The sequence below is a fragment of the Anabrus simplex genome, chromosome 9 (genome assembly GCF_040414725.1).
Source record: "Anabrus simplex isolate iqAnaSimp1 chromosome 9, ASM4041472v1, whole genome shotgun sequence".
Classification (NCBI taxonomy): Eukaryota; Metazoa; Arthropoda; class Insecta; order Orthoptera; family Tettigoniidae; genus Anabrus; species Anabrus simplex.
Window position 1 is genome coordinate 8,514,570 of NC_090273.1, and position 1,153,433 is coordinate 9,668,002.

General features: G+C 41.0%; 7 protein-coding genes and 1 non-coding gene across 12 annotated transcripts; 5 read left to right on the top strand and 3 right to left on the bottom strand.

Annotated features, from left to right (window-relative positions):
* Window positions 1-3,529: 3,529 nt before the first annotated feature.
* On the bottom strand, window positions 3,530-110,469 carry LOC136881073 (ATP-binding cassette sub-family G member 1). 2 transcript variants are annotated; one of them, XM_067153685.2, is made up of 11 exons: window positions 110,288-110,469; window positions 54,753-54,870; window positions 43,291-43,480; window positions 34,236-34,381; window positions 31,262-31,500; window positions 29,797-29,916; window positions 27,920-28,092; window positions 26,453-26,621; window positions 23,998-24,098; window positions 14,303-14,458; window positions 3,530-8,801 (listed from the first exon to the last, which is right to left on the bottom strand). In XM_067153685.2, exons 1-11 carry the CDS (start codon window positions 110,433-110,435, stop codon window positions 8,457-8,459), a joined length of 1,905 nt encoding a protein of 634 aa, XP_067009786.1. In that variant the 5' UTR covers window positions 110,436-110,469; the 3' UTR covers window positions 3,530-8,456. The 2 variants fall into 2 exon arrangements, with proteins under 2 accessions (XP_067009786.1, XP_067009787.1); XM_067153686.2 differs by lacking the exons at window positions 34,236-34,381; window positions 43,291-43,480.
* Window positions 110,470-149,855: 39,386 nt separating this feature from the next.
* On the top strand, window positions 149,856-620,110 carry LOC136881214 (ATP-binding cassette sub-family G member 1). 2 transcript variants are annotated; one of them, XM_068229117.1, is made up of 13 exons: window positions 149,856-149,984; window positions 153,576-153,652; window positions 493,672-493,789; window positions 542,652-542,847; window positions 565,311-565,456; window positions 583,411-583,534; window positions 588,155-588,269; window positions 590,486-590,581; window positions 593,172-593,293; window positions 593,433-593,601; window positions 602,268-602,368; window positions 610,959-611,120; window positions 612,683-620,110. In XM_068229117.1, the coding sequence occupies exons 3-13, from the start codon at window positions 493,734-493,736 to the stop codon at window positions 613,028-613,030; spliced, it is 1,635 nt and encodes a 544-aa protein (XP_068085218.1). In that variant the 5' UTR covers window positions 149,856-149,984; window positions 153,576-153,652; window positions 493,672-493,733; the 3' UTR covers window positions 613,031-620,110. The 2 variants fall into 2 exon arrangements, with proteins under 2 accessions (XP_068085218.1, XP_067010041.2); XM_067153940.2 differs by lacking the exons at window positions 149,856-149,984; window positions 153,576-153,652 and adding an exon at window positions 375,291-375,388.
* LOC136881337 (small nucleolar RNA U3) lies at window positions 162,041-162,250 on the bottom strand. Its single transcript, XR_010861018.2, has one exon. It is a non-coding gene; the product is annotated as a small nucleolar RNA U3 (small nucleolar RNA).
* Window positions 620,111-635,447: 15,337 nt separating the features above from the next.
* Window positions 635,448-748,474, bottom strand: LOC136881226 (ATP-binding cassette sub-family G member 4). 2 transcript variants are annotated; one of them, XM_067153959.2, is made up of 11 exons: window positions 748,251-748,474; window positions 712,761-712,878; window positions 696,186-696,375; window positions 691,949-692,094; window positions 682,669-682,907; window positions 678,292-678,420; window positions 675,662-675,777; window positions 649,143-649,311; window positions 646,808-646,908; window positions 646,571-646,726; window positions 635,448-638,827 (listed from the first exon to the last, which is right to left on the bottom strand). In XM_067153959.2, exons 1-11 carry the CDS (start codon window positions 748,408-748,410, stop codon window positions 638,483-638,485), a joined length of 1,869 nt encoding a protein of 622 aa, XP_067010060.1. In that variant the 5' UTR covers window positions 748,411-748,474; the 3' UTR covers window positions 635,448-638,482. The 2 variants fall into 2 exon arrangements, with proteins under 2 accessions (XP_067010060.1, XP_067010061.1); XM_067153960.2 differs by lacking the exon at window positions 712,761-712,878 and having other exon boundaries at window positions 748,251-748,384.
* Window positions 736,749-968,028, top strand: LOC136880810 (WD repeat-containing protein on Y chromosome). Of its 2 annotated transcripts, XM_067153349.2 has the most exons (19): window positions 736,749-736,793; window positions 860,140-860,248; window positions 868,271-868,375; window positions 870,895-871,086; window positions 877,711-877,822; window positions 881,310-881,446; window positions 887,956-888,150; window positions 893,969-894,176; window positions 898,441-898,646; window positions 909,821-910,018; window positions 916,291-916,535; window positions 922,894-923,151; window positions 925,225-925,344; window positions 932,756-933,093; window positions 942,248-942,488; window positions 953,442-953,610; window positions 959,629-959,829; window positions 960,788-960,879; window positions 967,803-968,028. In XM_067153349.2, the coding sequence occupies exons 2-19, from the start codon at window positions 860,192-860,194 to the stop codon at window positions 967,975-967,977; spliced, it is 3,249 nt and encodes a 1,082-aa protein (XP_067009450.2). In that variant the 5' UTR covers window positions 736,749-736,793; window positions 860,140-860,191; the 3' UTR covers window positions 967,978-968,028. The 2 variants fall into 2 exon arrangements, with proteins under 2 accessions (XP_067009450.2, XP_067009449.2); XM_067153348.2 differs by lacking the exons at window positions 736,749-736,793; window positions 860,140-860,248; window positions 868,271-868,375; window positions 870,895-871,086; window positions 881,310-881,446 and having other exon boundaries at window positions 877,710-877,822.
* A 34,887-nt stretch (window positions 968,029-1,002,915) lies between these two features.
* LOC136880811 (retinol-binding protein pinta) lies at window positions 1,002,916-1,024,309 on the top strand. Its single transcript, XM_067153350.2, has 6 exons — window positions 1,002,916-1,003,057; window positions 1,005,604-1,005,781; window positions 1,010,820-1,011,075; window positions 1,015,746-1,015,856; window positions 1,019,403-1,019,508; window positions 1,023,171-1,024,309. The coding sequence occupies exons 1-6, from the start codon at window positions 1,002,916-1,002,918 to the stop codon at window positions 1,023,320-1,023,322; spliced, it is 945 nt and encodes a 314-aa protein (XP_067009451.2). The 3' UTR covers window positions 1,023,323-1,024,309.
* Window positions 1,024,310-1,044,002: 19,693 nt separating this feature from the next.
* On the top strand, window positions 1,044,003-1,083,974 carry LOC136881252 (aminoacylase-1). The gene is made up of 8 exons (XM_067154011.2): window positions 1,044,003-1,044,159; window positions 1,049,486-1,049,655; window positions 1,052,413-1,052,584; window positions 1,054,599-1,054,745; window positions 1,069,867-1,070,054; window positions 1,073,376-1,073,605; window positions 1,082,076-1,082,136; window positions 1,083,698-1,083,974. The coding sequence occupies exons 1-8, from the start codon at window positions 1,044,081-1,044,083 to the stop codon at window positions 1,083,848-1,083,850; spliced, it is 1,200 nt and encodes a 399-aa protein (XP_067010112.2). The 5' UTR covers window positions 1,044,003-1,044,080; the 3' UTR covers window positions 1,083,851-1,083,974.
* A 3,999-nt stretch (window positions 1,083,975-1,087,973) lies between these two features.
* Window positions 1,087,974-1,119,090, top strand: LOC136881312 (aminoacylase-1). Its single transcript, XM_067154121.2, has 8 exons — window positions 1,087,974-1,088,272; window positions 1,100,376-1,100,545; window positions 1,101,230-1,101,401; window positions 1,105,094-1,105,240; window positions 1,105,883-1,106,070; window positions 1,108,660-1,108,889; window positions 1,112,175-1,112,235; window positions 1,116,905-1,119,090. The coding sequence occupies exons 1-8, from the start codon at window positions 1,088,188-1,088,190 to the stop codon at window positions 1,117,052-1,117,054; spliced, it is 1,203 nt and encodes a 400-aa protein (XP_067010222.2). The 5' UTR covers window positions 1,087,974-1,088,187; the 3' UTR covers window positions 1,117,055-1,119,090.
* The last annotated feature ends 34,343 nt before the right edge of the window (window positions 1,119,091-1,153,433 follow it).

A 1,153,433-nucleotide genomic window follows, 5' to 3' on the forward strand; every position in this document is an offset into this window, starting at 1 on the left:
ATCTGTAAGCTGTACTCAAACAGAACTCTATTCTGGACCTTCCAAACTGAATCATATCGGCAACAGCGTTGATGTATGCTTGAGACACCTCATGGCGTCTCTTTAAAACTTTGAAACTATCTAAATTGTCACCATCGTGTTTATTCCAAGCATTATTTTCTGAGGAAAATACAGTAGAATACATGGCCAACAGTACAGTTTATTCATTTTTGCACAACCACAACCTCTCGTAGGGCACAAGTAGGACAAAGTCTGCCCAAATGGAACATGCGATGGCAGCTAGGTATATAGCTGCACGAACTCCCCTCCTTCAAGGTAAGCAACAACGCTAAGCTTATCCTCTGCCTCACAATGTATTCCAGCGATGAGTATGTGGATATGTTACTCGCCTATGGAGGAGCTAGAGAGAATGAATAGCAGGCTCAATGCCTGTATAAAATGCTATCTGGTTAGACAACAATCAACGGGCAGGACATTTTGAGGTGTGAAAAGACGTCTGCGTGTTACTGCAACCCTGGGAAGGACACTGCCTATTCGCGATTATTCCATGATGTCTGCTTATAATGAAGAGGTTGTGTTGGATGCTATCTGGCACAGGGGCCATTGCATAGGAGATAAACATCAGCCAGGTGTCTGTTGCGTTATAGATATAGATGTTGATTCCCATAGGGAATCTGAAATACTTGTTCCCGAATGAGTAAATTTACAATGTGGATATTGAATGGCCAGCGGTTTCACCTGTACCATCTACACTTACACCAGGAGCTCCATGTTCATGATTTCCAAGCACAGGTGGCGTTCTGTTCATGGACCCTACAGCTCCTGGACACTGATCCTGCCTTTTTTTGTGACCATTTTATTTATGGACAAAGCGTAGTTATTCGCCATAATATGCACTACTGGAGTGCGGATAATTCCCATACCGAGCAAGTGGCGGTGCGGTTTGGGTCATGTAGCTATCAGATTGCATTCACACAGCCCTGAAGATGCTTTTTCATGGTTTCCCAGTTTCACACATATGGTGTGGCATCATTGGTGACCACCTCATTGGTCCCATTTCTTTGAGGGCCATTTGGCAGGTGAACACTATCTGCAGTTTCTCCAAGATGAACCAACACAGTTGTTGGAACATGTACTACTCCTTTACCACTGCAGGATGTGGTTTGAACCTGACAGAGCTCTAAAACCATCTCCATATGACGTATCCTGATAAATGGACAGGATGGGAAGGACTTGTCCTCTGGCCTGCTAGACTGCCCAATCTTACGCCCCTGGATTTTTCCTGTGCAGTGATGTAAAACAACTTACTCTGTACCCTCAAGCACTGTCCACTATCCAGTATCACATCTCCTACTATGCCCTCCCAAGTGAGCTATTGCGAGGCTTGACATTTAGTGGGCAGTTCCCAGCCTATACAACATCTATTCCTGTTGTATGGTACGTGTTCTTCATATCTGTGCTCATTTTACATGTTCGTTCGGGTTATCCATAATGAACTAAAAGTGAAGTTCACGACTCCTGTTGTCTTCTAGCCCATAACCACGCATCTCATTATATTACTCCAGTTTAGAGAGAGGGACCGAGGTATTTCAGAATTGTAATAAATGTGGCAGGTTGCATAAAACTACATCCAAATGGGTAGGTGGACCACTGGTCTACCTTCCCTTGTCTCTGCATTTATAATTGGAGGCTCTCACATTCGTCAACCACATATTTGAAATCAACTGAACTAGTAATATCTCTCTCTGTACTCAATAAAATGAAATACCCCAATCTCTCTTGTGTCTGGGAAAGCCATGGTTTTGAGAACAGTCTTAACAGGAAAAATTGGAGGCTGGGATTGTAGAAAATGTTACTGCAGCTTTATAAAAGGCAGTGTAAGGTGCTGTCCATTTTTACCAAGCCAATGACACCCCTCCTTTAAAAGTGTTATTTGAACTATCATTCACCACAGTTATAAATGGGTCATTTTTTCACAAGTCTTATATCTGTTGACAGATTATAAAGTTGCACTTTCAAAACTTTAGACAAAACAGACAAATCTTCACTTGTTGTACTTAACTCCAAATAATGGCCCATCGAGGTAGATCGGGTTTGATCCTGGACACTGAAGAGGAAAGCCTTCTATAGGGTCTTTATTTCAAAGTTGTGCAAGGTAGCTGTTGAATCCAACTGAGGGTAGAAGTGATCTACTCACATCTCATCTTCCTTAGTTTGAAACTGTAAAGTTTGTATTAAAGCCTTGAGCTACACCTCCTAGCTATGCCTATGATCAGGGTATCTTCATCAAAGGTACGAAGCATGTTTTTTAAGTAAGTACCATTTTTAAATATGGCCACTGCAGTGCTTCAGTCATCGTTCAGAGCTTACGCACTCAGTACAACATCGTTAGGCTGGCCACAAATGCCATTACGGAACCATCGCCCATATTTACATTTGTTTGTGTGTATTGAAAATGCCTCAGATAATTAACTGTCCTGCCAAGTGTAAAGTAAGTGCTGCGATTAGTTTTCTAAATGGAAAAGGCATGAAAGCCATTGAAATTCATCGGCAGATTAGAGAAGTGTATGGAGAACACACAGCGAAGGAATGGTAAGAAAATGGTTTAGAGAATTTAAAGAAGGCCATACTAATGTCCACGACAAGAAGAGTAGTGGGCAACTGTCTGTCATTACTGAAAACTTGGTGCAAAAAGTTGATGCAAAGGCTCGAGAAAACAGACACTTTACGATTTCGTCATTAAGTTATGAGTTACCTGAAATTTCAAGCAGTGTTCTTTATGAAATAGTGTCAGGACGCAATCCGAAACAAATGGCATGGCATGCTGACAAGGAGGATTCTTTTGCTTCATGACAATGCGCGTCCTCACACGGCTAATCGAACCCGAGACCTCATCGCTTCATTTGGTTGTGAACAATTTGATTATCCTCCATATAGTCTTGACCTAGTGTCTAGTGACTACCACTTGTTCCTGCACTTGAGAAAGCATTTAAGAGGTCAGTGCCACGACGATGATGAAGACCTAAAAACGACTGCATGGCAGTGGCCAGTACTTCAGGTGGCAGATTTCCACGAGGATGGAATTCAGAAGTTAGTTTCATGATATGAGAAGTGCATTAATGTGCTTGGAACCTACGTTAAGAAGTAATTCAAGGTACAGGCTTACATGTAAAAAAAAAAAAAAAAGTTTAAAAGTTGCATTATTTTATCTTTTATATCGACTTAAAAAGCATGCCTCGTAATAATGGCTGTTTTAGTTGTGAAGAAAATGACTGTGTCCTTATATTTCTCCCTGTCTGGTATAGCTTTTAGCAGCATGATAAATGCTGGAAAATTGTATACATTTTAAAACAAGGACAATACTTTGGAAATTATTAAAAACCAACAACTTATTTAAGCCAGGAAAGAGGGAAGGCTGGTTAGCTGGTTCATCTCTTAGTTTTGCATCATTGTTCTAACAAAATGTAAAGCTATAACATGAAACATGGAAAGGTTTACAAAGCTGGGATGACATAAGTTACAATATGTGGACATTCTGACAAGTATAAGAATATATTTCATCGCTCAGAATTTGATAACTTAACTTACTTACAAAATTTGTATCTTAAGTTTAGTGTCTCAGAGTATCAAATATATACCATAATTTAAATGCCAATAAATATCACACAACTAGCGTAGCATCTAGCAGTTTGTTACACAACGATAAAATATCTGATGTGAGCTGTGAAATAGGAAGATGACATTCTACCGAGAGTGTGTTTACTATATTTATGGTTTGATCCTGGACACCTGAAGAAGAAAGCCTTCTTCTACAGGGTCTTTATTTCAAAGTTGTGCAAGGTCAGTGATGCAATGAGACTGATAAATGAAGTCACCTTTAGCATCGCTCCAGTGGTAACATACGTAGTTTCTTTCTGAACATGCTTAAAAAGTGATATTTACATATCTTCACTATACAGTGCTATGCAAAGTATTTGTTTATCAAGGAGAACCAGTCTCAGTTCATTCTCACATTTCCTGACATCATCTTATAAATAGAAATACATCAAAGCACTTCTGCACCACCAGATTCGTTGTCAACAGAAAGAAAAATAAGAGACTAACACTGTCTTAACAGTGGAAAAACTGTACAAAATAGGAGCTCTCTTGGAAAGAATCCCCCCTGAAATCTGCTCGATTTCCCAATTTAAATCTCAGTGATCATTACCTGTGGGAGATCTTGAAAGGAAAACTGTATGCTGACAAGGCTTAAACAAGATAAGAACTATAGGAGAACATACATCGAGTATCACCAAGTGTCTGCAAACCTGTTTAGGACATGATAAACAGAGCAGATGGTCTCCACTTAGGGCATCTCCTTTAAAGTTGTTAGTCTCTTAGTTTCATCAGAAATAATTTTCCATGAATTATTTTAACATCAAGTATCATGGCTTGTGACAACTTGCTGTGCTGTTGCACACTTTTGAAATAAAGACCCTGAAAATTCACTTCATAACTGTGCTTGAAAGTAATACAAATAATGAGAAAAAAAAAATTATGAATACATGTCTTCTTAAAAAATGCATCAGACTATATATTATTAAATACCAAATGGTAAATACTTGGCATCAAAACGTTAGGCACAGTTCTTTACTTAATTTCAAATCACAGTAATGCTTCTGCAAACTACCTAACTACTGAGGTGGTTCATTAAAATAACTGTTATTATCTAAAAGAAACGAAATACATAATTATTACCATCACATTCACCTACTTTTCCCCTCATTCATAGTCACCTCGGATACTCATTTTTCATGAAGTATTCCTTGCCACCTGCTGCTTCAGGCAGTCCATTACAGCAACATTCGTGTCCACATCATGGTCAAGTCACTTCCCGACAAAGTGCTCCATCATCTTTGGGAACAGTGCCAAGGCAAGACTGTGTGCTACAAGGATGACGTAAGACTTGGTGAACGAATTTTGTTGGGAAACTTCTTATTATTACCTCTCAGTCCAGATATGACATAATCAAATTTTCACCTGTTTCCAAAAATGAAGAAGTACCTTAGTCTGGGATCTTGATCAGCATACCAGTCTTCAGTTGAGAGGGTCTTGTTTTTGATTCTCAGCCAAGCCCGAGGATTTCAAATGCGTACGCTTCCTCTCGGGCCTCCGTGTTCGTGTTCATATCGATACACTTTACATGTCACATCCTCAAAACCACACAATACCAAATTACGTACATCCCTCCAGGTAGGGCTTCCGGCAGAAAACTGACCACCGAATAAGTTGGGCGTGCAGCTATGAGCTTTCATTCGGTAGATAGTGGGTTCGAACTCCACCGTTGGCAGCCTTGAAGATGGTTTTCCATTTTTACACCAGGCAAATGCTGGGACTGTGGGACTGTACCTTAATTATGGCCACAGCTGCTTCCGTCCCACTTCTAGTTCTTTCCTATCCCATGGTTGCCGTAAGACCTATCTGTATGAGTGCGATGTAAAACAAGTTGTAAAAAAAAAAAAAGAAGATTAGACCCACATCCATGTATCTGATCCCAAGAAACTGGAAATAATAATAATAATAATAATAATAATAATAATAATAATAATAATAATAATAATAATAATAATAATAATAATAATAATAATAATAATAATAATAATAATAATAATAAGAAGAAGAAGAAGAAGAAGAAGAAGAAGAAGAAGAAGAAGAAGAAGAAGAAGAAGAAGAAGAAGAAGAAGTTGCCAGAAAACTGTTTGTCAACAATGAAGCTGTAACGGATGCAATTGCAGATTGACTGGAGAAACAGGTGACAACTTTCTGTGATGTGAGACTACTTTTACTGACAAGTGCCTAACAATCTGGAGATGGTACAAGATTAAACTTGTATATTCAATTTCTTTAAGATTTTTAACAACAAATAGCCCTCTATGAACACATAATATAGTAATGTACATATAAAACAGTCTTGTAAATGGCTCTATAACTTTGGTGATGAAGTCTTGCAGCATGAAGACCTGTTAACTATTCAACTCAATGTGGTTTCAATATCACTATAGGGAAGTAAAATTTGTCCACAACACTCAGTCCGATAAGTCGCATGTACATGCTGCCAGCGATTGTTTGGAACATCCCTCACTGAGGAAAACACGGTTAGAATGAAAACATTGCACGTAACAAACTTGTAGCGATGACAGACACTCTCAGGACCAGAGGCTATGATCTGCTTCTCACTTCAATCCAGTTTAAAGACATCACACTTTTCACTTAACGATAACGTTTTGTGCTTGGCTTTGTTCAAACCACAGCTAATACTCACACACAACACATAGTACATGTAGCAATAATCCAAGTGAATGACACCAATGGTCTTAAATGCTGCACTATAATCAGTCACAGTTCACACGCCAAGTGGAAAAGAAAGACAGCTTACTGGAGATTGTAGTGTAACCCTGATGGGCTTGGGCATACAAAGCGACCACTGTTCAGCTCAAAGGTGAAGCAAGGTCATCGCTACCACCTCACCATCAGAGAGCTCCTCCATTTAACCATGTAGGCTGAGTGGACCTTGAATAGATCCCTGACCTTACTGGGACTCAAACCCAGGGCCTGCAGGTCAGAGGCAGCCAGGCTAACGCTAGCCCGCGGGGGTGACTTATAACCAGAGGTCGAAAATTGATACTCGAGGTACATTTTGCGGTGGATGAGATTGAAACTACAGTCGAAAACTGTTAATTGCGACATCACTTTTAACGACGTATTGGATATAACGGTGAAAATTAACGGTCCTGTCTATAAACACTGTATTTAAGAAATTGCTTAGTAGAACTTTGCTTATCATCACATATCATATAAAACAGCATATTTTTATCATACGTTTGGAGAAATGTATTGACTATAACATTCAATGTTGATTTTTTATTGTTATGCGTTTGGGGATTGCTGACAACAATGTAAAGATTATTTTCAAAATCTTGTTTTCAGTAGATAGTAGATTTCAAATGAGTCTGTCTGTTAAATAGTCAGGCAAATGTCACCTAGAATATGTCACAAAAGAAAGGAAGGCAAAATGTGTTTAAGATTAAAGAAAGGTCACAAATAATATGGCAATTACAAAATGGGGAAACAACGGTCAGCATGGCAAAGGAATTGGGTGTATCACACTCAGTGACAAAGCCAAGACCGTGTGCAATATTGTTCCTGTACTCTCAGTCCCACTCCACAGTACTTATTTCTGTTGTTATTGTTGGAGCCTCCGCAGCTCAGGTAGCAGCGCGCCGGCCTCTCAAATCCTGGTCACTCCATGTGAGATTTGTGTTCGACAAAGCGGAGTCAGGACAGGTTTTTTTCTATGGGTACTCTGGTTTTCCCTGTCATCTTTCATTCCAGCAACACTCTCCACTATCATTTCATTTCACCTGTCAGTCATTAATCAAATCATTGCCCAGAGGAGTGCGACAGGCTTCAGCAGCCAGCACATTTCCTATCCTTGCCACTAGATCGGGGCTTCATTCATTCCGTTCCTGACCCGGTCAATGACTAGAAAAAGGCTGTGAATTTTCATTTTCCATTGTTATTGTTATTATTATCATCATCATCATCATTACTGATTTAAGCCCACTAGGGAGTGCTTATGACTAGTTCTTTTTGGACGCTCGCTTTTGTTCCCAATACCTCTTGAGCCCTGCTCTTAGTTTTTCTTCCTTTCCTGTGAAAGAGGTTTGCAAAATTCGACAACCTTTGGTAGAGGAGACCATGAATTAACCATTTTACAAAATTTGGGTTGGTCTGAGACATCAGTATCAGAAATGCCAGCAGAAGCTAAGCCTTCTTTTTACTTCATTGAGCCACTTGCTTCCAGTGCTGTTGTCCATTCTCAGAAGGTGCCCGTAAAACTTCAGCCGCCTGCTTATTTCACTATTGTTTTTTGAAGTTTTAACTTTATTCTGCTAATTAACCATGTAAGTGTGCAAGCTAAGACTTAGAGAAATAACATTTTTGGAAAAATATTTACTGATTTGTGCAACTATCGCCTACAACGACCATTAATTGGCTGTCCCTTTGGAGCTGTTATAACCGATTTCCACTGTATTAACTTACATTTCAATTTAATTGCAATCCTTCGCAAAAACTATTCAAAACTGCGGCCTCCTGCTGAATGTAAGATCTGCAACGGCATGTCATACACGTTCATGTGCTGTAGAGAGTTAACAGGTGTAAGCACCCAAGCATTCAAGTGCCCCTACACAAACAAAATATAAAGTGGGGTCGAGATCAGGAGAACGAGTTGCAGCACGAGGCAGAAGAAATTCATTTTTTAAAACTTGGAGCAAAATCTCTTACATCAGTAATAGAGCTGTTTTTTAAGATCTAGACTTCTGTTTACCCTAGAAATGCATTGCAACAAGAAGTCTTCCCTAGTCTTTACACACATCCTGAGGTAGACTTTGGCAACTTGCATCACCACATTATTCTCACCGACTATGTCTTAACTTGTACAGCAACGCCAGATAAATAATTAGTTTGAGGACAATGTCCAAAGACACAAGAACTACGACATCAACCCAAAAAGCTGCATGGTGCATGTCCAACTCCTCGAGGAACTTGAGCGGTAACGTGTAGTGGCAGTAATCTGCCGAACAGGGCAGCTTCCCACGTCCGTAGCTGTACATCGCCTGCATGGTCCCCTCCAGACTGTACTTGAGGTAGCTGGCATGGAACAGCCACTCGAAATACCAAGGAGCATCCTTCATGGCCACAAAGAAGCCAGAGAAGATGAGGAATGGCAAGATTGCCAGTGGGCCAAACACCATGCCATTCTGTAACAAGCAAGTCACACACAAGCACAATGAAGTTTAAGGGTAGGATGAGATAATCTCCACATCTCTCAGCTCTAACATATGTATCCTCTCTTTCTCAGAACCCAGTGAGCTTGTTTGTGGTTCCCGGCTCCACTAGGTGGGCAGGGGTCATCTTGATAGAGCGTCAAGTTTAGGATAAGAAGAAAGATCAATAAACACACAAGAAGGGAAGGGATAAGAACGTAAAGAAGAATGCAGATCTTAAAAGACAAGGAACACAGGACAGACACAAAAGGAAATAAAGGAACTCAATGGTCAATGCATCAATGGAAAGGAACAAATTATGTCTGCATGTGGATTTGTGGACTTAGAGTGAAGCAGTGGTGGTTTCTGGTATAGCGCAATGGAGCAATGAACCTCCAGTTTATATCAAATTTTATTTAACTACTTAATATGCATAACTCCCTTGTCAATTACATAAAATCAGCTTCATGGTCCGTATCGCACTTCAATAGATTCACAATTAAGTATTTATTTATTTTCCACCTAGTCGAAACAATGATTGCTTAAGGCAATTTTTAATGGTCAAAAGTGGTACATGTTTCGTATATTATCAACATCTTCGGCCACATAACACTGTTTAGATGAAAAATATATAAAATTGACAAAGTAATGCTTTAGAGGAAGTGTCCTTAAAATTAACATAAGATTGACAAGATTAAAACAAACAAATAACTCAAGAGAAAATATATAAATTATTTCTACAATAGAAAGCAGTCGTCAAGGAAACACTTGTACAATATTCCATAGAGAAATTGTCCTAATAAATATTCTTTTCTTAATAATTCATGAAAAAAGATCAATTTATAAATTAAAAATTATACAATTTATAAGTAATTATCGAAACGAAGAAATCCTGATATCACAGTGCGGCTCTTATTATTAATGTAGATGAAAATATAACTAATTCCTAGTTGTCAAATCTTATTAAGCCTGCTTTCCTTTGGAACAGTAACTCCTGTCATTCTTTCACAGTTTTGCGCCGGGTGTAATATTGATGATGCAATCTTCCTTGCTCTTGCACCTGAGGAGGTGGAGGAGCGGGGGATATAGGTGTGTCAAGAACTTCCTTGCTGTCACCTATAGCTTCAACTGAGGAGGAACAAGTTGTAGGGCTATCTGTAGGTGGAGAAATTCCAATTCTTTTTCCGTGATCCTTCTCAAGCATTTTCAAATATACTAGAATTTGATAATATAATGGATTCTTATATTCTACAGCCTCATTAAGGTTATCATTTTTCTTTACAAGTTGGTCTAGATGAATGTACAGGTCTTCATATGTGTTCATTAAGCTGCCCTTTTTTAACTTTTTTATGATGGTCAGGTCTTGTTCTATGTTGGTAAATTTATGACCTGTGGCAGTCATGTGTGATCCCATTGCTGAGAATCTTCTATGTTTTTCAGCATTCACATGTTCCAAATATCTAACTTTAAAATTGCGGCCAGATTGTCCTATGTATGTATTCTTACATTCAAAGCATGTGAGTTTATATATTCCGGAATCAAAAAATTTATCTTTTTCCGAGAGATTTATTGTATCATGGTTGAAAATACTATGTTTCATGTTGTTATTGGTGGAAAATGCAATTTTGAAATTTTTTCTCTTAAATAAATTTGTTATTACATGAATGTTTGGATTATTATATGTGAACTTGATATATTTTTCAGTTTTACTAGGTTCGACTGCTAATTTAGATTGTTGCTTCTCCGAAAATTTATTAATTATTTTATCAATCATGTTATTGTTGAAACCATTCAAGAGGGCTTGTTGTCGGATAAACAACAGTTCTTTATTCCTTTCAGATTTGGATAAAGGAATACTAAACGCTCTGTTAACGTAACTATAATATGCTGATCTTTTCTGTGCCTCAGGGTGTAACGAGTTGTTCTTGATAGTGGTCAGTGTGAAAGTGGATTTTCTGTGTATTTTGAAAGAAAATCCTTTTTCTTCTCTTGTTGTGACTATGTCCAGAAAATTCAGTGATTTTTCAACTTCTTCTTCTAAAGTGAATTTTATATTGGAATCCAAATTATTCAATATATTTAAAACTTTATTGCTATCGGTGAGTCTGTTATCTATTATAGCGTAAACATCGTCCACATAACGTGTCCAAAAATCCAAACCCTCTATTTGATTAATAATTTTCGTGTGTTCCAAATAGTCTAAGTATATATTAGCCAATATTCCTGATGCTGGGGCTCCCATTGAAGTGCGATACGGACCATGAAGCTGATTTTATGTAATGGATCTGTGGATGCAAAATTACTAACATGTTGATTTGTTTTCCTTTTTTTATGATTCATGAGTGATGAAAGCGAAGGGACTTGGACCAAAGTCAGAGTGGTAGATATAGGATATCTGTCCAAAAAATAATAATAAAGAAACACGAAGTTCTAAATCTCATATGCTTGCCCAGTTACAATTCGATCTCCTGGGAAGACACGATAACCGTCAGTAATTTGACTGTGCTTACAAGCAGTCTGTGGAAAGAGACAACGAACAAGTACGGAAAATTCGTTATGTGCTGTGTAAAGTATGTGGCGCGTTTGAGATGGCATTGGGCGGGCGTGACGAAACAAGTGAATCATCGAATCCTGGCATATTTCGAGGCCTCGTCAATTTTAATTCTGAATTGCATTAAGAGACCATCTGTCCAAAGCTACTGTTTTCAAAGGCACCTTGAAAGACATTCAGAATGATTTGCTTTCGTGCATGTATGAAATCTGTCGTGAGAAAAAAAATCACCACAGCGCACTTCATTTCGGTAATCGCAGATGAGACCACCGAGATATCAACTACCGCACAATTTGTTATCATTCTTCCCAACGGTAAGCCAGTTGAAAGATTCTGAGGTTTCCTCTACCCTCTAGTCATGATGCTAAGACAGCAGCAGAGTGTTTAAAATTTTCTTTGAGCGAAGTTGTGGATAATAGAGATAAGAGAGATTTCACAAGGTTACGATGGAGCAAATGTAATGAGTGGTCACCATTCAGGGTGCAAGTTCTCATCAGGGAAGATTTTAGGCATGCATGTTATGTGCACCGTTATGCCCATTCTCTGAACTTAGTCATGGCACAGGTGACGGGGGGGGGGGGGGGGGGGGAGAGGAGATATTGAGGGGGGGGGGGGATATTTCCTTCTGTTGAACCCCCAGTGACGAATGTCACGCGCCGCCACTGGAGTGAAGTTAAGTAAAATGATTGGTAGAATCAGTAACTGCTTATGTCTGTAGTGTTATTGCTGGGATTTTCTGGAAGAGTTTAAAAATATTATTTAGATTAATATAGAAATGATTTTGTTCCATGCCCATCTTTTATATCTTTTGCAAAGTTTAACTTCCTGTTCTGAGATTAACTAACATGTCGCTAGTGCTAGTTCATTGTCTCAAGGTAGTTACTGTGTAGGGAAGGAGTTCAATGTTATCTATCTTGATTGATTCTTCACTTTAGAGTGAAATATAAGAAGAAAAATAAATGCTCCCTGTCAAAGATGGGTTTTCAGTTAATACTCTCAAGGGAAAGAAGACTGCATGTGTGAATACCTTGAAATATCTGGGGAGTACAATATCTAACGAAGTGTTGAACAGGGTGCAAAAAAGATCCAACTTCTTCCATCAAGTACGGAACATGGTATGGGACAAGGGAGTTCCTCAGAGGGCTAAACAGATCCTGTTTAAGACTTATCTCCTGCCCATCATGAACGTGTAGTCTGGAGACTTGCATCATACATAAAAGAGAAGTGAGTCAACTGCAAGCTGTTGAAATGAAGTTCATTAGATCAGCTGTACAGAAAATAAGGACAGAATTAGGAATGATCAGATACGAAGAGACCTGCAGGTCAACCTGACCGTGGAAGTGGCTAGGACACGTTAAGCGGGTGCAGGTGACTCAAACTCCAAGGAAGTATTTTGAAAAGATCGTTCTGGGACAAAGACCAACTGGATGCCCTAAAGGGAGAAGAAGCATACCAAGACTGTAATAAATGGAGGCACATCATTCTTAAACATCCTACCTGGCTCGTTGGAAGAAATTTATGATGATGATGATGACCTCAGTATCATGCCACATTATATTAAAATGTTCAGCTTTAGTTAAGCCATAATCTTAAGGAAACGTAAAAGTGTTTCTCTATAGATATCTACACAGACCAGTATGAGTTTGTGTGGGGTATTCTAGAACCACAGATCTGATTGTCATACAATTTTCACTGCTGAATACAGCATTTATCGTGGAAATGTACAAGAAAAGTGATATGAACAGTGAAAACTTGAGTGGAAGAAGTCAAAGAAAATATGGCTATCCAAGCATTTTCTTAGCTTATACTGCCTAAACTATCAATGACAGACCCCAAGTATGTGTGGATGAATTGCTGAGCATAAAAGCTATATAAAAACAGTTTGTGATGGTATGTACCTATCTGTAAAAGACCCCCCCCCCCCCACCAATAAGCACATTTATGTTACACTTAGCATTAGAAAATCACATTTAATATTATAAACCATATTTTGAGATAAATCCCCATGAAAATGAATTGTTTGTTCACCTCAATAATCTTACTAAGATAGAAATACCATTTACAGTATATAATTTCCAGGAATGTTTTAGTGAGTGCCGGAATTGTTTAAGAGTGACATAACTGAGCTATATCACCAAGTAAGCAAGTAATGTCTACAAAGAAATCTTAAGGGCCCCCATACACGCACAGACTTAGTCACAGGTAAGTCTGTGCAAACCAGTCTCTCCAGACATCTCTCTGTGTGTATGGCTGGTAAGTCAGCAGACAAAATGTCTGCAGGCAAGTATCTGATATTCTGGTGCTGCTTGAATTCAGCCGGAGATTTTGCGACGAAACCACCGACTCAGATTTGTGGCAGAAAATGTAAACGTGGTAACCTACGAATATGAAACTGCAATTTTTTTGCGAGTCTTCTTTATGCAGAGCACTACATTATGTCCAATTAAAAATTGATCTTCTATACCGACTTCCTAATTAATTTCAATCTGTATATATTTTTCAACCACCTGAAGCACATAATCTTAAACAGAAGACAGCTGAGCACATAGTATTCAAATGCCTCAGTAAATAATCATTTAGTCTGAACATGTGTGGGCAACAGCATAATTCCGACTTACCACCCGGAGGCAAGTCTGTGCAGGTAAGTATTCCAGAAGTCTGCGCGTGTATGGGGCCCCATACAGTATAAGGTCTAGTTAGTGCAGTGGCAGCTACTCCTTATGAGCTGCAGCTCAAGAATTGTTTTTATCCAACTAAAGAATACCTTTTCTTTTCAAAAATGAGCCTATAAATGAAACAAGATAAATATTAAAAGCATTCTCTTCTTAACTCGTAGTCTTGAGTTGAGTCAAACCAGAATGATGAAGCCACATGGAGAAAATACTTGTGCACATGTATGATGAAACTATGGCATAGTGGATACAGTTTGTCACATTCAACTCACCTGTATGCCCATGGAGATGCCGATCAGCATGCCGATGCTCTGAGAGACAAGTCCAACGAGGAGGCAGACAACGAGGAAGAGAGTCAGGCGATAGAGTTCTCGGGGCTGAGACGTTAGGAAGTACGACACCAGTACATAGCACAGAGTACACAGCAACTGTAAACAGTGATAACATGCCACTATCAAGAATAACTACTTCTGAAAAACTGTAGGTGGATCATCAAATTAAATTTGAAAATATCATGTCAAAGAATAGTTTAGTTTGTTGCCCAAGAGAGTGAGCAGAGAGCTTGCTGTTCTGACTGGAACACATAACAGTTCAATGAAATACAAAAGACTGGGAACTTTTGAAGATGCGATATGTCAGACGAACGTAAAGAAGCAAACGGTACAATTATTTTAGTCTAAAAGGCATTTTAAGCAGCAATTGTATTTCAGGACATTAAACTAAAGTCAAATTGTAATTTAGAGGGAAGGATTGACCAGTCGTAGTCCGCCTGCCAATATTATTCATAGCACACACATTGCATGTCCATAACCATTTCAGCTTCACAGTTGAACCAAAGGCTAATATCCATCAATATTTTTATCGGTGTTCATTTGTTTATTCTTCTAGCCTAGCAGGGTTGTCTCTTCCGCACATTTGTCTCCACTTTGCATGATCTTCATTCTTGACACGACCACTTCCGTGTCTTCTTTGACTCTATCAAGCCATCATTTCTTGGATTGTCGTTCTGGTCACTTGCCTGCTATACCGAGTTGTAGTGCTCTTTTAAATCCTCGCCTGTACCATCCTAGGCCAAAAATCTTTCTTACTTCGACACTGGTGACATGATTTTTTTCTATATAACACTTTTCCACCTTATCAATACTTTATTTTACTTTTGGTTTTTGGGTTTCAGCCGTAGAGGAATTTTCCGATCAGGTAACACCCCAATCGCCTGCTAGGATTTCTCCTGAGCTGCATGCGTTCGCAATTGAACTTCCCTGAACATATCATCATGTTATGTATGAGCTTCAGTGCTTGAATCCAGATACCGTGTTCAAGTGTTGCCCACCACTCCAGATATTCAGATTTGGAAATTCTCAGTTTCACTCCATATGCACAAAGATGATCTTTCCAGATCTGTGTTTCGTGCTTTATGCCCTGATGTGTTTTGCTCACCAACGTGACATCACAGGCATTCGTAAGATTCCAGGGATGTTGGATTTGGATATCTGTTGTTATCATGGAGCATGGGTGGCTACTGAGGGGTAGTGATAGAGTGGCACTTCACCAATTAGTGTTATCAGAATTATTTTTAACATTTTTTGTTTCCTTGGTTTTAACAGAAACATATTTGTGTAATTTTGTACCAGTACAGCACAGGACTCTTACTGCTCTGACAATGAGTAAAACATGATTGTGACCACAGCAACTGAAGAAGAAAAGAGAACTACATTTCCGGAGGCAGAGCCTAACCCGCTACAGCTGGTCTGAATGAGGTAATGAGGGAGAGATAAGTTTCTTCTTCCAGTGTGGAGCACACATCCTTCTAAATGTGAATCCTGTGTGTTTCATTAGAAACAAACTCTATTTTATATGCCGATTTCCACTGAAAAGATATTAGAATTGCTTCACGAGGATAAGGACATTCTACGGATGCTTATAAATTGTTCTCCCTGTCTCCTCTACAACAGCGTCTGTGGAAATAAGGACTTTTTGGTCTGAAAGGAATGCAATTTCAGTAGAGACCTTTGGAATATTTCAGTTCAGAAGGAATGAAGAAACAGCCGTTCTACTGACGTGTGCGTGTTGTAAGAGGTGGCTAAAAGGGGGACAGGGGCTCTCAACTTGAGAGTGCGCTTCCCCTAGCTGAGTCTGGCATTGCATCCACTTGTGTCCAGCTCCTCACCTTCATCTTTCCTATCAGACTTCCTTGGTCAACTCTTGTTCTTTTCCAATCCCGATGGTATTCGAGGTTTAGGGAGTCCTTCATGGCCCTTGCCTTTCTTTGACCCATACTTTCATTGTTTGAAGTGTCAGACCTCTTCCATTTTCCCCTCTGACTAGTGTTAACAGAGTATGGTTGCCTAGTTGTACTTCCTCTTAAAACAGTAATCACCACCACCACTCACAAGCTCGCAGCATAAAGGAGCGAAGGACTGATTCGGTATACGAGAAATATGGGATCAATTACTAAGATAAGCATGTGAGGTTTTCTTTCGGCCTACTAGCTATTCACCTAACTCCACAGCCATGAACCTCGAATGAAAGGAAGGGGTAATAAAGTTGAGCCTTTGTAAACATCTATTCTGATCTTGAAAGAGGGCGAAGTTTGAGACATGCACCTCAGTTTACTAGTGATGTTATGGTAAAGAAGCTGCAAACATTGGATATAAACTTCTGGTAGACCGTGGATTCTTAGGGAGTTTATGTACAATTCTGTCCAAGGCTTTTTCCAATCCCAAGAATGTTAGATGTAACGATTTTCTCTTTTCTGGATGTCTCTTCACAAGCAGTCTTACTGCATGGAGGCTGCCCACTGTTGTACAGCTTTTGAAACAGACACACTGATTTTTATTGACCGACAGTTTTGTGAAGGCACTGATTGTTCCAAAATATGTTCAAAAATGTTCATTATGACATAGATGACACATTCATTAACATCACTTCTGTGCTTTTCCAAATAGGTACAATATTGTTTGTAAGCCAAGTTTTGGGCACCTTGCATGTTTTGATGGTCTCAATGAAAAATGCTTTAAGAAATTCTGCTCCTATTTTTTAAAATTTGCTTTACGTTGCACTGACACAGATGATCAGATAGGAAAGGTCTAGGACTGAGAAGAAAGCGACCGTGGCCTTGCCTGATGTAAAAATGGGAAACCATGGAACACCATCTTCAGGGCTGCCGACAGTGGGGTTTGAGCCCACTATTTCCCAAATGCAAGCTGACAGTTCGATGACCCAAACCACACAGCCACCTGCTTGCTTCTGCTCCTCTTACTGCAGCTTCTACTTCCAGAGTTGTGATCAGTGGTAAAGGTACAATTATCGGCTGATGAATGAGTATGGGTGGGTGTGGGTTCTCATCATCATCATCATCATCATCATCATCATCATCATCATCATCATCATCATCATCATTATCATTTCCAAGCTCCAGTTTCCATGTATGGTGTACAAGTGCTTACCACTTCTTCCTATCAAAGTATAGTTTCTGTCCCTCTATGTCCTCCCACCTGGCATTCATCTTACTGACCTCCGATTTCATTGAGTCTATCCATTGATTCCTTGGCCTCCTAACTGGCCTCTCCCCTTTCACTTCTCTGTCAAAGTAATTCCCTGCTGTTCTTGTTCTGGCCATCCTCATAACATGTCCAAACCATTGTAGCCTGCGCCTTCCCAAAAGCTCGGTAACCAGCCTCCTTTCTGTTTGTCTCAGTTCTAGTCTTGTCCTTCCTGGTCTTTTGGTTAATTTACTGTTCCAATGAATTTCATTTCTGTTGACTGGATTTTACTAATCTGCCTTGTTATGCAGGGTAATGTACATGTTTCGAGTCCATATGCGGGAGCTGGTATAAAACATGGTATTTTATCATCCCAGAGTAGATTTCTCACTTGAAAATAAAATTGAGAAGCTCTCTGAGTCCTATTAAGTATTTCTTGGTTACTGTGTTATCCTTTGAAATGATACTTCCAAGGAATTTGAAGTTAGAAACAGACTGTAACAGAGTTCCCTCCAGGAAAATGTGCCTCTCCTGTTGATAGTCATTTCAACATTTTTTGTTTTACTGATTTTTAGTCCATATTCTTTAAACTTGCCATTCCAGAGATTTAGTTTCTCCTGTACTTCTGCTTCATTTTCTCCTCAGATTGGAACATCATCAGCAAATATTAGAGTGTTAGGCTGTTTGTCTTCTCTGCAGGACCCCTCTTTTGGTTTCAAACCAATCCGATTTTCCATCTCTACTCGGGCACAGCTTAAGCACTTTTGATAAAGCATCTTTACTTTATTGATCAAGAAGTTTGGCACACGTATACCTTCTAGGCACACTGTTGTATATCCTCACTAAGTTCTTACCATATTCCCAGTACTTCTTTGTTAGCATTCTGATGGCAAATATCAGGTCTGTAGTGCTTTGGTTCTTCCTAAATTTGAGTTGCTCCTCCTCCAATAATATTCATAATTCTTCTTTCAATTATCTTCTCCAGAAGTTTAAGTGAGTGAGAAAGTAGAGTGATACCCCCTATAATTTCCAGATTTCTTCCTGTCTCCTTTTTTATACAGGGGGATAATGATACCTTTTGTCCAGTCTTCTTGTATCCTGTTCTCTTTGCAGATGACAGAGAGTACTTCATACAACCATTGTATCCTTGTGCTTCAGCTGCCTTTATGATCTCAGCAGTACGGTCATCAAACCCTGGAGACATACCATTTCTTATGTTCTTGAGCTTAGACTCTGCTTCTAGCCATGTTAGCTGGTGTTGTGCTTCATCTCTTGCACTTAAACTGCAGTCTTCAGAGACTTTGGGCTGATTGCAGAAACAGTGTTTAGACGATGTCTACGGTTAAACAATGCCTAAGTATGGCTGCCGCATTGCAGAGATGTTATTTATCACTTAGACACTGTCTAAAACCGATGCTCAACTGCTCATGTTTAAACACTGCCGAGAGCACTGTTTAATCTCAAATGAGAGGAGTGAATCACCATCAGAGGTTATGTACCATGAAATATGTAATTTGTATTATCATGTTGAGATGATTCGGGGAAGAAAGGTTAGTCTGACGGCCTCTCTGTGGGTCGCCCGCTGCTAAATCGCAGGAATTCACTTGACATGTACAGGGAGGTAGAGCTTAAAATAAGGTTTCGCTTTAAAAGAGACTTGTTTCTTGAGACTAACAAAGGGACAGTCCGGTAATTGTCAATTCGAATACAATTCTTGGAAACCGATATATTTTATTATATGCAGGGGGTAATTTCCATGGAATTATAGGTCACTTCGACTACATACATATCAGAGTTACGTGTCCCGATCGTCAGAGGGCTGTCACATACACCAACCAGGAGGGATTCACTTATATTTACTGCCAAATAAACACACAGAATAGTGAAAACTAAAAAATGGGTTGTATGGGTTTTTTTATATGTATAATCGTATAAGTTTTTAGCAACTATCAGATAGGAAAAGGCAAGTGGTGGTGATGGTGATGATTATTTTTTAAAGAGGTCCGGGGAAGAAGAGCCATGGCCATAATAACAGCCCTAGTATTTGCCTGGTGTAAAAATGGGGAAACTACGGAAAACAATCTTCAGGGCTGCCGATGATGCGTTTTGAACCTACGATCTCCAGAATGCAAGATACTTCTATATGACCCATACAACACACTCGATTACACATTACTATTGCTTCATCTTCCCTTTGTCGAAGCTACCGTATTTATGAGTAGATTACACTCACTGTAACAACACTGTAATGAAGGCTACACTTCCCCATACGGTGGCGTGGCACTTTAGTGTCGATAATATTATGAGATTTAATTTCCACCAAGATACTCTTATCTGAGGGCAAGTCATGCTCATGCTTAGCCATATTTAAGTAATGTGTAGGAAGACAAACAATTGACTGGCGTTCGTCGCGTGCAGTGACAAATTTCAATGGTTGCGACAAGCAAAGAGTTACATGAAAGATACTTCTATCTCCATTTTCAAACCAATAGTGAAACTTTAAGCGATGTCTAGTTAAACACCGACTGCATTGTTTATGCAATGGAAGATCGTGCTCAATTTAGACGTTGTTTAGGTAGACATTGTCTAAGGCTTAAAATTAAGCATCGTTTCTGCAATCGGCCCTTTATCTCTTTAATAAAGTATTGAAGTATCTTCTCTGATGCCTTGATCTGTCTTCATCAGGTTCCCGTCATCTGTTTCCAGTTCAAGGATATTGCCATGCTCACTTCTTCTGTTCTTGACTACTTTATAAGGCAACTTCCTGTTACTTTCACAATCTGCTGTCAGCCTGGTAGTGAATTCATCCCAGCACTTTTCCTTTCCTTCTTTAATCAGTCGCTTCATAAATAATTTCATCTTCTTGGTGGACCGATTTCTGTTTTTTGTTATCAACCCTCTTCTTTGCTGCATTTCTTTCTTTCACAGCAGTGTGGGTTCTCCTCATTCCTTATATTTTCAAAGTGTTTCTTTCAATGTCACAGGATTTTCCTCTGCTCATGTAGTAGGTGGTTGTTGCTGTCTTTCATGTGTAGGACATGTCCAGATGTCTCGATTTGGCTAATTCGTAGATCTTGTTAGCTTATAAAGTTGCTCACATGTAGGTACTGTGTAATGTTACCATGCTCATTATTTGTTCTCAGAGTACACTCAACGTAGAACAGTCTAAACAAGCTTACACACCACGGTATTCTCCTGAGCGTGACTTACTCTACCCTCATGTTAGCTTTCTTACCTGAGCATTCTAATATCATAAATGATATTTTACACAGAAAAAATAATTTACTAGAATTACCCAATTGCTACCTAATTTATTCAACAAACTTAAAGCACTGTCAAATCTTTGCATTTTTTGTAACTCCACAAGTTTATTTCTAGAAATAATGAACCATATTTGCCAGATGTCAATTGGGAAGGAAATGCGAACGACAGGAAGCATGACCAACAAATGGCAAATAAGTTAATATGGGAAGGACAGCTGATTCAGAAAGTGATGGAACCAACCAGAGGGAAAAATATCCTGGATGTCGTGCTGATAAAACCAGATGAGTTCTATAGGGAAACTGAAGTAATAGATGGTATTAGTGATCATGAAGCTGTTTTTGTGGTAGTTAAAAATAAATGTGATAGAAAGGAAGGTCTTAAAAGTAGGATTGTTAGGCAGTACCATATGGCTGATAAAGCAGGCATGAGGCAGTTTCTAAAAAGTAATTATGATCGGTGGAAAACGGTAAATAAAAATATAAACAGACTCTGGGATGGGTTTAAAGAAATTGTTGAGGAATGCAAAAACAGGTTTGTACCATTAAGGGTGGTAAGGAATGGTAAAGACCCACCTTATTATAATAGAGAAATAAAGAGACTAAGAAGGAGGTGCAGACTGGAAAGAAATAGAGTTAGAAATGGCTGTGGAAGTAAGGAGAATTTGAAGGAACTTACTAGAAAATTGAATCTAGCAAAGAAGGCAGCTAAGGATAACATGATGGCAAGCATAATTGGCAGTCATACAAATTTTAGTGAAAAATGGAAGGGTATGTATAGGTATTTTAAGGCAGAAACAGGTTCCAAGAAGAACATTCCAGGAATAATTAATGAACAAGGGGAGTGTGTATGTGAGGATCTTCAAAAGGCAGAAGTATTCAGTCAGCAGTATGTAAAGATTGTTGGTTACAAGGATAATGTCGAGATAGAGGAGGAGACTAAGGCTAAAGAAGTAATAAAATTTACATATGATAAAAATGACATTTACAATAAGATACAAAAGTTGAAAACTAGAAAAGCGGCTGGAATTGATCAGATTTCTGGGGATATACTAAAGACAATGGGTTGGGATATAGTACCATATCTGAAATACTTATTTGATTATTGTTTGGTCGGAGGAGCTATACCAGATGAATGGAGAGTTGCTATAGTAGCCCCTGTGTATAAAGGAAAGGGTGATAGACATAAAGCTGAAAATTACAGGCCAGTAAGTTTGACATGCATTGTATGTTAGCTTTGGGAAGGCATTCTTTCTGATTATATTCCACATGTTTGTGAAATTAATAACTGGTTCGATAGAAGGCAATTCGGTTTTAGGAAAGGTTATTCCACTGAAGCTCAACTTGTAGGATTCCAGCAAGATATAGCAGATATCTTGGATTCTGGAGGTCAAATGGACTGTATCGCGATTGACCTGTCTAAAGCATTTGATAGGGTGGATCATGGGAGACTACTGGCAAAAATGAGTGCAATTGGACTAGACAAAAGAGTGACTGAATGGGTTGCTATATTTCTAGAAAATAGATCTCAGAGAATAAGGGTAGGTGAAGCTTCATCTGACCCTGTAATAATTAAGAGGGGAATTCCTCAAGGCAGTATTATCGGACCTTTATGTTTTCTTATATATATAAATGATATGAGTAAAGGAGTGGAATCGGAGGTAAGGCTTTTTGTGGATGATGTTATTCTCTATAGAGTGATAAATAAGTTACAAGATTGTGAGCAACTGCAACGTGACCTTGAAAATGTTGTGAGATGGACAGCAGGCAATGGTATGTTGATAAACGGGGTTAAAAGTCAGGTAGTGAGTTTCACAAATAGGAAAAGTCCTCTCAGTTTCAATTACTGCGTTGATGCGGTGAAAGTTCCTTTTGAGGATCACTGTAAGTATCTAGGTGTTAATATAAAGAAAGATCTTCATTGGGGTAATCACATAAATGGGATTGTAAATAAAGGGTACAGATCTCTGCACATGGTTATGAGGGTGTTTAGGGGTTGTAGTAAGGATGTAAAGGAGAGGGCATATAAGTCTCTGGTAAGACTCCAACTAGAGTATGGTTCCAGTGTATGGGACCCTCACCAGGATTACCTGATTCAAGAATTGGAAAAAATCCAAAGAAAAGCAGCTCGATTTGTTCTGGGTGATTTCCGACAAAAGAGTAGCGTTACAAAAATGTTGCAAAGTTTGGGTCGGGAAGAATTGAGGGAAAGAAGAAGAGCTGCTCGACTAAGTGGTATGTAATACCAATATAATGGTCCGTTATTGGACATTATAAATTTTCCGGCTAACTCATTCTTGGTTGCCTGCGTTTCGCCCTCGTGTGCTAAGTTAGGCTCGTCAGTTGGGACTTTGCACACCACCCAAGACGCAAGGCTAGTGCATACCGTGGAGGCCACTGCATAGGCTACTTGAAGCCACCAGCAGTGCCAATGCACTATGAGAGCTATGTCTCATTTCCAAAAATTGATGCCTGCCTGGCCATCAAATGATGTAGATGTTGATTCCCATTGGGAACCTAAAATATTTGTCCGCATTATAAATTTTCCAGCTAACTCATTCTTGGTTGCCTGCGTTTCGCCCTCGTGCGCTAAGTTAGGCTCGTCAGTTGGGACTTAGCACACCACCCAAGACGCAAGGCTAGTGCATACCATGGAGGCCACTGCATAGGCTACTTGAAGCCACCAGCAGTGCCAATGCACTATGAGAGCTATGTCTCATTTCCAATAACGGACCATTATATTGGTATTATAAATTTACTCATTCAGGACAAATATTTTAGGTTCCCTATGGGAATCAACATCTACATCATTAAGTGGTATGTTCCGAGCTGTCAGCGGAGAGATGGCGTGGAATGACATTAGTAGACGAATAACTTTGAATGGCGTTTATAAAAGTAGGAAAGATCACAATATGAAGATAAAGTTGGAATTCAAGAGGACAAACTGGGGCAAATATTCATTTATAGGAAGGGGAGTTAGGGATTGGAATAACTTACCAAGGGAGATGTTCAATAAATTTCCAATTTCTTTGAAATCATTTAGGAAAAGGCTAGGAAAGCAACAGATAGGGAATCTGCCACCTGGGCAACTGCCCTAAATGCAGATCAGTATTGACTGATTGATTGAACATTTATTCTGTGTGGGTCACAAAAGACACCAAATAAGTCATCACATCAGGAATGCTGCCAAAATACAAATTACATTAAATTCAAGTGTTTTCATACCTGCACAGGAGCATCAGCTACTGTGAGAGCCAAGTAGTAAGACTTGAGGGAGTACCAACGGTTGAAGTATTCTCGGATGAGAATGGGGAGCTCCAACGGAACTGGAAAGAAAAACAACAATACTCTATTAGCTGTTTGGAATTTTTTTATTTTAAGGTAGCACTGGAAAGAAACAAACTGAGCAGAGTGGCCGCTTAGGGTATAAAGCCAAGCACTGTATTCGGGACGCATTGTTGTCAGCAATCCCCTAACACAAAACTGACAAAAATCAACATTAGACATTATAATCGATACATTTCTCCAAAAATGTGATAAAAATGCGTCGTTTTATATGATATGTCGTAAGCAATGTTGTACTGAGCAATTTTTTAAATACAATGCTTAGCTAGCATTTAGACGGGACAGTTAGATTTAGTCGTTACATCCAGAATGTCGTTAAAAGCAGTGTCACAATAAACGGTTTCGACTGTAGTTAAAATCTGTGCCAACAACAGCAAACTAAAACAGATGCTATGAAATGGAAATTGGCAGGAATCAGACGTTCAACACAGGGAGCAAACAGCAAATCATGTAAGATAACAAACCAGGAAGAATGGTGACCAAAGAGAGAAGAAAGATACAACAGGAAGGCAAACTGGTTGAAGCATGCTCAAGCTGCCAAGCACTGTATGTTTTGTAAACCAGCTATCAGCTTCCTTCCCTATTTGGACCAGATTGTGTCAAGCAGATCCCTCATCACCATATCACCCTCGAAAAGGTTAGGAACATGGAGATGGTTGAGGACAAGACGATTCTAGCATTTGCAGATGATGTAGTGATTATCGGTGAAACGCTGGTTCAGGTTGGCAGGTACATGCTAGTTTTTACAAACAGTAAGGAAATTATGGTTGGTAATCAGTATCTACGTTACCATCACTATAGGCAACCACACCTTCGAGCGAGGAGAGAGCTTTAAGTATGCAGGGTCAAAAGCAAAAGCAAGGTAAATAATGACGTAAGGACAAGGATAACAAATGTAACACGAATTAGTTTTAGTTTAAATTACCTTTTTACATCACATTTCATATTCCAACAAAACAAGATCCATCTATATATGACCTTAATACATATTTTTTCTAGAGGTTTAACCTTGCACTAACACATGAAATGTTTTCGGCGGTCCAAGGTTAGGAAGCCGATAGGATTGGGATGGTGGCATCTATGGCCTTAATTAAGGTACAGTCTGGTGAGTGTAAAAATGGGAAACCACAGAAAACCATCTTCGGGGCTGTCAACGTCAGGATTCAAACCTCATCTCCCAAAAGCAAGCTCAGAGCTATTCGACCCTAACCACATGGCCAACTCACTTCGTGTGACCGTAGGAAGAACAGTCCTGATACGTGATTGCTCAGAAATGGGCCACCCCAGACGAAGGAAGAAAACAATTCACGCTTTTGAAAGAAAAGTTCTGAGGAAGATCTATGGTTCACTCCAATGTCGTCATTGGCTGATACTCATATCCAAGTTTATGTTTCTTGCTTGCAATTCTGTAATTCATTGGTCCCTTCAATGCAGGTGGCGTTGATGGCTTACCGGAACAATTCTAATATAAAACATGCAGCCACACGTGTTGCATCCAATGGAATGTGGGAGCCGATAAGATACTTTTATTTACATGTAGCTTTATGTTGCTCCGACACAGATACGTCTTATAGTGACAATCGGATAGGAAAGGGTTAGGAGTGGGAAGCAAGTGGCCATGACCTTAATTAAGGTACAGCCCCAGCATTTGCCTGGTGTGAAAATGGAAAACCACAGAAAACCATCTTCAGGACTGCCGACAGTGGGGATCGAACCTACTGGATACTGGCTGCACTTAAGTGACTGCAGCTATTGAGCTTGGTGACGTGGTAAGATAAGATAAAAGAAAAGAGGGAAGATTAATAGACATTTTGGAAAACCTGGCATTGGGAAAGAAGACAGCAATAAATGCATCGTGTTGTGAGAGCAGAGGATAGCTGTTCAGTTCTCAACCAGCTGCGAAGCAGAATATTGTGTGAGGACCACTTTTGATGGAATAGCATGTATATCGAATATTTGTGAAATTGCTTCCTTTAAACATGCTTCATTTCCCATTTATGAACTGACCTACTGTAATGGTAATTTTTAATGGTTAATTATTAAGTAGGTTTTACTTTCTGTCATGGACCTTTAATTGCTTTTCAAGTACAGTATTATTATAATAATAATAATAATAATAATAATAATAATAATAATAATAATAATAATAATAATAATAATAATAATAATAATAATAATAATAATAATAATAATAATAATAATAATAATAATAATAATAATAATAATAATAATAATAATAATAATAATAATAATAATAATAATAATAATAATAATAATAATAATAATAATAATAATAATAATAATAATAATAATAATAATAATAATTTTTACTTACAGGTGAGGATTTTGGAGGAGAAGGCTGTAAACTGTAGGAACATGATACAGAAGTAGAGGAAACCAAAGTTATCCTTCACGTAGGCTGCATCATTCCCAATGTTGTAATAGAGCATCCCTATGACGAGACCAATCACCAGGTGCATTGACAGACGAGACTTGATCAGGAACTGAAAAAAGAAACATGTCAACTGTGTTACTCACTACAAAGCTCTCACTGAGTTTCAGTATTCAGCCGCACTGTCCAGCCATTAAATTCTAAAATCGGAGACAGATCACAGTTTACACAGAACTGAATAAGGTTTGAGAATAAAATTTCCTTTTGACTCACTTATCTAATCATACAAAGAAAGATAGGAACATGAAAAGGGGCACATAACAGGATGAACACAACTAGGAAATAAGATGACTCTCTCTTCCTCAGTCCAGCAAGCAAAGAGGCTCTCTTCAGATAAAGGTGAGCAGCATGTACTATTTTAATCACATACCAGTCCTCCTGCCATTCTTAAATCTCTGCTAGTTTCGGAAATTGAACCCAGATCTTCCAGCACTCCAACTAATATCACTAACTGTTACACTACGGAGTTAGGTTGCATACTCGTCAGCATATGGGAGTGTGGTCCAGTGGACAAGAACAGTACCAACGCTAATTCATGCTCGAGTCCTGACACCACTGTTGATAAACTTAACCGTGCCAATGGGAGAGCATATGGTTGGAAAGAATCATAAATTTACAGATATTTCTAATGACATGGAATTAATACCTTCAGCCAAAAAGGGACAATTCATGAATGTTTTAGAAAGTTTGGAATTTATCTTGCTCAAAAAAATGACTTTGAATTAAGTTTAAATGAAAGAAGTACAGATGAGAACCTACTATAGAAACTAGTGTTCAAGAAAAACCTGACGATCTTAAATTTATTTAGGTATACTCGTTCAACATCATCAAAATATTAAAATTTTATGTACCATACCGGTAATGATAATTTCACAATATTTCACTAATGTTTGTTTATTCATTGATATGGTGAATTATGATATACAGTAATATTTCTTTAAATTGTGGGTTAAACAAAACATGGTGTTATATTGTTTTTATTCTTTGATTAGACTTCGCAGATGAAGGGAATGCATAATGTTCCTGAAACATGTATGAATGAATAAATAATTTTCAATTATAATAAAGTGTATTGACAAGGTGGACCCAACACAAACTATTTTAAATAGATTCCTGACACACCACAGTGCTGTTATGCTCTGCGAGTTTCCCTTCCTGACAGAGCTTAAAAGAACTGCACACTATATTTTGAAATCTTACTGCAGCAAGAGACCGTAAAGCATGCAAGAACATTATGTAGAAAAAATATTATCAAAACCAAAATTGAATTAGATAAGGAGCGATTATTTTCTAGGTGGTCCTCATACTTATTTAACTTGTAATCTTCATTTTGTTCAACTTATAACTCACACTGTCCCGCAGATTGATGAGAAATGTTCGTTTGATGAGAATTGCAAACTGTGTCAGGAACGTTGTCGGATACTGGCTGGTGAACCTGCGAAGTGGTAACGGTCGCTCCAACTGAGGTGTGGGTGGCATCTTTGGTGAAAATACTGGAGTTCTGAGACCATTCGCCATTGAAACTGCAGGCATAATGAACACTTTAAGTAGAATCTTACAGTTATGTCAGCAATTAGTTAAGTAAATTCCTTAATGTTACTGTGAAGTAAAGTCAGTAGAATTCTCTGTCAGAAAACTATGACAAAAATTGGCTTTTACATTCATTTGGATGCCTGTTTCATACACATAAATTATAGATAAGGATATAAAACATTTGGCAGCAGCCTTCGTCAGTGGAGGGTGGAACGGGAATGGTGGTGATCATCGTAGACAAGCGGATGATGTTCTGAGGTAAAGACAAGGAACAGTGTTAAGGATGGGTGCTTCCATAGACCTGGAGGGCCGGAGGATAGGAAGATCCAGGTACTGCGGTGGCTGCAGTCTCTGTAGTTAAGCTTAGCAGAGTGTGTACGTTAGATGAAGTGCACTCACTACAAACCACACCAGGCTCTGGTTCTTTCTCCTGTAAGCACAACCACTGTCTAATATAACCGGCACAAGTCGTCCAACATCATCTACCGGCCAGATTCAGAGCAGACTCTGCCCAGCTTTCTACCATGCCCTGTAGCCAAACTGTGACAGTTCGTTGAAACTAACACAGGGAAAACATTTAATAACATATTATACACAAAAAAATATATCATTCGATTAAAAGCAGGACATCATCAGATTATATCCATTCACACTTTTCTTTTTTTCTTTGTATAATTAAAAATTTATTAATATTGTGAACAAGTTTAAAAACATTTGCATATTTTGTGAACACTTTCTAATAAATGTCAAAATGTCCTCCTATTGTGCTTCCTTTCTCCTCACCATAAAAGTGTAATTTAACAGAATCTGATGGTGTTCTTTGTCATTCTCTTATTAAATGTTATCTTTTCAGGTATTTTCTATTTGTTAATCCTGCATTAGTTTCGACAGACTGAAAAAGTCATGGTTATAGATTAACTAAGTCAAAACTGAACAAAAAATGGCTTCCACTATAACAAAGTTGCAGATGTTTCAGTTTTCCTTCGACATTTCAATAATAATAAACTTAATGATATTTGCTTTACATCCCACTAACTACTTTTTTAATGATTTTTGGAGACGCCAAGGAGCCAGAATTTTGTCTCGCGGGTGTTCTTTGACATGTCAGTAAATCTACCGACACAACGCTGACGTATTTGAGCACCTTCAAATATCACCAGACTGAACCAGGATCGAACCTGCCAAGCTGGGGTCAGAAGTTCAGCGCCTCAACCGTCTGAGCCACTCAGCCTCTCACCTTCGACATTTCAAAGATCATCAAGATAAAAAGAGCCATGTGTCTTATGGGCATGAACGCCACCACAAACTGTAGCGCATGTCGTAGCTTCATCTGCGAGCAATACATAAACATGTGGACTCATTCTAATATGCTGTAATAATTAAACTAATGATTCTTAGTTCAGTTGAGTAACTGCTAAAATATAACATTCTACTGCATTGACTTCATATAAAAATATTATCATTTCATAATATATGATCAAATAATACACCTAACTGTATATACAGGGCTTAAGTATCAGTTAATCTATTAAGGAACCACTAAGTAACCTAATGGAGCACATGTGTGGCACGTGAGTGTTCGAGTTCAAGCATGAGTGCTGGAGGGTTAAAGAAGAATCATATTGAAATATCATATTCAGAAAAGTACTGATCAGAATGGCTATGAATGGAGGAAAAACTCTGACTTTCTGTACCTGTGAAAGGGAGGGATGCTCGATCTGTTGGTCTCCTCCTCCAGTCTTGACATTTTCCGTTCTCCATAACAGTGACAAGTCCTTGTGTATCTCCGTGTTCTCCAATCAGCACTTCCAATACTGGAACAAAACAGATGCAGAAGCTTTTGTAAATCTTAAACAAATTAAAGCAATGAAAGTTAATCAGCAGTGAGTAGCCTGTCATGAACAAAACAACACTTAGAACATGTGGGACAGCCCCACACTAAGAGAAGTCTGTAGCAATGTGTAGGATTGTCATTATAGTGATTAAGAATTTGTTACCATTCTCCCAGAGTGAGTGGAAAGAAATGCCAGAAAATCTCACTTAGGGTAGCTGCTTGGAACTGGGGATCAGTTGGATGAAATAAAATACAATACAATACAATACAATACAATACAATACAATACAATACAATACAATACAATACAATACAATACCTTTCTCTCTCTATTTGTAAACTTAAAATTTGCCAGTAATTAAAAGTCACTTTAATAGAAAACAACACGTTAAAATATGTTGTTTTTATTACAAACAGAATAAACACAATGACAGGTCAATGTGGACTCGGACAAACATGAAAACACACAAAAGCAATCTCCACATTTTCTAATAGACAGGCTCTCCAGTTCTTCTCAGTCTCCAACGACTTCATTGTCAGATCACCGATGTTGACAGATGTGGGAAGTGTGGGTTAAGAAGAAAAAAGAGGAAAGAGACCACACATTTGTCCCGTGTTCCAAGTCTTTTATCACCTCTATTCATCGCTTTGACAATAACCAATTCACATGTTCATCTTGGTCACTCTCCCTACTCTCTTCAGCCCTCAACCACTTCCATACACCACCCAGTTTTAGCTTAACACAGTTACTTTCTAACCTGCCTGAGTATTACTTTAGCATTTTTATAATTATGCTAGCAATGACCGGCAGTTTTGCACACGCAGATTTCCTTCCAGTTTTATGGGAATTTCAACCAATAGTTGCTTGCATCCGAGATAACAGCAGTGCTTCTTCAGTACTCCATGTAAACAGTAAGTGAAGCCCGTCAGAGCAGGAGCAGCTGGCAGGACTGATACGTGACATCCCTCGGGCAGACAACCGAGAAAAACGTGAGGAAGTTTGGACCTTGTGTTAGCTAGTTATCTCTCCTCACTCTTTGCCTCCCTCACCATGCAAGTCTCTCCTTGCCTCCTTAGCCAAGACAAGTGTGCGTGTTTTGTCAGACACTCATGTTATTGATAGAAAATACATGTTCCTCATTGTGTAGATCAATTTCTGAAGAACTTGGAGATTCTTACAACACTGATCCATGCATTTTACCTACAGGAGGAAATAACCATTCTAAGGGTAAAAGAATTCCTAAAGTCAGTTGTGTGATTCCCAAGATTAACTTCCACAAAACAACAAACCCTCTCTCTTTATAATATTGGTATAAAATACTAACAAAAGTCTGCTGGGTTGTGGTATGGTGGACATGGCAGGCCCCTCTCTCCCAGGAAGGGTACCAGACCCTTGACACTGCCCTGGTAGACACACTGCCCCTCGGACAGTGCGTACAGGTGGTCGAACATCTCGAACAAGGTGGCACTGGGCTGGTGGATGGTACACACAATGGTTCGTCCTTCTTGTGCTAACAGCTTCAGAAGAGAGACGCACTGTTTGGTGGTTGAGCTGTCCAAACCACTGAAACAAATTCAAATTTTCCTTCTCAAGTTTCAAATCAACACAGAAGGATTAAAAAGAAAAGAAATAAAGCCACACATTTGTAACAAAATCCATCAAGTATAGATCAAAATATGTTTAATTAAACTCAGTTACCAATCAATATTTAAACCATCAGTTTCTGTTAACCATCACTTCAGGCGCATATGACCTTAAGGCACGAGACGTGCAGTGCACGCTTCCAAACAAAGTGGAAAATGCATCATTTAATGTGAAATTATTTTATACTTAAATTATTTTATACTTAAATTATTTTATACTTAACACAGTGGATTGTACACTGCGATTTATTTTACATGGTTAATAATATGAATTAAAGATCATTCTAACAAACTACAAAGGCAGTTGAAAATTAACTCGCTTTGTTTCACAACCAGGTTGGGAGCTGCGTACCGCGCTGAGTTTGTATGTGCTGGCTGGAACTCGCACTCAGCTTCAGAGTTGTTTGTAATGGGAGTAGTGGAGAGAGAACCAGTGAGTGAGTGAGCTACGAAAACAACAGATCGACGATTGAGTTATGTATGTATTTGCCACAATTTCTATTCTTGTTTCAATTTAATTCAGTCCTTTTTACTTTGATTTTCTTTGATGGAATAAACCTTGTTGGTTGCACATTTGCATTTCATTCGAGTAGCATTTGGACTCTTATTAGTATTATTTTAAGAGTTGCATAAAATGAATTTCATTCTAAAGCCCATATTGTCGGACATATATTTTAAAGGTATGGTCAATATTCCACCTTTTAGTATTGTAAAGGTGGAACATTGACCATACCTTTAAATTATTTTAAGAGCCTGATTTCCAGCTCATGGTCTTAGTCTTTCGGCCTTTCGCAGGCATGGTTCATAGTTTTGTGCTCGCATATTATATTCTGCCGATTTAATTATTTTTTTTTTTTGTTACCGGGGAGTTACGCGAGGGTGGGGTCCAGTTCAAATCAGTCAAAGAAATGTATGTTGACAATTGGGCTGCATTGATGGTAGAATGTGGTCTTGGTTCAAGTACCATGAGCTGGAATATTGCTTGTTGTTTAAATAGGACTAACATCGGCCCAGCTGGAATATTATTTGTTTGAATTTCCTATGATGATGCCTTCTCTTGATTACCTAATAACAACTGTTGGAAATGCTCACTCCACAAAACGTTGTTTCATCTCCTCAGGAGTCACATTCACCGACGACTTGGAAGTCCAACGTGTTTTGATCAGGTGGGCGTGGACTACAAAGGAATGGCTCCACGTCCACCGACCTAGTGCTCAGAATGACGGGAATTAAGGTGCTCGTGGGCAAAAAGACTGAAATGTGCATGAAATACATCCCTTGAGATGCTTGTGGCATGTCTTCTATGTTTATCGTTATTACCATTGGTTCTCTGCCTATCAGCAGGTTTTCACATGCATTTCCCAAGCCGATCTGTCTGCCTTCCTTTCAGTCTTCCAGTATCTTCCATTAATGTTCACACTGTCCTCTCAACTTTTTCCCTGCACCTTTTCCTTCCAGTGCCTGTGTTAACAAACATTTCCTTCGTAAACAGTGTCTTCTTTCTCTTTTGAGTGCTTTCCAGTATTGTCATCACTTACTCATTTGATCTTCTCCATACTCACATTTCAAAAGATTTCAATCTTCTTTCTGCTGCCCTTCTCAAATTCAAAGTCTCAGACCCATAAAGAGCAAAGCACCTCACTAACTTCTTCTTAAGGTCTATATTCAGTGCCCAAGCCTTCGCTTCCTTGGCCACTGGGATCCTGCTCTTCACCTCATTCAAACAACACAGCTTCCTAAATATCTGAATGCAGATACTTATTCTATTTCTTCACCTGAGAGAACTATCTTTGCTGTTTCATCCTACTTCTTACTCATGATCATTGCCTTAGTCTTTTTCTTTGTTAATTTTCATACCAAAGTTTTCACATGACCTGTTCAATAATATTCATCATTTCCTCAGTGTCTGCTAGGACCACCATGCCGTCAGCAAATCTGATGTATTCCTTCCACATTAACACCTTGCTTACCTTCATAACAACTTTGAATTATTTCCTCAAGGTATATATTAAACAACAACCTTGTCTAACCCCTTTATCAGTTTTGCTTTCTTCCAAGAGAGTGCAATATCTCAGAAATGATCAATTTCCAGACTCATGTTTATGTAACCTTTCTGTCTGTACTGCAACTGTACCATGTATTTTTGAAATAACCTGCATGAACAAAACAGAGGAAGAGGCATATCACATATCAATCCAGAATTTTTCACTAAAGCCTTCACCAATGGAGACTAAGCTCAACATTCTGGGTTTATTTGATGTTTCCTATGCACGTTTGTTAGAGGTCGCTATTCTCCATTAATTTCCTATGCAAACATATTTCCCTCTTCTTAGCTTTCTTACTGGATTATTTACAATACATTTTGAGTATATAAAGACAGGAATATACTATGGTATAAACACAATGACAGGTCACAGTGGGAAGCAGGAGCAGTAGAAAACACGTTTCCACACTTTTATCATCTGTATTCATCTTTAACGTCTTGTCCCTTCTCTCTTAACTTACGCTTTGTGCATCAAGATTCAAGATCTGTGATGAAACCCTCAGTCCTGATCTAGCAATTAGCCGATGGACAACAACTGGTATTGGTGACGTGCTTGTTCCCACTCTGACCTGACAGTGTGTTTATCCTGTCATGTTACCAGTATAGTTTACCTGGTGGGTTCATCGAAGAACATCACTGGTGGGTTACTGACAAGCTCCAGAGCTATGGCAAGTCTCTTCCGCTGACCACCAGACAGTCTCCCAGTCCTTGTTCGCACAGCCTCCGAGAGCCCCAGGGCACGCAGGATTATGGCTATCTACGACAACAAACAAGTGTTTCTGTAATGTAATGATGTGGAGATGGAAAAGGTTTCTTTTAACATTTTCTCTTGACAGCTTTGGATGTCATTACACTGAAGACATTCTACATGTTCACGACACTCACTGCTAAATGAGTCACTGTCTTCAAGGATTTGCAGACACGTCTCCCCTAAATATTTTGCCAAATGGGGAGCGTGTAATACGCTACATTGGCTTGAAAGAAAAAAATACAATCTTCAGTAATAAATAAATTCAAATATTTACTGCACTGATTACAGTACAACTGTATGTTGAAGGCTCAACAGTTTTACTGTCAGCCATCACAGATAGCCCAGGCATCACCAAAGGGGCATACTAGAAACAGAGAAACCCACCAAAAATTTTTAACTCAAATAATTATAATCTGAAAGTAATTCTGTATTGGCTAATAATAACAATAATATTTAATGGTACATATTTATTGGTTTACGATATATTTTATCAGTAGTATCTGTAGAGGATAACTGAAATGTGACAACTCATCATAGTATAATGATGGCATGTGGCCCTAAGATGAACTCTAATGAAGACAGCACAAACACCCAGCCCCAAGCCAGAGGAGTTAACCAATGAAAATTAAAATTCCTAACCCGACCAGAAGTTGAACCCAGGATCCTTTCGACCAAACGCCAGCAGGCTAACCATTTAGCTATAGAGCCGGACAATGGCCGTGGTAACCACGGCAATGAAATTATTTGAGGTGAAAGTGATACCTATGCTTACTTACCGTATCGACTAGAATTAATATGGGAACACGTACCGAGGAAGCAATTAAGGGAGGTTGAAAATGTAAAAGCGAGATGCTTGAAAAAGGTTCTAGGACTCTCAAAATATGCGAGGTCGCGCTACACTTATGTACTGGTGAGGGAAATATTTCTCTTAGAGGACCTGAGATTGCATTTGCTCTTGCCATCTACAGTTACATAAACGGATCTCCTGCAGGAGTTGCAAACAAAATGGAATAACATAGACGAAGATTTTTACACCACGACGGCATACAAACCAAAGAATGGATGGAAGCAGAATATGAGCTGAGGCACTGGGTGACACGATTGGCAATGCAGGGTTTCCACCATTGAATTTTCAGACTGAAGTCTTTCTCCGAGGCAACAGTCGAGTGCATTTTTTGTTTATGCGGGGGGGGAGAAGGTGTGAAAAGTAACACGTCATGAAGTGTGTCAAAAGAACAGCATCACTGACACAATTCTGTTTAGAATAATTTGTAATGTACTCTTATGCCTTTGCTGGCGTGATGTAGTGTTTACAGTGCACTATGTCTTCTGGTATGGACTAGAATAAATTTGTTACTTTCATTGACCTGTCTCAGTCTTATCCTTGGCTTTGACAATATGAAAGTGACTGAGGTATGAGCGATGCTAGTAATGCCATTCCTTATGCAACCAGTCCCTGCTATGAATGGTGTGAAAATATCGCTCATACAGTCAGTTGGTGCATGCATTTCTGTGGGCTTGGCAGACTGATATGTAATAGCAACGTCTGGCTCGGTGAGGAAAGCAACAGGAAACTACCCCACTCCTCATTTTCCTAGTATGCCTGTTCAGTGATGCCCAGGCTATCTATAACAGCTGTTGGTGGAGCTGTAGAGGATCAAACCAGCCTTCGGGCTGAATACCCAACATTTGTACATGTGATATGATTTTTTCTTTTCTATATTCACAGCCATTAGGATTATGTGGCAAAATTTGTACCTAATCTTTCAGGAAATCACTTTAAAATTTCAGCATTTCTCAAAGCCTCCCACAAAGACTGCAACAAAGAAACTGACACTACGCTGAAAACATTACCCATTGTGACAGACTCAGACACATAGACCTATGTAAGTAGGATATAAAATGTTGTTCTCCATGGACAAAGTGTCCTTTTGTTTTGTGTCCTCTATGTTTTCTATTTATTTGTTGTCATCAGCAAAAATGAGGCAATGAAAGTGATCAATTAACTTAAGGTCTCCTTGCAATTAAAGCTTTTTTCAAGTCATTCTGAGTTTTAGTTATTTGGGTTGATACACTAAATCGGGTAGATTAGTGTGCCTTGACATCCAAATTGAAATCCATTAAAACATACTGTAAGCCGACAAGTTCCGATATTGTTCAGGTTTACTCACGTACTCATTTTCAAATATCAATTTCACTGTAGAATCACTACCACAACGTGAAGATATGTCTGAAGTACGAGGATAACTGGAACACCTCCATACATACTACCCGTGAATTTTCCCGCCTGCTGGCCATGATCATTAAGGCGTTGAAGTCTAAACGGTCTGACACCGAGGTTAGCCAGTTCGAGTCCCGTTGGCCGAAAAAATGTTCACCATCAGAATGTTGTCCGGCAGGGTAGGGGAGATAGTGGTATACAATTCCTAATCACTAGATAGCGTGCCAAAAGCCTGGATTAAATTCCAAACCTCTCCACAGTCCTCATATGAAGTGAGGGCATATGACGCTGTTGATGGTGATTCGTCCGTCGGACGGTGACGTTAAGACTTGAGCAGACCTCTTGGTGCTATTCGACAGGAGTAGGCTACGTGCCGGCACCGGATTTCACCCTCTCTCTTCCTACTATCATATATCACGTCATTCATTTCATCTCATTAACTCCTCTGATGACGTTGACATCAGGAAGGGGATCCGGTCATAAAAACCAGCCAGGATAGATTCATCTCACCTCACACCTGACCCCGTAGAGAAACGGGACAAGGGTTGCACAAACTACTACCCATGAATTAGCACTCTGATGACAAGATTCACATGGTTTTCACAACTGCAAATACCGCTCAGAAAACTATCATGTGAATGCACAAAAATATATGACCGCTATCATGTGTTATCGTGCAAACAACAGAAATCAACTCGGATACAATTTTGCAAAGACTGACACACTTTCTTTCTGTTTTAATCTGCTTACCCTCCAAGGTTGGTTTTCCCCTTCTCCACCTCAAGGCCAAGTGTCCTGGAGCGTGAGACTTTGGGTCGGGGGATACAACTGGGAAGGATGGCCAGTACCTCTCCCAGGCGGACTCACCTGCTATGCTGAACAGAGGCCTTCTGTCGGCGCGGGGGGGGGGGGGAAGATTGGAAGGGATAGACAAGGAAGAGGGAAGGAAGCGGCCGTGGCCTTAAGTTAGGTACCATCCCAGCATTTGCCTGGAGGAGAAGTGTCGAAGATGGCTGAGGTGGGAATCGAACCCACCTCTACTCACTTGACCTCCCGAGGCTGAGTGGATCCCGTTCCAGCCCTCGTACGACTTTTCAAATTTCGTGGCAGAGCCCTGAATTGAACCCGGGCCTCTGGAGGTGGTGGTGGTGGTGGTGGTGGTGGGGGGGGGGGGGGTTGCAGCTAAGCACGCTAACCACTACACCACAGGGTGTCGTATGAGTTGCGCCGAGTATAAGTTGCGCCGTGTTAAAATCAGTATAACTTGCGCCGTGGTCATTAATCATTCTAGGAACTAGAGGTCTTGTTTGGGAATTCCACAGGGAAAAGAAGTTACGTGCAATTAGACCAGTGTATTTGGAGAAAGGTACAGGAAATCGGACTGACAAAACTCTACAAAGAATGTCAAGAAGTGAGGCTGACAATTCGGAAGTGAGGGGCTCTTGCCTTCTTGAAGCCTGAAGATGTGGAAGAGGGCTGGTATATCCACGAAGAAGCGCCACAGAATCCTAAACTTGTCCAGTTTTTTGGACTATTTTGTGGAAGAATGGCTTGAAAATCATAATGTACCACAAGCAATCTGGAACTGCCACGGAAGACGCCACAGAACAACAAATGCTGTTGAAGGGTGGCTCCACAAAATTAACAGTATTCTAGGGAGACTGCACCCACGAGTTAAAGATCTCATTTTGTGTCTCAAATCCGAAGCAGAAAGCTCGAATTTTAAGATTGCCAGGAATGAACTTCATCTTGAGGGCAAAAGAAGAAAAAGAAGTTACGTGCAATTAGACCAAAGGATCTTGAGAGCAACGGAGGTCTATTTGGAAAGCGGTAATGTAAAGAAATTCATCAGAAACATGTCTTATATCCTCCAACTGGATTAGACATTTAGTACTGAACCGTTCATTCAACGGTGCTTACTTTCTAAATATGCAATGTAAATATTAGGTTTATAACACTGACAAGGTTATAGGCCTACCGAAAATTTAAATCATGTATATAGGCATTAGTTTTCGTAAGGATGACAAGGCCGAATGGCCGCTTTCTGTATTGCTAGACTTGGTTTGTTAAATAATGTCGAATCATTCAAATAATACTTAAGCGGCTGTTTTAAGTTCAACGGAGATCGTCTCAATAAGACATAATGGAACAACCCTGATAGAATGAACATTTGCGACGGAAAACTGTAAATTTCAGTTATTGTTAAGATTAAAAAAGCTTCTTCATGACGCTGATGGAACGTAGGCTTCCCCTGCTCCGGGGGTTAAATCTACGATAACTTTAGATAGCGTTTATGCTGGACAAAGCTGGCGTTCAAAATATTATTTCTGATTTCTTCATATTTATATCAGCATCACTGTTTGAAACAATTTCATTTGTCATTTATTAATCTTTCATACCCAGAGAAATGCGACAGGCCTCGCCAGGGCACACAATTTCCTTTCTTTGTTAGTGACTATGGTTCATTCTTGAGCCCTATCACTTCATAAGGGGTGCATGTCGGGGAAACGTAGGGTGAGACAGTTTTTTTCTGTTTTCACTGGTCATTCTTTATTCAACAAATTCGCTACATTCCATTTGCCATCCATTAATCTGTGTCCGCAAAAGCACGTCAGATCTCGCATTCGGCAGTATTTTCTTCCTTTAGCGGTATTTCATCCTTCATTCATTCTATTCCTGACCCTATCAGTTAGCTACAAACAGGCTGTGGATATTCTTCATAAGACTGAAAGACAAACTACGTAGTTATACACATTTCACCCACTGATATAAATACGATGCAGGTTTTCTAAATATGCAAGAAACCAACATTGATAGAGTGAATACTGAGCTCGATAGCTGCAGTCGCTTAAGTGCGGCCAGTATCCAGTATACGGGAGATAGTAGGTTCGAACCCCACTGTCGGCAACCCTGAAAATAGTTTTCCGTGGTTTCCCATCTTCACACCAGGCAAATGCTGGGGCTGTACCTTAATTAAGGCCACGGCCGCTTCCTTCCCACTCCTAGCCCTTTCCTGTCCCATCGTCGCCGTAAGACCTATCTGTGTCGGTGCGACGTAAAGCAACTAGCAAAAAAAAAAAAAAAAAAAAGATAGAGTGAATGATATTTTTATATATTAATTTCAAAATCTCAGTACTACAGATATTCACAGACATTCCTTGAACTTGGAAATAACCCCCTGCGGTGCAGCGCAGGTAGCAGATGCTTAAGACAGCTGTCAAACCACTTCTACTCCCGACAGGGAATCTCCACGGCGCAAATTATACTCGGCGCAACTCATACAGAACCACACCTCAGAGGCGGACTAGAAATTATTATTATGAAATTTTGTGCATGTCATACTTTGGCCATGGACTACATTCACTACAATAAAGTTCTTTTTATTAATTAGCACATTAATCGAAGTTTTCTGTGTCTACTTTCTTGCATTTATTACTCCTAAATGTCCTTTTATTGAATAACCTTTAGGCGGAGTCATAGCCGTCTCAGGTAGGCCTATATAGGATCCGATATATTGACACGGTGGTGATTTAAACACACAGCGCGCGCGCGTATCAACAATTGGGTACTATTATGATAGTGCAGCCAACGTATGAAAATAAGTGTTACCTGTACAAAGAACAGTTTACCAAGTTTCTGCACAAAATATTCTCCTCTCAGTGAACTTTTGATGTAAAACTCTACTGCAAAATATGAATGAAATGCAGTCATCAACTAATACTCCGTACGGTATATTAAAATTAAATGTAAACAGGTTTCAGTTGACACACTTCTGTTACCTTCACACCGTTTTGTTCAGGAACCTCCACTGAATATTTTAATAGAAAAAATAAGAATTGCATTTTTTGACCACGTCCACTTTTTGACTGTAGCCCTTGAAGAATTTTAAACTGAACAATGACGCTTAATATAAAACTCATAACCTTCCTAATATCAGAAGATAAACAAGTTGACAATATTCTTGTGGCAAGTTTTATAGTTGGGCCCACGAGAGTTGGAGTTCGACATTTGAGCGGCGAAAGCAATAAGTAGGTACGAAGTACGCTGCGTAGTCATAGTTACCTCTATCTGTGGCATATCGCCCTTTCATACAGGCTGAATATTTAATCAAATATGTTGGCCTAATGCATTTCAATAAACTTGAACCCTTTCCTAAGCTCGTGCTAATAATTCCAGCATTTAAGGCAGAACACGTCATTGCCGATAAATATGAGATTTCATAATCACTAAACTGGCAATAACCTCAACAAATGTACATGTTAAATAGGGAATAGAACTATACAACTATATAGCCACCAGTTAACTTTAAAAAAAAGAAACCAATTAACAACGAAAATAATATTCAGGAAACAAACACGTTAATAATTACATAAACCAGCACCAACTAACACAGCTAACACAATACCACTCCGAATAATATCATAACAGCCACCAACCCACGTGGCGATAGCTTCCTTAAATGTGGCATCTCTGTTATCGTTGCCATATCAACAGACCATTTTCGAGCAGCGTTAGTCAACTTTTTCTCGCCGCCTGCCTGTCGTAAGAGGCGACTAAAAGGGATCCCACGGACTCTTGACTTGGAAGCGTGGGTTGGCTACCACGCGGCCCTTAGCTGAGTCCGGGTATTGCTCCTGACCCCTACGGTATTACGTATAGAGGACTAGGGAGTCTTTGATTTTCACGCCCTTCGTGGCCCTGTCTTTCTTTGGCTGATACCTTCCATTTTTCGAAGTGTCAGACCTATTCAATTTTTCTCTCTGATTAGTGTTAATAGAGGATGGTTGCCTAGTTGTACTTCCTCTTAAAGCAATCACCACCACTTCCGGAATCTCGCGGGCCCAGATGCCTACACATGAGGGATGTTGAGAGAATCAGTTTTCAATACAGAAGATCCGCCTATAAATACGATTTCTGCGAGAAGATACCGCCATTTTTCGTGTCCTTTGTTCATCAATAATCTCCAGAAACGATATGATCAGTATGTGGCACGTGACGGTGCTGTTTTGCCTCATACGGTATTAGTTCAAGGCTATTTGTGGATGATGGTATAGAGTAGTACAGCGGACAATGGTATTATGGTGAAACGTCCGGTTGTTTCACCAAGAGGATGGGGAATCTGCCACCTGAGCGACTGTCCTAAATGCAGATCAGTATTGGATTGATTGATTGATTGATTGATTGATTGATTGATTGATTGATTGATTGATTGATTGATTGATTGATTGATTGATTGATTGATTGATTGATTGATTGATTGACGACTGAAAAATTCTACATCTCCGAAAACCGTAAAAGAGTAGTTAGTGGGACGTAAAACAAATAACATTATTATTATTAAAAATTCTACAAATTCCGATAATTTATGTCATATACATTTTTATCATACGAGCTGTGAAAAGAGATTCACGAATTTAGATTTTTAGTACTAAGTCCGAACATTCTGCTGACATTGGTCAGTCATTATGGTAACGAATTAACTGCTGATGATGGTCGTCGTTGTGATTGTTTTATAGACGGAAAACCGCTTGGTCTTCAACCCGCATGAGAAGGCGGACGTGAAGGAGAATAAGAGAGCAGGGAACCATGAAAGCGGATACCCTGATATCGCACAGCAGGAAGAAAAACTAAATGCACTAGCGTACAACAATAGCATTACAATGACTGTTCTTGTAGTGTGTCTTATGCTGCCAATAGATGGCGTTACTGCTTATGTACACTGTAATAACTAACTCGTCAACGGCGGATACACAGTCAAAGTCAGTGAGCTAATACGGTGGTAAATTACCTCCCGCACGTTGGGACCAGCCACCTCTTGGTCTTAAACCAACAGCCAAAATGAGCCGTGACGTTCTAGCGGCCCAGAAATACCTGGGAAAAGCTGACGAATCAATTCATTTATATTGTAACAATGAAGGCGGAGTGTGTGCCAGCGAGGGACAAGAATATTGCGGCGCAGCGGCGACAGTGTGGACGGGGCAGCAGCGAGTCGGCCAACTGTTGCGCCCAGAACCCTACCGGAATCTTGTGCTGCGAACCCGGCGAGAATGACTCAATCACAAGTCGGTCAGACGAACTACACTGCGCTGTAAGGAGCCGTGTGATCAGTGTGTGAGTAAAGAAAGTCTGTGTCGAGTGAAAAAGTCATACGAGAGAACTTGTAATTGACTTTAAATTAGTTCAATAAATTTAGTGGATAGTGAAACACGCTTCCTGTCTATGCGGTATTCTTTTTACAAGTTGCTTTACGTCGCATCGATACAGATAGGTCTTATGGCGACGATGGTACAGGAAAGGGTTAGGAGTAGGAAGGAATCGGCCGTGGCCTTCATTAGGTACAGCCCCTACATTTGCCTGGTGTGAAAATGGGAAACCACGGAAAACCATCTTTAGGGATGCCGACAGTGGTATTCGAATCCACTATCTCGTGAATACTGGATACTGGCCGCACTTACAGCTATCGAGCTCGTTAATTTAAGTTTTAAGGACTCCGATAACCTGCCACAATATACAATCATAAATGATTAGGATAATATTGAAACAGCATAGAACAGCTATAATACATTACTAGGAGACGTGGGAAAAGGCTGAGACTAAGAAGTAGTTTTGGCGACCTTTGCGTACTCCCAAGTCCGACCCCGGTAATATATGAATGTGTGTATAAACGTAACATATTATTACGGGAAATACCCACCCTTTCTGCCTTGAATTTCTGTGTGTATTGAGAGCCAAGTTTAAGGTTGGCAGCAATGTTCATGGCCTCTTGTACTGTGAGGAAAGGCTGGAGTTGGTCGTCCTGCATGATGTAGCAGGACTGCTGTCGGAACAGTTGTGGATCTCGTAGTTCGCCGTTAGTGCACACTGCACCAGTGACACCTCGCGTCCTGCAAAAGAACAACTCGTTCGTCATTATGTTGCATATTGTCTAGGAAGTGAATTACCATCTCAGCCACATGTACTAGTCATTACTTCTGTCTTTGAACATTTCTTTGAGACTCACTGACTCAATTATTTTCTTTACCAGCTCACTTCGGGAAGTGCTACACCTAGGATTCTTCATCCCCCTGCCCCTTATTATATTTTTTGTCATTACTAGGGCTCTTATTTCTATTACCTAAAAACTCTGGAAATACGATAGCAATAGACATGCACCAGACATCTACGGAGGCCACATGCCATTATTATCTACGCGTATGGACCATTCTTATACCTGAAATTGTGTATATGCTTGTAAATACCCAAATTTGCCACCCAAACGTGCAAATATGACACAAAAGATATAATTCAGTTTTGTGCTAAAATTGCTAAGTGAAAGTCTTTTTGTTCATTCTACAAAAAGTGATTATTAACTTCTTGTTACTGGCCACAGCAAGTTGTTGGACCAAAAAAAAAAAAAAAGATACAGTAAAGTGAATTAATTTTTATCGAGAGAGCAAGAAAATATATGCCACTGACTGCTCAGAATTATTATGTAGTTGGACCCACTTAACAAGGAATGTATACGAATGGAATGGTCAAGGGGATGTGTGTGGGACAACTGGCCATATGCATATGTTGTGAACTTACTGTTCGCGAAACCCGTTACCTTCAAACTTCATTTAACCCCAAAATATCTCCAAGGAAGGGAAACCAGTCAGCATTCAGGGTTGTCGCCCAGTTACTTGATTCCCTATTAATTGTATTTTCTAAAATAATTTATCGAACATCACCCTCGGTGAATTATTCCAATCCCTAATTACTCTTCATATAAAATAATATTTGCCCAAATTTATCCTCTTAAACTGCACCTTTATCATCATATTGGCTGATGTGATTACACACCATATCGCTTAGTCGAGCAGCTCGCCTCCTTACTCCCAAGTCTCCCGACCCCAAAGTTTGTAACATTTTCGGAACACTATGTTGTTGTTGTTGTTGTTGTTGTTTTCCCGCCTATTGCCATTTCTTGATGGATGCAGTATTTTTGTATCCGTTTCTTGGCATAGGCCAGAGCAAAGTGTAGCTTCCACCGAAGTCCCAGTCTCATCCACGGCTGTGACAATATGGAAGCTGCTGGAGGTATGGGTGGTGTTGAGTAATGACATTTGGAGCACAACTAGTGTCTGAGTGTTATGAAAGGTGCTGCTCATAGGATCAGTCTTGCTGCAGTAGCACCTTCTGGTCCAGTGAGGAAAGCAGTAACAAACTACCTCACTCCTCATCTTGCCTAGTACGCCTCATTTTGGTGCTGCCATTGGTTTTTGCGGTTTCCCTATAACTGCATAGCCTTTGATGGTGCTATTTGAGGATCCAAGCAGCCTCTGGGCTGATGACCTAACAGACAGACATGTTTTTTGTTTTGTTTTCTTCGGAAATCACACCGAGCAAATCGTACTGCTTTCCTTTGGATCATTTCCAGTCATGTAATCAAACAATCCTAGTGTGGGTCCCATACACTGGAGCCATCCTCTAACCACTCTCCTTTGCGTCCTTACTACAGCTCCTAAATACCCTTGTATGTAACCTTATTTACAAGCTTGTTAATGTACTTACAGTCATCCCCATGAGGGTCTCACAACATAGCTGAGGTACAAGTTCACGATCATGTAACTTATTTATAGAGTATAACATCATCTGCAAAAACCCTTACCTGCTTATAATGTGTCGAACCCTTGTCCCGTTTCTCTGCGGAGTCTGGTGTCAAGTGAGATGAATCTTCGTAGCGAGTTTTCCGACTGGATGCCCTTCCTGACGTCCATCTCATCAGAGGAATTAATGAGATCAAATGAGTGACGTGATATATGATAGCAGAAGGGACAGGGTGAAACCCGGTGCCGGCACATAGCCTACTTCTGTCGGACAGCAATAAGGGGTTAGCGTCGCCATCCGACGGACGAATCACCATCACAACACCATATGCTCTCACTCCACATGAGCAGTGCCTTTTCATTTTAAGAATAAATTGCGAACGCTGTAAGCTGAGCTGGTTTGACAATCGTCTCCTGCACAAGGTTGCGAGGTAAGTTTGGTACAGTAGGTTGGCATAAAAATGAAGTAGCATGTTTCCACGTCAACAAGTCTGCCCACAGCAGACATCCGAAATACCTACGAATTTGGAATGTACTACATATTTCTGTGGCGGTAGGTGTGCTGCTGTAGATGAAGAAGTGTGCATTATTAAGAACAGATACACCCTGTCCCCGAGCGAGAGGGATTAATTGTACGCAGTAAAAGTCTCCGGCCTGACCGGGAGTCGAACTCTTGGTCTTTAAAACCGAAGACCAATACGCTGACTAGTGATCCAGACGCTAGTTGTAAAGCCTCAGTTTCGTCAGTTATCCTACCGTGCTGTCACACCGGGGAGAAACGCTGCTCAGAGCTTGAATACGTTAATATTCGCAGTCGATGAAATTAAAACATGGTTACCTTCTGGAAACGTAATTTTTGAAATAAACTGTTTCTCTTCCCTATAAATGTTTTCTAACCGTTCGATTATATTGATTATTTTGAAGACTCGGTACGATACTTTTGTAATCTGGGGTTGCCAACTTTCGCGTCATGAAAAGGTTCATATCGCATGAGGAGAAACCGTTGTTCAAGAAGCAATCGGTATAGAATTATTCGTTGCAGAACTTGATGATGTACGGGTAGCGAGGCTACGTCCTACTCGGAGTCCAGGATTCCATTCCCGGCTACCCAGCCTCGTGAGACTGAGGAACACTTTGATACGAAGGGCAGCGGACCGGCCAAGAAAATCGAGATTCTCAATGGTCTTGTTCCAAAAAGTCCGCCCACGATTAAGTCGGCCAGACAGGTCCATTGCACTCTATACCGCCAAGGGAAAACAGTCCTCATCTTCTTTATAGTTTGGTTCTGTCTGCAATGCTCTGTGAATTAACTAAGTGCCTCCACAATCCTGTGGCCTCGTTTAGTTTCACACCTCTTATCAATAAATCCTCAAAAACAGAGTCTAAACGTAGTCGTTTTGGTCTGCTTAACTTGTCTTACCCTCTGTGGGAAATTTCATTATTCTTTTACGTAAGCTATCCTTCTCCATTCGCCTCACATGAACTGACCACTAAAGCCGGTTTATGCGTACCGCTTCATCCATCAGTTCATTCCTATCTTAGACTCTATCTCCTCATTCCTGCTATTGTTCCCACCCGCTTGCTGCAGCAATCGTTCTCGCTACTTTCATGTCTCTTCTAACTTGTGAGTACACCCAGCTTTCATTCCCGTACAGCAATGTCGGTCAGGGAACAGACTGATGTAAACATAGTTTCGTTCCAGAGCAGATTTTCTTACATAATACCGTTGGTCGGAACTGCAAGCTCACTACATTAGCCTTACAACACGTTGGTTCAATAATAACAACTTTTATTATTTTTGGAGAAACCTGTGTTGAATTTTGTCTCACGGGGGTTATTTTACGTGCCAGTAAACCTACTAACACGAGACTTTGAGCATCTTGATATATCACAGGGCTGTACCATCTGAACGATCCAACCCCGCACTGCATTCTTTTGTACGTTGGAAATAAGAACTGTGGATGTAAGGTGTGACGAACTAAAGGAGGGCCTTCTACGAAATGTCGTGAGAGGTATGGAATTCCAGTTCCTTTAAGTTTCCGTGACTGAAGACGTCATTCTAGGTGAGTAATTCACCAGGTGAGGTGTAATGACAGCAGCGCTGCGGATCGAAGTGGCACAGTCCCGGTACACATGTACCCGTGACTCGTGTTTAAGTGCAGCTGCACCGAAGTCTTTGTGTACTAGTGAGTGCAAGCGCACCGAGGAAGCCCGCTAGGCCACCTGAAACAAAGCAGCTGGAAAGTGTAGAATTCCCGCAGCCAGCGACTCGTGACAGTAACTTATCACATTTCCGCCATGCTCCATGAGTTTCCGACTATGGATAACTGAATCATCGTTACTGATAGGATGTACTATGACACAGAAGTGTCTGCCAGGCGTACGTTTTAGTTGGAACAGTGCGGAAATTTCTTGTTTTGTCCTTCAGGGATCGCTTATTACATGAAGGAAAACCTCACTTTCACAAGACACGTTTGTACTGTTGATCACTTCAACGTACATTCGCTCAAAATAAGGATGAGTGAGATTCATGGTGCTAGTTCCTCACAGTTACACTTAGCCTTTATGTGTGTTGAGTATTCAGCCTGAAAGCTGAGTGAAACCCCCAACAGGTCCGCCGTCAGCTGTCATAGACACTCTGGACATCACTAGGGAAATGAGAAGTGAGGTAGTTTTCCGTCGCTTTCACCACTGAGCTACAAATTATATTGCCGAGCCCACTGTAATGCATGCACCAACCGACCCTCTGAACGAAAGTTTTACTTAAGACTGACTTCATAAGAAATTGCATTGCTAACATCGCTCATACCTCTGTCATTTTTATATCGTCAAAGCCAAGCGTCAGACTGAGACAGGTCAGTGTTCTAGCTCACACTACATCTCGCCAGATGTACAGCTGATCTAAAAAATATGAGTTGAGTTGTAGTCTATACTTACTTCAATTACGATCAAAGTTGTTGTAATTTTTATAAGACACAAATCTTTCTTTAGCTTATAACACTTATTTATTTATTTATTTATTTATTTATTTATTTATTTATTTATTTATTTATTTATTTATTTAGTTCCGCTTGGGCCTGCTATGGACCACGTGGTTCTTATCTCTAGCAGCTTTCTTCTTTGACCAGTACTCCTTCATTCTTGCACTGTGAATGTCTTTTCGCTCCTGAGTCCATTTCACACCTCCTCCCGGACGTATTCTGTTAGTGACTGGAGAGTGTTTGATGTTCTGTATTTATTTATTTATTTATTTATTTAATTATTTTATTTATTTATTTATTTATTTATTTATTTATTTATTTCACAATACAGGGCGTCACTTTGGCTTTACATCATTATATTAATATCAAAAATATATTAATATACTAAACTGGTAATGCTAATGATTACGAATATGTCTTACAATTGAATATACAAACATTATAAGATGAATTAATATAATAAGAACATAGGACGTATATACAATGATCTATATACATTATATTCTACACCTTATTACACAAATGTGGAGGAATGCGCAGTCATTTACAAATTTGTATTCTTAGAAGCTCACAACTCTATTATGAAGGCTTTGAATGATGAGCTGAAGTCCGGTGAGTCGTTTCAACGTACTGCACTGTTCTGTCTGTAAAGAGGAGAATTTGCTTGAGCAGATGTTCTAACTTTCTCAGTGTGAAATATTAAGTGACTTCTAACGTTCATCTAGAAACATGAAAAGTTAAAAGAGCCAAGAATTCAGAGTTATCTATTATACTATTTATAAGTTTGAACAGAATTGTCATGGCATCATTCTCTCTTCGGAATTCAATATTGGAAAACTTGCAGTTCAGAAGCAATTCGTTGTATGGTGTCATTAGTGTGTATAGTGTACTGCAATACTTTAAGAAATCTCAACTTGTGCAATGTGTGGGACTCTATACAACGCACTGTATTAGCTTTGTGGGTCGCTGGAGCTAGCCAAGAGGCTTCTTCCTGACGCCACGTGAGTTTTGCGATTCGCACCTCAGCCCCCTAATACAATAGCGTTGGAAAGTGCACGCTCGAGTGAAAAATATTAATTTGTTTATTACAGAGTTTTCCAAAAAATGTGCGAGTTAATCGGGGCGTGGGTAGAACTCAGAACTCCCTGTGAAGACATGCTACGAGGGATGTAAAACAAGTGCTAACACATGTCGCAAGTTCGGCTATTGAAGAGCGTATTTTCGGAATCAATGAGAGAGTCTTATGTTATTTTGGCAATGGAGGAAGAAGAGACACCATCGAGCTCGTAATGATTAGATGATACGGGAATTTAAGACAGAATCTCCTCCACACAGGCATAACTCGTAAACAGGACGGCTGGGGTGTACTCTCCACTCCCCGATTACTTCATACATTCTTGAGAACACTATCGAATATCCACAGCCCAAATCATTTTCTTAACAGTATGTACTAAGCATTATGTCGCAAAGAAGGTAACTAAACAACAGTTAATGCAATTTTCATCTACTGATTCATAGCCTCCGTGGATCAGGCGGCAGCGCGCTGGCCTCTCACCGCTGGGTTCGATGGTTCAAATCCCGGTCACTCCATGTGAGATTTGTGCTGGACAAAGCGGAAACGGGACAGGTTTTTCTCCGGGTACTCCGGTTTTCCCTGTCATCTTTCATTCGAGCAACACTCCAGTATCGTTTCATTTCATCTGTCATCCATTAATCATTGCCCCAGGAGTGTGACAGGCTTCGGCAGCCGGCACAATTCCTATCCTCGCCGCTAGATGGGGGATTCATTCATTCATTCATTCATCCATTCCTGACCCGGGCGAATGACTGGAAAGGCTGTGGATTTTCATTTTCATCTACTGATTTATTGTGGTACTAAATGTGTTCCTATTTTCCCTCTGAAATCAGGGACCCTAACATGAGACATGTCGACCATTGTTGCAAGTGTTCGACGACTGGAGTACGATAGCTCTCAACATTTCTCTTGTCGTACGAAAAGTTACATTTTTTGATAACCGAGCAACTATTTGCACGCGAACGGTCTTGGTTTCTGAATTTAAATCTCGACCCCACTACCGAAGCCATTTTAAGCCGAACCTACAACTTCAACCATCGAGCTTATTCCTAACTTAGCATGTTGTCTCCTCATCCCGAGTTCGAACTGTTTATACTGCGCGTCATTCTCGAGACGTTCATATTTATTACTTGTAATTTATGAAGATGATCTGCTGAGGTCACCCAGCTTACACAGCCGAAAAACAAAGACGGTTTGTAAACAGACTAGGCTATCCGTTTTTCTTACAGAATGCCATTGATGGCAACTGCAAGCTCGCTGCGTTAGCTTTGTTACACCTTGATGCTATTTCACTTACGAGAGAATACACACTCCAAATACTTGAAATGATACACCTGTTCCAGTTTTGAATTCCCTACGTTTCTGCCCAAATGTCATCTTAGTCTTGAAATTGCTAATTTTCATATCGTAGTCCCTGCTCCCTTTTCAGCGTCCAAGATACAACATACGAGTAGTAGGAGTGCACTTTGCTATTAAGATCAGGGCAAATTGCTTACTATATTTCTACCCAACTGAACGCCTTCCTGGACTCCAGTAAGTGATACAATACGTACGGTACTATGAAGAATGTAAATGAAACATTTCTGCCTTGACTGACTCCTGTAAATACTTTGAACCAAGAAGCCATTCTACCATCACTTCTCACTGTTAACACTGCCTGCAATAAACTATGCCTAATCCATGATTCCCCAGTGTAGCTAACGTGTTTTTCCATGATACTCTAGAACTAGGAAAAGTAAACGTAACTGCCTATTGAATTGTAGAAAAAACTTGTAATATTACAATTTGGAATGATGAAGAGCCTAAACTGTGGGAATAATCTCAACGCGCACGTCACTGCATCCTATTGTCTTTATCACTTCTTATCGATGATTGTTAACGAGTGACATCAGAGTGCAGGTGACCTTCAGCGACAGGTAGTTCCAGTGCAGCTGCACTAAGATGTTCCTCGCCATTCTCACGCCTGGACTGACACAGGATGTGCCGACCACGATACCTGCGTGTGTCTTCATTCATTCCCTACCGTACTGAGGCTGCCAACCAGGCCGCAGTAGAATGACTTCTTGGTTCAAAATAATTTATTAGACGAGTTACACAAGGCTGTAACATTTCGTTTTCGTTGTTCATGCTACTACTACCATATGCAGGCACTTTGATTTGACGCCATCTACGCTGCCTGTATGTCAATTTTGACGTTCCATTTAACTCCACGAGATAGCAGAGAAGCGGATATCTTTTGGGGGAGGTTGACGTCAGGAAGGGCATCCGGTCGTAAACATTCGCTACGAAGATTCATCTGACTTCATAGAGAAACTGGACCAGGATTGGACATACGCACTCTCCCAGGATGGTAGTATACTAAGTGAAACAAGTGAACCAAGAGCAAGTACAATGACCTCGCACTGAGTAAGAAACTATCTTTACATGTCTAACTTTGCTGGGTGGACTGATGATATCGTATTCATAAGGAGGAAGGGGCAGACACGAAGGCGGTGTGAATGAATGCTCGCACAAACAGGTGGGAACAATGACAGGAGGCTACTTGGAATGAGGAGTAAAGACTAAGTTTAGAATACACTCGATGAGTGAAGTTATATGCACAAACAAATTTCGGTGTCGCTAGAAACTTTACACAAAAGCGTTCACATTTAAACAAAAAATGACTTTGGAACGTATTCGCTTCTGTTGATTTGTTCATAGAAGTTGATTATTTTCAGAAACAACACAGTTAAAACCATAGGTAAACCAAAGAAAATAGCTGAGAGTGGTCACAAAACAGCCAAGACTCCAAGTGGCACACACATGTGTATTGTGCAGGTCTAAGGACATTACATTCGAGGATCGCATTGGAGCAACAATCTCGCAGTCAGTGGACACACAGCGACCAAGTTCGCTTCTTTCTGCTTGAGAGCCACTCTTCTCGAGGTTATCAGCTCCTCTCTACCTTAATACTGAAAAGCAGATAATCAGTTTTCGCCTTTATTCTATTTAAAAACAGGCACAAGTTTCAAAATTATGGAAGTCTTCGCATCGTGTAAGCTACCATCAATCCTTTAAAAATTGCGACAAATAACGAATGTACGGACTGACTCTTCATTCTTATTGCTTTTTTTTTAAGTCGCACCGACACAGATTGGTCTTAAGGCGACGATGGGATAGGAATGGCCTAGGAGTGGGAAGGAAGCGGCCGTGGCCTTAATTAAGGCACATTCTCAGTATTTGCCTGGTGTGAAAATGGGAAACCACGGAAAACCTTCTTCAGGGCTCTCGACAGTGGGGCTCGAACCCACTATCTCCTGGATGCAAGCTCACAGCTGCGCGGCCCTAACCGCACGGCCAACTCGCCCGGTTCTTATGACATTGAAACGAAGACTAACACAGCTTATAGAAAAGATACAACCAGAGTGAGTGATGGCTACACTACTCAATAAAATCAAACTTATTTCACCTGTTGGTCATCATTATCATCATCATCATTTGGAGCAGTTTCCAAGCACAGGCTGGGTCTGCTTGGAACATAAGCCTCTCCATCCACCACTTCTCTTCTTTCAGTCATCTGTCCCTCAGTCTTCTTCTAGGTCTCTTCCCCTTCAACTCCATTTCTAACACCTTTCTTGGTATCCTTTCTCCTCCCATTCTCTTAACATGTCCACACCACTGCAGCCTTGATTTTTCTATCTTTTCCTCTAGGAATACCTCATTTACCATCTCCCGAACTCTCTCATTTATTACTCTGTCCATTCTTGCTAAACCTTTGAAACTTAGAAAAGATATTTCTTCTGGGGGACAAAATTAGATTCTACCACCCCTTACCGCTCTGTATTTTAGGGGTCGCTTGGGTGTAAAATACTCCCGAATTTAGTGAAAAACTTGCCCCATTATTTTGCAAATTTTTCTCTGTGGATCGTTAGTCCATAGGTGTGCCCTGTGATTCTGTTTCTCTTGGTCAGTTTTCTGCAAATCGTTGTCTTCTCCCCAATTCGATTCAATATCGCTTCATTCATCCGATTTGCCCAAGTCACCTTCAGCATTCTTCTGTAACACCGCATTTCAAATGCTTCTATTCTCTTTCTGAACTAATTATTGTCCATGTTCTACTTTCATGCAATACCACGCACCGGACGAAACATATTTCTAATTTGTACTCTATATCGCTGTTTGAAATAAACACATTTCTTTTGTTAAGAAACGCCTTCCGTACTTCTGCCATCGTTAGTTACTTCTACTTCCTTTAAGACTTCATTTCGTAGTCTAATATTTCCTGCATTGTCTAATTTTATTCTACTGCATTCCATAACTTTTGTTTTGGTTTTACGGATCGTTTTCATTCTGTACTTCTCCGAGATCAATTTATCCAGGTCCTCTGTAGACTCAAACTGTCATCGGCAAAACTCAGAGTTTGCAATATCTCCAACTTAACTTGACGAAGAAAAAGCAGAAACTTGTTTGATTATTACTACATTGATATTAGGGGGCATATAAAGTAGAAATGAGTAGTTTGTTTAATGGGCCGGGCTGAGCGGCTCACAGCTTTCTGAGCCCAAGTTAGCTGGTTCGATCCTGGGTCAGTCCGGTGCTCAAATACGCCAGCCCCGTGTCGGTAGATTTACTGGCACGTAAAATAGCTCTTGTGAACAAACTTCCGGCACATTGGCGTCTCCGAAAACCGTAAAAGTAGTTAGTGAGACGTAAATTATTATTATTATTATTATTATTATTATTATTATTATTATTATTATTATTATTATTATTATTATTATTCCGACTGCTTGGCTGAATGGTTAGCGTTGAGATACCTTCGGTTGAAAGGGTCTCGGGTTCGATTTCCGGCCGGGTTTGGGATTTTAATCTTGTCTGATTAATTCTTCTAGCTCAGGGACCGGCTGTTTGTGTTTCTACCAACACCCTCTTCATACAGGCAAAACCAGACACCACAGATTACACCCCTCCACACTGGGTTGGCGTCAGGAACGGCATCCTGTCGTAAAACAGGGCCAAATCCACATTGCCCGGCAGTTCGTACCGATGATCTCGCAGTTTGGGAAAATTTTAGAAGTTTTATTATTATTATTATTATTATTATTATTATTATTATTATTATTATTATTATTATTATTATTATTATTATTATTCATGAAACCCCCGTGGCAGTGACAAAGAACTTCGTGCCCGTATCAGTGCTAACGGAGGGCACTTTGAACATTTCATGTAACAAAGATTTACATTTTTTTCAAATTTGGTTTATGTCGCTCCGACACAGACAGGTGTTACGGCGACGATGGGAAGGAAGCAGTCGTGGTCTTAATTAAGGTACAGCCAGAGCATTGGCCTTTTTTGAAAATGGGAAACCACGGAAAACCTTCTTCAGGGTTGCCGACAGTGGAGTTCGAACCCACTATCTCCCGGATGCAAGCTCACAGCTGGTTTGCTGTTCATGTGTGTTTTCCATAGTTGTAGAAAATGAGTTCTAACACAGCGTGAGGAATGTGTCCTGACATGTTATTTGAGGATCCAACTGAGCAGTATTACTTACGTGTATCCGGCCAGAATGTTCATGAGAGAAGACTTGCCGGCCCCAGAAGGACCCATAATGGCGGCCAACTCCCCGGACTGAAACTCCCCGCTTACGGAGTGTAGGATGTTCCGAGACTCTGAAACAAACAGTGTACATGAGAACGAGTTGCATTCCTTGAGAATTAAGTTCATAGATGGAATGCTACAACAATGAGTGAACCTTCAAGTGACAGAATTGTGAGCAAGTGCAAAAAGATCTCGATAACGGATGAAAAGGCAGGTGGTAAGTCATGGGGATCACTGTAAGTACGCAGGTGTTAATGTAAAATATCTTTATCTGCCGCAGGTACAGAACATCCTCCAGTCTCGGATCGCCTCGAACTGGGGAGAGAGTAATCATTTATTGATCCAAATTGTGTTTCTGAGTTCGTAAACAAGAGAATGGGCGCTCCTAAAGTTCATCGTTATCGCAATACCGGTCTTCTCCTGCAGCCATACTGATCGGATACTGTTTGTATGGAGGAACAGCCACATCTTCGTGGTAGCAGTAGTCAGTGCCACTGTGACCATTGTCAGTTCGCACAGTTAACATCTTGACTTTACACTTACATAATCTCTTCGAGTTAAATGTTGTTTACGTCATATTAATGGTTTTGAACAAAACACTGACTGCATATAGTGAAGAAGAAAACTCTGTGGCGCTGAGATAAGCGAGTTATTGGCAGAATAATTTGAATATGATACTATCAGTGACGAGGACGGTTAAGATATAGAACTGGATATCAATTAAGATGGTTCAGAGGAGTTTCTGCCTACAGATGAAAACGTATGATGATGGGACAATTGCACTGGTGATGCTCCGCCAGAAAGTACTTAAAGCCATACATTTGAGAGATGAAAGTATTCAGCAGCGTAAGTGGCTACATCTTCCTGGTATGAGCGAAACAAGAGATGATTTTCCACGGACGGAGAAACGATCCCTGATCGAAATAATCTCATGAAGTATCAAGGCAGCATTTGCAGAGCAGCTAGGGAAGGAAGTTCCAGTCAGCACTCCAATTCAGCGACACTGTGGGTTTGAGGAAAACTGCTAAACCAGAAGTACATTCTGTGGTTTTTATAACAGATCAATATGTCATGAACATGAAGTGATCACGTGAAATAACTACTGGGGAGGGGCGTTCTAAAAAGGGTATCTTCTAAAACATTTTTGGGACTGCCATTAATTTATTTATAGTCTATATCCTGGCTAGAAATCTTGAAGAATGTATTTTTCTTGGCATTTGCTACTATGACAAAGAAAATTTAAATATTTGAAGTAATTATTTGTAATCTTAAGTGTGTAGGATTACTCATAGTGCTTACACATGCAGGTCGTTGGACACTCCAGGCATTAAAAGCCATGCCCTAAATAAATACATCCAGGTTAAGGAACTTCGCACCACACTTAGACCTAACGTTTTCCTCTTTTGTACTCTCTTCGTCACTGTGACGTCACAGCGCAGGCGACCTTGGAAGTTGAACACGGGAGGTCGTTCGCTCCCGGAGAGCCAGCTGTTGATACACAACACACCGCTCAGTCATGTCTGCTCGCAATAAGATGCAGCGGCAATTTCAATTGGTGGGTGGGGGTGGTATCGTTTGCCTGTTATAAGAGGCGACTAAGATGGGCCTTGGGAATGCGACCATGAGGCCCTTAGCTGAGTCCTGGCATTGCTTCCACTTACTTGTGCAGGCTCCTTACTTTCATCTATCGTATCCGACTTCACTTGGTCAACTCTTATTCTTTTCCAACCCCGACGGTATTACCTTCCCGGGGCCTAGGGAGTCTTTCATTTTCACGTCTTTCGTGGGTCTTGTCTATCTCTGGCCAATGGCTTCATTTTTCGAAATGTCGGATCTCTTCCATTTTCTCTCTTTGGTTAGTGTTAATGGAGGGTGGTTGTCGAGTTGTACTTCCTCTTAAAACAATAATCATGACCACAAGGATTAACATCTCCATCCGACGGACGAAGCGCTATGAAGAGCGTCATATGCGCTCACTCAATATGAGCACTACGAAAAGGTTTGGAATTAAATCCAAGCTTTGGCACGCAATGTAGAGATTATAAATTGTATATCATCTCATCTACCCTGCCGGCCAGCATTCTGATGACTTTTTTTTTCAGCAACGGGATTCGAACCAGCTAACCATGCAGTCAGACTCTAAGGCCCATTCTCCACGAGCCGTTTAAACGCCGGTGTCAAATTTTCCCTTGCTACTGTATAGGATGGAAGCTTTCCTTTCGGTCTACACGGGCGTTTTTTACGGCGGCTTAAACAACTACAAGCGTTGCAATCTAGAGGAGGAAGTAACAGCGTCCGCATTATACAGTGACTCGCATAATTATTCGGACAGACATGATTTATTACATTTTCCTTTGTATTAGTGATTTCAGTAGTAATAAATCACTGATATAAATTGAATACAAGTTTATGTAAGAAATATAAAAACTAAACGTCCATCGTTCTTCTAATTAACACTGTCAATGAAAATATAATAATTAAAAGCAAAATAAAACCAAAACCAATATTTCACAAAATTATTCGGACACCTTCCTTTTTACTTATGATCCAACGGTTAAGCGCCTGGTTGTCTTTCCTTTCATTTTAATTACTTCCCTGAGTCGATTTGGTATGCTCTCCACTAATTTCCGGGTGTAATCAGGAGATATCTTCTGCCACTCTTCTTGAAGTCGGTTTATCAGCTGTTCTCTGGATGTGATTGTTGTTTTTCTTATTTCTTTATCAAGTTTGTCCCAAAGGTTCTCAATCGCATTCAAGTCCGGTGATTAAGGGGAAGGATGAAGCACTTTTGGGCAATTAAACAATAACCACATCCTTACATTCCAGGTCATATGCTTTGGGTCGTTATCTTGATAAAACTTAAAATGTTCACCAATCACAATTGTTTCGGCAATCTTTTTCATATTGTCCCTCTGTATTCTAAGGTATCGAAAGTGGTCGATTTTACCTTCAATAAAAACCAGTTCACCAACTCCATTCGTCGACATGCACCCCCACACTACTACATGCCCACCGCCATCCTTCACAGTTGCTTTCAGATTTTTCTCTTGTAGCTCAGTATTAGGACGCCGCCAAACTGTTATCCTCTCATCAGACTGAAATATGTTAAATCTACTCTCATCAGCAAATATAACGCCATTCCACCACTCATTGTCCTCTCTAACATGCTCTTTGGCAAACAGCATTCTCTTTCTTCGATTTATTTGATTTATGAAGGGCTTCCATCTTGCAATACGACCGTGTAAGTTACCTCTTCTGAGTACTCTCCGTATTGTTTAGGGATGCACTTTCTTTCCGGTGTCTGCGGCAATCTGCGTAACGAGTTTTGGAGCACTTTACTTGGGTTCCTTTTTTATCTTTCTGGTGATATAACTCTCTTCTCTCACAGAGAAAGTTCTTGGACATCCCGTATGCAGTAGATGTTCAATCCTATCTTCCTCCCGGAATCTTGTGATAATATCATTTGTAACATTTCAGCAATTTGACGACAAGTTTTACCTTTGATATGGTGGAAAAATTACTAGCTGCCGCTGTTCGATTGTGCTCTCTCTTCCTCATCGGCCCATTTTCTCTTAAATTGTATACAGTACTCTCTCATTGAATGCTTACGTTCATACTGTCCGTGGATCTTCTGTACACGACCTCTGCATGGCAACTGACTTGTGTTCGAATAATTTTGTTGAAGCACGTTAACTGCGTTCTGAGTTTCCAGGGTCACTGGTTCTTTTCTGTTAACTAAAATTACACATTTCAACGCCGTGTTGAATCTGTCAAACTGGGTTCTGTCTGAAACTAGTTTGCGTGTACAATATTTTCTCTGAAATATAGGGACAGTGTGTAACAAAGGCTATAATTACTAACATGTCCGAATAATTATGTGAGTCACTGTATCTGTCGTCCGTCATGACGGTATTCTAAGTTTACCAAACATAATAACTGTCCACCAAGCAAGTGGTTGCGCGATTTGGGTCACGCAGATGTCAGCCTGCATTCGGGAGATGGTGGGTTCGAGCTCCACTGTCGCCAGCCCTGACGACAGTTTTCTGTGGTTTCCGATTTTCACACCAGGCAAATACTGGGGCTGTACCTTGATTAAGGGCACGTCCGTTTCCAACCCACTCCTAGGCCTTTCCTATCCCATCGTCGCCATAAGACGTATCTGTGTCTGTGTGAAGTGAAAAACGTAAATTGTAATAATAAAAATAGAAAGGCGTTTTGATAATGTGGGGTAAGTGCACCAACGTTGCTATTCGCGGATGTTTTCTTTACGAATTTCTTCAACCTGCAATACGCCCGATCTGCGCAGAGTCCGTTTTGAAAGTGGCCTGCATCAGCGTTTTAACTGTTGCAGAATAGCAGTGTTTTGATCGCCGCGATTTGACGGTCACGCGTAGTTGGCTATAGCAGGCGCTGCGGCCACACACAGCTCGGAAAGAATGAGAACTGGGGATCGCCAGATTTTAGAACTACCTGAGAATCGTGTTACAGGATAATAATAATAATAATAATAATAATAATAATAATAATAATAATAATAATAATTAGTGGACCCGTGCTGTTGCGCTCGTCTTGATATGCCTGTCGCAGTCATATTGTTTTCCTGCCCTCTTCAATAGTTTTATGAACACCCGTACATAATAACTGATTCATTCGTAATGTAGTTTATAACACTTCCTTCCAGGCAATATTCTCTCTCCTTCGACCATTCGGCCGTATCTGGATCTTAGATAGTGCAACATACAATTGGTCGTGGCTGAAGTAGACACCCACTCTCCCTGCGCTTTATTAATGGTCATACAGAAGGCTAGTCGACTTGATACCTTCCCGTCTGTATGTACTGTTGGTTACATACACTACATACCTATACTGTTTTCTCATAGAAACATCTAAGTTATTTAAGAACGTTCTGTTGAGTATATTCAGAAGCTGCTGAAGGTCAGAGAATCAAAGCGTATCAAGCAGACAATAGTATTCTTCCATGATCAGAGGAAGTGTATACTCTCTGGCTTGACAGGTACTAATCAAACATGTCTGCATGTAATGACATTTCTAAGGATGTAAATCACTTATCTTCTATATAAATAAAGTTGTAGGGGGTCCGCTGTCTGTAATTTCTTTTGTTTTGCCAATTTTTCAGATATTTATCCGTTTTAGGTCAACTCAAGACCAAATCCGTGGTTTTTACTTTTCGTGTCTGTTTGTTTGTCTGTTCCACCATCACGTCGAAACGGCTGGATAGATCTCAACCAAACTTCATATTTAGAGTATACTCATCCCGGGGAAGGTTTCGATATGCATGTCATTTTAAAATCTTTGAATAGACGGGGGGTTTATAGGAAAACCAGAACGGTATTCCTCCATTTTCTCTTATACTATTGATTTTTGTAAACTCCGTGGACCGTACGTGAAACGTCTCTTCATTATAAACAACTTTCGTTATATTCATAATTTACCTTACTCTTCGCATGACGGAGAAATTTACTATTTTCTGCGGGTATCATGCTCTGCATTGAGTGACCGACAGACCGACAACGAACGTACAGGTTACCATGGCAACGTGTCTGACTGCTTGCAGCAGGGGAGTAACGTATTGTCATTTTCCTCATCATTCCTATAAATTCGTGGTTGTTCCTTGCGTAGAAAGCAAGACATACGTCAATCGGCCATTCTGCGGGATATTGGCGGAATATCGTTGGAGGTTATAACCCTCCTCGAATAGCTTCAGTAATAACACCATTAGTCATCTTCTTATCTGTTTACCTAAGAATCCCTGCGCCTAAATTTATCTTATTTTACTGCTTTATTATATCCATAACTCACACCAGCTTAATTTATTGAGGGGCTTTTGATTTTCCAATACATTCACTTGGCATTTACGTATTTGTCGTTATCCGACTGTCCTCAGCTATAATCCGTTTTCTATTAATTTCAACTTTCTTAATTATTATTTTCTTCCTTAATTACTCCGTATATATACGAGTGCTAGAATCTACTGGATATATTTCCACCAAACTTCATATTTAGAATCCACCTGTCCTTGGGTAGGTTTCAGAGCAAATATTGTTTCTAAATCCCTGAACTGACTGGGGGTTTATACGAAACCCAAAACCGTGATTTCGAACTCCCACAACATACACAACCAAACTTAATGGAAATCTACATGCCTTAATGGAAATTCATTTCTAAACCTTTTTCCTCATGTACATCATTTCGATACGAACATTAATAAGGGATATATCATTAACGGACCGTTTTTCGGTACAAGTCCCATCGGACTTAACTCACGAGCGGGTGCGTGTAAAGCGTATTGCTTACAACTTGAAAACTACTGGAGATATTCGAACCAAACTTTATATTTAGTATCCACCTGTCCAAAGGTAGGTTTTAAAGGTCAATAACATTTCATGTTCCCGGAATGGAATGGCGGTTTATAGGGAACCGAAATAGTGATTTTACTCTTCCACAATATGAACAGTACAAGACCAACCTGACTGGAAATCGACCAAACGTGATGGAATTCAATCTCTAAAACTTTATTTCCATGTGCATTTTTTCGTCAGGAGGATTAATAAGGGAGATATCATGAATGGTCAGTTTTGCAGGTTAAGTCCAGCGGACATAGCCCAAAAGGTGTTGTACGTGGAGCAGATTCCTTATCTATTTATATAAATAAAATGGTAACGACTGTGTGCCTCTATATTGACTATTTTGGCGAAATTTTCGCACAGCTACCCGTTTAAGGGGTAATAATGATCATCTGTATATTTTTTGGTTTACTTTCCTGAAAGTCCTAATTTTTACCCTTCTCACCCAAAATCCAGATTGCGGCATAATCTGCCAGACTAAAAAGAAATTTGACAAAATTATACGTTTTAGCCTGTAACGGACGGAACACTTCCAAGATCTTTAATTTTTTCACTTTTTATCCCCGAAGAATATCGAAATATGGAGGCAATTTTAATGATGGTGCAGACCTTTGGGAAGTCCTATCACATAACGGACTGCACAATCTCCCTTCAATTTGGAATGATCTACAACCTTGGTCTTATGACTTTTTGTCGTATCTGTATCCCTTTTTACGTTTAATTTTTCTCTATTCATCGAGGTTAAGTAAATTTGGACTTTTCACATGCATAATTCATACTTTCAATCACTTATAGGAAATATAGAATCATCAAACTCTTCACGAAAATTGGCCCACTCAGTAGCCGTATGTGAGTCAAATGCTATGTACTGTATGTAGCTGTCACATAAATATCCGAAAAGTAATGCAGTGTGAGATAATCTTACAAAACCTTTACCCTGTTCAACATTTCTAACTCAATCTGACCCAAGAATAGATGAGATATTATAGGAGCAGCCATTTAGGCCACTAAATTCGGCGTCTTATGGTATAATCCTTCGTCGATATGACGTATGTTTAGCGCAGTTAATCTGTAAATGAAAGTCTGCAATATTGTAAACACGCATATACTTTCGTATGTCGATCTATATATATTCAGTGATGTCGATTTGTAGCGATCGAGAAAGGGTGGGTCTGCTATTGTAATCAGTACTCCCCACACCGACTTTGACTGACAGTAGGAACGGGGTCCTTCTCCACTCCTGTGTAACTGGCATTAGTAAGGAAAGCCTACCATTGTAATGAATAGTTCACTTCTCGATTTGACTTGCAGAAGGCAAGGGAGCATGCAGTTTTGTTTAAAACTCCCCTACCCGATTGTGTTTGGCAGTAGGCAAGGGTGCCCGCCATTATAAACAAATGTACTCTTCTAAAATATGACTGGCATTAGGCATAGTGGCCTGGTATTTTGATGGAAACTCACCAACTTGGTGTGGCTGGCAGTAAGCTGGCTGGCAGTAGGAAAAGGGGCCTGACATTATAATGATAACTGCACAACTCAATTTCGACTGATAGTAGGGTAGTTGCCTGCCATTATAATAAAAACTCCTCAACTGTTATCTGCTTGGAAGTAGGAAAGGGGGCTGCCATTGTAACGAAAACTCCCCAAATCGATTGTGACCGCGCAGTAGGCAAGTGAGCCTGCCGTTATATCACAAATAAGTAACAAACATTGGAAACAACGTATGGGGACCTCGCCATGCTGTTTCTCGGATAACGCTAAGAGACATGCAATTTTAAAACAATGTTATTTACTGCATGTACGATATTTACTTCGATATTTGAATACAATGTAGAATACCGTAGCGAAGCACGGGTACATTTGCTCTAGTCGTTTAGCAACCCGCTAAGTGCAGAATGTATTGCTGGTTAGGTAAATCAGCCTGCAATTATTGGAGTGCTCATTGAAGGATTTGATTTTATGATTACTCAAAGTTGGCTGAACTTGGAGAGACCTTTCAATGCCTCATGATTCACCGACAGTTAATTCCGGTGAGAATGAAATAGAAATGAAGCAAATCGGTCCACTAGAACGGACGGACGGATTTGCCAAAGCTGTAAACTCTTTTAATATATTGATAATAATAATAATAATAATAATAATAATAATAATAATAATAATAATAATAATAATAGAACCTAACCCCATGGTATTACAGCCCTGAAGGGCCTTGGCCTACCAAGCGACCACTGCTCAGCCCGAAGGCCTCAAAATTACGGTGTGTCGTGTGGCCAGCACGACGAATCCTCTCCGCTGTTATTATTGGCTTTCTAGACCGGAATAATAATAATGGACAACGCTACCTATGATTCAGTCATTCATAAGGCTCCAACAATAATAGCATATAAGTTGGTTATTGTTGTTGTTGTTGGGCGTTTGTGGGGCTCGTGGAACGTGAGAAAATGAACGTGCAGTGTAGAAAGCCGAGAAAATTTAGTCATCTCTTTGAGAGCTAAGAACGACACATCAAGAAAGCAGCTGGTCCCAGGCCTCCACTCCCGGTTGTATCAAATCCCTGGTAGTCTATTTATACGGTATATATAAACTGTGCCGAAAACACAATAACGCAGGTTCTATACGAGGCTGATGATTAGCGGTGTCCCTAGTCTAGATGGTTCATTAATAAGAAGTTTGGTGGGATTTTATTTCAGAGACAGGATTTGAATTAAATTCATACTGAACTATTTTGTACAAAAAAAAAAAAAACAACAAAAAAATCAGGTAGGTATATAGCTTATGGTCGGGAGATTTTAGCTGTTGTCCAAGTGAGGCGGTGAAACCCTGGCCAGTTCATTGCGAAGGACGAGAACTCGATTCCCCCTCAGGAATTTGAAAAATCTAGAAACGAGATGTCTGCTTGTGAGGGGGATAGATGTGGTCACTTAGTGCCAATGTTTGTTTAACTATAATCGACAGAACTAAATGAAGCTTTTCAGCGTTGCTATCAATGAGCTCATATCGAAACCTACACGGACACTTTGTTAACATGTTACCTATGCCACAATATAAACAGAGAAGAATCATTTCTGAATATTTCGTACGTGAGTAGTGATGGCGGTTAAACAGGCCCTACGGTCGTATGAAGAAAGAACGGTACACATCTCTTATCCTGTTCTCTCTTATCTTCGCTATCGACAACAGTTCGCCCTCTCATGCATTAATTATTTTTCGTTTCCGTCGGTTTCTTCCGTCCACTTTGTATAGGAAGTGGCAGTCTAGTTTCAATGTTTCCATGTCTTATGTTGTTTTCTGGGCTTGTTAAAGAAGTACCGGTTCTTGGCGCCGCGAATGGAGTGCAAGGAGATGAGAAGTCCTCTATAAAGAAGGATGAGTGATATAGAATGTACAGTAATCTATTCAATAGAACAGGCATTAAATACATAAATGTAATAAGAATTATTCTCTACATTAGAACATTCAATAAAAATAGTAGAAAGCCGGACTGAGTGGCTCAGACGGTTGAGGCGCTGGCCTTCTGACCCCAACTTGGCAGGTTCGATCCTGGCTCAGGCTGGTGCTATTTGAAGGTGCACAAATACGTCAGCCTCGTGTCGGTAGATTTACTGGCACGTAAAAGAACTCCTGCGGGACTAAATTCCGGCACCTCGGCGTCTCCAAAAACCGTAAAAGAGTAGTTAGTGGGACCTAAAGCAAATAACATTATTATTATTATTATTATTATTATTATTATTATTATTATTATTAAAATAGTAGATCAGGTGAGTTGGCCGTGCGGTTAGAGGCGCGCGGCTGAGCTTGCATCCGGGAGATAGTGGGTTCGAATCCCACTGTCGGCAGCCCTTGGGATGGTTTTCCGTGGTTTCCCATTTTCACACCAAGCAAATGCTGGGGCTGTACCTTAATTAAGGCCACGGCCACTTCCTTCCAACTCCTAGGCCTTTCCTATCCCATCGTCGTCATAAGACCTATTTGCGTCGGTGCGACGTTAAAGCAAAAAAAAAAAAAAGGTAGAAGTTACTGAGTATGCAATAAAGCTTTGGAAAACCTAATCTATTTCAAAACAAACTGAGAATAAAATACAAACCCGCAAACGCAACAATACGTTCATTTAAATTCATCTTATTTTTCCACCATTAGCATCGAAAGCATCTTAAACCATAACGTAAAAAACATCTCGTTAATTGATGTAAACGTTCTGTAGGCCCGTTATCCTTCAGACTAACATCAAGAAAAGAAAATACAAACTAAATCATTATAAACGCAGAAATGACTTACAATTAACGCAGAAACGGCGTATTTTAGGTGATAAATTGCTTCGAAAACACGTCAGCGAGGTTCTACTAAAAGTAGAACTGGAAACTAAAGTAGACGAAATCGAAACTCTAAGGTTTGCCATTAATATTCTTATGCCTGTAGAGGAAACTGATGAAATGAAATGTCGTATGGCTTTTAGTGCCGGGATATCCCAGGACGGGTTCGGCTCGCCAGGTGCAGGTCTTTCTATTTGACTCCTGTAGACCTGCGCTCGTGATGAGGATGAAATGATGATGAAGACAACACATACACCCAGCCCCCGTGCCATTGGAATTAACCAATTAAGGTTAAAATCCCCGACCCGGCCGGGAATCGAACCCGGGACCCTCTGAACCGAAGGCCAGTACGCTGACCGTTCAGCCAACGAGTCGGACAGAGGAAACTGATGGACACAGTCATCAGTGTCCTGCAACTCTCCACGCAGTCCTGTGTCTTGCCACCGTCTTTGTTTTCTCATACTTGTATTCTATCCTGATACTGTCCAGCATCTGATATCTTCTCCGTCCTCTTTGTCTTTTTCCATTTACCGTTCCTTCTATAGCATCTATAAGCAAGCAATCTCCCCTCATCCAATGACCAATCCAATTGTGCTTTCTCTTCTTGATTACTTTTAATATATTTCTCTCTTCCCCAACTCTTCGCAAGACTTCTTCATCCTTTACTTTCCATTCTTCTGCAAATCCAGTTTTCTTTCGTCTTCTTTTCTCAATGTCCAAGTCCCAGCTCCATACAGTGCCACACTCCATACAAAGCACTTCACGAATCGCTTCCTCAAGTATCTATCCATGTCCCCACAAAAAACTCTGCTCTTCTTATGAAATGCTTCCTTCGCAGTCGCAATACCAACTGCACCTCATGTCCCCTGTTATTACACTTCCCAAGTATCTGAAAGCATCCACCTGTTCTATTATTTCCTTAACTTTTCTTGTGCTTATCGCCATACAGTTTGTCTTTTTCTTATTAATTCTCATATGGACACAGTACAAGATGAAAATAAATAAATAAATAAATAAATAAATAAATAAATAAATAAATAAATAAATAAATAAATAAATAAATAAATAAATAAATAAATAAACCCGAAACAAAATTTACGAAATGCTGTAGGAGGAAGGCATATGATGTAGGAAATATTAGATTATGAAATGAAGCCTTAAAAGAAGTAGATGCATATTGTTAGAGTAACTAAGGATGACACTAGCACAAACAAGGAATCTATTTCTTATAAGAAAATAAATCTGCTTACTTCAAACATAGATATGCATATTAGAAAGATGTTTTTGGTTGTCTGGTGCGTGGCATTGTATGAAAATGAAACATGGCTCATTAATCATCTAGAAATAAAAAAATGCAATGAAATGTGGTGCTACAGAAGAATGCTGAACGTGAGAATGGATCACAAATGAAGATATAGTGAGAGGAGAACAATTTGTCGAAATTCGAACAAAGGACACATCTTGAGACATACAGAACTTATTCAGTAAGTGTAGACGGCAAGAACAGTAGAGGTAGACTAAGGCATGGGTATGACACACAACTTAGAGAAGATTGTAGTAATAAAATGAAATGGCGTATGGCTTTTAGTGCCGGGAGTGTCCGAGGACAAGTTCGGCTCGCCGGATGCAGGTCTTTTTATTTAACTCCCGTAGGCGACCTGCGCGTCGTGATGAGGTTGAAATAATGATGAAGACGACACATACACCCAGCCCCCGTGCCGGAGAAATTAACCAATTATGGTTAAAATTCCCAACCCTGGCGGGAATCGAACGCGGGACCCCTGTGACCAAAGGCCAGCAAGGAGCCATGGAGCCGGACATTGTAGTAATAGTTATGTTGAAATGAAAAGTGCAGGTAGGGTGTTATGGAGAGCTACATCAAAACTATGGACTGATGACTCAAACAACAACATTATCCTTTGTTCACTCAATTTCTTGGAAGTCATCACGACGATGTGTCATAGTAACGACTCGCACTTATCGGAAGCTAGGAACTCTTCTTTGTGCAGACAAGGAAACAGCTAACAGCTCGCGATCTGCTTGCCCAACACGCTCAGCCTTCAGCAGATCGAAGGTCAGCACACACTCAGCTGCAAGCGAAATGGAATGACGATATCGAGATACGTTTAGCAGTAGGGATAGTTTCTCGGCTCGATTCCTGCCCATTCAAGTGGCTCAGGTGGTGAGGTCAAGTTCGCGGGTTCGACTGCGGCTCAGTCCGGTGGGATATACACCATCCTCGTGTCAGTAGAATTGTAGACGCATAAAATAACTGCTGTGGGGCAAATTTTCGGCACCTCGACATCTCCGAAAACAGCAAATGTACAATAATAATAATAATAATAATAATAATAATAATAATAATAATAATAATAATAATACAACGTGAAGTAACTGCTAACATGTCTCGAAGTCCTTTCTGGAGCCTAAAACCACTGCATTCGTTCTCTGAAAACCTGTCTCCTTCCCTGCGTCCATCCTCTGTTCTGCTTGTTTTCTTTATGGATGCCCCTGGAGTTGTTTTCGTTTTCTTATCGAGTTGATCAATCGCTCCTTTTCTTGATGTAGTTCTTCGCTTCCTCTTAATCCATACTGCCCATTCACGATCGTTAACGATTATCTTGCGAAGGATCTCTCTCAAATTTCTTGGTTTCTCCTAGCGCAGCGTTTCAAACGTGAACGCTGATTTTGGCATCTCTTTCACTACAGTAATTTCTATTTGGACAATCTCACAGAGGTATCTGAAACTGTCTACACTTTCAATCTTACCATGCTGCGTTTTCAGCTGATCGGGGACAGTTTTGATATTTGCCTTCATTTTCTTCAAAGAGCATTTGTAGTGTAGCCTTTTATGCTCGTCCCTTTAGTAGATTTATGTGTTCTGCTGCAGTGTTTATGTTGGTGGTTGTGATAATTTGACCTACCGTACGAGATATAAACCAAACTGACGAACTTATTCCATAAGAATGACCTTAAGGAAAGTTGGTCAGCTGTATCATGCTGGCGAGAGTGTCTGGGTGCGATCTACGGACTGTTGAGCACAATGTTGCTCTCTACAAGACCTCAAGGATAGTATTGTACTGCGCCACGTTAGTACGTTGTTGCTTTGGACATGCTGCTTGCAAAAACTCTTTTAACGAAGTGTTTAACCTTCTGTCATTCGTGTACCAGGATTGAGATGTTACGTTATTATTATTATTATTATTATTATTATTATTATTATTATTATTATTATTATTATTATTATTATTATTATTACTCAATCATCATGGTAAGGAACTAATTGGCGATGGTGGTGGTTGTTTGATAAATCAGGAAGATGACTGTCGAAATGAGAAGTAAGACGTAGTGAAAAAGGGAGGGTGAGAGTCTTGTCACGGAAGCGGAAGTAAACGATGCCCCAAGCCCCTGATACATAATCTTCTCGGGGGATTTATTTGCACCAGTTGACATTACTGCTGCAGATACAAACATTAACTGGTCAACAGCCGAGACGGCAAGCAGTGCGCTAATCCTGTTCAGTGCACGAAGCACACGTTTGAAATTCAGACTGTTATTAGGTTGCCTGTCAAAAGCAGATATTCTGTGTGCGGAGAAATGGAGAAGTCTAAATCACCACAATATTAACGACCAGGACTGCAGATGGCTGGGAGAACTTGCATGTGGCCACGGAAGAACCGGCTCCATGTTGCTATTAGACTCCCCACTGTGTCATTGTGGAACTTTAAGATCAGTGTATAACACATCATTCAAGAGACGGCTTAATGGCAGCTGGAAACCAAATTAACTTCACTGCTAGGCATTAGAATTTGTGAACTCTGTTTTGATAACATCTACTGTATTAATTTTCCTTCTGTGTGATATTATATATACGGCTAACAATGTAAATACAAGCTGATATAGCAATCGACAGAAAGAAGAGGATCGGCTTCCAACTGTGAGGTTGCAAGAAGGAGAGACAGTATGGACCGGAACTGCACACCAGGGCACTGAGTACCCCACAAAACAAACTCGTATTTTGCACAGACTTAAGATTTAAAATCTCATGAAATCAGTGAAATGGAATATTTTCAATACGTGGATATATATTTGCGAATTAACTATAATCGCTGGTAATGAAATAAAATAAAAATGTCACATTATAATATTCTATCTTTTGGCTTGTAGTTGTACCATATGGATCACTTTGCAGAATTTGGGCAAAATTCCAGCATACGAATAACTCTTTGGACAGTCGTCACATATTTCAGACTGGCTATCGTAAATAACGCAACAGAAAGGCGCGTTGATGGGATTCCCAGTCTTCGTTATACTCAGGATCTCATTTATTCTTGTGCCAACGTGGAAATACGTTCATCTGAAGCAGGGAGGCCAACTACACATTCTTCAACAACGTTTGTTTCCATCGTCGTCCAGAGCATAGACGAAATCGAGGCTCGGTAAAATCTCTTCATCGTTTTCAAGGCAACCAGTTTCAAACACCCTTAACACAAAGTACAAAGGTACATGTTGATGATGCTTGTTGTTTAAAGGGGCCTAATAGATGAGGACATCGGCCCGAAGTACATGTTAAAAACATAAGAAAAGTCAAACTAGCTACAAAGAAATAAAATTTCATTAACCGTACACCGGGGAACTGCATGCAGTCGTCACCCATTAGAATTAGTGCACGAGCTGAGAGAGTACGCAGGTCAAAGGAAAGTCACTGAGGTAGGAGACTGCGAACAACAGCCCGCTCCAGAACAGTGGCGGGAGTGTCCGAGGACTTGATCTGCTCGCGTGCTGCTTATCTTTCTATCTGAAGCCCATGGGCAACCTGCGCGTGGGGATGATGATAATGAGGTACGACGAGGGTGAAACCCGATGCCGGCACGTAGCCTACTCCTGTCGAATAACACCAAGATATCTGCTGAAAGCTTTACGTCCCCATCCGACAACAACAGCGCAATGTGCCCTCACTCCTGAGGAGAGGTATAGAATTGAATCTAGGCCTTTGGCACGCGATCTAGTGACTAGGAATTGTCCATCTCTCCTACCGTGCCCTTCGAACAACGAGACTCAAACCACGGTGTCATGGCCAACAGGCGGGTTGACCACACGCCGCCGAAATTACATTCAAGTCAAAGCGATATGTCCCTTCACATTGAAGTAGTGTGACCCCACCAGAGTGTGCGAAGAGCAAACAGTAATGCGTACTTCTTTATGAACTATGTCATCAGTTTCTTAAGTTAAATTTGTTACTCATTGCTTTCCCAAAAGGATATTTTTTTGCTAATTCTTTAACGTCCTTCCAACACAGACATAGAGATCGGACCGTCTAGCAACAAGCGACACGGTGTGAAGAAATGTAAGAAACCTTGGTGATGTGAAGTAACTAACAGCCACCCGGAAGTGTTCAGCTTGGCTGCTACTCGGCTATTTCACCACTTTTTGTCCAGCTTCACTCAGGTACCTCCATACAGCACATATCGAAGGAGATTGTTCTGTACGTATCATCTTTGTATCTATTGAACACCACGTAACACGTTGAAGGTTTATTTCCAGTACAATACTGTCCACCCCATTTGGCTAAACAGAACACCCGCAGAAGAGTGAGAAATATCGGTACCCGTGTAGTAATTTGACGACATGTTGAATTTGTGAAAGGGAATTCCCCCTTCAAAGAAAAATTACTGGGGCGCCTCACATACAGTGACTCAAAATGAAACTCATACACTAGAGGAAAGCTTCTTTATTTGGATTCAACAAAAAATATAACTATTACTTTATTTTAGTCTTGGTTCTGATTTAATACATTAGTGTCCAAAAGTTAAGCATAAGTTACGAGTAAGCAAGGCAACAGGAAATAGACCGCAAATCGCACGACATATGCACCTACCAACCTTACGTGTTCGCTCTGTATAGGAAAGGAGTGTTCTCTCCTATGACTAGCGGCGTAACCGCAAGGTCAACACAGCCAGTGCATGCGCCGCATGTTCCCTTAGTCATGTTTGCCCTATTATAGTGTGGGGAGTGTAGCCTCGTGGTGAACGTGACAACATAATGGCACAACGACGCCATTTGGACACCGTTTTGCAGGGTAGAATACTCGGCCGCTGGAGGCAGGCCAGACACAGACCGAAGTCGCCGTATCCTTGAATATGCCACAAAATGTCATTTCCAGGCTTTGGAGACGATTTCGAGACACACGATATGTTAGTAGTAGGCCAGTACCAGGTCGACCAAGGGTAACCACCCCACAGCAGAACCGCAATCAGGCCTTAACCGCCCGACGAAATCGGAGTGCACCTGCAAGACAATTGTCGTCGGAGTTTGCAGCCGTCTCAGGGGTTGCCGTTTCCCGACAAACTGTGTACCGGAGGCTCAGAACAGCAGGGCTGTTTGCCCGACGTCCAGCGGTGTGCCTTCCGCTCACTCCAGCACAGAGACGGGCCCGTTTACTGTGGAGCCGTCAACATCGAAACTGGATCATGAATGAATGAAGGCATGTGCTCTTCACAGATGAATCCCGCTTCAGTTCGCAGAACGATTCCCGTCGCACATTAATCTGGGGAGAACCGGGTAGCCGATACAACCACAGGAACATCGTGGAACGGGACCTGTATGGTGGTGGTGGCGTCATGGTGTGGGGCGGCATCATGTTGAATGGCCGTACGGACCTGCACATCTTCATGGGTGGTCCGAGGAACTCTGTTACCGCTCGGAGATACAGGGATAAGGTACTGAGACCACGTGTTCAGAGGTGCGGCGGGTCCAGACTTCCTCTTAATGGATGATAATGTCCGACCACACCGCGCTACTCCTCTGGTGGATGAATTTCTGGCTGGGGAAGACATTCATCGCATGGACTGGCCAGCGAGGTCTGCGGATCTGAATCCTATAGAACATACCTGGGATGCATTGGGGAGCCTCCACGAAGGACCCCCCAAAGACCTTCGCATTGCCCTTTCGGAGGAATGGGATCGACTGCCACAAGAGCTCTTGGACCATCTGACAGAGAGCATGCCACGTCGCTGCGAAGCATGTGTGGCTGTGAAGGGTAACCATACACCCTATTGACAGCATATTTTGTTGTGAAAGATATTGCCAAGTTTTGTTAGTTGTTGTCAAAGGTGTACCTTAGCTATCAGAACCTTTCTGGCACTGTTTTTTGGACAAGTTGTGTGACATATGGTGTGTGATTCAGCTTCCGTTTGTTCAGCAATCCGTCTGACATTCCTATCAGGCGGGTATGGCCTCGTTTCGGACACTAGTGTAAATACACATTTCTCTACTAATGTACAAAGTAAATCAACTTCTATTACTTATACTTACAAAGAAAATTGATACATTATTCTAAAACAGGTCAAAGTAAAACTCACACACCTTCACGTAGTTCCTGAGCGATCTCTAATAACACAATGTTTTTAACTGTCAATACTTTGTAGGATACCGTTTAGCACTTTTCACGGCTCGTAAGTGGTTAGGCATAGATTGTACCAACTTTTCGCAGTAAGATTTCATTCTTCACATAAAGCCATTTTCAGATCATCTTTGTTCGAAATCTGGTGTTTCCTTATCGTTACTTCCAATTAATACCATATATTTTCTATCACATTTAAGTCTGGTGACTGTGGAGGTGTCTCGAGTACTATTGGTCAATTATACAGCTACCACCTCCGTACTTTGTCAGCTTTCTGCTTCGGGTCGTTATCTTGGTAATACTTGAGTCGATCAAGTATTCCAAGCTTTTGACTACTATGCCGTGAATGTTCTTTCAGTAAATTACATACACATGTTGATAAGTCAACTCTCCTCGTCCACTAGCTGATATGCACCCCTCATTTAGTTTCCTCCTTTCCATCTGATCCGAAGAGATTGTATTTGCTTTCATCTACAAAAATAACAGTCTTCCAGAAATCTTGTTCTATATACTCCTTAATGAAGCTTTACTTTTTCTTCCTATTAACCTCGCTAAGAAATGTTTTCGTCCATGCCCGTTACTTTTCCTTGGGATAAGTCGAATAGTTTCTGGATGTGCCCTCTTGTTGGTATGTTCCTCAGCCATCACAGCCAGTTTCGGAGCTCTAATCGCTGGATTTTTCTTCACTTGTCTTACTTCCAACGTTCCTCTGTAAGGTTGAACATTTCTCTCCCACTCACTTTGTTTTTATTTTCAATGCTGCGTGTACTTTTATATACATTTATAACGCACTGTACAGTTGCATGACTCCTGTTTACAAGTATCAATTTCTCGGAGTGATTTTCATATCTTATGGTGAAAAATCATCACTTCTATTTCTTCTTTCGAAGATTCTCCTCTTTGACGCCCCATGATAGTGCCGCAACTTATCTGTACTTCACAACTCTCCACAACGAACTGAGTGTAGTGTTGAAACACAAATATTCAGCATTGGTACTGCTCATGTAGGACTGTGTGAGTTTCAATTTAATATAGACAAGAATCTGTTATATCTTGCTAACTTTACAATGGTGAAAAAATGAGTGTATCCTCCTTATTCAATACATTATATATTCCATCATTAGACGGACTAATCAAATTCAAACATGTTTCGGCTCGTTTGAGCCATCTTCAGTGAAAAACGTGGGGTGAAATAATTTACATAATACAAGCTAAAAAATGCCAAAAACATAATGAAAGAACAAAACAGAGCCTAGTAGAAACTAAATTACCACAATATACAATATTTACATCATCATGTGGAGCAAAAAACAACTCACTGCGACAGAATTCAGTGAAACAGGGATTAATATAAAAACATAATTGAAACTAAAAACTGTGTTAACCTAAGAAGAAAAGATATTAAATTAAATGAACAATAAGTGCACATAGTGACGTTGCGGAACTCTTAGTTTACAAAATATTGGTTTTGTAACAATACAGAAAAGGATGAAATCACTGTCGAAAATTCAGGCAGAAAATCTGTCTTTGTAGAAACCCATCACATCGAATTGGCTAGGAGGGGAGCGGGAGCCTGTGACAAGGAGAAACACCGTCTCAGTCTAGCGGTCCCATTCTTGATTATCGTTTCATAATGTTGGCTGGTTGGTTTGCCTTATTATAAAACATCTTGCTAAGTTAAGGGATATGCTAATTAGCCTGTGGTGAGGTAATAGTTCAAGACATACCTTTATTGTTCCACATATAAAATTCGAACATAAATTATTGTCCACATTTCTATGAATAAACACACACAAGTTACAGTGGTGTATTATGAATTTCACTTTGATTCACTGTAGTTTCACTGACTGAATGCTGACTCCGTGCCAGTTGCGTATCTTCATCATAATCTTGACGGTGAGGAATAGGATACTTCTCTTTATTAAAAGTACTTTCTTATAAAACGTACGGTAATGCTGATGAAAAGAATCCATCATTTAGAACATTCAGTTAACACTGCTGTTCATACAAAGAAAACCTGGAAGAGGCCGATGGACGAAGAATGGATGAATATTGGAAATACTGTACCTGGAGCGAGGAGAATAGCTCAGTGGAGGTTTGCAGGGATACCTTATGCTCCAGTAGGAGGACAGAAAATCAATCATCGTCGTCTTCTTTTTCTTGGACTTTTTCTATATTCCTGGGGTCATCACTTTGTATGGATTTATCTCAGTCTTACGGCCTGGTGCGCTTCCTGACGCCAACCTATGTGGAGGGATCCATTCACTATTGTGTGTTTCTGTGTTGGTTTGTAGTCTTGTATGTAAATGAAGATGTGTATTACTACGAACATAAACATGTAGCTCCCGATATTAACCAGATGCACTTACAGTAAAATCCCCTTCCTATACGAGAACCGAACCCGGGGCCCTCGCAATCAGCCAAGGAGCCGGACACATAAAATCTACCATCAATATACAGGGTGATTCAAAAAGTTGCGCAGGAAGTGAAGTAGCCCGTGGAGGGGTCGATAAACGTGCACTTATTATTATTATTATTATTATTATTATTATTATTATTATTATTATTATTATTATTATTATTATTAAAAGGCTTCCATTGCCCACCCTGATGCGGTGGGGAGGGCAACCCAAAGGCCAAAATACTACTTTCGAATAGAAACGTAGGACAGCGGTGGGCGGCTATCCGGTGGAGGTGTGAGATGTATGCGCACCAGACTGGGGTAATCGGATGATGTGTTTGTGGTGAAATCACACTCATAGCCTTCGGTTTCTTTTCAATTTGCTGTACATCGCGCCAGTCTTATGGCGATGATGGGACAGGAAAGGGCTAGGAGCGGTAAGGAAGTGGCCGTGGCCTTAATTAAGGTACATTTGCCTGGTGTGAAAATGGGGAAACGACGGGAAACCATCTTTAGGGCTGCCGACAGTGGGGTTCAAACCCACTATCTCCCGAATGCAAGCTCACAGCTGCGCGCCCCTAACCGCACGGCCAACTCGCTCGCTCTGTTTTACTTCGATCCCTCTAAGAACAACTTGAGTCGAGTGTCCGGTGAAACCTTGAGAGCTGCGATCGCACTTGGCCATGAACTACTGCTTATTTGCGTCCAGAGCGCGCTCAGTTAGTCCTTGGTGATACAGTGGTTCCTTCCGCTCTAATGTTTCCAGCGCCTGAACGATACTGAATTCGCCCTATTGTTTTTTGTACTTGAAGCACTCACACATTCTTCTGTAGAACTGATCTTGTTCTGTCAAGACTCACACGCGCTGCTGCTGCTGGCGCCACCTTCCTCAAGTGCAATAGTAACACTAACCCAATTGATCGAAAAATACAATCATTCATTGAGACGCCGGTAGCGAAATCCTCAGCTGTTTATCGCGTCGTCCGATCTTTTCATGAGACAGCTCTTTATCGCTTGTAAGTGATTCAAATTCGAGAGAAATGTTCTTTGTTAAGTGGACCAACTTCTCGCAGAAGTTGCAGTCTCTATCCTAACCTAGAAATAGCCTTCATATTATCAGTCCTGCGTCGAGTAACGCACGAGATGCGTGACGCACGAGACTAATGGGCCAAGGACTGTAAACACTGGAACTGAACTTTGTGATGACACACCTCTACGCCTCGGGTCATTCATTTTGTCTACTTCGGTTCCGCGTCACTGCTGATGTTCAGAAAGCTGGAGAAGCATTCGACTTATGGATGACAAAGGCTTTGTCTTGTATAAGTGTGATAGCTTACTATTAGTTCTCCGCATCCCTTGCTCCGTATTTCAAATTATTCCATTCCCTAAATTCCTCTTCCTATAAATGAATATTTGCTCACAAATTGTCCTCTTGAATTGGAACTTCATTATTTCCTACCTTTAAACGCTCCCCTCTACTAATGTTTCTCCAGTGACAGCTCGGAACATACCATTTAGAAGAGCAGTTCGTCACCTGACTCCCAAGTCTTCCCAACCCAAGTTAGCAACACTACTCTTTTGTCGGAAATCCCGCTGCTTTCCTTTGTATCTTTTCCAGTTCTCGTATCGAGTAGTCCTGCTGTGCATCCCATACACTCTAATTGGGGTGTCAGGTCTCTCCTTTACATCCCTACAACAACCACTGAATATTCTCATTACCATACGAAGAGATCTGCAACCTCGTTTGATGTGATCACTGCAGTGACGATTTTTGCTTATATTAACATCTAAATACTTAGAGAGATCCCCACAAGAAACTTTCATCCTATCAACGCAGTAATTATGGATCTTTGCTTGAGCAGAAAGAAAAATGTCTTGTCATAAGAGTCGAACTAAGCTCATGCGAGGATGATCAGTAAACACTGAAGAACAATAGACGAATCTGCTGCTAGTGGTCAAGGTGCCTATCTCGAATAGATAAAGACAATCTTGTCTTCGATTGAAGGAGATAACGCCAAGCCCTGCTTCGACCTTGGAGCACAGAACGTTTTCCTGTGTGTTTTACTGCCAAATCGGGCCCTTGAGTATCTTCTCCGCTTGCTGAATTCTTAGTTCCCATAAACAGGCTGAATTACGGTTACCTGAGTAATATTACAATTATTTTTTCAACAATTTCTTCACAGAACGCGATTCTTTAGCAAATCACTGACATTTTTTACATGAGGTGGAATAATAGCAGAGTTTGCAAGGAAAAGACTTTACTCCATTTACTTGTTTGTTTAGCATAGAGATATTAAGTTGCTACAGTTATTCAGTGGCACTAAACAAACGTTCAAAATGACCACTCCCAAGCAAAGTTTGCATGTCATATTCGTGTTTTCATCATTTTCAGGATAACTAATCTATATATATATAAAGTAGCTTGTCCTGACTGACTGACTGACTGACTGACTGACTGACTGATTCATCATCGCCGAGCCAAAACTACTGGACATAAAGAAATGAAATTTTGGGCATAGATTCATATTAAGATGTAGGTGCTCGCTAAGAGAGGACTTTTGGATATTCCGTCGCTAAGGGGGTGAAAAGGGGGGTGAAATTTTAAAATGAGTGTGTCTATATCTCAAAACTTTAAAAGTTTACAGATGTGAAAACTGGTATCTAGAATCTTTTTTAAAAATAAGGAAACACGTATTTTTTTGTTTTCAGACAATCCCAATAGGAGGGGTTAAAAAGGGTGAAAAAAGGGTTGAATGCCTAATCAGGATACCGGTGCTTATATCTCAGAAACTGAAGACATTACAGACCTGAAAATTGGTACTTTTGATCTCTTTTAAAAATAAAGAAACACGTATTTTTTTGTTTTTGGAAAATCCAATTAATGGGTGGGGTGAAAGGGGGTGATTTTTTAAAATGAGTGTATCTATATCTCAAAACTTTTAAAGTGTATGGATATAAAAATTGGTATTTAGAATCTCCTTTAAAAATAAAGAAACACGTATTCTTTTGTTTTCGGAAAATCCCAATAGGAAGGGTGTAAAAGGGTGAATAATGGGTTGAATAACTTTAATGAGGCTACTTATATTTCAGAACCTGAAGATATTACAGACCTGAAAATTGGTATTTGGGATCTACTTTAAAAGTAAAGAAACACACGTATTTTTTTCGTTTTTGGAAAATTCAAATATTGGGGGGGGTGAAAAGGGGGGTGTGAATTTTTTAAAATGAATGTGTCTACATCTTAAAACTTTAAAATTTACAGATGTAAAAATTGGTAGTTAGAATCTCCTCTAAAAATAAAGGAATACGTAATTTTTTGTTTCCTGTAAATCTCAATAGGAGGGGTGTAAAAGGGTGAAAAATGGGTTGAATGCCTTTAATGAGGATACTTATATTTCAGAACCTGAAGATATTACAGAACTGAAAATTTGTATATGGGACCTCCTTTAAAAATAAAGAAACATGTATTTTTTAGTTTTTGGAAAATCCAATTAATGGCGGTTAAACAGGAGCGACAAATTGGGGTGAATTTTTTGGAAGTCTATATCTACAGAATATCTTGGAAACGTAAAATGTTACAGACGTAAAAAGTGGGTGTTTGGAATCTCCTGTAAATGTAAAGAAACATAGGTGATTTGTTTTTGGAAACTCCACTTAAGGGGAACTCAAAAGGGGTGAAATTTTAAAATGAGAATCTTTACAGTATATCTAAAAAAACTTAACATGTTACAAAAGTGAAAAATGGTATTTTTTATCTCTATTAAACATAACGAATCGTGTATTTTTAGTTTTCGGAAATACCACTTGGGTGGTGGGGGTGGGTAAAAGTGACTGAAAATGATGTTGAATTCTTTTAATTAGGCTGCTGATATCTCAAAAATGAAGATGTTACAGACGTGAAATTTGATATTTGCAATCTGCATTAAAAGTAAAGAAAGACGTATTCTCGGAAAATCCAATGAAAGGGTGAGGGGGGGGGGGGGTTAAAGAATTGAAAATTTAATTGACTTAATTGTATGAGAATGCATACATCTAATACAAACTAAAGTTGTTACAGACGTGAAAATTCGTATTTAGATCTCCTTTAAAAACAAAAACAAAAACGCGTTTTAGTGGGGAAACCATCTTGGAGAGTGGGAGTGTAAAGGAGTTGAATTCCTTTCATGGGGACACATAAATCAAAAACTGAAGAAGTTAGAGTCGTGATAATTGGTATTTAGAAGATCTTTTACTATTAAAGAAACAAGTATTTTTTGCGGGAAAGTTCACTTAGGGGGGGGGGGGGGGGAAGAGTAGTGTGAAATGAAGTGAAAAAAGTAAATTATTTTTATGGGGATAGTTATATCTCAAAACTGAAGGTAATAGACGTGAACATTGGTGTTTGGAATCTCCTTTAAACCTAAAGAATCAAGCCTTCTTTTAATTTTTTTGGGGGGGGGTGGGCGGGGATGGCGGTAAATAAACTTAACGGCGGTGGGGTGTAGAAGGAGGTGAGACCAATTGATTTTACTGTTCTTAATGTACTTATAAGTATCCTCCGTTGCTCAGGCGGCAGCGCGCCGGCCTCTCACAGCTGGGTTCCGTGGTTCAAATCCCCGTCACTCCATGTGACATTCGTGCTGGGAAAAACGGAGGCGGGACAGGTTTTTATCCCGATACTCCGGTTTTCCCTGTCATCAGCCATTCCAGCAACACATAATAGTAATAATAATAATAATAATAATAATAATGTTCCGGACCGTCGTCAAATGTGCGGACCGCGCTGGAAACGGCTCCTGGACGTGTAATGACTAAGAATGGCAGTCCGGCCGCGGGTTCAGTGCCGCCAAAGCACCCAATATGACACCAAGCCGGATCTCCTGAAGGATTTTATACATATTAAAATGATTATAGGAAAAGATGGCAAAGATTTACGGACCCAACTGACCGGGAGGAATACCTGAGCCTAGCCCGGGAAGTACGAAATCGATTGCTGGAAAGGAAGATTGAAAAATGGGAGGAAACGTGCCGGAATATAATAGAAAACGAGTCAGATCGGGAGTTTTGGTGGATTCTCGCAGAAAACGAGTCAGATCGCGAATTTCGGCGGATTATATATCTAAAACCATAAGCATTCAATTATAAATTTCAGTATAATACCGTAGCGAAGCACGGGTATCTTGCTAGTTGTAAATATTTATTCAATGCCTTAACCTCGGCGCTCTCACATGTTTCTTCCGGCTCCATTCTCGATCAGTAACCACAAGATTACTAAAACGTAACGATTACAATTTTATTTCAAGAAGCAAATCATTAATAAAATTACATTTTGTGAAAAGTGACCATTCCAAGTAATTCGGTTACTTTTACTCCGTTACTTCTCAACTCTGTCCGCATACAGTGATGATGACAACTTCCTTTTGGACATCATCAACCAAGTAAGTGAGGAGTTTCGTTAATGAACATCCATCGCAGTAGGCAAACAGCGCTGTTATTACCCTGAACGAAACACAATTTGAAGAAGCTAGGAGCGACTAAAACCACCATGCTGTAAGCACAAAATGACGAGGGATGAAAGCTGAATGCTACGACTACTATCGGCTGGTCGATGTTATCAGCCAGACGAGGTATGTGGAGCGAGAAAAGGCTGAGGGTGAGAGGAGACGCCTACCCTGGCCTCTCCAATAGGAATCGCCCACTTCTTTCAGTCCAGAGCTCTCCTTCTCCAGCCCTAGATTCTTGAAACCTCCCGATCTCTCGAGGCGTTGTCCAGCCATCTTGCCCTTCATTTTCCCTGTCTTTGCTGGCCGCCAGGATGTTGGTCGAGAACGTTCTTTCTTGCTCAGTCCTGGCCCATCCTAATGATGTGCCCGAGGTATAGCAATGTCCTCTTCTAGGCCTCTGCGACAAGCTCGAGGTTACCGTACAGGAGCCACTTTCCTTGATCGCGAACCGCGCCTCCCACTCCTGTAGAAAGTTCTTGTCACGCTCGTTTAGAGCCCACATCTCGCAGAGCAGCAGTTGCAATCTTCTGGAGAACGTTGCTGTCACCCTCGTCTTTATTTCCTCGACCATGGGTGCTCTTCAACTTCGCACTCTCTCGTACTTGTCACCTGCATATATTCTAGGCCTTTGACGTCTTATTATATTTGCATGGAACATGTTCGAAACTCAAAATACGGCAAGGGAGGGGCCAAAATTTGAACTTGGGTTTTAAAAGTGATTTGACCGTCTAAATATCACCCGCAAAGCCGCATATGGCCTCCCGTTAGAAAGCTGTCTCTGAGCTCGAGATGTGATAATGTGACAATTTCTTGACTTACTTCATGTTGTACCCTTTTGGGTGAGTGGTCTTTAACAATGAAATGTCGGTGAAGGGATAGGGCTGGTAAATCTCCGACGACAACGGCGCCGTAATGTATTTCATAATCTGTACAAAAAACAGAGTTTAATTTGCAAAAATATGAAAATATCCTAAATAATTAATCGACGGTGGAGGATGATCATTACATTTCCCTAACTTAAATATTGGTATCTTTGTAGAATATAAGTGTTCGAGTGTATTTATATGAGTCAGCGAACACTTAAGATCTATAATTACATGCAGTAACGTAAAACTGTATTTGTTTTGATGGTGTTGTGTGCCGGGTTAAAGTCGAGCTACGGCAATGCCTCTCGTACAACTATTCTTAGTTTTCTAAGAAATAAGTGGATTAGGAATACACCTCGTGACTAGTTTGAAGTCGATGACAAAACAATAGTGTGCATATATCATTTTGAGAATAAGTCTGATTCTGAATGGTGAGGCTATTCGTGTTCCGCGAAAAAACCATTTAGATAATTGACAACGGAGCTCGATAGTTCGTCCAGTATTTGGGAGATAGCAGGTTTGAACCCGACTGTCGGCAGTCCTGAAGATGGTTGTCCGTGCTTTTCTGTTTTCATACAAAGCAAATGCTGGGGCTGTATCTTAATTAAGAGCACGGCTGATTCCTTCCCACTTCTAGCCCTTTCCTGTCCCATCGTTGCCAGTGGACCTATCTTTGTCGGTGCGACGTAAAGCAATTTGTAAAAAGAAAAGGATAGATGACAATGGATATGGTGATGTTCCACCAGTATCTCTCTGAAGGAATAACTTCTACACTGTTACACAGAAAAAATAGTGACTTGGAGGGATTAGCTGGATTTTAGAGAAGCAACATCTTCCAATTCATGCTGTGGTTATTTGATATCAAGCAGACTACATCAGATTGAAGCTTGTCCACGTAGGTAACAAGTCATGTTTCATAGTTCTCATGAAAGTGAACAACTTGAGAAATTATGCACCTTAATTTATTTTTAAACATTCACGAATGTTTAAATATTATTTTAACAGTTTTATCATGTATATCCATCTATCCAGTGAAGTGAAATCTACGAGACAAAGGTTGTTTCTTGACTAAGTGACATTTCTAAATAGTCAGCTTGTTGTTCTCTTTTACGCTGGGACTGTCCATTTATACTATTAAAACTGTTGTGACTGTATGTGGAGAGTAGTTTTTGATGAAGATTATCCCTATGATGTAACATTTATCATGTTACATTTACGTTACTGGTATAATATGTACGTAACAATTTCTTGTTAGCCAATGCCAGCAGTCGGGCTACTTCGGCCGCCATGTATTATGTTACGGTCGAGTATTGAAGTTGTTATATTTACCAATACATACGGTAACTCCTACCAAATACAGTAGAGACAATACGCGACACTCAGCGAGATATCGAGGGACAGCTATTAGAGCTCTCTCTAGCGGATTGACCTGAGAACTACTGATTCTGTCATAAGAGCACGTGTATTTGTGTGTGAAGTTTTTGGTGTTATTTATGCGTTTTCAGTGATTTGACATAATTAAATAGTAGCGTGTGTCATTCCTTGATTTCTCCTCTCAACATGAGGGGAAAGGTATGTGCTGTGTTTGGCTGCAGTAACTATGAAGTAGAGAAGAATGCGCGGTCTTTCTTCCGTTTCCCTCGTGACAAGAAAATGTAAGTAATATTGTGTTTGCATATATATTCTTCCAGTGACAAAGAGATTTTTATAATACTTCATAATCTTCTGATCTGCTCGACCCATATTTTAACTGGCTTAAAATATAATACGCATATTTTATTGTATAGTGCAGCAGTTAACCTTCAATACCGATGTGTTGTTGTAGGTGTGATCTGTGGGTTTGATTTAATTCAGGAAAATACATATGCATATGAGTGTGGCTGGTTGTGTTCCAAGTTACCCCATTTGGAATGCCGTAATGCGTTGTCAAGCACTGAAGAAAATACGGGTGATTTAAGAAATGTACATATTTTGTTGAAACAATATGATGATGCAAATTTGCTTTACCCTAATGTAATGGCATTATAGCAAGTATTGCTTATAGGGGAAGTTTGAATGTTTTTGAGGCTAAATGTATAGACTTTGTTTCTGTTAGTAGGCTTCAAGTTAAAAGGAAAATTGTCCAGCTCTTAAATGTAAATTCATTGAATTATGTGTGTAAGGAATGTGCCGATATTTTTGTTGACAAGTGTTTTAATATGATGATACAATGCTTTTAAATGAGGAAAAAAAATCTAGCCGTGACCGTTCAGGCTGGAATTCTAAAACTAAAAAAGTAATGCATAAATGAAAGATCAAGCCCTTTCACAGCAGTCCATTTCACATCTTGATTATATGTTTAATTCCAGTCTTTAAATAATAACCTGTTAAATAGTTCTTCATTCATTTATCCAGAATTGCTTTAGCAACTTTGAAGTTAATACCTTAGTAACACTTTCTAATTTATTTATCCATTTCCGTATATACATTTAGCGCGAATTTTCAGGTCAAGCCACTAGTAGCGTCACTTGCGACTTGTCTCCCATTTTAACAAGGCTAAATCCGGAAGTGTCGCGTATTGTCTCTACTGTATTTGCTCCTACAACACCTGGTCAGACTGCAACTTCTGACTATAAATTCCGACCCATGATATGCGTATTATTGAACAGAAAATCTTACGTGACCAGACAAATGCTTCGAGGGATATTTTTTCTAAGATGCGATACAGTACCGGTCAGAACTTTGAAACCACATATAAAATGACTTATATTGTTTTCGTTGTCGTTGACAACTGACGCTAAGCGTAATGCTACAAAAACGATTTTTCTTGCGCTATCTTCAGATAAAAATTAGAACTTCCAATGGGAAGAAGCTGAACCCTACTACTCGCACAGTGACGTCATGATTAATATGAGGAAGACGAGGGAAGTAACCCGTTTCAATCAAAACTTTGAAGTATATAAAAATGTAAAGAAAACATCGGCATAGCATTTAATTTCTTTTCTCAGAGAAACGTTCGTATCTAATTCTACAAACAATCTTGATGCCAACGATTTTCAGCACAGTATACATTACTTCCCTAAAATAGGCGATATTTGGGAGAAGTTTTGTTATATTTAAAAATACGTAGCTCCTACAACACCTGGTCAGACTGCAACTAGGTTTAAGCGTTCAGTTTCGAGTGCTCAAGGCGACATTTTACGGTATTCGAACGTTGCCTTACTGCTACGGTAGGTCTTTTAAGTGATCATACGTGTTCCTGACAAACTGTGGGGTCTGCTACCTCGGTCAGCGCTTTAACCGATCAAACGTCAGTAGCGGCTGGTGCATGAAGGGCTTTTGGGCTCCGCCCGGCCGCCTTTTCAAAAACACTTAACATGTAACTGATTAGTATACATAAAGAGATGTACAAATGTAGCGAAGACGAACTCGTGGTGCGCTATTCAGTTATCTTTACTATGTTGGCTGTAAACATTTCGCTTTTCTATCTTGAAAGATTTGACAAAGGCTTTTGAGACCGTGGAAGCCGTCTCTTTTTTCTTGAGGCGGTCGGGCTCTGGCAGGAGAGCCCTCGATAGGTTCCTAGAGTTTATCAAGTGTGCGGGGTGCGGCAGCAGCCTCGAAAGACGATATGGGGTTGTCAGCGGAAGGAAGAGTGCAGGCAGAGCCCGCAGCAATATCGCTAACCATTTTACAATGTACCCAGGCTTTTTCCCTTACGTCTTACAATTGTTAGAGATTAATTCCAAAACATTATAAAAACAGTGAATTCCGTTATATTGACTGCGGGGAAGATAAAATAAAGATTTAAAGTGTAACCATAAGATGACGGCAGTTGCAAGGCGAGTGAAATTCGGGTGTGCACTGTTTTCGCGAATGTCGTTATTGTCGTTTGCGATCAGTGAAACAGTGCAGTGCCATATTACCGTAGTCGTGATTGCATTAGCCGTTAGTATGAGTGCGATTGTAGTGTAGTGCAAGTATTCCATAGATAAAACTACGGCACCATTTTAGTTTAAATAGCCGTTTAAATTCTACCTTCAGTATTTAAGTCTCGTGTTAATATCTTCATTCGTGTGTTTAGTGTTTATCTGTATAGTTGAAAACTAAGTGTTACGGTCTTTAATTTAAGAAGACGTCTGGCTCCATGGATAAATGGTTAGCGTGCTGGCCTTTGGTCACAGGGGTACGGGGTTCGATTCCAGGCAGGGTCGGGAATTTTAACCTTAATAGGTTAATTTCGCTGGCACGGGGGCTGGGTGTATGTGTCGTCTTCATCATCATTTCATCTCCATCACGACGCGCAGGTCGCGTACGTGAGTCAAATCAAAAGACCTGCATCTGGCGAGTCGAAATTGTCCTCGGACACTCCCGGCACTAAAATCCATACGCCATTTCATTTCAGAAGACAAGGAAGATGAATTCTGTAAGTACTATTTTAAGTAGTGGCGAGAATTTAAGTTTTGAACATAAGCTAGAATTAAAGAAGTTAGGGCCTCCTCGGCTGAATTTAAATATTGCACAAGAGCAGAAGGGTTACAGGAACAAAAATGCACAAAATTTGAAATTGAGTCCGTCACGTTATAAGCACGCTGACTGGCTGTGCGCATGTGCAATATGGAGTGCGTTCTTTTTTTACTCTTGTTGGCCAATGAATGTCGTTGATGCTGCATTCTTAATAAGTTGATATATGCTGTTAAGTTCTGTGGGCAGTTTGACCTAACACTCAGGCAGATAGATCTACTTTTCGAGGTTTTTTGATGTTATCTGATTTTCGCTACCTGATCGTTCTGTCTCGGAAGCAAATTTCTATTCAGCCAATGTCATCAGATTATTATTATTATTATTATTATTATTATTATTATTATTATTATTATTATTATTATTATTATTATAGCTAAAACTATGTTGATGTTGGTCAGTGAAAACTGAACCGATTGAGGAGGGGGAAGAGCCCTTATATAGTAAAATGCCACTCTCACTATCGAGTGCGTGTTCGGTAAGTAAGGTGATTTACGACTCACCATAGTTTAAAACAACAATAATGATTATTGTTTTTAGAGGCCAAACGTCAAATCATCTGCCCTCATCAAGAGCTTGTAATGAAACCAGATAGTTTACGTCAAAACTGGAGATGCCGAAACAAAAAGGGGCCTGTATTCTCTTAACTTATACCTACTCTGAAACTACTTTCGAAATGCCCTTAAAGAAGTTGAGAGAGGAATGAAGATCATCGAGAAGCGAATACGCACGTTTCGCTAAGCAGATGATGGTGTAAACTTCCTGACAATTTAGAAGACCATTTTGAACAGCATTAACGAAGTAAACAAAGCGTTCAGAAAATGAAATTCACGGTATTGAACGAGCAGAACATGAACCACGCTGTTATCACCCTCGACAAAGGGGGCTAGGATGCTGGCTACACATGAATGGGATCAGAATTAGATTCGTCATTGGAAGGAGGGTTTGTCCCAAATGAAGACGTCTTGTGTGTAACCGTGACTTCCGACTGGAAACTCGCTGGTCCATCTGAAATCTGCTTTACGATGTCGAATGATGGCATTAATGAACCGTCTGTAGGCCTTTGGAATGTGGATGTATGACGTCAGCAACACACAGGAAAACAGAGAAGGGAAGAAACCTCCGACAGTGGTTGGACAACTGTGATTCGAACACCAAACCTTGTATGAGGAGACGCTTTCCTATTTTCCTATTTTCATACCAGGCTGAACTTTATAAAGGGCAGTTCCTCCTCAGTGCTATCCCATCGTCGCCATAAGACCTGTCCGTGTTGGTGCTGCGTAAACAAGTCCATTGTCTTGACACCAGGCTCAAAACGTACGAAACTTAATATATATTCTACGAGTATTATTAATTCCTTGTCTTCCGATGCCAATTCAAGGCCTTGGAGGGTCGCGTCAATGAATGGGCTGCAAATGGACGGTACGTGTTGTATTGTGTGATACTTGTCGTAGTTCTGACCTTCGCTGACAGTATTTAGGCCATTCCTAACTGGCTCGAGAGGAAGAACAGCCCTTGCAAATTGAAGATAGCCTAAAAAAGACCTAAAATTATAAAAAAAGGACGTAAAAATGCGATCCGAATTCATTCATAACTTTAGTTTTAATTACTTTATTAATAAAGTAATACAATGTTTATATAATGTTTAAATTTAAAATGCTGAATCCACATGGTATGCGACTTACAGTACAGTGCAAAAATGTATGCGTGTGAAATACTTCTTTCAGACAGTATATTTTTAGATCAACATACTTTTTATAAACGAAAGGGTATTCAGCGTTTGTTAAAATAAGCACTTGCAGAATTTAGAATGAAATATTTTTTCCACCCAGAATGAATTCAGCGAACCCGCAATGGACATCTTGGAGGTTACGTAGCGTATACCTATCTACGAAATGTCACTGAAATATTTGTCCCAAAATGGAACATAATAATTGCTTTTACAATGCTTTAGACAGGTCAATCGCGATACAGTCCATTTGACCTCCTGAATCCAAGATATCTGCTATATCTTGCTGGAATCCTTGGAATAACCTTTCCTAAAACCGAACTGCCTTCTATCGAATCAGTTATTAATTTCGCAAACATGTCTAATATAATACAATGCATGTCAAACTTACTGGCCTGTAATTTTCAGCTTTATGTCTATTACCCTTTCCTTTATACACAGGGGCTACTATAGCAACTCTCCATTCATCTGGTATAGCTCCTCCGACCAAACAATAATCAAATAAGTACTTCATATATGGTACTATATCCCAACCCATTGTCTTTAGTATATCCCCAGAAATCTGATCAATTCCAGCCGCTTTTCTAGTTTTCAACTTTTGTATCTTATTGTAGACTATCTGATGTACCCGTGCTTCGCTACGGAATTCTAAATTTTATACAGAATTCTAGGTTAGGTAGTGTAAACGTTGTGAGCAAGATTGTATTAAGTTGCATAGCTCTTAACGTTGCCCTAGAAGCACGACGGGCAAGTCACCAATGTCTTTTCTCATATGAAGACTGGGTTGGGTAATTTTAATTGTAATGGTAGGCCAGCTTGCCTACCGTCAGTCACAATCAGGTTGGAGAGTTTTCATTATAATGGCAGACACTCACTCTTCGCCAGCCTTTATAGATTCTCAGAAAGACTCTCTTACTGGTTTTCCCAACTGAAATGAACATGTGTCATTACAATGACGTCAGTAGGAATGGCGCGATTAATAGCAATGCCTTCATATGAAATACTCGATCAAATGAAAAACCACACATTTTCTCACTTTTAACGAACAGCACTATGCTGCCGAACTAGCAGTCCAATGCTACAGAGCTGGAATAACCAAGACGCAGACATCCGTGATCCGTGAACAATCTTCTTCCTTTTTTCGGTGGGGGGAGGTCAAATAGTGGATAGTCCCAGGGCAAAAACTATGCCCGTTTACTTATCTGTTTCCTGGGAGTACCCGATGAGTCGGAAAAATCTCAATTCACTACACTGGCGGAGGAAAGAACTATCTGACGTGGAGGTAATTTTTCCTCCAAGCCAGAGAAGAAACCACGTCTTCGCTGCTAATTTGGAATAAAATGAATGTAGATTTAATGAAAGTGAAGAGGAAGAAGCTTTTCCTAAGAAACGGCTCTTTTCAGGGTTAAATTTTGAGTTATTTAGTGAATTGTGGTACTATAATTTGGAATAGAGCTAAATTGTAATTCCAGACCAGTTCATACTACTACTACTACTACTACTACTAACTGAGCCCCTGACTTAAGTGCGTACACTGCTCATTCAGAACAGCGCGTCAGAGTAGGTATCGAATACTATGATGAACCAGTGTGTTAAGTACCAGCAGTATCAGAAAATGTATGAACCAGAGGATTGACATGCTAAAGAAGAAAGTTATCTAACTCCTCAGCTATTTCCCGCCAATATTCAGTTAGGCTGTTATACTCGGTACGCAACACTAATCCCATCTATCGGAGCTGAATATCAGCATAAGAGACAAAGAACATTACAACAAACAACGGTCAGTGTAATGTTATTGTTGATCTATGTTACGCGCTTTCGATATTGTAGGCCTTCACATTATTAATTGTCTTCCGGTTCTGAAATACCACTCTTATCATAGTCGGTACGGTAAAACTGAATAAAACATAAATGATCGGAAATTATATTCTCTATAACTTTTGTTATGTAGTACTTTTCCATAGGACCAAGAACATGGGTATTTAAAAATTCAACTTTAGGTGCCTTCCCCTAAACTACCATTATACCCAGGGTGAATAAAATTGTCTATAGCTTAAACTGTAGTTTCTTATTCCCCGACTCTATATACCGATTTTCATAAAATGCTGTTTACCCATTTTGTCGGGGCTCGACGTTGATATGGACCTAGCAACAAAAATCCAAATTCATGAATATCTGTGTTACCATACCCGGTACGGTAAAATGCATAAGACGTAAATGATCAGAAATTTAATTCTATATAACTTTAGTTATGCAGTATGTATCGATATGACCACTAATATAAATATTTGAGAATTGAATTTTAGGCCTTCCCCTAAACTACCATTTCAGTCAGCGTGAATAAAATAATTTATAGCCTAGATTGTAGCGGCTCACCCCCCGACTCTACATACCAATTTTTATTAAATTCTCTTCAGCCGTTTTCTAGTGATGCGTGTACATACAGACAGACAGACAGACAGACAGACAGACAGACATTACGGAAAAGTAAAAACTGCATTTTCTTGTTACTGTGGACATGATCGATACAGAAATACCATTCTTTTCAAATTCTGAGCAATGCACAGACAAAACTCTTATTTTATATATATAGATATATAGATGTCATTGTTATCATAAGTAAATTTTAAGTATGGATAATAATACCAAAGTCATGTACACCCTAATAGAAGGTTAGGATTTATGAACTGCATTTAGTTCTAAATTTTTTGACTGGGGTTTGCTTTTACTTTGTATTAATTTTGGTGAGAAAAGGTAGGGCGTTCTGAACATTACCTAACCCAAAAATAACACGTAAGTTTCACGTGGTTACTGATAATTTATGTTACTTTTTGCTTCTTCTCTATCAACAATAAAACACACTGCTATAAATCTGTATAGTAAGAAGAATGTCAAAAACAGAATTTACCATCAGCTGGGGAAAATGAATAAAAGTTACATTTTCAGTTGGGATTTTCATCTCGCAGGAAAGTATCCTGTCCTCGTTCGAAGGAAAGAAAATGTTTGTGTATAGCTACTTGCAAAGCTGTACTTTCGACGTGGTACGCACAACTCCTTAGCACTGTGGCAATTGAGAACTTTCACACGCTGGATTTAAACTCGCAACACATTATACTTCTACAAAAAATGTGTTTACGTTAACACTTCAATTATTAAATTCCACGGCAAGTAGTATATCCCTTGACGTGAAGATAGCAACCTAACCTAAACTAGTAGGTCGCATTGTTTTAACAACAGCTGTTTACGTAAGTACTGATATGATTAATTAAGAGAAAAAGCATGGAATATATTTAAAAATAAAAGTCTCTCTTTCAACAGTCACAATTATACAAAGACTGTTCCCAATCCTTAAGTATTACCTTCACAAGTACATCTCATAACATTCCCTTAGCTCGTCTCAATCGATCAGCTGATGGACTTTCTGCAGTACGGCCTGTATATTACGAAGGTAATGATACTTCAAATTATATGTGCACGACGACCTTGTGCGTACGAGGCATTCTATGCAGATTATGTTAATTTTCTGTCCATTCTGCAGTGTTACCAGTGACTGTAGGTCACGAATAACATATCTTGTCATGGCACACTCTGTCTCTGTTGCAGCCTGCATTTGATGATAGTTATAGTAAATCGGACATTCCTTCTTTCATGAGAGGATACTGTAGATAAAACATGAAGCGTTATCCCAGTGCTTGAACTAAATGATTGGAAAATAATTGGTTTACATCCCACAAGTTTCATACACAATTTTATCAATTACCATAATAAAATATAAATTCTATTAAAGAAACATAAAAGATTAATCCAAATTAAAATCAATTGTGCAGCGTGGCTATCGTTGTGCCTATTGATTCTCTCGTCTCCAAAGATGATCAACTTTAATATAGCTGGTGCTGTTTATTTTACTTCTGTATTATTTGCTGATAAGTACATAATTATTGCATTTTGTGGAAAAATACATTCAAAGAATACGCGACTGGCCGCCTGCAATTTTATAAATTAGTAAGGTAGGCAAAAAATTAATTATTCTGGCGGTGAAAGTATGCCAGGTGAAGTTCGGGAAACAGATGAAGCAGGAATAGGCTATTAATTTTGCTGCCAGAAAAGAGATAACCTGTGTATGGAAAACAATGTGAGTATTTTAAGAAATAATACAGTGAATTTAATTTATTTAATTACTGCACGGTTATTATTAATTATGTAGGCACACACGACGAATGTGATGTTGAATTATTCGTATTACTTGAATTCATAATTCAGTTTAAGGGCCCGGTATAAATAAGAGTTTAAAGACTGGAAATTGTCAGGACCTTCAAATATCTGGAGATAACACAACAACCAATGACAAATTCATTCCGGATACACCGCAGCAACCAAGGAAATTTACATTAAGAATCTGAAACAACTGAGTCTAAGCACTGCCCTGAAACTCCTCGAAGCCAAAAGTACTCAATTCTGTGCTATGACAAATACATTTTCTGGGGCGTCCCACGGAAAGAGTACAGTCCGCTGCATTTGGACTATTGAAGGCAAGCAAACGAACTCGCGAGGGAGAACCTACAAATAAGATTCCCACTCCCATGTGCAATGTGGACAGGACCTAACACGTTAGCAGTACATGGTTACCATCTCAGAATATGCAGGACAAAGGTGTTTCATGAAGCCGAACGTGAATGCCGGTGTTAACCCTGATATTTCGCCAGTTGTGGGAACTTGTAAGGTATGCACTACTAGTATTATTACAACACGCCAACTTGTTCTGTTTGAAATAACCTGATCAAGGTTAAGTAAAACATGTTAAAATATTGTTGGGAATCGTTGTTATTGTAAGTGGTATTAAGTATCGTAATTGCGTGTGTTTTGTTTAAATCACCATCTTCGTTAAGTTGCCTTTGTCCAGGACGACTCCCGTCCTTCCTGCATGCGTTCAGAGAAAGTCCATCACCTTCGATGAATGGATAATCAGAGTGAAAAACAGATAGAAAACCAATTAAACTTACCCCATTACAGTAAATGTTGACAGCCTGTGGACAAGCGTTGCACGCGTGGGGATTTTCCTGTTCACTCTGCAATTCAGCCTCGTGAATCTTCAACACTTCTGTGTAATTGTATTTAAAAACCTACTGTACACGGAAATACGCTGTTCAACACTTCATTCAGAAGCAATACACCGATCAATTACTGCTTCATAAGAAGCAATCACGCTGTACGGAAGCTTATCGCAGACTACCTGGGCGAACTATTACATCATCCACTCCAGACAGGAACAACTCGACCGAGGTTCGGACCGTAATCACTAACTCCGTAATGCAGGTACATTGTGAAGGTAGAGCATCGGTTTCCAAACGACGGCCCGCGACGACTTTAAACAATATTTTAAGAAATCTGAAGAACATTTCAAAAATATTTTATACCTTATTCAAAAAGGTATTAATTTTTATACCCTTTGTAGACCCAAGTCAGAACTAATTTATTCTTTAATATTGTTTCCTTTCTTTAAGCATTCACTTGGTCTGAATAGATTATTTTTTGTTTAAAATTTAAACTCCAAACTTCGGAGGAAAATGAGCCTCATAAATGCCAGTGCTGGGTCTTAACCGTTATAAAAATGGCTATGGGATCCAGGGCAAGCACACTGTGGACATTTCATGCTACGTAGAATGCAATGAATACCATGAAATACAAGAAATTCTTTAATTGCCATTGATGTAAGGAGCGGCTTCAATTCTTCTCTCATTGGTAGTTAGTGCTGGACACTGCTGGGCTTCTAGGCTCTTACAACTGTATACTGCCAGTAAATTGTCCTTTACGTTTTATTTTCACTATCTTATTAATTTCAGTTTGTATTTAGGTACTTACAGTATGTCACCTGCCAAATAATTCAAATGAATCGACATTGTTGTGTGCTCTTCTTCCACATTCAATTGTCCTGCGTATAATGTAAAATAGTGAGTTAAGCAATTAAAATAAGTAAACCTTCCTTTCAGTTTCATACTGGTACCTCTGCTCTACTGCGGCCCGCGATCATTCCTAAGGTTTCCTATTTGGCCCTCGAGCCTCCCGTGCTGTACACTATGATGTGTGGTAAATTGTTTACTTCAGTGTCCACGCAAAACTCTTTAGAGAAATAATATACAATGTTCAGTGCACAGAGAGTGGCCTCCGGATCCCAAGATAGCGGGTAAAAACCCGGCAGAGGTAGTCGGATTTTTTAAGGGCGGAGAAAAGTCCATTTCTACACTCCATGTCGTACGATGTCGGCGTGTAAAAGATCTCTAGTGACACATTTGGTGTTTACCCGACAAAATTCATTAAATCTCAGCCATAGACGCCCAAAAGAGTTTTGGTTTACTCGGTCTGCCATGTAGTAGGCCTAGAAGAAAACGGAACGTCGAAATTGACGAGCAGACAGCCAGATGGCGTCAATTGAAATGTCTGCACACGGTAGCTGAGGTCATACGATTATTGTTATTATTATTATTATTATTATTATTATTATTATTATTATTATTATTATTATTATTATATCTGTCAAAATGAAAGGAAGTGTCTGTCTGTCTGTCTCTGTGTGAACCCCAGTCAAATCTTCGAGAGATCTGAAATTTTTAACATAGGTAGATGAAAGTGAGTCCAAATTCACCTCGAAGCCGGATTTCTAACTTTTGCGTTCGTAGAGAGTTATGTACGAAAATCGGCGAAAAACATCTGTTGAGATATGACATTCATCGTGCTGTCACCAGATACACTGTCGCTAGGCAACTGTCCGTTGTGCTGTTGGATACTTTTCTTCTCGTTTTCTCCGTTATGTCTATGTTCAATATATTTAGTTTTTCATGTGATATTTGAAGACCAGTTTTAATGGCTAGGTCATATAGAATTTCTTCCATTATTTGTGCTTGTAATTTATTTTCTGAAATTACTGTTATATTATCAGCAAAGGCAAAACATTTCACCTGAAATATTATTAAAATAATTATATTCGTCTGACTGTATATACAGCTGAACACAAGGGTGCAGAATAGCTACACAATTATTACAAATTTTAATGAAATCTAATAACATGATACCGCCTTATCATCTCTGATACTTACAAAAATGATTATGGAAACTGTTCAGAGTCCCTTATCGCTGACAAGACGATATCACGCACGAAGTCCGAGGAGAAACCCAGTTTTGACAGAATGCCATATACAAATTTTGTTAAGCCGCCTCCTACTCCCAAGAGCAGGCCTATTCCATGGGGTTGGAACACTTGCACGGAGTGACATTTGCACGGAACTTGATGAGTCAGAAGTAGGATGGTGACACTTGCACGGAGCTTTCACTCTACTTGATGAGTCAGAAGTAGAATGGTCATACTAATATAAATTTTGGATACCTAATCTAATTTGATAGGTACTTTGACGAAAATGCACATAAATACTGGCCTCTCCTGGAAATCCAATACCACACGCGTAAATGCTTCAACATGTAAGAAAATGACTCAAAAAGTGTAAAATAGTTTTCGGCTCGCCAGGTGCAGGTCTTTTTGATTTGACTCCCGTAGGCGACCTGCGGGTCGTACACCCAGCCCCCGTGCCAGCGGAACGAACCCAGAACCCATTATGGTTAAACTTCCCGACCCTGCCGGGAATCGAACCCGGAACCCCTGTGACCAAAGGCCAGCACGCTAACCATTTAGTCAGTCAGTCAATACTGATCTGCATTTAGGGCAGTCGCCCAGGTGGCAGATTCCCTATCTGTTGCTTTCCTAGCCTTATCCGAAATGATTTCAAAGAAATAGGAAATTTATTGAACATCTCCCTTGGTAAGTTATTCCAATCCCTAACTCCCCTTCCTATAAATGAATATTTGCCCCAGTTTGTCCTCTTGAATTCCAACTTTAACTTCATATTGTGATCTTTCCTACTTTTATAGACGCCATTCAAACCTATTCGTCTACTAATGTCATTCCACGCCATCTCTCCGCTGACAGCTCGGAACATACCACTTAGTCGAGCAGCTCTTCTTCTTTCTCTCAATTCTTCCCAACCCAAACATTGCAACATTTTTATAACGCTACTCTTTTGTCGGAAATCACCCAGAAAAAATCGAGCTGCTTTTCTTTGGATTTTTTCCAGTTCTTGAATCAGGTAATCCTGGTGAGGGTCCCATACACTGGAACCATACTCTAGTTGGGGTCTTACCAGAGACTTATATGCACTCTCCTTTACATCCTTACTACAACCCCTAAACACCCTCATAACCATGTGCAGAGATCGGTACCCTTTATTTACAATCCCATTTATGTGATATTTCCTTATATTAACACCTAGATACTCACAATGATCCCCAAAAGGAACTTTCACCCCATCAACGCAGTAATTAAAACTGAGAGGACTTTTCCTATTTGTGAAACTCACAACCTGACTTTTAGCCCCGTTTATCAACATACCATTGCCTGCTGTCCATCTCACAATATTTTCGAGGTCACGTTGCAGTTGCTGACAATCTTGTAACTTATTTATCACTCTATAGAGAATAACATCATCCGCAAAAAGCCTTACCTCCGATTCCACTCCTTTACTCATATCATTTATATATATAAGAAAAGGAACTCCCCTCTCAACTATTACAGGGTCAGACAAAGCTTCACCTACTCTAACTCTCTGAGATCTATTTTCTAGAAATATAGCAACCCATTCAGTCACTCTTTTGTCTAGTCCAGTTGCACTCATTTTTGCCAGTAGTCTCCCATGATCCACCCTATCAAATGCTTTAGACATGTCAATCGCGATACAGTCCATTTGACCTCCAGAATCCAAGATATCTGCTATATCTTGCTGGAATCCTACAAGTTGAGCTTCAGTGGAATAACCTTTCCTAAAACCGAATTGCCTTCTATCGAACCAGTTATTAATTTCACAAACATGTCTAATATAATCAGAAAGAATGCCTTCCCAAAGCTTACATACAATGCATGTCAAACTTACTGGCCTGTAATTTTCAGCTTTATGTCTATCACGCTTTCCTTTATACACAGGAGCTACTATAGCAACTCTCCATTCATCTGGTATAGCTACTTCGGTCAAACAATAATCAAATAAGTACTTCAGATATGATACTATATCCCAACCCATTGTCTTTAGTATATCCCCAGAAATCTGATCAATTCCAGCCGCTTTTCTAGTTTTCAACTTTTGTATCTTATTGTAAATGTCATTGTTATCATATGTAAATTTTATTACTTCTTTGGCCTTAGTCTCTTCCTCTATCTCGACATTATCCTTGTAACCAACAATCTTTACATACTGCTGACTGAATACTTCTGCCTTTTGAAGATCCTCACATACACACTCCCCTTGTTCATTAATTATTCCTGGAATGTCCTTCTTGGAACCTGTTTCTGCCTTAAAATACCTATACATACCCTTCCATTTTTCACTAAAATTTGTATGACTGCCAATTATGCTTGCCATCATGTTATCCTTAGCTGCCTTCTTTGCTAGATTCAATTTTCTAGTAAGTTCCTTCAATTTCTCATTACTTCCACAGCCATTTCTAGCTCTATTTCTTTCCAGTCTGCACCTCCTTCTTAGTCTCTTTATGTCTCTATTATAATAAGGTGGGTCTTTACCATTCCTTACCACCCTTAAAGGTACAAACCTGTTTTCGCATTCCTCAACAATTTCTTTAAACCCATCCCAGAGTCTGTTTACATTTTTATTTACCGTTTTCCACCGATCATAGTTACTTTTTAGAAACTGCCTCATACCTGCTTTATCAGCCATATGGTACTGCCTAACAGTCCTACTTTTAAGACCTTCCTTTCTATCACATTTATTTTTAACTACCACAAAAACAGATTCATGATCACTAATACCATCTATTACTTCAGTTTCCCTATAGAGCTCATCTGGTTTTATCAGCACCACATCCAAAATATTTTTCCCTCTGGTTGGTTCCATCACTTTCTGAATCAGCTGTCCTTCCCATATTAACTTATTTGCCATTTGTTGATCATGCTTCCTGTCGTTCGCATTTCCTTCCCAATTGACATCTGGCAAATTCAGATCTCCCGCTACAATCACATTTCTTTCCATGTAATTTCCCACATGGCTGACTATCCTATCAAATAATTCCGAATCCGCATCAGTGCTACCCTTTCCCGATCTGTACACTCCAAATATATCAAGTTGCCTATTATCTTTAGAAATGAGCCTTACACCTAGAATTTCATGTGTCTCATCTTGAACTTTTTAGTAGCTTACAAATTCTTCTTTCACCAGAATGAAAACTCCCCCTCCCACCTTTCCTATCCTATCTCTACGATACACACTCCAGTGCCGTGAGAAAATTTCTGCATCCATTATATCATTTCGCAGCCATGATTCAACTTCTATTACAATATCTGGTGAATATATATCTATTAAATTACTTAATTCTATTCCTTTCTTTACAATACTTCTACAGTTCAACACTAACAATTTTATGTCATCCCTACTTGATTTCCAGTTCCCTGTTCCCTTATCACCGCTCCCTAGGCCATCCCGTTTCCCTGAATGTACCTCCCTATTACCCTTCCAAACAAATTTCCTATCTTATACGTACCATGGAGCCGGACAATAAATTCCATAAAATGACCGCATAATGACTTACAACTTTATAAAATGACATAATACAAAATGGCAAAAAATAACAAAAATGACCTAATAAATTAGCATTATTTTGCTATTTGTTTAAGGTCGCACTAAGACATTCGAAGGTTTTCGGCGGCGGAAGGGTGGGAGATTGGGAAGGTAGCCGCTTTGGCCTTCATTAAGGTACAGCCCCAGCATTTGCCTGGTGTGAAAATGGGAAACAACGGAAAACCATCTTCAGGGCTGCCGACAGTGGGGTTCGAACCCACTATCTCCCAAATGCAAGCTCACAGCTGCGCGACTCTAACCGCACGGCCACTTTCTCGGTAATTAACATTTCTACAATATGGGAACTATGATAAGGATTTCTATACAAGTTAGCAATGTCTGTTTAGAACCAATTTAAAAATGACATGTCACCAAAAATCCTAGCTCTGGCAATCACGGTAGTGAATCTAGATGCAATTTATAAGTAACCGTTAATTTTATAAATGCCGGCCCCATGGTGTAGGAGTAGCGTGCCAGCCTCTTACCTGGAAGTCCCGGATTCGATTCCCAGCCAGGTCAGGAATTTTTACCTGAATCTGAGGGCTGGTTGAAGGTGATTAGATTAGAATTGAGGAGCTATCTGATGGCGAGATAGTGGCGCTGGTATAGAGAGCCAAGAATAACTACCGTGAGGATTCGTCGTGCTGACCATACCTCACCTCGTAATCTGCAGGCCTTCGCGCTGAGCATCGGTCACTTGGTAGACCAAGGCCCTTCAAGGGCTGTTGCTCCCTGGGGTTTGTTTTTCTGGTTAATTTTATGCATTGTAAGATACATTTAGCTGACTTAGCGCCTTTCCAGGGAACACCACGGGGAGGTAGTCTCTTTGCGTTCCTCATACATATATTTTTTTCTCTTTATGCAAGTTCGTCAAGTTTTTTATTAAGTGCTGATTCAAGATATTTGCATGGTTATGCAGTGATATTCCATTGTCACGTTTTCTCTTTATTAATTATGATTTAGAATATTTCTATATTTACAATATTTGCATGATTTACAAATCCTGTAATATTCCAGGGTAGTTTCACTGCAGTTTCTGAGCGTAAGCAACACAAACTAGGAATGATCTTAGTTTGCCATCAACTTCAAGTATTTTTAAGACCTTTGAAATACTCTCACCGATCTTCACTGCTGATTTCTTTCTTCTCTTCCCATCGATATTCAAAACTATCCTGACAAATTGGTGACCGTAGTACTCTGCGTCATCTCGAAGAGTCTTGATCAGCGAATATACATTCGGGTGCGCTCTCGAAATTAAACTGTTTATTCTTTGGTTCCAGCCTTCAGAAACGTTATTGGTCCGATGCCGCCTTCCACAACAGTTCCACATATTCCTTGGCATGTGCTCGTTATCCAGCCATTGACCAACGACATAGTCGTAAAACACTTGTAAATTCTGATTTTCAGGCGAGCTCTTCTGAATACATAGCCAACCATTATCAATCATTTCTAGGGAAATGAGCGCTAGTGCTGAACACATTCGAATATGAAGTCTAATTCCTTCATTTTCCCTGTACGCAGTAACAAGGCCACAATCTTGTACTTTCCTCCATAGACATTGATTAAAATGATAGTTGCAACCAAAAATCTCAGCTTGAGGAAACAGCGTTTTAGCTGATTGGACGATGGCGATTTCGAAGTCCATAATACGTGTCACAGAGTTCCATCCTAGTACTTGTTTTTAACAGCTTCAAAGAAACGAGCATAAGGTTTCCCGTTTCTTGTTTGGTAACAGCGCGTAGACAGCTGGTATCGTGTTGGTTTCTTCCCAAGAACTTCCAAGATCGGCGTGGATGTTAAGTAACAGCCCAAACTGCTTGCTTGAACTTTTGAAGGTCCCGTCGACAAAGAAGGAAGAGCAACTTGATAAAGCAGATCTTCCTTTCTCGCTGGCAAACACTAATATCCTGACTTTAAGCCCCCTGTTGTCGTCTTCAAGTAGGAATTTTCCACCGTCGTTCATTGCTATGTGTCTTTCCTGTATTATTACACCTCCAGAATCGATCGGGTCTTTTGTAGGTCCCATTCCTTTCCGTCGGATACGATGTAGGCCTAATGATTGTTTGGCACTTCTATGTGATGTCAGTGATGTCACAAAGTTATAGCCTCTATTGAAGAGCTGGCCTACTTCTTCGGTGTAAACTGTTGAAATCATACTATCTGTTTCCCTTGCACGTTTTTTTTTCTGCATTTACTGCACTTTTTTTTTCACTTCATTCACCGCGTCGTCCGGAATGCAAACATGACTTGTCTCGCCTAAAACTGTATTATCTTTCGTCGTTATTCTTCCTTTATATTTACTTTTCTTGAAGTATACGCACCGCCAATAAGTCATTTGATCTTTATTGGTATAGTCCACAATATACTGATGTCCGTCGTAAATCAACAAAGGTGGTCTCAGTGAATTCCATAGCTACAGAGCAATTATCACCAGTTCAACACTGAACACTAGTTGTCACACAATCAACTGTAGCAATGAATTCTACTTACCGGGTGGGCCTTCTCCTCCCCTGTTTCTGGTTTTCCAACCCTCCTTGGGCCTCCGTGCAAGTGTCACTGTTTGAAATAGCCATGCTTAGTAATTTCCGGGAATTTTTGGCTTTCCGTGCAAGTGTCAACACATTCCATCTCCGTGCAAGTGTCACTCCGTGCAAGTGTCACAACTTCTATTCCATATACTGTATAATGATTACACTTCAGACATATAACCGTGTCGTCCTCCCATGTAAAACAGTATGCGTGTATTGTTTTTATAATTATTAGCTGAGCTGAGGAGATTTCCCTTTACGACGCAATGACGCAGATAGGCCTTGTGGCGACGATGGGAGAGGAAAAGGCTTGGATCGGGAAGGAAGTGGCCATGACCATATAGATGCATTGTTTGCTGTGAAAATGTGAAAGCATGTTCAGGCTTCCCGACAGTGGGGTTCGAACTCACTATCTCCCGAATGCAAGCTCACAGCTGCGCGCCCTAACCGCACGGCTAACTCGCTCGGGCTGAGTAGTTTAGACGGTAGAGCGCTGGCCTCATGAGCCCGACTTGGCCAGCTCGATCGCCGTTCGATGCTCAAATACGACTGCGTCGTGTCGGTAGAACTCCTGTGGGACCAAATTCCGGCAACTCGGCGACTTCGGAAACCGTTAAAGCAGTTAGTGGGTCGTAAACTCAAATTATTATAATTATTATTATTGTTTAAACACAGCATACGCTTAAGCATGTCTGATACTAGCTCGTTATTGTAATGCACTAAAACATTTAAAAGAGAGTAAAGAGGGCACAGACCCGTGCTCTTGTTACGTCATCTGCCGCACCTTCAGGTGGCAGTACAGCCTGTCGTAACTGCTGTAAGCGTCTTGTTAAAACGAAAGATGTCATGAATATGGTGTTGTACGCCTCTGTGGTTTAGTGGTTAGTGTGATTAGTTGCCATCCCCGGTGATTCACAAATAGGAAAGATCCTCTCAGTTTTAATTACCGGTACTGCGTTGAGGGGGTGAACGTTCCTTTTGGGGATCCTTGTAAGTATCTAGGTGTTAATGTAAGGAAATATCTTCATTGGGGTAATCACATAAATGGGATTGTAAATAAAGGGTACAGATCTCTGTACATTAGGGTATTTAGACGTTGTAGTAAGGATGTAAAGGAGGGGGCATATAAGCCTCTGGTAAGACCCCAACTAGAGTATGGTTCCAGTGTATGGGACCCTCACCAGGATTACTTGATTCAAGAACTGGAAAAAAATCCAAAGAAAAGCAGCTCGATTTGTTCTTGGTGATTTCCGATAAAAGAGTAGCGTTACAAAAATGTTGCAATGTTTGGGCTGGGAAGAAGTGAGAGAAAGAAGTCGAGTTGCTCGACTGAGTGGTATGTTCCGAGCTGTCAGCGGAGAGATGGCGTGGAATGGCATTGGTAGACGAATAAGTTTGAGTGGCGTCTTTAAAAGTAGGAAAGATCACAATATGAAGATAAAGTTGGAATTCAACAGGACAAACTGGGGCAAATATTCGTTTATAGGAAGGGGAGTTAGGGATTGGAATGACTTACCAAGGGAGACGTTCAATAAATTTCCTATTTCTTTGATATCATTTAAGAAAAGGCTAGGAAAACAACAGATAGGAAATCTGCCATCTGGGCGACTGTCCTAAATGCAGATCAGTATTGATTGATTGATTGATTGATTGATTGATTCGATTCCCGACTCTGCCACGAAATTTGAAAAGTGGTACGTGGGCTGGAATGGGGTTCACTCAGCCTTGGGAAGTCAACTGAGTAGTCGGGGGTTCGATTCCTACATCAGCCATCCTCGAAGTAGTTTTTGTGTGGTTTCCCACTTCTCCTCCGGGATGGTACCTAACTTAAGGCCACGGCCTCCTCCTTGCCTGTCCCTTCCAATCCTCCACAAGGCCCCTGTTCAGCATAACAGGTGAAACCGCCTGTGGGAGGTACTGGTCCTCCTTCCCATTTTATCCCCCCCGACCCAAAGTCTCACGCTCTAGGACAGTGAAAAACCAACCCTGGACGGTAAACGGATTAAGAAAGAAAGAAGTACACGGTACTGTGCAGCCATGCAGAGAGCTAGATCTCAACTAATGCCCTCTGAAATGAAGAATGTGTAACTTCTAAGGACGTTTGAAATGTGCTTAGAGATATGTCGCGCGGGATAACATAGCTAAGGAAGTTTATTCTTCCAAAAGTGAAGGAAGGAAACGAAATACCCCATTGCCGGCAGCCCTGAAGATGGTTTTCCGTGGTTTCCCATTTTCCCACCAGGCAAATGCTGGGGCTGTACCTTAATTAAGGCCAGGGCCACTTCCTTCCCACTCCTAGGCCTTCCCTATCCCATCGTCGCCATAAGACCTATCTTTGTCAGTGCGACGTAAAGCAATTAGAAAAAAAAATTAAAAAAAGAAAGAATAGAAAAATGAAGTAGGCATGGAAATAGTTGTTCCGTTAAGTAAAAATTCTGCCTTACTGTTTGTATCTCGGTTTTGAGAACTTTTCGAATACCGATCGTGTCGGGCCGAGTAGCAGAGACGGTAGAGTGCAACTTGCCAGGTTCTATCCTGGCTCAGTTCGGTAGTAGTTGAAGGTGGTCAAACACGCCAGCCTCTTTACTGCCACGTAAAAGAACTCCGGCACCTCGGCGTCTCCTTAAACCATAAAAATGTAGTTAGTGAGACGTAATACCAATTATATTATTATTTATAGCGATCGATTCAAAGAACAGTTTCGAAAAGAGAAATTGCTGAAGACTCAAATGTTCGGAACCACGATTCACGCGATGAACCTTGACGAATACTCATCTCAACAACACCGAAAAATCTAAACTTTACTTGTGATTATTTAAAGGATGGTTGTTGCATCTCTGGGGAACCAAATCGCAAATAAAAAGTGACACACACAATCAAACAAGTTTTAAAGATGGCGACTATCTCTCCTTGGCTGGGTGGCGAGAGACCTTTGTGTAACTCGGAGGCATGGACACACCATCTAACAACTGTACATCTCTCCATATAGCACTCCGCCTGGTGGCTGTGGTTACCTGGTTCGAGTCCCGTGGGTAGAAACATGTTAGTAGGGGGGTGGTGTAGCATTTATAATCACTACATTGCGTACCAAGAGCCTGGATTCAAATCCAAACCTATCCGCAGTGTTCATAAGGAGTGAGGGCATGTGGATGGTCATTCGTCCGTCGGATGGAGACGTTAAGCATTGAGCAGACCCGTTGGTGTTATTTGATAGGAGAAGACTACGTGCCGATTCCAGGTTTCACCCTCTCCATACCTCATTATCATTATCGCACATCGAGACACGCAGGTCACCCATTGGTGTCAAATAAGATAACCTGCACCAGGCGGCTACTCCTGGCCATACGAGCGAGGAAGGCCGACCCCAGGTAGTTGTCTCCCCATATGCGCTGTGGGCACGTTTATTTTATAGTTATTTGTTCAAGAAAGACTGTATTATACAGTATTACTGCAAACTAATATAATCTGACCAAGGCAACTAGCCTGAACACAGAACTATGATACCAGAAGTTTGCAATGTATTTTAAGCACCCCGCTTTAAATTTCCTTTTGAAGGTTAAGGCAGTTATCCTTCTAGATAATCCATCCTCATTCATATGACTCCACACTGCAGCCCTGTTATGTGTACAGCTACAACCATCGGGTTTATTCCTAAAGTAGCTACCTGATAATTTCTATTACACTCCTGTCATTCCCCACCTCTTTGTACCAGCAGTCATTCTCGCTACCTTATCTTCTATCTTATAAATAAAATATCCTGAGTCTATATGGCTTTCATTCCCGTACAATGACGTCGGTCTGGAAACAGACGAATATAAAGAGAATACCGTCCCGGAACTCATACTTTCTTACACAAGACCGTTTGATCGCTGCATCTTGATTCAGTATCACTTAGTATATACCACATCTTAAATGATTCATCTGTTCCAGTTTTATATTTCCGACCTTGGCTTACAGTAAATGACATGCGCGATCGGGAGAGTCCACGACACGAAAGAAAGAGAAATTCACTACCGTACTTCATATCAAATCAAAATCTCTTTATTTGCAAATGAGGTGTCTACCTCGGTGGCAAATGGTACACTAAAATACATTATTGTCAAGGACTAAATTTTAAAGTAACAAGAGAAGAATTTTTTTTTCTAGAATACAATAATATACAATTTGTGCTAACAATTTTTTTCTATTAAACAAACAGATCATCCTTAATAAATTTATATTGTTTACAAAATTATACTTATAATATCTCCTATACTATTCTATCATTACGTCTTAGAGTTCAATTTGAGGAAACATTCGATTATTTCGTCCTAAAAAAAATTTAAGATTTCGTACTAAAAGAGGTTCATCAAAGTTGAGAAAATCTTTGTAGCAATAAGTTTTTGACGATTGTCCAGTAACAGTATTATTCAAGTTTTTTTCTTCATTTTCACGCCGTACTGTCGAAATCTGTGCATTTTCTAAATCAACTGACGAAGAAGGTTTTGTTTCTATGACTATGCACAGAAAGCTTCACCCTTCAAGTTAGTAACATGACTCCCTGAAGTGCAGAAATCCCGATAAACTGACCTTTCCATAATCCGGACAACAGAAAGAAAACCAAGTCAGCTTCTGTCAAACGCTTTTATTTATTACTAGCTGATGTACCCGTGTTGCGCTACGGGATTCTCAGAAAGACTGACTTTGTGGTTTTCCTAACTGAAGTCAGCATAGGTCATTACAAAAACGTCGGTAGGAAGGTAGCTATTGAAAGCAATGTTATCATATAAAATACTCGATTATATGAAAAACTGCACATTTTCTCACTTTTAACGAACAGTACTACGGTGTCGATCTAACAGTCCTAAGTTCTAGAGCTGGAATGACCAGGCCGCAGACAGCCGTGAACACTCCTCTGCCATTAGTCCATTAAATATGCACACTGCTCATTCCAGTCAGAGCCTCAGAGTAGGGATTGAATAGCCCGAATGCTATGATGAACCAGTAGTATATAAAAAGAAAAAATTGCTAGGGGCTTTACGTCGCACCGACACAGATAGGTCTTATGGCGACGATGGGATAAGAAAGGCCTAGGAGTTGGAAGGAAGCTGCCGTGGCTTTAATTAAGGTACAGCCACAGCATTTGCCTGGTGTGAAAATGGGAAACCACGGAAAACCATCTTCAGGGCTGCCGATAGTGAGATTCGAACCTACTATCTCCCGGATGCAAGCTCATAGCCGCGCGCCTCTACGCGCACGGTTATCAAAAATGTATGAAGCAGAAGAATGCCATGCTAAAGAAGAAAGTCATCTAAGTCCCCAGCTACTTCCCGCCAATATTCAGGCTGGCTGTTACACTCGGTACGACCGGGCGAGTTAGCCGTGTGGTTAGGAGCGCACAGTTGTGAGTTTGCATCCAGGAGATAGTGAATTCGAACCCCACTATCGGCAGCCCTGAAAATGGTATTCCGTGGTTTCCCATTTTCACACCAGGCAAATGTTGGGACTGTACTTTAATTAAGGCCAAGGCCGCTTCCTTCACACTCCTAGCCCTTTCCTATCCCGTCGCCGCCATAAGACCGATCAGTTTCGGTGCGACGTAAAGCAAATTTAAAAAAAAAGAACTCGGTACGCATCAGTAATCTTATCTATCGGAGATGAGTGGCAACAGAAAGACACAGAGCACATCACAACAAACAATGGCCATTGTAATGTTATTGTTGATCAATTTTATAAGCTTTCCATATTGTAGCCTTCATATTTAGTTTTCTTTCGACTCAGCGATATTAGGGCGTCTTATAAAGTTATTTATAGCGTAGAATGTAGTTCCTTATTCTCCGACTTTACATACCGATTTTCATTAAATTCTGATTACCTATTTTCTCGTGACTCGGCGCTGGTATGGAATTAGTAACAAAAATCCAAATTCATTAATATCTCTGTGATCATACCCGGTACGGTAACAATGTATAAGACATAAATGATCGGAAATTTAATACTATATGACATTAGTTATGTAGTATTATCGATACGACCACTAATAATATAAATATTTGAGAATTAAATTGTAGGCCTTCACCTAAACTACCAGTTCACTCAGCGTGAATACATTATTTATGGCCTAGATTATAGCGACTTATTCCGCGACTTTGCATACCGATTTTCATTAAATATTCTTCGGCCGTTTTCTCGTGATGCTCGTACAGACAGACAGACAGACAGACAGACAGACAGACAGACAGACAGACAGACAGACAGACAGACAGACAGACAGACAGACATTACGGAAAATTAAAAAATGCATTTCCTTGTTACTGTGGACACGGTCGATACAGAAATACCGTTCTTTTTAAATTCTGAGCAATGTACAGACAAAAATCTTATTTTATATATATAGATGTCGATTTTCTTGAATTAATTTCTAAACAGAAACGTAAACATAAGAATGTTTTTATTCACGAAATACGAGCAATAGCCTAACAGAAAAACTTGAAAAGGGGGCGTGCATGGCTAACATTTGTGCAGAGTAAGAAATCACAAAACAAACTGCCTCTGCTGATAATGTGATGTGAACAAAGCGAATGAGAGTTGTTGCTGTACAGTCAGAGGAACTGACATTCAAGCTGCTGCCATAACGTAGTGAATATTAATTTTAGGCCTTGGAAATGAAAATCCACAGCCTATTTCAAGTCAATCAACCGGGCCAGGAATAGAATGAATGAAGCCGCATCTAGCGGTGAGGATAGGAACTGTCGCACTCCTCTGGAGGCAATGGAGAGTGTTGCTGGGAATGAAAGACAACGCCTCCGGTTTGTCCAGCACAAATGTCACATGGAGTGACCGCAATATGAATCAGGAAACCCAGCGGCGAGAGCCACAGAGGCACTTAAACGTGTTTTGTTGTAGTTTGCACTTTTCACCGTTATTTTGGTTATTTCAATTCATCTCCCGCTGTACGAGTGTTCATAATGAATCGCAGAATTTTGCACTTCACGTTTTCAGTGTCTTACTAACTACTCCACGGATAGTATTCAGGTTCTCATTAACTCCATAAAACAATTAGAAAAAGCCACTGAACTAAAATACTATCCTTCCTTCCTTCCTAAATCTTATTGAACTACGAGAATCACTTAATTCAGTTACAATGAACTTACCAGAGGTGCCACAAACCACTCTCCAAGTTAAACATTTCTAGCTGCTAAAGTTCTAGAAATATGAGATATAAGAAATCTTTAACTATGACATAATAGGACGTCTAGCACCCGTTTAGGATTTCTCGGTGAAAATTTTACCCTCCCAAAAGTAACGTTCAATTCTCTAGCCTAAATAATAATAATAATAATAATAATAATAATAATAATAATAATAATAATAATAATAATAAACTTATGCAGCCGAAACAATGGTGATCGACGTTCATTCTAAAATTAAGAACATAGAAAAACAGGAACGAAAGGTTCTTCGGAAGATTTATGGGGCAGTCAAGACAAATGGCATCTGGATGAAGAGACCACAGAACGACCTCTATGAAAAGATGAACACCATTACGGCATTACGGTTGAAATCAGAAAACGCCGAGCAAAGTTTTACATACACATTTACAGAATGGACAATTCCAGAACAACAAAGAAACTACTCAACATCGTAACAAAGAGTAAATACGGTACGGAATGGCTAAAAGAGGTTCAGAGGGACCTACAACAGATCCACAAAGCGAATCTCGAGGACCACACCGAGTGCCGAAATAAAATCATAAATGTAAACATGAAAGGGGACTTAAGACCAGAAATCTTCCGACGTATCAAACTAGGTTGGTAAGCCTACGGAAGAAATTCTTCAATCTTCAAATCCAACATGCCACCCCACCTAAAGAAGATAGTCTTTGACCAGAGTGTTCTCCCCGTACTGACTTACGGTTGTGAAACCTGGACATTGAGCGAGTTTGTTAAGCAAAAACTCAGAACAACCCAAAGAGCTATGGAACGGTTCATGCTAGGCTTGACGAAGAAAGACAGGAAGAGAGCAGATTACATCAGGTCAGTCACAAAGGTCAGTGACATTTTAGAAAGGGTATTTACCCTAAAATGGCAGTGGGCAGGCCATGTTGCTCGGAGAACTGATGGTAGGTGGACAAAGCTTGTGCTTGAGTGGTGTCCGAAAGATCATCTCAGACCAAGGGGAAGACCACCGGACAGATGGGATAAAGACATCCGGAAGACTACTGGGATCAATTGGCAGAACATCGCTCAAGACCGTCCCAGATGGAGAGACCTCATGAAAACCTACCTTGCTTCGGACTTAAAGAGGCCACATCGTAAAAACGATTGAATATGGCTGATAGTGATAGTGATAGTGATATCACGACAACCTGCGAAAAAGTGGAGGAATCATTCAAAGAAGACGAGATTTTGAGAAGAAAAGAGGAAAAACGCCCGAAGATGACATTATGTATTCATGTTCAACTGCTCTCCTTAAGGAGAACAATAGTGTAAATAAATAAATAAATAAATAAATAAATAAATAAATAAATAATAATCGTCGGCCTCTGAGGTGTAATGGTTAGTGCGATTATCTGCCACGGCTGGAGGCCCAGGTTCGATTCCCGGCTCTCCCACGAAATTTGAAAAGTGGTATAGGGGCTGGAACGGGGTCCACTCAGCCTCGGGAACTCAACTGAGTAGAGGGGTGTTCGATTCCCTCCTCAGCCAGTGTAGAAGTGGTTTTCCGTGGTTTCCCCACTTCTCCTCCAGGCAAATGCCGGGATGGTACCTAACTTAAGCCCACGGCCGCTTCTTTCCCTCTTCCTTGTCTGTCCCTTCCAATCTTGCCATTCCTCCACCAGGCCCCTGTTCAACATAGCAGATGAGGCAACCTGGGCGAGGTACTGGTCCTCCTGTCCTGTTGTATCCCCCGATCCAAAGTCTTACGCTCCAGAACACTGCCCGTGAGGCGGTAGAGGTGGGATCCCTCGCTGAGTCCGAGGGAAAAAGCAACCCTGGAGGGTAAATGGATTGAGAAATAAAGAGTAACAATGATATAATTTATGTGTTAGTGTGGATTCATCAAGTACATATAAATTTCAAGTGTTTTGTTACTCAGGTAATCTACGGACCCTTTTGATATACTTGAGTCCATTTCGGCTTTTAAAAATAATGTACTTATTACTTTTTCTTTCAGTTTCAAAATTTATTCGTTGAATGTATGTACGGTATATTCGTTTGTAATAGAAGATGGTTGTAATGTTGTGACAGTACTCACCGCGCCGTATTCCCTTCTTGACGCTGTACGAGAGGTCCCTGAAGCTGAGGGTGATGGCTCTGTCACTGCTGAGGTCTGATGTAGGAACGCAAGGTTCCAGGCGGAGGTCCGCAGGCCGGGGGGCCTTCAATCGCTCTACGCTGCTCATGGCACCAGCCTGACTAACACTGAACACAACTCTGCACTGTGAGTGTGACAGCTATCAGCTGATCGCACGATCGAGGCGCTCTCTGCGTGCCGTGACTCAGAGCGGGGAATTCTTTCACCCAAGTCGTCTTCGTCTCGATGTGATGGCATTCGGCTCGTATAGGGTCAGTCGTGGTTCATTAACACGTTTTGCCTCACTGGCAAGTTATCTTGCCTTGTGTGCCTCATCATGGTGACACCGTTGGTGTTTATAAGCGTATACCTTTAGTGGTGCAATTTGAAGATCCAGTCAGCCTTCGGGCTGAACTGACAATGATGCGGCCGTATGTTTAAGTATTATTTTATTCGGTAGATCAAGGGTTATTATTATTACTGTTATTTAGAAAGAATTAGAATAATCATTCCTTTTTCTTCTCCTCAATCTTTCCCTCGATTTATTGGGGTTGGTACTTGATGTGGATTTGGCTGCGGGATGCACTGATGGCGGGTTGTTACATATATCAGCGCCAACGGAGGGCATTACGTTCTGTTCCTGTATTTCCCATTATTAATGTACTGTATAGAGCTGTATAAAGGAGTTCAAACTTGGAAATAAAGTGATTCCGGACCCAGGTCCATTTATGTGGATGTGTCCTGAAAGATTGGCCGTACTGTACGTTATTGTTACATCCTGCGAACGTGTCAGAAGTCAAATAAGAAAACAACGCAGGCCAGAATTGAGGAGCCTGCAAAAGCAATTGAAGGAATAAGACACGTCTCTTAAATGCGATTTTGTTTGTTCGGAATGCCATCAAATGAAATGTTCGGGCGTGACAGTAGGAGGCGGTCTTCTCTGGTTGTGTGAGATATGAAAACATGAACATCTCAAGAGAAAGGAGCCAACCAAAACAGAAATCGGAGATCTAGTACAAAAGGACTTCTTCACAAGTCAACTTTGAGAAAAAAAAAGTTTGAAAATAATTCAGTTAAACAATGAAAGGACAACAGCGATGAGTGGAGGAGGAGTGGGGGCGGAGGGACAAGTAGTAAGGACCAAAGCAGTTAAGGTTAGAGAGATTCAGGTAGTACCAAAAGCAGCCTGGTTACGTGTAGGGGAACAGCACCTACCGCCACAAGAACAAAGAGTACCATACAACTTATTGATTTAAGTTATCGACTAATTGAAGAAACAACGTCCACATGCGTGCACTAATTGCCATGGCAGTGGGAAGTCCGAACTGCTTACACAATTACGCTGCCTCTCGCTCCAATCCAATAAATGCTGATTTATCTGTACCTTTGAAAATTCATCAGTAGGTTCGTAGAAGTTGTTCTCTACATTAACTTCCTGGGGTGGATTGACATGAGTCTCAAATCTTATGGTAGTGGGAATGCACTTAAAACTGATTCCTCTACACCATAGAGTGCAATATAATTTCCGTTCATTACTACCAATAACTGTATTACCTTTTAATAATTGACTTTACGACAAAATAAAGTATTATTCAAATATCTGTTTGTTGTTATTTTGTTGTTCAGTAAACAATGCAAGGAAAACATGATGAAAACTACATTCAAAAGAATGGGATAAAGGGAGGAATTGGATATGAAGCAGAGAACGAAACAAATCCCCCTCAGTGATCTAAGCGACGTATCTAGACTAAATAAATAATAATTAGAAGATTTCGATTTCGGACACCAGTATGAGGGAGTCCCTATTGAGTGTTAATGTGCTAAACTGGAATGTGAAAGATCTGAAAAACATCATATCGTCTATAGCAACCGAATAAGAAACAACACTGGCAGGTGTGCTGATTTTCTGGGTCGAAACATGCCATAACTGTATGTTGACTATTTTAATTAGACCAACCTCAGCAAAAAATTACAAATTTACAATTTAAGAATAGAAAATTTCGCCATTGATCGTGGCATGTTTTGAGTTGAAATGGATACATTTCGTATTCTTAAATTGCAAATTTTAAATTTCCCGGCCTTGACAATCGGGTCCACGCACTGTAATCGGAGTAGTTACACAGCTCGAAATGTGGCGCCGGCGGCCTATCTATTTGCGGTAGAAATGCATACTTCTTTATGGAAAATATATTGACTTTGATCGTCGATTTATCGTAATTTAGAGTTATGGAGAATGTTACATAGGTTAATACTGTTAAAATGATTCATCTTAAAGGCTACTTTCATTGTTATGTGCCAAAATAACGTCGTGAAATGAAACTGCGGAGATATGGAGTAATAATAGTAATCGCTTTTATTATCATGGCATTTAGATACATAGCAAAACTTACCACAATACTTTTGTCTTCTGATGTTAATCTTGAGATTAAGAGTCATTGTTCAATTAGAGTTTTAAAATTCTTCAATTGCTGCTCTCAGGAATGGGACTGGACAAAACGTAAGTCTTACTTTTTTCTATATTCCTTGTATGGAATATAGACTCAAACATGTTTACATATATATATAGTTTCAGATTACATTTCATTCATACCTTGCACTAGAATTGTAAATACCGGGCGAGTTGGCCGTGCGGTTAGGGGCGTGCAGCTGTGAGTGGGTTCGAACCCTACTGTCAGGAGCCCTGAAGATGGTTTTCCGTTGTTTCCCATTTTCACATCAGGCTGTACCTTAATTAAGGCCACGGCCGATTCCTTTCCACTCCTAGCCTTTTCCTATCCCACCGTCGCCATAAGACCCATCTGCGTCGGTGCGAAGTAAAAAAATCGCAAAAAGAAGAATTTAAAAAAATATTCATTGAGAGAAAAGTATTTTTAGTAAATACATTGTAAACTGTTCATTGCTCAGGTAACAACACTTCATACGTTGGCATTACCGTCATAATGGTAATGGTTCTTACTTGTCAGTGTTTAAATGTTAAAGTTCAGATTATCTTGGTTAAAACTCTATTGTGTTGCTGTCATATGGCAAATATGACTCCGCTTCAAGGATTATTCAATGAAAGAAAATTGAGGGGTAAAAAAATACCCTATTAGCGTGATTAGCTGCCACCCCCGGAGGCGCGGGTTCGATTCCTGGTCCTGCTACAAAATTTCAAAAGTGGTACGAGGGCTGGAACGAGGTCTACTCAGCCTCGGAAGGTCAACTGAGTAGAGGGGGATCGATTCCCACCTCAGGCATCCTCGAAGTGGTTTTCCATAGTTTCCCACTTCTCCAGGCAAATGCGGGGACGGTAACTTCCTTCACTCTTCCTTGTCTATCCCCAACACAAGGCCCCTGTTCAGCATAGCAGTTGCGGCCGCTTGGCCTTCCCGGTTGTATCCCCCGACCCGAAGTCTCACGCTCCAGGACACTACCCTTCAGGTAACCGGGCGAGTTGGCCGTGCGGTTAGGGCCGCGTAGCTGTGAGCTTGCACCCGGGAGATAGTGGGTTCGAACCCCACTGTCGGCCGCCCTGAAAATGTTTTTTCGTGGTTTCCCATTTGCACACCAGGCAAATGCTGGGGCTGTACCTTAATGAACGCCACGGGCGCTTCCTTCCCACTCCTAGCCATTTCCTGTCCTGTCGCCGCCATAAGACCTATCTGTGTCGGTGTGACGTAAAGCAGCTTGCAAAAAAAAAAAAAAAAAAAAAAAAAACACAACAAAAAAACCTTGAGGTGGTAGAGGTGGGATCCCTCGCTGAGTCCGAGGGAAAGGTCATCCCTGGAGGGGTAAACAGATTATGAAAGAAAGAAAGAAAGAAAGATGATAAATACCCGAAATAGAAACGGAAAATTAAGATGAAAGTGTGGTTAAGTGTAAGAAAGGGCCAAGAGCCCTAACTTCGCCACAGAAAATAAAGGCTTTATCTATCTATCTAATTGCTTTGAGCCACTCCGTAGGTTTGTCCTGGTCTATAGAGAATTCATAAAATGATAGTGTTCCTTTGTTCCTTTTTCCTGTTCGAAATACAAAAAGGCACACGCCAAAACATATTCGAATATTTACAAACACAGTTAAAAAAACAAATCTCTACACCATTAAAAAACGAATTAGAGCGTAAATTAAAATTCTTGTTTAGAACGAAGTTACAGCGAGAAATCACTTTGAGCCACTCATTACATTTGTTCTCGTTTGCAGAAAATTTCTGCTCGAAGTACAAAAAGGCGCACAATAATGTCACAAGTTCCAAGATTTGTAAAGACAATTTAAAAAATATTATCACCACACTACACAATAAAAAATAAACTCACTATCCATAACTATCAGCTCTCAATATCAAGCCAACAAGCACCTCATTTCGAACACATTGCCAACATTTACGACAGCAAAACAATATAAATTAAACTGGAAATGCGGCAATTTGCGGTATACAGCTTCCTGTCAGTGAGTAGGAGGCCAGCGCTCCAACGGCATTATGGTGAATCTTTCCAATTACAGCTTTGTGGTGGGCTTTACAAGCGATTGTCAAGGCCGGCATAAGGAACGCAGTGAGGGATCCAGTCGGCCGTGGTAATTACATACACTTAGGATACGTTTCGGTCTAATTAGACCAACCTCAGCAAAAAATTACAAATTTACAATTTAAGAATAACTTACAAAATTTCGCCATTGATCGTGGCATGTTTTGAGTTGAAATGGAGACATTTTGTATTCTTAAATTGTAAATTTTAAATTTTTAATATTTAGCTGAGGATGGCCTAATTGGGTCGAAACATGCCATAACTGTATGTTAACTAATTAATTAGAATAGTATAAGATGTATTGCACAGGTCGAACGAAGTATTATATTCTGTTAAATAATAAAGATTGATTCATGTAAAGTCAGTACGGAACTACCAATGTCAGTAGTAAGAAAGAGATCGAGCTGGAGACCTATTCACAAAACAGGTGTGATAAAGTAAACAGAGCCAGCCATTATAGTAAAGAGTAAACCAACAAGCGCCGAACCCCTCGGCACAGGATGATGTTGTGAGGACGACAATCTGATCATTTTTCAAGAAGTGATCCATGTCTGGAAACGCATAGTCTGGGCACTGTGGCGTCAACGTTTAACAACGTTTCGGTTATGGTGATGGGCGTGCGTTCTATATTTTCTCAAGAATCTTCCACCGACCAAACAAGAGCATTAAGTTATAAAAAGTGCTCGATCCTCCAACTTTATTACAGATCCTACAGTGTTTATGTGTTCAGTACTTAGTCGCTGCGTGGATTCGTGCTGTGAAGTCTTCGTCTGATGATACCGGCGTCTCTTTATAGTAGTACTGTGCAAAACGACGTCTAGACTTTTCAAACTCATTTACAAGACATATGTCTTGCTCAGTGTTTCAAAGCCTAGACTCGTCAAAGCTTCGTACTCGAACACTGGGTTAATGAGTGTTTGAAAGAACCAAACCGAAAAGATGTTCAGGTTCATTGAACAAATAAAATGAAATGGCGTGTGGCTTTTAGTGCCGGGAGATCCCAGGAGGGGTTCGGCTCGCCAGGTGCAGGTCTTTTGATTTGACTTCCGCAGGCGACCTGCGCGTCGTGATGAGGATGAATACACCCAGCCCCCGTGCCAGAGAAATTAACCAATGATGGTTAAAATTCCCGACCCTGCCGGGAATCGAACCCGGGGCCCCTGTGACCAAAGGCCAGCATTTAGCCATGGAGCCGGACCACTAAACAAATAAACTGTCCATACTGTGTGAGCACTGAGTCTGACAGCTCGGAAACTTGAATGTTCACTACTCTTCTGTTCTACACTCGTAATACAATCACGCGAAGCAGAAACAAGGCAACAGAACGCAGTGGGAACGCAGTGAGTTCTGAATTTTGTTGACTCACACACACACACAGCCCACTGTTCAAATATCGCCCACTTTGACTGAGTAACAACGAGTCTCGTTCTCTAACAATACTAGCACATTAGTACAAGTGGAACGAGCTTAGACTCTGTCATTGCTCGGGCCTACCCGACGGACCGCGCAGACAACTTGCTGCGCTGACACACCATGCGAAACTGTATTTTTGAGCGTCTATAACGAGAACTTTACTCACGCACAGTAGTTTCAGACAGGTCTCATACCGACGGCTGCCTTCACCTCAATCCGTTCGGGTCTAGGAGAGGAACCTCTCGGGAGAACGTGAGTGTATGAAGGGCCAATATTTTCACAACAACGTGACAGAAGTGCCCGAAAGGAGGGTGACCTAGACGTATTACAGCCCTGAGAAGACCCTCCACTTATCTTTCTATAGGTCAACAAGACCTTGGGAACATAAAAATAATCGAAGCCTTCGATACATCACGTTACGTTTACATCTGTCGAGAAAACTTACTAATTTTTTAATATGAAAATATTATTTTACGGGCGGAATGTTATTACAATTAAGTAATTGGTGTGGTTCAAGCCCTTGTGGGTTAAATGAGCTAATCAAGTTCAATTCGACTGTACAGGTGATGTCCATTGTCTGCTGGAACTGTGGCACGTGGAAGTGATAAGTGATAGCCATCCACTTGACGTTACAAAGTAGCACATTGTGTCCTTTGTTCCCGCGACCTGAGATAACGAGAGATCTATTTGCACATAGGGTTTTAGTCTCTGCTTCGTATGCTCCTCTCTACGAGAGCATGATAGTCGTGCCAAACGGCAGCTGGTATAGGCAGTATAAACAGACAAATATTAACCGGCACTACTTCAAAAGTTAAATTCCTAGGCGAAATATCTGAGTCTTTTACTATTAACACTGGGGTCCGTCAAGGAGACGGATTATCTCCGTTACTGTTCAATCTCATACTTGAGAAAGTAACCAGGACCTGGGAAAAGGAAATTAAAGGAATAACCCTTGACCGACTACTTAAAGATAGAATTCACTTGCACTGTGTGGCCTTTGCGGATGACATAGCAATCCTTTCCAATAACAGGCAAGAAGCAATTCATTCCATTGAAAAATTACACGAAATTGCCATCAAAACAGGACTTCAAATCTCGTATGAGAAAACTCAATGCATGGAAGGAGCTTCACGATATTTAGATGGACAACCTATGGAAACTAAATTCCGTAAGATCTTTCAGTTGAACCAATTCAAATATTTCGGAGAAATTATTCAGCCCTCTGGTTTAAACCGCGAAGCGAATTACAGAAAGCTTACAGGATCACTTGGAACAGGTACAATAAAACATCAATATCTCGGAAAGGAAAACTTAGATAGGCCTACTATAATATAGTAATCAAACCTGAAGCGTTATATGCTTCAGAAACCTTAATCGTTGGTGACATAGAGAAACAGAAAAGGAAATTTTTGTAAGAACAATTTTTGGTCCAGTTTGTATAGAGGGAATATGGAGGAAAAGATCATACCAGGAAATATATTGTCATTTTGAAAAGAAATGGCTCACACTTTTCGGAAAAGGCGGTTGATATTTTATGGACACATTATCAGAATGAACAGTAACAAACTAACTAAAATAATTCTCAACCTGTCGCTTTCATCTGAAACCAGGAACAGCTGGCTTCGTGAAATTGAAATGGATCTCCAGGAAATCAACATCTCGGACAGATGTAAATTCAGAACCAAAATCGACAGTCACCAGTGTGAAGACAAACCCAACACCAGAGCCACCACTATAACTTGGACAGGAGAACGAAGGAAGAAGCTCAGCGAGAGGATGAAGAGAAGAAGGCCAGCACATCAGCTAAGCTGGTTGAATCGAGCTCCTAAGTAGGGCATAACGATGTAAATAATAATAATATCATTATTATTATTCTATTATTATTTTCGTCCGGATCTAGACTGAACGGTCAGCTTTGTGGCTTCCTTTTATAGGGCCGATGGTTTTGTTTGGCTTTGGTTAATTCCATATAGTATTAAATAACTGGTGAACGAGGACACTTGTTGAGGAACTTTACTTGAACAGAAAGATCGTTGAAATACCCTCACTCAGCTGCTTCCAGGAAAATCGACTGTGAGATCGATATGAAACGTCCAGAGCGCAGTCAATAGATGGGGTCGCCTGACTTAAAGCAACAAGCGGAACATACTCTAGCAATTCTGCTAGGAAAATTGGCGCAGTATCCACTTTCTGCAGTGTACCACCGTAGCTTCGCAACTCTAGGAGGAGAACAGGAGACCCGAGAACGTTCTCAAGGCCAGATGGGCACATCTTATCTGATGTGGACTGTAGTCGCGTTTATCGCATCGTACTGAAATGTTCAACATTTTTTCCCGAGCGCAGAATGGCGATTCTTTTACTGATCTGTAGATAACGATAATATTAGAGATGGCACCATGATACTCGCTGGCAATAAGAGGACCTTAATTTCGTACGGAAGTGAAATGGCATATGGCTTTTAGTGCCGGGATATGTCCGAGGACTTCGGCTCGCCAGATACAGGTCTTTTGATTTGACACCCGTAGGCGACCTGCGCGTCGTGATGAGGATGAAATGATGATGAAGACGACACATACACCCAGCCTCTGTGCCAGCGGAATTAACCAATTATGGTTAAAATTCTCGACCCTGCCATGAATCGAACCCAGGACGCCTGTGACCAAAGGCCAGCACGCTAGCCATTTAGCCATGCAGCCGGACAATTTCGTATTGAACTGCAACAACGACGTAAGCAAGGAGTCTGGCCTCAGAATAAAAAAATCAAAAAAGTAAAATTCATGGTGATCGGCAAACAGAAAATCTCGAGCGCTTTTACCACGGTGGGAGGAAAAGCCATTGAAGGGGTCCTTACGATGCTGGGATGTGGCTGTAGAAACCCAGATGAGACTGGGTAAACATCTTGTGTGCAACTCGAAAGTCGTTGGCGTGTTGTGAAGTGTCGTGAACCGACCGCAGGCCTTTGAGATGTGGATGTAGAGTGGCAAGTACAGTGGAAGTGAGCCGTGTGTTACCATCTTGCTGCACTGGGGCAGGACACACCCAATAAGCTCGACATTAGTGATTTGAGACTTTTGGGAATTCTGAAAATCCGCTCTATCCGTTCAAGTGCGGAAGCCATTTATTGTCTATAAGACGCGACACTGTTTTTAAAATGCTATTTGTTTGGGGCGTCGACCTATGAAGTTCTTTTGCCCCTACTTGCACGATATGTGAGGGACCTGCGTGTATTATGTAAATGGCGGAAGTGTAAAGTGTTGAATGTGAGGAAATAAACGTTAAGGACGACACAAACACCCAGTCCCCGGGCCAGATGCATTAATAATTTACAATGAATAACCCCTGATCCGGCCGGGGATCGAACCCGTTGCCCCCTACACCGCGGGGCCGGACTGACGCAACACTTTGTCAAAGAAAGGGATTTTTCGCTCTTCTTCCCACCACAATTTTCTCAAATATTTTCTTTTTGATTTCTTTTCCACCGTAGAACTGGCTGGGTTGAATCAAAGGACACCTCGTCGGACGTGCTGCCACTGCTCTATCTGTCTCTTTACAGAGAAAAACTTGTGTCGGGTCTCATATTGAGTTCCTCTGCCAATGTGAGGAGATTAACATAAAAGTATAATGCTTCTGCGCCTGGAATTCGTCTTTTAACAACATCCAATAGTTGTCTACTTGGTGCAGCGCTATCCCCTGAAACTCTGCGCGGGATATTGGCTGAAAAGACGTCGACACTTTTCGGCACATTCAGCGTTCTTCTTGCTCCGTGGTTCCTTTTCCATCCCACGATTGATGTACTTCCTGCATTTTTCTCCGTCTTGGCGTGCGACACCACTATTGTAAGGAATTCGATTGTGTATTAAAAACTGGCCTCGAAACATCCTTAATTGCTCCTTGAGTGGCGATGCCTGGTTATAGGGTTCTCTTCCCGTTGGTTCTGGTGGTCTCGGCATTCATTGTGCTGTGGAATTGGCGATTCCGTCATTTTAGCGTCTTTCCACGCTTCTCTTCTTCTTGTCTAGGCTTTCTTACCACCTGGCGGACGCCTGGACCTGATGCTGCCGTGCAAGAGAGCACATCTTCGTGTTCAAGCTTAGTCGGCGTAGTTCTCCCTGATATTGGCAAAATAAGTATTCAAGCTGTTTGGGATGCTCCTCTTATCCGTCATCTCCGCAATAGCCAACTAATAGTCTTCAAGACAAAGCCCGTCTCCTCGCTGCTTCTTCACCTGAATCTGGTGCATGGCTCCAAGCATTACCTTCGCCTTCTCTTGGTCTTCGTCTTTGCGATGAGAGTTTCCGTATCGCTGTGTCTTTACGTTTGGGAGCACCCAGTGCTCAGCTTGTGGTGCTACGTTGATCGACGTGGCCTCCATGGCCTTTCCCGTTTGAAAAATAAAAGAAGACAGATCCGCCATTCCGCTATTAATGATGCCATCTTGTGGGCTCTGGTTTCAGCGGAAGTTCCTTCAATACGAGGGCCTACTGGCTGCTGCCGTTCAGACGGTAAAAGACCAAGCTGAATGACATTTTTGCCATGGAAAAGGGGTAGACCTCTCCTGTGGGAGTTTGCCTTTGCTGACACATTCATCCAGTGCAATCTTCCCCTCTCGTCATTGAGTGCTGGAGGTGCAGCTGCGAATAGGGAAAATGTTAAAAGAAGGAAATACAGCGATTTCTTGGACAAGTTTAGGGTGTAAGGTGTGTGAGAAAGAAATAATTATGAAGAGAGTAAAAGTTGATACATCGCAGCCTTTCTAGATGTTCCTTTTGTGCTGTTCTGTTGTGTGATTGAAATGAATTAACTGTCATAAGACATAGGAATCATTTCATTTCTGCTGTACTGTATATACCAGAAGAGTCAAAAAGTAACCAAAATTTGGCTGGCTGTGCCTTTCCTGTGGTGCAGTACACCCTAGCTCCAAGACGTAAGGAAAAAGTTATGCTGGAATTGTTCTCCGATTTCGGGCACTGGTACAATTGCGTACCTGAGAAGCAAAAGGGTTTATGTCCATTTTGTTAGCTTTACAGTATAAGCTAAAAACAATATGCCAATTGCTCATTATATAAATGCGGTAGAATTGTAAATGTTTTATATATATTTATTCTGCATATATTTATTTAGATGTTAAGTAAAAAAAAGTCCGTTCGACACTCCATGTCGTACGATGTCGGCATGTACAAGATCTCTGGTGACACATTTGGAGTTTAGCCGACAAAATTAATTAATTCTCAGCCATAGACGCCCAAGAGAGTTTCGGTTTACTCGGTCTGCCATCTAGTGGGCCTAGAGTAAAACGGAACGTCGAAATTGACGAGCAGACAGCCAGATGGCGGCACACGATAGCTGAGGCCATACGATAATTATTATTAAACTTCTGGATGCTGTAAAAGTAATTTAATAGGTAAATAAGTGTTTATAATATCAATTTACATCTGTTCTGTAGCTAAATGAACAAGAAAAACATAATATAACACACACAAAACATTATAATAATTATCACGTTCACTCTTTTTTACAGTTCCACATTATTTTTGTCACTGAAGTTCTGTATAAGATAATTAATGTAATTATTTACTTTTCCCGAATGAAATGTTCTCCAGAGAATTTCAATTTATGTCTGTAGAAGTTTCACTTATCGGTAGAATATTCGTCTTCTTCTCCGTAGGGGAGATAACTGTAAAATGTACCGTACTGCTGTGAAATCCAGTGAGTTAACGTTTGCAGGTCCGTGTATTTGGCTGAACTAATGGATTTGGGTCCACTTCGCAGGTCCGAATTTCCTTTGGTAACAGGAGAGCATTTCTACGATCTCTTGTGATACTTTCTTGGAAACAGGTGTCGTTGAAGGATGTCTTGTAGGCAATAGTTCCAGATTTGTCAGCTGAAACTTGAAGCCATACAACTTTTGAGATTATAAACATTTCACCTGTAGTAGATTTCTTGCGATTTGTGAAAGGGAATGCATATTTTTCAGTTAAAGATGTGAACTTTTTGAAATCGCTACATTGCATTTCATGGACTACTAGCGACTGTTTACCTGGCATGTTCTGATCAACTGAGCCGAAACACATGGTACAGCAATCTTCAGGTTGGTGAGTTTCAACTTTTCCTTTTAATGCTTGAATGAATCCTGTCCACTTCCATGTGTGTGTGGCCTTTCAGAAGAAATTTATGTTTGATCTCTTGAAGTTGTGGGAATTGTATCAGAAGCCAGTTGTACATGAGAGAAATTTGAATGTTTCTGTTCTGACCGACACATTTATTGGACCACACTGTTAACACCTGAGTTTGATCCGACAAATGACAGAAAGACGCTGTTCCATTACCTCTTCTCCCTCTAACTGTTTCATCCCACAGCATGCAGTAACCATAATTTGAAGCGGCGTTATTGATTGTCAAATTCAATGTCCAGAGCTTGCGCAAATAAAATGATTGACGGTTTGATACGCAGGGTGTAGGTCCATTCTGATTGTTCTCTTCCTTGCATCTATTTTTGATTCCTCTTTATCTTTCTTCTCTACCTGCCATCAGCTTCCGTGTGGTGATTTCCCAATTCTTTTACATTTTTTGCTTCTCCTCCTCCTCCTCATTTTCAGCATATTTAAATTGTTTTCGGAACCGATCACAATCGTCGCAAGTGTCTTTGTTAGGGAACTGGAAAGAGAGATTAAAATATTCGTTGAAAATCTTTCTATATTACCAATTCTTTGGCTAAATTTTCTTCAGAGATGCTATTTACCTTGCATTCTTGATGTATGTTCTGGACATCACTGGAATATTAAGACTAAGCCCAAGATACTTCCTTTCTGTCCTTTGTCTGCAATAATGGCTCTCATATTGTGGGTATTTCAAAATATGAGATTTTACAATTTGTACCAATGTCTCTGGTATTTTATTTGTCGGCGTAGATTTCCCTCTTCGATCACATGTAACTATCCCGTTCATATTTTTTTGTAAATAGAAACCCTGACAAACTTGTCAGTGACATACAGCGTATTCAAAAACATAATTTTAGACACAGGAATTAATTCATGTTTTATTTTCCCGTGTGTAGAGTTTTGTAATCTTTCTTCTCTCCTTAGAACTACCCATTTATTTACGAGTCCTGTGTCTATTTCTTGAAACTTCCTTCACCAAGGTTCCTATTATCTGGAGTTTCTGAACCGGATACTTGGATATTTGGATATTCTGGATATTTGTAGTGGAAGTTTAGGAGGTAAGTTGAGGTATTCACAAAGACGCTGCCAGTTGTGTTCCCTAATTTTATTTACAAACTGTATACATTTATCATGCCTTTGCTGGCGGGACCTAGTGTGTCTTCTGGTATGGGCTAGAACATTGATCTGTCTCAGCTTTATTCTTGACTTTGACAAAATGAAAGTGACTGAGGTATGAGTGATACTAGTAATGCCATTCCTTCTGCAGCCAGTCCCTGCTATGAATGGTGTGAAAATATTGCTCATAGGGTCGGTTGGTGCATGCATTTCAGTGGGCTTGTCAGACTGATATGTAATAGCAACTTCTGGCTCGGCGAGAAAAGCAACGGGAAACGACCTCACTCCTCATTTTCCCTAGCACGCCTCTTCAGTGATGCCTAGGGCATCTATGACAGCTGATGGCAGAGCTGTTGAGGATCCCACCAGCGGAATCGCTGACGGACTGAACATACATACATACATACATACATTTATCACACACACATCAATAAACCACAATTTTGAACAACGGCCTATCACGAAGACTAAGAAGAAGACTGCACCAGATGCATGACAACTACCAAGTCAGCAAAACCAATTCACATACTTGACTTCAACCACATGGCTGGCCAGGCTGCCGAACTCTGTCGCTCTCCTCGGGGGCAATGATTAATGACTGACAGCTGAAATGAAATGATTCTGGAGAGTGTTGCTGAATGAAAGATGACAGGGAAAACCACCTGCACTTTGTCCAGCAATTATTATTATTATTATTATTATTATTATTATTATTATTATTATTATTATTATTATTATTATTATTATTAATGCAGTGAATACATGGACAACAGACAGGTGAAGAAGCTGTTGTTGGAGGGGAGCGGCTAGAATGTAAGGAGCATTATAATGGCAGAGATAGTGAAGGTGTTGGGCCTGATTAAAGATAGAAGACAAATCGTTGGGAGGGGGCGACAGATGAGCAAGTTTCAAAGATTATGCCAAACTCGAAAACGGAGGGTAACGGGCAACGGGGTGAACCTTGGGAACACTGGATGGGTGCTATTCGAAGGACGAATCTACCAGAGCTTTAAGTGAGGCGACCACCTTCTATTATCATTAATCAGGAGGGAAAATGGAATAAGTCCAACACTACGAAGAATGAAGGTGTCGGCAAAAGAAAGGGAGGACAAACCTAATACCGTCGGGGGCGGTAGAGAACAAGAGTTGACCAAGAGAGGTCGGATAAGAGCGTGCCACAAGTAACTCATCTGGACAGAGAGCGGGAGATAAGACCCGTGAGTGAGCGTTTAAATGTGCACATTGAATTACATGTCCTTTTAAAATCAATAAATTAATCTGAAATCGTGTGCTCGACAGTGATTGCTCTCCTCCATAGCCAGAGATAAGGCCTGCCAGGTGTGCAGGGTTCTTATCGCCTTATCTCGCTATAATTGTCACGGACAAACATAACAAAGTATTCGAACACTTGTAAACCATCGCCGACATTGATTGATCTGCTTGCTCCAGCTGGGATTTTCATAATTCCGCCCATCCACTGTACAGGAGAAAAAGCATTCATGTAATACTAATAATATGGCCTCAGCCACTTTGTGTAGGCATTTTAATATGAAGATATTTACACTCCCTGTGTCTCAATTTCCCAGTTCCGTTTTACTCTACCAGATGGCGGAGTATCTGAACCTGTTTTGTCCGTGAACACCAAATGTGCAGCCTCGCCTGTGTTGTGCATGGTTTTCTCGCTTTCAGGCAAATGCCGGAAAAGTTCCTTTTATAGGCCAAAGTCGATCCCTTCTCACCCTTCACCGTCACACATCTCCTGGCCACAGAGAGGGTGTCACCCCTGAAGGAAAAAAGTGTCACCAGAGATGTTTTACATACCGGCATCCTATGACATGTAGTGTCGAATAGACTCATTGTCAGCCCTCAGAAATCCAACTACCTCTAGCGGGTTTGAACACGCGATCTTCGGTTACACTCGGGGAGGTAGTTCTGATGTAGACCACTGTGTCGATGTACAGAGTACACCATCGGTATCCGTAAGAGGCGACTAGAAGCTTCACTTCTCTGGGGCTCTTAACTTAGGGAATCGAGGGCCCTTACTGATTCTAGCATTGCCCTGTCACGTCCATCTCTCCCAGAGGTCGGTAACGGGTCGATCGTTGGTCATTTTAGGAAGCTCGCGGAGAAATTTTAGTAACCAGCCTTTTGGGTACTCTAAGTGATAACCATTGAGTTTTGATAATTATCGCAGGAAGGCAGCAGATGATGGACAGATCAGCATTCACTGTTCACTCCCAATCAATCAATCAATCAATCAATCAATCAATCAATCAATCAATCAATCAATCAATCAATCAATCAATCAATCAATCAATCAATCAATCAATCAATCAATCAATCAATCAATCAATCAATCAATCAATCAATCAATCAATCAATCAATCAATCAATCACCACTAATCTGTATTTAGGGCTATCGCCCCCTGTCGCCATGCGCCTGCCCCATCCAGTAGGTCCCTACCTCGGCGGCAGTGGCCGTATTCTCCGGAATCGGAGCCTAGGTTCCAGGGACCCCAAGGGGATCAATAAGTGTTAGGATTTCTAGTGACATGGCTTGGTAACTGCAAACGTCCGCGCTAGTCACTGCAGTGCCTAGGACTGATCCCCAGAATAACTGGATAGTCATGGAATAGGATACTGGCTTTTCCAAACCAATAATATTACCTGGACTTCTCCAGGTCACATTCTTGCAGGTGCTATCTATGATTTATCAGGTTTTGCATGTAGGCCTATGTGGTTTTTCCCTGATCCTTACTGCCCGATTACATCTTTATAATACCTCATAGGATGATACTTCCCGCAGTATTGCTTCTTCCCAATCGTCCCTGCTCTTCTTAGAATTACAGCGATGTAGATTGTGTCGATCACCATGCGGAGGGAGCGGCCTATCTCCAGATAGAACGCCGAATGCTACCATTTCCAGCAGTCCACCGCCCTTGGCCATCAAAGGACTGCTAAGGAGACCAGTTTTTTTTGTGGACTACGGGACAGTCCAGGTGAAAACCTCTCCCCTCCACCCACACACTAACCTGACCTCCATGCAGCATGTGGAGTCAGGTTATGACGTCATGACAGTGCTAACGCCTGCACCATGCAAAAATGATGATTCAACATAAAACGAGCAGTGGCGTACGTCAAATTTGGCGTGCAACCGCCCTTGCGCATCCTAGTTGAGCTAGCTGACTAAGATGGTTTTGAAGGCCAGGTACTCTTCCTGAAATCATGTGAGTTTTGATAAGAAAATCTCAGCCCAGAATTCGAACCTTATCCTTACACGTACGAAGCCAGCAGCTAAACCACTGAGCTAATCATTTTCCCCAAACATTCAACGTTGAGAACACACCCGTCCTTCCCTCTTGTGTGGCAGAGTCCACCTTCATACACAGTAAAAAACGAACTGGGAAGCTGGAAGTGTGTCATTTTAACTGTTACGGTACTTTGTTAATGCCATCATTAGAACTGCATTATTATATATTATATTGGATATAATTGGGTATAATTTATTCCGAACAACCCGCGAGAAGAAAAATGCATCTTTCTGAAAAGCAAAAGTAGGTAATATTATTTCCATTTAGAGTTGGAGCATGATTATATTTTCACCGAAGTAAACCTCAAATATATGTGTTTATTGTGTAATGTAAGCGTCGCCTTTGGAAAGAAAGGTAATGTGGAAAGACACTAATCATTCGAAAATGCCAGCTCGGTTTCCTCCAAAGAGTAACATCAGAAAAGAAAAGGTTACGCAGCTTAAAAATCTTCTGTCTAGCCAACAATTACTCTGAACAAGAACCACTGTCGGCTGCCATTGTTGCTTCATGGAATATATCACAAGTTATTTTAAAAACAAACATCTTTGGAAGATGGACAGTATGGCAATTTATTTTTTTACAAACTGCACACACTTTATTAAAAGTATACATCTGAGAGAATGCTCTTTAGTTCTCTGACCGAACAGTAACTAGACGTGTTGAAAATGTCAGAAACTGTAAATGTTCTTTTGAAGTGATATTTTCAATCTTGTGCTCACTTCTCAATGCAATTGGATATTTCTGCAGACAGCCCAGTTAGCCTTGTTTCTCCGAGTAGCTTTTTACGACTTCACAGTGTTGGAAAAGCTTCTTAAAAGAATTCTTGTAAAAATCGTACACGAGGCGAGGATAATTACCTGTCTTACCTGCAACAAGATCCGAAACTAAAAACGAGTTATTGCAACAACTCAGGGGCGTATTCTCCTTGAATGCAAGGCATTCACTGCATGCGTTATGATAACACAAAGAACTGTCTGATTTACGATTTTAGGTTGTTTCAGGTCAAATATTAACGATTTCATCTCTCAGAAGTTCAAAAGGTCCGCGCAACTGTACTAGTTCCGTTGCTTGATTACGTGTGGTGCTGGTGTAGTCTCGCCGTCTACTCCACTCTCGGAAGAAAGAGACAGCAAATGTAGGAGTTACGGACGTAAGGCATTCAATCTTAAAATTGCATTCAGTGGCAGACGTAGTTCTGAAACCCTCCGAACGATTTCGCTGCAATTGAAACTTGGTCAGAATTTGTCACCCCATACCCGTGCTACCCTCTGCCATCTGTTAGCAACTTGGAGAAGTCGACATGTTTACAGCGAACGGGACACACAGATTACCCCCCAGCGAGAACCCAACGTGACGAAACTGACCAATGCCACTGGGGTGACTTAACTCCAGTGCTTGAGTTGTGGCTAACAAGTGAGTTAATTCATTGTGTGTTTTGCTGATTAGTGAGTTCATTCTGTGTGTGCTGTTCCTGTGCTATTCGTCGTTTTCGGTGTGTTATTATATTTTGCGCACATGTGGTATTAACGATGGATGAGTCTAAAACGGATATAATTGTAAATCACTTTGAAAAGCCATTTACTGGCCGTTCGTTTGATGAAAAGATGCAAATAGTTAAAGCCGCGAGACCTCTACCTGTCTTCTTCTTCTTCTTCTTACCCTCCAGGGTTGGCTTTTCCCTCGGACTCAGCGAGGGATCCCTCCTCTACCGCCTCAAGGGCAGTGTCCTGGAGCTTCAGACTTTGGGTCGGGGGATACAACTGGGGAGGATGACCAGTACCTCGCCCAGGCTGCCTCACCTGCTATGCTGAACAGGGGCCTTGCGGGGGATGGGAAGATTGGAAGGGATAGACAAGGAAGAGGGAAGGAAGCGGCCGTGGCCTGAAGTTAGGTACCATCGTGGCATTTGCCTAGAGGAGAAGTGGGAAACCACGGAAAACCACTTCGAGGATGGCTGAGGTGGGAATCGAACCCATCTCTACTCAGTTGACCTTCCGAGGCTGAGTGGACCCCGTTCCAGCCCTCGTACCACTTTTCAAATTTCGTGGCAGAGCCGGGAAGCGAACCCGGGCCTCCGGGGGGGGTGGCAGCTAATTACACTAACTACTACACCACAGAGGCGGACCCTCGTAAATTTAAAAACAGAAAACAAGAATTGTGTACGCACGTTCAATCCAGAAACTTACAGTAAAACTGTTTGGCTCGAGTTCACCTACATGTAATTAGGGTGAGTAGAATTGAAATTTACTTAATACATTGTGTTAACTGCATGGTTACTAGTTGCATGCCTCAGTGGAGATTCCAGGATACGCCACTGCGAACAACTGATGGGGATCTTCCTTTCAAAGGGTGTCGACGGTTTCATTACACTTGCCCGGAAAAATGCAGCGTTCGCACACATCATTGCGTCATTCAGCAACAATACGTGAACAGAGTCATAAAGGTTGTCATAAAACTTGTAAATGAGATAGGAGTTCACAGATGGAAATGTTTCAGTTTACGGAGGTGAGTTTGATTAACAAAGGGACAATTGTACGTCGCTACTCTGAATTTCTGCCAACCGTGACCTCTTTTCTTAAAGAACGTGCTGTCGAGGTAATGTTCTTGACTTATGTCAGAGCAAAACTTAACGAGCTCAATCTGGAACATGAGCTCACAAGGGCACGAATATTCTGCAAATGATTTCAGAGATCAAGTCGTTTGGGGCAACTATGGTGAAATGATCCGAGTTCGAACATTTTCCTTGTTTGAAACAACATGTTGAAAGAGATGTACATATAGACACTTAGAAATATAAACAAGACTTAGAGACGAGTTTAAATCCAGTTCTCTGATATGAAAAAGATCCCCTGACTGCCTCAGTTCATTTCGTATCTATCCATGCCTTACCGGCCTCGAAATAATTGCTCTACAGAGCTTGGTCTATTGCGCCCAGCTACAAATACATACAATTAATTGAAAATGAAGGTGTTCTACATATCTCTATGAATAAATGTTTTCAAGCATGAAGTTTATAAAAATATTAATATAAAATAATATTAAACACAGTGTGTGATACGATTTTAAAAATAGAGAAATTCACTGTGAGTACAAGGTTTCACCTTTAGCAAAGATAATGAGAAGGAGGAAATGTTCTTTGTGTGCGGTCGAACAGGTGATATAGTGAACAATGTGAACCGCATATTTCACAAGGACAGTAGCTGGATACCTTTCTTGTGAATTGTTCCTCTGGTATAGAGGTAACCTAGCTCAAAATTTGCTTATTTTCATTCCAATCGTTGTTCATGGGGAGAGTATTAAAGTATTCTGGGTCTATTTCTGCAGTTTTCTTGAGTCGTTCACCAAGGAACATTCTGATAGCTGGGTTTGGTGTCGGATTATAAGTTGTCATCAAGTCTTCTATGAAGGAAGATGTTCCTGATAGCTGATATGCAAGTCGCTTTGGTAAAAACGACAATGCCGCAGCGTACAGAGATATTCCTTCTCGGATTATAATTATGACGGTTACTGCATATCAGTTCAAAACGCCGAAGCTTTCAGAAGTACCGCGATCATGCTATTTTTTGAAAAAGAGGGACAATTTAGTGTCGGGATGACAGTCGAAGAAAAGGGACTGTCCCGTTAGAAAAGGGGACGTCTGGTCACTCTAAGTAGAACCAGATTCTCCGCAGTGTTAGAGTGGATTGACCCCATTCGGCCCGCAGTAGCTCGTGTTGACAAATATGGTGCATCCCAAGCCTATTTTCACTATTTTGAACATTACATATTAATATACAGTTTTCACTTTTCCAGTGTACACGAGTTGAGCTACTTTGAACAGAATCAGAATGTAACCGCTCAAAGGTCGCTCTTACAATCCTCCTGGTCTTTCTCAAGTTACGTGGGTTGGCACTTTTTCTGTCAAGTTGCCCTTCGTGACGGTGGTGGCTGGTCTGGTAGTGTGTTGTGTTTAGACCACCGCCGTCTCAATCCTATATACTGCCTGCTCTATGCTATGCGGTTAACATGCTTCTCAGCGTGAGCTCTTAATGTCACGAACCTCCGCCAGGGGCGCCAGCTAACGCATCCAACTTATCACCGTACCCACGTTGTTGTGTTCCAGTGCGTTTGCATCGACGATTTATGTGTGTGTCTGTGGTTGTAAAATGATTAATCGTTGTGTTCCTCTCTGTATATCAAAGCAGGAAATCCAATTTCTTCAGGTGTGAGGATTCCTGTTGTCCCCCCAAGTAAAGAACTTTGAGAAAATTGGCTTAACGCTATATTAAGGCAATGATCAACCAAGAGTAATCAAAGGATTCCATCCGATTATTGTCGTCATACTCACACACACATCTCGTGCTACGCCTGTCCACGTGTTTTTTCGGCTGGGTGGCGCTCACCTCTTCGCATCCTCAGCCGGCTCACAAAAAGCACAAACGGGCAGACGCCTCGTTGGCTGTTGCCTTCCCGCCATGTCTTCTTCCTGTCTTGTCAAGAACGTGGACACCGCTTATTCCCCTGACGCAATTCGTCAATGGCTTTGTCACTCAGGGGTCGACGTTCGAGTGGTTCTTCGCCTTCAGGATGCTTCCTCTGGCCAGCCTTCACCGGATATTGTGGTCTTCTTTCGCGACCCGCAACTGGCCTATTATGCCGTCGTCCGTGGTGACCTCCTGCTCTTTGATCGCGGGTATCAAGCTCTTCCTACTCCTGACCATATTTTGCGCCAACTGGCCTCCGATCCTGACTTCCCTCTCACTGTAACGGCTCCCCCCCCCCTACTCCTTCCGTCTCTCCTCTCACCCCTCCTCTGTCTATACCACCACCACTATTGTCACTACTTCTGTTCGTCTCTCCTCGTCTTCTTCCACTGCCACTCTTACCTTCAGTCATCCATCTCCCATCATGTCTACCCCACCCTCCTCCCTCTCTACGACCGTTCCCAGTCCCACCCTGCCCCCTCCGGAGCTCATGGATACCGCCACCACTGCTCAGCCGGCCTCTGCACCTGAGTCTGATGATCCCGGGCCTGCTACACCACCTACATCTTTCAGCTGTGTTCTTCGTGGCGTTGACCCTGCTATTGCTGAACACGACCTCTTGCACGATCTTCACCAGGCAGGAGTTACGGTACGGCGCGTCTTCCGCATCCTCAACGCTCAAGGCCCGACGTATATGGTTCGCCTTCAGCTTCCCACCAATGAAGACGTCCACCGCCTGCTTACTGATGGCGTTCATCTTCACCGGCGAACTTATCGTGTGGAGCCTTCTCGCTCCCCACCCCGCACCGTCCGCTCTCCTCCCCAACCCTTCCTTTCTCGCTCACGCCCTCCACCGCCACCCACCCAACCGCCGCCTCCTTCCAGCCTCCCGCCTCCCTCTATCCTGGAACTTCTCCGTCTCCTTGCCACTTCAGTCACCAACATCACCACTAACCTCTATTATCTCCTTCTTCAATTCTACCCGTGTCCTTCTCCCTATACCTTCCCCCCCACCACCCCACCCGTCCCGCCCCACTATATGTAAATATTCTTGTACATATTCTCTGTAACGCTCTCTTTCTGTAATGCGCGCCCGAGATTCGTTACTCTCAATAAAATTCTCCTCTCCTTTCCCTTTCGTGTTCGCGGGGGTTTGCCTGTGCGGGGTTCTTTGGGGGCTTCGCCCTGGGTCCCGGCTTGTTGTGATGGTGCCCTTACGCCAGCTTCATTAACTTTTTTCCTTTCCCGGTGTGTACGACACACGCCCACTAGTTTCATGTTTCTAAATCTTCCATTTTTTCCTCTCTACGGCCTAAGAGCTCCTCAGTTGAGCTGATGGCCCGCCCCTCCTCGTTCGAGGAGAGGAATGAAATAACTTGTTTAAGTTAAGTTATTGTCGTATCTGTAGCCTGAATTTTAGAGGTGGAGATAAAAGATAAAACTAAAGGAAAAATATATTGAAGCTACAGAGCGTGCCAAGTCGGTCTTCGAAATATCCCCATTACCTTCAAACCAGAAAAATAGCTCCACGAAAGAGCAGACAGCGACAAGATATTTCTTCGGAAGAAATCTGTGATGAAACAAGCTCTTCAACCGCAGAAAATACATTGGGTGACGAGTAAGAAATTCAGTTGAACAACGATGTATCAATCCAAGTCAATATTCCAGCGAGTGAGAATGACAGCAGTGATCAGAAAATCTGACATTAGATGCTCCGATCAAGAATTCTGAGACTGCTATGACAGCTGATGACTGACCATAATGCAGTTAAAAGACTACAGAGACAATATGAAGACAACCCAGAAATTGATCGTCTGAATAAAGTAAAGGAAGCAACCAAATATAAAGGAAAAACGGCCGTTTTTAAAAAATCAAATCCATAATTTTCGCAAGACAAAATCCAGCATTCAGAACAAATCACGCGGTACTATGTGGCGTGGTGAATAGTATCCCAAACGGTTACATATTTGGCAGGACTCATGGTCTAGTGTCAGCTCCGTAACAAAGTACTCTGGACAGGTAGCCTAAATGGAAAATGTTGATAGTGTTTGTCGGGATTTCTCAATTAGTGAAGGAAAAACTTGGAGCTTAATGTAAAACTCTTTAGACCAAGAGAGGAGTGTAACAGTGATTGCCGATTAAATGGCTATCCTCTACGACCGAACCAGTGACAAGTTCGTTTGCGTGGTCAATCTTGAAGGTGTATGCGACACAGATATTGTAAAATCTCCTGCTCTCGCGAATCAACTTGTGTTTTCTTGTAATCCGACTTTCAAAGAAGCTCTTTAGTCCTGCTGCCTACTTCCTCGTTAAAGGCTAAGAAGTCTCCGATCCATCCCTTTTAGTTCAAAAATGATTACTGTAATGCCTTTCGGCAAAACAATCCAGATTGTGCGCATTTCTATTCACCAGCAGATAAAATACTTACAATGGTTGAATGATAATTTCATAGAGTAAGTTAAAGTAATTCGGTTGAAATAAAAACGTGAAAAACTGAAGTGTCTGACCAATGAGGTGGCAGATGCTGTCTCGCTAACTGTGAAATCTATAGTGGAATGTGTGTCTTATCTCTTACTAAATAGGTTATTTTATGTTCTCACTAGATGATTTTCTGGAGACGCAATAGAAGCTCTATTTAGTTCAGTAAGATTGGGTGGTGGATTTAATGACATGACGAACGCACGCACTGCATTATGTGCTGTAAAACATATCCTCCAACTTGGCAGGTTCGATCCTGGCTCAGTCCGGTGGTATTTGAAGGTGCTCAAATACGATAGCCCCGTGTCGGTAGATTTACTGGCACGTAAAGAAAACTCATGCGGGGCTAAATTCCGGCACGTCGGCGTCCCCGAAGACCTTAAAACGTAGTTAGTGGGACGTAAAGCCAATAACATTAATTATTATTAAAACATATCCTGAAATCTGGTCATGAACAAAGGCTCAGCGAAATAGTGATAGAAATGTTTTGCGTCCACTGTTGGTAAATAACAGTAAGAAAAGGACTGAAAAGGTACTCCGCTACTCGTATCGAGAAAATTCTGAAATTTTTATATACCATGCAGCAGTGGGATTATCCTAAAATATATACTGTAACTAGTAAGATTTTATATATTTTACGTTTCTATATCTTAAGTCAAGCTCAAATGTGAAATGTTAGTTTCTGTATGTGCATTATCTTCTCAATTAGTAACATATTAAGATTTTTTTTTTCATTTTGTATTGGTGTTCCGGACCAACTCTCATTTAACCAACATGTGCTCTGGGTGGGTAAGTGCTGCCATCTGCAATGTCGCTGTAAACGCAATTCTCACGACACAGAGCAGGCAGTATATAGAGACTGAGACGGCGGTGGTTTAGACAAACTCCGAATCCCCGAATCGGAGGAATTAATCATCCCCGATCCGGCCAGAGCCATTCTGCTGTCGCCCAGTGCCAGATATCACTCTGGCTCACATAATATCAAACCTTCTTTATTCACTTTTGCTTTTATAAACATTTTAGCTTTTTCATCGTTTCACCATTGTTTTCCTATTCCTTCTTCTACCTTTCGCATACGTTTTCTAACCTCGTCCATCTGACTGTTGAAACAAGACGCACAAGGGTTTGTTTTGTTGAGCCATGCGCGCACATTTCGCTGGTTGCAGATGACAGTGCCTCAGCTCAAGAGCGGACAGTGCAGTTTTCTGGCCTCGAAACTGTCCGCGAGTAATTGCCGGAGTTGCCTCGAGTACTAGTTTTTATTTCTCAACATCTCCGTCAACAAATTCCCCTGTATAGTAGGGCCTAGAACCACTGCCTTCGTAATATACATCACGAAGGCAGTGCTAGAACCATTATCGTCCAGATTCTCGTCGACAGCGCCGCGACTGTTCTTTGTGGACAAATCCCGAACCACGTGATAAGCCAGTGAACTGCACGAAGTTCGGAACGAACCAGTAGATGGAGGCAGTGGTCAATTATTTTTCTTTAGACAAACACTGATTACGGTTTATATGTTCTTTAGACTGCAGGAAACGAATGATAAAATACATTTTAAATTTATTTTACATCTGCAGTTATTTCACTATAATCTGGATTTGTTTAAGTTAAAACTACCTTCACCTGCGCCAGCAGATCTTCATCAGCCATATGCGATCTCTATTTTGACTCAGCATTGTTCATTTCGAAAACAGATGTTCACACAAATAAGTAGAACACCGAGCAGATCGCTGCATAAATTAATCTCACCTCATCCTCTACCAAGAAACGGGACCAAGGAGTTGTTATCTTAGTGGCTGACCATGTTTCAAGTCCCTGAAACTTTCCATTGGTAACACGGGACTGGAAGGACCACGTTGATGATAAGGTAATCAGCTATGTGTAGTAGCGGGTGATCTCAATTTATCAAATATTAACCGGAAAGGTAATGCGAATGACGGAAATTATGACCGACAAATGGTAAACAAGTTGATCTGGGAAGGAAAGTTAAAGAGAAAATGTTGCGACCAGGTAGAGTTAAAAGTATGGAGAAACTGAGGGTATAAGTGATCAAAAAGCTCTTTTTGTCGTAGTTGAAAATAAATGCAGTAGAAGAGAAGATTTTAGGACTATTCTACAATACCATACTGATGTTAAGAGAGCCATGGGGAAGTTTAAGACAATAATTACGATCGATGGGAAATGGTAATTAAAAATGTAAACAGCCTGTGGGTTGAGGCAATTGAGGAGTGTGAAACAGATATGTATAATATAGAAAGAGGTGGTACAAGTTAGAAAGAAATAGATTTAGGAGTGGTTGTGAAAGTAGAGGGAGATTCAAGGGATGTCGGGTTATTTGAATTTCACAAAAAAAAAAAAAAAAAAAAAAAAAAAAATCGGCTAAGTATTACATAATGACAAACATAATTTTCAGTTATGTGAATTTTAGGGGAAAATAGTAGGGTATGTGTAGGTACCATAAAGCAGAAACGGGTTCCAGGAAGGATATTCCAGGGATCAGACTTGGAGAAGGCAGAAGCAGGTAAACATTGGTGGGGAAAAGGATAACGTGCTGGTGGAGGAGCTCACTAATTCTGGCGAAATACCACAACTCACCGTTGACAAAAAGACACATAGACAAAGATACAGAAGTAGATATTTAGAACGTTAGCTGGGATTAATAAGATTTCTGGTTGTATACAAAGGCAATGGGTTAAGATATAGTACCATACCTAAAGTACTTATTGAGGAGCTACACCAAATGAGTTGCTATAATAGGGCCTGTGTACAAAGGAAAGGGTGATCATCACAAAGCGGATAATTACAGGCCAGACAGCTTGACATGTGTTGGATGTAACTTTGGAAAATAATTATTTCTGATTATATAAGAAAGGTTTGCAAATTTTGTGTTTGGCTTGATAGAGGGTAGTTCAGGTTTAGGAGAGGTTATTCCAGTGAAGCTCAACTCGTAGGATTCCAGCAAGATATAGCAGATATGTTCGATAAATTTCGACAAGCAAGGGAATCTGCTTCGTGGGCCACCAATGCTCTGAGGGGCATGTGAAGGTCAGGAAGCACTTGTCTCTCCTGGTTCCTCGAATACGCAGCAGCGATATGGAACGGGTAGCAAACAGGGAACTAAAGATGGTACAGAGTTAGTTTGACGAGCGAGTTGGCTGCTTGCATCTTCAATTCCAGTGTGGTGAGCTCTGAAAATCGTTTTCAGTGGTTTCCCATTTTCACACCAGGCAAATGCTGGGGCTGTACCTTAATTAAGGCCACGGCCGCTTCCTTCCAACTCCTAGGCCTTTCCTATCCCATCGTCGCCATAAGACCTATCTGTGTCGGTGCGACGTAAAGCCCCTAGCAAAAAAAATCCTTTTTTCCTCCCTTCCTAAGATTCTTCATTACTGTCCAGAAAGGTTTCCCTGCTGCTTGACCTAGCCTTTCCAGGTTGTTACCAAAATCTTCCCATGAGTTCTTTTTGGATTCAACAACTATTTGTTTCGCTCTCTTTCTTTCACCTACGTACAACAAATCCCTGTCTGCCTCGGCCCTTGTTAGGAGCCATTTCTGATAAGCCTTCTTTTTACATTTACAGGCTGCCCTCACTTCATCATTCCACCAACATGTTCGCCTTTTCCCATCTTTACACACAGTTGTTCCTAGAAATTCCCTTGCTGTTTCTACTATAGCATCCCTGTATGCCACCCATTCACTTTCTATATCCTGAACCTGCTTACTGTCTACTGTTCGAAACTTCTCACTAATCATATCCATGTACTTCTGTCTAATTTCCTCGTCCTGGAGATTTTCTACCCTTATTCGTTTGCAGACAGATTTCACTTTCTCTACCCTAGGCCTAGAGATACTTAGTTCACTACAGATCAGATAGTGGTCTGTATCATCGAAAAATCTACGAAAAAGTCGTACATTCCTAACAGATTTCCTGAATTCCAAGTCGGTTAAGATATAATATATTATGGATCTGACACCCCTGGCCTCCCATGTGTATCGGTGAATAGCCTTATGCTTGAAGAATGTATTCGTAACAGCTAAACCCATACTAGCACAGAAGTCCAGCAAACGCTTCCCATTCCCATTAACTTTCCATATCTTCCCCACATTTACCAATCACCCTTTCGTATCCTTCAGTTCTATTGCCAACTCTCGCATTGAAATCGCCCATTAGCACTGTACCGGGCGGTACACCCCTACGCCGCAATTTTAAATCTTGCGCCAATAAATCCTCCTCTACAGGAGAAACTCAGAACTTTAAAAACTGGATCAATTCATGAGTTCTAGAAGATGTCACTACTGTAAATTTTGTGATTACGAAGTTGTCAATACTGTGTGGATTTCAACTTGTTTTGTTTTCCAATGATCAAGAAGTATGGACATTCTCTTATAGATGTCTCTACAAAAACTATGACCATGCACCCTGGTGCGAAGTAAAAGAACTTTATTTGAAGAAATTTTGTATTCATAAAGTTTTCTCTTCACTAAATTTCGTTCTTTCATTTGTGGGTTCGCAGTATTAATCTTTTCTTTCCGCCAGTTTTGAAGTTAGCCAATCCTAAATTTCTGTAATTAATTTTTTGACCAATCATGTGTATCTTCTTCGATTGTGTGTGTGTACCTTTTGATGTCAACCAATAAAGAAAGAGGGTGTGGCTTGTTTATTCATGAAAGGTCTCGAATCTTCCCCGAGGGTTTAAAAACGGATGATTTTCACGGCCCTTCGCCACTTCATCAACATCTAGCTTAGTGTAGGGACATGTAGCAGGAGGCGGGAAGCGCCTCTTTCATCAGTCAGCTGCCCTTCTATAAGGTAATGGCCATTTAACATCTTTATTTCTTGCTAGCTCAGCAGTTTAACCCGCGGGGAAGGTTCGAAACCTTTTACAATGTAACCTATTTTTTCAAAATGATGTAAAACTTCATAAAATCAGTAACTGTAATTCGGGGATAGAGAGTGCTTTACCCTCTCGAGCTCCCCTTCCTTTTGCGTTTGAGTTGACTACGTTTTGGTAACTGATTTTCTTCTCTTCCTTAATGTATTAAAATTTTCTTATACGAGTCACCTCCGTAGCTTGGGAATAGCCCCTGGTTCATCGGCCCAGTTCCTCTTAGGTTTTTAAAAGGCTTTCATGTAGGAGTGCAAGTACACGTCTCCATTCTACTTGGTGTTGCGGGCCATTTACTTAACCATTTCTTTTATTTTATTTTCTGCTAAGGCCCAGTAGGTTGGGTACAAGATACCCCTGTTTCATTGTAAGTGGTGCCTTGATGGCAATTATGTGTAAGGTCTGGCATTGCCGTTAATAGGCTTGAAAACTGAGAGCAGGTCAGCTCTTTCTTGTGTTTGTAAAGTGCCTTTGGGAGGCTTGAGGTTAAAAGTTGGGAGCAAGTGCTCCTTGAATGAAGGGCTTTTATGCCCTTTGAACAAATGTTGGGCTAGTAGCTCAAGGATTGTAAAATTGGGGCTCGAAGCCCAGAACTTGTAAAGATCCCAAAAGTTGTGCTTTCGTGCTCTTATTTGTAAATTATACCTTGTACTTGAACTTTCATTGTTATTTCACCTAGTGAATATTTTTGTTAAATTTGTTAAATCTTGTTGTCTATTGAAAATATAACCTTCGGTTAAATTTTAAGTTCAGTTTCTGATTGTGGGTAGACCCATTCCAGCCCGCACCTTCTTTCACCTCTGCATTCCACGGGTAACCCCGTAACAAGCACTATTCTATCCTTGTTGTTGTTGACCCTGACCACGATGTCACTCAATGCTTCATAAAACTTGTCAACTTCATCCTCATCTGCACCCTCACATGGTGAATACACGGACACAATGCTCGTCCTAATTCCTCCAACTGACAAATCTACCCACATCATTCGCTCATTTACGTGCCTAACAGAAACTATGTTGCGTGCAATGGTATTCCTGATAAAGAGCCTTACCCCAGACTCTGTCCTTCCCTTTCTAACACCCGTCAAGTACACTTTATAATCTCCTATCTCTTCCTCATTATCTCCCCTTACCCGAATATCACTTACTCCTAGCACATCCAGATGCATCCTCTTTGCTGACTCAGCCAGTTCTACTTTCTTTCTTCCATAAGCCCCATTAATATTGCATTTCATGCTCCATTTTGCCCGGTATTCAAAGTCTGCAAGACCTACTGCTCTCATATCTCGAGGCCATTAGCCCCTGGGCTGAGCGTAATTGCTTGATAGACTGATAGCTTCTGAATTTTGCCTCTCTCATTTTGTCAAGAATCGAGGCAACTATAAGAGTGTCCCTGGCCGTTTAGTTCTTAGTGTGGTCTCCATCTAAGCATGCATATCGCCGTTACGTGCAGGATCTGCTCGTGTTTCTTTGTCACCGGCTAACGTTCCACTCCATACAGTACCACTGTGTGGTAGACCGAGGGATGCTTGCTGTAAGAAAGGACACCGTCCATGACCTGGCATCACTTGAAGCAGGCGGCTTTTGCTCAAGTTCGAGCGTCTCACAAGTATGTCACCGTCAGCTATCGTGGGGGGGGGGGGGGGGAGTCCATATCACGGAATGCACATGTCTTCCGTAGTGGACTGTTGTCGACCAACATTGTCCCATTTGTGTGGGTGCTGCACTCCAGGTTTTTGCGAGGTTTATCCGCAATCCAAATACTTCCAGCTTTGTTTTCAACTGGGTGACAAATTCATTAAGCCTCTTTCGTGAGCGTATAACGAGATGTACATAGAGAAGGGTCCACTGTGTCCATGCGCAGGATAAACAAGACTGGCCAACGCTCTGACCGTGTGCGACACATGGACCCTAAACGAACGCAACAAGAACTTGCCACGGGTGTGGGAGAGAAAGATCTTGAGGAAGATATTCGGCGCGGCTCACGATCAAGGAGAGTGACGCATCAAGACCCACGAAGAAGTCTTTTTTTTTATTATTGCTAGTTGTTTTACGTCGCACCGACACGGATAGGTCTTATGGCGACGATGGGACAAGAAAGGCCTAGGAATGGAAAGGAAGGGACCGTGGCCTTAATTAAGGTACAGCCCCAGCATTTGCCTGGTGTGAAAATGGGAAAGCACGGAAAACCATCTTCAGGGCTGCCGACAGTACAGCTCGAACCCACTATCTCCCGGATGCGAGCTCACAGCTGTGCGCCCCTAACCGCACGACCAACTCGCCCGGTCGAAGAAGTCTATGCCGTGTATAGTGACGTCGAGATATTCACAAGGCCAAAAAGAGGAGACTTCGGTATCTCGGGCACAGGACCGAACAGACGCGGGAGGCCATGGGCGTGCTGTAGCACCAGGGGAGTGCAGCCACCTGCTTGGTGACGCAAACATGTACACATTTATAATATTTTATTATCAGCCTTTGCTCACCCCTGTTTACAGGAACTCATTACACTGTGTTTGTTAGTATTAGTTATTACTAACTTACTGTTTCATTCTAATAGTCAATTATAATTTGCCCTAATAAAGTTTAATATGCACAAACAGATAAATGGAACGTGTGGTACATAAATATACTTAATCTTCACACTCTCAAGTTCCGTGATCACGCTAGAGTACATGGCCGTTAATAACACGATGCGTGTGTGGCCTGTTCTACGTCAAAACTGAGAATGCTGTGCTTGTTTCGCACAGTCGCACACAGGGCCAGATGGTGACAGTTATCGTCATGTAGCAGGAAGTGTGGTGAACGACCGCCTTCTCACCTTATCATCAACTGCATTGCTTGATCAAGTACCCTAACACCTGTGTCGTAAGATGATGGCTGAGTTAACTGAGCACACACTGCCAGCTGTGCTCTACTTCTTATCTCTTATCGCATACATTCCTCGCAACATCATGTTGTCAACAGCACCTTTTTTTGCTAGTGGCTTTACGTCGCACCGACACAGATAGGTCTTATGGCGAAGATGGGACAGGGAAGGGATAGGAGTTGGAAGGAATCGGCCGTGGCCTTAATTAAGGTACAGCCCCAGCATTTGAATGGTGTGAAAATCTGAAAACACGGAAAACCATCTTCAGGGCTGGCGACAGTGGGATTTGAACCTACTATCTCCCGGATGCAAGCTCACAGCCGCGCGTTTCTAGCCGCATGGCCAACTCGTCCGGTAACAGCACCTTTGTGTGGCCCAGGGATTACCCTCACAGCACTATGAAAAGATCTATTAGCTTCCATTCGAGTGATAGTGAGTTCGAACCCTACTGTCTGCAACCCTGAAGATGGTTTCACATCGTTTCCCGGTAAATGCTGGGACTGTTCCTACAGAGTCGCTTCTGGCCCACTCCTAGTGTCGACATAAGACCTATCTGTGTCGGTACGACTTTAAGCAAATTGAAAAAACATCCTGAAAGATACAGTTATTGTGTCTACATGAAAACAAAGAAAAACTAGAATGACACTTTGGAAATATGATAAAGGTGTAATTAATCTATCAGTATAGCCAAACACTAATGGAACATGTGTGGAATATTTTATTACAGAGGACATTGAACCACTTACACAACTTTACACACTTCTGTCAGCGTGTGTACTATTTTTCAAATCAATTCTGCTTCCCTTCCTTTTGTCAGTTCCCGTAGAGGGAGTGGTGGTGGTAATTGTTTTAAGAGAAAGTTGAACACGGCAACCATCCTCTATTAACATTCATTAGAGAGAAAAATGGAAGGTGGACAACACTTCGAAAAATGAATGTATCGACCGACGAAAGGCCCATGAAGGGCGTGCAAATGAAAGTTTCCCCAGGCTTCGGAAACCTAATACAGTCGGGGTCGGAAAACTACACGAGTGGACGAAGGGAGGTAAGATAGGATAGATGAAAGTGAAGAGCCTGACACAGGTAAGTGGTTACAATGCCAGGACTCAGTTAAGGGCCTCGTGGTTGTCAACCCACGCTCCCAAGTTAAGAGCCCCTTTGGGTGGGGGGGCAGTTACCGTAGAGCCCGCATCACATTCGTCCAGCCGACACGAACCTCCACCCGAGCAGTGGGATAGAAGTAGTAATCCGCTGGAGCAATATCGGGAGATTACGGATGATTAGGTAGGACAAGTATGCTATTCTCTGTGAGGAAATCGCTCACCTCTCTCTGGAGTAACTGTACTGTCACAATAGGAAGCTCAGTTTTGTTCTTTCCACAAATGAGGGCTTTTACGTCGCACTGTATCACAAAGACGAGGGAGAATGGCGACATAACGTATCTTTAGTGACAGTTCGACCTTCTGAAATATAACAGTCTCTAGAGTCGAAGAAAACTGCAAGCATTACTTTTCGCTTGCACTGGAGACCATAGGCTGTAATCCACGCAGGCAAGCTAGAGAACTTGCCTACATAGTGAGGCGGAAATATCCAAAATTCAGTTCCTTTTTCATTCTACTGGCACCTATATTTATTTATGTGCATAAATCCTAAGAGTAATCAGCGAGCAGAATATTGCCGATGCTGTTATCAGCGCTGAACGAGTGCGACAGGATGCTGCGTAACATAATAATAAGCAGAATCGGCATTGCAAGAAGTGTGTTTCAAAAATTACATCATCTTGTGAGCAGTCCTCACCTCTGAGTGTTGTGAAGTGTTGTGTGTTGCTTTACGGTGACCGGGAAACAAGCCTATAATGTGGTCTCCTACGCGCTTTATCAGCTCTTCTTTTCTTCACGCCCTACCACTTGCCTCATTTGCCGATACTTTCATTCTTAGGGCTAACATATGCTTTTATTGCTCTAGAATGTAAGATATTGGGAAATTATACCCTTCGGTTTAAAAATATTTGGTTTTCCATGGTTTACTATTTTCACACCAGGCAAATGTTGGGGCTATACCTTAACTAAGGCCACAGCTGCTTCCCTCCCAATCGTAACACTTTTCCATCCTTGCGTCGCTGAAAGTGTTACGACGCTAAACCACGATATCGATTCTTATTAAAGAGACATGTTCATCTGGCCTGTTTAAAACACATTACTGCCTATTTCTCTCATCTCTCCACTGAGGGGAAATCAATTTGCATTCTGTACAGTAGGCTGCAATTTTCAACAGCTCAGAATGTCAGGTTTTATACTTACTAGCACTAAATTATTTTCACAACCGATTATGCATGTGGTCAATCTACATGCACATTTATTATTTTTCCTTGCGAGTGGATAATACATTTTTAAACCAGTGAATGTTTTGAATTTGAAGAAAGGAGGAGGACGTTTTTGGAATTTTAAGAAATTCTTCCCGGATGCCCGATAGAATGTTAAATTGCAGGGTATGTCCGAGATTTTTCGGATGTCTGGTAACCCTGCTTGTTCTTTGAAGGACGGTACGTCTTCCTTTTTTCTCTGATTAGTGTTAATAGAGGATGGTCATCGAGCTGTACTTCCTCCCGAAACAGTACTCACCACCACATTATAGCATATACGTTTCGGAGGAAAGCACATCTGATCACTCTGTGGAACAATACGTGTCTTAACCTAATCAGCTGATTTTGGAGAGTTGAGAAAATGTAGCCACCGATAATATTACTAATGATTTCTAAGTATTTTGTCCGGAATAGTACACTGACATGTACTTTACAAATAAAACTTGAACGGCAAATTATAAGGAAGGCAGAGATGATAACATGCAGAGTGTAAAAGTATAGGTCGTCAAGATGATAAAACAGCGAAACCCGTAGCCGCAATGGGTATCACAGAAATCCCTCCTCAAACAAGGTCTACATCTCCATAAACAGCAAATTAGCACATTCTGAGTCGTATAAACATACAGTCACTATTACCCAGACAATATTATGCGTTCGGTGCATAAGAACTACGACTTTGTATTTCCATTCAGTTCTGTATACTCTGCTCAAAGAAAAGAGTTTTGTATATTAGGATTTCACACGCCAAGTGTTCTGTAAGCATGTGTCTGACCATTGCCTGCTAGACCCGGAAAGGCGACGTTGGAAGCAAGGGACTACGCAGCCCGCCAGAGAACTCTTCTCTGAGATACGCATGCAGGGAAGTGCGTAACAATAAGCTCGTATGAAATTGTTCTACTACATTCAAACAGTGTTTAAAAATATTTCACAGCGTTAAAGTCAAGAATTAGCAATTTAGAACTATTAAGGTACGGTAGATTTATGGCGGTAAAATGAAATGAAATGGCGTGTGGCTTTTACTGCCGGGAGTGTCCGCGGACATGTTCGGCTCGCCAGATGCAGGTCTTTCGATTTGACTCCCGTAGGCGACCCGCGCGTCATGGTGAGGATGAAATGATGATGAAGACGACACATACGGTACACCTAGCCCCTGTGCCAGCGAAATTAACCAATTACCCTGCCGGGAAACGAACCCAGGATCCCTATGACCAAAGGCCAGCACGCTAACCATTTAGCCATGGAGCCGGACATTTGTGGCGTTAAATTGCAGGTACTGAAACTAAGTGACAAACTCATTACGGTACTGATCAAACTGTTAGTCTTAATGTATTTGCTTTCTCTTACGGTAATGCTTGCAGTAGGATATCTACTTCACAATTTATGAACTTGTTTGCGAGTCATGAATTCTGTCGCCTTTATCTGTTATTTCTTGTGCTTGATTACCGACGTTTCACTACCTCATTACCATCACACATCAGTCAATTGATCATCAAGAAACTTCGTTACAAGAATGCCATCAAGTATTCTCCAACACACTCATTAGATTTAATTACCTATATTAACTTAGGAACAATGAAGAGCTGGTGTTTTCTTGCCAGGTGGAAATCTATATAAATAACCAATATAAAAGAACATGTCCTGACGGACTCATTCATCACCGCCGATCCAGAACTACTGGACATAAAGACATGAAATTTTGAGGATACATTTATATTACAATGTAGGTGGACGCTAACGGAAGATTTTTGCATATTCCGTCGCTAAGGGGATGAAAACAGCGGTGATTTCTTAAAATGAGTGTATCTATATCTCAAAACTTTTAAAAGTTTAGAGATGTAAAAAATTGGTATTTATAATTTCTTTTAAAAATAAAGAAACAGGTGTTTTTTTGTTTTTGGAAAATCCCACTAGGAGGGGGTGAAAAAGGGCGAAATAGAGGTTGAATGCCTTTAATGAGGATACTTATATCTCAAATACTGAAGACGTAACAGACCTGAAAATTGGTAACTGGAATATCCTTTAAAAAATAAAGAACGTTTTTTTGAGAGTCCAATTAATGAGGGTTAAACAGGAGTGACAGATGGGATGAATTTTTAGAAACGTAAAATGTTACAGACGTAAAAATTGGTATTTGGAATCTCCTGTAAAAGTAAAGAAATATAGGTGATTTGTTTTCGGAAACTCCACTTAGGAGGAACTAAAAAGGGGGGTGAAATTTTAAAATGAGCATGTCTACGGTATATCTCAAAAACTTAACATGTTACAGAAGTGAAAAATGGTATTTTTATCTCTATTAAAAATAAAGAAACATGTAGGGTAAACCATACAGTTATTGGTCACTTAAGGATAATTTGAAAGTTTGTTATTCAATAAAATTCATGAATGGCAGCAAATATTTTTTTCAAACAGATTTGTGGCATTGTTATTTATTTCTAATACAATAAGGACTAAGACACTTTACATTATTTGTAAGTTTCTAAGAATGTATAGTCATTGGTCACTCCATATTTCTACTAGTGACGTTGTATCATGAGTTTACTGAACAATCTATAAACTCCTATATTACAGTGTATCATACTCTTCTTGGAACAAAGTGTTTAATTCTACGTTTTACTGGGTTATATATTTATTTATGTATTCATGAAGCACAAGATACAGCTACACTGAGCAAATTTCACTTGCACTTAGTTCACCTACTTCATCATCATCATCATCATCATCATGCACACTATTCTCACTGAAATATTCAATTTCACGGGCTGATTTCACATTGTAGCAGAAATGGCACAGGAACCCATCTCGTCCTCAGCCAGAAGTGGTTCTTAGGTACACACGAACTGCGGCAATCCTCACAACGTATTTCCCTCCCGTTTTTAACCTTGCCATGGCAGATGCAACACGATAATTCATTTCCACCTTTTTCCCAAATAATTTCCTTTTAATTGTGCATCTCTTGCTTGCTTTTCATTCCTTTCGGCTCTGCACGTTTAATTTTCCGTTGTTGTTTTTCTTCCTCTGCGGCAAGCATAGCAAGGCGCTTCTTCTCAAACATGTCCTGATATTTTTTTGATGTCACAGCAAATGACTGTCTGTGATCTTTCCTTTACGCTTAGGAGTTTCAGGCCAAACAGGAAATTCCTCCATATGGTCTAAACGGGATCTTTTGAGTACACTTTTCCTCCTCTCCTTATCTTGCTTGAGACATTGCTAGTTTCTGCTCTCATTTGGCTATTCTGTGAGACATTATTTGGGGTCATATTGCCAGGTGTTCTGCTAGTGGACTGGCAATGAATATCCTTCAGTTTGGATGAGTGGCTGTTACACTGAATCATGCCACTTACTGCGTTGCGTGATTCAGCGCCTGACATTCGCCTGAAGTTCTTCTCTTTCTTGAAAAATTTCCATATTCGGGACAAAGAGAGAAAATCTTCGCTGCTTTCTCGCAGAATCGTGCCATTGCTATTCCTAAATGTTTCAATTTTTCCAGCTCCTACAATGCTGAAAAATGTGTCATAATTCATAACTACATTTGAGATATTTTCATCATTGCAGGAAATCTGCCCGTGCTTCTTCCGGACCGCTGTCACGTTAGATTTCCCAAGACATTTGGAGTAATCCACTGCATCAGGATTTAAAGGACAAATGCCACATACTTCAAAACCTTTTGCCAGGGTTTCAGATTTGGCAGCAGACTCAATTACCTTCCTCAGCAGAGGAGAAAATAACAATTTGTTTAAAACCTCACCTTGATGATTAGAATACGAACCATGCACTGCCTTTCGCCAGCATATTTAGATGGGACGAAACACAGCAACATGGGCAGGTTGTAAGATGCGGGTAGCAGTGCTGTTATCTCAATCTCTAAATCACGGCACGAGACACTTAATTGATAAGTTAGGTGTGATTTATGCCCGTCAACAAACAATACTACTGCCAGACACAAGAAAGGGGTGAAACACATTTGCGTTGTATTCAAAAAATACCTCGGAAGCCATCCACCCACTGTCGCTTCGAGCGATTCCCGATTCCTTGGGAACAGGTTCTGAAATCTTTTCAGGAATTCTTTTACAGGGATAGACAATCTTTGGCCAACATGTTTTCTCACTGGCCGAAAAGGTGAACATAACAGATATGTTCTCCTTAGAAGGTCCCTCCAGTACCGAAGAGACGTTTTTGCCCCCCCCCCCCCCCCATCTTTACTAGCACTCGACCCGTTGAGGGACATATTTGGAAATCTGTTTCGTCTCCGTTGAAGACTCTAGATGGGTCTTTCATAGCCTTCTCTTTAGTATATTCCTTTACTTCACAAAACCACTTCCTAACATCACTTTCCGAAACACGTGAACTTGCCGCTGTTACTGACTCACTTGTTCTGTCTGTTATCTGAGGATTACGACGCAGGAAAGCCTATAACAAAAAAGAACTCAATGTTTTCAAAATAATTTACAATTACATGGATAATCATAAACTGTTCTACGAATATCTTATTACCTTCACCTGGGTGGTTGTTCCTAAAAGGTTTCGGCCGTGGATTTAATGTCAAAAAATTCTGTACGCTGGAAATGATGTCTTCTCTCTTTCTCGGTAAACCTTTCCTTGCCATTTCGAGAATCCATCTAGAAAGATTAAATTTCCCTTTCACTGTTAAGGACCATAGCAATAAGGCAAATTGTGTATCTCTCTACTTCATATTACACATTTTGAATCATCTTAGGCTTACGTGACTAAAGTATCCTTCTCTTTATTCGTCAGAACTGGTGATGGACCGAAAGAATCTTTGTGAGCAGGGTTATTCAATTTAAATTTTAGACTAGTTCGTGGTAGGCCATATTTTTTCGCCACGGCTCTCCCAGATTTATCAGGATCATTGTGTATTTCTTCTATTGCTGCTTCCATACAAACAGGATCATATTTTGGAAGTTTAGGCATTTTAAAAATTACTTAAAAAGTACCAATCAAAAATTGTTACAGTAATGGACCACCCATAATCCAAGGAATAATGATATTCTGATCATATAAGAAGCTTGTCTGCCGCATAAAAACCACGATTTTTATCGACTCCCAAACGCTGACAACCTCCTGCACTCTTCCTTCACCTGACAAAGCCGAATTGTCCTTCCATGCTCCTCGAGTACTCTGCGCACTTGCTAAGAGTAGGGACCTACTGAGGGCTCTCCTGCCACAGTCCGAGCACCTCAAGACTAAAGAGAAAACATCGTGTTTGCTGGACAACAGTCACGGTCTGAAAGCCTTTGCCATTTCCCTGAAAATAGAAGAGCAAAATGTTCACAGCCGAAATAATAAAGATACCCTAACATTGTATAACTGAATAGCACACCACACAAGTCCGATTCGCTAAATTTGTCAATCTCTTTATGTACTCATTTTCAGAGTGAAACAACCTTAAACCGAGCTGGATAGCTGCAGTCGCTTAAGTGCGGCCAGTATCCAGTATTCGGGAGATAGTGGGTTCGAACCCCACTGTCGGCAGCCCTGAAGATGGTTTTCCGTGGTTTCCCATTTTCACACCAGGCAAATGTACCTTAATTAAAGCCACGGTCACTTCCTTCCAACTCCTAGCCCTTTCCTGTTCCATCGTCGTCATAAGACCTATCTGTGTCGGTGCGACGTAAAGCAAGTAGCAAAAAAAAAAAAAAAAAAACTTTAAATGTTTTTGAAAAGGCGGGGAGGTGGTGCCACTGGTTAACGCTAAGTTCAACACCCTCCCCCCATGGTGTACGGCCACGTGGTGAAGGTGAGAGGGAAAGGTACCGTCAGTAAGGAGAATGGACAGCCGTGATCACTGTCAGCTCGTACTCGTACTGTTACATTGTGACATTGTACTAGTTCTGAATTATGGCTACCCACTAAGTGTTGGGAAAACGATAAAAGAAGATAGCACTTGAATATCTTCGTCATTGTCCGACAGAACCGAGATTTGACTTCTGATGTTTAGTTATCAACTGAGCCCCGTAGAGGGGACACGTGCTGAGTTGTGAGCAGCCTACTGTCCCGTACACAAGCGCTATCTTGAGGCGTGGAGCGTCACTACAAGAGCTCTGACTGGTAACGACATTTCGAGATACCTTTCAAGGCTGCCAACAGTACGTATAAGTCTCTACGTGTAAAGGCTTTTGGTTCTTCTCATAATGTGAGGACGTAGCGATAAGTTTCTCTCCCTACCACAAAGAGTTACTTTTTGACCAAATGATTGGACCAAAAATAATGAAATGTGCTTCAGTGTGCAATACCAAACATTCTACCATGTGTTAGGTGAATCCCCTCATATCCAAGCACTGTACTCAGTTAGGTTATGCGGTTTCGTTTTCAAACTGCGTTTCAGTTTCTGAAAAATACACAATACCGCTAGTACGGCAGTAATTAAGGTCCTTCAGCGTCAAAAGCGGAAGGAAATTACGGCAGGAACTGGAGAAAACACAAAACTTAGGGAAGTGTCGCAATAAATGAAAGAGAAATAAAGGAGGGTACCGGTAGTTAATAACAGATTCCTGGTCGTTGTATAACGTGTGATGTTAGATGAAGTGGTGTTTAGTGGCGTTAATATTGTTCCAGCGGTCAAGCCAGTTCGTGACCTCGTCCCGAGATGGTGCGCCCACCAGTGGAGGTGAGCAAGGTCTGTCTAGGGAGGTCTGGTCACGCTACCACAATCCTTTGCGGTGGCGGCCATATTGGGTCTCATATCGTTGTTATGTGGGCGTGCCCGATATAATGATGTGAGTTATTACTTGTATTTTGAAGGAAAATGGGATACTGCTCCGCACCAAAGTGTCAAAATAAGACAACTGACGGAATCAGAGTGTTTCTTTTTCCGAGAGATAAGCAAAGGAGAGCTCAGTGCGTACAAAACTAGGCGTGACAAATGGCAACCTACAGATAATTCCGTCTTGAGCGAGGTTAGTGAAGTTATACATTTGTATTATTCCTAAATAATAGGATGTTTATATGAACGATGTTTTATATTTATAGGTCTCATTATGTATTTTCTTCTAGCATCATTTTGAAGAATCGCAATTTGAACTAAAGAGGGCAGATGGAGGGAAACTACTCAAGTGGAATTTCATCCCAACAATTTTCATCGTCCTTAATCCACCCAAGTCTTTGACGTATAATATGAAACCTCCCAGAGAAAGAGAATTGTCTTTCAAAACAAGCAAGAAAAGTAACAGGAAATTTGTAATAGTAGTATTAATGTTTGTGAAAATTTCCTTTTCATGTGTCCGGCTCCATGGCTAAATGGTTAGCGTGATGACCTTTGGTCACAGGGGTCCCGGGTTCGAATCCCGGCAGGTTCAGGAATTTTAACCATAATTGGTCAAATTCACTGGCACGCGGGCTGGGTGTATGTGTCGTCTTCATCATCATTTCATCCTCATCACGACGCGCAGGTCGCCTACGGGAGTCAAATCAAAAGACCTGCTGCACCTGGCGAGCCGAACTTGTCCTCAGACGCTCCCGGCACTAAAAGGCATACCCCATTTCATTCCATTCCTTTTCATGTAAACAACAGACAGTATCTTTCTAACCCTACATGCAAGGTAGAAATGTTTCACAGATATTTGAAATGGTTGTTCCTGTTCATTTACCAATTACAATCACAACAAACAATAAGCCTATCACTTCAAACCAATAATTATGTCCAGCCATCATTACAACAATTTTATTGATAATAGCAGCCTTACATTGTACTGTAGTTATTATTTATAGTTATTTTCATTGACCTTAAATGCTCTATAGAGTTCAATATATGGCTGGGACAAATACTTAAAGATCACTTAAAGAACACTCGCTTCACTCGCACTAACCAACTACTGTAATTTAACGTACCGTAGCCTAACATAATATCCTAATGTAATCGCTAAAATAGCCAAACCTAGGTTAACTCAGCTTAATAGTGATTGAATTTCTATTTCTTGTGGAATCGTGTCTACAAATGGCTTTAATTTTCTTTATTATTATTATTATTATTATTATTATTATTATTATTATTATTATTATTATTATTATTATTATTATTATTATTATTATTATTATTATTATTATATGCATTAATATTAGGACTCAGTTAAGAGCCCCATGGTCGCCAACTCACGCTCCCTAGTTAGGAGCTACTGATGCCCCTTTCAGTCGCCTCTTATGGCAGGCAGGGGATACCGTGTGTGTTGATCTATCCCCGCACAGGTGGAAATCTATTTTGGGTTGTGACTACGAGGCCCTTAGCTGAGTCTTGACATTGCTTTCACTATTTTAGCCCATCCGACCTCCCCTGGTCAACACTTGTTCTTTTCCGACGGCATTAGCGCATTCGAGGCCTAGGAAATTTTTCATTTCCACGCACTTTGTGACCTTCATCTTTCTTTTGCCGATACCTTCATTTTTCGAAGTGTTGGACCCCTTCCATTTGTTTTCTTCTGATTAGTGTTTATAGAGGATGGTTGTCCAGTTGTACTTCCTCTTAAAACAATAATCACCACCACCACCACCACTACTTTGTACTATATAGCTGCATGGGTTATCAATAAACTAGTTAAGAGTAACTAAGAACATCACTCTTGTTGCATATGTGCAGAATATTTTTGCCTTAGAACCCAAAGAAATACCACATGAATTGATAACAGTTACCATACATAATTTAATGCACTCAACTCAAGTGGCATTCAGTGTTTGTCAACATATTGGGGTAACCTTATAGAAACCCAGGATCGGTAATTGCTTTCTTAATAAAGAAAACGCTTAAGGTAATTTATTACAGCTTCTTTTAGTACTTTAAATACAGTAGGACTACTTCAAGTTCAGTATATCACGTACCGGTAATCATAATATGATACAGGTACTGTAGAGATTTCTATGTTTCTCTCAATAAGATTACATATTTGACAGATGATATTAATAAGAAATAGAGTAAGACCAAGTTGTAAGGAAGTAAAAGAGAAGAACGTGAGCTTTTCTGTTGATTCTTGTTTCTCAAGAAAAAAAATAGTGGCTCTGTTAATTATCTTCGTCTTCAAATAGCTGTGAATATATTCATATCATTTAAGTGTTATACAGTTATATATACAGACCGGTAGATGCCCAATTAAGTTCTTTATGAAAAATAGTTGGTATTTTGTTTTTATTTCAATGTACGGTACCGAAATCCTTTAAATTCGAATACACTTGCCTTTGGTTACGCTCGCTTAAAGACCCAATATGGCGGCTCCATAAGTAGCATTCGTGACTTGACCTCCCTAGACAGACCTTGGAGGTGAGCTATACACTCCATACCAGCCCTCCTGCCATTCTTAAATATCTGACAGTGTCCAGAATCGAAAGCGGGCCTCCGTTACGTGCTGCGAAAGTGGTCTTTCCAATGTTAGATATCATAAAGCCACTGAAATTTGGAATGGCAGTTTGTGAACAAGGTCTACAAGAAATAATATTCAATCAGTAGGTCTAAATGGCCTACAGGCGGTTTTCTTCTTCGCAACTACAAACCACTCTGTTATCTTACTCCGACTCTGCCACGGTCGTCATTTTGAGGTTTAATGACATTCTTGACTAATCGAATGCATATGGGTTTAATTTGAACTCGTCCACACTTGAGTAGTAAACACTACAAACTACTTAGTCCTTTTTATTTTATTTTTACCTCTGGGTCGCCTCCCACATGTTTAAATTAACACTTCTGTTTGTTCTAGCGAAAATTCGGATGAGCAGAGACGAGAATGACCCGTGCTTGTCTCAACGATCACTTGAAGGAAGTACAAACTTGAGGGTAAGTAGTCTACTTGTTAACATCAGTGTGCAGCAGACATTCTAAAAGTAATTGACGTAACAGAATAGGTCACTAAATTCGTCGACAGATTTTTTGCAAAATCTCTAGAAAAGTCACGTCGCACCTGTTCTTAAAGACCTATCTCTAAAGACTTATCAAACCATCTAGATTTAGCGACTTATCACTTAGGTTGTCATCATTGATTGTTCCAAGTTCATCAACAGGGCTCTTGCTTCATATATATCACTGTCCATGTACATATTGCCGATTATTACTATTTCGTTCTTTCTTTCTTAATCGGCCTACCCTTGAGGGCTGTTTTTCCCCTCGGATTCAGCGAGGCATCCCACCTCTACTGCCTCAAGGGCGGTGTCCTGGAGCGTCAGACTTTGGGTCTGGGGGATACAAGTGGGAAGGAGGACGAGTACCTCGCCCAGGTGGTCTCACCTGCTATGCTGAACTGGAGTCTTGTGGGGGATGGGAAGATCGGAAGGGACAGACAAGGAAGAGGGAAGGAAGCGGCCGTGACCTTAAGTTAGGTTCCGTCCCAGCATTTGCCTTGAGGAGAAGTGCGAAACCACGGAAAATCACTTCGAGGATGGCTGAGGTGGGAATCAAACTCGCCTCTACTCAGTTGACCTCCCGAGGCTGAGTGGACCCTGTTCCAGCCCTTGTACCACTTTTCAAATTTCGTGGCAGAGTCGGGAATCAAACCCGGACCTCTGGAGGTGGCAGCTAATCACACTAACCGCTAGGTCTACATCGCTGAGGCGGACATTACCGGGTTTTTGTGGATCACAGAGGTGCGGGCATGAATGGGGCAGATAATCAGAAGATTAATTTAAAACTCCAAAATTAGGGCTATATTTCTTTCTCAGCTATCTCTTGGTTTCTTTTCAAAAAACTAAACTTTAAAATTCAGGTATAGGGTAACAACTTTAGAAAATCGAATAACAATATTAATGGACAACTTTAATTATGGAGACTCAAGCTCAAACATTGTCCATGAACGCTGCGGTGAGGGAGACGGATCTCCTACACCTAGTAAGAGCCTCTTTGCTCTACATGTTTGTCCAGCAGACTACTCGCCTTCCAAAGGCACCATTCAACCTTTACATTAACACCTCCACATGCTCAGTTACACTTACGAACCTATTTCCAGAAATTTCCAGACCTATCAAAGGCAGAACCTACATTTTACGAATTCAAGCCTAACATCTTTACATAAAAGGAATAAAATGGAATTTCACAGGGGTATCGATTACCCATTCTACCGGGCCTTTGTGAAGAAACAACAGGTTAAAGTTACTGGCCCAAAAATCAAAATAGTGAGAAGGCGGAAACTTGCACTCCTTGAAGATCGAAATGAAAGGTTTAAAACCCTATTTGGCCTTTTGGCGCGAAGTTACATTACTGAGGTGACTAGTTAGAGAAAATATTTAAATTACAAAGATTACAAACTGGAAAAGGTTACAAAATCAAAGTCACCTCGAAATTAAGTTGATAGGGAACACGAGAGGGTCGCTCACTCTCTATTCCCTGATTACGGTTAAGTTCCTTTGGCTTGTTTGAAATTTGCATTAGAAGTTTGAAATTTACCTTTAAAGTTGAAATTTACCTTTAGGAAATTAAAGTTACATTATTAAAGATTGTAAACCTTCCCCTCAAGCTAGCTGTCGAAGACTTATCACTTAATTAAACCAGGACTGCCATTGCCTTGAGCTGATGGACGAGCCACCCCCGCCTCCCTTCACGAACACACACACTAACTGGAGCGATGAATAAGACCATGTGGCTCGAAAAATGTGCCACATTATATAGTCAAGGGGAAAGTTTCAGAAAGCCCCCGGCTAAGGCTCGACACGCCCGCAATTCCAATTGGTTGATCACATGGATACCAGAAGCGTTTGATTGGTAGAAAAATAAATAGACAAAATTTTCTATTGGCCAACATCTTAAGTTGGTGGGAAGAGATCGAAGTGTTGTAAACTTTAACACACCAAAAAAAAAAAAAAAAAAGAATAATCAGTTCAGTTTAGGAAACCTAAGAATACAAAATTACTTAATAATTTTAATAGTCAATCTTCACACCAGAGGGTATAACATAAATTTATAGTAGAGACATCTGTAGGGAAATGTCCAAACTTCTTGTATTAGTTGTTGCGACTTTTAGATGGTAGATAGCGTTCTCCCGGGCGCTTTATTTAAATGAACGGTGCGGGTGTACCTTCCGGTACAATTATTAATATTTTCAGTCGAGTAGTATGTGTTACGGCAAATAAAGAGAAATTTTGGATGTTCTGTAAGGGGTGTCGTAAAATATGAGTTGACAACTACCGAAGTGTCCCGACAAAACGTACGAGTGGATGGCTATCTGTGAAAGGGCAACGAAGAACTTTCAAATCTTTTCGTCGCGACAGAAGTAAGCCACACTGCTCGGCCTTTGAATTACTACTACTGTTCTGTGCCCTGAGGGGGTACCCACTAAGCGGTAATTTTATGTGCGGACAATGTGGCCGTGGAACTGCAGGAGAGGCACCAGCTCTTCTCTGTCTCCCGTATGCAGAGCTGAAAGGCTGCTCTTAAGCCATCCGTCAGATAACTCTTGGTTGAGTGGACCTCGAACCAACCCTCACACCTACCGGGTAACGAACCCGTAAGAGGGAGGTTCGTTTCCCGCGAAGATAACATTACGTTGTCTTCGTGTTCCGGATGGAAATCGATGGCTTCGGGGTCTAGAGATGGTTGATAAATCACCGATATTTTATATCAGATACGCTGTCACGGAAGTATCTGTGACAAAATATCGCGTCGGTGCGTCGTAAATCCACTAGCAATTACAATAATAATTAAAAAAAACAACAACACCATTCTGCACTAAGGCGAATGCCAGGACAGTTCCTGGTATAGGTCACAGCCGCCAACCCCCTCACCTTCTCCGCACATCTCCTTCACCGTAACAAATCTCCCGGCCTGAGAGAGGCCCGCCTCCTCCTTCAGGGGAGGAATTAAAACATTTTAATAGTAATTGTAGTAAGGTCTATAATCTTTCTTCATTTACGAGTTATATACGGCGATATTAAATGTGTTAAATCATACATTTTATCATAGTGTATTTATGAGCACAGCAGAAAGAATACCTGTCTAGCAACTCTATATGTCAATAGCTAGCTCATGTTTCATACGCAGCGCGAATCGAACAGATTAGTCCTCAGCTGGCAAATGAGGCATGTTTGAATACATAATATCGTTCCAAAAGTAATTGTCCAATTTTCAAAATAATCACGGCGCTGAATTTGTAATTGTTTGTAGATTTAAGGCTATGTGTACAAAATAGTGTGGTACCGTTTAAAGAAAGCGAAGTTAATATCGTGATCTCAGGAAATAGCCTTTGGTACCATTACTGAAACTGAAAACTAAATGTCAATATCTTTAACCGTTCACGACTTATATGGGAGGAATCTTTGTATTGATTTCATAAATTTATTATTTTTAATCATTTTATTTTTAAACCTGCATTAAGTACTGGTATCCCGGAGATACGACATGGCTAATCACATTCCGCTCGTTAATTTATTGCGCATCATGTTAACCACCTTTTTCCTATGCATTATTAAAACTTCAGATTATAAATTAATGTGAATATTATTTTTCCCACTTCTGATGTCCCGAATCTTCCGAAAAATACTACCCGACATTGTCATCATATCAACTAGAAGTATTTCCATACTGGCCGACCGCGACCAAAGGTAATCATTCGCACGTGCTACCTGCGACTGAATCATAGATACGCCTGTCACTGATAATCTGAAACATCGGTTAAGCTCATCTCTAGTAGTAACAGAGACGTAACCTGCTCGCAGTCGCCTCAAAGTCAGATTTTTCACATCTACTATTTGTTGTCTGTAATTTCTTGCATTATCTTTCTTAGAAATATATATTTATGTGAATTAGGAGGGTAAGATGTATAGAAAGAGACAGATGCGTAGAGAGCAACAGAAAGGTGAGCCTGACATGACGTATTTCAAGTATATCCAAATAACATCCTGCGATGTTGAGCGGTCTTTTCCGCCTTACAAGTCAATATTGGGTGAAAATAGATCATTCCTATTTGAAAACTTAAAATGTAATTTGCTGTTGTAACTCTTTACGATCGCCAATCAAAATGTGACATTTATTTCATTCTGTGCAGAGTCGAGAGTTATCTCTGGATTGAGTAATTAAATAAATTCAAAACATAATAATAATAATAATAATAATAATAATAATAATAATAATAATAATAATAATAAATATTATTAATTATTTCGCTCGTAGGGTCGGTTGGTGCATGCATTTCAGTGGGCTTGGCAGACTGATATGTAATAACTTCTGGCCCGATGAGGAAAGCAACGGGAAATGACCTCACTCATTTTCCTAGTATGCCTCTTCAGTTACACCTAGGATATCTATAACAGCTGTTGGCGGAAGTGTGGAGGATGAAAGCAGCCTTCAGGCCGAAAACCAAACATACATTATTGAATGTGCTAGATTTTAAAAGTATACTTTGTAATACAATGCTAATTTAAACAGTGGGAGGATATTAATTACGAAAACGTAACCAAAACTAGGGATGGCAACGATATATCGGTTTTTACGAAATACCGATATTTTCCTTTCGATTTCTCGGTATATCGATACCGAAATTTTGATTCAATTTATCGCACAATATATCAGTTTTTCCATAAATGTATCGTTTTTCTTTGAATTGTTATTTTCATAAATACATCCGCACTAGAGAACGCCGATAATTCTTCAAGATTTGGTGCTAGTGAAGGTGGAACTGCAACCTGGAAATATCCAATCTAATCAATACCTTGCTTTGAGCCTCTGATAGGCTTGACTATAATTCGAATACAAACGGTGGAATATGTAACACCGTTGTCTACATTACGTGATTAGTAATAAGGCCTCTGCATGGCAGTTTACACGGCGCGAAATACGCTCTAGTTCCAGAGTCACCGCTAGACTTCGTGTTAGCCCTCCATTGTTTAACAACACAGACGTATAAGGAAACTGTGAAGCAAAAAGGTTAGTGAGTTTTTAGGTGAGATAAGCCTTAACATTAATTATAAGAGGTGTTGATTTGTGTATTCAGCTTGGGGTGAGTATATGGTTTATATTTAAACGTAAGATTAAGAAAATAGAGGCCTCCGTGACTCAAGTGGCAGTGCGACAGCCTCTCAGCGCTGGGTTTCGTGGTTCAAATCCCGGTAACTCCATGTGAGATTTGTGCTGGAAAAAGCGGAGGCAGGACAGGTTTTTCTCTGGGTACTCCGGTTTTCCCTGTCTTCTTCCATTCCAGCAACACTCTCCACTATCGTCCAGCTCCATGGCTAAATGGTTAGCGTGCTGGCCTTTGGTGACAGGGGTCCCGGGTTCGATTCCCGGCAGGGTCGGGAATTTTAACCATAATTGGTTAATTTCGCTGGCACAGGGGCTGGGTGTATGTGTCGTCTTCATCATCATATCATCCTCATCACTGGCGAGCTGAACTTGCCCTCGGACACTCCCGGCACTAAAAGCCATACGCCATGTTTTTTTTCTCCACTATCATTTCATTTCATCTGTCAGTCATTGATCATTGCCCCAGAGAAGTGCGACGGGCTTCGGCAGCCGGCACAGTTCCCATCCTCGCCGCTAGATGGGACTTCGTTCCATTCCTGACCCGGTCAAATGACTAAACAAGCTGAGGATTTGCATTAAGAAAATGTTTTGTGCATATTGATAAATATACAAAGCCGAGAGAGAGTTTATTGTAAACATTATATTTACAGGATGTTTATTGCGCGTGATAAACAATGGTTTATTACTATGTACCATTCCGCCAAAGTAAACTTCAGAAAGGTAGTGGCATTTCTTTCCACAAGCAAATGTAGAACTACGAGAAAAATGGGTCAAAATTATATCATGTCGGGGTGACGAGAAGAATAGCATGTGGCAACCTTCCTCGAAGTCTGTAGTAGCCTATGTAGTGAACATTTTGAAAGCACATGCTTTAGCATTTTTACTAAAACTAGCCGCAATCAATGCCAACACTTTCTTCAGGGTATCCATCATATTTGCATGGCAAGACTAGGCTATGTACTACTACTAAACTGTTCTCATTCCTCCCCTGAAGGAGGAGGCGGGCCTCTTAGACGGCGACGCCGTCTCTCAGGCCGGGAGATTTGTCACGTTGAAGGAGATGGTCGGAGAAGGTGAGGGGGTTGGTAGCCGTGGCCTATACCAGAAGTTGTTCCGGAATTCACCTTAGTGCAGGAGAATGGAAAACCACGGAAAACCATTCTCAGGACTTTCGACAGTGGGGACCAGCCGTGAGGTCCAGCCCTGTCCCGTGTTCCGAATACAGAGGTGAAGAGCCACGGTAGAGCCATGGCCAGCCCTCTTCTGTTCAGTTGGCCGGTCGGAGTGCAAAACTGTGGGACCACGGACCAGCCGTGGCCACTTGTGGACCGAGATCCACTCTGCATTCATCGACGTAGGTTATGTGAATACTGTAGTGTTTTAAAATATACTATGGAGTATTTTCATTTTTATTAGGACGTGAACTTTCCGGTTGCAATGATACTACCTGATTCGTATGAGCTCATCTTGAATTACTGAGTGATACATTTATTTTTCTTCATTAAACGTCATAGAAATATCACTTTCCTACTCAAAACGCAATTTTTTATATTTGTAATGTGCTTTTATGTGCGAGTTATTCTCGTAACGCCAATTGGAATCGTGCTGAGGAATGGAGGGAAAACCTGACATTCAGCGGCGCTATTTGAACTGCTGCTACTCTGTCAATTTAGTACCTGAAGAGGCCGTGCATGCAGAGGCCTTTATATACTTATCACGTAGGCAACGATAACACCTAGGGACGTTCCGATATACCGTACTAAAATATCGATATTTCCTTCGACATAGACATGCCGATATTATCCTACTATCAAAACAAAAAAAATCGATATATCTCGACATCAAATGTTCCAGAATAGAAGGATTTGAAATTATATTGAAGTTCTATAAAACGGGGACCACGGCAGTTCCAAGAAAAACAAGAAAAAACTAAGAGAATCAAATATAATGACCAAAATATTTTGTGTAAAATGGTATCAGCAGTATAAAGTACAAAACATCAAAACCTAATTCAACCATGAATTCTAACACCTTAAGCGTCTGAGTTAATGTTATTCACCAGAAAAAAAGACCAATAACATCTTTATTCCCAGAATGCAATGATAAAGCCATAAATACTTGCACGGTAGATTCTGCATCATATTCTCAACTATTTTCGGCCATTCTTACTAATTTACGAGGTTTATATGAACTTTATCAAGCATTATAATAATGTTATTTGTTTTACGTCCCACTAACTACTTTTTTTTTAAGGTCTTCGGAGACGCCGAGGTGCCGGAATTTAGTCCCACAGGAGTTCTTTTACGTGCCAGTAAATCTACCGACACGGGGCTGTCGTATTTGAGCACCTTCAAATACCACCGGACTGAGCCAGGATCGAACCTGCCAAGTTGGGGTTAGAAGGCCAGCGCCTTAACCGTCTGAGCCACTCAGCCCGGCTATCAAGCATTACTGACACTATTTTGTCACTCTCTTTCACAGGTGTACTGTCCGACTCGTTGGCTGAACGGTTAGCGTACTGGCCTTCGGTTCAGAGGGTCCCGGGTTCGATTCCCGGCCGGGTCGGGGATTTTAACCTTAATTGGTTAATTCCAATGGCACCTACGGGTGTCAAATAAAAGACCTGCACCTGGCGAGCCGAACCCGTCCGTGGATTTCCCGGCACTAAAAGCCATACGACATTTCATTTCATTACAGGTGTAATTAGTTATTTCAAAAAACGAATTATTCAGGATCTATGCCTCGACCGCTGGCGCCTATTGACATAAATATATCTTGTGGCTGAGGGTCAATTAAAATTTCTGTTTCGGAAGTATAACCCTAGCAACTGTGCAGGCTGGTGCTCATCTGAAATTAGCAGCCGTTGGTGGATATATTCCATGGATAATTAAACCGCGAATTCCAGTAGCAAGATAAACTCAACCAACCAGTCGCGTGCTCAGGCAGAATACCAATATTGATATATATGCATTGAGGTCTGATGATATTGTAGTTGGGCTTGGACTCTTGGGTTATCGTTCACGATATATCGATACCGTTTGAATATACCGATATATTATATGCAATAAATATCGAAAATAAGCTTTCAATATATCGGTATTTTTAAAAAAGTTGCCATCCCTAAGCAAAACATTTTAGTCATATGTTAATGCTCTGTAGATGATACATCAGGAACAGTTTTGGGTCAGCCGGACCTTTAATATTATATTTAAGAAAACTACAACCACTCAGACAGCACCACTTCCCATCCACCATTCTTGAGAATGACGGTGAACGATCATCGATGACTAGAACTCGGACGAACCAAGTTCAAGTCAGCCTCACGCTCAGGAAGAGGAGCTTTAAATCATCCTCACGGCTGTAACCACTCCACTTTAGATAAAGTAGAGAGTGAAGACATACTACAGAAATGATCCTGTGAAGTATAGTCTTAATTTAAGCGTTGCAAAGTGCTGACCAACAGGATTGAAACTGCTAGCTTTCCAGGAGTGCTTCATAATATACAACAAAGTTTTATCGCTCTCTTCCATTAGTTTGTCATAATCTGCCAATGTGTCTATATAATTATATATTTTACGCCAAACACATATAACACCATTACCTCTTTGTTCAACTTAAAACAATTGTAAAAGTAAATATGCTTGGATCATTCGTCCCCAGCTTACCAGTGACGTCACTGCACATTTCCTTTGAAACACCACGGCTAACTGGATCTCTCGATGCACTGCTAGCCAGAGCGACGCATCAAGACGGCCGTGGTTGAACGGAGGAGATAGCGCGAGATAGTTTACGTGTCCCACAACAGATGGCAACAGAATGTTAAGTTCGATCGCGGCTAGGGACGGGATAATGCTCTTTTCTCGAACCAGCTTCATGAAGCAGTCTCGTTCCCTCGTTGGTAGAGCAGTTGACACTCCTTGAGGTGGTGTCTGCTTATGTTTTCTGCTATTTGTGAACTGACAGTAGCAGAGCTTTGTGATTGCTTCGCAATTACGGTTTATTACTAGCTCAGTGCTGCTTTATCCCGAAAGATTTGATTCATACTAAACAAATCTTACAACGGGTACTTTTTATGTGAAAATGTTATTATTAGATAAACTGCGTGTTTCCTGTACGACACTGGAGGTAGTCCGCTCCGCAAGGATTATTACATAATATGTTACTTTCAGTGCTGCTATTCTTACCTAGAAATGATTCAGGAGGAGAGATGTGTCAGGGTTCAACCCACCCGCCCCTAGGAAGATATTTACTTTTATAACATAAAGTAGTGTCGATAAATCACAACCGGTTACTTTGTCACTGATATATGAGATACGCTGTCACGGAAATATCTGTGACAATATATCGTTTACGTTGTGTACTTGGATCACGCTCACAGGTCTATATCCGTTTTCAATTTACCAGTTACCTACGGCAATTCTATCATAGTAGACCCATGATCTCAGAACATATTATCGTCTTGACATAGTACTTAGGCCTACTTTAAGTTCGGTTATTAGCCCTTTGGTACAATTACTCAAAGTGAAAACAAAATGTCAATATAGTTAGCCCTTCACGAGTTAATTGAGCCACTGTATGTACATTCATTCTTACCTCCGGTTTTTATCCCACCAGTTGGAAACGATCCAACATGCTCCTCTTCCTTAAACCCGGAAAACACCTGTCAGATCCCAACTCATACCGTCCTATTTTTCTTATAACCATCCTCGCCAAAATCCTGGACAAGATCCTAGCCACCGGGCGAGTTGACCGTGCGGTTAGGGGCGCGCAGCTGTGAGCTCGCATCCGGGAGATGGTGTGTTCGAATCCCACTGTCAGCAGCCCTGAAGATTGTTTTCCGTGGTTTCCCATTTTCACATCAGGCAAATGGTGGGGCTGTACGTTAATTAAGGCCACGGCCACTTCCTTCCCATTCCTAGGACGTTCCTGTCCCATCGTCGCCATAAGACCTATCTGTATCGGTGCGACGTAAAGCAAATATATAAAAAAAAAGATCCTAACTCCCCGTATTACCCCTACCTTAAGTCGCACCACCTCCTACCCCCCCCCCCCCCCATAATGTGGTTTTCGTCCCGAACTCTCTACGTCACACCAGCTCCTCCGCCTCATCCAGTTCATTGCCGAACATTTCAACTTAGCCCGCCCTAGCCTCCTCATTACCTTCGATTTTAATAAAGCCTTCGATTCCGTTTGGCATCCTGCTCTAATTTATAAGCTTCATATATTCACCTACCCTCACTCCCTCATCCACTTCTTTGCCTCTTACCTACACAACAGAACCACCTGTATATCCATCCAAGGCCACCTCTCTCAACCCTTCCCGATGTCTCTAGGAGTCCCTCAAGGCTCTCCGCTCTCTCCATTGCTTTTCATTGTCTTCGCTGCTGATATCCCTCAACCACCCTCCCCAGTAAAGCTCCTCCAATTCGCCGACGATACAGCGGTCTTTTCCCCACTCCCATCAGTCCAAGCCATGAACCGAATCCTTCCACCCTACCTGAACTCCTTTACCTCCTGGTGTAAGCGTTGGCATCTGCATATCATTCCCTCCAAAACACAATCCATCTTACTCCGAACCCGTCGTGGACGCCTCTCCGCCTCAAAATCTATAACACCCCCGTTCTTCTCCAACCTACCTTGAAATACCTAGGCATCACCATTGACCAACGCCTGTCGTTTCGCCCTCACTTCCTTAATGTCAAATCCAAAGCGTCCCGCAGATCCCAGCTTCTCCGCCGACTGGCCGGCACCAGCTGGGGTCTCAACACAAAGCTTCTCTTCTTTACCTATAAAACATTTATCAGACCCACTGTCACTTACGGACAGCCTGCCTGGGCAGCCGTTGCCCATTTCCGTCCCATCCTTTACCACCCTTTCCTATCCATGGAACGTCGCCTGGTTCGCATAGCTCTCCGTCTCTCACCTCTCTATCATACTAAAAACTTTTATGACACATTCCCCTTCCCCAAACTGGACACCCACGTCTCTCTCCTGTTCCAAAGATTCCTAGAAAAGGCCCTAACCCCCAACAAACCTATGACATCTCCACTCTGGTCATAGCCCTATAAGACCCCTCGACATACCTTAACCCCGCTCCACTATTACCACACCCCCTCATCCAATCCACAGACCGACCCCCGCCACTTATGAAGGACTGAATCTGGATAACTTCTCTGGAAGTCTAGCCGCAGCCTAATATAAATACTGCTGAAAGTCAAATCACAACACCACGTATCTCTTCGCCATTGACCATGATGATGCATCTGAAACATGTGTTCATTGTCACCGTATCTAAGCACTATATCTATAAATACTAATCAATATATTTATAGTAGGTAGCACTAGAACAAAGATTCTTGTAGATATTTATTTATTTATTTATTTATTTATTTAGGACACATGTCTGTAACAGAGTTGCACTCCAATTACAATAGACATTACAAAATATAGTACAATAATATACATTGCAAAACAGAAAGAGATCACGAAAAAATAACAACAGATTTTGAAAAATTATAATGAACAAATTTAGAAGAAAAATGAAAAGAAAACAACAACAATAAGTTATATACAGATCAGGATTAGATAGTGCCGCAATTATTGGCTCCTCATTACATAAGTAGGAAGAACTAAAACATGCGAACACACATGCGAACAGGTCAGGTGCATGATTAACACTGTAAAAATAATATCTCGAAGTTTATAGACAATTGAATTCCATTTGGATTATTGACAAAGCGATAGTGTAATGAATTCTATTTTCTTTTTATGGTATGCTATTTGTTAAGATTGTTTAAGTTTATTCACTAACGAAAATTACCAGACATCTTTTGAAGTCTGTTAGGGACACTGAGAGATCTATGTCGTGGTTTCTGAATAAGTCATTAAACGTACTACACATCCTTACTAATGGCGAATTTTTATTAATTAATATGTTGGATAAAGGATTGTAAAAGTACGTCCGGTTATGCAAGTTAGATTTGCTTACGTTAAAATTGATTCTGGCTAGTAGATCACCACTATCTATAATGCCATTTATAATTTTGTGTAGAAAGAGTTGTTGGTATAATTCTCGATGAGCGCTTAATGAACTGTAGCTAAATTCTTCTAATACGTGACTATATGATATTCTCAACGTATATGCTGACTGATTATGGTTCTTGTAATAAATAAACTGTAAGAATCTCTTTGAACTTTTTCAATTTGATTTATATATGATTTGTAATTTGGCATCCATATAACGGATGCATATTCTAATTTTGACCTCACGAATGAGTTATAGAGAACACATAAAGCCTTAATGTTATTTAAGTCCTTCCCGTTTCGCATGATAAAACCTAGTTGTTTCAGTGCTGTATTTACTATTATTTCAATATGTGCACTGAATGATAAGTTACTACTCATTGTACATCCTAAGTCAGTTACGGACTCAACTCTTTTTATATTCTGTCCGTTCATGAAATATTCGCACTGAAAAGGATCATTCGCCGTAGAATAAGTCATCCGAAGCATTTGCTGATATTAAATATTTTATTCTTGACGCTCCATATGTAGATACTGTATTCTGGATGTCCCTGCTTAGAGAAATGCAGTCACTAACATGTGATACCTCCTTGTACAACTTAAGATTGTCAGCAAACACGAGGCATTTGGAATTTACAACATCTGGCAAATCATTTATAAATAACATAAACAAGAGTGGACCTTAATTTGAACATTGAGGTACACCTGAATTAACATTGAACGCAAAAGATTTGGTCTGATGATAGGTGACAAACTCATATCTGTTATGTAAATAGGAGGAGATAAGTTTTAGCATAGGATTGTTAAATACAAATCGCGATAGTTTTCTAAGGAGCACACTGTGATCAATCCTGTCAAACGCTTTCTTGAAGTCCGTATAAATCACATCAACGGATTTATGACTGTTTAAAGCATTAAGCACATCTTGAACTAGATTTCATAGGTTTGTGATAGTTGACTTACCAGGATAGAATCCATGCTGATAAGGTGAAATGTAGCTTTAAACATAATTAAAAAATCCGGAAATAAATAATTATTTCGAAAACTTTTTTTCCTATTTGCTTTACGTCGCACCAACACAGATAGGTATTATGGCGACGATGGGATAGGAAAGGCCTATGAGTGGGAAGGAAGTGGACGTGGCCTTAATTAAGGTACAGCATCAGCATTTTCCTACAGTGAAAATGGGAAACCACGGAAAACCATCTTCAGGGCTGCCGACAATGGGGCTCGAACCCACTATCTCCCGGATGCAAGCTCACGGCTGCGCGACTCTAACCGCACGGCCAACACGCCCGGTCGAAAACTTTTACGAAGGCACATGTGATGGAAATGGGTCTGTAATTTTGTACATGTGAATGATCTCCGGCTTTATATATCGGGCATACTCTTGACGTTTTCCACATTTCTGGAAACACACCTGTACCTATTATAAGGTTAAATATGTAACATAAAGGTTGCGTTAATATATCTGAACAGCCCTTTACTATGTAAGGACGAATCCCATCTGGCCCACTTGACTTAGTAGATTTAAGTTTTTTATAACCTGAATATATTCTTTTTCACCTACACGCGACTCTGGGAGTGAAGAATTTGTTTTCATGGGAGATCCTGCCTCATTATTACCTTTGTAACTATTACTTACATATACCTTGCTGAAATATGCGGCAAAGCCATCGGCTATTTGCTTAGTGCTTCGCAAAGGTTCACCGTTTAAAGTCATAACCCCGGGGTTTGATGGATTTTTCCGTTTATTTTTAATGCCATTGCAAAATGACGATGGGTGTATATTTATAAGTTCTTCAGAACTTCTTTTGAACGTTTTGTAGGCATTTTTTTTCAATGATTTCGAAAGCTTTCTCGTCCCTTTAAATATGATCTTATTGTATTCCGAATTCTTAATACGTTTCCGATAATATTCCTTTAATTTTACGGTTTCATTAATTTCCTTCGTAAACCAAGGTGGGTATGTCTTCCCGGTTTTTAATTTTCATTTTTGGAACAGTTTTGTCCAATATCTTGTCAAAAACATTATAGAATTATTTTACAGCTTCAAAAGGATTTTCAATGTTTTTTTTAGATGATCCGAGTTTTCTCTTTCTGGCATTTTGTAAAGACTATGAAAGTCTGCTTTTGAGAAATTGTGCATAATTCTTATTTGGGTTATTTTCTTATTCGTTTTATAACGAGTTTCAAAATCTATAAAGAGGGAACGATGATGAAAATCTTCACTAACCAACGGAAAATCATTTTTAGTAATATTAACCTTAGTCATATTGGTCAATATTAAGTCAAGTGTCCTTCCGTTATGGTTCTTAACACAGTTCATTGATTTAAGATCGTGACAGCCCGGTAACAGGGACCTCCCTGTGTTAGGTCATACTTATTGCTGGTGGATTAAAATCTCCAGCTATTATTATCCTATTAAATTGAATAAACTAGTTTGTAAAAAGACAAGTATGTTTCAGTTTAGAATTAGGCGGAAATTAACTGTACTGATATAGTAAGTACAGCCCCCTATGTACAATTTTATGACAATATGTTCTATATTCTCTCTTCTGAATTCAATTCTATTAACGGTTAATAATCCTTCACGGCAATTAAAACTCCACCTGCTGTAGCAAACTTTCGATCCCATCTGTACACATTATATCTGTTATCAAAAAGTTCACGATCGTGTACATTCTCCTTCAACCAGATTTCTGTGAGTATGACAGTGTCATATTCAGCTGATAACATGTTGTTATAATATATATTTGTGTTTAGACCTCGCACATTTTGATAGTAGAATGAAATATATTTGCTACTAGACATACTGAAAAATAATTAAAAAGTAAATTTGATAGATATCGTAAATTTTATGATAAAGTGGCCAGGTATTCAACTGATTTTACCGTATTTATCATCCACTTGCTTTTTCAACTTAATTGCACCTGACCTGTCAACCCACACATAGGCATAAATTTTTCTTTCTTGAACTTTGTAGCTTCGGGGAACAACTTCCTTCTGAGTACTGTTCAACTATGGTTTACGTAAATAGGGTCTCTAAATGTGAATCCAATGTCTGCCGTGTTCAAATTCCTCTTCACCTTTCGTCGTTCCATAAAATTGCCCTTATCAGTACGTCTAACAAATTGTACTACTTTTTCAGCATTTTTCTGGTGTTGAGACTTCTTCAGTCGATGACAGGTGTCGATCAATTGATTGTGGATGTCCAGATCCAGACTGCGACCCACCGTGTTTAATCAGAAGAGCGTTCTCGTGTAGTTTCTCATGAGCTAGATTTAATGATTTTCCCAAGTCACCTTCAATTATTTTTGTTTTCTGTTGTAATTCCATCACAGTGTCCCAAACAGATGTCAAATTCTTCACCTCACTGTTCAGGAGATTGAACATTTGTTCCAAGTTGGGAGTATCATTTGCTACACTTTCTTTATTTGTGCACTTCGTTGTTAAGCATTTTTTACAATACCACTTCTTTGAGAAGTGTCCTTGAAGCCTGTACGAGTACTATGGAACCAGTTGTTGCATAGCCCGCACTTCATTTTTACAACTGTATCCTGACGTAAGATGCCCTTAGAACACACAACGCATACACCCAGCTATGTATACAGTCACCCTTGTAGTCATAGCTTTACAAATGCTGTGCCATTGTATTTATGTAACAAACTTGATTCCTCTCAACGCAATCACCTTGGACGCTAAGAGGATTAACCGTCAATGATGGAAGATAATGAATCCATTAGATCACTGTAAACATTGTATATTGCATATTGTACATTTCAGCCTACTTCTTAACATAAATTTTCCTAGGTTCAAGTTCATCTCATCTTACTAATAGAAGAAAAGTGTACGACCATTCTGCCATCACCTAGTGTTTCTTTTTGTTTTGTTATATATCATTTTAAACAAAAAAGAGAAAAAGAAAAAATTAACAGAGGAAAATAATATAGTTCTAATCCTCATCTACCAAGCTGTTACGACGATAGCGGTATGCAGTTTTGTTTTTCTAGTTTTTGTTATAATGCTATCAAGAGACATTTTTGTTTCTACTTATCAACATATCTAATTATGTACATACTCCCCATTAAAAATGATTAAAAACACCATCCCAGGAGCCCGATCGTCCCATCACAACCCTTAAGCATCTCCCATATCTCTCACCTCTCTGCAACCCCCGCAACTCTCCTGGCCAGAGAGTAGGCGTAACCTCCCCTTCAGGGAGGGGAATGAAAGCTTAATGATGATGAGTTATTTCAGATGGACAACTTTGCTGAATAACCCTGTTTATGCGAGGATTCTTTGTATCTATTTCATAAATTTATTATTTTTAGTCATTTTATTTTTAAACCTACATTAAGTACCGTACTGTTAATAATTGGTATCCCGGAGACACGACACATTCCGCTTGTTAATTTATTGCGCATCATGTTAACCACCTTTTTCCTATGCATTATTAAAACTTCAGATTATAAATGTGAATATTATTTTTCCCACTTCTAATGTCCCGAATCTTTCAAAAAATACTAGCCGACATTTTCATCATATCAACTAGAAGTATTTCCATACTGGTCACCCGCGACCGAAGAGTGACCGTGACGATAATCATATACTCGTGCTACCTGTGACTGAATCACATATAAAAGTCACAGATATTTTTCTGTCACTTAAGCTCATCTCTATCAGTGTTATGCAGTACCACTGCCTTCGTGAAGCACAGGCCGTACTGTAGGAAGCGCGGGAGAGCAATCAGCTGATCGTTAGGGGGGAAGTTTAGCACGTGAGTTAGTTGAGTTACATGTGAATTCTTAGGGGTTTTATTGAAATTTTTAAACTTGGTCGCACGTTTTCTCAGATATATATCAAACTGAGTCGTTATCGACTGCATTATTAAGTGAAAAGTCCTCAATTAGTGAAGAAAACTTAGTGTTAACGTGAGGCTATACGTTAAGAATATCGCTTTGCAGTGTTTCGATTTTGTAGTTTATTCGTGTGATGTTATATCCATAGGTAGTGTACAATGGATTGAGTTAGTGCATTCAGCGTTTATTATCAACCGCGATGTGTATATAATTGAATTAAGGTTATCAGTGAGAGAAATCGCCATGCTAAGAGTTGCTGTGTGCCTGGCTGCAAAGCCAAAATTAAACGAGGAGAGTACACTGCAGTATTTGTGTTTCCTTCTGATGAAGAAAGAGTCAGGTTATGGAAGAAGGCTATTCCTAGGGAGAAATTAATAGTTAATCAACACAGTTGTGTGTAGCAACCACTTTCCTGAAAATTACTCGTAAATCCTGAGGGTAATAAGAGTGTCTAGTCCAGATGGTGAGTTGTCTGTCTGTTAGGTCATCAGCCCAGAGGCTGGTTGGATCCTCAAATAGCACCACCAAAGGTTATGCGATCATAAGGAAACCCAAAAAACCAATGGCAGCACCAAAATGAGGCGTACTAGGCAAGATGAGGAGTGAGGTAGTTTGCCATTGCTTTCCTCACTGGGTCAGAAAGTACTATTGCAGCACGACTGACCCTATGAGCAGCACCTTTCATAACACTCAGATGCACTTGTCGTGCTCTGAATGTCATTACTCAGCACTACTCATACCCCAGCAACTTCCATATTGTCACAGCCATGGATGTTGACTGGGACTTTGGTGGAAGCTACACTTTACTCTGGCCTGTGCTAAGAGATCGATGCAAAAGTTTTGTATCCATCAAGAACTGACAGCAGGCAATGATGGCGAGTTAAAATTTCTTATTATGTCAAAAACATGGATAACATTAGATATATATTTTTATGTAATAAGACTTACGGCTTATTTGAATTCGGTGTATTTGAAAATTCAAGTCCAATTTATGGATTTTAGGTAGAAAAGTACTGTGAAATAACACTGCTGAGATTGTTACTATCAAATTTCATATCATATACAATGAAACAGGGGTAATCCATGAAAATAATTGTACAGGTCCGCCTCTGTGGTGTAGTGGTTAGCGTGATTAGCTGCCACCCCCGGAGGTCCGGGTTCGATTCCCGGCTCTGCCACGAAATTTGAAAAGTGGTACGAGGGCTGGAACGGGGTCCACTCAGCCTCGGGAGGTCAACTGAGTAGAGGTGGGTTCGATTCCCACCTCAGCCATCCTGGAAGTGGTTTTCCGTGGTTTCCCACTTCTCCTCCAGGCGAATGCCGGGATGGTACCTAACTTAAGGCCACGGCCGTTTCCTACCCTCTTCCTTGCCTATCCCTTCCAATCTTCCCATCCCTCCACAAGGCCCCTGTTCAGCATAGCAGGTGAGGCCGCCTGGGCGAGGTACTGGTCATTCTCCCCAGTTGTATCCCCCGACCAAGAGTCTGAAGCTCCGGGACACTGCCCTTGAGGCGGTAGAGGTGGGATCCCTCGCTGAGTCCGAGGGAAAAGCCGAACCTGGAGGGTAAACAGATGATGATGATGATGAATAATTGTACAGGCATTATTTGCTGTTCAAAAATCTATTTTTTTAAACAATAACTGAATTTCATGGCAGTGCCAGTAAATGTTTTGTTATTGTTGGAGGAAGCGTGACGTCATCAGAGCTACAGTACGGCTACAGTGGATGTAAGAACCAGAAGAGAAGAAGGCGTGGAAAATCTAGAACACGTTTTATTTCCAGAGAGTAATTAAAAATCATATGAATTCCAACCCTCTATATTGAAACCAGGCATTCAAAAATGAGAAATCCCCACGACGCAACAGTGTTATAACTACTGAAGTCTTTGAGGAAATCCAGAACGTGGTCAAATTAATGGTGTGAATCGACATTCATTCATTTCCTTAGAAAGAAGTCACCGCCGGGCGAGATGGCCGTGTGGTTAGAGGCGCGCAGCTGTGAGCTTGCATCGAAGAGATAGTGGGTTCGACCCGCCCTGTCGGCAGCCCTGAAGATTTTTTTCCGTGGGTTCCCATTTCCACACGAGTCAAATGCTGGGGCTGTACCTTAATGAAGGCCACGGCCGCTTCCTTCCCGCTCCTAGGCCTTTCCCATCCCATCGTCGCCATAATACCTATCTGTGTCGGTGCGACGTAAAGCACAGACCTCCCATCTGTCGAGCCTCTTGATGCAGCGCACGCAACACCCCGCGTGACCCCAATGTTTACCAAGAGTTAATAATTGTTTTTTGAGACACAACAATAGAATTACACAGCTCGAAGGAACCTTGACTCCTACCATGACGTCAGAGAGAGAGAGAGATGATGTGTAAAGCGCCGGCCAGAATGCAATGACTAGAAAAGAGTAATGTTTGGTGACATGTGAGAAGCTTGAATTGCTGCTAAAGTCTTGGTGTGCTAGTGTACTGTCAGTACAGGGTACACGTCAACCTACTAAGATAGCAGAGAGTTTAATGTTTTCTCGGAATAGTTACACATGTATTTCAGGCAAATGGCGCCAAATGAGGCCAATATAGTCGGAAACATTGAGTCTGACAGTTGAATTATTCTCTGAAAATAACCTTTGCTTAAATGTTTTTCAAAAACATTCAGACAATAGTATTTCATAAAAATAAGAACTACCACCAGTAGTTGAGAGCTAAAGATCCCAGCAAATATGTTTACTTTTCACTCTTTCTTTTCAACATGGAATTCTTCTCTGTGGATATTATTGCCTTATTTCTGAAGTTTAACTTCTCCTGTGAAACGCATTACCCTTAGAACCCGTAGAACCGGCCTCTGCAGGCCTGTCGGCCATGTCAGTCCGGAATAGCCTACTTATGTAAGATATCAAAAACTTGGAAGAGATGTTTACAAATACAACACCAGATTGTACCTACAGTAGTAAAAAGCTACAATAGATAGGGTCAATCCATTCCACTGTTCAATTAAAAATATTCCGTCAGGTCTAAAACAACCACTACAGTTTATTCTTACTAAGTGGTTATCTATGCATCCTTTTTACTGACTGAAGGAACACATGCTATTGAATGTGATATTCATAAAACGGCAGCAGTATGGCGAGGCATCAACTGTCCAAGGTGTTGGATCTCGACCCAAGCACCTTGCACTGATACGCACAATTGGTCTTGTGTAGTTAGTGGGGGTTCATGGAGCGTACACGAGCATCGACACCATCCCATAAAGGGTCGGGGGATCTGGAAGCCAGTCCATGTCATAACATCACTGCAGTGTTCCTATAACCAACTGCGTGCCACCATACAGCGCATTGTCCTGTTGAAACATGGCACATCAATCAGGGTACTCTAGGGTCAGAAATGGATGCAGATGTTCTGAAATAACGTGCACCTGTCAGCGCTCCCTCCAACCGGACAATGGAGAACGCCGCCCAGATCAGAACTGAGCCACCTCCCGCCTGGGCACAACCGTGTTGACACGCAGACTCCATAGCTTCATGGGGCATACGCCACATTCTCACACGCCCATCAGCTCAATACAACTGGAACCGGAATTCATCGGACCATACCACACATCGCCACTGTTCCATGGTCCATTGAGGATGTCGTTAGCTCTGTGTCGAGCTGGTGAAGCCTATGCCTCCTTACAGTCCTGGTAGAAATGGGTTGCTGACTCCCAACATTACTTTTGTTAAGAATGAAGCCATACTTTTCAGTGTCGACTTAATTACATGTAACAAAAACTTTTCAGTCTGTCGAACACACTGCAATTACAATATAAATTATGAGACTATAAACATACCTGTAAAAATACTCGCTATTATAAAAAGAATGACATTTTTCGTTCTACAAGAACATCCTCAGGTTCTATCAAATCACTTAAAACATGCTTATATATGTACAGTATTGTTTACGTTACGCGAACTTGTCAGCAAGTGCAACCTAAACAAAAAAGACCCTTTCTCAAAGTCAAGAGTGTATGAACTGAAGTGCCAAGAACCTAACTGCAATGCCACATATATAGGTCAAACGAAACGTAATTTCAACACAAGATGCAAAGAACACAAAAACGCGATCGGATATAATCGACATTCAGCCTTCAGGAGCACATATACGACTGTTCGCACCATTTCACAGACATCAACACAGGTCTAAAAATTTTACACATCGAAAAAAAAAAGTAAATCTTTGAATATAAAGGAATCGGGCGAGTTGGCCGTGCGCGTAGAGGCGCGCGGCTGTGAACTTGCATCCGGGAGATAGTAGGTTCGAATCCCACTATCGGCAGCCCTGAAGATGGTTTTCCGTGGTTTCCCATTTTCACACCAGGCAAATGCTGGGGCTGTACCTTAATTAAGGCCACGGGCGCTTCCTTCCAACTCCTAGGCCTTTCCTATCCCATCGTCGCCATAAGACCTATCTGTGTCGGTGTGACGTAAAGCCCCTAGCAAAAAAAAAGAATATAAAGGAAGAAATCGAAATTTACATCAGAAAAAGTGCTAACATAACTAACCTAAATGACTATACAGACTTAAAAAGTTCCCCCTCTTCGCTCTACTCACATAACATCTGGACAACACTTACTCATTAAATTAGCTTTTGTCATAATAAAAATATTTAATAGTTAGTCTCTATTTCAATTCCTTACCTTTATTTCCTAAAATCATTAGCTTGCATTCATCCATATTTCATAAAAGTACATTTTAGCATGAAGAAGGTTAATAACCTTCTCTCCCCTCTCCAATGTTGATAGAAGTTTCCGCAGTGCTCCACTCACTCCGCCCTACTACCCCCTCTCTTCTCCCCGCTACAGTATACTCGATTTTAACATCCAATAGGAAGGATCCACAACGTTCCACACGGCCCCTCCCCTCTCCACGAGCAGCGTGCTTTACCCGAAACTTTTCGTGACCACAGTCCTGAAGTAGTGTTTGGTGACAACGAACTTAGCATCGGCAATCTAGATTAGTACGTAAGTTTTTCATTATATTAATACCTGTAAATTTATTTTTTGTCATTACTGGTCCATAGTATCACTAAACTCTGTATCATTGACAAGTTCACGCAAAGTAAATAATACTGTACATACGAAATAAGCATGTTTTAAGTGATTTGATAGAATCTGAGGATGTTCTTGTAGAACGAAAAATGTCATTGTTTGTATAGTAGCGTGTTTTTGCAGGTATGATTATAGTGTTATAATTTTGTTCGACAGACTGAATTTTTTTGTTACACTTGACTTTCAAAACTCAACTGAATGGTGATGTGACTCACAGTAGACCGTCGAGCGCCCAGTATGGTTCTGCGATCTTCTCGTGCGGCGGCAACATTCTCTCTGCGATATTGAAGATCCACCATCGACATTGTTGTCATCTTTGGTGTCCACGCCGCAACGCCCAGGGGTCATACACGGACATTTTCTAATGGGACACCCCTTCCCGTGACTTTTCGCCATACAGTGTATATTATTCTGAGTACATGGATTCATGCGGAATATCCCCAGTTTTATGGCTAGATGCCCTTCCTATGTGTAGGGATGTATTAAGTGTTGTGTGTATTAAGATGATTACAAACACAAAGTCTCTGAGTTACAGGAGTTAACCCAGCCCAGCCGAGAATTGAACCCGGAGCTCTCGGAAACGAAACCCACCGCGCTGAGCATGAAAGCCCTGACACGTGTCGGCACATAGCCTACTCTTGTCGGATAACACCAGCGGAGCACTGTACACCACCATCATGCGGGATTCGAACCAGAGACCGGGCCACAGGAGTGTCCTTCAGTTCAAGCAAACTGGGAAGTAGTGCACAGAAGTACGTCAAGTCCTGGGCCCTGGGGTTGTTTGGACCCCATAGCCGAGGCGTCACTTAAGAGTCATACAAGAGGAATGAGGAGAGAACTTACTATTGCATATCAGACTGACTGCCCGCACACCAACCGACCCTCTGAGCGATAATTCCACACCATTCATCCCAGGGACTAGCGATTTTAGCATCGCTCACTTTCGTATGAGCCTGAGAGGTGAATCAAAATAACGAATTGTTGCAGATCATACCAGAAGAAATAAAAGATCTCAGCAGAGACGAATAACTGTTATCTATAAAGTAGTTCTTTTCTTATATATATCAGCTTTCTCTCCAAACAGTGGCAGATTCTTCGACAGGGGTGGAGTGACTTCGGGATTCTTCATTGATCTATTTCTGCACATCGCTTCTGAGTTTGATGTTATCGGTTTCTTGTGTTCACTCCATATGGTGATCTACAGTTTAACAAAAGGATGTCTCCAAAGGACAGTAGTATGGGTCTTGTTATAATGTTTAATGGTTTTCCTGTAAAAGAGCAGAAATCCTTCACAAAATCTCTTCGCATTCAGATGTTTTGAAGGTATTTTTCTGCTGCCTGAAGATATAGAGTTAGGCCCTTTAAACAACATTCATCATTACATCATCATCATCATCATCATCATCATCATGATCTTGTACTGCTCTTCGATTCTACAGATATTTTATTTTGACATTTGTTTTGAATGATTTTATTTTTGAGTACTTTCTATGATGCAAGACTTTAACTTCACTCAGGGAAATACAAGTAGTGATTCTCATAGGAGTATTGCTATAACTTAAGACATTTTCTTTTGAGCAGAAGGTCGATGCTCAGATGAGAATGTGAGAATGACTACTTGGCTGGGAGAGTCCAACACAGTTCTTGTTGTCGGCAATCACCCACACTTTGTCGTACTTTTAATATTTGCTGACGTTTGTCCATCAACTGTGGCTGGCATCTGTGCAGTAAGTGATCCACTCTTCCTGAAACTGTGGTGGCTGGCAGTAGACTTGGCTTTGTGTAATTTCGGGTAAAATTCTATATGAGATTAGTGATGTCTGAAACTCCTCATTAACCCTCGGTAACCGTTATTCAATACATACCAGTACAAGCATTGGTGCATACATGTTAAGTTCCTGGAGATGATGATGATGATGATGACTATATTATATCTAGTGTCTCTTTGTTTTCTCTGATATTGACAGTAACTTGGTTTGATTTGCACCACGATATCATACCTACCCGGCTTTCCAGGCAATCTTACAGGAGGCTCTTGTCTGGGAGCCTAGCCTTAGGCAACTTCTTCGACAGTTGTGTCATGTAGGATGCTTGCACATTCTGTGCAGGCGGTCTTGGTGACCTTAAACGCGAGTTAGCGCCTACTTCAACACACTGTTTATGAAGATGACTTGCACGATGTAAAAAAAAGTTATAGTGTTTGATTTTCTTACTAAGGAATTCATCATTATCTCCTTCAGATTATTTCTTTCGTAACACATAATGGTGCAAATAACTCTGAACATTATCTCATTCAGCGACTTTATGTGTGTACCTGAGGCAGCGTGGAGCTTCGTAAGAAAAGTTGTTTTCTAGCATGTGGTTTGCACTAGGTATAGACGTGTGGGCGGGGACAGTAGAATACATACACGGTATCGCCTGCGTCTCGCAAGAGAGCACTAAACTTGCGAGTAGGGGCTGGAAATGATAGCGCCCCTAGCTGAGTCTGCTCTATCCTATCTCTCGTGGTTAAGATTGCGAGACAATAGCTATCAACTGAGGCTATGGAGAAGGAACTGAACGCGTTAACCGAGCGAGCAAGTTGGCTACATGGCTGTTAGCTTGGTGTCGGCAGCACCGACGACAAGTCGCATTGTTGCTGCGCCTGTCTCAAGGCCTGTTCCGTCCGCGAGAAGTTACCCATTCACTGTAAGTACTGTATAAGCTGCCACCACTTCTCGTCACACTGGGGCTCTTGTCATCACGGGGATAAAGCACTACGTTTACAGCCATGTTTGATGTGAACATTGCTGACTTACTTGGAAGTTTAGAAAGACTTGCGGTTATTATTTTCGGGCTGTTCACCCTCTGTCCTGAATCATATGTTGAGGATAACTTTGGTTTCGCAATGGTTCTTGCTGAGCCCCACTGACTTGCATTTCGAGGCAAAATCTGAATCCAACGATTGAGGATCAATGAAATTAATTTCTAATGCCTCTATAGCCACGAAGAATGGTAAATATTAAATTGACACAAACTGGTAGAACCGTAATCACAGCGTACATTTTCTAATTCAGAAATTATTTGTGGCCTTCATGGGCTCGCCCATTGACACCTTCTTTCCACATTTCCATCTGAGTGACAGGAGACTTGACTTCTTAAGCAGTTCAGTGCCAAAGAGTTCTTGTAACAAAACTCTACTCAATAACTCGATTTCCTAGATCGTGCTGCCTTAATGTAGCAATTTGAGAAATAAATACAAGGTAGCTTGCAAAAGTAAGGTAACAAGATACACGGCAGTAGGACACTAATACACATTGCCATCATTCTTGTCCAAGTACTCGTTCCAACGGTACACCTAGGTATCCAGTCTCTGGAGCCACGTCATGACGGCATGCTAGATGGCCGTATCACCATCAAGGTTCTTCTTCAACGGTCCAAAGAGATGGAAATCACTGGGTGCCAGGTCAGGGGGTAGCGAGGATGGTCCACCAGGAGAGCGGCAATGAATGCTGCCAATTACTGCGACACCCTGGAGCAATTGATGGTGGCAATTCGCATAAAACGACCTGGACTTGTGTCGACAAGTATTCTGTTGCTGCACGACAACGCCACGCCACACGCACTCGCACCATGTCAGTTGGGTGAGGATTACAGGGGATCCTTCTTGTATATTTATTACATTTTATCCTTCGGTTTCCAAGATCAGGGTTCAGTCCTGGCAGAGGTATCCGGACTTTTGAAGCGCGGAAAAAAGTAGATTTGGTGCTTACCCGTAAAACTTAGCTAGGCCTATACATTATTATTCAATCCCGTTCTCGAGAAGAGGCCTCTCCAAACTTCTTCCACATTGCTATGTCAGGTGCAGTCCTTCCGCAGCCCGTTTCAGGACACCACTCCATCTGCCTCGCCAGTTGCCAGGCGTGTGCCCAACTCCCAGATTTCTCTTCCAATGTCTGTTATTCCGGCATTATGCTCCGCAGTCTGGCACCTTGGCTGAATGATCAGCTTAGAGGACTCCGGGTTCGATTCTTCACTTGGTCGATGATGTTGTGACCAGTTACTGGGTGTTAACACACCACACTGGCAGCCACCATGCAACAGTGAATACGTCCCTCCGCACAACATTGGTGTCAGGAAGGGCAACCGACCGTAAAACTCGAGACAATACACATTACTTCCCACCGCAGCCATGCTCTTCATATTTAAAATAACTTCAGCCTGTGAAACACACTGTATATATCATTGCTGTATAATTCTAGTACACGAACTCCTTTGTTTTGATCATGTGTCTTTGTTGCTGGTTCTTCTAAACCTTGAGTTTGAATACGTTAGCTATTTAATAGATAACTTTTACATATCTTGTTTCTAGGAAAGAGTTCGTTGTTTTCTTTCGCAGTTTGTTTTATTGTTTGTATTTCGTTCTTGAAATCCGTTGCGTTCACTCGAATGGATATCTCTCTAAGTCATTCTGTTCATTCCTGCTAATAATCACGTGTGCGGTTTGTCTGTGTGATGTTTCTATTGATGATGATATCTAAAAATGGTTTCTCGCATTGTCTGGTCTAAACTGCACTGCTACAGAGTTCTCAGAAATATCCGTGGAATTTCATTTCCTCGTTTAATATCATTAATTATTTACCTTCTGTGTGTGGAAACTAAGGCGCACTTGATAAAACCTCAAGCAGCTCTCATAATTACACATCAAGGTTTGTTTAGCTATTAACTGCACACATTTCAGGAGATTACTGGCCTTTTATTCAGATGACAATGAATCGTTGTCTGAGTCGTCCAGTGAACAGCATGGTTCCGTAAATTCATCGTAGTGTATCGCTTTTGAACCTGTTTGCGTTATTTATCTGTTAATGCAAATGGTCACCATCATCTTGGATCACTAAAGAAAAGGAGACAGGTTTTCTCATGCAGTTTTCTTTCAGAAATTGCTTTGTTGTGATCATTTTAAGTTAGGGGTTAACTTTCCATTGTGTATGGTGTTCGATTAAGGACATTGAAGATATAACAAAACGCCTTCGCACTTTGTACTTGAAAAACAATGTAATTGTAGACAAGGAAAAAGTTAATGATGAAAAATAAATTTAAAAACGAAAAAAGTAACAAATTTATGAAGGGCTGATTATCTCCCTAGTAACGTTCGAAGTCGCATGGGGTGTTTCTTTTTCGTTCTGTACCTTGCTGTAGTAGCAAAAATCAAAGGGGAAAGAGTTTCAGAAACTAGCTAGAAGAGATAAAAATGCCTTTTTGAATGAACAGTGCAATGAAGTTGAGGAAAATAACAGACTGGGTAAGACAAGAGATCTTTACATAAGAACTGGAGAAATCAGAGGGAAATTCCAGACAAAGATTGGAATGATAAAAGATCAAAATGGGAAAGGTCTTACTGAAGCAGAGGAGATTAAAGACAGGTGGAGGAAATATGTAGGCAATTTGTATAGGAAAGATCGGAATAATTCTGATGATGAAGTTACTCTGTTGTCAGAGCCAGAACCAGATATCCTAGAAAGTGAGCTCAAGTGGGCTCTATAAAGTATTACAAACAATAAGGCAAGTGGTTATGATGGAATCCCAGCAGAACTGTTCAAAATTCTAGGAGAGGATGCTGTGAAAGTGCTGCATTCAAGATGTCAGCAAATATGGAAAACCCAGCAGTGGCCAAAAGATTGGAAAAACTGAGTGTTCATCCCGATTCCAAAGAAGGGCAGTGCTAAAGAATGTTCAAACTACCGAACAATCGCACTTATATCGCATGCTAGTAAGGTCATGCTCAAGATCCTGCAAAATAGGCTTCGGCAGTATGTAGATCGAGAACTACCTGAAGAAACAAGCCGGTTTCCGCAAAGGCAGAGGGACCAGAGATCAAATTTTGCTAATATTTGCTGGATTATGGAGAAAGCAAGGGAATTCCAGAAATACCTATACTTATGCTTTATTGGGGTTGTCCTACTTTCATCTACTTAGGCTCAAAAATAACTGCTAACGGCGATTGCAGGCATGAAATTAGAGACGCTTGCTCCTTGGGAGGAAGGCAATCGTCAACCTTGATAACATTTTAAAGAGTGGAGACGTAACTTTAAGAACGAAGATTCGTATAGTGAAGGCTATGGTCTTCCCAGTAGCAATGTATGGAAGCGAGACCTGGACAGTAAGAAAGGCTGAGCGTCGAAGAATAGACGCATTTGAACTATGGTGTTGGAGAAAACTCCCTAGAGTTTCGTGGACTGCGAAGAAATCCTATAAGTCCATATTACAAGAAATCAACCTAGGCTGTTCCCTGGAAGGTAAAATACTCAGACAAAAACTAAAGTACTTCGGTCATATTATGAGAAAACATGATTCACTGGAAAATACCTTAATGCTGGGAAAGACTGATGGTAACAGGAGAAGAGGGCGACAACGGGTGAGGTAGATTGATGGAATCAAGGAAGCCGCGGCTCTCAATTTAGACAGACTTCGGAAAACAGTATACGACAGGAAGAAATGGCGCACTTTGGTCTATGGGGTCACGGAGAGTCGAAAGCGACTAAACGACTAACAACAACAAGAACAACAACAACAACAACCTTGCTGTAGTAGCAACAGAAATGGCATGCCTAGGAACAACTGTGTAAAGATGGGAGAAAGCGAACATCTTGGTGGAATGATGAAGTGAGAGCAGCTACGTACGTAGATGACAATACCTTAGACAACTCTTGCTTGGAGTCTGCTACAATTGCTATGTCATCTCCATTGGATATGGTGCCCATTTACCTTTACTTCTTTGGTATTTGCCTTGAACTTATTTATGGGTCCTTCAATCAATACATTAACAAGATATAGTGAGAGAGAACAGCCCTGCCTTACACCTTTCCTGGTTTTTGTTGTCTGGATACTTCCTCCGATATCCACCATGGCGGTCTGTCCTGCAACTTTAACACTTTGTTCCAACTCACGTTATCTACACTGTCTGATATCGTTCGGCCCATCCCTGTCCCACAGCCGAACTACTACTGAACAATTTGTAAATTTAATTTGTTATTTATCTCGTTTTTTAGTTACTATTTATAGTATTTTGGATGTATGAGGGAGCAGAGTTATGGTTTTGTGAATTAATGGTTGCTTTATTTTATTTTACCAACAAGTTACTAGCATTCGTCGTGCAGAGTTGTGGCAACATCCTAGACGTTAAGAAGCGTCATTGTTAAGAGAAACAATGTATTTATTTAACCACAGTCGTGTACACTGCTAGATCAATGTGCCTATGAATGTTACTGAAAGTTACAGCCAGGATCACACATCCGAAACGACTTCTTGGGGGGTTAATATGTTTGTTTTGCTCATGTTGTCGAAATATGGCAGATTGTTTGTTTATTTCTTTGTTCCTTTGTCCAATCCTTGTCCCGTTTTTCTCCGGGATCGGGTATGAGGCGAGAAGAATGTGTCGGGGTTTTTTATGACCGGGTGCCCTTCCTGACGCCAACCTTATCAGAGGAGTTAATGAGATGAAATGAATGACGTGCTATTTGATAGTAGGAAGGGAGAGGGTCAAACCCGGTGCCGGCACATAGCCTACTCCTGTCAAATAGCATGAAGGTGTCTCCTCAAGGTTTAATGTCCCCATCCGACGGACGAATTACCATCAACAGTGTCCTATGCTCTCACTCCATATGAGCAGCACTGCCGAGAGGTTTGGAATTTAATCCAGGCTTTTGCCACGCAATCTAGTGATTAGATTGTATACCACAACCTCCCCTACTCTGCCGGCTAACATTCTGATAGCGATAATTGTTTCGACCAAGGAGAATCGAACCGGTTAATCTCGGTGTCAACGCCTTAAGGATCATGGCCACCAGGCGGGGTATATGGCAGATTATAGATTGTGTAATATTTATTTCAGGCGAGTTACCTGAGTGCAATTCGCATCCTTTCAATCATGTTGAAGAGGATTAGTGACGGCCTCATGTATACGCCATGGGAGAGAAGAGGTTGTTTGTGATATATCAAAATTAAAATCGGGAGATCCATTCTTGGTAAACTCTGGCGCAGAATTCTTCGGGAACTTTGGATTGTATTGTTTTATTTATCAACTGCTAGGAGAGTTTGATTAGGTAATACACTGCTGTGCAAAACTTAAGGATGAAAATAACACTTTCGCATGTTATGTAGCTCGATGAAACTTGAACCATACATAAGAAGAACTACTACAGTATGATAAGGTAGACAACCGAAAGGAATGAAATGACACGTTAATACAGAGACATATAAGTGATGTTGGTCCTGTGGACATCACAAAAGAAGGGGCATGAAGGGTGCGTGATCACCACGGACAGCGATGGATGCCCTGCAGCGTGTTCCCATGCTGGCCACGAGATTGGTAGGGCGTTCCAGTCCTCCACCTGCGCAGTTCTATGCGGTCATGCATGGTCATCCATAACAATGAAGTCAGGGCCGAACGTACCCCTGAAAAGGCGCACGTGGGGAAGGAGTACACTGTCACAATAACGTTGACCCCGTTCAAAGATGCAACACTATGCCTCCCCACACCACAACACTTGAACCACCAAAATGATAATGTTCGACAATTATTATGCATCATGTGCTCTCACCTCTCGCCAGATGCGGGCACGTCTAGCATCATTACTCAGACAGAATCTTCTCTCATCTGAGAAGAGCACGTCTGATGGTGCCGCGAATGTGCAGGTGTCCACGAAAAACAACGTGATGGTCGCCGGGAAAACAGACCACCCTCAAGCGGTCGCTGTGCCATGAGATTGGGTGCCTTGTAGTCCTGATTGCACCCGCTGTTTGACGCGAGTCTCTTCTTGCATGTAGCGGTCATCTATTGCTGTACTTAACCGTTGTCGAACCCCCTCCTCTCCAGTGTCTGTAATTCGGAATTCTCTCCGTGCACGTGACACAATGCTGTGAGCAATACCAAACTACTGGTCACAATTCGTCCTTCTTCCAGTTTCCCGATCATTCTTCCCCGTGTGAAGTCATCCAAATGTTGTCTCCGGGCCATGTTGCACCGTAAATGCTCGCTGACTGAGTCACACTCTTGTTCCGTTCCATCAGTAATAATAATAATAATAATAATAATAATAATAATAATAATAATAATAATAATAATAATAATAATAATAATAATAATATGCACCGCACACAGAACAAAACGGAAAAAATAGTTCTTGATGAAAACACGTCATGGAGACCTGATTAAACACATAAAAATTATGTGTAGGCTTGTTTAATGTGAAAATCACGACAATTCTTCTCCGGTGAATTTCTTTTTTATTTCAGGTAATTTGACAGAGGACTTCCCGTTTCGCTCTACATGTGATACACGTAGTCGATATTTTCTTTAAAAGAATTTTTTTTTTCATTTTATGATTCCGCCAGGAATGTAAGCGAGCCTGTTAAACCAGTAGAGCCACTACAAGGCCACTGCTGTTGCTATCCTGGACATGAAGCCAAGACTATTTTTTAAAGCTTTCTCTGAACTTGCTTTGAGTTCAAGGTGGGTGAAAGAGCAATGGCAAGACTCCACGTTAAAGTGAGATGAACAGGGCCAGGAAAGTTGTCGAGCTGGCGAATTTAGCAATTTGTGCCGTTTATATATTTTAATTTGGAGTTTTATTGCGTTTTGAAGAGAAACATAGAACTTGAGTCAATTCTGATAAAAGTTAGTGTCTTTTGATGATATTAAATTGAAATTAAAATGGCGTTCGCACAGAACACAATAAAACTGTAAATACATTTTAAATTGATGTAAGCTAAAGCATAACATTAAAAAAAAGCGGGATATTATATTGGAGCACAAGAAAAAGCAATAAAAGGAACATACTGCATGACAATCCAGGGGTGGATAAACTTCTCGGTTAAGGCTTCGTATTTTCTGTATATCTCACTTTTTTGTTTCATATTCGAAATATATTAAAATCGGTTTACACGTCTTGAAAGGTAGGCTTCAAGCCTTTATAAATATCTCTATAGCGAAATATCACTATCCGTAACTCAAAGTAAGAATCTCCAAGAATCCATTAGAAATGTCAACATTTGCGGAGAACTTCAAATCATGATCATCATCGTGCATTCAGTCTTACGACGACACGTCGACTGGTTAGGATCAGATACCCCTGCTTTCAGGTATTGTCGTTTGAAGTTTTGTGGAGCTTTTCTCACCAAAATATAAAAAAAACAATTATCCCAGTATAAAAATACATACAATTATCTGTTTTTGTCTCTCATTTGTAAAATATAGCAAGTTATTCCTAAAATTGCTACATGTCTCTTTGACTAACAACTGACGTGTGATATAAGCTGGGTCTGTGGTAAATTCTAAACAGGTAACAACTCAAGTTATAGTGGCCAACGACATAAATCAAAGAACAATTTCCAAGCAGTTAATTTCATGTGTCATTCTAGAAATTCTTCTGAGCCTTCGTTGCCACAGTCAACTGTTTTGACCTGGTTGCAGTAATACATTTATCAAGTATTTATTCTTCACTTCGCTGACAAGCTCTGCCTCTTGTTATAGAACATGGAATTCTGGTTTAATGTAGGGGTAAGGACTGTTTGCTCGCAGAAATAAACGTTCACGTTAATAGAGTTGTGCATTTCTAGATTGTTAGGCGCTAGTTTACGAGCTCAGTTTAAACCACAGCACTTACGACAGTGTGATCCATCCTGTTATAACAATCCGTATAGCTTTTACGTCTCAATGACCCTTAATTTTAATAAGGAAATACAAATACGTCAATGATCCAGATACGCTGGCAGCTAATTCATGGACTATAGAGGATAGATATGCCTTCGTGTGATTCAAATCTAGATATTTACTTTCTGATAAGAAATGTGATAGAAAAAGCTAAAAATGTAGTTACATCTGTCTGATTGTAAGCAGTCGGAGTTTTCTCGGAGTGCAGTTTTAATGCTATGTGCCAGTGAAGAACTGTCCGACTCGTTGGCTGAACGGTCAGGTACTGGCCTTCGGTTCAGAGGGTCCCGGGTTCGATTCCCGGCCGGGTCGGGGATTTTAACCTTAATTGGTTAATTCCAATGGCGCGGGGGCTGGGTGTACGTGTTGTCTTCATCATCATTTTCATCCTCATCACGACGCGCAGGTCGCCTACGGGACTCACATAAGAAGACCAGCACCTGGCAAGCCGAACCCGTCCTGGGATATCCCGGCACTAAAAGCCATACGCCATTTCATTTCAGTGAAGAACTTTTTGGCCTTCAACGACGGCATTTGCCAGGTATTTTACCGTGTGGGACATCCCCCTATCTAGCACATGTTCACAAGTTTTAAAGTAAAATACATTTTCTCCGGAGGAACTCACAGTGTCAAAGTCACTATTCAGACGATTTATAGACTACATGTTTATCTATGTGTGCATTTTAAACACTTTTAGGGGAAATAGAAATGATCTGGTAGAATCAAACAGCATTAGTAAATAGTTATGCGATATTAATGAAACAAAAACGTGTGATCTTAATGCCCTGCTAGATGGGATAAAAGTGACAGAATATTTCGCCATAGATATACGACATGTGATTTCAGTTTCACAGCACATGTACCTACACACCCGCGGCACTCACAGAACAGCACATGAAACCTTCTTACATGGAATGTTCAAAGCAACTACAGTTTTTGTTCCAAGTTACGAGGGCAGTATTCTTACCACCAAACGTTGTCGCATGTGATGCCCACTATCATGAAGGATTCCTTTTACCGAAGTACAAAACGAAAATGACAGTTAAAGGCACCTTCCAGTACAATGAACATCAGCACCCCAGGAAAACGTCACACCACAGCTACACTGGATGAAAAATCACCCAGACATTAAAATCAAACAAAGAGCAACTTGGATTTGAAGAAGTCACAACTAAAGATGCGTGTAGACTGTGTAGGGGATCGTATAAGGAAGGAGAAAGTTCAGCGCACACTTGGTAAATTTCAGCACACAAAACAAAATTTCTTACAGTGCAATTTCACGCAGGGTAGCCTTTAAGTGTTAAATAACTAATGTTATCTTATTACATTAAATTATTAATATGTTACAGTGCATGTTTTTGTATGTTTATATTAACCACAATGAATACAACACAAAATCCAGTTCAAATTCCTGTTGTATTTTAATACACGGGTTGATACGCTGATTGGGTTGGTGGAGGTTTCTTGCCAAAATGTGCAACGCACTCTCATGGGACGTAAGTTGATCATTTTTGAAGGGGGAACCCATGTTCTGGCCTGGGATACTATGCCACCACGAAAGCTAAAGCCACGTATCCTTGACAGCAGATGCGGCAACGCCCAACGCACACTTCTCCGCACCGCTGGTTTATTCGAGTCTAGCTTACAGGCTCAGGGGTGTGAAGGAAAAATTCAGGATGCACTATGCCACGTCAGATGAAATGCTTCCAATATGAGCAAACTAATATTTAATGGCCTTTGTGACAAATAGAAGAACTGTAAAATAAACTGATACATATGTTTACATAGGTCCTTAGAACATATTTCGGAGTACGTGACCTTCCAAAATAAAATTAAGAAAAACTCACATGAGAAATGATTTTCAATTTTTTTAGACAAGTGCATTCCCATTAATGATCTAGTAAAGTATTGTATTTACAAATGCGTTAGCGAGCCCTATAGGCCTATTACATTCCCTGCGACACTGAGAACAAAGTTAAAATTAAACAAGAATAATACTTGAAGCAGTTTGAGGGGTTAATGCCCGCCTACCATTTACACCAAAAAATAAAAATAGAATGAAATTATAGAATGATCCAATACTTCGGCCCGAAAAAATACTAACCCAAAATCATTACGTGAGTAAAGTTAACATGTATTCACAACAAACAAACAAACAAACAAACAAACAAACAAACAAACAAACAAACAAACAAACAAACAAACAAACAAACAAAAAACAAACAAACCATCAAAACCACATATACCAGCAACCAAGAAACAACAAAACAATCAAACAATACAAAATCAACCACTGGCTGTATGGACATTTCTGTCCAGGTCATGGAAAAACCCAGGCGAATTCACGTTGGTTTTGCTGGGATTCCAATCTAAGGGTTGTAGTAAGGATGCAAAGGAGAGGGCATACAAGTCTCTGGTAAGACCCCAAATAGAGTACGGTTTCAGTGTATGGGACCCTCACCAGGATTACTTGATTCAGGAATTGGAAAAAATCCAAAGAAAAGCAGCTCGATTTGTTCTGTGTGATTTCCGACAAAAGAGTAGCGTTACAAAAATGTTGCAAAGTTTGGACTGGGAAGACTTGGGGGAAAGAAGATGAGCTGTTTGACTAAGCGGTATGTTCCGAGCTGTCAGTGGAGAGATGGGATGGAATGACATTAGTAGACGACCAAGTTTGAGTTGTGCCTTTAAAAGTAGGAATTCAAGAGGACAAACTGGGGCAAATGTTCGTTTATAGGAAGGGGAGTTAGGGATTGGAATAACTTACCAAGGGTGATGTTCAATAAATTTCCAATTTATTTGCAATCATTTAAGAAAAGGCTAGAAAAACAACAGATAGGGAATCTGCTACTTGGACGACTGCCCTAAATGCAGATCAGTAGTGATTGATTGATTGATTGATTGATTGATTGATTGATCATGGATCTTCTGGCATTCTGGAGGGTTACTGGAAAGAAAAACCCTAAATACTTTATTTACGAAAGCGGTTCCTACCACGTACATTCGTTAATTAATTACCTGGCCTCATGGCCGAACTATCTCCCAGTATTTAAAACAAACATAAAATATATATATATATATACTAGCAAGATACCCGTGCTTCGCTACGGTATTATACTGAAATTTATAATTGAATGCTTATTGTTTTAGATATATAATCCTCCTAAATTCGCGATCTGACTCGTTTTCTGCGAGAATCCACCAAAAATCCCGATCTGACTCGTTTTCTATTATTTTACGGCACGTTTCCTCCCATTTTTCAATCTTCCTTTTCAGCAATCGATTTCGTACTTCCCGGGTTAAGCTCAGGTATTCCTCCCGGTCAGCTGGGTCCGTAAATCTGTGCCATCTTTTCCTATAATCATTTTTAATATGGATAAAATCCTTCAGGAGATCCAGCGTGGTGTCATATTGGGTGCCTTGGCGGCACTGAACCCACGGCCAGGCTGCATTCTTAGTCATTACCCGTCCAGGAGCCGTTTCCAACGCGCTCCGCACATTTGACGACGGCCCGGAACATTATTATTATTATTACTATTATTATTATTATTATTATTATTATTATGTGTTGCTGGAATGGCTGATGACAGGGAAAACCGGAGTATCCGGAGAAAAACCTGTCCCGCCTCCGTTTTGTCCAGCACGAATGACACATTGAGCGACCGGGATTTGAACCACGGAACCCAGCTGTGAGAGGCCGGCACGCTTGCGCCTGAGCAACGGAGGATCCTTATAAGTACATTAATAACAGTAAAATCAATTGGTCTCACCTCCTTCTACACCCCACCGCCGTTAAGTTTATTTACCGCCACCTCCCCCCCCCCCCCAACGAAAAATTAAAAGACGGCTTGTTTCTTTATGTTTAAGGGAGATTCCAAACACCAATGTTCACGTCTATTACCTTCAGCTTTGAGATATAAGTATCCCCATAAAAATAATTTACTTTTTGCACTTTATTTCACACTACTCCCCCCCCCCCAAGTGAATTTTCCCGCAAAAAATACTTGTTTCTTTAATAGTAAAGGATCTTCTAAATACCAATTATCACGACTCAAAATTCTTCAGTTTTTGATTTATGTGTCCTCATTAAAGGAATTCGACTCCTTTACACTCCCGCCCTCCAAGATGGTTCCCCCCCCCCCCCAAACGCGTTTTTCTTTGTTTTTAAAGGAGATCCAAATACGAATTATCACGTCTGTAACAACTTTAGTTTTTATTAGATGTATTATTCTCATACAATTAAGTCAATTAATTTTTCAATTCTTTCACCCCCCCCCCTTCATTGGATTTTCCGACAATACGTGTTTCTTTACTTTTAAAGCAGATTCCAAATATCAAATTTCACGTCTGTAACATCTTCATAATTGAGATATCAGTAGCCTAATTAAAAGAATTCAACACCATTTTCAGTCACTTTTACCCCCCCCACCCGCTCCACCCAAGTGGTATTTCCGAAAACTAAAAATACACGTTTCTTTATGTTTAATAGCGATAAAAAATACCATTTTCACTTCTGTACATGTTAAGTTTTTTGAGATACACTGTAAAAATTCTCATTTTAAAATTTCACCCCTTTTGAGTTCCCCTTAAGTGGAGTTTCCCAAAACAAATCACCTATGTTTCTTTACATTTACAGGAGATTCCAAACACCCACTTTTTACGTCTGTAACATTTTACGTTTCCAAGATATTCTGTAGATATAGTCTTTCAAAAAATTCACCCCAATTTGTCACTCCTGTTTAACCGCCATTAATTGGATTTTCCAAAAACTAAAAAATACGTGTTTCTTTATTTTTAAAGGAGATCCCATATACAAATTTTCAGTTCTGTAATATCTTTCGTTTCTGTGATATATGTATCCTTATTAAAGGCATTCAACCCATTTTTCACCCTTTTAAACCCCTCCTATTGGGATTTAAGGAAACAAGAAAAGATGTGTTTCTTTATTTTTAGCGGAGAATCTAAGTACCAATTTTACAACAGTAAATTTTAAAGTTTTAAGATGTAGACACACTCATTTTAAATATTCACCCCCCTTTTTCACCCCCCAATATTTTGATTTTCCAAAAACGAAAAAATACGTGTTTATTTACTTTTAAAGTAGATCCCAAATACAAATTTTCAGGTCTGTAATATCTTCAGGTTCTGAAATATAAGTAGCCTCATTAAAGGCATTCAACCCATTACTCACCCTTTTACACCCTTCCTATTGGTATTTTCCGAAAACAAAACAATACGTGTTTCTTTATTTTTAAAGGAGATTCTAAATACCAATTTTTACGTCTATAAACTATAAAGTTTTGAGATATAGATACACTCATTTTAAAAAATCACCCCCTTTTCACCCCCCATTAATTGGATTTTCCACAAACAAAAAATACGTGTTTCTTTATTTTTAAAAGTGATCCCAAACACCAATTTTCAGATCTGTAATATATTCAGTTTCTGAGATATAAGTAGCCTCATTAAAGGATTCAACCGCTTTTCCACCCCTTTTCACTCCTCCTATTGCGATTTTCCGAAAACAAAAAAATACGTGTTTCTTTATTTTTAATGAAGATTCTAAATACCAATTTTTACATCTGCAAACTTTAAAAGTTTGGAGATATAGATTCACTCATTTTAAAAATTCACCCCCTTTCACCCTCCGATTAATTGGATTTTCCAAAAACAAAAAATTACGTGTTTCTTTATTTTTAAAGGACATTCTAAATACCAATGTTTACATCTATAAACTTTAAAAGTTTTGAGGTATAGATACACTCATATTAAAAAATCATCCCCCTTTTACCCCCCACCATTAATTGTATTTTCTAAAAACAAAAAATACGCGTTTCTTTATTTTTAAAGGAGATCCCAAATACCAATTTTCAGGTCTGTAATATCTTCAGTTTCTAAGATATAAGTATTCTCTTTAAAGGCATTCTACCCCTTTTTCACCCCTTTTCTCCCCTCTTATTGGGATTTTCCGAAAACAAAAAAATATGTGTTCCTTTATTATTAATGAAGATTCTAAATACCAATTTTTACATCTCTAAACTTTAAAACTTTTGAGATATAGATGCACTCATTTTAAAAATTCACCCCCTTTTTCACCCTCGCATTAATTGGATTTTCCAAAAACAAAAAAATATGTGTTTCTTTATTTTTGAAAAAGATAAAAAGTACCAATTTTGAGGTCTGCAATATCTTCAGTTTCTGAGATATAGGTACCGGTATCCTGATTAAAGGCATTCAACCCCTTTTTTACCCTTTTCACCCCTCCTATTGGGATTTTCGGAAAACAAAAAAATACGTGTTTCCTTATTTTTAAAGAAGATTCTAAATACCAATTTTCACATCTGTAAACTTTTAAAGTTTTGAGATATAGACACACTCATTTTATAATTTCACCCCCCTTTTTCACCCCCTTAGGGACGGAATATCCAAAAACCCTCTCTTAGCGAGCACCTACATCTTAATATGAATATATCCCCAAAATTTCATTTCTTTATGTCCAGTAGTTTTGGCTCGGCGATGATGAATCAGTCAGTCAGTCAGTCAGTCAGTCAGGACAAGCTACTTTATATATATAGATAGATTTTGCTAGTTGCTTTACGTCGCACCGACACAGATAGGTCTTATGGCGACGATGGGGCAGGAAAGGGCCAGGAGTGGGAAGGAAGCGGCCGTGGCCTTAATTAAGGTACAGCCCTCCCAGCATTTGCCTGGTGTGAAAATGGGAAACCACGGAAAACCATTTTCAGGGCTGCCGACAGTGGGATTCGAACCTAGTATCTCCCGAATACTGGATATTGGCCGCACTTAAGCGACTGCAGCTATCGAGCTCGGTATAAAAGATTTAATTCTCCCTCGTGATTGTATTATACGAACTCGGTCAAGAAGTGTGTCTTTCTTCTCTCGCACTGACCCTCCCTCAGAGAGCCGTTCAACACTGACAGCCGAAACAAAAAGGGGTAGTCACGCCCCTTCAGACCCTTAGTCTGCTTTCTTTCACAAGCCTTTTTAAAATATCAGCTCTTCATGAAAACCCCACACAATACGTTAAACGCCTCATTCTTTTAAGAACATAATCTCTTAAACCCCATCTCACATAAATGTCACTGCCAATACCTTTGGTATTATAAACAAATCACAACTTGAAATAATCATAACGTTAAAGGGGATTTTCTTGCTATCCAATTCCTGGTGACACAACCTCAAGAAATATAGACCGGGGTTCATGACCGGAGCACGTCCAAGGAAAAACAACGCTCTTAAACTCAAATGACCGGTCATGAAAACTATACTTCTTTAAAATTCAGAGGAGAAGAAAAAATTACTATGAAAGTGCTTCCTTACGGAAAGCTCTATCTAAATGGAGGTTTTGGATTCGAATCTCAGTGTCTCATAGTACACCATACAGCAAATCTGCAGCCTTGCACGTTATGCTACTAACTGACATATAAAATATCGAGTGCATTTCTGATCCAACAAACCGGCTTCAAAAACGCGTATCAATTAGACTCTTATTTACATGCAATCATGATACTATTATACATCACCACGTTAACATTTAACGTAATGCACTCACAAAATAAATAAAATATTTCTATTCTGAAACTTTATACCAAGAATGCGTTCCCAATAATTGAACTACACGACTGTTGTGAACTAATAATTAATGCTGAGTAATTACAACGATCCCTTCATGATTGCTTGCAAAATTTAACTAAATCAAGTCACTCAAAAGCTTCCTATACTAAATCTCTAAATAGGATAAATATGCATCCTAATCTAATAATGAATTATTTACAAGTTACCCATTTATAATTACTTATAATGGTATTATGAATTTATGTGATTACTGCATTGTGCTTTCCGTTCAAGCCTCGGGAAGGCCCATTCTGGGAAGGCTTAGAATTCCATCACAACAGCAATCGTCTTTGCAATATCAGGGGTCCAGAACTGAATCGCTGTTTTCTGGAACATGGTTTGTATCTCTTTTCCCACTGAAGAAAGCTGTTGCATCAACACAAAATATTCGCCACACGGTCACGTGACTTCAAATCACACTCTGCAGTGATATCCAGTCTCTAATCCCGCACTGAATTTATCCCGGTTTGTCTGTTTTTTGGCGCGGCTTTTACTGTTACGAAACTATTTTTCTTATCTTTCAGAAACGAGCTCGCTTACAGTACACACCACCCGCGAAGCTCAAACTAAGGATAATAATCCCGTCTTTACACGTCTAAGAAATGTACATACGGAAGCAACGTCGCGAAATAAATGTTTGTAGTGAAGCGCGGCATTGCAGTATATTGTTTCCATTTATCACCGCACAAAGGAAATCATTTGACCTGTCTCCTCCAAGACTGACTGGGGTGCGCGTTGGTCTGCCCTCTGTATTTAAAACTGGCACAAGATGGCTGACCCTGGAAACGTCGCAGAGAGGATATCAATCTATTGCATTGATATCACGAATATCAGTGAAGCAGTGCGTTCGAGAGGTAGCTAAGATGATCTCACGAGTCTTAATTGTATGCGGAAATGAATTCGATCGTAAACTTTTTGCAGTCACGCAAAGCTTCATCTCTGCCTTTGAGGCAATCGGGGGGAATTCCCGTAGCAGGCCATATGTTCTGTGCATCGCGTGGGACACTTCCTTTACGTAACAGTATCACAACTGCGTGATTTGCATTATTCGGAATATATAGCACATTCCTTCCGGTCAATGTTTCTTCTAAATTCTCAAGAGGCATATAGTGTCATTGGTTATCCTAATTATAGTGTAAATCGAGGTGCAAATTTAATTTAACTCCACTTTTTCGTTCCGTTAGGGCGACTATCCATATAAATTTTCTCTGCGGGTTGTTGGCGACGTGCGAGTTTTACTCCACGGCATTATCACGTGGTACGGGCTCGAGACCTGCCCTCTTCTGTTTCCTTCGCACAGTTATCTTCACCGCACTCGCTGGCATCAGTCCTCACGCGTCCCCCTCTCGTACCTGCGCACGCCAAACGCAGAACATTTAGATAAAATGTTAAATATATGTGCCTGGATCACTAATTCATGGCTCTGGCGCTGTCGGACCGAGCGAGTTGGCTGTGTGGTTAGGGACGCGCAGCCGTCAGCTTGCATTCGGGAGGTACTGGGTTCGAACCCCACTGTTGGCAGCCCTTAAGATGGTTTTCTGTCGTTTCTCATTTTCACACCAGGCAAATGCTAGACGACCGATTCCTTCCCACCGTAGTCATAAGACCTGTGTGTGTCGGTGTGCCGTTAAAGCGATTGTAAAGAAATATTGTACGCTGTCGGGCGTCAAAGTTTGAGAATTCTTCGGATCATCTGGCGAGAGTGGGTTGCACGTTTTGCCACTAAACCTCCACCAACCCATGAGAGCATTAAATTACATGAGGTATTCGAATAGTCGATTCCTACAGGGCCATCGTCATCAGTACAGAGACTGGCGCACATTGTGTGGTGCACGGACCATAATCGTCAATACAACATTAATTCCGCTCACAATGAGCAAGTAAATGCTCTGAATAGAGTTAAAACCTCGCCCTAAGTTGTTATTATTACTTCTTAGAAGAATGTCCCATTCGGAGAATACCTGCGAACTGAGGCGTAACATGTTTCGTCTTCCGGTGATTATTTTCGTATTCCGGGAAGAGCACAGTCCCTGACGTGAACTGCGCACAAGCTGTGTGCACACACTGACACAAGGTGACCCTGAGGTTCCCCTAAAGTGTTGGAGCACGTGCTTTCTCAATGTGCTCGTCAGTGAGCGATACATGTACAATTTCCGAATTGGCTCCGAAGTACTACATCCCAGTTGAACAGGCTTAGGACTGTCTACACTAGGTTGTCTGGTTCGTGGAGAGAGCTATCAGGAACTTTATAATTCTGTTGTGGATCACTTTTACACATTTTCGGAAGCACTTCAAACTCAGTTTTTATATACTTGCTCTGTATTCTTCCATAACACTTTTAAGAAAAGTCTTTTCCAGTTTGTCAATCTGCTTGCCTCATTGGTGAGCGTCCAGGCCTTAGGTTGAGAAGGTTACGGGTTCGATTACCGCCCGGTGGAGAATTGTAATCGCGTCTGGTCTCGGGGACGGGGGACTTGTGTTGTTTCAAGACACACACACCACACTATAGCACCAGGAAAACGCAATAGTGATTACATCCCTCCACATAGGAAGGGCATCCGGCCGTAAAACAGAATCCAGATTTCCTGTTTGACACACCAAGGTTTGCGGAAAGGTTGTTAAGTCTGTCCAGGGCTGTGTTGGGAGTCAGTGTTACTGTGGATATCTGGCCTCAGGGACAAATCACTTCGACATTTTACTCTCGAAACTCTTGGCGATTCTGCTCTGTCGTCTGCTTCATATCCTTCCGAAAGCGCAGTCGGTGACAGACATCGCACATTGCATTGAACTGCGTAGTCTCTGTCACGTTTGTGTTAACTGCACTGGACCGGGCGAGTTGGCCGTGCGGTTAGGGGCGCGCAGCTGTGAGCTTGCATCCGGGAGAGAGTGGCTTAGAGCCCCACTGTCGGCAGCCCTGAATATAGTTTTCCGTGGTTTCCCATTTTCACACCAGCCAAATGCTGGGCCTATACCTTAATTAAGGACACGGCCGCTTCCTTCTCACTCCTGGGCTTTTCCTATCCCATCGTCGCCATAAGACCTATCTGTGTCGGTGCGACGTAAAGCAAATAGCAAGTCTGTAAATGGGGAGGAAAATGTAGTTACAGTGGCGTATTTGTAAACGGGAAGAACATTCATTTTCTCAGGTAAAGAGGAAGCCATTTACAAACCGTAGCTGATGTAAACCGGAGGCAATTTAAGCCTCTTTAACCTGGAGGAGCAATCAACCTGTCTCTATGAATTATAGCTCTGCCGTGACCAAGTGATTCGTCGGCGATGAACCCCAGTATATTACTTATGATGTAACTATGAGATTTTAATGCTAACGTTGGCAGTAGCAAAGGTGAAGATGTGGTGGGAGACTATGGTTCTCGTATTCGCAATGATAAAGAGATTTACTCGTTCATTTTGCAAAGGAAAATAAGTCTACAATAATGAACACGCAGTTAAAACAACCCTTGCGAAGATTACACACGTAAAAATCGCCTGCAGATTATCATCAGAAATAAAATTGATCATGTTCAAATTAACAAACGATTTCGTAATTCCATTACAGCTGCCATCACGTACCCTTTCATCTGATGACATTCTCTTGATATCCATGCTAAAACTCAGGTTCGAGAAATTGACAAAGCCTATGAGATCAAAGGCTAGAAAACTGCAGCACAATTTGCCAGAATAAAAGAAGAGACAAGTAATGTATTAGAAGGAAGATGGGAACCAATAAAAGAGTCACTGTTATTCGCAGTCACAGAGAAGTTAACGTCAAACTAGGGGAGAAAAATTCAACAAGTGGATGACAGATGAAATTCTGCATCTCATGGAAGAAAATGTAAGAATCATGATGAAATACAATGTAAGCAGATCCACCGCACAATAGGGAGAAAAATTAAAGAGGCGAAGTAACATTGTTTAACAGTACAATGTAACGAAATAGAGAAACTAACAAGCAAGCAAGATGCTGCGAGTGTGATTACAGGCCATGTAGGAGACAACGCACTATTTTTGCTTTACGTCGCACCCACACAGATAGCTCTTATGGCGACGATGAGATAGGAAAGGGCTAGAAGTGAGAAGGAAGCGGCCGTGGCCTTAATTAGCGTACAGCTCCAGGATTTGCATGGTGTGAAAATGGGAAACCACGGAAAACAACTTTTAGGGATGCCGACAGTGGGGTTCGAACCCACTATCTCCCGACAGCTGCCCGCCCATAACCGCACGGCCAACTCGCTCGGTAAAACAAAATAACGAAGATAGAAACAATACACAGCAGATCTCTCTGCTAATGAACAATGAGAAATGTTAGGAGTGTGGATGGTTCAAGTGACGAAACACAAGGCGAACTACCTACTGCTTTTCTCACAGCTGTGAAACTTGGCCCTGTTTTATGGCCGGGTGCCCTTCCTGACGCCAACCCTATTTGGAGAGATGTAATCACAATTGCGTGTTTCTGTGGTGGTTGGTAGTGAAGTGTGTTGTGTGAATATGAACAGGATTGTGTTGGGACGGACACGAGCACCCAATCCCCGAGCCAGAGGAATTAATATGAAGGGATTAAAATCCCCGACCCGGCCGGGAATCGAACCCGGGACCCTCTGAACAGAAGGCCAGTCTTAGAGAACTTATTTAATGATATATATGATTCAGATGTCAACGTTTATACCAATACCGGAGAAATGTGCTTGATGAGGCATATTGTAAAGGAGTAGGAGATTCCGAGTTTTGGGTTTGTTTAGTGTTCGTTCAATGATAGAAAGATGCCGAGACGTAAACCAGAATGCGTCTCCTTAAACACTCCCGACAAGGTCCAACATGGGAATCTCCTAGAAATTCTATCAATATCTGGCAAAGATGTAAGAATTATTGCTAATCTTTACTGGAATCAAAGAGCTAAAGTACGAATCATCAGAAGAATTTCACATTTGTGAAGGTGTTCGAGAAGGATGTAGATTGTGTCCATTATTATTATATACTCCGAGGAGAGACTTTGCAAGGTTTAGACGATGGATTTCTATAAATGGGGTAATTATTAACAACTTCAAATATGCTGATGACACAGCACTACTCGCTCATAATGAACAAGGACTGCGTCCGGCTCCATGGCTAAATGGTTAGCGTGCTGGCCTTTGGTCACAGGGGTCCCGGGTTCGATTCCCGGCGGGGTCGGGAATTTTACCCAATTTCTCTGGCACGGGGGCTGGGTGTATGTGTCGTCTTCATCATCATTTCATCCTCATCACGACGCGCAGGTCGCCTACGGGAGTCAGATCAAAAGACCTGCCCCTGGCGAGCCGAACTTGTACTCGGACACTCCCGGCACTAAAAGCTATACGCCATTTCATTTTCAACAAGGACTGCAAAGAATTGTTGATCGAGTATTGTGAATGAGAGATATGAAATACATCTTAATACACTGAAAACGAAAACAAAGATCATTGATAAGGCCTGTGACAAATATTATCCTCTCTAAGTCAATCGGAAACAACTGCTAAGACTAGAGACGATAGATTATTTGGGCTGTTCACTAAACGAGAGATGTGACCGTTATCAAGAAATTAAACATCCGATTCGAGAAATCAAGAGCGGCATTCTATGGGATGGAAAAGTAATTTGAACTTAAACCTCTCTAGTAGAACGCGAATTCTTCTCCACTTTGTATTATGGTGCGGACGCGGTTCGTAACGAACGTCGTGGTTATGCAGCGCATGAGTAAGAAAGGCAGACAGCGTTATGCGTAACGAGAACTCATTCTTCAAGGAAAACTGAAAGGAACAACAGGCCCTGGGCGACGCTGCATAACCTGCACCAGTGATGATCAGCTGGCTGATTTATAGCGGCTACCAGTAGGGAGACGAGAATGGCACAAATGTTATACATTCTGATAGAGATAGACCATGTGAACACACGTAGCCCTTCTTCTCTACTGCGGCCTGTATCTAAATAAACTGAGACTTTCTATTCTAGCGTCCTTCTAAAGGAAAAGGTCGCCCTGTTAGTTAACATCGGCCTCGTGTCTGACAGGAAGAGATGAACACACACATATCACATGTAAGTCATTGCATACCAGTGAGCCCAAACCGGGCTCTCCATGTTAACTTGAGATCGCCGAACTGCCATCTGGTAGCGACAGATTGTACACAACACGGCAGCAAAGGCCATTGGGCTTTGATGTTGCCGGTGTTGCTCTTTCCCGTCTTCAACCTTGGCCTTTCTTAAAAACCCTGGTGGTCTTTTAGTTTCCTCCTCAGTGTATCTTCATAAGTGATCCCCATCTCCCGTAGGTCCCTTTCCACCACCTTGAACCAAGTTGGCTGGCTCTTCGTATCTTTGAAATAGGTAAAGATCTGGTTCGACAATCGTGTGGGTTTCAATCTTAGCAAGTGGGCATAAAATGCAGTTCTCCTTCTCCGCGTGACATCAGAGATCTTGTGCACATGAGTATACAACTCGTGGCTATGCCGACATCTATATCTTTAATTGGTCCTAGAATTTTCCTTAAGATCTTTCTCTCCTTCATTCTTTAATTTCCAGTTTTTCCATAAAGCCTTTCTTGTTCATAGCAAGGCATTCAGCTCCATACAAAGTCTCTGGTCTTATGACAGTGCAATAATGTCAAAGTTTTGCGTTCAAGGATATGGATTATTCTTTGTAAAAGTCTTTTGGTCAGTTGATAAGCCATTTCCATTTCATTCATGCGGACGCGAAAGCTTCTTTTTTCAGAGAGCTTTGGTTCTATCCACTCGCCAAGATATTTTTAACTTATCTTTCAGTTTGATTGCACCCTGGTTTACTTTTAGCTCTGTTCGTGCTGTCTTGATGTTAGTTATGAACTGTGTTTTCTCCAAAGATATCTGGAGGCCTGCTTTTTCCACCTGTGCCTAAAGATGATTAATTTGCTTTCTAGCCATGTCTAAAGAATCAGAAAAAATTGCTAGATCATCCGCAAAAGTAAGGCAATCATGCTCTTGTAACCCAATCTCACACGATTTTGGAGCCCATCGTTGTTAATTTCTTTGCGCCACTCGCGGATGACTTCTTCAAGGATGCAGGAGCGAGAGCCTAACTCCTCTGAACTTAACTCTGGACATTGTGTTAGCTATTATTATTCTTTTTCTTTCTTGCAAACCGGCCAAATTTAAGACCACGCCAATACCACTTCACTTCCTTCTTATTATCCCTTCTTCCTTCATCTTTCTCAACAGTGCTTTCATTCTTTCAGAATGTTTCCCTCTTCTCTTTTCAGTCCATCTTCCCCCTCTGCCCTCTTTCTTTTCTTCCACAAGAAATTTTATGTTGGAAAGTCTTTTCCTGAATTGGTCTCCATGACGACATTCTTCATCTGCAATTCCTAACCTCTTGAGTTCTTCCTTTATCTTCTTGGCTCCTCAAGTAGTATATTTTATTTAAAAATGTTTATTTAACCTTGCTGGATCCATTCTGACCATGTGCCCATAGAAATGCAGCCCTCTTTTCCTTATTGTTGTTTCCAAGTCTTCTGTTCTTTTGTATATCTCCTTATCTGATCGTAAACTGTAGTTTCCCTCTACCACCCTTGGGCCGTGAATCCTTCTTAATATTCTCCTTGCAATCTTTAGTAGTTTTTCCATCTTCGTTAGTGTTGCTGTTTCCACCCCATACAGAATCACTGGTTTTACCACAGCATCATAATGTCTTTGTTTTTGCGAAATAGATTTTTAAACCTGTTTTCTCAGCTATCTCTTGTAGTTCACTTATCAGTGTTATTGCTTCCTGTTTTGTCTCATTGGGGTAATCACATAAATATGATTGTAAATAAAGGGTACAGATCTCTGCACATGGTTATGAGAGTATTTAGGGGTTGTAGTAAGGATGTAAAGGAGAGAGCTTATTTGTCTCTGGTGAGACCCCAGCTAGAGTATGGTTCCAGTGTATGGGACCCTTACCAGGATTACTTGATTCACGAACTGGAAAAAATCCAAAGAAAAGCAGCTCGATTTGTTCTGGGTGATTTCCTACAAAAGAGTAGCGTTAGAAAAATGTTGCAAAGTTTGGGCTGGGAAGACTTGGGAGAAAGGAGACGAGCTGCTCGACTAAGTGGTATATTCCGAGCTGTCAGTGGAGAGATGGCGTGGGAGGACATCAGTAGACGAATAAGTTTGGATGGTGTCTTTAAAAGTAGGAAAGTTCACAATATGAAGATAAAGTTGGAATTCAAGAGGACAAATTGGGGCAAATATTCGTTTATAGGAAGGGGAGTTAGGGATTGGAATAACTTGCCAAGGAAGATGTTCAATACATTTCCAATTTCTTTGAAATCATTTAGGAAAAGGCTAGGAAAACAACAGTAGGAAATCTGCCACGTGGGCGACTGCCCTAAATGCAGATCAGTAGTGATTGATTGAGTGCCAAATCATCAGCAAAGGCCAAACACTTGGGTTTGACATCTTTATTTTTACTACCTATTATAGCACCTGAGTCATTACATTTCCACAGTGTTTTCATGACCTTATCTAGAACCACGTTGAACAGTGTTGGTGATAAGCTGTCACCCTGTCTCAGACCTGTTTTATTCTGGAAGGGTTTGATGTCTCCTCAAAACTTCACTTTGGATATGGTGTTTGTCAGTGTTAACCTAAGTAAGTTGAGTGTTTTTTGATCGATGCCATATTCTCTCAAAATGTCCATCAGTGTGCCTCTATCTATTGAACCGTATGCTTTTTGAAAGTCAACGAAAGAGATGAAGATGTTGTTTGGTCGCGCATTGTAATATTTGATTATCATTTTTAGACTTAAGATTTGATCCTGACAGGAGCGCCCTCTCCTGAAGCCACCCTTGTTCCTTGAATCCAGGTGTTTGTTAACTTTTTGTCCCAAATATCTTATTTTGTTAATTTACTTTCATCCATCCTAAAGAAATAACAGTTTTTGCGTATCGTTTCCCTATCCATCCACAAATTTAAAAAGTTTACTAAAACGGCTCTGTTCAGTCCGTCCGTCCGTTCCACTGGACCGCTTTGCGTCATTTTTGTTTTCTTCTCTCCGGAATGACCTGCCAATGAATCATCCCCCATTGACAGGTCTCGAAGCTCAATCAACTTTGAGAAATCGTAAAATCAAGTCCTTAAATGATCACTCCACTAATTGCAGGCGGAGGCTTCCCCTAGCGCGATACTTAGCAGGTTGCATACAGTTAGGGAGCAATGTCTTGACGTAAAGATATCGGCGCAGCTGAACCATTGGAAGTGACGTGACTAAGAAAAGCAATTTCAACCGAGCTTGGTGGAGAGAAATACCATGGGATTCACACACACCCAGCGCCCGTAGGAGTGGAAGGGGCGGGTGGCAGGTGAAAAATCATCGAAAACGACGTATGTTAGTGTCGAATCTGTAATTTTCGAGGCCACTGAGATGAAATGTGACACTCTGGATGTCGTTTAAGTTCAAGTTCAGCCTCCATCGGCATGCGGGTCACAGGGGATGAGAATGGCCGAGATTAGTATTGAATTCACAGTTTCCGGGTTCGCTAAGCTGATTGGTGACAGTAGGAATCGTATCGATATCCCGATGTGTAAATACATACAATTACTTATTTTTATTATTTATTGGAAAGGATCAGGTAGTTCCACGCGAGACAAACTAATATAATTCTAAAACTTTAAATTACATGCACAACAAAATATCAGTGAGCGTCACAATAACGAAACCTACAAAAATTCACTTGACAGGTAAAACAAATCCTAAAAGAAATCGTTCAAAAGAAGTATCTAGACAGCGCATGTGGCAATTTTATATCAAGGCATATAATCTGACCTCTTTATAGAGCACGCGTCCTCCGTTTACACCTTAATTTCCAAAATTCTGTACTTTTGATTGGAGCCAGAATTATTGTAATGGTTCTAATCTATAATTTAATTCACTCGCGTGTTTCTCTACTGCATTACAGTATCTTATTGTATGCCTTTGGGATAAACACTTTTTATTGTAAATCAGTCTGCAGTGATAAGAATCGAGGGCTTTGAAAAAGAAGAAGCAATCCAGAAAGGAGTGAGGCAAGGCTGCACTTTGCCCTCCTCCTTTTCAATGTTTATACAGAACAGACGGCAAAGGAAATCAAAGAGAAACTTGGAATCACAATCCAAGAAGACGAAATCAAAACTCTGAGATTTGCTGATGATATGGTTCTTTTATCTGAGACTGCAGGAGATCTGCAGAAATTGCTGAATAGTATGGACTGAGCCTTTGTTAAGGAGTACAAGATGAAATAAATAAATACAAAACAAAAGTAATGGATTGCAGTCGAACAAAGGCAGGTGGTGCAGGAAATATTATATTACCAAATTAAGTCTTAAAGGAAGCAGATGAATATTGTTACTTGGGTAGTAAAATAAGGAGCGATGGCAGAAGTAAGGAGGGCTAGCGCGACCAAGGAACGACTTCCAGGGGGAACAGCCATTTCACAGTATTCTTGTAGGTTGCAAGGCACTGTAGCTTCTCCTGAGGTCTGGGCCGTAGTGCCCTGTTCACACTTCGACTCAGTCTTTACGAGGATCACCATGCTTTATGGATACTCTAGGCAATTGTTAATCGCTCACGAAAGAAAGCAGATCTAAGTGCCAGAGCGCAGACTTCTTCATTTTCTTTACGATAAACACGGTCCCCTCTTGTTAACAGAGCCCATTCCGCTCTACAGTTGGCTCTGGCGAGAAGATGTGCTACTTTGTGATCCTCGTAAAAACTGAGCAGTGTGGACGCGTGTTTTGACGACGTAGAGCGGCTGCTGTTTGTGTCACAGTATCGCTTCTCTGACCACAGAGACGAGGGCCACAAGCCCAAGAGAACAAGAACTGACACAAGTGCAGGAGACTGAGCTCAGACCGAATTCCAAAGAATAGCTTAGAATACCCAAGTACTCAGAGAGTATAGCTACTTCATTAACCCTTTATAGAACGAAACACTCAGACTATATAGCAGAGTAATTCTCTTGTGAATCGTCTGGTGATCATTAACCTCGCCATTTTGCAACGTTCGCTGCGTTGAGGTTATTTTTTCCCAACTAGGGGCTTTCTCACCCCAACTTGGTAGGTTCGAACCTGGCTCAGTCCGGTAGTACTTGAAGGTGCTCAAATACGTCAGCCGGCACGTAAAAGAACTCCTGCGTGACACAGTTCCGGAACCTTGGCAGCTCCGAAAACTGTAAAAGTATTTAGTGGGACTTAAAACCAATAACATTATTATTATTATTATTATTATTATTATTATTATTATTATTATTATTATTATTGGTGGTGGTAGTAGTAGTTGCAGCAGCATTGGTATTGATGTCTTTACCTTATAGAGCGGCAACGAAACACCGCAGCCAAATAATGATTGAAACAATTATTCTGAGATATATTCAATTATCCGACGTCGTGACTAATGTGAATTTGCAGCCGGACGTCGAACTTATGAGGAGGAATGTAGTCTCTACTCCAGGTGGTTGGTAAATGATGGAAGACCCCGATCTAGAGAAAATAACCAAACGTCATTACTATCAGCGATCCGGCCGTGAATCAAACGCAGGAACCTCTGAACGCTGACCATTGAGCCAAGGCAAGGTGCCGATTATTAAGATATTTCCTCATAGTATATTCATAAATGATTCTTTGTTAAATTATATTAGGGTTATGAAATGTTTTAACTGGTCCATGAATATTTGTTTACATTTAAACATAATCTGAACGCGACAGTTGTCTTACCTCCGAATCATTTTTCACCACGACGCTCGGCATTGTTGGCTCTAGTATTTTAAAATTCTCACTCTACAGTATCATTTCAATAATTTTGAAGTTATTTATTGTTCATAGGTCAACATTTTGCGAAAGAAAGAAAATTTTCGCATTTGTTCTAGCCGCTGCAATTTTCTCTAATTTTGCCTCTTTTATTTTTCTTTGACGTTTACTTGTAGAAGTCACTGGGGCGAATCAGCTACCGCGCCGGATTCCAGAGCTACACTAACCGTTAGCATGGCATGGCGATTTTAGTACCTCAAGATGGTAGCGCCATTACGTTATGTCGTCGCACGTGTTATGTTTAAGGGTCCCGAGGGAACAGCAGTGGCAGCGTGCTGTCCTAACTGGGAGCATATCATTAGATATCATCAGAGGTAGGGCCGGCGGCATCATCCTTGGTAGCGACATTCCGTGCGCTACGTGACCATCACCTTGTACACTGCGGCCTGCACCTATCTGCTCTGCCAAAACATAGACCATTGTCACAAGGAACGCTGTATCAAACAAACACACATTGTTGCCTTCAAGCTGTCTGAGTTAATGCCACAAGTACAAGGTGAAATCCGCCTCCTCGCACAGGTGATGTTTCTCATTCACATAGAACAAAAGAAACGGAAATATGTGTGTTACAACAGAAGGACCTAATCATTTTTCTCTTCAGTATTAGAAAGGTTAAACCGAAATATAAAAATCAACAATCATAACTTTTTCTAAATTTTGAAAAAAAAATACGTACAACTTCCAATTTTAAAACAAGGTTGACTTTTTTGGACATACATACATACATACATATATACATACATACATACATACATACATACATATTGTTTACAGAATGTTGCACCTTTCAGTGTTCAGTACTTGTGAGTCTACACAACCCTCTGTTAGCAATTAGCTCTTTGCTCTCGTCTTATCTTAACCTTGCTCTCCCTATACTTCTCTTACCCTCAATGACCGACTCCATTATTCTCCTCCGCATGCCTTACATGACTCCACTACCGAAGCAGGTTTATACGTACCGATTCATTCATGAGTTCATTCCTAACTTAGTCTTCATTTCTTAATTCCTAGAACCCTCCTGCCATTGTTCTGACCTCTTTGTACCTGCGATCATCCTTACTACATTCATGTCCGTTACTTCCAATTTATGAGTAACATATTCTTAGTTCACCCAGTTTTGGCTCGTGTACATGAAACGTTGGTCTGAAAACTGTACTGTCACTGTACTACCATCGTGGCGGTCGTGTTTTCATATTTTAAGGGGTTTGATACCGGTACCATTGTGACTTTTCTGAAGAAAAATACAATTTTTAGACAAAAAACCCTACACATAAATATATTTCAATCCTTGTATTGGAAATGCGTATCGAGTTTTAGAACACTTTCCTATTAGGAATATAACGGGTGTAAACCACACAAATAGTAGTGGATAGTAAAGAAAGATTGTGGAAAGGATATATGATGGACTTCGTTTTAAACACTCGCCACATTTTGTCGAAAAACTCTCGTATGGGGCTAGGCACCGCCAAAGTCTTTCCGAACAGAAATACATTTTTAGACAACAAAACCTATTGCCCCTGAGGATTTATTTTCCGTCGCAGGCAAATGGGGCTAAGTAATTTCTACGATTTTCCGCCATATTACTTAGCATGTGCATAATTGCCTTTTTGTCCACCCATAAAGCTGCTCGTGAGATTGTGAACGGCTTGTCTCACCTCCTGGCTCTGTGGCTTTTAATCATTGCTGCTCTAATTTGATCTCTTCCTTCCGGTTCCAACGAGAACTACACGTTGATGGGATGATCTCTATGGAGTTATCGGGGCTGATATCTCCGTTATTTGTTGTAAATTAAGGTGACGTCTCTCTTCAGAGTGTGTTTGGAGTTCTAGGAAGGATGTAAAGGAGAGGGCGTATAGGTGACTGGTAAGACCCCAGTTAGGACATGGTTCCAGTATATGGGGCCTTCATCAGGATTATTTGATTCGAGGACTGGAAAAGGTCTGAAGGAAAGCAACACGAAGTGCTCTTCAAATGTTTCAGACTTCGGGATGGGAAGACTTGGAAGTAAGGAGACGAGCTGCTCGACTAAGCGGTATGTTCCGAGCTGTCAGCGGAGAGATGGTGTGGAATTGCATTAGAGTCTGAGTAGGAACTATGACGATAAAGCTGGTATTCAAGAGGACAAATTGGAGCAAATACTCGTTTATAGGAAGTTGCATTAGGGGGAGTCGAATAATTTACCAAGGGAGATGTTTGATAAATATGCAACTCCTTTGAAATTATTTATTTAAAAATGCTAGATAAACAATTGATAGCGAATCTGCGAGCTGGGCGCCAGGCCTAAATCTACATCAGTGGTGACGGATTGATTGATTGATTGATTGATTGATTGATTGATTGATTGATTGATTGATTGATTGATTGATTGATTGATTGATTGATTGATTGATTGATTGATTGATAGTGACTTCAGTGAAGGACGATGTGGCCGGCTCAAGAGACAGGTAAGTTCCGGACATAGAATAGAGAGTCTTGTGGGAAGAGTAAGAAGAACTCAGCACTTAAAAAAATGCACTGGAAAAATAAGTGAAAAATACATAAGTTAAGGTGTGAACCGTACTGAGAATTAAGAGCCTGCTGACGAGTTTTCTGCAGACTGAAATTTCACGTTGCAACTTCGAAACATAACGAATTCCATCTCATTTCATCTCAGTTAGATAAAAATAACATCATCCATACTTAATACCTAGTACAAATTATTCGATAACATTCAAGCTCGCTTCTTTTTCTTTGTTCCTTTCTTTAAACTTTGAAAAATAATTACAAGTGTTCTTCGCAAATACGAAGCGTTCAGTTCGGAGCTTTGGTTCACGCGGAGTTTCTTATTATTTATTGTACAAGAATAATTTCCGGGGTGTAGATTTTCGCCAATAGCTATATAGTTCATGAGAGGGTTCGCGCTCGAGCAGAAGGAGCGCTGCTCGTCAGTCAAGCTCGACAGGCCTCAGCTCCTGACAGTTGTGACATGACAGCTTCACAACAGCAGCACAGCTGTAAATACAGTCATAAGACATCGTTCGAAAGACTTAACTTAAACTCTTTAAGACCGTGTTTTGTAAATAATAATAATAATAATAATAATAATAATAATAATAATACCTCAACGCCGCCTGCCTAAATGTTGAAGCGTTAGGAAATGTGACTGAAGCAGCAGCATGTTAGACAACTGATGTAATGACGTCTGACTGCCACAATACCACTGCATTTCTCGATACCAAAGTATGGAAAAATCAAACTCTGCATTCGATTTGAGCGTTTTGGAGGGAGGATTCACTTGTATGAAATATCAGCTCGATCGCATGGAAACAGCTTTTTCTCCTCTATAAACCACTTATCAGTCCAGACCGAACGAGTACCGCCACTACTCGACAGTCGTCACTCAGCACTGTCAGATCCAAATAAAATGGAACAAATTACCATGAATGATCCTGGGTCTACGTTAAAACACTGACTACGGTCAAGTGCAGAGCGGTGTTCTACTTTGAAAAGTTCTCACTTGTTAGTAGTATAATAAGCGGGTTCGGGCGCCTCCTCCCGCGGGAAATTTGAATTCTGGCGGGAAATTTGAATTTTGGCGGGAAATTTGAATTTGTAAACAAAGCCACGTGCTTTTTGATAGCTGTCATCGACAACAACGCATCGCTAACCTCACTGCTGCCATCTTGACGGGCCTAAACCTCAGTAGTGCCAACTTAACCTAACTAGTGCGAGGTAAACAAAGCTACGTGTTTTTTGACAGCCACGTGCTTTTTGACAGACAACAACGCATCGCTAACCTCAGTACTGCCATCTTGACGGGCCTAAACCTCAGTAGTGCCAACTTAACCTAACTAGCGCGAGATAAACAAAGCCACGTGTTTTTTGACAGCCACGTGCTTTTTGACAGACAGCAACGCATCGCTAACCTCAGTACTGCCATCTTGACGGGCCTAAACCTCAGTAGTACCAACTTAACCTAACTAGCGCGTGGTAAACAAAGCCACGTGCTTTTTTGACAGCCACGTGCTTTTTTGACAGCTGTCATCCGCCATCTTTAAACTACAGAGCACTGTGCTGCCCTCTCTATCGTAGTAGATGTAAAATTCGTCACCTGTCATCGGCAGTGCTGCCATCTTGGCGGGCCTAAACCTTAGTGCTACCAACTTAACCTCACTAGCGTGAGATAAACAGATCCACGTGCAGCTGACATCCGCCATCTTTAATCTATAGAGCACAGTGGTGCTCTCTTTAGCTACTTACCTTTGAAATGTGGTGGCGGATAATTTGAAAAATGCTTTTTGACAGCAGCCATCTTTGAGCACCGTGCTGCCCTCTTTAGCTAGATACCTTTGAAATGTGGTGGCAGGCAATTCCACATGACAGCAGCCATCTTTAATCAAGAGAGCACCGTGCTGCCCTCTATGTGGTGGCGGCAATTTGAAAAATTCTACATGCTCTTGTTTGGAAACAAACTCACGCGCTTTTTTGACAGCCGTCATCCGCCATCTTTAATCAACAGAGCACAGTGCTACCCTCTTTAGCTAGATACTTTTGAAATGTGGTGGCGGGTAATTTGAAAAATTCGACGTGCTTTTTCATAAGCTGTTAAGGCCTCCACTTACGTCAAGGCATAGCTCTATCGAACAAGTTTAAACCTACACCGGAATAGCTAGAGTAAGCACGTGCTGCAGTGATGACGTCATTAAGCATGTTTAGACTTGCAAATCACAGAAGAAACGTAACAAGGCTGGGATCGAAAACTGCACTCTATGCCGTTAACTTTATCATGTGATCGGAACATTGATTGAAGTGTTTAGAACACTAAATAAGTAGAACCGAACACTGTACTCGATACAACATGTGTTTAGAACATGTCAGGGGATACCTTTGTTCTAAGAAGATTAGTTTACCGCACATTCCTTGTAGGGCTAATAGGCTAAGGGGCTAATGGGCAAAAGGGCTAATGGGCAAAAGGGCTAAAGGGCTAATGGGCTAAAGGGCTAAAGGGCTAAAGGAGCAACAACCTCATCGATCGCTATCAGCAAGAACGCTTGTACTTTGTTAAATGTAGAAAATTAATCTTTATTTGTAAATGGTTTCATGTTCAGAACAAGGAATGGAACCTAGGGGTTACGTTTTACCTAATAAAATCCCCGAGGTGCGATGAGTTACGTTTTTCGAACTAGTGTTTGGAACACTGAACTTTTCAAGATGATAGCAGAGAGTTCAGCAATGTTCTGTTGTTGGATTATAAATTCCGCGCTACAACATGCATAAGGTGGCAGCCTTGAGGTTTACCGCCGTCAAGATGGCAGCAGTGAGGTTAGCGACGCTCTATTGTCCTTATGAAAAAGCACGTCGAATTTTTCAAATTACCCGCCACCACATTTCAAAGGTATGAGGTTTAGTGCTGTAAAAATACCTGCACGATGCAAAGCTAGCTTTCTTCATCAGAGCAGCCACCATCTTGTGTAAGCACCTCTAGGCCGTATCATAAGCAGCTGTGTATAGTCATCGTCTTGTCGCTGCTACCTCCCGCAAGCACCCCTAGGGCGTCTCATAAGAGCAGCAGTCATCTTGTGCAAGCGCTCTTAAGCTGTCTCATAAGAAGCTATGTATAGCCACCATCTTGTAGAAATAGATAGGTGCTAATGCCAAAGGGCCTAAGTAGGAATCGAACCGTCGATCTCATCATTAGACTATGTTTTTCTTGTTCCTGATACTGCAAACCTAGGTATCAGGTAGAAAAATTTTGTCCGTTTTCGAGATATTTAACATTTTGCATTGAAGCCCCAAATGTAATGAATCGAACGTGCACGGTACGTTATACTCTCTACCATAGCTAGACCTGATCATGTTACGAAGACTTGCTTCATTACAAGCTGAAACAGAGCTAATGCCAAAGGGCCTAAGTTAGAACCGAACCGTTGATCTCATCATTAGACTATGTTTTACTTGTTCCCCATACTGCGAACCGAGGTATTGGGTAGAAACATTTCGTCCGTTTTGCTCTACGATGCACCGTTTTCGAGATATTTAACATTATGCATTTAAGCCCCAAATTTAATGAATCGAACTAGCACGACACGTTAGCCTCTAAGCTAGCTTTCTTCATAAGAGCAGCAGCCATCTTGCGCAAGCACCCTTAAGGCGTCTCATAAGGAGTCGTGTATAGCCGCCATCTTGCGCAACCATCCCAAGGGAATCTCATAAGAACCTATGTATAGCGGTCATCTTGCATAAGCACCTTTAAGGAGTCATGTATAGCCGCCATCTTGTGCAATTAGCGTCGAGAGATGGCTGATGTAGAATTTTTCTTTTTAAATTATCCGCCACCATATTTCAAAGGTATGTACCTAAAGAGTGTAGCACTGAGCTCTATAGATTAAAGATGGCGGATGACAGCTGACAAAAAGCGCGTGAGTTTGTTTACTAAACAAGAGCACGTAGAATTTTTCAATTTGCCGCCACCACATTTCAAAGGTATCTAGCTAAAGATGGCAGCACGGTGCTCTCTTGATTAAAGATGGCGGATGACAGCTAACAGAACTTTTCAAATTGCCCGCTACTACAGAGAGCAGCACGGTGCTCTGTAATTAAAGATGGCGGATGACAGCTGACGAAATGGCCCGCATGATAGCAGCACAGTGCTCTATTGATTAAAGATGGTGGATGACAGCTGTCAAAAAAAGCACGTGGCTTTGTTTACTAAACAAGAGCACATAGAATTTTTTCAAATTGCCGCCACCACATTTCAAAGGTATCTAGCTAAAGATGGCAGCACGGTGCTCTCTTGATTAAAGATGGCGGATGACAGCTAACAGAACTTTTCAAATTGCCCGCTACTACATAGAGGGAAGCAAGGTGCTCTGTAGATTAAAGATGGCGGATGACAGCTGACGAAATTGCCTGCATGATAGCAGCACAGTGCTCTATTGATTAAAGATGGTGGATGACAGCTGTCAAAAAGCACGTGGCTTTGTTTCCAAACAAGGGCACATAGGATTTTTCAAATTGCCGCCACCACATTTCAAAGGTAACTAGCTAAAGAGCGCAGCACTGAGGTTTGTGATGCAAGATGGCGGATGACAGCTGTCAGAAAAAAGCACGTGAGTTTGTAAAGCACGTGGAATTTGCCACCGCCACAAAGAGGGCAGCACGGTGCTCTCTGGATTAAAGATGGCTGCTATCAAAAAGCATTTTTCAAATTATCCACCACCACATTTCAAAGGTAAGTAGCTAAAAAGGGCACCACTGTGCTCTATGGATTAAAGATGGTGGATGACTGCTGTCAAAAAAGCACGTGGATTTGTTTACCGATTCAAATCTCGCGCTAGTAAGGTTAAGTTGGTAGCACTAAGGTTTAGGCCCGTTAAGATGGCAGCACTGCGGATGACAGCTGTGACGTACCACATTTCAAAGGTAAGTAGCTAAAGAGGGTAGCACTGTGCTCTATAGATTAAAGATGGCGGATGTCAGCTGTCAAAAAAGCACATAGCTTTGTTTCCAAACAAGAGCACGTGGAATTTGCCGCCACCACATTTCAAAGGTATCTAGCTAAAGAGGGTAGCACTGTGCTCTGTTGATTAAGGATGGCGGATGACGGCTGTCAAAAAAGCGCGTGAGTTTGTTTCCAAACAAGAGCATGTAGAATTTTTCAAATTGCGGCCACCACATAGAGGGCAGCACGGTGCTCTCTTGAGTAAAGATGGCTGCTGTCATGTGGAATTGCCTGCCACCACATTTCAAAGGTATCTAGCTAAAGAGGGCAGCACGGTGCTCAAAGATGGCTGCTGTCAAAAAGCATTTTTCAAATTATCCGCCACCACATTTCAAAGGTAAGTAGCTAAAGAGAGCACCACTGTGCTCTATAGATTAAAGATGGCGGATGTCAGCTGCACGTGGATCTGTTTATCTCACGCTAGTGAGGTTAAGTTGGTAGCACTAAGGTTTAGGCCCGCCAAGATGGCAGCACTGCCGATGACAGGTGACGAATTTTACATCTACTACGATAGAGAGGGCAGCACAGTGCTCTGTAGTTTAAAGATGGCGGATGACAGCTGTCAAAAAAGCACGTGGCTGTCAAAAAAGCACGTGGCTTTGTTTACCACGCGCTAGTTAGGTTAAGTTGGTACTACTGAGGTTTAGGCCCGTCAAGATGGCAGTACTGAGGTTAGCGATGCGTTGTTGTCTGTCAAAAAGCACGTGGCTGTCAAAAAACACGTGGCTTTGTTTATCTCGCGCTAGTTAGGTTAAGTTGGCACTACTGAGGTTTAGGCCCGTCAAGATGGCAGTACTGAGGTTAGCGATGCGTTGTTGTCTGTCAAAAAGCACGTGGCTGTCAAAAAACACGTAGCTTTGTTTACCTCGCACTAGTTAGGTTAAGTTGGCACTACTGAGGTTTAGGCCCGTCAAGATGGCAGCAGTGAGGTTAGCGATGCGTTGTTGTCGATGACAGCTATCAAAAAGCACGTGGCTTTGTTTACAAATTCAAATCTCCCGCCAAAATTCAAATTTCCCTCCAAAAATTCAAATTTCCCGCCAGAATTCAAATTTCCCGCGGGAGGAGGCGCCCGAACCCGCTTATTATACTACTCTTGTTGTCTTGTGTCTCGAATGTCCACCACCAAAACGTCACGGAAATAAATTAAATAAATGCAATATAATTTCGTGTGGGTACCTTGGTGGAGCAGACCCTCAGATGACGTCGGTGGTGTATGAGTCGCAGGAGTGTTGTGGACAGTCACAGAGGCAAGGGAGTTAACTGTGTTTAGGTTCGAAATCTTTGGAGCCGACCGGGCGTTGAACCCGAGGCCCCGAGATCTGCTATGAAACTGGACTAGGCCAATGTGCCGCAAGGAGAAAACAAGAGTGGTTTATGTGCGGACGACTCGCGTTTCCCAACACAGGTCGTTCAGAATGTAGGAAAGTGAGTCTTACTCCACGTGAGTTATGAAAGAACAAACATAACCCCAATCTTGTAGTTATTTAAGCATGACTCTATTTCTTTGTGGAATTACTTAATAGTGTAAACATGAGCCGTGAAGCACGTTCAGGAGATCCGAGCTTCGACTTCCAGTGCTGCGAAACGTCAAGCTCACCTGCACTCGATCTCTTACATCAATATATTAATTACTTTTCCAGAAGTTGCATTCTCGGGAAGAAGCGATTGTCTTTCACAGAGTTTGACACTCAACATGAAGACGCTGCGAACTTGGACTAGGGAGATGGTGACTGCAGCTCTGTAGGTCGTTCCCCGTGCTTTCCCATTCTTACAACAGGCAAATTCTGGGGCTGTAGGTTATCCCCGAGATAGCAGGCGGTAACTAGGCCACTCAGCCGTTCGCGTTTAACGAAGTAGGACGTGATTACAATAATTACGCCACGAACCATTCGCACGTTGGAAGTAACGGAGTGAGGTTGATTGCAAGAACAGATGGGAACCATGGCAGGAGGGAACTCGGCATGATTAGATAAAGCCTACGTTTGGAATAAACTGGATGGACGAAGCGGCGTTGTCAGGCGATTGCAGGAGGGCAGGTTACCTAGAGGAATAATGGACTCAACCATGGGAGGTAAGAGATCAAGGGCACCATGGTGCTACAGACCTGCAGGTTTAGAAGTGACGCGTGGTGATGGGCCCTCAGATTCAGGTAAAAATCCATGACCTGGCCGGGAATCGAACGCGGGTCCTCCGGGTAAGAGACGGGCACACCGCGGGGCCTATTTTATAAACATGAAGGAAGGTCCTGTATAATGGAGAAAAGTTGTAATACAGCCCAAAAAAACACTAGCGATACGTTAAATTATTTTACAAAATTACAATAGACATAAGTAGACAGCGTTGTGCGTGTTGAGGGCGCCACCGGCTTCCGCGTTTCGACATCTTTATGAGTGGTAGTGATTACTGTTTTCAGAGGAATTTATTTAAATAAATATAACATGATCATCTATATAAATAAAATCATAACAACCGTGTATCTGAACATTGAATATTTTGGTGAAATTTTCGTCGAGTTATCCGTTTCAGATGTAATATTGACCATCTGCATATTTCTTAGCTTTGGTGTCTGTCGATTTGTCTTTTTGTCTGTGTTTTTATAACTGGAAAACTACAGTATTGGAAATATTTCTATCAAACTTCATATTTAGAATCCACCTGTCATTGCGTACGCTTCAAGGCCAATGCTATTTCTATATATCTGTGTGGACTGGGGGTTCATAAGAAGATCGAAACAGTGATTTTACAATCCCGCAAAATATATATGACCAACTTTAATGGAAATCTACCAACTTTAATGGAAATCAATTCCTGAAAGTTTTTTCTTATGTGCACGTTTTCGATAAGAGGATAACTACGAAAGATATCATTAACGGACGGTTTTGTAGTCAAAGTCCCAGCGGACTTAGCCCAAAAGCGCGTACTCATTCAGGATTGTGCTTTGACGTCAAGTTAGCGTTTATAGAAACGTTATTCCCAATATACTGTATATTCCTTAAAAACTGCATATCATCATCATCATCATCATCTGTTTACCCTCCAGGTTCGGCTTTTCCCTCGGACTCAGCGAGGGATCCCACCTCTACCGCCTCAAGGGCAGTGTCCTGGAGCTTCAGACTCTTGGTCGGGGGGTACAACTGGGGAGAATGACCAATACCTCGCCCAGGCGGCCTCACCTGCTATACTGAACAGGGGCCTTGTGGAGGGATGGGGAAGATTGGAAGGGATAGGCAAGGAAGAGGGAAGGAAGCAGCCGTGGTCTTAAGTTAGGTACCATCCCGGCATTCGCCTGGAGGAGAAGTGGGAAACCACGGAAAACCACTTCCAGGATGGCTGAGGTGGGAATCGAACCCACCTCTACTGAGTTGACCTCCCGAGGCTGAGTGGACCCCGTTCCAGCTCTCGTACCACTTTTCAAATTTCGTGGCAGAGCCGGGAATCGAACCCGGGCCTCCGGGGGTGGCAGCTAATCACGCTAACCACTACACCACAGAGGCGGACAAAAACTGCATATAACAGACGTTTTAAAGTATGTTATTTCCGTTATTTTATGCCGTGTGCGTACGGCGGTAAATAACGGAGATTATTACGAAAAATCGCATTTTATTCCAAGTCCCGTCGAATACCTCAAGGTGGGTTAACGGGAAGAACTAAAGAGCCAATTTTTACTGTTTTCGATAGAACAGAGAATAAGGGAGGTTGCCATCATGAGCTTTCAGGCACAACGCCACTCCAGTCAGTGGTCAATATGTAACCTAGAAGAAGGGCGAGAACTGTACCGAACAATAAACTCTCTGTCTCGACTTTGTTAATCTTTGTCGTACTTCACGTTACTGCCACGTGCTTTTGTATTAAACCTTTGAATGTTACTTCGCATAAATTCGTGAAGAAAACATGTAATCCATTACAAAGTTCCGTGCGAAGAACGGGTACAAATGCTATAGTTGAGTTCTTATGAGTTTCGACTTGACATTTGAGCACTGCATTCTGGCGGAGGCTAAGTGAATGAATAAACAGCCAATCATAGGCAGCCTATTGCTCCGATAGAGCGCGTTAGACTCGAGTTCCGGTTACCAGTGTTGTCGATCTGTTGTTTCCTCTAAACACAAGCTATCAGCTGTGTGTTGCATTGTGCTCAGTTCTTTTCGCGGTCTTTGTCAGTTCACTCGGTCATTCGTGACAAAGCACCAACAATGATGGCTAGAATGAGTGGTTGAAGGAGCACAATATTTCGGTTTGCGATGACATGAGGAAGGGGGCGAAACAAAACATGCCCTAGTACCCAGATAGCTAGGAGGCATGATCATTAAGTTGTTCACCACTCAGAAATGTATTCCCTTTGTAGGATATTTTCTTTCCTTAGGAGAAGTTGAATCTATTTGCAACATTTAAATGAAACGAAATTATACATTTCCTAAGTTCAGGTAAGAACATACCTACCCTCTTCTCTGAGAGGGTTGTAAGAGGGGGGGGGGGCTATTTCACACTAAGATAAACAACGTAAGAACAACGGGCAGTTACTAGTTTAAATAACGTAAGAGAGGAAATTGATGAAACAAAAGTGACAAGCGCCTGGAACACAATGGCACAGTGAGTTGCGTGTCTCTGTTCTCTAGCAATCACTTGGAGACATTTGTTGTAATGTTAACGAAGAAGTCCTCTAATTAACAGGCTGCTGTACGTCGCACCGACACAGATAAGTCTTATGGCGATGATGGGATACGAAAGGGCTAGGAGTGGGATGGAAGCGGCCTTGGATTTAATTGAGGTACAACCCCAGCATTTCCCTGATGAGAAAATGGGAAACCACGGAAAAAACATCTTCAGGGCTGCCGACAGTGGGTTTTGAACCCAACATCTCCCGAATGCAGCTAATAGCTACGTGACCACCGCACAACCTCTTGCTGGGTATTCTCTGTCTTCTCTGGAAGTCTAATAGAAGAGCAGAAATCATTAGCACACCTCTTTAGTGTTAGAGCCGTCTACATTTTACAAGCCGGGGTCATGTAAGTTCAGTGGAGGCCAAGGCGAAAGCGCATGTTGATGTGTGGTGAACTTCGTGTTGTGTTTATTTGTATTTTTCATGGATATGTTCGAGTATGTATAGCAAGTTAGTTGACTGAATAGTAACGTAGAACCTATTATCGAAATACGCGAAGGCGTGCCTGAATTTGGGTTAGTAATAACACGTCTCGTGTATTTGCAGACGCCCAGAAAATGTTGTGTTCCTATGTGTCGTAGCAACTATGGTATCAAAAAGGATGGTTATGTTACCTCATTCAGGTTTCCTTCAGATGAGGAATTAAAACAAAAATGGATTCGTCAAGTTAAGCGGGATAATTGGGAACCTGGGAAGGATTCAGTCGTATGTATAAAACATTTCATAGTAAAGATTTTCAGAAGGGAAAAAATTATGTGTTAGTAAAGGCAATATAACTAACTACCATCTAAACCTAATGAGCTTTTCCCTAATGCATGTCCAACTATTTTTTCCTAGGGGCTTTACGTCGCAGCGACACAGATAGGTCTTTTGGCGACGATGGGATAGGAAAGGCCAGAAGTTGGAAGGAAGCGGCCGTGGCCTTAATTAAGGTACAGCCCCAGAATTTGCCTGGTGTGAAAATGGGAAACCACGGAAAACCATTTTCAGGGCTGCCGATAGTGGGATTCGAACCTACTATCTCCCGGATTTAAGCTCACAGCCGCGCGCCTCTACGCGCACGGCCAACTCGCCCGGTCGACTAACTTTTATCATGTGACGAGATGTCAGGGGTATGCAGTAAGGGCATTATCCAAAAGGATAAGCTGTGACATTCCTGCAGAGTAATGAAACAGATGGCCCCTATTTTGAAGAACTTCACAGAGGTGGGTTAGTGGTGCCAACAGATTGTGTTGTACGTGTAACAGTGACAGGAATATTTACCTTTTTGGTATCTGAAGACTACAATGAAGACTACCTGGATTGTGGAAATCACAGATAAGTTCTCTTTTCTCTATCCAGAACTGCTTTAGGAAGAGATGAAAATCAACAGTTGTGGTTTGAACATAGTAATTGTGAGCATGACAATAATAGTCTGATAGATTGTTTATTGTCTACATATTCCAATGCCACGTTGAATAATATAGAAAGCAGATTAAGAACAGAGTTACGCCAGCAGTGAGGATAAAATCAGTAAGCGGAGGAAGCTATCAGCACTCCACACATTTTTAATATATTTTATTATGACCTTCGGCCTTAGGACATTTGGCCATGAATCCAAAAAAATTGAGCTTGTGAGTACTGTTCTTTGAGGGTTTTGTTTTTATGCATGTGAAATGTGTATTTCTAACTTCAGTGGATGCATTTCTTGATGTGTATGTTTCTTAGTTTCATTTTACGAAGTGTGTGCATTTATCATAACCATCGTGTTGGTCTAAGTGTGCTGAATATGCATGAAGTCATTCAAAGTCGGACACGCCCCCTTTTCTCTCGACCTCCGCTTGACAGATAGGTACAGCGTTGCCAAGCGTACCTTCCGGCTTCAACTTAGATGTCTATGAACTCTACGTTTTGAAAGATATATTGAGTAGGCGATTGAGGCTGATTGAAAAATGATTTATGAAGCATGACTGCAATATGTAAGCGAACATTACAATATTCGACTTGAAAATTGGTCAGTTAAAGAATCGTTATTTGGTAGCAGGGGAGGAATTACAAAATACACCTGGAATATTTTCATTCAAAGTGTTAGGTATTGTCGAACTACACTCACCAATTGAAAAGGCATTATCAGTGACTCGTTAAATATTCTGCATCACCATCTCTATTTTTCATGATTGTCATTTTATGTAATAATAATCCTTGAAAACTGTCGCATTTTGCTCGCATGAAATATGAGTTTAAATCGTGTCCAAGCAGTTATAATCAATAATATAATCAATCATTACTGATCTGCATTTAGGGCAGTCGTCCAGGTGGCAGATTCGCTATCTGTTGTTTTCCTAGCCTTTTCTTAAATGATTTCAAAGAAATTGGAAATTTACTGGACGTCTCCCTTGGTAAGTTATTCCAATCCCTAACTCCCCTTCCTATAAACGAATATTTGCCCCATTTGTCCTCTTGAATTCCAAATTTATCTTCACATTGTGATCTGTCCTACTTTTAAAGATACCACTCAAACTTATTCGTCTACTAATGTCATTCCACGCCATCTCTCCACTGACAGCACGGAACATACCACTTAGTCGAGCAACTCGACTCCTTTCTCCCATGTCTTCCAAGCCCAAACTTTGCAACATTTTTGTAACGCAATTCTTTTGTCGGAAATCACCCAGAAAAAATCGAGCTGCTTTTCTTTGGATTTTTTCTAGTTCTTGAATCAAGTAATCCTGGTGAGGGTCCCATACACTGGAACCATACTCTAGTTGGGGTCTTTCCAGAGACTTATAAGCCCTCTCCTTTACATCCTTACTAAATACCTCTAAATATCCTCATAACCATGTGCAGAGATCTGTACCCGTCATTTACAGTCCCATTTATGTGATTACCCCAATGAAGATCTTTCCTTATATTAACATCCAGATACTTACAATGATCCCCAAAAGGAACCTTCACCCCATCAACGCAGTAATTACAACAAAGAGGACTTTTCCCATTTGTTAAACTCACAACCTGACTTTTAACCCCGTTTATCAACATACCATTGTCTGCTGTCCATCTCACAACATTTTCGAGGTCATTTTGCAGTTGGTCACAATCTTGTAACTTATTTATTACTCTATAGAGAATAACATCATCCGCAAAAAGCCTTATGTCGGATTCCACTCCTTTACTCATATCATTTATATATATAAGAAAACATAAAGGTCCAATAATTCTGCCTTGAGGAATTCCTCTCTTAATTATTACAGGGTCAGATAAAGCCTCGCCTACTCTAATTCTCTGAGAGCTATTTTCTAGAAATATAGCATTCATTCACTCTTTTGTCTAGTCCAATTGCACTCATTTTTTGCTAGTAGTCTCCCATGATCCACCCTATCAAATGCTTTAGACAGGTCAATCGCGATACAGTCCATTTGACCTCCAGAATCCAAGATATCTGCTATATCTTGCCGGAATCCTACAAGTTGAGCTTCAGTGGAATAACCTTTCCTAAAACCGAATTGCCTTCTATCGTACCAGTTATTAATTTCACAAACACGTCTAATATAATCAGAAATAATGCCTTCCCAAAGCTTACATTCAATGCATGTCAAACTCACTGGCCTGTAATTTTCAGCTTTATGTCTATCACCCTTTCCTTATTTTGCACAGGGGCTACTATAGCAACTCTCCATTCATCTGGTATAGTTCTTTCAAGCAAACAGTAATCAAATAAGTAATTCAGATATGGTACTATATCCCAACCCATTGTCTTTAGTATATCCCCAGAAACCTTATAAATTCCAGCCGCTTTTCTAGTTTTCAACTTTTGTATATTATTGTAAATGCCATTGTTATATTATGTATATTTTAATACTTCTTTAGCATTAGTCACCTCCTCTATTTAGACATTATCCTTCTAACCAACAATCTTTACATACTGCTGACTAAATATTCTGCCTTTTGAAGATCCTCACATACACACTCCCCTTGTCCATTAATGATTCTATAAGACCTATCTGTGTCGGAGCGACGTAAAGCCCCTAGCATTAATGATTCCTGGAATGTCCTTCTTGGAACCTGTTTCTGCCTTAAAGTACCCATACATACTCTTCCATTTTCCACTAAAATTTGTATGACTGCCAATTATATTTGCCATATGTTATCCTTAGCTGACTTCTTTGCTAGATTCAATTCCTCAGTAAATGTCTTCAATTTCTCCTTACTTCCACAACCATTTCTAACTCTATTTCTTTCCAATCTGCACCTCCTTCTTAGTCTCTTTATTTCTGTATTATAATAAGGTGGGTCTTTACCAATTCCTTACCACCTTTGAAAGTACAAACCTATTTTCGAATTCCTCAACAATTGCTTTAAACCCATCCCAGAATCTGTTTACATTTTTATTTACTGTTTTCCAACGATCATAGTTACTTTTTGAAAACTCCCTCATGCCTCCTTTATCAGCCAAATGGCACTGCCTAATACAACTACTTTTAAGGCCTTCTTTTCTATCACATTTATTTTGAACTGCGAAAAAAACAGCTTCATGATCACTAATACCATGTATTACTTCGGTTTCTCTATAGAGCTCATCTGGTTCTATCAACACCACGTCCAGGATATTTTTCCCTCTAGTTGGTTCCATCACTTTCTGAATCAGTTGCGCTTCACTTATTAACTGTTGATTTCCAGATCCTTGTTTCCTTATCACCGTTCCCTAGACCACCCAGTTTCCCTGAATGTACCTCCCTATTACACTTCCAAATAAATTTCCAAACTTATATGTACCACTGCGGTTTAAGTGAAGGCCATCTGAGCGCAGATCCCTATCTCCTACCCACCCAATAGGATCTAGAAATCTCACTCCCAGTTCCTCGCTTACGCACTCTATAGTCCCATTAAAATTCCCAACACTCTCCAGTTAGTATCCCTCCTAAACAGTATTCCAATGATAATAATCTCCGCTTCTTTAAACCTCACCCGTGCTGCATTTACCAAATCCCACACATCCCGAACTATGCTGATACTTATACTAGGTTGCCTTACGTTGTTGGTACCAACGTGAAACACTACCACCTTCTCCTTCCCCTCCTCTTTGTCTTGTAATTTCCTCAACATCTGCCTCAACCTAAATCCTGGATAACACTCTACCTTGTTTCCCTTTCCTCCAAACAAATTTCCCCACATGTCTAACAATGGAGTCCCTCATGAACAGAGCCTCAACGTTACTACCTCATTTGATCCTCTCCCCTCCTGGTCTGCCCTATCTTTCCTGACAGCTGCAGAACCTACTTTCTCCTCCCTTTCCTCCCTCCCATGACTCTATTCACCTGTCCTTTCCTATCCTCTACTCTACATTTTCTTTTCCTACCTTTTCCCTTCCTCCTACTTCGACACTTCTCAGCAACAGTTCCCTGTTCCTCATCTCTATCCTCTACTCTACATTTCCCTTTCCTACCTTTTCCCTTCCTCCTACCTCGACACTTCTCAGCAACAGTTCCCTGTTCCTCATCTTCCCTCTGTTGTTCTACGTGCAGTGACTCGTACCGACTTGTCACAGATACCTATCCTGAATTCTAATCCCGAATAGAGTCCTTAGCCTGCAATCTCCTTCCCCTTAGAACATTCGACCACCTGTTTATTACAATTCTCCCCTTTCCTTCCCATCCCTCTTTTATACCTACTGCATCCTGTACATTGTTTGAGCGAAGCCTATCTTCCTTCCTGTCTTCTGAGAGATTCCTAATTATCTCCCTCAACCTCTCCAACTCCTCCCTCATACTCCTCAATGTCTCGCCACACCCACAGTTCCTACACTTGCACTCCTTAGCCATTCTTTACGGAAAATGAAGAAAGGTAAATTAACTTATTATGTGCTAAAAAGTGAAAGGAAAGAAATATTATCTAGGATAGCACACAGATCACACGACAATAAGGTAATTAATATACTACTACACTACAATACTTCTTAGTCGTACTCTATTTTCATCCTACAACACCGCAGCAGGATGAAAACTGCCGTTAATTACTGAATACCGAAGGGAATACACAATAATTATACAGTTCTAAAGTGCAGTTAAGCCTATCCTAATTATAACTACAAAATTCTAGTAAGAGAATTTCTACGGATACCTCTGCTATACTGAATCCTTAATTGTAAAGTTCAAGGGTTCAATACTACACAAATATTTTACAATAATAGAATAAGCATACTAATTTCTAATAAGATATTACTCGTATACTACTGTGCAGTACACTACAATAATATCCTAATTAAAATACCGGTACCGTATGTCACGACTAAGCACAAACAGAAATGAAAATTGCAAGTTTGAAATTTGCAAGAACTACTCAAAGATTACCAACAAAGCTAAATGCTTAGACAGGTTATTATTAGTACTATGCTCTAACAGACACACACGAATATAGTAGGCGAGGTAGGGTAGTATCCAAATATACCGTATCTACACTATAATTCTCAACTGAAATGTGGTTATATGATTTTTATTATTATTTTTATTATTTTTATTATTTTCCTTGCTACGGTTATGTGTGCATACGAACAATTTATTTCCCACTATGATGTACTGTAATTACTTTCGCACTGTTTTATTGGGAATGGCCTCTGATTGCTTGACCTCCGCTTTACAGTAATATAAACACGGACAGTCAGAGAGATCATGACTCAGAGCACACTGATCACTTGTTTCTGCACGTGATTGAAGCACCCATCGACAACAAAAATAGCGTCTCTGCATTTCCAGTTCAAGTAATCTGCCGCCATCACAAAACTCTCTAATGTATAAGATAATCCATTTCCGACACTAAATATCGCATATATTACCGCTCTTACATCATTCTCACAACAAAACAAAATTGTCCCTGCACGAGTCAAGCATGGCGACATGTCAACATGAAGTTTTGTACGCATGGCCGCTGAAGTCGATTCGAAATTGCGTAAACATCTCGCTCTAACAGGCGTAAGTAACTGTTTTGAAATATTAATTTGTGTGTAAGAGTGACGATTGTTGTGGCGACGCACAGTTACGTGTGCTCTGGATCCGGAAACACTTTATCTCCCTATTCTCTACGTTAATGATGGGAAACACAAGGAAGAAGCATAACACATGAAACTCTTTGTTATATGAAGTGTAGGAAACGCCCTCCGTTAGCATCAACCCGCCGTCACTTATGCGGCGATGTATCCTTAGAATATTGCGTATGCAATCCAGTATTCGGGAGATAGTAGGTTCGAACTCCACTGTCGGCAGCCCTGAAAATGTTTTCCGTGGTTTCCCATTTTCACACCAGGCAAATGCTAGGGCTGTACCTTAATTAAGGCCACGGCCGCTTCGTTCCCACTCCTAGTCTTTTTCTGTCCCATCGTCGCCATAAGACATACCTGTTTTTTTTAGAACATTTGGTTCTAACGTGGAAATAAAGCGTTGCCTGACCCAGATCCATATAACATATTTTCTTCTTCTACATGTGAGGATGTGTCCAGCATGTTGGTTGTTTCTTACTTTTCCACTCTCTATACAGAAATGAATTATCTGTACTGCATAATATAAATCTCTATGTATTTATCTTCTGTTAAAACTTGAGAAACATTGCCATATATTTATGCAGTTTTCCTTGTCGCTTAGAGGATACTCCGAGGAAGAATTTCACGAATTATTCATCTCTGATAAAAGGAAGTTGAGCAGTAAGGGCTCGCGAGGAAGGTGACAGACGTTCTTGGCTTACGCTTCCTAACCTCTTGAAGGTATCCACAAATTAAATGCTTAACGATTATAGAGCATAAAAAGTTCCACAAATAAGTCCTCAATATGTCCTTCCTATCTGTAGAAGCTCACTCACAATAACAGTTAACAATAGGAACCCTGAACTAACTACGAGAAAATCATTTCTGAGCTCGGCTTCACTTTACCTAATTGTCTAAGACGACACCTGGCGCTGTACCTCCATTAAGCGCACGGTCACTTCCTTCCCACTCCCATTGCTTTCCTATCCCATGGTCGACATAATACCTACCTGTATCGGTGCGACATAAACCGTCTAAGATACTCTCGAACTATGTTTGTGAAAATTATGAGTATAACAAGTTGAACGGACAACATGTGTATAACGAGGCCCAGAAAAAATGTCAGTAGTTACATTTTACGCATCTTCACTCATGACTTTGCGAATCTCTGTTTAAAAACAATGATGGGAGATAAATCATTATTTAGCTGCAAGTCAATGCGTGCTTAAAAGCTAACATTAATAAAACGTAAACAATACCATTCCAAGTTCTCAATTTGTGTAAATACAACAATTCCCCCTTGAGTAGCAAATAAACAAATTCCAACAAAAACAGCTACGTATTTTTAACATTCGTCCTCATTGGAAGTTTTACATCCCACAAGTTTTCGCCGAAATTCTGACAGTCAAGGTTTCTTGAAATCTACGTTACTGCAATCTGCTAAAACTGGAAACCTTTTGTATTCCACTTAGTGCACTTAGTGGGTTTTTGATTTTTTTTTTTTTTTACGAAAGGACATAATCTGCAGAATTTGAGGTGGGAAGAGCCATTAAAGAGCGAACTGCTGAGAGTCAAAGCTGTCCCCTTGTGCCGCACTAACCCTCCCCAATGGACACTGCACACGCCGAGATGAGCCTCCGTGGACCTCAAGTACCATAGAGTTTGTTCCTTGAGTACGACGGGCGCTTTCTGAGCACAACTTGGTCGCAATAAGTTACAACAATGTTTTGTGACTTTCCTGCGTGTTGAATATGTGTGGACTAAGAACAGCATACAATGGTATATTACATTACACCATAAATGTCCCACTTTCTCAACATCTACATTCTGAATTAAAATATGAGATATGAAAATACCCATCAACATTGCATTCAAGGAATATAGGTACGGCTCAATGTCATCTGCCTCACTAGAACTAGAAATATCATTTCTAAATGAAACCGACGTCTTTACGGTTTATCATGTCCGCGTTGAATGGTAAACAGGTTTCCCTTATCATCTCCTGAAACTGGAAACCTGTACAGACATCGTGAGGAGTTGATGTGGTAGACAAGTGATTTAGTCTAGTTTGGCGCGGCACTTATAATTCGTTAAAAAAAAAAAAGCAAAATACATTATTTTGAAAATCTATATTCTTAATTATTTTTCTTGTAGGCTTAGATGACGTGTATAGTGCCAATGTTGTATGCTACTACAACTTATCAGGAACTTAAAATTATTCAATAATATTAATAATAATAATTAATTAATGTTATTTGATTTACGTCCCACTAACTACTTTTACAGTCTTCGGAGACGCCGAGTTGCCGGAATTTAGTCCCGCAGGATTTCTTTTACGTGCCAGTAAATCTACCGACATGAAGCTGTCGTATTTGAGCACCTTCAAATACCACCGGGCTGAGCCAGGATCGAACCTGCCAAGTTGGGGTTAGAAGGCCAGCGCCTCAACCGTCTGAGCCACTCAGCCCGGCCCAATTATTCAATCGAATTTAACTACAAATTATCTTTACAATAATATCAATATATCTTACCTAAGAAATCTTCCTCATCTTATTCCAGTTCAGGGGTCGGCTGCAGCATTGAGTGTGCATGACCCACGCTGTTTCCTTACAACATGCCCATGACTGACAGCAGTCACAGGAGTTCTTCATTTCCCGTGATCATCCACTTCAACATTCTTTCTAACTTGTCCTGTTGTTTTCCCTCAATTTCTCATATTTTAGTAAAGGTCTTATCACGGTTGTATAAATGTTCCTTTTTGAGAGGCATTTTCTTATCACACACCATTCAACACAATTCTCTCCGCTCCCTCCTGCCTGCTTTGATTCTTTCTCTAACATCCTTACCTAAGAAATATCACAACCTGATTACTTTTAAGCAAAGAAAATTCGATTTTAAGTTTTGCTTATGCCGTGTGTAAACTTTAGAATTATATAATCTAATAATCAACCATATTGCTTAAACCGGTGTAAATAAAATAAATAAAGGAAATTCCTCAGCCGTGCTGCTGACTTTACGAAAAGGTTTTTTCGGTTGTACGAACTACCACGATGTCTTGTTCATGGCTAGTCCTTTTCCCCTTCTTTATTTGCTTTTCCTGCAGTCGCTTAACTGCGGCCAGTATCCAGTATTCGGGAGATAGTAGGTTCGAACTCCACTGTCGGCAGCCCTGAAAATGGTTTTCCGTGGTTTCTCATTTTCACACCAGGCAAATGTTGGGGTTGTACCTTAACTAAGACCACGGTCGCTTCCTTCCCACTCCTAACCCTTTCGTGTCCCATCGTCGCCATAAGACACACCTGTGTCGGTGCGACGTAAAGCAACTAGCAAATAAATAAATAAATAAATAAATAAATAAATAAATAAATAAATAAATAAATAAATAAATAAATAAATAAATAAATAAATAAATAAATAAATAAATAAATAAATGCTTTTCGATAGTCTCGTAGGTTTTGCTCACCACCTATTGTTGGGAGATCAGAAGAATGCACATGCCCGGTGAGGCACGGGGCGAAGGGGTTTTAACCAGCAGAGCCCGTGACGCAATGGTTACCATAGTAACTCCGCTACTACCCAGGCGACTTTATATTATCTTCTACTAGTAGCTCTTCGCTCTTGTCAGTTGTAATCCAGCAAACTGGAAAGTGTGAGTCAATGTTTTCGTGTAGCAGATAAGAGCAGATAAGAGCCGATCTGTCTGGGCAGAGCAGGAAGTTCGTGCTTGCAGACCACATTCCTCATTCGTGCATTCTTCTCATCTCCACACAGTACTTGCTCAGGCTCTTATTGATCTCCAGTCAGTGGGTGCGATATGTACCAACAGTTCGACCCCATGCTTGGGTTACCTAATAAGTTGTCGACCTCTGAAGGAGGAAGATGATATCATGGCCCGCCGGTTGGCACTGACCTTGCCCCACGCTGTCGATAGTATTGTTCAATCGTAACTTCCTCTGAAGGACCTTTCATTTCTTCTTCCTTGTTGCTTAACAATTTAAAATGTGTACTTCAAAACACTCTCCTGCAAATCAAAACACTGAGCACACATCTGCACTCGAACGTTAGCTTCTACCCGTGCTTCGCCTGCACGTTCATACTTTCCAACACTTCATAGTTCGGCTCCTTGGCTTCGTAGGTTCACAGGGACCGCGATTCGATTCCCGGCTGGGTCCGGGATCTATAATTGTGTGTCGTTAATTTCTATGTCTCGGGGGCTGTGTTCTTGTGTTCGTCTCAATGCAAATCTTTATCTACACACAACATATCACGACAATGATGGTGATTACATCCATTCACATAGGGCTGCCGTCAGGAAGAGTATCCGGCCGTGAAACTGGACATCAGATGTGAAAAGGCAAGAAGAAGAAAAATAAAACTTGCTCGATAGGATCCAACACGTGGGGATGACGTAGTAACGGACATGAATAGGGACTACTTTGAACTGGAGACACAAGTGGAAATATAGTCACAGTGTGAAAGATAAACTGATAAACCGTGTCCTAGGAAGAGATAGGGGAGTCGCGGCTAATCTGGAACTATTTCACATAAGAATTGTTTCCAAACTAAGCGCTTTAATCTACTATTTGTATTGTTGAGGAGATATCAGGGACTTTTAGACACGTATGATATTTTTCAGCAGAAGGAACTTTTGTCAAATATCCTTTCAAAGCTGGAGTCAGTTGATCGTTCTTCTTCAAGTTCTAAACAGCGTCGGAAGTGATAACACGTATTGTGTTGCATACAATTTTGAAGAGGAAAAGTCATTCTTTGAAGTAATTAAAAATACATTGACGATTGTAGATTACAGAGTGAGAGCTTATTTTCTCTGGCTATTTTTTGTTTTGCAGCATCATGATTTTGGTGACAGTGGAGTCTGTGAGAATACTGGCCGTTCAGCCAACCTTATATTTTTAAACCAATTTTCTCATTACGCCTTAGTGAAAGTATAATTTAAATGACATTTTTACAGATTCGGTGCATCGCGTGTTGCAAATATAGCAGGTGAATGTGAACAGCTTTCCAAATACTCGAGAGACGACCTGACGTTTGGAGTAAGTAAAATTTTAAAGGAGGGATGGTCCATTCACAAGGCATCCAAGTTCCATAGAGTGCATTCAGACACGATAAAAACATATCTGATTCCCTCTTCAGGACCAAGTGAAGTCCCTGAGGTGAAAAAGGGTACACCCGTTGCATTAACAGGTGATGAAGAACGCAGTTTGTCCTGTACCCTGAAATTGTGGCGTGTCGAACATTCGGCATTTTATTATCCGATAACAGAAGTGGTGATTTTTGGATGCTGTGTTTCCATGAAATGCGTCAGTGAGTTAAGCCGTGTAGGAGAAACCTCGAATGTTCTAACAAATAGGCTTAAGTTAATATTTGAAGGACATAACGAATATAATTTTAGCATTCGAACTGCCCAGATCAGTTATTATTATTACCTCTCACTATTATTATTATTGTTGTTCGCCTCCGTATCGTAACGGTTAGTGTTATTAGGTGCCGTCCCGGGGCCCGGGTTCGATTCCCGGTAATACTAGAAATTTAAGAATGGCAGGAGGGCTGGTATGTGGTTAAAATGGTACATGCAGCTCACATCCATTGGGGGTGCACCACTCGGGATGAGGACACGAGTTACTTTTTATTATTATTATTATTATTATTATTATTATTATTATTATTATTATTATTACTACACCGAACGAGTTGGCCGTGTGGTTAGGGTTGCGCAGCTGTGAGCTTGCGTTCCGCAGGTAGTGGGTTCGAAACCCACTGTCAGCATTGCTTAAGATGATTTTCCGTGGTTTTGCATTTTTACACCAAGTAAATCCTAGGGCTGTACGTTAATTGAGGCCACGGCCGCTTCCTTCCTATTCCTAGCCCTTTTCCTATCCCATCGTCCCCATAAGACCTATCTGTGTCGGTGCGAAGCAAAGAAAAAATGATTGCATTGCTAGGGATTTTGAGTACATTTCTCGTATGGCAGCTGTAAACACTCATATTGTTTAGCTGCCTTATGCAACCATTACACAATCGAGTACCAGCAGAGCGGTAAAACTCGTTCTCTAGCCGACATTCCGTGCTTTCTCGGTCAAGTGCAGACGAAAGCTCTCAGCCTATCTTGATTATTTCCCTAATTTCTCAACAGTGAGACGCCTCTGTTTCTCTATTCCTTCAACCCCGTATGCGGGGTGGTGGTAGAATACATCCCTGACTGTCGTAACGGATGACTAAATGGGGACCCACAGGGTCTCTCAACTTGGAAACGTTCTCTAGTGTCCACGGGGCCCCTTACTGAGTCAGATATTGCGCCAGCCTCCGCACATTCATACCTACGCATCTTTCTTGCTCCGACCCTCACGGTATTACGCGTAGGAAATCTTTTCTTTCCACTCCCTTCGGGACCCTTCACTTTTTTAAATATTATTTTTTGCGGATACTTTTCTTCTTCGAAGGGTCGTACCTCTTGCTTTTTATGTTCTAATTAGTGTTGGCTCTAGTGTAACAATAACAAAATTCAGTACTGGACGTGCAAAGATGACAGAGGAAACCAAACCAAATGTGTTTTGTTAAGTACTTTTTCACGTGATAGAGAATGGAAGTATTTGATTGTAATGCTTACACTGACTGGTGTACGAGGAGCTCGTCACTGCAGCACGTAGTAGAAGGAGTCCACGTGAGCCAAATTCAGGTAATGTATTTTCAATAGTATTCATTCAATACTCCAGTAAAAAGGCATTCATGTTATTAACAGAAACAGTATTTCTATATTCATACAAATGCATTTAAATATCTCTTATAACCGAAGGTCATCTGAAAATCTGCGTTAGGGATTGTAACCTAGCAACCGTGCAGGCTGTGATGTAACGTATGAATGGATGGTCAGACAATGTTGCCTAGTAACCGTGCAGGCTCTGATGTAAGGTGTGGATGGATGGTCAGACAATGTTACTTAGCAACCGTGCAGGCTGTGATGTAACGTATGAATGGATGGCCAGACAATGTTACCTAACAACCGTGCACGCTCTGATGTAAGGTGTGGATGGATGGTCAGACAATGTTACCTAGCAACCGTGCACGCTCTGATGTAAGGTATGGATGGATGGTCAGACAATGTTACTTAGCAACTGTGCAGGCTCTGATGTAAGGTGTGGATGGATGGCCAGACAATGTTACTTAGCAACCGTGCACGCTCTGATGTAAGGTGTGGATGGATGGTCAGACAATGTTACTTAGCAACCGTGCACGCTCTGATGTAAGGTGTGGATGGATGGTCAGACAATGTTACTTAGCAACCGTGCACGCTCTGATGTAAGGTGTGGATGGATGGCCAGACAATGTTACCTAGCAACTGTGCAGGCTCTGATGTAAGGTGTGGATGGATGGTCAGACAATGTTACTTAGCAACCGTGCACGCTCTGATGTAAGGTGTGGATGGATGGTCAGACAATGTTACTTAGCAACCGTGCACGCTCTGATGTAAGGTGTGGATGGATGGCCAGACAATGTTACCTAGCAACTGTGCAGGCTCTGATGTAAGGTGTGGATGGATGGTCAGACAATGTTACCTAGCAACTGTGCAGGCTCTGATGTAAGGTGTGGATGGATGGTCAGACAATGTTACTTAGCAACCGTGCAGGCTCTGATGTAAGGTGTGGATGGATGGCCAGACAATGTTACCTAGCAACTGTGCAGGCTCTGATGTAAGGTGTGGATGGATGGTCAGACAATGTTACCTAACAACTGTGCAGGCTCTGATGTAAGGTGTGGTTGGATGGTCAGACAATGTTACTTAGCAACCGTGCAAGCTCTGATGTAAGGTGTGGATGGATGGTCAGACAATGTTACTTAGCAACCGTGCAGGCTCTGATGTAAGGTGTGGATGGATGGCCAGACAATGTTACCTAGTAACCGTGCAGGCTCTGATGTAAGGTGTGGATGGATGGCCAGACAATGTTACCTAGTAACCGTGCAGGCTCTGATGTAAGGTGTGGTTGGATGGTCAGACAATGTTACCTAGTAACCGTGCAGGCTCTGATGTAAGGTGTGGATGGATGGTCAGACAATGTTACCTAGCAACCGTGCACGCTCTGATGTAAGGTGTGGTTGGATGGTCAGGCAATGTTACTTAGCAACCGTGCAGGCTCTGATGTAAGGTGTGGTTGGATGGTCAGACAATGTTACTTAGCAACCGTGCAGGCTCTGATGTAAGGTGTGGATGGATGGTCAGACAATGTTACTTAGCAACCGTGCAGGCTCTGATGTAAGGTGTGGATGGATGGTCAGACAATGTTACCTAGCAACTGTGCAGGCTCTGATGTAAGGTGTGGATGGATGGTCAGACAATGTTACCTAACAACTGTGCAGGCTCTGATGTAAGGTGTGGTTGGATGGTCAGACAATGTTACCTAGTAACCGTGCAGGCTCTGATGTAAGGTGTGGATGGATGGTCAGACAATGTTACTTAGCAACCGTGCAGGCTCTGATGTAACGTATGAATGGATGGTCAGACAATGTTACTTAGCAACCGTGCAGGCTCTGATGTAAGGTGTGGTTGGATGGTCAGACAATGTTACTTAGCAACCGTGCAGGCTCTGATGTAAGGTGTGGTTGGATGGTCAGACAATGTTACTTAGCAACCGTGCAGGCTGTGTCTTACGGCTGGTGGTCATCTGAAATTAGCAGCCGTTGTTAGTTGACCATGACTGGCAGTTGTATGCATGATCATTTGATTTTCGCAAAGGGAAAAGTATTCTTCTTTTTTTTTAAGTCATTCTCTCCCAGTTGTAAAACTAATCAGTTGTCCGAAGGCATAATTCTGTTGGAATTGGTACTCAATTGTGATATTTGAGCCCGTATCTTCGAGTGAATAGTGTTTCTTTTATTTAATTTACAATTTGCTTTATATCGCAAGGTCTTATGGCGTTGATTCATGGCAGATGCCACCCACCCTCATCGGAGGGTCTACGTTACAAGGGCTGCACCCGGCTAGAAATAGCCACACGATATTTTTATGTGGCGGCGATGGCATAGATAGGGCTGGAAGTGAGACTGCGAAGGAAGCAACGTGTCCTTAATTAATGTACAGCCCCAGCATTTGCCTAGTGTGAAAATCGGAAACCATGGAGAACTATATTCAGGGCTGCCAAGAGTGGGAATCGAACCCACTATGCCCCGAATGCAAGCCGACAGCTACGCGGCACAAACCACGCAGCCAGTTGTTGGTCACAACTTTGAAAGGTTTTAAAGTTCGTCAGGCACGAAATCAACTGCTCATATTAGTAACATGTTGACATTGCTCGAAACTTTTTTTACATCCATAGCAGCAAGTACAGCGTCTTCTGCAGAAACACAATCGTCGAGTTTTATGGCCGATCTTAACGGAACAGGATGGGGCATCTTCTTGGTCGCGGTTCGATTTCAAACATGGTGACCCTTCTTGGAACAATAGTCCATCATACATCACAGTGGCATATTCACGACAGTCCTTAGCTCCTTTTTGCTGCACAGCTTCCTCGGAGGCTTCGAGTCTCGTACGAAATGCAACATTTATAGTCCAGGACTGAGACCTATACATGGTGATAGGAATATCCAATGCTTGAAGATTATCTGCAAGGTTTCGATGTCTGCAGTGCTTAAGAATGAGGGTACAAGTCTCTCAGATATTTCACAGTTCTTCAGCTATTGTCTCCCCCTTTAAAATATTTTATTCAGTTTCGCAGGACCCTTAATATGGCGTGACGGAGCCACGATTAGGTATCAATAGACACAGAAGTATGGTGTGTTTGCCCAGCAAGTCGACACCCGATACTGGAGCAGCGAGTACGCAATGTGTGGGACGCCTTTCTCCTTTATGCGGCTTACGACATGGCAAGCCACTTTCCATATATGTCAAACACGTGGCTTGCTGGACGACAATGAGATGTTTGCCTTTCAGAGTAGTTCACTAACCCCCTGTTAAGAGGCGACTGAAGTCTGTCCGATATCATCCTGAGAATGTGACCGTAGAACTAAAACCACCTTTTCCTAAAAGTGTCCGAGATTTCTTCAGAATGCCTACGTCATGACCTTTTCTTTTCATCCAAATTCTTTCCGACATTTGGCTTTCCCCTTCTTGTTCCTCTCATTATTATTTTTAACAACTACAAATGATTTCAATTAATATATACAAAAGTAAAAGTGCATAAACATAGAGATGCAGGATTCGGGAACTCACCGACAAATTTATGATCACATTTTACACTTGATTTACATTCGGATATTCATACATCAGGTGGTGGTGATTATTGTCTTAAGAAGAAGTACAGCCGTCAGCTATTAACACCAGTCAGAAGAGAAAAACGAAAACGAAGGTGTTGGTAAAAGAAAGAGCCACGAAGGGCTTAAACATGAAAGATTGCTTACAGATAACAGACCTAATAACATCTGGGTCGGGAGGGAACAGTGTGCCACACCTACCAGAGGGGAGCCTTGGACCTGCGACATGCACTGGAGTGTGCAGACGATGCGGTGAGAGTTGGAACGAGTGTCATCAGCAGCACGTACGCCTCTAATTCCTATCCAGGAGGACATGACTGAGGGCGAGGGCCCACCGAGCCAGAGTGGACAATCAGTTCATTGAGACGCTCGTATGGCCGCCATATTCTGCGGACATGAACTGTGTTGCATCCTCCTGCTGAAGAGGGATAACCTGTTCCAAACCAAATTGTACTTTTCTAGTGCTGAATATGCCTCGTCATGTTGGAACATGCTTCAGGATCTGAGTTGGCTATACACGGGATTGATCTCATCTCAATGAACTATAATTTTGTGTTCAGAATGACACATTAACACCTTTATTGTGTTTCTGTTGCTTTTACTTAGCTGACGGCATGCTATTTATTTATTTATTTATTTATTTATTTATTTATTTGTATAATGCCTTTAAAAAGTACATTCACATCTACATATATAAAATAAGAGTTTTGTCTGTACATTGCTCAGAATTTGAAAAGAATGGTAGTTCTGTATCGGTCATATCCACTGTAACAAGGAAATGCACTTTTTACTTTTCCGTAATTTCTGTCTGTCTGTCTGTCTGTCTGTATCTATGTACACGCATCACGAGAAAATGGCTGAAGAGAATTGAATGAAAATCGGTATGTAAAGTAGGGGTATGAACCACTACAATTTAGGCTATAAATAATTTTATTAACGCTGAGTAAAATGGTAGTTTAGGGGAAGGCCTAAAATTAAATTCTCAAATATTTATATTGTTAATAGTCCTATCGATAAATAATACATAACTAAAGTTATATAGAATTAAATTTCCGATCATTTATGTCTTATACATTTTTACCGTATCGGCTATGATAACACAGATATTCATGAATTTGTATTTTTGTTGCTAAGTCCATATCAACGCAGAGCCACGAGAAAATGGGTTAACAGAATTTAATGAAAATCGGTGTAGGCCTGTAGAGTCGGGGAATAAGAAACTACAGTCTAGGCTATAAACAATTTTATTGACTCTGGATGGAATTGTAGTTTAGGGGAAGGCGCATAAAATTACATTTTTAAATACCTATGTATTGCCGGCCGGGTCGGGGATTTTAATCTTCATTGGTTAATTCCAATGGCCCGGGGGTTGGGTGTTTGTGCTGTCCCCAACATCCCTGAAAATCACACACCACACATAACACTATCCTCCACGACAATAACACGCAGCTACCTACACATGGCAGATGCCGCCCACCCTCATCGGAGGGTCTGTCTTACAAGGGCTGCACTCGGCTAGAAATAGCCACACGAAATTATTATTATTATTATTATTATTATTATTATTATTATTATTATTATTATTATTATTATTATTATTATTATTATTATTATAGGACTAGTTGCAAATAGAGGATTGTGGCGACGTTTAGTAAATTCAGGGAGGCTTGCAGACTGAACGCTGAAAGGCATAATCTATATATATAAAAGAGTTTTGTCTGTACATTGCTCAGAATTTGAAAATAATGGTATTTCTGTATCGGTCATATCCATAGTAACAAGAAAATGTACTTTTTACTTTTCCGTAATTTCTGTCTGTCTGTCTGTCTGTCTGTCTGTCTGTCTGTCTGTCTGTCTGTCTGTCTGTACACGCATCACGAGAAAACGGCTGAAGAGAATTTAATGAAAATCGGTATGTGAAGTCAGGGGATGAGCCTCTACAATCTAGGCTATAAATAATTTTACTCACGTTGAGTGAAATGGTAGTTTAGGGGAAGGCCTAAAATTGAATTCTCAACTATTTATGTTATTAGTGGTCTAATAAAAATCGGTATGTGAAGTCGGGGGATGAGCCTCTACAATCTAGGCTATAAATCATTTTACTCACGTTGAGTGAAATGGTAGTTTAGGGGAAGGCCTAAAATTGAATTCTCAACTATTTGTGTTATTAGTGGTCGTATATTAAAGAAAATGGGTATGCAAAGTTGGGGAATAAGTTGCTACAATCTAGGCTATCAATAATTGTATTCATGCTGAAAAAATGATAGTTTAGGGGAAGGCCTAAAATATAATTCTCAAATATTGTTGTTATTAGTAGTCCTATCTTGATGAAAATCGGTATGCAAAGTCAGGAAATAAGTCGCTATAGTCTAGGCTGTAAATTATTTTATTCACGCTGAGTGAAATGGTAGTTTAGGGGAAGGCCTAAAATGTAATTCTCAAATATTTCTTATTAGAGGTGTAATCGATGAATGCTATATAAATAGTATTATATAGTATTACATTTCCTATTATTTATGTCTTATACATTGTTACCGTACTGGCTATGATCACAAAGATATTCATGATTTTGGATTTTTGTTACTAAGTCCATATCAGCGCCGAGTAACCAGAAATGGGTAAACAGTATTTAATGAAAATCGGTATGTAAAGTCGGAGAATAAGAAACTACAGTTTATGGTATAAAATATTTTTTAAATCACAGAGTCGAAAAAAAACTGAATGTGGAGGCCTACAGTATAGAAAGCTCATAACATTGATCAACAATAACATTACATTGACCATTGTTTGTCGTGATGTGCTTTGTGTCTTCTGTTGCCCTTCATCTCCGGTAGATAGGATTACTGCTGCGTACAGAGTATTTTTTATTTGATTTACGTCGCACCGACATGGATAGGTTTTATGGCAACGATGGGATAGGAAAAGGCTAGGAGTGCCTTAGGCCTTAATTAAGGTACAGGCCCAGCAGTTGACTGGTGTGAAAGTGGGAAACCACGGAATACCATCATCAGCGCTGCCGACAATGGGGTTAGAATCCACTATCTCTCGGATGCAAGCTCACAGCTGCGCACCGCTAACCACACGGTCAACTCGCCCAGTCGTACAGTGTAACAGCCTGCCTGAATATTGATGGGAAGTAGCTGGGGAGTTGGATAACTTTCTTCTTTAGCATGACGTTCCCCTGGTTTATAAATTTTCTGATACTACTGGTACGTAACACACTGGATCATCATAGCATTCGGGCTATTCAACCCCTACTCTGAGGCACTGATTGGAATGAACAGTGTGCATATTTAGCGGAATAATGGCAGAAGAGTGTTCATGGCAATCTGCGGCCTGGTCACCCCAGCTCTGGAACTTTCGACTATTAGATTGGCACCGCAATCTAACCGCAGCACTGTTCGTTAAAAGTGATAAAACGTGCGGCTTTCCATTTGATCGAGTATTTTATATGATAGCATTGCTTTTAATCGCTACATTCATACTCACGTTTTTGTAATGACCTATGTTGATTTCAGGTTAAGAAAACCACAAAGTCAGTCTTTCTGAGAATCCCATAGCGAAGTACGGGTACATCAGCTAGTGGTCTATAATGATGATGTATGTAATTAATTAGTGAAGGCAGATCACCTGTATACATATTCATCTAAGAATACGCCTACGTTATACTTTTCAGATCTCTGCGTGCCGTAGATTTGGCTGGTCATCGCACACAGACCAACAGTTCCGGATATTGCGGACTGAATATGACTCCTCGTGTCGGGGACCGAAAATGGCTTCCTACGCCAGGGACCTCCTTGTCTTGCATTACCTATCCCTATGCACGTTGCCTAGCGACAGTGACTTTATGGATTTAATCCTGGTGACAACACGAAGGATTGTCATAGCGGTGGTGGTGATTATTGTTTTAAGAGGAAGTACTACTGGGCAACCATCCTCTAAATAACACTAATCAGAGGGAAGACATGGAAGGGATCCAACACTTCCAAAAATGAAGGTATCGGCCAAAGAAAGATAAGGGCCACGGAGGGCGTGAAAATGAAGACTCCCTAGGCCTCGAATGCTCTAATACCGTCGGGGTCAGAAAAGAACAAGAGTTAACTAAGGAAGGTCGGACAGGATAGATACAAGTGAGGAGTTTGTCACAAGTAATTAGCAGCAATGCCAGAACTCAACTGAGGACCCCGTGGTCGCCAACGCACGCTTTCAAGTACCCTCCCCCTCCACAAGGGGGTTGGATTGTCATACCCTTACGCAGTTTTACGCCGGTTTCTCGTTCACAACTCACCAACAACCGTGAAAATTAAAAAATCCGGCTTCGAGGTGCATTCGGACCCCTTTCCATTCACCTATGTTAACAATTTCAGATCTCTGCGTGCTCACACGCAATTCGACCGCTTTTGAGTTGCATACGCACCGTAGCCAATAACTTGACACCTCTGCACGGGGGAGAGGGAACTCCACGCTTCACGTCGTCCCGGGATCATCTTCTCATTTATTTCGGTGATAATAAGGAACGTAAATGCATCAAAAGGAATACATATGCAAAAAAATTACCTTTAAAGATAAGAAATAAGTAAATCGCATTGTTGAAAAAGGTAAAGAAAACGTAAAGCCATATCCGTACCGGAGAAGTGTGGTCTCGTCCAGTGACGGGGCAAACCACGAAGCTGTTACCTGGGGCCAATGACGCTCCTCACGGTTCATCGTAATATAGCCATTTGAATTCCCGCAGGGTGACAGAATACATCCTCGCCTGTCGTAACAGGCGACCACCCAAGGGAGCGAGGGTTCGAGACCACTTACTTCTGTAGCCTCCTCACTTCCGACCTTCCTTGGTCAACTCTTGTTCTTTTCTGACCACGACAGTATTAGGTTCGCGAGGTCTGGGGAATCTTTCACTTTGAGGCCCTTCGTGGCCCTTCTCTTTCTTTGGTGATACTTATGGTGTATTTGATCCTCAATAAAACAAACCTGCTTTTAGAAAAAAAAAATGTGTTGCATTATAATTATATTGAACTCCCTTCGTAGAAAGGAGGAAATGGACGTGATGGCTTGTCATGTTCCATCGTATTTTTCAATATATCCCCGTACAAGTTTAGGAAATCTTTCGGAATGTATAAGAATTAAAAATGATTATGCATTCCTATCAATTTTCCAACCTTTTCTGTCTCTTAAAATAGCAATTAACTAATATTTTTTTAACTGTCAGATTCTTTAGTATGTCACTATAACATACATTTAGAAAATAGATTAAAAATAAAACATTCATTAACAGATTATAACTTTTACATATTTTTCTAAAGTTATCCTGAATTCTTTTTTTTTTTACAATTTTGCTCTACGTTTCACCGACACAGCTAGGTTTTATAGTGACGATGGAATAGGATGGGAAGAAAGTGGCTGTAGCCTTAATTAATGTACAGCCCCAGCATTTGCCTGGTGTGAAAATGGGAAACCACGGGAAGCCATCTTGAGGGCTGCCGACAGTGGGGTTCGAACCCAGTATCTCCCGGATGAAAGCTCACAGGTGAATTAGTTTTGACGGACTAAAGAACCTCTAAATTAATAAAGTCGACACTGAAGAGAACTCATTATAACATTAAATAAATACTTATTTTGAAAGAGACAATATGTTACCTGACAAAAAGAAAGCGGAGAATAATCATTACGGACGATCACTGGCAAGTTGTAAACATGAGTTCGAATTCTAACAGGCCTCTCTAAGCCATGTTTGCCCATATGTCGCGCTTCTTCGCACCACACTTTTCCGAAATGTTCTCCACTTGAATCGCTTTTTGTTGCAGTTGCAGCCGAGATCTGTACTACACCAACGCCGATTTTACTAGCTCAGGATGACGTAATACTGAGGTCAGACCCTTGTTCATAGATGCGGCTTGACACATCATGTTCTAGATGTGTTCTTCATCAAAACATCTGATGGATGACTTGTCATACACCATGAGCGCTACTGTTCAAGTTCAAAATGTCAATAATCGTTCCTCTTAAGGAGAAGGAGCCTTTTTCTGGCTTACATTTAGTTAGCAGCTAGAAATGCTACTTGAATAAAATACTGCGTACTTTCGTTACCGGTCATAAAATAAGGTGCAAAGCCTACTAAATGACCGGTATTTTCTGAAATGAGATTTGCAGCCAAATCGGAATGAGCGAGTAAAAGAAACGGAAACACCACCTGTGACTGGAGCGTGACGAAGAAACTAATATCTGACATTGTTCTACCATGAAACACGTTTAACATCTCGAAATACACTTTCATGTATCTTCGTACATACTGAAGATGTTAAATACAGAACAAAAATTGCCAACCGGAATCCAAACCCATGGACTAGTGAGTGGTGAACTATTCAACTGTTACGCGAAGTTTCATGTGGTTACGCCCATTCTGTGTCAGCTACGTCACCCAACTTTAAATTAGGGTAAGTATTCAGTTAATCGCACGTACCATGACAAGAATATACTCCATTAACACTATCTCTCTGACATAACTCAACCAATAAGCTAGAATGTCATAGAATATTCGCTATCATCTGTGTTCAACGCGATAATTATTTACAACCAAGAGAATGTGGACTACCAGTCCATCGTGAAGCTTAAAAGAAATATGAACTATCACTCTGTTCATATAACTTTACCGAAATGATATAATGATCGAAGACTTCACTACCATAAAATGCGAATATCCTGTACATAAAATGATGATCCGACGAATTAGTCTCAACTAGTTAACTTATGAAGATCCGGTCAATGAATACGATCCCAGAACCGAGGATCCAATCAACCTACGTTGTCTCCAGTGGTCAAGTACAACAGTTGTAACGATGTACGACCAGCATGGCGGTCTCAGCACTCATGAACGAGTTACATCCAGAACAAATCCCAAACGGACTCTTTTCTGATGAACTCGAAATTCGACCTTCCGAGATCTAAGAAGTTACTCGACATTTAATAAGCTTCAGTTCGATGCACTGGAAGACACAACTAATTATTTTCTGGACAAACAACTCTACATAAAATGGGAACCACGGGATTTTAACAAAAATACTACTTCATGCCATCCTAGATTCCTCGGGCATTTTACGTACAAATCCCGGCATGCTACACAAACAACAGCATCTACAGGACAGTTAAAAGTATGTGCCTCAGGGGCTCACAGGTAATAAAACAACGTAGCAACGGCGCAAAATTCCACTCGCACAAAATCCTAAGCTTAGGCAAGACATATTACTCCAGAAATTATGACTAGACTTTCAATCTTATTAACTCGACTCTGTCTACCAAAACCTTGCCCTGTTTTAAGAAATCGTGATTATGAATTTCGAGCTAACAATGAACCCAATTTAACAATCGTGACCACTCTGCATCTCGGACCTGAAAATAACGTCAATGTTGTGAACAGTTTCCCCAGTAACAGTCTACACTGCAAACAGCTCTGGTATGAGCCATCAGTTATGTTACTCTCGCTACATAACGGAAGATCGTGCTAATAGACACATTAGTTTCCAGTCTACCTATTACTGACTAAACATCCGGGATCTACACTTCTGGAATACGACTGTTACTTGAATTGCTAACGCCACCATACGGACAGTTTAATAATAATAATAATAATAATACTAATTGTACCGGGAGGTACACCTCCACTCCGCTAATTTAAAATGTGCGCCAGTTGAAACTCCTCTGCTGGAGGAAGTCTGAACTTTATCTACGCTATTAATTCTTTACCTTCTCAGAAGATGTCACCACGTGGAAAATTTTGAGTTTTTGAACTGTGTCATTTTTGATGTGTTTTTGTTTCGCTTGAAGTAAGAAGTGTGAACTTTCTCTTCTAGAGGACACTACTGAAGATCAACAATAGTGCAACCTAGTGCGGAGTCAAAGAACTATTTTGTTGGAGAAATTTTTATTTCAAATGTTTGTCTTTGCTAAAAAAAATTTCAGTTATTGTTTAAGTTGGCTGTATACCCCTCTCTTTCCCCTTGTTTTGCATTTAACCAATCCTGAATTTCTTTGAGTTATTTCCGACCAATCCGATGTATCTTCCCCCATCTTGGATATGTTTCTGTACCCTAGCCAATAAAAAGTTTGTGGGAGGGTGTTTTCATTCCCCTAACGCCTAGAACCTTCCGCGAGAGGATATAAACTGCTGATTTTAGGGTCTCCGGGCCACTTCTGTTCCATCTTTCAGTGTATAAAGTACATAGCAGGAGGCGGGAAGCGCCTCTTTCCTCGGCAGCGGTCATCAATAAGGTAATGGCCGATTAATAAATTCTTTCTTTGCTAGCTCAGCAGTTTAACTCTCGGGGCGGGTGCGAAGCGTTCCACCATGTAACCTTTTCCTAAAATGTAACAATCTTTCTTCTATTCTCTTTTAAGCTACCTTCTGGGATAGAGAGTGCCAACCCTCTCGAGCTCCCACTCTTATTGTTTTGAGGTGAACTTATTTTCTCAACCTATTCTTCGTTAATGCAAAACAAATTGCTCTTTTCTAAAGTCACCTCGGTAGTATGGGATTAGCCCTTGCATTAGTGGCCTAGAGCCAGATTAGGTTTTTTTAAAAACAAGTGTATTAGGAGTGCAGATTGCCTCCTCTCAAATTGTTATTTTAGAGGTCATGTAATTGCCCCTTTTCATTTAATAGACCTCAGTAGGTTGGGTATTGTACCCCTGTGTCTATGTCCAGTGAGGACAACTTGAAGGTGGAGTTTGGTGTGGCCTGGGAGAGGCTTGAATTTTGAGAGCGAGTGGCTCTTTTGAAAATTAAGTGTTGTATGCCTCGTGGAGGCTTTTCTGTGTAATTTGGAGCAAGGGCTCCTAGCTATGAATGGGGTTTTCTGCCCCTCTGTTAAAACTCGTGTTTTGGGTAAAACTGAGCTGATTGCCCAAGCTGTGTAAAATCAGGGCGCGAAGCCCAATTCCTGTAAATTTTGTAACTACCCTTTTTTGACTTGCTACTTTGTACCTGCCATGCTTGTTATTTCTTGTTTTTGAAAAGAAAATATAACCGTGTTAAATTTTAAATTAATTTTGCTTTCGTAGCTGGAGACCTATTCACACCCGCACCTTCTTTCACCTCTACCTACCACGGAAAAACTCCGTAACAAGTGGTAGCAGAGCGTGGTTGAATGGGTCTCAATCTAGCCCCTTTTGACGGCTAAATATTGTTTGTTCCGAACTCTAACTATTTTCCCAGTTGCTGGAATTTTTTGAGTTTTTCAAAATTGTTCTGTCACCATGCCCGGCCCTCGCGATGTTCTCCATCTTAACTATTTGCGCAAGGAGGAGTTGATCTATGAATTGACTATTAGAAATGTACAATCTGGAGGCACGGTTGCAGTAGACACAAACAAGCTTAGAGAGTCCCTAGATTTGCCCATTTCCATCCCCAATTTGGGAGAGAAAGAAATTGACGACTCTCTTTCCACGATCACGGAGAATATTACTGGGCTAGCTTCTGTAGTTAGTTTTTTTGATGAAAATGATCCTTCTCCTAATCAAATTAAGCGTGTGCAAGCTAGGCTATATCATTTTTCGAATAGGGTTAACGATCTGTTGTCTCTAAAGTTGAATGACGTTCAGAAGAAGGAAGCTAGTACGCTGCTTGAAAATATGTCTGAATTATCTAGCAAGGTCACTCAATTGTTAACAGGGGAGGTTCCTCCCAAAAGCGATCTACCCACCACAGTGAATGCAGGTAGTGAGGAAGCGCCTCCCAAGGGAGAAGTTAATAGGATAACCGTTGCTGCTCAAACTATCCCTGCCCCATTGGACAACGAATCTGAACGTCGTGCATCATTGAGTAACATCCGTTCTGAATTAACTTCCTTGCCATTGAAACCTTTACCTACTATGTCACCCGGGTTTAGCAGCTTGCCTCATCCATTGGCAATATTGCTCAGAGGCATCTCTAGGTTTTCCGTTAATACCACCAGTGATGTAATTTCATTTTTAAGATTTCTAGTTGAATTTCAGGATCATGCCTTTGTGTTTTCTCTTTCTCCATGTCAAATTTTGCAAATTATCTATCCGTATGCTATTGGTATTCTCTCAGATAAAATCGTAAGAGCCATTGCCGAGCAATCATCTATTGAGGATTTCCATGCCCATTTGCTAGCTAACTTCATCCCGGCTAGGGCCAGGTCCTCCCTTATTCAGAAGTACTATTACCGGGTACAACGCTTGGATGAAAACTTGGCTGATTTCATACAGGACATTAAGTTTTATACTAGGGTGTTTGCTCTTCATTTCCCTGAGGATCAGATTGTACAAGCTATTGTGGAAGGGATTTCACTACCCTACAGGTCATATTTGTGTTTCGCGGCGTGCCCGCAAACTTTCTCTGAACTTGAAGCATTGGCCGTCTCAGCGGAAGGAGTTAGATACGCCGATTCTTTGCGTGTCGCGAAAGAACCCCCGCCTTCCTTTAGTAATACTCGGCCTCCACCTCGCCGACCAGTCAATCCCCGTAAATGTTATGCTTGCGGGTCGCCTGACCATCTGCGCAACAAGTGTCCACTGATCAAGTCAAGTGGGACAAGGAATGGAGCCGGGTCATCACAAGGCTGTTTTAAATGTGGGGCTTTCTCACATATCGCCAAGAATTGTCCCAATTCGAATAGCACCCCCTCCTGCTCAACTTCTGGTGCAAATTCCACCTATGCCAATAATAAAAAGTGACTAGTGGCTTCGGCTGAGTCGACTAATCCATCTTCCCGAGACTCAGCCCCTGGTAAACAGGTTGTAAATTCAGGGAACGAGCAATTTTCAAATTCATCTTTTGAAGGTCCCAAAGAGTGTCTTAGGATTGCGGCGGATACCCCCGCACCGGTCCCCTTTCTCAAAATTGAGTTAAATAACGAGCCTATAACAGCTCTCTTAGATTCAGGTAGTGTTTGTTCTATTATTTCGGCTGATTGGTATTCAAAATTGAAATCTGTTTGTAAACTTCCTAACTATTGTTTGTCGGCGATCCAATACGTTTCGGCTAATTCCTCTCCATTAGAAATTCTCGGTTCCTTATATGTCAAAATTCGTATTTTTCAATTCACATGGAAAGTTAAATTGTTTGTGGCCAAGCATTTGTCTTGCCCCATTATATTGGGAGCGGACTTTATTTCTCACACTGGTCTTGTGCTCGATCTTCTAATTGTAATTGTAATATCCCTCTATTAAAGTGTAATTCTGCATCATGTTCTCCTATTTCGCCTACCCAGGATGAGATGTTGTTAGACCTTAGGCATCTACCAGAGGAGCAGGCTGATAGTATTCGCAAATTGTGTCAGTCGTTTCCCGAGGTGTTCTCTGATACTCTTGGTGTTACTGACCTTATTGAATACAAAATTGAGGTCACGGATTCGATTCCTGTCCGTTTTCCACCTTATAGGCTATCTCCACCTAAAATGAAGGCTCTAAAAGAAATCATCGATCAGATGTTGAAGGACGGTATTATTAGGCCCTCTAAGTCAGCGTATTCTTCGCCTATTTTTTTAGTCCCGAAACCCCAAGGGGGCTTCAGGCCTGTCATTGATTACAGGGCTCTCAATCGGAAGGTGGTGTTACAATCTGTGCCCCTTCCCGACCTTCATTCTTGTTTTTCATGGTTTCGTAAGGCCAAGTTCTTTACTATCTTGGACTTGAATCAGGCCTATAATCAAATTCCCCTTGCCGAAGAGTCTAAACATCTTACAGCGTTTGCCACGGACTGGAATTTATACGAATACAACCGCGTGCCTTTCGGGCTCCCCACGGGAGCAGCTGTACTCACTAGGCTACTAGATAGGGTCTTCTCCGACATCAAATTTGAGTACTTATATCACTACTTGGACGATGTCGTCGTATTTTCAGAGACTTTTGAAGAACATCTAGATCATCTGCGAGAAGTTCTCGATCGCCTTCGTAAGGCTGGGTTAACTGTTAAGTTGTCCAAGGTTGCCTTTGCTAAGCCCTCTATGTCTTTCCTAGGGCATATTGTGTCACCGGATGGTGTAGCAGTCGATCATTCTAGAACACAGGCCATCCGTGATTTTAAACCTCCCAAGGACATTAAAGGTATCGCCAGGTTCATTGGTATGGTGAATTTCTTCAGGAAGTTTATTCCTAACTTCGCTAATAGAGCGGCGCCCTTAAACCTTCTTCGTAGGAAAGGCATCAAATTCGAGTGGGGACCTTCTCAACAAGCCGCTTTTGAAGACCTTAAATTAGCTCTTTGTAATGCCCCTGTACTTGCTATGCCTGATTTCTCGAAGAAATTCATTGTCCAAACCGACGCATCGTCGTCAGCGGTAGCTGCAGTCCTTCTTCAAGAGACTGAACTAGGGAGGCGCCCCATCGCCTATGCGTCTAGGACATTGTCGGCTCAAGAAGCCAAGTATTCCATCTATGAGCTCGAAGGTTTGGCAGTCTTATTCGCCTTAGAGAAGTTCCGTCTCTATCTGGAACATGTCAAATTCGACCTGGAGACAGATAATCAAGCCTTAAGCTGGGTCTTAGGTAGGCCGCGTCGTACTGGTCGTATAGCCCGCTGGGCCATCCGTATTTCTGCCTTCCAGTTTGATGTTAGACATATCAGAGGTACCGAAAATGTTGTTGCTGATGGACTCAGCCGTATGTTTTCTAACGACGTCGAGACCCACGAACCGGTCGACAATTCATCACCTTCCGAGTCCATACTATCTAAGGTTAATGCCATCCTAACAGATGCTCCCATGCTCTTTAGGGATATCGAGAAATACCAACGTGAAGATCCGACGCTGGTTCCGATAATGGAAACCCTTTCTTCTGGGGAACATGTTGTCCCTTATGTTCTGAGGAATGGTGTTCTATGTTGCCCTTCGAGGCATGACAAGATGATGAAAGTTGTTGTTCCAGCGGTTCTTGTACCTATGATCTTCAAGTATTATCATGAGACCCCATTAGGAGGGCATCTTGGTATCTTTAAAACTCGTGAAAAGATTCGTGAAATGTTCATCTGGAAAGGTATGGACGGTGAAATCCGTGAACTAGTAAAGGCTTGTAAATCCTGTTTGCTTAGTAAACCGACCATGTCCACCAAGGTAGGCCTCTTGTCTTCTCAGCAAGCGTCGCGCCCCATGGAACGCCTGTATATTGATTATGTAGGACCATTCCCCCAGTCAAAGGGTAATGCCAACAAGTTCATCCTTGTGTGTGTAGATGGTTTTACCAGATTTTCTTGGTTATTTCCGACTAAGCTGGCTACCGCTCAGTCTACCATTACTTGCTTAAATTCTATTTTTGCTTCTTTTGGTCCGTGCCAATATATTGTATCTGATAATGCGAAGGCTTTTACATCTAACTTATTTAGTAAATTCTGTTTTGACTTATCCATCTCTCATGTAACTACTTCTGCTTATTACCCTCAACCATCTCTGGCTGAACGGGTTAATCGTAATCTCAGGTCCGCACTTATTGCCTATCATCATGAAGATCATTCCAGGTGGGACACGTCCCTGCATTGGTTAGCTTTTGCTTTGAATTCGGCGGTTCATGAATCTCATAAGTTCACTCCAGCTTCCTTGATGTTCAAGTTTGTTCTCAACACGCCGCTCTCTAACCTTTGGTCTCTGAGTGACATTCTACCCGAGACAATAGATCCGGATAATATTAAAGATCTTTGGAAGAAGGCTAAAGCCAATCTTAAGGTATCTCATGAAAAGGTTAGAGAAAAGTATGATCGTGGACGGAGACCCACCACTTTGAAGGTAGGTGACCAGGTGATGGTCAAGAATTTTGTTCCCGCGGGCAAGCTTGCCCCCAGATTTCATGGGCCATGCATCATTCTCGATTTTCTTACGCCGGTTACATTGTTAGTAAGCAATCCAGCCACCGAGAGGATATTTAGGGTTCACCTGTCCCAGGTGAAACCGGTGTAAATTTTGTGTCAACTTGCTTCATATAATTTGATAGGAATATGAAGGTTATATTTTTTTTTTGAGTTCCACTCTTAAGGCATTCTGCTCCTTCTATTTTATTTTATATGTAAGCATTTCTGTAAAACCTCCCCCGATTTGTTAAACTGCCATCCTGTCCTTGCCACGGCCATTACCACGCTCCCGTCTCCTGCTCCACTACACACAGTGGCTGGCTTAGATGAAATGCCATGGATATCTGCACGCCGCTGGCCCCTCAATCTCTCTACATGCCTGTGCCCTCAAAAGAAACATGATGGTCCAACACAATTTTGCCGCCTAGCTTAAATGTTTCAGTGCCCCCGCAGCCGCGCGGCGCTGTGCCGCGGCTGGGTTCGAGGACGGGCCCCCTCGGCCCCAGCGAGGACGACATGTGCACGGCGAGCCGGAGCTCTCCTCCCGGCCAAGGCTGATGTGCGGCGCACGACCTGCTACTTGCCCGCAGCCTGTATATGTTCACCGCGGGCGCGGCGTGTTTCAACACCTCTGCTCCCCTCATAGTGCGGGCGAGCGGTATCTCAGGGTACTTGAGGGGTCCGAGCGGCCTCCTTTGGACGCAAGCTGCAACGGCCGGTCTGGCCATCCAACTTCATCAACCTCAACTACATACATACATACATTTATTGAACATAACAGGCGACTTCGCCCCTATACATGTTCACATGCAACAACAATAATAATAATAATAATAATAATAATAATAATAATAATAATAATAATAATAGTAATAGTAATAATAATAATAATAATAACGATAAAATGAATAATAAATAATAATAATAATAATAAAATGGATAATAATAATAATAATAATAATAATAAGGATAATAATAATAAGAATAATTAGCAGTCATTAGCTGAAGCAGTTCACTCACTCAGTGTTCATCCAGTGTCCTTATTATGCTCTGTACTTGCGTCACATTCTTGTTACTGACCTACACCTGATCAATAATCAAACAACAACACTCAGCATTTCAGCACTTGCATTCCAGCTAACTTTAAAACAAACAGACCATGCAATCCTGTCCTCTTACCCAACTCCACCTAACTAAGTACTCAGTCCCTATATTCCCTAATCCATTAGAATTTTAACATACTATCCCCTTCCCTTATACAGATAACTATTCCACCCCCCTATTCCCCTGCCCACCCTCTAACTCACTCTCCTTCATTTTACTCTCGCAGGCCTTTTTTGTCGCACAAAAATACCTGTTCAATTCACCCCCTTTTTCCCATTGTTTAATAATCCATCTCAGTATTGCGTTCTCATCCCCTCTCCCCAATATTTCCCGATGCTCGGCACTCAATAATCCATGTCTTAACCCCCTCGTTACCTCACAGTCTCTTAGCAAGTGAAACTCATCATTCACATCTCCACAAAGTACACACCTTGTCTTATCCCTCCCCTGTAACCAGCCTGTATTCCTTGGCAAACCTAAAAGCCACCACATCATCCCATATCGTTTTGACCTATCGACGTATCTAATATTCAACCCTGCTATCTCCTCTATTTTCGTCAAAACAGTCAGCGAATTTCTTAGTCTGCTTTCCCCCAATAATTTCTGCCTATGGATATCTCTAATTCTCCTTTCCAGTATATTCATTCCTCTCACTTCTGTCTTTGACCAAACCTCCCCCCACAGGTGTCCTAATCCTATCCTCTCCAAATATCCCTTTATTTTTTCTAACCATCCACCCTTATACATGCTCTTAAATTGCTGTACATATGCTGCCTGTAATACTCTCCCACCTTCCTGTCTTTTTAAATTCATCCAGTATCTAACTATTCTTTTCACACCCTCTGATTCCAAATCCTCCCCACACATTAATTCCGCCCCTACATTTGCTGTACACCTCGGCAAGCCCATCACTAACTTAGCAAAACTACTAACAATCCTTCTTAGTTCCTCTCTTTTCTCATCCAGCCCCCAAACTTCTGCTCCGTATAATACCCTCCCAACGATTACCGACCTGAACGCGAGTCTCAGTGTTTTATAACTGATCCCCGGGTACTTGAGTAGCAAATTTCTGACTGAGGCTAAGGCTGCCAATCCTCTATATTTCACTCTTTTGATCTGGTCACTCCAAGTTCCTTTATCATTAAAAATAACTCCTAGATATTCCAACTTCCTTACCTGTTCCAATCTTTCTCCCTGAATTACCCAATTCCCTTCTATCTTTCTTCTTTTGTCCACCTGTACTACCAATATTTTAGACTTATTTCCATTAATTTTCAATCCCCATTTCCTCGCAAATAGCATCACTGACTCTAAGGCCCTATTCATCGCCCCTGAAGTTAGCGTCATCAATAACACATCATCCGCAAATATCAGTCCTGGTACTTCCAAACCATTAATTACTGGTACAGCCCAATTTTCTGCCCCAAACCCCTCTAAAATATCGTTGATAAATAAAATAAACAGTATTGGCGATAACTTGCATCCTTGTTTTAAACCCACCTTGGACTCTAATGGTCCACTCATTCTCCCTTCTCCCAATTTTACACAAAACCTGACGTCCCTATATATTCCTTCCACTGCCCTCAACATCTTCTCCGAAATCCCTAACCTACCTAATTTCTCTAGTAGGGCCTCTCTATTCACCTTGTCAAAAGCTTTCTCAAAATCTATTGCTGCTACATAAACCGTACTTCTAGCCATATTCTTATACTTTTCTAAAATAGTCTTTACTATCATTATATTATCCACTGTTCTTTTCTTTTTCCTAAATCCCCCTTGGTAATCTGTCAAAATTTCATTTTCTTCCGCCCACCCGCTTATTCTGTTCGCTAGCACCCCAGTATATATTTTACTCAAAGAATCCAACAGAGATATACCTCTATAACTGTTCACATTGTTCCTACTACCCTTCCCCTTGTATATAGGGCATATAATTCCTGTTTCCCATTCCTTTGGGGTAATTTCCTCCCTCAAATATCCTATTGAATAGTTTAACCATGCCCTCTATCATTATCTCATTTTTACTAATTTCCTTCCAAAACTTGTTATTTATACCATTACACCCCCCGGCCGACTTCGCTCTGGCTCTGCTTATCACTCTCCGGATTTCCTCTCTTGTGATTTCTTTATCCAGGTCATAAATTGCCACTCCCCTATTCCTCCAAATTACTTCTTCTCCCGAACCTCTCCATCTATCACCCCCCTTTTTTCCTAGTAATTCATCAAAGTGCCTGACCCATTGCACTTCCTCAATACTCGTTCTCTCTATATTCCTTCCACCCTTAATAATTCTATTAATCTTATCCCAAACTCTCTCAAAATTGTTTGTCTTGCAGTCATTATTTATGGCTTCCATTTGTTCCTCTAACCACGTCTTTTTTGTCTCAGAGATTTTCTTTTTATACTCCTTCCTCAATCTACAGAAAAACTCCCTTTCTTGGCTCCCACCTTTCCTTCTATATTCTCCTAACGCGTCCATCACCTTCCTCCGCAATCCTTCACACTCCCTATTAAACCATTCTTCTCCTTCTTTCTTATTTCCTTTTCTAGCTTTCACCTTCTGCGCTATCATCTTTATTGGATGTAGCAACAATTCCAAGGCTTTATCAGTATTATTCTCTTCTAACGCCCCTTCCCACCCATATTTCAGAAGATGTAGCTCCTCCTTTACTACCCTATTCCAATCCCGACCCACCTTCTCTGTCCATTTATACTTATTATAACCACTCCCTCGTTTATCCTTTGTCTCATCTTTCTTCATTGTACACTTCTCTTCCTCCCTTTTCAGCATAACCCTCACCGGGAAATGGTGTGATTCAATCCAATCTCCTATTTCCATACTTACAACTTCCTCAATCATCCCTTCCGAACTTAAAACCATATCTATCACACTACCCCCCTTCTCCGTAACATATGTCAATTTCCCCGTCCTGTCACCCTCTATCCACCCATTCAGAATATACAAATTTCCCACAGCACACATCTCTAGGAGCTTCTCTCCATAACTATTTGTAATTTTGTCCTCACTCCTTCTACTTTCCAACAAACACATTCCATCCTCCCTACTATAAACTGGGCTCTGTTCTCCTATTCTCGCGTTCCAATCCCCAAATAACAACATATCCTCCTCACCTGGATACATTCCCCTTATCCTACCAATATCCACCAATAACTCTTCAAAAAAATATTTATTTGCATATGCTGAATTACTAGGGTGGCAGTAAACAAAAGCTAGATTTATTTTCTTCCTCCTTCCCTCACTCCCTCCCAAATTCAATCTCAGCCATATGGTTTCCATCATATCGGTCTCTATATCCTCTACTCTTTCACTAATTTCTTCCCTAATTAGAACTATCATCCCTCCTGGTGCTCGTCCCTTATTCCTCTCTTTTCTTCTATATTTATATTTTATCTCAAACCCCTTCCATGAAATCTCCCTCCCTGTTTTCAACCACGTCTCCAAGAGTGCCACAACATCAAAACTTTCAATTACTTCCCGAACTTTCTTGTTTCCTAATTTGTTCCTTAGTCCCTCAATATTCACACATCCTATCTTCCAATATAGTTATAACTTTCCCTCCCTCCCTTCTAGGTCTCCCCCTCTATTCTTACTTCTAGTATTTATCGACCTCTCTTCCTCTGTATCCTCCATCCCTTTACGTACTTTTCCCCATATGTCTTTTAAGCTCTTACTTCTGACTTTACTCATAATTTTTTTACCTTCTTGTCGATCTGTCTCCTCTTGACCTTTCTTGTTCACTACACCACTGCACCCTGTTCTCACCCCTTCTTGCTGCTCACCCCCACTCACCCCCTCACTATTTTGGACTTCTGAATCCACCTTCCTTTGTCCTTTCTTGCTCACTGCACCTCTACACTCTACTCTCCCAGTTTCTTGCTGCTCACTCTCACCGTCCACTTCACTATCTTGATCTTCTGTCTCCCGGCTGCACTGCCCATTCTCTTCCGAGATGCTCTGCTCTCCTGCCACGTCCCTCCTCCTCTTCTTTTCTTCTTTCTTCTTCCCATCTTGCCTTGTTCTCTCACCACCCTCAGCCCTCTCGTTTTCGTCCATTTCCTTTAGCTTCGTCACTGAATGTACTCTGACCCATCGCCCGTTTGTCACCTCCAACCTCAGACCTCTTATTCGGGCCTTTAGCCCCTGGTTCCTCGCTCTCCATAGGTGCCTATTCAAGATCTTCATATTTTCACTTCCTTCTCTTTCCATGTCTCCTTTCACCCCTATTTTCAGCCCTTGTAAATTCTTGCTGTTACCTAACACAGTTTCTGCCATTAAGGTTGAGAACAATTTAACCCTAATTGGCCTCCGACCTTTGATTTTACCAACTCTCTCTACATCATCTATGTCTATCTCACTAAAGTTTATCTTCATTGCATCACGTATAACTTCCACCACCTTATATATCAGCTCAATCTTGCTCTCTCTCGCCCCTTCCTCAACTCCATATATAAATATGGCTTTTTTCAATCTCTCCTGCCTGTACCCCTCCGCTTCTTTCTTCATCTTCATCACCTCCTCTTTCAGATGTTTCACTTCCCCTCTCAATAACTCGATTTCTTTCTCGTTATTGACCACTCTCCTGCTCGATTCCTCTGTCTTCGTTTCAAGCCATTTCTTCATGTTCCCTATCTCCTTTCTCTGCTCCTCCATCATGTCCTTTATTTCCTGCACCTTATCCCATTGACACTTTTCCTGCATAACTTCACTTACAACCACCCTGAGTGCGGCCAAATCCTCCGTACTATATTTTCCACTGGTATTTGGGCCTGGGTTTACTTCCACCCCCCCAATAACCAGTAGCACTGCTATCACTGTCACCACCAGCACCGCTTCACTCATTTTCAATCCGTCCGTACTTATCACCAATCCACTCCTGGTCTCCTTCTTCTGCCTTGCCTGCCATTTCCCAATAGCGGCCCGGTACTGTTCAATGCCGACCATGTTTACAGCACGCACTTCACTACGCAACCTCTCTCCTCGACCGCTCGAGCTAGACTGTGACCTCAACTACATGGACAGTTACGATAAGCAATGACTACACTCGGGAATTCAACAGCAATATTTGGTGGACATTGCAAAATTTTTCATCACTTTTAAGTATTAAAAGTCTATCTTCGGAATTCTACTTCTACAAACTTAAAAACTTTACTTCATCTGCAACAACAAAATTTTGAAACTAAATCAAACCAAATTAAGAAAATCTTATAAATTTTTTTTGGCAATTAATCTCCATATCTACATCAAAACTTGGACCTTGTTTTCAAACAATTTCATGTGTCACCCCGGGAGGAACTTTTGGGGGGGGGGGAGGTCTGTACCGGGAGGTACACCTCCACTCCGCTAATTTAAAATGTGCGCCAGTTGAAACTCCTCTGCTGGAGGAAGTCTGAACTTTATCTACGCTATTAATTCTTTACCTTCTCAGAAGATGTCACCACGTGGAAAATTTTGAGTTTTTGAACTGTGTCATTTTTGATGTGTTTTTGTTTCGCTTGAAGTAAGAAGTGTGAACTTTCTCTTCTAGAGGACACTACTGAAGATCAACAATAGTGCAACCTAGTGCGGAGTCAAAGAACTATTTTGTTGGAGAAATTTTTATTTCAAATGTTTGTCTTTGCTAAAAAAAATTTCAGTTATTGTTTAAGTTGGCTGTATACCCCTCTCTTTCCCCTTGTTTTGCATTTAACCAATCCTGAATTTCTTTGAGTTATTTCCGACCAATCCGATGTATCTTCCCCCATCTTGGATATGTTTCTGTACCCTAGCCAATAAAAAGTTTGTGGGAGGGTGTTTTCATTCCCCTAACGCCTAGAACCTTCCGCGAGAGGATATAAACTGCTGATTTTAGGGTCTCCGGGCCACTTCTGTTCCATCTTTCAGTGTATAAAGTACATAGCAGGAGGCGGGAAGCGCCTCTTTCCTCGGCAGCGGTCATCAATAAGGTAATGGCCGATTAATAAATTCTTTCTTTGCTAGCTCAGCAGTTTAACTCTCGGGGCGGGTGCGAAGCGTTCCACCATGTAACCTTTTCCTAAAATGTAACAATCTTTCTTCTATTCTCTTTTAAGCTACCTTCTGGGATAGAGAGTGCCAACCCTCTCGAGCTCCCACTCTTATTGTTTTGAGGTGAACTTATTTTCTCAACCTATTCTTCGTTAATGTAAAACAAATTGCTCTTTTCTAAAGTCACCTCGGTAGTATGGGATTAGCCCTTGCATTAGTGGCCTAGAGCCAGATTAGGTTTTTTTAAAAACAAGTGTATTAGGAGTGCAGATTGCCTCCTCTCAAATTGTTATTTTAGAGGTCATGTAATTGCCCCTTTTCATTTAATAGACCTCAGTAGGTTGGGTATTGTACCCCTGTGTCTATGTCCAGTGAGGACAACTTGAAGGTGGAGTTTGGTGTGGCCTGGGAGAGGCTTGAATTTTGAGAGCGAGTGGCTCTTTTGAAAATTAAGTGTTGTATGCCTCGTGGAGGCTTTTCTGTGTAATTTGGAGCAAGGGCTCCTAGGTATGAATGGGGTTTTCTGCCCCTCTGTTAAAACTCGTGTTTGGGGTAAAACTGAGCTGATTGCCCAAGCTGTGTAAAATCAGGGCGCGAAGCCCAATTCCTGTAAATTTTGTAACTACCCTTTTTTGACTTGCTACTTTGTACCTGCCATGCTTGTTATTTCTTGTTTTTGAAAAGAAAATATAACCTTGTTAAATTTTAAATTAATTTTGCTTTCGTAGCTGGAGACCTATTCACACCCGCACCTTCTTTCACCTCTACCTACCACGGAAAAACTCCGTAACAATAATAATAATAATAATAATAATAATAATAATAATAATAATAATAATAATAATAATAATAATAATAATAATAATGGAATATCAAAAGTTTCTGACACAGAAATAAATGACAACATTTACATTTGAACACAACGACACTTATTTTAACGCACTCAATAACACAAACGATACGCCGAAAAACCCGGACATAACTTTAAATTGCAAAAACGATTTTATTCTTTCATAAAATTAAACATAGACGCAATCTGCCCTAAACATATGGTACATTAAGACGACAGCGCACATAGCTACAGTACATAATAAAACATATTAAGGGACAGACCTTTTTATCTTCCTGACCACCACTGCCAATTCGCCAGCGACCTCAACGGATATACTCCATAATGGACATCCGAATATATCTCACCGTTTCCAGTAGGGTCAGATGCGCCATCAATGTCGGAGTACATCAAGGATCTGCGTTTTCGCCCTTCCTGTTCGTTCTCTGCATGGGCACCTCCATTCACCTCATCCACGGACGCTCCTTATCCCGACGTCTTCCTGGCACTCGCACCTCGCAGCACAAACACGACAATGGAATCATCGGCTCATTCCATGGAATACGGATGCCTCTTCGATGGAACCATCAACATCGGTGGAGAAGATTTGAAGAAAGTGGAACCTGGGCTCCTTTAAATGCGGTGTTCCGGATGCCCCTGCACATGCACACACCACATGGATGAAGTGGCCTCTTCTGTAATCGACGGATGCCGCTACGTCTTAAGTCGAATGTCTACAGAACTTTAGTGCGTCCAGTTGCCCTCTGTGCGTCAGAATGTTCGCCGACAAGAGCAAAGCACGAGCAGCTTCTACACCTGGTGGAAATGCGAATGCTCTGGTAGTGTCTAGCAATAACGCAATTTGACCACGCCTTGAACAATGATGTTGGACAAAGGATGGGAGTTAGGGGCGAAAGTGCGGGAGGCCAGGGACACGTGGTAGGCAGCACGTGACTCTGGTGGATGGAAGACATGGAGTATGTGGGCGTCACCCGTGAGGATGCTTTCGATCGGGAGACAGATGTGCCGGCAAGCGAACCCCGCCACAGTGTGGCAATAACGCTAGGACTCCTTTGTCGTTTGGGCCTATTGCGGACCACGGGGCTCGTCTATTCTCGTCCATTGGGCCTTCTGTTTTATCCTCTTTCAGTATTCCTTCATTTTCTGACTGTGAGCCAGCTTTCTTTCCTGGTTCCTGTGTTCTTCCTGCTCGCAAGCGGTTGGAAAAATTTCCCCCTGGATGGCTTGCCGAAACTGTGTGCGGTCATGTATGGACTCGTGCGGAATCCCCAGTTGTTCCAGATCTGACTTGACCGAAGTGATCTACTCGTTCCCTCTACCCGCCAAAGCGAAGATCCTGCTGGTAGGTGTGCATGCGTTCGTGCGGGTAAGGTCAGTATAAGACTAGGCACCTTTTCCTTACACACGTGACGATGTCTTCCTAATCTTCGTATGGCTCATCGTTGTGCCGAATGGTGTAGGTGCCTTGCTCTTCTCTTGCGGGTCCCAGTATTCTCCTCAGGATCTTCCTTTCCTTGAGTTCTAGTTTTATGAGAGGGCCTTTCCTGGTCATCACGAGACACTCAGAGACGTAGAGAACAGATGGTTTTACTAATTATACTGCCTGAGTTTGAGGTTCTTGTGAAGATACTTTGCTTCTACAGGAGTGGTAGGCCTTCTCATACTTAGTGAACCTGGTCTCTATGGCTACGTTCTCACTCTGGTTTGCAGGGATCCACTCTGCTAGGTACTTGACCCCTGGAACCTTTCTGATGATGGTGTTGTGGAAAGGGCTTCCTTGATGTTGACCAAGAATTCAGTCTTCCTGACGTTGATCTTCAAGCCGGCCCTAGGCACTACAATATGAAGGCTCTGTAGGTGGTGGGTAGCCTCCTCTATACTGTTTGTATGGTGAGCTCGTCGGCAAATGCTAGATGAGACACATTAAGGTTGTCTTTCTTGTACCCTAGCTTCAGTCTTTCTCTTGGTGGTAAAGTTGCTGTCCATTCCCTTATGATCATCTCCAGGATGCAGTTGAAGAGAATGCACTGTCCTGATAGGGAAGCTCTTCATTCTTACTTTACAACTTATTTTAAGAATCTGGGACAAAACACACGGAAATCCCGCACCACATAAGATTTATACTTCATTCGCGCACACGCGACATTGAAAATATTCCATGTCTGTATGGAAACAGGCCGTGTCTGTCTTAACAGACCGAGGGCTCGCTATCACCAACTTGCCAACACCTATACATAATTGACCGGTCTCAACCCACTTTGAGATCTCCCCAAGCTGAATAAGGCAAATACGGTAATGTCCTCTTGCAGTCCTGTCTGTCTCGAAAAATTTGTTAAACTTAGTGGCTCAACTCGTAAGTTCGTCGAAATGAATGTTGAACTTTCCACTTGTGTGAAACAACGTCGAGTCGAGTTTCGATCCTTGTTATAATTTGAAGACATAAAAATGTACTTCAAAATATGCCAATCTTTTACTCCCAACACTCGCAGAAAATCTAAGCGAAATGCAGATAGGAGTTTTAAAGTTCTGTTAGGTAAAGGTTTTAGATCCGCAATCCAATATCAGAAAGAAACGCATTTAACTGAAGAAAATCAGATTGGTTACATTTGTGGGGAATTGACGAAAGAATAGGTGGTAACTGGTATCCCAGTAGACAAGGAGTGCGAACAAAGTGGTGTCGACATACAAAGAATATGTGATTAAGATCTGCAACTGTATCACCTAAACATGAACAAAACGGAGATCGTAGTACTTGAATTTTGTGCAGGTGCAGAGGTAAACAGCCATGATGAAATTTATTCTTGCGATTGCTGTGATAAATTGGCGCGAGTAGGGACGCTCATGGTGCCAAAGTGCGTTCGGAATACCTGGATGGATAGTGGCATAGTGTTTTCCACGTTGTTGGGAAGTCTCGCAGACGAAGTCGTGGGCCCCACCGAACTCTGTACGGAGAGGTACAGCTTTGGCCCCCAAATCTCCGTAAGACTGATGAGGAATCTCTCGGCGTCTGAGAATTTATTACAACGATGGGTCTCGCCAAATTTTGTGATGCAATCTCGTGACATGACCAATTTTCTCACTACCGCATGATTTCGTAGCAACAATAGCACATAAATGTTCCGAAAATTCCTGCCATCATGAATTCAATATTTAAATGATCTGAATTGCATTATTTCTGTGGCGTTACTTGCACTGTATCCTGCTGACCGAAGTTCTTCCCTGATCATATCACGGTGGATCTACGTGACCTCTAACTGTATTTACTTATGATGTGAATATGATTTTGACCCTGAAGAATCAATTTCATTTCTTATATTCCTTCCGTTTAATTTTGAGCTTTAAATATGCCACAAGGGCTTAAATATTTTTGAAGTTCTCCACGAATACGCGCTAAGAAGGATCAGGTATCAGGATGTAGAAATGTACTGCATAAGTTGCCTTCCTACTTGGTAAACAAAGTCGTAACGCTGTGGACTTCATTTAAGATGCCCGACCTTCGATTTCCGAGCCAACACAGTTTTTAAAACGTTAAACGTAATATTTCTAGGAGTTTCGAGAAGCGTGCCTTCCGCTATAAGACATCTGAAACCCAGTGCACCGAACACACTAGAAATGCACCCGTTTCATTAGCTTACGTTGAAGGACTTACGTAATATTTTAACGGCTGAACTGATACTTACACCACCAGAAGTAGGAACATTTAATATAGTGGAGAAACTGTAATAAGTGTGTAATACTCAGTTGTGAACATGGTGCAGTGAATACTCAAAGCAACTTAAGTACATCCAACCCTTAAGTCCCTGAAAGATAATATCGCAAAAGGCGCAAGTGCATTAGATTATAATTCAGAAAATTAACGGCGATTTTGGGACACCGTGTTTATAGATAACAGTCAACTAGGTTCTCCAGCGAGTCAGTTTGGCGTGTGTTTAGGGCCTCAAAACGATGACCTTTAGGAGATGGTGAGTTCGACAGCTCTGAAGATGACTTTCTGTGGTTTCCTATTTTCACATCAAGGACATGCTGGGGCTGTACCTTAATTAAAGCCACGGCCGCTTCCTTCGCATGCCTAGCCTTTTCCCTTCAATGCGTCAGCGAAAGCCTGGTGCGGAGAAAGAGAAAAATACCCTCCTCAGAACTATTTGCAGAGTTGTATTACAAATGAAAGAAATGTATAATATAGAGAAGCTCTAACTTATTGCACTTTTTCTTTGTTTACAAGCGTCACCATGCTCTCCGGCCAATTAGACGTATAGTATAGCCATGTGCTCTCACTCCACAGCGGAGAGGTTTGAACTCGAGGTTATCTGCGAGGACAACCTTGTGTCACTGTGACGGCACGCACCCGATGAATTGTCGTTTTTCCTTATACCAGTGCTGGCAGTAGCACCTCTCCTACCGAGGAGACTAAACACAGACTGAGTGCCTTAACGATCATGTCGACGAGGCGGGCTACTTACTTCTATCATTGCTTTCCTCTCCCATGTTACACCGCGAAATGCAATTAATCTTCCGCACGTGTCACTTGGGGAGTGTTGAGCACGCGAAGCACGGGCACATTTATTGCTGTAGCAGTGAAGAGACGACCTTAGTTTAACATGACCATCACAAACCTTCGATCCTTACACTGACTGAGGTCACCGCGCACGTGATGAAGAAAACTCGTGACTGCTGGTCATGGTTGATTTTTTTACTTTATTTTCTTCAATTTCATTTACTTGTCACAGACACAGATAGGTTTTACGGCGACGATAGGGTAGGCAAGGGCTAGGAGCGTGAAGAAGTGGCCGTGGTCTTAAGGTACAGCCCTGGCATTTTCTTGGTGTGAAAATGGGAAACCACGGAAAACCACTTCAGGGCTGCTGACAGTGGGGTTCGGGATAATAGCTCACAGCTGGGCGCCCTTAACCCCACGGCCAACTCGCCGGTGGTGGTTGTGGTGGTCATTGTTGTTAAGAGGAAGACAAACAGGGCAACCATCCTCTATTAATACTATCCAGAAAAGAAAAAGGGGAAGAGGTCCAACAATTCGAAGAATGAGCTATATAATGTCCGTCACCACCGCAATGTGCCTGGTCGATGTCGGAGCCAACGTCTTCCCCCTCATGCACGTAGTGCAAACAGACGGAAGTCAGAAGGCGCGGATCAGACACGACTCGCCGTCCTTTTGCCCACTGCCAGGTCTCCGCAGGCATTCTGCAAACGCCTATGAATATCTGTGTTGATCTGGTTTTCCACCAAAAGAAACTCCATAACTTCTCTTTTTTTGGTATGCACAGACACCATTTTGAAGGCTAGTTATAGCGCTGCCACCTATCGGAAATTAAAGAAACTCTACGAGACGAAGCGGAAATATTCAAAGATGTCCGAAACAAAATTCACATTTTTGAACCGAAATTGGCCGAGAAATAAATTTCTTGCATTATATAGGCTATTGAACGCCCCTCGTAAGTGGCCTGGCCGCCTTTGTCTCCAGAAGTTAATCTGCTACTCTCTTTTGGTGTAGGATAAGTGAATCTTTGGACCATGTGCCGCTCATGAGTGGAAATCTCGTTTCTTAAATTTATCGACTTCCTTACGGCGAATCTTTTGAATGAATCCCTCGGCTAGTGAACCGCTGTGTGTAGCAAACGTGAGAAGAGCAAATGGAGGCGCATGGCCACCTGCTTTTTAAAAGTGGCGTGGTGCCTGGCAGTGCAGGGGAACCGTCCGCCAAGCACAGGGATGAAGCCCTGGTCTTTGTACACCACAAGAGATGCACTAGTGGTGACATTGCTGCTCCAACTTACGAAACAATCATTGCACAACTCAGATATCATGTTTTTCTTGATTCTCGAGCGTACAAGAAATAGTTTGCTCTTAATGAATGTTGCGGAATGATCTTCAAGGAAAAATCGTGCATTGGCGTACGTTTATTGATTGTGTGTGGTTATTACTATATGGGGCGTAGGCACTGTATGTAAACAATGGTACAGGGTGGTTATCAACACATGGAAACTTCAGATTTGAACAAAGCAAAAACAAACATGTAAGGACAATTTTTTTAGAACATGGATGCATGCATCAATACATATTTCGGACGAAGAATGTGTGTACTGTTTTAGTGTGAGACCGGGGGCCTCAGGCTAGCATGTAACTTGTGTTTCACAGAAAATTTATTATAATAATATTGTGGATTTTACGTACCACTAACTACTTTTACGGTTTTCGGAGATGCCGAGGTGGCAGAATTTTGTCCTGCAGAGTTCTTTTATGTGCCGGTAAATCTACCTACACGAGGCTGACGTATCTGAGCACCTTCAAATACCACCGAACTGAGGCAGGATCGAGCCTACCAAATTGGGGTCGTCTGAGCCACTCAGCCCGGCACAGAAGTTTACCGACCACGCTTAGAAAGTTGTAAACAAACCCCGGCCGATGTGCATTGTCTTTATTATTATTATTATTATTATTATTATTATTATTATTATTATTATTATTATTATTATTATTATTATTATTGTTGTTGTCCGTTTCACCCATTTTGGGGTACGATAGATCAATCAATGGTTAGTGAGTCGTGTTTTCCTGTCCTCCCAGTACTTTTTCATCCTTTCAGATCTTGGGTTCCTTTCTTCATACATACCGGTACTGCATATGTCAAATATTATTACAAGATTCGTAAGACAGTGATGTCGTCACAGAAGGTACTGTGTTACTGGAGTTCCAACACCTGCGCTGTTTGCTTTCTGGAGGCTTTTAATTTTCTCATAAGCGCGTAATATTATATTTAGAGGCGTTAAGAACGAAGGTGACACCAGAGCGAGAGTACCCGCAGGCAGCTGGTTTTCTGTGCGACAAGAACATACAGAGTTGGACTGACGGCGGTGTGGCTCTGTCGTGCTCTAGCGACACAACGAGGCTACGAGCCATTCTGGAAGACATGGCGGATGCATTCTGTAAACACTGTCATTGAAGCATGTCACAAACGAGTACATATGTTAAAGTGAATGACATAAGAGTTTATCGAAAATAAAAAGCCAGTATTTACGTTGGAGAACTGATTTGTCAATACAGACAAGGGAGTATGTGTACACTAATTATTATTAACATAAAGATTAATGATGGTCCTGTTATTTGAAACATTTTGACGAGTACCAAATTGGAACGATTATTACACTAGTCAGAAAGTTTTGCATATTTCAATATTCTGGACCAAATATAATACAACGTTGTTCATCCTATGGTAGTGTATGGTACAAACAAACTCTTTATCTCAGAGATAACACATCAGCCAGTGTAATAGAGCAATGTAAACAGAAATTAACGTAATCCTTAAACCACAATTTAAGTCAATTTTCTGTGTAATCAGTAATGTGTGTGGCCTCCATGAGCGCTGCGACATTCTTGGAGGCGGTGCGGCATGTTCAGAACCAGGGTATCCAGTACATCTTGTGGAAGATTGTCCCATTCCTCTATGGCAGCAAAAATAAGGCTGTAGAGCTCCTGGTGGTTGGGGAGGATTCGAAATTCCTGATTTCAGTAATCTCCATACATGCTGGACGCAATTCAAATCAGGAGACGATGGTGGCCAGACCATCCTTTGAATACCATGTCCTTCCAAGAACCTATTCACAGAGTGTGCGTGGTGTGCACAAGCATTGCCGTCCATCAGAGTGAAATCTTCTTCAATATCAGCTCTAAATCCACGAGCGATGTGTTCCTCCCCACCACCTTGCTTGTAGCGTTCATTTCAACGTTGATCATTTGCATGAGTACTTTGAATGCAATCTGTAAATAACGTTTGGGCCCATTGTTCCCGGGTCCACACTGACGTCAGTGGCGACATTTGAGGTGTGGTCCCCTCAATGCTCTTCGTAGTCCCACGTTGTGGAGTCGTTTTTGAACAGTTTGTGTAGACATACTGACTCCTGTAGCCGCTCGAAGCTCCCTCCGTAAGGTGGTTGCTGTGCTCCCAGCGGAAATGCGGATCTATCGCTCTTGAGCAGGTCCTGGGCTTATCAGCTATGAATTGTGTCTGTTGGAATATCCGCCACAGTCCGGAAACGTCACTTTGACCTACGTCACCTTGTGTGTTGCATTAAAGCCACTAGTGGAACTCTCTCTCTGCTGAAATCGTGTGCCGTGGCATTGAAGACACTGTGGTGCACTAAATTACACGGTAAAACATTATTTATCACTTCCTTTTCAACTGCACTCCAGCAGTTCAACTCCTTAACTGATCATAATCTCTACCAAGTAGTGAATGTGTGAGCACATTGTCAGGAAAACAAATGTAACGCGTTTCAAAGATCGTAAAAAACAAAGATATGCCACATAATTTACCGGGCATGGTCAGAAATACAAAATCTTGCAATATGCAAAACATTTTTTGACCAGTATAAACAGTATTTGTAACCACACCCGTTGGAGAGTCCGAAGTCACTATCAAATAGGAAGTGAAATGTTGCCGCGTATAAAGTGACCACCGGACACAACTCATGGTAATTTCTTCTTGAGAGCAACTAATCAACTTCCATGGGCCTTAACCGTCAAGATGTCTAAATCAGGACCAAATGATGAAGATGTAGCAAGGCAACAGACCCCATTTGTCGGAATACACACTGGAAAAGAAACAGAGGGATGAGAGAAGTAAAATTTATTGAATACTAGGCTTGTTAAACGATATTACAGAATGTCATTAAACAAATATTTTAAATATGTAAGAATGTTAATAAACCAACAAATCTTTAAACATTGCTTTTAATTTTCAGGATATCTTTGAAGACTACCTTTTGAATGACTTCGTATTTAGTGGCCATAATTTGAGGTAAGTTCCGTCGTTCTTGTGTTCCTGATAACAAGTGTAATGCGAACCTGATGTCTCTTGATAATAGGAACATTACATTAATACGCTACTTACTTTATATAGTCTTTAATTCCGTTTCCTTAAGTTGATTCATTTATACTATTTTTTCGAAACAATATAAAAAAGCTTGATATAAATTTCCATTCAAGACCAAGTCTTTTATCGCGGGGCCTCTGAAAGCACTGGGGCCCGCCGACTGGTGTCTGCTCTGCATCCACCCTCTTCTTCCTGTAATCAGATCCTTAGGTAGTCCCTATGCAACCGGGCGAGTTGGCCGTGCGGTTAGTAGCGCGCAGGTGTGAGCTCGCATCCGGGAGATAGTAGGTTCGAACCCCACTATCGGCAGCCTTGAAAGTGGTTTTCCGTGGTTTCCCATTATCACACCAGGCAAATGGTGGGACTGTACCTTAATTAAGGCCACGGCCGCTTCCTTCCCACTCCTAGGCCTTTCCTCTTCTATCGTCGCCATAAGACCTATTTGTGTCGGTGCGACGTAAAACAAATAGCAAAAAAAAAAAAAAAAAAAAGTCCCTATGAATGACATAATAACATTCTCTTCATTTCTTTATGCCTCAAATTCATCTGTAATCTATAAACAGCTAAATTGTCCATCTCAAACATCTTCTGATCCGTTAACGATATAAACATTTTTTTTTTCAAATTCTTAGGTCGTGTTAAGGAACTCATACAACAACGTCCAATATTCGTCCCCGCCACATACGTACTCTTACTTACCGAGAAACCGGTATCCGTACCAATTGTTTTTAAATGTATTGTACTAATTCTACCCAAGAGAACAACTAGGAATCGAGTGACAAATTCAGTGATGTGCTTATTTTGTAAATTTGACGAGTATTGTTGCAGATATTGAAGAGTTTCATACGCTACTCGCTGTGATGTCGTTCTCCCTGCGGGACTCGCGCTTGGTTGATAAAGACGTACCTCGCCCTTACCACGAGCGCGCAGTTACCTACACATCAATCAATCAATCAATCAATCAATCAATCAATCAATCAATCAATCAATCAATCAATCAATCAATCAATCAATACTGATCTGCATTTAGGGCAGTCGCCCAGGTGGCAGATTCCCTATCTGTTGCTTTCCTAGCCTTTTCCTAAATGATTTCAAAGAAATTGGAAATTCATTGAACATCTCCCTTGGTAAGTTATTCCAATCCCTAACTCCCCTTCCTATAAATAAATATTTGCCCCAGTTTGTCCTCTTGAATTCCAACTTTATCTTCATATTGTGATCTTTCCTACTTTTATAAGCGCCATTCAAACTTATTCGTCTACTAATGTCATTCCACGCCATCTCTCCGCTGACAGCTCGGAACATACCACTTAGTCGAGCAGCTCTTCTTCTTTCTCTCAATTCTTCCCAACCCAAACATTGCAACATTTTTATAACGCTACTCTTTTGTCGGAAATCACCCAGAACAAATCGAGCTGCTTTTCTTTGGATTTTTTCCAGTTCTTGAATCAGGTAATCCTGGTGAGGGTCCCATACACTGGAACCATATTCTAGTTGGAGTCTTACCAGAGACTTATATGCCCTCTCCTTTACATCCTTACTACAACCCCCAAACACCTTCATAACCATGTGCAGAGATCTGTACCCTTTATTTACAATCCCATTTATGTGATTACCCCAATGAAGATCTTTCCTTATATTAACACCTAGGTACTTACAATGATCCCCAAAAGGAACTTTCACCCCATCAACGCAGTAATTAAAACTGAGAGGACTTTTCCTATTTGTGAAACTCACAACCTGACTTTTAACCCCGTTTATCAACATACCATTGCCTGCTGTCCATCTCACAACATTTTCGAGGTCACGTTGCAGTTGCTCACAATCTTGTAACTTATTTATCACTCTATAGAGAATAACATCATCCGCAAAAAGCCTTACCTCCGATTCCACTCCTTTACTCATATCATTTATATATATAAGAAAACATAAAGTTCCGATAATACTGCCTTGAGGAATTCCCCTCTTAATTATTACAGGGTCAGATAAAGCTTCACCTACCCTAATTCTTTGAGATCTATTTTCTAGAAATATAGCAACCCATTCAGTCACTCTTTTGTCTAGTCCAATTGCACTCATTTTTGCCAGCAGTCTCCCATGATCCACCCTATCAAATGCCTTAGACAGGTCAATCGCGATACAGTCCATTTGACCTCCAGAATCCAAGATATCTGCTATATCTTGCTGGAATCCTACAAGTTGAGCTTCAGTGGAGTAACCTTTCCTAAAACCAAATTGCCTTCTATCGAACCAGTTATTAATTTCACAAACATGTCTCATATAATCAGAAAGAATGCCTTCCCAAAGCTTACATACAATGCATGTCAAACTTACTGGCCTGTAATTTTCAGCTTTATGTTTATCACCCTTTCCTTTATACACAGGGGCTACTATAGCAACTCTGCATTCATCTGGTATAGCTCCTCCGACCAAACAATAATCAAATAAGTACTTCAGATATGGTACTATATCCCAACCCATTGTCTTTAGTATATCCCCAGAAATCTGATCAATTCCAGCCGCTTTTCTAGCTTTCAACTTTTGTATCTTATTGTAAATGTCATTGTTATCATATGTAAATTTTATTACTTCTTTAGCCTTAGTCTCCTCCTCTATCTCGACTGTATCCTTGTAACCAACAATCTTTATATACTGCTGACTGAATACTTCTGCCTTTTGAAGATCCTCACATACACACTCCCCTTGTTCATTAATTATTCCGGGAACGTCCTTCTTGGAACCTGTTTCTGCCTTAAAATACCTATACATACCCTTCCATTTTTCACTAAAATTCGTATGACTGCCAATTATGCTTGCCATCATGTTATCCTAAGCTGCCTTCTTTGCTAGATTCAATTTTCTAGTAAGTTCCTTCAATTTCTCCTTACTTCCACAGCCATTTCTAACTCTATTTCTTTCCAGTCTGCACCTCCTTCTTAGTCTCTTTATTTCTCTATTATAATAAGGTGGGTATTTACCATTCCTTACCACCCCTAATGGTACAAACCTGTTTTCGCATTCCTCAACTATTTTTTTAAACCCATCCCAGAGTCTGTTTACATTTTTATTTTCCGTTTTCCACCGATCATAGTTACTTTTTAGAAACTGCCTCATGCCTGCTTTATCAGCCATATGGTACTGCCTAACAGTCCTACTTTTAAGACCTTCCTTTCTATCACATTTATTTTTAACTACCACAAAAACAGCTTCATGATCACTAATACCATCTATTACTTCAGTTTCCCTATAGAGCTCATCTGGTTTTATCAGCACGACATCCAGTATATTTTTCCCTCTGGTTGGTTCCATCACTTTCTGAATCAGCTGTCCTTCCCATATTAACTTATTTGCCATTTGTTAGTCATGCTTCCTGTCGTTGGCATTTCCTTCCCAATTGACATCTGGCAAATTCAGATCTCCCGCTACAATCACATTTCTTTCCATTTCGTTTCCCACATAGCTGACTATCCTATCAAATAATTCCGAATCCGCGTCAGTGCTACCCTTTCCCGATCTGTACACATGGCAGATGCTGCCCAACCTTATCGGAGCAGCAGATTTGTTCTGAGTGATTTCGGTTAAAAGAGTTCTATTACGAACTACGGGGTCGGGAGAGTTAGGTGTAAGTAGAAGATATATCAGTGTTGAGGTGACGTGGAATGACATTAGTAAGCAGATAAGCTTGATGGAGTTTTAAAAAGTTGATAATATGAAGATGAAGCTGGATTTCAAGAGGGCATATTGGAACACATGTTCAATTAGAGGCTGGAATAATGCAGCAAGGGAGATGTTCGATAAATGATTTAATAAACGACTAGGTGAACAACAAATAGAGAATCTGTCACATAACCGACTGCTCCGATTGGTTGATTGATGACCATTCTGTAGGAAGATAGGGCATTTGTGACGTGCCGGGTCACCTTAATATAAATAAATACTCGCTCATTTCCCTCTACATAAGCAATAACCCTTGGGCGGCAGCCTTCAAACTTATGGCTTGAGGGCGATAGTTGATAATTAAGAATAATAAATAATGAGACTTTAGATACTCTGGCGTACCAGAACACTAACCATTGAGTACACGCTAACTACGAAACTAAGGATCATTAATAAGAAATTATGAAAGTACCAATTAAAATAACGATTTATTAGGACGATAAACGTGACAGCGTATTTACGAAAACTGAACTTACGGAAACAAAAGAAAAACTGAATTAAATATAATTTAATAAAACGAACTGTTACGCGCAGACTTGCAGTAATTTGTGCCATTAGCTCACCATTTGTAGATTCTGGTATGTGGACACGTTCGATGATGTAGGAGCTGTTGTTTGATGTTCCTCTCGTACAGTCGTTGTCATTTCTCGTAAAGAGTACCATTCCTATTTTCAATTCGAGAAGTTGAAAATTTACAAAGGAAAGCAGCAGACTTTCCTGACCTTAACACTTCCTATAATATTCATTACATAATGTGATGAAATGAAATGTCGTATGGTTTTTAGTGCCGGGAGTGTCCGAGGAGAAGTTAGGGTCGCCAGGTGCAGGTCTTTTGATTTGACTGCCATAGGCGACCTGCGCGTCATGATGAGGATGAAATGATGATGAAGACGACACATACACCCAGCCTGCGAGTCGGCGAAATTAACCAATGATGGTTAGAATTCCCGACCCTGCCGGGAATCGAACCCGAGACTCCTGTGACCAAAGGCCAGCACGCTAACCATTTGACCATGGAGCCGGACACATAATGTGATAATGAGCCCTAATTTCAATATCAAAACCACCTTGGGTTGATTTCATGGAGAGAACACACTTGTATTCTTCCGTATTACAGAAATGTAGCGTAACTAAAGATATAAGCAAATTATCTCCTGTTCCAGACAAGTCAAAAACCGGTCTCTCGCTAATTTTAACTCTCGTCATTGAGATAGCCAGTTCTCAATGAGAGTAGTGCTCTACTCAGATGCGAAGTGAACTTGTAAACTAAACGGAGAACCTCCTCTTGTTATCTGCATTGTCTTCTCTCGTATAATAAGAACGATGAGCTTGATCTTCTTCCCCTATCATCGTGACCATCAGACGCTGAGATGTTAAGATGTTCTCGTATTAAGACGTTAAGATATTAAGACCTTCCGACTTTAAGCTGTTCAGCTATTAAGACCTCCACGAGTTCTTGTCGTTGATGTATATAGTCTCCAAAATCTCCCTCCATCTACAATATCACATCGTCCAGTAAGTTCTGATGATGTATCCCTTCTTCTTTCCAACGCTGTATATCATCATCTTGTTTCGTAACGTTTATTCACATAGGTGAAAGTTCACGCGCTTCGTAAGCGTCATGTCGCAAAGTTCGAAAAGTAGGAATTAACAAGTTCTAACTGCCTCTTCAGAATATGGAGCGGACGGTGTAATTCTGCAATCTCGATGATGTCCTTTTCTTGGTCTTCTTCCTTGTCTCCTCAACTCGAAGGTTGGTGGGCAGCATGATCTTCTCCCTATGACTTCCGCTCTTGAGCCTTCTTTTTATGTCGTTTCGAAATTCTGTTCCTGATCGACCTATTTTTGGTTTCCCTTACACTTTTCCTTCGATCAGTGAGATGCACCAGGGTGACCAACCCAGCTGTTCAGTCGATTTTCAATAGTTGGTAACAATGAGCGTTTCTCTTCCACTCTATTAAAAAATTCATCATTTGTTGCCCTACTTGTCCATGGTAATCGTAGGATTCGACGCGAAACACCGCATTTCAAAAGCACTTATTCTTGTCTTGTCCCTCTTCAACAGAGTCCAGGTTGCAACGCTCCAAACAGAGCTTTTAGTAAAATGTTTCCTCACTGACTCATCTTCTTACTGAAAGCTTCTTTGGCCTGAGCAATACGAGAGCGGACATCATTTTTACATCTTCCACCTGACGAGATGAAACTTCCCAAGTATTTGAACTATTTCACTTGGGTAAGTCTTTCTCCTCCAAGCAGACGTGTGCACAGCATTATCTTCGTTTTTGATTTGTTTATTTTCATGTTGCTGATGCTTCTTAAGAGGTCATTCAACAACTTTAGAGAGATCTCTAGATCTTGTCTATTTTCTGCAATCAGAGCAATGTCGTCAGCAAAGCGTTTTATTTCACCATGGATGTGTTCATTCAAACGTGAACTCTTTCCTTACTTCATCAATGTATATATTAAAAAGTAGACGTGACAGACTGCATCCTTGCCTTACTCCTTTGGTGAATTTAGTTTTCTCTTCTCTCTGCCTATTAGTGCATTTTGGTTCTTGTACAACTGGAAAATGAATCTTCGATCTCTATAGTGTACTTTTAAAATTTTAAGGATTTTGAACATGCTATTACAATTTACGTCATCAAAAGCCTTTTCTATGTCAATAAATGCTATTCCAACTTTCTTGTCCATTTTCTGAGATTCTTCTATTATTAGTCTGAGACTTAGAATACCGAGCTCGATAGCTGCAGTCGCTTAAGTGCGGCCAGTATCCAGTATTCGGAAGATAGTGGGTTCGAACCCCACTGTCGGCAGCCCTGAAGATGGTTTTCCGTGGTTTCCTATTTTAACACCAGGCAAATGCTGGGGCTGTACCTTAATTAAGGCCACGGCCGCTTCATTCCCACTCCTAGCCCCTCCCTGTTCCATCGTCGCCATAAGAGCTATCTGTGTCGGTGCGACGTAAAGCAAATAGCAAAAAAAAAAAAAAAAAAAAAAAGACTGAGTATTGCCTCTCATGTTCCCCTGTTTCGTCTGAAACCAAACTGATATTCAGAAACATTCTCATCTATTTTCTTCTCCATGCGGTGGCACAGAATTCTAGTCAACATTTTGGACGCATGGGTGTTAGACTTATTGTCCTGTAGTCCTCACATCTTTGTGCACCCTTCTTTTTTCGGAATCGGAATCATGATGGTTTGTGCAAAATCTTCTGGTATTTCTCCGGTAACTTGAATATGGGTATGATTTATAAGGTCAAACAGCGTTTGTTTTCTATCTTTCCCAAGAGCTTGAAACATTTCTCCTGGAATTAATTCTGGCCTTGTGCTTTTCTTTGTTTTAGTTCTCTCAAAGCTTTATAACATTTTTCCTTGAGTATTGGTGGTCCGATTCCGTCTTGTACTATAGCATTTTCTTCTTCCGGTAAAGTCTCAGCTAAATGGCCTTCATATTAATTCTCGACGTATTCTTTCCATCTTTCAGCTGCTTCATTCTCGTCGTTCATTGCATCCGCAATTTGTGTACTTCTGAAAATGCTTTCTCACTAGAACCTCTGTTCATATTTTCGACTATTTACTTTCGATATATTCTTCTTTTGCGTGTTTAACGTCACGGTGGATTTTATTCCGTAGTTTCCTGTGTCCTTCTTGATTTCCGTTATTTTTGGCCGTTTGTCGTTCAGCTAAGAGCCTCAAAATTTCTTCTGTTACCCAATGCTTGTAGGACATTCTCTTCCAAAAACGCGGTTCTGCTGCATCTGTTATCTCTTTCCTAATGTTTTTCCATTTTCACCAACACTGTGACCTAATATCTTCGTTGTGTCAATTCTGTCGCCAGTTCCCTCCTTAAACTTCTGGATAGCTTCAGCATGATATTTTACTTCATTCAGGTTCCACTTTGCCGCACGCCTCTTCATTCTCCGTTTTTAAAGTTGCTATTGGGATGTCATTACTAGCACATTATGATAAGAATCTATATCAGCTCCTGGGTAACTCTTGCTTGTTTTCACTTGATTGCGATAGCGTTCTCTTGCCAAAATATAATCTAGTTGTTACCTATCACCATTTCCTGGATGATCTTCTTTTAGGTTGTTGAAACCGGGTGTTAGCAATTACGAGAGAATGACTTCGGCAGAAATAGAGTACTGTGTCACCTCTTTTGTTTCGTGAACCAAGACCAAAGTCTCCCACGATTCAACCTTCTTTGCCTTCTCCTACCACTGAATTCGTGTCTCCTAGAATTATCAGATTGTCTTCAACTTTTACCTTCATGAACACCCCTTCAGTTTTCTCGTACACCTGATCTATTCATCATCTGTATATGCAGATGTGGGCATGTATAACTGAATCAGAACAGTATCCTTAAGCTTTGTGTTTAACTTGATAACCAATATTCTTTCGTTGTAATCCCATATACTGGACACCTGTTGTCCTAATTCCTTTGTCAATATAAACCCAACTCCTCCAGTTTCATCTGAGCAGCCTTAGTATAAAATTCTAAAATCTCCACTCCAAAAGTCTCCGCTGTCTGGCCATCTCACCTCGCTTATTCCTATAACATCCATTTGTAACCGTTCCATTTCCTTCTTCAGATTCTCTAGCTTCCCGGCCAACTTTAAAGATATCATGTTCCTATTCCAACTGGGTGGCCCATTTGTTCTTCTCAAGGCAAAGGACTAAAATTAGCATGGCGTGTCCGGTCGCCTGACGTCTGGTTACTGGAAATGTACTGCAAGCTATGAATACGGCTGATGTTGTAATACCTTACTCAAGACTTAACTCCTTCATTTTTCGTTATTGCTATGACACAAAAAATGTCCGGCTCCATGGCTAAATAGTTAGCGTGCTGGCCGTTGGTCACAGGGATCCCGGGTTCGATTCCCGGCAGGATCGGGAATTTTAACAATCATTGGTTAATTTCTCCGGCACGGGAGCTGGGTTTATGTGTCGTCTTCATAATCATTTCATCCTCACCATGACGCGCAGGTCGCCTGCGGGTGTCAAATCGAAAGACCTGCACCTGGCGAGGTGAACTTGTCCTCGGACACTCCCGGCACTAAAAGTCATACACCATTTCATTTCATTACAAGAAATGAGATGATAATGTGAAATGGATGACTAAAAACCCTATATATATGCATAATAATTTTGAATGGCCTACCATAAATTAAATATATACATCTTACAAATTTATTGTACAGTTTGATAATTTTATATGCATTGTGTGATGTTCGAAAGGTCACACATTGACCATGCACCATGCTCAACTTGACTATGCATAGGGCATGCTTTGTGCTTTAAACCGGTTGTTAGGCTATCATTATGCAGAACCTGAAGCCTCTCATTTGGCGAGTCAAGGTTATGTTTCTAGTTCTTTCAAAGCCACTTTGCCCCACCCAGATGATGGAGTACCGTACATACAATTGTTACTTGTTGAAAGGATTTGTGTTCACTTAAACGTGAACATCTATTATTACGTCTAAAATGCCAGTGTAATTCGAGGCGACAGATACACGCAATGTTTCAAGTGTGCTGTTCAAAGCTTAACGCGCGAACTCGCTTAAATGTCGAACGCAAACGTATCCACAAGTAGTCCAGGGTAGTCTCACAACGGTGCAGCCATGTTGAAGCTCCGGATTCCGCGAGATCCCTGGAGTAAAGTGTAGCCTTGATATCACGATTTAGGCGGGATTCTCCAGAACTTTCTGTTGAAAACCCTACTCATGATTAATGCCATTCGGGAGAGATAAAAATCCCGATTACCCCAAAGTAGACAATATTTCATATAGTCTCTGCTTTCAACTGTCCATCAGAGGAATATGAGGTTTGAAACTGACGACGATACGGAAGTAGTAATCGCAATACCGTAGTGTTCATTCGGTTCTCTGTCAATCACAGTAGGGGAGCTCATGTCAATTGCACCATTAGAATGTCTTGTGATGGTGAAGACGAAAGACCTACCTAGAATTTCGTTGTTTTCTCGACACAAAAGACTGGCGAGGAATCAGTAAGGTATTATTTCATTTTAAAACTATTTACAAGTTGTGACTCAGTTAAATAAATTATTTGAAATTTTCAGAAAGCGAGTACAAACCATGAAATTATAATTTGTATTAGTACTATGTAGGTTTCGAAATGTCAATTTCGTTCATAATAAGTAAGTCCCGATTTAGTTCAGAAAGAACGTGACACCCCTGGCCACTTTTAGCTAGAGGGGGACACCGATGATGTTGTTAACGCCAGTCGAGTCCGGTTCCTTGGTCAGCATAGTGGCCTTCTATTGAGAGGGTGGTCGGTGATTTTGTCTGGGCTGGGTGTTCATGTTTGCCTTCATTTACAAACATCAGACTATAAACGATCTGCCAGGAAGCAGATTCGACCGTAAAACTGGGCTCGAACCGTACAAAATGCCGGCCACAGGTAGTTGGCAAGGAACTGAGTCGTTGCCGAGATTGAGACTCTTAGAGCAAGAATCGTTCTCAAGAAATCATATCGCTGGATTACGAAGTATGGCGTGTTTTCTCGAAGTTAATGTGTCTAGAAGGAAAGAAACTAGTCAGCGACTAAAGTAGGGCTATAGGGGAGAATAATTTGGAAGTGTGAGATCCTGTGGTATTGAGGAAGGTATCAAACAGAATGTCATTCTGATTGGGGTTGGAAACTCCCAGAAACCTTATAAACGCCTACAAAATGACAATGTGCAGTAAACTACTAGAACAGAGGTGCTCAGCTGCGAGCCCGCTGAGGCTAGTAGTATTGGCTACTGAATGCATTATTCGAAGCAGTGTATCGATTCATTCAAGTGTCCGAGTGAATCGATTCACAGGAACGGCGAGCTCACGGCACACGATTCAGCTTACTCCCAGCGGACAATGCTGAGTGGTGCACTCACTGGACGTTGACGGGGAGCCGAGCTTCCGCTGCAGCGAGACAGTGAATCATGGCACATCGAAAGAATCGTGAACGAGCGCGGCTCAGTGAGACACAAGATACACACAGCTCCTTACCGGCTCACTGGACACTGGCGGTGAGCCGAACTTCCGCTGCAGCGAGACATACAGTGAGCCATGGCACACCGAAAGAATCGTGAACGAGCACGGCTCAGTGAGACACAAGATACGCACGGCTCCTTATCGGCTCACTGCAGCGAGACATACAGTGAGCCATGCTACACTGAAAGAATCGTACTCTATAATGGACTCTCGAGCTCAGCTCATTTCAAAATAATACCCACTTGCATTCACTGTACTCTTCTTACAGGGAGGTTTATATAATAGATGGATTTATTAGCAGTGTTAAAATAGTAGTCAAAACATAATTCTGAAGTAGCTAGTAAGTAGGTAGGCTATTAGGTTATACTATTTATTAGTTTAATGAATCTTAGTATTATAACTTAGTTGACTTTTGACAATTAAACTCGACTCTAGCCTGCCCTATGACTATGAGTCATGCTCATGACCACTTAAAAGTACCTGTTTTATATTGGGAAGAACGGCTCAGTATTCTCTCAGTTCATATGTCACATCGTTCCACAACACTTCAATCATATGTGGACAGACGCAATAACTTAACCAACAGTATGTTGAATCAGAAAACCAGCGGGCTACTGTACATCTCGGGTAGCCTATACAAAATATGACGATTTAAAAAAATCCTCAGCTGATAGAAAAATACATATTTTCAAAAACGACTGAGCGAGTTGTCGTGCGGTTAATATCGCGTGGCTATGCGCTTGCATTCAGGGGATGGTGGGTTCGAATCCCACCGTCGGCAGCCGTTAAGATGGTTTTCCGTAGTTCCCCATTTTCACACCAGGAAATGCTGGGACTGTACCTTAATTCAGGCCATGGCTGCTACCTTCCTAATCCTAACCTTTCCCATCCTGCGTCGCCGGAAACCTTCGATGTATTAGAGTAACTAGCATTTTTTCTAAGAAAGGAGTTCATAGTATGAAGACCAGATGGCAGCTGCGAGCACTGAATGCTGTTGCTGCTCTCTTACCAGCACATACTACACAGATGCAGTAGGAGCGGTGACCAATGAGCCGTGAATCGGATCACTGTATCGATTCAGTAACGTGAACGGAATCAAATGAATCGATTCAGTAAAATGAATCGAATGTCCCATCACTACACGGCACACGATTCAGCTTACTCCCAGCGGACAGTGCTGAGTGGTGCACTCACTGGACGTTGACGGTGAGCCGAGCTTCCGCTGCAGCGAGACATGGCACACCGAAAGAATCGTGAACGAGCACGGCTCAGTGAGACACAAGATACACATGGCTCTTTATCGGCACACTGGACACCCGGAGAGCCGAGCTTCCGCTGCAGCGAGACATATAGTGAGCCATGGTACACTGAAAGAATCGTATTCTATAATGGACTCTCGAGCTCAGCTCATTTCAAAATAATACCCACTTGCATTCTCTGTACTCTTCTTACAGGGAGGTTTATATAATAGATGGATTTATTAGCAGTGTTAAAATAGTAGTCAAAACATAATTCGGAAGTAGCTAGTAAGTAGGTAGGCTATAAGGTTATACTATTTATTAGTTTAATGAATCTTAATATTATAACTTAGTTGACATTTGACAATTAAACTTGACTCTAGCCTGCCCTATGACTATGAGTCATGCTCATGACCACTCAAAAGTACCTGTTTTATATTGGGAAGAACGGCTCAGTATTCTCTCAGTTCATATGTCACATCGTTCCACAACACTTCAATCATATGTGGACAGACGCAATAACTTAACCAACAGTATGTTGAATCAGAAAACCAGCGGGCTACTGTACATCTCGGGTAGCCTATACAAAATATGACGATTTAAAAAATCCTCAGCTGATAGAAAAATACATATTTTCAAAAACGACTGAGCGAGTTGTCGTGCGGTTAATATCGCGTGGCTATGCGCTTGCATTCGGGGGATGGTGGGTTCGAATCCCACCGTCGGCAGCCGTTAAGATGGTTTTCTGTAGTTTCCCCATTTTCACACCAAGAAATGCTGGGACTGTACCTTAACTAAGGCCATGGATGCTACCTTCCTAACCCTAGATCTTTCCCACCCTGCGTCGCCGGAAACCTTCGATGTATTCGAGTGACTAGCATTTTTTTCTAAGAAAGGAGTTCATAGTATGAAGACCAGATGGCAGCTGCGAGCACTGAATGCTGTTGCTGCTATCTTACCAGTACATACTACACAGATGCAGTATAATGTGCCGTGAATCGGATTACTGTATCGATTCAGTAACGTGAACGGAATCAAATGAATCGAATGTCCCATCACTAGAGGCTAGCCTATTGCGGCCGGGCTCCCCTGACGTCACAGTGAAGCGACAGAGCGACCACACTTGGCAGAGAAGTGAAGCTCTCCTCCACAGTATCTATATATAAAGTAAGAGTTTTGTCTGTACATTGCTCAGAATATTAAGAAAATGGTATTTCTGTATCGGTCGCATCCACACTAACTAGGAAATGCATTTTTTAAATTTTCCTTAATATCAGTCTCTCTGTCTGTATGTATGTATGTATGTATACGCATGACAAGAAAACGGCTGAAAAGAATCTAATGAAAATCTGTATGTACATTCGGGGAATAAGGCACTACAGTATAGGCTATAAGTAATTTGAAATGGTAGTTTAGCGGAGGCGCCTAAAATTTAATTTGTAATTTCCTATGTTATTGGTCCTGTCGAAAAGTACTACATAACAAAAGTTACGGAGAATGCAATTTTCGATCATTTATGTCTTGTTCAGTTTTACTGTGCCGACTATGATAATATTTGTGGTGGTGGTGATTATTGTTTTAAAAGGATTTCATGAATTTAGATTTTTGTTGCTTAGTTCATATCAACGCCGAGCGTTGCTGACATAGAAATAGTGTTCAATGTCGTTAACTGGCGACGGTTGTGTTAACGTGTAAAAACGCGTGGTCATCGGCCATATCGACAAGGAAGATTGTGAACATGATTATAAATATGAGAAAAAGACGTAAAAGAAGGATCACTTGAACAATAAGACAAGAGGGAGCCACGAAAGGAAGGAGGACTCACTTTACATGAGATGCCCTAATGTCACAGAGTCGGAAGAAAACTGAATGTGAGGCCTGCAGTGTTGAAAGGTCATAAAACTGTGATGTGCTGCCCCACATCTCCGACAGATGTGATTACTACTGCGTACGGAGTATGTCAGCTTGCCTGAGTATTGGCGGGAAGTAGATGGGGAATTAGATAACTCTCTTATTTAGCACACTTACACGAATAATGGCAGAGGAGTGTTCACGACTGTCTGCGGCCTGGTCATTCCAGCTCGAGAACTTTGGATGTTAGATCGGCAGCGTAGTACTATTCGTTAAAGGTGAGAAAATGTGCGGTTTTTCATTTCATTGACTACTTCATATGATAGCACTGCCTTCGTGATGTACAGGCCGTACTGTACCTCCGATGACGTCACACAAAGAGTCGAACTGCTTCCTCCGTCGACCCGTGTAATGGTGCGTCTGTACCTTTTGTAATTATGAAATATTTACAAATGTTGCATTAACATTACAGGTGAGATCACTAAAACCTGTAATCGCATCATAACTCGTAAGTCAGGTCTATATAATTTGAGGAGAAGTAGGTTTGAAGTGCGATCTACGCGGTCAAATTTTCAATGTTTTACTCGTCAATGTACCAAACAAATAATTATTATGCATTAATACAAATATGGAGACAACAAACGTGCAAAAATAAACTTTACTTCCATACCTCCAGATGGCCATAAATACAGTAGATTTCTTGGATTTCTTGTTGTTATTGTTGACACTTCTGGCACTATCCTTTGAAAACTTTCTTGAGACCTTTTCTTCTGTACAAACCTTTTTATCATTTTTTGTTTAGGAATAGCCCATGTTTTCCCAAATATCAATGCACTGATCAGCGAGAACTATTAGTTACTTCCCACATTCACGGAAACTGCCGAGGAATGGTTTTTACTCGCATTAATTTTGGGTAGAAAAGGCAGCGCGTACCCAATATTACGAACCCAAGAAATAACCATATGTTGGTTCCATTGGTTACTGTCCACTTTTATACTTGTTCTGTATCAAAAGTAGAACGCTCTGTTGTAAATCTGTGTAACAAAAGAGTCAAAATCAGAACTCATCATAAGCTCTGGAAAATGAGTGAAACACACCTTTATTCTTCGTAACAGCTATGTTTTCGGTTGGGATTTTCGTTTATCATAAAGGTAACGTGCCCCCAAACGAAGAAAATTAAAATATTAATGTCTATTTACTTGTATAGTTGTATTTTCGCCGTGATAAGCGCAAGTTGTGGCAAATGCGAACTTTCACACACTGTATTTAGCACATTATATTTCCATAAAAACGTGTTATACGATAACAATTAAATGAATAAATTACACGAGAAGTATTACGGCCCTTAAATTTACATCACCACGTGAAGTTACCATGCCTAATCTAAACTATGAGGTCTCATCATCTTAATAACAGGTGTTTACGTAAATCCTGATTTGATAAATTTAAAGAAAAACATGCAATATACTTAAATATAAATGTTTGTCTCTCAACGGTCACAGTTATCCTAAGAATGCCCCCAATCCTTATGTATTACATTCACAAGTACAATTTGTAACATTCGCTAGCACGCCACAATTGGTCAGCTGATTGGCTTGGCGTGCGTTCTACAGTACGGCCTGTATATTACGAAGGCAGTAATGATAACATTGCTTTCAATTGCGTCATTCCTAGCGACGTCATTGTAATGACCTATGTTGACTTCACTTGGGAAAGCCACCAAGACAGTCTTTCTGTGGATGTAAGAAAGGCAGGTGGAGGGTGAGTGTCTGCCATTATAACGAAAAGTGTCCAACTTTATTGTGACTGATACTAGGCAGGAGTGCCTGTCATTACACTGAAAACTCTCTAAACCTGTCATCACACGAGGAAAGACTTCCCCGTCGCGTATCTCGGGTAACTTCAAGAGCTGTGCAGATTAATACAGTCTTACTCACAATGTGTACACTACTTAACCTACAATTCTGTATACAGTATAGAATTCCGCAGCGAAGCACGGGCACATCGGCCAGTAACAAAGATAAAATAAATATCAAGAAAACGCACCTTTTCAACATATTCTGGTTTCATTTATACTGCACTTGATATAAAGACTTATTTTTTATTTACTGTACTCATTCAAACAAAACTGGCACGTTATCATTTTTGTTACAATTTGCAAACATATAGGGTTAGCCTCTAAATGACGAGGGAGTTTCATCACGAGTAAGGACGTCAATATTTACAACAACAATGTAAATGCATCCAGCAAATAGATAGATACTGATGTTCTTCCCGGTAAGCATGATTGGATTGTTGGTGAGTTTACCAGATAATTTAAACCCAAGCAACCACAAGCCCGCGGCTTATCCACCTTAATTCCGTATTGTATTAGACATGTTTCCAAAGCGCCTCTTAAAATATAATATTGAAATTTGTAATTGATTACGCGCAGCACAAAAGTATTTCAGGGTATTGGCCTAACGCTTTATCGTATCTGGTCAAACTGCAGTAAACATTAATAATTTATTTCTCACAACGTAAATTGAAAATGATGTGGATTTCTGCCCTCTTTCTGTCATTATTTTCTGCCTCCGTTTCAAAGCCGTGTATTGCCGCAGTCATTGAAACTCACTGGGAGAACTTCGCCCAACCTTCACCACAACGTCACTCCGCTTACAGCGCTGTGCGGCCAGCGTGAGCACCTCTGTTCAAGAACCACGGCCGACTGGATCCCTCGCTGCGCATCAAGTCGGCCGTGCTAGAACATTATACTTGGGGACCTTAGTGAGCTGTTCCGCAATTACTACAATGCAATCTCAACTAGGTAAGAAAAGTTGGTAAACAGTTTTTGAAACGTATTGCATTGAACAGATTCCATCTGATTCGGGAAACGCCAACTGATGTGCAATTCATTTCGCCTGAAATTTGCAAGTGTTCGGTAAGGTATAACAAAACACGTATCAGGTCTACAGTATTTCTTTATGATAAAGCATGTTAGAAAAAAATATGAAATACAAAGGCTTTCCAACAAATTCAAGAAAACAACGGGCAACTAAATAAATAAAATAATATAAAAATGTAATAATAATAATAATAATAATAATAATCGTATTGCTTCAGCTACCGTGTGCAGACATTTTACTTTGACGCCTTTCGCTGTCCACCCTTTAATTTCGACGTTCCGTTTTTCTCTAGGTCTACTAGACGGCAGAGTAAACAGAATCTCTATTGGGCTTCTGTGGTGAGATTTAATGAATTTTGTCGTGTAAACACAAAGTGTGTCACCAGATATATTTTACATGCCGACAAGGTATGACATGAAATATAGAATATACCTTTTTCCGCCCTTCAACAATCCGATCACCTCTGCCGGGTTCGAACGCGGTCCCTTGGGATCCGGAGGCCTACACTTTACCACTGATCCACAGAGCGAGTTACAAAGGGTAAAATGCACACAACACTTCTCACAGATGTATCTAAACAGTTTATCCGTAAAGGTATTACCTTTTGAATTTCTTATTTGTTCACTGCGTACGATGGCATTCATTTTCTACGATTGACTGTGATTGCTTCAGTGTAGCAGAGACTTGACCTTACTCTAAACGGGCGGGTGGTCGAATGTCTCAAACTGATCGAGAAATTGGAAGCACGTTTAAACCAGATACTAAAGTTAAAATGGTTTAATTTTTACCAGGTTTAATTCAATTCGGAGAAAATAGCCCTTAATGTTTGTCTCTTGCATTTACACCTCCAAGTTCATTCTTTCCTGTATAATTGGAGTTGAACTTATATCCGTTCCAAACACTAGGCATCTCGGACATATCTATGGCCCACGCTGTCTGCTTGAAGCCGACAAAGGGGTCGATGTAATATCGATTTCTGCCACGAGTTTATATATCACTGGTGATGGACACTTCTAAGAATTTACATGAAGTCTTTAAGTTAGCAACGCCGCACAATTCTGGTAGGCCACGTGAGTGTGGCAATACGCAATGTACCGCACGTTGATTGATGAAGCTGTTTACTCACAACTAATCAGCAGCCTAGGGTGCCCTAAAGTGACTTCACGAAGGTTAACGGATTTAAAAAAATGACACGAGTGATAGATGACCATGTACTTCGTGACGCAGGTTCGCGAGGAAAAGCTATTTATTTTTTACGTCGTCAAAAGTGTTTAAGTTCGGTAATTTGATCTTCTGGGGGGCGCACGAGAGGTTGAACTTAAAGACCACGAGCATAGTCCAACTGAGGGTGACGAAGTCGCGCCATGACTGAGACAAGGGGCATCAGTTTTAATTTTTATCCCATGATTTCTCTAGAGTAGGGCTGGCAAACCTTTCCCGACTAGCGTGCATGTTAAGATCTTGTTTATTAGCTTTTACTGTCTACTGTGCCATCGGCTACATTCCATGAAGCCCCTCATTCGACTGCGTTTAGGTTTTAGATTGCGTTACATTCGACTAAATGTTTCATGGTTTTATTTTGCGAACATCGCTGAAAATTACATTGGAAAACAAATACATTTTAGAAATACGATATTTTTTTTGTAGTAGGGATAAAACGGGAATTCTGGGCCAGGGGCTAATGCGCAAGATGGCCGCGCGGGCAATCCACCTCTAGGGTTACTGCGCAAGATGGTCGCCACGCGCAATGCACCTCTAGCTACGCGCTACGACCTCTGACACCTTCAGACAATAGGATGTTGTTATCTTATTGCATACTGTTGTAAGAGGCGACTAAAAGGGATACCTGACTTGAGAGAGCATGGGTTAGTGAACTAGGGGTCTTCAGCTGAGTCTAGGCATGATGTATTCTAAGTCGTCGTCTATTTAACCTCCTTGGCCAACTCTTGTAGGTCACTTTATTCTGCTGTGGTGAGGTTCTACCAGAGTAAAGCTCCTCCAGGGGCACTATTGCCTTAGGTAGGAACCGAGCAATCTCACATAGCCCTATTATACGGCCTCATTCAACCGCAGTGAGCTGTTGATACTGGCCTCTTCGTCGTTGTCTAACCAAGGGACTGCTTCTATAGCACAATACTGAATCGATAATGCTTGTAGTCTAAAAGGGCTCGCTGCCCACCCCAACCTTTTCCTCGCCAACCTACCAACACACGACGTCGCACCCGGCCAGCTCGAATTAATAAGCTAAGAGATGTACCCACTATTCCTGCTCATGTTAACCATTATGACTACACAATCACAAGAAATGTTGTTGGTGGTGGGGGTAGAATAACACCCACTGCCTGTCATAAGGGGCGACTAATAGGGGCTCTGAACATTGGAGCGTGGGTTGGTGGCCCTTAGCCGAGTCCTGCCTTTGCTTCCACTTACTTGTGCCAGGCTCCTAACTTTCATCTATTCTGTTAGACCTCCCTTGGTCAACTCTTGTTCTCTTCCCACTCCGACGGTATTACGTATCGAGGTCTAGGCAGTCAGTCTTTCATTTTCACGCCCTTCGTGCCCCTTGTCTTTCTTTGACCGATATCTTCATTTTTCAAAGTGCCGGATCCCTTCCATGTTTTCTCTCTGATTAGTGTTTATAGACTATGGTTGCCTAGTTGTACTTCCTCTTAAAACAATAATCACCACCAGAACTCACGCAGACACGTTTCTTCTATGCACACACAAACTAAACTCTATAGCGATTTCCTTAATATCAACACGAAAAAGCCGGGCTGAGTGGCTCAGACGGTTCAGGCACTGGCCTTCTGACTCCAACTTGGCAGGTTCGATCCTGGTTCAGTCCGGTGTTATTTGAAGGTGCTCAAATACGTCAGCCTCGTGTGGGTAGATTTACAGGCACATAAAAGTACTCCTACGGGATTAAATTGCGGCACCTCGGCGTCTCCGAAAACCGTGAAAGTAGTTAGTGGGACGTAAAGCAAATAACATTATTATCAGTACGAAAAATATAACGTGAAGTGAACTGCATGAAAGAAGCGTTTGCTGATAAACCGCAATTTGCAGTTTTGTTATCTATCGTATGAAGTGCCAGGCCCACGGGTGTAGCTAGGGAGAGCTCAGTCCACGGCGAGGCTTGGAGCTGAGTCCAACTGATAGTCACGAGTACGCTCATTGGCAGCAGGTAATTTCTAAACGCCTTAGGAGAACAAAAAATTAACAGTTATTAAATCGAAACAGAATTTGTAGATGGTTAACAATAATTACAACTTTTGTAATGTGCAAAAACTTTATTTTTTCTTTGCTTTACGTCTCACCGATACAGGCATGTCTTATGGTGACGATGGGATAGGAAACAGCTCGGAGTGGGTAGTAAGCGACCGTGGACTTAATTAACGTACAGCCCCAGCACTTTTCTGGTGTGAAAATAAAAAACTACGGAAAACCATCTTCAGGGCTGTCGACAGTGGGGTTCGAACCCACCATCTCCTGACAGCTACGTGATCCTAACCATGCAGCCGCTCGCTGAGTTGTTACTGAAGTTTAGCAGGACTTCAGAATGATGCTTATGAAATTATAGTTAACAAGACCCAAGGAAAGCTGAGAAAATTTAAATTGAATTTACTTACTTTACACGGGCTTAACGAGGAGCTTCACGCTGGCGTCAATTGGTCCATGAAACAGGAGGAATGTTCCGTGTAGGTGGCCGTGTCCCAAGACACTGACATTGGGAGTGCCAAATGGTAACGTGTCATGGGGATCTACGGTTTAATGTATACATTATTCGGTGTACTTCAGGTTGGTGTAAAATATTATGTCTGTCAGCAATGTCTAACGATTCATAATGTCTACTCACCGCTTGTCTATGAAATTCCGCCTAAGCAAAGTTGGTCTGTATACAAGAATGGGATATCTAATGAAATGTATTAAATGTATTAGTCATCATCAAGATATGCAGTTGGCCAGATCTACTTGGAACATAAGGCTCTTGTCTTTCCTCGTCACTCTTGCTCACTCCTCTCCTCTTCTCTGCCCAAACTTTCCACTCCTTTCATCCACCTGTCTCTTGGTCGCTTTCCTATTATCTCCATTTCATGCATACTCCTGGTATCCTTTCCTCTGTCATTCTCTTCGTGTGCCCATACCATCGAAGTCTACATGCCTCTATCGTGTTCTGTAGTGGCTCTTCTATTACTGTATTTCTAACCTTCTCATTTCTCATCTTGTACATTCTTGTAACTCCTGTCACGCGTCTCAGAAATTTCATTTCACTTCCCTGTATGAACATCCTTGCTCCAAACCAGGTTTCTGACACTTCAGGAACGCTGCTGCTTGTCTTCCACCCTCGATTATTTCCTTGTACAGTAGTTCTTCCACTTTCCTCTACGATACTTTCTAGGTACTTGAAACTCTCTACCTCCAAGGTCTCTCCTTCTTTTTAGTTGTGATCACTATCTCGCTCTTTTGGGCATTACATTTCATTCCATATTGTTCCGCCTCCTCTAACTGTTCCTGGACATCCTCTTCCTTTTCTTCCCAGAATAACAGGTCATCTGCAAACATCATCATTTTCATTTTCACTTCCCACTTTTGTCATTTACTCGCCCATTGTTACAATGAACAGCAAAGGTGACAAGTGTCTTAACCAGTCTGTTCTCTCTCCTCGTACTTTCACACAGTTAACACTCCCATGGTACATCTCCCTCGCTCTTTCTTGACACCCTTTATCTGTAAGGCTTCCCATACCTTGTTTCTGCACACATGATCATATGCTTTCTCATTGTCCAACAAGACCAGCAGTAGACCCCGCTCATAATGACGCTCTTGTATCTGTCTTACTGAAAATATAAGGTCTACTGCGGATCTTCCTGATCTGAAGCCATACTGCTCTTCTTCCATGCTATTTCTGGTTCTATTATCCAGAATCTCCTCAAGCACCTTTACACAGTGACATATCAGTGTGACTCCCCTTTTCCCTTTCCCCTTCTTGAAGTTGGGTATGTTTATCCTCTTCTTTCACGTTTCAGGGGTCTTCCTTTCCTTCCATACTACTTTCAACACATGACAAAGACACTGTTTCCCTGCATTTGCTGCTGCCTTCATCATCTCAATGCTCACTTTATCTAAACCTGGGGATTTCCCTCCTTTCATCTTATCCAGTGCCACTTCCACTTCTCCCCATGTTAATTCTTTTTTTCTATTTCCAGGTTTCTTCCTTCCTCCATGCTTTCTTCTGGGTTTATTAAATCTTCAAAATACTCCTTCCATATTCATTTGAGTTTCTCTTTTACCTGCACTTCATTTCTATCTTTATCTATCATTATAACATTCTCCGTCATGCCTTTCCTCTTATTCTTGACCATTTCATAGTGTACCGGTACTTATTTTAATTTCCATTGATATCTTATTCCATCATGTTTTTGTACTTCCATCCACTGAAATGGAAATGGCGTATAGCTTTTAGTGCCGGGAGTGCCCGAGGACAAGTTCGGCTCGCCAGATGCAGGTCTTTGGATTCGACGTCCGTAGGCGACCTGCGCGTCGTGATGAGGATGAAATGATGATGAAGACGACACATACACCCAGCCCCAGTTCCAGCGGAATTAACCAATTATGGTTAAAATTCCCGACTCTGCCGGGAATAGAACCCGGGACTCCTGTGGCCAAAGGCCAGCACGCCAACCATTTAGCCATGGAGCCGGACTTCCATCCACTATTTCTTCTGCTCTGCTATAACCTTTATAGCTTCCTCCTTTTTGGTCTGATATTCTTCTCCTGCCTCCGTTGTCTCCTATTGAAACCGCACTCTAAAAGCATTATTCTTCTCCCCAACTGCCACTCTGACTCTTTCTTTCCACCATGGGGTCTCATTGCATCTTTCCTTGCTACTTAAAAAACTTATATTTCTTCGTGGCGTCGACCTCAGCAGATCTTTTGCCACTACTTGCACAATATGATATGAACCTGGGTGTAATTGTAATTACGGAATGTGAGGAAAAGAACGTTAAGGACCACACAAACATCCAGTCTCCAGGCTAGGGATAGTAATCATTTACAATTAAAACTCCTGACCCGGTAGTGAATCGAACCCGGGTTCGCCGGGTGACAAGTGGACGCCTTGCCCCCTACACCGCGGGACCGGACTTCCCTACTACTAATTCTCAGTTTCCATATTTTGATTCGTCTTTCTTGCTTCTCTGTCCTCTTTCTTTTCTTCATTGTCCTCAGTTTCAACACCAGTAGGCACTATCTAGGGCCTCTGATGGTATTACTCTGACATCTGTCACATTCCTCTTCACTTCTCAGTCATACATAATGTAATCTACTATGGATTTTCTAAACCAGTCACTGCTGTACCAGATTAACCTAGGTATATTATGATTTTCTCTTTTCTTGAACGATGAGTTTCTAACCACCATCCCATTTGTTTTGCACAAATCCAGTAGTTTTCCCCTCCTTATTTCTCTTTCCCCATCGTTGTGCTCCAAGTACATTCTCATATCCCTTCCTTTCCATGCCTATATTGGCATTCAAGTCTCCCATTACTATGTTATTTTAGCTATTCAACTGCGTCTCCAATTCTTCCTCAAAGTCATCTTTATCCTGTTGCATGCATCCTACTTGTGGAGCATACACTTGTACAGTTTCCCAGGATTTTCATTTGACTGTTATTTTGACTTAAGCCGCTTTAATTCCTCTTTCAATCCATTTCTCACTGATACTTCTCCTCGTCTGGTGTAGTCACGACAGACGTAGCAAGTAGGTATCAAGGAAACAAGGAACGTTTAGCCAGACGACGACCCTGACGAGGAACAGGATTACGAATTGGTACACTGAATATACGAACATTGACTGGAAAAGTGGAAGAGGTTGTAGACATGATGAAAGGAAGAAAACTGAATGTACAGAGGAGGGGAAAAGTACAAGAGAGCTGCGTAAAGGTTTTTTATTGTACTGGATAGGAAATGATGAAGGAAAGAGACAAATGTATTAGTGATGTCACAGCAGATCTTATTAATTAGCTTTAGCATAACGTAGATAGGCGTTAATTCCACCGTGTTCAGTATGCTTGATAATTTGACACCTGCCGTTAGTTTACCTGTTCTGTTGTAACAGCAGTCGCAAGCTCAAGGAACTTCCATATTGAAGAATGAAGGGTCGCCAACATCCTCTGGAACTTAGATTAGCAGCCCTCTGTTGCATGATGTGGTCTACCGCGGTCCTGGTTGAGCTACACTCAAGAGTTCAAGGTCCTTAGAAGTTTCTCTAAGTGGTTTGTTCAAGGTCAATGGGACTGAAACATAAACACCCTGTCAACATGTAAATAAACTGCTTACCAACAGAGAGAAGACAGTGAAAAAAGAGAACGGTTTTTATCATTCTTTTGGCAGAAAACCTGTTCAGCCGGAGGAATTAGTGAAACATGGCAAGTGACTTGCTGCGACACGGGATGTTTTAGACAGACTGAGAAGTGTGATTGTCTTAAACAGGTTCAATAGGGTCTCACAACATTTGTGACTGAAAGGCAAGCCCGAGTTGAGGATTTACCTCCGGAGGAAGTAAACTGCCTTCGCAGGTCACAAAATGGCGTAAATGGGCTTCCATACCTTGATAGGGTAGTGAAGGCCTGTTTCAGGTCAGGAGGTAAAAGGGAAGTGGCCGTGGCCTATAAAAGAAACACTCAGCTCACCGCCTCCGGAATTGAGGGCTTTGTTTCAAGTCATAGCTATCACCATCAAACATTTTTGTTACTCTTCTGAAGGAGAAGGGTGGCCGGGTTAGTTTGGAGTAAGAGATTAGTGGGGTGGGTGAGTTTGTCGACCTCATGGTCAGGACATCTCTTACAACACTGATTTTCTTGACAGGAGATAAATTACACGTAGTGAATACAAAAACCTGAGACTGTGAGTCCAAACCGAAACTAAATATGAAACTGAGATAAGCACATAATATCGATTGTAGAGAGTGTGACGTTTGTATTTTTCAGGTTTTAATGTTTATATTTTCTATTTTCCTATTTTCTTTCTTGTTTTCTGACTATAAACTGATTTACAATAATATTAATGTCATTGCCTTTATCATTTGTATCAAAAATAAGGTCCCTAGAAGGAAACCATAATTTAATTGAATCGATTGCAATCCATGATTTTAAATTAAATTATTATTTATTTATTTATGAAATTAAATTACAGTATGGTTTCCTTCTAGGGACCTTATGTTTTTATAAAGGGCTAAAGGCAGGCATTTATATAAGTGGAGGCACATGCTTCCCCTAGTGCACTGTCTAGCCGCCAGCGTCTTGGAAAGGTGATGGATGAGTCCAATGCTACACTCGGGCGAAACGCTGGTAATGTCACGATTGAAGAAGCCTAAAGACCTTTAAATGCATTTTTTTACTGTTAAGGTTTTCGGAGACGCCGAGGTGTCGAAATTTAGTTCCGCAGGAGTTCTTTTATATGCCTGTAAATCTACCTACACGAGGCTGATATACACTGACTGACAGAGCAAATGCAACACCAAGAAGGAGTGGTTCGAAAGGGATGAAAGTTGGGGAAAAAACAGAGACGGCACGGACGAATAATTGATGTTTATTTCAAACCGATATGCAGGTTACACAATGCGCACGGCATCGACTCAGTAGGATGTAGGACCACCGCGAGCGGCGATGCACGCAGAAACACGTCGAGGTACAGAGTCAATAAGAGTGCGGATGGTGTCCTGAGGGATGGTTCTCCATTCTCTGTCAACCATTTGCCACAGTTGGTCGTCCGTACGAGGCTGGGGCAGAGTTTGCAAACGGCGTCCAATGAGATCCCACACGTGTTCGATTGGTGAGAGATCCGGAGAGTACGCTGGCCACGGAAGCATCTGTACACCTCGTAGAGACTGTTGGGAGATGCGAGCAGTGTGTGGGCGGGCATTATCCTGCTGAAACAGAGCATTGGGCAGCCCCTGAAGGTACGGGAGTGCCACCGGCCGCAGCACATGCTGCACGTAGCGGTGGGCATTTAACGTGCCTTGAATACGCACTAGAGGTGACGTGGAATCATACGCAATAGCGCCCCAAACCATGATGCCGCGTTGTCTAGCGGTAGGGCGCTCCACAGTTACTGCCGGATTTGACCTTTCTCCACGCCGACGCCACACTCGTCTGCGGTGACTATCACTGACAGAACAGAAGCGTGACTCATCGGAGAACACGACGTTCCGCCATTCCCTCATCCAAGTCGCTCTAGCCCGGCACCATGCCAGGTGTGCACGTCTATGCTGTGGAGTCAATGGTAGTCTTCTGAGCGGACGCCGGGAGTGCAGGCCTCCTTCAACCAATCGACGGGAAATTGTTCTGGTCGATATTGGAACAGCCAGGGTGCCTTGCACATGCTGAAGAATGGCGGTTGACGTGGCGTGCGGGGCTGCCACCGCTTGGCGGCGGATGCACCGATCCTCGCGTGCTGACGTCATTCGGGCTGCGCCTGGACCCCTCGCACGTGCCACATGTCCCTGCGCCAACCATCTTCGCCACAGGTGCTGCACCGTGGACACATCCCTATGGGTATCAGCTGCGATTTGACGAAGCGACCAACCTGCCCTTCTCAGCCCGATCACCATACCCCTCGTAAAGTCGTCTGTCTGCTGGAAATGCCTCCGTTGACGGCGGCCTGGCATTCTTAGCTATACACGTGTCCTGTGGCACACGACAACACGTTCTACAATGACTGTCGGCTGAGAAATCACGGTACGAAGTGGGCCATTCGCCAACGCCGTGTCCCATTTATCGTTCGCTACGTGCGCAGCACAGCGGCGCATTTCACATCATGAGCATACCTCAGTGACGTCAGTCTGCCCTGCAATTGGCATAAAGTTCTGACCACTCCTTCTTGGTGTTGCATTTGCTCTGTCAGTCAGTGTATTTGGGGACTTTCAAATACCATCGGACTGAGTCAGATAAACTGATTTACAATATTTACAACAAGGGACCAAACCAGGACAATAGAGAAGACTGAAGAATGTTGATAACCAATGAGGCGGGCGTGTGCGAGGGTAGAACAGAGTTCCTGGTGCTGTGAAGTAGAAAAGAGTGTTAAAACTGCGTGTATATCAGCTGTTACGAGCGCTTCAGATAGCACATTACGATATTCCGTACAATACATATATACTCTTTCATATAAAGACGTAATATTGAAATCGTTCAACACGACGTTTGCTTAAAATTCAGGAAACAACTTGCTTTGTAATTACCGTGCGCCAGGAATATAAAGAACTACTTTAAAGTTACCGGTGATGCTTTCACGGCCCGTACTATGCCATGTCTATAACTACGTTAAAGCTTACCATAAGCATTGAAGTACAAAATTAATGGCCTATTTTAGTTATGAAGCATAATAATACCGAATACTCTTCCCGTACTATATCGCTTCTTGAGTGAAGCGTTACGTTTTTATATAATTAAATAGAAGGAAATACACTGTGATAAAAGTATCATCTCTTCAAGGAACCGTGCTGATACAAAAATACATAAACACAAAGACACACTGACAATTTACTGTGTCAATCCTTAAGTTGTATGTATGAACCATTACTTGTAGACCAAAGGAGCCCTGAGTCAGCAACGTGGGGAAGTACAAACCGAGTCGTCATTAACGGCGGCTTGAGGATATTGTAAATATGTTTCCGATGGTAGGCGGTGAATTGGTAGGGCTGGACGCGCTTTGCAACATGGTGGTTGAGTGACGTTTGTTCTGGAGTTCCACTTCGTGATGGTGGTCAGTGGGGACGAGAAAGTACCTAAGCCTGATTGTGGTATCTACTCTCCCGATCAAGGCTGTGCCGTGGCGAGCTTGATCCCTACTGAGGCAGCATCGCTGCCGCTGGGCTTGATAACGATGTTGGCCGGACGCTCTTCATGTTGTAACGTTAAACGGCGATGAAGATTTTGACTAGGGAAGTGAATTTGGTGGTTGGTTTGAGAAGTAAGTATGAGCGTATGCCAGGACTTCGTTGAAGCGCTGGGGTCTGTGTCGGTGTGACGTAAAACAAATGGTTAAAAAAGGGGTCATCGTGTTGCTGAAGAGGGGAGTACAGAACACATTGAGGGAGAAGAGGCGGGAGCATTGTCCGCAGCGAGACGGCGGCTTCAGCTGAGTGTTCTACACCCGGGCGAGCTGTGCGTCTGGAACATACGAGCGCGGTACGACGCGACGGGTCGGCGCAGTTTGACATCAGAGACGCCGTATCTTTTCTAGTTCTCGAAAGTGCCTTCGCTCGAATATTGATTACCGATCATGTTTACCTATGTATATGCTGCCAGCCGTATGAAATGAACCTTGAATTCCATCCCGTGGGAACATTTCCCCGAATTGTTTGAAGTTATGGCTGTGATCGGAAAGAGCCAGGAGAGATCTTGCTAAAACAAATAACATTGTGAGGTATTGACGCGGCAAACACAAACACCTGTAGTCGCGCAGCCGCACCTCGCGCCAGCTTATCGTCGCACCACGTGCGCCAAGTGCTTTTTCGGAAAGAAATGTCAGGTAGTAGAAATAGAACTCGCATGTAAATGACCTAATAATGTACAAGATTACTATTATACTTAAGTTTTGTACTCATATGCGCTATGAAATTTGCGTGTCCCTGTGTTCATATACACTCATGTTCATAAAAAACAGAACACCTTGAAAGACTACAGATAAGAAGTTCATATTCACAGGACATGTTCATCAGTATGTTCTGCAGAAACGATTAGCAATTCAGTTACCTAGGTTCAGCGTGTGCCCTGTTGACTAGTACGCAATGATAAATTGTTCCATGCGTGATGACATCGACGCGTATAAGGCGCGAATGGCGTCCTGGGATAGAGTCATCCATGCTGCATTCACCTGGTTGCACAGTCCATCTTTGGTGGTTGGCATTGGGTCACAACGCCACACCCGTCGTTTCACCATATCCCACACATTTTCCATTGGCGACAAGTGCGGTGATCGGGTTGGCCAGAGCAACAGTCTGACATCCTGTGACAACAAGAACGCACGTGTTCGTGCAGCAACATGTGGTCGCGCATTCTCCTGGTGAAATATGGTGTCTGGGGTGTCGTGCAGAAAGGGTGACTACGGGTCGCAGGATGTCATTCACGTCTGCCAAACTGGTCACAGTGCCCCGGACATGCATCAACTGTGATTTACGGTTGTATCCAATAGCACCCCACACCATAAGGCCTTGAGTTGGCGCTGTGTGTCTTGTGCGAATGCAGTCAGTGCGATGCCTCTCTCCCTGTCTACGGCGAACCAAAAGGCGGCCATCATTTTCAAACAAACAGAACCTGGATTCGTCCGAAAACACTATCTGTTGCCATTCCTGTCCCCAGTGACGTCGTTGCAGTCTACCATGTTTGTGCACATTAGTCAAAGGTAGGCGGAGAAGAGGACGACGCGCCGGTAACCCAGACCGTAATAAACGGCGACAGACTGTCACTCCTCATAGTGTACGATGTGTTACACTGTTCCATTGTTGCGCCAGAGCCGAGGAGGACGCAGATCTGTCCTGAAATGCCATTCGGATGAGGTGTCGATCTTCTCCAGTGGTGTGACCAGACCCATCTCGTCGTGTTCTACGGCCTCTGTAAACCATTCTGTACTCACCCGCTGCACTGCCGACACACTTCGCCCCACAGGAGCAACAATATCCCGGATTGATGCATCACGTTCTCTCATGCCAGTGCGCCCTCTTTCAAACTCACTCATTTGGTGGTACAGTTCTCGCATACGTCTGCGAGGCATCTTGCACGTCTGCTCAAGTCACAGTTCGGTTTAAAGCGGCAACGAAAGCTGCAAGCACATTTTACCTGTCGATGGTGGTGCACCGAGATATCGATGTGAAGCTTGAACCTGAGGGCCGACATGGTTCAAATGCTAATGCTAATCGTTTCTGTACAACATACCAATGCACATGTCCTGTGAACATGAACTTCCTATCTCTAGTCTTTCAAGGTGTTCTGGTTTTTATGAATATGAGTGTATTATGAAGCAAGAGAATATTTTTATGCGAAATTATTTACTAGTCAGAAAATGTAGTATTTATAAAGTATTTAAGAAGAAATGCTTTCTCCGTATCGAGATGTAATACGCATGTGTCATTAAGTTGGAAGTTTGAAACTGAATGTGTTATTGCTCGGCGCCTGAGCGACTTGCCCGAGGTGGAGGAGAGCGCGGCCTGTCCGGCTCCATGACTAAATGGTTAGCGTGCTGGCCTTTGGTCACAGGGTCCCGGGTTCGATTCCTGGCAGGGTCGGGAATTTTAACCATCATTGGTTAATTTCGCTGGCACGGGGGATGGGTGTGTGTGTTGTCTTCATCACCATTCCATCCTCATCACGACGCGCAGATCGCCTAGGGGCGTGAATGAGTTGTGTGCAGTCAAGTGTTTTAGGAATACAAGTACGCATAAAGGATCTTAGGAATATTGTTCACATTTCAGTGAATCAAAAACATTCCAGAAAATGTCCACCACATGTTAATACTATCAGATGAGTGTCTTATCCAAAACAACAAGAATACAACAGTCAGAATGCTCCTTACACTGGTCAAGGATACATTTCATTCCATTAACCAATACTTCCGACTACAAGGTCACTCCTGCGTCTTCTGTGGCCAAGAGGAAGTCAGAATGAACACCTTGATGCACTACTTCACACAGTCACTGATGTTGAAAATAATGAGATTGTTGACTACAAAACCTGGTGGCCTCCACTGTTCAAGAAGACTGTCTTGTCCAGTGCTGCGAGAGAAGAAAGTAACATTTCAGCTGTCACAGTTCATGTACTGCAGGGACTGTTTTGATAGAATAATTAGTGGTCTTGTAACCTACCGTCTTCTAATTAATGCAAACAGATGAGTGAAATCCGATCAACAGCATTCTCTGAGAACGAAGCGGCTTACATCAGTCTTTCTTCCGACAGACTTCCCGGTAGTGGAGTGGGTGGGGAGGGCAGGGCTTCAGTTACCTTATTCGTAAGTTCAAAGTAACAGACACGACAGTAGCGAGAATGATGGCTGGTACAAACAGGTGGAAACAATGACAGGAAATTGTATGCATAACTATTATCGGCAGTGAGCCATGTGAGGGGTATAGGTTACCTAGGGGTTCGGCTTTACAGGGTAAGAGAAGTGGAGGCAGACTAATGGTAAGAAGTGTGGAACTAAACGAGGCTTATCAGTACAAATCTTATACATACAGTTCATATCACGGGAGTTGTTCCGAACTGTGCCTCAGAGCTCGTACGCGAACAGATCGCGCCACTAAATGCAATGATTATTCTGTAAAGTATTTTCAAATACATTTTTCCAAGAATTGCGTGATAAGAAGATCATGGGCCGTCTCAGTGCTTTGAATGGAGTCTGCTCTATGAAACTTGACATTCATTATATCCTTGTGGCAGGAAGTTGCCATGTGGTCAATTTAAAATTCTCATGAATTAAGGTTTGGAGATTGCCATCTTCTAAGTTTCCTTCTTGAACCAATTGGAGATCATCTTTAGAATGAAAGAATCACAGACTTCGTCAGCCTCTCTCCATTCTTGTTTGTCCTTGTGTATTCCGTATATCTCCCAACTGTTTCCTTATATGTCTTTCTGTCTCCTAGAAGGGTTTTCACTTGATAATCAGCTACTTGCATCATCTCTCTTTCCAGCGGGGACTAAAATTCCTCTACTTGGTCAGGATTTTTCCTATTGTCCTCGTTGATCGACGCGTGGGGACTGAAGATCAAATAAGACTTCTTTCCACTTTTTAGCATTAGAACTGAAACCCTCTGCGACGGTGATCTGAATTCAACGATCGCATCCACTACTGACTTGTGAACGAAGAAGGCTCTTGGTCGGCGACGTCCTCTTGTTTGTTCCCTAATGGCCGGTATCGTATACTTGCCTAGTTTCTTGCACTGCCATGATCTTAAGTTCTTCCAAATCCTTAAGCAGTTCCATTTATTTGACAATTCCTAAGGAGTGTGTTTGCGTTGAAGTACTTCTTTCTCGTTCTCACTTGGCGGGGTGATGGATCATGAGGCGTTGGGGTCCTCAGAATCCTAGACCAACGCCCTGGTCGCGGGTAGTCATTTTCGAATGTTTTGTATCCATCATGGCAGTTGTGTGCAGTAGGGCAATGCCCTGGCCAGGAATAAAAGCAAGTTGATAAGGATGGAGTTGGTTCTTCCACCATCCAAGCCATTGGGAAAAATCGTCTTCCGTCTTAGGGGCCGTTAACCGGTTTCCTTTTTACCTCAGTTGCTCCGCGGCTGCTTATTTGCCCAGGTCATATCCACAGGACGCCTCCTATCAGCCATTGGAACGCGCCGTGTCGGAGTTCAGAGCCCGATCCCAGAGGATCAGGCACAGATTATTATTATTATTATACCGATACCTTCAGTCTTGGAAGGTCGGACCTGCTACATGTTTTTACAGGATGGTTGCCCAGTTCTTCGTCCTATTAAAACACCTCCACTCCTCTTATAAGGATGCGTTTTCCAATTTGAACCGTGCTGCTGTTTTAAATACAGGTTGTACATTACCCGTGAGGATACTTAAGGGGTCCAAGAGCTCGCTGAAGCTCATAAATTGTCCGACAATCAATGGTAAGTTGGCCGCACTTTTAAACAGATGTTATAAAGGATTACAATTACGGCAAGAAGTACCTCAATCGTTAATTTCTGACCTGTGTTTCTATATATATAAAATAAAGAGTTTTGTCTGTACGTTGCTCAGAATTTAAAAAGGATGGTATTTCTGTATCAGTCGTGTCGACAGAAACAAGGAAATGCGGTTTTCAGTTTTCTGCAATTTCTGTCTGTCTGTCTGTCTGTCTGTCTGTCTGTCTGTCTGTCTGTCTGTCTGTCTGTCTGTCTGTCTGTCTGTCTGTCTGTCTGTCTGTCCGTCTGTCTGTCCACGCATCACGAAAAAACGGCTGAAGAAAATTTAATGAAACTCAGTATGCAAACTCGGGGAATAAGTTTCTACAATTTAGGCTGTAAGTAATTTTAATCACGCTGAGTGAAATGGTAGTTTAGGGGAAGGCCTAAAATTTAATTCTCAAATATTTAGTGGTCGTATATGAATGAAAATCGGTATTAAAAGTCGGTGAATAAGTCGCTATAATCTATGCTATAAATAATTGTATTCACGCTGAGTAAAATGGCAGTTTAGGGGAAGGCCTACAATGTAATTCTTAAATATTCATGTTGTTAGTGGTCGTATCGATATAAATACTACATAACTAAAGTTATATAGTATTAAATTTCCGAACATTTATGTCTCAAACATTGTTACCGTACCGGCTATTATCACCGAGATATTCATGAATTTGGATTTTTCTTACCAAGTCCATATGAGCGCCGAGTCACAAGAAAATGGGTAAACAGAATTTAATGAAAATCGGTATGTAAAGTCGGAGAATAAGGAACTACAGTCTACGCTGTAAATAATTTTATAAGACGCCCTAATATCACAAAGTCGAAAGAAAACTAAATGTGAAGGCCTACAATATGAAAAGCTCATAAAATTGATCAACAACAACATATCATTGACCTTTGTTTATTGTGATGTTCTTTGTCTCTTATGCTGCCACTCAACTCCGATATATGAAATTACTGCTGCGCCCCGAGCAAAGCAACCTGACTGAATATTGGTGGGAAATAGCTGGGGAATTAGATTAGTTTCTTCTTTAGCATGCCATTCCTCTGGTTCATACATTTTCTGATACAGCTGGTACGTAACACACGGGTTCATCATCCCTACTCTGACGCGCAGGTTGGAATAAGCAGTGTGCGCACTTAAGGCAGAGGCTAACTTATGATCTGGTATAGAAATACAATTTCGGCCTATTCCAAATTATAGCACAACAATAGGGTTGTACTGAAACACTACCGATAGCTGTCTCACGAGTAGTACCCGGTATGCGCTTGTCGATCGTAATTTGTTTATATGTGTTCTTTTTTATGGAAGTTACCTAGTTAAATGATGAAGTTAAAGATTTAATATATCGTTACGACAACAAAGACAACTAGAAAATTGTGATGCCTGGCTGTTGCTGTTCCCCAATATCCAAAAATCAAGGTCGACCATATTCATACCATCAATTTCCTAAGCAGGATCATTTCTGTAAAAAGTGGTTGCATGCGATTCGTAGGCAGGATCTACGAAATAAAAATGTGACTCCTAATATCAAGGTCTGCTCGAAACATTTTACATTTGAAGACTGAAACTCGTGCGCTGCAGCGAAATGTCGTACTGGATGTAGCCCCAAGCACTGCTGTCACACCAATGTACGCCTCTAATCTGCAAAGAAAAGAAAAATACTGTATTAGGAATGTTTTCAAAATGCTATTTGAACTTAAAGAATTCAATCTTAACAAAAACGCTAAAAGGAGTCTCTGCATTTAGTCCTTATCTTTCAATGAACTCTTCCTTTTCTGCGGTTATTTTCCCGCCCTCTTTCTTTAATTCTGCTTCCAAATCCGCATTGTCATTGCACCTATACCATTTCCTGTCTTCTTAAAAACATTAGCAGAATATGGTAACTCTATTTTCACGCATTTAAAGCAAAAGTTTCGTTTTGATTATCACAAATGTAGCAATACTCCGTATAAGGCTCATGTAAAACAATCGAGCAGCGGAAAGCGCATACCATTACGCTGCCAAGCGGACAAGTTTTGCGTGTCACATCCCTATTTTGTAAATAACTCAAAATTCAACCCTGAAAAGAGCCGTTTGTTAAGAAAAGCTTCTTTCTCTTCACTTTTATTCCAAAGTAGCAGCGAAGAGGGGGTGTCTCCTCTGGCTTGGAGGAAAAATTTGCCTCCATGTCAGATACCGTAGATTTCCCCCCGCCAGTGTGGTGAATTGAGGTTTCCCACCTCATCGGGTACTCTTTGGGAACAGATAAGTAAAAGAACATAGTTTCCTGGGACTCTCCACTATTCGTCGTCCCCCCACCCCCCACCCCAAACAAGTGTTCACGGCTGCCTGCGGCCTCTTCATTCCAGCTCTGGAACTTTGGACTGTTAGATCGGCAGCGTAGTACTGTTCGTTAAAAATGAGAATATGTCTGGTTTTTCATTTGATCGAGTATTTCATATGATAGGATTGCTTTTAATCGCAACATTGCTAACGTCATTGTAATGTCCTATGTTGATTTCAGTTGTGAAACCACTAAGTCAGTCTTTCTGAGGATGTATAAAGACAGCTGGAGACTAAGTGTCTGCCATTATAATGAAAACTCCCCAACTTGATTGTGACTTGTGGTAGGCAAGAGAACCTACCATTACAATGAAAATTCCTTACCCAGTCTTCACATGAGAAAAGACGTTTGGTGACTTCCTCCTGGCGTTTCTGGGGTAACGTTAAGAGCTATGTAATTTAATGCAATCTTGCTCACAACGTGTACACTACCTAACCTAGAATTCTGTACAGAATGTGGAATTCCATAGCGGAACACGGGCACCTAGTGTTTAATAAAACACATTTGTTTATACATACACGTTCGAGTACTGAATTTCGTTACACCCGGTATACATAGGCCTACCTGACATTTGCGCTTTTAGGCTACTGATGCCACACTGTCGTAATACGATCACTGGCGCGTAGAACAATTACAAAACATCCCGTATGTGCGTAAATATAATAATTACGCAATCAATATTGTGTAAACCGTCTGAGCCACTCAACCAGGCAGAGGATAGTTAAGAAACACAAATTTTACGAACACGTCCTAATTACACTTATTTTGAAATCAGCCAGAAAATGAAATATATGCGTCCTCAGTTGTGGATAAAGCACTCGCACGCTCCAACTTCTGATACGATGAGTGGAGTGATACACTATTGTCCTCATTCTGTTACCCTTTCCTTGCGACGTTGTCATGCTGTTTACCTTGTCATTTCCCACATAGTGACATTATAAATTCAATTCAATACTTCAAACGGTTGCCTGATACTATTTGTTACATCGCATTAATCATGACCGCCGACGTTTATTACTTGTTCTTTCGACATTCTACTATATTATTATTGCTTAACAATGCATTACACTTGTGTACAAACGTGAAACAAAACCATAAACTTGTGAAAATGAGTCAGGGATGTCCATCCCGCAGTCCAGAGTAGTGGAGTGGGACATCTGCAACCCTGAGCACTTGAAACAGACTCATTGAAGGTTAAAGTTTTTAGAAACAAAGTACAGACGTGTGCTTTAACTCTCAAATTAGCAACAGACATGAACAATTAACAGAGAAAGTGATGACACAAATTACTTTTTTAAAAGCATTTTGTTTTACGTCGCACAAAGACAGATAGGTCATATGATGGCGATGGGACAGGAAAGGGCTAGGAGTGAGGAAGAAGCAGCCTTTGTTTTAATTAAAGCACAGCCATAGCACTTACCTGGTGTGAAAATGGGAAACCACGGAAAACCAGCTTCAGGGCTGCCGACAGTGGGATTCGAACCCACTATCTCCCGGATGCAAGCTCACAGCTGCGCGCCCCTTACCGCACGGCCAACTCGCCCGGTGCGCAAAGAGATTCAAAGAGCTGGGAGTCTATAGAGAGAAGAGAGATGGGTCGGTAATTCTAAGGGAAGGTAGGATCTGAAAGAGGTTTTATTACTTTGGCATGTTTCTATGTTCCACGCTATGGACTGCGTTCAAGCAGCCATTCTCTTAGGCCAAAGATGACTCTGATTCCTCTTTAAAAGATGATGCGTCTAAATCCAGCCCTGTCGCTGATTTTGTTTTCAGGGGTCCCGACGTGTCTCACATTCTTGGAACTAAGTTATATCGTGTACGGGAAACTGCGTGTTATTGTGGTGGAAGATAGTGACAATACAAACACCCAGCCCCGAGCCGAGAGAATCAACCATTTAGGATTAAAATCCCGGAGCCGGTCGGGAATCGAACCCAGGGGCTCCGAACCAACGGCCACTACTCCAACCAGGAACACGACTGTATCTAGCCGTTCCGCTCGGTAACAACGAAATGCAATATTTTCAAAAATCAAATTTTGATTTTTTCACAAATGCATAAAAGTACCCGTTAATCTTCTGATGCTTCATCATGTATAACGAATCCTCTGCTGTTAGGAGGTGTGAGAAAGTTACCCAATTTTGATTTGATTTACGAGATATTGTGACGTTTACCACACACACACACACACACACACACACACACACACACCAGGTTCTTCAAGTTCCATTTTTAAAGTATTTAAATACTCCCTGTGACAAAATAACGAACCCACATTCATGTAATTGGAGTGTTAATTTCCTTAATTCTTCTGCCTGTGAAGTTTTTATGGGATATAAGGCAATAGAGAAGTGAACATGAATGCTTGAATGTTAGTGGCAATGCCATTGTTTTCTGTTACCCCTTTGTATGTCACTCTTTGTATTATGTGAATTTAATCAAAAGCAGCACAGATAATTTTTCACGTGTTCTTAAACATGTTTCTTTTTTATTTTATGTAATTGACTTGAAGTTGTCCATATGAGCAGGTTAAGAGAGACGTAATGTCGGGTATTCAGCCCGAAGGCTGGTTTGATCCTCCACACCTCCGCCAACAGCTGTCATAGACAGCTTAGGCGTCACTGAAGAGGCATACTAGAAACTGACGAGTGAGGTAGTTTCCCTCACCGAGCCAAAAATTGCTATTACCTATCAATCTGCCAAGCCCACTGAAATGCATGCACCAACCGACCCTAAGAGCGATATTTTCACACCATGGTATTAATAGCATCGCTCATATCGCGGTTACTTTCATGTTGTCGAGACTTAGACAGATCACTAACAGTAACAACTTTATTCTAGCCCGTACCAGAAGACATGTCGCCAGCAAAGGGAACAATTAAATGTATGCAACAAAAGCAAAGCAAAGTCACCTCCGTTCAGGCCATGAAGGCCCTTGGAGGAGTGGAAGGTAAAGGGTTCCACCATTGTTAACCTCGGCATGTGATGGGGCAGAGTGGCTAGCTCTACGCCCGGCCGCCTTTGGCCCCAGGAATTTACCTGGTACTCAATTTTGGTGTAGGCTGAGTGAACCTCAGGGCCATATGCACCTGCGGAAGTGGAAATCTCGTTTCTTAAATTTTACGACTTTCTGACGGGGAAAATGTATGCAACACGAATTGAAAACGTGTTCAAGATGTCCACAGAAATATCTGTGATGAATATCTTCTTTCTTTGACCTCAAGTTGCTCTTTTGTGGGTGCCAATGTCTCATGACAATGTCCAGCTCCATGGCTAAATGGTTAACGTGCTGGCCTTTTATGACAGGGGTCCGGGGTTCGATTCCCGGCAGGATCGGGAATTTTAACCATCATTGGTTAATTTCTCTGGCACGGGGACTGGGTATATGTGTCGTTTTCAACATCATTTCATCCTCATCATGATGCGCAGGTCCTCGGACACTCCCGGCATCAAAAGTCATGCGCCATTTCATTTCATCACAGTGCAGATTTAATACAGTAATGTAGAGTTAAACTTGTCAACTGTTTCCAGCGATGTAGACGAGTTACTGAACATAGACTATCTCCTAAAATCCAACTGTACTTTTACAACGTATCATGCAACCATTCAAGCATACTTGCTGTTGATACCTTGACAGTTGAAATGCCTCTTGTTTGAAGTTTGTAAAACAAAACCTTATCGACATCAATTTCCCTTGAAAATTCAAGTAAATGTATATTTGTTAACTCTTCGTGTCTCCTCCACATCATATCTTGCAGGTCAGTTCATCATTCTGCAACTATCCTCTCTCCTTTCTTCTAGCGACTTTCGTTTGGAAGGGAAATATTGTTGGCGGAGCATCGTCAGTTAATTTTGGTTTAAAACGGAACCGTCTGATCTTTTTGCAGTGTCTACCCGAATTAGAATGACACACAAGCAGATTGGGTTCAAAATTAGCTCCGTGTGTGCGTATTTATCTCTCCTCAAACGCTGATGTTGGAACAGTCCTTACGGTAATACGACGTACAACCAGGCACACTGCACGTTCGTTCCATATTGTAAAGAGGAGCCTACGTACAACAACGCATTAATCAGAATTAAATAGTAAATTTTAAAGGACTTTAGACAACCATAATAGTCTTGTTTAGAGCGTGTTCTCACAACCTAGCACATACGCTAGCAGTCAGGCTGCTCAGGCTACAATACTATAGGAGCAAACACATACTACTACAGCAACACACGTTTACTGATGCTTTTTCGAAATATTATCACTTGATGAGCACTTTTATTAATGTTGAAATAACAATAGCGTCTACCAAATCATAATGAAAACAAGACTCATGCCTCCGTATCGAAACACCAAAACTGTGACCTATCGAGTTGGCCATGGATTGGTAGATTAGATTATTCCAGCGAGGCACAGTAAATATTTGCACCGACTTTAGTAGATATAGCATATGTTCATAAAAAATAAAAGGAAATTATTTGTATTCGAGAAAATAACACGATATTAAACGTGCGAAATAAATTTAATAATTATTACAATCTGTTGATAGCTTCGAGCTTTTTCAGAAAAAAAATTATTTGTACTGGCTTTCTTAATATATTCTTTTGTGTGGTATTTCCTTGAAGTCGGGTTTTCCTTACATTTTTGTACTATGAATATGTAGTGAAAACGAATGTATTACTTTTGGACTACCAGTACTTTCCGATAATAAAAATATATATTTTGGACGTTAGTATTTACAAAACTTGGAACGTCTTTCCGTTACTGTATTTATCTGCTCAGTTTACGGAACTTGCGCCAGAAATTTAACCGACAGAACATTGCAGTGTGAGCGGACTTCAAGTTGAACACGCGCTGCTACGAGTTTCCTGTGGTGTTGATTCCGAGATAATCCAAATGTTTTCAATACAATCAGACCCACATCTGACGCTATTCCTCTCAGTGGCCATTCTTTATTCATGTTTTATTCATCTTTCATTTATGGCCCCAAAAATTCGGGAATGTAGAGTTATTCAACTGGCCAATATAAACCCTTTGATATATTCAGGTATTTTCTTTCCATTTCGGAATACAAAATAAATGAAGATTTTAATGGTTATCTCAGTGATGCCATTTTCAAAAACATTTAAGCTTTTTAGGCTTTTTCAATCCTGAAAATACCAGCGTTTCACCTTAGTGTAGCAGTGGGCTCATCAGTTGGAGTGCTACACCTTTCCAAGACGCTGAGACACCACTGAAAGCCTCTTATGTATGACAGTGCACTAGGGGAAGCATGTCCTTCCACTTGTATAAATGCCTGCCTTTGGCTTTTATATCAAAATCATTTTCATTTTCTGTCACTAAAGGTAATTGGAATATGGGCCCCGGAATTTAAGAAAAATAATATACAATAATTTTAACGACTTTCTCTGTGAGTGTTATTAGTGAGCAAAACTATTTTGACATAGTCTTGATTTTGACACTTTTCGATTTCTATTCAAATATTTCCGAAAATATCCCTTTTTGCAGATCTTTGTGGGCTCGTACTGACGTAAGGTCAATCTGCTTGGCATTCCACAGCAACGGACAACATAAGTAAGCTGCAGAAAGTATGACGTCGCGCCGAAAGGCCAATTGACCGTCAGTCCCCCCTCCCATCCCATGGGGTTTTATTGACACCGAAATAAAGTACACAACACAACAACACGTCAGGAACAAATTCCAACAAATGCTTGACATGACATAGGGTTTTATTGACACCAACAACGAGTGTAAAAACAGGCCAACAGATGGCGCTGGACAGCAACACGAGAACCGTGTACGGTATAAAAGTAGCTGTCGCGAGAGAGGGCGACATACTGACGTTACTGTTAGTGAAGCTTTATTTACTTTATTTTGTGTCAATTAAACCCCATGTCATGCCAATCATGTGTGTCAGTTATTACCTCTCTACCTCCAATATTCCGTCAAGTATTGCCTCGTCAAATGTTGACGGATTTTTGAGTTATCCTGTATATCTTCCAGAGTACTATTTAAGTATTTTGTAAACTAGGTATGTAAATAATATTTCATCATAAGATGGTCTAGGGAACATTTTTTTCTCTAGATCTTCCATATATTTGAACATAACTGTGGTAAATAAATAATACTAATACATTCCGTGGAATGCCTGATATACGTGCTAGTGAGACATGCCTGTAGCCTAGTTATCCTCCTCTCCCGCGAAGTAATCCCATCTTGTGTTAAACTAACGCACACAACGCCGTCTGCAGTCCCGCGCATAGTTCCTCCTCCGATTTCAGTTCGATCTCTTCAATTGACTGAAATTGTCGTTCTTTATGGAGTGAATTTCAGTTTGAGTGATAGTAAAAAGTCTGCATTGGGAAGCACAGTTAACTTGGCGAATCAGCAGCAATGCGGAGACTCCACGAGTCTTCTCCCGAATTGTGAGCACGAGGGCCGTCTGTTGACCGTCCTTGAAATGGTAGATCCAGATGCATTTATAACAATAATAATCACATGGCCTCAACTACCGGCTGCAGATATTTTAATTTGACGCCATTTACGCTGCTTTGACGTTTCGTTAATAGCAGAGAAACGGCTGTCCGTAGAGCGATCTTGAGTAAGTTTTAATTTTCTTTGTAAACAAAAACGGTGTCGTCAGAGATCTTTTACATGCCGACATCGTACGCCACGGAGTGTGGAATGGACCTTCTTCCAGACTTGAAATATCTGACTACCTGTGCCGTGTTTGAAGCTGAGTTGTTGACTCATGTCCCTGATCGCCATAAACTGTGTGCGTCTGCGTAACGCTTTGAAGCAGAGCTCGACAGTCGCAGCCTGGTTCAGAAATGTGAGCGAATTCTCAGAACATAACATTTCCACCAGCAAACGGGTAGAGTCTGTTTTACTGCTTCCATTCAGAGATTCTCCGTTCGCTGTGATGTCTCGTGCCAGGCGTCAAACACTACGTTCCTTCGCTAATCTCTGTTTGGGTCGATGACCTTTAAACAACAAGCATCATCATCAGATAATCTCTGTTTTGTTGACTTGCTACAAAGCCTCTAATTGACCTTCTGGACTGAAGACCAACCGAACGCAAAGGATCCCTGCCAATTGGTCGTGGGTACTGGCGTGGCCTGTCGAAATGTATCTACAACCTACATTTAAAGGTCGATAGAAATCTTCCGTCCTGCCGTTTTGCGTGTAATCATAATCAATTGGATCGCCAACCTTCAGAGGGAGACGGCGTCATAAGAAGAAGAAAGTAATCAAGGAATTCAAAATAAATAAGCCTTCAGACACCAAATTACAGAATCCGTCCTTGAGTTTTAACATAGGATCTACAATCACAGAACAGCCTCTCTCAATCATTCGGCGATACTCAGCGGGTGTAAGAAGAGAAAAATAAAATCCCCCTGGTGCTATAGCCCTGATGGGCCTTGGCCTACCAAGCGACCGCTGCTCAGCCCGAAAGCCTGCAGATCACGGGAGGGGGGATGTCACATGGTGAGCGTGACGAATCGTCTCGCCGTTATTCTTAGCTTTCTACACCAGAGAATAGGAAATAAGACGATCAAAATGAGCTTCATACTTCTGCCATTAGATAGCACTTGAATCGAAAGGGAGAATCGATCTAGCCAATCCCGTGCATCGGCATCAGGTCCCAGTAGCTACCTGCCGCTTACGTGTATGTGGCAGTAGGTAAAGCGAAGTGCTTCCAGGAAGCTTATCTCCACTACAGCTTCCATCCGATTGCATCGCAAGTTTACAATTCTTGACATGAATTCAAAGTATCCGACTCCGATACATTAATGTGTTTCTTTATCACTTTTAGCTGCAATGTTTTTAACGGATGCATACGATATCAAATTAAGTTTCCTGTCTTTGGTGAGGACGATTTACTCCTTAAAAAGCAGGCAGTGTTCCAACGACTTTACTTTTAGTTCAGCAGTGAGATGGGACATGGCTGGTTGTAGCACAGCAGGGGTCCGCTACGAAGCAGAAATAAAACAGGTAACTAGATTGTTGCCTGGTTCTTCTCTGACATAGACTTACGTATGAAGTATTGAGCTGTTTACTGCGTGTTGTCTTCCTCAAGGTCACTGATTTAATTAATGATGATTTGTAATTTGTGATTGATTCTTGAGCAACGCCAACAAAAAAGTACAGGTTCCTTTACAAAAGTGACTAGCTATATGAATACACGGCCTTGCTTACTGGAACTTACAATGTAAACATATACTTAGGAACACTGCAGACATTCATCAAGTCTGTCCAAGAAAGAACCAGATTACGAGAAGCAATTTATGCATTAAGGAATATTTGGGAACATCATTGCATCCGAAACCTAAGAAGGATGGAAAACTTAAAATCTACTTTCATCAAGTTAACTCTGTGTCCGTCAAAACTCAAATCAACTCGTCTTGTGAACCAGTCGCCTCACGCAGGGGGGTGACACTTCATAGGGAGCGACCGAAGCAGTTCCGAGATGAGCCACTCAATCTCCGCCAACTAATGAGAACAAAAATTCTCTTTTAGAGGGTTAATTTAGAAGGCATAGGTTGGCATTACACATTCAGTTGTGTGGTACAGCAAATTCAAAACACAACACCGTTATCGCTGCGCGCGAAGGGACCTTGGTCGTACGGTATGTAATAGTGCTTGTTAGACGAAAATTTGTTGAGATTCTTTCGCACTGAACGAGATTGTTGATCCAGTTTTTTGAGAGTATGGTGTGAAATTATAATTATACGCGTTCTTAGTGTGAAGAATTAGTATTATGATCATGAACGTACTTCACATTGAACTACCTAGCTGTTGCGAGTAAACGTCTGTGTGATTGTGCTTCTTACCTGCTGTTTGGAAGAAATAAATTCAAAATATAAACTGTGTGCATTATGCTGTGTTTTACTTCTTCCTTTCCTTCTCATGTTTTCCATTCCCATACATAAAAGTCGTGGGAAGGGTTCAACGAACGAAAGAATGAGGTTATGTTAGATCGTGATTTAGGCAAGTATGGGCGTTTTGGGGTTTTATATGAATTGCATTAACATTTTCAGTAATCAATGTTGCATTTATTATTTGATAGATGTAAATTTACATTAAAATGCGAACGGTGAAACAACGATACAAGCTAGCGTTATAACAGTATCGCCAACATACAAATACGGTAATTGCAATATACTTTTCAAGTAAATACACGAGAGAAGCTTTAGATACAACTTTCCTACCGAAATGCAATCATTATCTCTTTATCACAATAAAAATTTTAACAAAGTAACAACTGTCATTATCAAGTTTATCACGAGGTATTATCGAGGTACTTATTTCCTTATGTTGGCGGAGATACAGACGCCACTATAGCTTCCATGACCTGTTTTCTCAGTTGAATTTATTATCCAGGAGTGACGGATCTATTTCTCCTTGGCCTCACGACTGCGCTCAACCATCGCTGCTGTGTTACAACAAAGACATGCAACCGAACTCCAGCAATGAAGTCGCAACAATGTAAGGAGTCTATACAGGACGAATAATCTATGTCTGTAAGATAGAATGCGCACTGTATTCGAGCAATGTTATTATTAAAAATGTAAACATCGTTTGGTGATGGTAATGGTAATTTTCTGAAGGGGCCCATAACCTCTATTGCTGTACGGAGTGTTTCAAAATTACAGGTTTTCGATTCCTCATGTGTAGAGAAGAGGGAGGGTGTGATCTATCAGACTGTCAAGTATCGTAAGTTCGAACCTGTTCGCTTCTGTTCGTCGTGTCAACACTGGTGTTGCTTCATCTCTACACCAACGACTTTACGTACCTCCACACAAAGAAGTTCAACGGGTTGAGATCAGGTGAGCGTAGAGGCCAACCAGTTGGTGAACGTTACGGGGATGATCTGTATTAATGAGCTCATGGGACGTACATCTCTCTACAGAGTGCTAGTCACATGTCTTCGGGGATCTCTGGAGCCATGTTTAAATAACATTTTGTCCACACTGCATATGAAGAATCCATCGTAATGTTTCTTTTGAAATACCCTGTATAACGCACTGAATGCACATTGATCTCAGTCAGTTCATAGTCCTCGGCCACTAGAGACCTGTGTAATTCTGTTTCCTCGTTCCGCAGGCTCACTTCCCAGACCGCCCATGTTCAGTATTCATGCTCTCGGTGGCCATGGTGGGTTTGGACCCGGAGAGTGAGACTTTACCACTGAGCCACCGAGTATTATATAACTTATATCAAGGAGATTCTTCAGAAGATCGGCAAATTCCAAGTGCTTTATATCAGTTAACCAATAACAGAGTGACAAGCGAGCGGTGTGTCAATGGGTTATATCCCCTGACTGTCGTAAGAAGCGACTAAAAGGGGATCCTGGGGCTCTTAACTTGGAAGCGTGGGTTGGCGACCACGGGGCCCTTAACTGAGTCCTGGCACTTACTTGTGCTAGCTCCTCACTTCCATCTTTCCTACCCGACCTCCGTTAGCCAAGTCTTCTTCTTTTCCAACCGCGACGGTTTCGCTGCTCTTTATTTTCCGACACCTTCATTTTTCAAGGATTGGACCACTTGCATTTTCCTCCTGATTATTGTTAATAGAGGGTGGTTCGCCAGTTTAGTTCCTCCTCACCACCACCACCACCATCACCACCTGTCCCCCACTATATATTCGAAAGACCCGAGTATCAGAGACGTTCTTGCAGTGGACGTAGTGTAGAGAAATATTTAATTTTGACACGGACATGTTTCCAGAACAGAAGAAAAATGAACGGGACTTAGAGATCGGGCCAGCTAGGAAGACATCTGGGAGCGCATGCGTCTTTGGACTATCTCGCGTAGCGTATCCCCTCCTAACAGAGCTCCTGCTACAAGGACAGTTCAGTGCATAAGTTTACACTCAGCTGCCGCGCTCTGCTTTCTAATTTCCCGTTGAACAGTAACTGTGGTTAGTGGTGGTGTACGTTAGGCCGATCTGTGACACTATGGAAGGCGTTAAAAGTAGCCTGCATGGTAAGGTGCTAAAGAGTCAGACTCGTGCAGCAATCTTGAACGTTACAGACTTTATGGAAAGGGAGGCAATGGAAGAAAAGTTCGTGATAGATTGTAAAAATGTGCAGGAAAGAGTAGCAGCAGCTGTTGGAGTGTCAGAAAGTTCTTTGGTACGGATTAAGAGCGAAAAACGAAAGAATTAGGAAAATCTATGGATAGTCTGTTTGAAACACCAAACAAAAACAGAATGCGCACAAAGAATATTACTGGATTGGATGACTTTGACGAAGGTGGCGTACGTCGTATTGTTAGCAATTTTTATTTGGATGAAAAATGTTTACCTACAGTTTCAAAAATTCGTGCAAAGTTAGGTAAAGACTTAACGTTCAAAGGATCCAATACTAGTGTCAAGCGAATTCTTCGATCATTAGGATATCATCAGAAAAAACTAACACTAACAAGCGCATCCTAATAGAAAAAACATGGCATAAAATACAAAAGGTTTGTTTATAAAAAATGCCCAGTATCGGGCGGAGGACAGTTGTACATACTGGCGGTGAAATGGGTTTCATCGAGAACTGTCTGCTAATCTGGAAGTCTGGCAGCAAGAGTGGCGACTACCACGATGACATGAATAGTGACCTTTTTTTAAGAGAATGAAAGATATGAAAGATATCTTCCACCTCGCAGTGTTCTCGTGATTGACTACGCGTCATATCACAACAAGGAAGTAGATAGTGCTCCAACCTCCAGCTCACGTAAAGTGACGATGATCTCCCGGCTAGTGAATAGGAACATTCCACACCGTGAGACGATGTACAAACGCGAGCTTTATGAACTTATCAAATTGCACACGCCGGCACACAAAACTTACGTCCTAGATGAACTCATGGAACAGTACGGACACTCGGTAATTCGACTGCCCCCATATCACCCTGAATTAAACGGTATTGAAATGATGTGGGCAAAAGTGAAGAACTGGGTAGCTTCTCACGTCACCTTCACTATTGACGACGTAGAGAAACTCACTAGACAGAAATTCGCGTCAATATCCGCCGACCGAGCTCGATAGCTGCAGTCGCTTAAGTGCGGCCAGTATCCAGTATTCGGGAGATAGTAGGTTCGAACCCCACTGTCGGCAGCCCTGAAGATGCTTTTCCGTGCTTTCCCATTTTCACACCAGGCAAATGCTGGGGCTGTACCTTAATTAAGGCCACGGCCGCTTCCTTCCCACTCCTAGCCCTTCCCTGTCCCATCGCCGCCATAAGACCTATCTGTGTCGGTGCGACGTAAAGCAAGTAGCAAAAAAAAAAAAAAGAAAAAAAAAAAAAGAAAAAAAAAAGAAATATATATATCCGCCGAAGACTGGAACATAAGGGATGGGGAACATTTTGAAGACATTATGGAGTCCTTTGTGATCCAGCTGGGAGCCGACGACACGTCATCCGGTAAGGACGACAGAAGTGATGACGGAGGATCAGTGGAATTGAAGAGATGTAGTGGACATAATAAAACAAGAATATGCTCATTTTGTGAATAATTGTTTCCATTAGATTCTCGGTTCAATACGGAATAAACATGAAGTTTTTAAACTTGAATAATTACAGTGTCACTATTTTATTACTTATTATTTCTAGTGCCATTTAAGTTATCTTCGTATACATAAGTTGTTACTCTACTCAGCATATGTAGACCTTTTACGGTGTTTCCTTTTATGAATTATATTTTGTTTCTGTACCTGAGAACAATTGTATAATTATATGTCATTTCGTTAAGTCACATTTCTTATTTTACAAGAAAGCAACAAAATATTGGCATTAAGGAGCTAGGGACAAACGATCATTTAGTCTGACACTGCTTTCTCGCCTTAAAGCAAAAGTTATTATTATTATTATTATTATTATTATTATTATTATTATTATTATTATTATTATTATTATTATTATTATTATTTCTTTCTTTCTTTCTTTCTTTCTTTCTTAATCTGTTTACCCTCCAGGGTCGGTTTTTCCCTCGGACTCAGCGAGGGATCCCACCTCTACCGCCTCAAGGGCACTGTCCTGGAGCTTCAGATTCTGGTTCGGGGGATACAACTGGGGAGTGTGACCAGTACTTCGCCTGGCGGCCTCACCTGCTATGTTGAACAGGGGCCTTGTGGGGGGATGGGAATTTTGGAAGGGATAGACAAGGAAGAGGGAAGGAAGCGGCCGTGGCCTTAAGTTAGGTACCATCCCGGCATTTGCCTGGAGGAGAAGTGGGAAACCACGGAAAACCACTTCCAGAATGCACGAGGAAGAAATCGAACCCCCCCCCTACTCAGTTGACCTCCCGAGGCTGAGTGGACCCCGTTCCAGCCCTCGTACCACTTTTCAAATTTCGTGGCAGAGCCGGGAATCGAACCCGGGCCTCCGGGGGTTGCAGCTAATCACGCTAACCACTACACCACAGAGGCGGACATTATTATTCTTATTATTATTATTCTTATTATTATTATTTCGTTTCACCCTCTTTGGGGTATGTTGATCAATTATTTCTCTGTGTGTTGTTCTTTTCTTAGCGCCCAGTATTTCTTCATTCTTTCCGATCTTCGTTTCTTCTCGTCTTCCGAGATAATATATTTGGCTTTTAATGTAGATTTGTTTTGGAATGTTATGTTTTCTTCTTTAGTTATGACTTTAGCTGTTCGACCGAATAGTGAATTTTCTGTAATTTTTAATTCTACCGTGTCTTTTCAGTTTCTTTAAACCAGTTCGGTTTTGTTTTGGGTTACGGAAGAGGTCAAGATTTGTTCGGTTAAACATAGAGTTCATTCTGAGGAGAAGATGACCGTAAAAATGTATCCTCTTTCTTCGCATAGCATCTGGGAGTTTTTCAATTTTCTTGTAGCTTATTATTATTATTATTATTATTATTATTATTATTATTATTATTATTATTATTATTATTATTATTGAGTTATTTTACTTGATGTGGCTCAGGTTATAAACCCTGGTGTCATAGCAAACCATATTCTACACTGAACATCTACAGCGTCGTAAAGTTAATTTTACATCAAATTATAATTTAAAAATGAGGACTACGCAAATTGATACACGGAAACGATTTTGACAGCTACTGTAATAAGAGGTTAAATTATGTTCTAACTCCTTCAACCTATCTGTCATCTGTAACACTTCTAAATGCATTCATTTCGGCTAGGTATGTCTGTAATTTACAGCCGGGTGGGATTTCCACTAACTGAAAATCTGCGGAGTGTTACCTGTCAGTTATAAGTTATAACAAATATTTCGGGTCAACTGTACGTCACCACAACACTGAGCGAGAAGGGGAAGTCCGCGTTCTCGCTCCCACGGCTCTGCTTTCTCACTCGCACATTTCCCCTCACCGGATGTCTTCCTAGCTGGCCCGATCTCTAGTTTGTTGAGCTTAACAGAACAGGACTTGTCTCTAAATGTTATGAAATGTTTCGTGCACGTGACAGATTTTCTGCTTCAAGGTACGTTTTTCTCTCGCACTAAAAGGACGTAGACTGCTAATGAGCAGGCTGACCAACCCAAGTTTACGGTCAAGGTCACCGTGCGATGTTTCTTGGAACCAGTGTACTTTGTAACTGTTGGTCGGTGGTGGGAAGCTACGTGCTGACCTGCAAGTTCGCGTCTGTATTATCGATGTTGGCTTGTGTTTACTCTTCCATTCATGAAAACTTGTTACGGAAAGAAGGGCACCAAAGAGCCCCTTGCAAAAGTTTTCGAAGAAAGGGGTGATGGTCCCTATCTTCAAACCGAATGCTATGTTATGTTTTTAAATTATGTGACGATTTAGTTAGAATTTTAATGATCATTACACAAACTGAACTGAGCAGAATTCATGTTTTGTGGCCTAAAATCTGTATGCGTCCGCCTCTGTGGCGTAGTGGTTAGTGTGATTAGCTGCCACTCCCGGAGGCCCGGGTTCGATTCCCGGCTCTGCTACGAAATTTGAAAAGTGGTACGAGGGCTGGAACGTGGTCCAGTCAGCCTCGGGAGGTCCACTGAGTGGAGGTGGGTTCGATTCCCACGTCAGCCATCCTGGAAGTGGTTTTCCGTGGTTTCGCACTTCTCCTTCAGGCAAATGCCAGAATGGTACCTACTTTAAGGCCACGGCCGCTTCCTTCCCTCTTCCTTGTCTATCCCTTCCAACCTTCCCACCCCTCCGCAAGGCCCCTGTTCAGCTTAACAGGTGAGGCCGCCTGGGCCAGGTACTGGTCATCTTCCCCAGTTGTCTGAAACTCCAGGACACTGCCCTTGAGGCGGTAGAGGTGGGATCCCTCCCTGAGTCCGAGGGAAAAACCAACCCTGGAGAGTAAACAGATAAAGGAGAAGAATCTATATGCTGGTTTAAGGAAAAGTGAAAAATATTCGCTCATTTTCCTGCTAGATTTTTAAGTCTTTAGTTCTTCTGGTTTTCCTACAACCGCAAAGTCCCTTGAAAATGAAATCAGTCGTCATGTTGCTTGTAGGAACGATGGTCGAGCAGTCAGTGGCTGTCAGTTCTTCAACTGAACTCAGTTGCAGTATGATGATATCACTGCAGTGGAGCAGAACAACTGTCAGTTTAATACTGCTAGGCTGAGTGGCTCAGACGGTTGAGGCGCTGGCCTTCTGACCCCAACTTGGCAGGTTCAATCCTCGCTCAGTCCGGCGGTATATGAAGGTGCTCAAATACGTCAGCCTCGTGTCGGTAGATTTACTGGCACGTAAAACAACTCCTGCGGGACTAAATTCCGGCACCTTGGCGTCTCCGAAAACCGTAAAAGTAGTTAGTGGGACGTAAAGCAAGTAACATTATTATTATTATTATTATTATTATTATTATTATTATTATTATTATTATTATTATTATTATTATTATGTATAATATACAATATTTCTTGTAATAGCGTTAGTTTTCTTCAGTAACAATATTATTTATATGTTTATTTTATTTATTTAGCGTATGATAATACAAAGATATATGAAAGCTGTCTACAGAAGAGAAGAGAGAGACTGCGAGATCACAAGATCGGTCACAAATCCACTGGATGTGGGATGAAGGTCTGTAAAAATGTCCTGGAAAGCTGGAAGTGTACCATGTCTGTAACTGTTCGCTACAGTCCGAGTATGGCATCACATCGAGCGAGTATTGTCGACTGACGTCTGGCCTTAATTGAGGCACAGCCCCAGCATTAATCTGCTGTAAAAATAGGAAACTATGGACAACCATCTTCAGACTGCCTATGATGGGGTTCAAACGCAAGCTCACGCAGCCAACTCGCTCAGTGTCGTCACTCCTGCACCTCTTCACACTTCCACACACAGTCTATTTATTTATCCTCCGTAACTACATACTCTCATATGGCTTGGTCAGAAATTAAGTTTCCCTTTTTCATTCAAGTTTTTACGAAGTTTTGGAGTTTAAAACACATTTGTCGAATAAAAACTGCATATTAAAGTGCTTCTGATTTGTCAGTACTAAACATGATATGTGTAATCTATATAACCAACCTACTCTTTTTTGTTCCTGCGAATTTATCTCTAGTATTGCCTGTTTCTAAAAAATAAAACACCGAGCTCGATAGCTGCAGTCGCTTAAGTGCGGCCAGTATCCAGTATTCGGGAGATAGTAGGTTCGAATCCCACTGTCGGCAGCCCTGAAAATGGTTTTCCGTGGTTTCCCATTTTTACACCAGGCAAATGCTGGGGCTGTACATTAATTAAGGCCACGGCCGCTTCCTTCCCACTCCTACCCCTTTCCTGTCCCATCGTCGCCATAAGACCTATCCGTGTCGGTGCGACGTAAAGCAACTAGCAAAAAAATAAAAATAAATAAATAAATAAATAAATAAATAAATAAATAAATAAATAAAACCAGTCATGTCGTCGTGGTTAGTCAACCGGATGACCTTGCCCATACAAGAGCAAGCGATTGCTAACGAATACGGACTGGACGTTAAGCACTATAAAACTGCAAAACAGGTCGACTAAAACACATTACAATTTCCAAAATAAGCGCTATCACAGACGCTAAAAATTGTTCAAATCAGAGTTAAAGATTAGTACTATACTTAAATGTAAATGCGGCTATTTTAAATTCTTTTAAATTTAGTACCGCACCGTTATACTCGATTACTGGTCTTTGACGTTCGAAGAGTTCAGAATTCTTTTGGCTCTCATGGCTTTCTTCCACGCAGAACCAGCTTGTGCATGCTGCGAAATGCGGCACTTGTTCGCACAGTTCGCTGGCGTTTCACACTCTACAGAATAGGATTCACTCCAGTGGCTACCAAGGCTATCAGTGAAGCTCAAACCTCAATTGATAATGATGGGAGTCTAAAGCACTTTATAATGTAAGCATCTGATACATTGTACCACTTACAAAACTTGAAATCAGTGAGAAAAAACGTCGCACATATTTCTGAGAGCAAGGCATCGGAGACTGATATTGCAGCCCAGACTCTCGCCCCTCTCCCCTCGACTGGCCACACGCGGCTTGCTGCTGCATATCGAATAGGAGCGGTGACCGGCGGGGGATAGGTGTGCTAGGCTTCGGTCCGTCAGATCGTCACTGCTAGCTATCAGCCATGCGATACTCATCGTATTAATTAACAATATGAAGGGGTTGATTCAGAAAACTGAACCGGGCCCGTCGGACCAAACGCAAACGTTCTATCCATTTAGCCACAAAGCCGGACTTTCATTTGCTAAACCTTAGGCTACAATCTCCACTGATCAGGTGTTGAGTGGCAGAGGCCAGGGGAGTAGCTTGTCAAACAGCCTTGACAACACAGCAGGCTACTGGCTGCATCTCAAAACGTTGAAGGCTTGACGTTCACTAAACCAACCATCGAAAAGAGGTGACCTAAGTCTAGTGGTAGCCCATGTCTTAATCCCAGCATATGCCACTGATTCACTCCAAGGTTGATTTTTACTGTTGCCGGTATTTTGGACATGATTAACTAAGTACTCTATTAAGAGGAAAGTAATGGGTGAACAACGCGAACTGAAAACGTCGAGAGAGAACTAAAGATTGCGAGAAAACAGTTTGATCTTTACTTGTGAAAATTCTTAAGGATACAGGTTATTCAAAATCTCTTGTTTTCTTTCTATCAGTAAATAGTGAAAGATGCAGATGCTGGGAGACTCTTTCTCTAAGAAGGTTAGCAGAACAATGACATCCGGCCTTCCCTGCGAAGGTGTCCGGAAAAGTGCGAACACGGAAATTTGCGAACACATCATTAAAGCGGAAATTTGCGCACACTAGGGATTATTACTACCTGACTAGTGTTTCCCAGGTCTTGGTAAATATTTCGTTACCGGAAATTTGCGAACACTATCTTCGAAAAAAAAACCCAATATATGTAATGTAAGCGACCTCTGTAAATAAATAAATCTTTAATCCATACAACGTATTGAATCTGATTTCCATCACACTTTACACAGGCCTTAGATTGTCAAAATGATAATTATCATCTTATTATTTTGGGGTGTTGAAAATCAGCCTTCATAGGTTTCGTCATTTTTTTCATACAGTACATTTGTCGTTTAAAATCGGCTTTTATAGGCTTCGTCATGTTTACATACGCTTATATTTACATGTGGGTTACCGTAATTCAGTCCAATTTCTGAATGTATCTTTGTCTCTTCATATACTTTTATGGTTTTCTCAATCCTGTCTCCAGTTTCAAGTATTTCCTCTTTCTCTTCTTTCCTTGAAGATGCATTTCTAACCTCGTGTACATGCATTTTGTGTGTTCCGCTTCCTTCTTCAAACATTCCACCGGCATGTTGACTCTGGGGTGGCGGATTCCAACGACAGTATTTAATTTGTTGTGCTATCCTTCTACAACACTCGTGATTCTGTGTCCCTTGCCGTAGCAACACCACATTTCGATGGGAATCTCTTCATTTTGTAACCATGTATCTACAAAGTAGCCAAAAAGCTCGAAGAATTTTTGGTTGTCGGGAGCTTCCGCATGAATCTGGAGCCATCCGTCATCTACGTTCTCCGGTTTCAAAAATGCCAGTGCCGCACACATGGTGACGTGAAGCCTTTACTCTTCATTCTAACGGTATTCCTCCTGTAGACCCAGACTTTGAATTTTTATCCATAAACATTTCTTCATATGGAAGTGGCAGCCACTTACTTTAGTTGAGGAAAACTTGATGTAGAGCCGATATTGCAGCTGCCTCAAAATCGACATTGACTTTACTGGGACACCACTGTGGAACTACTTCTTTAATAAGAAGGAACAGGCTAATGTATTTTTCTTTCTTCTTATTAGGGAATAGGCCAAATACCACAGGGAACACACATATGTTTCGTCAGGCCGGTCTGCTAGGTCTGCGTGAACAGTGTAGACTTGTGTAAACTGTTTGCTTCAGCACCTAAATGTACTATCCGTAATAAATTGTGTAGATGTTTTTAAACAATATTTCCCTTTGTCTTCGCTGAAAACTAGGGTTCTTTCTTCTAGTCCGTCATCAACAAGGAGAAAACTACTACCATGGCCATTTTGAAGATTTCTTCATTGAGAATAATGTCACCACGTTCTTTTCGCTCTTGTTGATTTCCACGCTTGTTACTCCACTGATTTTGCAAGGTCCTCTTCATCAATTTGTCAGAATGTCATAACCTGAAACGGCCATATTGATTAATTAAAACATTTCTGACCTTACGATACATTTAAAAATCATAAAAAAAACATCTTTTTTAGAGCTTATTACGCTCTGTAAGTTTTGTTCAGTCAAAATTTGCATCTAAGTACCATTCAAACCTAAAAATCACACAAAAAACACTTTTCGTCAAGAGAGTAGAAAAACTCCAACAATTTTTCCGCATGTACAGGCTGTGCCAAATAATAGGCCTAGTACACTATTAGTAGTAAATATATTCATTTTCGTAAATATACATTACGTGTTGTTATTTGTTGACCTATAATATAATTTGTAATACAAAATTCATTCTTGCTTTACTTTATCGTATGGCACATGCACTTTATATTAATAAAATACGAAAGTTTTTGGATAAGGACGTTTGTTTACTAATCTTTATTATGTAGGTTTCCTATTTCATCGGTGTATACCTCACATAACTGTGAAGTTTCTTCTTGAGCCCTCTTCTTGGCATTACACACTTGCTTCTTCTCTTCTTGAGTGGAGTCATCAGGTGGTCCTCACAATGTTCGGATACATAAAGTGCTTTTTCATTCTTCGACAGCATCAAAGTGAAAAAAGTACGGGTATGCCTCCGAACGCGGCCGCAGCATTAGTTAAAAAACTACCTGGTAGATGTTTGTGATATGGTATGGGAGGTTGCAAATACAATGCCAGTGTTAAAATCGGAAAGCTAATCCAGGGTATAAGTTATGGGATTCTCAGGATAGTGTTCGCATATTTCCGCCAACGAAATATTTACCAAGACTTGGGAAAACCTAGTCAGGTAGCAATAATCCCTAGTGTGCGCAAATTTCCGCTTTAATGATGTGTTCGCAAATTTCCGTGTTCACACTTTTCCGGCATCCCCCTGCGAATACTAACTGCGAAAAGGGTAGTCTCATTTTTGCAATGAGCGTGGGTCGCAAATTTTTTAAATTAAATTTTTAGCAATTTTTAGTGCAGTGCAATGTTAATTTCTTAAAAATGAGGCAAGTATTTTTTTATATTTATACATTATTTTTACTTCACACTAACCTAAGACCCCGAAATGTGCCAACCTGTACACAAGGTCCATGATAACACGGCCCAGCCGGGACATTATAGTAATGTAACTTCACATTTCGTTGTCACCCGTGGCTTCTTGTAACTCGGAATCCTCACTGTCCTCTGTCTAGTTTTGTTCCTTCATTGCTCATGTTTTGCTGTCCTGGCACGAATCACCCGCTCCTCCTCGCCCCCAGCCCTCGTTTGGGGTAAAGCCCACAATATGTATATGAATCATAGCTCTTAATTAATCACCAATACTTCTCTTGTCTCGCAGGAGTTCTTTAACGTGCCAGTATATCTACTGACAGGACGTTGACGTATTTGATCACCTTCAAATACCACTGGACTGAGCCGGGATCGAACCTGCCAAGTTGGGCTCAGAAGACCAGCGCACTGCCGTCTGAGCTACTCACCCGGCGTTCAAGTGCTCTAAAGCACAATTATAATATGGTTTCTCTCTGTTTGCGATTTAGTGTATTCAGTATGTTGTGAATAGAAATAAGACTAGTTGGTTTCAAAGCCCTTAAACTATACGGAACACACGCACGCCTTCGATGTCACACTACTAAACATAGTTTAAATCTGTCCTGAACGTGTCCTACAGGTGTTCCGATGTAAATTTTAAGATGACCAGGTTTCGCTCACCTGGATGGGAACGGGCTCTGGCTATACCGTTACACTTCACGGTACAACTGTGATACGGGAGGTAGCCAACCTTCTGCGAGGAGGAAGAGGAGAGAAAATACATGCCTTCACAGAGGTCGTGTGTAAGACAGAACTCCGGAACCCTTCAGAGTATGCGAAGAGTAGCAGAAGGAAAATATAACAAAGAGTAAGAATGAGCTATTCTCGAGGTTATACAGTAAATCTAATTTGAAATTGACTGAGACGGGTGAGGGTAATCAGTATAGCTACTTTTAGAATTCACCATTCGATGATATGAATAGAGTTACCGTCTAAAACAAACGAATGTGAAATTTCCTGTTGTTCAGGAAAGCAAAAATTGGTTTCAGTGTGATATAAATCTCCCATTCTCAGCAGTTTTCCGTTAATTTAACTTCGAATCCCGTATTTTAGGTGGTTGGTGTTTAGGTTCAATTTTGAAGTATTTGTTACTTTATACTTCACACACATTTTTAGTTTGTTGCCAAACTAGTGAGTATGCTATTTCCGCTCACTAAATTTTAAATTATGTCTCATTCACCACGTCATTCTCTCTTTAAATCTACAGGTAAGTAGGAGCGAATCAAGGTTCTAAAAGAAAGATTACTCCTTACTCGCTATGCCTAGTAGTTATTGCCTTTCGGGCATAAGAAGGCAGAAGGAAACTTTAATTTCCCAGTTGTATTTTGGAAAAAATACAAGGTTTTCCACTCTCACATTGTTTACTTACAAGCGCGTAACATGTAGGACAATTAGGGACTATACTACTGCTACTGAGAACTAACATACTGGGTTGGACATTTCAAGAAATATTTACTATATAGTCACCCTTTACTCTCTATAAATAGATCTCCGTCATAATCTAGTTCAAATCTCTACTATTTTTATTAAAAATCATGCGTTTGTATGAATGATTTATCAACATTTCCGGAGCATTTTCAATTAAACAGTTCACCGAACATTCAACGTGATGATGCAGAAAACATACTCAGTGACACGTTCCGTAATTTATTTTTGTTGCTATTTGCTTTACGTCGCACCAACACAGATAGGTCTTATGGCGACGATGGGACAGGAAGGGCCTAGGAATGGGAAGGAAGCGGCCGTCGCCTTAATTAAGGTACAGCCCCTGCATTTGCCTGGTATGAAAATGGGAAACCACGGAAAACCATCTTCAGGGCTGCCGACAGTGGGATTCGAACCCACTATCTCCCGGATGCGAGCTCACAGCTGCGTGCCCCTAACCGCACGGCCAACTCGCCCGGTCCGTTCTTTTCACCTGGTTAACTATCCTCAATATTTCCAGCAAGACCTTCGTAATCAGAAGTAAAACAAGTACATTAAATACGGGAATGTGTAGACGACAAAAGTGAATTGTAGAATTAAAATAGCAACACAGGCCGTGGTCACCTTCAGAAAATCCTGATATTCCTCAAAGGTACAGATCCGGTACCCACAAAAACACTGGAAAATGTCGGAAATTAACAAAAAGGACATGTTCTCACATTCGGTTGTTTAACATGGAGCGAACAAAATATTTCGGCCAGTTTAAACACTGTTCGTTTACGATAAATTTTGACTTCTATTTTTCAATTCTTGAGGAAAAGAATATCTGAGGCCATCTCCGACTGAAGCACAACTGCGTAACATAACGTGTAAGATATTGAATTTTAAGAAAAAACGTCAAGGCTAACAATAGTGCTGCTTACGTAAAGTGCTTCCCGCAGGATTCCGTCATGTCCTGGCAAATCATTCAAACAACTGTCAACAAGTTCTCAGTGTGTAGTGCCATTAGTCCTCTTTGTTGCTGAAATAGGGGCCCAGTGCCTGGCATCCAGACATCGACCTCGTGGCAATTCACAACTTCCTTCCGGCAGTGGTCAGAGGAGTTCAAACGACTAACTCGATAGGGTTCATAACAGGAGCTTACGAACAAGTTTTATCGTTTGCTCTTTCTTAAGATGAGTCAAAATGTCTTCTACAAAAGAAAAAATCGGTCAGTTTCTTTCTTTCTTTCTTTCTTTCTGTTTATCCTCCAGTCTCCGAGATATTCCCTGCAATTTCCCTTCTCATCTTCAGCCATTCAGACCTAGTGTCAGTTACGCGCGAGTTTTGTCGAGCGCTGGCTTTACGGCGAAGTGGGCCGCTTCAGCGTTCATCTCCGCAGTGCTGCCAGCCAAGTAGTAAAACAATCTGAAGAGAAAATGAATAGGAGCGAATTTAAAGAAGGGCGGTGCTGACATCTGCAGTAGACTCACAAACATACACGTAGGGCATCATAATTCAGCGGTATGTACTTCATTTTCCATGTTAATTTGAATTAAAAGGATAGAAGCTAAAGAAAGAAAAAATGTCTCTCTAAAATATTAAAGTAAAAAGTCTACTTTTCTCGTAGAATGATACCAAACCGAGTTTTGAAAATCAGATTGCCTCAAATGTGGCATTTATTATTAGTCTAACATTAAACGAGAAACGGAAAGTTTTATGTCTTTAGTACAAAATGTATAATCTTAATGCCGAATTTATAATTCTCACTCATAAAGAATGTGTTCCTACGAACAGTCAATGGTTTGATGAAAGTGTTCGCCACACTTTCGAGGTTCAGTTTATTTTTTGATTCTACCTGCGTCACGGTATTGCGCAGGTAAGTTTTAAATCTTTTCAAGCGGAAAAATAACGTTCTGATATTCTTGGAAAAATGGGTATAGTTAGAGCAAACTTTAGCAAACTTAACTACCTCTGGAATCAAGTAACCTTTCTCAAGTTTGTTGTATAAATATGAAGAGGAATGTGCGGGGACAAACAGACACCCAGTCCCCGAGTCGTAGAAATGAACCATACGCAGTTAAAATATCAGACGAGGCTGGAAATCGAACGCGGGACTCTCTCAACTAATCTGGTGGGTGGGTGGTGATTATTGTTTTAAGAACAACTGGACAACCATCCTTTATTAATACTAATCAGAGTGAAAAACTGAATCATCCGACACTTGAAAAAATGAAAGTGTCGACCAAATACAGTCGGAAAAGAACAAGATTTGACCAAGGGAGGTCGGATAGGATAGATGAAAGTGCCAACAGACACAACGATAAGGAGATGCGGAAGAGCTCTGTCTCCACTACACTATGGTAGTTGATAACACGCGTATGCTTACGAAACGTAAACAAGCTCGTGACCAAATGCAAACATTTCCCACATGCATTGGTCAGGAATTGAACTGTGACTGTGGCACTATGTACGCCTATATTTTTTCCTGATCCTGTGTTTCCACACGCGGTTAGCACGGAAGCATTGTAGGACGTTGAGGCAGAGAATCGAACTATGAATATCCTTTGTATGAACCTTTCAGAGCTGACTTTTTCCAAACAGGTGATTTTTTAAATGTAACCCCCTCAAAGGCATTATTTTCACACAACATATTTCTTTAATTCTATTAATTTAAGATTTAGCCACGTTCACATGTGAGATGCAGGATAAAGTGAGTGGGGCGACCCTCAGCTCACACTATTATGGTCGTAGTCTTGCCTTCGATCTCAAAACATCTCCACACCACCATAACCATCATTCTCACATTTTTCGGCAATATCGAGCCGCCGGATTCCTCTGCTGAATGATCCGCGTCCAGGGTCTTGATTTCGAATCTCGAACGAGTCGGGGATTTTAAACTGACCGAGTTAATCCCTGTGAGTCGAAGAATGTGTGTCTCTGTCCCAATACACTCTCCCCCATCTACACACACACACACACACACACACACACACACACACACACACACACACACACACACACACACACACACACACACACACACACACACACACACACACACACACACACAGAGTATTGGTTTTATGACACGAACTGTAAATGTTCGAGCAACCATGGAGTGTGTATTTTATAAGAGACTGTCTCAGGTGATACTTTCTGTCTAACATTTCTGTCACTTGTTTCAGGTATCCGTCATGTGTATGTATACATTGCTGTGTGACTTGCACGTCTGTAACGGTTTGCTGGCTGTATGGCTGATGGGGCCAAAAACGAAATCTACACACAAATCATACGTCCCTCGTCATAGGGTTGGCATCAGATCCCTGCGGCCCCGCCGCTGTTCGTTAGTTCCACACAAGGCCACAGGACGACTCTAATCTGAGATGGATACGGATCTTCCGGGCGCACAGTGTTTACCTCTTCGCATGCTCTCTTGCTCGCACGTCACCGCTCTTAACATAATAATAATAATAATAATAATAATAATAATAATAATAATAATAATAATAATAATATACGCTTTACGTCCCATCAACGACTTTCACTGTTTTCGGAGACACCGAGTTGCTGGAATTTAGTCCAGCAGGAGTTCTCTTATGTGCCAGTAAATGTACCGACACGGAGCTGACGTATTTGAGCACCTTCAAATAGCACCGGACTGAGCCAGGATCCAACGTGCCAAGTTGGGGTCAGAAAGCCAGCGCCTCAACCGCCTGAACCACTGAGCCCTCTTCAGACAGAAACTCAGTCCCGGAGCAAGTCTCTTGTTTACTTGAATGGAACCACAATTTCGACCATTAGAAAACAAATCTCTTCCAGAGTATTGTAAGCTATATATAATTATCGAGGGAGGGGGCGTTTTAAAGCGGAGCAAGTAGGAAACCGTTAAAACTGATACAGCCCATCATTCTACTTATCAGTTCAAATACACTTTCTTCCTAACGGTTGCAGTTTTCTAGAGGAGAACTACCTCTTTCCATGTTTATGTCCGCTTCGTGCGATACAAATAAATCTAATGAGTAAACCGTTAGTCCTGCCACGCGTGCACATTTTCTTGGCCTCCTGTGGGTTCCTGCCTGTCGTACGATTCCAAAGGGTGACATGTAGCATGCGGCTTGTTGTCAGTGGGGCAGAAAAGACGTGGTATGCTACATGTTACAGTTTCTCACCCGACTTTGACCGAGGAGACTATTGCGGCAGCAGCCTACAGCACGGTCGTAGGAAAAAACGGTCCCGATGGTCGAGGCGAGAATTATTCGTTCGAACAGTACTGCATGAATTATTTGAGAAGTTGTTGGCTGGCGACAAAACGCATTTCAAAAATTTTACACGGATGAGCCAGAAAGATTTTGAATTTTTGTTACAGAAAGCTGGACCGATGATTGCAAAGTCCGATACCGATATTTGTGAATTAATACCGCCAAAAGTTAGACTGTTACTTACCCTTCGATATTTGGCTACTGGTGACAGCTATACGAGGGCGAATCGAAAAGTAAGTTACACTAGGTCGCTGCGGGAGCACGTTGTGTGTCATGACCGTGGCTACAGTAATAGCTGACACGTCCGATAGGAGGGTTGGTGTGATATCCCGTCGTGTTGTGTGTGCAGAGCGTACTATGCTCAATGGCGCATCAACTGTAGGCCCTATGTTCATTCCAAATTGGAGGTGCGTGCAACGATCAGATTTCTATGGGCTAAACTGCTCAATTGAACGGATATCCACCGTGAAATCACAGCTGTATATGATGAGTGTGCAATTTCTCGCTCAGGTATTGTAAAGCGGCGTAAGCAATTTGACGCCGGACGCACGGATCTCAGGGACGAACATCGTGAAGGGAGGCCGGCAACGCCCAGTACCGTTGCAAATATCAACCGTGTGGATGCAATCATTAGAGACAACATTGCAGGAAATTGCCAGCATTCTGAACATTTCTTATGGCAGTGTGTTCTCCATTGTTCACCAGCACCTTGGATTTCGTAAACCGTGTCAAAGATCGGTCCCACGTCTGCTCACAGATGTTCATAAGGAACAACGTTTCCAATCGTCACTGGCATTTTTGCAACGGTATTCCGTGGAGGGCAACGAGTGTCTGCGGCGAATCATCACAGGGGATGAAACGTGGGTCCAGTACTTCATCTGCGAAGGGTGCACACCACATCACCACTACGAAAGAAGGCCAAGGTCGAAACTTCACCAGGAAAGGTAATGGCGACAGTGTTCTTTGACATGGAGGGTATGGTGCACGTGGAATTTATGCCGAAAGGCACGACAGTCAACTCGGCTTCGTATTGTCAAACGTTGAACCGGTTGCGTAAGGCAATTAAAGGAAAGTGTCGGGGAAAATTGAGCACCAGTGTGATTTTGTTGTACGATAACGCAACACCTCACACGGCTCGCGAAACATCCGAACTGTTGCAGCGGGGTATAGCAACATTCTCCATACAGTCCAGACTTAGCGCCATGCGATTATCATGTATTCGGTAAGCTGAAAAAGGATCGCGATGGACGACGATTGAGAAACGATGAGGAGGTGAAAACAGCTGTCCCCAAGTGGTTACATAGTGTTACAGGTGATTTCTACGCAACCGGAATCGAAAAGTTGGTTGACCGTTCCGAGAAATGTCTCTTGGGGACTATGTAGAAAAGTGAACTTACATTGTATGTTGTCATAGCCGTGTTGCCTGTGCGTGGGTGGTTTCATGAATGGCCATAACTTGGTAGTGTAACTTACTTGGAAGTGCGAATGGCGCGAAGTGATCGAAGGTGCAGCCCTTGGCAGACAAACCACGTCCGAATTCTCAAGAGCAAGGGCGCTCAGAGGATAGTTTGTATGGGTGAGGGGGGCTAGACCTGGGGGTATGTAGTATTTTTGATATTTTGGAAGATGAACGGCAACTTGTATTCCACGGTATCCCCTACCACTTCTACGTAATACCAATTTTTAAATAATTTTCTTGAAAGAAAAACACCTGATTATATTAGAATATTTCCTTTCCCTGAGAGCTAGGGGGGGGGGGGGAGGGGGTCCCATGTTCAAGAGTTTATGAGTTTACGGAGTACTTTGTCAGATAAAAGCCGTGTACCATGGCAGGATCGGTATACTTAGAGGTACGGGAAGTTTTAGAAGCTTCTTGTACACTGGAATTTAATCTTAATATTTAAAACTAAAATATATTAGTTTTAAGTAGAATATCCTAACCATACCCCCTCGGCAGTCTACATTTCTAATAAACTTATACCAGGAGAATGACAGATAACTCGTGGCAACTATGACAATAAGCAGGCATAGTGAGGAAGGAAAAGACTGGTGAAACAGTATTGGAAGACTTTCAGTAATTACAGTAGAGAAGCGGCGAATGGATTTCCAAATAAAAAAGTAGATTAATTATTGTGTGTTAACAGTGTAGAAACGAGAACCGTTTGTTGTTATGCTGTTAAACGATGTGTTTACGAGAATTACATAGCCATGAAAATTTCATACGATACGGATACGTAGAATATATTAGGCCTACCTTATTATTATTATTATTATTATTATTATTATTATTATTATTATTATTGTACAATAATATTATTAGCATTACGTCCCATTACTACTTTTATGGTTTTCTGAGTCGCTAGGTGCCGAAATTTAGTCCTGTAGGACTTGTTTACGTGCCAGTAAATCTACCGACGCGAGGCTGACGTAGGCCCACTTGAGCACCTTCAAATACCACCGGACTGAGCCATATTCGAACCTGCCAACTTGATCTCAGAAGGTCAGCGACTAAACCGTCTGAGCAACTCAGCCCGGCAGACATTGAATAAATCACAGTCTTACTTACAAAAGTTCATAAGCAGTTAAATTCTTTTATTTATTAAAGGAAAACAGTGGCTTAAAATCAATTCACCTCACGTGCCTCATTGTCACCTGACGTTCAAGTAGTTTTCTTCGAAGAAGAAAGGTAACTAGATTATACCCGAGCCACATTTTTCCTCTCAATGGAGAAGCACCACTAGTTTTCATTTTCTGTATTCTTTTATGGTCTCGGTGGGAAGCTGAATGCATTTTTTAAAATTTCCTTCAGTTCCTGGACACTGCAGTCATATTTTTCTGAGAACCGTTTCAACGTATCCTTACTTAATGCTATTGTTTTTATAATCACTTAGAGTTACATTCCATAATTACGGAGTATTGTGGTAATCATCAATTAAATTCACAGCCTACTTTATCTTGTTGCACACGGGCGACACTGTTGAGGCATGCTACATGTCGCCCAAATGTTGCCTCACTGATGGCGGAAAGGGTACCCCGGTGGGCTACTCTCTTCACTTTCACTTTCCTATACGACCCCCCTCTTGTTCTCTTCCGACCCTGATGGCATTAGGTTTGCAAAGCCTGGGGGGTGGGGGTGGGGGGGCGGACGTCTTCCTTTTCCCCCTGATTAGTGTTGCCCTGCCAGCACCAGATGACTGCACTTGACTACTTAGCTCTATGCTGCAATCACAGTCCGTATGGCCACACCTACCTGCATTATGTCAATTCGTGATAACAGTGCATTGTTGACCACCGCCGCGAACTGACATGTTGGTGGACTGCGGCGCAAAGAGTTTAAACAACATTATTTCCGTGCTGAAAGTATTGTTCTCTATCTGGGTCAAAAATACCTATGTTTGGATTTATTTTATATTTATGCACCTTGTTGGTAGTTATTCATAAATACAACTCGAGCTCCAGATAAATCAATACAGAAAATCATTATTCGTATCTATTAGTGGTGTATTTTGTGAGAGGAACTTCATTAAGGTTTCGGCGGGGAGCAATGAGAGAAATGTATGTCTAGGACCTTAAAAGGGATGCACTGCCTTGGACGCGCTAATTGACGCACAGTAGAGGCCGAGGAAAGAGACGTAAGTTTGTTACCAACTGAGTTGCCGTGAGCTGGCGCTACGAGCTATTCGTAAGATCTTGGAGATTCCACGTTAGTGTCGTATTGTCTTTATATTGCGTAAACTACTTCTTCAGTTAACTGAATAACATAAGAGTTCGGCTCTTGTCTGTTCCGTCACGGCCAGTGCGCCGGACACATGAGTACCTCGTAGTCTTGAGACACAGGAAATGGTCTCATGCAACGTCCTGTTCTGAAATAACTCGTGAGATTTGACGTCTCCCATCTGGGGCTCCAATCCATCACATCCGTCATACTTTGCTGTAATGTACTTATAACTATGTATTTCTTCGTCCTTCCACTGAAGTGAACAGGGTAGGCTCTAGAAATCCTCCGATCAGAACACCAACTTCGACATCAATCTGATCACGACTAACAGTGGCATAGTTTTCTCAGAGGCAGTCTTAAACCTAATTTGGGTTCATTCGTAACTTGAAGGAACGAGAGAATTAAAAGTGATATTCTGTAGATGCTGCTTTGCAGTGTTGAATATTCTCAGGAAGTGATACCGTATGTATTTCAGCGTCGTAAAATCCAGGTATACAAGGCGGTAACAAGACTGACAGTAATAATGTATATGGTGCAGAAACATGAACAATGACGGGGAAAACTGCAGGAATTCAGCACTCAAAATATTCTTATTTCCTGTACCCATATGGATATGTCACAAAAGTTGTGGTTAGATATATACATCACAGGACATAAAGCTATTTCAATAGCATTTTAAACACTGATATAACATAATGCCACATACATGAAATTAGGCAACATTGATCTAAATAATACAAAACTGTAAAAAGAGTGTACCAGGCTAAGCCTGATATTCAGAGGAGAAACAAAGTAATGGTGTAAGCAAACATGTTAACTTGACATAACATAAACCTGCATTCATGATATTTCTGCAATTATTCAAAATTCACCTAAAGATTACAATACGTTGTTAATTAAGTAATTTGTTAATATTTTCTTAGCAACAATTTCATTTCCTGACGGAGTTTATTGTAAAATGTTTACTCACAATAAGAAGAATCTGTCAAGGAAAACTAAAATTAAACTCTACAACACACTAATCAAACCAGAGAGCCTGTATGCCACAGAATGAATATTCTCTATGAAAATAGGTGAAATAGAAGAGATAAAGAAAAAGGGAAGGAAACTATTGAGAACAATCAGGAGACCATTAAAAACGAATGAAGGAGAGTTAAGGAGTAAAGATGGACGAAGAAAATTACAGGATATCAGACACGATCAGAAAGAGGGGAATTATTGTTGTTCGTCACATGATGAGGATGGATAACAGCAGATTGACAAAACGAGTGTTCAGCCAGCTTTAAAAGAGCAAGAATGACAACCAGTGGATCCAAGGAGTAAGAAGAGATGTAATACAAGACAGAACAACTTTCAGAAAATTTCAACGGTTTCCAGGAGAAGGAAAAGAGGAAAGCACACACGTGGCGAGGAAACAGCAAAGTGAAGAGCGATTGTAAGTCAAGAAAAGAAGGGTGAGGGTGAGTACACAGGGTTACTTTCCGTGGTCCTTAGATGGCCAAGATAGGAAAAAAGAAGTATTGCACTTAAGACGGTGACCAGCCGTTACATACACAGGTCACGAGAACTATATTAGAATAACGGTAAATAAACAGTGTGCTGAACAGGATTCTTTCAAAAAGTGGGTAATATTTTGCAATAAACTCCGTCAGAAAACGAAATTGTTGTCAAGCTCCATATTTAAGAAAACATTAAAAATGACTTAATTAATAAAGTATTTTACTCCTTGAGTGAATTTTGACTAATTTCAGAAATATCATGAATGGACGTTTATGTTATGTCAACGTAACACGTTGTTTGCTTACACCATTACTTTGGTCCTTCTCTGATTATCAGGCTTAGCCTTGTACATTCTTTTTACAGTTTTGTATTATTATTACCTGTCTTACTTCATGGCGCTGAGGCCTGGACCCAAACAGAGAACACCAGCAAAATACTTCGATTCGTCGAGACGTAGGCTTAGCGCTATAGACGCCTGCCCAGAACATCTTGGGTTGATAGAATACGTAGCACAGAAGTACTCCACCACGTGAACGAAGAGAAGGAGGTCATGAGCAACATCACAAAGGAGAAACAACGTAGACCACATCATTCGATATACTCCTTCAACAAGGTAAAATTGAAGGAAGGAGAAGTACTGTAGGGGAAGACGGAGAATATTTTGGCTACCGAGTCTACGGGAATTGTTGAATTCAGCAGTCCCGCGCTTTCCTGAGAACGAGAATCAGATCATCCTGACGAAATCCGATGAGGGTATGGTACAAGAAGAAGAAAGGAAGGCCCAGAATGAGATGGGAAAGTGAGGAAGAGGAAAATAACAGTGAGGACGGTGAACGGCAGTTGTGAAGGAAGCAATGTCCTAACTGTGAGGGCTATGCATTTGCCTCGCAGAATTTAGTGAACGCAGAACGGGATTAGAACAAATCGTTTTAGACGTCCAGGCGTGCTGTACGGGTACGGTAAAATGCGGAATCCTATATGCATACGTACGTACACTCAGCGATGTGTGCAGATGAACAGAGGTGTACACTTCTTGAGCTAAGTATTCAATCACTCAGTTATTTATTTAGCGTATGGTATTGCATACAACATAAGAAAGATATAAACGCTAAATGAAAGTTATAAACTGATGTTTCAATCATTCATAAGTTGCACAGCCTCTGCAGTAGCGTACAATAAATACCGGAAATTTCCAGAGTAGGAAGCCAGGGGACATTCCTCGACAATGTATTGCATATTGTAGTCGGGATTTATCCCCAGTTATAGAACAAGTACCGGGCGAGTTGGCCGTGCGGTTAGGGGCGCGCAGCTGTGAGCTTGCATCCGGGAGATAGTGGGTTCGAACCCCACTGTCGGCAGCTCTCAAGATGGTTTTGGGTTGTTTCCAATTTTCACACGTGGCAAATTAATTAAGGCCACGACCGCTTCCTTCCCACACCTAGCCCTGTTCTATCCCATCGTCGCTATAACACCCATCTATGTCGGTGTGACGTAAAGCCAGTTGTATAGAACAGGTTGGCACATGCACCATGATTTGTCCTGATTGTACGATGAGCCTCTGCAATACCCTCATGATCAGAGTTTGCACTTATTGTAACTATTATTCGATAAAACAGTCCCAGGTTGCTTGGTTGCTTCCAAACTAATTACCACAACACATAATTGATAACAGTTGACCGTCCTAGGTTTAAGTCCAATTTATGGTTGATGCGATACAATTCTTCCCGGCTTTATACCTCACTGTGACTTATTTCTCAAATATACCGTAATCAAAATACATTACTATATTTACAGCATTTATATAGGCTACATCAGAATATCAAAATCAATAACCGTGTAAACAAGTTATAAATAGCTTAATTTCGCATTTGGTCATATCAGACAAATCAGAGTTTGGATAGGCCACGAAGAGAGAATGTAGGTCACACTTTTCCATAACACTTACGACCAGTATACTTGGGGACAAAAGATGACAACCTCACCTCCCGCTGTCTGTTAGCGGCTTATAGGATTTGCTACGTCCACTGTAGCCAGAGTTGCCAAGCGACACGAAGAGAGCGTGGAAGAAAAAGATTTGGCAACCTCTCCACACCAAACAAGTATCACATATCACTGTTCAGGGAGTGATTGACTGCTGACTTCCAGGAACTGAGGCCCTCATGTTTTGTCCAAGTATAAGAAAGCACGACTGGCGAAATAACTGAGAGTCGGCGGTTTTGCAAGACATATAGCCGGAAGCGTGCGGCCGCCGCCATCTTATGTCACTACACTATCCCGATGGATTAATGTAAAATAGTAGCCGAAACGGGAATACTGGACAGGAGATAATTAAAAGAATTAAAATCACATCGAAACAATAACAATAATACTGATTAATGAGACCTATTCGGTCCTTTATTTTACTGTAAAGAAAGGAAACATTGATATATCAACTTACAAATACTTAAAAATAGCCAAACTCTTAAGACCGATCTATGGTCAGATGTGTTTCCATTCAACTCTCTTACAGCAGGAATCACACATATTTTCAAGAACAGTGATGAAATTATACTAATAAGGCCAAAAATATGCGTGTCCATTGGGTTTAAATCTTAAGCATGTGAGCTTAACCTTGAAAGCAAATTTCTTTCATATAATGAGCTGTAGCTTCATTACGTATTTTCCCTTTAATTTCAGAGCTTAAACCATTGCATGTATTGTCTCTAAAGTACATCTCAGTAAGTTTTCACACATGAACAACATCTTTTATAGGAACATAGAGATTACCCGCACTCATCAAATAAATGAATGTATAAGGATTTTCTTTTTGTACAGGCGCTTTCTTACAAGTATCACATTTTAGAGAATTGACTAACATCTTTACGACAAATCCTGAGATATATTCAAAAATATTCTGTGATAATAAACCCTCTCGATTTATGCAAACTTACTCATCCTTCCACTCTAATGTTAATAGTACATCCTTCAAGAATAGAAGAGACCAAGACCATTATTATTTAATTACTAATATAACCAAAACAAAAACTCAACCTATAACCAAGTGTTACAGTAACATTATTATTATTATTATTCCCCCTCTTAATTATGTAATTATACAGACATATAAAAATATTTAGAACATATTATTATTATTATTATTATTATTATTATTATTATTATTATTATTATTATTATTATTATTATACCGCACTCTATCACAAGAGGGCTAACGCCAACAAATATACACCGGAAGGAAGTTATCTCTGCCTCCTACATAATTAGGCATCTTAAACAGTAAATTTAATAGCATTAATAAGTAGAGAAGTGTACATGAGCACATGTGAGCCACTTACCGGTGTACTGAAACGCCTGTTCCTTCGTTCTTCTTTCTTCGAAAAACCACAGCCAAACACTACGCAGGCATTTACCATTCTACCACACAGTAGTTCGCCGAAAATAAAAGTGAAATGTGCATAAAAGCAACAACCAAAACTGCACGTAATACAGTAGGTACATGTTTACAGTAGTGACCTAAGATGGCGGCGGCCGCAAGTTTCCGGCTTCACAATGCTACGAGATGGAGCGCCGTCAGACTATTTACTATGGTACCGCCCAGCTCCAACACTATACAATGGCTCCTGGTCTGTCACTTTCGCGGGGTGGGGTATTGGTAAAATCATCCGAATCCTAAACACACACATATCAATGGTGGCTCATTTCTGTGCCGTGTCACGATCAATGTCCGCCACTCCGGGTGTCCTAACACTTTTCCAGGTTTTCAACCGTCTTCCTTGCTATTTCGCCATTCGAAGCCATCTTCGTATTCTGGACTTCATGTAGACTCAAATAATGTTTTAAATATTCACAATATTAAAAGTTATACTATAATATTGATGCATTATTAGCAACTATTATACTAATTTAATTCATTTACGGTCATGGTTTGCAAAATACTAGTTAATGGAGTAGATACGTCCTCGGTTCAGGGTTCGATTTCTTGTACGGCCACGTTATCTTCTTGTAGTCTGCTATCTTCACAGGCCTGGCAGTCAGAAAGTAACAGTGGATTTAGGAGTTTTGGATTCACCACGCTGTCGATGTCAGTGTGCGGAGGATGGAGATCTCAACCACATTTTGTTTAAGTGTGATCCGCTTTCTGTCTGAACTATGTTGCTTGCTTGTCGCTAATGATCTCCCAGCTAGACAACACCTTCCGAAATTCTCCACGTCATACTCAAACATTCCATCGCGTCTGAAAGATACGAGAACTGGTCTCCGCATGGCTCCTTGTCGTGGAACTTGTCCCACCTTCACATTGTTGTAGCGACCAGCGCTGCACTGGTGTTGCAAGGACAAAAGAATTCAGTTCTCATTGTGTGATGGCCTTTTTGAGAACCGCGAATATACGAATTTGATTTTGTGCTCATCGCATTGTTGCGAGTGTTTTGTTTGTTCTCCCCCTCTCCTCCCGGAACAGAGATTCATAGTAGTTTTATGTACTTGATCAATGTGGACGATTCGGTTTTTATTTCTTTGCGCTGACAATTCATATTTTTGTATGTGTGCGGTGAGTGTTCATTGTACATGGAGGATGACCAAATGTTGTTACAACGAAGATCAATTAAATAAAAAATAAAAAGTGTGTATGCCATGATGCGCATAGCACTTAATTAGACCCTCCCGGACAGTAACCGAACGCCACCACACTGATCATTCATCCAAGGAGCCATATAATCAATCAATCAATCAATCAATCAATCAATCAATCAATCAATCAATCAATCAATCAATCAATCAATCAATCAATCAATCAATCAATCAATCAATCAATCAATCAATCAATCAATCAATCAATCCTGATCTGCATTTAGAGAGCAGTCGCCCAGGTGGCAGAATCCCTATCTGTTGTTTTCCTAGCCTTTTCTTAAATGATTTCGATAATAATAATAATAATAATAATAATAATAATAATAATAATAATAATAATCCAACACTGACTTTCCGCTGCTTCCAGCAATATTCCTGGAAAACCTGTTGCTTGCTTGTCGGTAATGATCTCCCGGCTATCTGACAAGACAACTTCTCGCGTCTGCTGTAGAAGATAAGAGATCTGGCTCCTTGCCGAGGTCAGCCCAGGAACTTGTCCCACCTTCACATTGTTGTCGTCTCGATCTGTTCAGAGTAGTGCGACCTGGTGGAGGAGAGAAAGAAGAATAGTAACCTCAAATTAACCTTCTTGATGATCATAACAGCCCCCTAAATTGAAGGCCACCACACCCATCATTCATCTAAGCAGTCAGATTATCATGATGATGATTACAATATTAAATAATAATAATAATATACGTCCGAAGTAATTCCATTCATGGATGTTAAGGGAATATTCAATTAAAAAATAACACATTTACAGGTGACCAGATTCTAACATTGTAAAACCTTTCCAATGTGTCGTTCAATTCAGCACATTTTTCGTTACCCTCCCCTAAAGTATTCCGATTATCTTTACATATTGTAACAGCAAGTGAACGGTATTTTTCAGAATAATGGATTTGCTTCAGAAACTTCTGGTTTTTCATGAGACAATCCTAAAATTCTGAACATGTAACAAATAGCACAGACGTTAGACGTCGGACCGGTACTTGTCCATATTACCTCAGGAACGCACAGCATTTAGAAACAGAAATGGAGACAAAGAACCAAGGAGTAAACAGACGTTCCTGTATCGAAAGCCATGATAGAATATTTCTCGAGCTGTATCTCACTGTGCGACAATGAAAATTCAAAGCTTCGCAAGAATTGTTTTTGTAGCCGAAGTGCTCATTCTTAAAAACCGGGACATTTAGACGTTCCGTAAAACTTCCTCGCGAACCCGGAACATTATGTGAAAACCGAGCATTCCCACCCTCAAGTAAAATAAACATTCTGGTTTAATCACCGTGGTTTTAGTTTTGACGGAGAGATGGTCAGTTGGTAAGCCTGTTCGTACTTTCTTGCTCTTGATTTATGTTCTTCTTTATTTAGACCACAATGTGAATTACTTCCTCCCAAGGACTTAGAGTTAAAATGTTCTACTTTATTTTGTGTTTTTACGATTTGTTTTATGTCGCACCGACACAGATAGGTTTTGTCGCGACGATGGGATAGGAAAGGCCTAGGAGTGGGAAGGAGGCGACCGAGGCCTCGATTAAGGTACAGCCGGATTATTTACCTGGTGTGAAAATGGGAAACCACGGATAACAATGTTGAAGCCTGCCGAATACAAGATGAGAGCTACGTGACGCAACTGTAGTGCTATCAGTCATGTTGTGTAGCCCATCTCAGAAATGAGTCGTCCGATTTCTTCAAAGATTTGATATGCAGTTCCTTATGGCTCTCTGAGAGATGGTAATAGCAGCTTAGGCTGGGCAGACTGGCTCGGCGAAGACATAGACTTCAAAAATCGTGCATTATTTATTTAACGTATCGTGTGCACGTCTTTCTGTTTGACGCCCATCTGGGCGTGGGAGAGGGTGAAACACGGTGTTGGCACGTAGCCTACTCCTGTCAGAAACAAGGAGTCTGCTGAAGGTGAATCACACGCCCTCGAACACTGCGGAGATATCTGGAATTAAATCCACGTGATTGGCAACTCTCCCACTCTGCCGACCAACATTCTGATGTTGACATTTTTTCCACCAACGAGATTCGAACCGGTGAACCGCGGTGTGGACTTGACGATCATGGCCACCAGCCGGCAAAACTCCTCTAGGAGAGTACGGTACTTTAAAAATTGCTACGAATTAATTTGTGTCTGAAGGGTCAAGGAAGTGAGAGACCTAACTTGTACAGAAATAACCCGACCAAAGAGACGGCTTCAGATATCACAAAAATAAAATAAGAACAAGAAGTGCTTACCTCGCGAGACACGGTGAACGAATGAATTATGCAGCGGAACATCTTCATTTGGGCAGTCTGAGGCTCATGAGAGGTGTCCAGCGACACAGGTTCGACTTTGAGCCTTCTCGCTCCACTACACTCCTATTCATACTTCTGCCATCAACTGACTTGTTGCTACTACACTGTTGTTCTAGGCAATTAGTTGCGTTTAATTTTACACTTTTCTTGGGATATTCCTCCGTTCTGCTGACCCCCGGCTCATACACCATTTCTCCCATATTCTCATTTACCACTGAGCTGTATTTACAGCTGTCCATTGCTCTCCCCTACTCTTCTCTTAAACGACTTCAAGAAAGTTGGAAATGTTTGGTAATTCCTCTTCCTATGATGAATATTTGACACTATTTCTCCTCTTGTATTGAAACTTTATCTTCATCTTTTCTACTTTTATAAAAACTCCACCCAAATTTATTCGTCCAGTAACGTCATCCAATAGAGAGGTAAATGCTGCACGGAAACCTTATGTGGCAAAACTAGCCTGATAAACAGGAAAAATTGTTAGCGAGGTGAAAGAGATATGTGAAAGATGGCGGCGACATTTTGATAGACTCCTGAATTTTAGAATGATAACAAGACACTCAGTTGATGCGCAAGGAGAAAATGACCCTGACGAAAATATAGGCCCACCAACTTTAGAAGAGGTGATAACTGCCATGAAGAAATTGAAGAATAACAAGGCAACAGGAACAGATTATATCCCAGCGGAACTGCTCAAGCAAGGTGGCAATGAATTGGAATGGACTTTCCTAAAGGAGCTACTTCAGTATGGGATGAGGAGAAAATGACTCAGCAATGGGAAGAAGGATTTATATGTCCTATAAATAAGAAAGGGGATCAGCTTGAGTGTGACAGTTATAGAGGAATTACGCTACTTAACTTGGGATATAAAGTATTCTGCAACATTCTATTTGACCGTCTTCTCCCAATTGTTCATAGAGAGACTGGGATTTATCAGTGTGGATTTATCCCAGGAAAGTCTACTATAGATCAGATTTTCACCTTAAGGCAAATTTTAGAGAAGACAATCGAATTTGGGATTGGCACGCATCACCTCTTCATTGATTACAAAGGAGCGTATGACAGTACAGACAGACAGCAATTGTACCATGCTATGATTGAACTGGGAATTCCTGGAAAATTGGTAAGGCTGGTGAGAATGACAATGAGTGGGACACGAAGTAGTATAAGAACGGGAGGAATGATGTCGGATGATATTCAAAATGGGGTACGGCAGGGAGACGCGCTGGCATGTCTCCTTTTCAATGTTGCCTTGGAGAAGGTGATGAGAGATGCAAACCTCCTGAATAGGGGAACAACTTTCTATAGATCAGTGCAGATACTTGCTTATGCCGATGATATATAGTGGCAAGAACTCGAGGCATTTATCGCCCTTGAACAGGCCAGTAGGAAAATGAGACTGAACATCAACCAGCATAAAACTAAATATATGGCTACTGGGAAAGCACGTAAGGAGAACATGCCACCCTCAATAACCGTGGACAATTACACCCTTGAGAGAGTTGAGCAGTTTAAATATCTGGGATCGACAGTCACCTACTCAAATGATACCCCTCATGAAATTAAACCGAGATTAATAGCAGCCAACAGAGCTTATTTTGCTGTAACAAGGCCTCTCTCCTCAAGGCTTTTGACCCGTACCACTAAATTAACCATCTATAAAACACTTATAAGACCTGCGCTTACACATGCCTCAGAAACTTGGCCATTAACAGAAAAAAAGATACTGGAATGCTGGATGCCTTCGAAAGAAAGATACTTCGAAGAATCATCGGCCCAGTCTGTGACAGAGGAACATGGAGGAGGAGGTACAATCATGAATTGTAAGTTACAACATTTATAAAGACCCACCTATTAGAAGAATAGTGAAATCAGCCAGACTGAGGTGGGCCGGGCATGTAGCACAGATGAGTGATACGGAAGTACCTAAAAAGATATTAAATAGAAATCCAGCGGGACAGAGAGGACGAGGTCGACCGAGAACAAGATGGGTGGATGGAGTTACTGAAGATCTGCCGGAAATGGGCTATAGGAATTGGAAAGTTTTAGCGTTGGATCGAGATAAATGGCGGAAGATTGTTGAAGAGGCCAAGGTTCACAATGAACTGTAGAGCCATAGAAAGAGAAGAAGAAGAAGAACGTCATCCAATGCCATGTCTCCAATGAGAGATTGGAACTTACCGCTTAGTCGAGCAGCTCGTTTCCTTACTCCCATCCCTCTGCGGGTGAGGGTGATAGAATATTACCCACGGTATCAGCTGCGTGTCGTAAGAGGCGACTAATAGGGCGCATGGGTTGAGGACCACGGGGCTCTTAGCCGAGTCCTGGCTCCTTCCACTTACATGTGCCAGGTTCCTCACTTTCATCTATCATATCCGACCTCCTTTGTTTAACTCTTGTTATTTTCCCGTCCCGACGCTATTGGGTTCGTAGTACTAGGGAGTCGTTCATTTCCACGCCCTTCATGGCCTTTGCCTCTCATCGGCCGATACCTTCATTTTTCTAAGAATCTGATCCCTTTCTTGTTCCTCTCCCTCATCACTGTTATATATAGAGGATGGTTGTCTAGTTGTAGGCCTACTTCCTCTTAAAACAATGATCACCACCACTTTACTCACAAGTCTTCACAGTCCAAAGTTTGTAACGCTGCTCTTTTATCGGAAATCAACCAAAACAAATCGAGCTGCTTTCCTTCGGGTCTATTTCAATTCTCGTTTCCAGTAGTCCTGGTCAGGGTTCCATACACAGGAGCCATACTCTAAATTGGCCCTTTACTTACAACTTCCTTGATGAGATTACCGTAATTAAGATCCTTCCGTCTCCCAAGACCGTAAAAGTAGTTAGTGGGACGTAAAGCAAATAGCATTATTATTAAGACCTAGTTACTTAGAGTGCTCGCCTGAAATACTTTCACTCCATCAACACAGTAATTAAAAGTGAGAGGACTATTCACCTCGTTTATCAGCATACCATTGTCTGCTGCCTATCCCACAACTTGTCAGGATTTACTTATCGTATCATCCTTGCTGTTCCTTACAGGATGGCCTTGCTCTCCCTTCTGCTTGTTCTCGTTCATCTCAAGCCAGCAGCCTACTCGTACGAACTCGTAGCAATCAAAATAGAGAGCATCCTAGTCTCTTTTTAATGACGGAGACTAGATGTTGCAGGATGTCTGGTGGAAATCTGCCTGTGTACTCAATATTGTGACACAAATGCGAGAAATAAGGCCTACGAAGGTAATGTTAAACATAACTACGGATCTAGTTGAAAAGAAAATCAACACTTTGAGATCAACATACGAGGCGTCCGTTTCCAAACAACTTTTGTCCATGAGTACTTTTTTGGCAAACTAGAAAAAACCGTTGGAATGTTCTTTTCCTGATAGAACAAGTTCATCCCAACGTAGTTTGTTTACTAATGACCTATATGACCTATCTAGATAGTTTCTTCGGTATCGAAGCGCATATTCACGCCACAATCATTCAACAAATATCTGCGCAAGGATCGCTTTGCAACTGCCTAACGGACAAGGGGCATTTTGGTTCTGTATGATATGAAAAAGGTCCTTTTTGTTTCTGTATTACATACTTTTCATTTACATGACTGGGAAAATGGATACTGTAATCTCAATAACTGAATAATTTTATTGCAGAGCCATGACCGAGAGATATATATTAACTTTTGCAAATGGAAATTCTCTTTAAATTTTTAATTTAAAGGGTGGAAATTCAAAGGAACTGCGTATGTTAAACAAAATAGTCTTCTGAATTACAAAGTAAACAATGTTTTACTGAAATTGAAAATTAATTTATCCTTGAAAATAGCAAAAGTAAATAATTTCCTAAAAATATTAATCTTCATTGAGTAGCTTCCTTACATCGCCTCTCTTGGGCTGCTTCAGTGGCACACCAGATGGAATAACAACTGGCTGAATATCTCTAGCATTTCTCCCTGGGTGAAAAACCTTCCTATCTACACCAGTGTGGCCCAGGATACCTCGCCACGAACAAGCACTGAAGACAGCAAATATTACAACAGATTAATTACTGTAGCAGTGAAGATGCCGAATATTTGTTGATTGTACTAGAACACTATTATAATTACAGGTACTCCAATACAATAAAAATGTTGATTTCCTACCCGGTTTCGAACTTACGTTTCTTTAATTCATTAGACCTTATGATTTACCTTCAAAAACTTACCTTCATATATTCTGCCTTCAACAATTTAAACAAAAGTGCACATACACTTGGAATGAAGAAGGAAATAGGTGAGGTCGATATACGCGTCAAAAATTCTAATGATGTGTAGCTATCTCCAGTAGCCAAAAATCTCGGAGTTACTGCCAGCTGTATCTCAGAATTAATACGAGATCTTAACTGAGTACTTTCTTTGGAAATGTGAGAAGCAACCTGAAAACAATTAATTACTAGTAATATACCAGTATTTAGTATATCGGCATTGAAAACCTACAACTTGTTTTCCAGTCAGTGACAGGGTCAGGGATGGAATGAATGAAGCCCCCATCTAGCGGCGAGGATAGGAATTGTACCGACTGCCGAAGGCTGTCGCACTCCTCTGGGGCAATGATTAATGACTGACAGATGAAATGAAATGATATTGGAGTATGTTGCTGGAATGAAACATGACAGGGAGAACAAAAGCAGCCGGAGAAAAACCTGTCCCACCTCCGCTTTGTGCAGCACAGTGACCGGGATTTGAACTACGGAAGCCAACGCCGCCTGAGCCACGGAGGCTCCACTACTGTTACTACTAAACTGTTCTTATTTCTCCCCTGAAGAGGGAGGTGGGCCGCCGTCTCTCAGGATGGTGAAGGAGATGTGAGGAGGCGGCCGTGGCCTGTCCCGGCATTCGCCTCAGTGCAGGATCTCCGTCTCCTGAATACAGCCATACTAAGTGCGAGAAGTAGGGAATGTGGTGTTATAGGCGGGATAACGTGTTGAAATCACGCATTGCCTACACCGGCTCCATAATCATGCCATTAACGCTTACACCTACTCTAATTGCCGGTCTTGCAACTGCTCTGGCCTCGTGTAACTGACATGGTGGTGATGTATTGTCTTAAGAGGAAGTACAACTGGGCAGCCATCCTCTACTAACACTAGTCAGAGGGGAGAAATACAAGAGGTCCGACACATCGAAAAATGAAGGTATCAGCCAAACAAAGACAAGGCGCAGGCCTCGCAAACCTAGTACCGTCGGGGTCGGAAAAGAACAAAAGTTGACTAGGGGAGGTCGGAGTTGACAGCTAGTTCCTCTTTTAGTCGCCGCTTAGACCAGATGTAGGTATTCTACAGGGCTGTCACGTTTGTGCCACTTGACCTCTTGAGACAGCATCGTACTGAGTCAAATGTAATTTTTTGTTATTAGGTTGGTAACCTCTGGGCACATTTTACTGTGCCTTTTTTTCAGACTGCGGACTGGAAAATAAGAAATGAAATTCTATAACACTCGTTGATATTTGAATTAAACATATTAACATTACATTTACTTAAAGCATATTAAAAACTAAAGGCTGTCATTGGAGGTGACAGATTGTCTTTCACTGTATTTCTTTTTACGTACAGTCGAATGCCTTCTTCTTTTTCCTCGCCTTTCTCGTAATTTTCTTGGAGTTGGAACTTGCGTTACGGCTGAATGCCTTTCCTGATATTAACCTCATGTGGAGGAATATGTTCACTATTGCGTGTTTCTATGGTGGTTGGTGGTGTAGTCCCCGAGCCAGAGAATTCAACGAATCCACGACCTGGTTGAGAATTGAACCCGCGACCCCTCCGACCAGAGGCCAGCATGGAGCCGGGCGCCATAAGTAGTGACTCGCTGCCTTCCATATTCCTTGACACACCTTCAGTGATGGTGAGGATACAATCCAGGCCGATGAATTTCGATTCATCTTCAAGCTAATCTTCTCCCATGCTTCATTCAGCTCGCTCAGCTGTTGCGGGTCATAATGATTGACGAAGTCTCCATCGATATTGATTCTCTTTCCACCCACGAAAATTGTTTGCAGGGCGATTGTGAAGATCTTCAGAGAGATGGTATCTTATTTATGTGCAGTTAATTCTCGCATCACGTATCACGGCCAAAAGTTTCGTGCACTAGAAAGTTGTATTCTGTGGTGTTCTTGATGAGAGTGTGAACTACCTCAACCATAAGTCGCCTAACAGTATTTTATGCCACTAGGCCTGGCACAGATGAAACCGGTAGCCTAACAGTACAGTTGCCTCTTATGCTCTGCTTGTATAATACCAACATCACAAAAATACTAGTCTCTCAACGGTCAATGATGCTGGCGCAAATGCATTGTGCCCCTATGAAACGCGTCCATCGCCTTGTATTGTTAGTCAATGTCTTCACCTTTCTTCACCGTCTTCCTTGGACGACCGTACCTTCAAGCACTCTGCGGGTTCCAGTCCAGTACTGATCTTTCGGTGCCTCCGATGGGTTTTAATTAAGCGTGCCCTGTCCATTCCTTCATTTTGACGACAGTCCTCTAGTTTATCCTTCTTTCCGAATACCACCGAGCGAGTTGCCTGGGTCATTCGGGAGATAGTGGGTTTGAATCCCATCTGTCTGTGGGTCAAAAGATGATTTTCCTTAATTTTCCATTTTTACGCCAGGCACATGTTGGGCCTGTACCTTAAGGCTATCCCCGCTACTTTTCCTTATTTCACCAAAAACCTTGTCCAACGTGTTAGTGGGATCTTACACCGCACATTCTTCTTCCTTGACTTTTATCATCTACTTGGGATCCCTAATAAAGTGCATTAATCCTTTCCTGACGCCAACCCTGACATGGTTCGTAGTGTGGTGACATGTGGTCTACGTAAAGGAACATGGGTGTTAAGACGAAAACGAACACCCAGCCTCCGAGCTAGAGGAATTAACCAGATGTGGGCTTCGAACACGGAGCCCTCTGTATTTCTTGTTTTATTCTTCTTCTTTCGTTATCATGAATTTTCTTATTTTAATGACATTTCGTGTAATGTTTTGTTTTAACCCTCAGTAATACGCGATGACGAGTGAAGTTCAGAGGAAGTCTTTCGGAGAGTTTTGAAATAAAGACGGGTGTTAGACAGGGAGACGGACTTCCCCTTCTCTCCAACTGTGCATTGGAATAAGGCATGAGAGAGAGGCGGAAACAAGTGGAAGAAGAAAAGATACCAAGCGGTATATACCTGGGACACAGATGGAAGGGACTACTAATAGACTGTTTGATTTTCGTTGATATCCTGGCACTTCTGGCAAACCCAGTAGAAACAGCTCAATGCACTTAGAAACACGGGGCTGCCAAGCTAGGGTTTATAAGTATCTCTAGAAAAAGAAAATACTTCACCAACATAAGGGATATTCCCATCGAACTACAGCTAGAGCAGGGCCAGATTTACAGTAAGTACCTGGGAGAATGACTGGAACCCGATATGTCAGAAGGGGTAGCTCTAACAACCCGAATATCGACAAGCCATGAACATTTATAACAAGAAATGTCTCCTCGTAACACCAAACTCAGGCAGTATCAGAAGGAAAGGATTGTTGGACAAACTGGAGGTCCAGGAGAGGAAGATCTTGATGAAAGATATAGGGCCGATCAAAGTAGATGGCGACCAAACCAGGAGCTATACAGTTATACTGGAACACTCACAGACTTGACTAGCAAGAGGCGTCTGAAGTAAAGAAAGACATACAAGAACTGGCAGTAACTGAAAATGACATAAAAAAACCGAGCACTCTCAAAAAAAAAAGTTTCAGGACAGACCAGCCTGTAAGGAAACAGGCTCTGGGCAAAGGAAAGAGGGAGAAACATAGCCAGAGATTATGGGGGTACAAGTCCCTCTCTAAGTGGAAAAGTTGGACATTGTGGTCCTCAGGTGGCCCGTTCGAAATAATAATAATAATAATAATAATAATAATAATAATAATAATAATAATAATAATAATAATAATAATAATAATAATAATAATAATAATAATAATAATAATAATTGCTCAACTATTCCAACCACTAAATAAATCATAAGACTGATTAAGATTGTGCTAGTATCAGTATACAAGATCAGCCCTCTTAACATTGGGAATAAGATAAATTGGGATAGATGAAGTACTCGAGTTTAATGTAAAGTAGTAGTTTTTGCTGCATGATAAAGTTTAAGACCTGGCTGCATCCTCGTGTGTGTGAAGAGGTAATTCATCGTGCCGAGATGCGAATGTCCTAATGAGGTTCAGGAAACTCGCTTCAAACCATTACAAAGACCTAAAGTCATGACAGAAGCGGGTGCCGATCTACATGGCTCAGTCCGGTGGTATTTGAAGGTGCTCAAATAAGTCACCCTCGTGTCGGTAGATTTGCTGCGGGACTAAATTCCGGCACCTCGGCGTCTCCGAAAACCGTAAAAGTAATTAGTGGGACGTAAAGCGTATTTATAACATATTTCGTCAACTAACGGGGGTACACAAGCAACTCTGCAACAGATAGATGGTAGTCGGACATCACCGGCTGTGTGAGACGCGCACCCATTATAACTGCTGTCTGTCGAAAACATTTAGAATCTACCTAAAAATATTAATAGTATGACGGAAAAGAACTTAATAAAGAATAGAATGACATGCTTCGTTCTTGGAAGAACATAGTCAAATCACACTCGACAATATATTGAAATGTATAATCATTTATGTTTAAATCCTTAGTGCTTGAAATTCGATGGTAGATTTGTAAGAAGTGAGGAAGCATTAAGGATTTAAGCATAAATGTTTATACATTTCTAAACATTTTCGAGTGTGATTTCATAGAATCTGATTATGTTGTTTCGAAAACAAAATATGTCATTCTGTTTTGCATTTAGTTGTGTTTCTCCTCCATTCCCTATCAGGTTATCTTTTCCATGTAGTTTTTAAATGTTTGTATTCGCAAATTAGTTTCGACAGGCTAACAGTTGTAAATTGACCGAGTCGAAACTTCAGATATGACACATTAACAGCTCAAGTTTCCTTCAGGTATCAGGGCAGTGCTGTAGTTGGGCTGGATCCATGTTCCGGTATAATTCAGATCTACAGTACTCTCCACATAACTCTCGAAGACGCCACATCAGAAAGTATTTGCAAATTATATTTGACAGTGAGCAGAGTCGTAATATTATATTCATATGAAGAGTTCATCGCTAAAGACCACTTGTAACCATTAAATTTGCAGTTAGTACGTGTTGTTGTTCAGTGACGACTGTGCTTGCTGACAGTCCATCTTTGTGAAGTGTGCGTAAGCGGCTTGTGACAAATGGAAAACTTGTGGACAATGTTTGGTAACATAAAAATAATGAAGAGTAACTTTGTCTAAACATAAGTGTTCCCAATTGCACACTTCCGCCCACCGAGCTCGATAACTGCGGCCAGTATCCAGTATTTGGGAGGTAGTGGGTTCGAACCCCACTGTCGGCAGCCCTGAAATGGTTTTCCGTGGTTTCCCATTTTCACACCACGCAAATGCTGGGACTGTACCTTAACTAAGCCCACGGCCGCTTCCTTCGCACTCCTAACCCTTTCCTGTCGCATCGTTGCCATAAGACCTATCTGTGTCGGTACGACGTAAAGCCAATTGTATAATAACTTCCCAGCTTCAGCACTAAGTCCAAGTCACCAGGAACACTTGGTACTTCCAGAGCAAGTATGATAAAGCGGGGGTTCCCTAGTCCGTGAATGTCACGAAGGTCAAACTACATGAAATGCATCAAGTGTCCTTTAACGACAAACATATTTTGCAAATCATAGACCAATAATTGGCCACAACTTTCAGCACACAGCGCCAGTAAATGTCACGGAACGTATATCAAACCAAATTGCATCTCGGTGATAAGGAAGACAATCACCGGCATCATCTGCTGCTTAATGGCCACCATTATGTTTTACAACTCCAGACTTTCCTGTTATTCATTAAGATATCCGATGTCATTTCCTCACCTAATCTGTTCAATCTGAAAACACCACTTCACTTCTCATCTAACATTCTTCCGTCAAGGCCAAAGTTGCCTTTCACGCGGCCTTGGAACTCCGTCATCTTGAAGATATGAATGTCATTGAACGGAAGAACAAAGTTACAATTGTGTAGTAGAGAAGCAGTCATTTACTTGTATATGTCAAAACGCAACTGACAAGTGTAAAGCTCAGACTTCATTTACTTAAATATTCACTGAATTTGTCTAAACTATGCTTTTTGAATTTTCTACAAATTGCAAACTATATTGTATTAGTTCGAAAGTAAATACATAGGTTGCGAGTTCGCCCATTTCAAAGTCCGCAGTGCACACGATTGACTGGCAGTCAGAACATGAGCTACTGGGAGAAGATACTTCTAACCAGGGAAACAACCTGACTATTAACAAAGCAAAGCAAAGTCATCTCCGTACAGGCCATGAAGGGCCCTGGAGGGGCCGTAACCTCGACACTTGATGGGGTAGAGTGGTTAGCTCTACGGCCGGCCGTCCTTGCCCACAGGATTTTTTTTTTTTTTTTTTTTTTGCTATTTGCTTTACGTCGCACCAACATAGATACATCTTATGGGACGATGGGACAGGAAATGCCTAGGAATGGGAAGGAAGCGTCCGTGGCCGTAATTAAGGTACAGCCCCGGCATTTGCCAGGTGTGAAAATGAGAAACCACGGAAAACCACCTTCAGGGCTGCCGACAGTGGGGTTCGAACTCCCGCTCCCGGATGCGAGCTCACAGCTGAGCGCTCCTAACCGCATGCCAACTCGCCCAGTCCCCCAGGAATGATCCTGGTACTCATTTTTGGTGTAGGCTGAGTGAACCTCAGGGCCATGTGCACCTCCGGAAGTGGAAATATCGTTTCTTAAATGACACGACTTTTTCACGGGGAATCGAACCCACGTCAAACCGAGGACGCATTCACCGCCTCGGCCAGGCAGCCCTAACTATTAACAACAGATATAAATTCAGAAAATACGCAAACAAATAGTGCGTTGCGAAAATAGGAATCCATATGGGATCCACAATCATGAAAGTGGTGAACTAGTGTGATATGCCTACTGTAAACAAAAAGCAGAGAGTGATATTGCACCCATAAGCGAATTTGCCTAATTTAATTCACAATTAAATTGAATATTTCACATATGAGATACCACAGTGAGGCTGTGAAACTAGCAGTCACAAAGGAACTTTCTGGCGCCAGCCTGACGGCGAGGACAATCCACGAAACTCTTCTCTAGACACGACCAGATTGTAAACCACCCATCCAATAAATTTTATGACACCGCCTGGGAGTGGGCACTTGCTGTTCGTTCTCACGAGAAAAGCACGCGGTGAAGCCTGACCTATTTAGCTAGGACAATAGAGGACCAACGACAGTAACCGCCAATTCGTGGGAGGAAGCGGATGCACTACGTTTTGGAAGAGCGCGAAAGTCTCAACCAATCAGAATATTCTAAATTTGAATGAGCTGTCATACCGGGAGATCTACTATCAGTATCTCGCGATCTGAAGCCCGATGTGGTAGTGAAAAACAGTGTCCTAACTTCTTTATAATATTTGGTGAATTATCTGTGTCAATCTGTGATTAATCAGTGCCTGATTAATAAAATTCAACTTCGAACGGAGGAGTAATAGAACCCAGAATAAGAAGCCATCATGGCTGAACGAGGCCATCCACCGGAAGAAAATAACACCAGTGACGCGCATCATCGTGTGGATTATTCTATGATCATTTCCCGCGGCGCAATATCACATGTGAGTCGGACAGAATTTAGGAAGTTTTGAGTATAAATTTTGAAAACCATAACCTACGGATGTACGAGAAAGCGCTCCCAAGGACTAGATTATTACGCCACATCCCTTCCACGGAACTATTTTCCTGGTGGTGGGAGGAATTTTTATAAAACCCAGCGACCACAGGGTCGAATTCTCAGTTACTCTCAGTGTGTTTCTGGAATTCTCAGTTACTCAGTTACTCTCAGTCGAATTCTCAGTTATTCTCAGTCAATTCTCAGTGTGAATCAAGTTCTCAGTCAGTGTTTTGAGTTCTCAGTGTGAATCAACTCTCAGTGTCTTCGAAGTTCTCAGTTCACAGTTGTTTTGAATACTCTCAGTTATTGTCTTGAGTACTCTTAGTGTTACTTTAGTATGCACAGCGAATCTACGTTTTGACAGAGTGACAGAGTGTGTCAGCAAAATGCATTTTTGTCAACTTTATTTCGGCTGGTACGAAAGCGACTAGACACTTGTAGGCATTTTAGAAAGCCTTGTATTATTTACTTGGGAGAATATGCATTTCAGAAAATGAACACTTTCACAGACTTTTACTGTAAATGCAGGGAGTGTAGGCAAGAATTACACTTTCAATTTAAATGAACTCACATTACTAGTCGAGGGAAAAAAATTCATGTTCCAGCAGATTTACATAAAAACATTTCTAACCAGTGGGGAGTGTTACATGTGAGATCAGTATATAATTTTCTCCACGACATAAACTGTATTTAGCTTGTTTCTACCATTCTACAAACTGTTTGGCAAGCTAGATGTTTATGGGCGGAAACTAGTAAGACAAACGGGAAGGTGATTGACTTTATTCAATGGAGGCCGCAACAGCAGACCTTGAGGGAACAGTTATGCCCCAGTAGGGTTAACGTGCTATAAGCTGTAGGTAAACAGAGCTGAGGGATCGTCGGAAGGCCAGCAGGTGTTTGCAGGTAAAGAGCGAGGCGACCTTCATCTACACTACAGGCAGGAGGCTGCAGTGGCATCTTCTAAACTTTCACTGGAGTGAGAGAAATGCGAGTGTTTTTATGCTAATATAATCGTGTGGCACGGCATGGCAAGAATGTGTCAAATTTGCGTGTGTAATAAAAATATGGAATACCACATCACCTTGAAGATGGAATTCTAATTTCCACCATGACGGGGACCGGTGGGTGAACTGACCTGCTTCCACCATACAGGTATGAGCATCATAAAATCATGTAAATAATATGTAGGACCGTGGCAAAATCGATGATCAGTGTAGTTTAGAGTACTAGGTAAGGTTGTAAATAATTCACAGTTTATAATACTGCTATAATAATAATAATAAAAAAAAATAATAATAATAATAATAATAATAATAATAATAAATGATGTTTATGTTGCACTTTCAGATAGGCTTATCTTTGTGCACTTTGTTTAAGTAGATGTTTGTTTGCGTGTATTTATGGTTGATATTCTGTAGTATGTCATTTTGACAGTTAGGCAGCTTTTGATTTTTGATCTACGAGTGTAATGTCAGTTTATTATTTTGTTATTTCATCAGGATTTTAGATCAATGTCTTTGGGTCACTTTTGTTGGAGTTTTGATGTTATGGACACCGCCGCGATGTTTTTTTTCAAGGTTTATTTTCATGGTTTTTGCGCATTTCAGTTTGTTTATGTTGCGGAATCATCTTTCAGATGGCCGGTTTCGATTTGTATTTATCCCGCGTATTTTTGCGACGATTTTGGGTAGACGCGAATATTTTATCTCTGTAGTTGCGGTTGCGCACGTTTCAACATTTGTGTTTTGAGAGGCAATCTCGTCACTTGTTTTGTTTATATAGTAACAATGAGCGCCATTGATGAGTCAGCTCTGTGATTTTTGTGATGTGTTAACAGTGAGTGATCGAGAGATCGAGCTAGATGATTAATATCCCTGATGATCTACGTTAATGATGGAAATATGATATTTGAACCATGTCTTGAATTTACATAAGAAGTCGTAATATGCACGACAGATATTTTGCCCGCCGGGTACGAGCGAGGCCGTATTGTGAGAATAATGAATTATAATGACGTCGCGAATTAATGAGGAAATAGAAGTGTGAAATGAAGAATTTAACCACGTGCGTTAAAATGTGTTACGACATGGGTATGATACTACAGGCAGGAGCCTGTATTTGTTAAATAATTCCAGGGAGAATAGATGCTCGACAAATAATGCTAGCCAGTGTACAATTTGGACAGAGCGACGAGTCAATGTGTTTTGAATATTTATGTAGAGTCACGGATAACGTGAAAGAACAGTAAACTTTTCCATCAAGGTTAGATAATATTATGTCCAGACGTTTGTAGTCTGAAATTTGAGATTGCCGTCAAATTCGCAATATTTTGCTACTCGCAGCGGGGTATATGTTTTCTGGTAACTCCGAGTTTGTTTTGCGCATTTCTATCCTTATTAATTTCCAGTAGGCCGCGATGGTGGGACCCAGTTTGTTATTGTTTTCTTTCTGAGTGCACCTTTTACCGTATTTGTGGGACGCAAGCGTATGTGAATTATTTATATTTGATGTGTTGTAAATAGATAAGTGTAGCTAGGCTAGTTTTGTTTTGATTCCTGTATGTTTTGATCGGAGCAGTGGTTTCTCCGTTAAATTAATGTAATGATGTAAATTAGATGTTAGATGTTAGGTTTATAGGTCATCGATTCTGTCACAGTCGAAATAGTAGTGGTATGCTCATACCAGGCATCTAAGTAATTACCAAATTTTCTTTTAAAATCCACTACATTTTTATTTTGAAATGAAGCGATCTTTAAATAAACCAATTGTATAAAACTGCCGCAAGAAATGGTAAATAAGATGGTATCTGCCTCCATCTAGTGGTGATACCACAAATATGAATTTATAAATGAAATGCAGTTAGCGGCAAAGTCAATAGAAATTTTAATGTACAAAGATCGCTGTCATTCGATAATGTTAACATCAGGCACTTGGCCTAAATTTTGTTTTTATTTTAAGAGTCCAGTCTATCACAGGCAAGCAAGTGGAGTCTAACATGTAGATGAGTGGTTGGATACACTCAGAGTGATGTTTCGATAATTGATTTGTTTAATCAGGAGGTGTTGTATAAGACAACAGTTATGTAGGAAATGAAAGTGATGTTCATGGTTGTTTCGTTCTTTTTCTAAGAATTATTTCCTTAAGTGATACACTTGCTGAGTGCAGTCCAAGATTATTTAAATTTGGGTATTTTTCCCAAATGAGCAACATGTGTTAAACATTTAATAACTCTTATAAGTCAGTGGATTGATCGACGTAACAGAATTTAATTTACTTTATTGTGAGTCAACTATTTTAATTTCATTAATTTATATTTGAGAGTTTGTTTCTCTATTATTTATTTCTATATTTCAAGTAGGTGGTTTTTCTGACCAGAGTTTTTATACAGAGTCATTTTTATTCAACTTGTAGACAATGTCAAGATAGTCTGGCATATTTTAATTAAGGTGTTGACCTTCAGTCAGTTATTTAGGCAGTTTATGTTTGTTTTGGAAGGCAGACCTTCAATTTTAAATATTTTATTAGTCTCTTTTATTTCATTTGTTTACATTTTCACTAGTTCAGTTTACGTTTCATTTCAGCATTTTGCATTTTACTTGAATAAATTAGTCTTTTATTTAAATTTTAATTCAGTCTTGGGTACCGTCATTTTAGTTAGTTTACCCCTTCTTTTCATCTCCCTCACTCCTCTATCAGCGGGTGGCCTCTCCGGGGATATCGAACGGGCACGACTGAGAAGAAGAGTCTACATGCAGCGGTGAGTATGATTTATATGTCATTTATTACAGGAGCAGCCGGCGCAAAGAAGAAAGAAGAGATCACCGCAGTTGGTGCCTTAAAGGGCACAGGGGCCGGAGTGAGGAGTGAAAAGCGTGTCGCCCACCTTTAGGGGCTAGATTTGCTTATCCCCGGGACTTTGCACTTTACATTTTATTTATTTTGTACCCAGACTAACAGCCATGAACATAGATTTACTGAATGTTGATAAATATGAATGCTGTGATAGTACTGTTTGACAAGTAGTGGTATTAATTATAAATGATATGTTTTGTATAATTTTATCCAAATTTAGGATAAAATTGTTTTGTATTGGTGATTACTGTGTCTTGCATGTGTTGGAGGTAGTGTTGGGGAACCTGATGGTCTCAGTCGTATTCTCTCAGCATATAGAATGTCGATTAGCCAGGAGCAGTGGGACAGGTTGATTAAAACCATTAACGATTTAAGTGTAACAACCAGTGAGTTGAAATCAAGTCAGGCCTAACTTGTAAACAAGGTAGAAAGTAGCCAAGCCGAATTAGCTAACGAGTTAAAAAACACACAAGGCGAATTAAAATCCAGCCAGGTAGAGTTAGCCAATGAGTTAAAGGCCACACAAGGCGAATTGAAATCCAGCCAGGTAGAACTTGTAAATAAGATTGAGAGTAGCCAAGCCGAACTTGCGAATAAAGTAGAGGCAGTACACGGGCAGGTCTTGGAAGAATTTAAACAGTATGAGATAAAGCTCGAGGAGAAATTCATGAAAAGCCAGGTCGAATTGAAAAAAGAGTTACGGGAAAACCAGGATAAACTCATGCAGGCGTGTAATGCAAACAGGCAGGAGACGATGGAAGAAATTAAGAAGTTAGCCGATGCACAAGCACAGATACAAGAGCAGTTAGACAGCCACAGCGCGACTGTTGAGGAAAGCATGAGGGAAACCAGGGTAATGGTGCAAGATCAAGGCACGGATTTAGCTCGAGGTATCATACTCTTGGAAGAGCGTATAGATAAAATTGAGGATGAGACTAGGAAAGAGGTGAATAAAGTATGCGTACAGATTGGAGAGACCCAGGAGAAAACGAGCCACGAAATCATGACCTTAAAGTCGGAAAACCAGGATATTACAAAGAGGTTAACCGAACTGTCAGAAAAGATCGCGGAAACTGAGGGTGCGATTACACTCAGCGAGCAGTCAGTAAGACAGGAAGTTAGCGAGGTCATAGAGGGAAAAATCCAGGCAATTAAGACCCAGGGTGAAAACCTCTCGACCTTGGTCAAGATGTTAGTCGACAAACAAGCCGAGTCCCAGATAGCCAGAGAAATTAGGATACAGCCGCAGCACGAGCCGACACAGAGCGAGCCAATAACCCAAGTATTTAACATGGAAAGGACAATGCCCGAAAGTACGCAAAGAACTGAAGCTTCCACGCAAATCATAAACATCGTGCGTACGAGTGACGACCAACCGAAGAAATTCAGTGGAACGTCACAAATAACACCAAAAGTCTATCTTAGGGAATTGAAACAATATTTCCAAGACATTAAAGCCCCGTGAGTTATTCGCGATGGATATTTATGGAAAAATCCCGAAATCACGGAGAGGCAATCAGTTCATATTAGTTACCATGGATGTATTTTCCAAATTTACAAACCTTTCTCCAATGCAAAAGGCCAATACTAGGTCAGTTTTAAGATGCATTAATAGGGAAATAATTCCGGCCATGGGAAAACCGGAGAAATTATTGACAGATCACGGAACGCAGTTCACCTCCGCTGAGTTCAAAACTGGTTTAAGGCAATTAGGTATACAGCATGTTCTGAGTTCAACACGTCACCCAGAGTCGAACCCGGCAGAAAGAGTAATGAAAGTCATCGCAAAATTCAGCAGAATTTATATCCCAGAACAACATTGGCGATGGGTCGATATTCTCCCATTGATCACTGACTGCATAAATAATACTGTCCATGAAGCAACAGCGAAAATCCCAGCCACAGTGCATAATGGCTTACAACCGGCCAGGACGTGGAGCCCAGTCGTCAATTGTCCGCCTGAACCCCAATTATCTCCGGAACTATGTATACAACAGGTACGGGAGCACTTAAGAGAGCAAGCTGACCCTAGGCTGAGGAGAGTTCGTAGAAAAAAATTCCACAAGCCATTACGGGAAGGTGAAATGGTATTGATCCGTAGACCAGCCATCTCCGATCCTGAAAGGAAGTATTACGCAAAATTCGCACCATTGTACATCGGTCCTTACCGCATTGTCCAGGATATGCAAAACAATGCATATAAAATTAGAAGTTTAGATGGGGAAAATGAAATGATTATGAATGCAGCAAATCTTCGAACATATAAAATAGCACCAGGCGCAGCTCAAGTAAATCTCGTGGAAAAACCAGGGAGCTCAAACGCAGGAGAAGACGCAAGTTCCGGCACGGAAGAAGAAGACGATGATGATGACCCGTGTACCGAAGCAGAAGAAGAAGACGATGATGATGACCTGTGTACCGAAGCAGAAGAAGAAGATGACCAGGAAACCCTATCAACGCACCCAGGAGACGACAGTCAGTTCGAGACAGGTCAACAGACAGAAGAGAATTGTCCGGAATGCGGACAGAACTCAGCCGAGATACTAGCAGTCATGAAACAGATTGCAGATGACCTCGAGAAAGAGAACAAACTTTTAGAGAGAGAAATCAGAGAAAAACTCAGACATAAGCAGAGGTATAATTTATAGTCAGAAGTATACATTCGCTTATGGCTGCAAGTATGTCTAGAATATCATTGGTTGAATTGAGAAATCTTCCACTATCGCGTAAGATTTCTAACGGCGTAAGGGGGCATTGCACCCATAAGCGAATTTGCCTAATTTAATTCACAATTAAATTGAATATTTCACATATGAGATACCACAGTGAGGCTGTGAAACTAGCAGTCACAAAGGAACTTTCTGGCGCCAGCCTGACGGCGAGGACAATCCACGAAACTCTTCTCTAGACACGACCAGATTGTAAACCACCCATCCAATAAATTTTATGACACCGCCTGGGAGTGGGCACTTGCTGTTCGTTCTCACGAGAAAAGCACGCGGTGAAGCCTGACCTATTTAGCTAGGACAATAGAGGACCAACGACAGTAACCGCCAATTCGTGGGAGGAAGCGGATGCACTACGTTTTGGAAGAGCGCGAAAGTCTCAACCAATCAGAATATTCTAAATTTGAATGAGCTGCCATACCGGGAGATCTACTATCAGTATCTCGCGATCTGAAGCCCGATGTGGTAGTGAAAAACAGTGTCCTAACTTCTTTATAATATTTGGTGAATTATCTGTGTCAATCTGTGATTAATCAGTGCCTGATTAATAAAATTCAACTTCGAACGGAGGAGTAATAGAACCCAGAATAAGAAGCCATCATGGCTGAACGAGGCCATCCACCGGAAGAAAATAACACCAGTGACGCGCATCATCGTGTGGATTATTCTATGATCATTTCCCGCGGCGCAATATCACATGTGAGTCGGACAGAATTTAGGAAGTTTTGAGTATAAATTTTGAAAACCATAACCTACGGATGTACGAGAAAGCGCTCCCAAGGACTAGATTATTACGCCACATCCCTTCCACGGAACTATTTTCCTGGTGGTGGGAGGAATTTTTATAAAACCCAGCGACCACAGGGTCGAATTCTCAGTTACTCTCAGTGTGTTTCTGGAATTCTCAGTTACTCAGTTACTCTCAGTCGAATTCTCAGTTATTCTCAGTCAATTCTCAGTGTGAATCAAGTTCTCAGTCAGTGTTTTGAGTTCTCAGTGTGAATCAACTCTCAGTGTCTTCGAAGTTCTCAGTTCACAGTTGTTTTGAATACTCTCAGTTATTGTCTTGAGTACTCTTAGTGTTACTTTAGTATGCACAGCGAATCTACGTTTTGACAGAGTGACAGAGTGTGTCAGCAAAATGCATTTTTGTCAACTTTATTTCGGCTGGTACGAAAGCGACTAGACACTTGTAGGCATTTTAGAAAGCCTTGTATTATTTACTTGGGAGAATATGCATTTCAGAAAATGAACACTTTCACAGACTTTTACTGTAAATGCAGGGAGTGTAGGCAAGAATTACACTTTCAATTTAAATGAACTCACATTACTAGTCGAGGGAAAAAAATTCATGTTCCAGCAGATTTACATAAAAACATTTCTAACCAGTGGGGAGTGTTACATGTGAGATCAGTATATAATTTTCTCCACGACATAAACTGTATTTAGCTTGTTTCTACCATTCTACAAACTGTTTGGCAAGCTAGATGTTTATGGGCGGAAACTAGTAAGACAAACGGGAAGGTGATTGACTTTATTCAATGGAGGCCGCAACAGCAGACCTTGAGGGAACAGTTATGCCCCAGTAGGGTTAACGTGCTATAAGCTGTAGGTAAACAGAGCTGAGGGATCGTCGGAAGGCCAGCAGGTGTTTGCAGGTAAAGAGCGAGGCGACCTTCATCTACACTACAGGCAGGAGGCTGCAGTGGCATCTTCTAAACTTTCACTGGAGTGAGAGAAATGCGAGTGTTTTTATGCTAATATAATCGTGTGGCACGGCATGGCAAGAATGTGTCAAATTTGCGTGTGTAATAAAAATATGGAATACCACATCACCTTGAAGATGGAATTCTAATTTCCACCATGACGGGGACCGGTGGGTGAACTGACCTGCTTCCACCATACAGGTATGAGCATCATAAAATCATGTAAATAATATGTAGGACCGTGGCAAAATCGATGATCAGTGTAGTTTAGAGTACTAGGTAAGGTTGTAAATAATTCACAGTTTATAATACTGCTATAATAATAATAATAATAAAAATAATAATAATAATAATAATAATAATAATAATAATAATAAATGATGTTTATGTTGCACTTTCAGATAGGCTTATCTTTGTGCACTTTGTTTAAGTAGATGTTTGTTTGCGTGTATTTATGGTTGATATTCTGTAGTATGTCATTTTGACAGTTAGGCAGCTTTTGATTTTTGATCTACGAGTGTAATGTCAGTTTATTATTTTGTTATTTCATCAGGATTTTAGATCAATGTCTTTGGGTCACTTTTGTTGGAGTTTTGATGTTATGGACACCGCCGTGATGTTTTTTTTCAAGGTTTATTTTCATGGTTTTTGCGCATTTCAGTTTGTTTATGTTGCGGAATCATCTTTCAGATGGCCGGTTTCGATTTGTATTTATCCCGCGTATTTTTGCGACGATTTTGGGTAGACGCGAATATTTTATCTCTGTAGTTGCGGTTGCGCACGTTTCAACATTTGTGTTTTGAGAGGCAATCTCGTCACTTGTTTTGTTTATATAGTAACAATGAGCGCCATTGATGAGTCAGCTCTGTGATTTTTGTGATGTGTTAACAGTGAGTGATCGAGAGATCGAGCTAGATGATTAATATCCCTGATGATCTACGTTAATGATGGAAATATGATATTTGAACCATGTCTTGAATTTACATAAGAAGTCGTAATATGCACGACAGATATTTTGCCCGCCGGGTACGAGCGAGGCCGTATTGTGAGAATAATGAATTATAATGACGTCGCGAATTAATGAGGAAATAGAAGTGTGAAATGAAGAATTTAACCACGTGCGTTAAAATGTGTTACGACATGGGTATGATACTACAGGCAGGAGCCTGTATTTGTTAAATAATTCCAGGGAGAATAGATGCTCGACAAATAATGCTAGCCAGTGTACAATTTGGACAGAGCGACGAGTCAATGTGTTTTGAATATTTATGTAGAGTCACGGATAACGTGAAAGAACAGTAAACTTTTCCATCAAGGTTAGATAATATTATGTCCAGACGTTTGTAGTCTAAAATTTGAGATTGCCGTCAAATTCGCAATATTTTGCTACTCGCAGCGGGGTATATGTTTTCTGGTAACTCCGAGTTTGTTTTGCGCATTTCTATCCTTATTAATTTCCAGTAGGCCGCGATGGTGGGACCCAGTTTGTTATTGTTTTCTTTCTGAGTGCACCTTTTACCGTATTTGTGGGACGCAAGCGTATGTGAATTATTTATATTTGATGTGTTGTAAATAGATAAGTGTAGCTAGGCTAGTTTTGTTTTGATTCCTGTATGTTTTGATCGGAGCAGTGGTTTCTCCGTTAAATTAATGTAATGATGTAAATTAGATGTTAGATGTTAGGTTTATAGGTCATCGATTCTGTCACAGTCGAAATAGTAGTGGTATGCTCATACCAGGCATCTAAGTAATTACCAAATTTTCTTTTAAAATCCACTACATTTTTATTTTGAAATGAAGCGATCTTTAAATAAACCAATTGTATAAAACTGCCGCAAGAAATGGTAAATAAGATGGTATCTGCCTCCATCTAGTGGTGATACCACAAATATGAATTTATAAATGAAATGCAGTTAGCGGCAAAGTCAATAGAAATTTTAATGTACAAAGATCGCTGTCATTCGATAATGTTAACATCAGGCACTTGGCCTAAATTTTGTTTTTATTTTAAGAGTCCAGTCTATCACAGGCAAGCAAGTGGAGTCTAACATGTAGATGAGTGGTTGGATACACTCAGAGTGATGTTTCGATAATTGATTTGTTTAATCAGGAGGTGTTGTATAAGACAACAGTTATGTAGGAAATGAAAGTGATGTTCATGGTTGTTTCGTTCTTTTTCTAAGAATTATTTCCTTAAGTGATACACTTGCTGAGTGCAGTCCAAGATTATTTAAATTTGGGTATTTTTCCCAAATGAGCAACATGTGTTAAACATTTAATAACTCTTATAAGTCAGTGGATTGATCGACGTAACAGAATTTAATTTACTTTATTGTGAGTCAACTATTTTAATTTCATTAATTTATATTTGAGAGTTTGTTTCTCTATTATTTATTTCTATATTTCAAGTAGGTGGTTTTTCTGACCAGAGTTTTTATACAGAGTCATTTTTATTCAACTTGTAGACAATGTCAAGATAGTCTGGCATATTTTAATTAAGGTGTTGACCTTCAGTCAGTTATTTAGGCAGTTTATGTTTGTTTTGGAAGGCAGACCTTCAATTTTAAATATTTTATTAGTCTCTTTTATTTCATTTGTTTACATTTTCACTAGTTCAGTTTACGTTTCATTTCAGCATTTTGCATTTTACTTGAATAAATTAGTCTTTTATTTAAATTTTAATTCAGTCTTGGGTACCGTCATTTTAGTTAGTTTACCCCTTCTTTTCATCTCCCTCACTCCTCTATCAGCGGGTGGCCTCTCCGGGGATATCGAACGGGCACGACTGAGAAGAAGAGTCTACATGCAGCGGTGAGTATGATTTATATGTCATTTATTACAGGAGCAGCCGGCGCAAAGAAGAAAGAAGAGATCACCGCAGTTGGTGCCTTAAAGGGCACAATATACATGAACAGTATTCAGTGAAGACAAACATTTCTGACAAATTACCTATGTGATAAGCGGTAGGCCTATATAGGACGTGACGGCAATTCCTACCGGGCGAGGAGCACCGAACTGAGCCAGGTTGGGGCCAGGACACCGCCACTCAGGCCGGCGATATGAAAGTGATTCAGTCCCTGTCATGAATGGTGTGAAAATGTTGCTCATAGTGAGCAATTCAGCGGGCACTGCAGACTGATGTGTAATAATAACTTGTGGCTCGGTGAGGAAAGCAACGGCAAACTGCGTCACTCCTCATGACACTTAAGCGACGCCTAGGCCATCTATGACCGCTGTTCGGCCCTCCTTGTTTGTTATTGCTATTTGGTTTGCGTCGCACTGACAAATGCAGACAAGGAAGTGACCGTGGCCTAAATTAAGGTACAGCCCCAGCATTTGCCTGCTGCCGACAGTGAGGTTCGAGCCCACTATCTCCCGAATGCATAACATTTATACCAAACCAAATTGGATCTCGGTGACAAGGAAGACTATGAAAGAAATGTTAAGTCGCTCGGTGGCCTTCTGTGCTCAGACGTCCAGGAATATATTATATACCAGTGATCCGTAAACAGTTTCTGTGGTGACATTCTCTGAGGCTTCGTATACATTCGGCAGCATCCTATTTCACAAAAATATTACTGAACTCTTTTAGGCAAGTCTCGGACCGTCCTACCTCCATTCGACAGAGTTGCAGACCGAATGCTGGAAGGCATAACGGTCTATAATGGAGATCCATGTATTTACTGCACCCTTTGGTCCATATTGAGGGATACCTACCTTTCTTACCTATCAGCAAAGTTCATGAGATCTGTCTCTTGGGTCGTATCGGGTTCTTCGTCACTTGCTGAGGTAAAGGTAGGGTTCAGTAATTCTAATCTATTTACTGGAATGAAAGGTCTATTTAAAAGATTCCTATTTATTCAGGAAAATTCTGAAGCAATCTGATATGTCAACGGTATCATAGAAGTCAATTGTGTCCACTGTACACCACAATCATTTTTACATAAAGGTCAGAACACTGGTGTGAGACTTTAACGTAACTGCCTGATGGGCATTCTTACTAGAAACCATTGTCTCAATTATTAATCCTTTAAGAAAGGAAAGTCTGGATATCCTTAAATTCGGCTTCCATGTGAGACCACATGTACCATCATAGTGATTCGTTATGGTCCAGCCCTCGTAACACGAACTCTGGACTCTGGGTATAATTAAGGCAGTCCAATTGGTGTGTGCCACACAGTGGTTCTACGGCATGGACCCTTAATTGAATCGATGTGACCTGCGTCTATGTCATGGACCGACATCTAATCTTCTAAGTTACTTTAAAGTCATTGTGGATGATGACCGCAAGGAAATGATGCTACAATGGCATATGGCCCTAATCCAAGTCACTGAGGTTGATGACCCCCTGACCATCCAAGTTTCTAGGCTGAAGGCTAAACACAATTAAGTTACATCGGTTGATGACCAAAGTTTCCACTTTACTATCCCCAGCACATTTACTGCTCAATCAATCAAAGTTCAATAATTACAACAATAGCAATGCTCACAAACTTTGTGGCAGTAAAATCCATTTCCTTCGGATATGTCCCCTTAATCGTTACTTTACATTTTAATATTCCCCAGAAAACAAACTAAAATTTCCAGAATGCATCTCCAAGTTATTCGCTTGATTAAAGTTATTTCAAAATGCTGTTTCACTGAATTTAATAATTAAATAAATTTAAATGATTTAGCGAAATGTTAAAGAACAGTAAATTTTATCTCCGCGGACTCTGGTTTCTTCACAAATTTCTACGCAGCTGTGATGTGAATTCAATCTTGTGATGTTTATCTGGCTGGAAAAGAATTGTTACATAATTCATGTCCAGTTATATATCTTGTCTCATGATTTCACACTTTAAAATCTAATCTAGTCCTAACCGTTATTAATACTTGGATATCCTAATAATCTACGTACAAACCAAACAACTCGCCATATAATTACGATGTCATATCTCGTCATACCATTTATGAATTTTGCACACCACTCACAGACAAACCAATCATCACGACCATCGCTCTATATTTTGGACAACCCTGAATTTGGTTACTCTGTTCCTTATACTCGAAGTTCATGGTTTCAAATGTTCAATACGTCCCCAATTAAACAAATTTTACAGTATTTCACAATATTCAGATCATTACCGACTATGAATTTCAACTAAATCCAGCATTTTAACGTTTTCCCCGGCCGAGAATACAGTACAATCTCAATTCCACGCCTGTCCCGTTATCACAGCTGAGGCCTCTCGTCCCCAAGTTCGCTTGGCAGTAACATGAAACACCTGGTTTATTCCAGTTGACTGGCTTCTCAAAATGCTCATCTTTTAAACTCTGCCGACATAATTAAACAAATACGATATTCTATCCAACAAAATGCACAGATTATGCTTCAAGATGCCCACACTAATTATACGCGTCGTCAACTAATACCGCTATGGATTTCTATGAATTTCTTTCCATTCCCAACATTATAAAATATACCTCGGGCTATCGTGTCCCGGCTTCAATGACAGGTCCAACCTGATTCGCACATCTCATCTCAACTCAATATAAAACATTCCTCGGGCTTCCATGTCCCGGCTTCAATGACAGGTCCAACCTGATTCACAAATCTCATATCAACAAAACTAACCTCTGTTTCCCAGCTCCACAATTATCATCGACAAAGAACTGGAATAAAATCCTCACTAGAAATCTCGACGTCTAATGTCGCACAATGCATTAATCATGAATAACTTCGCATAAAGGATATCGTATTTAATAACTTGATTTTTACGAGAAAATGACTGAAACATTCTACTAGATCTTTTATTGTCAGTCAGACCCAGTTTAAAATGGGCCTAGAAAAACGTTTCTCTCCGTGACCAAATTCATCACCCTAGATTCTCACCCGACAGCGCGCTTCCACTCGATTGAAAATGAGTAACCATGGATTCCTAAATTATTAACGTCAAATTGCAGACAGAAAAAATTTACGTCGACTGAACATCTTAATTTGGCATCACAAAATATAGGCAGTACACTCACACGGATGACGATCTACATTGGACGTGATATCACTTCGGAACCCTATTCAATAACTTTTTACAACATTATACGGCACTCGCAAGACTTCAAAAATTTATCCAAGTGGAAAATAAAACAAATGACTCTTTTAGTCGTATTCTCACATTTACAAAACTTAGTAGGGGTGACCACTGCGTCGTATATCCCCATTCAAATACACTTTTAGAGATCATGAGACAAGATATAAGAGGTAGTAAGATGGAAAGTCACCTACCTCATGTAGTCACACCATTGTTCGTCATAGGGCTCACCTGCGACCCTGGCATTTTATTTAGCCATTTTTACATTCATGGCTTTACAAACCATTTTTATATTTCTTCAGGTTTCCTGGAATAAAGCATACTGAGCGCACACGATGGACTATAATTATTTCCGCACACGAATTACTTAATCACATTAGAATTTATTCAGTACTTTGACCGTCCTATCTGGTACAATTATTTCACTCAAGAAAACTATCTCCTCATGGAGTCAAGACCTAGCCATAATGGCTAAAATCTGCCGTTGAACTCAGTCTACTTTGTTGTTTGATTTCGCAGAGCAGCTCAACAATTTTTCGTCCGCTTTGTATCACAAATGCCGGAGAAGGAGACTTCGTCATGGCGTCCCTTCATATTTATAGCAGTTACCCCCTCTCTTCGGATATCTCCCTTTGCCGCCAAGAAAATTTCTATAAATTTTCTGACTTAACTGAACTGTAATTTCAAGAATTTTGAAAGTGTCTACATGCTTGCTACATTTCTGGCGGTAGTGTTCATGGACATTTAAAATTTTTACGGGTTCGATTTGTGAGATGATTGACCTCCTTTGATAGGCACTATATTTTTTGACTTGGCTTGGGTCACGCCATGTACACGCGCTTTGAAATAGTTCATAAAAATGACTGGAGATTCTTCCGCCGTCGACACGTGTGGCTGACGTCACGTACCCCAGAGCGTGGGACCGAAGGTAATCACCCCCTCGTCACGTGTCAAATCCATGCTATCAAGAATCCAACTTTTAGTTTAATTGTTAATTTATGCATAATGTTCTTAGGGCACAAAGGTCATGGGTTCAGTATGTATGTATGTATGTATGTATGCATGTATGTATGTATGTATAAGCTGCCTCTGTGGATCAGTGGTAGAGTGTCGGCCTCCGGATCCCAAGATAGCGGGGTCAAACCCGGCAGAGGTAGTCGGATTTTTGAAGGGCGGAAAAATGTCCATTCGACACTCCATGTCGTACGATGTCGACATGTAAAAGATCTCTGGTGACACATTTGGTGTTGACCCGACAAAATTCATTAAATCTCAGCCATAGACGCCCAAGAGAGTTTCAGTTTACTCGGTCTGCCATCTACTGGGTCTAGAGTAAAACGGAACGTCGAAATTGACGAGCAGACAGCCAGATGGCGTCAAATTGTAATGTCTGCACACAGTAGCTGAGGCCATACGATTATTATTATTATTATTATTATTATTATTATTATTATTATTATTTATGTATTATTATCTGTAAGCCGAAGCTCTAAGTAAAATAAACGGACACATACAATGTGGATAATATTTCGTCAGTTTCCACTGAAGATAATCCTTTCAGAAATAGATTGAGAGCTGTTAATAGCGAGCTACTACTCCAGACTTAATCCAGAGGGCGCAGGATTTGCAAAGGCCCAGTATTTAACGCAGAACACACGCGTTCCCTCCCAATGACCTCACCTGACCGAGACTGACCTCTTGTCATGCGTACTTCCACGTGCTCCGCCACTGACGTCATAATAGTCCTTCGACTGTCCTTCCAAAAAAATTAGCGCGCCGGTGGCTCGAGGTAATATCCGAATATTTGTAGACACTTAACATGGGACAATTAATATTTAACGGGGAGTCAGGAAGTACAAGGTGAACTTGACGGTTTGTATGAGGTCAACATCTGTCAACAGACGGAGTACACTTTTGACGCTTGAACCTTTGTGTAAGGAGTGCCAATCAGGGGAAGCGAGGGTGCCTAAAAGACAGAGCGCCTGACGCCTTACATTTACCTAACAGAATGTTGCGAACCCCAAAACCACGCGGGAAGCCCAAATTTTGAAGTAAGAATTATTTTGAAAATTTGGGGGTTTGACCGTGTAAATATGAATTCTGACCCCACATGAGCCCGACATGATGATAGCGACCCTCAACGACAAGGTAATGTGGGGGTCGAAAAGTTCTTCATTTGCTTCTTATCAACTTATGAACGTGAATTCCGACCCGTGATCATCGAGTGAATGGTAGGCTAAGATCAACCAAATGGTGAGCATTTTGCCGCAAGCTTGCAGAGGACGCCCCTCTCTTGGTCTCTGTGTTGTTGCTTGAGTCATCAGTCCATAGACTGGTTTGATGCAGCTCTCCATGCCATACTCCCCTGTGCTAACCTCTTCATTTCTACGTAACAATTGCATCCTACATCTGCTCTAATCTGCTTGTCATATTCACACCTTGGTCTACCCCTACCGCTCTTACCGCCTACACTTCCCTCAAAAACCAACTGTACAAGTCCTGTGTCCTATCATTCTATCTCTTCTTCTGGTCAAATTTAGCCAAATCGATCTCCTCTCACCAATTCGATTCAGTATCTCTTCATTCGTGAACACGAATCGTACAGTATCAGCGTAAAATCATAATTCAGAACATAAACTCGAGCCAAACGTCGAAGACGTAGAGAAATAAAAGGTGAAATAAGTCTGAATCAAAAATAATAAAAGAATAATACAGTAAACAGGGATCTCTCAGAAAACAAGCTAACATAACAATGGCAAGCCAAGAAAGGATAAGTAGGATAAATACCTCGGAATTGCAGTAGTCACATTCATTGACTCTAAACTAAGAGAGCCATACGAGAAAAAGTTAGAATTTTTTGTAGAACCATTTGTACGAGATGAAAGGCATCTCGTAGACCAACGTCGTCGTCTTCTTCTTCTTCTTCTTCTTCTTCTTCTTCTTCTTCTTCTTCTTCTTGAAAGGTGTAGTTGGACTCATGACCACGTCTCCATCCTTTCTTCGAAACGCCATTATTGTTCGAAGAACAGAAATAACTTGAATCAAAGATAAGCTAGAAAGAAATACTTTGGCAATCCTCCGTTACGTGAGGTGCCATCTGTCTAATAGGGACGAACTACACGTCAAGTGAAGCATAGAGAACACTAAGCGGCCATGTCATAGCTATGACATCGTAAAGAATGCGATATCTTGTAAAGTTCAAAAATAAGATATGGAGGTAATGAGGTGCGGCTCAGTAGTTACGTAGAAATTAAAGATCAGCACAGGATAGGGTGGCATGGAGGGCTGCATCAAACCAGGCTATGGTCTGACGACTCAAACACAACAGTATTCATTGATAAATTGTAGCAAATATGTAATTTCAGTTTAATAATTAGTAACATTAAAATGATATTGCTTTAAAGGACAGCAAGAAAGCGAACTTGGCTGCCCAGTGCAGTGAGCCCGGTTGTAAATCGCATAAGTAGAAGTCGTTGCTCCGCAGATGGACGAGTTTGGCGTGCACAGATTTGTCACGTAGACTACTGCAAGAATCCGTTACAGTCCACAAGGTTGCTTTACTTTCGGCGCGTCACGCTGAACAGGCAATTACAGAGCAGCTAGTTCCAGGGAAGCCTAAAAGTATTGAACTAAACCCTGGGGAATCAGGCTGCTTGACAGAATGGTGTTGTACAGTAGGAGAGGCAAATTGTAATATTCGTATGTTATCAATTAAATGTTACGACAATGAACATTTATTTCATTTTTTGCACGGAAAGGCATTCACTTAAATTTTAAAACGTTAGAGAACTGTTATTAACAGAAGTAGTAATTGAATATTCGCACGAAAACGTTTCAAAGAAATATGTATCAATACTGTCTCTACACAACATTTGTTTAAAAGGTTTTTGTTGAGAAGGTAAAGCCGTTCTTTCACTTCGTAACTCCGTTGACATTGACAATTCAAAGAGCTACTTGGAGTTGTCTCTCGGAGCACAAGAACGTGCCAGACCTCCGCTCGCGAATGGGAAGTAGGAAGAGTCGTAGGAGAGGTAACGTAACCGGTGCGGCAGTCAGCTATCACTTGCGCATGTCTATAGTGGAGGAGGGTCACATTCTAGTGTAGCTACTGGTGACAGTGTACACTATTTTATGTCACAGAATGTTTTTTACGACTGGCTTTAATTTGCACCGCCACAGATAGATCTTATGGCGACGATGGGACAGGAAAGGGATAGGAGTGGAACGGAAGCGGCGGTGTCCTTAATTAAGGTACAGCATTTGCCTGCTATGAACATGGGAAACCACGGAAAACCATCTTCAGCGCTGCTGACATCTCCCGAATGCCCATCGAATATTAAAGAGGAGAAAGAAGAGAATGTAACTGGACACGAAGGACGCGCACGATGGTTTAACTGAAGGCTGATGAGTTGAGAGGCTGTTTGTTGGTGGGCTTTCTCTAAGTTGTTTCGTAGGCACGTTCATAACAAATGTAAAGCCATTCGGAATGCAATGGAAGAATGTTATTTGTTTCTTGTTCTGAATGGAGCGACGCCACTCGCGTACAAGTTCGCAACTTCGGAAAGCCATTTCACTGAGGAAGCAGAAGAACACGTTTCGTGGTTTGTTGTTTGACACTGGACGATATACATATATATATATTTGGCTAGTGGTTTTAAATCGCACCGACACAGATAGGTCTTATGGCGACGATGGGATAGGAAAGAGCTAGGAGTTGGAAGGAATCGGCCGTGGCCTTAATTAAGGTACAGTCCCAGCATTTTCCTGGTGTGAAAATGGGAAATCATCTTCAGGGCTGCCGACAGTGGGATTCGAACCCACTATCTCCCCGATGCAACCTCACAGCTGCACGCCCCTAACCGCACGACCAACTCGCCCGGTACTCTATCTATATTAATAAACTGAGGAATTATAAAATAAATAATTTCATGTGGCTATTGCTAGCCTGGTAAGACAGATCCTTGGGCGAGGGTGGGCGCCATCTGCCGTGTGTGGTGGAGGATGTGTGAGTTGCAGGTAGTATAAATATTAAGCATTTAAGGTTAAAATCTCGGACCCGGCCGATAATCGAACCCGGAGTCCTTAGAACCGAAGAGCAGTACGCTGACCATTGAGCTCAGGAGCCGAACACTGAGGAATTACTGATCGTGTTTCATCAACAGGCACCACTATGGTGTCCTTGAGCCCAGCGACCTGCTCGCAGTGATCTCATTGCTGTTCAATGACTCATTCATCAACAAGTTGTATGTTCGAAAATTGTAGATGTCAGTGACGTGATGGAAAACGGATGAAACATATTCATTATAGTAATCACATCTCTGTTTCTTTAATGGCTCATCTCTACTGTCATCTTGACTAGGTAACTACCATAAGAAACTAACCTCAGTGTAAGGGGCAATCAATTTTGGAGGTTCTCTTACCTCAGTAGAGCCTTCGTGGCTTAGACGGCAGCGTGTCGGCTTCTCACAGCTGGATACCGTGGTTCAAATCCCGGTCACTCCACGTGAGACTTGTGCTCGACAAAGCGAAGGCGGGACAAGTTTTTCTCCGGGTGCTCCAGTTTTCCCTGTCCTTTTTCATTCCAGCACCACTCTCCGTTCCCATTTCATAGCATATGTCAGTCATTAATAAATCACTTTGGCAGTCGTGACCCCATCGTACTAATTTTCATTCATTACATCCCTGACCCGGTCAATGACTGGAAACTGAAAACAAATTGTAGGTTTTCATTTTTCTTACCTCAGTAAATCTATAATAATAAAACGAAGTGTTTGTCTGTTGGCGTTGAAGTCTACAGTACGGTATATGGTCTGACACCGGGGTTACGCTGGTCGAGTCCCGTTTGCCGAGAACATTGTCACCATCCTAATGTTGGCCGGCATGGTAACGGAGATGGTAGACACATACAGTATGTGTCTCTGTTATTCGTACAGGCTTCAATTTCTTATCAAGTCACGTATATTCACACTAACGATTGAAAAAGTGACATTAAACGTACATTACGGGTAAAAACATGGTTTGTCAATGACAATTCGTTAGTGAAAACCATACTTATTTACATACAGGCAAGAAGATTTGACATTAATGTGCCGGCATCGACAAACGGGTGTATCAGTTGTATTCGTACACATGGACAGGATGATGCCCACCGTTTGGTTGCGATGCACGGAAAAGTCTCAGTGACGGCATACGACTTGTCAAGTGGGATAGTATCCTTCCTAGTGTGTCTGTGGTGGACATCGGTAGGAGTGCGGATTTAAGTAAGGAGCTCAAGAACACTATACTTAAACTGGGCACTTAAAGGACTTTAATTACGAAAGATTGAACAGCTGGTCAATAGAACACATTCTGCTGTGAAATATGTGGTCGATACATTTAAATACAAAGGTACTATTAAGAACACGCGAAGGAAACCCAAGAAGAAAGTGTTTAACTGAAAGGAAAGAACGGCTTGTTGTTCGGCTTATAAAGTCAGATTCCAAATTAAGTGCATCAGTATTGAGACAACTCACGGAGGAACGAACTGGAAATATCAGCAACTCCACCATCCGTCGGATCCTGTATCGGCATGGGTACTAAGGAAGAATCCCTCGGAAAAGGCCATATGTAAGTATAAGAAACAGACGGCTTATACTGACATTCGCTAAAGAGCATATAAATAAGGAGAAATAATTCTGGAAAGGTGTTATCTGGTCTGATGAGACAAAAATACCTTTCTTGGGTCAGATAGCATCCACAGAATATGGAGAAAAATTGGTACGGACAATTATGGGGTTAATACACTCCCATCCATAAAATACTGTGGTGGGTCTGTAATGTTTTGGGGATGTATGTCAGCCAGAGATGTGCGTAACATATATTTCATCGACGGAATAAAGAACAGGGAGGGTTATAATGCAATACCGTGGGCAATCGTGAAGCAGAGTGCCGAAAATATGGGGATGCCACCTGTTTATATATCCCAGCATAATAATGAACCAAAACACACTGCTGATATTAAAAAGACATGGTTGATCTGGAACATTCCTAAGCAGCTTAGAACACCTTCCCAGTCTCCGGATTAAAATCCCATCGAACATCTTTGGGCTACGTTGAAGAGGAACCTCCGTAGGCTATGCGTACGAAGTAGGAACTTAAAAGTGTGATTCTTCAGGAATGGCAGAAAATCAGCCCCGAGATGTGCAAGAAATTAGTGTATTCTATGCGGCGACGATATCAGACAATTAAGAAGTCTTGGGGACATTCCACTAGATACTAACATGTTCCAGGAACCTTTTATTTGTTTGTTTATTTCAAGTGTTCAGTTTGCTTGTACGAATAGGAATGATACAAGATTATGGGCGCGCTTTTCTTTATTAGAAGCTGTATGTTTGGTTAACATGATTGCAGACAGATACAGTAGATATATGTTTTCTGAAGGCTTTGTTGAATGGATACTGAGTGAATAAAATCCTTTACAGTTTATTATTTTCTGGCAGTGCGTTGAAGTACTAAAGCAAACAGCCCGTACGAATAGAATAGGTACATACTGTATAATGCTTTTAAAGGCAAACTGTGCTGACAGCCTGAAAGACGTCGAAAATATGAACATTTCCAAGTCTAAATTGATGTCAGTAGGGAAGTAACCTAAGAGGACTGACTGGCAGGTTGGAACCGGCCGGCCTTAGTGTCACCTTCTGTAACCAAGGTAGCAGGTCCGAGGGAGACAGGCTTCAACTGGCGAGTGTCGGCTGTTGATTAGACCGTTAGCAGTTGGAAACCAAGTTAAAAGCTTTACTAGCGGCCTTGTAGTCTAGGCAAGGGCGCCCATACCCGGCCCTAGCTCTCGGGGAAAGGCAAAAATCTAGTGTAGTCAGATTTTTCCTTTCAAGAAAATGAATTAAAAGTCAGTATTACGTAGAAGCGGTAGTACCGTTCCCCACCAACAGGCAGGGAACACCGTGGGTTATTCTACCACAAGTCGACATTTATCTTCCAAAATATTAAAAATACTACGTACTCCCAGGTCTGCCCCCCCCCCCATTACAAACTGTCATATGTGCGCCCATTAGTCCAGGGGTTCAATTCCCGGCCAGGTCTGGTGCCCGAGGGCTCGTTCGAGGTACACTCTGCCAACATGAGAACAATCGAGGAGCTATCTGACCGTGAAATAGCGGCCCCGGTCCAGAAAGCCAGGAATAACGGGCGAATGTCGAGCACGTGTCACTACGTAATCTGCAGGCCTTTGGGCTGAGCAGCGATCACCCGTCATGGGGATTATTATTAATGTATTATTATTATTATTATTATTATTATTATTATTATTATTATTATTATTATATTTTTGTTGTTTTGTTATCTTGGGACATGATATCTGGGGCTAGTAAGTACGTCAGGAATTAGCCCTGCATTCGTTCGAAGTTGAAGTGGCGAAAAACACTTCTACTGTAGGATGGACGACAGTTGCTGTCCCGTCAGAGTCTCCTCTCTTACACAGACCACCTGGAGCTGTTCACAACGTGCTCCTAACACATTGTCTCCTTCAGTAGTTTCCTAATTGGCGGAAAAACGGGACCAGCTCTCTCTTTGTAGAATGTTTGTACGAAGGGCAAATCCTTCACCATTGGTAGTGATTTCATTTTCCAATTTGAGATGGTACAGATTAGCTCAGTGGCTTAGCTGCTGGCTTGGCACCCGGAAGGGCGTGGTTCGAAACCTGGTCGAGTCTGGGTCGAGATTTTCATCTCATGAATCACGTGACGCCAGGAAGGGCATCCGGTCTTAAACCCCCGACCAAAACCAGAATGAGCCTAGGTGGCTCCAGCGACCCCAGAAGAAAGATACTGATATTTCTCTCACTCCGGTACGTATCTTGCGTCCAGTGACCATGATGGTGGCCGGTTTGCAATCTTCATTTATTTTATGTGTGCCTGGTGTCGGCACGAAGCCTACTTTTGTCCATGGGGTCTGCTCAACGTTTAATGCCACCCTCACTTCAAATGAACACTGCGGAGAGATTTTGGAATCGAACCCAAGCTTTTGGCACGCAATTTGGTGATTAGGAGTTGTGTACTTAAACCTATGTAATATTTTTCTACCAGCGAGAGTCGAACCGGCTAACCTCGGTGTCAGACAATAACGATCATATTATTTCTCTCCGTATTTGAGGCGATCGTTCTTTTGCGAAGATTGGGTTCCATACGGTGGAAGACGAAAGAACTGGTAGAAAACCATCATTCATTGGTGATATCGGTTGATTAATTAACTTCTGCATTAGTTTACTTTTAATACGACTACCTTTACAACAACAGCAATAATAATAATAATAATAATAATAATAATAATAATAATAATAATAGCTTCCTCTCGGAATAAGTGGTAGAGCGAGGGCCTCGGGATCCCAAGATAACGAGTCCAAAGCCGGCAGAGATGGTTTGATTTTTAAAGGTTGAAATAAAGTCGATATCGCACGATAGCGACATGTAAAAGATCTCTGCTGACTCATTTGGTGTTCACCTGAAATTTTTTTATAAAAAATACTCAGCCATAGATCGTCCAGCAGAAATTCGGTTTAATCTGCCACTTGGTGGAAGAAAACGGAACATCAAAACTGACGCAAAGGCGGCCAAAATGACATCAAAATTAAAATCCAAGTTATATCGTTTCCACCCGCTCCGGCTCACTCTTGCCCGTTCTTCCTTCAAGAAAATCCCTTTTTTTCGGACTCTCCGCAATTTTCATTCTGAATACTTCTCTGCTTGCTACGTCTTCTTCCCTTATCTTACATATTTTGAGATTATGATGACACACACACAAGTAGGCTATTGCTTTCGACAGATTGAAAGCCTTAAAACAACTCAACAAAAAATATAGCATTAAATCATTCAGGATTCCTCGTGCGCAAGCGCGGTGCGGTATGTGTGGTGGGCGGAGTCTGGCCGGCCGAGTGAGGCAGTAGTAAACATAGGCACGCGGTCAGTGCTCTGTCGGGACCGGCGAGATGAACGTGTTCCTACCTCTACCGCCCAACTGCTCCGTCTCGGTCGAGTTCGTCAACTTGACGCTCACCGTCAAGTCTGGATTCAAGAAAGGTAGGCCTCAGCACCTCATACAAGTGATGTAGCGATATTACTCAAAATGCTTAATAAATCGCGACGTGAGAAACACATTTCAATGTATTTTGAAAACTACATAAAATGGGAAATATATACTAAAGTGTAATTTAAATGCGCGACGGATGATTTTTCAATTAAAACTGTTATTTTAGTCTTTATCTTGACACTTAGAGCGGGAAGTGTGTGCCCCATTTGACTGCCAGCAAGTGGTGTTTTGTATCAACAGTGTAAATATAATTTGTGTTAGAACGCTGAGGTGTGTCCCTTCAGCAGCGTCGCTTATTGTATTTTTTATTTTTTTTCTTGCGGTTTTACCAACACATTGAAGGTTTTCGACGATGCAAGCAAGGGAGAGGGAAGGTAGCAGCCGTGGCCTTAAGGCGTGACAATGGAAAACCACGGAAAAGTATCGTCAGGGCTCTCGACGGTGGGATTCGAGCCCACAATTAAGTGACCCAAACCGCATGGCTAACTCGTTCGGTCGTGACTTAGTACGAAGTGTCATTTTATTGTTATGATTTTGCATCAGTGTACATGCGTTTGTCTTTCTACGTTGCGGTTTAGTCTGCAGTATGTCATTTTAAAGTTTATTTTGCTCTTAGCTATATGCAAACTCGATTTTAATATCGTGCTACGGGTAATACTGTCATGAGACATTGCCTTTTCATCAGAATGAACTCAAATTCTGTTTTTCTTCAAATGCTACATATGTGCAACTTAAGCAATACAAAAATCCGGAATTTCTGATTTGAAAACGTTAAACAAGGCTACCCCTAGTGCTATTACACACAAGTACAGTGTGTTATTGTTCAAATCTAGCTACTTAAACGTTTATGTGAGTTTTTAGAGAGACGTTTGTTGCACATGTATATTTTCCGCCAAACATCATAGCGGTACAAATGTTACATTTTATGAAAGGAACGCACGGAGACCGGCCGGTCCAAATGGGCCAGGAGGGGCTCACACCAGCGCAGCGTTCTCGTGGTCAATATTTTGCGGGAACTGAGGAGAGTAAGCCTGGGAATGTCAGAAGATAGACCAAACTCTATTCATTCCTAAACAATTCAGAACTGACAATCAGTGAAGTCGTTTGTACCCAAAGTGAGTTGGTCACTGGACATTGAATGTTGCTTACAAAAGTTGAAATTCTCGCTCACAACATGGAATGTAGGTATCGCATCCTCTGTATTGAATACACCACGCATCGCACGAACCTGCAAGTATCCTAGCGAGAAGTGTGTCTGTCTAGAGAATTTCGCAATAACAAATTAATAAATTGTCATTCATACCATTGCCGACATTTACACACGTTCCTGTTCCTGTTCGAGACTTTAGACTACTTGAGTTTGACGCCGCGAGGAAACACCAGACGCCGCTACTGAACGTCTCGACGAAGAAGTAAGACCGTGCTAGTCAGAGTTCTTGATCCCTCAGAATAGACCGTAGAGCCCAAGTGGTGCTGTCTTATCACATTTTTAACTGATATGGACAGAACTCAAAATGTGATCACCCACAGAACTTGGAACCAAATACTCCGCTTGACAATAGCCACTATGTTGTTTGTCGTTCACTATTGAAACATAGAAATAGCTTTGTAGGATAGCTTGTCGTGAAACTGTTGTTAATTGATTTTTGTCCAACTACGGAGCAGGTTTGAGCTTACATAGCCCGCTGTTTCTTCTTCATCCGTTCGCGTTTTCCTCACCACGCTGTATCTTTTTGTTTAGTTTTTTCAGCAAATTTTTAGCCTACTGTTTATTAGGATTCTCAACTTTGTTTTAGCGTGAATGGTTTCTTCATTAATATCGGTTTCTTGTAGGTCTTCATTTATTTCTACTAGCCAACTGTGGTGGAGTGGCCGCTACGACTATGGAGCCAAGCTTTCCGTTCGGGGGACGAGTGGGTTCGAACCCTTCCGTCGGTTTTCTATGCTTTCCAATTTTCACATCAGGCAAATGCTGGGACAGCTCTTATTAATACGCCTCAACCGATTTATTCCATGTCCTTATCCAGTTTCAAGTCGTTAATTTCATCTTGATTAGCTCTTCAAATGAGGTTGGCGTGTAGAAGGACATCAGGCCGTAAAAACATGTCTAATCTCACCTGCTGTCTGACTCGGTATCAGGAAACAGGACTGAAGAATAAACGATTATTATTATTATTATTATTATTATTATTACAAAGTAAAATACGTGAACATATGTACGACGCTCTGTACGGAAGAGTGGCATATTCAGCTCTTAGCTGTGAATAGACTGTCCCCAGACCAGGTGATGGGCGAGGACTAGATTGCAATGAACCCACTTGACGGTACTCATAGTGCTAATCACCAGCACATAAATAAAAACATATTAAGTTTTACATGCTAGTGGCTAGTTTTCGGAGACGCCGAGGTGCGGTATATTTTCCCCACAGGGGTTATTTTAAATCGGACGTATTTGAGCACGTTTCAGACTGAGCTGGATTATCAGCGAGTGTATTTCATGGTGAACAAGAGTTGTATTGGGTAGACTACTTACTGAATTAAATGTTCAAGAAACAATATTAATATTAACACACGTTATTTTAAGTATTATTACTTAATTGAAGTAATTGCGTACAAATAGTGCTGGGTCGCTTCATACTCAATACTGTGGTTCTTAAGTCTTCCTTCATGTTCTTTTATTTCATAGCTGTGAGCAACATACCGTCTTTCGGTTCGGAGGGCCCCAGCTTCGACTTCGGCTGAGTAAAACATTTTACTTGCGTGTCAGTTCGCCTGGCTCGGGGGCTGAGTGTTTGTGTTAGTCTTAACTCCTCTTCATCTACACTCAAGACACCACAGAAACGCGTAAATAGCGAATGCATCTCTCCGGACATGGTTGGCGTCGGGAAGGGAATCCGGCCGTAGAATTGGACCAAATCCTTTGCAAGTGCTGACCCAGCAGCAACAAGGACGACAGCCATTTGACGCGAATCTCGAGACTACAGCACACACATTCACTTCACGCTCTGAACAGCTGTGAAATACAGACTCGCTTCGTTTATCCGCAGTACGTTCACGCAAGATTAGATTCTTGGCTCCTCAGCTCGAAATAACGCTGAATTTTGCGTTATACCGTGCTATGTCCATGTGCCGGACTCCTTGACTGAATGGTCAGCCTTCGGTTTATAGGGTCACTGGTTCGATTTCAGACAGACCGCATTTGGTCACTGCTGTTCAGAAAATAGGTGTTTGTGTTCGTCCTGATAACAGTTGTTTTCATCTGTAGTCACCAAAACGCACATCCTGGACATCGGGCACCCTCCGATAAAACTGGGTTGACCCCGATTAATGGCGATAAGGCCAGGTAGTAGAATTCTACCGAGGGAATGTGAGTGATTTAATTTCGTCACTAGATGAAATTAATTTGTCGACGACAGAAATAATATTATCACTAGTGAAGTCTGCGTTCTCAGCTAATTCTAAGATACTACTATTGGAGAAGCGAAATTCCGAGATTCGACAGTTTGGAGGCTTGCTAACTGCGAGAGCAATCTAAATCTTATCAGGGGCACATGGCCTCGTGTTCTTAGAAGTGACTGGTGGCAGTTGCTGGAGGGGTGTTACAAAATGCTGATGGAACATTATGAAGGTGCGTGCATGTAAGCGTCTTTATAAGGACACCGATACCAGTGAATTATGTTGATATTCAGATTGCACTACACTACAAGATATTACATTGAAATACAGAACGAGATCAAGGTCAACAGTTTTACAGCGAATGGTATGTTCAGCTTACAAATTAAAATCCAATTTTCTAGGCTTCTTAGAAAATAGATTCAACATGTCTGGTTTTACAATTATGTCTCTGATGTTTGTTTAGTTTCTGTTCGTCTTCCTGTAAAAATTGCATGTAGGGTGGGGGGTGTCTAACCCCCGACTACGCCCCTGACCGGTGGGTAACGCGGAGTTCCCCGAGGACGACAGGTGACACTGATGACGGAAACGCTCTCGGTATCTCTGAGGGCCTATCTGAAGGGTACAACGCACTCCAGAAGGGTGGTAATACTTCATAGAAATATCCACTGTTAATATTGTCAAAACCTGGGTGCTTTCAGCTAAGAAACCAAAGCCGTATTTCGACAAAACTTGAAGCGTTAGATAGACGTGATCACTTTTGGTTTGCTGTTCTCAGTTACAGATAACGTAAATGGTTGACCAGGTTTTCAAATCAAAGGAAATAAGACTAAATATTAAAATACAGTGGTCACAATCAATTAATCAATACTGATCTGCATCTAGGGCAGTCGCCCTGGTGGCAGATTCCCTATCTGTTGTTTCCTAGCTTTTTCTTAAATGATTCCAAAGAAATATTGGAAATTTATTGAACATCTCCCTTGGTAAGTTATTCCAGTCCATAACTCCCCTTCCTATAAAAGAGTATTTGCCCCCAATTTGTCCTCTCGAATTCCAACTTTATCTTCAAATTGTGATCTTTCCTACTTTTAAAGACACCACTCAAACCTATTCGTCTGTCATTCCACGCCATCTCTCCACTGACAGCTCGGAACATACCACTTAGCCGAGCAGCTAGTCTTCTTTCTCCCAAGTCTTCCCAGCCCAAACTTTGCAACATTTTTGTAACGCTACTCTTTAGATGCATGATGTAATCATAGTTTTTACTCATAGAATTTTTCATTCACTGATAAGCGTCTCTAAAAGGAATAACATTTCACTAACGAAATGTGCATTTGCTAAGGTAATGTGCTTTCCAGTCCTTGTTCTGACGAGCCGCTTGTCCTAGACCACACCGATGTGAAATTCTTTGGTCAGGTTAGGTATCCAACATAAACTTCGACCTCGGCGCCAGTCAGTACCGCGGAGTTGCCAAACTGTGCAAAATCATTAGAAACTAAAGGTCGGGGAAATAACGAACTATTTATGTGAAACTGAATGTGTACTGGCCTGGCGATTACGCGCAGTCACTGCCCGGCCAATTAAGAATGTTAATTTAGGAAAAAGGAGAACAATGAACTGTGAAAAGGCGCCGAAATCTAAACCTGCTGAGGAGAGAAAGGAACGAGCCGATACCGAGCGGGAAAACTGATAAGACAGAGCGACCTTAATATGCACGTCTCCCTGGGACATTCTTTACACAAATTGTAGATATCACAAGATAGCGGGTTCGATTCCAGCAAAGGTCAATGGTAATTGAGGGAGGCCTACATGTTGTTAGATTCCGGCGTTTTAAGGAACTCATTTGGGACGAAATTCCGGTATTCTAGCATAATCAGACAGAACAGACAAGTCAGCAGTCTTGCTCACGCCGATCAGTGTACGCTTCAGGCACAAGCCGTGAAGTTCTCTGCCAGTCGGTCGACGATGGATGCAGAAATTAATGAAAAGACTGCCTCGCCGAATTTAACTGCGGAGATCCCGTGGGAAAAAGGTTTTGCAAGCAGAGGACCGTAAATAATGCGTAAGTTACTATGTGGGCAGTCTATTTGTATCGACAAATGTACAACGCAACATGCTCATTCGCATGGTACTGTTATAGGAGACTATAAACATTACTGAAGACGAGATTTAAATACTATTTTCAGAAACTCAGCGAACAGGTAAAATCACAAAACACTAGAAAACTGCAAAATCAAGCGTAAAACGTTTTGAATTAGTTACTGTATTACGTTTTACAGAATGAATAACAGGAATTTTAATCTTCTTAGTCGAAATTCCCATCCAAGAAATAGTAAATCGTAGCCAGTATGTTTGTTGAACGCATGGTGTTGAAAGTCCCTAGCAGGTAGACTTTTCTCGGAAACAATTGAACTTATAGACGTGTTTGTTGTGTTTTTATGTGCATGACAACTGAATGATAATTAAAATTAAGGCTGATAAAACTTAAATGGGTGGGATATAAAATCTTTTCTAGAGCGACTGTATTTTTTAACGTGTCGCTGTAAACCGCCTCTGATAATACCGAGCGCAGTAGAAAGCAAACACGATTATTTGAAGATTATGGTGTCCTGTTTTGTACTGTGCGAGGAAAGCTTCGTAGACTTCAGACATGGCTGTCACTTCATCTTGGTGCTTGAGATAAGACGTTATGACCACTGGGCACGTCTATTCGATAATCCTCGCGGAACTGACCTACTTATCTGCAATTTGTGCGATTACTTGTCTCCTTGAGCTTGTGCCGTTCAACTCGGCAATCTAATGCTAACCGTCACTAAATAAAATATATCGGACCTTGTTTGTTGAGTGTTGAAACAGCTGATCCACCATTAGGTGTCACAAATACCGTAGTGTCCCTGAAGAGGCGTAGTAAGCAAACGAGGATTGAGCTAATTTCCCCTTCCTTTCCTGTCCGACCCTATCAGCGACTGGCTGCATAACTAACGGTATTATCAGACCTCAGTTGTGTCAAAGCCAAGGCTGATACTGATAGCCCTGGTCTTCAGAGAGGGATCTCGGTTTATATCTGTGCATACAGACCTGATATTCATTGATGTTGCTCTTTAACCATTGGAGCTTGAGATTGAATTGTGTACGAACCTCTCTTGTTGTAGTAACTACTTCGGTTCGTGTATCTGTGGTAAACTGGGACAAGAAATCTGAAGTGACCGTCTCTTTCTCAAAAAGAACCATCCCGGCATTTGCGTGGACCGAGCGCGTAACCTGCATGGTTCGCGTGGTGTAGCAAATAGCGTGCACTCGGATTCGAACCTCACTGTTGGCAGCCTGAAGATGGTTTTCCGTTGTTTCCTATTTTCGCACCAAGCAACTGCTGGAACTGTACGTTCATTGTCGGGCTGAGTAGCTAATAGTTGCGTGGTTCCTTAGATCTGTCCGAATGTGTTAAAATAAATCAGCCTCGTGTCTGTCAATTTACTGGCAGCCAAAAGAACTCCTGCGGTGCAACATTCCGGCACCTCGGCGTCTCTGGGAAAACGATAAGCGTAGTATGTCGGACGTAAAGAGACATTTATTATTGCAGTTTTAATGAAGGCCACGGCCGCTTCCCTCCAAGTCCCCATTCTATTGTCAGTGAAAACCTATCTAAGTTGGTGCGACATTAAAACACCAGGCTCTACATTCTTCTAGAGCTAGTAAGTTAAATCGTGCAACATTTATAGTAGATTAATACGGCAATGCCTCTCGCCGTGAGATGTGAGCACTACAAGGCCTCCTGGAGGAATGTAACGCGATGTTTACACGCTCACAACACCCACAGCGAAACTTGTCTTTCACCGACAACATAGGTTTATGTAGCAAACCAATGCAGTTTGTTGATTCTAAATCGTACAGCGCCTTCTCGAGCTTGTGTCCCCAGCCGGTAGCGGAACACGTGTGCCTGGATTTCCAGTAGCAGGTTGCTCACTTCCGCAGAAAGATGCATTTTAAGGTGCTCAGGGTGGCCAAGCTGGTCTGATCGTTTTCCGAGGGTTCTGGGAGACCAGAGAAATTTGTGTTCTGTTTAAATTGCTGCGATCCACTGGTGAACCCTCGCGCCTGACTTACGGACGTTTCAGATTATAATAATTTTAAACGTGTTCAAGTAGAGAAGAATCAGCGAAGTTATAAACGGTGACCAAAATGGTTGCAGTAATGTTACAATGCTTGTAACGAGCGGTTTGGGTCATGCATTCGGGAGATAATGGCTTCGAAACCCACTGTCTGCAGCCGTGAAGGTGGTTTTCCGTAGTTTTCCCACTTTCACGCCAGACAAATGCTGTACCTTAAGGTCACTGTCACTTCCTTCCCTCTCCTTGCCCTTTTCTATCCCATCGTCGCCATAAGACTTGTCAGTCTCTGTACGAGGTAAAGCAAATTTGTATATATATATACAAAAGACATGAATCTCTCATAGCTTCGTTTAGCAACAACATCGCGAAATAGAAAGACACATTAAAACTCGGAGTGTTCTCTATTTTGTGTGTGGTCAAAATTTGAATATAAATCTATTACTTGGATGCCATGGTGCACCTAACTATAGACAGAGTATTACGTTACTTAATAAAATAACATAAATATATTATACTTTTGTGATCATTTTAATAATTTCCATAATGTATTGCTCGTAATTTTAATACAACATAACGTACATTGTTTAAATGTCCTTAAAAATGCGCGTGTGTACAGGTGAATGGTTTTCATGACAATGTCTCCCGACGCAAACCGCACTTGATGGCATCACACGTTGCCTCCTATTTACTCCATCTGTATGTGAGGTAGAACATGAAGGTAATCTGATGCATTTCAGTTGATCACAACTCCTGGGAGGTGTTCCCTCGCACTGATGGTACGATACAACGATCAGGGACGGCTGCAGAACAGAACCATGCCGCTTGACCTGTTCCGGAGCCGGCACAGCCTTCAACTCAAGACCATCTCCATGCAAAATGCGTTCAATCCTTATAAACTTACATATAAGGTGTACTAGAAGTGATGGTATACAAGCAAAATCGCCTTGGTGAACATGCGATCGCGAGATAATGTCGAACGTGTATTGACGAAGCAAAGGCATCGCCTTCTACAAATGGTGAGCCTTACGTGTTTGTAGACCCGTAGCTGACGATCTCGTCAATAAAAACATCAGGACGATGGTACACGAGTCGTACTTGCACCTGGTTTCGTGCACTTCAAGCCCCGTGTAGGAACTGAGAGGGTATAACAGTAATAGACTGGTCCTGTGTTGGGCAGGCGTCAAGGTGGGGCATGAACCTCAGATCTTAGACCAGCGTTGTCAAAGACCGGTTCGTATGTCACATATGTTTATTCTAAGACTAGCTGATGTACCCGTGCTTCGCTACGGGATTCTCATTACAAAAACGTCAGTAGGAATGTAGCGATTGAAAGCAATGTTATCATATAAAATACTCGATCAAATGAAAAACCGCACACTTTCTCACTTTCAACGAACAGTACTACGGTGCCGATCCAGAGCTGGAATAACCAGGTCGCAGACTGCCGTGAACACTCCTTCGTTAAATATGCACACTACTCATGCCAATCAGCGCCTCAAATAGGGATTGAATAGCTCGAATGCTGTGATGAACCCGTGTGTTACGTACCAGTAATATCAGAAAATGTATGAACCAGAGGAATGGCATGCTAAAGAAGAAAGTTATCTAACTCCCCAGCTACTTCCCGCCAATATTCAGGCTGGCTGTTACACTCGGTACGACCAGGCGAGTTGGCCGTGTGGTTAGAGGCGCGCAGCTGTGAACTTGCATCCGGGAGATAGTTGATTCGAACCCCACTGCCGGCATCCCTGAAGAGGTATTCCGTGGTTTCCCATTTTCACACCAGTCACACCAGGCTGTACCTTAACTGAAGCCTAAGCCGCTTCCTTCACACCCCTATTCCTTTCCTATCCCATCGTCGCCATAAGACCTACCTGTGTCGGTGCGACGTAAAGCAAATTTAAAAAAACCTTGGTACGCTGCAGTAATCCCATCTATCGGGGATGAGTGGAAACAGAAGACATAAAGCACATCACAACAAACAATGGTCAATGTAATGTTATTGTTGATAAAGTTTATGAGCTTTCTATATTGCAGGCCTTCACATTAGTTTTCTTTCGACTCTGTGATATTAGGGCGTCTTACAAAATTATGTATATCGTAGACTGTAGTTCCTTATTCTGACTTTACATACATATTTTCACTAAATTCTGTTTACCCATTTTCTCGTGACTCGGCGCTGATATGGACTAAGTAACAAAAATCCAAATCCATGAATATCTCTGTGATAATATGCGGTACGGTAACAATGTATAAGACATAAGTGATCGGAAATTGAATAACTAATAACATAACTTACTTGAGAATTACATTTCAGGCCTTCCCCTAAACTACCATTTCACTCAGCGTGAATAAAATAATTTATAGCCTCGATTATAGTGGTTCATCACCCGACTTTACATACCGATTTTCATTAAATTCTCTTCAGCCGTTTCCTCAACAGACAGACAGACAGACAGACAGACAGACAGACAGACAGACAGACAGACAGACAGACAGACAGACAGACAGACAGACAGACAGACAGACAGACAGACAGACAGACAGACAGACAGACAGACAGACAGACAGACAGACAGACAGACAGACAGACAGACAGACAGACAGACAGACAGACAGACAGACAGACAGACAGACAGACAGACAGACAGACAGACAGACAGACAGACAGACAGACAGACAGACAGACAGACAGACAGACAGACAGACAGACAGACAGACAGACAGACAGACAGACAGACAGACAGACAGACAGACAGACAGACAGACAGACAGACAGACAGACAGACAGACAGACAGACAGACAGACAGACAGACAGACAGACAGACAGACAGACAGACAGACAGACAGACAGACAGACAGACAGACAGACAGACAGACAGACAGACAGACAGACAGACAGACAGACAGACAGACAGACAGACAGACAGACAGACAGACAGACAGACAGACAGACAGACAGACAGACAGACAGACAGACAGACAGACAGACAGACAGACAGACAGACAGACAGACAGACAGACAGACAGACAGACAGACAGACAGACAGACAGACAGACAGACAGACAGACAGACAGACAGACAGACAGACAGACAGACAGACAGACAGACAGACAGACAGACAGACAGACAGACAGACAGACAGACAGACAGACAGACAGACAGACAGACAGACAGACAGACAGACAGACAGACAGACAGACAGACAGACAGACAGACAGACAGACAGACAGACAGACAGACAGACAGACAGACAGACAGACAGACAGACAGACAGACAGACAGACAGACAGACAGACAGACAGACAGACAGACAGACAGACAGACAGACAGACAGACAGACAGACAGACAGACAGACAGACAGACAGACAGACAGACAGACAGACAGACAGACAGACAGACAGACAGACAGACAGACAGACAGACAGACAGACAGACAGACAGACAGACAGACAGACATTACGGAAAAGTAAAAAATGCATTTTCTTGTTACTGTGGACATGACCGATACAGAAATACCATTATTTTCAAATTCTGAACAATGTACAGACAAAACTCTTATTTTATATATATAGATTAGAGAGCGTTAAGCTTTTGCGTTCAATATTACGGCTATAAAGTAACAGTTCATGGTCTTTGGAATAGATTATTCCTGTAAAGACTTCATCTAGCCTCGCACTGAACGTAATGTGCCGAGCAGAGAACAAATGGGGAGATAAACACAGTTCTGCACCGAAACCTTTCCGAAGAATTAGGCCGTCATCGAGCAGTTTTCTTCGAGACCTGCCAGTCAGAGATGGCGTTCCGGTTTTCTTTACAGGATATCTCTTGGGCGATCTATGGGTGAGTTTTAAATTAATTTTACCAGGTAAATACTAAATGTTCCGCCCTCTTGTGATACTCCGCCATTGATCCTGCAGAGTAAAAGCGAATTTGAGAAGCATGCGTAAGCCGGAGCGCCTAGGAGGATTCGCGCCACGTGGCAGCAATGTTACCTGCGTATAGATAGCTCGAGGACTGGATGTGTGTATTCATGACACCACCATCTCTCCACGTACGGTTAGAATAGGGAAGGGCATCCAGCTGTGAAAATGAGCCAAATCCACATCGAGAGCCGGCTTGAGTAGCTCGGACGGTAGTGCGCTGGCTTTCTGACCCCAACTTGGCAGGTTCGATCCTGGCTCAGTCCGGTGGTATTTGCAGGTGCTCAAATAAGGCACCTTTTGTCGGTAGATTTACTGGCGCGTTAAATAATTCATATGGGACAATTGAGGTACCTGGGAGTCTCCGAAAACCGTAAAAGTTGTCAGTGGGACGTAGAAAACAATGTTACTGTCCACCACACAGCGTGAGGCCACGAGGTAGCAGGGGATGTAACGTCTTCATGAGTCATATTACGCATTTGCCATTATTTATCTCGTGTTGTTTTGTTCTCTTTGTAGCTGTTTTAAACAATAACTTAGATGAAATAGATCGTTTCTGTAAGTTAACTTGCGGTACTAGCCGTCCTTCATATGAGGTTTTTCTATTAATGAACATCTTTGTCTTTCTTTTACATATAAAGAAAACTTGCTTGGGTCTTAGGATGTCCAGAGAAAGTTCTCGAGGATATGTCCTTCTCTAGCAACGTAAAAATGAATTATTACAGCAGTTCATGACCTGTCATCGCTAACAGGCGGCATAAATATTACTCTTATTGCAACCTGCGATCTATGGCTTCAGAACATGCGTACCGAGCTCGATAGCTGCAGTCGCTTAAGTGCGACCAGTATCCAGTAATCGGGAGATAGTGGGTTCGAGCCCCACTGTCGGCAGCCCTGAAGACGGTTTTCCGTGGTTTCCCATTTTCACACCAGGCAAATGCCGGGGCTGTACCTTAATTAAGGCCACGGCCGCTTCCTTCCACTTCCTAGGCCTTTCCCATCCCATCGTCGCCATAAGACATATCTGTGTCGGTGCGACGCAAAAAAAAAAAAAAAAAAGATATCGGCGTACTTGCGTTTCGTAACCTTTTAGTCTGAATTATCACCTCTCCCATTCCTTATTTTTTACCACCAGAAGCTAAACTCTAAAGACGATAATGAAAACCAGATGTTTAAAGGCTGAATCATATTCCTTTAATGACTAGCTGAGTAATTAGTAATATATATAGTAATTTCAAAATGAGAGTAGAACAGATATAACAGTAATATTGATGGAATGGCTTATGGCTTTTAGTGCTGGGAGTGTCCGCGGACAAGTTCGGCTCGTTATGCAGGTCTTTTGATTTTACACCCGTAGGCGACCTGCGCGTCATGATGAGGATGAAATTATGAAGACACATACATCCAGCCCCATGCCAGAGAAATTAACAAATAATGGTTAAAATTCCCGACCCTGCCAGGAATCGAACCCGGGACCCCTGTGACCAAAGGCCAGCACGCTAACCATTTAACCATGGAGCCGGAAAGTAATATTGATGATACTTGAACTCGTCGAGCAGTAGTCCTGTCTTAAACCACGTACAGTTGTAACAAGCGCTCTGATTGGCCAACTTCCGCAGCTGACGTGAGATCAGCATGACTCTAATGTAGCCGGCTCATGTTGTTTCCGATCGCCCTGTATAACAACATCCAGGTTTCTCTGCATTCTAATGATATTAGATTCACTTAAATCTACGACGAAATGTTGTAGTTCATTGTGGAGGACGCCTGTCAGAGGTGCTCTAACGAGTCTGCGCCGCGAGCTACTTCCTTACATAACAAATAAGGACTGTTTTTGTATTGATGAGCTAAGTAAAAGAGGGAAGATGACTGATCACAGGTCGTTAACTTTGCACTTGTCGTTCACCAATTATCCGTCCGGTAAGTGATTGAGCTACTGCACCTCCAGTGGCGACACTTCCCCGTCAATGGAAACCTAGGGATTTTTGTACTCTCCGTGGTTTGAATCTCTGAACGCACACGGGAGAGATGTGTAATAATGACCATCTGCATATTTTTAGCTTTGGTGTCTGTCTTTGTTTGTCTGTTCGTCTATAACTTGGAAACTACGGCATATATTTCCACCAAACTTGATATTTAGAATCCACATGTCCTTGGGTAGGTTTTAGGGGAAGCATTGTTTCTAAATCCCTGAACTGACTGGGGGTTTATACCAAACCGAAACCATGATTTTTGCACTCCCACAAAATATACACAACCAAACCTAATGGAAATCTACCTGCCTTAATGGAAATTAATTTCTAAACCTTTTTTCTCATGTGCATCATTTCGATACGAGGAGTAATAATGGAGATATCATTAACGGACCGTTTATCGGTCAAGTCCCATCGGACTTAACTCAAGAGCGGGTGCGTGCAAAGCGTATTTCTTACAACTTGAAAACTACTGAAGATATTTGAACCAAACTTTATATTTAGCATCCACCTGTCCAAAGGTAGGATTTAAAGGTAAACATTTCATGTTCCATGAATGAACTGGCGGTTTATAGGGAACCGAAATGGCATTTTTACTCTTCCACAGTATATACAGTACAAGACCAACCTGACTAGAAATCGACCAGACTTGGTGGAAATCCATTTCTAAATCATTTTTTCGTGTGCATTTTTTCGACAGGAGGATTAATAAGGGTTATATCATGAACGGTCAGTTTTGCAGGTTAAGTCCAGCGGACATAGCCCAAAAGTGTTGTACCTGGAGCAGATTCTATCTATGTAAATAAAATCGTAACGACTGTGTGCCTGTATATTGACTATTTTGGCGAAATTTTCGTACAGGGATAATAATGAACATCTGCATATTTTTTGGTTTAGTTTCCTGAAAGTCCTAATTTTTACCCTCCTCGCCCAAAATCCAGATTGCGGCATAATCTGCCAGACGAATAATAAAATTGAAATTTGACAATTATACGTTTAGCCTGCAACGGACGAAAAACTTCCAAGATCTTTAAATTTTTCACTTTTTATCCCGGAAGAATATCTAAATATGGAGGCAATTTTAATGATGGTGCAGACCTACGGGAAGTCTTATCACATAACGAATGGCACAATCTACGTTCAATTTGGAGTGATCTACAACCTTGGTCTTATGACTTTTTGTCGTACCTGTATCCCTTTTACGTTTGATTTTTCTCTATTTCTCGATGTTAACTAAATTTGGGCTTTTCACGTGCATAATTCATACTTTCAATCACTTATAGGAAAGATAGAATCATCAAACTCTACACGAAAATTGGCCCACCCAGTAGCCATATGTGAGCCAAATGGTATGTAGCTGTCGCATTATTATCCGAAAAGTAATGCAATGTGAGATAATCTTACACAAATTTTACCCTATTCAGCATTTCTAACTCAATCTGATCCATGAATAGATGAGATATCATAGGACCAGCCATTTAGGCCGCTAAATCCGGCGTTTATGGTACAATCCTTTGTCGATATGACGTTCCGTTTAGCAGCAGTTAATCTGTAAACGAAGGTCTGCAATATTGTAAACAAGCATATACATTCGTATGTCGATCTATATATATATTCACGGATATCGATTTGTAGCGATCGAAAAAGGGTGTGTCTGCTATTGTAATCAGTACTCCCCACACCGACTTTGACTGGCAGTAGGAATGGGGTCCTTTTCCAACACCTGTGTAACTGGCATTAGTAAGGAAAGAATACCATTTTATTGAATATTTCACTTCTCAATTTGACTTGCAGAAGACAAGGGAGCATGCAGTTTTATTTAAAACTTAGCTGCCCGATTGTGTTTGGCAGTAGGCAAGGGTGCCCGCCATTATTCACGAATGTACGCACCTAAAATGCGACTGGCATGAGGCATAGTGGCCTGCTATATTGATGGAAACTCACCAACTTGGTGTGACTGGCAGTAAGCTGGCTGACAGTAGCAAAATAGGCCTGTCATAATGATAACTACACAACTCAATTTCGACTGGTAGTAGGGAAGTTGCCTGCCTTTATAATAAGTTTCTTAACTGTAATCTGTCTGGAATTAGGATAGGGGCCTGCCACTGTAACAAACTCCCCGAATCGATTGTGACCGCGCAGTAGGCAATGGGGCCTGCAATTATAATGTAATCTTGCCAACTCGATTGTGAATGGCAGTAGGCAAGTGAGCCTGCCGTTATCATCACAAATCCGTAACAAACACTTTACATTAGAAACAACGTATGGGGACCTGCCCATGCTGTTTCTCGGATAACGTTAAGAGACATGCAATTTTAAAACAATCATATTTACTGCATGTACAATATTTACTTCGATATTCGAATATAATGTAGAATACCGTAGCGAAGCACGGGTACATTTACTAGTTTTGTGCGTATAGATGTAAGGTGTCTTCCTGTCAGTTTCAAATTCTTGAACCGGACTTACGTTGGGGTGGTGGGTCAACCAGTCTTCAACGCAAGGGAAAGTTCGCCGTGCTTAGCCCCTCCCCTTTACCTTGATTTGAAATTCTTTTTCTTGAACTGAAACATGTCACTAATTGAATCTCCTCGCTAGTTTCTCGTATTCAAAGGAACACTTGCGACTAGAAATAAGGTTAGCCTTCCTCAGTCGCATAACTCACGTGTGGGTATCGCATTACAAATATAAACAGATGTTCAGTGAACATACAGACATTAAACAATAAACACGTAAGACCAGCTGCTAGGTAGTAGCAAACAGTAAACTACAGATGTAATACTCTAAATTTTGCACTGGAGAGAGCAGTGCTTCTACTAGTAAATAAACATAATTAAAATACGGATGAACTTAATTTCAATAAGCAGTCTAAAAACGAACTTCACTCCTTGATGGAGTTATGCATACGCCACTGCTATCAACCAAAACAGAGCTGACTAGCTCAGACGATAGAGCTCTGTGAGCAGGTTCAATCCCGGCTTAGTCCGATGGTGTTGGAAGGTTCTCACCGGCACGTAATCGGAACCTCGCCGTCTCGTAAAACCATCAGTATCAGTGGTAAGTTATACTGTAATTGGGTAGGGTTTATTAAATTGTCGTTCACCTTGTGGGTATCACAATTACAGTGTGCTGGAGCTAGAACTTGGGCCAGGCGGCTGGATGGAGCGTGTTAGAGTTTAGAAGGTAGCGATCGTGACGGGAGTTGTTGTGGTGGATGCCGAGGATTGACATGTCTAACCCACAGTTACTCACGAGGCTGAATGCACCTCATAGCAGATCTTAAATCCAGTTGCTAGCTCGAGTGGATCACGGGACTTTTGGAACCGAAGTCTCAGTAGGTTACTCGGGACCTCGAAAGAGACTCGCTGTTGCGCAAAATGGCATTACTGTACTTCATCGTAAATCTTCTGTTTTACTTACAACTGTTTACCACAAAAACGTGTCAATTGAGGTCCGCAAATAAAATATGTGCAGCAGCTTACCTTGAAACAGGCTGCGTCGCACGCAGCCTCCCAGTGCTGAACAGTTGTGTAATTGTTAGATTCTTTTAGGTACCAAACAGCCTGGGACATCTCAAACTGTTAGAAGTCCGGCTCATGGCTGAATAGTTTGCATGATTTCACTAGTTAATTCCTCTGACTCGGGGTCTCTGTATTTGCGCACTGAGCTCGATAGCTGCAGTCGCTTAAGTGCGGCCAATATCCAGTAATCGGGACATAGTGGGCTCGAGCCCCACTGTCGGCAGCCCTGAAGACGGTTTTCCGTGGTTTCCCATTTTCACACCAGGCAAATGCCGGGGCTGTACCTCAATTAAGGCCATGGCCGCTTCCTTCCACTTCCTAGGCCTTTCCTATCCCATCGTCGTCATAAGACATATCCGTGTCGGTGCGAAGTAAAGCAAATGGCTCTGTATTTCCGCCGTGTTCAACATCATAATTCAACACTGACAGGCGTAGACACTCGAAAGCTCGTTCTTTTTTCGACTGAAAAGCGAACATCTTGGTGGAATGATGAAGTGAGGGCAGCTTGTAAACTTAAAAGGAGCATCAGAAATGGCTCCAATCAAGGACTTATGCAGAGAGAGAATCTTTCACCTTTGTTCTACTGAAAGGTATAAAGTGACAGGGAGGGATTCATTTACATGGAAATGTAGTAAGCAGTCTGGCCTATGCTGACGACTTGGTCTCAATGGCAGATTGTGCCGAAAGCCTACGGTATATCTTACAACTTGAAAATAGGTGCGGGGAGTATATGAAAACTATACTTCCCAAGACTAAATACAAGTAGGCAGGAAACCTAAGAGAATTGAATGCCAGGTTGGGAATACAAAGTTGGAACAGTTAGATAATTTCAGGTATTTAGGATGTGCGTTCTCCCAGGATGGTAATATAGTAAATGATTGAATCAAGCTGCAGAAAAGCTAATGCAGTGAGCTCGCAGTTGCGATCAACGGTATTCTGTAAGAAGGAAGTCAGCTCCCGGACGACACTGTCTTTACATAGGTCTGTTTTCAGACCGGGTTTGCTGTAGGAGAGTAAAAGCTGGGTTGACTCAGGATATCGTATTCATAAATTAGTAATAAGACATGACAGTAGCGAGATTGATTGCTGGTACAAACAGGTGGGAACAATGGCTGGAGAGTACTCGAAATGAGGGAATAAAGGTTAAGAGTGAACTATGTAAACGAAGTGGTACGCAGAAACCGGCTTTGGTGGGGGGTCATGTGAGGCGAATGGAGGAGGATAGGTTATAAAGGACCGAGCTCGATAGGTGCAGTCGCTTAAGTGCGGCCAGTATCCAGTAATCGGATGATAGTGGGTTCGAGTCCCACTGTCGGCAGCCCCGAAGATGGTTTTCCGTGGTTTCCTATTTTCACACCAGGAAAATGCTGGGGCTGTACCTTAATTAAGGCCGCGGCCGCTTCCTTCCAATTCCTAGGCCTTTCCTATCCCATCGGCGCCATAAGAGTTATCTGTGTCGGTGCGACGCAAAAATAGTTATATAGGAGAATAATGGACTATCATGGAGGTGTAAGAGAAGTAGAGGGAGAATATGACAGTGATCATTACTTAGTTTCTAATGATTTATAAAGATAAGAGTTGGTTGCAAGTAGAGGGTTGTGGAGGCGTTTAGTAAATTGAGAGGCTTGCATAATGAACGCTGAAAGGCAGAAGTCTATAATGAAGATTGTGTATCTTTCCTAGGAACTGCATGACAAATTTCCAATTGAGGCAAACAAGGTAATTAGGAAGATTTGCACCATGACAGCCTGTTTCCGGTCATTTGAATGAAGCCTCCTTCTAGCGGCGAGAATGGGAATTGTGCCGGCTGCTGAGGCCTGTCTCACTCCTCTGGGGCAATGATTAATGAATTATTAATGAAGTGAAATGATATTGGAGTGTGTTGATGGAATGAAAGATGACAGGGAAAACCAGAGTACCCTGAGAAAAATCTGTCCCGCCTCTGCTTTGTCCAGCACAAATCTCGCATGGAGTGACCGGGATTTGAAGCAAGGAACCAGAAATCGGCGCACTGCCGCTAGAGCCACGGAGGCTCTACGCACCTTGACATCATTATGCTAATTTTATCACATTTTATGATGTGATCTAGAAAGTCAAAAAGATATAAAATGCTGCTGCTGATCATTTTCCAAGTCCATGGGTCAAAAATCCAATGTTATTCAGCTTTGCTTAATTTTTGTCACGGTTGACAGCAGATTGTTTTTATGAGTAGTGGAATGATTAGTCTTCGCAGTCCACTGTTGAATCACTCGGTTCGTCGAATATGTTACTCTAATTTCTACTCGCACTAGCTGAAGGGGCACGATGCAAACTTCAGTGCACTCGCTAGTGACAGAAGGGCTAACGTTAGCTAAAAGTGAAATTTTCTTGTTTAGTGTTTTGTTGGTTGAGACAAGGTTAATGACCTACCGTACCAAATTATATTGCATTCCTTTTCTTTGTGTTCTGTCGGCATCCGTGCAAAATGAAAACTTGGCGGCTCCACGTGCATTGAAGGAATTTACCTACAGGATTTTGCAAAGGGCCCTTTTAGCCTTATTTAGGTTCGATAGGATTTTTCACCTTAGCTTCTTATGGGCATAAAACACAAAATGTTGATATTTTATACTGAAGGTGCAAGAAAAATGATCGGTTGAAACCTAAGAACAGAAGCTGTAGCGGTTACAGCCACTTAACGAGGCCAGCACGTAACTTAGAGTGCATTCACTCCCTGCGCTCGTTAACGTCAGAGGACAGGTTCGCGTTACGCATAAAAATAAGTTTTTATTAACAAACTGTCTGAATAGTATTTATATCCCTTTTATGAGAGGGCTGAGCATTAAATAACTCACCTGTATAATCGTGTGTGACACCAGCAGCTCAAACCGATGTTTCTGTTAGAGGTTGTGCGCTTAGAAAGAAGTGTTAAGACTGATCGAGGCAACATGAGGTGTGACGCACCCATCAAGAAATATCAACAGGCCCAACTATTATAACTAACGAACATTGAGAATGATGACTCGAGTAAAAATAAAGCAGGTGCTTTACAGATTGTAGCTCACGGTGTGGTCAAGCAAAACCTCCACCTCCTGCTCATCGGAAGTCGGCTAACACCAGCGCGCAACTCTGATCCATGTGGAATTTGCGTCCCGGGGTTAAGGGCTTTCCATGTGCATGTATTGATTACTTTAACAACTTGCTGTATTACATACGAGTGGGTCAAGAAAACCAAACTGAAATATGAAAGTTCTCCTTCTAGACTAGTAACACAGTGGTGTAGTTAAAATGTTCTTGTAATTCGGTATTCTGTTAAAATGTGCAACCCACGTATACAATACACATTACAAAGAGAATGAATCCGCCCTCTAGTTATGGACGACAATCATCCTTTTCAAATGATTAGCCTACTATATTGTACAGTTTTCAGAATATTCTGCTGTTAGGCTGTTTATGAAGCACCATGCTACGGGCGATGGGTGAATTTACAATTATTCATATTCAGTTCGCTTGTTAAAAATAAAAATAAAAAACTTCTACATTCAGTTTTAACTTGTGTAATCATTTGAGTAGCTGGTACTGTTGTCCATGTTGTGTTCCAAGAGTTCATTCCACGTTAAATATATTCGAAGATAGAAGAGGGCAGTGCTGACTGCATTGTCGTAGGATGTGCTCTAAGTAAAGTATAAATTAGTCTTATTCACCCTGGTGATATCGACGACATTTCTGAGTCACATCGCTCCGAGGTTCACTTACTGTATATTAGTACTTCTCCAGTAAAACATGGTCAATTTACCTTCTCCGTTTATCCTAGCCTCCCGGAGGAAGAGTACACCAGACTGATAATTTAAGAACGATTACATTATTATTATTATTATTATTATTATTATTATTATTATTATTATTATTATTATTATTATTATTGCTCTTTGAAACGTTCATTTCTAATGTTCACAGGCTTGTGATCGTTGTAGTGTGAAGCAGGAAGCTAGCCGCGCTCTGCCGTTATCTCGGTGGAGTTAGTCATCCACCAAGCTCCTCCCACTCAGTGCAAGGATCACTTTCCAGTTCATCGTCAGCTACCAGCTCTGCTCGGCAAATTAACTAACTCTTCACCTTCAAAAAAACAACAAATAACAGCCTCTGTTATACTTCTGCGCTACTACTAATTGAAGCCACAGGAAGGAGTTTTACGTGGATTCTAACTTTTCAAACTTCCCTCTTACATTAGTCAGAATTCGAATAGCGGCTGCATTAATTATTCACAAGTAACACTAAACTCGTTCAAGTAAGCTGTTACCAATGGAAACTGATGATGCCTGGTTGGTCCTGTAAAGGGCTACTCGTAGAGCAGCACCTTTGTGGAAGACTCAGCCGGTTAAACCGTCGCGCAGGGAACGCCCGATTCCAGTAACCACAATCTTCGGGGAGGCTTCTTCCTTGATCCTTTCATCTGCGACTGCGGAGCGGAGGAGCAGACGATTGAACACATTGTTAACGAGTGCCCATTTCGAGCATTTAACGGTGATCCGAGGCTTCCACACCAAGTGACTCCGGGTGCTCAGGACTGATTGTCAAATTTGGACATTTCCATTTGATATTGGATATTTTGTGTACTCCTAATGCCATGCGATATATATGTATATAAAACTCGTTCAAAACTGGGCTTTCAATCGCGTTGCACAGGTGGCTGGCTGAGGTGGTATGCTTCTCCGGGACTGAAAATATTTTGACCTAAAATAATCTTTACGACAGTTTTTGAGAGTTGAATTTTTGGGGCGGTCGGCTTTGTGCTCGCCACATGGCGGTTTAGCAGCAGCGCTCAGCAACCGCCAAGCCACGAAAACGATGAAACCGGTACGTTTAATGACATAGACGTGGCAATTGGTCGTCGCAATAACGTTCGTCCATGAACAACCAGCTGTAAGGAAGTCCAGTTGGGTGGCCGAGCTTTCTGAAAATTCTGTACAGTTTCGTTATAAATTGTCTGTGCGCTGTTTGAGGAAGAATCACTGGCAGTCTTATGCACTGATCGCTTTTTCAATATTAATTTCTTGACGACTACCAAGAATGGGTGACATAAAGAAGTACAAAGTGTCGGGCCTTGATCATTGTTTAGTAATGTTAGTAATGTTGGGTTTCATGAGCTCTCGTATGTAATAATACGTCTTACAGCTATTCTGACCGTCAACTATCAACAATATACATTATAAAGGGAATGAATTCCCTCTCCAGTTATGGACGGCAATTAGGTAATATTTTTGCCCCGCCTTTAGACCCGCGCCGCCTCTAAATGTGGGAATCCTCGCAGAATGATTCGCATGAAATTGAATTCCTTAAACACTAACCATCAGCACCACGTGACCAGTGGCTCACACATGGGAACGTCTGCCGTAGTAACTCTGTGAACACTATTGAATGCGATTTCATTGACGTTTGCCCAGACACTGTAGAAGTCACGAATTTCTGAATATTAGGAAACTGCTCAAATATCGACAAGTAAAGTAGGTCTCGGGAAGTTCTGTGGCCAATATGTTATGTCAGATGTAGAATTAGATAAAAAAGAAATTGAGTGCTTATTTCAAAGGTAAATTGAAATGTGGCACTTCCTCACATTAACCATGACGTCACTGACCGAGCGTCTAGTTTCACTCTTCACTCATTGTCGTTACTCAGCAGTGAGTACTGTGCTACAGAGGGCTATGATCGAACTCAAGTGGAGGTATACGGAGGTGTCCCGACAACTACAACTTGTTGGTTTTTAACAGCGTTATTTATTTACCAATGTAGAATACATCCCTTTTCTAGCGAGTGAGTTGACCGGCCTTCGGGAGATGGCGGGGTGGCAATCTCACCGCAAGGCCGATACCTTCCCAGATAATTGCGTCGGCGAAAACGTTTCATCAATTAGTGCGGCTTGAAAACACTAACAAAAAAGAAAAAATCCCAAGAAACTATTTGATCAAAAGCGAGAGAGGACGGGACAGTGATACGAACAAGCGTGCACATAAAGCATTGCTCAGCCTCTCACGGCTCGACGCATCAAGTCGCCCGTATGCCCATATACTGTTATATTCAGTTTATTTATATGCTAATTTTAAACACAGTCATGGCAAATAATAAATTAATATTACAATAAAAGGGTAAAAGTTGTACTAATTATAGACATCGTAAATAATGTTGTGATATTAATACAATAACGTCTGAGCTTAATCCGTGGGATAAGTGAAGGTGTAGTCGGATAACAAAATACACAGTTCAAAAAAATTAGGGGAACATGTTTTTGAACGTATGACATACTGCATAAAACAATACCTCACACCCAGGTATACTGCCAACTAAACCTTTATTCTTTACCGTTGAAGTATACAAAAGAATATCGATGGATTCGCGTTCATTTTTAGAACACACACGAAAATGTCCAAATAGCGGCGAAAACGGTGATAAGCCCTCCCAAGGTGGATTTCTATCACAGTTGGACAGCTTCAGTATGATGTACTTTGTATGCCCTCTACGAGCATTTCACAGCTTGGTACCTACGTGGCATGCTCCGTATAAGTCGACGGAGGTCACGTTGCGGTATCAGGTCCCATTCTTCAATGAGGGCATGTTTGAGGTCTTGGACAGTCTGTAGTGGAACAGGACGCCCACGAACACTTCTGTCAAGCCTATCCCACAATGATCGATCTGATTAAGGTCGGGACTCATCGCTGGCCATTCCATCTCCTGAATGTCCACTTCTCGCAAGACAGCTCTGGTGAGGTGCGCTACATGAGCCCTGGCATTGTCGTGCATGAGTACGAATTCAGGGTCAACACCGTATGCAGCAACAAACACATGCTGTAGCAGTATCTGCTCGATTTACCACGGACGACGATAAGATCCGTACGGCCATCAATACTGATGCCACCCCACACCATCACAGAACCTTATCCGAATTGGTCGCCTTCCTGGATAACATTTGGCATTTACTGCTCACCACGGCGTCTTCATACACGTTGACGTCCATCACGCTGTGTCAGGGGAAATCTGGACTCGTCTGTAACCAACACAGGTCTCCATTGGCTAAGTTGCCAGTTGACGTAGCAGAAGGCGAGTTCCGCGATGTTGCTGCGTTAAACGGGGTACTCGAACAGTACTTCTGGGTCGTTTTTTTTTTTTTTTTTTTTTGCTATGGGCTTTACGTCGCACCGACACAGATAGGTCTTATGGCGACGATGGGATGGGAAAGGCCTAGGAGTTGAAGGAAGCGGCCGTGGCCTTAATTAAGGTACATCCCCAGTATTTGCCTGGTGTGAAAATGGGAAACCACGGAAAACCATCTTCAGGGCTGCCGATAGTGGGATTCGAACCTACTATCTCCCGGATGCAAGCTCACAGCCGCGCGCCTCTACGCGCACGGCCAACTTGCCCGGTCGTCTGGGTCGTAAGGACACTTCTTTTAACCTGTTACTTACTGTCTGGTCACACTCAGTGACTCCAGTGACCCTCTTGAGGTCTTGTCGCAGTTCTCTGGCATTTTCTGAACGACGCCGCAACGCACAGATGGTCAGATATCGGTCATCCTGTGGGATTGTCATGCGTCCGCGATCTTCTCCAACCCTCCTTGTCAACTGGCCTGTCTCACTGTAGCGATTCCACAAGCGGTGAATAACTGACGGAGAGACATTGCGATCCACAGCAACACGACGCAAAGCCCATCATTCCTGGATGAAAGTGAAGGCCCTTGTGACTTGAACCCCGTTGAGGTGTCTCATGGGATGTGCTGGTTGACGTACAACGTGCTCAGCTGACCGCAGTAGTCTGTGTACCTCACAACGACACACGGACGCATCGCTATTCACTTTGTTTTGAGGGGTCACCTGACAGTTTAATGCATGGCTACGCCTACATATGGTTCGTACCCCCACTGTCGGCAGCCCTGAAGATGGTTTCCCATTTTCACACCAGGCAAATGCTGGGGCTGTACCTTGATTAAGGCCACGGCCGCTTCCGTCCCATTCCTAGGCCTTTCCTGCCCCATCGTCGCCATAATACCTATCTGTGTCGGTGCGACGTAAAGCCAATTGAAAAAAAAAACTATAGATGGGAGTATACCTTCGATTTGACATACGCGGAGTAGCTAAGGTCTCAAGGTATGCTTTACGACCATTGCAACCCCATCTACCAAATTAACGTTCACATACCAGACGTTAAAAAACATTTTCCCTAATTATTTTGAACTATGTATTATACTGGTAAATAAAATATTTCCGTAACTTTTGTACTTTGTGTTGTAAAATAAACCTGTGATGTTTATATGAAAATGAAAATTGTTTTAATTTTGGGTAAATTATGGTATTAAGTAGGAGCCTACTTTATTGTGAAAATGTCGTTCCTGTCATTGTATATGAAATTATTATTATTATTATTATTATTATTATTATTATAATTATTATTATTATTATTATTATTATTATTATTATTATTATTATTATTATTATTATTATTATTATTATTATTAGCAACAGCAGCAGCACATAATAGGCACAAAATAGAAAGTTTCGGTACAAAATTCGTTTACAGCGCATGATTGTTAGCTATGGCAGTGGTTGTCTCAGAGAATGCCTTCCGGCGCACTGTAATTCATTTTTAAAATCTTGTTATAATTTGCAGTTCGCATGAGCTTTGTTTGCATTTACTTGTAATCGTGGAGTATACTACGCTTATGTGGAGTTGTGGCAGGCCTGTACATCAGTGTCTGAAGTCTTGATATGAATGCTTGTGTAAGCAATAAGTAATCTCGGCTGGATACAGACGTTCCATTCATCACAACGTGACCTACAAGAGACGAAAGTGAACTAGTCACTCAGTGTCATTGCTAATGCTACAATATGTCAAAAAATATGTTGACGCGATCGGAATAGAAACCTTACGCTTCTTTAGATTTTGATCCTACAAATTGATGAACGATTTGGTGAAAATGTTGGATCATGAGTAGGTTCTCCGTCATTATGTGAAGACTTTGATCACAGAAAAACGTAGGGAAACAGCCTATTTCAGTCGCACTTCTGAGCCTGAACTGGTCATCAGTCCTACGCTCTACAACTAGGAGGAAATCGTGACCTAAGCTGTTCCTGTGGTGGAATTTCTCGGTGGTAGTATTCCAGTTCAATATATTCTGGTTTGTTGTGTCCAGTTGTTGTGATGTCACTATTTCTGTCAGGCTGATAGAGGAGAAACGGGGAAGAGGCCGGACAAGATTATCCTGAGCGCAGAATCTCCCGACAGTGTTTAGACATCCACGATACGACAACTTCAATACTGGAAAAAATACTATACCAACCTTCTGTGAGAACGAATAGATGATATACTACTTGTAGTCCAGAAACAGCCGTGCTGTCTCTGAGAGTGATACAGCGTTCTATGGAGACGATCAAGATCATTCGCCGCAGGTAGGAATGAGAAGGGCATGTTACGAGACAGGATTGGACGGACAGTGTTAAACAGGTGACTCAGGAAATCACGACCTTAGGTGCAGTGGGTTGATGGCATCCCAAACACGGGAGGGAGCTTCAGAGCGCAACAGACCGAACTGCAAGACGGACGACATTCCTTGACGAGTAGATGACAACACACTGCGTTTGTGTAGCACAGAAATAGTCTGCAGCACTTTCTAAATTTATGCATGTAATTTCGAGTTGAGTGGCAGTGTGCGCATGACTGCCCAACAATGAGACAATGGCTTGAGAAGTTATTTTCTCCGACATAGAAAATCAGGTTCCAGGAACGCACTCTACATGGCAGTTATGACTTCCGCAGGAGGAACCATGGGAACCAGGCTATGCCACATTCGTTGTCCTTGCCGTCTCACTCGTGTAGCCTGCAGTCCTGGGACTGTGATCATGTCTCATCAACTCGTTGCTGTGCTTCTGAATCGAGTAGCAGAGGTTTCGTGCACACAATGGTCTTACTTGTAATTAGGGCTGAGAAATAGTTCCTGTACCATACTAAGTCTTATTACTGTATTTATTTGGACAATGGATCATCTGGAACGCGGCAGGATGTTATTCACGTTCATAGACATATGCAATATTTCGTGAATCATTAATGTAAATCATCTGCTACTGTGTCTGAAAGCACATTTCAGGTTTAGATAAGTGAACCTACGTTTGTGCCTAGATTTTCAAATTTTCATTCATGAAAACAGCTTCGAAGAAGGACGTAGATTACATTGTTTGTGCAATTTATGGAATCCTTCTTGTAGGAAACTGGCATAAAACTCGGTGTCATGCTGAAACTCGCTCAGTATGGAAGTTCTCTCCAAAGAGCAGAGTAGGGTGGCTGCGAGTTGCGATACCTGCGTTACCGCTGTTTGACGGCTACTGAACAGTAGTACTTCATATGATGTCGGTTCTTCTCCCATCAACACAATGGAACTCGTGTCCAAGCATATACATAACCCCCATTTTAAGCGTTACAAATATCGTTACAGATTTTGGCTGCCGGGCCATCGTATGAAACTCTTGCATTAATTTCAAATGCAATGAAGTCTCTTCACGCCTATACTACTACACTGGTTAAATCGAAATTTGGTATGCAGATGGAGATAGTCCTCATTTCAAAATCCAATCTTTTCAAATCTTTCGGTAATTACTGTCTTCTAAATGGAGCTGTTAGTATGAAGGCTTTTAATAAGCTGGTACAAGCTTCATCCGCTTGATGGGCAAATCGTTAGTGCTATCACGAAATACAGGCCAGCATTTGTTCAAAGGTTGCTGATTGAAATAACACGCCAAGGAAGGTACAGGTAGACATCGCCAACTTTCCCACGTTCAGTGAATGAATGAATTAATTAATACAAGCATGCGGCGACTGATGCGACTTGTTAAACGTCCTGTTACTTCCGCTTGCAGGGTTGTTTCGAGAACATCGTAGGGTACTGCTTCCTTTGTGGCTCAGTGGTAAAGTGGCGCCTTCAGATAAGATCGCGGCTGAGAGCCTTCATTCGACTCTTGATGTCGGTATGCGAAAGATCCTTCCTCACATATTCAGTGTTTACGAGACAAAATGAAGTGAAATTCAGCCAGAGGTCCCCCAACAGAGCTCTACTTTAAAGAGCCATTTGGTAGAGGAAAATGGAACGTGGAAACTGTTCCGCAGGCAGACTGATCCACCATACATGGTGTTTGTGCCTCAGGCGTTCTTTTACGTGCCAGTAAATCTCCTGACACGAAGCTGACACCTTCAAATATCACCGGACTAAGCAAGGATTGAACATGCTAGGTTGCACTCAGAAGGCAAGCGCTCTACCGACTGAGCTACTCAGCGGGACAGTAATGGAAGTTGAAAAAGAAAATAAGAATTAAAAATGAAGCGAAACTTACACATTCAAAGTGTCCAAGGAGTTTAAAGACAAGGGACTAAAACAGGCGAAGAGGAACATGTTTTGAATTACTAAACAAGAAAGGATCATTGCAAATTTGGGGATTTCCCCTGGTATGTACTTCATCGCGTATGTGGGGGGACTCCCCGAGATTAGATCTTGCACGTGGCTGGAGTTCTGAGCTTGTATTATCCGCTAAAGTTTGTGACACTTCGCTTTACGGGGTGAGGAGCAAGGAGGAAACTCAACTCGTCCAGTAGAACTGCCAACTGAATGGAATTGAAATCTGAATTGAATCGATAGTGTGATCGATATTAATTTTACAAAGCTTTATCTAAAGCCCGCAATTGCGTCGCACACATACGTACATACGTCATGTCTTGTTGTGCCATTTTTGTTTGTGTATAATAATATCAACCATAATAAAATAGTGGCCTACCTACTTTTACTAGGGGTGGATGGATAGGCAGGAAATGTTTTAATTCTCTTAAGTGTGAAGACAAATGCGGCAAATCGTTCAATAGACTTACTGGGGGGAAGAGCAACTGTTTTTCTGTATCACAGCAGTCTGGTCTCGCTGTGTATAGGAGCAGGAGTTAGGTGTTCATATGATGTACTTGGACTTTCCTCTGCCATTGCAATAAGTTTCAAAAGTTCATTTTTTCACCTATATTTCTTTTTTGTATTGCAAAAATAAAAGGTTCCAATTACACCGCCAGATGTCTTACGGCGATGCGTGTCAGAGGTTGCCAATCCGCATCTCGAGGTCTACCGATTCAGCACAAGGGAACCGAAGTGTCATTAAACGTTTCGCGGATAATAAGAATGGTACGACCCCCTGTGAGTGGGGGACGCAGAAGAATACACCCGTGGCCCCTGCCTGTCGTAAGAGGCGATTAAAAGGGGGAAACCAAGGGATGATAGAATTAGAACCATGAAACTGTTTGTGATTAGTACCATCACGTGGGGAAGGCAATGGGTCGCCTTTACATGCGAATAGTACCATTATGGTACGTACACAGTAAGTTTGTGATTAGTAGCAGCAGAGAGCGGGTTCACTGTGGGTTTCCAGTACCTGTGATTAGACCACTATATGCGGAACATCACGGGAATATCGGCGCCCGTGATTAGTAAACCTATGTTAGGAATCCCATATGTTTGCGTTACCTACGAATGGCGCCATTATGTGAGAAACACCATAGGTCTGCGTTACCCGTGCGACATACACTACTTGTGAGTAGTACCATGATGTCTGGAACACCGTGAGTCTACGTTACGTGTGATTAGTACCGTTACATGAAAAATACCATGGTTCTCCTTTACTAGCGATAAGTACCATTATGAGGGGCTGTTGGCCTGGATTTTGAACCCCTTTAGACAAGCATCATCGATTGAGGATTGTGCTTTAAAGCAGTTCTTTAGTCAGTAATACTATTGTTACTGGGAGGGTGGGGCATTGCGGATCGGATCCACTGATTGTTTTAAGTTCATAATCATTGTTGATCGTCGTCCTTTTTGAATTCTAGTCAGTGGATCGATTTTGGAATTACTTTTAACTTTCAGTATTGTGAGTTGACTCCGCCGATTATTTAAAATTCATATTCATCCATTGATTCTTCATCATCACGTCTTGAATTCTGGTCAGTGGATGAATTTTGGAGTTTAAATTGTCATTTCATTTCATCTCATTTCGTATCATTAGAGGCCGATGACCTGGATGTTAGGCCTGTTTAAATAACAAGCTTTATCATCAATCAGAATGGTATGCATGAACCGCACTTCTCCGTAGACAAGCTGCGGAGCGTGATTCAGTCCTTGGGGGGGAGTTATGTCATAGCCGTACTTGCCTATGACAGAAAGACGGGATTTGATATCATAGCCTACAAGGAACTGAACTGTGTAGGATATATAAATAACCCCACAGTTCGTTTGAAAATCTCAACAGACCTACCAGACGAACCTGACAGGGTAAGGGCCATTTTCTCCAAATCGAGTTAAACCTGGTATAAATTAAACCCGTTTAACTTTAGTACCTAGTTTAAAGTTGCGTCCATTTTCTCCACCAATTTCTGACACTCGTTTAGTTTAAACGGGCGAGCTGTCGTTGGCGCTAACGTTGGCTGCACTGAAGGAATAGTCTAAGGCATGGTCGATTGGAATTGGCCAATCAGAGCCAAGTAATTCAATGACCGACATTTTTGTAATATCAGCTGTTTGTGGCGAGTTAATGCTATCGTACGTAGTGAATAAAGAACAAATTCGGCGGGATATTAGCTTTACTGATAAATAAATTGTTTACATTTGTGCGAAGTGTTGTGTCATATAATTCTACCTATTGCTGTCTACAATTTATTGGAACGCACTTTTATTTCTTATTTTTCTCTGTCATGCTTTACCATAAACAAGTACCGTGGGCCTAATACGTGTCTTTTGATGTCTATTGTCTTACGGAACACACGGGAACGTTGAAATATTAAAATCCTGGTCTTTCAGCAATAGGCCTACGGTATTCCTTTCCTCAGAAAATCAACATTTATGTGAATTTCAAGTAAACAAATTCCAAGCATACTCGGGATCTATCTCCTATCAAAATCCATCGCCCTCGGCCGGGATCAATCTCACAAACCTTGGATCCAGCAGACAGACCACTGAGGATGTATTATTTGGAGATGTATTACTTGATTCCATATTCGTTTATAACATAACCAAGTTCGCGATATGTCGTACTGTATGCATAATACTCTTCTCCCTATAGCATTAATATTTCTATTGCTGGTATGCTGGCAATAGATACGATGAAACATTCTTAACTATAATCTATTCTATTACAAGTTTACTAGCAATCATGAAATACTTTATTGTTTTTCTGATCCTATAAATATATAATCTAGCGATTAGAAATTGTATACCACCGCCTCTCCTCCCGTGCCGGTCAACATTCGGATGGTAAAAGTATTTTCGACAAATTAGATTCGAACCGTCTTGTCACGGATTCGGACGATGCTGACTACACGCTTTAGCGACCACAGCCACCACACACCGCAGGAAGAGCCGACGTATTACACGACTTATGTACGAATATTTTTATGCTTCACATTACAGTATTCATACCACGAACAGTATTTTACAGTATATAATATTATAAGGAGACTGCAATTTAAGGTCTGTGGTCCCCGTTGTTAATGAAAAAAATGCCTGCGCATCATATCTTAAAGCAACCAGAATCATTGCTTCTAGCGAAATAACATTATTTCATGCAGTTGACGTTTTAAATGAATCCTTCCTCGATACTAGACAATCCTTGCTGTTCGCTTATGAATTATAAATCCATCAAAGAACTCCGTTACATCCGATTTTCCAAGATTGTAAACTTTTGTTGGAACGCGGCTTCTTAACCTCTCTTGCACATCAAAATTATTTCCTATTTAACCAAAGACTTCAATAAATTCTCCCATTTTTCTAATGCTAATACTAGGTTATAATTTTAGTACGTTTTTCATTAAAGTGCTGCAGTACTGGTAGTCAAAACTAACCCTTCTATTAGGAAAATCACAGATACGTTAATAAAATGTCAAGAAGGTTGAATATAAACAGCAGTTTAAACTAACAATATAGAAGGTTTAACTCTGAGCCAGGTTTAAACTTGATACAAAGTTTAAACCAATATGGGGAAAATGAATGTTAGTTTAAACTCAGGCTTAAACCAGATTAAAATAAACCTAGTTTAAACTCATTTGGGGAAAACGGCCCTAAGTATACGGACTGAAAGAGATTAAACTGATATGGGCTTGGGGACTAGTCCTCGACAGATTGAAGCAGTTTAATTTGGAAATACCAGAGCTGCTAACTTCAGTATAGCACTGTTAGCTTTACGAGGTTGTATTTCATTGATGAGAAATCCCTATCACTTACAACTCCTGTAGTTTGAAGACATTACAATAATGTGCTGAACTACTGGAATAAGGTGAAACCATAATTGCATTGTTTCATAATGCCTTGTTCATTTGAGGAAAGTTCTTGAAAATAATTTTCTCACTTACATTGAAGTATTTCGCATGGAATGTTATTTTGTTTTCTGTTAATATATTATTTTATTTTTCAGGTGAGTGATTTATTGGCATTATTCCTGGGTGGTGAGTAAAATTAATATAATTCTTATTCGTATTCACCAAATATCTCGATCAAATGTTAATGTTGTAATTTTTGTCGTACACTGAGATTACAGAAGGCAATCAATTCTTGTATTACGTTTAGATTTTCAACTACATTTTCAACTCGCGTATCCCTCCCCCCCCCCCCTATTATAAAACACCGTCCTGATTAAAAATCGACAAACCAAGATATCTTGACATTACAACTCTCATATTTGGACTGTTGAACGAATTAAAACCCTAGTATCTATTGTCAAAGTTTAATTTCTTCCTTTCTCATGGACATAACACCCGATCGACTTCTACATGTGCGGTACCTTGCATCGTTCAACATGATATAACAGCTTTCAAGTGTCTGATCCAAGACTATGGAATTCTCTTTGAGTTAGTGTTGAGGTACCGAGCCAGTTGACCATGTGCTTAGGGGCGTGCAGCTGTGAGTTTGCATTCGGGAGATAGTGGGTTCGAACCCCACTATCGGTAGCCTGAAGATGGTTGTCCGTGGATTCAGATTTTTACACCAGGAAAACGCCGTGTTTGTACCTTAAGGCCACGTCCGCTTCCTTTCCACACTTAGCCCTTTCCTATCCCATGATCGCCATGAGACCAGTCTGTGTTGCCTCGCCGCAAACAAATTCTAAAACAAATTTTACGGGTAGCACCTTACGGTGGTTGCTGATATTACGGACCAGTTTGTGTGAACATGGTTAATATTTTCGATTATTTATTTATGCTTTCTGAAGTTTATACTCATTATGTGGGTAAGTGTAAGAGAGGGCCGTGATGTCTGACTGAAATGAAGGTAATAAATAAATAAATAAATAAATAAATAAATAAATAAATAAATAAATAAATAAATAAATGTCATACAGGGGCAAGTTGATATTAGATAAAGGTAGGAGATGATGGGCTCGAAGACTACCACAGACAGCTCTGAGGGCTGTGCATGGAATGTTCCCCATTTCATTACTGATTCTCTATAAAGGAAAGCAACTTGTACACTGAGCTACAGACAGTGCGAGCTCTCGTATTCATTATCCAGTAAATGTGTAATTAAGGCACAATTGTACTACTTGGCGACAGGAAGAGGCAGGAACAGATGTTTGTCAGGCACGCTTACCCCTCGCACCTCTTGCCCCGCATCCACTTCTCCTCAGACGACCATGGTGTGAAGGATACTTCCAGACTTATGTTTCCAGAGCAGTCTGTATCAGTGGTTCTCAGATGTTTTCTGGCCACCGACCCCTGGACTCCAGACTCATAGTCAGGAACTCCTTTCCTTACCCGACCGCACCCTACATTCACACAACTCACAGGCACCTACCTGTAAGTACGAGTATATTTTACAGGAGTATACTAGGGTTATAGTAATCGATACATAATTGGTCCCTGAAACAAACGTTAAGAAGCTCAATTACTGAAGACGTGGCGAGTAACAATATTATAGCGGCTTTGTGACACAACTGTTGAGCTGACACTCGAGATCACAAAAGTATTGCGTTCTTTCCATAGCCGGAGAGAACTGTTCGTACTTGACAAACCAGGCATTAACGACAGGACGTTATGAAATCTTGTATTTGCAAGAAGGAAGTCGGTTATCAAATAAAATTACCCCTCCATTCTTTTGTGTTTAGACCGACTGTACTACCATGACAGAGTGAAATCTGGGTAGATTCGGTCACTGGATGTATTAACGTAAGGACGTAATGAGGACAGCGTCCATGAAATAGTTGATAGCTGGTATTATTTTCACAAATGAATAATTATTGCGTTTCATGTGTACATTATACGCATGATAAAATTGATAAAATCAAAAATGCCATTCATTCATTTCCTAAAGGCAATGCCTTATCGGTAAAACATTTCGTCTCCATCTTGCCCCCTTCTTTCCATCGTCACGAAACTTCTCAATCCGAATTCTTCCAGTATGTTTTTCTAGGCAGGCCTTTTCTTCACTGCGTCACTTTCATCACCAATATATTTGAAGGTGTTGTGTTTAATGGCATCTCCTGTAAATTTGATTTTTCTTCTTCCTTTTCCTTTTAACAGCTGGCTCTCCTCTTTGATACGAATGAGGGAGAACAATGGGCGCGGCCTTGGAGGGCGCTAGTTGAATGCTGAGGTGCTAAGTAAATTCACAGAGGCTTGCAGACAGAACGCTGAACATGCATTTAGAACCCTTTCAGATCTGAGGATACATTTTTACAAAAAAAAAAAAAAAAAATGTATCGGTTCTAGATTTCTCATCCTGGAATAGGACAAATTACAGATACAATATTAAAGGTCATTTTAACTTATTTTACATAAATCTGTGACCTGTGCATTTCTGTGTTGTGCTTCATAACCATTCATATTTCCAAATGTTTTAGAGTTTGTTAGGTTAGTTCTAACTGTAATCGCACAACATGTTAACAATTACACAACATATTTTGCTTACGTCCTTCAATTTTAAGGGCGACACCCGACTCGACTTCTCTCCATGATTCAATCTGCATTATTTTAAAAGCTCCAAATGCTATCTAGTCCGGGCCGCTATCTCAACGTCAGATAGCTCCTCTAGGCTGAGCACCCCTCAAATACAGGTAAATCGAACCTGTAGACTGCAAGGCCGGCATTTGGTAATATAAATTGTAAAATACTTTTAAACAGACGCGCATAACAGTGCCCTTATTCACCGTATTTGTATGGAATATCGTACTTGTATCAATGCAAACGAAACATACTGAATGATGTTCTGTAATGTCACTGGACAATGGCGCTGTATACAAAAAGACAAGAGCTTTCACGGTCGACACATCCCCGCTATAGGTCATGCACGGCCGACTTGATGCGTCGCTCTAGCTAGCTCCAAGGAGCGCAGCGAGGGATCCAGTCGGCCGTGTTCAATGTTAAGAGAACAGTATTGCTCTTATGACAACAGGGTTGCCATATCTGCTCAGCAGCATCACAGGAGAACGGTGGCACAGACATTTGTGAAACTCAGTATTTTATTTCAGTATTAAAGGAGGAAGAAACTAAGCTGAAAATTATTTTTTAAGAAATCTAGGGTACAGGGTTTGTAGAGGGGGAGGCTTATTTAGATTTTCAAAGTAACAACGGTATAGTACTGTACATAAAAAAATCAGTATTTAAATTCAAGGGGAGCTGCGGAGCGGGATAATTTTTATAGGCTCGGGGGTACGGCATTCTGTTAATCACATTCAATAAATTGGTCAGGCAATGCCGTCGTATCGCCCCACGAAAAGAATGGTAAAAATTAAGTGCTCTTGTAAAAAAAGTGGTACATGTGGCAAATATGATATGCGCTTAACAGCTAAATAATAAAACCAAACAGAGATAAAAATCATAGCGAATTTCTGTATCAGCAGAAGTCATGGCGTGATGTATCGCTGCACACCACAGCATCAAAATCTTCAATATCAACTGCTGTGCAGTACAAGAATAGTCGAACACACACACAGATATATACAGGACTTCTCTTTGACAGCGACAAGCTGCCAGCGTTTCACAACGTAACGGATTACGTGGTACATGCACCAGAACAACTGAGGAGAAAAATGAAGGAAACAAAGCGATGGCTGTTCCCTCCATTGTGCTTCCTCCCTTCAATTTCATTTATGAAATAGATAATGATAAGTGGTTATTTTTATAACTCAAGGGCAAAACTCATCCCTTTTCTTTCCTTTATAATACAATGTAAATTGCATTATAACATTCCTTTATCATGAGTAATTTTGGGTGTCTAAAAGGGAGAGGAGGCTCACTCCTTGTAGGTCCATAAGAGCAACACTATTTTCTTAACATGGAGTGAGCTATAGGGCCTTTGTCATGCAGCATATCGGTTGAATGTGGAAGTGCGTATCGTGATCCGTATTCGCGTCTAAAGGGCATCTCTGCGGAAATCCATCGTCTGGGCTTTTGTCAACAGGCGGCATATTACTCCAGATCACACTCGGCCAACGATACGCGTAAATTGTTATGGCGCTTTTGGTGGAAGATAGTGGACCATCCTCCTTACAGGTCTGACCTGGCACAGGGTCTCTTCGGACCGTTGAAGAACCATTTCAATGACACGGCCACTCGTCAGGGGCTGGACGCAGATTTCTTCCATGGCGGCATAAATACCTTGTAACCGCTTGAACAAGGTGCCGTATATACTTTTCTTCAGTCGATGAACTTGAGCGATCGTCTTCTGCTTATAATTTACTACCTTATTTTTGAGTACAAATACCGCATTTATTTTTCTATCATAAGAAAGTGCGTCCTTTGAACATTATTTCCGTGCCTTTAATGGCACCTGGTTCAGTTTAGCATAAGATCATCTAGGTTTTCTTAACTCTCAATTAAACTGATCTCGGCCTAGTAGGGAAGTTGACTTTTCCGAGAAGTGGTGGACAGTCTGGTCAAACGTACGGGCTTTTACCTTTCATTTTGCCTCCCCTGCATTGATGTTCACATAAATAACAGAAGGAAAACTTACGGTGAATGGACAGCTCTTAGGAACAGGACTTCCCAACACAGAGGTCAATACTATGTCTCCATTCAGCCAGCTATTCCACACAAACCATGGTATGAAGACGTCAGAAGGGCCATAGCCCAAGTAACCATCATGAGATTTTGCCCGCTCCAATCAGCACAATGCCCGTGTAGTGCAAGAAGCACAGGAGATGTGAACCACCTCAACTGCTGCGCGCAGAATTGTTAGATACCCTCTTTCGAACACACATCCAGCTGATAGCAAACTGGTGAAAGCATTTCAAGAATTAAGAGCGTTTGTTCTAAGTTAGTTTTTTCTTTTCGCGCTTTTCAAATTCGCAAGGGACCTAATAAGGTCATTCTGTATGTATTTTACGATATCAAATTGTTCTTTCTCTTATGCTGTAATATCTTAATCATTGTACATTGTTGATGCCCAAATGTCGTAAGAGCGTAGGCCATAAACATATATTTTTAAGTTCAGCTATCTTGTGCGATGCAGTGAGATGCATTCTCAACTGAAGGTTACAGGATGTCGTTTGGCTCCAAGGACGTATAAATTGGAACTGCACGTGGCGGATGGTTGCCAACATGTTGCTGGTTTTCCCATTAAGAGTCTCGCGCCGTACCGGTAACTGTCGACGTGAGGAATATCTGAGATTCGCACGGAGTCGTCTTTACGTCACCGCCGATGTTCCACTCCCAATTCCCTTCTTGAACCTAGCTGTATATATTCATTTTAACACCAAGATGATTTCCTCTTGGCTCATCCAAGCATTTTCATCCTGGAATGAGGGCTGAGCATCCAGACACGAGCGCTCACTTTAATCGCAGCAGTCATCGATGGGAGGAATATCCTTCAGGCTACTACAGGATACTTCAAACATTTATTCCAGCAACATGATTCACTCGATCTCATAACATTGAATATGGAACATGTTTAGTTTATATGGGTCTCTGCGGAGCGGTTTAAAGCGTTACGTCCTACAAACGTTCCATTCATTTTCATCATAATTTAAAAAACGCGGTGGTATTTTCGCTATGCAAATAATAATAATAATAATAATAATAATAATAATAATAATAATAATAATAATAATAATAATAATAATAATAATAATAATATTTCGGAACGCTAAATTAAAACACTATACCTCAGTAATTAAACCTGAAGCGTTATACGCATCAGAAACCCTGATCATTGGAGGCAGATCACTAACAAAAAATGTAGAAAAAAAACAAGAAGGGAAACCTTAGGAAATTTTTTGACCCTGTATGCAAAGGAGTGTGGATGAGGAGGTCCGGGCAGGTTTTTAAGGTGACGCCTATGGGTGACCTGCACGTCTGTCAGGATAGCATCTAATGTTGAAGACCGGACACAAACCCAGTCCTCGAGCGAGAGGAAATACAGAATTAGTTATAATCCCAGACCAAATGTCGGTAGGCTATGCAGATAGGACCGTGGTACTTGTTGACATTGAAGAGTAAGCTGGAAGTTCCACTTCAAAATGAACCTATCAGCGCCACTGAAATTACAGATATGGGATCCGGATGTACAAATGAAAACCAGAATAGAGTTTCTGAAATTAAAAAATCGGTAGAGGCATGAAAATACACCATCAATCATGATTTTTGCGCCGTTTTCACTTATCGTTATATTTCGTTGTTGCTATAAGTGGATATTACGGGCTACCTAGACTACGGCAATATTGTTCTTGTCCCGGTCAGGGATACAGTTAACTTGTAGACAACACGTGCGGGACCGAGCAACGAGGGTCTGACCTGCAGTGATACTAAATTCGCCATGCCGCGCGGCTCTACTCCGGCGTGGCAGCACGTAGTGTGATTCCTCTCAGCGGTATACGGTAAAAAAAGGTCTAATCGTGAAGATTTGAGAAAATTGTGCCAAGAAAGAATGTCACGGCATGTGGACAAACTCATTCGAGAGGACTTGGTACGTATTGCGGCAGTCATCCCGAAACAGCTCCGTTCGAATTTAAAAATTTAAACTGCAAATAGAAGTTTGACTTTGGTGGCAGGCGAAAAAATTTTAAAAATAAAATAATCGCAAGTATCCTTAAATTTAAACACCTAAGTTCATTCGGTTTTGGCGTTTTAATGGGAAGCAATGAAAGAAGCTGTTGAAACTCCTTAAGTATTATCTTGAATTCAAATCTATGAATAAAACTCAAAGCATTTGTGGCTATAATCAACACACTGTTTTGCAACTGCAACGTGACCTCGAAAATGTTGTGAGATGGACAGTAGGCAATGGTATGATGATAAACGGGGTTAAAAGTCAGGTTGTGAGTTTCACAAATAGGAAAAGTCCTCTCAGGTTTAATTACTGCGTTGATGGGGTGAAAGTTCCTTTTGGGGATCATTGTATCTAGGTGTTAATATAAGGAAAGATCTTCATTGGGGTAATCACATAAATGAGATTGTAAATAAGGGTACAGATCTCTGCACATGGTTATGAGGGCGTTTAGAGGTTGTAGTAAGGATGTAAAGGAGAGGGCATATAAGTCTCTGGTAAGACCCCAACTAGAGTATGGTTCCAGTGTATGGTACCCTCACCAGGATTACCTGATTCAAGAACTGGAAAAAATCCAAAGAAAAGCAGCTCGATTTGTTCTGGGTGATTTCCGACAAAAGAGTAGCGTTACAAAAATGTTGCAATGTTTGGGTTGGGAAGAATTGAGAGAAAGGAGACGAGCTGCTCGACTAAGTGGTATGTTCCGAGCTGTCAGCGGAGAGATGGCGTGGAATGACATTAGTAGACGAATAAGTTTGAATGGCGTTTATAAAAGTAGGAAAGATCACAATATGAAGATAAAGTTGGAATTCAAGAGGACAAACTGGGGCAAATATTCATTTATAGGAAGGGGAGTTAGGGATTGGAATAACTTACCAAGGGAGATGTTCAATAAATTTCCAATTTCTTTGAAATCATTCAGGAAAAGGCTAGGAAAACAACAGATAGGGATCTGCCACCTGGGCGACTGCCCTAAATGCAGATCAGGATTGATTGATTGATTGATTGATATTGCGGTGTCATGATAATAATAATAATAATAATAATAATATAATTATAATATTATAACATTATTAATCCTCCTCTGCGAACGATGTGACCTTGCCGCGGTGGGGAGGCTTGCGTGTCCCAATGATGCAGATAGCCGAGCCGCAGGTGCAACCATATCGGATGGGTATCTGTTGAGAGACCAGACTAACGAATGGTTCATCGAAAGGGGGGTAGCAGCCTTTCGGTAGTTGCAAGGGCGGCAGTCTTGACTGATACGGCCTTGTAATAATACTCGCATGGCTTAGCTGTGTTGATACTGCTACACGGCTGAAAGCAACGGGAAACTACAGCCGTAACTACCTCTCGAGGACATGCAGCTCTCTCTGTATGAATGATGTACTGATGATGGCTTCCTCCCGGGTAAAATATTCCGGAGGTAAACTAGTCCCCCATTCGGATCTCCGGGTGGGGACTACACGAGAGGGGGCGATCATCAGGAAGATGGATACTGACATTCTGCGAGTCGGAGCGTGGAATGTTAGAAGTTTGAATCGTTGTGGTAGGTTAGAGAATCTGAAAAGGGAGATGGATAGGCTAAAGTTAGATGTAGTTGGTATAAGTGAAGTACGTTGGCAGGAAGAACAGGATTTTTGGTCAGGCGACTATCGAATTATCAACACAAAATAAACAGAGGAAATTCAGGAGTTGGTTTAATTATGAATAAGAAAATAGGACAGCGGGTAAGCTACTACGACCAGCATAGTGAAAGAATTATTGTCGTCAAGATAGACACCAAACCAATGCCCACCACAATAGTGCAGGTCTATATGCCTACTAGTTCAGCGGATGATGAAGAAATTGAAAGAATATATGAGGAGATTGAAGATTTAATACAATATGTAAAAGGTGATGATAATCTAATTGTGATGGGAGACTGGAATGCAGTGGTAGGCCAAGGAAGAGAAGGTAGTACAGTAGGAGAATTTGGATTGGGAAAAAGGAACGAAAGAGGAAGTCGGCTGGTTGAATTCTGCACTGATCATAATTTAGTCCTTGCCAATACTTGGTTCAAACACCACAATCGACGGCTGTATACGTGGACGAGACCTGGAGACACTGGAAGGTATCAAATAGACTTCATTATGATTAGGCAGAGATTCAGAAACCAGGTGTTGGATTGCAAAACTTTCCCAGGAGCAGACGTGGACTCTGACCACAACTTGTTGGTCATGAAATGCCATCTGAAGTTGAAGAAATTGAAGAAAGGAAGGAATGCAAAAAGATGGGATCTAGACAAGTTGAAAGAAGAGAGTGTGAGGGATTGTTTCAAGGAACATGTTGCACAAGGACTAAATGAAAAGGCCGAAGGAAACACGATAGAGGAAGAGTGGAGAGTCATGAAAAATGAAGTCAGTAGGGCTTCTGAAGAATTGTTAGGAAGGAAGGAAAGATCAACTAAGAATCAGTGGATAACTCAGGAGATACTAGACCTGATTGATGAACGACGAAAATACAAGAATGCTAGAAATGAAGAGGGCAGAAAAGAATACAGGCGATTAAAGAATCAAGTGGATAGAAAGTGCAAGGTAGCTAAGGAAGAATGGCTGAAGAAGTGCAAGGATGTCGAAGGCTGTATGGTCCTGGGAAAGGTTGTAACCGTACGTATGTACGATCCCCGAGTTTTTAGGTTAGGAAATTTTCGTATATAGTTTGTTAGGTTAAAATCATGTAATTTTGTTTATTTACCATGTAAAAACGTAATATTATAAGAATGTATGGTTAGGGAATATTGCATATGTTCATCATTATATTTTGTATAAATTTCCGTTTGGGTAAGAGTCTGTAAATATGGCCTAGCCGTAAGGATTGTGCAACCGGGAAAACTGCGACTATATCGGGAAGGACGGTTGAAGTCAGTTGGATGTGTTGCAACAGGTGGCTTGAAAACACGGGGTACGGCAGGTTGTATCGGTTGAAGAATTGGAGTGAATCAATGTGGACATACATGAGTGGACGGTCTATGACACATCATATACTCGATAGCCAATGCGAGGGCTTTGTTTTGAGCGAGGTTTGTGTTGACAGAGTGACGCGGGAAGAAGTGCCGGTGTGAGCGTTGCTACCACTAAACTTTTTAGGACGCGATTACCACGTGTAGCAAGCACATATAAGTGGGTACTCGTGTGCGGCGAGTCATTCTGATTCTGATTCTCATTGTGTTTCTGACTCTGATGCTGATACTGTGTGTTTCTCATTTGTACTGGTCTGCGGGAGCGACATATTTGCGCAGTTTGCTATACGATCTGCTATTGTTTGGAGTATCTGTTACGGAGTGAACATGGTATAATCTCAACGACTTACCGGCTTTGCAGTGGACTTTCTGTAAAAGAAAGTGTTTGTTTGGAACTTGTCACCCGAGTATGCAGCTTCAGTTGGTGGAGAATTTTGCTGTTTGCTTGCTTCCGGACATGTAACGCTGTCTGTCCAGCCAGCAATTGTAAAGAAATTCAAGACGACGAAGAAGTGTAAATAAGGTTAGGGATGCTGTTAGTAAAGAAGGTTGCATCCATATGTAGAGAAATAGTCGTCGTACTTTTCTCTACCAGATTAGGATTCACGGTAACAGCGGAGTGCAGTGGGGCTCTTACCTGGAGGTATGTTAAAAGTATAATGATGTTCGATTTTTAGAGATGATTTTGTTGGATAGTATTGTGTATATTAGCTCTATGTAAACAGCAAGCACTAAGTGGGTTGCATAAGTGTTTATTTTGTTGGTGTTTGTCACATATTAGTTCTTATTCTGGGAGTAAAGTCATAGAATCAAACTTTAAGTGAGTCTTTTGTCAGTGGAGTGAGGCTGAACCTGGCATGTTACCCAAATTTAATTTCAGGGGTTATATAGCAACAGGTAAGGTTAAAAAGCCAGTCTGGAGCCTCGTCAGCCTGATGACCGTCGCCTTGGGAGAGGGAGTGGCTCGTTGCTCTACATAATTAAATATTCCTGCAAGTGTTTTGCAGGTGGCGCCCATTCTCCTTGTTATTTACACTTATTTGAGTCAACGTTTATCTGTTCAGTATTTCAAGAAATTGCAGTAGTTGCAAGGTAGATGCTGCATACAGGAAAATCAAAGAAACCTTTGGAGAAAGGAAATGTAGGTGCATGAATATTAAGAGCTCAGATGGAAATCCACTTCTAGGGAAAGAAGACAAAGCAGAAAGATGGCAGGAGCATAACCAACAGTTGTATCAAGGTAAAGATGCAGATAATTTGGTTCTGGAACATGAAGAGGCTGTTGATGCTGATGAAATGGGAGACCCAATTTTGAGGTCAGAGTTTGACAGAGCTGTGAGTGACCTAAATAGGAACAAGGCACCTGGAATTGATATTCCCTCTGAATTACTGACTGCATTAGGAGAAACCAGCATGGCAAGGTTATTTCATGTAGTGTGCAAGATGTATGAGACAGGAGAAGTCCCATCCGATTTTCGGCAGAATGTTGTTATACCTATTCCCAAGAAAGCCGGTGCTGACAGGTGTGAAAACTACCGCACTATTAGTTTAGTATCTCATGCCTGCAAAATTTTAACACGTATTATTTACAGAAGAATGGTAAAATAAGTTGAAGCTGAGTTGGGAGAAGATCAATTTGGCTTCAGAAGAAATGTAGGAACACGTGAAGCAATCCTGACTTTACGACTGATCTTAGAGGATCGAATCAAGGACGACACGCCCACGTACATGGCATTCGTAGATCTAGAAAAGGCATTCGATAATGTTGATTGGACCAAGCTTTTTATGATTCTGAAGATGATAGCGATCAGATACCGAGAACGAAGAATTATCTACAATCTGTATAAAAGTCAGTCAGCAGTGATAAGAATCGAGGGCTTTGAAAAAGAAGCAGCAATCCAGAAAGGAGTGAGGCAAGGCTGCAGTTTGTCCCCCCTCCTTTTCAATGTTTACATATAACAGGCAGTAAAGGAAATCAGAGAAATTTGGAAAGGGAATCACAGTCCAAGGAGAGGAAATCAAAACATTGAGATTTGCCGATGATATTGTTATTTTATCTGAGACTGCAGAAGATCTCGAGAAGTTGCTGAATGGTATGGACGAAGTCTTGTGTAAGGAGTACAAGATGAAAATAAACAAGTCCAAAACAAAAATAATGGAGTGCAGTCGAACGAAGGCAGATGATGTAGGAAATATTAGGTTAGGAAACGAAGTCTTAAAGGAAGTAGATGAATATTGTTACTTGGGTAGTAAAATAACTAACGATGGCAGAAGTAAGGAGGACATAAAATGCAGACTAGCACAAGCAAGGAAGAGCTTTCTTAAGAAAAGAAATTTGCTCACTTCAAACATTGATATCGGAATTAGAAAGATGTTTTTGAAGACTTTCGTGGCATTGTATGGAAGTGAAACATGGACGATAACTAGCTCAGAAAGAAAGAGAATAGAAGCTTTTGAAATGTGGTGTTACAGAAGAATGCTGAAGATGAGATGGATAGTTCGAATCACGAATGAAGAGATACTGAATCGAATTGGTGAGAGAAGATCTATTTGGCTAAATTTGACGAGAAGAAGAGATAGAATGATAGGACACATCTTAAGACACCCAGGACTTGTTCAGTTGGTTTTTGAAGGAAGTGTGGGTGGTAAGAACGGTAGGGGTAGACCAAGGTATGAATATGACAAGCAGATTAGAGCAGATGTAGGATGCAATAGTTACGTAGAAATGAAGAGGTTAGCACAGGATAGGGTGGCATGGAGGGCTGCATCAAACCAGTCTATGGACTGATGACTCATACACAACAACATTATTAATGTTATTGGCTTTACGAACCACTAACTACTTTTATGGTTTTCGGAGACGCCGAGGTGCCGAAAATTAGTCCCGCAGGAGTTCTTTTACGTGCTGTCATGATCCTTGTTAGTTTGGCAACATTACTTGAAATTTTACGCCGGCCCGTGCTTTAGTGGTAGCAAAGAACGGCCGAGAGGATTCGTCATACTGGTAGGGCTGTTTCGCCATGGCGTTTGGTTTATTGGAGATACGTTATTGAACTGAACAATGCCATTTTTTAGGTTATATAGAGGGGCCCAGTGAACTGTAGACACTGTATGATAGTCAATATTACTGGAACAAAATGACATACCGTTACAATTCTTGCACGGGGGAAGGTTGCGTGTGTTGAAAGTGACCCCCACTAACAGTCAAGGAACGTCGATGCAGCTGAAGTGCTGACCGAACCACGATTGTCAGTTTTGCCGGGCAAGACGCCTCGATGGTTTCTCGTAGCTCGTTCACTGTAGCTGGCTTCTGTCGATAAACTTCATTTCTCAAGGTCCGCCGTAGGTAGAATTCAAGAGGTGTAAAAGGTCTGGAGATTGTGGTGGATAGTCAACAGCTCCTCTTCGGGCTATCCATCGTCAAAGTAGATTTTCATCCAAGTAGGCTCCGACATCTCGGTGGTAGTGAGGCGGAGCGCCATCTTGTTGTACGTAAAATCTTTAATTTCCAAACACCTATCGGATGGCAGATAAAATTTATATTTCGAATATATGAATGTACCTCACCAGTTACGGTACCTTCAAATAAGAATGGGCCAATCAGATCGCGCGATGCCAGACCACGTCACACATTAACACCGGGTTGATTAACGTGTTCGCCCAGTACATGCGGTTAGTACCCGCCTCGTCAGATCAGATACAACCATACCTACGAAGTATGTCTTCAAACCACTCGCAGTACTCCATCCTTCGATTCGGGTCGTCCTTGTTCACAGCGTGCAGCGATCTTGGAATGTGCACCTTCCACTTTGCAGCCTTCAGAATTCGTCATACGGTTGATCGGCTTACCTCGCTTTCACGTGCACCCTGATTTGCAGATTTTTGTGGTGATCTAGTACAATGTTGCAACACAGCACCGCTGGAAGCTGGACTTGATGTTTTTGGTCGGCTAGACCTTTTCTTACGCACATTCTGAACAGTACCGTTGGTACATGGTGGTGGCTGAGTTCCGTGCACATTACGCCATTGGCGTTATTTCCGTACTTCCAGTACCACTTCATTACGGCCTTGCGTTGCTCAAACGACATTTTTTTCATTCATTGCTGCACTGTCATCTGGTAGAAAACGCGTGCCAAGATTGTCACGCCATTCGCGTGACCTTCATTATCTGTTCAGAAAACAAGAATTGCAACGATATGATATTTTGTTCCAAAGATATTAACTATCAAATAGTGTCTACATTTTTCTGGACAACTCTGTATTTGTACATTTGTATATCCTCAAGTCGGTTTAATCAAACAATGTTATTTCTTCAAATAATTCATGCTATAAAATGGTATTTTTAATCTTATTTTTGCCCTATCTATTCCGGGAGCGTATATTCGCAATGCCATGTTCAAGAAATTAGGCCCACAGGGATCGGTTCTCAGTGTCACTCCGTTTGCAATGGCCATAAACTGTATTGTCGCTGCTGCTCGTTCAGCAGTAATATCGTCGGTATATGTAGATGATTTTGGTCTGCATTGTAGCTCACAAAATATAGCAGTCGCAGGGCGACAACTCCATCAAGGTATTAGTGGAACAGTAGACCTTAGAACGTGGCTTTCGGTTTTCAACAACAAAGAATTCTGTTGTTCGTTTCTGCCGAAAACGCACACTTTACGCCCTATCCTGAGCCTTTTTTAAAAAGGGAATGTCGCTCTTTCTGTAGTTGACACATGTTTCTTGGAGTCCTTTTCGATAGTAAATTATCGTGGGAGCAACACGTGCGTCAGTTAAAAGCCAAATGCGTTAAGAAACTGAATATTTTGAAGTTTCTTAGCGGTACTACTTGGGAGGCAGGCCGCACGGTGCTTCTACGAATGTATAGGGCACATTTTATCCAGGTTAGACTACGACAGTACACCATATGGGTCAGCAAGGCAAAGCATTCTTTTGAAACTGAATAGCATTCACCACAGCGGAGTTCGGTTGGCAACGGGAACAATCTTGCTAGCCTGCTCGATGAATCTGGTGTGCCGCCTTTACACTTGAGACGCCAACAAATATTGTCCTATGCTGCAAATTGGCGACCGATGCCACTTCAGGCAAGCTATGCCTGCGTATTCCAAAATGGAAACCGTCGACTGTACGCTGCTTATCCAGGCGCCACGCAGTCGGTTAGGATAGTAGTAGCAGATTGTTTGACGTACCTCCAGTTTCTTGTCTTGTCAGACGACCAAGTAAGGTACCTCCGTACGACGACGTGAAATAATCGTGGATCTTCACACCAGCCCAAAAGGGAACATGGACCCCTCCATTTATCTTCATTTCCGTTGCTCGCCGGTATCAAGTTTCAGTAGTTGTTTACACGCCAGAAGCGAAAGTGGGCTGTGCATCCGTTGTCGATAATAAAAGGTTTGTTCTTCCTCTCCCAGAAACCTGTAGCTCTGTGCTATCCTTGAAGCTCTGAGGTGAACGCCGGCGACTCCTTAAACTCGCTACAATCTACTGATGCATCTTTCCCTCGGCAGCCTCTGGTGCAGCAGATCCGGGACCTGCTGGCCGGGCGTTGGAATAGCTCTTGTGGCTGCCATGTCACACGGGTGTAGAGAGAAACGAGTTAGCTGCCATGGAGGTGGTCGCAGTACCCCCGTTGCCTATCAAGGTTCCAGTCAATGATATTAGTTCTTAGCTGAGACATTTGGTTATGTCTCATTGGGAGACGGAGCAGCAGGCCACCTTTACTCTAAATAAGATCTACACAGGTATGGATGATATCCTTTCGGGCTTCTCGGAGTGAAGCAGTGGTATTATGTCGTCTGCGGATCGGCCACGGCATAGAATAGAATACGTCCATCCCCTAGTTCCGGATCACCTAGAACCGAGGAGAGAGTAATCATTTATTACAATACAAATTAATTTTGATACATACATGCTTTTCTTATATACTAACTAGCGAATGTACCCGTGCTTCGCTACGGTATTCTACATTGTATTCGAATATCGAAGTAAATAGTGTACATGCAGTAAATAAGATTGTTTTAAAACTGCATGTCTCTTAGCGTTATCCGAGAAAGAGCATGGGGAGGTTCCCGTACGTTGTTTCCAATGTAAAGTGTGTGTTACGGATTTGTGATATAACGGGAGGCTCACTTGCCTACTGGCATTCACAATCGAGTTGGGAAGTTTACATTATAATTGCAGGCCTCATTGCCTACTACGCGCACAGAATCGATTTGGGGAGTTTTCGTTAAAATGGCAGCCCCCCTTTCCTACTTCCAGACAGATTACAGTTGAGGAGTTTCTATTATAATGGCAGGCAGTTACCCTACTATCACTCGAAATTGAGCTGTGCAGTTATCATTATATGCCAGGCCCATTTTCCTACTGCCAGCCAGCTTACTGCCAGTCACACCAAGTTGGTGAGTTTCCATCAAAATAGCAGGCCACTATGCCTAATGCCAGTCACATTTTAGATGAGGACATTTCTTTATAATGGCGGGCACCCTTGCCTACTGCCAAACACAATCGGGTAGGGGAGTTTTAAACAAAACTGCATGCTCACTTGCCTTCTGCAAGTCAAATCGAGAAGTGAACTATTCATTACAATTGTAGACCTTCCTTACTAATGACAGTTACACAGGAGTTGGAGAAGGAACCCTTTCCTACTGCCAGTCAAAGTCGGTGTGGGGGGTGTACTGATTACAATAGCAGACCCACCCTTTCTCGATCGCTAAAAATCGACATCAGTGAATATATATAGATCGACATACGAAAGTATATGCGTGTTTACAATATTGAAGACCTTCATTTACAGATTAACTGCTACTAAACGTACGTCATATCGACAAAGGATTATACCATAAGACACGCCGAATTTAGTGGCCTAAATGGCTGGTCCTATGATATGTCATCTATTCTTGGGTCAGATTGAGGTAGAAACGTGGAACAGGGTAAAGGTTTTGTAAGATTATCTCACATTACATTACTTTTCGGATAATTATGTGACAGCTACATACATAGCATTTGGCTCACATATGGCTACTGGGTGGGCCAATTTTCGTGAAGAGTTTGATTCTGTATTTCATATAAGTAATTGAAAGTATGAATTATGCATGTGAAAATTCCAAATTGACTTAACATCGATTAATAGAGAAAAATCAAACGTAAAAGGGATACAGATACGGCAAAAAGTCATAAGACCAAGATTGTAGATCATTCCAAATTGAACGGAGATTGTGCAATCCGTTATGTGATAGGAATTTCCGAAGGTCTGCACCATCATTAAAATTGCCTGCATATTTCGATATTCTTCGGGGATAAAAAGTGAAAAATTTAATGATCTAGGATGTTTTCCGTTCGTTACAGGCTAAAACGTATAATTTTGTCAAATTTAAATTATCTTCTTTTTCTTCTGGCAGATTATGCCGCAATCTGGATTTTGGGCGAGGCGGGTAAAAATTAGGACTTTCAGGAAACTAAACCAAAAATTAAGGAGATGGTCATTATTACCCCTTAAAAGGAAAGCTGTACGAAAATTTCGCCAAAATAGTCAGTGTAGAGGCACACAGTCGTTACGATTTGATTTATATAGATAAGGAATCTGCTCCATGTAAAACACCTTTTGGGCTATGTCCGCTGGACTTAACCTGCAAAACTGACCATTCATGATATCTCCCTTATTAATCCTCCTGACTAAAATATGCACATGAAAAAAAAAAAAGGTTTAGAGGTGGAATTCCATCACGTTTGGTCGATTTCCAGTCAGGTTGGTCTTGTTGTGTATGTATTGTGGGAGAGTAAAATCACCATTTCGGTTCCCTATAAACCGCCAGTCCATTCCGGAATATGAAATGTTATTTACGTTTAAAACCTACCTTTGGACAGGTGGATGCTACTGTAAATATAAATTTTGGTTCGAATGTCTTCAGTAGTTTTCAAGTTGTAAGGAATACGCTTTACACGCACCCGCTCGTGAGTTAAGTCCGATGGGACTTGTACAGAAAAACGGTCCGTTAATGATATCTCCCTTATTAATCCTCGTATCGAAATGATGCACATGAGGAAAACGGTTTAGAAATTAATTTCTACCAAGGTAGGTATTTTTCCATTAAGTTTGGTTGTGTATATTTTGTGGAAGTGCAAAATCACTGTTTCGATTTCGTATAAACCCCCAGTCAGTTCAGGGATTTAGAAACAATATTTGCCCTAAAACCTATCAAGGACAGGTGTATTCTAAATATGAGTCTTGGTGGAAATACATCCTGTAGTTTGTAGCACTCGCGTACATACGGCGTAATTAAGGAAGAAAATAATACAGTTAAGAAAGTTGAAAGTAATAGAAAATGGATTATAACTGAGGACAGCCGGATAACGACAAATATGTAAATGCCAAGTGAATGTATTGGAAAATCAAATGCCCCTCAATAAATTATGCTAGTGTGAGTTATGGATATAATAAAGCGGTAACAGAGGAGAAATTTAGGTCCAGTGATTCTTAGGTAAACAAATAAGAAGAAGATGACTAATGGTGTTATTACTTAATCTATTCGAGGGCGGTTATAACATCCAACGATATTCCGCCAATATCCCGCAGATAGGCCGATTGACGCCTCTCTTGCCTTCTACCCAAGGAACAACCACGAATTTAAAAGCATGATGAGGAAAATGGCAATACGTTACTTCCCTGCTGGCATGCAGTCAGAGACGTTGCCATGGTAACCTGTAGATTCGTTGTCGGTCTGTCGGTCACTCAATGCAGAGCATGATACCAGCGGAAAATTGTAAATTTCTCCGTCATGTGAAGAGTAAGGTAAATTATGAACATAACGAAAGTTGTTTATAATGAAGAGACGTTTCACGTACGGTAAACTAAGTTTACAGAAAATCAACAGTATAAGAGAAAATGGAGGAAAACCATTCTGGTTTTCCTATAAACCCCCCGTCTATTCAAATATTTTAAAATAATATGCATATCGAAACCTTCCCCGGGATGAGTATACTCTAAATATGAAGTTTGGTTGAGATCTATCCAGCCGTTTCGACGTCATGGTGGAAAAACCATTCTGGTTTTCCTATAAACCCCCCGTGTATTCAAAGATTTTAAAACGATATGCATATCGAAACCATCCTCGGGATGAGTATACTCTAAATATGAAGTTTGGTTGAGATCTATCCAGCCGTTTCGACGTAATGGTGGAACAGACAGACAGACAGACAGACAGACAGACAAACAAACAAACAGACACGAAACATAAAAACCACCGATTCGGTCTTGAGTTGACCTAAAACGGATAAATATCTGAAAAATTGGCAAAACAAAAGAAATTACAGACAGCGGACCCCCTACAATTTTATTTATATAGATTAGCTACTGCTAAATAAAACGTTACAATTACGCCTAATCACTATTTCCCCCCCAATCTCAAAATTGCAGTTTTAAAAATGTTATTTATTTTTATCCTAGACATTAAGTGTTATAGAGTAAGACAACATGTATCTTACCCTTATTACTAAATTAGTGCAAGTATTTTTGTCACGAGTCCGAACAGATTTCTCCTTAGCTTACAATAGCCATTGTGAATTGTAGAGGGTGGTTACCTGAAAGATAACGAAAGTTTAACTATCAAGTTTGTAAACTTTGAAGCCCTCAAACCTCAAACTCAGGCACTATAATACGCTAGTAAAACATTGTGGTATTTACGGGGCAGAATGTCGTCCAATGACAAAAGCATGAGCAGACTCTTCATACAATAGAAATGAAGATGCTTCGATAGACTCTTGGATTGACTCGATGTGACCACATAAGAAATGCAGATGCTCGACAAAGGCTTGGCGTCGCTCCGATTGTGGAGAAAGTGAGGGAAGCGCGTCTCCTCTGGTACGGTCACGTTATGAGAAGGCAGGAAGGCTCAGTTGCTAAAGCAGCTCTCCAAGTGGATCCGGGAGGAATACGACAACATGGAAGGTCTCTAAAGCGGTGGACTGACAGTATCAAGGCCGACATGCACGACCTGAAGATGTCGGCAATGGGACGAAAAGGAGATGTAGCAAAACAGCGGACTCGTACTTTGGGATGCACGCTAGGAACGAGAGAGTATGCCACGTGACGACCAGGAAAGGCCCTCTCAGGAAACTGGAACTCAAAGAAAGGATGATCCTGAGGAGAATACTCGGACCCGTAAGAGGAGTGGGAGGCACTTACAGAATTCGGCACAATGATGAGCTATACAAACATCAGAAAGACATCGTTACTTATATAAGAAAAAGGCACCTGGTCTTCTACAGTTCCCCTACATACGTACTCTCAACAGTTGTGCCTCTTCCATTAATTCTTCTATGCAACCCGCATGAATCTCTGCAGACTTACCGACAGGATCTTCGCTGCGGCGGGTAGAGGGAAGGCAACCAGGAACAAGTGGGTCACTTCGGTCAAGTCAGATCTGGAACGACTGGGGATCCCGCATGATTCCATACATGACCGCACACCGTTTCGGCAAGTGTCCAGCGGGGATTTTTTTCCAACCGCTTACGAATAGGAAGAACACAGAAACCAGCAGACCAATGTTGTTGGAGGAACGAAAGCTGGCTCACAGTCAGAAAATGAAGGAATACTGGAAGAGGAGAAAACGGAAAGCCCAAGGGACGAGAAGGTACGAGCCCCGTGGTCCGAAGTAGGCACAAACGACAGAAGACATGAATTAAATGGATGAATGGAGGGCTGCTTGCCTTGAAGAGTTTCATGATTGGATTGTATTCATACATGCATTAATGAATAATAGCCACAGATAGCCAGCATTCACTATTAAGGGAGTTATTGAATGAGTAGAATGTTCGTAGCCTACAGCTACGGAATTACAGCAATTTAACCAAAGTAAATTCACTTGCAAGTTAAGGAAAATAACAATGACAACAATAAAACCATAATACTAAACGTTGTCTTCATGGTTGGTTTCTCTTCATTCTTCAGTTAGTGCTTTCATTTTTAATTTCCTTTTTCAACATATTTCTTAAAATACAAAACAATTTGCTATTCTTCCTGGTGCAATCCATTTTTAATAATTTATCAATTGTATAGAATTCTTTCTTTCTGTTTTTTTTATTCATATTCGCCACCTAAATATTTAATTCTAAGTGCGTCAGTTCCCCTACATACTTTCAACAAATGTGTCATTTCCATTAATTTTCCACAAAATAAACAATGACTTGAGTTGTGTTTCTCTGACCTTTAATTTTACAAATCTCCAATTAGCCATCACACCACAACTTTTAGTTCTGTATTTGGAAGCCTTTCTTTCCTTATGGACGTATTTTGGATTGCTCTTTCCTGGCCGTACGCCTGTGTGTGCCTACACTCATGGTCCTCCCTGCGGTTGGATGCTCTCGGACGCCCACGTCCTCTCCTTGCTCTCTAACGGAATAACGTGTCCGTACCGCCGCAACTGCTCCTTCTCCAATTTCCCACTGACAGGGGCCGTATTAAATGATCCTATTATATGTTCATTGTGCACTCGGTCCGAGAGGGTGACACCCCCTGACCATCGCAGCATCTGCATTTCCGTTACATATTTTTGATGGAAAAAGTGTATTGCCTTGCAGCGATAGCACCTCCCGATATCCGCCGTGAAGTGGCAGCCAAGAAAGGAAAGAGAAAGGTGTTGACATCGGAAGCCCACCCTTTGTTTGGATATGAGCCACCACGCCAGCGGCTTAAGTCTAGGAAAAGCTTCTTGAGAGTAACCGAAACACTTGCAGGAACAGCGCAGCAAGCAAGAATTCAAGAATGGCGCGTCAGGAGTCAACATACGAGGATCAGTCAATGGATGACCCCAAAAGAGGAACTTCCTCCTGGCCATGTCACAGATTGGATGAATTGGAGAGCACTGAATAGACTGCGCTCTGGTGTTACGCGGTGCAGGGAAAACCAAAAGAAATGGGGTTTCGAAGTGGACAATACCTTGTGTGTATGTGGAGAAAAGCAGACCACAGCCCATTTGCTGCAATGTAGTTCATGCCCATTCAGCTGCACAACAGAAGACCTGGTTAAAGCGAAGCCAAATGCACTTGATGTTGCAAGGTTTTGAGCTCACATAGTTTAATGTGGCTCTTCGCCATTGAAGTATTATGTTTTATGTTTTTTTTCCTTATCTTTAATTAAAAACTTGTGTATGCTTCTGACACGATATAAATAAATGATTTCACAAAATTCCGATAATGTTCTTTTAGTCTTACATTCTGCCATAACCATCTGCTTCTGTGTCCTTCACTCTGATCGTTACTTTCTTGTTGAATCTCTTCTCTTTATCCCAGTAGTCTCTGTCCAGCATGCTTTTCACTTCCGTCAGCCAGTACTCATCATCTAAATGTTTCAACTGGTGTTGGTATGCTAAATTCAATATTTCCCTCCCATATCCTCTTCTTAACCTTCACCAATATTTTACTACTTTCCTAGCTATATCTGATGATATCTTCATACTTTCCTAGCTCCACTATTTACTGTACATTCTGGAAGACCTACCATTATTTTAGAGAATTTATTACTTATTAAATCTAATTGTTTTGTATCTACTTCACTACCCTATATTTCTGCTCCATAGAGTGCTCCTGACACAGCCGCATTTAAAATATTTTTATGTAACTTGTATTCTTCCTTTCTAAAGACATTCTGCTTGATAAAGCGGTCCACAGTATAGCAACCCACTCCTATTTACTGAAGGGAGACCCTACCATCTCCCTGGTGTGTGCTTGCGGCGGTCATTTTACCGTGGTACGCGCATGCACAGAAATGGTGTCCCGACATAATCAAGACCGCCCCACCCCAGTACCGAAAAGAAGGGCAGGGAGTGAAGGCGTAGTGCTGTATTGCCATACATCCACCACTGTGACCGTTTCAATCTCAACAAAGTTTTGTAGTGGGCTGTCTACCTGCAAATGTTTACACCAGGACACAATTTCTGTGCATGCATGTACACATCCTTACGGAGTGCATGGGCCTGGCCGAGTACATCTCCCCGATCCTACCAAATGACGAGCAGTCATCCGCTTTGAGGGACAGTGGCCTGTTATATCGCGTATAAGAGTTAGTTTTTTTATCTGATATTTATTTTGTTAACTACGTTTTATTCTGTTGATTTTATTTTGATTTGTTTTGTGTATTTTACTGTGTTTTTAAACTTGAATGATATATATGATTGCACGTCGAGGCAATGTCTTAATCTACTTTCTTTATCTTTTTGTAAGAAAATAGGGCATTGCGAATTAGATACACTGATTATTTTAAATTCATAATTATTTTTCATAATTTTGTTTTAAATTCGTCAATGGATTCATTTTAACATTCGAGAGATGTGAGATGACCTTAATGGACGACCTTAGAGTTGATACAGTACTTGTAGGTTGTAGAGGCTTACACCTAATGCCAACAAAACAGAAGTATATTGTTTCCATCTAAGCAGCAAGATGGTTAATAAAGAATAATTGTAGGTGCACATTGGAAATGAATTATTGAAACATAGAGTAATAAAATAGCAAACCCCATGGCGCAACAGCCCCAAAGGGCCACGGCCTACCAAGCGACCGCAGCTCAGCCCGAAGGCCTGCACATTACGACGAATACTCTCGGTCGTTATTCTTGGTTTTCCAGACCAGAGCCGCCATTTCACCGCCAGACAGATCCTCAATTGTAATCACGTAGGCTGAGTGGACCTCGAAGCAGTCCTCAGATACAGGTAAAAATCCCCGACCTAGCCGGGAATCGAACCCAATGTGTTAGAGTAAGAGGCAGAACGCTACTCCTACACCGCGGGGCTACCTTGAAACACAATAGATCCTTTAAATATCTAGGCGTCACCTTAGGTAGAACTCTCCTTTAGACAACACCTTCGCAACATCCAATCCAGACTAAGAGCTCGCAAGAATTGTGGTACTATTTGGGTTTCAACGGCAACTTGTATGCACAGCTTTGGGACTGCCGAGTACTGTGTTCGTTAGGCCACTACATAGATGGGCACAGTATGGTCTACATCCACATATTGTCTGCCTATTCAGCCAGATCTTGGACGTTAAAACGCTCTTCTGAGGGAGTTCAAGAAAGTTATTGTTCCGGGGTATCTGTGGAACGCAGAGGTGATGAAAGAAGGTGCGGGCTTGAATGGGCCTAACTACCATATCAAAATTAATTTAAAACTTAAACTGAAGGTTATATTTTCAGAATTTCAAACTTAACAATTTTTCATAGTAATGAAGCATCAGGTACAATGACAATCATATAACAAGGCAAAGAAAAATACAAGATTAGTGAATGTGACAGACTATGGCCTCAAGCCCCTCGTTTTACATTTTCTGAGCTCCTAGCTCAAATTTACAAAAGAGCACAAATTATTCAAGGGCAGAAATCCCCTCGTTCAAGAGCACTTGCTCTCCAAAATACAAATATCTACCCTTCCAGAGGCACTCTTTACTATTAGAACACTTGAAAAAGAGCTAACAGGCTCTGTTTTCCAAGCCTACTCAAGGCAACATCAACTTACAATTGTTGGCCTCTCAAGGCACAACTTACTATTTGAAAATAATTTATACAGGGGTATTTAATACCCAACCTACTGGGCCTTCATGAAAAAAGAACAGATCAGATAACTGGCCCAACCACAAGATGAATGGAGGCACACTGCGCTCCAATATAATGAACATTAAAGAAACCTAAACGGCTCTAGGCCGATGAAGAGGGGCTAATCCCAAACTACTGAGGTGACTCGTATAGAAATTACTTAAAACATTACAGAAGGAAAAAGTTACGAAACGTAGTCACCTCAAACAAAGAAAATTTTAGAAAAGTAGGTCACATATTTAAAGATTCGGACCTTTCCCTCGGATTAAACTGCGGCGGTAGCAAGAAAGTTATGTGGCCATTACCTTGTAGATGTTCTAGCTGCTGACGAAAGAGGCCGCCCGCCTCCTGCTTACCACACACACTAAGATTGACGACGATCAGTTGGCCTAGAAACGTGAAAAGCCGCAGTTTATAAAGGTTCGAGGTCATTCACAACTAAACTAACCACACCCTCTCAATTTTATTGGTAAATTTCAAAGTTACACTCGGAATCGAACAAGAAGCCTGTGATAGGTTGAAAATCAATTTCAGAAAATAGGGATTGGCTAGATTAAAAAACTGGCGGAAAGAAAAAAGAAATATTGCCAATCCAAAAATAAATGAGCATCAATCAGTTATAAAAACCTAGAAATACAAAACTTCTTTAAATTATAAGTTCTTTCACTTCGCACCAGGGTGCATGATCATAGTTTCTAGTGGTATCCTCTGTGGAGAAATGTCCAAACTTCTTGATGAATATCAAACAAAAAAGGTAGAAATTCACTCAGGTTAGGAAACTTCACAACAACAAAATTACATCATATTTCTGTGGTGACATCTTCTGAGTAAGGTTCTAAGTTAGTATGGTTTCAGTTTCACTGTTTTACCCATGGAGGAGTTCATTTAGGCGCTAGTTTTGAACGTTGAGGTGTACCTCCCGGTACAGCAATAATCCCCAGTTACCAGTACACGGCGACATCGCAAATGTCCATCCGAATAATCTGTCTCAAAATCCACCAGTAAGAACTGCAGTAGAATGGAAGAATACGAACTTCAGTATAACTAAAGAATGGCAGGAAAGAGAAGATACTAGGACTGAGTGAATGCTGCCACGTGTATTTCAGCTTCTTCGAAAAACTCGGCCTACTCTTAATAGAATACGATCGGGCCATGGTAACAAATGGAAAATGATTTCTATACCTAACTGTCTATAAGCAGATCATCAACATACACTGACTGACAGAGCACATGCAACACCAAGAAGGAGTGGTTCGAAAGGGATGAAAGTTGGGGAAAAAACAGAGACGGCACGGACGAATAATTGATGTTTATTTCAAACCGATATGCAGGTTACACAATGCGCACGGCATCGACTCAGTAGGATGTAGGACCACCGCGAGCAGCGATGCACGCAGAAACACGTCGAGGTACAGAGTCAATAAGAGTGCGGATGGTGTCCTGAGGGATGGTTCTCCATTCTCTGTCAACCATTTGCCACAGTTGGTCGTCCGTACGAGGCTGGGGCAGAGTTTGCAAACGGCGTCCAATGAGATCCCACACGTGTTCGATTGGTGAGAGATCCGGAGAGTACGCTGGCCACGGAAGCATCTGTACACCTCGTAGAGCCTGTTGGGAGATGCGAGCAGTGTGTGGGCGGGAAATATCCTGCTGAAACAGAGCATTGGGCAGCCCCTGAAGGTACGGGAGTGCCACCGGCCGCAGCACATGCTGCACGTAGCGGTGGGCATTTAACGTGCCTTGAATACGCACTAGAGGTGACGTGGAATCATACGCAATAGCGCCCCAAACCATGATGCCGCGTTGTCTAGCGGTAGGGCGCTCCACAGTTACTGCCGGATTTGACCTTTCTCCACGCCGACGCCACACTCGTCTGCGGTGACTATCACTGACAGAACAGAAGCGTGACTCATCGGAGAACACGACGTTCCGCCATTCCCTCATCCAAGTCGCTCTAGCCCGGCACCATGCCAGGCGTGCACGTCTATGCTGCGGAGTCAATGGTAGTCTTCTGAGCGGACGCCGGGAGTGCAGGCCTCCTTCAAACAATCGACGGGAAATTGTTCTGGTCGATATTGGAACAGCCAGGGTGTCTTGCACATGCTGAAGAATGGCGGTTGACGTGGCGTGCGGGGCTGCCACCGCTTGGCGGCGGATGCGCCGATCCTCGCGTGCTGACGTCACTCGGCCTGCGCCTCGACCCCTCGCACGTGCCACATGTCCCTGCGCCAACCATCTTCGCCACAGGCGCTGCACCGTGGACACATCCCTATGGATATCGGCTGCGATTTGACGAAGCGACCAACCTGCCCTTTTCAGCCCGATCACCATACCCCTCGTAAAGTCGTCTGCTGGAAATGCCTCCGTTGACGGCGGCCTGGCATTCTTAGCTATACACGTGTCCTGTGGCACACGACAACACGTTCTACAATGACTGTCGGCTGAGAAATCACGGTACGAAGTGGGCCATTCGCCAACGCCGTGTCCCATTTATCGTTCGCTACGTGCGCAGCACAGCGGTGCATTTCACATCATGAGCATACCTCAGTGACGTCAGTCTACCCTGCAATTGGCATAAAGTTCTGACCATTCCTTCTTGGTGTTGCATTTGCTCTGTCAGTCAGTGTATTATCACGGAGTGTCCAGAAAGGAATAACAGTTGTGACATCGGTGATTTTGCTCATGCGTTTCCAGAGACAATTAATGCAGCTGCATAAACACTCTGGTTATAGTGTACGTACGTATCTGCAAAGTCATACGCTAAATAAACAAATTTTAACATTATAATTCTTACATTTCGTTCCACATGGTACCATTAGCGATCAGTGACGTAATGTTAGGCCCCTTTAAAAACAAGCATAATCATCATGATGTGTTCTCCCTCCAAATGGAAACAATTGAATGGTATAATAAGGCACCTAGTGCTTTACGGTGTCGAACTGCAGGACTTTGAAATGTGAGTGTACCACATCACCAACGAGAAGGTGCCGGCAACTTCGTTCACAAACCGCGGTGCGTGAGTAGGAAGTCTTGTCTCCGTGAATCCTCGCCCCAATTAATTGCTGCAATGCAAGGTTTATTTTTCTTATTACTTGAATCGGAACTGGACGTACCTTTCTATCATGTAAATGAAGATTGTATTAAAGTTTTTACTGTTAGTTCATGTAATCCTTGAGACTGCAGTTCAGACAGGACATCGGTCTAAACCGGATCGCGTAATTGTGGTATTATACAGCAATTGCACCGGACAATTATCGTACAAGGAAACAACTTATGCAAAGATATGCACTGCAAACAGCTCGAAAGGAATTTGGTTGTATTTGCATGCGAAATCTGATAATGACCTTAACGCTGTAATGAGTCTTGTGCCAAGTCGATGAATAGCAGGGAAAGATGAGAATCATTCGTGATCAGTAAGAGTTATTATGACGTAATTGCCTTTTTTCCGTACTCAAGAGTACTTACTGTTTTGTAATCGTACTGCAATTACTTTCCAAACAGTTTCATTATAAATCGTCTCTGATTGGTTGAGTAATGTAAACACGGATAGTCGGATTATGAATCAGCGAACACCAAACTTAACCTTGAATTGTTTCTCCGCCTGATGGCAGCACTGTGGTTCCTACCATCTACATAAAAAATGGCGTCTCTGTCGCCATCGCCATCTTGACTATTCTCTAAGTTACTCTATATACTGCCTGCTTCATGCTATGCGATTTACATGCAGCTTAGCGTGAGCTCTCAGTATCGCTAACTTCCGCTAGGAACGCCAGTTACCGCACCCAGCTCATCTCTGTACCCACGTTGTTGTTGAGTTCCCGCGCGTTTATTCGAGTGTTTGTGTGCTTCTGGCTGTAAAATGGTGAATTGTTGTTGTTCTCTGTAAATCAAAGCAAGGGAATCCAAATTATTTAGGTGTGAGGTTTCATGAAACAAAGAACTTCAGAGAAAGTGGCTTAATGCTATATCAAGGCAAGGATGAAACAAGGGTAGCGAAACGATTCCATCCGATTGTTCTCGTGTTTGTAGCCTGCATTTTAGTGAGGGGGATTACCGAGACAACTGTAAGAGAAAGATACTGAAGCGAAACGTTGTACCTAGCTAGTTTCCGAATTATCTCCATTACCTTCAAACGAGAAAAATAGCTCCACGAACGACCAGACAGCGACAAGATATTTCTTCGTAACAACTCCTTGAGGACAAACGCTCTTCAGCAATCGGAAATACCTTGGATATCGAACACGAAATTCATGTGAACAATGATGTCTCAATCCAAGTCGATATTCTACCGAGTAATAAGGACAGCAATCATCAGAAGATCAATCAGAGGCTCTGATCGAGAATTCTGAGATTGCGAGAAAACTGATGAAGAAGGATAATGTTAAACGACTACAGAGGAAATTCGAAGACAGCACAGAAATTGATCTGACGAAAATAATGGAAGCAGCTAAAGATAATGATCAAAAGGCCGTTTTTCTTTTAGATCAAAACAATTTTCACAAGACAAAACCCGTGTGGTCAGAACAAACATTAAGGTACTGTGTGGGGTGGAGAACAGTATCCCCAAAAGGTTACGAATATGGGAGGACTTCTAATCTAGTCAGCTCCATCGCCAAGTACTCTGGACAGGTACATGGGAAATGTTGAGTGTGGTGTAGGGATTTCCCAGTTAATGAAGGAAAGGCTTAAATTTGAATGTGAAACTCTTCAACCAACAGAGGATCGTAACAGTGCTTGCCGATGAAATGTCTTAAGGAACGGCTCCTCGACGACCGAACCAGACAAGTGCGTAGGCGTGGTCAATGCTGATGGTGTATACGGCACAGATATTGCCATTTGATAAAAAATGTGAGAACTCATTTTCTTGACTGAAGTGTGTTCGGTAATTGACGAGAAAACACATCGAACCGAGTAATTTGGAAAAGATGAATGTTCTTTCTGATGTACAAATATTTTCCCCAACGGCTACTGCTACTATTCGCTTCATGAAAGAAAACAATGCTCGATTAAATACAAGTTTAGACTTTTCAGACGCGGAATCGACAGTGCGCTTTATGGAATCTACATTTTTCACATTCCACGACGTCAGTGACAGAACTCAGTACATTCGGCAAAATAATCCAGACTGTATGCATTTCTATTCACCCGCAGATAAAACTACAATGGCTGAATAATGATTTCATTGAGCACATTAAAACAATTCAGTTGGAATCAAAACGTGCAAAGCTAAAGGGTCTAATGGGACAACAGATGCTCTCTTGATAACTCTGAAATCTACAGTGGAATGTGCGACTTATCTGTTACAGAATGGGTTCTTTCATGTTCTCACTAGAAGATTTTCTGGGGACGCAGTAGAAGCTCTGTTTAGTGCAGTAAGATTAGGTGGTGGATCTAATGACATGACGGACGTACGCACTGCAGTATGTGCTATTAAACGTATCCTTTAATCTGGGCTTATGACACCTTCTCGTAGTGCGAACGTTTCTAGTGCAGATGTTAGTGCCTATGGTGACACCTTGCGGACTGAATACTTCAATCAACCTCACGACAAACAGATCAAACACCAAGACGAAATTGCTCTTCTCGATGATGTAACCGTCCTTCTGAAACAAATTCGTGTGCCAGATGCTACGGTAGAAATAAATTTAGAAACAGCCTTCCAAGCTTTGGTTTATGGGTATTTAGTGCGTGAGGTTGAAGAAAGGCTAGGGTGTGACATGTAAGCAATATATCCACGCCCGTCTCATCATCAGCGCTAATGCAAGTCATTAGAAATCAAGACAGAGGAGGCCTTCGATACCCTAAACAGTGTTGTGTGGGCCTTGTGAAGTGTTTGCAAGAATTTGTTGAAGCTGTTGTTCCGTATTTTAAAAAATTAAGTCCTGTTTTGAAAACAATACGTGACATTGTGGTACCATCCCTCACAGTGCGCTTTGCTGAAATGCGATATTCCAGTCACGAGCAAATGGTCAGCGAAATCGCGACAGAAAAATTTGCATGTACGCTGCTAGTAAATATCGGTAAGAAGAGGACTGAAAAGGTGCTCCGTTACTCGTGTCCCTCCAAGCCCCTGTCGAGAAAAATTCTGAAATTGTGATGCACCATGCAGCAGTGGGGTGATCCTTATATACCTACTGTAACTGGTAAGGTATTTTATATACTTTACATTTCTTTATCTTAAATCAGGCTCAAAAGTGAAGTGTTTGTGTATGTGCAGTATCTTCCCAATTAGCAGCATGTTAAGGATTATTTCTCATTTTATATTGGTCTTACGGACGAACTCTTTCAACTGACATATGTTCTGGGTGCGGTAAGTGCTGCCATCTGCAATGTTTCTGTAAACGCAAATCTCGCAGCACAGAACAGGCAGTATAATGCAACCGTTAGGGCTTTAGTCGTCGCACCAAATTATGAACCAGCTCTGAACACATCGGGCGACAAAATGAAACTGGCCCCAAAAATTGGGCAATAAAAATAAGGCTTACATTAGGTATATCAAGGCAATATTACTTAAATTGGTTTCACAAACAGATGTACAGATGGAACATTTCGATGATAACCGCCAGAAGTCACTTACCAGGCTTGAAGTCTCATCCTCCCTACTTTCATAAGATCACCGGCTGAATTCGTAGAGCAATATGAGTAATGGGATGCCCGATAAAGAAATAAAATAGGCACTATCTAAAATAATGAGTAGGATTCTATAATATGAGAGGAATATGCTAATATTTGTTAAATGAGAAGAATCTCCGTTCAAGTATATATTCTAAACATATTTATTATACTGATATGAACCACACAACTAATGTTGTATCTCGACATATGAGTAAAAGAAACAATTAAACTGATACAATTATATACGTTATATGCCTATTTTCTTGAAACTGTCTTGGCATAATTAATTCTTGATGTACACCAATTCATTCGATCAACATACACTGATACATGATATTAAAAAAATTGATATTGAATTTATTTGTTAAACTCTCGTCACAAATGGATATTAAATATGGTTCCGGTACCGAGGATCGAACTCGACACTCCTGGGTAAGAACCAGATATCCTTCATGTGTTAGTCATAAATGGATATTAAATAGTATCCTTTGTCTACCGGTCATGATTTGGAGAAAAGAAAAGAAATTATAACACAATATAAGCACATCTGATATACACACGAGATTGCATTGCCGAGTATTGAACATGTGATCCATTTGACCACGACAAATGTATATTTACATTGAACACTTACGATGAACATACACTCTGAACATTAATGTGCGTATCCTGGGTTTACCTAACAAATTATATATTAAAGAAACTCAGTCAAAGCTGGAATCAAACCCATCACCATATCATTTTGGGAAATAATAAAACACACAGAAACATATATATTAAAAAATATCGAATATATTTACACAACACATCTTGAAGATATGGCTTAACCAAGCCATAATATCTGGTTAAATCTTCGCTCCAACACCATTCGAACCAACAGGCTTCGGCTTCCAAGGTAAAAATTTTTGGACTCCAATCAGAGGCTAAATTAAAGCTTAGCACGAGAAGGGATCTATCCTTCACAAAATCCGGAAATTATCCGTGTTACTTGCAACGTATAATTAGAATGGGATTGAGATTACTTTGGTAAATGAAAAGAGCTTGGCCCGTTAACATCGCTTTGCTAGACTGCAAAGTTTGCTCGGCCTACGGTCGACCAGCATATACCTGTTCATCACAATAACAGCTGTGACTAGTCCTGGGTTGTGGATACCATAAATCGTCCGTCACTCTCCCTTTCATTTCTCTTACATATCATCTCGGCTCATTGTCAAGTATGCACTCACTTGAAAGCCATTATTTCTTATTACTCGTTATCTGGCTATATATTCAGCCCAATTTTATATCTCACAACAGCTATAATTATTTATTCTTCCTTATCACTCCAACAACAAAACATGTTACAGCTTCCCCCTCTCATGTCTTGGCATCGTATCTCAATCCGTTCATTTAATTCACAGAGAAAACCCCATTATTTCAGGTTATTTTATTCTCACAATTTCATATATAATTATAAATTAATTACACCTCGAGTTGGATCAACTCCAATGATTATCTAATATTATCCGGGATTACAAATGCCCGAATCTCAAAGTATCATTTATATCCAAACTACTCTGAAGATCTTTACCAGACGAAGAAATATAAATCTAGCTAACTTGCCGTTCTTCCCAAAGATAGTTCATATAAGCTAAGGACTTTGAAGTCTATATAATAATTCATGCAAATGAATTTTGTTAAATATCAATGATTATCTTAAAAATCACTTGATGATCCTAACTAATAATAATAAATCTTTCCCAATCATACGCGCATAATGTTCCCTACATATTTAATATTTAATTATGACATTATAATATTTACAAATATTATTACTGGCATGCATCTCTCGTGTTTAGGGTATATTAAAGTATGTACTTAACACTTGGTGAGTAAGGCTTGCTGTCATCTAGGGTACATCTTAGATCTTTACACGAACATGATGAATATTATTGTTCCTAGTAGTCCTTGGTTCTTCTTCATACGACGATCCATGACTCGAACTGCTGTTTTCTCAATTGAATTTTCGGGACGATCCTTGTAAATCTGATTGCAGGCACTGAGGCGCGACTCTTGCAGGCTCCGAGTCTTGGGTTCGACGACCACTCACGAACATACAGAAAAATGGAGAATGAGTTATCAAATACTCTTTTTTTGCACTTTCAAAGGGGGCCTACTTGTAAAAAGATCCACTCTAAGTTCAAACAGATTAACATAAGTAGTGATACGTTTGTAAAAATCACTGTTCATTCCCTGACCGTCACACAGACTATCACAACGAATGTCCCTGGAGGATGCGAATATTAATTTTGTCAAGAACAGTTATTTAATTTTTGCTAAATGTCACTCGTTCTTAAATGCTCAAGAGCGGTGATAATTAGCCCCTGCATATATTAACTGTCTCACCACGCTAAATAACCTGAAGCGTTTGCCCTCCGTTGGTGATTGCACCATCAGTCATAATTAACTATCTTCGACGATTGTGATGTTAAAATGCCAAATTAAGGCTTCTATTGGGCTGCCACTATACAGACGACAATTAAGTAACGTGTTACCACTGCAGCTACACGGATGAGAATGATATACAGTGTCTCGGTCCAGGCTATATTTATAACCTCCGGAAAAATGGTCAGGGGGGAAGTGAAATATTCCCCTGTTGGAAATGACGGTCCGGTAATCGAAGTTTTTGAACGACGTGATAATAATCGAATTAAAGCTCATGACCTCTACTTTCTACTGAACATCTGTGAAACCAAAGCGATCACTAGGTTATTCATAATTTCCAAAGTGTCCTTTTGGAAAATCATGCGTCATGTTTCATCATGCAATATCTCCCACTTTTTTCCACATGTTGTCAGATTTCAGTAGTCGCCTTTGATCTGCGTACTACTGTATGATAGGCGTCATTACTGATCCATATTTAAAGTATTGTGTTTATATGCATTGACAGTCAGCATAAAATACATTTACTCGAATGAGACCTGATTTATAAATTTAGAAAAATTATGTCATATAGAAGTATTCTTCTTCCTCTTTTTCGTAAATTATGGTGAAGTGGTACTAATGAATGCGGTGTTGAATTTATAGTGGGCATTTATTTTTCAACGGTTAACACACCTTAATTTGGCCCTGTCTCAAAAAACCTCCATCTCCGTGCGTAGCGTTATCATCTCTTCTCACTCGCTCGGAAAGAGAGCGCGGTTTCAAGGTTAACAATACTGCGCTGTCTTCTTCTCGTCACAGCGTAGGAAAAATGCTCCTTCCGGACTGGCGCGTCGCGGATCATACTCCGGTTAAGCATACAGAATGCTAACTACTGCGTTATATGTCACAGGATGTTGCGGAAAACGGCATATATTAGCCAGACCTAACATCTCCATGGCATAACGGTGAACGGTCACAATATTGAGATTGAGACGGCGGTGGTTAATCCATTTCCGACAGATAAATGTCGCATATATCGCAGTCGTACTACCCTCATTAATGCAGCACCAGATGACTGTTTTCGACTCTGTCAGCTTAGAGTGTTCACTGCTTCAAATAACATTAATCATGACGTTTTATTAACATAACTCCATATACACACTTCTCAGAACTTTCATAGCAACACGCAAAGAAATAGTCACTGCGTGGTGACGAATAAAAAGTATCGATAAATAAATATTTAATTTATTACAAGTAAAATCACGATAGTATGAAATAAAATCTTGTACGCAACAGCCACTAAAGTGATAATCTTACGTCATTCATTTCGTCCTCGCCGTGACGTAAAAGCTCGCTTGTTGCGTAAATACTGTTATATCCAACTGTGTACTCAGCTTCTACCAGCATAAGAACAAACTGCGTCATATATATCTGCAGACTGATTCTTGAATGCTGAACCTTGTTTGAATGGAGAATGTCGTATCTTAATATTATTTAAATACAAACATTCAACCTATTACGACTTGACGAAACTGATGCGCCGTCTCGTGTGGTGTCTTGTGGCGAGCGAACGTCTACTTACAATGCATCGCAACCCAGCTGCAGCGACAATAATGCTGCTTGCTGGTTTAACGCTTCTGCAGTCTTTGAAAAGGCTTTCCGCTCCGTCTTCTACATCATCTTCCATGGCCCTCGACTCCTCCGTTCTGTGTAAAATCTTCGCAGGAATATCTTCGACCATGCGTTCCACGTGTCCCAGCTATCTCAATATTCGTCCCTAGAACACTCTCCGAAGCTCACGATCATTCAATATTCTCATCCGTTGTGGGGGCATTTCAGGATGTTTGAATGAACTCCATGCCGTTGGCTTCTGCTTCGTTGAAGTAATCTTGTAGAACAAAACTGACATCTGAACATCTCTTAACAATCCCCATTAATTGAAGGGAAATGAAACAAATCATCTTCTACCGCTTTTCCCCTTACCTGTGAAGTCGCGGGTAAAAACATTGTAGTACATGTGGATTTGGCCGTATTTTACGATCGGGTACCCTTCCTCACACTGACCGTATAGGGAGGGATGGAATCACTATTGCGTTGTTTCTCTGGTAGTTGGTAGCGTGGTGTGTTGTCTGAATATGAATAAGTGTGTTGGCACATATTCAAACACGAAGTACCCGAGCCAATATAGTTATTCACATTAAAATCCCCGTCCCGGCCGAGAATCGAACCCGGGACCCTCCGAACAGAAGAACTTAACGCCGACCATTCAGCCAAGGACAGTAAAACAAATAACTTACGGTATGTGAATATGTAGGCAGCTTTGTGCGAGTTGGCATCGACTGCGTATGGAACACTTTGTCATCTGTCCAACACATTCAGTAAAGGTGCCAAAAGACAGACGATCGAAGAGCTGTGAAAAAAAAGGCATAGAGTAGTCACCATTAGGAAATAAAGCCTCAGAACTTGTCGGGCTTCACCGCTCGTTGAAGTCTTCAATATTGTCCTTGTGTCGCCTTGAAGACTGTGTTGCATTTACCAGTGAAACCTTGCCCTGCTAAACACTAGTTGGCCTTCGTTATGCACTAATATGAGAAACTTGATTTCCGTTTTTCTAACATTTGGTGTGGATACTGTGATATACTTCACGTCAAAATTACAGGAGATTCAGATGTAGTGATGAGTGCTGTTACAAGGATTGAAAGAACGAGACGAACAGTCCCTATAAACACATTAGAAGAAAAGACAGACAGCAAATTAAATACCTTCTTATAATCCATTCATGGATGTTACATTTCTATCCCATCGGTTGCTATGTGTAGCCAAATACAGTAGAGACAATACACGACACTGAGCGAGATATCGAGGGACAGCTACTGGAGCTCACTCTAGCGGATAGACCTGAACAGTACTGATTCTCTCATAAGAGCACGTGTATTTTTGTGTGAAGTTTTTGGTGTTATTTATGCGTTTTCAGTGAGTTGACGTAATTAAATAGTAGCGTGTGTCATTCCTTGATATTTCCTCTCAACATGAGGGGAAAGGTATGTGCTGTGTTTGGCTGCAGTAATTACGAAGTAGAGAAAAATGCGCGGTCGTTCTTCAGGTTCCCTCGTGACAAGAACATGTCAGTAATATTGTGTTTGCTTATATATTCTTCCAGTGACAGATTTTTATAGTACTTCATAATCTTCTGACCTACTCGACCCATATTTTAACTGGCATAAAATGTAATACGCATATTTTATTCTATAGTGCAGCAGTTAACCTTCAATACCGATGTATTGTTGTAGGTGTGATCTGTGGGTTTTGAAATGTCACAGAAGTGATTTGGATAAGGTGTACAAGAAAGAAGGGACGTTACGCTTATATAAGAATTATAAGATCTGTTCAGATCATTTCCAGGCCAGCGACTTTAGAAATCCTCGACAATACAGCCAAGGGTATGTTACATTTTTGCTCTAATTGTACGTAAATATTCCTCAAAACATCACTATCGACAACATTTTCATACTTTTCTTTCTTTTATCTCTCTTCTCAGATTAAAGCCGGGATTTTATAGATTTTATTTCTGTTAGTAGGCTTCATATTAAGAGGAAAATTGTCCAGATTTTAATTGTTAATTCATTGCATCATGTGTGTAAGGAATGTGCTGATATTTTTATTGACAAATGTCTTAATGTGATGATAAAATGTTTTTAAATGAGAAAAAAGACAAATCCAACCGTAAAAGTTCAGTCAGGAATGCTAAAGCTAAAAAAGTAATGCATAAATGAAAGATCAAGCCATTTCACAGCAGCCCATTTCATATCTTGTTTATATGTCTAATTTCAGTCTTTGAATAATAACCTTTTAAATAATTCTTCATTCATTTATCCAGAATTGCTTTAGCAACTTCGAAGTTAATATCTCAATAACACTTTCTTTATAGACGTAATTTATTTATCCATTTCCGTTTATACATTTCCATTGATATTTGAATTTAGCGCGATTTGTTCAGGTCAAGTCACTAGGAGCGCCACCGTCGAATTGTCTCCCATTTTAGCAAGGCGAAATCCGTAAGTATCGCGTATTATCTCTACTGTATTTGGTGTAGCAGTAAGTAGCCCTGCCCATTGTGTATCCACGATATTCTTCTTCGCCTTCTTTCTCTTTTGACCTTGACCTGTCATAATTTCATTCGTTGGCGGCTTCTCCAAGCAATAAGTTTTAAGATTAGTACGAGCGTATTCGCCCTCAGGTCGAACTTTATTTTTTATTAACAAATACATCGCAATTGGGAAATGTCCCGGTGGCAATGGCCACTTACAATAGTGTGATAATAAGGTACCGTAAAGTTAAAAGATAATTACCCCAAAACTCCACTACAACAACTAGACAGCAGTAAATTCCGTGGAAATAAAATATTACAAGAAATATTACTAGTTTAACATTCTAAATCCAGCATCAACATATACAGTTTCACACACAAGTATTTCCAGTGATTGGGAACACTACCCCTTACAATACTATAGGTTGAGCTTACTACTAGCTTAGCATTACAAGTGATAATGAAATTAAAACATATTACACAACAACAACACGAGTACAAGTAATTCAATGGAAAGAAAATATTATAAGAAATACTACTATGTTACCATTGATGCATTCACTGACCGTACTTGAAGACATGATATACCATAGGCCATATACTTATGCCGTCTCAAGAAAATAAGGTGAAATTCTTTCTTTACGAATCGCAGAGAACTTTGCTTTGAGTCTTCACAAGAAAATCACAACTGTTCACGAGAAAGACTTCTCCAAAAATTCTGAATAAGAATGTCTAGAAATGCTACTAGTTAACATTCTAAATCTCAGCATCATAATATACCTTTACCCCCTGTGGGTGGGGGAGGCAGACGAAGAATTCACCCACGGTATCCCCTGCCTGTCGTAAGAGGCGACTGAAAGGGGCGACCAAGGGATGAATGAATTAGAACCATGAAACTACTCTTGATTCGTACCATCATGCGGGGAACACCATGGGTTACATGTACTTGCGAGTAGTATCACTAACTTGGTACGAAATAGGTTTGTGATTCGTTGCAGTAAAAAGCCTGGCCGGGTGGATTCCAGTACCCGTGCGTTGTACCCATGTGGGCAACACCGCGGGTCTGGGCGTAGCCTGTGAGTTGTACCGCTATATGAGCGGCACCGTGGGTCTGCGTTGCCTGTGATTAGTACTCACTATGTGAGGAACACCACGGGGCCCTTGGGACCGGCACCCGTGACTAGTACACCTAGGTGAGGAAACTCATCGGTTTGCGTTGGCTGTAGGTGGCGCCATTGTGTGCGAAACACCATAGGTCTGCGTTACCTGTACGAAGTACAATACTTGTGAGTAGTACCATCTTTTGTGGAACACCGTGAGTCTTCGCTACTTCTGATTAATACCCCAACATGACACATACCATGGTTCTATTTTACTCGCGACATGTACCATTCTGTGGGGCCTTAGACTTGGATTTTGCACCCCCTTTAGACAACAAGCATCATTGTGCTTTATAAGTGGTTCCTTGGTCGGTAATAATGTTATTTTCGATCTCTATTGAGTCCGATCCACTGGTTTTTGTTTGTTTGTTTTGTGTTTTGTTGGGTTCCTGTCCATCCATTCATTCTTCATGACATTTTTTATTTTGGTCAGTGGATGCCTTTGAAATTTTTGTTCTTTCATTTCGTACCATTAGGGGCCGATGCCCTTCGATGTTAGGCCCCTTAAAACAACAAGCATCATCATCATCATCAATATACCTGCATTAACACTTAAAGATGTCATTTTCCCTCCGATCTACCTCGTTTCTGCTTCATTTCATAGCCTGCATCATATTTTGATGTGTTTGCTTTCCTACAAAGCAGTTATTTTCTATTTGTCATTGTTAGTTTCCAGGGTCAATAGATGAAGGTCGGAGTCGGCAATGTTCGCGTTAATGATAAAGTATGTAAATGGGTGATTCATTCCTCTGCAGTGCCATAAACTAGCTTGTGTGAATGCGTTCAGGTGTATCCTATAATTTTACTGCACTCGCCCAACGTGACTGGGATTTCTCATTTAACTAGTTGACAGACCAAGGAGTTCTTCTGTATTTAAGGATGCAAGAATTAATGTGACTTGTAGTGAAGTACGACCTCGCTAAGGACAGCAATGAATTATAATTACGGCAGGTAAATTTATCCTAACTGGTCAGCGGGAAAGGCCATTTTATATTTTATGTAAGAACCTGTATAGAAGTAGTAGCCTGTGCCAAGTCTTGCAGCATGTGTCTGACATCTCAAGGGTTGTAAGTCACGTTATAAACTTCTAATAAAATACTTGATTTTGATTCTAAAACGTAGGATTTATATGCGTTACTAATTAGGCTATAGCTTTAATTTCTCCACTAATATCATTGTACGTCTTACGACTACATTCAGAAAATAGTGTGATGGCTGTTGAAATCCCCTGCAATTATACTTGGATTTTTCAGAGTTGGAATTGGCGGAGATGGCTAGGGAGTTCCACGAGATTTATATACGTTGACTAATGTCAAATTAGACTTTGAAGTAGTAAATATTTCAGTATCTGAGGAGGGTGGAAAGAATATAGGTGACAATCCCGTGCTTTGCATGGTTAATTGCGGACACTACTTAAAATCCTGGAATTTTCTCTCTGGATTGCAGTTGATCATTTTCCGTGTGGGTTTCTTGAAGGAGGATGGTACCAGTCTGGTGTTCTTTGAGAACCTTTGCTAGGTGTTCACACTTTGCTCTGCTTATGCCCTCGTTTTCATTGAAGGGCCAATATTACGAACTTAAGGGCGCTGAAAACCACCTAGGTATGTTTTTCCTCAGTTTTCCTTGACCGAGAGGTCGTATATGACAGTTCGGTCTCGACTTATTCTAATGCTGCTCATTTAGCGCCACCCGGGGACATGTGTAGGGCAATTAAAGGTTAAACCTACGGACATGAGCAACAGTGGTACAAGAAAAAAAAATCGCTGTGTTCAAAACATACAAGGACCCAACAAATTCAGTTACCGGCCAATAGAGCTTATAGAAAGGCTGATACATAACAGGATCTCTGTGACAATCAACATATTCCAGTCGAGTAAGTTGGATTTAGACCTGGACAAGGATGTGACGAACAGGTTTTAGCACTAGTTACCCATATTGAAAATCACTTTGAGAACAAAATGGTAAGCACGGGTGTCTTCTTAGATCTGACAGCTGCATATAACACCGTGTGGCAAGATAAGCTCCTTCTCAAATTGACCAGCATCATCCTTGCCTGCAACTCACCACATTACTCTGTAACATGCTGAGTAATAGGTACTTTCAGATTTTTTCAGAAGACTCCAGAAGTAAAGTACATAAGTGGTGGACACCCTCAGGGTTCTGGATTGGCCCCTCTACTATTCATCTCATAACCTTCCAGTAACCAAATCCAAAAAATCCATCTACGCAGATGACATCGCATTGGTCGCTCAGCACAAAGACTTCGATGAGTCTGAGTCGATGATTACATCAGACTTTAAGATTCTAGACAGTTACTTTCGTCAGAACAACCTTAGACCAAACCCTCAGAAAACTGTTGTCTATCTTCCACTTGCGGAATAGAAGTGCTGGGTACAAACCAACCATACCATTTAGAGAAGATAATCTACAGTATTGTAGTAACCCATAATACCTGGGAGTCACCCTGGACTGGTTCTTGACCTACAAGAATCACCTCTGTAATGTGTCAGCCAAGATCAAGACCAGGAATAACATCCTTCAAAATCTGGCAGGTACATCCTGGGGTGCTATTGCTCAAATCCTGAGATCTACTGCTCTTGCACTTCCTTATTCTGTCGCTGAATATTGCTGCTCAACCTGGACTAGTAGACTCCCAGCTGAACCAAGCAGTGCGTATCATTACAGGATGCATCCGACCAACTAGCACACACTGGCTTCTCACCCTAAGCCACATACACCTCCATCCCTAAGAAGATTAGTCACTGCTTTCCTTATGGAAGAAAATAGAAAACAGTCCTCACCTCCCTATTCATTCTGACATAGCAGCTTCTCCAGCTAAACGACTGAAATCCAGACACCCTTCTTGGCGTATTGCAATGAATCTACAGACCACCTCCTTTAATGTATCGGGCGTCTGGAAAGAACAATGGCAACAGCAGTCCTCGTTACCACACAACATCATTTAGAACCCCTGCAAGTGCCCAGATGGATTTTTTCTTCCCAGACGGCAGTGGAGGACGCTGAACCGAATTAGGACCAGCCAAGGTAGATGTGGAGCCACTCTCTTCAAATGGGGATGGAGGACATCACTGCAATGTGACTGCGGAGAAGAGGGGCAGACAGTGGATCACATTGCATATGAGTGTCCTTTGAATTCTTATAGAGGCTTTATAGAAGCGAAGCTCTTTTCTGGCTCTCAACTTTTGATATGGAACTTTTGTTATGAACTTAAGATGGTAGTTGTACATATTGTATATATTCTATTCATCATGTATGTTATGTTGGTGTATCCAGCCCACAGCTCCGCCAACAGTTGTCATAAAGAGCTTAAGCGTCACTGAAGAGGCGTACTAGGGAAATGAGGTAGTTTCCCGTTGCTTTTCTCACCGAGACAGAAGTTACTATTGCATATCAGTCTGCCAAGCCCACTGAAAAGCATGAACCAACCGACCCTATGAGCGATATTTTCACACCATTCATAGCAGGGACTGGTTGCATAAGGAATGGCATTATTAGCATCGCTCATACGTCAGTCACTTTCATATTGTCAAAGCCAAGGATGAGACTGAGATAGGTCAATGAAAGTAACAAATTTATTCTAGCCCATACGAGAAGACATAGTAAACACTACATCTCGCCAGCAAAAGTGACTATTCATCCTACGCTAACTAATATTAATAATAATAATAATAATAATAATAATAATAATAATAATAATAATAATAATAATAATAATAATTTTAAAAATTGTTCCCTAAATATTGCTTCAGATTTATAAGGAAATCATTTCCTTAGTAAACAAACACGAATACGTTTTTTTCTTGAAACATTTTGTTTAGGAACATTTCTCTCCATTACTGAATCAAATGTTCTAAAAAAAAATCCATGGCTTTTTGAACTTCAAAATGTTGAATTTATTCTAATCTTCGTCACTTAATTGTGAAGTTTCACACTTGTCAAACTGGCCAAAATTAAACCCAATATTACACCGTGAAAATTCTGTACGTTATTTACTGATCTCATTGTACAGTATATAACAGTAAAAAGTGTGAAAGGTATCTTTAATTAGTCCTCTTTGCAACAGATTTCTTTCCTGAAATTAAAGATAGATGAAAGTCTCCTCGTATTGTTACCTCGCTCTAGAAAGCTCATTTTTATCGAATATTTCGTACTAATCATTATAGAACTCAATACGTGAATTGGTTCAAAGTTGGTTATTAATATATATATTTGTTTTGCATGAACCTGATTTCTATACAAAGTGTTTTAAAGATGTTCTATTCCAATACTAAGTGCTGAAATATCCTGTTGTATGGGTACCAAAATAAATTTACATTTAAATTTATGAACTGTCCACGAGTTTTATTGATTGTTTAGTGTTTTCTTTTTCAATTACTTCTTTATTGTTTATTTTATGTATTTTATATAACTTACAACACTGTGTACTAGCCATAAACTAAATAAATATTAATAAGCGCCGGGAAGACTTGAAGAGAGCGGGCAACTCACTGGTATCAGACTATATCATGATTTATCCTGGTGCTGGTATCGGCTCCGATCATTCTCTTGTAATGATGAACGGGATACTGAAACTTAAGCGAAAGTATTACCGTAAACCAACAAAAAAATTAACCTTGAAGATCTTCCAAGTTAAGACTTGGAAACAATATAAAGCAGCTACTGACGAGCAACTAGCAAAAAGATTCTCCAAAAGATGGATGAAAGCCGAAAATTTAAAAACGCCCGTTTAGAACTAGCCAAAAGAAATGAGAGTATTGAAGAACGAAATTGACAGGCTTTGTAAACAAAGCAAAGAGGAATGGTAGCTATAAACTGAACTCTAAGAAAACCAAGGAAGAATAGATTTAGTTCACTCGAAAGTCGGAGAAGAAAGGAATCTCCTCCGCCCAGGCCATTCTCGGGCACCTGTGACCCACCTGGTACTCATTTCTGGTATAAACTGAGTGAACTTCAGGTCCATGTGCACTTCGGGAAGTGGAAACCTCGTTTATTAAATTTTTGGATTTCCTGGTGGGGAATCGAACGCAGTTCCTTCCGGGTGAACCGAGCACCGCTTTACTGCCTCGGCCAGGCAGTCCATACGGAAGTTAGAAAAGCAACTAGAAAATATACATGATTCCGTACCGGATTAATACGAGACGTAAACCAATATTAGATCAAAATTACAAGAAAGAACTTTGGAGAAAATATATAGAGGATCTCACGCAGATCCACCTTCGTTAGTTTGGTCAGCATGCGTTGAAGGAATATTAACTGAAGAAGACACAATACTCAAGTTGCTCTGAAGTAAATGTTTGCAAATACAGCACCAGGAATTGACAACATTCCTGTTGAACTAATCAAGAATAGTGGGAGATTACACTTGAATGAATATTCAAATTAGTAGCAAAATATTTTGAAGAAGAAAAATGAGCACAGAAGTTTCACACGTCCGTTATAGTTGCAAAGGAAATAGTACCAGTTGATGTGTCGGACTGTTAGGCTTATCCCTCATGCATTTTAAAATTATGCTGCGTGTGTTGAAAAAAAGGAGCATCTAGATGACTGTCAGTAACATGTCAACTGTTAATGCCGTACGTTGTCTAGGAGAAAGAGATATCTCTATGTATGTTTTGTTGCTTACTGGGAAGCACTCGCTATGGTAAAATGGCAAGGTTGTTTCCTCTGATCGAACTAAGTGGCTGCCCCCAGGGAATAATTACTATAATTTTGGATCTGAATTACCATCAAGCAGCTGTCATCCGGTTCGGAAGTGAAGTTACAGACTGTAAAGACGTGAGGCAAGGGTGTTTGCTTTCTTTTGCCGAGTTTGTAGTGAATCGGTCCTTATAATATTTTAATATGACAGTAAATGTTGGTAGAGAAATTATACAGTATATAAACTTTGCTGATGATCTAGAATTGATATCAGGAAACCCAAAGACTAACAAAAATGTTGCAGTGTTTGAATGACGAAGTTAAGGACTTCGGTATGAAAATAAGCATCGAAAAGCCAAACGAACTGAAGATGAGTAAACACCTACAGATACATGGAATAGTAGTTGAAATACCTTGGGCAGATTCTGACAGAAGATCTTCGTTGCGAAACTGAAATTAGAAGTCATGGCAAAACGGGCATTTCATGACTGTCTGTCTCTGAAATGTCACCGCAACATGTCACTCAGTTAAAGGAAGTAGCTTGTGTACGTGTGGACAGTTGAACAAAGGAATAGGATAGATCCATTTGGAGAATAATCATCGTAGGGATAAACCAATTGCAAGACTGAATACTCGATGATGTCTTGAAAGTTATATGAATTAGAGGAGACGTGTTCTTCACGGCCAGGTACTGGTTGGTAGGGTGTGTAGACACCCAGCTCTGGAGTCACATGAATTAACACTCTCGTGCCTGCATTTTCGTTTCGAAGTGAAAAACAACCTCAATTTTATTAATTGAGTGGAAGGCACACCGGATCAATAACTGGGAGGATATCAACCAGGCTTCCAGTAAGGTACATCATGCGCGGACAAATCTTCAACTTAGAGTATAATAACATACAAGATGCTGGGGAAGAACAAATATGTCGCAGTTCTTGTGGACTCTAGCAAGAGTGGGACTACATAGGCAGGAACATTTTGATGGGAGATATAGAAGAGTTGGAGTAGACATCAATAAGACATTTAATCAGGCAGACACTCAGCAACACTTACTCGAAAATAAAGTTCATGGGGGAGATCTTTTGATCCTTCGTAATAAAAACTGTTGTAAGACAAGGAGACGGACTCTCACCAATCATGTTCAACTGTGTTCTGGAAAAATTCCTTAGGGAATGGAAGAAAAGAATTCCTAACAAAGAGACTTTAAAGATCGGGAGATATAAGTATAGATTGTTTGGCATTTGCTAATGATATAGCAATACTCATCAGCTAAGAAAATGATTAACGAACTTCAGAAGATACAAAAGACGACTGGGCTTCAAATTTCTTTTGAAAAGACTGTGTCCATGGCCAGCATTAGAGGTCCCTCAGTTGTTGAAGTTAGGAGACAGAGTTAAGATTGAAGTATTGGGGAGAAACATTACAAGATGTGTCCGATAAGAATGCCATAAAGGTGCGGGCGAGTAAAATGGAAATGGCATTTCAACTGAAGAGGAACACCTACAACAAACAGGTTCTATCTTACGGGGCATCTAGACACTGCGCCTGTATGTAGCGGACATGGTGAGGTTGAAGATATCCGGAAAAGAGGGAGAGAAATTCTAAGTCCAGGTGTAAAAAATGGAATGAGGAGACTCAAATCTAACGAAGAATTGTACTCGTATCAAAGGACAGGAGTGGTTGAATTGATCAGGAAGATAAGGTTACAATTCTATGGACACTTATTAAGAATGGACAGTAAGAGGCTAAAGGAGAATTCTTCAGGAAGAGGAAAACAGAGCGAGAGTGGGATCTGAACACACAGAATTCCGATATCATTAAATTGGTCCATAACGGGCGACTGGCGTACTGTGCAGTAGTGATCCTTTCCGACTGAACAAACACGACCTAGGCCACCGTAGCTTATCCGATGCGGTCGCTGGGTAGAAATACACACGGCGTGAAAGTAAATTGCAATTCCATTGGGGTTGCAAAAAAAAAAAAATGCCAAGGGAAGCACTACAGGAAAGATATGAGGTGTCCAATGAAAATCAGGGCCCGTGGTTGCCACAAAGACAAGTTACAAGCCCGTGGCAGAATATAAACAGTCGTTCAGAGTAAAATGAACTTGAGGTGACTTACACTTGGCTCAGGGCGTTCGAAGAACTGAGTCGTGTAAAACCACTAAGTTGTATTTGGCCAGGCCAACGTTAAAACTTAATCAGAAATATTTTGCAAAGAGTCATTTTTCATAAACATACGTTTTCCAGTAATGTTAGAAAAGACTTTAATATGAAAAGCATGAAGGATGCATTTAGTTAACTTTAATCTCAAAGGCTTAGCTGTTCAGTTAATTATGACTGAATATCTTCGGTGATAAGGTTTCTTTTTCTAGGATACAGTATATCAGAAGTTCATTATGATAGTGTAATTCCAAATGTTATTAAAATACAGACAACCATTATGTACGGTTTAGCAGAGATTTAAGAGTTCGTAAAAAAGGTAAATCTCGGATCCATATTATTATTATTATTATTATTATTATTATTATTATTATTATTATTATTATTATTAAACCGGCTTTGTGTTATTGGTACATGAAAAAAGACGCAAAGAAAACTCCTGCGTTCAAGTGCAACTACTTTCATTTAGGGAATTATCAATCAATCAATGATCTGCATTTAGGACTGTCGCCCTGGTGGCAGACTCGCTATCAATTGTTCACCCAGCTTTTTCTTAAACATTTTCGGAGAACTTGGGAATTTATCGTACCTTTCCGCTGAAATTATTCTAATCCCTTACTTCTCGTTCTGTCGGTCAATATTTTCCCCAATCTGTCCTCTTGAATTCTAACTTTATATGCATATTGTGATTTTTCCTACTTTTAAAAGCTTCACTTAAGCTTATTCTTCGACTTCATTCCACAACTCTTCGGTGACAGCTCAACACATACCGCATATCCGAGCGGCTCGTCTCCTTATTCCCAAGTCTTCCCAGCCCATTTTGTTGGAAATCGCTCAGAATAAATTGTTCTCAACATAGTCGGGATCTGGGTATATGAATCCATCAATGTTTGCCTCTCCCCACGCGCGACAATCATCTACAGTAACCAGAGAGCACCTTACTTTCCAGCCATTGAAGGACTGTGGCAAACTTAGCCTCACAAAATAGCATTTAACGACTTATCCTAGTTTTAGTTGTACATTTAGTGCAACATATCTAAAAAAACAGACAATTAATTATTCTCAAAACCATGAGTCAATTGTGACGAATCGAAGTCTATTTCTAAGTGGACTGAACCTCGACTCGACGTGTCTCCAACGAGACAGAGAAAAGTAAAGAGCCTTCGTTAAACGTCGGCTTAATATGGCGCAATTTACTGAACGGCACGTCTGCGGGTCACGGCTGTTGTTCCTTACATCACAGCAGTGAGCCAGAGCCGCAACTTATCACAACTCGTCTCCTTATTCGCAAGTCTTTCCAACCCAAACTGTGCAACTCTTTTGTCGGAAATCACTCAGAAAAAATACTTGGCTTTTGCTTTCGTTTTTGTTACCAGTTCTCGAATAAAGTACCGTAATCGTGGTGAGGCTCCCACACATGCTCTAGTTCGGGTCTTACCTCTCCTTTACATCCTTAAATGAAAATTCACAGCCTGTTTCCAGTCATTCGACCGGGTCAAGAATGGAATGAATAAAGCCCAATCTGGCGGCGAGGATAGATATTGCGCCGGCTGCTGAAGCCTGTCTCGCTCCTCTGGGGCAATGATTAATGACTGACAGATGGAACGAAGTGATATTGGAGAGTTGCTGGAATGAAAGATGACAGGAAAACCAGAGTACCTGGAGAAAAACCTGTCCAGCCTCCGCTTTGTCCAGCACAAATCTCACATGGAGTGATCGAGATTTGAACCATGGAACCCAGCAGTGAGAGGCAGGCGGGCTGCCGTCTGAGCCACGGAGGCTGCTCCTTTAGATCCTTACTATAACCCTTAAACACCCTCATAACCATGTGAGAGTTCTGTACCCTTTATTTATAATCTTATTCATGTGCTTAACTCCATTGAAGATCTATCCTTATATCAATATTTAGATACTTACAGTGATCCCCAAAAGGAACTTTCAACCAATCAACGCAGCAACGAAGACTTAAGAGGACTTTTCCTATTAATAAAACTCGCAACCTGACTTTTAACCCCGTTTATCATATCATTGCGTGCTATCAATCTCTCTACATTGTCGAGATCTTGTCTCCGTTGCTAACAATCTTGTAACTTACTTATTACTCTATACAGTATGAATCTGCAAAAAGCCTCCTGTGACTGCAGAATTATCACCGATTTTTATTTGATCAATATTATGAAATAAACACAGCACTGCATGAGATTGTCTTAAGATTCAAATGCGCACTGTTTATGAGATTCCTACCGGCAGTTCAGCCACCAGAGTTACGTGTGGAACAAAAACTAAGTCCTGCCATACATTAACAACCGAGAGATAAGAAGTTGGTGTTTGTCTTGCAAATAACTTCCACATCCAAGGACCGTTGACCCCCATGTAAAGTCAACAGCGACGGACTTGTTCGTGCTTGCACATATAAATCTCTGAACAAGGCTGAAAAGAAACACTTATTGTATTTTCTTATAATTCTAATTTAAAATCAAACATATCTACACTGAGCTGAAATATATCTTTATCAGCAGTGAAAACATTATAAACATAATGAATACAAAATAGGAATTATGGCATGATAAGTTCCATGCAATGATTGCGCATTTGGCTTAACTTCCCATTACATTGAAATTTTAACACTGTGTTATCATTTTTGTCAACGGCTTAACATTCTTTACATTGCTCGATTTTCACCCATTTCAACCGATAAGATTCGGACTTACGGACAAATCCGCTTCATTAAAAGACAGCCGTAAACGCAAAACAGGGGAGAAGGAAGGAAGGTCCGAGCGCTCTGTTCTGCTCGACACCCTCCAACCACGTAACGAGAGACCTTGCAGTACGATCGACGTCACCAATGGCTTCCATTTAACCTTGTAGCGACCGTATGCAGATAAGTAAAAACTATTGCCTGTAGTAATAGGCATTTGGAATTTCAAACCGTAAAAACACAGCACAATGCAATATAAAACACAACTGAAGAACGTTTCAAAAATTACAGCGCAGATGACCTAGATGTTTGGCCCCTTAAAAAAAAAAACAAGCACCAAAATTGACGAATAGTGCAGTCTAAAGACAAGTCTGAGATCTTGAAACATGAGAGATATACAAATCACGGCCTTCTTGTTAGACATTTACACAACTTCTGGACAACTTCATTTTTCTTATTATGTAGAAGAGTCTTTAGCGTGACGTCTGTCGCGCCCCCTAAGTTCATTGCATGTTCCAGTTATCATTTCTCATACATCACGACTTTGGTTATTCCAACTAATCTGTCATCTTTACTTCTGCATACATTTAAGCTGTTTGATATAACGTGACCTTTACGTTCTTTCCAGATATCTCGTAATAACGCTGCTGGAGGCTGTGAGAAATTGTTTAAAGCCTGTTGTGATGAAGGGCGATCCAGCGCTCCAACTGTCAAGGCCAAAGTAACTTCGTTACTCCTCCTCGTGTTATATGGGACGCGTTCTGGAGGGTACTCACACCTCACCTGCCATTCCTCCACAATGTTTTTTTTTTGTCCCGTTCGGTACCAGGTGAGATTGTTGCGGCAATCTGTCCCCTGACAGTCTCTTGACATGTCAAAATAATCCCCGTTCTTTGCCTGAATATATTTCCTGAAGTTTTTAACCAATAAATATATTAAGGATTTTATTGTCTAGCCGACACTTCTCAGTAGTTAATTTATGTTGCTTCTGTTCTTCCTTAATTGCCATATTTTTTATATAATAGTTACTATGCTTTTCGCGATTGTATTAAATGTCCATACAGGGTTCATATAACAACACAAACAAATGGACAATTAGAAATAAATCTTCCTAAGAAAACGCACATTTGTAAGTTCCTTGCTAACTTTTAAAACTTCGTCTTTCACATTCGTGAGAGTCATTATGCAAAACATTGTGTCAGTAATATATTGTATACTACTTTAATAATAATAATAATAATAATAATAATAATAATAATAATAATAATAATAATAATAAATTCGTGTAGCTATTTCTAGCAGAGTGCAGTCATTGTAAGGCAGAGCCTCCAATGAGGGTGGGCGGCATCTGCCATGTGTAGGTAACTGCATGTTGTTGTGGTGGAGGATAGTGTTATGTATGGTGTGCGAGTTGCAGGAATGTCGGGGACAGCACAGACACCCAGTCCCCCGGCCACTCGAATTAACCAGTGAAGGTTAAAATCCCCGACCCGGTCGGGAATCGAACCCGGGACCCTCTGAACCGAAGGCCAGTACGCTTACCATTCAGCCAACGAGTCGGACATAATAGAGTAAGCATGTGACAGGGTACCGAGGTAAAAGATGTTCGCGATACTGGGGGACTATCGAATTAAGGGTAGATTATTAAAATCAATCAAAGGCATTTATGTTCACAATTGGGCTGCAGTGAGAATTGATGGTAGAACGAGTTCTTGGTTCAGGGTACTTACAGGGGTTAGACAAGGCTGTAATCTTTCACCTTTACTGTTCGTAGTTTACATGGATAACCCGCTGAAAGGTATAAAGTGGCAGGGAGGGATTCAGTTAGGTGGAAATGTAGTAAGCAGTTTGGCCTATGCTGACGACTTGGTCTTAATAGCAGATTGTGCCGAAAGCCTGCAGTCTAATATCTTGGAACTTGTAAATAGGTGCAATGAGTATGGTATGAAAATTAGCCTCTCGAAAACTAAATTGATGTCGGTAGGTAAGAAATTCAACAGAACTGAATGTCAGATTGGTGATACAAAGCTAGAACAGGTCGATAATTTCAAGTATTTAGGTTATGTGTTCTCCCAGGATGGTAATATAGTAAGTGAGATTGAATCAAGGTGTAGTAAAGCTAATGCAGTGAGCTCGCAGTTGCGATCAGCAGTATTCTGTAAGAAGGAAGTCAGCTCCCAGACGAAACTATCTTTACATCGGTCTGTTTTCAGACCAACTTTGCTTTACGGGAGCGAAAGCTGGGTGGACTCAGGATATCTTATTCATAAGTTAGAAGTAACAGACATGACAGTAGCGAGAATGTTTGCTGGTACAAACAGGTGGGAACAATGGCGGGAGGATACTCGGAATGAGGAGATAAAGGCTAAGTTAGGAATGAACTCGATAGATGAAGCTCTACGCTTAAACCGGCTTCGGTGGTGGGGTCATGCGAGGCGAATGGAGGATAGGTTACCTATGAGAATAATGGACTGCTATGGAAGGTAAGAGAAGTAGAGGGTGACCAAGACGACGACCTATAATTACTATTGTCTATAGGCTTACAGCACTGGCACTTAACTGTAACTCCAATCGAGGATGGTTTATAAAGTAGTTGAGTCGACCGGGAATAGCATCAACTACTGCTGTCAATGTCTGAAATTCTTACCAATATTGGAATTTGTGTATTTATGCGCAAGATTGTTCCCTCGTCAACGTCGAGGAGTCAAAGTCCGTTAGAAGGTATTTTGTTGCAGGGTGATTATATATATGAGTCAAATTAATATGTAGTGAAATCGGTGTATTTATAACTTTAGTATCATTAAGAGAAAACAGCAGTAGCTTCTGGAACACTTTTAAAGGTCGATTAGCGATCGATAAATTTAGAAAATGTAAAAACTTAAATCACCCAAAAAGAGAAATTAAAAGGGAAACGAGGGTGACCACTCGTGCGTCTCTACATTTTACCAAATTCCCATTAGGGAAGAAATATTAGTGCGAAGATTGGCTGGAGAAACATATATATTTAATTTAAGTTGGAGAAAAAACCCACATTAAAATGAAAAAAGAAAGGGAATGCTGTAATCTTCCCTATCTTCACATGCAACAAGGTTCACATAGTTAAAATTTCTGCCATTTCTTTGTTTATTGACGCTTTTTCATACCAGTCCCCGCTCCACCAAACTCTCGAAGGAGTACTGCTCGCTTACGTAGAGCACTGCTGCAAGGCACTTGTTCAAAAGATCTCACACCCTTTATATGGGGCTGGCAGATAGTTCCAGGAAAAAAATAAGTAATACGAGTTTTGATAGGCTGATTAGATTAACATCAAGCCATGTAATTGGCGGATCAATTTAATCAGTGATGATTAATCCAAAATGATAAACAATTGAATGTTAAGTTACCCATCTTCAAAATACAAACATTGTCGATAGTCTAAACACCAGGTAGCACTAGAAAATTGATGGTCCTAAAAGATAAAAATTCTGCAGTATATGATAGTTCTTACAGTTGAGAGTGGTGGTGATGATTGTTTCAAGAGGAAGTGCAACTGGGCAACCCTCCGCTATATAACACTAATCAGAGAGAAAAAAGGAAGGGGTCCGACACTTCGAAAAATGAACGTATCTGCCAAAGGAAGAGAAGAGCCACGAAGGACGTGAAAATGACTCCCTAGGCCTCCATACGTAATACTGTCGGGGTCGAAAAAGAACAAGAGTCGACCAAGAGAGGTCGGATAAGATACATAAAAGTGAGGAGTCTGGCACAAGTGATTGGAAGCAATGCCGGGACTCAGCTAAGGGCCCCGTGGTCGCCAACGCACGCTCCAAAGTTCAGACCACCTCTGGCCCCTTTTAGTCGCCTCTTACGGCAGGCAGGGGATACCGTGGGTGTTATTCTACCGCCCCCACCCACAGGGTGATCACACAGTTTAGAATAGATGACGCCACTGTTGAAGATCGGCGGCAGTTTAAATAGGCGGGGGTGACTGTCACAATTATTATTATTATTATTATTATTATTATTATTATTATTATTATTATTATTATTATTATTATTATTACAAGAAGCGAATTTACATTCTACTTGGGACCAAATATACGAATTGTTATTAGAGAATTACTTCACCGTCCTCATAAACTTAAGGACATCAATTTTGTTACGTGACTGGCCGCCGCACTTCCTGACGCCACACGCGGCAGTCTGCAATACCGGACGGTGCTTTTTACAGAGCGAAGTTAAGCGTTTTGTAATCGCTGACATTCTTTATTTACTCCTTCCTACATCAACTCACAAAGAAGTACTGGCAACGAGCCATTCCACTAATGACGGGATAGTTTTTACAATACCAATATCTCACATACCGAGTAACTCAAACATGATAAATGGAAAGTATTGCCATTGTCCTTCCTTTTTAACATGTTACGCCTTGCAAATTAATAAAATCAACGCCTGAAATTGAGTGAGAATGGTTATTGATTAATCAAACTAAAGATCATGATTGCAGAAATGCTAGGAAATTTGAAAATGTAGCCACGATGTTCATTTTTTAGAATTTTTGTTAACGTTTCAAAACAACGTAGCATTGCAGAAAACGCCATGAAAGAAAAGTGCCTGTTACCCGCAGGCCCCAGGTTCGATACCGGGCCAGGTCAGGGATTTTCACCTGGACCTGAGGGCTGGTTCGAGGTCAACTCTGCCTACGTGATTAGAATTGAGGAGCTATCTGGCAGTGAGATAGCGGCCCCGGTCTAGAAAGCAAAGAATAACGGCCGAGAGGATTCGTCGGGCTGACCACACGACACCTCGTAATCTGCAGGCCTTCGGCCTCAGCAGCGGTCGCTTATTACTTAAATGTTCATCGAGCGAATAATTTCCTGTATATCAATGAGATTTCGAGGTGCAAATTTTGTATTTTTCGTAACAAAGCTGACATAAACCAGTTTCGTTTTCATATGACGCATAGGCCTAAGATGTCCGGTTCTCAAGTCCAATCCGCCAGATGGTGGTTTGTCCTCCTTTCAGCAAGTTTTTCTTAAAAGTGAGTTATTTGTAGCCTTTTTGCCTAAATAATTTGGAATGCCTGAAAGTATTTACAAACATTAAACCGAAATGTTGTCATGTCGTGAGCACGAAATGTTCCCATTTTCGAGGCATGGCCGGAGGAGTGTAATGCCTATTGCTCACGGTAAAGTGTTTCGTAAAATTTGTTGTGCAATTAATTTCATAAAAATTTGGTGAAAACAAGTTGTGTTGCTCACGGTAAAATTATTTTATAAAATTCGTGGAAACATCGGGATGACCATCTATGAACTCACTCCTGAACTAAGATGTATATGTGCTGCCATCTATCGATGAACTTATAAACGAAAAATCAGCTGTTCAACTTAGTGTGAGAGTATGGCTCCAACAAACAAAGTAACACTTGCTGCTTCGGCTGCAATTATATGTTGTACGGTGGTAAAAAGGAAGAAAAGAAATACCAGGAAATGCTGGACTCGGGATTGGATCAAAAGAAGAGAAGGTAGAGGATTGCTGTTCTTGGTCGAAATTTAGTTGAGGTTAGAAGACCAGGATTCATATAGGAATTCGGCGATTGCGTTTTCTGCCTCTTTTCTTGCATTTCTGTTGGGTAAAGTGGCGTTTTAACCTCGTACAAATATGGATAATTCTGGTATTCGTCCAGTAAAACACTAACAGCTTCCTTAGTCCACCCGGGTCCTGCCATTTTTACAAAGAAGTGTTTGTTTACAATCGAGCTTCACAATCTTCTCAGACGGGCGAGTTGGCCGTGCGCGTAGAGGCGCGCGGCTGTGAGCTTGCATCCTGGAGATAGTAGGTTCGAATCCCACTATCGGCAGTCCTGAAAATGGTTTTCCGTGGTTTCCCATTTTCACACCAGGTAAATGCTGGGGCTGTACCTTAAGGCCACGGCCGCTTCCTTCCAACTCCTAGGCCTTTCCTATCTCATCGTCACCATAAGACCTATCTGTGTCGGTGCGACGTAAAGCCCATAGCAAAAACAAAATATCTTCTCAGGACGTAGTGCCAGCATCATCGTGATGTCAGCTTCGCTGATTGGTTCGTTTCGTAAAATTAATTTTACGGAATAGAACGTCCTATTTTATGAAAAGTTTTATCAAAGGTTTTATAAAACTTGAATTTGACCGTGAGCAACAGAAATTTTATAAAATTAAATTATTGTACAATAAATTTGACAGAAGATTTTACCGTGAGCAACAGGCATAAGTCTGCCTACAAAGGAATTAGTGGTGTGTGAATGGTGAATACATAAGTGAACTTCGCGTGCAATTTAACTTTCAATGCAGTTATTTTCTTTAAAAACTGAATATTTATTTCAATCTTCTTTTTTTCTATTGTTTGCCGCTTTTTAATATGGATTAATGGATTAAGGACAGTTTTATGGTCAGATGCCCTTCCTTATGCCTCTCGTGTGTGTGTGTGTGTGTGTGTGTGTGTGTGTGTTTATGCTGACCATTACACCAAGAAGGCCGACAGTAAACATGTCTCGTATGCAGTTAGAGGTAAAAGATACGAATAATCAACATTTGAGTAGTGGGTGTTAAAATGTCCAAAGCTATTTTTGTTATAGGCAGAAGTAGTTTGAAAGCGGGCAGCATGTTTTTACAAGTTGCTTTACGTCGCACCGACACAGATAGGTCTAATGGCGACGATAGGATGGGAAAGGGCTAGGGGTGGGAAGGTAGCGACAATAGTGTTAAGGTATAGCCCCAGCATTTGCCTGGTGTGAAAGTATGAAACCGCGGAAAACAATCTTCAGGGCTGCTGACAGTAGATTCGAACCCACTATGTCCCGATTATGGATATTGGCTGCACTTAAGCGACTGAAGCTATCGAGTTAGGTGAAACCTGCATATTTGTGGCATTGTACCCTTTACTTCCAAGGAAAATAATAATAATAATAATAATAATAATAATAATAATAATAATAATAATAATATAATAACAATAATAATAATAATTTGTCGAGTTTGAACCCACAAGCCTGCTATCCAGAGGCTCGACGGTCTAGCACAGATTTACATGGAAAGTTAACAAAATTGGTACCAATTATTCCTATTATTTGTATTAAATTGAACATAAATCCTGCTGCTATGACATATTGGAGGCCGTTTTGATCTCACAAGTGCATTAGACGGTGAAGTGAGAGAACTTGTAACTAACTTATTTATGGGGAACTAAATGGATAAATTACGTCTTACGTAAGCACCTAGATCATTACATGCCTTCAAAGATATGTTCAGGGAATGAGCACTTACTTGAGAGCTTACGTCATCTGATCACTGTGTGGATCCTGCCTTCAGATCCCAAGATCACCAGTACAAATCCACCTCAGATTGTCGAATTTTTGAACGACGGAAAACTCCATTGGCGCGATGTCTTAAAACCACAGCCATAGGTCGACTAGTAGAGCAAACCGCGAGACGCATGGACCCTAAATGGTGTCAAAGCAAAGTGTGCACACGGTAGCTGAGGATTAAGGGTTAAAGTATTATAGTTATTAATTTTATTAGGTGTCGTTATAAATAACTCTTGAAAGAATACCCCTGAAAGTAGCGAGGTTAATGAACGCTAGGGTATCTCGTTCCGCGGTGTAGATGGCAAGCCGGCCTCGTACTGCGTTGATGGGTGGAAAGACCTTCTTTGGGGTAATCGCATAAATGGGATTGTAAATGAAGGGTACAGATCTCTGCACATGGTTATGAGGGTGTTTAGGGGTTGTAGTAAGGATGTAAAGGAGAGGACATGTACTGTGAGTCTCTGGTAAGATCCTCACCAGGATTACCTGATTCAAGAACTGGAAAAAAACCAAGGGAAAGCAGCTCGATTTGTTCTGGGTGATTTCCGACAAAAGAGTAGCGTAACAAAAATGTTGAAAAGTTTGGGCTGGGAATACTTGGGAGAAAGAAGACGAGCTACTCGACTACGTGGTATGTTCCAAGTTGTCAGCGGAGAGATGGCGTGGAATGACATTAGTAGACGAATATGTGTGAGTGGTGTCTTTAAAATTAGAAAAGATCACAATATTAAGATAAAGTTGGAATTCAAGAGGACAAATTGGGGCAAATATTCATTTATAGGAAGGGAAGTTAGGGATTGGAATAACTTACCAAGGGACATGTTCAATAAATTTCCAATTTCTTTGAAATCATTTAAGAAAAGGCTAGGAAAAGAACAGATAGGGAATCTGCCACCTGGGCGACTGCCCTAAATGCAGATCAGTAGTGATTGACCCTTGCTTAGAATTTCCGGCCAGCTCAGAGGTTTTATTTCGGTCTGAGGGCTGGTTCCAGATTCTCTCAGCCTTCGCGAGAAAGGTGCGGAGCTACTGACGGTGAGGTGGATCTCCTGTGGACGGGGGACGCAGACGATTAATACACCCACGGTATCTCCTGCCTGCCGTAAAAGGTGACTAAAACGAGCGACCAAGGGATGATGAAATTGGAACCATGAGATTGTGATTAGTACCATTGAGTAATGCCTTTGCTGGCAAGATGTAGTGTTTACAGTGCGCTATGTCTTCTGGTATGGGCTAGAATAAAATTGTTACTTTCATTGACCTGTCTCAGTCTCTTCCGTGGCTTTGACAATATGAAAGTGGCTGAGGTATGAGTGACTCTAGTAATGCCATTCCTTATGCAGCCAGTCCCTGCTATGAATGGTGTGAAAATGTCACTCATAGGGTCGGTTGGTGCAGGCATTTCAGTGGGCTTGGCAGACTGATGTGCAATGGCAACTTCTGGCTCGGTGAGGAAAGCAACGGGAAACTACCTCACTCATTTCCCTAGTACGCCTCTTCAGTGACACCTAGGCCATCTATGACAGCTAACGGTGAACCTGTTGAGGATCCAACCAGCCTTCGGGCTGAATACCCAACATACATACATACCATTGAGTAAGGCACTATGGGTCGACATTACTTGCGATTAGTAGCATTATGCGAGGAACAGCATAGGTCTGGGTGTTAGAGTGCATTCCACCGCCCTAAGTTCCTCCGTCGTTACCTATGAGGAGCACCATGGGTCTCCGTTGCCTGGATTGGTACCACTATGTGAGGAGCACCATGGGTCTCCGTTGCCTGGATTGGTACCACTATGTGAGGAGCACCATGGGTTTCCGTTGCCTGGATTGGTACCACTATGTGAGGAGCACCATGGGTTTCCGTTGCCTGGATTGGTACCACTATGTGAGGAGCACCATGGGTTTCCGTTGCCTGGATTGGTACCACTATGTGAGCAGCACCATGGGTTTCCGTTGCCTGGATTGGTACCACTATGTGAGGAGCACCATGGGTCTCCGTTGCCTGGATTGGTACCACTATGTGAGGAGCACCATGGGTTTCCGTTGCCTGGATTGGTACCACTATGTGAGGAGCACCATGGGTTTCCGTTGCCTGGATTGGTACCACTATGTGAGGAGCACCATGGGTCTCCGTTGCCTGGATTGGTACCACTATGTGAGGAGCACCATGGGTCTCCGTTGCCTTAATTGGTACCACTATGTGAGGAGCACCATGGGTCTCCGTTGCCTGGATTGGTACCACTATGTGAGGAGCACCATGGGTTTCCGTTGCCTGGATTGGTACCACTATGTGAGGAGCACCATGGGTCTCCGTTGCCTTAATTGGTACCACTATGTGAGGAGCACCATGGGTCTCCGTTGCCTGGATTGGTACCACTATGTGAGGAGCACCATGGGTTTCCGTTGCCTGGATTGGTACCACTATGTGAGGAGCACCATGGGTCTCCGTTGCCTGGATTGGTACCACTATGTGAGGAGCACCATGGGTCTCCGTTGCCTGGATTGGTACCACTATGTGAGGAGCATCATGGGTCTCCGTTGCCTTAATTGGTACCACTATGTGAGGAACACCATGGGTCTCCGTTGCCTTAATTGGTACCACTATGTGAGGAACACCATGGGTCTCCGTTGCCTGGATTGGTACCACTATGCGAGGAACACCATGATTCTGCTTTACGAGTGGTTAGTGCTATTATGAGGGGACAGTGACCTGGATTTTGGACCCCTTTGGAAAACAAGAATCATCTCAATATATGAGACATTGTGATTGTTTTGGATTCATGGTCACTTTTTTCATCATCAATTTAGATTCTAGTCAATGGATATATTTTGAAGTTTTAATTATCGTTTCATTTCGTTGCGCCGCGTACAAACATCAATAACGGTCCCGGTGTAGGAAGTGCGTTACCTCGTAGTCTGAGACCGATCAGTGTTCTCTCTCCAAGAAAGAGAGGATATGCGGCTGTTCGTGCCTAACACAATACCCGCGGAACAAAATTTCGTCACTTCGATGTCTCCTAAAACCTTAAAAGTAGTTAATGAATTTCCAAAATTATTATTATTATTATTATTATTATTATTATTATTATTATTATTATTATTATTATTATTATTATTATTATTATTATTATTATTATTATTATTATTAACAACTCGAGAGCTTCCTGGCGTGCTACCTTAGGTTGCAGTGTTCAATGCCACACAGAAAATGCAGTCCACACGTAGGCTAGCCTCGAGCTCGTCCTCCTTGACGGCCAGTGTGTGTATCTATTGAGGAAGGACACAACTTTCAGATTGATTTGATCAAGAATATCTTCCTGTTTATTTCCTCCCAGATCTTGGAGTTCGACTCTGCCGGTGGAGTGAAGTGAATGCTGCACCTTGTAGCGGAGGGAAGATGTTCACCTCAAATAACTCGCTCACATTGTAAGTTCAGGGGTGTTGTTATTTTTAAAAGCTGACAAGGTCTCCTAGAACCAGCCGTGGGTCGCCGTATTACGAGACAGTCCCATCTTGATCCTCCCTGTCCCGCACGTGGTGCGACAAGAGATCAGTGGAACTGCACACGGCGATATGAAGCTGTTACAAGGGAAAGTGACTCGTTTCTTGTACATGTCACTTGATCGTATAGTGTTCAAAGTGTTTGATTGTAGCCCGTCTCTTTATATTTCAAATGACGGTTGTTTGAAAACGTATTTTCACACAGTCAAGAGTATCCGCTATGGTGTCAAAACCACAAGTACACATAAGCTAACGTCAGTCCTGCTCCCATCCCGCAGTGGAGAGAAGGCGTCCAACTGCATCAGTAGGCTAAACGAATAAGCTTGAATGAAGTTTTTAAAGGTAGAAAAGATCGTGTCTTCATTATAAACTGCAATGCCTTTTGAGCACTCAGTCTGCAAGGCTCTGTGAATTTACTAACAATCTGCACAATCCTCTACCCGCTGCCCGGCCGACGTGGTAAAGGCGTGCTCAGTTCACGGAAAGGACGTGGGTTTGATTACCCGTCAGGAAGTTTAAAAATGTAAGAAACGAGAGGCAAAGGTGGTCGGGCGTAGACTTAACTACTCCACCCCACTGAGTGCCGAGTGGAAGCATTTACCTTCCACCGCTCCCAGGGCCTTCATGGCTTCATAGCTTTCCTTTGCTTACCACAATAATCTATTTGTTCTGTGGTCTGCACTACTAATATATAAATTACTATGTTGCCTCTGTCCTGAAATGCTAGGGGATGTAGTGAAGCAAGGTTTCTCTTAACCACATTTGCAGTTTTTTTCTTTTCTATTTTCTGCAAACTCTTAATACATTACCACTTTCTGCAGGTTTGGAATAATTTGCAGATTATTACTGCATAAAAGTCTCAAATGCCACTGTTATTTAGTCGGCCATGGCTAGACGCGGTGATACGCATTACCCGTAGTTCGCCTTCACATTGTTCCTCATTCGCAGCGCAGCGTTGCTAGTAGCAGCATTATGTTGGCGCTATGAGCTGAAGCAATCTCCACCTTAACCTGACCGACAAGAAGACAAGGGTTCTCCACTGCGAACATTACTGGAGCCGAGTGTCTCAGGGAAACCTCCCGGCGCTCCATAAAGCGCTTCCGGGCCTGGTGGAGCAACAGTCAAGGTTCCATTTCGGCAGACGGTGATGCAGTCTGCAATCAGACGCTATAAACTGATTCTTTATGGTTTTTATACTCGTGCCTGGAACTAGTACAGTGCAATACACGGCAGTATTGCCAGTAGAGCTTGGACTCGCGTGACTTAGTAGTCAAAAATTGTAACTGTACGTTAGTTTCGCAGACTGTCACCAAACAGTTACACTTATACCAGACTCTCTTCAAGGAGCGCTCGTCTAAATAATGAAGAGATTGAAAGAAATACATACATCTTCATTATAAACTGTGAATGAACATGGTACCTCCACAATCCTTCATTTCCAACAAGTTCTGTGACCTCGTTTACTCCACACCTCACCGCGAATCACTCAAAACAGTGTAGCCATCATCCTTCTCCTCTTTCCTCATCAGCGAAGTAGATTCATACTACTAATTTAGTATCAAAGCACTTGGGAGTGCCTTCCTACCATTGTTCGCATCAGCTAGTCGCCGAATAAACAACGTGAACCTGGCATATGAGCGTTACACGGTTGGTCATACTAATAAATAATTTGAAAGAAATAATTTAATCTCCCACGTCCCAGCTGCTGAAGTTAGATCGCTTCACGGGCGGTGTTGCCAAGTCTGTACGTGGCTAAGACTGGCGTGAGAGCACGAACTGGAGGAAAACTTTTACCAAGGGAGGGTTTTGTACACGGAGCTCTGGCAACACCGTCTGATCTAACTTCAGCAGCACAACGGTGCAACATATCCAATTAATTTTTTTAGATTGTTTATGAGTATGACCAACCCTCTAACACTGATACAGCATACCTGCTTCACACTGTTTCCAACGTCTACTCAACATGCGTGTGAAAAGAAACCGTTCTAAAAATAGGTTCGTCCCGGCAATCGCTTCTTGATTGCAACTGCGAGATCACTGCATTGGCTTTGTTGTACTTCACTGACAAGCGACACTCAACTGGCATTTCGATGTAGTGTGCTTCCAAGAAATGAAAACTCTTTTGGCCCAGAGTGATATTTAGGGGCGTTTCATAACACTAAAGTCTGTCCCTGTGGGCGCGCCGTCTTAACGTTAAAACTGTTCCTGTTTTGCCTGTCTACAGGATGGTATTAATATATACCCAAAGGAATCTCACCCTCTGTTGTAAATCAAATTGCAACAGAAAATTAAATGCTCTTACCTTCTTCTGCTTTCAGAACGAATAAAAATCATATCATATTATCTTTACTGCGAAAAGAAGAAACATGTACCATCTGCCGTGATGAGAGGACTAATCTTAATATTAAATCTCAGGACACAGACTTGTGGCAAGACCTCGTGATTCTTTGTAGTTACACCAGCATCAAGTGCTCCTCAGTGCTGTAAGACGGTCGGAGGTGGTATAAAAAGCAGGCACAGTTTAAAACTTACTAAGATTTTTGCGTTTCTCCAAACCTTTGCACAAGTTACGAGCACGTAATTAACTCTCGCGAGTGTCTAGAAGAGAGCGGGCAATCATGCGGTTTTTGAGCGTCCCCCGATGTGAGTTTGTTTGAAAACAGTTGAAGAACATGGTGCATGAAAATGAATATAAACAGTTTTTTAATTGTTTTATGACCTTCGTTCTTAGGAATTTGGTCATCAGCAATGTACAATGATTAAGATATTGCAGCAAAAGAGAATAATTATTCTCGTCGAAAACCTACAAATTTACAGTTAATATAAGTCGGTTTGAAATACAAGATATGTGAGATTCTCTTCGTATTACTGGTGCCCAGTATTTTGCAGTCCTGAGTCATTTCGCCCATAAAAATGGCACTTTCTCCGAGCGATTTCATGACTAACGATGTTCGTATGTTTCTTGGAAGGTGCCCCAGTTTCCTGATAGCACTTTGAGAAACTAAAATTAATGTCTTATGAACATTTCTTGATTGTAATTCGGTACCTCCCGGATGACAAGTTTATCAGACGGATGTTTCACTGGGAATAGGAAACTGGCCATACTCCTGTGTTTGCACACAAGTATGCAAAACCAACCGAATCTTCAGATTTTGCACAGTCAGTATAAAAGTGGGCGTAATCTTACCGGGAACTCGTTCAGTAGGTTTTTCTTGTAGGTTCAATGTGGAGGCTAGAGATATCGAACGGGCGTAATTAACATAAAATGCCGAAATTGAGAGATGAACTTCAGTTCTCTTGAACATCCTAAGAGTAGTTGTGGATAGTAGTTTTTCATAATGTTCTCCATACTGATTATGCAGAAGGTGCAGGCTCTTGAATACTGGGTGTTCATCCAGAGTGGATTGTTGAAGCTAATGAGCTTCGAACTGAAGAACGTTGGTAGCCGTTGACGATAGAACATACCCTGTGAGCGCGAAATTTCTCCCAAACATACTTTGGAGCGCTGCTATACCACATACTGCCATAGTCGATAACGATCAGTAGTAAAGAGAGGTAGATAATTAGCAAGTAGGCGGGAGCAGCGCCCCACCAAGTGCGGGAAGGACGTTCAGTGCACGCAATGTCCGTGTTTGGATGTTAACAATGTCATCCAAGAGTATCCCCAGGAGGCGGACAGCAGGCCTCACAGGAAGGAAACATGGTCCAAGTTGAATTGTAGGTGACTGAAGAATGTTTGTTTTTTGGTGAATATAGTTACTGATTTCGAAAGACTAAGTGTAAGTCCACTCTGTATAGTACGTTCTTGAAGACATTGTGACGCAGTGTTCAGACCTTGAAGAAGAAGAAGAAGAAGAAGAAGAAGAAGAAGAAGAAGAAGAAGAAGAAGAAGAAGAAGAAGAAGAAGAAGAAGAAGAAGAAGAAGAAGAAGAATGTATACATGCACACATCAGCATATTGAAAGACTCGAACGGCGGGACTAAATATTGCGTCCAAGTCAGAGGTGTACAGTAATGGGCTCAATACACTGCCTTGTGAAAGGCCTTTAGAGACTGTACACGGTCCAGTAAAAGTAGGTCCGTTCCGAACGTACATGGTGTTTCCGAATCCCGAAGATATCTTCTAGGGAACTTCAATCCTCAGCAGGAGGGATACGTACACGTTGTTGTAGGCAGAACACAGGGCAGTCAGATAACCCTGACATGGTTCCACGTCCTGCAATGGCAATAACCTGTGGTGTTCCAGAAACCACACTCATCGTTTCTAACCATCCGTTCTACTGTTTTGACCACACAAGATGATACAACTGTAGGTCTGTGAGACGTTTCATCTTGAGCATCCTAACGGGCTTAAGTATGGGTACCGCAATTTGGGTAGTGGTCCATGTGTCCAAATAGAACTAAAAATCTGGATAAGGAGAGTTTGAGCAGAAAGAGAAAGGTAATGTATTAATAATGGAGTATTGTATGTCGTACAGTCCTGACGAACGCGCTGAAATTCAATCTAAAATGTCGTGTGAGAAAGTGATTAATATTATCGCAGACGTCATCCAATGTATGTGTTGAGGCACGAACGGAGGTGCAGAGATGTCTACGAACTGTTCTCCCAGGTCTTCAGTGTTAGACTGAAAGGATATAGTGTGGCTATATTGTAGTTGGAGGGGTATCTTTATTAATATGTCCACAAACACCTCCAGCTTTGACGTTCCAAGGAAGTTGGTCGTGGTATTAGGTAAAATGTTACCATCAACGAACATTCTCGATCGCTCTTTGCTCTTTTAAGAGCATGTCGGTGTATTTCAGGTATTAAAAAGCGGGCGGCAGAATTTATTTTCCGCAAATGTTTTGTATGAGGCCTTCGTCATGTAAACTGATATCAAAGCTACGAATAACTCTTTGGCGGGTGATAACATGAGTCGGAGCATGAACTTGCAATTGTTTTTCAGCAAACGGATAAACTACCAGTAAGTTAGCAGCTCGAGCTGTTACTTCATCAATCTTGGTTCCTTTCCGTACAATCCAACTAACGTTCAAAATGCTAGACCTAATTGACACCATCCTATTGTACAGCAATACCCCAATATTTCCTGTCTTACAGTCTACGCAAATATAAAATGAGTCAGAAGAATTGTCCTCATATCTATTGTTTTTGTTGTTCACACAGGGGAAGGGCGCGTGTTAGATGAGCTACTCGTAGAGTGGTTGTCGAGATATCTGTCCCATGTTTGAGTTAACACGGGCTAAAGGGATGGTAACATTTGTTAACTTGTTAATTAAAACCTACTTGGAAAGTTGAAATGTAGAGTCGCTCAGTTTCACAGGGGAGATATATTCATGCGCACAGGGGTAAGAGCTTGACACTGTGTTAACTGCAGCCATACGAGTGATCATCTGGTTTCGGGACGACTCGCCGCAGGGACACGCACGTATACTCATCTCAAGGTCTAGTGCAAGAAAAGAAAAAGTTAAAACTACCGCCATCAAATCAATCATGCAGACGCTGTGCACGTGATGCCCTCAAACGACTCCTTGACTTGCTTGCGTAAAAACTTTATTTAATTTCCTTTCCAAAACTGTCCACAAGGAAGAAAAGTAATAATACACGTACTTCGCACCTAGTCTTACTTCCGTTTTCTCCTCATATCACTTTAGCTTTGGAAATGCTGATTGTAATTCCAATCTCACCGCAGCTCTTGAATATTGAATATCTATATTTGTGATTGCTGACAACTTGTTGTAATGGCTCACAAAATTTGTTTAATCTGAGCCTGTTAGAATGATGGTATCGATGATTATTTTGATGGTACGTCGGCTGTTGAAATAAGAAGCCACTGACTTTGATGACTTGCGCACTAATTTCTACATTAAATTTTTATCACTAGCAGGTGTTCTATCTTGTTCAGCCATCTCTGACATGATAGCACATACATGCTTGTTTTTGAGAATAATGTGGAAAGTTGCACTTCACGACACTTACCAACATAAGAGCATACCATCAGAAACCTTGTTCAGCGTCGATTGCTACACTGCGTCACGCGGACGAGTTCAATATATCTATCGACTAATACTCGAATAATATAGATTATTTCATTGATGGCGGCGACAGTTTGCATGGAGGGCCCCGAGCTGGTAGCTCAATCGGTGGAGCGCTTATCTTCTGAACTGGAGTGTACAATGCAGTAAGTGGGACGTAAAAACATTAATTCATTTGGATCGGTAATTGATATGAATTTGGTCGTGTTTTACGGCCAGGTGCCCTTCCTGACGTCAACTCTATGTGGAGGGATATTATCGCAATTGTGTGATGGTTGGCAGCGTGGTCTGCCAGATCCTCCAACATCTGGCAATATTTTACGATTTTAAAAATATTTCAGAAAATACGAATTTAGATTAAAATCTTCAGATTCTTCCCTCCCCACTCCAGAGATACAAGCCATTTTATACGTCTGCCTATGAGTACAGTATAACCAGCAGTTAAAGACCTACCTCATGATTCGAACAGTAAAATACGATCTACGACTTGCTACGTTGTTTTTACATCTGACGAAAAAGCACTTATAGAGGGTTAAGAAGACAGAGGAAATCCTCAGGTGAATGACTGATCTGTAGCTCAATTCGGTGGTATTTGAAGGCGCTTAAATACGTCAGCACTAGATTTAACTCCTGCGGGACAAAACTGAGGTACCTCGGTGTCTGCGAAAACCGTTAAAGTAGTTAGAAAGACCAAAATCCAATAATTATAACAATTATTATATTGTGCGTCCATTTAATTTTTAGTAAAATACAATTTATCTTCAGAAAATATGACAATTTTCGCAAATTTTCGAGTCCAGTCCTGCGAAATAGTTTCGTGTTGTACGCAGGTGTGCATTAATATAAACACCCAGCTTCGAACCAGGTAAAATCCTAGACTCAACAGGGAATCGAACGTGAAGTGCTCTCAACCGAAGGCCACTACGCACCTTAGGAACGGGACATCTTAATAATATTGTACGTTAACATTCGGGCCACTTTCCTCGCCGAAGTCACGCTCTTACACACTGAACGGAGCCTATGCAGACAAGACACTGACGGGGCTGTGTCGGGGGCGCAGATCGAGGCTGTACGTCCCGCCCCACTTTGATGCTCACTAGATTCCTCCAGAACGCGTCTACGGTAGTTTCTAATTCATTAGACCGGAGACATTTTCACAAAGTTCTCGAAAAGACGAAAGTAACGCTCGACGTTCATCGAGTCGCGACAATCTCGATTGGAACACACTCGCCATAAAGTCAGCAGTTACTCAAGTTATTTTTGTCCTTCACCTTTGTCTCCATACCATTTACATATAGTTGCGAAATAATGAAGGCGAAGATGTACATTCCCGTGTGACGCACACAAGCGTTATGCTGCAACAACACAAGGATCGGTTTGTTGAAGCTATTTTTCCCATCTTTGTGTACCACTATGAAGCACGGACCCTACAGGTCAGAGACAAACAACGCATGCATGTGTTCCAGATGTGGTGCAGCAGGCGTCTCTGACATTGGTGATCATTACGATGGAAAAATACTTTCAACACTGTGCACTTCTATCCATTCTTTGATGTTCCCTAGCCACCATGTTCCCCTCCTCCCAATACGTGCATTTAGCGTTGTACAATCCATTGCAAGATCTGCTAACGACCATTTTTGGGAAATGGCCAAGATAATGTATTTTGTGCTACTTAATTATTTAAATGAATTTGTCACTAACAGTTCATTAGTGGGGCAACCCAAGAAATTCTGAGCACATTCTGGTAAGTCCATATTTCAGAAACTACAAAGAGTTTCACTGAGGTGCTCTGGAGTGTCTTTTTCCACACCAAGGTTGGTCATGTATGGCTCTTGACCACCCTTTGCGTAACTTTTACATTTAGGTGGTCAATACGAAAGAAAGATTCCTTTTCTTTGTAAACGTACTTCTTGCCAATGCTAACCTCTTCTGGGCATCAATTTGTTCAGTGTAAGGCAGTGACAATCGCTGAGTAAGTTAACATTCCACACTCCCAAGCGTGCTTCTCCGCTTCACAGACCAAGTTCTACAGTTCTACCGGCACTTCAGGAGGTGAGTGATTGCACCATGCGAGGGAAATGGACCACGGGTGACGGCAGCGAAGTCGCAACGCTCGGAAATGAATAAAACGACTTGATGGCGGTTCCAAGGCACACAAAGTTGGTCTTCCGTCCCTTGTTCACTCCTCGTGTATTACTTTTCACAGGCGGACTCTTTCATAGTTTACTCAGCTACGAATCTCGGCAGGTTGATCTACGTCTAAAACTAAGTTTTTACTTCACCCTTATTTAACGAGTGTTCAACCAACCAGTCAGTCATCACTGATCTATTTTCAGAGCAGTCGCCCAGAAGGCACATTCCACATGATTTGTTCGCCTAGTCTTGTTTTTTAATCATTTCAAATAAGTCGGAAATTTATCGGATATCTTTCCCGTTACATTTTTCCATTTCCGAATTCCTCTCCCTATAAAAGAATATTTGCCGCATTTTGTCCTCTTGAATCCCAACTTCATTGATCTTTCCTACTTGCCACTCAACCTTATTCGTCTTTCCACGCCATCTCTCCACTGATACCTCGGAACATACCGCTTAGTCTAACAGCTCGTTTCCTTACTACTAAGTCTTCCCACCATTTTCGTAACGCTGTTCTTTTGACAGAAATCGCCCACAACAAATCGTACTCTTCTGTTTACGTTTTACAACAATAGGTAAAGTTAAAAAAAAGGAAATCACTCACGCTAAGAATTGTTTCGAGATTCTTTTATTTACAAAGTTAAACGTAAAAGTTGTCAGCCTTTTCTTGGTAGTTCACTTTCGTATGTCGTAGAATAAAAAGTGCTGGTTAACATTCGAAGATATGATCTTCGAGCAGATACTATACACATTTGCTAGAGTCTGGACACAGTTGTTTTGACATTAGTGGAATACTATACCACACATTTTATAACAGAAGTTAGTACTAGTCAGCGAGTACCAATTGCCTTTCAAGTCAATTAACGATTTAACTGGAAATAAAAATCCTGAACCCTTTTCCAGTCATTCGACCGGGTCTGGAATGGAATGAATGAAACCCCCATCTATCGGCGAGGATAGAAATTGTGCCGGCTGCCGAAGCCTGTCGCACTCCTCTGGGGTGATGATCAACGACTGATAGACGAAATGGAATTATATTGGAGAGTGCTGCCTTCGCTTTGTCCAGCACAAATGTCAGTGACCGGGATTTGAAGCACGGAACCCAGCGGTGAGAGGTCGGAGCGCTGCCGCCTGAGCCACGGAGGCTCACTCAATTTACCTTTCAATTCCCGAAGTTTATTCACCTGCAACTCGCATCACAGATTTTTCTGGATGTTTTGTCAAAGGCTGTAATAGTCCGATACATTTTAATAGTTAAAAAGTTACTGGACAGTAACTATAGTGTTGTCTCTTGACAGGAAGTAAACCACTGAGAGCTGAGTCCTCTTCATCGTAATGTCACCCGCCGTCGTACTTTCTTTACAACTAGAATACAGACATAACATTATCGTAAAAACACAGTGCAGACACATAGTGAATACTGTCTTCTTCAGAGTGCGATGTCGCCTTGCGAAGAACAACAGTCTCCACCCCGACTTGGAAAACTAGATACTCATAGCCAACAATAAGGGCGAATAGCCTATTAGCCTCCGAAAGTTTGAACGGAATCGGTGATCCCCTTGTCACCACGTAACTGCACAACTTTCCAGTGAGTGAACGAGTGGTCTTCTTATTGTGTCGCTTTTAATCTCATTAATCACAACAGTCCGCAAAGTCAGCGTGAAATTGATTCATCATTGCTTCAAGATGAAATAACTCTTGGAGCTGAAGTTAATTATAAGTATGCATAAGAAGTGCTGTATCAAGCTACGAGATGAATGCCTTGTTTGTGTTATGTCAATTAACGCTGTGATAAATGAATTTAAATAAACGGAGAGGTCAGGAGTAATAACAGAGTATTATCAAGCGGGAATGGTCCTTGCCGTGAGGCTCAATTATTTCTGGAGATATAAGCCTAATACAATAGTTCCATATTCGGGCCAGCCTTTTCTTCCTTAGTGCTATTTCTATGCACCCTTCACCTAGTTTGGAGGATTAGAGGGGCGACTAAACCAGTGACACAATTGAACCACACCCCACCCTCACGTAAATCCCCGGTAACCAAAAAAATCGGCGGAATATAATGCGTGAGCACAAAACCATGAACCATGACTGGGAAAGGCCGAAAGACTAAGATCCTGAGCTGGAAATCGGGCTCTTAAAATAGTACTAATGAGAGTCCAAATGCTACTCGAATGGAATGCAAATGTGCACACAAGGTTTATTCAATAAAAAAAATCAAATTAAAAAAGGACTGAATTAAATTCAATAGAGGCAAATACATACGTAACTTAACCGTCGATCTTTGGGTAGCACCCACGACCATTCTCCAGAGAACATTCCAACATGTTTTAAAATTGTATTTTTCACTCAATGCAAAACGCTGAGGGTTAGAACATTATTAAAATCATCAACAAAAATTTCTTTGTAATTACAGAACAAATCAACGAAGGTCACACTTTCCTGCGGATATGTCATTCCTTAAGAACTTACAATTTTATCCACCCGCATACATCTTATTTTTTTACAGTCCCATCCCCCTCGTTATCCGCCCACGCACCAAGGAACAATCAAAGGTAATATTTGTTCCGAGAGCTCCAGAAAGTTAAAAAGGGCTAAACGAGCTCGTTCAGCAAAGACAAAATAAAATAAATGACTGAGGTCAAAACTGTGCGAACAACGTAGGGACCGAAGAAATTAAACATGTTGGCAATAAAATGAATAATATAGAAAGAAGCCAACACGGGCACGAAACTACAAGCCACGAACCGGCATCAAAACATAAAGTGGAAATGAATAATAGAAACGGGCAATCGATATGACACATGTCCAACACACCTACGCACTCATCCACACCACCATACATCTCGGTACTGATATGCAGAGTACACAGCTCCAACAGTAACATAATTTCGTAAATATCGTGACCCCAAGGTCACCCCCAAGGTTTATACAGATGGGCACAGGAACGCGTGTATGGTGCATGCACGAAGAATACGGTAACAAGACCGCGCAATACAACGCACGACCACTCAAGAGAATGGCAGTCACAGGCAAGCGAGAAGGCTGACACAAATACGCTGGACCATCTCAATCAAAAGGCATATCAACCAAGTACTAAAACTCACACGAACACAGTCCGTTCATACAACGGAGTAAACATTGCAGATGAAAAATTTTTAAAAATGCCAAAATTAAATATAAGATAACTTACTAATACCTGGAGCTATCAAGGACTCGAACAGGAAAATGAAAGGTAGTTACAGATGCACTGAAAATGTTTAAAAACGTTATTAAACGTGAAAGACGCTGCTCCAGTGTGCAGGGAAGCCATTTTCTTTAGTCCCCAAAGTAACAACCACCAAAACAGTCAAGGAGATAAGATTCCCAGGTGGCAGGAAGTTTGACCTTCGGCGACGAACCGCCATCTCTCGTACACACGTGGTACTATTAAAGTCATATCAAGTGAAGTGGCAAGGCGCGATTACAGTAATACTTTGTTCGGAATAAACCGAACTGACATGTCGACACGATAATAGCCAATGCAATGTTGATGGGGAAAATGCACAGGCCGTGGCGTTCAGTTTTTGTTCCCATCACCGCTCCTTAAAAAAGGCACAACAGGACCATAGGTTACCAAGCGACCACTGCTCAGCCCGAAGGCCTGCAGATTGCGAGGTGTCGTGTGGTCAGGACGACAAATCGTCTCGACCGCTACTCTTGGCTTTCTAGACCGCGGACGATATCTCACCGTCAAATAGCTCCTCAGTTGTAATGATGTAGGCTCAATGGACCTCGAACCAGCACTCTGATCCAAGTAAAAATCCCTGACCTGGCTGGGAATCGAAAGCGGACTCTCAGAGTAAAAGGCAGGCACATTACTCCTACACCGCTCCTCTCGCTACTATGAAATGGGATAGGACAATGGTAGTGTCGACCTTCGGATCGTAAGATCGCGGGTTCAGACTCGGAAAACACACTAATTGTTTATATATTTGTAACAGAGCTGCAGCTGATCATGTAGTTGAGCTAAATCCGCGAAGATCCTTCACAAGTCAGCTTTAAAAGAACCCTAGAAATTGTTTTAGCGTGCTCGAATGCTCTGAGAATTCCATCAACAGTTTTTACTAGACTGAAATCCATCGGGATTGGTCACGTAAATGGACTGATCCGACCAACGTGCAGTCCGCTCTGACCCCGCGCTGGTGACTGAGCAGTGCAACCTTTCTCGGTATGACGGCGACCTCCGAACATCGTCTAGTATGACACCATCTGAGGCACCTGAACCGTCAGCGAGTCCATATCGGAACCTACCTAGCTCGCTAACAAAAAATTAACCGCAAGCTAATGTCTATAGTATGGCTTATCCCCCATCGTACCTTCGCAGGCAAAAATACATCTCGCTAAAGGCTTTCTACTGAGGCTACACTCGAGACTTCTTCCACTGCAGACGGATTAGAGGCTACTTTCTGAGAACGGTTTCTACACAGGAAGTATTGAGATTGTGGTGCTAATACATAAAGAGCGAAGGAAATCGTCCAGTGGAGCCCACAGATCAGACAAGTGTCACTGCTGTACGCTTACTAATTACTGCGAGTTTTAACAGCCAAGATGGAAAACAGAATCCCGAGAAACACGGGATAGAAGATGTACGTTAGGGCGAGCATCAGGAACTGTTCAGGGATGTGAAACTACGAACCCTCCAGTTAAAACTCGCAGGTAACTGAGCTCGTTATTAGGCTCGGATGTTTTCTTTCAGCCCGCACGACAGATCTGCAATGGTATATGCATAAATAGTAAGGGGTTTGCCTATTAGAGCCCCAGTACGCCACTTGCTAGTCGCCTTCTGACCTACCAGTGCCTAAACATCCGGGCATACACTGACCTTTTGCTGTGATTATCCTGTCGTGGGTTCTACTCTGCCGGGCGCAGACAGTTGAGCCCAAGGTCTGGGTCAGTCTGGCGGTATATGAAGGTGCTCAAATACGTCAGGCCCGTGTGGCTAGGGTTACAAGCACATAAAAGAACTCCTACGACAGAACATTCCGGCACCTCGGAGTATCTAAAACGGGGTTAAAAGGGTTTAGTGGGACGTAAAGCCAGTAACACATTTTACTGTATGTTTATAGATTAACTCGCAACAATATGACTCGGGTAGTGACCTGGTTGTGGTTGTATCCCCACTCCACAGTGACCGCAGAGTGCGTGTCAAATCTTAACCTGCGGATTCCATTAGGAGCAAGTGTATGTGAATTGGGTTGGCAATAATCGCGCAAAACTCGTCTGAAAGTGATCTACAGTAGATGTGACCGAGCAAGTGGCTGTGCGGTTTGGGTCACGGGAGATGATGGGTTCGAACCCACTGTCTCCCGAATACTGGATACTGGCCGCACTTACGTGACTGCAGCTATCGACCTCGGTAGTAAGCTTTTTGATGTACAGATTCTAGTGCGGGGCTGGGAGATTATTATTATTATTATTATTATTATTATTATTATTATTATTATTATTATTATTATTATTATTATAGACCGTTATGCCTTCCCAGCGTTCAGTCTGTAATCCTCTGTGAATTTACTAAACGTTTGTAAATAGTGCTGTGGCCTCATTTAGTTCTGTACCTCTTAAATTTAAATCGTTAGAAACAGTCTAACCATCGTCGTCTTGGTCTCCCTCTACTTCTCTTACCCTTCATAAGAGTCCATCATTCTCCTACGTAACCTATCCTCCTCCATTCGCCCCGCATGACCTCACCACCGAAGCCGATTTACGCGTACAGCTTCATCCATAGAGGTCGTTCATAAATGAGCCTTTATCTCCTCATTCCGAGTACCCTCCTGCCATTGTTCCACCCGTTTCCACCAGCAATCATTCTCCCACTTTCATGTCTGTTAATTCTAACTTATGAGCAACATATCCTGAGTTCGCCCAGCTTTCGCTCCAGTAAAGCAAAGTTGGTCTGAAAAAAAGAAACCCGATGTAAAGATAGTTTCGTCCGGGAGCTCACTTCCGTCTTCAAGAATACTGTTGATCGCAACTGCGAGCTCACTGCATTAGCTTTACTACACATTGATTCAATCTCCCTTACTATATTACCAACCTGGGAGAACACACAACCTAAATACTTAAAATTATCGACCTGTTCCAGCTCTATCATCAATCTGACATTCAATTATGTTGAATTTCTTACCTCCTGACACCACGAAAGGCTAATTTTCATACCATACTCATTGCACCTATTTTCAAGTTGCAAGATATTACACTGCAGGCAATCCACTCAATCTGCCATCAAAACAAGTCGTCAGCATAGGCCAGACTGCTTACTACGTTTCCACCTAACTGAATCCCTCCCTGCCACTCTATACATTTCAGCATATATTCAATGTAAACTACGAACAGCAAAGGTGAAAGATTACAGCCTTGTCCAACCCCTATAAGTACCCTGAACCATCAATTCTCACTGCAGCCCAATTGTCAACATACATGTCTTTGATTGATTTTAATAATCTACCCTTAATTCCATTAGAAAAAGTAGGTTACATAGTAAAGATTAGGACCTTCCCTTCGGGATAATTTGCGGAGGTAGCAAGAAAGAATGAAGTTATGTGGCCATTACCTTATAGATGTTCTGTTGCCGACGAAAGAGGCCGCCCGCCTCCTGCTTAAACACACACACTCAGACGACGATCAATTGGCAAGGAAACGTGAAAAGCCGCAGTTTATAAACCTTCAGGGAAGGTTCGAGATCGTTCAAGACTAATCAGGACACAGCCACTTAATTTTTATTGGCAGATTCAAAGTGAACATGAAATGCGGGATTGGATGGAAATGACAAAAAAACTGATTGCCTAGATTAAAAACTGGCGCATAGTAAAGGAAGTATTGCCAACCCAAAAATAAATGAACATAGATCAGTTAGGGACAACTTAGAAATACAAAACGTCTTTAAATTATAATTTCTTTCACTTTGCACCAGAGTGCATGATCCTAGTTTTTTGGTAGTGACATCTGTGGAGAAATGTCCAAACTTCTTGATGTATAGCAAACAAATCTAGGATAAATTCAGTCACTTTAGGAAACTTCACAATAACAAAAGTACTCAGTATTTTAGTGGTGACATCTTCTGATTAAAGTTCCAAGTTGGTGTAGTTTGTTTCACTGTTCGACCAATAGAGGAGCTCATTTAGGCGCTGGTTTTGAATGCGCGGCGTTGAGGTACCGCCCGGTACTATTATTATTATTATTATTATTATTATTATTATTATTATTATTATTATTATTTATTTGGCGTCCAACAATCACTGGTACAATCGCAGGGTTCCGAAGGTAAAATAATCTGGATGTATCAGGTCTGTACGTTGCTGTAAGAACGAGCACTATTTACTACCTGTCGGCGCCACGTAAAGCAGATTGTGTTCGCCCCCGCCTGATCCTTACGCTTCGTTGTCCTACCACGGATAGGACCGTGAATACGAACGCTCTCGCTCGTCTCAAAAACCTGCCCAGATTTCTATGCTTTTGTGTGTCGCACATAAAATGTACGAATGCATTCCTTCTTCACTGCAATTTATCTTGTAAAAGCCAAACGGTTCCCTGTATCACCTGCAGGAGAAGCCACTCTTCCTCGTGGCCTACTTACCACGAGTGGACCTTAGACTGGCAGATAAAACAGTTCCGCGTTGACACTAGTCACATCCACGTGACCGGCTATCCTCTCAGTACAGTAGTGATGAAACAGAAAGTTCCCTTGCTTTCGATGACACAAAACGCAGAAACTAAGGAAAGAGGCAAATGACAAATGATCGTTACTGGAATGATGAGAAATTACCATGACAAAAGTAAGAGCTATACTCATGTTTATGAATAAGTTTCTACCGATTTTTGTGTTAAAAACACGTATTTTTCAAGGGAAAATTATTTTTGTTTTAAATTGAAAATATTGGCTATCGGCTTCTACACACTTCGCCCATCTTTCAGGTAAACTATGAATACCATGCCAGAGAAACTGCTTGTCTTTTGCGGCAAACCATTCCAACTTCCTGGAAATTGCTGAAGTGCTGCTCTGCGAGCGCGTGCCCCAGGCACAAATTATGTTCTTGAATATGTTATCAGTGAAGGAGTCTTGAAACCCGACAGCAATGAGATCGATCGCTGGTAGATCTTTTTAAAACCCGACGCAGTCGCCAAATTGGTTGCAACGGTATTGAAACCGTCAGACATCTGTTGGGAGCTCTGTCGGAACAGTGACTCCTCACGTTGGAGCAAGATCAGCTGCTCTGTTCGACGTTGTCTCTCGATAGAGATCAGACGTTCAAGGATCAGATCCTACCAGTGGCGGCTCGTTTGGGAGGCGCTAAGGCGCGCGCCCCCCACGGGGTTCCATTAAATTCGGGAATTTTAATCTTAAATGTTAACAAGGGGAATATTTTATATTTTACTATAAGATTCTAATCAAGGGCGCGAGTTGTACTGTACTGCGGCCCGATACGCTGCTGGCCCGGCGCAGGAGGGCGCTCTCTCATAGCGGACCAAATACTCCGAGTCTCGCTTGACTGGCCTTGAGGGAGCCAATCAGAGCCAGAGTGGAGTTGTGCTGTTCTAGCGGAGATTCCGGCGCGTTTCTGCCGCGGCCTATCGTTGTAGCCAACCTACCCGAAACATTGGTGATTTTATTTCTATTTAACAGGGGTCAGTTTGTGCCATTTCTCTCCTAAAAATAGGAACTACTTTACCCAGGCACTTACGTGAGTTAAATGTGTCGGTATATGTTTAAAATAGTTTTGTAATTTTTAGGACTATTAACTAACGAAACGAGTAAGGAGCGTAACTAGTCTCCTCGCACTTGACTCATGTTGGCCATACTCACTGGAGAGCGCGATCTTTAGCTTTGTGTTGATGAATGATCTCGTGAGGTGACTGTGAAAAGGAAGGTTGTGATTGTATATGTAGGCGTAGTGTTATGTTTGCACTTCGTACAGTATGATTACCGTCGAACATATTAAAGAACTAACGTTTTCTTGTCTTTCTATCGAGTAGAATGTCGAACTGAAAGAGTGTGGTAGACTTCTTGTTGAAAAAAATCGGAGACCAAGAAAAATGACAATGAAAATAGGGCTTTCCAAAGACAAATTAATTCTCGTGACTATATAACAAACCGAGCTCGATAGCTGCAGTCGCTTAAGTGCGGCCAGTATCCAGTATTCGGGAGATAGTAGGTTCGAACCCCACTGTCCGCAGCCCTGAAAATGGTCTTCCGTGGTTTCCCATTTTCACACCAGGCAGGTAATTAACAGGCAGATAATAATAATAATAATAATAATAATAATAATAATAATAATAATAATAATAATAATAATAATAATAATAATCATCATCATCATAATCAAAACAATTGCATATGCATTGCGCCGTATAGTGTTCGAAGTGTGTATGTTGATAACATGGTTTGAAGAACTTGTACCGTAATTAAGGCCACGGCCGCTTCCTTCCCACTCCTTGCCTTTTCCTGTCCCATCGTTGCCGTAAGACCTATCTGTGTCGGTGCGACGCAAAAAAAAAAAAATAATAACAAGAACCCGCGGATATGTGGAAGTGATATCTCAGAAACCTTTTACTGCTTTCCTTGCCTGCTATTCTCCCGTTCTAGGAAAGGAGATAAATGGATCACCACAGGGGTGATATCAATAGTACCATGGACTTTGAAATGCTTGATAAAGTCAATGTCGTGTCTTGTTTAAGTGATCACTACAGTGAAACTATTCGTAAACATTATTAGATAGTGGACAAGAACAGGCGGATAATAATAATAATAATAATAATAATAATAATAATCAACATCATAATCAAAACAATTGCATATGCATTGCGCCGTATAGTGTTCGAAGTGTGTATCTTGATAACATGGTTTGAAGAACTTGAGATATTTGTGGAATTATGAAAGTAAGGCGCGCCCCCCACTGCTGATATCCACGAGCCGTCACTGGATCCTACCACTCGTTTCAACAAGGAATCGAATCAAGCTAAGGAAGTTAATCGCAAGAAAGAAGCTATTTACGAACTGTACCAGTCAGATCTTCCCGCAAAGTACAAAATCTCTTTCGATCAGTGAATTGTAAGGGGCCTTCTGTTTGTAGCCAGACGCTCGTTACCAAAAAAGACAGGAGCTCTAATGGACGGTTCAGAGCTTTCATCCCACGAAGTGAGAAATTATAGAAATCGTTATGGACTAGCCAAAATACCAAATGTTCATATGTACGTTAAACATTGTCATTCTAATTGTACATTGCAATTCAGATCGTTTTGATTGTATTCTGGATATGTGATCCTCGCCGGAGGACGGCTAGGAGTATAAAACAAATAGTTTTAAAAGAATCAATGCGGGTTACATTAAACTAAAACCGTTTTCAGTTTCTGGGAGAGTGGAATATTACGTTCTCTTCCAGTAAGTCAGCTCGAGTGACCTCTGTGATTAGAATAGATAGGAGTAGTGTTAAGTACTTCCTGCACGTGAACAGTCTGCGGTCAGTTTCGGTGAAGTCGCATGCGGAACTAGCAATATTGAAAAGCGGAATGGGCTTTCGCGGCTTCTCATGTCTTACCACCACAGTTTCATCATTTTATCGCACCTACGTGCAATTACTCTTATATAAATTGATCAGAATCTTCAGTTCACTTGTTCCAGAGCGCATTATCGGCAGGACTGCGGCACGAAGTGTTGTTCTCTAGGTACTTTTATCATTCCTTACTTACAAGAAAATGCAGCTTAAGGTCGCCTTATCTTACTAGACGTGGCAATGACAATCGGCCACCGGGAAGGATATCCCTGAAATAAAAACGGAAAACCATTTGCAGGGCTGCTGACAGTGGGATTCGAGCCCACTATCTCACAACTACGTGACACAAACCGTGTAGCCAACTTGCTCGATATATTACAGCAGATAAAAAGCAGGTAGCGCATGCAGAAGGATGGGCTCTCCTCAAGGCAGTGTTTCAGGCCCTTTCTACACAAACCATGAACCGTTACATGAAATAACCAGATGATGACGGTTATTGTTGCACAAGGAAAAAGCTTCGAAGAAGTACAGCAGTTCACATTGGCTCTGGACAAACTGTCAAGCTAATAAAACTTCCTGGTACCGAATTCTTCAAACACGCAACTGGGCATCCAAGAGAAAACTGAACATGTCTTGGCGAAGTCAGCAAACGGCCAGACCTAGATTCCACTATTCCGTGATCGTCGTTGAGATTCTTCAGGGTATAGAGCCGGGCTGGGTAGCGCTGGATCAGTCTCGTGTACTGGCACGTAAAATAACTCCTGCGGGACTAAATTCCGCCATCTCGGCAACTCCGAAAACCATAAGAATAGTCAGTTGGACGTAAGTTATCCGGCTTAATCGTAATTATCAAAATATAACTCACCTTCCATGTAGATACAAACACTGAACACCCACGTTGTTTGGGTCATCAGTCCATAGAATGATTTGATACAGCTATCCATGCTTCCCTATCGTGTGCTAACCTTGTCATTTCTACTCCTATCTGTCTGTCATATTTACGCCTTACTCTTCTTACTTTATGCACTTCCCTCTAAAACTAACTGAGCAAGTGCTGGATGTCTTAAGATGTGGCCCATCATTCTATCTCTTCTTCTCGTCAAACTTCACCAAAACTTTCTCTTCTCACCAATTCGATCTAGTACCTCTTCATTCGTGATACGATTTATCCACCTCATGTCCGGCATTAAAGATCTTCTTTCTTTCTCCATACAATGCACGCTCCAGACTAAAGTCTTCAAAAACATATTTATAATTGCTGTATCACTGTTCGAAGTGAGTACATTTATTTTCTTAATAAAGGTCTTCCTTGCTTCCGCTAGTCTGAACTTGATGTCCTCCGTACTTCAGCCGCCCAAGTAACAATACTCATCTAGTTCCTGTACAATTGTTGCGAGTGTACATTGCGTATGACTGATCTTTTTTCGAGCTGGGTCGCTGGAAATTATACCATCACGAACACACGTGTGTTCGTAATATACAAACGCTATAAAACGTATTGCAAACATGTCCTTGAATATGTAGTTCGATAACTCATAGCGCCATTCTCATTGCAGAATAGACGTACAAATAAGAAGTCAACTCAGTTAGAAGAAGTGATCGTGAACGGCGAGCCAAGGGAATGCAGTTGAAAAAGAAAAATCAACTATTGAAGAACTCCACACGTATGTTAAGGCACAATTTAGGACACTGGATGACGAAATGAGAGAGTTAAGGAATAGGGAAAGATTTCAAGTAGGCTTAAAACTCTGAGAACGATGGATTTGTTATCCAGTGTTTGGTGACCGGACTTAATAACTACTCTGTTTCTTCACTTGTTTTCTGGTGATACAGGAATCCAATATTAACAGCCCGTTTGTTTTAACTCTGCGGTGAGCGTTACACGTGGCCTAAGTGTTGAGAGGCAGGACGTCGCACAGGTCAACCTCAACCAGTTCTACATTTGTGCCAAAAACTAATCAGATATTTGAGACAATTGTGGCGTAATAAATGCAAAAAATTGCTTTCGCAAAATTTCGTGACATATGGACAGTAACACGATCCATTGTTCTTGATAGGACACATCGAGTGTCGAAGGTTGGCGAGCGTCGTCGTGGAAACTGAGTACCTGCGGCGGTCACATGGCCTGAGCCTGCAGCTCTGATCGACACAGCCCAGTCGAGTTTAGAACAATGTAAGGAATATTTCCACAATAGAGAAGTGTAATCACACTCTTGAGAGAATGCAGCTGAAAGGGAATCCAGTCGTATTTCAAGGGCACAAGCGAAACATTTATCTGATGAAGAAACTATTAAGTTAACGAATACTAAAATTTTTGACGAGACCTAGAAAATCGGAGAATGATAGTTATTGTACAGCTATATTATTTATTCATCGAATTAGTCTCGTTTTAATGGCGTTACTTCCCCGCTACAAAACAAGGAAACAAAGTCCAGATCCTTAACGAAATGGTCAGCGTATTTGGCTTTGGTTCAGAGGGTTCTGGGTTCTATTGTCGACCGGGCTGTATGACTAATTCCTCTGGCCCGGAGACTGGCTGTTCGTATGCACATCTTTCCAGCAGGCTTGGTGCCGGGAAGAGTATGCGGCCAAAATGATGGACCAGATCGACACAAAGTACTGACTTCAATACATTGGGAGGAAGCCTTGTGGCTTTGGGATAGATAAACTGAGCATACGGACAACTATAAATGTAAGACGCTTCCTATGATCATTGTGTTGTAACATGATTTTAAACGTGTTGTTAAATTCTGCTTACTATGCTGAAAGTCGGACATCTCTTTTGGTTAACTGTTAACAAATATTTATCACTGTAGTATTACGTAGTGTGTCCGGAAAATACGTATAAATCCGTCGGGGTGACGTATCACGTATCGTGGAGGCGCCGCCAGGTGGCACTGCTGTTGTCGCCAATCTTCTCAACGCTCCGTTTGAGTCGGAGAGCTCTGCGTGTCAGTAGCAGTGTGCGGCTGCTTGTTGAAAGTTACCCGTTTTCACCTGCCGTCGGTATGGAGCTCTCTGTGATTGAGGAACAGCGCATCAACATCAAGTCTCAGAGCTCGTGTGGCCCGAGTTCGACCGGATTTGGCACAAGGGGGCAGGTGGATCCTTCATCACGACAATGCGCCCGCTCACACGTCGCTCGTTGTGCGTGAGTTTTTGGCCCGAAGCTCAATCACCGTGACAGACCGCCTTATTCACCCGATTTAGCCCCTTGTGACTTCTTCCTGTTCCCGAAATGCAAAATGGTGCTTCGGGGGCGGCACTTGGGTGATGTGGAAGCCATCAAGGGAGAAACGACACGGCAACTGAACAGCATCATAACTGAAGACTTTCAACAATGTTATCAACAGTGGAAACGGCGTTGGCAGAAGTGCATCTTGTTTCAGGGAGAGTACTTTGAAGGAGACCATATTGTAATACCTGAATAATTGTCAAAGTTATTATTCAACTTTTATTACGTATTTTCCGGACATACTACGTACATTATTAGATTCCTGTTCTCACATGGTCATAGATCCACATTCAGAAACATTAAGCTCAAGGAAATTTATTTTCTCTCGTGCCAAGGAAGGGTAAAGTCCACCTGCAATCAATCGCAGCGTGATTTGTAAGAAGGGGACAGCAAAAAAAAAAAAAAAAAAAACATGGCGTGTCGAGGTAAAGATCCACGCAGGATCGTCATGGCAAACAACAGCCCGAGAACGGTTCAGTGAAAACAGTTGAGTGCCCTTGCCCAGCAGTGGGACGACAACGAACAAATTACAAGAGAGGTAACTGATATACTGCAGAATGCGGGAGTTCGGTAATAACGGTTGTTTTATTATTACCCAAAACTCGTACTGAAAGTAGGGAAGATGACAAACCTAACCCAGGAAGAAACAAGTTTGTAATGATTAGTCTTAGAAATATTAATGTTTATTTATTCCACCTATTCAATACATAAAGTGATTTTAATTAAGAATTAAAATCTGTGAATAAAGTTATAGGGACACGTTTCGCCCTTTATTTAAGAGCATCTTCAGCCTTGATCTCAATCTGAAAGATAAAAAATCAGGATCCTGATTGTTCTTAATTGTGGTTGATTTAAAAAAATGAATTACAAACGAATGTGAGGATGATGTAGGAAATATGATTGACAGTAGTTAAGATATTCTTAAAAAATAAAGTCTTGATAAAGTCTTACAAACAAATAGTCGTAATTTATACATTTTCTTGAATGTCCTCGTCTAAAAATGTGGTAATTGCATATTGGTAGTTCTATAAGAACGCAAATTGCTACGTTGATAATTATAACATGTAATGATCCGTCTTGTATTTACTTTGGGTATTTCTTAACAGTAAGTCCGCATTGATAAAGACTAAACAAATGAAAGAAAGAAGAAAGGGAGAACAGAACAGAAAGTTAAAAATGAGGCACTGGGCGCCCGGAATCGGAGACTCCCGCGTGATCATTGGGTCGGCGATGTGAACATTGGAACAGGAATGAAAGTTGTTCTCCTTAAGGAAGGGTGATTGGTACAAATGGTGGGTGACCGCATGGCTGAGACGAGCTGATTGCCACACGGTTCAGCCAGTATTTGAGATGTGACTCGAATGTGTTACGATGATCTCCAGCTGTTACATTGTAAACAAAGTTATCTCTCATATAACGGATGACGGGGCAATGACCTGACAGGGTTATCACTGAGGTCTATGTCAAGCGCACGCTGCGTCCCTTGAGGAACAATTCCAGAATAATTCCCCTTGTCCTTAAACAAATTCTAAAATGAATATATTCCCCTCAAATCCAGATTGAAAATGAGACGCGAAGTCCTAGAGGAACGGACACGTCTGGTTAATATCGCTGGCTCGGGGACTACGGTTTTTGTTCGTCTTAATACGCAGCATTTCGTGTTAACACCACTATACAGACAAGGTGTTCCCAAATATGTGGCAAGTACATCTGAAAACGACATGAGTCCTTATGAACATGTCCTACCTACGTCGATCGTTTGATTTACAGCTTTTTCTAACATGGTATAGGAAGTACCAGCGGACAGGGATACTGTGTTCAATGCCCACCGTGCCCCGAATGCACGCTCGAACACTGCATCGTCCGTAACCTGTCTTCAAACTTAAATCTCAAATGCGAACTATTCCAGCTAATAATTAAAACACGAGTACGATCGTAGGCCATATGTTCACAGAGGAGTACTACCCACCTCCGCACATGTTTGTACGGTACAGTTCAGCAGGCTGGGAGTACGAGCAAACTGGCTAACCTCTCTCAAGTCAGACAATATTCCACGGCGACGGCGCGCGGCGTTACTATCTTTTACGGTAGAGTCAATCAACAAGCTGGAGAACGTTGATCATAATGCCTCCAGCTTGTCTTCTAGTCCTGACATAGGCTGATTCGAAATTTGTGCAGAAAATAAAGTATCCCATAGAAGGATCCAAATAGGCTCGTAATAAAACGATGTGATTATGGCCAACAGTTCTTGTAAACAACATCCAGTGTCGAACTGCATTGAGAGTATGAGTTCTCAACTGTGAGCCTCCTTTCGGGAGATCGTGCGTTCGAACTCCGTCGGCAGCCCTGAACATGGTTTGTCATGTTCACACGAGGCAAATGCTGGGACTGTACCTTAAGGCCATGGTCGCTTCCTTCCCACTCTGCGTCGGTGCTAATTGCAAAAAAAAAGTATAGTAATATAGACCATTAGCAAAAATAAATTTTCCGCTATATCGTTCGTGAGATTTTGAGGTTTGCCTGACGCATGGTTTCGCTCTAGACTACTCGAAAGATTTTTATTTCACCCGCTCTTGAATCACCCGATATACAGAACTAGAAACATGAAGACAGGAACAGGATACAGGTCAATGTAGAAATAGGAAACAAGCAGAAAAATGAAAAATATAACCAGGGCAGTCTCCACATCAACATACACTGCTCTCTCTATGTACGACTCCATTCCATATTTGTTTGTTCCTTTAAAACACTTAATATATTTGGAAGTTTACCTGGGAACCATTTTTCACTCAACCAGAATCAACTATTTACACAACCTGCCCTGCACAATGGAGAAACCACTTTATCAAGTCACTATGCAGCTGATTGACATAAAAAGAAACCAATTTTCCCTTTGCAAAAATCAAATGATCATAAATGTCTCCCGGTTATGGCCATCCATCAACGAGTGCTAATTTCATATATCCGCCAGCCTTAAGACAGCCTGCACGGTTGCTATGGTTACACTTCCGCCACACATTTTGTCGCATCACGTTACACAAATGTCCTCCAGACATAAGACGTATTTGTCAAAATCCTAGCAACGACTCGCATTAATATTGCTGGAATATGACTTGATACTTTATAACTGACAAGAAATAAAGAAAAAGAAATCATAGATCTGAAGACTCTAAGCTGTAAAATATAAATACTGGACTGTATAACTCAGCACGCAACACTGGTTGGTTCATGACAATCTTCACATTGAAATATCCTTGGAGTAACCCGACATATGGTATATGGTCTGTGACTCACCTGGAAGAAATATCTGCCGTGAAACTTACTGAGGAGAAATACCTAGCCTCATCAATTGGGGATTGTTGAAGAATAATACGTGTCCTGGCTGTTTAAGAATATGTTGGTAGGGGTGGGAAGAGTATCATGTATGGTTTTCTTTGTCATAGTGTAGCATTACCTCAGGTGGGTTTTCGGCGACGATGGGACAGGAAAGGCCAAGGACTAAGAAGAGAGTGGGCATGTCTTAATCGAAGTGAAAATGGCAAAGCAACGAAAACTATCGTCAGGGCTGCCGATCTCCGGAACGCAACCTATAAGCTAAGCGGCCACTACGACGCAACTAGGTTGTTCGGTGCTGTGTGGTTTGTCACGTCAGGTTAATGTTACCACATGGAACCCGTCGCATATTCGCTTTTCCTTTACCTCTTACATACGGCGATGTTAAAGGTGTTAAATCATACATTTTATCATAGTGTATTTATGAGCTCGATATAGCGAAGACCCAGCTCGCAGTACGAGGTCAACACCTAGCTCATGTTCCATAGGTAGCGCGAACCAAACAGCGCAGTCTACAGCTGGCAAATGAAGACAGTTGGAATACATTCTATCTCCTCGAGAAGTACTTGTCCGATTTTCAAAATAATCACGGTGCTGAATATGTAATATTTGTTGGTTTAAGGCTAGGTGTAAAGTGCTTTTCAATTTAAAGAACAATGTACCATTATTTCGGAAGATACTGATCCCATGAAAAAGTCCCTTGGTATCATTACTGAATGTGAAACCAGAACGTCGGTATCTTTAATTGTTCACGAGTTATTTAAAGTGGAGGACTTAGCTGTATGTAGTGCCTGAGGAAAAAGCTGTGAGTCATGGAGTTGCATAAGCTATGTTAAATGAACTGCATTTTGTATCAAAGCTTTGATGTCTGTCTGACTTGTGTTTCAGCGCCTAAGGAGATCCTACATGATGTGTCGGGGCACTTCAGGGCCGGGGAGCTGACGGCTATCATGGGGCCCTCGGGGGCGGGCAAGAGCACATTACTCAACATACTCACCGGCTTCGAGTAAGTACATACTTGAGAATCTAGAATTAGGATGTTGGTGCCTAGAATAGTACCAGTTAATTGTTCCCTTAAAGTTAAGAGTAGCCGATCTAAAATGAACTTCCATCACTGAAAGTTTTGAAAATAGAAGGTTCGTTCTCAGACTGCAGTTGACGACAAATGAGTACACGCACACTGAAATACGTCAAGTTTGAGGTCGATGAAGCTATATTAATAACAACGATCACCGTATATAAAAAAGAAATGACGGTCTGTCATACATAAAGTTTGCACAAACATTCACAGAGGGCACTGTCCCTCGACTGACTATGCTTCATTTTAAAATACTGTCCTGAAAATATATATGGAAGAGGTGAAGGCTACTTTGAAAGCTACTGGCCCCGACGCTCTTTCAGGGAACTCTGATACGCGCAACAGTGGAATGCGGTAGACTGGTTAGCACGACTCACCGAACGATTGGCAACGAAGAATCACCGTAGCCATCTTCAAAAAGGGGAGCCCAGCTGAACGTGCTGATTACCGGCCGATCCCACTTTTGTGTCACGGGATGAAGGTATTTGAATGTTTTCTTGATACAAGGGTACGCGAGATTCTCGACATTTCCAGAAAACAAGCTGGATTTTTGAAGAATAGTTGCATAACCGATGCAATCCATGCTGCTCGGTTCATGGTTGAAAAGCATCTTGCCGATCCGTCTAGCTTTCCTGGTCCTTGAAAAGGCTTTTGATCGCGTACCCCATGACCTCATATCGCTAGCACTCAGAGAACGACATACCAGAATACCTTGTGAACTGGGTTCAGCTGGTTTATGTAGACTCTCGGAGCTATGTTCAGGCCGCAGCAGGAGCAGCCAGTGACTTTCCCATCAGCGTCGGCGTTCACAAAGTTTCAGTGCTGTCACCTCTCTTGTTCATTCTAGTGATGGACACTGTATCAGCAGACCTGGACCGTTCTTTGCCATGGACTCTTCTGTACGCAGACAATGTCATGTTGGCCTCTGAGATCCAGGTTGATCTGCAATGCCAAACCGAAGAATGGAGCGATCGGCTGGCGCAATACGGCCTGCGCCTAAATAAAAAGAAGACTGAATATATGCTGTCAGATCCACAAGCAATCGGAACCATTCAAGTAGACGGTGAAGACTTGCCGCGAGTAACGAGATTCAAGTATCTTGGCTCCACGATCACCGATGACGGCCGACTTGACGAAGAGGTCAATGCAAGGATATCCGCAGCCTGGATGGAATGGAGAACAACAACCGGCGTCACTTGCGACCGGAGGATGAAAGATAATCTCAGATCAAAAATCTATCGTACTGTCATCCGACCTGTTGCACTGTGTGGAGAACAACCGGCGTCAGTTGCGACCGGAGAATGTAAGATAATCTCAGATCAAAAATCTATCGTACTGTCATCCGACCTGTTGCACTGTGTGGAGAACAACCGGCGTCAGTTGCGACCGGAGGATGTAAGATAATCTCAGATCAAAAATCTATCGTACTGTCATCCGACCTGTTGCACTGTGTGGAGAACAACCGGCGTCAGTTGCGACCGGAGAATGTAAGATAATCTCAGATCAAAAATCTGTCATCTGACCTGTTGCACTGTGTGGTTGCGAATGTTGGCCGACCACGATTGGGATAGAGCATCGACTTGGTGTCATGGTGACTAAGATGCTGGCGACACTAAACTGGATCTCAACTCCAGGGAGAGATTTGGCATTGCACCGCGAAAAAATGCACGAGGGTCGTCTACGATGGTGTGGACATGAACTAAGGGCAGATCGCGAAGACGTGTTACATGTTAAAAGTCGCTGGTAGGAGACCAAAAGGACGACCAAAACAGTCATGGGCCGATACCCTTAACAAAGATCTGAACAGCGCCAATCTGCACCCTGGCATGGCACAGGACAGGAGTAAATGGAGACGCTGGCATGGCACAGGACAGGACTAAATGGAGACCAGGAATCCATGTAGCAGACCCCAACACAAGGAGGGACAAACTCTGGAGAAAAAGGAAAAAAGAAGGAAATATATTACTTGTAAAATTATATGTAAAAACAATCTTGTAATAGCTAAAAAATGTCTGTTTTCTCTCTCTTAATCACGTCGGAATAAGAGGACCAATTGAGCTGAAATTTGATGTATATATGGGATATTCAGTTACCGTTACAAAACAGTAGGCATATTTTATCCGCCAGAAACATAATCTTTAGTCACCAGCTTACACGTCAGTATAAACAGTGATGGCCTTCTAAATGGAAATTAATTTTTGAAGTCTTACGTGATTTGAAGTATAATACCTTCAAATTAAACAAATGGTGTCAAATTTCCCTTTGGGGAAACTCAAGTTGATAACAATTTATTTTCGAGAGATGTCTGTATGGAATTTCTTTCAGTGCATGGGAAACAAAATCAGGGTCTATGCAACTACCGCGAATGACCTGTCAATATTTCACATCACAGCCTGCACGGTTGATAGGAAACATTGCTAATTTCAGATGAGCCCCAGCCATAAGGCAGATTTGTCAAAAGCAGGGCTCAGTTTGTCACTTATTGTCAGACCAAATCTTTTGTATTCAGTGTTACTTCAGGTGTGCCTCAGGGTTTAAATTTATGACCACGTTTTTTTAATGCTATTTATGATTTACCAGATGTACTTAGTTTCCAAATGTCTCATGTTTGTTGATCTTAAATTGTACAAAGAAATGTCACAAAATATTGGCATATTTCTTTGAACAGGGACGTAGAGAATATTTAAATAAAATCGAATTTAATATCAACAAATGCATGGTGATGAACTATTCTACGGTACATGATACATTTCAGTATGATTAGTTAATGAACGACATAAACTGAAACGAGTTCATTCCGTAAATGATTTAGGATTAACACTGAGTCACATATTGAAATTATAATAAATGCGGCTATTATGGTTTTTATCCCAAATGGAAAGGAACTAAATAACGTTACCACTCCCTGTGTTCTCCATCATTCTTTCATGAGGTCTCAATTAGAATATGTTTCTGTCATTTAGATATCATAATATAGATAATATATAAATTAATTTGAAATAGTTCAAAATATATTTTTAAGATTAATATACTACAAGAACACGGTCAGTCAGCATATAAGGTGAGTATTTCTTGCTGTCAGTTATTAGAAGAATTCAGGTACATATCATTAGTCACTCGCCGAGAAATATATCACCTATTGGTCACACATAAAATCATAAATGGCCGTATGCTTACCAGAATTCATTTTAACGTAAATAAATCAGACTTGTGTAGCTGAAAATACTTTTACAATCCCTTATCTAAAATCCCCGTCAGTAAGAATGTGCTGCTTTTAATATGTTAAGAACCACAACTTAGAATTCAGAATGTCCCTATTAGTTCAAAATTTGCCTACTAGATCTCAGCAAATATAAACATAGTTAAAAATAAAATAGAATTAAATATGCATACTCATTCAGAGCCATCACTAGAACCCTGCACGGAGTTAGTGTCTTGGCGGATGCAAACTGAATGGCAGTGCAGATAATTTTCTCATAATTTTTAAATAAAGGTTAATGATTTTTACTGAGATAAATTTGTATTTTTGCCTGTGGTTAGGCGACCCTTGACTGTGGTATGGGAGAATGGTGATATATAGAGCCTTGAGACCAAAAGGTCGTAAATCTGACCTGAGCCTAACAGTTAATGAAAGGAGGGAACAAAGGTCAATACGTCGGTAGTTGTCGCAAGAGAAAATCCCTCATAAAGCTGTGACTGTAGGGGGTCTGGTGCCAGGCCTATTGTATTATGTTAATAGATCTATCAGTTTCAGTACCTTGGGAGTGATACACTGTAGTTAAATATTTAAGTTATCCGCGGATAACCATTTTGCGGATATTATTTTGTATATCCGCGCAGCGTTTTAGGCATCACACAGTATGTAATGACTGGTACATTATTTATTTAATTATGCACCCGATCTGTCTGTAAAACTTCGTGCCTGCGCACACGCATATATATATATTTAATTGTATGACTTATAGAAGTAACAGTCAATTTGTAAATCTAAAGTAAAATCTTATCCTCATCTAATTATGCCAATTTAAAAAAATCGAGTCTTTATATTCATCTTAATTGTTATTTTTCCAAATGTATTATTATATCAACTGCGCAATGCTTGTTGGAGTTGGAGTACAACTGTTACAGGTATACGTAATGAATACACATCAAAAGTCTTCTTACCGACAGCGTACGACTCAAACATCGGACGTCCTCTTCTGGGTTTGAGACGCCGCTACCACTGCTCGCTGAAGTAGAGCATTCTTATTCAGCTCGACTCTGTGTCGACCTTCAGGTACACAGCAGGTACAGTATGTCACAGCCAGCTTGAAGGTCTTCCCGGACACACACAGGTGGGAACTAGGAATTCTCACGGAAATGTGATGGTTCAGTTATTCTGATTATTCCCAGGATTTTGCGTTCCGTGCTTGAGTTGCTCATCCTCCTGCACTTCTCAGGGTTTCGGGATCGCCTCGCGGCACAGTCATGAAATACGACATAACTGTTGATACAATATCTGTTATTTTGAATAAAAATCTATTCTCTTTGTAATGATTATATTCATCGTCTCTTAACCCTGGTTGTCGGAGGAAAAATAGGGATTCTGACCTTTTGAAGAATGTTTTACAAGGTGGTGACGGTTATTGTTTCAATAGGAAGCACAGCAGGACAGCTATACTCTATTAACACTAATCAGAGGGGGAAATGGAAGGTCCAACTCGTCACAAAATGAAGGTATTGCCCAATAAAAGGCAAGAGTCACGAAATACCTTAAAATGAAACACGCCTAGAACTCGAGTACTCTAATAGCGTCGCGGTCGGAAAAGACCAAGAGTTGACCAAGGGAGGTCAGATAGGATAGAGGAGACGAGCCTGCCACAAGTGAAAAAAAAAATGCCAAGACTCCTCTAAAGGCCTCTTACGACAGGCAGGGGATACCGTGGGTGTTATTCTTCCGCCACCACCAACAGGGATTTTAGGCCCAATTATCTACTTTTACATCTTTTGGAGACGGCAAGGTGCCGGAACTTTGTTCCGAAGTGGTCCTCTAATCTCCCGATAAATCTACCGATATAAGACTGTAGTATTTGAGCACTTTCAAATTCCACTGGACTGACCCCGGATCGAACCCGCGTACTTAGATTTTACACAAAGTAAAACTATAAATATATCTTCAAGCGATCACCTTGATATGTCGTCGCTGCCGGGACAAAATCTCCTATGTGAAATATTTCACCCTAGAACTTTAGCCGGTAACGTTCTGTCATCTAAGGTGCAATATCGTGTGAATATTGTCAAGGCATTCTCGCTCTTCATAATGTATGTGCTGCGGGTCAGTATATCACATAGGAGGTTTTGTCCCGGCAACGACGATATGCATATTTTGGTTAGTGGGTTAAGTCCGTAACACCACAAGTTCATTGTTTATTTGAGAAGCGAGCTTCTTCATATCTCGAGAACTAAGATATTCAGACAGCTGTCAAGGTGCACAGTAGTATTGAGATGGAGAACTATCGTACGGAGTAACCCGGAGTTGTGTGTACGGGGGGTTTGAACAGTGGTCGATGGTAAGACACCTACAGTTGGTTGAAACGTTGAAAAAGCAGCAGTACAAGGTAAGATGGGCAAAATAAAATTCAAGGCTAGTTTAGTTCATCGGATAGAACGCCAAGAATAAAGTTCAGTATAATTCTGTAGTTGGAGGATTACTGTATGGAGTAGAAATTTGCGAAGTAGTAAGGAAATTTGCTGAAATAATACCAATCATGGAATTCCCAAGCTGTAGTCTACTACAAACAATGTAGTAACAAGAATGTGGAAGAGATGAGAATGCTGCGGACAGTTAAATATTGGTTGAGACTAAAAACGGGGCCAGGATAGCGTATGAGGGCTACTGGGTAGCTAGGGTAAGTGACACTGAGAAACGGCCTGGCCAGAGAGAAGGCGTTACCTTCTAGGTGGCCCGCTCCTCCCCTTCAGGGAGGGGAATGAAAACCTTACCTAGGAGAAAGGACGGTGGCATGAGATTGTGTAATATAGCTGCAAAGATAACTAGGGAAAGGAGATTTTGAAAAGAAAAATGCCAAGTGAATGGGATTTCGATCTATATCTTAATGACGATCACCTTTAATGAGCATAAAATTCGACCACAATTGAGAACGTTTTCATTAATTTCTGAACTTAATTAAAAGTGAACAGCTGGCCGTATATGCGTCGATGTCCATTGTTCCTGTCCTGAGAAGTTCGAGCGAAAGGCTTATTAACAGGAGATAAGAGATGGAGATAAAATTAAAAGCTCCGTAATGACCATCTTCTAAATGTAATGACCTACGGGTAACTGAACATGTAGGCTATGAGGATGCAGGAACAGGGAGCGTTGACCAGTGACTGATGGCTGAGTGGTACGGACCACTAGCAACAGTCCTGTGGATGGTTTTCCGTGTTTTCCCATTTTCACATCACTGTACCTTAATTTCTTCCGAGTCCTATCCCATAGTTTCCTGGAAACTGAGTTGGTGCGACAACCACGGACCTGCCAAGACGACAGCTGATCAGCCATGCACTGAAGTCTCGCGTGGTTTCTCGACCGGCTCCACTACCTCTCGTAGCAGAGAACTCTTCCCACGAGACTGCGTGAACGTCTTCCAACCCGCAGTGTGCCCGTGGAAATGGAACACAGAGCCTTTGCGTAAGATAAACATGTTCCCAGCCTTCTCCAAATTCACTGAGGCTGGTACATGCTCAGTAGTTTAACGGCTGGATGTCCTTCCAGTAGAGAGGCGTTCACTGTGTTCTGTAGTGACTGGGTGAGCATTGTCTTACGTGCTCAATTTGTAGGATGCCAGCAAAATATACCAGATATTTTACATTGAGGTCTGTGTCGCTATTGACCTATCCAAGGCTTTCGATAGAGCACATGAGCGATTTCTGACGAAGGGCTATTGGAGTAGAGAAGAGTAGTTGAATGGGTGACTACATTTCTAGATAATAGAACTCAAGAGATAATTAGATCCTGTAGTATTTAGGAAGGGGGTCATGCAGGGCAGTGTTATTGGACTTTTTGTTATGCATGTAAATGGTATGAGTACAGAACAAAGGCTATTTGCGTATGTTATGCTGTATGGTTGTGTGCGGTGATAGTACCATCGGGAACCATCTTCAGCACTTCCGACAGTGGGATTCGAACCACCATCTCGAACCACCATCAACTCACAGCTCGCGCCCCTAACCGCACGATGAACTCGTTCGGTAAATAAGACTCTAAAGAAATGTTTGTCATGAGCAATTTTCCTGTGAAACCAACCGTAGGAGAGATGCATCGTGATTTGAATGTGTCCCCCTCCCTCTCTGAAAGCGTATATTTGAGATCCTTTTTTGTTTTGCTATTTGCTTTACGTCGCACCGACACAGATAGGTCTTATGGCGACGATAGGACAGGAAAGGCTTAGGAGTGGGAAGGAAGCGGCCGTGGCCTTAAGGTACAGCTTCAGCATTTGCCTGGTGTGAAAATGGGAAACCACGGAAAACCATCTTCAGGGCTGCCGACAGTGAGGTTCGAACCTACTATCTCCCGGATGCAAGCTCACAGCTGCGCGGCCCTAACCGCACGGCCAACTCGCCCGGTATATTTGAGATCCTAGTCCCATAATACTAACCTTAAATAACCAAACTTTATCCAAATCCTTCTATTATTTTTCGCGTGATGCTGTAACAGACAAAAACTAACCTGAATCAGGCACATTTGTCGTATCCAGCATAAAAGTAAAGTATTACGTTAATTCAAGATATGTCTAAGTTCACCCTGCCTGAAGAACTGTCGTGATTCACGTTGTCGACGACATTCTCCGTCCAACTTACCTCATCACCAAACAGTATCTTTATAAGGTCAGAAACCACTTTGCTGGAGGACTTCCCAATTTATAACACGGGAAGTTATGGTAAGTCATTCATCCTACAACCATACGCTCCTTCTGACTTCAACTGGAGATATAGACATGAATTTAAAGAGATGCTGTGATATAATTAAGAAATTTGTACATAATTGACCCTCCAACGTAGAATATTTGTATCCGTAGAAGCTACAAGCACCGTGCACTCCACCGTTGTCATTCAGACTGTGAAACATAAGCCCTCGCTCATTTTAAACATTGTTAGGGCAGTATTAAGAGTATAATAATTATAAACACATTGTAAATAGTCATTGGTAGTTGATACTTGTAAAATGCGGAAGTTCGTTTATAAGGGAAAAGTGGGATGACATACTGTTCCTGTACAGTTGAATGTCCATTATATTGTTTGGCATAAATCCCGCCATGATCGTTAAGGTCTGACACGGCGGTTAGCCGGTTTGACTCCCGTTGGTAAAAAAAAAAAAAAAAAAAAAAAACAATCTGAATGTTGGCCGGCAGGGTAGGGGAGGTGGATTCAACCTCTCCGCAGAGTTCATATCAAGCGAGGACGTATGACACTGTTGACGATGATCCGTCCGTCGGATGGAGACGTTCAGGCTTTAGCAGACCCCTTGCTGCTATTCGACAAGAGGCGGCTATGTGCCAGAACCGGATTTCACCTTCTCCCTTTGTACTATCATATATTACGTCATTCAATTCATCTCATTAACTCCTCCGACGCGGTTCACGCCAGATAGGGCATCTGGTCGTAAAAACTCTCTACGAAGATTCATCTCGCTTCAAACTCGACCCCGACACTCTGAGCCGTGCTATGTGAAAGGGTTTTCGCTCTCATCGCTCTGCCACTGATCATCTGGCCAGATTAGAGAGCGCCGAAAGGAACACCTAGTCACGTATTTTTTTTGAATTGGAAAAAGCTTACGACACTACCTGGCTGTATGGGATTATCTCCACAATACACCAATGGGGATTTCGGGGTAATTTACTTACGTTTGACAACTTCATGTCCCTCCGGTTCATTCGAGTTGAGAATTCTTTTTCAAGAAAATGGAATACCACGGGGATGTGTTCGCAATCTGACCGGCATAGTTGCCGCTGCTGGGGCCGCTCTATGTAGACTACTTCGCTCTACATTACAGCTCGGGAAGGATGGCGTTTGCCGAGAGACAGCTACAGCAGATGGGCCCTGCATCTGGTTTTCGATTTTCAGCGGCAAAAATCTCAGTTGTACACTTCTGCTGACGTAGACTGGTGCACGCTGAACCAGAGCTCCGATAGCGAAATAGTCTTACCAGTTGTAGACACCTGCAGGTTCCTGGGTCTGACATCCGTCAGCTGAAGGTCGCCTGCATGAAGACTTAACATGCTTCAGCTTCTCAGTGACAGTTGGTGGGAGGCTGACCGTGCGGTGCTGGCACGGCCTTGACCGAGTTAACTACTGTACTATGGCATAAAGATCTACGCTGAACCTTTTATTGTTCACCATAGGTGGCAACGGGAGCTTTCGGTAGTTGCCCCATCCCCAGCCTACTTGCTGACTCCACCTTTACGAATAAGATGGCAGTAGTTATTCCTCATGTACGCTGCCAAAATTAGTGAAATGCCGCAACATCCAAGCTATCAATGCATTTTTAGTACCAAAACCAACCGAATGTGACACGGCCGGTTGGGATTCGAATTGTCAGCTTGTATCTTGAGTTAGATGTGTCTTGAGCGGACGCCTAGCAAGCTACCTCCGTGGTTAGTTGCGCGGCCGAATGCTACTACGTGGATGTAAGGTGAACACGGATGCCTCTGCTCATCGGTGGTATTTCCAGGACTGCGACATGTCTTCAAGGATTGTTCTAAACCTGGAGAAAATTTGCGTCGCTCTTTCGTCTCCGATAATGTTAGCATGAAGATCTCGCTTCCCAGTGTCGGTAGCGTGTACATAGCAGAGCTTTCAACTATCATAAAAGCTCTGCAATTTGCACTCGGTGATGAGAGAGACCACTTTCTCGTGCGTACCCACTCGTTAGGTCCTCTGCAATCTATTGACACCTGTTCACTCACTCGTACAGCAAATTCATGACTGGGGGGGGGGGGGTGTCTTCCCTCTTTAGGAGGTAACTTATCCCCAGCCTACACAAAACGTCGACCTCTCTCCATGAAGGCTATTATTGTTATTGGTAGTAGTAGTAGTAATAGTAGTATCATTATTATTTGAGACTTGGTAATGCTTCGAGCAGCTTCATATGAAACAGATAGAAGAATAAATAAAACAGAAGAGAGAATCCTAAGGAATATTATGTGACATGTTTGGGAGAATGTCATATGCAAATTGAGATTAAAACAAGATTCACACTGCCGGGCTGAGTGGCTCAGACGGTCGAGGCGCTGGCCTTCTGACGCAAACTTGGCAGGTTTGACCCTGGCTCAGTCTGGTGGTATTTGAAGGTACTCAGATAAGTCAACCTCGTGTCAGTGGATTTACTGGGACGTAAAAGAACTCTTGCGGGACAAAATTCAGACATCTTGGCGTCTCCGAAAATCGTTAAGTAGTTAGTGGGACGTAAAACCTATTATCGTTAAGCCTCCACAATCCTGTGTAACCTGTTCTGTGACCTCGTTTAGTTCTGTACTTGTCGTTATAAACCATTAGAAACTGAGTCTAACCATCCTCGTCGTGGCGTCCCTCTACTTCTCTTACCCTCAATGACCAAGTTCATTGTTCTTCGAGGTGACCTATCCTTCTCCATTCGCCTCACATGACCTCATCACTGAAGTCTGTTCATGCGTACAGCATCATCAATAGGAGCTCATTCTTAACTTAGCCTTTATCCCCCTCATTCTGAGTAACTACCTGCCATTTGTTCCACCTCTTTATACCAGCGATAATTCTCGCTACTCTCATGTCTGTTACTTCTAACTTAGGAATGAGATCCTGAGTCCACCCACTCGCATACAGCAAAATTGGTCTGAAAACAGGCCGGTGTAAAGATAATTTCGTCTTGGAGCTGACATAATACTGCGAGCATTAGCTTTCGTGCACCTTGATTCAGTCTCCCTACCATCCTGGGAGAATACGCTGTCTAAATACTTGAAATGTTTTACCTGTATCAGCTCTGTATTCCCAACGTGACTTTACTTACTGACAGCACCAGTCTCAAAAAGTATAATTTTCATATCATACTCATTGCAGATATTTTCAAGCTTCAATATATTAGATTACAGGTTTGCAGCACGGTCTATTTTGCCGACATAGGCCAAACTGATGAAAATGCAATAACAATAATTCGGGCGATCTATTAATTACCTTTCTTCAGACATGATACGACATGGAGTGTCGAATGGGGCCCTTAAACAATCACTGTGCCGGTTTTGAACCTATCAAATAACATTAACTACCACGACCAATTTGGTTTCCTCAAAGAGGACTAGCACGTTTGCAGAATGTTGTCTGATTCAAAAGAAAGAACACGCACTCCGTTCTGCCAATGAGCAATCATAGCGAGAACTGAAACGCTGAGCGCTCTCTTGTTCATTAAGTAACAGGTTACCTACTTTCAAGTTAATTGCTGACAGATGCTCTTGTCGTGCCGACACAGTAAAGAACATGTTAAGATCTCATTGTGTAGGTTAGTTACAATACAACGAAATAGCTCCAGGGGTCCCTACAGCCTGCACCGCGACTCAGTAGGAGGAGTTGCATATCCAACAGGAGTTCTGAAACTCGTCCCGCTGAAGATTATCGAAATAATTTGCCAAATCCAATCGCAATACAATGACTTGTATTACCTGACCCTTTCAGTACCTCCGACGTCGACATTAGTTCCCAGTTTACTTAAAATGAACTTCCTTTTATAGTCTAATTTGTGTACGATTTCAACACTGTGACCGAATGTTTGAAACTGTACAGTTGTATTTATTGCATAATAATTCACACAAACAAAAGGCTAAAGGAACATAACAAGGCGGGGGGCAGTGGTTAACATTAAATGTTGTTCTTTAGAAGCCGTCTCAAATCCGTGTTTTCTTTACCTTTTATCTATGGCAATAACATGTATTTCAAATTATAGTGTAACTTATTTACGTGCACGTTGGAGCGAATACGTATCTAGCAAAACAAGATGGTCTCACTGTAGCGCCAGGTTGAGCAGACTGGCGAATGGAACATGCCTGAAGACATTTCAGAACTACTTGTCGGATTTTGAGAATGATCACAACAATGTATAATTTTAGCGATAGGTGTAGAAAATGGTGTAGCTCCATTTAAAGTCGTGAAGTTGGTGCCGTCATCTCGTCAGATAGTAATAGTTCGGAAGAGTACCGGAAACGGATCTCAGATAAGTTTGAGATGAATAGCTCTGTGTAATGGGTTCGCGACTTGTTTCGATAGTTATAGCGAATGTTATTCCTCTTCTGCTGCCGTTCGCACAGCTTGCGCACGTTTGGAGAGATGGATAGACTATTTAGTTTATTTTACCTGCCAAGATTAAGGCCTTCGGGCTTTCTCTTCCACAATGTAATATATATATATATTACAGTACATTGTATTACTTAACAATAAATAAATTTAATACAAATTACATTAATAATACAAAACTGATTGAGTGATGAGATTAAATTAAGATAAAATGAATTACATATAATAAAAGGATAAATTATTAAAACTAATATCCTACATGTAAAAGAGGTAGAACATAAAATTTAATAACATTTGAAAAATAAGTCGGGTAAGAATTTGACTAATCTAAATTTTAGACTAATCTACCAGGACATCCATGACAATAGAATGGTTGTGAGTAGCAGCATCAAACAGGTGATCCTTACTGGTACATAAAATGTCTCCAAAGTGCTTCCTCTGAAACTTTCGAGAAGGAGGTTCCACTCACGGCAGGCAATTACTGTGAATGATTTATCGTTATTAGTAGATCTGATGTTAAGATTGTGTTAAGAGAGGTATTTGAAATATGAAGTAAGGTAAAATGGCTGTGAAGAATGAAGGATTTTATGGAGATGGCATAGGGCAGAACCTCTCAGGGTGCATGTGCCCGTGCACTGCACGGCGCAAGGTGCAAGAGACTACTTCACTAGGTTGACCAGAGTGCAAAATCCTACTCCTCTTTCCCTACATTTCTCTCACCCGTTCGGCCTGTCTTCGCCTTCTTCACCTTCCCCACTGATATTCCCCATCACTGGGAAATGTTTATGTGCGGTGAGGGGAGACACTCAGTTGTGTGGGGCAATGTTACCGGTGTTAAAAGTTCGTCTTTCAATATGGTTTGAGCAGACAATTTCTTCTCTAGCTCTTTTTCCCTTTTTCTTCGCAATTATACCACTAATATGTGGAACAAGGGATCGGGTGACAGCAATTCTGCGAGCGTTCTTTAAATTACGATCAGAAATAGTCGCAGCAATCTACAGTAGTTTTCGTACGAGTCAAAACAGAAAAAGAAAAGAAAACTTTGACATATGCGTGTGGAACCAAACATAGAAATAAACTTATTTGATTCTCGATGTAGCTTAGGAAAATCTTCCCTCGACAAATTTTCGTAGAATTCGAGCAAAGCCTTTGTATTGAAAAATAATCTTTTTGATCACGTAATTATTGTCCCACAGTTTAGGCATTTGGCTTTACCATCACGACTGAGGAAAAAAATACGAAAGTTCCCAGTTCAATTGAAATAGACTTTCCAAAGTGTTTGCTGCCTTCGAAACAGGTTGCTCCATGATTGTCATCTTTCGCTTATCTATTTCATTGATAAACAAGCCGTCTACCACCGAACGCTTCGTCGCTTTCAGCACACTACACCATCCGAGTCAAGCCGAGTTGAGCAGAGTCTGTACCGATGCACAGTGCACGGAGCCCTTGCGCCTCGGTTTGCACGCGTGAGATTTTGGGAGTTTGAGAGGCCCTGGCATAGGGTATGCGCAGTGCGACGGATTTCTAGTCGGGGCCAAGACAGGTGGTTATATGAATGAGTTACATGGTCATAGTAGTGTGGGGTTACAGACGTATCTCACACATGTATTTTGACCACGTTGTAATCTGCCCAATAACTTGCACCCAGCGATAAATCGCGTCACAATAGTCAAAATGAGGGGAAACCAAAGATTCTACCAGCATTTTTAAAGATTTTTTCAGGAAATAAGTATTTATACCCGCGCAGGATGTGCAATGCAGAGACCATCTTCTGGGTGATGTTCGTAATGTCCGTTTTCCATGACCTATCATCGAAAGTAACGTCTAGGACTTCTACTGATGACATGAATGGTATGTTAGTATTACATAACCTTATAGATGGAATCTCTGGTCGCTTGACCGTTCGAGTAGTCTAGGATATCCAAGGATGATGGGTTGCGTTTTTGCTCGGTTTAACGTAAAGATCACAGCTCGAAGACTAAGAAGGAAACGATGTTAGATCTTGATTGATTTTATCTATGGCCGAAAATATTAATATGGAGATGTATGGAGGTATATTTGTACATCAGCGTAAATATGGTATTTGCAGTGCGTTAGGTTTTGGGAGAAATCATTAATGTAAATAGAAGAAAGGGGTCCTAACACCGACCCTTAGGGTACACCATACTGCACGGACCGCCAAGTTGCTTTGTTTCACCTATCTGTAACACACTGGTGACGACCATGCAGGTAGAAATGAAACCAAAGGAGGGCTCTGTCCGAGAAATAGTGAATAAGATTTCGAGAGGAAAATGTCAATGTGAAGAGTCAAAAGCTTTGCTCGAATCTAGAAGTATTAAAACTGTCACTTCCTTGTCCATTGCCTCTGGAATGTCTTCTGCGTCCTTCGGTAGTTCCGTTGTACTACTGTGTGCTTGACGAAAACCATATTGTAGTGGGTCAAGTAAGTTGTAAGTCATGTAGTCCGTTATTTGTCTATGAGCGATGAATTGTAGCGATTTGGATAAAGCAGAAAGTATGCAGATGCATCTGTAGTCAGATGGTTCAGAAGGGAAAGATACTTGTTTCAGAGGACGTATAATTCTCGGTTTCCATATTTCGGGTAATGTGTTGTCTACAAGGGAATAGTTAAATATGTTAATTAGTGCAGGTACTGTCACATCCAGAATAATTTTTATCATCTCTATTCCTATACTGTCATTTTCTTCCGCCGTTGATGTTATCCGCAAACCTTACTTGTGAGTGGGTTGCTGGACGGAAGTATGTTTTTTCTCTCTACCTGTTCGCGTCTTTGAATAATTCCCGTCTAGAACTTCCTGTTTGAGGGCTGCATTTAATGTGCTGTTAGATGAAAAATGATCGTTCAGTGTTTCCAAGGGCAAATTTATTTCGTCGTCGTCTCGTCCATTGGTAATGCCAAAGCTCTTTATGGATTTCCAGAACACTATTGTTGAAACATTTGGTTGAATTAAACTGTGAGCGTGTCGTAGTTTTGCGTTTCTCGTCGAATTTCTCAGTTTCTTATAGTAAAGTAGATTGTCAGGAGTGCAATGTTTTCTAACTCGTCTATAAGCAGCATCGCGTTCAGCAATTGGTTTGTTGTACTGTATATGAAGATACAGAGTTCAGACAAGTAGCGAGACCATATATAAGCCTATCGATCAAGTGGCTGCGAGGTTTAAGTCGCGAAGCTGTTCGAACCCCACTGTCGGCAGCCCTAAAAATGGTTTTCCGTGATTTATTTTCACACCAGGCAAATGCTGGGGCTGAACCTTAAAGCCATGGTCGCTTCCTTACCACTTCTAGTCCTTCCCTGTCTCATCGTCGCCATAAAACCTGTGTCGGAGTGACGTAAAGAAGCTTGTCACGGAGAACGATGTGGCGACATTTGACCAGAAGAAAAGACAGAATGTTAGGACACAGTGCTTGAAGGGGAGTGTAGGCGGTGAGGTTAGAGATGTAGAATATAGTGGTTGTCTAGAAATTGAAAAGCTTTGTACAGGATAGGGTGCATTAGAGAGCTGCATTCAGTCAGTCTATTGACTGATGATCTAAACACAAATATGCGTACTTATAACGGGCAGTCAAATGAAAAGGGTGACCTGCCAAAAAGAGCAGAACAACATTTCTGTACCTGGAAAGTAATCACCAGAACTGTTGAGATTAGCTGTCTCACTGCTGGCGGGCACATGTCGTCGTCGGATGTAGACTGATGTTCGGCCACAATCAGTGCACACGGTCCACACAGCAAACGGAGATTAGGGTGAGAATCTCTTCAACCACCTCCCTGCAGTAAAGAACTCTCGCTATACTGTATTTGTGCGAGCAGGCGTGTGTGAGAGTCTCATTATTCAGTGAGATATATGTATCTTAATACATTTGAATGTTCGGACTTTTGACTGATCACCGGTGACTGGCATCTCTGTTATAGACTGTTTCTCATTTCAGCGTTCAGTCTGCTAGCCTCTGTGATTTAACTACGCACCTCCACAGCCTTCTTTTTACAACTTACACCATCGTGCTCCTGGTCTCTCGTCTGCTCAGTTTGCCTTAAATGACCCTACCACTGAAGCCGGTTCGTACATCCATCGAGTTTATTCATAACTTATCTTTAAGCACCTATCCTTCTCTCTACCTTCATTGGCGTTACTTCCAACTTATGAATAACATGTCATGCACCTGTAACCTAGACCCCAGACCGTTAACCATGGACGTGCCGTCTGTGTGCCCGTGGCAGGGAAATAACCACTTCTCCTTCCCAGCCTGCCACGGACCTACGACGCTGGCGTAGCAGGCGGAGAGGTGATACTCCCACGTAGCGCGTCCCAGGTGGCGGATAGGGGGGTCCTAACCGGCTTGCCGGCGGACTTGAGGAAAATAAAATACCTCTCGCGGACCAAACACCCCCACCCCTCTGTGAGTAGGAGACGCAGACGAAGAATGCACCACGGTATCCCCTGCCTGTCGTAAGAGGCGACTAAAACGAGCGATCAAGGATTGATCAAATTAAAAACATGAAACTCCTTATTAGTAGCACTATGAGCAACACCACGGGATAGTACGAGTCCCTGTGGTTAGTACACTTATGTGATGAACACCATAGGTTTGCGCCGCAGTCTGCGAAACAGCGTAGGTCTGTAACAAATGTGCGAATTTCATTAACTGTGAGTAGTACCATAGCGTGTGGAATACCGCGAGTCTACGCTACTCTTAGTTCTACTTTCCTAGCGATAAGTACCACTGTGAGGCGCCGCTGACTTGGATTTTGGACCCCTTTCGACTAAAAGAACCATCGATTCAGTATTGTGCTATAGAAGCAGTCCCTTGGTCCGTAATACTATTGTTTTTGCCAGCTTCTGCCAATGTGAGGCACTGTGGGTCGGTTCCACTGATCTTTTTAAATTCATATCCATCCATCCATCCATCCATCCATCCATCCATCCATTCTTCGTCCTCACGTTCTGAATTGTGATCAGTGGATGATTTTGGGCTTTTGTCATTTCATTTCGTCTCATTTCGAACCATTAGGCACCGATGACCTAGATGGCGGCTATAAGGCAGCTAAGGATAACATGATGGCAAGCATAATTGGCAGTCATACAAATTTTAGTGAAAAATGGAAGGGTATGTACAGGTATTTTAAGGCAGAAACAGGTTCCAAGGAGGACATTCCAGGAATAATTAATGAACAATGGGAGTGTGTATGTGAGGATCTTCAAAGGCAGTATTCAGTCAGCAGTATGTAAAGATTGTCGGTTACAAGGAAAATGTCCAGATACAGGAGGTGATTAATGCTAAAGAAGTATTAAAATTTACATGTGATAACAATGATATTTACAATAAGATTCAAAAGTTGAAAGCTAGAAAAGCCGCTGGAATTGATACGATTTCTGGTGATATACTATAAGATAATGGGTTGGGATATAGTACCATATCTGAAGTACTTATTTGATTATTGTTTGGTCGGAGGAGCTATACCAAATGAGTGGAGAGTTGTTATAGTAGCCCCTGTATATAAAGGAAAATGTGATAAACATAAAGTTGAAAATTACAGGCCAGTAAGTTTCACATGCGTTGCATATAAGCTTTGGGAAGGCATTCTTTCTGATTATATTAGACATGTTTGCGATATTAATAATTAGTTCTATAGAAGACAACTCGGTTTCAGGAAAGGTTATTCCACTGAAGCTCAACTTGTAGGATTCCAGCAAGATATGGCAGATATTTTCGATTCTGGAGGTCAAATGGACTGTACCGCGATTGACCTGTCTAAAGCATTTGATAGGGTAGATCATGGGAGACTACTGGCAAAAATGAATGCAATTGGACTAGACAAAAGAGTGACTGAATGGGTTGCTATATTTCTAGCAAATAGATCTCAGAGAATTAGAGTAGGTGAAGCTTTGTCTGACCCTGTAATAATTAAGAGGGGAATTCCTCAAGGCAATATTATTGGACCTTTGTTTTCTTTATATATATATATATGATTTAAGTAAAGGAGTGGAATCAGAGGTGAGGCTTTTTGCGGATGATGTTATTCTCTATAGAGTGATAAATAAATTACAAGATTTTGAGCAACTGCAACGTGACCTCGAAAATGTTGTGAGATGGACAGCTGGCAATGGTATGATGATAAACGGGGTTAAGTCAGGTTGTGAGTTTCACAAATAGGAAAAGTCCTCTCAGTTTGAATGACTGCGTTGATGGGGTGAAAGTTCCTTTTTGGGGATCATTGTAATTATCTGGGTGTTAAAATAAGCAAAGATCTTCATTGGGGTAATCACATAAATGGGATTGTAAATAAAGGGTACAATCTCTGCACATGGTTGAGGGTATTTAGGGGCTATAGTAAGGATGTGAAGGAGAGGGCTTATAAGTCTCTGGTAAGACCCCAAGTAGAGTATGGTTCCAGTGTATAGGACCCTCACCAGGATTACTTGATTCAAGAACTGGAAAAATTCCAAATAAAAGCAGCTCGATTTCTTCTGGGTGATTTCCGACAAAAGATAATAGCGTTACAAAAATGCTGCAAAGTTTGGGCTGGGAAGAACTGGGAGAAAGGAGACGAGCTTCTCGACTGAGTGGTATGTTCCGAGCTGTCAGTGGAGAAATGGCGTGGAATGACATTAGTAGACGAATAAGTTTGAGTGGCATCTTTAAAAGTAGGAAAGATCACAATATGAAGATAAAGTTGGAATTCAAGAGGACAAACTGGGGCAAATATTCATGTATAGGAAGGGGAGTTATGGATTGGAATAACTTACCAAGGGAAATGTTCAATAAATTTCCAATGTCATTGAAATCATTTAAGAAAAGGCTAGGAAAACAACAGATAGGGAATATGCCACCTGGGCGACTGCCCTAAATGCAGATCAGTAGTGAATGATTGAAATGTTAGGCCCCTTTAAACAAGCATCATCTTCCCAGCGTGAATGGCGTGAAGCATATGTCAAGACAATCTTGAGATGCTATTTTCGTTGTAGACTGTTATGCCTGATCTGCAAACCTCTGTGAACATACTAAACGCCTCCACAATCCTCTATTTGAAACTAGTTCTGTGGCCTCGTTTAGTTCCATATGTGAATTATTAGAAAGTGAGTCTATCACCGTCTTCTCCCTCTGCATGTCTTACCATCCATGGCAGGGTCTAGTATTCTCCTAGGTAACTTGCATTTACCTCACATGACCTCACCACTAAAGCCAATTTTTGCGTACCGCTTTTTCAATATAGTTGATTTTAAAATTAGGCTTTAAATCCTCACTCAAAGTACCCTCCTGCCATTGTTCCCACCTGTTTGTACCAACGGTCATTCTGGCTACTTTCATGTCTGTTACTTCTAATTGAAGAGTAAGATAACCTGTGTCCACCCTGACTTCGCTCCCGTACAACAAAATTTGTTTGAAAGCTAGATCGGTGTAAAAATAGTTTCGTTCAGGAAGTGGCATCTTTCTTACAGAGTACTGTTGATGGGAACCGCGAGCCTGCACCTTGATCCACTGTCATCCTGAAAGAATACACATGCTAAATATTTGAAATAATTTACCTGTTCCAGCTTTGTATCCCCAACCTGGCATTCAATTATAAGTTTCTTCCCCGCCGGCAACACTTCATCTTGGAAAGGCGCATTTCCATATCATACTCATTGCACCTATGTTCAAGTTCCAAGATGCAGACTTTCAGCATTTATTATTATTATTATTATTATTATTATTATTATTATTATTATTATTATTATTATTATTATTATATTTCTGTCACTAATGTTATGAAAATGAAATGGCGTTTGCCTTTTAGTGCCGGGGCTGTCAGAGGGGAAAGTTCGGCTGGCCAGATGCAAGTCTTTTGATTTGACGCCCGTAGACTGCCCGCGTTTCGTGATGAGAATGAAATTATTATAAAGACGGCACATACACCCAGCCTTCATGCCAGGGAAATTAACTAATTGTGATCAAAATTCCCGACCCTGGCTGAAATCGAACCCTGGATCTCAGCACTGTAACCATTTAGCCATGGACCCGGACACCAATGTTATCACGCATTATGAGTGGGCTGTATCATTTTTTTTTTCAAATATGTAACGTTTCTGTGTTATAACAATTGGGGACGTTCGTGCCCTGGTGTGTGGCAAATTCATTAAAAAATTAATTTTTTTCACCGAGAACTCGAAATAACTTACTTGAACGACTTTAATATTTAGTTCAGTGATAGAAAGCTGTTTAGTTGAACGCTTGCAATTTGAACAAGTCTGTTCACAGTGACTGTCACGTCTGTACTCGAAACAGTACTCGAAACTGTTTTGTCATCACTCACTCGTGACCCGGTATATAATGCACTGTCCTGGAAACCCTGTCTTGCAAGGATAATTACAGTCATTACGTCTTGCAGTTTCATAATTCCCCGAGGAAGTCTGACCCTGAATAGAAAGTGACTGTCATTTGGTTAATGAAACCTCAATTCGTGCCTAGACTGCTCGCTCCAGAGAGCGATCTCCTTCTCCAAGGGGCAGTATATCCTTTCAGAAGGAAGAAGAGCTAAAGGAAAGGGCCATGAAAAGGCAGGCAGGTGAAAATTTTCTTCTTGGATCAGAAGATAAGAGCGCTGGCCTCCTGAACACAAGTTAGCGGGTTCAATCCTAGCTCAGTCTGGTGGTATTTGAAGTCGCTCCGTCACCTTCGTGTCGGTAGATTTGCCTGTTAAGTCTTTAGCCGAAGGCTGGATGCATCCTCAAATAACACAATCAGTTATATGGTTACGGGAAAACTCGAAAAACCATAGGCGATGCGATGCGATGAGATGCACAAGTCTGCTTCACACAGCAAGCAAGCATTCGGACAGAAATGCAGCATGTGGTTATCAACGACTGAGGAAGTAAGTCTTTGTGTTTTCCCTTCTGAAGACTCAGAGAGAAGTCTCCACGAAACGAAATTTTTCCTCGACATGGCAAAAACTCAAATAATTTCTAACAATAGGGCCCCGGAATAACTTTTAAAGACTACTTTTTCGTGCAGTAGAATCTGTATGGGTGGAGCTTCATGGGAACTATTAAAATGCGATGGATTTCTGTAATCATACATTTTCTTGTATAGAGGTTTTTTGTCAGGATTTACTTCATGAATTTATTTAAAGTTTTTAGAGTAAGTTTACTAACACCCCTTGCTTACTTTAACACGTCCGCTTTTTAAGAAATTATTGAAATTACGAAATGGAAACTGCTAGAAAAACTATGAAACTATGATCTTAAAAGAAAAGGAATCCTATGATAAGGCTGACTTCACGCAATTAGAAGTAATATTCATTCACAGGAGGATGTGATTTGTATGCGTTTCAGGTTAAAAGGCTGAGAAAAATCATAACAATCACATAAATTATTTTACAAGTCGAAAATGTTAATGGAAATGAAATGAAATGGCGTATGGCTTTTAGTGCCGGGAGTGCCCAAGGACAAGTTCGGCTCGCCAGATGCAGGTCTTCTGATTTGACTCCCGTAGGCGACCCGCGCGTCGTGATGAGGATGAAATGATGTTGAAGACGACACATACACCCAGCCCCATTGTTAGCGGAATTAACCAATTATGGTGAAAATTCCCGACCTTGCCCGGAATCGAACCCGGGACCCCTGTGGCCAAAGGCCAGCACGCTAACCATTTAGCCATGGAGCCGGACAGTGTTAATGGAAAAAGACTAAATACCCCTTTCCGTATTATGAAAACTTACAACCACTTGCACTTCGGCTTTCATTGCAAATATTTACGGAGAGCAGTTCTTGCTCGGATTCGAGCTTCATTGCATGACTATGGTCATCCACCTCTATTTCAAAACTCTCGGTACATTCTGAAGAAACGTTCGCTTTGTAAGAACCGTTTCAAAATGGAAGCTTTTCAGACCCCTTCAGTTTCTAGCAGTATCTGCAATTGAACCCGGACCAACAAGTAGCGGGTGCGTCAGATTGCACAAGTACCATTTACTCAAGGAAGGAGCAGACTTAGACATTTGTCTGCTGTAAGATTTTATATGCCGACAAATAAAAACGGAATATTTTCTCTGAATTATCGTAATTTGCTTACTGATCTAAATAATGTTCTCCTTTCCTTTCCGTCAGGAAGAACAAACTTTGTGATCATTTGACTCCACAAACCGTCGACATACAACTCGCGCAAGAACCTCTTCGCATTCTTCTTTTGCTGAAGTTTCCTTGAACTCGAGCAGACCTCGCAGTACCTCTTGTAAAAGCTACTGTCCTCGATAGAAAAGACTTAGGTTATCATTTAAATAACACGTGGGTGAATGATAATTACATTATTCTACATTTAATGGTACTGTATTAATCAACGGCAGTATTGTAAATAACAACTGGGTGGCTGCAATGTAAAATATACAGATAGTCCTATTTTAGTCACACGGAACGAAAAATGTGAGTTTAACAATTTCACACTCGACAAACCTATTGTATTTTATTACTAATACGAGCGCTACAGTTCGTGAATATATCAAAATATTAGGTTTTAATATTTCCGCATTGTTTATAATGTTAAACTATTATGTAGTGTGAAAACTTGGTCCTCTGCCAAAAATAATTAATGCAACATGTCTTTGAACATCTGGAATGTTGCAGTGTTTTTGTTACAATTGGTACCAGAGGCCTTACTGCGAAGACAGAGACCTTGTCTATTCAAAGCAAGAAACTCCTCGGTCGTACAGTACCACGTGTATCGTACCGAGGTAAACAGCGGAGTTCCTGTTGGCACGAGTCGCAAGAGCAGTCACTTGGATCCACTACTTTTTGTCGTGTTGCCGAGGACTTCGTCTCCCCGTCAGTCATTTACCGCTTATATAATTCATACGAGACAGGTCAGTTCACGAAACGGCTTGGACAAAGTCATCGACAGCCCTGCAGATCTTGTTAGGCGCTGAATTCCTTCTCGTGCACGACAATGTAGCGGGCGGCTCCAAGGACGTGTTGAGAAAACTTCGCGTTCAAGTAATGGAATATCCAGTGGTGAGTCCGACCTGAATCCAATTGGGTACAACTATCTCATTAACCCACCAGTTTCCTTGCCAGTCACACAGACCTTGAACTCAGGCCTCTCACGGAAAACGCGTATTCATATGAGTAAGACCCCGTATTCAGTACAGTCTTTCCACTTTCAGACATACGGAGGTGCCGTAATTTCATCAGAGTTGGGGCCACCTAGTCGAGGTGGTACACCACGACAAGGCTGTCAGAGGGATTTCATTGTGTGTTAAGTAGGACTATATATAACTCTTGTTCAGCCACTTACGCGGAAAAGGAGTGACATGATTGACGTTAGATCTTGCCTCTAACCTGCGGAGACAATGTTGAAAACAGGATTCCATCAGGGCACAGCGAGTAGTTAAACTGACTTCAGGATGTTGGAACAGATCTAGACTCGCCTCTTGAAGGTAGGTTTGAACAAATTGTATGCAACTCAGCTGACAGTTGAGTGCACTCATACCCTGTGTTCAACGCGGGGTTTCAAACTTTACCATATGACTCGTGATTATGTCGAACAGTCACTTACCCTCATATTTTCGTTCTCTCAGTAACACTGGAATTGTCTGACATACGCCGCTTACCAGCTCTCGTCAGCGACACGCGGTACTGTTGAGTAGGGGAAGGATGTTTACGCGCGAATAGGTTAGAATACAAACGTATTTGAAGAAGGCGCAAGTTCCTTTATCCGCACAACGGTTCTGTAGTGAGATATGTATAAATATAACTTATAGCTTATTTTGGCCGGATCCTGTTCGAAGAGGCTCTAGGACAGCGGACACGACAGTCTGTGAGTGCTACAAATGGAAGACAGTTTGAAGAATTCACAAAGGAATCTGTGTTGATCGTTCACGAGCTGGCGACCTACAGGGGAAAGAACCGCTGTTTTTCCAAGGACTGATCAGTCATAGATTTAGCGCGCTATTGCACCTGGTGACAGAACAGTAGTTCTTGGCATGGCGGAGTGGAATAGTATTCTCAACACATAAAAGCACTTGCCGAATGTTTGAGAAATTTTCAAAACATTTGCCTAAAGTCCACTGTTTGACGATCCCGAATTTCATTTTTATTTCTTCTCTGCAAGAAGATCAGTAAGTGGAAACATCCCGCGGTTCTATCGCTGTACTGAGAGAAAATACAATGTCGTCTGAACCTCCCATCCCCCTTGTTTGTAAAATGAATAGACTAACACTCACGATCTCCCTCTTTTCACACTGACGTCACCGGGAGACCCGAGTTAGCAGTCAGAGACTCTCTCCTTCCGAAGCGTAGTGTAAACAGGGTGAAGCGAATGTTGTTTTTTAAAAGAAGTTCGTGAAAAATAGAACACCACACAGAATCAACAGCTGGGATATAATGGTGTCGTACATACAACAAGCGGAGTTAACGACAGCCATTGTAACGGACCTCGGGCTCAGTCAATGATATGTCTAATGGTGAGCTCAATTATGTTATCAACGCCTCTCGGTCATCGGGTAAAATTCCAGATATTCTGAAAACATTTGAAACATTCTGACGTGCAGGACAGTAGAGATTGGTTTTGATTAAGATGTAAGGAAAAGTGTGTGTTTTCCATATAAGCTCGTCAGTGAAACTCAACAGGGCAGCAGGTTCTGCGAGAAGCTGCGGTAGCTTGGCGCTAAACCACCAGTCGTCTTCAGTACAAAGTTTCCTTTGAATGTTACTTTATGAAGCAGACATCTCAGAATGTTTGCAGTATCAGGGAAAATAAGTTTGGCCACTGATCTGTATTTAGGTCTGCCATCTATCAGTTGTTTAACTGATTTCAAACAACTTGAAGATGTATAAAATATCTCGCTGGGTAAATTATTAGACTCCCTAAGGAACTATTTGTCCTCTTGAATTCAGACTTATCTTTATCGGTATTTTAATGTGCAGAGAGGAGTTAATATTAGTTGACCTGTTGTTGTTTAGAGAATACTCGGTTCACCTGAGACTGGGATGACTACATTAAACATGACAATTAAAACTATTGCCACCCAATTTCTAAATTGTAGTTTTAAAAATATTTTTGTCCTAGACGTTCAGTGGTACACAGTCTGGGACAACAGGTATCGTACTCTGAGTTACATTAGTGCTTACTTCCCTGTCACAGGTCTTTATAGAGTTACAACATACATTGTCAATGAATTAACACTCATCTGAGACACGGATAGCCACCAACTGGAGAGAGAGACAGAGAGCAGTGATTGATTGAATTAATTTTTTTTTGCTATGGGCTTTACGTCGCACCGACACAGATAGGTCTTATGGCGACGATGGGATAGGAAAGGCCTAGGAGTTGGAAGGAAGCGGCCGTGGCCTTAATTAAGGTACAGCCCCAGCATTTGCCTGGTGTGAAAATGGGAAACCACGGAAAACCATTTTCAGGGCTGCCGATAGTGGGATTCGAACTTACTATCTCCCGGATGCGATTGAATTAATTGAACGAATGAATGAATGAATGAATGAATGAATGAATGAATGAAATTAATAGAATGAATGCTCTAGGGCTATTGCTGCGGAAGTTGCCTATACAAAACCCTAATGAGAGTTCACGTTCTCAACAAGTGATAATGCGTCATCAGTGTGTCATAAACACGAAATAACGGGTTCTGTAAAAGTTGTGTACATATGTCGGGAAGTAAATATGTAGTTGAAGAAGATATGAATTGAAACAATAGAGAAATGTAATTATAAAGAGGAAGATTTATACGGACTGAATGAACAAGATCGACGAATTATCCCCCATGGAAAGTTCTCCAACAACGTCCAGTGACGGGTGTCTTTACATGCAGTAATAACATAGTAAGCCCTGCAAAACACCATCCTAATCAAATTTGTTCGTTACCCCGCTGTCGGCAGCCCTGAAAATGGCTTTCCGTGGTTTCCCATTTTCACACCAGGCAAATGCTGGGGCTGTACATTAAGGCTACGGCCGCTTCCTTCCAATTCCTAGGCCTTTCCTGTCCCATCGTCGCCATAAGACTTATGTGTGTCGGTGCGACGTGAAGTAAAATAGAAAGAAAAAAAAAGTTCATTTATACGCCTCCACTGATCACAAAGGTCTATGAGGCACTCGGACTGGTCCTACAAGTAACCGTATTGTCGAATGAAAATTTAAACTCCATTTTTTAAGTAGACACACAAACAAATCCATGAAATAGGGAAATATCGAAGTTTCCACAGGACCGACAACTCGGGTAGTACCAGAGGCACTCTGAAAATAAAATGTTAAGGCCCCCAAAATCAACTTTTTAAGAGATATTTCCAAAAAACTCCCCACTCTGGGAAACAGATTAAGCCATGGCAATCCCAGTTCAAGATGTGCCATTGAGTTTTCCCTCTACGTTTCTAAGAGGCAGTGCCCAGAAAATGGCGGGACTAACTTCTACAACCGTGTATTTCGCGCTGCCATCTGTCGACGTCCTCAAAGAGCTCGTTTGTCCTCAAGGCTTGCTGTGATAGCTCACCTTTCAGCTGATACAATATAGCAATTTCATTCTCTGGCAAATTAACTTCAATTTCGTGAATGAGTATGGAATACTTGCTTTGAGGTGCTGATTACTTGCCCTACCTTACTTGTGCATTACTCTTCGTTTCTCAGGTCTAAGACGATGCCTCGTTTCTTAACGTATTGTCTCGGCTCTGGTTACTTTCAGTTCTACTCTGCAGGAATTGGAAAGTCTGCTCTGAATCTTTCACCTGAACTTCATCATCGGGGGAAACCATAACTATATGTTAAGTTGCTGGTTTGTGAAATCGTACTGCATCAGCGTGACGAACTGTAAACAAGCCTGAACTAAGAGGGATGAATTTGGAATCTTCGTGTGTGTTTGTACTTTGCTCCACCGTTGGAACTCAAATGAATGCATACATTTATGTTCCTAATACTGTGACGTAGGACGTAAGTGCCTTCTTTCCCGACCCAAAACCGTAGTGTAATTACCTTCTGCACTGTTCAACTTTGCTTCACACTAACGTAAACACGGAGACAACAGCCAAGTTAAGTTTGCCTGCCTAATGGCATCTGCCGCCATCCCCATCTTGACTACTGTGTACGTTAATCCATTTCCGACAGCATACACCACAACTGTATCATAAGTGGTGTGCGTGTTCACCGCTTCTCCATACACATGTCTTTCACTGTAACAGACAAGAGTCGCACGTGGATGATTTGCGTGCTGACGTATTTCAGTTGAAATAAGTAAATTCACCAGAGTATTGCACACAACAGCCACTGAAGTGCTGTCCTCGCCGTATCCAACTGTGTCGTACGGCACTCATAAGACAAACTGCGTCAAGTTCTTGTTCACACGTAGTGAGTTCTTCGTAATGTTATTTAAATAAAAATAGATTCAACACATCACGAAACATCTTTCTTGTAGCCTGCCCGTGTCAGTTGCTTTAATAACTATTATTCTACGGGACTGGATTAATGATTTGGCAGTTAGAAAGGATAAAGCCTACGAAGTAAATCAATCCATTCACATTAAGTTCAAAAGTTGTCAAACCGCAGGGAAAAGCACGTAATTGAATTCCTATTTGTAAGGTATTTTCAAGTATTCGTTGATATATTAGCACAACAGTTGATGTGTATTATTTGATTATCTCAAAACTGTGGGATATTAATGAACAACATAATACTGCTAGTTGGAGTGTAAATTAAAAAAATTAAAAAAACTTACAGAAATGTGGTGAGAGCTTTCTGAAACGAAAAGAAGAATTAAAGGTGTGAAAAAACACTGGAACACCACTAGAGGAACTGGACATTGAAACGATTTGTGGAAGCAAGAAGACACAAAATGGCAATAACACGTAGGCCTACTCTTCTCCAACAGTTCTTATAGTCGGAATTTACATTCATGGTTTCTGGTGGGTGGCTGAAGCCTTTTAAAAATACGACAGGATAGAAACACGCTGATCTCCAAGAGACGTTAAATTCTGCGGAGAGCGCTTCACATTTTTCACAAATGCCAGAATAAAATTTAGATTATGTAATCAATTCCGATCGCAATGGCTGTGAATATATAGGAAATGCAATACACATACAGGGGGAAATATTGTTGAACTGACTATTGATGACTTTAACAAAACTGCATATTTCTGGCATGAAAAGAAAGTGTCAAAGTGTAGACAGAGATATAGAGATTACAAATATTTCCTTTGATTGCGCTTCGACGGCACGTTGACAGATCTGATGAAGTGGTTTTGTAGTTTCTAGTCTGGATTGGACTAATATTACAATCTTGTAATTTTCTGTGTCTTCTGTTATGTACTTAATTTAGATAAACCATTATCAAAGCGTACGTTACAATAAACGGCGGTAGGTGGAACGACTGTTTCTTCAAGCCTCCACGCAGTCTGACGTATCGCATTCAGTTTAACAGAGTCAGAGATTATTTACGGTTCTTGCAAAGGAACTGGCTAAATATTTCAACGTACTAACAGATTTCATAACATTTAAAGTGTTAGCCATAAAGTTCCCTTCTATATATCTGTAAACTGTTTTGAACTTATTCTAGTTATTTCTGGAGTCATTGGACCCATTTCAGCTTATTTAGGGTTTTCTGCGCTCTCATTTCTTGGTGGTGCGTGTTTCTTGGGTGGGGGGGAGTGATTCTACACCTCAATAGTGATTCGAACCTTGGCCATCAGACTGGAAATACACAAGCGAACCGTACTTTAACCACGCACTTCCTGCTTTACTAGTGATCTGTCTTCTGAACTCAAGCTGGCAGGTTCGATCCCGTATTTGAAGGTGCTCAGCCTCCGTCGGTAGATTAACTGGCACATAAAAGAACTCTTGTGGGGCGAAATTAGGGGGAGCTCTGCGTCTCCCAAAGAAACCATAAAAATATTCTGTAGGGCGTAAGTAATATTATTGTATATTGTCCTAATTTTAAGGATCGCCTCAGTGCTACTCTACAGGCTGTACCAAAACCCGACGGCAAGAATTTAGGAAAGGATTCCTCAGATAGAGAGATGAAGAAAGTTTGACAATATGGATCCGGAAACGTATACTTAGATTTATTCAAACTTTTGTACATTTACACCGTACGTCTGTAAGAGCAGCTGAAGCACTTTGAGCATGTACGAGAGGAAATTTTCAAAGTGACGACCTTCAGACTCCACTCGTCGTAGCATGGAGTTACGCACGCGATCAAAAATGCCTGATGCAGTGCGTACTGCTTGACAGGTTGCCACAATGCGCTCACGTCAAGTTGCTTCATCAGGAACAGGAGTCGCATACACGAGAGACTTAACGTGTCCCCACCGGTAAGTCCAGGAGAGCTCAGGAAAATGGGTCTTCAGGTACCTGCGCGCAGATAGATTGAAATGTGCTAGAGCACCATCTTGCATGGCATGTCTTCTAAGTAATCTGGCCATGCAGTTCGCAAGAAATGTGTCCAGTAAGCCTATTTGGAAGAATGTAGGGTCCCAACAAGGAATCACCAACAATGCCTGCCCAACCACTGTTGATGAGAAGATTGGAATATTGCATGAGGATTTGTATCACTCCACACGTGTTCATTATGGAAATTCTGTATTCCGTCTCTTGGGAATGTGTCTTCATCTGTGAACAACACAGAAGCTGCGAAGTATCGTAGGAACCCCCGGCAATCCGCAGGAGACGGATACAACAGGTTTTCTCGTAGCAGTCTCCAGATGTGTTTAACACTCACATCAGATTCATTCACAACATGATTACTTATGTAACAACTGTAACCGGTATCTCGAGGTTTTTTGTAGCAAACAGGACTTGTAAATTATTACTAACATTAATTTGTGTCACAAAGTTTGAATAAGTCCGTAAGTACGTGATTCCGCACCCATGTTATAACTTTTTTTCTTCTCTATGTGAGGAATCCATTCCTAAATTTTTGCCGTCGAGTTTTGGTACAACCTGTATACATACGACCCATTTCAATTAAGCAGGCCTAAAACAGAAAAAAAAAAAAAAAAACAAATTTTTTTGGCACAGATGCAGTGGCAAGTTTTAGTTCCATATTAGCCTCTCCCTGAGCTTCATGTAAAGAGTTGGGCGAGCGGTCAGTGTTCGGTTCAGAGAGCCCCAGATCGAGTCCCATCTTGGGCCCCTTTCAGCTTACGAGCGTGAGTTGGCTGTTCCTCTTTCTTCTCTGACCTCTCTTGATCATCTTTTGTTCTTTTCCGACCCCAGGTGTCCGAGGGCTAGGGTGTCCCTTTCGTGGCCCTTCTGAAACTTTCATTCTGATTACTGCCGTGTTCACCAGCGTCAGGCGCAGGGAACGTATCCAGCCATAAAACGCCCCAAGGAAATCGTAAAGGCCAGGAAAAATAAAATTCGAAGTGGAACATCTGAAATGACCTGCAATGTGCGCACACTGGGCGGGTTGGCCGTGCGCGTAGAGGCCCGCGGCTGTGAGCTTGCATCCAGGAGATCGTGGGTTCGACTCCCACTGTCGGCGAATGCTGGGGCTGTACCTTAATTAAGGCCACGGCCGCTTCCTTCCAACACCTAGGCCATTCCTATACCATCGTCGCCATGAGACCTATCTGTGTCGGTGCGACGTAAAGCGCAAAAAAAAAAAAAAAAAAAAAAATCACTAATTATGCTGGTTAAAAGGTGCTTGGATAACAACTGCACTTCAGACGGTGTTAGCAAACGAGTCTTGCATAACTGCTGCCCTATTCGCGTGACCTCCATAAAGTAATCGTTCTTCGGCCTATTTGCCGAAGGAAGGAGTTGCAGCTTGGTATTAAAGAGCAATTTTATGAATTAGCACAAGGACGTACTTTCGTTTGAGACGGCCGAGTGACTCGGAGAACAATAGGAAGCGTCGAGTCAGAGCGGCCGTAAATTCTGGAATGTGGGGTGTGCCACAAACCGGGACACAACGAGAACCTGGCAAGTTTGTATGTAGATCACATCCATTAAACTAGACAGACGGACTGCGAACCCTGCTAAACGCACCACAAACGTAACAGTGGAGATGTGCAAATAAGTCTTACGGCTAATGGCCAAGATATACTTCTATAACACAGGAAAAAAAATTTTGATTTTAATGTTAGGCTATATAACCTCGCCAAAAAGTTTTTCGAACTACAATAATTTGAAGCTCACGGATAGCAGGTTTTGGAAGTGAAGTTAAATTTGGCGTGTTTTGCATTTGCATTGACGGCCATCTTCTACGTTCTGATTTGCAAAACATATCAAAATAGACTTCCACTTGCAAAACCTGCCAGAGAGTTATAGCAGGTCTGACTCTTTTCTTGTCTACGTATTTTGAACTCATTTCAAGTGTTATGAAGTGCAAGAGGCTGAAATATTACAATATTTTGGAACAGGTAACTGGGGACTGATGGCCAAATAAAATAAATTAAAATAAATGATCACAAAATATTTAATCATCATCATCATCATTATTATACAGTTCCAGTTTCCCGGGCTTGCTGAGATACGTTGGGTTCTTAATGACGTCCTTCAGTGTCCTTCCCCGATCTGTCCATCCAGTGGGTTCTTGGTCTTCCCACCATCAGTTTTCCTGCCACATCTCTCCAAGTTTAACATATTCTGTCCTTGTTTCCTCCCCCCTCATTACAAGCCCAAACCATCTCGGTCTCATTGCCAGCTTCCTTCCTAACCACATCATTCCTTACCTTGTCCAGTTTGGTTTTTGAATTGTGGACCTCAGGAACTTCATCTTAGATGCCAGCAAGCTTGATGAGTCTTCCTTAGTGAGGGTGCAGGTTTCGGTACTAGAGGTTAGGATTGGTATGAAGTACTGATTGAACATCACCAGCTTTGATTTTGTTGGAGCTGGTAAAAGTGTAGGAGAGCTCTCACTCTATTTGCCACCTCCGAGGCACTGCCGAGGTATATCCACACTTTCTAGTGGATGGTTTCCTAGCATGACTTTTGCTGGTCGTCCTTCTCTCCTTATTGCCATCACCACTGTTTTGAGTTCGCTTATCTTGAGATTGAACTCCTGGAAGTGAATCTCGACTGTACTTGTTCCTCAGTTTCTCCCCAGATCATATCATCAGCGAGAGGTTTTCTTGCTGTTTTTCATTGTCATCCATGATGGTGACAAACAATAGTGTGGATAGTGAACTGCCTTGCTGGACTCCACTTTCGGTCTTGAACCAGGATGAATGTCCATCATCCAATCGCACACAGCTGGTACAGTTCTCATACAGCATCTGAACTTTCCTCACCAGTCCTTACGGCACATTCCTTTTTCTCACGCATTCCCATATCTTTTCTCTTGCAATGCTGTCATATGCTTTCTCAATATCAAGGAAAACCAGAAATAGATCTTAGCCTTTTTTCCCAATATGTCTTCAATAACATACGGACACTGAAGATTAGGTCTGAAGCCGTACTGTTCATTTAAATGTGTCTCTAAGATGACTCGCAACGTGCTCTCTAAGATTTTCTCAGTGTTCAGCTCATGAGAAAGGAGTGTTATTCCCCGGTAGGTAGAGCATTCATTCAGGTCATACTACCGTATGCGACTGTCTGGCCGAGGTTTGGGCGGCCGTTACCAAACCTGAAAAACCAATGCCTATGGGCAGAGTAGTTCACCCTTAGTGTGCTTGTTGAACACATGACACACAAATTCAGCAGGAAGGTGCTGCCTTGCAGATGTGGCAGGGGACTGCTAAAGGCTAAGGGAGATAAGCCTGACAAAATCTTCCCTAACGTTAGGCCTAGCAAGTCAGTTGGAGAGTAACTGCAGTCTCTTTAAACACGTATACGAGCTTCGGATGCAAACAAAACATTTAATATAAAAGTAATATTTGCCCATGTTGAAATTAACCCCTCTTACCTTGAACTTACAGTGTAATCATCTGAAAACATTAAAGCTCCCGCTTGAGATGACCTTTCTGGGAAAGAGTAAAGCAAAAGTCTAGTCAAAGTAACAAAATTATCTTCGCGGGACGGATATCACGGTTACGTATAAATTTAACGGAAGAAATCGTACTTGATAATGGCAATCATCGCTTTTAAGAACGCAAAAAGTTTAAAATCATGATGATAAAAAATAGTAACGAAAAAAGTAATGAGAGATTCGGAAAATAGATAGCAAACATGGTTAGTTGAAAATTGCAAAAGTAATGAATTCGACAACGTTTCTTGCTGTAACAGTCGAAAGTTAATTTTTAAAAACATAGCGACAATGTTCAAAACCATCAAGTATTGTCAATGTCTTCAGCGTCCATCAAATCAAACACCTCTCCGTCCTCGTTATCCTCATTGCGTAGGAAGCGGTCCTGTTCCTCGTGAAAGTCCAAAAAAAGAACTGGAGTTTTTCCTCCTCCCGCAGTGGTTTTTAGCAATGTTATGAAGTCTCTTCTGGACGATGCCTTTGAGGGTGGAATTCGGAAAATGTTTGTTGTGAATAGATATCCCTCTTGTTTTGCTTAAGCTCTTCGGCTGTCCAGATTGAAAATTATAAACATATTTTCCTTGAACGAGGCAAAGTATTCTTCGTTACCATAAGTTTCTCGTTGTATCGAAACCGGAAATACCACTCACTTGACCAGTGTTTGCAGTCTCTTGTCCTAGGTTTATAACATAAGTGTGACTGTTCACCCCCAGGGAAATGCTGAGATTCACAGTCCACAGACACTTATAGCTCCTATCATTTTTTGAGACTCCCGACAACACACGAAGCAAAACGTTTAGAATATACTTTAAAAATACTCCACTACAAACTAGTTCCTAATTAAACATCTCAATAGGTTTCAGAGCACACGATTCCGGTGAGCGGAGACCACCTTGAGTCCGGTGACCAAAGGAAGGTCCAGATACTTATTCAAATTACATTATATTAAATAATAAGCCAACATCCGACTGTTGGTAAAAACGTGGGAACTTGTGGTGTAATAAGTTCCACATACAAGTAGAGTTCGTATGCCAACGATCACGATGTCAAGTCGCGTTCAGCTACGAGCCTATTTTGCTTTCTCTTCTACGATATTCAGGTATGACGAAGGCGATACTGATATATGGCAGATAATTCAGAAAAAGGTTTTGATTATGAATCCAAGCACGAATAAGCCTATGACAAATATCTGCCTTTCTCGCCTGGAATATCCTGCAAAGTGCACATTCTCGTGTCAGACTGTATCAAAGGGAAAGGACTGGTCTGAAGTAACGAACAAATCGCAAAACGCGAGTAGCTGCGTGTTTCCAGCTTTAATCTACTTAACGGAGCTTGGTTTCTGTAAGAGAAGGAACGAAATATGCTATACGAGTAAGAATTACAGATCGGAGGAGTAGCAGGAGAAGTACTTAGATTCTTGAGTGGTATTTGCAGTTAAGTTAAAGCGTAGTTTTTGAAGTTCAGTACAACAACAACAACAACAACAACTGTTTGTACAAGCGAGGAAGATATCTCGTTGAGAATGCACACAGCATAAAGAGTAAACACATGAGGAAGTGTAAGTGTTGAGCACAAAGGAACATTTGACGGCAACGAAGGTCTTGAACATTCCGAACTGTCGTGCTAACAACTTTTTGATACAATATTCTGGCCTGTATCCAGCATCCAGTGCAGGACATCACAAACTTCCAGGCTATTTGTATCCCGTTCGACTGCACAGAAATGCTGAGACATGCCTGAGACGGCCTGGACAAGTGCTGTGTTCCGCGACAATATTATAACGGGATTTTGTATGTGGAACCACTTAACCGATTTCACCATTGAAAATAACTTTTCTTCCATAGTATTATAGGGTATGTATAGCAGTGCTAGTTCATGCAGTCTCAAAACGGGCAGCACATTCTGTGCTAGCGAGCGGCAGCGTGTAACTCCAAGTGTACAATATAATTCTAAAATATATTAATTCACTTTGTCCTTTCCCCTTAATCACAAAAGATAGTTTTAAACTTATTAAACTTTAGTTGTAATAAGTTTAAAACTAAGAGGCAAGGATGTCAATTGTCAATTCTGAAAACATGTACTGAATGTATCTTAAAATATTATTGGTATAAGAGCAGGTATAAAATAAATTTGGTTGGTAATGAAAATATTTCGTTTGTAATCCTGATATTTATTTGCCTCTAATAAACCATGCGTCAACTTCCCATCTTGAATAAATTTAACCAATCTCACTGAGGAAAAAACAGGTCCAGTTAGTTTTCGAGATCGAAGTTCAAAATCATTGCTGACTAAATATTGTATGTACAACCGTTAAATTGGTTACTACTGCTGCAGTTTTCGCACATGCCGAGGTGTCGCTCAGGAGTGAATTTAACGACACCAGTGAAATGAGCCAGGATCGAATCTGCCAACTTGGGCTCCACACAGGTTGATTAGTTGTTACCACCAGAGTTGAAGTCCGATGCGGGCGGAGCCGCGTGTACTGCTAGTTATGATCATAAACATGAAATGCTGAAAATATTTAAATGGTGACTTCACACTTGCAAACAGAAACATCATTCAGAATACCATTCTTCTAGTCTTTATCCCAATCCATTTCATCGAAGCAACTTTCCTGAATACATTTTCGGAATCCTTTCAGAATCGCTGAAGGGTGTTTCGAACATCTTTGAAAAATAACGTGAACGCGCTTGTTACACAGCCACCACACCTCGGGGCACAAAACGTGGAGTCCCGCGGAGGACTTACAGCCTAGAAGACATTTCAACTACTAGTGAGGACCCGTACAGACTGTAGGTGTGGTAAATAGGTTCAGAATAAGGCGGAGAGTCAGGACGACGTCGAGAAACGGATGGAAGAGGATAAAAATACGATTGTAGAGTATTGAGCTTACAATGAAGGACATAAGCTGGATTTTCTTCGTTAACTAAGCCACAACTTCACTTTATACATTTTTCATCTGTTATTGTTATTCACTCATTTTTCTAACTCTTCAGGAATAATGTTAAAATTAAAATAATTTCGAATTTAATCGGTTTCTGGACAAATAGCTGTGAGACACATTAGTATTCGGTGAACTGGATACAGGCTCGCTCGTCTTTAGCAGTTAGCAACCTCGTTGAAACTGATGTGACGAATGTTTCACCTTGTGTGAAAAGTGTTCACAAAGCGACCTCGCCATTGCGTTCAATTCCCCATCGGGAAGTTAAGAAACTCAGAAACTAGATATTCGCTTCTCTAAAGGCACATCGACTTGGATAAAGGCAGCCGGACTGAGGTTACGCACCCTCCAAGGACCTTCATGGTCTGCTCTTACTTACGTCACTTTAGGTTCTCCACCTAATTGCAATAACTTACTCGTGAACAGCGATGTCTTCACAGTCGTGCACACTGTTAGCGCTGCCAGTAATTCACTGGGGTCGATGACCGCGATGTTTGGACTCCAAAACAGTAATCATTGAGATACCTTCACGTGCCTGTGAGTCGCGGTGATGAAATGCGAAGCTCCCTTCGGCCATCTGGAATAACGCAGAGTGCCCACAGTGGGTACAATCAATGGAATAAACATGTACACCTGAGGACCTGACTTCTCGTGCTACCATATCACATCCGTATCAGTGAGCTTATTATACTCAAAAGTGTTTCTTTTTTCCTCAGTTTGGTTGGCATCACTGAAGATCTGCTGCACGTAATGGGACTATCCTAGGCTCACAGATACGTCAAGAGCTGGCAACATTGGCGTGCACAGGGGTGGGGGGAGTGTAGTCGGTTTAAACCCCACTCCCCGCTTCAGCATTTCAATTTAGTTCCTGAACTATAAGACGATATATGTTAAATAGGTAATAAAGGAATCACTTTTGTTAGATTCGCACATTAGAGTGACAGCTATGTCGGGAAAAAGAAGAACCACGCGTTAAATTTTTGACAACAAAATTCCGGTACCTTGGCGTTTCGAAATTCGTAATAGTAGTAAAAGCCAATCACATTACCAAAGAAACCTCAGCATTCTAAACATGCGTGAATTTGAGGTATGAAAATACAAACTCGAGTTGTAAGTGTTGAATATCCAGTGACACCGGATTGTGATTCTCGTTGTTTAGTGGGAAAACTGAATCACTGAAGGCGTCCCAAGTTAGATTCCCGACAGGTAGTGAATATGAACTTCCTATCTCTAGCCTTTCAAGGTGTTCTGTTTTTTATGAACACGAGTAAGTATATACAGGGTGAAGCGAAATTCGCGCACTCGGGCGTCGCAGTGCGACTCCTCACATACCAGCAATAAGAAAATGTCTCTCACAAAAGATCGTCCTGCGAGTATATCCGACAGAAAAAGAACGTTGAAGAGTGGCAACACTGTAAACACATGTAGGGTAATTACCTTTGTCAGCACGTGTTAGTGCTGTACAGTTGGTGTGGTGGATAGTTTCGGGTTAGCATGCAGGAGGTCGAGGGTTCGATCCTCGGTGGAGGTGCTTTTTTATTTGCTCATTTCCATCGAACACTACGTACTGTAATACAGTAAGATACCGTTTCTTAGGTCACATGTATCCTACATTTACAAAATTTAGTAACGCTGAACACCTTGTAACGCATCTAGTAGATGAAGTGGTGCGAATAAATTCACGTCCACGACGAGGAAAGGGCGCCTTTCAAAGCTGACCAATGAAATCGAATATTCGTACCGTTCTAGGATCGTAGTATCTAAGTGCAAATGGTTTCTAGAGGACCCGCTGCAATCGCTATTGACGATTAACATGCCAGATACCATACCACCTGGACTACATTTACGAAATAAAAAACATACGCCTGAACCCAGGATCGACCCCTCCACCTGCTGCATGCTAACCCAAAATTATATCCAGTGCACCAACAGTACAGCACGACTGCTATGTGCTGACAGAGGTAGTTGCCCTACATGTGGTTACAGTGTTGCCAGATTGCCACTCTTCAACGACCATTTTTTCCCCGGATATACTCGCAGGACGAACTTTTGTGACACATTTTTTTATTGCTGGCATGTGAGGAGTCGCGCTGCGACGCCCGAGTGCGCGAATTTCGCTTCACCCTGTATATATACAGGTCTCGGTGAAAGTTGTCTATGCATATTTTTCTATGTTAAACTGATGTATTGCTCTGTGCTTTCAACATTTATTTGTAGTATTGTAAGTGAATGTTCTAGGTCCTTTGTTGTTATTTGGCTCTGAGAAGAACCGTTTGTACACTCGAAATCATTAGTATCTCGTGGCCAGAAATATTCATTTCAGGCAAGCAATCAGTACATGCCTCATAACAACCCAGTACCTGCTTACACACTCCCTCTCATTGGTCACATCCATTAGATGAGTTAACACGTGCACACATCTGAAGAGTGAGGGAAGGTGGAGAAAACGAAGTACGAGAATATCTAGCATGAACGAAACGCACGCGGAGGGGAAGGTACTTGCTTCCCCGCCTGCCCACACGTCCGACTGGCTCGACAATGAAGGGAGAGGGGAATGAAGGGAGGAACCACACGGCTCCTTCAAGGCAACAGACGTAACGTTTATGTCAACTCATTGAGGGTCCAATTCTCCAGTTTCTTTGTAATTCTTGTGTGCTAAGTCTGGTTGAAATGTTAGCGGTCTCGACTATGACTTCATTATCAACCACTGTAAGAAAGAATGACCCTTATTTTTGTCAATATAGGCCCTAAATACTACTACTACTAATTATTATTATTATTATTATTATTATTATTATTATTATTATTATTATTATTATCCTCAAAATCCAAAGTAAACATAACCTAGAATTAAATAATTCTAATTATCGGAGATTCAAGGTCGTTTGGAAAACTGTTCCTATGAAGTTATTGTCAGTGCTGATCAAACAGTTAAATGCCACACATTGGGGTGGGATTATATTGTGCACGCTTCATCACAATTAAATTACAGTTAATAATTTTCCTTGATTAGGAAAAGCTAGTATAGCCAGAATGTTTAACCATAGATACGTCTTAATCAGTTCCCGAAATAATGGAGATGGGAGCGACCTCTGAGTGTGCCACGTCGCAAGCCACACCTTCTGGAAGAACACATGTGACGTTGCCTTGGTTACTTCTTCATCCTCAGGGTTGGCCAAAATCTTCGCCCAAACTTTACCCATTTCCTTTTTCATCCGGAATTCTTGTGATCGCGCTTGTACTCATGAACACGATTGTGATGTATCCTCTATTTACTGAGATCCTCAAGAAGATTTATTTTGGTGCAGCAGCCGTTGTTGCTTAGTTAGCACCACCCGCAGACCTCGTGTAGGGCACTCTAAGGTTATATCTACGGACGTAAAACTAAATTCTTTAGTGACATTCTAAAGAAAAGGAGGCTCCCACCTCTTAAAAGAACTAAAGTAGTTGCTGTTGTAAAGCCTGGGAAAAGTGGCTGTAATGCGGAAGATTATCGACCTGTTGCTCTTCTGAGTATCTGCTACAAACTACTTAGAGAGATTGATCTATAACAGAATCTCAGCTACAGTACTAAACCACATTCCAGTTGAACAAGCAGGATTCAGACCTAACAGGAGCTGTTGCGATCATGTTTTGGCACTAACCAGTCATATTGAGCAGGGCTTTCAAGAAAAATGAAAACGGTTGCTGTGTTTGTGGACTTATAAGCCTTTGATACAGTCTGGCGAAAAGGGATGATTCTGAAAATTATCCCTTGCGATACCCTAGCCCCTAGCTTCTTTGCTGAACAACATGCTATTCAATTGCCCAATTCAAGTACGTCTCAATGGAAACATACGCAGATCGTACAGATTGAATGATAGATTCCTGATCAACTTCTCTTCAATCTCTACACGGCAGATCTTCCATCTACTGCGTGCCGAAAGTTTATGTATGCTGATGGCATAGTCCTAACAGCACAGTCCGCAGACTTTCAGACCGCTGAAACCATTCTCACACAAGATCTCCTAAAAATGGGTAGATACTTCAACACCTGGCGATTCAAACCCAACGTAAACAAAACAGAGATAGTACCTTTCATCTAGACACAGGAGATCCCATTTCATTCCACAATTTCAATTCAGAGGCCAACAGCTAAAATACTGTGCTCATCTAAAATACTTGGGTATTGTGCTGGATCGCTCTTTGACGTATAAAGAACACCTCTGCAGAACAGCAGCAAAGGTTAAAACACGTAACAACAACCTTCACGAACTCAATGGCACTAGTTGTGGAGCAAATGCGAATGTCCTCTTGCCCTAGTATACCCAGTTGCAGAATATTGCAGCCCTGTATGGATCAACAGCGCACACACAGCTGAATGATACCATGAGGGCAGTGTCTGGCACACTAAAATCCACACCACTTAAATGGCTGCCAGTATTAACTAACATCCATCCTCCTCACCTTCGAAGGCTAACTGCTCTGAAGAAGGAATTGTTAAAATGTACTGCAAATACACTCTTACAGATTCATCAGGACTGCAACCCTCAGAAGCATGTAAGATTAAAATCTCGACATCTATCATGGCAAGTAGGAAAGAGGCTGGCTGAATCACAGTACAACATGAAAAATGTCTGGAGGGAAGAGGAAGCTGCTTCAAACCCTGACCAGCTAGGGTTGATATCCGACCCGTGTGAGAAACTTGCTGGGTTCAACTTGCCAAGAAGAATCTGAGCTTCGTTGAACAAAGCGCGGACCGGTCTTGGAAGATGCAACTTCTGGCTACACAAGTAGGAAAAAATTTCCAGCCCTCATTGTGACGCGGCTCACAGTCCACCATGTTGTAATGATGTGCCCAGTTCGGAGCTTCCAGAGAGAGTACCACGAAATTCATGCACCAAGTGAAGAGGCAGTGAACTGGTTGAATTCTCTGGACATTAAACTGTTATATTTCCATCCGTTGATCATTTGTCCGATTGTTTTATATCTGCTTTAAGTGCATATAGTATATATACCGCGTGGTCCACCAGCCGCTTGCGATCCAGTTTTACACATCCCTTCACATTTACTACAATGCTGAAAGACATCGCTCCCTCTCGCTAAACCGGGCTGATCAGTGGCGTTGGGCTCTCAGGAGCACAAGAACACGTGAACACCCAGTTCTAATGCATATACACTCATTCCTTTGCTTCTGCCTGATTTTATCAATCGATCGAAAGTATTCGACTTATATCGAAGCTCCGTTACACCAAATACAGTAGGGACAATAAGCGACACTTACGGATTTAGTCTTGTCAAAATGGGTGACAATTCGACGGTGGCGCTCCTAGTGACGTGACATGATCTGAAAAGTCGCGCTAAATTCAAATATCAATGGAAATGCATATACGAAAATGGATAAATAAACTACATCTAGATTGAAAGTATTATTGAGATATTAACTTCGAAGTTGCTAAAGCAATTCTGGATAAATGAATGAATTATTTAAAAGGTTATTATTTAAAGACTGAAATTAGACATATAAACAAGATGTGAAATGGACTGCTGTGAAATGGCTTGATCTTTCATTTATGCATTACTTTTTTTCTTTAGCATTCCTGCCTGAACTTTTACGATTAGATTTGCCTTTTTTCTCATTTAAAAAACATTGTATCATCACAATAAGACACTCGTCAAGAAAATATCGGCACATTCCTAACACACATGATGCAATGAATTAACATTTGAAAGCTGGACAATTTTCCTCTTAACATGAAGCCTACTAACAGAAAGAAAATCTATAAATTTCCGGCTTTAATCTGAGAAGAGGGATAAAATAAAGGAAAATATGAAAATGTTGTCGATAGTGATGCTTTGAGGAATATTTAGTACAATTAGAGTAAAAATGTAACATACCCATGGCTGTCGCTGGCCTGGAAATGATCTGAACAGATATTATAATTCTTATATAAGAGTAACGTCCCTTCTTTCTTGTACGCCTTATCCAAATCACTTCTGTGACACTTCAAAACCCACAGATCACACCATAACACCCCATCGGCATTGAAGGTTAACTGCTGCACTATGCAATAAAATATGCGTATTATATTTTAAGCCAGTTAAAATATGGTTCGAGCACCTCAGAAGACTATGAAGTACTATAAAAATCTCTTTGTCACTGGAAGAATATATATGCAAACACAATATTACTTACATTTTCTTGTCATGAGAGAAGCGAAAGAAAGACCGCGCATTCTTCTCTAGTTCATAGTTACTGTAGCCAAACACAGCACATACCTTTCCCCTCATGTTGAGAGAAGATATCAAGGAATGACACACGCTACTATTTAATTATGTCAAGTCACTGGAAACGCATAAATAACACCAAAAACTTCACGCACAAATACAGGTGCTCTTATGACAGAATCAGCAGTTCTCAGGTCTACCCGCTAGAGAGAGCTCTAATAGCTGTCGCTAGGTATCTCGCTCAGTGTCGCGTATAGTCTCTACTGTTTTTGGTTACACTGACAGCTGTTCGTTTCGACTGACAATGCAGGGAGCACACTAGAGATTTTGTTACGAGCCTGAAGACTATACGTATGCGCATGGAGATGAAGTCATGGTTTATGCATAGATATCTCCATAAGCGAGGAGCACAGTAAGGTATGTGCCTTTCCGTCTAAAACTATCCTCAAACAAGTGATAGTATTACAGTTGACCACGAGGGTCCGCCACATCTCCTGTTGATATTGCATTTCATCGCCGGAAGATTTCTGTCAGTAGGCAATTCTGAGCAGGGCTCGTAATTACGGGAAGAAGTTTCCTTAACATTACGGGCGGAGAATCGTTTCAGTTTGAGTACTGGTAAATGTGGTAACTGCACGCACTATACTTACAGTATGTGAACTTCGTGCTATGTAAATCCAAGAATAGTGTTCGCATCTTTTAGTATTCGCTACAATACGGCATTGTAGCAAAGTTGCTGTGAATTTTACTCGAACCTGCCAACTTGGGGTCAGAAATCCGTCTGAGCCACACAACGCGGCAGTCGTAATGTTAGTTTTGTTGCACACTTGTTGGAGTGGAGAAGAAAGCGTACCAGGGACTTTTAGTGAGATTATTTAAGTTATTGTGTACTGATTTGCATTCTACTCTGGTCGTAAACACGTTTTGTTGTGACGAGCCGCCACTGGGGGTGATATATGTTTACGGGCTAGAAAACAGCAGAAATCGTGAGCGCTACTATTCATTCAGTACGGGTACCTCTAATGAACCCGTAAAACTACGCAGAACACGTACTTTAAAACAGGAGGTGGACGCACGGTACTGTATACGCGTCGTAGGTCAAGTGTCGCAGTAGCAGCTAATTCCGGACAGAATAAAAACGGAAATGAAACAGTTGAACGGACGGACGGATTTGCCAAAGCTTTTTAGAAAACTGTTTAAATTAATATGATAATGATGATAGATAATGAAAACGGAAATATTCGCGATTATTAAATTTTTCACAAGCTTCCAAGTATCTCCATAAATAATATCTCAGTGTAAAGTGCACATAAATTGCAGAAAATACGTCTTTTGTCAGATGAACAAGCTAATCGAGATACTCACAAATTTGTTGTTTTTGCAACGGCGAGTATGTGGAAATATTGAACGAGCTAGCCGAAGATGTAGGTAGTCGTGCTTGTTTTCATGAGCTGAAACACCGGGCGGTCATTATCCCTTATTGAGCAGAAAGATGACGGAGATTATGGAAATGAGGAACGATTACTCAATCGTATGTGCTCCGCTTTGTGGCAGAGCACGGGGAGATGAACACGTTGTCTGAGCAATACGGAAGAACTGTAAGAGCACATGGCATGGGCAAGGCCGTCGAGCAACCTTGAACTGTGAGAGAAACCGGCTCCGTGACGTCAACAATAACACATCGCCGTCTTTTCTCAGATGAACAAGCTAATGCAGATACTCACAAATTTGTTGTTTTTGCTAAATCCTCTTTATCTGTAAAATGTTGTTTAGTTATGGAACACTCCATAGCAGACAAAGTGGCGCTGCCGTTCTTCGAAAAACGTAAGATTAAGCAATTTCCTCAATAGTGCCGAAGGTTAAAGGGCTAGAAGACCCGGAAAGATTTCAAATTGTCAGTCTTGGATAGCTCTATCAAAGTAAAAACAAATTTCGAAAAATAACTTCCGGCCTATCTGCAGTTCCGGAAAAATAGCTTAAATCGCGTGTTTCTCTATTAAGTTTTCTTTCTGTACTGTGATCATTGATTCAATGCCCTGGTTTGATTTTTTGAAAAATATCCACATCGAATGTAGTTATACGAGCAGTGAAATTCTGCATTGACTCGCGTTAGCACTCGTAGTGTCCAGCTCCATGGCTAAATGGTTAGCGTGCTGGTCTTTGGTCACAGGTGTCCCGTGTTCGATTCCCGGCAGGGTCGGGAATTTTAATTTTAATTTCTCCAGCACGGGGGCTGGACGTATGTGTCGCCTATATCATTTCATCCTCATGACCCGCAGGTCGCCTACGGGAGTCAAACCGAAAGACCTGCATCTGGCGAGCCGAACTTGTCCTCGGACACTCCCGGCACTAAAAGGCATACGCCATTTCACTTTCAACACTCGTAGTGGTAGGAAAAGGTAAACTGCTGATCTAATCGACCGGATAACTATGATTAAGAAAACGATTTCAATTTTAAAGAATAAATAAGGAACAAATTCTCATACTTCATTACATTTTATTTACCTAAAATTGCTCACTCGTCTCCCCAGGATGTTGCTAGTCTGGAGGCCTAGAACGGTGGATTTTTGTCGGAGAGAATCTCGATGGCCTCAAGCCATATTCACACACGTATCCTGCGCAAAGAAAATAGAAGGTCAGGTCGCCGTAGTACGGATTCAACGTGAAGCTATAACTTACATTTTCCGGCGCGGATGGTGAAGGCTGGCACATTGCGGTGACTATACACTACTCCATTAATCCGAGGTGCACTCCGAACTTATGCCACGTCTTGTGCGTTCATTGAACCAGAATTAAAATATTCTTTTGATTATAGTAATATGTACGATTTCTTTTTACTTCAGGCTAAAGTAGGTTTTTCTAGCACTTTTGCTCGAAGGTTCTTTGGAATTCTTTCAAGAAGACGATGTAAATTTGAATATTATCGTTCAGTAATTTGTACATTTTTCCGCCTCTGTGGTGTAGTGTTCAGTGTGATTAGCTGCCACCCCCGGAGCCCCGGGTTCGATGCCCGGCTCTGCCACGAAATTTGAAAAGTGGTACGAGGGCTGGAACGGGATCCACTCAGCCTCGTGAGGTCAACTGAGTAGAGGTGGATTCGATTCCCACCTCAGCCATCCTGGAAGTGGTTTTCCGTGGTTTCCCACGTCTCCTCCAGGCAAATGCTGGGATGGTACCTAAATACCTAAATAAGGCCAATTTCTTCCCTCTCCCTTGTCTGTCCCATCCAATCTTCCCATCCCCCGCAAGGCCCCTGTTCAGCATAGCAGGTGAGGTCGCCTGGTAGACGCACTGGTCATCCTCCCCAGTTGTATCCCCCGACCCGATGTCTGAAGCTCCAGGACACTGCCCTTGAGGCGGTAGAGGTGGGATCCCTCACTGAGTCCGAGGGAAAATCTGACCCTGGAGGGTAAACAGATTAAGAAAGAAAGAAGAATATGTACATTTGATATCGGGAATGTGAAATGCCGGAGTTCTGAACACTGATATTATAAAGGTCCCGTTGTTTGGTTTAATGGCCAGGGTGGTAGCCTTCGTTTTAGAGGACTCTAGGTTCCATTCCTGGAAAAGCCTGGCCTTTGGCTTATTCCCCTGACTTCAGGGCTGGCCGTGTGGATTTCTAGAAACGTGTTCATTAAAAAGTATTTTAGCCCTGTTCGAGCGTGGGGCCTTATTTTGTTCAAAATTTACCATTTAAAATCTATCCTCAAACTTCTTTCGTCTTATTCCGGCAGATATTTCTGACTTGTCTCCGTGGCGCACTCGCTAGCGCATTGACATTCGGAATTGAAGATTCAGAGTTCAAATCTGACTTTAATTTTTTCCTTCCTTTTCCTTTTTTCTCATTTTTTCTTTCAATTGTATGCTTTTGGTGCAATATTTAATTTTTAGGTTACATCAAATACTTTAATATTTGTTAATTTTCTATTTAAAATATAAATACATATTTACTTTATTAACTTTTTTTTCTTTCTTAATCCGTTTACTCTCCAGATTCCCCCGGACTGGGCGAGGTATCCCACCCCTACCGCCTGAGGGGCAGTGTCCTTGAGCATGAGACTTTGGGTCGGGGATACAACTGAGGAGAACCAGTACATCGCCCAGGCATCCTCACCTTGTTGGGGAATGGGGAGATCGGAAGGCATTATTTACAATATTTGTCACATTTTGACTGTTCGTCTGACAATGAATCGCTCGAACTTAACACATTATTACACTTATTAGGATGGTATTTTTCATGGAAGCACTGGAAACAAAGCATTTAGCGACAAGGGTCACATTTAATAAATGCAGGTGCAGAGCCAGAATAACATTTTGACCTCATTACTTCGCGCGAAAAACAAATATTTCACAAATTTTAAAGAAAAATCAAGGTTGGGTTCGAACTCGGAAACTTCAGTTCCCAGTGGCAATGCGCTAGCGACTACGCCACGGAGAAAAGTCGAAAATATCTGCGGGAAGAAGTCTACAAAAGTTTGAGGGTAAACAAAAAAAATCCATTGGCAAAAACTCTCCAACAAAGAATATCCTCAACATTTGAACCCTTCATGGCGACCTCCTCTGGATAGTAAAAACCAGCATAGAAGCAGATCCCTCCACATGGGGTTGGCGTCAGGTAGGGCACCCGGCCGTAAAACTGGGCGTAATCACCAGTGTTGTCGCCCCGTTGTAATGAGGGAAAGGGGCCCAAAAGCTGAAAGCGGGACATGTCTGCATAGCATGTTGAATATCCTTGAATTCGGGGAACATCGCCGTTGGTTCAGTGCTGTTTCTTCCTACTTCTGTTCACTCAGCTGAATCATGTGGTGAACTTTCGGTCTGAGAGCCCCGGATTCGATTCGTAATCACGTTGGGGAATTTAACCGCGCCTGGTTATTTCCTTTGACCGAGCGAGTTGGCCTTGCGGATAGGATCGCGCAGTCGTGACCTTGCATTCGGGACATAGTGGGTTCGAACCCAACTGTCGACAGCCCTGAAGATTTTCCGTGGTTTTCCATTTCCATACCAGTTCAATGCTGAAGTTGTACTTTAAAGCCATAACCGCTTCCTTCCCAGTCTTAGCTCTTTCCTTTCCCATCGTCGCCATAAAACCTATCTGTGTTGGTGTAACATGTAAAGCAGATTGAAAAAAATAACTCTTCTGACTCGGGGACTGAATGTTTGTCCCAACGCAGTCGTCCTCACATTCAAACCACCAACCACTACAGAAACTCGCAATAGTTAGTGTTAATATATCCCTCCACATGTGGAAGGGCATCCGGTCGTAAAACATGTGCTACGCAGTTCGTACCCGCGACCTCACCAGGAACAGCGGTAAAATACAAACTCCCGATGACACTGCAGACTGTTTGTAAAGCTGTGTGTGTGTTGATATCATGATCAATATTTTGTGGAATCCGAACGAAAGGGAAGTGATGTTACATTTAAAAAATGGCAAGTGCCTTAGCGGGAATTCGAACCTGACGTTTCTGTGCTTCGGATTCCACGTTAAACTGGAGATTCTGAGGCTCTGATCACGATATCAAGTCCGTGCATATGATGACTGTATCAATAGTTAAGTGAAATCTGCAAGTTTGCGTGTTTTTCTTTTCTTTCTTTCTTTCTTTCTTTCTTTCTTTCTTTCTTTGCGAAGCTCCGCGGCTTCAGCATTTGAAGAGGACAGAGTACACGTGGTTTGCGACATGAATTAAATAACCAGTATCGCCTGGGGTTGGGACATGTCGCAATAACCTGGAGTATTACGTTCACATCTTGATCTTCCGTTCATATTTCTGGTTTTACTCCATCCAATATTAGAAGATAATTATTACATGCACGCTTTTACGAAGTTATTTATTGCTTCACACGTTTGAGTCAATTACAAACCGCGCAAATCAATTACGAATAGATTATAAAGTGTTTTGATTGCGCCTTCAAGGCTACGGCGCTCAAGTTCACTTCTTCCTTGCGTAACATGTCTCGACCTCCTTAGCGCTCAGGTTACTCACCGTTAAACTGTCCAAACATTTCAGGAAAAATGCAACATCTGGTTTAGTACGTTTCAACAGCAGGTGCTAACCACTGCACAGCGTTATCACGGTTTGGAGTTCAGGATGTAACGCGTTACGTTTATCAATTACAGCCGTGATGGTCCTTGAATCACCCAGTGACAGCTGCTAAGCCTAAAGGCCTCCAGATTACAAAGTGGTGCGTGGTCAGCGCAACAATTCCTCTCGGCCGTTATTCTTGGCTTTCTAGATCGTCGCTGCTATCTCTCTGTGAATATTTTTTTTTTGTTCTTCACACGTAGGATGGCGGACCTCAAACCAGTCTTCAGATCCAGACCGAGAATCGAACCCGGTACTTCCGAGTAGGATACTGACTTAATACTATCGTGTCCTTGTTAACATTTTATTCTAAGACATTTCTAGCGTATTTTTTTCTCTACTCGCTCGACTACTTGTATGTGCTTGTTGCAGGAACAAAGGGATGACTGGTAAAGTGCTAATGAATGGCAGAGACCGCATGACGTGTGATGACGAGTTCCGAAGACAGGCGTGCTACATCACACAGGACGACAGCCTGTGTCCACTCTTCACTGCGGGGGAGGTCATGGCGATGGCGGCAGACCTCAAGCTGGGCGCCAGCTATAGCAAAAAGGCTCGCCGAATACTCGTGAGTATATTCCCTGTACCTGCTCTAATTTCCCCACCCCACCGGATACAGAGACCTACTTCACAATCCAGTGAATCTTCCTCCCAGTCCTTTTTCATGGACTGCATCGCTTTGCGCCGTTTTGACGTTACACCCAAGTCACGCCATACAGATATATCAAGTAACCGAACTTTATTACGACCTATTTAAACTTTTGTTACTGAGAACATGGGATTACAAATCACCGCCACCTTTACAGTAAGCCCCTAGGGCAGTGACACACTTCTGCCAGAGTCCGTAGCACTTTTCTAAATAGTCCTGTAGTCCCCTTGACGAAGGTTTTGACTTTTGGAAACGGGTAGCAGTCCAGTGGCAGGATGAGCTGCGGTCGAAGTACCGGGACCTTCTCGTGATAGATAACTCAATTCTGTATCATGAAGATAACGAACGTAAGTCTCCTTAATGACAGCTCGACCTTCAGGAATTAATTCAAAACGTAGCAGTCCCTGGATGTGGAAGATCACTATTGGAGTATAACTTTACCATTACGCCTGGAACCAGAGGTTACATTTCACTCGGGCAAGACAGAGAAGTTGCCTACATCGCAAGGCGGAGCCAGCCAAGGCTCGTTTACCTTTTGACTACTGGTATAAGGCAGGAAGAAAACGAGAATGAGGAGATATGCCTTTGTACATATAAAGAACCATGGATTTGTGGTAAAGACAGTGGATCACGTGCACATAATGACCTTAGGAAATATAGCTGATAAAGCGTCGTTAACTGAAATTGAAGACCTAAGCTGTTGTACTGTGATGGCGCCGTGCACTCTTCTCTCACGTGGCAAAAAAGGTGTTGCATGTTCGTCGAGAGTGTAATGGCCTAATCTCCCACTGCTCTCAAACACCACTAGGATAGATTAATATAATAATTTCTGCCGTCACCGAGAGAACCGAACCTGATGTAAACAAAGAACATTGTGTATCCGTATGTATCCATCCGCGATCTGAACGCTGATTGGGGGATCACTGGGCTTCTTCCAAGCACATGGCAAGAACCACGTGGGCTGTCTTTGAACTGTCGTTACTTCGCCTGGTTGCGGCGATTACATCAGACTTAGTTCTACATAGACTTGCCGGATACCACTGATTGACACGCAATTGTGATGCGGATTACGAGACAAATTATACTCACTGTACGCGAGAAATAAACAAAAATCGAATGGCAAATGACATTGGTTATTTAACATATCAGAAAAGAAAGGTTGACTTAAATTTATGGCCGAAACGTAAATACGTAATCAATCAATCAATCAATCAATCAATCAATCAATCACGACAGCGCATATAAGTAAAACTTCACACATTTAATATTTCAATAAAATAAAATTCTAGAGAGGAACAAACAGCATAGACAAGGCAATATTAAAACAATAAAAAAGTTCAGTACTTTATTTAATCAGAATCAATCAATCAATACTGATCTGCATTTAGGGCAGTCGCCCAGGTGGCAGATTCCCTATCTGTTGCTTTCCTAGCCTTTTCCGAAATGATTTCAAAGAAATTGGAAATTTATTGAACATCTCCCTTGGTAAGTTATTCCAATCCCTAACTCCCCTTCCTATAAATGAATATTTGCCCCAGTTTGTCCTCTTGAATTCCAACTTTATCTTCATATTGTGATCTTTCCTACTTTTATAGACGCCATTCAAACCTATTCGTCTACTAATGTCATTCCACGCCATCTCTCCGCTGACAGCTCGGAACATACCACTTAGTCGAGCAGCCCTTCTTCTTTCTCTCAATTCTTCCCAACCCAAACATTGCAACATTTTTGTAACGCTACTCTTTTGTCGGAAATCACCCAGAACAAATCGAGCTGCTTTTCTTTGGATTTTTTCCAGTTCTTGAATCAGGTAATCCTGGTGAGGGTCCCATACACTGGAACCATACTCTACTTGGGGTCTTACCAGAGCCTTATATGCACTCTCCTTTACATCCTTACTACAACCCCTAAACACCCTCATAACCATGTGCAGAGATCGGTACCCTTTATTTACAATCCCATTTATGTGATTACCCCAGTGAAGATCTTTCCTTATATTAACACCTAGATATTTACAATGATCCCCAAAAGGAACTTTCACCCCATCAATGCAGTAATTAAAACTGAGAGGACTTTTCCTATTTGTGAAACTCACAACCTGACTTTTAGCCCCGTTTATCAACATACCATTGCCTGCTGTCCATATCACAATATTTTCGAGGTCACGTTGCAGTTGCTCACAATCTTGTAACTTAATTATCACTCTATAGAGAATAACATCATCCTCAAAAAGCCTTACCTCCGATTCCACTCATTTACTCATATCATTTATATATATAAGAAAACATAAAGGTCCGATAACACTGCCCTGAGGAACTCCCCTCTCAACTATTACAGGGTCAGACAAAGCTTCACCTACTCTAACTCTCTGAGATCTATTTTCTAGAAATATAGCAACCCATTCAGTCACTCTTTTGTCTAGTCCAATTGCACTCATTTTGGCCAGTAGTCTCCCATGATCCACCCTATCAAATGCTTTAGACATGTCAATCGCGATACAGTCCATTTGACCTCCAGAATCCAAGATATCTGCTATATCTTGCTGGAATCCTACAAGTTGAGCTTCAGTGGAATAACCTTTCCTAAAACCGAATTGCCTTCTATCGAACCAGTTATTAATTTCACAAACATGTCTAATATAATCAGAAAGAATGCCTTCCCAAAGCTTACATACAATGCATGTCAAACTTACTGGCCTGTAATTTTCAGCTTTATGTCTATCACCCTTTCCTTTATACACAGGGGCTACTATAGCAACTCTCCATTCATCTGGTATAGCTCCTTCGGCCAAACAATAATCAAATAAGTACTTCAGATATGGTACTATATCCCAACCCATTGTCTTTAGTATATCCCCAGAAATCTGATCGATTCCAGCCGCTTTTCTAGTTTTCAACTTTTGTATCTTATTGTAAATGTCATTGTTATCATACGTAAATTTTATTACTTCTTTGGCCTTAGTCTCTTCCTCTATCTCGACATTATCCTTGTAACCAACAATCTTTACATACTGCTGACTGAATACTTCTGCCTTTTGAAGATCCTCACATACACACTCCCCTTGTTCATTAATTATTCCTGGAATGTCCTTCTTGGAACCTGTTTCTGCCTTAAAATACCTGTACATACCCTTCCATTTTTCACTAAAATTTGTATGACTGCCAATTATGCTTGCCATCATGTTATCCTTAGCTGCCTTCTTTGCTAGATTCAATTTTCTAGTAAGTTCCTTCAATTTCTCCTTACTTCCACAGCCATTTCTAACTCTATTTCTTTCCAGTCTGCACCTCCTTCTTAGTCTCTTTATTTCTCTATTATAATAAGGTGGGTCTTTACCATTCCTTACCACCCTTAAAGGTACAAACCTGTTTTCGCATTCCTCAACAATTTCTTTAAATCCATCCCAGAGTCTGTTTACATTTTTATTTACCGTTTTCCACCGATCATAGTTACTTTTTAGAAACTGCCTCATACCTGCTTTATCAGCCATATGGTACTGCCTAACAGTCCTACTTTTAAGACCTTCCTTTCTATCACATTTATTTTTAACTACCACAAAAACAGCTTCATGATCACTAATACCATCTATTACTTCAGTTTCCCTATAGAGCTCATCTGGTTTTATCAGCACCACATCCAAAGAATCTGATAAAGGACGAACTCCTTCAAAGTCGGATTCCTCTCTCGCCTCTTCATCACTGCTGCTCGCGTCATTCAGATTAATGACCAGACGGTCCACAGTTATATCGCACAGACAGTCCAATTTCCAAAATGTCTCCTCTTCCCCCACCACGTGGTGAATAAAGGCTTGCCACATTTCAGCGGTTACGTTATCCAGAGCTTCATTAATTAATGTCCTGACTTCTGCCAGTTTGAAGGTTTTATTATTGCGTGCAACATGTCCCTTCACCTGGCTCCACACCAACTCAATCGGATTCAAAACACAGTGATAAGGAGGAAGTCTCAACACTATATGACCTGCTTCTTCTGCCAGTGTGTCAATAACAAACCTGTCATACGTTTTCGTCACACTGTGGTTTTTTATCACTCGGAGTAGTTCATCTTTCACCATATCTTTCCCGTAGGTAAGACCTTTTGCCTCCATCCACGCGATAATGTCATCCTTACGCCAGATCTGGTTGGAATACGATCTAACTTAACACTGTGATATGACGCATTGTCCATAACAATCACACTGTTCGGTTCAAGCAGAGGTAAAATGTTCTTAAACCATGCAGTAAAAACTTCACCCGTCATCTCCTCATGAAAATCATTCGTTTTCTTCGATTCCATCATAAATTCTCCACCCTCTAAAAACCCATCGTCACTTCCTATGTGCAATAAAATTAGTCGTCTTCCCTTTCCTGTCGGATTTTTTAACCTGTACTTAATCCTGCTTTGAATGCCTGTTTCTTACTCTGGAAGTGGTATGTCCTTCGTTTACCCACGTTTCATCCAAATAATACAATTTTCGCCCAGCTTGCCTAAATGCACGAATTTTCCTCAAATAATCCCTCCGCCAAAGCAGTATGTCTTCGCGATCAAAAACAAGGTTTTTCCTATTTCTTTTAACAAATTCAAAACCTATTTCCCGAAGAAGCTTGTAAAATGTTGTTCTTTTAAAATTAGGTAGTTGGGGATCATCACTCACAAAATCCATTATTTTTTCCACTGTTGGCTGCTCGTTTCTCTCGAAGAACTGATGTACTTGACGCCGTACAGCACTTCTAACAAATTCATCGCACATGTTTCTGGCGCTTCTTCGATTTCTCAGGTGTTTTTACCAATCCTTGGTGCAGTCGTTCGCTGCGCGCGGAATTAATGCTCCACTCTGAAACACCAGTGAACTCGGATGTCAACTTCACAATATCCTTTAAAGCTAAAGTGGGATATTTCTCACAAAATTTCTGAAACACATTCAATACAATTGTCTTCTCGCCACTTATTAAAGGCTTCCCTTTGCGATGCTTAACGAACTCAACTCGGTGATCCATATTACACAAGAACAAGTAACGTTACAGTCACTCACTCACTTACTCACTCACTCACTGTATCTGCTTGCTTCCATGCTCACAGCTTAACAAAATGGCGGGTTAAGCACGAGGGCATGCGTCCCTGGCGCTCTCCAATTTGGGACATTTTGCATGTATGATAGCATTCGCCGTCATGTGGCTAACGAACTATTTTCATGTCCCGCGGCAGCACTAACCCAACCACGTGCAGACCTATCTCCGAGCACGTGCTTATGTTTACATCACGATTGGTTCTCTGGGTGAATTTTGTATACCTTAGAGCAGCCCTTCGATGGCGATGGGCGGTGTCTGCCATGTACGGCCAACTGCGTATTAGTGTTGTGGGTTGCAGGAACATTGAGGCGGTACAAACATTCAGTCCCGGAGCTGAAGTAATGCATTCTTTTAACATTAAGATTTTAGTCCCTCGACCCGGCCGGAAGTCGAACCCTAGAATCTGGGGACCTAATACGAAGCCATGGAGCCGCACCTGTTAGAGGACTGGATGTGTTCGTATGTTCCTAGAAAGGATCGACTGGCTATAAACTACGGCTACTCATGCAGGTTGGACGTTATCAGTGGCTCTTAGGGTCGAAACCCGACACATTCATCGCTACGTCCAGCCTCTGGCTATTGAGCACCGCGCTACTGTCTGTATCTCCCCCACCCATCTCAATAGTGTCAAGACCCGTTCAATAGATACTTATTTTAAATCACCTGACCTTGAAGACATTAGGTCCCACGACCCTCCGAGCTGTATCAGATAGTGGGTCGCTCAGCGTAGCAGGTGAGACCCACGTGCAACTTTGTGTGATCTCGTGTTGCCGATGCTCTTGGTCTCTATCAACAAATCACACTCCCATTCGTCCAGGTCCTCAGGTTGTTTCCCAGGGCCCACCTCAGATCTTCCCTCCTCCTGTGGGTGGGGGCGATAGAATAACACCCAGGGTATCCCCTGTCTGTCGTAAGAGGTGAACTTTGGAGCGTGGGTTGGCGACGACAGGACCCTTAGCTGAGTCCTGGCATTGCTTCCACTTCTGCCACGCTTCTCACTTTCATCTATCGTACCCGACCTCTCTTGGTCAACTATTGTTCTTTTCCGACCCCAATGGTATTACGTATGAAGGCTTAGGGAGTCTTTTATTTTCACACCCTCCGTGGCCCTCTTCTTTCTTTGGCCGATACGTTCATTTTTCGAAGTGTCGGACCCCTTCCATTTTTTCTCTCAGATTAGTGTTATGTAGAGAATGCTTGCCCAGTTAAAACAATAATCACCACCACCTCAGATCTTCCCAGCAAACAAATCAAATTAAACGTTGAAGGGACGGAATTATGAATATCGTTGACGTCGTTTTTGTGACTGATAACAAATTAGACAAGAGACGACCGTAAAATTCCTCTTGTCCATCCTTAATATGAACTTTGAGTGTGTTGTGCGAAAGGACGGACTGACACAAGAGGAGGATAGAGGCATCTCATTTAAGAAACACACAGTTTGTAGAACGTCCAGCTTAGTGGCCTTCGGCTTACAGGATCGTGAGTTCTATTTCCTCTGCGTTGGAGATTCTAGCTCAGGGATGATACACATCACAGGCCTTCCAAGCTACCGCTACTCTGCTTCAAAGCGTGGTCAGCGCGGCGAACCCTAGACCGGGACCGCTATCTGTCAGACGGCTGTGCGTGGACCGCGAACCAACCCGAGTATCCACTGGTAGAGAGTCGAACACAGGCTCTACTGTAGACGGCTATTTTCATTTTGTAGTCATAGGTATTATGTCCCGTTCAACAAATATTATGGTTTCTCGGCGACGTCAAAGTACCGGAATTTTGTTATGCATGAATTCTTTCACCGTATTTGAGCTCTTTCAGATTCCACCGGACTGAGCCGGGATCGAACCCGACAACTTCAGGTCAGAAACGCAGCGATCTACTGTTTGAGCTACTCAACCCGGCTTACATACAACACAGAAACACGCAATAGCGTCAGGAAGAGCAGTTGGTCGTAAAACAGAGCAAAACACACCTCAAGGAATTACGAAAAGACCAGGAGGAAGAAGAAAATCACAACTGGATGAGAGAGTTTGTAGTTATGTGCCCAATGTATTTGTATATTACAAAAATGAAAACAAAGAAACCCGTGGTCCAAGAATCTGCCATGACCACAGGAGTCTGTCTGTGTTTAGTCAATGGACATGCTACGCGTTTACCAGTCATATAAGTCCTGTTCTATGAACTTCCCTCGGGCTTACTAGCTTGTGGGACGTAAAACCAGTTCAACTGCTAAGCCGCTTCCACAAATAAAGACAACGGGGTGGTACACAAGACTATAAACTATTAAAGTATTTCTCTATTTTTTTAATCAGTAATTTCATAGGACTTAAAGTTGCAGTTACAACTTCATGGGAGTGACACCCTGCCAAAAAATATTATCAGCTCCCCATTGCTCTGGGAGTAGGGCCTAAGTAGCCTCCCGCTTACTCTGCAATTTAACATCTTCAGTACCGAAAAGTCGCAAACTTGTCGCTCACTGCCTGCAGAAAGGCAGCCAACGGGCAAGGGGGCCACAATGCTGAATATGTTTACAACGATCTTATAAGGAATAAGTAGAAGAAACTGAAAAAAACTGTCTGACACAACCGGTCATGTACAGTACACAGCTTGACTGCGAGTGAAAACAATCGCTATACCAAGACAAAGTCCTCAGCATCGCTCTTTCTGGTTCGTGACCAGCTGGTTCCGTAATACTCCGCGCGGCCTTCCACATCACTATTTCAAACAGAAGATAGTTCTAGTTTGTCTGAAGTGTACACGAATCGACTCTTGGAGCTCTCGCTCAGCAGAGAAGCTGAAGTGCTTCCCACCGTTAGATATCACGACAGTGACATGAATTCGTATCCCGATGCGCGACAGGTCTTCACGGATGGTTCTAACACTAGAAAATGTTTCGTCTCCTACAATATTAACACAAAGATCTCTCTTCCTAGTGTGTGTAGGGTGAATACTGAGCTCTGCAGTTCACCGATACGCGCTTCATGCAACACTCGCTGGTACAAGTTAGGTTGTGTGCCATATCACTAAAAACCACGCCGGGATTGCGGATAAAGTTGCAAAATAAGCGGCAGGGATATCCTGGGAGCCAGAGTGGCTAGCTGTCCGAACTCGCAGCAAGGGATGAACGAGTCAACTACTGTGTGGAGGCCCAAGAGTGAAGACCCCCTAGCGTGTAGTGGTGCCGACTTCCCCGTGTCCCACATCCTCAGAGTGCGCCTAAGACGGAACCTCGGCTTATAGGAGACACTCGTGACAATACTGCTGATCTCGTCATTCGCTTATGTGTGAGAGTAGATTAGTCAAGGGAATATAAATTTCAAGTGTTCTGTCATTTTTGGCTTAATTAAATAACTTCTGGTTTATTTTTTCAAATTCCTCAGTTGAATAATTGTTTTATTTTAATTTTTGTTTCCATTTCATTTCTTCAGAGATAGAGATGGTTTCTCTTAAAGCACCACTGAAAGCAGTAGTGTAGCGGAACCTGACTCGCTGTAGCCTCTAGAATGGCGGACAGCTTGCAGCAGTTAAAACTATCTGCAAGTCCATTTACTCACTTACCGCAGAGGACTTGAGGAATAGACCGATCTGGGGAAATTGACGCCAACGTTTAAATACACCTTTTCTACATCAGTTGCAGTTTACATTCATTTCTCTGCTAGTGTCCAAAATTGTTGAAAAAGGAAGTTCTTCGCTTGTGAGGTGTTCCATGTGCGAACTTACATGTACCACTTCTTGAAGAATTCTTAACTTGGACAAGGCTAACAGCGGGCGTTCTCAACGCGCTACACGTGAAGTATATGATGTGGATTGTGCTCGGTCACGCTGAGGAATCAGGCTATCGCACGGCTTTGTGTCCACCTCCACACGAACCGCTTGCTTAATCATAGTGATGTTCAAACTGTCTGACTTGATATCCGGAGTAGTGGTACAAACATGTCATTCTGCTGTCATGGCGGTCTTTTTGTGACCTCAGAGGATGTAATACTCGGGTATAGACTCGCCTTGCAATATGGAACTAGTGCCTTGACGACCAAGGTTCGAGAACGGTTCTATCAATGCTGGGGACGTTGGAAATGATAAAATCTCGAAAATTAAAGCCATTCTACAGAAATTAGATAGATACTGATTTTGTACCCAGCAGATTAACCTCTGCCACACTTCAGAGCGCTCTTGGGAGTAGTAATTCGTTTTGAATTAGCTTGGATTATATCAGTTTAAGCTTGCTTCAAACTTTGTTCTTTTACTTGCTTGTAAGAATAAAAATGCGATGTAAATATAGTGGTGGTAAAATGAAATGGCGTATGGCTTTTAGTGCCGGGAGTGTCCGAGGACATGTTCGGCTCGCCAGGTGCAGGTCTTTTGAATTGACTCCCGTAGGCAACCTGCGCGTCGTGATGGGGACGAAATGATGATGACAACACATACATCCAGCCCCCTTGCAGGCGAAATTAACCGACCCTGCCGGGAATCGAACCCGGGACCCGAGTGGCCAAAGGCCAGCACGCTAACCATTTAGCCATGGAGCCGAACATGGTGGTGGTGGTGGTGGTGGTTATTTTAAGAGGAAGTACAACTAGGCAACCATCCCCTATATAACACTAATCAGAGAGAAAAAATGGAAGGGATCCGACACTTCGAAAAATGAAGGTATCGGCCAAAGAAAGACAAGGGCCACGAAGGGCGTGAAAATGAGACTCGCTAGGCCTCCATACGTAATACTGTCGGGGTCGGAAAGGAACAAGAGTTGACCAAGAGAGGTCGGAGAAAGTGAGGAGCCTGGCACAAGTGGAAGCAATGCCAGGACTCAGCTAAGAGCCCCGTGGTCGCCAGCCCACTCTCCCAAGTTCAGAGCCCATGGGGATGTAAATATAGTAGCTCACTTCAGTGGTAGCTGAATTTACATTTACTGATATTACGAACTGATATATCTCCGAGCATGCGCGAACCATACTACTCCCTATCATTCCGTACTAGTCGGCGGATTACCTTGAAGTTGAACTCTGAGAGAAGTTTCCAATGTTACCGAACATGATAATGTTTCAAAACATTTGCTGCACCGTCTGCGACATGTCGGGCGCGAAGTCATCATGGGTGATTAGTGGATGTGAAGTAAATGAAGAAATTCTCTCATTTTCAACTCTCAAATAACTTTATTGCTAACGGTCGTGGAATCATCTCGGGTTTGAGAGTTCTAACGGTCCCCCATACAAGGAGACGAAATTGATATTTAGACTGCCTTATCACAAATTTTTCAAGAAAATTATAATTTCAAATTTTCGACCCATCCTCTTCTGTAATTCCGACCACTTTGTGATAGACATTGCATGTCGCTTGCTTCCTCCCCCCCCCCCCCCACTCCTGCTGAGACCCTCAGATACGACAAACTGTATCTTAGCCATTCCGATGCGAAGTTCATTTACGGAACATTCGAGTTACCGGTTTCGACTCGCAGGTCATTCATGACACAAATCTCTTAAATGCAATTCTCAAAGCATTTGGCCACATGAACCAGCTGCGAAGGTAACTCTTGCGCGGCGGTTACTGCACATTACAAGTTTCATGTAACCATTTATCGTACAACATTCAGAGTCCGATCTACCAGTGGTCAGCAGTCACTGTATTTCTCTGACCTGTTGCACAATGAGAGGAAACATTTCAGCTAATGGGGTACTACTTACTTCGTGGACCATCCTCGTGCTTCTTTCTCATCCTTCTATAGGCTTCTCTATTGGATGTCACAACCTTCGGGACATTAAACACAATGCTCCTTACATATTCCATGGCAATCTTGGGACCACTGACCCCTGTTTGATGTCGTGCACATTTTCCTACGAAAAGAAAATTGTATATGTGAGTTAGACACCTATACCGCGCGTGTCGGTATGAAATTCCTGTCTGCAGTATGGCAGCTTCAGAGAAAGTGAACTGCTAAGCATCCACCATGCTCAGCATACAATACTATTTGTCTATTGCACTTGGTTCATAGTCCCATAGGCACTTGCAAACTCCTGTGTGTTATTAATAAGTAGTCAGTTTTAGTTCTTACGTTAAATTTCTTGATTCAAAACCGGAAAAACAGTTCGCACAGCGTCATAAACATTATACTTCCGGAACGCGTGGAGCAAGCAAGCCTGAGAAAAGTTAATACCAGACGGAGCTACAACACTATAGCTAGTCTCACCCCTTTCGGCAATCTCCCACGATCGGTTTAGTTTATGAATTAGGTCCTGAACAACGTATTTTCGTGTGCTCTAGAGTTTTAAATGCAATTATCATGTAATTTTCATTACACATGAGACTGAAATGCAGAGAGTGGAGCGTCTACAGGCTGAGGGGTCATCCATCCATCAGCGCTGATGTGTTTCGTACCGCTGTGACAGACTACACACGTGGCATCTCAATGTGTACAGTTTGAAGCTCCAGATATTAACATCTTAATCACAACAAACTACGTTCTTAATCTCCACAATCTCCTATGCTGCTGCTGTAAGTTTCAAGGCCATGTGTTCTCCACGTGGAGACGAGCTTAGTAACACCGGAGTTCATGGTCGACGTTCAAGAATTTCCATTTAAATATTCGATACGCAAGGTTAAACGCATAATTTCGGATTATTACTTCATAGAGTAAAAATGCCTTGGAAGAAATTCGTGTTTTTCAGCTCGTCTTCTCGGATCCAACAAGCAGTCTGTTACTCAATGCCATGAACTTCGCGAATGTTTTTCCTTCGCAGGCGAAAGGAACAGCAAATCTAAAAGTCACGGGAATTGAACCAACTTTTGGATGGTTAGGCCATGTGCGTTTGCAGAGCTTCGCCCGAGCGTGCCCTTTGGGCTCATCAGTTAGATTCTTAGACTCTGCTTAGCAGTAGCAGACCAACTGCGTGGTCCTGCCGTGTTAACAAATATGGATTGCTAACCTACTAAGGAGAAGTGAATTCTCCGTTGTCAAAATGGTGTACTCCCCATGGAGATAAAATTTCAAATTTCAATTTTTTAACTTTTGAAATATCTAAAACGTGCGAACCACATTCTACAAGAGCGTCTGAATTTTGAATGCATTGCTGATTGTCTCCCACACAGTTGTATTGTTCGTCAATTTCATAAAATTGTGCCCGTTTTCTCAGCAAAGCAGCTTATAGTCAGACTAGCTGGCAACAACGACTAGTCTGTAGATCGTGAGTTTTAATTTCCCGAAGAACCAATAGACCATTTGATTTTAACTTCATGTTCTGCTGTGACATGAGTAAACAGTTGCCCATTTTGGTTTGTAGTGGATAACAAATACGCAAGTAGCTACATTTTTAATGGTCGACGTGCAGAAACGGTTAACAACTTAAAAATAAGAATAAGCCTGTCATTGTGAGACATATATCAGCTCAGTCTTGTAGTTCGGGCGTTATTGAACAAGAAAGCAGCAAGTACCATCTAATTTGAACTATTACACGACTTTTAGCAAATTTGTACTTTCAGTTCAATATTTTGAAATAAAACATAATCGTGTGACATTTCCTTGTGAGAATGTTTGTGGAAAATGCCAATAAATTCTGTCCAGCAGTTCAGCCCTGAAGACGATCAGGCGTACGTCAAGCTATTCACATATCCACGGAGTATGGCTTATAACACAGTAGCGCTGATCCTAGTCTAATTCCTCACCTCATCAGTAATCTTCCTTCGTCTGGTGGATGTTGAGCTGTAGGATGATATTTTGTGTGGAGTTACATCCTTCTTGGTGACGTACATTCTGCGGTACATCCACCTTTGAAAGACAGCAGCGCTAACACACGTCGAGCTCACCGTTGCACCGAAATGTTATAATTTCTATTTCCGTGTGTTCATATGGGACGCCCTTTCTGTGATGGTATGGCACCGTTGATGATTTTCGTTTACTTGCTTCATGCTGTTGCAAAGGAAATAAAGGTCGTCTAAATTGTCCGCAAGTATAGCGGTGTCAATGTGTGTGTTCGCTTCCTATTGACCTTCATTCCTGTATCAACTTCATCAAGGGAGAATCGAGAAAGAAATCCAGACGATTGGAAAGGGAATACCATATTTACGCGAATAATCCCCGCACCCTAATTTTACGAAGGCTCATTAAAAAAATTAACTAAAATTCCTTCCATTGAAAAAGTAACATAGGCATAAACATTTCATATCACTCCGCGAGATCCCCGCGGTCTTTACGCAAATATGAACGTGAACATTAAGGGATGTAGCTGCTTTGCCTGAACATATTTGAGAAGTACACTATCACTGCTATAAAATCTATTTGCCATGGACATTATCAAGTAGGCCTAGGTATTTCATTAATCTGAACTTGCAGTAGGCTCGATGTCTCTTGCGTCACTAGCATCCTCTCCTAAATTACTTACATATTCGTTACAAACCACGTCTAAAACACTTTTCACACGCGGATATTAACACGACCGGAGGTGGATAATGTGCAATGTAAACAGTTGAAACAGACACAGAGGCGAACTCGGATGATAATTTTGCGATATGGTAAAACCTGTTAATTCGAAGTCGTTAGGACCCAAAAATCGGACTTCGAATTACGTGATTTCGAATTAACCGCCAACTCGTACTTCAGAAATGCCAACCCTTGGTGCGTCAAAAAATATCCTAAGATCCGTTACTGCGTGCAATTAACATTAATTGATAGTCTAAAGCTTTCAAATGCAATAGAAAAGAACTATTTCCGAAATGTATCCAACAAGGTGCATTTACAGTATTCAAATAATGTTCTTCGATAACTCACTGACAAACACGATCTCACGCAAGAAAAGAAAAAGAAAAACATTCAAAGACGAGAAGTCTAGGCCGGCTCCCCCGTGCAAGTATTTTATGCATTGCATTAATGTACTGTATGCATTTTTATATGCCTTGTACCCGATGTCCTTAAACATCGTGGCTTATCGAAGTTTCCTATGACGAGGAGAGAACGTCTTTCGCCTCAGTCTGCATTGCAACACAGTACAGTGACCCCATCTCCGGTTGAAAAGTTCGTTTGGGCATTAAAAAAGAATGCAGTTTCATTTGCATTGACAATATTGTTCGTTGCGTACGAATTGATTTTAATTATGAGCCACGCTTTTTCGCCAACTGTCGGCATCGCCAATGTTCGCAGATTCTGCTTCCTTAAAACGCTGAATACAAAAGAATTACGATACCACTCGAACTATGAAACACTGTCAACACACCGAAGTGAATGAAAGTTCGGGAAACTACGCTTGCACGTTCCGGAAGACTCATTCTGTCGTGACACGGAGAAATTTTGAATTTAAATTAGTGTGTAAAATAATTTTTTAAAATGTAAAGTCGGTTTTAGTTATAAAGTCTCAATTGATTCCGTTGAAATATGGCATATGTGGTCAGTTTTCTTTCATCTGTGGTTAGACAAAGCATAACTGTACACCCAATGTCTAAAACTAGGCGAGGCAGGAGCGTGTTGCCAACATTGACGCAAATAAAACCCGCACCCCAATTTCGTGCCTCAATTTTTTTAAAAAATTATGCGGGTATTATTCGCGTAAATACGGTGCATAGTTATAGTTGTATCTTGAACTCTTCAATAATGTGGTCTCCAGTTTTGATGTCGGCTGCCGGAGTCCAGCACAACTTCTTGATGAGGCTGAAATCTTCACTGTCAATCCCAATAGATGGCTCTGAAGACAAAATTATCCCAACTCCCTAATATGGATCACCGCCACCTCTAAGAACAATAGCCCTCACTGGCCATGCTGAAAATGTACCGGAACATTTGGAAACGAGAATAACGTGGAAGGTGGGTACAAGACACTGCTATACTGAGTATCAAACCAGCAGCAATTGATTCGAGAAGCTTTTTACCGTCACAATGGAAGAGAGAACCATGATCGATATGGCTGTACAGAAGGCAGAACGCCTGTTGTTTATGCAAACCTTCCTCGTCGTCCTGTCGGACTGGTAATTTGTTGAAGAATGCTGCTACATAACCTCGCTATTTCTCAACTCACTTCTAAGTGGTAGATGTTAGAGCCTCTAATTTACAGTTACACAGTTTAGCGCTGGGTGTGTCGTCCCGTCCCGGAGCTCCCGGCGGCGTAGGCTGCCTGTTAGGCCCTTCCCTCGTAACTAGAGGAAACTTGTCTCCGAACATGGATAATCATCGAGGCTACTTGTAGCACGAGACACTTCTTTTTCTGTACATTGCACTGATACAGATAGGTGTTATGGCGACGATGGGATAGGAAAGGCCTAGAAGTGGGGAAGGAAGCGACCGTGAACTTATTAAGATAACCCCGAACATTTGCGTGGTGTGAGAATGGGAAACTATGGAAAACCATGTTGAGGGCTGCCGAACGCACTACCACACCGCGCAACCAGTTACTAAGCTGTTGTGCGATAAACACGAAATGTGTCGCTTGATATCCACCGCCTTCTCTCTAGGACGTACGACTTGGGAATGCCAAATTCACTTCTATCCACCGACCACAAATTTGACTCCGTCTGTCAGATTTGAAGGAATCCGGAGACAGACAAGTCTACCACTGATCCACAGAGGAAGCTGGTGTTGTTCACGTTAGTATGGGAGGAAACTCTGATTAGTACATCCTGACATCAGTTGAAAAAATTCCAAGTCCCAGAGTTCAAGCATCATCGAACGAAAGCGCCCGCTGCACTCCTGTAACTATAGAGCAAGTTTAAATTGTCTTTCACCCACATCTGGAGAACCACTGGACGTTCACTGTTGCCTTGAGAAGGTTTGAGTGTGTTGTGGAAGCCGGGCAGCTAGTTCTAGTTATAACGTGTGTTTTCGCATAACTAATTAGTGAACCACTAATATACCGCGGGAAGTAGGAGATGCCGTGCTTTAGCGTGACGCATGGGAAATGGGAAAACCATCTTCCGGCGACGTTGGGATTCAAACCCATGATCTTCCGAATGCACACGGCCAACAAACCGGGTCTCTGAACATCAGCGAACACAGCAATGTGAGATGCCTGTAATAATTCTACTCGAAATTTAAACAAAGTGGATTTTCTACAATCAGTTTTTGCGAGATTTTAAAATAAAAAGTATTTGCCGGCCGCTGGTGAACCTCGCGTCGGCACATTTACTGACACGTTAAATAACTCGCGTGACAAAATTCCGGCAGATCAGTGTCACCGAAAACCGTAAAAAGTAGTTAGTGGCACGAATAACATTTTATTAAAATGGTAATTAAGATTTACATAAAAATCCTTACATTTGATAGCATATTACGTAGACAGTTTCAAAATGATACTATAGAATAAGACGTCTGCATTATGACCATCCGGAACCGCCAAGTTTTTCAATAGTATCTTACCTGACTTGGGATTGCCAACAACAGGCGTGCTGTTAATGTGTTCGGCGACAGATTTCTCTGCATTCGATAGAGGAGCCAATTGTACCGGCATAGCACCGTGGTACCAGCACTTGTGAGCACGTATCAGAAGTGGTGCAACGAAGGGAAAATGACATGTCCAGCGTGTGTCGACACTCTCATCATGCGCGGTGACCGCGGGGTGGGCACAAAAGCTTCGCCACTGGACTGAGGATGGTTGGATTGACAGGACCATGCGACGTGCATCACGTGGACGGGACGGCCGGGCGGAGACAGGGCGATGTTTCCGGGGCCCATTATATGGACGTGACTGGGAACCAAGTGGTGACAGGACAGTGCGCTATGGCACACTGGCAGGACTCGTTCGAGGAACATGATGGTGTGGCCCCCGATATGAACACTGACCACCGCCCAACTAAAGGACCTGCCGTTGCGCTTGTGGTCCACCTCTCCGAGCGGCCGCAGTTCTGCCTGTAGTGCCTCATCGGGGTGTACCAACTAAGACAAGAAATATGTTACTGCTCACCACGATACTCAGCCTTTCTGTCAAGAAATGTAGCGATAAGACAAATGTGTGAAACTACTCTCCCCAGGATAAGCGGATCTTGCATCATTGCAGGCACAATTTCTGCTTTAGGTGACCGTAGCTCATCGGGATAACATAACATCGAAATTTTCCATTTAAAAACCTTGGATTTATCCGTACGAGGTCAAGTGATGATATTCCTTGGAAGTGTAATCTGTCTCTCCTCTGGCATCAATTCCCCGGCCACCTGCCCCGTGACATAGTGCTGTGCCATATCAGAGTGTGATATTTTAAAAAAAAAAAAATCTCAACTGAAACCAGTTATGTGAAAGAAAGGATTAAAGCACCTCCAGAATTTCGAAGAAAATAACTCGAGAGTTTTAGCAAAAGAACTCCCAAGCCAGGAGTCAGCACATCCCCCGTGGAGTTCTTTGCCATGATATCCTAGTCGTAGTGAAAAGAAAAATAACGAATACAATTAAAACGGGGATTAAGTAAAAATAATTTCAATGAATACTGCGGGTCACCAATCTGTACTTTCCACATTCACAGCGGGATCTTAAGCGGTTAATTCCCTTGCCGCAACATTGTCCTCCTCCACAATAAAACTCGGAAATGAGTGGCTGCGTGGTTTGGGTTACGCAGTTGTTGGCTTGCATTCGCGAGATGATGGGTTGAACCCTCTGACAGCAGCCCTGAAGTTTCCCATTTTCACACCAGGAAAATGCTGCGGCTGAGCCTTAATTAAGGGCACGGTCGCTTCCTTTCCACTTCTACGCCTTTCCTATCCCATCGTCACCATAAGGCCTATTTGTGTAAAGCAGATTGTAAAATGAGTTTGAAGTGACGCGATGTAGTCGTACCCTCAGAACTGCAGTGCGCTGAGAAACATGGCGTTGGATGACTGAGGAGTATTTTTAATGATGGTACATATTGTGAAAGGGACGAGGGACAGGAACTAAATCTCGGATGAACCAGCCACTTGACATTGATGAACCCAGTAAGTTCAAAGTCCGCTTCGACCTATATCGACCTCTAAATGTTCCTTGAATGAGCGTGCTCTGTGAGCGATAAAAACCCAGGAGGGAAGAAATTAAGGAAGATTAATTATTTGTTTTCTGTCAGAATGCTTGGCTGAGACCTTCTGTTCAGAGTTAGACTTCCGGAGAGGGGGTCAGAGATTTTAATGGCGTCTGATTAATTCTTGTGGGTTAGGGACTGGCTGTTTTTTGTCCCCAATACACTATTCTTCATATTCAGCCAACACATCGCACTACCACAGAAGCACGCCATAGTAATTATATCCATCCACATAGGGTTGGCGTCAGAAAGGGCATCCTACCGTAAAAGAGGGCCAGATCCACATGTGCCGCACAGTTCGCACCCGCGACGCCACAGGTGTGAGAAAAGCGGAAGAACATTATCATTTATTCTTTCCAAGACCCATAGAGGAACTGTCAGATTTTAATCTGTCTATACCAGGAATATTCTGAAACAAAAACCTACGCAATTCCAATAATAATAATAATAATAATAATAATAATAATAATAATAATAATAATAATAATAATAATAATAATAATAATAATAATAATAATCATGCAATTTGCATACAGTAAGAAGAGTATTCGCATTTCCATGTTAATTTGTATTTTTCTGTAAGATTTTGTCTATCATATTACGGCTTTAGCCTGTTATTCCGTACATATATGTAGTACAGTCTCCCATGAAGAACAGAATTTTATGGAAATGTCTCGATTGTATTTAGCTCTTCTATAGTGCGGTAACTTTATGGTACTTCAGAGGAGAGTTAGACTCGGTAGTAGCTGATATTTCTGAGTTCAGAAAGAAATAGTAATATTTGTAGAGCACTATCGAGGATGCTAGTTCATGGACAGACTTCCAGACTGAATACTGAAGTGGAGAGTAAAACTTGACAGAAGGTGCACACGCTGGGCTGTTAGGAGTAATAGGTCGTACCATACCATGTCACATGATCTTTTCTGAACAACTGACCTTCACTAATAATAGAATGCATGAATGTGATTGTTTATTCGGTGCGTGAAATGCGCCTGTCGTGTACCACTCTGATATTTTGACTGTAAAATAAGGGGAATGAGTGGAACTATCTTATTCGTGATCTTTTTTATTAGGGGCGAAATTTGCCAGTTTTATGGTCGGAAGTGCAACTATTCATATCTGTTCTGTATTATTGGTTCACAGGCTTCTTTGGCAGATATGTTGATAACCGGTGAATTAAAAGCGCAGAAAAATCCCTCCGTTCCTTTCCCCAGGTGGTTGATGCGTCCCATCACTGCGTGTTCACACTTCAGACAACGCCCTCTGCTTCATCCAGGAATGGAGGTGGCGTGACTCGACTTTCGCGAGACACAGGTTTAACATCCCACTAATTCATGGAGCAAGCATCGGAAAGGGGAGGAAACGAGTCGTCTTAAGATGCAGCCCAAAAATTTGCGTAGTGTGGACATGGGAAGCCATTGAAAACCATCTTGGAGGCGGTCGACATTGTGGTTCGAACCCACCATGTCCCGAATGCAAGTTTTGTGGTTCGAACGGCGTAGCTCGTAGAGGAGGAAGATACGGGCAGATGTCGGGTCAGCACCTGACAGGACCTGTCAACACTAGTCCTCTCGAACAAGCTGCCAGGAGATACAGGAGTTGACATGGACACAGCCCTCCCACCTGTCGACATAGCGTCACGGCCACGTGAGCGACCTTGAGGCTTCACACTCGCCGGACGAGCTGCACTTGGTAGTGAATGCAGAATATTTCTTCACGTCACAATTACTGTACTTAAACAAATTTGTGCTCGCAAAGAAATTAATTACAGACACTACGAAGCTGCACAAGGCGTGAATGATCGATTTGTGTAAATGTGCTTTATTGAAACGTGAGTTCTTTCTGAGTGACGATATTTCGTCAGGGAGGAGGTAGAATGAGTAGAACGGATTATTATTTCCAAGTAATGGACGAAGTTTGGTTTAATGTACAGTGCAGGGTGAGGTAGGTTAGTCGTCAGGGTATGTTTACCTCTGTGTGACAGACGTTAGAATTCTAGTACTTGTCACGAAAGTAATACGCTACACGACAGTTTAAATACCTACGGAGCGAGATGGGCGTGCGGTTAGGAGATACTGGGTTCGAAGCCCACTGTCGGCAGTCCTGAAGATGATTTTCCGTGGTTTCCAGTTTTCACATCAGCAAATGCTGGGGAGGTACCTCAATTAAGAGCGCGGCCACTTAGCTCTTTCCTATGTCGTCATCACCATAAGACCTATCTGTGTCGGTGCGACGTAAAGCAACTTAGCTAAAGAGGCGTCCTACAGGAAGGCTGTGTCCGCTACACGGAACACCATAGAATCATGGATATGTTGGAAGACGAGTGACGAACACTGGTTGTCGTGTTACACCGCTCAGCCCCAAGGCCTGCAGAATACTGTCGTCGGCCGCTATTCTTGATTTTTCTGGGCCCGATTACTAACAGAGGTTGAACACTGTGGATCACTAGGCAGAAGGAAGTTTAACAGAAAGCTGCCACTATACGCTACAAACTTTACTACTCAAACTACTAAGGATAATGCTAGAGCACTTGCCGTGTGACACTCCGTAACTAAAGATGAGATACCATTTGATTCGAAATGAAGGAAAGGGGACTATTTTGAACAATATTTCATTTGTGATTGGTAACTCCTATACGAAAAGACATGTGAAGATAGTTGAGTTGTCTAAAGAAAAAAGAAATTGATGTCTTACATTGGCATAACAAAATAGTTAGAATCCAGGAACAACACGGCAAACAAAGGTGCCAAACTTGAAGTTGGATTTTTGTGAAGGATTACAATGATTTAAAATAAAATGTTACTTTTTTTCATAATTTAGAAGGAAAATGTATCTTAATTATCACTTTCCGACCTATAGTAAGTAAAAGATTCGCAGACGATATCCTCCTCTCTGTCTTGCATGAATTAGAATGCAAACCAGTATTAAGAACTGCTGAATATCGTAGAATGTGGTGTTTAAAAATTACCTTTAACGAACAAAAGTAATGGTGTGTAAAAAGAGAAAAGTGAAAAACAAGTGGTCGATAGAAAGTGCAGAAACAAGGATATAGCATCTTACAGTAAGTGGGGTGGAAATAGTTGCAGAGAGAGATCCCAAATATTGTGTAGGTGCACAAAAAGTAATCCAGAGGATTGTGTACGCCAGAAATGTCATTGAAGGACGCAGAAAAGATTTAATAGTTAAAACATTTCTTCGAAATAGTAATGTGTGTAACAGAATTCTCAGTTTTAGAATTCTATATGAAACTATATAGAAATATAGGAGATCGATAGCTGCAGTCGCTTAAGTGCGGCCAGTATCCAGTACTCGGAAGATAGTGGGTTCGAACCCCACTGTCGCCAGCTGTGAATATGGTTTTCCGTGGTTTCCCATTTTCACACCAGGCAAATGTTGAGGCTGTACCTTAAGGCCATTCCTAGCTCTTTCCTGTGCCATCATCGCCTTAAGACCTATCTCTGTCGGTGCGACGAAAAGGAACTGGCAGAAAAAAAATACATATTGTATAGCTCAAAATGTAATATTGGCTAAGATTAAAGAGGGGAAACGGGCGGGAAATATTGAACGTAGCGTGCCAACATCAGATCAAACGTCTACGTGTGAATACTGGGTAAACAAGATGATCAGAGCAGGAATGTGAGATTGATGGCATGAAGAGATTCATGAAAAATAAAATAGTGAGTAAGAAGGCATAGTAATTGCAAGAGTGACATGTATAGAGAAACGGTTATAACGCCTAAAATAAATCTGAGAAATTAGCAAACTACTAAAAGAAAGAAAAAAGACGTACGCATAGAGAAGAGGTGGTGGTTAATGGGTGACTGCAAGAATAAAGGTCGCAGAGAGGAAGTTCAGGATAATCGTTGTTTGTAGTGTGAGAGAGTCTTGTGTGTAGACACAAACCAGAGAGAGATCCATGTAACTGTCCAAGTATAAGACAACGAATTTGTTTCGTATAATAAGAAATATGTGGCTAGGCAGAATAAGAGCACATAAACTGGTAATGGAGGACATATGTGTTTGTCCTAGAACGTAAGATACCGTTGAATATCTAGGAATTAAAAATTCCGATGTTTAGGCACAGATATATAAAATTGTTGTTACAAATCGTGCATTAAAAATCCAGTTCCAATAACAGTCATACTCTTTCCTCAGTTTGTAATGATCCATCGTTCTATTCTATAATTTGGTGTGGCAGTTAAAGGAATATAAGTGACTAAATCTTTATAGAAACTCACAGAGGGAAGATAGAATAACACCATACATAACCATTTGTATATCGGGGTACACAGCAAACACTACACTGACGTGCGCAGAAACTAAAAGTTGGATCATTGCTTTATTCAGCAAGAGTTTCTTTGTTGAACAGGTGGAGGACGTAATGGAGGCGCTGGGCTTGTCTGCGTGCCGGAACACGCTGTGCGAGCGGCTGTCTGGCGGCCAGAAGAAGAGGATATCAATCGCTCTGGAGCTCTTGGACAACCCTCCGGCAATGTTCCTGGACGAGCCGACAACGTGAGTATGAGACATTCAGAGGAGAGTTAGACTCTGAGTTCAGAGAGAATTGTTTGTAGAGGACTGTCGAGGATGCTAGTTCATAGACAGAGACTTCCAGACTGAATACTGAGTAAACATTGACTGAAGGTACACAGGCCTGGCTATTAGTAGCAATAATACGTCATCCCATATCATGTCAGTGGTAGATCTCATGACAATCCATAGGGTGCAAGGGCTTTCCGGAACATACAATATCAAGTTTTTTTCTTTTCTTGTATTGTTCATTTTGCAAAGAACGCCGTTTAATGACCACTTTCTTTTCTTCTGCATGAAGTGTTACTTCCTATCGAAAGGCGTATCTGCGTAGAGCCTTGCATTGCCAATCCGTCCCCCTTGTGTAGAGGCGGTCAATGACAACGAGCAATAGCTCTTAAACCCGTACATAATGTTCCATCAGCGACACTTGCAGTGATAGTACACTTTGCGCGGAATATTCCGCCTACGATATGCAGGAGAAATATTCATTAACGTAATATTCAGTCTACGACACGGGAAGGCCTAGTTTTGTTAAGAGATTTACATGGTCAAACCCGTAAGCTTTATGTAACTCTCCCTACACAGCCGTAGAGAAGCAAGGGGATACTTGAGATTGTGCTAGATTTCCATTCTATGAAAATCCACAGCCTGTTTCCAGTCTTTCGATCGGTTCAGGAATGGAATGAACGAAGCCCCCATCTAGCGGCGAGGATAGGAATTGTCGGCTGCCGAAGCCTGTCGCACTCCTCTGAGGCAGTGGTTAAGGACTGGCGGATGAAATATTATTGGAGTGTGTTGCTGGAATGAAAGATGACACGAAAAACCAAAGTAAGCGGAGGAAAACCTGCCCGGCTTCCGCTAATCTGCACGAAATTCCTGGCCAAAGTTACAACACATTCCATACATTTTTCTGTAAAGTGTGTACTTTATTAGTTAAAATACTTACCTGTTCATGAAAAGCTGAATGTACAGCTGGCAATAAACCAGTGTGTCCGAGATGGCTAATTGGTAGCGCGCTAATCTTCGATTTAAGAGGGCCTTTGTTCGATTCTCGGTCGGGCAATAGGATTTTAAACGCGAATGGTTAATGACTACGCCGCCCACCCTCCACAGCGCGTGTACGTCAAAAAAGCCTGATCTTTTGTATTTATTCGTGCAGTTCTAAGGATCTTCTAGCCCACAAGAAAGTTCAGTCCGGGGAGTTGGTTAAAGAGTAGGGGTTTTCAAAACCCGCGCCTCTGCCGTTTATGCAGGTCTTTCAAAGACGGACGTTGTTAAGCCAAGACTCTAGTTTCTTCCCAATGAAATCTAATCCATTATTTCATAAAAGTTCACCCCTTAATGGCGTATGGCTTTTAGTAGGAGGACATTAATGAACAAAGTTTACCACCACCTCAACGTGCACTTAAAGCAGACAGGAGTGATGACATTACCTAACGTTGCGACCCTCCCCGGCCATAAACGACACCAGTCGTGATGTTTGGAACATCACAGCATGGTGATAAATTATTGAACTGTCTAATTAATTGATAAGATGTATATATTTAATCACTGATAGGTCATTTTAAAATTAATATGTATATATATAGGGTTTTAATCGTCCATTTCACATCATTTCATTTCTTTGTATCGCGGCTATAACGTATTCTGAACGAACCACATATTGGGTAAAGTATTTCAACATCATATTTATAACTTGCAGTAAATTTTCCAATAGCCGTTGTGAGGTGACCAGAGTTAGCAGGCTAATTTCAGCCCATTTCCAGGAAAAGTACGTCATCAAGGTTACGAGAGACTTTACCCTCTCCACCGTAAGAAGAGACAGTTGAAACATTATGAACGCCCACTTTTCAAACTTCGCTACCTGACGCTTTATTTCAGCGGGAAAGTTCAGCCTATGTGAATGAACGTAATGAAGCAACGTGATGGATTCACAGCAATACATAGGAGAAGGCACGAGACCTCGAATATTACTGGACCATGTGATATGGCTGATGGAGGGAGACTTTTGAACCTATATACTTCGAAGACAAGAGCTGGAGAGGACAATCTCATTCTTACTCTGAGACAGTGAACCCTTGAACTTACCATTCCATCGTTGGTCGGCCACGGCTGCTACAGTAGAACAATTTAGAACTCTTAAATCTTGGGTCGTTGCGGGAATAAATTCGGTCACGATCTTAACCAAACGATGGGGTTCAGAAGAAATCCTAACTACTTGAAATGAGGAGCAAAAATGTGCTTACTAACTTTTATTTAAACTGAAAGAGCACGATAACATCGTTAATTTAATATGCATTCTTGCCACAAAAATATAAAAAGATTTAATTATTGATTTTTGAAAAGTTCCTAACACAGTCACATTACATAACGTCACTTCGTTTCTTCCAATGTCGAAGAGTTGCTTCAGAGAAGCTAATATGTTAGTGGACAGCGAAACTGAAAAACTGAAAAAGGGAAGACCTGAAAACCGGGCACCTATCATTCCAAACGAGAACTGAGAGTTAATCCACACGATCCGTGGAAAATCTGACTTTCAACAAGTAGAACGCCTGATTTTCTCTTAATTAAGGTTATCCACCAGTCAAATACCCTTCACGGATACGGAACATCCGCCGAATGGACCCTTAATCGAACCAAACTGACTATCAGTTGCTTTGGATAGGTTGCGAAATATTATGGGAAAGCATGGTGTTCACTACAAGTTAATGGCATCATTCACAATTGAAATAAAATTCCACCATGTATTTGTCATTTATGACACCCTTAAGTGATAAGGTACTCCCGATGCTAAACGTGCATCACCCAAACAGCTGTTCGGAAGGAACCAACAACAACATGATCCGAGAGGATCTTACGTTAAGTCGTTCTAAAGGAACAAAACTGCGAAATGCAGGAAACATTTACTAATCATGCATTTAGAAGAAATGCCAAACACTGAAGTTAATCAAAAAGTGAAAAGTCACTTGAAAATATTATTATTGAACCGATTTTCAGGTTAGAAATGGGTTTATTATGCTTAATAAATTTACCAGTCCACGCTAAAATTTACTACAATTTTAAGGAATTCTTTCCCTTGACAACAATGCTACCAGTACAGATCTCTCTATTTACTGTCTGTCCCAACACACTACTGGTAAAGTGATTACTTACTTATTCTAACTATGAATACGAATGAAAATACGACAAGATTAAAATATAAAATAAAATTACTGGCTGACGAATCGAAACCGCATTCGCAACTCAAGTCTCATTCTAAAACACTGAGTGTCAATAATGCACACTATCAATGAAAACGGACGTCAAGACAAGGAAACAATAAAGTCCGTAAAAAAATAAATTAACATCTCGAAGTCATACAACTTAACACGCACGAAGAAACACAGTAAAAATATAATCTAGATCGGGTCGATGTCCCACACTTGGACAGCCCTCGTTTGTCAACAGCAGTCCCGTTATCTCAATGAGAGCTTCGCATAGACCCTCTACAATAAATCATATCGCACTGTAATGGCTACCTTCAACCAGGCCACTTCCACAAAAGAACAAACAAAAGGAACATCTTAACCGAGACTTGAGTGTGTACAGCTACCATCCCAGACCTATCGTCGGGCTCACTTGAAATCTGTACAACCTAAACCTAATCATTATATACATGATGCCTTCCAAATCCTATCGTCGGGCGTGACCTAGGACGTCTCATCATCAGTGACTCCAAGAAATACATCTGACGTCCTAATCCTATCGTCGGGCGTCAAAGTGGGTCGTAATACGCCTCCCTTAACCTATCAGGCGAAATGCAATTCTCAAACAACTCTGATATTTAGCACTAGATTTGGTCAGACAAATACCACATGACGGAACCAACGTCTCTATTATCAAATGAATGCAAGTCGAAACACAGCAAGTGTCTACCTCTCGAAAAGTACAGTAAGTGTCCACCTCATTATAATATGTGAACTCAGAAATAAATAGACGTGACGAACGGTTCTCCACCTCGAACACAATCTCAGCCTGTGCACTGAAGTATTAGGGAGGCAAATGAAAATTCCCAACACACGTTTCCCTTTTAGTGGATGCCTTCAAAATAATAATCATCACCATCGCATTCGAAATTCTCAGATCGCCTATCATCAATTCCAACCATCTTATCCATGACCCCTCCAATGAACAAATTAAATATAACCCAACCGTGTGTCCAGAGTGCTCTTTGATCCTGAAGATCGTTCATTATCTTAACAAAAATCACTGGATGTTTACTACCCAGACCTTTACATTTTACAAGAGTCGTTTTCACTTGGAATCGTTCTATAAATTTCACACTGCTTCACATCATAGTCATCTCAAATTCGGATTGATTGCGGAAAACAATACAGCCTGCCTCACACAGCCTGTTCCTAAATACTTCCTCTACAAAAATACAGCTTGTCTCAACACTCTTTCTCCTCGCTTTATCCCAGCGGTATCTATCTCGTCTCCACATACATATCAATTCATCGCATCTCAATTCCTTTTCCTTCAAGATCCTTTTTCATACATCGATCCCCTGGTGAAAACGACAACCATTATTAAGCACATCTCTGACTCTACTATTATTACGACTTTCGAACCTCAAAAATCCAAGAGCACACACCGACCTTTCGCAATTCAAGTATACACGATGTCTCAAAATTTCCTTCCCACTAACGACTGTGACTCTAACAAATTTTATTGACATTATCTAAATATGCTTACGATCCTTGTCGAAATAACTGGTTAAATGTAATTTAACAGAGAGGAATTTCCTTATCCCGCGGTAGACATTATTATTATTATTATTATTATTATTATTATTATTATTATTATTATTATCGACCAGCATTTCTGAATGCAACTGACACCTGAAATTACAATATTCGCCACGACAAATTTACACTTATAACATTCACAAATCCGCACTTTGAATGATATCTCATCTCAACACAAAATTTTAAGCGTCGCATTTTACCGTTCTTGACATGAACTTTACACACTGAAATTTTCACACGCTGACCAAAATTTACAACGCCTTTCGCCTGATAATTACGCATATCACCCGACAATCATCTGGAAATTTTGTTAGGACAGACAGGAACTAACTAACTAACTACAACATAATATAAAATAGACAGACCTGCACAATGGTGACATTCTCAGCATTCTGATTGCATCATCGCCAGCAACCTCGTACTTAACCACTCATTTTCACAGACAACATTTTCATTTTCAACATTTCACTCATCCAAACACTACCCTTCACACACACACGAGATTAAAATTACCATAAATAATGCACTTTCTTTGTAACTTGCACCACGAACTTCCCTCGTTCTGCAGTCGACTCTAACTGTCTGATGCGCCTCCCAGAGTGGTTTCTCTCCCCGTTGTTTCAACAAGAACAGGTGTTCGGCCGATAAGGGAGTAGAACTATTTTGAATCGCTTCCCCCAGACCTTCTTCACTTACAAGAGTACAGGAAATGATAAAAATAAAATCTGCTGTGTAATTTTCAACCAGCCTACACCTTCCCAGTTCGTCTGCAAACGTTCACAGTTTCTCCAATCACTTTTCTTCTTAACTAATATATGGACTTTAGCCACGAACATGTATTGAATTATTGTCGGTCAATCTGGCGCGAATTTCTAATGACGACGGGCACGAGCTCCCGCGGCTTCAAGTTCCAGATCGACACTGAAAAATCTACGGTGGGGGGTTTCTTTTATAATTTCCAGAAGGACGCTATCCCCTCTATGAGGCTTGGTGGTGTAATCTGCCAAATTTGCTTCCAATAAACCGATTTTGATAAGACTTGTCCCAGAACTCCGGACAGACTTGCACTTATGTTAGGTGTTAATTTTATAATTTTCCTACACTCACAACAGGAGGAATAAATTGTTTCTGCCCGTGCGTTTCGCGCGTTTTCTTCTGCCCACGACCTTGGCACGTGTAACTAGCTCGCTGTTCTCACGCTAACACACACTTAGGCTTAACTGCATCTAAAATTGTCCCTGGTGTCACTACCTTCACAGAGGGTGTATGAATAATTTTGCTTATTTATTTCTTCCTTTACTATCTTGTCAAAATCCCTCGTTGTGCAGAATTCATTAATTTAGAAAATTGTCGGGCACTCGAGTTCCACCGAGGTGTCCCGGCAATCCACGAGCTCGCCTTGCGGGAACCTTCCCACGCAACATCGGGCTCTTGGGAGCGCAAAATGGCTGCCCTCAAACATACAGTAGTTTCTGAATACCAAATAAATATTTGTGAAAAATAAAAATTTTCTCACCGTAGAATTATGGGTTCATAATCCACCTACAAACGACGAAATATTTACCCAGAAAGGGGAAATATTTAAACAGATATATTCCTTCAAAATTCTAAATTGTACATGGGAATTTTGATACAAATGAACCATGATTCTACGTAAAATTTCCCAGCCTTCTCACTCTTGACGTAGGGCTCGGTTACTTTCACGTATTTCCCTGTTTTCTTCTTCCAACAATAGGATTGCGTTACAGATGTCATCAACAAAGTCTTCTCTTAAGAATGAACATTGTAAACATTCAGCGTCTTCCTCTTCTTGACTCCCACTGCTTGCCTGTCCTTGGAGTGGTGCCTCGACCTGTCTTTCTCTCGACGTGACGATCATATTTACGGGTTGTACTTCTTCTTCTTCTCCTTCGGTGACCATTTCCCCAGCTGGTAAGGCTGCGTCATCCTGTAGTGGAATTCTTTCTTCGGCTCTATGATAAACCTTTGATCTTCTTATCGGGATGCGGTCATCATTGAATTGGGAGTTGCCAGGAGTCTGTTCCTTGATGTTACTGATGTAATGTGCGTCATTTGGTCGTCTCTCCTTCAGAATCTGGGATGAAAGACTCTGAACCTTTTCCTACTGGGAATTTGAAGTTGTTTTTCTTCTATCAAGAGTCGACATTGACTCCTGCTCAAAATCTGGCGCAAACGGGTTCAGACCGGAGTTTCGTTGGTCTTGCCTATGTGCCTTCTGGAATTCCAGACTTTCAGCCCCGAAACAATCGGTGTTGACGTCTTGGCGCTGTATAGCCCCCTGCCATTTTTTTCTTTCGTGGTCCTTCCTTAACCCGTCGGTGTACTGAACACGTTCACGGTACCGTTCATCCTCATCACGGCGGAAGTTCTGGGTTCGATTATTTCCCCAGTCCCTGCGGTTATTAAGTCCATTCCTGAAATTCCTCTGGTTTTCTCTGTCCCCATCGTATCGCCTCCAGTAAGGGTTCCTCCTTTGTGGATAATTCCAATTACCCCTACGCCTTTTCCAATCCTCATTTCGTGGATGCGAGGGTTCCCAGTTATTGCGAAACTCACGCCTCCGCTCAGTCGGCTGTGGTTTCCCCTGCTCGGGTGCCTCTGGACTTCCCTCTGGAACCTGGCTAACAGTGTTTACATGTTGCTCGTGCGATCGTCCCCCTCTGGGTGCTATTTGATTATGGGTATGATCCAATTGCCTAAGGATCATTTCTGCCTGCATGGGGGTCTCTACCTTTGATGCAATGAGCATCCTTTGCACTTCGGGAGGTAACTGCTTCTGGATGGCCTGTACCAACTCTTGCTCCGAGGGCGGCGCCTCAAGTTCTCTGAACTTTACCATTTGTGCAATAAAGTATTCACTGAACTTTGTAGGGCCTATTGCAGTATAACGACGTGAGTATAGCTCTAATCTAAGACTCTGCTGAATTTCCGTACTCCAAAATTTATTGAGAAACGCCCTCTGGAATTCATCACAGGTATCAAAGTGGTATCGGAAGCCTTTAAACCATAAAAGTGGTGCCCCCTCTAAATATCTTTCAGCTACCCTCAACTGACGTTCCTCAGGAATCTTGGCGTCCCGGATGTACTCCCTGAGATCCTTAAGAAACCCCTTCGGCGTGGTATGTGGACCTCCATTAAATTTCTTAGGCTGGTCCTCATGTAACTTGATCATGTTAATAACGTTTGTGACCCCTGAGCCTTGAGATCGACTGGTATCTACATTCGAGCTCTGACCGTTATTATTCACATGACTGATATTTGGCAATTGACCACTGAGGTCAGAGTTAACAGCTGTCGAGGTTTGACTTAATACTTTGTCCACCTTGGACTGCATATCTACCACGCTGCTAATCCAACTACTCACTTCGCTCTTAATGAACCCAACTTTCTTGTCTGTCTCTTCCTGGGCTGACGTGATTTCCCTTAAATCCTGTTCTATACTAATTTGTCTGTCATTGAATTCCCTGGTGTGTTCATTTTTCATTTCAGCTAACTCCTCTTGAATTTCTTTAATTAAAACTTCGGAGTCCTCATTAGCCACTTGGAGTTTACTAATTGCTTCCTCATTAACTTGCAACAGTTTCTTCTCCATGGTTTCGGTTTTCGACAATACTTGACTCTCCAATTCCACACTAATTTTATCTACCTTGTTGTTCAGTGACTGAATGTCCGCAGATAATATTTGACGTTGTTCCTCTATTATGGTTAGCGTTTTCCCCTTTTCCTTATCACTGGAGATCCGCATCTCTACGACCTGTTGTGTAATGTCATCCTTAAATTCAACCTGACTGTCAATCAGCTGTTTATGCGCCGCCTGACTCTCCAGTAAATGCTTGTCAAGTTCCTTTCTCATCTCATCCTGACTATCGCATAACCTACTGTACATGTCGTGGCTTTCGTCAAAACGCTTGTCCATATCGGTTTTTAAACTGTCATGGATTTTGGAAAACTGTTTGTCGAAATCGTTCTTTAAACTGACCTGCACTTCCGCAAATTGTTTGTCAATTTCATCCCTAATTTCCACTCGGCTATCATCAAAACGCTGGTTGAGTTTACCTATCTCACCCCTAACTTCCTCTTTAAGTTCGGTGCACATAGTGTATGTCTCATGAACTACGTTCTTCAATCCAGCCTTCAACTCATCACTAGACTCTTTACACCTAGCCTGGGTATCCTCAATACTACTCTTTAACTCCTCAATCTTACCATCCAAACTTTCATTATGAGCCTTCATGTCCTCTCTCAAATTCTCACTCTGGGCTTTCGTGTCCTCCCTTAAACCTTCCATCTTATTATCCAAACTGTCTATCTTACTATTCAAGTTCTCATTTGTCCTACTATTTAACATCTCCATCTTACTACTCAAATTCTCATTCTGGACTTTCATGTCCTCCATCATCTGCTTTAGCAGATCCACGGTCACCTGACCTTCCATCTCACAATACCACAAGAATACAATAATGAGTACGCTGGCTGTTGATGCAACCAGAATACTCCAAACTACTAGGGAAAGAACTCACTATCTACTGCGTTTTCACATACAAACGCTGTTATTATTTAATACCGAAACTGACAACATTCCAACAGTTGTCTCATAAAATTTTGTTTACATGGCTGGTATCACAAAATTGTTTAATGAAAAGAAAATTCTAAAGTTAATAAGTTACTCTGGATAAATATCCCAAATGGTTTCGCTTCCGTAAATTAATTAAACAAAGAACATGTTAACGCATAAACTTTGAATGTAATTCAGCGTTACCACTTCCAAAATTTATATTGGCAACATGACATAAGCTTCAATACAGCTTTAAGTATTGGTTTCCTAAAATGCATTGTGACTGTTATTATTATTATTATCTACCAAGTAGTTACGCTCCTCATTAAACGTGTTAATATCTAGCACTCTCATTGGGCATAATTCGTTTAACTGTGGCTCAGCCATAGTTCTCACCCGCTTGCATTATTTATAATGTGGCTTAGGCCTCAACATTATTTTATATTTTCCTAACATTTGTTTTCAATGGATAATTTCATTATCGTTATCGTGGCATCGTATCGTTATCGTGACTTTGGGCTCCTCATCGTTATCGTGACATTAAGGCCCCAAAGTTGATGGCGCCACTTCTACTGAACCCTTGAACTTACCATTCCATCGTTGGTCGGCCACGGCTGCTACAGTAGAACAATTTAGAACTCTTAAATCTTGGGTCGTTGCGGGAATAAATTCGGTCACGATCTTAACCAAACGATGGGGTTCAGAAGAAAGCCTAACTACTTGAAATGAGGAGCAAAAATGTGCTTACTAACTTTTATTTAAACTGAAAGAGCACGATAACATCGTTAATTTAATATGCATTCTTGCCACAAAAATATAAAAAGATTTAATTATTGATTTTTGAAAAGTTCCTAACACAGTCACATTACATAACGTCACTTCGTTTCTTCCAATGTCGAAGAGTTGCTTCAGAGAAGCTAATATGTTAGTGGACAGCGAAACTGAAAAACTGAAAAAGGGAAGACCTGAAAACCGGGCACCTATCATTCCAAACGAGAACTGAGAGTTAATCCACACGATCCGTGGAAAATCTGACTTTCAACAAGTAGAACGCCTGATTTTCTCTTAATTAAGGTTATCCACCAGTCAAATACCCTTCACGGATACGGAACATCCGCCGAATGGACCCTTAATCGAACCAAACTGACTATCAGTTGCTTTGGATAGGTTGCGAAATATTATGGGAAAGCATGGTGTTCACTACAAGTTAATGGCATCATTCACAATTGAAATAAAATTCCACCATGTATTTGTCATTTATGACACCCTTAAGTGATAAGGTACTCCCGATGCTAAACGTGCATCACCCAAACAGCTGTTCGGAAGGAACCAACAACAACATGATCCGAGAGGATCTTACGTTAAGTCGTTCTAAAGGAACAAAACTGCGAAATGCAGGAAACATTTACTAATCATGCATTTAGAAGAAATGCCAAACACTGAAGTTAATCAAAAAGTGAAAAGTCACTTGAAAATATTATTATTGAACCGATTTTCAGGTTAGAAATGGGTTTATTATGCTTAATAAATTTACCAGTCCACGCTAAAATTTACTACAATTTTAAGGAATTCTTTCCCTTGACAACAATGCTACCAGTACAGATCTCTCTATTTACTGTCTGTCCCAACACACTACTGGTAAAGTGATTACTTACTTATTCTAACTATGAATACGAATGAAAATACGACAAGATTAAAATATAAAATAAAATTACTGGCTGACGAATCGAAACCGCATTCGCAACTCAAGTCTCATTCTAAAACACTGAGTGTCAATAATGCACACTATCAATGAAAACGGACGTCAAGACAAGGAAACAATAAAGTCCGTAAAAAAATAAATTAACATCTCGAAGTCATACAACTTAACACGCACGAAGAAACACAGTAAAAATATAATCTAGATCGGGTCGATGTCCCACACTTGGACAGCCCTCGTTTGTCAACAGCAGTCCCGTTATCTCAATGAGAGCTTCGCATAGACCCTCTACAATAAATCATATCGCACTGTAATGGCTACCTTCAACCAGGCCACTTCCACAAAAGAACAAACAAAAGGAACATCTTAACCGAGACTTGAGTGTGTACAGCTACCATCCCAGACCTATCGTCGGGCTCACTTGAAATCTGTACAACCTAAACCTAATCATTATATACATGATGCCTTCCAAATCCTATCGTCGGGCGTGACCTAGGACGTCTCATCATCAGTGACTCCAAGAAATACATCTGACGTCCTAATCCTATCGTCGGGCGTCAAAGTGGGTCGTAATACGCCTCCCTTAACCTATCAGGCGAAATGCAATTCTCAAACAACTCTGATATTTAGCACTAGATTTGGTCAGACAAATACCACATGACGGAACCAACGTCTCTATTATCAAATGAATGCAAGTCGAAACACAGCAAGTGTCTACCTCTCGAAAAGTACAGTAAGTGTCCACCTCATTATAATATGTGAACTCAGAAATAAATAGACGTGACGAACGGTTCTCCACCTCGAACACAATCTCAGCCTGTGCACTGAAGTATTAGGGAGGCAAATGAAAATTCCCAACACACGTTTCCCTTTTAGTGGATGCCTTCAAAATAATAATCATCACCATCGCATTCGAAATTCTCAGATCGCCTATCATCAATTCCAACCATCTTATCCATGACCCCTCCAATGAACAAATTAAATATAACCCAACCGTGTGTCCAGAGTGCTCTTTGATCCTGAAGATCGTTCATTATCTTAACAAAAATCACTGGATGTTTACTACCCAGACCTTTACATTTTACAAGAGTCGTTTTCACTTGGAATCGTTCTATAAATTTCACACTGCTTCACATCATAGTCATCTCAAATTCGGATTGATTGCGGAAAACAATACAGCCTGCCTCACACAGCCTGTTCCTAAATACTTCCTCTACAAAAATACAGCTTGTCTCAACACTCTTTCTCCTCGCTTTATCCCAGCGGTATCTATCTCGTCTCCACATACATATCAATTCATCGCATCTCAATTCCTTTTCCTTCAAGATCCTTTTTCATACATCGATCCCCTGGTGAAAACGACAACCATTATTAAGCACATCTCTGACTCTACTATTATTACGACTTTCGAACCTCAAAAATCCAAGAGCACACACCGACCTTTCGCAATTCAAGTATACACGATGTCTCAAAATTTCCTTCCCACTAACGACTGTGACTCTAACAAATTTTATTGACATTATCTAAATATGCTTACGATCCTTGTCGAAATAACTGGTTAAATGTAATTTAACAGAGAGGAATTTCCTTATCCCGCGGTAGACATTATTATTATTATTATTATTATTATTATTATTATTATTATTATTATTATCGACCAGCATTTCTGAATGCAACTGACACCTGAAATTACAATATTCGCCACGACAAATTTACACTTATAACATTCACAAATCCGCACTTTGAATGATATCTCATCTCAACACAAAATTTTAAGCGTCGCATTTTACCGTTCTTGACATGAACTTTACACACTGAAATTTTCACACGCTGACCAAAATTTACAACGCCTTTCGCCTGATAATTACGCATATCACCCGACAATCATCTGGAAATTTTGTTAGGACAGACAGGAACTAACTAACTAACTACAACATAATATAAAATAGACAGACCTGCACAATGGTGACATTCTCAGCATTCTGATTGCATCATCGCCAGCAACCTCGTACTTAACCACTCATTTTCACAGACAACATTTTCATTTTCAACATTTCACTCATCCAAACACTACCCTTCACACACACACACGAGATTAAAATTACCATAAATAATGCACTTTCTTTGTAACTTGCACCACGAACTTCCCTCGTTCTGCAGTCGACTCTAACTGTCTGATGCGCCTCCCAGAGTGGTTTCTCTCCCCGTTGTTTCAACAAGAACAGGTGTTCGGCCGATAAGGGAGTAGAACTATTTTGAATCGCTTCCCCCAGACCTTCTTCACTTACAAGAGTACAGGAAATGATAAAAATAAAATCTGCTGTGTAATTTTCAACCAGCCTACACCTTCCCAGTTCGTCTGCAAACGTTCACAGTTTCTCCAATCACTTTTCTTCTTAACTAATATATGGACTTTAGCCACGAACATGTATTGAATTATTGTCGGTCAATCTGGCGCGAATTTCTAATGACGACGGGCACGAGCTCCCGCGGCTTCAAGTTCCAGATCGACACTGAAAAATCTACGGTGGGGGGTTTCTTTTATAATTTCCAGAAGGACGCTATCCCCTCTATGAGGCTTGGTGGTGTAATCTGCCAAATTTGCTTCCAATAAACCGATTTTGATAAGACTTGTCCCAGAACTCCGGACAGACTTGCACTTATGTTAGGTGTTAATTTTATAATTTTCCTACACTCACAACAGGAGGAATAAATTGTTTCTGCCCGTGCGTTTCGCGCGTTTTCTTCTGCCCACGACCTTGGCACGTGTAACTAGCTCGCTGTTCTCACGCTAACACACACTTAGGCTTAACTGCATCTAAAATTGTCCCTGGTGTCACTACCTTCACAGAGGGTGTATGAATAATTTTGCTTATTTATTTCTTCCTTTACTATCTTGTCAAAATCCCTCGTTGTGCAGAATTCATTAATTTAGAAAATTGTCGGGCACTCGAGTTCCACCGAGGTGTCCCGGCAATCCACGAGCTCGCCTTGCGGGAACCTTCCCACGCAACATCGGGCTCTTGGGAGCGCAAAATGGCTGCCCTCAAACATACAGTAGTTTCTGAATACCAAATAAATATTTGTGAAAAATAAAAATTTTCTCACCGTAGAATTATGGGTTCAACAGAGACACTCTTGGAAGACACTCTTACTACGATTCTACGTCTGCACATCGGAGAAGATTTTAACTTAGTTCACTTCGCATCTGAGTATATACTACTCAAAAATTATTCTCATTGGGACCTGTTATCTCAATGACGAGAGGTAGTCAACGGGAGACCGGTTTTGACTAGTATAGGGGAGGAGAGCTTTTATTATGAATTTAGCTACACCACTGTTCCGTAATACGGAAGAATAGAAGTGTATTCTCTCCATGAACATAACCCTTGGTGGTTTTGCATTTAAAATTAGGACTCATTACGACTTTATGTAAGGAGTACTGTAGGAAGTATTAAAGGCAGGAAAAGCATAAGTAGGACTGGAATCCAACAACAGATGAGGCAGCCGGTACGAGAGATCCATCGATCATCGGCTTCAAGACAACAGAGTCTACAAATGGTGAGCTAATGGCATAAGTTACTGCAAGTCTTCGAGCAACAGTTAATTTTCTTAATTTCATTCAGTTTTTCTTTTGCCTCCGTAAGTTCAGATTTCGTTAATACGCCGTTACGTTACGTTACGTTTTTCATCCTAATAAATAGCTGTTTTAATTTGTATTTTATGAAATGATTAGTAATGATCCTTAAATTCTAAGCTAGTGTACTTAATGGTTAGTGTCCCGTCACCCTACCCCTGGGAGTTTTTTGAGTCTCATGACTTATTATTATTATTATTATTATTATTATTATTATTATTATTATTATTATTATTATTATTATTATCATCATCGACTATCTTTTTCAAGCCATAAGCTTGAAGGCTGGCGCCCATGGGATATTGTTTATTGAGAAACAATTACATCATTTATTTATATTACTATTAAAGTGACCCGCCACGTTATAATACTGTCACATCTGTGGGCTGAGTGGGTACGTCACACAGTTTCTATTGATTTAAAGCGTTAACTGACAGGATGAGACTCTTGACATTCATGCTCCGACCACTTCATAACATTGGAGAAGCGCAATAAATATATATATATAGTCATATTCTTACTTCATGTCTTGTGAGCGGCTGAACTGGCTCCATTAGCTGTCAACCCGCGTTAGCGCTGTCTGCCGGTATAAGATAACTGTTTTCCTCAGCCTGAAGGCTGTCTGGATTTCCAGTACTTCCAGCAGAGTCTAGGCGTCACAGGAGAGGCTTATTTGGGACATGAGCAGAGATGTAATTTCCTTTTCCTTCCCACACTAAGCCAGAAGTTGCTGTTAGATATTGGTCTACAAAGTCCAGTAGATGACACATATAGTCCTCTCCGTGTAAGGACGTACCCTAAGGGTGCAACCTTACCCTTTCTCCCCTGTAATATTAAGGTATCGATTTATAGTTACTTTTCTTGCTGTTGGGTCTTTTTCAGTGTCGGTAACCATACAGTTTAGGGACCCTACTTGCCGATACGACGTCTTACATTTACCGTTAATCTGGCACGTTGGCAACGTTCAATCACTGTTTTAGCGTGAATTGCGTGTTGCCACCGCATTGCCGTTAAAGTCACTAGTAATACATTTGCGAGAATATTTAAAGCATATTTTCTTTTTCTGTGTGATTGTAAATCTATTTGGCTAATACCAGGTAAGTAAAATTGTGGCATGTTCGGATAATGCATTTAATAACATAGTTTGTGTGAAATGATGAAAGTGTTCAAATACGCCAGTCTCATGTCTAGATCTACCGGTACATGAAATACGAGTAACTCTTGCGGGACGAAATTTTGGCAGTAGAACTTATAACATTATTATTTTAAAATCCGCGGTGAACTTGAAAGCTGACCTAATTTCCGTTTACGGAGCTTGGCACATTAGTATACCTATATGTTTCCTGATAAGCTTGAAGATATAACCAGCCTGCAGGCTGAAAATATGCCCAATAATCTCTCTCCTTACTGGTTACCGGTACCGTATTGAAGAGAGAAGGAAATGTTCGTGCAAAAGAATGGTAAGTCATTGGATGTCTGGAACTTTCGAAAATCACACTGCAAAGACTTATTAAATAAATTACATCGTTTAACACGCCCCTCTTTTCAAGAATATGGTTAAAGTTCGCCTACTGTATATCAAAATAAAGACAGATATATGTGACATTAATTTGAGTGTGCAAGTGTGTTTATTTCCTTAATTGAGCTCATTGAGCGTGGAAATCGACTTAATTATGAATATCTTGATTTATTTTATCTTAACTTTTATCATTTACTAGGGTAGGGAAACATTCATTATCGGTGTTTACATTGAGGTTAGTTTGTTATGATTATGTCTGGTGATTTTAATATGTAACCAGGCAGGTTGGCAGCAGTGATCAGCCATTACAAAAAAGAGAAAAGAAGAGCATCGGGCGGCGATATTTACTTTCTGGGGTATTACCTTACGTGGCGAACCGACCCTGTTGACGACACTCGCACACCATTCATAACAGGAACTAGCTGAATAAGAAAAGATGGCAACAACTCCTTCATATTGGCAAAGCCAAGGATGGGATTGAGACAAGTCTGTGAAAGTAGCAAACTGCTTCTTGCTCATAACACAAGACGTGGACTTTAAACACTAGCTCTTGCCAGAAATAGATCGTGGCAAAAGATAAAGGGATTTATTTTCCTAACAGAATTATGGATATATTCCGTACCTGAGCGTTAACCTAATACTATTATTTATAAAATACTCTAACTAAAAAGGTATGGAATTAGAACACCCGACTTTCTACCGAATTTATTGGGACTAGCACTCTCATTTGGCTCAGTTTTATGGCCGGATGCCCTTCCCGACACAATCCTGTATGGAGAGATCCATTGCGTGTTTCTGTGGTGTTTAGTAGTGTTGGTGTGCTCGAGTGTATGTGGAGAGTGAATTAAGAGAGTTCGAAACCTAGAGGAATTAACCATATACAGCTAAAATCCTCGGCCCGTTCGGGAATCGAACACGGGCCATTCATCAAGCAGCCGGACCAATATGCATGGATTTATGATAAAAATGACTATCAGAAGTAAATTCAGTAATTAAAATAATATAAATGATACTAATTTCAAGACGACCTAATATCTTAAATATAGATGTGAAGCGAAGGAAAATAAGAAGAAAACTATCCATGAAAGGGAGAAGACAAATGATTATTAAGAGGTGTAAGATTCCATCTAGATGATTTCCTAGTATTTCTACAAGTACCGAATTGCTAGACATGCGGCTGACGTCCACTGGCAGGCATGTGTACAGACCACTAACATAGAAATACATGTCCGTATTAAATATAATTCAATCAATTAGAATCGCCTATTTTTTCCAAAGTAATGAACACAGAACGTAATAAATCGGCGACATCACAGAATGCCGAGGCCATATCTGCTGGTGGAGCTTGGGAAGAACACATGAGTATTACAGCTTTATTAACTTCTGTGCGAGCATTTCCAGATAACATAATAAATGCATAAAGTAGCTGATGTCAAACGTCACACGATTGTCTGTCGGCCATAAGATAGTGTATATGGTCTTCCATCGTGGAACTTGGACCTATGTAACGTGCTTTGCGCTGCAGTCACCGGAGTGACGAGCTCTTGCGCCACTGGTTCTCTAAACAACTTAAATTAAATTGATACGTAATAGTTTCATTCTGAAAAGTACCCAAATTATTTTGCGATCTGTGCTTATTCAATAAGACATTTGTGTTTGGCTTCCTTCTATCATCTCGTATTTTGTTACAGCCAGTATTGTGAATGACCTTGTTCCAGAGGTTTGGACAGCCTCGCTACGCTCCAGTGCCTTACGCTATTGAAGAACCTGGCCAGAGGAGGACGCTCCATCATCTGCACCATCCACCAGCCTAGTGCGGCGGCTTTCGAACTCTTCGACCAGGTAAACGCCGACTTCATATCTTCAAAATAACTAAACATTTCATTATGTTCCGTATTGAACTGATTGAAATAACAAATAACGTAGTTCAACCTATTCAATACAAGTAAATAAGAAATGTGGTGTTACATTCCTATTTAATTATAAGCGGGAGCGGTACCGGTTTCGGCCCTAATCTGGGTCATCATCAGCCGAATAAAATGCAAAAACAATGCATAGGTAAATAAGAAATTAACGAATGAGTCTTTTAAAAAAATCGCGCAGTGCCTACCCCCATTATCTTTCTATTGCTTCTTCAACTCTTTTTGTTAAAGACTCATTCTTTAATTTCTTATTTACCTATGCATTCTTTTTGCATTTTATTCCGCTGATGACCCAGAGTAGGGTCGAAACCGGTACCGCTCCCGCTTATAATTAAATAGGAATGTAACACCACATTTCTTATTTACTTGTATTGAATAGGTTGAACTACATTATTTGTTATTTCAATTTAATTGAAAATAACTGTAAACTAGAGAGAAACCTCTTAGTCTGAGACACTTGGAGACATTAAGTTGATGTTGCTATTTAACATGTATCGATATGAAGCTGGCATATCTGAGCACCTGGGTTAAAACAATCTAGTCTGAGCCATGTATTTCTGTTGAGTGGGAATTTGGAGCAGTCTGTACCATGATGTTTGCTTGCATTTCCCGAGTAAGTTCCGCTGATATCTACAGAATGAGTGGTCTAGAATTCCAAACACGAGTCGTTGTGTTGGAGTAGAATAGAATTCCTACAGTGAAGTCAGTTGAGATGTTCACCTCATAAGCTGTCAGATATCGAGATAACGATCCTAACTTAAGAACTAGTTCCACCGCAATCGCAACCAAACATTCCAGTAGGGTCTCCTTAAACAGCTGACACATCTTTTAGAATTCTATTTTACCGAGTTCAGTAGCTGCAGTCGCTTAAGTGCGGCCAGTATCCAGTATTCGGGAGATAGTGGGTTCAAACCCCACTGTCCGCAGCCCTGAAGATGATTTTCTATTTTCACACCAGGCTGTCATCGCTTCGTCCCAACTCCTAGGCCTTTCCTATCCCAACGTCGCCATAAGACCTATCTGTGTCAGTGCGACGTAAAGCTACTAGCAAAAAAATTGGAATTCTAATTCTCACCGTCAGACAGGTCTTATGGCAACGATGGGATAGGAAAGGCCTAGGAGTGGGGACGAAGCGATCACAGCCTGGTGTGAAAATGGAAAACCATCTTCAAAACTGCCGACAGTGGGGTTCGAACCCACTATCTCCCGAATGCAAGGTGACCTAAACCGCGCGGGCAGTCGCTCCATACTGGGAGCTGTAAAATTATACCAAAACACATTTTTGTTCTTTTGGTACTTTCAAGTTTTTTAAACAAAATGCTATATGCTTTTATTAGGTTACGTGCGTATTTAGCTCTTGAAAATATCTGAAAAGGATTGCAGTTCTCTTGCAGTTGCAGTTGTAACACTAAGTTTCGTTTTTAAATAGCTTTTTCTGGTTACTACATTATTGTGAATGTAGATACTTCAGAAAACTGTTCGACATAAAAAAGATGAAATTTGAACGTATCTTTCAGCAGTAGCCTACTTTTGACTGCTAATAAGTAGAATTATATTTAGGTGTAATAATGTAGACTAGGTTATTATTTTCATTCTGCAGAAACTGGCAGACATTGTGTTACGCATGTTTCAGTTAGGAATTTGACTTTCTCTATGAGGCTCTGCCGGGCTGAGTGGCTCAGACGGTTGAGGCGCTAGCCTTCTAACCCCAACTTGGCAGGTTTGATTTTGGCTCCGTCTGGGGGTATTTGAAGGTGTTCAAATAAGTCAGTCTCGTGTCTGTAGATTTACTGGCACGTAAAAGAATCCTGCGGGACAAAATTGCGGCACCTCGGCGTCTCCGAAAACCGTAAAAGTAGTTAGTGGGACGTAAAGCAAATAACATTATTATTAGGTTCAAGTTCAAGTGATAGAAAACGTGTGAAATATAGCAGGCCCGCGAGCGCAGTACTGTCTACTTATAAATGCCCCGCATGCACAAATGATGAACGGGATGTCTACAAACTGATTTTTCACAGGGGTACTACTGTCAGCGGGCAGGTTACGTCAGAATACGAAGAAATAACAACCGCACTGTCGCTCGCAGCGCTACCGGTCTAGTGCACCCCTTGTACTAGTAAACCTTGTTTCCCACCGCATAGTTCTAGGCTGGTGTAGGGCACAGCAGCACTATATTTGCTGTTTGCAAATCGGCAATGGCCACTGTGTTCAGCAGCGACGAATACAGACATTTTAATCTGGACAACCTGGTCGGAATGCAGCCGCAGCTCCAAACAGACGTCTTGTCTTCTACACACTTATTTCGCCGAACAGTATACAAACAACTCTTTTATAGAGTAGAATGTCTACACGTGTATAAATTAATACGTTATTAAATTGTTTTCTGCATGTTTGGCGTGTTTACAAACAGTAGCGGCGATCGGGAAGGCGAGGCGGGGACAGTTGCCCCTAGCCCCGTCCACTTTGTGGGGTAAACATTTTTATTCCACTTCAGCCAGCTGAAACTAGGAATTAGTTTTTAAAAAGTTATTTGTACAAGCCTCGTCGTCTTATCTGCTCATTCTTTACTTAACAATTAAGGAAAATAAACATAATTATTGGCAGAAATACGCACAAAATGCCGTTCGTCGCAGCTAACAGGTTTATATAGCGCTACGGCAAGTAGTGGAGACTTTGCATGTGCTGTGAGGAAGGGTAGTAGGGGTACATATTTTTTTGCCAAGGTCGTGGACACGGAGGTATAATTCACCATTCGTCAGTCTGGCAGTCTCTTTAGTGTCTTAGTTTTCTAATGTGTATTCAAATACTCAGTGATTTTTAATTGTATAATCATGCCTTACTTCTATTTAATTGTACCGGGCGAGCAGCTGTGAGCTTGCACCCGGCAGGTAGTGGTTTCGAATCCCACTGTCGGCAGCCCTGAAGATGGTTTTCCGTGATTTCCCAATTTCACACCAGGCAAATGCTGGGGCTGTACCTTAATTAGGCCACGGCCGCTTCCTACCCACGCCTAACCCTTTCCTGTCCCATCGTTGCCATAAGTCCTATCTGTGTCGGTGCGGCGTAAAGCCAATTGTAAAAAAGTTATTCAATTGTAATTTTAACAGGAGATAATACCAACTTTACCGTAACGTGACTAAATTATTCCTTTATGTTATTTACTATGCAAATGTATTTAACCTGCCCCGTGGTTTATTTGTAATAATATTTTTTTGAGATTTTGATTCAATACCGGTACTGTACAATAAAATTTTCACCAGGTCTCACAAACAAGCCACGGGGCAGGTTAAATACATTTACATAATAAATAACATAATACAAAAGAAAGAATTTATTCCAGTGAACGTAAAGTTGGTATTATCTCCCGTTGAAATTACAATTAAATATGTATTTTTTTTTCTTACAATTGGCTTTACGTCGCACCGACACAGATAGGACTTTTGACGACGATGGGACAGGAAAGGGCTAGGCGTGGGAAGGAAGCGGCCGTGGCCTTAATTAAGGTACAGCCCAGCATTTGACTGGTATGAAAGTGGGAAACCACGGAAAACCATCTTCAGAGCTGCCGACAGTGGGGCTCGTACCTACTATCTCCCGAATACTGGATACTGGCCGCACTTAAGCGACTGCAGCTATCGAGCTCGGTAATCTCCACTACTTGTCGTGGCGCTATACAAATCGGTTAGCCGCGACGAACGGTATTTTGTGCGTATTTCCGCCAATAATTATGTTAATAATTAAAGAAAATTAAGGAAAGCATTAGCAGATAAGACAAAAAGGCTAGTACAAATAGCTTTTCTTGAATAATTCCTTATTCCATCTGGCTAAAGTGGAATAAAAATGTAATGTTTACTCCACGAAGTGGGAGGGGGGTCGACCGTCCATCCTCGCCCCATCCTCCAATCGCCGCTACTGTTTGTAAACACGCCAAAGATGCAGAAAAGACAATTCAATAACTTATTAATTTATACACGTGTAGACATTCCACTCTGTAAAAGAGTTGTTTGTGGAAACAAAAACTAATACTGTTCGGCGAAATACGTGTGAAGAAAGCAGACGTCTGTTTGGAGCTGCGGCTGCATTCCGACCGGGTTGTCCAGATTAAAATGTCTGTGTATTCGTCGCTGCTGAACACGGTGGTCATTGCCGATTTGCTGATCAGCCTAGAAGTGCGGTGGAAAACGAGGTTTGCTAATGCAAGGGATGCATTAGACCGGTAGCGTTGAGTAACATGTTGCGAGCGACTGCCCGGTTGTTCTCTTCGTATTCTGACGTAACCTGCCCGCTGCCAGTAGTGCCCCTGTGATAATCAGTTGGTAGACATCTCATTCATCATTTGCGCATGTGAGACATTTATAAGTGGAAAGCACGGCGCTCGCGACCGCCTGTATATATAAACTCTTGAACCACAGTGTTATAAAATCCTCTCTGGGAAGGACGTACTTTATAGTTATGTGTAACCTTAAGGCGTGGCTGTTGAATGACCAAACAATGTGTCTCTTGTGTAAAGTTGTGACGCGTGTGGTTCTTGTTGTTGCAGGTTTATGTGTTGGCTCAAGGTTACTGCGTGTACCGCGGGCAATCGTCGGGAGTTATTCCCTTCCTGGATAACCTGGGCTTTAAGTGTCCACAGTACCACAACCCGGCGGATTACCGTGAGTCTAAAGAAAGTGTATATCCTCGTGCAGCAGTCGCCTAAACCTTCTTTCTTTGTTTTAACGAAACATATACAGTGGATATACGTTTTCATTTAGAAAGACTGTACAACCTCTTTGAACTATGTTAGCTACGATCACAGTGGTGTTTCTTAAAGAAGGCTATGTCCTTCTTATTCATTGTTGTGGCTGTCAAGAGGCCATGCTTACAGTCCACCTGTCCTGCACCTCATACAACCTTTTTTCCTTGCAATCTCAAACGTTCCCCAGTCTATGACTTCCCCTATCCCACATGGCTTGGAAAGTTCTTTCTCGGACACATCCCTCATTTCCACAATTTTCCTCTTGACCTTTGCTGCATATCTCCCTCTTCGATATAAGTTTCTTCTGAGCCTTTCTGTACATCCCTTATCCACAGACTTTTTAAAATTATCATTTTGCAGGCTCACTACCTTGTTGGTCAGCCTCTCCCGGTTCCTCCCCTTGATGTGACCATATAAAGATCATGGTAGCTGTAATTCTTTCGACACTCATAAAGCTGGTGATTTTGTCTCGTCTTCTAGTGATTTCTTTGAACCAAATATTTTTCTAAGGATTTTTTTCTTCTACCAGTGGCTAGATCCAGTCACCCTTCTCAGTTTCTGCTGCACAGACACTCTTCATTCTGATTATCGAACCGTAATGCTTCAATTTGGTTTGAGTGATGACTTGGATTTGAAAGTAGAAGGAGGTATAGTGAGCAGATGGAGGATTGGAGGAAGAAGGAACAGAGGATGAAGCATTATATAATTGATGTCATAATGGTCCACCTTTTCAGTACTATAATATGAAAATTTTTAAATTACATTACTAAACTAGTTTTGGCCTTGACTGGCCATAATCAGTCATAATGTAACACATCTAATAACTAACCAAATGTACAAACACACAATTGACATAAAAACAAATGTACAAACCTACTATGACATTAAAAATCTGGGATGAACTATGTGTAAAATTTGAAAAATAAATAAATTAGGCTCTAAATTCTTGAGTATGCTCATCATCCAAACTCTTTCTTATTTTATTAAAGTTATTAAATTCTACATTCTTTTTATTCCAAATTAGCAGCGAGAAGGGGGTTTCTCCTCTGGTTTGGAAGAAAAATTTACCGCCAAGTCAGATAGTTTTTTCCTCCGCCAGAGTAGTGAATTGAGATTTTTCCAACTCGTCAGGTACTCCTAGGAAACAGATTAATAAAAGGGCATAGTTTTTCCCTGGGACTCTCTCCACTATTCGAATCTCCTCCCTGCCCCCTCAGCCAGGAAAATAAAGAAGTTCACAGATCACGGCTGTCTGCGGCCTGGTCATTCCAGCTCTGGGACTTCGGACTGATAGATCGGCACCACAGTACTGTTCATTTAAAGTGAGAAAATGAGTGGTTTTTCATTTGATCGAGTATTTCATAAGAAAGAATTGCTTTTAATAGCGCCATTCCTACTGATGTCATTGTAATGACTGATGTTCATTTAAGTTGGGAAAATCACTAAGAGAGTCTTTCTGAGAATGTAAAAAGGCAGGTGGAGAATGAGTCTACCATTATAACAAAAACTCCCCAACCCGACTGTGACTGATGGTAGGCAAGTGGGCCTGCCATTATCATGAAAATTCCCTAACCCAGTCTTCATATGAGAAAAAGCGTTTGGTGACTTCCCCGTCGCGTTTGTAGGGTAATGTTAATAGCTATGCAATCGAATACAATCTTGGTCACAATGTGTACACTACCTAACCTAGAATTCTGTACGCAATGTAGAATTCTGTAGTGAAGCACGGGTACATCAGCTAGTAATAATAATAATAATAATAATAATAATACTGTAGCTAGAAGTACAATCATTCAAAAAAGAATGATGCATGGTATTGTACACTTTTCTCAAAAACAATTCAACCTATAGGTATAATGTTCATGTTTGTCCAACCATGGGAGGTGACTTATATGTTCATTATAAATAAAATTAAATCTGTTCAAATATTAAATGTGAAGAACATGCACTCATTTTGTTTGTGTGACTATACATCAGTTTCTGTGCAACTTACATTTGCCCATTTAATCCCATTATTGGATGTTAGCATTTATCATTCTTAAATGTATTGTGTGATAACTGTTTATTCGTGGCATGATACTTCTTAATCGTATTCCATAACTTTTGTTAAATACCAGGCAATTGTTGTTTCAGTTCTGGAGGTCGTGAATGGTGAGCACGGAGAGGTGACTAACGCCTTGGTGGAAGCGGCAGTCCACCCCAGTTGGGAATATCCTCCTCCGCTACCAAGTAAGGCAATGGAAAAGTTTTCCTTCTTCTCACTTACTTGATTTTCCTAGATTTGGTTCTAGTTTCTCTGAACAGGCGCTTGGTGGGATTCCGTAATTGTTTTAAATAGAAACTTGAATTTACAGTGGATGGTTTTTTTTTTTTTTCTTAGCTAAGAAGGAAACAATTCTTGTCAGAATAAACTCTATTAATATAAACTTTCAGTCTAACAAAGCACAAATTATGAAATTTATTACACAACAACATACGTGTAAAAGAACACATTCGAGAATGACTAGTTCCGTTCTAAATACAGCTTGTTTAACTTGCGAAGGATTCACGTGAGAAACGTAGAATTTTTCCTGTGGGGTGGAGAAGAGTTGTAGTTGCTGTGTAATATTTCTTGTTTCTTCTATCGGTTCTATGTCCATATGTTGAGCGAATCCGAGGGTACGTCCATAGGATGGTTGTCTCTTTGCATACCTATTCCCAAGTTTTAGTTCTTTCCATGCTATAGCAGGTCTAGTTTTGTATGTGCATGTCTAATTCTAATATTTTGCATACCGCTTGCGATGTCTTATATTGTAACCATTTAAATGTGTCAAAATTGTCTTGCATTGGTTGTAGCTGTGTGCAGCATCTCTTCTTGCCATTAGTTCTTTAAGCTCCAACTTTAGCCACAGTGCTGGGGCTATTCTTGCCTGTACTGTTTTCTGCAGGGCATGTCGTAGAGCGCGGTCAGATATTCATTAAATTTGTTTACTTTGTCAATGTCAACTGTCTGTATATGGTGCTATGGAACAGCTGGAATGTCTTCAGCAAACATACTGTAGTCAACTTTAGTCTTTCAGGTCATAGGACATATATATTAAATCATGAACTGAAATTCCTGCTATAGATGTGTCTATCCTTTACAGTGTGTGATGTGCGGGGGTGGTGTGTGGGGAAAGTTTGCAGAATACAGTACTTGCATCACATGATGTCATGTTTATAAGCTGCTGATAATCAGCGTTGTTGTTTCCAGTGTCTGAGTTGGTCACACATGACAACTGTCAAAACGACACTACTTGACTGCTGATGCTCTCATTTTCAGGACTGTAAGTTACTAATGGCTCTTTACTGCAAAACGTGACAACTGAGGGCAGTAAATAAAATATGTGCAATAACTTACCTGCAAAACTGGCAACGTAGTACAGTCCAAGTTCTTGTCCTAGAGCGAGAGAGGCTGGAACTGATGTATAATTTTTAGGTTAGGAATCCAACAACCTTTGGCCTCTATCAATAGTTGTGCCCTCCTGACCTTTATCTCTAGAAATAAAAATTTACCTAAGTTAAATTTTATCTTTTGCAGAGTTGAGTGTTCGCCTGCTGTTACGTATTCATATCCAGCTGAATCTGTCTTTCTGAATTAATGAGAAAAACACTGGGAGAAAAACCTGGAGTGAATATGGCAAACCATGAAAAACCATCTTAAAGGCTGTCTCTTAATTCAGGCCGCAGTCGCTTCTTTCGTAGTCCTATACAGTCATCACCATAAGACCTGTCTACATCGTGCAACACAAAACAAATTGTGAAAAAGGAAGTCCCTACTAACATAAATGAATTTCTTCCCACCGCTTCATGAGCTTGAAGAACCCGTTCGTGGAAGTCTGTGTCCTGGATATGGACCAATGTAAACGTTGTCATTGGCGGGAATACAGTGCCCTTCTAGTGTTCTCTTCAGTGCAGGGAAGAAATGGAAATTGCCGGGGAGCAGGTTGGGACTGTAGAGGAGTGTGGTCCAGATGCTCCCAGGCGAGGGTGGCAATACGGCTGACCAATGTTACCGCTGTGTCGTGTCTCGTGCTGATGTGTAGTACGACTTTTGCTTTGGGGAGATCAGATCCCTTCTGCCTTCAGTGTCCTTTCTCAAAGCTTTGCAGGCACGTGGTGTTCCGCTGGCCTGTCTTCGACACAACACAGTCCTGCGAGTAGATTGTACGTCCCACAACAAGCAAGAAAGGATCCCTGTGTGAACACAACACACTGTTGTTCTAAGAATTCTCTGGAAATAAAATGGGGAAACTTAATTTCCAACTATGCTACGTATACAGCCATGTTCCTAAACATCGGGGATCCTTATGAACAGAAGTCCTACAGTCAATCATTCCAAATTTGAATGGAAGTATTGGAAATAGCACTATCTGGCATATCCCATTTTGGTGTACCACCAGGAATACTGCATTCTAATAAGTACTCAGTGTCGACCATGTGCCTCTTTTGCACTTTGGTATTACCTCATTTCAATTACTGTGATCCCATGTACAATGTGACTGCTACTCTTCGTAACAAACTAAAACTCAGGAGTGATCGCTATGTATGTGACCATCTTACACCTGCCTCCAGTGAACTTGGTTGGTTAAAACTCAAACACTGTAATCTTCATGCTCACTGCCCCATTTGTAAGGTCAGTTTCACCACCTCTCATCTAATCACAACTTCAAAAAACTGACAAAAACTGATAGTATACCACCTCACCACACACAAGATACAAACAAACTCATTTTTCAAGTCTTGAGAACAACAACTTGGTCCGCACATAATTCAAGTGGAACGATGCTATCTCTTTCAGTTCTGGCCGAGGTGCAGGACGAACACCGCCGCAGTACTCCCGTCCGCCCTTCTCCTCCGTCCGAGTGGGTGCGCTTCCCCATTCTCTTCTCCAGGTTCATGCTGCAGCTTCATCGGGACTGGGTGAGTGGACATTTCACACTAGTTTCTTGGTTACCTGCCATGAATATAACCCATTCAGGTTATAAATAATTTTTGTTTTGCTTCCTGGAAAAAACACAAAGTGATGAGGAAATTTTAATGTCTCTTCTCTTATGTGCAGACTGTCACGTACCTTAAGATGTTGCTTCACGTAGGAGTGGCGGTAACGCTGGGCCTAATCTTCAACGGCGTGGGCCAGGACGGCTCCAAGACCATCACCAACTTCAGCTTCTTGTTCTGCTGCTCGCAGTACCTGACCTACACCACCATGACACCTGCAACACTCAAATGTAAGTCACTAACTCGCTCCTTGTGCAAATGTTCATAATTGTTCTCAGGAGGATTGGAATTACAGATATTAAGGGGATATGAATTACTGTAAAAGCTCCGCTGTGGCCTGTGTACTAGACAACTCTGTCAATTTCCAAAATCTGGAATTAGCTTAATGTGCAGTTATAAACACACTTACATTTGTTTGATGATGATGATGATGATGATGATGATTATGTATATTCCAGAGATGCCCACACTGCAACCAGGGTAATAAGACACTAGACCATCTGGCAACACAATGTGGATGAATGCTTAATTTGGACTACAAGAAAGACCACAATGACGTTGTCAGATGCTTGCATTTCATGTTCACCAAAAATTCTGGGCTGAATATAGTTCTTTATTTTCTTAGAATTAAAGTGGAAAATGTCTTATCCAATCAGCGGATTAGACCTGATGATCCATGACCTTGTGAAGAATGAAATCCTATTAATTGAAGTTGGAATCACAAACAAAAATATCCTGAAACAGACTGAAACCACTAAAGGAAGAGAGTACGAGATGCTAGCCAACGAAATCTCACTTATGTACAATTGAGCCAAGGTGATGATGGCTCCTGTGGTAATAACGTGGGACGGGCTAGTCACCAACTTGTTCAAGAAGCACATGGACAAATTGGAAGTGAGCAAACAGCTACAGGCCTACCTACAGACCATCGTACTAAAAAGAACGAGCAAGAGTGGGCTAATCGACTTCAGACGAGGCAACTTGGATAACGAGTTGTGCACGGATGACTTGCAAAGAATGATGACCCAGATGGAGGCGGTCCTGGTACCGTAAATGGTGTGCAAAAAGTGTGTGTATAAATGCGTAGAATCATTGGATGTAACATGAACTTGAAAACTAACTGAATAAATTACCTATTATTATTATTATTATTATTATTATTATTATTATTATTATTATTATTATTATTATTATTATTATTATTGCAATATGGCATATGTCATTAATATCAAGCAGCCAGCCAATTATCCTTGCCTCCACTGCACCAGCGTATTTTAGCAAATGGAATGACAGACATTGAGAGGATATGATTTACCACACAAGAATATGCATATCATACAATAGAAGTTTCATATTATCCATATTGATCATCCCATAATACTGAATTAAAGAGTATGCATATTAATGCTTCTTTTGGAGAGTAACAGTACTATATTTTACTTGAATTCTTTGCATTGTTTTAATGATATAATGGGAATTGAGGGATGTTCCACCATTCAACACAATGTATAAAACATGATATTCATTGAGCAAAATCAGGTTTAGATTCCCTTGGAATCATCACTTCGTGATATATAAATAAACAAACAAAGGATCCTAATAACCATCAACATGAAAACTGCCTTAAATACATGTACAAGGTTGACATATTCAGTATTAAGCTGCATAATGTGGTTAAGTGTAAGAGAGGGCCAAGAGCCCTAACTTTGCCACAAATAAAGACAACAATAAATAAATAAATAAATAAATAAATAAATAAATAAAATACATATGACCATAAAACATATTACTACATAGGTAGTCATAAGTCATGGCAACTTTTTTTTTTTTTTTTTTCACACGAACAGGAGACAACATGGAAAATCTAAGATATGGATTTGAAAACATACGGTATGTAATTACTTGCATATGATGCCACTAGATGGTGTCTGTAAACAACAGTGTGGGTCTAAGCATGACCCCAAGTTCAGTGTGTGAGCGAGAGAGTCACAAAATTTTAGTCTACAAGCAGGAGCAACGACCGTATATTAAAATAGCAGTTCTCCGCAGCAGAAATGCACGCCAATGCCATGCAGAGCTGCGGGAAGCATTAGGTATGCATGCCATGCTCTATAGAACAGTGGCAAGGTGGGTAGAGACTTTCAAATGGGGTAGAGTATCAACTGCGGATTTGCCTCGCCTTGTCGAGAAAGATGTACGGATAATGGTGATCGATCAGTGTTTACATGAGGACAGGCGCTAGACTCTAGCGGAATTGCAAGAACGTACAGCAATACGGTGCATTTTACACAAGGACCTACAGATGCGTAAAGTGGGTGCCACGTTACTTAACCGAGGTACAGATGTCGCATCAATCTCGAGAGGTTTCAGCAAGGAGGACAAACCATGTTGAATTGCATTATTGCAGTCGATGAAACATGGGCATGTGCTTATGAACCTGAACTGAAGAGACAGTCGAGTGAATGGCGTCTTCAGGGGTCACCACGGAGACACAAGGTTCGACATCAGTCGCCCAATAAGGTTATGGTAATCCTGGCATACGATGTTCAAGGTGTTCTTGTGTATCACTCATTGCATGAGGGGCGCACTGTCAAAGCAGTTTATTACAGTTTCTTTTTGTTGTACCAATTGCGCCATGCAGTGCGAACCAAACGTCCAGATGTTTTGGACAACTCCATATCCTACACGATAATGCGACAGCCCACGCAGCAGCCATCGTTCAGCATCGCTTACAACGGTGGGGATGGGAGGTTCTTCCAAACCCGCCTTACTTGCCTGATCTGAGCCCATGTGACTATGATCTAATCCCCAGAGTCAAGAAGCCATTAGGTGGACAGCGGTTTGCTAACAAAGAGTGCATCCTAACAGCATTTCGGAGAAAGGTGTGACACGTTTGCAATACACATGTAGCGAATGGTACTCAGCGCCTCCCCATTGCTGGCAACGCATGGGTGAATATTTCGAAGGTCTGTAACCAGTGGAGACCTGTCCTTTGTACGTAGTCTTGTGTATTTTCTGTTTATACCATAATAAAACAATGTTTACCAATGGCCTGTGTTGTCACTTTCCTACGAGAATCTCTTGAAGTCAGAATTTGTCTTTGGCACTATGCATAAGTACATGCCCTTTATATTCAAATGCATATCTTAGATTTTCAGTGTTTTCTCCTGTTTGCAAGAAAACAAATAGTTGCCATGACTTAAGACTCAACCCTCGTATTTACAGAAAGTTCTTGGATCTAGGTCACAGAAAATTGCAGTGTGTTTGTACACTGAACAGATCTTTAGGAAAATGTGTAAAAACTTGAAGTTGCAGAATATTGTGAGGTCCTTATTTATTACAGTGGCTATAAAACACATATGTTAAGATATTCTTACTTGAAACGTTGGTGGATGGTGAAAACATGTATTAAATTTGACGGTCTTGTGAAGTGCCGATGCTTGCAGTTAAAATGATTAGCTGAGGGGTTGGGGGAACATCCTTTTTTGTTATATAACATCTGCTTTGTTGTTGAAAATGTCTACTGTTATTGTTGAAGTAAAAGTTGAATGATGATATGGCCTTGGTTGTATGACATAGTATCTTAAAATGTGGAAGTCTGAGGAAAAAGAAAAAGAAATCAGAACTATTGTGTGTGTTCGGATTTAATTATTGTAAAATATTTAGATAGTAGTTATTCCCTTGTTCCTCGCTCTCGTTAAACTGCCGCTAGAAGAGTACGAGGCGCACTGCTCTTTTGTGTTTGTGTGGAGCTTATTGGTGGCTTTGAGAGGTGGGGAAGTGCGGTGACTTGCTAAGTATTGGCTGGGTGGTGTGGGGGAGTGATTCGCTGTCGTGCTGTTCTACCTAGACATGTCTTGAAAATAAGGGGTTGGATGGTCTCGTAAAGTATGTTTGTTTTCTTGGTGAGTTCATCCAGATTGTGATTTAAGTTGACTCGTTGATCCAAAGATATATAAAACATTTCCATGATATTGAGCAGAGGCCCCTTTTCCATAATTTGAATGATTTGTAAGTTCTTGTCTGTATCAGAAAAATTGTGACTGGATTCGTGCATGTGTATTCTCATGGCACAATGCCTGTTATGTTAGATGTACCTGGTGTTAAAGCTCCTCCATGTGTGTCCAATAACAAGACTGGCACTGTAATTTGTAAATACTTGATTTACCAAACTTGTCCGATTTACGGTTCCTGATTGTGGAAGTGAGATAGATTGTTATTGGTTGTCCTGAATGATATTTTTACCCTGTGTTTTTTAAACAAGTTTGTTATGTGGTATACAGAATTGTTGTTGAAGGTGAAAACTGAATAACTGTACTTTTCTTTAATAAGAGTAGATTTTGGTTTATTTTGAGTTTTAGATATTATTTGGTCGATGAACCTTCTGTTAGATCCATTAGAATAAGCTATCGCCCTGATGGTAACCAGTTGGGACGAGATAATGGTACACTGTGGACCAAGCTATAAAAAGTGGCTTTTTTGTGGGAATTACAGTGGACTGAAAATTGTTCGATTGTGTTGCAGTCTTCCTCTATATGTCATAAGAAAGGACGTGTTGATTTCTTGTGACTTAAGTCTAGAAAATTTAGAGAACAGTTGGATTCTGTTTTGAGTGTGAACTGTCTACAGGGGCTTAATTTCTTTAACTTTTCCACAATGGTAAAGCTGTTTGCATGTCTTCCATCTAAAATTGTGAAGGTGTCACTGATGAATCCTGTTCAAAAGAAAATGTACTCCATTTTGCTGATGTGTGCATTCTCCAGATTGTCTCAATAAATGTCCACCATGATGCCCGATAATACTAATATAGTTGGTTCATTATTGGACATTATAAATTTTCCAGGTTGCCTGGTTGTCAGCGTAACGGACAACTATATTGAGATTATAAATTTACTCACTCAGAACAAATATTTCAGGTTCCCTATGGGAATAAACATATTTATCAAATGATGTCCGATGCCAGAGATCCCATTGGAAGGCAGTTTTGTTGATATATTGTTCTGTTAAAAACAAAATAATTATTATTGGATGTGTTGATCGAAGGATAGTCAGGACGATCATAAACAAGAAACATCAGGTGGATGGACAGTGGAGATTGTTGCCGAATAAGGTTATCTATCGGGAAAGTGAGTCCATCACAGACACGATGAGAAAAAGAAGAATTGCCTTTTTTTCTCATATATTTCGACTAAGTGATAACAGAGTTTTAAAACAATTATTTAATTACTTTTGGAATAGTAAATCAAAAAACAATTGGTTTAAAGAAGTCCAAAGTGATTTGGAGGAGTTGAATATTACCATGCAAACCATAGAAAACAGAGGCAAGAAAAGTATTTTGAAGAATAAATCCATCAGGCTTCCTCTGACCACTGTACAGAGGAAACAATATATTATAATGGATGCGGAGAGGGCAGCCAGGTCAACCAGATTCAAGACTTTTTGGGAGAAGAAAAGGAAGACAAATTTGTTGTAGTTTGATTTAAGTGCTCCAATGTGGGCGTAAACTCTATAAATAAATAAATAAATAAATAAATAAATAAATTATTGGATGTAAATTTAACCAAACTGAGAACTTCTATTTCTAGTCTACTTAGTTTACTATGCTGTTGCAAGTTACTTCGTATAATGGAAATGGTCTCGTCTAAAGGAATGCTTGAGTACATATTCTTGACGCCGAAGGATGCTAATGAATGATAAGGTTGAATTGTGAGGTTCTTGGTGTTATTACAAAATTCTGATGTGTTTTTGATGGAAGTTTTTGCTTGAAGGACATAGTGTTTTATTGAGAATTTTTGGATGAATTGCAGTAATTTTTGTGTAGGGCTTGGTCTAAAATTAATTATTAGTCTTACTGGGATGTTTTCTTTATAGACTTCAGTGAGTACCCTTGCTGTAGGAAGCTTGGGGTTCATACTTATTAGTTTACTGGAATCTTGTTCGCCGTGTATACACTACCAGTCAGACGTTTTCGATCACCTATCACAACTATGGATTTGTGGTTAAAACAGAGATATAGTTTTAAATAATCTATATAGCCCTGTTCCGATAATAAAACAAGCATAAACATGTAAAGACGGAACTACTCTGTTGTGTATTTGACCGGTTCTCCACATGGAGGGTCGCTGATGAGTAACCACAACAACATTGACGTGTCTTTACCCAAGACGTGTCCACTCGAATAGGCCTCATTCCTTCAGCTGTCTGTGTAGCAAGCAGTTCACGTTAGTTTTCAGTGCACTGTGTGCAGCTAGCAGTGTGTTTATCTGATCAGGTGCATACCATATTACTTCCAAATGCGACGGAAGCAGATTGGAACTGAAAAACGTGCTGTAATTGTAGCTCTGCATCACGAAGGGTATTCTAGTAGGACAATAGCAACAAAAGTTGGCGTAGCCCAATCTACAGTGGTGTATACATTGCAGCGGTTCAAGCAAACCGGTGCCAATGCAAGTGTTTCGCGATCTGTAACATCATACAGGGAAGATCAGTTCATATGTGTACAGAGTAAACGTCAGATGACTCGTACGGCACCTGAAATTCGCGAGGAAGTCAATAATATGCGAGCTGCTCCAATCTCTATCTCAACAGTGCAACGCCGTCTTAGTGAACGAAGTTTAAAGGGGTGCATAGCGGCCAAAAAACCTTTATTACGGACACAAAATAAGGTGAAAAGAATGCAATGGGCACAGCAACATAAAAACTGGACTGTGCAGCAATGGTCCAAGGTGTTATTCACGGATGAATTGAAGTTTGAAGCATTTGGGAGCCATCATTGAATGTTTGTTCGTCGACTTACTGGAGAACGTATGAAGAGTCGGTGTGTGACACCTACGGTCAAGCATGGTGGAGGGTCGGTTATGGTGTGGGGATGTTTTGCGGGTGATAAAGTCGGTGATCTAATGCGAATTAATGGAACATTAAAGAAGGAAGGATATCGCAGGATACTGATCGACAATGCAGTTCAATCTGGCAAGAGGCTTATTGGTCGTGGGTTTGTTCTGCAGCAGGACAATGACCCCAAACATTCTTCTAAATTGTGTAGAGGGTATGTCAATAGAAAAGAGAAATGTGGGGAAATGAAAAATATGATTTGGCCAAGTCAGTCACCAGACTTAAATCCCTTTGAACTGTTATGGGATGAACTTGACAGGGAAGTCCGAAAACTGAGGTCAACTAATGTTGAAGAGCTATGGAATAATTTGCAGAGCTGTTGGACTGCAATATCTACACAAAAACTACAAAATCTTATTTCCAGAATGCCAAGAGTTTGTGCAGCTGTTCGGAGGGCAAAGGGTGGATACTTTGAAGAAACTAAAATATAAACCATATTGTATTCTAACCAATGATAGAGAAAATATATATTTTGTTGATCTATTTCGTTTTTACGATGTGTTTGTACATTGAAATAAAGTATCTAGTTTTGTGCATAGGTGATCGAAAACTTTTGACTGGTAGTGTAAATGAAGTTTTCTTAAGTAAGTTTCAGATTTTTCTGTGTTCTTTGGGTGGGGTCTTTTTTTTTATTATTCTGTAATTTCCTTCTTAAAAAAAGGTCGTTTTTTTTTGACATAGTCTTCCTCGTCTAAGATGACTGTAGTATTTCCTTTGTCCGATTGTGTAACTATGAGATTATTGGTTTTTATTTTCTCTTTTAATTGGTTGATTAGTTGGTATTGGGAAGGGTTATTGTTTGGTTTGTTTTTCTGGTTGTTAATTAGTTTTGTTAATTTACTTTTTTTGGCTTCATATCTAATTTCATCCTATTGTTGTGTGGGGAGTTTACTAATGGTAACTAGAGTGTTTAATTCTTCGTATCTGGATTGCAGATTCCAATTAAATTTTGGGTCTCTGCTCAATATTTCTATTTCAGTTTCATTGAAAGTTATCTTAGAAATATTTACAATGGGGAGGGGTGGAGGGGGGGTTGTGTTGAAACTGTTCATTGAGAACCTCATTGTTTGTGTTGGAAACAGATGTGGTGCCTTTCTCATTTAACTTAGGCAATGTGGAGTGAATATGTCTAGCGTGCGTTTGTTTTCAGGTTACCTATTTTCTTGTTGAGATTGTCCAGTTTCTTAATGGAAATGTTTTCTATTTTGTAAAGTGTGTGGCTGAGAAAGTCATCCCAATAAGTTGATGGAAGATGTCCCCATTCACTAGAGACGGATACACAATATTTTCAAAACATTTTATAATACACTACATTTACAATAAAAAAAATTAAAGTAGATTAAGAGCAGTCACTCAGATAACGAAACCCTCAAACAGCACTGGTAGCGTCGGATTCAGAGCTACTGCTGTTAATGTTTCTGCTGATGGAATTGTCACATAAGTTAATGAACAGCATTTCCACTCAAATTTCTACAATTCTGTCCATTCACGAGCACTCATTTTCAGTTTTCTTCACTTGATTATATTCTTGGAATGTATTGTATTTGGACACTAATATTCAACCAAAAATCAATGAAAATAGGAAAAAAATCAGTCACTTCAGCTGCTCTGAAGGTTGCTTGAGAAAGTGGAATAGATTTCCTTTCACTTTACTTCTATCACAGAATGAAAAAACTTTAGAAATCGCATTTTTCTGTCCGCTACTCTTGGCTCACTTGGCCATCTCTACAGTAAAGTGCAGGTGATAAAAGCGGGCAGAGAGACAGGGAATTGGTAGTTGTAATCCTCTCTGGGACTTGTGATTTGTTTGTCGCACAGTAACTTTTATTAGTGAACCTTGACGTTAAACATCCCTGATTATCACATTTTGGTTTGTATAAGATAGGAAACCTCTCTCTGATATTTTAGTTTATCATTGTTTGATATGTTCTCGTAGTTACTTTCAAGACAAAATACAGACATGTACCCTACATGGGAGAAGTTGACAATAGCATTTTTTCTGCAGATCCTCAGGAAGTGGCGATCCTCAAGAAAGAGTGGTTCAACAACTGGTACAAGCTCCGGACATACTACGCAGCATCTCTAGCAGCTCATGTGCCAGTACATGTAAGTAGAATACCCATCCATGTCACGCTTATTCACACGTCTATTTTAAAACATTTAATTATTGCTTACTTATAATATTGCCAACGGCTGTAGCTGTGTTGAAACACCGGATCCCGTGAGATCTCCGAAGTTAAGCAACATTGGGCGTGGTCAGGAGTTGGATGGGTTGCCACGCGGTGTTGGTGGGGGGTAAGGGAATGGAGGAGCGGAAAGGAACTGGCCACCCTACTGCACGTAAACTCCGGCTCAGGAACACCTCTGCGGAGGTTCGGACCTACCTTCGGGCAGAATAACCCTTACCTTACCTATAATATTGGTGGTGGTGGTGATCATTGATTCAAGGATCAGCTGATACAGATGTTGATTCCCATAGGGAACCTGAAATATTTGTCCTGAATGAGTAAATTTATAATACCAACTAGCTGATGTACCTGTGCTTCGCTACGGAATTCTACACTGTATACAGAATTCTAGGTTAGGTAGTGTACACGTTGTGAGCAACATTGTATTATATTGCATAGCACTTAACATTACCCTAGAAATGCGACAGGTGAGTCTCCAACCGTACTTTCTCATATGAAGACTGGGTTAGGGAATTTTTATTGTAATGGTAGACACTCACTCTCCACCTGTCATTTTACATCCACAGAAAGACTGACGTAGTAGTTTTCCCAACTGAAATGAACATACGTCATTACAATGACGTCAGTAGGAATGGCGCGATTGAAAGCAATGCTTTAGTATGAAATACTCGATCAAATGAAAAACCACACGTTCTCACTTTTAACAAACAGTACTACGCTGCCGATCTAAGAGTCCAAAGTTCCAAAGCTGGATTGACCAAGCCGCAGACAGCCGTGATCCGTGAACACACGTAGTCTTATTTTGGCCGGGGGGGGGTATCGAACAGTGGAGATTCCCAGGGCAAAAACTAGGTATGAACTTTTACTAATCTGTTTCCTAGGAGTACCCAACGAGTTGGAAAATCTTAATTCACTACACTACCGGCGGAAAAATATACCTGAATCAGAGGCAAATTTTTCCTCTAAGTCAGGAGAAACCCCTTCTTCACTGCTAATTTGGAATAAAATGCATATAGAATTTAATAAAAGTGAAGAAGGAGAAGGAGAAGGAGAAGAAGGAGAAGGAGAAGGAGAAGAAGAACTTTTCAGGGTTGAATTTTCAGTTGTTTAGTGAATTGTGGGCTATAATTTGGAATAGCCCTAAATTGTTATTCTAGACCGGGTGGTAGTACTACTACTACTACTACTACTACTACTACTACTACTACTACTACTACTAAGTCAGCCTCTGCCTTAAGTATGCATACTGCTCATTCAAAACAGCGAGTTAGAGTAGGGATGAAATAGCTGGAATAGTATGATGAACCAGTGTGTTGCGTACCAGCAGTACGGTATCAGAAAATGTATGAACCAGAGAAAAGCTAAAGAATAAAGTTTTCTAACTTCCCAGCAATTTCCCGCCAATATTGTCAGACTGTTATACTCGGTACGCAGCAGTAATCACTTCTGAGTTGAGAGGCTGCATAAGAGACAAAGAACATCACAACAAACACTGCTCAAAGTACTGTAATGTTATGGTTGATCAATGTTATGCACTTTTGATATTGTAGGCCTTCACATTTAGTTTTCTTCCAACTCTGAAATACCACTCTTACCATAGTCGGTACGGTAATACTGAATAAAACATAAATGATCGGAAATTGTATTCTCTATAACTTTTGTTATGTAATACTTTTCGATAACACCAATAACATAGGTATTTAGAAATTACAGTTTAGGTGCTTTCCCCTAAAGTACAATTTCATCCAGGGTGAATAAATTTGTTTATAGCTTAGACTGTTGTTTCTTATTCCCCGACTCTACATACCGATTTTCATTAAATTCTGTTCAGCCATTTTCTCGTGACTTGGCGTTGATATGGACTTAGCAGCAAAATTACAAATTCATGAATATCTGTGTTAGGCCAGATGTGCCGTGTGTCATATAAAGTAGCCGTGTTGAATTGAAATATGTAATTAAGGGCGTAGTAATGCGTATTGCAGAGCACTGAGTTGAGTTTGAGGCCTATTGATTGTATAATGAACAGAGCATTGATTTGCGGCGTTAATGTGTGTCCCCCGATATATTAGAATCTCTCAGGCAAGAATTAAGAATCCAATTAGCTGATGTCATCTCTTGCGAGGCAGGCCGTCACATTGCTGGAGAATTAAGTGTCAGAAAATGTATGATACGACGTGCAAGCTTTGGGAAGGCATTCTTTCTGATTATATTAGACATGTTTGTGAAATTAATAACTGGTTCGATAGAAGGCAATTCGGTTTTAGGAAAGGTTATTCCACTGAAGCTCAACTTGTAGGATTCCAGCAAGATATAGCAGATATCTTGGATTCTGGAGGTCAAATGGACTGTATCGCGATTGACATGTCTAAAGCATTTGATAGGGTGGATCATGGGAGACTACTGGCAAAAATGAGTGCAATTGGACTAGACAAAAGAGTGACTGAATGGGTTGCTATATTTCTAGAAAATAGATCTCAGAGAGTTAGAGTAGGTGAAGCTTTGTCTGACCCTGTAATAGTTGAGAGGGGAGTTCCTCAGGGCAGTGTTATCGGACCTTTGTTTTCTTATATATATAAATGATATGAGTAAAGGAGTGGAATCGGATGTAAGGCTTTTTGCGGATGATGTTATTCTCTATAGAGTGATAAATAAGTTACAAGATTGTGAGCAACTGCAACGTGACCTCGAAAATATTGTGAGATGGACAGCAGACAATGGTATGTTGATAAACGGGGCTAAAAGTCAGGTTGTGAGTTTCACAAATAGGAAAAGTCCTCTCAGTTTTAATTACTGCGTTGATGGGGTGAAAGTTCCTTTCGGGGATCATTGTAAGTATCTAGGTGTTAATATAAGGAAAGATCTTCACTGGGGTAATCACATAAATGGAATTGTAAATAAAGGGTACCGATCTCTGCACATGGTTATGAGGGTGTTTAGGGGTTGTAGTAAGGATGTAAAGGAGAGTGCATATAAGTCTCTGGTAAGACCCCAACTAGAGTATGATTCCAGTGTATGGGACCCTCACCAGGATTACCTGATTCAAGAACTGGAAAAAATCCAAAGAAAAGCAGCTCGATTTGTTCTGGGTGATTTCCAACAAAAGAGTAGCGTTACAAAAATGTTGCAATGTTTGGGTTGGGAAGAATTGAGAGAAAGAAGACGAGCTGCTCGACTAAGTGGTATGTTCCGAGCTGTCAGCGGAGAGATGGCGTGGAATGACATTAGTAGACGAATAGGTTTGAATGGCGTCTATAAAAGTAGGAAAGATCACAATATGAAGATAAAGTTGGAATTCAAGAGGACAAACTGGGGCAAATATTCATTTATAGGAAGGGGAGTTAGGGATTGGAATAACTTATCAAAAATCAGATCAAAAATTAGATGGATGGCTTTTCCGGCGTTTGCTCTATTAACCAGCGTTTCGTCTTAGGTCTGACACTAGACTCTTCAGAGTGGGATGTGTCAGACCCTACCCACTGACGCTGGGGTGTATGCAGGTGAACTTATCAGAAGCTTATTTATGAAGCACAGTCTGATAACTGCATACGGGAGATAAAACTCCACAATGGAATTAATGCCCGCCTAGCAATTCCAAATGGAAATTCTAAGTTCCCATGGAGGGAATTAGATTCTTTTCCACCAATAGAGCATATCAAAAATCAGATCAAAAATTAGATGGATGGCTTTTCCGGCGTTTGCTCTATTAACCAGCGTTTCGTCTTAGGTCTGACACTAGACTCTTCAGAGTGGGATGTGTCAGACCCTGCCCACTGACGCTGGGGTGTATGCAGGTGAACTTATCAGAAGCTTATTTATGAAGCACAGTCTGATAACTGCATACGGGAGATAAAACTCCACAATGGAATTAATGCCCGCCTAGCAATTCCAAATGGAATTTGGAATTTGGGTAGGGTCTGACACATCCCACTCTGAAGAGTCTAGTGTCAGACCTAAGACGAAACGCTGGTTAATAGAGCAAACGCCGGAAAAGCCATCCATCTAATTTTTGATCTGATTTTTGATATGCTCTATTGGTGGAAAAGAATCTAATTCCCTCCATGGGAACTTAGAATTTCCATTTGGAATTGCTAGGCGGGCATTAATTCCATTGTGGAGTTTTATCTCCCGTATGCAGTTATCAGACTGTGCTTCATAAATAAGCTTCTGATAAGTTCACCTGCATACACCCCAGCGTCAGTGGGTAGGGTCTGACACATCCCACTCTGAAGAGTCTAGTGTCAGACCTAAGACGAAACGCTGGTTAATAGAGCAAACGCCGGAAAAGCCATCCATCTAATTTTTGATCTGATTTTTGATATGCTCTATTGGTGGAAAAGAATCTAATTCCCTCCATGGGAACTTAGAATTTCCATTTGGAATAACTTACCAAGGGAGACGTTCAATAAATTTCCAATTTCTTTGAAATCATTTAGTAAAAGGCTAGGAAAGCAACAGATAGGGAATCTGCCACCTGGGCGACTGCCCTAAATGCAGATCAGTATTGTGATATTGATTGTGATTGTGTTATCATAGCCAGTATGGTAAAAATGTATAAGACATAAATGATCGGAAATTTAATTTTATATAACTTTAGTTATGCATTATTTATCGATAGGACCACTAATTATGTAAATATTTGAGAATTAAATTTGGGCGGGTGGGCAGTTCTTTTTAAATTCTGATCAATGTACAGACAAAACTCTTATTTTATATATATAGATATAGTTGGTCCGTTATTGGACATTATAAATTTTCCAGCTAACTCATTCCTGGTTGCCCGAGTTTCACCCCAGTGCGCTAAATTGGGCTCATCAGTTGGTAAATAGCACACCTACCAATATGCATGGCTAGTGCATACCGTGGAGGCCACTGATGGCCAGGCAGGCATCAATTTTTGAAAATGAGACAGTCTCTCATAGTGCATTGGCTCTGCCAGTGTCTTGATATAGTACTTCTGAAGTACCTCAGATATGGTGGTACATCCCAACCCATTGCTTGTAGTTCCATACATACATATCCCACATCGTTCCATCTTAAGCGATGGGTCGGTAAACGAGGCTTCTCCACCAGTTGCGGTCCCTGAACTTCTCTCCTTTTTCAATGCTTTCCAAAGTATGTCCTCTTTGTTGAATGTCAATCTCCACCATGTACTTGTACCTGAGTCTTGGTTGCCCTCTTGGTCTTTTGTCTTCAAGTTTTAGATCGTATATATTTTTTTTTTTTTGGTAATCTGTTATCACCCATGCGTCGCATATGTCCATACCATCTCAATCGCTGCACTGTTATTTTGTCCTGCAGTCTTACAACTTGAGCCTGCTTGCGGATTTCCTCATTACGGACTCTGTCCCTCTGAGTTTTGCCGATCATGCTACGGACAAATTTCATTTCTGCTGCCTGGATTCTACTAACATCTTTGTTTCTCATGGTCCATGTTTCGCAACCATAGGTCAGGATTGGTATGTAATAAGTTTCATGTATGACTCTCTTACATTTTGTTGGTATTTTCTTGTTCCATATTATGTCTTTAACTATTTTGTAAAATTTGCTACCTGCCTGAATTCTGTGGGAAATTTCCTTATTTATAGAACCAGTGTTAGAGATAACACTTCCAAGATATTTGAATTGATGGTTCATCTGTAGCTGTTTCCCCTCCATTTCAATGTGTCCCATTGGTTGCCTGTATCTCTTCATGACCATAACCTCACTTTTCTCTTGGCTGAAGATGAGTCCATATTCTTTAGCAGATTCTGTCCAGGAGTTTATTTGTCTTTGAAGGTCTTCTTTAGAGTCTCCCCACAAGCATATATCATCCGCGAACAACATAACTTCATTTTCTTACCTCCAATGGTTTGGTGAACTTTTCTCTGGATCTCGTTCATCACAGTGATGAAAAGAAGAGACAGAACACCACCCTGTCTTAACCCAGATTTTATATCAAAAGTTTGTCATTCCTACAGGTGTTTTGACTTTACTTTGGGTATCTTCATACAAATTCTTGATCCGGTGTATCGTGTCATCCTGTCATCATTGCTTGTAGTATACCCCCGGAATAGTATAAATTCCAGCTACTTTTCTACTTTACAACTTTTGTATCTTATTGTAAATGTTTTTCTAATGAAGTATTGAAATTTATATGTGATAATTGTCACCTCCTCTACCTGGACATTATCCTTGTAACCAACAATCTATATGTTATACGGGATGTCGCAGGAGGAGTGGTCAATATTCAGGGATATAATGGGAACGATCATTTGAAGTAAAAAGCCTTCATATGGACACATGCCCCATTCCAAATGGCACATTGAAAGTAAATTAGTTTTTGGGCTTGTGGCATGCAAGTATGCGTCATACCCACCTGACCTGACGTTTCATTCTTGACCAGCCTCTTTGCTGAGGATGCCTCTGCCATTGAACTAGCCCGTTGAACGCGCGGTCGTCCATGGTGAGTTGTGAGTGAAATATTGCTAGGGATTGAGAGTGTATTGGGGAGAATCATCGGTTAACTGTTTGTACACACGCTGGCTAAAACACCACACATCTACGCTAATGAATAATATGCAGATATGGTGTATGGTTACGGCTTCTGTGATGGTAGTGCTCCTGCTGCTGGCGAAGAATACCGTCGGCACTTTCAGACACGTCGAATTCCCGATCGTAGTGTCGACCAGGGTTTTCAGCACATTTTGTGAAACCAGTATTCTTCCAAGTTCCCACTTTTGTTCTAAACGTGTAGTTGAACAGCAGAGTACTCCTATTACCAGCACACGGAGACTTTCTGCACTGACGAACACTTGTGTGGCGTACATTACATGCGGAAGACTTGAACCCATTTCAAACCTTCAAGAGGTTGGGTTGGTAAGACGCATGTGCACGCCTTAAGCCAAAAACATTAAATATATTCGATCTCGCAAACCATTCGGAATAGGGCGTATGTCCATGTGAAGTTTTTGCTTCAAACGATCGTTCCTGTCTTTTTCGCGAATATTGATCATTCCTCCTGAATCACACTGTATGAAGGACAATGCACTCATTCATTCATTCATTCACTCACTCATAAATGCCTACATTCAAAATTTAACTTTATCCAGCTAAAAAAGGGATCGCTGTGATATGGTGGATCGATTCGATAAGAGTGCAAGAAGACTAAACCTGGACTGGACAAAATGAGAGAGAGAGAGAGAGAGAGAGAGAGAGAGAGAGAGAGAGAGAGATATCTCTCTCTGCCCCGACCAGCAAAAGCTGGATAAGAAAGGGTTTAAAAGATTTTGATATTAAAGGGTTAAAATGGGGGTATATTCAAAATTTAACTTTAGTGATTTTCTTGGCCTTCAAGTAAAATACTTCAAACATTTTTTAAGTCTTGATACAAGGGGTGCAAATACTGTAGTAACAAAAAATTTCTTTCAAAAAATAATGTACCAAATGCTTTGCAATGAAATGAGATGTAAACGGCATTCTTGCTACTTCCTTAATGACGGCTTATTCAGGATAAGTATACTAGGGTGTTAATAGAAAAATGATTTTATAAAGTGGTCACTACATCGATCCTATTTGATGATGCAAGGGCCGTTTATAGACGACATATTTTGGCGGTGGTTAGATTGCAGAAGACTGTTTCATGTCAACTTTCAAAGTGTAAGGTCATATTCACATGGAATTTTACTGCTAGATTCAGAAGAGAGTTCAGTTTTTACAAATTTAGTTTGTGAAGATGAAAAGGAAGCACATCTAAGGTATTCTAACTATCTCGGCGTTAAGCAGGAATTAGTCTAGAAACAAGGAATGTTCCAATTGAAACAATTGCGAGCGAAGCCACAACGCATAGTGCTAGTCTTTACATACTGCTGACAGAACACTTCTCATACACCCTCCCCTTATTCATTAATGATTCCTAGAATATCCTTCTTGGAACCTGTCTCTGCCTTAAAGTACCTGCACATACCTTCCCATTTTTCACCAAAATTTCTGATTGGTAATTATGTTTGCAATCATGTTGTCCTTATCCGATTTGTTTACTTCGTTCAGTTTCCTAAGAAGTTTCTTCAATCTCTCCTTACTTCCACAATCATTCCTAATTATTTCTATCCTTAGTCTCTTTAGTTTATTATATAGCAGATCTTTACCATTCCTTACTAATAGTACCTTTAAACATACATACCAGTTTTCACATTCCTCAACAGTAACAGACTATTTCCATTTTCCACAGATTATAATCTGCCTGTCTTAACAGTATGGCACTGCCTAATAGTTACAACCTTCCCTTCTATTGCATTTATTTTTAACTTCAACTAAGCTTACAATTATATTGATTAACACATTAATATTTCAGCTTAAGCAGTCAATACTCAAGACTGCTTTGCCTAGAAGCCACACAGGTTATATTAAGCTTAAAACTAAAATGACATGCAGTTTAATATTTCAGCTTCAGCTGTCAATACTAACACTACTATTTTGCTCTAGATGTCGACACAGATTATTATAAAAGGACCTACTGTTAAATGTTTCAGCTTACCTTCTGCCTCATCTTCTGTTCCATCGCGTACTTCATGACTTCACAGATCCCCGATGTGTGGCGCTTCTCCATGTTCTACTTCATCTGTGTGCTCACCACGCTGGCTGCGGAGGGCGCCGGTCTGGGGCTGGGCTCCACCTTCCTCAAGGACACCATTGTATGTACTCTACCTCTGTGCTGTGAGGTGTTTAGTTGCCTTATGCGAAAAACAGTGTTTTTGAATGCCATTTAATGTTGACTGAAAATATGGTATTAGTGTTCCATTTTAACTGATTAATTTTGTCTGAAATCGCACAGAAAAATTCTTTGTGCTTTCTTTTAGAGTTTTCTTCCAGTTCTCAACTCATGTAATCATGGCGAGGGTCTGTCCCATACACTGGAACTATACTTTAGTTGTATTCTTACCCGAGACTTGTATGCCCTCTCCTTTACATCTTTACTTCAACCCCTAAATATGCTCATAACCACATGAACAGATCTGTAACCTTCATTTTCGACCTCATTAATGTGAAGAACTTTCCTTGTAACATCTAGGAACTTACAGCAGTCCCCATGAGGTCCACTCACTCCATCAACAAGGTAATTAAAACTGAAGGGACTTTCTCCCCATAAGTCACAAATGGCACAACAATACTACCCTGCACAATTTAGTTAAACATCAGTGCTGTTCGACCACTGCTGTTATTAAGTTAATTACTTATAATGTGTACAAAACTAGTCTTTTAAAAGAGCATTTATTCATAAATTATAATCAGCTGTCACTTGCTTCACAGTAACTGAGGGATGTACTGTCTACAAGCAGTTTGCAGGACCTGTCTGAGAGTTTACGCCCAATGTGTCGGGATATTTTAATATCACAAAATAGTCATTTAAATCTCCTTAAATCTTTTTTGGATCACATATATTGAGAAATTCCACAATATTTTTACTTTTCTTTTTTACTTTTTGTTAACAATGTGAATACACATGATTATTACATGCTGAACAATTTTAAAATGAAGTTCCTGCTGAATATATCTGGTAAATTTATAGCCTTGTCTCTTCTCTTTCCCAACTTCATTACCTACTTTTGAATGATCTTTGACTAGTATAAGCACACAATTTCATAAAAGCTGGTCAAGAACTACTCGTTGAAAGAAACCTCTCAATAAAACATTGTATCTTTTCTCCTTTTTTTACTTTCCTTTTCACACAGCTTTAGAGGCCCTTTAAACAAAATGCTTGTGCCACCTCGTAAAAGCAACTGATACCATTCTGGCTTCACTCACCTGTTGTCGCAGAAAGCATGTGACATGGTCGTTGAACTTTCTCCTTGGTGTTTCTTTTCTTTTATTGGATTTGGTTTGTCAATACCTAAATTTACAATTACAAATTCTTGGATTATATTTTAAGCACATTTCATGATTGTCATTTTAAAGGTTTAAATGTTAAGAGGTTTTGTAATTTGTGAGCTGATCATTCTCGAAACGTGTACTCTTAGAATTAATATAGACAACAATTTGTATATTCAATATTTAGAAACTGACATGGTTGATCCAATCAAAGAAAAGAAACTGTAACAGTCAATATGGACCAAACTCTTTCCTCTCATACAAACATTCAGGTATCATTTGTTAACATTCCTACTAATAAATGAAAGGCTTAGTCTGAATTTAATATGACTTATGATTGTGTTATTAGCACCAGAATTAACTGGTCTGCTTCCTCCTGTGTTTACAGAAAAGTCTCTTCGTGGGCGCCATTCTGCTGGCCTACCTGCTGCTGTTCTCAGGTTTCTTGGCGCTCCTTAAAGACATGCACATGAGCATGCGCTGGCTGAGCACGCTCAGTTTTGTTCGTTTTGGCACAGAGGGGCTGGCCCTCATCACGTACGGGTACAACCGCACTCGACTGCCCTGCCCGCCCCCCAACGTGTACTGCCACCTACGAGAACCCACCATGCTCTTAAGGGAGCTCAGCCTAGAAGATGGCTCCTGCTGGTTCGACATCGGCATTCTCTTCGTCTTCATCGCGGTGCTACGAATTGTCACCTACTATAACTTGCATCGCAATATCCACAGAAGTTGAACCGACATTTGGTTTTGATCTCAAGGTTCAAGTGTGTGTCCATGGCAATGAGCCATCGATGTCTTCGTAAATCACATGCCGTGTAGACAGCTGTGTTGCCTAGCAGTGTCGAGTGTTGGTGCTTGGATGGGTAGATGTAGCGATGACTACTGTGAAGTATTCCCATCTGTGTATGTAATGAAACTCCGGACATACCGGTGAAAGTAGATAACTTCATATCCCTAGGGTGTCGCTGAAGGTGTTAGCATTACTCTGAAACTGTGGTGGTGAGAAGGATAATTGGAGCTAGTGAAGCTCTGGAAGATTACTGTTAGTTAAAACGAAGAATGTTGATAATTTAATAGCTTTCTTGTATATGAATAACTTTTGTATGATCTGTTGCTGCCAGTTATATAAAGGTTGTTAAACATAGACTGGTATCTAGAAACTTAATAATAATGGCGTACGACCTGGTGCTGGTGACCTGCATATCTGTGATGGGACCTTAATATGATGAATTCCAATGCTGAAGAGAAAGAAAAACCACACACAGTCTCAAAGCCAGAGGAATTAATCATCCATTTGTGTCCACCTCCTGCTGGTTGGGATGTTTGTGGCACTTTTTCATCTTCCTCTACCCAACTACCACTGTTCCAATCCAGGTCTGTTCTAACTATATTAGTCTTGTCATAGTTTTCTACCACTTTAGTCTGGGTCTCTCACTTGCCTCCCTTTTCCATCCTCTTAACATGACTAAACAATCTAAGTTTGTCCCTCTCCATACTGTCGTATGGATTTTTGACTCCAATTTCCTTACTGATGTCCTCATTTCTTACTGTCCTTTCTTGTATCTCCTATCATACTACTTCAAAATTTCATTTCATTAGCCTGGATTTTATTCTCCTGCCTTTTTGTCAGTATTGGCAGTAGTACATCTTGCATATCACCTCTTTACACTTCTCTGATATTTCTCTCCACAGCAAGTTTTTCCCCATCTTGCTAAATACATTTCCTTTCTGAATCCTTTTACCAATCTCAATGTCCAGTCCTGCATCTGGAGACCATATATTATTATTATTATTATTATTATTATTATTATTATTATTATTATTATTATTATACCAGCCTAAATGATTTAAGGACAGAAACCAAATTAACATAACAATACAGGATGAGCAGACTGTATGAGAAACACATGGATGTTCGAGAGTTGATGGGCCACAGACTGACTTCTTCTCGCCTGCCACCAACAAGAGTTTGCAATTAAACTCTCAGCACTTGAGTCGGATCAATAAAGCACTACTTACTTGATAGGGAGCACGAGAGTTTGATATAAACGCTCTCACCAAGGTGGTCGGTCCAATTTCAAATCAAAGCCAATGAATGTGTGATTTGTGTAATGTCAGCTTTTGTCCCTGTTGTTAAGATTCCACATCCTGTACCTGAGACCTAAATATTCTACCCTTCCAGCCTACAAGTTGGGATCTGGCTATTAATCTCAGGGTCGAATACGGGTGACCCCAGGTGATATTTTGAAATAAAATAAAACTAAACTTAAATTAATAGGCAGGAAAGATTATGAATGAGAACTTTTTGTAAACCAATTTATTTTAAACTTTAACAATATGACATGAAAAGAAAATGAACAATAAATATCACTGATAAAATTTCACAAGGTCAACTACCATGAAACCCACTGAAAATTCAAATGGATATTACAAAATTCCACGATATCTTCAAAGTCTTGTTTTTCAATTTAGCACATATGCTTCACTTATTAATTTCGTTAAGTCGATTTGTTTTAATATTTATTTCCACTTGTTAACTCTCTGACATAACACCCTCTCAAAAGCTTGATCGTAGGAAATGTACACCTAGAGTTGTTTAAAAGTTTGTTGACTTAATTTTAGGATCCATCTTTACGGCTTGCTTTTAGTCAAATAATTTACCGACATAATCAATACATTCAAAGATACGAGTTTCATTGTTGTTTCCATATTGAACTGAGATCACAGAAATGAGTTATTTATAAGGTTCAACCTATTCAATACTAATTAAGTGTTGTATAGATGTTATTCACAATATTCAACATGGGACCAGTTTTGACAGTTAAATGTCATAATTCAATTTCATAAACACACACACACAAAACCAGTTTTCTAATTACTAAATTCCACCAACATGGAAATTATAGGCCTACGTTAACAAAATCACACTAATAATAAATTTCTGGTGAAGGGCCCTACAGAATATAAACACACAATCCCCCAAAACTTATAACTACACTGGCTTTACTGCAATGGGAATGGAACCCCTGCTTCAAAGACATGACAACCATATAGAACTAAGTCCACAATCAATAAATCACAACAACTACAAAACAGAATTTATATTGTCAAAATACACACACAAGAATTATAAATCACAGGTATAAACAAATAAATCCAGGATAACAACCACCAGTGAAAAACCCAAGTCCAATGACCCGGTCGAGAATCGAAGCAATGTCCCTCAAGACATTCAATTACAGCATACCTGAAATGTCCTGACTTCTAACCGAAATGTTATTCGGATGACATTAAATATACAAATAAACATGTGCTGTGGTTCTTCTTAATCAATTGGAAGTGTATAAATATGCATTATATTTCATCTTCAATGACCCTATCCCAACAGGATATAATCTTTCACATTCAGACGCAGTTACTGGGAGCCTCATAACTTGAAAGTAAACATATCCCTTTCAACGCTATTTCTGGTGCAGCGTTTCTCGTGCTATCTCCGTGACAAGGCAAGAACATAGTCTTCTTAAAAATACGTACTTACCTGGCCTATCTCAGGCTGTATAACATCCACTGGTTCAAATCTCGCCAGGATTAACATTATATTCCTCAAAACCTATGATCCGGAATACACAATTCCTTGCCTTCTATAACTGTATAAGTTTTGTAATATCTCATCTCATATAGCTAGCTTATTTTCTTCCCTCACTGCCATTCTGAATGTTTAAAATATATTGTATTTCAACAAATCACCAAATAAGCACAATAAAGAAATATCAAAAAACATGAACCACCTCACAACACAGATAGTTTTCTCAACCAAAATCAAATTTATCCTCGTACGATGACTTTAAATATAAACTGTAATATTCACCGATAGTCACTGGTTCGAGTCTGTAGCACAACACTAATGGGCCTTTCTCGAAGAACAAAAATACTCATGCAACATGCCATAAAATTAACATGCTCCCACAAACTACTTTAAATGTACATAATGCCATATAATCTTTATCAGCATTATATTAACACGCAGATATATCATTGGGAGAAGATTGTTTCAACACACGCTCAAGAATATATTTCGAAGATGAAATTAACACCATCACTCAAAAATTATGTACACAAAATAAACACCCCCAAGGCATTAATACCACAAAATAACTTATTCTAATCTAGCTGACTTTTGATAATTAACTCTAATAATTTTAAATATTACGTGCAAGAAATGACTATGTACAAATTCATTTTATCAGTTAGAACTGTTGTTTTAGAGATTAAATAAAATCAGATGTAGGCCTACTCATGCTTGTCTGAGTCATTCCATGATTAACAATGCATCATTTCAGCCATCAGGTCGCCCATCGATTTTGCGCTCACACCATCATGACACTGAACATATAATGGTCCTTAGAGCTGTCTTCCATGGTTCTTCCTTCTGATGTACACCATCCCGAAACAATCCGATCCACAGCACAGTTTGTAAATCATGTTCTGCACAAGACGAAATAAACTGAGTATAGAAAACATACAATATCAATTACCACACAACTTAAAGAAACACAATGAAATAATCCCTCACAATTCCGTCCACGTAACCGTTCAGTCTGTGGCCTATTCTCCACCAGAATCTACTAGTTAATGTTAATTACAAGTTGTAATTCGACTTGCGACTCCATTACTTATGAAATTCCACCTGCTTGCACAACAAATGGCTCGGTACTTCTCACAGCTATATGTCTCAATTTTTGAAAAATCAAGCATTAATATTTCCCATATGGAAAAATGCCTGCAGATTAAGTTTGTGTCCCCAGTGTTAGTTATTATTTCTGCCTACATAAATCCTAAATGTTAACTCCACTTTTTCTAAGAGACGATCTTAAAAACGCTTCCAACCTGTTCAATTTCAGTGTTCCGAGTGAGTTCATGATCAGCTCGTGGCGTCATGAAGCCAGTGTAGCTCTAGTACACACATCAGGGATTCCCCTCTTGATTGCACCAATACTTCCTGTCCCTGGTTATTACATATTTAACTTAAAAAACTGCTAGGATATTTTAATATAATTTATACGTGATTATAAGAGTCTTATTAATATTTTATAATAATTTCTTCTGGATTTCAACGTTCCTTCTCAGTGTTATCATATTGGTACTACTGCTACCATCCAACTTATTCATTTGCACGCTGCCTTGTGATTCATCAGTTCAAAATTCCCGCCGGTAGCTCTGTCTCATATCGTTCTCAAGTTTCTCTCTCAACCAAATAGAAAATTCGAGTGCTCTCTATGATGCGCAACATCCGCCAATTCTCTACTTGTGTAACTATGAAGACATGATTCAGCCGGCTGGATTTCCACATACATCCTGCCTCAAATACGAACTATTATTTTTCTCATAACTTCTTATTCATATGCCAATGACATGAACCAGTTGGGTTCAATATAAACAGTTGCATGAAGTATACTGTCACCAGAACTGGAGATTGTTTAGCGGAATTTTGCAGGTGATGTGCAGTGTTCTTCAATTCTTATTAAGCTTCATTACTTGAAAATAAATTTCATGAAACAAGACGACCTTTAACTAAACACTTACGAAATTCTCTTTAATACCCTAACAGAATGAATGGATTCTCAACAAATATGTTATGTGAGAACAGACCTATTGTTTCCTAGTTTTAAATAAGATAGGACATAAATTATAAAGTGGCACTGAAATTTAGTGCAAACTCTTGCCAGAGTCATAACCTGCCACTGTTCATAAGCTGGTACGCTGATCTTTCCTATGCCTCCCATTCAAGTTCTGCTGTACACAGATAAATATGCTATATTAAAAATACATTTCGCACTAAGACTGTGTCCTCAGACTAAAAGTGGAACAGTAACTTGGTCTTCACTGATTTCTTCCTACCTTTCTCGTAGATGCTGAGATGCTGGAATTTTGTCAAGCAGGAGTTCTTTAATGTGCTAGCAGATCTCCTGGAAAAAGTGCTCTATTTGTGCACCTTCATATACTATTGGACTGAGCCGGGATCGGATTTACCAGCTGGGGGTCAAAAGGCCAGTTCTACAATCTCAATCACTCAGCTCAACTAAATGCTGCAAGTTTGAACGTTTCACAGAGTAAACGCGCCTCGCATCTTCAGAAGAAACATAGTTCCCAATTGCTAACAGATCAAATTGGTCTGCTGTGACATGTAACTTTCAGCCTCCTCTACCAAAGTTGTGGGATCGAATCCATTCCCAGCCAGTAAACATTATGGGTGATCAAAAAGAATGTGTCAGCTACTGTAATAGATTCACATATGATGCCTGTTCAAAAAGTAACAGAACACTGAAAATAATTCTTTAGGGTTTTAACACGAAGCTCAGCTTTGAATCCTTTGAAGTACTCCCTTTCTCTATTAATTCAACATTTCTAACTTGTTTTTCACTTGTGGAAGCAGTCTCAGTAGGCAATCTGTTCTCCTAAATTGATTGAAATCATCATTCTCTCTGGGTGAATTTCAGTTTGAAAGATATTACAAAAGTCTGTCAGGTCGGTACGGAAGCACATTGTGTTTGAATTTGTTAACTCGCAAATCAGCAGTGATGCGTTGAGCTGGTGCAGACTCTAGGAGCTGTTTCTCCTGAAATTTTCTCTCAAAGATCTGGAGGATTTGAGATAATACCAGCTGTTTCTGCTTGACCCCATGTACACTACACTGATTTCTGTTAACGCTCGAGCTGGCCTGCTGCACTTTCTTTGCATTCATTAACTGTGTTCATCACTTGGTACGTCTTTCCTCAGTCTCAAGCGAATGTTGATAAGCTGCTTCTAATATTCACAGCAGTACGTATTCTACACAGTAGCAAACTAGCCGATAGCTAATTGCTTCAGGAAAGTGCGTCTGGTGCCCATGATCGTTATGTCGGGGTCTATACACTGGGGTTAGCTGGTGGTCGAAAAAACTTCACCATCAGAATGTTGGCTGGCAGAGTAGAAGAGACGGTAGTATACACTTTATAATCACTATTTTGCGCTCCAAAAGCCTGGGTTTAATTCCAAACCTCTCCGCAGTGTATGGAGTGAGGGCATATGATGCTGTTGATGATGAACGTAAAGCTTTGAGAAGACCTCTTGGTGTTATTTGACAGGAGTAGGCTACGTCCCAGCACCAAGTTTCACCCTCTCGCTACCTCCTCGTCCTACATCTAGCCATGGGCTGCACCAGGCGAGGTGAAAGCCATACAGTAAACAACCAAGAGCCTCAGAAATGCACACCAGAGGAAGGATACAGCACCACTTACTGGCTTCATTTTGCACGATATCTTTGGATGTTCTGAGTATGCCTCGTATTTCATGATCTCTCTTAAGTATTCACATATGTAAGCTGTAGCACAAATATTTTGTACTCTTTGTTTTTGTGTATGTGTACATGTATAGAAACTTACTTTCAAAATACTTGTGTTTTTACCTCGTGTATCTCATTAAAAATGGTTTAACAATGTTTGTGTGACTCATGTGACAGCCAATTTGTCAATCTGACTTCCTGTCTCATTTAACATCTATCTGTAAAATATGGAACTCTAGTTGGCCTGAGAGAGACATTAGTTCTCTTGCATAGTGCCGTTTACAAAATGACAATGATACACCACTTCATCGGCTGGGCCGACTATGGAACGAGGATAACGAGCTGTAGGAGAGAGGTGAAGTACTGAATGTGTGAGGATCGGTGTGTTTTCTCTTCACTCTAAGAAATGAACTGTAAGATGATTTTACAATCTTGTTGTGTCAATGAGATGTAAAGGTTAAGATGACTGAATAAATTATTAACTAGTTATGACACCTGTGTTCAGTTTAATCTGATTTGGAATCCCTAAACAGTATCACTTGCAGATACCTCTTTTTAATATAAGTATTTAAGAAAGAATATTTTCTTTAAATTCATTTTTTGTAGCTAGTTTGCGATAATAATTGCAAAGAAAGTTGTTAATCACACTCCTGAATGGATTTTCAACCAGAATATTTTTATATGTTGAAAGCTGGTGTATCTTGTTTAACACTTTGAAGACTAGCGTCGTACGCTGTACGCCATTTGTAATCGTCCGTGGAGGACGAGTGATGAGTTCTAGCGCTTATATAGGCCTATCTGCTTCAGCGTACTACAAATGTTAGCAGAGTGCTGGAACATATTCAGCAGTGCTTGTAAGTCATTAAAAAAATACTAGATAGCAGCACATCTTCAGAACCTAATTCTATTATGATACCAAGTTGGTACTAATAAGGCAGCTTCATGACAGCATGGTCTCGCGCAGCCAATGACTAGAGCCTATTTCCACAGTTAATGTAATTTTTTCATTTCTCAATGATTAGTATGTATGTTGTGTTTCATAAATGTGTCATGGTGTGTGTGACAACGTAAATTATCTTTCATGTTTTTAAGATGTATTGTAAGGCCACGGCCGCTTCCTTCCCACTCCCAGCCCTTCCCTGTCCCATCATCGCCATAAGACCTATCTGTGTCGGTGCGACGTAAAGCAAATAGCAAAAGAAAAAAAAAAGAAAAAAGAAAAAAACTGTAAAAATTTAATAAAAATTGAAAGTAGAAAAAACATTGCTGAATCCAAAATAGGTTTGTGACTAATGTTATCTGTTATTTTTGTGTAAAATGTGAAAACACAATAAAATGCCAGTCCACAGGGCAAGATGCAAGATCTAACTTCACCTGCTCAGACTTCAATGTGAGTTTTTTAAAAAAAGTTAAAAATTACTAATTTAGAAATAAATCAATCATATGCCATAAATTATAAGATATAGTTATATTTTGAATAGAAAATGCTACTTCAAAATATACAAGAGGAAGATTCATTGAGTATTTATCTGATTTATAAACTAGACCAAGAATTTTTTGTTCTGATGTTTGGGTATGGAAGTTGGCATAAGACAAATTCTAGAAGTGGGCCTTTAGTGGTTAAAGCATTTACTATCTCATAAGTTTGTTCCTATCTGTCCACCGAGCACTCATTCTTCAAACCACATTCAACATCTGTACTGGATTATGACAGTGTCAAATATAAACTTATCAAGCATTTCATTTTCTTGGAATTTTTATCTCTATTTGTGCATAGCCAGTTCATATGACTGTGAGAATGAAAAACTCTGTACGCAACTATTTTCATTAATTCTTATTTGTTACAATGCACTAAGTCACGTAGAAAAAATGGTGCATGCTGTGTTACAACTTGCTAGTCTTTTATAATTAGTACACCATTATTAAGTTAGATTAGTCTTAAAGGAAGTGGATGACTATTGTTATTGAGGTAGAAATAACTAACAATGGCAGAAGTAAGGAAGACATAAAATGCAGACTAGCACAAGCAAGGAAGAAGAGAAACTTGGTCACTTCAAACATTGATATAGAAATTAGAAGAAAGAGGTGTTTGAAGACTTACGTCTGGAGTGTGGCATTGTATGAAAGTGAAACGTGGACAATAATGAGCCCAGAAAAAAAAGAAGAGAAGCTTTTGAAATGTGGTGTTATGGAAGAATGCTGAAGATGAGACGGGTGGATCGAATCAAGAATGACGAGATACTGAACTGACTTGGCAAGGAGAGATCTATTTGGTTAAATTTGACAAGAAGAGGAGATAGAACGATAGGGCACATTTTAACACACCCAAGACTCGTTCATTTGGTGTGTGAGGAAAATGTAGGCAGTAAAAATTATAGAAGTAGACAAAGTATGTATATGACTAGCAGATGAAAGGAGATGTAGGATGCAGTAGTTTCATAGAAATGAAAAGGTTCACAATCAAAATCACTTTATTTGCAAATGAGGTGTCTACCTTGGTGGCAAATGGTCCACAAAACTACATTATCAAGCACTAAATTTTAAATTAACAAGAGAAGACATTTTCCTAAAATATACTATTACACAATTTACACCAATTTTTCTATTAATCACACAGCTCATCCTCAGTATATACCTAACATGTTACACGGGAATAACTTCTAATCCATTAAATATATCGGCATTCTGTTTTCATATTCGTAAATGGTACCCAAGGTCTTGTAAAGTAACGTGCTACTTAGTCTCGTGGGGTGATTAATACCCGAGATAGTGATACTAACTCCATATTTTTAAATAGAATGGCACAAATTTATACACCTGGCCTGAAACTTCAACTGCGTACAAGTTCAAATATGTAAGTATTTTCAAAATCGGACAATTAAATTTTGAGATATAAATAAGAACAGCATGCGAGGTTTTGCATGCTGCATATGACGGCGTGAAGTCGGGCAAGGACATATTGAGGTGCAAGCTGCTTCCTGGGAGTGAGTTCAGCCACAGAACGGATACCAGGCATGTACTGTAAACATAATGTGATGTACCGTAACATACCCTGGGTGTGCAACGTTATTGTATGACTGGCAAACACACAGTGGGGAACGAAGGTTAAAGTTGTTCCACTTTATTTTGTTTTGACATCTATGTGTAATATGTTGTGCTCAGTTTAGCGTCTTTTCCCACGGATGGGAATGGGAAGGATTTGGAAAGGACGTCGTCCGTGGCCTATCCCATAGGTACCTATCCGGCATTTGCCTGGTGTTGAACATGGGACACCATGAAAATCACTTGGGCGAGGCAGGACTCGAACCTGCGCTCTCCCGAATGCACGCTACTACAGTCGCGCTTGAGCTCTGCGGAGATTAATGCGTGTAAAATAAATAAATAAACAAATAGTGTTGCTGCCATCGCACCACGATCAGCTCTGAACATCCCACATAATAAGTCAAGCTGTTTGTCTCCTAATGTCCAACCTATCCCAACCCAAATAATCCAGCATTGGTAACACTGCTCCTTCGCCTGAAATAACCCAGCACAAAACGAGGTGCACTTTGTACTACACACCCCCAAGCAAACGGGGTTACATGACCACGTGTCAAAGCCCAGGAAATGAAATACAACAGCCAGCCACTCTTCTTCGCAGCCTGTCGAGTTTCTTAATCACGCGGAGTGGCTAGCACGGTGGTCCGGGTTCAATTCCCGGCTCTGATAAGCAATGTAATTCAGGTTGGAGGGCTGGAACGGGGTACACTCAGCCTCTTGAGGCAAAACGGGGAAGAGGTGGGTTCGGTACCCATCTCAGCTATCCTGAAAGCGTTCCCGTGGTTTCCCACCGCTACTCCAGGCAAATGTTGGGATGGTTGCTTACTTACGAGAACGGCTGCCTCCGTCCCAATTCCTCACCGGAATTACAGTACAGTACCACAGACACCACAATAACACAGGTTATCAGACACATTCTAAAAAAACACACACACTGAGGCTACAACGACCACGATGTCCAAGCCCCGGAAATGAAATAACAACTACTATTCTCTCTACCCCTTCAAGTGTCTTAATCACGTACGTCTGGAGAGGAACCCGAATAATAAGATGCATTACTGGAAGTGCGACCTTATAAGCATTACTGCTCTGGAGTAAACTTAGTGTTTGAAAATGTGGATGTTATGCAATCGCTACTACTTTTTTTGCTAGTTGCTTTACGTTGCACAGACACAGATAGGTATTATGGCGACGATGGGATAGGAAAGTCCTAGGAGTTGGAAAGAGGCGGCCTGGCCTTAATTAAGGTACAGCCCCAGCATTTACCTGGTGTGAAAATGGGAAACCACGGAAAACCATCTTCAGGGCTGCTGACAGTGGGGTAGCTATCGTTATGTTCCTTTCAAGGCAAAGTACTTACTTTATTCCTTTTAAACACATCAACCCTCCCTGTCCTGTCATGAGTTCGCCTGTCATACACACTTTGCAAACCCATCACATGTGTACGAGTTGCTTACATGCCTGGTATCCATTCTGTGGCTGAACTTGCTCCCAGGAAACTGCGTGCGCCTCAATATGTCCTTGCCCGACTTCATGCCGTCAGATGCGGCATGCAAAACTGCACATGTTGTTCTTATTTGTATCTCAAAAAGTAATTGTCCAATTTTGAAAATACTTGGATATTTGAACTTGTACGCAGAAGAACTTTTAGGTCAGCTGTATGAATTTGTGCCGTTTTATTTACAAATATGAAGTTAATATCAATATCTCGGTTATTAATCACCCCATGAGACTAAGTAGCACGTTATTTTGCAATAACCTGGGTACCATTTACAAATATGAAAACAGAATGCCGATATCTTTAATGGTTTAGAAGTTATTTCCATGTAACATGTTAGGTAAATAACCCTGTGTATATAGGGAATAGGGAGTGAACAGGAGTAACAAACGGGATGAATTTTTTAAAATACTGTATCTGCAAATTATCTCAGATACGTAACATATTACAGATTTGAAAACTGGTATTTGGAATTTCCTGTATTAATAAAGAATTTTTTTTCTTTCTGAAATTCCACTTAAGGGGAACTGGAAAAGGGGGTAAATTAATAAAATTAGCATATCTACAGAGTAACTCAAAAACTTAACATGTTGCAGACGTGAAAATTGGTATTTGGAATCTCCTTTAAAAATAAAGAAATGTGTATTTATTTTTTCGACTTGAGAGAAGACTGTTTCTCACATGTGCAGTTCTGTCACATAGTCGTCTTAGCCCCAAAAGGTAATACCACAAACATGGTTTACAAGAATTTCTGGGGTATATCAAACTCAATTTTTGGGCGAGTTTTATACTTTAGGAATTTTCAGATAATGTCTTAGTACAATGCCAAGGAACGATTACTTTGATCAAATTACAAAATCTACGGGAGCAAAGCCACAGGTAATTGCTAGTAAATTTATATTATATAAAAAATTCTACTCGTAATATTTTCTGTACTTGCAAACATAATCAACTCATATATAGTGTGCCGAACCCTAACACCCTCTCCGATAATGTATATAAATATAACACCAAACATAGCGCACACACAGGGGAAAATGAGGCGTGTACCACGACTAGGAAAGGCCAAGAGAACACAGCCTTAAGCTGGAAATGACCCTCATTGTTGATGAACAAGTGTATGAATCAAATATTACTATCTGTGAAATGCAGATTAAATTAAATGAGGGTTTATTGATAAGATAAATTTTTTTAAAAATATATTAAACAAGAAAAAGGAAGCCAATAATTAAGAAAAAATACAAACTGGATATTTACATAAACGTACCTTCCTGAATGAATGTCATCACATCAACGCGCGAGCGCAGCATTACTATTATTTCAAGACCCAAACAGATATAACTACAAGCTCACCATCTCAGAAATACCTTCATTACATCATGTGCCAATTTTATTATTATCACGGCCCAATTTAGGTCGTCCTTTTTACGAGATATGTCTCATTCATAACACGACTCTTCTCGCTCCATTATCCACTCAACAATACCCATAGCAGTCAAAGACCCACGCGTCACAGAGGATAGAAACTAGCAGGTAAAAATCGAAGCAGAAATCAGGATGGGACAGAGAAACATCTCTGCACCAAGCAAACAATAATAAAATCAGAGTATCACTGGCAAGCGCATAGCCTAAATATATGAAAGAAAACATGGCGGCCTCCCAGGCTAGCAAACGCCCAAGAAAGAGACATGGCAAGAATAAATAAAACTATACCGAGAACAAACATAAGGTACAGACACCAGACTAAAAATGCAAATGGGGCCGATCGACATAGTATCTTTCCTCTCCCCTCACTCAGCAATACACATCCAAGCATTCACACATGTGAGGGTATCGGGAAGCAATATGAATGGCCGTTCCAGTTACTAATGTCAAAATAAATGTATATAGTGCGACACACATGGCCACACACAACAGGTCTCGCATATACCAAACAGCAGCATGCACCATGCAAACAATTTTACAATGGGATTTAAAGTCACCCGTGCTCAAATTCATCAGGTCACGTGCTTCGTATGACAAGAATGTAACTTTAAGTCCAGACGGAGGGCATAAACACATCTGATGGTAAAGTACCATAGAATGCAGTGCACACAAATAGTCAATCAAAGAGCCAGTTTCCAACATTTCATGATCACAATAACAACCACACACACACAGCACTTTCATGCAGCAGAGCAGGAAAGATGCATGTCAATTTGCTATGAATCATCACAAAACAAAAAACGAAAACAAAGATCAACATACCTGTAATATCAGTGGTCAAAATAAAAGGTAACATGCATGTATGGGCTAAGTTTGAATGTATTAAAAACCCATTTAAAACATAGAAAGGCTACTTTGATCAGCACGGCCTCCATTGTTATTACCTCTCATATAAACAAGGCAAAGAGTCGCTTCAAAGAGATAATAGAACTCCTCTCGTAAAACGAACGATCTTCAGGGTTTACAACTGAGGGTGCTGCCCTCTCTAGTACATTACCAGAAATACATAAGTCATTGGAATAGAGGCCGTAAGAAGCCATATGCATATGAGAAACTTCACATTCGTGAACATGCCATTTAAGCATGGGTCAATAGTATGAGGAATTACTTCAAATAATACTATACAACTGCTATAAGATTAAAATTTACATTGCATTTTTTACCCATTTTGGACCCTAACAAGCATAACAACCTGCTGCGTCTTAACCAAAACCCCTCTTGCCCTCACTTTTCAGAGTTTCTGAAGGGCCTTCACAGCTACCCCAGTGGTCCCAGGGCCTTCAAAGTTCTCTCTGTACTTCACCCCTACAGGCAATCCCCTAGTTCAGCTGTCCAATCTCCATAGACCAGGGGATGTAATTCATTTATTCACAATAATTCTTTATATTTGGTAACCTGCACAGGTCAAATGACCTCTAATATTTCTTTTCTCTGTTGCTGTTTATTCATTCCTTGAACATCTGTACATATTTTGGAAAAGGATCAAAGACTACCCCTGGTAGACTGTTCCGCTCCTTCACACCCTTCCCAATGAATTAAAATGTACCCCCAATCACTTCTGCTAAGATCCCTTTTAATTTTATATGGTACTTGTGCTCAGCCCAGCCGATGTAATTATTTTCCAATTGAAGTCTCTTAGGGATTTCTCCCCATGCTTCCTCTTCTGTATAGGCTCTATATAATCCTACAAGACTAGTGTTCTCCCTTCTCTTTCTTAGTTTCCCACCCAAGTTTCTCTAACATTTCTTATAAACTACTTTTTCTCCTGAAATCCCCTGTTACAAATCTTGTTGCTTTCCTCTGCACACCAGGTGTTTCTTTTATTAGGTATTCATGGTGAGGATCCCAAGCACTGTTTGCATATTCCAATAATGGACGAACCATACTTAAGTAACTTTGTAGCCTCATTATGGCATGTAAGGATCTGTATGCTTTCCCAACAATGTCATCAACATGACCCTTCCAGTGCAAATTACTTTCACATCTCACACCTACGTATTTGCACTTGCCATCTTTTAGGACAATTACCTCATCCAAAGTATATTTAAACTCAGTTTACCAGGCAAGTTGACCGTGTGGTTGGAGGCGCGCGGCTGTGAGCTTGCATCCGCGAGATAGTGGGTTCGAATCTCACTGTCGGCAGCCCTGAAGATGGTTTTCTGTGGTTTCTCATTTTCACCAGTCAAATGCTGGGGCTGCACCTTAACCCACTGAGCCCTGCATATTTGTTGGATTGAAACTGCATTGGCGCTGGGATTATTTTGGAGGAAACATAGTGTCGCTTCATATCATGAGAAATTTCTTACAAGACCATTAAAGATTTAATTATACATGAAAATAAATGGCTTTCATACCACAAACCACAGAACAAGGAATACATTAAAAACATTTTATTTTATTAGCATCACGGGTCCGTACTTGGTCCGCCTGCTGAGCTGTAACAGTCTTCTCCTTGCACTTCCTCTTCGATTCCACATCTGTTTATTCTTCAGGAGCATTGCTCACACTATTACTAATATTACTACTAATTTAGCTGAAAAATGACATTCCTAATCATCATTACTTTGTATAAGGGGTTATATATTGGTAAATTTCACTTGTTTACTGGCAGCCATCTTGTTTACAAGCGAATCTCAAAGTCTAGAGCACAGTCTAATATATCATCGCCCTTTACTAATACACCTTCCCAATACAGCAACATGAGCGATATCAAATACAGTAGAGACCGACCATGGTAGAGCGCTGGCCTTCTTAGCCCAACTTCGCAGGTTTGATGTTGGTTGGTCGGTCACTTGCTTTCTTGGCTTACGCTGTGTGAACCATCAACGATAGACCCCAAGTGTAAGCGTACAAATTGTAGAGCATAGAAGCCTCTACAAAAAAGTCCACGATGGTATATACCTATTTTGAACCGGTTGCCCTCTAGAAGCGATTTTATGTTATAGTCCACGGTAAAGAAAAATAACTCCTTATGATTAAATAAATACTTCGATATTATCCTCAAACTCCTCATCAAAATAAATTGTTTGACCTCCTCCACTATTTATTGAGGATAACAATATCCTTGTCAGGGCACTATTGGCATGAATGGTTCATAAGTTATGACCATTTTAGACTGTAGTGGTAATTCGTTCCCTGTTGTCTGCTAGCAAGTTGCCTCTACCTCACCGCTTGGAGCGCTGTAGTCGCCTCGGATGAAAAATACCATCAGAGCTTCATGACTGTATATATTAGAATGTGGTCTAGAGATAGCCCACTTCAAACTAATATTACCAAGCACACTATCGGTATATATTAGCGAAGATTAAACAACATTGCAAAGAAAGAGTCCCTACACAAATTACAACTGCAACTCACTCTGCCATCTCTTGAGGAAAAGTTGAATTACATAGTAAAGTAAGACAACGGAACAGTTCCGTGGACCGGCATTTGGTCTACCACGACGAAGCACGGAACGGTTCCATGGCTCGGGCCCAATGAGTTCATTAAGGCCACGGCTGCTTTCTTCCAACTCCTAGGCCTTTCCTATCCCATCGTCGCCATAAAACCTATCTCTGTCGGTGCGACGTAAAGCCACTAGCAGAAAAAAAAAAAAAAAAAAAACTTGGTTTTTTAGCTCCAGTTTGTACGTCTTGTAACAATTTATTTACCTCCATTAACCTTCATATTATTCTCTTCAACCCATTGTTGGATTCTGTCAAGGTTCCTTTGTAATTCTTAACAATTCTCAATGTTATTTATTTCCCTATAGACAATTATCTCATCTGCATACAATCTTGATGTTATATTGTTCCCTAAATCATTTGCTTATATTAAGAAAAGTAATGGACAGATTATACTACCCTGTGCAATTCCCTTCCAAACTTTCTCTTCCTGTGTTACGTGATTTTCTACTTTGACTTTCTGAACTCTTGAATTTAGAAATGTTCTTATCCAATGTATAACCCTTACGTCCAATCCTATTCCCTCCAGTTTCTTTAATAATATTCTTTGTTCCACTCTGTCAAATGCTTTGGAAAGGTCTATGGCTATGCAATCTAACTGGCCTCCTGAATCCAATTGATCTGATAAGTCCTGCTGAAATCCCACCAGTTGTTCCTCGCAAAGTTAGCACAGGATAGGGTGGTATGGAGGGCTGCATAAAATCAGTCTATGGACTGATGACTCAATCATATCATCCATATTCCTTGATTTTCACTGCAGACTGAATATTAAAATGAATAATATAATTCGCAAACATTTCACACTGTTCTTCACAGATTCTATTCTTCAGTTCACTCTACACTTGAGATTTAATTTTGCACTTGCAAACTTGTCAAATACACTGGCAGAATGAAATATCCAAACACCAAGAAGGGGTTGTGCTGGGTTAATGAACGTTGGTAGGCGTGTTTATACATCTGAAAGATTTTGTTGATTCAATTTGTATTTATGATATAACAATATTTCAAGGATATCTAATTGTTGTAACATCTGAAATGAAATGTCGTACGGCTTTTAGTGCCGGGATATCCCAGGACGGGTTCGGCTCGCCAGGTGCAGGTCTTTCTATTTGTTCCCGTAGGCGACCTGCGCGTCGTGATGAGGATGAAATGATGATGAAGACAACACATACACCCAGCCCCCGTGCCATTGGAATTAACCAATTAAGGTTAAAATCCCTGACCCGGCCGGGAATCGAACCCGGGACCCTCTGAGCTGAAGGCCAGTACGCTGACCGTTTAGCCAACGAGTCGGACGTTGTAACATCTCAAACACACAGATAATTCTGAATTCTCACCACCTCTATGGAGCGGTGGTATTGTCAGCCTCCGGATCCCAACATAGCGGGTTCAGACCCGGCAAAGATAGTTTGATTTTTGAAGGGTGGAAATAAGTCCATGCTGTACGATGTTTTCACGTAAAAGACCTCTGGTGACACATTGGTGTTTACCCGACAAAATTAATTATAACTCTGCCATAAATGCTTGAGAGATCTGGTTTACTTTGCCATCTAGTAGGCCTAGAATAAAGCAGAACTTGCAAGAAATGAAATTCATGTTTTGGTTCCGTACTGTAGTATCACAATATCAAAATATTAAAAATTTCCACCAGTTCAATACTATGCGGTTTAATATTAATTAGTAAATGTTACATAAAGCTGTACATGTTTCAGCTCTATTGAGCCATCATCAGTACATCTGAGACATAAAACAGTTTTCAACTTGTTGGATAAAATATCTCTTGATAAACTCAATGTTGGTATTAAAACACACGCCAGTTAAAACACATGATTGAGACAAACGCAGTTCAAAAATGATGAAAATAGCATAAAAATGTACAGCGTGTTTTGCTCTATATGCTCTAAATTCTGTAGTTCTAAGATACACTCTTGTTATATTGACATTTTCCTTGATGTACTACTGACAATAGAATAGTGTCAGCTGATTGACCTTCTTAGTAGTGGTTTGGGGCAGGGTCTTCAAAATATTGACGCAATGGGCCTAAGAATGAAAAACTGCAGTTAAATATTGAAAGATGTTGAATTCTACAGAAGGTATCTGATGTCTACTCACCTCGTGGGCCGGTGGAGCATCTTGTATAAGGATCTGGTGTACGTTACTGCTAGACATTGACTAAAGCTTGGGAGCGGAACACGCAAGACTGGCTGCATGTTTTGGGAGGGAAGGGGCAAGTGAGCGGGTAGGTAGGAGTTAGAGGTTGTGGGAGAAGGGAATGAAAGGTAGAGGGAAGCAAAGTTATGCTTGGTTTAAAATTGTAATTGAAAATTTCTTCTAGTAGAATGTTAATTCTTAGGGATATTTTGTTCAGATTTTTTAAATTTCAATATAAATATTTTCCTAATAATTTAATAGTTTACTTTTGTTGGCCTGGTGTAAATTTTTCATGGCTTATTCTATTAATGAAAATGGGTGTCCATAGTCAGTCATATGTTGGTCAATTGCTGAAAATCTGTTGTACTTTTGGGCATTGTAAAGTTCTTGGTATCTAATTAGGAAATCTCTACCAATCTGACTTGTGTAGCTCATGTAACAATTTATGCATTTCAGTTTACCTACTGTGGAATTAAGGAATTTGTTTGTGGTATTAACAGTGTGAGCGTTAAAGGAACACACTAAATGGCCAAAAGTCATGCGATGGAGTGTACATCAGCATCAACAGCATCCTACAAATGCTCGAATGGATTAAGACCGGGGCACATGGAGGGCCAATTCATGGTTGTAACTTCACTGGAGTGCTCCTCCAACCATCTGCGTTCCACCACAGATCAGTGACATGGCGAATTGTCCTGTTGAAACATGGCATCTCCATCAGGGTACTCTAGGGCCAGAAAGGGATGCAGATGATATGAAAGAATGTCCACATAACGTGCACCTCTCAGCACTCCCTGCAGTCAGACAGTGGGGCCTAATTGCAACTATGAGAACACCTCCTCAAATCAAAAGCGTACCACACTGTAGTTTGTTAGTCCCATTGTATGGGGCCGAGAGCTGGCCAGTCACCAAAACTCCAAGCGTCTTCTGCACACCATGCAGATACGCATGTTGACGTTAGTTTCACTCCTTGAACAGAAACAACAACATGATCCAGCTAAGGATGGGAGTTATTACTATTCAAAAAGAAATGCGAAAAGGGCATCTGAGATGGTATGGCCATATCTTCTGGGTGTCTAAAGGTACCGTCGCGTGTGATTCATATAACTTCACTGTCAGTGGTAAGCACTCGTGACACCCTAGCTGTAGACATGAATATCGCTCAGCTAACAATGAACGTTGCATCAGATTGCTTAAAATGGCACTTGTCAATCCAAAGCCCGTCAAGCCTGCACCAGCGGGAAAACACTAAGTAGAAGAAGTTATTCTCAGTTCTTACTCTTTTGTCTTTCTCATCATACGTACTTCTTAACACGTTTACTGCCGCTGGTGATATATGCAGCGTTCAGAGCCCTATGTTTCTAAAGCTACATAGAAATGCGCCGGCTTGGCGACTGATACTTGTGGTTATGCCGGCACTGCAGGAAGGTTACCTTTAGATCAATTTGCTGCATGCGCTTCCATTGTTGAGCAATTAGGTGAGAATCGGTATCGCTTTGAAATGGAGAAGAACAGGTCAGAACCTGGTCCGTCTCATCGTAAGTAGTAGTATGAGAGACAATTTCATACTAATTAAGATTTAATTAAAATATTAGAGGTTTCTGACAGCGAGGACAATGAGTGGAGGAATTCTGATGGTGAAAGTGACAACAGTGCACTGAATGAAGACGACAGTGTTCGTGAAAATTTCGTCGCAATTTGGGACAAAGGGACATTTATTTACAATAATGTACTGTCTGATCCATGACGTGCATTGCTATGCAAATAATTAGTACAAAAAAAGTATTGCTTGATGCTTTAAAGTGTCAAAATTAAATATTGTTTTAAATGCATAATATTTACTTTTTTTTTTTGCTAGTTGCTTTACGTCGCACCGACACAGATATGTCTTATGGCGACGATGGGACAGGAAATGGCTAGGAGTGGGAAGGAAGCGGCCGTGGCCTTAATTAAGGTACAGCCCCAGCATTTGCCTGGTGTGAAAATGGGAAACCACGGAAAACCATTTTCAGGGCTGCCGATAGTGGGGTTCGAACCTACTATCTCCCGAATACTGGATACTGGCCGCAATTAAGCGACTGCAGCTATCGAGCTCGGTATTTACATTTTAAACTCAATGGACACTTTTTTGATAAAATTTACTGCCATTTACTAGGATTGACTGATACTGCCAAAACGACCCCTGAGAAAGATATTTTAGAAAATGGTGGCAGCGAACGTGTTAAAAATGTCATCATCGAGGTCGATAGCTACAGTCGCTTAAGTGCGGCCAGTATCCAGCATTCGGGAGATAGTGGGTTCGAGCCCCACTAGCGGCAGCCCTGAAGATGGTTTTCCGTGGTTTTCCATTTTCACACCAGGCAAATGCTGGGGCTGTACCTTAATTAAGGCAATGGCCACTTCATTCCCACTCCTATCCCATCATCGCCATAAGACATGTTAGGCAAATTGTAAAGGAAAAGAAAAATTAATCTCATTGGCCTGAACTTTACCCTCGTGTCAGTGTCCAGTTGTTTGCTGCGTATGCCAGTATCTTAAACATCACCTCTTTAGGCTTCCAGATCAAGCTCCTCGCACTCTGGTAAAAAGTTGTATGCTTTTACTATGTCCAATCCTTAATCAGTTTGCTTTTTGCAAGTTCAAGGTCTTGTTTCCCAATTTTTAGACTAAGAACCTCTCTCCTCTAGTTAACAGTGTCTTACTCGTATATACCAGTATACTCACTCAACCTTGTACTTCCTCTCTGGTTGCTTCCCACACCACAAACTTCAGCTCCCTGTCCCCATATTTTTTCTCTGTCATCTTCACAATTTCATCCATTATTGCTATGAACAACACTGGTGACAGACTTCCCTTACACTTTGAAACCATTGCATTTTACCCATAGATGTCTGGATACTGCTACGACAATATTGTTGTACATTGCTTCCACATATTTGATCATTTGTTTTCCAAATATTTTCTGCTGTGTGGCTTTCCATACCATTGCTTTGTACTCCTTTTCTAAATTAAGGAATATCATCACCAATTCTCTTCCACATTCACATCGCTCTTGTACTAAAAGCAAGATAATAATCATTGTCATTCTTAAACTCCAGTTTCCTGGGTTTGGTACAAGAGCGCTGCCACTTCTTCGTATCTTCAAACATTTTTTGTTCTTGTACATTTTCGTACATGAAGCCTATTTCCTCCACCTCCTGTTTCACTGTCTCTATCAAACGTTTGCTTGGACTTTCTCCTTCCACTTTGAGATTCCCTTGCAGTTCTCACATTGTCCATTATCTTTATGTGCCCACACCACTGAAGCCCACGGACCTAACACTGATAATAGGAACTCTGGTGCCGGCTTCCTTTCTATTGACATTGTTTCTGATCTTGTCCCTTCTGATCTTTTGAAGCATAGTTGTGATGAACCTCATTTCTGTTGCTTGAATTCTGCTGAAGTTTATGTTTAGCAGAGTACAAGTCTCCAAACCATAAATGAGGATGAGAGTTGGTACAAAATAGGTATGACTTGACTTTCTGGGGTGTTTTAATGTACCAAAGTAGAATCCTGACTTGATTATTAAAGGTAGATGATTCTGGGTACTGTTGAGAATTTTCTGTTTGATTGTGTTGTCTTTTGAGGTCATACTTCTAAAATAGAAGTGGGAAGCCGATTCTATATGGACTTAATCTGCGAAAATGTCCGAGAATGAAAAATGTCTGAAGAGTCAGTTTCTCCTGTACTTCCTAGTTTGTTTCTCCCTATATCAACACAGCAGCAAATATTAAGGTGTTAGGTTTATTGTCCATTACCTTTATAAATCTTATAATTCGGTCCATTACTATGATCAACAGAAACTTCTTTGCTGGACTCTTCTCTTCATCTTGGAATCCTTAGGATTTTCCATTGCCTGTCTGGACACAGGGGTTACATTTCTGGTAAAGTATCTTTAATTTGTCAATCAAGAATTCTGAGACCTGAACACTTTCAAAGCATTCCAAAATCTTATTCCAAGAAACACTGTCGTGGGCCTTTTAATGTCCAACAATATCATCATAAGGTTATTTCCATGTTTCCAGTATTTTTCTGTTGAGCATTCTTACTGCAAAATTGAAATCCATCTTGAAGCTATGATGTTGTTCTCCCAATAATCTTCTTTAGTCTCTTTTCTGTTATCTTTTCTAACAGCTTCAGGGTATATGACAGCAAAATGATGAAATAGAACACATTATTCAGAACATTTTATTAATAACTTTACATCACATAAACAACAATGTACATAACTATTTACAACCTTTAAGTACAGTAACTATAAAGGAACTGAAGTATCACAGTGTGTTCCTTATTAGCAGATATGAACTTAAGGAAATAATTTACATATTTACAAATAAGCATGAACATCTGACCATATTATGGTAAATGGTCAAAATTACCTCTGAACTGTTGCAGATGGTCATCATCTCACTCTGAACTCAATGTCAGAAATGATATTATATTTTAATAACTTTCAGTATTTATAGGTGTTTTGTTTTGACTATTTCTCACAGGGTAAGAAAATCAACTAAGAAAAAGCAGTGAGAGAACTGGTGAATGTTGTAGAAGGATTTAAAAGTTATTGGAGAGATTGGAGGAACAGCAGACTGATGAAGAGAAATATGTACAGGACAGAAATTAACATTAGAATGAAGAGAGATCGGACTGGGGACGTGGCTATGGGAAAATGGAATGTTGTATTATTTTTACCAGTTCACTTCAATATGTATAGTATGAAACTGGCAGAGAAGGTCTTGGAAAGAACAAGAAAAGTGTAGGAAGTGCAACTGTTGGTGGGAGAGTAGATCATTAGGACGTAAGAGTTTGAAACAAGCTGTTGTAAGTACCGGTAACTGAGAAGGTTGGTGAATGTAATGAACAATTATGGTAACCTTTAATTACTCGCATGGGGTACTTGAGGCCCCACTCCCTTTTGAAATTAGAATGAATACTTTTGTGGCTATGTGTGAACTTAGCACATTCAATAATTTTCATGCGGTGGGGAGGGGAATTCAGTACTTGTGATCATTGTTGCCAAGTGATTTTACCTGTGATGATTGTTTTGGAGAAAGAAGGGGCAGGCAAAGTGGAATGGTTAGCGATGGACAATAGAAGACCTTGATAAGAATTATATAATGGAGAATATCTTGGCTGAATCGTAAAATTTTACAAATTGTGAGCAGGACAAGAATTACAAGGTGAAAGAGGCTTATGTAAAAGACATAGTTGTTTACTTCTAATTCATGTTCTAAGAATGGTTTCAAATTATGTTGATACCAGAATGCACCAGTTCAGAGGTGAGGTATTGTACCACAAATGTCAAGAAACTCCTATATTAAGGAACAGTATGGTTCCTTTAATTGAGCATTTTTTTCAGTTGTTGAGTTAACGCTTTGAGTTGTTCTATTCTGGCTGCTGCATGTCTAGTGGGCAGATGAGTCTAAGAACATAGCCAGCAACTTTTAGTGCTTATATAAGTTAGTGTTGACTTTCATGATACAGCAATAGCACACTACGGAAAGAAATTCTACCCATTCGATCAAAGCACTGGCCATGAAGCTCTTGGATCCTGGTAAGTGTGCAGTGATTTAGGTTGTAGTGACATTCTACAATCTCCTTCCTCAATAATCAAATGCTAGAACTATTCTTCTTTCCACTCTGGTTCTTATCTAATGTTTATCCTTACTTTGGAATATTGATGGAAACCATACACTGAATGATGATTTGAATGTACTGTATTTGCTGTGGAGAAGTTGTGGCACTGTTGACTAGGACTCCCCACATTAGGTGACAGCCAAAATGTAACGCCTCTGTCACGGAGTTATGTGGGCCACATGGCCCTACATCACTAGTAATGTACTACACAATACAGTTTGACATAAGTATGTCTACACTCTCTCTTGTCTTTGCATTGATTTAACATTGGCACAAATATAAGCATATGTCTGCATCAAGAAATTTTCAAATGGGATTAAATTTTTTTTTAAAATCCATGGCACTACAGCCTTCATGCGCCAAGTCTACCAAGCCACCTATGCTCAGCCCAAAGGCCTGCAATTTATGAGGTGATGCATTGTCAGTGCAACAAATGCTCTCAGTCATTATTCTTGGTTTTCTAGACCAGGGTCACCATAGCCCCTCAGTTGTAATCATGTAGATTAAATGGACCTTGAACCAGCCCTCAGGTCCAGGTAAAAATCCCTGATCTGGCCGGAAATTGAATCCGAGGCTTTCAGGTAAGAAAGAGGCAGGCGTGCTACTCCTAGACCATGACACCAGCTTTCAAATGGGATACTGACTTCATAAAAAATTTATTACTGCTATTCACCTTATTGAGATCAGATCTAACATACCTGGTGGCAGGACAATGCCATGAAAGGAACGAAAAGATTGGAAAATAACATCACTTCAGATTTTGTTGAGCCTGGTCGCACCAAGAGCCCCTCGTGGGATTCTCACTTCAGTTCTTTGTCACCCAACATTCAGAGTCACAGATCATTGTGTTGTATATTTTACCCTTTACTATGGATGGAATGGCACAGAGAACCCTTGTTGCTGCTGTTCACGACATCCTCATCATTATCTGGAATCACTGATCCAAGATATCATTTCTTCGTCCTTCACAACTGCACTCATACTGTGATTCATAAACATTTTGGGAAACAAGAGTGTTTCAGATAAGAGATGCACATCCCTCACAGAAGTTCTTGATGGCACTGGGTATTGCCCATAAAAATCTTCTCAGCATCTTTCTTGTCAATCAGGATTTTTTTCCAGTTCTGTATGAATGGCCATGAAGTTACTTAAGTTAAAATTTAAAAGACCTTACGATATGGGTGAGTACACATATTTTAAAGTTATTCTTTCTTTTCGGTGATATTGTTAGGCAGTGTCTTTAGTATTAAAAACGTACGTTGGTAAAGTGCAGACTTGTCTTACCATGCAGCCATAAGTACAGGCAGACCCCATCTGCACACACAGGAAACTTGTAATCTGTTCATTCAGTAGATATGCCAAAATAAATTTTCACAATAATCCCGGGCACAAGGTCCATATGCTTATATTTGGAACATACCAAGTTTACGAAGTTTATTTTGATGGAAGACAAACTCTCGCAGTCTAAAATAGAGAAAGGCAAAGTTCTCTATGTTTCGAGTGTTCATAAGGATAAACGATGATGTGTGGATACGTCCACAGAGAGCCAGTTGAGAATGAAGTGTTACGATATTTCAGCGAACTGCCACTAACTTCCAGCGCAGTAGGAAGTAAGCGGCAACCCTAAGCATGAGAAAAATGAGTCCAAGGGCCAACATGTCATTCCAAAACTGATCCCCACGCATGGCGATCTCCTTGAGAAATTTGGTCGGGTACTTGTAGTGGCAGTACTTCTCAGCGCACCCCAACTGCGGCCTGTCCATGCCGTAGATTGCACCCACGTAGCCTTCCAGACCGTATCGCAGGTAGCTGATGTAGCTCCCCCACCTCAGGTAGCCGGGCAAGTCGCGCAGACTAACACCAAACCCAGCAAACATCATCATCGGCACGGATAGCGTTGGCCCCAGGAAGGTGCCGTTCTGAAACATTCAGTAACACATTGTTTTAGGTTCACGTTCACTCGTCAAGTAAGGCTGTACCCTAAAAGGCAAATATTGCTGCCCGATCCTATTCTCATCACTGCTGCCAACATGACTTGTTACTTTTTGAAATCACGAAATGTAACCAAATGCACTCTAGAGAATATGTGACACTTAGCAATATATAGCAAGACATTGATTGCCAGCCCACCTAGCAGGACGGCCTTGAACCTGAGTGTAGTAATAATACCGATCGGCTGATGTAGTGTGAAATTTTTCTTGGATTTTCATTAAGAAAAAGATTTTTCTGAAAGTTTAATTTTTCTGGTCTCAAAAGTTTTTGGAATTACAATCCTCCAAGTAATGAATCATGTTTCGTAAGGTTTGTGCTGTTTTTGGCTTACAAACTATCCACTTCATGTCCATATCGGTATGACAATCTAACAATCAAAGAAATATTTTATCCACCTAATCGATATTTTTATTTGGCTTTGGCAAGTTCTTAAAATTATCAATAATACAAGTTTTGACTGCTTTGCAGTCATCATCAGCTATATTTACATAAACTTAGGTGTAAATAAGGTAAAAGTATGCACATTATATGTACTTTCTCATGGGAAACTTAATTTTTTTTTCTATATTCGGGGACGATGGTGGTGGTGAGGGGGAGGGGGTTGAAAGAGGGGGGGGGGGGGGGGAGTAAGAATGCTAAAAAAATTATTAATAACTTGTCCTTAACTAAAACATTGTTAAGTTCTCTTCTTCCAATAAGAAGATTAAAAAGTGTCTTTAAGTGTCTTTTTTTAGCTTCTGTTCGGAAGCATATTTGAAAAACACTGATTAACTTTTCACCAACTAACTACTTAAGATGTTACTGAAGTAGAGTCAGAGGTAGTAGGGAAATAAAATACCACCCTGAAAAATAACTGGTCCCTTGCCAGGGTTATGGCGAAGACTAGTAAATGACCATCTTGAGGCAGCCTCTAGGGCTAACAACCCTACTTGTAAAAGGATCGGTACCCATCCAAAACAAAGTCAAGTTAAGAAGCATGATGGCACAACATTTCAAGAAACATACCCCAGGGGGTAAATCTTCGGATAAATCCCTCGTTATGAAAGCCATGGTGCACGAGTCTTGTTCGGATTCTGGAGGAGACTCAACATCATGCAAGAGATGAGTCGGAGCGTCCCAATGTACCCCGAAGAGTCAAAAACTGGGGCCAATATCCAAAACCTTTCTAGCAACATTCAATATAAATTCACTTACATAAACTGGCAAGCTGCAAACCCTCACCAAAGCTCTAAACGAAATCAGATATCCACAATGGCCCTACAAGAAACAAGGTACCCAGATGAAGAGATTTTTGAATCCGAAGATTACAGATTTTTCAAGAGTAAAGCGCAAAAGGGAATCCTCAATGGAGCTGTGATGCTTGGAACCGCGTTTGCTGTTAGAACCAAGATCCTTAAATCAGTTGCAAATTTTGAACCTATGAATAACAGATTATCTATACTAACAATTAACCCTTTATAGGTTACTGGTAAGTATACTTACCACTTGCTCTCTACGTAAATATTATACACAAGAACCTACGTGCATTAAACATTGTAGCTGATCACTACAGCTCCAAACGGTCTCTGATATAAATACGCACCATATTTTGAAATTCGCGCTCCACTGCCACATTGATCACACAATAACTAAAAGTGGTAAGTATGTATACCAGCGTGCTCTACCGGCTGTGTATTGGCGCATGTTGTGTAAAAACGTGCTTGTATGAAGATATCTGCGACAACTTTTTCTTATAAAGGTAAGAATATCATTCAATATATATTGTAGCATATTTAGTGAAGTAATGTACACATTATTGAACATACAGACAACAATATATTTGAAAAAAGCGCAGTATCCATGGATATCGAAAAAATCATGAAGTTTTCTGCCGTTTTTCTTACTTTATTTATATTTCCTACCAGTGTATTTTTGGTAATGCATGCTCTGATTTGTATTTTATGAAGGTTCTAGTTCCTTGTTAGCATTGCGAATTTATTCACAACAGTCCCGCTAAGATGTTATATTGATGTAATGAATAAGGTTTTCCGGAAAACTGAGGTTATGTACGATAACTTCTGAAATGAACCCTAGTAATGTTTCGCGTATAACTTCAAAAACACTCGGAAAGCATTCCAGTGTGTATTTATAACTTAATTTGATAGTTCTGAGTATGATTTTATCCCTTCTTGTCTTTTTTACAGGCATGGCACACTCTAGAATATGGTTGGCAGAAGATGAGTTAGAGGCGGAACTCAACAGGGTTACGGATGAAATGGCTGTAGATTCAGATGTAGGCGGCGATGAAGATGCAGAAGACTGTCTACCTGTAAATTTGAGCAATTCCTTCGGTTCCCAGAGTGCAGAGGCAGTCCCATTTGATACTAATAACGTGCCAACTGTTGATGCAGAAGATGAGGAAGTTCAAGAAGAAGCAGAAGATAAGGGGGGTGAAAGTGATCCTTCAGGTGATAGGCCTGATGAATTACCGTGGTCAAAGCATTGTAAAGTACCGCAGCAATTTTCTTCTACAGCCTTTTCTCAGCCATTTGGTTTATCGCATAAAGCTCAAGTAGATATAAACAGTCCGTTGAAAATTTTCATGTTGCTCCTACCTACAACATTCCTGCAGCTCATTGTTCTTCAATCTAACTTGTATGCTTCACAACATCATTATGAGCTAGGCTTATCGGTTGATGAACTAAAGGCTTTTCTTGGGCTACTAATTATAATGGGGTTCAATACCTTACCTAGTTTCAGACTTTACTGGAGCAATGACAGCAACTTCCACAATAATCGAATTTCACCAGTAATGTCAGTGAAGCGGTTCCTCAAGATTTTGAGATTCCTGCACCTGAATGATAACTCAAAAATGCCAAAGAAAGGAGAACAAAATTATGACAGAATGTACAAACTGCGACCATTGTTGAACCATTTGAATGTTGTTTTCAAGGACGTATTCCATCCCTCATGTTTCCTTTCGATAGACGAATCTATGGTTGGCTTCAAAGGGAGAAGTTCTCTCAAGCAGTTTATGCCAATGAAACCTATAAAGAGGGGATTCAAGATATGGGTGATAGCTTGTGCAGTGACAGGCTATTGTTTAGGTATATCAGTATACGAAGGCAAGCATGAAGGGGAAAGCACTGAATTGTCATTAGGTGAACGTGTAATAAGCAAACTTTGCCATGCATTTGAGGGATTAGGGTACTGCTTGTTCTTTGATAATTTCTTTTCCAACATCGTTATGATGAAGAGACTCCTAACCAAAAGTTTCTTCGCTTGTGCGACAATCAGACAAACAAGGAAATTTTTCCCCAAAGACAACCTTCTTCCTGACAGAATGTTGAAAATGGGCGAAAGTGATGCAGTTATGGCTGGTGATGTTGGTATTTCGAAATGGAAGGACAGAGGTAAGAAGTGTGTAACTGTTATCAGTACAATGCACAATGCTCAATCCAAAGGACAGGTACTGAGGACTAACAAAGAAGGAAAAAGAGATCTTGTTTCTTGTCCGGAATCTGTGAAGGATTATAATAATTACATGGGTGGAGTTGATCATTTTGATCAACTACATTCCACTTACAACATATTCTGGAAATCTCGCAGATGGTGGATGAAAATCTTCTATTATTGCATTGAAGCGTGCATTGTCAACAGTTTTATATTGTATAAAATCACCTTGAAGGAATGCAGTCCGAACACAAAACCACTCACACACCTAAAATACAGATCATTGCTGGCAACGGAACTCATTGGGTCATACTGCAGACGTGTGAAGAAAGGTCCAGTGGCAACGGTCGGCAGAGGGAAGAAAAGAAACCATCCAGACGGGCGACAAACAATCCCAAATGCTACAAGACTTACAAATGTAGGAAATCATCTTCCAAGAAAGGGTCCCACTTTTCGAAGATGTGCTCACTGTAGCACTTCAAAGAAACAAAAACGTTCGACAACAGTGTGTGTTCAGTGTGATGTAGCTCTTTGTTTGGAATGTTTTATGCCATTCCACAAACCTAGCATATAAAGTGTGAAGTTCATTCTGTGTTCAGTGTCCGATACTTTGTAAGGCAAATTTTTGCTATCCACTGTGTCATCTTATCCATTTTTTTGTTTTTTGTGCTTTTGTAATTTATATTCTACTCACGAATTGTTCAGATATCCCCACTTACGTTAATTTTCAGTTATGATAGTAAAATAAATATTTAGAACACTAGATTTCTTACCATTTCATTGTATCGAAGAAGTGGTAAGTATTCTTACCAGAGACCACTGGCTGTAATGCAGTACTATAAGCGGTCTCTGGTAAGTATACTTACCATGCCTTATCAGTCACGTAATAACAAAATTAGGCAAAATATCTTTAAAATCATTATTTTACTTCCCTTAAGAGTTGATTTTTCCATTTTTCAAATTTTAGTTTTGTTCCCCAGAGTACTGCCCTATAAAGGGTTAAATGCAAGAACAAAACCTATGCCCCAGTTAACGCACATGCTCCTACAAACGATAAGAACAAGTCTGATCCAGACGAAGTTGATAATTTCTGGGACCTACTGGATGACAAATTAAACAAAATTCCCAAACACCATGTCAAACTTCTTTGGGTGACCTCAATGCCCAACTAGGTCATGAATAGAAGTACAAGAAAGTTATAGGAAATTACCCTGCTCACAAAAGAACCAATCCCAACGGCAAAAGACTGATGTCCATTTTCAAAAATCACTACCTACAGGTCATGTCAACCCACTTTCGCCATCTACCCAGAAAGCAAATGACTTGGCGATCTCCCGTCCAAACTCTCGGAGAGTTCCAAATAGATCCTGTTGCAATCTCCAGGTGAAACAGCCCTGAGATTATGAATGTCAAAGTAAAGAAAGGCATCAATGTGGCCTCAGGTCACTATATGTCTCTGATCAAATTCAAACCAATTCCTGCAAACACCAGGAAGACAACCAAACAATCACACGCTTTGACAATGATAAACTTCGCCAAAGGATCGAGGAGTTCCAGGAGAAGGCTAGACCAAATGACTGTGACTTTAACAACGCCAAAAGTCTCCTTGTTGAGGTCGCCAAAGATGTTGCAGAAATCAAGAGAAGCAAAAAACATGCCTGGTGGAATGATACCTGCGAATCAGTCCTCAAAGACAGACTCAATGCGTGGAAACAGTACTACTCTATGAAATCAGAAACTGATTGGGAAACCTACAAAACCCAAAATGCCCAAGCAGCTAGGGTGTTCAGAACTGAGAAACATAAATACGAAGAATCTCTCATTGAAAAGAGAGACCAAAACTTTGGGAAGAATGAAAGCAGAAAATCCTAAAGAACCTTCAAACGCAAACTCACTGACTATAAACCACCATCTTTATGCGTTGATCGAAAGGACGGCACACTGGCAAAATCAAATGAAGAAAATTGTAGCATCCTGGCAGACTACTTAAAGAATTTACTTAATTGCTCTAAACCGCAAAGCCCCATTGAGACCAAGGAACCCTTACTCAGGTACCCAGATTCCAGACCACCTGACAGAGATGAAATCAAGCACTACATTGCCCGTCTCAAAAACAACAAAGCGCCAGGGGTAGGCTGAGTGGAAGCAGAACTATGGAAATATGCCCCAGAGGAATCACTTGATATCTTGCAAAAGCAAATAGAAGAAATTTGAAGCAAGGACACCATACCTGAAGATTGGAAAATAGCTTTGTGCCATCCTGGAGCATTTGGAAACACAAGTCGAACATCTAATAGGTGAATACCAAGGTGGTTTCAGAAAAAATCACTCAACAGCCGAACAGATCCAAAATTTCAAAACGATCATCAGATATTGTACACTAAGGTCCAAGCAGTATGTGTCTGTCTTTGTTGACTTCAAGAAAGAGTGAGACTCCATTGACTGGGAAGTCCTGCTAAACATTTTAAATTAATTTGGAGTTGATTTGAAACTGTTGGCATTAATTAGAGCCACCCTGACCGATACAAAATCCAAGGTGAAGTTCCACGGATGTCTCTCGCATTCCTTTGACATCAAAACAGAAGTCCAACAAGGTGATGGGCTACCCCGATACTCTTCAACTGCGTTCTTGAAAAGATCATCAGAACCTGGCGGTTGAGATTACAGAAAACCAACTACAGTCCACTAAGAATAGGAGCCAAATCCAAGGGGATCACAACAGACTGTTTAGAATTTGCCAATGATATTTCTGTTCTCTCAAATGACGTACACTAGAGCTCAAGTTGAAATGTTAAAGGAAATTGCCGAACAAACTGGTTTGCAGATATCGTTTGAGGAAACAGAAGTAATGACTAAAATCAAAGAGGCCCCACCAAAATTCCACACAAAATACGGGGACATCACCCGAGTAGACAAATTCAAATACCTGGGTGAGATCATCATGAAAAGTGGACTGGACAAAGAAGCACTTCAGGAGCGAGTACACAAACTGGAAATAGCCTACCAAACATCCCACACAATCTACAACAAAAAATGCCTTTCCCTAAACACCAAGATACGTCACTATGAAACAGTTCTGAAGCCGGTAGTTCTATATGCAGCCGAAACCCTGTCTCTAAATGCCAACAAAGAACTCCTTGAAGAACTGGAGAAAAAAGAGCACAAAATTGTGAGAGAAATCTTGGGATGAAAGTACAGAAATGGAGTCCATCAAAACAGATCCAACGAGGAAGTCTACAGCAAAATAGAGAAAATTACTGACACAATCTGGAAAATACGGGCACGATTTTATGGTCATCTGAAAAGAATGGACGGAAGAAAGTTAACTAAAGAGATCTTTACTTTTTTTATTCAAACCCCAAAACCACAATTTCCTGGTTTAGAATTACCAAAGAAGACCTGCAAATGCTACATATCTCGGCTGAAGACGCCCTTAATGGAGATTGCTTCCGCAAGAAAATATTGACGAATGGGCTAAACTGAGACGAGCAACCGAAGAGAAGACACGGTGCCCCTTGGACAGAGGAGTGTAAGCAGGCCCACTGAGACGCTGAGGTGCCAGATTTTAGTCTGCCGGGAGTTCTTTTATGTGCCAGTAAATCTATCAACATGAGCCTGATGTATTTGAGCGCCTTCAAATACCAACGGACTGAGTCAGGTTGGGGTTAGAAGGCCGGCGCCTCAACTGTCTGAGCCACTCAGCCTGGCAGGTTAATGTGCATCTTCACTAGTAATAAAGCACACATGGAGCTGTTCTCCTGTACCCAGTATCGCAAGAAGGGCGATTACACAGTTTATGTTGGGCTCCTTTAAGAATTTATTTTAACCATAATGGTTTGATTTATTTGTGTCTGTTCTGACTTCAGACTAATCTATCATCTAATTAAATTAAATAACATAGTTCTACCTTGTCAATTCCTTTTATATTCTTTTTTATTATGCTAAGTACACGAGGCTTGAGCCTGTTTTTGGCTGTATGCCCTTCCTGACACCAATCCTAAATGGAGGGATTCATTCATTAATGCGAGTTTCTGTGGTTGTTCGGGTGTGTTGTGTAAACATCCAGGCCCCGAGCCCAAGGAATAAACCATACACAGCTGGGAATCGAGCCCAGTGACCATTTAGTCATGACCCATGTTTATGATAAATATTATGTCTCAGGAATTGAAAAATTAGGAGTCAAACATAAGGTAAAACTTAATCTGTAGCCTGAACTAGGATAAGCAAAAGTCTCTTACCACAACGTCAAAGAGGGCACCAATCATGAGGCCAAAACTCTGAGCTACAAAGACGATCATCATGGAGATGCCAAAGAACATGAAGAAGCGGTTCACCTCGGGAGGCTGTGCGCTCATGAAGTAGACGATGACTGTAAACAGGATGCAGCCCACAACCTGCAAGCAGACATGCGTATAAGTACAGATAAAACAGGGAAGAACTTTGTTAACTCGAGCCACGGAGCACTCTCTACTTACCGACACAGGGATGTCCACGATGGTGATGGCAGCATAGTAAGACTTAAGAGAGTACCAGCGATTAAAATGTTCTTTCTGCAGGATACTCATCTCCATGGGAACTGTAACAATGAGCATAAGATCACTGGTTTAATCTTGACAGAGAAAGATACAATATTTTATTCCACTACCGTCAACTTTGTCCAAAGGGGAAAATTCCGGCCTTTCAATTTCTAAGTCACTTATTCTCAATTGTGATCAAGAAATTAGTGGGGACAATAATAATAAATCTGATTGAGGGAACTGTCAGTTATACAGTATATGCTGATGATCACCACTCTAGTCATCTCTCTGTGGACAAGCTTGCCTTTTCAACTTTGTGAAGGAGACTGAGGAAGCAATTAATGTCTTGTCATCAGCATACCTCAGGTTGTTAATAATTTTTTCCTCCTATTTTGAAACCACCATGCAAGTTTTCCATTGCTTTCCTCATTATCCACCCTCTGTAGACGGTAATTAAAATAGGGCTCAAAACAGAGCCTTGACAGATGCGCTTTCCTATCTTGAAGGGATTACCCAGTTTATTGACAATTTTGACTTTACCAGTGTTGCTCTCACACATTTGGAGTGGCGTTCCTATTTCAATCAGTATCATCCACATTTTATGCCAATGCACACAGTCAAATGCTTTCGAATAATCTATGAAGGTCTGAAAATGAAATTCAATTAAATAGTGCAGTCTGAACTGTGTAAAACAAACTGTTAACCTGTAGCGATAATGGTTGTTTTGCATGTTGTGTTAAATCCTGCTTTACTGGGCAAGTGCCTGGCAAACTGTGAGTGGAAATATTAAATAAGGCTCTCTTGAATCAATTTTATATAAAATTGTGGTAATTTTATGAGGAACTTCATTGAACAGAGTGGCTACGCTATAGCTGAGGCACATGAGTTTGAGCCCCACCATTGCCTGTCCTGGGAATGGTTTTCTGGAGGTTCCCATTTTCACCTCCAGGCAAATGCTGGGACAGTTCTTATTCATAGCCTCCTTACTCAGTTTCATTCTCTGTCATTCATTTCATCTTTGTTAGCTCCACTGATGTTGGCATCTCGCCTCATCCCCGATGTTGCATCGAGAAACGGAACTTTGTTTTGTGCCCTGCTGTGCAGTTACAGCAAGAAGTGTGGAGGCCATTCTTACCACGGGGCGATCCCAGAATATTTGTGCTCCGTTAGCCTCTGTGGGTGTTAATATGTTAATAGGGACACATTTAAGAGAAACTGCTATCAGTAAAACATTTCTATCTTCAAAGCGCAATGTTTCCATGAGTGAATTTTATTAAAATGAAACATCTGGTGCTTTATATTGAAACACATGAGCATGTAAAAACACATTTGCTAATGAAATGACAAATACAGTCTTTAAGGCTGTAAACACCGAGTATTAACCTGTGATAACCCCTGACTCTTCTTTCCCCACTGAAGACTTGCAGCCTGTTGCAATATTTTTACACAGTTATGAACTGTTTTGTACTGATTTAAGTGGCCAAAGTTACCCCAAATGCAGTGAAAATTCTACCACCATTTATTCATCTTTAAACCAGGTAAAATGTGCAACAATTTTCCCTCCTTCTCTTTTCAGATGAAGAACGTGTGAAATATCATCCTCTTCATCTAAATGCAGTTTCACTTTTGTTTTCATATCAGAATTTCTAATAAACTGTGAAATGTGGCTCAAATTCTCCCAATTGACAGTTCATCAACAAAATATCTACAGATGATTCAACTTTGGTAAGGTATTTTCAGATGTTACGTGTTTAACATCTCCGCTGTTCTCTCAGATACAGTTTGGAGCGCACTACAGAGCAATTTCTAGGATGGACTAGGTTTTTCTGTCACTCTGTTAGGTTCTGCTTTAGTACCAGCACACATTACACGCAAAAACTGATGGTGGTGCCAAGATGTGCTGTGAGTTAGTTTGCCATTGCTATCCTCACTGGTCCAGAAAATGCAATTGCAACAAGACTTGTTGTTTAAATGGGCCTAACATCAAAGGTCATCGGGCCTGCAACACGACTGACCCTACGAGTAGCATATCTCGTAACATCCGTACATACAGGTCGTTCTGTCACTGCCCAGGACTTCTGTGAAAGCTACATTTTGGTGTGATCTGTGCCAGGAGACAGATAATACACTGAGCAAGAAACAGGAAGAGGTGCTCATAAGTACAAACCTAATCCCACAAGAAAGTGATCCTCTTATAAACTGAAACTGAATTTTGATGAAGAATGGTAGGAGATGTAAAACAAAGAAGGCAAAGTAATGGTATATTAATGAATCCACAATGAGAGCTACTCACAGGTGAGAATGGTCAACATCATGGTCGTCATCATATGGTGCATCAGGATTCCAAAGAGCAGGTTGTAGTTGTCAAGAACTCTGGAAGCTTCATCTCCCGCCTTAATGAAGAGCACTCCCAACATCAGACCCGTCAGAATGTTCACCAGGATACGCATGTGAGTCAGCGTCTGTCAAACATCACAAACTTGTTCGTACAAAATGCTCGCAGCTTCCAGTAAACAATAACAAACACACAGTTTAGTTTTGTCCAGAATAGGGGCTAGCTAGGAGTGCACAGTTCAACTGGGAGGACATGGGTTGGTTGGATTCCCCGTCAGGAAGTAAAAAAGTTAACAAACAAGATTTCCATTTGTGTCCCCAAGATTCACTTAGCCTGCACCTGAAAGGATTAGCATGTTAATTCCTGGGGATATCGAGCTATCCACTCCTCCTACTATCTTAACAGACTATGGTTGAGTAAGAGGAGCAGATGGTGAACTCATAAGATCGGCCTCCTCCCAATTCCAGCAAGTACCAGGCTCTTCATCTATGCTGATGACACAGCAGTAGCTACTCAGAGATCATCCTTTGAAGAAGTAGAAGGAAAGCTGGAGGAACTCTCCAAGTACTACGATATTAACCATCCGAAGCCGAACCCCAGTAAAACGCAAGTGTGTGTATTTCATCTATGAAACAAGGCGCGGCGGCAGCTGAACACCACATGGTGAAGGGAATGACTGAAATATTGTCCAACACCAGTTTATCTAAGTGTCACACTAGACAGGCAGCAATGTCTGAACATGAAACAGGTCAGTGCTCTCAATGGCATACTTAAGAAGCTGATCAAGCCAGTGGTCCGTGGGTGAGCCGCTCGTGCGTGGAACACTTCAGTACACGCTAAGCAGGTGGATACTGCGCTCAACGACATTCTCTCGGGATGCCTAAAACCAACGTCAGTGCAGGAACTGTACCCGATTGTTGGAATAGCCCCGCCCAACATTCGGAGGACCACTGCTGCAGGAGAAAGACCATTGACTGCACGGTCACCAAGCAGCAAGGTCTCCCGTCAGATCCTGCAGGAGCTTCCTTGCTAGGACTCTGCCACTTGAGGGAACACAGAGACAACTCCTCTTAACAGATGGAGGAGCTCACTGCCCACAGACATGTCACCAAAGGAAGAACTAGCCCCAGGCACTGACCTACCTTACCCTGTATGGAGGTCCCTCAACCGCTTAAGAGTAGGCGTCCATGCAAGACCAACCTGAAGAAATGGGGGATCCTTCCAGCAAATGCAGATGCTTTGTGTCAATGTGGTACTGAGCAAGACCCTCCTGGACAACCCATGCACATCACAACATGTTTTTAGAGGAAACAACAAGGCCATCGTAGCTGCTGATCGGACACAGAAATGAAGTGAATTAATGAATTTTGTCGGGTAAACACCAAATGTGTCACCAGAGATCTTTTACATGCCAACATCATATGAGATGGAATGTTGAATGGACTTCATTTTCTGCTCTTCAGAAATGTGACTACCTCTACCGGGCTTGAACCCGGAGGCAGACACCACCACTCGATCACAGAGGGTGCTGTTATTGCTACTCACAATGACATGAAGGTAGGTACAACATTTCTGAATCTGTTTTCATTTCCCTGGAGGCGTTAATTTGAGTCAGTTTGCTGTCCCTCTCAACTACCATCACAAAGCCAAAGCAGTACCGTAGCCAGGATTGACAGATGTGGGGGCGGGGGACGTAGTTACAAAATGATGATAGAACACAATGAAAGTGCTTGTATAAAGACAAGTGAATTATGTTGATATTCAGATTGCAGTACAGGACATTAAAATACAGAACGAGATCAATATAATCAAGGTCAACAGTTTTACTATAGCGAATGTATGTTCAGATTACAATCTAAAATCTTAGAAAATAGATTCAAGAGATCTGTCATGTCTCTGTGAATGTTGAAAAGAGCCTGAGTTGAGTTTCACTTGTTTATTGTCAGTGTCCGTTCATTTCCTCTTATAAAATTTCCATGGAACGGGTTGCCCCCGCCCACACCACTGAGCCAAAATGACGCTGTCATGTCAGAACCAGTCCAGAAGCTCTTGTCATTTTTGGTACCTTTCGCAGATGGCTTGGATATCGTCTTAATATTATCAGAAATAGTTTTAAAGTTGATTTATTATAAGAGAATGAATGAATAAGGTAAATTTAACATTATTTGTATGTTTATCTTAGAAAATCCTAAATTCAAATGCATTAACATTTAGGCCTACACATTTCGCGACCATTTGAAAGCTATTTCTCAGTATCCCCCTAATCCGTAGTGGTTCTGCTATTATGACAAGTCCTTGCAGTAAGTATTCACTCCATTACGACCTATCTGTTAAGGCCGGTCTCCACTGATTAACATTTAACAACAACATGTTAAATGTTAACTGGTGATACCATCAGCATGTTAAATGTTAAATGTCAAATACTGTTTCATTTAACATTGTGTCCACACTTAATAAACATGTTAAACGTGACATCCTTTGTTTATATACAGGTAGTTCATCATATCAATTTATGGTAATACATTTAGGTGGTGTCTAGTATTTTTAAATAAGGACAATGGACTCAGATGAAGAGGAATTGGCCTTTGTTCTTGCCACTGTTGCTTCTTGTTATGATTTAGAAATGCAGTCTTATTAGGCACATTTCTTCCCCTCACTCTGCTCATTGCTTCAAAAGCAAACCACTTTGAAGTATAAAATTCGTCCGCTCCCGATTACCCAATTTTCTGAACTTTCTGCAATTCTCGACTGTACTGGGAGCGGAGGGACGCTAGTTTCTTTTTCGATTTACTCGCGGGAACAATTATAGATATTTTCGAGTTCCTGGAAACTGTCGGCTTTCTTCGCTTTATATCTGTATTCCTCTGATGAGACATCCCACAAATAAGGCCTTTCTAAAAGGCATATCATTAATTAAGTCCAGAGTAATCTCATCGCTCTACTCCATTTCTGACTATACCGGTACATTTTAGTATAATGCAGAGAGAACGACACACGTGTGCGGTACTGTATTTGTAGCTTATAACAAAGAGAATCAGTGTTGCAGATTGTTGTAATTATAAACCTATTTCATGAGGAGCACGTCGTTTGCGTCGTTTAAGCTATGTGTTGGCATGGAATCAGCATGGAAGTTGCCGAAGCTGTGCCAACATCGCACGAACAACGAATTGACTTGACATGTTTTCCACTTGGAGCGGAAAACACGCCAACATGTTAAAAGTGTTAACTCAACATTCTGAGTTAACATGCAAAGTCAATTGGAAGACACAATCACAATATACATGTCAATAGTAACATGTTAAATTTAACATGTTGGTGTTAAATGTTAAACGGTGGAGACCGGCCTTTACACAAGACGACAACCACCTCATGACACGTTCAGAAAGCAGTTGAACATCCCTCGGGCAGCTGACGGTGCAACCTGGAAGTCCCACTGAAGCCACGCCTACTGTCGACGCAGAAAGTATGTGCGGTCGAGTTTAAACGCTAATAACATTTCAACAAGGCCACCAATCTATAATATAATCACACCGTCGTAAATCTTGTTTTATTCTGCGTTTTTTGGTAGTATTTGCATATTTTTATTATGTTTCTTGTGAATGTTATATTAGACGGAATGCAAAAAGTACCTATTTTCTTGCTCGTTTTCTGTAAACAACAATTTTGTAGTACGGTACCATTACATGAAAGCGCACTGTCCGATTTTCATGAAATTTAGGTGGATTATGGAATGCATTGTTATAAATATATTTCTTAAGTTTAATTACTTTACACACTTTGGCTAAAAAAGTTATTATTGTTTTTGTGTAAAGCTGTCCGTTTGATACTGAGTAGTCTTTCGAAATCGAGATCATCACAAAGGTCTGAAGTTTTTTGCTTCAAATCGTTATATACCGAAAACGTACAATGATTTCTGTATTTTATACGGATTTTTATTTGAAAGCGAGCGATAGGCGGTCCAGCGTGAAATCAGCTTGCTTTCGCCCGGGGTAGTACAACTATAGCGAATAGAAAGAGGAAGTGAGAGCACTTCCACTCGCTCCCCAAACTAACGGCTACAGTGCAGCGATCACTTTGGGTGAACAGATGGCATTGTTTGTAATGAGTGCGAGCGTTTTTAATTGTAGCGGGAGTGATTTTTTTTAGTGTAATAACTATATTTTGGAATATCGTGAGTGTGAAAATACCGTCGTGCTTTGTGCCGGGGTGTCGATCTACTTACAGATCAGGTGAAGGTAAACATTTCTTCTCTCCACCTGAAAATGAGAAGCATTTCTCTCAGTGGGCTAGAGCGATCCCAAGAAAAGACATGCAGCTTACGCGTAACTTAAGTCTAGGATTTTTGAGTGTAATTTTTCGGAAGATCTTGTTAAAGGTAGACTCGTTTATTATTCATTGCAAAAAGTTAAAATTCCGAGAATAAGGGAATTGCTTAGCTGTCCCTCACATTTTTCCCAACTTAACGTCCTATTTAAGCAAGGCCCTGAAAATTCTTAACCCCCCATTAAAACGATAGTTACTCAAAGAACATGTTGGCATTGACAATATTAACAGTAGTAGCTTAGAATATAATGAACTAAATTTTCCCTCGACATACAAAATACTAAATAGTGACGATAATGTAAAAATAAAAGAACCTGGTCTCAGTTTGCCCTGTAAAGTAGCTGATAGTGACGTCGATGCTTCTAGAACTATTCTAAATTTGAGGAGACAAGTTAAAACCTTGGTAGGAATTTAATTAGAACCAAAAGGAAATTAGTTGCATGCAGAGCTAAATTAAAGCAGATCGCAAATAAATTCAATGTGTCAAGTGAAGCTGAAGACAGTCTTAAGTTCCTTAGCAAGAAACAAAAAATAATTGTGGACACAATGCTCCAGCCCGAAAGGTATGCACTATTCTAATGAATAGCTTACTTTTGAAAATTAAATCCCTTAGGGGTTACAGACATTGAGTTACTTTCTCTCTCTACCGAAGCTCATTTGAGATGACTGTGTAAAGGGTTCAAATGTAATTATGGTATTAATGGAAATGTCGTGAATGCAATTACAGATTTTTATTTAAACGAGCAAGACGAAAACAAACGACTAGGCATAGTGATTTTTTTGATAAAGTGAAATTGAAAAAAGACATTAGATTTAATACAACTACACGGGAATTTGACGGGTTTGTTGATTTAGGAGATGAAACTCCCTAAGACAAAAAGAACGTCCTTGCCAATCACGCGCTTGTATTTATGTTTGTCCCTTTGTTGCACAGCTGGATGCAGCCTGTAGCAGTGTATGCTAGCAAGAATGCAACTCCTGGAGAACTATTGTCAAAAATAATAATTCAGGTCATAATTCAATTGGAACAAGCTGGGGTGAAAGTAATTGGTTTTACGTGTGTTGGAAGTCAGTGTAATAAAAGGGCGTGGATGAATTTGGGAATTACAGGGAAGAATGATAAAATAAAATGCTCCATTGAAAACCCGGCAGATTATCAAAGGCGAGTGTGGGCATTTTCTGATTCCGTGCATATTTTGAAGTGCATACGTAATTATTTCCACGATATTTCCAGGCAAAGAGGTGAATTACAACTTTTCTTCTTTCTCCAAGGTTGAGGACAACTAACGCTTTCAAGGGTGAGTTAAAACTTTTTGTATATCTCTTAGATAATGTGAAATGCATAATAGTTTCAACTGTATCTCAATACTTTGTAAGTTGTTTCTGAATTACTGATGTTCAAACCTTTTCAGAGGATAACATTAAACCATTAAATTAGTGTGTTTACCAGCTTCCTCTATTCAAATATTCCTTGACTGTACACACATGGCACATGAAAGAGAATAATTCAAAGGTCATTCTGACAGCTGGAAGTCTTAGAGAATATATTTCGTGTACGTTTTGTATAGTTCCGCACCCGCTTATTGTACACTTAAGAAAATGGAAATTGCAACACCATGAAGGCATTGGTCGTTTGTGTTGATTTTCAAGATATGGAACGATGCCCTGTAGGTATGTAAACGATCAAAGTTTCAGACTCATTGGATTGTTGCTACAGGTCTCCCCACGTGATTGGTCGCGGAGGAATCAACTCCAGTATATCAGACAGAGAAGAGCACGCTATCAACAACTGTCGCACATACTTTCTGCAGCCACAGTAGTTCATAACGCAGATAGCGGACGTTGAATAAACAATCATAACGAATCCTACACGGATGGATGGTTTCTTCTGCTCTATGTTAAACTTTACTTAAATAGCAATGATTAACTTACCGAGCGCGTAGCTGCGTGGTTTGCGTCACGTAGCTTGCATTCGGGAGATAGTGGGATCCAACCCCACTGTCACCAGCCCTGAAGATGGTTTTCCGTGGTTTCCCATTTTCACACCCGGCAAATACTGGAGCTGTACCTTAATTAAGGCCACGGCATTTCCTTCCCGCTCCAAGCCCTTCCCTTCCCCATCGTCGATATAAAACCTGTCTCTGTCGGTGCGACGTAAAAAGGACAAAAACAAAAAAGAACCCACCTAATGTAATAATTATTAGAGAAAAATTAACACGTTTCCTTGAGATTTCTGAATATGTTTGACAGTAAGCGTGTTTTGTTTCTTTACATAAGCCGCTATTTACGGTTATATTTTGTCACGCGCGATCGAGGTTGTTACAGGTTATGGCTGCGAAAACGTAAACATGAAGCATGAACAGAGAGACGCGTAATTATAATGAATACTAGAAAAATGCTGTTATAGATTTACTTGGGAACTACGCGTGCGAGCCTGAAAATAAAAGAACGGGCGGTTATATTCAATATATTCTTAAATTAATGCAATATAGGGCCCCCACACCACTGAGAAAATGTGATAATACAAGTGCTGAATGACTTTTGGGCAGCATGTAATGTCTGTCAGAGCTGCACACTGTTGCTTTGTGCACATGAATATAGTCACCTGCGTTTCACTGGGAAAGGTCTGAAGCTCTGTGGTATAGTGATTAGTGTGATTAGCTGCCACCCCTGGAAGCCTGGGTTCGATTCCCGGCTCTGGCATGAAATTTGAAAAGGGGTACGAGGGCTGGAACGGGGCTCAGCCTCGGAAGGCCAATTGAGGAGAGAGGGTTCGATTCCCACCTCTGCCGTCCTCGAAGTGGTTTTCCGTTGTATCCCACTTCTCCAGGCAATTGCCGGGATGGTACTTAACTTAAGGTCACGGCCTCTTGCTTGTGTCTTCAGCATAGCAGGTGAGACCGCTTGGGCGAGGTACTGGTTGTATCCCGCGACTCCAGGAGGTTGCCGGACATTTGCGGTCACTGCAGCAGAGGGTGGGTCTCATTAGTTTAATCTCGGGGTATCCCCGCTAACCTACCTGAGCACCTGCTCGCTCCTTGAAGATCAACATTTTTCTCTCGCGGGCATTATTTAGAGATTGATACCTTCAGCCACAAACACCATTCTATACCGAAACTTCCTGGTGTGAGTACTGTATTTACTATTGTGTGCTGTAATGGAGTTGACAGTTACTAATCAGGCAAATCGTTGTGCATTTTACAAACGTTATATACCGGGTGAGTTGGCCGTGCGGTTAGGAGCGCGCAGCTGTGAGCTTGCATCCGGGAGATAGTGGATTCAAATCCCACTGTCGGCAGCCCTGAAGATGATTTTGTGTGGTTTCCCATTTTCACACTAAGCAAATGGTGGGGCTGTACCTTAATTAAGGCCATGGCCGCTTCCTTCCCATTTCTAGGCCTTTCCTGTCACATCGTCGCCATAAGACCTCTCTGTGTCGGTGCGACGTAAAGCAAAATAGTAAAAAAAAAGTTTTATGTACAGAAAGTATAGGGCGAGTCAACCTGGTATCGTCACCTGGGTGTGTCTGAAGGAGATGAACAAGTGTAAAGGACGGCTGACGACAAGAGGCGAAGAAATGCTTCATCAGCGTGGACCACCTGAAGAAGCGGCCTTCACGGTGAAAAAGTAGGTTTAAGATGGAAAGAAGAGAGCAAGAGAAGAAATGACTCCACTATCACAGATTTACGTGCAGGAGTTGGGTGATCTGCGTAACAGGGGCTACGACTTTGTCACTGACATGTCAGCTCACGAAACTTTAGAAAGAACAATACGTCGGCAACGAAATCATGCGCGCGGACTTCAAGAAGAGCCAAAAAGAAGTGATCAGATAATGGCAGCCCGTGGAGAAAGTCTTAGGTATTATGCGCAATTATTTTATGGATGACACGTTCGAGAGTTGCAGCAAACAGTTCGCCCAGACATACACCATTCACGCAGAGCTTGGAGGCCGGAGTGATGAAAACAACTTTTATCCAGCCGTCTTTGCGTTCCTGCCTAACAAAAAGAAAGAAAACCGGGCGAGTTGGCCGTGCGCGTAGAGGCGCGCGGCTGTGAGCTTGCATCCGGGAGATAGTAGGTTCGAATCCCACTATCGGCAGCCCTGAAAATGGTTTTCCGTGGTTTCCCATTTTCACACCAGGCAAATGCTGGGGCTGTACCTTAATTAAGGCCACGGCCGCTTCCTTCCAACTCCTAGGCCTTTCCTATCCCATCGCCGTCATAAGACCTATCTGTGTCGGTGCGACGTAAAGCCCCTAGCAAAAAAAAAAAAGAAAGAAACTTATATTAGTTTCTTTCACCTTATCTTGGAAGCGGTTCCCCCCAATGGAATCCTAAGGAAATCACTATTGACTTCGAAGCAGCTACGATATCAGCCCTACGAGAAGTATTTCCGTCAGCAGAGTTAAGTGGCTGTTTTTTCACTTGAAGCAGAGTCTGTGGCACCGCCGTCTCAATCCTATATACTGCTTGCTCTATGCTATGCGGTTAACGTGCTTCTCAGCGTGAGCTCTTAGTGTCACGAACCTCCGCTAGGGCCGCCAGCTAACGCACCCAACTTATCTTCGTACCCACGTTCCAGTGCGTTTGCGTCGAGCATTTATGTGTGTGTCCCTGGTTGTAAAATGATTAATTGTTGTGTTCTTCTCTGTATATGAAAGCAGGAAATCCAAATTCTCCAGGTGTGAGGATTCCTATTATCCACCCAAGTAAACAACTTTGGGAAAATTGGCTTAACGCTATATCAAGGCAAGGACAAACCAAGGGTAATCAATGGATTCCATCCGATTATTCCCGTGTTTGAAGCCTGAATTTTAGAGATGGAGGCAAAAGAAGAAGCTAAAATAAAAATATATTGAAGCCAGAGAGCGTGCCTAGTCGGTCTTCGAATTATTCCCATTACCTTCAAACCAGAAAAATAGCTCCACGAAAGGCCAGACAGCGTCAAGATATTTCTTCGGAAGAAATCTGTGATGAAACTTGCTCTTCAACCGCAGGAAATACATTGGATGACGAGTATGAAATTCATTTGAACAACGATGTATCAATCGAAGTCAATATTCCAACGAGTAAGAATGACAGTAGATATCAGATATTAGAGGCTATGATCAATAATTCTGAGACTGCGATAACAGCTGATGACTAACCATAATGAAGTTAAAAAACTACAGAGACAATTCGAAGACAACCCAGAAATTGATCGTTTGAATAAAGTAAAGGAAGCAGCCAAATATAACGACCATTTTAAAAAATCAAATCCAAAATTTTTGCAAGCCAAAATCCGGGCAGTCAGAACAAATCACGCGCTACTATGTGGCGTGGGGAATAGTATCCCAAACGGTTATGAATATGGCAGAACTCCTGGTCTAGTGTCAGCTCCGTCACGAAGTACTCTGGACAGGTAGCGTAAATGGAAAATGTTGATTGTATTTGTTGGGATTTCCCAAGGAAAGACTTTTTTTTTTTTTTGCTAGGGGCTTTACGTCGCACCGACACAGATAGGTCTTATGGCGACGATGGGATGGGAAAGGCCTAGGAGTTGGAAGGAAGCGGCCGTGGCCTTAATTAAGGTACAGCCCCAGCATTTGCCTGGTGTGAAAATGGGAAACCACGGAAAACCATTTTCAGGGCTGCCGATAGTGGGATTCGAACCTACTATCTCCCGGATGCAAGCTCACAGCCGCGCGCCTCTACGCGCACGGCCAACTCGCCCGGTAAGGAAAGACTTAGAACAGAATGTAAAACTCTCAGACCAACTGACAGGAGTGTAACAGTGATCGCTGATTAAATGGCCAATTAGGTACGGCTCCTCTAGAACCGAACCAGTGACAAGTTTGCTTGTGTGGTCAATGTTGAAAGTGTATGCGGCACAGATATTGTAAAATCTCGCGCTTTCGCGAATAAGCTGTTGTGTTTTCTTGTAATCCTACTTTCAGAGAAGTTATCTAGTCCTGCTGCCTACTTCCTCGTTAAAGGCTTAGAAGTCTCCGATCTATCCCTTGTAGTTCAGAAATGATTACTGTAATGCCTTTTGGAAAAACAATCTAGATTTTGTGCATTTCTATTCACCAGCAGATAAAATACTTACAATGGCTGAATGATTATTTCATCAAGTACGTTAAAATAATTCGGTTGGAATCAAAACGTGAAAAACTGAAGTGTCTGACTAATGAGACGGCAGATGCTGTCTCGCTAACTGTGAAATCTATAGTGGAATGTGTGTCTTATATGTTACAAAATCGGTTATTTTATGTTCTCGCTAGATGATTTTCTGGAGACGCAATAGATCTATTTAGTTGAGTGAGATTGGGTGGTGGATCTAATGACATGACGAACGCACGCACTGCATTATGTGCTATAAAATGTATCCTGAAAACTGGTCATAAACAAAGGGTCAGCGAAATAGTGATAGAATTTTTTTTGCGCCCACTACTGGTAAATAACAGTAAGAAAAGTACGGAAAAAGTGCTCCGTTATTCGTGTCGAGAAAATTCTGAAATTGGTATGTACCATGCAGCATGGGATGATCCCAATATAATATCTACTGTATTATTTTACGTTTCTATATCTTAATCAAGCTCAAATGTCGAATATTAGTTTCTGTATGTGCATTATCCTCTCAATTAGTAACATGTTAACGATTATTTTTCATTTTATATTGATGTTATTACGGACCAACTCTCATCTAACCAACATGTTCTCTGGATGCGGTAAGTGCTGCCATCTGCAATGTCGCTGTAAACGCAATTCTCGTGGCACAGAGCAGACAGTATATAGAGATTGAGACGGCGGTGGTCTGTGGAGAATAGTACAGGAACTTGGCCGGACGAGCAAATGCAAGGAAAACGAAGATATACGTCCCCACATCCGAATGTGCACAACTCTGGTATTTTTGAAGCCAGATGACGTCAGTGAGGGATAGTTGGTGATTCATTCTCACGCTCCTTCTACAGAAAATCTTACTGGATTCTTCCACTATTTTGTACACGTATGGCTTGAAAACAGCGAGATACCAATCACTATGTGGATCTGGTACAAAGAGCAACATCGAACAACAAATGCTGTAGCGGGATGGCATCACAAGATCAACTCTTTAGTTGGAAATCCACATCCTCGATTCGACGATTTGGTGGTTTGTTTAAAGAAGGAAACAGAAGCCACGAACTGCATGTACCTGAAACCGGAGCTCAATCTTGAAGGTAAAAGGAGAAAGACGAAATATGTTAAGAAAGATGACAGGATTGAAAGAACTCTTAAGAAATATGAAGAAACTCGCGACATCAGGTCCTGCTTAAAGCAATTTCTTACACAGAAAATCTTGCGTAATCTTCTTGCTGCTTCAGGTATACCTAATGTAAATAGGTATGTACAAAGGAACAAAATTATAACGACGCTTACCTAAAGCCGACAAAAATAATTGACGAAGCTTAGTTACAGCTGATTTTAAATACGCCAAAATGATTTTAATACAATCATTATGCCAGTCCAAATCCTTGATAAAATGTGATACTAATCAGCATTTTAAAACATATAATTTACTGTCGACCAAATTATTGTATGTACTAGAGTTTGGAGGTTTTGACCCCCTGTGGATGGAGGACACAGACGAAGAATACATCCACGGTACCCCCTACCTGTCGTAAGAGGTGACTAAATGGGTCCTCGGGGGCTCGCAACTTGGAAGCGTGGGATAGCAGGATCGAACTTGCCAAGTTGGGGCCAGAAGACCAGCGCCTCAACCGTGCCACTGAATCCAGCATTTCTAATTCTTTCCCATCCCATTTTCCCCGAAAAATATGTTAGTGACGTTAGACTACCATAAATAACAAATTAATTAATTAATTTTAATTAATTAACGATGGATTAAATTTTGTTTCTCTAAAATGAAAGACTGGTGCGGAATAAAACAGTGTCTTTTGCCCTGACTCACCTTTAAATATTCCACGATAAGTAAATAGGAAACTTATTTTTTTGAATTAGCCTCTGATGTTTGTATATAAAAGTACACTTTGTGTTCTATTACAGTTTAAATATCAAATATATCAGCTTGTATATCTGCGGGAATGTTTATATCGTGGTAGCCACGGGACCTTTTCGTGATGATGGTGATTACTGTTTTTATGAGAAAGTAGAACGGTGCCACCATCCTCCCTTAAACATACATACAAACATACATACATACATACATACATACATACATACATACATTATCATTATAGACTGTTATGCCTTTCAGCGTTCAGTCTGCAAGCCTCTGTGAATTTACTAAACGTCGCCACAATCCTCGATTTGCAACTAGTGTTGTGGCCTCATTTAGTTCTATACCTCTTATCTTTAAATCGTTAGAAACCGAGTATAACCATCGTCGTCTTGGTCTCCCTCTACTTCTCTTACCCTCCATAACAGAGTCCATTATTCTCCTAGGTAACCTATCCTCCTCCATTCGCCTCACATGACCCCACCACCGAAGCCGGTTTATGCGTACAGCTTCATCCATCGAGTTCATTCCTAAATTAGCCTTTATCTCCTCATTCCGAGTACCCTTCTGCCATTGTTCCCACCTGTTTGTACCAACAATCATTCTTGCTACTTTCATGTCTGTTAATTCTAACTTATGAATAAGATATCCTGAGTCCACCCAGCTTTCGCTCCCGTAAAACAAAGTTGGTCTGAAAACAGACCGATGTAAAGATAGTTTCGTCTGGGAGCTGACTTCCTTCTTACAGAATACTGTTGATCGCAACTGCGAGCTCACTGCATTAGCTTTACGACACCTTGATTCAATCTCACTTACTATATTACCATCCTGGGAGAACACACAACCTAAATACTTGAAATTATCGACCTCTTCTAGCTTTGTATCACCAATCTGACATTCAATTCTGTTGAATATCTTACCTACTGACATCAATTCAGTCTTCGAGAGGCTAATTGTCATACCATACTCATTGCACCTATTTCCAAGTTCCAAGATATTAGACTGCAGGCTTTCGGCACAATCTGCCATTAAGACCAAGTAGTTCAGCATAGGCCAAACTGCTTACTACATTTCCACCTAACTGAATCCCTCCCTGCCATTTTATACCCTTCAGCAGATGATCCATGTAAACTACGAACAGCAAAGGTGAAAGATTACAGCCTTGTCTAACGCCTGTAAGTACCCTGAACCAAGAACTTATTATAACATCAATTCTCATTGAAGCCCAATTGTCAACATAAATGCCTTTGATTGATTTTAATAATCTACCTTTAATTCCATAGTCCCCCAGTATGGCGAACATCTTTTCCCTCGGTATCCTGTCATATGCTTTCTCCAGATCTACGAAACATAAACACAACTGCCTATTCCTCTCGTAGCATTTTTCAATTAGCTGGCGCATACTGAAAATCTGATCCTGACAGCCTCTCTGTGGTCTGAAACCACACTGGTTTTCATCCAGCTTCCCCTCAACGACTGATCGCACCCTCCCTACCAAGATGCCAGTGAATACTTTGCCTGGTATACTAACCAATGAGATACCTCGATAGTTGTTGCAATCCTTCCTGTTCCCTTGCTTATAGATAGGTGCAATTACTGCTTTTGTCCAATCTGAAGGTACCTTACCAACATTCCACGCTAATTTTACTACTCTATGAAGTCATTTCATCCATGCCTTCCCACTATACTTCACCATTTCAGGTCTAATTTCATCTATTCCTGCTGCCTTATGACAATGGAGTTTATTTATTATCCTTTCCACTTCCTCAAGCATAATTTCACCAACATCATTTTCCTCCTCCCCATGAGCTTGTCTGTTTGCACACCACCATGATGATATCCTTTTACATTGAGAAGATGTTCAAAATATTATGAGTTCACCTGAATTACTCAAAACACTGTTCATTTCCTTTTTCCCTCCCTTCCTAAGATTCTTTATTACTGTCCGGAAAGGTTTCCCTGCTGCTTGACCTAGCCTTTCCAGGTTATTACCAAAATCTTCCCAAGATTTATTTTTGGATTCAACAACTATTATTTTGTTTCGCTCTGTTTCTTTCATCTACGTACCAATCCCTGTCTGCCTCGGCCCTTGTTTGGAGCCATTTCTGATAAGCCTTCTTTTTACGTTTACAGGCTGCTTTCACTTCATCATTCCACCAAGATGTTCGCCTTTTCCCATCTTTACACACAGTTGTTCCTAGGCATTCCCTTGCTGTTTCTACTACAGCATCCCTGTATGCCACCCATTCACTTTCTATATCCTGAACCTGCTTACTGTCTACTGTTCGAAACTTCTCACTAATCATATCCACGTACTTCTGTCTAATTTCCTCGTCCTGGAGATTTTCTACCCTTATTCGTTTGCAGACAGATTTCACTTTCTCTACCCTAGGCCTAGAGATACTTAGTTCACTACAGATCAGTTAGTGGTCTGTATCATTGAAAAATCCGCGATAAACTCGTACATTCCTAACAGATTTCCTGAATTCAAAGTCTGTTAAGATATAGTCTATTATGAATCTGGTACCCCTAGCCTCCCATGTGTAGCGGTGAATAGCCTTATGCTTGAAGAATGTATTTGTAACAGCTAAACCCATACTAGCACAGAAGTCCAGCAAACGCTTCCCATTCCCATTAGCTTCCATATCTTCCCCACATTTACCAATCACCCTTTCGTATCGTTCAGTTCTATTCCCAACACTCGCATTGAAATCGCCCATTAGCACTATTCTATCCTTGCTGTTGACCCTGACCACGATGCCACTCAATGCTTCATAAAACTTGTCAACTTCATCCTCATCTGCACCCTCACAATGTGAATACACGGACACAATTCTTGTCCTAATTCCTCCCACTGATAAATCTACCCACATCATTCGCTCATTTACGTGCCTAACAGAAACTATGTTGCGTGCAATGGTATTCCTGATAAAGAGCCCTACCCCAGACTCTGCCCTTCCCTTTCTAACACCCGTCAAGTACACTTTATAATCTCCTATCTCTTCCTCATTATCTCCCCTTACCCGAATATCACTTACTCCTAGCACATCCAGATGCATCATCTTTGCTGACTCAGCCAGTTCTACCTTCTTTCTTCCATAAGCCCCATTAATATTGATAGCTCCCCATCGAATTCCATTTCGTTCGCCAAGTTGTTTCCAAGGAGTCCCTCGCCTGTCAAATGGGAGTGGGACTCCATTACTCCCATAGGTCCGAGGCTTGCTTAAAGTGTTCTGAGCTCGGTAAATTCATGAAGCAGGATGCTGCCCTACTTGCACATAGTCCAAGTGAGGATCTCTCCTCTAACGGGTTATGGACCACCGGTGAATTGTATAGTCCTAGCCGCCTGAGCACAAGGAGGGCCACGACTCAGAATATGTCCGAGATGCCCACTCCCATTCCATAGCAACTGGTATCCCGACTCTCAGGACCACTTACTAGGCCACTCAGCTGTTGCCCATGGTTCACGAACTAGGACGTGACTACAGTAACCCACAAACATGAACCACCTGAAAAGAAATGCATTTAAAAATATATTTAGTATAAAGAGAACATGTTTCCAAAATTTCATGCCTGAAATAAAATCATTAATGGGCTCTCACTAAAATCTGAGGTCTTGCATGAGCTACACCCCCTGTTATGTAAAATGTTATTTCCTATATTCATTTTTCAGAGCTGGTATGTAGCAGATTCGAGATGACTGCTACATTCATTTATTTGATCCGTGCAATAGAAGTCAGTGGCGGTTTGTTGGCACCAAGTCATCAACATCATCATCGTCATCATGTGTCTATGCAGCCATTCTTTCGCGTCCTCAGCTCCTCATTTCATTTCATAATAAGAACCATAATGGAGACTCTGTGGCAAGTCTTGAAGGAATTTTCCCCTTGGTCGTCCTCGGTCTTTCTTCACTGCAATTTTTCCTTCCAGCAGATTGATAAGAAAGGTATTGTGTTGCAAGATGTGGCCAGTGAATTTAGCTCTTCTTTTTATTATCAACATCAGCTCACTCTTCCCTTGAATTTCTTCTATAACATTTTTGTTTGTTCTCTTTTCAATCCATTTACTCCTTAGCATTCATCTCCAGACCCTTAAAACTAACCAAAACAAGTCGAATAGATCCGACTCTCTTTTAGGGAAAAAGAAGGGAAAAGCCACGAAGGACGTGAAAATGTAAGACTGCCTGGGATTGGCAACATCGTACCAAGGGTCGGAAGAGAACAAGAGTTGACCAAGAGAGGCCGGATAGGAAATAGAATAGAATATATTTATTTATCATCTGCAGAATTGTATGTTACCAAAAACATGGCATGATTTGTTCTTCTCTTTCAGACACACCCAAGTGATGATTTCATGTAGACTTTCTCTATATTGTCAAATCCATTACAGCACGCAACAGTAAATAATTACACCAGGAAGTGTATCAGTCTATAAATAATGACCGCGAGAGAAAAATGTTGATCTGCAAGGAGCGAGCAGGAGATCAGGCAGGTTAGCGGGGATATCCCGAGATTAAACTAATGAGACCCACCCCCTGCTGCAGTGACCGCAAATGTCTGTGACCGCAAATGTCCGGACACCCTCCAGGACACTGTCCTTGAGGCTGTAGAGGTGCGATCCGAGGGAAAAACCAAAACGGATTAAGTAAGAGAAAGAATGTACCATGTTCACTATGCCTTTGGTGGTGGTGGTGGTGATTATTGTTTTAAGAGGAAATACAACTAGGCAACTATCCTCTATATAACACTAATCAGAGGGAAAACATGGAAGGGACACGACACTTCAAAAATGAAGGTATCGACCAAAGGAGGACAAAGGCCACGAAGGGCATGAAAATGAAACACTCCCTAGGCCTCCATGCGTAATACCGTCGGGGTCTGTAAAGAACACGAGTTGACCAAGGGAGGTCGGATAGGATAGATGAAAGTGAGGAGCCTGGCACAAGTAAGTGGAAGCAATGCCAGGACTCAGTTATGGGCCCCGTGGTCGCCATCCCACGCTCCAAAGTTCAGAGTTCCTGGGTTCTCTTTTAGTCGCCTCTTACGGCAGGCAGGGTATACCGTGGGTGTTATTCTACCGCCCCCACCACCCACAGGGGGACCATGGCTTTGGATGTTCTTCTGACAACTCTTAACAAGACGCGCTCTCTTTGTATGGGTCGTTCTCTGCCTTTTTCTCTTTGCATGTGGTCTTGAAACATATTTTTCTATGTTCTGCGTACCGAGCGAGTTGGTGCTGCGGTTAGAGTCTCGTAGAGGTGAGCTTGAATTTCGGGTGATGGTTAGTTCGAATCCCACCGTAGGCAGCCCAGAAAATGATTTTCCGTGGTTTTACATTTGTACCAGGCAAATGCTCGGGCTGTAGCTTAATTAAGGCCACGACCACTACCTTCCCAATCCTAGACTTTTCCCATCGTTACATCGCCGAAAAATATTGATGTGTTAGAGAAAGAAACTTCTGCAAGTTTGCAATGATAACAGCTGTAACACAAGTATATTAACAATTTTTGACGAGTCCTCCTAACAGCAGTATAAACACGCAGCATCGGTTAAAGGAACCCGGACATGAGGTTAGAGACCGATCGTGGAACGTCATAACTTCCACGCCACCGAAAAGTAGGCCAGGCTATACCTTAACGATTCGTTATTCGATACCCTTTCGCACATTCGAGAGCTTGCATATCTCGTTTGGTCAACGTGTTCATGCCAGACGGTTCATTCTTTGTCATTGAGATGCATTGCATTCAAATGCACTCAGTAGGGTTCATAGCTGTTGAAATTTATAGAGAGTAATTAAGGGGCAGCTACTCTACTCCCCTCTACCCAAGATACGGCAGAATCAGTATAGTAAATACACTCAAGTATCTGGAGGAAAGAGAGGCAAACGAAAACAGTGCTCACCAAATGGAAATGACTTATCAACTGAGAAGACATCTATAATAATAAAAGGAAGTGTCTGTCTGTCTGTCTGTCTGTCTGTCTGTCTGTGTGTCTGTGCGCGATGCCCAGCAAAATCTACTGCACGCAGAGATCTGAAATTTTGAACATAGGTAGATGGAAGGGGGTCCGAATGCACCTCGAAGCCAGAATTTTCATTTTCACTTTCGTTGATGAGTTATGAACGAAAAACCATCGGGAAACGTGTATTGGGATATGACAATCCAGCGTGCTGTCACCAGGATTATATGCATAGAGCACGGCCGACTGGATCCCTCGCTGCGCTCCTAGCTAGAGCGGTGGTGCATAGAGTCACTGTCGCTACATAAAGTAGGTAGAGAACACGATATTAAAGGAGCCATTTTACGTCTATGGCGTAGGAAGCCTTTCTTTTGTCTTATATGGTATGAGGGCATATGACCCTGTCGGATGGGGACGTAAAGTCTTGAGCTATTCGAGAGTGAAGCTGTCAACGTCATCAAGAAGCAACTTTTACAAGAATTACCCGATGTTCTACAAAGTTACAAGTCTATCGACTACACGGCAGAGCTTTTGAAAGACTTGGAGTCACCTGGAGTACCCTCCAACATCTTAGAGCGGACGATTGCGGCACCGATTATCCTTCTTAAGAATAAGAATCCTGCCCTCTGCAATGAACACGACTCTGAAACTGATGGTGATGACTAGGGCTCGGATGTTTAGGAAAAGTCATATTTTTTCTTTGTCTCTATTTTCTTTCCTGATTGGATTTTGGTGCAAATCAAGTGATTATCGTCACAATTAACTGACTTTTATTTGTCATATAAATACATTAGCTGTGCAAAATCATCGTCAACTTTCCGAATGAGAACTAATATTCACAAAACAACTTTTCCGTATCAAATCTGTAGTTAATTCAAGTGGAATACTCTGCCTCTTCTATCAGGATTGCACAGGAATTGTTTTTCAACAGTTTGTCAAATTCTGACATATATCAAGTCGAACTTTGGAATGATATCAATTGAAATTACTTGTTTAGAAGCTGCTAGCTTAGAAATAGATTCGTGCAAGTATTGAAATTGTGAGAAGTATTGAACTTTCAGCACAACAATCACATGGAATAGTTGGCATCAGTGTAAAACGGACTTCAAAATGTGCTTAAGCGAAGTGACGGTTTTCGCTGTGTGTGCAAGATGTTGTTAGAGGAAAAGATTCCACTACATTTCAAGATGAGTGCATACTCGACAGCAGTGATTTAATATTATTTAAATATGCACCAATAACGCCTTGTGACATAAAAAGGAACTTCTCTTCTTACAAGAATGTGTTAAGTGATAATCGGAGGTCTTTCGCGCCTGATGCTTTGAAGATTAATCTTGTCATACATACACTTCATACCACCCGCGGAGAACAATGAAAAAGTTATGTGAGTTTGCACTATTTGCCCTGTCGCCTTACCATAATGTATCGAAAGGTATCTACTTAATTCGTTTCGTGGTACTCAATTTAAACTGTAACGCATTTGAGTATTATTAATGAAATGTGGGCTTAGACGTTCCAAAATATTTAAAAAATAGATTTATTTCTAGTTTTCACGTATTTCAAACCACCAAACATGTTTTGACTTTTAAAATGTTGTGTGATCTGATAACCTTAGCGAACTTAGTACTTTATAGGTATGTAATCACAAATGTGAATAACTGCTAAACATGTATATTCAGAAAATTAATATGAAAGTAAGAATAAAGAATTTACTTACAAATATGTATCAAAGGAATTGCCGTTTCGATGTTTAACTTATTTGAAAATGGCCATTATTAGATTAATCATTTTAGATTAACCACTTTCGGGTCATATTTTGTAATTTTTACGTCATATTTCATCACTTTTCAGTCATATTTTGTCACTTTTGAGGTCATATTTCTTTGCTTATTTAGGCTAATTTTAGGTCTTAAACATCCGAGCCCTAGTGATGACTAATATTATCGAAGCCATTCTCATGAGTGGGCATGCCGCGGGCGAAGTAATATTCATTCCTCGGATTCGAATATTTTTTTCGGATATACAGTTTAAGTTCAGATGTCTGCAGTTTGTTTCAGTTTCGCTATGAAAATCAACAAGGCACAAGAACAATGTCTAGTTCTAGGACTCCATCTTCGAAAAAGCTCCTTCTCCCATTGCCAACTGTACGTGGTTTGTTCAAGAGTTGGAAAGGTAAACGCACTATATACAGTATCTTAGCTCCATTTGGAAGACAGTAATATAGTTCGACCGGAATCCCTATAAGGAAAAAATAGTTTTTTTTATTATATAAAACAGTTGAATTAATAAACGCGGGCAAATCCGCGGGTACATGATAGTTTACAATAAAAACAAAAAGTCCAACACTACAGCACTGTCGTAATACCTTTATGCAGCGGCATGTTAGGACTTAAACAAAAAACGAGAAACTGACGAATTAGAGAAAAAGAAAAGGGAGATACAGTAATTTACTTGGACTAACAAAAGCAAAGAGTACTTGGATGAAAAGGAATGACTTCAGGGAAAGAATAGTGTGAATGAATCCGGAAAAATCTGACTGAAAATTATTTGACCATGTTGATAAGATTTCCAAAACACAAATACGCTGAAGGAAAAAGAGGTTTTAGTAGAAATGAAGATTCGAAAGCAGAAATTATGATGGTGACATAATGGAGACTCTATGACGTGTAGCACAATACTTGAGCGAGAGTGGCCATTCCAAGGGCACCCAAAGGACTAATGACGTCAATGGAACAAGGTATTCGCACTGTCATCTCGGCGCCCGAAGGCGTCTGAGCTACGAGATGACGTCAAATACATTTCGCTAAACGCAGCCAGAGGCTCTGGCGTGGTATGGGGATAGGGAACAAGCTTTCTAAAAATGTTGACAATATAAATATTTCGTCGTAATTTATTGTTCTTCCTGGCCTTTTCCCGATTTCCTGGAGTCAACACTTAAAATGAATTTAGCTCCATTTTACAGCCGGAAGCCAACTCTGTGTACAGGAACATTTGTGTGCGATGTGTTGAATAGCCTCCGAGCTGGACGAGTTAATGAGAGCTGAAATCGAACTCGGGGCACTGTGAGCCAAAGGCCATGTCAGATCCCATTTCGATTCAATTATTATACGTTGCAGCGGCTGGTGCTCGGTCACCTTGAAGGATATGGGCTCGATACCCCGTCAGGAAGACGAATAATTTAAGAAACGAGAGTTTCACTTGCGGAGTGGCACACTAAAGTTTATGCCAAAAATTAGTAGAGGGGGGCAAAAAGCTAACCACTCTACCTCATCAGGTGCCGAGGTTACGGATAGTGGACCAGTGCTGCAAACCGTAGGGAATTTCTGAAATGTGCCTGTGTTCACTAAAATGTGGGCAGCACTGTTTAATTCATAGTTAATTATTAATGTTTCTAAAGAAGGACAACGCGACTTACCAAATTACTGACCAGCATTTGGCTCTTATAACCAGCAAACGTGAACTTTTTAAACTATTGCTCCACGTTATTGTCTTCGTAATACATCAATGTCCTGTGGGTACAATTCTGTTTATTATTATTATTATTATTATTATTATTATTATTATTATTATTATTATTATTATTATTATTATTACTCACATACATTCTTCACTTACGGACTTTTGGGGCACTGTAGAGGCATTTCGAGTTGTTGATAGACACACTGTAAAAATGAGCCACCGAGCTCGATAGCTGCAGTCGCTTAAGTGCGGCCAGTATCCAGTATTCGGAAGATAGGTGGTTCGAACCCCACTGTCGGCAGCCCTGAAGATGGTTTTCCGTGGTTTCCCATTTTCACACCGGGCAAATGCTGGGGCTGTACCTTAATTAAGGCCACGGCCCCTTCCTTCCCACTCCTAGCCCTTTCCTGTCCCATCGTCGCCATAAGACGGTGCGACGTAACGCAACTAGCAAAAAAAAATGAGTTGGCATCACTGTAGTGGTTGCCTTTACCTTCCATGTCTTTAAGGACCTCATGACATGCATGGACATGACTTCGCTTCGATTTCTGATTTAATAATGATACTACTACTACTACTACTACTACTACTACTACTAATAATAATAATAATAATAATAAGTAGAGGATCCATGCCGATCTGAAACATGTGTTATAAATAGGTGTCTTGATATAAAATTATCCCATGCGCTGTGCGGGTACTTTTTTGAACTTTTCATTTTAGGATTTGTATTTTTTCTTTACAATTGGCTTTACGTCACACCGACACAGATATGTCTTATGGCGACGATGGGATAGGAAAGGCGTGGTGTGAAAATAGGAAACATCATCTCCCGAATGCAAGCTGACAGCTACGTGGTCCAAATCGCGCGGCCACTTGCTCGGTTATTACCAACTATTTTGTACCTTTGGCGTTATTTTTGTGTTTAATTTAAAGTTGGTTTGTTTCGTGTGAAACTTTGTTCTTGTGGCAGCCGAGAAGGTTACGTCTCAAAACTCTCGACTCCGGACAGCAGGTGCCTGCGGTGAGGTGCGCACCACGCCTCTCTGGAGGCCAGACACCATTATGTCGAAGGGAAAAAGTAGGACTACATTATACTAGCATTAAGACCACAGCAAAATATTTTAATAATAATACACCTCCATTTCTTTCACTCACGGACCATTATTTTCTCCTCTGGGTTGGAGTGGCAGAATAACATTCACAGTATCCCCTGCCTGTAGTAAGAGATGACTAAAAGGGCCCCAGGGGCTCTTAAATTATTTAGAAAAGGCTAGATAAACAAGTGATAGATACCCTAGTGACTGCTCCAAGTGCGAATCACTGTTGATTGATTGATTGATCGATCGATCGATTGATTGATTGATTGATTGATTGATTGATTGATTGATTGATTGATTGATTGATTGATTGATTGATTGATTGATTGATTGATTGATTGATTGATTGAGAGAGCTCGGTGGGCGACCGCGGAACCCTTAGCTGAGTCGAAGCATTCCTTAGACTCTCTTCTAGCAGACTTCTTGCTTTCATCTCCACCTTTTCCTTCATTGTTATCAACCTTTATTAATTTCTTTTGACCATTTTCACATTTTCTTGGCCGGGAAAATACTGCTGTCACAAAATGTCATCATCATCATCATCATCATCAACATCATCATCAACTCCATCATTAGCGATCTGGACTCTTTTTGAAGTCATTTACGACAGAATTTCAACGGTACCACTAGCGACTTCTCCATATTTTAGATAACTTTCTGACGAATTTTAATTTCTGATTTGATCAATTTGGTGAGCCAAGCAGCATTGCGCTTCATGTAACCGCGTGGGCGCGTGCTGCAATATATTAATCTATGCATTTTAAGTAACATCATCTGAAAGTACAGGACTCGTTCATACGTGTGGAGAATGAGTTCTTATTATTTTCGGAAAACTTTTCAGAGACCGTTCCTCCTACTGACTAACTTGTTGTAAGGGAATGGAGATAGGTAATTTTAATTTCAACCCAACCAACCCGGACCTCTGTTGAGGAAGCCGGGCTCTCTGCCTGTCACAAGTCAGGACCAATGGTGAGTGATAGAGGAGTAAGACCTCTTTAAAAAAACCATGGGTCGCCCGCCCCGGGCGATAGTACGTTGTAAGGGTTACGGTAAAGACCTCAACGGCAGTGAAGGCGGAAATAAAATTTATTGGTAGGGTGGAACTGGCGGAAGGGGCACCTGGCAACTGAGGTTAACAATAGCAACGTACTGCCTTGTAGGAAGAGGAAGGATCCTCAAGGGCTAAGGGAACATCCCCGACAGGCTGTGAACCTGTTGGTTGTGCGCAGGGATGTAAGCAGTCACGTAAATGTCGAGCACATGTAGTCTCAGTGGCGACGACCAAGCAATGGACAAGGCCTGGCCGCTTCGAGAGACGACTGGAGGTCCCCCAGGTCCTTCAAGTAAGTAATTTTAATTTCCCTGTGATGAGTTGATGACAACATTAGAATTACTTTTCATTTGATTATTTCAAAAGCATTCAATTGCCGCAGTCATATTAATGGAATTTCAAATGAATAATCGAAAAACTAATTGAATGGGAAACATATCGAATAAACGACAAACGAAATAGTTGAGTGAGTATTTTGTATTTGATTATCCTATCAAATGGATCTCTAAATGTTGAAACTAAATGAGCGAATTAACAGTCTTAATCTTAAAATAAAGTTCCTTACATAAGTAAATGCCGCCTTCTGGCCGCATAACGGAACTAAACCCCAGTACTACCAAGTGACAATTGCTTTTAACTAGCAGCGGGCAATATACTCGTACCTACACTTTAATTGGTCAGCATGCTGGCCTTCGCTCCAAGGGGTCCAGGGGATCCCGGGTTCTGTTCCCGGTCGGGATATGAACTTTCATGTGTTAATTTCTATGGCTCGGGGACTGGGTCTTTGTGCCGTCTTTAGTATTAGACTTCATTGATTTGAAAAAAGACACATTTCTATTTTTAGTAAGAGTTGATCTATTAACTTTTTTCAATCGAGTATCCACCCGGCACAGTTAAACCGAAAAATGTTTTCATGACATGTCCGAATATTCTACACCATGTAACTGAACGATATTTGAAACTCATTCGATTATTTAAATATCCGGATGGAAGTTACTCGATTATTAAAAGTATTCAATTATCCTATCACTAGTAGGGTGGGCATTTATCCATTCAAAGAAGAACTGGCTCTGCTCGTGAGTTTTGACACTGGCTGTTCTTTCTAATCATCTTCCTAGAATTCGTGAATTTTGAGACTCACGAGTTTTGAGACGACACGGCCGAGATTACCTGCGATGTAACTGATCCGTTCAAATGATAAAAATAAGTTATAACTTTATGTATTTATACGTCACGCAAAAGATATGATGCACACGATTCCAACTATAATTGGAACTGTTACCAATCAGCCTAGAGAACCTCGAAGTTGTGAGTTCAATACTGATCTCGGTCATTTTGGGCATTTTCTTTCTCATCCCTTCTTACCCGCATGCCGATGGAGGCTGAACTTGAAGTGAAAGGACATCCAGAGTCTCACAATTAATTTCAGTGACTCTGAAAACTAGATTCAACACTAATATAGGTCGTTTACGATGAGTTTCACCTAACAACACCCCCCCCCCCCCCACTCCACACGTATGGGCGCTAGGTGTGTCTGAATCCCACGGTATTTCTCTCCAGGTGTCACCGTCTGCGCCGATGTCTTCACGTGAACATATTGCTCCCTAAGGGTACGACATCGCAGGTCGCGATCGCGGTCGATGCCTCGAGATCACTTCCTGGTAACACAAACACACAGTTCATGTCAAAGATGCTCGCTTCCATTCACCATCGCGATTTACCAGGAGGTCTAGCGCGATGACAAGAAAGTCGCTGTAGAACGGGAGGCATCTCCTGATTGGCTTGTCCGGATTGAGATCACGTGATATATCCCCCCGTTCTACTGTGCCCACAGAGCCCGCGTGTGTATTCGTGTGGTAATTATTGTACAGTACTTCAATTTTTGGTTCCACATTGTTGTATATCTATTGGAACGTCTCAAGGGACATTCTCATGCATGAATGGAATCTGTCCGCGTGGTGTTTCAGTTCTTCAAATAAGTTGTGATATTTTCCCAGCGCCTGCCTTCTTTTATTTATAGGATGAGCATTCCACTGGCGGGTTTACCGATTTGAAAGTAGCCACCATCGTGTGCTTATGCACATTGAATCACTATCACTTGAATATGTACTCTATACTTGTAAAAGCTCAGTAGTAGAGGATGAATTACAGTACCTTTAACTGGAACGCGGAGATCTAAACATAACGTCCACTCACTGTAAACACATCTCAGAACACTGAAAGGTAAACCTCCCCGGTATGTTCATCCTCCACCGACCGCGACGTAAAACTCGACCGCGAACGCGAGCTGCGATGCATCTTCGGTATGTTCGTACCCTAACTGTATGCAACGCACTAGGGGAAGCCTTCGCCTGCAATAATTATTGGAGTGATCATTTAACGACTTGATTTTGTGATTACTAAGACTTGACTGAACTTAGGGACCTGTCAATGCCTGATAATTCAGTGGCAGGTCATTCCGGAGAGAAGAAAACAAAGTGGTCCAGTAGAACGGACGAACGAACTGGACAAAGCTGTTTTTAGTAAAATCTTTGAGTATATGGTTAATAATAATAATAATCATCCTCTGATTTAGAGTATTTATAGATTTAGAGTAAAGCTGTACTCACCGAATCTCTTCTGCTCTTGAGGAAGCCTCGGCTGAGAAGGATCTTGAGCTGGTTCATCAGACTTGTTTCCTGAAGAGACTTGTGGACTTTCGGCGCCTTTTCCTCCTCTCTTTTTGCTGAAATGTAATCAAGAAACACGGATTAACAAAGCCCTTATTATTGTGTATACGTAATTGGTTTTTCCACCTAATTAGCATACTTTGACGTTCAGAGGTACCTAATAATAAAGGAGGGTAATAATCATTAGAGTCTAGACAAATCTGTGGTAATTATTTTGCGTAGAACCAAGCTCTCAACCCCTCCGGTTGTCAAAGAGAGAGGACACCTTGTGTTACCGTGTGGGCGGGGTGAGGCTCCAAGGGCTCTTGGTTGGCGATCACGCTTCCCCTAGCTGAGTCCATCCCTCACTTTACTCGACCAACTCTTGTTCTGTCCCAACCTCGACGGTGTTTGATTTGCGAGTCTGTCGGGAGATTGATGCCACTGTCGACAGTTATCGTTCCCATTTTCACACAAGCCAAGTGAAGGCCGCGACCCTTCCCTTTCTTTTCTCGATGCCTTCATTTTTTTATACAAGTTGCTTTGCATCAGAGACAGGTCTTACGGCGACGGTGGGATAGGAAAGGGCTAGGAGTGAGATGGAAGCGGCCGTGGCCTTAATTAGGGTACAGCCCCAGCATTTGCTTGGTGTGTGGAAATGGGATACCACGGAAAACCATCTTCAGGGCTGCCGACAGTGGGCTTCGAACCCACTATCTCCCGGAAGCAAGCTCACAGCTGCGGCCCACTAACCGCACGGCCAACTCGCCCGGTGATGCCTTCATTTTTCGAAGGATCGAACCACTTTAACTTTCTCTATGATTAATCTGAAAACAATAATCACCAGCATTACAAACTTCTTAACGGCCTCTATATGAGCAGTTTCATTTATTAGCCAAGAGGAATTTACTGCCACTTGGTGTACCACTGGAAAATTGTCTTTGTAAGGGTAAACTGTTGGCAGTACAGACTCCGCCCCCACACCCTCTCCGCTATCAATTTAGCTGCATGGTCAGGGGAGTCGACACGCCCATTACGCGTCCAAGAATTGAACGCTGACGGTATTTCTGCACGAATGGCGCTCCGAATCAAAAACTCCTCCCGGCCCTTGATGGCCCGCCTACTCCTCGCAGTACGACAGCCAATGCCGTGCCGAACGACCTGTGTTCGAGCTCACGTCACCTACTCAAGTTCGTTCAGCGGGGACTAGATCTATTCGCTCTGCTACAGGCAATTGACAAACAGACTCCATCTATTCAACCCCTACCATTAGGTTTACCGCCGCCTTGTTTTAAGTTACCTGCAAAGAGAACCCAACCGGGCACTAAACTTACACCTCCAGACAACAAACGTATCCATTTCCTCTACCATTGTCTCGAAACGCTGGTATAATCCGTACTCCATAATTATACCACCCCATCCTTTATTCATTTACTCATTCCTCCATTCATCCATGTACTCGTAACTTATTTCCGCATGAACTGTCAACCATTCATCCATAAAATCAGCTCGTGTATTCATTCATTCATCCATCCATACAGTGATTCAGTCTCTCATTCAAATATCACAAAAATTAAACATTTAAGAAAATATATATATTAAACCTCTACCGATCGGCTTCCAACACAAAATATATACCAGAAAAGTCGCCATTAACATCATAAACGTCTATCCAAGAGACGGACATCATTCACACCACCTTCAACTGCCCGCATCTATTGCCCAGAGAGGAGTACCCCTCCAGTGGCGCGGGAAGTAAGCTACATGGCAGCCAATGCGGCCGAGTGCAATGCTAACATGTTTAGTTGTTGTCCATGAACTGTTTACATAGGCAACTATCGCACGTGTATAGAGAGAAAAAAAAACGTCAAAGCAAGTTGTGGAGCAAAATTTGGTAAAGAAAAGAAGAAATAATTTCGCTCAAACGTTTTGCCTCAGGGAGCAACTACCTGCGTATGCATGGGAGTAATCGTGACACTGTTTGAAACAAAGAAATCTTTTTCACACTACAATTTTCTCTAATGTTCACTATTTAAATTTATTTGCCATATATTTGTAGAACCGTCTGAGATGAACTACCACGCTGGAGCCGCATGGCACGGCGATTTGAGTAACCCACTTCCCCGATGACTTCGTACCGAGATCAGACTCCTGCTTCTTTACAATGAGATACCGTACGTGGCGTAGGCTAGAGAAATTAGTTCGATTTTACAACTTTTCAATTTTTCTTACGCTCGCGGACGAATTATGCTTCCGGCATTACAGACATAAAATTATCAGGAAGAAAAAAACAGTTTTACTAGATACAGTGTCATCGCTACGGAAGTGACTGAGTCATGAGCGATATTACTAACACCATTCCGCGGCGAGAGTGTTCCTCACACGGTCGGTTGGTTAGCAACGTCTGGCTCGGTGAGGAAAGCAAGTGGAAACGACCTCACTCATTTCCCTGAAATGCGTCTTCAGCGACTCCTAGGCTGATGGTATGCGATCATGTAGGTTACCACGAGGACGAGATCCTTGATGAAGGAAAATCCAGAATCTCCACGCATTCCCGGGGAAAGACCCACAAACGATGTGAAGCGACTTACCTCGACATGGTTTGACGTAAGCTGCTGACTTGGGATCGTCGAACCAATCTACACAGCGTCCGTTTTCTGTTCCTCGGACCATGCAGTCTATTTTATCTAAGCCGTAGTCCCCACACGCCAGCTCAATCACTGTAAAGAGAGAAAATTATCCTTCTGTTACTCACATACTAAAATCAATCACTTCACTCAAACTGACACTCTTAATACTCAGGTCTCACCTAACACAGCCATGGGAATCTGAATCTCAAAGATTTGACGTTTTTATTTCAAAACTCCCACCGCAGCCGCCAAGTTACTGGCACTAGCCCCCACTTAGCCGTCTTTCCAGCATTCTAACTACAAATGATAAACAAATTGACAGTTTTACATCGTTCTATTTATTCCCTTGAATGCTCAATTGCACAGTTCTCAGCAATATTACTGAACATTGGTGAATGATGTGTCATTTACAATATCCTTTGGCTTGCCGGCTCATTCCTTCCTCAGATGTACTTTCAGTCTGTTTCGTTCACTTGTCGAGTTTAGCATCTGCTCTTATCCACTTATTAGCCCGCTATTTCCACATTTTTGTGAAGTATAGGAAAGTTCGTCAATTTGCAGTCAGAAATCCTTTACGGTCACATTCTACTTTTTTTTGTGGTTTTTGATAGATCTCATCAAAACACCGCCCAAAGCTACACCGCGCGGTAAGTAACGTCCTGCTCAGTGCCAGCCGATAACGCAAAGGTGTGCTTTAAAAGTGCCAGCCGGTTTTAAGCGAGAAAGATATAATTCCATCTGCTTTTATACTGATGACATTAAAACTTTGCCAGGGTGTGAAAAACATAACCGTGTTTACGACTCTATAATTTTTCCTTTCCGATTTCAAGAATTACTTACTTTAGAATTTCATATTATGCAAGTATAAATTTTGAAATTTGATTCATTTGAGACAACAGAACTAAATGGTTATGGCTAGTTACAAACATATTATACAAGAAACACATAGTATATTCAACTATCTAGAAAATTATCAATACTGGTGTCAAAATTTCAAAAATCTAGGACGTGGGAAAAACGTGGTAAATTATTATTATTATTATTATTATTATTATTATTATTATTGTTATTATTATTATTATTATTATTATTATTATTATTATTATTATTATTATTATTATTATTATTATTATTATTATTGATCCCTCTGTGGGTCAATGGTAGAATGCTATCCTCTAAATACCAACATCACGGGTGGAAATCCGACAGAAGTAGTCGGATTTTTGAAGGGCGGAGAAAAACAAATTCCATTCGGCACGTCAGGAAGGGCATCCGGTCATAAAAATCCACCACGACAGATTTAATTTCACCTCCCGACCCCGTAGAGACACGAGATAAGGGTTGGGCATACAAACATGGCGACATGTAAAATATCTCTAACGACACGTTTGATGTGTATCCATTAAAATGACTTCATTGTCTCGAGGAAACAAACAGCAACGTAAACTCGCGGTATACAGTCGCCAGTGCATGATCACTTGCCAATGGTTACGACAACATAACAACGAAATTGTCCGTGCATAAGGCCCGTTACGTTTCGAGTCGGCAAGTCTCGTGAATCGTTCACAGCGACTCTGGCACTAAAAGAGTTAATTGAGGGCGCTTATACTTAGGCCACTTCTTCTACATTCAGCCTTCTACTTTAAAACAACACCCAAACCGTTTCGAAAACTTGCACTCCAAACATTTCCGAAATGGAACGTGATATTGATGTGTTGTTTTCATGGAAAAGAATTGTAACTAAGGGCTCATCATTCTGGACATCGGAGGAGAATTAACATTTTTTTTTAAGGTTCTTAACGTATGTGTCTTGTTTTGAAGCGTTTCGTGAGAAACATTACATCGATTTCTCACTTGAAAACCCCAAGAGTGGTGGTGATTATTGTTTTAAGTACAACTAGGCAACCGTCCTCTCTTAACATTAATCAGAGGGAAAACATGGAATGAATCCGACACTTCGAAAAATGAAGGTAAAAGCCAACGAGAGACAAAGGGCATGAAGACGAAAGGTCTCGTAGGCCTCTATAGGGACCTAATACTGTCGGGGTCGGAAAAGAATTGGATAGGATAGATGAAAGTTAGGAGCCTCGCACAAGTGGAAGCAATGCCAAGACTCAGCTAAGGTCCCCGTGGTCGCCAGCCCACCCAACTTGAACATGTTTCACATCAAATGATAAGTCAGTAGCCATCTTAAAACACGTACCTGTCCTTGAAAATAATTATGACAAGTCTCGGATGTCAACAAAGCCATCGACATGGGAAGGGGTCAATAACATATTCAGAGCTTGGAACAGATGGACTGAAGATGGTGGTGCGTATTAAGCCAAATAAGCAGCTTATCGCTCAGAAGGAACCCGACATGTCCGATAACATTGTTGGACTGTTTGTTCGACATGGGAAACACAAACTAGCCGGCGCGACGTGATAACAGATTCCAACATCCGCGGCAGTTGAGAATAGACTAGCGCCAGTTCTTTCCTTAAAACAACAATATAATGTGAACTTTTACAGCTTTGTAGGTATCACCACTAATAGGGAACATAGTTTTACGAGAAAACATCACATAAACGTTTGACAATGTGTTTTGACTTATAAGTGTTTTAGTGTCTTTTACCATTCAACACAGAAAATGCTTCTTGCGTAGCAACTTTATTTTCTGAAGCTGAAATTTGGACACCTGGTCTTTAACACACACACGGGGTGTTTGGGACATATGAACAAATAATATTACAGAAGGGAGGTATGAATGTCCGCAGTTACTAAAATATGATATTTTTCAAAAATGTAGCGACTGGTTTGTCCGAGGGAGGAGCTTGATGTCGAGTCGATGTTTGCGAGGTAGATAATAGTTTAGGTTGCCCCTGGGATTATACCACCCGCCGTACCATGTTTCAGGCAGTGTGTATGTAACACGCATCACTTCACTGCATCTTCTAAACCTGCGGGCACTGAATTAGGCGGGTGCACTGTTATCAGATATGCGACAGACGATCCACAGGAATATGACAAAAATAAGATGCAATATTCTGTGTACGACAAAGTGATGAGCGAGAAAACAACGGCTGAAGGCGCGGACTTGCTCGCTAAACAACATGAGCAATTCCTTTTAAAACTGACGCGTAGAACTTTAAAAATAGACCTAAGGTGAAAGTAATTACATTGAGCCGGACTCAGTGGCTCAGACGATTGAGGCGCTGGTCTTCTGACCGCAGCTAGGCAGGTTCGATTTGAAGGTGCTCAAATACGTCAGCCTCGTGTCGGTAGATTTACTGACAGGTAAAAGAAATGCTGTGGGACACAATTGCGCCAGCTCGGCGTCTGTAAAAAACCGTCAAAGTTGTTAGTGGGACGGCATTGTTAATTACATTGAAAGAGGAAGAACTGAAGGATTTTAGAAGAACAATATTGAAGTTTCGGACGGAAATAATCAAAATTTCCATCATGACTTCCCTTACAAGGGAACAGTCTCTCTCGTCTTGGAAGGCGAGGTGACACACTTTTGTCATAGTTACCTTGGAAAGACCGGAGATTAAACTCCATCAGTCTGAAAGGAGGGCAGCAAATATTTCTATAATTTATCAGAAAGTTGCTATGGTTCATGTTGTATTCTTTGCAGCCATTGTGACTCGATTTGGGAATTGGAGAAGTTTTGTCAGAAATCTGAAACATAGGAGAGTGATTTTTTTATTGGATTGGAAGCGCGGCAGAAGCTCGTTTCTTTTTCGTCGTCGCTATTCATATTACTCGGGTAAGTTTCGGACAGCGATCAAAGAGAAAGCTGGGGTCGAGGTCGTGAGCGCGCACGTTCATCTCACTAGATTATTCTCCTCACTTCAGCAGAGCATGAAACAAGGTCGGCTAGCGCTGCCTTAGCTCCCCTACGGCCAAGGTTCTAATCCCAGTTAATCCTCGGTTGACATTTTCACCTGAAAACTCATGTAGCTGAAGGAAGGTTAATGAGCCAGGGTTCTTTAGAGCCGTCCAAAATACAACATTTGGGATAAGCTTCAGGGAGTTCGATTTATTTTAATAATTCTCGAGCCCCTAAAATAAAACCTTTCCGTAATAATAATGATCATAATAATAAACTCAGTGAGTTGGTCGTGCGGTTAGAGTCGCGCAGCTCTGAGCTTCCATTCGGGAGATGGTGGGTTCGAATCCCGCCGTCGGTAGCCCTGAAGATGGTTTTCCGAGGCTTCCCATTTTCACCATCAGAATGCTGGCCGGCAGGGTAGGAGAGGTGATTGCAGTATTCATGTGGAGCGGGAGCATATGGCGCTGTTGATGGTGATTCGTCCTGGGTGCTATTGGACAGGAGTAGGCTGACGTTGGACGTACCGTAGTCGGCTGGGTTGTGGTACATGGGGCACGGCAGCTGGACGTGCTGGAGGTACGGCACCAGCTTGTCTGTGGATCCTTGGTAGAGACACTCTCCCTCGGCCAGCACGTACACCTGGTCGAAGAGCTGGAACAGCGAGGCGCTCGGCTGGTGGATGGTACACACGATGGTTCGACCTTGACGGGCCAGCACCTGCAGGAGCTTCACACACTGAGAACACGATGAGCTGTCTAAACCTCTGCAACAGTAACAGTACATCACATTCACTAGTTACCTTCTTTAGTCAGTATGGAATTTTGTGTTTCTAATCCGTGCCCGCCTCTGTGCTGTAGTGGTTAGTGTGATTAGCTGCCTCCCCCGGAGGCCCGCGTTCGATTCCTGCCTCAGCCATTCTCCAAGTGGTTTTCTGTGGTTTCCCACTTCTCGTCCAGGCAAATACCGGGATGGTACCTGACGTAAGGCCACGACCGGTTCCTTCACTCTTCCTTATCTATCCCTCCGCAAAGTCCCTGTTCAACACAGCAGGTGAGGCTGCGTGGGCGAGGGGCTGGTCCTCCTTCCCAATTGTATCCCCTCGACCCAAATTCTCACGCTCCACGACACTGCCCTTGAGGTGGTAGAGGTGGAATTCCTCGCTGAGTTCGAGGGAGAAACCGACCCTGGAGCGTAAACAGATTAAGAAAGAATATTATCCGTGATGAGACCAAGCTTCATGTACCGAGCGAGCTGGCAACGCGGTTTAGCTTGAGCATGTATTCGTAAGATAACAAAAAACCAAACCACATGGCACTTAACGCCCTTGAAAAGGTCTTGGCCTGCCCAGCAACCGCTGTTCAGCCCAAAGGGCTGCAGATAACGAGGAGTCGTGTCGTCAGCACGACGCATCCTCTCAGCCTTTATTCTGGGCTTTCGAGACCGGGGCCGCCATCTCATCGTCAGATAGCTCCTCAATTCTAATCACGTAGGCTAAGTGGACCTCGAACCAGCCCTCAGGTTGAGAGAAAAATCTCTGACCTGGCCGGGAATCGAACCCGGGCCCTCCGGGCGAGAGGCAAGCAGGCTACCCCTATATCACGGGGGTGGCATTCGTAAGATGGTGGGTGCGAATTCCACTGTTGGTAGCTCTGAACATGGTTCGCTATGGTTTCTCACTTTCATACCAGGCAAACACTGGGGCTGTAGGGCACGTCTACTTCCTTCTGAAGCCTAATCCTTCCGTCGCCAAGAACTCTGTTGTAGTGAAACTACTATTTGAAAAAAGAACGGGCCTGAGTCGTCATCTCACATCGCGTGGTTAGTACCATGTGTCTGATATTGTACATACCTTGACGACATCTGGTCATCAGTCCAGATCCTCACACAAGACGGTTTTACAATATCAAATAATTTAATCAATGTTTGACGCCATATTGTAATGAAAGATATGCTATTACACTACATCAAATATCTTGGACAAACTCAGCAGCCCTTTTTCGAGAAAGATGTGTAAACACAAATGGATTCTGAGCAGGCTCCCGCTCTAGTTACAGGAGCGTAGCCAGGGTCGGCCGATGCGGGGGGCTTATAGTTATAGAACACGACGCAGGACTTGTACTGATACAGATATGTTGCTTCTACAATCATGTCTTGGAATGTTCATTTAGTTTATTGCTTATCGTCAGTTTGTGTTAATTTTCCTTTTGTAAAATTTCCATGGGGAGGTGATCCCTGGCTATGCTCCTCACTGTTTTTAAGGGAAGTCTGAAATTTTGGGTGGGAGGAGAAGCTCAATGGGAATTGTGAATACAATAATGAATGAATTTGAAAAGGGAGGACCCTGAATCATACCGGAGATACATAAGAATGGATGCGGACACATTTCAGAAGTTAGTTGAGAAAGTAGCTCCATTACTGGTGAAGCAATATAAGAGCGCCTTCATGTTCTTGCCACTGGAGCACGTCCAGATATAACACGTATTCCGGAAGTTACGACTGAGGATGTTAGGAAAATAAACGTTCTCGGGACCCAAACTTGGCTGAAAAGATGAAAGGGATTTTATGTTTGTAATGATGACACTAACTTTCATCGGACATACCAGCAATTACCTTAATCTTCTGGGTCCTGAGACAGTCTTTTTTTCTTCATATCCTCACCTCAACCATAATGACCCTTAAAAGTTCATTTTCCATATCGCTCTATTACTTTCATCGCAATTCTCTGTTTTATAATGTGTTGACTTTGTCTTACACAGCAAATCTTTCTCCTCATACGAGCAGTTTCGTAGCTCATGAGCCTTGAATGTTCTTCACATGCCGAGCTGAATGGCTCAGACGGTAGAGCACTGCCCTTCTGAGCCCAACTTGGCGAGTTCGATCCTGACTCAGTCTCATGTCCATAGATTTATTCCTGCAGGAGAAAATTACTCCGCGTCCCCGAAAACCATAAAAATTGGACTTAAAAACCAATGGTATTATTTTCACATGATTATTGCTGCATCCATGAAAGAATCGATATCATTCAAGATTATAATGCTCAGTTAAGGGCCCAGCATTCAAAGAGTCCATCATGACACAGTGTAGCCATCTGGTAACTGGGTAACTGTTTTACATGCATTCAAGAAGGCTGCTGTTCGTAGAAGTAGACTGCGGTACTACTTTCTACGTTAGTTTATTGAGTGTAAACATATGAGATTCAATACTCTATGAATTAAAGGAAGTACGTCCTCGAACGAATACTTTTCGAGATTTCACCTCCGAAAGTTCTAAGAGAATAAATTGCCTTACTAGAGCAGGTGGACCGCTGGACAGTGTGTTCACTCAACAGAGGAGCTAGCCGTGTTATAGGTTTACAGGTTTGTACAGTGAACAATTCATTCCTCAATTAGATGATGGACTTTTGATTCTGGTATCGCCATAATGTGAACATATTAACTCAGAGGTCTGCGTCCAGAATAGATTATGAGGAAATAAAAATAGCAATAAGGACGTTTTGAGAGACTGTTTTGCATCAAAATGCTTAAACTAATGCACATACAAAACCTCAGTATTGAAGTTTAAGGCAAACTGGGAGAGAATAGACAACAGATAATTTTTATGTAGGCTCGGGGTGGGGGATGCAGTTAATATTGCATTCAATAAATTTGCCCAGGCAACGCGAGTACTACTTTGCCGTCATATTGCCCCACAAAAACAATGGTAACATTTAAATGCGCTCGTGAAAAAATTATAAAAAAGTGGCAAAAATAAAATGCGCTTAAGAAACAAAAAAGCTAAATAACGAAACCAAGCACAGATAAAAAGCATATGGAATTTCTGTATCAGTACAAGTCAAACCGTGATGTATTGCTGCACAGCATAGCATCAGTAAGAACTGCTGTACAGTACGAGAGTATTACAAGAGAGATGACTTCTCTTCAACAAAGATAAGCTGCCGGCGATTCACAGCGTAACCTACCAGAGCAACTCAGACGGAAAGCAACAAAGCGATGGCTGTTCCCGTCATCGTGTTTCCTCCCTGCGAGTGTATTTATTAAATAGAGAATGTTATGTAGTTATTGTAATAACTCACGGGCAAAAGCATGCCCCATCCATTTTCTTGCTTTCATATTACAATATAAAGTACATTATAATATCCCTTAATCAGGAGGAATTATGGGTTTCTAAGAGGGAATATGTTCACCCCTTGTAGGTCCGTAAGAGCAATGCGGTTTTCTTAACATGGAATGATCTGGAGGTAAGGTCATGCTCGGACAGACCATAAACCCCACATTACGATGGCTATAAATGTACCTGTAGCCGTGCTTCTCAGTAATAACAGCATGTGTTATACCAAGCAATGCAATGTGTGTAGAACTTGTGTTTCTTTTACAGGTTAGAAATCCAGGAAACAGTACAGGATGTTATAAACTCTGAGGAAAAGGACTGGTAAAATGGAAGGATGTGTGTGTAATTGTGCCTCATGTTAAGAAAACTGTGATTGAGTACAATTGACGTGTGCAGAATCATAGTTTAATATCGTTCTTGTAATGTGTATTCGATTTTCCATACTGCAATAAATACTAACTCTCTTACAAAATGTGCACCTGCAGGTTGGTCGGAGACTTCAACGCAAGGTCACACACGAATCGTATATTATCCTTGTTGGAATGACAATTTCTTTCTGTGTTTCATAATTACTTATTCAGGTCAAAGAAGCCTTCCTCTCATGGTCACGCCAAACCGCTGCATCATGCAGTGAGGTCGTGAAGTCCAAGCAGCACTGCCAGTCAATTCGGAGAAGTAGGTTTGAAAACGGTGGAGTAACCTCGAACCTCTACGTTCCATGTCGTGAATAATTAACGTAGTTGTATATCGCCTCAAGCTACACAACACAGAAGAACGCACCTAGCGCGTTGGCCGTGCTGTGACCTTACATTCGGGAGATAGCAGTCCTGAAGATGGTTTTCCGTGGTTTCCCAGTTTCACACCAGACAACACATGAGACTGCACATTAATTAGGCCAAGGCCGCTTCCTTGCCCCTCCTAGACCTTTCCTATCCCATCGTCTGTGTCAGTGTGACGTAACGCGACTTGTCGGTAGGCTGCCACCGCACGGTGTTGAGTGTTTCAATCTCTCCTATTGCACTATTTTCGTTTAGTTTCTTTTATTCCCTCATCATTCACTTTTCTCGTTTCTACTCTTATTTTTGCACGTTTTTGGCGAATCCTAAACAAATAATTTATTTATTATTATTAAATGTGTAAAACTGACCACGGTGTATTCACAACGCCAGCTGACGGCGCGAGTCAACACAGCGCCATCTTGTAACAGAGTATGCGTGTGACGCCACATATTTAGCACACAAATGTTGCCTTACTTTGAAACGCTATTTCATGAAAACTACATTTCACATTTATTTATTTATTTATTTATTTATTTATTTATTTATTTATTTATTTATTTATTTATTTATTTATTTATTTATTTATTTATTTATCAAGTGAGACATTAAACATAATCGCAACTTAAATACTCGCGGCTACATACACGTTCTATCCGTAGCCGTTGTCGAGGATCGTAAGTCTATCTTAAAAGAGAAGAACGCACTCCAACTCGTGCCATTCAATTATAAAGTGAAATATAAGAAAGCACGCGTGGATAGAGCAACCCGCTGTAGTGTTCGTCATTGGAGGACAGAACAGGAATTGTGGTGATCACTGTTGTTGTGGTGTAAAGGGAGGGGGGGAGGCAATTGCAGCGGTTATCCAGTGTTAAGGCTGGGTACTTTCCTAGACCTGAGTACCAATATGCAAGATGGTGGGAGAATGGGGATAAATCTTTAAGTAATTTAACTGTGTATGGGACAGGAAGATCCGGGTACTGCGGTGATGACATACCGTATTCGGTTCGCTAGTTACGAACTTCTTTCGTTTTCATTCATAAAAAGTAAAAAACCTTCTAGCCCCTAACGGAAACAACTAGTTTTATTTTATCTTTCTTAATCCGTTTACCCTCCAGGGTTGGGTTTCCCTTCGAACTCAGCGAGGGATCCCACCTCCACCGCCTGCAGCGTGAGACTTTAGGTCGGGGATACAACTGGGGGAGGACCAGTACCTCGTCCAGGCAGCCATACCTGCTATGTTGAACAGGGGTCTTGTAGGGTGATAGGAAGGTTGGACGGGACAGGCAAGGAAGAGGAAGGAAGTTGTCGTGGCATTTGCCTGGAGGGGAAGTGGGAAACAATGGAAAACCACTTCGAGAATGACTGAGGCGGGAATCGAACCCCCCCCTACTCAGTGGTCCTCCGGAGGCTGAGTGGACCCCGTTGCAGCCGTCGTACCACTTTCCAAATTTCGTGGCTGAGCTGGGAAGCGAACCCGATCTTCCGGGGGTGGCAGCTAATCACACTAACCACTACACAACGACTAGTTATTCCCCAAATTTCTAGGATCTTAGTGACTATTTGAAAGCGAGTGTATAAAGGGACAGCACCCGTAGTTCATCGTTTAATACAGAGTTATTTTCTCATGTGTCGGTCCCCATAGCGGAACTGATTTGTCACTAATGTCTGTAAAGTGCAAATATTCTGTTCCGAGAGCCGAGAATTATCAGATTTTCCGCTTACTTCCATTACGACAAAATGCTTAATGTTGCACAAACTAAACTTAGACTCTACTTCAATATATAAATATAGCGATACGAGGGCAGTCAAGCATTAAGCAGATTCCTCGGTGTTATTCGGCAGGAGTAGGCTATGTGCAGACACCGGGTTTCACCCTCTCCCTAAGAAAAGCTTGCGCCAGGCAAGTCCAACATGTCTTCGGGCACATCCGGCAGTTAAAGGCATAAGTTAAATAATTCATTAATTAAAATAAATGAAATAGTAGAATTGCCAAGGTTGCTAGCGAAAAAGTACATCTGAGCCTCTTGTTGGATATTATTTTTATTAAATACTGTACTTAATAATCAAGATCAAAATTAATACTCTACAGGAGCTTATTTGTTCCAGTTACCACATACAGTCTAGAAACCTGCATCCAAAGCAACAGAAAACTACAAGCAGTGGAAATGTCCTTAAAAACTTCTTCATCTTCTTGAGTAATTCAGTCTAATGACTGGTTTGCCGCTGCGATGAGTCTTGTCCAACTGGGAGGATCCTGTGCAGTATGTTTTGCGCCTGTATAGCGCCTGCATCCTGAGTTCACAAGAAATGCCATCCTGAATGTCTTTCTTGGACTTCCACGAGGGCGTCTCCCTGGTGTTCTACCTTTTAAAATTTCTATCAACACATTCCTATGTTGAAGCCTAAGTGCCATCCAAGAAAGTTGTCTCTTCCTAATCTAACTCAACAGCTACCACTTTGAGGTTGGTATTCTTCTCCACCGAACTTATCCCTTGCAAACCGACGCCAACACCAAACCTCAAAGGCTTCTAGCCTCTTAATATCACTCTTGGTTAACGTCCAGGTCTCAGCACAATACAGCGCAACAAACCAAACATTAGATTTCATTATTATTTTACGTAAGGTGAGGGGCATTGTTTTCTCACATAGAAGGGACTGTTTATGTCTGAAGGCTTACTTTGCTATTCGTGTTTTTATTTCAGTTTGACACTGAAGGTTTCATATTATGATCTCGCCAAGGTATTTGAACTGTGCTATCTGTTGTACAGGCTCACCACTGATCATCACGTGCAGTGGACGTGGGCTCTTACTAAACATCATGACTTTTGTTTTGTTAATATTCATAAGAAACGACGAGATACGCCATCTTATCCAAGTGAAAAATAAAACCCTCAGTGAGATCTGTGCCGAAGTCAAGCTGAAATGGTTTGGTCTTCTCAAAGGAATGGACCCACGCTAGAGTGTGGTTTGAGAAGGAAATCGAAGTCAAAAGATCAAGAGGTCGGCCAAGGAAGACATGGATCGATCAGATCTAGCTGGACGAGGTCTGGATTTGCAGCAGGTTATGGAAGAACACATCTACATGGACAGAAGTAAATGGAGAGCGCTCCTTTACCGCACCCAGGAAACTGAAGCTGGTTCAAGATGATGATGATGATGATGATGATGATGATTTAATAATCATTATGTCTGGAGTTGAAAGAGGGCGATAGCTGCTCGTGTTCTGGGACATCCGCATGAGTGAAGACGAACTGATTCAGTTCTCCGGCAGACGGAAAAAGCGGTGTTGAAGTGAGGTCGGCTACGCAGTGGCATTACGAATAGGAAAAACATGAGCGTGACATTGAACAAGTTGAGCTCTTCAGTAAATGCACAGCAAAAACCGAATAATTAGTGGTTTCTTCTCAGCTGCCAGCACATCTCATTTCCTCGTATACTGCTGTTCAATCCTGTCTACTATATCTAATTCGTGGAATGTTTGCAGCTAATTTTCAGGAATGCTTGGAATAAAAATTACAATTCCGTTATTAGTTTTTGCTCGGTCCACCCGTTACCTGCGCTCTCTAGTCTGGCACAGAACAATACCGTGACTGCTCTTTGGCTCAGTTATGGAGAATCGTGTTGATCAGTTTCATGTTGTTCTTGTGGATTGAAATGTGATTAAAATGAGTATTCAATGAAAAACACTTTGTTGTCGAATTAATTAAAAACTTAAGGAAGCGTGATGAGAACATCTCTCTTAATCAGAAACAACTCGCCTGTTAATTAGGCATCCTATCGTGATTCAACTGAGTCATTGGCAGGATGCAGCGGATGAGAGTCAAATGCGGAAAACACGAGGATTTGGAGAATTATCAGTTCCGGGACTGTGCATACAGTGAGTTTCACCGTCTCTGTGGGTGTGGGTGGAAACCACGGGGCCCTAGCTGAGTCTGGCATTGTGCCAGTCTCCTCACTTCCATCTTTCCTCACCGACCTCTCTTAGTGAAATTTTGTTCTCTTCCACTTAAGAGGAGCCATGACTGAACTGAAATCAAAATTTCAATAAAAATCCCCCAATTCTTGCTCTTTCAAACGCCGTCATGAGTTTTTTTCTAACGCCATTTCAGGGCGGATCAAATATAATTCGGATTGGTAAGTTTTGATGACGTCCTGAAATAAGAAGGACGTGTGCGAAGCCAGTTGCATCATAATCGAACTGCTGTCCTCCAGTTAAGTGGACCCCGTTCCAGCCCTCGTACCACTTTTCGAATTTCGTGGTAGAGCTGGGGCCTTCGGGGGTGGCAGCTAATCACACTAACCACTATACCACAGAGGTGGACCTACATTATCGATGGCACGCAACGCTTGGAGCCGATGGTTTTCACAAAAGCACAAAAGCTGCGTGCTTTGCAAATGTTTTGAACCATTTGTAATGTATTCCAGCTTGAAGATTGCCTGGATTGCAAGTTGAGTGTTTTCCTCGTGGTTGTACAGCCACTTCACAGCCTAAGTTCAGAAGAGATTCTTAAAACGGAAATGAACAAGGGTACAATTTTAGAAATCCCTGACTTTCGTTAAATTTTGAAGCAGACCTGTAATAATGCCAGTGAGTATGACATTGACCAGCAGTTACCAAATTCCAAGCCAGGAAGAGACTGCTGAAGATGTTCTACAAGGCGGCCAGAAAGTCCTGCTAGTCTGAAACTATTTGCTGTTAGAGAACATCTCGTTCGTAGGTGCCTCGTCAGATCCAGGGATGGCGAACATTTTTGGCAGTTTCACTGATTATCAAGAGAAAGCAACTTGGTGCTTTTCCAAACCGAATCGACTGTAAAATCTTATATAAAGTGTTCCCACTTAAAGCGTATTAATAACATTGAAAGTGTTTTATTGTCAATACATTTTAAAAACTTTTTAGCCCCTAATGTGAACTCACGTAGTGGGCTCGTCCAGGAACATGACCAGGGGGTTAGCCACCAGCTCCAGAGCTATGGAGAGCCTCTTCTTCTGCCCACCAGACAGGCGAGCAGCTCGCGTTGGTTTGTGGTCAAACAGACCCAGTGTGGACAGGATCTCGTCAATCTGGAAAACAAACATCAGTTCGTGAGTAACCTTGCTCTGATCACAGCTAGAGAATGTCATTCCACGTGGAGTACTATCTCACGTGCAGTGCACTCTATCCAACTACGGCCCCTTGTCGAAAAATACAGACATGGGCAAAAGTATTCATACCCCAACCCATCCAATACAAAATGCTTTATTGCTGGACCAATACGGAGTAGAGGTCAAAATTACAATCCCAAACGTATACCTTGTACAGCAGTGGTCATCACAAAGCACAAAATAAACTGGAAGTAAATAACAGTACATAACAAAGCAACAAATGCGTACTCCATGACACTACTTGTCTGGACACAAGTATTCATAACTTACTGTAAAAATGGGGTTTGAACGAGTAAACAGAAACCTGTGTTGTTCCGTGTCATTAGTTGTGTAGTATATGCAGACAGAGACGGACTGATCAGCTGGCCAGAGACGGTACTAGTCCAATGGTGAGGAAAACCAAGGAAACGGCTATTGAAGAGAGACGACTTATTCAACGCCTTCACCACGAAGGAAAATCGTATTCCGAGATCGCAAACATCATTGAAAGAAGTAAACCAACTGTGCAAAGCATCATTCAAAGGTTAAAAGGAGAGAATGTTCTTATAAGCAAGAAAAGAAGTGGACGTCCGAAGAAACTGACCGCACGAGAAGGAAGGTTCAATTAAAAAACAACCACACACTACATCTTCGGCAATAGCATCGCAGCTGGGAGAATATTTCCATCAAGCAGTGTCCAACAAAACAGTAAGGAGTGTCCTTCATCGTGCTGGGTATCGATCTAGGGTCCCAAGAGGGAAACCAGACATAACGAAAGTGAATCGACGGAAGAGACTACAATTTGCAAAATAACATGTGACGAAAGATAATGCGTTTTGGTCGACAGTGATGCATGCTTACAGATGAGAGTAAATTTAATATTTTGCAAATGATGGACGCATTTTAGTGTGGAGACGCCCTAACACAGAGCTGGATGAGCAGAACCTCGTTATCACTGTGAATTACGGCGGGGGTGGGGCTCAATGGCTGCAGATTTCAATATTTGAACATTCTGACAGAAAACGTACGCAAAAGCGCCGAAGAGCTTGGGATTGCTAATGAGTTTTACTTCCAACACGAGAATAACCCCAGGCATACGGCGGAAACTGTTCACTTGTGGGTACTGTACAACACGCCGCACTCATTAAAAACACCTCCCCAATCGCCGGATACCGACCCCATCGAACATCTATGGAGAGAATTGGAGTCCAGACTAAGAAAACACCACATAACAAGTAAAGCACACTTGAAACAGTTACTACAACAAGAACGGGGGAACATTTCATCTGAACTAACACGGAAACTGGTGTTCTCAATGTCCAGCAGGTTAAAATAAATAAAATACACGGAAGGTAAACAAGCGCACTACTGATCGAGTTGGTAATATCTGTTTCTTCATTGAGTTGTGAACTCTTCTGGGATACGGTATGAATACTTATGTCCAGACAAGTAGTGTCATGGAGTGCGAATTTGTTGCTTTGTTATGTACTGTTATTTACTTCCAGTTTATTTTGGGCTTTTTAATGTACACTACTGTACAAGGTATATGTTTGGGTTTGTAATTTTGACCTGTACTCCGTATTGGTCCAGCAATAAAGCATTTTGTTTTGGATGGGAGGTCCATGTCTGTAAGTAGCCTCGTCACTCAGCTATCAGGTCCCCTCCCAGTACGTAACCTGTTGCGCACATCTGGCAACATGCGTCTCTATTCTTGTATCGAATTTGTCTTTTTATCTTTGCAATCGGATCACCTCTGCCTTCAGTAGAGCAGCGCTAATCATCTACAGCGATGGGAAACATTACTTCTGGAACTCTACATCGTGATACGCTGACGTCTGCAGTTCAAATCTTTATGAAGAAGAGTGTTTTCAGTTCTAAGAAATAACGCGAAGGCTTCGTCAAGGAGCCGCGTGGCCGAGGTGCTAAAGGCGTGCTCGGTTCACCCGGAAGGGCGTGGGTTCAATTCTCCGGCAGGAAGTCCAAAAATTTGGGAAACGAGATTTTCACTTCCGGGGGTGCACAGGCGGCGGGACGTGTAGTTAACCACCCTACCCAGCCCTAAGGGCCTTCATGCTTTGCTTGTGAATGAACGGAGAACGAGTCTTTCTAACGTGGATGCATTGCATCATCCCACACAGACTTAAGAACTACCAAATATTTTATAATAATAATTAAAACAGTGTATGTTCTATCGCTGTAATTTATTTCAGGATGGCCCAATAAATTCACACACAGACACACACACATACTCACACAAACCACACGTATACAATGCTATTCAACCATGAATTAGTGCACTGACTGCTGGCCCCAGCAGGTTGTCCGTCTCGTTTGTATCACCTAAGACGCTGAAATCCTACTGGCAGGATCGACTTACTGTAACTTCACCCTCCACACAGGGCTACTAGTGACTTATCCTTGGTTCAACCCCCCGAGAAACACAGTGAACAGGACACTACTCCTCACAACAACGACCATTGACACTGTTTCAATTACACTCACGACAGCTGCTCCACCGGGCGAGTTGGCCGTGCGGTTAGAGTCGCACAGCTCTCAGCTTGCATCCTGGAGATAGTGGGTTCAAGTCCCACTGTCGGCAGCCATGAAGATGGTTTTCCGTGGTTTCCTATTTTCACACCAGGCAAATGCTGGGGCTGTACCTTAATTAAGACCACGGCCGCTTCCTTCCCACTCCCAGGCCTTTCCTATCCCATCGTCGCTATAAGAGTTATCTGTGTCGGTGCGACGTAAAGCAAATAGCGATAGCTGTTCCAGCTGCGGACTATACGACAGTCTTCAGTGCAGCTACTCCCTCGACAAGATCTCATCGTTCAGGTTCCGATGGTACACCACCGACAGCAGATACCTCTGTCGCCCTCAGCCGAGCCACCAAACCCCAACTCCGACTCCAACTGTTTATAGCTCGGGTGATGAGCACCGGAATATTCCCGATGTGGCTAGAGACCGAACATTCTGGTTGCACCACGCGGAAACCAGACGAAGAAAGCAATACACGGAAAGGCCGGCCATGCCCTCCAGGCCGCATGGAAGATCCCCTTCCAGAAAGTACTGAACGGGCCCGCGTGACGGCCATAATCGTTAAGGCGGCCATCCGATGTGGTTCTCACCCCGAAGTGATACGGCTCTTTACAGGCACACCCCCAATGAAGGTGGGCTGTATGTACTTATTTAACCACATGCCATTACCGGAAATTGAACCCAGGCTCCCAAGGATGGTAGGACCACTACGCTATTGAGGTGGACAACACAATTGTTAACCGGTTCGAGTCCCCTTGGTGGAAAAAATATCACCATCAGGATGTTGGCCGGAAGGGTGGAACAGGCGGTGGCGAACAATTTCTGACTGTGTATCAAAAGCCTGGGTTCAGTTCCAGATCTATCCGCAGTGTTCATATCACGCTCTTGTTGGTGATTCGTTCGTCAGATGGAGATGTTAACCACTGAGCAGACCCCTTGATGTTATTAGAAAGGAGTAGGCTATGAGCCGACACCGAGTTTCACCCTCTTCCTACCTATCATTATCATCATCATTCCAGATTCAGGCAGGCAGGTCGCTCATGGGACCTGCAGGAGACGAGGCATACGATAACTGTAATAATATGAAGACAAGCCACGCTGACTTGGTAGGGTGCTGGCCCTCTGAACGCATGATGGTGGGTTCGATCCCTGCTCAGTTCAGTGGTATTTGAAGGTCCTCAAAATGTTATAGAAGTTGTGACATAGTTTAATTCTCTCCAGCATTTTCCGAATGTGCATGCAGTGGTAATTCTCCTTACGAACACTTCTCGAATAGGAACATATTTGTATTCTCCAAATGAAATAATAAATATAATCAATTTTTGTTTACGGAGACGGACAGCTAGCTGAGAGCTTGACTACCAACACAAGTGGGATTCTACAACGAATTCGATTTGAGGACTGTTCAGAAATGGCCACCAGCGCCGTTGGCTGGAAGCGGACACATTGTTATGTCCGTGAATGAGGGGTTTCACTGTACCAGAGATACTCACTATTCCGAGCTTATCCTCCTGCGACACGTTTTCACCGAGTTTGAAGTCTGCGGCCACCTTCATATTCTCGAGCACGGTCAGTAGGGGCTGCAGTCTGTCGTCCTGGGTGATGTAGCAGGACATTCGCCGGAACTCGTCCAGATCGCGCTGTACACCGTCCACCAGCACTGACCCAGTCACCCCAGTTATCCTGCAACACACAATACTCCGAGTGAAGCATACATTTCTCGTTCGAAATTAAACTTAAAGTAAATGTTTTGATGAGAAATATTTTAGTATTCCTTAGATACATTCTCCAGGTTCGCACAGTTATTAAATTAAGGGTGGGTTGAAGGATACATTTATTCCTTCGTTAGAAGCCACTTTTACAATAAATTCAAAAGACAAAGACAAGACAAGAATCAAAACTAGTGTTAATGGCGTGATGAAGACTGATTTTATCCTCCACTACATTTCCATTTTGTATACAATTCGAGTGAGGACAACTCTCATTATAGTATTGCCAATGTCTTCTCTATCAGGTTCAGCAATGCAAAATCGTGTATTGTATAAGTTAATTTGATTGTTTATTTATTCTTCGGGAATTCAAGTTATTATATTTATATCTTCTTCTATTCCAGATTCCACTTTATCCTCCGATGATGAGGCTACGTTATAAGGCAGCGACAAATTGTGTAGTCAAGTTCGGTAATGTTCAACATTGTTCACACATTATTGCTCCAAATGCACCAGCAACTGGATGACACAGGCAAAGCTTCATTGCAATTTAGCGTGCGGTGGTTCATACGAAGTTCGAAGTTTCACTGTTGGTGTGATAAATGTCTCATCTGCAAGCAGAAAATCTACCTACTAACAATAGGAGGAATACACTGTTTATCGGTTTATTTTGTTGCACACTAACAACAGTCTTGAACACATATGAGGAACATCACATCGCAAATAGATCAGTCACTATGACTGCAGTGACTTTGTACGACGCTGAGTGCCAACGCTATCTACACTCATAAAACACAGTCCTCACTTATTCTCGGAGACTGACATGAGTGAGGCCTAGAATCGCATTTCTAGTCCAAGTTGGCCCGGACGTGTAACCGATCGTCTAGTCACGACGCGGGAATAAGGTCCGAGTTGCAGTCCCCTCCCATTTTTCGAACTTAGGACTGCCTGTAACAATGTGTATCAGTCCAATATTATATTTAAAATACGTACATAAATGTTGCTTTTAACGATATAGCCTTCGTCTGATAATGGTGAAACTTTCATCTGTCACTGTATATCTTTTCGCAGAGTTCTACTGTAGTGCCACTTTTAATTCTATATATTGCTAGAGGTTTGATGTCGCACTGACACTGCATCCTTAAGGCCTTTTTCAGATGACGCGGAGGCGTAGAATAACTGTGCGCGGAAGAGACGCTACCCAGCGCCCTCGGTTAGTTCTTATTGGACATTGGTACCGCGCTCGTGTCGTCACAAGATCTGCACCCAGTGTGTTGCTAAATTTGGTATATTTATTTATTTATTTATTTATTTATTTGTTTATTTATCTTTATCAATTTATTCGTGTGCTTTTGTCTGTGTGACTTACTGCGATTATTATGGAACCCGAAATAGGCATCGAAAATTTGATAACTTTAGTGCTCAAAAGACCAGTGTTGTGGGACCAATCTCTGGGAGAATACAAATCCAGGACAAACGCAACAAATTTGCCGCGAAATCTTTAACGAAATACATCAAACGAGGATAGTGATATCCGAAAGTAGATAAAAAACTTGCCATCCTCCATTCTCAAGTCATGAAACAGTGTGGCAACATTCTCCGGCTTCGTCTCCTTTCTCTCAAGTGTAGCAGGTAGAGTAAACGAAGACGATGTGGTTCTACACTGAAACGTGTGTTGAAAACAATCTGCTGAAAAGCGCAGGGAGTTTTGCGGGCCTCTAATTTACCCGCTGTGTGTGAAAGTCAGTGCCGTCTGAAAGAAGCTCGTCTCTTATTTATCTTTACTGCTTCTAAGCTGTATTATTGTTCAATCTGCATGTTCTTTAGTGTAATGTACATTTATTTACATTTTATACAGTTATAATCTCGGATGGCAGATGGATCACGTAGTCTAATAAAACATCATAAGCCAGATTAGGACATGTTTGCTGGGTCGGCTCGACGAAGGGGCGAGGGCAGTAGGTTTTAGGGGCGGCAGAATCTTAAAATTACTGCGGAATGACTGTATTACTCGAACGATGGGAAAAGTTTGTAGCTTCCAAAGGACTATACATTCAACAACATATGAGATTATGTAGCAAACCACAGCGAGAACTAATTCAAGCTTAATTTACACTTTACACCCTGAAATGTCCGTATGTCTTGTTAAGCCTTGAGCAGACCAGATGCTGTGATGTTGTTTGACAACACTAGGCTGAGTCCGATACAGGGCTCCACTGTCATCACCACCACCACACACGCTTATGCGACCTGCAGGAAGCCAGTCAATACGTCATGGACTGTATTTTCATGTCTGACTTCTGCTGTCTACCGAGATCCAGTCACTTGAAACTGTAACCTCATTGTAGTTTGCCAATGATCTATTTATGTTATAAAAACGATAAACCCTTCCTAATCTGCTCGCTGAGTCAAGGTTCAAGTTAATAATAAAAACCGCCATGCAGCAACTTGTACGCCGACTTGCGTGGCTCCACTTAGCGAATTCTTCAACGGAGTACACTCACTGCTAAAGCCATAGAACCTTTGAAACTGCTCAGCAATGTTGTTACTACCGCTCCCTCTCTCGATCAGTTTTGGCCTCTGTATCCCAGTATCGCCGGTTCAAACCTCACACTTTTTAAGGGCGTTCAACACTCCATGTTGTGCAATGTCGACAAGTAAAACATCTCTGGTTACACACTTGTTGTTTACAAGACTCAGCCATAGACGCCCAAGAGAAGTGTGACATTTGGTAGAGTAAAACAGCCTGGATGATGTCTAGATGGCAAGTATTTTTGTATTCTTTTACAGAAGTATTATCTGTCACACCATAGTCGGTTCGCATATGGCGCTGGCGTCAACTCTACCTTTCCATGTTGGTTTCCATAAGGGGGACACTAGCGCACCCAAGGACGACTGTGCTTTTGCGATGTCTTGGGACAAACACGAATACGCAACCGATTTAAAGGAAATAACCATATGCGGCTTAAAACACTGATTCGATCATGAATCGAAAGCATCACTTCTGAACCGAACGCCTCGATACTGACCATCCAGGCAAGGAGTCACATACTAATTAAATTGAATATTTAGATTGCATGGCCACACTGTACTAGTAAGTCGTGTTAATTACATACAGGATGTGTCAGAAGTATACTGACAAAACAAGAGAGATGGTGCGATCAGATTGGCGGAGAACATGAGGGTAGTTTGTTACTTCCGGGCGCACGATTCAAATTCACGAACCCGCCGTATTTGGCATTCCAGCAGCACTATGTTAAGAGAACAGTATTGCTCTTATGAGTTGCCATATTGAACGGCTCTGCTCAGCACCGTCACGGGGAAAACGGCGGCACATAAATTTATGAAATTCAGCTTTTAAGTTCAAGACAAAAAGCGCAATAAACTAAGCTACAAATTATTTTTATGAACAAAAGGGGACGGGCGGTTTATAGGGGCTATTTTTCGTTTGTACAGAACCAGAGGTAAAGTACGGCACATTTCAGCATTGAAGTGAAAGGCAAATTGGGGGAGAAAATAGACGAATCATTTTTATGGGCTGAAGGGTTGAAGGATGCATTTAATTTCAGTTAATACACTTCTCCAAGCATTAAAGGCTGGAAAACCGATGCAACAAATAAATACGGTAGCTGACTTCACTACAGAAGTTCACAGAATGCGGTGCTTCTACCAGAGCAGCACAGAAGAAGGAAAATGAAGGAAGGCAACGAAGCGATGGCTGTTCCTGCCACTGTGCTTCCTCCCTACGAATGTATTTATGAAAAAGAAAGTGTTATGCAGTTATTTGAATAACTCACGGGCAAAAATACCTCATCCTTTTTATCTATCTTTCAAAATACATTAGAAAGTACAGTAGAATATCCCTTAATCGCGAGAAATTATGGGTGTCTCAGAGGGGGTGTGTTCACTCCTTGTAGGACCGTAAGAGCCATAGTCTTTTCTTAACGTGGAATGAGCTATAGTCTCTCCCGTGGTTCAGGGAAGAGAAGAGGAGGGAGGAGAAGGGGCATGTATGATGGAGACAGAGATAATGCACAAGTTTCCTCGTTCGACTCGCACAGGATAGTTATTATTATTAAAGCGACTTTAAAGTTCTATCCACAGTTCGTTTATTAAACAGCCGTAACTCCACGCACAGTACAAGAACACACTGTAATTAAGACACACTTGTAAGTCAAGGAATGCACCAGATCGTTTCTCCTCTCAACTCTTGATCGCAGTAACGTTCTTTATTATTTAACGTGCTCAAAAATGCAACGCTGCCGCACCATGACTGTGTGTTCCTTCAGTGACAACATTGTTAATGGAATTAAATACTGAACGAAGGGAACAATACGCCCCGTGGTTTGATTACAGTTTAGGATGTGCGGTAAGTCACGAACGACGTGGAAAGCTGTCTATATTCTTGGTACAAGTTCATCTTCTCTTTGTACGGGGTTCTCATAGTGCAGAATAAACTGTACACTGCCTGCTGGGACTGGGAAACCAAAACGAACGAGAACGTTGTGCACTCGCACCGAGCATTAACCCTGTCTCCCACTGCCTCCTCCCCCCACCCCCACGCACAGCAACAGGCAACGCTGGCTCTCCGGCAATTCGATTGTAGCATTGTTCTTAACATAACACAAGAGCTGTTCGTACATTCTGTATAGCAGCCTACATGGCGATGAAATGTTAAGAGCAGAACGAGATTTTAAAGGTCGAAGTTCAGAATCGAGATCCCCGCCAACAGAAAAAGATTCACTGAGGCCACCGTAGCTCAATCGGTAGAGCATCCGGGACGAAATAGGAAGGTTGTGGATTTCATTTGCACTACCTGGTCTCGACATGATCCGATTAGCTGAGAACCTATCGAACGTGCTATGACATCACAGGGCGGAAATACTGAGCAACCATTTTCAGAGGGAATTTCCACTTGATATCAAAACATGTATTGTTAGCAAAAATGTCACAGCAATTTAAAATGTGACGTGTCTGGTTCTTTGTTACTCAGTCATAGCAACTGACCTGACATTTTGTGTCAGTATGGTAAGTTGAAACACAGTAGTTGTATTGGGATTGTTTGATAATGGTAACTAATTACAAAATTACGACCATTAATATGTGCGTATATACGGAAGTTGCACATGTCTGCCTCAAACTCTAAATAATAGACGAATGCTAGTTTTATCCCTAAATAAATGCCAACATACGTTTTTGAAATTCAGTTTCCTACAAAAATGTCATATATTTTGTTTGTGCCTGAAAAGACGCTTGTAGATGTTGAAAGGGTACTCGTGTACTGAGGCTGATTCCGTTGCCAGAACGTGAAACTGACAACTTTCACGACAAGGGTGGTCATCGCCGATACTTGGCTGCTGCCTAGCCGAGTCAGTAAAGATGTGTCTAGTTCATCACGGAAGGACGTGGGTTTGATTCCCTATCAGAAAGTCCAAACATATCGAGACGAGATTTCCACTCCAGTAACGGCATTCAGCCTGAGGGGTATGGAACTAATTACGATGTGCCGAGGTTAGAGACCTTCCATCCTTCCAAGGGTAAGGACATGCCTGGCTCTCGCTACGGAAATCAGTATTTTTCTTACAGTCTCATGCGTTAACAAGATCGGATATTGGAAATATCTTTCGTCGAAGAAAAATCAGTCACCTATTGACGATTCTAGAGAATTCAAAAAACGGAAACGTTTTACGTGTCTGCTGATATATTGATCATGGTCACATGACCTCAGTTTACATAGAGTCCCAATCACAATGACTTGCATTTTCATTTCAGAAATCTCCCAATGATGATGATGATGACATGTTTGGTGCACGACTTTCTATTTGACGCCCACGGGCCATCTGCGCCACTGAGTATGAGAAGTGACTGATGGTGATAATGAGGTAGGGACACAGTGAAACTTGGTGACGGCACGTAGGCTACTCCTGTCGAGTAAAACCAAGGGGTCTGCTCGAGGCTTAACGGACGAATCACCATCGCCGTGTCATATGTTCTCACTCCCTGTGAATAGTGCGGAGACGTTTGGGACTGAATCCAGGCTTTTGACACACAATGTGTACCACCAACTCTCCTCCCCTGCCCTTACGGTGTCACTTGGCACCTTAACAATCATGGCCACCAAGCGGGGGATTGACAATACAAAATAAATGTGGAATAATTGCTCATACCTGCACGTCCTGCCACTTGTAGCACCTCCTGTACAGCCTGGTCTTTGTTTCACATCGCGCCGACACAGGCAGAAGAGAGAACAGTCACAGCATTTCCTCATGTGAAAATGGGGGACCACGGAATTCACCGGGCAAGTTGGCCATGCGATTGAGGGCGCGCAGCTGTGAGCTTGTATTCCGGAGATAGTGCGTTGGAACCCCTGAAGGTGGTTTCCAGTGGTTTCCCAATTTCACACCAGACAAATGCTGGGACTGTACCATAATTAAGGCCATGCCCGCTACCATCCTACTCCTATCTCATCATCGCCTATCTGTATCGGTGCGACGTGAACAAACGAGAGAGAGCATCTTCAGCGCTGCCGACAGTAGACTGACCGAGATTTTCTTCTGATGACGCAGAGCAAAGCGGAGGCGGTACAGGTGCGACAGGCTTCGGCAGCCGGCACATTTCCCATCCTCGCCGCTAGATGGGGCTTCATTCATTCCATTCCTGACCCGGTCGAGTGACTGGAAAGAGGCTGGGGATTTTCATGGATTTTCTTCCCCACAAAGAGAGCGCTACTACTTGATGCTGCAACATTAAGCAGATTGCAACCTACTTATGCAGCACGTCTGGCCGAGGACAGAGAAAGGTGAAGCCTCCTCGGAAATCGTGATTCTCAGAAACTAACGGAGGAGTTATCCAACTATGCACCTATTATAAGCTTCTTGTTTAGATACCGTATTGATTGGTGCAACTCTGGACATTTTCTTACATTCGACCTTTCATTCAAAACATATTACAACGCAATTAATAATAATAATAATAATAATAATAATAATATGAACATGATCATAGTCATAAAACAGTGCGACTGATTGCCTGAAAGGTCAGCGTTCAGAGGGTCCCGGGCTCGATTGCCAGCGGGGTCGGGGAATATATTCCAGTCTGATTAATTTTTCTCGCTCGGGGACTAGATATTTTTGTTTGTCCCACCACTTTCCCCTTTATATTCAGACAACAAACTACACTACCAACCACTACAGAAACACGCAATAGAGATTACATACCTCTATATAGGTTTGGCGTCAGGAAGGGCATCCGGCCGCAGAACAGGGCAAAATTCGCATGTGCGACACACTTCGCATCCGCAACCCCAGAGGTGTAGGATAAAGCGAGAGAAGAAGAGACAATTGAGACATAAACTCTAAATTGACCGTTCTCTCATACATTCATACCGCAAAAAGTCAGTTTGATGGCGCTTGAGAAGTCACGTCCCTGAGGGAAGCGCAGTGCGGCGTCATCAATCATCTGCATTTAGTGCTCTCTCCCAGGTGGCAGATTCTAGCCTTTTCTTAAATATTTTCAAAGAACTTGGATACTTTGTGGAAGATAACCACACACTCCTCGTCCTATAAAAGAATCTTTGCTCCAATTTGTCGTCTTAAATTCTAACTTTACCTTCAGATTGTGATCTTTCCTAGTTTTAAAAGCTGAGCTGCAGCGTATTCGTCTAGTAATGTAATTCCACGCCATCTTTCCAATGATAGCTCGGAACATACCACTTAGTCGAGCTGCTCGTCTCCTCACTCCCAAGTTTGCAAGATTTTTATAACACTACTCTGTTGTCCAAAATCACGCAGAAAAAATGGTGCTGCTTTCCTTTGGATCTTTTCCAGTTCTGTCCGGCTCCATGGCTAAATGGTTAGCGTGCTGGCCTTTGGTTACAGGAGTCCCGGGTTCGATTCCCCGTGGGGTCGGGAATTTTAACCTTAATTGGTTAATTACGCTGACACGGGGGTTGGATGTATGTGTCGTCCTCATCATCATTTCATCGTCATAACGACGCGCAGGTCGCCTACGGGATTCAAATTGAAAGACCTGCACCTGGCGAGCCGAACATGTTCCCGGCACTAAAGGCATACGCCATTTCATTTTTTTCCAGTTCTCGTATGAAGTATCCCTGGTGAGGGTCCCATACACTAGAGCCATACTCTAATTGGGATCTAGCGGGCGAGTTGGCCGTGCGGTCAGGGGCACGCGGCTGTGAGCTTGTATCCGGGAGATAGTGGGTTTGAATGCCACTGTCGGCAGCCCTGAATATGGTTTTCCGTGGTTTCCCATTTTCACACCAGGCAAATGCTGGGGCTGTACCTTAATTAAGGCCACGGCCGCTTCCTTCCAACTCCTAAGCCGTTCCTATCCCATCGTCGCCATATGACCTATCAGTGTCGGTGCGACGTAAAGCAACCAGCAAAAATAAAAAATAAATTTTTTTTAAAAAAATTGGGATCTTACCAGAGTCTTATACGCTCTCTCCTTTACTACGACCCCAAAGTACTCTCATAACCATGTGAAGAGATCTGTAACCTTTCTTAACAACCTCCTTAATATGACTTCCCCAATGAACATCTCTCCTTATATTCACACCGAATGATCCCCATAATGCAAGATTGAGAGGACTTTTCTAATTGGTGCAACTCACAACCTGACATTTCATCTCGTTTACCATCTCACAACTCATTTACTACTCCATACAGTATAACATCATCGTCATATCATTTATACTGTCTAGTCCAATAGCCCTCATATCTGCCGTATTAATAGCGACACAGTCCATTTGACCGGCATGGCATCACGTATTCTGAAATCACTTTAACTGAATAGACTTACGGCAACACCATGCATCGTGATAGCCTTGAGCTATGAAAGTGGAGATTCCTCTGTAAAAATTAATGTACTTTGTGTTAAGCACATCATTGCTTGTAACGTATGTACTGTACTTTCAAAAGTCAAATCCACTGAAGATGGCCCATAACAAGGGTCGAAACATGTATGGTCAATAATGAAAATTTGACTCCCTCCTATAAGATCATTTCTTGTTAAGAAAACAGTACTGCTGTTATGGACCTAAAAGGAATGAACACACCCGTACTTAAACACCCATAATTCGTCGTGATTAAGGAGTATTATAATGTAATTTATATTGTATTATGAAAGAAAGGAAATTAATGAGGCATGTTTCTGCCCTAGAATTATTAAAATAACTACTTAACATTCTCAATTTGATAAATACATTCGCAGGGAGCAAGCACAGTGACGGGAACAGCCATCACTTTGTTGCTGTGCAGGTGTGTGTGTGTGTGTGTGTGTGTGTGTGTGTGTGTGTGTGTGTGTGCGCTCTAATATTCTAATATTTCTTCCTCCTTTTATTTTGAGGTCAAATGCCGAGTTTCTCAAATGTGTACACCACCGTTTTTCCGTTATGCTGCGAAAACCAAACTGACCCCCCTGTGAAACCCTCGTCCCCTCGAGTTCCTAAAATATATTTTTCAGCTTAGTTTTCACCTTGAAATTAAATGCTGTACATCGCCAATATATGTGCTGTAGTTTTCCCATGATCTACTTCGGTATGGCAACTTTGTTGCCATAAGAGTAATACTGTTTACTAAGATGGAATGAATGACCTTTAAAGAAGAAGTAGCATTGTATTAAACAGGAGGGCTGTAACCTTCAAGTTGAGCCTCACTGAATAATCAGTGTTAACCCCGAACTGCCTTCCATGAAACCAGTCAGTAATTTCGCAGACATGCCTATGTACAGTAATAAGGAATAAGGAATTGTTAAAGAGGAGCCGGATCGTGTATTGTGGTGATGATTTGATGAGAGGAATTACAAGTGTGAAGAAAAGTAATTTGGTTTATATGAATTGAGTGTTCTGTGGAGAAGTGTTAACGAGTGCAGTTTAAAAAGGTATACAAGATTCTAATGTATTTTAAGAATTCTAATAACTCGCAATAACCTCAAAAATATTATATGATTTTCAATTAACTTTCCGGGAAGTTTGATAAAAAAACAAGTTTTTAAAGGTCGAAGTTCAGAATTCAACCTGAAATAACTTATAGAAGTTAAACGTTATTTAAACTAAAGCAAAAGAATAACACGGACAAGACTGTAAAAATAGAAAGAAGAATAGTAATAAGAAGGAGAATGGCGTATGATCCCAAATGCAGCAGTACCGTATATGAATAAATAGAATCTATAACGGATTTCATGACAAAGAGGAGAACATCATTCTCTGCTGAGAACACCTCAACACAGGTCAATACGCAGAATTTTGGAAAAGCTTTGGAAACAAAAACAACAAGCTGTCTGGATAAAAGAAATACAAGAAGACATGGAAGAATTAGACATGACACTGGAAGATTTAAAGAATAAATCAAACAAAGTAAATAATTTGAAGAATAGTAAAATTAGATTCCTACCGAAATGTGATAAGAGAGAAACAACTAAAAGGGTATTTTCAGAAGAAGAACGACAACGAAGATCAGATAGAATGAAGAAATACTGGAAGAACAAAAAAGAAACAACCATAAAACATCATAGAAGACCGGAAAGAAATTGACTACAGTGGTCCAATGCGGCCGTAAAAGCACAATAATAATAATAATAATAATAATAATAATAATAATAATAATAATAATAATAATAATAATAATAATAATAATAATACATGTTCTACGTTTCCTAAACCGAACGAGTATATACTGTAGAAAGCATATGAATAAGAACATTTTGCTGGTTTCAATAGTGACAATGAATCCTCTTTACAAATCTTTCTTCTGTCCAGTACATAATGAGTATGTACTGATGAACGCAATGTCCCTATCAGAGCGCTCAGTGCCTGATCTTGCTCAAATACACCAGCTTCTCCATAGATGTATTGGTAGACAGGTCTCCTACGTCTGGCACCTTGACGTCTCTGGAAACTGTAAAAGTCGTTTGTGGGTCGTTAAAGCAATACCAGACATTGATCATTCACACTGCAGCGCGAGATCTCGAGATCCTTGCCAACACAGCACCGTACTGCCTGGTGACAGTTCAACGGTAAGCTACGAGGGCAGTTCGTGAACCATAAAGCGAATGAAATGCCCCCGTGTTGAGGAGAGAATACAAACAACTGGTAGTCTGAAGGCTACGGGATACGAAACTGTACAAGAGTTTGTGTTCGTAATGATGCTGAAGGCAGGCTCTTGCATCTTGCTGCCAAGACTTCAATGGCTACACAGTCGGTTGCTTAAGGGATGAGGTTCACACACAACTGCACATTTCACTAGTTTGTTCTTCCCTCTTGAATCTGGTGAACAATACACACCGAGCGGAGGGGCCCAACTCCACTGTCCTGAGAATGATTTTCTGTGTTTTTGCAAGTGATGGATCTCATACTTTGTTCCGTATTGAGTTCAGTTCTTAGGAAGAATGTGTTTTTATCGGGATACACGCAGATTAAAACTAAATGGTACGTTCACTCATAAAACTAGTAAAACTAGGAGATGTTTCTAACGTCGATTTATGTCTCTCGACGACGGGTAACTGGATGTTAGTGTTTGGGAAGAACGCATGTACCGCCGAGAGTTTATGTTTAATCTCGCAAAAATAAATAAAGTACGAAAGGTAATTTTTACTAAATGGCGCTTCAGAGTAAAGCAAAATGTGTGCTAAATATGTGACGTCACACGCATACTCTGTATTGACTCGCGCCCTCACATCGCGGTCAGTTGGATAGAATAACAAACTTGTAACACTACACGTTCTACTGAATATTATCCACATAATATTAGTCTTTTATTTCTAATAAATAAGTCTACAAACCCTCAAATAGTCACAATAGTGCAGCTAGTATACATGAAATGAAGACATCTTAACATTTCCGAAGTGAAATATGTGGATAAAGAAACATGACTGGTGGAAATACGCAAAACAACTTACGGAGCCACCTCAAGGGGCTGCTTCACATTTCATAGAAGAGGAATAGCTTAGCGTACAAACTTCATATTCACGTTCCATATTGATGACCACATTTTATCATATACTCTGTACGATAAAAGGTGCCATGATTAACACAAGAACAACTCCCCCAGCCAGGCGCATTTTATAATAACTACCAACATAGACCCCTTTGATCTCACGCTAGAATGTGAAACCAATGCGAGATGTTTAAAAAAACTTAATGTGTCGACGCTAAACTGTTCCATGTTTCTTTATCCGCTTTTGGCTTAATATGCTTCTTTACTACGTTATTCTTTATGAGAATTCAAATACACGAAAAGTGACCATGTTAATAATCTTATTATTAGTGAAGTTAGGCCTACACCACAAAATATTTCCTTTCTTTCTTTCTTAATCCATTCACCGTGCAGGGTTGGTTTTTCCGTCAGACTCGCCTCTACCACCACAAGGGCAGTGTCCTGGAACGTGAGACATTTGGTCGGAGATATTTTATCAACTACTTTAAAGAAATTGATCTTCGCTGCTCGCTGTTTGGTAGAACAAGACTGAAAAAATTAATTCAAATTTAAGATGCATATTATACCGACGTTGTGATTAGCTGCCACCCCTCAAGGCCCGGGTTCGATTCCCGGCTCTACCACGAAATCTGCAAAGTGGTACCAGGGCTGAAACGGCGCCCTTTCAGCCTCGGGAGGTCAACTGAGCACAGCAGAGTTCGATTCCTAACTCAACCATCCTCGAAGTGGTTTTCCATGGTTTCCCACTTCTCCTCCAGGCAAGTGCCGGGATGGAACCTAACTTAAGGCTACGGCCGCTTCTTTCCCTCTTCTTTGTCTAATCCTTTCCAATATCCACAACCTCGCACAAGTCCCACGTTCAGCATAGCAGGTGAGGCCACCTGAGCGAGGTACTGGTCATTTCCCCAGTTGTATTCCCGACCAATTTTCTCACGCTCCACGACGCTGCCCTTAGGTGAAAGGGGTGGGGTCCCTCGCTGAGTCCGATGGAGAAACTAACCCTGGACGATAAAATGGTTAAATAATAATAATAATAATAATAATAATAATAATAATAATAATACCTACGTAATGAACTACAGATAGCATGAGACACGGCAGTGACCAGAATACAGACGCTAAATATTTAATACAAGACAATTTGTCGTGATCACACAGGACCACACTGTTCACAACATTAAAGAGCATGCAAGTGCCTGCTTGGAGGAAGTCAATATTGACCGAATGAATGGCAACGTTTGACGAGAGAGGGGTCTTGACCGATATAGTAAGTCTGAACGGTGCAAGTGTAGAGTTGTAAGACTGCTCACACTGTTTTAATCCATGTGTCTACGACTCTGTGATCAGGTATGCACTTGTCTTTAGAGAGAGGTGATGCGGGGCCTATCACAAGAAATTCAGAATTGCTCCCGTGTGAAGTGTCGATGTAATATGTGTTCCAAAGGTAATGGAGCTACAGATGGACTCAATTGACCCAAGGCCGTCACGAGATACACTGAATTCTACTGTTCAGGAAATACGTTGGTGTAGATTTAATGGTTCATCCGAAAATAAGAAGCCTTGCAAAGGCGTATAGGGCGTTGTGCAATGTCAGCTGAGCCACGACTGCGCTGTGAATTCATGACTAAAGCAAGGGCTTTTTTGTAGTACAGTGAAGATAGACGAAAACGCAGGGGCGAATCTGCACGGTTCTGTGAATAAATTGGACGATGGCTTGGTAGATGCAGACAACCCGAATTCCGTGTCAGTTAGAACACAAAATTCGCTGAGACTTTGCACAGCTGACGTACAGCAGTTTTACCAATGGCTGCGTGATTCTCTTTTCTTCTTTCTTTTCCCACAGTTGTGAGGTCGCGTGTGCGGACTGTGTCACACAAGTAGATTTGGGCCTGGTCTACTGCCGGGTGCCCTTCCTGGCGCCAACCCTATATGGAAAGATGCCATTACTATTGCGTGTTTCTGTGGTGGATGATAGTACGGTGTATTGTCTGAATTTGAAGAGGAGAGTGTTGGGACAAACACAAACATCCAGTCCCCGAGCTAGAACAACTTATCAGACCAGATTAAAATCCCCGACCTGGCCGGAAATCGAACTCGGGACCCTCGGAGCCGAAGGTCTCAATGCTGACTGCATGATCCCATGTTCAAATTGTACGATTCCACATGTCGAAAGTAGAGAGCGATGTGGAATGTGTGGGTTGAGACGTTAGCTGTGCAATCTGTGGAGTCCACCACACACAGTTACCGCAAGTGGCCTGTATGCACCACTTACTGCTGTACCTTTACTTCCCTCATAACAGTCTTATTCTATTGCCAGACCCACAAACAACAGAGGAATTAACGGTACATCATTTTCGCGACGTGCTACGCTGTTATTAAAGGAATGGCGCGGTCTCTCGCCGAGTGAACCCAGGTCGCGCCAAGGGCCCTAATTTAACACTTTCTATAGATCGTTGTGTTACTCTTGGTTCATTTAACGTGTGTGAAAATTGACACAAGATCGGCGATTGCTCGGTACGCGCTCTCCTCTTGTTAGCGTCTTCAAGTGCTCCAGTTGACGGTTTTTGAGCAAGAGCATGTTCAAATTTCATTTACTTTATTAAAATTCATATTGCTTTCTTACCAGCAGTTCAACGTCATACTAACATACCGAAGGTTTTCGGCAATAACAGTGGCAGACTGATCTACGTAAAAAATAAACAGATACGTGTCCATTGGCTCTTACTGAACGAGAAAACGATCCCTTCAGTTTAACAGACTGCATGCCTTTTGACGATCTGTAGTGTCCGTGTAGTGTCTCGGGTTCGAGGTGTAGGAGCACCTTACGTTTTTTTTTAACTTTTTCTTTTATTCTTCTTTTAGACGTTATCTTTTTTATTTGTGCACGTTGACTACAAAAAGCGTGGATTAACTATTAGCTATGTCATAAAACACGTTTACTATTGTACGATGTCACTTCCCGTACGGGTTTTTGAGCAATAAAAGGTACAACCGTATTGTGCACACCGTCTGTTTCTCCTCTCTGCAGACTGTTCACGTCTATACAACATCGGTCAGAGGATGTTCACGAAGGATCCTTTCGATAGTCTTGACATGTTTAAGTTAGCATACCATCACATTTTAATTTCAGATATTTGTTAGTGATTTTGCTGAGAAACCGCGGACGGTGAACTTTCTCCGGCTGTAACGGTGATCACAAAAAGTATGTAGCAAGTTTACCGTTACACATGACAGACTGCATCACTGACTTACCATTCAGAAGAATATTACAGTACCCTCAGTGGCGTAACGACTTGCTCATCTACAGTAACCAGATGTTTAATTAACTGTATACTATTTTAAATTCTGTACAATGCTTCGGAGAAATTTGAATGCTTACAAACAAACAAATAGCAACAGTCAATTAGAGTCTTGTCACGTGCTTAGTACAACGACATCCTCAGTCGTATCAATGTGTTATTTGCGATTATGTATCGATGTAGAAAATCAATTATTCTTTAAATATCTGGATACTCTTCTTCTGTAAAATGTCAGTTTATGTTCCCGATTATTCCTCCAGTTCCTGTTCCATCACCATTTAAGTCTGACTAACGTCGGAATTTCCCATGCTTTAACATTTCTGAGCTGTCCAGATAAACATGAGTGAGATCTAGTGTTCTAGAACATTGACCTGTCTCACTATGGCAATACGAAAATCACTGAGATATGAGCGATGTCAGTAATGCCATTCCCTCTTATGAATTGTGTGTAGGTGTCACTTGGTACATGCATTTCAGTGGCCTCGATATACACTGATATGTAACAGCACATTCTGGCTCGCTGAGGGAACAAGCTCACTCCTCATTTCCCTAGAGCACCACGACAGCTGATAGTGGAACTGTTGAGTATCCAACCAGCCTTCGGGCCGAGGACATAACGCATGGTAACTCCTACATACACCAATGAAACATAGTATGGAATTGGTATGTAAATAATTATTCTTACACCCAGACCTTGGTTATCTCTTACGCCATTGAAGAAATCTGGGTAAAATGTCTTACGTTAGGATACAACGGCTTTCTGAACATGACAGTCGGGTGCTAATGCTCTTCTACAATGGTCCAATAAAACATGGCTGGATAGGATGGTCCATTACCTCCCAGTGGCAACTCACATGTCCGCTCCTCAGAGCGTGGTCTTATCTTGTCATGCACAGATGTCATGTCTATTTATTGTCTACCGTATATCATCTCCAGGATTTAACAACTGATGTTACGTGCGGTTTTAGGGTCGTGCAGTGAAGTAGTAATAATCCTGCTCTATTTCAGTGTGAATGTGCAATGAGATAGGAAACAAACCATTTGTGACAACCGGGCGGTAATTTACATGCTGTTTCAGAGATAAGAAGATGCTAGTCGGTACTGACCTGTATCCTGAGAGGATGTCGAGCAGCGTGCTTTTGCCCGCTCCTGAAGGCCCCATGATGGCGATGAGCTGACTGGGAGGGAAACGACCACATACTTCATGGAGAATCTTCTTGGTACCTGCAAGAAGTGATGACGTCAACTGCACACATCTACAGTAATATTAGACAAAGTCTGTGAATTCGCTCAACCGATTTCAGTAATTATTTTACCATTATAAACATTATTTCTTATAGAATGGTATGGGCTATACACTGTGTTATTATGCTAGGTTGTTAGCAAAGCAGCTTAAAATTCCATTTTCTATTAAAAATTTAATAATTATCAAATAATTATGCAGGGGAAAATTTGGTACGTGCATTATTTCGTAAACTCCTACACACAGAGTAAACTGTTAATCTTATCGAAATGAAGCGTGCCCACACGATTTGAAATTGTATTTCCTATTTAAATAATGTATATACATTTTCTTCATAGTTGTAACAACTTGCCAGAAAGTCACACATTGTAGGAGTGTACCAGAGCGCTCGGATATCCGTGCTGTACAGTTGGGTGATTTATTGTGAACAATGTAGCAATTACTACATTATTACTTATCCAAGTCTAATAGTCATTTTAAATTTGAAGTGGAAGGCAAGGGAGCAATGAAAGAAAATGTGGACCTGTCCAAAGGATATTTACCCTTGAAAGAGAACATATTGTTTAATCTGTAAGAAGTAAACATTTTGGAAAATTTAATGTGTGCTTACTACGGCCTTGAGCTCGCTAATTGATGTAGGAGGTGGTGGTGGTGGTGATTATTGTTTTAAGAGGAAGTACAACTAGGCAACCGTCCTCTATGTAACACTAATCAGAGAGAAAAAATGGAAGGGGTCCGACACTTCGAAAGATGAAGGTATCGGCCAAAGGAAGACAAGGGCCGCGAAGGGCGTGAAAATGAAAGACTCCCTAGCCCTCGCAAACCTAATAGCGTCGGGGTCTGAAAAGAACAAGAGTTGACCAAGGGAGGTCGGATAGGATAGATGAAGGTGAGGAGCCTGGCACAAGTAAGTGGAAGCATTGCCAGGACTCAGCTGTGGGCCCCGTGGTCGCCAACCCACGCTCCAAAGTTCAGAGCTCCTGGGGTCAGATGTAGGAGGATTGCAGATTTTTGAGATTCGGGAAGTCAAATGGACTGCATCGCTATTCACCTATTCAAGACCTTTAATAGGGTAGATCATGGGAGATTACGGACAAAAATGAGGGCTATTAGACTTGACAAAAGAATGGTTGAATGCCTGCTAAATTTCTAGAAAACAGATCTCACAGTGTTAGAGTAGGTGAAGCATTATCTGATTCTTTAATGACACAGAGGGGGTTCCACAAGGCAGTTTTATTGGACCTATGATATGAGTAAAGAACTGTAATCACAGAGAAGACATTTATGCGGATGATGTATAGAGTGTGTATAGAGTAATACAGGAGTGTTAGTGACTAAAAAATAACCTCGACCATGTTTGGAGACGGGCAGCAGATAATGGTATGATGGTAAACGGCCTGAAAAGTCAGGCTGTAAGTTTCACGAAGAGGAGAAGTCTTCTCAGTTGTGTTGATGGCGTGGACGTTCCTCGTGGGGATCACTGTAAGCTCCTGAGTGTTAATTTAACGAAAGATCTTCAATGAGGTTATCACATTAACAAGGTTGTAAATAAGGTTTACAGCTCTCTTCATATGGTTGTGAGGGTATAAGGATGTAAAGGACAGGGCGTGGACGTCTCAGGTAAGACCCCAATTAGAGTATGGAACCCACAGCAGGATTGCTCGATTCGAGAGCTGGAAGAATCCAAAGGAAAGCAGCACGATTTCTGGCCGATTTTCTTGAAAGGATTAAGAGAATGTTGCAAACTTTGGGCTGGGAAGACAACTGACAGGGAATCTGTCATCCGGGCAGATCACCGGTGACAGGCTGATTGAGAGAGATGACACATTTTTAACAAGTGGCATGGACACTTATAAGTCTTATGGCGACGATGGGATAGGAAAGGGCTAGGAGTGGGCAGAAAGCGGCATTTGCCTGGCATGAAAATGAGAAACCACGGAAAACCATTCTCAGGACAGCCGGCGGTGGGGATCAGCCCTTCTCCGTCTCTCGAATACAGAGGCGTAGAGCCGCGGCCAGCCCTCCTCTGCTCGGTTGGTCGGTCGGAATGCAGAGCCGTCGAACCACAGACCAGCGGTAAGCCCACTTTGCTTCCGTCGAACGAGTTATTCCTACAATCTGTCACAGATGACGGAACGAGAAAGTTTTAGCGTAGAGATGTGCACACCAGTACGATATGCAATACGTGATAATTATGTTATAGCGGTAAATGACTAAAGAGGTGCACATGTATGAAGAGACTCGCACTGTTGGTCTCTCGGCGATTATTATCGTACGATTTTACTAGGAAACAAGATGGCTACTGTCGTTCTTGGTTTCGTTCATTAAACTCGAGGAGAAAAGTCCGTGTTTGTGGGATTACACATTAAAGTCTTATAGTAAAAGTGAAGTGACAGGTCTAGCATGCACAACCATTGCAACTGAATTAAAAGACACAGCTAAGCTTGTAACATGGCTTGTATAGTACCTGCACGTTTCTATTGTTCACGAGTTTCTAATTCGGTTTATTATTTTATTCATGTTTCATAGAAAACTTCTGGAGAGTGTGTCTAACACCAGAGATCGTATCGCTATGGTGTGCAGCCGACAATCGATCTGATGCACTTCGTTCTTCTTCCTGTGCCTTATCCGCTAAGCGATCGTAGACGATGTTCCTTTGTCAACCCTGCTCCAGAAAGTTCAAAGATAGATTCTCCGTACTAGTCCGTCAGCTTTTACGGCATGTTGCCACCACCAAACTGAAAACTATTAACAACTATGAAATCTCTTAATTTAGTGGCCAAACGAACTTCTGAATGCGGCGGCATATTTTAATTTCAAAGCTAAAGAATTCATGTGACTAAATAATTATTTATAATTCTTGAGGCGCCACACCTTGAGTTTAGCCAATTCAACGGCAAGTTACGAAATTTAGAAATAAACTATTCAAGTCACAACTCTTGAGGCGGCAAACAACGAAGAAATGTTTCATGAAAAGGAATAACATTAAAATAAAAACAGCAGTTATAATAGTGTTGGCGTAATTACTGTGTAAACATTTCAAATAGCTAAAAATAACTTCAATTTTTTGTTGCTATTTGCTTTACCACGCACCGACACAGGCAGGTCTTATGGCGACGATGGGATAGGAAAGGCCCAGGAATTGGAAGGAAGCGGCCGTGGCCTTAATTAAGGTACAGCTCCAGCATTTGCCTCGTGTGAAAATGGGAAACCACGGAAAACCATCTTCAGGGCTGCCGACAGTGGGGCTCGAACCCACTATCTCCCGATTACTGCATACTGGCCGCACTTAAGCGACTGCAGCTATCGAGCTCGGTACTTCAATTTTTAATCAGTTCTATAATGTTTTGCCGGTTCGCTTACCAAGAGTTTTTATTTATACTGGCTCACACCGGACCAATTATAATAAACAGCTCAGCTCTACGGTGTGTCGGTTCTAGCCGAGAACTCCTCTCACAACCGAGCAAGCTGGCTGTGAATTCGGAGATTGTGGATTCGAACTCCACCTGCGGCAGTTCTGAAAATGGTTTCATCATGGGGTCACGGTTGCTTTCTTTTCAATCCTATCCCATCGGCACCGTAATCGTAACCCGAGTTACTGCGACATTAAACATCTCTCCAACTCCATTTTCTGCTTTGGAGCGGTAGCTTGTGATAACCTTGATATCGGGAACATTCAGCGGTCTTGAACCCCAGTCATGTGGCAAAGCAAGCACCGAGGCAGTCTGATAACAAGCAATGTTGACTTCCGTGTTCGTGCTTGTTATGTCTGGTGATTCTCCTCGACATGTCCATACCGCTCTGCTTCCGTGACAACACAACTCACAAGCTATACGAGAAATCATCATCACTATTATCATCGAGGATTTTCTGTCCAAAAATGGATTTTGTTCTCTGTTGTTTTCTGTCCATCACAGTGCTTATCATTCCTCTTTCCGTTGATGTTGTCCGCCATTTAATAACTTTTCTTTCCTCTTCCTCTTTTACCATTTGTCATTCATTCCATGTCCGCCTCCGTAGCGTAACGGTTAGCGCGGGTTTGATTCTCGGTACTGCCAGAAATTTAAGAATGGCAGGAGGGCTGGTCACCTCCTGCACCACGAGTTTACTCTTCATTCCATTCCAACCTTCAGCAAACAGTGTCCAATCCAATTCGTTTTCCTCTTTCTAATAGTTTCTGTCATGGACCGTTTTCCTCCAGCTGTTCACATTACTTGCTCATTCCTTACCCTGCCTCCCCATTGAACTCCTTCTGTTCTCTTCCACATCTACACCTCTAGCCCTTCTAGTCTCCATAATAATAATAATACCGGACGAGTTGGCCGTGCGCGTAGAGGCAGGAGATAGTAGGTTCGAATCCCACTATCGGCAGCCCTGAAGATGGTTTTCCGTGGTTTCCCACTTTCACACCAGGCAAATGCTGGGGCTGTACCTTAATTAAGGCCACGGTCGCTTCCTTCCAACTCCTAGGCCCTCCCTATCCCATCGTCGCCATAAGATCTATCTGTGTCGGTGCGACGTAAAGCAACTAGAAAAAAAAAAAGGGAAAAAAACATGAAACTGGGGGGGGGGGGGCGGGGGGAGAGCTAACCTGTAGTCCTAGATAGTATACAGTGTTATAGGACAAGCAATGCCCTCCCCTTCAGTGGTTAAGTTAGCGCTTGTTTTCTTTTATCTTATTTTATTTTCGAACATATCTTTTAGAACAATTGTATGGAATTATTTCTCTCTTTTTATATTCACTACCCAGGTATTTAACCCCAAGTGAATCTCTCTCTACATACTCGCAATACGCAAACCCATTCCAATGATTTTCCACAGAGAAAACAACGATTTTCGCCTTATTCTCTCTTAGACCCTTATAGCCAATAATCACCAAATCACATCTGTTAATTCTCTGTTCGTAAACCTTTCTTTCTTTCTTTCTTTCTTTCTTTCTTTCTTTCTTTCTTTCTTGACAACTCTAGGATAATTTCAGACAGTTCTAATGAAGTTCTTTTGTTCTTGCGTTCAGCCATCATCATCTGTGAAGCTGTTAATTAACGAGATAGAAGAGAGATTTAATGGCAAAATAATGAAAGTCGTGACTTTTGCGAGTATCTTGGAAAATCTGTCAAGGTCTTTAGATTTGAAATCCAATCTTCTCTTTCTTCCACCGCTTTTCCCACATCTGTGGTGTCGTGGGTGTGAACTGTGTCACACATATGTGGATTTGGCCCTGTTTTACAGCTGGATGCCCTTCCTGGCGTCAACGCTATATGGAGGGAAATGATTACTACTGTGTGTTTCTGTAGTGGTTGGTAGTGTAGTGTGTTGTCTGAATATGAACACAAACACCTAGTCCCCGGGCCAGAAAAATTAATGAGACGCGATTAAAATCCCCGACCCGGCCGGGAATCGAACCCGGGACCGTCTGAAACGAAGGCCTCACGCTGACCATTCACCCAAGGAGTCGGACTAGATTTAAAAGACAATAATGTCAAAGATTTTTGCAGTTTGTTCTGAAAAGCGTTTTGAGGCGCCTGGTACGAATAAGTGAAAGCAATGCGACGACTCAGCTAAGGACCCCGTTGTCGCACAGCTAAGAGCGCCTGGCGGGTTCCCCTTACGACAGCCAGACGACCCCGGGTTGTTTGCCTTAATACACCGCAATGAATAGGGTCGTAGTCAGGAAGAGCACGAGGGTGCGTGAAAAGTGTTTTCATTGATTGTCACCTGCACAGGCCAGCAAGCTGCTCGGTTTAGGTGGCACATTCCATCCGAACAACTTGACACGACTTATATCCCGCATGCAGTGGCCGGGGTTCGAACTGTAGCCAGTGATTGCTGCTCTCGGCAATACTGCGAGTTGAGAGGGTAACAGCGAAACACCGAGCTACCTCCACCACGCTGGAGCACTACAGAATAAGAGTAAACTCGTGTCCTTCTGCCAGTACCTAGAATTAAACCCGGGCCTTCAAGTGCGGCAGCTACAGAGGATGAATGTGACTCACTCCATCTCGCACGTGCGGCCCTACACACCTCCGAGTCACGTCCTGCTCGACAAGCTTCTCACGTACAGAAATTCTTATCAGATGTTCAATGGGAATTTGACCGCCAGTACAGAACTCACTCACTCATCATGATAATCTACAAGGTCGATCGAGTGCGCATATCTCCTTGGTTTTCAACCTTAACCTTCCATATTTCGGTTAAGTGATGCGACAGGTCCAACTACAGCGCTCATCCGCCGAACAAATTTTACGCGCCCACCATATTTCCGAAAACGTTGGTATGTACCCACGTGAAAATGAGAGTAATCAGTAGCTTAGTGCTTTTTCATTAGCAAATTTGTCTAATCCTACAGTTGGATCAATTTCGGTGTCAAGCAGAGCACGACGGATCAAACGTTGTTGCGATTAAGATTTTTAATCCTTACACGAGCCTAAAACGACCTTTCAGCCGAGGGATTGGACACAAAAATACACAAATAAACATTACACTGTAAATAAACTGAAATTCGCGATGATGCGAATATCAAACCCATGAAACAAATAGCAATTAGTCAGAAGTTAAACAGCTTTTAAAGCGAATGATAACGAGTTATCCCAGAGGTTTTCCCTGAAACGATAATTGTTAACAGCGTGGCCGACAGCTCACTGCAACATGAAACTTCCGTTATTCACGTCGCAAGATATCCCTTTTCCGAATGATGTTACAAAGAATTGCATAAAGTAAGTTTTGTTATGGAAAAGCGTGGAAGGGCAATATCTTAGGACTCCCAAATCAGAGATTATATTATTATTTCTTTGATCTTGTCCATCTGTGGGTCACGTGAAGTAACTTCATGATCTTCTTCCTCTCTTTGCTTTCCTGATTTATAGTATTTCTCCATTCTTTCACTGTTCCCTATTTCTTTCCTCCGTCCATACATATTTCGTTAGCTTCTTCTCTTTCTCCTAGAACCACAGCCCTCCCCCCAAACTCCTTAATTATTTTCCTGAAAACGGTTCTATTCTCACTTCAGCCATATCCTGTTTAACTTCGATCAGACATCGCATTTGTGTTTTTGGATTTTTATCGTGATGTTCAAATATTCTCTCCGCTAGCCTCTCTGGATTCATCCGGACTCCCAGCGCTTTTCGTTTTCCACATTAAGTTCTTTATTGGCCCTTTTCATCCATTTACATTTTTTGACCAAGAATTATTCTTAGAATTTGTCGTTCCTTATTTTCTAATTCATCCGTTGTTCAGCTGCATGCCGGCACTCACGGTGTTGTGATGATCAAGTTTCGTTTTCTGACTTTGGTTTCTTGTTGTAAATATATTCAGTTAACTGATAAGCTGGTTCCATTTTTGTGATCATTTTTTGTATTATTATATGAAGAAAAGGGACTGATCATCGGTCGAAATCCACCTGCGAGTACAAAACGGGGAACTAGATATTAATAACTTCGTTTCTTCTTGCAGTAATGTAAATAAAGACAAATTAGGTAGGATGAATCAAAATTCTGCCACTGTGTTCGTCACCCTGGCACATTTCCCCAAGCCCCCAATATCCCTATTAAAACATATCTGGAACCAGTCCCAACTTACGAACTGGAAGCAGCAACTTTGAACGGACCTGAGAAAAGTTATTTATTTATAACTGGCTTTACGTCGTACCGACATAGGTAGATCTTATGGCGACGATGGGATAGGAAAGGGCTAGGAGTGGAAAGGAAGCGGCCGTGGCCTTAAATGCGGTGTAAAAATGGGAAACAACGGAAAACCATCTTGGGGGCTGCCAACACTGGGGTTCGACCCCACTATCACCCGGGTGCATACTCACAGCTGCGCGCCTCTAACCGCACACCTAACTCGCCCGGTCTTTTATTATTATTATTATTATTATTATTATTATTATTATTATTAATAATAATAATAATAATTTGAGAGATTCTAATATCGGATCCAGGGTGTTTTGACTTAAGAACCATTACCTAAACTTGATTACATCGTTGTAGATGTTGTGTAAGGAGCCAGGATTGTCTGGCTGCCAAATGCTGACCTTCAGTTCGCCCTTAGCAGGGCACCACGGGCAGGAATCAGCTTTACACTATGATGGCTTCAACATGAACAACAGTCGCTAGAAAGTTGCCCCCCCACAATGCAGAACTTTTTTGTGCTTGACAAGAAAACCTCCAGGATTCGATCAGCTACGGTAGGTTTGGTGCACTCTGAATTGCATCCGTACGAGCCATGGTAGATGTGCTGATGCCCTCTTCAAATAGGGAGAAGCAACTGTGGGGCTGAAACCCAATCTGTTCGGCACATAGTGATGGAGTACACCAAGAGAACCTACACTGGAGATTTTTGTGACTTCTTGAACGCTACGCCAGAAGCTCTACGTTACATGAGCCACATGGATTTGTCTTTGTAGTAGGCCTACTCAGATCTTTATTTTGTATTATGTTGTTATAATTTATATTTACTGATGTGTATATGCCATACGATAAGTAAATAAATACATATTAGAAAGGTGTGCTCGGTTCACTCGGAAGGACGTGTGTGTGATTCCCCGTCCGATAGCTGAAAATGTTAAGAAATGAGATTTCTGCTTCTCAAGCAGCACATGGCCCTGAGGTTAACTCAGCTTACAACAAGAATGAGCTCCAGGCGAATTCTCGGGCGTAGTGCCGAGGTTACGGCGAGTGGAAGCCTTTACCTTCCACTCCCACATGGGCCTTCATGACCTATGCTAAGATAGCTCTGCTTTCTTTATTATTAGAGAATATATTTCTCCACCCACCGAGGACCAAAGAAGATGTTCATTCGGCCCTCTTTGTACTGCACCTTCACATTCCCAGTATGTTTTAATCTCGTGATGTTCACGTGACCTTCGATAAGGCTGCCTACACACGGTAATAAAGAAATCGAGGTCTGAAGCACAGCTGACTCTTGGACTTGGAACTTGACCGAGTGCGTCAACAGCGATAAAAAAAAGTACTGAACAGTTTATTTCCGCTAAAGTTTGCTTGGCAAATCCAGAGAAATCACTAACAAAGAAAATACACTGGCTCATCATACACTGCTTTGTCTGCTATTGGTTCATTCCTTACCAGAATTTGTTTTCACTTTATTCCACAGACGGACAAGGGGCTCATCGAAATGTTTAAAATTTCACTGCAGAATGTTTTCAAAGTTTAAAAACAACTAAATACGAGCCTGGAGTATATGGAACTATATTTATTTTCAGTTAATTAATTAATTGGCATCAATAAAAGGTTTATGCTTATCCAAAAATCTAGAAAAAACTAGAATATCTTTACGCAAGTGAATGTCTAGTTTTAAACTATAGCTTAGAAAACTTGAACTACTAGAAAGAAGAAACACGACGAAAATCTTACTTCCAATGAATACAAGAAAACAATGTAAATTGAGAAGTAATGAGGAAATATACCAGAATATAGAAAACATAAGAGGAACAATTAGAAAAAGAGGTTGCTATTTTTTTTGGAAATATCAATAAATGGATGATAACAGATTGACAAAACTGATATTCAAGTACCTTTGGCAGAAAAAGCCAACAAGAAGAAATAAAATAAGAGAAGAGGACCTATGGAAAAATAGATTTAAAGAATAGAAAAGTTCCAAGGAACAATGGAAAGGAAACTCGATCCAAAGTGGCCTGAAGAGAGAAGAATAAAGCCTAGTGCAGTAACACTGGAGAGAACGGAAGAGGAAACAACGTGAAACTGTCACGTGGCCCTAGCGATAGATCTGTATCTTCCTCATTCACCTAAATACCGAGCTCGATAGCTGCAGTCGTTTAAGTGCGGCCAGTATCCAGTATTCGGGAGATAGTGGGTTCGAACCCCACTGTCGACAGCCCTGAATATAGTTTTCCGTGGTTTCCCATTTTCACACCAGGCAAATGCTGGGGCTGTACCTTAATTAAGGCCACAGACGTTTCCTTCCCACTCCTAGCCCTTCCCTATCCCATCGTCACCATAAGACCTATCTGTGTCAGTGCGACGTTAAGCAGCTTGCGGGGAAAAAAAATCACCTGAATAACTGTAACTGTACAAGTCACTGCATACTAACGTTCACCATAAAACACAGTTTGTTCTAGCGCCGCCATCGGCTAAGTTCGTGCACCATCGTTGTGCCACACCCTCCCTCTGCTTGAGCTTTTCAAAACAAAGTATTTTCACTTTCCTCAAGTGAACAGAATTGCAGGCTCGGTGATATAAGTGAACGCTCACAATGCTATTGCGTGCCCAATTTATAATCGGTTCATGCATTCATTGTTTCTAACATCTGAAAGAGAAAATAAGTGGCTAATATTGTTATGACAGGCATATTATCATATGGTTATGATGGAGGCCCATGTAATATTGTAGATGCAGAAGTGGCATGTAAGTATCAGTGCTTTACCTGAATGTTTCGTCTTAAAATGACGATTCAAGTTTCTTCTATAATTAAACTACGTAGAACATACTGAGCACACCAAGTTATTCATGACTACTTTAGAACTGAAATAATATACTAACTTAATTAATAATTTTACTACAAAATTCCGAAAGAAAAATCTCAAGACCACGTTTTAACAAACTTCATCTGACTACCGGAAGCTACAGATTACAAATTGAGAGAATGACATCTTCTGGAATGCATGTACTACAAGAAAGGAAAGTCATGTCTGCAGCGGTAGAACACGCTGGGCACACGAAATTATTCATGACTATGTTTGAATTAAGTAATACTGTATCTTAATTATTCATTTCGCTCCAAGATTCTCGAAGAATCAAAGCTGAGCGGGACTTGTGACGACACGATGCGTTCGGCTCTATGAGCCGAGTGACGGCGGATATAGCCGATGTCGGTTCCTGAGTATCAGTCGCTAGACATCCATCATATTTGATAATACTTTCGCGCACACTATTACATCTAACGCAGCGGAACTCTGTTAAAATAATCAACAAGGAAATTACAACAATCATACAACTATGCACATTATTGAATGTTTACACTCATCCTATAAAAAAAACGAAAGAAAAACAACGAAACCATAATAAACAACGTATGTACAAACAGTGCATTATGCAACAAGCCTGTAATGGGAATACTTAGGACACGAGTAGTTTATGAAACGAGCAAAGCGAGTTTTATAATTTCCAGACGAGTTGTTTATGCTCGACGATAATTGAGTCGCAAAACTGTCCATGTCCAGAAAGTGAGTTGGCAACTCTGGATAGTACACATGCTCTTCATGACCTATTGAAAACAGCTCACAGAAAGTGTCCAAGTCTGTCAGTATGTTAGGTGCAAAACTTGCTTTGTCCCTTTTGATAAATCACATTGAAGGCTGGAGTCATGTCATGGCATGTAAACATTCTACCTGTGCGGTCTCTTACAGTTTATTCTGAAAGTTATACACATTTTTTATCAAAATAAATTATGGAACATAAACAAAGCAACCTGACCGTTCTAGGAAGCGGGTACGCCGTGAAGACCAGTGGAAACAAAACATGGCAAAATTGAAGAGGTAGACCTATGTATTTTGTCTTTACATCAATCAGTAAGTGGTGAAAATCTGAGCATAAGAATAACACTTCAAGGTGTTAATAAAAAATGTATACCCTATTAATCGTATTTGTGTGAAAGTAATAAATACGTGTGTTGAATATTATCATTGACATGACCTAATATTGATCTATGAATAACAAGTTTTTGTTGTACTGTATGTGTGATTTCAGATACTCGTCAAAAGGACTTCCAGAAATGTGGTCATCGAACCGGATGCGACTGTGCTAGCCTAAAAATGACAGATATTAAGTCTTTTCATACCAGCTTTTATGTAAAGTGTGATAAAATTTACCAAGATAATTTCCTTCTGAAATACATGAGTATCAAGACGGCTTCGAGATCTCGTTGCAGGGGAGAAAGACAAATCAACAGAGGACAGACAATCTCTTATCTCGTACGAAAAAAAGTACCAGGTGAGTCAGTGAAAGTGAAAGTTTGCCATGAAACATTTTTGAACATTCTTTGTGTTTCAAAAGCAAGAGTGCAAGACATCGCACATCATCACCACAAGACTGGAGATATTGCTGAGGAGAGAAGAGGAGGTGATCGCCAGACGATGAAGAATGAGCCCAAACGACAGGAAGTAAGGTATGTTCCAACAGAGTCACATTACTGCAGAGAGAAAATCTGTCGCGTGTATTTACCTGCGATTCTCAACATTAGAAAGATGTGGCGACATCACAATTCCGTGGTTATTCCTGAAAAGCGAGTCACGCAGACTTTTTTTTAGGAACATATTTAATACAAAATTTAACATTGGATTTGGTTCCCGAAAAACAGATGTTTGTTCCATGTGCCTCAGGCTTTTGGAGTAGATCAAAGCTGAAAAGTGTTACCGGTACGTTAAGAAAGCTCAACTTATGGGTCAAAAGAGACTTCATAACCTTAAAGCAAACAGTTTCTATTCACTGCTGAAGGAAAAGCAACACAACCTTCTGACAATGTCCTTTGACTGCCAAAAATACCTGATCAGAGTGTCTTGTACAGTATACCTATACAATTTTGGCATTGTAGTAGGTTCCTCTAAATCAAGGTTAACCACTAATAATGTCTTCATGAACACTTGGCTTGAACATGAAAGTAAGAAGGGGTCAAATGAAATATGTTCAGCTCTTTACCATACACAAACTTTGAGATTAATTGTCGATGGATGCCCTGGGCAAAATAAGAACAAAATAATTGTCTCAATGCTGTGTCACTGGATGTACAAGCATGCGCCAGGAATAAAGAAAATAGTTATTTTATCCCGTAACTGGACATTCATTCATGCCTCCTGATAGAGGTTTTGGGCTCATCGAAAGGCAACTGCGGAGACGAGAAGTGATAGTTCAGCCATCAGAGTACCATACCATCTTGCAACAGCATGGGACCCTTCACATTCTAGGTAGAGACCGGGAGGTAGCTGACTGGAAAGGAGCCATTCAAAACATCACAAAATCCACAGCATTTTCCCCCCTCCTAGACAACGAAAGTAAAACGAATGATCATCATCCGTGATCCTCAGAATGCTATAAAAGTCCAAGGGGAGCCTAATTATAATTCTGAAATCAATCTAGCAGTGGGCGTATGCAAACGTGAAAAACACTTTGCACAGAAAAACTCGAGCTGCATTACGAACACGGTTGTGCTTATTAATGAAAAGAAACTGGAGGATGTTGCAAAACTCCTAGAGAAACACTATGGTGGGTCCTGGAGGGAACGTGAATCCCTGTCGTGGTGCATGACATTACTAGGTTCCAGCGGGTCAGAGGCATCAGTTGAATCAAAATGCCCAGCAGGAGAGGATGAGGACATTGTTCCAGATATGATGAATTAAGTGCGTTGCAGTTTGTCAGTTGTTACACCATGTACCTTTAGCAATATTAAAATAAATAAAAATTGAATACACTGTTTTATATTCATCCCATATCCTCTACTCATGTACAACTAGTCAGTTTCAAAACTGTTCATGTCCATTTCACTTGCATGCAAAAGTGGCCATCTGCAAAGTCAGATGCAAAACTGACCAAGTCCATTTCTATTTTGCTTATATCTTACATGCATTGAGTTCATGTTTTTTTGTCAATAGCGCAAATGGTTTTGTACTAATCCACATGTATGTATACGACATATAGTGTAGGATAGTGTGTATTTACCCAGTGAAAACCGTTTTTCCACTTTTTCTCAAAACCAGTTATGGAAGACTTAGACAGTTTTGCATCTAGGCGACTCAATTATAAATCTATTTTTTAAATATTCATACATTTCCGTCGAGATGTCGCTTGAAAGTTGACCGCATGCGCTGGGTTATTTATTTTCCGCGAGTGGACCAGAGACCTTGACAATGTCATATGTTTTCAAAGCTTTGATAGAAGGTAATCATAACCTAGCTTTATTTCAAATAACAATTGTTTGTTGTACAGCTGATGAAGTGAATTTGCGGGAATGTGCCATGTGGTTCTGTACTATTGGAAGCAGAAGGTGCATTGCTAATATGCGTGTCCGACATGTTTGCTTTTGGAAACAAGTGCGTTGTGCTTGGTTGTGCGCAGGTGCGATGCTATCCTTACCTAATTGGTCAAGCAGTTATATCATAATGAAAATCTGAACTCTAATTGGTGGAGAACCTGTGTGATAATGAAAATCTGAACTCTGATTGGTGGAGAACCTGTATCATAATGAAAATCTGAACTCTGATTGGTGGAGAACCTGTATCATAATGAACATCTGAACTATAATGAACCTCATTAAGAATCAGTTCTCTGGCATATAATAAACTATTTATATTTTGCCATCGTCAAGCATAAACATACAAACTCACCCAACTCTCAAGTCAATCAACAATTAAAAACCAAAGGCCTAAGTGCTACTAGTTTAGCTGACGGCCGGCCTGTCAAAAAATAGACAGGAATGAATTAACCTCGTTCATTCGTTACTCGTTGTTAACAGTCCCTGCTTTCTTGATTCAGTTGAATGAATCCCTTTCCCTCTGTATGGTAAATCTTCAAGTGAACTTCTGAGTACTAAGGAACTCCTGCCATTTGAGATTATGTCGAATGAAAGTACACAAGTGAAGCTATACGTGAAATTAATATCTCATTGTTTAGAAGGTACGCAGTTAGCCCTTTTGTCCCGTATACCCTTCAAAAGAAATATTTTAGTGTCATTATTGGTACTTACATCTGTAGCTATACCATAGACTCAGATTCTTAACAGCTTCTTTTACACTATCCGGTAATAAGAGCGTGCGTTTTTATTGTAGGGTAATTGTGGTTTAACTTCACTTTATTATCACTTGTAATGTTAAGCTCAACCTATAGTATTGTAAGCCCTAGTGTTAAGCACTGGAAATACTTAAGTTGTGAGTGAATTTGTATATGATGATGCTGGATTCAGAATGTTAAACTAGTAGTATTTCTTGCAATATGTTCTTTCCATGGAATTGCTTGTTGTACTCTTGTTGCTTGTTTGTTTGTTTGTTTGTTTGTTGTTGACCCATTTACGATGTATTTGTTAATAATTACACACTATTGTCTGTAAATAATATACCTCTGAGCTTATTGGTATAATCAGCCGTTCGGCATAAGGGGTGAGACTTTGTTTAGGTGTGTGTATGTGTATTAATTTATCACCATAGGTTTATTTTCATGAGTTAGAAAATTTATCACCCTTCAGTTATGTTCAGCATAAAGGATTAGAAAATGCATCACCATTGGTTTAAAGGTATATATTAATTTATTACCAATGGTTTAGGTTGCATATTGTTGGTAATAACATCTGCCACATTGTACAAATTTCAGCCAGTCGCAGTGGATATTGATGCCAGCCTAACAAGTACGTAACACAGTTTATTCCGAGTCCCTGGCGTTGGCAGCGAACAACCACTCTCTTTGAAGTAATGCGAGATGCGATTTTTCCAGCGGAGCGAATGGTGTACACTTTTCCTCAGTTGGTAGTTCCTCACAACAAGAAACGAGCGGTAGCGAGCCGTGTCTTGTCTGAGATTCACTGATCGCCTACGCCTTTTCGTAAGGCAATTGAGTTTCCTTTTCTCTTTCTATTGTGGAGGTAACATTAAGTACGCAATAACATGTTTAACACACCTCGTTTAGATAAGCTAACGCAAGGTAAATATTACAAAATGTATTACGAATGCCGGGTTGTTGTGAGGAAGTGCATCTCGTAACGCTAATCAGAGGGAAAATAGCTGATGAAGGTATCGGCGAAGGAAAGCAAAGGAGATGAAAATGAAAGACGGTCCTCGCATGTCTAATGACATCGAGGAAAATTCTGACAATTTCATGGAAGATATCATAGCAGACAGAGGGGTTTAGTTAGTCTTGTAGTGACAGGTCGAAGCTTCCTGGTGGTAGGCCTACGTTCTAGTAGTCATGAATAATCTATTATTGGTTCGGTTCATATTCGGTGTCTACAGTTCCGTACACTCCTGGCATTAGGTGTGCTATATTCGTCTGATTGGCCAGAAGTCATACGGAGAGGAAAGTGGTGAGCCTGACGTTCAGGATTCAAATAAAAGAGTAGTTGCTTACAGACACTGCAGAGATCACCTTCTCCTCCACAGCCTCCTGTTCAATGAATAAAAGCCTTCCTATACGAATGGCAGACCTACGGTCTTACTATTATCTGCACACTTTTTAACGATAGTTTCATGCACGGGGGTGAGGGGTAAGGAGGGAGCTCTGCCGGTTCCGGTTATACTGCCAACTGAATGGAAATGAAATCTGGATTAAATCGATAATATGATCGATCGATATGAATTTTCTAAACCTTTATTATCTTATGCCAACAACTGTATCACACATTAACATTATGTAACATTTCTCGATGCGAATCTTGTTCCTAGCATGAATTTTATAGTTTGGCTTTGCTGTGTAAACAACAACAGTACTAGTTCGTAAAGTGTACGCCAGATGTCGCACAGCGATGCATAAGCGATTCATAGTTTGTGTTTCAAAGATTGCCAGTACGAATCTCGAAGATTGCCGAGGTCGACCGATTCAGCATTAGGGTGTAAATCTATCGCAAAAAAAATGCGCAGATAATACAAACTCCTTATACATTTATTTAACACTTGTAGAGTTACACATCCAATAAACACTGTATAAGCGTTGTATATTTTTCTTACTAATAAAAGTGCTATTACAATAGTGCACATATACACTCGCAGGAATCTCTTCCTGCAGTTCGTTACGTTTACCGCCTGTATGATTGCTTTTGCTGGTGTACCGTATTCAGGAGCAAAACCCTTCAAGAAGTCGCGTGGTAACACCAATAGAATAGAATACTCGAATAAAGAAGAACAGAACAGTAATACACAGCGGTATATTATTGTCACTAGTAATAATTATGTCACTGATAATAATCACTAACCTCATTCCCGCTCATGTCTGTAATGCTGTGAGAACATGAAGTTCGCAAGACAGTCACCTCAGGGATCCTTCATTCAGTCATTTCTGCCTATGGTAATGACAATTTGAGCATACTCTTTAGTAAGTATACATTTCATTTATAACTTCCGTCGGTTACGTAGCGCATACCTATCTGCGAAATGTTACTGTAATATTTGTCCCAAATGGAACATAATAATTGCTTTTACACAAATAAATTCGAAAATCTGCAATAAATTAAGAAATAGTACGAAATAGTTCACGTGCAGAGAATGATATGGATACATTCTTTACAACCTTACAACTTTTTTTCTGGTACGTCGCAGCGCTTCCGTGTGTGTTTTGTTTGTCTAACACTTTCGTGTGTGATGTCTTTGATCACTGAAGTTGTTTGCGTTAATTAGGTGTCGTTTTCTTCATGTTGCTCATTCGTTTTGTGCCCTAACTCATTCATTAAATGATATATTTTTTGGTCCAGGGATCATGCTACTTTGCTGTTTGAACTTCCCGCGCTAGTCATATGGACAAAGATAATGGGAATTCACAGACATAGCACTCCCATTCGTTGGTGCTAGCCCTGGACCTCAAGAAAGAAACAAAAGACGGCACGAGCAGCGGAATACAACACAAGGGAGTCCTGTCTACAGCCCGTAAGTACGTATACATATTTCTCTAGTAACGACGGTATTTCTTAATTTAACGAAGATTTTTGACTTCACTTGTATAAAAGGAATTATTATGTTCCATTAGGGACAAATATTACAGTGACATTTCGTAGATAGGTATGCGGTACATAACCACTTCCGTCATTTAGGAGAAATGGGTCACTCCGTTTCTTAAAGTGTTTTATGTTACGAACATGTCCAGCTTCCATGCCTTCTATGTTACAAATATCATGGAGATCATCAACGTTATTTTCCATTCTTTCAATGTGTACTTAATGGATAAGTCGGACATTTTAACAGTAAATACCACGTCACTCGCTGCTGTACAAGGGTCCTGGTCTGTATAAGTAATTCAGTGAATAACTATAACAGATGTATACACAGGAGGCTTATGCACGGTTTATTAGTAACAAACTGTATACAAACGGTGTATAAACCTACCTATGACAGCTGTAGGTTGAGCTGTGGAGGATTAAACCAGTCTTGGGTCTGAATACCCAACGTACACATACAAAAGTTGTACAGCGTTTATTAGTAATACTGTTAATGTTTATTAATGATTGAGTAAGTTGCCTATGGGGTTTTGGTCACGTAGCTGTAAGCTAGCATTGGGGAGATAGCGGGTTCGAATCCTGCTGTCGGCAGCCCTGAAGATGGTTTTTAGCGGTTTCCGATGTTGACGCCTCCGTTAAGACCACAGCCACTTCCTCGGGAGTCCTAGCCCTGTCCTATGACGGCGCTGCGTACAACAAATAGCTAATGTTTATTAATCTTACGGGATCCACACTTGGTTGTCATCTAGAAGACTTTCAGTAGATGACCTCAACTCTGGGAAAGGAGAACCTCACCGCTGCAATTCCGTGAGGAAAACGCTGGGAAGTGCGGCTAAAGCGCTGCGTGGGGTTTGGTACATTGTGTAGTTACTGGCAGTTAGCAGTGCAGTTTAACGAAGGAATCATATTTCTGAGGAATTATGACTTCAGGTATCGTGTTTTGATTTATGGTGCAGTCCGACATAGTACGACGTGGAATGTCGAATGGACTTCTTTCTGCACTTGTGTTTGGTATGAACCAGAGATTTTAGAGTCCACAAGTCGACACTCTACCGATGAACTGAGGAACTAAAGATCACAAGATGTCGAGAGATTAACTCCAATAAATTCACTTTCACCGGCGCTGACTTGCGTAGACCTCGTCACTCGCGAAGAGTCCAAGAAGACAGTTTGACGAGTTGATGATGGCTGTTGGTGGACTTATCTCAGTTCCTTACTAGGGCGCGACTTAAAGCAGGACCAGCGGGGGTTGGAAGTCACGGTTTCCATTGGGTTTGCGAGGTATTTGCGCCCTTTCTTTTGCTGATACCTTCATTCTTCGAAGTGTCGAACACCTGCATAGTGTTAACACAGGATTGATGCCAAGTTGTACCGCCACCACCTCACACGGTAAGAATTCATGAATCACAATATTGGAAACTGTATTTCCTACACCTTTTATTAGGTACAGGAACTAGATAGAACTGATACTTTCACAGATAATTGGATCTTTCAGATATGATTCCTCCTACGGTAAAACACATGAAACACAACGGAAATTCTATTTTGCACAGCTTTTATTGCGAACAGTTGTTCAATATAGCTGATACTAATGGAGAAATTTGCCATATTCTCTTTTGGCTCTCTAATTAATACCACAGCACTGTGTATAAACTCCAATACCCAACGCGGCTATCTGCGAATTTAAATATCGAGTTCCCAGAAATTCTGTTTTCGTGTGATGTCGTAAAAACAAAACAACAAACAAACAAACAAACAAACATGAGGACAGACAAAAATTAAATTAAATATACTTTCGACTTTGTATACGTAATGTGAGGTGAAAGATGAAGTCGCCATCATCATCATCATCATCATCATCATTTAACCGTCTCCAGTTTCCCGGGTGAGGTGCACTTATGTCTGCCCCTAAGTCTCTTTCCCTCCATATCTTTGTCAAACCATTTTCGTGCTACTCTCTTCAGATCCATCCTCTTCAAGTGACCAGACCATCTCAGTCTTGATGTTGCTAGAATTTCGTTGAGTGGTTTCCCTTGGATGTCTTCGCGGACCTTTTCATTCTGGATCTTCTCGTTTTCTGCAGCACTGAGCTCATTTCCGCAGCCTGGAGTCTATTGATGGTGCAAGTTTTCACACCGTATCTTGTTATGAAAGATGAAGTATGTAGCAAAAATTAGAGGTGAACAGACAAAAAGAAAGTAATTTTACTTATTCTCCAAGAAAGAGAGGGAGAGGTAAACCTGGAAATATTGAACAAAAATACTATTAGAAAATGGTCCTTGCCTGTGTATTTAGTTTGATAGATACAACAGGGATCTTTGTAATTGATGAATGATGCAAACTGACAAAAGAAGCAGGCATCGCATGTGTCTCCGAGAACTTGGACTAGAACTGACACAACAGGAAGAAGAAAGAGGGTTCAGAAAAGTCCATGGATTGAAAAGAGAAATATTAACTTGTACAGAAAGCACTCTTAGAGAGGAAACTGAAATTATCAGTCGAAATGAACTCAAGGATAAATCTACGCATGTATTAACTGACAGTACTGGGAAGAGAGAAGACAACAGTCCATCTTGTTCACAACGAGAGAGCTGCAGTCGTTACCGAGTTTAACGACAATATCTTACAACACTTAGCTGAGAGGTCATCTGGTGGCCATGTCTGTAGTGCGTTCGAGTACCCCGTAGGATGTTGGCCAGTGTGGAGTGAGAGCACATGACGCGGTTGCTTCTTCTGTCGGATGGGGACGTTAATGTTTGAGCAGACCCCCTTCGTGTTATTCGACAGGAGGAGGTTATGTGTCAGAATCGGCTTTCACTCTCTTCCTTCTTACTATCTTGTATATCACAACATTCATTTAATCTCATTAACTCCTCTGTCCGCCTCCGTAGCGTAACGGTTAGTCCTCGGGGGCCCGGGTTCGATTCCCGGTACTGCCAGAAATTTAAAAATGGTAGGGGGCTGGTATGTGGTTGAAATGGTACATGCAGCTAGGGATGAGGACACGAGTTTGCATTTTGCATTAACTCCTCTGATACGGTTGACGTCAGGAAGGGCATCCGGTCGTAAAATATCGCAACGAAAATTCATCTCACTTCACATTCGAACAAGGGTTGTCCATACATACATACTGTACATACAAAACGCCTGTGGGTGGGAGCGGTAACCCCTGCCTGTCGTAAGAGGCGACTAAATGGGGCCCCAGAGGCTCTTAATTTGGGAGCGTGGGTTGGTGACCACTGGGCTCTTAACTGAGTCCTGGCATTGTTTCCACTTACTTATGCCAGGCTCCTCACTTTCATCTTTCCTACCCGTTCTCCCTTGGTCAACTCTTGTTCTTTACCGACTCTGACGGTATTAAGATTGCGAGGCCTAGGGTGTCTTTCATTTTTACTCTTTAGCCGATACCTTCATGTTTCGATGTGTTGGATCCCTTGCATATTTTCCCTCGGAGTAGTGTTAATAGATTATGGTTTCCCAGTTGTACTTCCTCTTAAAACAGTAATCACCACCACCACAAGACTATACTGATACACCACGTGACCAATCAGCGTGATCCTTCACACTCGCTCGAGTGTTGTCTTGCGATGCGGCACGTAGAAGATCTCTGGTGACGCTAAAACTCAGCCGGTTTACACAGAAACTGACGCGCAGGCAGTCAGTGTCTTAGTCCACAGGGAAACTTCACCCCCAAACACAACACAAGGGAAACAAACGCCTCCGTGCCTCAGGCCTCTCACCGCTGACATCATTCATTCCAGCAACACTCTCCAATAGCATTTCATTTCATCCGTCAGTCATTAATCATTGTCCCAGAGGTGTGCGACAGGCTAGAACAATTCCTATCCTGGCCGCTAGATGGGGACTTCTTCATTCCATCCCTGACTCGGTCGAATGACCGAAAACAGGCCGTGGATTTTCTTTTTCAATCTCGTGAATATTCTGCTATAAGATCTGCTTCACCTACACGCCTGGTTGTCTAAACCTCTGTCTGTATAACTTTAACAATTTACTTTTCAAATACTTTTTGACACTTTCACATAACAAAAGCTCATAATACTCACAGATACGACTGAAAACTTATGAAAAGGCGTCGGCGGATGCAGATTAGGCTTCGGCGCACATGTGGCCACGGCTGCTTTGACAGCTGTGCACTCCGACCGACAAACCAAGCAGAGGAGGGATGGCCGCGGCTCTCCATTCGGGAGACGGACAGGGGCTGGTTCTGTCCTGAGAATGTATTTCCTTCGTTTTCCCTTATCCTGCACTAAGGCGAATACCGGGACAGTTCCTAGTATAGGCCACGGCCACCAACGCTCTCCCTGGCCTAAGAAACGGCGTTACCGTCTAGGAGGCTCGCCGTCCCCTTCAGGGACAGAATGAAAACGTTTTAGTAGTAGTAGTATTGTAATTCACCCTGATCAGCATCGTCTAGAAGTCACAATACATTTAACAACGTACGAAATTTAAAATATGGTTACATGCATCATGTCGTATCTTTGGTTTTCAGTTAACACTGAGTGGCCAAAAGTCAAGGAAGACACTGAATGCGATGTTAATAACGAGTTGCTCCTCCGCGAGCCCTCAAAACGGCAGCAATACGATGAGTCAATGACTATAAGGTATTCGAATCGTTCTGGAGGGATTTGCACCCACGCATTTTGCACTGCTATACAATTGGTCTTGTGTAGTTGGTGCGGGGCTCGATTGATTTACAATCGGGGGATCTGGAGGACCGGTACATGGTCGTAACTTCACTGGAGTGATCCTCCAGATACCTGCGTGCCACCACAGAGCGGTGAAATGGCGCATTGTCCTGTTGAAACATGGCATCTCCATCAGAGAACTCTACGGCCAGAGAGGAATGCAGATGATCTGAAAGAATGTCCACATAACGTGCACCTGTCAGTGCTCCCTTAAGCCGGACACTGGGGCCTAATTGCGACCATGAGAACGCCGCCCAGACCAGAACTGAGCCACCTCCCGCCTGGGCACAACCGTGTTGACACGCAGGCTCCATAGCTTCATGGAACATACGTCCCACTCTCACGCGCCCACCAGCTCGATGCAACTGGAACCATACCACATGCCGCCACTGTTCTATAGTCCATTGAGCTCTGTGTCGAGGTGTCACCAAAGGGACACACGTTGGTCGTTGGCTGGTGAAGCCTGTGCGGTGATCTGACTCATAGTAGCCCGTCGAGCGCCCAGTATGTTCTGCGGAGGCGACGTGATGTCCGTTCGTTAAACACGTGTGGTCTTCCCGTGAGGCGATTTATGCGGGTGGTAACATTCTCTCTGCGATATTGAAGATCCACTATCGACCTCGTAAACCCGAATTCGCGTGTAATGACCGCATGGCTATGACCCCTGCAACGTGCGCTGATGATCATCCCACACTCGCGACGTGTTGCCGTCTGTGACAGACTACTTAGCTACGCTGCGACGCTCAGGGGTCATACACGGCACATTTGCTAATATAATAATAATAATAATAATAATAATAATAATAATAATAATAATAATAATAATAATAATAATAATAATAATAATAATAATAATAATAATAATAATAATAATAATAATAATAATAATAATAATTGTACCGGGCGGTACACCTCCACGCCGCGAATTCAAATATTGCGCCGGTTGAAACCTCTCTACAGTACAAACTCTGAACTTTAAAATCTGTATTAAATCAAAGGTTTCTCGGAAGATGTCTCTACTGTAAATTTTGAAGTGTTCTGAACTATGTCAATTTCGATTTGTATTTCTTTGCCCTGTAGCAAGAAGTGTGGACATTCTCTTCTAGATGGCACTACTTAAGAACTATAATTGTGCACCCTAGTGCGAAGTGAAGGAACTGTTTTTTTTTTTTTTGAAGAAATTTGGTATTCATAAGTTTGTTCTTTGTTAAATTTCTTTCATTCATTTTTTGGTTGGCAGTATAACCCTTCTCTTTCCGCCAGTTGTGAATTTAACCAATCAGTAATTTCTGTAATTAATTTTCCTCCAATCATAGCTTTCTTCCTCAGGTTTCCATGTGTAATTCCTAGTCTACCAATAAAGTTGAAGGAGTGTGCCTATTCATTCTTGAAAGGTCTCGAATCTTCCACGAGGGTATAAAAACTGCTGATTTTCTTATCTCCGGGCCACTTCAGTAACATCTTTCGCAGTGTGTGAATATATATAGCAGGGGGCGGGAAGCGCCTCTTTCTCCAAGCAGCAGTTCATCTACAAGGTAATGGCCTGTTAACATCTTCATTTCTTGCTAGCTCAGCAGTTTAACTCTCGGGGAGGGTTCGAAATCTTTAGTATGTAAACTACCCTTTTAAAATGTAAATTCTTTTCTGTCTATCTATAAATTACAAATCTGTAAAGCGGGGATAGAGAGTGCTTCACCCTCTCGAACTCCCCTTCATTTTGAATTTGAGGTGACTATGTTTTCGTAACCGTTTTTCTCTTCCTTCTTAAAGTCTTAAACTTATTTGCCAACTAGTCATCTCCCTAGTATGGGATTAGCCCCTGTATAACTGGCCGAGTGCCACCTAGGTTTTAAGAAGTTTCATGTAGGAGTGCAAGCTACGCCTCCAGTCAATTTGGTTTTTTGGGCCATTTAATTAACCCAGAGTTTGTTTTCTTCATGTGAAGGCCCTGTAGGTTGGGTACAAGATACCCCTGTTTCACTGTATGTGTGCCTTAAGGGCAGTTAGGAATGAAGTTTGCTGTAGCTCTTGATAGGCTTGTAAAATTGAAAGCGGGTCTGCTCTTTTTCCTCTTAACATTGTAATTAGGAGCAAGTGCTCCTCGTACTCAGGGGTTTTCTGCCCTTTAGCTATTGTGGTGGTGAGGTGAGAGCTCAGGAATTTATCTTGGGGCTCGAAGCCCAAATCTTGTAACAATTGTAATTTCTTAAATTGTTTTCCTGCTACTTGGTACCTGTTACTCTGTTGTTGTTATCTGTTGATTTTGAAAAGAAAATATAACCTTTGTTAAAGTTTTAAAATTAACCTTAATTTTGTAAGTTGAGACCTATTCCCGCCCGCACCTTCTTTCACCTCTAACTACCAGGGATAACTCCGTAACAATAATAATAATAATAATAATAATAATAATAATAATAATAATAATAATAATAATAATAATAATAATAATAATAATAATAATAATAATAATATTTTCGTGTGGCTATTTCTAGCCGGGTGCAGCCCTTGTAAGGCAGACCCTCCGATGAGGTGGGCGTCATCTGTCATGTGTGGGTAATTGCGTGTTATTGTGGTGGAGGATAGTGTTATGTGTGAGTTGCGGGGATGTTGGGGACAGCACAAACACCCATCCCTCGAGCCATTGGAATTAATCAATGAAAGTTAAAATCCACGACCCGGCCGGGAATCGAATCCGAGACCCTCTGAACTGAACGCCAGTACGCTGACCATTCAGCCAACGAGTCGGGACACATTTTCTAATGGGACACCCCTTCCTGTAACTTTTGTTCGTAGTCTGCTCAAATCACAACTCTCCTGTGTGGCATAAACAGGTCACCGCAGTACAGCGTAGCTAAAACATGCCAGTGTATCAACTGATGACGCAATGAAAATCACGGCGATAATTAATAATATAATGCATTGGAAACACCAACATCAGCCTGGAGATAAAACTTGGACACAGTCCAAACAGGACACAGCGACAGATTTCATACAAGGGCAATCCATTAAAACATCACTTTATGCCTTTCGGTAGCACAAGATCAAGGAAAAGGATTATTACATATTTGTTTTTACCTCTGCTCATTCCATGAGATGTGACATAGCCTGTCAGCAACTATTTTAGAGTTGCTGTCAGCATCTCAGGCATTTTGTCCTACCTCAAATCGGTATGGTTTTTCCGCCAATTCTACGGTGGCTGACGATGGCCGACGTGTCGAAGAGGTCAATGCAAGGATATCCGCAGCCTGGACAACAACCGGCGTCACTTGCGACCGGAGGATGAAAGATCTATCGTACTGTCATCCGACCTGTTGCGAATGTAGGCCGACTACGGCTGAGACAGAGCATCGACTGGGTGTCATGGAGACTAAGATGCTGGCGTCACTAAACTGGATCGCAACGCCAATGAATTCATCAGGGAGAGATTTGGCGTTGCACCGCGAAAAAAATGCGCGAGAGTCGTTACAATGGTTTGGACATGTACTAAGGGCAGACGCCGACACTATCACGAAGACGTGTTGCATGTTAGAAGTCGCTGGTAGGAGACCAAAAGACGACCAAAACAGCAATGGGCCGATACCCTTCACAAAGATCTGTAGAGTATCAGTCTCCACCTTGACATGGCCCAGGACAGAACTAAATGGAGACATCGAATCCTTGTAGCGAACTTCGCCAGCAGGAAGGACAAACGCTGAAGAAAAAGAAGTACCTTTCGCTCACTTAAATGCAGTCATTAAAAAAAATCTCAACAGCTACGAGCCGTTCATGCTCAGCATTCATTCATAAGAAAACCAACCAACCAACCAACCAACCAACCAACCAACCAACCAACCAACCAACCAACCAACCAACCAACCAACCAACCAACCAACCAACCAACCAACCAACCAACCAACCAACCAACCAACCAACCAACCAACCAACCAACCAACCAACCAACCAACCAACCAACCAACCAACCAACCAGTTCACAAATAAGTAAATCAATAAATACATACCGGTAAATAAATAAAAGCCGTCAGCCTTTTGTACCCGCACGGCGTAACTATTTCGAGATGCTATATTAATTCTACGAAAAGCTGCCATTAACGTCAACATTAGAGCTTTTAGCAACTCTTGGGTTGTATAAGGTTCCTGCTAAGACAAGCGGTTGCTGAACGGAAAGCCACACTCTCAGAAGATTGATTACAACAGAACATGTCAGAAACTCACTTCTTCTCTGGAAAGCATTTTCATTAAAACTAGACCATTTTCACGTAGACGAGGTAATGAAATGACGTATGGCTTTTAGTGCCGGGAGTGTCCGAGGACAAGTTCAGCTCGCCAGATGCAGGTCTTTTGATTTGACTCCCGTAGGCGACCTGCGCGTCGTGATGAGGATGAAATGATGATGAAGACGACACATACACCCAGCCCCCGTGCCAGCGAAATTAACCAATTAAGATTAAATTTCCCGACCCTGCCGGGAATCGAACCCGGGACCCCTGTGACCAAAGGCCAGGACGCTAACCATTTAGCCATCGAGCCGGATACGTAGACGAGGTGTGGAGAAGCAACTGAAGCCGGCTGTGCCAGTGTCAGCTACCGTGTGTTGGAAATAAAGCAACGGTTGTATTTTTTTATTCTGAACAGACGTTCACATCAACTGGACCATGAATTCCAAATCAACAACCTATCACACGGTACGTGTGGCGCGACTCCATCAATGAACGGTTCGATTTCTTTCATTCTGCAAGATACGAAGTTGTTGGGAAATAAATGCCTTTTTTGACTTAAATATGTCTTAGAGATTGGGGTTGTATAACACAATAGTGTTATGTAACAAAATGTTACCTAGCAACAGTACCTTGAGAGCTGCACAGGCCATCAGCACCGAGCCATTTATGAACCATATTAACTCCGTTACGAATTACAGGTAATTATGGTAATGCACAGTTCATATTTTCCGTGATATTTTGGGTCATATTTTGACTAATTTTAAGAGATTTTTGGGAATTATATAAATAATTGCATAGATAACTTTTTTCTATTTATTTGTTCAACAAACCAAGACTCTTGTCTGTAACTATATATTAGAATTCTCGAAATTGGACAATGAACTGGTTTTGCTCGAGAGCAGAGCCGGCTTTGAAAGATAATCGATTATATGTTATTTGCACTTTGTAACTGAGAAGTCACATCTTATCTGATGAGCGTGTATCTGCCAGCTATGACTGATTGTGTGTTCCTTGTTGTTCCGAGTAATCCCCAGGTCATCACAGAATACGATATTGAGAAATGGAATACCGTTGCGACATGAGGTGCCGAAAGGCGACCTGGAACGCCATCAGCAGGTTAGAAAAAGCAACTGGCAGAATGGCGGAAATTTCCACGTTTACCTGAATGAGGTACGTAAGGATTTCTTACTCCCTTTCATCTCAGCTAAGATAAGTACATAGCAATTAAAGATTGTTTGAAACATTTTGCACACATAGCTCGAGAAGCTAATTATTGGCGGTGCGTGCAGTTCTCGTAACACTTAAGTAATGTGCATGCCAAGTATTTGCAAACTCAGCATTCAGCTGACGACACGGAAAACAATACAGTGTCTTCTAACACTCATGTGCTTGCTCGCAGTCCCCCCGTGCCTGTCGTGAGAGGCCACTAAAAGGGGCCCCAGGGATCACAACTTGTGAGCGTGGGTTGGCTACCACGGGGCCATTTAGCTGAGTCCTGGCATTATTTCGAGTTACTTGTGCCAGGCTCCTCACTTTCATCTATCCTATCCAACCTCCCATCGTAAACTCTTGTTCTTTACCGACCCTTCGTGGCCCTTGTTGTCCTTTGGCCGATACCCTCATTTTTCCAAGTGCCGGATCCCTTCCATCTTTCCTCTCTGATTAGTGTTATACAGAAGATGCTTGGGTAATAATCCCACCCTTTTCTTTACGAGTTCGGGTATGATGACACGAACCTTCCTAGCGAGTTTTTACAACCGAATGCCCTTCCTCATTAGAGAAGTTAATGAGCTGAAATGAATGGCGTGATATATGATAGTGTACTCGTGTCAAATAGCACCAAGGGCTAACGTCGCCATCCGACGGACGAATCACCATCAACAGCATCATATGCCCTCACTCCATATGAGGACTGCGGAGAGGTTTGGAATTTAATCTAGATTTTTGGCACGCAATCTAGTGATTAGAAATTGTATATCACGGTCTCTCCTACCCTGCCGGCCACCATTCTTACGGTGAAAATATTTTTTCGACCAACGGGACGCGAACTGGGTATTACAGTGTCAAACGCCTTAACGATCATGGCCAACAGGCGGGCTGACAAGACGGACTTAATTTTCCAAGTACGGAATATGTTCCAATCAATCAATCAATCAATCAATCAATCAATCAATCAATCAATCAATCAATCAATCAATCAATCAATCAATCAATCAATCAATCAATCAATCAATCAATCAATCAATCAATCAATCAATCAATCAATCAATCAATCAATCAATCAATCAATCAATCAATCACCACTGATCTCCATTTAGGGCAGTGGCCCAGGTAGAAAATTCCCTATCTGTTGTTTTCCTAGCCTTTTCTTAAATGATTCCAAAGAAATCAGAAATTTATTTAACATCTCCCTTGGTAAGTTATTCTAATCCCTAACTCGCCTTCCAATAAAGGAATATTTGCCCCAATTTGTCCTATTGAATTCCATCTTCATATTGTGATCTTTCCCACTTTTAAAGACATCACTCAAACTTAATCGTCTACTAATGTCATTCCACACCATATCCCCACTGACAGCTCGGAACATACCGCTTAGTCGAGCAGTTCGCCTCCTTTCTCCCAAGTCTTCCCAGCCCAAACTTTGCACCATGTTTGTAATGCTACTTCTTTGTCGGAAATCACCCAGAACAAATCGAGCTGCTTTTCTTTGGATTTTTTCTAGTTCCTGAAAAAAGTAATCCTGGAGAGGGTCCCATACACTGCAACCATACTCTATTCGGGGTCTTACCAGAGACTTATATGCCCTTTCCTTTACATCCTTACTACAACCCCTAAACACCCTCATAACCATGTGCAGAGATCTGTAGCCTTTATTTACAATCCCATTTGTGTGATTACCCCAAACCTGACTTTTAACCCCGTTTATCGTCATACCATTGCCTACTGTCCATCTCACAACATTATCGAGGTCATTTTGCAGTTTCTCACAATCTTGTAACTTATTTATTACTCTATACAGAATAACATCATCAGCATGAAGCTTTATTTCTGATTCCACTTCTTTACTCATATCATATATATATATAAGAAAACATAAAGGTCCAATAATACTGCCTTGAGGAATTCACCTCTTAATTATCACAGGGTTAGATAAGGCTTCGTCTACTTTAATTCTCTGAGACCTATTTTCTAGAAACATAGCAACCCTTCAGTCACTCTTTTGTCTAGTCCAATTGCACTCATTTTTGCCAATAGTCTCTCATGATCCACTCTATCAAATGCCTTAGACAGGTCAATCGCGATACAGTCCATTTGACCTCCTGAATCCAAGATGTCCGCTACATCTTGCTGTAATCCTACAAGTTGAGCTTCAGTGGAAAAAACTTTCCTAAACACGAACTGCCTTCAATCGAACCAGTTGTTAAGTTCGCAAACATGTCTAATATAATCAGAAAGAATTCTTTCCCAAAGCTCATATACAATGCATGTCAAACTGACCGGCCTGTAATTTTCAACTTTATGTCTATCACCCTTTCCTTTGTACACAGGGGCTACTAAAGCAACTTCCATTCATCTGGTATAGCACCTTCATGCAAACCATAATCAAATAAGTACTTCAGATATGGTACTATATCCCAACCCATTGTCTTTAATATATCCCCAGAAATCTTATCAATTCCAGCTGTTTTTCTAGTTTTCAACTTTTGTATCTTATTGTAAATGTCATTGTTATCATAGGTAAATTTTAATACTCCTTTAGCATTAGTCTCCTCTTCTATCTGAACATTATCCTTGTAACCAACAATCTTTACATACTGCTGACTGAATACTTCTGCCTTTTATTGATCCCCACATACACACTCCCCTTGTACATTAATGATTCCTGGAATGTCCTTTTTGGAACTACTTTCTGCCTTAAAATACCTATGCATACCCTTCCATTTTTCACAAAAATTTGTAAGACTGCCAATTATTCTTGCCATCATGTTATCCTTAGCTAACTTCTTTGCTAGATTAAATAATAATGTTATTTGTTTTACGTCCCACTAACTACTCTTTTACGGTTTTCGGAGACGCCCTTTGCTAGATTAAATTTACTAGTAAGTTCCTTCAATTTCTCCTTACTTCCACAGCCATTTCTAACTCTATTTATTTCCAGTCTGCACCACCTTCTAGTCTCTTTATTTCTGTGTTATAATAAAGTGGCTCTTTGCCATTCTTTACCACCTTTAAATTAACAAACCTGTTTTTACATTACTCAACAATTGCTTTAAACCCATCCCGGAGACTGTTTACATCTTTATGTATCGTTTTCAACCGAACATAGTTACTTTTTGTTAAAACTGCCTCATGCCTTCTTTATCAGCCATATGGTACTGCCTAATAGTCCTACTTTTAAGTCCTTCCTTTCTATCACATTTACTTTAACTACGACAAAAGCAGCTTCGTGATCACTAATACCATCTATTATTTCGGTTTCTATATGGAGCTCATCTGGTTTTACCAGCACCACGTCCAGTGTACTCTTCTTCCCTTTAGTGGGTTCCGTCACTTTCTGAATCAGCTGTCCTTCCCATATTAACTTATTTACCACTTGTTGGTCATGCTTCCTGTCGTTCGCATTACCTTCCCAATCGACATTTGGTAAATTCAGATCTCCCGCTACAATCACATTCCTTTCCATGTCGTTTTCCACATAGCTGATAACACTCTACTGTGGTTCCCTTTCCTGCACACACCATGTCTAACAATGAAATCCCCTATGACCAGAGCCTCAATCCTACCCACCTCATTTGATCCCGTCCCCTCTTGGTCAGCCCTATATTTCCTGTCAGCAGCAGAACCTACTTCCTCCTCCCTTTTCTCCCTCCCATGACCCTGTTCCACCGATCTTTTTCTATCATCTAATCTACATTTCCCTTTCCTACCTTTTCCCTTCCTCCTACTTCCACACTTCTCAGCAACTGTTCCTCATCTTTCTTCTGTTGTTCTATCTGCAGTGACTCGTACCGATTTCTCACAGACACCTCTCCCGAATTCTGATCCTGAATAGAACCCTTAGCCCGCGATCTCCTTCCCCTTAGAACATTCGACCACCTGTCATCTAAAATTCCTCCCTTTCCTCCCCATCCCTCTTTTATACCTACTGTATGCTGTACATTGTTTGAGGGAGGCCTACCTTCCTTCCTGTCTTCTGAAAGAATCCTAATTATCTCCCTCAAACTCTCCAACTCCTCCCTCATACTCCTTAATGCCTGGCCACACCCACAGTTCCTACAACTGCACGCCTTAGCCATTCTTTACGGAAAAAAATGAAAAGAAAAGAAAAATAAATAACTCATTATGTGCAATAAAGACTGAAAGGAAAGAAATATTGTCAAGGATAGTTGACAAAGATCACACGACAATAAGGTAATTAATATACTACTACATTATAATACTATTTAGTCATATGATATTTTTATCCTACAACACCCTAATAGGATAAAGTTGCCGTTAATTACTGAATACCTGTTAGGTCCCGTAACAACAAGCATCATCATCATCAATTACGGAATACCGAAAAGAATACACAAGAATTACACAATTCTAAACTGCAGTTAAACCTATCCTAATTACAACAGAATTCTAGTAAGACAGTTTCTACAGATAATTCTGCTACACAAATATTTTACAATATAATAAGCACGCTAATTTCTGATAAGATACTAAAATACACCACAATAATTTTAAAACTACGTTCAGACGTATCCTAATTACAATATGTTATTAATAAGCACAAACAGAAATGAAAATTAGAAGTTTGTAATTCGGAAGAACTACTCAAAGATTACCAATAAAGCTAAATGCGTAGACATTATTATTGGTACTATTTGATCCTACTATGCTCTAATAGATACACACGAATATAGCAGGCAAGATACTATCTAAATGTACCGCGTTTACACTACGAATATCAACTGAAATGTGTTTTACATTTGGCGGATTACTATTATTTTCCCTACTACGCGGGACGGAGAGTAAAATTGTCCTTAAATGCGGAAAAATAAGAGGTTGTCTACAATAATTTTTGTCAAAACTACGCCGGGGACTAGAACTGCAATAGGAATTTGATTATTAACATTTACTCGACGAATAAACGAAGGTGCGAAGTCTACAAATTATCAGCTGATTCATGGATTTGTTTCCTCAGCAACAATATTCTGTCTGATCTCGTTGGAATGCAAGGCTTCTTCCTTCAACAATGGCCATCTGAATGAGTTCAAACCTTCAAAAAATATTTCAAAAAGTCTTTTCGAGCTGTCTACAGTGTAGCAAGTAATTCAGTAATTTACGGAGCGAGTTGGCCGTGTGGTTTGGTGCACGTAGCTGTGAGCCTGCACCCGGGAGATAGTGGGTTCAAACCTCACTGTCGGCACCCCTAATATGGTTTTTCGTGGTTTCCCATTTTCATACCAGGCAAATACTGGGGCTGTAAAAAGTTAATTAAAGCTACGGTTGCTTCCTTCCCACTCCTAGGCCTTTCCTATCCCATCGTCGCCATAAGACTTGGGCGTGTGTCCGTGCGACGTAAAGCAAATTGTAAAAAAAATAAAAAAATCAGTAATAACTTGTATAGTTAGTCCCGTGGTGTAAGGCTCACCCGGAGACCCCAGGTTCGATTCCCGGCCATCACAGGGATTTTTTTTTTGCTAGTTGCTTTACGTCGCACCGACACAGATAGGTCTTATGGCGACGATGGGACAGGAAAGGGCTAGGAGTTGGAAGGAAACGGCCGTGGCCTTAATTAAGGTACAGCCCCACCATTTGCCTGGTGTGAAAATCGGAAACCACGGAAAACCATTTTCAGGGCTGCCGACAGTGGGGTTCGAACCTACTATCTCCCGAATACTGGCCGCATTTAAGCGACTGCAGCTATCGAGCTCGGTACAGGGATTTTTACTTGGATCTGAGAGTTGTTGGAGGTTCACTCACCCTACGTGATTACCACTGAGGAGCTATTGGAGGGTGCGACAGCGATCCAGGTCTAGAAAAACAAGAATAACTGCCGAAAGGATTCATGGTAATTTGCAGACCGTCGAGCTGGGCAGGGCTGTAGCGACACCATTTGTATTTGTAGAAGTACGTAACTCTTACAATAAGTATGTACATTTTAATGTACAATATCTACGTTACTGTACTTAGTGTGGAATGGGGAACCACGATCTTTATTTTATTAATTATAAAATACAGTAATTAAAATCAAACGTTACTTTCTCTTATTATCCAACAGCTCCGCAAGTTCTATTGTAAGTAAATTATCTTCTGCAGCTTCAGCCATGTCATGTAAGTAGCAGGAATGTGTCATGTTAATGTCACTATGTTCTCTTTAGCGTCCATCCATGCATGAACCGCCGGTGGCTTGCGGATGCTATATTTACCAGTAGGTACAATATTGAAGGTGGAAACATTCCTCTTACGGCAGTCCGGGGGAAAAGTAACATTGAACTTCGTCATGAACGTGTTGCAATGTGCAGATTGTCAGCTCCCGATTGGCATTAGCCCGGCGCTCTAAGGAACAAACAACACTCTGACGGGAACACTCAGGACGGCCGGTGCTTACGCTCTCCCATTAAGTGAACGTTGAACCAGCTCAGATAAGAACATCAATACCACCATATTTAATGGATCGTAAAAAAAGGTCATAATTCTAGAACTCGTTACCTTTCACTATTGTGCTTACAGAAGTTGTTACAACAACACTCCAATTAATTTCTGACATGTTATCTCATTTTAGGTCACGTGTCCTTGTCAATCCTAAATTTAAATAATCACAGCTGCACAGGACACATAATTGATATTATTTGTTTTACGTACAAATAACTACCTACTTATATAATTTTCGGAGACGCCGAGGTGCCGAAATTTGGTCTCACAGGGGGTGTTCATGTGCCAGTACATTCGACTCGGGTCTGGCGTAGGATTGACCGCTCTACCGCCTGGAAATTCCATGTTCATGTCGCACTTACAGAGGCAGAGTCTTCAAATGAGAAACCATGGAAAATCATCTTGAGAGTAGCCAATGGCGAGGATCGAACCCACCTTCTCCCGTGCTAAGCAACCAGCTCCCAAGCAACACTCGATCGCACGATGATCAAACTGGAAAAGAATCTTCCTTCACACTGTTTCGGAAACGTCTTTATTCCACTTAATGTATACATACTTTATTCACCAATTAAAAGGAAATTTGAGTCAAGTAAAACAGATTGATTATCTAGTAGACTGGCTTAGGACAATAGAATTACTTTTCAGAAAGCAAGACAGTCTGACTTATTTATGCGTATAAGTGAGTGTATCAACAACATATTCCTAAAGCACATTATGTACTTACAGGCTTTCTGTGGTACAGAATTTCTTTTTAGAAATAACAGAGATGCCGAGGTTAGACACGCCATAGGTTTATTTAGAAAAGCATTGAAATTACAGTCACGCTGTTTTGGCAGTATATGTGTTCTGTTACCGGGTGAGTTGGCCGTGTGGTTAGGGGCGCACAGCTGTGAGCTTGCATCCGGGAGATAGTGGGTTCAAACCCCACTGTCGGCAGCCCTGAAGATGGTTTTCCGTGGTTTCCCATTCTGACACCAGGCAAATGGTGGGGCTGTACTTTAGTTAAGGCAACGACCACTTCCTTCTCATTCCTAGGCCTTTCCTATCCCATCGTCGCCATAAGACTTATCTGTGTCGGTGCGACGTAAAGCAGCTAGCAATATATATGTGTTCTGTTGACAATCTTACCTTTACGAAAGCCAAGTGACACAGTGAATCCCAGGTTGTCGAACCGTATATCCACTGGTTGTTTCTGAGGCAGCCTCTTGAAGACTTGTTCCTGCGCGGACGTGCTGGTAATCACTTGGACGGTGTCCGTGGCCGTGTCCATCTTGACGGTGCTCTCCATCACGGCGCACCACTAACACCTACAGTACTCTACTGTCCCACACAGATGAGCTGCGCCTGCATATAGTTCACCCGCCACGAGCGAACAGCGCGCTCTGCAGTTTGGACTTTGACTGGCCGCATCCACATCAACGTCTTGCTTGGCCTTCGGTCCTTGGTTCGCTTCCCGACCGGCCACGGGGATTTTAACAGAATATCGTTAATTCCTTTGTCTCGGGGACTTCTCTTCAACACCGACACATCACACTACCAAGGACCACAGAAACACAGAATATACCCCTCTATATACGATTGACGTCAAGAAGGGCACCCCGCCGGAAATCTGATCCGAATCTACAATCAATGCGACCTGAATAAATTGGTAAAAGCCCAGGATTATTATTATTATTATTATTATTATTATTATTATTATTATTATTATTATTATTATTATTATTATTATTATTATTATTATTTTGGCTAGTTGCTTTACGTCGCACCGACACAGATAGGTCTTATATTATTATTATTATTATTATTATTATTATTATTATTATTATCCGGCTCCATTGAGTGATCAGCTTATTCCAGACCCGAGTTCTATTTCCGACCATATCGAGGGATTTGAATATTTAACGGGTAAATTCCCTTGCCTCGGAGGTTTGATGTTTATACTGTTATTCTTCATCATTAATCAGTACGACCATAGGCAGGTCTACATGTCCGTATCTCTGCACTCTCGCCGAGGTACCTTAAGTCTTTCTCTTCTTTCGCCAATATGTTCTGTAGCTTGACTCCCTGTCCTCGACACCTTGCTAGGTCTTTGTGCACCTGTGTAAGCTGCGTTCTCCACGTTTCTTGTACGAGTATTTTGTCGGCCAACCTCTTTTGATTCATCCTTCTAATGTGTACATAAGTCCTCTTTTCCTCATCGTCTTCTTATTTTTTCGATGGTTTTATAGAGTATTTGTTTCGATCTCGACTGGAAAGTATGTTCGTCATTTTGCGACTTCTTTCAACTCAAGATTTTTCGAAGGAACTTCCTTTCTTTTTATTTCAAGATCACTGCTTCTGTTCTTTAAAGGCACTTCCTACTGACGACTGTGCAATAATGTTTTAATTTGCCTGTTAATATTTTTTTCGAATTTTTTACGTCACACCGACACAGATAGGTTTTATGGCGACGATGGGACAGGAAAGGCCTAGGAATGGGAAGGAAGCGGCCGTGGCTTTAAGGTACAGCCCCAACATTTGCCTGGTGTAAAAGTGGGAAACCACGGAAAACCGACAGTGGGACTTGAACCCACTATGTCCCGGATGCGAGCTCACAGCTGCGCGCCCCTAACCGCACGGCGGCGATAGGCTGTGATTGTAATCAAAATACTAGAGTGCTTTCTTTTAAAATTTAGATAATAACTACGCTCTTATTGCTTATATGTAGAATTCCTGTGATAATTTTAGATATTTTTTTATGTTCGTGACTTTTTGTGTTATGAAGTATCCAACAAGTTCCTTATAAACAGTAACAGGTACTTCACAGGTTCCTTCTCTTATGAAGACTTAAACTGTTCAGTTCTGTGTGAAGATTTTTAAAGGAAAGCACGGTGTTAGTGTTAGAGCTCAGAACTACCGCTGTTGTCGGACATTCTGAATGTAAACTGAACCAGTTTCTTTAACATTTGCTATTATGCCATAACCAGGCAATGTAGATAATGGTTTAGACGAAGCCTGTCACCTAATCTTGAATACGAACTTGAAAAGAGCTTACAAGAATGGAGAGCACCATTTCAAAATCAACACAACGACGAATTGTTTTGCTCCAACTTACGAGAGTTTATCCGGTTCTTGACCAAAGCTGTTCATCTACTTCTCGGCCCTAAATAGGCACACCCTGCAGTAGACCTTTATGAGGCTCGGGGATAAAGCGAACCTTCAATAGCCAAAAGAACTAGGAAGATTCCACTAATCCAGAAATATCTTCCAAGAGAAGTAAAGAAAAGGGTCGTGAATACCACAGTTCTCTCACTGTGGGAAGGTTTTGTTTTGTTTTGTTTTGTTAGCTGTGTTAAATGACAAGAATGTGTAAGTGAATATAAACAAAATATAGAACCATTTCTCCTCACAGTTTTAACTGTGAACGTCTAATCTATCCATATGTACGTGAAGTTCGGCAGGTATATTTGATGTCACGGAAAGTACAACTGTCACTAGCACTGACACGGTTCCAGGATCAGATCATATTCTTATAAGAGCAGACGGGGATGAGGTAATTGCACTTATTGCATCCACCATGCTAACAACGTCTGTTGTCCCAGAATGTTTGAAAATAGCTAGAAATGTGTTGGTATACCTCCGACCTCTCTACTGCGAGCTGTTCTCTTCTTCGAAGAATTATACAACGTGTTCTTGATACACCTGTACGAACATTGGTAGGTTTCTGTAAACATCAGGGCAGGTTCACCTGTTCTCCTGGTACTCAGATTAACATCTCTATACTAGAATCAGTATTTTATTCATTCAAATCAAATCAGAGAGGAATGATGCTGTTCTGGTATTCCTAGACATTTGAGAACAGGATAAAAGCACATGGAGAAGACGCTATCTTTTGTATTCATAAAGACTATTCACCGTTATAATGGCGCAGCAGTGTGAAAATACTAGATAAGGAGAGTTTAACGAACAGAAAGCCAATAATTAAAAGACGGGGAGTAATACAAGGTTCTCCACTCTCTCCGGTTGTCTACTGATCACATTCTGCAAGAACTTTCTTCATAACGACATTTAGCGCAATACGTTCGCAACGTTCGTGGAGTGCAGTCGCTTTCGTGACTCATCCATAGCCTGGTGTTTCCGTCGTACAGCTTTCAGTGTTCGTGTAGGATATTTATCGTTCTTGAGCAGCAGGTAACATTATCAACTGGACTATGAATGATCCGCCCGATACGGGGCAGATTATTAATTCTGCCCTACAGACTTGTTACGCAGATCCAGCTACAACACCTTTACGAATAAATCCTCTTGATTTTCAAGCAGATCTTCAAGATCAACAGCAACACGCCCTCCCAGTGGAGCAACATCACACTTTACGTACTCGACATCATGAAGAGAGCAACGTCAGCACCGGCAACTTATCAGGATCAAGTACAGGTACACATAGTCATAATAGTTTTAATATAAAGTACAATTTAGACCCTAAAACTAAGCGGTTTCGTGCCGATCCCAACTTACATATGGAACATTCAGCAGATATGGATACTGAGAATGAAAATGACACTTCCGACACAACTAATGACACAAATGCATCAAACCAACTTTATGTTAATACCCCATTAGCTGCCCCGTCATCTTCTACTGCGGGTACACCGTCGTCATCCCGTCTCAGTCAAAATAATAGGTACAATAATACTGATAACGGACCGTTCCTTGTTGTTGTTGAAAGGACTAAGGATAATATAGGGAACTTACATCCGATGTCAATAGGACGATTGATCTTTAGGGAAAATATAATTCCCCGTCAACAAGTTCTGGACATTAAACCTTCTGGTAAGAATAGACTTCGTATCGAGATCTTATCCGGAATAGCAGCAAACAAGCTAGTTGAAGGAAACTTTTTGAAGGAAGGAAAAACACCTTGATGTCTATATTCCAAGCAGTGTTGTGCACAGGCTCGGGATTATCAGAAATGTAGACACGACATTTAGTGAAGATGAAATTCTAAAAGAAATCCAGAGTGCTATTTCCATTTCCCAAGTGAAACGATTTACAAAGAAGCTTCCCAATGGAGACACGCGACAAATTCCAGTCTGCCTCATAACATTTCGTGCCCAACATCTACCTCAACATATTTATATCCTAAGAACACGATGCGAAGTTCAACCTTACATCTTTCCAGTGATGCAATGTCACCGATGTTTAAGATATAACCATTCATTATCTCAATGCAGAGGACAGCAACGCTGCAGCAGGTGTGCGGGACCCCATGACGTAAGAACTTGTACTGACACTGCACCACCGACATGCATGTATTGCCACTGTCCACACTTAGCCACGGATAGGGAGTGTCCCGAGTACAAGAAATGGTCCGAAATCAAATACCTTATGGCTCAGAATAATGTATCTCAAGAAGTAGCAATCAAAATGTAACATAACAGAAATTACTCTACTGCTGTAATGGCCCCGTCTTTCAATTGGCAAAGCAGGGAAGAATTCCCTCCTCTCTCACAATCAGCGGTCCCGTCTCCAGCGGACTTTCAGCCACATCTCCCACGCACGGATATCTCGCCGGCTAACATGCAGCCTCGGTATCCAGAACAGGTTTCTCAGCAAGTAAACAACTTGAACAACACGTCGTTAATCTCATAGCACCATCAACAACAAATAATGCCTCCTCAAATACAACAAACGCCGATGAAAGTGCATCCTCGCATACCACAGCAATTGCACCGGCCCCAGAGACGTCCTCCCCCATCTACACCACAACCAAATTATCCATCGATTAAACAACGTCAGTATATTCCCCATATTTGCCTGTAACACCAACTTCCCACAACCCCTATCCCCCCCAACCACATAACATCATGACAACCGCCTCCAAAAATTATGAGCATTTGATCGGAAAGATATTTAACCTTATCATGCTCCTCCTTACTCAAGCTCAATCTACAACACCCGAGGCCTTTAACCCGGCTATAATACATAACATGATCGCAAGTATATTTACTTCAGATAATGAATAAAATTCTCCAATGGAACGCACGTTCCGTACTTGCAAATAAAGAGACGTTACGAAGAGTTTTATACACTGAAGATATTGATTTCGCCACCTTGAGTGAAACCTGGCTTAAGTACGATTCTAGTCTAACCATTCCTGGCTATCATACCATCCGACAGGACCGAGAAGACGGTTATGGAGGGGTAGCAATATTAATAAAGAATACAATTCCATACGTAGAAGCAGTTATTGATCACTCGCAGATTGCAAGTTTTCAGGCCGTTGCCGCAAGAGTTCGCATTAACAACCAAGATATTACATTGGTTTCATATAGCCCACCACGAACAGAAATTCAGCTTCAAGAATGGTATCGGCTTACGCAACAGATAGAGCCACCTTTTCTCTATTGTGGTGATTATAACGCACATGGGGTTGGGGGATAAATGATACATATGGTGATGCTGTCTTACAAACAGTAGATGAGTTCAATTTATTTGTGTTAAACGATGGATCGGCTACCCTGTTACCAGTTCCGGGACAACGTCTCTCCGCTGTCGACCTAACCATTTGTTCTTCTAAAATCTCATCTGATTTTCATTGGAAAATCTTGCCGTATCCAATGGGTTCTAACCATTATGCTATCATCATTTCGCCTGTTTTACCATTTCGTCCTTCACCGGTCAAACCCACCATTAAATGGAACGTTCAAATCGCTGACTGGGTCAAATACAGAAAGGTGATAGACGCATATACATACTTTATGTTACATGAAAAAACCACGCTTGATAAATACAACGCCTTCGTACACACCATTCATTTAGCTGCCGCCATATCCATTCCTGAACAAAAACAAACCAACATCTCAAAAAGATTCCCTGTTCCATGGTGGAATTCCGAATACAGTCGACAGATAGCTAAGAAAAATCAGGCCCTCAGCAAGTTAAAGCGAGCAACTACAATGGAAAATTTCCTCAATTACAAGAATATAGATGCGGCAGTCAAACGTTTTCTGTAAAGGGTAAAGAAGAATAGCTGGCGATCTTATTGTGAAAAACTGACCAAGGATACACCTCTATCGCAAATATGGTCGATGGTAAACAAAATGAAGAAAACAACGCCAACCCCTAAAGCACTTAAATGTTGGGCAGAAGAGTTTTCAGATCTTATTGCTCCACCTACGACCTCACTTCCTCCAAAACAGCGTCCACCGTTCGAACTTTCCCGTCCTACGCAAGATATTCTCACATTACCTTTCACGCTGCATGAATTAGAACAAGTTTTAAAAACTACTGCTAACTCTGCGCCTGGATATGACCAAATACATTATTGCATGCTTTCTCACTTATCTCGCAATGCCAAGGAAATATTTCTCTTACTTTTCACATATATTTGGAATGAAACCAATTTTCCTGACGACTGGACGACGCAGATTATTGTCCCAATTTTAAAACGAAGCTGCTTCTTACAGAACGGCTGTTGAAACTTTGAATGGAGTGGTGGTTAGAGTTTCACAATTTATTGCCTCGATCTCAATATGGGTTCCGGAAAAGTCGCTCTACTTACGACCATCTTAGCATTCTGACTACGGACATTGAACATATATTTCTAAACCATGGTTACCTTACCGCCATATTTCTCGATATATCTGGGGCATATAACAGCGTTAGTATACAAGTACTTTCTGAAAAGCTAAATGCTATACGTGCGAGGTATATACACTGACTGACAGAGCAAATGCAACACCAAGAAGGAGTGGTTCGAAAGGAATGAAAGTTGGGGAAAAAACAGAGACGGCACGGACGAATAATTGATGTTTATTTCAAACCGATATGCAGGTTACATAATGCGCACGGCATCGACCCAGTAGGATGTAGGACCACCGCGAGCGGCGATGCACGCAGAAACACGTCGAGGTACAGAGTCAATAAGAGTGCGGATGGTGTCCTGAGGGATGGTTCTCCATTCTCTGTCAACCATTTGCCACAGTTGGTCGTCCGTACGAGGCTGGGGCAGAGTTTACAAACGGCGTCCAATGAGATCCCACACGTGTTCGATTGGTGAGAGATCCGGAGAGTACGCTGGCCACGGAAGCATCTGTACACCTCGTAGAGCCTGTTGGGAGATGCGAGCAGTGTGTGGGCGGGCATTATCCTGCTGAAACAGAGCATTGGGCAGCCCCTGAAGGTACGGGAGTGCCACCGGCCGCAGCACATGCTGCACGTAGCGGTGGGCATTTAACGTGCCTTGAATACACACTAGAGGTGACGTGGAATCATACGCAATAGCGCCCCAAACCATGATGCCGCGTTGTCTAGCGGTAGGGCACTCCACAGTTACTGCCGGATTTGACCTTTCTCCACGCCGACGCCACACTCGTCTGCGGTGACTATCACTGACAGAACAGAAGCGTGACTCATCGGAGAACACGACGTTCCGCCATTCCCTCATCCAAGTCGCTCTAGCCCGGCACTATGCCAGGCGTGCACGTCTATGCTGTGGAGTCAATGGTAGTCTTCTGAGCGGACGCCGGGAGTGCAGGCCTCCTTCAACCAATCGACGGGAAATTGTTCTGGTCGATATTGGAACAGCCAGGGTGTCTTGCACATGCTGAAGAATGGCGGTTGACGTGGCGTGCGGGGCTGCCACCGCTTGGCGGCGGATGCGCCGATCCTCGCGTGCTGACGTCACTCGGGCTGCGCCTCGACCCCTCACACGTGCCACATGTCCCTGCGCCAACCATCTTCGCCACAGGCGCTGCACCGTGGACACCTATGGGTATCGGCTGCGATTTGACGAAGCGACCAACCTGCCCTTCTCAGCCCGATCACCATACCCCTCGTAAAGTCGTCTGTCTGCTGGAAATGCCTCCGTTGACGGCGGCCTGGCATTCTTAGCTATACACGTGTCCTGTGGCACACGACAACACGTTCTACAATGACTGTCGGCTGAGAAATCACGGTACGAAGTGGGCCATTCGCCAACGCCGTGTCCCATTTATCGTTCGCTACGTGCGCAGCACAGCGGCGCATTTCACATCATGAGCATACCTCAGTGATGTCAGTCTACCCTGCAATTGGCATAAAGTTCTGACCACTCCTTCTTGGTGTTGCATTTGCTCTGTCAGTCAGTGTATAATTTATTTTTCCTGCGGACAATGGATATTCGAACCCAAGATAACACCTTGTATGGGCCCAGACTAGTAACAAAAGGACTCCCTCAGAGTGCTGTACTGAGTCCTTTACTGTATGCCATCTACACTGCAGATCTCGATCACATGTTTAGACAAACAGTCAAAGTTCTTCAGTATGCAGATGGCGTATGTATCTACGCATCATCGCAGTCTCCTTGGTTAACATGTTTATGGCTAGATGACGCTGCAAGGAAACTCCACACCTAAACCCCGTGGCACTATAGCCCTTGAAGGGCCTTGGCCTGCCAAGCGACCGCTGCTCAGCCCGAAGGCCTGCAGATTACGAGGTGACGTGTGGTCAGCACGACGGATCCTCTCGGCCGTTATTCTTGGCTTTCTAGACCGGGGCCGCTATCTCACCGTCAGATAGCTCCTCAATTCTAATCACGTAGGCTGAGTGGACCTCGAACCAGCCCTCAGGTCCAGGTAAAAATCCCTGACCTGGCCGGGAATCGATCCCGGGGCCTCCGGGTAAGAGACAGGCACGCTACCCCTACACCACGGGGCCGGCAAACTCCACACCTGGACATTTCAAACAGGTCTTAATTTATCCCCAACAAAATCCTCTATTATTGTCTTCACTCGAAAACAACTCCACTCAATATCACCATCTGTACACCTTTGGCCATATTCCTTCCCCTTACGGACTTCAGCCAACCTACTAGGCTTATACCTCGATAGTAAACTTACATGGAGAACCCACGTCGAGTACCTGGCAACTAAAGTGGGCCGAACGTTAAACATAATCCGAGCATTATGTCGAGTATGGTGGAGAGCTGACCCATCTGTCCTATTACTATTATATAGATCGTTAATCCGATCTGTACTAGATTATGGCTGCATCTTTTTCGGCAACGCACCGCAGTATGTTCTTCGAAAACTGGATGTCCTACAGTTCCGCGCACTCAGAATATGTGTCGGAGCCATGAATTCCAGTCCTACTAACGCCCTACTGGTAGAGGCTAAAGAAATGTCCCTTCAGATAAGACGTGATCTGCTTGCCAACAACTTTCTTCTGCAACGCTCGTCCATAACTAGCCACCCTATAAGATCTAAACTGCGCTACCTCCTTCCACTGTGTGACAGAGGAATAAACAGAAGAATACGGACACCTTTATTGGTCAAAAGTATCAAGAAATTGCAGCACATCATACCCCTTACTCTTCAAGATACATCGCTTCCAGTATTTCGACAGAGGTATGAACTTTAAGTATTTCAACCATCCACATTTCATCTTCCAGATTTTATAATCTGCAATACGAATATCAACGAAAAAGTAACAAATTTCATCAATGCATATTGGGGCAGTTATTCTCAAATATACACAGGTTGGTCTAAGACCGAAGAAGGAGTCTGTCATGCGTACTACTGCCCTGTACTGAACACTTGAAAAGTGTTCTCTCTCCCTAACAAAGTTTCATCCAATTGTCGAAAGCAGCACTCAAGACCAAAAGGTCGATGGGCTAAATTCGTTCAAAGGATCTGGGCTGCGCCCACATATTCGTTGAGGCATGTGGTCTGTCTATCTTTTGTTTTCTCGTCAGTCCAGCGATCAGACGCACGTAGGCGAATCCTCGCTCCCGGGATGGGCTACCTTGGGATAAGCACTGTTGGTTTCAGTTCCACCTTACGTTTAATGTTCGTTTGTATTTTCACATAGGAGTTTGCCCAGATTCACGACTCAATTACTCAGATGCCTTAACTTTAATTTAATATTGTATTTGTGGTTCCTGTTAGCCTCAAGGTTGCATTGTGTTAAGATATCGTTAGTTAACCTATTGACCTAAAAACAAAGCTCTCGACGAACTACATCTAATTTGTATTCTGGAAATAGCGTGACTGATGTTCCGAGTTTTCTTTGTAATGTTTATTTTGGAAAATAATAATGTATGCGAGGATCTTCAAAAGGCCGAAGTATTCAGTCAGCAGTACGTAAAGATTGTTGGTTACAAGGACAATGTCCAGATAGAGGAGGAGACTAATACTAAAGAAGTATGATAAAAGTGACATTTACAGTAAGATACAAAAGTTGAAAACTAGAAAAGCGGTTGAAATTGATAAGTTTCTGGGGATATAGTAAAGACAATGGGTTGGGATATGGTACCATATTTGAAGTACTTATTTGATTATTGTTTGCATGAAGGAGCTATACCAAATGCACGAAGAGTTGCTATAGTACCCCTGTGTATAAAGGAAGGGGTGATAGACATAAAGCTGAAAATTACAGGTCACTAAGTTTGACATGCATTGTATGTAAGCTTTGGGAAGGCATTTTTTTCTGATTATATTAGACATGTTTTCGAAATTAATAACTGGTTTGATAGAAGGCAGTTCGGTTTTAGGAAAGGCTATTCCACTGAAGTATGATGATAAGGAAGGTCAAAACTCATGTTGTAAGTTTCACAAATAAGAAAAGTCCTCTCAGTTTTAATAACTGGAATGATGGGGTGAAAGTTGCTTTTGGGAATCATTGTAAGTACCTAGGTGTTAATATAAAGAAAGATCTTCATTGGGGTGATGACATAAATATGATTGCAAATAAAGGGTACAGATCTCTGCACATGGTTATGAGGGTATTTAGGGGTTGTTGTTAAGGATGTAAAGGAGAGGGCGTATAAGTCTCTGGTAAGACCCCAAGTAGAGTATGGTTTCAGTGTATGGGACCCTCACCAGGATTACTTGATTCGAGAACTGGAAAAAATCCAAGGAAAAGCAGTTCGATTTGTTGTGGGTGAATTCCGACAAAAGAGTAGCGATACAAAAATGTTGCAAAGTTTGGGGTGGAAAGACTTGGGAGAAAGGAAACGAGGTGCTCGACTAAGTGGTATGTTCCGAGCTGTCAGTGGAAAGATGGCGTGGAATGACATCAGTAGACGTATATGTTTGAGTGGTGTCTTTAAAAGTAGGAAAGATCACAATATGAAGGTAAAGTTGAATACAAGAGGACAAATTGGGGCAAATATTCGTTTATAGGAAGGGGAGTTAGGGTTTGGAATAACTTACCAAGGGAGATGTTCAATAAATTTCCAATTTCTTTGCGATCATTTAAGGAAAGGCTAGGAAAACAACAGATAGGGAATTTGCCATCTGGGTGACTGCCCTAAATGCAGATCAGTAGTGATTGATTGATTGATTGATTAAATCTGTAGGAAATATAGCTCTCCAGTAGTCCGAACAGTATAAGAAGTCATCTCCAGAGATTTCAGTGCGGCAAAATAGATGTGGACTACACTCCGTTAAAAGCATGATTGGGAGAGTAAAGTGAAGGTCTCTGTTCAGAGCAGTTTGCTCCTTGATGGCTAATAATAGAGGACGAGTTTTAATGAGGTCATTTTTCCAAGAGTTTATTTTCAAGGCAACGTTCGCCAAGGTGCATTAAAACTTGAACAAAACAATTTCGAGAATGAACGTTAATAATACGGCTGCACGAGGTTATAAGCTACTGGGATTGTCAGCGAGTGTAAACAGACCTCGACAGTGTTGTGAGATTGACAGCAGGTTGTAAGTTTCACCAAGTGTTATCTTCATCGGGGTAGTAAATAGCGGGTATTTAGTGTAAAGGAGACGGTGTATCAGTCTCTGGTAAGACCCCAATTAGAGCACGGTTCCAATGTATGGACCCCTCACCAGGATTATTCGATTCGAAAACTGGAAAATATCGAAAGGAAACCAGCATGATCTGTTCTGTGGTGATTTCTGACCAAAGAGTAGTGTTACGAAAACGTTTCAAATGTTGTGCTGGGAAGACTTGGGAGTAAAGACAGGGGCTGTCCTTGTCTGATGGAGCTTTAAAAGATAAAGCTGCAATTCAATGCGATAAATTGGGACAAATATCCATTTATAGGAAGAGGAATTACTGATTACAATACATTTCCAAGTTTTTTGAAATACTAGGTTAATAGCTCCCACGTGGGTGACAACACTCTGATAGGGTCACATGTGGGCTTGGACCTGTTTTATCGCCGGGTGCCTTTCCTGTCGTCCGCCCTACGTGAAGCGACATGCTCTCTATTGGGTATTTCTCTGGTGGTTGCTAGTTGGTACATGTGAATACGAAGCACAAACACCCAGTCCCCGAGAAATAGGAATTAACCACGTGCGGCCCGGCCAGGATTAGAACCTGGAGTCCTTTGAACCGAAGGCAAGTGCGTTGACGATTCAGTGAAGGAGCCGGGCCGTGTCCTCGTCCCGTGCACCACATATCAGCAGTACCGGTTCTCACAGCTTTTTCTTCCGCCATATTCCTTGACTTTCACACAGGACGATATCATCCACAAACATCATATTTCATTTCGTGACACATTAAAATGAATTAAAAGTCTGCAATCGGTCTCCCTATAGATTTCCGGGTTTTCTGCCATCCGTTGGAGTTATCCTAAACGGAGCAAATGAAATTTGTTTGTTTGAGTTTGCTGTATTCTATTTTTAGCGAGACAAAGGTGGTGTAGCAGAGAATAGTAAAGGAGGGTCTCGTGTCCTAAAATGTGATGTCTCAAAGGTATAACAACGCTTTGAGTATGGTGATACCCGACACGGGCACTGAATTACAAAAGAGGTTCGAGCCCACAGAGCTTGGTGCACTATCAGAGAATCATCACAGAGATTGAAACACGGGGGACGCAGAGGCGCAGTAACAAGTTGGAGGTCGGCAATTCGAGCCCATTGTCTAATTTAATGCACGATGTGATGTTCTAGTTAGGTTTTTGGAGGTTTATTGACGACATTAGCAAATGTGTACGTGCTTTGCTACGATTTTTTTAGATCGTATACGGATTTCTACATAAATTACTTTACACGCCGTAATTGAGATTTCATTAAATTGATTGAAGTGCAGACCTCCACTTCGAGATTCACTACTCCTAAACGGTACATCATATTAACAAACGGTTTACACCATTCCACGCCCCATTTATCCTTCTACATATTTAGTTCTTAAATACTTTCTCGTATATCCAACATTTATGGGTTAAATTGACTTCGAAACTTTGAATAGGGTGAAATTTGAGTACATTTTTAACGCTTTGCATTATTTTTTTTGCATACTTACGTATAAGCTATGATCATGAAATTTAGTCCACATATGGCCCCTAATAGTGTCAATGTGTGCACCAAACTTGATGACTCTCTATTTCCTGTGAGTGTGTCAAACAATGAAATCTATGTGTAAAAATCACCAAATTTACGAACAATCCAGAAGTACAGCAAATCTAACGTATAAGGGAGATAGATACGACAAAATGTCATAGGACCAAAGTTGTAGATCACTCCAAATTGAATGGAGATTGTGCCATCCGTTTTGTGATACGACTTACCGTTTAGCCAACAAATAGCTCAAAAGGAATGTCTGCACAGTCATTACAATTGCCTCGATATCTCGATATTTTGGGGGGTAGAAAGTGAAATTTTGAACATCTTGGAATATTTCCGTCTGTTAAAGGCTAAAAGCTATAATTTCGCTATATTTCAATTTTCTAGCTCGTCTACCAGATTATGGCGCCATCTTGATTTTGGGGGAAGGGGGATAAAAATGAGAAAATTCACGAATTTTTTAAAGCCCACGAAACCCATAGGTTGTCGCTGTGGATAAATTATACGACTGCGTTCTTATGCTGAGCCCGAAATTTGAAGCCCCCCCCAGAACGTGCTCCCTCCGGGAATTTTGAGAATTTTCGATTTTTCTAGGGATGCTGGGGTCATCAACTTCTCCGGTACCAAATTTCAAATTTCTGAGATTATGGTAAGTGCCTCATTAATTCACGTCTATTTTCATTTTTATACCTTTATATATAGATCGCCTCAGATCGGCTTGCTTTTGTGGTATAAATGTGGAAAGCACGACCATTAGCACATCCGAAGCGTTGTCAAACTCTGACGCCTCTCAACGCCCAAACCATGAATATCGAGATATCAATTTGCCTCCACGTACGACACTAAGCGCTCAGTCTGTATGTCAAATGCTAGGAAGTGGGTCACAAACCTATGAGCTTGCATTCAGAAAAGAGTGGTTTCGAACCCCAGGGTCGACAGCTCTGAAAATGGTTTCCTCTTTTTAATACCAGGCAAATGCTGGGGATGTGCCTTAATCAAGGCCCCAATGCTTCCTTCCCACTGCTATCCCATCGTCGCCACAAGACCTATCTGTGTCGGAGTGACGTGAGCGAATAATGGCGAGTGGCCTGGGGCAGGTCATTCGAGCTGCTCGTCTGTGATGAAGACGGCACACACCTAGCCCCAAGCCATCAGAAATATCCAATGAATGTAAAAATCCATGACCCGGCCGGGAGTCGAACCCGGAATCCTCTGGACGCTAACCCTTTAGCCATGGAGCAGGACAGCAGCAGATATAAATGTAACCATTAAAACATTTGTAAGACAGTAAAGTCCTCAAGTCGCACGCTTTGCGTATTGGAGCTCTTTCTTTGTGTGGGCATGAGTAAAGGTGTGAATACGAGAAAACAGGTAAAACCCTCTTCAGCGCTGATGACGAGATCGCGGCATGCAGGGACCCGTTAACACGTTACACTCGGTATTACCCGATGATACGTTTGTTCGGTGTATTCTCAATGAAGCGTTAAATTCCCTTTCCTCAGAGAGATTGCTTCTCTGCTAGCCAACCTTTCTCTTTGTGAACGTTACTTTTCGTAAAGAAAACTAAACCATTCCTCTTTGCTCTTTCTTATTTATGTTTAATTTTGGTAAAGGTATTTTATTACCATCTATTTAGAAATAAGCAAGTCTACTTTTCGAAATAAGAATTTTAAAAATGTTTGGGGAAGGAGCAACAAATTACAGAGCAGACAATTTTTAACATATTCCCAGCAATTTATATGACAAAATTTAAATCACTCTAGCAGGTTACACGCGTGTGTGGGACATTTTCAAACAACTGTTTTAGTTGGAGAGGCACAGGTAAGGTGAGATTTGATTTACTCAAGATCGACTCCAATCCTCAGGCCTAATACTACTCTCGATCGTTAAAAGATGGCGAATCGAGTAGCCGGACGTGATGGAAATGTGGTTTTGTTTTGGTTTGTTGTTATCGTATCAAAGTTGGCGATAAATGTTAGTTTATTTGTAGAATATAAGTGTGCGAGTGTATTTATATGAGTCAGTGGACACTTTGGATTTATAATCATGCGCAGTAATGTGAGAATGGTGTTTATTTTGATCGTGTTGTGAACCAGGTTTAAGTCTAACTATGGCAATGCCTCTCATACAACTATTCTTAAGTTTTCTACGGAATAAAACATTAAGAGATAAATGGATTAGGAATATACATTGTGATTATTTTGAAGTCGACGTTAAAACTGTAGTGTGCATATATTATTTTGAGAATAAGTCTCAGGTTAGGGAAGACTTTTCTCTAATTCCAAACGATGAACCTATTCGTGTTCCTCAAAAAATATTTAGATAGAATATAATTGATATTGTGATATTCCGTCCGTGTCTATGTGCTTTAAAGAGTCGAGTGATTTATATGTGAGCGTATTTTACAATAATCTGTGTTTGCCTGCGGAAATGTTTGGCTGGATTTTGGAGTATAATAAAACTTGTAAGTGTGACAGATGGACCACTCTGTATACTATTACACGGAAGAAATAGTGACTTGGAGGGCTTATCTGCGTTTGTAACGCAGGGTTTTTCACTACCAATACCTTCCGATTCATTCTGTGGTTATCTCTTATCAAACAGACTACACCAAACTGAAGCTCGCCCATGTGGTTAGATATCAGTCTTTAGAGTCAATAGAGATTTTGCACCCATTTTCTTTAATGAGTAAAAACCTATTATAACTAAGGTTACCTTCATTGTGTGAAGTGTTGCTATGCCATATGTCAACATTATGTTATCATTACCAGGGCCGTTCATTGGCTTAACATAATCATTTCTGGTGTACTTGGACTGAATGGCTCAGACGATTAAGGCGATGGCCTTCTGATTCCAAGTTGGCAGGTTCGATCCTGGCTCAGGCCGATTGTATTTGAAGGTGCTCAAATACATCAGCCTCCTGTCGGTAGATTTACTGGCACGTAAAAGAACCACTACAGGAGTAAATTCCGGCACTTCGGTGTCTCCGAAAATCGTTAAAAAAAAGTCGTTAGTGGGACGTAAAGCCAATAACATTTTTTTATTTCGGGTGTTCTTCCCTTTCATTGGGTGCTGAATATAACCTAAGGAATTGCCCACGACTTCAAAACTAAGGCAACACATTGTTCCATGAGAGCGAATGCATTGAGGAATCTCGCGACTTAATTTATTTTGAAACACTCAAAATAAATATAATTTTAACACTTTTGTAATGTATTTTTATCTATCCAGCGAAGTGAAACATAAGAGAAAACGTCATTTGATAAAATGAAAGTTCTAAATAATGAGCTTGTTGTTGTCTCGTCTGGTAGAATATATGTGATTCTGGTTGATTATATGTGGTGCGCACTTGTTGATGAAGCGTTTTCGTACGCGAAAAAGTGATTTTCCCTTTGATGTTGCATTTGTCATGTTAAATTACCGCCATTGACGTGGTATTTTCCCGTTAGCCAATCGCAGCAATACGGCCGCCATGTTTTTATCTTACGGTCTGAGGATTGGAGTCGGTCCTGGCATCTGCTGGACAACCACAGCAACACAAACGCACTGTGCGAGAGCCGTACAATGCGGTAAAAGCGCACGAGATATCTTTAAGTTAATGCGGATCTGGTGGGAAAAGGTTATGTAACCAAGAATGCAACAACAGCCAACTGTAGTCGAATACCAAGTGTACGAAGGCATTAGAATTTGCGGCCCAGACCAGCTACAGATACAACTTTCATCACCGCCAAGAGTAATGCCCGATACTGAAGTGGCTATATGTCTTTTCACGAGAGTTTAATCCTGATGTAAACAACGTATGTCCACGCCTCCGCCAAAGAAAGAGTTGTGATTCGCTGAGCGTGTACTACTGACCTCCACCCCGTCAAAGTCTCGTGCTCGGACGTACAGGGCTGCGCATCACATACGACAGCAGTGCGAAGATCTGAACTTCTGAATAAACGACTAAACCTGGATTCTGTTCACTTAGTTTATTGAACACATTCACGATGAACTGCCTATGGTTACTTCTGAGCGAGTTTCCTCTTTTGTGCTTCACAACACGCGATGGTCCTACCTCTTGCTCCATTTCTCTCACTATGAATACTTACACTGACTGCTGCTAAAAGATGCAACACCTCATCTCTACGCTCTACAGCTTGGGACTTTCCCTCACTACGAGAAGACTTCCTGTATTACACCACGCCTTGTGCCTTCATTTCTCGTTATTTAATCACTATTTTATTAAAACAAAACCATATATATACCGGTATATATGACAACCATTTGGTTACGTACTCTTCCAAACTCTCTAAATGTAATAAACTAAAATAAAATAAACTTAATGCGACATCCTACTTTTCATCGAGCTCCAGTCGAGTGAGTGCGACGGGTGTTTCTCTAATCAACCACAGTGGGTCACTTTAATATTCGGACAACACAGATAATGGCATGTTTCCTGAGATAATTCGTTCGTAAACAAATGTGTATACAACAAACATACGTCCAACAATTCGTGAGTATTTAGCGCAAGTATCACAACAAGATTAAATGTCAGGCGAATTGGTGAAGTGTTCTGATAGTGATAGAAAAGGAAATAATTAGATACTACACATCATTTTAATATTCGGACACGTCATCGTTACTCCATTTGCACGTGACTACCTGACCCAATTGCGGCAAGGGAGAAACGTAAGGAGTAGGATACGTATCCCTGAACTTCACTGCAGTGAGCAGCGCTGTACAGAACGACAGGGATTAGTCTCTACGTACTGTGGGGTGCAAAGGCAGAAACACAACGTTTGAACAGCGCCAACTGGTTATTTTCCACAATGGAAAGGGACGCAGTTGCAGAGATATTGCGCGAATGTTGTGTATGTGTAAGAGTACTGTCAATGGCATTGTACGGCGGTTTAAAGAAGAGGACAGGTTTGCGTCTATACCGCAAACGGTTCAACCGAAAACGCTAACTGATCGTGAAGAAAGACTTCTCTTAAGAAAAATAGGAAACTATCCTAAAATGAGTGCGCCACAACTTGCACGGGAGTTAGAAGAGGAAGCTGGCAAATCACTGCACCCTGAAACTGTGCGCAGGACTCTTCGAAAGGCCGGATTTAACGGGAGGGTGTCGAGGAAAAAGCCATTCATCAGTGAAGTGAACCGAAGGAAAAGATTGCAGTTTGCCTTGCAGTATGTACACAAGGACACAGAATGGTGGAAACATGTGTTATTTTGTGATGGGAGCAAATTTAATATTTATGGATCGGATGGGAGGAGAATGGTTTGGCGCAAACCAAATGACGAATTAAAACCGACACATTTGCAACCAACTGTCAAACATGGAGGTGGGAATGCAATGGTATGGGCGTGCTTTTCGTCTGCTGGAGTAGGTGAAGTGTCGTTTATTGAACATACAATGGACCACAAACAGTATCTAGCCATCCTGAAGCAGAATTTACACCAAAGTGCTACAAAGCTTGGGATCAGGGACACATTTAATTTCTATCAAGATAATGATCTCAAGCATAAAGCGTGCAATGTCCGAATGTGGCTATTGTTCAACTGCCCAAAGGTGCTTGAAACTCCACCCCAGAGCCCGGATCTTAATCCCATTGAGAATTTATGGACTGAACTTGACAAGAGAGCGAGGAAGTCAAAAATAACGTCTAAGAAAGAACTGCAACGAAGACTCATACGAGAATGGGCTAATATTAGCCCTAAGGGCGTGGAAAAGTTAGTTTGTTCTATGCCACAACGACTGAAAGCCGTCATAAAACAACGCGGCAATGCCACCAATTACTAGATTGATTTGAGTTCCATGTTACGCTACAATTTCGGTCATAATTATCCTTGTGTCCAAATATTAAAGTGGTTTTGTTATGTGATAAGGTGACGACTGATTTTTTATCTACAAGTCATTTTTGTTCTGATACACTTGGATTATTATGTAATCATATTGGAAACATTGGTGTTTTGCATTGTCAAACTTTCCTTTCTGTATGCTCAAGAATATACAAATATAATGTTCAGTTTGTCACATGCCATCCGGTGTCCGAATATTAAAGTGATTCACTGTACGTTCATGTCCACGTGCTCCGCCTATTTGTTTACATCAGCATTAAACTCTCGTGAAAAGCGGTGTATAAATACACGCTGTGTTGAGGATCTACCCTGAATCAAATCCTTCGCGTTGCTTCTTCTACCTATATCAGTGATTGCACAGTAATATCCCAAGTTGTGGCTTACGAATACAACACCATGGTCCAAATGTTGGGTCCGTAAGAGCCGCATGTTTCTCTCTCTCGCCTTCGTTCTAGTTGAAGTGTTTGTTGCAACATTTTCTACAAAGTGTAACAACAATCACAGGGCAGCCAGTACGGAGAAGAAGACGGTAACCCCCACCTGCGGATCTACACCGAACACCGTACTCATTACATTCAGATCTGTTAGAATTCCAGGTGGAGCAAGGGGACACGGACAACTGTTGCTTGGCCAAGCAATGCAAACAAAGTCCAAAAGTAAATGGATAAGATTGCAGGAAAGAATAAAGGCGGTAACGTTTACCTACAAAGAAGAGAACAGGATATCCGATCACCCTGGGAAATGTTTCTCCTTATGATGTACGTTGCTTGATAATTTATTGTTTTTCATAAACTTGGAATGAAGTATATTCGTTTCCTGCAATGATTTCGGACAAATGTTTCACTGGGAAAATGAGCAATTAAGAACAAATTCCTTGGACATAATTAACGAGAGAAAAATGTTTTGGGTAAGTTGGTACTGGGAGGATTAATTTTCGGAAAAGTATTGTGGAATGTCTATTGCCACCAGTGTGGAAACTAACAACTTTGTGTGCATTCACCTATGAGCAACAAGTAATTTGAGAGTTGGGAAAATCATCTTCACTTCGATACTTCGATATGTTAAGAGGACTTGTCAGGAATGTGCAATACTATGCACGTCCGTCGGAGGGGCGTGGTTTATCTCGCAATCTTTATCTCTGTCTGATAAACGATCAGATAAACTTCAGATGAGTCTGTTTACTTTGTGACTGCAGAAATACCATTGTTATCTGCCTTAACCTTCGACGACCGGCAAGGTCGGTATTCCGAAAGATTTAACATTACTGTCAACTGAGAAGACCTGCACCACGTGACACCCGCAAGCAGTACCTCACAAGGTGTGTGTTTATAGGTAATAATAAGTGTCGTTACTCATGTAATTTGTTAAGGAAGGCATAGATCTATAATATCACATACAGCATGCAAGGCCTGTTCAAAAATTAATAAGTCCTTGAAAATGACACGCAAATGCGAAGTCTTAGTGGTTTCCAGTAGATGACACCGTATCCTTCCTGAGTAACTAGCCATTAGGCGCGCAATCGCCCAGCAGCTGTTTGTTTGCGAGTGTGTTGAGTTCGTGTTGTCTGAATGTTATGAGCAGCGAATCAACATGTGCATCAAACCGGAGGAATTGTTTCCCGACAGACGCAGTCGTGTGGAGTAAATTGCAACATTATAGGCGTGCCCCTTCCCATGTAATGATTAAAAAGAGGAATAAAGGAGATAGTAATTAAAATAGTCAAGTCTACGCTCATCACACAGTTCTATATTGAAGAGCTTCTAACGTTTGTTTACAATTTGTTTTACGTCACATCGTAGGTCTTTTCGCGAGTATGCGATAGGAAAGGCTTAAGAGTGGAAAGTAAGTGGCTGTGGCCTTAATTAAGGTACAGCCCCAGCATTTGCCTGGAGTGAACATGATAAACCACGGAAAACCATTTTCAGGGCTGCCGACAGTGGGGCTTGAACTCTATATCCCGGATGCAAGCTCACAACTGCGCGCCTCTAACCGCACGGCCTGCTCTCTCGGTGCTTGTAATGTTATGAAGTAGCTTGTCTCTCAAACAATATTCCTAAAATTGGATAGGATTTAGGTCTTCGACAATGAACTGAGTCAACAATAAATGTTTCATGGTATCCACTGTGCTTTCCTTTCACACTGGTAAGCATATTACGAACTAAGTGACGCTTCAGTGGCAATGAAATAGCTCGCCCACTTTCCATTTCACAGAAATGTTAACACTTTTCTTAACTCCGGAGGGGCCGCGTTCACTCCTGGAATTTGAGAGGTCACGCTGGGTCTCTTAGGTGAAGTTGTTTCAAAAGATTAGAACACTCCCCTCCCCCACCTCAAACTGGGGAGCGATGCATTTTACAATTCAACTTATTAACTATTACAATGTATAGTAATCTCCGCCGGGCCGAGTGGCTCAGACGGCCCCCAACTTGGCAGGTTCGATCCTGGTCAGTCCTGTGGTATTTGAAGGTGTTTAAATGCGTCAGCCTCGTGTCGGTAAATTTATTGACACACAAAGAACTCATGAGGGACATAATTCTGGCAACTCGGCGTCTGCAAAAACCGTCAACAGTAGTTTGTGGGACGTGGAAACAATAATAGTATTATTATTATTAACAATCTAATTTCCAAATTGCAGTTTGTTTTTCCTTTGAAAGTTTATTTATGTTGTCATAGACGATAACAGAGTTATATAGTCTGGGCCTAAGTTCACTTAAGTCTTCGTACGGTTACAACATACTACTCCCTATCTATATGAATAGGCGATTGCACTGATTTCATGATTGAATTATGAAAGTTTTCTCTCCCAGTTACGGATAGCCACCAACTAAGGAGAGAGCATTCCAAATGACGTATCTTTTGTTTCATTTTTATTGTTTGTACGGAATAATTCTAATTTTCGCTGATTTAGAAGAAGTATATTTTACAGATTGCAAAATTAACAGAAAAGTTTAGTTCAGTAAGTGCATACTCAGTAAAGCGTTAACTTATTAACTACTTCTAATACTGTAATTATTATAGCAACATTTGTAATAACAAACTAGTATGCCATACACTAGTTCCCCATATGCCTACTCATTCGAATTTCCCTGCACGCACGTCCCACAAGCTGAAACTTGCAGAAGTGCTGCACTATTGCTGTGCCAGGCCCTAGATAGCCGTAAAATGGGCTCATTTCGGCCACTTTATCGTATATTTTACAAATTTAAACGTGAAATATTCCTTCTAATTTTCTAAAATTACATATAATTTCTACCGGGTGAGTTGGCCGTGTGTTTAGGGTCGCACAGCTTTGAGCTTGCATCCCGGAGATAGTGGATTCGAACCCCACTGTACGCAGCCCTGAAGATGGTTTTGTGTGTTTCTCATTTTCACATCAGGCAAATGCTGGAGCTGTACCTTAATGAAGGCTTCCGGCGCTTCCTTCCCACTCCTAGGCCTTTCCTATCCCATCGTCTCCTTAACACCTATATATATGTATAATTTCTGCCATGTTTGTTCTTCATTCTTAAGAAAGAACATAATTATTATTCAGTAATAAATTATGATTATCGGAAGAGTGAGCAGAGTTACCCTATGTTTTGGAATAACTTCGGCCACCATATAAATAACTCAAGAAACGAAGTCTTCTTCGATTTAACGTTATTTCGGCCAATGTGAATGTTTTTAAAAACCTGCAGAACGCCCAGCATCAGCAATCGGCAAACAAATTAAAACGTTTCGTACTGAAACAGGTATAGTTATCAAATGTACAGGATATTTCCAAACAATTTATATTTTCCACGAAGATGACACAATTTTAGCTACCGTAAGCACACAAGCATTGTACATGTTGTATTGCATAACGGTACCAAATATAATAAATCATACTCTCCTGAATTTGAATTTATGGAAAGGAAAGAATGTCGACAATAGAAAAAGTCGTGTATAAACTGTCCTTATAAAACACTGTCTTGTAAATTAGAAAATATCTGGGCCGTCAATCAAGTTGTTAAATGTGTATCGTCCACGTCAATTGATATTCGTCTATGCAGCAACAGAGTGTGTCTACAAGCAAACCACGGAAAACATTCTCAGGACAGACGACGGTGGGTCTCTCCGTCTCCCGAATGCAAAGGCGTAGAGCCGTGGCCACCCCTCCTCTGCTCGGTTGGTAGGTCGGACCATGGACCAGCCGTGGTCACTTGTAGATCGAGCCCCACACTGCTAGGGTACCCACCAGAGATTTTGGTTCATTAGTGAGTGCGTACTAGAGAGAGCGCATTTGTGAGGGTTGTTTGAGAAATGTACGTTATTCACGATAACCCGAGCGCACAATTCTTCAATGAACAGATGCAATACCAGCAACGCAGCAAGATCTAAAAAAGAATGACAGGTACAAGAGACTTAGCTCGAACGAACCCGTTCAAAACTGGTCTCCCTAGAAACTATAAGCAGTAAATCAGGTAAGAAAAGCGAGCCTATAGTTTTTCTAGGTGGACCTCGAACCGCACAGCTGTTCAAGAGTGGCTAATGCTCCTACCTCAGTTCTGCCGTGTAATCCTTTCATTCCAACTTGTTGGTTAGCGAAGTTACTTCGTGTAAGGAAAAAGTGTTCTGCTGAGAAAAGGGAGAGTACAAAAGTAGCCACCGCAGTCTATCGGAGTCTGTAGACACGAGGACGTCCACCATGACAGATCGCTGTTCGTTCGTGAATTTTTGACGAACTCTAAGACAATTGTGTTTTCCCATCCACCATACTCACGGGATCTACCTCCGGCAGACACTTTTTTTCTATTCCCCAATCTAACGATCACTTGAAGAGATCAAACTGAAATCTCAGACGGAACTGCGCGCGATCCACCAAGCTGCCCGTTTATTTATATTATGCATGTATTATAATTTCCAGTGCAATCTGTAGTTCCATAAGTGAAGAAGCGTTGGGAGCGTTGTATTAATAAAGGAGAAGAGAAGAGAAGAGAAGAGAAGAGAAGAGAAGAGAAGAGAAGAGAAACATCTTCAACCGCACAAGATTACTAATAACCAAAAGCGGTCTAATAGAACAGTGGTATTCCCAAAGGGAATAACAGACTATTAACTATTACTGTTACAGAAGTAGGATATGTGCCTCTCCCTCCATCTTATCATATATCACATCATTCATTTAATCTCATTAATTCCTCTGATGAGGTTGACGCCAGGAAGGGCATCCCGTCGTAAAAACTCGATACGAACATTCATCTCACTTCATACACGACCACGTAGATAAACGGGACAAGGTTTGAACATAGATAATATAAATAAATAAAATATAAAAGGCATGACAGAACATAATAATTTGAATATCGAGGAATCAAAATGAGCTTTATTCCTTGGAGAGATTAAGGTGAAGCAGTGGCGTATACTGAGGGCTACCAAGGATATCGGTGAAGCCCAAACCTCAGTTGAGAATGATGGAAGTCTAAAGCACATTATAATGTAAGCATCTGACACATTGTTCCATTTACAAGACTTGAAAGCAGTGAGAAAAAACGTCGCACGTATTTCTGAGAGCTAGGCATCGGAGACTGATATCGCAGCCCAGACTCTCGTCCCTCTCTCCTCGACTCGCACCCTGCGGCTTGCTGCTCTCTATCACATAGAAGCGGACCGGCGGGATATGTGTCAGATCGCCACTGCTAACTATCAACCATGCGTTACTCACCGTATATACTTTCTCACCTCATACTTCTGACTTAATCATATAGATAACAGAGTGCTGGTATTTCACTTCCGTTTACTTCTACATCCTTGTAAGAAGACACTGTGGGGCTGCTATTATAGGAATAATATAGTATCTTTTTATAGGTAGATCTGCTAAAATGAAATACAATCTTTCAGGTTTAGTTTTCTCTTTTGTTGGTTGGAATCGAACTCGTGATCATCGGACACCACCACTGATCTCCCGAGGTAGGTAATAAACCAGTGAACGATGCGTATGGTCTCCGGTAATGCTGTAAAATTCGACATTTGTATTTAATAATAATAATAATAATAATCATCATCATCATCATCAAATTCATCATGATCATCATAACGGTACATGGCATCTATATAGGATTGGTGTTGTAATGAGGATGAAATGAATGGCGAAGACGTCATAAACATCCAGTCCCCAGGCCAAGGGAATTAACAGTACGAGGGGTTTGATTCTGAGAACTGAACCGGGGCAATCGGACCAAAGGCAAACATTCTATCCATTTAGCCATAAAGTCGGACTTTAATTTGCTAAACCTCAGGCTACCATCTCCTCTGGTCAGGTGTTGAGTAGGCTTAGGCTATTGACAGTTAGCAGTGGCCGGGGCAGTAGCTTGTGAAGCAACCTAGACAACACAGTAGGCTACTCCAATCGCTATTGGCTGCAGCTCAAAACTTCACTAAACCATCACAAACGGGTAACCTAAGTCTAGTGATAGCCCACGTCTTGGACTCAGCATACGCCACTGAAGTGAAGTGGTTATCGTGATTAGTGGCCACCCCCGAAGGCCTGGGCTCGATTCCCGACCCTGCCACGAAATTTGAAAAAGTGGTTCGAAAGCTGGAAGGGGTCCATTCAGCCTCGGTAGGTCAACTGAGAAGAGGGGGCTCAATTTCCACCTCAAACATCCTCAACATGGTTTCCGTGGTGTCCCCCTTCTCGTCCAGGCAAATGCCAGATGGTACCTAACTTAAGGCCACGGCCGCTTCCTTCCTCTTCCTTGTCTATCCCTTCCAATCTTCCTATCCCCCCCACCCCTTCCCCACAAGATCCCTGTTCAGTATAGCAGGTGAGGCCACCTGGGCGAGGTACTGGTTCCCCTCCCCAGTTTTATCCCTCGACCCAAAGTCTCACGCTCCAGAACACTGCCCTAGAGGTGGAATCCCTCGCTGAGTCCGACGGAAAAAGCAACCCTGGCCGTTAAAGGAATTAAGAAAGAAAGAAAGAAAGAAAGAAAGAAAGAAAGAAATTGAGCTAACGCGCTCAGAACTCAACATTTCTCCCTCAAAAGAGAGATCTATTTTCACTATTCATTCTACTTTAAAACTGGAAAACGCAATTTTTGAAGCATACAGATGTACCTCGCAACAATCTCCAGTATCGTGTTCCTCAACTTCTTCACAATGACTGTAGGTTAAGTTAGTTCATTTCCAGCACACTGAATACAGTCCAGTGGAATTCGCTCTCAAGTGACCCACTAAAAGTGCTGGATCTTGAACTTTATGATGCATGCAATATCTGAACGTTGTGACTTTGATAAGAGAAACATGTTGCAAAGGTCTCTGTGTGCAAGTGTGGAAGAAACGTATAATGATCGAAGTACAAAATACACCAAGTTAAAACCTTCACCGTAACCAAGACGGCACATTCTGTGTCATGTGACAGTGGAGGAGAGTTGGAATATCTTTTGAAGATTGAAGTTATATGTTCATGTCCCTTCCTGCTGGGTAAGTTTGAAAGAGTCCCTCCGCACACAATAATCCAACGCGATCAATTCAAATCCATCTCCCAACCTTCTTTAACAACATTCACAAGAAACTCGAACTTGACAAGTTCATCTAAAACCAGAAATGTATTTTTTAAAGAAAGTACCAAAATACTGATAGAAAGTAAGATTTCGATGAGGATTAGAAAATAATTAATAAATGCCATATTAAGGTACATTGATTCAGCCGGAAGGACGTGGATTTGATTCCCGGTCAGGAAGTAAAAAATTTAAGAAACGAAGTTTCCACTTCCGAAGGTGCACATGGTCCTGAGGTTCGCTCAGCCTACACCAAAAACGAGTACCAGGTTGATTCTTGGGGGCAAAGGTGGCCGGTCGTAGAGTTAACCACTCTACCCTATCATGTGCCGAGGCTACGGATAGTGAAGCCTTTACCTTCCACCCCTCCAAGGGCCTTCATGGCCTGTACGGAGATGACTTTGCTTTTCTTTGCTTTGCATATTAAGGTACAGTACATGGATAACTATCTTGTGATTCAAATAATTAAACATTGAAAATTATACAACAGATAATGGAAATAAAGGTAACAGCACAACTTTCTCACATCATATGGAGATACGAAGTTTTGTGACCTAAGTTGCTTCAAGTCTAAAGTAATGTCCACGTCACAAATTAACTACATTTTCGTTGATACATAAAAATTCCTAAATAAATGAATAGCAGAACAGAAATGATTATTTGCATTACAACATGAGTGGGTTTTTGTTGTTGCCATAAACACGAACATCGATATGTTGCACCATGGGGTTCAAGCAAGACCGACTACAATAAGGCGGTCTTGGTTCAAGAGACATCTGTAGATAGATCATTTTCATTCAGTATACTCAAACCTCGATTGTGAAGGTCGCTGGAGTTATGAGGTTCTGGAGTAACATCGGTGATATATTCTGGAATAGGGTAAATAATAATGTGAAGTGGTTTGCCACCAACGGCGACTTCGCTATGGACATGGCTGTTTTCAAGCTTTTCGATTTGAACATTTGTTATTTCTAGGTATCTGATTTTGTAACTCATTTATAGTTTTTTTTATTATCAAAGCTTACGTTCGTTAATTCGTTTGTTGACGAGCAAGTAAGAAGTTGTCAATGTTCTTTAATAAATAAAATAAATAAATAAGATAGCTAATATGTGTCTTTCTCTTCGAGGAATTTGTCATTTATTCCATCTCTAACACTCTTTTATACCTTACAAATTAGTTTCTTTCAGTTATCTGAACCTTGTTGTTAATTTTCATGATTTGTTACTCTATAACGAGCAGATCTTTTACATGTTTGAAGTCGACCACTGTCGAAGAATAAATTTCAAAATAGGACTATTTCATGTGTTGAAAGACTAAAAAACGATAATTTTTTAATATTAACACCGACTAGGTAACAAAGAAAGTTATGGCTGAAATGTAAGCACAGCTGCAATTATCACTGAAGAAAACTGCCATAAATGTAGCCTACCACTAGAGGAATGTAAAAACAACCGATTAAAATACACGGTAAGTTAATGTGATAACTCTTTCCATAAAACTTAGCCTCCTCCTTTTATTAAAGTCATGTGGGTACAAAACTTCACAGACGTCACATTCTTCTTGTCAACATGCGACGTATTTCCGTTCCCAGTCAATTGTGACCCACGCTTTCGCTATGACCTTCAGTCAAGCTAAATTACGAGTAATAATAAGTTGGGAATATTCAAATTCCCTAAATATGCGATTTAACTTGACTTAAATTCACAAGTTCCACTGCGCTGCTAAGTGGAGGGATGCACGTTTACTTAGCTTGAATGCAACATTCCGCCCGGTCTTCTCTGACGTGGACTATCGCTTCGTCCCAGAGCGGTAAACATCCCTGTGTAGACCTTGCTTCAATCCTTTCAAGACCCTAGAACCTAGAAAAACCTAAGAAATGACTTGTAAAGAACCTAGTCAAATAGCTTTCAAAGTCGGAGCGATACGCGCATCCGGGGCCGCACATGTCTACGTAGGAGGTGTCGATATCTGAAATAATAACTGAGGAAGTGTGCCTAATTGCACTTGTTTTTACATTGAACTTCACCACTCTTCTCACCCCCTATTACGAGACACACGACTGACACAAGTGAGATATCTACACATTACTTTTAGATGAGTGATTATCACCAGCTGCTTCTCCTTCACTCAACACTCCATCCAACTCCTCGCTTACTATACCCGTAAGTCGTACACAAATGTATGACCGTTCATTCCTAGTGTCTGGCGGCAGGCTACGGAATTCTCTCCCATTCAGAGTTAGGAGCTGCCTCTTTTAAAGGATCTTGCGGAAATTATCTCTTTAGTGTGTAGCCAAGTTGTATGAATGCATGGGTGAATGTTGAGAATGGATGACGTAGCATGCTGTGTTTAAGTCATGTAGATCCTCCGTAACTCAACAACCAATGGTGCATATAATTTTATAACTTACTTGTTAATTTGAAAATGTATTGTTAGAATCATCATTATCACCCCCGATCTCCAAGTTCTTCTTCTTTCTATAGCTTCTATAACTCCTGTGGAGTCGCGGGTGCGAAGTGTGTCGCAACTGTGAATTTTCTCTGTCTTACAGCCGGATGCCCTTCCTGACGCCAACATTATGGGGAGGGTTGTAATCACTGTTGCGTGTTTCTGTTGTGGCTGTCTCAATATGAAGATGAGAGTGTTGGGACAAACACAAACACCTAATTCCCGAGCCAAAAGAATTAATCAGACGCGATTAAAATCCCCGGGACACTTTGAAGGCTGACTATTAAGCCAAGGTGTTCGACTACACAGTCTTCTAGTTATATACAGAATTTAGTCAATATGTTAAAGCACTCAGTCAACGCAAACCAAGAAAGGCTCTTGGTTCTGATAACATCCCTCTGGAACTGATACAAAACGGAGGTATACCCTTGAAGACTAGACTTTTCACACTCATCCTCTTGATTTGGGAAACTCGAGAAGTGCCTGATGACTTGAAGAATGCCATCATCACTATCTTCAAGCATGGCGATCTTAGTGTATGTGGGAACTACCGTGGTATATCGCTCTTGTCAATTGCAGGTAAAATTCTAGCAAGAATTCTATTCCGGCTCCGAGTTACCTCAGAGAGGATTTTGCCCGAGTCTCAGGGTGGTTTCCGAACCTCCAGAGGCACAACAGATATGATCTTCTGTGCTAGACAACTCCAGGAAAAATGCAGAGAACAACAGCACACAGTTCTGGAGCGTGAGACTTTGGGTCGGGGAGGACAACAGCTGAGGAAGACCAGCAGCTCGCCCAGGCGGCGTTACGTGCTATGCTGAATAGGGGCCTTGTCGCGTATACAAATCAGTCTGCAGTGATAAGAATCGAGGGTTTTGAAAAAGAAGCAGCAATCCAGAAAGGAGTGACGCAAGGCTGCAGTTTGTCCCCTCTCCTTTTCAATGTTTACATAGAACAGCCAGTAAAAGAAAGGAAAGAGGAATTTGGAAAGGGAATCACAATCCAAGGAGAGGAAATCAAAACCCTGATATTGTTATTTAATCTGAGACTGTAGAAGATCTGGTGTACAAGATGAAAATAAATGAGTCTAAAACAAAAGTAATGGAGTGCAGTCGAACGAAGTCAGGTGATGCAGGAAATACTAGATTAGGAAATTAAGTCTTAAAGGAGGTGGATGAATATTTTTACTTGGGTAGTAAAATAACTAACGATGGCAGAAGTAAGGAGGATATACATTGAAGACTAGCAAAAACAAAGAAGGTCTATGTTAAGGAAAGAAATTTGCTCACTTCGAATGTTGGTATAGGAATTAGAAAGACGATTTTGAAGACTTTCGTCTGGAGCGTGGCATTGTATGGAAGTGAAACATGGACGATAACTAGCTCAGAAAGGAAGAGGATAAAAGCTTTTGAAATGTGGTGTTACTGAAAAATGCTGAAGGTGAGATGGATATAGCGAATCACGAATTAAGAGATGCTGAATCGAATTGGTGAGAGGAAATCCATTTGGCTAAACTTGACGAGAAGAAAAGATAAAATGATAGGATACATCTTAAGATACCCAAGACTTGTACAGTTGGTTTTGAGGGAAGTGAAGGTGGTAAGGGCGGTAGGGAGCAGACCAAGGTATGAATATGACAAGCAGATTTGAGCAGATGGAGCAGCAATATTTAAAAAAAATGCTTTTTGTTCTGGGCGTCGACCTATAGAGATCTTTTGTCCCTACTTCCACGACGTGATTTGAACCTGCGTGTAATTGGAATGGAGGAAGTGTAGAGTGTCGAATGTGAGGAAAGGAACGTAAAGGACGACACAAACACCCAGTCCCCAAGCCAGGGATATTAATCATTTACAATTAAAAACCCCTGATCCAGCCGGGAATCGAACCCAGGGCAGCCGGGTGACTGGCGGACGCGTTGCTTCCTACACCGCGCGGCCGAACTGGAGCAGCAGCTACGTAGAAATGAAAAGGTTAGCGCAGGATAGGGTGGCATGGACAGCTGCATCAAACCAGTCTAGGGAATGATGACTCCAACAATAACCACACAAGCTTTATAGAGGTGGGGAGGGGGTGATAAGTTCAGTGACTTAGCTGCTGGGTTCCCACCCGGGAGACTGTGGCTCGAATCCTGGTCGATAATGGGTAGGGATCTTAAAATCAATCAATCAATCAATCAATCAATCAATCAATCAATCAATCAATCAATCAATCAATCAATCAATCAATCAATCAATCAATCAATCAATCAATCAATCAATCAATCAATCAATACTGATCTGCATTTAGGGCAGTCGCCCAGGTGGCAGATTCCCCATCTGTTGTTTTCCTAGCCTTTTCTTGAATGATTTCAAAGAAATTGGAAATTTATTGAACATCTCCCTTAGTAGGTTATTCTAGTCCGTAACTCCCCTTCCTATAAACGAATATTTGCCCCTATTTGTCCTCTTGAATTCCAACTTTATCTTCATATTGTGATCTTTCCTACTTCTAAAGACACCACTCAAACTTATTCGTCTACTAATGTCATTCCACGCCATCTCTCCACTGAGAGCTTGGAACATACCGCTTAGTCGAGCAGCTCGTCTCCTTTCTTCCAAGTCTTCCCAGCCCAAACTTTGCAACATTTATGTAACGCTACTCTTTTGTCGGAAATCACCCAGAACAAATCGAGCTGCTTTTCTTTGGATATTTTCCAATTCTTGAATCAAGTAATCCTGGTGAGGGTCCCAAACACTGGAACCATACTCTGGTTGGGGTCTTACCAGAGACTTATATGCCCTCTCCTTTACATCCTTACTACAATCCCTAAATACCCTCATAACAATGTGCAGAGATCTGTACCCTTTATTTACAATCTCATTTATGTGATTACCCCAATGAAGATGTTTTCTTATAGTAACACCTAGGTATTTACAGTGATCCCCATAAGGAACTTTCACCCCATCAACGCAATACCGTAATTAAAACAGAGAGGATTTTTCCTATTTGTGAAACTCACAACCTGACTTTTAACCCCGTTTATCACGATACCATTGCCTACTGTCAATCTCACAACATTATCGAAGTCAGTTTGCAGTTACTCACAATCTCGTAAATTCTTCTTCTTCTTCTTCTTCTTCTTCTTCTTCTTCTTCTTCTTCTTCTCCTTGTCGTTTGGGCCTACTGAGGACCACGGGGCTCGTTTCGACTCCTTGTATGGAAATTCTGTTTTTTCTTCGCCCAGAAAGCTTTCATCTTCTGGCTGTGTGCTTGTTTCCTTTCCTCGGTCCACTTCGGTCGGGTGGTGCCTGTACTCTGTCTGCTGGCGAGAGACTCTGGAAAGACACCTTGAAAGGTGAACTGCCAGAATAATACACGATCCTGTATGGTTTGTTCTGATATCCCCAGCTGTTCTAAGTCGGACTTCACTGTGGTGATCCATTTATGTTTGGACGCTTTCCCTCTGCCTGTAGTGGTAAAGATCTTGCTGGTAAGTCTGTAAGTACGCATACGAGTCAAATATCCATAGAAAGTCAATCGCCTCTTCCTCATGGATGTAACTATGTCTTCTTGATGGTCATAGATCTCATTGTTGTACAATCCCGTAAATTATTTATTACTCTGTACAGAATAACATCATCCGAAAAAAGCCTTATCACTGATTCCACTTCTTTACTCATATCACTTATATACGTATACTGTATAATAAAACATAAAGCTCCAATAATACTGCCTGAAGGAATCCCCGTCTTAATTATTACAGGGACAGGTAAAGCTTCACCTACTCTAATTCTCGGAGTTCTGTTTTCTAGAAGTATAGCAACCTATTCAGTCACTCTTTTGTCAAGTCCAATTGCACTCATTTTTTCTAGCAGTCTCGCATAATACCCTATCAAATGCCTTAGACAGGTCAAGAATCTCAAGAATCATCTGGCATCAGGAATAGCATCCGGTCTCAAATCACCGGCCAGAACTAAAATAATAATGTCGTGTGGCTATTTCTAGCCGAGTGCAGCCCTTGTAAGGCAGACCCTCCGACGAGGGTGGGCAGCATCTGCCATGTGTAGGTAACTGCGTGTTATTGTGGTGGAGGATAGTGTTATGTGTGGTGTGTGAGTTGCAGGGATGTTGAGGACAACACAAACACCCAGTCCCCGAGCCATTGAATTAACCAATGAAGGTTAAAATCCCCGACCCGGCCGGGAATCGAACCCGGGACCCTCTGAACCGAAGGCCAGTACGCTGACCGTTCAGCCAACGAGCGGACTAGAACTAAAATGAAGCTAGGTGACTCCAGCGACCGCAGAAATAACTGGGAAAAGCTGTAAGCATTAGTTTTATCTTTGATCGAGAAAGTCTCGTGGCTATTTCGAGGTTTTCGATTTTGTACATCCTTTTGATAGCACTTGATGTCCTTTCTCTGATGTGGATTCTAAATGCTCCTCCTGGGGGTTGAAGACTTGTTCCCAGGTATCTGAAAGGGTTTTCGATCATTATTTCTTCGTTGTAAATAATCCTGTCCTCAGGTGCGATCCTACCCCGTCGCCTGAATGTCATTATAACAGTTGTGTGTACGGTATTTATTTGTTATATGTTGTCCACTGCCCATCTCTGTAGACTATGCATAACCTCTTGAAGGTCTTCTTTGTTAGTCGATTATCTTGGAAAAGTAAATTTACTTGTTTCAAAGAAAGAGTCAGGTTCCTTGGCCTTCGATTCAGGGAGCCCCGGGTTGAATCCCTGAAGGAACCTACGATTTTAACTGTGAATGGTCGATTCTTCTGACTCGTGGACTTGGTACTTGTGTTCAAGTTGATGTACATATAACACACGATAGTAGCAACTACCACGTAATCACCCTCACACACGGTTGGCGTCAGGAAGTCACTCGGTGGTAAAATGGGGCCAAACCCAATAAGTTAGTGGAGAGACCAAAAAGAAGTGTATGACATGTTATTGACGCAGATACAATATGCTACTGCGAAAAAATCATACAAATATCTTGAATAGTTTTTGCATTATAAAACCACGTAACTTATAGAAATGTAAGTTACGGAAAATATAAGACAGAGTGAGGTGTAGCAAGTGTCATAGTGGGCTCTTACGAATGCATATTTCGAAATAGGGGAGATTTATTTTTACTGGATTAAGGAGGAATTATCTATACGTTTCTGGTTCGTCTCTGTCTGTGTTTGTATGGGCCAGTTTCGAGAACCACACTACAGATTTTGATGTATTTTTCACGGATGTACAGCACGTTTGGCGAGGAAGGTTTACGTGTATGCAACATTGATGTGCAACAGAAGGTAGCCGAGCTTTAGTGAAGGAAGTCAAAGAATAAACGGCCATCTGAGCGCTTTCTTGCTTAAACCGTCAAAGAGTGGAGGAGTTGTATAAGCTCTACAAATAATGTAAAATGTAGTTCTTAAACATGTTACACTTGGGAGTAAAAATTCAAACTTACATTAGGAACGTTATTTTGAAATTAATCACGTATTCCTCATCAAAATACATTCTTCCCTTCACAGTCCAGAATTCACATGATCGGTTTAGAAGTTATCATTGTTTTAGTGAAAGCGTAGGAATGGTTTAAATATTACACGGGGAGCGCGAAGCGAGCACCAACGAGGTAAAACGAGGAAGAACTACATTGTAATAACGATCCTTCAAGGCCTATCATCATAAATTATGCATTGGTCTCGTACGAAGCCACTAGTATTCTATAAAGAGACAAAAATTTGAAGAACGAAATATTTCGGCTCATGAAGGAGTACGGTCATTACGTGTGATACCAGGTGGGAAGAATTTTTTATCGCGATTTCGTATTCAATTATCTGGCCATGGACTTCGTGACCAACACTTTCTGTTGATGAGTGTAGCAGGTACAATGTCCACATACGTGACGCCATATGTCCTCGGATTATTTCAGAGTCATCATCGTGGCTCTTAAAGGTTTTCCTCACTAAAGTGGACTGCACACTACCTAGGTAAATCATTCGTTGGTCGTAGTGATTATTGTTATAATGGAAAGTATAAGAAAGCAATCATCTTCCATTAAATCTATTCAGAAGTGAAAATGAAAAGGGAGAGGGAGGGCCACGAATTCACTACCTCAGTTACCGTGTGCAGACATTTGACTTGATGCCATCTAAGCTGCCTGAATGTCAATTTGGGCGATCCCTTTTACTCAACCAGGTGGCAGAGAAACCGAAGCTCTGCTGGGTGATCTACGCCTGAGATTTGATTCATTTCATACCTGGACAGTGAAAGCTAATTACAAAAATCGAACCGATGCCTTTGAGATACGGTGTTGGGGGAGAATGCTACATATACCCAGGACGGAAGGAAGAACACATGCTTCTATAATGACAGACAATAAACGTGATTGTTACCTCCAGTCCCTTGGCCTCATTTTCAAAAGAGAACAGAATTCGGAAAAGCCTCGTTTGTAAGGCAAAGTTGAGGAGTGTAGATCTCGAGAAAGTAGAGCAAGTGAAGAAGATCAGCCAAAAGTTGAAGGTCGCGCTGGATGAAGTCGTCTCGTCAAGCCCGCGACACAGGAGGTCACGACGCTCAGCACAGCGACTAGAGACCAACATCGAACGACACTCAGTATCAATACGACTATTTTCCGCTCTTGAAAAACCCGAGTAACGGAACTTGTACCGTGACCTTTGGATCCGGAGGCCAACATTTCACCACTGATCCATAAACGGAACTATTCCAAAACCATAATTGACGAAATTAAAACTTAAGTTACTTTAATTAATCTTCCCTGCGTTAACTTCTGTTTTCTTTAGTCAGAGCATTTTCATACAATACTTAACATCACGTTATATTAAAGTTAGTGCCGAACTCAGACGGGATGTTGGGGTTAGAGTTGCCCTGTTTAACTACCCTCCTTTAGGTATCCTTTGAACTTTATAACACTGAAAGAAAAAAATGCAATTAACATTATTATTTAAATCTCCTTGGTAGATTACCTCGTTCAAAGTAACACCTTCTTCTTCTTCAAGTGCTATATCCGGTCCTCTGGACGTTGGCCATCAACCTGGAGAAAGCACCCCTTTCTTTGGCTAATTTGAACAGTTGCTCTGTGCAGTCTGAGGTTTTGGAGCCATGATATCGGTGGTTTACCAACTCCTCGCTTGTCTTACAACATCAGGAGTACCATCCGTAGAACATGGCCGAAATAAGCTGTTTTCGTCGCCTTCATGACATCTGCCAGCTCTCCTTAACACTTCATTATTTTTTACTAAAATGTACTGTAATACCTATGATCAAAAACAATAATAATAATAATTCCAAGTGGAGTCAGTTTTCTTGAAACATAAGGAAATATTGAAAGTCTTTCAGTTTCTTTTATCTAGCAATGCCATTCTTCAGCCTTTCGAAGTTGCAGTTTTCAATTTGCTCATAGAGTTCTATGCCACTGACATAAGTGGTTTCCAAGAAGACTTGAACACCGAGCTAAAGCTATGGTCCAGACACAGTGCATTTCGTCCTAACGTAGACCAACCAAAATGCTGTAGATGCGTTAGCTGTGAGTACCCCAACATTTCCCCCAAATTTATATAAGAAGAGTTTTGTCTGTATGTTGCTCAAAATTTAAAAAATAATGGTATTTTTGTATTGGTCGTGTCCACAGTAACCAGGAAATGCATCCGTCATCTCTGTCTGTATGTATGCATATATGTACACGCATCACGAGAAAATGGGTGAAAAGAATTAAATGAAAATCGGTATGTAAAGTCTGGGAATAAGGCTCTACAGTTATTCACGCTGAGTGAAATGGTAGTTTAGGGGAAGGCGTAAAATGTAATTCTCAAAAATTTATGTTATTAGTGAACCTATAGATAAATACTACATAACTAAAGTTACGGTATATAGCATTAAATTGCCGATCACTTATCTCTTATACATTTTTACCGTACCGGCTATGATAAGAGAGATATTCATGAATTTGGAATTTTGCTGCCAAGTCCATATTAACCTCGAGCTACGAGAAAATGGGTGAACAGAATTTAATTAAAATCAAATCGGTATGTTAAGCCAGTGAATAAGGCACTACGGTCTAGGATATAAATCATTTTATTCATGCTGGGTGAAATGGTAGTTTAAGGGAAGGCGCCTAAAATCTAATGTTTGCATACCTACGTTATTGGTTCTATTGAAAAGTAATACATAGTGAAAGTTATAGAGAATACAATATTTCCTCATGTCTTAGACTTTTGTTACTTAGTCCATATCAACGCCGAGCGTTGTTCAATCGTGTTAAGTGGCGTTGGTTTTTGTCTAAAGGTGTAAAAACACATGGCCATCGGTCCGTATCGACAAGGAACATTGTGAAGATGATTATAAAAATGAGAAAAATCTTAAAGGAAAGATCGCTTCAAGAAGAAGATAAGAGGAAGCCACGAAAGAAAGAATAAGGAGAGTCGGAAGAAAACTAAGTGTGAAGGCCTACAATATCAACAGTAACATTACATTCACGAGTGTTTGTTGTGATGTGCTTTGTCTCTTCTACTGCCGCTCATCTCCGATAGATGAGATTACTGCTCCGTTCCGTGTAAAACAGCCTGTCTGAATATTGCGGGAAGTAGGTGGGGAGTTAGATCACTTTTGATTTAGCATACCATTCCCGTGGTTCATAAATTGTCTGGCACTACTGGTACGTAACACTGCTTTATCATGGTATTCCAGCTATTCGATCCCTACTCTGAAGCGCTGATTGGAATGAGCAGTGTGTGTGCACACTGAACGGCATACGTCGGTGTAATACTGTTCGATAATAGCAAGAAAATGTGCGGTTTTTCATTTGATGGATCATGTCATATCATAGCATTCCTTTTAACCGCCATATTCCCGTCAGTTAATGTTGTACTCGTATTCTGACAACAATACTGACGCCATTGTAATGATGTATGTAGAGTTCAAATTAAGATTTGTCCGTGTCTGTTACAGGATCAGAGGAAAATGGAAGGGTGGATTTTAATCACGTCAAGTATAAGTTGTCCAAACATTTCACCTGGAGGGGGTGTTTCAGAAAGGGCCTAAAGTAACTCTCTTACAGGTGGTTTTACACGAACATAGCACATGGTTAATTTTTGTTCTGTGCCTTTTCCCCGTACAGTGAAATATAAGGTAAATATCAGTGGCAGTCGTGTGAAGGTGCCGATAATTAGCTCAATAGACTGTACAGATTGTTTGTGCAATGTTTAAGAGGCTTTCTACACCTGCCAGTATTAACTCGATACTTGGCTTTCTTTTATACCGGAAGGAAGAGATGAAATCAAACTGCAGAGGGCCCAAGAGAGCATGGAGGCGACAAGCCGCTGACATGTCCGCCTCAGTGTGAGGAGTGTGATTGTCCCCACAACGACGGCTGTTTACACTGCTGTGGTACATTACACTGTCTAAAAGACATGTTGCGTAATTCCTCCGCAAATACCAGGAAAAATAGATTGACACTCCTGAACGTACAGAGGAATTACACTATAAGATGTGCAGACATGGCGACTCCTAGTGTTTACTGACAAAAGTATGTACCTGCCTATATATTGATTTCATTACGTACTAGAACTTGTAACAAGCTAAAGACAAAAGAAACCACCTTTCCACTTGCGAAAATGAAGTGATCATAATGTCTCTCGGACATGACCATCCATCCACACCTTACATCACTACCTGTACGATTGCTAGGTAACACTGTCTGACCATCCATCCATACCTTACATCACTACCTGCACGGTTGCTAGGTAACAGTCTGGCCATCCATTCATACCTCACATCACAGCCTGCACAGTTGTTAGGGTTACACTTCGGTCACACTACACTAATTTCCGTAACGCTAATTTTCGGATGATCCGCAGCCATAACACATATTTACAATATGTCAAAAGCAATATGTAACACATCTTCATGGAGTGCGGCATTTCTTATTTCAAATAATTATTTATTTTTAATATATTGATTGGTGTGTTTCAGACCAGGTATTACATGTAATAGGAAACATAATTAACATCGTACGTCTTCATTATACACTATTAAGCCTTTGAGCGTTCAGTCTGTAACCCTCAGTAGATTAACTAAGCGCCGCCATAATCCTCTATTTGCAATTAGCTGTGTGCTGTTCTGCACCTCGTACCAAAAAAGGAGTCTACTGATAGATATGCCTGTACTTTTCTTACCCTCCGTGGCGAGTCCATTATTCTAACCTATCTTCCTCCATTCGCCTCCAATGAAGCCGCTTTGTGCGTACGAATTCATCCATCGGCTTGATTCCTAACGTAGTATTATCTCACAAAAACACATATTCTTGTAAAGTCTTTGAACGGGGACGATAACTATATTTTTTCAGGTAGCCATCGTGCAGGCAGGCCATGATGACGTGCACCTGTATTTTTACATCCTGTACGATTATACTTTCAATAGCACTTGCTTGAGAGATATGAGATATCTTAGAATGACGCGGCCTATACAAGAGTTAGACTTCTACCTCAGTCTCCTACATCACATTAGAATGGGGGTCTTAAAAAGGGCCACGGAAAAACTAACATGTGCGGAGGGAGTAGAAACGATTTTCTGAGAAAAACTAATCTATATCAAAAACACGTTTACAACGCATTTCTTAAAACACACTTATAGGAGCACATTTAGTTAAAAATTACAATCCAAAATCCCATTTGTTCAATGTGACGACTGAGATTCTGCAATCATATGGGGCTCTTCTTAATTCTATGCGACAGAATGCTTCAAGTGTTCCGCTAGTGTTACACATAGAATGTTGATTTTTAAAATATGCTGTTTGCTTCCAATAATCCAAAGGTTTCTTTTTAAAGACGATGTTTGATTTGTAAGTGCCGTACTAACTTTGATAGCTTCATACTTTCAGCAGATACGACTCAGAAGCAAACTACAGTTTGTGGCTTGCCATCTGATTAAATAAATTCATATCTTAAGTAACTGCCATTGTTCAAACCTTCTTCTTCTTCTTCTTCTTCTTCTTCTACTTCTTCTTCTTCTTCTTCATCGATTCACAAATCATTGACGGATCATTATGTTCTGTCACAAATTTGCCCATTTTGCACTGGCAATTGAACATTAAATAATTCACGGTCATTTTTACTACGCACACACTAAAAGCTAAAACCTCAGTGATTCTCCGTCTCCCGCAGCGCTTTTCTTATGACACTGTTAAAGAGTTCGAGTTCAAACACGTTGCAACCAAGTCATTTAAACAGTTCAAACTATTTACTCACATAAATTTATTATTATTATTATTATTATTGTTGTTGTTGTTGTCGTCAAGCTTCTTGGCTGAATGGTCAGCGTATTGGCCTTCTGTTCAGAGGACCTCGGATTCGATTACCGGCGAGCGGAAGATTCTTAAAAACATATAGACAGTTCCCCTGATTCCTATACTGGGAGTTTAATTCACAGACACAAAACACACCAAATTGCCAAACACCACAGAAACACGCAATAATGGGTATATCCATTCACGTAGGGTCGACGTCGGGTCTTTTATTAGGAAGAACATCTGGCCGTAATAGTGGGGTGAGAGACGGATCGCACCCACGTGAAAAGAATAATAATAATAAGAAGAAGAAGATAATAAAAATGAGGTTTCCTACAAGCTAAATGTAAGAATGCAATCTCATAATTCTAAATTCAATTACAAAACCCCTAAAGCACTCTCCTAATGAATCCAATATCCTATACTTGATTCACTTCTGCTTTTAAGAGCTGCATTTGATTCTATCACCTCCTGATGTGTCATACTTTCTCTCTCATAAATACTGTATTATGAGACAATATTAAATTATGTGAGCCTCCCCCTTATAAACATTTTGAACTGGCCTGTGAGCCCTAGAATATCTGTGTCAATGGACTGCTCGACATACCGTTTTAAACTAATGTAGGCCGCGCGCAGTATCTCCTAGCTCTGTTTGGCCGCGCATGCGCAGGCCTAACTACCAGGCAAAACTGGCCTCCTCCTCGCTTGCTTGCCGACGCGAGAGGCAGTTCGCTGGAGTCAGCCATGATAGCGTGCTCGTGTGGTTTTGTGTCCGGCGTCATGGAGTCGTGGAGTAGCTGGAAACCACCGTAATCTCCCCGATAACGGGGATTTGCCCCAGATGAACTAATTGGAGACCTCCTGCCATTCCTTCTGATTTTGTTTTGGTTTTATTGTTTCGTCTGGATACTTCACAACGAGGTCTGGATGCCAGCGGTGACTGTATTTTCTTCGTCAATAATGTCAGGTTAAAACTCCTCTCATTTCTTCATCACCAAAGGTATGTACCAGTGTTTGAAATCATTCTAAACGTCGTCCTGAAGAGGATTTTGATATTTTCGAAGATTTCTGGAAAAATAATAATAATAATAATAATAATAATAATAATAATAATAAATATTTGGACTTCGCCGTTAAATTTATTCCTATTTGCGTGTGTGGTATCGAAGATCTGGAAAACTGTTTCGGCAACTAATCACAGTAATGTGGAAGGTTCACCATGAACTAAATTGGAATTATTAATTTAAAATTTTACTGATCTACTTTGGCATTTTAAATTGTAACTTTCCTTGTAAACCAAGGTACAGTCTCCAAGGTACCGAACCTTACCTCTTTCGGCTTTCTGTTTGCTTTCCTGTGTTTTGTTTTCTAATTCGTTCGGTATGTTTTCTTCTCCCCCCCCCCCCTTCTGGGGTTTGGGTGAATTTTATCATTTTCTCTGGCCTGTTTTTCCTCCGTGTATTAGGAGGCCTTGCTTGTTTTTGTGGTTACCTTGGCGACGGTTCGTGTGTGTATTGTTGTCGGGTGAATTGTTGTCTGGCGTGTTGTGCCTGTGTGGATCTTGGATTTTATTCTTCGGGGCCGAGTGTATCGGTTACTGTTTAACCTAATTTGTTTATTTTCTCCTCCTTTTAATGTTGTGTTACCTTTTCCTTGCCCCGCGTGAGGAGGTTTTTTAAACGTAAAATGCTGTTTGTCTTGGAAACTGTCCTTGGTGGTAACTGAACGATTTCAAATTTGGTAATTATGAGAAAAGACCGCGTTGAAGATCCATTTTTTGAATAATTGTTAACTTAATATTTTTAAATTTATTTAACTATCCGTGATCGATCACATTTAATTTAAAGGTAACATTTATGTAAGAAAGTCTTTTGTTTCCCGTTGTTTTCTGATTACATTTTATTTGGTACGGAGGTCACCCCTTTCCTTCTTTGTTGTTTTCATAAAGCTCCCCATTTATTATCTGTTAAAGAATATTTATTTTTCATTAATTGTTATTTAGTAATGAATTAATTTTCTTTAAAACCCCACCTAGGTATATTCTAATTTATTTTACTTATTGTTAATTTCCTTTTCCATTTTTCAACCTTAGGTTGATTTTATTTACATTTTGCCATTATGTTTTAAAAATAAACTTAGGCTTTATCATCTTAATAACTTGGTTTGTTACCTACCTTTTGCCCTTCCATTAAATTTTTTTTTACTTCATGTAAATGCTGGTTTTCATTCGCCACGTTCGGTGGAGCACTGCCACCGTTTTTCTTGTGCTTTAATTTCCACGGCCTTTAGTTGTCTTCCTTGCTGCTTCCGGTAAGTTATTTCTATGGTTTCTTGTTTTTAATTCTGTGACTGTACTTGTTGTTTTTCTTCTTGTGCCCTTCTTCTTCCTCGTGTTCGCTATTACTCCCATTTTGGGGCGGACACGCTAACAACCTTCTCACCAGGGTCTCTATCTCTCTCCCTCTCTCTCTCTCTCTCTCTCTCTCTCTCTCTCTCTCTCCCCGTCCTTTTTTTCTCTCTCTCTTTTTCTCTCTCCCTGGTGGATAAGGTTTTTTCACCTCATCACCCCTAGGTGGTAGCGGGGGGCCTAGAGGCTGGTGAGTGGTGAGAGTGGTAGCAGAGCGTGGTTGTTTGTTGTTCCACTGTTGTTGCTCTGCTGCCTAATCTCTGTTGTTTCTGCCTTCTGCAGCCTAACCTTCCTCCCCTCCTACCCTTGCTCGGTGCAGTGCTGTGGCGAATGTTGGCGGATGGAAACCAAAAATTAAGAAGCTAAAAGTGTTATTGTCAATAACTATTGTAAAAGGGAGTGCAAGGATCTTGTGTAATTTTTTGATTATTTTGTTCCATGTTTGCTACCATGGCGCGTGCCGTTACGAACCCCTCCTTCCTGCGTCGTGCCGAATTGGAGTACGAGTTATCCATTCGTGGCCTTGAACCTGCCCGTACTGTTGCTGAGTGCGCTGCCTTGCTATCAGCCAACTCCCAGGTCCCCATTAATGTATTTTCTATTGACAGGAGTCGAGTGGGTGAGTACCTTAACCTGATCTGTGACAATCTTAACGAAATTAATATTATTCGCGAAGAGTTTATTGAATTGCCTCCGTCCAAAGCCCAAGTAAACCGGCTGAGGGCCAGAGCTGACCACTACTCGGGTCGAATTCAGGATTTATTATCTATTAAGCCTGATTCTGTTTTTGTGTCAGAATGTGCTAGATTGTTAACGGTGGTTTCTGGCATCACCTCTGATCTAGATTTGCTGTTGATTAACAGAGATATGGAGAATTGTTCTATTTCTACTGGACTTAACCCCACTGTACCCACCCCGAGTGTCTCTTCACACCAAATTGCGTCCTCGACCCATGCCCAAGGTCCGTGTTGTGTGACTGCTCCTTTACTGGAAACCTTAGTCTCTAAGCTAAATTCGGCGTCATCGCCTAACTGTTTAAAGGAAGTCTTTCGGGGAGTGAAGTCCTTTTCTGTAAATTCTATCGATGAGTGTATTCGATTCCTTCGGTTTCTGGTGGAGTTAACCGAGACTGGTAATGTGTACTCAGTTGACGATTTGGGGATTTTCCGCGCCCTCTTCCCTCATTGTGAAGGGATTCTAAAGAGAGAAATTTCTGAAGCTATCTCTAAAAATTTATCGATTAGTACCTTTCATGAACTTGTCCTTTCCAAATTTATTCCCTCTCTTGCTCTCCAAAGTCTTGTGCCCCAACACTGTTTTCGGACCCAGTTCCTGCATGAGAACTTGCTAACTTATGTGCTGGATCTGCGATTCTTTTGCAAGGTTTTTAGAATTTCTGTGCCAGAATGTGAAATGGTCTCTAGAATTTTAAAAGGAATATCTCCTGCGTACCGCTCCTATCTTTCCTTAACCCGTTGCCCTACTACCTTTCAAGAATTGGAAGAGGCCTGTTCCTTTGCTGAAGATGTCAAACATGGGGATGCCTCCAGACCTGTGAATTTCCCTCCCCCTACTACTACCAATTGTCCCGTCCTTCCGTCAACACCTAAGGTAGTGAATGCCCGTAAATGTTACAACTGTGGGTCCCGAAATCATCTAAGAAATTCCTGCCCTGACGTTAGACGTGGTCCAGGCGCTTGCTATTCCTGTGGCTCTAGACAGCATGTTAAAAGAAATTGCCCCTTGGTAGACAGAAATGGTACTCAATGACTAGAAAGGGAAAGGGCAAAGTCTGCCAATTCTAAGTTTGTAAACCCTGAATCTCGTAAGAAACCGGTGTGTCCCCCTAGGTGCAATAGTATTTCTGCTCATGCCCCCTCCTCTGGCACGTGCACATTTGTCGAAGTCAACAATGAACCCGTAGATGCCCTTCTTGATACTGGAAGCGCAGTATGCTTGATGAATTATGCCTGGTATTGTCAAAAGAAATCCTCGTGTAAACTTCCGGAAATAAAACCCACTAACTTAAGATGCGTTTCGGCTAATTGTCAGTTCTTAAATATTTTGGGGACTGTGAAGGTCAAGTTGAGGATTGGGAATTTCACTTGGAAGATCAAGTGTTTGGTGACATCCAATTTATCATGTAACATTATTCTGGGTACCAATTTTCTATCTTGGGCTGGTGTCGTTTTGGATCCTCAGTGTCGAAATTTCTTTTTTAAATTTTCTCCTGACCTGAAATTTGAATTGATTAACGTTCCCTTGAAATTGCCTAAAGTTTTGTGTGTGGGTTACCCTGAGTCAGATGAGTCTAGTGACATCGATCGGCTTGACCTGAATCATTTAGGAGATGCCGAAGCACAGCAAGTTCGTGATCTTTGCAGGGAATTTCCCGATGTGTTCACTAGCAAGTTAGGCTTGACCAACGTACTAGAGTATGACATTGAGTTGTCGGACCTGCAGCCTGTTCGATCCCCTCCTTATCGCCTTTCCCCACCCCGTATGTTGGAATTAAAGAAAATCATTGAGCAAATGGAAAGAGACGGAGTGATCAGACCTTCGACTTCCCCGTATGCGTCCCCTGTGTTCTTGGTACCCAAACCTTCTGGTGGTTATCGTGCTGTGATTGACTATAGGGCTCTAAATAATAAGATTGTACTCCAATCTATTCCCCTACCCGACCTTCATACTTGTTTTGGATGGTTCTCAGGTGCGAAATTTTTCACTGTCCTGGATTTGAACCAGGCTTATTACCAAGTGCCCTTATCGAAGAGATCAATTCCCCTCACTGCCTTCATCACCGACTGGAACTTGTATGAGTTCCTCAGACTCCCGTTCGGGCTAAGCTGTGGAGCAGCTGTGTTGTCGAGGTTGTTAAATTCCATTCTCTCTGACATTAAGTTCAGCTATGTCTTTAATTATCTGGACGATTTATTAATTTATTCAAAGACCTTCGAGGAACATATGGTGCACGTTAGGGAAGTATTGCTACGGTTAAGGAAAGCCAGCCTTACAGTGAAGTTATCAAAGGTAGCTTTCGCCAGACCCAGCATGTCTTTCTTGGGACATGTAGTTTCTTCTGAAGGCGTTTCCATAGATCATTCCAGAACTCAAGCCATTAGGGATTTTCCACCCCCCAAAGATGTCAAAGGCGTTGCTCGATTCATTGGTATGGTCAATTTCTTTAGAAAATTCATCCCTAACTTTGCTGAAGTGGCTGCCCCGTTGAACGACCTTAGGAAAAAGAATGTAAAATTTACTTGGGGTAAAGCCCAGGAGGAAGCTTTTAATTCATTGAAGGTCGCACTGATTAATGCACCTTTGTTAGCTATTCCCGATTTCGAGAAACGTTTCATTGTCCAAACTGATGCCTCCGGGCGTGCTATCGCTGGCGTTCTGTTACAAGAACATGAAGATGGGCGTAGGCCCGTGGCCTACGTATCCAGGGTCCTCAATGATCTGGAGTCTAAGTACTCCATTTATGAACTAGAGTGTCTAGCCGTGCTGTTTGCTCTGGAAAAATTTCGATCGTTCATTGAACACGTCAACTTTGATCTGGAAACCGACAATCAGGCTCTTTCTTGGGTGTTGAACCGACCCAAAAGGACCGGTAGGATAACTAGATGGGCATTACGGATCTCATCCTTTAATTTCAATGTTCGCCACATTCGTGGGTCTGAGAACGTCATCGCCGATGGCTTGAGCAGGATGTTTGAAGGTCACCCTTGTGCGGAAGCCAACCCATGTGTCGATGAGCTTGCTGTCAATACGGTGGGAGTTAGTGCCATCCTCACCGATTCCCCATTGCTATATCAAGAAATTGGAGATCATCAAAAAACTGATCCGGATCTGAAAAGGATCATTGATACAATCAGTAGCGGGATCGAAGTAAAACCTTACTCCTTATCTAAGGGTGTTCTCTGTTGTAAGGGTCGCAAGGACCATAATTCCAAAATTGTCGTTCCTAAGGTTTTGGTACCGGTCATTTTCAAGTATTACCACTGTTCACCCCTTGGCGGTCATCTAGGAAATTTCAAAACTCGTTTGAAAATCAGGCAATTCTTTGTTTGGAAGAAAATGGATAGTGATATCAGGAACATGGTCAAATCTTGTAAATCTTGCGCCATCAGCAAACCTAATTTGAATAACCGGGTGGGATTAATGTCTTCATCACAAGCTTCGCGCCCCATGGAACGACTGTTCATAGATTTCGTAGGACCCCTCCCCCGATCTTCCTTGGGAAACACCCACATTTTTGTCTGTATTGATGCCTTCTCACGGTTCTGTTGGATCTTTCCCACCAGGTCCACTAATTCACGTACCTCTATCTCCTGTCTAAATTCCATCTTTGCATCATTTGGCCCACCTAAGTTCTTAGTGTCTGACAACGCTAGTTCTTTCACCAGTAACTCCTTCAAAAGGTATCTGTTTGAGTTGGGCATTTCACATGTCACCACTATTCCATACTATCCAAATCCTTCTTATGCAGAGAGGTTGAATCGGAACTTAAAATCTGCGTTGATAGCGTATCATCATGACAACCAGTCCAAATGGGACTCCTGTCTGCATTGGTTGGCCCATGCTTTCAATTCCGCTACTCATGAGTCCCATGGTAAGACGCCTATGTCTTTAATGTTTGGCTATACTCCGTACTCCCCTATGTCTAACCTGCTATGTATTGAGGATCTTCTCCCAGACCTATCTAGACCTAATGATGTTCAAAAGATCTGGAACGAAGCAAAAAGGAATCTAGCTGTGTCATACGAAAAGGTCAAAAGGCAGTACGATAAAGGTAGGAAACCGTCAAAATTCAATGTTGGTGATCTCGTGTATGTTAAGTGCTACCCAATGAGTAAGGCTGTGAATAAGTTTTCGGCAAAACTTGCCCCTAGGTATCAAGGCCCGTGCACGGTATTGGAGTTCTTGTCTCCCGTTTCAATTTTGGTAAGTGACCCTGTAGCCAAGCGTATTAGGCGCGTTCATGTTTCTCAAATTAAACCCGGTTGATCTGGCAAATTGTACCGCATCTTCCGCTGGATGGATGCACCTTTGGTAACTGACCTGTATTGTTAGTGAATTTAGCTCGCATACTGTGGGATGGCGAGCGAGTCAATCTGGTCCTTTCTGTGCCTCGTGTTGGTGACTCTAATTTAGTACTTCTCGTATATTACTGTTTCTAGGTGTGGATCCTTGTAGTTAGAAATTGTCTTTCCGTAATTGTCTTGTGATGGTGGTATTAATACCTTGGAATTGATATACTCGTTATCTAACCTTATGCTTATGTGGTGCGCTAACGAAGTTCCTTTGGGGAAATCTGATGACATCTAACTTAAATTGTGCTTTGTTGTCCCTCTGTTTTCTCTAGGCTTATGTAATTTCAAAGTTTTGATTCTTCTGTGGCTCCGCATCGGATTCCTTCCGCTGAACCCTTCGATCATCTTGTGACTTGATCATTGCTGAGCTATGGTGTGCCTGGGATGGAATGTAAGGGAGTGTGTCTGGTGCCTGAGTGTTTACCATTTTGTCATCCTTTCATTGTGTGCGTGTGTCTGAAGATGTGTGGTGCTTAGTCATGATTGGGTTACTATTTGTGCCATTTTAGTATTGTACGATTTCTGATTGTGGTGTGTTTCGATCTATTGGTGTCGGAAAGGTTCCCTGCTTGCCTTCTGCATGGACCGCGTGTCTTAAAGGTGTTCCTTTTCCGGATACTGATGTTTGTATTCATTCATGATTGAGAGATCTGACACTCCTACTTTTGGGCACTCTTCGCGGCTGTTCTAAAGGTGGTTTTCTATGCGTGAACCCTCTATATTATTTTTCCTGTAATGGGTTTTTGGGCTAAATTTATCTTCCTAACCTTTTGGTTTTGGGGTTATGTAGAAAATCTGTCTCCGATTTTTCCTGTGGGCGTTCGGTTGGTGCACTCCTGCCAGCATTATGGTTGTATCTCCTGTGTTGTAACTTGGTAATGTTGTTGTGAGTTGTTTGGATCCTTTTGAAATGTGGACCGTTAGTAACGTTGTGTAATTTTCCTTATCTACCGGTTGGCGTGTGGAGTTTTCAGTGGTACTGTCGGACTTCCTTCCTGAGGATATTTCTCCTTTTGTGCTTCTGTGGGATGGACCTAGTCCTTAATCTGTACCTGGTTTGCTGTTGTAATTTCTGCTTGGTATTGTGCTGTTAGGTTGTAGTCTGTGAGCACGCGTTGAGGATAGTTATCCTTTACCTCTCTATTAATAACCCGTGCTGCTAGCTTGTCATTATTTAGGTAATCGTGTTTTGGATTACGTTGTTTGGCTGTCAAGACACCTTGGTTGGGATGCGATTTGTCCTTTAATTTACCTCTGTGTCACGGTAGATTTGGTTGTTGGTTTGGTATCCACTACTCCGAAGAAGCACACCTTAGGGTGGGCCATTCTTAGTTATCTCTTGGCTCTGGGATTTTCGACTTGTTCTTCCTCACGCAGAATTAGGTTCGTGGTTACTATTCTGTACCACGTTGCCCGGTGCATTTATTTTGGGTAGTTGTATCTTGATGTGGCCGTTGTGGATGACTGACTGATCGCGATTTTTCCATCTGGTAACCTATAGGAGTCTCCCGATTGCCCATCGATGCTACTCTTGCCTGTCTTACCTCTCGGTAACTCGAGTGGTTTCTGCGTCCCTTCTCTCTGATGGTTTTCCGTTGGTCTGTTCAAAAATTAGTTTTCTATGCTTGAGTCCTTACCTGTGTTTTGTTGGTGATCCTGGATAAGTTGCCGATCCCAGTGTGGTTTGTATTTTGCTCAACCCCGCGTTCTTGACCCTTGGACCGATTGACGAGTTCGCCACTCTGTGGTTGTGTGTGTGTCACTCCGATATCTAAAAGTGTAATTTGATAGGTCTTTCATGTGTCCTCTTAGTTTAACGTCTGGTATTCTAAACCATATGTTCCAAGGACGTCTATTCTTTGGAGTGGTCCTGTACCTTTACTTATATATTTTTCTTGTAGATGATGAGTGCTTGAGTAATATTACTGATTTCCCTTCCGTTATGTTCTTGATCCTTAGGGATATCTGTCTTTGTCCTAGTTGGTATTATGTGTTGGATTGTACCCTATGTTTCTATGTGTTCTTGTTCATTGTTTCTCTACGTGTCATGGCTAAGTGTCCTTCGTGGCAGTGTAACATGGTGTATTTTATGTAGTTTCCCTTTGATTTCTTAATTGTCGTTGTATGGACCCTTCGTTTCCTTTGGTACTATATTGGACCAAGTGGAGAGCTCTGGGCTTCAGCTAGTTTGTTGGTAACTAGCCTATGTAAAGTTAATTGGCGGATCTGTGGATCCTGTAACTGAAAACTCACCTACTTTAATTTCCTGATTTGTTTTTTGTTCCTCCCTCTTCTTGTGGTTTTGCCCCCATTCGGGTTTTCCGGTGCGTTTCATTTCCCCGGTTGTAACCTTTTTGCAACACAAGATCATGCGTTTCCTTAATTTCAAAGGAGACTTGTAAAGGTATTCATGCATTAAAAATTAATTTACCACCGTGCTTGAGAAAATAACCTGAATGCGTGGACTTATAAACATGTGGTTTTGGATTAATTTTGGTCAGTATATCTGTGATTAGTGTGAGAGTTGCCAAACCTCAAGGTGAACTGCGTCATGTGTCATAAACTGTATCATTGTGTGATGCATAGAAAACATGTGTATTAGGTGAACCTGAAACTTTGGTGAACTCTGGTCTTTGTGCTCTCTATTTGATGACAAACATTACTCTGGTGATTTTCCGAGTGCTCGGTTAACATTTCTGGACACTGATGTTGATCGCACCCGCCAATTATTTCTAAAAACTATGTGATATGGAACTGTGTCTTGGACTATTAACCTGGTCATGTGAACTACTAACTAATATTAGTTAATCTTGGTGGTCGTTTTCTGTTGGACTACTCCGCCCAAATTTAGTGTATGTGTGACCACCTCATCATTGATGGCATGTGCATGAGGTTTTGTCGTCGATTCGGGGCGGGAGGGCTGAGACAATATTAAATTATGTGAGCCTCCCCCTTATAAACATTTTGAACTGGCCTGTGAGCCCTAGAATATCTGTGTCAATGGACTGCTCGACATACCGTTTTAAACTAATGTAGGCCGCGCGCAGTATCTCCTAGCTCTGTTTGGCCGCGCATGCGCAGGCCTAACTACCAGGCAAAACTGGCCTCCTCCTCGCTTGCTTGCCGACGCGAGAGGCAGTTCGCTGGAGTCAGCCATGATAGCGTGCTCGTGTGGTTTTGTGTCCGGCGTCATGGAGTCGTGGAGTAGCTGGAAACCACCGTAATCTCCCCGATAACGGGGATTTGCCCCAGATGAACTAATTGGAGACCTCCTGCCATTCCTTCTGATTTTGTTTTGGTTTTATTGTTTCGTCTGGATACTTCACAACGAGGTCTGGATGCCAGCGGTGACTGTATTTTCTTCGTCAATAATGTCAGGTTAAAACTCCTCTCATTTCTTCATCACCAAAGGTATGTACCAGTGTTTGAAATCATTCTAAACGTCGTCCTGAAGAGGATTTTGATATTTTCGAAGATTTCTGGAAAAATAATAATAATAATAATAATAATAATAATAAATATTTGGACTTCGCCGTTAAATTTATTCCTATTTGCGTGTGTGGTATCGAAGATCTGGAAAACTGTTTCGGCAACTAATCACAGTAATGTGGAAGGTTCACCATGAACTAAATTGGAATTATTAATTTAAAATTTTACTGATCTACTTTGGCATTTTAAATTGTAACTTTCCTTGTAAACCAAGGTACAGTCTCCAAGGTACCGAACCTTACCTCTTTCGGCTTTCTGTTTGCTTTCCTGTGTTTTGTTTTCTAATTCGTTCGGTATGTTTTCTTCTCCCCCCCCCCCCCCTTCTGGGGTTTGGGTGAATTTTATCATTTTCTCTGGCCTGTTTTTCCTCCGTGTATTAGGAGGCCTTGCTTGTTTTTGTGGTTACCTTGGCGACGGTTCGTGTGTGTATTGTTGTCGGGTGAATTGTTGTCTGGCGTGTTGTGCCTGTGTGGATCTTGGATTTTATTCTTCGGGGCCGAGTGTATCGGTTACTGTTTAACCTAATTTGTTTATTTTCTCCTCCTTTTAATGTTGTGTTACCTTTTCCTTGCCCCGCGTGAGGAGGTTTTTTAAACGTAAAATGCTGTTTGTCTTGGAAACTGTCCTTGGTGGTAACTGAACGATTTCAAATTTGGTAATTATGAGAAAAGACCGCGTTGAAGATCCATTTTTTGAATAATTGTTAACTTAATATTTTTAAATTTATTTAACTATCCGTGATCGATCACATTTAATTTAAAGGTAACATTTATGTAAGAAAGTCTTTTGTTTCCCGTTGTTTTCTGATTACATTTTATTTGGTACGGAGGTCACCCCTTTCCTTCTTTGTTGTTTTCATAAAGCTCCCCATTTATTATCTGTTAAAGAATATTTATTTTTCATTAATTGTTATTTAGTAATGAATTAATTTTCTTTAAAACCCCACCTAGGTATATTCTAATTTATTTTACTTATTGTTAATTTCCTTTTCCATTTTTCAACCTTAGGTTGATTTTATTTACATTTTGCCATTATGTTTTAAAAATAAACTTAGGCTTTATCATCTTAATAACTTGGTTTGTTACCTACCTTTTGCCCTTCCATTAAATTTTTTTTTACTTCATGTAAATGCTGGTTTTCATTCGCCACGTTCGGTGGAGCACTGCCACCGTTTTTCTTGTGCTTTAATTTCCACGGCCTTTAGTTGTCTTCCTTGCTGCTTCCGGTAAGTTATTTCTATGGTTTCTTGTTTTTAATTCTGTGACTGTACTTGTTGTTTTTCTTCTTGTGCCCTTCTTCTTCCTCGTGTTCGCTATTACTCCCATTTTGGGGCGGACACGCTAACAACCTTCTCACCAGGGTCTCTATCTCTCTCCCTCTCTCTCTCTCTCTCTCTCTCTCTCTCTCTCTCCCCGTCCTTTTTTTCTCTCTCTCTTTTTCTCTCTCCCTGGTGGATAAGGTTTTTTCACCTCATCACCCCTAGGTGGTAGCGGGGGGCCTAGAGGCTGGTGAGTGGTGAGAATTATAATAATATTGTTTAATAAGTCCAAAACAAAAGTAATGGAGTGCAGTCGTACGAAGTCACGTGATGCGAGAAATGTTAAATAGGGAAATGGAGTCTTAAAGCAAGTAGATTAGTATTGTTACTTGGGTAGTAAAATAACTAACGATGGCAGAAGTAAAGAGGACGTAGGCTATCACAAGAAAGGAAGGAGGCCTTTCTTAAGAAAAGAAATTTGCTCACTTCGAACACTGATATAGGAATTAGAAAAATGTTTGTGAAGACTTTCGTTTGGAGCGGCAATGTATGGAAGTGAAACAGGGATGATAACTCGCTGAGGAAGAAAGAGAATAGAAGCTTTTGAAATGTGGTGTTACAGAAGAGTACTGAAGGTGAGATGGATAGATTGAATTACGAATGAAGAGATACTGAACCGAATTGGTGAGAGGAGATCTTTGTGGCTAAATTTGACGAGAAGAAGAGATAGAAATATAGGGCACATCTTAAGACACCCAGGACTTGTGCTGTTGGGTTTTTAGGGAAGTGTAGGGGGTAAGAACGGTAGGGGTAGACCAAGGTATGAATATGACAAGCAGATTAGAGCAGATATAGGATAGGTTGGCACGGAGAGCTGCATCAAACCAGTCTATGGACTGATGACTCAAACACGTATTATTTAACTGTCTTATTCGTTGTCAACTAGAATATAGTGCAGGAGTCTGCATGCCGCACTACTAGTCACATAGACAAGTTAGTGAGAATTCGAAACAAATTTCTACTGTATTTATATCATAAAAAGAACAATATGTTATCGCATGGAAAAAGAATTTCATGCAGATGGCTGCGAAAGAGGTTTCAGTACTAAGCTGTATATCAGCACAGTGACGTTTTAAAAAAACTCCTTTTGTAAACAATCAACGATATACTTGAGGATTATTGTATTGCCAACATTCAAAATACCTGTTTTATAGAGAGAGAAGGGACAGTTGCAGTGTGGCATGTTCTTAATTCTTTATGTTTTGCCGTTTAGGATTCTGTAGTTGCTAGATTCCATCGCGATGTTTCCCGTGAGTGTTGGAGTGCCATGATCAGGATTGTTTGCTGTTTGAGTTTCCCTCTTGTTACGAGTGAATTTATGTGTGTTTTCGTTTAGGTCTTAATTTTGGTGTATTCAGAATTAATATGTGCAATGGCAAGGGGTTTCCTAGACGCTGCGCGCTACCACATGGAGTAGTTTCCATCATGCGAGTTATTGGAAGTTGTTGTCAGAGCTAATCGAGATCAGTTCGACATACCCTCCTTTACAGGAGATGTGTCTGGATTGTATCTCTACTGACTCTTCCACCTTCTTCACCGTTGAGCTTGTGTAATCATCTCCTGTTGAAGCTGTAACCCAGACAGGAGGCCCTTACAGGGTGCTATCATCCGGAGCCATATGAACCCTGGTTATTACTCCTCCCCCTTCTTCTTTCTCAACCGCGCTTGCTACCGGCTAAGGCGAAGTTCAAATGAGTTTATAAATGTTTAATTCTGGAATTCTCCTGTTACCGTTACACCTGTAACAATCATTGTCTGAGATGAAATGCAGTTGACGTTACTGCCAATATCCAGATAGAGGAGGTGACTAATACTAAAGAAGTATTAAAATGTACCTACGACAGCAATGACATTTACAGTAAAATACAAAAGTTGAAAACTAGAAAAGCACCTGGAATTGATAAGGTTTTGGGGGATATACTAAAGACAATGGGTTGGGATATAGTACCATATCTGAAGTACTTGTTTGATTATTGTTTGCATGAAGGAACTTTACCAAATGAATGGAGAGTTGCTATAGTAGCCCCTGTATATAAAGGGAAGGGTGATAAACATAAAGCTGAAAATTACAGGCCGGTCAGTTTGACATGCATTGTATGTAAGCTTTGGGAAAGCATTCTTTCTGATTATATAAGACATGTTTGCAAAATTAATAACTCGTTTGATAGAAGGCAGTTTGGGTTTAGGAAAGGTTATTCCACTGAAACTCAACTTGTAGCATTCCAGCAAGATATAGCAGATATCACGGATTCAGGAGGTCAATTAGACTGTATCGGTATTGATCTGTCTAAGGCATTTGATAGGGTAGATCATGGGAGACTACTGGCAAAAATGAGTACAATTGGACTTGACAAAAGAGTGACTGAATGGGTGGCTCTGTTTCTAGAAAACAGAACTCAGAGATTAGAGTAGGTGAAGCTTTATCTACCTCTGTAAAAATTAAGAGGGGAAATCCTCAAGGCAGTATTATTGGACTTTTATGTTTTCTTATATATAAAAATGATATGTGTAAAGAAGTGGAATCAGAGATAAGGCTTTTCGCAGATGATGTTATTCTGTACAGAGTAATAAATGTTACAAGATTGTGAACAACTGCAAAATGACCTCGATAATGTTGTGAAATGGACAGTAGGCAATGGTATGTTGATAAACGGGTTTAAAAGTCAGGTTGTGAGTTTCACAAATAGGAAAAGTCCTCTCAGTTTTAATTACTGCGTTGATGGGGTGAAAGTTCCCTTTAGGGATCATTGTAAATACCTAGGTATTAATATAAGGAAAGATCTTCATGGGGGTAATCACATAAATGGGATTGTGAATAAAAGGTACAGATCTCTGCACATGGTTATGAGAGTATTTAGTGGTTGTAGTAAGGATGTAAAGGAGAGAACTTATTTGTCTCTGGTGAGACCCCAACTAGAGTATGGTTCCAGTGTATGGGACCCTTACCAGGATTACTTGATTCAGGAACTGGAGAAAATCCAAAGAAAAGCAGTCCGATTTGTTCTGGGCGATTTCCGACAAAAGAGTAGCGTTACAAAAATGTTGCAAAGTTTGGGGTGGGAAGACTTGGGAGAAAGGAGAGGAGCTGCTCGACTAAGTGGTATGTTCCGAGCTGTCAGTGGAGAGATGGCGTGGGAGGACATCAGTAGACGAATACGTTTGGATGGTGTCTTTAAAAGTAGGAAAGACCTGCGATGAAGATAAAGTTGGAATTCAAAAGGACAGATTGGGGCAAATATTCGTTTATAGGAAGGGGAGTTAGGGATTGGAATAACTTACCAAGGGAGATGTTCAATACATTTCCAATTTCGTTGCAATCATTTAAGAAAGGGCTAGGAAAACAACAGGTAGGGAATCTGCCACCTGGGCGACTGCCCTAAATGCAGATCAGTAGTGATTGATTGATTGATTGAGGAACGGCCTTGTAGTCATGTCCTGGAATTCTGCAGACGCGGGAAGCTCCTACGGAACACGCGGCATCACCAGATCAGATCTTTCATTGCTGTAGAACTGAGAAAGGAGGGTTCAATGTACATCAGGAGGTACACGGACTGGCCAGAAACGGCAGTTCGCAGAGAACTGACATCATAGCCTTTAAAGACAACAGTTCTCAAAGATTCATTTCACATCCGACTGTCAGGTTTGAGCACTATAGCGGTCCAATGAAGCTCATCCTCGAAATCGTGATTCTCATCCTCCGAGACTCCATCAAGATCCTGAGACATCACCTCTACAACACAGAAATGCCGCATTAATTAGGCTATACTATTATCTTCGTTATAATTTAGAGTTTTCCTTAATATGAATAGAACTTTATAGATAAAATTTGATATGTTTCACCTTGTTTTAATGACAGTCTGTAAATCAGATGGTTATTCTTCAATAAATAAATAAATAAATAAATAAATAAATAAATAAATAAATAAATAAATAAATAAATAACTGAATAAATAAATAAATAAGTAAATAAATAAATACATGCAGTTGTTGTTTGATGACATTGACACTAGCTCTTTGGTCGTCTTTTGTAATTCTTATAGCAGGAAACAATGTTGTTGACAGATAGGCTACTGGTGCAGGCAAACATAGAGGCTGTCGCAGGTATCTTGTTAGCTCCAGTTCTTGATCAGTGAGCAGTACGCATTAGTGATGTGGTGGTCCGCAGAACCGTGCATCTGTGAGCTTGCATCCGGGAGATAGTGGGTTCGAACCCCACTATCGACAGCCGTGAAGCTGGTTTTCCGTGTTTTCCCATTTTCATACCAGGCAAATGCTGGCGATGTACCTTAATGAAGGCCACGGCCACTTACTTCCCACTCCTAGGCCTTTCCTATCCCATCCTCGCCATAAGACCTATCTGTGTTGGTGCGACATAAAGCAAATTGTAAAACAAAAAAGGTACATTACGGAGAGGATGATATGAGAGGGATGTACACATAGGAGATACAACGTTCGTAGAGAACTTAGACCTGAGGCATACAAGAGACAGTAAGTTAGAATGGTTCGGGATGGGAAGAGGAGTTCGGTATGGCTGCTACCTTTCACCAAATCTGTTCAGTCTATACACAGAGGAAATGTTAAGAGGATCTGGTCGTGTCAAAGTTTAATTAATTAAGTACATTGTCTAAAACTCTTTTCACTTTATTTTCACGAAATTGGTACATGTAACAGAAAATCAGTTGACCAACTTTGTGTTAAATATCAGTGATCTGTAGTGAATAACTCATCAGTTTTAGATCACGATGTGCTAACATCGTTCCTGGCGCAGCTGTGTGCTAGACAGTGCAACTATGACGAGAAACGGAGAATCTTCGATCTTCAAACACGAGTTGGCAGTGACATCATTACGTAAAGCTATTTTACATTTCAAGAACAATTTATTGTAATGCCATTATAATCGAAAACACAGGGACGTTCAAAGAAGAAATTTGAAGAGTTCATACCAGCCCCTCATTCTTTGATGAACTTTTTTTCTCTGTCAGTTGCAGACGGTCCACATACCTTGCAGTTGGAGCTCGTAACACTGACTACAGTCCAATCCAGACTGGAAGACGACTCCCCTACTTATGGCAAATGTATCTGAGAGACCAGAAAGAGGTGGCGAGAGTTCTAAAGCTCATCAAGAGAACAGCAACCAGCACTGTGTACGATGGACGTTTGTTCGCGATGTACACAGCATCCTAGAGTGCACATGCAGACAAAAACATGAGCCACTCACTAAAAATACTAGTGATGGGCTAGCGACGGAATCGAGTAGAATCGAGTAATGTGCTCTTAGAATCGGTATTACTCGACTCCAGACTCGAGTCCAAGCATACTGGTGTCGCTATCTGTGGACATGCCTTAGAACTAAAATCTACTGTACTGGAGTGCACGGCATTCAGGGTCACCCACAGAATATTTTTGTGGTGTGGAGTGCAATGTTTGCTGCTGATGATTGATGTTGTTCAGTCATCGGTCGTCAATAATTCGATTGTTATGATTATTATTATTATTATCATCATCATCATAGGCACTAAAGGTTGTGACTTACTAACAAACTGTCAGCTGTTTAGCTAGAACAGAATGACGTTCTGTCCGCTGATTTGCTGCGTGAACGTGCGTCACATTCTGGACGCCTCATCTTAATACCCGACATTATATCTGCCGAAAGTATGATGTACATATAAACTGCTGTAATTCACCTGTTCCCCCGGACGATTGTAGGCTTTGGCGCGGTTAGCAATAGGCTATGGTTACAATAAATCTGTCATACTACCGATCATATTAGCACATCTACGCCCGTGTATATGCATAATGGCTACATGAGATATAATTTACCAGTAGCGAAGCAATACAATGTGTGCAGAAATACCGTCTATAGTCTACAAATAACACATGTTTAAAATACACTAATTACAACATACATACCGTGACAGGGATTTGAAATAATAATAATAATAATAATAATAATAATAATAATAATAATAATAATAATAATAATAATAATAATAATATAACTTTTACGTCCAAGTACGTACATTTGTATGGTTTTCGGGGATGCCGAGGTACCGCATTTAGTCCCCCGGGAGATTTTTTACGTCCCAATAATTCTACCGACACTAGGTTGACGTATTTGAGCACCTTCAAATACTAGCGGAATAAACCAGTATCGAACCGGCCAAGTTGGGCTATGAAGGCCAGATAAGCTATATTATCAATATTAGAATAGATGGCATATTCAGTGAAGTGTGTGCGAGACGCCGTAAACGGATATTTTCATATCTTATTATGCGTATTAAGTGGCATTATTATCGTTCTCAAGTAATTATCAAATTTAGGTTATTCCTTTTGCGCATTCATTCAGTTTTTTCATATCGTACCGCGCTGTCGCAATCCCATAAACCCTCGGCGACCGCTTGTACGCATGCTTCATCCATCTACGAGCCGGCGAGTGAGCGAACGTGTGACGTCATGCTATCATCGAGCCTTCGCAAGCGAAGCGAGTCCGAGCCTGGACTCGAAAGAATCGAGTACCGCGATTCCAGGCATCACTCGCGCACATCACTAAAAAATACTATTATTGTGAAAACAATTGCTTTCCGTACACATTGTGCATATAATTGGGCAATTTAAAGGTCCGATATTTAGTGCTCAAATCGAAAACGCGAAGAATTAAGAAACTTCCGCAAAATGCGTTCAACTGCCGTTCTGAAAACTTGTTCTCCCCCCATGGTGCCAATGGGGGGTCCGTGTACTGTATTCTGGAGGTAGTGTGCTAACACTATTTTCAAAATTTTAAAATGTACAATTAGGTACATTATTTTCAGAGAGTTTTTTTTAATGAAGCAGAGCCAAATTTCACAATTTATACTTTCATGTGCGCGAGCATTTGCTGAGTAGATCCCGCTGACTTGCTGGATAATTGTTGAGTGAATGAAGGAATGAATGAGATGAATGAATCGATTACTGTAGTTACATCACTTAAGTGTACTTTATTTTGTGTATTTTAAAATTAGGGATTTAAGTATTTATTATTATTATTATTATTATTATTATTATTATTATTATTATTATTATTATTATTATTATTATTATTATTATTATTATTATTATTATTGCTGTTGCTATTTTATTTGTTTTATTTGTATTCGAAATTATGTTATGTAAGTGTATACCTACTCTTTTAGAGGTTAAGTGTAAGAGAGGGCCTTGAGCTCTAACTTTGCCACCAATAAAGGCACTGTCTATCATCTAATTTCACTCCAGGGCAAATTTATTTAGGACCATAAATAATGGATAATTTTATTCAAAAATTGTTATATCAAAAAACTATTGTAAATAGTTCGCAAACATTTACACTATTATGACATCTTTTCAGTTAAATCAATTCATTTTGGTAGACGAAAGAGAGATTGTCAATACTTACATTCCTGAAAATTTAGATGGGTAGTTGTGCTTTAAGGCAACCATCCTATATCAACACTGCAGTAGGCCCGTACCTTCGAAGAATGAAGGAATCGGCAAGACAAAGGAAAGGGCGACGTCTCCATAGGGCTCGTAAACGTAATACCGCCGGGGTCGGAGGAGAACAAGAATTGGCCAAGAGAGCGAGGAACTTGTCACAAGTGGAGGCGATGCTCAGTGGTCACCATGGGGAGAACAGTAGACTTGTTCTCAGACTACAGTGCATTGGGGACTATGCGGTATCCTGCTTCACAGAATTTACCGAGCTCACAATATGGGAGTGATGGAGTCTACAAAGTATTTGACAGGCGAGGGACTCCTTGGAAACAACTTGGCGAACGAAACGGAATTGGGTGGATGCTATCATGATGGGGCTTGTTGAAGAAAGTAGGTAATTAGATCTGAAATGAATTGATTTAGTTGAACAGGATGAGTCAACAGAGAGGATGCGTCTGGACGTGTCAGGAGTTAACAATATTCCGGTAAGGGAAGACTGTAAGGTGTTCTTAACAGATGTTAAAAGGAGAAGGGCCGAGTGTAGGTTAGGACTGTCCATCAGGAAGACTATAGCATGCAACATGGTTTCTGTTAAGGACGTACGAATAGATTTAGCAGTTGGAGGAATTAGAACGATAATGCTCAGTGTATTCCCCATGTGAGTATGTAGGTGACGACGAAGTTGAGTTTTATGAAGTACTGCGGGATATCACTGGAGAGCTGGAAGGAGTATTCTGAAAATCTTCTCGCCGCAAAAGTAATATTTCTGATGAAGTCCCCAGTAATGGACTTCATGGGTAGGAGAACAACAAAGGCAGTGAAATTGCGCTCGTAGTCAGGGTCAGAATAGGATAGTAATAATGGGCAATTTCAAAGCGAGTACTGGAAATAGAACTGAAGGATATGAGAAGGTGATGGGTAAATGTGGGGTTTACCGCACGTCTGTGCTAGTATGGGATTAACAATTGCCAAATCATTCTTCAGACATATGGCTCTTTACCGTTACGCATGGCAGATCCGTTAAAGACAATATCATATCCTGGTTCCCCTTTCTTGTCAACTTTGACGACAGGAAGGGGATACCATGGATGCCCTCACCCACAGGGGGTCACAAAATGTGTTTTAAGTCAATAATTAGCGATCGTAACATGCAGACCAGCTTGGATGGACGGCCTTGAAACTATGATTTGAAACGAGTATCACGAAGCACGCAAAATACCTTCTTCTTCTACTTCTTTCGTTTGTTAGCCTTACATTTCGCCCTCCGTCCATACACCAATCTTCATAGCATAGGAGATGCGAAGTAGAAAAAACACTTTGACTGAGAGATCTGGAAGTTATTGGTGGGCGGGGGATTCTTGATGATGTGATGGTTAAAAGTATAGGTGAAAGGCTGAAGTAGGTGTAAGACAGGGATACATAAATCTCAAATAACTTCACGCCAGCGTGATCCTCCACGGCGACTTTCTATCATATTGAACATGACCGGATCCACATACAAGAATTTTAAAGTTACATATGAACGTTTGCTTCGGACAGAAATCTGGAGAGAATTTCTGCTATTTGAAGGGTGGGATGAGACACCAGTAAAGTGGCATTTGAGGGGAGAGGAATGGGCGAAAGGAGGAGTTTCCGTAAAGGTTCATGAATAGGACATTGAAAGATTAGGTCTTATCCACATGCACAGAGGTTGCAGTCAACTAATTTCATGCGGAATAGATGTTCAGAGGTACAAGCATGGTTTAACCCTATACGACCTCTTGTATATTGGTAAAGAAGGAACCAAGGCTTCAGTGGAATACTGGAGAGGAGCTGAAATAAGTGACGTCCTTTGTAGGCGGTTCGTTTATAGGGAGGGGAATTAGGGATTGGAATAACTTACCAAGGGAGATGTTCAAAAAAATTCCAGTTTCTTTCCAATCATTTAAAAAAAGGCTACGATGACAACAGATAGGGAATCTGCCACCTGGGCGACAGCCCTTAATGCATATCATCGATTGATTGATTAATTGATTGATTGATCGATCGATTGATTAATTTTTTCCAGTCATTCTGCCACAAATTCCAAATATGAGTACGGCAAGATTCCCATCTTTGTACTGTATTTCCTTGTGCGTTCTAATGTCAACAATGCACTCTGAACATACTGGTCAACTTGTTGAACTCTCTGACACTGTCATCTTGTAATAAGACGTGAAAAGAATTCACGTGTGTGTGCTACTGAGGATCCGGACAACTGGAGGAGAGAAAGAAAGAACACAGTAATGCCAGAGCGAGAGACGGTTCAAACCAGACTGGTGAAGCATCACGGTAATATATGTGTTCTTACCCAACCTTTCCCTCGTGCAAGTCATGCTGCGTGTCCTTGACTTGCCTGGAGCCATACGGAGACTAATCATTGTTACACCGATCAGTTATCCCACCATAGCTGTTCAAGAGAACCCTTCTACTGGAATATTTCTGTCCCTTTCCTGGTCGGCGAGCTTCTGGCACGACTACTACACACATACATTAATACATCTTCATTATAGACTGCAATGGCCTTTAGCGTTCAGTCTGCAAGCCTCTGTGAATTAACTAAACGCCTCCACAATCCTCTATTTGCTCTGCGGTCTCGTTCAGTTCCACACTTCTTATCAATACACCGTTAAAAACCGACTTTAAAACCATCGTTGCCTTCGTCTCCCTCTACGTCTCTTACCCTCCATGAGTAGTCCAGTAGCCGGGCTGAGTGGCTCAGACGGTTGAGGCGTGGCCTTCTGACCGCAACTTGGCAGGTTCGATCCTGGCTCAGTCCGGTGCTATTTGAAGGTCCTCAAGTATGTTAGTCTCGTGTCGGTAGATTTACTGGCACGTACAATAACTCCTGCGGGACTTAATTCCGGCACCTCGTCGTCTCCGAAAACAATTAAAGTACTTAGTGGGACGTAAAGCCAATAACATTATTATTATTATTATTATTATTATTATTATTATTATTATTATTATTATTATTATTATTATTCCAATATTCTTCTAGGTAACCTCTCCTCATCCATTCCTCTTGCATGACCCCACCACCGAAGATGGTTTATACGTAAGAGTTTATTTCCAACTTAACCTATGCCTCCTCATTCCGAGGACCCTCGTACCAATATTCCAACCTGTGAATACCAGCAATAATTCTTGGTACTTTCATGTCTGTTACTTCTAACTTATGAATAAGATATCCCGAGTCCACCCAGTTTTCACCGCCGTACAATGAAGTTGCTCTGTAAACAGACCGGTGTAGAGATAATTTCGTACAGGAGCTGACTTCTCTCCACTGATCACAAGTGCGATCTCACTGCACCTTGATCACCCTTACTATACTATGTTATCAACCTGGGATAATGCACATCCTAAGTACAGTTTTGTATTCCGTCTTAGATTGCCCTACTGACTTAGTCTTGGAAATGGTACTTTTCAAATCATACTCGCCCGACCGTTTTCAGGCTTACAGCAGAATCTGCCATTACGACTATTTAAAAGAAAATATTATACCGCCAAAAAGATCAGTGTTTTCATGTTCACAATTACTTCAAAACACAAAGACCTACGCGATAGCGTACTGAGTTGATGATCCCTGTTGTAGTTTATGGCACGCGACTGGTTATAGCTAACATCTTGAAACTCAATAGTTTTCCTTTTGGTGAAGAGGGAGTGGTTCATTATTGAATGACAGTTAACCTTCAATGCCAGTTGGCCGGAAAGCTGCCATGACGAGCAACTTCTACGAACAATGACAACACAATAAAAGGAACAAGTTAAGAAGAAAGCGACTGATGTTCGTAGAAAAAATAATTGTCACGTTATTTACTGTAGGGTACAATTTGTGTTCAAGCGGATGGGTGTTACGGCTTTAGTTATCGTAGCCTTTTCCTGGAGTAAGCACATGAGGGATAAGTTTATATTCTCTAACAGTCTCGAAAAACAGTTGTGACCCAGTTTTCTCGACATTAGTAATATGTTCCCCAGTGGTAGAAATATTCGACAACTGTTCAGATTAGACACAGACGAAGAGCTGACCAGACAAACATGTCCAAGAGCGGCCTAAATATTTTATTACATGGTCCATGTGTGGCGCGACATTAGACATTAGCATCAATTCTACAGTGGCATAGATAAGGGGGAAGGGGATAAGGGGGATATGTCCCCCACCAAGCACTTGTACTTATTATCATAAAAAGGTACTTTATTAATTTTTATTGAGGTAAACATAATAAAAACTTGCATTTGAAAAATGCATTTAAAATGTATGTTATTAACTGTATTATTATTATTATTATTACCCCCCCCCCCCCAAGGAACAGTCGTATCTACGCCGCTGCAACTCCACTCATGAAATGAAATGTAAAAATTAATCCTTGTAAGCGTTGTTAAAGATACAAATGAATCTTCGGATGCAAAAAACGTGAGTGCAATTTTTGCCAAGACGAATTTAAGGGCAGTCCAGCATTCCTAAATAATAGATGCATCTTTTGACACAAAAATAACACGAGTCCTTCTATTTAAAATAAACATACTCTCTCGTACAGGTGTGGCCAGGACACATTCCGCACACGTAGAAGAAGAAAATGCGTTAGGCCTATATGGACCTTGGTCCGGAAACTTTATTTGCATGATAGAACTCAACTCTACACAGTACAGTACTATTATGGTGTATTAGTATCAAAAGATAACGTTTCAGGACTGACAAAACCACGCTTTTTGTTAGTGATGCAGGAAGGTTGAATTTCATACAGATTTTTTCCAATGTCTTTGGTACTGTTTCCCTTCTTCCGATAAGCAGGCCTATTACTTATATTATCAAAAGTCCATACTACCGGGCGGGTTGGCCGTGCGCGTAGAGGCGCGCGGCTGTGAGCTTGCATCCAGGAGATAGTAGGTTCGAATCCCACTATCGGCAGCCCTGAAAATGGTTTTCCGTGGTTTCCCATTTTCACACCAGGCAAATGCTGGGGCTGTACCTTAATTAAGACCACGGCCGCTTCCTTCCAACTCCTAGGCCTGTCCTATCCCATCGTCGCCATAAGACCTATCTGTGTCGCTGCGACGTAAAGCCCCTAGCAAAAAAAAAGTCCATACTGTCGGCGTGAGATTCAAACCGGACACTACTTATCAAATCTGTCTAAATATTTAAGTATTTTGTTTAACTACGTTTCTATTGTTTCAGTGAAGTTGTTATTCATATTAAGTTGTAATTAGGATACCCCTAAATGCAGTTTAGACATTAGGTTCGTATAGTCTCGGTTAACCTGTTGTTCCTTTTATTTATTAGGATACACCTAACTAGAATTGTACTGTAGCTATCTTATTAGTTAGTATCTTGTTTACTTTATTGTTGTGAAATCCTTGTGTAGTGTACAGTGTTTCTTTCCTCTGATATTTTTTAATTCACTGAATACATTACTTTATTCTTGTTGATACTTTCATCGTATTTCGTATTTCTATGGGTGAAAAATCTCTGAGGAATGCAGGTGAAGGGACTGCACGTGTGAATGGAGATTGAGGGAAGAGTTAGGGAGTTAGAGAGAGAAAATTAGGATTCTAACGGAAGACAGGAATGGAAGTAGGTATGACTCAAACAATGTACAGTCGAACCTGCCGTAACGGACACCGTATTCAGCGGACACCTCTCTATACGGACAGTTTTCCTCACAACCGATTTTTTTTACAGAAGACAAGTGTTAAATTAGCCTCTTGTATGCGGACACCTCGAAGTCCGACAGCAGACATCGCCATCTGTCCCGTCCACTTGTCTTAAGCGGACACTTTTTTTTTACACCGGACCATGTCATCCTTTCTTTTATAATCCCTTTTCAATGTTTGTACCAATGAAAGAGAGAATGACACGTAGGCTACATAGGAATTCCGCAGTAGCCGTGAAATCAATTCTTCGGTACGGTGCATTTCTTTTTCCAAACATTTCGTAATGGTGGTCGTGCGTTCTAACTACTGGTGTATATTCCGAGAATTCTAATTGGCCACGAATGCTGCCAGTGACTGTTTGGTCACAAGTTAGCTTGCGTCAGGTTGTCGCTGATAAGGTCGAGGCGAGGTAGTCAACTTGAGAAGCAAAAGATTTACTCCACAGGCGCTAATTAGTGAGACAGAAATATCGTAGCATTTCAGTCGTCTAGTAAACATGAGCGTGTTCAGATCTCCAGACAAGAAGAAACGTGATTATAGAAAGTGCCAAGGGATTTTCAGTGAGAAAGCTTGCCGAAAAATTCAAATGCAGGAAAACTCGAATAAGCATTATTGTCAAGAATAGGAATGGAATTTGAAAGATGTGAGACGAAAGTAGGAATCGAGGAGTGTAAAGAAAGCGGAAGCCAATTTTTTACAAATGAACGTTGCGGTATATGAGTGGTTCAAGTGTGCTCGAGCGAAGAAACTGTGCGTGAATGGGCCATTGTTACAAGAAAAAGCGCGAAAAATTGCAAATAATCTGAAAGTTGAGAATTTTGTAGCCAGCAATGGGTGGCTAGATTGTTTTAGAAAACATTGTAACGTTACTTTCAAAACAGTCTGTGGAGAAGGTGGTGATGTGTCTGTAACTGAAGCAGCACATTGGAAAGAACAGACATCTTGAAGAGTTACGAACTGAAAGACATTTTGAATGTTGACGAAACTGGTCTGTTCATTAGGGCTATCCCGAAGAAGTTCTCTAACTTTGCCAAATGAAAGTTGCAAGGGTGGGAGTATGTCAAAAGAAGGAATCACCATCATATTTTGTTGTAACGCACTCGGTGGAAAGGAAATTCCTCTTGTTTGTCGTTTAGTCGCTTTCGACTCTCCGTGACCCCATAGACCAAGGTGCGCCATTTCTTCCTGTCGTGTACTATTTTCCGAAGTCTTTCTAAATTGAGAGCCGTGGCTTCCTTGATGCCATCAATCCACCTCACCCGTTGTCACCCTCTTCTCCTGTTACCATCAGTCTTTCCCAGCATTAAGGTATTTTCCAGTGAATCATGTTTTCTCATAATATGACCGAAGTACTTTAGTTTTTGTCTGAGTATTTGACCTTCCAGTGAACAGCCTGGGTTGATTACTTGTAATATGGACTTATTAGATCTGTTCGGAGTCCAAGGAACTCTAAAGAGTTTTCTCCAACACCATAGTTCAAATGCGTATATTCTTCGACGCTCAGCCTTTCTTACTATCCAGGTCTCGCTTCCGTACATTGCTACTGGGAAGACCATAGCCTTCACTATACGAATCTTCGTTCTTAAAGTTACGTCTCAACTCTTGAAAATGTTATCAAGGTTGACCATTGCCTTCCTCCCAAGGAGCAAGCGTCTGTTAATTTCATAGCTACAATCGCCGTCAGCAGTTATTTTGGAGAATGAGTAGATGAAACTAGGAACAACCTCAATTGTTTCACCATTTATATACCAGGAGGTGATAGGTTTAGTTGCCATGATCTTTATTTTCTTGACATTCAACCTTAGTCCAGCTTTTGCACTTTCTTCTTTCACCTTCATTAGTAAGTTCTTCTTCACTTTTTGCCATCAGGGTGGTGTCATCAGCATATCTAAGGTTATTTATATGTCTCCCACCAATTTTAGCTCCAGTTTCTGTTTCATCTAATTTGGCATTCCTCATCACATACTCTGCATATAAGTTGAATAAATGTGACAATGTGCAGCCTTGATGTACACCTTTCTCAATCTTGATCCATTCAGTTGTTCCATATTAGGGTTATCACCATAGTTTCCTGATCAGAGTAGAGATTTCTCATAAAGCAAATAAGATGATCTGGTACTGCCATAGCCTTGAGTACTTTCTACAATTTATTGTGATCAACACAGTCAAAGGCTTGAGCATAGTCAATAAAGCATAAGTATAGGTCTTTCTGGAATTCTCTTGCTTTCTCCATAATCCAGCGAATATTAGCAATTTGATCTCTGGTTCCTCTGCCTTTGCGGAAGCCGGCTTGTTCTTCAGGTACTTCTCGATCTACATACATACTCTAATAATCGTTAAATCCTTGAGCCCCATTTGCTTTAAAAACATGGACTTAAATGTTCTTGGCATTGAATGGTATGGATGACGTCAGCAGTATTCGAGAACTGGCTCCTAGATTTGAATTCCAAGATGAAGGCCGGGAACCGTAACGTGATCATGATGCTACGGCTTTCAAATGTAAAACTTTTGTTCCTTCCACCCAACACAACTTGTCATCTTCAGCCATTGGATCAAGGAATCGTTCAAGCATTGAAATTAGGCTATCGCAAGAGAGTTTTACGGTCATTAGTGGTACACGTGGATGAAACACACTCAGATTTCGATTTTATGAAGCAGATAAATCTTGGTGCACTTTCGTGGACAAAGGCAGCCTGAAATGAAGTCTGCGAAACGACAAGCAGGAAATGCTTTGAAAAATTCGGCATCACTATTTCTACAGCTGAAGAACAAGCAGAGGTAGAGGTTCGAAATGAATATGATGAACTACGGACTTAAGCTACGACAGCTGGACTGACGTATGTTATTGACGCCGAAGAAGATAAAAATTTTTGTTGTGACGATCTCAAGGGCGACGGGTAGTCCCGACTTCAGGATGCATTTTACGGTAAGGCTTCTGTGTTTTCAAGTTGTAGAGTTGCATGTAGACCTATTGTAAGGTATGTTTGTTTGCACCTCGACTCGTTTTTTTCTCGTGATAGACAGTTTTAATAATTTTAACCTAAATTTTCAGCTTGAATTTAATTAATCGTACTTCGTAAATATTTCTAGCTAGACCCAGCAACCGCACTAGTCACTCAATAGGAGTATTTTGAATAAAACATGTTTTCGTTTTACAGAGCGCGAATCAGGAACGAAAAGTGACGGTGATAGTGAGGCAGAAGGAAAACAAGAAGTTCTTTCTGTGAAGCAGGGACTAAATATGCTTAAACAGATAAAGAATATGTGTGTCACGCTGGACCGCAAGTATGGCGATAGCACAACGGAACCACTTAACAGACTTTATTCTCTTTTCGAGAATATCGTAGTTAAGAAAATATGTGCTGAATATACAGAGACAAAGCTTAATTATTACTTCACGAAGTTGCAATATTTGTAAAGAATATAAAATCACTTGTACTAACTCCCAAGGAAATACAGAAATGACTTAGAATAATCAAAATAAAGATATATATGCTTATGTTTCAGGTGGATGTTCTTTGCGGTTAAAATGTTTCAGCGGACACCGCTCGTAACGGACACGTCTCCTCGGAAGCGACGGTGCCCGCAAAAGAGAGGTTCGACTGTGTATGATACGATAGGTAGACAAGAGGGAGGGGGCTACTGTTTCAAGAGGAAGGACGATGAGGTCGAAGTGGAAATAGATCACGAGAGTTATCTGTGAGGAATCACCGTGGGTAGAACAGGAGAGGGAATATGGGGAACAGGAAAGTGTTACAGAGGAGGTAAGAAGAAAGTAAAAGAGAAGAACGGAAAATGATTACTTGTGAAGAAAACGGACGCAGAAAACGTTCTCATATTTTACTAGTGTTCTTCTGGGTTATTTTAGTTCCTCCAATAGTCCAGATTAACAAGTTTCTACTGTAGTTAGCCCTGGCTCAATAGGGCGTGTGACCTGGTGTATGTCCACACACTGATTATTATTCTATTTTCAATGTCCGAGCTGCGAAAGAGTTATCTGTTGCAACAGCGATGACCCCTCGTGACGTCACGGACACAGAATTGTCTATAAACCTTATAATCTCTTGGCCTTATGTAGTGTTGATAAACGTTTGTGTAAACACAGGAATATAAGCAAGGAAAGAAGATAACTGAATAATCATATTTAGAAACTTCCGGAAATATGGTATCGATCATGGTGACCGTGATGCCGATATAGACTTCCAGGGATGCTGGAGATTGGAAACGCTTCAGTCGGCGGTTATAACTAGGTGAAGTTTGTTTTGGCTTGGGGTACCCATTAAGGAGGATGGAGAGAGGCGAGACTGTCCCCTGGGTATTTGTGACAGCTCCTCCCGGCGTAAATCTGACTTGAAGTGAAATGAAAGACACGTCAGATTGTCAGTTCATTGCAGTTTCGTTTGTAAGTGCCTGATAATAATAGAGACGAATAGCATCGCAATGAACAATAGTAACATAATAAATAAATAAATAAATAAATAAATAAATAAATAAATAAATAAATAAATAAATAAATAAATAAATAAATAAATAAATAAATAAATAAATAAAATCGCCAAGCCAACAAAGAATTGAAAACATCAAAGAGCATATAAAATTACTTGGAACAGATACAATAAAAGAACTATATCAAAAAAGGCAAAATTACGACATTATAACACAATAGTTAAAACAAAAACTCTTTATACATTTGAAACTATTATAATTGGTGGCAGATTTCGAATAAAGGTGATCGAAAAACAAGAAAGAAAAATCCTCAGGAAAATTTTAGGATCAACGTGTGAAAATGGAATTTGGATGAAAAACAAATCACATGAAATCTATCAAGTTACAGAAAAAATTACAGACACAATCAGGAAACGAAGATTGCAATGTTATGGCCATTTATATAGAATGGAGAATAACTGGTTCACAAAGAAAATTTTAAACTTAGCCTTATCAATGAAAAATCACAATAATTGGCTATAAGAAGTCAGTGAAGACCTAAATGAAATTGGCGTTAATGAAGAAACCATTCAAGATAGAATACAATTCAGAATGTTAATTCACAAACACAAATTTTCTGTAAAGCCCACCCGACTAAATACAGGATGGACTAAACAACGTAAAAAGGAACACAGCGAGGGGATGAAGAGAGATTGGGAAGAGAAGAAAAGAAGAACCAAAATAGTGTTAATAAGTTTAGTTGGGCATAACGAATCAACTAATACACTTAATAAATAAATAAATAAATAAATAAATAAATAAATAAATAAATAAATAAATAAATAAATAAATAAATAAATAAATAAATAAATCCAGTTAACTGATATTAGCCTATTGTGTTATTGATATTGACCGGTCACAGAGCTCCGGTAATTTTCAAATTTGCCGAGCTGAATGGCTCAGACTGCTCAGGCGATGGCTTTCTGAGACCAAATTGGAAGGTTCGATCCTGACACAGTCCGGTGGTATTTGAACGTGCTCAGTTATGTCAGCCCCTTATTGGTAGATTTACCGGCACGTAAGAGAACTCCCGCAGGATAGAATTCCGGTACCTCGGCGTCTCCGAAAACCGTAAAAGTAGTTAGTGGAACGTAGAACTAATAACACTAATGGTGCCGTTATTCTGGGCGTAAGATTCTGTACTCAGTGGCACACATCATGGGTGGAATTTTCCGAAGAAATTAAGAAATTCTCACATTTTTGATCCCACGCGATTTTTGGCCCGTTCTGGTACGTGAGCTCATAGAGAGATGTGTAATAGCACTCGACCTGAGAGGTCTAACCGTCAAACCACCGGTTTTTCAAACATTTATTTGCAAATTTTCAATGTTAAGGTGAGTTAGTTTGTTCCGTTTTATTTGTTAGTCTGTCTAAAAGACGAGATCAGAACCTTTTAAATCAGTCGACGGCGTCCAAAACACGAGGCCCCAGCGTTCGCGCTGTGACATTTATCTGAAGCCTTGAACGTACTTGGCACCGAGAGTAGCAGACAAATGCTACTCTGGAGGAATTCAGGACTCTACTCAAGAACAAATGACACATTAACAGAAGAGAATAAGTGGGTCGCTGATGAGAGTTTATAAAAATAAAGCTTTTTTTACTCTTTGCTTGACGTCACACCAGCACAGATAGGACTTATGGTGACGACGAGATAGGAAAGAACTAGGAGGCCTTGATTAAGGTACAGCCGAGCATTTGCCTGGTGTGAAAATAGGAAACCACGGAAAATCATATTCAGGGCTACTGACACTGGGGTTCGAACCCACTATCTCTTGAATGCAAATTGATAGCTGCGTGACTCAAACCTTTGAGTTTAGAACCGTATTTCACCCGAGTTTTGTTCTCTTCTCGGCTCAACATCTTCCTCTATTCTCGAATGACCTTTTCTAAGACACAGTTGAATAGAAGTGGGGAGAGTCAATCCCCTTGACACCAGTTTTGATTTCAACTGTGAATTTCACGTTTGACACAGTTTAGGTAAGTGTCTGTTTAACCAGGTGGGCGTGTGATCTACCCCAAACTCTTCTTGAACAGTCAATAATTACACTAGATCATCGAATCGGATGCTTTCTAGAAATCGATGAACATAACTACGTATTCATACATACATACATACATTATCATTATAGACTGTTATGCCTTTCAGCGTTCAGTCTGCGAGCCTCTGAGAATTTACTAAACGTCGCCACAATCCTCGATTTGCAACTAGTGTTGTGGCCTCATTTAGTTCTATACCTCTTATCTTTAAATAGTTAGAAACCGAGTCTAACCATCGTCGTCTTGGTCTCCCTCTACTTCTCTTACCCTCCATAACAGAGTCCATTATTCTCCTAGGTAACCTATCGTCCTCCATTCGCCTCACATGACCCCACCACCGAAGCCGGTTTATGCGTACAGCTTCATCCATCGAGTTCATTCCTAAATTAGCCTTTATCTCCTCATTCCGAGTACCCTCCTGTCATTGTTCCCACCTGTTTGTACCAGCAGTCATTCTTGCTACTTTCATGTCTGTTACTTCTAACTTATGAATACGGTATCCTGAGTCCACCCAGCTTTCGCTCCCATAAAGCAAAGTTGGTCTGAAAACAGACCGATGTAAAGATAGTTTCGTCTGGGAGCTGACTTCCTTCTTACAGAATACTGCTGATGGCAACTGCGAGCTCACTGCATTAGCTTTACTACACCTTGATTCAATCTCACTTACTATATTACCATCCTGGGAGAACACACAACCTAAATACTTTAAATTATCGACCTGTTATAGCTTTGTATCACCAATATGACATTCAATTCTTTTGAATTTCTTACCTACTGACATCAATTTCGTCTTCGAGAGGCTAATTTTCATACCATATTCATTGCACCTATTTTCAAGTTCCAAGATATTAGACTGCAGGCTTTCGGCACAGTCTGCCATTAAGACCAAGTCGTCAGCATAGGCCAAACTGCTTACTACATTTCCACCTAACTGAATCCCTCCCTGCCATTTTATACTTTTCAGCAGATGATCCATGTAAACTACGAACAGCAAAGGTGAAAGATTACAGCCTTGTCTAACTCCTGTAAGTACCCTGAACCAAGAACTCATTCTACCATCAATTCTCACTGAAGCCCAATTGTCAACATAAATGCCTTTGATTGATTTTAATAATCTACCTTTAATTCCATAGTCCCCCAGTATGGCGAACATCTTTCCCCTCGGTACCCTGTCATATGCTTTCTCTAGATCTACGAAACATAAACATAACTGCCTATTCCTCTCGTAGCATTTTTCAATTACCTGGCGCATACTGAAAATCTGATCCTGACAACCACACTGGTTTTCATCCAACTTCCTCTCAACGACTGATCGCACCCTCCCTTCCAAGATGCCAGTGAATACTTTGCCTGGTATACTAATCAATGAGATACCTCGATAGTTGTTGCAATCCTTCCTGTTCCCTTGCTTATAGATAGGTGCAAGTACTGCTTTTGTCCAGTCTGAAGGTACCTTACCAACACTCCACGCTAATTTTACTACTCTATGAAGCCATTTCATCCCTTCCTTCCCACAATACTTCACCATTTCAGGTCTAATTTCATCTATTCCTGCTGCCTTATGACAATGGAGTTTATTTACTATCCTTTCCACTTCCTCAAGCATAATTTCACCAACATCATTTTCCTCCTCCCCATGAGCTTGACTGTTCGCCACACCACCATGATGATTTCCTTTTACATTGAGAAGATGTTCAAAATATTCCCTCCACCTCTCCAGTGATTCCCTGGGATCTATTATGAGTTCACCTGAATTACTCAAAACACTGTTCATTTCCTTTTTCCCTCCCTTCCTAAGATTCTTTATTACTGTCCAGAAAGGTTTCCCTGCTGCTTGACCTAGCCTTTCCAGGTTATTACCAAAATCTTCCCATGGCTTCTTTTTGGATTCAACAACTATTTGTTTCGCTCTGTTTCTTTCATCTATGTACCAATCCCTGTCTGCCTCGGCCCTTGTTTGGAGCCATTTCTGATAAGCCTTCTTTTTACGTTTACAGGTTGCTCTCACTTCGTCATTCCACCAAGATGTTCGCCTTTTCCCATCTTTACACACAGTTGTTCCTAGGCATTACCTTGCTGTTTCTACTACAGCATCCCTGTATGCACCCATTCACTTTCTATATCCTGAACCTGCTTACTGTCTACTGTTCGAAACTTCTCACTAATCATATCCATGTACTTCTGTCTAATTTCGTCGTCCTGGAGATTTTCTACCCTTATTCGTTTGCAGATAGGTTTCACTTTCTCTACCCTAGGCCTAGAGATACTTAGTTCACTACAGATCAGATAGTGGTCTGTATCATCGAAAAATCCGCGAAAAACTCGTACATTCCCAACAGATTTCCTGAATTCGAAGTCTGTTAAGATATAGTCTATTATGGATCTGGTACCCCTAGCCTCCCATGTGTAACGGTGAATAGCCTTATGCTTGAAGAATGTATTCGTAACAGCTAAACCCATACTAGCACAGAAGTCCAGCAAACGCTTCCCATTCCCATTAGGTTCCATATCTTCCCCACATTTACCAATCACCCTTTCGTATCCTTCAGTTCTATTCCCAACTCTCGCATTGAAATCGCCCATTAGCACTATTCTATCCTTGCTGTTGACCCTGACCACGATGTCACTCAATCCTTCATAAAACTTGTCAACTTCATCCTCATCTGCACCCTCACATGGTGAATACACGGACACAATTCTTGTCCTAATTCCTCCCACTGACAAATCTACCCACATCATTCGCTCATTTACGTGCCTAACAGAAACTATGTTGCGTGCAATGGTATTCCTGATAAAGAGCTCTACCCCAGACTCTGCCCTTCCCTTTCTAACACTCGTCAAGTACACTTTATAATCTCCTATCTCTTCCTCGTTATCTCCCCTTACCCGAATATCACTTACTCCTAGCACATCCAGGTGCATCCTCTTTGCTGACTCAGCCAGTTCTACCTTATTTCTTCCATAAGCCCCAGTAATATTGATAGCTCCCCATCGAATTCCATTTCGTTCGCCAAGTTGCTTCCAAGGAGTCCCTCGCCTGTCAAATGGGAGTGGGACTCCATTACTCCCATAGGTCCGAGGCTTGCTTAAAATGTTCTGAGCTTGGTAAATTCATGAAGCAGGATGCTGCCCTACTTGCACATAGTCCAAGTCAGGATCTCTCCTCTAACGGGTTATGGACCACCGGTGAATTGTATAGTCCTAGCCGCCTGAGCACAAGGAGGGCCACGACTCAGAATATGTCCGAGATGCCCACTCCTATTCCATAGCAACTGGTATCCCGACTCTCAGGACCACTTACTAGGCCACTCAGCCGTTGCCCATGGTTCACGAACTAGGACGTGACTACAGTAACCCATGTGTTTGAAAATCTGTTCCGGGCTGGAACGTCCATTTCTCAAACCAGCCTGTTTATCAAAATGATCTTCAGTTCTGTTCTGGACTGTTTCGAATAGGGTCTTTTATGGAACAGGTAATACTGAAAAGCCTTTGTAACTGCTGAAGTCCTTCTTGTCCCCATTCTTTTGAAGATGATAGATTAGGGCTGACTCCACTCACAAAGTATTCTACCAATTTTCCAGAACTCTTGAAAGAGCTCAGCTAGTATCCTCATTCGCTAGCTTCAGCAGTTTCGCCACGATTGAGTGATCTCCAGCTACTTTATTATTCTTCAGCCTGGCTATGATCTGTTAGATTTCCATCTTGTAAGGACGACAAGAGTTCAATGTGTGACACATTGGTAGTCTTTGTCTTGGCTCCTAATACCGAGCCAAAATTGTAGAACTGTCTTTGTTATTCTTGCTAAGATATCCATTTTCATCTCTAAAGCACAGGCAGGGCAGGTTAGACTTGAGAGTCCGAAAAAAGTCCGTTCGGAAACCCAGATCGATTATTATTATTATTATTATTATTATTAGTATTATTTAACGTAGCACTAACACACTGAAGGGTTTCCGCGACGCAATGATGTGAAAGAGCTAGGATTGGGAAGGGGGCGGCCGTGCACTTAATTTACAGCCCCACTTTTTACCTGGTGTGAAAATGGGGAACCGCGAAAAACCTTCTTCAGGTTTGCCGACGATGAGATTAGAACCCACTATCTCCCGAATGCAAGCTCACACCTACGTGACCCTAATCGCATGGTCAACTGGCCTATTATTATTATTATTATTATTATTATTATTATTATTATTATTATTATTATTATTATTATTATTATACCTGCGATGTGTTGTGATGACTCTTGATTTAAAGGGATTGACAGGCCAATATGGTTGTTTTCTGAGAAAATGGCCTAAGTGGAGTTGATCGCAATGTCTGATCACGTGGCAGATGTACAGTACAAAGCATACGGCGCAGTGCAATTGAAACTTCATTAGCTATAATCTCTTCCTGGACAGACTTAATGAGTTCTCTTTACAAGCAGTGGCATATTATAGCCCATTATGTTTGACCTTGTAAGTAACTTGAGTCTAGCTATACTGCAGACGGTAAAAAGAATGAATGGTGTAAGGAATTTCAGCTAGGTCAGGGATGTGAAACAAGAGCAGCAAAGTGAACGTTCCTCATGGCTCGTCGCTAACAAAACTATTTTTGTGAACAGCTAAGGCGTTGAGCCGGTAGGTAAAAGTCGCGCTTAACCCCGATAACCCTAGAATAAACACAAACATGTAGTTTAATAATAATGTTATTGGCTTTACGCTAACTACTTTTACGGTTTTCGGAGAAGCCGAGGTGCCAGGATTTTGTCCTGCAGGAGTTCTTCAACGTGTCAGTAAATCTACCAACACTAGGCTGACCTATTTGAGTACCGTGGAATACCACCGAACTGAACCAGGATCGAACCTGCCAAGTTGGAGTCAGAAGGCCAGCGCCTCAACCGTCTGAGCCACTCAGCGCGCAGATGTGGCGACTCCCTCCATAAATGGGGAATACTTAATTCGGCAGCGTGCAGTTGTGGTGCTGTGAAGCAAACAGTTCGGCACATTGTGGAGCAGTGTCCTCTCACTGCCTAGCAGGGAAACCCAAGACACTTTTTTCTGCTCTCACCCTTGTGTGTTGAATATGTAAATAATTTGAACCTGTAAATACTTCAAATTGTAAATATTATTTATTATTATTATATCTATAATGCGATGTGTTAGCCATACGCTAAATAAATAAATAATGTATTTTCAGAAGCTTGCTGTTGTTCTTGTTATCACGCTAAAACGCCCGCTTTCTCTATAGCATATACTTTTTTCTTTAATCTGGTGAAAAAATGTATCTTCACTACTTTCGAAAGGTATTTTCACTTTACAATGGTGAAAAAAGTGAGTGTATCCTCCTTATTCAATACATTATATATTCCATCATTAGACGGAGTAATCAAATTCAAACACGTTTCGGCTCGTTTGAACCATCTTCAGTGAAAAGGGGGGGAATAATAATGCCAAAAAACATTTTTAGCTTATAGCCTATTATGTAAATTATTTCACCCCCACCCCCTTTTTCACTGAAGATGACTCAAACGAGCCGAAACATGTTTGAATTTGATTACTTCGTCTAATGATGGAATATATAATGTGTTGAATAAGGAGGATACACTCACTTTTTTTCACCATTGTAAAGTAAAAACCGTCAATACGGAATGATTCTAATATCTTGTAATAATAATTCGAAAATATGTTTGTAAATTATATCCCACTCTGTCATACTTTTGTTGTTCCTTTTACACGTGGTCTTTCGCCATAATTAAAAACTCACTGAACATCGTTAGCAGAGAAGCGTATTTCATTCCTAACACCCAACATACTCTGGGGTCTTTTCTCTGACACAAATAACAAAATAGTAGTATAAAGAATTGAAAAGAAATTTGTATGAGAAGACGTTTTCTGAAGAATTAGCTAGATTCTAGAACATGATTTTGATATATATCTTTGAACAATTTCAGCAGAAGAATAACGAAAATATGGCATGAATTTACGGGCGAAACTTAGCGCTATGTTTTCTGGTGTGGACTAGAACATGGGCCTGTCTGAGTCTCATCCTTGCCTTTGACAATATGAAAGTGACTGAGGTATGAGTATTCCTCATAGGGTAGGTTCGTGTGTGCATTTCAGTGGGCTTGGTAAGGCACCATCTAGCTCGGTGAGGAAAACAAAAGGAAACTACCTCACTCCTCACTTCCCTAGTGCGACTGTTCATTGACGCCTAAGCAGTCTATGAAAGCTGGAGATCCAACCAGCCTTCGGGCTGAATACCCAACAAGACAAGACAATGAACAAGACAATTAATTATAGGATTTAAAGTGTATATCCCCTTTACCGGCAATGAGTAAAATTTGCAAATTTGATAATATTTTAAGTTAATTACTAGACTTCCTACAAATAGTCTTCCTGGTAGGCATGATACTTAAGGCATCAAGCCTATATGGTCTGATATGGTGGTTAGCCGGTTCGAGTCCCGTTGGTCGAAAAAATGTTCATCATCAGAATGTTGACCGGCAGGGTAAGAAAGGTCGTGGTATACAATTTCTATTTGCTAGATTGCGCACCAAATATGACATAGAGCATATCCCGCTGTTCATGGTAATTCGTCCGTCGGATGGAGACATTAAGCCTTGAGCCGACTCCTTGGTGCTATTGGACAAGAGTAGGCTATGTGCCGGCACCGGGTTACACCTTTCTGCCACCATATATCACATCATTCATTTCATTTCATTAACTACTCTGAAGCGGTTGACGACAGGAAGGGCATCCGATCGTAAAAACTCGCTACGAAGATTCATCTCACTTTATAGCTCGAAGAGAAACGGAACACACCTGAGACTTTCTACAAATCCGAACATTATTTTCATGAGTGGTGATAAGTGCATGTTCATTGTTCAACACTTTGTTTAAATAGGCCCATGATTCCTTGCACTTGCTCCGTATCTCCCAAGGTTCATTGACTTCATTTATCTCGGCTAGGGACTGACGTTCGGCCCCTTTACATTCAGATAATGATGGGTTCAAATCTCACCGTCGCCAGCATCAGTGAGAGTATGCATGACCAGTATTCCTTTATATGACACGGTGTGCCAATAAACTCTCGCCCTTCTGCATTTAAGTGCAGGCGTACGCATACGGATGCCCTCGTGTCGAAGGTCGAATTCCATGTTGATAACGAAACCACACATTTGACATCTAATTCGCTTCTAATTCACAGAACGATGCAAGCAAAAGCGATGTGTCGGTATTGTCGTTGGCAACTTGGAACAAAGCGACGCCATTTTGGCAGGCAGCGGAACAAATTTAAAGGCTTTTTAAGGGATTTCATGCTAACGCCGCGCGTCACATAAGCGAATAATGTTGTAAATAGTTGTTACTTTATAGGAAATTATACGAGATAATCTGTCCCTCTTAGTCCTATTTATAGTAAAGGAGGAAGAGTTTTGATATTTTGAAGAATGAAGGTCTTGCGCTTAAGAAAACTGAAGTTTTCCTAGCCTTCGCAAACGTAATACTGTCGGGTTCAGAAGAGAACATGTTACATATAAAATTAACTATCATAGCAGCCGACACTGCCCATTTTACCCGGGTATCTTTTTGATTAATTTCTTAGCTGTTACTTATGATTACGGTCTAAGAGGAATTCTGCGTCAAATTCCACCCTCATCGTTTCATAGTTCCTGAGGTGTCGTGATTAATGAGTAAGTATTCATATTCGGGGTGTAACCTGTTGCTTGATTAGGAGGGTTATTTTCAACAAAGCGAACGAGTCCGTTATGCCTCTTTTTGCTCAATAGATCGCAAAAACCTAGGCGTGTTCTGTACAGGGTACTCATTTTCTTTAGTATCACACTGCGGAGCACATTGGTGGGGAGGAATCAAGTAAAAAATATTCTTCCTGGCATATTGTGGTCCGCCCTTGTTGAATATCTGATCCAGTTTTACGGTCGGATGCCCTTTCTGATGCTATGTCCACGATTCTGTGCTGGTTGGTAGTGTAGGGTGCTTTATGTAGACACAGTAAGACGAACACAAATACCCTGTCCTCAAGGCAGAGAAACCAACCACATGCAGTTAAATTGCTGAGCCCGGCCGGCAATCGAACGCAGGTCCATCTGAACCGAAGGCCAATACGCTGACCATTCAACCAAGGAGCGAGACTTTACAAGTAATAAATATCACAAAATAGAATTTGTAAAGGAACTTCATTATTCATAGCCTTGGATTAAACTCTAAAAATGAATTTGATGACTGAGCGTTTTTCCCCACTGTTGTAGCAACGCACTGAGACTCACAGAGGAACAAATCTCTACCATTCCTTCTGTGATGACCGAGGAAACATTAGGTAACTAGAGTAAAAGAAGCAATGCAAAATAAGTTTTCATTGCACACCCTGAAGGGATGGGGCGGACCACCTAAAGGGTAACGTCCTCTCTCTGGTCAGGAGAAGGGGTAGTGATATAAACGTGAGATGGGTAAAGGAGGTGTTAATTTCGGGGAGTGAATGTTCAGACTCTTGGCTAAATAAGAAGTGTGTGTTCAATGAGGTTTGCTCGGTGGCGCAGTCCCTCCTACTTACTGCTAACCTGCTAAGATTTCCCTTCGGGAATAAAATGTGTGACGCCATGTTACTTAGCAACCGTGTTGTGATGTCAAGTGCTGATGGATGGCCATGGCCTGTGCAGCTCTCAAGGTAACATCGCCTCGCACATTTTGCTGCTTGACACACACATTGTGTAACTAACGACACACGCCCTAACGGACAAGGATTTTAAAGTATTTTCCTTATTGAAAGGATATAGGCCTAGGGCTCATGTGTCCAAAATATATATAATTAAGTTGGTTTTAAGTTGTTCGAAACACACTCATATCTTAAAAAAATTAAACCAGAATGCTTGGAAATGAAAGATATGGTTTCTCAGTCAGGAGCTCCTGGGGCGCCCCATCCACTTCTCGCATCTCCCTGAAATGGCGTATGGCTTTTAGTGCCGAGGACATGTTCGGCTCGCCAGGTGCAGGTCTTTCGATTTGACTCCCGTAGGCGACCTGCGCGCCGTGATGAGGATGAAGTGATGATGAAGACAACACATACACCCAGCCCTGTGTCAGCGAAATTAACCAATGATGGTTAAAATTCCCGACCCTGCCGGGAATTGAGCCCGGGACCCCTGTGACCAAAGTCCAACTGCTAACCATTTAGCCATGGAGCCGGAAATCTCCTTGAGGTAGCCTACTGCTGATCCACTTTGACGCTACATATGGCCTATTATTACGACGAGCTAACTGCCAGGTTCAACTGGCAAACCGACACTTGGAACGATGTAGAAAGACTCCCTACACCTCGGAGACTGACACAAGTAAGTGTAAGCAATGCCTGACTCAGCTAGAGAAATGCACATCGACTGTCAAGAAACATGACGTCACAGCTTTACATTTGTTGTAGATTGAAGCCGAGTTCACACAGGGACAACAGCAGCTCGTCAGTTGCGCAGGACAAGACAAGGCAATGTTGGTACTTCAGCAAAACAGATTCAAGGAAACTCAAGAAAATGATTACATATCTTATTAACCAAAAAAATAAAATACTGTGGATAGGGAAATCGATGGCATTAGGATAATCTATTTTATTATTAAAGGAATTATAAGAAGATCTTCAATAATATGAAATATGTATGAGGATGTCAACAGGAATTTTTTAAAACTTTCGAACCGCGATATTTTTGACGTACACGCTGTCTGCACCAGCGCCTGATCGCATAAGAACCTTGTGTTCTTCTTTACTTCTATCAAGTAGGCTTACGTCGATCTGAGGCTTTAGATCCTCTTTGTCGTTTCTTTCAGTCTAAATCTAATAGCCATGCTTTCTATATCTTTTCCGATCGTGTTATTGCGACATTGTTATTCCCGTATTCCCTACAGGCATTCATGCTGTCTACAAACACTAATGAACTTGGAATGTAAGTGCTAATCCTTCTTTGGTGGCATTTTGACGAACACTTGTCCTCGTATTCGGCCTTTATTTTCTTATTGTTCTGTCACTAGCGCGTTCACACTAGGACAGGACAGTAAGCGCGATGGTGGGGGGGAAGACACTGTCCCGATAGATAGGAAGCGAGAGTAACTCGCAAGATAGTAGCTTAGTCATTGTCCTGTCCTCGGATCGTTTGTGCACATGAGGAAAAGATTGCCTTGTCCTGTTGTATTGTTCTCGTGCAAACTCTGTTTAACACTCCCTTCCAATGAAATTGAGCCAACGAACAGAAGAAAAGGAAACCGGGAGTTTTGGGTTTGCCTAAGTCTTACATGTGATGATACTAACCTAATATTGAAGATAGCAAAAATAATCCGTACTCGAGCCAGAGAAAAACTAATAAAGGTTTAAATCCCTGACCCATCGGCAACCGAACCCGATACCTGTTGGACCAAATGCCCCGTGCTAAACAGTTAGTCACGGACCCGTCGTCCTCTTTGGTTTTCAGGCTATGAGAACGATGTGACATAGGATGCAGGTGTTTCCGATAAAGGATCAAGTGAGACATCCTCAAGAGGCGTGTACACTAGATACAAGTTTCATCAGCTGACCCGGAGAGTGCAACCCTCACGTCAGCCCCGTCATCTTCTGTTTTTTTTTTTTTTAAATTTATTTGGCTTTTGGTCCATCGACCATACAGCCAGCAAAAACATTACAAATTCACAAGTCACACAGTAATATATATACATATGGCAGACACAGGAATGAAATGACATAAATGGCAGACAGAAAAATCGCCTGAAAGTCTCTTTCACTTCCCAAACTCCTGGATGTTCTGAAATTTACATTTTTTTTTTAAACATGACTAAAATCAATATAAATGTCTGGTAAAATAAGAGCGGTCAAAAAGATACAAATTATATATTTAAAACGCTATATTTGAGAAATTGTGCTGAAGTCACTTACATTCTCTGTTTGATAGGAGAAAGAAAAACTGGCACGCTGGTTAGAGACAGTCTCCTTCACACACATATGCCTTGGATATTCTGACACTCACAATTCATGATTTGCACTTTTTTTTTCTGAACATGACGAAAACCATTACAAATTTTTGATTAAGAGAGGTAAAAATAAAAATTAAAAGGACACTAATTAGATATTTAGATCACTATTTTTGAGAAATTCGGCTAAAATCGCATATACTCTCTGGTTGGCAGAAGCAAGAAGAGCTGGCACACTGGTTGGAAATGGAGTTCCAATTTTAATCAATTTTGAGAGCATTACTGATCGTGCAGTACTGTACTTTGAACAAACAATTACAACGTGATTCAAATCTGCGACACACGGAGGGTCATACTCACACGTGGGAGAGTCCAACACTTTTATACGGTAGAGATGGTCGGCGTAACATCCGTGTCCGAGTCGCATGTGTATGAGGGATGTGATGTGACGTCTGGCCAGTTTGATGCTGTCGAACCATGGTTTGTTAGGGATATTAGCTTGAAGTGCGGCATAATATCGTCCTTTGTGCAGATCCTGTGTATTCCATTCCGTTGACCATTTTCTTTGAGCTTTCATACGGATAATGGGGAGAAAGTCTGTATAAGGGAGTTGGATGGCTCGTAAGTTGGTTGCAGTTGTACTTTGTTTAGCGAGGAGGTCTACTGTTTCATTGTGTTCGATACCAGCATGTCCCTTGATCCATAGAAAGTGAACTGTTATTCCTCGGAGTTCTGCGTTTCTCACTAATTGCAAAATGTCAAGGATGTACTTATTAGTCTTTGTGGTCCAGTCAGGTTGTTTTAAACGTTGTAATACGCTGAAGCAGTCTGTTAGGATGAGAATTTTCTGGAATTGTTGTGAGGTACCATAAATTATAGCTGCTTGAATTGCTAGCATTTCCGCTGTGTAGATGGAAGTTGGCTCTGGTAGGGACCGTTGTTCAGTAACTGCTGTTAATGGACAATAGTAAGCATATCCTACTCCTTCTGAAGTTTTGGAGCCGTCTGTGTAGATGCATGTGAACTCTGACCAAGCTGTTTGTAAGAGTACCTTGACTGAAGTGTTCATATTCGCCCCTGCAATCACTGTATCAGATATAGAGAAAGTGTTCGGTGGTGAGGATATGAGCTCATAGTCGTAGCAAAAGGCAGGTACTGAGGCGCCCTTGAGCACAAGGGGGGAAATATACCGTAGTTCATGGTAGCTCGTCACCAGCAGTGGAGTGCGACAATTTCGTAAGTGCTGATATGAATTTATTAATCTACTGAGAGTAAGTACTTTAGTAGAAAGTGGATGGTTGATCTGGGTAGCTCGGCGTAGGAAGAATATATCTGATAGCATCTGTCGTCTGATTGAAAGTGGCATTTCGATGGCTTCGACTAAGAGAGCGTTCGTGGGTGAAGAGTTCATAGCTCCTAAACAGAGCCTGATCGCCCGATACTGAAGGACATCAAGTTTGCGAAGAACATATTTTGGTGCGTTGCCGAAGAAAATGCTTCCGTAATCCAGGACCGGTCGAAGAAGGGCACGATAGAGTGTTAACATAGTGGACGGGTCTGCTCCCCACCACGTGCTAGTAACAGCTCGAAGAACATTGAGCACACGTCCGAATTTTGTTGTTACGTGGTTGATATGTCGACTCCAAGTCAGACGCCTGTCTAGATACAGACCCAACAATTTTGCTGTTGTCTGAAGAGGAAATGAATATGGACCGAGTCGAATGAAAGGTGATGCAATTGACAGTTGTTTCCTGGTAAATATTACCACTGAAGATTTAGCTTCCGAGAGACTGAATCCATTTTGAAATGTCCATGTGGAGAGAGCCTTTGCTGCATCGTCAAGCCATAATCGTGTGACCCAGAAGCAGGATGAGGACGCGTAGAGGCAGATATCATCTGCATACTGGAGGATCTTAATGTTTGGTTGGAATATGGTGTCTAGGTCGGCCGTATACAGAGCGTATAGTAACGGACTAAGGATGGCACCTTGTGGTAAGCCTTTCGTTACTATTCGTGGTCCGTAGAGTGAGTTGTCACGTCGACGGATATATATCGTACGTCGTTGAAATAAGGCATGAATCCCACGAAGATAAACTTCGGGCAGACCCAGTCTGTGCATTTTGCGAACAAGAATTGGTATAATGACGCTATCGTAGGCTCCTGATATGTCTAAGAATAAAGCTGTAAGGAATCCTTGTTTAAGAAAGGTCATCTCGATATCTGTTGTGAGGAGACTTAAATTATCTAGTGTGCTTCTTGATTTACGAAATCCATATTGAGAGGTAGATAAGATGTTGTTGTGTTCTAACCACCACTCTAATCTAAATTTTAATAGCCTTTCAAAGGTCTTACAGACGCAAGATGACAAAGCTATCGCTCGATAGGAAGCAGCTTCCTCTGGATCCTTCTCTGGTTTCAAGATCGGTACAATGATCTGTGTAGTCCAGTCATTAGGGAAAATACTTTGCGACCAGAACTCCATAAAAAGTTGCAATAGAATAATCTTAGCATTTAATGGTAAGTGGGCTATCATGGCGTATTGGATTTGGTCAATTCCTGGAGCAGTATTGGATGTATTTTTAAGGGCTGCTGTAAGTTCTCGAAAGGTGAAAGGCTGCAGGAGAATACGGTGTGGCATTTGTGAAGAGCTTGTAGGTGGGAATTCCGGGTCATCAAATGATGTTGTAGGTGGGGCTATGGAATCGGCGAAGTCATCGATCCAGCAGCGCAGTGGTTTTGGGAAGGTTCGTTTCCTCTTAAATCTGTTTATCATGGACCATACCTCGGGGAGCGGTGTTTCTTTATTCATCTTCTCACAATATCCCTTCCAACTATTTCTTTTTTGTCGTTTTAAGAAACGCTTCACTTCGGCGTCCATTTTCCTGTATGCAATATAGTTCTCCCACGTTGGGTAGCGTTTATAAGTACTAAATGACCGTCGACGTCTGGCAATCATTTTTGAGCATTCTGCAGTCCACCACGGGGCCGGTACGCGCTTAGAAGGGTCAATTGGCCGTCGTTGTGGGATGGCTAGCGATGCTGCGATGTTGATGATGCGTATAAATGCTTCGTATTTTTCTAATGGATTTGGAATGTTATGTACTGTATCTAAATTAGCTTCTACACTATTTCTGTATTTAATCCAATCTGCTCTTTGAACATTCCACTTTGAAGTAGGTTGATGTAAGGCCGGTGTGTGTGGCTGTATAGTGGAAATTTCTATTGGGTAATGGTTGGATCCCATAGTAAATGGTAGAGTTTTCCATTGATAATCTGTAGCTATTGATGCGGAGCAAAATGTAAGATCTATTGCAGATTTTCTTTGGCGGACTGGTACTAGGGTTGGCGATCCGTCGTTGAGGATAAATAAATTGTTATCTTCAATTAGATCTAAAAGAGTGTTCCCATAGACGTCATTTATTTCGCAACCCCAGACAGTATTGTGTGCGTTGCAATCTCCGCCAATTAGGTATGGAGCTTCTAGGTGACTAATTAAGTAGTTCCATTCTCTTACACTAATTATTGTCCTTGGGGGGCAGTAGATTGAAACGACCGTGAGATGTCTCTGAAGCACTTCCACTCGGGCTGCAACTACTTGAAAACTTTTTATGTTTACATGATCTATTGGGATGTAATTAAATGGTATTGCAGATTGGATAAATATTGCTACGCCTCCTTTTCCATCTTCTCTGTCGTTGCGTAAAATGTGATATCCTCTGTATGTCACTACTACTCCGGGCCGAAACCAGGTCTCACTGATCAGAGCAATCTGGATGTTTCGGGTATATAACTCTCGTTGTAAGGACTCTCGATTTGCATTAGCAGATCTCGCATTCCATTGTAAAAATTTAAAGGCCATCTTCACACTTGAAAACGTTAGTGATCATTTGACGTATTGCATCTGGATGTAAAGTATTTGATGGTGAGGACTGTATGTGGGATAGTATCGTTATGATTATGGTAAATATTTGTTCAATTAGTTGGGAGTGCTTTTGGTTGGGCGGAATATGCTTGAGGTGCGGTGCTGGAGGGTAGGGATTGTGAGAGATAGGCGTTACTGGTAGGTGTTGGGGTATAAAAGTGCGTTCGGATATTGAAGGAAATATTGGATGGCGCACGGGAGTAGGCGGGGCACGAACAGGTCGCCGTGGTTGTTCGATGGGGTTATGCAGGGTAAGTTGACGAGTTGTAGCCTGTGCTGTGGAGGTCACTTGGGCTGGTATATGAACAGTTGGCGCTGATGCTGTATGACCCGTGCTATGTAAATGCTGTTCTTGGGTAGGGGAAACATCATGAAAAATTCCAGTCTGTTGTAATACATTTGAGTTAGATGTAGGTAAAGAAGGGAATTCTTCTTGACTTCGCCAACGAGGGACAGATTGGTTTACTGTGGACGCGTATGTCCTGTTGTGGAACAAGTGAAGAGCGGCCTCCTGTGTGATGTTATTGTGAGCCATGACGTGTTTAACGTAAGTCCACTTCTTGTATTCCGGGCAGTCTTTGTCTGTCGACAGGTGTGCAGCGTGACAGTGTACACAGTAAGGAGGTATGCTGTCCGAGCACTCTTGAATTGAATGGGGCCCTGTGCACCGACTGCAGCGTACTGCAGAACGGCAAGCTGAAGCAACGTGGTTATATCTGAGACATTTTTGACATTGAATGACAGGTAAAACATATGGTAATACTGCACATCTTGTTCCGTGTATATAAACATATTCTGGCAGACACTGAGTGCGGAAAGTAAGTAAGCAGACAGGTATTGGTCTTGACATTGTCTGCCCATTTGTAACATTTTGCTTTGTAAAACGTTTAACTTTTACTACAGGGAAGGCACTCTGTATTGCCTGTATTATTTCCTCCTCGCTAAGTGCGACGTCAACGTCCTTGATTATACCTTGTCTATGCACGGTGTGATGCGGTATGTAAAGATCTAAATTCCTCTGCTGTAGGAGTTTTGATTCCACAAGGCGATTCGCTGCAACGCTAGTGGTAGTTTCAATACGTAACCTGTTCTTCCCTATAGGAGTGATATTAACTATGTCCTGCTTGCAGGCAAGACGTTCACTAAATATCATTCTTCCCACGGACATGGGATGCAAATTTCCAATGGACTGTTCAAAACTTTCTAATATTATCTAGGCGGCTATAACGGTTAGTATTATTTCTTAGGTTTTTGTTGTTGTTGTTGCTGCTGCTATTGTTGTTGTTTGGATGAGGAGGAGACTGACTAGACAACTGAGATGGAATATTATTGGGTCGGACATCGGAATTTGAGATGACTATTCTCTCCGAGGTTTCTGTACTTTCAGAGCTAGAATTCGAATCAAGTAACATTAAGTTACTTTCGATCTCATGACGATCATTTGAGCAGAAACGCTTAGTTTGAGGATCTAATTCAGTATTAAAATAAGATCGATTGTTCTCAATACCTGTGTTGTTAGGAGACTGTAGTGGTAGAGTAGTTGACATACTCACACCTGGTCCGTATGTCAAGTTGCCTTGGAGGTGCTGCTGTGGGAATTCCTGCTGCTGGGGCTATTGCTGTTGTTCACACAATGGGGTAGCAGTTGGTTGAAAGTTGACGGGATGTTGTTGAGGGTCCCCATAACAAGTCTGTAATGCCATGTTTAAAACTTGACCGGTATCAGGAGGTTTCTCCATTGCTGGAGATGAGTGAATAAATTATAATTCTGTAATAGTACACTGGTTATACTGACACTTGATAATGAATTAAAATGAGCACACACACTTTTGTTCACACACGTTCACCGAGTCGCTCGGCTAGCACTAGACGATGCGTGCGCTCGCTACGGCTACATAAGCCAAACTGTGGAATACCGTCATCTTCTGTTTGTGCCAATGGGGAGCCGCTTCTTTTGGTCGGGATGTAAGGATACCCGAATGTGAAATTCACATTTTGAATTAACTAAGCTTTCTTGAATCGAAGAACATGTAAGTTCCTGTAACACAAGTGTCTTTTAGATAGCTGTTTCAACATGGCGGCACCACGCAGCTGTATGCTATCAATCAATCAATCAATCAATCAATCAATCAATCAATCAATCAATCAATCAATCAATCAATCAATCAATCAATCAATCAATCAATCAATCAATCAATCAATCACCGCTGATCTGCATGTAGTGTTAGCACTCAGGTGGCAGATTCCCTGTCAATAATTGTTTACTTAGTCTTAAAAAAACATAATTTCAAACAATTCGAAAATCTATCGAACACTCCCTAACTGCGCTTCCTATAAACGAATATTTGCCTCTACTTGTCCTCTTGAATTCCAACTTTATCTTCATATTGCGATCTTTTCTAGTTTTAAAAGCTCCACTCAACCTTATTCATCTACTAATGTCATTCCACTCCATCTCTCCACTGACATCTCGAAACAACCGCTTAGTCGATCAGCTCCTCTCGTTACCGGCCCAAAGTTTGCGATATTTTTGCGGTAGTGGTGATTGCTGTTTTAAGATGAAGTAGCCTATAACTGGGCAACCATCTTCTATTAACACCAATCAGAAGAAAAATGGTCTCCTGACTTCAAATTTCATCGCCGAAGAGAAAAAGAAGAAGATTAGGTAAACTAAAAGAAGCAAGTTCGTGGTCTCACCTTCGCGCTCAATAGTTTCCTTTTAGTTGACATTGCGCTTCGCGGATCCACTTCTCTTACCATACTCTTAAATCTTTCTTTCTTTCTTTCTTTCTTTCTTTCTTTCTTTCTTTCGTTTTTTAGCTATGAGTTTTTTGTTTTGTTTTTTACAAGTTGGTTTACGTTGCACCGACACAGATTGGTCTTATGACGACGATGGAACAGCTAGTAGAGAGAAGGAAGCGGCCGTGGCCTTTATTAAGGTACAGTCCCAACATTTACCTTGTGTGAAAATGGGAACCACGGAAAACCATCTTCAGGACTGCTGAGAGTGGGGTTCGAACCCACTATCTCCCGCACTTAAGCGACTGCAGCTATCGAGCTCGGTAGCTATGAGTTTAACGTCGAACTATCACTCTCAGCTTGTCGGCTAGGAGTGGACAGGTACCGGCCGTGGCCTTAATTAAGGTACTGTCCCAGCATTTGCCTGGTGTGAAAATGGGAATCCTCAGACAATCATGACGACAGCAGGCGTTCGCACCCATCATCTACCGAATGCAAGCTTACGACTTGACCGCGCTCTCCTCGCAGCCGACTCACTCCGTAAGCCAAGTCTCTATTAGCAATCATTGCACTGACTTGTTGGATAACTCTGGAAGGAATGAGAGAGCAGTGGTGGTGGTGATTATTGTTTTAAGAGGAAGTGCAACTGGCTCTATTAACACTAATCAGAGAGAAAACAATGAAGGGGTTTGTCACTTCGAAGAATGAAGGTAGGGACCAAACAAAGACAAGGGCCACGAAAGTATAAAATGAAAGACTCCCTAGGTCTCGTAATCCTAATACAGTCGGTGTCGGAAAAGAACAAGAGTTGACCAAGAAAGGTCGGATATGAGGAGCCTGGCACAAGCAATAGCGGCCCCATGTTCGCCAACCCACGCTCCCAATTTAAGAGCTCCTGGGACCCCTTTAAATCGCCTCTTGCGTGCATGTTATCCTAACGCCCCAATCCAAATTTTTCAAATGTTCTTTATAATAATATAATGGGTGCGGCCTGGTGCAGGTATTTCGAGTTGACACCTGATAGGTCAGCCAAGGAGCCGGGCCAAATGTATATTGTTGTTGTTATTATTATTATTATTATTATTATTATTATTATTATTATTATTATTATTATTATTATTATTATTATTATTATTATTATTATTATCTATGTTATTTTTGTAAGTTGGAAGCTACAGACATGAAAGTAGGAGGAATCATTCATTGTAAAAACAGGTGGGAATAATGGCTGGAGTGAAGGTTGAGGTGAAGGCTTGCTTCATGGATAAAGCTGTATACCTAAACTGCTTTCTATTTTGCTATTTTCTTTACGTGTCACCGACACAGATAGGTCTTAAGGCGACGGTGGGATAGGAAAGGCCTAGAAATGGGAAGGAAGCGGCCGTGGCCGCCCAGCATTTAACTGGTGTAAAAATGGGAAACAACGGAAAACCATCTTCAGGGCTGCCAACAGTGGGATTCGAACCCATTATCTCCCACATGCGAGCTCACAGCTGCGTGCCCCTAACCGCATGGCCAACTCCTCCGGTAAACTGCTTTCAGTGGTGAGGAGGATAGGTTAACTCGGAGAATTATGGACTTGGCCATGAAAGGTAAGATAAGTAGAGGCAGGCCAAGATAACGAATAACGATTTAATGAAAAGCGGTGCCGATATCAAGGAAGCAAGGAAGCTAGTAGCAAACAGAAGGTTGTAGAGGCGTGTAGTAAATTCATGCTGAAAGCTACAGAAGTCTATAATGAACATCTGTATTACTTGTATTTACTTGTATATGTAGATTTATACTGCAAGTCCACCTCTGTGGTGTACTGGTTAGCATAATTAGCTACCACCCCCGCCACGAAATTTGAAAATTGGTACGAGGGCTGGAACGGGGAAGGTCAACTGAGTACAGGGGCCTTCGATTCCCACCTCAGCCATCCTCAAAGTGGCTTTCCGTGGTTTCCCACTTCTCCTCCAGCCAAATGCCGGGATGGTACCTAACTTAAGGGCACGGCCGCTGCCTTCCTACTCTTCCTTGTTCATCACTTCGAATCTTCCCATCCCTTCACAAGGCCCCTGTTCACCATAGCCGGTGTGGCCGCCTGGACGAGGTACTGGTCCTCCTCCCCAGTTTTATCCCCTGGTGTAAAGTCTCGCGCTCCAGGACACTGCTCTTGAGGCGGTAGAGGTGGGATCCGTCGCTGAGTCCGAGAGAAAAACCGTCCCAGGAGGGTAAACAAATTAAGATGTAGATTTATACTGCACAGTAATTTAGTGTAAGGCCGGCCCCGTGGTGTAGGGGTAGCGTGCCTGCCTCTTACCCGGAGGCCCCGTGTTCGATTCCCGGCCAGGTGATGGATTTTTACGTGGATCTGAGGGCTGTTTCGAGGCCCACTCAGCCTACGTGATTGGAAATGAGGAGCTATCAGACGGTGAGATAGCGGCCCCGGTCTAGAAAGCCAAGAATAACGGCCGAGATGATTTGTTGTGCTGACCACATGCCACCTTGTAATCTGCAGGCCTTCGTGCTGAACAGCGGTAGTTTGGTAGTCCAAGGCCCTTCATGGGCTGTAGTGGCATGGGGTTAGTTTAGTTTAGTTAGTTCGTTTAATGTTAAGAGAGGGCCAAGAGCGCTAAGTTCGCCACAAATAAAGGCTCTATCTGTCTATCAAAGTTTAGAACCCACTGTCCGCAGTCCTGAAGACGGTTTTCAATTTTCAGGCCATGCAAATGCCGGGGTTGTACTTTAATTAAGACCACGGTGGCTTCCTTGTCCGTCTTAGTCCTGTCCTATCAGATCGTCGCCAAGACCTTTCCGAGTCAGCGCGAAGTAAAAAGTAGCAAAATAAGGCTATCTGTGAGCTCTGAAGGTGTGGAACAGTCACTCAACTCACTTTGAGAAACCTGAGGTCAACTACCCGCACTGGTTGAGATATGATTCATAACGAACCAGAGTGGATTATCCTACATTTAAGAAAAGAAAAACAGTCTTAGATGCATATAACGATCTGGCGACTGCGAATATGAATCTGACACTCAGGGGACAGTCGCTTTCTATACCCACAGCCAGCACCATCGGCACTCTATATCAACAATTACAGTCTGACGCATTACTCTAAACTCTAAAGGTTGTCGTAACTAGACACAGAGTAAGTTAATGACCTAAACAATGTGGACACGTGTGGTTATTTCCTTCCCACAGAATCTCTTATCTCGAGACAGTTCAAATATACATGGACCTCCACAGGACATGTACACATTACTGTTACGTAAAGGCAATGTCCGACTTTTAGAAAGCATTTGACTTTCGGTCAACATTTAAGCCAAACCTAAAAGATGTAGATGATTTCATGTATCTCGAATTGGTGCTCTTACAACACTACAGTTAGACACACACTGAGACATGACTCTCTTCTCCAAACCGTTATCGAAGGTAAAGTGCTGGGAAAGAGACCCAGGATGTCCAACTGGCATGTGGTTCATACAGCAACATGAAGATCGTCAGATGATGATGATGATGACAGTTCGACCCGCAGTGGTATATGGCCGCTGGAAGGACTCAGTCTACATGTTGCAGATCTGAAGCTGTTGCGCTGGAAGCTAGGAAAGACCGCGTTAAAAGTGAGCATGTGTGTGGTAAGGAACACTTCAAGAAGTGGTACGAACTCGCTATATTAAAAGAGCTTCAAGATATGAAAATACCGAGAATGATGGGCATGTGATCTTTTTTTTTTTTTTACAACCTGCTTTACGCTGCACCGACACAGATAGGTCTTATGGCGACCATGAGATAGGAAAGGCCGAGGAGGTGGAAGGAATCGGTCGTGGCCGTAATTAAGGTACATCCCCAGCATTTGTCCGATGTGAAAATGGGAAACCACAGAAAAATATCTTCAGGGCTGCTGACAGTGGGGCTCGAACCCACTATCTCCCGGATGCAAGCTCACAACTGCGCGCCCCTAACCGCACGGCCAACTCGCCCGGTGGGTATGTGATCAAGTGGAAACAATGGTAGGGTTTTTTTGTAGTAAGAAGGGAACTGCACATTAAGAAGAAGAGACACGATGATTTGAGTGCATATTTAATGATATCAAGATAAGAGGTGAGGAAGTAGATGTCACGCCAGTGACAGGTCTGAACTGCAGTTACCTCAGAAACATGTTTTTTCTATTGCAGTTTCATATTACTTTTCAACAAATAATCATTAACATTACAAGGCCGCCTGGTGGCCACGATAGTCTGACACCTTGGTAAGTTGGTTCGAGTTTCGCTGGTCGAATAAATAGTCACCATCAGAATGTTGGTTGGCGGGGTAGGAGAGGTATCATTAGATTGCGAGCGAAAAACCTAGATTAAATTCCAAACCTCCCGGCAGTGCTCATATGGAGTGAGGGCACGTGACGCTGTTGATCGAGCTTCGTCCGTCGGATGGAGACGTCAAGCCTTCAGCAGACTCCTTAGTGTTATTCGACAGGGGTAGGCTATTGCCGGCACCGGCTTTCACCCTCTCCGTATCTCATTATCATGTATCACGTCATTTCATCAACTAATTTGATGAGGTTGATGTCGGGAAGGGCAACGGGTCGTAAAAACTCGCTACGAAGACTCATCTCGCTACATACCCGACCCTGGACAGAAACGGGACAAGGGTTGAAGAACAAGAACTATAAGTAAAATTAAAATTTCTTCACAGAACGCCATTCTTAAGAAAACCACTGATACTTTTTCATATGGTCTGGAATGTTATCAAGTTTGTAAGGAAAAATATACCAGTTCATTTTGTTTTTCTTTAGCATAGAGACACCAAGTGGCTATCACCAGTGAACATGATTCCTTGGAACTGAAATTATCTTTTCCCACAAATTTAATTTTAATTAGACTTTTAGCGTTTCAAATAATTTGCCACTTATTTTTTAAAAATGATTGGTTCTTAAAATTTTCATCGGAAAGATCGGCATTTACCGAAAATACGCCGTTCATAGGAACTTGAGAGAATGCCTGTCTTTAATTTTAAGAACATCCCTCGGAGTGATGGAGATAGTGGGACAACATGGAGGTACTGAAGACACAACAGCACTGTTGACTATACCTACTGGTTCTGTTGTAGCAGAGTTCTTTCTGCTTCTATGCGATGTATATTAGAGTCTAACGATTACAATGTTATTTCAGGCAGTAAATTACGAGTAAAAGCAACGATTAGAAGTAAAAATGACTAAGGAAGTATTCGATGACTTTTTCAGAATTACTTCCCAACTCTGATTATAGCTTATGAATGCTTGAAATGCGTGCCCGTGTTGTGCGAGCCTCCAGAGATACATCACCGCATACGATGACGGGCTGATGCTATCACAGGGCGTTTTCAACATTTCATGTGTTATGCTGATACGTTTCCCGTTATTAATGTTCTACCTATGTAGAGTTGCATAAAGGGTTCCCGGTCCATATAACACGTGCGAGCAATGTGTTCTCAACCTTATTGTTACATTCTGTATTTCTTCTCACCACATTTTTTCCAAAAATCCAGTATTGTATATTTCTTCGCCGTATACTTATATTAACTCACTGAGACAAATAAAACGACACGTCAACTACCTCAAAAATGAAATGAAATGGCGTATGACTTTTAGTGCCGGGAGTGTCCGAGGACATGTTAGGCTCGCCAGGTGCAAGTCTTTTTTTATTTGATGCCCGTAGGCGACCTCCGCGTCGTGATGAGGATGGAATGATGATGAAGACGACACATACACCCAGCCCCCATGCCAGCAAAATTACTTAATGATGGTTAAAATCCCCGACCATGCCGAGAATCGAACCCAGGATCCCCGTGACCAAAGGCCAGCACGCTAATGATTCAGCCATGGAGCCGAGTTACCTCAAGATGATGTCACACTGACGTCAAACTTTTATGGTTCTTCCTCTCTACAGTGAGTCGAAGAACACACTCATCACACGTGTTCTACACACATTTTGTTCAGTTTTTGTAGCGCTCACCGTTCCAAGAACACTTCAGGAACTATAGACGAATTACATACAGAAACAGAACAAACTTCGCCCGACACAGGCCGGAAAAAATATGCATAACCAAACGTCCGCTTCTTTCTCCTTACACTTGTTCCTCAGGCTTTTAAAAATTCCCGGCAGTTTCGAATACGCGACTCTTCAGAATTGAAGATAACACATGATTTCTTGACCTTCACGGTGGGGGTGGGGGTGGACAGTTAGATGCGCGATTTGCGTCCCGTAGCTGTGAGCTTGCACTTAAAAGATACTCGGCAGTCCTGAAGATAGTTTTCTGTGGTTCCCCATTTTCACGTCAGATAAACGCTGTACCTTCATTAAGGACACGATCGCTTACTTCTCACTCCTATCCCATCATCACCATAAGACTTAACTGTGTCGGTACGACGTACAGCAAATAGAAAAAAGTAAATTTTAGGTTCGTACTACTGTAAATGTTGGTTTAGCAGTGTTTACAAGGCATCTGCAGTTTCTACCTGTAGGTTCTCTCATTTCGTGCTAATTACATGTCGAGTATCGCAGTCACTTGGGTCAGAACTGCATTTGCATTAAACCCAGTGTGGACTCACAACTGCGTGTTTCTCTCGCAGTGCGATGTGAGGAGTCACCCAGCCTCTGAATCTAAGCGATTCACCAGAGGCTAAAATACAGGAAATAAAGGGGAATGGAACGCGAAGTCCTCTGAACCGAAAGCCAGTACGCTCTCCACTCAGCCAGACGGGTTGACTTCAATTTTTAGCAATCGTTTGATGTCATATTTTAGTCGTTGGTGTAGAAAAACGCGGTGAATGAGATTGCAAAGGCATGCAAATCATCGGTTTCAAGCTACAGCAACGTCGGCACACTCTGGCGTCCACTCTGTGAATTACCAGGACCAATCACTCTGTGGAGGAGCGGAGAAGAACCAGTACCTCGTCCATGCGTCCTCACCTGTTATGCTTCAACAAATAAAACAGTAATTTCCTGGAGAAGCATTACACTCACTGTAAAAGAAAAAAGTCCAAGATATCTTTTGTAGAAAGATGTCCACATCTTTCTTTCTTTTCTTTTCTTTCTTCTTTCTATCTTTCTTAATCTGTTACCCTCCAGGGTTGGTTTTTCCCTCGGACTCAGCGAGAGATCCCACCTCTCCCACCTCAAGGGCAGTGTCCTGGAGCGTGAGACTTTGAGTCGGAGGGATACAACGGGAAAGGAGGGCTAGTACCTCGACCAGGCGGTCTCACCTGCTATGCTGAACAGGGGCCTTGTGAGGGGATGCGAAGTTTGGAACGGATAGGCAAGGAAGAGGAAAGGAAGTGTCCATGGCCTTAAGTTAGGTACCATCCCGGCATTTGCCTGAAGGAGAAGTGCGAAACCATGGAAAACCACTTCGAGGATGGATGAGGAGGGAATTGAAGTCCCCTCTACTCAGTTGACCTTCCGAGGCTGAGTGGACCCCGTTCCAGCTCTCGTACCACTTTTCAAATTTCGTGGCAGAGCCGGGAATCGAACCCGGTCCTCCAGGGGTGGCAGCTAATCACACTAACCACTGCACCACAGAGACGGACATTATTTTGAAAATAACTTCGTAAATAATGTATTTTCAGGTCAATGTCTTGAAAAAAAAAAAAAAAAAAAAAAAACTGGCCACGAGACAGTTCCTTTGCGAATATTTGTGCAAAATTTGTGCCCACCGGTTTCGACGCGATGTCGTACCGAGCAAATTGGCCGTGTGGTTAGTGTCGCACAACTGTGACCTTGCATTCCGGAAATAGCGGGCTCGAATTCCACCGTCGGCATCCCTGAAGATGGTTTTCCGTGGTTTCCCATTTTCGCACCAGGCTGATGGTCGGGCTGTTCCTTAATAAAGGCCACGACCGCTACCTTCCCAGTCGTAGCCCTTTCCCATTTCTTCCGTCGCCGAAAATCTTAAATCTACGTAAAACAATGTTAGAAAAAAAAAAGACGTGATGTCATTTCATTTTTATATAGGGAGGAGATTGAAAACCTACAAACTGTTTTCCAGTCAGTGACCGGGTCAGGAATGGAATGAATGAAGCCCCATCTTGCGGCGAGGATAGGAAGTGTGCCGACTGCCGAGGCCTGTCGCACTCCCCTGGGCCAATGATGAACGACTGGCAGATGAAATGAAATGATATTGGAGAGTGTTGCCGCAATGAAAGATGACAGGGAAAACCGGAGTATCCGGAGAAAAACCTGTCCCGCCTCCGCTTTGTCCAGCACAAATTTCACATGGAGAGACCGGGATTTGAACCACGGAATCCAGCGGTGAGAGGCCGACGCGCTGCAGCCTGAGCCACGGAGGCTTTTAGGGAGGAGATTACTACCATCTTACTTGCTGTACCTAGAGAGAAAAAATGTGCTGTTACTTCTGTTCGACCGGAGGACCTGTGCTCTCAACTTCATGACGTCACAGCAGAGGTCGTTCAAACTCCAACTTACTGTACTGACGCACGAGATAGAAATAATTAGTTCTATGTGGTCCGCTGGGATCGAACCTTGGACAGTGAAGTCACGGTCTGGACAGTGAAGTCATGGTCGTGTGCAGCGAGGGAGATTCCAAATAGTGTATTAGAGATAAGGTCAAACAGAAGGTCATTGAGTTTAATCTTATATAGAACAGAGCCTGTGAGCTTTACTCGGCATACTTAAGGGGAGATGGAATGCCCCGTCTGTTATATTTATTCATTTAATTTATTTATTTATTTATTTATTTATTTATTTATTTATTTATTTATTTATTTATTTATTTATTTATTTTATATGGCGTGGTGCATGTACCTAACTTAAGGCCATGGCCGCATCCTTTCCTCTTCCTTGCCTATCCCTTCCGATCTTCCCATCCCCCAAAAGGCCTCGGTTCAGCAGAGCAGATGAGGCCGCCTGGACGAGGTACTGGTCCTCCTCCTCCTCAGTTTCAACTCCAGACCGAAAGTCTCACGCTCCAGGACACTGCCCTTGAGGAGGTGAGGTGGGGTCCCTCGCTGAGTCCGAGGGAAAATACAACCCTGAAGGGTAAACAGATTAAGAAAGAAAGAAAGAAAGAAAGAAAGAAAGAAAGAAAGAAAGATTTATGAAATTAGATTTAAATCTATAGAATATAATAAGTGTTTTGTCTGTACATTGCTCAGAATTTTAAAACAAAGGTATTTCTGTATCGGTCATGTCCACACCAACAAGGGAATGCACTTTTTACTTTTCCGTGATTTCTGTCTGTCTGTCTGTCTGTCTGTACGCGCATCACGAGAACACGGCTGAAGAGAATCTAATGAAAATCGGTATGCAGTCTAAAGTCGGGGAATGAGCCACTACAATCTAGGCTATGCTGAGTAAAATGGTAGTTTAGGGGAAGGCCTAAAATTTAATTCTGAAATATTCATGTTATTAGTGGTCCTATTGATAAAAAATACTACATAACTAAAGTTATATAGAATTAAATTTCGGATCATTTATGTCTTAAAGTTACCGTACGGCTATGATAGAGATATTCATGAATTTGTATTTTTGTTGCTAAGTCCACATCAACGCCGAGCCACGAAAAAATTGGTAACCAGAATTAAATAAAAATCGGTATATAAAGTCGGGGAAAAAGAAACTACAGTCTAAGCTATAAACAGTTTTATTCACCCTGAATGAAATGGTAGTTTAGGGGAAGGCGCCTAAAATTAATTTTTTTAATTCCTATCGAAAAATGCTGGGCCTACGTAACAAAAGTTATAGAGAATACAATTTCCGACCATTTATATTTTATTCACTTTTACCGCACCGAGTATGATCAGAGTGATATTTCAGAGCCGGAAGAAAATTAAATGTGAAGGCCATCGAAAGGTCATAAAATTGATCAACAATAACATTACGTAGACCGTTGTTTGTTCTGATATTCTTTGAGTCTTCTGTTGCCACGCATCTCCGATGGATGGGATTACTGCTGGTACTGAGTATAACAGCCTGCGTCAATACTGGCGGGAATTAGCTGGGGAGTTAGGTAACTTTCTTCTTTAGCGTGCCGTTCCTACGGTTGATACCGCTGGTACATAACACACTGGTTCATCACAGTATTCCGGTTATTCGATCCCTACTCTGAGACGCTGATTGGAATGAGCAGCGTCCACCCTTACGGAATAATAACAAATGAGTGTTCACAGCTCACGGCTGTCTGCGGCCTGGTCATTCCAACTTTAAACCTTTGGACTGGTCGTTAAACGTGAGAAAATGTGTGGCTCTTCATTTGATCGAGTATTTGATATGATAGCATCCCTTTTAATCGCAGCATTCTTACTGGCGTCATTGCAATGACCTATGTTGATTTCATTTGGGAAAATCATTAAGACAGTCTTTTTGAGGATATAAAAAAAGGCAGGTGGAGAGTGAGTGTCTGTCATTGTAATGAAAAATCCACAACTTGATCGTGACTGATCGTAGGCAAGACGGCCTACCATTACAGTGAAGATTCCTTAACCCAGTCTTCGCATAAGAAAAGACGTTTGGTGAATTCCCCGTCGCGTTTCTGGGGTAACGTTAAGAGCTATGCAATTTAATATAATCTTACTCACAACGTGTACACTACCTAACCTAGAATTCTGTTTGAAACGTAGAATTCTGTAGCGAAGCACGGGTACATCAGCTAGCAATAGTTATAAACGAGAGATAAATTTCCGACAGTTACTACAAGGAAATATTACATGATACTGTATACTCATTTCTTAGGTCTGTGTACCATTTACAACACCTCTTTTTAAATACATTTCTGCTATGCATAACTTCAATTACAGCCAAAAGAGAATTCCAGGTGCGTACGTATGCTTGCAGATGTGAATGAATTGCTGTAGCCTGTCGTGCGGTAAATTAGTAAGTTCGGCAGGGAAGAGGTTTTTGACCTTGCTGGAATAATATTTGGGGATGACAAACACGGTATTTAAGATCCATTCTCAGATAACTTGGCGAGCCTGTGCGGAGGATGTTCTGGACAAGTGAGACCGAGTGAAGGTTTCTTCTCTCTGTCAGACAGTTGTTCAAGATCATTACTTGGGCACATTTAATACAAAACTGACGCATGCATTATAAGCCCGCTGAAGTTTAACGTTAAGTGTGGTGTTTAGTTGTATGTTACTCCACCATAATCCAAAATGGGCAGAATTAACCTCCGAACAAAAATGTAGGAAGTAATCGGGGCCAGAGCCGGCTTTATGGTTGGGCGATATTTGCGGTCACTGAAATATAGTGGCGCCCACTGACAGAAAATCCCCAACAGTCATAGGAGATATGCGGTCACTCCAGCAGGAGGTGGCTCTCATTAGCTTAATCTCGGGGTATCTACGCTACCCTGCCTGGGCTTCTACTCGCTCGCTTCTAGAACAACATTCTTCTCTCGCGCGTATTATTTAGAGACATACTTTCAGCCACAAACACCGTTCTATATTGAAACTTCCTGGTGTATTTATTTGATGTGTGCTGCAATGGAGTTGACATTTATAAATAAGGCAAATCGTTATGTACATTACAATGGTTATATGTACAGGAAGTATAGGGAAAGTCAACATGGCTTCCTACAGTTGGCTTTTACATCACACCAACACAGATAGGTCTTATGGCGACGATGGGATACGAAAGGACTAGGAGTGGGAAGGAAGCGGCCGTGGCCTTAAGTAAGGTACAGCCCCAGCATTTACCTAGTGTGAAAATGGGAAGCACCGGGCGAGTTGGCCGTGCGCGTAGAGGCGTGCGGCTGTGAGCTTGCATCTGGGAGATAGTAGGTTCGAATCCCACTATCGGCAGCCCTGAAGATGGTTTTCCGTGGTTTCCCATTTTCACACCAGGCAAATGCTGGGGCTGTACCTTAATTAAGGCCACGGCCGCTTCCTTCCAACTCCTAAGCCTTTCCCATCCCATCGTCGCCATAAGACCTATCTGTGTCGGTGCGACGTAAAGCCCCTAGCAAAAAAAAAAATAAAAAAAAAAATGGGAAGCCACAGAAACATGGCATCGTCATCTGGGTGTGTCTAAAGGATTAGAACAAGTGTAAAAGAGGGCTGAGGGCAAGAGACGAAGAAATACTTCAGACCGTCTACCATCAGTGTGGACCACTTGAAGAAGCGGCTTAGTGAGGACTCAGGTTCAAGAGGCAAACGAGAGAGCAAGACAAGAAGCGACTTCACTATATGAAGACATTGTCAGTGACTATGTTAGAAATGCTAGTTTAGTTGCTGTAAGTATATGAATTTCAATACAAGGACGACAGTCGACAGCAATTATTAGGCCCTAGAGGAAACGTGGGTTCCGGTTTCACACACTTAATACGAGATAAGGAATCTGCCCGAATAGCAGCATGGGCACATCTAGGCTAAATAATTTGAGGTCTTGGGTAGAAAAGCATTTTCTTAGATTAGACTTGATTTGATACGCATGACGGAGATGATGGCGGTTGTTCGTGTTGCTTTCGGACACGTGTGTCCCGAGGCCAGCGTATTATGGCACTACATGCAGGCAGACAGCAGTGTAGGCTGGGTCTCAAACCATTTGTTCAATGAATGAATGAATGAATTCATTAATTAATTAATGGATAAATGAATGAATGAATGAATGAATGAATGAATGAATGAATGAATGAATGAATGAATGAATGAATCAAACAATAAATCATAATTGATCTCCCATGGCAGATTCCCTACCAATTGTGTATCTGGTCTTTTCTTAAATGATTTCGAAAGCTTGGATAATTATCGAACATTTCCCTTGATAAATCATTCCAATACTGGTATCTAATTATTATTCCTATACATTTATATTTGCCCCAATTTATCCTCTAGAATTCCTATTTTATCTTCATCTTCCTTACCTTTAAAGGCTCATTTGTTTACTAATGTCATTCTACGGCGTTTCTTCGCGGACATAGAGCTTAGTTGAGCAGTTCGTTTCGTTACTCCCAGCACCACATTTGCAACATTTTCGTAACATTACTCTTTTGTCCGAAATCACCCAGAGCAAACCGAGCTGCTTCCCCACTTCACGTTTCAAGTAATGCTCGTATAGTTTCCATATACTGCAGCCATACTCTAATTCCCAGACTTACACACCCTCTCCTTTACATCGTTACTATGAAAATCCACGCCTATTTCCAGTCATACGACATTCAGCAACTGCCATAGTCACGGTGTCTGACCAGACAGCTCGCGCAGCTCGCCTTCTGCTACGTCAACTGGCAACTTCGCCAATGGAGACCTGTGTTGTTCACAGACGAGTCCAGATTTCCCCTGACACAGCGTGATGGACGTCACCGTGTGTGGAGACGCCGTGGTGAGCGGTACATGCCAGATGTTGTCCAGGAAGGCGACCGATTCGAACAAGGTTCTGTGATGGTGTGGGGTGGCATCAGTATTGATGGCCGTACGGATCTTGTCGTCGTCCGTGGTAATCTTACCGCTGCGGGGTACATCGAGCAGATACTGCTACAACATACAGTAAGTTGGTTGCTGCATACGGTGTAGGCCCTGAATTCGTACTCATGCACGAAAATGCCGGGGCCCATGTAGCGTGCATCACCAGAGCTGTGCTGCGGGAACTGGACATTCAAGAGATGGAATGGCCAGCAGGGAGTCCCGACCTTAATCCCATCGAGCATGTGTGGTTTGACAGAAGTGTTCGTGGGTGCCCAGTTCCACCAGACACTCCAAGACCTCGAACAGGCTCTCGTTGAAGAATGGGACCTGATACCGCAACGTGACCTCCATCAACTTATATGGAAGACATACACCATACTAAAGCTCTCCAACGGTGATAAGAATCCAACCTGGAGGACTGTTATCACTTCACCAACTCTAATTCTCTACGTTTTCTTTCCTACAAATGTATTCATCCATTCAACCACACTTGTGTCTAATCCAATTGCCCTCATTTCATCAGTAATCTCCCATGATCTACCTCATCAAAGCCTTGGATAGCTGAATAGCGATACAGACCCTTCAACCACCTGAATCTAAGATACCTTCTATATCTTGAGCGGATCATTCAAGTTGAGTTACTGGAATAAGCTTTCCAAAACCCTAACTGTGTCAAACATATTGATGGACACAAGTTGTGGGGAAAAAAACCAACCCTACCTTCTCTCGCAATTCAGGAGCATTCCTAGCTGGGTCATCAAAGCGGAATGCATATTCTTTCATCATGCTTGATAAGCAGGCATCTAGGGCGTGTGAGATCCAAAGTAGAGTAAGGATACGGGAATCTAAGCGATCACTCAAGTATTGTTGCAGAAAGACAAGAGACTCCTTCGCTGTGGGAGCTGTAGCCCATTGTGCTACAGTGGCAGGTTTCTGATAACATTCAGTATAGTTTGATATGTTTGTAACTTCAGTACTGTGTGCTTTGCCACATATTGCCACTTATACATGGCAAGAGTGCTGCATGTCACTGTCACACTGTTCCCATACTCCCGTAGAAAACCCATCAACTTCAACGAATGCACAATCGAAAAATAAAAAAGTGTTGAAACTGCTTTCGCTCAAACTGTACGCGTGTGTTGTGGCGTGTGATGGTATTCTGGTTTACTCTCTGAAATTCAGCCTCATGAATCTTCAACATGTCAGTGTGAATTGCATTTGAAACACACTATTGTTGCATAAGAAACAATCATCTTGTACGTTGTGCGGCAGCTTATCGCAGACTGCCTGAGACCATGGCATTGGTGGGCCAGCTGGCTATTGCATCATCCACTCGCCCAACTCAACTGATCCCTGCACTGCAGAATGAGAATAATAATAATAATAATTGGCAGTGGTTTTCGTAGACTTCAAAAAAGCGTATGATTCGGTTGACAGGGAAGTGCTGTTCGACACATTAGTAGAATTCGGAGTAGACGCCAAAACAACTGAAATTATTAAGCAGACATTAACGGACACCCGTTCAAAAGTAAAATTCATGAGGAACTCTCGAAGGAGTTTGAAATCAAAACAGGGGTCAGGGGTCAGACAAAGTCATGGGCTGTCTCCAGTTCTCTTCAACTGTGTTTTGGAGAAGATCATCCGTGATTGGCAAAAATAACTGGACAAGAAAGGACTGCTGAACCAAGTATATATTGGAGGATCAAAAACTGGTACTAAGATCAACTGCCTTGCATTCGCAGATGACCTTGCGATCCTGTCTAGAAACACTACCACAGCTACAGAGCAGATAAATATACCAAAACTGGAAGCAGATAATGCAGGATTCCAAATTTCCTCTTCAAAAGAATATCAAACCAGCCCCTCATCACTTGAAGACAGAGAATGGTAAGAAAGAGCTGACAGCTTCATGTACCTCGGAGGAATCGTACAGCTGTAAAACTAGCGAGAGAGAAGACAAGTACACCAGGCGAGAAAAGATGGCCACTGCTCTGTTCAAGAGGAAAGCCATCTCAAGGCTAAGAGTATCTGTATGCTACTGAATGCCTCTGAACGACAGGAATGTCGGGACTAAGAGAAGGCGAGAAATTTGAGAGAAAGATCCTCCGCAAGATCATGGGTCCACAAATCCTGTATGGCCAATAGAGGTTACGAGGAAGGGGATAAATATACCAACAAAGTGAAAGACTGATTGAGTCAGTGAAGAAAAAAAAAACTCAAATGTTATGGACATCTGTTTAGAATGGACGAGAAGACGCTGACAAAACTGATTTTTAAAACACTTGACAGTAGACCTAAAGTTTCCGACAAATTGTTCAGGAAGGTAAGAAAGGATCTTGAGCAGTCTGGATTAAATCGGGAGGACATCCTAAACCGAACAAAGTATAGATCGGTGATCGACAGCTTCAGAGGTTTCCTTGACAAACAGAAAATGAACAGGGGATGAACAGACAGGCTGCCAGAGAAAAAATGCAAAGATTTTGGACTGCAAAGAAGGCTTCCAGCAATGCGTGATTGTTGCTCAGCAATGCGTGATTGTTGCTTAACAATGGTTGTAAATGAATTTAACAATAATAATAATAATAGGTCAAGTCCAGCAAGGCAATGAACAACAATGTGTCATTAGAACATTGCCATGGAAACATATTTAGGATTCTAAAACTGTGTGGACTAGTAGAGGCAATCTCATAATGAGTTCTGAAGAGGAAAAACAAGAAGAGGGAGAAGTTCAGGAGGAGGCAGAGGTGAAAGAATCTGAGGAGAAGGGAGATGAGAAGAAAGGCGATGAGAAGAAAGGCGATGAGACGAAAGAGGAGGGTGAGGAAGGCAAGCCAGAAGGAGAAACTAAAGAGGGAGAAGCCCAAGAGGGAGAGGAGGGACAGGCTACCCCAGGAGAGGGAGAGAAAGTCTTAAAGGAAACATTACCATCTAAAAAAGAGTGAGTATAATGCACCCGTGCCTCTTTTTCTAGTGCCATCTCTTTGCACAATGTTGTCGCCCTGTTTAGTGTTTCTTGTATCAGAGCTGGAATTCAAACCACTGTCGGAGATTCTGAATCCAGAATAATTTTCTTCACCCACATCCACTTTTCCCTTCTATCTTGTCTTCTATGATCAATTGTATCACACTGTGTTTGTCATTTCGGAAAAGATGTTGTGGTTTACGAGTCCGTTCAATGGAGAACCTCCCCTACTCGAACGATCTTGAACACTCTGCGATACGTCCACATTTCAAAGGACAGCAGTCAGTTCACATCCATCCTTCCGCGACACGTCAACAGATATCATAATTGTTACATAAGATGGTTTACTTTCAGTGTTGATTCTGGATTAGATCACAACAGTATCCTAGGTAGGCCTACCTGAAATATTTCACCCTACCAATCCTGTTTCCGTCAAGAGTGATAACAGCGTTGGTGATTTTCTGTTTGCTGATTACCATGAATTTTGATTTTTAAATGTTTGTTTTAAGATATGTATAGTATAAATAAAAATAATGTTATATCACTTCCTTGCAAATCGTCCGCCTGGTGTCTATGATAGTTAAGGCCTGAAGTCTATTTGGTCTGACACCGAGGTTAGCCGCTTCAAGTCCCATTGCTGGGGAAAATGTCACCATCAGAATGTCGGCTGGTAGGTCAGGGGAGGTGCTGGTATACAAGTTTTAATCACCAGGTTACGTGTCAAAAGCCTGCATTAAATTCCAAATCTCTCCGTAGTGCACGTATGGTGTGAAGGCAAATGACGCTCTTGATGTTGATTCGTCCATCGGATGGGGGCGTTCAGCCTTGAGCAGATCCCTTGGTGCTATTCGATAGGAGTACGCTATGTGCCGGCACTGGGTTTCATCCTTTCTCTTCCTACATCTTACATCACGTCATTCATTTCATCTCATTAACTCCTCTGTTGAGATTGACATCAGGCAGACATCCGATCGTAAGTACTCTTGCTACGACGATTTATCTCACCATACCTGATCCTGTAGAAAATCAGCACAACATGCATACATCATTTCCTTGCAAACACTGTACATGTTTAAGAGCTCAAAGTAAAGAAAGGAAACAACGTAGAGAAACTTACCTCACTGTGGCAGAGGAGTATCTCTCTTCTTGAAGTGGAAGAAATTAATCTAATAGTTGGATATCAACAAAAAATAGACAATCTTCTTGACAATGGACGGATGCCATTAAAATGAATTGCAATGTTGCCGCAGTTCATATTGTTCCTGGTTTCTGCTGCAAATGGGAGCTTGTAAGGGACAACAGGCACCATGGACTCAGAAGGAAAAAAAAAAAAAAATTACAGGCAACAAAAATACCTGGGTTTGTTAATAATTAAAGAAAATAAAGGAACAAATTAGTTGATAATACAACAGGACATGTAGAAATAGCTTTTTTGTTACTAATTCTTAATTTTAGGCCATTAAAATAGAATACAAATGTAATGTTTCTTCCACAAAGTGGAGGGGGTGTGGGACTGCACCCCCTAATCACCACCACTGAAGAAGTAACCCGTACGTTACCTTAAGGTTCAAGTAAACGAGTGGAAATTGCAGTCATCGATAGGAAATCCAACAAGTCAGATTTAAGCGAGAAAAAAAGCAGTCCAGAGCGGTCGATACAGAAAAGAAGAGGAACTATGAGTTTTTCTCATAAAATTTAATAACTGGGAAGTTATTGGTATGTTGTTTGGTGCACAGGGAACATTAAAAAATGTCACTGTAAATATTTTTAAATGGTTTCAGCTCCTTATTAATCTTCTCCAAGATTAATTAACTGCAATTTTGAGATCTCCCCTACAAATTGTACAAAATCAATTCTGTAAAGTAAGTAGATGCCCAAAATTAATGAATATTATAATCTATTAGTTTCATGGTCCATATTGATAGTTCAAGTACAAGTATGAAGGATGGGTTCTCCACCTAATCAATACTTTATTTTATGCAGTATCAATATTATTTACATAAAAAGACCGTACCGGTTTCGACCTGTAAATAGGTCATCTTCAGCTGCTAGAGAACTTACTTAATAGTGACTGTACAGAATAAATTTTAGGCCATTGTTTTTTTCGTGTGGCTGTTTCTAGCCGAGTGCAGCTCTTGTAAGGCAGACCCTCCGATGAGGGTGGGCGGCATCTGCCATATGTAGGTAACCGCGTGTTATTGTGGTGTGTGAGTTGCAGGGATGTTGGGGACAGCACAAACACCCAGCCCCCGGGCCATTGGAATTAACCAATGAAGGTTAAAATCCCCGACCCGGCCGGGAATCAAACCCAGGACCCTCTGAACCAAAGGCCAGTACGCTGACCATTCAGCCAACGAGTCGGACATTTTAGGCCATTAAAATAGAATACAAATGTAATGTTTCTTCCACAAAGTGGAGGAAGTGTGGGACTGCACCCCCTAATCACCGCCACTGAAGAAGTAACCCGTACGTTACCTGAGTATAAGCTATGTGTCTGTGAACTGGTTGCTGAACGTCTTATTCTAGGGAACACGACGCCTCCGCATATTTTCGGCACAACAATAGCACTTTAAACATCTCATAAACCGTTGGACATAATATTGGCATTTAACACAGATAACTTGACACCTGAATGTTGGTGATTCTTGATAAACTCTAAGAATTGTATCCAATTCCAACCTCAGCAAATGTAATTTTTGAAATATGTAGAAATCATAGGGCCAGGGAAATAGCCCCTTAACCCCAAAACTGTACCATATGTATATATCTTAACATTAAGTAATTTTAGAATTGCGGCATTCATGTTTATTTAATAGCATCCTTGTTTAATTTTAATTTTAGTAGTATTTATTCTGTATAGTCGCTATTTAGTAGGTTCTCTAGCAGCTGAAGATGACCTATTTACAGGTCGAAACCGGTACTGTCTATTTATGTAAATAATATTGACACTGTGTAAAATAAAGTATTGATTAGGTGGAGAACCCATCCTTCATACTTGTAATTAATGAATATTGCAAATTTCTCTTAATTCCAATCAAAATTAATAATTTAATTTCTATTTTCTTCAGAGATTAATCGGTAGGCTTAACCTTTGTGGTTTTCCAGGCATTAGGGCACTATCCATAGTGGATTTTCACCAAGCAAGCTGGCCGTGTGGTTAGGGTTGCGCAGCCGTGAGTATGGATCCAGGAGGTAGTGGGTTCGAACCCCACTGTCTGCAGGCCTGAAGATGATTTTCTGTGGATTCTCATTTTCACATAGGCACAGGCACAGGTGATACCTTAATTAAGGCTGCTTCCTCCCTGCTCCTAGCTCTTTCCTATCCTATCACTGCCAAAATACCTATCTGTGTTGGTGTGATGTAAAATAAGTTGAAAATGAAAATCTAAAACCTATTTCCAGTCATTCGACCAGGTCAGGAATGGAACGCATCTAGCGGCGAGCGGCTGCCAAAGTCTGTCACACTCCTCTGAATAACGACTGACAGATGAAAGGAAATGATTTGGAGAGTGTTGCTGGAATGAAAGAAGGTAGAACAAACTCAGAGAAAATTGTGCCCTGCCTCTGTTTTGTCCAGCACAAATCTAACATGGAGTGACCAGGATTTGAACCACAGAATCCAGTGGTGAGAGGCCGGTGCACTGCCACCTGAGGCACGGAGGTCCTGTGTAAAATATGATGTAAAATATAATTTTAAAATGTATTTTCTCCACCCCCACCCCCACCCCCACTCTCCCTTCACTCTCTGTACTCTGGGTGATGGAGCTTTGCCTTGCCAGTACTACTGACATGTGGTCCCAGGGACAGCTGTTGATACTAGGATCATGAGGACAAGTCATAAAGAGGTAACTGGAAATGTTTTGATGATTTTCCTTCAAAGGAGTGAAGCAAACCTGGATATTTGTGTTTCGATACAGATAGAGGCTCCAGTAATAAACTAGTACAGCAACACATGGCCAAGTGCTCAGCAAAATGTAATTCAAGGAAGATTTGAAGGGCAAAGAAGTCTTTCCCTCAGGGCACACCAATGACCCTCTGTTACTTTTTGACTTCTCGCTGTAATTAGCAGCTGTTGATGGATGGCCATGACCGGGAGACATATTTATGATCATTTGATTTTAGAAAAGGAAAAATTAGTTTCATTACTGTTTGTGCTTTAAGACAGAACCATGTTCCAGGAGGGACATTCCAGGGGTCATTAATGGACAGAGCTAGTGTTTATGTGAGGATTTACAGCAGTATGTTAAGATGGTTGAAGAGGTGACTAATAGTGGCAAAGTACTGAAATTTACCTTTGGAGAATAAAGGTATTTACAACAACATACAAAAGTTGAAAGCTACAAAAGCAGCTGGGATTGATAAGGTTTCTAGGGATATACAGTACTAAAGGCAATGGTTTGGTATATGGTATCATATCTGAAACATTTGATTACTGTTTGCATGAAAGAGCTATAGCAAATGAATGGGAAGTTGCAGTTACAACACCAATGTGCAAAGGAAAGGATGATAAACAAAAAGTGGATAATTACAGGCCAGTCAGCTTGGGATGTGTTGCTTGTAAGATCTGGGAATGCATCTTTTCTTATTATTTTTTGGACACATTTGCAAAATTACTAACTAGTTTGATAGAAGGCAGTTTAGTTTTAAGAAAGGTTGTTCCAGTGAGGTTGAACTTGTAGGATTCCAGCAAGATATAACAGATGTTTTAGATTCAGAAGATCAAATATACTGTATCGCTACTGATTTATCCAAGGCAAGGGGAAATCGTGGAAAACTGCTGACGAAAATGAGTTTTATAGGACTAAACAAAAGAGTGGTTCAATGGATGGATGCATTTCTAGAAATAGGACTCAGAGAATTAGAATAGGTAAGGCAGTATCTGATCCAGTAATATGGGGCTGTACCTTACTTAAGGCCACAGATGCTTCCTTCCAACTCCTAGGTCTTTCCTATCCCATCGTCGCCATAAGACCTATCTGTGTTGGTGCGACGTAAAGCCACTAGCATAAAAAACATGAATAAATCCAGTAATGATAAGGATGAGGGTGAGGTACCACAGAGCAGTATTATTGGACTTTTATGTTTTCTTATGTATATATGAGTAAAGAACTGGAATTACATAAGATGATGTAGTACTCTGTAGAGTAGTAAATAAGATAAAGCATCTTGAGCAACTACAAAAAGTCCTCGACAATGTTATAAGATGGATAGCAGACATTCAACATGATTGGTTCATGGGGTGATAGTACCTCAGGGGATCACTGTGAATACCTAGGTGTTAACATAAGGAAAGTCCTTCAGTAGTAGAGGAATTAAACTGCATTTTGAGCTCATTGAAATGGGTGAGGATTACTGAATGCTACATTCTGGGCATAATCCATCTGAGAAGATACAGAAAAAGAGGACCTCAAATATGAGCTAATAGATTCCCGGAGTGATCTCGTAAACAGTTAATTTTGTAACTTAGACACTATAGGCCCCATCGTCTTCAAACTATAGTACTGCAGTCCCCTTTCAAGGCTAAACTTCAGTACCAGCAGTGCTGTTATGATTGACATGTTGCAGAAAGTCATGTTCTTCTAGCATGTTCAAAACAGACCACTGCTTGAATTTCCTCTATCATATGAATTTGTCTCCGCAGCTGCATTTTAATTCTTGGAATAGGAAGAAATTGCGGGTTGCAAGGTCAGGTCAGCAGGGAGGATGCCGCACCAGCGTCATGTTGTTCCTTGTCAGGAGAGCAGATGGAGAGGTGTATAGGTGGTATATAAACATTGTACATCATCTGTTTCAGAGCTCAGAAATCTACAAGTGCACCATCTGAGCCAGAAGAAGAGCCACCAAGTATGATTATGGAGAGGATGGAAGAACCTGAGATTGAGGCTCTTCACTCCATCTTTCTAGTAAGTTTGCTACCATAATTAATAGAAGAAGTGTTATCTCTTCTCCCTCAATAGCATGTACTGAATACAGATCAGGTTGGCATTCTCCACTACACAGTGCTCCAGTCGATTCTGGCTATATGATCTCCACGTGTGTTTATGTTTATGCATTCATGTGCTATATTTGAAGTTTTTTTAATCGGTCGGAGTGTTTTGGTGGTGTTCCATGCAAACTTTTATTGATATAGTGCTTACACTATTACTTCATAGTATTAATACCTGAAATACTATTGTAGGAAGCATTAAGTGATAGGGAATTGACTTTCGTGCCGTGTGTTGAGGTTTTCTTTGTGTGATAATTTTCTTTTTATTTAATCCAAGTAAACAGCAGTTTAGCCCTTACGAGTGCTTAATGTGAGTAATGAAGATTCCTTGCTGTTTTGAACCAGGATGCAGATCAGGCTATAGGGACTGTAGAGAGGTAAGATGGTTTTCCAAACCCCCTAAAGATAAGGAACATCTTATCTAGTGCAAAAGGGCCATACCAAGGAAGAATTATGAAGTGTGCTTCCTGTGTTGATGTTATCAAGACATCAGCAGTAACAACTAATTCTTTTGCCCTCTTTACAAACTTACGGGACTATGGTTCTCAACTGGAACAAAAGTATTGGTGCCACCCTTCAGATGCATTATTTAATGTCTTGCTTCAGGCAGAAGGGACAATAAGTGCTCACCTTCCATCTTCCTCTGGTTTCTGGGGTGACTTGTTTTATGATTGCTTGGAGAACATGAAGAACATTACAATTGGGGTGTAATGAACAATATGCCACGGAGACTGTACCAAAACTGATCTTTCATTACATGACATGTCGTTTCTACTTCAAAGATAAAGGAATTCCGGAAGGAACTGAGATTAGGGAAAATGTCAAAATCTACCAGGAAATTTTCTAAGGTATCTAACTAAAGGTAAGAATTAAAAGAAAGAATATGACTTCCCAGCTGTTCTTACACATGTTATTCTCTCATAAATTTATACATTTTTCCTTTGTTTGTATGATGGTGCATTTATGCTGCACCTAAGGTAAGGTTGATCTTCATAACCTTGCGATGTGGTATTTTATTCGTGTCCTGTTCATTTGCATCCAGTTTCCTATAATTTCTTACATGCTTTAACATCATCCTTATTCTAACAGTATCGGTATTGCTTCATGAAATGGAATGCCTGTGTTATTGTTCTTATTTATCAAGTGAATTCCATCAGCACTTAGGAGCCAGATCCCTCAAGAACCCTACAGATTTGATAATTTGATTTCAGGTCACCAGATGGTGATACTTGTTGAAATTCATTTACTCTTCATTTGAAACTGTTGATAACATCATCATCATCATCATCATCATCATCATCCCATTTCTCTGATTTGTCAAGACCTGTATGCAGTCTAACTGCTGTCCCTGAAATATTGAACTACCTATATTAAGATATTGTTTTTTCTCTAGTGAATTTAGATCAATTAACATATGTGACTGCTTATGTGTAGGATGTGTGTGTTGATACATTGTAATAATTCTAATTCAGGTTGGTAATATTTGCTTACCGGTTCCAAACTTTTGTGTTTAGGCCTACTTTTAGTTGATGATTTTGTCTTGAATGTATGTTGCCATATGTGCCTGACAAAGATACCCTTGACAAAACTGGACTATTACAGGGGACGACTTATTAAATTATAATTGGGCACTCGTCGCCATAAGACCTATCTGTGTCGGTGTGACATAAAGCCCCTAGCAAAAAAAAAATAAAAAAAAATAAATAAAATAAAATAATTGGGCACAATAAAGTAAGTGGAGATGTCGAACTTATTAGTGCCTAAGAGAATCTCTTACAGTGTTTTAACATGTAAAACAGTTCGCAAGGATTTAAAAGTCTCGTAAGCGCTGGTGCTAACTTGAAGCCAAGGTCGGAGTCAGCGCTGCGCTGCGGCAGACCAGGCGTACTACGCCAGTGATATCGCTTCTTCTATTCGTGAAGATACACCGGACAAGTGTCTCAATGGAAAAAGAAAACAAAAAACAAATGGCACATCAGTATTGTAATAGGAGTTGAATTATGGCTGAAAAGCTACATTAATGGATGCAGAACTTTTTTTCATGGAACTGGAGTGTTTATCGTAGATACAGGATAGGACCAGTATTTGGGGGGAGGCGGGGGGGGTGTATACGCCTGAAGAAAAATTCGTAAGCTAGGGAAGATGAGAAACATGAAATTCTAGATGTAAGGTTCATCTCTAAAGATAATTGGCAACTTGATGTTTTTTGGGGTACAGTATACAAACCTGAAAACGATGGCACTAATACTGATGCAGAATTATTTGATAAGATAATCAACTATGTGGGCAATGACACAGAAAGGGACATTATTGTAGTGGGAGATGTCAATTCACCAAAAGTTAACTGGAAAGATAATGTGAATGACAGAAAGAATTTCCAACAAATGGTGAATGAGTTAATCTGGGAAAGACAGCTGAACCAGAAAGTGATGGACAGCAGGCAATGGTATGTTGATAAACGGGGCTAAAAGTCAGGTTGTGAGTTTCACAAATAGGAAAAGTCCTCTCAGTTTTAATTACTGCGTTGATGGGGTGAAAGTTCCTTTTGGGGATCATTGTAAGTATCTAGGTGTTAATATAAGGAAAGATCTTCACTGGGGTAATCACATAAATGGAATTGTAAATAAAGGGTACCGATCTCTGCACATGGTTATGAGGGTGTTTAGGGGTTGTAGTAAGGATGTAATGGAGAGTGCATATAAGTCTCTGGTAAGACCCCAACTAGAGTATGGTTCCAGTGTATGGGACCCTCACCAGGATTACCTGATTCAAGAACTGGAAAAAATCCAAAGAAAAGCAGCTCGATCTGTTCTGGGTGATTTCCGACAAAAGAGTAGTGTTACAAAAATGTTGCAATGTTTGGGTTGGGAAGAATTGAGAGAAAGAAGAAGAGCTGCTCGACTAAGTGGTATGTTCCGAGCTGTCAGCGGAGAGATGGCGTGGAATGACATTAGTAGACGAATAGGTTTGAATGGCGTTTATAAAAGTAGGAAAGATCACAATATGAAGATAAAGTTGGAATTCAAGAGGACAAACTGGGGCAAATATTCATTTATAGGAAGGGGAGTTAGGGATTGGAATAACTTACTAAGGGAGATGTTCAATAAACTTCCAATTTCTTTGAAATCATTTCGGAAAAGGCTAGGAAAGCAACAGATAGGGAATCTGCCACCTGGGTGACTGCCCTAAATGCAGATCAGTATTGATTGATTGAACTAGAGGGAAGAATATGCTAGACATGGTGCTAATAAAACCAGATGAGCTCTATAGAGAAAATTAAATCATAGATGGCATAAGTGATCACAAAACTGCTTTAACCATAGTTAAAAATAAACATCATACAAAGGGAGTTGTAAAAGTAGGACTATTAAGCAATACCATATGGTTGACAAGAGAGGCATGGGAGAGTTTAGAAAAAGTAACTATGATCAGTGGAAAATGATACATAAAAATGTTAACAGCCTATGGGATGGGTTTAAAGTAATTGTGAGAAGTGTAAAAACAGGTATGTACCTTTAGAGGTTTTAAGAAAAGGGAAAGACCTATTATTATAACAGAGAAATAAGAAGATTTAGAAGGAAGTACAGATTAGAAAGAAATAAGAGTTAGGAATAGTTGTGGAATTAAGGAGAGACTGAAGGAACTTATTACAAAATGGAATTTAGAAAAAATGTCAGCTAAAGGTAACCTGATGGCAAACATAATCGGCAGTGGTATAAAATTCAAGGGAAAACGGAATGATACATATTCGTACTTTAAGGCGGAAACAGATTCCAGGGATTATTTCGTTTGCTAGTGGTTTAATGTCTGAGTAAGACATTGAAGATTTTCGGTGACGCAAGGATGCGAAAGGGCTAGGAGTGGGCAGGGAACGTTCGTGGCCTCAATTAACCCTTCAACGTTGTTTAGTTTGCGTGTGGCTAAATATGTAGGCACTTCAGTCAAGTTGAATATACTTGACAGAAGCCTTATTGAACTTAGTGCTGTCTACAGACATTCAGTGGGTTAATATTTGGCCACTTCCTGTTCTGTGTGTCATTTCCTGCACTGTCCTGTCATCTGGGATGAAAGTGGCTAATATTAAGACGCCGCGTTCTTGCATACCAACCAGTGTCACGTGTTGGATATCTCAGTTTGTTGTTATTTGTCGAGCGGTTCTGGAAGGATTGCCATATTATATCAAGATATTCATATTTTCATATAAGTATAATGATTTTTAACCAGTGTCAATAATCCACATGGAGCTAAGAGTGCACATATACAGCCACCAGTACAAATGAACAGTCGCTAAATATTAAGCCACCATGTTCTGAAGTTCGTTTGAAATGATTTCATGAAAAACAATATCAAATCAAATGACATCCAACTAACAGTTACCTCTGCTACAAATAATGTTCTTCCAATAAAAAATAAAATTTGATCACCCAGGGAAAATTCAGGTGGCTAAATATTTAGCCACGTGGCATCAACACAGATCTTCAGTCTTCATGTGGGAAGTAAGCTGCACAGGTACAGGTAAAGAGACTAACAAGATATGGATGTAGAGGAACTGACTGCCTTTATCTACACATGACAATGGTAGATTAGTGTAGGACAAGGTCAATCATGAAAACGTAAAAGACAAGGACAATTGAGACTAGCTGTCAAGATGGCCCTTTAGTGAAAGTTGATGCAGGAACGAGCTTGACAGGGGCTGGAGCTGATGTTTGTCCTCGTCATGTTCTATGTTCATAATAACTCTTAATAAAATATATTTTCTCTTAATATTGCTTGGTGATTAATTTCCTACTTATATACTGAGACCGGGCAAGTTGGCCGTGCAGTTAGGGGTGCGCAGCTGTGAGCTTGCATCCGGGAGATAGTGGGTTCGAACCCCACTGTCGGCAGCCCTGAAGACTGTTTTCTGTGGTTTCCCATTTTCACACCAGGTAAATATTGGGGCTGTACGTTAATTAAGGCCACGGTCGCTTCCTTCACACTCCCAGCCCTTTCCTATCCCTTCGTCGCGATAAGACCTATCTGTATTGGTTTTTTTAAAGTTAAAAACTTCATGATTGTTCCGTATTGAATAGAGAAAATAAGATGTACAATATTATAGGGAAGGATCCACCTTTCAATACTCCGTAGTAAAAAGTAGTTACAACCTGTGTTGAAACCGGTCCCATTAAACAGGTTGTAACTACTTTTTACTACGGAGTATTGAAAGGTGGATCCTTCCCTATAATATTGTACATCTTATCTGTATTGGTGCGACGTAAAGCAGACTGTTATTATATGTAATATATTGAAACCCTGTTACATATTTATCATTTTCAACAACCGCTACATTTCCTCTATTGTTTTTGTTGTTGTTGACTGAATCTTTGGCTGAATGGTCAGTGTCGAGGCCTTCAATTAGGAAGAGTTCTGGTTCAATTTTTTTTTTAAGGGTATGTCGTTAATTTCTCTCTATACACATATCTTCATATGCACACAAGACCACAGAATGTGAATACAATGCTGCACATAGGGTCGGCATGAAGAAGAGCACTTCGCATCACGGTTCGCACCCGCAACTTCATCAAGGTGTAGGAAAAGCGATAGAAGAAGAATAAGAAGTTCTTGTTGCTAGGTCATCACCTGTCCATAAATTAGTTTAATGCAACTCTTCATGCTACCCTTACCTGTGCTAACCTTTCAATAACTACTACATCTAACAAGTTATAATTTGTTTGTCAAAATCATGCATTTCCATCCAAAACAATGGATATCTGAGAAAGTGTGCTATCTCCTCTCACCAAGTTCATTCAGTATCTCTTCATCTGTGATCTGACCTCTCCACCTCACCTTCACCATTTGATCCCCAAGAGAGAAATTGCAGACTTACTTTATAACATGTTCATATTGCTGGTGATTTTAAAAGTCCCAAAAGGAAACTAAAAAAGCCTACCACAAGGTTGTGTTTTAGCTTCACTCCTTTTCAGCCTTTGCATTTATGAATATCTGTCCACTACACCTACCATTTTCATCCTGACGACATTACGGTGGTGGCACAAAGCAAGAATTTTGAGCAGGAATTTTTTAGATTTCAGCAAATTTCTAGAAAATCTCACCTTTCTTTAAGACTTGAGAGACTGATTTCAAGCACACTTAAAACTGAAATCTGGTTTTCTCCTCACTAACAGCCTTGTAAACTATGAACCAACTGTTTTATTTGTAGAACAAAAGCTCAGGTAAAATCCCTTTGAGTCCCCCTCGACAGACTCCTCTCCATCTTTGATAAACTCTGTGGCACTTCCTGGGGAGCCTCTGTTGACTGCCTACACTACAGTTTTACCTGCTCTGCTCCCCAATTAGGGGAGGGTCTAACCTTTTGTGTATGAACATGTGGAGGTTGTCCTTGTCCTCTGGGAATTTTGTGTCTGTCCTTCCTTTCTGTTGTTTTTCTTTTTCGGTTTTATCGAAATATGCACACCTATCCTCATTCCTATTTGATTCTCCACTAACTGTCATGCCTGTTGTTGATGGGCTGTATTTTGTATAGTACTGTCATCTAATGGGGATGGGTGGTAGCAGAACAGAAGAAACACAAACACATTAAAGAGATGCACTATAATGTGCTTAACAATGTTGGATGACTGATGTGTGTGCTATCTGCTTCTCTCTGGGAAACTGGGTGTTATTTATTGAAAATATGAGTACCTTATTGTCAAACGTTGATTCTTTCATTTATAACTGATAATTACTAGTTTGGTCCAACAATAGAATTCCCAGCATATAAGTCATTTTGGTTGTATGTTTGCGTAAAAGATTATGACTGAAGCATTTTCACATGAATTCATTGATATATTTGTTGTCTATCATTTATAGTAGGAACAGAGAATCTACCATGGGCTGTGAAAAATTGCGACAAAGAAAGAATACTGTAGAGGCAAGATTTCAACCCTGGATCATGACTTTGTGAAGCTGACAGTGTGTTCATTGTGCAGTACATGGGAATGTGTCATGTGATGGAGTAGATCATGAGTTCATTGTCAGGTCATTCTTTGTGGCAATATATCACCTACTGGCATTGTCTGGAGAAGCATCCTTTGAAATCTTCAAAATTTGATGATAGTTGTGCCTTGAAATTTGAACCAGTGAAAATTCTCCCTATGGCCTCCATTAACTGAAAATCAGCCAAATCAAAGGGGACACATTAACAAGGTCTCCCTGTTAGTCAACAACAGGTTTCTACTAGCAACAGGAGAGGACTGTTTAACAACCACTTCTTAATAATCTTAACTTGATAACAAAATATGCACCCTCACAAAGAATCCAAGACTGCAGGCATCTGAGGTCCATCATCTATAAAATCAGGACACACAAGTTAAGAAATGAGGAGATGAGGCAGGAAGCTGTGATTAAGGCACCTCCACTGGACAGAGTCACAAAGCTGAATGGATATGGTCAAGAGTGACATTCCTCTTGCTGACCTCCGATTTCACTGTGTCTGTCCATTGATTGCTTGGCCTCTCTCCTCTCACTTCTCTGTCAATGTAATTCCTTGCTCTTCTCCTCATCACATGTCCAAACCATTGCAGCCTGCGTCTTCCTGAAAGCTCGGTAACAAGCCAGCCTTCTTCCTGTTTGCTTCAGTTCTAATCTCGTACTTCATTGTTCTGATGAATTGAATTTCTGTTCACTGGATTTTACTATTAGCATTGTTGTCTAGAGTACATAGGTGAGAACACGGTCAATTTTGCTTTCTGGGGGTATTTTAACTTCCTACAGTAGATTTCTAATTGGAAAATAAAACTGAGAGGCTTATTTTTGAGTCCTGTTAAGTATTTCATGTCTTATGTGTTATCTTTTTTAATGATACTTCCTCTATTATTATTTAAGCATAAATATAGAAAGTGTAAAAACTTAGGGTGGATACACTGCTGTGTGATAAGTCTTTCTAGTTCAATTTTTTCAGGCTGCTGAAGGTAAGAAGCTTGATGCAGAGGAGTTCAGAGAAGCCCTTAAGAGTGTGGCCAAAATTGAAATGTCGCAAGAAGACTTCATTGTTCTCTTCATGAAGGTACGTACCGGTATTATGTGCTCCTTACTGGTTACGTGTATGAGGCAGTATGGGCTCCAGCTAAGTTTGAGGCATGTAGTTCTTAGCTTGCGTTTGGGAGACAATGGATTTGAACCCCACTGTCAGCAGCCTTGAACATTGGTTTACATCCTTTCCCACTTTCACACCTTAATTAAAGCCACGGTCGCTTCCTTCCCCGCCCTATCCCGTTCTCACCATAAGACCTGTCCGAGTTGGTGCAACGTAAAACAAAGTAAGAATCTATAAACTTGATCTATATTGGTCTGTATTGACTACTTACAGTGATAAAACTTACTGCACAGGCTTAACGACCCGTGTGTGCGTGCACACTAGGATGACTCATTTTTTGTCCGGTAAGCTGATCTATATGAATTTAATTTTAGTGAAGAAGGCTAAAATATTTAAAGAATTAGAGAATGGAGAGGAAAAGCAGAACAAAGTTGCAAAGAGTTTCAGAATACAGCTGAGCTCTGTGTGCTGAGTGTATTAGAGTGGTTTAAGTAACCGCATAATCAGAACAATTCTCTGAGCGGTAGAATTTATGGAAAAACTGGGAGCAATCAGGGACAGAAATGACATTTCTTTTAAAAGTATAAGTGTGCCTGTAAATGAAGAAGAGACTACAAGTGGTTGAGTCAGTTGTCAAACATTGTCTGAGTTTACAAACCAAAGGACATTTCTTTATTTCAAGCATTTGTCTAACAAAACATTTACTTTTAAAGGAGACTGATGTAGTGGAAGGAAAGACAGTAAAGAAATGTGACTATTTTAGTGGAGTGATGTGAATGGGTCTGGAAAATTGCTTCTGTTAACCCAACAGTGCAGAGTGCTGTACTGGGTACAACATCATCATTACCCCTTATCCAGATCCTGGCAGGTCAGGGTATTCTCCACCCTCTTCTTTCCTTCCACCATACCTCTTCCACGATCTTGTCCCAGTCTAAATTTCATCTTCTTATGGCCCTCTTTACTGATTCACTCTACCTTCTTCTAGGTCTTCCTCTTGCTCTTTTACCCCCACGCTTTGTGTCCAGCATCTGTTTAGAATTCTATTCTCCTCCATCTTCTTTACATGTCCAAACCACTTTAGTTTATTCTTTTCAATTCTCTCATTCAGTTTTCCTATACCAACTTCCTTCCTAACATATTCATTTCTCACTCTGTCTTTCCTATCATACTTCTTAGGAATTTCATCTCACTGACTTGAATTCTACTCTCTTGCCTGCTAGTCAAATTCTCAGCTGTATAAGTCAGTATGGGTACATTATCTCTTTACTTTTCCTTGGTACTTCTTTGTTCCAAACAAGTTTTCTTACACTTTGGTAGAATGCATTACTCTGCTGTACCTCCTGCTAATCTCCATGTCCACCCTAGTATTTTGCATTAATTCACTTCCTAGGTATTTAAAGCTGTCCACAATTTCCAAACTCTGACTTCCAATTTTCACAGTTCTTTTTCCTTGCCTTTCCTCTCCCAACATCACCATAGTCTTGCATTCCTCTGTACTGATTTTCATGCCTTATTTCTCAATATTTTTGTTCAGTACATGTAGTTATTGTTGCATTTCTTTGCAGTTCATTCCCCAGTTCATGGCATCATCTTCAAATAGCAGTATCTTCATCTCTTTATCTCCATAGGCTTCCTTCGTTTCCTCTACAATTTTCTCCATGACCATAATAAACAAAAGAGGTTACAGCACACTCCCCTGTCTTAGTCTAGTCTTATTCCTAAACCATTATGTTTCTCCAAATGGGGTCAGTACTCTGCTAACACAGTTGTTGTACATTGCTTGAACCATTTCTAACCTTTCTCTTCTGAGTATCTTTTTAACCATGGTTTCCCAAACCTTCTCTCTGAGGATTTTATCATATGCCTTTTCTATCTATGAAAGTCATGACCAGATCCTTTTGTACTGGGTACAGCATGCCCCAAATGTGGGTAGGTGTGGGGTGCTGTACCTATATGTATCGTGCAGTTACTATCTGTCATAGGGATTGTGAACTTTTTGTAAAGGGATAGGGTATTGTTACCTCTTCCATTTGGTAGATATATCAACTCTCTCTGCTGACCGCTTCCTTTCCTTTCCGCAACTTGAAAGTTGTTAATTTTAGTGCTGTGACAAACGATCTTGACAGGGAAGATGTCAACCCTTGAGGAGATCCCTTGGTGTTGTTCGACAGAAGTAGAATATGTACCAACACCAGGTTTTACCCTCTCTCTACCTCAGTCATACACCTGGATGAGCAAGTGACCCATAGGAGTCAACTTCAGAGGCCACACACCATCACAGGATGTATGAAAACAAGATATACAGATAAAAATTACAGCTGGGATTGAAAATACTGTTAAAATAAAATACAATAAAAATGACTGTGCTTCCAGAGGTCTTCTCTGAATGTTGGTTTGTAATGCGGTTTGAAAATTAAAATGTTAAAGTATCAAAAAATAAAGCCCAGTTGAGGGGTGAAAGTTGATAATATTTGTTTCTTTTCCCACAGATGGATTCAAACAGAGATGGCTTTGTGGATTGGGATGAATTTGTATCCCACCTCCTCCTCGAGTTCCAGGAGAAAGAAATGGCTACGATGCAGCAGGAGTTGAAATTACCTTTGGAGGGCTATCCTCGTGTGCTTCGCACGATGCACCGTCATCCAGTGGCTCGTGTAATCTTCTGCCCGGCAGTAGCCCTGGTATGATTAAAATGAAGACTTCATTTGTTGTGCAAAGTGTACTACTAACACTTGTCTTGGCAGATGGTTATATAAGCTTCAAAGTATAGGATACCAGGGTACAAAGGTGGACGACATAATAATAATAATAATAATAATAATAATAATAATAATAATAATAATAATAATAATAATAATAATAATAATAATAATAATAATAAATGTTTTTGAAGACATCCAGGTGCCAGTTTTTAGTTCTGCAGGAGTTATTTTATGTGCCAGTAAATCTACTGACATGAGACTGATATATTTGAGCACCTTCAAATACCATGGGACTGAGCCGGGATTGAACATGCGAAGTTGGGTTCAGAAGGTCAGTGCTTCAACCATCTCAGTCACTCAGCCCAGCCAAAGGTGGACACAAAAGACCACTCTAACATCAAGAGAGGGCAAGATGATGGGGGAGTATGCTTCAAATATAAGTTCAGCAGTAAGCTTTGTACTTGCCATTTTTGTGTTTTCTCCCAAAGAGACCACATGTGACATGCCAGGTGTGGTATTCTTCACCTTACTGTTTCACTAATTCAACATGTCAACACAGAATTCTTAATTGGAGCATCACACAGTTTTGTTTTTCAATCACCAAACTACTCATTGTTCCATGCAAACTTTAATGAAATCTTTTTCAATATTTGTTGTATTTTTCCACGAAGTGTGTTACCAATGAACTATTCTTTGATTGGATGCAGAACCTATTAAACATTGCCGCATATTCCTCAGCATCAGAAAAACACACCAAGTGAACAGTTTTTGAAAATGAGTGCCTTCTTACATATTTTTCACATGACCAATTTTACCAGTCTTAATGGACTATTTTTGATCAAGATATACAATTTTTCTACATAATAACTTTTTATAAAAGTTTTTCTTTACATCATTTGTTTCTTTCACCTTTTTAACTGTCATTGTATTTTCATTTCTGTTACTGAAGAAGGCCTAACGATAACCGAATCATGTACCATTTTATCTTCCTATTTCTTTTTCAGTTACAAGTTTAATAAATATGATTTGTATTGACAAAGATGGACCAGATTAACCCCTGCGAGATGGTGGGGAGGCATTTCCTTGGTCAAGTTGATGCCCCCAAGAATCTGCAGGACCTTGGGAAGAAGTTGCTACAAGAATGGGAAAACATTTCACAAGAAGCCGTAAGAAATATAACTGAGAGTAGCCTATGGCCAAGGAATGATGAGAAACACTCATTACTCAATATTCTTCAGATGCAAAAGAAATTCCATTGGATCATTCAGTGATCTTTAAGTGTCTAAAAAGTATCAAACTTTACTTTAACCACCCCCGCAATGGCGCAACATCCCCGAAGTTCTGTAGCCTACCAAGCAACAGCTGCTCAGTCCAAAGGCCTGCAGATTACGAGGTGCCATGTGGGTAAGACGATGGATCCTCTCGGCCGTTATTCTTGGCTTTCTAGACCGGGGCCGCTATCTCACAGTCAGGTAGCTCCTCAATAATAATCACGTAGGCTGAGGAGACATCAAACCAGCCCTCAGATCCAGGTAAAACTCCCTGACCTGGCCAGGAATCGAACCTTGGGCCTCCAGGTAACAGGCAGGCATGCTACCCCTATACTGCGGGGCCAGCTTCTTTCAACCTATCCAGAAAATTAGGTCCTTTACCCTTTAAAATACAAAAAAGGAAGGTAAGAATTTAATCAAAGACCATTTACATTGTCTGATTTAAATCTGAGTGACAGTGAATTAGAAAGAACGACCTAAAGTTAAAAGAAGCTAAACTAATGAATCTCTTTTGTATTATTTAAACAATAAACAACAAATTTTGAAAAAATTCTAAGCATTCCCCTCTTTTGCTGGTGACTGTATTTTTCTCCTATGACCTCTTTGGTATTACATTTGTGTTTCATTCCTGCATCTCTTTTTAGCCAATGAGCATATTGTTTGATGACTCAGTACTCTCCCTATTAAGAGTGGTTACATTAAAGGGCTGATAATTTTCTTGCTTTCTCCCCATAGAACATTAATCATCATAATACCATACTTCTTCACTTTTGAACCTCTAAGGGGTTTCATATCCTCTCTTCTTGTGAAAAACATCCTAACGAATTGGTGTGGAATGACTTGTTGAACACCTTCCGTTGTGCACAGTCCAAGACCTGAAATATTCTCCAACTTTTCCTGACCTTACAGCAATAAATCAATGCTATTGAAGGTCTATCTTAGCAACTCCAGTTGAAGAACTGCCTGTCTCATCTTTGTATACTTGATGAAGTGCAATAGAATTAGGTACATAAACAGAAGCTAGCTTACATAATCTCAGAATGTTTCTCTCCAAAGCCTTTCACTGTCAAAGTCATTAACAGAATACTTCATCTCTTGCAGACTCTAAGCTTGCTTATCAATTTTTTCTCACACCCGGGTTTAGACCCATTTTGGCTACTTTCTAAATTTCTGTCCATTAGATATATCATCTTCTTCCTGACAAGGATTAGGCTCAATAACCTCCCAGCTTCAATCCATCTTTTCCTGGTCTTCTTATGTCTCTCTTGTCAGAGAGGCGGTAGTGATTTGGGTTCTTCCCATTTTGTCTTATTTTCTCAAGTATAGGTTCCACCTGCAGTGCTTGGTGGATGTCCTCATTGTGAATTCCATCCATGTTTGACCATCCTTTAACTCCTTCACCTTATCTTGTTCTCTGGCCGCAGAAGTAAACACTTTCAACACTATGCCTGGACAGGATACGGGCAAACTGCTTTCTGGTTGTGGACGGTGCCGGTATGCCATACTGGCATGATTTTTATGTGTGTTTATAGAGAGCTGCACCTATTCCATATGGTTCCCACTGCTTGCCTGGGGGTAGTGTCCACTAGATTGCAGCAGTTATCGGGAAGTTCAAAATGAAACAACGAAAAGGGTAGTTTCTCCTTGCTGTAACCTCTACCGAAGCACTCGATGTACCAGATGCTGACCAAGCTAAATTTGTCACACCATCAGCTGTGTTACTTTACAAACATGTCCTCACACCGGCTCAATGACAGTGATTTCTTGGATATTTTAACAGGAGAAGCAGCTTCAGAAATACTGTAGATGACAGTAATGAACACTCTGCTTACACATATCAAGCGATAGTTTGGGCAAGATTTTTATTTGTTACGTCACTTTCAAATGCAAGTTTTAGCTGCAATATTTTACTTATAGTACAAGTAGTAGAAATACAGTACCTCACCTCTGCAATTTTTTTGTTTAGACAAAGAGGCGCTGCCTGATAATTCGCCTGCATCGCGAAAAGAAAGTAGATGGTGGTGCAAGGTTGGACTCTGTGTATTGCCCAATGTTTTCAGGGCTACTATACCCAAATAGGTAAACTTTGTATGAGGCGTGTTTTTAAAGTAAGTGCCGTTTTGATATAGAAAAAGAAGTAATGCAATTTTTTAAACAATTCTTTTTTTTTTACATGTAAGCCTGCACCTTAAACTACTACTCAACATAAATTCCAGGCATATTAAGGCACTTGTCATATTGTGAATCCAGCTTCTGAATTCCATCTGCATGGTAATCTGCCAATATATAAGAATAAATTGACAAGAGGTTCCACCTTTCAACACAATATATGTATAAGTCTTGGGACTAGTTTCAGCCACTTAGTGGCCATCTTCAGCCAAATAAAAATTAAACAGATTATGTGATAACTAAAACATATGTGTACCAGAGAAAGATAATGTTGCAGGAATAATTATAACATTAAATTACACATAATAACAAAATTTATGGTTATGATCTTCTGGTCATGTGCTTCGTACAACAAGTCAGTGCTTGTTCTACATCAGACATTAGAGATTTACTTCTTTGCCTGAGGTCCAAAGTGAACTTTAAGACATCATATCATGACAATTTATTCTTACAACTGCACTTCAATATCGAACAAAAATGAAATTTATAGCTTATATAGTAATCTGCTGCCTGATGTGCCAGTCACTGCCGCACGGTCCTTTTTAGGTCATCATCATCGTCGTCATGGCTAAATGCTTTTTCAGGCTTAGGAACAAGCAGTAGTCACTCGACACTAGGTCACAACTATATGTAGGGTGATCAAATTGTCCCCAACCCTTTGACGGGATTAGTTTTCCGGTTTGATTAGCCGTGTGACATCGCACATTGTCATGATGCAAAGGGATCTCCCTTGTGAGTATGACAAGCCATTTGTTTTGGATTGCGTGAGCACAACTTCTGATAATCTAAGCATCCTGACACAATTTCATAAAGAACATTCCTTGAAAGTTCAGGTAACTCGCAACTTAATGATGAAATCTTAAAGCATTTGTTTTCTCAAACCATTGCATCAAACTTTTGCACCAAGACTTCAGTATTGACAGACGGTCACCCACTACGCTTCTCATCGTGGACATTAGTATGGCTTTCTTTAAATGCTCTAACCAATTTTCTTACCATTCCATTGCTTGTAGTGTGTTCTCCATACACTTCACTAATTTGCTGATGAATTTCAACAGCTTTCACGCCTTTTCCATTTAAAAATCGAATCACAGTGTGTACTTCACACTCGGCAGGACTGTTAATTGTCAGAGGCATTTTCAATATACTCAAACAAACGTAAATATGAGCAAATGCTTCTGTAATGGCGTTTGTGGCTAGCCTACAGATGTACGTACTGAGCGCTGCAGAGGCCGTATTTAAGAACAGTTCTTACTTTAAAAGCATGATTCATATTTCAAATGTAATTGTGTTTATTTGTGGCTTAAGTAGCCACAGTAAATGATTAATTTTTTATTACTTGAGCAGGATTATTGGTATAACTTGAATGTAAATGTTTTTTCCCGTACATATTTTTATGTTTTTCATAAGACTAGTACTGTATATTAAATTGCATTAGATAGTTACTTCCCGACAGCCATCTTCATTTTGGATGGCTGACACCTTCATATGCTACAAAAATCAGGTATGTACTACGTTTCACTGTTGTTTAATAATGTATTAAAAGATCCAGTTCACTGCCAGGGTCCATGTTAAAACATGGTAGTGTTGAAAGTGTTAAACTATATTTTGCCAAGTCATTTTACTCTAGTTTATGAGTTTTGGAAATGGAATGAACAAATGTATAAATATAGATAATTAAAAACCGAAATCTAGGGAGGAGAATAATAACACACATAGAGAGGAACACAATGACAGGCTAATGTGGGGAGGGGCAACAACAGAAAGAAGACAAAAGGATGAAGGTGAAGACATCGAAGGCTAAGACTAACTCTGTATCATCACACATTGCCACAGGCTCAGTCCATCCAGATCCATCTCTTCTCAATCCCCAGTGAGTTTGTTTGTGCTTCCAGCTTCATTAGAAGGGCAAAGATAGCCACTCTTTGAGAATTCTTCTTCCCTGACATGGGAGGTATAAGATATGGACAAATATGGATTTTTACTCTGTGATGAAGTTAGGAAGAAGAAACATCCTCATTAGCAGCTGAGGAGAATGGGATTGATGTGGAATTTACAACCTTTGCCTGGAAAGTTTTGAAACCGAGGTGTATAATGGTAATAAGAATTATAATTAGCTAGAATTACTTTGACGGCAAGTGGCACGGTAGTCTGTAATCTTGAACTGACCCTTGGCTGTGATTCAGTGCAATTCTGCCAGGTGGTAGAACATGGGTTATGTTAAGGCGTCATTATCATAAGCGTAAGTGATTGAGTGGCACATGAGTTTTGTATATAGCAGGAGGATGCTGGATTAAGTTTGAGGTTTCTGTGTCCATCTTTCCTAACTTCATCCACAATTTTTTGTTTATATCTTGCTAGATTTACAAATACATGCTTCATCACCGGCAGACAACAATACTCTAGAGCGCAGGCACCAAAGTTACTAAGTGTCATCCTACTACACGGCAGAATCACAGCTAAGGGATAGTTCAAGTATCTGTACTGTAGTTAATACTAACTCTCATTACAGTTACAACCTCAGTCTCAAAACTCTCCAGATGAAGGTTGTATGTATCTCACTTCTGTTGCTTCCTCTACCCATTCCTGTGTTCCTATCCTCTTTCCTAGTTTTCTCTCTTTGATGAACTATATTAGTTTAGTATAGGTATGTTCTTCAATCTGTGCCTACAGTTACTCTTCTCTCAGCAGAGAGATGGCGTGGAATGACATTAGTAGATGAATAAGTTTGAATGGCGTTTATAAAAGTAGGAAAGATTGGAATATGAAGATAAAGTTGGAATTCAAGAGGACAAACTGGCGCAAATATTCATTTATAGGAAGGGGATTTAGGGATTGGAATAACTTACCAAGCGAGATGTTCAATAAATTTCCAATTTCTTTGAAATCAGGAAATGACTAGGAAAACAACAGATAGGGAATCTGCCACCTGGATGACTGCTCTAAATGCAGATCAGTATTGATGGATTGATATTTTCACTTTTTATTAGCCTCATTTATGTCAAAATTCTTCTAAATATAAAATAAATTTTTACAAAATTGTCAAATTTCCTGTGTCTTTACAGTCAAGGAGATGTACGCAGACAGGTAAGTTACTTGATCCAAAACAACCAGGCCAAAAAAATAAATGCCATGTTTATTTTATCCTTATAATTTTCCACAGGATCGTACAACAAATTTCTTGCACGGGAAGTATATCACGGTGAGCAAGGATGGTTTGATCCACTACTGGTCTCTGGACTTTGAACTGGAAGGCACTGAACATTCTGAATGCCGTGAGTATATAGTCTCTATATCTGTGACCTGGAAGTAGAGGCCACTATGTCACAAACTTACATTTTTAAAGGGGAGCTAAAAGAATGTTTTTCAGTGTTTATTTCACATGCCTGGCTTTTAATATAAAGCTTCATAAACCCTTTCACATAATAAGACAAATATTTTTTTACCTTTTAACACCCACTTCCCAAATTTTGATTCTCTCTTTCATTTCTTCTGGAAGTGTACTGGACTTGCTGCTTTTACCATGGACTGGCTAGATTACTATGGTATTATGTACATAGGATTTAAAAAAACCAAACCCCATGGCACTACAGCCCTTGAAGGGCCTTGGCCTACCAAGCGACCGCTGCTCAGCCCGAAGGCCTGCAGATTATGAGGCGTCCTGTGGTCAGCATGACGAAATGAACATAGGATATAGCCTAGTATTTTACACTCAAGAAAAGAAGGCAGAAAATACAGTAAACACCATCAAAACTCAAGCTAGTAAAAGAGGGACACAGTGCCTTTCACCTCCGCTGAACAGATTGGAAAATGAAATGAAGTCATCTGTCTTCTGAAATTATGTTGCATCTAAACAATAGGTGGAATTTCTTAAGTTTTATTTAAGATAATTGAACTGAAAATATATTATTGCAAAAAGTTGTGTAATAGCTTAAAATTATATTATGATGTCTGTTTCTTTGTTCCTCAGTCACGACTAAACTTACTGGACCTATTAAGCATTTAGTTCAAACACAGGCCTATTCTGATTATTTTATAATTAACCATTTCAAAATGGCAGCCTTTAATATGTAGCTATATAAGTGAACCTGTACATGTTTTATGAGATTAAAAAAAAAAACAACAATGGGCAAATAGTTAGGTCTATCACAAAATGACAGATGGTGGAGAGTCGCTTACCTGTCAGCACGGATTGGCAATGCTGTCTAGTCAAAGCCAGTCTCCTCCACGTATTCTTTAAAGAAGTTCTCTTTTCTATATTACACAGTCAAATATTCAAGTATTTAAAGTTATACTGTAAAATATGTAAATAAAACTGATACAGTTTAATACATAATCCGAAAGTATTTACTGTGCCCTGTATCCTGCGCTGGCAGGTGTGACCCAAACAAACTCAGCAAGTTACATTTACCAGACCATCTTCCAGTAAAATGAAAATACCCGTGGAAACATGTTTCAGATAGTAAATTTAAGTTAGATGATCGATTTTCTAAATTTTCCCTGCAGACGACATGTTATTGGCTCAAAAATGCAAAACGTGGCTGCTTACTGAGAATTTCAATAGATGATCTTATGGATATAAATTTACTTGTTAGGTTTTACTGGAAGATGGTCTGGAAAATGTAGCTTGCTGAGTTTGTTTGGGTCGCACCCACCAGCGCAGGATACAGGGCACAGTAAATACTTTCGGATTATGTATTAATCTGTATCAGTTTTATTTTAATTGGTTTATGTGGAAAATAGTTATACCACTGAAATCAGCAGTCTTTCCCGAAGCTTCCACTATAGTTTGTTTTGCGACATTATAGGAGGTTACATTAGGAGCTTAGGAGAGAACAAACTGCCTGGCATTCTGAAATGATGTGTTAAATATTAGACATTTCTTTGTCAATTGCTACATAACCTTGGCAACAGTGTAATTTCTCTGACCTACCTAATTTGCTGGCCGCGACAATAACCTGTCAATGACAGGTGCAGCAAGTAGTTCAACAATAAAATTCCTAAGTAGACCGCTTGATCAAAACTACTGTAAAATATCTGGGGACATTCAAGAAGAAACTATCAATTTAACGTATTATGGGAAATGTTAGATAGATTCTTTGTTGGTGGTCTGTCCTGGAACTTCTTATGTTTAAGCATCTTCCTGAGTGCTGTCCGATCCTTTAAGATTCCTTCTGTTATTCCCAGTTCCTGTAGATCTTTATCCACTTCCATCAACCATGGTGACTTGGTCTTCCTATTTTGCCAGTAGCTGAGAATCCGGTTGGTCAACCTGGTAGGATGCATCCTGTAGATGTGCCCATAGAATGCTCTTCCTTGCTACATTCGTTATTCTTTCACAGTACTTGTAGAGCTCTTGGTTAGGCCGTCTTTTATAACTGTCCCCTTCCTTGACTGGCCCCAGCATCTTCCTCATTATCTTTCTTTCCTGGATTTCAAGTTTTTCCATGAGTCCCTTCCTGTTGAATGTTAAACATTCTGAAGCATATAAGGCTTCAGGGCGGATGATTGTCTGGTAGTGCTTCATCTTAGTATTACGAGAGAGACACTTTTTATTATACGTATTCTTGGTCAGTTGGTAGGCCATTTCAAGTCTGTTAACTCGAGTTGACAAAGCTGTTCCTTCAGAGAGATTGGATTCCAACCATTCTCCCAAGTACTTAAACATGTTGGTTTTCCTGATCTCTCCCTGTTCCAGATGCAACGTACAAAGAGGTTCACCGATGTTCGTGATGAATTGTGTTTTTTCGAGAGACACATGTAGCCCAACCTTTGCTGCTTGTTGTCTGAGAACATTTAGTTGTTTCACTGAAGTTTCTATTGAATTAGATATAAAGGCCAGAGCTTATTGCGCTTATGTCCCAAATAAATGCCACTTGGAATCTCCATTCTAGCTAACTCCTTTCGCCACTCTCTTATTACTTTTTCCAAAGTACAGTTAAAGAGGAGAGGGGACAGACCATCTCCCTGTCTCACTCCTGATTTAATTTCAAAACTTTCTGATATGGTTCCTCTGAACTTTACTCATGACCTGGTGTTGCTCAAAGTCTGTTTGATTAGGTTATGGGTCTTCTCATCAAGTTCAGCTGTAATGCAATAAAACAGTTGTTACAAACAACTTCCAGTGATTGCCAGGTAAAGGTAGACCTATTATTATTATTATTATTATTATTATTATTATTATTATTATTATTATTATTATTATTATTATTATTATTATTATTATTATTATTATTATTATTATTATTATTATTATTATTATTATTATTATTATTATTATTATTATTATTATTATTATTATTATTATTATTATTATTATTATTATTATTGCTGCAGTGAATGGTTCACAGGGTAGAGCTCTGGTCTTCTGGGTCCAGGTATGCAGGTTTGATTCCCGTTCAGACCAGTGGTATTTGATGGTGCTGCAGTAGTACACCGGCCTCGAGACTGTAGATTTACCAACACCTGAAAAAACTTCTGTGGGGCAAAATTCCAGCAACTCAGCATCTTTGAAAACTGTAAAAGTAGTTAGTGCTACATAAGACCAATAACATTATTATTTCATGAAAGTTCGTGTTTCATTCAGTTTTCCAGAAGAAATTCCTACACTTTGCCACTCGACTGGATTCTTCTGCCTCCCTGATGTAGTGTATCTGGCACTCTTTGTGTCTTTCATGTGCTTGTCTAATTAACTCGCCCTTTGCTTGTATCTAATCTTGCCTTTACCTGGCAATCACTGGAAGTTGTTTTGTTGCATTACAGCTGAACTCAAAGTACACTCCACTTGGGTCACAGATCTGGTGTGTCTTCCGGACATCAATATTATGTGTACCAGCAGCACGGAACGAGATTTACGATTCTATGATGTAGCTGCAAGAAACTTTGAACTGCGCGTTATGGTATGTAAATCTTTGTATTGTGGTCTTCTGTTCTTGCAGTGTATGGAATAGTTTAAATTGAAACCCTCAATGGAAGGTCTGGTTACTATGGATGGCCACAGGTAGCCCTGTACAACCCCTGTAAGGTAGACCCTCCAGTGAGGGTGGGTGGTATCTGCAGTGTACAGGGAACTAGGTATTAGTGTGCTGGACGATACTGTTGTGTGTGGTGACTGCAGGAATGCTGGAGACAGTACAAGCACCTAGTCTCTGAGCCAAGGGAATTAGCCATTCATGTTTTAAAATCCCCCAACCAAGCAAGGAATCAAACCCAGGGCCCCAAGGACCAAAGGGCAAGAAGTTGACCACTCAGCCATGAATGGTCTGGTTACTGAAATAGATTAACAAGTAGGTCATCTAATCCAGGGCCATAACCCCTTAGAATGTGGATGTCTTGATACTGAACCACAGAAATGAAACATACTCTTAAATTTCCCATACAAAAGTTATTTGCAATAGAAGTTAAAAAGTGTTGGTCAAACACCAACTGAAAAGAAACTTGAAGGAAAGCAAGGGAAACAGTATCAGAATAAACTATGTGCTTATGGTACGCTCAATAGTGAGTAGCAGTGGTTGCGAAGAGACCAGTATTGCACTAAAGGGGAAACGGGCCGTCCTCAGAATGAAATCCTATTCTCAATAATGAAAATTCAGCTGATATGGTGCTGATGCCTGAAGTGAAAGGGTATTGATGAGTAAATGTATGTCCAACCCTTGTCCCGTTTTTCTACAGGGTCGGGTATGAAGTGAGATGATTCTTCGTAGCAAGTTTTTATGACCAGGTGCCCTTCCTAACATCAACCTCATCAGAGGAGTTAACGAGATGAAATGGATGACGTCATATATGATTGTAGGAAGGGAGAGGATGAAACCCAGTTCCAGCACATAGCCTATTCCTGTCGAATAGCACCAAGGGATCTCCTCAAGGCTTTATGTCCTCATCCAACGAATGAAGCACCTTCAAAAGCGTCATATACCATCATTCCATATGAACACTGCAGAGAGGTTTGGAATGTAATCCAGGCTTTTGGCAAGCAATCTGGTGATTAGGAATAGTATACCATCACCTCTCCTACCCTCATCATCATCAGTTTTCCACTCCAGTTGCCCGGGTGTGGTTTACGAGCACTCTCCACTTCTGTCTGTCCATGTACCACTCTTCTTTCAAGACGACATCCCAGCTGACTCCTCTTGTTCCTATGTCCTCTTTCACTTGGTCCAGCCATCTCTTCCTAGGTCTTCCTACCGGTCGTTTTCTGGCCATGACTGTGTGTAGCCATTGTTTTGCTGTCCTTCTATCGTCCATTCGTTTGACATGGCCAAACCATTTCAAACGGGCCCTTGTCACTTTTTCATTCAGGGATGGGTACACACCAGCTTCCTCCCTTATTCTTTCATTCCTTACCCTGTCCCTTTTCGTTTTCTGTACCATAGTTCGTAGGAACTTCATTTCTGCAGCTTGTAGTTTGCTATCCACTTGTTGGGTTGTTGTGCAGGTTTCTAGGCCATATGTTATTATGGGGGTGAAGTATGATTGGAATAGAATCTGCTTTGATTGTAAGGGAACTTGTTCGTTCCAGAGGAGGTTCCGAACTTGATGGTAAAACTGAACTGATTTTTTAATGCAGTTGTTAATCTCATGCAGGTAGCAGGTAGGGACCCTCTTCGGAGGCAGCCCTACCCAGGGAGTGGCGCCCCTGCCTATGTGAGTCCCAGAGCACACTGACCTGGTGTGTAACATCTGGTATGGGTCCCAGCTCAGGGTTACGAGTGAAGACCTCAACGAAAGGCGTCTGTCTCCATGTTAGGGGCAGCCTAATTTTGAACCTGGCAGTAGGTATAAAATGCCTTTGGGTGTGGCGAGCCTATCGTAACAATAGCCTATATGGACAAAGCAGATATGGTGCCTCGGAAAAGGTTAGGGCGTCCCCTGCTAAAAGCGACGCGCAGCTCTTCAGGTGCTGGGGGAACTGTGAAAAATGGGCAACCAGCACCAAACTACATCAAAATTGCAACAATTAATGTACTGACACTGACGGGAAAGACAGAAGAACTGGTTGACTTCATGATAGAAAAAGATATAGCCATACTTGGACTGTGCGAGACCAAGAAGAGGGGTACAGGGGAGATCCCTCTGAGAGAAGGATACAGGGAGGACCTGAAGCAAAAAATGGAGTGGCCATCATACTTAGAAGAGAAATCCAAGAATATCTGGAATATACAAAGTATGTCAGGGATAGGATGCTGATGATGAGACTCCAGTTTGAAAATGGCGTGAAAGATCTATTTCAGTTGTATGCCCCACAAACTGGTTGCATAGATGAACATCTAGAGGACTTCTTAGAGGAAGTGGAGAGACAGATAGAAGATAAGGAAGTACTATTGAGGGGAGATCTAAATGCACAAGTTGGAATGGAAAGACAAGGAAAGGAAAATGTTGTAGGGCCCTTTGGATATGGAAATGTAAATCCAGAAGGCGAGTTGTTGGTGGATTTTTGCATGAGGAATCAAATGATTGTTGGAAACACCTGGTTTAGGAAGAAGAACAGTCAAAAGATTACAAGGTATGGTTGGGGAGACAGACGAACAAAGACCATGATTGATTATATAATCATAGAGAAAGAACACCGGAAGAACCTTGTAGATGTAACAGCCATGCCTGAAGAAGCTTTTGGTGGAGATCATAGAGTTGTGATAGGAAAATTGAAAGTTGGAAAGATTGAAAAACTCCAATTAAGAAGAGAGAAAAGAATTAAGGTATGGAAGTTGAAGGAGAAAAGCATACAAGAAGAATTTCAAAGGGAAATAATACCCTTGGTACCCGGGACAGAGGTGGGGAATGTTGAAGAGGAATGGAAAAGATTTAAGGAAGCACTGGTTGGATGTGCAGAAAAGGTGTGTGGTAGAACATCAGGAAATGTAAAGGACAAAGAAACACACTGGTGGAATGATAGGGTAAAGATTAAAGTGAAGGAAAAGAAAATGGCATGGAAAGCATGGAAAACATCTAAGACTGAAGAAAGTAGAAGAAAATATGTGGAGGCAAAGAATTTGGCCAAGAAAGTAGTGGAGGAAGAAAAGAGGAAAAGCTGGGCCTTATTCACACAGAAATTGAGAGATGATATGCAGGGCAGCAAGAAATTACTGTATGGTATCTTAAGAAACAAAAAGATCAAGTAAACACCAGATTTGTGAAGGATGAAGGTGGCATAATTTTAACAAAGCCAGAAGAAATAAGAAAGAGTTGGAGAGAGTATTTTCAGAAGCTGCTGAACATAAGAACGGATGACAGTCATTCAATGGACGACCAGGAAAGGGAATTAGTTGATGAAGAAATGGATAAAGAAATTACAATGAATGAAATTGAAATGGCAGTAAGAAAGATGAAGAATGGAAAAACTGCTGGAATAGATGAAATTTCAGTGGAGATGATAAAGGCAGCTGGAGCTGTAGGCCTGCAGTGGACATATCGGGTTCTCAGGAATGTCTGGGAGAATAAGGAGGTCCCTGAGGATTGGCAAAAAGGAATAATCATCCCAATTTTCAAGAAAGGTGATAAGAAAGTTTTGAAGAACTACAGGGGAATTACTCTAATATCCCATGTTGCTAAGATAATGGAAAGGATACTGGAAAGTAGAATAAGGTTGAGGGTTGAGAAGCAGATACAGGAAAATCAGTTTGGTTTCAGAAGTGGAAGGTCAACAATAGAGCCCATTTTCATTATGAGACAACTAATGGAAAAGCACTGGGAGTACGGGAATGATATGGTGATGACATTCATTGATATTGAAAAGGCATATGACAGTGTCCCTAGGATGAAAGTTTGGGACAGTCTGGTGCAAAAAGGAATTGGACAGGGATTAATAAAAATGATCATGGCATTGTATAAGGAATGTTGTAGTTGCGTGCAAACACAAGTTGGCAGGACAAGTTGGTTCAAAATAACTAGTGGACTGAGACAGGGAAGTGTTCTATCACCAATCCTGTTTACAATAGTAATGGATGACATCATGAGAACAGCAAAATCAGCATATGGAGGAAGAGAAATGAACATGATGTTATTTGCAGATGATATTGTGATTTGGGGAGAAGACGACAGGAAGGTTCAAGAACAGTTGAATGTGGTGAATGGGAAGATCGAAGAATGTGGATTGAAAATAAGTGTAGAAAAGAGTAAAACTCTTGTTATGACTAGAGGGGAGAAAGAAGGGAAAGGTCAGATTAGACTTGCAGACAAGCCCCTGTAAGTAGTGGAAACGTTTAAATACCTGGGGAGTGAATTAATGGAGAATGCTCGACTGGATGCTGAGATTAGTAAAGGATTCAAGCTGGAAGTTGTTTCTATCATAGTGTAAGAAATATGTTATGGGACAAAGATGTGCCAATGGAAGCAAAGGATACTATGTACAAGATGTATTACGTACCCATAACAACTTACGGAGCAGAAACTTGGACAATGACAAAGAAGGATGAGAGTCGAATACAGGCAGCCGAAATGGAATTCTTGAGGAGTATGATACAGAAGAGTAGAAGAGACAAAATAAGGAATGAGAAAATCCGGGAAGAAATTGGAGTGGAAAAAATGAATGATAGAATAGAGAAGAGCCGACTGAGATGGTTTGGGCACATAAAGCGAATGAGCGACGAAAGAATGCCAAAAAGGTGATGGAAATGCAAATCCAAGGAAGGAGAGGCCGTGGACGACCACGATTGAGATGGAAGGATACCATCCAACGCAGCGTTATAGAAAGAAACCTGGACTGGGACACAGTGTTGGAGGAGGAGTGGTGGAAAGACTGAAGAAAGTGGAGAGGAACCATATTTGCCCCTACCTGGCTACAGCTGGATAAAAGGAAATGATGATGATGATGATGATGATGATGATGTTAATCTCATGCCAAAATTATGATGGTGAAACTTTTTCCGACCAACGAACTCAAACCAGTTAACCACGCTGTCAGATCATATGGACTCGACTCCCGTTTACTCCAGTTCGCAACAGAAAGAACCAAAATAGAACATTAGAGCACCCAATCTGCAGAGCAGTCTGCATGGTCACTTCTAGGTCATGAGTTTGATTGGAAAACGCTAATCAGACTTTGAACAGGAGTGGGAAGTTGCAGCAATGGGGTTGTCTGGGAGATAAGGATACTGCACAATGTGCATGTGGAGAAACCCAGGCTATGACCTGTCTCATTCAATGCACTTTGGCTCCTGTAACCTGCACCCAGGAAGATTTAGTGTATGGCACGGTCGCGACTTTGCAAGAAGCACAGTACTGGGCTAACATAGTGTAACGCGGAATATTACTGTTAGATTTGTATTCGTCATCGGCTGATACTCGTATCCACGTTTACGCTTCTTGCCTGCATTTCCATAATTCATTAGTCCACTCGATGGAGGTGGCACTGCAATGTTCTGATGAATAAAGAAAGAAAGAAAGAAAGAAAGACAGACAGAAATGGGAGGTCGTTGTGAGAAGTGAGGATAACAATACGTGTTATGAGTTCCTACCTTTCTTGATTACTGAGCGAGTTGGCCTTGTGGTTAGGGGTGTGGAGCTATGAGCTTGCATTTGGGAGATAGCGGGTTCAAACCCCACTGTTGGTAGCCCTGAAAATGCTTTTCTGTGGTTTCCCTTTTTTTGCACCAGGCAAATACTGGGGCTGTACCTTTATTAAGGCCATGGTTGCTTCCTTCCCACTCTGAGCCCTTCCCTATTCCATCGACGCCATAAGATGTATCCATGTCGGTGAGACGTAAAACAAATCTATTCATTTCTTTCTTGATTTGCAGGTGTTTGTTCCTTTCCATTACTTATATTCTCCCGTTGGGATCCTTTTCTCCTTTTGTGTTTGTCCTTTGCTCCTAGTCCTTTACCACCTGTATGCTTCTTCTTTTAGTCTCCTCCTTTTCCTGTGTTTATCCAGCTTTCTTTTTGACAAAGACTTCGAACATGAAGACTGAAGATCTATCAAGATGAAGTTGGGAAGTGGGAATGAGCACTGAGAAGAAAGGAGAGCTCATCTATTTTTAGACGGCAGCATATGAAATTGTCCTTGTCTCCTTTGTGATTGTTTTATCATAAGTTCATCCTGGATTTGATTCCTGGACAGTTCAGGCATTTCCTGAATCTGGAGGCTAGTTTGAGCCTACATGAGAACAATCGAGGAGTTATCTGCCAGTGAGATTACAGCTCTAGTCTAGAAAGCCAAGAATAAGGGTTGAGAGGAATCATCTCCATAACCACACGGTACCTCATAATCTTGAGACCTTCAGGCTGAGCAGCAGTCACTTGGTAGACCAGACCTCTTCAGAACTGTAGCGCCATGGGGTTTGAAGAGATAATAATAACCTCAATTATTATCACTTCATGTTGCTATCTGTCTGTATATGACTTAATTTTTTCCTTTGTATTATGGAATTCATAGTTATTGGGTGAAATATAATGAATAATTTTCAACTTACAGATAACGAGTTGGGAGTTTGCTGTCATCTGCATGCACTATCATTTCCATCAGGACATCAATGACCCATCCTATCTCATAACAGGTGACACAGGAGGGAATGTCCGCATCTTGGTGTTTAGCAGCAAAGGAAAAGGGCCTTTCTACCACAAGCCAGGAGTTGACCTCATCCACATTCGCTATGAGGGATTGGCAAGGGTGAGTCGGACTTACCTAATTTTAAAAATTCACTGAACTGGAAAGGCTGAACCCTGTTTGATGAACCAACCATCATTTTTATTTATACCTTCAACAGAGCTTAAGCTCCAATTACAGAATGCGTATACTGCATTGTATTAATTTATTAGAGATTTAACAAAAGAAAGAATAGAAAATATACCCCAAAAAATGGGAAAGAATTTATAGAAAATATTGGAGGGAGATACACTAGACTGTGAAAACAGTCAGTGATATTAAATACAGTATATGGTTCCAGATACACTAATGTCATAATTGAACATGCTTAAGTCACACTATAGCTCCGATATTTCATACGTACTGTAGTTGGTAACATATCCTGCAATCAGAGGTGAAACTTTATTTACAATCAATCAATCAATCAATCAATCAATCAATCAATCAATCAATCAATCAATCAATCAATCAATCAATCAATCAATCAATCAATCAATCAATCAATCAATCAATCAATCAATCAATCAATCAATCAATCAATCAATCAATCAATCAATCAATCAATCAATCAATCAATCAATCAATCAATCAATCAATCAATCAATCAATCAATCAATCAATCAATCAATCAATTCTGATCTGCATTTAGGGCAGTCGCCCAGGTGGCAGATTCCCTATCTGTTGTTTGCCTAGCCTTTTCTTAAATGATTGCAAAGAAATTAGAACCTTATTGAACATCTCCTTTGGTAAGTTATTCCAATCGCTAACTCCCCTTCCTATAAATGAATATTTGCCCCAATTTGTCCTCTTGAATTCCAACTTTATCTTCATATTCTGATCTTTGCTACTTTTAAAGACACCACTCAAACTTATTTGTTTACTGATGTCATTTTACGCCATCTCTCCAGTGACAGCTCAGAACATACCACTTAAGAAACCTAACATTGTTTCTTAGTTTTAACTCTATCAATACGGATCTATACGATGAACAAATCGAGCTGCTTTTCTTAGGACTTTTTCCAGTTCTTGAATCAAGTAATCCTGGTGAGAGTCCCATACTCTGGAACCATACTCTAGTTGGGGTCTTACCAGAGACTTATATGCCCTCTCCTTTATGTCCCTACTACAAACTCTAAATACCCTCATAACCATGGGCAGAGATCTGTACCCTTTATTTACAATCCCATTTATATGATTACCCCAAAGAAGATCTTTCCTTATATTAAGACCTAGGTACTTACAATGATCCCCAAAAGGAACTTTCACCTCTTGAATGCAGTAATTAAAACTGAGAGGACTTTTCCTATTTGTGGAACTCACAACCTGACTTTTAACCCCATTTATCATCATACCATTACCTACTGTCCATCTCACAACATTATTGAGGTCATTTTGCAGTTGCTCACAATTTTGTGATCTATATACTATCTATTACTTCAGTTTCTCTACAGAGCTCATCTGGTTTTATCAGCACCACATCCAGAATATTCTTTCCTCTAGTTGGTTCCATGACTTTCTGAATCAGATGCCCTTCCCATATTAACTTATTTGCCATTTGTTGGTCATGCTTCCTGTTGTTCGCATTTCCTTCCCAATTGACATTTGATAAATTGAGATCACCCCCTATAATCACGTTCCTCTCCTTATCGTTTCTCACATGGCTGATTATCTTATCAAATAATTCTGAATCTTCGTCAGTGCTACCCTTTCCCGGTCTGTACACAATTTAAGAATAGTAGCTCCTAAAACTTTAACATATGTCGATAATGCAGAGCTGAAGTCTTAACTATTGTAGATTATCATCACACACATTCTTACTAATAGTGAATTCTTACAATATAATGTATTCGGTATTTTTCAGGCTAACAGATCTGGATTTCATAAGTTTCTTGCTCTGGCATTAAAAATAATCTGCTGCAAACAAATTGTGCAACATTCCATTAACTGTTTTATACAAGAACACCTGTTGTAAAGTTTTGTGCCGTACTGTCAAGCGAATGTAGTTGACTATAAGATTTATATTGTACCAGGAAGGCCTAGGTCCTGGTCCATATTAATTGAAAGAAATGTTATTTCCAGCATTAAAGATCCGACCGACGTACGAACATCCATGTAAAGAATGTTCCAGTATGTGCCAGACCCTACGAGTACGCTAGGCGGAGTCAAGTGACGTCACCTGTCGCTCGAAGCTCACCTCCCCTAGAGATATTTCTCGAAAGAATTTTTCTTTTAACAGCTTTTTAACACCTTAACCAATTTCAACGGGACAAACGCTGAATTATAGCAAACATCATAAAAGTTAATCCCTGTAAATTTCAAATTAATTCATCAAACGGTTGTTGAGTTATAACAATTTAAAGTCTCAACGAAATTACGTAATTACGGTCACATGGCCGAGAGAGAGCTGCCACCCCTCCCTGCGCTGGTATCTATATATGTCAAGGCCAGATAGCCCGCAAACCAGTACAGTGCAGTACAGTACAGTACCGTACAAGGACAAGCAGACAACTGTGTGAGTGAGATAGTGAAGAGACCGGCCCGCGTACAGTATGTTCGCGCAGTCACGGTAGAAGTACTTTCGTCGTATCTCCAGAACGCGAAATTTTATCGCCGATAAAGGACGTCGCACTGCAGTTAGTATGTCGCGTCGCGATTACAAAATAATCCTAAAAAGACATTTAAGACTGTAACACGAGTGAACTTATTGGAGTACAAATATTAACTATTTCATTACGTGTGGACTTAGGCAACGTCAAGTAACATTAAACTTCTACAGAGCCTAATACTTAAGAATCACCAGAACTTATTTTTTTTTATTGCATTATATTTCTTTATTCACGTCACATCAATATTTTGAATGAAAAAGTAAGAACTTTTCTGAGTTAATATAACAGGATTAGCGGAAAATCTAACTTAATGACTGTGTTCACAGACTGTGCTTATCGACTTGCTTTCTTCTTTCTTTCTTCAAGTGTGAACTGTGTGATTAAGAACGTTTCAATAACGACTGTAAATAGTATTTAGTACAGAAAGGACTGTGATTCTTCATACGCCATAAATAGTGTTCAACAGTGTAAGTGATAACCAGTCGCACTAAATGGATTTTCGTGTGCGAAACTCAACAGTTCCAGCTGTCATCACCTCATCGGGAACGTCAACATCGCCGATCCTGATTCTACATGGAACATTCCAGATGTCCATCTTTCGACATTTGGTAACAACAGTTCTTGTCATAAGTGAGTAACAAACTGACTAAACTTTTCATTTATTTTGAACAGTAAAACTTCAGTGTCGCGTGTGAACAATTTCCATAATTTCTCAAAAGTGATAAATTTAATTTCATTTCTCGTAGAAAGACTGTAGGATTTCAAGTGTGCTGTATAACGAGATTGACGAACTGAGAACTGAAAACTTTTAATAATTCCTCATATCCATTTACCATTATAAAAGTGTGCTTAGGTTTAAAAAGACTTTAGGTGGAAATTCACACATATGAAAGACTTTGAAACCAATGATATTTATGCCATTTTTTTTTTCAAGAAGATTATTTTCAACATTTAATTTCAATATAAATTTTGAGTCAACAATCATACCGCAGGGTGAGAAATTAATAAATTGTTTTGAAAAAAAATTATTTACCATCTATTATTCGCTCTGCGAGACTATCCTTCTCTGTATCGGCTCCAAAACCCAGTTCCACTCCCTGAGGTCCTACTCATGCCCTTTGCCCACAACTTTTCCTGGTACAATATGCAGATATATATGGTCTTTGTGATATAAGTAGCATAGGTAACATTTTTGAACTATTTCTGTTCTGCAGTGAATTTTTACTGGGCCTAGGATACCAAAAGTGAAGCCTGCAGATGTATAAGTGTAATTAAGTGTCAGAATCAGGAAATGATAAATGCATGGACAGGATCAGTGAAAAGTTCAGAAGAGAAAAAAAGCAGTAAGCAGGTATTGTTGTATACCAGCCTTTCTGTGAGCAGCCCGGGATATTGTTATATTAGTGACTTTGGAAATGGTGTATATCTTGGTGAAATGATGCAAATGTAAAAAAATAAGGCATCTAAAAATGGCCCAAACAAGAACTTAGGTCTAGATTGGTTAGTAAAGCTGTACTACACATTAACCCTTTCAGTCGTCAGGGTCTTTACTCGTATCTGAGCATACGTTTTTGACCTGCAGTTCATGTTTAGTCCGCTTTGTGCGGATGACATTGATGGCTCAGCAGGTGAATGCTTGCATAGAACATGCAACACCTGAGATGTGGTTGAGTTTGTTTGAGTTTTCTTCTAAGACACTCTATTTCAAACTGCTGGACAGCAGTGGAAGTGGTTGTACGCCAGCGAGGCTGATCTTCAGCAAGTGTGTGCCAAGTACCAAAGTTGATGATTGTGCTGTTCATGGTCTTTTTGAGCTGATCCTTGTCGTATTTTGTCTCCTTTCTCCCAAGTCTTCCCAGCCCAAACTTTGCAACATTTTTGTAATGCTACTCTTTTGTCAGAACCTTCCTTCTGTCCTTCTGCCAGAACCGAGTTCACGGCTGAGGTAGTGTATTATCACTCATGCGTTGGACATGTCCAATCCATTTGAGCTGGTGACTGATACTGTTCACCTGTGCCCTTTCAGGAACTACAACATTGGTTACAAAATCCTCCCATTAGATATTCATGATGATCATAAGCCTCTGCTGGTGAAAAGGTTCCAGTTTCTTGATGTCTCCAGTTTTCACCACAGACTGGAAGCTCAAAACCCTGTTTGGACCATTCAAAGAAAAACCACATCTTGAAACACTGGGCGTGTATGAAGTTCCATGTGGTTGTGATTGCTCATATACTGGCATGATGAAAAGGCTTGTCAGTACCAGGGTGAAAGAACACATTAGGTCAGTAAAGAATGTCGCTCTTTTATCCTCCATGGAGAATGCCATAAGACAGTCTGCCATAGCAGAACATTTCTACAGTACAGACCATGAAATCCTCTTTGACCAGGCAAAGGTCATCACGCCTGTTATAGAATTCTATGCTTGACTGGTAAGAGAAGCCATAGAGATAGAGCTGCGCCCAAATAACATCAACAGGGAATATGGCTTCAAGTTATCAAATATATGGAGACCTGCACTGCAGAAATACATGCATAACACCACCATGGAAGAACAGGACACACTCACAAAACCATCGACAGAGGGTGGTGAATCACAGCATGACGATCCTTGAGTCCAATTGGCACGGTAGGCTGTGGATGGTACGGTTATGACTTCCACGTTTCTTTGAATTTCTATGCTCACTGTCGGAAGCAGAACTTAAAATGCCCTGATAAAGGCCAATGCAATTTGGCTGAAAGCTTGGCTTCATTAAATAAATATAGTGGCTTTAATCCAGTATTCATTTATTTACGTTAGATTACAGTATACTTGAAAAAATGAACAATTTAATTAATTTAAATTACATTTAATTTAATTTTTAATGTAATGCTACAACCAGTCACTCAACAGAAAATTACCAAATTAAATTCTACCCATAAATAATTCTGTTTCTGGTAGCCATAGTAAATTTGAATGGCCGCGTGGTCAATGTTGCACAGCTGTGAGCATGCATTCAGGAGATAGTGGGTTCGTACCCCACTGTCGGCAACCCTGAAGATGGTTTTCCATGGTTTTCCACTTTCACACCAGGCAAATGCTGGTGCTGTACTGTAATTAAGGTCATGACTCTTTCCTTCCAACTCCTAGTCATTTCCTATCCCATCATCGCTATAAGACCTATCTGTGTCAGTCCAACGTAAACCAACTTGAAAAAAATAAATCTGAATATCAACTGGTACCATTTGCATGTTGTAGGGAGAGCTACCAGGACTGAAAGTGCTGGAATTCCGCAACATCCACACGGACTGGGTACGCCAGGTGTCCTACTACAGCAGTCTGAAGACATTCATGTCGTGCTCGCCCTGTCCAGACCGATCTCTGTACATGAGCGACGTGATGGGGACTAAGATGCAGTACAAATACAACGTGTCCAAGGGAGTTACCTGTTTCAGTGTTGCTGAAGGTGAGTTTACGTTAAGTTGTAGAGAACCTTCTCTTCATTGTATCACAATATTAGGGGCACCTGTTGTTATTTCTCCATCTGTCTGTTGGCAGAGACAGGAGCACCTCGTTTATAGCTGTGACAGAATGAGCGGTGCTGAGGGCAACTAGTCAGTCTCATTGTTATGAGAAATGCTACTCATAGGGCTAGTCAAGCTGCAATAGCACTTTCTCGCTCAATGAGGAAAGCAATGGAAAACTATCTCACACCTCATCATGTCTTATACCCCTCATTACAGTGCTGCCCTCAGTTTTTCCAGTTTCCCTATAACCACATTACCTTGCAGGTGGAAGACTTGAACAGATTTCTACAAGTCAGTAACTCAAAATCCGTGGAACTATTGTATGTACTGTGTATTCAGTGTCTGTTGTGCAAGTTAGTTGTTGCTGCAAGACATTCAGTGAGCTTTAAGACTACGACCGCTGGAGCGGTCAAGTTGACCACTACACGTTTTCCAATTCTATTTTGACTACACTTCTTATTGTAGGATATTGAGCTGCAGTGAATTTTTCTGAATAGTGGTCAGAATCATCTATAAAAAATACAATTAATTTTGCATCATTGCTTTGTGCATCAGTAATGAGTATACCTACAACCATCAGAGTGGTCATTTGGACTGCAGTATTATCATAATAAGATGTATTAAAACACATGTCTGTACAGCTCTTACTGAGATATAATCATCTGCTCATAATGATTTTATCAACAATGCTAATGTTCAAAAACACAACGATGGAACTCGGATGTATTACGAAATGTAGGAACAACTCTGGTACTGTTTTCATTCCTCATCTTGTCACAGTACAGTAAACATGTCTCACAGACCACCACCTCTCAAAGAAATGAAATTGCGTATGGCTTTTAGTGCCGGGAGTGTCCGAGGACAGGTGCAGGTCTTTCTTTGATTTGACACCTCCGCGTCATGATGAGGATGAAATGATGATGAAGATGACACATACACCCAGCCCCCATGCCAGCAAAATTAACCAATGATGGTTAAAATTCCCGACCCTGCTGGGAATCAAAGCCGGGACCCATCTGACCAAAGGCCAGTACGCTGACTATTTAGCCATAGAGCCGGACATCTCTCACCGATGAAGAGTTATTGAGTCTATTGCATGACATTCTTTAAGATATTATGCCTGATGTAGAATGTGGTCTAGATGTAGAGGAACTAAGACGAGAAGCTATGACTGAGTTGGCCATGCAGGAAATTGCTGCGACTCTACCTTACTTAAGGCCACAACTGATTTCTTCCCACTTCCAGCCCTTTCCTATCCCATCATTCCCATAAGACCTATCTGTGTTGGTGCAACGTAAAGCAAGTTGTACAAAAAAAAAGTTTTTAAAGTTCTGAACTTCCAGCAATCAATTCTGTTTTACTGTACGGTGAATTTCAAAATGATGAATGTACTCTTGATTCTTGTCTTTATGCATCCCTATAAGATGAGGAATTTGTGGAGAAGGCTTTCCAGACTGAATGATTTCCAGTTTTTCACATCTGCTCCTATTTCACTGAATACTTCTACATAAAAACACAAGAACTCACTCACAACACAAGCTAATTATACACACTGTCCATGTTACATGTGATTATTGTTATCAAAATCATGAGACTGTACACTGCTACAAACACGTCACACCAGTAACTAGTAGGCAAATTTTACTCACAGTGTTACATCTAGAATGGAACTAACTCTGCATTCTGAAATGGAAATTCTTCACTGCTATCAGCTGTCCCTTACAAAAGCTGTTTCAGCATTAAACCAAATAACAGTAAACCACATATCATAAACCATAAACCCTCACAAAACTCTTCACACTGCTATGGCATGTGGTGACATAGGGCAGCATAGAGTGCTCGGCTTACTAAGCTCGCATTTACTGCGCATGTATCTCCTCCTTGAAGTGAATGCTGGTGTCTTGCATATCCTAGCTACTGCAGAAACTGTACTACAGCAACAGGAGTTATTTAAATAAGAGAGTATTGCCAACTGACACGATAAAATAAAATGTTGCACTTACAGTTGACATTAGTGCTTACTTTTCTTCTCAAGCCGAACCTGTAAGCCTGGCCTAACCTGCCATACCCACAATGCACACCACTAGTTTGCAATGTTGCCCAAGAAAAATCAAGAGCTTTGGACTGTTAAATTGTAGTCTTCTGAACTCGACAGTCTGTTCGTACTTGAACTGTTATGAATCCCGTCCTTGTTCCAGGCTAACTATAACTGCACTACAGCAGTATGGATGCGGCTAGCTATTGTCACATCACTCACACGTATTCTGCATCTAGTTCAGTAAGGGAGTGTGAAGATAGTAATATCCCACACCTGCTGTCTCTGTTGTTGCTCGTAATGGTAATGGATGATATTGCAAAGCTGATGTTGTCTGTGGTAAGGGAAGCAAATGGAAAAGTTGTACAAGGCCAGCTGGAAATGTTGAGTGAGTATAACGGTAGTAATGGAAGGAACATAAGTGTGGAGAAAAGCAAGACAATGGTGTTGACACAAGGAGATGAAAAAAATTGTGTGACAAGAACTTGAAATTGTATAAAAAATGCTAAGAAACAAAAGATATTGTGAAGCTCACTAGAATCACTTTGTGTGTTGTAGTTAGGGTATGTTTGTAGAATGAACACACAAAAGAGAGATTATGCAGTAGAATTGTTGACCTTCAAGGTCAAGAAGCCAGAGTACATGAGAAATTTGAGTGATGACAGTGAGAAGCTACTATCATAAGGCCATAGGAAAAGGAAGTCACCAGAGGGGCGAAGGTGGATGGAAAGTGTTAACAACCAGTTTATCATCTGTAATTCCAATTTACCGAACATAGCAACAAAATATTAGGAATTGATTCTTGTGAGCTTATAGACTTCAGAAAGTTACAAAGAGCACAGAGATTGCAAAGAGTAAACATAGATTAGAAGTAGTCTGAATTTTCCAACCGGAGCATACTTCGAGTGATTACAAATAAAGTTCATTCTGAATATAGTATATAACCTCTCTTAGGTAAAATAAAGTAGAATAAAGTTGAAGAAATAATGCCACATTGGCTATAAGAGCAAGGGTGCACGCTAAGCTATGGGCCTGGCACACACACTTATACAGTACATTGACACACACATTTTCTGCCACAATCATCAACCTTCCACTCAAGACTTACACTCTGATGCTCGTAGCCCAGCAGTCTTAAGTTAAAAAAGAACCCCTAACCAGACAAGTAACTTGTCTTAGAAATAAAGGGAAAATGAGAAAGGAACATAGGACACATCCAGCCACCAAGACTATGTTTGAGAAGGGAAGGGCAAGGAACAGGAGGGGGAGCAACCAATACAGAAAAATAGAAAATAGTAACCAATAATATTACTCAATACATTCTCAGATAATTCAAGTGCCTGTTTAGTGTCTTTAAGAAGCAGTAAATATTCAAGAAGTTATGTCTTGCAATGCAAGTCATGGAAAATACAGTCACACATCTGTGACAACAGAAATGTTTGGAAGCAAGACTAGGCCAAGAGGCAGAACTAATGTAAATTTATATTATTGCTCTGAGGTGGTACAGACCTTTTCAGGCATATCCTGAATGGTAGTCAGCAGGATGTACCCTTCTAACTACATAGCAACCCATCCTGGCATTCTTAAATTTCTGGCAGTACTAGAAATTGAACCTGGGCCTCCAAGAACAATAGCTAATAGAGTTAACTGAGCTGGAAAGAGTATGGCTTTAAAGCAGGAAATCTAATCTGTCTCTGTCCCATCAACCTATGTACGTTCATTCTTATTCGAGTCTTGAAGTCCTCATTTTTCGTGGTGTAAAGATAATTCTTTATCCTTTACTGCAGTTCTCTTAAAATCCTCATCAGTGTCTCTAGTATAGTCTCCCCCTCCCCGCCCCCCGTCTCTGTTCCCAAAGTTCTGTGGATCACGATCTCCAAGGAGGCTGTCTCCATCTCTTGCAGTCCTCGGCCAGACATTCTGCACCGAAGAGTTATGTTCTTGATAATGTTACACCATCGAGTGGGGATTTGTCCATGATCTCTCTCACCAGGAACATCTGAATGATCACTTTTTCTGTGGTGTCATTCCCACACTGTATAGTGTATAGTATATTGTATAGTGTATTGTATTGTATAGTGTTCATTTACATCTGATCATGGGGTTGAGCTGGTTTACTGTATAATGAAATTATTCGTTTTTAACTAGTGTGAAATCTCACTTTCCAGAATCCCATATCATAGTGACTGGTGGACCAGACTGCATGGTGCGAGTGTGGAATGTGTTTGTCTCCAGCAAAGCCAGCTGTGTATTTCAGGGCCACCATGCTGCTATTGTCTCCATAGTACTGCAGGAAGCAGGCCAGCGGATATACTCACTCTCTAAGGACAAGTGTATCAAAGTGTGGGATGTTGCAGCTCAAGCTTGCATTCAAGTAAGAATAACTCCATATTTATATCTTAAATATCTCAAAATTGGAAAGAAATGCACTGCGTGTTGTGGTGCCACCTCACCTGTTTGAAGTCAGCGCACTACACAGGGAGTCTTGGGAAACACAATGTATTTCTCAGCAGGCACGCTGACCAGACTGTGACGTGTATATAGGCGAGCAGACTGTTAGCAGCTGTCCAACGACTAAGCCTACACCGTAAGTCGGGCACGGAGGTCACGCCTCTTGAAAATGTGCACCGAAATGGTGGACTAACGCTAGCCGGAAGGTTTCACTTCAGGATAAGCTCTCCAGCCTCCACCTACTCACCTCTGCTATTAACAAAATATCGTGGACCAGTCGAAACTGGCTATAGACAGCCAGGAACTGAATTTGGGCCTCTTACACTAATGAATAAAAGTATAAAAAGCATGAACCCAAAACAGAGATCAGGTTAAGATAAATAGGATTTATTATCATAAAGTTGCCCAAACAAATAAAATATGAGCACATTACGATAATGACTTTAACAGCATGATAAAAGTCAGTTGAAGGCTTATAAGCTTCATCCAAGAGTACAGATCAGATTATCTAGGTGGCTGCTACATAGGCAAGGCTCACCCAGTCACCACAATAACCAAACAACACATAAGCTATGAAACATATTTATATCGAATGAAATGGCGAACATGAATCATACAGAATTAGCGTTTTGTCCCTACGTAGGAACAAATATATATCAAGTAAACATAAAGATGAAGGGAAGACACATAAATAGGTCTGCCACAATAAACATAACGAACAAAATACAGAACAGGGATCACATAGTACACTAACCTAGCATAACTGTGGCAAGCCAGGGAAAAGGAAATTTAAACAAATACCTGGAGTTCGAAGGATAAGAATCCAAACATATTAAGTATTATGTATGTTCACTCCCAGCAGAGAGTCATGTAGAGGAAATCTTTTTGTAGTATCATTTAAAAGATATGAGAAGCATCTCGTAGCCTTGCATCTCCATCATTTTTACCCAAGCCTTCAACGCAAGTTTTAGATTGAAAGAAATGCTTTGGCAATTCATAATTACATGTGGTGCCATCTGTCTCATCGAGAAGAAGTTGACGTCAAGTTAGAGAACATTTACCATTTTCAATTAACTGACTTATGACATCGATATCAGAGAATAAAATATGAAGACAATTAGGTGTGGGTGTGGCACAAGCCTACCTACCTGCTCTATCACCTGATACATTTTGTTTACTGACATCAGTGATATTAAGATTGTAAACTTATACAGCCTTCTGCTAGAACTCTTCTCATGATCAACTTACAGTCAATACATTTTATTTGTGTTGTACAAATCTGCTTCTTTGTACACAGCAGTGAGTATGCTGTTACAATTATCATTTAGCTGATGTCGGTTGCAAAGAAACTAAAGATGTAGGAATACAAAACTGAGAAAGTTGGTTAATTCATTCTCGCAGGATGATAGTATAAGAAATGAAATTGAATCAAAATGTAGCAAAATCAATATAGTTGAGATCAAAAATATTTTGTAAGAAGGAAGTGAGTTCCTAGACAAAACTATTGATATATCAGTCTGTTTTGAAGCCAACTTTGCTATGTTCGACTGAAAGCTGCGTGAACTTGGGATATCTTAACTATAAGCTAGAAGTACTGGCAACAGCTAGGAAAGTAACGAAAATGATTGCTGGTCCAGGTAAGTGGGAGCATTTGTGTTGAACTCGGTGGATGAAGCTATGGGTACAAACCAACTTTGGTTGTGGTAGTGTATAGATGACCTGGCCAAACCTGAACATAGCTGCACTATAGAATGACCTATTATGTTACGTCCTTATACCCACAATCAGTCGATGAGTGATTAGATTTAGAGGTCTATTTTTAAGACACTGTTATGAAGTTTTTGTAACAGCTGTCTGTAATGTGGTAATATTTGATAAATACCATATTGATCCAAATATAAGACTATATTTCTTATGTTAAACCAGTTCTATAAATCCAAGAATAACAGCCAAGAGGATTCATTGAGCTGATGTTGTAATCTGCAGGCATTCGTGCTGGCAGATCCTGATATATAACACTGTTACGCCATGGGGTTTGGTTTTGGTTCTTATGTTAAATGCTCTTATAAAAGCCTTATTTGTGTTATATGCACTGCCTAACATTTAAAACTGTACCCTGCCAGTTTTTGTAGTGGAAGATACCACGTCTATTGCAGCTGACATTAGTATCTCAAGTAAAACGAAATTTTCTTGAGCTTCAACAAATTTTTTCTAATTTTTGACTTGTTTGGTACTTGGTGTCTTTGGGTTAATGCATTCTCTTTAGGTCACTATTCCAGTCATGGGAAATTGTGTGGAAAGGAGAGAATTTTTGTCATTTCAGTTAAATAAAAGAAAGAGGAGATGTTATAATATTAAATTAAAATTGTAAGTTATACCTGAGGCAAAATATTGTAATAGTGAACATGTTGCAGAAAGTTTGATGTTTCCAAGTATGATGTTCAACATTAGTGGAAAGTCTAAGAATGCCAGCACATTAAAAAAAATATATTCAGAGGACTACAGACAAGAAGATTGAACAAAATTGATAGAGTTGTTATTGAATTCATGCAAGAGAAACAAAATGGGATTTATCTAAGAAGTCCTCAAGTTATTAGAATGAAAGCATTGGAGATACCACATGAGTTAAAAGTTCTGATAACTGAATTTAAGGCAAGCCTGGGGTGGTGTAATGAGCAAATGATGCTGCCTTTGAGTTTGTGTTTACGTTATGCCTGCCACATGATTACACCGATAAATTATTTGTCTATCATCAATACATAAAACTGAGGATATCCCACAATATTTTATATTCAAATAAAACTTAGTTTTATTTTACAGCTTATTAAATTATCTTAGTTATAGGAAAGCTTGAAGATGTTGTAATTACATTCACTGTTAATTCTTCTTGTAAATTCAGGGTTGTCTTATATTCAGGCTAATATAGAATAATGAATATAACATGAAAGTTCTCATTTACAGGCATTGGAAGGGCCTAATATCTGGGAGGTGTCCTTTATTGGGAGGCAGCTTACCCTATCTTAGCTCCACGGCTGAGTGGTCGACGTCTTGGCCTTTGGTCCTCAGGATTGTAGGCGGGTTGACGGATATTAATCATGGACGGTGGGACTGGTACTGTGCTCTCCTCCCACACAACTACCCTCGATTACATTAACACACACCCTCATTGGAGGGGCTGCACCAGCCACAACTACTATTATTTAAACAAAATTGCTTACTTTAATTCTAAATATATAAATGGTTTAAAAGTTTGGATTAGAAAGAGTCGAAAGATAGGAAAATATGATGTTCTTCTTCTTCCCCTTTTGAGCCCACATTGGATCACGTTAATCAACCCTTTGGTTTGTCGAATTCTTGGTAGAAACTGTCCGAGCCTTGCAGTCCTCCCACTACTTCTTCATACGTGCTGATATTCTTGCTCTTTCTTGTGTAGAGAATATTCTAGTTGGGATTTTCTTCTTTGTGACTGTAAAGTGGAAAGTCATATTTTTAAATGTTGCATTTCCTTTTTCTTATCCAGAGTGTCTTCCGGTGTAAGGCCAATTTCTTTCAAATCCTCCCTAATTTCTTTTATCCATCTGCATCCAGTTGTAGTATTTTTGAAGCAAGATTGTACTGCACTAGTTGTTTCAGAAGTTCTGAATCTGGCATTCTCAGAGTAACCTAGTCTTTTCTGTCCATGGTATCAGTAATGGTTTCTAATTTCTGATATACAATGTTGTTAGGTACTATTCACCATTGCCGATCTTGTGATAGCTTTTATTGATACAAGTTCTTCCAATTCGTCTTCTGTAATCTGTCAGTTGTTCATTTAGATGAAATGATGTTTCTGTGGCATATACTAGCTCTAAAATAAGTTAGGCAATATAACTCTTTCACGAATTATCAAACCTTCATATTTAGATGCCATGACAAAAACAACTGGCAAATGAAAAATAAAGTATGTGTCAAATTTATGGTGAAAATTGGACTTGGACTCATTAATCAGACAACTCTTTATTCACCTGCTTGCAGCTTATCATTGCTTGTCAATCAGCCCATTTCTTTACAGTCCTTGGAACTAACAATGTACTAGGTCTTGGAATACCAGTTCTATCTGTGTTCAGGAGATGAGGATTCTCAAACAGCTGTCAGTGTCTGTAAATGAGAGTTGATTTTATATTATTTCTATATCATTTCAGCTGGGACATTTGAGGAGTGTCTGTAACGAGAGGTTTGACTGTATAACATTTTCTATATTCAGAAACTCATCTTGGCTGAGATTTACAATTTTTCTGTAGTGACCCACTCATAAGTTTATACCAGTTTTGTGTAAGTAGTAAATTGCACCTAGACAAATACCCTATATACACAAATAACCATGCTATTGAATGGTCCAATAGTCTGCGTACCTTAATTTTAGAGGATAATCTTTTAAATAATTGGTCTAAATTTGTGCTTTATTTACAAGAAATTAATTTTATGTGATGATCTACTCCAAAACTGAATAAAATGTATATGGTATTTGTTTTAAGAAACGTATCATAATCTTCACATGCTGTTGGGTAAGCAACCCACTCAATCATAATTGTCGTGCAGTTTGCTTACCTTTCCATGATGTTCGTAATCAGCTAGTTTCACCTATGTGTTGTAATAAGTGTGTTTGTCTGGTATTAGCTGTATAAGAACATGTTGTGTGAAACGGCCACCCCCTCTAGGGACACCATGACCTTGACGTCGGTGTGGGGGCTTGTGTGCTTGTTGATCCCGAGGACTGTGCCAGCTCAGGGTTACCCATGCTGGATAGGCCTCGGTGTAGGGCCAGACTAACAAGGTGTCCCCCGAGTTGCTTGAGAGGTGTCTGTGCTCTTTATTCTTCATCACTATTTCTACCCTTCTATTCTCACCATCTTTAATTTCATTCCTCTTCCTGTCTGGCCACCCTCTCTGCCTCAGGCAGATTAGGTTAGATATTACAGAAAAATAAAAAATAAAAAATAAAAAAAAATTAAAAAAATAATTAGGTTAGTACGGAGGTTTTTATCCTCCCCCAATCACAAGTTTCGGGTCGTGGTGAGGTGATGCATGGCTACTGGGAGAGTAGTTCCAAGCGACCCCCTCCAGATACCGGGTGCCCTCTGGAGTATATAGCCTTGCCTCCGGTAAATCTCCTTGGCTCTGCCGGAGGTCGACCGCATATTTCCGTGAGTACTCGTGGGACCAAAAAACGGAACCTCTCTCTTTTCAATCAACACTTTCAAAGGGTGGCAACCTTCAAAAAACGGCATCCAAGATTGGTAAGAAACGCAAGTGGTATACTCCAGTTCCAGTGGATTATGTAAGTGACGAACGTCTTCCTCGATTCCTGGTTGCTTCCAGGGTCGATGGTAAGAATTTTCTTGATGAATGTCCTTTCATGATCAGCAATTCCATCGAAGAAATTGTTGCTGGTGAAGTCGACGAGATGCGCAAGCTCCGCGATGGATCTGTACTTATCAAAACATCTACGGCTGAACAGTCCAGATGGCTACTTAAAGCCAAGTTATTCGGAAAGGTAGAGGTGAAAATCGAGAAGCACCAAACCCTTAACTCCTGCAAGGGAGTTATATTCCACAGGGATTTGGTTAAGTCTTCCGATGATACGATGATCCGGTACCTAGCACGTCGGGGTGTAACCGACGTGAAGAGGTTGAAGAGGCGTGTGGGTGATAAGCTACTCGATACGGGTGCTTTCATCCTTACCTTCGACGCCGAGACCGTACCTGAACGGATAAAAGTGGCAATGTATCGCCTGACTGTTCGTCCATATATTCTGGCACCAATGAGGTGCTATAACTGTCAAAAGTATGGCCACACCTCATTGCGATGTACGACCTGCAAAATGTGTGGGAAGTGCGAGCATGCTGGGGTTGAATGCACACCACCACCTATGTGCGTCAACTGCCTGAGTATGCATGCTCCAATCTCCAAGGAGTGTCCCACATTCAAGCGGGAGAAGAAGATCCAGGAGATAAAAACGCTGGATAAGCTATCTTTTCCAGACGTCCGGAGGAAGTTCAAGTCCATGGCTGGTCCGGAGTTCTCCATCTCCTTCGCTGAAAAGGTCGCAAACGTGCGGATCACTCCGCAGAGTTTTGTACAGAACACCAGTACCGAAAATGCATCGAAAAGTCAAAGCCAGCAACAAAATTCAATAACAAAGAAACTGGAGTTTCAAATAGCGAAGCACCGAAAAGAGCGTTACTGCCGACGTTGCCTGGGAAGGGCTCTTCCCAGGAACGTTCGTCTGGGAAGTCCTCCCCCAACAGGGCGGGGGGAAAGACTTCCCCAAATAGGGCTGGAAAGTCCAGCCCTCCTTCCAATGCCCATATCATTAAGGAGGAGAAGGTGAAGCCACAGATCTCCCTTAAAACATTGGAGAAGAAGCCTTCTCCAACTCTGTCGAGGTCCATAGGATCCCCCAAAAAATCCGGCAAGCCATCTGCCGGCTCTCCTCCAAAAAAGAAAGAAATGGTGGGCAAGAGCGAGAGGCCCCGACGCCCCCTTGTTCGATTACCTTCTGGAGAACCTAGTTCTCCCAGGAAGAAGGCCCACTGTGCTTGAACAATGAGATCACTGTCTGCGGAGGGTCCAGTCACCGTGCCTCCTTCTTCTCAGGAGACAATGGAGACTGAACCACTCATTGTCGTGGATGGTGATTGCGACAAAAATGAAACCGATTTAGACGGCGGAACCTAGCAGGTAATGGACAAAAAGAAGAGCAAGAAATTGCTCTAATTTCGAAGTCTTACTGATCCACACAGTGGCACTATTGCAATGGAACTGCAGTAGTTATCACTGTCGCTTAGCTGAGTTACGTCAATTGATATCCGTCTACGCGGCCTCCATAGTCTGTCTACAGGAATCTCGTTTGAGACCTGGACACGACACGACTATGAGAGGATATCGTCTTTATTCTAAAGACAGATTAGTCGTGGATGGCGCGGCAACTGGGGGCGTATGTACCCTAGTTTGCTCCGACATCTTCAGCGAAGTAGTACCGCTCCGTACTCAGCTAGATGCAGTTGCAGTTCGCATTCCGTTGCCAGTAATGACAACGGTTTGCAACGTGTACATTCCACCGGATTACGACCTTGAAAATCGTGCACTACAAGATTTGATCACTCAGTTACCTTCCCCTTTCCTCATGCTGGGAGATGTGAACGCCCGTAACATACGATGGGGTTCTCCGTCTTCCTGTGCTAGGGGGAGGATGCGCGAGCGAATGATCAACCTGTTTGATCTTTGCGTGCTTAATACAGGGGAACCGACACATTTCAGCAGCGCACATGGCACATTCTCACACCTGGATGTCACTTTGTGCAGCCGTGCACTAGTTCCCCTGCTACGGTGGCAAGTATACGACGACCTCTGTGATAGTGACCACTTCTCGACAATTCTGTCTCTCTTGAATCAAAGACAGTCCGAAGTACCCAAGCGCTGGTTACTTCGGCGGGCAAATTGGCCACAATTTACAAAACGCGCAGTGATGGCTGATGATATGCTGGAGTCCGTTGACGACCACGTTTCTTCCATTACTACTGGAATTTTGGCTGCTGCAGAGGAAACTATTCCTTCCTCATCCGGTATTCGGCGCCGGAAACAGGTCCCATGGTGGACGGACGAAATTGCAGCGGCCATACGTGATCGCCGACGGGCTTTTAAGCATTACCGTCGGAATCCTACGATGGCCAATCATATCACATTTAAGTGTCTGCATGCGAAGGCCCGTTTTTTGATTTGAGAAAGTAAGAAATCTACGTGGGAAAAGTATGTGTCATCCATCACGGCACATACTCCGTCATCACAAGTGTGGACAAAACTCCGCCGTATTGTCGGAGTACAGAATGTGCCCTCAGTACCCGGAATCTCCATTAATGGAGATATAGTTACGATTCCTTCAGTCATTGCCGACCACATCGCGTCACATTTTGCAGATACGTCCAGCTCTAGTAGATACGACCCTGCATTTATTCCAATTAAGCACGAAGCAGAGGCCCACCATCTCTCTTTTGCCTCTAGTGCTTCGCATCCCTACAACGTGCCCTTCACGGAGTGGGAGTTGCGGAGTGCACTCGCGCTATGCAGAGATACGGCTCCTGGTCCGGACAAAATCCATAATCAAATGCTTAAGCATCTGAGTGGCAGATGTCTCGAGGATATCCTCACCCTATTCAACAGAATATGGAGTGAGGGAGTGTTTCCATCTCAATGGCGTGAGGGAATTGTGATACCTATTCCCAAGCCAGGTAAGGATCCAAAACTTCTGGATAGTTATAGGCCAATATGCCTTACAAATGGCCTCTGTAAGCTATTTGAAAGAATGGTTAACCGGCGTCTTGTGTGGGCCATGGAAAAGGAAGGTCTCTTGTCTAACTAACAGTGTGGTTTTCGCTCTCATCGGTCTGCCCCTGATCATCTGGTCAGACTGGAGAGCGCCATTCAGGAGGCCTTTCTCCGGAAGGAACACTTAGTCGCCGTGTTTTTTGACCTGGAGAAAGCTTACGACACTACCTGGCGATATGGGATTTTCTCCACACTACACCAGTAGGGATTTCGGGGAAATTTACCAACGTTTATTGAGAACTTCATGTCCCTCCGTCTCTTTCGAGTCCGAGTAGGGAATGCATTTTCTCAATATTATGTTCAGGAAAATGGAGTACCTCAGGGATCGGTACTGAGTGTCACGCTGTTCGCAATCGCCATCAACGGCATAGTTGCCGCTGCTGGGCCCACAGTCGTTCCTTCGCTGTATGTAGACAACTTAGCTCTACATTACAGCTCCGGAAGGGTGGCGTTTGCTGAGAGACAGCTACAGCAAGCTATTAACCGAGTCGACAGATTGGCCCTGCAACACGGTTTTCAATTTTCAGCAGCGAAAACCTCTGTTGTACACTTCTGTCGACGTCGGCCTGTGCATCCCGAACCAGAGCTCCGCTTGCAAAACAGTGTCTTACCAGTGGTTGACACCTGCAGATTCCTGGGTCTCCATTTTGATAAGAGACTTACGTGGCAGCCCCACATCTGTCAGTTGAAGCTTGCCTGCATGAAGAGACTTAACATGCTTAAGTTTCTCAGCGGCACTTCATGGGGGGCTGACCGTGCGGTACTGCTGCGATTTTACACGGCTACGGTCCTCTCCCGGATTGACTATGGAAGTGCGGCTTATGGCTCAGCATCAAAATCTACACTGAGCCTTTTAGACAGTATTCACCATAGTGGAGTAAGGCTGGCAACGGGTGATTTCCGTACTAGCCCCATTCCCAGCCTACTCGCTGAAGCGGGAGTTCCACCTTTACGGATAAGGAGGCAGCAGTTACTCCTCACGTACGCTGCCAAAATTCGTGAAATGCCACTACATCCAAGCTATCAATGCATCTATCGTACTCAATACCACCAGCGGTACCAAGACCGGCCGAATGCCACACGGCCGGTTGGGTTTCGGATTGATAGCTTGTGTCATGATTTGAATATTGATATCGGTGGTTGTCTTGAAAGAACTCTTAGCGAGGTACCTCCGTGGTTGGTTCCGCGACCGGATATACGTCTAGATCTGCTCCGTGGACCCAAGGTGATCACGGATTCCTCTGTTTATCGGAGGTATTTCCAGGACTTTGTTCACCAATATCTGGCTGCGAGACTTATCTTCACGGATGGTTCAAAAATCGGAGATAATGTTGGTTGCTCTTTCGTCATTGATGATATCAACACGAAGATCTCGCTCCCTAAAGTATGTAGCGTGTATACTGCAGAGCTTTATGCCATCTTAAAGGCTCTGCAGTTTGCACTGCGTGACGAAAGAAGCCACTTTCTTATGTGTACCGATTCGTTAAGCTCTCTGCAGTCTATCGAAACCTGTTTCTCGCAACACCCACTGGTGCGGCAGATACATGACCTTCTAGCCAGGTTATGGGATGCTGGCACCAGAATCACTTTCGCGTGGCTTCCAAGCCACGTTGGGATTGCGGAAAACGAACTTGCGGATGAAGCTGCAAAGGAAGCTGTACTTTTACCTCCAAGACCAGTCAATGTACCTGCTAAGGATATTTGTTCTCAGCTACGTCGAACCATCTTGGCGTCCTGGGAATTGGAGTGGCTAGATATCTGAACTCTCAACAAGCTGAGAGCAATTAAGAAGACAACTACTGTGTGGCGGTCCTCTTTCCGACCTTCACGGAGAGAGGCCATAGTACTATGCAGGCTGAGGATAGGTCATTTACGATGCACGCACTCTTATCTCCTAAAGAGGGAAGACCCCCCCAGTGTGTTCTTGTGGTGCCGACTTCACCGTGGCCCACATCCTCACAGAGTGCGCCAATCTCTCTGGCCTAAGACGGAGCCTCGGCCTGCTGGAAACACTCGAACGCATACTAGCCGATGACGCGACTAATGCTGATCTCGTCATCCGCTTTATGTGCGACAGTGGACTTATCAAGGGTATATAAATTACAAGTGTACTGTTACTCAGGGAACGTACATTCCCTTTTGATACGTTAGTAATCCTTTCGGCCTAATTCTATAATTTTTTTTTGTTTTATTTTGTACTGCGTTTCCAAATTACTTTGTTGAATAAATAATTTCATTTTTATATTTTAAAATTCTCTTCCACTTATTTGTTCAGAGAGGATGATTACCTCGTTGTACTTCTTCTTAAAACAAAAATCACCACCACCACCACCACCTGAAACAGCCAGCGATTACTATTTGTTTTCTGAAGTCGCATTTTGTTATTTTGCCAGTTGTAAGTACAACTTTCTATGACATCATGCGATCTTCGTGGTTTCCAATATTCTCTGTGTCTTCAACAACCCTAAGCTTTTCTTTAGCCATGAGCAATTGTAAAAACTTGTAGCCACACTTCACTTCTAATGTGCTACTGACGCCACACAGACCATGGCTGTACAATACTAGCTATTATATAATGGGATCCATTGTTTGAGGCAAAGTGGTACCAACCTTATTTCAATTAATGCTTGCACCCAAGTTTTTCTTCACTAAATCCTGCAAAAAATTTGCGTGGAGTATTGGTGTGTATAGGGTAAATATTGCTAATTAAGAGATATAGGATCTATGTTACAGACTTACACGGGGCTGCCACCAGAGCTGGGCGAGAGAACTCCTCTCACCACCCTGTACAACCCTATCAACAGGAACTTCATCGTAGCCAGTCTGAGGATTGCCATCGTAGTTCTTGGAGCTACGGTTGACGAGAGGACAGATGGCTTCACTCACACCAAGGCTGTCACAATGGCTCTCTATAACAAGCTATTCAAATGTGTAAGTACTAATGTAACCTGAATGCCAGATTCAGCTGGAACCTTAGGGGAAATGGAAATTGTAACACCACGAAGTAATAGGTCATTCGTGTTGATATTGGAGATGTGTAATGGTACCAGCTAGCTACATACTGTGAACACGTTATAACTCTGCCGCTGACTAGCAGCGGCCTTTCTAAGAATTTGAACGGTTGAGCGGCTAACATTGCTGTTATTCAAATTGGAATGACATTTCCTGCAAAATTAGGGCTCGGGAGTACATTAGGCTGACCTTGCAAATAGTGCTTTCTTCACAATGGTACTGTAAACTTGAGAAACGTTTTGCTAGAGGCTAGAAGAATGTCATTCTCTCTCCACTCTCTTCTGAGAACCAGAGACAGAGTTATAATGTGGGCACTCTAAATGATAGTGGTTTCAGGCCAATCATATCGTTTATGCGTCCCTCCTCACCTGATTGGTCACAGACGAGCCACGTCCTATATGAAAAATGTCCTATAGCTTAGTTGATGGGTAGCTTGTGAGATGCAGTGATTTGAAGTGTTTGCTTGTGAAACATACTGAGAATCAAAGAATTGTTTAACCACCTAATCGATAGCTTATTTACTTTTGCACTTTTATAAAATCATTCTTAGTACATCATGAGCTACATTCACTTATGCTAGGTACAAAAATATGACAATATACACAATATATTGTTCTCATAACAGCCTTGTTCTCATCTCATGAGGAACTTATAACTCTATCTAATGGGGGAAGGATGATGATCGTGGTGGGGAGGAGGAAGGCTTAAAATGTGTAATTAAAAACTTATCCTAAACCAAAATACTATTAAAACATTTGTTCAGTTTCCAATTAAAAGGATAAAAAGTTTTTTTAAGTCTCGTATTTGAAAAAATACTGGTTACAATCTTATTACTTAAGGGGGATTCCTTATTGTCAAATTTAATTTAAAGCCAAACAAATGTTTCAATAGTATTATGGTTAAGGGTAAGTTTTTAATTACACATTTTAAGCATTCCTCACCCTCTCCAAACATATCGATACGGACATTAAGGGGATAGTTTGTACTGTGAAACATACCTCGTCAATGAAACTTAAAACAAGACATTTACACTCTATGTTTTTTTTCACACTAGTTCTAAGCCTTTTCAATTTTCTAAATGTAAATGTTGATTCTTAGGGTGCCATATATTTTAAGGACACTAGGTTCGGGGCCCTGACCTAACTTTAGGCTAAGATTTATTTCGGCTGATGATGCTTACGACAGTTAAGCGAAACATGTCCCATCTTACAACTCCTGTTGAATTGTTTATATCCTAAATATAAGGACAGATAAGTATTGGAAAAGTGGTGTTAACTATTTTTCTTGTTTTAAGTTTGATAACTGATGTCCAATACAAGATATTAGAATCATTCCGTATTGATGGTTTTCACTTTACAAAGGTGAAAAATGAGAGTATCCTCCTAATTCAATACAATAAATATTCCGTCATTAGACGGAGTAAACGAATTCAAACATGTTTTGGCTCGTTTTGAGCCATCTTCAGTGAAAAATGAGGGGAGTTTGAAATAATTTACATATTATAAATTGAAAAAAATGCTAAAAAACATAATGAAGGAGCAAATGAAAAAACAAACAAAAGAGAGCCTAGACGGAAACAAAATTAGCACAAATATACACTACAATGAGATTTATTACTTGTAATACCTCATCAATTCGTTCAAGCAAGATATCAACAGTTGTTACCTGATAACTGGTGTGCACGAGAACAGGTAGCTGTAGCTGCACGTGTTGGCTACATGAGATGCTTGCACAACTCCACTCAGCCACCTCCAGCAAACATTGGCAAACTTGGAGAACTACTGTATTAATAATAATGTTACAGTATTTGTTTTACGTCCCACTAACTACTTTTTAAGGTCTTCAGAGATGCCGAGGTGCCGGAATTTAGTCCCGCAGGAGTTCTTTTACGTGCCAGTAAATCTACCGACATGAGGCTGTTGTATTTGAGCACCTTCAAATACCACCGGACTGAGCCAGGATCGAACCTACCAAGTTGGGGTTAGAAGGCCAGCGCCTTAACCGTCTGAGCCACTCAGCCCGGCAACTTGGAGAACTGAACTGACCTGTGTTCACATGTGAATAGAGAATCCTGAATGAATTATCGTCGTATCACTGCCTCACACACATCCAACTTGCACACTGTGCATTATTCATGGTGTTCAAATTTCCCGGGTTCAACCAGACAGCTTCCAGAATGTCTATCGCCTAATAGAACCTCATTTGGCAATCTTGAAAAAATGGTGGAATATTTTTTTTCCCTAGCTTTCCAATAATTATGAACTGAGGTCAGACCACACTGCATATTACTGTGTAGTTGCCTTGTTAATGCTGCAATCGTCAACCAACGGCAGAAATAATGTGACGCATTTTGGTGCCAGGCATTTTGTATCCTTTCTCCCCAAACTGCTCCCTTGTAAATATATAAATAAACTTTATTATTTCCTATGATTTTCTAATAGAATAGCATCAATTATTCTTCGGACCACCACTGCTGGACACTGCTAAAATACCCTGTGGTTTTACGCATTGGTGCCGACTACTATGTCTGTAAATAAGTTAATATAACCCCTTTAAACTCCATTTATTAATGAACATTATTTTCTTAATGAACACTGTTTCTTAATGAAACTTTAGTAACAGTTACCAGCATTTCTGATAATATAACGTCAATACTTCATATGGACTGCTGCTGGACACTGTCAAATACCTTGTGGTCTTACCTATTAGTGCAAGTCACTTACTTTCCCTTAAAATACCGCATGTTAATGTGGTCATCCTTTGTAGGACATATCCTAACAATTTGAAGCTGTTATCCTTCACAACTGATCATTTACAGCCAACGGCTGATATATTGTTATCTATATCATCACTGAACATTGTTTTTCTCTTGACTTTCCCATTGTAATATGTCCATTTGGTATCTTAGTATTTACAATTTAATTACTAATCAGGTACCTGATTTATGCCTTGAGGTAGTACTATGACTGTTGATGCCCTCAAAGAAGGGCAAAACATGTCTCATATGGAAATAATAATAAATTCCTAAATGTTTAAAATTTCTAATGTATTGAATAGGTGACATAATAAACTTTTTAGCATCCTACAAATCCAATTAAGGTAGATAAATGAATTAAAAATGAGTTGAATTCTTTGTATCAGGATACTTATATCTCAAAAACAAAGGATGTTACAGACGTGAAAATTGGTATTTGGAATCTCCTTTAAAAATAAGAAACAGTGTTTTTTTTTTGTTTTTTAGAAAGTCCAAGTGAATTTTTAAAAATTTTATATCTACAGTATATCTCAGAAATGCAAATTGTTACAGATGTGAAAACTGGTATTTGGAATCTCCTGTAAAAGTAAAGAAACATAGATAATTTTTTTTCAGAAAATCCACATAAGGTGAACTGGAAAAGGGGGTGAATTTATAAAATGAGAATATCTACAGAACATCTCATAAACTTAACATGTTACAGATGTGAAAATTGATATTTTAATAACTTTTAAAAATAAAGAAACCTGTATTTTTTTGTTTTTGGAAAATCCGCTTACCGGGCAGTTAAAAGGATTGAAAAGGGGGTTGAATTATTTTTATTAGGATAGTGATATCACAAAACTAAAGATGTTACAGAGGTGAAAGTTGGTAATTCATAGCAATCATCAGGCCTAGACACTTCCCTTAGTATTTTGATGTCATTGGCGTACAAGAAGAGGGAACACTGACTATTTTGGGTGTAAAGAATTTTGTCATCGATATGGAGAACAAATAGTAAGGATCCCAGAATACTGTACTGAGATACACCTGACAACACAGATAACCATGATGAGGCAGATTCAGGGAGTACCATTCTTTGCTTACTGCTGGAAACTTATCAATGACAAGATGGGGCCATGGATATTAAATCTGGTAGCGAGCTTATGATGAAGAAGTGCGTGATCCACTGAGTCTAATGCTTTGGCCAGATCTGTATAGATTACATCTAACTGAGATTTATTTTCTATTGCTGAAATGATGTGGTGTTTGAGAACTGTGAGGTTAGTGAAGCATGATTTTCCGGGAGTGAATCCGTGTTCTTCTTCAGATAGGTACGGCTGTGTGAAAAAGAGGAGTCGATGGTGGATTATTCTTTCAAGGACAGAGGATAGTATTGGGACAATAGAAATTGGGCAGTATTGTGAAATATCATGTTTTTTGCCAGATATGAAAATAGTTCTGCTATCAACTTGTTTCCAACTGTCAGGGAATCTACCAGTAGACATACACAGGTTTAAAATTATAGATAACGGTGCACAGAGAGATAAATAATATTGGTGGATGGCCTCTGAAGAGGCCTGGTGCAGGACTTTTTCTAGTAGACAGCCTATTAGGCGACCTGCATGTCTATGAAGATGAGGGCACTACCTAGGATGATTTTTAATGTTGAATATGCCACACACACCCAGCCCCCAAGCCACTGGAATTAACCAATTAAGGTTAAAATCCCCGACCTGGCTGGGAATTGAACCTGGGACCCTCTGAACTGAAGGCCAGTACGCTGACCATTCAGCCAATGAGTCGGACACAGAGAGATAGAATTAATTTTATAAATTTTGTGTGGCTATTTCTAGCTGGGTGCAGCCTTTGTAAGGCAGACGCTCCGATGAGGGTGGGCGGCATCTGCCATCTGCATGTTATTGTGGTGGAGGATAGTGTTATGTGTGGTGAGTGAGTTGCAGGGATGTTGGGGACAGCATAAACACCCAGCCTCCAAGACACTGGAATTAACCAATGAAGGTTAAAATCCTCGACCTGGCCGGGATTCGAACCCAGGACATTCTGAACCGAAGGCCAGTATGCTGATCATTCAGCCAATGAGTCAGATGCACAGAGACATTAAGAAATATTTTTCAGGAATCTAGGGCTAATATAATTGGGTCTGGTGGAGAGGTTTTTTGAGAGACTATTGAGAATATTTAGAACTACATAAAATCAGCTTCACGGTCTGTATTGCACTTGACATGAATTGTTCATCTAAACAGTGTTATGTGGCTGAAGATGATATTAATATATGGAACATGTACCACTTTTAACCAATAAGTTGCCTTAAGCAATTTAGTGTATCGACAAGGTGGAAAATAAAAGATACTTAGTTGTGAATATTTTTGACTTCATTAACGGTCATTGACATTTGTGACAGTGAGCCACTGCAAACACTATTGGTCTGTGGTAGTTCAGTGTTAGGTGTGGGAGGGGTAAAGGTAGAGTGAAAGTTCTCACTGAATTTTTGAGACTTTAATTCATTTGGAACATCATCACTATGTAGTTTTAGACTCAGTGGTATGTGGGATGACTTTTTATGTGGTGAAATGAGGGTCCAAAATTTTTTTTTAGGGTTGTTTTGGTTTCTAGTTATAGAAGTGATGTGCCAGTTGTAGTCATTCTTAATATGCGATTTTGAAATTTTTCTGAGGTGTTTAAAAATATTGTAAGTGTGTGGATTGGGAATAGACTTCCAGAGTGACCACGCTTGGGGTTTGTTCTTAAGTAACAGTTTAGTTTCGGCACTCAGCCAGGGCAGATATTTGTGTGTTCTGGGTTTGGAGAAAGGTACATGCTGTTTAATAGCAGTAAACAGGGAAACCACACTGTTGACGTCATGTTCAGCTGATAACCAGCACCAGGTCCTGATTCACAACTAGCCAGTCTACTCTCAATAGAGGTGATGCTTGCCTCGCAGCGGGTGGGGAGCAGGTAGACTGAGGGTAGCATCGATTTAGTCATGGTCAGCGTTAAGAATATTTCTGCCAATGGACACGCTAACACTAGTTAGTGTAGAGAAGAGGAGGTCCAATGTTGCCAGTTTTCTAGTGGATTTTAAGGAGAACTGATGTAGATGAAGATCGTTTATGAAGCTAGACAAAATAAATGAGTCCACTGGGTCGGTTTCTGTTCCAGCAGTCATAGATTGCCAGGATATGTGTGGATTGAAATCACCGATTAGCACAATATCGTTGGATTTATTCAGAGCCAAAACCACAGTACTAAAGCAATCTTCTAATGCTGTCATATCACCAGAGGGTGGACGGTTCTTATTCTATCCTTTAGGTTCCATGTGTTTCTTTTGTGTGTTCTCCATCCACACATTCTTGCACGGTAAATTGCTACTTTCTGTCTGTTTCCTAAACGTATGCGGTGTATATTTCACTCATGCTAGTTTTCTAACCTGCAGGTGGTAACTGTTGGAATGGATTCCTCCATCATGGTGTGGGACCCCTGGAATGGGAAAAGGATGTTTCTGGTCAAGGACGCCCATATAAGGATGTCTTATGGAGAACCCAAACCAGTTGAGATTACGGCTGCCACATTTGATCCTAGCCAGCAGCTTTTGCTCACTGGTGCTCGGGACGGTAGCCTCAAGGTGTGGAACTTCAATACAGGGACGTGTCTGCGGAACATGAACATAGAACAGAACTGGTAAGTAGGCTAACGAGTACGTCTCAAGGATAATGTATGTCTAACACTTGCCCTGTTGCTCTATGGGATCGGGTATCTTTGTTTTTACAACCCCATGGCCTTCCTGATAATAGAGGATTTAATGATGTGATATATGATAGTAGGAAGAAAGAGGGTGAAATCCTACTCCTGATGAATAGCACCAAGGGGTCTGCTTAAGGCTTAACATCACCATCCAATGGATGAATCAGAATCAACAGTGCCATGTGCCCTCATTCTACATGAGCACTGCGGAGAGGTTTGAATTGAATCCAGGCTTTAGACACACAATCTAGTGTTTAGGAATTCTATACCACCACCTCTTCTACCCTACCAGCCAACATTGTGATGGTGAAATTTTTCTTGACTAACAGACTTGAACCAGCTAGCCACAGTGCTAGACCAAATAGCCTTGATGCCTTAATCATCATGACCACCAGGCAGGCTGTTATAAATAATAATAATAATAATAATAATAATAATAATAATAATAATAATAATAATAATAATAATAATAATAATAATAATAATAATAATAATAATAATAATAATAATAATAACAACAACAACAACAATAATAATAATAATAATAATAATAATAATAATAATAATAATAATAATAATAATAATAATAATAATAATAATAATAATAATAATAATAATAATTTTAAAATTATGGACAGGATGTTTTTCCTGTGTTCTTACTCTTTTACCACTTGTATTCTTCTTTCTCTTTTTTGCCTCTTCCCTTTCTGTGTTTATCTTGCTTTCATCTTGTACTAGACTTTCCACGTCAAGATTGGCTCCTTATTGTGTGCTGAAGTCTGCCCTGCTGATGTAACCAGGAACCAGACACAATCTCATAGAAAATGTGTAGATTGTCCTTGTTCATTTGTTTTTCGTTCTATTGCTTTTTGCACATTGACTTCCTGTTACACAGTTCTGTGGGAATTAGTCTCGGAACACGACAATTACACACACATTTTATATATTTGCACTTGTTCACTTAGGTACCTTGTTGTTTTGCTAATAGCTAATATGTCCTCTTTCTGTTTTATAAGTTGCTTTAAATGATTCAGCTCAGCTTCTGCAAGCTTTGAGTATTGTTAAATTCAACATCATGTTACTAGAGTTTCTATCATGCATGTTTTTTTTTTTTTTTTAAACACTCAAATTTTGTAAGTTTCCTGTTGTTAACAGCCCACCCATTTTCTGTTGTTGGTGGAGTTCACTGGCTACTCTTAAGACATGAATATTGTTCTCACTGGAGAATTTCTTTACTTTCTTTGATGTATGGCAATGAGCCAGATCTTGCTGAACAATAATAATAGTAAAAAAAACTGGAATCACAGATAAGGCTTTTTTGAACAAAAGGCCAAAATGACTGAGCGAGTTGGCTGTGCAGTTGGGGGCACGCAGCTGTGAGCTTGCATTCGGGAGATAGTGGGTTCAAGCCCCACTGTCGGCAGCCCTGAAGATGGTTTTCCGTGGTTTCCCATTTTCACACCAGGCTGTACCTGTTGATATATCATCATTTCTGCTCGTTACACCGGTTTAGGTAATCAACTTGTACCATAGAAACACCAGATAAGGCCATAGCCACTTCCTTCCCCTTTCCTGTCCAATCGTCGCCATAAGACCTAACTGTGTCGGTGCGACCTGATGGTACGGACTTTCTTGTTTCACCAGAAGGTGAAATGAAATGTCATGTGGCCTCCGGAGAGGCCTGGTGCAGGTCTTTTGATTTGACGCCCGTAGGCGACCTGCACGTTGTGATGAGGATGAAATGATGATGGAGACGAGACACACACACACACACACAGAGTCCCCGTGCCAGGGGAATGAACCAATTATGGTTAAAATTCCTAACCCTGCTGGAAATTGAACCCTGGACCCCTGTGACCAAAGGCCAGCACGCTAACCATTTAGCCAGATACCAGAAGGTGAACAAGCAGTTGGCCAGTCTGTTGGGAGACAATCTTGTCACATGACCATAGAAACCTACAGTCCTTTTCCTGGCACAGTCAGACAAAACCTCTCTGTCTGGGATTAGAGCTCCAAAATGTGAGATCTCTGGTATTCCCCATCCTCCAGTACAATTCTTCTTTCTCCAACTTCTAGTTTTTCAGTCAAGGCTTTTCTCCATAAAATACAGGGCTTCTGGGTGGACGACTGTTGTGTAGTATTTGACAGGTGGTTTCAGTCAGTTGATAGGCCAGTTCCAGCTTGTTAACTCTCGTGGAGAAGACTGCTTTCTCTAGTCGCTGAGGTACTTACATTTCTCCACTCGTTGTATTTTAACCTGTTCTAGCGATATTTATCTGTTAACATCTTTGAGGGTGGTAGAGTAGTTGGTGTTCTCTAGTGACACTTTGAGTCCTGGTGTAGCCTCTTGTAACCCAGGTAGACCTCACCCAAGCATCATTTTCTCACATCTTTTTCAAAGATGCAGTTGAAGAGAAATACCTGAGTTCTCACCTTTGAGAGATGCCTCTATTAGGGAGTCAAAAGATCCACCTCATAATCAGCTCATATGAATAATATTTATTTTATATATGTTTGGATTAAGCAGGGCTTGAGTCATAATTCAAGATTACAATTGCCACCATCAGGCAGATTGTCTTTTTGAGATTTTATTTGAAAAAGAAAATCCAATACATGCTTCTTCATGTTAGGGAGTACAAGTGGTGCCTTACAAGCGCGAATGAATTTTTCAACGCTGAGTCCACCATGGTCTGGATAATAGTGTCCGGGATTTTGTTTATCCTTAAGAAGTTAAGCAGCTCCTTAGGAATTATCTTTCTAGCTCCAATCATAAGGCCAATGGCTTCCCATTTTGTACTTCATACTTGTTTCCGAGATTCTCAAGGCATGGCTCATATATGGTCTTTTACTCCTCACACACTAATTGAGGCTGCTGTTCAATCTTACCATGGGACCAATCAGCATACCTGTACCTTTCGCTTGGTCGATGACAACACCCTTGTGGTTTCTAGGAGTATGCTAGGATCTGCTCAGCACAGGGTTGGCTCTTCTCTCAGTTTACTGTCCAGTTGATTCTCTGCCCTTGTCAGCATAGAGGGGAGAAAGTGGGACCACGTCTTCGTGCGACCATACACTTGTCATTGCCTGCAGCAGCTACCACAGCATCTGGCGGAAACTGTGGCGTAGTGGTTGCTACCTGATGTAGTTGCTAATGTAGTACCTCTTATTCTGCACCATTCTTTAGTTTATTTTTAACATTGGTGAATGTGAAATTCGCATGATTAAAAATATTGCTTCAGATGTCCACACATTAATGCTCTACAGGAGCTTCTTTGTACCAGTTATACAGTCTAGAAACCTGCACCTGAACTGACAGAAATATCAGCAAACTACAAGCAGTGCAAATGTTCTTAAGAACTGTAATCAGAAAACAAGGAGAGACAAAATAAGAAAAGACAAGATACACCATCTTTTCCAAGTGAAAATCCTCCCTTGTGAGATCAGTGTCAAAGCCAGGGTGAAGTGGTTAGACCTGCATGTCTATGAAGATGAGGGCCCTACCTAGGATGATTTCTAATGTTGAATATGCCACACACACCCAGCCCCCAAGCCATTTGAATTAACCAATTAAGGTTAAAATCCCTGACCTGGCTGGGAATCGAACCCGGGACCCTCTGAACCGAAGGCCGGTAGGTTGACCATTCAGCCAATGAGTCGGGCACAGAGAGATAAAATTAATTTTTAAAATTTTGTGTGGCTATTTCTAGCTGGGTGCAGCCTTTGTAAGGCAGACCCTCCAATGAGGGTGGGTGGCATATGCCATGTATAGGTAACTGCATGTTATTGTGGTGGAGGATAGTGTTATGTGTGGTGTGTGAGTTGCAGGGATGTTGGGGACAGCATAAACACCCAGCCTCCAGTTCACAATCTTGTAACTTATTTATTACTCTGTACAGAATAACATCACCTGCAAAAAGCCTTACCTCTAATTCCACTCCTTTACTCATATCATTTATATATATAAGAAAATATAAAGGCCCGATAATACTGCCTTGAGGAATTCCCCTCTAATTATTACAGGGTCAGATAAAGCTTCCCCTATTCTAATTCTCTGAGATCTATTTTTTAGAAATATTGCAACCCATTCAGTCACTCTTTTGTCTAGTCCAATTGCACTCATTTTTGCCAGTAGTCTCCCATGATCTACCCTATCAAATGCCTTAGACAGGTCATTCGCAATACAGTCCAATTGACCTCCTGAATCCAGGATATCTGCTATATCTTGCTGGAATACTACAAGTTGGGCTTCAGTGGAATAACCTTTCCTAAACACAAACTGCCTTCTATCAAACCAGTTATTAATTTTGCAAACATGTCTTATATAATCAGAAAGAATGCTTTCCCAAAGCTTGCATGCAATGCATGTCAAACTAACTGGCCTGTAATTTTCAGCTTTATGTCTATCACCCTTTCCTTTATACACAGGGGCTACTATAGCAACTCTCCATTCATTTGGTAAAGTTCCTTCATGCAAACAATAATCAAACAAGTACTTCAGATATGATACTCTATCCCAACCCATTGTCTTCAGTATAACCCCTGAAACCTTATCAATTCCATCTGCTTTTCTAGTTTTCAACTTTTTTACCTTACTGTAAATGTCATTGCTGTCATAGGTAAATTTTAATTCTTCCTTAGTATTAGTCACCTCCTCTATCTGAACATTATCCTTGTAACCAACAATCTTTACATACTGCTGACTGAATACTTCTGCCTTCTGAAGATCCTTGCATACACACTCCCCTTGTTCATTAATGATTCCTGGAATGTCCTTCTTTGAACCTGTTTCTGCCAAGTACCTATGCATACTCTTCCATTTTTCACTAACATTTGTATGGCCACGAATTATGCTTGCCACCATGTTATCCTTAGCTGACTTCTTTCCCAGATTTAATTTCCTAGTAAGTTCCTTCAATTTCTCCTTACTTCCATAGCCATTTCTAACTCTATTTCTTTCCAACCTGCACCTCCTTTTTAGTCTCTTTACTTCTCTGTTATAATATAGTGGATCTTTACCATTCCTTACCACCTTTAAAGGTACAAACCTATTTTCACATTCCTCAACAATTGCTTTAAACCCATCCTAGAGTCTGTTTACATTTTTATTTACCATTCTCTACTGATCGTAGTTACATATTTAAAACTCCCCCATGCCTTTTTTATCAGCCATATGGTACTGCTTAATAGTCCTAATTTTAACATCTTCCTTTCTTTCACATTTATTTTTAATTACCACAAAAACAGCTTCATGATCACTAATACCCTTCTATTACTGTACTTTGGTTTCTCTGTAGAGCTCATCTGGTTTTACCAGCACCACATCCAGAATATTCTTTCGTCTAGTTCGTTCCATCATTTTCTGAATTAGATGTCCTTCTCATATTAACTTATTTGCCATTTGTTGGTCATGCTTCCTGTCATTTTTATTACCTTCCCAATTGACATTTGGTAAATTCAGATCACCTGCTACAATCACATTCCTTTCCTTATCATTTCCCACAAATAATTCTGAATCATTAAGTCCACGGCCGCTTTATTCCCACTCTTAGCCCATTCCTGTCCCATCATTGCCATAAGACCTATCTGTGTTGGTGCGACGTAAAGAAAAAAAAAAAAATTTGAATCAGCATCTGTGCTACCCTTTCCCAGTCTGTACACTCTAAAGACATCAGGTTGCCTATTCATACCATTCATAGCAAGGACTGGCTGTTGCATGTTATAAATCCTCCTTTTGTTATTTATAAAAAGGAGGTTTATATAAGACTTTTTTATTTGTAAAGGGACTGGCTGCATAAGGAATGGTATCACTAGCATCACTTATACTTTGGTCACTTTCATATTGTCGAAGCCAAGGATGAGACTGAGACAGGTCAATGAAAATTTATTCTAGCCCATACCAGAAGACATAATGCACTGTAAACACTACATCTCACCAGCAAAGGCATAATTTAATATCTAACCTCAGATAAAATTTCATTTTCCTATGGCCGGCTTTCTGACCGCAAGTTGGTTGTTTTGATCCCAGCTCAGTCTTTTGGTAACCGAATATGTTCAAATATATCAGCCCTGTGTCAGCCGATTTACTGGTCCATAAAAGAACACTTGCAGAATGAAAGTCCAGAACCTTGGCATCTCTCACAAACCGAACGGTTGTTAGTGGATCATGAAACCACTAGCCAAAATAAGAATTTACTTGGACAGGCAAGGTTTCATGTTAGTTGCTTTGCGCTGAAGAAAACTAATGAATCTCAAGTCAGAGCAGAATGATATCTAAAATAGTTTCTTCTTTCTATAGCGAAGTAACATGTGTCATTTGGCTGCGAAATCGTATCCTGGCCGTGGGATGGAATCGTCACGTGACCGAGTTTGCGGACAAGGGAAAGATCACGTACGGCAAGTCATGGGATGTCCACCACACAGACGACGTGTTGTGCGCAGCGTACCGGGCCAACCAGGCCCTGGCTTCTAGCTCCTACAAAGGAGAGCTTGTATTTTGGCAGCTGGAGACAGGCCATGCCTACGCTCGGTACAACGTCGCTTCTCCTCATGACAGGTAACTCAGTTTATAGCAAGAACTTCCATTTTGTTCTGATGATGAGAGTGTTGCAGTAAAGAAACTGAATCTTGATATCAGAAAGCTGATTTGCAGAGCAAATTACTCTTGTATTTCTATGTTATCAGACTATCTTACTACAAACTGTGTCTTCTGTTGAAGCAGGAGGGCAGTCTATAAAGGAAACATTTTATATATATTTTAAGTGCAGTAAAATCTTATTTATCCAGATTGACTGGGACCATTGTTTCTTAGCAACAACCCAAACAACCAAAAATTTGGATAATTCAGGTTATATGGGTAATACGCAAAACAATAAGGAGACTTACCATTTATGACAATAAAAACTATGTTTTGTAACAAAATTATGTATGTAGTATTGTGTACAAGATATAAAATTATTAATCTCATCATTTCTGTTAGTAATGAAATCAATTAAAAGGAAAGAACATGGAGATATCAAAGCCTTCACATTTGCAGATGATGTTGCGATCTGGAGTGACTCAGAAGAGGAAGTGGGAGAGAGAATACAAAGCTGGAATGAGGAGTTTAAGAAATATGGTTTAAACATCAGCAAGACCAAGACGGTGGTGATGAAAAGTGTATGGGGAAGGAGCAGAACCAATAGTCATGTTAAATGAAGCTCAACTGGACTTCAGGCAGCTGAAATGAAATTCCTACGCACTATGATCCAGAAAACCAGGAAAGACAAGATTAGGAATGAGAAAATTAGAGAAGAAGTAGGAATAGATGATTCTCTCCTCAATAAGATTCAGATATCAAGACTGAAGTGGTTTGGTCACATGAAGAGGATGCCAATAAACAGAACTGCAAGGAAGAAATTTGACAGAAAGGTAGAAGGAAGACAACCCGTGGGAAGGCCACGAGGGAAATGGATAGATTTAGTTAAGAGGGATGTACTGCTGAGAGGTCATGATTGGGACAAGTTGGTGGAGGAAGAATGGTACAAGGACAGGATGAGATGGAGGAGGCTCATATACCACACCCGGGAAACTGGAGATGGTTTAGGATGATGATCATGATCATGATCATTTCTGTACTCCAGTGCAGCGGCTACAAAGGGCATCTGCTCTCCAGGTGAGGAATGGCCTAATTTCTTGATTGAGTATGTACATGTTTAGTACAGTGTGTGTGGCAACACTGTACTTCTAAAATGCCGTATGTCAGGCCAGTTGGTAAATCTTGTTACAACCAAATGGACATTCTTCAACAATGCTATGTATGATTGCACATTCCTTCCTCTGCTACTGAACAACAGCACCTAGAAAGACCAATTCTCTGGTCCTATGGCTGATGTAGGGGATGTACATTCATAAACATCTCTCTTCTTGCTGTTAACATCTGTGGACTGACCTGCATACTTTTCAAAGCATATCGCAGGATCTAGCACCATGGGAGTTGATGGCAACAGTGTCAATGCTCCATGTAGATCTTGTGGAAGATATACAGTGGACTTCTTCATAAATTTGCCACTTCAGTTGACGTAATGACTGACGTTAGCAGATTCTTCTTTATGGTGTCAGCTATTTCTCTTCAGTGTTCCCTTCCAACACAAGAATTTTGGTCTCATCGCAACGCGGATGGCAGTAGCGTTATTACAAAAAAAAAAAAAAAAAAAAAAAAAAAAAAAAAGTCTTGTACTTAACCCTAGAAGTGGGAATGTTAAATCTTGCGGTGACAGTCATATTTGGTAGGTTTTACTTGTCTAAATAAAGTACAAAATATCCACAAGGTATGAAATAAATCACTGTGAGAGGTATATTCATGGAAATATTAGGGAAATGTACTGGCATGCAGTCATTTGGAGGCGTGACCTTAGAGCATGTTGTTACGATACGTTGCTTTGTGGGAGGCTCGTGATCACTTTCATTTTCGATATGTGATGCAAACAAGTAGCTGATAAACATTTCGAATTTGACTCAGAATCTGTTGCTTCAATGCCGATACCCTAACACTTTATGACATGCCAACAACTTTTGAACGATTAACACACTACATGCTATGCCGATCCTCGTTTTAATTTCTAATGTTAATTGTTATTTCTTGTCACAGACTACAACTGTCATTCAAGAAGGAGAGGAGTCCTTCAGTGAGCCGTCCCTCACTGTCACAACGCACTGGCCATAAGCCCAGCTTTTCAGTAAAGATGACTGAAAGCACATCCAGCTCTAGGTAAGTCAGTTACAGGCATCTGGATTGTTTATTCAGTAATTTTTGTTTGTTGAAATTGTCCTATCATGTGACTAGCTGTCACCCAATTCCCAATCATGTCGAGAACCATCAGATCATATTTAAATGTGTCTCCTTGCCCACCCAAACTCTAAGGTGATGGAGATTGGAGATTGGTGATGGTGGTTGGAAAGAATGTTGGATGCTGATTCATTTCTGATCATATCAACACAAAGATCTCATTACCTATCAACAAACTTACATACTACTGCTATTACTACCTATTTCCTCTGGATCGGTAAAAACTGGCTAAGAAAATCACCAGGAGCTGAATCCGGGTCTCTTAGACTTATAAACAGACTTAAAGAGGCACCTCCCAAAAGTAATAACAAAATAATGCAGATCTAGGGTTAATTTAAATCGAACACATTTATTACCACAAGCAGGTAAGAAATCAGTCTAAGACTGGGATGTGGGAAGTCAGTTGCTCATATACATGATGGTCCATCCAAAGGGAGTGTTACACAATCTGATAATTCTTAAGTATACCAGGACGTCTAGAAAGTACGGGAGGGGAATCTCACACCACAGTGAGCACAGTGCTTAAGATCAGATTCCAAAGTATTTCTTTCTTGAAATAGGAAACATAATCAGCCCGAGGTACATCATCAGAATCTATACTTTCAACTTTTTTTTTTTCGACCATCCACATGGAGATTATGATGATGATGATGCTTGTTGTTTAAAGGGGCCTAACATCGAGGTCATCGGCCCCACATGGAGATTAAATCCCCAGTAAAATCAAAGATGCCGCAAAATCAAGCCCAGCTGAAAAGAACAAATATGGAACACAACAGAGTAAAGAAAATGATTGCCATAGTGAAAATGAAAACCTACAACCTGTTTTCCAGTTTTAGACAGGGTCGGGGATGTAATGAATGAAACATATATAGGCTAGTATTACAATCGGGTCGCCACTCCCAAGGTGATTATTAATGACTGATAGATGCAATGAAATGATAATGGAGAGTGTTGCTGGAATGAAAGATGACAGGGAAAACTGCAGTACCCGGAGAAAAACCTGTCCCGCTTCCGCTTTGCCCAGCACAAATCTCACATGGAGTGACCAGAATTTGAACCACGGTATCCAGCGGTGAGAGGCTGACGTGCTGCTGTCTGAGCCACAGAGGCTCTGATTGCCATAGTAACAAGAAATAAACACGTGGCAGAAAGGTGTAAAAATGAGGTTAAAATCCCAAATAAACAGATAAATCAGCTAGGAAGGCCAGAAATGAAAGTAAGACAAAATAGGAACAATGATAATAATAAATAATAGCTAGATACTGAAAAGTAGCATAGGCCCAGTAATCACAAAAAAAAAAACACACACACACACACCAGCATATGAAGTATAAAGTACTAGTCAAGTACAATGGCACGACGCACAACATTTTCAGTTAAAAACTTCATTACTGATCCGCATTGAACTAATAATTACAACCTATTCAATACAATAATATTGTTGCATGAATTAATGTAGCAACATATTTAATATGTTATGGGACCAGTTTCGACAAATGTCCATGTCATCATCAGCGACACAAAAATGGCAAGAAGTCAACACAATTGTAACACTTATGACACTTTTCTTGAATTAAAAGTAGAAGTTCTTGAGCAATCTTGCTGTAGATCTTGAGGTTAAAAATCAAGAATCTCACAGCATAAAATGCTTCGGTCAACGGTTCATGAGTTTGATCTGAAAGCACAGATCAGAAACCTGGATTGCCGCAAAAGGGGCATGGCACACCCAGTCCAAACACAAAATGTAAACAACTTACTCGCTGCATAACAAGTATTCATATCATGCAGAAACATGAACACAAATCAAACAGTATCACCGACAAAATGCAATGTAGAGCACGAACTCGAACCAACAGATCAGAGATTAAAAAAAATTACAGGTCTCCAACTAAACACAACAAGCAAACCCATCACGCACATGAACAATCAGGCCAATGCCACCTTTCACTCTTAGCCAAAATGAGCACACATAAGCAGACATGTAAAAGAAGGCAGGTAATGGAAAATAAGTCTGCAACAAGATATAAAAGACATAAAACACAAAACGAGAGACCTCCTTATAAACAGGCTTACTACCTATGGCAAACCAAGAATGATAGGAACGAATATCAAGAACGGCAAAAAAGAACAAATATTTCAAACCAAGAATGATCAGAACGAACATCACCTCAAGAGGAAGTAGTCATAGTTCTGACTCCAAACTCTGAGAGTCATACAAGATAATGTTTTAAAACGTTTATAATATCATCTGTAAGAGTCGAAAGCCACATCACAAAACACCGTCTCCATCTTATTATTCTTTTTCCCACCATTCGACTGTCAAAGTTCACACAACATGCAGAGAAGATAGAAAGAAATGCTTTGTTGATCCTCATAGTATGAACTACCATCTGTCTAAATAGGGAAAATTTACACATTGGGCACGGCATACATGAAGCCAAGCAGCCACGACAGACTGACCCAAGACATCGCTTAAAATGCGGTATATGAAGAACATGAAAACAAGACAGGCAGGTTACGAGGTGTGGCTCACCTAGTGTCTATAGAATTTATACTATGGAGCTTTTCACCTTCTTAGAAGCTCTGCAGTTTGCTGTGATGCACGAACAAAGCAACTTTCTCTTATATACAGATTTGTAATATCTTTGCTGTCCTCTTGTTTCCCTCAGCACCCACTGGAGCAGGTTAAATGACACTGGCACGAGAAACACCTTTACATGGCTCTGGGATCCCTATAGGATACGTCCATGTTATTTGGTGGTTGTGGTGGTGATTATTGTTTTAGGAGGAAGTACAGCTAGGCAACCATCCTCTATGTAGCAGTAATCAGAGAAAAAAAAATGGAAGGGATCCGACACTTCGAAAAATGAAGTTATCGGCCAAAAGAAGACAATGGCCATGAAGGGCATGGAAGTGAAAGACTCTCTAGACTTGGAATGACTTAATACCGTTGCGCTCGGAAAAGAACAAGAGTTGACCAAGGGAGGTTGGATAGGATAGATGAAAGTGAGGAGCCTGGCACAAGTGGAAGCAATGCCAGGACTCAGCTAAGGAGCACGTGGTTGCCAACCCACACTCCCAAGTTGAGTGCCCCTGGTGCCCCTTTTAGTTGCCTCTTACGACAGGCAGGGGATAGCGCGGGCGTTATTATACTGCCCCCACCCGCAGCGGGATCCACGGTCCCTGTCCAGTGTAACAGACTACTAAGGGGAGTCTCAACTTGGAAGTGTTCATTGGTGACCACAAGGCCCAGAACTGAGCCTTGCATTGCTTCCACTGACTTGTGCTGGGCTCCTCACATTTCCTTCTAACCCCGAGTTTTGTAACCCTTCCTTTTCTTTTGCAGCAAAAGTTTCTTCGTGGTGGTACCTGACATCAACAGTGAGGTTCCGAAATGATGGTTTTGCCGTAACTGAAGACATTATTCAATATAGAGCACTAAAAGTGCATCTCAGTTGGCAAAAATAGACACAGTTTCCTTCTCTGATTTTTATAACAAAAATCTAGGGAGCTTTCTTTTTTATCCATGGGCCATGAAGGGTCTTCCTAGGCCTCACAAAACTGATACTGTCGGGGCAATAGTTGACGCAGAGAGGTCGAGCAGAAGCCTAGCACAAGTAAGTGGAGACAATGACAGACTCAGCAAGAGTCTCTGAGATGACAGACCCTAGTCTCCGCTTGTGCCAGGCAGGCCTCCACCCACAGGGAATACCGTAGTACTGCTGAATGATTGTGTTATTTATGACTTATTCAAAATGGCTAAGTCCATGATGAAGTTGCAGGAAATGAAAAAAAAAATGATAGAAATAGAATGGTAGTAAACTGTGGTGATTGCAACCCAGCAGTTGAAAACAAGTACCGCTTAGCCAGAATATCATTAATCATAGGCATTTATTCATCAACGAATATATAGGAAATAGATACAATGTTCCTCCTCTCAGCTTCTATTCTTCTCCCATGTTCAACTCTGTTGTAAACAATGCTATGCCATTTGGGCCTATCCTTGGCTGTAGTTTCCCAGTTGACCGTATCAATATGACACCTTTTGAGATTACACTTTAGAACACCTTTATATTGTTTAAGCTCCCTCCATGGTTACACAGGCCATTCTTTAGTTGAGAGTACATGATTTTCTTTGTGAGACGTGTATGTGGTATGCGGATGATATGACAAGCCAAGTGTAGCTGATACCTGACTATCCTTTAGCAAGAATAAGGTACAAGTTGAAAATGATTGTACCAGTGGAAAAAACTGTAGGGACTATTTAACTGATGGCCCCCAATAATCAGTCCATTACAAGAATATTAGGAACACTGAGCAAGTTGTTGGGCAGTTTGGTTCATGTAATTACCAGCTTGTATTCGGGAGGTAGTGGGTTCGAACCCCACTATCAACAGCTCTGACCATGGTTTTTCATAGTTCCCATTTTCACACCAGGCTGTACCTTGATTATGGCCATGGCTACTTCCCTTTCCTACTTTTCTATCCCATCATCGCCATAAGACCTATCTGTGTCCATGACACGTACAGCAAAATGTAAAAGAAAAATATTAGGAACTTAAGCAATCAAGAGCTGTTTATCACCACAGCATTAGCCTTTTTATATTATCACATTGACGTGCACTTGCTTTTATCTGAGGGTTGGAGCATAAGTCATGGCAACTGTTTTCCTTCCGCAGGATCTATTGGACAATTGGAAAGATAAAGATGGGAGTAGAAGCATAAGGTGTTGTGGAATGTGTGAATAAAGCTGAGTAGGTTTGCAGGTGTAGAAATTTCTCAGCTAGGAAATCCCTGTGTTACGTAATGTTTGTTCTTGGAGAGTGCAGTAAACACTCAAAGTAGTGTCCAAAATACATTCGATACCAGTAACCACACGTCTCGCAGTATAGGCAGTGTCCTCTCGTCTCACACGCAATGGTTCTTTCACTTTGAAGATGAGGTCAAAATTGCACAGTGTTCCAGTGCCTCTGCTGTATGTGTTCGCACTGGCACTGCACGAAGAGTCTGGAGTATGCTTCTGTCACCACTGTACCACTGCGACGGAGTCACACAGGAAGATATCTGTGACATTCTAAGCCACAGTGAATGCGCGACACAGAGGAAGGCAGTTCTGTCTTTGTGGTGATCTTCGAGACTGGGGTTTGAGTTCTTGTTCATACGTGCTTGCCCAAAATTAATCCAAGGCCACTATATCTCCAAAATACCATTTTTGATTTAGGTCCTAGAATTTTCCTGAGAAACCTCTTTTGTTTTTATTTGTGATCTGCCACCAATTATCAGACTTTCTGGTGCATAAAGGGCTTCTGGTTTGACAACTCTGTCATAATTTTGTGTTTTGGGATATAGATTTTTGGTTTATCTGCTCCAGACAATTTTGTATGCTTTTGTAATTTTTTAACTCTTTCTTTGTTTGCTTGCTGATTTATCCCATTTGGTTGTATAATTTTGCCTAGGTATTTGAATTTATTTGTTTACTTTTAATTTAATTTAACTTTGTTTAACTTAATTTAACTTATTGCTTGCTACAGGTTTTTCATCCTCATTACAACAGCATTCTTTGTGATACAAAGTGAAATTACAAACAATTATTACTTAATATTACTGAGCCTAATTTAGTTAAACCTAGTCTAAACTAATCTAATCCTATCTCTCCTGTTATTGTGGGCTTGTGCACACGAGTCTTTCTCCCAATATGGTTTAATGCAGTGTTTTATCATAACTGTTATCTTTTAATGCTAGCCATGAATTCTTTTAAGAACATTTCATGTTTGTTCTCAAATGAAGAGCAGTATTTTTCCGAGACGCACTTTTGTAGATACTCGTTGTCTGTAAAGTGGTGAATTTTGATGGGCAGATGTTCTAGCTTTTGTTTTTGAAAATGTTAAGTGAAATCTTGAATTTAGGCACGGCACATGGAAATTGAGAAGGAAAAGAAACTCACAATTGTCAGCATGTGATATTTTTAAAATACACAAACTTCACCGCATCTTTATGCCTTCGATCTTCCAAACTTTTCATTTCTAAATTTAACAAAAGCTTATTGTACAAAATGATCTGTGGATACTGAGATGTTCTTTTAAAATGTAAATATTTCAAGTATTTCTTTTGTTTCCCTTTTAACTTGTTACACATGCATTTTGCACCTAGGACTCCTCCCCACGTTCACTTATTCCAGTTTTGGCCTGACCAAGGTGTTGTACAACTTAATATACATTTTTTTAAGTAGCTTCACATTTCTTGTCACAAATCCTAAAGTTGTACAGCTTCAGCAACTTTTAGTGATTTATTTTGTCACTGCCAATGTGTGAGCATCCATTGTAAAAGTTAAAAGTTGGTGCTTATGCTATTCATAATGCAAAAGTTTGGGCTGACAAGTAAAAGGTAAATCTATTGGAAAACTATTTAAAGTAGTTTGGGTTGGGTCCATCTTGGCAATACACTTTTTTTAATTGAAAATTACTTATTCATTCATACATGTTTCAGGAACATTATACATTCCGTTCATCAGTGAAGTCCAATCAAAGAATAACAACAATATAACACTATCTGTTGTTTAGCCCACAATTTAAAGAAGTATGATATCATAGTTCACCATATCAATGAATAAACAAATATTAGTGAACTATTGTGAAAATTATCATTACATAAAATTTTAATATTCTGATGATGTTGAATGAGACTACCTAATTAAATTTAAGATCTTCAAGTTTTTCTTCTTCTTTTTCTTTTTCTTAAATGATTAAATGGTAGTTTATACAATGGGTTCTCTTCTGTACTTCTTTCATTTAAACTTGATTCAAAGCTATTTTTGGTGAGCAAGATACATTTCTAAACTTTCTAGAATATTCATGAATTTTTCCTTTTTGGATGAATGTATTAATTCCATGTCATTAGAAATGTCTGTATCTTTTCAACCATATGCTCTCCCACTGCTGAATATCTTTTATGCTTTTCCACATTAACATGTTCTTTGTATCTTATAGCCAAACTTCTTCCAGACTCTCCTATGTATCATAGTCCACATGTTTGGCATGTCAATGTGTAAATTCCTGACTTATTAAATATACATTTATTTTCAACTTTATCTGAATTGAATATTATCTTACCAGTAGGCCTATTAGTATCAGTTCTGTATGTGACATTGATGTTCCTTTTTCTGAAAATTTTAGCCTGTTGATAAGGTGGACCCACCACAAACTATTTTAAATAGTTTTTATAATAGATTTAGACAAGTCAGTACAGGATCAAATCAAATACCTATTATGGTTAAGTGTTCTGATATAGCCACATTATCAACATCAATAATAAAATATTATGGTACCATTACCAGCATCAAGCGCAAAAGCTTTGAAAAGAAACCAAGCGTAGACAAAGGAATTCGGGAGCCCAAAGAGAAGAAAACACGCCGTCTGTCTGTGATCCAGCTACCCGCAGATGGAACTGCTAGTGGCACACGTTCCCTCTCTGTCCACGCTATGGTGTTCCTCGAAACAAGACCAATGCAAGCGAATGTTGGCTCTCTGTTGCTCTCTCTTGAGACGGGCGTTATTCAACTCTGGTCGCATCACAGTGCTGGAGGGTACCTTGGGCAGTACCTTGCTGTTCACATGTCTGGAGACTACGTCGTCTCGATGGCCACGGACCCTCAAAATGAGTTCCTCTTCACAGGTACGACAAAGTTTTATTTATTTCTTTGTTTGACAAATTGATGGTTAATAGGACCTGCATTCTTTGGTTTTAACCTACTTTTTCTTTGCATCTTAGGAAATTTCAACATACTTTAGTGTTTTATTCCCATAAACCTAAAAAAGTCCAACTGAGACTTAGAGATAAAAAAATAAAATAAGGTGGCCCTTTTCAAAATCTACTAAGTAAATCCTAGTGAATCCTTATTTTGAGTGCATATGTTGTGTGACAAATTTATAATTATAGGCCCTGAGTCAGTTTCTCCCTTTCAATGCATTTGTGCACTCCAAATTCCATACCGATGTCTCTTGTTATCAGCTTGAAGTTTCATTTACTGAAACACATATTGTATTTTCCCAAACGGTGAAAGAAATTATACCACACATGTTTTTCATATTCATTATTTTTCTCCTTGTGCTGACAACATTACCAAATTCGGCTACTCGTCTTAATTTGGACACCATTGTTTGAGTGTTAAACGATTGAAATGATGTGTTCAAAGAATTCAAGCTCAAAATAAGTCACGGCCAACAGTAAAGAAAGAAGGAGAACATTATCACTTTGGATGGGATAAAGCTAGAAGATGGCTGGGTGGTGTGGTCACCTGGAGCTCATTGCTCCATATCAATGTCAGGAACTTGCTAAATCTGTCAGAATAATTTTCTGAGACTCAAAGACATTTAAAAGACACTTGAACTACACCTGTGCTATTATTTGAGAATCTACAGTGTTACATTATTGGTCGACACTGGTTGTTCTCTCTCCTGTTCCTTCCCCTTCTCTTCTCAAACATAGTCTTGGTGGCTGATTGTGTCCAGCGGTTGAATGTCATTCTAATTTTTTCGTTTGGTCAGAGCATTAAGTTAGGGGTTCCTTTTGAACCCAAGGCTGATGGGCTGTGAGCACCGCAGTGTAAGTCGTGTATGTTGAGTGAAAGGTTAATGATTGTCACAGTGAATGGGTGCGTGTTGTGCTTTCTGTGTGTGCCGGGCTCGTAGACCAGTATGCTCCTTGCCCGTATTGCTTTCTTATTTGTTTGGCTAGGGCCAGATGTAGGTCTTTCCTTTCGGTATTTCTTCATTTTTAACTGAATTAATTTTTTATTTACTGTTGTTGAAATACATTCCATTGAGAGAATATTACAGAATATTGTAAACCATATTTGCGAAACATATGATGCCAATAGAGTTATACTGGTGTACTTGCAGTAATGTGCTTCAGCAGTTTCGTTTATTATGTTGCTGCCTTGTAATATTTTGTTCATGAGTTACAATAAATGGCTGAAGGATTTACAGATGATGAATTCCCTAACCTTTGATCCACCTCGCTTTCCTTCTGGATTTGTTCCTTTTTGTAGGCCCTAATGCTAATGCCTTCACAGTACAGTAGGCTAGCTACAAATGCCATTATGGAAGTATTCGCTATTTACATTTGTTTGTGCATACTGAAAATGCCTCTGAAAAATAACGGTCCCGCCAAGTGTGAAGTACATGCTGTGATTTGTTTTCTTAATGCAAACGACGCGAAAGCTGTTGAAATTCATTGGCAGATTAGTGAAGTGGTTGGAGAACACTCTTTGAGTGAAGGAATGGTAAGAAAATGGGTTAGGGCATTTAAAGAAGGACTTACTAATATCCACGACAAGAAGGTTAGTGGCTGACTGTCTGTCATTACTGAAGACTTGGTGCAAAAAGTTGTTGCAAAGGTTCAAGAAAACAGATGTTTTATGATTTTGTCATTAAGTTATGAGTTGCCTGAAATTTCAAGGAGTGTTCTTTATGGAATTGTGTCAGGACTCTTAGATTATTGGAAGTTGCGCTCACACTGGGTACCAAGTATGTTGACAGGTGTGCACAAAACCAAGAGCATAGGCAGTGCTTTGACTTCCTTTTAGCGGTACAGTAATGAAGGTGATGCGTTCCTTAAGCCGAACTCTCACCGGGATGAAACACGGGTGACTTATGTTACAGCAATCCATGTACTAGAGACACTCAACATCACCCAAGAAAGTGCAGTGCAAGCAATTTCAGCTCGTAAACTCATGTGCACTCTGATTTGGAATAGGCAAGGTGTGTTGCTTGTGTATTTTTTGCACTGGGGTGACACAATAAATACCGAGACTTATTGTGGAACTTTACCTAAACTCCATCTTGCAATCCAAAACAAACGGTGCGGCATGCTTGCAAGGAGAAACATTTTGCTTCATGACAATGCGTGACCTCACACAGCTAAACGAACCGAAGACCTCATCGCTTCATTTGCTTGGGAACAATTTGATCATCCTCCATATAGTCCTGACCTAGCTCCTAGTAACTACCATTTGTTCCTGCACTTGAAAAAGCATTTACGAGGTCAGCGCCACGACAAGCGTCCTCCACATCAGGCAGCACATTTCTATGAGGATGGAATTCATGAGTTGCTTTCACGATGTGAAAAGTGCCTTCATTTGCTTGGAACTTATGTTGAAAAGTAGTTTAAGGTACAGGCTTATATGTAAAAAAAAAAAAAAAAAAATTCATTATATTTTTTTAAAATATCAAAAGGGTATTTACTTAAGAAACATGCCTTGTATTTCCATTCTGACAGTTTTGTTCTCTGTCTAGATTATGATTTTATTTGTTTTATATTTTGTTAACGTTACTTATTTAATTTTGAAGTTCCAGATTCTATGTAGATAAATTCTGGAGCTGTTGTCATCCAGGACAATCCGTATAAATACCTTTACAATTGTAATGAGATAATTTCCCTCTGTAAACTTCAAATTGATCTTAATGATGTCATTGACTTGGGGAAAACTATATTACACTAGCCTACAAAAAGAAAAACCTTTTCTTGTGCGGTAAAAATGAAAATAAGTGGGTTTTATAAATTTCTTAATGAAGAATCCGAGAAAAAAATTAGTTTTGGCATATCATGTCTGGTTTAGTGGCAATTTTACAAAATGTAATTTTGTTCTTACGTGAAATTTTAAATACTTAGTATTGATTAAATTTGATATATTCATGTAAATTTCAGCTTGCAAAATGTAACCATATTTTGCATGCATTAAATACACATAAATGCCGCTTTGTAAGCAAGTAGATGTTTTGTATTATATTTTTAATGTAGATTGAAATTCGTGAAACTGAAGCATAAAGCGCCTATTTAGTTTCGGCTGTACAGTTGCTTTTAAATTAATTTAACCGTACCTTGAATAAAAATTACATGGTTAAACATACATAATTTTGATACTTACATTATGTGCAGGTTAGATTCACACCTCCGTCTTTTCCATTTTCCGTGGAATTTCTGGGTGTTTCAAGTTCTAATAATAAACTCGCAACCACCATCCAAAGAAGAAGTAATACAAATCATCCAGTCTCTGAAAAACAACAAAGCATCCGGAGAAGATTCGATAGTACCCGAACTATGGAAGCAGGCTGGAGACAAGACTGTAAGCAAGCTGACAGAAATTCTACAAAACATCTGGGAGACCAAAACATTACCTAGTGACTGGACCACTGCACTGATTCATCCCTTGCACAAGAAAGGAGACTTGACTGACATCAATAATTATCGAGGAATCTCATTGGTACCAGTCACATACAAAATTTTCTCTAAAGCCTTATTAAATAGAGCCGAACCTCAACTAGACCCACAATTAGGAGAGTACCAGGCAGGATTTAGAAAAGGACGCTCTTGTACAGAACAGATACTCAATCTGCAATCAGTATTACATCAAGCAAAAATGGCCGGTAAGAAATACGTTGTCATTTTCGTCGACTTTACAAAGGCGTATGACTCAGTAGACAGACCTACTCTTATGAAGATTTTGCAGGAACTAGGACTTGATGAGAAGACCCATAACCTAATCAAACAGACTTTAAGCAACACCAGGTCACGAGTAAAGTTCAGAGGAGTCATATCAGAAAGTTTTGAAATTAAATCAGGAGTGAGACAGGGAGATGGTCTGTCCCCTCTCCTCTTTAACTGTGCCTTGGAGAAAGTAATAAGAGAGTGGCGAAAGGAGTTAGCTAGAATGGAGATTCCAAGTGGCATTTATTTGGGACATAAGCGCAATGAGCTCAATGTTGACTGTCTGGCGTATGCCGATGATCTGGCCCTGATATCTAATTCAATAGAAACTTCAGTGAAACAACTAAATGTTCTCAGACAACAAGCAGCAAAGGTTGGGCTACATGTGTCTCTCGAAAAAACACAATTCATCACGAACATCGGTGAATCTTCTTGTACGTTGCATCTGGAACAGGGAGAGATCAGGAAAACCAATAGGTTTAAGTACTTGGGAGAATGGTTGGAATCCAATCTCTCTGAAGGAACAGCTTTGTCAACTCGAGTTAACAGGCTTGAAATGGCCTACCAACTGACCAAGAATACGTATAATAAAAAGTGTCTCTCTCGTAATACTAAGATGAAGCACTACCAGACAGTCATCCGCCCTGAAGCCTTATATGCTTCAGAATGTCTAACATTCAACAGGAAGGGACTCATGGAAAAACTTGAAATCCAGGAAAGAAAGATAATGAGGAAGATACTGGGGCCAGTCAAGGAAGGGGACAGTTATAAAAGACGGCCTAACCAAGAGCTCTACAAGTACTGTGAAAGAATAACGAATGTAGCAAGGAAGAGACGCCTAGCATTCTATGGGCATGTCTACAGGATGCATCCTACCAGGTTGACCAACCAGATTCTCAGCTACTGGCAAAATAGGAAGACCAAGTCACCATGGTTGATGGAAGTGAATAAAGATCTACAGGAACTGGGAATAACAGAAGGAATCTTAAAGGATCGTACAGCACTCAGGAAGATGCTTAAACATAAGAAGTTCCAGGACAGATTATCAACAAAGAAGACTGGCGCCCTTTGGACAAAGGAGAGGAAGGAGCAACACAGCCTGAGGATGCGCAACTACTGGGCAAACATCAAAGCCCATTCCAAAATGCAATAGTTGAATGTCGTGGTCCTTAGCTGGCCTATACGAAACAAGAAGAAGAAGAAATAATAATAATAATAATAATAATAATAATAATAATAATAATAATAATAATAATAATAATAATAATAATAATAATAATAATAATGTTATTTGCTTTACGTCCCACTAACTACTTTTTTACGGTCTTCGGAGACGCCGAGGTGCCGGAATTTAGTCCCGCAGGAGTTCTTTTACGTGCCAGTAAATCTACCGACATGAGGCTGTCGTATTTGAGCACCTTCAAATACCACCGGACTGAGCCAGGATCGAACCTGCCAAGTTGGGGTTAGAAGGCCAGCGCCTTAACCATCTGAGCCACTCAGCCCGGCCTTTCAAGTTCTTGAATGATCTCTAGAAGGGGAGTTTCGTGTAATCAACCAACAGTAATCGGCCATCATATTCACATCCCAATGTCCCTGATAGCATCGTTCTGCACCTTTGAGATCCTGGTGAAACCCTTCACATTGTTCTTCACTGACAGCTCCTAAATTTGGAGGGAAATAATCCAGATGCGAAGCTAAGAAATGAAGCTTAAGGCTCATATTACAACTAAGTTCCTTAAACTTTACCAACATTTTCCTTACAATTTCTCTGTATTGAGGGTCCTTAATGTTGACAAGGAATTTAGTCACTAAATCTTTGAATGCTTTCCATGCCTCTTTCTCAATTTTGGTCATCGTGTCTGTGAAATTTTTGTCCTTCGTCAGTTTATGAATCTGTGGTCCATCAAATGCGCCTTTTTTGATTTTTGCGTCTGATGGGAAATTTAGTGGATAAATATTGGAAGCATAGGCTAATTTCATCTAATGCCTTGACATACTGTTTCATCAATCCTAATTTGATGTGCAAGGGTAGAAGTAGAAATTTTTCACTGTCAATAAGACTTACATTCAAGACTTTTTTGGATCCTGGTTGTAGTTATTTCCTTTCTGGCCAATTCACTGTTTCCCAATGTTTATCCCTTACCCTGCTATCCCGTTCACACAGGAAAGAGGGAAATTTTGTATAGCCTTTTTGTTGTCCCAGCAACAATCCAATGATCTTCAAATCACCGCAAATTTGCCATCCATGCTCGTGATATTTAAATTTTTCAAGCACCAACTTTAAAGTCTCGTATGTTTCAGACATTTTTGTGGAGTGTGCAAGTGATACGGATGCCAGAACATTTGTATTATGAAGCAAAACAGCCTTTAAACTTCTTTTGGAAGAGTCAATAAAAACACGCCAGTTACTAGAATCATACTCTTTCTCTCCAAATTGACATAGAAGATTTGATACATCTGTACAAAATACAAGTTCATCTTCATGAGTATAATACTTTCGGAATTCTTTGTCACAATTTCGGTACCAGGAAAATGTAACACCATGTGCCAACATATTCTTTTTGTGCAAACTTGAACCAAGTAATTCACTTTTTTCTTTGGTTAGCTCTAAGTCCTTTATCAGATCTTTAAATTCGGATTACGTGAATTTGTCTGAAGGTGTGTCATATTGATGTGGCTTGAAATCTATTTCTTCGTCGTCAGATTGCAATGAACTGCTACTTTCCTCACTCCAGTGAGTAGATGGAGTAGGTCCATGAAGAACTGGTCGAAGAGCTGACTTGAGATTCGGATATTTAATTTTGTTTTTACTTATTGTAACCGACAACATGGGTCATACAAAAATAGCAGTCGTCATGATGGTTCTTTTGCTCTCGCCATTGCATGGGTATAGCAAATGGCACTGAGTTTCGTTTGCCCTCATACCAGTAACGTAGTCCCTTGACACAGGTATTGCATGCAATACGAGGTGCGAAAGATTTGTCTTCATCCCCAACATTCAATTTAAAGTAAGAAAAATAAAGTTTCTTTACAAATGAGTCTATTTGACGCACCTTGGAATCGAACACATGAACTTCACAAATGTAACAAAACTTTTGAGGACTTTGTTTACACTGTCTTCTGTGCACCCCTGAAACACTAGCCATGATGGTGTTAAAACACTAGAACTTCACTTATCAGTGATCAATTTGAAATTAAATTACATAAATCTCGCGCACACGATAGGGCTACAATTCAATGAATGTGAACTTTTAAAGACGCACTAAATACGTACTGGAACTTCTTGAAGCCCGTCTCAAGTAACACTGTTATATTTCAAGTGGTCTAAGATGAAAGACATAAGTTCAACTGTCTTATCTTCAATCCTACATACCTCGCAGTCTATTGCATATTTGGGGAAGTTTGTTATGAATATACCAGGAAACCCCTAACTACAAAATGAAAATTTAGACGGCAATAAACCTATAATAAAATGCAAACAATAATAAATCAAATTACATAATTGTATTCTAAAAAATGTTGCGCGAGAACATCTCTCAACATTACATCTTACGAATTCATGCAGATAATAAAACACCGAATTGTGTCAAAAGTAGATGTGATAGGGAAAAAATAGCACCATTTTTGGAATCAGGGCAGCGATTTCCGTAAGAATTACATATTTTCTATTTTACCACAAAATTATGTTGGCTAGTGTTATTGACTATTATTAGCTACTTCGCAGGCATAACATAAACACGCAGTGCTCACGTCGACAGCCTGTTTTTTTGTGTATATGTACTGAAAGACAAATTGCTTGACTGAAACATAGCAGACATTTCAAAGAGAATTTGGTGTATGTAATGTCCCAACCTGGCCAGCAATTTTATCGATGGTAAGAAAGCTGGAGACAACTGACTCGCTCCTCAGCAAGGGTAGAAAACACCGACCTGGAACGAGTCAAGATTGAGTTGATGGTGTTCAAGGACACTTACTGAACTCGACAAGGAGTAATCTGCAGGCCTTTGGGCTACACAGCGGTCACTTGGTAGGCTGTGGCCCTTCGGGGCTCTAGCGCCATGGAGGGGTCATATGGCACATGCTTACTAGCATACAGAGTGGATGTGGTGTAGGAAATGAAAGAGCCAGACTCGTAATAGCGAATGTATTGTTGTTGATGGTTTCAGGCTCTTCTTACTGTGAGCCCAGATATTCTCCCTATTTCCGTAAACTGGTGTATGAATGAGGCACTGTTTCACACTGTGGGTTGTATCAGTAGATATTGGGCTACTGAACAATACATTCTCAAAAGGTTCGAGTCTAGCATGCAGTGCTCACAAGCAGAATTGTTGGCCCCATTTTGTAAGACGATACTGAGGTTTATGGGCGCACCTTCAATGAATTTGTGGAACAACTGGACGACATCAAATTAACGGATGACTGTTTGCAGCAAGATGGTGCAACGTGTCATACATCTAATGACTGCATGAAACAAGTAGCCAGCTTCTTTGGTGTTTGCTTAATTTAAAAAAATAATATGTTGTCCCTCCCAGATGACCTGACCTGACCTAACCTCTCTGACTTCATCTTGTGGTGTGCCTTAAGATCAGAGTAAAGGTGTTTATGAATCTCCCTGTATTCTACAGAGAATTTATAACAGTTTCTTAACACTCATCATGACATACAATGTTGAAACCTGTATTTTAACCAACCAAATATGGCTGCAAGCTTCACAATGCAGAAAAGAAATATTAAAGGACAATAGCCCAAAAAACAAGGAAGGCTAAGATCTGTAACCAAACAATATGCCAACTAGTCCTTGTGAAAGCCTGTTAAAGACTTCATTAGGACTGATAACTATTTTTACGGTTTTTGGTGATGCCGAGGTGCGAAAATTTTGTCCCACAGGAGTCCTTTTACATGCCAGTAAATCTACCAACATGAGGCTGATGTATTTGAGCACCTTCAAATACCACCGGACCGAGCCAGAATCGAACCTGCCAAGTTGGGGTCAGAAGGCCAGCGCTTCAACCCAGCACACTAGGATTGTTCAGCCATCAGAACATTTGTAGCCTCAAGGAATGATCACAGAAATTGTATGTGAAGGGAAGACCCCCAGAGGTAGATCAAGAAGAAGGTGACTTGAATGCTGGAGTGGCAGGAGGACGAACCGTGTTGTGATAGACTGTAGATGATCACGATGATGAATGTTTCTTACTTTCTTGTTATGCAAGGCTCAAATAATATCTTTTGTTTCATTCTGGCGAAAGTTTCATTTGAGGTAAGATGTAGGTTCACCCCACCACCTTGTTCATACATTTTTCTAGCTGATACCAATGATTTCTGATTCTTATAACAGGAACAACCATGGGTTACATGAAGATCTGGTTGATGAAGAACTATGGAATACCTGAACCAGAACATATCTGCATGCCTCTCTACAGACTTCAGTTCCCATTCTTGTGGAAGGACCGAATAGAAGGACGTGCTAAGCGTTGCATCCGTGATCAGAAATGGCCCTTACTTCTTTCTTCATATAAAGGGCACCTATTGTCTATTAACCATATTGAATATCTTACAGCCTGCAAAGTGCTTATTACGTAAGTAAACCTTCGTACTCATTTGAATATTTCCAACAGTCTTGGGTGCAAGGTGTTAATTTAAATGATAAATCATTAATGTCAGCATAATTGCATCAATTATGCCAGAGATCAAGTGGTTAGCTTGACCGCAACGTAGTGTTGTGTGCGAGTGGGTCTGGATTAGCGTGGAATCGTATGCGAGCCCTCTGATCTGCATGACATCACAAACCCGTATAGCAGTCCACATGTCCATAGCAACCGAGTGGTAGGTCTAAGTCCACTGTTACATGATTTGGAGCAAGCAATAGAACACTAGAAGTTCAAAATACTCTCTTATGTCTTGTTCTTGGTAATAAAACTAAAATAGTTCAATTTTGCAATTAATGTTTACCTGTCTGATAATATTGTTAATCCCCTTAGGGAAATGAATTGGAAATTTTTTCATATTGAAGTTTTATGTAGTATTCTACACCTGGCTACTCATTCCTGCCACCCGGCTGACAAAAGTTTCTGGCAAGAACACTGAATATAGTCAGCAAGAATGCTCTCCCGAAGCTTATATCAATGAATGTTAAACTTACTGGCCTCATATAATTTACTGTATGTATATGAGAAAATATGAAGGTAAAATAATACTGCCTTGAGGAACTCCCCTCTCAAGTCATTACAGTACTAGATAATGATTCACCTACTCTAATGCTCTGAGTTCTGTTTTCTAGAAATGTAGCTGCCCATTCAATAATTCTTTTGTATAGTCCAGTTGCTGTCATTTATGTCAGTATTCTTCCATGATCTACTCTGTGAAAGATTTTGGGTGGATCATTGGCTATACAGTCCATTTAACCTCCTGAATATAAAATATCTGCTATATCGTGCTGTAATTTTACAAGTTCAGCTTCAATGGATAGATAGATAAGGAATGGGTGAGCCCTGCCTCCACACGTAGGTCTGTGAAGACCCTTTGTGTCCCTTAAACGGGTTTGCCTAGTCCAGCCCTAGTGCTCCTATAAAGGATACCATTGTCCGGATGTTGGCATTCCTGATGTCTCTCAGGTTCACAAAATGTGAGCTAAGATATCGATGTCTAGTGCTTGCAAGAGCCTCGCACTGATACAACACATGTGCGGAAGTCTCTTCCTCCCTACCGCATCTTCTACACATCGGATGCTGACTAATTTTCATGATGTGTAGGTGTCTTCGTAAGGTATTGTGGCCTGTCAACAGTCCAACTACCATTTGCATTCTGGTCCTATTCAAATTTATCAGGACCTTTTTATAACTTTGGCTAGGCCCTTTGATAAGTTCACATGCCTGCCTTGCTATGGTTAACCTCTTCCATATGTCTAAGTGAGACTGGTTTGTCCACTGGGATATTACCAGTTTCACACTTCAGAGTGACACTCCAAGGAAGGGCTCTGGTCCAATAAAAGGACCTTTTGAGCCTTGTTTTGCTAGTTTGTCAGCTTCTTCATTTCCACTGATAGCTTCAATGGAATAACTTTTCTTAACCCCAAACTACTTTCTGTAACAACCGCTTACCTTACTTCTGGGTTCACTCGGCCTTTGCCTCATCTTGCCTCCCAAGGGTGACATCATTAGCATCTTTACACTCAGACTACTCAGCACCAAAATTCTTAGGCTGCTCATCCACTGGAAGCGACTTCGCACGACTGTCAGTTGGCATCTGTACTCCATACAGGCCTGTATGAGTTTCTGCAGTAGGCATTGTCAAGTTATTAAAATTATTAAAGAAAATGAACAACAAGCTGCAACATTATTACATCAACAGTCACAATCAGTGATAACTGGAACCTTACTCACAAGATCCAATGCAGAATTAAGCAGGCTAGAACTTCTTTCCAGAGTCTTAGAGAATTTTTGACAAGCTGTGACCTTTCCATTGCACTACGGACACGACTACTCCGGTGCTACGTTTTCAGCATTCTGTTATACCTCATTGAGGCATGGGCACTAACTGAGACCATGTGCAAGAAGTTGCAAGCATCTGAAATGTGGACATACCGAAGGATGCTGAAGATACCTTGGACAGCTAAAATGACCAATATAGACGTTTTGCACCGTATGAGAAAAGAATCAGAAATTCTCAGTACCATCAAGAGAAGTAAGCTAGAATACTTCGGTCAGATGATGAGGAACAGTAAATACCACCTTCTGCAAGTAATACTCCAAGGGAAAATTAATGGAAAACATGGTCCAGGGAGAAGTAGGACATCATGGCTCGGCAACTTGAGCCAGTGGTTTGGGGTGACAAAGCTTACTCTGTTCAGAACAGGTATGAGCAAACAACTGATCATGCTGCTGATCACTAACGTTCTGCAAGGACATGGCACAAGAAGAAGAAGAAGAAGAAGAAGAATAAGAAGAAGTGGTGCACCTGCCAGATCTGCTTCACTAGGTGAAAACAAAAGTGTTAATACTGCTTATGGCATCAGAGACAAATTTGTAGCATACCGGTACTTCTGTGAACACAAACCGAATAATTGAACATTTTTAGGTATTGTTTCCATTTAAATATCCTTTTTCCATGTGCTTTTCATTTTTATTATAGAAGGAACTGCACAGGTTACCGTATTGAAATAATAATAATAATAATAATAATAATAATAATAATAATAATAATAATAATAATAATAATAATAATAATAATAATAATAATAATAATTGTTACCGTGTTTTTGTGGATTGCAGAGAGAGGTGAAATAAGTTGCTGGTGGGAATGGGTCTATCTACTATATCAAAGATTAACTTAAAACTTCAAAAATAAAGGTTATATTTCTTTTCAAATCACAAACTTAACACGCTTCTTCATTAGGTGAAGAAAGGAAAGATCAGGTACAATAACAATCTTGATACAAGAATTGGAAAACCCAAGGATAGGGAATTTAACAGATTTTGGGCTTCAAGCCCCTAATTTCCAATTTTATAATATCGCCAATTAGCGTTTACATAGACAAGGAGAAATCTCCCAAAACAGAGCACCTTGCTCCAACTGATACAAATTTTACAGCCTTCCCGAGGCAGCCCTCAATGTTACAGTAAAGAAAAGAGCTTACATGCTCTCCAACTTTAGACTGCGCTCCCAATTTCTTACACAAAATCTTACAATTACCAGCCTCTCTAGGCCCAACCCAAAAGTTACAATTTTTACACAGGGGTATCTATTACCCAAACTACTGGGCCTTCATGGAAAGAAGAACAGGTTAAATTACTGGCCCGAACACAAGATGAATGGAGGTGTACACTTGCTCTCCTAGAAAATTGAATATAAAACCCTAACTGGGCTCTTGGCCCAATGATGTAGAGGCTAATCGCAAGCTATGAGGTGACTAGAATGAAGATTAATTTAACGCTTTACAGAAAAGACTTCCAAAATGAGCCATTAGAAGTTTCAAATTTGTTCTTTCTTGACTAAGTGTATTAATAGTTATGGTTTCTGAGTGTGAACGTAGTTATCAAGCTGTCACTTTTAAATTGAATCATTGTGAGGTCTGATGATCCCCCTCACTTCTTGATGTAGTTTAATTCAGTGAAGTAATTAGGTCCAACTATTACAGTTTGGTGCTTGTTTGCAAGTTGAATCCCTCCTCCTTGTCACTGCGGTGTCTTGGAGAGCTGCGGGTCTTTTTTATCAAGCAGGTCATTACTGTTGTGTTGGATTATGACCAAGTATTGAAAGCATATTAAAAAATTGTTGATACATTTTTTGCATTTGAACATTTTTAATATGGTATATTGTATGTCATTGAAATATTTGCTGATGTTTCCAATGTGGCTCTGAATCAGTCCTGTTTTCCCAAACTCCTGTTGGGTTCTCAACAGCATTGCTACCGGGCGAGTTGGCCGTGCGCGTAGAGGCGCGCGCGACTGTGAGCTTGCATCCGGGAGATAGTAGGTTCGAATCCCACTATCGGCAGCCCTGAAAATGGTTTTCCGTGGTTTCCCATTTTCACACCAGGCAAATGCTGGGGCTGTACCTTAATTAAGGCCACGGCCGCTTCCTTCCAACTCCTAGACCTTTCCTATCCCATCGTCGCCATAAGACCTATCTGTGTCGGTGCGACGTAAAGCCCCTAGCAAAAAAAAAAAAAAAAAAAAAAACAGCATTGCTTCCTCACTCTTAGTGTTTCCTCTTGCTAAGTGTTTGGGCCCATTAGATCTCTGTGTATGTTTGAGGACAAGTTCTGACAACCATGGCACTTTACTCCAACCCATAATCTTTAATATATCTCCAGGAATCTTATCAATTAATGATGGGTCAAACCAGTTGGTTTGTATGAATTACTTCACTCATTCACACTCTTCAGTGTGAATCGTTCAAATGAAGTAGTTTGTTCATGAAGTAATGAAACCTGATGATCTGCTCACTATATGTCATTAAGCAGCGACTTTGTTCACAGCGTCTCATTCACTCAACAAAGCTTCATAACACTTAATAAAATTACCAATAGACGGCAAAGCTATGTAATTATGGACACTCACTAGCTTACCTGCTTATAGCATCTAGATTATGATTGATAACATCAATGGAAAGATAAACATATAAAGAAGGAAATACGTAAAGAACACAGCTGACAGGTAGAATCGGTCTGGGAGTAAAGAGTTAATGAATGACGCACGTAGTGGGAGTGGGAAGAGAGTGAGTGAGATGAAAATTAAATGAGTAGTGAATGTTGTGAAGTGTGAGAACTGTGAAGTGTTTGAACTACCAGTTCATTGAAATTCAGTGATTAGTTCACACTTCATAGGAGTGAAGTGTTCATTTATGAGCTACCATAGATTATTATCAATCCGTCTCTGGTAAGACTGCAGTTAGAGTACGGCTCTAGTGTATGGGACTCTCACCAGGACAACTGGACATGAGAACTGGAAAAATTTCAAAGGAAAGCAGCACAAATTTTTCTGGGCGATATGGAATAGTGTTATGAAAATGTTGCATACTTTGGGCTGGGAAGATTTGGGAGTAGGAGACGAGATCTTTGACTATGTGATATGTTTTGAGCAGTCAGTGGTGAGGAGGCATGGAATGACATAAGTGGAAGAAAAAGCTTGAGTGGAGCTTTTAGAAGTAGGAAAGATCACAATATGAAGATAAAGCTGGGATTCAAGAGGACATATTGGTGAAAATATTCATTTATAGGACAAGGAGTGAGGGATTGGAATAAGTTATGAAGGGAAAAGTTTGATAAATTTCCAAGTTCATTGAAAATGTTCAAGAAAATGCTAGGGAGACATTTGATAGGGAATCTGCCACATGGACGACAACCCTCAATGCAGATCATTAATGATTGATTGATTGATTCCAACTGCTTTTCTAGCTTTGATCTGTTGTATCTTTTTGTAAATGTCTCTATTATCAAACGTAGTAATTTGCTAATGTTAGTTCCCTCTTGTATATGGACATTATATCCAACTATCTCTACACACTGCTGACTTTCTGTCTTCTGTAAGTCCCCTCATATACACTCCCCTTGTTCATAATGATTCCTGGAATGTCCTTCCTGGAACCTGTTTTTTGCTTAAAGTGTCTGTACATATCCCCCAACCATTGCTCCCTGAAATTCATATGGTTGCCAATTGCATTTGCTATCATGTTATCCATAGTTGACTTTTGCACTAAATTCAAGTTCCTAGTAAGCTCCTTAAATCTCTCTTTATTCCTGCAACCATTCCTAACTCTATTTCTTTCTAACCTGTACCTTTATTTCCACACTTACTCCTGCTTTCTGTTCAGTGGCCCTTCAACTACCACCAAGACTGCCGAGCTGTAAATTACACTGTACTATAAACATATTTATGCATTTGGTGTATGATGAATAATGACAACCTATAAACTATTTACACAACCAGTGAAAGATAAGTACAAAGTAAATACAAATTATCTTATCTATACAGTCAAAGCAATTAACAAAGTTTGAAAGGACAAGGAGAAAACACAATATATTTACATCACTATCCACCTATCAACTCTTGACAGTTCATATATACACATTGAGTGTGAGTAATGTACATCTCACTAAATGTGAATGTCTAAACCCGCCACCCACTTTACTGCTTCAGGTGTTGCTGAGTTGAGGTCTTCCATGGTGCCAGTGAAAGCACGGAGTGGGCATTTTTGCACTACATGTTTCATTGTTTGGCGAACCTCCCCACAGTCACAGTATGGAGGAACTGACCAGCCCGAGGTGTGTAAAGTAGATGCTCTTCTACCTACTCCACATCTCATGAGATTTAGTCTACTCCAGATGCAGCGTGGCAGTTTTGTGCAAGGATGATTAATATCCACCATTGCCCAAGGTGGGGATAAAGACCACTCTGTTGACCATTTAGAGGTGGAGTTGAAGTCGCTGGATGTTATCTTCATGGCAGTCATCCAAGCAGGCTGGCGAGACTTAAGGCGTGTGCATTTCTGTCTGATATCCTCATGAACAGGTAGATGTTCGTTCTTCAACATTCTGGTCCATAACTGAAAAAGGGCCTTCTGTGTCCTGATATGTGGAGGAGGTAGTATATTGCTGAGTACCAGTAACCATTGGATCGGTGTAGCACGAAGTGTACCAGTTATGATCCGTATGGTTTGGCGAAGTTGTAAATCTACTAGCTGTGTGTGAGCACTGTTAAGCCAGACACCAGAGCAGTATTCTGCTGCAGAGTAGACCAATTGTAGTTCATGAGCCTTGAAGAAAACCCTTAAATGGTAGTTTGCTTCCGTGTTGTTCTGATGAAATGTAGATGTCACTATTTTCTGTGGGTTGGGATGAAGATACCATCTTTGAAAGTAGTGATCCAACAGTACAAGGTCTTGATTAAGAACTATTTCAGCTTCCGCAAAGTTGGGTCATTGAATTGTAGGGCAAATATTGTTTGCATATATGAACTTTCAGGACACTGTTTCAGGCAGGTTGTGGATGTCTAAGTTGAAGAGAGTAGGAGATAGAACCGACTCTTGAGGCAGACCATTGTTGACTTTGTGGAATTTGCTTCTGTTATGTTCTGAGTGAACTTGAAATAGTCAGTTGCTTAACATTCTGTCAATTAGTGTTGTAATTTTTATGCAAGGAACAGCTTTAATCAGTTTACCATAAGACATTCCCTCCAGACTGTGTCGTATGCACCTGTAAGGTCTAAGAAGACAGAGACGCTTTTCAATTTCTTTTCAAAACCATCCTCCACATATGTGGTCAATGACAGTACTTGGTCACTACTGTCATGGCCGGGTTGGAATCCTGCTAATTCAACTGGAAGGAATGCTTCAATGGCCGGTGTTATTCGGTTCAGTATCAGTCTTTCTAATAACTTGTAGGTGACGCAGAGTAGAGCTGTAGGTCGATAGCTTTGTGGTTTCAGAAAAGCAATAATTTTTGACTTCTCTTCCTGACTGAAGTATGGAGCTGAAGAATGCAGCCAGCCATCTTCTTCTAGCTGGACCACAGCTTTTTAGAAGTTCTAGATAGATTCCATCTTGTCCCGCAGCTTTGCCATTTCAGAGTGATTTTAATCCCTTGTCTACCTCTTATGATGTGAAAGGTTGTGAATAGGTGGTGTGTGGTTGGGTTTCTCATTTTGCCTGTTTAATCTCAGTTTTAACCCCTTTCACGGTCAGTTTATTCCTTGTTGTTTTAAAGATAGAAACGAGGAGATTTGATATTGTTTCTACCTTGGTTGGGGAATGTTGCTTTGGTGGTATGGATGTGAAATCTAATTTCCAAATAAGTGACCGTGCTTTTCTCCTAGAATGGGTGACATTCATGTCTGTTACAGTTTTTACCCACTTCTCTTTTCTGGCAAGATCAAGTGATTGTAGTAAATCTGTTGCTTTCTCGTGGCTGCTATTTTCTTTGAATTCCTTACTCAGTCTGCTGGACTCTTCACTCCATCCCAGTATATAGTCTTTACGGAATCCTCTAGGAATACATGTTTTTGCTGCTGATTTTATTAAGCCAACAAACCTCATGCAGTTCTCTGGGACAGGTTTAATCCATCTGATGTTGGCATCAATAGACTTGGCATAAGCATCCCAGCCTGCTTTCTGAAAGTTCCAGCGAGGCGTCGGTGTAGATTGTATAACTGGGATTTGAATACCTGTTTTATAGATTATGGGTCTATGCTGGCTGTGCGGGAAGTTATTGAGCACTCATCTGCTAATGTGGCAAGATGGTGACAAGAAACTGTGAGAGACAATGCGAATATCTGGTGTGTACTCACATTTCCAGTGGCCAGAGTGAAACGTTCCCTTATCATATATCAGTGCAAGGTTGTTTACTTCAGCCCATTCTGAGACATTAGTTTCATTTTCATCGTCTTGCTTATAGCCCTGAGGTGTGTGGTGGCTGTTGAAATCACCAAGGATGATGTTATTTTGAGAGGGTATTATGGAAATGGGATGAGGCCATGTTTCATTGGGTGGCTTGTAAATATTCATTACCATGATGTCTTCTATTTGTACTGAGGTGGAGAAATAGGTTGGACGATCACTTGCTGGTAAGGTACTCTAGTTGCAAATGTTATTTCTAATGTAAGTAACAATTCCATATTTAGCATGATCGTGAGCTGCTATCATTTTAAATCCTGGTATCTTTCCCCTTGCCAATAGCTGTTCAGTGTTCTCTGTGTGGGTTACCTGTAGTACAACAAGGTCAACTGTATGTTTGCAATAAAGTCAGCAAAGCAGTGTAGGTGGTTACATTGTTCTGTAACAGTATATCTATGTATATGATGTTCTTTGATGCATTCTAGAGCTTGGCAACTCCAAGTGAAACCCCGCAAGAAATGCAAATTTGGAATAACTTCCTCCTGCCCTTCTGTCCCTAGTCATGTAAGACCAATAGCCTTCTAAACTGTTATAAGGGGAGTGTCTCATCACAAGCCAATAGAAGTGAAGATCACTCAATGTTGCTGAATAGTGACCGCAGGTCAGTGCTTACCCAGCTCTCATGGGAGATGTTTCCATTAAGCCAGCCTTGCCAGCTTTTGTATGCTGTGTGTTGCACTCTACTGAGTGAGAGATTTTCCCGACGTCTTTCTTGGAATGTGATATTTTACCCAATCGGAAGTATAATTATTATCTCCATGTGTTAAGTGGTGGCAAGTACTAAAAACACAGTTGTTTATAGCTGAGGAAGAGAGATAGTATGCAATGTAATTTCTTTCTATGTTTTAGAAAAGACTGCAAATTTATAATTTTGTGAATATATTTTAGTATTGAAAAGGTGGAAACGTTTACGTTGTTATTATTATTATTACTTATAAATTACTTTATGTCAAGCAACTCAACCAGCTTCAGTGGCAATAGGAAAATCTGAGATGTTTACTAAGAAAATCAGAAAGGGGCTGATAGTAGCAGAGCATAATGGGATAAAATTATCTACTCCAGATAAAAACAGAAAACTGAATAAGAAATTCATATTGGATTGTACAAATAAGTGCATCATCAGGCAGAAGGTTCAGGAGTATTACAAAATAAGAAGGAAATACCAACAAATTACAATCTACGCTCCATGATGACATGAATTACAAGGGAAGTCACGAACATGTGAAGCAAGTGTTGCATTCAATAGGCTTTAAATTTAAGAAATGTCAAAAATAAAAGGAAAATGCTGAAGGAAATAAACTATATTGTGTTTAAGAGATCAATGTACCTATGAAATTGACATGAAGTGTATTTGTACGGTAACTTGTTCTCGTCATGACTGCGGCTGTTGTGCTTCCCAGTCTTCTCTCTTGTACTCGCCATCCTCTCTCTGTTACTCCAGCTGATGAAACTAGCACTCAACTCTTGTGGGAAAGACAAGAAATGAGAAATGAAGTTTTCTTTTTCTTTGGGTAAAGCGATCTCTTTCCAGTTTTTTTTTTTTTTTTGCTAGTTGCTTTACGTCGCACCGACACAGATAGGTCTTATGGCGATGATGGGACAGGGAAGGGCTAGGAATGGGAAGGAAGCAGCCGTGGCCTTAATTAAGGTACAGCCCCAGCATTTGCCTGGTGTGAAAATGGGACACCACGGAAAACCATTTTCAGGGCTGCCGACAGTGGGGTTCGAACGTACTATCTCCTGAATACTGAATACTGGCCACACTTAAGCGACTGCAGCTATCGAGCTCGGTGTTTGCAGTTTAAACTCAATTACTTTATAACTGTGAGTTTCTTCAATCTGGTAAAATTAATTTTCAGTAATAAATTTATAAAGTACCTGCCGACCATGCTTCAGTCTTTTTGTCGGGCAGAATACAACCCAGTAGAAAAAAGATATTTTCTTTCCTATATGACATTTTTGCCAGGTGGTTTCAGAATGAGTTATTGTCATTGATTGAGGGACTTAGGTGATACTGGCAGCTAGACTGTGAAATTGACCTTTTTTTATTAACACACAGTCTAAAAGAGGCTCAGTTCGAGTTTGATGATTCATAAAGGCTATTTTTAACGTGGCCACGAAACCTACACCTTCTGCGAGGATTTTTTTTGGTCTTCTTAAAAGTGATGGATATCCTGGAGAATAGACACTGTTCAGAACTGCCCAGTCTGGGTACAGATGCCCCTGTTGGTCTATAAGAGATATTTAATTTCCGTCATGTCGCCTGGAGACATTTCCTTATCCAGGGGTTTAAAGTTGCGCTGACACATGGAAGGGTTCTGGCAGAACAAGGGTAGGGGAAGAAGTGGCCACAGACAAAGTCACCTGGTGTGAAAATGGAAAATCTCAGAAATCCATTTTCAGGGCTGCTAATACTGGTGTCAAACTCACCGTCTCTCAAACGCAAGCTCACAAGTGCGTGATCTGAACCACGCAACCAATTCCCTGAATACATAGACAGAAATTTGAAGGAAGGAAACCAAACAGGACCAGATTAAGGTTGACGACATGTGCAGGTGTTTAGAGGAGAGTGCTCAAAATGTAGGTTAGTCTCAACTGAGGAGGTTCCTGAACTGGTTTGATGTTACCTTCTGTCTTTGTAGGTCCAGCTCCGACACTACAGTTCGTATGTGGACACTTGGAGGACTCTACCTGGGCACACTCGGTTCCTATCGTCCTTGGAATCCTCTAAAGTCGGATGCTGAGCCTCGAGATTTTGAGGTCCGCCTTCCACCAGAGATAAAACGCATTGCTTCGTCTACAACTTTCAAGGTAGGTACAGCAGTGGTGATGTAGTACCAACCTTACTAGAAAGAACTCTTTGTGGGCAGCCTTCTCGTCAAGGCAGTTCCCTTCTCTTTCATCATCATCATCATCATTTCCCTTTATCCAGCTGTAGCCGGGTTCCCTTCTCTTTATGAGCAATAATTCATCTGGTAATCATTACCATGGCTGGTAAGACTGCAGAGATTTGAATGCTCATAAAATTTTTCTGCCATTGTTGTTAGTTTTGGGAATGCCGTACCATCCACTGAGTCTTCCTGGAGCCTTACGACAAGAAATTAATTCCTTGCTAAATCTGCTGAGATAACATAGACTCACACAAATCAGTATGAAAACATTTGCCACCAGTTGCAAATACACTATGGTGCAAAAACTGTGGAGCGCTAAGGAAGAGTGAATTATTTAAGAGACACTGTTTTAACAACTTCAACATTTTATCAGCCTGCTTTAACAAATTAAAACTCTTTCAAACATTTTTAGAGTCATTAACATTAATTTCCACTCCTGAGGGAAAAAAAAACAATGTTATACTTTTTCTTGTTACCACGCTGCCCAAAAATAAACCCGTACCATTTTTCACTTTACCAGACCAGTCACCACACAGCATACTCTCAATGTCATTCTTGATATGCCAGTGGCCTGTTGATGTAGGTGGACCCATTCCTGCTGCATGGCTTCTCTGAGTTGATATTGTTTAAAGGAGTAGTCCACCTTTTCAATACATTACATTAAATATTAAAAAATAATATGTTATAAAATCTTTAACATTTCAGTAGATGTTTCATTCCCTATTTAGAAACATCTTCAGCTCATGTCAGTCCAGTGGGGCCAGCAGGAGAGTCTTACAATTATGTCTTTCTCCATTCATTCCTATTCTACAACTCCTGTTCTATTTTCCCCATTTTCTTTTTTTTTCTTTTTAGACTCCTTCTAAAAGCATCCATTTCACTTCACTTGGTCTTCAAGTTACCTTCTATGCTGTTTCCGTTCATTAACAATTCAAGGCTTTGTGAGACAAACTTGTGCCCTCATTTTTAGAAAAAGGATTTCCCCTTAATTTACTAAATAATCGCGCTTAAATGACGTTTTGTATCAGAAGACCTCGAGATTACTCTTAATGTGTTTTCTTATTTTAAAAAACATGGTAACCTCTTGTAATTGTCTTCATCAGCTGAAGATGTCCCTAAACAGGGGACAAAATATGTACTGATTTGTTAAAGGTGGACTCCTTTAAGCAATTGAAGAAGGGAAAACAAAAACCCACTAACTCCAGTAAACCTAATTTTACAGGAGAGCGAAAAAACTGATAATCTCCCACATTGATGTTAAATCTAATGCATTTATGTGCTCACATTAAGTAAAAATTTATTCTTTATCAATTAAATGCTTAATAACTTAAATGTTTATATTATTTAATGCTACAATTAGAATGAAATAGTGGTGGAGTTAGGGGTTTTTTGACTTCCGGAGTCTATGAAATAATGAAAAATAAAAATGTGACAGAAGAAGTACCAGTATACAATAACTACAGTATGAAACGATAGAATATGAAAGTTCCTTATTAAAATTAGCATGGTTACATTTTTAAATTTCAAAGTTACAGCATGAGGCTGATATCCATTAAATACTCTAATCTAAATTATACCAAAATACATAAATAAAACCACAAATAAACTTAAAGACTTTCATTACAGATATTCTGTTTCACTTTCATTCTCTTGTTCAGTCTGTAAATCAGGGTTATTAACATCAGCAAACAGAGTTTTGTAATACATCCAACTTTCCTCTGAAGTGAAATTCATTAAATTTTGTAAGTCCTTTTGCTTTTTTATTTTCAGCGGCAAGTGTGAGTTGTATTTTTGTTGAGTGGGAAAAGATGCATTTGTATGGGTCCCTGGATGTTAAATCGACTCCATATTGTACTTTTCAGAGTTTTACTCACATGGGTTTCATTTTTGTGGGATGCCGAATATCATATTACTTTACTTTGTGATATGAGGAATTTCTCGTTTCAGTAATGTGTTGCTTTACTCCATCAGAGTATTTGGAAGAGCACTGCTTTTTGCACCTAGAAAATTACGAATGCTAACGTTAACGCATTTATTTAAAGCGTATATTTATATATAACGTTTATACATGAGAAGAAAACTCCTATTTCACATCTCAGCAGTGATACATTGTTTATATACAACTTCTCGGGTAATACAATATCAAGTTAAACATTTGAGGTTAGCTAATTGCCCTTGCTTTAAACCTTTAAATACTGTTTCACATCCATTTGCCGTCATTTATTCGTTTCTTCCCACTTGTTTTCCTTCCGGAATTTTAAATCTGATTCCATTTTAACGTTTCAATCTCTGCTCAGCTCGTTAAGCGATGGTGTTGCCATCTACCTGGAAATAAAGCATGGAAAGCAAGAACTCTCTAATTCCATGGAGTAAGAGGTGTTTTGCTTTCCATGGATTCTAAAAACACCTCCTGTATGCGTATGAATGATGTATTTAGAGTATTATTGCCTTACATACATGCGGAACACACTAAAAAGTCCCATCGAGCCCATAGCTCAATTTCGCCCAAAATTGGATTTAGTGGTGGGGTTTTGATCTCCCTGCTTCAATTTGAACATTATTTTCAATATGGACTGAAAGATGAAATTTATTTCTTGTAATTCCCTGAGTTTGTACAAGTCTTGTAGTGCTGGAACCTGATATCGTACATGTCTTTCCATTAAGTCCCATACATGCTCTGTGGGATTCAGGTTATGCGTTGGCCAGTTCATTCTGTAAATCCCCACCTCTTCAGGGATGGCCATTATCCTGCATCAGTATAAAACCGTCCACAGTGAAAGGTGCAAAAGGCCGTGCCGTTCTCAATGAATGCCAGATCCAACCATGATTAACCCTCTTCAGAAGAGCACTCTAGGAGAGAGATTACACAGGTCTTCTCTGCATTCTCTCCTATCGAAGTGAAGAACAAACCACTGTTCTGACGTCCAGTTGACATGTTGATGAGAGTACTTGGATCTTGCAGTATGGTGATGTTGAGTCAACAGATGCTCTGTGGTGTGTCTTCTTGACTGCAGGTTGGATTCCTGCATATGTCTCCTAATTGTCCGCACACTCCCCTCCAACTTACAAGCTTCACACAGTAAATTCTGGACCTAGGTGGCAGTTGTACACTGATCTGCAATGCTTGCAGCCTTATAATGTGTTCATCCCTGTCGGTTGTGGTTCTGCTATGACCTCATCATGGCCTCTTGCTTTAGGAAACTATCTCACAGCTCTGTGAATGCTTCCAATTCCAAGCTGTGGGGACTGATGTGAAATATATTTTATTGTATTAAAAATTATTTGTCATTTTTTATATAAGTTTTTATTCTGTTTGGACTGAAATTTTGGACTTGGAAGAATAGTTTTGATCTCATAAACCTGATCCTGTCCAGATCATTTTAAATTGCATATTTTAAAAACTCTTATTTATGGGTTCTTTCAAAAATGGTCATTTATCTGTGGATTTTAAATAATTTTGATTTTAGTTAGTTAGTGTGAAACACCTTATACCTACATGCACAGTTCTGGAAGCATATTTTCTGTTGTGTAAACAAAGATTTTTCTCGAAAATTTGTTATCTCTGTGTCAGCAAGAAAGAAGAGACTTTTGATTGGAGAAAATAAAAGTAAATGTAATTGGTGAATGTGAAAGTCGAAGATGAATTCTGCATTCTGACTGGTTTTCTTTGGTGGTTGCACTATTTCCTTTTTCTCGATTTTATCCTGCTTCGTCAGAGGTAGAGTTTGTGTCTTTGATCTTCTGACTATCTCACCGAGCGGATATGCTCATCCTTCGGTCCCCTTGTGGGAAACCCAGTCTCAGGGTAAGCACTGTTTCTAACTTTATTTTGGGTTTTAACTTCATTCAAATGTGATAATTTACCTTTTCTTTACGCAGAAGTTTACCCTCGAATTTCACATTCACCACTAATTTTGTTGAAATCACTTAGCTTTTTCAGCAAAAATCATATACAATTTGTTTGGAGGCAATACACTTTTTATTAACCTTTATGTTATCTTGTGATTATCCCTCGGGTTTGCCTCTTGGTATTTCTGAGTCACTTTTCATATGTACGAAAAATCTATGCACATTACCTGAAGTGTTTTAGATAATGATGTAAGTTTACTATACTTCTGTGTTTGGTTTAATTTCCATATTTGTTTGTGTAGAATGGGACTAGCCTTTCCTTAAATCGACATGTATCATCGGATTAGGATATCTATAATTTTGAATTTAGTGACAAAAATTTCTTTTAGTGCACTGCACATGTCTGCAGGTATATCTTATAACACGTAATTTCCCTTGTACTATGGGTTTAAAGGTCTTTCAACTTTTGAGGTTCTGATTTTGTAATTTAAAAAAAATTGTAATTCAAGGGCAATTGCCTTCTCCATTTTCTTTCATAGCAAGAGGCTACATCCCATACCTCTCAGGGTTCCATGCCACTTTCCATATCCATTCCATAGTTGTCATGTTTCCTAACCTGTTTATTTACATTTTATGCTGCGATGCTTTTGTTGGATCTAAGTTTTGTTTACTAAGGTTAAAATTTCATTCTTTTTTATTATTATTATTATTATTATTATTATTATTATTATTATTATTATTATTATTATTATTATTATTATTATTATTATTATTATTATTATTATTATTTTAATCAGCCAATAATGGTTGCACAATTGATGGTTCAAGCCTCAGTGACTTAGTGATAAGACCGTCTGTCTTTGATCAGTGCAACAGCTTTTGCAGAGGCTTCCATGCTTAATGTCATATTGATTGTATCAAGAATGTGTACTTGAGTACAACTGAGTCAAACCATGAACAAAACACATTTCATTAATAAGATGTACAATATTATAGGTTAGGATCCACCTTTCAATACTCCGTAATAAGATGGTAAAAAGTAGTTACAACCTGTTTAATGGGACCGGTTTCAACACATTTTAAGTGTCATCATCAGCCAATTTGCGAAGATCTTACAACAACTAGCACATTGAATACAGGCAAAAAATTAACATTGTATCATAACGTATGATACAATGATACAATGTTAATTTTTTGCCTGTATTCAATGTGCTAGTTGTTGTAAGATCTTCGCAAATTGGCTGATGATGACACTTAAAATGTGTTGAAACCGGTCCCATTAAACAGGTTGTAACTACTTTTTACCATCTTATTACGGAGTATTGAAAGGTGGATCCTAACCTATAATATTGTACATCTTATTTCTCTATTCAATACGGAACAATAATGAAGTTTTTAACTTTAAAACACATTTCATTGTCGACAGACTTAAGAAACACAATCCATTCTCCTAACAGATGGAGCAATAAAGAGCACAGATAGACACAGACGTGTGAGTGATAACGGCAATAATCCCTCCTAAGATCAATAAATGTGCCAAGGATCTATGAAAGTTTATTAGGGTGGTTTTCAGATCAACTTAGTCTTTCAGAATGTTCCAGCAGCATTATAAGATCATGAAAACATTTTCAAGATTAATAGAGAAGACCATAAACAATAGTATTTAGTCTCGCACAATAACTTTTCCTCTAATGTTCAACTCATTTGCACTGTGGTGTATGTTAATAAGCAAATTTAAAATAATAGAATCTCAAGTGCATCATCACATTTTATTCTATGTGATTAGGCAATGTGACATTGTTTGCTTTGTTATGAAATTTGCTGTCATTGAATTCCTTGTTAAAAGATGAAAATTACTGCTGATGATAACGTAACCTCACTTCTTCAGAAGTAAACTGTTCTGTTTATGATTTACTTCTTTAAATTAAGTTCTGTTTCAGTTTGTGATATTCCACACAGCTTAAACACAGAAAAATATCTGTCAAAACTTCAAAATAAGAAAAGATCATCATATGTTTCTGTTTTGTGTTGGAATGAAGCTAGTTAGATAATTTATAAATACGGTACTGATAAATGCATTGCCTTGTAGGTGCTAATGGGAGGAGATGTTCACGTTGGCCGCCAGAAGGTTCGTGAAGAGAAAGATGAATTCAAAGAGCTACCTCGACATGTCATTAAGCAGATGGTGTACGGAGAAAGGCTGAAGAAGCCTTACCTTGGGCATTTCTTCAAGTTACCTCCTCGTAAACCAGCACCACCCATTCCAAAGCTTGACAGCTCCATGCAGTACGTGAGTATCGGCTGTGATCACAGAAATACTAAACTAGATTCTACAATAAGAGGGAAATAAGTATCACTGTAAAATTAACTTTTGCTGCATCAATAAATTAATATAACTGAAAATATGGTCCATGAACTATTTAGCATTGCTGAAAATACCATTTCTATGCAAGGACCAAATTTTATATGCTACATTTCCTCCTGAGAAACGTGAAAAACAGAAATATGAATAGTCCGTAGTATTTCACTCAGTTACTAATATTAAATACAATATCAGGATAATAAAAATTGACATGGATATTCATCTTAACCTAAAATTTCTTGCACTGTCAAAAAATATGTACCAGTTCTTGCTGCATGACAGAGGAATTTTGAGACTCAATTCAGCCAGCAAGAACTGGTAAATTGTTTTTGATAGTGAAATAAATTTTGGGTTAAGATGAATATCCATGTCAATTTTTAGTAACCTGATAGTATATTTAGTAATATTAATAACTGAGTGAAATACTATGGACAATTCATATTACTGTTTTTTGGTTTCTCAGGAGAAAATATTGCATATAAAATTTGGGTCATTACTTAGAAATGGTATTTTCAGCGATGCTAAATAGTTCGTTGGCCATATTTTCAGTTATATTAATTTATTGATGCAGGCAAAGCCAATAGGAGAATATTCACTTAAGGAGTGTACGAACAGAATAAATTTCCAATGTTTATAATTTATTATAACAACAGAATTCAAACCAAAAGATCTGGGAGAGGGTGTAATTTACTTACTGGGTACTACCTGAAACAAATACTAGTAAACGCTATGATCCTTCTGCACGCTGCACCCCCATGTTGTAGCTGAGAAGGAGAGATGAGTTTGTAGAGGCTGAGAACAAGTTTATGAAGAAGAACTGGGGAGAGCCAATCTATTTGAAGACTAGTGTCTTCCTAACTAGCATTTTGTCTTACATTGTTCACAGGTGCCAGTGTACTGTCATCTTAAGATCCCTGAGCTTGAGGAAATCAAGAGGCCGCAAACACCAGAGAAGCTAGCCAAGATGATGAGATTCAAGTGAGTACAATTCTTGTTGGTATCTCTCAGCACAAGGCAGAGCACTGTCACTATCATTTACGACTGTGACAATGGGAGATCTCGGAAATAAGTGTTATTAATGAGAATTATGTTACAGAAAGTAATGATCTTTATAAATGCAGACATACTGAGAAAAAACCCTCGGGGGAAGCCTGACCCCTAGAGAGCGCATGTCCAGGTGGCGGACAGGGTGCCTACAGAAATGTGAGCTGGTGAAGATACCTCGGAAATGAACGTTGCGCTGTTGGCATCTTGGAGAGCTTCCCAGTGAAAGTTGGTGTACACCACGACTCTGCATTGTCCCCATTGCTCTGTGTTCTCGCCATGCACATGATTACACGGGGCCTGGACTCTATTATATGCAAAAGATGTCACATTTAATGATACCACCAGAAGTGGATTGCAGTGTCAAGTTGAAGGTTGGAACAGCCGAGACTGAACAAAAACAAGACCGAATACCTTAACGAAGTTTGTGAGCTTCAGGTATCTAGGATCTCATCTACAGACCGATGGTGGGATACGTGATGAAGTGCGAAGTAGGATAAAGGCAGAATGGATGAGACAGAGCGAAGTCACAGGAATACTCTGCGACAGAGGGATGTCAGTACATCTGAAGTCCAAAATATACCACATGGTAGTACGTCCTGTTGGTTTATACGGTGTTGAATGTGGACCAGCTGACAAAGCTACAGAGAGCTACTTATGCACCATGGAAATGCACATGCTCTGCCGATCGATGGGCTTCACACTCCTGCATCAAGTCAAAAACGACACCGTCTGCCAGAAAACGGGCATTGTACCCATCTCTGAGAAGGCATGGATAAAACATCTCTAATGTTATGGTCTCATCTTGCATGCTGTACATGAAAAAGTAGCCAATTTCACCCCCACCTTTGAAATTAATGGGCAACGACCACATGGACGTCCAAAGTAGTGCTTGCAGGACACAGTGAATGCTGATTTTAAGACTCTGGACTTAAGACCACATGATGCCAAGACCGTGCAAAATGGCGAGCCAAGATTAGAACAGTGGACTCTGCACCAGCGGGAAAACTCTAGGAAGAAGAACTTATTGAAAAAATAAATATATAAAGTGTTAAATGATAGAGCAGAGCAAAGTTTATAATATTAAAGAGACAAATAAGGAAGAAAAGTCACGTCATATTGCGGAAATGAACATAAAAAGAAACAACAAAGAGGATCTTGATTACTTCAGATAAACTTAGGAATGAACTAACATGACAGAAGCTAGACCAGGACACTGTATTCAATTAGGAGTTGTGTAAAAAAAAAACAAAAAAAAAACAGATAACTGTTAACAAACTACAGCGTTAATTTTTTGTGAAATAAAAGTATTCTTTTTTAAGTTCGGCTCCTTGATGTGCATACTGGCCTTCAGTTCAGAGTTCAGTTCCCAGGCAGCCTGCATGTGATGGATGTGACGCGACAGACAGGCTGAAGTTGTAAACCAGTTCAGATATCTAGGGTCCAATTTCGACAATCTTTTGTGCAACTTGCTATGGGACTGGAAGGTTTTTCAAAGAACAAAAATCACCCTATACAAGTCATATCTCATTCCCAATATTACATATTCTTTGGAAACATGCACACTAACATCAAAAGAAGATAAGAAAGATTTGACCTTGTGAGATGAAGTTTCTTAGAACTGCCCTGTAAAAGACATGACTTGGTCATATAAAGAATGAACACATCTGAACATACTTAGCATTAACTGGATCTATCGAGGAAAGACTAAGTTCATCTGGACTTAAACTGTCTGAGCACGTTCAAATAATGATTAGCAAAACAATACCATGCGCTTATTTGGGAAAAAAATTACTAACATGCAGAAGACTGGTTGGAGGACCAAGGAAAAAAAAATATAATAACAACAACAACAACAACAACAACGTTATTTGCTTTACATCCCCCTAACTACTTTGACGGTATTTGGAGACTCCGAGGTGCCAGAATTTAGTCCTGCAGGAGTTCTTTTACATGCCAGTTAACCTACTGGCTCTAGGCTGGCGTATTTGAGCACCTTCAAATACAACCGGACTGAGCCAGGATCAATCCTGCCAAGTTGGGATCAGAAGACCAGCACCTCAACCATCTGAACCACTCAGCCCGGCAAGAAAAAAGAAATGTACAGACCAACTGAGGGAAGATGTGGAGAGCAAAGGCAGAGTCTGGAATTTGTCATGAACAACAAAAGGAATTGCTCGTTTACAACTACCAGGCATGCTGGAAGGGTTCAGTGGTGGTGGTGGTGGTGGTGGTGGTGATGATGATGATGATGATGATGATGATGAATTTCTCTGTTTGTATTTGTCTTCGTACGCTGCTCATCATTTACCCACAATGAACAGTGGATACATCCCTCCAGTTAGGTTTGTCATCCATCTGTAAAACTGGGCCAATCCTATGTCAAGTGCATATCTCAAGAGTCCAGGAAGAAGAAGACAGTCTGAAAGCTTCCTCCACAAGTTTATTTATTTATCATATCACTTTTAGTGCCAAGTGTGTTCAGTGACATGCTTGGCGCTCCTGATGCACGTCTTTCTATTTGATTCCCATGGGTGACCTGTACATCTGGGCATGAGGTGATGATAATAATGTGGTGCTGGCATATCGCATACTCCTATCGAATAACACTCTTGAAAAACACCAAGTGAACTGCTCAATGCTTAACGTCCCCATCTGATGAATGAATCACCATCTACAGTGTCATATAGCCTCCCTCCATATGAACAGTGCAGACAAGTTTGGGATTTAACCCAGCTTTTTGATTCTCAATCCAGTGATTAGAAATTGTTTACCACCACCTCTCATAACCCGCCAGCTAACATTCTAAAGGTGAATGTTTTTTCCAACAACGCAACTCAAATCGGCTAACCACGGTGCAGACCTTTCTCAGTACGCTGACAGCAACCTTCTTTGAAGAGATTATAGGAAAAGTCATCCAATTGTCTCATTTCTTCATAGTGAGGAAAAGTAAGTTAGACTGTACTTCACGCATGGTAATAAGACTATTTTGTGATTCACACTTGTCTTTACTTTATATCTGGGCACTTCATGCTGCAACCTTTGGCTCTGAGGCAACTCCATCACTAAGGAGGTGTGCACAAATAAATGAATCCCAATTTTTCTGATGTTCCCACCTATTCAATACTATTTATGTTATAAAATTAATTTATTAACATGCAAATTACAAAACTGGTTTTGGTTGTTTACATGAACAATTAAAATAGTACTTACAGTCATTAAAAACCACTTGTCGGGTTTGTCATAAAGTCTTAAAATTTAATAGCAATCCATGTTTTCATTGAATTTAAACGTTCTTCTCGAACTTTTATAAAATCACTGTCTAGTGAACTACATTTTAATTTGTTACACTGTCGATTGAAAGAGTACCATCACAGTCATTAAAAACCACTTTCTTTGAGTTGTTAAATGATACAGTCTTAAAATCGAATAAAACATTTGTTTCATTTCACTGACGCCTCTATTTGTTGAATGGGGAACCATAAGTCTGTCAGAATTATGTAACTGTTTTGCTTCAAAAGACTCTTCTCAGATTTTTAATTTTACTATCCTAAAATCTAATAGCAAATTGTTTAATTCATTCTTGTGCTCCATTAAAATTCAATAAAAAGGAGATTCATCAAATTACTTACACTAGTGTATATAAATATATCTCTTGGCCATGCAAACTTAGTGTTGAAAATTGCCTTATCGGCTAGTTGACAGTAAGGCTAGGAAAGAATATCTTCAAATAGGTTGTCGATTGCATAATGAGTATAGGCTTAGTAATGTGAAACACCTCCTTGCAGAGCAAATGTGTTGTACGATGTATGGAAAGACAAAAAGAGATGTTGGAAAGTGTTTTTATTTAATGTGTTAAGCTTGAAAAGGTATAGTTAAGTAACTTACTCCCTCATGTCCTCATTGGTAGATTTTCCAGCAGTCTCATTGCTGGTGCACCGAGTAGTGTTCCTTGTTTGCGGCGAGCTATTGCTTGGCGTGTAAGAGAGGATGGCAGGAGGGGTAGTGGTTATTAGATTTCAAGATGTAATTTATCACAAACCCAAGAAGTGATTTTTAATGATTTCGTGTACTATTTTAATTGTTAATGTAAACAACTGGTGATGATCCATGGATTGAAACTAGTGTTGTCATTTAGATGTTAATAAATTAATTTTATAACATAAATAGTATTGAATAGGGGGGAACGTTAGAAAAACTCTGTAATTGTGAGTCGAAAACCATCCGTACAGGAAAATGAAACTAATCACACATGACAAATAAGTGAAAATCACTATCTGCTGATCATAGCAGGCCTGGGCATTAGAAAAATAACCATCTCTCTCTCTCTCTTTCTTTTGACATGAACAGTGAAATTAAATATGAATTTATGTCACAGAGAGGGGGAGGAGAATAAGAAAGGAACACATATAATTGGATGAATACAGTGGCAGGTCAATGTCGGAAAAGGCAGCAACAGAAATAAGAGGCAAGGATGATCTCCACATGTTCTCTCCTGAATAATCCCAGTTCCTCTCTACTTCCCAACTTCATCAGGAAGGTGGACATCAACACTCAGTCTTGATGTGGGAAGTGTAGGATATGATGAAAGCCAGATAAGTACAGGAAAAGAGAAGAAATATGCAGTAAGACAAAGATAACAACTACCTTTGGTAAAATAATAGGAACACTGGACAAACACAAAAGGAGAGAAGAATCATAAGAGGATACTTTGAAGACAGCAGTATATGAAGATGTGGAGATTCTCCTGTTCTTTTGTCCATCCATACAGGGTCTCTCTTATGAACCCAAACCGAGCTGCCTCAGCCCAACTTACGTGATCCACGTGATCTGACGGTACCTTATAAAAGATGCTGGCAGTGTCATCCTTCATACAGAGGGAGTTCATAAACACCGTTAGGACTTTCTGCACACCAATAGCAAGAGTTATGACTAATCACATGACCATTAAGATGAAACCAGGCCTCACACAAAAAGAACACAAACTGTGGGTCGAATAAGCAATCATTCAATGATGCGATATCTCACTCTTGTGGCTGGATCAGCAGGTTTTAAACAATGGCCTTGTGTAAAGCTGTGTAACAACTTTGTAGCTCTTGTTGTGCCAATTTTCTGAGTGATTTACTCGGTGACCATTCAAGATTTGACCAGGCGAGTTGGCCGTGCGGTTAGGAGCATGCAGCTGTGAGCTCGCATCCAGGAGATCGAACCCCACTGTCGGCAGCTCTGAAAATGGTTTTCCGTGGTTTCCCATTTTCACACCAGGCAAATGCTGGGGCTGTACCTTCATTAATACCATGGCGGCTTTCTTCCCATTTCTAGGCCTTTCCTGTCCCATCGTCGCCGTAAGACCTATCTGTGTCGGTGCGACGTAAACCAAATAGCAAAAAAAAATAAAAAAATAATCAAGATTTGCATCAATGTCGTCTAGCTTTTCCTCTGTTAAAACCGTTTGTGTGCAGGCATGTTTTTCATTGAGCACGGAGCCAGTCGTTTCAAATTTATTTACAAGTACATGAATCAGTGTTCGTGAAGGTGGCACTTCACCAGGAAATTACTGAACAAATGCATCGCATCCCCGTCGAGCCGACTTGTACTTAAAATAACTTTTAGATACGGAAATACGTTGTTGCAACGATAACTGTCTGAGATTCAGACTGGTGAGTCATGGCTGCGAACTCAAGAACTAAGTGCGTGCCTCCTGTACAGCCACTTAGGTTTTGGAGAGTAGAAATGCGGTTGGACGATCTGGGAGAACCTGTATTTGTCCTCAAATCCTATTTCTGTTGCTCCTTGTTGCCACATTGAGCTGCCATTGTGTGTGTTCTATTATACACAGCATGTTGTTTACAACCCAGAGCAACATGCTTTTCACACTAAGCAAAATAAGATACAATACTTAGAATCTATCATGGTATCAACACAGTGTATTTATAGGTACGTACGATAACTGCTTTCAATGTGTGAGTGTAGTCTAAGCAGACACACACACACACGCACACGCACGCGCACACGCACACGCGCACGCACGCGCACACACGCACGTCCACACGCATACACACACGCACAAAATAGTAATAATAAATGTGTCAAATGCATTGAGTAATGCAGGTAAAGTCGCCTGGGCAAGGTACAGATCCTCCTCCTCAGTTGTATCCTTATGCTCTAAGACATTACCTGTAAAGCGGTAGAGGGTTTATCCAATATTTTTTCATTGCTAGGCACCTAAATGTATCCTATATATTTGTTATGGTAGAAGTGATTTTGTTTTTTCCTGTACGAGACATAGAACTTACGTCAGCAGATTCAAGTGCTATGTTTCCGATCTAACTTATAAACCACCAGGGTCTGACACACACAGCTCCATGTGGCAAAATATTTTCCACCAGAATGCAGCTCAAACATCTTTCCAGAGTTCACACACTAACAACATCGCCATATTCACACCAACACCACCAGGTTAGTCAAACCTATGCGCCCCTGGTTTCCACAGCTACCACCAGTCCTCACTACACACAGCTCCACATGCTAATGACAGATGTCAGACACCTCTGACGCACCACCAAATGTTCAAATTACACGCACACCATATTTCAAATTCCCGTTACATGCCCACCAGCCAATCAGAAGCTATCGCGACTTAATTTGACAAGTCAGAAGCCGATGTGGTCTGGATACCTCACCGCCTAACTACTTCAGCTGCATCAGTAGCACAGAATGGGCACATAGTTGAACAGACCTAGTTAGATGGAGATGTTCGTTTTTATTACGTGAAGTTTATCTTCAATAATGTCAGACTGCTACCTGTGGTGCGATGTGGTGTCACTGATCAAACTGTCTTCTTTTGCTGCTTCCAGGACAAAGCCACAGACTCGAGCCCATACGGATGGGGCTCAGGGAGGGAGGACAAGCGGGAGACATCGCCGCGGGAGCAGCAAAGAGAGCAAGAAGAGGACCGGATCATCAAGAGGACCCTCAGCCTCGACAGAAGAGGCTGGCAAGAAGAGAACTGTCTCACTTGATGTCAAATGATGTTCTTCTTTAGTAAATATTGTCTTCAATTTAGGTTGAAATAAAGATGCATTATACAATAATAAAGGCTGTTCTTGACTTTTGATGGGTCATAAGGGCTATCTTGTCATTAATAATGTCTTGTATCCATTGCAAAGAATCCCAAGCAGTGTGTGCTGCTGTAGAATCGTGTTGAAAATATTCATATTTACTCCAGGCAACGGTTCACAAATTAGTGAAAGTATTCATGAAGATAGCTCACTGAATGGATTCAAAGAGAGTAGCAAGGGGATGGTTTGAACGGGACATAGAGGCAGGCCAAGGACAAGATGGACATCCCAAATAAAAGAAGATCTACAAGGAAGAGGTGTAGAATGGTGTAAAATTGAAGAGGAAGGGATGTACGTATGCAGATGGAAGTGGAGAGTGCTGTTACACCACATGCAGGAAACTGGAGATGGTTGAATGATGATGATGATATGCCTTCCAGCAGTCAGTCTGAAAGCACATTAACCACCTCTACAACTAGCTCCCTGACTTGGTCTCTTTCTTCTTCTCTTACCCTCATTGGCTGAGTCCATTATTCTGCTAGGTAACCTATCCTCCTCCATTCATCTCACATGATCCCCGCACCAAATCTGATTTGAGCATACGGCTTCTTCTACCGTGGTTACTTGTAATTTAGCATTTATTTCTCCTTTCCGAGTATCTTTGAACCATTGTTCTCGCCAATCATTCTTGCCAGTTACTTCGAACTTACAAATAATTTACCCAGTTTTCACTTCTCATAGAGCAAAGTTCATCTGTAACCAGACCAATGTAAATATGGTCTTGTTCAAGAGCTGACCTTTTGCTTTACACAATACTGTTGATCGCATCTGTGAACGCACTGCATTAGTTTTTCAGCAACTTGATTCAATCTCACTTACAAAGGGCACTAGGAAAGTTTTCAATGCACAAAAATGGTTGGCTGGACACCCCTGTTATGATGAGGGATGAAAAGAGGAGTGAAAACCGGTTGAGAAGACAGCAAAACGTGACCTTGGCACCAGTTGTTACCAAGCTGTGGGACTGAAAGCAAGTTAAGATGTCAGTGTGGTCTAGAGATGAATATTGCGCAATTACCTGCTACAATTTTGCTTGTGGATTAACTGTTGACCAGTGCCTGGAGGAAATGACTCCTGTGCTGGGGAAAGACTGTCCACATTCGACAACAATTTTCCACTGGTACAAAGAGTTCCAGAGGGGAAGTTTTGGGGTTGAAGACAATCCTCGTTCTGGGCAACGCCCTGAATCAGTGACTGAGGAAAACATTGAAGCTGTGAGAAAAATGTTGCAGCAAGAGAGGCGGTTGACATATCGGTAGGAAGAAGAGACCCTCCACACCCCTGCACCAGCTATTCATTCAGTTCTACATGACCATCTCCATGTTAGAAAGGTTTGTTCCCTTTGGGTGCCCCATTCACTTTCAGAAGAACAAAGGGCACATCGAGTGAAATGGTGCTGAATAATGCTAAAACAAGGTCATGGCTCAACACTTGGCTCTTGCATCACAAAAGTGCTCCAGCACATCATGCTAATGTAACAATGGATTTTCTTGCCAGATCAGGCTTGACTGTGCTTGAACACCCTCCATACAGTCCTTTGTGTTTCTAGCACAACCCAAGTCAGGATGCTCCACTTAGTGAAGAATACTGCAATCATCCTTTACTTCACTGACCTTGACTTTTGCATAGTCATAGGAGTACCCTCGGGACATCATAATAATAAAGCCAAGTTTCGTCACCTGTAACGGTGCTATTGACACAAATTCATTTGTTATTTCTTTGGCACGACAATGGAATACACTACCTGTCTCTGTCAGAGGAGCCTCACCAGCTAGTTTTAGGCAACTTTGTCACCGCTACCTACTAAGTAATGTTATGGAAATATTGTAGATTAGCCTCCCTCAAACTATAGACTTTATATAATCCCACTGTTATCACCAAGGTTAACTGAAATTAACTAATCATTTCATAATTGTGTAAATAATAATAATAATCATCATCATCATCATCATCAAAATCATCATCATCATCATCATTCTCCTTTTTTCTATTTTTATTTTTATCACAACATTGTATTGTTTAGTAGTTGCAAGATGTTTCAACTGTAGATGTATTTATTTCAATTTTGCACATGTAGATACTGTATTTTCTGGTTAGATGGAAGAGAGGGCCTAATGGCCTTTATTTTGCCAGACAAAATAAATCCATTGTATTGTATTAGTAGAGGAACAGTGGTGATTCTAAATACGAGCCAATCAGAGGCCACGGAGCGGGTCACATGACTGCTGACGTCAGCAGCACGGCAAATTTGAATTCCACGCGACCGGAATTTGAATTTGTAAACAAAGCCACGTGCTTCTTTGACAGCTGTCGAACTGACAGCTGCCATCTTTAAACAACAGACTATCGCCAACTTCAGTGCTGCCATCTTTACGGCACTAAACCTCATAGGTAACACCACGGCCGACTTGATGCGTCGCTCTAGCTAGCTCCTTACCGGCCTTGACAATCGGGTCCACGCATTGTAATCGGAGTAGTTACACAACTCGACACGTGGCGCTGGCGGCCGACCTATTTGCGGTAGAAATGCATACTTCTTTATGGAAAATATATTGACTTTGGTTGCCGATTTATCGTAATTTAGAGCTATGGAGAATATTACATGGGTTAATACTGTTAAAATGATTAATCTTAAAGGTTACTTTCGTTGATATTTGCCAAAATGATGTCGTGAAATGAAACTGCGGGGAGATGACTTAGTCCAGCTGACGTTCTGATATTGACTGTGATTGCCGATGTATCTTAATTTAGGGAATAAAATAGTATGTTACATTGACTAATATTGTTAAAATGATTAATCCTAAAGGCTACTTTCATTGATATGAGCCAAAACAACGTCGTGAAATGAAAATGCGCAGGATGTAGTCCAACTGACGTTCCTTAATTGTGAGGAATAATAGTAATCGTTTTTATTATCATGGCATTTAGATACACAGCAGAACTTACCACAATGCTTTTGTCTTCTGATGTTAATATCGAGATTAAGAGTCATTGTTCAATTAGAGTTTTAAAATTCTTCAGGCGCTGCTCTCAGGAAGGGGGCTGGACAAAACATAAGAGTCTTACTTTTTCCATATTCGTTGTATGCAGAACATAAATATTTTGACTCAAGCATGTTTAAATGTTAATTTCAATATATATAGTTTCAGATTATATTTCATTCATACCTTTCACTAGAATATTAAATACCGGGCAAGCTGGCCATACTAAATTCAGAAAATAAATTTTACTTGAAATGCAGTGGGGTGGAACAAGTTGGCCGCGCGGCGTGGAGATGTGAGCTTGCATCCGGGAGATAGTGGGTTCGAACCCCACTGTCGGCAGCTCTGGAGACGGTTTTCCGTGGTTTCCCATTTTCACATCAGGCAGTACCTCAATTAAGGCCACGGCCGATTCCTTTCCACTGCTAGCCCTTTCTTATTCCATCAGCGTCATAAGACCTATCTGTGTCGGTGCGACGTAAAACAAATAGCGAAAGAAGAAGAATTTTAAATAAAAATTCAGTGAGAGAAAAGTATTTTGAGTATATAAAATGTAAACTGTTCTCTGCTCGATGATGATGATGATGATGCTTGTTGTCTAAAGGGGCCTAACATCTAGGTCATCGGCCCCATCGCTCAGGTAACAACACTTCATACGCTGGCCTTACCGTCATAGCAGTAGTGATTCTTACTTGTCAATGTTTAAATGTTAAAGTTCAGATTATCTTGAACAAAAATGTGTTGTGTTGCTGTCATATGGCAAATACGACACCGCCTAAAGGATTATTCTATGAAAGAAAATTCATGGGTAAAAATGATTAGCGGCCACTCACGGAGGCCCGGGTTCGATTCCTGGCCCTGCCACGAAATTTCAAAAGTGGTACGAAGACTGGAACGGGGTCCACTCAGCCTTGGGAGGTCAACTGTGTAGAGGGTGGTATCGATTCCTACCTCAGACATCCTCGAAGTGGTTTCCCATAGTTTCCCACTTCTCCTTCAAGCAAATGCCGGGATGGTAACTAACTTAAGGCCACGGCTGATGCCTTCCCTCTTCCTTGGATATGCCTTCCAATCTTCCCATCCCCGACGCAAGGCCCCTGTTCAGCATAGAAGTTGCGGCCGCCTGGGCGAGGTACTGGTCATCCTTCCCAGTTGTATCCCCCGACCCGCAGTCTCACGCTCCACGATACTACCCTTGAGGTGGTAGAGGTGGGATCCCTCACTGAGTCCGAGAGAAAAGCCAACGCTGGAGGGGTAAACAGAGTAAGAAAAGAGAAAGAAAGAACGAAGGTAAATACCCGACATAGAAACGGAAAACTAAGACGTAGTTTTGTCCTGGTCTACAGAGAATTCGTAAAATGATAGTGTCCCTTTGCTTTTTTTTTCCTGTTCGGAATACAAAAAAGGCACACAGCAATATATATATTCGAATATTTCCTAACACAGTTAAAGAAAAGCAAATCAACACACCATTAAAAAACGAATTAGCACATAAATTAAAATCCTTGTTCAGGACGAAGTTACAGCGAGAAATCACTTTGTTCTTGTTTCCATAAAATTTCTGCTCGAAGTACGAAAAGTTGCACAAGAATGTCTCAAATTCCAAGATTTGTAAACACAATTTAAAAAAATATAATCACCACACTACACAATAAAAAATAAACTCACTAGCGCATAACTATCAGATTTCATTATCAAGCCAACAAGCACCTCATTGCGAACACATTACTAACATTTACGACAGCAAAACCAAAAAATAAAACTGGAAATGCGGCAATTTGCGGTATACAGCATCCTGTCAATGGGTAGTAGGCCAGCGCTCCAGCGGCATTATGGTGAAACTTTCCAATTACAGCTTTATGCTGGGCTTCACAAGCGATTGTCAAGGCCGGTATAAGGAGCGCAGCGAGGTATCCAGTCGGCCGTGGTAGCACCTTAGGCACGTTGTGGCGGTCAATTTGAAATTCCATGTGCTTTCTTGACAGCTGTCAGCGGCCATCTTTAAACAACAGACGATCGCAAACTACATTGGAATCTTGACAGAGCTAAAACTTTACGCCTGCAACCTTAGGCACGTAGTAGCGGGCAATTTGAAAATTTCCACGTTCATTTTTGGCAGCTGTCAGCGGCCATCTTTAAACAAGACAGCATCGTGCTGCTATCTTTACGGCACTAAATGTCATAGCTGCTACTTTGGCCACGTGCTATTGTTTGTAAACAAGGCACGTGCTTTTTTGACAGCTGTCAGCTGCCATCTTTAAACAACAGATGATCGCAAACTTCAGTGTTGGTATCTTGACGGGGCTAAAACTTCATGGCTGCTACCTTAGGCACATGGTAGGGGGCAATTTAAATTCCACATGCTTTTTTTTAACATCTGTCAGCCGCCATCTTTAACCACGTGCACATGGCTTACTTGAATGCTGATATCTTGACGGAAGTAAACTTTATAGCGCGAAATTTAACAGGACAAGCAAGCAAGCTGCCCTTCTCAACTTACTACGATCTTAGTTATAAAGCAAGCTCCCCTTCTCAACATACTTACCGAGCTACCCTCGGGGATAAATCTTCATAGCTGCTACCTTAGGCATGTAGTAGCGGACAATTACAAAAAATTATGGTGACAGCTGACTGTGCTAGCATCTTGACAGGGCTAAAACGTCATCCTGTTACCTTATGCACGTAGTAGTGGGCAATTTCAAATTCTGCTCTTAGATCAGGAGGGAAACATCTCTGACCTGGCGAGGAATCGAACTAGGAGTCTCCGGACGAAAAGTACGCACGCTACACGGTGGGGGAGGCAAGCAGAAAAACAGCCTTGGTCTACGGAACGGCTGCTGCACAGTGTGAAGGCATGGGTGTCAGCGCGACTGTAATTGTAGGCTAGTTGTATCCTCGATCTAACTAGAAATCGAACTCGAGGTGCCTGGGCGAGAAGCAAACAACAAGTAGACATGCTTCAACTTGAAATATTCCTTTCTTCTTGAGCGGCTAAAACTTCCGCGGTTACATTTCAGTCTGTGACACACATAGCAAGGCAGGAACACATTGTTTGTAAGGTCGAGGTTTTGATTTATCCCCTTCAACATTAAGATAAAATTACTAGTGCATATTCTAGTAGTACTGACCTAGCTAAGAATCGAACTCAAGCACCTCTAGCAGACACGCTATACGTAGGGGATAACAGAAGAATCTCTAACTTCGCTGGGAAATTGAACTTGGAGTAAGAAACACAGTATCTCTTGGTAAGTAAATCGCGAATACTAGCAGTTCGATTTCTAAGACGATCTCGAACTAGCCTTATCCCCTAAGATGTAATGCTAAGAATGAAACCCGCGACTTCCGGCATGCGACTAAGGGAGGTCAGATAGGTTAATGAAAGTAAAGAGCTTGCTTCAAGTAAGTAGAAGCAATGTTAGGACCCAGCTCAGGGCTTTAGGGTCGCCAACTCATGCTCCCAAGTTACGAGCCCCTGGATCCTCCCTCTTAGACATCTCTTACAGCAGGCAGGGGATACTGTGGGTGTTATTCTACCGCCCCTATCCACAGGGGATGTGTTTGTGATCTCTTCCCTAGTTCCAGTACAACTAAAAGAATGTCATAGAACGTTGTTTCGTTTTACTGTTCGATGAATTATATCAGGCCTATTCGTTAGGAGACGTACTTGAAGTAAGAAGCTAGCATAAAAGAGAGTCAAGACAAGCTGCACATCCGATTATCTCCGGTTATGGAATGTAACAATATTCAAGCTGTATGAAAGGGTGATAAACCGCAGATTGAGGTAACTATGACAACGCAGCTTACTTCGTAGTTACTGCTTTCGCCGCTCAAATGTCAGACTTCATCTCTCGTGGGCCCAACTGTAAGGCCACGGCCGCCTTTCCCGTCCCATCGTCGCCATAAGACCTATCTGCTTATTGTAAAAAAAAAAAGAAGTTGTTCACCCAGCTCTTTCTTAAACATTTTCAAAGAACTTGGAAATTCATAGAGTATTTCTCTTGTATTTATTACAATACCTTACTCTACGTCCTTTAAATCAAAATTTGCCCCAATTTGTCCCTTGAATTCGAACTTTATCGTCACATTGTCATCTTCCCCACCATTAAAAGCTTCAAAAAACCAAAACCCAAACACCATGGCGCAACAGCCCCGAAGGGCCATGGCCTACCAAGCGACTGCTGCTCAGCCCGAAGGCCTGCAGATTACGAAGTGTTGTGTGGTCAGCACGACGGAACCCCTTGGCCGTTATTCTTGGCCTTTTAGACCGGGGCCGCTATCTCACCGTCAGATAGCTTCTTAGTGTAATCACGTAGGCTGAGTGGACCTCGAAGCAGCCCTCAGATCCAGGTAAAAACCCCTGACCCGGCCGGGAATCGAACCCGGGACCTCTGGGTAAGAGGCAGGCATGCTACCCCTGCACCGCGTGGCTGGGGTTATTAAAAGCTCCGCTCAAACTTATTCCTCAACTTACGTAATTCTATGCCAACTCACCATTGACAGCTCGAAACATACCACATAGTCGAGCAGCTCGTCTCCTTACTCCCAAGTCTTCCCAGCCCAAAGTTTGCAACATTTTAGTAACATTACTCCTTTGTCGAAAATCACTCGGAACAAAGACACTCAGCCCAATATCTTCTCTGTTCTTCTTCGTGTCCACCGTACAGAGTGTGCTCTTCTTCTTAGCGTTTGTCCCTCATGCTGGTGTGGTCCACCGTCTGTAATCCGTTAACACGATCATGTGCCTGATCTGTAACCTTGAGAGTTTTGTCACGATGTCAGTCTTCCTACCAATCGTTTTCCATATACTTGCAAAGTAAAACTAGTCTTTACCACTGTTGCTTCTTCTGCTCGCCTCTACCAGTGTAGACATCGCCTGCACTGAGACTTCCATCGACAATAACTGGTTATAGGTAGATAAGGGTTGCACGTCTCTTCATAAGGAGAGGCATAAGTATCTGGTAAGACCCCGATTAGAGTATGGTTAGTGTATGGGACCCACCAGAATTACGTAATACGAGAACTAGTAAAGGTCCAGTGGTAAACAGCACAAGTTGTTCTGTGTGACTCGCTGTGCTGTTTGTTCAGGGTCTTCGTAGTTCTCCACACCATCCTGCAATGTGATATTTCACTGAACGAGTTTTTACCGACGCAATATGGTTTTGTTTGGTGGTGCTTGTAACTGAAAATGTTCCCTAAGAAAGGTGCAGATTGGGGGTGGACGATACTGAACCCATGACCCCAGCCTCCACAGACCTTTCGGATGGACTCCACCAGAGCGTGCCACCGAACGCCACGTCTTGGGGAAGAGAAGAGGGATCCATCCTAGGAAGTAGTAGTCGAGCAGGGAAACTCAAGGTCCTAATGAAGATACTGAACCCGTGACCTCAGCCTCTGTGGATGAGGGCTATAGAATAACACCCACGGTATCATTTGCCTGTCGTAAGAGGTGACTAATTTACGTTCCACTAAATACTTTTACGGTTTATCGGAGACGGCCAAGTGCCGGAATTTAGTCCTGCAAAGTAAATCTACCGCCGCATACCACCAGACTGACCCAGGATCGAACCTGCCAAGTTTGGGTCAGAAGGCCAGCGCCTCAACCGTCTGAGCCACTCCGCCAGCGGTGACTAAAAGGGGCCCTAGTGTCTATTAACTTGGGATTGTGGGTTGGCCACGACGGGGCCCTTACCTGAGTCCTGCCATCGCGTACCTTTTTGTGCCAGGCTCCTCACTTTTATCTGTCCTATCCGACCTCCTTTGGTCACCTCTTGTTATTTTTCGACCCCGACGCTATTAGAGCTTCGGAGGTCTAGGGAGTCTTTCATTTTCTGGCTGATCGTGATCCTTGTGTCTTTTTTGATCGATATCTCCATTTTTCGAAGTGTAGGACCCTTTCATTTTTCATCCCTCTGATTAGTGTTAATAGAACATGGTTGCTCAGTTGTACTTCCTCTTAAAACAATAATCACCACCACTATCTTCGGGTGGCCTCAAGAAGAGAGTCAGTTCTATAAGTAGCAGTCCTGCAGCGATCCCTCAGTCCATGTGGCAGAACTACATATTAGGTAGCATGACTACGGTGTGCGGGTAAGGCAAGTCTTTACAGGAGAATCGAGGTTGAAATAAGTCGGAGGGTAAAATTTCTCATTCTGTAGCCGGATAGCGTACGGAGGAAAGTTTGTGGCATGGTGTGATTTTCGGAGAAGATAAGGTGGGTGGAGCAGTGGCCTATGCTAGGATCTGTCCCGGCTTTCGCCTTAGTACAGTAGAATGGAAAACCATTCTGAGGATCACCCTCTCCGCCTCCCGAGTGTAGAGCTCTTAGGCAAGTGAAAGTACTGTAGCTGCTCTTAAGCTGAAGTCTACTTTACTCAGTCGAGGTTTAAAGCTTAACAAAGAGCCGGTCACTGTAATGTCAGCTTAAGTAGTTAATGGTGATTATGCTATAGGAATCCTTGGAAATGTAATGTACATGGAACTGAAAGGCTTCAGAGCTTTATTTCCGTCAATCCAATCCCGCTGTCACGCCTTGCAGCCCTGTTCTTACCACAGCAGTGTCTTCCTGTTGCGGGATCGGTAAGTGGTTCTTTAAACTTAAATATTTGACTACAAATTAAAGGTAACCTCGGCACTAAGGCAAATATTCACTTATAGCACGAGAAGTAGGAGATTAGACCAGGGGAACGCTCTTTGAACATATTCAAGAAAAGGCTAGGTAGAGAACTGATAGGGAATTCTTCCACCTGGATGACAGCCAATGACGACTGATTAATTGATTGATTGATTGATTGATTGATTGATTGATCGATCGAAAATTTGGTGGCACATTTTTCTAATCCTAAATTGCTCACATCTTTCAAGGGGAAATAGTTGGAAGTACTTGTCATGTACACATTCTAGAAGCTTAATATCTTATGTCAATATTGCATGTTGGTAGATGGGAATCTTCAGATGTAGAGGGAAATATTCAAAGTTCCCTACCATGAGGTAATTTGGTGTTGCATGACTATTTCATTGCACTTCCAATATTTACTGTTGTTGGGGTAAATGGGTGGTAGGAGGGACCGCTGCACCTAGGGTCGTATTTTTAAAAATAGATGTTAAGTTCTTCATTTTTCAATGGTTTTCTGGTGATACAAGCCTTATTCATCTAAAATAAAGCAAAGAACTTGTTTAACATTTTTTATAATGGGGAATACAAAAAATGTCAAGCTGCTCAAGTTGCAAAACGACTTTGTACCTTGGCCCACCACGTATAAAGTGCAGTTTAGCTTAAACAATAATACAGGTAACTATGGCAATATGAAACTGCCATCGTATTGAAAGATGTAGGCCTACTACAGAGCAAAGCACTGCAGTTACATACTTTTCATACAATTGTTAGAGAATAAGCTTTTTCATGCAAAGATGGTTAATTTGAAACATAGTTTCATACCATCAAATTACCCGACATTCCAATTATTCCACTCCACCCTTATCATTTTGCCGTAAAATCAAAATTCTAAAAAATAACCTAGTGGATCGGAGTGGTTAGAGCGCATATGAAAAGTAGAAATACACCGATAGTAAACGCTTTATACTGAAAATGCTATGTTGAAAATAGAAACAGAATTTCACGCTCTATAAGCTTGTGTTACTAGCATGCACAGTGTAGGAATATCTAAAAATACTAGGGTATTAATACTTTGGTAACTTCTCGTTTATAATGGAAGCTAAATATTATGTAATGTGAAATCTTGATCATCTACATATTAGTGGCGCAAAAGTAACTATGAAATTCACTTCTTCTTTATTTTAATTGGTGTTTAACCTTGTGTTCCTAAGTTCATGGTATATATTGAACGAATCAACGACTGTCTGCAATTACGGGTTGCCATCATTGACAAAGTATAGGTTATCATTACACAGAATCTTTTATCTTACAGAAATTTAGTGGTAGAACGATTTTTGAATTACGGAGCTCCGAAGAAGTGAGAACTCAAAATGTTTGCAGATTCAGGTATGGTGGTGTTCTTAGGCAGCTCGAAGGTCTCAGATACACTGCCACGAGCCCCAGGCATTAGGCCGATAATCTCGATTTCATTCAGCTAGTACTTGTTTTTCTAGAATGGTATAGTGGGAGCGTAGATGTTCAGATTCTAAAGGTGGACTTCAGCAGGCTGCCCGACATGGTGCTCGAATCGGCGTAACGAAGGTCTTGGGCAGTAAAACATGGCCAAATCCTCACGTGGAATACATTCGTACCCGCGATGCCACAGCTGTGGCGAAAGAAGTAGAAGAATGTAGTTGTGGAAAAGTCTGTATTCGGGAGAGTAGTGGGTTTGTACCCCATCGCCGGCTGTTCTGAGAATGCTTTTCTATGGTTTCCCACTTTAACTTCCAGGGGCAGGGCACTCTGCCGTAAAAATGTGCCATATAATTACATTTACCTCATCCTCCAACCCCGCACCGGGAAACGGGGTTAATGGGTAGACATATGCATACAAATCGTAAGGTATAACGTTCCAAGTGTATTTCCGATTATCGTAAATTTAATTCTGATTTCATTTTCCGTAATTCCTGGGTGCGTGCCTAGTTCAGTTTTAATCAGTTTTTTGTTCATATTGACAGTTCCGTTCAGTGAACAACACGATACTCGTTATTTGATCACTGAAGTTTATTTACTCTCCCGTTCTTTTCCTGGAGTGCATCACTCTTCTTCTCTCCACGAATGCCTTGTTCGCGACTTACAGCGACTGATTTCCTTTTCATTGAGGCATCTGAAAAGTTTCCAAGTCAATTTGGGTGTAAAAAAACTATGGCGCAACAGCCCGAAGGGCCATGGCCTACAAAGCGACCGCTGCTCAGCCCGAAGTCCTGCAGATTATGAGGTGTCGTGTGGTCAGCACGATGAATCCTCTCAGCCATTATTCTTGGCTTTCTAGACCGGTGACGCTATCTCACCGTCAGATAGCTCCTTAATTATTGTAATCACGTAGGTTGAGTGGACCTCGAAGCAGCCCTCAGATCGAGGTAAAAATCCCTGTCCTGGCCGGGAATCGAACTCGGGGCCTCCGGGTAAGAGGCAGGCACGCTACCCCTACACCGCGGGGCTGGGAAATTAATGTGGGTCAGGTGATCATTTTGAACACTGGTATCAATAAATACTTTGAACTGTTACTCGATTTAAAAGATATTTATAGCATAGTGGCTGTAACCCGTGGCTTCGCTCGCGTGGATTTCAAGGAAACATGCAGGGAAGTTAACCGTGCGTCTTGGGTTGCCTCTTTTCCACTTCTTTTCATTCCTCCTCTCCACTACGACCCTAAAGTGCACTTTCCGAAAAATAATAACAATTTTCAGGTCTGTAACATCTTCAACTTTAGCGATATAGGTATCCTCATAAAAAGAATTCAATCTTTTTCACTTCTTTTCACACCCGACCCCTTAAATGGACTTTTCGAAAACCAAAAACTACGCGTTTCTTCATTTTTAAAGGAAATAATTGCTTCCTTCTTTATTTTTAAAGGAGATTCCAAATACCAAATTTCACGTCTATAACATCTTCAGTTGTTGAGATGTAAGTTTCCTCATTAAAATAATTCAACCCTTTCTTCGCTTCTTCCCCCCCCCCCTTGAGAGTGAATTTTCCTAAAACAAAAAATACATATTTCTTTATTTTTAAAAGAGATTCCAAATACTAATTTTTGCATCTGTAAACTGTTACCTTTTCGAGACAGACTCATTTAAACAATTCATAACCCTTTTCACCCCTTAGCGACGGAATATCCAAAAACACTCCCTTAGTGAGCACCTACACTCTAATATAAATGTAACTCTCAAATTTAATTTCTTTATGTCGAGTAGTTTTGGCTCGGCGATGATGAGTCAGTCAGTCAGTCAGTCAGTCAGTCAGTCAGTCAGTCAGTCAGTCAGTCAGTCAGTCAGTCAGTCAGTCAGTCAGTCAGTCAGTCAGTCAGTCAGTCAGCCAGTCAGTCAGTCAGTCAGTCAGTCAGTCAGTCAATCAGTCAGTCAGTCAGTCAGTCAGTCAGTCAGTCAGTCAGTCAGTCAGTCAGTCAGTCAGTCAGTCAGTCAGTCAGTCAGTCAGTCAGTCAGTCAGTCAGTCAGTCAAGCAAGACATGTTATTATATATATATAGGCTTAGATATATTTACTTTCAGACATGATATAGCCTATATCATGTCTATAAGTACGGCGCGTGAAAGCATCAACGGCAACATATATTTACTTTGTTTATCAAATTAAATATTTCATACAAATGTTTTTATGTACTTTAAGTTCACCATCTCACCCAAATGTATCTGAAGAATTATCATGGAATATTGAAAAACCTCTCTTATTTTGGGGAGCAAGATACATGTGCAGTGTACATTTGCCACGTACGTGACGAAGCAGTCGAAATAAGAAATTAATGTGAGGGATTTCCTTATCCTCGGAGTTTTCATGTTCGACGGTCGAGGTTTAGAGCTTTCTGGTCGGTCGAATACAAACAAGAAGGTAAAGCTGAAACAGGAATCTCAACCTCGAGTATAAGATAACACAGCGTATAGAGACCGAAGGTCGAGCAAGAAACAATAAGAAGCGTATGCAGGACAAGTAAATGCGTGTAATGTCGGACCCGATCCTGATTTAACGTACTTATCGAACATTGGATCTCTGGTGAGAGACTAAAGCGCTACTGAGCGAGTTGCCTGCATGGTTCGGGCTGTCTAGCAGTTAGCTTGCAGTAGGGAGACAGTGGGTTAGAACCTCGCTGTAGGCAGCCCTGAGGATAGTTTTCTGTGGTTTTCTGCACCTTAACTAAGGCCATGTTCGCTGCCAGAAGGCCTAAGGAACACCAGAAGAAAGGCTAAGTGACAGGAAAGTATGAAATCTGTTCTGTCACTCTTTGAAAATAAAAGCCAGTACTGTGCGTGGAACTAACCCAGTCGCGAGTCGTAGCGAATCACTTTCACATTCTAGGGTCCAGAATACCCAACCTCTGTAGCTGTGAGGTCTAACACAGACCCTGAAAGATCCTTCCAAAAACTAAATATGATTGGAGTGATGGCATATTTCGATGTAGTCAAGCTGATTTAATAATCGAGACGTGGCATCTTAATTCAAGTACCTCTATTCTAACAACAGGTATACTCTGGGCGAGTTGGCCGTGCGGCTAGGGCGCGCAGCTGTGTACTTGCATCGGGGCGATAGTGGGTTCGAACCCCACTGTCGGCAGTCCTGAAGATGGTTTTCCATGGTTTTCCATTTTCACACCACGAAAATGCTGGGACCGTACCTTAATTAAGGCCGCGGCCGCTTCCTTCCCACTTCTACTCGTTTCCTATCTCATCGTCGCCATAAGACCTATCTGTGTCGGTGCGACGTAAAGCAAATTGTAAAAAAAAGAAAACAAAAACAGCTTTATTGAATCTCTTACGTCTCATTGAGGAACGGAAACAGATATCATTTCTTTAAGATCAGGATCTCACATTCACGATGTGATCCACTGCTAGCTAGGGCATGAATAACATGATATAAGTATAGAAGTGGAATCGGAGGTAAGGCTTTTTGTGGATGATGTTATTCTGTGTAGAGTATTAAATAAGTTACAAGATTGTGATAAACCGCAAAATGACCTCGATAATGTTGTGAGATGGACAGCAGGCAATGGTATGTTGATAAACGGGGTTAAAAGTCAGGTTGTGAGTTTCACAAATAGGAAAAGTTCTCTCGGTTTTAATTACTGCGTTGATGGGATGAAAGTTCCTTTTGGGGATCATTGTAAGTGTCTAAGTGTTAATATAAGGAACGATCTTCATTGAGGTAATCACATAAATGGGATTGTGAATAAAGGGTACAGATCTCTGCACATGGTTATGAGGGTATTTAGGGGTTGTAGTAAGGATGTAAAGGAAAGGGCATATAAGTCGCTGGTAAGACCCCAACTAGAGTATGGTTTCAGTGTGTGGGGCCTTCACCAGGATTACTTGATTCAAGAACTGGAAAAAATCCAAAGAAAATCAGCTCGATTTGTTCTGGACGATTTCCGACAAAGGAGTAGCGTTACAAAAATGTTGCAAAGTTTGGGCTGGGAAGACTTTGAAGAAAGAAGACGAGCTGCTCGACTAAGTGGTATGTTCCGAGCTGTCAACGGAGAGATAGCGTGGGAGGACATCAGTAGACGAATAAGTTTGAGTGGTGTCTTTAAAAGTAGGAAAGATCACAATATGAAGATAAAGTTGGAATTCAAGACGACAAACAGGGGCAAATATTCCTTTATAAGAAGCGGAGTTAGGGATCAGAATAACTTACCAAGGAAAATATTCAATAAATTTCCAGTTTCTTTGAAATCATTTAAGAAAAGGCCAGGAAAAATCAGATAGGGAATCTGCCACTTGGGCGACTGCCCTAAATGCAGATCAGTATTGATTGATTGATATTTGAGACACAATATGACGATTGAAAGAGTGATTTCCGTCGTTTCCGGCTACTTCTCCAGACAAATGCCTATATGGTAGGTAACTTAAGGTCATGGTCGCTTCCTTCCCTCTTCCTTGCCTGTCCTTTTCAATCTCTCCCCCCCCTCCCAAAATGTTCCCGTTCAACAAACAGGTGAGACCGCCTGGGCGAGGTACTTGTCCTGCTCCCCAGTTGTATCCCAACCAAATGTCTCACGCTCCAGGACACTGCCCTTGAAGTGGTAGAGGTGAGATCCCTCACTGAGTCCGGGGAAAAAACCAACCCTGGAGGGAAACGGATTAAATAAAAGGTAAATATAATTATTTTTTAATTCATTTGAATGTCTAAAAGAGCGGTAGACCCTCTTGACATATCCTTTATGATCACCTTGCCAAGTGGCGTATTGCAGCACGATACAGACCAGAGAAGACTTACGGGATATATGTATCGTAGCCTGGCCTGCTCGATCTCCTCATTCGCCTCCCACAGAGCATGTCTGGAATACCATGGGAAGGCGTTTATTGTCATGTCAGCCTCTAGCCACCTCAGTGCCTCAAAATAACATTCGAAGTCGTTTTCACACCACATGCTTGACGTGCTCACACTTCTTGCTGTTATCTTGGATAAATCATTTCCGAAAGGGTCAAACTTTCAATCTTTTAATACGTTCAGCTATGTGCCGGGGTGGGTTTCACCCTCTCCCTTCCTACTATTATATATCACGTCGTTCATTTCATCTCATTAATTCCTCTGACGAGGCTTACGTCAGAAAGGGCATCCGGTCATAAAAACTCGCCACGAAGATTTATCTCACCTCATACCCGATCCCGTAGCGAAACGGGACACAAACACATTTGATGATCGTCTCCACTAAATCTATATATACTGTGACACTTAGAGCAATTAATAGCATAACTACCCCAAGTGACAGCACCAAGTGTCTGACCGTGTACGAAAGGCACGGTTCAGATAGGTGGAAACGTGCTAGACAAAGACCAATGAAGGAAAAACAAAGGCACTTACCATTAGAGAATTAAACAGGGCCCCCAAAGGAGCGGATAAAATACACCTGGTCATCCCAAATTATCCCCCCTTTTAAAAGGAAAACACCAACACCTTGGGGAACAAAGATATTTAATCAAAATAATAAAGAAGTAAACAAGAAAGTAATATCCTCGCTGGAAAATAATAAAATTTAAAATTGGAAAATACTTAAACTCAAAGCAAAACCCTACGGTCGACCGTTTATAAGGAAAATGATAATTTAGTTCTTAAAGGACTTATTAAGATAATGCGGATTTATGAAACCACTCCTCAACTCTCAAGTTTTCTTACGACCAAAAGTTTTCTTAGTACAGTACCAAAGTTTTTTCTTTAAACATCCTTTTAACCTCCTTTAACAGAAAACCACCTTTTAGGATGTGTCAAACGACCCCCTGCAAGGATGGGTAGGTATTACGTGCACTTTTCAAGAAATTAAAATAATAATAATAATAAGCACCGAAACACCGGGAGGGAAAATGACCAGAAGGTAAAATTAAAATCTCAAAGAAAAATGAAATGGACCAAGGAAATCCGCGGAGAAGGTAGAATACATCACCGGCACATCAAATACAAATCATCAATCATCACAACCAACATCAACAACATTAGCATTCCCATGGCAACGACCAACAATGGGTCAAGGGAAGGAACGGGCCAATCGCAGGCCGCAAACAACAATAGGCGAAAACCAACAAAGGACCAAGAAAACAGACGCAGAAAATAACCCAGAAACCAGTAAATAAATTAAATTAAGTTAAATTAAAATAAAATCAACCCGAGAAACAAGAAAGAAAGGAACCGGGACACAATGTACACGTAACACCCACACCCCTGAAGCGACTCGCTTGTTAAATTATTCAGGTTAAATAATACCTTTTTAGCACAAAACCTTTAAGCCAAGAAAGGTCATCAATAAACCCTAGGTTACCCAATTACATTATTGAAGAATCCAAAAATTACTTTCACACGGTACGCAAGCCCCAAATTAACAGACATAATTACACATTGTATAATTTCCAATTAACAAGCCGAAAGTTTAAAATTCCACAAGGCAAGACTTAGTTTTTTTTAGATGACGCCAGTTACATGGTACCACGCGCACTTTCTGCACATAGGAAAATTTTCAGGTCTTTCACCAAAAATCAGTAAAGGTTTAGTTGTAACAACACTTACAGTTTCTTCCAGATGAAAGTTGTGAGGGCAGCTTCGGTAGCCTAAGTTGACTTACTTACATTAATTAAACATAACACGTAAATTCCAGACGAGGAAAAATTAACCAGAAAGCTTGCAGAAATCCCCAGGGCAAAAGCCCCGTATATATAACTTAGCCAGGCTCGAACATTTTCGGTGAAATTATCTCCTTAGGGAGAGAGAAGCCACACACGTCCATCTCTTCCATGTCACCAAACAGCAATGGCGATTTCCCAAGATTCCGCAGTGCCAGCTTCAACGATCACATGTGCGCAGAGGCAAAGCGCCTGAGTGGTAACGTAGCTCGCGAGGTAGTACATACCTACGCCACTAGAGTGCAGGAGAATACGGTCAGGCACCGATAGGACGTGCATACAGTCAATTATAAGGTTTGAAAAGAAGAAATAAAGAAGCGGCGAACCACTTCTAAAGACACAGTTTTTCCACAGCCTTTAGGCTAGTTCAAAAATATTTCCCAAGGGGGAAAAAATTGTTACGCAGGTAACAGTCTCCCTCCCCGAAACTTGACATGTCCAGCACAAGTTTACCATCATAAGGCGGTGGCCTTGAAGCAAACTAAGTTTTTGGTAGAATAGTCCGAATGTGAAAATGACCACCAATCGCCAGCTTCAGTTTATGCACCACCAGCAGAACGAGTCCAACAGTCACTAAGAACCCAAACACATGTGATTTAAATTAAAGGAACAGTACAGTTCACTTAGACGACACCAAATGTCTATCCACTTTCAATAATAATGAAGTTCCATGCACCAAACTGTGCAACACCCAAGTCGCAGGAAAATTATTAATTGTCCAGATCACAGGTAACACTTCTCTAGATTTCTTGCTAAACTTTAATGCGAACTATTATCTTCCGCAAGTTCGTTTGCGTCATCTGATCGGAGGTTACGCTACCTTGTGGTACATACACACCTTTAGGTAAAGTTCATAACTATTTGCTTTCAGAACTTTAGACCTTCTAGGTCTTAACTGCACCAGATCACATACCTAGACTTAAATTACTACATGTTTGTTAACTTTGTAATATTATAGGACTTGCGTTAGATAAGAAACGCCTTCATTTGGTTTCCACCCTTTGGTTTGGATGGTAACGACAACCCCAAAAAGGAAAAACGCCCAGAAAGGGAAGGGAAGAGAGAAAACAACATTGGTGAGCGTAAAACACAATCACAAGGTACAACCGGAAAATACTTAACCTAACCTTAACCTAGATTAACATGACTTAAGATTACGGTATGGCACAGCAACAGAATACGATAATTATTTAAACAATCCATACCCAAAAACCAAATCACATTACATTTAAGGTATCATGCCAACTAAAATATATGGCCAAGGATACAATTTTCAAGACACAAGGAAAACAATAACCTGAGAAACCAAGATAGTTATCTCCACGAAACACCTTTCAAAGCATACAACCAATCCTACCAGGATGGTTACACAATAACGTCACCATTGACAAACAGAAACCAGGAGGCAACTTTACATAGAAAAACTTACAGACAAGCACCCACTCAAGGGTGCTGAGTAATTGCAATAACGGAAAAGCTAAGAGAAACTCCCTTCCATACATAATATTACGAAACCAAGACCCAGACCAAGGAAAAGGATGTTGAAAAACGTAACACTGAACTACAAATTAATTAAGCTTACAACCTCCCTTAAGTTAAATTTAAAACGGAATAGAACCACCAATCAGTGAGTCAATTAACCAGAGTTAAACCCTTTAAGCACATGCCCAAGGACAAGAAATAAATTTAGCAATAAATCAATTTTAATACCACGTATACATTCCATGCAAAACCCCAAATAATGCATAACACAAGCAGAACCAAGGTAACCAGAACTAACTCCAACAAGTAGAACAGAACAGAGGCTGACCTTCAACACAGCGAGCTCGCAAAATTCCAAATTTCACAAATACACCAGAAAAGATGCAAATGAATATCCAACAAATGAGGTTCAACTTTCCATATACACCATGCATAACCAAGATGGACAAGAACAAGGAGAGGCAACCAATACACAGACAATTAGCAAGGTTACAGGTAAGCGAAAATGGAACCTAAAATATGGAAAAAAATCCAAGGCTAAAAAGGTAAACAAATTCGTAGCAAGGGAAGGGTAGGCAGGATCGGTTGGAGACCTCTAAAGATCTTTTAGATGGAGGGTACGCGTTTCAGTTTGTCATCAACAACAGACCAACCAACAAACACCAAGCTACCAAAACTTACAGATCAAAATTAAGTACAACACAGGACTATAATTAGCTCCATGGAAGCAACGGGACAGAAATAGGGACAGGAGAAACTCAGGAGGGAACAAAATCTGGAATCAGGTAACTAACCTACTGCATGGAAACATAATCACAATTCATTCCACAAAGGGACACCCAATCAAATTAAAAGGAAATTTAAAACCTCAGATCAGAAGACCCCGAAAGGAAAATAACGAGCACTGACCAACACAGCGTACACTACCGGTTACCCAAAAGGGTCTCAGCATTACCTGGTCTATAAATACGTGACCTTCCGATCACACTGTCGCTCTACAGCCAACAGGAGCCTCCCCCTATCTCCCAGGGGAGCAGGCAAATAAAACATAAGTGGCGGCATACGAGGCAAGTCCATGGAAGATGCTCACAGAAGCATGAAGAAGGCAGTTCTCAACCAATAGACCCCATAATCTATTAGCAGGAAGATTCCAGTAACCGATTAAGAGAATCCTAATCCGTCCCATACCAGAGTAGCAAACTCAAAGCACGGTAAGATGGTCAACACTAATGTCAACAGACACCAAGGAACCACTGAGAGAAGAACACCATAGAGTGGCAGATAAAATTTAAAATGAGCATTACAGAAGAACCAAAAACAGATACCATGACATCAGATCAACCAGAAATGCAGGGCGACAGGAAATGAAGAAACCATGAAACACGAAACCAGGAAGTTACAACAAGGTAAGATAGTTCCAAACGAGAAATAAATTCATGCGAGGGGTTATTCCCAAATCTACAGAGGCACAAGGTAAAACATCAAGGCAACACATCGCCCCTACCTGACATGCCATAACCACAATTACACACACTACAATAATAATAGTAAAACCATAATGACTACCCCAAGCCACGTGTTAGCCCTTAAAGGGATTAAAGGAATACACCATCCTCAACAACATGCTCAGTAATCAATATGCAAATCCCAAAATCAAACTTACGGTACCGTACACTTTCCTTCAAACACAGGATCACGACCAAACCATTACAGGTTAAAAGGAACTCAGTCCTCAGGTGTTATGACCCTACTGCATCACTCAACTCCAAAACAATAAGTAGATAAGGTAAAGGGTTTCACAGAACTCACAACTCGAAATGGAACTAGGCAAATAAGGATAGGTTAAATGAATTTTGCAGAAGAAGTATACCTAGACACATAATGACTTCAACATGGTACCAATGTCAGGATGACGACAAGGTCACAAATTTCAGACAGAACGAGCTAGTTTAATAATTCCACCATAGACAATTCACCAGCAGGAACACTTGAGGCAGGCCGCACTGTACAAATACTTCCAACCAGGTAACCAATACAACCAATCATAGAGTACCAAAACACAATGAAACAGAGAACCACATGCAATCAATAGTTTGGAAAAGGGTAAACAAGCAAAGACACTAAAATGTCCAGGCACGCGGCCAACAAGTCACCAACCCAATCACTGATTAACAGAGTTCAACTATAGCCCATAACTACCCAATAACAGATGACATAAAGTAACATGCCTCCGTCCACCATCTAACGACACACCAAACGGACACCAACAGCAAGACAGGGTAAAAATGGAAACCACTCATGCAAAAAGCACAGCCAAGTCTCGCAGCTAGCTCAGATTAGCAATCGCACAGCAAACATGGAAACACATCACCACCGACTGGTTGTATAAAACATAAATGATGACTTCCAAGTAGATATAAGGCTCTACACTTTAAAGACAAGTTCCGCTCGGGACTAATGGTAACAAAACAAGGTTAGGAAACATTTACCAGACAAGGTAAAGGTAAAGAATTTCGAGGTAACAACCGGCCCAATGTAAAGAAACATCACAGGCAGGATTAATTTCAAAGTTTAACAATCATCAAGAATTAAGTACTCGAAAGAAACAGGTACAGGCATGCACACAATCCCATTTAGGCCAAAGTAGGTAGCAAGGCATAATTTCAATCGCACAGAGCAAATAACAGTAACACATACATGCCAATCACATAAACCAGTAAAGGTTTAAAACGGGTTCATAGACACTAACGATGGGAGGATACAATGAAATGCCAAACAGTTCAGCAGTAAATCACACCCATACTGACCAGGCACAAGGTAGACATGCCAATAGATTAAGTACATGCAAGGTTCACACGCTGTTAGCAACGCAGTAGGTAAAATCAACAACGATAGTTTCTCGCAGAATGATTTTAGCACAGTCGAAGCATCATGTCAGGTAAAATAATTAAAATAATAACAAACCTGGGAAGCAATATAAAAGGTCAGGACAGATAATGTAATAAGTTCCCAGAGTACAGGCCAACGATCATAATCCAGTAAAACAAATAACGTCACACGCAACATATCCGAGCAAAACCAATAACTCGATTAAACACAATTAATTCCATAACCACAGATTAAATCATTTTCGCAGGTAGAAACTGAAAATACTGAACAAATAACCACCAAGAAAATCACAGAGCACACAGCAAACTGTGGTACACTCGTAGCCCAAAGCCAATCGATTCATGCTCAAGTGTCGGTCATTTCACGATTTTAAAGATAAATTATAATAAATTCAGAATCTAGAGTAATTGAGTCCGAAAGCAATACTGAGGAATCAAACTCTGCAATGCCAATGAAGGAATAAATTTTGACAATACCAGTTCATGAAATTCCATAATGGTTAAATTATTTGAAATTGCTTCAGAAATTTCACGTTTCAAAATTCCCTCACAATGAGAGAATAGGGCTCGGAAAATTCCCAAGTCATCAACAGAATACACGCTACCTGACTCTGTCATTTCTACCAGGAACCTCAGAAACCTGGTACTTTCTTCAATAGAATTGACGGAGAAATTTTTAACTCCGTTGAAAAGATCCTTCAGTGAAGAGTGAGAGGGAGCACAATTTAAACGGGCTAACAAATTTTCAAGAACTGGGGAGGCAGCACAACATGAAGGTTGATTATTAAGTGAGGCATCAGCATGACTAGAAGGCAATGAGGTTTCCCTCTCAACAACTGATAAATTCTCCATATCCTTACTTGCTAGCATAATATCTAGTTCAGCAGAAATGCTAGAAGCAATTGTTAACAGCTTAGTGCTTTCAGAAACAAGACTAGGTTGGGGACACATAGTAATCAAATCTTGGATGCGGCCTAAATAATGCCACACCCTAGCCTTAAGTCTGTTAATCTGCCCCTTAGTGGGGGAAGTTTCAATAAATTCTTGTCTGACAACCTCAATTTCAGTAAGGGAGTCAGTAATTAAATTTAAGGACTCACCAAAGTTGCAGCACATCTTTACAGAGTCAAGATTAATAGGAACCAGGACATGCGATGTCAGCAAAGCAGCGCACACGGCAACAGTGTTAGCAGGATTGATACCCCTGATAGTGAGCTCATAAACTAGCTCTGATTTCCTGAGTTGGAAAGGGAACAGCACAGCCCTCGCCATAGTTGATGTACATGAAACAATAAATCAAAAATAATTAATCCAAATAAAAGCGTTCCTTTCACAGTAAGATACTTTACAAGTTTCAGTTTTTTACACTCTTTGAAACCACAAATAATTTAAAGTTCCCCAATGACCAGGTTTTTTAAAGGGACAATGCAAAACAAAACTCAGGTGGTTGGCACCAACAAAATAGAAAAGCTTAATGAAAGGGAGATAAAGCATATAGTACACAGTGCCAAAATAAATTTAATGAGGATGCAACAGACCTACAGGTAGATCCAAGTAAGAGGCACACAAATCAATTAACTAAAGCTCTGCTGCCACGAACTGTGAGGTCTGTTGGGGGTAACAGACCAGATTACAAAAGTGAGGATACAACAAGCCTACATTAATCCCACAACACCCAAACAAATTAACCACGCTCTGCTACCACGAACTGTGACACTTAGAGCAATTAATAGCATAACTACCCCAAGTGACAGCACCAAGTGTCTGACCGTGTACGAAAGGCACGGTTCAGATAGGTGGAAACGTGCTAGACAAAGACCAATGAAGGAAAAACAAAGGCACTTACCATTAGAGAATTAAACAGGGCCCCCAAAGGAGCGGATAAAATACACCTGGTCATCCCAAATTATCCCCCCTTTTAAAAGGAAAACACCAACACCTTGGGGAACAAAGATATTTAATCAAAATAATAAAGAAGTAAACAAGAAAGTAATATCCTCGCTGGAAAATAATAAAATTTAAAATTGGAAAATACTTAAACTCAAAGCAAAACCCTACGGTCGACCGTTTATAAGGAAAATGATAATTTAGTTCTTAAAGGACTTATTAAGATAATGCGGATTTATGAAACCACTCCTCAACTCTCAAGTTTTCTTACGACCAAAAGTTTTCTTAGTACAGTACCAAAGTTTTTTCTTTAAACATCCTTTTAACCTCCTTTAACAGAAAACCACCTTTTAGGATGTGTCAAACGACCCCCTGCAAGGATGGGTAGGTATTACGTGCACTTTTCAAGAAATTAAAATAATAATAATAATAAGCACCGAAACACCGGGAGGGAAAATGACCAGAAGGTAAAATTAAAATCTCAAAGAAAAATGAAATGGACCAAGGAAATCCGCGGAGAAGGTAGAATACATCACCGGCACATCAAATACAAATCATCAATCATCACAACCAACATCAACAACATTAGCATTCCCATGGCAACGACCAACAATGGGTCAAGGGAAGGAACGGGCCAATCGCAGGCCGCAAACAACAATAGGCGAAAACCAACAAAGGACCAAGAAAACAGACGCAGAAAATAACCCAGAAACCAGTAAATAAATTAAATTAAGTTAAATTAAAATAAAATCAACCCGAGAAACAAGAAAGAAAGGAACCGGGACACAATGTACACGTAACACCCACACCCCTGAAGCGACTCGCTTGTTAAATTATTCAGGTTAAATAATACCTTTTTAGCACAAAACCTTTAAGCCAAGAAAGGTCATCAATAAACCCTAGGTTACCCAATTACATTATTGAAGAATCCAAAAATTACTTTCACACGGTACGCAAGCCCCAAATTAACAGACATAATTACACATTGTATAATTTCCAATTAACAAGCCGAAAGTTTAAAATTCCACAAGGCAAGACTTAGTTTTTTTTAGATGACGCCAGTTACATGGTACCACGCGCACTTTCTGCACATAGGAAAATTTTCAGGTCTTTCACCAAAAATCAGTAAAGGTTTAGTTGTAACAACACTTACAGTTTCTTCCAGATGAAAGTTGTGAGGGCAGCTTCGGTAGCCTAAGTTGACTTACTTACATTAATTAAACATAACACGTAAATTCCAGACGAGGAAAAATTAACCAGAAAGCTTGCAGAAATCCCCAGGGCAAAAGCCCCATATATATAACTTAGCCAGGCTCGAACATTTTCGGTGAAATTATCTCCTTAGGGAGAGAGAAGCCACACACGTCCATCTCTTCCATGTCACCAAACAGCAATGGCGATTTCCCAAGATTCCGCAGTGCCAGCTTCAACGATCACATGTGCGCAGAGGCAAAGCGCCTGAGTGGTAACGTAGCTCGCGAGGTAGTACATACCTACGCCACTAGAGTGCAGGAGAATACGGTCAGGCACCGATAGGACGTGCATACAGTCAATTATAAGGTTTGAAAAGAAGAAATAAAGAAGCGGCGAACCACTTCTAAAGACACAGTTTTTCCACAGCCTTTAGGCTAGTTCAAAAATATTTCCCAAGGGGGAAAAAATTGTTACGCAGGTAACAATACGAATACAAAATAAATGTTTTGTCTGTTCATTGCTCAGAATGTAAAAAAGAATGGTATTTCTGTATCGGTCATGTCCAAAGCAACAAGGAAATGCACTTCTTAATTTTCCGTAATTTCTGTCTGTCTGTATGTACACGCATCACTAGAAAACAGCTAAAGAGAATTTATTGAAAATCAGTATGTAAAGTCGGGGAATAAGTCGCTACAATCTAGGCTATAAATAATTTTCGCGCAGAGTGAAATGGTAGTTTAAGGGAAGGTCTAAATGTAATTCTTAAATATTTATATTATTAGTGGTCCTGTCGATAAATACTACGTAACTAAAGTCATGTAGTATTACATTTTCGATCATTTATGTCTTATACATTTTTACCGAACGGGCTATGATTGAGATATTCATGAATTTGGATTTTTGTTGCTTAAGTCCACATCAGCGCCGAGTCACGAGAAAATGGGCAAACAGAATTTAATGAAAATCAGTATGCGAAGTCGGAGAGTAAGAAACTACAGTCTACGCTATAAATAATTTTATAAGACGCCCTAATATCACAGAGTCGAAAGAAAACTAAATGTGAACGCCTACAATATAGAAAGCTCATAAAATTGATCAACAATAACATTACATTGACCATTGTTTGTTGTGATGTAATTTGTGTCTTTTGTTGCCACTCATCTCCGACAGATGGGATTACTGTTGCGTACCGAGTACTTTTTTTAAATTTGCATTACGTCGCACGACACAGATAGGTCTTATGGCGACGATGGGATAGGAAAGGCTAGGAGTGGGAAGGAAGCGGCCGTGGCCTTAATTAAGGTACAGCCCCTGCATTTGCCTGGAGTGAAAATGGCAAACCACGGAAATCCATGTTTAAGACTGCCAACAGTGGGATTCGAATCCACTATCTCCTGGATACAAACTCACAGCTGCGCACCCCTAACCGCACGGCCAACTCGCCCGGTTGTACTGTGTATAAGAGCCTGCCTGAATACTGGCGGGAAGTAGCTGGGGAGTTAGATAACTTTGTTCTTTTGCATGTCATTCCTCTGGCTCATAAATTTTCTGATACTACTGGTACGTAATGCTTTTGCTGGCAGGACGTAGTGTTTACAGTGCACTATGTCTTCTGGTATAGGCTAGAGCAATTTTGTTACTTTCATTGATCTGTCTCTGTCTTATCCTTGGCTTTGACAATATGAAAGTGGCTGAGGTATGAGCGATGCTAGTAATGCCAATCCTTATGCAGCCAGTCCCTGTTATGAATGGTGTGAAAATATCGTTCATAGGGTCGGTTGGTGTATGCATTTCAGTGGGCTTGGCAGACTGATATGTAATAGCAACTCTGGCTCGGTGAGGAAAGCAACGGGAAACTACCTCACTCCTCATTTCCCTAGTACGCCTCTTCAGTGATGCCTAGGCCATCTATGACAGCTGATGGCAGCGCTGTTGAGGATCCCACCAGCGGCATCGCTGACGGACTGCACAGACATACATACTGGTAGGTAACACACTGGTCCATCATAGCGTTCGAGCTATTCAATCCGTACTCTGTGGCACTGATTAGAATGAACAGTGTGCACACTTACATAAATAATGGCAGAGGTGTGTTGACGGCTATCTGCGGCCTGGTCATTCCAGCTCTGGGACTTTGGACTGTCAGATCGGCACTGTAGCACTGTTTGTTAAAAGTAAGAAAATGTGCGTTTTTCCATTTGATCGAGTATTTGATATGATAACATCGCTTTTAATCGCTACATTCCTACTGACGTTTTTGTAATGGCCTATGTTTACTTTAGTTAGAGAACCACAAAGACAGTCTTTCTGAGAATCCCGAAGCGAAGCACGGGTACTTCAGCTAGTATGGCATATATACGAGAAGAACTTCAAATTCCATTAAAACACTTCAAGAGACTCAGACGAACATATTAGGCGTTTACTACTTATGTATTGCACACGACACCTCGTAATCTGCAAGCCTTCTGGCTGAGCAAGGGTCGCTTGGTAGGCCATGGCCTTTAGGGGCTGTTGCGGCATAGGCATTGGTTTGGTGTTTAGTACTTATGTTTACAATCGGAGCTAAAATATTACGTAGTCTATATACGATTGTACTTGCTATTAATATAACATTCTATTTTAAGAATGTCTCATCTCATTTCGTCATGATATGGGAATACGAAGTTTTGTTGCAATCCGTCTCGTTCAAACCAAACGCACCTTGTTAGTGTAGAGGATAGCCCCACTCAATACGAGAACTGTAGCGGTATCATGGAGAATCGGAATGTTAACCCACTTTACACAGGTAAGTTTATTCTGCTGAGCGGATGTAAAAAGTCCACCAAGAAGATCTTCAAATTAAAATCATGATTACTTTTATTGATATTTAGAGCGCTGTTTACATTTATCCACGTATGGATATTGAAGCTGAAAATGGTAAAACATATTTCTGTCACCATAAGTATCTTGTCATGAACTTTATTAACTCAAAATCTAGAACACAGTATAGGATGCCGTTACTGTGTGCATCTTCGATCACGCCTGTAGGCTGTTATTGTTTTCCATAAAACAAAGAAAAGGAAGGAACTTTGGATGTCCGCCTCTATAGTGAAGTGGTTAGCGTGATTAGCTGCCATCCCTGGAGGCTCGGTGCCGGCTCTCCACGACATTTGAAAAGAGGTATGGGGACTGGAACGGGGTGCACACTGCCTCGGGAGGTCAGCTGAGTAGAGGTGGTTCGATTCCATGCTCAGCCATCCTCGAAGACGTTTTCCGTGGTTTCCCACTTCTCCTCCAGGCAAATGCCGGGATGGTACCTAACGTAAGGCCACGACCGGTTCCTTCTCTCTTCCTATTTCCCCACAAGGCCCCTGTTGAGCATAGCAGGTGTGGCCGCCTGGGCGAGATACTGGTCCTCCGGCCCAAAGTCACACGTTCCAGGACACTGCCCTTGAGGTGGTAGGGGGGTGGGATCGCTCATTAAGGCCGAGGGAATAACCGACCATATAGGGTAAATGGATTAAGAAAGAACGAAAGAAAGAAAGAAAGAAAGAAAGAAAGAAAGAAAGAAAGAAAGAAAGAAAGATAGATGATAAAACATATTTCGTACACACAAGTATCCTGTTCATGAACTTTATTAACTCAAAAGCTAGAATATTCGAAGGCGTTAATATCTGCATGTTCAATCAGCCTTGTAGGCTGTTATCCTGCTCCATGAAATAGAGAAAAGTAACGAACATTGGCCACTTAAAATGAAATATCACAACCTTAAAGTAATAAATGAAGGGAAAATTAAGGAACCAGAGAAAGAATTTTGTATTTGAGCAACACATGGCTGTTATATGGCCCTGCGTGAAGTGGGCTATTTAGAATAAGCACCAAGGAATTAAGCGGGACTGCGATCTTGTGATTCAACACATTCGTAACAGCAAGAAAAGAAATGTAATTATCGCGACTTGAGAAAAGCTCTATCTGGCTTCGCCCTTCGGAAAACCTCCCACCTGGGCTTGGACAGTGTGGAGATCACTCAATCGCTTTCGTTCTGAAGCTGGAGATCCAAAAGCAGTCCCCAGTAGTGGCACTTCCTTGTCGACAACGTTAACTGAGTCCGTGGAGAACTCGAGAGCGTGGAACGTCTACTGGATGTATCTTGTGATCTCCTTGCGATGCCAAACGCTGTTGAGGTTTTGGTCTCCCGTAGTGTGATTTAATTTACTATTGTCATTTGTGTATCTGTATATTTTGTTTGTTCTGGCTCGAATAATAACTGTTTATATTAAAGATAATGTGCACTGGCAATGAGTGTATGTATTACGCTACTGGCAATGAAACATCGAATTTGATTAATTTTCAGAACGGACGATGAAAATTTTTGTGAAATTTAGCAAAAGGTAAATAGAATGTCTTTTTAAAAGGCAGGATAGGCGAGTTGGCTTCACACGAAGGTGGCTACGGTTCGAATCCCGGCCAATGCAGATGAGATTTTTGAAATGAACTGTAATGTTCCTGTGGTTCTGTGGAATGCTCAGGATATTAACAGTCACGTGATCTATCAAGTGGCTAGCTTGGTGTTTGGTTCCTGTTATTCGCTCAGTTTCTGTTTGCCAAGAGCTCTTAATCTTTCTCCATGGACTGTGGTACTTCTATTTTTCTAATCTAATGCGAGCACTCGTCTTACCTGGGACACACCCGTGGTTATGCTTGCGGCTTACCGACGATATTCAGTGTCAATCCTCTGTGGTTGTAACGTGAGACGGTGGGAGCAGATCCATCTGCGTGATCCTCCTGCTCAACCGTGCAGCGCAGTGTTCTCCCAGCTGGTGGACAGGTACGTCTTATTGGACTTTCTATCCTCACTTTTACAAAAACTGTAGTTCTAGAAACATGTAGGTATTGAAGAATTTAGTTTCTAAACTCAACAAATGTGAGGTATAATGAGATCGTGTGTGGTCCATTGTCAGTGAGTGTATAGCAATGTGTACCTTATCAGTAGGGCGAAATCAACAATTGTTGCCTTGCCCAATAGTTCTTCATTTTCATTGATTGTTGTAATTTCCTTTCTTCCGACCAAGTACGTCGTGCCTGCTCGTCTTCCTCAAATCACCTTGTGCGAACAATTTTCCTGATTATATTTCTATACTGCAGATTTGGTGATCCTAATTCAGTGAGGTCTTTCTCTTCTTGTTTATACCATTTTGATTTCGTACGTTTGAAGTGCACAAATTTGTGTATTCGATAAGTAAATCTGTTGTTATACATTCTTTACAAATGGCTTAAAAATTGAATTCGTCGCAGTCCCGTTTTATCAATGTTTAGCTATTTTCAAATATATTTCCGAGTTGGGTTTGGGTTAATGTATTCCTTCTTTAATCTCTAGTTCTTCCTTTACGTTTTTATTATATAAATTGAGAGTTTCTGAAGCACAAAGAGCGTCAGGTTTGATCACTGTCAAGTAATGACGAATTTTACTGTTGCAGGACGAGCATGTTTTGTTGTAAACATTCTTTGTGCGTTAAAAAGCAATTTCCATTTTCTGAATTCTTGAAGCTGCTGATTTATTTTCATTGCCATTTCAGCATCCATTCACCTCACTATTTAAATTCATTTACTCTTGAACTTTTATTGATATCAGTGGCATGTTCAGGCGAGCATTTCTGATATTTGTCATAAGTTTAATTTTTTCATATGAGATTTAAGGCTATAGAATAATTTTTATTCTGATCTGATTGATTTGAACACCGTTTCTCATGACCATTTACTTTTCGATAGGTTATCAATGATAAATTTCCATTTGGCTTTCTATCTTACTGTACCTTAATATGCACAGCAAGTGAACACCTAGCTCGATAGCTGCAGTCGCGGACAGTATCCAGTATTTGGGAGATAGTGGTTCGAGCCCCATTGTCGGCAACCTTGAAGATGATTTTCCGTGGTTTCCCATTCACACGCGAGGCGAATGGGGCTGTACCTTAATCAAGGACACGGACTTCCTTTCCACTACTAGCCCTTTCCTACCTTTTCACCGCCATTAGACCTATCTGAGTCGATGTCACATAAAGCCAATTCAAATAATAATAATAATGATAATAATAATAATAATAATAATAATAATAATAATAATAATAATAATAATAATACAGCCTGACTAATCATGTGTAGGTATTTTATTTGAGGCTGGCTGCATATCAGTTTGGACGTTCTATTTTATCCTATGGAATGGCGGAGAAAGCAGAATTCTTCTAGATGATCTACGCTTAACTTTTAAATAATTTTAGCAGGTAAACAGTCAATTCGCTGGTGAGACCTAGTGTTTACAGTGCATTATGGGCTAGAACATTGATCTGTCTTATTCTTGGCTTTGACAATATGAAAGTGACCGAGGTATGAGCGATGCTAGTAATACCAGTCAGTCCCTAATATGAATGGTTGGAAAATGTTGCTTATAGTATCGGTTGGTGTATGCACTTCAGTGACCTTGACAGACTGATATGTACCCGTGCTTCGCTATGGAATTCTACATGTATACAGAATTCTAGGTTAGGTAGTGTACACGTTGTGAGCAAGATTGTCTTCATTTGCATAGCTCATAACGTCACCCTAGAAACGCGACGGGGAAGTCACCAAACGTCTTTTCTCATATAAAAACAGGGTTAGGGAATTTTCATTGTAACTGTAGGTCCGCTTGCCTACCATCAGTCACAATCATGTAGGGGAGTTTTCATTATAATGGCAGACACTCTTCACCTGGCTTTTTACATCCTCATAAAGACTGTCTTAGTAATTTTTCCATCTGAAATGAACATAGGTCATTACAGTGACGTCAGTAGGAATGGCACGATTAAAAGCAATGCTTTCATATGAAATACTCGATCAAATGGAAAACCACAAAATTTCTCACTTGTAACGATCAGTACTATGCTGCCGATCTAACATCTAAAATTCCAGAGCTGGAACGACCAAGCCGCAGACAGCCGTGATCCGTGAACACTCTTCGTTTTTTTTCGGCGGGGGGATCGAATAGTGGAGAGTCCCAGGAAAAAAAAACTATGCCCTTTTACTAATCTGTTTCCTAGGAGTACCCGATGAGTCGGAAAATCTCAATTCGCTACACCGGCGGCGGAATAATCTATCTGACTTGGAGGCAAATTTTTCCTTCAAGCCAGAGGAGAAACCCCCTTCTCACTGGTAATTTGGAATAAAATGAATGTAGAATTTAATAAAAGTGAAGAGGAAAAAGCTTTTCTGAAGAAATGGCTCTTTTCAGGGTTGAATTTTGAATTATTTCGTGAATTGTGGTGCTATAATTTGGTTTTTCTTTGTTAGGTCATCAGCCCAGAGGCTGGATAAATCCTCAAATAGGACCACCAAAGGTTATGCAGTTATAGGGAAATCACAAAAACCAATGGCAGAGGCCAGGTGAGGCGTACTAGGCAAGATGAGGAGTGAGGTAGTTTGCCATTGCTTTCCTCACTATAGTTTGGAATAGACCTAATTTGTGATTCTAGACCAGGTCATACTACTACTAAGTGAGCCTCTGCCTTAAATGTGCACACTGATCATTCAAAACAGAGCGTCATAGAAGGGATCGAAAAGCTGGACTACTATGATGAATCAGTGCGTTACGCACCAGCAGTATCAGAAAATGTATGAACCAGAGGAATGGTATGTTAAAGAAGAAAGTTTTCTAACTCCCCAGCTATTTTCCGCCAATATTCAGTCAGGCTGTTATACTCGGTACGGAGCAGTAGTCCCATCTATGGGAGTTGTGTGGCAGCATAAGAGACAAAGAACATCACAACAAGCAATGACCAATGTAATGTTATTGTGGATCAATTTTATGCGCTTTCGAATAAAACATAAATGATCGGAAATTGTATTCTCTCTAACTTTTGTTATGTAGTACTTTCCGATAGGACCAATAACATAGATATTTAAAAATTAAATTTCAGGTGTTTTCCCCTAAACTACAATTTCATCCAAGGTGAATAAAATTGTTTATAGCTTAGACTGTAGTTTTTATTCCCCGACTCTATATACCGGTTTTCATAAAGTCTGTTAACCCATTTTTCGTGGCTCGGCGTTGATATGGACTGAGCAACACAAATACAAATTCATGAATATCTGTGTTATCATAGCCGGTACGGCAAAAGTGTATAAGGCATAAATGATCGGATATTTAATTATATATCTTTAGTTATATAGTATTTAACGATAGGGCCACTAATAACATAAATATTTGAGAATTACATTTTAGGCTTTCCCCTAAACTACCATTTCACTCAGTGCGAATAAACTGATTTATAGCCTAAATTGTAGTGGCTCATTCCTTGACTTTACATACCGATTTTCATTAAATTCTCTTGAACCATTTTCTCGTGATGCGTGTACAGACAGACAGACAGACAGACAGACAGACAGACAGACAGACAGACAGACAGACAGACAGACAGACAGACAGACAGACAGACAGACAGACAGACAGACAGACAGACAGACATTACGGAAAATTTAAAAGTGCATTTCCTCGTTACTGTGGACACGACCGATTCCAGAAATACCATTGTCTTCAAATTCTGAGCAATGTACAGACGAAACTCTTATTATATATATATTGATAGCAACTTCTGGCTCGGTGAGCAAAGCAAGGGGAAACTACCTCACTCCTCTTCAGTGATGCCTAGGTCATCTATAATCCCTAATGGTTGGAGTTGGTGAGGATTCAACCAGCCTTCGTGTTGAGGATTCTACATACGTACACAAACACTGAATGTGACTCCGGAGATGGTTAGCATGTCCTCGTACGACGGCGAGCGCCGAAGGGACTTCAACAACCCTACTACCTTTGGTTACAATATTACTTCTTGTTCAGCGTGATTAATCTCGCTTACGCGGAGTCACACTGCTCTGTCCTGAACCGTTACCTGCACAAGTCTCCGCTGTTTCATTCCTTCTTGAATGAGGTCCATACATCTCCTTCTTTTCCATGGTGGAAGCAGTTCATATAATCTTAACGCGGGCCCAGATTCTCTGACTTTCTCAGCACCAAGTTACGTCTTCTGTTACTCCCTTTGTCCAACTTTGTTCGTCCATTTCCTCACTTCAGCGTTCGGCCATCTCCTTGTAATCTGTCAAGTTTCTGTCCCATATTTCATTGCTGGTCTCACCGCGGCCTCGCGTACCTTCCCTTTTAATATTTGTGGAATCTTTCTGTTCATCAAGTGTCCCCCCCCCCACTCCCCCTCTAAACGAGTTAACGGCTGCGGGCGGATGAACTCCTGTAGGGGGTTGATGGTACCTTACTGAAGGAAATACCAGTAAAAAATCCATCAGGCAGCGTCTGTTCTCCACACCAGGGGCGTCTGTACCTCGTGTTAGGGCGGTCTTTACTTAATCCTGTGTAGGTTGGCGGCAGGAAGCTCATCTGGCTGTAAAACAATGCCACATGAAACAAAAGTGCGGTGCATTTTCAGAGATAGATAAATGCTAGTGCATCGCCTACAAGTGAGACTACAATATTACTGTATAAGGATACACATTTGTGCTAATATTCCAGGCTATATCCACACATTACTAACCTGCGGTACGTCTACTGATCTACAGAGTTCAGTCTTACGAGCCTCAGACTTTGTGAACAACAACGCTGATCTTAGTAAGAGTGACATTTCTTGTCATGGCTGACATCCGACCTCTGACTGGTGAGCTGGAGGAGATAGCGCGGACCCAGCTGAACGAGGATCCGGGGAGAATGGTGGACGGGATTGCCCAGATCAAGGATTTCCTCAACACTCAGCCTCACATCACAGCAAGACAAGGTCAGTACACTTGTCTCTTTTACTTCATAGGCTGATATCACAGAAACCATAACCACAATTCCTTGTACTTCTTTACTTTCCTGTATTGGAAAAGCCTAGTGCAATCTCAGGATTAGTTTTAATTACTGTATTTTCATGGATGAGTGATGTCTCTTCTTCTTAGTGTTCAAGACCGAAGTTTGGTATTTTGTTAATCTTCAGCCTTAGAATGTGGCCTGTTCACAAGTTTCAAGCTCCATAGAGCACTTGCAGTAATGTATGAATACTACTAAATGTTTACATTCTTCCTTGAAGGAGATAGGCGGGCCTCCTGGACGGTGAAGCCGTCTCTGAGGTCAGGAAATTTGAATCGGAGAAGGTGAGAGGGTTGGTGGCCGTGGCCTGTGCTAGGAACTGTCCCGCATTCGCCTTAGTGCAGGAGAATGGAAAACCACGGAAAATCATTCTCAGGAGAGACAACGGTGGGGACCACCACTTTCCGTCTCCCGAATATAAAGCCGTACAGCCACAACCACTCCCCCTCCTCTCCTTGGTTGGCCGATCGGAGTGCAGAGCTATGGGACCACAGACCAGCAGAAACCCACCCTGCATCCGCCGACCTGATGAGTGAATGGGTGATCCTCTTATAAACGAATCCATTGACATTTGGTGATTCTTCACAATTTGATTTTAGGACTCGTTCATGTTTTCAGTTGAATGTAAATCTTCTGTAGTCAGTCTGACTACTTGGAAGTTGCGGTGCGAGTTTGCAACTGCGTACTCAGGTTTACTTAAAATGGCTTGTTGTAGGCAGTTTGGAGGCAAACAATTTTTTTTTTTTTTTTGCTAGGGGCTTTACGTCACGCCGACACAGATAGGTCTTATGGCGACGATGGGATAGGAAAGGCCTAGGAGTTGGAAGGAAGCGGCCGTGGCCTTAATTAAGGTACAGCCCCAGCATTTGTCTGGTGTGAAAATGGGAAACCACGGAAAACCATTTTCAGGGCTGCCGATAGTGGGATTCGAACCTACTATCTCCCGGATGCAAGCTCACAGCCGCGCGCCTCTACGCGCACGGCCAACTCGCCCGGTAGAGGCAAACAATTACACGCGTACTTGTCTCCCTCCACCGCTAGACAAAGTAACAGTTTGGTGAACTGGTTCCCTTACAGTTGCCACATACTTACACTTGTAGCCCTTTGCTTTTAACCTGCCTCCATTTGTCTCTACAGTTCTTTCTGAAGCCATTTTGAAGTCAGTTTACAGCAACAAGAACTGAGGAATACTATATCGTGATTTGTGTGAGTACTACTTCATTTCAGTTAGCATTTTCAGCAACAAATGATATACTTCAATTATTAGCAACTTCTCATTGTCGTGTTCTGGGGATTAACAGAGGACCAGGCCTAGGATATCAAGAGGCTGGCTCTCGAAGACCGCTCAGTGGTATGTCACGGCTCATTAAAGCCCTTCTATACTTCTATTTTATGACAACTACATTACACTACATACACCTTTATTTTCTCCAGATGTGTGGAGTTTCACAACCTAATGGATCTGGTTGGAGGAAATACATAAACAAAATAACAATGTGATAGAATTATTAAGTACAAGGTTAACTAAAATGTCTACTCACTGTAGGTACATGTCAGCGTGGGTGTTCCCTCCTGCCCTCCGTTGCGGATGACCTTCCACCTCTGGCATCTGCTCTTATTCCATCCTTGCTGTCATTCTTCCGTACGTGACCGTCTTCAGGTTACTCAGGCCCCCCACTCCCTCGCACAGATAACCAACTGCTCACCGCTTGACCCGACGCCTATTACGCTGAGTTAGGCAGCTGAGCACTGATCTGCGTACCTCCCCATCTGTACTTTCTATTTACAACAACCAGAATCTACGACAAGAAGAACAAGAACTACCTCCTCGTTACTTTTAAATTCCACTTCCTTTAACATCTTCATACAACGTTTTCTAACTGCATCAAACATCTTACTTGTATTCCCTGGTTTTTCCACTCTTTCACTACCCATTCTATGATCTTCTGTTCGTTGTTTCATGGCTTTCAGTTGTTCCTCACTCATATATTCCGCTCCCTCCATTCGAGTTCGCTCGCATATTATTAAGAAGTGAAAATCTTATTATGGTTCACCGCACAGTATACAAATAGAATCTTTTTTTTCGTTCTTGTCCATTCCTTATTCATATATACATCCGTCATCAACCAAATTAGTCCTCTTCTCTCTAAGCTATTCACATTTTCTACTGTTATATTAACTACTTCATTAATAATATTACACATAGTTAGGGTCACTCCTTTCCTGCAGTCAGCTTCCAAATCCTGTGCTTGAACATCTTTAATCCTTTTTATAGTATTCTTCCAACACATTTCATTGCTCCTTTTCCACTCCTCCTCCCAATAGTTTCCTAAACCCAACTTATCAATAATACTTTTAACCTTATCTATCCAGTAATCCCCATTCCAGTTCTTGGATGAGTGACAACCACATTCTACTGTAAACCTCTCGGGAAAGTTCATTAAGTTGTATGAAAAGACCAACTACTGTAAGTGTGGGTTGTGTTTCTAGACGATCAGTTCTTGGCAACTTTTCTGAGAGGATGTCATTTTGATGTGGAAGAAGCCAAAAAGAAAGTGGAGAACTATTACACCATGAGGACTGCCCTTCCAGACTGGTTCGCCCGGAGAGACCCTCTTTCCCCTGAACTTCAAGAAGTACTCAGCTTGGGGTAAGTTGTGTTTAAAGTATAAAAAAACAGTTACTATCCCAGTAAAGAGGAAATAAATATTTATTTATTTACTCGTGTTAGAAGCATACTTAATCATACAGTGAAAATAAAGCGATAATTGGACTATTTAGAAAACTTACGAAAATGGACAAACAAAGGAAAATTGACCAAATTTACTATATATCTAGATGGTGTTTTTCTAAAACTGAGCGACACCTATCGCATTGTCATCAGCAAGCATTAAATCTTGCTCTGAACATGAAAAATATAAATGTTTATGACTGACGAATTCCATGACTTCAATTATCTATTTGCGAATAGTCAGTGCACGATAGCTTTTATTACTGATGGTCTCAGGATAGAATGTTTTGCCCAAACTGAGTAAAGTGCAACATCTTCTATAACACTTTTTCCTTTATGTGGATTTGGCCAAGTTGTACGACTGGATGCTCTTCCTATTGCCAACTGCATATGGAGGGCTGGTAGTGTGATGTGCTATGTGTGTGTGTATTTTTTATATTTGTTAACGTCTCACTAACACATAGAGAGCTTTTAGCGACGGAGGGATAGGAGAGGTCTAGGATTATGAAGGTAGCGGGCGTGGTCTTGATTAAGAACAGCCCCAGCATTTGCCTGGTGTGAAAATGGGAAACCACGGGAAACTATCTTCAGGGCTGACGACAACGCAAGCTCATAGCTACTGCCATCTGCTGTATAAAACGTGTCGAGGGAGGCCTTTCGTCCCGAGGTGGAGCAGGCCTAATGAAGGTGAGCTGCATGTACCACTTCAGTAACATACCAGCCCTCCTGCCGTTCTTAAATCTCTGTCAGTACCGGGAATAGTACCCGGGGCCCCAAGCACGGCAGCTCAAGGAGTACAGATGTAGCTGATTTTGTCCGGCTGAGCCATGAAGGGGCTTAGCCACACTTAGTACTGAGGTTAATGAGGTTGTTGAGCTTAGCTCCAGCAGGCCTGAGGGTAACAATTGTGCGAGGTAACGAACAAACACTACTCAGCATAGATTAAGTACATGTGTTGCAATCCACGGGGTCACACATCTGTGTTAACAACTGACACGAACTATTTAAACTTCACCATCGAAATAACACTGGTTTGTGTTTCCTTTCTCAGACAAACTTACCACTTAATTCATATTAAGTTTATTTCATCAGGTGTGATGATAGCAAATTAAATATAACGGAATTGATTTCGAAGTTAATGTTAGTAATTATATGACAAAGTTTTCAGAACGTTATTAACTGACAAGAAAAAGCGTGAAAGACTGAACTTACAAAAGATTGATAACATCAGTGTCATTGGAAAGAACACACATTTCTTCGAGCGTATTCCTTTCGCAGAATACAGAATATGTGTAGATGTATTAACATCAGTAACTTGTGATACAACAGTTCAGAGACCACCTTGGATGAGGTCATAAGTGACGTGCGGAGTCATAATTTTGCATGTATTCTGAAAGGGAAGTACCAAGGGGCCAAGTATAAGTATTAGGGGTCTCATTATGAGCTTTTTGATTTATGGAACCTGTAGTACTCAGCGCTGACACAAGACAGCTGCATTTCTTGTCTCACAGCGGTACATCATGATTACAGAGATTACGCCATATGAAGTAACAAGGAACACATTCGAGTAAAGACCAAAGATGAGTTCGTCTCTTTGAACTAAAGGAAAGCAATCTGTGTGCCGGCCGTGAAGGTCCTTGGTGGAGTCCATGTTTAAGACTTCCTAACCTTGGCGCTAAGAGGGACAGAGTGGTTAGTCCGGCTCTTTCTGTGAATTAGTGGTGGAGTGTTTGCCTCCGGATCCCAAGACAGCGAGTTCGAACCCGGGATAGCTAGTCCATTCGACACTCCACGCCACACATTTGGTGTTCACCAGGAAATTAATTAAAGCTCAACCGAGATCTCTTGCCCCACTGTTGGCAGTCCTGACGTTGGTTTTCCATCTTACACCAGGCAAATACTGGCGCTGCCACGCCCACTCCTCGCCCTTTCCTATCCCAGCATCGCCATAGGACCCGTGTGTGTCGGTGCGGCGTAAATAATAATAATAACGGTATCGGCTTTACGTCCCACTAACTGCTGTTTTACGGTTTTCAGAGACGCCGAGGTGCCGGAACTTAGTCCCGCAGGAGTTCTTTTACGTGCCAGTAAATCTACCGACACGAGGCTGACTTATGTGACCACCTTCAAATACCACCGGTATGAATCAGGATCGAACCTGCCAATTTGGGGCCAAAAGGCAGCGCCTCAACCACCTGAGCTACTCAGTCCGGTGGAGTAGAATGGAACGTCAAAACTTACACGAACGCAGCCTAAATGGCAACAGTTCAAAATGACAGGACATCCTAACTGAGACCATTCGATTATTATTATTTTTTTTTTGATTCGTTGTGCCCAGCTGTGGAGCGCGTTTGAACTTATTTTGCACAATGTTTCTTCTTCTTTTCTTCCCAATATCTCTTCATTTTTTCACTGTGTTCCTTTCTGCGTGTTTCTGTCCAGCCTGTATTTTTTCTTGTTGGTTTCTCTGCAAATTTATGTTTGTTTACTAAGCTTCTAAATTTCATTCTATCTTGAATGGTTTCGTCCTCAATACCCATTTCTTGTAGATCTTCATGAATTTCTGCTAACCAATTGTTGCGGATTTTCAGGGTTAGAGCTAGATTTAGAATTTTCTTTGTCAGCCTGTTGTTATCCATTCTGTGTAGGTGTCCGTAGAATTTTAGTCGTCTCTTTCTGATGGTATCTGTGATTTTTTCTGTGAATTGAAAAATTTCGTGTGGTTTCTTTTTCATCCAAATTCCATTTTCGAACTTTGGTCCTAGGATTTTTCTGAGAATTTTCCTCTCTTGTTTCTCAATGCTTTTCATTTGTGACCTGCCGCCAATGATCAGTGTTTCAGATGCATGAAGTGCCTCTGGTTTGATGACTGTATTGTAGTGTCGTAATTTTGCATTTTTTGATATACATCTTTTGTTGTATCTGTTCCATGTGATTTTGTAAGCCCTTTGCAGTTTAGCAGTTCTTTCTTTGTTAGCTTCCTGATTTAACCCTGCTGGCTGAATAATTTCACCTAGATACTTGAATTTGTCTACTTGGGAAATTATTCCACAATTGGTGATTAATGGTTGATTGTCGAATCTTGATTTAGTTCCTTCCATAAACTGCGTCTTTTCAAATGAAATTTGAAGTCCGGTTTTTGCGGCTATTTCATTCAATTTTTCTATGGATTGGATTGCTTCTTGTCTGTTGTTCGAAAGGATCGCAAGGTCATCTGCGAAAGCTAAGCAGTCAAGGTGAATTTTGTCTTTAAGAAGTCTGCCAATGTTTATACCTTTAGTTTCTTTTCTCCATTCACGAATCACTTTTTCCAAAACTAAATTGAATAGTAGTGGGGATAGTCCATCTCCCTGTCGGACGCCAGTTCTGATTTCGAACGGTTCAGAAATTTCTCCCAAGAACTTAACTTTTGATGTTGTGTTGGTCAGAGTTTGTTTAATCAATTCCCTCGTTTTCCTGTCGACTTGAAATTCCTCTAGTATGTTGAACAGGGTCTGCCGATCTATGGAATCATACGCTTTTTTGAAGTCAACAAAGGTGATTACTGTTTGTTTGGTTTTGCGAATCTGTAGTATGGTTTTTAGGTTTAGGATTTGTTCTGCGCAGGATCTCCCTTTTCGGAATCCAGCCTGATAATCTCCGATCAGGTGGTCTGTTTGTTTCTCTAATCTATTAAGTAGAGCTTTAGAGAAGATTTTATATACGAGTGAGAGGCTCAATACCTTAGTTGTAAATATGAGATTGACAAAGACCAATCTCCCCATTATCTTCAACTTACTAGCATGATGGCAACGTCAGTTAATGATACTACTACCCCAGGCCCTAGTATTCATACTAGGTTTTCTCGATTATTATTATTATTATTATTATTATTATTATTATTAACTTGTTAGCTTCATTTACCGTGCCCTTTACCTCCAGGCATTAATTTGGTACTTATTTATTGCTGTAGGCTCAGTGGCACTCAGAAGAAATTCCATTTTAATTTGCGTGCTGGTGAGACTCCTGTTTGCAGATTTCGACCATATGAAAGTGACTGAGGTATGAGCGATGCTGATAATGCAATTCCTCATGCAGCCAGTCCCTGCTATGAATGGTGGGAAAGTGTCAGTCGCAAGGTCGATTGGTTTGAGTATTTCAGTGGGCTTGGCACACTGATATATAATAGCAAAGTCTGGCTCGGTGACGAAAGCAGCGGGAAACTACCTCACTCCTTATTCACTGTGTACGCGTCTTCAGCGACGCCCAGTCATCTACAACAGTTGACGGCGGATATTTTGAGGATTCAACGCACACACATTTTTCGACTTCTTGAATTGAACTCACGTGAACCGAGGACGCTTTTACCACCTCGGCTAAGCATCCACAGTGCCTGGGTACTTCTTTCTTGCCTTTTCCAGGTTTATTACAGTCGACATTCTGCATTGATTTAGCCTAGTTTTACAGCCGGATGCTCTCCCTGATGCCTACACTATGTGCAGAGATGTATTCACTATTATGTGTTTCTGTGATACTTGGTAGTGTGGTGTGCTCTGTCTGTCTGGTGGGTACATAAGTCCGTTCCCCTTGTAATCCTCACAGGAGGGATATGTAGCCTGGGGAGGCGACAACCCGCTCTACACAGGTGCCCTTGCATTGGAATAGGTAGGAGTTACGCCGGCAACTTGTCCGTCCAGATCGTTAAGTGGCTAAGCATACCTTCCAGGCGTTCTAAATGGTGATATGAATGGGCTTATGTCCCTACCAGATAGATCAAGATGCGTGTCAAGCCGGACATAAGCAACCACTCCCAGATCTGGAGCATTTAACCAGACGAAGTTAAAATCGTCGACACCACCGGAAACAAGAAATCGGACTTTACAAAGCCTGAGTACAAAAATTAGAACGTATTTCTTTAAACTAGTGTAAGAGTGCTGGGTGATGGACCCGCTCTGAGAGTTAACGTGTGTGTTTCTAGAGAGATGTTCCCGCTGGCTGCGGATCGTCAGGGCAGACCTGTGTGGCTCATTCGTCTTGGGGCGCACGATCCTAGCAAGGTCACTCTGGATGACATCATGAAGACCGTGTTCATGATGCAGGAGGTGATCTTTATGGAGGACGACGCGGCCGTCATCTGCGGCCACACCTACCTGGTGGACTGCGCCGCCATCAGGGCAGAGAACCTCGGCCAGTTCACCCCAGCTTACGTGAAGAAGACAATGGTCTGCTGGCAGGTGAGTTCCTCTCCTTCAGTTGACACAACAGAGAATCTCGGCCAGTTCACCCCGGCCTAAGTGAAGAAGAAAATGGTCTGCTGGCAGGTGAGTTCCTCTCCGTCAGTTGACACAACAGAGAATCTCGGCCAGTTCACCCCGGCCTAAGTAAAGAAGACAATGGTCTGCTGGCAGGTGAGTTCCTCTCCTTTAGTTGACACAACAGAGAATCTCGGCCAGTTCACCCCGGCCTAAGTGAAGAAGACAATGGTCTGCTGGCAGGTGAGTTCCTCTCCTTTAGTTGACACAACAGAGAATCTCGGCCAGTTCACCCCGGCCTACGAGAAGAAGACAATGGTCTGCTGGCAGGTGAGTTCCTCTCCGTCAGTTGACACAATGACCACCTCACAAAATGACGGTGTAGTTCTACTGTAGTTAGAGCTCAGCCAAGGAAATCTCCGTACACGTTATGAAGTTCCCTCGAGGAGTGCAATGTGTAGGTTTCGAATATTTATTTATTTATTTAATTAATTATTTAATTATTAGATACACCCGATGGAGGGCCATTTGACACTAATAATATAACTCATTGAAATAAGTATAAGATAACAATAGCTAAGTACAAGAGTAAATTAATAACAATAAAATGCACATTGCCTTTCTTGACCTTGAAAAGGCCTTCGATCGTGTTCCACATACGCACTCCGCGAACATGGTGTGTCAGAGTCAATTGTGAATACGGTCAAGATGTTATACCCGAACACCAGAAGTAGAGTGCGGCACCTCAGAAAACTTTCCTGTAAATGTCGGAGTCCACCAAGGATCAGCACTATCACCATCCCTTTTTGTTCTTGTCATGGACACCATCACTCGTGACCTGCAACGGAACGTTCCTTGGACACTTCTGTATGCAGATGTCACCCGAGAGAACCTCCAACGTCAACTTGAAGGCTGGAATAATCGGCTCTTCGAGTATGGACTCCGTCTGAACGTGAAAAAGGTGGAATATCTGGAGTCAAATCCAAGCGTCGGTACCATTCAGATCGCTGGAGAAAGTCTACGTCAGAATGCTTCGGGTACCTTGGGTCTCACCTACAGAGTGAAGAAATAAGAGCCAGGGTAAATGCAAGGAAGGAGGTCATCGGTGTACTTTGCGATCAAAAATGCCACTTCGTCTCAAATACAAGATATATCGGCGAGTTGTGCTGTATGGAGTCGAATTTCGGCCATCTGACAACATTTCAGATCGCCAACTACATACCATAGAAATGAGAATGCTCTGTTGGACTACGGGTATCTGTCCTGTTTACAATTCGAGAGCAAATGGGTGTCTACTGTTGCCAACAATGTCCTTCATTTTGATGTTGAAGGTCTACGCCCCAGAGGACGACCGAAGCAGCGCTGTCAAGGCACAATAAATAGTGACTTAAAAATCATCGGCCTACAACCTGCCGACGCACGAGACCGGACAAAATGGCATTCAAAGACCAAGCAAGCGGACCGGCCACCAGCGGGACAACGCTACGAATAATAATAATAATAATAATAATAATAATAATAATAATAATAATAATAATAATAATAATAATAATAATAATAATAATAATAATATAACAAGAATGACAACGATAACTGGCAAGGATCGGTTACAGAATTGAGATGGACGGGACATAGTTGCGTGTTGGGCGAACTGGTGGCCACCATCGTTAATTCTTCAAGTTTACATGGTGTAGCAGGTTGGTTAGCCGATTAGAGTCTGCTTGGTGAAAACATTTTCCCATTACAATGCTGACCGGCAGGGTTCTAGTGAGCCCGTGCCGGCTATGCACTTGGTGGTGAGTAGACGAGGTTTGCTTATTTTTCGTAGTGCCTGATGTTGTGAGTATAATTTTCTGATTTTAACTGTTATGCAATATCGCGAAAAATATATTATTATCCCTTGCTCTTGTTATACTGTTAGCTGGCCCCGTGGTCTAGGGGTATCGTGCCTGCCTCTCGCCAGGAGGCCACAGGTGCGATTCCCGGCTAGGTCAGGGACCTTTCTCTCGACCTGAGGGTTGGTTCGAGGTCCACTTAGCCTACGTGATTAGAATTGAGGAGCTATCTGACGGTGAGATGGCGGCCCAGGTCTCGAAAGCCCAGAATAACGGCCGATAGGATGCGTCGTGCTGACCACACGGCCCCTCGTAATCTGGAGGCCTTCGGGTTGAGCAGCGGTCGCTGGGCAGGCCAAAGCCCTTTTAAGCGCGTTAAGTGCCGTGGGGTTTGGTTTCTAGATATACTGTTACCAAAATATTGCTGTTAAGTTATAATATTTATCACCAATTTGTGCTGAATTTTGAAATGGTAGAAACTAATTTTGAGTTTTCCTTTATTATAAGAAATACCTCAGTAACTTGCGACAGACTCTTCAGTGGGGCGTGAAATAACCGGCACCGCAATGTCTCTGGGTGTCCTCTTCCTTCTTGTTATTTGTTTATCGTATTACTTATATTTAATTATTCATTAATTAATATCTGCAGCAGGTCTCCAATTTAAGTATCGTCAGGTAACACACGCTCAAGTGGCACGGGAATGGAGCTCTACCCTCCGAGCCACGCAGCCCCGCCCAACCAAACATCAGCGCCTCTCCAACTGTTGGCTCCTTATAAACAACTAAGTTGAGAAAAAGAATTGAAGGATTATCAGCTGATTTCTTTCACTTTATTTGTGGGCTCATTGGGGTAATTCTCGCTCATATTAGTTTAGGTCCCGGATTCCTTTCCTCAAGTTGTTATTTATGAGATTAAAATGTGAACAGATGATCTATCTGAATGAGAACCTCACCATAATGGGTAGGAATCCAGTTTATTTACAAGTCGTGATTATGTAACATTTGTGTTGCTGACTGGTGAGCATGTCACTGTTCTTTACGTACTACGTCATTCCCTCCAATCTCATCGAAATATTTGACTCAAATCCAGTCCTTCAAATGTATTGCCATTGTTTCACATTATCATTTATAAAACAGGAAATTTTTAAGTGGGACTTGAAATAGCGGCAGACATAAAGAATTGTGCGATATAAACCTGCACTATTAGACATATATTTCGGATTTCTAGTGAATGAAGAGACAAACTGAAGAGAATCCTTACGTTTGGCGAATGCTGAGCGTTTTCATGAGAAACACGCTACCAACAACGACAAAAACACACAAGAGATCATGCCTGTGTTAGGTTTCTCCGATATTAAGCTATGGATTTTCTCATCATGCCCTTCCAATTGTGTCCCAAAATACAAATTTGCACAAAGTCAATCAACAACAGAGAAGATTAATAATAATAATAATAATAATAATAATAATATGGTACTTTGCACAGACTTTGTTGAAAGAATAAACCGAATTAAGCTGAGTTTCTTGTACTTGTGAGAGATATGTGGGGATGCATATGAAGAAGGGGTACGTTGTATTTCTTTCAAGATTTCTCCATTCAGTCGTTCACGCTTTTCCTTGTCGGTTAATAACGGTCTGAAAACTTTGTCAGAGAATTACTAACATTAACCTCGGATTCATTTGCTATCATCACACCTGATGAAATAAACTCAATATGAATTAAGTGGTAAGTTTGTCTGAGAAAGGAAACACAAACCAGTGTTATTTCGATGGTGAAGTTTAAATAGTTCATGTTAGTTGTTAACACAGATGTGTGACCCCGACATTAACGTGGATTGCAACACATGTACTTAATCTATGCTGAGTAGTGTTTGTTCGTTACCTCGCACAATTGTTATCCTTAGGACTGCTGGAGCTAAGCTCAACAACCTCATTAACCTCAGTACTAAGTGTGGCAAAGCCCCTTCATGGCTCAGGTGTTTCACGTCTCTCCTCGAATCGAATTCCTAGCGATGGATATCAAATGAGAGCTGATTGGTTTACTCTGAAATCCTTGGATTGTCGTCTAATTTTATTCCACGTAGATAGCAGAGAAACCGAGACACTATTGGGTGATATGTAATTTTGCCGAGTTTACCCTGAATGTGCTACATGACGATATGGTACGATATGAAGTGCTTTGTGTCTGTCCTTCGAAAATCCGATCACTTGTACCAAGTTTCAGCCACTGATTTACAAGCTTAGGTTGAGCCACTCAGTGACGCAATATCGTAAAACATATAGGGGGAGTTCAAACATGCATAGCTAGTTCAAAATGTTTTGAAATAAACTAAAAATTGAAATGACTACCTTCAGTTGGATGTTTGATTCTGAAACACAAACAACCTAAACACGAGAGCAGTCAACAGAGTTTCGCGCACCAAGTCACTCAGCGAGCCACTGCAGGCAGTGCTGTTGTTGATAGTGACAGTGGCAGGGGAAGCATTGTTGAATGTCATGCGTTTCTAATGAAGAACCTACTCGTAAATAATACAGAATTTATGGTATCCTAGGAGAAATGTTCTCAACAGATTTGATCTCTTATGCACAGGTACGGAGAAATTGACACGTGTAACTAGAACTTCCTGGAATGATAGTGTGTTGTACAAACAGATTTCTTCGGGCGACTTCAATTCCACTCTTTGATTTCATTTGTGACGTCGTTCCCTGACGTAACGCTAGTAGTCTACTGAATATTAAGAAATATGCGTTGGAAATTCATATAAATATCAGAACATAAATGCGTTAAGTATAATGTTGTTGATGTTAATCTTTTCAGGATGTGTATCCCATCCGGGCGCAGGCTATCAACATGCTCAACATGCCTCCAGTCTTCGAGGCGATATTCAGTCTGGGAATGACACTTGCCAAGGAATCATTCAGAGAGAAGGTAAGAAAGTGGCGCCTGTTCCTATTATTCTGGAAAACAACACGTCCTCTCTAAAGGTCGATCATGTCGACGTTCAGGTGCAGAAAGCGACGTACTGTGGTAGTTGACATTGGGATGAGCGGAAGTAAGTAACAGTTTGTGTTGCTCCATGTTTTCATGAAAGGTGTTTCTTCAATATTGCTGTAGATTTTACGAGATTGTCATATGCTTGTCTATACTTCTCTATCTAGACAGTAAGCAAAATAAATGTTAAAATTTAGCTTCATAAGAGGATATTATATTGACATTACCCTTACAGAAAGAATGCGCTGCACTTGGCTGACATACTCACGTGTGAGGTACAATCTCTTATAACTCTGTATTACACAAATGTAAACTATGTTCACGATAAGTGTCTATTCTATAATACTGTATTTAGAGCCGGTTGCGTAAACTGTTATCAATAACGTGGTTCGCGGTCGATCGCCGTTCAGAAATAAACGTACTTCTGTAATTCCTTCGCGTTGAATAACTGATTATCTCACTGGCTTGGCTGTTGGCTTTCCACCTAGAAGTTTGAAGTTCGAATCCTGAATGTTGGCTCCGGCGACCCCAGACATAACTGAGATAAGGTGAGGAAAGTTATTCGCCTTGTATAAGGTCACAGAAAGACGTCAAGCAGGAAGCGATGCTAGTCCTTGTTGTTATTAGAATTTCAGAGAAGAATCAAACTCTGGATCAACCACTGAATTATAGTATAATTGAACAATTTCTGACATTGTGAGTCACTCCATAAGCGAAGCCTCGCCGTGCGACTGGTTGTATCTGGCGTTGCATGATGGCTACAAATATCAAAGTGTGATTATGACTGAATAATAGCTTTAGATGAGCGAGGGAGTTAATAGTGTATTAATAACTTCATCTCTGTGATTGAAAATTACATTTTAATGCTCAGCACGATGAAAAAAAAAAGGGGACTGAACTTCTTTATTTTCACATAAGTCAACATGTCTGGTGAAGTGCTGACTTGTGAACGTGAAATTAAAATGTTTAAGGTACAAGTACTAAGGAAATTACATACAGAATTCTAAATGTAATTTTTTCGATAAATAATGATGACAAAGTCAGTGAGAGAATTGATTTAGTTTAAGTTGTTTACCATATAGTCGTGCAACAATAGGCTTTCTGTGTTTGCCATGGTGGTGGTGGTGGTGCTTATTGTTTGAAGAGGACGACGCCCCTACCATAGGTTTGAAGAATGAGGGCATCCATGAGAGAAAGACTCCCACAAGAGTTGTGCTAGGGAGGTCTGGGAGTAAGTGGAGGCAAACCACGGAGAGCATGAACGACTGCATTACTGTACTGGCATCGGCTTCCTGCAACTCACTTCACTCCCGCGTGATACCAGAACGCTCCATTTACTTTGTGCTTTCACCAGCATTATTCCGACACTTCTTCTGTAAATCTTTGTATGGTTTCTTCAAAGTACTCTTATAGGGGACTGACATCCTTCAAGAAATCGTTTAGAGCCGGGATGGTTCGTTCAGCTTATTGAATGGAATTTCCGCCTGTGTTAAAACTGTACGCAGTTCAGGTTTCAAGTCGTTCCAGTTTTGGATTTTCGTAGAACGTTGCCCCAAGGTATCTATATACACGTGTGTGCGTGTGTTTATGTTGTAACACACTGTAGCTCCTGAACGCATGTCGCATGAGGTATGGTACACATACGGCTTACTATCTGTAAAAAGGAATGCCGTCCCCTAGCGGTACGAGTGATGACGGGATTGCATGTAAAAGTAATCGAAAACAACCAATGTTAGTGTCAAATGCACAGTTTTCGGGGTCGGTGAGATGAATAGTGATACTCGGGATGACGTTTAAAACCATCGGCTTGAGGCCGCGGGTGAGAACAGGTGGAAAAGAAAATGTCCAAAAATGAGCGAGATGACAGATTTCGGGGTCGCTGGGATGATTGGTGACAGTAGGAATCGTATAGTGACGCGTACATGCACACAGTTATCCCTTATTCTGTTTGAAACCATAAACTACATCTGACACTCTGGTCTGTGACAAGGACGAAGTTTTACGCGAAAAATATATTTAAAACTACAAAATAGTCCGTAGATCACCAGTCAGCGTCAAAATAAATAAACCTAAAAAATCCTCTTCACACATAATTTACAGGTGCTACAAATCCTAAACATAAACATTACAGCTACTAAAGTCTATCGGGACTTACTTATTTGAAAAGTCTTTTCCTTTTGATGCTTCGAACTGGATATATGTTGTTGGATGCGATGTCGCTGGCGTTTTTCGGGATCGTCATATACCTGTGACCTTGCATGACGGGTTCAGACTTAATCATCCACAACAGTCAAGAGGATTTTCCGTGGTTTCCCATTTTCATACCACAATCTTCACAGTCCTAGCTCTGTACTGTTCTTGTGTAAATATGTTTGTCCGACGTCAAACCACTAGCAGAATGAAAAAAAAAAGACTGCAGGAGAAGAAATCGGTATGGAGAGAGCAAGCTTGGGAGTCTAGCGATTCTCCACGGGAAAAGACAGGTGACAGATTCCTAATGTGAATTTAATTTCGCTACAGAAGTCATCTTTCCAGTTATCTAAGGGTATTTTACTTTCAATAACTCTAACTGCACATTTCCCCACTAATTGAATACCTGAACCCAAAGTAACACTGCATAATCCTAATTTGCACGAGACAGTAGAAATAGTGTAATTTAGTATTTACCCACAAACGAGCATAAATATAATTTCAGGTTGTATAATTACTGCTGACTTAGTTATATAACTATTCAATATGTATTTTTATGTAACTTATGTATGGTAACAGTTCATACGCTTGAAAGTGATCATCTCATGTGTACTACAATACGTACCAATATGTTGATACTGAATACTTAAAAATCACAGAAGCATAACATCAACATTATATATTAAGTAATATAAAATAACAACACTGCCTAATCACATTGACATTTGGGCGAGATTTTCAAAACAATACACTTATTTTCAAAGCAAACGTTCGACCATACGAAGACATCTGACTTATTGCATTTTTGATGGTACAGCAAATAATAAAAACATGCCCACAATATTGAATTGCATATGAAATACCATTTAGCAAGGATAAGCAACGTTCATACACTTACTACATTCGGAGACTTCTTTTCTGGGACTATTTTCTTTCGCGTTTTATATTCTCTCTCGCTATTCACCAGGATTTTGTTTTCCACATCGTTCCGCTTCTGTATGCTTGGAATTCGACATCTTTATTCATTTAACTGATTTACTGAAATGCTGTTTACCACAAATACATTCTTTATTATGGACTGACAACTCGCAACAAGTCTCATAATATTGTACATCCTGTGTTGTGCTACCAAAACACTAACAAGCATTGACTATGCGAGTTCTAACTCAAACTTGTAAACAGTAAACAGTGGATTATTCAGCATTATTCTGGGAAGGCACGTTATGAACTCTTTTCACCTCTGTGATACTTCGCAGCCACACAAACCTACAACGACACTTTATTTTGTTCCAGTTCTTCCTCCATGGCAACAATATGGAGTCTGTCTATAACAACGTACCAAAAAGCATTCTACCTAGCGAGTACGGCGGAGAAGCAGGCTCACTTTCTTCAATGGCGGGTAAGTGTTATTCGCACTGGTAAAGATTTCAACTTGTAAGAGAGCCTTTGTGAATATTAATAATTACTAGGAGTTACCTGCGGGTTTCGCCCGCACTGTATCGGTATCCCGTTAGTTTCAAAGTTTCTAGGTAATACGCACTATGTGCTGTGGTAATGTATGTCCATCACTTGTTCCGTTTCTCTACTGCGTCGGATATGAAGTTAGACGAATATTCCAAGCGAATTTTACGATCGGATGCCCTTCCTGACGTCAACTTGATCAGAGCGGTTAATGACGTTAAATGAATTACGTCATATTTGATAGTAGCAAGGGGTACCAACACATAGCCTACTCCTGTCGAATAGCACCAAGGGGTTCGCTCAAGGCTTAAAGTCTCCATCCGATGGACGAATCACGATCAACATTGTCCTATGCCCTCACTCCACTAATCCAGGCTTTTGGCACGCAATCTAGTGATTAGAAATTGTATACCATCTCCTCTCCTATCCCGTCGGTCAATATTCTTATGGTGAAAATTGTTTTCGACCAACGGGACTCGAACCGGCTGACCGCGGTTTAGACCTGACCCATTATCGATCATGGCCACCAGGCGGAGTATCTTGTATCAAAAATGAATGTGAAATTACATTTGTTTCTCTTCAGATTAGAACTTCTCGAACTTATTGCGAATTATTGATATCTGTTCGTAATTTTATACAATTTTTCTAAGTGTAAAATTGCTAATGAGTGCCGTAGGATAAAGAACAGTACATGCCACAATATTAGGAGAGTAAATGTATTCATTCCTCGGAGTTCCAACCCTGGAGCTAATTTACCATGTGAGAAACACGAAGTTTCCATGATTTCCACTGATGATGGACTTGAGCTGAAAAATCCACTTTCCAATCGCTGCAATGAGATATTGTCACGAGGAAATACTGTAACTGTAGGATTGCTCTGAAAGTTACTTACATGTATTCAGAATTCAATTTTGAAGGTAATCTGGTGGTAATCGGTTGATTTTTTCGTTTACAAATGACATAAATAGCAAAAATATGATGGGCATAACCAATCATATGATACTCATTTATGGTTTTAAGGTTAGCTTTCCAGAGAATAAATCGCTACATTCTCTGATAGAGAAAATGCAGAAAAGTGTCAACAAAGAGTTTAGTCCTGTAGCAGACAGCGGCCCCGTTGTAGAAAGCCAATGGCATAGCGAATTCTATGCGAAGAATTGCGAAAATTCTCGGCAATGACTAGCTTCACAATTATCGAGAGAGGACTTTAAAAAAGTCTGAAATCACGTCAAAAGTCTCACGGGGAAAGTCTGGAAGTCAAGGTGTCCGAGTGAGTTCCGCGCTGCTGGGGCCAGTGATTTGGAACTTGTGGTCTTCAAAATCTGTTAATAATAATGTTATTTGCTTTACGTCCCACTAACTACTTTTACGGTCTTCGGAGACGCCGAGGTGCCGGAATTTAGTCCCGCAGGAGTTCTTTTACGTGCCAGTAAATCTACCGACACGAGGCTGTCGTATTTTAGCACCTTCAAATACCACCGGACTGAGCCAGGATCGAACCTGCCAAGTTGGGGTTAGAAGGCCAGCGCCTTAACCGTCTGAGCCACTCAGCCCGGCAATTTGTTAAGAAAGAACTGTCTACCCCATATTGACCATCCATACTTTTATTATGTGCAACGAACCCCCGATATCGCCCAGTTCGATGTTTTATTATTTCACAAAAACTGGAGTTGTATCATACTAACACTCCCTTCGTGATGTACAGGCCGTACTGTAGCTTCGATGACGTCAGGCAGAAAGGCGAAGTGTTTCCTCCGTCCGACCCCCGCAATACCAGCACATGATACGCCTGTGATTCATACAACATTTGGGAATATTTCTTAATAAAACAGGTAAGATAATTAACGCGTGTAATCGTTTCATATCTCGCAATTTAGGTCCACGTAATTTTAGAAGAAGTAGCCTTAAAATGTGATCAAATTTCGATTGATTTACTCCACCATGTACTTTGCAATTCATAATTATTGTGCATTAATAATAATGATAATAATAATCGTATGGCCTCAGCTACCGTGTGCAGACATTTCAAGTTGACGCCATCTGGCTGTCTGCTCGTCAATTCCGACGTTCCGTTCTACCCTAGGCCCACTAGATGGCAGACAGAGTAAACCGAAACTCTCTTGGGCGTGCACGGCTGAGATATAATGAATTTTGTCGGGTAAACACCAAATGTGCCACCAGAGATCTTTTACATGCCGACATTGATAAAAATATAGGGACAACGAACGTACAAAAATTAAAATAATAATAATAATAATAATAATAATAATAATAATAATAATAAGACTTTGCCACTATACCTCCAGTGCAGCTCTTGTGGTCTTCTTTTCTTGGAACTTCTGGCACAATACTTCAAGGAATTCAGTCTCATTGCTTGTTACACCTAAATATTGTCTACTAGGAATAGTCTAATTTAAATTGGTATAATAATTTTGTGTGGCTATTTCTAGCCGAATGCAGACCTTGTAAGGCAGACCCTCCGATGTGGGCGGGCGGCATCTGCCATGTGTAGGTAACTGCGTGTTATTGTTGTGGAGGATTGTGTTATGTGTAGTGTGTGGGTTGCAGGGGTGTTGGGGACATCACAAACGCCCAGCCCCCGAACCATTGGAATTAACCAATGAAAGTTAAAATCGCCGACCCGGTGGAGAATCGAACTCCGGACCCTCTCAACCGAGGGCCAGTACGCTGACCATTCAGCCAACGAGTCGGACATTTAAATTGATTAAAGTGTATGTATAATAATTACAAAATCATTTAGTAGAAGGTTGGGTTTTATAAACTGCATTTATTTCTACATTTCAGACAGGATTTTGTTTTTACTTCGCATGTTCTCAATATTACCTAATCCAAAAAATAACACAAATGTAGATTTACTTGGTTACTGATCATCTGGGTTACTTTTAGACTTGTTGTATGTCAACAATAAAATGCAATGCTCTTCCCGTAACAAGAAGAAAATTAAAAGTAGAACTCATCGCCAGCTCAGAAAAATGAGTGAAACTCGTAATAGTTATATTTTCGTCTTCCATATCATATATCTCCTGTCCACATTGGAAGGAAATGTGATGTATAGTCACTTACATAGTTGGACTTCAGCCGTGGTGCACACAACTTCTTGGCATTGTGGCAATTTATTTAAATTCGCAACGCATTATATTTCTACAAAAACTTGCTATAGGAACAATTCAATGAAAAAATTCCACAAGGAACATTACGTCCCTTGAATTTTTATTACTCACGATATGAAAACAACATACCTAACCTAAATTATGAGGAGAGCTGTTTACGTAAGTCCTGAAGTGAAAAATATAGAGAACAGGTATGCAATATACTTAAATCTAAAGGTTACCTTCAACAGCCATGAATATCCAAAGAATGCTCTCAATCACTATACAGTATATTCCATTCGCAAATACAACTCATAACATTCGCTTAGCCACCATACTCGATTGGCTGATGGGTTTGGCGCACTTTCTATAGTACGATCTGCACATTACGAAGTATTGGTACTAGAGATAGTAAAAGCACCCGCATGCTCTGTATCCTTACTGTAGGCAGATGTAGATTTGTATATCCAACTTTTTTGTATGTTCACAGCCGCCTGGAAGAACAAATTGGAGAATTACCGCGAGTATTTCCTGGAGGAAGAAAACTACGGCTCTGACGAATCCAAGAGACCTGGCAAGCCGAAGACACAGAAAGAACTGTTCGGGTTGGAGGGCTGCTTCAAGCAGCTCGCAGTAGACTAGAACACTTCACATCGAATGTGAACTGCGAGAAGCTTCAACCATTCAGAATACAAGGAAGGAATCCGATTGCTATTGGGAAAACGATCGCTTCAGTTAGTTCAGAGCTACCTGCTTGTCCTATAATTATCATTCACTGCAACTGTTTAATTCCTTGATCAACAGAATTGTACAAGTCAGAACTATAATTTGTATATATCATTTGTAGGTGCTGTAAACCGCGAGAATGTTAGAATGTACACTGGTGTTTTGTACTTTTGTTTAATCGTAGTGTATTTTACACATTTGTTTGCTCTCTTCTAGCTGTGATCCTATGAATGCTCAGTAGGGGAGAATTTTAGAGTGTACTGGTCTTAACAGTACAACTACTATATTATAGCAGCCTCATGTTTTCTGCACAGCAGACTGAAATATATAAGACTGAATGAGAACAAAGAGAAGGTTCAAGAGTTCACAAAGCACGCCGTGAGGGGAAGTTCAAGGCTTCAGACGTTAGTGAGATATGTGGTCCCTGGTGCTCATTCTGTTGTAAGTTAAAGGGGCTCCAAGAAAATGAATCTTTCAGAAAGCAATAATGGCGTTCGTAAATTTCTAAACTTCCTTTTAGGCACCAAGCATGTAACACAGCCTTGGGTGTCTATAAGTTTCCGTTCGACGACCGTACAGTCCTCAATAGGAAGCCAAAATCAGGCAAAATCGCCGAGGCACTCCTCCCACTGACGCACCAGTTGCTCGTCCGACAGGAACCGTCGACACTTGATGGACTCTTTGAGGGGAGCGAAGGCGCGACATCAGGACTATAGGCCTCATCCACCGCCGGCTTATTGTTGTCCGTAATGGACGAGGCTGGCCTCTCAGATCGACCGGCGTCTTGTGTCGAAACGCGACCCCTACGGAACTTGGTGCACCATTCCACAACGGTGGTTTTCGACAGACATGCTGCCCCATACACAGTCTTCATTCTGCAATGGATGTCCACCGCTGTTTGTCCTTCGGAGCACGTTGGTCCTGTTTGGACGCATTGGGTAGTTCACGTGACCGCATCTCGGCACGAGACCACTGCCACACTAATTCCTGTGCCTATATGTCCGCTGCACCAACGACCTCAAACGGAAACTTTTGATCACGCCTTGTACTTTCCTTTAATACCTAGCCTGACATGATGTATGAAAAATGTTGAAGGAGGGAAGATTAGTTCCATAGTTGGAGCAACCCTGAAGTCTGTATATTCTTTGAGCTGAAGGAATACTTATTGACAGAGATTTTTTTCGTAAACTGTTGTCCTGTGCAATAAAATATTGCCTATCTTCTGTTTGCTAGCTATTAAATTTCTCACCAATATATAGAATGTTTTCGACAAGGCAAGGATGGGTACAGCACCAGCATTTGCCTCGTAAGAAAATGGACAACCACGGATAACCATCTTTAGGGCTGCCAACTTCCGGCCCATTTCACTTCGTAAGATATAATTACTTCAGTTTAAAGTGATCGAATGAATTTAAAATAAAATCTAATAATAATGTTATTTGTTTTACGTCCCACTAACTACTCTTTTACGGTTTTCGGAGACGCCGAGGTGCCGGAATTTAGTCCCGCAGGAGTTCTTTTACGTGCCAGTAAATCTACCGACACGAGGCTGACGTATTTGAGCACCTTCAAATACCACCGGACTGAGCCAGGATCGAACCTGCCAAGTTGGGGCCAGAAGGCCAGCGCTTAACCGTCTGAGCCACTCAGCCCGGCAAAATAAAATCTATACAGCACTGAACCATGATGAACAACGCAGTAGTCAGCGGTATTTATACTTTCTTGGGCTCCAGCAATAAAGAAATGTGAACTGATATTCTGCCAGGTGCTTAATGCATTCTTCAATAATGACAGTGGAAATTCCTGCTGTATTTCAGTGTTACTTCTGTATATTGTGAACTATAATAAATCTGTATACATTTTTATCACTAACGAAGGAAGCATTTATTGTTTTATTTATTTATTTTATGCTGAGTTTACCCTCAGATAATCCCTTAGAAGTATTGATGACTCATAGTGAATTGTAACAATACTTCCAGAGCATAGGGCGATAAGTGAGAATCATTTGACACCTTCCTTCGAAACGATACTCCATTTAAAAACCAAATCCCATAGCACAACAGCCTTGAAGGGCCTTGGCCTATGAGGCGACCCCTGTTCAGCCTGAAGGCCTGCAGTTTACGAGGTGTCGTGTGGTCAACACGACGAATCCTCTCGTAGCCGCTATTTCACAGTCAGATAGCTCCTTAACTGTAATCACATTCGTTGAGTGGACCTCGAACTAGCTTTCAGAACCAGGTAAAAATCACTGACTTGGTCAGGAATCGAACCCGAGACGCTACCCCTATATCGCGGGGCTGCCAATGCACCACTTTTAGTAATTAATAAATTTGAATACGTCCGGTTAATTGGATAAATGGTCGGCAGAACGACCTTCAGTTGACAGGACTCCGGGTTTGATTCCTGGCTAATCAGTGAATTTTAACTGCGGATTGTTATTTCCTATCACTCGGGGCCTGGATGTTTCTGATCGCCTTAAAACACTTTTCTTCAGCTACGTACAACGCATAGTAGCACGAAGCACCACAAAACACGCAATAGTCAGGAAAGGCTTTTTGTTGTAAAACTGAGTCAAATGCACATCGTAAATCGACCACTTTCAAAAATGAGAAATAATAATAATAATAATAATAATAATAATAATAATAATAATAATAATAATAATAATAATAATAATAATAATAATAATAATCTTTCTGTTAATCCCTTTACCCTCCAGGATTGGCTTTTCCCCCAGAATCAGTGATGGGATTCCCCCTCTACCGTCTGAAAAGCAGTGTCCTGGAGTGTGAGGTTTTGGGTCAGGATACAACTGGGAAGGAAGACCAGTACCTATCCTAGGTGGCCTCAACTGCTGTGCTGAACAGGGCCCTTGCGGAAGGATGGGAATATCGGAAGGGGTATACAAGGAAGAGAGAAGGTAGCGACCGTGGCCTTAAGTTACGTACCGTTTCGGCACTTCTCTGGAGGAGAAGTGGGAAACCACGAAAAACCATTTCGAGGATGGCTGAGGGAGGAATCGAACCCCCTCTGCTCAGTTGACCTCCCGAGGCTAAGTGGATCCCGTTGTAGTCCTCATACCACTTTTCAAATTTCGTTCTGACGCCTGGAATCGGGGGTGGCAGGTAATCACACTGATCACTACAACACAGTCCGACTCGTTGGCTGAACGGTCAGCGTACTGGCCTTCGGTTCAGAGGGTCCCGGGTTCGATTCCCGGCCGGGTCGGGGATTTTAACCTTAATTGGTTAATTCCAATGGGACGGGGGCTGGGTGTATGTGTTGTCTTCATCATCATTTCATCCTCATCACGACGCGCAGGTCGCCTACGGGAGTCAAATAGAAAGACCTGCACCTGGCAAGCCGAGCCCGTCCTGGGATATCCCGGCATTAAAAGCCATACGACATTTCATTTTTTTTTTACTACAACACGGAAGCGGACAATAATAATAATAATAGTAATCATTCTAAATTAGAATAAATATTTCTCTCGAGTGAAATACCGGTACTGAATTTCGTAAAACTACAACGATGTTCACATACTTCTTCTTTCCTCACTTGGAAGTGTGGCCTAGCAAGCGGCTGATATCAAACAAGGAATATAAAGGTGAGAGCATGCTACAACATGCATACAAAGCATGTGCATCACCTGCTAGGAGGCCCCATTTCCTCAAGTCCACCTAACACCTTGATATTCCTACTTCCAGGCTATTCAAAGTTCTCCATACCGAGGGCTAATTCTTTCTTGACTTGCAGGAGAGGAACATCCAGCTCGCTCCTCCATCATACGAGCTGTTTTCTTCGTGTGTCCCTTTCAGGAATTTCGTTCTTCGGAGGAAGTTCTTCCTTGACGACCAGATAGTGGATGACACGGACCAATCTCCATGTCTCCAGGTGTATGGTGGAGATACACCACTAAGTGGATGTAACTTCTGGACAGGTTTTGGTTTTAGACAAACAGTTACAATTCAAGTCATGACATTTATTGCAGTGTCAAACATTTGGTCAGTGCTACATGTTCTGAGGCCGAGATGCAGACCTGAGAGTCTTAACGTTCTCGGCCTCGTACCTGAAGTCTTTGCTGCGGACAATTACTTTCGCTTTAGTGATGTAGTGTTGTTTGAACCTTAGAGGATGATCCAGAATTAAGCGGCCTATTCACATACGAAACATGGTTCGGCGAACTTGGTATTTTTCAAAGTTCACGAACCAAGTTCGTTTGTGTGTGTTGTCTCACGAACCGGGTGCGTGGAGGACACGGATTTCTGTCGAGTTGGAAGACTTGGTTCGTGGACTTGCCAGCGTGTAGTGGAGGGTGCGAACATGTTCTTCCTGTCAACTGTAAAGAGGATGGTTGCCCAATTAAAACAATAATCACCACCACCATAATCTGTCGACTGTAAAAGCCGGTTTTTATCGGCTGAGTTGATAATATGAGAGCAGGAATTGGCAGCGAGCGGTTGATAAGTAGCCTACAGGCGCTGCGACCTTCATGCATCCTAGCTTCTTTATAGTGTCTTTCAGAGGCTTTCCTTGTCTTTGGAAAGTGAAATCAAGTTAATATAGAGACAGATATAAGTGGGAGGAGGCATTACAGGAGCTACTGAGAATGACGGGAGAGAAGATACCCGAGGTAGATTTACCACATTTAACTGCGAGAGTTAATTCGTTGAAACAAAGTTCCCGGAAGGAAGTGAGGAAACTTAAAAAGCTGTAAAGTAAAACGGGGTCGTCGTAAGAAACTGTCCATGTACCAAAATTGTGGTACTTCGGTCTTCTTTCATTTCTCACGGCCCAAGACGAAATATGAAACTCGAAATATAACATTGATGTTTCAGTCAATTATGAAAGTATTTTTCACCGCATGATTACAGACAGTACGAGGAAAGTCAATAATTTGTAGCATTTAAACATTAGTATTTCTTAAATTGTTTCTAACAAGGATTTAAAAATTCAATACATTGTTTCATATTGTTCATTTTATATTGAGGATACAATTCGGTCCTTCCAGGCAACTTTTCCCCGGATATTAAAATAACACATATAATACAATCTTCTCTGCTTTTTAACTAATTTATATATTCTACATCTGGCAATCGCAGAAAATTATGAAAGTGTTTTTCACTTGTGTCTTTGAGAATGTTTCACATACGACCACTTGTCACCATGTGCTCCTCTTCCTCCCAACTCGTCAAGCACAATAACAGCAGCCGCAAGTTTGAAAACGTTCATTTCCATAAGTGTGAGTGAGACGAGTTCTTCGTGCTGGGTGAACGTGTGTGCAGCGAAACAGAGACGAACTTGTATCGCGAACGATCTTCAGAAACCAAGTTCGCCGAGCCTTTTTCGTGTGTGTATAGGGCGCTTTACTCCCAAGTACTTTGGGGCTGAAGAGTGCAGCACAAGTTCACCTCACCACGTGACGTCCTGTTTTCTTCTTGGTGCGTTGTTGTTGAGGTCTTGTTGTGAGGTAGTGTTGATATGAGTTTCCTCAGTGAAAGTAGCACCTCGAGCTGCACAGTCAGCTGACATAAACTCTGTTGTATTATTTGGCACTGACTGGTCGTTAGTGTATATGGTGTAGAAAATTGGAGCTAGCACACTTCCTTGGGGTAATCCGTTCTTCTAATTCATCCACCTGGAGTTCTTTTGCTGGAGCCAGTCGTAAAGTCCCCTACCATGAAAAAAGAAGCTAATCAGTTGTATTAACTGTAGTCTTTGGTTAGGCAGTAGACTTTTCCCAGGAGCATCCTATGATTCACAGTGTCGTATATGGCAGTTAGGCGGATAATGGCCACGCCCGTGGTTTATATGCACTCAAAACCATCTCCAATATGTTAAGTGATTAATGTGGTTTTCCAGGGTGGAAGCGTGCTTCTTTCGTAATGAATTCGTCATCCAGAACTGAGCCGATTGAGTACCATTTTCTAGAAATTTAATCTAGGACTTAAGTTTCTCGGATTGTTTAGTTCCCTGTGGAATTTTGACAGGGCTACTACTCGGACCTTCCCCCACATCTTCGTGGTATACAGTTTGGTTGTACCTGCATTCATCAGGTTCAAGATCCATCTAACATAACTGAGATGGGTTTGAGTGCAAACAAATCATGGGCGTGGCCATTATCGACGTAACGGCTGCATAGAACACTGTGAATCATAGGAGAAACGTCTACTACAGCTAAAGCAACTGATTAACTCCTTTATTCATGGTAGAACATTTTACGTCTTTTTTCATGGAATGAATAGTAAGGGGAGGAATCAGAAGAGCGGATTATCTCCAAAACCCATTTTGGTATCCTCTCACCAAAGTTCTTGACTCGTTCAATTATCAGATCATTAGTGCGCAATCCTAATGGAGGTAGCAGTCTGCATTTATAAGATGGAGGATCGTTCCTTTGGAAAATGATTTTCATTTTCCATGCATGGAATGAGGAGCTCATTGGTTTTTCGTCCCCTGGTCCTTGCCATTTAAGAGTAGGTGACTTGACACTTTGTCACGTGTTATTTCTGTAACCGCTAGTTCGGCGCGTACATAAATAATAATAATAATGAAGCAATAGTAAATAACATAATAATAATAAGGTAATAAACATGAAGTAATAATAATAAAATAAGAATAATAATAATACAATAATACCAGTAGTAAATAATATAATACTTAATAATATGACTAAGGAAATAGTAGTAAATAACGCAGTGGCGGTGTATTGACATCAAAACATAGAAGCGTGACGAGTATCTTTTAAATACGCAAAATTAAAGCAAATATAGAAAACACTTCCAGGCCTAAAATGACAACTAAGAAGGGATAGTGCAACGTGCTGGAAGCCCTTATCGAGGTACATGGAAACGTATGACGTTATGGGGGAGAAAAGACTTACATGAAACACCCTCTAGCTCAATTCTATTAAAAATAACAAATAACCAGAATTACAAGAGACTAAATTACATAACAGAGCAGCAGATACTTTACACATTTGACAAACGGAATAATTACAAAACCAAAACACAAATGAAAGGATAGTTGATTAAAAGACAAAGACTTTAAATTACGAAAGCGAGAATCTAGGGCAAACTCAAGACACATAGAATATTAAAACTTTGAAAATCACATTAACCAAGAAAATACCGAAACGCAAAGGAATTAAATTAAATTAAACGAAATCAGAAAACATTGAAAATAACATGAAAATAGCACTGAAATAACGCTTACCTCGGAAAGGCAGGAGTTCCCGAGGGTAGCCCTCGAGCGCGAACGCTCACTAGGGAGGTCGGATGGAAAATGACGCTGAGCATTCGCATTATTTTTCCAAAGCCGGCAAGAAGACCGGATATGGCCCGATTACAATCAACCAATAAGAAACAATTTCCACTAGATTCTCGTTTGCCAATACATTCGCATAACCATATATGGTCATTTCCTGTCTACAGACGCTAGATAAATTGCATCACTAATTTCAACATCCCTAACCGCACGTGCGGTATAAGTTGTTCCAAATTCAATGTTACCAAATTACATCATGATATACGAATCACTTTATCACTCTTGCAATGTTAACAATCCAATCTTGAGGTTTTCTTAATTTACATTTTACTATTGCCTGAAAGAAAAATTATTACACATATATTTCAGCTACATAAACAGCTACATATTCCAGCAAAGTCCAGAGTTCTTATTTCTTCATTTCTCAAAATATTACGAACAAAATAAAATCCTTCAGTTATGTTAAATTTTAAAAAAACTTTTACATTTTCAAACTCTAACTTCTTGCAACACACAACATCCAGTTCCAGTTCTCTGTCCCAGCACAGCTTACAATTTCACTAAATATAGCCTTTGAATTTGTTGGATTATCCCTAAGATTTTTGAGGAGCTTCCATGTACGCTAATTAGTTGTTTTCAAATTTAAATTCTTCATCAAGTCTCTCCATCTCTTTTTTCAGATACCTCTGATGGTTAGTATTACTTTGCCGGCTGCTTGAATTCTGTATTCATCAAATTGATGTTTTTGGGAGAGGTCCTGATAATTATCAAGAAGGGGCTCGGTATCTTCTGGTAGGGTTCTGCAGCCCTAGAAATTGTATTCCTTGAGTCTTTCATTATTTCTAAGGCTGTGTAGGTATATGTGTCACCTCAAACTCAGTTAAGGTTTCCGAATCAGCTGTCCAGAAAATGAATTGTCTGGTTAAAGGCTCTTGAAGTGGCTTTAGAATGCAGACGATATTAAATGGCGTATGACTTTTAGTGCCGGGAGTGTACGACGACATGTTCGACTCGCCAGGTGCAGTTCTTTTGATGTGATTCCCGTAGGCGACCTGCACGTCGTGATGAGGATGACATAATGATGAAGACGACACATACACCCAGCCCCTGTGCCAGGATATTAACCAATAATGGTTAAAATTCCCGATCTAGCCGGGAATCGAACCTGGGGCCCCTGTGAACTAAAGCCAGCACCCTAACCATTTAGCCATGGAGCCGGACAGATGATAGATGTATATTGTGTTCGTGTAACTGATTGAACGACCAACTCCTAGTGCTGGGCTGCTCTGGTGGAAGACATGAAGACGTGTCAAAGTCGTACCCTCTCTTCCACTTTATGCTCAGCTCTGTTACGTGACGTCACTACAAACAAACAGACAAAAGAGAAAGTGAACCTATCTCCACCTTTTGTTTGTTTAACCCGAATTAGAGGAATTATTGGTGACAAAATTTGGAAGTTATATACAAAATGATAATTTTATGCAGGTATAAATAGATTGTAATCAACATATTCCTTCATAAAGGACAGAAATCCACCCAAAGCTCTAATAATAATAATAATAATAATAATAATAATAATAATAATAATAATAATAATAATAATAATAATAATAATAATAATAATAATAATTAATAAAGGTGTGCTGGACAAAGCAAAGAGCGAGGCGCGTGTACAATGACCACAGTCGGCGGATTGGTTACGAGCCTGTTTACCAGCTCCAGGTACAATCCACTGCTTTGTCTCAGCATCACGTCTCCAACACGCGCTCGGGCGTACAAGATGCAGTGAAGTTGTGCCAACACTAATAATACTAGCGAGACTGTCATAGGCAATTCCATAGACATTCCTTATTTTGTCTGGTGAAAATGATCTGACAAGATGATGTTTAAAGATGCTGTTTCATGAAGAATAATCAATAAATATGGTGGCTAGACAAAATTGTATTCGTCCAACATTCAAGTAATTACTCCCCAGTCTTTTTTGAATGTGGTTCATCAGTTTCATGTTTACTGATAAAAATGTAGAATATGCAAGCCTCATCGGTGATGTAAATACTGTAAGTTATAATATGTTGACGCCGTGTACTAACACATACTCTCACAAATATATATTTTGGTCTACTTTTGCGTCGCAATGCCTTCCCTGACGCCAATTCAAGGCGGATTTTTTGCGGCGGTTTGTAGTATCGTGTGTTGTGTTTGTAAGGATGGAGACACTACAGCTTTTTTTTTGCTAGGGGCTTTACGTCGCACCGACACAGATAGGTCTTATGGCGACGATGGGATAGGAAAGGCCTAGGAGTTGGAAGGAAGCGGCCGTGGCCTTAATTAAGGTACAACCCCAGCATTTGCCTGGTGTGAAAATGGGAAACCACGGAAAACCATTTTCAGGGCTGCCGATAGTGGGATTCGAACCTACTATCTCCCGGATGCAAGCTCACAGCCGCGCGCCTCTACGCGCACGGCCAACTCGCCCGGTGACACTACAGCTAACGAGTTGTATTTTCTCTTAAAACAATAACCACTACCTCCATTACTGTTAACAGGGGACGGTTGTCCAGTTGTACTTCCTCTTAAAGCAATAATCACTACCTCCATTACTGTTGACAGAGGACGGTTGTCCAGTTGTATTTTCTATTAAAACAATAATCACTACCTTCATTACTGTTAACAGAGAACGGTTGTCCAGTTGTACTTTCTCTTAAAGCAATAATCACTACCTCCATTACTGTTAACAGAGGACGGTTGTCCAGTTGTATTTTCTATTAAAACAATAATCACTACCTCCATTACTGTTGACAGAGGACGGTTGTCCAGTTGTACTTTCTCTTAAAGCAATAATCACTACCTCCATTACTGTTAACAGAGGACGGTTGTCCAGTTGTATTTTCTATTAAAACAATAACCACTACCTCCATTACTGTTAACAGAGGACGGTTGTCCAGTTGTACTTTCTCTTAAAGCAATAATCACTACCTCCATTACTGTTAACAGAGGACGGTTGTCCAGTTGTATTTTCTATTAAAACAATAATCACTACCTTCATTACTGTTAACAGAGAACGGTTGTCCAGTTGTACTTTCTCTTAAAGCAATAATCACTACCTCCATTACTGTTAACAGAGGACGGTTGTCCAGTTGTATTTTCTATTAAAACAATAATCACTACCTCCATTACTGTTGACAGAGGACGGTTGTCCAGTTGTACTTCCTCTTAAAGCAATAATCACTACCTCCATTACTGTTAACAGAGGACGGTTGTCCAGTTGTACTTCCTCTTAAAGCAATAATCACTACCTCCATTACTGTTAATAGAGGATGATTGTCCAGTTGTACTTTCTCTTAAAGCAATAATCACTACCTCCATTACTGTTAATAGAGGGTGATTGTCCAGTTGTACTTCCTCTTAAAGCAATAATCACTACCTTCATTACTGTTAACAGAGGACGGTTGTCCAGTTGTACTTCCTCTTAAAGCAATAATCACTACCTCCATTACTGTTAACAGAGAACGGTTGTCCAGTTGTACTTTCTCTTAAAGCAATAATCACTACCTCCATTACTGTTAACAGAGGACGGTTGTCCAGTTGTATTTTCTATTAAAACAATAATCACTACCTTCATTACTGTTAACAGAGAACGGTTGTCCAGTTGTACTTTCTCTTAAAGCAATAATCACTACCTCCATTACTGTTAACAGAGGACGGTTGTCCAGTTGTATTTTCTATTAAAACAATAATCACTACCTTCATTACTGTTAACAGAGAACGGTTGTCCAGTTGTACTTTCTCTTAAAGCAATAATCACTACCTCCATTACTGTTAACAGAGGACGGTTGTCCAGTTGTATTTTCTATTAAAACAATAATCACTACCTCCATTACTGTTGACAGAGGACGGTTGTCCAGTTGTACTTTCTCTTAAAGCAATAATCACTACCTCCGTTACTGTTAACAGAGGACGGTTGTCCAGTTGTACTTCCTCTTAAAGCAATAATCACTACCTCCATTACTGTTAATAGAGGGTGATTGTCCAGTTGTACTTCCTCTTAAAGCAATAATCACTACCTCCGTTACTGTTAACAGAGGACGGTTGTCCAGTTGTACTTCCTCTTAAAGCAATAATCACTACCTCCGTTACTGTTAACAGAGGACGGTTGTCCAGTTGTACTTCCTCTTAAAGCAATAATCACTACCTCCATTACTGTTGACAGAGGACGGTTGTCCAGTTGTACTTCCTCTTAAAGCAATAATCACTACCTCCGTTACTGTTAACAGAGGACGGTTGTCCAGTTGTACTTCCTCTTAAAGCAATAATCACTACCTCCATTACTGTTGACAGAGGACGGTTGTCCAGTTGTACTTTCTCTTAAAGCAATAATCACTACCTCCGTTACTGTTAACAGAGGACGGTTGTCCAGTTGTACTTCCTCTTAAAGCAATAATCACTACCTCCATTACTGTTAATAGAGGGTGATTGTCCAGTTGTACTTCCTCTTAAAGCAATAATCACTACCTCCGTTACTGTTAACAGAGGACGGTTGTCCAGTTATACTTCCTCTTACAATAAAAATTATCAGCACAGTCACTGCGCCATAGATACTGTTGGCGGTGATTATTGTTTTAAGAGGAAGTACAACTGGACAGCCATGCTCTATTAACACGAATCTGAGAGAAAAATAAAGATGTGTAATCCTTGAAAGTGTGAACGTATCGGTGGATGAAAGGATATGGGCCGCGAAGGGCTTGAATATGAAATACTCACTAGAACTTGCAAGCGGGGTTGGGAGTGAACAGGAGTTGACCAAGAGAGATCAAATACGAAAGTGAGGAGCCTAACACAAGTAAATGGAAAGAGAGTCAGAGTCTGCTGGGAACCCTGTGGCTGCTTATGAGGTTGCTCATGCGGCTGGTAGGTATACAGTCCCCACCGACAGGAGGAACATCTTGTCAGGTCTTATGGATACAGCACTGTAGAGGATTTAGCAGTTCTTACATCAAAATGCTGATATTACTCCGAAAAACGTGTATAAAAGAACCGCATGAAACTTCAGCTATATTATTCCGTAGCCAGGAGCATCAAATTAAAAGACTCGAACGGATCTTGGAATCTAGATTTTAATTTTGTAAATGCTGTTTGATTTTGTCGGGAGTTTGGCAAGTTGGCCCGAGGATATCTGCTTTACTACGGTCGACAAATGGAAGGAGATTTCACAGTAATACTCGAGAAGAACTGTGACTGTTACATATAATGTCGCTGAACTGGGCATGACCAGGTGGAGCTTGTGCATGCTGAAACGAGTTTCGATAGAATTTTAAGAGACCGCTGTTTGGTGATTATTATTGCCAAAGGAGGTCAGGTAGGGGAAAACAAGCATAGCAGAGTACAGCGTGCCTGTACAGGGCGTATCGCGAGAATTTTAACTGTTTGGCGAATTAGACATTTTCTAGATTAGAAATCGTATCCCTTGTTAAATCAGAGATTACTGTTATGATGGCAGTAATTGGACTTATTTAACTGTTGTGCATATAGCGAATTTCTTTGTAGGTAAAACAAAATTATTTTTGAAAACTGGGATACGGTTATTTTGTCTAGCATATTTAGTTATAAAGTCCGATGGTACGATTTACCTGTCTGGAGTTATTCTTAAGTACCAATACTGTACATACCTGCCTGTGGGTTCAATGCTAGTTGTGAGGACCACGTTAGTACTGTAATTTAAATTAATTTAATATAGCATAGAACAGGGCACCTGTGACCTAGTGCAGCTATACATATATGTAATATTTTACAAATTTATATGCACCATCTTTAATTAATGATAATGACATTGATAAGAGTAATATCATTTAGTTATATATAATGTTAAACAATAATAACTTATAGACATTAAAACTCCCCCATCTACACTCGCAATCTGGCACAAAACCCTGCAGTTTTATAGACCTGAGACATCGTGAGTACATTCCTGAGTGCTCAGCACGGGCTGCAACTATATAGAGAAGAGAACAATGAAGACATTATATGTTGTAAATGAATGTAAAGTATGATCGAGTTCTGTTACTCATACTTAATGTATCGACATACGAGCTACATTACCAACTGTAATGTTGTGTAATAACCAACATACGGCAGCACCGGGTGTCGGCTCAACTATGTCTTCACACCCAGCCGACCCACCTAAGCTTATAGGCCAGACACCAAGTCGGCCTCTCAACGTGTACACCTGTGTTGTCCTGGACGTCCAACAATCCATCACTGAAGAAACCATTCTATCCGAACTCCGGAAGTCTGGAGTATACTGCGCAACAAGGCTCTATGAAGGTTCCGTACCATCACCCGACGTCTTTCTTTATTTCAACACATCCACTGAACGCGACCATCTTCTCGCCACTGGTGCACAAAACGCCTCCATCGCATGGAAGACACTCCCAGCAATATTTTAGAGCAACGCCCGGACTATTCCCCTGATCCACCTCCTTACACACCCCCGCCACAACCCTTGTCCTTCCTTTACACCACTACTACTACCACCCTCACAACCTCCCCAGTTCACACCTCCCTCACAACTTCGCTCACGACTATGGTAACAACCCATCCTGTCCCTATCATGACCACTACATCACCACGCCTCCCACCCCTACCTCATCAAGTCAACAACCAGCGCCTGCAATTGACACAACGCCGACATAATGCCGCCACCATCGACCGAGTGCACCTGCGTCATCCGGAGGTGGACCCGCTCTTATCCAACGACGCCTTAGTTCAAAACCTCCGCCAGACAGGGACACCAGTTCGCAGAGCAACTCGGATTTTCAACGCTACAGGACCCACCCACCTCGTTCGCCTTCATATACCGACTCCGGACATCGCCCAACATTTCATCAACAACGGAAACCATCTTCAAGGCCGCCATCATCACTCTGAACCATCTCGCTCTCCTCCCCAACCTGCTAACCGATCTCATACAGCTTGTCGACGTCCCTGGCCAGCTCCTCCTTTCCTTCCACTGAGTCCACAAATCCGTTTTTACCCTCCTCCAGCCGTTTTTTTCCCTACAGTATCACCCCCCAAGAAACCCCGTCCAAACCATACTTACTTCCCTGCATGATTTCTCCTGTATCTTTCACATATTAGCCCTATCCCTTACCTATAGCACTAACCCCACCTTCGTACCACAGCCGTTATATCATCCTCCAACATATTTCTAAATCTGTGTAATATCTTTTGTACTACTTTGTAACCATCTGTGCTAATAAACTTACTCAACGAACTACAATACTTAGACATAGGCACAATTCCTCTCCCATGTCCTATAGCTTCATATCCTTTACCCACCCCCTTCTTCCGCCACATCTCCCCAACCCGCCCACATCTCTTGGCCAGAGAGAGGGTGTTACCCTCTAGGTGGTCCACTCCACCTCTTCAGGGTGGGGAATGAAAACATTTAATAGATTGTGTAATAATAATAATAATAATAATAATAATAATAATAATAATAATAATAATAATAATGCCGGGCTGAGTGACTCAGACGCTTAAGGCGCTGGCCTTCTAACCCCAACTTGGCAGGTTCGATCTTGGCTCATTCCGGTGGTATTTGAAGGTGCTCAAATACAACAGCCTCGTGTCGGTAGATTTACTGGCACGTAAAAGAACTCCTGCGGGACTAAATTCCGGCACCTCGGCGTCTCCGAAGACCGTAAAAGTAGTTAGTGGGACGTTAAACAAATAACATTATTATTATTATTCTTATTACTAATAATAATAATAATTCACTAGTTCGTAGACAGAAACTTCAAACACGGAGAGTTGTATTAAAATAATCAAGGTTGTCAGTTAATGAACTACGTGCTGAAAATGAAACCTAAATGAACTCTAAACTCAACTCAACTTTGAGAGTTTGCCTTTCTTTGCGCATGTCTCACAGTATGATATGTTCATTAGATTTCATAGAATAAATTTATGAAATCGGGTCCATCATTTTGAATTGTCCTGTATAATTTGCGTTCGGGAGATATTGGGACAGTGTAAGAATTAACAGAGATGTAAAATCAGTAGTATTTAGTTCCTGCATGACCACTCCTGTCCATCGATTCCAAGAGTTAGTTAGAAAACCGGAGTGTACTAAATGGACGAATACATGGATGCACTATTGACTGTGTTTAAAAATTATTTTTCGTGTGTCACGTGATCCAAGAGACCATGTACTGGTAGCGGAACTGTGTTGTACAGTATATCGAAAAGTATAAACAAGTCAAATATATAGGAACCACCATTTTTCTAGCTCGTTGACATAAAGAGATACAGTGAGAACTTAGATTAGTGACAAGCGTATAGCCTCTTCCAATTCAAACTGGAGGAAGAACAATTCTAGTAGATCATGTTGTCTTCACGATCAAGGATGTTGTGCCCACGAGTCTATTTACAGTGCAATCGGAATGACCACCAGTCAAAGTTCATAGGTTCGAAACATGTCTGACATGTAAATGAGCCAGTTTTAATCGACCACCTACATTCTTGTTGTGCGTCAGATGCTGTCTGTAATGCTTCAGTGACCGCCGCGCTACTACTGACTCCAACGTCGCGTAACTTTCGATCGGATGGAGATATCTGTATTTTTTTTTTCTCTGAGCTCTCTTCGTAGTGCATAGCATTATTGGCGAATGTTGAGTTGTTACGGATATAGAAACCGGCGAAAGAAATGCTGCTGCAAATGTTCAAACCTCAGCCTCTTATTTACCAACTGTTCGTTATAGTATCACTTATATTCGTGAACGAAACGAGAAATCCGTTCACTCACAATGTGCTGTCAAAACAACGAGGCCCTTGAGGGGAGAAGTTGAATCATTTAGCCGGTACCTAGCGATATGGGAATATTGAATGTATCAATTACAGTTTGCCAGATACAGGCCAACTTCCCCGTGACTGTCGTCCCACGTCTTAGACTTGGAGTTGGTGAAAGGGACAAGGATATTCCGAGCTATACGATGAAAGACATTCCATGAATTCACGTAATCAACTGAAGAGATTTCTCAGTATAGAGATAGACTATTATTTCAAGACAATTCGTTGAAATGCGAGGAACTCTTCTTACGTATAGCGGAACATTTCCTACCTTAAGTGAATGACATTTAGAGTAGAATCATGAAAGCTGACTGTTATGTAGGTCTGGGTTACGTAAGCTAGCACTCTTAGTACCTGCCATAAACAGTGGGAGGACAATCTCGTTACGTAACGTTCCTCTGACGTGAAGAAAAGTTTCACAGGCTGTAAACAAAACTGTCGTGGTGACTACTCGAGTCTCAGTTAACCTATTTTCACATCGTGTGGTTTATATTTGCAGTTTTGAATATTCACTTCAGAAAAGAAGTGTCAAATTTTCCTTTGAGAAACTGAAATGATTAAAAATATGATTTTCAATAAATGAAATTCAAATGGATAATGATTAATTTATTTGCAACTAACGAATCATCTTCAAGAGATATCTGTATGGGATTTGGAGTCGACAAGTGTAGGATTCAGTGGGAACGAACTCAGATCCTATGAAACTACCACCAATGAAATAATAAGTTCGCTGGATTATGATGAGGTGAGACCTCCATGATACAAAAAACTTCTATATATCTCTCAATTATGGCCATCCACCAATACTATACATCACAACCTGCACGGTTGCTAGGTAACATCGCGTCTCCGCTAAGTTCGTTACACCAATGTTCAGATGACCGCCTGCCATAAGACATATTTATGTTAAGAACACAAGAATAGCGATTCCAGGAGCATCTTCACCGTTCCAGTGAGTTTTAGTGGAAATTATTTGTTCACTAGGGTTTTCGTATGGCACGGATTTCACGGACAATCCGCGATGTTATAGAGAAAGACGAACGTTGGGACCGAAAATCGGGAAGTCCGCCGTTTTGTATTACGTATTTGGCAGTCGCGAGGTTATTAGTTAATTAATGGGTAGGCAGAAAATCTTACCTTAAAGTTTCTTGCTGAGTAGTTCCGAACGTCGAGTTGTCTTGGTCGAAAAATGCTCAATCACTCGGTCCTTCAATCATTGATCACTCATCAATTTCTTCACAAGCAGTTTCTCGATAGAAATGGTACTAAGACTGCTGAATTTTTCGTTGTTCATAGAATTACGCAAGTATGTTTTTATCCTCTTCAGAGTTCTCATACTCCCTTCAGTGGTCACAGGAAATGTTAATATTAAAGGAATCAATTTTGACATTTCCACATACACTGGTTCGAGGTCATGGAGGACAATATAATGTAAACAGACTTTGTAGTCTTTCCCTATTAAAAAAGCGGTAAATGTTCATATGACTGTTCATTTTAATAGCAGGGAAGCTCTCCTTGTAAACTATGAACTGAGTTGGATCCAACAACTCAAACGGGATGCTTTCAAAATCGCGAAACCGTATTTCCATTTGCATAATTAACGTGTCAAGAAATTCATATGTTAACATTTTGAGCTTTTGGAATGTCCTGTCGTCTAAATTTATCTCGTTATTTATTTTGCGACATTTTACAACGCAAGATGATACTCTATTTTCTGGTCGCAGGACCTTGAGGATACCAGTGGTTTTTCTAATTTCAGTATTGCACAAAATTACATCAGATGTGCTTTTATGTTGCAATAGAGCAACGAGATGGTCTCTATAAACAAAATTTTCTATAGAGACAGAGCAAATAAATGAATTGGGCCTTCTTGAGCATGTTAAGCAACCCTACAGCAGCATTTTACGACTCTCAAAACTCTCATCATTCTCTGCACTGTCTTCAAAAACCTGTCTTAGATCATCATAGTGTGAAAATATTGTGTGGACTTCTCTCGAATGAAGGCTCCAACGGGTAGCGCATGCTTGTCGAAGTCTGAATCCTTTGGATTCCAGAAGATGAGCTCTTTTTGAGGATCTACTAAAAATGAATGAAACTCTGTCAGATTATGAATGAAGAGCCTGACATATTGTCTCGTTTTACACAACTAACAGTCCATGTCTGAACTGTCACAAATACAACCAATAATGCATGGATTGTCTACTAATTCAGAAGAAAAAACACACTTAACAATAGGGTACTTCATTGTCACCTTCGCGCGGGGAGTTACTACGCTCTCAAATAGCAAGGAGGCTTGCCTCTCTGGTTCTAGACCTTGCGGGGAGAGGAATGCGGGCGGTAAACCAAACCTTCCTCCACCACCCCTCGCCATTCACAAGCTGACGGAAGGGAAATAAAACAAAAAGTCCTGAATGAGACAAGTTAGAGACTGCCTCCCTGTCAGAACCAGTGTTGCCAACTTAGCGGATTTTTCGCTAAATTTGGCGTAATTAGAAGTCTGTCGACGGAGAAATACATCATTTAGTGGACAGCGGATTTTTTGGCGGAATTCTAGATTTATTACAGCGGAATTTCGTGTTTTATCCATTTTACGTTTTTAAAAAATTTATACTCCAGTCTGTCTCCAAGCTATTCCGTATTTCCTATCAGAAGCTAGCAGTCACATGAGGAAAACATGTTACTTGGATTTGATGTTATGAGATCATAGTATCATAAATTTGTAATGCGTGGGGAAAGGGTACTTATCTCTTAGTTGACGAATGCCGACAGATAATGAAACTGTGAGAGAGTAGCATTTATATTTATGCTATGAAGGAAGACCGTTTAAATGAACTGGCCTGTTTTGTGTGTGGCCCTTGAGGTAGGGGATTCACCTAGTTTGCACCCGGCAGTAAAACGCCTATAAGTTTTAGCAGGCAGGGGGTTAATCCCAGTGAAACTCACTGATCAGGTGAGTGAGACATTTATTATTATTATTATTATTATTATTATTATTATTATTATTATTATTATTATTATTATTGTTGTTGTTAACTTTTATTGCTCATTATTTGAGATCTGGTTTCTTGGAGGAATTTTAGCGGATTTTTAGTGGTATTTAGCGGATCTTTAAAATATAAGTTGGCAACTGGTCAGAACAAGTAGTCTGCTGTCGCCATCTAGAGGGGCGATCAGCGGAGCACATCATCTGCTGTCATGTAGCACATATCAAAAAGAGATTATTGTTGATTTAACACAATAACAACAGCAGATACATTTGTTACGATATTTATGTTTAATCGTATTTCTTAGGGTAGGCATTGCCTCAAATGACTCCAGATAGTATAGCCACTGGTATTTGGAAGTTTTGAAAGTCAATTCGGGTAATTTAAATTTGTCGCCAAATATCTCAAAGTCATCTTGAGCAAAGTAGGCCTTTATCTTTGGACATGAAAGTGCACCACCTCTGCAGCGATACTGTACCACTGTGTTTGTGGGGATCAGTATTCTGATCTGCTCAATACTGTAGGGTACTGTTCCAGGCGATCATACGAATGCAGAGGGAGTGTTTTCTCTTACGTCTACCCAATGGACAGAAGACAGGAATAAGTTAAGAGTAATGTCTGCAAATGCAACGCTGTAAGTACAACTTGAAGTTGTGGTGAGTTTTATTAGACTCATTCAAGACGAAACCAAGTTCATTTCTTGCGCTCTTGGGTCTGAGAGTAGGAAGGCATTATAAGCAGACTAAACATGTAACAGACATACAATACTGACGTTACTGATATGAACATGTCTTCGTGTAACGTAGCGCGACAGAAGTGACGCCACATTAGTCGCTACCGTAGGCCTCGGTCGCCAAAGATGCCCTATGAAATGATGCAAATAAATCGTTCGTTATCAATATTTTAGTTTCATTTATTGAAAGACATATTCATGATTAGCTTTTCGCAAAGGAAAAAAATTCTTATGATAAATGCTTCCTTATCGCGGCCGTATTAATAACTAAATTGTGTCCTTGATTTGGACTTTTGGATGATGGCATCCCTGTTCTTCACCATCTCGTAAACGACCACTACTCAGTCCACTTAACTTCCTTAAGGCGTTCCTTGCCTTTAATGCTAAAGAAGTATTGCAATTTACCTATGACAACAATGACATTTACAATAAGATACAAAAGTTGAAAACTAGAAAAGCGGCTGGAATTGATAAGATTTCTGTGGATATACCAAAGACAATGGGTTGGGATATACTACCATATCTGATGTACTTATTTGATTATTGTTTGGTTGAAGGAGCTATACCAAATGAATGGAGAGTTGCATAGTAGCCCCTGTCAAACTAGCCTGTAATTTTCAGCTTTATGTCTATCACACTTCCCTTTATACACAGGCTTAAATGCTGATCAGTATTGATTGATACCAAAATGTAACTTGATGCAGTGGTTTATTAGGCTGGTAGATTTTCCTATGATGGCGTGCTGCTAGCAACAGAGCTGAATATTACCCTGACTGCCGCTAGAGAGCCTCCACAAGGAGGTCTACCGCTGTCCTTGACCAATGACGCTCTGCCATCAGATTGCAGAGAGATGTCGCACAACGAGCAGGCTGTCGAGAACTTACGAGAGTACATCCGTATTCCGTCCGTGCACCCCAACGTCAACTATGGTGAGTACATGTTGTCTCATACACCTTCAGGACTGACAGTTTTACGTGAAATCGGAACCACTAGGGCGCGATATTTTTCATTTCACGTTTATTGAGCTGGAATGTACCCTGGGCTGTTCCGTAGAAAGTAATAATAATAATAATAATAATAATAATAATAATAATAATAATAATAATAATAATAATAATAATAATAATAATAATTGTTGTTGTTGTTGTTGTTGTTCTTGTACGTTCAAATAAGTACCTTTTTGTCTTCGGAGTCACCGAGATGCCGGAATGTTTTCCCGTAGGACTTCGTTTAGGTATAATTAAATGTGCCAACGCGACGCCAAATGCCATTGGACTGAGAAGTCATGCCAGCTACTCCGCACATTTAACCCTTCAATGCACAGCGTTGCATATGAGCAGAGGAGAATTCACTTGCTTGTGATATCTGCTTTACGAGTTCACAAGACGTGTGCATTTCTACTTGCAGACCAACTCGCTAGGTGTCGCTATTGTAGCAAAAAGTAAACAATCTTATATTTTATGATTTTTCTTGCTAAGCAGCTGGAGGGGTGTAAACTTTAAAGAGCTAAGGTGAAGCAATTAAAATGTTGTTCACCTTAGATAATTCATAAACGATGACATCCCTAAGGCTCCATGTGGCAGCAGCTACAGTAATCTTACACCTCCGCACATACCGATGGATAAAACATTCAAAAATTCTCAACATTTTGACATCCAAATAAAATAAAATATATTTCTTTCAGGCAACAATGTATTACTTTTGGGTAGAAAAACTAAGGGTTAAAATGTAATAGTTGTTTAATTTTATTTTTAATTTTACACCGGGTTCTTTGCTAAATGGTTAGCGAAGTGAGCTTCGGTTGAGAGTGCTCGGGTTCGATTTCCGGCCGAGTCGGGCATTTGAACTACGTGTAATTAATTATTCTCGCTCGGGGATTGGGCATTTATGATCATATTAATACCCATCTTCATCCTTAAAATCATAAGACTACAAAAAAGAAAAAGTACTGAATACATCTCTCCACGTAGCTTTGGTGTCAGAAAGGTCATCCCACAGTATAATAGGGCTTAAACCATTTGAAAACCGACCCCAGTTGATCGAGCAAACGCCAGGAAGTAATAATAATAATAATAATAAAGAAGCGAATGGATGAAGGACATTGGAACAATTTACCAACTGATCAAGGATATCTATAGCTTAATACGAGGAGTCTCTTCATCAAAACTAAAATCAGGAATTACAACACAGTAATTAAAGCAGAATTTCTCTATGCTACAGAGTGTATGTTCTCCAAGAAAGCAGGAATAGAAGAGTTAAAGGAAAAGGAAAGAAAAATTCTAAGAAAATTCTGGGGCCCATTCAAGGCTGAAAATGGGGAAGAAAAAGATCTCTACAAAAATAAAGAAGCTGAAATAACGTCTGATGCGATCAGGAAGAGGAGAGTCAAGTTTTTTGGTCACATCATGAGATTGGATAACGCCAGATTTCATCATCTACTAAATGCTACATCTGAAGATCTTCTAGACTCGTCATTTTGCTGTATCAACCAGATGCTAGGTCACCGACGGAGTTCTTGTCGTCGCCTGCGCCTCTTTCCCAGTACTGATGGTATGCAGAAGAGAGGTATATCTCACTACGTGTCCAAGGAACTTTGTTTGCCTGTTCTTCATCGATTCTCCTTTACGTTTTTAAAACAAGGTCACTTGTTTTTTATCTGTCCAACTTGTTTTTGTAATTCTTCTCCAAAAGCACATTTCTGCAGCCTCAACTTTTGTTTCCTCCTCTTTCCCTAATGTCCAGGTTTCACATCCGTGCAGTGGCACGCTCCAAAGAAAGGTCTTGAGAAGGACTGAGTGGACACATTTTTAATCGTGTTTACAAGAGTAAGGACGGCAATCAGTGGAGAGATGAGAGTAACACAGGACGGAACAACTTTTAGGAGATTGATACAAAATGTCAATAGTTTCCGAGAGAGAAAAAAAGAAGGAACAGAATAACATGTGGACAGAAGAGGAGGAAGAACTATTGGAAGCAGGAAACAAACGGAAATGGTCCGTAGACCCGAGAAAAGAAGGAGGTTATCTCATTTTATCTACCCTTGTACCGGTAGCGCATAACACCTTACAAGGTGTTTGTAAATACTACGCTAAATAACTCAGAACAACCATAAACCTTCACTTAAAATACTTACATTGTGTAAATCATGAAAGCAGTATTCATACTGTAAATATAGATACAGTCACGTTCATAGCCTCGGGTACACTTCATGTTTGTTCTAGATTCGCCCAAGGTCGAGGTCACCAGTCCCGTGCTCGTCAAGTCTTCCTTGTGGTTAGCTGATTCGAGTCCCGTTGGCGCAAGAAATTCGCACCATTAGGGGACGTGGAATGCCAAAAAAAAAAAAAAAAACAACCTCTCCGCGGTGTTAATATGGAGTCAGGGCCTATGACCTGTTCAAGGTGATTCGTCCGTCGCATGGAGATGTAAAGCCTTGCTGGAGTAGGCTATGTGCTGGCACAGGTTTCCACCCTCTACCTTCCTACTATCATTAACTCCTCTGATGACGTTCACGTCACGAAGAGTATCTTAAAAAACCACTGCGAAGATTCAACTCGTTTCATACCAGACTCCGTGGAGAAACGGAGCATCGGCTGGGAGGATTATATTTTTCTCAGTTCCATGTCAAATATTAGGCTGTTTGATATACACAGTAGCGAATATAGGCACGTCTGTAAATAGCGTGCATACATAAAAAGGTACGTTTTCAATCACGGTGTTAATAAAATAACTATTTTTATGCTCCACGATGCCGAAATATAAATATTATATGCCACAAAACTGAATGTTAATGAGGCTCAACAGCTTCTCCACCAATCAGAGTTCAGATTTTCATTATGATACAAGTGTTTGACCAATTAGGTAAGGATAGCAAAATCAAACATGTGGGACACACATATTAACATCGATGCGCCTTCTAATTCCAATATTCCACCATCAGACGGCACCACCAACTGTACAATAAACAGTTTGTATTTGAAATAAAGCTAGGTTATGATAACCGTCTATGAAAGCTTTGAAAATATATGACATTGTCAAGGTCTCTGATCCACTCATGGAAAATCAATAACAACGGTCAAGCGACATCTCGACAGAAATTTATGAATATTTAAAAAGTAGAGTTATAACTATCGTCGAGCATAAACTCGTGTCTTAATCATTGCCATTGTAGGCTAGTTGCTATAATGTATTATTATAGTGAGTGTTATATATAACTTAATTAAATGCTGTTCAGCTTTAAACAACATTATTGGAAATATTAAAGATGTACTCGGTCACGACATGGTGTAGTGGTTACTAGATATCGCTGCTCTACGGAGAAACAGCAAATAAATCATAGTGACATTGAACACACACAAAAAAAGTAAAATATGTGTCAATTATATTATTTATCCCTTAATTACACAGCCAGTATTATTCTTTAAGAAATAACTTCGGAAGTGGCTTGAGGTGTGGCGTACCGACCACGAGAGGAAGAAAGAGCTATCAGCTGATGGGCAGAGTGAGAATTAATGAAAGTTACTCGATGTCTAAAATGATGGCAGAAGACAGATCAGCTTAGAAAATCCATGCGAAAACCTGCTGATAGGCAGATGTGAAATCCTCCCCGTAAGTGACATGGTACTAAAACAGTACACCACAGCAAACTACTCATCATGTTACCAATTGTTCTGCTTTTTCATTCCTGGAGTAGTGTAATCACTGACGCATGGCAACATCGCCCTCCGAAAATTTGTATAAGGTGACGCGACAAAATGTGTGACGGATGTGTAACCATAGCAGCCGTGTAGGCTGTGATGTAAGGTACAGATGGATGGTCAGACAATGTTACCTAGCAACCGTACAGCCTGTGATGTAAGGTATAGATGGATGGGCAGACAATGTTACCTAGCAACCATACAGGCTGTGATGTAAGGTACAGATGGATGGTCAGACAATGTTACCTAGCAACTGTGCAGCCTGTGATGTATGGTATAGATTGATGGTCAGACAATGCTACCTAGCAACCGTACAGCCTGTGATGTAAGGTATAGATGGATGGTCAGACAATGCTACCTAGCAACCGTACAGGCTGTGATGTAAGGTACAGATGGATGGTCAGACAATGCTACCTAGCAACCGTACAGCCTGTGATGTAAGGTATAGATGGATGGTCAGACAATGCTACCTAGCAACCGTACAGGCTGTGATGTAAGGTACAGATGGATGGTCAGACAATGCTACCTAGCAACCGTACAGCCTGTGATGTAAGGTATAGATGGATGGGCAGACAATGCTACCTAGCAACCGTACAGCCTGTGATGTAAGGTATAGATGGATGGGCAGACAATGTTACCTAGCAACCGTACAGGCTGTGATGTAAGGTAAAGATGGATGGGCAGACAATGTTACCTAGCAACCGTACAGGCTGTAATGTAAGGTAAAGATGGATGGGCAGACAATGTTACCTAGCAACCGTACAGGCTGTGATGTAAGGTATGGATGGATGGGCAGACAAATGTTACCTAGCAACCGTACAGGCTGTGGTGTAAGGTAAAGATGGATGGGCAGACAATGTTACCTAGCAACCGTACAGGCTGTGATGTAAGGTAAAGATGGATGGGCAGACAATGTTACCTAGCAACCGTACAGGCTGTGATGTAAGGTAAAGATGGATGGTCAGACAATGTTACCTAGCAACCGTACAGGCTGTGATGTAAGGTATGGATGGATGGTCAGACAATGTTACCTAGCAACCGTACAGGCTGTGATGTAAGGTATGGGTGGATGGCCAGACAATGATACCTAGCAACCGTGCAGGCTGTGATGTAAGGTATGGATGGATGGCCAGACAGTGTATCCTAGCAACCGTACAGCCTGTGATGTAAGGTATAGATGGATGGGCAGACAATGTTACCTAGCAACCGTACAGGCTGTGATGTAAGGTATGGATGGATGGCCAGACAATGATACCTAGCAACCGTACAGGCTGTGATGTAAGGTATGGATGGATGGCCAGACAATGATACCTAGCAACCGTACAGCCTATGTCTTATGGCTGCTGATGATGTCATTAACAGAAGTTGACGGATGGCCGTGATCGGGAGACATTTATTTCATTTTCTCAAAAAGAAAAGTGGTTTCTTATTCACTGCATATGGAGCGGAAGTTGACGTCTGGTTTGGAGAAGCAAAGGCTGGTGGTAGTCAGTTGGCCTATCTCTTAGGCTCCTCTAAACAAGAAATCGTAAAACATTATGTTCTGTGTTTCTTTCAGATGACTGTATCTCCTTCCTGAGGCGACAGGCGAAGGAGTTGGATCTCCCGTTGCAGGTAGTTTCACCAGTTCCCGATAAACCCACAGTAGTTCTGACATGGGCCGGCACGCAGCCTCATCTTCCAGGAGTCCTGCTCAACTCCCACATGGACGTAGTGCCAGTTTATCGCGTAAGTGAATGCTGGTAAGATTTAACAGTTCTGTTTTACAGAAGCAGCTCACTTAAAGCATGATGATGTTCTCGTTCACAATAACAACAGAAAATGTGTTACACTGACTTATCTATTTGAAGCTACTTTTATTAACAATATTCAGCATAATAACAAGGCAACTCAACTTATCTGGTTGTTACCGGGGACTGTTTTGTGTTCCTGACTACTCTGGAAGTAAATTTGGCTATTTCTTCAATATTATGACGGAATGAGTAATGTTGTTAGTGTCAAAGGATAGAGAGCACTGACCTTACTGCAAACATTAAAAAATTGACATCTGTTTTCTCTGTTTTCTCCTCGGGATAAGTGCTATGTTCACAGTGAAAATTCGGCGAATGTTTTGCTGGCAGATTAGGACTTTTCGGAAGACGAACGTGTCTCAGTTCTTTTAGATATACATTCATGTTCATTAGGGGAAAACCACTACCTACACATTGAATATACCTGGTAAAACAATTCGCAAGTAGAATTTTATATTTATTTTGAATGGACCTGCAGAAGTATTTAAATCATTTCAAAGGACAACCCACTTCTTTGAGCTGTAGTAGAATTGATATCGAAATAAAAAGTAGGTTTATTAGCTAAATGTTGTTTATTTGATGAGTCTTTTGAATTTATGTTAAAAGCAATGGTGATACAAGCTAGAGCTGTCGAACATAAGAAGAAATGAGCGACAATTTCATTGCTGTAACAAAGCTCCTCTAAGTGAAGCTAATGCGTGCTAACTGCAGAAGAGAACTTTCTTAGAGGAAAATCTTGCGAGCGTACGAACGATACCTGTTGAATAATGAAAATCCACGATATCTTCTGCGCGATCATTTCTGAAATGCTGGTAGGAGGAAAACTCACGACTACATACTAGTAGCTAAATTGACATTCCAATGAGTCTCAAAATTCACGACTCCGGACAGCAGGTGTCTGCGATGAGGTGCGCGGTAACTCACGCACCAGGCCACAGGCTATTATTATAAATTTGTGTCAAAGGATAAAAAATCCCATTATATTAGCTTTAAGACTAAAACAAATTATTTGAATAATAATACTAAACTGAAGAAATAATTGTTCCTTCGGGAGTAGACAGTTTGCCCAACACAGAAAGGGCCTCAAAAGTTGAGAGGGCATTTAGACCGACATGGGGTCACTACAATAAACGAGTAATGTCACTAAATTACCAAAGAGTTGACATGCATCAGGATCCTTAACTTTAGGAGGTTATTCTAAAATTGCAGATATTGAAAAACGAGAAGGTAACATTCTTTGAACAATTTTCGGCTCCATAGAAGAAAATGAAATTTGGATTAAAAGGCGAACTGCGGACCTCTATAGTTACACAGATAGTTTCATCTATACTGTACGGAGAAAATGTTTGACATTTTTGGACACATTTTTAGGATGGATAACAAGAGACTTACAAAAATATTATCCACTGTAATAATTCCCAAAGCAGGAGAATAAATTGGCTGAAGAAAACAAGTTGAGACGTGAATGCATCGAACATCGGGGAAAATGGCAAAGTTTTCAGGACCTCAGTAAATAAATACAAAGCTAGCAGCAGGACTGGTACAAAGTGGTCAGAAGAACGGATTTTGGAAGAATAGAAAGGCGAAAGTCATCCATCCAATGAACAAGTTCTAACGCACTCTATGAATGGGTATAACGAAACAAGAAGAAGAATAATAGACCTCTTTCTCTTTCATTCATCAACCATTATTTTCCGCTGGGGGTTGGGGTAATTCCCTGCCTGTCGTACGAGGTGACTCTTAAATGGTTTAAGAGAAGGATAGATAAACAAGTGATGGGCAATCTGCCACCTTGGTGACTGCCCTAAATGCTTATCAGTGGTGGCTGAATGAGCGACCGAGTGAGAAATTTATCGAACATTCTGCTTTGTAAATTATTCCAATCCCTAATCCCTCTTCCTCTTGAATTCCAACTTTATCTTCATATTGTGATCTTTCCTACTTTAAAAGACACCACTCAGACTTACTTGTCTACTGATGTCATTCCACTCCATCTCGCCACTGACAGCTCGGAACATACCACTTAGTTGAGCAGCTCGTCTCCTTTCTCCCAAATCTTAACGTAACGGTGCAAGCTATAGACCTAAAAATTAGGGCATTGTGATTCTCACCCCAAGATTTGTTCTTATTCTTCTTCTAGTACTACGGCTTTTGCCTACATCTGTGGGGTCGCGGGTGCGATCTGCCCTTCCTGACGCTAACCTATGTCGAGGGTTGTAAATACTACTGCGTGTTTCTGTGGTGGTTGGTCTGAATATGAAGAGGACAGTGTTGCGACCAACAAAAGTACGCAGTCCTCGAGCCAGAAGAATTAATCAAACGCGTTTAAAATCCCCGACCGGGTCGGGAATCGAACCGGGGACCCTCTGAAGCGAAGCCTTCAATGCTGACCATTCAGCCGGATCACCTCAAGATCTCCTAAGTTGTTAATATATATTTTACACTGGTACACTGTTATCTGTTAGTTAATATATCTTTGGTCTCTTCTTTCATTCATAACTGTGGTGTTTTGTTTTTGCACTGTAAGGTACGTAAATCAATCACAGTGTTCCTTACTTGACATCTGGAAACCTAGCAACCCTAGCCAGGAAGGGCATCCGGCTGGAAGATATGTTGCGCTGATCCCATGTAGTTAGGAAGCGACCAGCAGCCCCACAATGACCACAATGCCGATGTCCTTTTATTTTGTCCACAGGAGAAATGGGTCCACGATCCGTTCGGCGCTCAGCGCGATGCGGATGGAAACATACACGGCCGTGGCTCTCAGGATATGAAGATTGTTGGTATCCAGTACCTGGAGGCGGTACGACGTCTCAAGGAGTCAGGAGTTCGACTAAAGAGGAATGTCTACATCAGCTTTGTTCCGGGTGAGTGTTTGTTCTTATTTATTCAGCAACACTTCTTCTTTCGAACCGTGCGCCAATAAAAGAAGCAGAGCAAATATTTGGAGCATTCCCTTATTAACTAGCGGTGTTGAGTAGCCTTACATGTGCCCAATAAGAGTAGAACTGATGCAGTCTGTTGAAAGCCACCTGTGTGCGAGAAAGCTACATGGTAATGGCTACAATTTCCGACTGGACCTTAGATACACGGGATGTGCGCGTGTTTTAACTTTCCTCACGTTGTGCTTCTTGCCAGGTTTTCTGTTAGAACTCTGGAGGAGAAAGTGGAAACGAATCAGTTGGTTAGGCCTAGTCTAGAGCGAGTGACTATTATTTTCAATTTCGAATCGGCCATTATTTCGACTGGTTTCTTCCATGGTATTTAACCTTTCTCTCTTCAGTACACTTCGTGCCTTTGTTCGGTGGCCTTCAAGTTTCATTCAAAGTCGACCATGTTTCAGGATGACACCACTGCGATGTCGTTTTCTCCAGAAGGCAGACAAATACCTAATGGGACAGTCTGCTTGAACTCACCTGTGATATATAGGGTGTCCCAGGAGGAATGGTCAATATTTAGGGGTATGACAGGGAGTATCACTTGAAACAAAAACTTCATATGGACATATGCCCTATTCTGAATGGTTTCCCAGATAACAATAATTTTGGGGCTAGTAGCGTGCACGTATGTGTCTTAAGCCACCCAAGTTTAATTCTAGACCAAGCTCTTTGGGCGGGATGTCTTTAACGCGCACTTGTCCATGGTGTGTTGCGAGTGACATCGGTTAACGGTGTTTCTACACACATCTCCACTCTCCTGCTGCTGTTGAGGAATATCGTCGGCCCTTTCCAACACGTCAAAGTCCTGATCTTACAGCGTTTTGAGCACAATCCGCGGAACAGATATTCTTCCAAATTCCCATTTCCCTTCTGAACGTGTAGTTCAACAAGCTGTGCAGGAAGAGATACGCATAGCGTAGTCCTACTACCAGCACAAGACGGCTTTCTGCATGCATCACGTGAATGGCCAACATTACATGCGGAAAGATTGTTTACACATGTGCGCGTCACTAGCCCATACATTATAGGTGTTCTGTCTGTTAAACCATTTGGAATAGGATATTTGTACGTATTTCTTTTTGCTTCAAGTGATGGTTCCTCTCAAGGAGACTGTAACACCAATTTGGAAGTTTCTCTCTTTCCCAAATCTCGCAGATTATCGCTTTATTATCTACATATTTCCAGCGTTCGGGAATTACACGATCCTCTCTTTGTTCTTCTTCAGTGATGCGATAACCTCTAGGTTTTGTTCTCTGGTGGGTGGCGATGAGATAGTGCTGGTGAGTGTGTTTTCTTCGAAGGTGAAGTTTAATTCCGGACCCTCAGAGTTGAGGAGCTACCGCCCCAGGATCTGACAATTGTCCTGCTCATTGTAAGTACGTTCTTGAACTGCAGTCTTAGTGGGGTGTTTTTTTCTGGGGTTATATAGAAATGTGGGTTGTGGTTTTTCTTGAAATCATGGTCAATCTGTTCTAGCTGGTTTTTGTCGAAGGGACGTATCATTCCGAGGAAGATTTTGACTGTCCGCTTTCTCGCCTGCAGGAAGTCCTTCGCGTTATCTTGTTTTTTCTGCGTGTTACATCTTACTTTATTGCTTCATTGCATTCATGGGTCTACCAGGCACACATCCTTGATTTTGATAAGGGGAATATCTCCTTAGTAGTTTAAAGTTCTTTGGATCTAGGGATTGTAGGTTATGGGTGAATTATCGTCTGGTTCTTTGTTTTCCGTATCGGACCTAGTGTTTTGCTTAGCAATTAAATTTGTCTACTTTGCTTTCTTACAGAACTTAACATTCAAGGAAAAATTACCATTCACGCTGTGCACATGGGAATTTTGTTAAATATTTATCTTTCTTCCGAAACAGTTATTAAAATATCAGTCCACCTTTATGACTGTATGCAGACGGCCGGCGTAAGTGACAACTGTCTTACATTTACAGATGAGGAGATCGGAGGTGTGGACGGGATGCAGACTTTTGTGAACACTACTGAGTTCAAGAACATGAATGTGGGCTTTGCACTTGATGAGAGCATGCCGTACCCAGGGGAAGAGATCATCGTCTTCTACGGAGAAAGGAGCACCTGGCGTGAGTTTACAACCACTTCTATTCCGATGTTATTATTGCCCTCTTCCCTCCTAGCAGGAATTTCTTTTAACTCTAGAAATCCTAAGGTGTGTCTATTGCACCGGCTTCGAATAACTCTTTTGTGAGCTGAACTGACGTGAGTAAGAATATTACTTGTTGTTAAGATCTACTGTAAGTTAGCATAATACATACATACATACATACATACATACATACATACATACATACATACATACATACATACATACATACGTACATACATACGTACATACATACATACATACATACATACATACATACATACATACATACATACATACATACATACATACATACATACATACATACATACATACATACATACATACATACATACATACATACATACTGTTCCCTATTTCCCGGTCCATCTCAGCCAGTACACGAGAGATTTCAAGGTGGAAGGTTCGTTAACGCGCTGTCCTTCTTTCAGAGGCATATAAAGGGATAGGATTGAAAACCATAAAGAAAAGAACAAATCACAACACAGGTTTGACATTTATTCCATAAGCATTAATTTAAATAAATAATAACATTTCACTCTTGCTGTTTTTCAAACAAACATCTTCACGGTGCTAACATTTTGAATTGAATTTAAAAAATTAACTGGTTTAACTTCTTCATTTGCGTAGAAAAAGGGTTATGTTCAAAAAAGAAAAATGAACCAAAATTAGGTCTTCAGTGGCTTCAAAATGAAAATTAATGGAGGCTGAAACTCTTCCTAACTGAATCCTGAATTAACGTCGTAATTGAAACTGAGCTTCACTTACTTCATTTTTAACAAAATTAAAATAAAAAATTCTACTCGACCACGTGGCGTATGACTTTATCTTACACTTCCAATAATAAGTTTATGTTCTTTACAGAATTCATGTTGATCTTTGCTTCCTCAATCAATGGAAACGTCTCTGATAACTTTATGTCACAGTTAAATTAATCATTTAGTTAAGCACTTGAAATTATTAACTTGCTTATTCGACGTTAAATTATGTGATCACATGACGTTATGATACTCTTATATCTGAAGACAGTGCTCCTTATTTGAAATAATTAAATGCCTTAATTCAAAATTTATTCCTGTCGTTACCTAATTTTATGTTATGGAATTATCTCAACATGAAATAAACCTTCCAAAATTTAACACTTCTTGTCATTAAAATTCTCAATGTTGCTTTTGCCTTCGAAACTAGATGATCTTATTTATCTTTAACTTGAAAGCATAGAAATTTTAACTCTACCATTAAGTTGACGTAACTGCAATAAAAACTTCAAAAGAAATAGATCAACAAATGCAACGCTGAAATAATCTGGGCCATCGAGGTGAACACATGGCCAGACTAAAGCACAATATTCAAAATCACATCAAAAATATCTCTAACTACGACATTTACATAACTCACACACACAATGGACACACGACATTTATTTACACTATTTACACTCGAATCCTGGGCGAATGATTATTTGTTCATGATTTTTATCATAGTTAGAGTAGATTGGATAAGATAGATGAGCCTTTATTCATAAAACGATGCTCGACATAGTACGTGGCACCTGACTGAATTTGAGTTATCTCTTTAAACAATGTAATATTTACATGGAAACGACGATTGAGTAGAATTGAATGTTATGATCCGAAGATCTGATAGAAAACAATCATCGCGCACATCATATGGGTTATCATCTTAAAATCGTCAAGCACCAATTAATGTTTTATTATTCTCAAAACAAATGTGACTCCGACGTGCACTACAATTTCATTATAATGCTGTGTTCCCAAGACACATGCTTCCAAATTACTATAATTATCCCACAGGATCACCAATATCCCAGGCAAATACGCAAAATATAGAGCACACCATAAGAATAATCTACTCTTATTTATTGCTCACGACCTTTAACTTCATTACCAGTGATTATTAGGTCTATCGACAATATCCAGATTAATCTGAAAACGTGATGACACAATCCTAAACAATCATCTGGTAAATGCATGAGATGAAACCCAACTCAATCTAGTAAAATGAAACATTACCCAATTCAATCTCACAATGTTTCTAGAAGTCAAAATTATTATTTAAATCCATTATTAATCGAGAAGTTGATTGTTATTAGGTCTTCTTTTAAATACTGGCATAAGATTGGAAAAAGCACTCTGATGACAAACTAGCATTAGCTACGCTAGTGGAATTCCAACTCTCGTTCACACATGTAACATGTCTACTATGCCACCACCAAGATTGGAAGTATGAAATATGGCTAAATATTGCAAAACTAACAGAAATAATAGAAGAACTGGTTAAGAGAAGGAGATCATCTAGTTTTCTACACAGATGGACAGATAGATTACATAAAATGGTACTGAAACGTTTTGATGGAATTCGATCCTCGGTATGTGTCTCCTTTCTCCCAGCTCGTCCATCTCGTTTACCCTTTTGAAGCTAGAATTCCCTCACATATCTAGCAAATCATGATGGCCGGAAAGTTCAAATCCCACGTTGAGTATGTTGATCCTCTTGATGTTGAAAGACACACCCTGAAGTAGGCGACGATTTCCGGTGGATTTGTGGTCCTCTTCTCGTGCAAAGTTGTAATTAGCTGCAACTAAAACAACAACATTTTAGAAAGTGCACGAGCCCAGCGAACTTCACTGATTTGTTGAAAACAACACTTAACTTCTGGGCTCGATGCTTGAAGATGTGATAGCAAGATAATATTCCGTCAGAATAAGAATAAAGTAAGACGCAATAAGAGAACGATTTACGGTATGCTGAAGGATTTATAGCCTCTTGGTCGGAGGTGTGTCATTCATTTTAACGGACTATTGGTTCATACCTGGCCACACTTATTAGTTGAGAATATTCCAGAAACCCTTAGCGAGCAAGCAGACATGCACACGTGCAGGGGAATTCCTCAATGCACTATTATTGGACCTTTACGTTTTCGTATATACAGTAAATGATATGTGTTAAGAAGTGGAATCAGAGGAAAGGCTTTTTGCGGATGATGTTATTATGCATAGACTAATAAACACGATACCAGATTGTGAACAACTGCAAAATGACCTCGATAATGTTGTGAGACGGAGAGCAGGCAATGGTATGATGATAAACGGGGTTAAAAGTCAGGTTGTGAGTTCCACAAACAGTAAAAATCCTCCCAGGTTTAATTACTGCACGATGGGGTGAAAGTTCCTTAAGGAGATCACTGTAAGAATCTAGGTGTTAATATAAGGAAATATCTTCATTGGGGTAATCACATAAAGGGGATTGTAAATAAAGCCTATAGATCTCTGCACATGGTTATGAGGGTATTTAGGGGTTGTAGTAAGGATGTAAACGAGAGGGCACATAAGTCTCTGGTAAGACCCCAACTAGAGTATGGTTCCAGTGTATGGGACCCTCACTAGGATTACTTGATTCCAAGGTCTGTCTAGGGAGGTCTGGTCACGCTACCACAATCCTTTGCGGTGGCGGCCATATTGGGTCTCAAATATCGTTGTTATGTGGGCGTGCACGATGTAATGATGTGAGTTATTACTTGTATTTTGAAAGAAAATGGGATACTGTGCCGCTCCAAATTGTCAAAATAAGACAACTGACGGAATTAGTGTTTCGCTTCCCGAAAGTTAAGCAAAGGAGAGCTCAGTGGGTACAAAACTGTAGGCATGACAGATAATTCCGTCTTGTGCGCGGTTTTGTGAACTTATACACTCGTATTACTCCTGAATAATACAGTAATATGTTTGTATGAACGATGTTTTATATTTATAGGTCTTATTATGTATTTTCTTCTAGCATAATTTTGAAGAATCGCTATTTGAACTAAAGAGGGCAGATGGACGGAAACTACTCAAGTGGAATTCCATCCCAACAATTTTCAACGTCCCTAATCCACCCAAGTCTTTGACATATTATAGGGAACCTCCCAAAGAAAGGGAACTGTCTTTCAAAACAAGCAGCCGGGCTGAGTGGCTCAGACGGTTAAAGCGCTGGCCTTCTAACCCCAACTCGGCAGGTTCGATCCTGGCTCAGTCCGGTGGTATTTGAAGGTGCTCAAATACGACAGCCTCGTGTCGGTAGATTTACTGGCACGTAAAAGAACTCCTGCGGGACTAAATTCCGGCACCTCGGCGTCTCCGAAGACCGTAAAAGTAGTTAGTGGGACGTAAAGCAAATAACATAATAATAATAAATAATAATCAAAGCAAGCAAGGAAAATAACAGGAAATGTGTAATAGTAGTATTGTAGTTTATGAAAAAAAATTCCTTTTCATGCGTCCGGCTCCATGGCTAAATGATTAGCGTGCTTGCCTTTAGGTCATAGCGGTCCCGGGTTCGATTCCCGGCAAGGTCTGGAATTTTAACCGTAATTGGTTAATTTCGCTGGCCTATCTCTTCAAACCAACAATTTGTGTCCAGCTTGTCATCATTACAACAATAATTGTTAATAGCAGTCTTTTACGGTACTGTAGTTACTATTTACAGCTATATTTCATTCACCTTAAATGCTCTATGGAGTACATTATCTGGCTGGACAAATACTTAAAGATCACAACCCTCGCACTAACCAACTACTGTAATTTAACGTACCGTACCCTAACACAATATCCTAATGTAATCTCTAAAATAGCCTAACCTAGGTTAACTCAATAGTGACTGAATTTCTATTTCTTAAGGAATCGCGTCTACCAATGGCTGTAATTTTCTAACCACTATTATTATTATTATTATTATTATTATTATTATTATTATTATTATTATTATTATATGCATGAACGTTAGGACTCAGTTGAGAGCCCCGTGGTCGCCAACCCACGCTCCCTAGTTAGGAGCTCCTGACGCCCCTTTCAGTCACCTCTTATGACGGGCAGGGGATACCGTGGGTGTTATTCTATTTCCCCCGCCCACAGGGGGAAATCAATTTGGGTTGTGACTACGAGGCCCTTAGCTGAGTCTTAACATTGCTTTCACTTGTGTTACGCTCACACCTATTCTATCCCATCCGACTTCGCCTGGTCAACACTTGTTCTTTTCCGACCGGGGCGGCATTAGCGCATGCGAGGTCAAGGAAGTTTTTCATTTCCACGCACTTTGTGGCCTTCATCTTTCTTTGGCCGATACCTTCATTTTTCGAAGTGTTGGACCCCTTCCATTTGTTTTCTTCTGATTAGTGTTTATAGACGATGGTTGCCCAGTTGTACTTTCTCTTAAAACAACCGTCACCACCACCACTTGGTACTATATAGCTGCAATAAACTAGTTAAGAATAGCTAAGAACATCACCCTTGTTGCACATGTGCAGAGTATTTTTGCCTTAGAACCCAAAGAAATACCACATGAATGGATAACAACAGTTACCATACATAATTTAATGCACTCAGCTCAAGAGGCATTCGGTGTTCGTCAACACACTGGGGTAACCCCTTAGAAACGCAGTATCGGTAATTACTTTCTTAATAAAGAAAGCGCTGAAGGTAATTTATTACAACTGTCTTTTAGTACTTTAAATATAGTACTTCAAGTTCAGTATTTCTTGTACCGGTAATCATAATATGACACAGGTACTGTACAGATTTCTATGTTTCTCTCAATAAGATTACGTATTTGTCAGCTGATATTAATAGGAAACACTGCAAGGAAGTAAAAGTGTAGGACATGAGCTTTCCTGTTTCAAAAAAAGAAAAAAGAATTTCAGGCTCTGCTAATTGTCTTCCTATTCAAATAGCTGTGAATGTTATATATACATGAACAGTACATACCAAATTAAATTCTTTACGAAAATTACTTGATGTTCTGTTTTATTCCAATGTACGGCACCGAAATCCTCTAAATTCAAATACACTTGCCTTTGGTTACGCTCGCTTAAAGACCCAATATGGCGGCTCCATAAGAAGCATTCGTGACTTGACCTCCCTAGACAGATCTTGCTTGATTCAAGAACTGGAAAAAATCAAAAGGAAAGCAGTTCGATTTGTTCTGGGCGATTTACGACAAAATAGTAGCATTATGAAAATATTGCAAAGTTTAGGCTGCGAAGACTTGGGAGAAAGGAGACGAGCTGCTCGACTAAGTGGTATGTTCAGAGATGTCAGTGGAGAGATAGCGTGGAATGACATTGGTAGGCAAATAAGTTTGAGTGATGTTTTTAAAAGTAGGAAAGATCACAATATGAAGATAAAGTTGGAATTCAAGAGGACAAATTGGGGCAAATATTCATTTATAGGAAGGGGAGTTAGGGATTGGAATAACTTACCAAGGGAGATGTTCAATAAATTTCCAAATTGTTTGCAATTATTTAAGAAAAGACTAGGTAAAAATCAGAAGCAAATTTGCCACCTGGGCGACTGCCTTAAGTGGAGATCAGTGGTGACTGAAGTTATAAATGAATGTAGCTTGTAAACTTAAATGTATTCTGCAAAGGGCTCTATCCTGATCTATGCTTGTGGGAATGATCGCTACTTCAGTTCCTAATTTAATACAATGGAAAGTCAAGAAAATATAAAGTTACAAAGAATTAGAGAATGAGTTGTGTGGGTCACAAGATAATTCTGTAACGCGTTATTAACAGAACAACAAAATAAAATTTCGCATACTGACTTCAAATAAATTCTGAAATATACTGACGGTGGATTCACGTCTGAAATATGGAAATTGAAATGATTTGCAATTGGTTTCCATTCAATTTCATCAAGGAAATAGAAAAAAAACTATCATTCAATAAATGTAATCACGGAATTGAGTTATTAACGTTAAAATTATTGCTATAATTTTTAATATTATCATTATTAATATTATGAAATTCCTACCAGAGTTGTACTTATTTTACAGGATAGTATTTAAATTATTAGTTTTCATTCACTGTAAATTGTATTTGTTAATATTGGTTGACTGTAAGAGAAGGCTGCACATTATAAACAACACCAAGCAAAACAATAAATTCATTAACTGAAACTGTTTTCATGAATGTGGGGATAAGCTTATTTCTCTTGAATCTATGGCACTAATCACATTCCTTTATTGGATGCAGTGGTGAAATATATAATCACGCCGATAGAGTCTAGTGTCAATATCCAGAAATGCAAGTAAAGAGGAGGAAAAAATAATCTATATATATATAAAATAAGAGTTTTGTCTGTACATTGGTCAGAATGGTATTTCTGTATCGGTCATGTTCACAGTAACAAGGAAATGCACTTTTTACCTTTCCGTAATTTCTGTCTGACTGTCTGTCTGTCTGTATGGATGTATGTACACGCATAACGAGAAAACGGCTGAAGGGAATTTAATGAAAATCGGTGTGTAAAGTCGGGGGATGAACCACTACAATCTAAGCTATAAATTATTTTATTCGCGCTGAGTGAAATGGAAGTTTAGGGGAAGGCTTGAAATTTAATTCTCGAATATTTGTATTATTAGTGGTCCTATCGATACATATTACATAACTAAGGTAAGGTAAGGGTTATTCTGCCCGAAGGCAGGTCCGAACCTCCGCAGAGGTGTTCCTGAGCCGGAGTTTACGTGCGGTAGGGTGGCCAGTTCCTTTCCGCTCCTCCATTCCCTTACCCCACCAACAGCGCGTGGCAACCCATTGAACTCCTGACCACGCCCAATGTCGCTTAACTTCGGAGATCTCACGGGATCCGGTGTTTCAACACGGCTACGGCCGTTGGCTTACATAACTAAAGTTATATAAAATTGAATTTCCGATCATTTATGTCTTATACATTTTTACCGTACCGGCTATGATAACAGAGATATTCGTGAATCTGTATTTTTGTTGCTAAGTCCATATCAACACCGAGCCACGAGAAAATGGGTGAACAGAATTTAATGAAAATCAGTATATAGAGTAGGGGAATAAGAAAGTACAGTAAAGTCTGAGTTATAAAAAAATTTGTTCACCCTGGATGAAATTGTAGTTTAGGGGAAGGCATCAAATATTTAATTTTCAAATACCTATGCTATTGGTCCTATCGAAAAGTACTACATAACAAAAGTTAGAGAGAATACAATTTCCGATCATTTTTTATTCAGTTTTACCGTACCGTCTATGATAAGAGTGGTATTTCAGTGTCGGAAGAAAACTAAATGTGAAGGCCTACAATATCGAAAGCTCTTAAAATTGATCAACAATAACATTATATTGACCATTGTTTGTTGTGATGTTCTTTGTCTCTTATGCTGCCACTCAACTCTGATAGATGGGATTACTGCTGCGTACCGAGTATAACAGCCTGACTGAATATTGGCGGGAAATAGCTGAGGAGTTAGAAAACTTTCTTCTTTAGCATGTCATTCCTCTGGTTCATTCACTTCCTGATACTGCTGGTACGTAACACACTGCTTCATCATAGAATTCCAGCTATTCATTCCCTACTCTGACGCGCTGTTTTGAATGAGCAGTGTGCACACTTAAGGCAGAGGCTCACTTAGTAGTAGTAATATAGTAGTGGTGCAGTAGTAGTATGACCTGGTCTAGAAATACACTTTAGGCCTATTCCAAATTATAGTACCACAATTCACTAAATAACTTAAAATTCAACCCTGAAAAGAGCTATTTCTTAATAAAAAGCTTCTTCCTCTTCATTTTTATTAAATTCTACATTCATTTTATTCCAAATTAGCAGTGAAGAGGGAGTTTCTCCTCTGGCTTGGAGGAAGAATTTGTATCCAAGTCAGATAGATTTTTCCACCGCCAGTGTAGTGAATTGAGATTTTCCGATTCATCGGGTACTCCTAGGAAACAGATTAGCAAAATAGCATAGTTTTTGGCCTGGGACTCTCGACTATTCGACCCCACGCCGCCGCCGAAAAAAGACGAAGAGTTTTCACGAATCACGGCTGTCTGCGGCTTGGTCATTCCAGCTCTGGAACTTTTGACTGTTAGATCAGCAGCGTAGTACTGTTCATTAAAAGTGAGAAAACGTGTGGTTTTTCATTTGATCGAGTATTTCATCTGAAAGTATTGCTTTTAATCGTGCCATTCCTACTGACGTCATTGTAATGACCAATGTTCATTTCAGTTGGGAAAACTACTAAGAAAGTCTTTTTGAGGATTCAAAAAGGCAGGTGGAGATTGAGTGCTTACAAATTATAATGAAAACTCCCCAACTTGATTGTGATTGATAGTAGGCAAGCGGGCCTACTGTTACGAGTACAATGAAAATTTCCTAACTCAGTCTTCATATGAGGCGAGACATTTGGTGACTTCCCCGTCGCGTTTCTAGGGTAACGTTAAGAGCTATGCAATTTAATACAATCTTGCTCACAACGTGTACACTACCTAACCTAGAATTCTGTATACAATGTAGAATTCCGTAGCGAAGAACGGGTACATCAGCTAGTCGATCATAACTAGCACGAAGCCATGACAATCAACAGTGGACCTCATTCGACATCAACACGGATACAGAAACAAAACACTCAGCAACATGTTCTAAATACATCTCCAATATCTACCCTACAAATTACACTAATTATTAACTGGTCTATTTTAAGTGATTATTATCTTGTTGATCCTACATGAACATTATTAATAAAATAAGTTTATCGAAGACCGTATCGTTTGATGTGATTTGGTAGTGACGTGAAGAAAAGAAAGGTCACATACTTTAATTTCCGGCTAAATGTTACAATAGCCACAGGAATAACCTCACAAACTATCGCCATAGAATAGTTTTAACAGAATGTCACACAAATATGGGAGGCAGTGTTGTGTGAGTGCGTATCACTTTGGCAGATTACTGGTGTTCAACACTGCTATTTAAATTTACTGAAGTGTGCTCAATGTATACAACAATGGTGCTCGACCACAAGTTTTGCACTGAAGCACTGTTATCATGCACTACAGCCTCATAAGCATTATTATCAATGTGAATTGAAAATATTCCAAAACATCTCCATCTTTATGATAATTATTTGGGGATATAATGTCGTGTAATAATAAATAAATACCAGCTGACGTGTTTCGATCCTGCGACCAGGATCGCCTTCAGAGCAACAACAAAGAAAAATGGCTACGGTCACTCCATAGTAACCAGACTCAAGATAGAGAGACCCTGTTAGAAATATAGTTCATTCCAGGGCCTCCAGAGTCACGGAGAAAGATGTTGACGAGTTAACTATGGAGGGTAGCCATGATCTACTCAGTATATATAGCAGTCACCTTTGTTGAAATTATTCGGGCGTTTAGCAATTTCTATCGCCTCACGAATGATTCTGCGAATAAAATGTTTCTCTTTAAACCACGAGAAACATCATTCGGAATCGAGCTAGCCTTAAGAAGAGACGCTGTTTTCCTATAAATGGCGTTGGTATTAAGATCTCCATCTTTGTTGCTTCTACTTAACATTAAACACGAAAATTTCACTATGGATTGCATTCAAGTTTGTCTTATTCAGTGGTGTTTGTTGGTTTAATTTAATCATTATTATCATAAAATGGCCTTCCAATAGCTTCGAGGTAACATAATCAGATTGAAATTTAAACTAGCGAATGTACCCGTGCTTCGCTACGGTATTCTACATTGTATTCGAATATCGAAGTAAATAGTGTACATGCAGTAAATAAGATTGTTTTAAAACTGCATGTCTCTTAGCGTTATCCGAGAAAGAGCATGGGGAGGTCCCCGTACGTTGTTTCCAATGTAAAGTGTTTGTTATGGATTTGTGATATAACGGCAGGCTCACTTGCCTACTGCCATTCACAATCGAGTTGGGAAGTTTACATTATAATTGCAGGCCCCATTGCCTACTACGCGGACAGAATCGATTTGGGGAGTTTTCGTTAAAATGGCAGCCCCCCCTTTCCTACTTCCAGACAGATTGCAGTTTTTATTATAATGGCAGGCAATTACCCTACTATCACTCGAAATTGAGTTATGCAGTTATCATTATAATGCCAGGCCCATTTTCCTACTGCCAGCTAGCTTACTGCCAGTCACACCAAGTTGGTGAGTTTTCATCAAAATAGCAGGCCACTATGCCTAATGCCAGTCACATTTTACATGATCACATTGGTTTATAATGGCGGGCAGCCAAACACAATCGGGTAGGGGAGTTTTAAACAAAACTGTATGCTCACTTGCCTTCTGCAAGTCAAATCGAGAAGTGAACTATTCATCACAATTGTATACCTTCCTTACTAATGACAGTTACACAGGAGTTGGAGAAGGAACCCTTTCATACTGCCAGTCAAAGTCGGTGTGGGGAGTACTGATTACAATAGCAGACCCACCCTTTCTCGATAGCTACAAATCGACATCAGTGAATATATATAGATCGACATGCGAAAGTATATGCGTGTTTACAATATTGAAGACCTTCATTTACAGATTAACTGCTACTAAACGTACGTCATATCGACAAAGGATTATACCATAAAACACGCCGGATTTAGTGGCCTAAATGGCTGGTCCTATGATATGTCATCTATTCTTGGTTCAGATTGAGTTAGAAACGTGGAACAGGGTAAGGTTTTTGTAGGATTATCTCACATTACATTACTTTTCGGATAATTATGTGACAGCTACATACATAGCATTTGGCTCACATAAGGCTACTGGGTGGGCAAATTTTCGTGAAGAGTTTGATGATTCTGTATTTCATATAAGTAATCGAAAGTATGAATTATGCATGTGAAAATTCCAAATTGACTTAACATCGATTAATAGAGAAAAATCAAACGTAAAAGGGATACAGATACGGCAAAAAGTCATAAGACCAAGGTTATAGATCATTCCAAATTGAACGGAGATTGTACAATCTGTTATGTGATAGGAATTTCCGAAGGTCTGCACCATCATTAAAATTGCCTGCATATTTCGATATTCTTCGGGGATAAAAAGTGAAAAATTTAATGATCTTGGATGTTTTCCGTTCGTTACGGGCTAAAACGTATAATTTTGTCAAATTTCAATGATCTTCTTTTTCTTCTGGCAGATTATGCCGCAATCTGGATTTTGGGCGAGGTGGGTAAAAATTAGGACTTTCAGGAAAAAAAAACAAACATTATGCAGATGGTCATTATTACCCCTTAAACGGAAATCTGTACGAAAATTTCGCCAAAATAGTCAGTGTAGAGGCACACAGTCGTTACGATTTGATTTATATAGATAAGGAATCTACTCCATGTAAACTTGCAAAACTGACCATTCATGATATCTCCCTTATTAATCCTCCTGACGAAAAACTGCAAATGAAAAAAAGGTTTAGAGGTGGAATTCCATCACGTTTGGTCGATTTCCAGTCAGGTTGGTCTTGTTCTGTATATATTGTGGAAGAGTATAATCACCATTTCGGTTCCCTATAAACCGCCAGTCCATTCCGGAACATGAAATGTTATTTACGTTTAAAACCTACTTTTAGACAGGTGGATACTAAATATAAATTTTGGTTAGAATGTCTTCAGTAGTTTTCAAGTTTAAGGAATACGCTTTACACGCACCCGCTCGTGAGTTAAGTCCGATGGGACTTGTACAGAAAAACGGTCCGTTAATGATATCTCCCTTATTAATCCTCGTATCGAAATGATGCACATGAGAAAAAAGGTTTAGAAATTAATTTCTACCAAGGCAGGTAGATTTAAATTAACGTTGGTTGTGTATATTTTGTGGGAGTGCAAAATCACTGTTTCGGTTTCGTATAAACCCCCAGTCAGTTCAGCGATTTAGAAACAATATTTGCCCTAAAACCTATCAAGGACAGGTGTATTCTAAATATGAGTCTTGGTGGAAATACATCCAGTAGTTTGTAGCACTCGCGTACATACGGCGTAATTAAGGAAGAAAATAATACAGTTAAGAAAGTTGAAAGTAATAGAAAATGGATTATAACTGAGGACAACCGGATAACGACAAATATGTAAATGCCAAGTGAATGTATTGGAAAATCAAATGCCCCTCAATAAATTATGCTAGTGTGAGTTATGGATATAATAAAGCGGTAACAGAGGAGAAATTTAGGTCCAGTGATTCCTAGGTAAACAAATAATAAGAAGATGACTAATGGTGTTATTACTTAATCTATTCGAGGGCGGTTATAACATCCAACGATATTCCGCCAATATCGCGCAGGTAGGCCGATTGACGCCTCTCTTGCCTTCTACCCAAGGAACAACTACGAATTTAAAAGCATGATGAGGAAAATGGCAATACGTTACTTCCCTGCTGGCATGCAGTCAGAGACGTTGCCATGGTAACCTGTAGGTTCGTTGTCGGTCTGTCGGTCACTCAATGCAGAGCATGGTACCAGCAGAAAATTGTAAATTTCTCCGTCATGTGAAGAGTAAGGTAAATTATGAACATAACGAAAGTTGTTTATAATGAAGAGACGTTTCACGTCCGGTAAACGAAGTTTACAGAAAATCAATAGTATAACCATTCTGGTTTTCCTATAAACCCCAGTCTATTCAAAGATTTTAAAATGATATGCATATTGAAACCTTCCCCGGTATGAGTATACTCTAAATTTGAAGTTTGGTTGTGATCTATCCAGCCGTTTCGACGTGATGGTGGAAAAACCATTCTGGTTTTCCTATAAATCCCCCATCTATTCAAAGATTTTAAAATGATATACATATCAAAACCTTCCCCGGGATGAGTATACTCTAAATATCAAGTTTGGCTGAGATCTATCCAGCCGTTCCGACGTGATGGTGGAAAAAATTCTGGTTTTCCTATAAACCCCCCATGTATTCAAAGATTTTAAAATGATATGCATATCGAAACCTTCCCCGGGATGAGTATACTCTAAATATGAAGTTTGGTTGAGATCTATCCAGCCGTTTCGACGTGATGGTGGAAAAACCATTCTGGTTTTCCTATAAACCCCCCGTGTATTGAAAGATTTTAAAATGATATGCATATCGGAACCTTCCCCGGGATGAGTATACTCCAAATATGAAGTTTGGTTGAGATCTATCCAGCCGTTTCGACGTGATGGTGGAACAGACAAACAGACAAACAGACAAACAGACAGACAAACAGACAAACAGACAAACAAACAGACACGAAACGTAAAAACCACCGATTCGGTCTTGAGTTGACCTAAAACGGATAAATATCTGAAAAATTGGCAAAAGAAAAGAAATTACAGACAGCGGACCCCCTACAATTTTATTTATATAGATACATCGTAATAATAATTATTTTAAGCGGACATGAAGACCTGTATCGGTAAAATGAACGGCTGATGGACACTATTAGGGAAGGAAGACTGTAATTCTATGGACACCTCTTCAGAATGGATGGAAAGCGATTGACAAAAGATACATTTGAGATACTTAATAGTAGACTTAACTTTCTGACAAATGGTTCCAATAGGTGAGGAAGGACTTCAGGCGAGAGGACTCTCAAATCGAGCACAGTACTCGTTTGACGATGGGAAGAATGCGGCAATTGTGGGCTGTATAAACGATGTACATATATATGTAAGAGTTATTTAACGCGGCCTTTAGCAGATCTAAACGGAAAATATTTATAATTTAACACGTGAAGACTCACAAGAATTAATTCGTTTTGTTTAATCGTGGAGATTCTGAGTTTTAAATACTAATTTTTATCATTCAAGAACGAAGACACATCTAACATCTCAAATATGGTAAACAGAGCACCTTAGAGTAAATTTTGATCTCACTTACCATCAAACATGGTTCAAATAAAGTATTATTCTCAAGCTGCATAAGAAAACAGCTTGAAATTGATCTGCTAAAAGTTTAAAGAGCATGCCTTATGTTTGTGCATGGGCAACTTTCGCCTCCATGATGAAGGGATAAAGAGATATTTAAAAAGAAATATTAATAAGGTAGAATGCATCTTCTCTACATTTAACAGTGCCTTGGCTGAATTTGTAAACCTTAAATTAAAAGGAAAGTCTGGGAGGAGTGAATTTTGTTTGTGTCGCATAACTCTGAAACAGAGGAATTTCAGTAAAGGTAGTATTACAATTCTAGTCTCATTTTTACCTCTACATTACAACCACGAAATTTGAACAGTGACTTGCGAATCACCCTGTAGATACTGGATGAATGTGTAAGTGTTGAGGGACTAATCTAACCTCAAAGATATTGTGCTCATGTTCCAGAGATAGAAGTCCACTGCCCCGGCACGCCAGGACACGGCTCCATGCTGGCGGACGACACCGCGGCGGAGAAAGTTCGGGTCGTACTGGACAGAGCGATGGACTTCCGGGACAAGGAGAAGCAACGTCTCAAGGACGATTCTAGTCTCAGTCCCGGAGATGTCACTTCGCTCAACGTCACCATGCTCAAGGTAAGTGGCTTGCAGTTTGCTTCAGTCACGCTGGAAAACTTTAAGAGAGAGAAAGGTTTCGTTGGTTCTTCTTAGGTATCTTCAGGAATTGTAACTTTTCCATGAATTAAAGGAGTAGGTACCTACTAGCAGTTTTCCAGATCCATTCGGAAGATATCTGACGAAGGCAATGTTACAATTTCGGAATCAAGTTGACGAATAAGACATAGCAGAAGTGGTCGAATTTTTGAAGGACGGAGAAACGTGCTTAAGGCACTCGATGTCTCTGCTCACACATTTGGTGTTTACTCGACTACGTCGCCATCTGGTGGAGTGAAATGTAATGTCGAAACTGACAAGTAAGCAGCCTAGAAGGCGCTTGTCTGTAACCATGCTATATTATCAGTACGACATACAAAACCATCTGCGCTCAACCGACTTCCTAGCGCTGCAAGTGTGGTGTCAGTTGCTTTATAACTTCCGTGATGAAAGAATACGCTCTGAGGGATATTATCTGCGCACAAGTTTGTGAGCCTGTGTTTGAAGTTGTATATCTGTCGTGGATGAACTGAGTAAAATATTGACTACGTCTTTCTTACCATCACTTTAATTGTTACAGAAACAGACAAAAAGGTGTCTACGACTCCCGCCGGCAAGCGGCATCCGCTGCCACATTCAAATCTCAACATCTTACCCACCCTGATCGATTTTGAAAGGAATGACCAGATGGACAACGCGTGTAAGTTGGCTTCCATCCGAGGTGCGAAGCATAAACATTCTCGTTCCCCGGTCACGTCATTCACATGTGTCCTGGACACGTAGGTCACCAACTTTAATTCTTGTGGAAGTTCCGTCAGGTACACTTTACTGCAACACTTCCAGAAGTCGTCACCATTTGTTGGCACAGTCTAGTGGTTCTGGTCCTGTGGGTATCGTGGTGAGTCGATCGCGAACGAGGAAATACGTCGCCATTGTCATCATCATGCGTCAGAGGTCTTGTGTTTAATGCGGCTTATAAACTGATCAAAACAGTCCGTCGTCCTTAATCAGCAATAGTACAACGTCCAGGTACCTTCCGTACGCATCGGTTGGTGGAGCCCATCCGTCTTTCCCACCATCTAGTGGTAGATAGCAGCACCTGTCACATTTAAACCTCAACATCCTCAACACGGTCTATGTCGAACAAACAAACTTTGGAAATTAAGGTACATTTATATTAATGAAGTAGAAAACTGCATTTTTAGACTAAATTAGTCATGATTTGGTGGAGAAGGAAAAATACCAACATATTGTATAAATCAGTTACGAGTCAACTTGAAATTCGGAGATCAATTATAAAGAAAATCCGCCTCTGTGGTATAGTGGTCAGTGTGATTAGCTGCCACCCTCGGAGGCTTGGGTTCGATTCCTGGCTTTACCACGAAATTTGAAAAGTAGTACGAGGGATGGAACGGGGTCCACTCAGTCTCGGGAGGTTAAATGAGTATAGGTTAGTTTGATTCTGTAATTAATTTCCCTCCAATCACAGGTTTCTTCTTCATTTTCGACTTGTAACTTTTAGCCGACCAATAAACGCATGCGGGTGTGTCTTAATTATCCATGAAAGGTCTCGAATCTTCCGCGAGGGTATAACAGCTGCTGATTTTCTGGTCTCTCCGCCACTCGTACAACATCTAGCTTAGTGTATGGAAGAATAGCAGGAGGCGGGAAGCGCCTCTTTCATCAGTCAGCAGCCCTTCAAAAAGGTAATGGCCGTTTAACATTTTTAATTTCTTACTAGCTCAGCAGTTTAATCCTCGGAGAACGTTCGAAACCGTTTTGAGCTAACCTATACCATTTCGATGTAAAATTTTCATGTTACTTTAACTGTAAATCGGGGATAGAGAGTGCTTCACCCTCTCGAGCTCCCCTGCATTTTGATCTGAGCTGAGTACGTTTTCATAACCGATTTTCTTCTCTTTCCTAATGTATTAAAATTTTCTTATACGAGTCACCTCCCCAGTGTGGGAATAGCCCCTGTTGAATTGGCCTAGCGCCACTTAGGTTTTAACAAGTTTCATGTAGGAGTGCAAGTTTTCGCCTCCATTCCTTTTGTATTTAGAGCCGTTTAAATTAACCTTTTTTTTAAAAAAAAATTAAGGTCCACTAGAGTGGGTACAAGGTACCCCTGTTCATTTTTAAGTGTGCCTTGAGAGGCAGGCAATGCGAAAGTTGTTGTGGCCTTTAATAGGCCTGAAAGATTGAAAGCGGTCAGCTCTTTAGGGTGTTTTGAAAGGTGCCTCTATGAGGCTTGACATTACTAGATGGGAGCAAGTGCTCCATGTAATGGGGGGGTTTTCTACCTTTTGGTAATTTGTGGTTGTGAGCTGAGAGCTCAGAGATTGTAAAAGGTGGGGCTTGAAGCCCAGATCATTAATTTGTCTCTAAATCCTTGCTTTTCTGGTCTTGTACCTGATTGTTGGATAGCTGTTGACTTGTTGTACTCGTTAAGTTTTCAAATTCTACGTAAAATTTCTTAAATGTTGTTGTCTATTGAAAATATAACCTTTATTTAAATTTTTAATTCATCTTTCGGACTTGTAGTTAGACCCATTCTAGCCCGCATCTTCTTTGACATCTGCTGTTCCACAGATACCTCGGAACAACAACAACAACAACAACAACAACAACAACAACAACAACAATAATAATAATAATAATAATAATAATAATAATAATTGCTTTACGTCCCACTGACTACTTTTACGGGTTTCGGAGACGCCGGGGTGCCGGAATTTAGTCCAGGAGGAGTTATTTTACGTGGCAGTAAATATACTGACACGAGGCTGACGTACAGTATTTCCCACCGGACTGAGGTGGATCGAACCTGACAAGCTGAGGTGAGAAGGCCAGCGCCTCAACCATCCGACCCACTCAGCTCGGCAACATCGCACATGCTGTGTTGAAATTAATCACAGATATGTTGAATTTTTAGGGAGTTGTTGTTTTGTTGAACCCCGGTAGAAGCGCTCCGCATCATCGGCGGTGGGAGATATCCAGTACTGTTATATGATTACAGAGAGGAGATTCGTGCAGCTAATCCAGGCTGTCAATGGAAGGAGGAGGGCAGTTATGTTTGCGGTACACTTATATATTTAGCCATTCATGTACGTACTATATTTTCCGTATCAGTCCAAGTGTGGAGACACAACATTTAAAAGGCAGGTGAGTAGCTCAGGAGATACAGGTTGACGTTGGACTTTCCTTCTCAAATTTTAAAGGTCCTTCCAGCTGACTCAAAATTGATTCTAAATTTACTTTTATGGTAGATCATTGCAATGGCGCTGTACGTTTTGTCGGCAGGGAGGTGTCCAGAACAACGTGATCCCCCCAGCCTTGTCGGTGGTCATGGACATTCGTATCGCTCCCACTGTGGACCACAGGCAGTTCGAGTCCATGCTACAACAGTGGTGCCTGGATGCTGGAGCTGGCACGTACATCGAGTATCAACAGAAAGGCATCACGGAGGGAGTGACGAAGCTAGATGACAGCAATCCTTGGTGGACTGCCTTCAAGTCAGCCACCGACAAGAGGTAAGCATATGGTACCACAGATGTGACAGTAGAGCTGCTCTGTGATCGGTAAAATAAACACTCGTTCTAATGAAAAGGTATGTGTGGGAAAAATAAGTACTATCAGGACTGGGGAGAGAGCAGCAGCTACAGCCCCATCATCCGCGAATGGGAAAACAACTGGAGGAAAAAAGGACTGCTCAACCAATTATGCATTGGCGGATCCAAAAATGTCATCAAGGTCAACTCCCTTGCATTCGCAGATGACTTGGCGATCCTATCTAGAAACACTGAGATAGTTACATAGCAGATAAATAACCAGAACTCTAAATATTCTTTCAAAAAACAAATTTATGACTAACATCTAAACAGCCCCTCGTCACTTGAAGATGAAGCATGGTAAGACAGGAAGAGTTCACAGATTGATGTACCTCGTAGATATCGTACAGCTGAAAATTATTATTATTATTATTATTATTATTATTATTATATAATTCGCTGGGGGCATCAAGGACCACGTTAAGTCTTGTTGCATTTGACCCTGAACTTGGCCTTCTTTAGAGCCCAAATTTCCCTCATTCTTTGTGAGTGGGCCTGCTTACGCTCCTCTGTCCAAGGGGCAACGTGTCTTCTCTTCGGTTGCTCGTCTCGGTTTAGCCCGTTCGTCAATATTTTCTTGCGGAAGAGATCTCTGTTAAGGGCGTCTTCAGCTGAGATATGTAACATTTGCAGGTCTTCTTTGGTATTTCTAAACCAGGGAATTGTGGTTTTGGGGTTTGAATAAAAAAGTGAAAGATTTCTTTAGTTAACTTTCTTCCGTCCATTCTTTTCAGATGACCGTAAAATCATGCCCGTCTTTTTCTGATTGTGTCGGTAATTTTCTCTATTTTTCTGTAGACTTCCTTGTTGGATCTCTTTTGATGGATTCCATTTCTGTACTTTGATCCCAAGATTCCTCTTACAATTTTGCGTTCTCTTTTCTCCAGTTCACGAAGGAGTCCTTTGTTGGCATTTAGAGACAGGGTTTCGGCTGCATATAGAACTATTGGCTTCAGAACTGTTTCATAGTGATGTATCTTGGTGTTTTGGGAAAGGCATTTTTTGTTGTAGATTGTGCGGGATGTTTGGTAGTCTATTTGCAGTTTGCGTACTCGCTTCTGAAGTGCTTCCTTGTCCAGTCCATTTTTCATGATGACCTCACCCAGGTATTTGAATTTGTCTACTTGGGTGATGTCCCCGTATTTTGTATGGAGTTTTGGTGGAGCCTCTTTGATGTTAGTCATTACTTCTGTTTTCTCAAACGATATCTGCAAACCAGTTTGTTCGGCAATTTCCTTCAAAATTTCAACTTGAGCTCTAGCGGTTTCTATGTCGTTTTAGAGAACAGCAATATCATCGGCAAATGCTAAGCAGTCTGTTGCGATCCCCTTGGATTTGGTTCCTATTCTCAATGAACTGTAGTTGGTTTCCTGTAATCTCACCCGCCAGGTTCTGATGATCGTTTCAAGAACACAGTTGAAGAGTATCGGGGATAGCCCATCACCTTGTCGGACTCCTGTTTTGATGTCAAAAGAATGCGAGAGACACCCGCGGAACTTCATCTTGGATTTTGTATCGGTCAGGGTGGCTCTAATTAATCCCAGCAGTTTCAAATCAACTCCAAATTCATTTAAGATGTTTAGAAAGACTTCCCGGTCAATGGAGTCGTACGCTTTCTTAAAGTCCACAAAGACAGACACATACTGCTTGGACCTTAGTGTACAATATCTGATGATCGTTTTGAGATTTTGGATCTGTTCAGCTGTTGAGCGACCTTTTCTGAACCCTCCTTGGTATTCACCTATTTGATGTTCGACTTATGCTTCCAAACGCTCCAGGATGGCAAGTGATAGAATTTTGTAAGTCACGGGTAGCAAGGACATTCCTCTGTAGTTGTTGATGTCCTTCGTGCTGCCTTTTTTGTGTAATGGATGGATCAAAGTTATTTTCCAATCTTCGGGTAGGGTCTCCTTGTTCCAAATTTCTTCTATTTGCTTTTGCAAGATATCAAGTGATTCCTCTGGGGCATATTTCCATAGTTCTGCTACTACTGAGTCTTCCCCCGGTGCTTTGTTATTTTTGAGACGGGCAATGTGGCGCTTGATTTCATCTCTGTCGGGTGGTCTGGAATCTGGGTACCTGAGTAAGGGTTCCTTGGTCTCAATGGCGCTTTGCGGTTTAGAGCAATTAAGTAAATTCTTGAAGTCATCTGCCAGAATGCTGCAAAATTCTTCATTTGACGTCGCCAGTGTGCCGTCCTTTCGCTCAAAGCATAGAGATGGTGGTTTATAGCCAGTAAGTTTGCGTTTGAAGGCTGTGTAGTACTCTCTGCTTTCATTCTTCCTAAAGTTTTGTTCTATCTTTTCAGTGGAGAGATTTTTCGTATTTACGTTTCTCAGTTCTGAACACCCTAACTGCTTGGGCACGTTGGGTTTTGTAGATTTCCCAATCATTTTCTTATTTTGTAGAGTAGTACTGTTTCCACGCATTGAGTCTTTCTTGGAGGACTGATTCGCAGGTACCATTCCACCAGGCATGCTTTTTGCTTCTCTTGATTTCTGCAACGTCTTTGGCGGCGTCAACAAGGAGACTTTTGGCGTTGTTAAAGTCACAGTCATTTGGTCTAGCCTTCTCCTGGAACTCCTCGACCCTTTGCCGAAGTTTATCATTGTCGAAGCGTGTGATCTGTTTGGTTGTCTTTCTTGTGTTTGCGGGAATTGGTTTGAATTTGATAAGAGACATATAATGATCTGAGGCCATTTGATGCCTTTCTTTACTTTGACATTCATAATCTCAGGGCTGTTTCTCCTGGAGATTGCAACAGGATCCATTTGGAACTCTCCGAGAGCTTGGACGGGAGAACGCCAAGTCATTTGCTTTCTGGGTAGATGGCGAAAGTGGGTCGACATGACCTGCAGGTTGTGATTTTCGCAAATGGACACCAGTCTTTTGCCGTTGGGATTGGTTCTTTTGTGAGCAGGGTAATTTCCTATAACTTTCTTGTACTTCTGTTCACGGTCTAGTTGGGCATGGAAGTCACCCAAAAGAAGCTTGACATGGTGTTTGGGGATTTTGTTTAATTTTTCATTCAGTAGGTCCCAGAAATTATCAACTTCGTCTGGATCAGACTTATTCTTATCGTTTGTAGGAGCATGTGCGTTAACTGGGGCGTAGGTTTTGTTCGCGCATTTAATTGTGAGTATAGACAATCTGTCATTCACAGGTTCAAATTTTGCAACCGATTTAAGGATCTTGGTTCTAACAGCAAACGCGGTTCCAAGCATCACAGCTCCATTGAGGATTCCTCTTTGCGCTTTGCTCTTGAAAAATCGATAGCCTTATTATTATTATTATTATTATTATTATTATTATTATTATTATTATTATTATTATTATATTGGTTTACGGCCACTTCTTGCTAGTTAACACCGCTCATTTAATTTTCCCGGAGGGATATTTAATTTCCTCTTAGCTAGAGGCTTAACGTTGGATGAATGCACCGAACGTTTTCAACGACGCCAGCATGGGAAAGGTGCCGATAGATTGCAAGTTTGGGTTAAAGCAAGGTTGTAAATTATCGCCGATACTATTTTTATTATTCATAAATGACATATTGAAAGGACACGGAGGAGAAAACTGGGCTGCAGCTGCAGAAAATTAGAGATACCAGGATTGATATTCGCGGAATATATAATATTAATGGCTTTAACAGGAGGGGTCTACAGAGAAGTTTGAATTAGATTTAGGGATACGCAAAGAAGTGGTCACTGAAAATTAAGTGCAATAAATCGAAGAGTAGGAGGAGGGAAAATGGAAGGAAATGGATGATACAGGGAGAGAGCATAGAAGAATTTGAGAAGTAAGAATATCTTGGAGTGCTGATGAATAGAACAGGAGGATGGGATGACCTTATTAAGAGATATAAATGGAGAGGGATTGCAGCTCTCTCGGTGGTTAAAATTCTAGAGGCTAAATACCTAGGGATAAATTATAAGATACTGAGATTAGTGTTAAAGACATTATTATTAACTAGAGTTTTATATGGGGGAGAATTATAGGGACTAGGAATAAGGGATAATTTAAATCAAATTATATTCAAATTTAGTAAGACGATTATGAGACTACCACAGCGTACAGCGAATGTGGGTGCATTATTAATACGTTGTAGTCATTCAGTTCTGAGACTTGACGCCTGGAAGATAAGCACCCACTCAACTTTGTTGCACACGATGCCGCAATACACGGGGTACACCTACACAGAACCACATCCACCCTCAAAACAGTCGCCGTTGGCCGTTTGCGTTGGTCTAGCTGCTGGAAGCACCGCTGAAAGGAAACACCATGTTTCGTCTCCAGTTATTATCCGGTTGAGAAACGTCGGATCATCGTCAGCATTACTGATGAGGTCACCACAAATCGTCATGCTATCATCACGTTGGTCGCGAGATCGTCTACCGATTGCGAGTGGTCAGCACGCACCAACGTTGCAACTTCTTTGATTTTGCTTTTCGTTCGTACTGTTTGTGGCCGACCAGTACGCACATCATCTTCCAAACTGTCCCGTCTTTGCAAAAAACGTCGGTGCCTCCTAAAAACAACACTGTGACTCAATGCGTCCTCACTGTAAACTTGCTGCATCATTTGAAGCATTTCGGCAGCGGTTTCGCCTAATTTCTGCCAGAACTTGATTTTTTCCCGTTGCTCAAACTGTGACATGTCAAGTTCCGACGGGCGCATTCAAATCACCGTCACATCAATGACCGTACGTCTGCTTCCAGTGCATGCACTCAGAGAGTCTAACTTACATGGTACCATACCACGGCGCCACCTATGCGCTGCAGTGCACCTCAGCGCCATCATGCGGTCAGTCTCAGAACTTAATGACTGTACTACGTTTGAGGAGGGTGTTTAGGAGTGGAATGCGTAAAAAGAGTATAATGACTGGATGCGGCTGAAACGAGGGGGTGGTGCAGTGCTGCAAGAAGCCTACAAGCAACGATTGAAAGGTATGTGTGCTAAAAGTTGGTTGTCAAAAATTAAAACCTATGTCGAGAATGTGGGTATGGGTTATATTTTGTTCGAGATATGGAAGGGAAAAAGTAGTAGCAGTCAGAGAGCTCTGATAGCAAGAATTAAGGATGTGCAAATGCAAAGACTGATAGAAAAATGTCGGAATAGAGCTTCGCTTAGTTTATTCTATAATGTATTCCAAGTCTCCAAGATAAACAAAAGATATAGGGACAGAAGGATGAAAGAGAGTTGAAAATGGTGGCTCATGGGATTATATAAAAACAAGGGATGGGTTAGGAGTAAAGAAAACTCACAGTGTATTTTTGTGGGAATAATACCGATGACCTACATTTGCAAGGAAACAGAAAAGTTAAGGGTAATGTTTCTAGGTACTAAGCAGCAAGAGATATGCAGGCAAAGTGATGAAAAACAATTTTAGCGTGGATAGTGAAAGAGTGATACATTGAAGGAAACTTGATCAAGTTTTTATTTCAGTCAAAAAATTATGCTAAAGAAAAGTGAAAGGTATGGTCTTATAGCTTAGTTGGTTAGGGATAAAGTAATGTGTATAATAATAGGCTGTGGAATAGGGTCAGCTTGTAGTAGTACATCGTAATACCAGACAAGCTGACTCAGTGCGTCAACACCAGGTTGCTTTTTCTAACTCTTTTGTTACGTAACCAGGTTTCGTAACAGTTTCTTCTACTTTGGATTGTTTGCCAAGTTGCCGTAACCTCCTTTTTACAGGTTACTGACTTTTTCTCATGTTTTACATACAAATAGTTAGGGTAGTTTAGTAGTAGTTTGTGTTATTATTCATGATTTCAACGCAGTTTTGATCTGTTCAACACATATAGCACAGGGTCTAATAACGGAGGAAAACTCTGTATAGACTCATTGAAATAACTAACTAACTAACTAACTAAATAAATAAATAAATAAATAAATAAATAAATAAATAAATAAATAAATAAATAAATAAATAAATAAATAAATAAATAAATTACAACACTGTGGAGAACTGAAAAATATCCCCGATAAAGTTGTGAGATAGACAGCAGGCAATGGTGTCATGATAAACGAAGTTGAAAGTCAGGTAATGTGTTTTACAAATAGGAAAAGTCCTCTCAGTTTTAACTACTGCGTTGATGCAGTCTTCATTGGGGTAACCACATAAATGAGATTGTAAATGAAGGTTATGAGTAGAGCCCGGATTTCCATGCAAATGCATGTTTTTAAATAAGTAGCTACACTTCTCAAACTTTGCAAATATTCGTTTTACGGCTTAACAAATCCAAATAACCGTTCTTTTTCCGTGCATGTTTGCATGTTTTGGCATTTTTAGGAGAAAATTCATGCATAATGCATATTTGGAAGATTTTGGATAAAATAGCGAATATTTGGACGTTTAATATTGCATAATATGACTTTTCTTGTGATTTTGACGCATATATATATATTGTTAACTTGCATCATAGTGCCTTTTCTGAATGTTAGTTTGCAGAATTTGGGACAATTTTTCACGTTATGTCTATTATTGAGAGACAGAGGGAATGTATTCCTGGCATCCTATGTACCTATGTAACCTACATAGGTACAGGTCCTATAATCCAATTAACCAAACACTTTATCTTTTGCTTGTGTAAACAATGACGGAAGGCACCGCGTCGATCTCTAATTCTTAGGAATAAGGTGTCCCAGTTTTATTTATTTTATTTATTTATTAATGCCTTTACAGTTGTCTTACAGTTGTACATTGCTATAAATTGAACAGTAAACTGTGCATTAATCATTAAAGGGCTCATTTTTCGCCTATGTTAGACGAACAAAACAAAACTTGTATCGCACTTCTGTGGTCCGCGTTACTGAGATACTGTAGCAACTTACAAATTCGGGTTATGCATCGAACCCTCTTCCTCTGTTATCCTGGATTTTCCTACCCGGAACTCTTACTCATCACATGCAATCGTTACCACTTATTGAGGACATTCAAATTTGTCTGCAGTCATCGCATGCAGAAGCAGCTGCCGCAGATAGAGACAAATTAAACCAATTAATTCGTTCAAATTGTGATTTTGAATTCGTCAAGCTTATAAAAGACGTATTGTGGTGAAAATGCAAAAGACGAACAATTTGACCTCACTTTCTCCAAATGTCTTCATTGAATTATGCATCTATCACTTCTCGTGACGTAAAAAGAATGTGCTGACTGATGAACGGGTGAGCTTAAATCAAGACAATTTGGAGAAATCAGGGTAGTTTTTGTTCAATTTTTCAAAAGGAACTGAATTTTGAGAGTGCATATTTTCCAGTTTATTGTGCATGTTTTGCCACATGATAGTGCATGAATGCATGCATATTTTGAGATTTGATAGTGCATGGAAATCCGGGCTCTAGTTATGAGGATATTTAGGGGCTGTAGTAAGGATGTAAAGGAGAGGGCATATAAGTCTCTGGTAAAACCCCAACTAGAGTATGGTTCCACTGGGTGTGGCCCTCACCGGGATTAATTGATTGAAGAATTGGAAAAAATCCAGAGATATCCGACAAAAGAGTAGCGTTACACAAATTTTTTTTTTTTTTGCTAGGGGCTTTACGTCGCACCGACACAGATAGGTCTTATGGCGACGATGGGATAGGAAAGGCCTAGGAGTTGGAAGGAAGCGGCCGTGGCCTTAATTAAGGTACAGCCCCAGCATTTGCCTGGTGTGAAAATGGGAAACCACGGAAAACCATTTTCAGGGCTGCCGATAGTGTGATTCGAACCTACTATCTCCCGGATGCAAGCTCACAGCCGCGCGCCTCTACACGCATGGCCAACTCGCCCGGTCGTTACAAAAATGTTGCAAAGTTTGGGCTGGGAAGCCTTGGGAGAAAGAAGACGAGCTTCTCGACTAAATGATATGTTCCGAACTGTCAGTGAAATGAAATTAGTAGACCAATAAATTTTAGTGGTGTCTTGATGTCATAATATCAAGATAAAGTTGGAAATCAAGAGGAAAAATTAGGAAAAGCATTCGTTTATAGCAAGGAGACTTAGGGATTGGAATAACTTACCAAGGGATATTTTCAATAAATTTGCAATTTCTTTGAATTAATTTAAGAAAACGCTAGGAAAATAAGAGATAGGAAATCTGCCATCTGGGCGACTGCCCTAAATGGAGAGGGCTCCTGATGCCCCATTTAGTCACCTTTTACAATGGTCAGTGGATACCGTCGATGTAGTCTATGGACCCCACCTGAAGATTTCGATTTCTGAGACTTTGCCGCAATTTTATTTAGCAATAAGTAACTCTTTAATTTATAATGAAGTTGTAAAATTAATTTTTACAATGATCTTGACCTATGTTCAGTATTTTTAATCGTTATACTGTATTTATTAATTATTTGAGCAAGACCTTTGACCATCCAGATAGTAAAATGTTTCTTCCCTCTTTTTAAGAAAGCTGATCTTGAAGCCTATCGTCTGTCCTGGAGGCACTGACGCCAGATTCATCAGAAGGGTAAGTAAAAGGTAGTGCTGTTTACAAGTTAAGGTCAAATAAATTGGGTCAGAATATCAGGAGAGTCAGGGGATGATGATTGGATTTGTTTAGCTGGACAAAAATTCATCTGTCTACTTGAAAAATATTGCTAGTAACATTATTAAATATGACACTCTAGAATTTGAACTTGTTTTCAGTCTCAATGTTTTGATGAACAAAATACCAGCACAAGGTCTATATTTCTGAATGTTTATGAAGTAACTCTTCTTTCTTTTCTTCGTGTTGAAAATATCTGCTGAGGAAAGGCTGAGCCACTGCGGAGCTTATGACTTTCCTAAAATGAAAAACAAAATATTTTCAACCAATCAGATACGAAGTATAACAATAAGCAGAGCTGAGAAGCGAATGAAATTAATTTCTGATTCAAAATATCAGATATTTTATCCTTGAGTTTCGCAACTCCAGCATTCTATTTAGAAAAGAGTTTCGGTTCGTATGGGACCAGTTCAAAGCTTCAAATACAGATGTTTATTATATAGTGTTATAGTACATTACTGCATTATTTACGGGTTACTCAGAATGGGTAAATTCGTGATGAATTTGCTTACAGCGGGAAATAATGATAATAATGGAACGCTATAGTAACCGAGACCAAGCAGTTGAAGAAATTAATCCGCAGAATTTTCAGGTAAAAAGCTGCAGGTAAACAAGATGAACGTATTTTTCTTCAAAACTCGTGCTCATCGTCGAACCAGAGGCAACACTACTAAAATAAAGTGTAGTTCACTAAATCTTTTGAAATCTCCAAAGCTTAAAATCTTCAATTTTCATTTACTTCTAGTGATTTATTTTATCAGGGCAAAAGTATGAGTAATTACTGAAAAATTAACCGTACAACAGAAGTATCCTTATGATTTTCAGTGGTGCTAATGGTTCATATTTCATACAATATATTACCTGCCAACTTTGTGGGGTAAATTTTCGTAAAACTCTTCCATACATTCAGAAATACAGGAGATAAATATATAGCTAAGTGGTCAGATATCACAGCTGCAGACTACAAGAAAATAACAAATAACAAATACATCAGTATGGCCTACGTGCATTATTTCACAATTATTTATTTATAGCTTTGTAAGGGGTGAAGTTAGGGCTCCTGGCTACTAAACACAGTATAGGCCACATAGTGACATGATTTGAAAGTTATTACATGTATCTACAATTATAAACTACACTGTTACTTTTGGAAGTAAGGACCAACACAACCTCTACACAACACCTGCAATGTTCAGGACACGCCGACTTACATTACGCTACCAGAAACGCGAGTGTTTATCGAATGTATTTAAATACAGTATTTCCCCCTTCGACAACGACAGCCATCTATCGACCAATTGTATGTGTAGATTCTATCTTCATTTCAAAATGCAAGTTTCGACTGAAATCGTGAAATGTTATGGTTTGTCTGTAAAATACAGCGCTTTCCGTAAACTTTGTGTAAAAGTCTTGAAACTTGGTCGGTATGGTCATAGTGTGAGGCTGTTGTCGCTCTCAGCTCTTCCTCTCTGTCTTGTTTCAGTTGGGGATCCCAGCACTGGGCTTCTCTCATCTGAACCGAACCCCGATCCTGCTGCACGACCACAACGAGCATGTCAACGAGAAAGTGTTTCTAGCTGGTATTGAAGCGTACTGCGAGATCATCCCCGCCTTGGGGAATGTACCAGACCACTAGTCACCTGTATAATGTACAATACTTTGTTTCATTCGTTGTACAAATCCTTTTTTCAAGTTGAATAAATTACGTTCAGTAAGGGCACACAATTCAACGTGAAGTGTATGAAACTCTATTGATTAAACTGAATATGTTAATACTTTGAACTTTATTTTACATGAGTATGTTAGGGTTATAGTTTCGATCATTTAATTAATTTTTGTTAATGACACAGCATTAGGAAACTAAATCATTGAAGATGTAATGAATGAACTTAAGGAACTGTTTGTAGCTGAAGGATTTTCTAAACAGATAGTATACTGGCTCTGAGGGTTCCACATTAAAATTGTTTAGGTGACATTCAAGATCGAATCTTGTCTTTCCAAACACGGCACTGTCGGACAATAAATGGTGCATTGTTCAGGAAGATACTCGTCTGCAATATTATTTTATAAAGCCTTCAAAGTAGCTCTTAACTTTCCATGGCGGGAGAGAAACTGACTGAGAATGTTCGGCTACACAGTCTATGTCGGGAAAAAAAGAATTCTCTTGTGACAGTCCCCTATGCCCTGATGTTCAGAGGTTGTTCCACTGACATATTAGATATGTTTTGATTTGGGCTTTTCCGTAACTTGGGGGGTGATATATAGTACGTACTTTTTATATCAGAATCAGAACATTTATTTTGTAAATGTGGTATTTTCCCCGTGGCAAAATTATACATACATCATCATTATAGACCGTTATGTCTTTCAGCGTTTCAGTCTGCAAGCATCTCTGAATTTACTAAATGTCGACACAATGTTGTGTTTGCAACTAGTGCTGTGGCCTCATTTGGTTCTATACCTCTTATCTTTAAAGCGTTAAAATCTGAGTCTAACCATCGTCGTCTTGGCCTCCTTCTACTTCTCTTACCCTCCACAACAGAGTCCATTATTCTCCTAGGTAACCTATCCTCCCCCTTTCGCCTCACATTACTCCACCACGGAAGCCGGTTTATAAGTACACCTTCAACCATCGAGTTAATTCCTAACTTAGGCTTTATCTTCTTATTCCGAGTACCCTTCTGCCATTGTTCCCACGTGTTTGTACCAGCAATTATTCTCGCTACGTTCATGTCTGTTACTTATAACTTATGAATAAGATTTCGTGAGTCCACCCATCTTTCACTCCCGTAAAGCAAAGTTGGACTGAAAACAGACCGATGTAAATATAGTTTCGTCCGGGGGATGACTTCCTTCTTACAGAATACTGCGAGCTCAGTGCATTGGCTTTACTGCATCTTGATTCAATCTCACTTACTATATTGTCATCCTGGGACAACATACATCGTAAATTAATAGAAAGAAAAAAATATATATAGGTGTATTGGATGAGGAGCCTGATTTTGCGAGGATGTCCAGGAGAACCGGTGTTAAATCAGACGGCTGTGCTTGTTCACTGGTACTTGTCTCATTACTTTCTAAAACACTAACGGGAGGAGAGTGAAGTGTTAATAACTGCATTATACACATTCTTGAAGAAATACTTCTTAGTTAGATTTTATGATAAGAAATAGCGGGTTTTGTGTACATTGCGTAAAGAAGTATGAAATGAAAATATGATTAGTGGCAGTGGACTTGCTTTTTCCAAAGAAATGGTTACAAAATGCCTAATTAACGACTTAAAGACGTTTTTAAATATTTCATAATGGGTTTATAGTGTCTACCATAAGAAGCACAGACGAGTCATTTAAATGTATATATGAACTTGGGAGCACTAAAAGCCCCGAGTTTTCTATTCGAGTGATGATTCCGTATGTTGTGTGAGGAGAAACATACAAATTTAAAAATGTGTGGCGTTTGTCTTGCAGTTTAATAAAGGACGTCAATGGTGTATCAGACACTGGCATTCACTATTTCTCTGGGTGATTCTCTGAAGCAGCTCTTGCTAGGCAATCACCAGGACAGTGCTTCCTCGCAAAGTCACAAATAATTAGTTTATGGAAATTAAGCAATTTGCGGTTCGACTCATTGCCTAAATGGTGGGAGTTGAGGCCTTCGGTTCAGAGGATCCCGGGTTCGATTCCCGGCCGGGTCGGGGATTTTAACCGCGTCTGATTAATTCTTCTGGTTCGAGGACTGGGTGTTTGAGTTTGACCCTATATTTTCCTCTTCATATCGAGACAACACGCTACACTGCCAACCACCGGAGAAACACGCAATGGTGATTACAGAGGGTTGGCGTCCGACCGTAAAACAGGGCATGTGTAACGCAGTTCACACCAGGGACCACGCAGAAACGTGCTGGAAGGAAAAGAAGAAGAAGAAAATAAGTTTCTGTTTCTGTGCTACCTTCCAGCGGCTCCTCAGACAGGCTAAAAGTGTCTCTGGGAAGAACAGCAGAGTTGGTCCCTCCAGTGTTGAATCTTGTTTGTTACATGCTGTAAAATGTTCTGTTTGCATTCGGGAGATGGTGGGTTCTATGGTTTTCCGTGCTTTCCACTTTTCCCACCTTTGAGTTCCCGGAAACTTTCGATGTCCTAGAGTGACGTTAAGCCACTAGTAAAAATAAAATAAAGTAGGCCTACTCTGAAGTCCATATTTTCACAGCGGATGTTTCAGAGGAATTTATCATGCTTCGGGATGAGTTGATAAAATTCTCGCAAGGGGGGAGCACTAATCCAAGATGAGGTTTAAAATTACGCTCCGTAGAGTAGATACATATCTACATCTCCTGTGTGTATGACTAAATAAAAACTCAGTATCATCACTGCCAACTGACAAGAATATTGACTCAATAGTCAGAAGTAGAGCTTCATTTTACTCTATTTATCTCGTACTTGGTGTTCTGTAAGAGGCAAATGATTCTGTAACAACTAGTTCAGTCTCTAATCATCCGATTACATGAATATTTTATGTTAGAAATGTCACGCCGTGCTACAATGACCAATTTTATGTAAACATTCATGCAGCGTGTCCCAGCTCAAGTGTTAAACAGTGACAAGTATCCCAAGCTTTTCCATCTTTGTCTCCTCGATGGTTCTGGTTATCCACGGAGGTGACTTCCAGGGAATGACAGACCACCTGTTGAGATTCATTGCAACCAAACCTATGCATACCGGGCGAGTTGGCCGCGCGGTCAGGGGCGCGCAGCTGTGAGCTCGCATCCGGGAGATAGTGGGTTCAAATCCCACTGTCGGCAGCCCTGAAGATGTTTTTCCGTGGTTTCTCATTTTCACACCAGGGAACTGCTGGGGCTGTACCTTAATTAAGGCCAAGGCTGCTTCCTTCACAGTCCTAGGCCTTTCCTGTCCCACCGTCGCCATAAGACCTGCCTGTGTCGGTGCAACGTAAAGCAAATAGCAAAAAAACCTATGCATGACTTCATACTGAGGTTTTTCCTTAAGATAAACACTTGAATATCGTATAATATAACTCATAAAACTGAAAGTAATCCATCTCCGTGGTGTAGTGGTTAGCGTGATTAACTGTCATCCCAGGAGGCCCAAGTTCGATTCGCGGCTCTGCCACGAAACATGAAAAGTAGTGTGAGGGCTGGAACGGGGTCCACTCTGCCTCGGGAGGTCAACTGAGTAGAGGTGGGTTCCATTCCCACCCAGCCATCCTAAAAGTGGTTTTGCGTGGTTTCCCACTTCTCCTCCAGGCAAATCACGGTATGGTACCTACGTTAATCCCACGGCCGCTTCTTTGTCTCTCCCTTCCAATCTTCCCATCTCCCCACAAGGCCCCTGTTCGGCATAGCAAGTGAGGCCGCCTGGGGGAGGTACTGGTCTTTCTTCGCAGTTGTATCTCCTTACTCAAACTCTCACGCTGCAGGACACTGCCCTTGACCCGGTAGAGGTGGGATCCCTCCCTGAGTCCGAGGGAAAACCCAACCCTGGAGGGTAAACAGATTAAGAAATAAGAAAAAAAGAAAGAAAGAAAGAAAGAAAGAAAGAAAGAAAGAAAGAAAGAAGGAATAAACACTTGTATAACATAAATATAACTCTTAAAACTGATAATATTTGAAGTTTCAACATTTATTCAGATCCATGGAAGTAATAGTCTGTTTTCCATATGTATATTCTTAGAAGGCAATAGTAAATAATATCTTACACAAGAGTATATATATTCTCGTACTAGACGGCACATTACTGCATGTGCGCCGCCTAGCTGAAGAATCAAACTCAGCCACTCTGGACACAACTTCGTCGAATTAGCATTAAACGTCTATTGTAATTTTCGTTATATTGATTACAGTGATTATAAATAAAGTAACAAGTAAACTAGTTTCATTCTGCAGAGAAACATGTTAAGTTGTGTGTGTGGACATGGACGAGCGGTGACGAGCGATAAGAAGTGGTATCGCTGGCAGTCATGTCGAGGATGCAGGACGAGCAGGCTGTGGAGAACTTCAGGGACTACCTCCGTATCCCCACTGTACATCCTGATGTCAACTACGGTAAGTCCACAGCTTGTTCCTCGTAAAACTATTTTCCACTATTTACATTTAATAGCAGAGATGCTGAACACCTTGGCTACGTGGTGTGGGTACCACTCACCCAAGGTCTTTCATGGGTGTGGACATGGATTTCTATTTGATGGTCTCCGTTTGTGATACGGATTTACCTGTACACGATAATATTTTCAGTGGTTTGAACCGCACCGTCGGCCGTCCTGAAGATGGTTTTCCTTGGTTTCCCAGTTTCACACCAGGCAAATGCTGGGGCTGTCCCTTAATTAAGGCCACAGCCACTAACTTCCCTTTCCTACCCCATCGTCACTATAATAATTGTCTGTGTCGGTGTGACGTAAATCGAAGAGAAAAAAATGATTCTTGCCTTTGCTGGCAAGACCGACTGTTTACAGTGCACTATGGAGCTCTCAGTCTCATCCTCGCCTTTCACAACATGAAAGTGACCGAGGTATGAGCGATGCTAACAATGCCATGCCTTATGCAGCCACTCCCTGTTATGAATGGTGTGAAAATATCACTCATGGGATCGGTTGGAGTGGGCATTTCAGTGGGCTTGGCAGACTGATACGTGATAGCGGCTTCTGGCTCAGTGAGGGAAGCAACGGGAAACTACCGCATTCCTCCAGTAAGCGTCCTCAATGACGCATACGGCACCTATGATGCCTGATGGTGGAGCTGTTAATGTACAAGCCAGTCTCCGGGCTGAGCACTGCACACATATGTAGGATTATGATAGTTCGCTCTTAGACAATAGGTGGTACAGTACAGTAATGTAGTGAAATATAAAATAAGACATTGTGGAGTAAATTAAAAAGACTGAATTTTAGGAAGTACTTCGGGATTTTTGCGTAACAACCCCCTAAAATAATTTGTAGCCAGCCATGAATGGGGAAGAGGAGAGACCACCATACAGATAGACTTCCCCTTCGTGTCCCTTGTCTTTCTTTTGCCGATACCTTCATTTTTCGAAGAATCAGAACTTTTCTCTCTCGTTTTAGTGTCGGTAGAGTAACTTATCATAACCCTTCCTATAAAAAACAACCACAACGAACCCCTGTATTTTAGTTCAGTGCTTCAGACGCTGTGTAGGTGGTCTTTTTTTTTTTGCTAGGGGCTTTACGTCGCACCGACACAGATAGGTCTTATGGCGACGATGGGATAGGAAAGACCTAGGAGTTGGAAGGAAGCGGCCGTGGCCTTAATTAAGGTACAGCCCCAGCATTTGCCTGGTGTGAAAATGGGAAACCACGGAAAACCATCTTCAGGGCTGCCGATAGTGGGATTCGAACCTACTATCTCCCGGATGCAAGCTCACAGCCGCGCGCCTCTACGCGCACGGCCAACTCGCCCGGTGTGTAGGTGGTCTTGGGGCCAGGCTGAGTGACTCAGACGGTTGAGGCGCTGTCCTTCTGACCCCAACTTGGCGGGTTCCATCCTGACCCACAGTGTTCCTCACACAGTGGTACTAATCATAGGCCACGTATATTCTTGGTGCCGCTCACATGGTGGTACTAATTATACGTAACGCAGAGCCATTCCGAACACAGGGGAACTGACACATTCCAGCGCAAAGTACGACAAGTTTTCTCGCCCTCCCGCCTCCGTGGGATACACAGATCCGTGCTGTTCCTTATATAAGGATACTAAACCTAGGTAACGTAGAATCATGCTACATACACCCAGCCCCCGTGCCAGCCAAATTAACCAATTAAGGTTAAAATTCCCGACGCTGTCGGGAATCGAACCCGGGACCCCTGTGACCAAAGGACAGCACGCTAACCATTTAGCCATGGAGCTGGACATAGCGGTACTAATCGCAAGTAGTCTCATAGTTCTAATTTCATCATCCATTGGCCGCCCCTTTTAGTCACCTCTTACGACAGTGAGGGGATACCGTGGGTGTAGTGCTCGGCTGCACATGGGGTAGGAAAACAATTGGTGGGTAGAGTTAAATGCAGATCAGTGTTGACTGACTTACGAGAATTCAGTACGATGACATGTTGCTGGAATTTGTTTAATACTGTAAAATTTAAAGTTGTGATATCTGCGCCCTTCCTCACCGGATTACTTTTCCGATCACATTTGCGATCTGTGGACCGGGAGGGTTACACCGTCCAAGGAAACGATCTTTAAAATGTTAACGGGGTACAGTTGGATGTAAGTTTTTGAACCAAGGATATTGACGATGATGATCTCATCCGTGAGCTCTTTCGAGGACGAAGCATTTAGGACTTTTCTTTTCAGAATCCTATTACAGAAGTTGTTTGTTGTTGGTAAATTCCTGCTCTGTGCCTGCCATTAGAGCAATCTGTTACGAGATACGTGTTCTGATAGTTGTACTGGAGAGGAAGACAGTAACTGTTCAGGGGTGAAACAGATCGAGTGTTTCGTACGAAGCGGAAAACAAGCGTGATCTTAGGTATGGGACATATCATTTTACATGGAATCCGAACCACAGGTACGTTACTTTTCATGTCGAAAACGTACATGCATTGGCCGCGATTCGAACCGCCACTCGGCTATCATACCTTTATACTCACTCATAAGGTGTGCATATCTAAGCTAAAATGCTGGAAATATGCGTGTACTCATGTCTGTGCAGGTCTTGACGTAGAGCACAAAGTGAGTTCGTTAGGCTACTATTATCTGTCTGTAAGACCAAGAGTTCTAAATAATTTGCTATGAGTGTCGGTCGTCTGGGGAGTTCCCCTCAACTATGGGACGTTCTCCATAAGCCATTTGTCGACTTTACCGTTTTTGTAATTCCGACAAGTGACGCTAGAAGACTGCCGTGGTCGTGACGTCACTGGACCGTCCCTCCCATTACACTACGCGTTGTTTACAATATATTTGGTGTCAGAGATTTCACTCAAGCAGTGAAGTTCGGTGCATTGTTGTGGTGGTCTGCATGTAGTTTCTTTAATTATTATTAATTATCTAATTACTTTCGGGGCTTGCGAATGTTTTGAAAGTCTTGAACTTGTGCTTATCGTTCGTGAGTGAAGTGAATTCCAGTGTATCTGTCGTGTTAAAATGCGGGGCTGTGCAAACCATTCCAAGAGACCCAACTCTACACAAACAATGGGTACATTTTTGTAAAAGAAAAGATGCTTTTAAATCTGAAATCGCACGTGTATGCTCCGAACATTTTTTGTCCTCCGATTTTGAGAGAGATTTACAATCTGAACTGTTAGGCGCTTGTTGAAAAAGGAACATCCCCTTCCCACGTTTTCTGCATCAATAAACAATTCAGAGAGAAATACACGCGCCGAAAGGCGAGATTGTAAAAAAGTTCTAGAATCGCTAATAAGCAAATCTGTAGAGAAATCAAGTGAGCTTGATGACCTTTCTCAGGAAGGACAAATTAACGAACAGTTAGGCCAAAGGAAAGATAACTTGTCCTTGAAGTGTGAACTAGCTGGTGTGATGGTCGAAAATGAAGAATTAAAATAAAGAATAAAATTACTTACTGAAGGTCTAAAACGAGCCCAAACCAAAATAACGAAATTGGAGGCAATTATAAAGAACTATGAGGAAATTTTTTCTAAATGTCAAAAACAATGTTTAATAAAGGGAAAGTGCACAAAGTGGTCACCCGAAGATTTACCCCAAGCAGTTACAACTCGGTAACTTCAAAAATTGTTTGTCATATGTCAGGGAAACTGAAAGGTCCTGAGAGGTAAGTCTAAATTAGTAGTAATGTTATTTTTGTTATGTAGATTTATTATTATTATTATTATTATTATTATTATTATTATTATTATTATTATTATTATTATTATTATTATTATTGACTTTTGTTGGTAATAAAAAAGCAATAATGTTAGTAGAGTACTTACTTTTCTCAGGAAAAGTAAAGAACATGCGGTATTTAATCTTGTGTATTATATTTAGACTTTTTCGGTGAATGTAATTTCTTGATTGTTAATCTTTGGTTTATTTAATCTGTACGCGGATAGGGTACTTACGATAAATTCTTTCAAGTAATTGGGAACTGTAAATACTAACATTTCCGGTGTATTGAAGTATTTAAAAATGATTTTTGAACTATTCTGGGTTTTAAAGTAGGTCTACAATATTTACGAAAGCACGCAAATAAAGGAATAAAAATAATAGTTTTAGTCAATATCTTAGTGGTTTTCGTCCGAAAAGATTATGTTACAACGTAAACGTATTGTGATAAGCCCGGCGCTCCGCCTGGCAGACGGTCCACTGATGTCACATGCTGCGCGTGACACCTACCGTGCGCTGTACTTTCAAATAAGTACGCGACAATTTTCGTAGCTTATCACACCATAATCTGGGTTGTTTCTGATTTTTACGTGTAGAATCCATAAAAAAGAATCAGATGACACTTCACACGACGAGAGTGTGGCACGTGACCGGATGACGTAGTCGCACGTCATATTCATCTTGTTGCAACATTCAGCCGAAAGCTAGGCATAAGTTTCATTGTCTCGCTGTTCTAAATAATCAATTACTGCTCAGTGGCATCATTTTTTTCGAAGGGGTTCGACTGGCTGAGATTGTATTGGTGTGGGGGCGGACGGAACAGATGATGAATCAGATAAGGAGTGTAGGTCATCACATTCCGGACTCTCCCCCAGTCATCTGAATGGCCACTTCAGTTATCTCTTGACCTCGATATGTTTCCTGCCTGTCAATGTTTGAATGTGTGCTGTAAGGAAAATTAAGTATTAATATAAATACAAAGGTATATTAAGAAATGACACATGGAGAATGAGTGGTGCTTCAAACGCAATGATTCATGTTGTTCATTTTATTAGTGAAATGTTTATACTGTCTTAGCTGCAAAACATAACAAATCGACATGTTCTTATTTTCTTATAACCTCGAATGACCGGGCGAGTTGGTCGCGCAGCTGTGAGCTTGCATCCGGGAGATAGTGGGTTCGAACCCCACTGTCGTAGGCCTGAGGATGGTTTTCCGTGGTTTTTTATTTCCACACCAGCCAAATGCTGGGGCTGTACCTTAATTAAGGCCACGGCCGCTTCCTTCCCACTCCAAGGTCTTTCCTATCCCACATAAGACCTATCTGTGTCGGTGTGACGTAAAGCGAATACCAAACAAAATTCTCGAATGAATTACATGCGTTTTAAATTATAACATACTCAACATATAAATTCACTTATAACTTCAAAGAATTTTAATATTTTAAAAATATTTTGAATATTAGTCATACTGCGTTAAAATGACAGCTCACATTCTAGTAGAAATATAAGGCACAAGGAATTCCATTTGTTTGTGGAATTTTTTCTCTTCCACTCCACGTTTCCTCTCTTTTTGTCTCTTTAGTGCTTCCCTAAACGAGTTTCTCAGGCTTTTGCATAAGATTTTAAGTTCTTTACCTAAAACAATATATGCTATTATTTTACCTTTCACATTCTTAGTAACTGTTCATATATTTAAGATTATGGCATACAGTTACAGAACAGATGCTTCAACTGTATCTGCTAAATTGTAAATATTGTGCTTAAAGACATGTGAAAATGTATTCTTCTCAAACAATTAGAACTGTCAAAACTGGGATTATATTGTGTGACTCAAAAAGGGTCACAAATACATGTAACTATATAATGGATGATAACCTTGAATATCTCCGGGGTGTGAGGTTAGACCAGCGTAACATATAGGCTCTACGAAAAGGAGTGTCGTTTTGTTTCCCCATCAAATTTCATGTTATCTAATTCTACCATTGACATAACACGACAAATTAATTTGATATTGACATTCTTTAAATTTTGTCTTAAAAGACTTGCTGCGATAAAACAGATGAGAACATAAAATTATGACATTACAACTGAAAGAAACTAGGCACTAAATTTGAATTCCTCTTGACGGGGCATTTAAAAGATGTACAAGAAATTCATTCCTCACCAGTTCACATAACACTACCTTCAACACTTCGAGTGTGATGAACCCTCAACAGATCCACCATCGGGAGATGTTAAGTGGAAGTGAGTAGTGACGCAGTTTCCTGTTGCTTTCCTCAGAGAGCTAGACATTGCTATTACATATCAGTCTACCGAGCCCACTGAAATGCATACACCAACGGACCCTATGACTGATATTTCCATACCATCCATAACAAGGACTGCATAAAGAATGACATTGCTAGCATCACTCATTCCTCAGTCACTTTCATATTGTCAAAGCCAAGGTTGAGACTGAGACAGGTCTGTGTTCTGGCGAGTCGGTCGTGAGCTTGCATTTGGCAGATAGTGCGTTCGAATCTCACCGTCGGCAGTCGTAAAGATGATTTTCCATGGCTTCCCACTCTGATGAGTTAATGCGACGTTAAACACGTAACAAAAAGTGCTCTGTAAACACTAAATACACCAAAACACAAAACACATACATTTTTTTAAAAACATTACATATAAATATTGCAAATGTTACAAGAACCAAATGCAAATTACTGTACAGAATTTATGTTTTACAACGCTAAGTTTGTTCGTGGCATAGCTCTACAACGCTTAATTCTTACGTAGAAACTCGGATAAATTGTGATCTGTCTCGCACACGAACCTCAACAATGATTAATACAATTTCGCTCTGTAGACATACTCTCATAGCTACAAGGGTATCTTGCCATCTCGGAATCAGTTCTACTGAGTCGTCTCCTTCATTGTCAGCTCTGCCATGGTCATGATTTCATCTAATTCAATAATTTCTCAAGTGAGTTTAACATTTTCTTTGTTAGGGGTTTAAGTGGCGGTACACCCACGACGACCAAAGGATTAGCAAAATAGCCACCGTGGAGTTAATTAAGATGCAGCCCCAGCATTTGCCGGTGTGCAAATGGGAAACCACGCAAAACCGTTTCCAGGCTACAGACTATGTGAATACTAATTTTAATCACGTAGAGACATAAATACATAAGCGAAAATTTGGCAATATTTCCTACAATGTGAGTGTAAGAGAAAAGCGGTGCTAAGACAGCAGTTACGGTATAGTTCTGTTCAAAGGAACAGGATTAAGGAATGGAGGTAACGGGACCATTACTTTACTAAACCAGCTTTACGGACTAGTGATCGTAGCGAGAATAACTCACGACAATTTAACTTTTCCTCTAAGCCTTGATAAAAATGGATTTGACATGCTCTACGAATGAAGCTTAAAAGGGCAATATATGAGGTAATTTTTAAAGTGTATTAATGAGAAAGTCTGCTGGGAGTGTTAAACGAGATTGAATTGTCGGGGTTTAATTGCATATCAATATTTCAATATTTTATGTTTTAATAATACCAAATTCGTGTGGGAAAATAAAGAAGAATGAGAAATTCAAAAAAATTAGTTGTTGGTGGGAACGTATTTTTCACGAAAAATTATTTGAAGAATATCAGTGTCTTGTTGAACTTCAGCCAGCAGATTACAACAGACCGCTCATTAATGGTCACCGCTTGCAGTAGTTTCTTATCGACCAAACATTTGCTTTATTACGAAGCACGGAGCGCTTTGAATTGGAGCGGTTTCCTATCATACACACCCTCAGGAAACAAAGACTATATTGCCTCAGCGATGTACAATCCACAATGCTTGTCATCTTCTGAAGTAAACGACCTTACAGTATCAGCTGACTCAGCACACAGAAGTGACGGAATTCAGTGTACCGGATAACACTATCTCTACTGATTGAACACTTCGAGAACACTATCCACAAAGTAATGTGTAATGGAAAGAAGGATTGCTTCTCAAATTATTGATGGGAATGTTGTCACAATATGGCAGCTGTGCGCACTATTCATTTAAAGATCATACCGTGCACTTTGCAACGTTTGTTCTTTAGTTCACGAACATTCAGATAATAATAATAATAATAATAATAATAATAATAATAATAATAATAATAATAATAATAATAATAATAATAATAATAATAATAATAATAATAATAATAATTCCTCACATGATTGGTTGAGGTTACCAGACCGACACAGAACATCATTCAATATACATTTAGTACGTCATAAAATTACAATACAGAATAAAAGATGAACAATAATTCTAGTGATAATGTACCGAAAACAATCTTTAGCGTCAAAGAAGAAGGAAATAAAATGCGTTGTTTGATTTAATTAAGTCGGTGAAGCGTAGATGTAATGTCTCAAGATCGATATCGAGGCCTTCAAGTTATGTATTCCTCAGCTAACAAGAGTCTCATTCGGCATCGTAAGTAGGTAACTGACATGGCGTATGGCTTTTAGTGCCGGCAGTGTCCGAGGACATGTTCGGCGCGCCAGGTGCAGGTCTTTTGATTTGACTCCCGTAGGCAACCTGCACGTCGTGATGAGGATGCAATTATGATGAAGACGACACATACACCCAGTCCCCGTGCCAGCGAAATTAGCCAATGATGTATAAAATTCCCGACCCTGCCAGGAATCGAACCAGGAACCCCTGTGACCAAAGGCCAGCACGCTAACCATTTAGCCATGGAGGCGGACATCGTAAGTAGGTGACCATTAGTTTAAGAATTGTGCCCCTTGCACCCGGCATGAGCCTTACACTGAGGGATTTCTTCGAAGAAAGACACATCCACAGAAATTATTCGTTGTGACGATTATTAAAACCTTCAAACAATTCCGAAATGAAGTATCCCTGTCCTAGTAACAATTGAATTAGAGACAGCTGCCGTCTGGACAAAATAGGGCTGTGGTCGGTCCGGCGAATGTAAATAGTTCTGAGTGCTTGATGACGTCAGACCTCGTACTGGTCGTGTGAGTAGCTGGTGAGCACAGGAGATCTCTGAGCGTTTGTCGGTGCCATACGCATGGGCCATTCCATTCTACGAAGTTGTGCAGGCAATGGACTTTCCATGAGTTACTGTGTCCAGAGTCTACCGCTATTGCCAGGGTCAGTTCCAATGGAGTACCATATGTTGTTGACAGGGGGCACCATCGACTGTGTTGGAGGGTAAGAGCGCACATATGGGTCACAGTGCAACAGATTATTCGCGAATTCAATGCCGGGTAACAACGAAGTGCCATCAGTAGACTTCGGCAGTAATCGGATAGAATACAAATTGACTGAAGCGGGTAATAACTATACGCTAGATTGCACAACGGTAATGTTACGTGTTTTGCATAAACATTAACAGTAAGGTCGATCTGTACCCCTTACATTCATGTTACTTTCGTTACATCGCTAGACGACACTACCTGCACAACGGTTATGCTACGTGCTTTGCATAAACATTAACAGTAAGGTCGATCAGAACCCCTTACATTCTTGCTACTTTCGTTACATCGCTAGGCGGCACTAACTGCACAACGTTTATGATACGTGTTTTGCGTACATATTAGGAGTAAGGTCGATCAGTACCCCTTCCATTCAGGTTACTTTCGTTACATCACTAGACGACACTAACTGCACAACGTTTATGCTACGTGTTTTGCATAAACATTAGGAGTAAGGTCGATCAGAACCCCTTACATTCATGTTACTTTCGTTACATCACTAGACGACACTACCTGCACAACGGTTATGCTACGTGCTTTGCATAAACATTAACAGTAAGGTCGATCAGAACCCCTTACATTCTTGCTACTTTCGTTACATCGCTAGGCGGCACTACCTGCACAACGTTTATGATACGTGTTTTGCATACATATTAGGAGTAAGGTCGATCAGTACCCCTTCCATTCAGGTTACTTTCGTTACATCACTAGACGACACTAACTGCACAACGTTTATGCTACGTGTTTTGCATAAACATTAGGAGTAAGGTCGATCAGAACCCCTTACATTCATGTTACTTTCGTTACATCACTAGACGACACTACCTGCACAACGGTTATGCTACGTGCTTTGCATAAACATTAACAGTAAGGTCGATCAGAACCCCTTACATTCTTGCTACTTTCGTTACATCGCTAGGCGGCACTACCTGCACAACGTTTATGATACGTGTTTTGCATACATATTAGGAGTAAGGTCGATCAGTACCCCTTCCATTCAGGTTACTTTCGTTACATCACTAGACGACACTAACTGCACAACGTTTATGCTACGTGTTTTGCATAAACATTAGGAGTAAGGTCGATCAGCACCCCTTACATTCATGTTACTTTCGTTACATCGCTAGACGACACTACCTGCACAACGGTTATGTTACGTGCTTTGCATAAACATTAACAGTAAGGTCGATCAGAACCCCTTACATTCTTGCTACTTTCGTTACATCGCTAGGCGGCACTACCTGCACAACGTTTATGATACGTGTTTTGCATACATATTAGGAGTAAGGTCGATCAGTACCCCTTTCATTCAGGTTACTTTCGTTACATCACTAGACGACACTATCTGCACAACGTTTATGCTACGTGTTTTGCATAAACATTAGGAGTAAGGTCGATCAGCACCCCTTACATTCATGTTACTTTCGTTACATCGCTAGACGACACTACCTGCACAACGGTTATGCTACGTGTTTTGCATAAACATTAGGAGTACGGCCGATCAGAACCCCTTGAATTTATGTTACTTTCGTTACATCGCTAGACGACACTACCTTCACAAAGCTTATGCAATGAGATGAGAAAGGAGAAATCCCTTCCGATTTTCGGCAGAATGTTGTTATACCTACTCCCAAGAAAGCCGGTGCTGACAAGTGTGAAAACTACCGCATCTTTAGCTTAGTATATCATGCCTGCAATATTTTAACACGTATAATTTACAGAAGAATGGAAAGACAAGTACTTTACGTCTGATCGTAGAAGATCGAATCAAGAAGGACAAGCCTACGTACATGACACTCATAGATCTAGAAAAGGTATTCGATAATGGTGATTGGACCAAGCTATTTGAGATTCTGAAGGTGATTGTGATCAGATATCGAGAACGAAGAATTATCTACAATCTGTATAAAAATCAGTCTGCAGTGATAAGAATCGAGGGCTTTGAAGAGGAAGCAGCAATCCAGAAAGAAGTGAGGAAAGGCTGCAGTTTGTCCCCCTCCTTTTCAATCTTTACATAGAACAGGCAGCAAAGGATATCAAAGAGGAATTTGGAAAGGGAATCACAGTCCAAGGAGAGGAAATCAAAACCTTGAAATTTGCCGATGAAATTGTTATTTTATCCGAGACTGCAGAAGATCTCGAGAAGCTGCTGAATGATATGGACGAAGTCTTGGGTAAGGAGTACAAGATGAGAATAAATAAGTCCAAAACAAAAGTAATAGAGTGCAGTCGAACTAAGGCAGGTGATGCAGAAAATATTAGATTAGGAAATGAAGTCATAAAGGAAGTAGATGAATATTGTTACTAACGATGGCGGAAGTAAGGAGGACACAAAATGCCGACTAGCACAAGTAAGGAAGACCTTTCGTAAGAAAAGAAATTTGTTCACTTCAAACATTGATATAAGAATTAGAAAGATGTTTCTGAAGAGCGTGGCATTGTATGGAAGTGAAGCATGGATGATAACTAGCTCAGAAAGAAAGAGAATAGAAGCTTTTGAAATGTGATGTTACAGAAGAATGCTGAAGGTGAGATGGATAGATCGAATTACGAATGAAGAGATACTGAATCGAGTTGGTGAGAGGAGATTGATTTGGTTAAATTTGACGAAAAGAAGAGATAAAATGATAGGACACATCTTAAGACACCCAGGACTTGCTCAGTTGGCTTTTGAAGGAAGTGTAGGTGGTAAGAACGGTAGGGGTAGACCAAGGTATGAATATGCCGAGTAGATTAGAGGAGATGTAGGATGGAATTGTTACGTAGAAATGAAAAGGTTAGCACAGGATAGGGTGGCTTGAAGAGCTGCATCACACTAGTCTATGGACTGATGACTGAAACAACAACATAAATAAAAAACGTGCGTCTCCAAGCACTCGAGGCAATGGAGTCGTCTTGTGAGGATGGTACAGTTCAGGCCGGATGTGGTTGTACTGTTCACGAGGGATGAAATGGGATGTCCCTCACCGACGTCGCCTGTTCACTACTGCAGGAGACCTGTACAGTGGCACGAGCATTCCTACTGAGCACCTCTCGATGCTGTGCGGAACCCTGTTGGTGCCCTCCACGTTGATGATACTTTCAGTTGGTGTATTTCTTTGTTTCAGATGAGTGCGTTTCCTTCCTCAGGAGACAAGCGGACGAACTGGGCCTCCCTATTAAGGTGGTGAGCCCGAACCCTAAGAAACCCACGGTAATCATCACGTGGCCTGGCCTCGAACCTGAGCTTTCTGGAATCCTGCTCAACTCACACACAGACGTGGTGCCCGTATATCCGGTGAGTACACTTACTTCAGAAGCGAGGAGCGTGGAGAAATTCGAAGATGGTGGCATTTTTAGATTTAATCTCTCGAAACAACCCAAGCGTGACATACTTGTCGCAGAAAGTATTGCAACAGAAAATCATAACTTCCTAATTATAATTTGTACATTTTCAATTAAATTGAAGGTAATTGTTGTATGATTACATAAGAGGCACTAAGATAGTACATGAAAAACCAAAGAAAATCTTGTTTCATGAATTTTAGCAGTTCAGTCTTACAGTTTAATTGACTAGAAACCTAGTCAATTATTCGTAGACTCGTGAAGAAAAGGTTCTGAAGTAATCTACATTTTTATTCCAGCTCAGAAATATCTCAGTGACGTTAAGGGGGATAGGAGGCACAAGTGACGTTTGATTATTTCTTTCCAGCAGTAGTTTTGTTGAAAGGAACGCACCCAAACGCCGTTCCGGGTAATATTATTTTTGCTTAGATTATTATTATTATCATTATTGTATTTCAGTACCATTGTTTAGAATACATGCATAGTGGCAATATATTAACAGTCACACGAAATTTTAGAATTTTATTGTTTAAGGGACTTGTGATTAATTTAAACAGTAGCGTTGTTGAAATTGTGTTGACAGCAGAGTACGAGTTCCGATCTAAAAGATACCGGAGTAACAAGAGTATGTTTACAGGAGCTGTGGGATCATGACCCGTTTGGTGCATACCGTGACGATGAAGGTAACATCTTCGCCCGGGGTGCTCAAGACATGAAATGTGTGGCCATTCAGTATCTGGAGGCAGTGAGACGCCTCAAGGGGTCTGGAGTTCGACTGCGTAGGAACGTGCATATGTGCTTTGTTCCAGGTTAGTCTGTCTCGTAACCTTCTTTGACCCGATACACTTTTCCAGACGTTCTACTTACAATATTTATACGTGGTGAAATACTAATTTATTTATATTTGAAGTGTGATCAATTTACATTTTCTAGCATTGATCATTATACCCTAAGTTATTAAAACTACCCACAGTTGTTATTTTCGCCTCATAAAGACGTTAGTTATTGTAGAGCTCGGATGTTTATGCTGTAATATGTTAGAATGCAAACATACTAAAGCAAATAACAAGTATAATTTACCCGGAGAACAGTTCTGCTGTGAGATTTGTATAAGCAGTAGGGTCTCACCCTATTAGAATCCCTACAGTTTATGTTACCCTCGCTACATTACGGAATAGCGGGTAGACGACGCGTACTGCTTGAGCCTTGATGTTACAAGTTCTTAGGAGAGACTTGTTCAATGAAAACCAAAATAAAGAAGAAATGGAGATGTGAATGCTCTCTCGTACAAAAAGTGGTAGGGACGTCCAACAGCATTCTAGATTAAGGGTGTTCTGTAAAATATATGACCACCCAACAGTGATTCAGAGTAGAGAATTAGACGCAGTATGACTACCATCAATACTTTTTTAAATTACGTCTTTCACTTGATTAAAGTTCTCCTGGTAGAACGATCCTGCGGATAACCAAGTTCCCCGTCTTGTGAGTTTTGTACAGCTGAACACGAGCCTTGTTGAGTGAGGGAAAGAAGGTGCATATCTCTTCTACAATACGATGCAGTCCGTGGGCCAAACATGTGACATGGATAAGATTTAGAAAGAGTACTCAAAGAGACCGACCAGCTTTCATTATATACGAAGCTGCATCTGTGGCTAAAAGGCGGACTTCGTAACAATCGCTCTCCCATTTAGTAGGCCACAGAAATCGCAGGGAATCGTTAACAAATCTTGTAACTGTAGCGTGGTTTTCTTTTTCTAGAACTTTGCATGAAAGTAAATAAGATTTCCCGGGTTCTTCTGGACATACTTTACTCAGTATGAAGTTCGCAATCTATAGACCACATGAATCGGTTGTTTCATATACCGATATCCAGACACAGTTCCCTCTTATGTCAGATCGTGTCGGATGCACGACAAAAGCGTGCAGTGAAAGGGTAGATTCATCTGGTATCATTTGATTAGCACAAGAAACAAGCGTTGATGTCGATTATTCAATTTATGCACCGGAATATTGCTGCACACAATTTTTTTTTACAAATATCAGTGGAAAACGTACTAAATTCACACCGTATTTTCACGAAGGTTAAAAATAGCTGTTGCGTATTCTAACTCTGTTCTTTTGATCTGAGATGTAAAGTTGTTTTCGGATGCTGTTCAATTAGAATTTTTTAAATCATATTTTGCTGTCTTGTCGCACACATGATAGTACACTACATCATTGTCGCTGGAATAGTCACTATTGCCTGATATTTAGAGGTTTTATCTTTAGGCATTTTTACAGTTTAATCTGGTAAAACTCTGCAATAAACGAAGAGCATATTAACAAATGAAAGAATTTTTTTAAGCAAACCTTGGGAGGCTACTGCAAGGAGAAGGAAGTAAATAGCTGCTGGGAAAAGTGTCATTCGTCTAGCTGCCTGTATTGCGGCACGGAAAGCAATTTCATTGATCAGGGAAGGCATCTCGTTTTGCCAAGGGATGTACAACATATAGAGGTCATTAGATTTTTCATTACGTTCAGAAATCTTAGATAATGATCACACACAAGAGAAAAATATATTTATATATGCACTAACGCTCAAATTATGCATTTTTTAAAAATCCGGGCTCTAGTTATAACATCATTACATCACATTTTATAAAATGTTACATAGTTCAATAAATCAGCCAGGCAGAGGAATAAAACATTGACACATTACTCTGAATGCCACAGATAAATGCTATGCGGTGTGTAACTTTAAAGCAGGCCCAGAACTCATCTTACAAAGATGCAAACAAATGAATAATTCTGAAATGAGGCCAAGAACCATGACAACGGTTGAGTGGCCTGATAAGTGGTCGTGGGCGGGCCTATTTGTGCTCAGGCGACCAGGAGTAATCCATCCCTAAACCGTTAGAGTGGAAACTCAACCTATTTCACCGGAATTAACCGAACACGCTAAGAATGTTTTAACAATAGAATACCTGACACGACAAGAAAATAAATAAATAAATAAATAAATAAATAAATAAATAAATAAATAAATAAATAAATAAATAAATAAATAAATAAATAAATAAATAAATAAATAAATAAATAAATATGTTATTATGCGTCCCACCAACACACATAGGTGTTATGGCTATGTGGGTCGGAAAGGCTATCAGTGGGTAGGAAGTGATTGTAGGTTAAAGTTAAGCTTGGTGTGGAAATGAGAAACCGCGGAAAACCATTTTCAGGGCTACCGACATGAGGTTCGAACACATTGTCTTCTGACACCTGCGTGTCACAACCACTTAGCCATTCGCTCGATATATAAATGAATTAATAAACCATTATCATTGGTCTGCAGCCCTAAAGCCTGTATCACTTGCCACAAATTATTTTCAGACTGTCCCGTTATTGCAGCTTTATTCTTTGATACATACTTTTCTGCCCGGACGTCATTTAATATTTGTTCAAGGAAGGTATTTGTGGGTCTCCTCAGAGAAGCCTTCTGGCACATTGCATGACATCGGTTCTGGATCTCCGTTGGTCAACAAACAAAACCCTAACGCCATATTAACAACGGATAGCAAACAACTCTACCACTTCTCTGGCATGAAAACAGGAAACCACTCAAAGTCCTTTTTAACCTACCACCTCTCGAATGATACACGACGCGTGCCGAGCAGCAAGCTCGCTCTCTTGAACTTAATAAGTTTGATAGCTCAGTCAATATAAGAATTTCAATTCTGGATTGAGGACTCCAACGGGGTTCACTGGGATACATCGCAAAAAAACGAGCTGTGGGCTGACCACGCGACACTCTAATACCTGCAGGCCATTCCTCTTGGCCCTCAGTGGAATGTTGTGCAACGTGTTTGTGTGTTTGTTTTCTTGTTTGTGCCTGTTTATTTGTTAAATTCTTTGTTTTATTTTTGTTTGCCTGTTTGTTTCCTTAGGGGCTGCCTGGCCGAGCCGGTAGAAGCGTGCTCGGTTCGCCCGGAAGGACGTGGGTTCGAATCCCCGGCAGGAAGTCGTATACTTTAAGAAACGAGATTTCCACTTCCGGAGGTGCATATGGCCCTGAGGTTCACTCAGCCTACACCAAAAATGAGTACCAGGTTAATTCCTGGGGGCAAAGGCGGCCGGGCGTAGAGCTAACCACTCTACCCCATCACGTGCCGTGGTTAACAATGGAAGAAGCCTTTACCTTCCACTCCTCCAAGGGCCTTCATGGTCTGTATGGAGGTGACTTTGCTTTTTTTGTTTGTGTCGCTGCCTGTTTATTTGTTTCTTTATATGTTTATTTTTTTGCTTGTTTGGTTTCTTGTTTGATTCTGTTTTAGTTTCATTTCCTTGTTTGCTTATTTGTTAGTTTCTTAGTTTTATTTTTGTTTGTTCCCTTGTTTGTTTATTTGTTAGTTGTATTATTTTTGCCTATTTATTTTTTCATGTTTGTTAGTCTCCTTGTCATTTGTTTGTGCTGGTTTCTCATTTTGAACTTGAGGAAGAGCTCAAACGTCTCGACTTGTTTCAGACGAGGAGACGGGCAGTTTTGAGGGCATGGCTAAGTTCGTGAACTCCGAGGAATTCTGCAATATGAACGTGGGTTTCGCTCTCGACGAAGGTTTTGCAGACCCTGCAGACATTTTCATCCTCTTCTACGCCGAGAGAAGCGTCTGGCGTAAGTATAATCTCACTCTTGTTAAATAGGTCTGTTTACAGTCTATACTTCATCACTACACCCTATATTGTAATCTGCCTTGTCTCCATAGTGAATTTGTTATGATCTATTGTAAACTAGAGAGACGAGCTATACAACGAAGAAATGTCTGGTGGTTATTGTACAAGGGGGAGGTTATTAAAGTTAATCAAGGGCACTTAATTTGGCAATTGGGCTGCAGAGAGATGATGGTAGAATGACTTGTTGGTTGAAAGTGGTTACAGGGGCTGGACAAGCTGTCTTTCACCTTTGTTGTTCATAGTTTTGCACGAGTCATCTACTGACATACGATTATAAAATGCCATGGGTGGATTGGGTTAGGACTGAGGAGTGAAACGCTGTTCGTAAACCGACTTCAGTGGTTAGGTCATGCCAGGCGAATGGAGGACATGAGGTTACCTAGGAGAATAGCGAAAGGTAAGAGGAGTAGAGGCAGGGAAAGAAGTCGATGGTTAGAAATATATAACAAAACGAGGCCGCAGAGCAATAATTGTGGAGGTCTTTAGTTGATTCACATTAGCTTGCAGACTGAACGACGGTAAGGATAATAATATATAATTATGATACATGCATCTTAGGACATAAAATACACTGTTTGTGTAGAAATAGAGGTGCATTGTCCTGGCACTACTGGACACGGCTCCCTGCTGCCGGACAACACCGCGGCGGGGAAGGTGAGGGTGTTGCTGGACCGAGCGATGGACTTCCGCGAGAAGGAGAAGCGGCGCCTGGAGAACAACCCGCACCTCACCATAGGAGACGTCACTTCCCTCAACGTCAATATGCTCAAGGTAAGTGCTCCACATTCCTGTGTACGCAAAGGAAAATACCAAACGCTTGAAAATCAACGAGTTTAAGGTGTTGTTGGTGTCCTCTGCTAACCATTCGATATATCATCAACCTTTCTTTCAATTTACAACATTGTTATCTTCATATTTTGAACACCTTCTACCGTGTATACATCCCGAATTACGGCAGCATACATCATTGCCTCCCTATCTTGAAACGTATGATTTACACTTTCCCAACGATATATGACTTTCTATTTAAATCATTTCTTTATTGTTCTGCAGAATATTTTAAATTAATTTACAAACCAAGGTCCTTCTACAAGAAACCTCCGTGGTTCACGCGGCAGCGCGTCGGCCTCTCACCACTAGGTACCGTGGTTCAAATCCCGGTCACTCCATGTGAAATTTGTGCTGGACAAAGCGGAGGCGGGACGTGATTTTCTCCGGATACTCCGGGTTTCTCTGTCATCTTTAATTCCAGCAACACTCTCCACTATCATTTCATTTCGTCTGTCAGTCATCATTGCCCTAGAGGAGTGCCACAGGCACAATTCCTATCCTCCCCGGAAGATCAGGGCTTCATTCATTCCATCCCTGACCCGGTCACAGGTTGTAGGTTTTCATTTTCATTGTCTTTCTAGAACTTTGATCCAGTTTATATTTCATTTGAGAGAGAGCCATGTTGAAGGATGTAGATATCCTCAGAAAATATTACTTGTGCAGGGGCCAGTCAATAAGTAAATTTCCTTGTATTATTTTTCAGAAACGATGGAATAAATCTCGCTCTAACTTACGTACCCGATAGTTTGTAGTCACATCGATAGACTCAGCCCATTTGCACAAGTCAGAAAGCTAGAACCTTGATACTGTGACAGTCGAATAGGTCATGTGAGAAACTTCCACATGTGCATTCAGAGAAAAACAACCATCAGATTAAAGAAAGTGAATATAACCAAAGTGTAAAACATATAGTTAATAATGACCGGATAGATGACGTTCCTAGACGTTTTGCTCTGTCTTGATCCATACTGCAGGAGCTAATTTAACTCAATTTCAAATACGTTCCTCAAGCGACAAATACAGTTGCAAACCACGGAACCTGTAGCACTCGGGAGATAATGGGTTCGAACCTCACTATCGGCTCTCCGGAAGATGTTTTCCCAGGAAAATTTTGAATTTTTATCTGAATTAAGTCTCCCAAGTTCTACCTATGAGCTACACGGTTCGATTCATGTTGCTAACACGCTCGGTATTCGCTGAGGATTTCGTCTATGCACGAGAAAAGTGAAGTTTGTGGGGGGGGGGAGGGTACGCCATGGATTTGCAGAGAGTCGAACAGCTGTGAAATGCGAAGGCAAATTGAAAAGTGTTTGCTCCTATTTCTTTCAGCCATGCGGGGAAATCAAAACACAGGCAGTGTTCTAAGCAACACTTTGTCACCAACGTGGTTCAGCCATATGTTCCATCGGTACACTAGTATGGAGAATTCGGTCGGTTGAACGCCAAAGCGCGCCGAACAGCGGTCTTTGCGTCGTTAGAAATGAATCTCTGGCCTGTCAGGAGCTTCTGCAGTCGACCGAACACGTGGTGGTGCCGTCCCGATCGCTCATTTGCATGAGGATTTCTCGACCACAACACGAGCACCGCTCGCATCTCAGAGCAAGACACTTGTCCCCACACGTCGCTGTATTTCTCTATACGACGGGTGTTCATCCCTTGTTCGACAACACTGCGCTACTCATAGGACACAGTCGTATTGAGCACACCAGCCATCTTCGCCCACTGTGCCTCCTGATAGCTAATGCTGGGCTGGTCCAAGCATACCTTGTTGGGTCGAATGTAAATCTGGTTTACTCAATCACAATCGTTAATGCCATTCGTCTGAGAAAAGAGGAGAAGCGCATCAATTGGAGGTGTTCGATAAACAGCACGATACTTTCCGTCATGGAGAAAAGAAGGCACTCATATTATGCTAGGACAAATATTTCAATAACTTTGGTAACTGTCTCGAAAAGTAAAGAAGTGATGCTGTCTTCTTTATCTTCACCTTGAAACGATAAGAAACTTACTTTAGAAACCATTCTGTTATTTTCGCATTACTATCAGCCGTGCTCCTTCAAGTAAACCGTGTTGGATAATATTACAGAGTAATTTAAAATAATCATCCAGTCTACTATCCCTGCAACTTCGATAAAACTGCTTCCTTTCTCTATTGGCACTCAGCACCTAGAATAAATAAATAAATAAATAAATAAATAAATAAATAAATAAATAAATAAATAAATAAATAAATAAATAAATAAATAAATAAATAAATAAATAAATAAATAAATAAATAAATAAATAACGGCAGTAAGCATGGTTATGAGCAACAGATCTGGAACCTTATTCAGTACAGCTTAGCTGTGGTGATATTTGTGCCACGGCTGAAAGCGGCATGAATAAATAACGTTTTTTGAAAGGGCCACTCCGTACCTTTGAGATGATGGTATAGTTCACCTGAAATAGAACTGCATTAAAATAGTGAGTAATAAAAACTTCAAATCTGTTTGAACTGAAAAAGAAAGAGATTTTCTGCATTTGTTTTAGGGTGGTGTTCAAAACAACGTGATTCCTCCGGAGATGTCGGTAGTGATGGATATTCGCATCGCCCCTACAGTGGACCACGCCGAGTTCGAGTCCATGCTGGAAGAGTGGTGTAAGGAGGCAGGTCCTGGTACTTACATCGAGTTCCTACAGAGAGGAATCAAAGAGTCTGTAACCGCTCTGGACAGCAGCAATCCGTGGTGGACTGCCTTCAAGTCAGTGGCGGACAAGTTGTGAGTAGCATCTCCTTACGCATCTCACTTTCAAGTAATGGATTGTCTCTGTTTTACTTTGAAAATAACCCTTATTACTCGGGCTCATCTACCCTACCGAGGCAGATTAGCCCGCATATTCCGTCCCCATCCTTCTGGGACGTTCTGCTTCTCTGCACTCTCCTTCCAGGGATGTACTTTAACTACACAGTCCCTTCACATGCATCGATCTAAAATGTTTAAGTGTTGCATTTTGTTGATCAGTAGATCGTAATAAGAAGCTTACTGTAAATTTGAATGTCAATATCATGTTCCTTACTAGAAATTATTTAATCTGAAGTGGTGAATCAGGATCGGAGAGACTTCAATTTTGATTTATAAATAAGGAAACCGCTGAGTTAGGTTTTCCGATAAAATATATCTTATGTCTTCAAAGACAGAGTATTACATCCGTTATTTGTTTCATTTCAGGTTCGATTTTAAACCAAACTTTGTAAGGATTTTTCTTATTCTCATTTCTGATCATATGGTCTAGATGTACTTATGCTCTAACTCACCTGAAGGCTCCAAATTTGATACCTGGTCACATTAGGAATCTTTACCTGGATATGAGGGCTGGTTCGAAGTTCACTCAGCCTACTTGACAAAGATGTACCTAACGGTGATATAGCCAGCCCCTCCTTACTCCAGAGTCTTCCCACCTGCAAGTTTGTTACATTTTTGTTACACAAATACTTTTCCAAAAATCACCCAGAGCAAATCAAGCTGATTTCCTTTATACATTTTCCAGTTTTGGAATCCAGAAATTACGGCATGGGTTCCATACAAGGGAACCATACAGTAATTGGGTGTCTTACCGCCCACTGATTTACATCTTCAGTACAACCCCTAAATATCTTTATGAAGGGATATCGCCAATAAAAATAATTTTATGGAGATTTTCATGGGAATATGCAACACATTATAATGTAAGCATCTGACACGTTGTTCCTTTTAAAACACTTGAAAGCAATGAGAAGAAACGTCACACGTATTTCTGCGAGCAAAGTATCGGAGATGGATGTTGCAGCCCAGGCGCTGCGTCCCTGTCCCTCGACCCACCTCGCTCGGCTTGCTGCTGTACGACCGGGAGGATAGGGCTACTAGGCTTCGCTCCTTCAGATCGCCACTGCTATGCATTACTCATCGTACATACTTCCTCACCTCATTCTAACTGAATTATATAGATAACGGAGCGCTGGTATTTCACTCCCGTTTACTTCTACATCCTTCTAGGAAGCCACTGCATGGCTGAGGTAGATGTGCTGAAATAAACTGCAATCTTTCAAGTTTAGTATTCGCTTTCGTTGGTTGGAATTGAACTCGTGATCATGGGTTGGACACCACCACTGATCTCCAGTGGAAGTTAATAAACCAGTGAACGATGGGTACAGCCGCTGTAAAAATCAACATTTGTTTTTAATTATAATAATAATAGTGCATGGCATCTGTATAGGTTTGATGGTAACCTAATGAGGATGAAATGACTGGCGAAGATGTCATTAACACCCAGTCCTCAAGCCAGGGGAATTAACAGTACGAAGGATTTAATTCTGAGAAGTGAACCGGGGCCATTGGACCAAAGGCAAGTGTTATATCCATTTAAACAAAGGCGGACTTTAATTTTCTAAACTCTAGGCTGCCATTTTTACAGATCAGGTGTTGAGTATTGACAGTAGCAGAGGCCAGGGAAGTAGCTTACGAAGCGGCCTTGACAACATAGCATGGCTCAAAACGCTTATAAGGCTTGACGTTCACTAAACGAACAATCGAAAAGGGGTAACCTAAGTCTAGTGGTAGCCCACATCTTCATCTCAGCATACAGACACACTTCTGCTTACGGTGAGCCACTGCATGATCAACGTTGGTTAAAGTCCTTAAGTTGTTCCCGTATCTTGGATTTTATGGTACACTGCATCGTTCAAGGTTTCCCACGCGTAGAACGCAAGGGGTGTTAACTTAGGGTCACATGGCGGCAATTCAAATTCACCACTTCATCCTCTATAACGTCCTAGTATCACATGCTATCATGTCACCGTGGGAGTGTAGCAGTTCCCCATCGTGCTGTAAGTTAAATGGCTCATCCTCATGAAACACTCGGACAGGTAGCATGTCAGACCAATTGGTCCATTCATTCCCTGGAAGACAGTTCGCAGCAGACATTAGCCTCCGGTAAACTGGCTGCTTCGTCCACATAAATGACCTTGTTTTCTAGAGACCAATAATCACATTTATGAAAGTTTGATTGTACTTTTTCTTCAGACCACCCAACTGCTCCACCCCCATGTGGCATGTCTTCCCAGTACTGTATTTGTCGTTAAGGATCGCCTTCATTCATGGTATGAATCTTCTCCCTTTCCCTGTCTTCTGAATTCGTCGTGCACTCGATCGGCTAACTCCAGTACCACGAGTGCAGTAGTTGAGAAACTGCAGAGACATCTTACAGGAGGACATTGGACTTGCTGCTGAGTGACGTCTGCTAACTTGTTCCTCGGGCGTGCCGTCGGCTTCAGACCTGCGATTGGCAGACGTGTTAGTGGTCGTGTCACATCCTCCTTACACTTTACGCATATTCTCCACTTCGAGATACGACTTTAAAATTGTGTAACATTGTTGGAACATCAAGCGTGTGTTCGACCCTAGTGACGATCACATGACGACGTAGGGCCTGTACCCTCTTTAGAAACAACATAATACTGCGGTATTCCTCCGTGAATGAATTTGGATTTTAAAAAAAATTCAGAAATAACCGCCACGGAAATGTGTATACGTTTTTAAATGAGGAAAACGAATACATTAATATTTTCCGTGTTATCGAAACCTTTCTCTTACCGTCGAGATCAACAGAATCATGTCTCCATCAGTTGCTTCTGATCTACGTGAAATATTTGGAATGGAACTAATGGGAACTTGAACAATGAATATTGAGAAGCCCGCCAGTTGATTCCAGCTCTTAGAAACTGAACTGTACGTACCGAGTTACGTACTCCTCAGTAGAATAGGTAGTCTACAACGTCCGCTGTAGGCGCTTTCGTTGTGATGCATGAAGGGACACCCGCAATAACGTAAAGTCAAACAAGTTACCGAGTATTGCAGGGGCCGCAGACAGTAATGTATCACCCACCGTTTCCCGATTAGAAGCTTGCGGTTACGCACAACTACACTATTATAACTGATATTAAATATACTATTACGTGAACAGATACATATATCTCAAAATAAAGGCACATAAGTGCGGTTTTCTAATAGCGTGTTCTTTATTTCTAGGAAACTGAATATTAAGCCGGTCGTCTCTCCTGCTGCGGCTGATGCCAGATTTATCAGAAGGGTAAGCACACTAATAACTGTACAGCATTACGTCAATAATCATGATTTTTAACTTTTGTTAGCAAAAGAGAACTGAATGTTCCATATGAAAAACACCAGATGAACCTGAGGCGAGTTATTGTGGAAGATGAGTTAGTATCAGTACAGACTACTTCGGTGTGCCTGTTGCTGTAAATGTGTAACTCCCTTAAATGGAGCTATTGGCTGAGGTGTTCACCTAGGCTTAACTAGGCACGTCTTTAGATCCTGGAAGAAGTTATTAGAATATTTGATTAAGATTTGAGACGTTTATTTTATTTATCCGTGTCCGAAATCACTACAATATATTTACAACTACTCTATTTACAATTTGTTTTTCCAGTATTCAACTGTCGAGATGGCACATTCATTGGCTTCCACCAAATCCTTCATACTACATGGTTTAGGCAGATTTCTACAGATGAGAAGGTGTCCATGATCTTGCTTTTCACCACACTCACACAAATCTTGATCACTGTACCCTCACCTTTTTCAGGTTGGTTTTACAACGTGTCACTCCAGATCTTAATCTGTTAAGTGTCTTCCAATATCCGTATTGAAGATGATGTCCTGCAGCTGGCTTCTCTTTCATGTCCCATAATCCTACAGGCGACTTCCTTCTCCAGAGTTCCTTTCGCCGAGATTAGGCTGATGATGGGATTGACGTTGTTGTTTGTAGGAAGCTCTTCCTCGATTTAAATCTTGATGGGTGGGTGTGAAGTCCAAACATTGGATGTCTTGGATCTGTTTCTTGCTTCTTCTTCTCAATCTCTGCTGCAACTTGTCTCCTAACATCTGGAGGTGCTACTCCCATAAGTGGAAAGGTCTTATTAACAGAAGTTGGTCGTAATCAGCCTGTAACAATCCGACCTGTCTCATGGAGGGCAACATTGAGTTGATTTGTATGAGGGGAATTCCTCCAGACTGGAGCAGCATACTCTGCAGCAAAGAAACACAGGGGAAGGGAAGATGTACGGAGGACATTAGGCTGTGCTCCCCATGTTGTGTGTGTGAGTTTGCGAATGGGATTATTCCTGCTGCATACCTTCTGTTTGGTATCTATACAGTGCTGTTTATAAGTTAGGGCACGGTCCAACTTTACCCCTAGATATTTGGGTTGATCACAATGGTTTAATTTGTGTCCTTTCCAGGTTACATTCAATTCCTTTCTTGCTTCCTTGGTGCGCAGATGGAATGCACATACCTGAGTTTTCTCCGGATTGGGTTTCAGGTGGTTCTCATCATAGTAGACAGCTAGTTCTTTAAGAGCAGATGTCAGTTTTAATTCTACTTCTTCAAATGTCACTCCTTGCGCAGCAAGAGCTGTGTCATCTGCATAGATGAAAGCCTTAGTTCCGGTGTTAAGTGGATGATCGTTGGTATAGATGTTATATAATATTGGAGCCAACACACTTCCTTGGAGAAGGCCACTCTTTTGACACCTCCATCGGCTTTCCTTGTCCTTCAGAGTGACAAAAAACCGTCTGTTCTGGAGCAGGCACTCACAGTCGGTAGTCCCTGGTTGTTGAATACAGCTTCCTTGTCATTCTCTTATGATTCACTGTATCATAAGAAGCCGTGAAATCAATAAAAGCAACTCCTGTTATTTATATGCTGGATTAGATTAAGAATCTGACCAGAACATGAATTCCCCGGTCTGAAACCTGATTGTTCCTTTATAATCTTTCTGTCGATAGAATCAGAAATACGATTCAATACCATCCTCTCCAGAAGTTTTTGGGGTAATTTGGCTCTTTTTCCTGGTTTAAGCAAGGCCACAAGTTTTGCTTTGGGCCAGATCTTTGGAATCAACATTCTAGTCACACACGCGTTCATCAGTTTCAAAACCCAGTTGATAGTTATGGGGCCAAAATGTTTTATTTGCTCTGATCTTATGTCATCTAAGCCGGCAGCTTTGTTATTTTTCGTACACTTGATGGCAGTTCTCAGTTCTTCTTCCGTGAATGGTGTGCCAAGCTGGTCATTCTCCTCTTCATACCGTTGGATTTTTATTTCTCTGGATCTTCTCGTGGTTTTGCCATTCAGCAATAGTTGATGGGTTATTTGATCAGGAATAACTTTACTTAACTCAAAGGGCGAGACTAGGATCACCGTTAAGATTCTTAAGTAATTTCCAGGCTTGTCGACTTGAGCGTTTCATATCCAAATATTCGAGAAGGTTACACCATTTTTATTTTCTTGATGTTGATATAGCTTCGAGGAGGTGCTCTCCTGTTTGTATTGTATCAATTTCAAACTTCAAATAGCTGTTCATATTTATTAAGGAGGGATTTTGAGTCCTTATCAACTCCAGGTATGTAGATTGTTCTACAACCTCTAGGGATGTGTTTACGTGATATGCATTTTACGAATTCCACAAAATCTAGGTAATTTACTGGATCAGACTTGATTTTTGCTACTTCATCATCCAGAGTTTGAGAGAAAGTATTCCACTGAGCTTTTTTGAAGTTGAACTGTCTTTTAAACATAACTTTCTCTGGTTTAACAACTGCCTGTACGGTACATATAAGAGCTCGATGCTGTGTTCTTGGAAATGGATCTGCAATTTGTTTCTTGGTTTGCTGAGCAATGTGTTCTGTGACAAAAATGTTGTCTGGGTTGTAACCTCGCCTCCATCGACCACTGTAAAAGGAATGGGGTAACTTTTTGTCATGTATTAGTTTGAGACCCATGCATTCGGACCGTTCTTCTAAATGTTGTGTCAGTCTCTTTGTATCCCCAATACGTACTATGACAATTTAAATCATCGATGACTAGCTTTGTTGGTTGAGAATGGAAATTTTAAGTTTCTGTAAATGTATATTCTTTATTTGGTGGCTTATAGAGAGATGTGATATTTTTAAATTTCAACGGTCAGGATTTCAATGTCATCTACACAGCTCAAGTCTGCAGATACATGTAGTTAGTGGGACGAAAAGCCATTAACATTATTATTTTGGTTGTACTTCCTATTCGTTGGGTGCTAAATTTAAGAAATTGTTCACCACTCCAAAACCAAGGCAACAAATTTTGCTTCACAGTTCTCATGAGAGCGAATAAATCGAGGAATTTCGTACCTTAATTTATTTTGAAACATTTCAAAATTATGTTAGAAGTATCATTTTAACAGTTTTATCGTGTATTTTCATCTATCAAGTGAAGTGAAATCTAAGAAAAAGCGCTATTTGACGATTTGAAATTTCTAAATAATCATCTTGTTGGTCTCTTTTCTAGTAGAATATACGTTATTCTTGTTGTCGAAGCGATTTCATACGTGTAAAAGTGATTTTCCCTATGATGTTACATTTATCATGTTAATTTACCGCCGTTTATATAATATGCACGTGATATTTTCCTGTTGGCAAATACCAGCAATCCGGCTACTTGGGCCGCCATGATTTTTTATATTACGGTCTGAAGATTGGAGTCGGTCTTGACCAGGGCTATGCAGAGCAATACATTATTATTTACTACCGCAGCTACTACACCAAAGACGTCCAACTTGAGAATTGTTGGGAAAGTAAAGATATGTTTTTAAAGATGTATCATCTTCCCGCTAGGCTGCATAACGTCTTCAGTCTTAAGGAAATATTCAAATAACTTCCTCCAGGATCCCAGACTTCGAGGATACCTGCCCAGTGAAGTCAAGGTGGTCACAGCAGAGCGTAACAACTCAGCCAATAACTGCATTGTGTCAATGTGAAATTGAAGGGAGTTACGCCGTTTAAGGTAGAATGTAGCCTGTATTTCATATAACTGTAGCCCGTCAAGTGATCTCCAGAGAAGGGTTTCAAATTCTAGAGGCATGTGGGAATGTTAAATGAGACAGCCAAAAAGAGTACTTTAGTATTGAAATGATGTCTTACAGATTGGAAACATTCATTTCTGCATTTCCTAAGAATGTAATTATTTATTAACTTGTTCTGGAGAAATACTTTAAAATACTCTTAATAAAAAGTATTTTGTAAATCACTACTATTTCCCCTTCAAGCAAGAGACGTACTGCATTTGTAAAAGTGTATTATTCAATAATTGTAAAAGAATCCGTTTTCGAAACCAGTGCTCTTCATCTGAACTCGCGCTACCCACTACAATCTCACTGTAGACATTCTATACCAACTTTTTACCCATATAGCATTCACGGCGTCATATTTTGACAACACAGATCTATTCAACTGACGTAGCTAAATGTATTCATGTATTCTTTTCCGTTTTGGAATAAAAATACTTGAGTCGCCATCTGAATAATAGAGAATAATAGCCCATATTATTTACATATCCTTAAAAGTATATTTTATATGGGTGAAAATGATATCTCATTGAGTTTTGTTTCTGTAGAGTCAACTGAAATATGGCCTCGAAAAAAAGTGGTAATTTTACGACCTTGTTTAGAACTTTTATAGTTAGGATTTTTATTTAACCTTGAATTTGATGCTTTTCTGTATATTTTTAATCATTTTCATAATTCCTGAAAGGAGCCAAATTTTTTGCAGTTTTTGTCCGATTTGGCGCGGAATGTCTCATATGGGTCAAATCAGTGAGTTTGTAAGGATCAGACTGTAAAATTATCACTAGTGTAGAAAGACCAAAGACTTGTAGAGCAGAGTTTAGCCTCCTGTTCCATGTGAGTCTAAGGCACGTTACTGTTTCAGATGGGGATCCCAGCGCTGGGCTTCTCACCTCTCAACAACACTCCACAGACTCTTCATAGCAACAACGAGTTCATCAACGACAAGATCTTCCTCCGGGGAATAGACATCTATTGCCAGATCATCGAGGCCTTGGGAAATGTTCCAGAATGAAGATGTAGTTCTAGTAGTTGAATCTTAAATATTCAATATAATATTCGTCCTCATGTCGGACCATTAATTATATAGGGTAAGAAAAGCAGGTGTAGGGTGAAGTAGCTATCAGGTAAGTTGTGGAACGTGGGTCTAAAAATGTCTGCAGGAGAAACTGCAACAGCAGTCCGGTTCTTAACGAACTACAGTTTCTCCGTAAGATAATGTGATCATTTGAGTAACATTTAAACATGTTAGACCATATGAACAGACAATTACGTATCAGCTGACCATGTGAACGAAGCAGTCAGAAGACTGCGTGAGCTGTATAGACTGGTGAAGGCGTCGTAAATATTGTTTTGTTTCTAAATGGTAACACTTTGCCGGATGTCAGAATCAAGCTTCGCTGACCTGACAGTATAACAAGATTAAGGGGGCAGCAACCATTTTCAATATTGCTAGACAAATTAATTAATATCTGTTGAACTTTATCAGTAATCTGCACGACATGTGCACACAGCAATTGGTTGCTTAGAATGCCAGTTATTAAATTGTTCGGATAATTTTCAAAGTTATATCTTAATAATTTCTTTCTTTAATATTGCATTTCCCGCGGGAAGTTTATTTGTGGTAGATAATTTCGGAAACCACGCAGGATGTAAAACTCAATTATTTCTTTCAACATCCCCAAAGCGCGTTCAATAATCTGATCAAACACAATTATTTTTCTCCGTAATAGTTAAAATATATTTTATTTGAATTTGATAATACAATACATTAGCTTTTTGACCGATTTTTATAACTTACTAGTGATTTTGAAAGTTTAGAGTAATGGATAATATAAACAAAGTCATGTTAAAGGAACTGATAATTTTGTAAATGTTGGGAAATAAGGGTAAAGGAAAGCACAGGTACGGTATTTAAGTGCCACGTCCACTTTACAATATCACTTTAAAAATCCACAAGATGGAAACTAATATAGATATTTGAAAACAGCAGCTGATTCAATAGAGCAACATATGCATTTTTTTAAATGACCTTTTGAAAACTATTTTCATATGGAATATTCCCTAATCACCTTTGAAGGCGGCAATGGAGCACAGCGTTGCATCGGACTTCATCACTGTTCTGACTAACCACACTTTTGTTTCAGGGACATAGTGAACATTTTCAAGTTTATGTTCAATAATATTCTCAATGAATTTTGGTTTCCACAAGGGAACTTAACTCTTGGTATTTGTCTGGTGCGAACATAAGGCTGTTGACATTGTAATCCATACATGAGGAATATCCAGCCTGGAGGGGGCACAACCCGCTCTACAGCACGATAACACAAGAGTGTCTTTGCACTGGAATGGCTAGGAGTTAAGCCGGCAACTTGTCCGTTTACGGTGTTATGTGGTTATGCATACCTTCCAGGGATTGTAAATGTCTATACGAAAAGACTTTTCCCCTATCATATATTTTAACAGGAACTGTCTTTTAAAATTATGTTTATTATCACTTTTTTTTAGTAAATGTACAACATAACAAATGAAGGTAATGAAATTATCACTGGTTACTACTGTGTTATTAGATCATGTGATAAATCTTAATACGAATCTTAATTCAAAATATTAATATTAACTTACTGCACACAGCTACTCGGCGCACTCAACGCACAAGATACTGTAGCTCTTATGTCTAGTGATTGTGTACATTTTTACATATAATTATTTGAATCAGCTGGATGCTTGTAAGCCACCAGCCATTTTCTGGTCCAACTTTAAGAAAATAGCACATTTTCTATCTTCTATGCTAATAAATGATTGTTTTAGTTGCCTTCTAAAGAAATTGTGAATAGCCCTCATTTGTGAATGAAATATTTCTATTTTAGCTTTTAAGACTTTATTTTTCTCTCTGGTAGCAGGGAGCCACACAATATTTTATCATGTAGGTTTCACGGATTCTCGCATTCTGAAATGACTCAGGGTAGTATCATCCTTAAAGAAACAATTCACATTTGCTTTTTTTTGTATTTATGCGATTTTCCGTGTAAAAGTCGAAATAAAGCGTTTATCTGGTTATATATGGATATACATTGTCCTTTTTCTTATTCGTCTTCTGGCGCCACTTTTTTCAGAAGATTAGCAACCGTCTTCCTCTCCTGTGTTCCCCATTTCAGAGTCGACGTACCACTGAACGATATTTCTCTCCGATTATTCTACACACTGGCCGGGACACTAGAGAAGAGGAAACGTAGAATTTGTTTTCGGGTATCTATGAACGTCGGATAAAAACTTTCAGAAGTCTTTGTGTGCGGATGAAATACATTTCTTTTATCTTCAATACATACACAAACAGGTGTCTGAAATGATGTCACCCAGATTCGATGAAGGCACCAATTTTTGGCTTATCCGATCGAAGAACTCTGGAGTCATTTCACAGGTAGTGATGATTTTTCCCAGGATTTCATTTTCAGTACCTACAGGTGTTTTCTAGGCAAGACTCTCCTCATGACTGGATAAGACGAAATAAGGAGTGAGATCAGGCGAACGTGATGGCCAGGCGACAGAACGTCTCTTCTGTCCGGCAGGGTGTACATCATGTAAAACACACATGAGTGGATGAACAATAAGTGCTGTATATTCCAAGAACTCGGGGAGTGTAGAACACTGTGAACAAATGTGGCGTCTAAACACTCGTGCATCATGCCTAATGCACATAACACAAGTTACTCAAGTTTTAAATTCAAGTTATGAGCCGCACATTCGTAGCTTGTTTTTCCCAGCCCCTCACAATGTACGCTTTCTCATTACCTACCTGCAACAAACGCTGTAACCTTCCAAAACAACTTTTGGTGTATAGCGTGCGAGTAAGTTGAACCACAGTATAATGTTATCTTGTATGACAAACAACTGACGATATACAGGAAATTCAAGCATCTAGGATTCATCCTCGCTACTGGTGCCACGTCAGATGGTGACGTCAAAGCATCGGCGTCCGCTGCATTAAATGGCGTGCGCTTTGTGGAGTCAAGTACGACAGGCAAATTCCGGCGAAAGGCTTGGAAATGTATCATCAGTCTGGCTGTAAATGTTGGACGAGGAAGAAAGAAGCATAATTACCAACTGCGCGTGATGGAGATGCGTATGCTGGTATTTCTTTGATGGGTCGGCCCTGAAATTAACATCTGCAAGGAACGTTTAAGGTCAGCCCTATCAACAAGAAATAGAAGAGAAGCAGTTTCGCTGGTATGTTCAATTAATGAAATGATATGAAAGACAAGAAGAACCCAACAGAGGAACAGGAAGACGAAAGGCGACTTTTTGAGAAGCAGATGTACCAAAAGACCTGGTGGTGGAAGGAGATTTTTTACGGTCTCAGGAATACCCAGATGAGTGGACCACAAACTATTGTGTGATGAAAGGCTCAGACTGGACAGCAGCAGGTTTAATTTCAAACGGACTGTGAGGTTGAACAGGATGCTGAAGTCCACGTCAGAAGGTGAGTTCACGTCGGTGTAACAAATAGACACGTTTGTGCGTATTAGCGCACTCTGGCAGATACAGTGCAGGTACAGAATCGATTCCCGAGTATGCACATGCTGCACCTAACGTGTTTCATGCTCGGCCACCATTCACGTCACTTTACTCAGAGCACCAGTGCAGCTCGCCGTGAATACGACGTGTCCACACCCTGTATGAGCTCACGAACAAACAAACTCTTGGCCTTGGGATATCGATGGCTTTTTTATCGCACCCGTGAATGATCTTCCGTGACACTGCACATTGTTTAGTCCCAGTTTTAAGCCGTAATGTCCTATGCTAAGGGAAGCATTCACTATGGGGGTTGGTAGGCTAGTGCGGCGTGTACTGGGTCCCCGAGCCAGAGATTTTATCTAGATGTGGCTAAAATCCCCTGCCCAGCCGGAAATCTGAGCATTCAGCCAAGATGTATCCTATTCTTGAACTGTTTTCTTTCCAGAATCTGCTCCGAAAAAATTCGTCAAGTCCAAGGCGGCATGTAAATTCTACCAAATGATAACGAGTGCGCTCGCAACTCAGACATAAGACATCCTACCTCACGTCGGGCATAATATGAATGTGAGTTCTTTAAAAGCTTCGAAAATTAGACGCAGAAATTCTTCAAAAATAAGATTAGACCTTCCGATATGTAAATGTTTTAATTCCCGTACTCAAAGGAATACGGAAAATGCTGCTTCAGCGTAGTGTAATCACTTCTTGCACTGTTTCATTAGAAAGCGTCTCTGATTGGCTGTAAAGACGGGTAGCCAAGGAACTTTGTTGTATTGTTTCTCCGCCTGATGGCAGCACTGTGGCTGCGCACTTATCTACATAATATGGCGTCTCTGTATTCCCACCTCAAATACAGTAACCTGGCGCCCGAGCCACAGGCCAGTGTTTAAAGCTCTCACTCGTATTTTCCGTGGCTGTTACGAAATGAGTAACTATTCCTAACTGTAATAGAGTTCACAGAAAATGTCGTTAAAATATATCATATATGTTTTTTCGTAACCTCCAAGGCACATAATTCAGTTAACCTTAGAGGAAGAAATTTCATGACATTTTATTATTAACAATGAGAATTTTCTGTTTTGTTTACGTTACACCGACTCGTGGAGGTTTTATGGCGATGATGGGTTAGGGCAGAGATAGAGCTGGGAATAAGCGTCCATGGCCTTAATTAAGATACAGCCCTAACATTTTTCTTGTGTGGAAATGGGGAACCATGGAAATCCTCAAGGATTTCGACAGCGGGGTTCCAACACACAACAGCTACACGCCTCGAACCGAGTTGATAACTCGCTCTATATTGAGATAATCATTAAAATGATGATTTTATTTGATTTCAGATTGAAAAAATACCTGAATACAAAATTGTTTTATGTTTGAGCAGCTGAATAATTCTCAGTTGGTTCAAGGTACTTACAGGGGTTAGACTAGGCTGTAATCTACCGGAATGAGTGTCTAAACGCTAAGTTAGAAATAATGTCGATTGATGAACCAGCAGCAGTGCACTGCATATTCCCCTCGGTTGCTGCTCGCGTACAAATCCACTGTCGTGCAGTAATCCCCCGCTTTCATGAGAAATCTCTAATGGCTTTCACAATATTTTTTAAATTCCAAATGTAATCAATATATTTCCACAATATGTTATTAAATGGACAAATTCTTAATACAATTTTTACTATAATATTATGTTTACTACACGAAACGTAGGCCATACCTTTATAATTTCTTCGTATTTTTGTAAAGATTTGACGGTCGGAAAAATATACTAACCTCGTCTAACCCCATGGCACTACAGGCCTGAAGGGCCCTGGCCTACCAAGCGACCGCTGCTCAGCCCGAAGGCCTGCAGGTGTCATGTGGTCTGTGGTCAGCACCACGAATCCTCTTGGCCGTTATTGTTGGCTTTCTAGACCGGGGCCGCTATCTCACCATCAGAGATATCTTCTCAATTCTAATCACGTAGGCTGAGTAGACCTCGAACCAACCCTCAGATTCAGGTAAAAATCCCTGACCTGGCCGGGAATCGAATCTGGGGCTTCCGGGCAAGTGGCAGAGACGCTACCCCTACACTACGGGGCCGGCCGGAAAAATATACTCTATTCAGTTTTAATATAATGGACACTGTTTAACAGAAGAAGCCGAACAGTCACCTGAATTAAAACAAGAACTGTACTTTTCTTTCTTTGACATGTGATTTGAAATGAAATGCGCTGTATATGAGTATGCATGTAAATACGCTATCTAGTACAACCAGTGCCTACTGCACGAAACGACGCACAACACCTCGGTACGCAGCATCGAGTTCTACCCATTTCTTACTCGTAAAGCGAACGGACTAGGAACACCCTCTCACAACACCAAATCGTTCATGCACTTTTGAACGATAGGCGGAACTACACACGACTTACGGTGTATTTAGTTGGGACTGTTAATCCTCTCAAATGAATTGTTACCCTTATTATTATTATTATTATTATTATTATTATTATTATTATTATTATTATTATTATTATTATTATTATTATTATTATTATTATTATTATTGCTTCGTTATGCCCATTCATAGACGGCGTTGTTATTTTATTTGATAACTTTCGCCTTCTTATTCTACCGGACGAGTTGCCCGTGCGGTTAAAGGCGCGTGGCTATGAGCTTGTATCCTGGAGACAGTGGGTTCGAATCCCACTGTCAGCAGCCCTGAATATGGTTTTCCACGGCCGCTTCCTTCCAACTCCTAGGCCTTTCCCATCCCACCGTCGCCGTAAGACCTATCTGTGTCGGTGCGACGTAAAACTCTTATCAAAGAAAACCTTCTTATTCTTACAAAATCTCTTCATGAACTCACCTTGTTGCGTCTTCCGTTCTTCTGAACGGTTTGTTCCAGTTTTGCTGCTACTTTTCACCATAAATGTGTGTTTATTTACTGAGGTCCTGTAGACTTTGCGATTTTTCATGATGTCTTCCCTGATGTTCAAATCATTGATGTCCCCTTTTGTTCCCTCCAGTCATTTTATTATCCTGTTTTGGTAACTTATTACAAGGGGCAGTGAAGTGTAAATCGACCACCAGCCATAACACACATTCCCCGCGAAAGGTGGCAACACTGGTGTCGCTGTGGTAGATGCACTGTGCAGTTGTTAGGTTATGTCTTTGTTGGTGCGCGGACTGGTCTAGTGTGTTCGTCCAGCTGTAGAATGCAGACAGGCAAAGAAGAGCAGAGAAGTGCTACAGTCCATGTCTGCTGTGCACGAGTGGCGCACATACTTCCAATCTGGCGAACGCTACGCTTCAGCAATTTAGTTGGGAAACACTTCAACATCCACCGAAACTTACACCTTGTGATTTTCACATTTTTCTCGACCTGAAGAAAGACATTGGTGGACGTCGGTTTCGTTCGGACGAGGAAGTGCAAGAGTGGGCGCGCTTGTGGCTCCGTCAGCGGTCTACCTCTTTCTACAAAACTGGAGTTTATAGTCTCGTCCGCAAGTGCGATAAATGTATTAACGCTTTTCGTAATTAGGCCTACTTTTGAATAAACCTATCCTATGGTCGGTAGCGGGTGTTCGGTTTTCATTTGACTGGGTCTATCCTAAAAATGTGTCCGAATCATTTCAAACGTCTCCTCCGAACAGTATTGATGAAACTGTCTGTGTGTTTATAGAGGCTTGCAGTTCGCCTTTTGATCCAAATTCCATTTTCTTGTATGGAGCCGAAAAGTTTCCTAAGAATTTTACGTTCTACTTTTTCAATTTCTGCAAATTTAGAGTGACGCCTTAAAGTTTCTGATGAATATACAGCTTCCGGTAGAATAAATGTTCTGCGATGTTTCAGTTTAGGATCCTTCTTCTTCTTCTTCTTATTTTGAACACATCAAATAATGTTCACGACATTGAACATTTTCACTAAGTAGGTCTTGATGTTTGCCCAAGGCTAATTTCTCACACTCTGAATAACAAGGGTTTACGGTAACTATGGCGACGACACACTGTGCCTGTAGCGTCGGCCCCGTGCTCTCTGTTAATAACACCCTGCATTGCGTTATATTTGCGGCATGCTCAAATATTTCAATCCAGTTTAAATTTATTGCGAGCAGCTCCAAAACGCAGATATGAAGTAATTCAGACGGAATTACTTTCCGTGTAAACAAATAAATCATGTGCTCATACTGAATCCTTCAATAAATATGAAAGAGGAGATAGAATGCAGGCTGTAGGAGATTGAGGTTAAATTGCTTGTTGTCGGGCACAATGCTAGACAAACAGGGCACAGTTTAATCAAATCCTAGCAAGACTGTGGTCCACTGCTCCTACAAGAAAAGCAAGCTCATCGTAGAGACCCACCGCTGTGGACCTGCCCTAGTCCGCTTTATTACTCTCTGCTCTCTCCTCACCTGCAAAGAGTTAATAAACAAATCAACAGCAAATGAAAAAATACTTGTATTGCAACACATAGAGCGGAATGCAACCAAGCTTTTCGCTATTCTTAAAAACAGCTTGCAGTGGAATATGCGCCTCTGTTTGACAAAGTAAAACTGAGCAACTGGCCGCATGGTTTGCGTCACGTAGCAATCCGCTTGCATTCAAGAGTGGGTTAGAACCCCAGTGTCGCCAGCCATGAAGATGGGTTTCCGTGGTTTCCCACCTTAATTAAGACCATGGTAGCTTCCATCCAACTCCTGTACTTTGATCTCCCATCCTAGCCATATGAAGTAACTGTCTCGGTGCGACGTAAAGCAAATTGTCTAATGAACATCTCAGGCTGACATCTTCTTCATCATCTTGAAATAAATAAGAACAACCACTGAGCCAAATCCACATTAAAATATTTCTCATTTTCTGAATTAGAATCACATGTATTATCAATTTCCTAGGAAGAAGGTTTTACAAGGCGTGATCAAAAAGTTTCTGTTTGAGGTTTTTGCTGCAGCGGACATGAACCGTAGCGCGACTCCGATGCTGGTATATAAGCACACACATGTACAGTAGTGACGTGCGGCCACGTGAGCTATGGGGACGTTATTACCAAATGCGTCCAAACAGGACCAACGTGCTGTTATTAGCTGCCGAAGGACAAACACTGGTGGACATCCATCGCAGAATGAAGACTGTGTATGGGGCAGCATGTCTGTCGAAAATCATCGTTGTGGAATGGTGCACGTCGCGTTTCGACACAAGACGCCGGTCGATCAGCCTGGTCCATTGCGGAACACTCAAGTGGGAAACACCCGAGCGCCCGCCCTATAGTCCTGCACGAGGACGTGCAGCAGGACACGGGGATGCGTCAGTGGGATGTCTCCCTCAAAAAGTCCGAGAATGGTCGACACTTCCTGTTGGACGCGGACGTGCAGCAGGACACGGGGATGTGTCCCTCAGTGCTCGCGGCGATTTTGCCTGATTGGCACCCCGATTCAGGACTGTACCGCCGTCGAACGGAAACTTTTTCATCGGCCTTTATACGTGAAAAAATCGTTAATCTTATTCACACCATACAATCGCTTTCAGCATAGACTGGAGCTGATCTGATAATGTCCGGCCAGACTATGGACTGGAGATCCTTGACGGTGAAGCATAGATGAAGAAGTTATTGATGCTTATCGGGTCTAAAACGTTAGTATTATATATCTCCGCGGAGGGAATATAGGCTTACATCACAATGATTGCACACAGCCTTGCTAATTGTACACAATATATTTACAATAATTTCCTGAAAATGTCTTCTGATAGAAAAGAAGTCGCTAAAACTGTCTGTCTACGTTTTATCTAATCCCCTCCGTTATATGTAATTTTTTAATATCTTTCCGTCCGTTCGAATGTACCAGGCCTCTCGATAATATGGTATTTCAATATATTTTTATGATGATATGGCTACAGAATAAAAATATAAAATGAAGTGCATCCTTGTGCATAGGGACGGGTTCAGGAATGGTATTCAGTCCTGAAGATGAGCCGTGTTCAACTGTAGTTAGGAATCCAAGTAATTAGAGTAAGGTAAAGAAGGAGTAGAAGTCAAATAGTAATAATAATAATAAAAAGAACGAGAAAATATTAAGACATTTTTGAGGACACATATTGATCGGTCAACTAATCACTTTTCTGTCATTCTAATGACGCATTCACATTACAAGCACAGACATTAATTTGATACACTCACTGAAGATATTTGGATATTTTTCCAGAATGTACCTCGTTAGCATAATGTTTTTGGACTTGATTTTTCTGTCAATCAATTTTTTTATACTGAAAAGTGCACACTTTTCTAGCTCCTATTCTTAACAGTGCTCCTGAGATACTGTTTACTTCAAGGCTGCCCCGGGTTTTCGGATGAACAAGGAGCAGCAGCAGGTCTTGTATAAATTTCCATTAGGCCACTTTGCGGAGAACATACGGTCTATTTATTAGCAACAGCAGGTAATCGCGTGGCTACGTGAGCAGAAAACACGGCCCTACTGTCTTTTTGTGCCTGCGAGGTGAGAGCGGTAAGAAATTAGCCGCCGCAATATACTCGTAGCTCGTACTAACTCCATCCAGTTCCCCTTCGTAACCATCATTAGCAAGAGCACGGATTCTTACTACATGTGGCGTTTTTAGCCGAGGTCTCTCCTAAAGTTTTTGCAGATAAAGTACTTCAACTTTTCAGAATTGTTTCAAAGGGAGAGAGATTTATCAAAGAAATAATAACTCGTTCATCCTCCAATGAGGTTGTCCGGAATACAGTCAGATCAGAATTTCAATAGAATTTACAAACATAAAAATTTGGAAATTTATAATTGTTAATCCTGTCATTGTCTTCTTTTTAGTGAGGGGAGGGGAAGGGTGAAGGGCGCAGGAATGTTAATCACGTTCCCAGGTATAGATGGAAATGAGTGATATGTATTATTATTTTTTAATTAACCTATCTTTAAGAGCAATGTTTACGTTAGTTCAAAATCACTTCTTTAAAGCAGTCGAACATTTGAGAGGTTTAATGTACCTTTTCTCAGAAACCAACAATCACTTTGATACGGAAATTAATAAACCCAAACTAAAATAATGACAATTATCACAAATGCTCGACATGAACTTACCATTGATATGAATAAAAGTGCAAGAGTAAAGGAATTGAAGTACTTAGGTGAATGAATCACTGAAAATAAATTAGTAGTTTCATGAATTCGGAAAATGGAAATTGCTTTCCAACAGTGATCAAACCTGAAGCTCTTTACGCTTCAGAAACACTCAATTTACTTCATAAAAAATATAAAGGAACAATTAGAGATTAAAGAAAGGAAAATTGACCGTGCAATTGCTCACCTTTATAATAAGGTCAATAATGCACGGAAGTATATAATTCGCATCACGCGCGACAATGGTGCTGGTCACATTGTCAGCAATGAAAATGACAGAAGATGTATTTTACCGCCAAGTAGCGGCCTTGCATCTTGTTGCGGGGCCAATAATAATAATAATAATAATAATAATAATAATAATAATAATAATAATAATAATAATAATAATAATAATAATAATAATAACCTAAATTCAACTAATATCACCCACCCTAATAATAATAATAATAATAATAATAATAATAATAATAATAATAATGTTCTGGACCGTCGTCAAAATGTACGGAGCGCGCTGGAAACGGGTCCTGGCCGGGTAATGACTACGAATGCAGTCCGACAACGGGTTCAGTACCGCCAAGGCACCCAAGACGACACCACGCCGGATATCCTCAAGGACTTGATCCATATCAAAAATGTTTGTAGAAAAATATGACAAAGATTTAGGAACCCAACTGACCGGAAAGAATACCTTGAGCTAGCCCAGGAAGAACGAAATCTGTTGCTGGAAAGAAAGATTGAAAAATGGGAGGAACTTCGCCGTCAGATCGCAAATTTTGGCGCATTATATATAAAATGTTAAGCATTCAATTATAAATTTCAGTATAATACCGTAGTGAATCACGCGTATCTTGCTAGTATATGATAAATTTCAAATTGTTCTGTAGTAATTCTTCAGTAGCTACTTCTCCCTGCTCAATGGGATTTCATTGGACAATGTTACCAGCACGGTGAGCTTTCATGAAGTTTCGGTTCGTCCAATGAATTTTTAAATCAGGACTCAAGTACAACTTGGTTGATTTCTGTCGCGAATTGTAACTTTCTTCGGTTGAAAATGAGATGTGAACCTTAATGAGATACTTATCCCGTTTAGACCCCCTCCCCGCGTTCATCTTCTGGATGTGAGTGTAAACCGGCCCAGCATATCTTTATTATTATTATTGTTATTATTATTACTATTATTATTATTAAAACGACTTGCTGCAAACCTGGTGATCACCTTGGTTGGAAGGTAAAAAGTAGGTGACCGAGTTTTGGCCCTTACTAAGTCAACGTGGCTTGCTTAATCTTGACGATGTTTATTAAACGAAATATTAGATTTATTATTCGTTAGCTGCTTACAAAAGTCTGTGTGGTGCTTACGGATCTCAGTTAGAACACATATGTAGCTTATTCAAATAAAATAATAAAATAGATGTAAGAGTGGGCCGTGAGCCTTAACTTCGCCACAAATGAAGGCATCAAATAATAATAAATAATAAAAAACAAAGAATGACCATAGACGTCATTTTGCTGAGATAATGATTAAGCAGGAATGAAGCCTGCCATTCTGAATGAAATAGGTTTTGGAGGTATTCAGCACACTTGAATCACACTTACAGACAGGTAATCGGAATACACAGATCAGTCACGCAGTCCAGTGATGACTTCCTATCTTCCCTAAGCCACACCTCGTGGATTTGACACGTCTGCTGTTTTACGTGGAGCATGAGCACATCTACTGACTTGACGCCATTGGTACGAGCGGTTATTATTTTGCTATGAAAGAAAACGAAATATTATTTTTTTCTGACTTAGACTACACAGTTTCCCATGTCAGCGCCTCACTTGTTAATCTCTAATATTAGAGACGGCTAACCTAAGCTGTAAGCCACAAAACGTGCCCCGAGCTGATATTTACGATCGAGAGCAGGAGTTAGCCCCTGAGTGCCATTAGCGCGACGCTGCATATTGAAGACACCCCTTACTGGTACACGGCGGTACCAATTAAATTGGATGCCTGGTTTCATGTCTCATAATGAACGATAAAGCGAGTAATTTACTGCCGCACGGCTGGCAGCCCTGGGGGACTTGTATGCGGCGAGCAGTCAACAACAGAGCGACCACCAGAAGAGCGAGAGTGAGGTCATCAGTTACGAGTCTTTCTCCTCCCAGAGGTTACTTTCAGGAGAACTGTTTTGGTTCTATTCATGGAGCAAGACAAGAATGCTGCTAACTGTACAGCTGGTCGATAGTGACTAATAGGAAAAATACTTTTTGATTCAATGAACTGGAGAAAATACGCTTCGAAACTTAACATAGCGGAAATAGAACAGTTTCTTTTGCCACTTTCTAATTCCAGAATTACTTCGAGGTAAGTAAAGAGTGTTTATAGACAATTAGGACGTAGTTATGGAGAAAATGTTTAATAAATTAAAACATTATACATTATTAATCTACGTAAGTGAAGTAATTAAAGCCTGTGATGTCAACTTGTATTCTTGAGATTTGCTGTACATTTATTAAGGCCAGGGTTGCTTCCTCTCCATTCCTGCCCTTTCCTATCCTACCTCTTCATGGACGCTGTGAGATTCATTCGTCTGTTAGTGGAGTAGTATCATTAATTAGAATGTTATTGCAAAATTCTAGTTCTTTATGTTGCATCCAGTTGTCCCCCAATCGCTTTTTGAACAATAATAATAATAATAATAATAATAATAATAATAATAATAATAATAATAATAATAATAATAATAATAATAATAATAATAATAATCGTATGGGCTCAGCTACCGTGTGAAGACATTTCAATTTGACGCCATCTGGCTGTCTGCTCGTCAATTTCGACGTTCCGTTTCACTCTAGGCCCACTAGATGGAAGACCGAGTAAACTGAAACTCTCTTAGGCGTCTATGGCTGAGATTTAATGAATTTTGTCAGGTAAACACCAAATGTGTCACCAGAGATCTTTTACATGCCGACAGCGTTCAACATGGAGTGTCGAATGGACTTTTTTCGCCCTTCAAAAATCCGACTACCTGTGCCAGGTTTGAACCCGCTGTCTTGGGATCCGGAGGCCGACACTCTACCTCTGATCCACAGAGGCAGCTTTTGAACAGTGACTTCGCATTTATCCTTTTACCATCTCTAATCTTTGGTCGGTAATGAATCGGAATGCTCCTTTATTTATTTCATTATTAGATACAGCCTACGGAGGGCCATTTTACACTAATAAAAACAAGTTTAAAGAAATATAAAGATAACAAAAGGTTTAAAGAACAATACTAAGTATCGACAGTAAATTAAAAACAATAAGAATGTAACAACAATAGCAACGATGGGTTGGTTGCAGAGTTAAGGAGAAGGAAGGTCGGAGGTTGGATGTACGGAAACCTGGAGAGGTCTTTAAAGGAATTTTTAAATTTTTTATTTGAAGGATGCGAAAAGTGTGCATACGTCAATATCGGGCTGTGAGTTACCTGGGATAGGGAGACGGTGGCAGGTGCCGGCCGCGTGCAGGGCGGTGGGAAGTACGGTTCCGTTTTGTCACTAGAAACAAACAATGTGACAACTGCCACTGCCTGACTCGCAACTGAATCGGAAATATATCAAAAAGGAACGAATCTCTTCACCACCGCGCCTTACAATAATCAAGGTTTGATCCGGCCAGATTCGATTTGAACCACATCTCATTCCCTATATTATAATAAGATGGGAGAAAACTCGTTTAGAACGTTAGTGCACTCGCACATAAACGACCTTGTTAGAGATGAAGAACAGTCGCCCAGGTGGCACATTTCCTATGTGTTGTTTACCTGGTCTTTAAGTACAAATAATTTGTAAATTTATTGAACATCTCCCTAGGTAAGTTATTCCAATCCCTAACTCCCCTTCTTATAAACAAATATTTGCCCCAATTTGTCCTCTTGAATTCCAACTTTATCTTCATACTGCGATCTTTCCTATTTTTAAAGACACCACTCAAACTTATTCCTCTACTAATTTCATTCCACGCCATCTCTCCACTGACAGCTTGGAACATACCACTTAGTCGAGCAGTTCGTATCATTTCTCCCAAGTCTTCCCAGCACAAATTTTTCAACATTTTCGTAACGCTACTCGTTTGTCGGAAATCACTCAGAACAAATCGAGCTGCTTTTCTTTGGATTTTTTCAGTTCTTGAAGAAAGTAATCCTGATGAGGGTCCTATACACTGGAACCATGCTCTACTTGGGGTCTTACCAGCGACTTATTTGGCTTCCCCTTATCCTTAATACAACCCCTAAATACCCTCATACCCATGTGCAATCCCGTTTGCGGTAATTACCCCAATGAAGATCTAGTTACAGTGAGTCAGAACCTACAGAGACAGGCTGCACATAAACAGTATAATGAGGAGAACTACGTAGGTTAATATGTATAAAAATAAGATTTCAATTTTGTATCTAGAATGCAAATATTTGCCTAATAATTCGCTTTTTATCTGGATTTATATGCACAAAAGTCGAGGAAAGTTTCAGTTAAAATAAATTTTTTCTGTCTGTTTGTCCGTTTGTTCTTAAGACATCCTGGGAATTCAGTTTTTAAGTTTAGGGATGAAATGGAAATGGCGTATGGCCTTTAGTGCCGGGATGTGTCCGACGACTTCGGCTCGCCAGGTGCAGGTCTTTCGATTTGACGCTCGTAGGCGACCTGCGCGTCGTGATGAGGATTAAATGATAATGAAGACGAGACGTACACCCATCCCCCTTTGACCAAAGGCCAGCACGCTAACCATTTAGCCAAGGAGCCGGACAGGGTGTATACAGTAGCATCAGAAATGGGGTCAAAATGTATAACGATGATTTCTCCGTTAATATTGTCTGCACATCATAAGAGCTGTGTGGAACATGACTTCTGATCTCTTCATTTCTAGCCGAGCTCAGTAGCTCAGTCGGTATAGCGCTGTCATTCTGAGACTAAGTTCGCAGGCTCGATGCTAGCTCGGTCCGGTTGTGTTTGAAGTTGCTTAAATACAACGGCCTCGTTTCTCGGTAGATTTATTGACACGTAAAAGAACTCCTGCGGACAGTATTTTGGCACCTCGGCGTCTCCGAAAACCATAACGATGTTATTAGTGGGACGTGAAACCTATAATATTATATTCGTTTCTACCGCCGGAGGAATAACAACGGATACAGGCGCTCACCACATCTAGAAGGTGATAGCTGCCGTCCCCGGAGGTCAGGGCTCGATTCCCGGTTCTGACACGAATTTTAAAAAGTGTTACGAAGACTGGGACGTGGTCCACTCAGCCTCGGGAGGTCAACTCAGTAGAGGGGGGTTCGATTCCCACCTGAGCCGTCCTCGAATTGGTTTACGTGATTTCTCGACATCTTCTCCAGCCAAATGTCGGGATGGTTCCTAACTTAAGGCCACGGCCGCTTCTTTCCCTTCTCCAACCCGGCACAAGACCTCTGTTCAGCAGAGCAGGTGAGGCCGCCTGGGCGAAGTACTGGTCCTCCTCTCCAGTTGTGTCCCCCCGATCTAAAGTCTCATGCTCCAGGACACTGCTCTTGAGGCGGTAGAGGTGGGATTCCTCGCTGAGTCCGAGAAAAAATCCAACCCGGGACAGTAAATGTATAAAGAAAGAATGGCCATATTCTGTTACTAGGTCACTGGCGAAACGCTCATTCTTTGGTTGTTGTGATTGTTTTTATCACGTGTAATCTGCGTGGTAATCAGGGAGATAATGAAGAAGAACGTGGAGGTTCATTTTCTGGACGGATGAGGAAGAAAGGAATCATAAAAAGTGGAACGAGAGTGTTTGGAAGTGAAGTCCTGGAAGGCCCTGAAGTCCCACGCCACTAAAACTTATCAACAATTGTGCTGCCACTCACATCCGCTAGATGGCACTAGTGTAAACTGCCATCTACGAGAACAGAACAAACTTCACAGCATTTCTGCAAACACTGATTAGGCAAAGGGGTATTTCTTGTTAATAAATCGGTATTGCCAGACAACAATGAGTATCTTCTTACCAAGAGTCTGAAACAAGTATTTTATCCTGACATTTAAACCTTATTTTTAATTCTTGATGAATAGAGACATGATAGTAATAACCGACAATGTAAACGTCCGATTAATATAAGATTATGTTCAAAAAAAAAAACAAAAAAAAAAAACAAGTATACTCCTCTGCTGTTGGTTAGCATGTGGCAGTGACCACAGACGAAATAAATATTTCTCTCACATAAAATTCTGTCAAAATCAATGACTTATGTTTCAGGAAAACATCATGTAATGAATACGTTTTTTAGTAACAGTGGAACGAATCGAACAAACGAATGAAAGATTCTGCTTTAATACTTTTTTTGTTGGACTTTACTCTCCTCTTTTTAAAGGAACTTCGACTTATCCGAAGTATGAACTACCAAGGGACGTTATCTTAATTTTGGAGTTCGTTTGGGCCGCGAATGGACCACTGTACTTATGTTGTTGTTGTTGTTGTTGTCGTCATTATTTTTCGCTTCTGGTGTTCTTGATGGTTGGTTTGCCTTTTGATTTCTTGTTGGTATTTTGACCTATTCTGTTGGCCCAGTAATCCTTCATTTTCTTGCTGAACTCTATCCTGCGTTCCTCGCACCATTTATTGGTCTCATTGTGGCCAGCTTCTCTAAGGGATGTTCGTTTTTGCGGCTGGATTAATGTTAAGTTCTGAGAGATCGTTATTTACCTTCTTGATCCTCAGTCAGCCAGTGTCCTTTTGAAGATCTTACAGGTCAGCCTGTGGGACTGCGTTCTGCAAGACTTTATTTATTCAAGTTAGAAACAAACAATATATGTAGATACACAAGTGACAATCTTAGACCCGGTGACGTACAACATCTACATCGTTCGGTGTCGCAAGGAGGAGATCCTCATGCAGTCCAGTAGATGTTCCACGGTCCGCAGTCGCAGTTAACCTTCTCGACAGGAAGTGGTGTCTCTGGAGATTGCTTTTGCATCTTCCAAGTCCAGAACGTAGACTATTGAGTGATCTCCACACAATCCAAGTTTGTTTATGCCCAGATGGGAGTCTTTATGAAGGATGAGGCCAGATACAGTTATTTTCAAGTCGAGAAAACCACATTTGTTTCCTTGTTGTAGCCGATGTATTTTGCAAGACTGAAGTGGTTTTCAGGAAGCTTCTCTTGGATCCCAATCTAGGGGAAATGATATCCGCAGAAAGCTCATCTTCTTCTGATGGCAGCTGTGAGGTTTTCTTGCTGCTGGTAGAGTTCACAGTTGTGTTTGTACTATCGGCTTCCATCTGATAGGGTCTTTGATCCGACTATCCTCCTGAGAAACGTCCTTTCTTGTACTTCGAGGACTCTTATTGGGGGTCTTAGTTAAGGATAGGCACACTGCTGTCCAGAGGACTGACTATTGCATTACAGTGTCTTAGTTTTATATTCACCAACAGATGTTTTGAGACGAACAGTTTTTTCAGGCATGGTATGCCTGTCTAGTTTCATTCTCCGCTTGAGAGCTGCCGTTTCTTTAAGGTCTTCTGAAATCCACTCTCCAAGGTACTTCACAGTTTTGGCTTTCTTGATGTGCTTGGTGTCACTGCCTGTCTTTGATATTGGCAATGAACTCTGCTTTTCGATGTTGATCAGCAGATCTGTTTTAGCCACCATTGAGCGTAGTGTTTGGAGTCGCGCAGTAGCCTTTTGCATGTCGTTTGCTGGTAAAGTCTGGTCATCGACAAAGGCCAGGCATGGGATTCTTAAGTTTTCTCCATTGGTCCCCATCCTTAATTGGGTAAGTGGTCCACTCACTGATGATCTTTTCCACGACACAGTAAAATAATCTGGATGAGATCTTGTCTCCTTGCTTCACCGCTGTTTAGGCCGACTCGTTGGCTGAACGGTCAGCGTACTGGCCTTCGGTTCAGAGGGTCCCGGGTTCGATTCCCGGCCGGGTCGGGGATTTTAACCTTAATTGGTTAATTCCAATGGCACGGGGGCTGGGTGTATATTTTGTCTTCATCATCATTTCATCCTCATCACGACGCGCAGTTCGCCTACGGGTGTCAAATAGAAAGACCTGCACCTGGCTATCCGAACCTGTCCTGTAGTGTTGGCTACTGAATGCATGATTCGAAGCAGTGTATCGATTCATTCAAGTGTCCGAGTGAATCGATTCACAGGAAAGGCGAGCTCACGGCTCACGATTCAGCTTACTCCCAGCGGACAGTGCTGAGTGGCGCACTCACTGGATGTTGACGGGGAGCCGAGCTTCCGCTGCAGCGAGACAGTGTATCATGGCACATCGAAAGAATCGTGAACGAGGGCGGCTCAGTGAGACGCATGATACACACGGCTCCTTCGGCTCACTGGACACGCGGAGAGCCGAGCTTCTGCTGCAGCGAGACATACAGTGAGACATGCTAGACTGAAAGAATCGTATGCTATAATGGACTCTCGAGCTCAGCTCATTTGAAAATAATACCCATTTGCATTCACTGTCCTCTTCTTACAGGGAGGTTTAAATAATAGATGGATTTATTTGCAGTGTTAAAAAGGTAGTCACAACATAATTCTGAAGTAGCTAGTAAGTAGGTAGGCTATTAGATTATACTATTTATTAGTTTAATGAATCTTAGTATTATAACTTAATTGACTTTTGACAATTAAACTCGACTCTAGCCTGCCCTATGACTATGAGTCATGCTCATGACCACTCAAAAGTACCTGTTTTATATTGGGAAGAACGGCTCAATATTTTCTCAGTTCATATGTCACATCGTTGCACAAGACTTCAATCATATGTGGACAGACGCAATAACAGTATGTTGAATCAGAAAACCAGCGGGCTACTGTACATCTCGAGTAGCCTATACAAAATATGACGATTTAAAAAAATCCTCAGCTGATAGAAAAATACTTTTTAAAAAAGACTGAGCGAGTTGTCGTGCGGTTAATATCGCGTGGCTATGCGTTTGCATTCGGGGGGTGGTGGGTTCGAATCCCACCGTTGGCAGCCGTTAAGATGGTTTTTCCGTAGTTTCCCCATTTTCACACCAGGAAATGCTGGCTCTGTACCTTAATTCAGGCCATGGCTGCTACCTTCATAATCCTAACCTTTCCCACCCTGCGTTGCCGGAAACCTTCGATGTATTAGAGTAACTAGCATTTTTTCTAAGAAAGGAGTTCATAGTATGAAGACCAGATGGCAGCTGCGAGCACTGAATGCTGTTGCTGCTGTCTTACCAGCACATACTACACTGATGCAGTAGGAGCGGTGACCAATGAGCCGTGAATCGGATCACTGTATCGATTCAGTAACGTGAACGGAATCAAATGAATCGATTCAGTAAAATGAATCGAATGTCCCATCACTACTGTCCTGGGATATCCCGGCACTAAAAGCCATACGACATTTCATTTCATTACCGCTGTTTAGATTGGAAATATGTCCACTAAAGTTTACGTAATTATTTGCAATGTTATAATAATTATTCAACATTTTACTTTCTTATTGTAACAAGCAATTCATTTCCCAAAACAATGTTTAAAACACACGAATATAGAAATGTAATATATACATAGCTTTATCTTTCACAACCTATAGTTTTACTTAACAATAGTTTATAGTAACTACGACCATAGCAAAATGCACCGCCCTTGATAACCCTGTGTGCCGGTTTTCACCAAGGAGGTCCTCCGTATTCTACGTGAAAACACAGAATTTTACCATGAAGGTAAAATACGTCAATACAGGAAGAAGACTGGTGCGCCTAGGTGCTGTGTCACACATTACATCCAAGAGAAGCGGGTCACAGCGGGAGAAACTTCTTATTAAAGAGACTTACTCATCTCGCGGTGGGTTTGTTTTAATTTCATTAGAGTTTTAATTTGAACTGCTGTTATCTCTGTAAATATGGCGTGTAATCAAATTATTATGAGGAGAACAAATGTTTCCAAAGACAAAGTGAATTAAGAACAGTATTTGTGTTGCCTCGTTCTCATTACAGAGGGCACAGTCTGATCCCTCCCACCTCAGTGCACGGTGTTGCAGAATACAACGTTCTGCTTCTGTATAATAATAATAATAATAATAATAATAATAATAATAATAATAATAATAATAATAATAATAATAATAATAATAATAATAATAGTTTAGATGAACTGGAAGAATTAGAAAGAAGAATCATGAGAAAAATCTTAGGTTCAATGAAAACAAGAGAACAACAGATATTAGCAAGTAATACGGAAATGCACTTGAACATAGAAAATGTAACAGAAACAATAAGAAAAATGAGATTGATATCTTTTTGAACATAACTATAGAATGGATGATAACAGATATTCATGTACGTTTGGGAGAAAAAGTTAACAAGGTGGATACAAGAGGTAAAGCAAGATTTAGAAATAAATAAAACAAGAGAAGTGGGAAGTACAGAAAGAGAGAAGAATAAATCATAGTGCAGTGATGAAGGAATACTGCCAAGAACGGATGAAGAAGCAGCAGGGAAGGAGGACTCATCGTAAAGAATAAGAAGAACTAATCTAACGTCAGAAAGGAAGCAAGTTTCGAGTTGTCATATTTACGTGGTTTGTCTTCTGCTGTTGGTTAAACGTCGCAGAAACTCACGGAAGGTTTTCTGTGACAACGATGAGAGAGGTCCAGGAGTGGGAAGGAAGCGGCTTTGGCTTTCATTAAGGTACAACACTAGTATTTACCTGGTGTGAAAATCCGGAAACCCCTTCAGTTCTACTAACAGTGAAATACAAACACACTATCTCTCCACCGTGTGGATAGAGCAGCTCAATCAATATCATCAATATTAATCAATACTGATCTGCATTTAGTGCAGTCGCCCTGGTGGCAGATTTCCTATCTGTTGTTTTCCTAGCATTTTCTCAAATGATTTCAAAGAAATTGAAAATTTATTGAACATCTCCCTTGGTAAGTTATTCCAATCCCTAACTCCCCTTCCTATAAATTAATATTTGCCCCAATTTGTCCTCTTGTATTCCAACTTTATCTTCATTTTGTGATCTTTCCTACTTTTAAACACGCCACTCAAACTTACTCGTCTACTGATGTCATTCCATGCCATCTCTCCGCTGACAGCTCAGAACATACCACTTAGTCAAGCAGCTCGTCTCCTTTCTGCCAAGTCTTCCCAGCCCAAACTTTGCAACATTTTTGTATTGTTACTCTTTTATCGGAAATCGCCCAGAACAAATCGAGCTGCTTTTCTTTGGATTTTTTCCAGTCCTTGAATCAAGTAATCCTGGTAAGGGTCCCATAAACTGGAACCATACTCTAGTTGGGGTCTTACCAGAGACTTATATGCCCCCTCCTTTACATCCTTACTACAACCCCTAAAGCCCCTCAAAACTATGTGCAGAGATCTGTACCCTTTATTTACAATCCCATTAATGTGATTACCCCAATGAAGATCTTTCCTTATATTAACACCTAGATACTTACAATGATCCCCAAAAGGAACTTTCACCCCACAAATGCTGTAATTAAAACTGAGAGGATTTTTCCTATTTGTGAAACTCACAACCTGACTTTTAACCCCGTTTATCAACATACCATTGCCTACTGTCCATCTCACAACATTTTCGAGGTCATTTTGACTCTATACACAATAACATCATCCGCAAAAAGCCTTGTCTCTGATTCCACTTCTTTACGACGGAAGGGGGCGGTGGAAAGGGGGAGAGGAGAGATTGTGGAAGGGGGGGCGATTTTTTTCTTCTGTTGAACCCCCAGTGATCAAAGTCACGCGCCGCCACTGAGCTGAAGGTAAGTAAGTAGGTAGTTAATCGTTCCCATTTCCTTTAACCTTGCGATATGGATGAAGATGATGGCGGCAGGTGGAGAAGGAAAGGCTTAGTAAATTAATTTGTTCTTGTTAGTGGCATCACACCGTACTAGCGTATCGGAGGTTTCCGGCGAGGCAAAGATTGGGAATGTGTTGACCACGACCTTATCTGAGTGACAGTCCCAGCATTCGCGTGCTGCAAAAATGGGAAACCCCAGTATGCCATATTGAGAGCTGTTGACAGTGTGATTTGAACCCATAATCTCATAAAGAAAAAATAAGTATTGCCTAATGTAGAATGGCGCTATGATATAAACGTTCTACTACGCATGATGTAATCGAAGGAGAAGATCGCACGTAAAAGGTTAATAACTTGAATAGCTCATAGAACATTGGCAAGAGAAGTAATTGAGCTGCTATCAGGTTGATCGATCTGTCCAGATCTTTCACACTTCGTAACACAGACAAAAATAGTAGCTCCACGATGCATTCTTATAAGAGAAGTAACCCTTTTGGTTTATTTTCTAATACAAAGATGTGATTATGTTAAATTTAATATATCCTTTGAAATATTATTGTTTTATGTTTTCTGAAGAAGAAGAGATAAAATCCACAAGGGACTGCTGCCCTAGAACAAGTGGTACTGTACCGTTCCCGTCTGAAATACAGTATACCGGCGCCAATCGGAGAGCTGCGTGTTCGGTTCTTAGAAAATTGATCGGGCTAAAATAAATTAAAAATCTCAGGACAAAATAAATACCACGGGTATATGAACGGGAAACAGTATCATATTTCCGAAATAAAATTCAAAATAAAGGGGTAAGATGGATTTATTGACTAATAAACATTATTGAAATTCGAGATAAACAAAAAAAAAGAATGGAAAATAATTAAAATATGGCTCAAATAAATGCCAAAAAATTTAATATGTGGCGGGCACATAATTAACATAAATTACACCAATTTACAAAGGACGGGCAATGTCCCGTTTCAAAATGAAAACATTTACAAAATAAACGCAACGACCTGGGGAAGAAATTCACACTTCGCTTCGACTTACGCAGTTAAATTCATTTTAACGCATCCTGATGGATATAATTCAAATTATAATTACAGGACATACCGCGACAGAATAAAATTACGCTAAATCCGATCCATAATAAAACTATATGTACATCACTTATCAACAAATCATTACTTCAGGGACCCTAGCTTATATCTACACTGAATTTACTTAACAGACAGCTCTGTCATAAATTTGATGGATTAGAAGCCTGCTTCCCAATAAAATGAGTTTCGGACTCATATTTAAGAACAAGTCTTTATCAACGCTGGCAATGACATAATCAGCAATAATACAAATAACACAAATTAATACAAAATACACTCTCAGAGAAACCTGTAAAGACATGCAATACAAATAAAATAATAAAAAAATCATCTGTGTATACGTTATTTGTAATATAAACAATAAGATACTAGACTCCTACATTATTAAAAGAACACGAAACCCCTGGCTCAGCTGTCCGTCTGTTGATCTTTCACTTCGCACGCTGTAATGTAAATCACGGAACACTTCTCCTGCTTCAGCTACGAAACCTCTTACTTCGCCAGAAAAGAAACTAACTAATTGGATTGGTAATTCCTGCCTGAGAGATTCTAATATATCTGGGAACATAAATTACGCTGCCATTCACTTCTCTTGTTCATTAACTAACACAAGGCCTCGAACTCATAATAAGGCACCAATACACATTCCTATAGCCTTAAATACATATTCCAATATAACACGGCTTACAGATATGATACACGACACATCTGGCCTAACACTTCGGAGTTCATGAGTTCGACTCTCACAATGATAATGACACACAGGGCAAATCACACTTCTCTCTCATTTCATGCAGCTGACACCATTATATCTTTCCCGATATTCATTTCCAGGCACTTCCGTCCTGTATTAACACACATTGTAATCTGAGTGTCAGGCTAATCTTGCCTTTTCTCGTAAATACATAACTCAATACCAATTAGCTAGTTCTATCTACGGATCTGAAAGATACTAGTTCGACGGTGCACTTTTACGTTGGTCATCACTGCCATGCACTCCTATAAACGTGCTACATGCAGAAAAAATACCTTACTAAATTTTATTCCCAGACCAAACTTTAGGCTGTGTAGCCTTCATACTAAAAGAGTCTACATCTTGTACCAAAATGGATTACACAGTTACCTTTAGACATATATATCCTCATCTACGCCTAATCATGTCCCTCTTTCCCATCTTATAAAAAGGAAATAAAATAATATATAAAAATCAGGGTTCCAAACATGCATTTCCCTGAAACATGACATTAATCTATAAAAATACAACATAGCTCAGTCACAACAAGACTGACATTTACATTACACTGGGGAAGAATTAGCCTAATTCCTTCTATCTAAGCATGCCTATAATTAAAATGAACTCAACTGGTAGCGTCTCAGTTTCTTCATGATTCCAGGCCACAGCGTCCAGCAAATTACGCCATTATTGCACCAAACTGCATGGCGTTATCAAATACTCTGCAAGTCTTTTCTTCTCTCTTCATCATGTAGTAATAGTGCTTCGCACACACCATTTAATTGTACCGATACGATGACGACGGTTCGCACAAGTTCTTCGCGAAACCGGACGCGTACCGAACACGGTATTTGCACAAACCGTATGCAAATTACGTATACACGGGTACGGAAATATCGACAGTAACTATCGTTTTTATTGTTATTATCCCGTGTCACCACCGCACTTTGACATACGTGATACGTAATATTATTTATATAGCAAAGGTTAATGTTAATGCTCTGTTAATGCTCTGTTAATGTACTATACACACTCGTAACTACAATCTATCACTTGCATTCATGTAATGCATGTTTTCATAAAAGAAACGTTTCAGCTTCACAAATTGACTACTTATATGTTCAATACTGGTCACTAAAAAGGTTAATTTCCTATACGACTGGCTTAATATAAAAAACACCGACCCGCGCGGTTGACACTTCAAAGGAGAGTGACTTTCCATCTCCAGAGGCTGCTATATACACCAAACTTTCGGTATTAGTCATATCTTAGGTGATTCCACTGATGCGATGACGCTGTTACTCACCCACTACTCTGCAAAAGCGCTGACTCAATAGAAATATGTTAATTACTTTATTAATTCAAATTAAGTATTGCAACTGTCTACAGGTAGTTCTTTTCATGTTTAACTGGCTTCTATTTAATATTAAAAAACATGAAGTATGGCTTTATAACAGATTGCCTAATAAAATAAAGAGTAGTGCAGCACTGTAAATCTCAAAGTAGGTAAGACTGACTTAATTTGTTTTGTAAATCCCTTCATTTTGCCATATCGCTTCCAGGGCTGTGATTGGTCCTTTTATAATCGGCCGTTCTCAAACACTCTCGCACATCCCCAATTGAGTCACCTAAAATACCCGAGATATACGCTGTTGCTATGAAAGATAAGGAATTACTGAAGCCACGCGCTGCCGGGATACTGCATTACGCAACTTCTATATTACACCGTATTATATAATTACTATTTGGGGCATATATGATATGGCACAGTACCGTATAGATACTAATTTTCACACTATTTATCTTAGGATAAAATGAACTTACATATTTGTTTAAATTTTAAAATTCCTTTGTTGTACAGCTATCCTCGAACAGAACTTTATATGTGCCCTATAAATGGTCATTTACCATTCAAAACGAATTACGTAAAACATCTAAAGCACCGAAAAGCAGTTCAGTCACCTCCTACATTCACAACAAGTTCTGGTGAAAAGTAATTACTGGGAGGTTTATTAGAAAACATTAAATCACTTCGCAGAATAACACACTACATTCAGTGATGCGACGTAACATCTCTTCGCGTATGCGCACTGACTTTCACGACACCTATTCCTATTAATTCGAAATAAATTCATTGACATTCCCATTACTACTGTCGTCTTTTCCATCATTCAGACTCAAAGTTATAATTCACATCATCGTGTGTCTTCATGAAAGCCATCGTGTGGGTTTCTTTTCTTGGACTGCGGACTCGTTCTGTCCAGAGATAATTAATCTAGGCTGTCACCTCGTGCAGTATAAATTACTAGCCTCAACTCTGAAGAGAAATAAAAACCAATTGCAGATAAGAGAGCAGTGTCGCTCTGCTGCAGATTGAGCAAAGTGCCGACTTCATCAAATCTGGCATCGCGTGGGGAATGAAGCGCAGAGCAATGCTGAAAACATTTCTTAGCTCACAAGGTACGGACCCCCTTCTACGAAAAACGTAAAATTAAGGAATTTTCTCAGTTGTTCAAGGGATAAAGGGTCCGGAAAGGTTTCAGCCTTGAAGAGCTCTATCCAACTAAAAACACTATTTCGAAAATCACTTCTGGCTAAGAGCAGTTCCGTAGAAACAGCCTGAAATCTCTTGTCTCTTTACTCGTTTTCTTTTTTATTCAAATTCTAGACAAATTAACTTATTTACATCATTCTTCCTGTAATGTGTTCCTTGGTTCAATACCCACAGGTATTTTTGATTTTTTCAAAAATGTCCACACCGAATGTAGTTACAAGGGCTTAAGTGAAACTTTGCATTGACTCACATTAGCGCTTGTAGTGGCAGAAAAACGCAAACTGCTAATATCAACTGGATAACGATGATTAAGAAAATGATTGTAATTTTTAGGAACAAATAAATATATTCTCATACTTTATTATATTTTATTTACCTAGAATTCGTAGCTCACGCTTTCAACTTAGAGTTGCTTGCTGAAAGCTACAAGTGTGGGTTTTTAAAAGTTCTGCGAATTCAGGACTTGGCGTCACTTTAGTCAAGGAAGCGTTCGTTTTTTCTAGAATTCACTTCGTAAACTAAACAAGTAAATTTTGCATTTTTGTATAGTATACACTGGCCAGCATAGTAGCTATCAGTTCAGAGGGTTCTGGGCTAGAATCCTGATCAAAACGTGGATTTTAATCGTTTTTCGTTAATTCTTTATCTCGGGGACTGGGTGCTTGTGTTTTCTTGATATACATCTCTTACGACCCGTCACACTAACAACCACCACTAGAACACGTAGTAGTCACCCGTCCGTAAGAGCAGTCGGACGTAAAACTGGGATAATCTTATCTAAAAGTAATTTAAAGTTCGAGATGAGAAAACATGTGGCTAGGCCGCGGACAAGAGCCCAGGAGCCAAAAGCCGGAAATTGAGAAACACGCAAAAAGCCAATCAGGGAAGCTCGCTACAATTTAGACATAAATTTCGCCAATAGGCGAGTTCGTTATTCTGACCTATCAGAAGGCTGTTTGGGCAACGTCCTTCTAATGAGCCAGCAAAGGACAGGAAACGACAAGAAAAATACTCCTAGAAAAGCCACGTACCCTTACACCCTGTCACAAAAGTTAGGCACTGCACACTTTTTATCATGTTACCAAAATACACAATTAGTTCAAACATCAAGCACAACTTCAAATAAAATTTTACATTCATCCAAGATCAAAACTTCGTAATAATGTCTCTCTTGATGCCTCTGAATTACATATTTAAAAAGATATATATTACAATAAATTTTGGAACACAAACAAATTTCTCCGTCTTTTCATGATTGTTCAAACCAGGTCACAGATTATACTTACAAGTTAATGTTCTTTCCTTTTATTGAAATTCACTTTCTAAGCAAACAATCCAGCATTTCAGTTTTGTGTAATGGACGTGTGCCTGCCCGGCGATGTAGGGCACTGGATTCAATTCCCGCCCAGGTCAGAGATATATTTACTTCGATCTGAGGGTTATTTGATTGCAAATTCAGGACCTATCTGATGGTAATATGGCGGCCCTGGTCTAGAAAGCCAAGAATAATTGCCTTTCATGGCTTTTTGTAAAGTTTATTCATTCAGGTGTCTCTTAATTGCATTTCATGGCTTTTTGTAAAGTTTATTCATTCAAGTGTCTCTTAATTGCCTTTCATGACTTTTTGTAAAGTTTATTCATTCAAGTGTCTCTTAATTGCATTTCATGGCTTTTTGTAAAGTTTATTCATTCAAGTGTCTCTTAATTGCCTTTCATGGCTTTTTGTAAAGTTTATTCATTCAAGTGTCTCTTAATTGCATTTCATGGCTTTTTGTAAAGTTTATTCATTCAAGTGTCTCTTAATTGCCTTTCATGGCTTTTTGTTAAGTTTATTCATTCAAGTGTCTCTTAATTGCATTTCATGGCTTTTTGTAAAGTTTATTCATTCAAGTGTCTCTTCATTGCCTTTCATGGCTTTTTGTTAAGTTTATTCATTCAAGTGTCTCTTAATTGCATTTCATGGCTTTTTGTAAAGTTTATTTATTTAAGTGTCTCTTAATTGCATTTCATGGCTTTTTGTAAAGTTTATTCATTTAAGTGTCTTTTAATTGCCTTTCATGGCTTTTTGTGAAGTTTATTCATTCAAGTGTCTCTTAATTGCATTTCATGGCTTTTTGTAAAGTTTATTTATTTAAGTGTCTCTTAATTGCATTTCATGGCTTTTTGTAAAGTTTATTCATTCAAGTGTCTCTTAATTGCCTTTCATGGCTTTTTGTGAAGTTTATTCATTCAAGTGTCTCTTAATTGCATTTCATGGCTTTTTGTAAAGTTTATTCATTCAAGTGTCTCTTAATTGCCTTTCATGGCTTTTTGTAAAGTTTATTTATTTAAGTGTCTCTTAATTGCATTTCATGGCTTTTTGTAAAGTTTATTCATTCAAGTGTCTCTTAATTGCCTTTCATGGCTTTTTGTAAAGTTTATTTATTTAAGTGTCTCTTAATTGCATTTCATGGCTTTTTGTAAAATTTATTCATTCAAGTGTCTCTGAATTGCCTTTCATGGCTTTTTGTAAAGTTTATTCATTCAAGTGTCTCTTAATTGCCTAAAATGGCTTTTTGTAAAGTTTATTTATTTAAGTGTCTCTTAATTGCATTTCATGGCTTTTTGTAAAGTTTATTCATTCAAGTGTGTCTTAATTGCCTTTCATGGCTTTTTGTAAAGTTTACGTGCAGTTTCACTGCTTTTTCAATGTCAAGAATTTATGACTATTACATTCACTACTTTTTTGGTTTTTTACAAGGTTTAAATTTAATAAAATAAATTTTTTGTAAATCAGTGGTTTCAACCTACAAATTCCAAATTTTAGTGAACCTTCACTTTCCCCAGCGGTGGGGATTCTTAAAGTGTAAAACTGCCTGCTCACCGGCCCACATCGACAAGAAAAACTGTGAAGATGCTCATAAAAATGGTAAAAAATCGTAAAGGAACGATCATTTAAAGAATAACACAAGACGGACTCATAAAAGAATGAACGACTCTCTTTACATTACATCCCAGAGTCGGAAGAAAACTAAATGGTAAGGGCTATAATATCGAAAGCTCACAAAACCTATCAACAATAACAGGACATTGACCATTGTTTGTTGTGATGTGATGCCACCCATCGCCGGTTGCGTCCGTAGTAAAACAGCCTGCCTGAATATTCTCGGAAAGTATCTGAGGAGTTAGATAATTTCTCACCTGCTATACGACTAGTCTTACAAAAAAATAAACGCCGATATAAAAGTTGTAAATATATTTAAAGGAAATATTTCTATCACACTGTCCAGACTTTCTGTATAAAGTAACAATCAAATCCGAGAGTGGAAATTCTTATGCCATAAATATCTTGTAAAAGAAATGTAGCGTCTTGTGAAGCCACTTTGGAGATCATTTAGTGTGGCGGCAGCACTTGCGGGGATTGCGGCCTGTAATGGTGCTCACACGGCTGTGCTGCCTTCTTCGGCCCCGGAGCCAATGGAGAATCGATTCTCGGAATACCTCATCTTCCGTCAAATGGCTGCCCCCTCCCCCAACACCCCGGTCTATATCTCTCCGCAGAGCGACCGGACACACACCGCTCTGCTCTTTCTTATCTCCGCAGACCAAAGGCCATTTCCCCACCACCACCTCCACTATCGCTACACATACGGCTCCAACATTAATCTTCTCGCTGCGGCCAGGGGACTTCAACTGAGATTATTTCACTAACCAAATGAGCTAGATGTGTCTAGTAACTACTATGTGAGCTAGATGTCTCTAGTAACTACTATGTGAGCTAGATGTCCCTACTGTTTACAGTATGAGCTACATGTCTCTAGTAACTACTGTGTGAGCTACATGTCTCTAGAAACTACTGTGTGACCTAGCCTGTGATGTAAGGTATGGATGGATGACCAGATAATGTTACCCAGTAATCGTGCAGGTTGTGACGTAAGGTATCGATAGATGGCCAGACAATGTCACCCAGCAACCGTGCAGGCTGTGACGTAAGGTATGGATGGATGACCAGACAATGTAACCCAGCAACCGTGCAGGCTGTGACGTAAGGTATGGATGGATGACCAGACAATGTAACCTAGCAACCGTGCAGGCTGTGATGTAAGAATTCATTGCTCCTGTTGTCTTCCTTTCTTTCTTAATCTGCTTACCCTCCAGGGTTGGTTTTTCCCTCGGACTCAAGGGCAGTGTCCTGGAGCATGAGCCATTGGGTCTGGGGATACAACTGGGGAGAATGAACAGTACCTCGCCCAGCGGCTTCGCCTGCTATGATGAACAGGGCCCTTGGTGGGGGATGGGAAGATTGGAAAGGATAGGCAAGCAAGAGGGAAGGAAACGGCCGTGGCCTTAAGTTAGGTAACATCCCGGCATTTGCCCTGAGGAGAAGTGATAAACCACGGAAAACCACTTCCAGAATGGCTGAGGTGAAAATCGAACCCACCTCTACTCAGTTGACCTCCCGAGGCTGAGTGGCCCCCCGTTCCAGCCCTCGTACCACTTTTCAAATTTCGTGGCAGAGCCGGGATTCGAACCCGGGCCTCCGGGGGTGGCAGCTAATCACACTAACCACTACACCACAGAGGCGGACTGGTGTCTTCTTAGTGTATTCATTAGTTGCTTTAATGATTACAACATCACAGTAATGGAATGTCGGAAGCAGTAATGTCCACATAAGCTTGTTTCGAAGATGCTCTGATTTTCTTGTTAGACTTCTTATAACACCGGGTACTTTCTGCTGGGTGTCGGATGAGATGCTATGTGATGATGAATGTACAATATGGATTAGAATGTGGGAAACCTGTAAGACTGATGCGGTCCGGCCTCGTGGTGTAGGGGACAATGCCTTCGCCTGTCACCCGGCGGCCCCGGGTTCGCTTTCCGAATGGGTCTGGGTTTTTAAATTGTCCGTGGCCAGGGGACTGGTTGTTTGTGTCGTCGTTAATGTTCCTTTCCTCACATTCAACACGTTACACTACACACGCAGGTTCCTCAGATATGGTGCAAGTAGGGGAAAAGATCTTCCTAGGTCGACGCCCGGAGCAAATAGCGAAAAAGAAAAGACTGACGCGTATAGAAAGTGAAAGATAAGTGAAAGGCTAGAAAAATAAAGATACGTGGAAGTGATCATCTCACAGTAGGCTTGAGGCTGTCTGTAAAGAATACATTTAGCAACAAGCTTTGAGGAGTGCTGTTCCGCCTCCTCCCAAGTCCAAGTGTTGACTCTATTTTCAACCTCTCGTATCCAATGTTTTATTTAACTTGCTTTCGACTGTAACCACTCCCTTTCGAGTTTTGACGCACAACATGCCCGGAAATGTTCTTGATGGCTTCCTTTGTCTCTTCCTGTACTCCATACGTGTTCTCTTTGACCTTATTTTCGCTCTCTTTTCTTCCTCTTGCTACTTCATTCCGTTCTCCTTTTTTCTCATCCAGAAGAGCCATTATCATCGATTTTCTATTTCCTTGTGTGGCACGTTCACTCACGTCTCAGGCAGACCGTACTGAGCGCCATCGTATTATCGAAAGCCGTGGGAACGCTACATCTAGGCCAGGGGTTGGGTTCTTACCTGTAACACGTGCCATCACCTTTATTAAATATTCATTGCTCCACAATTCTCACATATTTGGTCAAACAAACTGAACCAGTACCAATTCTTCTGCACAAGTGAGGCGTCTCCTTGGCGTGCTTTAAGAGGAAGTACAACTAGGCAACCATCCATATTAACACTGATCAGATGGAAGAAATGGAAGGCGTTCGACACTCAGAAAAATGAAAATATCGGTCAAAGGAATACAACGGCCACGTAGGCTATGAAAATGAAAGACTCCCTTGTCCTCAAAGGATCTAGTGCCATCGGCGTCAGAAAAGAACAAGAGTCGACCCAGGAAGGTCGTATACGATAAATGGAAGTGAGGAGCCTAGCACAAGTAAGTGTGCTCAGCTAAGGGCTCCATGGTCGCCAATTCACTCTCCCAAGTTAAGAGACTCCGGATCTTAAAGTGTTTCAGTCCCTACTCCGAGGGGCCGTCAGAAGTTTGAAATGTCGATGTATCGCGGAACTTCGGTGATCTCGATGGTGGCCACACTACAAAGAAAAAAATGTATTAATTAATCATAATCATAATGAATGTTATTATTAACCACTGCAACTTCCTATGGCGTGCACGTTGGTCTAATTCGACCGGAGGTAGAATCGTCCGTGGTTGGACGCCGTGCAGCAGAGTTGGTGTGTTCTGACCACATCTTCACGGCCAGGCTGAGTAGCTGACCCCAACCTGGCAGGTTCATTGCTGGCTCAAATACGTCAGCCTTAGTATCGGTAGATTTAGTGGCACGTTAAAATATCCTGCGGGACTAAATTCCGGCACCTCGTCGTCTCCGAAAAACCGTAAAAAAGTAGTTAGTGGGACGTGAAGCCAATAACATTATCATAGACTTTGGACCGCATTTCGGGCAATTGCTATATGCCGCTTTATGTCTGTCTCATCCCTACATCAACCAATTAATGCCCACCGTGTGATAAACTAGGAGATTTTCCTTGTCGTTTTAACATCACTTGGTGCTGTTGAGTGATGCATCTTGTGCATGTTTTTGTGTTTGATTGTCTCGACAAACATGTGCGTATAAAACGACACTGAAACATTAATTAATTGCGTGGTCCAGTGCAGACGGCTCATAATGTTTAAGGATACAAAACCACAAGTCCCAGAAGAAAGCACACGTCATGGGCAATACTGCAGAGATTGCTCTCCCTTAATGCGATATGCAAATGCAGTCGAACCTCGATATCTCGATCGGTTACTCGAAGTTTTAGTATCTCGAAGTAAGTTAAATTTCCCGGCCGTTTGTCGTATTCTTCACGTGTATTTCTATCCCTATTACTGGATAACATGAATTTCTCGAACCAAACATTTCCTCCCTTAAAGCAAAAAAATACTCTGTACTCGGATTCACCGTATTTGTAATTTGTGAGGAAGAGTTAACAAGTAAAGACAGGTTCACAGTGATGCTGGGAGCTAATATGACGGGAACTTGTAGTGATCGGAAAATCGGTGAAGCCTCGCTGTTTCTCGGGTGTGAATTAATTACCGCTCACGTACGAAAGCAACCCCAGAAGTCGCGAATGACAAGCTTCATTTACCAATATCGGCTGCGTAGTATTGACGAGAAGTTTCAACGTGAAGTTATCAGTAACAAACAGAAGACACTGACTTATTTCTTCCAAAGCTGTTAAGGGAGGTATGTTTATTGTTTCGCTACTTAATGTACTGTCTTCTAAAACGTAACTATAATAATGGTTATAATTAAATTGATGCAGGAAAATAAGGTTTGTTTTTATATTTAAAAATACTCTTAAAATAATGTATTCAGTATAAGCCCATAGATACACATGACTCAAGAACGGTATTCTCTCTATATATCGAAATTTCCATAACTCACCGAGCTCGCTAGCTGCAGTCGTTTAAGTGTGGTCAGTATCCAGTATTCGGGAGATAGTAGGTTCGAACCCCACTGTCAGCAGCCCTGAAAATGGTTTTCCGTGGTTCACCATTTTCACACCAGGCAATTGCTGGGGCTGTACCTTCATTAAGGCCACGGCCGCTTCCTTCCCACTCCCTTTCCTGCCCCATCGTTGCCATAAGACCTATCTGTGTCGGTGCGACGTAAAGCAAATAGCTTTTTGGGCATGTAAAAGAGAAGAACCGGCGAGGAGCAAACCAGACACATGGTCGATACACTATAAATGGATCAGTTTCAAATAAAGTTGTTTTTCTCTCGTTTTGAAAAACTCCAAAGAAGCGCTTTATTATTGAATTGTACGAAACTGTTGTTCGGAGGAATACGTAGTTGAGATATTCTTACGAACAGTGACAGACCTCAGTAAGGACTTCACGAGTTACAACGTACAGCACTAGAGATCGAGGTGTCCTGTACCACTGAGCAAGTGTGCTTGGGTCACAAGGGAAAGAACTGAAACATTTCAATTGGCTTACACAAATTATAGCAATCAAATTAAGCTTGTGTGTGAGTAATGCCTGTTGTACACCATCAAATTTTTCTTTGACATCAATACTTCACAAATAAATATTGTGAAATCTTGTAAAAGATTGTTCAACATTGCCGAAGGTTTGACAAGATTTGATAGCATTTTGTTTTAACATGGAGGAGAGGGAAACAGCCTCTTGGACCAGCAGTGCGATCTGTGAGACTTGGCTTAAGGCAGTTGCTATGTCTGGAAAAATGCCGCCAACGCTGCATTAGGAGAATTCTAAGACGGACCTACTAATGTAAGTGTTTTGGTGAAAGCTAATACAACCAGCGTTGAGGCTCTCGTAATAAAACATCAGCTTCGATGGACAGATCTTGTAATTCGCATGCGTAAGCCACGTCTCCCAAAACAAATCATGTACTGTCAGTTGAAGGTCAGACATAGAAAGAAAGGTGGAGAAAGACGTTCCGAAGGAGAATCTAAAGAAATGTCAAACTGACCCTGAAAATTGGGAGGATGTGGCATCTACTCATCCAGAATGGCGTCGCCTCGTCCACCTAGAGCACGTATCCTTTGAACTACAGCGGAGGAAACTTCTGGCTGACAAACGTAACGCTAGGTAACACCTCGTGAGTAGCAGAAGTGTCAACCGTCATGGACCAGTGGTTATCCAAGATATCGTGTGCAAACATTGTGGAGTAGCCTCTGGTTCCAGAATTGGATTATACAGTCATCAAATAGCTCATATGACTTGACTTTTATTTTTTGGAAGACAATCATACTTGTTAACGAGTGATAGCCTAAGAATAATAATAATAATAATAATAATAATAATAATAATAATAATAATAATAATAATAATAATAATAATAATAATAATAATAATAATAATAATAATAATAATAATAATAATAATAATCATAATATAGGGAAAATATTAATGCGGTTATCTTCAACATCTTGCCTGCTGCCATTTCTTGATGGATACAGTACTTTTGTATCCATCTCTTGGCACAGGCCAGAACAAAGTGTAGCTTTCACTGAAGTCCCAGTCTCATCCATGGCTGTGACAATATGGAAGCTGCTGGGGTATGGGTGGTGCTGAGTAATGACATTCAGAGCACGATTAGTGCATCGGAGTGTTATGAAAGGTGTTGCTCATAGGGTCAGTCGTGCTGCAATAGCACTTTCTGACCCAGTGAGGAAAGCAACGGCAAACTACCTCACTCCTCGTCTTGCCTAGTACGCCTCATTTTGGTGCTGCCATTGGTTTTTGTGGTTTCCTTATAACCGCATAACCTTTGGTGGTGCTATTTGAGGATCCAACCTGCCTCTTGGCTGATGACCTAACAGTCAGTCATCTTCAATATCATTTGTAGAGGTTATGTTGTATTTCATTTAGTCGCATTAACTTAATACAAATTATAGCAAAGCAACGAAAATTCATATCTTATTACATGAAAGCATATTAGGACTCCCATAATAATTTGTGAAGATCATTGCTGACACATTACTTATAGCTTACCGCACGGTTACAAACATAAAAGCTGTCCTCTTCTTTGAGATATATCTCTTGCAATCTCCTCGTACGCTGCCATTTTATTCATTTTACTGTGGTACTCTCT

Excerpts from the sequence above, each read along its gene's own strand:
- LOC136881073 (XM_067153685.2), bottom strand. The coding sequence starts at position 110,435 with ATGAGCAGCGTAGAGCGATTGAAGGCCCCCCGGCCTGCGGACCTCCGC. Across the intron at positions 29,917-31,261 it reads CCACAACCCAGCAGACTTTT|TATTGGAAGTGCTGATTGGA; the intron begins GTTAGTATTTTA and ends GTTTTGTTCCAG. Across the intron at positions 8,802-14,302 it reads GCATCTCCATGGGCATACAG|AATGGCATGGTGTTTGGCCC; the intron begins GTGAGTTGAATG and ends TGCTTGTTACAG.
- LOC136881214 (XM_067153940.2), top strand. The coding sequence starts at position 375,298 with ATGAACGTGTTCCTACCTCTACCGCCCAACTGCTCCGTCTCGGTCGAG. Across the intron at positions 590,582-593,171 it reads ATATCCTCCTCCGCTACCAA|TTCTGGCCGAGGTGCAGGAC; the intron begins GTAAGGCAATGG and ends TATCTCTTTCAG. Across the intron at positions 593,602-602,267 it reads GACACCTGCAACACTCAAAT|ATCCTCAGGAAGTGGCGATC; the intron begins GTAAGTCACTAA and ends TTTTTTCTGCAG.
- LOC136881226 (XM_067153959.2), bottom strand. The coding sequence starts at position 748,410 with ATGGAGAGCACCGTCAAGATGGACACGGCCACGGACACCGTCCAAGTG. Across the intron at positions 692,095-696,185 it reads AGGAGGATAAGCTCGGAATA|ATTGACGAGATCCTGTCCAC; the intron begins GTGAGTATCTCT and ends TTTGTTTTCCAG. Across the intron at positions 649,312-675,661 it reads TCAAGAGCAGAAGAGATTCG|ACGCTGACTCACATGCGTAT; the intron begins GTGAGTACAGCT and ends GATGTTTGACAG.
- LOC136880810 (XM_067153349.2), top strand. The coding sequence starts at position 860,192 with ATGATTATGGAGAGGATGGAAGAACCTGAGATTGAGGCTCTTCACTCC. Across the intron at positions 923,152-925,224 it reads GTCGCTTCTCCTCATGACAG|ACTACAACTGTCATTCAAGA; the intron begins GTAACTCAGTTT and ends TTCTTGTCACAG. Across the intron at positions 953,611-959,628 it reads CTTCGTCTACAACTTTCAAG|GTGCTAATGGGAGGAGATGT; the intron begins GTAGGTACAGCA and ends ATTGCCTTGTAG.
- LOC136880811 (XM_067153350.2), top strand. The coding sequence starts at position 1,002,916 with ATGGCTGACATCCGACCTCTGACTGGTGAGCTGGAGGAGATAGCGCGG. Across the intron at positions 1,005,782-1,010,819 it reads CAAGAAGTACTCAGCTTGGG|AGAGATGTTCCCGCTGGCTG; the intron begins GTAAGTTGTGTT and ends GTGTGTTTCTAG. Across the intron at positions 1,011,076-1,015,745 it reads AGACAATGGTCTGCTGGCAG|GATGTGTATCCCATCCGGGC; the intron begins GTGAGTTCCTCT and ends TAATCTTTTCAG.
- LOC136881252 (XM_067154011.2), top strand. The coding sequence starts at position 1,044,081 with ATGTCGCACAACGAGCAGGCTGTCGAGAACTTACGAGAGTACATCCGT. Across the intron at positions 1,049,656-1,052,412 it reads ACGTAGTGCCAGTTTATCGC|GAGAAATGGGTCCACGATCC; the intron begins GTAAGTGAATGC and ends TTTTGTCCACAG. Across the intron at positions 1,073,606-1,082,075 it reads AAGTCAGCCACCGACAAGAG|AAAGCTGATCTTGAAGCCTA; the intron begins GTAAGCATATGG and ends CCTCTTTTTAAG.
- LOC136881312 (XM_067154121.2), top strand. The coding sequence starts at position 1,088,188 with ATGTCGAGGATGCAGGACGAGCAGGCTGTGGAGAACTTCAGGGACTAC. Across the intron at positions 1,101,402-1,105,093 it reads GCATATGTGCTTTGTTCCAG|ACGAGGAGACGGGCAGTTTT; the intron begins GTTAGTCTGTCT and ends GACTTGTTTCAG. Across the intron at positions 1,105,241-1,105,882 it reads CGCCGAGAGAAGCGTCTGGC|AAATAGAGGTGCATTGTCCT; the intron begins GTAAGTATAATC and ends CTGTTTGTGTAG.